Here is a 1,153,433-nt window from a genome sequence, read left to right as displayed (position 1 = left end):
TGCCACAAAGCCCGATGCCAACTCTGTCCACATATCTATTCAAGTGATATCATCATAGGACCTAATCACATCAGCCATACCATCAGGGGCTCAATCGCCTGCACATCTACCAATGTGATATGTGCCAGCAATGCCCCTCTGCCGTGTACATTGGCCAAACCGGACAGTCTCTACGCAAAAGAATTAATGGACACAAATCTGACATCAGGAATCATAATACTCAAAAACCAGTGGGAGAACACTTTAATCTGTCTGGTCATTCAATGACAGACCTGCGGGTGGCTATTTTACAACAGAAAAGCTTCAAAAACAGACTCCAACGAGAAACTGCTGAACTCAAATTGATATGCAAATTAGACACAATCAATTTAGGTTTGAATAAATACTGGGAATGGCTGAGCCATTACAAACATTGAATCTATCTCTCTATGAAAGTACTCTCACACTTCTTATCAACCTGTCTGTACTGGGCTCTCTTGATTATCACTTCAAAAGTTGTTTTTCTCTTACTTAATTGGCCTCTCAGAGTTGGTAAGACAACTCCCACCTGTTCATGCTCTCTGTATGTGTGTGTATATATATCTCCTCAATATATGTTCCATTCTATGCATCCGAAGAAGTGGGATGTAGCCCACAAAAGCTTATGTTCAAATAAATTTGTTAGTCTCTAAGGTGCCACAAGTACTCCTGTTCTTTTTGCGGATACAGACTAACACGGCTGCTACTCTGAAACCAGTTTACATTTGTTATGCATGTTACACATCAAAGTAAATCTGACCAGACAATGCAGAAAACAAATTCAGAGCTACTTTATTTTTAGCAAATATCATATGAGATTAGTGAAATATTCCTGCTAAAACACAAAAAGATTTCTCCATGACCCAATGATGAGACAAACACTTCTGATGGAACTTGTTTTAAAAGGATGTCAGGAAAATAGATAAGCCAATCCCACAAATGGTGAACTCTGCTTTTGTTACAGTGATTTGTATTTTCTTTGATCTGTGAGAGCTCAACTGAACTATGTTGTTTTGACTTTTCACTTTCAATTAGTCTCCTCAGAAAGGTGTGAACTCACACTGCCTTGTTATTTTGCTTCTCCGCCCAAGCAGGAAAATTACTGAATTTTTATTTTAGAACTGTTACTTAAATAATTTGCTGTGTTAGTTAACGAGGCGACTATTAAGAAAGTGGTGTTCCCACCTTTCTCTCAGCAGCATTACACACACACACACACACACACTCGCCCAGATTCTCAGCATGGTGTAAATTAGTGTAGTTCCACTGAGTTTCAAGAAGTTATACCTATTGACACTGATTGAAGATCTAGCCCACTGTATGCAGCCAAACTTTACATCCTTTTTGAGCTTTGGCTTTATCCACAACTCACACAAACAATTCACAGCCTAATATTGGCTTTCCCTAGGGAGTCTTCCATGCAAATGACCACACCACACCTGAAGCGGGAAGAATGTTGTCTGGGCTTGCGGAAAGAAGGCAGCAGTGTTTTATGGTGTGAGGGGAGGGAGAAAGGAGGTCAGAAACTGCTGCAAAAGGTGAGTGGTGGGTCAGGGTTGCAGCACTGACTCACACCCCGGGAATGTGAGGTCGGAAGGCTATAAAGGTGCAAGTCCTGCCTTGTTTAAACATATGGACGTAATCAGGTGGACACACAATATGTTTGGGGGCATGGCCTGGTTTAACTATGATTAGCAGTTTTCGATTGAGGGCAGCAACACAAACTGGGATCCAGTGGGACATACCTCCACTGTGGTTGGAGTGGATGACTCTGAGGGGACCAGGCGTTCACATGGACAGTAGCTTGATCTTCCCACAGCAAGCTTGGAAGGGGCCTGAGTCACATAATGATATTTGCTGGGCATTTAATGACAGTGATTGCTTTGGCACCACTTGTAAATTCAGTTATGATTGCGAGACATGTTTTGGGACCCATCCAACCCATTCTTGCCAGAGCGATAGGGGACGGTGACAAGGAGGAAACAGGATTGGGGGTGGCCCAAGTGCCAACTGCAGGTTTGTCTCAGTTGGAACAGATTATGAGACACAGAACAGAAGCAGGGGATGGGGGTGAACTGAGAGCAGTGCATTGGGCATGGGCACCAATGCCAGTTAGCTGGAGGTGTTAAGGGTTCTCCTATGGGATTACCCTAAAAAAACAGATGGGGCATATTTGTAGAAGGGGTTTACTATGGCATTTCAGATCCCCTTTTGGGGAAGTAGGACCCATGTGATGTCAAAAAATTGAAGTCAGTATTTGGGATGAGACATATTGTTCAAGAAAAGATTACACAGGAATTAAATGAGGGGAGGATGAAAAAGCCATTTGATCAATTACCTATAGCGAACTTAAGGGTTTCCCCCTGGGTTTGGCTCCAAGAAAACTCCAGGGAAATACCGATTAATTCATCACCTGTTGTACCCGCAAGGTGGCTCTGTTAATGATGGGATAGACCCAGTGCTATGTTCCATGCATTATTCCTCCATTTATGAAGCCGTTCGTATGGTTAGGTCTTATGGCCTGGTGGCACTAATGGTTAAGTGTGATATCAAGTCTGATTTTTGACTGCTGCCAGTGCATCCATTGGACTTTGACCTTTTGGGTTTCTCTTTTGAGGGACAATTTTATTTGAGAAGGCTATGCCTGCGAACTGTTCGGTATCCTCTACAGCATTTGAAAAATGTAGTACAAGGTTGGTGCGGGCAGCTGGATTTTGCCAAGTAGTGCATTATTTAGATGACTTTTTGTTTACATGAGACCTGGGCCAGATGAGTGTGTTCACCTGTTGGACACATTTCGGTTCCTGACTAAACAGTTAGGGGTACCTCTAGTGGAAGAAAAAACAGAGGGTTATTCCACTATATTGACCTATCTGGGGATCGAGCTGGCCACCAGGGCGGGCATATCGCGGCTTCCTCTGGATAAACTTCAGGAGCTATTGGGATTACTCAGGATAGCTGTAGGAGCCAAAAAACGTACGCTGCGAGACCTGCAATCTATTCTGGGGCACCTGAACTTTGCCTGCAGAGTTGTTGCCTCTAGGCAGGCATTTTGTGCCCATCTTGTGGCAGCAACAGCAGGCATAGCCAGGCCACACCATTACATATGAATTAATAGAGAGATGAAGGAAGACTTGAAGGTGTGGGAATGCTTTTTGCGTCAATTTAATGGGGTGTCACTGTGGAGGGAGGAATGGTTATTACAGGAGGGTTTAAAAATTCATTCAGATGCTTCAGGGTGTACAGGTTTTGGGGTGTTTTATCAAGGCATGTGGTGTACCCAGAAATGGCCTGCCATCTGGATGCAAAATTGGGTTATGTGTGAATTGACTTTTCTGGAATTTTTCTCCAATTTAGTTGCAGTGGTTATTTGGGGACCGGCACTGGCTAAGAAAAGGTTGTGTTTCTGGCGCAACAATATGGCAGTGGTACAGGTTATCAATTGCCAAACTTCCAGATCACACAGGGTTATGAAGTTATTGAGGGCATTTGTTCTACAATGTTTAAACCTTAACAGCTGTTTTTCTTCCAACCACATGCTGGGGATGGATAATGGCATAGCAGACGCATTGTCTCATTTTCAGTTTGATAGATTTCGTAAGCCTGCATCAGGAGCTAGCAACAAACCCAAGCAGATGCCACTGGCTCTATGGAGCATTGGCATGTGATGTTGTCAGTGGCATGGTGATTCTTGGCTCCAGGCACACAGCTGAGCTATAAAGGAAGTTTTAATTAGTTCTTCCACTTTCAGGATCCAGAATGCTGGTCACTGATATTGCCCACCACAGAGCGGCGGCTCTTGCAGTACCTGGTCATTGACAACCCAGCTGCTGACGTCCTTGATGATCCTGGCATAGTGCAAGGAGCAATGGGTTCTTTCGGGAGAATGGAGCTTCCCCTATTTGGGCTACTATAAAAGAGGGAGATGTCTGGGATCCCGACTGGGTTGGGGGGTAGGGGGAGGCAGCCAAGCTAATTGTTGTCACCTCCTTGTGGCGGATGTCCAGTGCAGGTACTCTATAGGGAGGGAAGCCAGTGACCAGATAAATGGCCTGGTAAAGGACTTAAAAGGGGGTGCTGGATAAAGGAAGAGAACGGGGGAGCGGGGCTGGTGTCTCCTATGATTAGTACGGCAAGAAGCCAACCTCCCCACCATCACCGTTCTTATAGCCCACCTTAACCCTCCTACAAGGGAGGTGGATGGTAAGATCCAAGCCATGGGTTCTCTGGGGTACCTACATAGAAAATGAAGGGGGGCTGGTGGAAGCCCCAGGTAATGATTTGAATAAACATGGATTTGCCTGCACTGTACACTTTATCCGCTGGGTAGTCCCAGGCATCTATATAATAAAGTTGCAGCCTGGTTAAAATCCATACCAAATGTCTCCTATCATTCTTTCAGTATAGCCAGACAATACCTCTTTCTCTCTTCCAGATCCCACTTCCCTCTGTCCAAGGAGCCACTCCCATCCTCTATATCCAGGGTGAAGTTAACAAGCTGCACCTGCCACAATGAATCAGCAAGAATCACTTCAGCAAATCCCTGTGGAGTTCCAACATGTGTAAACACAGTGGGTCAGCAGGAGAAGCCTACCATAATACAAAGAAGAAAATAAAAGTGGAACTCAAATACTTTGGAAATCACATCTGAGGACCTCCAAGCACTTTATGAAAACAAGTTAGGTTTCAAACAATTATATGCAATAGTATATAGGGGTCATTTTATAATAAGTGTATGCAGCAGTTCAAGAAAAGAAACAAAGAATACTAAATCCAACTTAAACTGCAGGCAGAGTGTAAGCCCAAAGCATAAACATTTCCTAACTTAGAATCTGGCCAGGACAGTGGCACTGATATCCCTCCTTTTAACATAAGTAATATGTTATTTATATATAAAAAAGTAATATTAAATAATATGGAATTATTAGTGTGGTCTGGATATTTTTAAAATCTTATATAAAGACAGTAACTCCACCAACATCATCACTGAACACAATGTTGAGAATAGTTTCATTACAGACTTTGAAGAATGTGGTTCAGTAAATTGGACTCTAATGCCACAGGCTGCAGATCATAGGTGTTCTATGATGGTCTCCTCTCCAAGCATAGATCCAGACCAACCCTGCTTGAGTAATGGTAAGTAAAAGCATCACAGCATAAGGCAATATGGCTTATGGCCAAAACAGAGAAGTCGGTTATAAATTGTGCTATAGAATCTTTCTCCAATTGAACCTCTTTGTAGTACATCGTGGAAGTCAAACAATTAACATGTGGTGTGTTTTGCATATCAATTCAGCAGTGATATACATCTAGTAGTTGAGACCTAATATTCTGATTTTTATGTTATCTAGCCAATCAAATTGTTTTAGATTACAAGAAAATGGGAAGAAATGCCCATTTGTTATCTATCCATCCTCCTAGGTGTAAATTGATTCAGATATATACACTGTATAATATGGACATTTTTAAAGAATCATATTTTTAATTAAATTAAATGACACCCAGTTAACAGCCCTGGAAACAGAGTTGCACTACTTAAGCACAGAACAGTTATGGCACTTGCGAGAACCAACTTCCTCCACCAGTGTTGCTCATCCTTTACTTAGGGTACATCTATACTTACTCGCTGGTTCAGCAGCAAGCAATCGATCTTCTGGGATCAATTTATCACATCTTGTCTAGACGCGATAAATCAATCCTGGAAGTGCTCGCCGTCGACGCCGGTAATCCTGCTCCGCTAGAGGAGTAGGTGGAGTCGACGGGGGAGCCTGCCTGCTGCGTGTGGACCCGCGGTAAGTATCTTTAAGTTCGAACCAAGATACTTCGACTTCAGCTACGTTATTCACATAGCTGAAGTTGCGTATCTTAGTTCGAACTGGGGGCTTAGTGTGGACCAGCCCTAAGAGTGATCAGCCTTCAGCAACAATAGGTAGTTCAGTCTCTATATCCACTGCCCTAACTATTATGCTGAGAATGCCTCCAAAAAAGTGCCACTCACTGTGATAGTTTGGGATATGTGGCCAGCAAATGGACTGAGACCACCAACTCATTCCACATAGGCCAAGCAATCTTCAAGTGATAATGATGCTCCATTATTCTATCAAATTGGACTAGATTTTAAATTGTGACTTCAAGATGAGCATTCCTTAATCTTTATATTTACAAAGAAAATAACATAAAAGTTCTCAACATTGGCTGCAGTGTGCCATTCTCTCTTTAAATGTTACCTGCAGCACTGAACTTGTACTCAGATATCTGTTGTTGGATGGTGAACAACTCAGTTGGAGGGTAGTAATTTTTGCAACATTTATTCACAGCCAACTTCTCATTTACCATATAAGTAATCTCCTCCTCCCACACACCCCTCCAGACATTTCAACATGGAAAGCAGTGAAAGACACAGTTTGCCTTACTGGACCTAAAATTCCCACTCTGGAATAAGATCAGCACCAAAAAACTCAGAAGAGGTGTTGAGGCCCTATGAGTTCTTGCTGATGCAAGTGTAAGAGAGAATGACTTCTAGTCAAATTGCACTTTTTGATTTATCTGGAAACTTCTGGCCTTCGCTCTGAGAAGAAGGTAGAACAATTTTGCTTCTGATAACATTCTTCCTGTGATCTGTCTTTTTTTTTAAGTAATTATAGTGGCCTCGACAAATATGAGTTAAGCAGTGTTGCCATGCCAACCCGCATCCCTCTCTTTAGAAACATACTACTGATTTCAGAGACTGCATCTTAGAAGAAGTTTTCTACCAGTGAAAATGCTGCAGGGCTGCCTTTGATTTCAGAATTAAACTTAATGCCTTGAGTTAAAGGCTATAAATACCATGGATTTCTCTTAAGCCCAAGTACAATTATCATGGAGGTTCTATAACTGTTTTTACTTATCATGTAAGTCTGCTGGCTATGCATAGCATCATATGATCCACATTTCTGGTGTCCAGTAATAAAATACCCATTAATTTTTCCAGTAAAAGATGTCAATAACAGACGAGGAAGCCTGACGCTTTACATTCAGGTGGTCATTGCTATGGCAGAGAACTCAAAAAGGAACAGAAAGAATAAATTAAATTAATAACATTTCCCTGATTAATGGCAGTTTCAACCTTTCTGCTTTTGGGCTTGCTGGCACTGGCTTTTGGCTAGTTTAGAAACCTTCTTGGTATAAAGAATCTGTAGCTCCTAGGACTTTCAATTATTTGTTTATACATCATATAGTACGGGGGTCCATAATCCCTGCATGACCCATGGTGCCCAGGGCAGCCCTCACTGGAAATCCAAGGTCATGGCAGGCTGCAAAAGGGAGAGCAGATCTCCCAAGACTGGTGGGTAACACTGAAGTTATTCTCCTCAATTGGCCACAAACTGTGCTTCTGATTCCCCACACCAGTTATCAAGAAGCAAAAAAGAAACCACACAGCCTCCTTTATTGCATTCCAGTTCTCTGGCTCCCAATCAGCACCAAGGTCCAGTACAGTGCTCTGCTCTGCTCACATACACAAAAATGTTCTTCTGACCCCAAAGGGTCAGCCACGTCACCAGGTCAGTATAGGTTTGGATCTTACCCAAAATATCACTCTGCCAGCCAATCCTTTAGTGTCTAAAACTAAAGGTTTATTATAAAGAAAAAGGAAAGAACAAGAAGAGATGGTCACATACATACAAAGACTTCAAAGTCCATATATTAGGTTTTTAGCAGTATTTAGCAGGGCTTGAAAATCCCTCTGGAATACATCCACAGCTTGGATGGGTCATTCAGTCCTTTGTTCCGAGCTTCAGCTTGTAGCCAAGTTCCTCCAGAGGTAAGAAGCAGGTTGAAGTTAATATGGAAAAGATGCAGCTGCCTTTTATAGTCTTTTGCAATGCAGTCTTTGCTTCCTTTTTTATTTCGTGGGTAAAAAACCTCACTTCTTCAGATGCATGGCTGCATCTGAGGAAGTGAGGTTTTTCACCCATGAAAGCTTATGCCCAAATATATCTGTTAGTCTTTAAGGTGCCACCGGACTCTTTGTTGTTTTTGTGGATACAGACTAACACAACTACCCTCTGATACTTTGCTTCCAACACAAGCTGCCCAGCACATGGCTTGGAAGCTGTTTCTGTCCATAGGCATGCCCATGCATGCCTTGCTGAGTCATAAGGTGTATCCTCTGCCTTCTCTCAATGGGTCAATTGTATAGCTGATGGTCCTTAATGGGCTATCAAGCAGGCTAGGCAGTACTGATGCCAAACTGTCTGGGGGTGTCACCCAGAAGCATAGCACAAGTCTGAAATACAGACATACATACATATCTATATCTCATAGTACAAATGTGAAATAAACATATAAATGAGATTATCATCTTTGGCAAATCATAACATTTTTGCAGATATCTTACAAGGCATATCTGGCACAACTCACTGCAATTTTACAATATTAATATTCATAATATCCTCAAGGGTCCTCCAGATTCCATACAGCATCACACCCTGTTCACATTCCTTAGTTGTTACTGCAAGGAATAACTACTAATGATATGGAATGTCTAGCTCAAGCTGTTTTGGAAAGTTGTTATCTTCCCACAGCTGCATAAGCAGTGCACTAACCAACACTACCAGTAACAGAAAGATAAAGAAAAAGATTTGAATATAATATTTTCTGAAGATGAAAAATAGATTTTATTTAACTATAAAGTTACCTCTCCAGGAAAAAAAATACACAATCTCATTTGTATGCAGGCTTTAAGGGAAACGAGACTAATATAATATCAAAATAATCCATTTACGCACAAGAAAACACAATTAGTATATGGTAGCTTGTAAGTGGTGAGCAGAGGACATGAGCAATTACATTTTGCTTGTTCTGTTACTTTACAAATCTTATATTCAGCACCTCCAAAAGCCCCAGGTACAGTTTGTCTTCATCATACAATCAAGATTCAAGAACACAATCTGAGAGCCCTTACATTACAGAAAAAAAGGAAATATCACCAACAACAATGGAACAGTTAGGATGCTGCTAGGTTCTGAAGAGATATTGTTCTGAAATATTTTTTTAATATTGGTTACAATGAAAGTAGCAATGAATTCTTATTGATATTTAATATAACTTTGAGAGCTTGGGATGAAAGGTGCTCTATAAATAAACATAAACTGAACAGAACTAAGTATTAAACGGAGTAAAGTAAATAGAAAATTAGAATCATTAGCAGAGCCTTAAATACTTAGGTAACATTTGGCTGAAAGTGAATAAGAGCCAATATCTGACAAAATGTTTTCATTAATTTCAGAGATATAAAAATAAAAAACAGGTGAAAGACAATCCAGAACTTTGAAATTACTGCAAATATGTATATATACACAACAGGCAAGAGTAAAAACAAAAGCAATCAGATCAATAGATCCAAGTGTGACACCATGGTACCCCCTTATTCACCACTATCATATAATTAAATATGTTTGCCTTGTGAGGTATCATTCTAAACATCTTGATCTGCTAGACATTAATATCTCATTGGATTGTCTGTGCTATCATCATATGTGAAGTTATGAATTTGGCTATGCATGTGTTACTGAAACATGTTGTGAGGTTGAAAACACCCACAAGCAGCCTTTCAGGTACAACAGCAAAAAGGCCAAACAATGCTAATGGTTTATTGAGGAAATACACACAAGCACAATGATTACTGTCTACAATAGAAACCTCTCAGAGACAGCACTACACAATGGGAACTGTTTGACCCAGGCCAGCAAAAGAGCTTTCCAGCAAGTGGAAAGAAGATATAAAAGGGGGAAATGACATTATGATGGTACCACACTCTCCCTACAACAACACACACGGAAACACTCGAGGAACAAAGACTGAACTGGGGGAAGTGATAGTCCCAGGCTAAAAGGATTTCCAGCCTGTGTATGAAAACCTGGGAAACCCAAGCTGCAGAGCAAAGGCAGCTTGAGCCTTAAGAATCTGCCAGCTTGTTTATCACTCAGGGTGAGAATTTGCTAATTCATATCCTACCTATCGAGTATGTTAAACTCAGTTTGAAGTTTTGTTTATTTACTAGGTAATCTGCTTTGATCTGTTTCCTATCACTTATAATCACTTAAAATCTATCATTTTGTAGTTAATAAACTTATTTTATGTCTTAATCCAAACCAGTGTGTGTTTAACTAAAGTGTCTGTGGAAAATCTCAGCTTGGTTACTACAAGTGTGCACGGTCTTCACATTGAGGCAAAAACAACAAGGAGTCCGATGGCACCTTAAAGACTAACAGATTTATTTGGGCATAAGCTTTCATGGGTAAAAAACCTCACTTCTTCAGATGCATGAGAAGTGAGGTTTTTTACCCACGAAAGCTTATGTCCAAATAAATCTGTTAGTCTTTAAGGTGCCACCGGACTCCTTGTTGTTTTTGTGGATACAGACTAACACGGCTACCCCCTGATACTTCACATTGAGGGAGAGGCAGACCGGGTATTAAACCCATATACTGGCCAGATTTGGCCAGGGCAGGACAGTACTGCTCTGGGGTCCTAGGCTGGGAGGCTGGTGGTTAAGACCTGCATGTAACTGCAGCTGGGTGTGTCCCTACCTGTGTGAATGCTGGTAAAAGGGCAAGCTTGGAGGGCTTTGTAGCTTGTCACAGCAGTACAGAGTGGGAGGGGAGCCCAGGCTGGTGGATTGGGGTCTCAGTGGTACCCCAGATCCAGGTAGCATCCCAGGGGAAACCCGTCACACCCAGTATTACACATTGTGGGAGAAAACCCCATTTGACTTCAGAAGGGCTCTACATGGGTGCAAGAGTTGACCTGCATGGAGTTCTTTGCAGGATCAGGACCACAGAGTCCACTAGTACATCATCTTGGAAGAAAAATATATTCTTATCTCAAAGAAAAACATTTGTATTTATCCTGTTTCCTAATTGCTTAGCAGTGAAATCCCCCTCCCCTTCCCACCCCTCAGAATGGGAACATTATATAAGCAGAAAGGTGCTTTATATCTATATAGCTATTCCCATATGAGAATGGAAATAAGCTATATGGATATAAGCCTATTTATAGCAACTTAACAGTGTCCACACTAGAGACTGCAACAGTATAACCATAACCGTTAAAAAAATAAACACTCAACTAAAATGGTTATGCCAGTACCAAAACTGTGTGTAGACCTGGCTCTCAGAAATAATGTTTTCTTTGCTTTCATACTGGAGCAGTACAACAAGAGTGTAGTGTTTAAAAAGAAAGTGATGGGAGAAGGTTGAGGGGAACCCCACAGTTTTAATACAATAGATTCATCTAGGAAGCTAAAAAAAAGGCTTGTGAATTGATGCAATAATTCTGAAAACCATTTCTATAGAAGCAATCACATTTGAATCTACTGTTTATTTATTAAAGTGATCATAACATTATCTCTTGGGAACAAATATATAAAACAACGTATTTTCAACAGTGTATGTGACAATGTTTAAACATATATTTTGCCAATGAGCTGTGTATTTATGAGTAAAATATTCAAATATATTTCCATATATTTTAGCTGATATGACTAGAACGACAACTTCATATTTCTAGGCATCTCAAAGTATCATTCCATTTCAATAAAAAGTTTATATCCAGATACATCACACAAGCAGAATTTAAAAAAGGAATGAGCACATTGAAAGTGGGGAAGTATAGTTTAGGTCAAAGATGTTTTGGATATTTCCCAAAGGGCCCCTAGAGAGTTTTATAGGTCAGATTGACACCTGATCCCTGCCTTCAATCAAGCTACAGCAATGATGAACCAAAGTAACCAGGATTTCACAATGTGAAGCACCAGCTGAATAGAGAGAAAGTTCGCTTTTATTTTGGCTTCTTCAGCTAGATGTGCAAAAGTGTCATGTAAAGGATCACAACCTGACTAACTTTCTCAGACAAGCGGTCATATTGCAGTCAATAGGACTAATAATATGAGAAAAGCAAGCAGGATTCAGTCTTTAGAGTGGAAGACTTGCATGAATTTATTGAAATTGAATTAGGAGCCAATAGCGGAGGGAGTTAATGAAGGCTGGAAGCTGATGAAAATAGTTTCTACATAGTAACACTTACTTTTGACTCCAGCTGTTAAGATACAGAAAACATTGATAAAGGGCAACATTAAGCAGATATTGACTTCTGTTGCAGTCAAGATCACAATGCATTGAACAAAAAGGGACCCATTGATTGAGGCAAAGACCAATATTTACCTCAAGGAACAATGCATCTTGATGATGACCAAAGCCAAGTCAATACATGCACTTTTACATGCAATCTATTACAAATTTGTGTCATGGATTTCTATATACTCTAATTTTATGCTCAAACTCATGAGTGGTTTTATGTTCCTGTACCCGGGTAGACAATGCATTCTAGTTTTTTACAATAGCTTATTGCACAACAATGCTGGAAAGAGGTTTTTTTAATGAAAAACAAATAAAAAGTTTGAAATATGCTTTTATAAAACATCTTCTAAATAGAGAAAGTTTGCCAATTTTTGCAATGCTTTTCAGTCAAGGGTTTCAAAGCTGTCAATTTTTCCCAGAATTCAAAGGAAACAATTTTTCAAACATCAATACAAACCTATTTTTACTCAATCATAATCAACCTTAAAAGAAATACAGAGAATCAGGGAATCAGATCTACAAACTCTATTTATATATTTCAGCTTGTAACCGTCATCTATTCCTAAATCCCTACACACTTCTACATTTAAAAAACACAATTAGTACATAATAATGAAAATAGGAAGTCCAGAAAAGTACATCCTCAACCTACATAACAAAAACAAATGAAGCAGGTGGATAACAGAATTCTAGAAATACCATCCCAACCACCTGATGCCCACTCAAAAGCTCAAGACGATAAATGAACATTGAAATATATCCCGAAGGCCAACAAATGCATACTATTTTGAAATTAAGTGGGAGTTAAGAGGCTCCTCATTAAAAGTATTCTGCCACTAGACCCCTTTAAGCCTGGTTGTAGATAACTTTAACATCTCCACTGACTACAGCTGTGGTAATATCACTCTAGGGACTTGTCTTCACTACTAAAATACTAATGTACATGAGCTATTCATCAAAGGTATAAACACTGTGACGGCAACAGGGTAAAACTAAAATGCCTTGCCTTCACTGTTTTTACTTCATGATAGCTCACATATATTAGTTACCCAGAGGTTTAAAAAAAAAGGCTTTTTTAAAAAAAAAAAAAAATCATTGAAGACAAGCCTTGGGAGAGAGGCAGTCTCTCTGGTAGGCAGGCCTCAAACCATATAGGCCTTTTAGGACAAAACCAGCATCTCAAGGAAACTAATGGACAGCCAATACAGATTACATTTATATGAATATTTTGCATTCTCAGAGAAATACATGACTTACAAAGCAGCAACTGCAGTCTGCACTGGCTTCACATTTCCAAATAGTCTTACACCCACTGTGGAGCAAGCTGTGGAAAGCTAGACAAGTTCATTCACTACAACAACACACATGACAGAGGGAAATAATAGTACCATTTACTAAATATGTGAAGGAATTTGTGCACATCCCAACCCTGACTGAACACTTTGTGGTAGATAACAACTGAAAATCTATTCATACAGACATTCCCTGTTCTAATGCCTGAAATGTTTCTGTCTCCACATCAAACTGCAGAACTCCCCCCCCCCCCTAAAAAAAACAAAAATACCCCTCAAGTTCCCTTTAACAGAGAATGCTATACTGATTGTATGCAATGAACCCAGGAATTTCACAGGAATCTGTATTAGTGTGTGTATGTGTGTTGCTAAAATCAATGCACATTTTATCGATTTGTTTTTAATATTTTCATGTTAATATGCTGCTTGTAAAAGTTGCCAGATTGAAATCCCTAGACACTGATACATTTGTTTAGTTATAGAAGAGATAAAATAGCAGTGTCTGTCCTGAACTGAAGAAACCATTTGTAGGGGGTGGAGGGCAATTTATTTAATCACCATGACAATTCACTAGCCTCCATCTCCACAGACAGAGATGGACTGAGAACCAACAACTTATTTCACACAGGCCCCCAAAGAGCCATCTTATGATCATGACTTACACTTGTGATATAATGGTGTCCTGAATCACAACTAAGATCTATGCAAGGGGAAAAATATTTTACAGATAAGTAAAAACTACAACTAGTCAGAAAATGAAATCTCCAACCTACAGGAAATTGTTATTTCCACATGTTTTCATCCTAAATCAAGATTAAAAAAAAACTTTTGTGGAAAAAAAGTTCTGAAAAGAAATATTTCATTTCAAATTGACATTTCAACTTAAAATGACATTTCAGAACTAAAAATTGCCATTCATTCCAAATGATGCTTCAGAAAAATTGAAAAAAAATGTATCTCATGGAAATTATTGATTTCAATTAAACCATAATTTTCCAATGAAAAAATCTTTTTGTTGGAAATTTCCATCCAGATCTAGTAACACAACATGAACACAGTACTGGATTAAGGTAAATTATGGATGTGCTGAAGGCACCAGCTCCTGGGGTTGCCTGCTGGTACTAGAATTGGAGCTTTAATTAATATATTATATATATTCCTAGACTCTTTTGTAAGTAGCCCTTTCTACTACCTCCCCAACCAGGGGTGTAGCCATGGGAGGAAGGGTAGGAGGATAGGGTGCCGATGCAAACATACACCCAGGGCTCCAGATTGCTTCTATTCAATACTAGCATAAATCTATTCTAACCTTTAGTTGAAGAGGGTGGGCCATACCTGATGAACTGATAGCAGATCACTGCTGCACTGATATGAGGCATCTACTTCTAGGTCAGACAATGACATAGGTCAGACCTATCGTTCCATACTCTGGCTGATTATTTGACATCTGTACTAAGGCTATAACACTGCTTGTAGTGACTCAAGAGTACCAACCTCAGGGCAGACTGTTAGGAACCAGGGCAGAAACCCCAAATTGGTTTGAGTTCTAAATTTAGATTTCACCAACCAATTATCAAGTGTTAATTCCTCAGACACTATACAGCCTTAACTAGGAGACACAGACAGTCCCCTTGCATTCGCCAATCTATCTCACCCCACAGGTGAGTGTACCTTTGTGACAGAGGATCCCTTACACCAAGAATCACAGCAATATTCAGGTTACTCCCAGGCTCAAAAGACGAGGCACTTGCCCCAGGTCAACTGCACCTAAGACACTTGTTGCCATGCCTATAATAAACTATATAAAAAGATGCATTACATAGGAAAAGGACACAAGAGAATTATTTACAAGGTTAAAGTAGGCAAACAGATATACATACATATGTTACAATCTTAAGTTTGAAAAGGTAATAGAAGCTTCTATAACAAGCAAACTCTATATGTCCTTTAGGACTAACCCAAGCTAATCAGGTGAGGATCTCTTCCTTATGCCTATAAACACTTTACCACCCAGAATCAGAGCAGCTTAGAGATCCCAAGTCCCTTTTGTTTGGTGTTTTTATCCCACTCCTTACTGCTCAGAGCAGTAAGGAATCCACTTGCATGATTCATCTTCACAGGAGGAGCACAGAACAACAAAAGTATTTTGTCCTCTTGTTAATGGTATGTAGGGAAATTACAGCTGCAATGTCCACCAATACCAGATGGATTATTTTGGGACCTTTCCTTTTGGGAAGGGCGTAATGCTTTCTGTTGAAAATCAGCCCTTCACACTAACTAATATCTCTCTCCTGTCTGATGATTTACACAAGTCACAGAGGTTCACAATACAGCTGCTCAAATATTACCTTACAATATCAGATACAGATGTCATAAGTGCGATTAATGCATGCAGAAACTCAAAAGCATTCAATGAAGGCTAAACAGTCTTATAATTCTAATATCTATTTTAACAATTTTCACACGCAGGTGAGCCAGACTGATTCCAGCTATTTGTTTATCAGTGTTCAACTGAGACATAGGGACCTATGCATGAGATGGCACCTTATCTGTCAGAGTCACAATGGCTCTCTATCATTATGTGTTTTTAGGAATTGGCATGTCCTAATAAATAAGGTACACAAATATACAAGTGCATGTCTTCTTGTTTAAGTGGTCAGCTAGATTTACAGGTGATTAACTCTTTAGTGCCAGAGGTGCAGAGAAAGAGGTCAAGATTCATAATGCTAAAAAAGATGAAGTAGCATTTATTGGCAGGTGCAATAGACTTGCTAGTACTATGACTTTACATTTGACCTTTTAAAGTGCAGTGAAATTGAAGGCAAAGTGTTTGGGTTCAGTTCACACTATATAACTGACTATGAGACTAATAGTTTTCACAATAAGAGATAAGCTTTCACTGCAGTGCTGTGGTAGAGATGATGCAACAAGGTTCCTGAGTTTTAGGGAAAAGACATTTTACAACTTGATTTCATCTTTTTTTCTAATTAACTGAATTTGCTTGATATGCAAATACAACATCAAGTCTTGGGAATGATATTCTTAAAGAAGAATAACAGTTCTTTCTGCCTTATGATCTCAAAGCTGCACAATAGAAAACCCTTCCATTGTCTCAAGGCAGTTCCTGTCAATCCAATTTAATGACTGCAAAGATCTTTTGGCTGACTCAGAGGTCCATGGGTCCATTCAAAGAGACATCACATCGAGAGATTTCTGACACGGGAATGCAGCATATGTGCTCCCAGAGGTGTTTTTAAATACACAATCTAATGCCTCTTATTTAGAAAGTCTAATACTGATTCAGGCCCTTTCAGTTCTACCAAAGGAACATAATTTTTAGTCTTGGTAAACTAAGATAAAGTGATGTTAAAAGCCCATAGATAGTGCAGATGTATAATTTACTTATAGAAATCCAAACAGGAGCAGGAAGACTGAAGGGGGGTGATTTTTGGTTTTGTGGCACTTGCAATTATCCAAATATTTATTTCAAATCTGTCTTAGCTTCATCTATGGTGCCCTGCTCTGTAGGATCTAAGTGGTAGATTCTTTAAAACTTGTTAGATACAGATCTTAGCCTACACAATTCTTTACGGCTGACATCTTTTTCATTCTGAGCCTTTCTGATCTCTTCTACCCAGAACCAAGACTTCAGAGTAAATGCAAATCCCAGTTAGAAGTCAAATGGAACTGATTTTTGGAGGCAGTGCTGGAAGATCAGGGTAATTACATGATTTCATCGGGGGAATCATCACCATGTCTAAATAATCTTTCAATGACTGAAGACATTCCCTCTGAGATCTACAGTTTCCTTCCATCTACACTCAGAAATGTAGATTCAACTGTTGTCTTAAGTGTGTTGATTTTTATTATTATTATTATTGCAGGTACTGCTGCCCTAGAGAATTTGATAAGCACAAATACTGTCTATCAACATGTATTTGATTGATTTTGGCATCAGAGAGTTTGTCAGGGGTAAGGCTGTTTTCCAGACTGGGCATATACATGTATTTAAGGAGACTGTTGGGAGCTATGTGACAGACACAAATGAAACTGTTGGTTTGCAAATGAAATGGTGATAAGATATGATCATTTAGTGGAGGGCTAGTCTTGGTTTTAACATGCTAGATTAGGACGTGGGAGATCTGGCTTCAATTCTTAAAAAGAAGAACAGGAGTACTTGTGGCACCTTAGAGACTAACAAATTTATTAGAGCATAAGCTTTCGTGGACTACAGCCCACTTCTTCTTAGAGCATAAGCTTTCGTGGACTACAGCCCACTTCTTCGGATGAAGAAGTGGGCTGTAGTCCACGAAAGCTTATGCTCTAATAAATTTGTTAGTCTCTAAGGTGCCACAAGTACTCCTGTTCTTCTTTTTGCGGATACAGACTAACACAGCTGTTACTCTGAAACCTTCAATTCTTAATTTGCCAGTGACTTCTTAGGTGACCCAAGGGAGTTCTTAATGTCACTGTGCCTCTATTCCCTATTCTGACCTTCCATTTGTATTGTCTATTTAGACTGTCAGCTATTTAGGGCAAAAACTGTTTTTTACTATGTTCACACTGCCCAATATAATAAGCCCCCAATTTTTGTTACAGCCTGTAGGCACTACTTTTATGTAAGCAAGAACAACTCTATTGAGTAGTATCTATTTTACTCTACTCCAAATCTACTGAGAAGAATTTTTCATTTAAAGTTAGTGGTACTGTAATTGAGGCGGCAGGATGCTACTAATAACAACAACAACAACAACAGACAGACACTGTGACATCTACGTCAATACCACACACTCCAAAACTTTTCATTATTAAATCATTTGTTAAAGACAAAAACGGACATCATTGCAAATGAACAATAAAGCAGTGGAAGCCACATCAGCACCCAACTCATCATGAGCAACAGTTACAAGTGTTAGCCAAGGATTTATCTACTCTATGACTAAAAAGATCAAGGGATATAATGTGTTAGCTTACTTTAAATCCTTTTGTAATGCATGTTCTAAATCTTGGCTGATAGATATTCACAAAGCAAAAAGGAAGCATATTCCACTGGACACCTTTACAAGCAAGCATCAATTTTTACATAATACAATCTTTTCCACTGGCAAACCGTAGGATTAAGTTTAATAGAAATGATGAGTCTCTTTTACCTAAAATGTTTTAGTTAACTTAGTGCTGGTGAAGAGTGCAAAATGGATACTGCTGTGCGCTAATGCCCTATTTAAGATACAGGGTAAGAAATATCAATGCAGACTTCTTACCACCACTCTGCCAATGTGCCTCAGACTTGGTACCTGGAATCATCTCTAGTATCTTATTCTCCCTGTCTTTTCATTAGTCATCTCTCCACTGAGAATGTCTATAATACAAATGATGGCAATGTGTGTTTTTCTTCATAATGTGGATGTAGAACTCAAAAATTAGAAATTGTATGTTGTTGTAAAAATAGACTGTGGGGGCCTGAAGTATCTATTTTACTCAGAGTTGGATGGAATGTCAGGTTATATTTTCCAACACCCCCTCATTGTAAGGTCTGAGTAGAAAGGCGACGCCCTTGATCATGGCCACTTGTGTCATGACTGTCACAGTTTCAGGGATAGCTGCATCTTTGATCCCACCCTCTGGCCTGCTTTGAGGGCACCCACTTAAGGTTTCAGGCTCCCAGTCAACACCCCTTTGGATGGAAAGCTGCATTTCACTCCCTCTACACCAGGATTTAGGCGTGCAGTCCCTCTGTGCCTCTCTGTCATTTCCCCAGTAGCTATGTCTGGGATCCAGCTCCTCAAGGTCTCTCTTTCCCCAGGAGCTACAAAGTATATGCCAGTTACCAATAAGATTTCACAAAGCAAAGTATATTTATTCTTGAGGCAAAAGTATCACAGAAAACACAAATAAGAAACAATACAAGGATTTAAATGCCCACTAAAAATACGAGGAATCACCCACCTTCCACATGGAAATCTGGTAAGCCAACATCCCTCCCAACCCACCAGCAACAGTGGGGCCTTTCTTTGGACAGAAGGTCCATTCCATTTGCTGAACAATAAGAAGGGCCTGATTCTGTTTGAAGTCAGCCTTTATATCCCCAGTTCTTTCTATCATCTCTGGAAATCCCAGTTTGAACCAGTATATGCAATCCATCCCAGGGGCCAGTTCATCTCTTATATTGTCTACAGTCTTAGCATCTTGCCTTACTTACACCCCACTATTTTTAGTTCCAGGAGGAATAGTGATAACCCACTCCCATGGAGTAAAACAGAAATAAGCCATTCATACATTTAATATCATTTATTATACTAAATGGGGTTGCAATATCTGTCACAATGCCTGGCCCTGCAAAATACCCTGCCTCAGCTTATGTTCTCTTGGAGCTCTTTAAGAATGACACACAGTCCAAAAGGATATAAGACAAAATTTTCATGCAAGGGTTCTATTTTGTCAAGTCCAAATAAACTTGAAATAAAGTCTTGCACCTTTCGGGGTTCAGGAGTTGAAGAACTTTCCTTCCTTGGGGCCCATGTTTTCCAATTTTGGTCTTCTTGCCCTATAGTGTGTGCCAGTGCCTCTCCCTATGAGCACCTTCCTGCAACTGAGCCCTGATGGCCTTTTATCAGGCCCAGGTGCTCATTATTCAATTAAATGTTTAGATGGGCTCATTTCTCTTAAATTAGCCATCACAAGTCGGGGGCCTGGACTCCACTTAAAGGGGCCAACAACCCTGTGACAGTTTGAAACTCTGCTGCCTAGGTCAAAGGGAAACAAAGTGGGTGAGGTAATATCTTTTCTTGGACCAACTTCTGTTGGTAATAGAGACAAGCTTTTGAGCTACATAGAGTTCTTCTTCAGGTCTGGGAAAGGTACTAAGAGTTTCACAGCTAAATACAAGATTGAACACAGCTACAACACTGCATAGGGACATGGTTCTGCTGAACAAGGTGTAGTCACAACAGAGTTTGGTGCTTCTGGAAGTCTGCGGAAGAGCTGAGCTGTCACAAACTGTGTTTCTTTACTGGATTCTGGAAAAAAATAAAAATAAAAAATTAACAAAATGCTCCACTTTGATGCAGCACTTCAGTTAGGAAATGTAAAAATCTTTTGATATTGAAATCCCAGGATTTTATCCCTGCTGCGAACTCTGATATCTATATGTTTATGTGGCACTGAAGATTTTTACCTAAAAAGTCCTGCATACTGCAATGACGAATTGAAAATGATGATTTTCCAAATATTCTCCATAAAATGACTGGCTTTTTAAATTCTTGAAAGTCTTAGGCTTTTAAGTGGAACATTGAAGACTTCTATCTTTTTTTCAGGAGTAACGTATGTTGAGAACTTTATTAAGCCATTTTATTAGTTCATCTAAAATATTGAACTAATTCCAGTTAATTCAAGATGGCTTCCAAAAGAATTGTTCAGGTAGTTAGGAGACACGAGTATGGGTGTGCATTGTATAAAGGTCCCTGGCCAGCTGAGTCTGGCACAGGGGTATTTCACTGCACTCTCCTGAGAGGGAAGGACTCAGCTGTACTGTTCCAATAATGCTTCCTGCCAGCTGTTCCAAAAGAGTACCAATTCCAGAGAGATTAGTCAGTCGCCCTTTAGCTGAAGATCAAATATCGATGTTGTAACATGTCTGTTCCTGCACACAATGTACTCATTGTCATTTAGTTAATTATTATTTATTATTATGGACCAACTTGACATTAATTCTAAAAACAATTATTTAAATTTCAAATAAAGCTTATTTATTTTGTTTTGTTTTCTCTATTTTCATGTAAACAATTAGTTCTAATGACAGCATAAGTCATGAGTAAGAAACTATGTATTTATTTTGGTTAGTCTAGCTACTTTTAACCACAAAGATATAACCACTCAATCTAGGAACATGGTAACAGCTTCATATTTCATCCTTTTCTCTCCCTTCACAAAAGTGTTTTAAAGTATTAGACACACAGTAGTGTTTGCTTAACACTGCCAACAATTTTGAAAGTTATTAGTACAGACAGACTTTCTAAAAACTTCTTTGTCACTAAGCTCTGTGGAACTGACTCTAAATACTCACAAACCTGCTGAAGAATATGGACTTTAAAAATATCAGTCACTTTTCAGAACAGAACAGCACTGCCAATAGATTTGGTGTTTATACAAGCTTGACAGCTCTGGGGGGACTATCTTTAGGCTAGGTACACAGAGAGCAGTGGAAGCTTATGCAGACAGTGCAGAAAAATGTCTTGCTACACTACCCCAGCCTCTGTACCCGTACAGTTCTTGGCCTAGCTGATACAGCACTAATTGGCACACTTGTTGGCAAATACTAGTGGTTGTACTTTTGTTAAGTGAACACCTTTATGCTGGAACCTGGACTGATGCCCACGATATCAAATAGTTTTCCAAAAGCAGTGACCTTTTGGTCACTACTTAGATAGTACAGATTTGAAATTATGACCTTCAGATGAAAGGTCTTGAATTATGTAGATACCTTCACAAGATTAATTTAACAGTCACCATTTTAAAAGATAAGCAAGACAGAAGTCTCTTAAAGGGGAAGAAGTCCATTTATCTTTCACCAATACCCTCTATTCTTCTTTCCATCCTTGCCTCTCCATCCTCTCCTACTCCCAACCCCCATGCAATTCACTTCCTGTTCATATTTTCTTCCCTAATACAGCCTGTGTCTTGCTTTTGAGGTGTATGCAAAACTACTATTGACTAAATTAGAAATAGCATGTATAAAACAAAGACAGGATATAGCCCTTCATTTTTTCCTTCTATGCATCCCTACTCCCTTACCATTTTTTTTTTAAATCTCTTGTCTTCCTCCAGGACTGCAAAAAAAAAAAAAAAAAAAAAAGTGGCCAATACAAAATCTACGGTTTTAGGTTTTCCAAGTTTTCTGGTGACATTTTCAGCGTATTTTTCTCTCCTCTCTGATTTGATCACATTTATAAAAAATAGATGTAGAAAATCTGGGTTTTTTTTAAAGTAAAGTATACAAATGTTACCCCAAACTCTGAGTTTTGGCTGTTTAGACAGTAAATCAAGTTGTGTGACACTTTCTATTATTATACCTCAAACATTGGTACCAAACTGTTATCATGAAATAACTACCATTGTGAAAAAACAACTCAGCATTATCTATTACAAAACAAGACAGCATGAAAAAAACAAATTGTTAAATTGATAAAGCATTGAACTTTCAACTCAGAGTCGAAATTCCTAGTCTAAGACCTGTTTCTGAGAAAAAAAAAAAGAATAAACCTTTCAAACCTTTTCAATGCAACACACCACACAATGTGCAAATGTGAGCCTTTGCTTCTGAGTATAAATACTAAAGAAGCCCCGTTCTGGAAGAGTATGGGTACTATTTCTTATGTTCTAGGTCACAACCAAGTTCACAGGTTCACTGTGTGTGTAGATTTGCATGCTATTTTGCCAGTGGATAAAGGAACAAGTTTTCTTTCTGGTGTCAACTCCAGAAACCACACATTTTCCTTCAAAATCCAATCCACAACAATCAACTCCAATATGTTTTTAAATGTACAGATGGAGTTTTGAGAACACCTTTATATTTGTATGTATTTTGAAGAACAGTGACAGAGACACATAAGTGCGTTAGTCACATGATAGCATGATGGTTTAATGAAGGGAAAAGGGTCTTGTGGACTTGCTATCTGTGTAAAAGCAACAGAAAGGGCCATTAAAAGTAAAAATTAGCAGCACAGGTATCCTAATGTTAAGCTCGCCAATGCTGCAGCAGAATATTTAAATCAGTTCAGGATTATGTTTTATCAATAGAAAGAAGAGGGTCAACTGACACTAGAAAGATCTTTCCCTCAAAGATTCATTTTTCCTTAATTCCCTTCAGCTGCAACATAAAGGTGAGGTATAACATATGTTGTGTGCATCATGTGTCTGCATACCCATGCTTACTGTCGCTTTGTATTATTCCAGGAGTCTCTTGAGCACGTGGGCAGTAGAGTTTCAGTGGATCAGAAGTTCATGCTTCATTGAATGCATTGGCAAGTTGGTGACCATCTGTAACATATTCCAGAATTTTGTTTTACACTGCAACACTGGATAAAATAAATTTCAGATTTCCAAACAGATAAAATGGTGTTCTGCAGAGTCCTTCATTAAATCAGACTCAATTAAAAAATATATTAGTTCTCCATCAAACCACACTATTTATAACAAATTCTCTTGGGTTGGGAAGCATGTTCCAGAACAACTTCTACAACATAAGACTCAAAATCTCCAGAGCTGCGCAACTTCTTTTGCTGTGTAGGCCCCTGAGAAACAACAAGCATGGAGAATTTCAGCCCAATGGGAAAATTTCAGAGAGATATTACCGTGACTGGTTAGACTCCGCTCCGCCCCTGTCTGGGATGCCACCTGGTATACTGAGGTTGCACTGAGCCTGCCTGCTCCACTAGCCTGGGCTTCCTCTCCCTGTTTTGCTGAATCAGGCTCTCCAGCCTCTGGCAGCACACATGCACACAAAGGTAGGGATGCACCAGTTGTAGAATCGCACAAAGTCTGCAAGCAGCTCTCTATGGGAAGATTCAGCTAGGAAATTTCCCAGCACTCAAGTGCAGCTTCTTTCTGGAAAGTACACCCAAAATAATATTGTCTTGTGCTGTAGAGAAATCTATATAATGTAAGCTCATAAATTTGCCCACTCCCTCAATGTGGAGGAAGATATGCACAACTTCTTCCCCAGCTTCCCTATTATAAATTGCACAAACGGGTTTTATAACAAATAAAAACAATGTATTAACTATAAAAGGTAAAATTTAAATGATTATAAGGGATAGCAAACAGAATAAAGTAGATTACTAAGCAAATAAAACAAAACACACATACTAAGCTTAAGATTTTAAAGAGACTGGTTTCAAGAAATAATTTCTCACCCTAAATGTTGTTTTAGGCGAGTTGCAGAGTTTCTGTAACTTAGAGTTCCAGGTATGTCTCTTTATAGACCAGACTCCTGTCTTAGGGCTTGTCTACACTGGCAATTTACAGTGCTGCAATGTTCTCGCTCAGGGGTGTGAAAAAACAACCCCTGAGTGCAGCACGTTTCAGCACTGTAAAGTGGCAGTGTAGACAGTGTACCAGCACTGGGAGCTACACACCTTGTGGAGGTGGTTTTTTTAGAGTGCTGGGAAAACTCTCACCCAGCGCTCTGCCGTGACCACACAAGCCACGTTAAAGTGCTGCCGTGCTTTAAAGTGCTTTAGCGTTGCCAGTGTAGACTAGCCTTTAGTCTGAACCCAGCCCTTGCCTTTCCCTCAGCTCAGTTCCTTTGTCTCTTCAGGTACTTTCAGCAGTGTTTCTTCTTGGGCAGGAAGGCAATGGAGAAGAGTCCTGTTTGCTTTACTCCCCATCCTTAAATAGAATTTACATAAGGTGGGAAGACTTTGTTTCCAGTGGAAAAGCAGTGTCCAAAGTGGTAGTTTTTACCAGGTGACATTATCACCTGACTTTGCAGTGTCAAAGCAACCATGAAAACAGGTTTATTTGCAATGTCCACAGGAAGGAACTTCCGGAAGATGGGGGATCCTCATCTTCAAAAACTCATTGTCTTTTTTCCTAAAGGCCCATTAAAGCTGATTGCTTACTATCTGGCGGGTATTTCCAAGTATAACCACAGTTATAAGTGTTACATAGTCAATATTCCTAACTCCAAATGCAGAAATGATACATGCCTGCAAATTGGATAATCACAATTCAGTAAATCACAACCTTTCCAATGATATCTTACATGAGCCATCTTGCATAAAATATATCTTAGTTATGCCATATTCATATCATCAGCATATTTCTATAAAGAATACGGAGCTTCACGTCACAATTACAAATGAGCGAAAACAGGAAGTGAGCAAAGAAACCCTTTTGCAGCCTTCTTTATAGCTGTTAGTCTCTAATGCCTAGTGTAAGAAATGCCTGTAAGAGAAGCAGTAGGATTCGCTTACAGCCAGCAACCTGATTGCCTTCATGAGTATAAGCAGCTACTGTGCTTGATTGACTTTGTCCATGATTAGGTAGGTATGGCTGGCTTAGTCTGGGATAATTCAATTCTGACTAGTTTAGGATAGTAAGTTTTTTGTTTGCTTGCTTGCTTTCTTGGGGTTTTGTTTGTTTATTTTTGAAGCCTATCTTATTGGCATGGGATTTACAAATAAAAGAAAGAAAGAAAGAAAGAAAAAAAAAAGAAAGAAAGAAAGTCTTCTGGCCCTCCCTATAGAAGTTCCATTATGGGTTTTTTTCCCCCCTTCCTCATCACTATCTTCTGTGATAATGAGATACAAAATAGTAAACTACATCTATTATAGCCACTCCGGGAACTACATAACCCTCTTAAGAAATGTTTTACTGTAGGGGAGGTCTGTACTGGTTTTTGTTCTCTTTTCTCTGATACCATGGTACATGTATGTTCTATGTTCCCTGATAGATTTCCTGGAAAGCATTAGCACAAATTCCATTAATTAATTTCTATTAGGTTTCTTATTTGTTCTTCTATATGCAAGTTTTGAGCACTAGCATTGGAAAGAGACTAATGGATTTCCAGATAATCTTGGCTCCATTTTAATGTAGTTTTTGTTGAGTGCACATCAGTCAACTTAGACCTGGTCTAGACTTAAAACTTTCACTGGTGTAACTATGCTGGTTAAGGGTGAGATTTTTTTTTACTGATATAGTTATAGTGGTAAAAACTCTGATGGAGGTGCAGTTAGATCAAATATCAAGATGACATATCAATCTAATTATTCCCTTTCCCATATGGGAATTGCTATACCACTGATAAGCACCTTTATACCAATGTATGGGCATGTCTACACTTGCCATATAAAGCTCAAAAAGTCCCTTTTTTGCTCAAAAACCACAGGATTGTCTACACTTGCCAATGACATTTTTTGGTGAAACTCACAAGTTTCACCACAAACAGAAAACCACCTCCTCAAGCAGGGCTGGCTCCAGGGTTTTGGCTGCCCCAAGCAGCCAAAAAAAAAAAAAAAGCTGCAATCGCGATTGCGATCTGTGGCAGCAATTCGGCGGCAGCAATTCGGCGGGAGGTCCTTCGCTCCGAGGCGGAGTGAGGGACCATACGCTGAATTGCTGCTGAATACCTGGACAGGCCGCCCCTCTCCGGAGCGGCTGCCCCAAGCACCTGCTTGACAAGCTGGTGCCTGGAGCCAGCCCTGTCCTCAAGAGGCGTACAGTTCTTACCAGTGATACCTTTGCGGTGATATGCAAGTGAAGACACGTTCTTCCTGTTTACATAGCTTTTAGCCTCCGGAGGATATCCCACAGTGCCTAAGTAATCACTCTGGCCAGCAGCTCTGTAAAGTCCCAGGAACTTTGAAACTCCCCTTCCTGTTTTCTTGGCAAGTCCTCCCTTATCAAAGGATCCCCTGCTTGGAGCAATGCTGAGCTACTGGATCTGATCAGTGTGTGGGGAGAGGAGGTGATGCAGGGACCCAGGATGCCCTGCGATCGCCCCCCCCTTCCCACAAGTCCTATGCTCAAAATGGAGAGAGCTGCACTGTGGGATAGCTGATCTCAGTGCGCTGCTCTCATGGCGATGGAAGTGCTGCAAATGTGACGATCTGATGCCTGTGGAAGTAAGTGAGAACACAAACCAGCACTTTTCTTTTACCAGTTCCCTATCACTGGTGAAACAGACAGGGCAAAAACTCTGCAAGTGTAGACATAGCCTTACTATGTCCTGACTAGAAGTCTGTGCCACGTTAACTATACCAGTATAGCTAAAGCAGTATAACCTTCTAGTGCTGACAAGCCCTTAGGAAGACTGAAAGCACTAAAATGAAGAGATGGAGCACTGAAACTAACAGAAAAGCTTTTCTTGTAACTGTTTAAATGAAGCAGTTAAAGCAGTATTAGTCAAAACAAAGAAGTTTTAGACAATCTGAATACAAATCACTTTGTCAATTAATCATGTGTCGCTTCCATTGTATCTGATATCCTACTAATTCTCTGGTCAGCATTAGCAGCTTCCAAAAAAATGGGACAGAGAAGACCTGAACTTCTGATTTAAAAATCAAGCAGAACAAAAAGCACAATAGGGTACCAACCACTCTTTCTATTGCAGGTCTCCTTTAACAACTGGGATACTCTGTGCAAGTCACCTAAATTCTATGCATCAGTTTATCCTACTCTAAAATGAAATATCATTACATAGCCCATGTAGGTGCTGTGAGGGTACCATAACTAAGATATATTAACGTAACTACTACTTTAAGAGTAACTTATGTCATCCTATCGTGAGTGAGAGGGATTTCTAGATTCACTCTTCTCCTCAAACCCTGCATCTTTTTATTTTTTAGCTAGGTTTCCCTGTATTTCTCCCATTAGAAAAAGACAGTTATAATTTGGTAAGGTAGCTTCTAACAGCTCCTTATTTTATCACTATGTGGGCAGAGGTGGAGACAATTCAAAGAGGTGAAGAAGTAATAGTACTCTGTCAGTGGAAAGCATGCTATATTGCAGGGATCGGCAACCTTTGGCACTAAATTCAATATGTTGTCCCAGGCATTATTTAAAACACACCATTCAAACCCTGCACTGACTACAAAATTATGTAGTTTTCTCATAGGAATTTTGATGGTTCTATCACCATCACATGTGAATTCTTCACACATTAATGAATTTCTCTTCACAACACCTCAGTTAAAAAACACCACCCAAATCTAGCCATCCTTGCACATGGGAGCAGTGCCATTTAAGTGAATAAGGCTACTCATGCTAATAAGGAGAGCTAGATTTGGCCCTCCAAGTGTCAAAACTAACTGGTCACTGAAAAAGTTAAAACCATTTTTGTTCACAGTGTGACTGTAGATCATGTAGAAAGTGTAGGCATGTGATGTTAATGTGTATGAACATGTATGCAGCAGAATCTGACTGTGGAATGAAATCTAGAGAGATTTGTAGTAGCTAATGAGAAACCAAAGAATTCCTTGGATGTCACCACACATAAAGATTTCTAAATTTATTAAGTAGCAGAGAATAGTACTTTTTACTCTTTTGCTTTCATTGTAGGCTGTCTCCCAGCCCTTTATTCCCAAATCCCTTCCATACTGCCTTAACTAGTAGTTCTCTCTAGATATGTCTAAAATTAAAACAGGCAGAACTGACCGACTGAAAATAAGAGAAATGCATTATGCCAGTTCGCATATGTCACCAGGTAAGTTCAACTACAATGTATAATAGCAGAACAGGGATCTGTTACCTCAGTACAGCACTATTAGGAGCACACCATAAAAACACAACTATGAAACTAACCATAAGTTAACAGTAGCATGTGAATTTTACATTACCATACATTTTATATTGTTAATGTAAACATACATAACAGTAAAGTAGGGGTGGAAGCACAGGGGAAGAAGAGGAAAGCAACCAACTTTTAATGAGCCATTATCTGCAAAATTAATGGCTACAATAATAAACTTCTTATAAAGCCTAGCGTATAATATCATTGTTCTCCACCAGCTGATATTAAATGATTGTACTTGTATTAAAAATTAAGACAAAGAAAAGATCCCTTCTATTTTGAGAAGCAACTTTAAAATAATTACTATAAAGAGAAATTAATAATTTTATTAAAGTGTATGTCTCTTTTGAACTGCTGTCTCACCAATTTGTAAAATCCCTCTGAAAACAAGGATCCACTTGCATTTTAACCTTCAAAATAAAACTATGCAGGTCAGAGCACACTATTGAACAACACCCAAAATTGACAGTATTTTTCATTAAATTTATTTTAATAATGATAAATACTACTGTTCTATCCCAAATACAAACTTTAAGAACAAGGTGACAACATGAGGCAGGTTTTTGATAATACCTGCTAAAGCAGAAGAAATCTCTGAAATAATTGTGACACTTAAAACTAATGATGGCAATGTATTAAATTCACCAAAGGAAATCAATATGTTCTTTGGTTGTTATTATCAGCTTTAATGAGCAAGGCCTAAGTTTGATAGTGACAAAAGTGAGATCCTTCCTTGAGCAGTGTCAGCTAGTAAAAAAAATACCTATCAGACTAAATATTTCCATATTAGATACTGACAAGGAGATAAAAACCTTACCAGTGTGGAGAACACTGCCAAGTCTGCTAATCTATCAAGAGCAATGTACACAGCACTCCAAACTGCTAAAAATTCCTGTGCTAATGTGTTTAAATTCTCATATTATACAGAAACATCCAAACCACACTTACGACAATTCCATTAGAACAGGGTAAAAGAGGACCCTCCATAAGGTGCCTCAAGCTGATCAACAATGATTAGCCCAATTTATTTCAGAAGTACTGAGTGTGGCTTTGTAGCCACACAGAGAGATTTTCAAGAGTTCAGATCTCATAGCTGGGGCCAGATTTTCAAAAGCTCCCAACATGCTCAATGACTGCCATTTCCATGTCCATGAACCATTGAAGTTTGATCTCATCTTTGACTTCTCTCCCCTTCAGCTGTCAGACTAACCTCCACAATACCATAGGAGTGAGCGCTCTCTCTCTCTCTCTCACACACAAACACACACAAAATCAATAGGAAACATTTATCAATTTTCATTTTTATTCCAAAAGAAAAGAAGGAAAGAAGAGCTATTGACTTTGGCCAGCTTTATCAAGTATTTTCACTCCCTTCATTTCCTCACTTTCATCCATACCGGGACTGTCCTCCAAGCTACCAAGTTCTCCTCAGTATCAATGTGATTGCTAATGAGATAGAAATGATAATGTCCATCACCATTGTATGCCACAGTTAAAGAATTCTTAATTACCACTCTCCACTGGAGACAATTATTTTAGATCAAAACAGCTCTGAAAGGATCATTTGAAGTTTCTGTGGTGCACTCATTTGGGTCAATTGGATATTTAAAAAATAGGAAACTGACTCAGGGACAGATATTGACAGTGAGCTATGGGAGCAGATAATGGAGCTGATTCATACAATTTCAGTAATTCTAGGTACAAATTATTCAGTTTAATTATTTGCAAAGAAACCACATCTCTCCTTGGAAAAATTACACAGAATAAACCCTGACTGTTCTTCCAGTTAGTATATTATATTATACTTTTATGTAAATTATTTGGATTAGCAGGTAACATTAAATTATGAGTTGCAGACTGTACTTTTATATTTATATCCTGCGCTCTCCACCGATTTAAGAATCAGAATGAGAGTTGCTTATTACAATGCATAATGCAGAGATGATTCTACCAGCAGAGCTCATGTTTGAACTCTACTTTACAGTAACCACGGAAGAGAAAAACTGAGGAGAGAGAATTGGAAACGAGACAAATGTGCTTGGAGTAGAATGGGAGAGGTGCAACATTTCAGTATTGTGTTTTATTGTAGACAGAAAATCCCCATGGTGCTTTCCATTCAACATCTGCAAAGCACTGTGCTGAAAATTATATGGGATTTGCTTTTCAAGTAACATAATTTAGATTTACTGTACCCCTACATCATATGCACTTATGAATACATACAAGCTTTTCCACCTTACATATTACTTGCATGGTATTGTGGGCAGGGGATACAATTAAGGATATCCTAATTTATCAAAATGATACATAAAAATGATAAAGTTTGGGTATAGTCAATATATATAGGCATAGGGAGAGCGTACTGGGGTCAGAGGAACAACTTTTGTTATGTCTCATTCATGTATGTAAAATGACCTTAAAAGGAGGAGTGTGCAAGTTTCATGGTAATTTTTAATTTAATTCTGATTCAAATGTAAGTTGAAATTTTATGTAGTGCTTTCACTGCATAATGCATTATGTATTCACTTTCCTTAGAGGGATGAATGGGGCCCAGAGAAGATTCTAAATCACATCCCTCAAAATGCCTATGTACTAGAAGAAGAAAATTCATGGAACTTCATAATTTAGACAAGTTATTACATCTTACCCATTTAGGCCTCTCCTGCTTCCTTGTTATGCTATGCATCTCCTTTCTGATAATCAAAAATTGCCCAGGTTGCAAGGCAGTTTGGAGCAGCAGAATATTGATCCTGTGTCATTTGAAAGAGGGAGGAGGAGAGGGACACTGTGAAATAATACTAAGGGAACTTAGAGGTTAGCAAAATGCACCGAATATTTGACAGGTGGACCCTGTAAAGGACACTTCCTCCAATTGCTATTTATAAAGTCTCATAATGTCAAGATCTCAATTATTTCAGTGACAACTCTTTGCACAAAGCATAAATGAAAGGCTGGCCTCTTATTTAAGTATCTCAATATAATCCGGCTGCCTAACTTTAGACATGTACACTTAAAAGTTTTGGTTTTACCCCTTATCTTTCTGAATCCTAAATAATCTAATACCAATATCACCTTTACACAAATCACCATTCTAAAAAAAGGAAGGTGCAAAGAGACTTTAGTTATATTAGGGACACCAGAATTTTTGGGGCTATTACATTTTTTCTGGATGAAATTATTCCTATCAAAATTTTCAACTAACATAATGAATTGCACATATACAATAACTGCATTGGTCACATAGAAGCATTCTGTATCAGAAAATAAAAAGTTATGAACTACTTCAAATTTGTTTCTATGGACTTATTCTATTTCATTAGATAGCTAGCAAAGAATATTTAATTAGAATAGGAAATATTTAAATGCAAAAAGAGAAACCAAGTACATGTCTACACAAAAAACCTATTTTAGACAAATATTAAAACACCTAAAAGCCAGGCAATGCAAAAGCTAACATGATGCGTTAGGAAGGAGATGTTGTGCCCATGGACACAGCTGTGAGATCAATTAAAAATTCATAGAAAGTAGCTGTACAATATGGACAGGAGAATCCTGCATGGGTTTCCCAACTAGTGAAGATTTCTTTTTGTGGTAAAGGCCAAACTGGAATGTGGTCAATTAACATCCAGATTTTATTTGAAGGAGAAGCAGTGGCAGTATCTGGTACCCAAAACATCCATGAGTCCAATTCAGAAGGTAGTGGAGGCATTGTTAGGGCAAGACGTGATAAAGCCAATGTCCATGATGTGTAATTCCACAACGTGGGCATTGCAGAAGCCAGGAGAGGGGTGAAGATTGGCCATAGACTATAGGAGCGAAAATGATAGAATAAAATCTATGGCTCCGATAGTGGCAGCCTATCCAAAAATAATTGAAAAAATCTCTCCTAAAATAAAGTGGGTTTCGGTGCTGAATGTTAGTCATGAGTTCTGGTCCCTCCCCCTAGGGCCAGGGTGTTAATCCAGAATGGCTCTCATGGCAGGGATGTACAATATACATAGATAGACCCTACTGCCCCAGAAGAACAAAAATAGCTCTACCATTTTTCATGACCACATGAAGTAGTGTCTCAGGGACTTTTCTCTGCCAAATAGGCTCATCCACTATGTAAATAATATATTAATACAATCTTTATAAATAAGAAACAAACAGGATTTGTTTAAGGCTTTGCAGTGTCTGCAGCAAGCTGAATTAAAAATAAATAGTAAAAACGCACAGTTAATTAAAAAAAGAGAGAGAGAGAGAGAGAGAGAGTTGCCTTCTTAGGGATGTCCACAAGTTAAGAAGGGCAAAGTATCAATCACAAGAGGGTAGAATTAATTTCCAACCTTCCTATCCTTATAATGCTCATTTGTTTATGATCTTTTCTGGAAATAACAGGGTTTGCAAGAAATTCTCTCCCCGAATGCTAAAACAGCAAGCATGTTGTATGAATTGGTAAGGGCATCTCTCTAGGATTGGCAGTGATTAAACTGAAAAGGCTTTTGGAGAGCGCTCCAATATTGGCTAGTCTGAATAAAAGTAAATCTTTTTTGTGTACCCTGTGGTAACTCCAAATATTTTAGGTGTAGTGGTCACAAAAAAATATGAAAATCAAGATCTACCGGTGCCATTTGCCTCCTCATCAACACAGAATGCGAAACTAAAGTATAACTGTTTTTTAAAAAATCACGTTGGCAATATACTGGGCCAATATCAAGCACAAATACTTGGTCGGAGGCCAAAAAATGTTTATTGTTAAATAAGATGAGCAGATTTGGTATACAAATGGCAGTAGTCTGTATGTACAAGGATAAAGGAAAGGAAGTCTGACAGCAGCAAAACTAAGGGACAGAATAGTCAAATACTTTACAGTATAAGTATGGAAGTAAGTCAGCTCAGTATACAAAACTGGAAGCAGTTATCAGTGTGCTAATAAAATAAATCTCATTCTAAGTTTACTGTAGTTCTAGACTCAGGCCAGTCTACACTACAGACCTATACTGGTATAAATATGTCACTAAGGCTAGGTCTACACTACCCGCCTGAATCGGCAGGTAGAAATCGACCTCCCCTAATCGATGTTCTTACTCCACCAGCGGAGGTGGGAGTAAGCGCCGTCGACAGGAAGCCGTGGAGGTCGATTTTGCCGCGGTCCTCACAGCGGGGTAAGTCGGCTGCGATACGTTGAATTCAGCTACGCTATTCACGTAGCTGAATTTGCATATCTTAAATCGACTCCCCCCTGTAGTGTAGATGTAGCCTCAGGGTGTGAAAAATCCATACCCCTGACCGAGGTAGTTAGTTAGCACACTGATAACTGCTTCCAATTTTGCATACTGAGGTGACTTACTTCCATACTTATACTGTAATATTTGGGCACACCGAAAAAAAGGGTGCCTAGTAAAAGAAAATCAGTCAAAAATGAAGCAGTTACTGGACCGCTCTGGCCATAGAAAACTGCTTTAAAAGCTATCCCAGTAGCAATTCTCACTCAAGATCAGAAACAATCACAATAAACTAAAGCAGAGCGGATGCAAAGCATTCAAAAAACAGCATTTGGAGTTAAAGGTGCTTTAAACGCAAGCCTGTAGCCAGGAAGTCAATGTAAATTCAAAATTTACTTAGTAATAAAGCAAGAACTCTTATGTGTAAAATCAGAAGATGGTGTGGCATGGGTATTATCAGAACATATGAGGGGGAGGGAATTGCTATTATGGGTGCAAGGGTCCACTGTGGGTGCTCATCCCCAAGCAGGCAGAGGCCAAAAAAGGTTGGTAAAAATGGGGTAGTGGCACAAATGGGAAAGAGACCTAAACGAGCATCTTAGTGCTTGCTTAATCTGAGCCAGACACAACCAACCTAACAGAAAACAGAGGAGCTCTGATAAAACAGAAACCCAAAGTTCCATAGAAACAAATTCAAATCAACTATACTGGGGAGTTAACACCAAGAGGTAACAAATATATGCTGGTTCTTATCAATGCTTTTTCACATTGCGTGAAGGCCTTCCCCATTAAAATATGATTGTGTACAATCTGTTCTGCAGATGGGGAGTGCCTAAAATTATTCTCTCAGACAATGAGAGAAAAATTGGGGGGTTAGTTGTCAAAAGTGTGCACCAAGCTGGACATCAATCAGAAGTTTCACATTCCCCATCATCCAGTGGCAGTAGGACAGGTTGAGAAAATAAATAGCACCATCAAATCCTAACTAAAAAAAGGTGAATGATTTAGTACAAAGGAAAATAAAGCGATTGGTGCCCATTGCCACACTAATAGCTGAACAACAGAAAATTGGGGACAATACTGTACAGGCAACGAAAACACCCTGGTGGCCTGTAGCAGAGGAGGTGAGCTTGAACCCCCTGGTTCACATTTTAAGCCTAAAATTAATGGTGGTTCAAATGTTTACAACTATTGTAGGGAATATGGTGCTGGGTGATAAAGTTAAAAAAGAAAGCACAGAAGACCGCAATATGGTGCAAATGAAACAAATGCTAATATTAAAAAGAAAAACAAATACAATGCGCTATAGGCCTAGTTTGACATGAGTAATTTAACATGGAAGGCTTCATTTCTTGGCAGACAGGATTACAGAGGTAGATAGATCAGCAGGCTGAAAACAGGAGGTTTGTGTTAACTAAAATATGTAAATGGGTCAGTAAGCTAAGAGACAGAATATCTGAACTAGCTAAGATTAGGGGAGGGAACCCCTTCCCCGAGAACCATTTGCAAAGAAGAAGAAAATAACAATGGACAAGATAAATTGGGAACATAAAGATGAGGTAAAAAAGTAGAACATGGACAGTGCATGGACAGAGCATGCTGTACAAGGATTGGTTCCTATGGAGTAACCAAGCCAATCCCAAAATGTGTGATCCAATGTATAGTAAATGCAATGAGATGTGTCAATGTATACATAGGGTGAGAGTTTCTGTTTAACTTTGGATCTGTGATATACCCTGCACCCACCCCCTGCATTTGAGTCTGGTCGACTAAACGTAGCATTGCTGTATGCCAAATAAAGATATCTGAGTGACAACGTCTGGAGTTGAACTGAGTTCTTGGGAAGCCAAGTGGAAAGAGGTCTCAGAGGGAATCCCAACATTTAGAAGTCAGAGCTTTCCCATCTGCAAATTAGTCCTGTTTTATTCCTAGCCATCCCATCTAATTCTGCCTCTCAGATTAATATTAAACTCTTCTGCCAAAGCTATAAATCCTCCAATTATTCTTGTGGCAATATTGTTCAGAGGAATTCCTTTCTCCTTGGGTAGAACTAGCAGATAATAATTTATCTGGTAGTATTATAAACTTAAAACTTTTGTCACACAAACTCCCATTAGATTAAAAAATAAACCATCATTAAATTATGCAGAATCCCTGACTTTTTGCTGAGGTAGTTCTTAATCCAGCTATAAACCATAGCTAGAAAGTTAAAGTTGCCACTTGGCATCAGAAATATTAAACACGATGCCACATAATACAGGTCAGGAGGAGATAAGCAACACTTGGGTTCTGGTCCATTTGTAGTAAAGAAGCAATGCTTTCACTTTCTAGTCAGACACTGAGGCTAGGTCTACACCACCCGCCTGAATCGGCGGGTAGAAATCAATCTCTCGGGGATCGAATTATCGCATCTCATCGGGAGCAGAGGTGGGAGTAAGCGCCATCGATGGGGAGCCGCGGAGGTCTATTTTGCTGCCGTCCTCACAGCAGGGTAAGTCGGCTCCAATAGGTCGAATTCAGCTATGCTATTCGCGTAGCTGAATTTGCGTATCTTAAATCAACAACCCCCCCGCCTGTAGTGAAGACCTGCCCTGAGACTCACCCAACATAAGACTGAAACACATCCACTTAAAAATTGCCTGCAATTGTGAGCTACACTGAAAAATTTAGAGAGGTAAAAGGTAATTCTACAAGGTTAGTGGCATTCTCCAGATCACTTCCTTTCGGTGGTTGGGGGATAAGATGTACTTAGTCATGGAACAGAGGATTCAATACTTTAAATTCCTGGAGCTGGACCTGAGCATGGAATATATTCCAGAATAAAGGTGTGCCCTACACATGGCCTCCTGGCCATACCCATCACCTTCTTGGCAATGTACGGCTAAAATACAGTTGCGTTGCCAGGAACTCACCCGCGGTTGTTGCCCACAGAACCCATTCTTGTTGAATCCACATTGCAGAAGGAGGGTGTAAGTTAATATTGACTAAGCTCTTTATTTTTGCCTTTTAGTGCTTACATATTGCCTAGTCCTGTTCCTTCAGGACTCATGGTCTTTAGGTTAGGAATTCCATTATGGACCTTGCAATGAAGATCTAATTTACTTATGCAGCACTTAGATATTAAAGTGGTATGGAAGGTAAACAATTCCCTTAGGTGAAATGATCATAGACATATGGGTTTTGCAAGAAGCTAACACTGTAGACTGACTCCAAAGGTGGCTCACTATTAGAGCTGGTCAGAAAAAACTTTGATGGAAAACTTTCTATCAGAGAATGGAGTTGCATCAAAATCAAATGCTTTGTGAAATCATGTCAATTTGCCAAAATGACCAGAGAGAAAAAAAGGCAAAACAGTCCTAATAATGTTGAAAAGCACATTTGACATTTTCTGAAGGACATATTTTGATTTTTCTGTTTATAGCAACTTTGTTTCAAAATTATAATATAAAACTTAATTCTAAATTGAAACCAAATATTTCAATTGAGCTGAATTTTCTTTCATTCCTAATTGCTAATTTCATTGCTAAATTTTCATTCCTAATTGAAATTAAAGCACAATTTCTCAGTCTCAAAACCTCCATGAAATGGAATTTCCATTCTCTATACAACTCTTATCGCTGTGGACACTCATTCACAAGTGCATGCTTTTTAATACTTTCAACAAATACATTTCAAAACTTTTGCAGGTTACATCTCTATCTCAACCACCAAGAACTAACATTCCCTTTATAGGGGGTCACAGATTTACAGAATCTGTGCTATGCCCCAGCCTACAGACAGTCTCCTAGGAGTAACCTTTCAATCTGCCAGACGCCCCAAGAGGTCAAACTTTTCCTCAAGGGCTGGCCACATGGCTTCAATGCCTCCAAGACTGCATTCCTGTTTCTCACTGTGAGCTTTGCCCAGTGGAGTCCAGCTAAGGAAAACTCCTGTTCAGAGACTTTTACCCCTTTCAGGGATCAACACTTCAGCAAGTTCATGCAGCAACTCCATGCATCCTTTTCAAAACAGACTAGGGTTTATTAGTCAATTGGAATACAGCATCAGGAAGTCCTTAGCTTATCAAAGAGAAGCTAAAGTTAAGAGAGAGTTCAGACTGGGCGCAGCTAAGGCCCCAACCAAGCCCCGCTGCTGTAGAATTCATTTTGGCTCTGTCTCCCTCTCACTTTGTACATTTGTCAGTCCCAACTGAGAGCTGTTGTACCTCTGTGAGGCCAGTTCTTATCATAGTCTCTTGTCACCTCCAATCTATCATCCTCCTGCTCCAAGGCTATGTTGAGTTCACATGTTCTGCCTGCCAGGAACCACACATTGTTAAGTGTCAATTGTTCAGACACTGGAGTCCCATTGTCTTTCTAGATCCTCCACTGAGAATCTAGAAATCTATGACCCATTCATACCATCCTAGAGAGTTAGGGGTCACAAACAACCCATGCCTCCTGCTCTACTCCAGAAGAGCATTTTAACCCTTCTGCACCCACTGGATAGCGATAGGGTTGCCAGGCACCTGAGTTTTTACTGGAACACCCATTTGAAAAGAGACCCTGGCGTCTCCAGTCAGCACCACTGACTGGGTCACTAAAAGTGTGGTCGGCAGTTCTATGGGGCTAAGACAGGCTCCCTGACTGCCCTGGCTCTGTGCAACTTTCAGAAGTGGCCGGCATGTCCCTGCAGATCCTAAGCTCATGGGCGATCATGGAAGCTCTGCGCCCTGCCTCCAACCTGACCACTGGTTCTACAGCTCCCATTGGCTGGGAACCGTGGGGCAGTGCCTGCGGACGGGGGCAGGACGTGGAGCCGCCTGGCCACACCTCCACCTAGTGAGACAGACATGCCACCACTTCCGGGATCCACTGGGAGCCTGCCTTAGCCCCGTTGTGCTGCTGACTAGGACCCACCTGAAGTAAGTACTGCCAGGCTAGAGCCTGCACTGCAAAACCCCTCCTATACCCCAACCTCCTGTCCCACGTCAGAACCCCCTCCCACATCCAAACTCCCTCCTGGAGCCCACACCCAGTACACCCTCCTGCACCCCAACCACCTGCCCCAGCCCTGAGCCTACTCCCTCACTCTGAACCTCTTGGCTCCAGCCCAGAGCCCCTCCTGCATTCAAAACCCCTCATTCCCAGCCCTACCCCAGAGCCCACATCCCAGCCGGAGCCCTCACTCCCTCCTGCACTCCAGCCACCTGCCCCAGCCCTGAGCCCACTCCCATACTCTGAACCCCTCATTTCTGGCCCCATCCCAGAGCCCACACCCCCTTCCACAGTCCAACCCCCTGCCCCAGGCCAGTGAAAACAAGTGAGGGTGGGGTAGAGCGAGTGATGGAAGGATGGGTGATGGAGTGAGTGGGGAGCGGGTTCTTGGGAAGGGGTGGGGCAGGGCAAGGGTGTTCAGTTTGTGCAATTAGAAAGTTGGCAACCCTAGATAGCAATTCCAAGTCATATGAATCACTGCCACGCATATCTTTCATAATAATAATATAGACAATTCCCAATTCTGTCACACAGGATCTGCCTTTAAAATTGTCTTGCATTACCCAGATTTGTGTACTGGGCCCAGGTACTTATGCATATGTTGTGGTGTTATCTGTTGTGCAGTGCAGTGTTGAGTGACTCTATGCCAGAAATGAAAGTACAGACATTTGTAATTATTATTGGGGGGAGAGGGGGAGAGGGAAGACAGAAAGAGGAGAGAAGCTAGAGGCCTGATAAAATGAGTCCAGCAAGGAATGGGTTTAAAGGAAGGTTGTAAGGAAAAAGCTGGTTAAGATGGACAGAAGTGATGTAGGGATAGTGTATGGTTAATTAACCTAGAAAAGTCAGGCCCAGGAAAGGAGATTAGGTATGAACTATCCTTAATTGAAAGTAACTTCAAGATAGGTCTGGAGATGTCCATTCAAGATCTGAACCAGGCCCTTAATCCTTCTAGTTTTAGTTTAAATACCAACTGTTTAAATTCAGTTATAATTTTTCCTCTTTCATGCGATTCCTGTTGAAATTATTTCTTTGGCATATGTATGGCTATGGGAGCTCCCTGAAAATAATAAGTAACAGAGCTTTGATATTTCCTGGTAAGAGATTACCTGCTTTATTCTTTACAGCAAACATTTTCTGAAGTTCTCTCCTCTTTCCTTAAGTCTCTTCCATGGCTGATTGCCTCTATCATGAACAGGCTTGTCAATTAATACGAATATTCTTAATGCTATGTGAGGACCTCAGTGACTGCCTGAGTATCTCGCTAAATAGTCAAATACGCCAGATATCACTGGCAGTCACCAAGCATAATTCATTGACAGATAGTAGATGCACTTCAGCAAGGTATTAGACTACACTATGGTAATGCTCGACTATAGGGTGGAGTAGAGAAGCACACAGTGCTTAAGCTGCATTCCACAGCCACTAAGAAAGATGACTACTGTCCTCAAGAGGACTACTGAATCCTTCTATCTCAGTATGCATGGAGTGCCGTGAAAACAGACATTAACAGCTGTACTGTAGGCTCCCCTTGTAGTACCTTGAAACATAAATAGAACTAAAATCCTTGTGTGGCAATGAGTCAAGCCACATGCTCCCTGAAAGACATACACTGTATATAGATGGTAGTGCAGTAAATCCACACAAATCCTCAACAGGATGCTTGGCAATGCTCAAGATGGGAGTCAGGTCACTGTGTGATCCCTCCAGAAACAAAGGAGATGCTATAATGGATTTCCCATCATAATAGGGACATTACTTGAATGTTAACCTCCCCTTGGTATGCATTCCAAACCCAACAGAGGAAGTCAATAATATAGAATGCCAGTGCTCATGGAAGTAACTGGGAGGCCAAAAGAAGAGTTGAGAGCAACACTGAGGAATGCAACACATATTCCCTGAGCTCCTCAGAGGTTTGGAAATCTTTACCCCTCAATCTGTGGGTTAATGCACAATCTGGGGGGCATATCCATGATTCTTTCAGACAAGTCATCTATACTATAAAATCGCTCTGGCAATGTGCTTGTGACCTTCAAAAGCTTCAGATAAGTTTCTCTTTTTTCTCCATAAGACAGGAGCATACAGCCAAAGTGACTGCACAGTACTTTATGCACAAGTTATAATTGATTTCATGCACTTCATAAGCAATATCTCTATTTAGAATTTTTAATATACAGTATTTCAAAACAACCTGAGAGTTGGTCGTAGGCTAAGAAGAAAGTGAAGAGCTTGGCGTAAGTTTTATGGAGGAAAAGTGGCCATTTGTTACTAGGATGGGTTGAGATAGATAGGCTAGATATGACAGCAGAGCAAAAGAGTAGCCGCCCCCCCAATCATGGAGACATGGACATAAGCACACTTCCAGCATAATGAAAGCTGTATAACAGCTTCCCATACAAAAAATTAAAACATGACAATTTAAGAAAGAAATCAGATTACTGGGGGGGAGACTATAGTGGCTACAGCATTCACGGAGAGAACAAAACAACTGTGAAAGTCCAAACTAAATCTTTGCTCCTTTAGTGTCCAGACTGTTAATAATCACAGCCACATATTAATAAGCTATATTCTGTTTCCACTCCTGTTTTGATTCTCTGATTCAGGTGTTGCAATTGCAGGAACTTATTCATTTTGTGAAGTATGGTAGCACCACAAACTCTCTAAACACAGAAAATAAACAAAGATCACGGTTGTATTAAACTCCTTAAATTCTGCAGGCAAAAAAGAAGAGCGCCACCCCGCCGTAATACCGCCCCCCCCGCCCAGCGCCGCGCCGCCCCCCCACACACACACAGCGCTGCGCCGCCCAAACCCCCAAGCGCTGAGCGCTGCGCCGGGCCGCCGACCCCCCCCCCAAGCGGCGCACCGGGCCGCTGAAACCCCTGCCCCCCTCCCCCCGAGCGCCTCGCCGGGCCGCCCAAACCCCCAGAGCGCCCCCCTCGTCCCCTGAGCACCGCGCTGCCCAAAACCCAGGATGAGAAATAATACACTCAGTGTTCATCTAGACTTGTGGTGAATCCCACAGTTCATTCACAATCGTTTAGCCCATTTAATAAGATTCTTACACATTCATTCAGAGAAAGTATTGATCATGCTTTTCCACACAAAAGTATGTATTCTGATTCATTAATTCATTAAACTCATCTCCTCACCCAAGTGTGTACACTCACACACACCCTTTAACTATGCACAAAAAAGTTGCATGAAATGTTTCTTAAGACCAACCATCTAGATTTCTTAGAATCATCAGCATCAGATAACTTGACTTTAACTAGAAATCACTAAGTAACAGTGTATTCCTGAAGAAACAGGACAGAAATTTCTTTTCCCAAGGAGTTCAGCAAGTGAAAATATGCAACACTAGAACTGGTTGAATAGTTTTTATGAGTAAACCTGGCATGTTTCATTCTGCTATTATTTATAAGGATATATTTGTTATTAGTGGATTCTGTTCTATGAATAATAATTCATCCAAATAATCCTTTTGAGTTATTTGCTATTCTTCATTTGCTATTCGCCTGTTCAGCTACCATATGAGAGAGCAGAAACAATGCAAGAGTTAAATTTAGAAGACCATTCATATACAACAAGTAATAAAGTGGACAGTCTGCAACGAGACCCAGAGGTGAAATCTGATTGCACAAGCCATATGGTAAATACCAATTAATAGTCGATACATTAGTAGAATTCAGGGTTGATTTGTGAATGATTCACAAATGGAAAGGTCTAAATCTGTCAAATAATTTGTTTGCAATGAATAATTCAACAAACTCTATAAAATATCTATTTTAAACATATTATACCACTAGAGACAATGTGTTCCGTATATCATAACATTCAAAAAGCCCGGATTCTTCAGAAGCAGACAATATCAGAATATCACTTGCTGGATATAATGCTGCCTTTACATCACTGAGTCATGGTCTGGTTGTTGAAATAAATGGATAAACTGTATCTCTTCACCTTTAAAGCGATGCATCGGGGGCGGGGGGGAAATCTCTGCTAGTATGCTACGGTTCAAATCTCTGGGGAGTTACTAAGAACTGGGAAGTAATGGACTGTTTCTGAATCCAATAAGCTTGCCATATAGCTGTTGGCTGTTTTCAGCTCATCAATAAAAAGATGAAATCATCAATCCTATGATATTAAGGGCCAAATTCTAAGTGCATGTAAATCAGCCTAGCTTAGTTGAAGGCAGTAGAACTAGGTTAATTTACTCCTAAATATTATTTATATCAAAATGATAACCAGAGCTGCATCCACAAAGTCTTCTTTCCAGCTAAGGTCAACAAAAATATTATCTTTCAAAAACAGCACACATTCCAGATCACCTCCACAATATCAAATAAACTATTTTTACTACTCAGAAATACAGCATTGTCTTACTTTTACCAATGTGACCTTTAACGGGAGGAGAAAGAAGTGTTTGTGCGCCATATGCATATAGAAAACATGCACTAACATTTTATTAATATGGTATGAAATTCATTAATAGTGTTATCGCAGGCATCACCAGATTGCGCTGTTACACATAGTCTTCCGAAGTTCTTTTTCTTAGCGCGCAATCAAGGTTTCAGTCTTGGAAGAATTGCTTGTGGTGTTAGCTCTTGGTTATACAAGATTCTGTGTAGAGGAAGCTGTGTGAATGTTGGCAGTTTTCTTTCTGCCTTAGTATCTAATTAGCATAAATCTTGATGCAAAATTACTCTCTGGGAATCAGGCACCAGAGTTGGCCTGAGATTCCTGACAAAAGTGGAAGTGGTTACGAGCAACAACCATTTCAGAACTGATGTATAAAGTGTAAATAAAAGTCATTTATGCTTAGACTATCCCCAGCCACTCCACATCACTGATGTCTCCTCCATTGGAAAGCAAACTTGTAAGGTCCCCAAGACATCTGCTATTGCTCCATAGAGGGGAAGAATGGGACACTGGTTTATGAAGCTGTACAAGGTGCCAGAACACAAAATGTCGAGCCCTTAGCCTAAGTTTTCCAAATGAGTGAATCTGGATGCCCAACTTGAATCTTTAAAAGAGTCCAATTTTCAGATGGATTTTTTGCAGAACTGGAACAATAACAGATTTTTCAGTTTGCTGGCACTGAAAAAAAAAATGGTTCAGATGAAACCAAATCTGAAATTTCCAAATAATTTTGGTGATTCAAAAAAGTTTGGTTTTAGTCAAACAAAACATGTCATTCGATCCAAAGAGGAGGAGATGCTGCTTCTGCTGCCATCACTACTGCCCACCTTATAACTTTTACCCATGATTAGAGCACTCACCTGGTATGTGGCAGACCCAGGTTTGAATTCCCACTCTGGAAAAAGGATTTGAACCCATGTCCCCCCACTCCAAAGTAAGTGACCTTAGGCTATTCTGGAATGGGTTTTAGTTTCACTTATTGAAGCTGTTCCACTTTGTATCAAATACTTGATTAGTCACTGGAGCTTGGATTTTTTGGGTTTCTCATTCCCATGTGAGTGTCCTAATGACCACACTATAGAATTAGTCTGTCTTTCTCAGACCCAATGACTGTTCAAGGATTTGAAGCTGTTCCACAGTGTATAAAATACTGGAATAGTCTTTAGGCCGGAAAGTATGTGAATGACTTTATAGCCTGATGGTTAAGGCACTCACATGGGAGAAGAGAGACCCAAATTCAAATCCCTGCTCCAATGACTAGTCAAATATTTTACACAAAATTGAACAGCTTCAAAAGGAAAGCTTGAGAGAGACTCACCCCAACAGCCTGGTAGTTAGGGCACGCAACTAGGAGGGGGGAGACTGGTTCACATCCCTGCTCCAAACCTTGGACTGAAGGCAGTCTATAGCCATAAGACTAAAACAAGATCAGAAGAGTTATATAATAAGAACTGAATCTATCTGCATAAGATTTCATAGAGTAATAAGAAATACAGGAGAGTAACGTAAGTGACCCAATCTTGGAGGCTACTTTAGGATTGTCAGTGCTCATTTTCAGAAATGTTGAGCACCCACAACTCCAATTGAAGCTGCAATGCTCACCTCCTCTGAAAAATCAGAACTATTAATCTTATGGCTGACTTAAATGTAAAGGCGCATACTTGTATTCCATTCCACAAAAAAGCACATTTGTTTTGTTAATCTCTGCTCTGTGTATTACTAAAACTCTTGTTCGTGCATTTGTTTCTGAGACTTTCCCTCTCAATGGAAGAGCAGTGTGCTGTCATCATTAACTTGGAGCATTCACAGTTTACTGCCTCAGACTTGACTCCTTTCTCTCATCCCTTATGCTGCCACATGTTCCATGACAATTTGTCTAGGCCCATGCATCACTACCATGATGCCTAATGCTGCAAGGGCAGCAAGCCCAAATCATTATAGTGTGCATCATGTAAAGCTCCTCTCCTTTGTTATTAGTTTTTCAGTCTGACATCGTAAGTATAAGAGCACAATCAAATTCCACAGTAAAGCCAGTGCTTAGAGATTTACTGTATACTCAACTAGGAAAAAGTTGAACAAGATTAAAGGGAAAACTGTGTTCTTACCTGTCTTTGAAGAATACCTTAAGCAGTAAATAAAGGAGAGAAGTCTGAAAATGAATGATAAAGTCCCAAGAAGAATTTCCAGGTGGATGTTCAAATATGAAGAGTAAGCAATTTACTATTTCAGCTGCAATGTATCTAATAGCCTATGTGATTTGAATCCCTGCATTGAATAAATATGCACTCCTAAACTAGCACTCACTCTTTAAGGGTGTTTGATTCATAGCACTTATATTTTCATCATGTTCATTAAACACATAATTTATTGGTTATTAAAATGCCCTGCAGTATTTTTCCATTATAGACAATTTTAAAGTAATTTATGCAGCTCATGGGTAAATTGATACATTTTATAAAGACAAAACTTGTAATTTGTTTTAGAACAGTACATCTTTACAATCAGAAGTAACTGAGAAATAGTCTCAGCTATTTGAAGCATAATCACAGCTAAAACTGAGTATTACAATGGATTGCTCTAGACACCAAGGACTCCCATCTCAAAATATACTGATCTGAAAAAAAATCACGTATTAATCTTTTAGCCTTTGCTCAGTGTCCATACCTATTCAGATTGATACACAGAAAATAGGTTGAAACCTTTTGTTGATTTGTCTATGTGATGCCACCTATTTCATGCTTTATTTCCCAATAGCCATTTCAAGTAGAACTTACGACAAGATTTCACTTTTATCTGAGGAGTGGTCAAAGATGAAGGACAAAATTAAATGAAAATAAAGGACAAACATGACACTATATTTAAGAGGAAACTCTTCTATATTGTAGATATTGATCACGAACAAATTCAAAGCCCACTCCAAATAGTCAGACTATAGTCTTGAATCCTTGGATTTGACTTCTTCTACATTACAGAAACACACTGCCAAACATAGTATTTTAACACTCATTTAACTAGCTCTTCCTCATTTTAAAATCTTCCACTCTGGAATCAGTAAAAAGGTCAAGTATTGTTACAAGTTCCATTAACTATTAATGACTTTTTGAATCTTATTACCCCTTTTCCCCAGGACATCCCTGGTTTTAGCATTTTCCTTCCCTGCTATGTTGAGATTAGTGATACACAGCGATTACAAGATAAGTATGGAAATTGTAACTTCAAACAAGTGACTAAGATGATTTTATGCATTCAGCTATACAATCCAGTAATTTGTTGTGCTTTTGCAGTAGAGACTTTGTAGGGATAATTTAACATGGTTTGCTCCATTATCACCAAGAAACACTAACAATGTTACAGACTCTACAAATTCATCTACTTCTGAATGGATTCATAAAGCTATTCACTTTGCTCATGTTAACTGGATTGAATTAATGAAGCTGTGGCACCCAGTAAAAATATGAAAGTATACAGAGTTAGGTATCCAAAAATTCAATAGCAAATTATTTTGGCTGATCACTATCTGTATCAAACTTCTCACATTTCAAAAAGGATGTCACTCTCAAGCACCATTTTATGCAGCCAAGAATTCTCCTCAATATCTATGTCTTGGGGAATCTTCAAAGATTTGCAGTAGGCAGCATAGGTGCTGACTCCGTGGGTGCTGCGGGGCTGGAGCACCCACATGGAAAAATTAGCAGGTGCTCCACACCCACGGACAGCCAAGTTCCCTTCACCCACACCCCCTCCTCAACTCCTCCTCCTCCCCTGAACATGCTGCACCCCCGCTCCTTCCCCGCCCTCCCAGCACTTCCCACCCACTGCCTAACAGCTCTTTGGTGGCACAGCACACTCAGGGGAGGAGGCAAAGAAGCCCAGGGCAGGGGCGGGGTGTAACAATGCTGGTTCTGGTGGGACCCAACTGAGAGTGCCAATTCAGGACAAATTGCTTAAAGCAGGGCAATTACAGCCCAAGGCTGGGATTTTTCCACCTCTAAGGCAAACCAAACCAGCAAGACAGAGAGGACTTTGGTTTTACCCCACTGGCTAACCACAAGTCACACAAGCAATTCCATTAGACACTCCAGTTTTCCCAGTAAGATGACCAGTGCCACTCATTGTGGGGACAAATGGTTATGAAAACCAATACCCCAGTAAAAGAAAAGAGGTTCTCTTGATCCCAAAGGACCAAGTTCCAGACCCAGGTCAATATACAAATCAGATCTTACTCACAAATCACGCTGTTACCAACCCTTTAGAATCTAAAAACTAAAGGTTTATTCATAAAAGGAAAAAAGATATAGATGAGAGCTAGAATTGGTTAAATGGAATCAATTACATACAATAATGGCAAAATTCTTAGTTCAGGCTTGTAGCAGTGATAGAATAAACTGCAGGTTCAAATCAAGTCTCTGGAATACATCCACAGCTGGGATGTGTCATCAGTCCTTTGTGTAGAGCTTCCATTTGTAGCAAAGTCCCTCCAGAAGTAAGAAGCAGGATTGAAAACAAGATGGAGATGAGGCATCAGCCTTTTATAGTCTTTTCCAGGTGTAAGAACACCTCTTTGTTCCTACTGTGGAAAATTACAGCAAAATGGAGTTTGGAGTCACATGGACAAATCCCTGCATACTTTGCTGAGTCACAAGGTGTATCTGCCATCTCTCAATGGGTCCTTAATGGGCCGTCAAGCAGGCTAGGCAGAGCTGACACCAACTTGTCTGGGGTGTCACCCAGAAGCATAGCATAAGTTTGAAATATAGACAGTATAGAGCCAATATTCATAACTTCAGCTACAAAAATGATACATACATAAAGACAGCATAATCATAACCAGCAGATCATAACCTTCCCATAGACACCTTACACAACAACCTGTGTACAACACTTGCTGCAAATACATAACATAGATCGCAGTTGCAACCAGATTATGTCAATAACGTCACACGGGGACTTGAGGGAAGGGGGTGGAATAGGGGTGGGGGCTGTCAAGCACCAGGCAGAGAGGAAGCCGGTGCCTAAGGTAGGCAGCTGTTCTCAGTTTTTATATCAAAGTCATTTGCTTTTCTCTGAATTTCCTCATACTACTTTTTTCAGCATACCTTCACTGTATTACTCAGGTAATAAAATGAATCATCCAAAATATGAGAAAAAAACATGGTAAAATGAGCAATTAAAATCTGAGTTAAGAGACTCTAAGGGAAGTTAGGCAAGAGGCAAACATTTTAACTTTGTTTATGTTCATTAAGCATTTCCCATGAATACTTAGGATTTATACCAAGAATGGGAGAGGTCCACTTAAGTCCATATTCTTTTTTACTGAAAGTCCTAAGAGGATTAGGTTCCAGACACCTTTCTTCACTATATTCCTTAGACGTAGATTGTTTGAAAAAGGTGAAACAACTTGTGTAAACTTCCAAGACAAGGGGTCAAATTACAAAGAAACAAACAAACAAACAAAAAGACTTAAGTTATGCCTAGTCTTAAACTCCTCAAAGACTAGGAAGAGCAGTACTATTTGTATTATTACTCAGAACAAATATTTTACATTTCTCAAGTGTCCAGCCCCACCCTTTACTGTTCCCTTGTTCTTCCTCTGACTTCATCTTGGCAGCCTCTCAGACGCAGGCCAAAACACTGAGGGCTTGGCTACACTTGCGAGTTAGAGTGCATTAAAGCAGCCCCAGGCGCCCTAGCTCACTACCTGTCCACACTGGCAAGGCACGTAGAGCACTCTGACTCCAGGGCTAGAGCTTTCCTGGTACTCCACCTCAGTGAGAAGATTAACACTTGGTGCACATTGGCTGAAACGCCCGGGCGTCAGTGTGAACAAGGTGTTGCATTACTGTGCTCTGATCAGCTTCCGGAAACCAGGGCCAGCTCCAGGCACCAGCATTCCAAGCAGGTGCTTGGGGCGGCAATCTGCAAGGGGCAGCAGTCTGTGTGGTTTTGCCACCCCAAGCAGTGCGCCGAATTGCCACCGCGAACGGCGGGGGCGGTCCGTATGCCGTTAGGGCAGCACGCGTGTTTCCGTGGCGGCAGCAATTCGGCGGCAGCTTCTATATTCAGCTGCCCGCGGCTGCAATTTGGTGGCTTCTGTCTTCTGGCTGAAGACAGAAGCTGCTGTCGAATAACCGCTGCCACGGAAACATGCGTGCCGCCCTAATGGCACACCCACTGCCCCCGCCGTCTGCGGTGGCAATTCGACGCGCTGCCTGGGGCAGCAAAAACAGTAGAGCCGGCCCTGCCGGAAACGTCCCATAATCCCCTTAAGTCAAGTGGCCACTCTTGTCATTGTTTTGGAATCACTGCAGGCATATCTATATGCCCTTTGAAAGCTCTGTTTCTGACAGCTGGCATACTTATCTGCTCTGAGACAAAGCAACCATTACTGTGGAATGCTGTGTGTGAGAGAGAGAGGTGGGGGAGAGGTCTGTTGCTGTCTGAACTTACAAGACACCATGCTGACATGCTCTCAGCCCCCCCCAAAACCCACTCTCTCTCCCCCCCACATACACACAACACACTCCCTGTCACACTCCACCCCACCTCCCTTATTTGAAAAGCACATTGTGGCCACTTGCATGCTGAGATAGGTACCACAATGCACTGCTCTCTGTGGCTGTTTCAAGAGCTGCTAATGTGACCATGCCAATGCGTTTGCAGCTGTCAGTGTGGACAGATTGCAGCGCTTTCCCTACTGCGCTCTGCAAAGGCTGGTTTAACTCAAACAGCTCTATATCTGCAAGTGTAGCCATGCCCTGAGACTTGGTGACTAACTCCATATGTAGGCTTCTAAATTTAAGTAGCCTACTTCTCAGCAGTACTAAGCATCTGCAGTTTCAATTCAATGGAATGGCACAGCAGCTATGAAAATGAGGCCACTTAGACTGGGTGCCAAATATGGCTTTACAAACCTTAATCTAGGCACCACGTTTGAGAATTTCAGTCTCAAGACTGATTCTCTCCTCACCCTTGCATGTCCCTAGAATCCCTGTTATCGCTCAGATACAAAGGTATTCCCGCAGTCTAGGGAGGATATCAATCTTCTTCCAACCCCACCCTTTCTGCATAGTCAGGTGGTTGGAACTGAAGAAAGATCTCAAGTTTCAGGAGGGACCTAGACTGGTGAAGTATTATAGGCTCAGGAATGAAAGCCCGTGGTTGGCTCCTGGGAGACAAAAAGAATGTAAGCATGTAACTTATGTTAGCTTCTTAGCATGTTTAATAAAGCTCTGTTTCTTATATCTGTGCCTGTTTTCCACATCCTTTTCTGCTTATGAAACATTCAGTATTATATTCACTGCTTTAGACAAACAGCTTAGGTTCCTGTCTTTCTTGTATCACCTTTACAACTTAGAGCTTTTTATAAGGTGAACACATACACAAATAGTCATCTCATTTCCTCTTTCAAGGGCCATCTGCTCCGTTCTACTCCACAAATCTTTAGAATTTTAATTGTCCAAGTTGGAGGCAACCACCTGAATTCAGTTTACTGTCTTTTAGGAGACAGGGCTAATATTTTCTTATTAATTCACTTTAACTTTCTGTTGTCTGGGGAGGGGAGAGCTGCAGAGGGGAGAGCTTACATAAGTTTTTAATCCTGCTCCCCTGACAAGTTTCAGGGATCACAACTGTCAAGGCTGTATCCCCACTTTGAACTTTAGGTTACAAATGTAGGGGCCTGCATGAAAACTTCTAAGCTTAACTACCAGCTTAGCTCTGGTCCGCTGCCACCATCCCAATGGATTCCCTCCCTGGGAAGCCTTGAGAAACCTTTCACCAATTCCCTGGTGAATACAGATCCAAACCCCTTGGATCTTAAAACAAGGAGAAATTAACCATCCCCCCTTCTTTCTCCCACCAACTCCTGGTGAATACAGATCCAACCCCCTTGGAGCTAAAACAAGGAAAAAATCAATCAGGTTCTTAAAAAGAAGGTTTTTAATTAAAGAAAAAGGTAAAAATCATCTCTGTAAAATCAGTATGGAAAATAACTTTACAGGGTAATCAAACTTAAAGAGCTCAGAGGACTCCCCTCTAGTCTTAGGTTCAAAGTACAGCAAACAAAGATAAACGCTCTAGTAAAAGGTACATTTACAAGTTGAGAAAACAAAGTAAAACTAAGACGCCTTGCCTGGCTATTTACTTACAAGTTTGAAATAGGAGAGACTTGTTTAGAAAGATGTGGAGAACCTGGATTGATGTCTGGTTCCTTTCAGTCCCAAGAGCGAACAAACCCCAAACAAAGAGCACAAACAAAAGCCTTCCCCCCCCCACCCAAGATTTGAAAGTATCTTGTCCCCTTATTGGTCCTTTGGTCAGATGCCAGCCAGGTTACCTGAGCTTCTTAACCCTTTACAGGGAAAAGGATTTTGGAGTCTCTGGCCAGGAGGGATTTTATAGTACTGTACACAGGACAGCTGTTACCCTTCCCTTTATAATTATGACACGCCCCCCAAATCACAGATAGTGTTGGACATTCGGTTCTACACTGGCTGTGATTTCTTCCTGGAGTTCTAGGAGAAAACAGAGTTAATAAGACACATGTACCTTTAGACATACTACTGATTATATAAAAACTAACAATATGTTTCATTCCAAGAACAATTGTTAACCAGTTAACTCTGGGAAACTTTCCCAGGAGAGAGCATCAGCAGACGTCCAAGGGTCACGAAGAGGTTCACCTCTCCCATGCCACCATCCTTTTTTCCTTCGTAATTGACACCTTCAGGCCACTCCGCGTCATCTGTTTCCTGGGCTGTAAACTGGCAAACGTTTAATTCTCTGGAATAAAAAGGCTTAAGAGAATGAACATGGTATACCTTAGGCTTTATGTTGGAGGTGGGGGAGGCTATGAGATAGTTAACAGCTCCTAGGCGCTCCTGGACCGAGAATGGTCCTTCCCACGACGCTTCCATTTTATGGGCCTGGAGTGCCTTTAAGACCATGACTTGGTCTCCTACTTTGAAGGAATGTTTATCATACCAGGCCTTTTGCTCTTCCTGAGCATTCTTTAGGTTTTCTTTAGCAAGGGCTAAAGAGTGTCAGAGGGTGCTTTGTAGGTTGCTTACAAAGTCTAGAATGTTAGTTCCTGGAGAAGGCGTAAACCCCTCCCATTGCTGCTTCACCAACTGTAATGGCCCCTTAACCTCGCGGTCATACACAAGTTCAAATGGTGAAAACCCTAAACTGGGATGTGGTACAGCCCTGTAGGTGAAAAGCAACTGCTGCAACACTAGGTCCCAATTATTGGAATGTTTATTTACGAATTTACGTATCATGGCCCCCAAAGTTCCATTAAACCTCTCCACCAGGCCATTGGTTTGATGGTGGTAAGGGGTGGCAACCAAGTGATTCACCCCATGAGCTTCCCACAGGTTTTTCATGGTCCCTGCCAGGAAATTAGTTCCCGAATCTGTAAGGATGTCGAAGGGCCAACCTACCCTGGCAAAAATGTCTGTTAATGCCTGGCACACACTTTTAGCCCTGGTGTTGCTTAAGGGTACTGCTTCTGGCCATCGGGTAGCAAAATCCATGAAAGTCAATACGTACTGCTTTCCTCTGGGTGTCTTCTTTGGGAAAGGACCCAGAATATCCACAGCTACTCGCTGAAATGGGACCTCAATTATGGGTAGTGGCTGGAGAGGGGCTTTAACCTGGTCTTGGGGCTTTCCCACTCGTTGGCACACCTCACAAGACCGGACATAATTAGCAACGTCCTTGCCCATTCCCTCCCAGTGGAAGGACTTCCCCAACCGGTCTTTGGTTCTGTTCACCCCAGAATGGCCACTGGGATGATCATGGGCTAAGCTCAAGAGCTTTACCCGATACTTAGTGGGAACTACCAACTGTCTTTGAGGATGCCAGTCTTCCTGGTGCCCACCAGAAAGAGTCTCCTTGTATAAAAGTCCTTGTTCTATAACAAACCAGGATCAGTTAGAAGAGCTGAGAGGCGGTGGGGTGCTCCGCGCCGCCGCCCAAGCTTTCTGAAGGCTGTCATCTGCTTCCTGCTTGGCCTGGAACTGTTCCCTTGATGCTGGAGACATCAGTTCCTCCTTGGACTGTGGACTGGGGCTTGGTCCCTCTGGAAGCGATGCAGGTGCTGGGGCTGTTTCCATTGACTGTGAACCGCTGTCCGCTGGTGCACTATGTGGTATCTCAGGCTCTGGCTGAGCCTCTTGGGTAGGGTTATTTGCTGCTTTCGCCAGGTCAGGCTCGCTGGTGCCCTCTGGCGTTGAAGTTGTAGACAGGTTTGCAAGCGTTGGACTCAGTGCTGCCAATGGTTCTGGTGCTGGTTGCATTGCCAGTTCCGGTTCTGGGACTGGCTTTGGCTGGGTCTCTGGGATTGGATTCACTATGGCTGTTGCAGTTGTTGGCAGGGGATCCGGTTCCACCACCTTTGTTTGGGTCTCTGGTAACACAGACGGGGCCCTGGTGGACGGCTCAGGAACAGGGATGGGGGTGAAAGCTTGCTTAGCCTGGCTGCGGGTGACTATTCCCACCCTCTTGGCTAGCTTCACCTGGTTGGCCAAGTCTTCCCCCAGCAGCATGGGAATGGGATAATTGTCATAGACTGCAAAAGTCCACATTCCTGACCAGCCTTTGTACTGGACATGCAACTTGGCTGTAGGCAAGGTTACAGACTGTGACACGAAGGGTTGAATTGTCACGGTAGCCTCCGGGTTGATGAGTTTGGGGTCCAGTAGGGATTGGTGGATAGTTGACACTTGAGCCCCAGTGTCCCTCCAAGCAATAACCTTCTTTCCGCCCACTCTCAAGGTTTCCCTTCGCTCCGAGGGTATGAGAGAGGCATCTGGGTCTGGGGATCTTTGGTGTGATTGGGGTGTAATGAACTGTAATCGGTTGGGGTTCTTGGGGCAGTGAGCCTTTATATGTCCCAGTTCATTACATTTAAAACATCGCCCTGCTAAGGTATCACCGGGGCGATGTTGGTTGGTGGAGACTGGTGGGTGGGGTGAGAAGGCGTCTGGGGTTTCCCTTGGGATGTAGGTGGGGCCTTGGGTTGTCTCCGGTGGTAAGGTTTTGTTTCGGCTTGCCCCTTCTGATATTTGCTCCAACTGCTACTAGTTTTTTTTCTTTTCTGCCACCTCCACCCATTTGGCTCCAATCTCCCCCGCCTCGGTTACAGTTTTGGGCTTCCTATCTAGGATGTACCTTTCTATTTCCTCAGGAACACCCTCTAAAAACTGCTCCATTTGCATTAGGAAGGGCAACTCTTCCGTAGATTTAACATTTGCTCCTGATATCCAGGCATCCCAATTTTTCCCAATGTGGTAGGCATGTCGGGTAAATGACACATTGGGTTTCCACTTTAGGGCTCTGAACCGCCGACGAGCATGCTCAGTGTTAGCCCCATTCTGATTCTGGCCTTGTTTTTAAAACGTTCATAACTATTCATGTGTTCCTTAGGCATTTCAGCCGCCACCTCTGCTAAGGGTCCACTGAGCTGCGGCCTCAGCTCTACCATGTACTGGTCTGGAATGATGCTGTATCCAAGGCAGGCCCTTTCAAAATTTTCTAAGAAGGCCTCAGTATCATCGCCTGCCTTGTAGGTGGGGAATTTTCTGGGATGGGAAGTGGTACCTGGAGAGGGGTTGTTAGGATTGGCTGGTGCATCCTGCCTAGCTCTTGCTACTTCCAGTTCATGCTTTCTTTCTTTTTCTCTCTCCTCCATCTCTTTTTCTTTCAGCTCCATCTCTCTCTTGTGGGCCTCCTCTTTGGCTTTTTCGAGCTCCATAGTTTTCTTGTGAGCCTCCTCTTTGGCTTTTTCCAGCTCCATCTCTCTTTCATGGGCCTCCTTTTTGGCTTTCTCTTCTCTTTCTCTCTGCTCTATCTCAATTTTTGTTAATTGAAGCAGTCGCTGATGTTTTCTTTCATTTTCTTCTGCTTCTAGTTTGGCCAGTTCTATTTTTTTAGCTACTTCTTTGGTAGTCATTTTCCTGTTTTCTTGTGCTGGGTCACCCCCTCTGCAGTTGACTGAAACTGGGATGTACTCAGCTCTGGCTGCTGCTGAGTTAACAGAGACTTTCTAACTAGCTACTCCCGAGGATGTAAAAAGAAAAAAAAAACAATTCAGCTTGTAAATTCCTTTTACCAGTCGTTTGCTAATTGAACCCTTCTCTTAACAAAGGACCTTGTTAAAAAACACTTAACACCTCTGCCTTCAGGCAAGGAGAGATAAGATATGCATCTACCTTCAGCTCTGCTTTCCAAGCAGCTAGAAGGAAAAAAAATCTTACTGGCTTTTGGGTTTAAAATGAATCCCACCGCTCTGCCACCATGTCAAGGCTGTATCCCCACTTTGAACTTTAGGTTACAAATGTAGGGGCCTGCATGAAAACTTCTAAGCTTAACTACCAGCTTAGCTCTGGTCCGCTGCCACCATCCCAATGGATTCCCTCCCTGGGAAGCCTTGAGAAACCTTTCACCAATTCCCTGGTGAATACAGATCCAAACCCCTTGGATCTTAAAACAAGGAGAAATTAACCATCCCCCCTTCTTTCTCCCACCAACTCCTGGTGAATACAGATCCAACCCCCTTGGAGCTAAAACAAGGAAAAAATCAATCAGGTTCTTAAAAAGAAGGTTTTTAATTAAAGAAAAAGGTAAAAATCATCTCTGTAAAATCAGTATGGAAAATAACTTTACAGGGTAATCAAACTTAAAGAGCTCAGAGGACTCCCCTCTAGTCTTAGGTTCAAAGTACAGCAAACAAAGATAAACACTCTAGTAAAAGGTACATTTACAAGTTGAGAAAACAAAGTAAAACTAAGACGCCTTGCCTGGCTATTTACTTACAAGTTTGAAATAGGAGAGACTTGTTTAGAAAGATGTGGAGAACCTGGATTGATGTCTGGTTCCTCTCAGTCCCAAGAGCCAACGAACCCCAAACAAAGAGCACAAACAAAAGCCTCCCCCCCCCACCCAAGATTTGAAAGTATCTTGTCCTCTTATTGGTCCTTTGGTCAGATGCCAGCCAGGTTACCTGAGCTTCTTAACCCTTTACAGGGAAAAGGATTTTGGAGTCTCTGGCCAGGAGGGATTTTTTAGTACTGTACACAGGACAGCTGTTACTCTTCCCTTTATAGTTATGACAACAACCATCCTCCTTTTCTCAATGGCTAGATGGGACAGGCCCGAAAACTGTTCTCTGTTGCACAATGAGCTCATCATATAGAAAAGGTTGAGAACCATTGTTCTACTGTCATACCAACACCAGTCTGTTATTTCTGAATAGAACTAACTATGTATTTTACTGAGAAATGATGGGGGCAAATGGTGCTGTGGAGATCCCACACTTACATAATAATTTCTATATCAGATTTGCTTGTGAAGCAGTTTTGTTTTCTAACTGCCATTTTTGCAAATTTAACCAGGAAGCTGGAAGTTGAGCTGGGCTCTTTCCATTTTGTGTATTGTCACCAGTAAGGGTAGTATATGCTTAATTATGCCCTCAGTGAAACCTTTGCAACCCCACTGCCTTCCTTGGGCTTATCCAAGAGAAACTGAATAGAATTTAGTAACCAATTATTTTGATGCAAAAGAAGGAACAAATTCCTCAGCTCACTCAGTTCAGATGTTTTGGCTTCCCAGTGCCAATGGAACGAAAAACAAGAGGAACAGGAGCCATTTTTACAGTCACTTTCCAGATTAGAACTGTACTTTAAATATATTTTATCTAGCATGCTTTCAAGTATCTACTATTTAATGTCATACAAATAATCAGTTTCCGTTAAGTATGTAGGAGTAATATTGCCATAATCAATGATTCAGAGTATGACATTCCAATCACCAACTCATTTCATTTAAAAGAAAATGAATGATTTTCCTATCCTGACCTGTTTAGCAGTTTGATGAAGCTGACTTATATAAATGTGGATTCACTCTAACACCAGTAAATGATAGAATATTATTGACTCTGATGAAAATCTTCCCTGGTTTATTCTTACAGCTGTATAGCCACACAAAAAATATAGGGTCTGGTTTTGCTTACATTGTTATCCATGAGTTGATATTGTGTTCAATGAACCCATTGTCTAACAGGTTATAAATTACAAGATTTTTGCCATTATACATAATAAAACTCAGCATGTACTTCAATTATCAAAATCTTCTCAGAGATTAAAAAGTGATTTGTTTGTCACACATTTATCTCAAACTTTTTCTCCTGCAGAGACTGACATGTGAAACTATTGTTTGTAAATGTGTCACTTTGCTCCTGCCTGCACCGTGGATGTTTGTTTAATTCTATACCCACAGGAATAATTTAGCAGCTAATATGACTAATTGCATGTATTCCGTGGTGAAAGTAGGCTGGTACCGCTGCAGCGGCTGGAGCCCTGGGCCATTTTAAATCGCCGCCGGAGCCCTCAGCAGCACAGGCCAGGCAACACGGATGGGCTGGCTGAGGGAGGTTGACCTCCAGCCCCACCCCTTCTGCCCAAGGCCCCACCCAGGGCCGGCTCTAGGCACCAGCACTCCAAGTGTGTGCTTGGGGTGGCACTTTCCAAGGGGCGGCACTCTGGCTCCTTTTCATTTTTTTTTTTTTTTGCTTGGGGCACAAAAAGCCGGGAGCCGGCCCTGAGCGGAGGTGAGCTGCAGTGGTGGGGGGTGCAGGGAGGGATGCAGGAAGTAACCCTGGGAGGAGGGGGGACAGAGGAACCACCCCCCCCAGCTCACCTCCGCTCCACTGCCGCCTGCTCCCCCGAGCGCGCTGCTGCTCCGCTTCTTCCCCCTCCCTCCCAGGGGATCAGCTGTTTTGCAGCAAGCCTGTGAGGGAGGGGGGAGAAGCGGAGCAGCAGCAGCGTGCTCAGGTGAGCAGGCAGAGCAGAGGTGAACTGCAGCGGTGGGGGGCGCGGGGAGGGCCGCAGGAAGTAACCCTGGGGGGGGCAGAGAAACCGTTCCCCTCCCAGCTCACCTCCACCTCCTCCCCCGAGCGCGCTTGGCAAGCCTGGGAGGGAGAGATAGGAGGGGAAATGTGGTGCACCTGGGGGAGGAGGTAGGGCTGGGGATTTGGGGAAGGGGTTGGAAGGGGTGGAGTTGGGACGGGGCCGGCGGGGGCACAGGAAAAATTTTTTGCTTGGGGCGGCAAAAAAATTGGAAACGGCCCTGGCCCCACCCCTTCCAGGGGCCCAAAGCCGGGCCCCCGTACCAGTAAGTCTTCTGTAGCCGTATTCATTAAAGAAATTTTAAGTCTAATTAATTGTGGGTTTCAGCCACATACAGTGACCCAATTGCAGTTGACTGCAAGATTTTGGGCCATATTCAGGCCGAGGCAAGTCTGGCTTCAGACAGGATAATCCAAGAAGCAGAATTGCTAGTGTCAACAAGTCCATGTGGAGGATGAATTGTAGTCATACAAGACACCTAGAAACCACCTCCTTAGCCAGGAGATCCGTAGTCCATCCACTAGTGCTGGGCAGGAAATAGTTTTTCCATCCCACAGCATTTCGAGATTTCCCCAATTTCCCCAAGATCTTTTTCATTGAAAAACTTCTAAACAGGAGACACATGCACAGGGCCTGGTGGTTAGGGCACTCACCTAGGATGGGGGAGATCTAAGTTGAAGTGGCTGTTCTGCCTGATTCAGATCAAGGATTTGAAGCTGGGTATCTCACATTGCAAGTGAGTGCCCTAATCACCAAACCATTGGATATTCTGGGAGAGGAGGGGTTGGTTGGTGTCTCTTTCTCCTCTGCCCCTCCCCCCACCCCCAATCCATCCTGGACCCAAGAACCCTTTTCTGAATAAATTGTGATCAAAACCAACCCTTTTACAGGAAAAGTTTTTCCAACAAAAAACCATTATTAGATATGCAAATACAGGGTTTTTAGGCATGTGAACAGGGTCTTCAACATGTAGTCTATATTACTAACAGGCAGATGTCATATACAAATTGAGCTGGTGTTCTTGCTGAAGAGATTTTTTCTTATATAAGAGTCAGATTTTTATTTTTTTTATTTTTTTTTTTTGCTATTAATTGACATAATAATGAACTTGCACATCAATTTATTCTTGATGAATTCCTAAATAAGATAATCATTAGTACATTATGTGACTCCCTTTCTCCATTGATAGAATGTCACAGGAAGTGTTGTGTGTGAACATTAGTATTTCTTCTTTCTAAATCACAGACAGAAGCTTCAGGTTTTTGTTGTTACTATCGTTTTCCTCCATGAGCCCCTGTAGGGGATCTCTTTGCACTCTTGAGGAATATAAGCAATACAGCCTCCACTTTGCAGTAGTCATAAATTAATGTTATCTGAAACATCTTCCCACTTACTTCAATCTTGTAACTGGGATTCCAACCTCTATTAAAATTCTGGAATCTAAAACACATGACCCTGGGAAATGTCTGTTCCTGGACCCACCAGGCTGAGGGATATGCTGGCCGCCGCTTCCCGCAGCCTCCATTGGCCTAGAGCGGCGAACCGCAGCCACTGGGAGCAGCAATTGGCCAAACCTGAGGATGCGGCAGGTAAACAAACTGGCCAGGCCCGCCAGGGTCCTTACCCTGGCGGACTGCATTCCAAAGGTTGCCGATCCCTGGACTAAACCATCACAGAATGATGTCTAACAGACCAGATGCAATGAAGAGGGAATGGCTAGTGATTGAAAGAATTGGGAGGATTCCTACATTCTTTTCTCATTTCTACCATGAAGCCATCTTGAGAAAGTTTCACGGGGCCTGTTTTCCTGAGGTATTAAGTGTCTTCAGCTTCCACCAACTTCAGCTGGAGTTGAGGGTGTTCAGCTATTCATTATGTACCTCAGTGTAATCATAATAACCTTTAGTATACTCATAAGTACGTTGTGGTATTAACCAATTTCAGTATTGCCAACCACAAACATTCTAAAATCATAAGCCAGACTCCCCAAAAAATATTTTGAAAATAAAAATGTGCGGGTTTTGGCGGGGGAGTATTAGCCTTTTGGGTTTTAGAGCTTTTAGGGTTCACATTTGGCTTATTCTGCAACATTGAGGGCATTCTTTTTAAATGAGATTCTGATGTTATCTGACAAATTCAGTAGCTGGGCCTTTACGATAGTGCTAACTGCTTTTAGACAAATTGAATTGCAAAGTGTACATTTCACCTTAAAGCCTCTTTTTGAGTCACTAAAAAATTGAAATCCCTTCCATGTTTTCTATAGTCTTCTTTTGTACACTTATCTTCTGGATAAGCACTTTCACCTGCATGACTTCAGTGGTACTCCAGAGAAGTCTGTCCCAGGGACAAAAAGCTTGATTGTACAATGATATGTGCACAGGTGGACCTCTGCAGCCACAGGGTCTTAATTACAGGCCCAATAAAAACAAAGCTAGAATACTATGCACATTAACTTATAAGGGGGAAAAATGACTAAGGTAACTATCCAAATAAGAACAAACAAAGGCTAAAAAGTGGTCTGCACACTCCAAAAAGGAGTTATTACTGCACTTTCAATTTCAACTTCAGACCTTGAAACTCTATTAGCCATTTTCGCAAGGAAAATCATTTGTGTCTGTGCAGCACAAAATACAGATTAAAGGCATTAAAGCAATTTTCAGAATGTTATACTGATAGGAAAATAAAGTCGAACCTAATCACCTACAATGTACTTTATTGAACTATATTGCAGCAGGTAATATACAAGAAAAAAATTGTACTGACTACACCAGGTGTTAATTTCAGTCTTCCAAACAAAATCAGCAGATAAGTAAATGCTGCCACAATTAAACAATTCCACAGCAGGAAAATTTGCGGGAGGGGGCAATAAACTTATTATTTTAAGCACAGAGACAAAGATTTTAAGGATCCTCATTAATATGACTTTTTTTATGCCATCATTTTATTATATTCACACACACACACACACACACACACACACACACACACACACACACGATGAAATGTTAGCTGCAGCTTTGATACACAGTAACTAAAAGTGGGAGCTAGTTAGATGAACCAGATTACTCAGTAATTATCACAAGCTGCTCTGTTTAAGGGAGACTTAGCACCTGTGTTAAGTAATCATTTACCACTCACTGAAGAATGCTAGTCTAGTCTGAACACTTAGGAAGCAGGAAGCGAAACCAAGGGAATGGCTACACTATGAAATTAGGTTGATTTTTTAGAATTCGATTTTATACAGTCTATTGCGTATGCCCACACTAAGCGCATTAAGTCGGTGGAGTGCATCCTTACTACCGCAGCTAGCATCAACTTACAGAGTGGTGCACTGTGGGTAGCTATCCCACAGTTCCCACAGTCTCCGCTGCCCATTGGAATTCTGGGTTAAGCTCTCAATGCCTGATGCGGCAAAAACGTTGTCGTGGGTGGTTTTGGGTACATGTCATCAGGCCCCCCCTCCCTCCCTCCTTCCGTGAAACCAACGCAGACAATCCAGGCAGCGGGCTGAGCGGGGTTGGCGAACGGAGCCCCAGACCGGCAGCGGGATGAGCCAGCCGGGGTCCCGCTCAGCTGGCAGACCTCGGTGAGGTCGATCAGGGGTACCTGGACAGACATGGCTATCCTCCTCTTAGAGAACTGAATGGGAATGACTCCAGGTCATTCTCTTCTTTAAGTTTTGTCTCATGGAGATTCAGTCCTGCCTGGAATATCGTGCGAGCTGGAGGCTTCTGCCTCAGGCTGCTTTCCCAGCCGGCAGCACTGCACGGTTACACCTACCCCAGCCTGCCCCTTGCTTCCATGACTCATGAAGCCTGGACAGTAATAAGGAGCAGTTCAACTTGTGGAATGACAAGTCCAGAATGAAGGATTGCACTCTATGGGCCACGTTAAGATTATTTCAGAGTCCTAGATAACATTTAGTCCCTATAAAAGGCTTCATGAAAATTTTCCCCTACCCCTAACAAAAATATTAATTTATCAGAGCAGCTGAAAGGGTAAGGAAACCGGGATTATAACTTAGAGAGAGCTTCCATATTATTTAACTCATAATTGATTTAATTCAAAGTAAAATTTCACAGCGCGGTCTGTTCTAAGACTAAAAATGCAGGAGGGGAGTCAGAAAAAGGAACAGTGACCTGTTTCAAACCGGGGATAAAAACAACAAGGAGGCTGGTGGCACCTTAAAGACTAACAGATTTATTTGGGCATAAGCTTTCGTGGGTAAAAATCTCACTTCTTCGGATGCATAGAGTGAAAGTTACAGATGCAGGCATTATATACTGACACATGGAGAGCAGGAAGTTACTTCGCAAGTGGAGAACCAGTGTTGACAGGACCAATTCAATCAGGTGGATGTAGTCCACTCCCAATAATAGATGAGGAGATGTCAATTCCAGGAGAGGAAAAGCTGCTTCTGTAATGAGCCAGCCACTCCCAGACCCTATTCAAGCCCAGATTAATGGTGTTAAATTTGCAAATGAATTTTAGTTCTGCTGTTTCTCTTTGAAGTCTGTTTCTGAAGCTTTTTGTTCAATGATAGTGACTTTTAAATCTGTAATAGAATGACCAGGGAGATTGAAGTGTTCACTTACTGGCTTTTGTATGTTACCATTCCTGATGTCTGATTTGTGACCATTTATTCTTTTGTGGCGGGACTGTCCAATTTGGCCAATGTACATGACAGAGGGGCATTGCTGACACATGATGGCATATATCACATTAGTGGATGTGCAGGTGAATGAGCCCTTGATGGTGTGGCTGATGTGGTTGGGTCCTCTGATGGTGTCGCCAGAGTAGATATGGGGACAGAGGATTGGTTCCTGGGTTGGTGTTTCTGTGGTGTGGTGTGTAGTTGCTGGTGAGTATTTGCTTCAGGTTGGGGGGTTGTCTGTAAGCGAGGACTGGCCAGCCTCCCAAGGTCTGTGAGAGTGAGGGATCATTTTCCAGGATAGGTTGTAGATCATGGATAATGCGCTGGAGAGGTTTTAGCTGGGGGCTGTATGTGATGGCCAGTGGTGTTCTGTTATTGTCCTTGTTGGGCCTGTCCTGTAGTAGGTGATTTCTGGGTACCCGTCTTGCTCTGTCAATCTGTTTCCTCACTTCCCCAGGTGGGTATTGTAGTTTTACAAATGCTTGATAAAGATCTTGTGGGTGTTTGTCTCTGTCTGAGGGATTGGAGCAAATCCGGTTGTATCTTAGGGGTTGGCTGTAGACAATGGATCGTGTGATGTGTCTTGGATGGAAGCTGGAGGCATATAGGTACATATAGCGGTCAGTAGGTTTCCGGAATAGGGTGGTGTTTATGTGACCATCACTTATTTGTACTGTAGTGTCCAGGAAGTGGATCTCTTGTGTGGACTGGTCCAGGCTGAGGTTGATGGTGGGGTGGAATTGTTGAAGTCCAGGTGGAATTCTTCAAGGGCCTCCTTTCCGTGGGTCCATAGGATGAAGATGTCATCAATGTAGCGCAAGTAGAGGAGGGGCACTAGGGGACGAGAGCTGAGGAAGCGTTGTTCTAAGTCAGCCATAAAAATGTTGGCATACTGTGGGGCCATGCGGGTACCCATAGCAGTGCCACTGACTTGAAGGTATAAGTTGTCCCCAAATCTGAAGTGGTTGAGGGTGAGGACAAAGTCACAAAGCTCAGCCACCAGGCATGCTGTGGCCTCATCAGGGATACTGTTCCTGAGAGCTTGTAGTCCATCCTTATGTGGAATCTTGATGTAGAGGGCTTCTACATCCATGATGGCCAGGATGGTGTTTTCAGGAGGAACACCAATGCATTGTAGTTTCCTCAGGAAGTATGTGGTGTCTCGAAGATAGCTGGGAGTGCTGGTAGCGTAGGGTCTGAGGAGAGAGTCCAAATAGCCAGATAATCCTGCTGTGAGAGTGCCAATTCCTGAGATGATGGGGCGTCCAGGGTTTCCGGGTTTATGGATCTTGGGTAGCAGATAGAATACCCCTGGTTGGGGTTCTAGGGGTGTGTCCATGTAGATTTGTTCCCATATTGTAGCTGGGAATTTCTTGAGCAGATGGTGTAGTTTCTTTTGGTATTCCTCAGTAGGATCAGAGGATAGTGGCCTGTAGAATGTGGTCTTGGAGAGTTGCCTAGCAGCCTCCTGTTCATAATCCGACCTGTTCATTGTGACTACAGCACCTCCTTTGTCAGCCCCTTTGATGATAACGTCAGAGTTGTTTCTGAGGCTGTGGATGACATTGCGTTCTGTACGGCTGAGGTTATGGGTCAAGTGATGTTGTTTGTCCACAATTTCAGCCTGTGCACGCCTGTGGTCAGGCATTGGCACTCTGACAGCAGGATTATCTGGCTATTTGGACTCTCTCCAACACCATTAATCAGGGCTTGAATAGGGACTGGGAATGGCTGGCTCATTACAGAAGCAGCTTTTCCTCTCCTGGAATTGACACTTCCTCATCTATTATTGGGAGTGGACTACATCCACCTGATTGAATTGGCCCTGCCAACACTGGTTCTCCACTTGCGAAGTAACTCCCTGCTCTCCATGTGTCAGTATATATTGCCTGCATCTGTAACTTTCACTCTATGCATCTGAAGAAGTGAGGTTTTTACCCACGAAAGCTTATGCCCAAATATATCTGTTAGTCTTTAAGGTGCCACCAGACTCCTTGTTGTTTTTGTAGATACAGACTAACACGGCTACCCCCTGATACTTGAAACCGGGGATGTTTCGCGTGTTAGGTGAACATGATAACCACTACACCACAAGGCTTTCATGTGTTAGGTGAACACGATAACCACTATACTACGGGGCTTCTCGTTTTTTGCCACAGACTTTGCCTAATGCACAGGAATGTTTTCTCTAGCTACAGAAGCTACCTAATGCAATGTCTATATCTATGGCCTTCCTGGTCAGAAAGTGGTCATGCCCCTGCCCAAGGCTGACACAGTATGGAGTGCATGTGACACAGCGACCTGGCTCTGAGTTCGCCACGCTGGCCAAACAGGAAATGAAATTCAAAAGTTCCCAGGGCTTTTCCTGTGTACCTGGCTAGTGCATCTGAGTTCAAAATGCTGTCCAGAGCAGTCACGATGGAACACTCTGGGATAGCTCCTGGAGGCCAGTACCATCAAATTGCATCCACACTACCCCAAATTCGACCCGGCGATGTTGATTTCAGCGCTAATACCCTCATCAGGGAGGAGCACAGAAATCAATTTTAAGAGCCCTTTCAGTTGACAAAAATGGCTTCGTCGTGTGGATGGGTTCAGGGTTAAATCGCTCTAACGCTGCTAAATTCAACCTAAACTCGTAGTGTAGACCAGGATATTAATATAATAAAATTAAACATTAAGACATTATTCTATAATTGTATTCTTTCATGAACCACGCTAGATTAGTCAGTCTTTTCATATTTATGCTGTGGATTCAAAAATCCCAGTTAAAAATTGTCTACTTTTAGAGGTGTTTGAAACAAGACAGCTATTTATTTTCCTGTGGAGTTTAAAACCAAGAGACCAACATTCCTATTAGAGCTATATGCTATTTGCTAGCCAACGATTCTAGTTTTAAGGATTACTGTATAACTTGTGCCAAAGAACAAGAAACCAAGATTCACTAGGATTTTAATGGTGAGTGAACAATTCAAAACTATTTCTAGAGCACTGGGTACTTGACTATGCACACTAACTGCCAATTTGTCTTGAATTTTGTATCTGGGGACACTTTATCATTTGTGTGTCATATTTCAGACCAGCTTCTTAAACCAGGTTCAATGATCAGTTTACGTACAATTATCTTTGTCAGTCCATTTGCAACTGGTTCATATGTAACTGAAAGAAAGAAATGTCACCAAATCTTAGTCATCCAATGTTTTCAATATCTTTAATTTATGCTTTAGATGGTCTAAACTCATGAGACTGGTTGAGTAATGGACATGCTAGCAATATTGATATTTTATTCACACACACACAACTGGATATTAAATACAAGCTGCTATGATATAAAAGGTTAATAGTTAATGTAATTTATCTCCCTTTGTGTTTTTGCTGATAAAACAAGCCACATGTTGTAATGCATTTGTGTAAGTTTAAAAAAAAAAAGTAAAAGGCAGACTGCTTCTGCTGCTCTGTGAGAGATGTGATTAAGGCCACCTGAGAACTTTCTCTCACCAAGATGGTAGAGACAAGTAATGCCAAGTTAGGAGCCAACTCAGCACCTAGAGGGAAAGGAGGTCTTTATAATGATTAAGCTGGGAAAGACACAAAATAAATACTATCCTTTCCTTTTAAATGAAATGATTTGGTGATTGGAAGTGCCCTTCTCTGGATCACTACTTATAGCAATATTGCTCAATATTGCTTGTCTCTACCATAATATCCAAGGGAGTTGGGGGAGGACAGTGTGCAGTGGTAGAGAAAACTATTCAGAAAAGTCTGTTTCTGCAGTAGATTTTCCAGAACTAATACTTTACAGATGCTATTAGTGTTAAGCATATCTGTGAATCCTAGAGCTGGAAGATTTAAAAGGAAAAGAAGTTTTGTGCTCCTCTGTAAGAGAAAAGAATAGCTAGCTAGCTCTGGAGGCTTAATTTACATGAGTTATAGCTCTGCTCCAAAGCATTTCTGTACAGTGTTCTGCCATGTTGTTATTTGGGTTTTCTTTTTGGAAGTTATATGGTACATATACTTTTGAAAGGGTGGAGAAAATGCAAAATGTTATAACTGAGGGAAATGGATCACTCCAAGCTGACATGTTGTGGATGCTGATTTGGATAGGGAATTCAAAACAAGGAGATCTGAAGGTCACTGTCTGAGAGTCCAGGATCTCTGACCTATTATGCTAAATTTCTCTGGGTTTCCCACCCAGAGATTCTGAATCTCTTATAGAGCAAACTTTGTGGAACTGGATGCTAGCTGTGCTATAGCTGACCTTCAGAGAGAGGCTAGGGAGCACCAATGCACCCTGGTCCCACCTATTCTCTGCCTGTGGCATATAATAGTCTAGTCTCCTGTGGACTGTAATTCTTTGGTCTAATTTTGATTGCTAGATTTAGGGGGGGGGTGCTAGGTGGTGGTGGTGATGACCTGTAATCTACAGAAGTTCAGACTAGATGATCTTGTGGTCCCTTCTGGCCTTAACGTCTATGACCAGGTTCAGAGCTGGACTACAGCAAGCCGACAGAGGACAGCCACTCCCTGTCACCAACTTGGTCACCACCAAGACTATTTGAATTCATAAGTGAGGTTGCAGATGTGTTGTGACTATCTTTTGACTAAGTTCTGAGCTTCAAGAAGACAGGTGATTATTAATTGGGACTGGGGTGGGCCATACTTCAAGGTGCTGTTTAGGCATACTTTAATTTTTGTTTTCCCCAAATAAAAAGACATTTGTGATTTCATATTCCCAATTATACCTACATCCTTATGAGTGTTGAAATACCTGGAAAGGTGACCAGAATATTACACTTTAAAGTTCTTAAAATATGGGAGTGGATAAGGTTTTGGGTGCTGGTTCAAATCACACATTTTAGCAAGGGAATCCTAAACATAACACTGAGCCCAACCCCTAATTGCTGCCCTGACCGTCTGCGTGAATGGTTACATGTATAACACAATGTTACTTTCCTCTATTAAGGGCTTGTCCACATGCATAAGTCCATGCAGTGGGGTGTAAATTCTAACTCGCACCAGCATATTGTGCACCAACTGTCTGATGTGAATACAGCTGGGACACACTAAAAGTTTTCTAGTGCATGTTACTCCTGGTTCAAACAGTACTACACTAACATGCACTAGGGAACTTTTAGAACTTGTCAGCAGGGTCCACATGGGTCAGTTAGTGAGCAGCATGCTGGTGCACATTAGAATTTATACTTTGTTGGTGCAGACTAACACACTGTGTAGACAAACCAGTGTGTGTTTTGACCACCATTAATATTCAAAATTTGCCTTTGCAAATAGAGAGTATTAGCGCAGTATTCCCTCAATTTAGTACCTAGGCATTATTGTTATACCAATAGAATAAAAACCAGCAGGATCTTATTAAGAGGGATAAGGCAAAGATGCCACATTTATTGTAAATATACTGATAAAGCAAAAGATAAAAGTAAACAACATTGTGTGACCACTTATTTCTCATACACACACACACATATATATATATATATAGAGAGAGAGAGAGAGAGAGAGGTTCATTCCCACAATCATTCATTCAAGTTCTGTATTGGTGTTATAGTTACCAGCCTAGAAGTTGCTCATGCGAAGTTACTGGCCAGATATCTTGGTCATGAGGATGGAGCCGAGTCTGTGTCAGGTGCACCTGATGCTCCTGGAGGCTGGCAGCAGAACCAGAGACTCAAAGTCATCAGTCTTTAGAGTCCATTCTTATAGGAATTAATTCCTATGTTAGTCTATGGGAGCTGTTTCATCCTGCTGTTGCTGACTCAATCAGCAGATGGCACATTCCTGTCCAAAGTGGCACATTCCTGGTGGCTCCACACTGTCCAAAGTTTGTGTTTCTCATCCTTCCAGGTGATGGGGTGGATCCCAGTTTACCCTCCGGGGGTTTTCTGGTCATCCACTTGACACATTCTTCGGCCGATGGGTACTCCCTTTCTAGGCTGGCACTTCCCTAACCATTCATGTATATCAAGCATTCATCAGCATACATTCCATATCTTAACCATATTTTAATGTACTGTCTCCACCACTTTCAGGGTGTGTGCTAATTCATTTGAGACTCCCGGCCCTTTAATCACAAAGGGTGGGGGTCTGTCCTAGGAGCCCTTGAATGAAGTGAAAGTCACTTAACAGCTTATAGTGTTTGTTTACATTGTATCAATTACTTCAAGAACAAAGTCAATTAACTTGTTTGTAAGTTTTACATAGTAGTAAAGTATCTTTCACAGGATAGAAGTAATCAATGGTTTCTACAGACAGTAGCTTACTAAGTTTTAACAGAAGACCCAAGAGATTTTTGTACTTGGTGAAACTGTTGGATTTTAAAGTGTGGGGGACAAATTATGAGGGGGTCACTGTCACTTGGGGGAATCACTGTTAGTACCTTCTTTAATATCCCTACATAATCACATACTTCAGTAAAGTCAGTGTCTTACAAAGGCATTATTTTTAATGGTATGTAAGGTGTGAAAACCTGTGGGAAAACCCTATTCAATTTAGGTGTTAATGGTGACCAATTATCATCACAACCATAGAAGTAATGTTATATTATCAATTTAATCCTGATTTTATTCATAATTTTGGCATTGAATATCCTAGAGTTCTAGCAGAGTATATGATGTCTGGTTTAAAATTGGGGGGGCCAACACTTTCCAAGTTTGGTTGCCTAAAACTAGGAGCTGAAACAGATTTAAGTACCTAAGTGCTTTATTTTCCCGAGGCACTGAGCACCTACACCTTCAGATTGATTTCAGTAGGAGTTTTGGAAAGTCAGCACATCTGAAAAATAAAGGCACAGCTAGGTGTCTAGCTTTTGCACCCAAGTTGGAAAACTTGGGTCAAGGTGCCTGATCTGTGAGTTTTGCAAGTACCATATCTTAGAAGACTGTAGTATGTGAGAACTTCACTGAAGGGCAAATTCTTTACTTATTCTTTAGGCCCTGGTAAACAACAGTTATAAATACAAGGTCCAACACTGCTGGAGAAATCTTTTTGGTTTCCCTGCTGATATTATCAGACTACCCTTGCAGAATGTCAATGTCTAAACATATTCCATCTCCTGGCCAGTATAGAGCTGAGAAATTGACTTTGCCATCTGGCTTTCTAGCATTATCATCAGGTCTTTTTAATTAGGTTCAAATTGGTAATCTCCACCTTTCCTTCGCTTCTACCTTTTTCAGTAATATTAAGACTGAACTCATTTCCAGTGCACTGCAGGGTGCTCAAGTGGAACCTAAATTGAATAGGATTTTCCCACAGGTTTTCACACCTTACATATGCTAGCAAAAGTCATGTCATGCTTGCCCAGTAGTGCATATAATTCAATTTTTGTTTTATTAAGATATGAAAATGACCATTATATTAAACAGCCAAGCAACCTTAAAAACCCTAAATGGAAAAAATGGTCCCATAGTTGAAGAAGTTAAAGACCTCCGGCAAGAGAGGTGAAAGGTTAAGGCACTGCGATTATGCTTTTCTATATATTGTATTCTAAAAGGAGTATAAGGATTTTTTTTTAAGGACAGCCTTATTTGTAAGTTTGCTTTTTCGCTATTGGAGCAATGTTTAAGGAAATCTTGTAGGGTTCTAGGTCTAGAACAGGTTAAAATATCTAAACACTGCTGAATGGTTATATAAAGGTGTAAGGGCTGCAGCATGAATAAATTCCAGTCTCTTTAAAACAGAAGCCCCTGCAAGACCACACAAACAATATGTACAGCCTGGCAATGAAACTGTATAGTAACTCTGAATCTGCTCATGTGTTCAACAACAAAAAATATATAAAGTAAGCACTTAACAGAAGAAGTCCATAGGGATTTGTTTTCGTAGGAAAAAATCTGACCCCATTTAAAACACAAAGGAAAAACCCAACATGGATTGAAACCATCTTTAATTGGGACTTCCCAAAGAGTTTAGTTCCAGATTTGAACTTCCCAGCAGTTCAAGGGGGCTTAGAGATGATTCAGGCTCTCTCTAGTTCTAGTAAAAGAAATACTTAATTTTACAAGCTGCAGATATTTAACTCCAACGTTTTTAATTTTCATTTCAATTCACAAGTAATAGCATATAAGTCCTTACTCACTAAAATGAGCAAACCATTCAAAATTCTTAAAGAGGAGGATGTGGGGGAGATTTAAACTGAGTCCTTTTGTGCTTATGCAAGTTCTTCACAGACAGGAGTTAGACTGGTAGAAAGGGCACAAGTAATGTACTTTTTCAAGCTCCACACTCACAAGACAATACCCAGGGTACACTGTGTAATCATTCAAGAAATAATCATATACTACTGTGCTTGTGGGGGACATTTGCCTGCTGCACTAGAGTGCAACAAAATCTAGAGAACCTTGACACAGAAGTTAGGTCCACTTTCTGCAGAGCACACAGGAACTCAACTATAGAGCTGAGCAAGAAACTTTATCATTCAGTGGCTGAAAAATGAAAGGGGAGGTGGGGGGGAAATAAGAACAATTTTCATTTCAGGTCCATTTGAAATAAAAAAAAATTTAATGGGCAAAACAAAAGAGCCTCCCCCAAATTGTTTTTGGTCCAAAAATAAACAAACATTTTCATTGACCAGAAACTAAGTGGTTCATTTTGGGTTTTGCAATGATTTAAACCTTTTCAATATTTGTTCAATAAAGCTGAAGTAAATTCCAAAACCAAACATCTTTCTGAAACAAACAGCTTAGATGTTTCTGAATTTTTTCAACTGAAAAAAAAATTTTTTTCAACTGAAAAAATTCACCACAATCAACCCGGATCTGCTTTTTTCAGTGAATAAGTTATTCTGATAAAAAATTTCACCCAGCTCTACTCAGCTATTGTCACTGTTCAAACCACTTTGGTATCAGTTTAAGTGGTCCTAAAACAATATGTGAATACATTTCCAGTCTCTTCTCTGAAGGTGGTTGAGTGAACTGTAAATGAAGTTTTATCCTATTTCTCCTTTTTTTAAACACATCTCTTTTGCTGTAGTTGTGCTTAAACCCTTCACCAATGGATGTAGTTTACCACAGTATAAGATGGGAATTGTAGAGCTTTAAGATTAGAATAAAAAGGTAAAATAATACTTCGATTTCCTGTGTTTAAAGAAACCAGTTCTTCTCGCCTAATTCCTAGTGGAACAAAATTGGCAAATTGCCATAAGATAGAATTCATTCTAAAATACTACTTTTACCCAAACATCTCAGTCCAGTGCTTTACAAACGACGGGAATAATCACTTACAGTTTTTTACAGTGGTGAGAAAATGAGGTACAGAAAGGTTAAGTAACTTGTCCAAATTGGCAAGTCACTGGCACAGCCATGACTAGACCCTGGCTTAGAGTTCCTATTCTGTCCCCTACCCATTAATTAATTCTGCCACTCATAAGCTCTTAACGCATCTTCCTCCTTCCCTTACCGTCTTCCCTTGTCTATGTATTATAGTATAAACAATACAGAAAAGTTAACTTTAGTATAATTCAATATCACTTATGTACTGGATCTGAATCCCCAAGAATTGAGTTTTTTCTAAACCTCCTCTTATAAATATTCTTCCTGTAAGAAACTCTGTATCTTTGTGTATGTAATTACCTAGTCATTTAAACTTAGAAATTTGTGACAGTGAAGGGTGTATTAGTGTCTGGATGTACATGGAAATCCCAAGCATGTTAGGACAGAAAAACCAGACATCATCATCTGTGTCAGCGCTTCTCATTACACTATTTTCAACTCACTTAACCAGAATGTGAGAATACACGATGGCCGCAACCCGTGCCACATCACAATTTCACACAAGGATTCGCTTTTCCTTTATTCGTTTTACAGTAAGGTTGGCACTGGTGAAAGATGCAAACTTCACATCCTTTCGGATTGAAATCCATAATTTATCCACAGAACAGTTGTAACTAACTAACTTTAATGCTGTTCTAGGGTAGTTTCACCTACCTACTCGGTGCTTGGTTTCCCTGCTGAAACTTCCAGCAATATTGGCAGTGGTACCAGCTCTGTCAATGAAGAACTTCAGTCTCCAAAGCTGTCAGGCTAATACCTTTCACCTAAAGAAAAAGGGAACTCCCACACAAAGCGGCAAGTTGTTGCAAGCTGTATCAGTCTTTGTTGTCAGACTGTGGCCGAATGAGGTAAGTAAAGTGCTTAAAATGGTCTTCTTTTCTTCCCTCAGAGGTGTGCAAAGCCGTTTTCATGCCCCAAATTCAGGTGTGAGCAGCAGGCTCCTGCTTTCACTTTTGCAATTTGCAGAGACCAATGCTTCAGTGTAAAACTGGATTCAAATTCTGCAACCTCTAATACATCAACACACAGTAGTAGTCATCCTCAGCTGTTTTAATTCCCCAGTAATTCCAACTCCTGCTACATATACCCTAACATTCCCCTTTGCAGTCTTCAGAAGAACCATTTGCTTTTTTACACAATATGCCCTCTTTTTTTAGAATGTTTTTGAATTATCTGCTTTCTTATCCCTCCCCACATCCAGCACTTTGGAAGGCTTCCCACTATGACCCAATTCTAATAGCAATAATACTTCACACCTGACCAGTGAACTCATCCATTGAAGCCCTCTCAGTTAAATATTTATTTCCAAATTACAGCTGGAGAAATTAAGTCACAGGAAGGTCAAGGCCAACATTTTCAAACTCAGCCATATAATGCCATACCAATAATCTTCACAATTTTTCTCCATTTTCTTTGTCAGAATTTTGATAAGATTTAAATGAAATTTCAGTGTTTTGATCAGCTGTAAAAAAGACATTGCACTGTTGCATACTGTGACAGATTCAGAGGAAAAGTATGCTGTCTATGGTCATATAAGTGATTTGTTTGGAAAATTCTACAAACAAAGAAAGGGAAGAAAAATTGACAAATGTATAGTGGTTGTGGAGAGCACGGACCTTTTTCCTCATGTAGGGGCTCTGGTTCAGGAATACTTTTTCCAAATAGTTATACTTAGCCTCTTTGTTCCCTGTAGATCTTAAAGCACTCTACAAACACTGAGAGCAAAGCATTAGTAGACCTGTGTAAGATGGTAGAATATGGCATCTATCCCATCCTTATTTGTTTTCCTGTTTTCAGACCCTAACACATTGCTTCCTGCTGGTGAGATTTGCCAGACTGCACAGAAATACTTCAGATAGCTGAATGAACCTGATGGTAATTGATCAGGGATTTTTCCATTGATTTGTGGTTACAGTGGACTATTTTCCTCCACTTCACTCTGTGGCAATAAAACTGAAATAGACACTGGCTATCCAAACTGCAAGCAGTGGTCTAGGAATTTCTGTCATAGGAGATAGCTATACTTACAAGTTAGAATGATGCTACTGGTACAGAGTCAGAGGCCAACAATTTTTCCCAGTTAGTTGGCTCCTCAAACTAAAAAGGGATAGTTGTAAGCTATCTCACATGGATACATGAGGTGAGACAGGGTGCTGGTGCAGGGCAAACTACTTCTCAAGGAAAAAGACTGATGTTCATAGGCCAACTACATTTATTAGACTAGCCTTCGGAAATGCTTTATACACAACTCTCAAGCTGGATTTATGGCTGTACTGATGTACAGCCCTGCAACAAGATGGGAGAGGGCTTCTGTCAGTCATTTCCTGGGGCTATGGCCTGGTGGAGTCCAGGGAATAGCCAAGACAAAATGCTGTCTCAGACACACACCTACTAGATCCAGAATGTCCCAGAACACTGCCAGAAATAGGGGCTCTTCTGGAAGGCAGGTGGATGCAGCGCTAGGTCTGCATTTACTAGGGGCACTCAGCACTGAGGTATTCCCTAGGGTGGCATGATGGAGCTTGCTTTCCAGCTGCTTTAGGCCAACTTCTGCTTTTCCTATGCTGTAGTCTAAATGGCTCTTGTCTACTATAACCATGTCTAACTCCCCCACTCTGTCCTCATTTCCCCGGCAGGCTTCTTTACATGTGAGATGCAACCTCATTCCTCTACTTCCCTGAACTCCTCTGATGCAGACTCTTCCCCAAGCCCCAGCCTTTTATCTCCACAGACCACACCCACTCTTTCCCATCCCTTTCCCCAAACTCATCTCATTCTGTCCCTCATCCTCTCACACAAACTGCCTCTCAACCCAGTCTTTCTTCCCTCAATTAGTTCTATTTTATCTTTCCTTTCCCCACATAACTCTCAGGTGCTCCCCTTGTACCTGTCTTCCCCAGCTGCCTACCGGCATTAACAATGTGTGGGGAAATGTGCTGCCCAGCAATACTTCTCCAGCTCTGCTGAGCCACAGAACCATCAGGAGAAACCCATGCAAGGAAGAAATGGTTGAGGTCTAGAGCTACAGCAGGAGGGAGTAGAGTGGACTCTGCTGCCAGAAGTCTACAATAACAGCTGCTCCTTTCCTAAAAGGCAGAACAGCTGGATGGCTCACAGAAGATTAGGGTTGGAAGAGACGTCAAGAGGTCATTTAGTTCAACCCCCCTGCTCAAAGCAGGACCAACCTCAACTAAATCATCCTAGCCAGGGCTATGTCAAGCCATGCCTTAAAAACCTCTAAGAATTCAAGCCATGCCTTAAAAACCTCTAAGCATTCCCTAGGTAACCCATTCCAGTGCTTTACCACCCTCCTAATGAAATAGTTTTTCCTAATACCCAACCTAGACCTCCCCCACTGCAACTTGAGACCATTGCTCCTTGTTCTGACATCTGTCACCAATGAGAACAACCTTGCTCCATCCTCTTTGGAACCCCCCTTCAAGTAGTTGAAAGCTGCTATCAAACCCTCCACCCCCTCACTCTTCTCTTTTGCAGACTAAATAAGCCCAGTTCCCTCAGCCTCTCCTCTTAAGTCATATTCCCCAACCCCCTACTCAGGGGCAGCTCCAGGCACCAGCGCAGCAAACGCGTGCATGGGGCAGCAAGCCATGGGGGGCGACCTGCCGGTGGCTGTGAGGGCGGCAGTCAGGCGGCCTTCGGCGGGGTGCCTGTGGGAGGTCCGCCAGTCCCACGGTTTCGGCGGCAATTCGGCGGAGGGTACACTGAAGCCACGGGACCGGCAGATCACCCGCAGAAACACCACCAAATCCACGTGACCGCGGACCTCCCACAGGCATGCCGCCGAAGGCATGCTGGGGGTGGCAAAAAATATAGAGCCGCCCCTGCCCCTACTCATTTTTGTTGCCCTCCACTGGACTCTCTCCCATTTGTCCACATCCTTTCTGTAGTGGGCAGGGGGATCAAAACTGGATGCAAGACTCCACATGTGACCTCACCAGTGCCAAATAGAGGGGAATAATCACTTCCTTTGATCTTCTGGCAAAGCTCCTACTAATGCAGCCCAATATGCTGTTAGCCTTCTTGGTAACAAGGGCACACTGCTGATTCATATCCAGCTTCTCGTCCACTGTAATTCCCAGGTCCTTTTCTGCTGCTTAGCCGGTCGGTCCCCAGCCTGTAGCAATGCATAGGATTCTTCCATCCTAAGTGCAGGACTCTGCACTTGTCCATGTTGAACCTCATCAGATTTCTTTTGGCCCAATCCTCCAATTTGTCTAGGTCAGTCTGGACCCTATCCTTACCCTCCAGCATATCTACCTCTTCCCCCACCAGCTTAGTGTCATCCGCAAACTTGTGGAGGGTGCAATCCATCCCATCATCCAGATCATTAATGCCAGTAGGGAGGGAGGAACAGACTGCTCTATGCTGCTGCAAAAAGTACCCTCTGTTTCCTCCTCACAGCCAGCCTAAAGCTGGAGGATGAGGAATCATTGCTGTATCCCAGACTGAGCATGTTGAGTGGGGTGAGTCATTCCCCTACTCCCTGTTATCATGCTGACAATGGAGGGAAGGAACAATTGAAGTTAATTTGCATATCTGTGCCTCCCTGGAATGTGTTAGGCATCAGCTAGTTGGTCTGTCTCCACCTTCATTTCGCATTAATCGTATCACAGAAATATCTAATTAGAATCAAACCCCATTGTGCTAGGCTCCGTACAAAAATATAGTAAGAGTTTACAATCCAATTTTACGACAACTTATTGAAAAGGCTCTGACCAAAACAATCCCTCAGTCAGGCTTCTCAGGGAGGGAAAGATTATGGGACTTAACTTGGAGAATATGCAAAGAACAGCCCAGGCTAAACAGGCATGGTGAAGCTTTGCTCAAGCTCTAAGTGACATTTGATGGTGAAGGAGGGAATTCAAATTCCACACTACAACAAAAAAAGAGGGATCCCCCCCCCAAAAAAAAGTCTTTCTGAGATAATTATGTAATTGCATAGGCCAGCTAGTGCACAACTTGGTCAGTCAATTTCAGCCTGGTTTATTTTTAAGATAAACTCTAAAAAAAATTGTAGTTAAACACTGTACCCTTACCAGTTTATTTTTAAAATAAGAGCATAAGACCACCACATCACTTACCTGCTTTTTTATCCCTGCCTATATCCATTTGCTGCTTTACCAGCTAAGTCTGGCACCCATTGCCAGAAAATGTAACCACGGCAGTTGCTGAAACCGATGGAGATGTGCACCCTGCTGTTCTACCCATGGGCATGGGCATTCCTTGGGAGCATGGGTAGTACTCCAGTCCCATATAGTTGGCCAGGAGGTGTACACTCAAGCTACATTCCTTCCTAGAGGTGGTTGGGAAGCTTATAGCGAAACTGTTGGAAAATGTCAATTTGCCAAAAGCTAAACTTCTTGTGGGACTGTATGAGTTTTGATGAAATTTTAGTCAGGAAAAGTTTCAGGAAGGAATTTCTGGTCAAAGTTAGTAAGAGAGCTCCACAACACCCCTGATTCAGACCAGGAACTTTAACCTGAATCTCCCACACCCCAGAGGAGTGCAGACTATTTGCTGTTCTGGATGGGGGTCAGGATGTGTGTCTGGTTTTTCATTGGGGAAGGTGGTGGGGGGGGGAACTAAAAGGTTTGTTTTGTCCCAATCAGGAATGGGACATTTTTCATAATCTCCAAAATTTTCACAGAACAGGAAAGCCATTTGCTGGCCAGCTCTATGCCTTTCCCAGACAGTCTGTATTTGGATATGTGGTGAGGTGTGTTGCCTATATACTGGTCACCTTTACAGGCCACTGAGGAACAGATGGTCTCTGATTAGCTGATGATGAGGTGCTAACATAACGGACCTGTCTTTGCTCTTAAATGTCTGTTTTTTCCTTTGTTATTGCAAACAGCTTGTATTAGAAATAGTGTAATAGCAAAATCCAGTACTTTCAAACGGAGTAAGAGTTTGTATCTCCAAATGAGGCTACTACAAATTGGCCTAGACAGCATGCTCCTCTGCTCACATCTGGGAGACACGATGTGAATATTTGGCTTTATGCAACTAGTAGAAAGCCATTGCAAGGACAGCCTGAATACCTCTGGGTCAGCTGTTGAAGAGGAGTGAATAGATGATCATAATGATTCCTCTTGCCAAGAGCTTCCTTAACCTTTAAGCCAGCTGTTAATCACAGTATAATTTACGTTATCTGCTCTCTGAATCCAAAGATTCTTCACTACCTACAAATTTCTATTCCAAAAGGCTTCCTTCCTGTTAGAAAATGTAATAAAAAGATGTATCTTTTTCTGCTTTGGGAAAGAAGAGACATTTGCATAAATACGTTATTGGATACAAAATTACCTCAGTCTTCAGATAGGCCTTGATAAACTCTCTTAGAGTATTGTGAAAGCTATTTCATTTTTATTTTAATTACAATGAATTACTTGTTAAATGAAAAAAATCTCAAATAGCAGACTCGCATACCAAGCTCTTTCCCTTCAGGAACCAGTTTATAGCCAATTCAATTTTATACAGTCCAAGCCCATTTTATTAGCATATTATCTGTGCAGGTTATTCAGTCAGTCAGCTGTGCACTTTCCAGAGATAAAGTGACATCATTTCTCCTGTTGTGGATGCTACACTGCTTCCAATTTTTGTATAGATAAAAGCAGGTGGTGGGGAGAGAGGGGGAAGGGATCATGAAACTGTATTTTCATCTTTGACTATATTAATGTCACAAGCTTAGATTCTTAAGATCTTTTATGGGATTTTCTGACAGTCTGGAATACGTTGTACATAAAGGCATAGAGTTGAGTTACCAAAATGAATAAGTATATGAAAAGATTTAGATAAATGAATAAACTAACTGAACTAGAACTGCCGAGCATTTTATTACTACTTACAAAGAAAGGTTATGTTTACTATAAGGACATCCTTTAATGTATGGCAGTTGAACTGTTTCATAAGATTTTCTAATTTAAAGCAAGCAAGACCAAAGTAACTTGTTGCCGCAAATCTGAGTAAGCCACAGTATGCTGGAACCTATCAGACTTTGACAGGCACACAAGGACGTATCACTGTGAAGCAAAGAATCCAAAAAAATAATTTGGGGTCACTGTTATTCCCCTTCCATTCACACACTGAAATAAGACTTAAAATTTTAGCTCTACCCTCTCACCCAAAGTTCTGAAGCATGAAACATTGTAAATATTGGATAGAATAAAAAGCAGTTTTTGTTTGTGCATGAATTTTTTGTATCCAAAATTACAGACTGTTGGAGACAACATTGTTAAATGCTGGATGAGGTAGATTTCCCAATTTCAGCACTGCTTTCACTACCTGACACTAAACTGAAGACCAAGAACTAAAAATAGTAGCAAAACTAAAAGCTATTGGTCATGCTCTTCTCCCCTGAAAGTTGGTGTCATAAGCTGCTAGGCATTTTTTTAAACAAGAGTACAACCCTTCCTTTGATAATGGTGTATGCTGCATCTAGCTCTGAAAACATCTTGCAATTGGCTGTCTACAGTAACTCTTTTCTCAGACCATTGTTAACCTTGGCAATGGGAAGTCAGTATGAGGTGGGTTGCTGTTGGAGGTTGGCAAAGCCATTTGAATATCAGCAGCACACTCCAGACCTCTGGCTTAAACTCTAACTCTAAGCTGAAATTGTTCTTCTATATGAAATTCACATTAGTTTTATTTTTGCACATCTTTCCACCTCTATGTTTGGAAGCAGAAATGCAAAATATACCATGAGAGGTTTCAGGGAGATTCAATGCAATATTGTAGAGTTTGGAAGTTCAAATACTTCAATTTAGCTGTTTGATACTGCTTAATTGTGAAGCTCTGGAGGCTCACCCATCGATCACTAGTGAGTAAACAAATCTCAGCTACTCTGAGTTCTGAAGTTCCCTCTGTCCTTTGAGTTCTGAGGTTAGGTGGGATTTCTTGTACTGTGTTCAAACACACAATTCTGATGTGTCCTCTCCAGCACCAGACACTGGATATCTAATTTATCCGCTTCCCAACTCCTGCTAACCGCAGGTATTTGCTTCCCCTTTAATGACTGAGTTACTGGCAGCAATTATTTTACTACCTACTTAAAACATTTCTGATTCACCCAAAAAATACCATCGCTATTTTATCTATAAATACTATAAATGGCAGCCATTTTGAGATTGACTAGAGGTATTAATCCTTAGGCTGTCATGAATGTCTACAAACTGCTTTCAATAATATTGATTTGCTGTCAAAATGGGAAAAATGTCAACATCTCAAACTATCCAATTATAGTCTAGAAACCACACTACTTCTTGCAGGGGAAACAAAAGGTCTGTTTCTCACCATCTATAACATAACTCACTGTTGTGTGCTGAAGTGAATACATTATGATAGAGATGCAGCTTAATCCAATGTCATCTGATTCAGACAGGAAAAAAGTTTCTGGGATAAGAAAATGCCAGTGTTATTAAACACAACAGAAGGACTCCTCTGTGGCATCTTTAAAGTACATTCAAGCATTGCAGCAGATTGTCCTGCTGAACAGTCTTTGAGAATATGTCTAGACTGCATCTGGGAGGGAGCAGGAGGCTAGTGTTAGCAGGACTCACACTAGTGGGCTAAAAATAGCCATGTAGATGCTGTTTTGACATTGCCTCTCTGGTTGGAACTCAGGCTCTCAGGCATCGGGGGAGAGGAGGGGTGGGAAGTGAGGTAGCTCTACAACAGTAGGCATTATGTTGCACTGCTAACAGTGACTGAAGTTTGGGTCTCAAGGTGGATCCTGAGCTTACAGTGCTAGGAATGTAAATAGTATCTATGGGGGGGAACTGCTTAACACTGATCTCTGCCTATCTTTCCTTGATAGACAGCCAAAGCAGTATGGCGAGGGTCCAGAGAAACTGCATACAGCCCTCCATCATTAAGAAGGAAACTGTGATGGAAGAAAGGAGAAGGGGGTGGCGGCGGCAGTGGGGAAATGAGTTTCTTGCCTCTAATTTCTCCACTATAAATGCCTTTTCATACACACATTTTTGTATTCCTTCTGAGTCTACTGTATGGACAGGCAAACCTGGAGATATTTTGCTTCAGGTTTTGCTGTTGACAAAAATGTTGTAAATGATGGCTGAACTTTTTGTAAATGATACACAATGGGATATTAACATATATTCATATATGAAAGAAACACATCCAAATCTCACAAAGCATATTAGCCTCTGCCAAGGATGGCATAACCACTTACATCACTTTAAATTAGGGCTATAAAAATTAGTCAGTGCTTAATAAGTGTATTAAGAAAATAGCTACTTTAGTCTATTTATAAGTATAATCCCATTTCAAGGTCTTTGTCATGGCCCTTGGATTTCTTCTTTAAAAGGGTCTACTCAAACCAATTTATTTTGATAACTCGCCCGCATTTTCAGTCACTAACATTCTTTGCTCAGTTACCATGATGCATCTCCAACAGTGTTCTAAATGACCACTTACTGTGATGGCTCAGACAGGTGATAGTGCCTTTCATGTAAAGATAACTAGCTCACTCCTGCTCCTACCCAATGGCTGCTTTGTATCCTATGTGAAATGAATTGATGATTTCAGTCCAGTTCCTAGTGGTTATGTCCACATCACAAATCTTCAACAAAGTTGGCATTGTTAAAGGTATTCTCGGACGATGGTCAAGGAATGAATTGGTACAGAGAATGAATTGCCTTGTCACACCTAGAAATCAAGAGTGAGACTCAGTGGCAGGCTGATATGGAAAAACCTTGTCCTGCTGTCCCTTTCCTGTACGTGGTCTAAGAATATACTAAAGACAGTTTTCCAGGCCCATCAAACCAATATTCTCAGCAGCACTACATTCTCTTCATTAATTTTAAAAATCCCATCTTTGCTGAGATCTCCCTCCAGTAAGTGAAGATTTATCACTGGCACCTAGAGGAGTTCCATAAGGGGGAGGGGGGGGAAATGCCTACCAGAATAAATAGACTCCTCATGTATGATCAATAGTGCTATCAGTGAACTGCCTGGCTTGCAGTTACAATGGAAGTGTGTAACTGATTTGAACAGAGACTTATGCCGGAAAAACCTATGGTGGTGTCCCACAGGCTCCTGCATGGAGCCTAGAAATCTGTGGGGATTAGAAGGCAAAGGACACAGAAGAATCACTAAATTGTTTTAGCAGAACACAATAACTGTTGATTGCTGTGATAATGTTTAGATTACAGCACTCTGAAACTTCCTTGGTGAATCTTTCTCACACACAGTCAGAATAGTTGAAATGAGTCCTGGAAACAAACTATTGCCAGAAGTCAGTCCACCCCTTCCCCTGCCAGTGCAGGACTGGTCTTGCTGGAGTGTTGTCAAGCTAAACATTAAGCCATTCCAATGATGGCATTTCCACTAGAGTAGTCTAACTCCAGATTGCAGCCTGTGTAGGCTTCACAAACCTTAAATTCATGAGATTTGTTGGGTAACAGTTTCCTTTCAAGGCTCAAACAAACATTAACAGCTGTGATTTAGCCACAGCATCCACTCTTTGGTTTATGAAGTTTTCCTGAGGGAATTGGTCGTTTTTCCATCCCAGCCCCTCGGTACTGTCTCCTTAGTTCCCACTGATGGAAGATTATGGCAACAATAAAATGCTGGGGGGGGGGATAGCTCAGTGGTTTAAGCATTGGCCTGCTAAACCCAGGGTTGTGAGTTCAATCCTTGAGGGGGCCACTTGGGGATCTGGGGCAAAATCAGTACTTGGTCCTGCTAGTGAAGGCAGGGGGCTGGTCCCTTTCAGTTCTAGGAGATGGGATATCTCCATTAATTTATTTATTTATTTATTTACAGGTCCCAGAAAGCTTTCCTGGTCCCTTGCTACAGTGTAGTTTGGAGGATGAGAGGTATTCAGGGCTCCCAACAACCAGAAAACCTTTCCAGGACTTGTGGGGCGTTGGCAGACAAACCAGGTTATTCCCAGACCTGAAGATGAGCGTGCATTAATTCAGCACTGCATAACATTTTCAGGAAGAGCAGTTCCCCCACCAGACTTTGTAAGATAAAAGAATGGATGAGGAGCAGGGTATTGGGAAGATCCTTTGAGCTTTTCTACTGGACACCTGTGAAGAATATGCAGGTTTAAAATGGACTGAAACTTAGCCCAGAAGAGAGCCTTTCAAAACATTCTTTGGTAGAATCACAGGTTTCGTTGTGAACATTTTAGCATTGGTTTAGTTTTTGCACCACTTCCTCTGAGCGACTATTCTACACTCCAATAACTCTTGCTGGTGAGAAAATACACCTAAGTTGTTCTTAATTTCTATCACTATTACAACTAGACCAACACCTTTGGAATGCTTTAAAACAGTTTCACACTTCTTTTGCTTGACCAGGCTACACATATTAAAACTAATGATCTTCTCAAACTCAATCCTCAACTCTTTAATCAAGTTCATTGCTCTTCTCTGAATTCATAGATCTTTCAGGATTATTTCTATGTATTCACTTGTATCTGCAACACTGTGAATTAAATTTAATATGCTGTTTACCTCTTCTTCTTATTTAACATCTTTATTAATGATCTGGAAGACTGGGCCTACCCTGATGTATCATGGAAGAAAGGGTGGACAACTTCTCCTTTTCAGCTCAATACATTACCATTTATCATTACTTTGTTTATAGTTCTTCAGCCTGTTTTCTTTCCATGTGACAGTACCTGCAAGAACTGCCCTCATTTTCATGGTCACTAACAGATGATTCCTGAGTACTTGTTTCTTTGTCAGATTCTACAGCACTGTCACTGTGGCAAATGTAACAATTTCCCCTACAGGCTGCATTTATTGCAGCTCTTGCCTTTTCTGCCATATGCTGCTAGTTTGGAAGGCAGTTCCCTGACCAACCTCCCTCCCCCACAACTATTACTTTATTTCCCATACTGGATATAGTAAGAAATCTTCCGCACAGTCTTTTTATCTGGTCTCTCTCTGTCTAATACATAGAGCTGTGTGCATCTCCTGGAGATACTCCCACTTGGGAGGATGCTAAACTGATTCTCCCCACCACTTGCTAATGCCAATCTGAAACCAAAGTCAATTTCTTACAAAATGATAGATGATTAAGAAAAAAAGCACAGTCCTCTCCCCTCTGTCCTCACTGAAGTGAGGGTAGTGCCCTTTCACTACCACTTCTGGCATATCCTCTCATAAAGACTACTTTCTATGTTGTTGTAGCTGTGTCAGTTCCCAGATACTGGAAAGCGAGGTAATAACTTTTATTGGACCAACTTCTGTTGATGAGAGACAAGCTTTCAAGCTTTTCCTCAGGTCTGGGAAAAGTACTCACTGTCACAATAATTTAAAAACAAAACAAAACACAGTTTAGCAATGACTACTTCCCAGGAAAGGTAAATCACTGAAAACCTGGGTTTGATTCAGATGGGCTTGATTTTTCATCCATCTCTCATCAGTTAAATTAAAAATAAAGTCATACTAAAGTTGAGAAGACTATGCTGTAGGGTGGAAAAGGGCCTGGTGACACCAACCTAGCAGACCCATGATGGAATGTCTTTGGGAGCCTTTGCAGGTTCCAGAGTCTTGTGCTGGGGTGTTGGCAGCCCCTCCAGGGTGGCAGATTTCAGAGTTAAGATATCGGGGGCCAGTTCAAACCTCTTAAGATATTGTTTCAGGCTGCGTGCGCACACAGGCAGTTATACTCCGGTCACATTTTCAAACTTCCTTCTCAGCCATAAAGGATGCAAACCATTTAAAAAATAAAAGTTGGGATCGATTTAATAGACGTTTGTCAATTTGAGTCTGAATTAGTAATAACCTTTGAGTGCTTTTAATATATCTTTATAAGTTTGTGCTAAAGTATTTGTAGCAGACATAGTAGTCTTTTTATATCCAAATACTTACAGGCTCTGCAGCAAGAACAGGATTAGTCTTCCATCTTTGCTCATAAAATGCCATCTACCTATGTAATCTGTGAGGGAAGGTTTGAAGCCATTAGAAGGAAGTAATCTTAGAGAAGATCCTTAGTGCCTGCACTATATCCTTTCGGGAAAGATTGTCCATCTTTGTGCCTTGACAGTAGCACTAATTAAAGCATCATGAACTTTATGTTTAAGTTTATGTTTAAGAAGGCATTTTTATTCTAACTCCCAGACTTACATGCTCAGTTTTTAAGAAGAATTAGCTCTTGGTTTGCAACATCTCTTAACTGTGCTCTTTCAAAAAATATTGTGGCTGAAGTCCAAGGAGTTAGAATACATACCATACGTCTCTCCAGCTGTTTGTGTGAATAAAAAATAGTGTTTGTATTTTTAGAACCAAATGATGAACCTATTTAAAATCAGTGGACAATTGATGACAGTGGGACTAGATATATCCTTGAGAAAGTTGTTCCTTTGCTTGTTTGCACTCTAACTCAGATGTTCTTCTTCTGGAAGCTCTCAGTGAGGAACGCACGTGTGTCTTGCACATGTGTGAAAAGGATTGAGAAAGTTGATGGAAAGTGAATACAATTTAGGGATAAACTGGCTCTGCCATAATTCATGCATTTGAGGTGGCATAAAACTGTGCTTCCCCAGGAACAGCTCATGTGTGGAATGTGTGCCGCTAAAGCTTATGTCTGTATAGCAGTCATAGAATTTGACTGCAGTTCAAGAAGAAGTACCTGAGCAAGCTAGATCAAATCTAGCTCCAGTACCGGAGCTGTGAAGCCACAATAGTGCATGTTTCAAGGCAAGCAAGCCAACCTGGAACCTTCAGTATGGTCCATACTGAAGGCTGTGCTGCCACAGCTGCACTGCTTTAGTATCTGAGCTAGCGAGAGTAAAGCTAGCTCAGGTCTGTCTCCTCGAGCTCCAAATCACACCACATGATAGCAGTCTAGATATACTGTTAGAGGTACAATTACCTTTCTCTGATTCCCTCTTGCTGTTAGATGGGATGCCTGTACTCACAGCAAATTATTCCCCCACCACCTCAGCTTCTTGCTCACCTGCTGTTTTCAGCATGATGATGGTGGCTAAGCCAAGATCCTGTCCTAGGTCTAGGGTTAGCAATTCAATAGTGGGTGCACATGGCTCTCTTACTGCTATAGAACTAGCCCCAAATCCAAGTAGCCCATGCACAGGCACTTACTCCCCCTTATGCCCATTGTACATACAATACAACAGAGATGCAGAATGCTGCCTACAACTCTACCAAGTTGCGCTCATAACTGAACTATCTAGGACCTCAGCTGTGCAGCAACTCCTTCCAAACCTCTGGCTAATAAAAAAATAACCAAAATACAAACTACTAAAAAAAACCTCAAATGAGAGATTGTTTAAAGAAACTCATATGACATTTAACGCATTCCGGCTATGAACTCAGAGTCCACCAAGAAAACACAATATCATCCAGAAAAGCCAACTTATCCCAACCCCACTCTTCCTCAGGCCTTGTGACTATCTATGGGAATGAGGAGCTCTCCAGTCTTCCTAATTACCATCCATCATGGGACAAATCAAGAGCAATCATGGACAGTGACTGGAGCCAGGCAGCAGGTCACAAGATGTCCACTAAAACCCTGTTTTCTCAGAGCCATTGTTAGCAGAGACCTTAACCTCAGACACTGCTCTCAAGCCCCCACCCCATCCCCTGCACCCCCCTAGTGATAGTTTTCTCCAACTGCCATGGAATCTTGACTCCATTCAACTGAGCATGTTTTTTGTATTGTGCAGGCTCATTCTGTCCCAGTGTCTGTCCCTTTCCCTTCAGCTCAGCAGGGGAAGGGGGTTTCACAGATGTAAGTCCAAGTTATAATCTATTCATTATTGTGGGGAGTGGGTATATTTTTCCTTACTCATTTAGGAGACATACTGTGGTTTGCCAGAGGGTTGTGAGGAGCAGCTGGAAACCAGGCACTGTCCCTTCTACCACTTCTTTTTTTCTCACCAGAGGGGCCTGCCACAGTTATCTCATACTAGTGCCCTCCGAGATAGCTGAGGGAAAAAAGAAGTGCAAGAATGTCCCGACTTCCAGCAATCAAAGCTGGCCAACAGAAGGAAGCTCATGCTTGATGTCTAATCTGCCACCAGTTTAGCCTACAGATTGGGCCCAAAGTGATAGCTATAAGTGTGCTGGGACTTGTGTAGCTTTAAGGCCAGGGGTGGGCAAATTCTTTGGCCCGAGGGTCACATTGGGGTTGCAAAACTGTATGGAGGGCTAGGTAGGGAAGGTTGTGCCTCCCCAAACAGCTTGGCCCCTGCCCCCTATCTGATCCCTCCCACTTCCCACCTCTGACTGCCCCCCTCAGAATCCCTAACCCACCCAACGCACTCTGCTCCTTGTCCCCTGACTGTTCTGACCCCTATCCACACCCCTGCCCCCTGACAGGCCCCCCGGGACTCCCATGCTTATCCAATCCCCTCCATCCCCCATCCCCTGACCGCCCCCCAGAACCTCCACCCTAACCAACCACCCCCTGCTCCCTTTCCCCTGACTGCCCATGGGACCCCCGCCCCTTATCCAGCCCCCTTACCATGTTGCTCAGAGCAGCATGTCTGGCAGCCACGCTGCCCGGAGCCAGACATGCCGCCGTGCTGCTCGGAGTGTGGCGTGGCTGCAGGGGGGTGGGAACAGTGGGGGAGGGGCCGGGGGCTAGCCTCCTGGGCGGGGCAGAACAGTGCCATGGGCCAGATGTGGCTCGCGGGCCCTAGTTTGCCCACCTCTGTTTAAGGCTATAGTGTTATCGGGTTTATGCTGAATTCTACATTTTCTTACAGCAATCAGCCAACTTTGGTGCTGCCTTTACTGCTGCATAACTATCTAAAATGTATTAACATTTCAATCAGATTAATAAAAAAAATTGCAGAGCTCTCCACCTCAGCTTACTATAGTCCATATGAAAGAGCTATTTAAATTGTTTACTGGTACTGGCAGAAATATTAAGATAAATGGACATACTAAAATGTCTAATCATGCTCTCTTTTATGGGCACTATGTTGATCTTGACCATATCAATAAATGTCTCGATGGGTACAGTAGTAACTAATGTTTATCAGATTTTTTTTGGAAACAACTGGAAAAAAGTCAAATCTACAAGCACAAAGAGGCTGATTAAATGTAAGCAAAAACTAAGTTTTAGAAAATAGCATTGAATGATTATAATTGAATGATTGTAAACGACTAGTTTCTCAGTTCCTTCAAAGCCAGGATGGAATTGCACCTTGCAGAAATATTAGGAAGTTAACCAATTTGTTTGAAAAAAATAGGGGATACATGAAAGCATTACTACATTATTTAAATCTAATTTTAAAACATAATTTATATGACAAAACCTGCTATTTGTTAATAAGAGTCACTGTTGTGGAACTGCTTTAACACAGTATATTTTTATATAATTTAGTTTTCATCTTAGAAGAATTCATTTCCTATCTCAAAATTACAAGTTGTTATTCGAGAGAGAAAGCTAGCCTCTGAAAGGGAGAAAGCTAACCTGAAATTTTTTGTACAGTGAGGGTAGAAGGCAGCTCTCCACACTGCCTTCTATTTGCATTTCCACTTCACGTATTCTTCTCTCTGCATTATTCCAGTACCTGTTTTTGACACCATTACAATGCAGTGAGATAAGTGCCAAAAGAAAAAAGATGGAATGGAAAGTTTTTCCAGGCTGCTACCCATCCAATGTTTGTTCATCAGAAAATTCAGTCAACCTCCCCCAGTTTCCTACAAAGCAAATTCCCCTCTCATCACCAAGGAGAACCTAGGGCGGCACAAACAAGATATGCAACTGGGCGGAGGGGATAATGGGGGGGGGGGAGGGGAGACTGTGCAAACTAAACAATCATTTGTTGGTATCAATGCTAGACAGAATGAAATTGGGTGGATTAGCCAAGTCAAAGTTTATAGTTTTATGGATCAATTTAGGTGAAGATGAATGAGCCAGACCTCTTCATTGCAATCATTTCTTCTTAACAGGGATATTTTTCCTTCGGTCAACATAAAAATTCAGTCTTAATACTTATACCCAATCTTCTTCTTCGTGAAATTGTAGCAAGCAGGATTTTCAGTAGAGGAAAGGCTGAAAAAGTATGTAATTTAAATCCAATAGCATTGTTCTCTTGCTAACACTGGCTGTCTAGTCTCTAAAATAACAAAGACTTGGTATATTCCATTCTGCCAAACCAAATTATTTGACCCTGTATTTGTTTAGAATAGATTGTCTGTACAGATATTTACTGAACTGGTACAATTCAGTGTCATAATAAAATATTACTGCTAAATGTCAGCCATTAGGGTGACCTCTCCAAGGACACTGTTAAAACAAAAACACATTGCAGTAATTCCTTTATTTAAAAATACTATATAAAACTAGACAGAGGGATAAGCATTTTAAAAATAGGATTATGGATGCTATAGAATTGAAACTATTTAATCTTGTCATTCTAACATCTGGTAGTTGACCTGGAGAGTGTTTGAAAAATCAGTGAGTTTGATATTAATTGATATGGATATTAGCAAAAACGTGGAGGATAGACACTTTCTTGATTTTATGTTAGTGAATAGGTAAAGAGACTTACAGCTTCTGGTTCCATTCAGGTTTTCATTTAGTTGAAAAAGAATGCAAAAATCCAATAGCATATGTATATTGCAGTTAGGGAAAAAAAATCTTAGAGCTTTATACTGTTGCCCACTACTGTAATTATCTGAATGACTTCCACATAAAATCAGTGGTAGTAGGGAAGTCCCTAGTGGACTTAGTAAAGTCTCTAGCACTTTTCCCCATTTTCAGAGTCAAGCCTCTAAGTGAAAGAATGAAACAGCCAGGAAAGGATTGAGCATTGCCCACCTATTCCAAGATTCACCAGGGGGCTTGCCTTCTTACCAGGGTCTGAGAGAAGCAAGGAGCAAGGTGTCTGGGGATTGCAAACCAGTGTTGATCAGGGGAATTGCTTTGTTTTTGTGTAACTGGGTGTCTGAACAATAACGGATGCTGAGCATAGGCTTGATGTACATACTGGCATGGTGCTGGCTCTTTCCTGGGCTGGTGAGAGCTTACACTCTCTGGTAGGTTTTTCAGTTTGTTTTTTTTAAATAAGAATCTTAAATGTCTGTTGTTGTAAGGGGCAGAAGGAGATATTTGGGTGAAAAGTGTTTTTATGACAAGGCTTTGTTACAGTAGACAACCATCCTATACATTGGGAAACTAGGAACTTAGAACTTTACATTCAGGAAGTGCTTGATTAGAGAGGAGAGTTCATATGGAAAGTCTTGCCATTTTTCCTAAAGATGGTAAAACTCTGGATTCACCCAGTTCTAGGGTGACCAGATGTCCCGATTTTATAGGGACAGTCCTGATTTTTGGGTCTTTTTCTTATATAGACCCCTATTACCCCCCACCCCCTGTCCCGATTTTTCACATTTGCTGTCTGGTCACCCTACCCAGTTCTAGAAGTTTGTTTCATAGCCACATCTTCTCAACTGAGATGTACTGAGCCCCTACTTTCGCCCCTCTGCATATGCCCAGACTGCACAATTTGACACAGAATGAAAATAATATGAAAGTCATACCAAAATCAATATGCACAAGATTCAAAAGAATAAAATCTGCTCAAATATTGTAAAATGACTAAGTTGAAGACCATGGGAATCTCTACAGAAAAGCCAAGATTCAGTAGGCCATGGTGACCCTTATGGAGACAGTCCTAAGGCAGAGGGAAGAAGTCTTCTTTGACAGCCAAAGCTTGGAACCAGAAGCAACACTAATAATGCTTTTAGTGTATGATAGGAATGTCTGATAGCAGCAAGAGCCATTGGATAGGGGAAAAGGAAAGTGTAGGGTTGAAGAAACTGGCACCTTCCTAGGCAATACTCACACTTGAAAATATTTTGAACACCAACATTCCTTTCACTCTTTCCACAAGGATGTGGAGTTCCTCTAGATCAGTGGTCAAGTAAATCATGTTGTGTTTTTCCCCAGACACAAGGCATATCTTAATCATATAATTGATATCAATCCACATTAATAATTTCAGGATTCAGCAACATAGTGTAGGGGAAAAGCTCCATGAGAGAAAAGATAAAAACCATTCAGGGACTTCCTCTAACATTCTGCATCTAAACTGAAAACAAAATGCTGGCTGCTCCTGAAGCAGGGAGGAAAACATAAGAATGGACATACTGGGTCAGACCAAAGATCCATCCAGCCCGGTATCCTGTCTACTGACAGTGGCCAATGACAGGGGTCCCAGAGGGAGTGAACCTAACAGGTAATGATCAAGTGATCTCCCTCCTGCCATCCATCTCCACCCTCTGACAAACAGAGGTTAGAGACACCATTCCTTACCCAGCCTGGCTAATAGCCATTAATGGACTTAACCTCCATGAATTTATCTAGTTCTTTTTAAAATCCTGTTATAGTCCTAGACTTCACAACCTCCTCAGGCAAGGGGTTCCACAGGTTGACTGTGCACTGTGTGAAGAAGAACTTCCTTTTATTTATTTTAAACCCGCTGCCCATTCATTTTATTTGGTGGCCCCTGGTTCTTATATTATGGGAACAAGTAAATAACTTTTCCTTATTCATTTCCTCCACACCACTCATGATTTTATATACCTCTATCATATCCCTCCATAGTCTCCTTTTTTCCAAGCCGAAAAGTCCTAGCCTCTTTAATCTCTCCTCCCCATTCCAAACCCCTAATCATTTTAATTGCCCTTTTCTGAACTTTTTCTAATGCCAGTATATCTTTTTTGAGATGAGGAGACCACGTCTGTATGCAGTATTCAAGATGTGGGCGTACCATGGATTTATATAAGGGCAATAAGATATTCTCTGTTTTATTCTCTATCCCTTTTTGAATGATTCCTAACATCCTGTTTGTTTTTTTGACTGCTGCTGCACGCTGTGTGGATGTTTTCAGAGAACTATCCACGAGGACGCCAAGATCTCTTTAGCTGTAGCTAAATTAGCCCCCAATCATATTGTATGTATAGTTGGGGTTATTTTTTCCAATGTGCATTACTTTACATTTATCCACATTAAATTCATTTGTCATTTTGTTGCCCAATCACTTAGTTTTGTGAGATCTTTTTGAAGTTCTTCACAGTCTGCTTTGGTCTTAACTATCTTGAGCAGTTTAGTATCATCTGCAAACTTTGCCACCTTACTGTTTTCCTCTTTCTCCAGATCATTTATGAATAAGTTGAATAGGATTGGTCCTAGGAACAAGGAAGATGCAGAAAACCATGATAGCATCAGTTTGCAGTTACGTAGCAATGTATAGCACAACTAACAGGGAAGTTTAAATTACCAAACCATAGACTGCAGCAATTTTTATGGATAAATAGAGGATTTCCATTCTCCAAAGCTGTCAATCTTACACCTCTCAAATGTTACATTCTCACACAATCCGCTTTTGTCATTTTTTAAATGTGTTGATCTGAAAATATAAAAAGAAGTAAAACATGTTAATGCAGATGTAGTAATGTAAACATTATTTTAATAAATTGTTCCCATGTGTAAAAACACAATCTACAGAAAATACAATTTTTAAGAAACTTTGGGATGCCTTACACTATAGTTTAAAGCCCGGACTATGTTAGATGAGCAGGGATACCACCAAACTAGTATTATGTTCACAGCATATATACAGAAAAGATAGAGCTTCTATTGTTTTTTAATCTGTCTGGAGGATTGCACATAACACTACTTTATTTCTTAGAATCCGGAACCCTCCATAGCACACAAGAACCAAAACCAGAGACACACAAACCAGGCTACTTCCTAATGCAGATAGGCACTACTCATCCCAGCTTACTCTACTCCAACATCTTGAAGACTGCCTCTTTGCAGACTGAGGACACCGATTGCACACATTCCTTGGAGTCTACTAGCCTGCAACCAGGAAGCCCATTGGATTTTAAAGGGATAGCTGCTTGTTATTTTAAACATGAGTTTCAATAAACCACACGTCTAGCAACAAATTCCAGATGAAGGGGAAATGGGCTCTTCTGTTGATTAGCTAGTACAATATATGGAGAGGCAAAGTAAACAATTTGAGATAACTAGGATCCAATCTTTGTACAGCTTCAGATATCCAAGTCAATGCCTTGCCTCGCATTCAGCAAGTTACCCTTTTGGCTAACTTTGCTCAACAGGTGAGAAGCCACATACTGCAACCTACATTGCATTGATTATGCAGGATTAAAGAGATTTATTATCCATGATTATGTTTTACATATTTATTTCCAGCACAGTCAATTCAATAAGTATATTGCTAGGTTACTGAGCTAGAACACAAATAATTGCATATAGGTGAAAATATACATTTCTTGTTTCCATTTTCTGCTGCCCCACCTTCCCCGATCCAAATCAGGACTGGTTGTTCAGTTGGTTAGAGGATTTTAAGCTACTGTGGAAGAGGCCCTGATTGTGACTCCAGAGAACCAGTCATAATATTCCGTTTCCCTTGCTGGCAGCATCTCTGCTCACCAGTGATTTTGATATTGCCTCCCCTTGTTACCAGGTCCAAGAGTTTGCTGCTTCATGCAGAACAACAGCAGCCAGGACTGTAGTCTTACTAGCAGAGAGCCCAGAACTGGCTCCATGAAGTGAGGCAAGCTGGAACAGACATATGAGATGCTCTCTGCTGAGAGGAGATGGGCCACAGAGGAGGGATAGGGAACAGTGATCACAATCTGTGCTGCAGAATGAGTAGAGGAGGGAAGGGCCTTTCATGGTTGGTAGGGGAGTGGGAGTTTGTACCAAGTGCAGGAGGTACTGTTTCACATGGAGAAGTATATAGAACAAGAGTTTATTCTTTTCATAGAATATCAGGGTTGGAAGGGACCTCCGGAGGTCATCTAGTTCAACCCCCTGCTCAAAGCAGGACCAATTCCCAACTAAATCATCTCAGCCAGGACTTTGTCAAGACGGGCCTTAAAAACCTCCAAGGAAGGAGATTCCACCACCTCCCTAGGTAACCCATTCCAGTGCTTCACCACCCTACTAGTGAAATAGTGTTTCCTAATATCCAACCTAAACCTCCCCCACTGCAACTTGAGACCATTGCTCCTTGTTCTGTCATCTGCCACCACTGAGAACAGCCAAGCTCCATCCTCTTTGGAACCCCCTTCAGGTAGTTGAAAGCAGCTATCAAATCTCCCCTCATTCTTCTCTTCTGGAGACTAAACAATCCAAGTTCCCTCAGCCTCTCCTCATAAGTCATGTGCTCCAGACCCCTAATCATTTTTGTTGCCCTCCGCTGGACTCTCTCCAATTTTTCGACATCCTTCTTGTAGTGTGGGGCCCAAAACTGGACACAGTACTCCAGGTGAGGCCTCACCAATGTCGAATAAAGGGGAACGCTCACGTTCCTCGATCTGCTGGCAATGCCCCTACTTATACAGCCCAAAATGTTGTTAGCCTTCTTGGCAACAAGAGCGCACTGTTGACTCATATCCAGCTTCTCGTCCACTGTGACCCCTGGGTCCTTTTCTGCAGAACTGATACCTAGCCATTCGGTCCCTAGTCTGTAGGAATTCAATCTCTTTAGAATTCCAAGAATTGACGTAACTGGAAAGTATATAACAGAACATGACATTACATGTCTGGGGGGAGGGATAGCTCAGTGGTTTGAGCATTGGCCTGCTAAACCCAAGGTTGCAAGTTCAATCCTTGAGGGGGCCACTTAGGGATCTGGGGCAAAATCAGTACTTGGTCCTGAAGGCAGGGGGCTGGACGCGATGACCTTTCAAGGTCCCTTCCAGTTCTAGGAGATGGGATATCTCCATTATGAAATAAAATTTAAAAAAAAATGACCTTAACAGCCAGTATGCTGTATTTGGAATGGAAATATGTGAAAGTACACATGATAGTTAGACTCTCTAAAGAAGAGTTTTAGGTAGATGCAGCAGTATTTGCCCATTTGTCATAAATGTCCTCTGAGAACTGAATCTTATGCTTTCTAAGTTCATATCCTCATGGGCTATTATCACCAACAAATCTTGGATTTGGTGCTTAACTATGTAGCAAAAACATGTGGCAGATTATGAGGCATGAACAACTGGATCAAGGACCTCAGTAGGTCACCATACCAGCAATGACAATCTTTTTAGAATTTCACTGTGCTTGTCTTACATTGTCTTCATGTCATTTAGTTTTCTCCTAGAAGTTGAACAAAACAATAAATGCTTTTAAATACACATGTGTTGGCATTTAGAAAGGAACTTGGGACCAAAAAAAAATGCCCTTTAAAAACTAGAACGGTCCAAGCTACTTGTGAAACTAGCTATGGGCATAAGCTCATCAGAGCAGCACTGGGAACATAGCATCTATCCTTAAGGACTGTATACCTCCAATATAATGAACAGTTACATGGGTTTTAATTGTACATTATTTAGGACACACCCATGATCAAGTTTCTGGTAATGTCATGATTAAGTATATCAAGCGTTCTCCTTTTTTTTTTTTTTTTGCATACTATCTCACACTTTACTACTGCAATATTTTAGGATTCTATTCTGCAGGGAAGAAAGAGTTCAATAGTTTTCGGCTGTGGACTCTGGGCAGGCTCCTATAGCTCGCCTGCTGTAAAGCCACACCCTAATTCAGGAGGAGCAGATAGCCCTTCCACACTATTCCTGTGGCACAGAGACTTTAGCTTTTGATAGAACCACCTGGACTAGTACAAAGTTGTATCTCTTCCACTCTATGCCTTTATATGGACAGCAGCCAACTTCTCAAATCAAGGGCACCACCTCAGTCTTGGGTGGTTTAGTTTCTCTGTTGCTGCAGTATAAACAGTGTTTTCCTATTGAATATATTGTAAGTTGTCCAAATTGCCAGCTGCACTACAACCAGCCTTTTTTGGCAGCCAAAAATTCTCTTGTTTTCCATGTCTTCCATTCATCTACCATTAAGGGTCTCTTTTTTTCTTTTTGGGCACACAAATGCCAACAGGTGCACTCTATTGTTAAGAGGCATGAGGCACCAATGCTTCAAGTATGTCACTGAGAAGAGCATTCCAGCTGCAAATGATGCTACTTGCCGGATTATGCAGAATGCCCATATAAAGCAGTTAGCGCTTGGCATCTTGACCATAGTGAGATGATCCAACCAACTAATAAGTACAATGCCAAAATAAGATGGGCATGAGTGCAGGAAACCAGAAGGGCATGCATGCACATCAAGTAATTTTCTCACTTAAAGTCAGGTTTCCAACCGAGAAGCAATCAACTTTTTGTCCTAAGCTGATGCACCTAGTAGTAAGGCATAGTGCTACTCTTATATCTATTTTCATAACTGGATGATGAAGTGCAATATCTTGACATTCTGGAAAGTGAAATAGTTGCAGAAAGCTTCACAGGATAAAGAGGCATCATAAAAGCTTATTTCTGTCCCCATCTGTCTGTAAAACTAGCTAAAATAAGTTGGTCATGTTTCAGAGTAACAGATTGTCAAGGTTCAGATCCAAAAGCCTAGTGGGGACTTAGTTGTGTATGAAAAACATGAGGAGACTTTGGGCATAGTGAGATAATATGTTTGCCTTTCATTTCTGGAGATGGTGCCTTCCTAGCTCAGGTCATAAATGGCAAGGTTTTCAGTCACCTTGTCTAATACCCCATTTTGTGCTGTTTAATCTTCTGCTTTTAAGAACAGTAAATTTAGGGTTACCATACGTCCTCTTTTTCCCGGACATGTCTGGCTTTTCGGCACTCAAACCCCCGTCCGGGGGGAATTGCCAAAAAGCCGAACATGGCCGGGAAAATGGCGGCTCTGCTCCTCCCCTGACTCTTCGACTTCCCCTCCCGGGCTCCGGTGGCGCAGGGTCCGGAGGCACGGGGGCTGCCCGAAGCCGGTAGCGCTGGGGCAGCTCAGCTCTTAAACAGAGCCGAAGAGTCAGGGGAGGAGCAGAGCTTGGACTTCGGGCAGCCCCCATGCCTCCGGACCCTGCGCCGCCGGAGCCCGGGAGGGGAAGTGCCTGGCTGAGGGCGCAGGGTCCGGAGGCAAGGGGGCTGCCCGAAGCCCAAGCACTACCAGCTTCACGGTTTGCCGGGCAGCCTCCAGACCTGCGCCCCCGGCTGGGCGCTTCCCCTCCCGGGCTCCAGCTGCGCTGGGCAAGCGCCGGCCGGAGGCGCAGGGTCTGGGGGCTGCCCGGCAAACCGTGAAGCCGGTAGCGCTCGGGCAGCCCTTTCCCATGGCTGGGAGTGGGAGGGAGGAGGGGGTGGAGTTAGGGCGGGGAAGGGGTGGAGTTGGGGCGGGGCTGGGGGCGGGGAAATGGGCGGGGCCAGGGCCCGTGGAGGGTCCTCTTTTTTTATTTAATAGATATGGTAACCCTAGTAAATTTAATTCCAAATGTTTTAAAGGAAAATTCCATATTAATTCAATCTGCACAAAGATTTGTTTTCCCCCCCCCCCGACAAAAAAAAAAAAAATTAAGGGGAAAAGGGATCAGGAGAGCAAGTGGAGAAATCATATTGCATTGCTACTAGTAAAACTGGCAAGACATACAGCAGGCCTATTTCTACTCTGTTACACTGATGTAAGAATAATTCCACTGAAGTCCAATAGTTCTATCAGGATAAAGCCACTTCAGTGGGTACGTCTATACCCAGCCGCTAGTTCGGCGGCTGGCAATCGAACTTCTGGGTTCGACTTATCGCGTCTTGTCTGGACGCGATAAGTCGAACCCGGAAGTGCTCGCCGTCGACTGCGGTACTCCAGCTAGACGAGAGGAGTACCGCGGAGTCGACGGGGGAGCCTGCCTGCCGCGTGTGGACCGAGGTAAGATTGAACTAAGGTACTTCGAACTTCAGCTACGTTATTCACGTAGCTGAAGTTGCATACCTTAGTTCGATTTGGGGGGTTAGTGTAGACCAAGCCAGTGAGTTTTAACCCAGTAACCTAACTAGAGTTAGTTAAAAATGTAAATTTGGAGGGTGGGGGTGCAAAAATCCCTAGCTTCCTGCAAATGTTTTTGGTATGGTCAGTGAAGCTTTTTCACTGAAAAACTAAGACCAAACAAAAAAAAATGCACTTGCTTTTCTAGAACTGCCTTTGAAGAATTCAACTAAATAAGTAACCAAAGATGTCCAGTTTTCATCAGAAAAATCAAAAATTGATTTTGATTGTCAAAAAGCCACTTTTAATTTTAAAAAGGCTTTCAATGAAAGATCCACCGGCTCAAATCATAGCACTCACTTGAAATGGTTAGATACAATAGCATGCCCAAAACATGATAGGTGCTTCACACACAAGTATGAAGAGATGGTCCTGCTTCAAAGAACTTGCTCTCCAAAGGCTTCCCTACACAGAGAATTAATGCACAGCAAGCCAGGATGTGAATGTACAGCGCTCTAGCTTATTGCATGCTAAATTTGCCATGTGGACCATCCTCACTGCACATTAAAAGCTCCGTATACATTTTGATATACTGTAGTTTGAAATAGCAGTAAATCAAAGCATGCTACTGTAAGCAGAGTCCATGTGATCAGTTAATGCACAGGAGCAAGTGCCCTGTACATTTACACCATAACTGGCTGAGCTAATCAACAGTGTAGACAAGCTAGTCCTGCTCCTGCAAAAATTTAAGGGAAGATCCTTAGGTAGTGGAAATTGTCATTGGGCCGTTGAATTCAGTGGGCCTATGACAATTTACACCAACTGAGGATCTTCCCCTTAGGCTTAAAGACATAATTACAACTTGTAAGTAGCCCCATTGACTTCAAGGGGGCTACTCATTAGATCAGCATGTGGTTAACTCTTTGCAGGATCTAGGACTAAATGCTGTAATATCTAGTTATAGCATGAAATAAACAAGAAGATAAATATCAAATCCAAACACTCTTTAGCTACTGAAGGACACTTACTTTTGAAAAGCAAACCTCAATAAACGCATTCTTTCTTTCCAACGCCACTTGCTTCAGAGTGTGTGTGTGTGTGTGTGTGTGTGTGTGTGTGTGTGAGAGAGAGAGAGAGAGAGAGAGAGAGTTAAGATGACACTTTTCACTATTAATGAAGCAACACATGGTTTGCGTGTTTTTAGTCTCCTGTGTTTTTGTACAGATGGGAGGCAGGATCTATTGTTTGTGTAGGGGCAATGTTCAACTGGGGGTTTATAAACTTCCAAAATAAGGCTATATTCATGGAGTTTAGGCAAAATAATTTTAATTCTGAAAGTGGCATCTAATTAAAGGTTAGGGTGGTTGTTGTTTTTTTAATTACCTGTGAATACATGCAAGCAAGTTATTTAAATACTAATCTGTGGCAAGTACGAAGTGTTTTCTATTCTACAGCTCCATTAAAAAGCTGTCTTCCCAATCACAACCCCTCTTGATGTGTTTTTCTTTTTTTAAAGGGGACATTACATATGTTGTTTCAGTGAAGGAATCGGTTGCAGAGAGCCTGCTCAGGAAGACCAGTTTATAATCTAGACAAAAAAAGTCAGGATTTATATCACTTTGTATCCTTGAAGATAGAGACGGTTTTCAAATAGATTTTTCTCAACATGTGAAAGGTTGTTAGACACAAGGTCTATGGGATACCAAATACAGACAGGACAAAACACTGAGTTACCAAAGAAGTATTTTTATCTGTACTGTATTCTAGTATATACAAAGGCTTGTCAGTTATCAGTGGTATCACAAGTGGAAACCACCAATGCATTTTGTGCTAATTGGCTAGCTGTCACAGCAGAAAAGCCAACAATTGAACAGGCATGGAAACTGACCTACACTCTTCCACCTAGTAGTGACCCCTGTAAGACAAGACTCAGGCACATTGTCTTGTTCCTCACACTATAGAGAGACTTATAAGACTGTGCTAAACCTGTTCTTTGGAAATTTAATTGTGTTCTGGTAGCATCTAGGGCTCTAACCATGGAACATGATGTCCTTTGTTCTATGCATCGTAAAACCATATTACGGGCAGACTGCCTGTGCCCCAAAAGAGCTCACAACTTAAGCTTAAGACAAGGTCCAACTGTGGATGCCACTAGGGTGACCAGATGTCCCGATTTTATAGGGGCAGTCCCGATTTTTGGGTCTTTATATTATATAGGTTCCTATTACCTCCCACCCCCTGTCCCAATTTTTCACATTTGCTATCTGGTCACCCTAGATGCCACAGACACAGGGTGGTGAGGTGAGGTGGAGAGAGGAAAGGTAAACAGCAAACTAGTGCTTACCTGGTCCAGGATGGAGATTTGTCATCTTTCTCAGTTTTCCTTGTAGCCAGTAGGTTAAACTGGTGCTTTAAATCAAAAGTTCTTTTTTTCAAGGCAACAGAAAGTTGAAATGGATAGCTATGCCCAATTCTCCATGTTCAAAACTCCTAAATGCCAATTCAATATATTTTTTTGTCCTCCTCAAGCTGAACAATCTTAGGTCCCTTGGTGCAGAGCATTCCATGCTACCTGTCTAGATGGCGTTTTAGGCCCTTGCCTCCCTCTACTATAAACCCCCAGGACTTGAAGTTGTTGGTAGCCCTCTGCCATAAATCAAAAACCACTCTACTCCATTCTTCCTTGGTATCTGTTTCTAATCTGGCTTTTTTCCTCTGGCTCCCCAGCAAACAAACAGCTCCCAAAAATCTTTCTTTGGCTTCTCTCTAGGTCTTCTCTCTCAAGCCCTCCCAGACTGCAGTTATCCTAGATAACTGAGGAATTTTACCTACAAGTCTAGGGTCTCTAAACCTTTCCTCAGCGCCCTACCCGGAGAAATTACTTACAACCAGCTACCCCCAAGGCTTCTGTCCTGGCTCCCCTAATAGACAAACTCTCACAAGTGTTGTCTCAACCCTGTATTCTCCTATACTGAGCAAGGAGCTTATATAGTCCTCCATCACATGATCTGTCACCTGACACCTTCTATCAGACCTTGCCTGTTCTCGGTCATGTGACTTGGGTATAAAATAGGTACAGGCAAGAGATGGGGCCTAAAAGCCCACTCTGTGACAGAGCACATTTTGCATAGTACGTAGCACCAAAAATGAAGTTGATCAATCTGATCTTTTCAGGACCACTTCAGTTTCTATATCCATTTTTTTTTTCAAGAGCATGCAGCAATTCTGGGGGAAAAGGCACATACTACAGCTAGGATAATGTTTCAGTGGTTCAGGTCAGATAAGCTGTGAAGAAAATGGCTTTTCCTCCAGTCATTTTTTAACATTTTCTACACTCTCTCTAATATTTGGATCTCTTTTTATTTGTTTTTGGGCATTTTATACAGTGCTTATTGCCACTGTTCAAATCCCTAGTACAGGGGTCCCCAAAGTGGGTCCCAACCCCATTTTAATGGGGTCACCAGGGATGGCTTAAGACTTACTGGGGCCCAGGGCTGATGCCGAAGCCTGAGTCCCACCCCCCCGGGCCGAAGCCTGAGGGCTTCAGCCATTGATGGCAGGGCTCAGGTTAGAGGCCCCCTACCTGGGGCTGAAGCCTTTGGGCTTCAGCTTCGGCCCCCTGACAGGGGCAGTGGGGCTCGGGCTTGAGCTTTGCCCCCCCCCCCCTTTCCCTGGGGTGGCTCGGGCAGGCTCAGGCTTCCCCCCCTTCCCTCCTAGGGTCATGTAGTAATTTTTGTTGTGAGAAATTTGACACTAAACTGGGAGGAGTGGTAGATACGCTGGAGGGTAGGGATAGGATACAGAGGGACCTAGACAAATTAGAGGATTGGGCCAAAAGAAACCTGATGAGGTTCAACAAGGACAAGTGCAGAGTCCTGCACTTAGGACAGAAGAATCCCATTCACTGTTACAGACTAGGGATCGAGTGGCTAGGCAGCAGTTCTGCAGAAAAGGACCTAGGGGTTACAGTGGACGAGAAGCTGGATATGAGTCAACAGTATGCCCTTGTTGCCAAGAAGGCTAATGGCATTTTGGGCTGTATAAGTAGGAGCATTGCCAGCAGATCGAGGGACGTGATCGTTCCCCTCTATTCAACATTGGTGAAGCCTCATCCGGAGTACTGTGTCCAGTTTTGGGCCCCACACTACAAGAAGGATGTGGAAAATTGGAAAGACTTCAGTGGAGGGCAACAAAAATGACTAGGGGGCTAGAGCACATGAGTTATGAGGAGAGGCTGAGGGAACTGGGATTGTTTAGTCTGCAGAAGAGAAGAATGAGGGGGGATTTGATAGCTGCTTTCAACTACCTGAAAGGGGGTTCCAAAGAGGATGGATATAGACTTTTCTCAGGGGTGGCAGATGACAGAACAAGGAGTAATGGTCTCAAGTTGCAGTGGGGGAGGTTTAGGTTGGATATTAGGAAAAACTTTTTCAGTAGGAGGGTGGGGAAGCACTGGAATGGGTTACCTAGGGAGGTGGTGGAATCTCCTTCCTTAGAGATTTTTAAGGTCAGGCTTGACAAAGCCCTGGCTGGGATGATTTAGTTGGGTTTAGGTCCTGCTTTGAGCAGGGGGTTGGACTAGATGACCTCCTGAGGTCCCTTCCCACCCTGATATTCTATGATTCTAAGGTCATGATGTAATGAAGTTTCAGAACCCGTGCCCTAGTATATTCTGTTCTGTAGTGTTCCAGTCATAACATGTTAGTGGAGGGACACAAGATAACATTGAAGCTAAGGAAAATCTTTGAAAGATAAGAACATTTTCAGTCCTTCAAAGCAGGTTCAATTAAAGTTTCCTCCCATGACACTAAGGAGATTATGGCTATCATTAAGAGCTGAGGAAGCTCAAGGATAAGACAGCAACATGTAACGTAGTGTACTGGACTGGAAGCTGGACCTATTCTTGACTCTACCACTGATCTCCTGTGTTATCCTGGGCAACTAACTTCACTTCTCTATGCCTTGCCTTGATCTATTTCAACCGTAAGGCCCAGATTTTTAAAGGTATTAGGTGTTGCAACACTAAGGACCACAACACCCAACTAATTTAGGAGCCTAAATATCATTTGCAAAAGGAATTTAGGCAGTTAGGAGCCTAACTCCAATTGACAGTCAATTGAAGTTAGGCTCCTAAGTGCCTATATCCCTTCTGCAAATGATATTTAGGCTCCTAAATCAGTTAGGCATTGCAACACTGAGTGTCGCAATGTCTAAATATCTTTTAAAAATATGGGCCAAAACTCTTTGAGACAGGACTGTCTCCTACTGTGGGTATGTACAGTTTATTTCACAATGGAGCCTTGCTCTCTAAGCACTACTATAATATCAATAATATATATGTTATAGGATCAACTCCCAAAAAGCAAAATCATAGTAGTACTAGATTAACAGCAACACTTGGCTGAGAGGTTTCACATTTTCCATAACTCTAATGCTTAGGTTATGGCTGCCTATATGGTCAGTATTTAAAACAGCACACTCTCTGAGATCACTGCAACATGGTAGTTCTGAACCTATGAAATGCACAACACAACATTAATTGCATTGCAGCTGTTTGGTAGTTCTCAACATAAAACTTACTGTGATTGACTTAGGTTTGGATCTCTACATCTCCCTGTGTGTTTGTACAGTATCTCAAAATAGGAGAACTCATTCCTTATAGGGGCTTCTGGACACCACTGCAATATTACTTACTATTGATGCCTATAGTTAAGGTTGCCTAACACTTTCTGTTATATGTCCCTGTTTACATTGAGTTGTAACTTTGCCAAATTTCATGGGGTGAAATTTCCATGCCAGGTGTTTTTCTCAGGCTGAAATATTTTTAGAAAGTTTTTAGCAAAAACAATTCAGCTGTTTCCAAGAATGAGGTATGAAAAATGCAATGATTTTTTCCCATTTCTATGGGAAGCTTTACCACCTCCATCAGAATTTACAAAATAGACATTTCCCTGACTATCTTGCCTGCTTGGCCTGATCTGATTGGAATGCTGAGAAGCCACCTATTGGATCAGGCCTGCCCCTTCCCCCACATAGTCCAGTGATTAGATCAGCAGTTCTGAAACTTCATTGCACCGCTTCCCTCGTCTGAGAACAAAAATTACTACATGACCCCAGGAGTGGGTAATGAAGCCTGAGCCTCGCCACCCCGGGTGGGGGAACCAAAGCTCTAGCCCCACCGCCGTAGGTGCAGGGGCCAAAGCCGAAGCCCAAGGGCTTGAGATCCCGGCAGGGGGCCTTCAAACCTGAGCCCCACTGCCAGGGCTGAAGCTGAAGCCTGAGCCCCTCCACCCAGGGAGCAGGCCCTTTCAGAGGTCCAGAGAGGCCCAGGCCACTTCCAGCTTTTGAGGCCCCTAGCCATAATAAAATTAAAAAATGTTGACACATGAAAACAAAATAAGGCACCAAAAAAAAGAGTGAGACATAATTTGAATATTTTTTTTAATTTAACAAATGCTTTCCTAGCTTTTTTCTGTGCAAATCAATGCACTAATTATTTAGGAAAAATCTAGCTTTTGTGCAATGTCACAGTTGATATTAAGCATGGTGAGCCCATTCAAACGCTCTTATCCCATAGTTGAACGGTCATAGTTCTTTACCTGCTTCAACACTTTGAAGGTGCGTTCACCTAAAGCCACTGATGCAGGCAAACTGACAAAAATACTCAAAGCAATTGTGATATTAGGAAACACCCCAGAGAGTACAAGTTCGAGTATTTCTTGATGCAATTCCTTTTGCAATTTCTTGCAATCCAATTTAAAATTTGTGGAATACATTTGTTTGAGGAAGATGACCTCATCACTGAGATCTTTTGAGATTTCTTTGTTGTACTGTTGCTGAAATTGTTCAGCTGCAGAAAGTAGATCTTCATTACTCAGTCTGTTGAACTGCCAAAGAAACCCCAAAAGGGTACAAATTAGTTGCAGTGACTCAAATCAATGTGTAAGACCTGATTGAATAGAGTTAATAATGACAAGGAAGACATTGACCCTATAATGCTGCTCGGCATCAGATTTAGTAGGTAAGTTGCAGTTGGTGGAGAACTCAGATGAAATGCCAATATTCTGTGCTACTAATTTGGACTCAGTCAGGATCGCATCCCATTGTTCACAAATGTTGAATGTCATTGATAAGACTTCCAATGTTATCCCTCTCGACATCAAGGGCTGGTCTACACTAGGGGGGGGATCGATCTAAGATACGCAACTTCAGCTACGCGAATAGCATAGCTGAGGTCGAAGTATCTTAGATCGAATTACCTGGGGTCCACACGGCGTGGGATCGACGGCCGCGGCTCCCCCGTCGACTGCGCTACTGCCGCTCGCTCTGGTGGAGTTCCGGAGTCAACGGTGAGCGCGTTCGGGATCGCTATATCGCGTCTTAACGAGACGCGATATAGCGATCCTGAATAAATCGATTGCTACCCGCCAATATGGCAGGTAGTGAAGACATTCCACAAGTGTAGAATTGCGTGCTTCAATTACCAGATTAGTTTGGTGGATCATTGTAAGTAGCTTCATCCACAAAGATGACATCAGAATGCATTCAAATTTGGACATGTTCTTCTGAATAGATTGAAGTTCAGTTCGATCCTGTGCAATGAGATTGAGAGATTCAAGCTCATTTACAGCCTTTCTCACTGAATTCAAATGCTGTGCAACTGGTTGAACACTATCAATCCATGCAGACCATCTAGTTTTGGACATCCCATGCAGTGAAACAGGAAGATATTGCTCCAGAATTTCCCACCTTTGTGGACTGCTACTGAAGAGACTGTACATTTGCTGAACAGTTTCAAAGCAAGTAATTGCCACCTTGCATGATTCAGCACAGTCAACACCTACAAGATTTAGCGTGTGGTTTCCACAGCTGGAGAAAATACAATTTGAATTATGCTCAAGCAGAACTGCTTGTACACCTTTGTACTTCCCAGCCATATTAGATCCACTGTCATAAGCTTGACCAATGCAGACTTGAAAATCTAACTTAAAACCTTCTAGAATTGCTAGCAATTTCTTTTCCAGTTTTTCTCATGAAGTTATCAAACAAAAAAACCTTTCTTCAGTTGAAAATTTTGAGCTGCCTACAATCTTAACATATCGAATAACCATAGTAGTCTGTTCCTTGTCAGAACAATCTGGAATGACATCAACAATGATTGAAAAATACTTGGCATTTCAAATCTCATCAAGAATTGTTGTTTGTATCAATGACCCACATATCTCAATAAACTCGTTTTGTATGCGTGTGGCAAGATAATGGACTTGCATGTGCTTTTGACTCTTGCGAGTCTTGAACACATTTAACATGCTCTGATAAAAGTGGGTCATATTTGCTGAGGAGCTCAACTATGCCTAGAAAGTTTCCATTTGCATGATCAGCAATAGAGTTAATGATTGACTGGAATTGGTGGAGAACTCAGATGACTGGAACCAAAGAAAGCCAATCCCCACTCAGAAAGAAAAAGAATGACAGTCAAGATGGATAATTTCCATGCAACATAGATTTCTTTGTGTGACACTGAACTCTCATGTGATGGTATTCAGTCTTTCAACTTCCTCCAACCTCCATTGATGCTCCATCCTGATTGATCAGAGAGAACTGATGCATTTGCAGCACTTTTTTTCAAAATGAAGCAGGGTGCACAGTTCAGAGATTGTTTTTCCATACTCGAGCATAACCAGTCTCTTGTGCAGGTCTCACCATTTGGAAGAGTTTTTTGTCAGCAGACAAGTAGGGAAAGTATGATTATCAGCATCTCATGGAATGTTACTTGGAATTTCAAAACAACTAATTTGAAGAAAAGATTGCATTTGGGCAGCATTGCTCTTGTCAATAATTCCAATGTCCGTCACAATCAAACCTGTAGTACTCATGAATTGCTCTTGCTGTGTAAGATCTACATCTTCCTGTTGCTGTTGAGTTTCTTGATCGCACACAGGATCTTCTGCTGCATTTGTTACTGTTGGCACATCTCCTTCTTGACTACTGTCCTCATGTTCAGTTATTGGCATTGAAATATCACCAGTTGCAGTTCCGGAGATTTCATTATCTGTAGCATTGTTTGTTGGATAAGGTGTTTTTTCCAGTGGTTTGAGAAATGAAGTTATTGGCTTTGAGCTCTTAGCTGCTGCTTCACTCAGTTGTTTTCACCGTCTCTTGCTTGCACCACTTTCAAATCTCCTCTTCATAGTGATCTATCTGGTCAATATGTAGCCTATCCACACTTGAAATATTCTGCTGTAAATAAGTAGCTTATCTACTCTTGAAATCTTCTACTGTAAACAGGTACACAAATGCTGAATGGTACACAAATGCTGAAAAGACTTAAATGAAGGGATACTAATTAAGCAAACAAAATGAAACAGTCAGACAGGTTATTATCCTTAACACTGAATCAAAACTCAAGCACGCAAGGTGTAATATAACAGACTGAGCTGAAGACAAAGTGATGATATATAGTAAACACAGACACGGATACAGACAGAGCAATAATGTCCAAACATTTCAAATGTGACCTCACAAAACTCACTGTACAAGATTTTCCTCACAAATTTTCACCTTGAATCTGACCTATAGACTACTAAAGCCTATGGTGATGGCCAAGTTTGGGCTCAATCAACCAACCAGTCACCTCTTTTAGCTACCATATGAAGGTAATAATGAGGAATTCTCACACATCAATAATTCCTTAGTCAACTAGATGTAAAACTATAAAGACACTAAAATGTAACAATTCTCTACCTTTCAACATGCACTTGATCCAGCACCAGTCACTAGTAGAGATTTGTTTATATAATCAGATGATCTGAGAGGACACGTTCATCACGGTCTAATCTTGTGCCATCAGAACCGATATATTTTTATTAGTATTTATGAACATTTTTAACTCTTTAATATGACAAAATCTATATCAGTTAACAAAAGAATTATATCTTTTACCAAATCACATCTCTTATTTGCTTAAATTTGTAGCTCTAAGCTAAGAGCGTGTGTATCATTTTGATCCGATAGGGATACTCATAAAAACAAGTTGCAAAACTTATCAAATGCCAAAAATTAACAAGTGTCTAAATTTGAGGCCCCCTTTGAGCTTGATGCCCAGGCCAAATGGCCCTTCTGTCCCCCCTTTGGCCCTGCCAGGCAGTGGGGTTCAGGCTTGGGCTTCATCCCTGGGCCCCAGAAAGACTAACACCATCCCAGGAGACCCCATTAAAATGGGGTTGTGACCCACTGTGGGGTCCTGACCCACAGTTTGAGAACCACTGGATTAGAGCATTCACTCAGAATGTGAGAGACAAGGTTCAAATCCCTTCTCTCTATCTGATGCAAAGCAAGGAGTTGAAGCCAGGTCTTCCACCTGTTAGGGGTGTGCCCTAACCACTGGGCTATGCAAGGGTATTTTAGGATGGCTATCTAACTCTCCTGCCAAAACTTTTTCACTTCATAGCAAATACTTCTATAATCATTGGTTCTGAGAGAGAATTACTCCATAATGCCATGGCTAGGCTACTTACCTGGGAAGTCCAAGCTAAAAAGCGGGCAGCAGAGGGATTTGAACCAAAAATGGGAGAAGCAACACCTCCTCTTTGTTTTTTGTTTTTCTTGAGAAAGGGCTGACCTGGGTTCAGTGCCCAAGTTCAGGAGAGGAATCATACCTGTGAATCTTGAGCATAGATTGGGATCTGCCTCTAAGTCCAGAGTTAGGCACCTAGCTTCCTTTGAGGGGTAGTGCTTAGGTCACTTCCCTCTCAGCTGCATTTCCGACTGACTAGCTTAGGTTATTCCCCTCTCACCATGCAGGCTTCTGTGAATCCCATCTTTAGGCATCTAACTCTCCCCACGAGTTGTCTAGAGACCGTGGGTGCCTAGTGGAATTCACAACCCCAAGTTAGGCAGCATGAACCTAAAAGTTACACTGAAGTATCCTTTGTGAATCTAGTACGATGTGTCTGTGTATATTTACTCCTCCTCTGTGTCACTTGTATACTGAAAATAGTATTTTTTCTAACATTAAGTTAAACATTTCTAACATACAAATAAGTGATTTATTTTACTAGAATAAAATTCAAATGGCTTTGTGCCATATGATTTATTTTTGGATTAGTTTATTTAATGTTATCTCTTGCTTGATGAATTATATAAAAAAGAATTCCTCTTTTTGATTAGTTCTTTTTGTCTCTTGTAAATTTGTGGGCTTGTCCATAACAAAATGTTGTTAAAAATAAAATAGCAGCAATTTACTGGTCTTCTGTAAAACTCTTTCAGAATGTTCTGATCATTTGATTGGCAGAAGATTTAAGTAACATTCAAGTTTGCTGGTCACACACACACCCATGAATGAGCTAGCAATAGGGGTTCTGTGGTCAACCTGCTTCTCACAGGAGGACATGCCAGTATCTAGTGCTGGATAGGGATGACTACACAAGCAATTGTCTACAGCAGCAAAACATTTAGTGGCTTTAGATCAGAAGGAGGACACTTCACTCTTTTGCTTAGGGCATGGAAAACCCTAGAGACAACTCTTGGTGGACAACAGACTGCTTTCCCTTACAGGGACACTTAGGGCTTGTCTACATTACTGGCTGGATCAATGGGCATTGGAGGTCGATTTATCGTGTCTAGTCTAGCCGAGCGCTCTCCCATCGACTCCGGTACTCCACCAGAGTGAGAGGCACAGGTGGAGTTGACAGGGGAGCGTCAGCAGTTGACTTACCATGGTGAAGACACCGCGGTAAGTAGATCTAAGTATGTCGACTTCAGCAATGTTGTTCACATAGCTGAAGTTGCGTAACTTAGATTGATTTCCCCCCTCCCCTCCCCCGGTGTAGACCAGGCCTTAATAAATATATGCAAATCTAGAGATTAGCACACACACAATCCCTACAGTCCACATCAGAAATATTCACTTCCTGCTCACCAGTGCAGATCCTTTGTTTTTTTAGGCCACAGGCCTCTTGCTATGGGAAGGTAATGCCATTCCGTCCATCTCCAACCACTTCCTCTCAGCTGGCTGATTAGTCAACACTTTTCTCAGCCCTCTAGCCGCACTTATGAAAAGCTCCACCAGCTCCTAGTAAAATCTCTCTCTTTCTCTCTCTCTCTCTCTCTCTCCCCACCCCTTCCTCTTCCACAGAGAAGAAAACATGACTCTTCTCCCAGCCAATGATGTTCTCCAATAACACACTCTTCTTCTCCATCTTCTTCTCTTACCAGAACTACTGAAGATGTACCCTCCCCGCCTCTCTAACACACAGCTCCCCTCACCCAAAACCCGTTCATTCACATTCTCACCTTTCTTCAGTGACTGCCATTGTAATTATTCTCCCCCATTCCACACATCATAGATGTGGTCAAGCTGCCCCCACTGGATGCTGTGTGGTTCTAAACAGTCCGAACAGCATCCAGCCATCATCTCTGGTCTCGCAGGCTCCTGGGATACAGACTCCCTGTCTAGTACCCTTTCTCAGAAATGGGACCCCACAGTCTATCTGCCTTGAGCCCCAAAACCAGGGATGAACTCTTCCCCTCTTCGCCCCCTCTCCCCAGTAGCTTAGACACACCCTTTCCACTCTCCTAGATACTGCAATTTACAGTGTTATCCTTTGGGGACACACTATACTTATCGTAAAGAACTCAGAGACTTTTCAAAATAACTTATTAATCACACAGTACACACATCATTCACACAGAAAACCTAGACAATTGTGGATCCATGCAAAAATAACAAAACCTGCATGCTACCTCGCTCCTACATCCTTGCTACTCCAAAAGCTCTTTGGAGTGTTGGTCAGTGATTTCACGGTCCCAAGACTCTGTCCTCTTACTCAGCCTTCAGGTTTTCTCTCCCTGCCCCTGCAATAAGATCTCTCTGGCTTGTTCAGGTCCAGTAGTGAAATGGTTCCTCTAGCTCAGAGAACATGTGTCTTTTTAACAGAAGCTTCTAATGCTGATTTCTCTGCTCTCCTTTTCTGATGAACTTCCATTTCTCCAAGCCCCACATCCCCCTCCCCTGCCACCTGCAAACAACTTTGGATAACCATCTTCCTTTAGCTTGGCCAATCTCTTTAACATATTCATTTTCCCACTGAACAAAGTCATTCCATGTTAATGACTTCTTTGGTTGTCCTTTAGCTGCTTCCAGATGGGGCACGATTTGTGACATGGCCCCTGAAACAATGCACACTGAGAGTTAGAGTTAAGCATAGAGTTAATAAAATTAATCAGAATTCATAAGTGGTATATAGACAGGTTCCCCAAGCTATCATGTCCCCAACCCATCTCTGCCATTTTTCATCCTCCCTTCCACCAGTCACAGTCCCAGCATTATTTCGCCCTTTCTTTTCATAATAAGGCACAAATTCTTAACAGTGAGCTTTGGCGCAAACTACCAAGCTAAGTGGTGGAGTCTCTACCTCTTGATGTCTGGATGCTTTTCTGGAAAATGCACTTTAGCCAAACACAAGCTATTGAGCTCAACTGGATGAAATTATATGGCCTGTGATACCCAGGACATCAAAATAGATGACCTAATGGTTCCTTCTGCCCTTAAACGTCCTGTATCTGTGTATTAGTTAATGCCCCAAATCCTGCCTGAAGCCCTTTCCTCCTACAAGGTTGTGTCTTCCACATCTGCCCAGAGAGGATGAATATATAGAGGAAAAATGAAGGAACCAGGCTGTGAGGGAATGCATGATTGTGTGTGTGTGTGTGTGTGTGTGTGTGTGTGTGAGAGAGAGAGAGAGAGAGAGAGAGCTACTATATGAGCTACTGGTTTGGGACGATTGAGGCTGAGGGGCATAAATGAGTCCCACAGTCATATTGGTCTTTGATCATTGGTATTAGGGTACTGTGCCAAGCGCACCTTGGCTAGAACTCAGAATAGGGCCTGTTATGTCTACATTGACGTAATGTGCCAATTGAGCTATCTACCATATCCTTAGATCAATAAAGGTCTTCATTTGAATACAGTGAGACATTCCTATTCTTGAGCAAAGCAGGGGTCTGAATGTCCTCTAGTGCTGACCCTTCTTTGAAGGATGACTTCACCTATTAATATATTCGCTACACTAGGGGCATTGTGGCTTGATTGAATGTCTGGATATGAGAGGCCTTATGTCAGACCCATTTCCCTAGAGGGTTGTCAAAGCAAAGACAACTGATACCATCTCTTTGATTCATAGATTTTAAGGCCAAGAGGGACTGTTGTGATTGTCTTGTCTGACCTCCTGCATAACACAGGCCATAAGACTACGCTGTATTAATTCCTGCTTCAAGTCATAGCTGTGCTTGAACTAGAGCATATCTTTTATAAAAATACCCAATCTTGATTTTAAAATGTCCAATGATAGAGAATCCACCACAACTGTTGGCAAATTGTTCCAATTATTAGTTAACCTCACTGTTAAAAATGTGCACCTTATTTCTAGTCTGAATTTGTTGAGCTTTAATTTCCAGACATTTCAACTTTGATCAGATGAGAGAAGAGATAACTTTCCCCAGGCATGATGCAACAGTTTCTACCAGTCATGCTTCCTGCCCAACATAAAAAGTGAATCAGAAATACTCAAGGAAGGAGTGCTTTGAGAATGAAGAAGTATTGAAGCTCTCTCAAAGGCAATCAAAATAGCCTTCTCCCAACCCCTGGATTGTAGATGCAGCATTGCAAAATGTCAAGATGGACCTGGGCTTTAAAAGGAGAGACACATTTAGTATGTCATGCTAATTAATATTTACCTTTTGTAATCAGAGTATTTCCTATACATAGATTAGGAAATACAGCAGTACAGGAAGTGCTTTAAAAACAAAAACAAATTATGACTAATGTAAATAGCACATAGGCTTTGAGGAATATTGGGGTTTTTTTATTTATTTATTTTGGTTGCCATTCAAAAAGGGAATTTGCCTGTCCCAGGGTTTAGTTGTCCAAGCCTAAACCACTTCATCTTATCCCTAAAGGAGGACTATAATGTAGTAATTGCAGTGTTCAAAATGCTGCTGGTAACACTATTTTATTCTAGTAATTAGTACTAAAGTATACAGAATTCTTCAGGAAATTGTGTGTTTTTGAGGACTGGGAAAGTAAAGCCCAGAGGACTTTTGACACCATATCCAAGTTTGGGCCAAGGATTTCTGAAGTGCCCAGTGATTTTAGATGCCTTAATTTAAAGGTGTCTCAACTACCCCACCCAAAAGAGGGCCTGGTTTTTTCAGAGGGTTAGTCCTCAGAATTTTTCAAAATCAGGCACCTTTTTGGTAGCCCAAGTTGAGACCTCTTTAAATTGCAGCACCCAAAATCACTAGGCACTTTGAAAATTTTGGTCTTGGTCTTACTCTTTTTCCTTACCAAAAGAGAAATCCTGTTTCTCTTCAGCTACAGCACAAAGTGGGACTGACCTCTAGACCACAGGAATTTGGCTGCAAGACAGTCATTCTCCTTGCCAGTGTCATGTGATCTCTTTTTTATATTTTCTTTTACTAAATTTTTTTATGGATAAACATTTTTACTGCATGAACTTTTGTCTCTTTATAGTGAAGGAGGCGGGGTTCAGAACTTTTCTAGCTCATTCTAAAGTAGAAATACTAATGTGCTGCTATGGTTTTGCATTGCAGTTTAGGTTAGAAAAAAAATCTGCAGTTTACTTCCTTTTTTATTTAAAAAAAAAACACAAAAAAACCCTGAAATTTAGGTCTTAGCTTTCCAGGCCTAAGTGGCCTCCATGTAGCTTTAGGAGGACCATTAAACTATTCAAGTATAAATAAAACACCAACCTTCAAGAGCTGGAAGGTGCAAAAACAGGTAGCAGTGGTCATAGTTTCTCCTAGTGGTATTAGGTCTCCAGTAATTACGGTTCTATCATGATCATTACACTTTGGAAAAACACTACAGTCATACAGGCTGTGTGCATTCCATGCTGCATCCCTAAACTTAATGAGCACGTTGACTCATTCAGAATACTGGCTTACAGAATTGACGAGTGTTTGTTAGTTACTCTTCTCTTTGTTTATCAAGCCGAGATGACTCTAGTTTCATGTTTTTTAAGCTCTCCATATCCAGCAATTGTTTTATTACATGTGGCATATTCTGCAGCATGGATCAGCAAACAATAAACAGCTGTACGTCACTGGCATGCAGATGTTTTGATTTTCTATTGGCCAGGAAACACCAGATTTTGGTAGGGGGCCCAGACTTGATGCTAGAAAATGGTCCATTATCACTAATCCCCAATCGCTGCTTTTGAGCGGAGCCAATGCTCTCAATTTATATCTCACAGTCAAAGCTGCTGTCTGATTTTTCTACGGTTCTCTGCAACGATGTGCCTAGAATTAGATGAGTGCAGATGGTATCATAACATTTAGTCTCTACATGCACCTGCTGCAAGTTCTCTTCTTCTTATCACAGTACTGGTCTCACCATTTTGTTCAGACGAGAAGGAAGTTGTAGCCCTTGGGTTTTTCTATCCAATTACTTGTTTCACACATTTGTAGCCTGCACTAGTGCTAATCCATACTTTAGAAGGTGTGTAGGTTTATTTTTTATGGTGTGAACTGTTCTGACACTGGAAAGATTCCCAGCAGATGTATTAGCAGCAGTACCTCTGATGTTAGTTTGACTGATAAGCCTTAACCGCCTCTGAGAAATGGAGTCAAGAGTAGCTCCAGCAACCTTCTTGAGATTTTTCCCTCTTTCACTATGCAGTATTTGTTGCTTTGCGGCGGTTTTTTTTTATTTTTTTTTTTACACTTGAGCTTTTTTTACAGAACTTAAGCCTATAGCATTGGGGTGGGGACATCAGATACAAGCGAGATATACAATATATAAAACAAAATGTGTAGTAAAAATTAAAATGACATAGTTGAGTAACTTGTTGATATAGTCAGACCAGCTTGGTGGTTCAAGTGTTGTAGCTCACTCTGTTTATCCTATAGTCAAATGAAATCTGTAAGTATAACTAGACAGTACTCAAACAATAGAATAAATTATATTTTCTTTAGTTTGAATTATGGCTTCTTTGCTGGCAGTGAAGCTTGTAATGCTGTAGTAAAATGAATGTGGATATATCCCCAGTGTTGCTAGAACATGAGAGTTAGGGTATTTCCTTGGTAGGAATCAAACTTTGAACTACTTTAGTGCCGTTCATCAGAGAATATCAAAAGCATTTTTACAAACCAAATCAAGCTTCTCCACACCTCTTGGAGACAGTTAAGTATTATCTTCATATTCTAATTAGTAAAAAGACACAGAAGAAAAGGATCCTGACCATGGCTAGTAAACAAGTCATTGGTTGATGTGGGAATAGAACATGAGCTCTGTTTTCCCAGGCCTGTAACTGTAGGACATAATCTTTTCTCCTAGATAGGCATGGTTAGTGGAAGCCCTTTGAGGTATCTAGTCAGAAACTTCAGTTACCCACTTGATAAGAGTATATTTCAAATACTGGAAAGGTGTCTAGAATATGGGCTGATTAATACTTTTGTATACATTGAAATGAAATAGCTTGAAGGGCCAAGTCAAAACAAATTGCAATCTATATTTGTATAGGAAAAAAATACATAGCTTGTATAGCTCTATAGGGGTAGGCAACCTATGGCACGCGTGCCGAAGGCGGCACGCGAGCTGATTTTCAGTGGCACTCACACTGAAGCTTCTCATAAGGAAAAGACCTATAGAATTTAATAGGGATGAGACCTCTAGATTTATATAGAAATTATTCTAGACACTTATAGAATTTGAAAAGGATCATCTTCTAATAAGGATTTTTTTTAAAATGTATCCTATATGGAAGATAGAATTCTATAGGTCAGTTAAACTTTCAATAAGTAAAGCGATTATTTTAGCTGTGTATTTAGCACTGGTGCGACCATTCTGGAACACTGTGTCCAGTTCTAATGTCCACAATTCAAGAAGGATTTTGAATGAATAAATCCCCTAATGAATCATGTGTCAGGTAAGTAGCCCTTAACCCTGTACTGGTGGTTTTATCTTCTCACAATGGCCTTAATAGGAGTTTCTTTTCTGCTTGTAAATTACCGTAAGTTTAAAAAAGTGAGAAGAAAATAGGATAGTGGGAGAAGTTGTATAACTATTGAACCATAGTTCCACACCACCAAGAATGAAAGTGCATTAAACTTTTTGAAGAAAGTTACTTTCATCTAACTGATCTAAAAGCACCGCAAAGCAGATTTTCTACTATTGTTTCAGAAAACCAACAAAAGATCTCACAAAAGAAGAATGTTAAATATTACTTCCACACACATACATTTTTGAAACTCAATAATAGCTCAATAATTTATTACAATTTCAAATATAGCTGTTATAGCTAAGTCCATATTTCCTGATGTGCCTTTTCCTGCAGAATGTTTCAGACTTGTTGTAACTAGAAGGTGAAAATAAAACCATTTAGTGTGAAACACAAATGAGTATTCTGTTAAGTAAAGGGATATGGTGGGAGTAGCAACAACGTGTATAGCTTTAGATGTACCATACTGCTGTAAGAAAAGGAAACAGAAAATGTGCAAAAGAAATGTCAAAACAAACAACGAAGGAAGTTGGGAAGGCAATAAGTGAGAGAGAAATCTGGGTTGACTCTTGTGCAACTCTAACACTTAATCACCCAACTAAATTATTATAAGAGAAAAGATCCAAATCCCAACATATTTGTCTCACAGGAGGACATGCCAGATTTCCGGGCAGGGTCAAGGACTGTGTAAGTATGTCTGCATTTAGAGTCCCTTGTAGGAGGAGCAGCAATAACCTCTATGACAATTCAGGCAGCCTACAATACATATCCCAGCACAAGTCAACTTTGAATTTGAGGAACTGGAAAAGATGCTGGAGTAAAGCAGGGGAATGACAACATACTGGACCCCACAAAGGGGAAAAGATTGAAAGTACAATAAAGGAATAGAACGTTTTAGAACCCAAATTTATAATGTTTAACAAATGTTATGCAATATAGTACTTTGCATTCAGGATTACCAAAGAACTAATAAATATATCACAAGATCTTCTGTCTGGCTTTTAATAACCAGCAAGAGATGAAAATTAGAGTTAGCAAGTAGGAAATATGCTATACAGGATAATCTAACATTGGCAAAGAACTAAGGATTTCTATGATAGTCTGAATGTTATCCTATCTGAAGTGAAAGGTGAAAGTGAAGTAAAAAGTTTTCTTTAAAATAAATACCCATTTTGAAGTAAATGTAATGCTTCTGAAAGTTGCTGCATTGGCACCTTCTAGGTATGTGCAGAACCGAGTAAGGGCAGTACATGGTTTCCCAAAAGAAAACTAACAGAATTAAAAGTTTCAGAGTAACAGCCGTGTTAGTCTGTATCCGCAAAAAGAAGAACAGGAGTACTTGTGGCACCTTAGAGACTAACAAATTTATTAGAGCATAAGCTTTCGTGCATCCGAAGAAGTGGGCTGTAGTCCACGAAAGCTTATGCTCTAATAAATTTGTTAGTCTCTAAGGTGCCACAAGTACTCCTGTTCTTCTTTTAACAGAATTAAAATATCTTCTGTCTGGCTTGCCTAATGTGCATGCATTTTAGTCATTCAATAAAGAGTAACACAAATCGCAGGGGAAAGTAATCTAGACATGGACATACAAAGAAAGGAATAAGTGCCGACTAGTTTAATAACCCCCCGCAAAATATGCTAGAATGGCTGACAGACCAACAAAAACAAGACATGAGTGCACAAGGGCACTGACAATGGGCATGAGAACATGTTTTAACCTTCTGGGCAGTGAAGGTTTATGGAATACTCGTGTCAGATTTTGCAACAACTAGGGGAAGTCACTCAGGATGTTAGTAAAGAGGGAATAAATAGGTTCATATCTATCAAGTAACCTATTCACAAGACTATTAAGAAATGTACTGTAACTTGGAAACTGTAACTCAAAAAAAATAATGCAAAGAATAAATCTAAGTCTGCTGTGGAGTGAAGGGGATTTTTAAAACCCACAGTGAGTCAATTTTAGTGCTTCTGAAAGTGAGGTACTAATAGCAAAAGTTTGAATTACCACTAAATATAAGCCACTACGCTAAAGATTTTTAATCACTTCAAATCTCTGTGATGCTTTTCAAATCACCCCAGTGTTGCTTTTGGATTTGTGACCCATAGGAATATAGAGATTTTCAATTTACAAAGTTCACCTGAAGCCCTTTGTCATTACCAAGCTAAATGACTCTTTAGATAAATAAGTCTCTGACAGTTAATACTTACTAAGGTCAAGCTTACCTTCTAGACATGCAACTTCCCAGGATGTCAGACTCAAGGGGGCAGCAACATTTTGGAAAATAACTTTTCCAAAAACCAAAAAAAAAGTTGCTAGATAGAAATGTAAATGCCAAAATATTAAGTTAAATGAGCAATAAAAATGTAAAGTGGATAAGGTAGAAAGACAGAGGGCAGGGGTACACAAAGTATAATTCGCCTATGGCAACAAAATGCCGAGGGGTGACCCAGAATGCCATGACACCAAAACACCACTTAGATCCCTGATTTCCTCCTTGTACAAAAGCCCAAGTCTGGCTTGCATTTTCTGAAAAACTCTTTTATTTTTAATCCTTGACACATCCCATCCCACAAATTGATGATGAGTGGCATGAGGCCCCTCTGGCTTCCCAGGGACTGGTTTTATTATGATTTCTTGTTGCCCTATATTTTCGCACTTCCAAATTCTCCATTGACTTTAATTACTTTTTTCCTCAGGCATTCAAGCCCGGGAAGTGATTTTTATTTTTATTTTAAAGCGACCTTGCTCATCTGGTGGGGTTTTCTCCAGCTCTCGTGGCTCTCTTCTTTCTTAGTTTGCTTAAGAAAAGAATAGTGGTTAGAATGGACATTGAGTTTAGGTACGAGAGCTGGCTGCTTGTCCTTTACTACATTTTTTTAAATAGAGATTACAGAGAAATTAAAACAAGAATAAAAAACAGCGACTACCCAGAGAAAGACAGAGTGCATTCTTTCTTCCAGTTTGACATGATATGTTCAAATACCTTAAGGATAAAGTATGTCAGTTTGCATTTCATAATGCAGTGTGACGTAATGCAACATGACACACCAATTGTTTTATGACAGAAATGCAAAGAGAAAAAATCCTTTTCTTTCTGCTGGTAAAGAAAGCATTTTAAGTAGCGAAACAGCCAGACATAAGAACGGCCATACTGGGTCAGACCAAAAGTCCATCTACCCCAGTATCCTGTCTTCTGACAGTGGCCAATTCCAGGTGCTCCAGAAGGAATGAACAGAACAGGTAATCATCAAGTGATCCATCCCCTGTCACTCATACCCAGCTTCTGGCAAACAGAGGCTAGGGACACAAATTCCTGCCCATCCTAGCTAATAGCCATTGACTATCCTCCATGAACTTATCTAGTTCTTTTTTGAACCCTGTTATAGTCCTGGCCTTCACAACATCCTCTGTCCAGGAGTTCCACAGGTTGACTGTGTGCTGTGTCGAAAAAATATTTCCTTTTGTTTGTTTTAAACCTGCTGCCTATTAATTTCATTTGGTGACCCCTAGTTCTTGTGTTATGAAAAGGAGTAAATAACACTTCCTTATTTACTTTCTCCACACCAGTCATGATTTTATAGAGCTCTATCATATCCCCCCTTAGTCTCTTTTCCAAACTGAAAAGTCCCAGTCTTATTAATCGCTCCTCACACAGAAGCTGTTCCATACCCCTAATCATTTTTGTTGCCCTTTTCTGAACCTTTTCCAATTCCAATATATCTTCTTTGAGATGGGGCAACCACATCTGCATGCAGTATTCAAGATGTGGGAGTACCATGGGTTTATATAGAGGCAAAATGATATTTTCTGTCATCTTCTCTATCCCTTTCTTAATGGTTCCCAACATTCTGTTTGCTTTTTTGACTGCCGCTGCACATTGAGTGGATGTTTTCAGAGAACTATCCACAATGACTCCAAGATCTCTTTCTTGAGTGGTAACAGCTAATTTAGACCCCGTCGTTTTATAGGTATAGTTGGGATTATGTTTTTCAGTGTGCATTACTTCTAAATATTTGTGTGGCAAATTGAAAAGTATTCAGTATTACAGGGAGTAATGCTATTTTGATTAACCCCTTTGGTGCCACTGATTGTGTGCACTCAGGGAGCCACACAGTTTTCTATGCTGTATTCTGTAGTATACAACATTTCTGAAGAATTCAAGGAATGTTGAATCATGTTTGTAGGTCCTTGGGGTGGAGGATGGATTTTAATTCTAGGCATGCACTGTATGGGCAGAGCAATTAAATAGTCATAAACAGTCAAATTAGACTTCTAACGAATGGAAGCTTTCAATCTAATCATCTTGAATATTATAAAACAGTCTGCAAGGAGCTTGATTTGATTGTGGGGGGTGTAATTTAAGGTGAGGGTAATCCAATAGTTTAGATGAGTATTTTTAAGTAAGGGTTTATAAAACTTACTATGAATAGGCATGTTTCAATAATTTTTGTATCATGTAAAGTGGAATTTTGCTATTGAACTGTGTGCGGCAACAAACCTCAAAACATTGTATAAGAAGTGAATGAAGGAGACTAAACACAAACAAAACCAACCAGTCTACATGATCAAGATGAGTGAAAGGCAAAGAGTTAAAAACCAATTCTGCATCCCCAATTCAAAATTCATTTTACACTCTGGGCTACATTATTTGGTTGAGTGAAGTGAGGTTTTACACTCAACTTAATGGCATTTCTTTGTGGGCATGTGTAATCCACACACCTTCTGGGTATGGTGTTGTGTCCCGTCTAGCGACACCAAGACCACTTAGAGAGAGATTAATGAGTCTGTTCTACAACCTTAGCTAACAGCCCTATGGCTTTTAGCTCAAGCAGTAGAGATTCACACATTTAGCTCCAGAGGTCCTAGGTTTGATCCTGCCCACTGGGGTCTGTTGGTGTTACAAGAAGGGGCTTGTCTGGAATTTCAACTGGAAAGACTCTGAAGCTCGGGACACACTTCCTCAGATAGGGGAAGTATGTAACCTATACACTTTCTGGGCGTGGTGTTCTGTCCCATCTAGTGGCATGAGACCACTTAGAGATTAATGAGTCTGCTCTACAGTTTTAGCTAACAGCCGTATAGTATTTAGCGCATGCATTTAGCTCCAGAGTTCCCAGGTTCAATCCCGCCCACCGACGACCGGGGTCTGTCGGTGTTACATGTACATGTCTTCACTACAGAGTTAAACCAGATTTTCCTACTATCCCCACACACAAACCTTTTACCTGGGGTTTACATATGCTTTCAACTCATACTTGCTTACCTGGCTGGGTGTATAGGTTAGAACCCAGGTTTTTCTTCAGCACAAACTCTAGACCACCTACTTTGCAGTATGGATGCAGGCTCTGATCCAGATTACAGAACGTGAGTGCTGATAGTCCTCCAGTGACTTCCCATAGTCTCCTGAGGGCTGTATTTTTCTGATTTTCTATCTACTCCCTTCTTCTGCACCTAATAGATTATATACCTACTAGATTATATAGCAATATTTAGACCCCACATTCCACATGACCTGCTCCATTTCTACATATCACTCTGAGAGATGCCACCTGGAAGATCCTCATCTCAGTATGCTACTAGCTGATCAGAGGCTCACACAAAGGTCCTGGTAGATGTCTGGTGTGTGGTCTACAAACCAGTAAAGGCTACAATTTGGTATTCCTGAAGTCTATCACTGATAATCATCACTTGTATAAGGATTTATGATTCTAACATCTCCAAATGGCTGGATGGTGGATAATTGGAATAAGTCGATGGTGATTCAGAATAGAAAGAGGAGAAAAAACAGGAAGGCCATAGGCTGCAAGGCAGAAGACACCAAATCGCAAGGTTTTAAACTTACTGTGAACCTGATAAATTTGAGTAAGTGCTCAGCACTGTCCTAAGCATAGAACCTAATGTCATGTTGGATGGGCTTTTGAGACTGAACAGGCTTATTTTCTTACCTGGCCAGAGAGACTGGAAGAGATCCCATTGCTGCAATAGATCCTGTGGGCAGAGAGACCAGAAGACATGGAACTGTTTGGGAAGGGAGCTGGGAGGGTGCAACATCAAAGCTAAAGCCAGGTAAGACGACACCATCTTTGTTTCTATTAGGGAGGAAATTACAACATAAGTTTGGGGGGTTGCTAGTTTTTGACTAATGTAATTGTTATGGATGATACATCATGCTGTGGGGCAGCCTCTGCTTCAGCTGAGGGCAGAAGCAATGCCATTCCTGGACACTCATCCTGATATTGTTTACTAGACCTCTCCAGTCATTAATTTGCTGATCAGTCATCAGGCAACAAAATATCTCGTTGGCATATATAGATGGCCTTCTGCTAGAGGCATGGAAATGTTCCATCTTCCAACTGGCATCTCAGGGAAATTTACAATTTACTATGCCACCACGGCCTGAAATAACATTAAGGCCATCACTGGTAAAAGTCTGCGGGCAACGCCCAGACGCACGCGTGCACACACATGCCAAAAAAAGTTACAATATTTTGTAATAAAATAAATATGAAATATTTATCATTGCCTTTGTGGGTTGGTGACCTAGAATGCAGCTGCTTCTGAGAGCCAAAGCTAGAGACAGAGCTGGCCCTAGACAAATTGCACCCCACCCCATTACCTGCATTTGTTAAACTTTTGAATAACTTATGTTTAGCCCATTTCACTCTGCATGATTTACATACATGACATATCCCTGTCATATAATATGATAAATTTGCACGCTAGGATCTGTAAATCTGTGAGCCCAGTATGCCCCAAGCCTAGTACTCTAGGCGGTCACCTGGGTCACCTGCCCTTAAATCCAGCCCTGGATAAAGAGATAGAATTAGGGCATATCAAGGAGATAAAAATTACGACTTGTAGCCTTGCTGTGATGTAGAATATTAAAAGAGATACAATTTTCTTTTTCTCCCCGAACAACAACAAAATAAGCACTTTTATTGCCTTTGCCAGGCCTTCTACCTCATGTGGAGCAAGGCATCCACCCAGGCCTCTTGAGGTGAGGCCCATGAACCAGGGAAAAGGAAAAGGGTCAGCAACAAGTTGCCGTGGGACATGCAGAAGGACTCTGTCCAGAAGTTGAACCAGCATTAGAAATACAGAGGAAAATGTTAGAACAGGACAGACAGAGGGAGGAGAGAATGGTGGTGGACTACACTGAGCACAACAGGGCAACAAGGGACTGGGACTGAGAACAGCAGAGGGAACTGTTCAAGTGGTTACTTAGCCTGGTAACCAGGAGGTAGCAGGCCCCTGCCCCTTCCCAGGCTACCCTGATGCAGCAATTTTCAATGAACATTGTTCCACACTACCACATCCTGAAACAACTGGGCAGTTCTGGGTAGGAAATGGAAGTGTGCATAGGAAGATGTACCTTGTTCACACTACTTCCATGGGGGCAGAACAGTACAGTGGCAATGTGCAATTCCATGAGCAGTGCTATCACACTGATTAGCTTTGTTTTTCATTTCTGCATTGCACTTTTCTTAACATTTGCATTGGGCTGCCTGTGGTGATTTTTTTGTTTGGTTAATTGTTGTGATTTTTAAAAAAAAATTAAGTATTTGGTTGCACAATCCACTGGCATGTGAATGTTTGGGAAACAAAGGCAGGAAGTATAAACAGAAGCTTTTAATAAAGTCTCCCAATAACCAGGGCTCTGGAGTGGAGCCCGGAGGTAGAGCGCGGAGCAGCTCCGGAGCAGTGGAGCTGCAGGTTTTTGCCTGGAGCTGGAGCAGAGCCGGAGAACAGCTCCAAAGCCCTGCCAATAACAGTAGATATCTATAGCACACATAAATGACTACTCCACATCACACTTCCCCTGCAAATGGGTGACCCTGAATGAGGGAAAGGGAACTGGGGCATGGAGCCTGCATAGACCCCTCTGGCAAGGGAGGGAGAATGGGAGACAGTGATATGGAGCACATAGAACTATGTTGTTCAGGACTGTGAAAAATCCACACTCCTAAGCAACAGTTGACAGCACTAGTTCAATGGAGGAGTTCTTCTACTGCTGCTTGGGAAAGTGGATTACCTACTCTGGTGGGAAAACCTCCCGTCAGCATAGGTAGTATCTACACTGATGCACTACAGTTGCACAGCTGCCGTAGCATTTCAAATGAAGACAAGCTCTTCTCTTATGCAGCGCAAGCCATGCTCTGACCCTATGTTGATAACACGGGTAATGACTTTTTTCGTTAAATGACTATCTGGACAATGTCTCTTGACAGTCTATCAGTAAGAAAACTGTAATAGTACTATACAAAAAAAAAGTTGCATTGACATGACACTTTCCTTTGGTGAGGCCATTAATCACTGTGGGTTAATGTATCAATACTGTGCTTACTATTCAAAATTCAGGGGAAAGGCTGATGCCACAAGTATCAAGGGAAAAAACAACTGTTCTATGGATGCTGAATCTGGCTAAATTAAGCTTTAGGTGTGATCAAATAGCATTTCAAGATTGGTGCCCAGCTAGTGGCATTCTGCTGGTTAGTGTGTATTTTTATTCTTTAACATATTGTTTAAAATAATCAGAGGTCAAAATGTCACTCTTGTAATCTGCCAACCTATTCAACAAAGAGCTGCCTGGATACAAAATCTTGCCTATATTATGTTCTCTGGTGTCTTCCTCAAAGATGCATAAACATACACCGGACATCCTGTTAGGTGTGTGTCTTACTCCATAGCAACAACAAAAATAACTTCAGCTGCACTGTTTGAAATAACAAACTGGGTGAAAGGTTACATCTTATCTCTATAATATACAGAAGTTTTAAGCCTTCAGTACTTACATTCATTAATATATATCAGTGATATATTGTAAGTATGTCAGAGTTTGTGACACATTTGCCTTGGACACACCCAGACATTGGAGGTATTGTGCTGATTCTACTCTAGCCCAATGCAGGAATTAAACTTTGGACTGAATAATGTCATATTAACAAGAAACTAGAAAACAAAGGAGTAGCGAGAGGAAAGGGGAGTGTTCATGGGGGTTAGGAGTGTTAGATGAAAAGGAAAAATAGAACCAAAAAACATGCACTGCATTAAAACACCCCTTTTTCCCACCAGAATAAGTGTGAATGACCACTGTGTTTTCTTTTCTTATATGCTTAGTTTAAAATAAATTAGTTCATCACACTTCTTTCAAGTTCAACGTTCTCAAAAGATACCAAATCAAAAGAGTAATACTTAGCCTTGTTGTCTCTGTAACAGACTGATGGCCTTAAGCTCTCCAAAGTGAAATTGACTTTGAATAAGGATTAAACTCCAGTTGTTTGTTAACTAACTACTAAAACACAGGGTACTTGCATTTGAAAAAGAGAATTTTGTTCCAGCACTATTGTTTTTCTTAATGTCATAAAAATACTTTACTAGAAATAGAGGAAAAAATAGGAGGTTATTACTGGAAAGAAACAGCAAGACCGGAGCAAAATATACACTCTTTGTGTCTTTGGATGTTTGTATGAAGCCTAACAGAGGTTTCCAAGTTCAAGTAATTAATTTATGTCTTTGTTTATCCTTCTGCTACATTTTCATGCTTATGTATCAAGCTGATTTTATTAGACTACTCAGCAAATGATAATTTTAACGTATTTTTGCCAATTTGTCAAGACATATCTCATGAGAAGGTAAGATGTTTGATTTTAGACTCACTCCCAAATAGGTTTATTATATTAAAAGGAACAGGAACGTTTTTTTGTTCTATTAAGTGTAGTGAGAAAACAGTGCTAAACTCCAGTGAAACAACTTTAAGTTCATATAACAGGCTTGTCTAATGTCCTATGAACTATTGGCTTTATCAATATTTAAAAATATTACAGGACTATGATGTTCAGATGAGAGTAAATAACTTTATCCCAGGATTTAGGAAAAGAAACAAAGTTTAGGACCTGGACTATACAGCTGCTGATTGTGGAAAGAGCCATAAGCATGGAAGTACATGTATAAGTCCTTTTTGAATATGGGCTGTAAGACAAAACACTGATGGGTTTGTTTTCAGTTTAAAAATGAGATGTACCAGAATCACAATGGAACAACATTGGGCAGCTCAAGTCAATGAAGCAGTTTTATTCAGCTAATAAATGAGTTCATGGTTTCTTTGTACCTGTGGGCTGCATGCAGTAATCTCTCTAAAGATGTCATATAATACACTAATAGAAGGGGTGATTAGTGGAGATATGCAAGGCTTTAGCACTGGAAAATTAGAGAAGGTGTTTTTTTTTTTTATTTCACTGTTACATTTCTTTCCCATAAACAAAAAATTCTAACTTACAGAGATTCATTCAAGTTTCCTTCCCATAGTAAATTGAAGATAATTCAAATTATAATTAAAGCACAGAGATTTTAGTTCTGGCACAGTAAAGATAATGTTAAAAAGTTAAATGATGAAAAGGAACAGGACAGGTGATCCACCTGCTGAGTTCAGAAATGAGCAAAGAACCAGGATGAGAAGGATATTTTTCCTAAGGAGGATCCTGCCACTTACTGAGACTAGTTAAATCCTCAGTTATAACACAACTTGCAGTAATGCTAATGAATAGAAACAGAATAGCAGCAGCATCTGCAATATATTGATAAAGATGGAAAATAAACTGGGGACAAGAGATTCCCCCCCACCCCCCCCCCAGTTCCATTTCACTCAAAATAACGGCTAGACACAGGAATCTCCAGAATGAATACTGACCCCCATCTCCTTTAATGAAGACTGTGGAGACAATGTGAATACACTTCAATCTCATCAACTGATTCAGCTGTTCCTGTGAAATGAACTTTTAAACATATGGTCACACAAACCAATCTATATGCAGAACAATCCTTTGAACAGCATGAGAACAGTTTGGGATTACATGCTAGGGCTCACACAAGTGGATTTCCACAGACATAATACAAATGAATAAATTCTGTAGCCTGACACTTGAAGTAGCAATAGTGAGGATTCCCAGCAAAAGTTATATTGTTCCACATAGTTTTGAATGTTGTGATGATTCTTTTTCTAATGGAAGAGTAGGAACCTCTCTCTCAACTTCTTGGTGTCTTCATTAAACAAACACAAACAAAGCCCAAAACCATTGTTACCACAGTAAAACAACATTATAAAAAGCAAGGAGCATTCAAAGTCCATCAATGCCTGCCCACATAACTACAGGCAATACCAGACAAACTTTAACCCACCATCCTTATCCTGAAATCTAGTTATTTTCTAGCCTTTTTCAAAAATGTACCCCAGTGATCCAATTTATGCGAGTGATTTCTCTGATTGGATTTGCCAGCTTGCTCCATATGACAACCTGCTCTTAGATTGCCTACATTTCTTAATGTCTTCCAAATACTGTAGTCAGTATGTCAAACAACTTGATAATCCCTTTTTAATAAAGGAGGGGGGATGGGGGGTAATCGCTAAGGCTCTGCAACAAAGCAATTGCTTTTCAGAATCTCGTTCCCTTGCTCTGAAAAGTGATGGATCGATGCAGGTCCTTTCAATTATATAGAATGTTTGTACTTTAGTAGAATCTACTTTGACAAGAGGGTGGGCACTCTGGCCCTACTCCTTCTACCTGACATCATTCTGAAGCTAATAAGTGTGTATATGGAGGAAGGTAGGTGGGTTTGTTCTGCTTACTTTTATAGTTAGTTTGAAACCATGGTCTCCTAGGCCAGAAACCATATTAAAACATCTGCTAAAGCAAAAGGTCAAGAAACTGGCTTGCACTTATGGGAAGACACTTAGTTACTGATCCTGGAAGAAACTCTGGGCAGATAAGCCCCCACACCCACTCATAACCCCAGTGAATTCAGTAGGGCTGTGTACAGGCACAGGGATATGCCCACATAGTCTCTTGCAGGATCTGATGCTGATTGAGTAACATCCACCGGTTGGAAAGTTAGATGGTTGCTGGCAGGCTGAAGGTACAGGGTCATGGTAAGGAAATATGAATGGTTCAGTAACCCAAGTATCACAGAATTAGGAATATCACAAAATTCATTATTTGAGTTGATAGGTCTTTTCTAAGAACATTAATATACATATTAGAAACAAATGTAAATTGTTCCACCTTGCTTGCTTCGCTTCTTGCTCTCAACTTCATGAGAAGCACTTGCATTTGTAGCCTGTGGTCTGAGGTGTTGGATTTTTTTGCTGCAACAGCATAAAGGACTATAAAAAGCATGTTTCTTCAGCAACTCAAAGTCAAAAGAGTAGAAACCTGCTGAAATTAGACTAGGCTGTGAAGATAATTGTAGGTTAACAGTTGTGCCTATCTTTATTGCTTCCATTAGCATACACAATAAGGCCATTGTGGCACTTCCGGCTCACAGCACATAAATAAGCCAAGTTGTATACTTGATTTTAACAAATACTGTCTATGAAAAACATGGGTAGGAATGACCAGATGCCTCAACCATATGATACCAGTGTGGTAGGATACAAAAAGAAACTGGGTATTTATATGGTACACCTGGTGTTTAGAATGCCTTTGAAAATGTTATAGCTACAGCATCTGGCTTTGTGCTGCTTTTCTTTCCTTTTTGGAAAACCACAATGCCAAGTCTCTTTTGACAGTGCAGACATGCCCAAAGGAAGACCAAGCAAAAATGTTGTCCCTGAGAGAATTTTCCTATAGGAACAAAAGGAAAAAAATAATGTAAAATATATTACAGAGAACAGAAAAGGAGAAAGGGGGACATTAAAGTTCACAAAGCCTTTGCCAGGAGGCGATCTCTGAAAAGGCATTTTCACAGTGGCATTCATTCAAAGCACATAAGGAGGATCTTATGACAAAATTTATTAAGAATCTTTTTTTTTTTTTACACAGCATTTCTTAGAGGCTCTGATTAAGATTTTGAATTCAGTGCTGTAGACCAATTAGTCAGCTATGCGCTGTATTTGATCCAGCTTTTATTGCATTCAATGATTTTAATCAACTTTTAAAGGGCAGACTCTGACTAACAGATTCTGTAGCAATTAGATCAGTCAATAGACATCTTTTCAAAGTTCTTATGGATTGTCATTGTTAGACACTGCAACACAGGCAAGTCAAGAGCAATTTACACATGGATCCTGCTCCCCTGCACAAAATGCTTACTTGGATCAGACCACAGAAACAGGTTGTGATTTGAACCCAGAATTCTGCTATCAAGAGTTAGGGGAGTGGAGCTAGCATGGAGCAATTTAAGTTAGCCAACTTTTTATTCTGTAACATACACACATTCATCTTATCAGATCAGCAGATGAAGAAAAGAAAAATTGGCCAGTGGAGAAATTTGTGTTTTAGATTAGGCCAGACATCTTAGTAATTAGGGTTTTTTATTTTTTAGGGGTCCCTGACATAAGAATCTCAGAAGAAAGGTGATGTTTGTTGTTTATATTTTTTTGTTTAGATAAAGCAAGGCAGTAGAGGAGCATAAAGGTGATTGGTGACAGCGAAAGGGATAACTGGGACCATCTCTCACAGAATAACTAAAAGTAGTGAAGGTATCAGATCTCACGCTACTTGATTTCCCTACTTTGGCCTGTTTCTGAGGCTGGCCAGATATTACGTACCTCTTTTTCTTTTTTGCCAATTTGTTTCCTCAATTAAACTTAAGTTGGTTGTGAAGACCCAGCTTATGTTGGTATAACTACATGACTCAGGGGTGTGGACCTTTGAGCCAACTGGTCAGTCCTTGCAGTACTGGAAAGGGAGGATCTGAGTTCTGTGCCTGCTGTCACTGTGAAGTTCCAAGTGGCTCTGCTGTGTGCCAGAGCAACAACTACTCCAAGGATGGCTTCAGATTTGTTACGTGGAAGTCAAAAAGCAATAGTGTATGTCTACACAGCAAAGAAAACCCCACAGCTGGCCCATGCCAGTCGACTTGGGCTCACAGGATTCAGGCTGTGGGGCTGTTTCATTCTGTGTAGGCTTCTGGGCTCAGGTGGAGCTCGGGCTCTAGGACCCTGAGGTCTACACAGCAATGAAACAGTGCCACAGCCCAAGCCCCACAAGCTCCAGTTGGCCGGCATGGGCCAGCCGCAGGTTTGTCTTTACTGTGTAGACATACCCCCAGTTGCCCGTATAAGCTACAATGATGGCAGTGATATTCCACAATTTACATTTGACTGAAAAACTGCTGAAAGGTATCCCTTATACCACATAGAAGCTGAGAATCAGGAGAGATGGTTCTTATATTTAGCACCACAATTAGCAAGGCATCTTGCATAATTTAAACTTACAGGGCTTAACACCCCTCCCTCCCCAATATATTTGGCCTAAGTGAGAGACAGCTAATGATTTCAGTCATAGATACTCTGATTTATGATGAACCAAAGAAAAAGGACGCAAAATTTAAAAATGTAGGGGTAACTGTTACCTACAGAATGAGTTATTCACAGCATACAAAAGCAAACCGGTCATCTTTGCTTTCTATGAAGGACATACAGGTATATAAATCTGGGCCTGTAGATATCCCCAAAGCACCCGCTCTTCTAACTTGTCCAGAGACATCTATTTCCATAATATGGTCTGGATCCTGCAATGAGCTCTGCACAGGCAGACTCTGATATCCTCTTGGAGCCACATTGAAGCTAAAAGCATCCGGGGTCTGTCCATGGAGAGCTCATTGCAAGATCGGGGGCCAAGGCAGTTTCCAGGAATTATGATGTGGAAAAGTAACATTGTAGTCCTGAGTATATAAAGAATTGGATAAAATGTGCTGATCCTAGCTCTGGGACAGTGTGTACTATACAATTGTAGAGACTGCACCTGAAATTTATAAGGGTATTAACGGCCTGTCGTCATCTCAAACTCAGACTTTGTGACTTTATAGAGTCTGTGAGTGTTAATTTGTTTTCTTGCTATATATTTTGAAAGTTAATCCTTTTGAAATGTTTGACTTTTTTTGAAAGCACTAGCTGCTAAGGATCTAAAAGTCTGTATGCAGACTAATTGTTTAATTTATTAGTTTATTATGTAAATAGTGCCAAAGGTTAAATAATGAATGTTTGTTTTGTTCATATATCATTATAAATGATGGTGTGCATTAAGGAAAACCTGTAACTGTTTAGATCACCACTTTGTTAAAAAGAACAAAAATCCAAAATGTATCTTTTTTCCCCACAAGCAAACAGTTCAAAACTACTAATGTATTTCCATCTTTCAGTAAAGGTCAGGTTTATGAAAGATTTGTTAGGATCTATATTAGGATTTTCTTACATCAGCTTTGCTTATATCTGATTTTTTTTCCAGTTGAGCAAAATTGATATTCAGAAAAGAGTTCTTAGCATGTGACAAGACACTTGGCTGCCTTTTTCTTTCCAAACACAGCAGACAGGAAACTGGCATGACTAAGCAAGTTTTGTCTGGTCCTCCACAAATATCTAATACTCAATATGTGAAAGGTAAGAAAATCATTCCTGCAAAACTTTATAGAATTTGCTGAAAGCTTAAGTGCATGAGTGAAATAAGCCCCTGGACAAGTCTAGCTTTCTGACTCTCCCCTTCTCTCTTTTCCTGGCTCAGGCCATGATCCTGCAATGAGTTCTCTGTGCATTGTTTCCAGTAAGGATCTTTGTGGGCACAAGGAGCCCATGTGCTGCTCCTTGCAAGATACAAGGTCTTTTTTGATTTGGTGAATAAAATAACTTGAAATTTCCATCCTCCACCTTGCTTGTTTGATTTAGAAATTGAACTCTTTTCTGTCTCTGTTTGTCTAACTGCATGGCTAGAGAAATGGCTTATGACATCAGAGAAGCCCTGTAAATTAAATCTGATGAACCGTGTGAGAAGCAGTGGGGGGGGGGGGAGGGTTATCCAGACAATTAACATTTTCAACGGGGTTTTTTTCATTCAAGCACTTGGTAGAAAAGTTTTCTTTGTAAATGATTCAGCCTTTTTTCCCCTTCAAATAATGGCTAAGAAAGCTCACAATCTGCATCTCTAGGTCATCCAAAGAGCTCTCCAGCAAAAACATGAAAAATAAGAATAGTCATTACTCATACTTTTAAATGTATGGTATATATATATAAAATGAAATGAGGATTTTTAAAGAAGAAAAAAGACACCCTTTCGTGTTTACTTCTTCAGGTTCTGTAATCATACATAACTTTTATAGAGGTAAAAAGAATTAAGAAGCAATAAAACAAAGTTATATTTCTTTCTAAATGATCTCTACTTAGATAAGAAACAACCAAAATATTTCTTACAGGTGAACTTCTCTTAAACAATCTCAGCAATACTTCAGACACATACTGGCTTTCCTTCAACATCACACCTGTTATTCTTACCTCTCCCTTTCTTAGTGTACCTACAGCTTTTATTATGAGATAATGTAACAGTTATAATTTATAATTAGTATTATAACATATAGTATTTAATGTGACTAATGTACAAGAGCATTAGTATTTACTGCATTTAAAGCAATGGAACATTTTTTTCTTCCTTTAGAGTGTTTTGATTTTCTTAAAGTATACCTAGCATTAGAATAGAGAATTTTGTTCCATACTTATGTCATGTTTTGTTGAATCCCCATCAGGACTCCAGTGCCCTAGAGCACTTGGAAGTATGCACTGATCTTCTGCAACACTAGTTTAATCTCTTCAAGACTGAAATTGATTTTCCTCATCTTGGCATGCAAAGGTACAGAGTATACTCACTGATCCATAGCTCAAGTGTGTTCAGTGGTACCAGCAGCAGTGGATGAGGAGACAGTAACTTTGAATGTTTTGCAAGCGACAATGCAAAAAGAAGCAGACTATGGTGATGAGTTTATCTTGCAAAATGCCTTGCAGTCAACTTATTCCACTGCTACTGGAATCTATTGTCCATGTTGCTAAGTAAAGGGTAAAAATGGTTTTCTTTACTTGGAAAAAACATAGACACCATGGTAATAGATTCTTATAGTGCACTAACATAAAAGGATAGATAGAAGGGACCGCTGAACTCAGTCATGAGTACTGGCATAATTTACTTCATGCTACAGCCACTACAAAAGCACTAAACCCCCCCTTTGCACATTAGAAGGTGCATGGGAGGGGACAAAGGAACATATCTGTAGCTCCTTCCCACTATTGCATCATCACAGCATCCCCTCTGTGAAGCCTTGGATCTGGGAGGGGAGAGTAGCTTTAAAAGCTAGGAAAGCTGGAATTCACATAAGTCAACCTTCCAAACTCTCCCAACCTAACACCCTTTTACCACAGCTTTAGCTTCTGACTTCTTGAGCACATGCCCCATGCAGTGTATATAAACTGCAGAAGGACAACCCAGTGAATTACAGACCAGTCAGCTTAATTTCAGTACCCACACAAATAATGGAGCAAATAATGAAGGAATCCATTTCCAAACACCTAGAAGATAATAAGGTGATAAATAACAGCATGGATTTGTCAAGAACAAATCATATCAAACCAACCTGATAGCTTTCTTTGACAGGGTAACAATCCTTGTGGAAAGAAGGCAGGTGGTAGACGTGGTATATCTTGACTTTAGTAAGGTTTTTGATACTCTCTCTCATGACCGTCTCATAAACAAACTAAGGTAATACAACCTAGATGGAACTACTATAACGTGGATGCATAACTGATTGGAAAACATTCTCAAAGAACAGTTATCAGTAGTTCACAGCCAAGCCGGAAGGGTATAGCGAGTGGGGTCCCACAGGGATCAGGGTCTGGTACTGTTCAATATATTCAGCAATGATTTAGATAATGGCATGGAGAGTGCACACTTATAAACAGGCTCTACCAAATTCATGGCCATGAAAAACGTGTCATGGACCATGAAATATGATCTCCCCCCTGAAATATGACACCCTGATGGTCCTACCCTGCACAGAGCTCCAAGTGCTAGTCCCAGCAAGGGATTGGGACTTCCTCTTCCCCTGCAGGGCCCACTCCCAGAGTGGGTTACACCACCTCCAGGCTCTCCCCTGGCTGCAGGAAGCTCGGCAGCTCGAGCTGTAACCACCACCACCCTCCACCTGGGGGCAGGGCCGGCTTTAGGCCGATTCAGCTGAATTGGGCCCCGCGCCTAAGAGGGCCCCGCAGCTGTCCACTCCTCCCCCAGCTCACTTCCCCCTCCTCCCCTCCCCTGAATGCTCCGCCCCCTGTTCCTCCCCCTCCCCTGCTTCCCGCGAATCAGATGTTCGCGGGAAGTCTGAAAAGAAGCAGGGGCAGGCGGCGGCCGCAACAGGTAAGTTGGGGGGGGCGCGAGGAGGGCTCCTGGGAGGCGCGGTGTGGCGCGGCCCAGTCCTACCCCGGCCCTGGCCCCAGCGGCTCTGGCTCCAGCCCGGCACGGGCCCCGGGGCACAGGCCCCGGCCGAGCGCGCCGGCCTGGCCCCATGGCTCCAGTCTGGCCCTGGCGCCGGCCGAGCACCCCGGCCCGAGCGGCTCCGGCCCCGGCCAAGCGGCTCTGGCTCCGGCCCGGCTCGGGCCCCGGGGCAGCGGCCCCAGTTCCGGCCGAGCACCCCCAGCACGGCCCCATGGCTCCAGCCCCGGCCGAGCACCCCCGGCCCCGGCTCGGGCCCCGGGGCGCCGTCCCGGCCCCAGCCCGAACACCTCAGGCCCCGGCCCCGGCGGCGCTGGCTCAGGCCCCGGGGCGCCGGCCCCAGCCCCAGCCGAGCGGTGCCGGCCGAGCACCCCCGGCCCGGCTCGGGCCCCACGGCTCCGGCCCCAGCCGAGCACCCCCGGCCCAGCTCGGGCCCTGGGGCGCTGGCCCGAGCGGCCCTGGCCCGAGCCCCTCTGGCCCCAGCGGCTCCAGCCCGGACCCAAACCCCGCGACCCCAGCCCGAGTGGGGCCCAATTCCTGGAGGCAAGCCCCGCCCCCAGGAATCGGGCCCCGCTCTTGCTAAGGCCGGCCCTGCCTGGGGGGAGCTGCAGCTCAAGCTATCACACCACCATCCCCACTGGGGAGGGAGACTGCTAAGCAAAACCAGACCTGTGGTAACCCATCCTCACCCCCAACCCCCATATCCTGTGACTCACATTTCTGAGCTACTGCTGGCGGTGGTGCTGGCTTTAGAGCTGGGTGCCCAGCCAGCAGCCTTCCTCTCTCGCTGGCCAGATCTGAAGGCAGTGTCCCTGTCAGCAGCAGGGCAGAAGCAAGGGTGGCAATCCCATGATCCCTGTACAATATCCTTGCAATTTCCCCAACCCTGACTGTGTTTTGGATCAGGACCCCAGGGTTACAACACCCTGAAATTTCAGATGTAAATTTCTAAAAAGTGAAATTGACTAATTTTAAAATCCCCTGGTTGTGAAATTGACCAAAACGGACCGTGAATTTGGTAAGGTCCTACTTATAAAGTTTGCAAACGATATCAAGCTGGGAGAGGTTGCAAGTGCTTTGGAGAATAGGATTTAAATTCAAAATGATCTGGACAAACTGGAGTAATGATCAGAAGCAAACCGAATGAAATTCAATAAGGACAAATGTATAATACTCTACTTAGGAAGGAACAATCAGTTCCACACCTACAAAATCGGAAGAAACTGCTTAGGAAGGAGTACTGCAGAAAAGGATCTGAGTTCATAATGGATTACAAGCAAAATATGAGTCAACAGTGTAACACTGTTGCAAAAAAAGAAAACATCATTCTGAGATGTATTAGCAGGAGTGTTGTAAGCAAGACACGAAAAGTAATTCTTCTGCTCTACTCCACACTGATTAGATCTCAACTGGAGTATTGTGTCCAGTTCTGGTCGCCACATTTCAGGAAAGATGTGGACAAATTGGAGAAAGTCCAGAGAAGAGCAACAAAAATGATTAAAGGTCAGAACACATGACCTATAAGGGAAGATTGAAAAAAATGGATTTGTTTAGTCTGGAGAAGAGAAGACTGAGATTGGAGATAACAGTTTTCAAGTTCATAAAAGGTTGTTACAAGGAGTAGGGAGAAACATTTTTCTCATTAACCTCTGAGGATTGACAGGAAACAAGGGGCTTAAATTGTAGTAAGGGCAGTTTAGGTTGGAGATTATGAAAAACTTCCTAACTGTCAAGGTAGTTAAGCACTGGAATAAATTGCCTAGGGAGGTTGTGGAATCTCCATCACTGGAGATTTTTAAGAGCGGGTTAGACCAATATCTGTCAGGGATGGTCTAGATAATTCTTAGTCCTGCTTTGAGTGCAGGGGCCTGGACTAGAGGACCTCTCGAGGTCCCTTCCAGTCCTCTGATTCTGTGATGCTACTCTGCTGAAATAAATATATGTATTTATTCTCTCTATTTATTTATGTAAGCCCTGAAATAAATATATGTATGTATTCTCTTTCTACTTAAAATCCACAATCGGGTATTATGGATGATTAAAACTGGTGCACATATTGGTATGTGAAGCATCCACGTATTTAAAAGGTTCTCCTCTTATTTTGATAAGTGTATCATGAACACATTTTTCTACACTGGCAGAGAACTTTCATAATAATACAGGTAAACAGATGAAATCTTGATGAATAATGTTTTTTGACTTTACTGTGGCTTGAATATGAAAGTATAGCCCCTGCAGCTGTAACTGAAAAGTCACCTCTCTACATTTTAAATCACTACCTTGCTGAAGTGGATGTGAACTTTCTTTCTAAAAAGTAAACGTGTGTTTTGTTGTTTTTTCCAATTGATGCATAAGAAATATAAATTTTTTAGAGATGCTAACAAACACCTAGAACTCCAATTGATGTCAACGGAAGATATGGGCATTCAGCACCTCTGAAAATCAGGCTCATAAAGGTTAATACGTTTGAAATTTGTCTGTTACTGAATGAGTTCCCAACATGCTTTGTATCAACAGGACACATGTAAAATATTACTGTGGAGTTTATGCAGACACACTTATCTTAAAAAACTAGTGCTAGTTATGGAGCATGTTTTCCAAAGTCATTAGCTACAAAGTTGTTGGCATCATGCTCTTTTGATTTTAATCAGTGTTCTTTCTAGCACTTTCAAAACCCCAACTCTGTCATTTTAAAAACTTAGCTTCTTTCTGCATACTCAATAATGTACTGGTACTTGGCAAAACTGGTAAAGAACTTATTACAACAAATAGACATAATGAAATGAGGAAGAATTGCCTATTCCAGCATGCACTCCCACTGGAATATAGGTGTAACCCTTCTGCCAGGTATTGGGAGCAAAAAGGGTTGGTTCAGTTTTCTAGGGGTTTCCTTAAAGACTTAAACTAACACCTGCTTGAGCTCCACTAGAAATCTAGGCAACTATATACACCACTCTGATGGACGGGGTGGGGTGGGGTGGGGTGGGGTGGGGGCTAAGGGGTAGAGGCAGAGCATGAGCAGGGCCATGGTGTGGGTGTGAGTGCTGCGTCCCGTTTCCCCCATACACACACATTTCTAGGGAGCTTCATTTCTAGCACTCCAAGGCAGTGGGCTGGCATTGGCCCTCCTGCATGTCCAGCTTTTTGTGGGGAGGCTTAGCCTTCCCAAGCCTATTACATGTGCCGCCCATGCTCTAAAGCTTCAGACCACAGAGCTTATATAAGAGTCAAGAACAAAGTTTGGATTAGTCTATTCCAAAGCACAGTAGGTATCATTAAGCCAATGAGAAGGAGGAGGAGGAGGAGGGAGACAGTGAATAGAGAATATGAGTTGTTAAATGGTATCTCTCAAGTGTTAGAGTTGCTCTAGACTGTACCCCTTGTTCCTAAAGGGGATGTTCTGAGGGTTAGTTCAGGAGACTTCATCATTCAGGCATATCAAGGGCTCCAAAATCATGTGGCTAAGGATCCTTTAATGTGTTCAGAGGAGTTACAAATGGAGTTCAAGATTGTTCCTATAGATTTTCACAGAGAGGAGACCTTCAATGCTTAAATATCCTCCACTCCTTGCAGAGGGGAGGTGGTCAGTAGGGCTGAACAGAAAACAAGAATTCTATTTCACAAAAAAATCAAGGTTTTGACATGTGTTTCTGTTCTGCATCAAGATGAAACCAAGACCTTTGAGATTTTTCATGAAAAAACACAGTGAGAACTAACAGGCTAGTGGTTAGGGAACTCACCTGGGATGTCAAGACACAGGTTCAAGTCCCTGATGTCTGATTCAGCTATAGTCATTGGCCACTACCCTATCTTCTCAAGATCTGCTAGATGCCTTTTGGGGATCCACTATCCACACATGGAGGAGAGTACCCAGCAGGGACATATGTTGACCTCCCTCCAGATCTCTTGTAGATTCCACACCCTAGGTAATATTGTTCTAGGCTGGTACAACTTTCTATGCCGAGATTCTATACTTGAGGACCCCGTCATTTTAAACTGGTGTGGAGCAGTGGCTGTCCTGGAGTCTCTGGCAATATGGGTATATTGAGGCTATGCTGCCTGAAAGTCAATAGAGAAAAGGGTCCCCAGAAGTGGAACGGATGCAAATGGCCTCTGCAGAGACGGTCCAGTACCTTCAAGATAATATTGAAGGGTTTGTGGTTTGTTTGCCTCTTTACTCAATAGGAAGGGGGTTCAAATCCTGTCTTCTCAAAGAGAAGAATTCTGAGGAAGGACAATGAGAGGAACCTTCAGAGTTTTCCTTCCACAAGAGGATGGGGGTGGCTTCAGTGAACTGGAACTGAACATTAGAAAAAAGAGAAGTCTCACCTGTGCTCAGTGAACCCAAGGAGTGTCCAAGCATGCATGGTGAAAGTTATAGAAGTTAGTCTCTATTAGCAATAGTGAATTATATTGCCTGCTGTTAAAATACATACTAGTCATTGGACTTTTATATTTATAAATAGCTAAATGAGATCGACCTGAGCAAATATTATGTCTGTTGTCCTCACATTTCCATTTCTAAGAGGAATCTCTTACATCCAAGTGTGCCAACTATTCAACACGCCGGTAATATGTTATAGTCATTAACCAAAGTTGACCAGATAGGCGTTTTGGTCATGTAATTATCTAGTTTGCTACAGTGCAAATGTAAAATCACTGTGAACTGTGATGAAGTCAGTATGACTCCCAAAGGCATATGAAAACCATAAAAATCAAATACAACTTTGAAGACTGGGACTACTCAAGGAGCAATTATGCGCTGTCCTGGAAAAATGGTATAGAAAGGAAATGAATTTCAGTAAAACATATGGGTGATTTTTCTCAGCATTTCTTCCTTTAAAACCAAGATGCAGTTTTAACAAAACATAGCTTTTAGAGAAAAGACTGTGCCAATTATTTGTCTTGCTTGCAGTAACTTAGATAAATTTTAAAATTATGTAGTTTTTGATAAACACAACTTCAACTTGACTCTTGGGGAAATAATCTTGATTGCTGATCCTGCTCTCCTAGTGCTTCGGGCTATAATGACCACACAAAACAGTTTTCCCATTCCATTCATGGAATGCATGAGAGGACTAGATTTCAATGATGGGCAGATGCTTTGGCAGTAGTTAGTGTGTTAGAACAAATGCTACATGGAGTCAGACTAAGGTGTTGAGACAAAACAGTGATGAGGCTTGTTCAAGTATCTGGATAAACTTAAGAATGGGCTCTACCACAGTTTCCTTGCAGAGGCAAAACGTTGTCTCTTAAGGCCATCCTAACAGAATATGACCTGAGATGTCCCTTAGACAAAGAGCCCTGTCACAATAGAAACATTTCTAGATATTCCTTTGTAATGAAATTAATAGACTATTTCAGCTTTAATAAATACAGAACTAGTAAAACAGACTTACTTTGAATTTATAACTCGTTAGATCTATTGCTTATAATGATTAATGACAAATCACTATCTAAGGCTTGGGTCATTCATCAGCAAAACAGTGTGCCCTTAAAACAGGTGCTGGGGGAATTTGAGAACTACATAATACAAACTTGTAATTTACCCATAATAGAGCTAACTGTGGGAATTCCAAAACCAACTGGAAATATTAAGACCTTGAAAATGGGAGTTAACTTTCCATACACATATTTTTCCATACGTATATTTCTCCGTTATTTCTTTTCTCCCAACCACCGTGGTGGTGTCTTATAAGATTCAAGTCTCAAATAAATGTAGACAACACAGAGAATCCCATCCTCAGAAAAAAAAGAAAAAAACAGGGATGTTATCTAAAAAGCTAGTACATGAGAGTTCCTCTTCCAAAGCTTTGCCTTGGCTGTGGTTGAGAATGTCAGCTAGCAGAATAATGGAAGCCTGTCTTAAAGCTAGAAATTGGAAACACTCTCTGGCCAAGACTTAGCCATTTTTAAAATAATGTAAAATGTCATTGATTACTGGATAGGAAAAAGAGCCAGACTGTAGAAAGAAAGAGAGTAGAAGGAGATTTATCACCTGCCAAGCATCACCAGAAACATGACGTAAGACTAGAGGAGCAAAATGGTATATTAATCATAAAACTCATTAGCTGGTGGCCCACCAGGAGTCCACCAATGTAACAGTATAGATAGCATGGTGTCTATAATCTAAGAGGCAGTCACAATGCACGAACACCATCAAAGAAACAAAAAATAGCCTTAAAAGTGAGGATAGGAAGACGCAGGGGTGAAAGCAAGTCCAATGACTTACTGGTACGCTGGGGCCAGCTATGACCCCCGGAAGGGGTGGGGCCTAGGGCGGAAGGGGCGTGGCTGAGGGAGTCAGAGCCAGCCCCAGCCCACCCTGTAAGTGCCCCACCGACCAGGGTAGCAGCAGCAGCCCAGGGCTCAGGGGGCTATTTAAAGGGCCCGGGGCTCCCTTGCTTCTACCGCCCCAGCCCTGTAAATAGCCGCCGGAGCCCTGGAGTAGTGGCAGTGGGGCTCCGACGGCTATTTAAAGGGCCGGGGCGGTAGAAGCAGTGGGAGCCCCGGACTTTTTAAATAGCCCCCAGAGCCCCACAGCCCTACCCCAGGGCTCCAGCAGTGGGGCTCTGGTGGCAATTTAAAGGGCCTGAGGCTCCCAGCTGGGAGCCCCAGGCCCTTTAAATTGCCCCTTGGGGAAACTGGGCCACCCCGGTACGGCAAACCGGCTCTTGCCGGTAGGCTGTACCGGGGCATACCAGCTTACTTTCACCTCTGGGAAGACACCATATAGACAGTGTAAAGAGTCTCTCTGAGGCTCCTCCGGAGCTGGGCTGGGACCCCTCACCACACCCAGCTTCCACTACAGGCCACAGCCTCTTAGTCCTGGTAAGCCCCACCCTCATGTGCCACTTATTTTACTTTGGGGGAGGGGGATGGAGCAAAAGTTCAGGTCAGCACAAACCTAGCCCCTCCCGGGGTCAAGAAAAAGCTAAAAAAATCCAAGGCTCCACGTTACTTCAGGGGTGCCTGGGTACCAGCTTCGTTGGAGTCCGTATGGCTGGGTAGCCAAGTTAGTCATAGAATCATAGAATTATAGAATAGAATCATAGAATATCAGGGTTGGAAGGGACCTCAAGAGGTCATGTAGTCCAACCCCCTGCTCAAAGCAGGACCAATTCCCAACTAAATCATCCCAGCCAGGGCTTTGTCAAGATGGGCCTTAAAAACCTCCAAGAAAGGAGATTCCGCCCTCCCTAGGTAACGCATTCCAGTGCTTCACCACCCTCCTAGTGAAATAGTGTTTCCTAATATCCAACCTGGACCTCCCCCACTGCAACTTGAGACCATTGCTCCTTGTTCTGTCATCTGCCACCACTGAGAACAGCTGAGCTCCATCCTCTTTGGAACCCCCCTTCAGGTAGTTGAAGGCTGCTATCAAATCCCCCCTCATTCTTCTCTTCTGGAGACTAAACAATCCAAGTTCCCTCAGCCTCTCCTCATAAGTCATGTGCTCCAGACCCCTAATCATTTTTGTTGCCCTCCGCTGGACTCTCTCCAATTTTTCGACATCCTTCTTGTAGTGTGGGGCCCAAAACTGGACACAGTATTCCAGATGAGGCCTCACCAATGTCGAATAAAGGAGAATGATCATGTTCCTCGATCTGCTGGCAATGCCCCTATTTATACAGCCCAAAATGCCATTAGCCTTCTTGGCAACAAGAGCACACTGTTGACTCATATCCAGCTTCTCGTCCACTGTGACCCCTAGGTCCTTTTCTGCAGAACTGCTACCTAGCCATTCAGTCCCTAGTCTGTAGCAGTGCATGGGATTCTTCCGTCCTAAGTGCAGGACTCTGCACTTGTCCTTGTTGAACCTCATCAGGTTTTTTTTGGCCCAATCCTCTAATTTGTCTAGGTCCCTCTGTATCCAATCCCTACCCTCTAGTGTATCTACCACGCCTCCTAGTTTAGTGTCATCTGCAAACTTGCTGAAAGTGCAGACCACACCATCCTCCAGATCATTAATAAAGATATTAAACAAAACCGGCCCCAGGACCGACCCTTGGGGCACTCCGCTTGAAACTGGCTGCCAACTAGACATGGAGCCATTGATCACTACCCGTTGAGCTCGACGATCTAGCCAGCTTTCTATCCACCTTACAGTCCATTCATCCAGCCCATACTTCTTTAACTTGGCAGCAAGAATACTGTGGGAGACCGTATCAAAAGCTTTGCTAAAGTCAAGGAATAACACATCCACTGCTTTCCCCTCATCCACAAAGCCAGTTATCTCATCATAGAAGGCAATTAGGTTGGTCAGGCACGACTTCCCCTTGGTGAATCCATGCTGACTGTTCCTGATCACTTTCCTCTCCTCTAAGTGTTTCATAATTGATTCCTTGAGGACCTGCTCCATGATTTTATCAAGGACTGAGGTGAGGCTGACTGGCCTGTAGTTCCCCAGATCCTCCTTCTTCCCTTTTTTAAAGATGGGCACTACATTAGCCTTTTTCCAGTCATCCGGGACCTCCCCCGATCGCCATGAGTTTTCAAAAATAATGGCTAATGGCTCTGCAATCTCATCTGCCAACTCCTTTAGCACCCTCGGATGCAGTGCATCCGGCCCCATGGACTTGTGCACGTCCAGTTTTTCTAAATAGTCCCGAACCACTTCTTTCTCCACAGAGGGCTGGTCACCTTCTCCCCATATTGTGCTGCCCAGTGCAGCAGTCTGGGAGCTGACCTTGTTCGTGAAGACAGAGGCAAAAAAAGCATTGAGTACATTAGCTTTTTCCACATCCTCTGTCACTAGGTTGCCTCCCTCATTCAGTAAGGGGCCCACACTTTCCTTGACTTTCTTCTTGTTGCTAACATACCTGAAGAAACCCTTTTTGTTACTCTTAACATCTCTTGCTAGCTGCAACTCCAAGTGTGATTTGGCCTTCCTGATTTCACTCCTGCATGCCTGAGCAATATTTTTATACTCCTCCCTGGTCATTTGTCCAATCTTCCACTTCTTGTAAGCCTCTTTTTTGCGTTTAAGATCAGCAAGGATTTCACTGTTTAGCCAAGCTGGTCGCCTGCCATATTTACTATTCTTTCTACACATCGGGATGGTTTGTTCCTGCAACCGCAATAAGGATTCTTTAAAATACAGCCAGCTCTCCTGGACCCCTTTGCCCTTCATGTTATTCTCCCGGGGGATCCTGCCCATCTGTTCCCTGAGGGAGTCAAAGTCTGCTTTTCTGAAGTCCAGGGTCCGTATTCTGCTGCTCTCCTTTCTTCCTTGTGTTAGGATCCTGAACTCGACCATCTCATGGTCACTGCCTCCCAGGTTCCCATCCACTTTTGCTTCCCCTACTAATTCTTCCCTGTTTGTGAGCAGCAGGTCAAGAAAAGCTCTGCCCCTAGTTGGTTCCTCCAACACTTGCACCAGGAAATTGTCCCCTACACTTTCCAAAAACTTCCTGGATTGTCTGTGCACCGCTGTATTGCTCTCCCAGCAGATATCAGGGTGATTAAAGTCTCCCATGAGAACCAGGGCCTGCGATCTAGCAACTTCTGCTAGTTGCCAGAAGAAAGCCTCGTCCACCTCATCCCCCTGGTCTGGTGGTCTATAGCAGACTCCAACCATGACATCACCCTTGTTGCTCACACTTCTCAACTTTATCCAGAGACTCTCAGGTTTTTCTGCAGTTTCATACCGGAGCTCTGAACAGTCATACTCCTCTCTTACATACAGCGCAACTCCCCCACCTTTTCTGCCCTCCCTGTCCTTCTTGAACAGTTTATATCCGTCCATGACAGTACTCCAGTCATGTGAGTTATCCCACCAAGTCTCTGTTATTCCAATCGCATCATAGTTCCCTGACTGTGCCAGGACTTCCAATTCTCCCTGCTTGTTTCCCAGGCTTCTTGCATTTGTGTATAGGCACTTAAGGTAACTCATCGATCGTCCCTCTTTCTCAGTATGAGACAGGAGTCCTCCCCTCTTGTGCTCTCCTGCTTGTGCTTCCTCCCAGGATTCCATTTCCCCACTTAGTCCCTCCCTATCACACTTTTTCCCCCCTGGGAAAGGATCCCTCCCCCAGTCTAAGGGGAGGATCCACAGGATCCCTATCACACTTGCCCTGGGGTTCACGGACACCTTGCAGAGGTTTGGGGGGGGGGGGCGGCTACTCCTGCTATTTCTGGAGCCACTCTCATCACTACCTTCTCAGGGTTTCCCCCTTTGCATACTCCAGCTTCCTCCTTATAAAGCCCTCCTCGCTATAGCTATAGTGCATGATTAGCAGGGCCAGTGGGGTGGGGCTACCTTAGCACACACCACCCCCCAAACCCTTTCCCTGGCAGTGCACCACAAACACCTCATCACAGTTTTTCACTCTCTATAATGGTAATAACAACATAAAGAGTGAAGGTAAAACTGTCATAAAGAAACAGTTGCAGTTCAGCACCTGACAGGATTTACCTTGCTCAACCCTCATTAAAGACAAATCAATTAATGTGTGCTCATCCCAGGTTACTAATGGTAGCACTGTCTGACCTGCAATTGTCCACTAAATGAGACACAAATATTTCATTCCATTTAAGCTTCCAGTCTTGTTTATAGACAAAACAAACACAACATAACAAACCCAAAGTCAATGAATAAAGAAAGCAGGATTTAGTCCAACAATAGCTAAAAACATGCAAGAATACACAAGAATCTTTAGCAATTACAACTTCCATTAACATGTTAGCCAAAGCACATTGCAGAGGTGACACGTGGGAGTAGGGTTGCCAACTTTCTACTTGCACAAAACCAAAGACCCTTGCCTTACCCCTTCTCCGAGGACTCACCCCCTGCTCACACCATCCCTTCTCCCTCTGTTGCTCACTCTCCCCACCTTCACTCGCTTGCTCATTTTCACCGGGCTGGGGTAGGTGGATTTGGGGTGCAAGATGGGGCTCCGGGCTGGGGCTGAGTGGTTCAGGGTGCGGGAGGGGGGCTGCGGGCTCTGGCTAGGGGTGCAGACTCTGGAGATCAGGAGTTTGGGGTAAAGGAGGGGGATCAGGAGGTTGGGGGCTCCAGGGTGGGGCTGGGGATGAAGGGTTTGGAGTGCAGGAGGGTGATTAGGGCTGAGGCAGGGGGTTGGGGTATGGGGGGTGCGGGCTTTGGGGAGCAGGAGGGGGATCAGGGCTGGGGCAGAGGAGGTCAGGGGTGCAGGCTCCAGGCGACGCTTACCTCAAGCAGATCCTGGAAGCAGCGGCACATCCCTGCTCTGGCCCCTCCACAGAGGCACAGCCAGGCGGCTCTGCGCACTGCCCCGTCCACAGGCACTGCCCCCACAGCTCCCATTGGCCATGGTTCCCAGCCAATGGGAGCCGCAGAGCCAGCGCTTGGGGTGGGGACAGTGTAGGAGCCAGAGAGGGGACATGTCACTGCTTCCAGGAGCCGCATGGAGCCACGGCAGGCAGCAAGCCTGCCTCTGCCCCACTGTGCCGCTGACAGGACTTTTAATGGCCCAGTCAGCAATGGTGACCGGAGCTACCAGTGTCCCTTTTCAACTGGGCGTTGAGGTCGAAAACCAGACACCTGACAAGCCTACGTGGGAGGGGGCACACAGGGTCATATGCCCCCCAGAGGTGCTGCTTGGCTTGTACTGAGCATGCTCACACAGACTGAACATGCTCAGTAACATCTATTGAAGCTGCTGCTCTCACTCTGCCCCCTCCCCACCCTGCCGATCAGCAGGTACTGGTTATCTCTGCTCTATTACTTTATGTGGGGGGGGGGGAAGGGATAGCTCAGTGGTTTGAGCATTGGCCTGCTAAACTCAGGGTTGTGAGTTCAATCCTTGAGGGGGCCATTTAGGGAACTGGGGTAAAAATCTGTCTGGGGATTGGCTATGATTTGACCTCCTGAGGTCCCTTCCAACCCTGACATTCTATGATTCATTCTATGTGATAGCAGCAAATGATTAATGCCATCAGACTATCATATAAATGTATATATAAATTGTGTTATGAGAGATGCAAAAAAGTGTCTCCTAAGGTTTCATAAATGAAGTGAGCTGGTGCAGGGAAATTCAACTTGTACTCCTCTCTGTACCCCAGAGGGATTTCACCCTTGGGAAAAGCCAGGCAGTGCTTGAGCTACTGCCACTTACAGGGATCTGTTAAAAAAGGGGGTCTTTAAGACCCCTCAATAGAACCTATCCTGGTCACACACATACTCCTAAGCTAGAACCACCTATTTCTGGGCTGCACTGGGTGTAGCCCTGTGGCAAAGGCAGCATCACGAACATCAACCTACAGGCAATAAGCAGGGAAGAAGTTAGAAACAAGGCAATATTACTCTAGCTGGAATGAATTCTGATAATTGCATATTTCCACTTACAAGTTCTTAGACTTTTACTTTCTTAGATGTCATCAAAGACATTCAAAAACTGCCAATTCTCCGCCCCCCCACCCCCCCCCCGATTATGAATTTTTTTGCCTTTTTGCAATTTTTAGATTTTTCACAATAAAACAAAACCAAAATGTTTTAGTTTTTGAGAACGGTTTTTAATAACAATTCAGCTTTGGTTAAAGCTGGTTAAAAAATTAACAACATCCCCAGGCCTCCAGCTCTTCCCAAGGAGTAGCCCTGGATTTTCCACCAGAATTCTGAATAATTTTCAAAAGATTCAGACATAGAACATAGCATTTCAGCTCTATGTGAAACAAAAAAAAAAACCCTCTCTCTCACCAACTATGTAAGCAACTTAAATATTTAGAAGAAATTTCAAACCTTTTTCAATTGACACCATCTGTAGAGGAAAGGTCATGACCTTAAGTATATAATTTCAGACAATGAAAATAAATATTAAAAGAAATATTAATTTAAAATAGTTTGTTTTCTTAAGTGGGCACATAATTTCCTTTGGATTTATGGTGATAATATTTAATGCCTCTATTAAATGCCATACCTAATACATTGTCATTGCTTTAGGCAAATGAAGAACTGCAACTTCTGCTTCATTCTATTCATTTTGTTACGTCACCTCTCTCAACCCACATGTTCTCTGTTGTCCTGCTGCTGCATCCTGTCTCTCCCGTAGATTGTAAAGACTCTGGGGCAGAGACTCTTACATGTCTGTATAGTGCCTAGCATGATGGGACCTGATCCACAGCTACGGTTCCTAGGTGCTATAAATAATACTCCTAACCTTGCAGTGGTGGCTGATGACTTTTTTAACAAGTGAGGCACAAATCACAAAATAGTTATTTCCACACCCACCCAACGTATGATGTAATAGCTATTCAAATCTTACCTTATTTATAGTGAAGAAGCAGCAGGCAGACCTGGGAGCCGGAGTCACCACTATTGGCTCCTCATGCACACACACAGGGCCCACCCCATTAGGGAGGGGACGAGCAAGGCATAGGCCTGATCCTCTGCAAACCCCCTGGAGCCAGGGCTTAACTGCTACAGTCCTGCTGTGGGCCCACCAAGCTGTGGTTACCACAGAAAGGCCTTTGTAAAGTGACTCCTGGGCATGGTAAATTGCCATGGTAACAAGGCAGCTTTGTGAGGCACTATTAACTATATCCAGCGCCGGCTCTGGCTTTTTGGCTGCCCCAAGCCAAAAAAAAACGGGGCGGCCAGAACGGCAAAGCAAAAAAAAAAAAAACCTGCGGCGCGGCCGGAGCGCGGGTGCAGGGGGACCAGCTGGGGGGGGCGGGGGAGGGAGCGGGCGGGAGAGAGAGAGAAGGGGGCAGCCAGGGCTAGAGCAGGGGCGCTGCCATGCGGCCCCTCCCACTGTGCCGCCTCCTGCCATGAGGGCTCTGCTCCGGTCAGCGGGGAGGGAAGGAAGAGGACTGTCCTGCAGGGTGCTCTGGTTCTCCGCGCCGCCGCCCCCTACAGGGCGGCTGGAGCGGAACAACAACAACAACAAAAATGCGGCTGGGCCGCCCTAGGATTGGGCAGAATGCTGCCTCCAACAATCTGATGCCCCAAGCACCAGCTTGCTCAGTTGGTGCCTGGAGCCGGCCCTGATTATATTAAGATTTGAGCCTCAGGTTGCACTACAGTCTTTGAACCTTCTGGTGTTGCTGTTCACTTCCTGAGAGAGTGAGTTGTGATATTTAAATCAAATCACAATTTATCCTTAAATCTGTATATATTTATCAGTTTAAAAAGAATATGCACAGTTTATTATATAGCTTTTGGGAATTCTTGGTTAGGCTGCGCCTTGCTTGCCTGGGCTGACGAGCCATCACTGCTGCCTTGTTTATTTAAACGTATACTCCTTATCACCGAAGTGGAAGATAAATTGATAATTAAACACCATGTCAACTTAGGAAAATGTCAGAGTGAAATTCTTGTTGGAAAACTTATCTTAATTTCTTTTTTCTTAATTATTTTCTTTCAATGCACTCTCTTCAGCTATCATCAGAGCAACTTCCTGGCTTTTCCCTCAGATTCTGAGGATATTTAAAAAAAACATCAGAAATGAGCTGGACTGGTTGTCAATGACAGGGCTGTGAATTATGCATTGCCTTGCAATCTAGGCCACAGTGGAAAAACACGCTGAATCTCTGGATTTAAAATCAGAGATATTACAAAATGTGGCCAAATGTGAATGATTTTCATGGGGCCACACCTGTTAGAACAGGGAATTACTGAGGAGTATCTTCAAACCAGACAGCAATCTTCTTTCATATATGGAGGGACTGATGCAGTTGAACAAACTGTTCATGATTCCGGTCTCACTATTGCATGCGACTCTGGAGAGGATTGTGCTGCAGAGATTCTTACCAGCGCAATGGCTCCTAGTGATTATTACAAGCTGATGCAAGTTAAAAGGGCTGCTTTAACTTATGTCAAGACCCAATTTGGCCTCCAAACAGCCCCAGGATTGGAAGAAGGGGAAAGAAAGTTGACTTTGGACTTGCCCCACTCCTCACCTGCACCAAGATATGCCTGGTGCAGCTGAGGATCTAGCTCTAAGTGTTTAGCTCAGTCCTTCCTGTAATATGAAGATATTTACCAGGAATATGTTTGAGGCTTAATTCATTAATACTTACACAGAGATCCTTGATGGAAGAAATTATAGATGTAATAAATGTAATCATGAATATTGTCTCCTATTTCTTATCCTTCATTCCCATGCAAGGATATTTTGACTGCCAAGCTTCCTGACACAATAATCCCAGAGAAGGAGAGTCCAAGGTTACAAATAATCAGATACTTAAATGACTAGAAATCACAGAATGATAATATAGAAGTCTGGATCATGTGCTATATTTTACCAAATGAATTTCCTTAGATTTGGAGAGTTTCAGGCTAGAGTCCCAAACGCTACAAAAGATTTGTTTAAAATTTTTAAGTAATCTAGATGGCTATGAAAATTATTCTGTGAATTTCAATCAGGGTTGCATTAGCCCATCAATAATCTCTAGTGCCACATATGGCTGGTCTAAACTGTTCTACTGAGCACAGTGGTTTAAAGTGGTATGAAGAAAGCATGTGACTACTAGAGAAGGCTGAAATTTTTCATGTAAAAACTTTTTTTAATAAAAGATGTAGTTTTAAATCAGCTAGCATAATTTGCAAGTTTGGTCTGAATTTTTTTCATTTAAAAAAAATGGGGGAAATCCGTAAGAATCTAAATTTTTTTTTTTTACACATAAAATATTTGGGGTTTTTTATTCAAAACTTTTTTCAAATTTTACTTTATTAACCTTTTAATACATAAATTAAAGTTTTATACTAGGTTGAACAAAATGTTTTGTTTAACCAGAAATACTAATTTTCAGCATCCTTGGTTCATAAAATTTTTTGGAAAAATTTAGTTTCAGATAACCCGGAAACAATTTTTTAAAGTTTTTTTCTTTTGGCCTCTGAACCAAAAAATTAGTTATTCAGACAACTGTGATGACTATACCTGCACATAACCAGGGTAACTCTCAAAATAGCAATCAGCTTTTTTTCCTCTTTTATTTTTCACATCTTTATTTCCTTAAATGTAAACTATATTTCTCCCTAGATCTCTATCTTGCCCCATTTTTCCCTATGGAGCAGAAAATAACTCTTTTTAAAAAAAAATCTGTAGTGTAGAAATTTGCAACTTGTACATTCTTTCTAATAGAAAATGCTGGCACACGCTTTCTGCATGTTGCTTTTACCCCTTTAAGAAATGCACCTACAGAGATGAACATTTATCTTTGTATACACATTTGCCTTTGGATATTCTTCTCTTTTTTACAAGCCTATTACAGTTTTCTAATAGATATTTTGCATAACATGCAGAAAGTAGCCATGTACAACTGATGTCATACAACAATGGGACACTGATAATGTTCATGTTCCAGTCAGCTGAAGCAGTTGCTACTGGAATGGAAAGAGGATAGATTACATTTTGAATGCATCTTAGGTGAGCTCTAAGTACTAGGCTGTTTGGTTTGTTATCCCCTTTTTTTCAGTCAACTGAATCTTCCAGTATTGACAGTGCCAGTAATCTTCTAGGAATGAGGAGGGACTGGAGCTGTTTCAGAGGCAACTGGGATTCTAAATGGAACCAAAGAAAAGTAGAATCAGAGTAAATAAACTTTCATTGAGTGGGCCAACTCCTTTGTAACACAAGTCCTACCAAAAATGGTCACATCTGAAGCTGAATCATTCTTTCAGTGAAGTCCTGTTACTTGCTCGGTTTTGCAGGTTTATTGGCTGAGTGAACTCCAAGAAAACAGGAGCGCAGAAGCTTCTTGCAGGTTCCCAGAGCCTTGTCATAATTTCTAGACCACAGAAACCAGAAGCAGCACATTCTGGGTGTATATATGATTGAAAAATAAATCACAACCAGTCAGTCCAAGTGACATTAGTACAATTCAGTATTAATAGCAAGAGTACCAAAAACAAACTCCAACAATAACATTTACAAATGGGTCAGTGAGTTGCCAAAACAAATAAATATAATAAAAGATCCTTTTCCCCCTAGTAGTGAGTAGCATGTATTTTGCCACCTGCCTATTAGTAGTCATCCATCACTGTTTCTAGGTTATTGATATTATGTCCACCACAACATGGAACTGGCTCAGACCTCTGTGATTGCTCTATGGAAGAACATACTTTAAAAATCAGTTTAATACAGAAGAAATTATTGTTAAACTGAAAGTTAACAAAAATTTAGAACCTGACTTTCAAATACCTTGGCACACAATCAGGCATGCAAAACTTCAAGAGTAATTACTAAGACTGAGCGTGGGATGTTACCCATGAAAATGGCTATTTAGATTCAGAACTGGGAATGGGCACTGCTAGCAGGAAAACTTGTGTTTTTCTCCCATTGTAACTAAGGGCTGGAAGCTGTGTACTTTCCCCCACATTATTTGCATTGGTCAATTTATTATTACTATTTTGGATGTACTCAGGGATTTTGGATTTTTTTCAAACCAAACACCTGTACAGATTTTCAGCCTATTTTATATTGCTGACGTATTGAATAGTCTGCCTGTTCCTTTGACACTGCACAAGAAGTGTTGTAGAGAGAGCATTGCTTCTATATAATGTGCATTGGTGCTATGAAAAGATATTGCTTGGGAAATGAAGTGGGCATGAATCATTTTTATGTCCCTATTTGAAACCAAAAATTAAGAAATCAATTATTGTTTAATATACTTAATTATCTTTTAATGTGTCTCAAGTTACACAGCATATGTACTATAAAAAGACACTTGGTATGGCCCTCTGAACATGTCATGTACATGCTAATGATGAGAGATGAGACCACTTGCTCTTGCCAAATTCAGAACCAGCTAGCAAAACACATGGCTCTGGTGAAAAGTGAATTTCTGAGCTGCCACGTTTTGGAAATGGAAGCAGGATAGAAGAAGTCCACAGTACACTTCTACCCTGATATAATGCGACCCGATATTACACAAATTCTGATATAACGTGGTAAAGCAATGATCCGGGGGCGCAGGGCTGTGCACTCCAGGGGATCAAAGCAAGTTCGATATAACGCAGTTTCATCTATAACGCGGTAAGATTTTTTGGCTCCCGAGGACAGCGTTATATCAAGGTAGAGGTGTACTTCCAGAATCAGGACAATACCTTTCAAACAAGAATATGTGTGTTTACAATTTGATTTTATTAATAGTTTATGGGGAAGATACATGTAAAAACCCAACTTTAAAAATGTTTTGAAACCCCAGAAGGTTTCTCATTGATACCAATTATGCAAAAGACTAAGACAATATTTACTCCATGGTTTGGATCCTAGGGTTTGGTGAGTGTTGCATTCACTAAAGAAGATACAATTCCCTTTGATAAGAAGTTCACTAAATGAGTTTGAAAACCAAACACAACTGCACTGTGATTAGCATTCTGTAAATCTGTTCATTTTCGCATACTAAAGGATTTGGGCCAGATTACCTCATGGCATAACACTATTGACTTCAATGGATTTTCACCAGAAGGGAATTTGACCCTATATATTCATTAAAGCCTAGACTCTGTGCATGAGTAATTGTATATAACTTTGTTTCTACATTAGTTGAGGTCTTTATTTTGAAAAGTTTGATGTAAGGATTTGTCAATTTCTGTACTATGCTCACCTTTGACAGTGCATAAAAAAATCAAACAAATGCTCAGAACTACCAAATTGCTATCAAGGTATCAAAGAAATGAGCCCTTTAAAAGAGTGAATTCATCTACAGGTGGTGTTTGAAAGTGTTTTCACAGCTCAGCAAAGGAGTGTGTTAACGTTACTTGTCGCATACATTCTGTCAGGCCCTCAACAGTTCCAGAAAACAACATTGATAAAACTTCGTCGACCATCAGGGTGCACTTTTGCTACTGGTTCTGCAATAAAATTAGATGAATGCATTATACTCACAGGTTACTGTATTCAAATGATAATTTTTGCTTGCTTCTTGCTATTTACAACGCAATAATCAGCTTCATGTGACTCATCACTTTGTGGGAGTTCAATGCCAAGACTGCTTGCACACAAAGGGAAATTACATAATTATACTAAATTTTGCAAATCAAAAAGTGTTCTCTTTTTAATTGTATACATTTATTTTATATTCCATTAGCATGGGATGTTTTCCTGTGTAGCTGCTTAGCAGGAACATTTATGTAGAACAGTTAATTTTAATTTCTGAAGGAATCAAAACTTAAACAGTTTGTTTCCAAATAAAATCTCTTTCTTTTTCCCCCTCCCTATAATCTGATTAAGGAAACTGTCATTTACTTATCTAGTGTAAGCAGTGGTTCTGAGTTGCATCTTTTATTGAACAGCTGTTCTACTGGGCAAAAAAAAGTCAGGCACTGACTTATATACTTAGCAGTCACTGGACTACGTTCAACTGAAGACAAATATTTTAAAATTAATGAGAAGTAAAAGAACTTACTGAAACAAATTTAAATAGGATTAATTCCAACAGATTGGGCTTTAAAATCAGCACTTCTTTGAGGAAAGGAGGGCCAATGGTAAAACTTCGATAAAAATTAAAATTTCTCTCTCTCCAACATTAATTTTTCAGGACCTTGCTGCAGTCCTATGCAGACAATTCTGCACTAAGCAGGTATTTCTATTTCTGATGTAGTCCCTTCTAGCTGACCTGTAAACTGTCACCTTAATCTTTGGAGAATGTCATGCCGAGTAAAACTGAAGGAGGGAAAGAAATCAGGAAAATCACTTCTAATTACTATGGTGTCAATTCTGAAGCTGATCAGAAGCACCACAAATTCACCCTTACTTCTGACAATGGCAGCAGAACCACAGGCTGCTTGGCTTCTGAGAGGCCAATTAAGTAAAAGAAAAAAACTTTTGAAGTGATAATCAAGATAGCCCAGTCAGAGGCGTAGCGAGCGCCCTCCATACCCTCCGACCGGAGGGGGCCCCGCAAGGAAGGGGGCCCCTAAAAGTGGCAAAAAAAATGTAAGGTATAACTAGGTAAGTGACATTTATTGACGCTATTGCACAATCCATGTCGGTTTTACTGACAAAACCGTGAAGTCATTATGATACATCCTAATGCTATTGGCTACATCAGCTGTCTGTCGGTCAGTTTCGAATTTTAGTTGGACCCATTCAAAGAATGTGTATTTGCGTTCATAATGGCGGTTGGCGGATAAATGTTATTAATGTTGTTTAATTTTTTATCATTTGAAACGATTCCTTTCCAACGCAGAAGCATGCTTTGTGATGTCTAAGAGAACGTATAAGAGTGGAGCTAGTAAACGAAAGGCAGCAAAAGATGCAGAAGGAACTTGAGAAAATTCCAAAGTTGTCAACGTATTTTGTGCTGCAATCCAATGTACAGATACAGGCACATGAAACGGACAGCGCTAGCAGCGACGAATCGTATCCAGAAGTATCCAGAAGTGCTTCAAGTGAGGTCGAAGGTGAAGCCAGTTGTTCTACCAAACAAACTGTGACAGATATTCCAGCTGCTGCCAGGAAAGAAGTATCTGAATCTGAACCACTGACTGATGATCCAGGAGATTGGCCGTCTATAATATCGGACACGCAAGTGTGTGACATTGTTGCACGTGGCCCACTGCAGCAGAATGAAAGTTACGAATTTCCATTTAACGAGGAAAGACGCAGGTTCACAAGTACTCATTTCTATCGAACCATGGCAAATGGCGAGAAAATAAGACGTTCATGGTTAATGTACTCAGTTCAGAAAGACGCCATTTTTTGTTTTTGTTGTAAATTATTTGGCACTGGCGACATACCACTACATCGTGGAACATCTGCTTGGAAAGCACTATCAAAAAGACTTCAGAAGCATGAAACAGGCAAAAGTCATCAAGACTGTATGGTGAAATGGTTTGACCTTCGGTTAGACATAGTAAACCGTACATCTATTGACCATCTCGAATTGCAGGCTTTTCTGAAAGAAAGATTTCTGGAGAAATGTTGTCAAACGCATGGTTGATGTCGTTATTTTCTTGTCCGAAAGAAACTTGGCATTTCGAGGAAGTAATGAAAAGCTCGGCGATCCTTCGAATGGCAACTTTTTGGGACTGTTTGAATTGCTTGCAAAGTATGATACTGTCCTCAGCGAACTTTTACAGAGGATTAAGAAGGCAGAGACACATGTTCAGCACCTCAGTCCACAGATCCAAAATGAGCTGATTCAACTTGTTGCCAGTAACATTCAAGAGGCCAACATAGCGCAGCTTAAAAAAGCAAAATATTATTCAGTTATTTTGGACTGTACTCCCGACGTGTCACATGAAGAACAGATGTCTGTGGTGTTACGATTTGTTGAATGCAACGGTGAAGGTGGTGTCAATATTCGTGAAGCGTTTGTTGGTTTTCTTAATGTTCATGATACAACTGGCGAGGGATTATTGGAAGCATTTCTTGAAAAGGCAAACAACTTAGGAATAGACATTGCTGACATGAGAGGCCAAGCTTATGATAACGGCGCAAATATGAGAGGAAAGAATAAAGGAGTTCAAGCCCGCATGCTAGAAATAAATGACCGTGCCTTGTATGTACCATGTGGAGCTCACACTTGGTATCTTGTGATCTCAGACATGGCAAAGTCATCGAAATATGCCGTTGACTTTTTTGGTCTGATTAACAGAATATACGTTATCTTTTCTTCTTCACCTTCACATTGGGATATACTTCAAGAACATATGCCAATATCTGTTAAAGGGTTATCGGACACTCGTTGGGAGTCGAGAATTGATGCTGTGAAGCCATTGTGTTATCACCTTGAAGAATTGTGCAATGCCATCTTTGCGAGAATATGCACTCGAAAAGAAAGATGGCAATACAGCAACAGAAGCCGGTGCACTTTTAGACCATGTTACTACGTGGCCTTTTGTTCTGACTGTGTACACGTGGTACGATATACTATTTCATGTCCATAAAACCAGCAAATTAATTCAATCACCAGATGTGTCAATTGACGTACTGCAGGCAGAAGTTGGTGCTACAAAGAAGTTTTTGGAAGACTATCGAAATACAGGATATATCTCTGTGGTCACAAATGCACATGAAATAGCAGAGCATATGGGTATTGAGCAGGTGTTTCCAGAAACCAGGGTGCGACGTACGAAGAGAATGTTTGATTACGAATGTGCTGATGATTCGGGTCGTCTTTCTGCCAAAGAAAAATTCAAATCGCAGTTCTTTCTTGTTCTCACTGATCAGGCCATATCTTCTGTTTCGTCGCAATTTGACCAACTCATGGAGTGGTATAAGTTGTTTGGATTTCTGTACAACGCTAACAGCCTGAAGCAGTGTCACAGAGAAAATGAACTGGAGAATCACAGCAAAAATTTTGAAAGAAAAATGGGAGACATTGTTGCCAACAAACTCATAATGGAATTGAATCGTTTTATTTATGTCATCGAGAAAGAGAGAGGACTTGTCCCGGCAAACAATTTTTTAACATACATAGACAAGAACAGCCTTCAGGAAATATATCCGAATCTTTGCATTTGCATCAGAATTCTTCTGACCACACCAGTTACTGTCGCTGGTGCTGAAAGGAGCTTCAGCAGAATGAAACTGATCAAGAATATCCTGTGCTCAACCATGACAGATGACAGGCTTTCTGCGCTTGCAGTTATCTCAATCGAAAACAAGATTGCCAGATCTCTGGACTATGACGCATTGATTAACCAATTTGCGGAGAACAAGGCTCGAAAGAAGTGCTTTGCGTAAATACAGAATACATGTACACTGTAGGCCTATGTATACATAATATGAACCCTGTATATTGTATAAAATAAATACCGCATTCCAGTTTCTGCATTGTAAGGGGCCCCACCCGGACATATGTTCGGAGGGGGCCACGTTCTTTGTTGCTACAGCCCTGAGCCCAGTACAGACAGTTTGATAAGAAGTGTGAGAATACTTACAAGGGGAGATAGATCCAATGTATACAATCAATTTAGGTTTGAATAGGGACTGGGAATGGCTGAGCCATTACAAACATTGAATCTATCTCCCCTTGTAAGTATTCTCACACTTCTTATCAAACTGTCTGTACTGGGCTAGCTTGATTATCACTTGAAAAGTTTTTTTCTCTTACTTAATTGGCCTCTCAGAGTTGGTAAGACAACTTCCACCTTTTCATGCTCTCTGTATGTGTGTATATATGTCTCTTCAATATATGTTCCACTCTATGCATCCGAAGAAGTAGGCTATAGCCCACGAAAGCTTATGCTCAGATAAATTTGTTAGTCTCTAAGGTGCCACAAGTACTCCTGTTCTTTTTGCGGATACAGACTAAAACGGCTGCTACTGTGAAACCTGATATTATTCACTCTGTATACCACTTTTCTCTGTATTTTTTTGAACATTCTGCAAAGCTACTTTGGTATTTTTTAGACTGAAAGCAGAATTTTTCTTTCCCTGTTTGCCTTGATACTGTTGGACCACAAGGAAGGAATTTAATTGTTGGCCTATCCAACATTGTGTAGGTGGAAAGACTGTCCTTTTCCCACTACTTTAGGGAAAACTCGAGCAGGTTGTTTCATGACTGGTTGGCAGGTTCACAACTCCTTCTATGGTGACCTGGACAAATTCCAATCTAATAATTACATTCCACCTACCTAAAATTCCCCCAGCAGTTTAATTTGGACACTATATTATTCCCCTCCCCATTTCCTGAGCTGTTGTGTAGCATTAGTGCTCTGTTCTGACTCAGACATGGGTGAAGTAACTTCTGTGAATGTCTAAATTCTGCTCTATATTCTTGCCTTTAAGCTCCCATTGACATCAGTGGGAGTTGTGTTAGAAAGGCAAGCCCTTTGGGCTGAGAGTGGTATACATCATTTGAAAGTTGTTCAGCAGAGCTGGTTGGAACTTTTGCTGAAATATACTGTTTTGCTGAAGCTGAATCAGTTTCCATTAAACTAGGGAGGGAAGGGAAGAAAGCGAGACTGTTGTTCAGTGGTTATGGAACTGGCCTGGGATGTGGGAGATACAGATACAAATTCCTGATTTGGAGTGATCTGGGGTAAAAAAAACTCTGTTCTAAATCAGTCAGAGCAGGTACTTGAATTTGGATCTCTCCCATCTCTGGCCAGCACACTGACACACGCACACACCACCCAGGATATAGACACAAAGACACACACAGGAACTCCTCTCTTAATGTTGTAGTTATGTTCCTGAAAAATGCAACTTTAAGCGAAATGATGTTAAGTGAATCCAATTTCCCCATAAGAATTAATGTAAATGAGGGGGTTAGGTTCCAGGGAAATTTTTTTCACCAGACAAAAGACTATATTATATACACACACACACACACACACACACACACACACAAGTTTTAAACAAACAATTTAATACTGGTACACAGTGATGATGATTGTGAAGCTTGGTTGAGGTGGAGGAGTCAGAGGGTGGGATATTTCCCAGGGAATGCCTTACTGCTAAATGAACTAGCAATTGACTGAGCCTTCAAGGGTTAACTCTCACAACACTCTACAAGGCAGCAGGAAAGGAGGGAGGGCAGACAGAGACACACACCCTGGGTGTGAGAGAAAAAATGTTCATTTCCCCTTTAAGTAGCTGACCCCAGGCTTAAGTACACTGCCTTGTTAATTAAATCAGTTTGCTGAGACCTGAGACAGCAGCTACTGCCTAGAAGCTCCCTCCCTCCATCGTGTGTGTCCCCCTCCCCCGCTCTATGGAAGATGGGGTAAGCGGGGTGCAGGAGCAGGGGGAGGGGGAGACACCCTGACATTAGCCCCCTTCTTTCCCCCTCCCCCCCATACAGCAAGCAGGAGTCTCTGGGAGCAGCTCCAAGGCAGAGGGCAGGAGCAGCACAGGGCAGTGTGGGGAGGGACACAGGTGAACTGCAGACAGCTGCTGCACAGGGAACTTAGGGGAGTGGGAAGCTGATAGGGGGGCTGCTGGTCCACCCTGGTTCCAACCACCGACCAGCTAGCTACAATGGGCTGCTCTTCCTGCAAGCAGTGGACAAAATAGGCGGCTGCCTAACGACCTTAGAAGGGAGCATTTCAGAACTTTAAACAGCATGTTCCCTAATTGATCAGCAACTTAACATCAAAATGACGTTAACTGGGACGACTTTAAGTGAGGAGTTACTCTACACACTTCCTTCTATTTTTGTGAAAATGTTTGACAGGTTTTGGTTTTGTTCCAATACTGATCAAAAACAAATTTTGAAACCTCAAAAGTTGCCATGAAACAGCATTGTTATCCTCTGATCAGCTCTATTATTCAACTCTGTGTTCAGGAAGTTCACACTTGATGAGAGGTGACTTAAATAGCTGCTCCAGTTTCTGTCTCCTTGAGTAGGACCTTCTATTCATTCAAATTTTAACATGTATCTGGAAATTGATACTAAACAGTTGCAGAATAATAATTCTTGAGGGCTGAACCAGCAGGTAGACACAAAGGAAGAGTAATTTTTGTTTTCAGATTCTCATTTCAGACTGTGGAAGAGCTGTCATTTTCAAAGTTCCTTTTTGGTAAAAATAGTTTACCAGTAACTTCCACACATATTGTGAATACCTATTTTCAAAAGTCCCTTAGGGAATTAGGTGACCAATTCCCACCAAAATTCAATGGGGGTTGGTCACCAAACTGCATCAGGTGCCTAGAATCACCCTCCTAAAGCCGTGGGGAAAAAAGGTAATGAGAAAATGGAGGAAACAAGACACCCTGGTATATTTACGAGGAATGGATAAAAACTACAAGCATGAGTCTGGAGAAATGTGAAGAGAAGTGTGAAGGGAACAGAAAAATGATAAAAGGTAGAGAGCAAAGCAGGAAAGGCAGGGAGAAGACAAGAAAAGAGGAAGAGGGGCATAGGCACTGGAACCAGGGATTCTGGGGGTGCTGCCGCAACCCCTGACTTGAAGTGGTTTTCATTATTTACAGTTTGGTTCAACAGTTCAGCACCCCCATTATAAAAATTGATCCAGCACCCTGAAGAGGGGTGAAAAAATGGACTTTGTGTCTTACTCAGAACTCCACTGACTCTTTATTCTGGCCTTGTCTTGTGGTGACATCATTTATTCAGAAATTTCTGTATATTTCATTCCCTGAAGCAAAGCATGTGGTGGTGCTTGGCTACACTGTAATAAGCTAAATGATAGATTTTGTGGATAAATTGTTTGGATTGCTCAGTGATTGTCAGTCTATTGTGATGTATATTCATAGAGAATATGTTTGTTTGCCTACTGAGGGGAGGGAATGGAAAGAAGAGAGAAAATCAATTTGGGCACAATGACCTGCATTGGTTATTTTAGTAAGTGACTTAATAGTTACTGTAAATTCTTGTGACACTCTCATGCCCCGTTCAAAAGCAGTATGATTGGCTTGATGGCAGTACACACCATACAGCCAAATTACACATTTTCCCTCTTCTGTTAGTGGCATCCTCCCAAGTAAGCAGCGTGAAATGTGATGAGTGTTCAGTGAGCCTGACCTAGTGACTAATAGCATGGGACTGGGAGCCAAGAACTCCTGAGTCCTAATCCTGGTTCTTCTCCATTGACTCATGTGCCCTTGGAGATTGTCACTCAGCCTCTCTCAGGCTCTAATTCAACTCCAATATAAGTCATTTGGAATCTTTTCAAATCAGACACAATTACTTTATAGATCAAATAGGAACAACATAGTGAGGATTGCACTAAATGTGTAAACTGTCATATGCACTATATACTATGTTGACTAATACATGCTAGGTAGTGCATATATATGTATTATTCACATCATATATATTTATATACATATTAGTATGCATTAAGCACCCCCAAAATTAAGAACAAATTTTGTAACAGTGATAGAGCCTAAACTGGCCTATACTGTACCATAATCCTGTTAATTTATGCTAAGTATCCAATAATTCCTTGCATTTGCTGAAGAAAGCATTTTGTATACACAGATAGGAAACCTGTCAAAATGAAGATACATTTCGTTCTATGTCTTTGTATAACCTAGGGAAGTACTTTCATGGACCAATACCTGGAATACTAGTATCCAAAACTAAGATAAAGAAGAAAAGGAACAATGTGTTAGGGAACTGGGACAAACTGATGGGTTGGATTTTAGTGAAGTGTTGAGATGTGTAATTTGTAAAATCATCATATAAATAATACCAGCTGAAATGTGTAACTTTGGAGCACACCTGCATAAAGTGAATGTAACATCACTGCACAAGATGGCTTCCTGGAGACTGCTATTGCATAGAACTTTTTTCCTGTACTATATTATTATTGGCTTAGAGCAATAAACCTGACTGACATTGGTTATTTGGCTTCTTGAATATATTTCATAACAGCCCAATGTGTTCTCAAGCAATTCATTATACAATTTATCAATAAACTGGTGAGTCAGCCAGGAGCCATCTAGCTAAAAGGTCAGTCAAACCAAGCAGTACAGGTTCTCTACCTAACTGCTTGGTGGGGGATAATGGTCATTAAGTGGTGGGAAACTAGTTTTTGTTAATTTCACTTACACTCGTGCAGATGGCCAGGCCAGGTTGCGGGGCCCGGGGTGGAATTCTGTAATAAGCAATACTATGGCAAAATGCCTTTTTAAAGTAACTGGTTTTATAGATAGTGCATGGTAAAGCACTTAGGCAAAATGCCAATAAGTTAGGAATTCCTAGGCGAAAAGCCACATTTTAAGTATACATAAAGATTAAAACACTTATCTTGGCTAAATGCCAGACATAAAATAAAAAGAGAGGAAAAGAATTCTCTCTCCTGTAATCCATTTGGCATGGAGACAAAAGCAAAAGGCACTGGGGAAACATATTCAGGTTTTGCAGGAGCACTGCCCTCCCAGAACCATACGTCCTGTTTTCCAGCCCTCCACACACACACACACCCGCTCTAACCCATGGAACCCCACTCCCCTCTCAGAGCTAATAATATAACCTTCCTTCATAGATATTTTTCCATACATGTCAAGCGTCTCATGCCCCTTTTGCAAGCAGTATGATTAACTTGATGGCAGTGCATACCAGCTGGCAGTTTTTCAAAGAGCCATTATTAAGGGCACAAGAGCAAACTATCCCACTGTGTAGGAAAGATAAGAAGTATGGCAAGAGACCACCCTGGCTTAACCAGGAGATCTTCAATGATCTAAAAATCAAAAAAGAGTCCTACAAAAAGTGGAAACTTGATCAAATTACAAAGGATGAATATAAAAAAATAACACAAGTATGTAGGGACAAAATTAGAAAAGACAAGGCACAAAATGAGATCAAACTAGCTAGGGACATAAAAGGAAACAAAAAAAATTCTACAAATACATTAGAAGCTAGAGGAAGACCAAGGGCAGAGTAGTCCCGTTACTCAATGAGGCAGGGAAGACAATAACAGAAAATGTGGAAATGGCAGAAGTTCTTAATGACTTCTTTGTTTCGGTTTTCACCAAGAAGGTTGGTGGAGACTGGACATCTAACATAGTGAATGCCAGTGAAAATAAGGTAGCATCAGAGTCTAAAACAGGGAAAGAACAAGTCAAAAATTACTTAGACAAGTTAGATGTCTTCAAATCACCAGGGCCTGATAAAATGCATCCTAGAATACTCAAGGAGCTGACTGAGGAGATATCTGAGCCACTAGAAATTATCTTTGAAAAATCATGGAAGACATTCCAGAAGACTGGAAAGGGGCAAATATAGTGCCCATCTATAAAAAGGGAAATAAGGACAACCCGGGGAATTACAGACCAGTCAGCTTAACTTCTGTACCCAGAAAGATAATGGAGCAAATAATTAGGCAATCAATTTGCAAACACCTAGAAAATAATAAGGTGATAAATCACATTCTGCATGGATTTGTCAAGAACAAATCGTGTCAAACCAACCTGATAGCTTTCTTTGACAGGATAACAAGCCTTGTGAATAGGGGGGAAGCAGCAGTTGTGGTATATCTTGACTTTAGTAAGGCTTTTGACACTGTCTCATATGACCGTCTCTTAAACAAACTAGGGAAATACAACCCAGATGGAGCTACTATAAGGTGGGTGCATAACTGGTTGGAAAATTGTCCCCAGAGAGTAATCATCAGTGGTTTACAGTCATGCTGGAAGGGCATAATGAGTGGGGTCCCTCAGGGATTGGTTCTGGGTCCAGTTCTGTTCAATATCTTCATCAATTACTTAGATAATGGCATAGAGAGTATACTTATAAAGTTTGCGGATGATACCAAGCTGTTAGGGGTTGCAAGTGCTTTGGAGGATAGGAGTAAAATTCAAAATGATCTGAACAAACTGGAGAAATGGTCTGAAGTAAATAGGATGAAATTCAATAAGGACAAATGCAAAGTACTCCACTTAGGAAGGAACAATCAGTTGCACACATACAAAATGGGAAATGACTGCCTAGGAAGGAATACTGCAGAAAGGGATCTCAAGGTTATAGTGGATCACAAGCTAAATAAGAGTCAACAGTGTAACACTGTTGCAAAAAAAGCAAACATCATTCTGGAATGTATTAGCAGGAGTGTTGTAAGCAAGACACAAGAAGTAATTCTTCCGCTCTACTCCGCACTGATTAGGCCTCAACTGGAGTTCTGGGCACCACATTTCAGGAAATTGGAGAAAGTCCAAAGAAGAGCAACAAAAATGATGAAAGGTCTAGAAAACATGATCTATGAGGGAAGATTGAAAAAAAAATGGGTTTGTTTAGTCTGGAAAAGAGAAGACTGAGAGGGGACATGATAACAGTTTTCAAGTACATAAAAGGTTGTTACAAGGAGGAGGGGGAAAAATTGTTCTTCTTAACCTCTGGGGATAGGACAAGAAGCAATGGGCTTAAATTGCAGCAAAGGCAATTTAGGTTGGACATTAGGAAAAACTTCCTAACTATCAGAGTGGTTAAGCACTGGAATAAATTGCCTAGGGAGGTTGTGGAATCTCCATCATTGGGGATTTTTAAGAGCAGGTTGGACAAACACCTGTCAGGGATGATCTAGACCAGTGGTTCCCAAACTTGTTCCGCCGCTTGTGCAGGGAAAGCCTCAGGCAGGCTGGGCTGGTTTGTTTACCTGCCGTGTCCGCAGGTTTGGCCGATCGCGGCTCCCAGTGGCTGTGGTTCGCTGCTCCAGGCCAATGGGGGCTGCTGGAAGTGGCGGCCAGTACGTCCCTCAGCCCGCGCCGCTTCCAGCAGCTCCCATTGGCCTGGAGCAGCGAACCGCGGCCACTGGGAGCCGCGATCAGCCGAACCTGCAGACGCGGCAGGTAAACAAACTGGCCCAACCCGCCAGGGGCTTTCCCTGCTCAAGCAGCGGAACAAGTTTGGGAAACACTGGTCAAGATAATACTTAGTCCTGCCTTGAGTGCAAGGGACTGGACTAGATGACCTCTCAAGGTCCCTTCCAGTTCTATAATTCTATGATACAGCCAAATTATACGTATCAGAGGGGTAGCTGTGTTAGTCTGAATCTGTAAAAAGCAACAGAGGGTCCTGTGGCACCTTTAAGACTAACAGAAGTATTGAAGCATAAGCTTTCGTGGATGAATGCCCACTTCGTCCAAAATTATACGTTTTCCCTTTTCTATTAATGGCGTCCTCCCAAGTAAGCAGTGTGAAATGTGCTGAATGTTTATTGAATGTGCCTCAGTGGCTAATAGCATAGGATTGGGAGCCAAGAACTCCTGAGTCCTCATCCTGGTTCTTCTCCACTGATTCATGAGCCCTTGAGGATAGTCAGCCTCTCTGAGAGTCTAATTCAACTCCAATGTAAGTCATTTGGAGTCCTTCCAAATCAGACGCAATTACTTTATAGATCAAATAGGGATAATGTAGTGAGGATTAGTTAATTTACCAATGTGCTAAATGTGTAAACTGTCATATGTGCTAAATACCGTGTTGGCTAATATATGCTGGTTAGCATATCTATAGCTATATCAATAACTTTAACAAAGCCCTGGCTACCTTGGTTTTCACATACATCAGTACAATGAACATCCTGGCCATTTGACAGCCAGTGGGGAAACAGAACTACTATCCTTCTCCAAAAGCACAGGCCTCTCTAAAACCTGAACTAAATCAATACAGGATCTGTGATACATTATTCAGATAATTACAGTATTATTTAAATATTCATTTCTAGAGCTCCCATCATTCATGGTATCTAGGCACAATACTTCACGATTGAGTACTTAACATTAAAAGTAAGAGGAACAAAACACAATGCTTCCCTGCTGCTTGCAGCATTTAGACACATGACATATCTAGTCAGTTAGTGAAGGATAAAGGATTTCATAGCTTTAATCAGTTGGAAAAGCCAGGCAGAGAGATGGCCATGCTTTGAAAGATCCAAGTTTACTTTAAGCATACTTATGATGGGAAAAAGTTACAGAGATATGGGAATGCCCTGCCTTCAACTCCCACAAACTTCACACAAACAATGGAGTTTCAGTGTCCTGGATGAGCATAGATGGTGGCACAGTGGGCTAGAGGTGGAGACAACTTTTTTATCCTGGGTCTGTTTCATTTAGGATTTTCCGTGTAGATATCAGCACCAAGAATTTCACCTGGAAGTCAAGTAACAGCCTGTGCAGAGAATAAAACACAGGTTTAATGTGTTCTCCTTGAAGAATAACCATTATCACCCACAACCAGGTTCTCAGCTGATGCTGTTAGTGAAGAATAGCCATTATCACCCACAACCAGGTTCTCAGCTGATGCTGTTAGTGAATGTCCTAAGACTCTGTTTGAGTTTCAAGTATGATATTCCAATTGACTTTACCTGATTCTACTTTGAAATTCTCAGATGGAGAGCATTCTAGAAGTACAGTGTATGCTTTACAGGCATCAATGAATTAAGTCTGACATACCTCCTTTTGAGATAGGAATGTATTTTTATGCTTATAGTTGAAAACTGAAGCACACTGGGGTTAAGCACTTCTATAAAGTTACACAGGAGGTGTGCAGGAAAAAGCAAGAACAGAACCCAGAACATTTAAGTCTCCGTTCTGTGTCCTTTAGACCACTCTGCCTGTCTAATATATCATCTCTAGAATTATCACACATAAGGATGGCTCTTCCAAAAAATAGCAACAATTCAAGATAGATGGAATATATTGCCTAACAATAGGCCTCAGGACTTGTTCAGAGACATCTCTTCTTTATCAAACCAGTTTGGCCCATCACTTCTATTCATCCCTTATGGCATACTGACAACCCTGTTTATTAACCATCCACTAGGCTCCTGTTGCATATCTAGCACATATAAAATGAGCAGAGGCATGTTGTTTGCAATGTTGTTGTAGTCATATTGGTCCCAGGATATTAGAGAGATGAGAAGGGTGAGGTAATATCCTTTATTGGATCAACTTCTGTTGGTGAAAGAGACAAGCTTTAGAGCTTACAGAGAGTTCTTCCTCAGTCACATATTCTTCAGAGGCATATTGTCTTTCTACATGCTCTTTATAAACCCTGTGCTAAGCTGTCAAGATTCTTTTTCATTTACACAAGTAACTATAGAGATTAGGAAGTGTTGGATTATTTTCTAGCAATAGATAAAACTAAAAATAAAAAATGGTTTTGATCACATAGCCATTCTAAAAACTCAGATATATATCCAAAATACAGTGGTTACTTTGCAAGAATGGTTCTTTGGGGGAAATTTTCAGTACATCCTGCTTCTGGGCAGGCTGGAATGACTGCCAGTAGAACCTCCCTTGTTGTATTTTGGCACTTCCTCCACCAACCATTGCAGCAGGTGGAAGAGCAAAGACAAGTGAAAAATATTATTATTAGTTTAACTGAACTTTATTGAACTTCCTAAAATCTTTTGGTTCAGTTTCTGTTTAACTTACCCATCACATTTGGATCTGTTTTTATTTATCCAAATCTATTTGCCCAGTGCTAACATTGCCTTTTTCCTTTTTGAATTATTGCAGATGCTTGCTAGTTACATCCACCCCACAGCTGCCTTTTAAAACTATTCATGTAACAGGCTATGGTGCTGCATACGTCCCCCACCAACATGCACGAAGATCAAACAATCACCTATGCTAAGATTCTCAAAAGCAAGTGGTGATTTTGAGTGCCCATTTTTAGACACCTCAGTAAGGCCTGATTTTCAAAGACTATATGGTGCCTGAATTTGGGCGCCCAAAATCACTAGTCACTTTTGAAAATCTTATCCCTAGTCTAGATTCTTAACTGGTATTTTCATCAAGGGTTTCAGTGTTAGTGCATCCATTCAATATTTGTAATGCTAGAAAATCAAGCAACATTGATAATTGTGGCTGGTTACCAGGGTATTTAAAGGGACCTCTCTGCAATATGAAAGCAAGTAAATCCTGAATCTAATTATAATCTACAGCCATTGTCTATGCCTATGTCTATTAAAGCATTTATTTTCACTTAAAGAGGAGGAGCTGATTATATTGATCCCTCTTACTTAAATGGCTTGGGATGATCAATTTTGGTCTGTAAACCTCTGATGTTTTAAATGCATTACCTTAATACCCCCTTTAAGTATTGCTAGTTGTCAACTTCGTTAACCTATGGTGTGAAGCTATTTCCACAAAATAAAATGGCAATAGGTAGCACAAAGATGAGGAGGAGGATTTAATAATGTTAAGCAAAACAAATCTTCATCTTAGCCTATAACCTCTGTTTCTCCAGAGCAATCTTGTGTATAAAGTAAAACTTCCAACTATGCATTTTTGTACATCGTGTAACAGCAAAAGCCAAGTAAAAAACCTCTACCTTGACATAGCTCCCTCTGTTGTTTTATTTTCTAAAGTATCCGTCACCCAAAAAATGAGCTTCTGTACAAAATTAAAATACTAGACTCAGCAGACAAGAAAAATAAGTCATTCAAGCAACATGGGCAAAGAAAATAATCTAAAACAATTAATGAACAGAAGAGGGGGGAAGGACGGAAATGAACTGATATGAACTCAAAGGCCTTACTTGCAGAAAGCTTTGAATACAGCTGCAGACTTATTCATCAGACATCCATAGGAAGGGAGTTCCACAGAGATGGTTCCTGAACTGAAAAACCCCTGCCCTCAGGCAGCTTTAGATGGAGAAACAGAATCTCTGGTCAGAGGGCAAGGATATAGCCATACAATCACATCTGTCTTGGACCAGCATAAGGGGAGGGAGTACCTTGGGTTTGGGTTATTTAATGTTAAAACAGTGACAGAACTGGTTGAAGGTTTGCTCTCAAAGTACTTTTAGTAGAAGATGTGAAGTATTGATGGTGCATCTGTGTGCTAAAATAGCAATGGTGAGGGACCAACACAAAAATGTGAGCCAATGGAAAGTGGAAAACATTAAACTTACAGGATTTGAATTAAAACAATGTCATGTGAAAGTTGGACACAATGTGGGGAAGGAGCATACTCCAGTCAAACATTAACCACTTAACTGCTGCAAACTGCAGTATTGCTGAACTTACTGCACCATGTATGTCCGGAACCTGAACATTGCATTGATTGCAGTTGAATGCATTAACACAGCAGGTGCAGTGCAGCAAAGGAGTTAAATATTGTAAGAGTCTTCACTCAAGAAAACCTATTGCTTATCCAGCACTCATCTGAGTGTTTTTTTCCTTCTTTGTATATCATGGAAGAGAGTGTATACTCTGGTGGTTAAAGCAGAGGAATGGAGGTCAGGATCCTTGCATTCTAATCCTCTCTCAGACACTAGCTCATTGTAGCTTTGGCCAAGTCACTCAATAGTCCTCTACCTTGATTTGTTGAGTTACACCTTTTTTAGAATCTCTGTAGAGCTTCATTAACCAATCAAAATGACAGACATGACATGCAATGAAATATTTATACATTCCATGTTTTTGGGGCTGTCAAGGCTCCTTCCCCACTCTGAACTTTAGGGTCCAGATGTGGGGGCCTGCTTAACTACCAGCTTAGATCTAGTCCGCTGCCACCACTCCCAATGTGCTAATTCCCTTCCCTGGGTAGTCTTGAGAGACTCTTCACCAATTCCCTGGTGAATACAGATCCAAACCCCTTGGATCTTAAAACAAGGAGAAATTAACCATCCCCCTCCTTTCTCCCACCAACTCCTGGTGGATCAAGATCCAACCCCCTTAGATCTAAAAAAAGGTAATTCAATCAGGTTCTTAAAAAGAAGGCTATTAATTAAAGAAGAAGGTAAAAATCATCTCTGTAAAATCAGGAGGGAAACTAACTTTACAGGGTAATCAAACTTAAAGAGCCCAGCGGAATCCCCTCTAGCCTTAGGTTCAAAGTTACAGCAAACAGAGGTAAACACCCTAGTAAAAGGTACGTTTATAAGTTGAGAAAACAAAGCTAAAACTAACATGCCTTGCCTGGCTGTTTACTTACAAGTTTGAAATATGAGAGACTTGTTCAGAAAGATTTGGAGCGCATGCATTGATGTCTGGTCCCTCTTAGTCCCAAGAGCGAACAACCACCAAAACAAAGAGTACAAACAAAAGCCTTCCGCCCACCACGATTTGAAAGTATCTTGTCCCCTTATTGGTCCTTTGGGTCAGGTGTCAGCCAGGTTACCTGAGCTTCTTAACCCTTTACAGGTAAAAGGATTTTGGAGTCTCTGGCCAGGAGGGATTTTATAGTAGTATTGTACACAGTAGGGCTGTTACCCTTCCCTTTATAGTTATGACAGGGACCCTCTGGAAGCCAAATGTAACATCCAGGATTCCCCATTTTCCTACCAAACTCTCCCACAAAGTCTCAGCAACCATCATCTAGCAAGAGATCAAACATCCTTTGGCAGAATTCTGATTTTTTTTCGCCAACCTCCAAAACAACTTCTTTTTTCCCTGAAAAAAATTCAAAACATTTCTGTAAGTTATTCACTTCATAATCAGATGTAGTCTTTACACATATAAAGGCACACATTGCCCAAAATGAAAATATGCTGTCCATAATAAGTCTGACTTGCACTTACACACATGCACAGGTACTCATCCTCCTAAATATCTCAAAAGTGAATGAATTTGCCTACTATTCCACATTTCAGATGGTATACAAGGATAACATTTCCCTACAAAGTCTGGGGAAAATTGGACAAGAGGTATAGGAGGTATGGCCATGAAAGTAGTTAAGATAGGGCTTTATTTTTGGCAGATTTTTCTGTCTTCAAAATGACTTGGCCTAGATATGCCCAATTCGCTTTACTCTAGCTGGAGTTGGTGAGTAGTGTCTCTTACTAATTTTAGAGAGGTATTGAGATAATTAGCTGTATTCCTATACTTAAAGCACACCTGGCTAATGTGCACATAAAGCATGCATGAACGGATAGAATTCTGGGTGTTCTGGTGTAAATTTCTTTTTTTAATATAGGCCCCATAGCCTCACAAAGCAATATTGATCTGGAGATAGGAAGAGAGAAGCCACATGTGGAGGAGGGAGCCAAAATGAAAAGAAGAATGGGGTCCCTCTCTGCACAGCTTGAGAGCGCTGCCTGACTCCTTGTATGCATTTAGCTTCTGAAGCCCATCATTTCAAAGTCCCAGGCCCAGATCCTAAAAAGCATTTAGACACCTAACTTCCATTGATTTCAGTGGCAATTAAGTACTTAAATACCTTTGAGTATCTGGATCTCAGTGCCTTGAAATAGCCACTGGAACATTTTTTAGAACCTAAGTCATTAAACTGCAGTTAAAGTTGTGTAGATGTAGCAGTAATATTTTGGGGAAATTGTGCTTTTTTGGGCTTGTGCTTTTTTTCTGTTTTATAAGTATGGAAATTCACTTATGATCCACTAAATTAATTATATATATTTCCAAATTATTTATTTAGATATTACTTATACATTTTCCTTTATACCATAAAACATAAGAGTCCTGATCCGTAGCTGTACACATCTTTGCAATATTTAAAAATACAATGATTTATAACATCAATTACTATTACAGCTCCATCTTTGCCATGTAACATCCCTAATTAACGATGGCCAGGGGAAAAAAAAGACATAAGAATTTGCCATCCCCAGTCCCCCAACCACTCACCAACGTCAAAATCCCACCCTATCCTTCTAAAAGACAAAGAGAAAGGATGGACTTTGCCATGTGAAAATACTTGATTAAGGTCTTGCAAACAACCTTAGCATTGCCCCCATACAACTGCCAGTCTCCCATATTACACCCTGCCTTCCTTATTTTGTAAGATGTGGTCTTTTGAGTACTTTCCCTGAATTAGTTCAGTTACATTTCCATAGGACTTTAACATTTCCATAGCTATGAAGGCAACATTTTACATTCGGGAAAAGCATGTATTTGTTCTATCTGTGTATAGAACATAGTAAATCTGAACTACAAAACATTTTTGTACATCCCTTTGTCTGATATGGAGTATGATCCTTAGTCACCACACTAACTTTGCTTTTACCGTATATATCCCATAATTTAAGGGTTTCAGACTTGGAGATTTGCATTTGTCGATGGACTAGCTATGGTGACATGTACTGTACCTTTTGGGAAGAGTGGGGAATGGCTTTCCTTAACATTCAGGAGATAAAGTGCGTGCATCTCTTTGAGGCTGTTGATAAACTACGTAATGCATTGTGGGGGGTGGCCTTCTGCACGACAGAGTGTAGGTCATAGTATTACAAAGTGTTACAAGTGGGTGGGCCTTGAAAATCACCAAAAAGTGTGTTATGTAATTTATGGACAACCCTTTTCTGCCATCTGTGCAGGGCCGGCTCTAGGTTTTTTGCTGCCCCAAGCAAAAAAATTTTTGGCTGCCCCCCTGCACTTTTTTTTTTTGGCTTTTACGCGTTTGCACTTTGCAGTTTTGTTTTAACTGTTTAAAATTAAAAAAAAAATGAAAACAGAGAATTTGTAGGGGAGGGAGGCAGCAGCCTCTGGGGCTCCAGCAGGCAGAAGCTCCCCAGGGGTCCTGGGGACCCTCCCGCCTGGCCCGACTCTTACCTTGCTGCAGATCTGGTCCTGAAGTGGAGTCATCTCTGGTCACCGCCGCTCCCAGGGCCAGGGGTTGGGTCTGCTGCTGGATCCCAGCCCTGCTCATCCTTGGGCTTCGCCTTGGCCCTGGCACGAGCTGGGCTCAGCCCGGGCTGCCGCTCCGCTCCCCTCTCCCCTCCCCTGGCAGGAGGCGGCACAGAGAGGAGGAGGAGGCAGAGGTGAGGACAAGCCAAGGAGGAGCAGACCACCCGGGCACCATGTTTCCCCATCCTCTGCAGCCGGAGCAGGGCCGTGCTACCCTTGTGTGTGGCCGCTTCCTGCTGCCCGCGGGAGAGCAGCGTGAACAAGCCGAGGAGCGGCCCGTCCTCTGAAGCCGGGGCAGGGCCACACTACAGGCTCCTGCCGCTCTCCCGCTGTCAGTGCCCACCCCCCCAGGTGGAGCCGGTAGCGCGGCCCTGCCCTGGCTGCAGAGGACGGGCCGCTCATTGGCTTGTTCACGCCGCTCTCCTGCGGGCAGCGGCCACTTCCCCCCCAGGTGGGATCCGGTAGCTCAGCATTTTGCCGCCCCATACATTTTGCCACCCTAAGCACCAGCTTGTTTAGCTGGTGCCTAGAGCCACCCCCTGCATCTGTGTATGCTCATAAAGAGGCAGGCAGACATCCTGTGCGTTCGTAATGTAGACATGAATTAAATTTAGTTTAATAGTACTACAATGTGGAATTGTTATAAGATTCAGAGAGAGAGGTGATGTTAATTCTAGAGAACACTGATCACTTGAAGCTGCGTGACCTTGGTAATAAGGCTAATACAGAGAGGTCATTATTGGGACAGGGGTACAGTTATAGATATTTGGGTAAAAGTAATTGTGCATTTCCACCTTAAGGCTTCTGTAACCTGGGAATAATATATAGCCATCTATTTAATTTGTAATGGGCCTATTACGATAGTACATAGGCACTATGAACACCCTAGCAGAGAGGGCCCATAAGCCCACGACTCCCCATTTGGGTAGCGAGACAAAGACTGGGTCAGGTTTGTGTTCATTTTGGAAATATTTCACACTGCCTAAATCATTTCAGAGTCAAATGCTTGTGTTCTCTTAGGTTTCCCTAATTGGTTCACCCTTGTTTGTAGCCAGAGCTCAAAGGTACACTCTTCAAGTCATCAATCTACTGGAGAGCTGTGTCTGATATACAGACATGAACAGAAATCTTTGCATTAGGCATTTTAATCTAGAGAGAGAACACAGGGTGTTCTATCAAGCTTCAGATATAGTACTGTGCATTATGGGATCGGTAGATATGTACTGTGTTAAAACTGGAAATGAAAATTGAGTAGTATGCCTACAGCTGGAGTTCTCAGAAATTTCTGGCTATGACAATTGAGGAGAACTCCCCCCATCCCACCTCAGTACTGCTTTGCATCAATCCGAATTTTAGATTTATATGTGAATCAGGCCAACATTTCATGTTTCTGCAGGGGTTTTTTTCCAAGCTGTTCTCATGGCAAGAAAGTGTGTTGCTCTGGTAATTGGTGAGTAAACTGCTATAGTAAAAGTGCTATGGCAAAATTACTTAGTGGCTCTTTAGAATATGAGCTTGAATTTAAAGGGGCCACTGCTTCTTACCTCACTTGAAATTACAGTTGATGGCATTGTTCTAGTTAATTACTTATGGCAGGGTTGGTTGGACTCATGTGATGGTGTTATGGGAAAAATAAAATAGAAAATGACTTTGGGGACTTAAGTGAGATGCTTTAAAGTACATAGCAGATCCCCTTGTTCTGGGTGCCTTCTAAATTTGATCAGCAGTACATAATTTGTAATTATGTAAAATTACACACAACCCTGTGACAAGTAAAGTAAAATTGTTTTTATGAAGTTTGCTTGACTGCGTTAATTGTGATTATAGAACAGTATACTCCTTAATAAATGGGGTGCTGGTGAATTAGAAAGTGATTGAACAGTTACTGATAAGATGCTTTTATCATTGAATGCACTAAACCCTTTTTTGTTCATTACATTACCATACACATACAGACATGATATAGCAATGTTACAGATGTTCTTTTATTTTTTTAAAAAATCCAGCTTTTGAGCACCACAGAGCTCTTCTTCGGTCAGATCTGTGGAGCTCAAAAGCTTGTCTCTTTCATCAACGGAAAGTTGGTCCAATTACTTCACTCACCTTGTCTCTCTCAAGGTTTCACTTTGTCAGGGGTAGATTTCACACATACCAACTGAAATAACAGCAAGAGGTGTCCTTTCTCTATAAAGGTTAGGGAAAGCTATGCCACAAATTTTTTGCTGCATGGTTTCTTTTTTCCCCCTTTAAGAGCCTCAGCAATAAGTTCTTGGCTGTACTGAAGGCCTGAGAAGCCGGATAGCTGAAAAGGGCTATTTCCCCCCTATTCTCATCCCCACCCTGCTTTCACTCTTTGTCACTTGCTAATGCTTCTTACTGTTAAGGTACATTTTAGAAGTTTGAGATTACACTAGAGCCGTAACAGTGAAAAAGAAAGGCACTAAACTGAATGTTTTCCTTGAATGTTCACTACATTAGAATTAGGGTTTCTGATTAGCTGTTGATGGTTGCACCTCAGGAAGTCTGGCGGTTCAGTTTTGATAAGAACTAAAAAGTGTGGATGCTTATTTGATCTGTAATAACTTGTAAAACTGGTGTAAGTTTCTTATAAGAGAATCTTGTGAGATTTCCAGTACTCCCTACCTTCCACTTGTGCCAGCAAACACGAATAACCCTCTTAGTGATACAAGGATCACTCTGATTCTTGACCAAACTCAAGACAGCCGAGGAATAGAAGAAAAAAAGATATACATCTATATAGATATATCTTTAATTTTATAGCTCAAACAAGACTTGCTGTGGTTCAGTTTGAGTTTTGAGTGAAGGTTTGGATCAATTTTTATTTTGTGCATACCTCCTATTCTTAGTTTATTTTGTCCTAAAAGTGATAAAGAAAAAAGGGGAAAGAAAACAAAAGAAAGATGGTGCATATTCAGATGAACTGGTTGCTACAATAGCTTGACACACAACTGCACAAGAACAGCTCATGTAGTTCTAATATGGGATTCATAACTAACTCTCATATTTAAAAGAGGTCACATACCACATGGCAGATTTCTTGTAGAACAATCTTGATAATTTATTCATCAAGATGGTATCTATGAGGATCTGACAATGGGGAGGAGAAGTGGAGATGTACAGAGAAGAATGTGGAAAGGTGTAGTAGAATTATAATGTGTTGTACAGTACTTAGCGCAGAAAGTATTAGAAAACGTAATTAGGAGACAGCTGAAGCTGAAAAATGAGAATCCAGAGAACATGTGAAATAGACTAAAAGGGGAAAGCAATAGGATAACATCATCTCTAGTGAAAAACAGTATTGGGGGAAAGCGTGGAGAGCAAAGGGGGGCCAAAAAGTATCAATCTATGGAACTTGGAAAAGACAATTTTCAGAAAAGGAGCTAGAACATTATGATTGAGAGACCATACAGCAATGTAACACAGGGAGGTGGGGAGAGGGTATGACTCCCACATACCGAATCCTGCTGGGTCCATGGGGAGGATGCATGTGGGATTGGGTAAGTCACCGAGACATCTGGGAAATTAGACCTCCTGGTATGCCCAAATCGATTTTTAGTCAGTGCTCCTGGGATTACATCTGACATTTGGATGGGGTTAGGGAGTCAATGGACATTTGGCCGTTAGAACCCCCACAGCTTCAGTGTATCCATAAACTGAAGCCAGGAGCAGTTGTTACTCTTCATTACTACATTTGCTGGGAGGGTAGAGGACAAGGAACTACCCTAACAGGACACTTACTTATTTCAAGCTAATGATAGCTGTGTGTATGTTAAAGCCACCACATTGCAAGACATACATTTTAATCTCATTACCTCACAGGCAATCATATTATTTACTGGCCTGCAGATAGAATTTTGCAAGTAGTCCTTAGGTTCCACATACCCTTTAATTGGACTAGTTTAGTACCTGATCGATTTCAAAATTTGCTTTCACTGTTACCAGAGGTTCAGAGAATCTCTGAAATACAAGGGCAAATTCACATGCTTCAATATATATATCAAGTTGAAAAGTATGCTTTTCATACCGCTTATAGAGTGTCTATTTTATGTACTAAGTATGATGTATTGTGCTTTATGACTAAAACTGTACAAAAAAACCATCATATTATTGCTATGGGAATGTTAGTGCTTGTGTTGATGTTAGCTAGTGTAGGAGTATGTTATTGTTGTTGTAAAGGACGTAATAATAGTAATACCTTTCATGTCCATGCTCATCATGCATTGTCATTACATCCAATCAAAACCCCTAAGGTTGAAGCATCTGAAGTAGAATCTGAATTCCAAGACTTAATGCAAATAGAGATTTGAAAAATGTTTGTTATACTAGTAGTACAAAAGGGGGGGTTGTGGAAGCAGAGAAAGAACTGACTGGTGAAAAGTCAGGGGGGCAAATATGTGGGGAGAAGGTTGATAGTATAGACGCTGGAAGAGAAAGGACACTGTGACACTGAAGTTATATTGTAGAATGAAAATACAGAAGGAGATGAGTGGTATGATCAAAAATAGAAATAAGATGGCAGGGGGTGTTTGAAAATGGATCGAAGAATGTATAAGCCTGTCACTGTCTGGAGTGGCTCAGAACCGAGACTTCCAATCTCAGAGCAGACACTCCAACTGGTGGTATGTTCTATAATTAGGTTTCACCAATCCAGTAACAAAAGTGAACTCCCAAAGTACTACAATAGCCTTATAATGGAGTCACAGACACTCCCCTTAGACACTCCAGTCTATCTTGCCACTCAGGCAAGCTGGACTATGTGATAAGTCACCACTTACACCAAAAATCACAAAATATTCAGGATACAGCCAGTCCCAAGAGAGCAGTCACTCACCCAGGTGGATTTGTAACCTACATCTCTCACCAAAGACAACGCTGGTAGCGAATTCCATAGTAAACTAAAGGTTATTAGCTAAGAAAAAGGAATGAGAGCTATTGAGAGGTTAAAGCAGGTAAAAATATATGTACAGGTGAGTCACAGTCTATAATTTCAAAATGTAGCAGAGGTGTAATTATCTGCCAGTTTTCCAAAAAGTCTTTTAGGGCTACCCAGAGTAAATTTTGGGAGCTCCGTCTTCTTTTTTGGTTATTCTGCCATGCTAGGCTCCAAACAGTCCACAGATTAAGCATTTTTCCTTGTGTCCATATTTTTAGCTTTTTCTCACAGAAACCAAGCTGACCAGACAGTCCTCACACCCTTTCTTTTTTGATGGGGAGAGAGGAATGCACTTAGAGACTTTGAACTTTGATCTCATACACAATGACCATAAGTTTTCCATGTGCAGAAATTAGCACTTTCCTGTTAAAATTCTTCATTTGTATTACACAAGGCTTCTTTCTTGTTTGACGGGTTCCTTAGTTAACAGGGGTATATACAATGTAAATGTTTGCTTTTACATTATAACAGGGTACAGATAAGTGAAAACAATGCCTCCAACATCCCACCAATTTTTCATGGAGTTTAAACACTAAATACATTCTTATAAATTTTAACATCTACTTTGAACTACTCTAACACAGGTGAGTAGGTCTGGCTTCCAGCTCTGTGTTCATCAGTTCTTAGCTGCTGCCTGTGGCCTTAATCAGAGCTGGCACTTGGCTTACCAGCATCACAAACCCGATTATTGCACTGGGGCCACAGGAAGATGGGCAATGAAATGTTGAGAGAAATCAGGATACAGATAGAAAGGAGGATGAGTTACAGGATACTGAAAACAGCTGGTAAAATATTGGAGGAGAAATATTGATGAAAGAGGCACTGAAAATAACATGCTACTGCAGAAGCAATATAGGAAAATATTATAAGAGCTGGGTAATGGTATTTTGGCTTTGTTGTACTTTCTTCAGTTTTAGAGGGGTAGCTGTGTTAATCTGTATCCACAAAAACAATGAGGAGTCCGGTGGCACCTTAAAGACTAACAGATTTGTTTGAGCATAAGCTTTCATGGGTAAAAAACTTCACTTCTTCAGATGAATGGAGTGAAAATTACAGATATACAGGCATAAATGTGTTAGTCTTTAAGGTGCCATCGGACTCTTCGTTGTTTTTCTTCAGTTTGTATTTGGTTTTTACCTTGTTCTAAGGACAAGGGGACTTCTTAAAAATGGTGCATGGGGGAAGAGGAAAAAGTGGCATGACAATAACAGCCAAGGGGTTAATCCTGCAACCCTTATGTGACAGAGGCCTGATCTTTCATTGAAGTCTACAGGGATCTTTCCATTAACTTCAGTGAGAGCTGGATTAGGTCATTCATCCTGACTCACCCAAGTAATTCCACTGCCCTTGGTGGGAGTATTGCATGCAGGATGAGGCATCCACAGCTGGATTTTTCCCTCTGCAATAACCAGGAACACTCAGTCTACAAGACCTTGAGGGGCAACTTATTTACTCACTCATTCTTTAGTCATTCATCAAGCATAATAACTTCTGCTGGCAATTAGCTTGCAGGATAAGTGATTTTGGCAAATGCTTACTCTTACACAACTTACTCTCAAAGGAAACAGCAACAGATGTATAGTTAGAAAGTGCTCTCATGCCCACGTGTTGTGTGAGATTTTTTAAACAAAACTGAAAACACTAGAAATGTGTCTGCTTTTCATTTTCAAATAAAAAATTGTTCTAAATTTGTCAAAAATGTACAAAATGCATGAAGTTTTCCCTCAAAAGTGCGCTGTTTTAATGAAGAACTATGTGCTTTTATGCCTAATAGAGGAAACTAGCCCCTTTCCATCAAACAGGATTTGTAACAAAAGTTGCAAAATTGTTTCCTATTTGATTTTCTTGGGTCCATGCTCAAGAGGGTATAAACGGAAATAAGTCAGGGAAGTTCTTAGAGTAAATCCATATGTCCAGTCAAGCAAGGATAATTTAAACATACCCTGGGTCCCTGTGGCCCAAGTGGATTGTCCTCCTCTCACCTATGAGGTAATGCTGGACTGGACTATGGAGAGCAGAAGCTGACACAAGCATAGACATATTAGTGAACAGCAGCACATTGCATCAAGGCTTCAGACTGCAGTGGCCACACACTGTTGGATATTCCAGCAGGGGGAGCAGTAGAATCCAGGCTACTGGTAAATCCAGGTGAGGACAGCGATATGTCTCCAGACTGATCCAAATGTCATACCACACCAGGGAGGCAGATCTCAGCAGGCTATATGTCTAAATATGAGCCAATGGACAGCTCCACTAGTTCTTGCTGCCTAAAACCGTGGAAGTCAAGCAGAGTTATTTGCTCCTTACATATGGAGGAGGAGGAGTGAGGAGTGAGAAGCAAGCATGCTCATACTTTTGCCTCCTGGTGGGGACCTCTCATCTTAAACTAGGAACCCTAACATCACAGTTTGTTAGGGCCTACAGGGCTTTCCATCATTCGGCCTCTGCAGCAGCAGTCTGCACAGATCCAGGTCACTTTTGTATAGGAACAAGGGGAAAACCACTGTCAGGATTCCCAGTAGTTCACACACCTGCATGGCTGCAGGCAGGCATAGAAACAGCCTCAGGTTTCAAACACAGAATGGGAAATCTCACAGCAGGAATCTAAAAAAACTTTAGTGCCATGACAATGGTGTCCAGGGATTGTGACACTTTCGAGGGGCATCCAGGGTTGGAAGGCACCATGTTACCACCTGTCCTTAGCATAGGGAAGCCTTATCTGTGCCTGCCATGTGTCAGTTCCTGGTCCACTGGACAGTCACAGAATTCACAGATTCGAAGCTCCCAAAGCAACAGCACCCCGCCCCAGCTTACCAGTTACATCTTAGATCACAAGTATCAGAGGGGTAGCCGTGTTAGTCTGAATCTGTAAAAAGCAACAGAGGGTCCTGTGGCACCTTTAAGACTAACAGAAGTATTGGGAGCATAAGCTTTCGTGGGTAAGAACCTCACTTCTTCAGATGCAAGATCTTAGATCACAGCTACTCTTAAGACACAGCACTTAGATATGTTTATAGTGAAAACAAGAAAAGTTTATTTAGGAAAGAGTAGCGATTCAAATGATAGCAAGTAGAACTATTGGAAACAAATGGTTATATATAAAATAAAATCATAACTCGCATTCTAGAACCTAGACTTTTTTAACTACTTTCATCTCTTGTATAGCAAAGCATACCCCACAGTCCTTTCAGTGTTTTTCAGCCAGGCTTTGCTGTGATCTTCAATTCATGTGACAACCTCCTTGGTGAAAGATTCAGGGCATCTCCCGGTACCCCAGTTATGTCCCCCAAAACCATAGCTTTCATTCATAAACAGGTCAGTCACACACACACACAAACATCCCACTTGTTACTTTTTCCTGGATGCCTCTTTCGTGTTGATTTTACAATCTCTTGATTAGCATTTGGCTCAGACTGTTGGTAGGCTGCCACTGTGAAGGAGTACAGTACACAAAACACATAAGACCAGCCAAAGCGAGATAAGCATCTCCTCCCTACTGCCTGACAGGACCATGTTTATCAACTTCTGGTGACCTGCCTTAATTCACATACCTTAAGAACATAATGTTCAGTGAAGATATGTAATTCCTTCAATATTATCCATCCATACATTTTGCAGTGATTATGATGACCAGTGGGCTACTGGCCCTTTCTGGAGACCTCACATGCCACCTTTTGATGAATTTAATATGTATACGTCTGACTCAGGAGATCCCTCTAAAATTCTATGCACCCCTTGTGCCCTCTACCAGTTCAGCTGGCCCCAAGAGTTTTCTGTGTCATAGAGATAAACCAAGGTGAGCAAGCACTCCCATTCCCCTAAATATTTTACTGCTTGGTGAGATACATAGAGCAAGAGAACAGGTTTTGGAGGAGCTCTCTGTATACATCTGCAAAACTAACTTATCCTCCTTTACATCACTCAGTAAAGCTCTCCTTTGTTGTGATGCCTACAAACTTTGACAGGTGTCTGGTGTGCTGAGACCACTGCCCATTACACTGAGCAATATTGCCCTCTCCCATTGGTCTGTCTGAATCCATCTGCTTTCTTTTTCTTATGCTTAGATTGTAAGCTCTTTGGGGCCAGGATTGTCTTTTTGTTCTATATTTGTATCGCGCCTAGCACAATTGGATTCTGATCCATGACTGGATCTCCTAAGTGCTCCAGTAATAGTAGAAGAGTAATAGAACATGGTGGAGGCCACAAAAAAGTTTGATCTATTCACTTGCTGAGCAAAGTGTATGAGCAATGTACCCACTTGTTAATATGTGCATCCAATTAGCATAAGGAATATTCTGTAAGAATTATGGGCTAAATTCTGCTCAGTTACATTTGTATGCCAGAAGCAACTACAGTGTGATAGGTACTGTCCACACAAACATACAGGAAGACATACTCCCTGTCCTGGAAGAAATTATCTTGATGTAAAGACAAAGAAATTCCATTGACTTCAATGGATTTCCCCACATAAATGTCCCATTGTTATGGCCAAGGCACTGAGCTTTAAAGCTTCTTAATGAAATAGCAGGTACTAGTACAGTAGAACCACAGAGTTACAAACACCTCAGGAATGGAGGTTGTTCATAACTCTGAAATGTTTGTAACTCTGAACAAAACATTATGGTTGTTCTTTCAAAAGTTTACAACTGAACATTGACTTAATACAGCTTTGAAACTTTACTATGCAGAAGAAAAATGCTGCTTTTAACAATCTTAATTTAAATGAAACAAGCACAGAAAGTTTCCTTACCTTATCAAATCTTTTTAAAAACTTTTCCTTTTTATTTAGTAGTTTACATTTGACACAATACTGTACTGTATTTGTTTTTTGTTTTTTTTTTCTCCGCTGCTGCCTGATTGCGTACTTCCGGTTCCAAATGAGGTGTGTAGCTGACTGGTAAGTTCATAACTCTGATGTTTGTAACTCTGAGGTGCTACTGTATTTTGAAGTTGCAGCTCAGGCTGGAGCTGGGACCCTGAAGCCCACCCCCTCCCTAGGCTTCTGGGCTGGCACCCATTAACAATCGATATTACCCCATGGCTAATCCCATTATAAACATTGTGGGGGGGTGGGATAGAGTCTGGATTTGAATCAATGTCAAATTCTTAAAGGAAATGTGAGAGTTACATTTTTATCATTCCTTCGCCTCTTTCTAATGGAATCCACCAAAAACATGTAGTGAATTACAACAAGCTGTTCCTCTGCACACCCTGCTACTAAAACTTCACAAATCAGGTTTTTTATTATGAATAAACCCAGAGAAGCTTGACTAATTTAAGTGCACCTGCCTTATAGAAATTCAGAGTTCATCAAATCCTGCTTTGTGTGTCTCACTGCAGTATTGCCTGCAGTAAATATTTTGGAAAGTAGTCAGTCAGGGTTCCCAGGAAAAAACTGTAGGTGAAATCCAGTTCTGGGTCCACATGGGCTTCAATGTTCAGAGACACTTGGTATAAAGCCATAGAGGCCCATAGCACAAAGGCTGCCAAGAGTAAATTCCAGGGGATCATCACAGCTCAAAAACTGATTGGTGCCAAAAGGGGGCATGACTAAGGCAGTTAAAGGGATGTGTTGATTCAACACATCACTTTAGCAAGCTGCAGCATCCATGATGATGGGAATTGAAAACTCTGAGAGAAGAGAGGTAACCACACTGACTGCCTCCCACAGAGTGAAATTCTCCCCTTCCCCACAACCCTGCCAACAATACAAGGAGAGACTGGTGCAAGGAAATGTAAAATAATCCTTCCTACACTAGTTTCAGTTAATCTGCTTGTGGCACTATCAGCAAGATGTGAAAATGAAGCTTGCAACATTCAAAATAACAGTCTACTTGGCCACTGTAAAATCAGGCTATCAGAAAAGTTTAAGGCAGATGCACTGTCAAGGTGTTTTCACAGTTCAAAAACACATTTTGGTTAATTTATTTTAAACTAAAAATAACCACTTGGAAGCTGGAATCAAATAGTTCATGACTGAAAATGAAATTTAACAAGCATCTCTCTATATCCTGTGGGCACAGAGAGAAAATTTTACATTGTAAGCATTATGTTGACTTGGAAGGTGTCAACATTTTATACCTATCAATCTCCACAGTGTTCCTTTTCCACCAGCTGAACTTTGCAAGCAATGTCGTGTTCGTGAGATCATTATTCTTCACCTCTTCTTGCTTGGAAAAATATAAAGTTCTTCAGAATTGCCATTAAAAAAGTTTGGAGATGGCCATACTCAGCTGAATCTACATACAGCAAATCTACAGCAAAGTGTTGAACCACTTCCAAGGAACCCACAAATGGGCAACAGACAAGTTAATGTGGAAACTTTAAGAAGAGAAATTAGTTTGAATACATCTATTTGGGAAAAGTGAGATTTAAATTGATCCTTCCCTCTCCTTGCCAGAGTACAGAACCGCTAGAGCTTCAGTTTATGATCTTTAGGTCTTTATTTCAGAACAAAACCTATTATCTACAGTACCAAATGCACCATTGTTCAGTGGTGGAAGTTCAGGAGTTGTGGTAGTTCTTTCTATTTCACAATTACTGTTGTTCCTTAGCACAGTAAGTCACAAGTTGGAAGATAGAACTTGGAGATATGTGCACGTGGAGACAAAAAAAGAAGCCTGCCCACAAGAAGGTAAAATGGCATAGAGGAAAGGTATACAGGTATTTATACAATATAACAGACCAGGATGCAGATGGATAGTATGCAAGAATAGGAGACTAGGTCTCAGGATAGCCAGTGTGTCTGCTACCTTTACAAGTATGTGCTAGAAGGCAACAGAACCAACATGTAAACTGCTCCTAGCCAGAGGATCAGTAAATGACACTTAGCAGTGTATTCTAGTAGTGTCCCGCTACAAGCAGCACTGCCTTGCAATAGCAGGATGCCTCTGGTACTGGATGTTTGACTAGCAACATGTCAGTACTTCCCCACTGCACCAGCTGCCTGCAGTAAGTAGGACTGAGCCCTGTGTGTTTGTACTGCAAGTCACATAAAAGGAAAAGACATTATAGTCATTAACACAAATAGGAAAAGTTCACCCAGCTTGTCCATTAAATTGCCTTCTGTGAAAGGCGCATTCTAGAGCTGTAAATGTTCTTACTACTTAGCCATGTTTTGCACCAAAATTAAGAACAACTCACAGAGGAACCTTATTTGTCTGCAGGACTAGGATGCTATAGTGGTTCAGTGTCTGCCTCCAAGCTTGTCCTTTAAGTTTGTGGTAGCAGTGGTTACTTCAGCAACTATTTTCTAAATAGCCCCTATTACACTGGCCAGTTTTGGGGAATTTTAGTCCAGATGAGAACTGGCAAATTTCTCATTATTTGAGAGTGTTTACTAGGCAGGAGGTGGGAATTGTGGCCTGACGGTTGAGGAGGAGAGAATGGTCAGGACACCTGTATTGGTGATGGTGGGGGGTTCCTTCCTCTGAAAACTGTAACCCTGAATATTTTGAATTTAATTACAAGGATAATAGGATATGATCAAAGGCCAACAAGGTTGTGGACAACACCAGCAGCTTCCATCATTTAATAGGTGGCAGAATTTAACATATTCTGAGTTTTGCTGTTTCCAACAATGTTAAAAATGCACAAATTGACAGTGATTATTTTATGATTGGTCCAGCTGTGGCCAGGTCACTGTTGCTGTGTGAGCTCCTGCTATATTGCAAAAGGCAATGGGAGCAGGAGAACACTTGGGACAAATGATCTGGGAAGTCTGTGCATAGGCAAAGTGAGTGCTTCCCAGCAGTAGGGAATGGACTGCTATTCAAAGTTGCCTACCCAGGTTGCACTGCTCCTCCCGTTGCTAGAGAGTTGTGAAGACAGTAAGATGCAAATGTGCAGGCAACATGGACAGTATGAAAATAAACAAATGTAAGACAAAAGCAGTTCTAAAGTGTTTAACATAGAGCTGGCCAGAAAAGGGAACTTCCTTTTCAAGGGAAATTTTAGGTTGTTGCATCATAATAAATCAGCATCACTGCAGAATTTTCAGTGAAATAAAACAATCCATTTTGATGCCCTCTGGCCAGACAGCTGGGCAGGCTGCTGGACCATCAGCTAGCTGGACAATTGGGAAGCTGGTCAGCAGCAAGATAGCTGGGCAGCTAGGCAGCCAGTTGACCAGGCAGTACGGTAACCTGCCTGCCAGCCAGCAAGTTGTTCAGGCAGCCAGGAAGCTGTCCAATGGCAAACTAGCTGTCTTGCTATGCAGCCAGTGACCCAACAAGCCAGCAAGGGAGCTGGCAAGCAGCAAACCAGTCAGGCGAGAGGAGAGGGCAGTAGGCCAGCTAGGCTACCTGCCTGCCTCTCCATCTGCAGGTGGTCAGCCTGGCAGATGAGCTGGCAGGAAACTAGGCAGACAGGCCAGGCTTCTACGATTATGCTGAAAGAGTTGATGGAATCCATATATTCCCATTGCATCCATTCAATTCTGTCTACTCAGCATTTTCCAATGGAAAACTGTTCAACTTAAATTATTTTACTAGCTCCAAATGTAAATGTCACTCCCTTGTTCCACTTACGTGCCCTTGATCATGTCACCATTGTAAGCCTCGAAGTCTTGTATGAACACCACTGCATATGAGATTATATCTTGATCAAAGATGCAAGTATATTTAGTATACACATAGAGAACACAAAAATGGCTGGAGAGATTTTTCTGAAACTTTGCAAAATTTTCCACCCATGGACTGAGACCTAGCATACACAGCTTCAACTAAAAAGGAATTTGTTACAAGCAATTAAAAAGAGGCATTTAAAATAGATACTGCATTTCAACTTAGCTGTAAATCGGTTGCTTCTGCTGAAATATTGAGGACTAGTTTTCAGTGGTATTTTTAACAGAAACTTGCCATTTTGTACTTACTTGTGTAGGACTCTTGACATGAGTTCCATCTTTCCCTCAGTAGCTGGGAAGGTTTTTCTTGTAGCTAATTTCTGAGGCCTCATAAATAGCCTTGTAAACTTCACTGGTGCCTTTGAGTCTCCATTAATTATCCAATATGTCGTGGCAGAACCCTGAACTTACTTGCTATTTCATCTAGTCATGAGGGGGTCTAATACACTGTTGAAAATAATAATAATAAAGAAATCAAAGCTAGTCATATGAATGATCAAGTGTCTAGCTTGTAACTTTGGTGAGGTGGTGATTTGTATTGCATCTTTAAGACCATCTTTTTACGCATAGATCCAAAACAGCTTATCCTCTGTACTAATGGCCCTCCTTAGGGCTGTCTTAGTATAAAGAGGTTGATTTTACTTTATCAGTAATAAAGATGGGATTCAGGAATGGAGCAGATGTAGTGATTAGAATTCACTATATGAGAATACACATAAGTGATTGGAAGAGGGGGAAAGCATCTCAAGTGATTAAGCTCTGGACACCGGCATGTTTGCTACACATTTGTCTGCTCTCTGATAAACCTAACCAATCAGATTATCTAGCTTCACTCTGAGTTGTTCCATCATGTGTATTCTTCACTGCAGCTAAAAATCCAGCATCTTGCATTCCTTATCAGACTACTTATATTTCCAGGCATTCGTCTTTACAGTGTCTTCTCCATCATCAAATCTTAGGAACAAAGAAAATTGAGCCAAAGATAATTCCTTTGCTATTACACCAAATAGAATCTGTGTCAGCCTATCCACTGAATGGTTGATATTTAGCCACTGATATATTCTGACTTTCTTTAAAAAAACAACAAACAAACAAACATCAACCTCTGTGAAATCTGTCTAATATTTTAAAAATTGTATACTCCTTATAGATAAACCAATCCCTGACTTGACACAGCACCCAACAGCTTTCTGGTCTAAAGGACTCAAAATGCATTGTGCTGTGAGATGTTCAGTGATCAGTTGTCACTTCATGGCAACAACATTGATTATATGGAAAAGAATATATCTACATCAGTCATTTACTATAAAAATAAAAACTTTCCCTTGCTTTATAAAGAAACGTCTTAGCGTTCCCTAGGAACGTCAGGTGTTTTGTGTTAGTGTCCAGTGACACATGAGAGGGCAATAGGTCACGGACCTATAAAACTCAAGAAACAACTAAAGAACTTATGTATTTTATGAGCTATCAGCTAGTTCCTATACTTCAAACAAACATGTCTTTTTGTTGGTGTCAGAGTGCACAAGCACTAAGTGTACATTGTTAATAGCCTGCATGGAAAATGTTTCCAATTCTCATTTATGGAAGTAAACTAGCTTATTTCAACTAAAATGAAGCTGAATGTTTAACTCTTCCACTGATACTTATCAGCTTACTGGTATGATTTTTTTCCCCTAGCAAATACATAGCATTCCATAAATATTGATTCAGTTTTAACTTATTTGACGCACAGCATAAGCATAAGCACCAGCAGGGTCATAAATTTCCCAAAGCTGTGTTTTCCACTTCACATGTCAAATTATATATGTTTTTTCTTAGATCTTCACTTATTATTGATAGTGAATATTTTAAACTACAGAGGGTAGTAAAGGCTTAAATTCCAAACTCTGCTCTATATTTCTTCCTTCCAAAAATCTGTCAGTTTTAAAGCATGAGTGAGGGATCTGCTTGTCAATAGAAAAGCCAGACAAATTCTGGCCTGAGATATACAAATCTGCAAGCCTCACTGTGAACCACCCACTTAATGACATCTTATTAGCCCCTGTCAAGTGCACTAGAGGTTATGCCAAACTGACAGATCATACAGACTTATTCTAGAATGGGTGTAAATATAAAAAGCAGTTGATCACACCTGTAATAATTAAACCACCAGATATTCTGGAAGCAAATAAAACAAAATTGCCCAGTAAAACCATGTCATTCTATCAAACTTGATAATGGCTATTCCTTCACAAAGCATTTATTGAAGAGGATGCAGTTAGGTGCAAATTATTATTATTTCAGCAATCTTCAAGCTGCAACAAAGGAAAAAATGGATTTTTAAAAAGCAGGACATTCAGAAAATGGAGAAAAGGATAAGTATCAGGGCTGACAAACTTTTGCCTTGTCAGTTGATTACTTTTCATCATAAACTGAAAGGATTACAGGGACCAACCATTTGAGAGTCTGTCCTCCTTCATTCCCCATCCCAGTTAAAATTAAACAAGCCAGGTATTCAGCATTATTCTCTAGCATTGCAGTAGTTGGCAATGGGGAGAGGTAAGATGGGATTTTCAAAAGCACTCATCCTTGGCCTAACTCTGTTAACTGACTTCAGTCAGATCAGATGGGTTTTGATCACTCCACCCATACTGTATATAATTCCTAGGGTTCTTCAGTGCAGATAAACATGGAATCAGTTATGATTATTGCCCACACGTAGGCTGATTGACAATTAACTAAGGAACCATAAAATGTACGGCAGCCTGATCCAGACCATGGAGTTTAATGCGAGTTTTGGGGGTTCAGCAGCTCTCAGGATCAGGTCCTTTGTGTAGTACTTTTAATTTACATCATGAAAGTTGCAAATTTTAAAAAATGTAAATAGTGAAATTTCCCCCATTATCTTTTTTCTCATTCCTGGGAGCTGCTTCGGCAATACATTTCTCACCATGCCAGTTTCATATTGTGACTTGCTGTGCTACACATGAAAATGTTGATTTGCAGTACTGCAGGTGAATCTGTTAGCAACAGAAAGTAAAGTGCCTCTTGATACCATTACCCTTTACACCAGGACTATTCAATAACTGCATGCTGCTTCTGCAAGTCTAAGTAGTGTTCTTGCTACCCTAGTACAGCCAGATTCTTTTGTTCAGGTGCAAAGGGTGAAATAAACACAAAATACCATCTACTTCATTGCTTTAAACTACTGTAATCAAGTAAAATGTTCCTCCAGTCACTAGAACATAATGGGTCTCTGGCAGCCTTCTAAAAATCTCAGCAAGAAACAAAGATTTTTCTAGCAAATGAGATTCTTGTGCCATTATTAACATTCTATAGCAGGTTCTACTGCACCCATTGAAACAGAAGAAAATGAACCATCTCCTTTTTCTTTTTTCTCTTCCATAAAACAAAAACTAACTAAAGAGATGTAGTCCATAATAAAGATCTAAGTAAAACACAATATTTTATCGATTATGTGAGTGACACCACAGTAACTAAATTGAAAAGTTTTGTTCATATTCTCTGACTTGTCGAAATACAAAAACTGATTTAAAAAAAATCAATCACTCATAGTATTTGTAACATCTAATAAAGCAAAAACTCATTTCAGTATTTCTCTCACATCTATACAAACTATTTTTATGGGCTACGATTTATATTGTAGTACAAACATTGATAAAGTAGGTAATACATTTGCCTTACAAATATAAAAGATTACAAATCTCAAGTTGCAGTTTAATAATCTAATTAAATCTGATTTTTTTCTGTAATCATATTTTAATTTAGGACTTTTTTAAGGCAGCAAAATTACTAGCACTTCCCAGAAAACCAACTTAAAAGTCACATCTCTTGTCAAATGACTTTGAGGTCTATGTCATCCTTTCTCTTTTTTGCTGTGGATGAAATGAGTGTGGAAAATCCGCTATATTGGCCAAAATTATAGCAGAGGGAGCAACTGTGACTCCCCTCTGACTCCGTATGATGTGTTTTCAGGCTTATGGTTGGTCAAGGAGTGAGGAGAAGTTGGAGAAGAGCCATTCTCCCCAGTAACATTTCCTGGAAAATCCAGGAGAATTTCCTCATTAGCCCTGCCACCCACCCCATGACTGTAAAAAACTCCTCCATGCTGCAAAATCCCCACCTGTGGGAAAGGGGTTTTGACCAAGAAGCCCCTGGGAAGCTATGCCATTTTAGTATAGTCCTAGCTCAAGAGAATGTTCAAAGATATATGTGAAAATATTGTAGAATTTGGAACATCTGTGAAGTTCATAGATTCCAAGGCCAGAAGGGACCACTGTGATCATTTAGTCTGACCTCCTGTGTATCACAGACCATAGAATTTCCCCAAAATAATTCCTGTTTGATCTTGAGCATATCTTTTAGAAAAACATACATTCTTGATTTTCAAATTTTCAGTTATGGAGAATCCGCCACAACCCATGATAAATTGTTCCAGTTGTTGATTATCCTCATTGTTAATAATGCACGTTTTATTTCCAGTCTGAAAAGGCAAAGCCTGCCCTGACCAAGCTGAAATTGGAGGCTCATGCCCTGCGGCCAGTAGGAAGGGATGTCAACCTCCCTTCTGATGGGAGACTTCAGTAGAAAAGTTACTTTACTCAATCCCTCTTGCAGATTTTTTACGGTAGGTGTGATTTAGTCCCTAGTTTCTATGGCCACTTGATACTTTGTCAACCAGGAGAACTTTTTGAAATGCTACTTTTCCTTTTGCCAACAAAGTTAACTATGGAAGTTGTCAGATAACTATTCTTAAAACAGCCTCTTTTGAAATGATTTGATGTTTTCTTCTTGAAGTATTTTACTAATTATGCCTTTTAATTTTGCTCACTGAAGAGAAGATACTTAGCCAGTCAAAGAACTTATGTTGTGTCAAAAAGTATCTGCTTAGGTACCATTAGTAAGATTATATGGTAATTAGTTTCTATTGTTGATTGCCCAACAGTCTTGTCAGCTACCACTTCTTCAACCATCTGTTTGGAGATCTTTGTTTTTAGGAGAAGCTGAGTTAGGGATCTTACACATTTTCTGAACATCTTGGAGAAAGGTTCATCCTCTCTGTACTCTCCTCTCTTCCAAGGCTTCTGTGCTGCAGATCTTGCTTTTTAAATACCGGCATGAATCAATAAGTAAAAGAAAACCAAGATTGGATTTGAGTGATAACAGGTGCTATAATAAGCATAAAATATGTTCAACATAGCAAAGGTTTAGGCAAATTTTTTAAATTAACTACTGTGCTAAAACTTTCTCACAAGATTTGCTCACTTCAGTGGCTCACTGTCTCATGTTTTCTTTTCCTTTTATGTTTGCTTTCTGCATCAAACTGGTCATCAGCTCTGTGCCATAATAAATCAGGCTGTGAAATAAGCTTGGTTGAGTAGCAAGAACATTATGATTTCTCATTTTGCAGCAGACAAATTGCCTTATGTTCAAATTCATGCTTCTCAGTAAGGTTCCCAAATACTTTCCAGACGGTGGTTTTTAATATCTGATCAGGGAAATGTGTCCTAGTGCTTAATTCAGACTTGCCATCAAAAACCATGAAAAGGATGTATTTACAATAGGCTGGATTCTGAAGATATTTATTTTAGTTTTAATTCACTTTTTATTCTGGTAAAATTCATTGCAATCAACTGGAGTTTTATATGAATAAGGACTTCAGGATTTGGCCCAATGATTACCACTTGGCAGATCATCTTTCTAATCTCTATTTATACATAGGCTATCTATAGTGACCAAATTCTCATCTCATTTACATTAGTGAGTCTGATTGTACTGATTGTAGTGGGCTTGCTGTGAATTTTCACTAGTCTAACAGAGATCAGAATCTGATCATGTGTGAGATATAGAATGCCAGTGACATTGTCAGCTTACAATGGAATTTCCATACAAAACCAATGTCCTTACAGAGCTGCAACTTTAACAATATTCTATTCAGCTTGACAAAATCCATATTTTATCTTGATCTTAGAGTATTTTTTGTCAAGTTGGTTAAATGTATTTTAATTAGAAAGAGAAAGGAAAAACCTGTTGGATTTAATGGACTTTTTTGTCCTCATCAAAAGTCAGTTCCATTTTCAAGCTTGAAATCTGGCATGTTTTTATTCTGTGAGCAACAGTCATTTTGTCTACAAAGAAAAACAAACTGCATGCTGATAGATAGACCACCCCATCCACTAATGAAAAAAATGAAGCAACAAGCACAAGCAGGTTTTTAGTAGTGCTGATTGTAAAACAAAATTTCTGTTCCACGGGAAATTCTGACATTTTGAAATTTGTTTCCATTCTGAATTGGAAAATAAAGTTGAAATGACAAAATTTTCTGTGAAATGGAAATTCTCAAATATTTTTATTCAGAAACTTAGTAATATTTTGTTTTAATCGTGTCAAAATGTTTCATTTTGATAAGAGAAGAATGTTTGCTTTGATAATGTAAAATATTATAATATAATGTTAAATACAATATCATATAAGATTTAAAATATTGTAAAATCTAAATTAAATCAGTCGAAATGAGAAAGTTAAAATAATTTTTTTTTACTTTAGTAAAATGAAATGTTACAACATTGAAGAAACAAGAAAGCTCAATCAATTCATTTCAACATTGTCCCATTGAAAATTCAGTAAAAATTGACAGGTTCCCACAAAATGGTTCAATGAAATTACATATTCCAATAAAAAGCTGTTTAATAAAAAAAATTGACCATCTCTAGTTAACAGTGTTATAATAAATAATGCCTGATCCTTATCCCATTGAAGTCAATGACAAAATTCCTATGGAAATAGGTTTGGGTCTCTAAAGAGTCTTTAAAATCTAATTTCCATACCAATGTGCACTTCCATAACTAACATTCTCAAAGTGGCTACTTTAATAACATTCCAGACATTGTGGATCAAATCTGGTTTTTGTGAAGGGCATCAAACTACTTGTCATGCACTGTATATGTATGTGAATGGAGGGAAATGGTGTACTCTGTACACATAAATGAATACTGAAAAGTGACTTTACACTTGATGAAAGGAGAAACTTTTAAACCATTCCAACAGAATATACGCAATTCATAGTTTGGAAATCTTATTGGCAAACACTGTTCACCTTCATGCCCTGTTGCAATAATATCCTTAACTTTTCTGACTCAAATTCTACTTCCAGCAGCTTCAGAGGGAGCAGGAATGGATTCTTCAATTGAGAATCCAAGCATAAAGTTAGTATTAAAATTAAATAGTGCACATATGCATTCTGGAAGTAATAAGTTTAAAAAACACCTCCATGATTAGTATGCATTTCATACATAACACCAAAGAAGTAACATGAGCACTTAGAAATACCAAAGTTCTGGAGACTTGAAAATAGCACATTGAGCATGTACAAGACTTGAGTCTCTTTCCTCTAGAGACATATGGATGAGCATTTATTTTAACACCTTTCTGTGTGGTTATTTGAACAACCAGTCATTCAAAAACAGAAGGGATAGAGGAGATGCAGAAATCTTAAGCAAAAAAGCGAATTTTGAACCACCTCAACGGTTCTGAACTTCCACTCAGGACTTCATGGGGCTTTGGATCAATCCTAGGAGGAAAGTTTGGAGAACAAATAGTAAAATCAATTCAGCTAATGGTATAGCAGAGGAGTAAGGGTTCATTCGGATGAAAAAGCTATGGGAGTTGCATGCTATAATTTCAAGGACAATGATTGGATGCTTGGAAGAGAAAATCAGTAGTATTTAACTGGCAGTTAAAGCAAATTCTCCTTTAGCTCAATAAGTTGCCTTGAAAATTTTTGGATGCAAGTGTCACTCATTAGGTTTCTTTATTAACAGGATTTCTCACAAATAAGGATAATTTTTCAATCAATGTTTACTCACTTGGTTGCTTTCCTGTGTGTGCCCTCTTAACATTTGACATTACAATGTTGATGTATTCTTGCCAGAATGAGTTTGTGCATTAGTTTGTATTTATTTTTAATGTAACCTTTATACATTAATAAACTCTTGTGTTGGTGGCAAGATGAACATTTAAGGCATTCCATTTAACTTTAAAAAATGCTGCTTAACTACATACCATGGGAAGAAAAAATATAGATATCAAGCCCCCTTTGTTTAGCTGTAATATCTTTCTATTTCCAAAGAGTGAGGGGGGGTTCAGTTGCATCTCCCTGTCTCGTTTTTCACAATTTTTAAATATTTTACAATTTTTCTTTTACTACAAGAAAATAACCTGACTATTTGGTGCAAAAATTAACCTTAATGAATTGGGAAATGTGATACTGTAATTGCACACCATTCTATCTATCCTACTTTCTTCAGGTTCTCTATACCATGCCAATAACTATAGCATGTAAGCATCTTCCAGAAGAGAGTGCGTGTGCGCATGAAGGCAGTCAAGAGAAGGACATTCAAGAAATTCTAATGTTTAAAAACCACACATATGCACACACATCAGGACACTGTAGGGTTCAAGTTCCCACAGTACTTGTATCTCTACCTGCTATATGTATTGCAATTGGGTCTTGAATTAAAGAACACACACATCTATGCAGCAAAGAATAATGCTACATATGTGTGGTTTCATCATTTATATAGTGCTGTATACTGCACATGCAACCTGGGCGAGGGCTGAACACTTGGAACATAACATCCAAGGTTATGGCCATGGAGCAACCCACATGTGCAAACTGCAGAAGAAAGAAGATAGGCAGTCCCTACAGAGCCCCGCATTACACTGCCATGTCTATTTGATTGTGGGGGAATAGGCTAAACTCAGAAAGCTAGTTGCATGAATAAAGCCACAACACTTTGGACTAAAGCATACAACACATGGTATCAGTTAGATGGCCGGCCATCTGTAGGCAAGAAAGTGGCATCAGATGGTTTTGCAGATATACCTTGTTTTTTAAATTGTGTGGTACTGCATGCATTCTGCTGTCTCTATGAAACTCCCGAAACTTCCCTTTCAATCTTGCTAGCTAGCCACACACACACGATGAAAACTACTGTTCTTCCAATGTAAATTACACTTGTAGAACCCCACAGGACTCTACTTCTAATTCAAACACTCTAGAGTTCCTACTTTACAAGCTTCATTTTAAAACATTTGCTCACTCAGTTTTCAAGATCTTGCCCTAGAACTCAGTTTAGCTAGCTGCAAAATGAAACCAGTTTTGAGTTAACCCACAGTTCTTATAGCATGAGTTATTAATGCTTGTAAAGTGCTTTGAGATCCTCAGATAAAAACTGCTATAGCGTTACCAAAGTGTGTGCAACCATGTTTCTATACAATCAGTAATTAACTATATTTGGTCTATGTTTCAAAATTGCATTAACTAGTACATAAAATACCTACTTAAATACTAACATTATCACTACACAGCCATAATAAAAAGGGGGAAAATATATCTATTTTATTTTAAATATTAAATATTCACAAAATATTTTTAACAATATCTAACAAATAATTAAGATAAATACATTACCTTATCAGGATGAAGGAAATGAGAAAGTTTGTGAATTTTTAATCTGAAAAATAAAAACATAAAATTAATAAGACTTAATGGCATATTAAATATTTACATGTTTCTATTAAAATCTTTCTATTTAATATTTATATACTTAAGTATCTTTATTCATAAAACAGCATAAACTATTGTAATTTTGGTTTGCATTAATTCACTTGCTCAAAATGAACTTTTCTGTGCTATCTTACGGTCTGTATTTTCTCTGCAGGTAAATATTGCCACCACAGACACATTAGGGAAAAATGACAACTGTCAATTTCAGAGAGATACAATTAGACCCAGTTGGTGATCACTGACTGACACACAACACTGGCATATGAAATTGTAACCATCCAGCTGTGCGCTAAGTAGCTAGCCTATATACTCATGAATTATTATTGATGTTACTTTTCTCCTTTTTTCTCCTATTTTTTTGCTATTTTATTATACCTTAAATTAGATAGCAATTACTTCAGGGCTTGGACAGTGCCTCAACATATGGTCCTGATCTTGACTGGTGCTTCTTGGCCTTATTGTAATACAAATATTTAACAAAAATAACTGCACACCTTGTTGCTTATTGGAGAAGACACTGTTTTCTGCTAGTGCACCCTGGGGTGCTAGCCACCACAAATATGGTAGGCCAGTGGTTGTCAAACTTTTTTTCACGGACCACTTGAAAATTGCTGATGGGCTTGGCGGACCACTTAATGATCTTTCCAAATGTTGTTTGTACCATTAGCTAACTCAGGGATCGGCAACCTTTGGCACGTGGCTCGCCAGGGTAAGCACCCTGTCTGGCCGGGCCAGTTTGTTTACCTGCTGCCTCCGCAGGTCCGGCCGATCGCGGCTCCCACTGGCCTCGGTTCGCCGCTCCAGGCCAATGGGGGCTGCGGGAAGCAGCACGGTCCGAGGGATGTGCTGGCCGCCGGTTTCCACTGCCCCCATTGACTTGGAACAGCAAACCGCAGCCAATGGGAGCCACGATCGGCCGAACCTGCGGACGCAGCAGGTAAACAAACCGGCCTGGCCAGCAAGAGTGCTTACCCTGGCAAACCACGTGCCAAAGGTTGCCGATCCCTGAGCTAACTATTGTAAAGCGCTTTGGATAAAAGCACTATATAAAAAAAACCTTAATAATAATAAACATTTTTTGTTCTACAAATAAAAGCACACAACTCATATTTTAATATCAGTAGTCTTATCTTTCTAATGTGATGGATGTGCCCTCTCTCCCCCACCACAGCAGCCCCCGAGCTGAGGCTGGGAAGGATGGGGGTCTCTCCCCAGCAGTAGCAGCCCTGGAGGTGGGGAATGTCATCTCTTTCTCTGGCTGCCACAGCCCTGCATGTCCCAAATTCCCCCCATCTCGTCTTCTCACCCAACTGCCCCCTCCCACCTATCCTCTATCCCCTCCAAGGCCACCACCTCACTTTACATGTACATCTTCTCCAGGGTTCAGGCACCTAATTAGTGGAGCCACGCCTGCACATCTCCACTAATAAGGTGGGCGGCCCTTCATTCTTTCATGTGCAGCTGCCCAGGTGCACACCTTAGAGGGAACTATCTGTGGACCACCTGAATGGAGTTTGTGGACCACTGGTAGTCCGCAGACTACACTTTGAGAACCTCTGGTAGGCTGTAGTGGAGAGGAGGTGGGACTATATTCTTGCCCACCTTCTGGATAGGCTAGGTGAGCTGGTCAGCTACATAAGGGAGCATAACTTATACCCCTTTAAGAGTGAGAGGCATAGACCTCCTAAGAAGCTCTTGAGGTACAATGCTTTCTGTATGGGCAGTGCACATAATCCAGAGCTATATATGGCCCACTGTATTTTTAAACTAGATGTCTATCAAGTATTATATCATGTTTCCAAATGTTATGCACTTATTTATATGAAAGATCATACAACAGGATGTAATAAAAGGAGTTGCAGGTGCTCACTTCCTCACAGGATCAAGCCTATAATGCATAAGCACAAAGCAGTAGTATTAATTACCATGGGAACCTAAGATCTCTAACTCCTTGCTTTGTTTGGTATTTCAAGCCTGTAGTTACAGCAATGAGAAGACTTTTCCTATTTCTCTGAAATCATTGCCTTGATATCTAGCCATGTCTCTTAGATCAGCTAGCATTATGGGATCTCACAGGTAATTGTTGTGGTGGGTTTCTTCAGATTCATTATAAAAAAGTCTGTTCACAAATATACATCCTGACAAAAACATACAGAAACAGCAGCCCCCTTCTGTAAATTTGCATGTCTCTGATTCAGCAGGCTTTCATAAAATTCAGTACATTTGTTTCACTTAACTTGGTTAAGATAATCTTTAAGTCAAACAGTTCTACCTGACCTTTGGCCTCAGCTTTTTAAGATTCAGATGAAAATGGTATCCGCAAGCAGCTTGAACCCTTTTGTAGTCTCTGAACTACTGAGCAAACCTTAAAGCTCCTTGATCAATTCAATACAGGGGTGACTATCATACTCCTATTTCTTGAGAATGTGTTGGAAAAGGTCAATTTGCTGAAGCTCTCCATAAAAAACCTTACAGCTGCAAGCAAAGACCTCTGCTCCTGTAGCAGTCTTCACTGATCATTGCAAAGAGTGGCGCAGGATGAGCTTGGGTGGCTGCTGCTGAAACTCTGTAGATATGCTAAGTCTAACACAACCAGAAGATTTCTACTCTGTTTCACCACCTGCTCTCACTTGTACTTTATTCTTCAAGAATTCTATAGTGTCAGGAGCAGTCTTGGGCTGCAGGTTGTATGCCATTAATCCAACAGCTCTCTTCTAGCTCCAGTTTCACTGATGCCCAGTCATGCTGGGTTAGCCCATTAGCTGGACATATCTGCCAAAATAACACAGGTGGGAGATTTCACAATGTCTGATTTTGATGTCAGTTCTTTGACTTTTGTAACTGAGTTCAGAATCTTTCCCAATTATATGTAGCTTGGTGTCATTAGGCTTCAGAGGTAACATTCTGGTAAGATAATGGATCAGTTCTCACCTTAGAAATATTGTTTCAGACTGGCTTTTTCTATAAATTAAAGAAAATGCTGTATTGGGACACATTCTGAAGAATTTCTTCACATCAGGAGGGCTAGAAACATCACATGTTTAAAATGAAACCTTTTCTTCTGCAGAAACTAAAAGGGCCACTAGACAGCTGCAAGAGACACTGATGTTCTTAGGTCTGAGGAGAGAGGTTTTTGTTTCCTGTTCTAAGCTGTTGTGTATTTTCAAACAGCTGCTTTGTTCCCTCTCACAGAGAGCTGCATTTCAGTAGTGAGAGAAGTAATTCCTATATATAATGGCCCATACACTCCCTTTCCTTTAAAGTAATAGTGGAAAGTAGATTGACAAAAATCATGTACTTCAAACTGTAGTATGTTAGCTAACCTCAACTTCTGCACATCTGCCATAACCCCTTCTGTACAATTCATGCAGCAAAGCCCCTATGCTGATAAAGAGGGTGGCATGGAGGAGGGAGGTGGGGGGGAGTTGAAAGACAGCTACTATATGTAATAAGTTCTACCCTGGGTAGTTAATTTTAATTTATTGCTGCTATTTGGTGTCAAACTCAATGGAGCTAGTCATGTGCTTCAAGTTAGGCACACAGTGAAATACCTTATTGAATCAGAGCCATAGTTAGGATGAGTGCATGCATCCAGATTTTCAATATGTTTTCAGATAAAGAGTGACAGAAAGCGAGGGCTTGGAATGAGAAATGGCTTTTTTCCTGTTTACATTTGGAATGCATTAAAAAACAGTAGCCCCAAGACTGAAAACAGCAAGCACTTCAAGAAATGGAGTCAGTAATCTTATCATTCTAAATTAAAAATCACCTTTTCAATCTGTTTTTCACTTGTGCTCTGCCACAAACATGGCAAGGCCATATTTATTTTTTGTGTGGACAAGTTAACCTAATAAGAAGTGAGAGCATTTTGTATCTGATCCCCCTGAGTTTCATCTTCTGCAGTTATTTGATTGGGTTTCTTATATGACTCTTATATGACTCTTATATGACTTAAATCTTTGCCTGATTTGATTCCCTGGTCAGGGGTCTGTCACTGTACAAAAAAGCAGGCTTTCCAGAGTGTGAGGATGCTGTATCAGACATGACATCTTCTCAGTTTATGATGTGGGCAAAGGACATTTGTGCTTCAGAAATGATAAAGTTCAATCCTGCAGTGCAGTGTTTCCCAAACTTGGGATGCCGCTTGTGTAGGGAAAGCCCCTGGTGGGCCGGGCCGGTTTGTTTACCTGCTGCGTCCTCAGGTCCAGCCGATCGTGGCTCCCACTGGCCACCGTTCACTGCTCCAGGCCAATGGGGGCTGCTGGAAGCAGCGCGGGCCGAGGGACGTACTGGCCACCGCTTCCAGCAGCTCTCATTGGCCTGGAGCAGCGAACCGCGGCCACTGGGAGCCACGATCGGCCAGACCTGCAGACGCGGCAGGTAAACAAACTGGCTTGGCCCGCCAGGGGCTTTCCCTACACAAGCGGCGTCCCAAGTTTGGGAAACACTGCTGTAGTGATAAGTTAGGAGGTTTTATCTTAGTGCCCGCTTGTACATGTCTCAAAACCAAAACACACTCTGGCATGAATGACAACCTCTGCTCAGCAAAGGTCCAGGACTAAAATCCTGGGAGCTGACACAGGTCAGGAGTCGGAGCACGGCTGCCCAGAGGGGGAGGCAAGTAGGGCAATTTGCCCCAGGCTCCGAGCCCCGCAGAGGCCCCCATGAGAGTTCTTTTGGGGGGGGTCCTTCACTTGCTCCTGGGGCCCTGGAAAACTCTCGCGGGGCCTGGGCCCCCGGAGCTTCTTCCACTCCAGGTCTTCTGTGGCAATTCAGCAGCGGTGGGTCCTTCCACTCCGGGACCCGCCGCCAAAGTGCCCTGAAGACCCACGGCGGGGGTCCTTCCGCTTCAGGACCCACCACTGAAGTGCCCGGAAGACTTGCGGCGGGGGGTCCTTCCGCCCCGGGACCCGCCGCCAAAGTGCTGGATCTTCGGCGGCAATTCAGCAGCGGGAAGACCCCAGGCTCCCTGAATCCTCTGGGCAGCCCTGAGTTGGAGATGCTGACAGGGGGAAGCTTACATGCCCTTTGGCATTGGTGGAAACATTCACACTTCAGGTATCACCTCTGGGATGATAACAGTCCCAAAGAGGAGTTTCAGAGTAACAGCCGTGTTAGTCTGTATCCGCAAAAAGAAGAACAGGAGTACTTGTGGCACCTTAGAGACTAACAAATTTATTAGAGCATAAGCTTTCGTGGACTACAGCCCACTTCTTCGGATGCATATAGAATGGAACATATAATGAGGAGATATATATACACACATACAGAGAGCATAAACAGGTGGGAGTTGTCTTACTAACTCTGAGAGGCCAATTAATTAAGAGGAAAAAAAAAAAAAAAAAAAAAAAAAAACTTTTGAAGTGATAATCAAGCTAGCCGAGTACAGACAGTGTGATAAGAAGTGTGAGAGTACTTACAAGGGGAGATAGTCAACGTTTGTAATGGCTCAGCCATTCCCAGTCCTTATTCAAACCGGAGTTGATTGTGTCTAGTTTGCATATCAATTCTAGCTCTGCAGTCTCTCTTTGGAGTCTGTTTTTGACGTTTTTCTGTTGTAATATAGCCACCCGCAGGTCTGTCACTGAATGACCAGACAGGTTAAAGTGTTCTCCCACTGGTTTTTGAGTATTTTGATTCCTGATGTCAGATTTGTGTCCATTAATTCTTTTGCGTAGAGACTGTCCGGTTTGGCCAATGTACATGGCAGAGGGGCATTGCTGGCACATGATGGCATAGATCACATTGGTAGATGTGCAGGTGAACGAGCCCCTGATGGTATGGCTGATGTGATTAGGTCCTATGATGATGTCACTTGAATAGATATGTGGACAGAGTTGGCATCGGGGTTTGTTACAAGGATAGGTTCCTGGGTTAGTGGTTTTGTTCAGTGATGTGTGGTTGCTGGTGAGTATTTGCTTTAGGTTGGGGGGTTGTCTGTAAGCGAGGACAGGTCTGTCTCCCAAAGAGGGAGATTCTTATGGTCAGCTACATGGCAGCCTTTTTCCTGCAGCCCGTGCTCTGGAGATGAGGATCTCCACACTACTTCAAATCACTTCTCAGATGCATGATTTAATGCAGCAGACTCCTATGATGGGCAGAAAGGTTGACAAGCCTGGGGCTGAGAATTCAGTGTAATTGCTCGCTTTACAAGCAGTTGCTTTTCCAACAAACATGTGGCTGCCCGTCCACAGAGCTCTTGTAAGGCCAGCAGCATGCACAGCATACCTGCCTGCTCCAAACTCCTCTCATACAATGGATAGTAGTCTCACAGATTCATGATCACAAACTTCACTCATCTTTTCAAAACAAACCTCAGATTATAGGGAAAGGGAGAATGGAAGACCCACAATTATAGATTGCAGTGGAAAGATGTTTCCAAAACTTAGTGAACTAACTCCTAACAGTGTGAGGGGCAGGAAGACATGAACCACAGCTGACATTGCTTTCACTGAGAGAGCTGCATTAATATTGAACATAAACCTGAATAATGCACACAAAGCAGCATGACTCTCCTACTTCCATATTGTGTCATCACTGGTAGCAGCAGACATCTGCACATATCTGCAGAGAGACTCTATTCAACATATATGAAATCACATGTGAAGAATCTGTTTAGTTTTACTAACCATACTAAAATCTCACCATCAGACTCTTTATTCTCCTGTCCTCCATCATGTCAGATTTCCCCCCCAAAAGCTCCTCTCAGCTGCAAACACTTTTCTTCCCTCATAATTTCTCTACCATAATCCTCAACAACTTCAAATTCCTTATCGATACGCAATCTGGCCCCTTAGCCTCCCAACTCCTTCACTTTTTCATTTGACCACACCATCTTCCCCACTCACAAAATTGGCCATCCACTCAACTTTGATTTCACTAAATAATGCTCCTTCTTTGATCTTTCAATAGTGGAGTTCCATCTCTCAGCCATCAACTCATTCCCTTCAACCTCACTCGCCTGCTAGCCAATCCCTTCCTCTTTCTTCTCTTGAGTCTCTCTCCTGTTGAAATCTTCTCCACTCTCTTCCTTCAGGTCCTACAGGCCAGGAGTCCACCAAGGTCATTAAGAGAACCCTTGTTGTTAGTCTTGGAAAAGTTAGGTTGTGGTTTAAATCGGCATGGAACATTTTTACCTCTAGAGGTCCCTTCTTAGGAATGGTTTGAGGGAGACTGGTGATGTGGTTGGAAGCCCTGTTTCTGTCTGTGATGTACCTGTTCTACAAGTGAACCGAAGACTTTAGTTTCCACTACTGTTAACCCATACTTGCAGTAACGTTTAAAAATACACAAATTCCTGTAAATACAGGGAAGGAAATATTTGATCCAGTGTTTGTTTCAGCTCTGTCTTAACAACCTCACTTTAAAAGGAGGTGGAAAAATAGGAAACTCAGGTTTACAGTGAAATGCCTTTGTCACAGCCCCAATATTATGCTACTTTAATGTGATCAGGTAAGATGAGTAATTGGGCTATGTGCAATTAAACCTTTTCTCTATACATACGTAGCTTTGGTAATTAGCAAATATGAAATTTAGTAATGGAAAACAAACAAAAAGTAAACTGATTTAATTTCTGAGTCTATGTTCTCCCACTATAAAAATTTCTCCTTTAAAACTTGACAGCAGTTACTGTCAAGGTGGATCTCTAGATTCTTGTCTCTGAATTTGCTAGGAGGTCTTCTCCTATTGTTAATGTCATATAGTCACTTAAGTAGACTTTCACTATAGAAGAAGTTGCATTGGTCCTTTCTCCTGCTGGGTAGTTGTAAGAACAGGACCTCTGTACTTCTCAGCTCTGATCAAGCCACAATTTAAAGGCAGAATTGCTGGAATAGAGGAAGCAGAAAATATAATATAATAGACCAGAATAAAACAGAATATGATCATATAAAAATCCTTTCATACTCCAGATACTTTATCTAAAAGCCTTTGCACAAAGTAACGAACAGGTGCAGTAGAAAAATAATTAGCATAAAGAAAGTGTGGAGCATATGATTACTTGGCCAGATCCTGTACTCCACTGCTCAGTACTCAGATTCCCCTGTGTGTGAGTCCAGGTTAGCCAGATCTATGTCATCCCTGGTGAAAGGATGTAGTGGGAAGGAGGCATACTGAGAGCACTATTGTACTCTGCTGATTTTGGCTGCTCTAATAGCCCTTTGGTGACTGTTGCAGCCAGGAGCAAATTAAAATAGCCTTGAGGCTGCTCTAATTTGGGCTAGGGATGAAGTGGCTCAAGGTTCAGAGAAGAGATGCATAATGATATGCATATCTTCTGCAAGCTGCATGGAAACTTTTTAAAGACACCATAATAGAGGCTCAACTTAAATGTATACCCCAATTTAAAAAACATAGTAAGAGAACCAAAAAAGAGCCACCGTGGTTAAACAACAATGTTAAAGAAGCAGTGAGAGGCAAAAAGTATCAGAGGGGTAGCCGTGTTAGTCTGAATTTGTAAAAAGCAACAGAGGGTCCTGTGGCACCTTTAAGACTAACAGAAGTATTGGAGCATAAGCTTTCGTGGGTGAATGCCCACTTCATCAGACGCAAGCAGTTTCTCCTCCCTTGGTGTTCACACCTCAACTGCTAGCAGAGCACCTCACCCTCCCTGACTGAACTAACCTCATTATCTCCATACTGATTTATACCTGCCTCTGGAAATTTCCATTACTTGCATCTGATGAAGTAGGCATTCACCCACGAAAGCTTATGCTCCAATACTTCTGTTAGTCTTAAAGGTGCCACAGGACCCTCTGTTGTTTTTGAGAGGCAAACAGGTATCTTTTAAAAAGTGGAAGATAAATCCTAATGAGGAAAATAGAAAAGAGCATAAACTTCTGGCAAATGAAGTGTAAAAATGTAATTAGAAAGACCAAAAAAGAATTTGAAGAACAGCTAGCCAAAGACTCCAAAAGTAATAGCAATTTTTAAAAAAATACATCAGAAGCAAAAAGCCTGCTAAACAACAAGTGGGGCCACTGGACAATTGAGATGCTAAAGGAGCACTCAAAGACGATAAGGCCGTTGCGGAGAAACTAAATGAATTCTTTGCATCAGTCTTCACTGTTGAGGGTGTGAGGGAGATTCCCAAACCTGACTCATTATTTTGGGGTGACAGATCTGAGGAACTGTCCCAAATTGAGGTGTCAGAGGAGGTTTTGGAACAAACTGATAAACTAAACAGTAATAAGTCTCCAGGACCTGATGGTATTCACCCAAGAGTTCTGAAGGAACTCAAATGTGAAATTGCAGGACTACTAACTGTCATCAGTAACCTATCATTTAAATCAGCTTCTGTACCAAATGACTGGGGGATAACTAATGTGACACCAGTTTTTAAAAAGGGCTCCAGAGGTTACCCTGGCAACTACAGGCCAGTAAGCCTCACTTCAGTACCGGGCAAATTGGTTGAAACTATTGTAAAGAACAAAATTGTCAGACACATAGATGAACATAATTTATTGGGGAATAGTCAATATGGTTTTTGTAAAGGGAAATCATGCCTCACCAATCTATTAGAATTCTTTGAGAGGGTCAACAAACATGCGGACAAAGTAGATCCAGTGGATATAGTGTATTTAGATTTTCAGAAAGCCTTTGACAAGGTCCCTCACCAAAGGCTCTTAAGCAAAATAAGTAGTCATGGAATAAGAGGGAAGGTTCTCTCATGGATTGGTAACTGGTTAAAAGATAGGAAACAAAGGGTAGGAATAAATGGTCAGCTTTCAGAATGGAGAGAGGTAAATAGTGGTGTCCCCCAGGGATCTGTACTGGCCCCAGTCCTATTCATAAACAATCTGGAAAAAGGGGTAAACAGTGAGGTGGCAAAATGTGCAGACGATACAAAACTACTCGAGATAGTTAAGTCCCAGGCAGACTGTGAAGAGCTACAAAAGGATCTCACAAAACTGGGTGACTAGGCAACAAAATGGCAGAAGAAATTTAATATTGATAAATGCAAAGTAAAGCACATTGGAAAACATAATCCTAACTATACGTATACAATGATGGGGTCTAAATTAACTGTTACCACTCAAGAAAGAAATCTTGGAGTTCTCTGAAATCATCCATTCAATGTGCAGCAGCAGTCAAAAAAGCAAACAGAATATTGGGAATCATCAAGAAAGAGATAAATAATAAGACAGAAAATATTATATTGCCTCTGTATAAATCCATGGTATGCCCACACCTGGAATACTGCGTGCAGATGTGGTCACCGCATCTCAAAATAGATATATTGGAATTGAAAAAGGTTCAGAAAAGGGTAAAAAACATGATGAGGGGTATAAAATGACTTCTGTATGAGGAGAGATTAATAAGACTGGGACTTTTCAGCTTGGAAAAGAGGTGACTAAGGGGGGATATGATAGAGATCTATAAAATCATGAGTGGTAAAGAGAAAGTAAATAAGGAAGTGTTATTTACTCCTCATAATACAAGAACAAGGGGCCACCAAATGAAATTAACAGGTAGCAGATTTAAAACAAACACAAGAAAGTATTTTTTCACGCAACACACTGTCAACCTCTGGAACTCCTTGCCAGAGGGTATTGTGAAGGCCAATACTATAACGGGGTTCAAAAGGGAGCTAGATAGATTCATGGAAGATAGGTCCATCAATGGCTATTAGACAGAATGGGCAGGAATGGTGTCCCTAGCCTCTGTTTGCTGGAAGCTGGGATTGGGTGACATCACTTGATGTTCAATCCCTTTGGGGCACCTGCCACTGGCCACTGTCAGAGGACAGGATGCTGGGCTTGATGGACCTTTGGTCTGACCCAGTATGGCCGTTCTTATGTTCTTATATAGTCCACCCACCTCTGCTCCAGTCTTGCACCAAGCACAGCTTGATCTGAAACCAAAAATTGAGCTCTGTGTGTCTCGTTTGCTTCAGAGTTGAGTTTTCATTTTGAAGCTATGAATTAAATTTCTATCCATTTCGTTTGCAAAGATTGTTGCCAATGAAAACTAATGTGGTTTTCCCCTCTTTGCCTAACCTTGCAGAAAACTGTGTCCTGCAAAAGCATGAGCATCAGGAAAAGTGTGAATTCTGCTCTTCACTATCTTAGCAGCTTCAACATAGTGTCAAAAAACTACTTGTTATGAGCACTAAAGAGAACTGCTATAAACAATTGTCCTGTGAGATAAACAAGTAGAGCCAAGACACTTGACAAACAAGTAAGGCTCATCTCTACTGGCCAGGGACAAGGTATTAGCACCTTTCCAGCAAGAACCATGTTAACGATTAGCTTGCTAGAAAGGTGCAAACACTGTTTCCCTGGCCAGTGGAGATAGAGCCTGACTTTATGCTCTCATTCTCCCTTCTCTCCTGTCAAATTGTCTGGACTATGTCTGAGCTGCATCTACCCTTTCCTGCTAGTACTCTGCTGTACCAGAGCTTATGGCTCATCTTTAGGTGGAAATGTTCATCAGATAGGCCTTGTCCCCACTACAGAATTGTGAACTGGTGGGATATCCTCAGTGTGAAGTATCAGCAATGCAGTGTCCACAATGGGCATACCATTTTTGCTGGAGGTTAGTTGTAGTTTACCCTGCATCCGCTGTACTACATTCTGTGACCATGTTACAGTCACTCTGGATACCTCTCCCAGAGCTCCTGGGACAGATTCTTGAGGCAGTTTTTTTCTGGGATATTTTGTGAAGTTGTGGGAGAAGTAGTTAAACAGCTGTGAACCCCTGATGCTATTGCCATTTCCTCATCCTTTCCTCAGAATGGAAACCAGGCTCTTGCTTCTTGCTTGGCCAAAAAAGTTTCTGTTGGAGCTCTCGAAAAGTTACTGGGAGGCAGAGCTATGTGGTATTCCAGCAGTATTTTCAGAGAGACATAGACCAAGAACAGCAACAAACAGGGATTTTGCTGCAATGGTTGTGCACCCTATGCCCAGCTCAGAGTAGTCAAATCCATGCAGTGCTTGAAGACAAGGCTTATGAGGTACAGCATTGTTGGGAGGTCTAGATCATGACTTCACATTGGTAAGACCAAGTTGTTTTTCAGATCTAGAATAAGCAGCACTTCAGCATATGGAAGGAGATCTTTCTCTACCTTCTTGATGAGCTAGCCCAAGCAATGTAGTGCCAGAGTATTGAAATGAGAGCACCACTCCCCATGGAACAGAAAGTAATGACTGCCCTAAGGAAGCTGGCCACTTGGGTAGTTCTTTGTCAGTTGGATACTTCAGCTGCCTTCAAAAGTTCTTCAGCATTTCTGGAGAACACAACTGTCAACCAGTGCTTAATACAGACAGTTTCTTTTTAGTGTAAAGTCACTGGGAGTAAAAAGAAAGCTTACTAAGGGCTATAGCGCTCTCTTTCACAAAGTAACCCATAGGGATCACTGAGTTTCCAGGAAATCACCCCTACCAAGTGGAGGGCGGGGTGGGGAAAGAGTTCAAGAGGTTACAGAGTGGATAGGTTTTCAACCTCTGCAGATCATGGGGATCCAGGGGGAAGGCAATCCACAGATAGGCAGGAGTAGGAGACAGCCACTTAGAGAGCCGATTGCTCCATGCTACTCAGCTAGTCTCCCTGCTCATGGTGGCCTGGCTTCTTACAGATGTACTGACACAACCTTTGGTTGAGCTGTTATTTGAGCTAATTGATGGCCAGTTTAATCAAGTTAGCTACCACAATTGTAAATTCTAGTGTAGACAATCACAGACATTTGTAAAAGCTAAGGGAGACACTTTTAAACCTCCTTGAACACATGTCTGTGGAGCATCAATGCTAGAATTTACAATCATGTTATCAGTCGATTATCTCGAGTTTCAATAGGACCAAAAGATTGAGTGTATTTGTCTGAGGGTTGCTTGGAGTAGCATTAACTCCTGCTTCCTGTGTGAATATCTGCAGGTTCAGCCAATGAGAGTTCAGCCATGAGAGCAGCAGCTCCTCTTCCTAACCAGCCTGACCCTCAAACCTCAGTAGAACCTCATCCTTACAGGGATGCAGCAGTGGGGCCTCTGTAGGTTCTCAATGGGGGATGGGATGATTCCATGGAAATGACATATCTTATCAGTGCCCCCAGAGCCATTCAACACGTTCTCAATCCCCTACGCTCATAGAAAAGGAGGGCGATTTCTGAACTTGAGTCATGTTGTTTTGTGCATAAATATTTTCATTTGTTCTTAAAACATAGTAGTTTCCAATAAATATTTATAGATTTTAAATAAAATAGTAAACACGAGTAAATATGTTTTGATGGCGGTTACTTAGCAATGCTTAATTATCAATAGCAAGTAAAATTAAGTAAGCAAATTATTTTTAATTATTGAAAAAAATATGCAATTTTTTCCTTATGAGTGATTAACTTTAAGAGTAGGAGTGACACCCACTTACTCCTGGTCCTAGTTTGACCCTGCATTAGCCAATGGGGGGCAGCACCTTTAACTCCCTTAGGCAGTAGTTCCTTTGCATGCCAGTGTATCAGATAAAGGACTCTGGTTTGTATTGCAGGTGATGAATAGTGATTATCAGCACTTTTTTATTCTGATGTGAAACATTGTCTCAGAGTTGGGGACTAAATCTCTGTATACTTCAATGACAGCAGATTAGAGAGTGTAACCAAATCCCTCTCTGGTACACTAAACAGGGCAGAGACTTAGAGGTCATGCATTCAATTTTGGGCAATTACTGTCAGTTTAACTTTGAAGATGAAGGAAGATAGTGTATAATTAATCAAGCAGATAGGCATGCATAGCTTTAGCACAAAAGATTTAATGGAACAATAGACATGGAATTGGAAAATAGGAAGGGGGCAAAAGTTGTCATTTTGGAAGCGACAAATTGTAAAGGGCTGTATCCCCTCCCTCACCCACCAACCCTCCCCATCCTTTTTCTAAATATATAGTATTGAAAACCAGAAATCCAGAGGGAACCAAAGAAAAGACTGTCAGTTTCTACACTCCAGTTAGAAACTATAACTAGATTTCAGGTTTTATTCTCTCTAGTCAGCACTGAAAGGTGCCAGGCTGAAAAATCTAGAGCTTGATGTCATCCACAGAACTGGAGTTGCACTCCACACTAACCCTAACACAGTATCACAAGCATGATCAAAATCTGTTTTAGGAACCCATATGCGCAGTCACCACTGTAACTGAATGGCTCAAAATCTCTAACGTATTTCTCCTTATAACGGCTCTGTGGGATAGGGCAGTTCTGTTGTCCCCATTTTACAAATGCGGAATTGAGGTCTACAGAGACTAAGTAACTTGCCCAAAGTTACAGGGGCAGAGGAGGTAATTGAACCCAGGTCTAGTGCCCTAACTACTGGATCATCCTTTCATCCAGCAAAAGCCTGTGGGGAGCAGAAGCCAGTTAAGTACTCAGCTTGTATAATGAGCTATAGTAACATTCAGGACCGAGACTACCCCTTTTATATAATCTAGGCCCCTGAAATGGCAATGACCAATCTGAGTTAGATTTGAATCATGCCCTGGAAACATAAAGAACTCTGTTGCTCTTTGCATAATCTCCTGAAATTTCAAGGGGATAGTCTTCTAATTAATTCTCACATCCAATTTGCCAAGATAAGTAATAATTTCCCCTCTTCTATGAAATGTAGATGTAAGGAGCATGTCAAACAGCTTGCAGTAACTCAAGAGTATAGTGCTCCCCAGATGCTACACCTGTTTCTCATCTATCATTTTCTTTTTTAACATTTGTGTTTACTCTCCAGAAGCTTATGAATAACTTTGCCATCAGGGAAAGTCAACTCTGAATGCTCCTTATTACTTTTTAAGATGTTTATTTGTATTGTGCTAGTGCCCATAGGCTTCAGTGAGGTTCCCACTGTGGTGGGTGCTGTAGAAATATATAGGTGCAACAGCCTTTGCCATGCAATCTAAAAAAGGCAAACAGCTGATGGGTGGGAGAAAGTGATACAAAACACAAGCATGGGGCCAGCTTAGTGATAATGATAGCTGGCAACCATCACTCAGGGCTGAAGTGGGGAAAGGAATGTGGAAGTAGGAGGAGAATGGGTGAAAGAAGAGGGAGGAAGAAAAAAGTACCCCGAATATATAAGTTTGGGATGTGAGGAGTAGAAATTGTAGGAGAGGGCTGTGATGATGGGGGAACACAACCATCAGTATCACAGCAGATAAGATTCCAAACTGGCACTTTCACAGTTGTGCAAATAGGATGTCTGGGAGCTGTAAAGGCCTCTCCCAGACGCTGTTCTTCCTAATGAAGTGTAACCCTTCTGCCAGGCCAGTTGATAGCAGCAAGGGCCGGGTTCAGTACATAGGGGTCCCTTCCCAACAGCATGACACAGAACCAGCTCGAGCCCCCACTCAGTGACCTGGGAAAATCTTACACACACCCCTGGGCGCCTCGAAGAGGCAATACTTCCCCTCTCGCAAGCACAGAGCCTCGGTGTAGCAGAAAATGTTTAATAACATGAGGTAAATGACATAGCATTAAATTGGGAAAACACCACAACTAGAGTTCATAGACCAAACCATGAGTGAAGACCCACCCCAGCAGATTGGGCCGTGTCCTTTCCCGTTGGTTCTTGAAACCAGCGACCCAAGAATCACCAAAGCCCCCAAAGTCCAACAACCCCACAAAGTCTCTGTCCCTGGTCAGTGCAGCCCCAGAGTTCAAAGTGGGGGGGGGGCCCACGCAGGGTGTTAAGGGGCACCTTACGTGATCCGAGGCCAACCGGCTGCTTCTCCGTGGGGTTCCGCCGCAGCCTTCACCTTGAGCCGCTCCACTCCACCAGCTGTCCCATGAGCTGCTCCTGCCATCCCACAAACTGCTCTGGCAGCTGCTCCGCTCTGCTCCACTTCAGCAGTCCCTTGGGCCCCTCCCACAAGGCTCCGCTCTGCTAGCTGCTCCTCTAGCCGCTCCGCTCTGCTCATCGACCTGTGAGCTGCTCAGCTCTGCTCAAACCATCCCCTTGAGGCTCCACTCCGCTAGCTGCTCCGCCAGCTGCTTAGCAATATAGCTTCAGGCTCCTCCACTAGTTAACACAGCCTCAGTGATCTCAGCTCTTGGTAACTTTAGCTCTTTTGTGATTTCAGCTAGTAGTAGAGGAGCCCCAGTGCTCGTGCACTATTGGCCCAAAGTGAACTCAGCTCAGCAGCCTGTAACTAGACTCCTAATGGAATCAAAGTTAGCTCTGACATTCAACAGTGGAGAGAAGAGGAGGTGCAATTGGTGTTTCAGGCACCTAAAAGGCACCCACACCACCAGGTACAAATACCTGCCCCCAACCTCTCTCAATTCACTAGGTTTTGTAACCCATGCCCCTTGTCAAGCAAGTGCTACTTAGGTAATGGCAAGTCCTTCTGTCATACAACAGTTCCACTGGCCTTGATTCAGAGAATCAGGGTAACAAAACTTTATTCTCCCTGCCCCAATAACAGAGAAACTGGGGATCCCACACCAGCCGAAGTAACCACTTTCAGTTGCTGTTGTTTCATACCAGGCGAGTGGGTGTGCCTATGCAAACAAGATCAGCCCCTGGAGTTCTTTTCCACACTCGCCATAATTCACCACCAGATGTCAGGGTAGAGCTCATCCTGACTCGGCTTACAGAAGAAAAAGAGGAGGAGACTATTAGGCTCAGTGGCATTGGTTTGTATGAGGATGGAAGGCCATGACTTACCCTGGGAACCGTCAGCTATAGTTCGAACTGGCTGTTTTGAAGAAGGAGCTCCCATCATTGTTTTAGCTGAAGCACTAATGGCTTTACATTTATGTTTATAGAAACAATGGGCCTGTTGTCTGTTAAAGTTAGTTTGCAAACATCTAGATTAGAGATGGCTTGAGCCATGAATTCTGGTTCTGGATTCAGACTTCCCCAAAAATTCAAAGGGCTTTAGATCTGGTGCTGAGGTTTGGAATCACCTTCTACAGATGGAGCCATGCCTCATGGTTCAGGAGCAGTATGAATATGAAGTCCCTCAAACTTCAAGGGTTTTTGGAGCCAGTGTTCTAGTTCAAACCCATTCCATATGTTCAGAGCCTTGTATACACACACACACCCCTATAAAAGTAGATATTTATTGTTGGATGCAGTGTTCCAGGCATTTGGATCAATATTAGGCATCTGCTGCATCTGGGCAGTGCCTCCAAGAAGCACTGGGATTGAAATCCCATGTGAAAGAGAGATAACTGAAGGCGAACGATGAAACGTTACAGTGTACTTTTTCTAAAGGTCAAATAATTGTAAGATAAGTCTTAGCAAAATGTCTTACCATAGCCTTTCTATTTCTGAATGCAGTTCTTCACCTTCTGCCACAATGGCTCTGTTTACAAATGCAACACTAGTGGTTAAATATCTCTTGTCTGCAACATCTGTGTTAAGAACTGGCGGGGTTTCAGACTGTGAACTGTGAAACCCTGATAACAAGAGAGCATGCCTGGCCCAGTGACCCAAAACGAAGGAAGCAATGGAGGTAAAAGGGTAGAGCTGGGAGGAAGAGGGAAAGTTCAAAATTAACCTAGGATGATTATATGTTCTGACAGAATGAAGTAGCTGTTACACACTACACTGAAGATACATGGCAGCGGGGGTGAACCAAAAACAGATGTAGACTTTGTATGCAGTAGATAATATAATTTATGTTATATTACATGAATCAGTAGAGCTGCTGGAGTAGTTTTTCTGTCAGCAGTGGCTAAACAATATGCAGATAGTTAGACATGTATGTTTAATTATGCCAAGATTTAAACAGCTCCTTATGGAAAAATCCCATATGGTTTAACAAAAAATGATAAATAATCATCTGTAAATTCTATAGAATGGGTATCTGCTATAGATTCCTACAGAATGGTTAAAAGGGCCTCATTTTCTATTACATTCGATAGGTTTTCAGAATAATCTCTTTGGACCCCTGTTGGTGCCATAATTATTGAAATCCATGCAACGGCTCCATAAGAGATCCTTTGTCTTCTTGTGCCTCCATTTGCCCAGCATTGTGAGACATCCTGACATACACAATTAAAGTACCATGTATTACCAAGTTTTGCTGGACCCAGAGCTCTTATTTGTCTCAGATGGATGTCTGCCTTAAGACATTCTCTTGTTGCACTCCTCTGAGACCTGCTGACAGTAGAATAGGGTTATACAATACAAGTAACAGTAGTAGTAGCGCTACACTGTGCAAATAGCATACAGCTGTGCTCCAAGGTGTGTGCAGCATGACTTGTGCAGTTATGTGGATTGTGACCAACTTGACCGCTGTGCATTGGAGTACAAGTGGAAGCCCAATCAGGCCAGCCGAACAGTGCCTGGTGTGGGGTGGCAGTGTGAGGACAATCTGCACCCTTAGGGCTATTTCACCAGGCATTTATATCCACATGAGCACATCTCTGATGGAGAACAGCATGTGGGAGGACCATATTGTGATCAGTCTTGCTTGATGCAAATCTAATACGAAAAGGATTGTAACACCTTAGCACTATTTAGAGTACCCAGATTTGGAGTCAGAGATGTGTTACAGCATGCCAGGTGGACTACATAGTGCTTGGTATGCCAAATATGCATTGTGGAGACAAGGTTCAGCTGGAGCCAACAAACTGTTTAAAATAGGTGTAATGTTTGGCTGACCCTATGTCCATTTAGTGGGACAACAGAGTTCAAGGCCATTTGAGACAGGTCTGGAGGAGCAGTGTTATCAACAGGTGTCAAACACAGCTAAGCAGTTTAGTAAAGACACAGCCAATAGGACTAGCAAATTCAAGCTTTGATCCTGCATTTTGTTCCACACAGGCAGACCTCTGCACCTGCACAGGGTTACATGAGAACACAGTGTCCTGTGGAACAAATTGCAGCATCAGAGCCTTAGTGTCCATTTTTCAGCACCTAGTGTTAGCAATATTGTAAACCTTGTGTATGCAGTGCTGAGGCAAACTATGGAGACAAAATCCCTGTGCCCTGTCTACGCTATCACTTACACCATTGCTAGCACTCTGTAGCTTCATTAGTGCTGAAAAATAGACACTAAATTTGCTGATGTAGATTCAACATGAGAGGGTGTTAGTGGGTATGTGTTTTCCCACTAGTTTGCTGGTTAATGGCTCCAGCTTGCTGCTGCTGTCTGGTCTTTAAGGCTGGATTAACAGGCTAGCAGTTCATTTGGAGGGCCATCTTCATATAAGCCTAGAGCTTGATGTAGTTATTGTTTTCAAATGAAAGAGTGGGAGGCTGTAGAAAATAGATAAATTACAGGGAGAAACTAAACTTGTGGGATCTGTGCTTTTTCCCTGACTAGACTTGCAATTTTCCACTGTCCATAGCAATTTATTGTGTATGTTGTTGTTAAATAAAAGGACTTGTTCAAATCAGACAAGTACGCTGGTGAGGAATGTTCATCATGGATAAAAGCACTGTGCCCTGTAAGAAGATTTATAAACATGATGCATGGTCTTTAAGGTTGTGCTCTCTTTCTCACAGACAGACACTTTTGAAAACTAATACTGAACCATCAAAACCTCTTCTGGGTTCTAATTTGAACTGAATATTCTACAGGGTCAATGTCCCTAGTACTTATTGAAGCTCAGTCTAAATTGTAGATCAGCCTGTATATTTGAGAGAAGATTCATGATGCTCCTCTAGATGAAAATATTTCTAATGCTTTCTAGAATTATGTGGTTGCAATTTCCAATGTACATCTAGAAAAGAAGACAAATGAGGGTCTGATTCTGGGGGCTCAGAGCATGCCCACTAATGAGAAATGAATGCTCAGCATCTTGCAAGATCAGGCTCCGAGAGAGGATTTGATAACTGTATACAAACTACACTGGGAGAAAATAATGTAACAGGAAATATTTATTCAATGTGAACTACATCTATCATCTCAAAACTCCCCTTATTTGCTGAAGGCTCCCTTCTAGCTAACGGGGGCATTCAGTATATTACTACCTTAAAAATATCCTCATTATTTTTCACAGTGGCTGTCACAATGATGCCCCAGAATGCTTCCTGCTGCCATGGAATTGCACAGTGCCTCTTGGCTTGTTGGAATTTGCCACCATGACTGTAGGGGAACCTGAAGGAAGTTGTAAAAAGGATGGTCCTGATTCTGCTGTCATGTACACATATGTAAATCAGGAGTAATTCCATTGCCAATAGAGTTACACAGCTTTAAAACCAATGTGAGAAAAGAATCAGCCTTTGGTTGTAGTGTGATTGACCCCTCCAGCCCAAAAGGAACACCCAGCACATATTACTGACGTCAATGGAATCTTGAGGCTGACTTTGCAGCTCACCTTGCACCTTAAGCTAAACATGAAGAAATGTTTCTTAGGGGAGTCTAGTGCTCATGGAAGGTGTCAGATTGACAGCTGCAGAGACAGAAGTCTTTTTTATATATAAAACAAATATAGAACGGGCTGCCGGACCCTTCCCCCCATGCTGCCCTGCTAATATGTCTGATCCTTAATCTCGAGGGACCACATCAGATGGTGATATGACAAATCAGACGTAATGGCCCACTTGATCCTTAAGGTCTCTACTGAAACTGACAACAGGGAAACCATCCTGAGGGTAATTTGGATTGCGGACATTTGTCCGCTAAGACCTGGAATCTGCCTCCCGGTTCATTGCATATAAGCCACCAAAGATATATTTGCCTGTTGTTGAATTGCCCCAGTATTGAGCCAGTCAGCTAAAGATAAAAGCTTGATAAGGCATTTGGGAGCAGATTAAGGTTAAATCAGACCTGAATCCATCAAATATTAGGATCCCCTTCTGTAGCTTCCCATATCAGCAGAAAAAAAGGCCCAGCAGCTCCAACATGGTCTATGGGTTAAGCCTGCTGATCTAGTGCTCTGTCTCCTATACCATCTCTCTTACACAGGCAGTGAGTTCAGCACTTAAGCAGACAGACTCATGTAATGAGACGTTGCTCCCCACTATGGATGACTGATCATTCAAACTATTTGCTTCATGCTGACAAATTTAGAAGCCATTTCCAAATTTGGGAGCTAGATCCTAGAGCTCAAGGGATCCTGTCTTAATTTGCAAATAATGTTTTACCAATTTACTGAGTAACCTATTTACGGTGGCAAACAATTTATAATTGTATGACAAGAATGGACAAACTTGCCTGGGAAGATTGAGAAGTCATCATCACTAGGGCTCCTGAAGAGTGAAACAGTAAAAAGTTTCAAATACCTGCGTCCTGTCTACCCAACAGCTTCCACTGTTGCTGTAACTGACAGAGCTGAACTGGAGAATTACAGCTGTGAATTCTTCCATTGTAGATATATCTCTTATAACAGGGATCGGCAACCTTTGGCACGCGGCTCGCCAGGGTAAGCACCCTGGCGGGCCGGGCCGGTTTGATTACCTGCTGTATCCGCAGGCTCAGTCGATGCGGCTCCCACTGGCCGCAGTTTGCTGTCCCAGGCCAATGGGGGCTGCGAGAAGCCACAGCCAGCACATCCCTCGGCCTGCGCCCTTCCCGCAGCCCCCATTGGCCTGGGATGGCAAACCATGGCCAGTGGGAGCCGCGATCGGCCGAACCTGCGGACACGGCAGGTAAACAAACTGGCCCAGCCCGCCAGGGGGCTTACCCTGGCGAGCCGCGTGCCAAAGGTTGCCGATCCCTGACACAGGAGATCCATTTCGATCAGTAGCTTTATCAACATCTGCAAGGGTTATGTGATGCACAGTGTTCCTGTGTCTCTTGTAGTCATTGTGCAGCATGAGCTTTGACTGAGCTTCCCCATTTACACGTATTACATCGTTTAGAAAGGGAGTTCCTAAATTCATGAGTTTTGTGCACAAATGATATTAGCGTAATTAAATAATTACAAAATGCCTTAAATCTTATATTTAAGAAGCTTGTTAAAAGCAGGACCTAGGAGGAGTGAGAGGTTCTTCCCTGATTCATTTATCTAGCTTACTCCATTATCAAGGCTCCATTTCTTATTGTATCAGTGCTAAAGTAAAAAAAAAAATGCCCACACTTCAGTGTTTTCAGAATAAACTTCTATTTTCAGCTACTGCAATTTTGTCCTCATTGCCATCTCAAAGTTGGCAATGCACATTTTCAGTCCAGAAGAGATGTTTTGCTTAACAAATTTAAAGGGAAAATCTGTTGTGGTGTATTCCCTCTGGTGTAAATTTTGGACTAGTGGAAGGAGTCGGACAGACAACATTGGATAGTCACGACTTCTGTTTATCCATAGAATCATTTCAACATAGGAAGTAGCAGTGGAAGTTATCCTGCAACTGTAATTCACTCCTAGCTATAGATGTGGTATGAAAGGACTGTTCAGTCTCCGTGGCCGGTTCAGTCTACTGCCTTAATATTTAGACTACTAACAAGAGGGTGAACTAGTGCCAAATCTGGTGGTAGTTTTTGCATTGTAGACAGATGTCCACCAAGAACTGGACCAACAACCAAAACCAATTGTACATACAATAAATTGCCAAATGATCATCCAATAGAAATAACTGTTGGTCACTACCATCCTGGGCTGGATTAGAACCAGCAGCTTTGAGATGAAGGTCTCTGCAATTTCCAGGTATGTCCAGTTCTGGAAAAATTCATCACAATAACTCTCAATTGTCAGAGAATGTAACCCATTCACATGTTGCTGAATGGAAAGGAGTATTTCATAGACTTCCAGGCCAGTATGTATCACTGTGATCATCTAGTCTGACTTCTAGTATTGCACAGCTCCTCTAGTGGTTAGAGCACGTGATGTCGAGAATTCTGGGTTCAGTTTCTAACCCTAGTATTGACTCTGTAAAACTTTGGGTAAATAAGAAAGGCCCAAAATTTGAAAAATGGCCTCCAATTTAGGTGCCTCCATGTTTGAGTGCCAAACTTGAGACACCTTGGACCTGATTTCCATAGGTGTTTGCTGCCTATGGCTCCCATGGACTTCAGTGGGAATTGTGTGTGTGCTGACCACCTCCAAAAATTGGGTCTTAAGTTCCTAAAATTGGGCTCCAAAAATATAGATGCCTAAAATTAAGTCACTTTGAAAAATATAGGCCTTTGCCTCTCTGTGCCTTCGTTTTCCCATATATGAAAGGGGAATAAATACCCACCTAAGCATTCTGAGGCTTTATTCATTAACAGCCAGGAACACACTGAAATCCTATGTTGATACAGAAGTAGAAAGCACTATTTGCAGTAGCAATAATGCTTCCACTGTACAGTTCATTTGTGGTTAAATTGGTTTCAATGTTTAGTTGCAACTAGAGAAATGCAAAAAAAAAATTCTTTGTTTTTTTTCAGAATTTCATAGGGAACTTTTTGCAATTTCATTGGATTTTCTTCTCCCCACCTTTGTTTGGGCTTTATTTGCAGTTTTGATTAAATCAATTTTTGCATCAAAATACAGATTTTTACATATTTTTGATGCAAAATCCTCAATGCTTAAATGCCATTATGTATGCTGTGATATGGGCCTGGTTTTGCTTAAGGAATTCTCCTATATTAGTGAAATTTCACAGTGTGTTACAAACTCAAAACAGGTCCATTTGGGATAAGGATCACATTCTTAATGTATGCAAAATATTCACAACAAAATGCAAATGCTGCTTACAATATTCAGCATTTAGATTTAGCAGCCTACATTCTACGTATCAGTAAAAAGAGTCAAAAGCTGTACACAAAATCTCTTCCTAGTCTCTATGCTAGTCTCCAGTACTGTTATGGTGTATCACAAATACTGTCACTCTTCAGCAAAATGGCCAACGCCAGCATTAGGCTTAAAAATACCAGTTTTAAAATAAAATACTGTTTTCAAATACAGCTCACATTGGTATGTTCAGGATGAGATTTGCTTCCCACTGTGAAGGCTTTCGGTGTAGGGCACTGAGCCAAAGAGGGACAGCCTTCTTCTAAGGGGAAAGAAAACCAGATTAATCACTGTTCTAATTCCACTGACGTTGATGAAGTTATATCTGCTATTAATTCGGGCCAAAACATTTATTCATATCACACACTATTGGATTGGTACATTTACATTTTGCCTGAGTAAGCAGCCCTTATGAGAGAGATAAACACTTCTTGCTTCTTTAATTCTTTCATCATTCTCCACTGAGATACTACATATATATATATACACTCACCCCCGCAATCCACCTGTAGCTCTCTCCCTCCCCCAAACACAGTGAAAGTCCTCTCTGTCTAGCACCCTATCACCAATACTCTCCACCAATGAGCTGAGTAGCTCACTTTCCCTGTCTTCACATGCTGATCCTCCTTACAGATGGTCATGGCCCCATGTTAATTCTTCTCAGCTATAGCTATGTCCCACCTTTGCCTTGCTAACTCCCAGCTTAACAATGCGGTTGAGAACTGGGGGAACAGGTTGGAGAAGTGTGGAGGCTCATGGTAAGGGAGGTACATGTAAGATGGGATTTCCATCACGCTAAACTCATCTACTCCCATGTTCCAGTGGCTGATAACTTTCCCTTCACTGGCCACCCAAACCTTGGAAATCAGCCAGTAACCAGGTAACATCCACCTGAAAATCAGCTTGTTTCCAAAGCATCAGAGGGGTGTAAAGTATGGTTGAAATGTTCACATTCATCTAGTTAGCTCTCTGGATGATATCTTGTTTACATCTACCGTTAAAGACGGCAGATCCTACCTGATCTTTTACTCCACTATCTGTTTAGGCTTATTCACCTGTAAATGATTCTTGTTGATAGTAAATCAGTCAATGAAAACTCCCACACAACAAATTAAAGCTGTGGTGACATGGCCTAACACAATATCTCAGTATCTGATAAAATCATAGGTGTAGTTCAGTCAATTATACACCTCTAAACTGAAAAATCAGTAAATAGTGAAAGACGCTGACAAAAGGATAGGCCTGGTCCCATGAAGTTTTACTTTTTTTTTTTTTTTTTTGGTTGTGTGGAACACTCCATTTTGTAATATCTGAGAATAGTCTTGCTAGAAGACTTCTACCAGGTACTTTAATCATTTACATTAATGTGTTTTTACTTTGATGCAAAGGAAAAGCATCCCCTTAATATATGCTTTAACAGGTCAGCCTCACTCAACTCCATATTATTGTGTTAAAGCAGGATACCTTTGATTCCATATTTTACTGAGTTTTTCATGTTTTTCTTTTTTGTTTAAGTCCAGTATTATACTTTTTCCTCCTCAGGAAATTAATTTTGACCTACGAGTTAGATCCTATATAGTTCATAGATAAAGGACAACAAGTCTCAATCACTTGTTGAGTTATCACCAAAATTGGTAAGGTGGAGAAAGAGAGACTTGGCTGGCGGTGGTATGTTCTTGCAAACAGAACAGTTAAGGGCACTTGGTATTTTGCAGACAGAGCTCTTCGGGTATGTATAGGAGCAAGCCTGCTAGCCCAGGTAGACAGACTAAAAATAGCAGTGTGGAGGTTGCAACTTTGGCTCTCAAGCCCGCCCAACCTCCTAGGCTTGAGAGCCTGAGCTCCAGGCAAAGCCACAATGTCCACATTTCTATTTTTTGTGTGCTAGCTACAGTACCGTTAGCACAAATCTGTCTACCTGGGCTGAGGGGCTCATTTCCAGCTGCAGTGTTGACACACCTTTAGTGATCTCAGGCCAAATACAATTGCTAAATGAACAGGAAAAGAAGAAAACTGAAGAGGCTTTCAAAGTTGGCTGAAAACCACTGAAATGGGGAAGTTTATCCTTCTGAGTTCTTTTGTTATGTAAGAGGGATTATACTTCCTATGATTTGGTATTCCTTTAAGTGGTTGCTGCTGTATAAATAATGCTTTAGAGAAGAGATGATTTAGGCAGAGAGCGTGAGGGCAGACTCAAAAAGGTTGGAAAGCACCTGAATTTTTTTCAGAATCACTTAGCATATCTCTTCTCTGACCCTTTCTGTAACTCGTGTCTACTCAAGTGTATGATTAATATTAGGATTATGATATTTTGGAAGAATTCCAGTTTAAGAAAGGAATAAGTATTCCAATTAATTTTACCAGCTATCTCATTTCAACATGTATAATACAACCATGATGTCAGATGCCTGACTTTAATGTATTCTAGGGTGGCAAAGTGGTTTCTTTTTTGCATCCTATTTTAAAAATGAGAGCTTTATACACAATTAATGTTAAAAAGATATTTCCTACTGAATGTATTTTAACATAGTTTTAATGACATTGGAAAAACCCCTTTTCTAATCAGTCTTCGAAGAAAACATGCTCATGGCATTCTGATGGTATCTACTGATGAATGTAACTCCCTCCTAGCAGACATGGAGATAACTTTACATAGCTGGAGGCTTGCTCTCTCCATTGTTCACATTTTCCCTCATAAGTTTCTCTTTTTACTCCAAGACCCACTATTCTCTTCCAAACCCTTCATTCCCCTGGAGTCTGTGTTTCTTTTGGGCTTCTTTTCCCTTCACTAATTCCCCTCCTGCTCTGTTTCTGATATTATACTTTGTGCCAAATCTTGCTGTCACACCAGTCTAAATCTGAAGTAACTCCTTAGGGGATTTATACTGGAATGACTGAAAGCAAAGATGGTCATCTAATTATCACACTTCCACTTTGCTGTTTTATCTGTCTCTCATCATTAATATGGTTAGAGATATATCTCCCAATAGCATCTCTTTTAAAATCTGCCTCTCTCTTCCCTCTATCACCTTCCCTCTCTGCCTTGCTCCTACATTGTCTTCTCTTTTCTCCCTCCTCCTCTATATTACTACTCCCTGCTCCTCCACTCTTTATTTTGCTTCAATAGCCTCCTTTTTCCTTCCTTGGCCCCCAGCCAGCTATGGATATCACTTGCACTTCCAAATGACCTCCATTGTGGTGTGATGGACCTGGCACTCCTATCTGTGCTGTAGCTGGAAGTGATTCTGAACAGTACTGATATACACAGATGTGGTTTAAGTAGCAGCACTATACCTCTCCATATTGCCTTCAAACCCATTAGCAGAGAGCATTGCTCCTGCCCACTTCTGTATACAGATGCCTTCTGTGATCCACAGAAAGGCCCATCAACTACTGCTGCCTTTGAAAGTGATAAATCAATGCAAGCTTTTTGTAGGAAAAATGGTTTAAATACTGTACAGAACTTTAACCAAACATGAATTGCCTTAAAAAGCCCATACAATTGCAATATTTGGGTTGTTGACTCTGCAGGGGAATATGTATGTTTGAACAAAAACATTTTTACTGACATTTTAAAAAGAAAAAACACTAATATTTCTATCATTCTTAGATTTGCAAATTTTAATTGATTTTTGTGGAAATCTAAATCAGACCTAAATTATTTTCAGTGACTATTCAATTTCTTGGTACATGGTATAGATAAGAAAGATAATCAGGGTTGTTATACACATTTGAACCACAACAAAGATGCTGCTGGAATAGCTTCTGCATTCCAACTTACCCAGGTGGGGTAAGTATTCTGTAATGAAGCACTTACAAAGTAAAGTTAATAGCTTAATAATGGGGCCATATGTTATCAAGAATAAGATCAGCATTATTTTTTGCAAAGTGACTGTACTGAGCAAACTGCGTATGATTAAACTTCCGTCATCCCATGTGTTTGTACTTAAGCTCATAGTACAAAAAAAAGAAATTTGATATGATGTATTAGATCATTGCATTTTTTTCCCTTTAAGGACTGGGTGAGTTCTGTGATAGAGTATGGATCAAATATTAAACTGATACTACATTTGAGTTCAGAAAAAAATCCCAGAGCAGGGATATATAGATGTATCTGGACAAATTAATCACTAATGTGGTTTTATATTCCATTTTATAAAACCACTTAAATTCTAGGATGTCACAGAAGAAAACTCTGACTGATAAAAATTGCATTCTATAATTCAAATATTTTAACAAATAAAGAAATGCTCCAACACTGAAAATCTAGTAAGAATTAGCATTTATATAAAACGTTTAATCTTCACAAACTGTCCAAACACCAAATTTTCTGGTTTTTTTTGTTTGTTTTTTTGTTAACAGTGGGGGATGATGGGGGGAGGGGGAGGTCAGGGAATTTGATGAAAAAGCAAAACCTGAACTTTTTTGTTTGTTTTCTAAAGCTGACCCAAAACAAAACTTTTGATTGAAAATTAAACAAATAGTAATTTTGGTTTTGTTTCCTTATGTTTAAATCATATATTAAAAAAAATTGACATAACATTTTTAGTTTCTTTTGAAAAACCTTTTTTGGTCAAAAATAATTTTCAGTGAAAAAACTCAACCAGCCCCGCTAATGAAATTTCATCACACCCCTGTGAAATAAGATGGCAAGTACACAGAATGGCACAGTAACCTTATTTATTCTAGCTTTTCTCTCCTAAGATTTTCCATTCTTGCAACTGCACTGGTGGGAGCACTGGTGTAGAGAAAACTCTGTGGACTAGACAACTTTGTAGCAATGATGCGCTACTTTAGGAGGAAATAACTAGTTCAGACACAGTGAGAGGTTAAATAACTTGATCAAAGTGCTACAGTGGCATTAGGACATAAGAATTCCTGATTCCCAGCCCCATAAGTTATTCCTTTAGCCCTTCAGCTGCCACACAAGTCTCTTATGTCCACAAACATGACTATGTACATGCACAGTAACCTGTTGAAAACAACTACTCATAAGACCAATAAAAATCAGTTGCTGACCGGAGGTGACCTTCTAATAAAGCTGAAACAGAACTGCTCATCAGGATACTTTAGGGCAGTCTTTTAAATAAGTAAGTTGTCTAATAAAGTTGGGCATTAGTTAGGTATTGTTGTTGTTGAATGACTTGATTTATACTATAAGTGAGAGCTGTAACAATGGTCATATAATATGCAGTTGTGGCATTATCCAAAGACCACTAAAGTCCATGACATTGCTTCTGTTGACTTCAGTGAGCTTTGAATCAGGCACTTAGGAGATATTTAGCTTAAAAACATTAAAGTTGGGTTTTAATCTTGAAAATTTGAATATTTACCTGCTACACAGCAGCATCCAAGTGAATGATTGCAGTAAGTATAGATCTTTCAATAATATATTAGATAATTGCTTCAATAATTCTAAAATCAAGAGCCTTTTAGATGTCTGGCTTGGAATATTAACCAGACATTTAAGCCCCAGCTATGAACTAATTAAAGCTTTCCTATAAATTATATATCATCTACATAATTTCCTTGCTTGTCAGTACCTAACAGAATTGGTGTGGTTTAATGTCCACAAGTCTTTTAGCCGGCTCATGTTTCCCTTAACATCAGTTCTGTGCTTTGGCCTGAGGTATTGCTAAGACGTAAGAGGCTATAAATTACCCTTATTACCTTAATCATCACAAGATTGCTGAATAAGCTTAATTCCATCATACAGGAATCACATTCCAGCAGCTGCTCCAGGCCTTTAAGATTTGCTGCTGCTTAGAAGGAATAAGGATCTGAGTCAATCAATATACAAAGCATTATGATTGCACAGAGTATCGTATGTGCAACAAAGACCCTTGTATATAATTAAGGCTGTGATTGTGTCTCTGGGGAATTTACACATCTACAAAGTGAATTAATGCAGTAATGGGATCCTTCAATGTATTTTTATTTCAAATAGAACATGCAAATCACAGCAATAAAGCACTTTTTAAAATATTTCACCTGAGTATATTTCTGTTTCCAGTGTTTTACTCCCCATTTTATTTGAGTGTTTGGAATTGTGCTCAAATTGACAGTGTTGGAAGACTTGAAATAGTTTTGCAGACTGCCTAACTATGGATCTCTGCCAATATGTTACTCATGGGAGTGAGAACAAAAAGACCTTAGGCTGCTACAACCAACAGCCCAAAGAACAGTCTTTTTGCCAACCTCTTTGAACATGGAAACAAGATGGTAATTATTGAGGTTGCAATTTTCAAGCTGACAGGCAGTTTTAACATGTTAGATTAATAGTTAATTTTGGTATGTTATACTCACCCCAGGACACTGCTGTCAATTAGTAATTAGACTTACTATAAGTATTAGTAATATAACTCAGTTAATCATAGCAGCATTCTGCACACACACACATACAAAGCATGGATTTGGAAAGTGAAACCTGCTGGGATTGAGCAATTTTGTGATAATGGTGATGCCATCTCTTTCTAGAAAACAATCAGATACAATTTGAAATGACTCCCAATTTGAGTTATGTTCTTTTAATTTGTTTAAAGGTACAATTATTGAAGCAAGCATTTTGCCGTCAGGTCTGTCCTTGTGAGGCAGAAAATCCAATCAACAATGCAGACATTCAACTACAATAGTTGAGAAACACTAATTGTACAGTAACATTGAGTTGAGTGAAGTGTTACAGTGAGATCCGTGAATACATCACAGCACACTGGGACCAAATTCTTCAGCAATGATCCTTATATTGTTCAGCAACATTAATCCATTCTGTCACAATTAAATATCCCTTGCCCCACACCAACCCAAATATGGTTCCTAGATGCAAATCACAGAAAATTCATCATTGATTATTTTCAATATTTTTTTTTGTTATGCTCTCCAGGCTAATATCCCTGGACCTCTGCTGCTACATTGTATGTCCAGGTAGCCCGGCTCATCAGCCTATACTGCTGGGACCTGTGGCTGCCTGGCATGTATTATAATCTGACTGATACCCTCTTGAAGGGAAAGTTGGAGAACAAGTGGCAGCTTTAGGCAGGTTCCCAGCAGAGCAGGGAGACAGGGAGTGGCAGGAAGGTAAATTCCCATGGCTTCCTGAAAAAACAAAGGCCAAACTCTGTGGCTGGGGAATCAGAGGGCCCTGACTGAGATGCATGGGGCACTTCATTCCTCTGAGCTATTGTTTCAGGCTTTGCAGACTCAGATTCACTGCATCAGTTTGCCCTCAGTTCAGATTTATGTTCTCTCTGCAACCATAAGAGCTACAACCAATTTAAAAAAAAAAAGAAAAAAGAAAAACAAAAAAGAAATCTAAGATTTTGGACTGAAGTTGTGCAGCAAGAGGCAAATTCTGATTGTAGAATATACATACACATACTTACAGCACATGACTGGAACTGGTGATCGGCAGGTTCTATTCCTAGTTCAGGTACTAACTTGGCTTGTGACCTCAGGCAAGTAATTTAAAATTTTTGCCTCAGTTTCCCCATTTGCAAAATAAGGATTAATTATCCTAATTTATATGTTAGACTAATGTCATTAATGGTAAAGTTCTTTCTGTTCTTTAGAGGAAGGGCACCATGCCTGTCTTTCTATTGCTAATGGACCTCTGATCACAGTATCTATGTACAAAGCATCTGAGCTATGTAATGCAAATTATTTTGCTTTTTTCACTACTTTCAAACCTAGCTGATATTCATTCAGTCTTTCACTAACAATTGTCCAGTGCAAATAGAAACATCCTAAATCTATAGACATTTCAGTTTCAGGTAATTTATATAAATCTTTACAGACAAATGTCTGTTCTTAAATTTCATTTTCTCTGGCATAACAGAATTTTGAAGCATTGCTGCAAGCAGGATTTTGGCCTGGCTATTCTACCTCATCAGAGATTTTCAAAATGCCAAACACAATCCTCACAGGTACCTGGACACCATTAAATTAATAAATTCAGTTTCCAAGGACTATTGCTTATGCATATCACCAATGTATTGTTGGCAGACTTACCTCCCTGTAGGTTTGAATTAGTTTTAGGAATAGTCCGTTATACATAATACAAGATTTCTTTCCAGGTTCACAGTTCTTTTCCATTTTTCCGCCTTCTCCTACTGAAGTCAATGGTTAAATTCTCATTGACTTCCATCAGATCTGGATTGGGCCTGTCCATTTAGCTAAGTATTCTGCTACTCTTTGGGGAACTGATCATGCACCATTTAGATCAAAGGGAGCTTTGCCATTGACTTCAATGGGTGCAGAATCAAGCCCTAGTACAGAATACTATAGTTGTATTTCTTCAATTTTAGAACTTTCATTTTATTGCATTTACAATTATTTTTCCCCACTTCATCATTCCCCTCCTGGGAAATTCTGCCTATTGCACTTAGTCCCATGTTGTTCTGGTCATCTCCTGGATGCAGAGCTTGGAACACAGCTTTTTTTAGGCCCCACCAACACTGTTCCTGACTTACTTGGAAATAGGATTGTGTTGCTTTCTGTGGTTGTAGGCATAGCTGTTCAGTTTAATTTGTAGTACAACTGTCTCCTCTTTTGTAACATGCTGAGCCACATTCTTCCCTTGTGTAACTGTTTTGAAGTCAAACAACTTAGAGCAGGACTGAGTTTGCCCATTTATTTTAAACACAGCCATAATACAAACCCATTAAACTCTTGTGTTTTGGATCTTTCAGCATGTTAAAGGATTTTCCAGGTTCCTAGAAACTGCATCACATGATAAGAACTATGGTGCATATTAATTTCTTTAAGCTATTAGGAATATAATTAAGATTCCTTATTACTATGAACTATGCATATAAATTATGTTTGAACTGCAGTAAGCAACCGGCTTAATGCTATTTATTGATCTAAACATTGATTTAGTGCATATGCATGGAAATTGTTTCTGCCCATCATTGATTATGGGGATATTATATACTGTATCATATGGTGCCATCTTCTGTGCAGCAGAAACTATACATTATATATGAAATTATGTTGGAATTGTTTTATCTGGGTGTTTTTTCCATTCATTGCACAATCCAGCTAATTGGTTGACTAATATCAGTTTCTTTTCTTTCTTTCTTTTTTTTTTTGCAATACAGTATATACTACTCTAAGGACAGTATATGTTTAGAGTGTAGTACCAGATTGCCCTCTGTTTTATATCAGTTCAAAGTAGCAATTCTCTTCCCATTTCAGTATTGCAACAGTTAAAGAATTTCTGAAAAATGTTTTGTCTAGTATTATTATAATCTTCTCCAGATAACGTCTGCTTTGCTTTATCAAGTACTTTTGAGGCCAGTGAACTGAGCAAATTTTAAATTAAATTATAGAGCCACCATAGTGACTCCATAGTTAAATTGTGCAAAGGATACTGCGAGGAGCTGCTTTGGTGAAGAGTGAAGGGAAGGAGGGCAAATTAAAGGCTACACAAAGGATATGCACGTATAAGCTAATATCTGTAGGGGGAGGTTAAAAAAAACAAAACTGGTTGTGATGCTACAGTTCTCACAGCAAGCTTCTTAACTGACAACAGAGGAAAGTAACTGGCGTTGAGGAAGACAGTGTGGTGCTGGCAGTTTGAGACACAGGTAGGTGCAGCCTCATTCTGAGACAAAGGACAAAATATCTGAGAGTGACTGGAATTCGGGCTTGTCTTGTGCTAGGAAGCTAAGAACCACAGTGCAAAACTGAAACAACCCTAGACTTTAGATTTACAACAGGCATTGAAATGTTTTCATTTATTTAATGTGTTAAATCTCTAACCCAGTAAACCTGTGTAGTTTTTTTCTTTTACAATAATTACAATTGCACTATAATAAAACAAGTGCCAGCAATTTATGTCATCAAATAAACCAGTGGCTTTAACTATCCCTCGATATATCTTTTCCCTACTACGGACGCAAAATTTACTAGGTTATTTTATGACTTATGTGAAATATCAGCAGGGCTGATCCTATTCATTCCTGCATACTTAAAAGTGCAGTGAGATACTTGAGAAATTCAGGGCTATCTCCTCTCTTTATTCTGTTAAGTCATTTCAGTATGCTATAGCAGTATCATTAAGTTGCATAATGCACAATAGACTATTTTTAAAGTAAAAGTCCTGTCAAGCTTCTATTTCAATATGGCCATTTTGTGACAGAGTGAAGTAAATGACTTGGAAAATACCAGCAATGGCTGACTAGCTAATTTATAATATCTGTATCATGAAATGTCTCTGGTTGACTCAAGATATTGAATCTGTTTAATATGGACCCATTTTAATGTGTTCAATGATTGCATTTTATTGTTACCTTTTAACTAAATGGCATAACCAATAAACAGTATACAATCTTTTTCAGTTATTGTATTTTAAAGTCATCCATAAAAGAAGACATCATTCCCCATAATTCAAACAAACATATTTGACAACTCAGAGTAAAAAAACACCCTAAAATAGGAAATAACTTTCATACCCCGTTATGTCATGTAGTATAGATATGCTTCAGGTTGACACTGGTCAATTGGTAATAAACAGGTAAACATTAGAGAACTTAACAAAATCATCTTCAACATATAAGTTTGCTACAGTGTTCAGAATGTATTCATTAAAAACCAGGCTCTGATTTCACCAAAAATATTTTAAAGATAATATACAAACACATAGTTGGGCATTATTCACTGATTAAAAAACACAAGTGCATGAGTTTTGTTTTTTTCCCCTCATTTGTACTGTTTTGGATTTTTTTGGCATCTGGAGACACATTACCCTACATGTCTGACTCCAAAACAGAATCACACAGAGTGGTACATGGTAAGTGTGTGGAATTTAAGGTAAATTGTAAAAGAATATGTTCATATTTTGTGGCATATGTATAAAAGAGTACTAATGGAAGTTAAGTGTATTGAGGGCCTGATCTCACTCCAGTGAAGTCTTTCCATTGACTTCAATGAGGATTGAGTGGCACCCAGAGAGACTCACTCTCTCAGTAGAATTTACCAGCAGACATGCATAACACTCCTTTCTGTGCACAGAAGAATACATGTTTTGGAATATGCAAACACAAAGCATTTTGGGGGAATTTGTTTTTTCATCTTACAGTAGAGGGAATATATGTGTAGCAGAAGAGATGTGGCTCAGGAATACTCATTTGAGTATGTAAGATGCACAAACGCAATATGGCACATAAAAGGTGGGATTATGTCTCTACTGCTTCCTTTCTTAAATAGTGATTTGATTTACTAACAGGTGGTAGAATTCCTGAACTTTCAGAGGTTTGAACATGGAGAGAGCTAAGAACAATTCAAGCAAGTCCTTGTTTAATGTGCAAGATGCAGTGTCAAGTACAGTATTCCTTTCTCAAGAACAGAGTGAACTGCACAACATGTGCAAGTTCTGCCAGACTGCAGCCCTTAAAAATGATACAGATCTACATTTAGCAATTTATGGTAAGGACAACTTTTGACCCCATTGTAACTACTACACTTTTTTAAACTAGCAATATAATATTCTATTGGGGAAGTACTATATCTACCCAGTATAAGCTTGGTCCTCTGTGGCTGAGAGCTGTACAAGTAGAGCTATACAAAACTTCCTTATGAAATCTGCAGCCAATCAAAACTTTGGATATCAACTTGAAATTCTACCAGGTTCTCTTCAAGTTCTGCAATCCTTCTTCAGTCATCAGATGAGTTTTAAGTAAGCCTGTGCTGAACAATGGTTTGGGTGGAAACCGTGAAAAACTCAATGGTTTCAGTGGATTTCACATATTAACATATATAGTGTGTGTATATCATATCAGATGTGTGTGTGTATATATATATATATATATATATATATATCATAAAATGGAACGTAAGGTAAAGTTTGCATTTTTAAATAAGAACAGGCAAATTTATGTAGATTGCTGCCATATGGGCCAATGATGTCCAAAACCAGACCAAACTTATGCAACAGTGTTTTTGGGAACGCTTCTTAATGCCCTAGGAGGCATTATATTTGTTTTGGCTTGAGCACCAGTCAAAGGTGTGGTTAACATTTAAAACAAACGTCACTTATGTGCAGGGAAAGGACATTTGCAGAATCACAGACTAGATACATTACATGGTGTGTCGCACTTTTTTCTGAACTAACGGTGTAAAACTTGCGTAAATAATGCCGAGTGCTTTTATGAGTCTGACCCATACTGTCAGTAGTTTTAAGCAATAGATATGTGCATATATATTTTACTTTAATATTAAATTTCCATATCAACTTACAAATGTAGTTTCATTCATTTTAAAGTTACAAATAATTTCCTCTTTAAAAAAACCTCTAAGAAATGTAAACAGAACAACATCATAAAATGTTTTTTTCCTTTGTTACTTTTAAATTTTAAAAACTGAATGCAAATTGATGTGCTGTGCTAGGTGTAATGTAATATCTTAAGGGACTTATAATAAAATATAATTAGTAGGAACTTTAGTTAATATTCCCTATATGGTTTTTAATGTGTGCAAAAAGGTCTGGTGATTTATTTTCTGGGATTACTCTGAGTGCAAATATAATTTAACTGAAATATTTTTTTATTTTTATTTTTTAATATTAGAAAATAAGGCAAGTCCATTTCTGAAAAAGGTGCTGCACTTCGGGCTAAACATACCTTCTAGATTACTAGATAAACATGTGACAACTATGAAAATTATCAATAATAAAAACATTAAAAATAGCTGCAATTTCATATAGACTGAAAAGCTATCAAAAGACAAAGTGACCCAGCATTAATTTCAGAAAATCATTTTAGACTTCATAAATACAAGCACCTTGTATTTACATAAATTGTCTTCTAAACTAGTTTTCCTTTGAAACACACTTTTGTTTCTAACATATGTGTCCATTCAATTATATAAATGTTTCAAATATGAAAAAAGGACGGTGTAGCAAAATAGAAATATCAGATAATGTTACTTTTTTGGATTTGCTTTTTGCTAGGATTTGGTTTTTAAATATATGCAGTCTGCTGCTACAGAGCTTTTTCAAAAACACAATGCCAGGAAATGAAAAACTCTGTACTTGTAGCAATTAGTGCTACAGTATAAAGAATCCATTGTGGGTTATTAGGTTAAGTTCACATGAGTTCTAATGATTATTTTCAACATTTCTGCCTTTAAATCCTAGTAAATTGTTTATCTTACTTTTGAGCTATAGTACATTTTTTCACGATGGTATAAATTAGAATATATAGCCATTACAGAGCTAATTCCTTTACATTTTGCCTTTTTACATTCAGCACCTTTCTACAACTGTGAATTTAATACTTCAAAATTTTTAAAAATTTAGACTTTTCAATACAAAGCCAGCGTTAACTTATGCAAAATGGAATGTAATTCTTACTGGCTCTTACTGAAACAGTGGGAAACAGTTATGTTTTCTATTTTTTTCTAAAATACACACACAACTCTTTACTTTGTTACCAGAAGGAAACTAGATACAGTCGTATTATTTTACAGCATGCATTTCACTAGGTTTGAGTCACGTTTTTGTTGAGAAATGTAATAATGTGTAAAAATCCTGCTCTCTTTTAACTCTATGGGAATTTTCCCATTTGACTTCCATGAGAACCTAAATGGGCTCAATGCCTTTTCTTGTAATGAATTCAATACTGTAAGAATTTAGCCCAGACCAGTCAGGTAAACTTGAAAGTCTTTAACACAGCAAAGCATAAAGAAGCTATTGTATAAAGACTTTTGGTTCAAACAGTAGTGCAAAGTTATACAGCTTCCAAATATGACTGCTCCTCTTTTTCTGTGTTTAACAACTGGTGCACAGAAAATAGAGTGCCTGCCCTACTCTTCAAACACTGTTTATAACATAGAAAAAAGATGTCCAATATCCTCAGGGAATAATAATTTCCATAATAATACAACCCATTTGGTGGCAAAACTGAATCAACTGCAGAGCAAATATCTACTTTTTTGTACCATTTCCTGTTATGTGGAATGTCCACAGTATGCTGACTTCCATTCATGATGACATAAAAACAATAACCCTTGAGTCCAAAGGTTGGTAGAGGTTAAAGTGAACCCCCAGCAAGGCCGCACGTTCAGGTTCAGGCTGGGTATGTAAGGGTAGTTGTACTTTAGTTTCCCATTAAATGGTAGAATGTAAGCAGTGTCAGATACTAAGCTCACCTGAGGTGCTTCAGTGTAGGGGCTTGTATTTAAATTAAAATGGGAGGCACTTCCTTGGAAGGTCAGGCTGCTATAATGATTGTGGTCACTGCTGCTTAGGGCTGAAGGGTAAAAAACACAAAATTTTATCTGCTTACTCTCCAGCACTAAGATCCAACTGTAAAGGAGGGTATTTTACCTGAGAAACAAAGGAAAAACTTAGAAAGAAGCAGTCCTGAACAGCTGCATAATGTAGTTTGTCTCTAAAAGCTAAACAAAGGCAAAGGAATTTTAGAATAATTACAATATGATAATTATTTTTCCTTAAAAATATCTGCATAAAGTATATATTTTATAAGTGCATAATTAGAAAATACCTTTTTTAAATATAGTTAAAAACATATTATGCAATTGATACGGTTTAACTTTGGTACAATCCTATGCTTTTTTTGTTTTGTTTTTAGCAATAAGTAGCTATAGATCATCAAACCACGGAAACTGTAGATTTATGATAAGTTTAACTGCAACCAAAATAGCTAAATCCATCAAGATTTAACTTGAGATAAGATTCTAAGTAATTTGATTGGGGCTATACACTGCTTTCTCATGCTTACACAATGGGTCTCCTATGATGTGTGCAATATCAGCTCATATCTGAATTCATTAATATGCAAATTTTTGTTCCTTTTTCCTTTCATGTCCAAATGGGAACCACAAATGGAAGCATGTCTCCCGTCTGTGACCTGATCTTGTTCGTTGCTGCATTTTTTCAGCAAGTCTCTATTTTCTAATTCTGCTCCATATAGAACATTTCCTAGAAGTCTCAACTCCCTTCAGATAATTGCCACCTTAAAAATGGCAAGTAACACATTAGATAACAAGATAACATAGAACCTTATATTTTAACACTGTTTACAAATCCTGATAATTGTGTTACTAAAGTACAGTAAGTGGGGTTTTTTCCCCCTCCCCCCAATAGCTCTTAAAAGTACATAATGTGTATTTATCTTCTGGTGTGTTCTTCACTAGAATTCATTTAAATTTCATTTCTGATCATTGCTGGTGTTTGTATGTATAACTTTTTTCAGTGGGTCTGCATTTTAAAGTAAGTAAAACAATTCTCCAATTCTTTGGCTTCAGAGGAATCATATAGCTGTGATAGTTCCATTGTGGCGAGAACGTGACCTTTCCAAAGTTACTCGTCTGTTATCTGTAATAAAAAGAGAGAAAAAACAACACACCATAAGATTTGAAACATGGATATTGCAATGTCAAGAGGTTTTCAAACAGTCCTGAAAATCATTTCAAATAAATATGTAAATAAGTAACTAGAAAACTGGATCAGAGAAGTTTTACACTGCAGCTGCCAGGCTGAGTTCAAGAGTTCTGCAATCAGCAATAAATTACTTACTTGATCAGAGAAGCAGGGTGATAAAAGCATTGGAAGAATCCTGAAGCATACTCCCCTTGGAAATAGCGATGACAACTAAAATGCTGGGTTAAAGTGTTATTCTACAAAGTATCTATGTATGGTGACTTTGGAGGAAAGGCAATTCAAATTTCCACTGAGTGTTCAGTACAAATGTGGTGAAAATGCACCTCTTGGACAGAACAAGATACACTAAAAATGTAAGGGTTGTAAGATTGTTCACTCTAATTAGGTACACATACTTATATAAATAGAACAGTTAAATCAGCCACTTCCTAAGCATTTCCTGATTGTGTGGTGTTAACAACTTTCAGTACGAAATATTACAGAATAATTATTGCAATGAATAATGAATATATCCCCATCATAGGAAGAAATAATTATGGGCTAAAGCCAAATGCTTTCAAAGTAGTTTTAAAAGACAGGAATATGGCAGAAAACAGACTTTTCTTTTCTGAAACAAGAATGGATTTGTTCCTGTGGATTTCAGAGGCAGCTAGTCTGCTGCATAAAATGCAACTGATATGGATAAAATTCTTGTTTGACAAAGGTGTTTTATTGATTACCTAAGTCCCCAACTAACAAAGCCAGAAACTGGCTGACTGCCTAGGGGAGGGAAAGAGTATGGTGTAGATCCTTGCCCAATCCAATGGAAACTCCTCCACAGTATTTTTGTAGCTCTTGTTTGTTTGTTCGCCGCTTTCCCCTTCCCTGCTTCCATCCATGCATGGTTAAGATAATGCATCTACGCTACACCTCTTGTGAGTGAATATACCTCACCTGCCAATGATAAGGTCAGCAGTTATTGGAAGTTAAATCTCAGTGCACTGCTGCCTAAGCAGGAAAAATTCAGGATGGGGAATATCAAACCAAACATGTGATTTGCTTCAAATACAACAGTGAGCAGTAAAGTATCTAGCAAATTTTAATATCTGTGGGGAGAGGTGCCCAAGTACTGTCATCTATGGAGCTATTTAGTTGATAGATTTTCCATATTACTAACCCTAAATGTGCAAAAAATCATGAGATTTATGAACCACAGTAAATGTTGGTTTCTTTTTATTTGCTTTATGGTTTTTGACTCTTTTGTGTTCATGTTTTCTCCACAATGAAGAAGGCAGGAAACTTTTTTTCCCCTCAAATGAAAGTTAAGATTCTCTTCTAATTACGAGTCCAGGAGCCGGGGCCTTAAGAAAAACATCAAACTTCCAGCATTTGGCACCACTCAACTTTCCTTTCCAAGATGACCTCAAATCAAGCTAATTTAATTTCTAATCATTAGCAGTAACCTGAATTGGTTTCCTAAATTATTTGCAACTGTTAAGAAAGGATTTACATTTACTAAGGATGGTAAGGACACAGATCACAAGCTAGAGAGCTAGCTGGTGGTGGCAGCAGGAAGAAAGTTCTGGACAACTACATGGGAGAGGGCAATGATCCAGTTATTCTCATTAAGACATGATTTTAGCACTTAAAGAGATTTTTCTGCAGTGCTCGACAAGAGAACTTTCTAGCATCTCTTACTGTTGGGAAGGGAAGCAGAATGCAAATTATACTCTGCTCTTACCTTCGTGCCACACTAAAAGTAGGGATGGATTAGATTTAGCTGTTAGTAGCTATGTAAAAGCATTACTGTATTTTGAGATTGTAAAGAAAGCATTAGTGTAGTCACCTGAAATCAAAATTTCCATTTGTGTTTGTAGGGTTTACACAGGAAATGAAATATTAGTGTATATATACCTTAATCTAAAACAAAGAGTTTCATATTAAGATCTTTATGGGGATAGTCTTCATCTGAGAATCTCTTTTAGTGCAAATTAAAATTGTTTTAAAATGGCTTATGCCCTGTAATAATCAGACTGCTGAAAATGTGATTAGGCCTTAACAGTGATTTTTATCCATAGATATCACAGCCATTTTAAAGGAAATGTCACATCCACTGAGCCAGTTTTTAATCTCAGGGATATTTATTTTGTAATTCTGTTTGTCAATTTGATTGTATATTCATTGTATGTTTTAGAACATATATATGTGTGCCTTCCTGAAGAACATAAAATGTAGTGGTAGGACAGGCAAGTAAGAGATACAAACAATGGATATAGGAATGAGGGTAACAAAAATAAGCTCACAGTTAATTTTTATGAAAACCTCGTATTACAACAAATTTCATAATATATACTAAATTCAACCTCACACAGCCAGATATATATAGTCATCTGTGTGCCAATGTTTTATGAAAATAAGGCTGCACAGTTCAGTACTAAAGTGGAGATATGCACATGCAGTGTGATAGTCTTTAGTTATCTAAGTAGGGTTGCCAATTTTGATTGGACATATTCCTGGAGCGTTCATCACATGACAATTATTAATTAAAGATTAATTTTTAATTCCTGGAGACTCCAGGACAATCCTGGCAGGTTGGCAACCCTGTATCTAAGAAACTATTTCTCAAATACAGTATCCTACAATTCCTTCTAAAACACTTGTGAAACATGTTGTAGTACAGTGTACACCAGAATCAGTATCAGCCATTTATGATAGAATGTACACAGTAGATTTTACTGAGACAGTGTAGTGCATAGTGTGGGACTTTTGCACCATAGGTGCTTTTGAAAACACAATCCATTTTGTTTGGTTTATGTTAAAATGTTCTGGCATATACAATATTATAGAAATGTACGGCTAGAGGGGACTGCAAAAGGTCATCCAGTCCATCCATCTTTGCTGAGGCAGGATTAAGTATACCTAAACCACCCCTGACAGATGTCTGTCTAACCTGTTCTTAAAAACCTCCAGTGATGGAAAACAACCTCCCTCCAGTGCTTTTTGGCCACAGTGTCACACTGAGAGCTCATGTTAAGGTGATTATCCACCAGGACCCTTTTTCATTTTCAGAAATCTTTTTCAGAATCGGTGCTTCTCAGAGTCCCTCATCCATTATGCATGTCCTACATTCTTTGTTCCTAGATGTACACATTTAAATGGAGCCATATTAAAATGAATATTGTTTGCTTGCACCCAGCTTATCAAATGATCTAGATCGCTCTGAATCAGGGATCTGTCTTCTTCATTATTTTCCACTCCTCCAATTTTTGAGCCATCTGCAAAGTTTATCAGTGATGATTTTATTTTCTTCCATGTCATTGATAAAAATGTTAAATAACATAGCGCCAAAAACTGATCTCTGAGGGACCACACTAGAAATGACACACCTGCTCGATGAAATTCCCCATTTACAGTTATATATTAAGTTCTATCAGTTAGTCAGCTTCTAAATTCATTTAAAATATGCCATGTTAATTTTATATAATTTGAGTTTTTTAATCAAAATGTGTGTGATATCAAATGCCTTGCAGAAGTTTTACATATATTACATCAACACTGTTACCTTTATCAACCAAAACTGTAATCTCGTCAAACCTATCAAGTTAGTTTGACACAATGCATTTTCTATAAACCCATGCTGATTAACATTAATTATATTACCGGCCTATAATTCTTTAGTAATCAAGTCCTGGACCAGCCACTCCGTTATCTTGCCCAGGATTGATGACAGACTGACGTGCCTGTGTAACCCAGGCAATCCCATTTATCCTTTTTGAATATTGGTACAACTGTTTTCTGGAACTTCCCCAGAGTACCAAGACTTCTCGAAAATCAGCATTAATGGTCCAGTAAGCTCCTCAGCCACCTCTTTTAAAACTCATAGACAAATTATCCGCACCTGCTGATTTCAAAATGCATCACTTTAATAGCTGCTGTTTAGCATCTTCCTGAAATACTAGTGGAGTAGAAATAGTGTTACATGATACAACTACCTCATCTGTTTTTTTCCCATATAAAAAACAAAAATACTTATTGAACATTTCTTTTTTCTGCATTATTTTTGATAATTCTACCATTTCCATCTACTAATGGACCAATACTATTGTTAGGGTTCTTTTTATTACTAATATTCTTAAACTCCTTATTGTCCTTAACTTTGCTGACCAAAGATTTCTTTCTGTCCCGTTGATTCCCTTATCAATTTTCTACAATTCCTAGCTTCTGATTTATATTCATTACTATCAAATTCCTCTTTCTTTCATTTGTTATATGTTTTTATGGCTGTCTTTACTTTCCTTGTAAACCAGGTCTGTGTTATGACCGATATGGTCTTCTTCCTCAATTGTGGCTTTTGGTACATATGGTAAAGTTTTCTTATATGATTTGCAATTATCATTCACATTTTTCTGATTAAATTCTTCTTCCCCATTAATTTGGCTCATAATTGTTTTTAGTGCTGTGAAATTTTAAAGCACCAAATATATATATTACTGGTCTAGACTTCATTGTCTGCACATAATAAATGTGATCAAGTCATGACCACTTGTACCTAAGCTACCATTAATTTTTATTTCTGTGTTCCTCTTTATCTGTTAAGATGAGGTCTAAATAAATAATCCCACCGTGTTGGCTGCATCACTTCTTGAGTTAGGAAATTGTCATCTGCAATATTTAGAAATCCCAAGGATGTTTTACTACTAGCAGCACAAGATCTCTAGCAGATGTCACTCAAACTGAAGTCCCCCACGATCACCCAGCATTTTTCCTACATATTATATAGATAGGTGTGTAAGGAGCTGGTCACAGCCTGTCCCTTAGTGTGATTTGGTGGTCTGGAGCAGACAGCAACTAGCATCTCATCTTGTGCTTTATCTGTTAGTACATTGATCCATAAGCATTCAAGACCATTTCTTCCAAGTTATCAGTGACTTGGAAATAGGTAGTGCCATTTTTGGCATAGAGTGCCACTCCCTCTCCCCTTTTGCCCATTCAGTACTTCCTAAATAGGTTGTAACCATGGATTTTTAACATTCCAATCATGGGACTCATCCCACCAGTTTTCAGAAACACCAACTAGATTGTGTTTACGCTCATAAATAAGCAATTGTAATTCCTCTTATTTACTACCCAGACTCCTAGCATTGGTGTATTAGACAAATAAATATTTTCTTCTCTTCATATTCTTTGGTTCCTTGATTAATTTTGTTTTCAGCACCTCAATTTTTGTGTTAACTGTATGTTCATATCTTCCCTCTTTTGTTATTAGTTTAATGCTCTCCTGACTACTCTGGTTTGCCTGTCCCTGAGGAGACTGGTTCCCTTTCTCCTGAGGTGCAGGCACTCCAAACTATACCCTGGAAGGTGGATGAATGTTCCACAAAACCAAAATCCTCCACTTATGAGCCTGCAGTTCACTTCCAGAATCTACTGCATTCCATCTTCCTTCACCTGTGGGACAGAAAGGATCAGAGAAGATCACTTGGACATTCTGCTTCTTCTGCATGCTTCTGAGTTCCCTAAAGTGATCTATTATATGAGAGATAGCCCACAACACACTATCATTGGTGGCAATAAGAATCATCACCAATCGATCCTTGCACATTCACTTCAAAAGCCTATCTAATTTTAGATTAACATCTTGCATCTTGACTCTGGGATGGCAGAACAGCATTCTGTTGTCTGCTTGCCACATGCAGAATCTCCTTTCAATTCTTCTGGGTATTTAATTCTCAACAAGGATCGTCTGTCTTCCTTGGGTGGTTGAAGAACACTTTATGGACAAGGCTGCCTAACAGGTTGGGCCAAGCTACCATTGACAGGTGTGTCCGGTACAACTCTCTGTTCCTTTGGACTAGCTGGATCTTGACAATTATATTCCACAGTTCCCATGTTGAGGACCTGGTATCAACTGGAAAATTCTAGCTGAGTGGACTCCCTCCTGGTACTCTTCTCTTTGGTGGCCACAGCCTGCCCATTCTTGTCTATCTCAAGCTGTGTTTGTTGCCGTGACTGCTTGTTTCTGGTGGTTACAAACTGCCATCCTTCTCTCTGGCGTCCTCTCTCTCTGACTTCTTGGGGGCCATCTCCTTTCTTTCCTGAATGTGGGGACTGAAGTTTCCTGGTTCTGGCTATCTAGGAACTCCACAGCTTCTCTAATTCTCAGTAACACTTCTACTTGCCTCTCCAATCCAAGAATCTTTTCTTCCAGCAGTCACCAACTTGCATTTCATGCACAACAAGCACCTTCTGGCTTCAGGCAGGAAAGCAAACATAGCACATTTACTGCAGGTCATCACCACTGTTCCACTGCTGGCCCTCTTGAAATCACATATAGAGCTGAACCAGGAATGAAAGCCATTCATCCTCCCTCTGAAACTTTCCTGTTAGCTGCCTCTGTTTGCAGTTCTTGAGTTTGTGTAGCAAGTGACTTTTTATTCCAAGTCTTGCTGCTTAGCTCAGGTCACCTCCACACCATCAGTCTCCACACCATCAACGCTCCAAGAATCAGAACCATGAGGCCCTTACTATGGCACCAACAAACAGACCTGTCTCAGCTGTTTGGCCGGGGCCCAGCTACACAGTCCATACAAAAAGTTCAACAATCAACCCACGGACCCCTCGCCACTAGTCGCACTATCTTTGAGCACAGGGTCTGAAGCTCTCCTATTCGCAGCCTCTGTTCTCAGCTCGTATAGAAATGGTAAGGCCAAAAACAAAGTTAATGCAATGATCTGCAGACAAAGAAACTTCCTCCCAAAGCCAGAAAATCAAATTATATGTGAACCCTTAATGGTATTTGGGCTGGAAGGGTGGATGAGCTTATAGATCAAGCAATCATTAAATAATCAAAACTCAATACAAACCCTCCATAGCCACAAATTCAGATATTAAGAAACTTAAATGAAGGACACAGAATAGCTATTGCTATAGTGTAGAGTGATAAACTTTATACAAAAATATTCATTCCACATCTAGTCAGCAGACAAAAGCGTCATAGCTGGTTCAGTGGAGCATAAGCTTGAAGCTTTACAGCTCATCCAACACTGACTGACACAGCACTAAAGCAGGAGATTTCACAACAGAGGCTGCAATATGGACCAAATCTATTAAATAAAGTGTGAGTAGCTCTAAAATTTCCATGCCATCTTTTCCTTGCCACGCAGTGCATGGTCAAATGCATCATCTCGAAGAAGTTCACGAATCTGAGGACCAACAAAGACACCTTCCTTTATCTTAGCTTCACTTAACCTTGGAAATTTTCCACGGAGGTACTTGAAAGCTGCTTGTGTTTTGTCAATGGCCTTGACAAAGTTCTTCATCAGACCCAGCTTGATGTGTAAGGGTGATAACAAAATCTTCCTTGATTCAACAAGTGGTGGATGGTGAACACCTTTCCTCCCAGGCTCCAATGACTGTCGGAGTGGCCAATCTTTCTTGATGTAGTGGGAATCTTTTGCACGACTATCCCATTCGCAGAGAAAACAGCAGTTCTTCGTGTATCCAGTCTGCAGACCAAGCAAGAGAGCAACAACTTTCAAATCGCCACAAAGCTGCCACTGATGTTGATCATAGTTTATGAACCTCAAAAGTTGTTTCATGTTGTCATAGGTTTCCTTCATATGGACTGCATGACCAACTGGAATTGATGGCAGTAAAACAGCTTTAAGACTCGTCTTCGATGAATCAATGAACAGTCTCCACTCATCTGGATCGTGAACGATGTTGAGGGCTGCCATCACACCATGTTGTTGCAGGCTACAAGATCACCTTCCATGAAGAAGAATGGGACAAGATCCTTTTGACGGTCACGGAACATGGAAAACCTAACATCACCTGCCAGGAGATTCCACTGCTGTAGTCTGGAGCCCAACAGCTCTGCCTTACTCTTGGGTAGTTCCAAATCCCTGACCTTGCGTTATGAGGTGTGGTTCAAAGGAGGAGGATGGGAGAAAATGTGGGTCCTGTGACATTGATGGTTCAGGACCAGAAGTTTCATCCTCTTCCTCTTCCTCATCCAACTCAAGTGAGAATGATTCTGGTGCATCAGGAACCGGCAGTCCTTCTCCATGGGGTACTGGGCGTATAGCTGATGGAATGTTTGGATAATGCACAGTTCACTTTTCCTTCTTTGACACACCTTTCCCAACTGGAGGCACCATGCAGAAGTAACAATTGCTGGTATGATCTGTTGGCTCTCTCCAAATCATTGGCACTGCAAAAGGCATAAATTTCCTTTTCCTGTTCAACCACTGGCGAAGATTTGTTGCACAAGTGTTGCAGCATATGTGTGGGGCCCACCTCTTGTCCTGATCTCCAATTTTGCAGTCAAAATAAAGGTGATAGGCTTTCTTAACCATAGTGGTTATACTGCGCTTTTGTGATGCAAAAGTCACTTCACCACAAACATAGCAGAAGTTATCTGCACTGTTCACATAAGTAAGCGGCATCTCTGCTCACTTTGGCTAAACAGAAATGTGTCCTTTTGCAAAATCAAACACTGACAAATAGGAGAGCACGACACTGTATGATTTCTAGAGCTGATATAGGGCAATTTGTTCAGCAGAGTGATGTAAGCTTCGTTATGATTGCATCATCCATGACTTCTAGGAATAACATGATGCAATTCATATCATGTATGACGCAATACTAACTTCAGATTGCATCATTCATTGTTTTGCCTAAAAAGCAAGTACTGTCCAAACCCAGTCATAGATTTATTCATAGATCCAGTCAAAGATGTATTTTAGTCATTTCTGGTTTAAATTGAGATCCCTTCCCTTTATAACTCACTTATCCTCCGCCATTCCCAAGTCAATGGTCGTATATACTGACCCAATAGCATATCTTGAAAACTAGAGCCAATCAACAATTTTAAGCATCATTTTCATTCTCAGTGACCCAGCATTAGTAAAGTTAGACTACATTTATTTCAGAAGCATTTTGGCTGTAGAGCAGTGTTACCTGAATGAAATAGCTCCACAGAAGTGTAGCTTCAGCTATCCACAGTGGCTGTAGTTTCTCTTTTGCTTTATAGGAGCCATATTGAACATTGGGTAAAACAAGATTTTTGTGTGTATGTAAAGGTGTTATTGCACGGAAATCCCACTATCACCATTTAAATGAAGGGCAAGGTCCACAAAAAGCATGGGGAAAAAACAAAGATACAATACTTTAGCTTTAACTTGATAGCATGCAACATTACAGATGAAATCAAATATCAAGAAGGCATAGATGTACACTGCAGGAACAGGTAAAAATAATGGTGAATGATGACATTTCTGTGGCCATTATTCATCCATCCCAGGATACACATCTAGCTGATGGACAAGATTTGTTTATATATGTGTAGTTTAGGTCTGCAGAAGTTGGTCAGTAATTACACCAAAATGTCTATATTGTTGGGAGAACTATTGTAACAATAAGCCACCCAGGAAGAGTGACAACCTGTAATCACTTAGTGCAGAAGTGATGGTCACTCTTGGATGTGTACATGTGAATTTTAAAATAGTCCCCAAAGAATTTACTAGCTGCTTGTGGACTCCCTCTAGTAGTCCTTGATCCCACAACCAAGCTTGTCCTGTATCTGCTTGATTACTATAATACTGACCATTAAAAGCAGCACACAAGAAGTTATTTGTTCAGTCTATAGAAATAGCTAGACTTAATGTGTGAATCAGTGCCTCAGAGGCAGATTTAGGGGCAGGTGACCCAGGTCACTGTCTGGGGTGCCGTTTTTGTTGTTAGTGACAAAAGGGAAAATAGAATGTTTGAAGTAAAATGTTTCAGGTATTTCGTATGTGGATTCATTTTCACTAACCTCCTAGAATGTTCTGGAGAATCTCGTGGAACCTTCCAGACTTTTCAAGAACTACATTTTCCTTGAACCTCCAAGAATCTTGTCAGCCATGCCCTTGCGGATATATATGGTGCAGGGCATTGACAGTTAGATATAAGAATGAAGTGAAGTGAGAGTCCAGCTCGATATTGTGAACCTTGTTTTATTGTGTAATTGTGAAAGTGTACTTTGTTCTTTAAGACTTAAAGAGTGTAAGTACCATAGAAACACAGAATTGGAAGAATGTGCTCGAGCATCTAATCTCAATTACCCTCTTCCTTGTAAAGAATAATTTGGCTTCCCGGGGTTCATTGAATAAGATGTTCACTGAACATAATGGTCATTTCCCGGGTTGGTAGAGCTCCTTGGGAAATATGATGACATCATGCATGAACACCTACATGGAGTAGTTTGTAAAGCAGCTCTGGGCCATTACTGCAGCAAAACAATTCAAAATGAATTGACTGACCTTATGGCAAGGAAGGTGCTTGATAACATATTGATGCGGTTCGGCAAAGCAAAGTAGTATGCCTTGTGGCTGCCATTCCCTCAACCTCGTTGTGTCAGATGCAGCAGCATCTTCTTTAGATTTAAAATTTCTCTTCGAAGTACTGCAAATGATATATGTCCTGTTTTCTGCATCAACTATCAGGCGGAAGATCCTCATGGACAATGTTATAAATCTGACCGTGAAATCACTAAGTGATATTCACTGGGAGAGCTGCATTGACAGCAAAAGGCCAGCAAGGCATCAAGTGACTGTGGTTTACAACGCCCTGATGGAACTGGCACAGTCGTGTAACACCAAGGCTGGAATATGACATGAGGCACAAAGCCTGGCAAACCAGATCACTGATTTCAGATTTCTGGTCTCAATTGTGGTTTGGCACGATATCCTGTTCCAAGTAAACTTTGTAAAGAAGGCATTACAAACTCAGTCGATGGACAGCACAACCACTATTACTTTGATGAGAAGCTGCTTTGATTTTGTTGTGGCCTACAGAGACAACCAATTTGAAGATCTCATCACTGCTGCCAAAGAAATGGAAAAACTCAGGAGTTGAGCCTGTATTAATCAGAAGAAGAGACAGTTTCTTTATGAGGGCAGAGATGAAGTGATGGGGAAGTTCGGAAGAAAAATTCAAGAGGGAGATTTTTTGCTCACTCATTGACTCTGCTTGAGTATCCGTCGAAGAAAGGTTCAGACAAATGAAGCACCACAAAAAGACCGATCAAACTGCTTCTCTATCATCTCAGTTTAGTTTTGTGATGGAAATAAATAATATTTAGTCAACTCTGCTGTGGATACATGCATACCTCTCGTTAACTGTAAAGACGAAAAGAGATGCCCAACTGCCTGTCAGTTTTGTGCCATGAGATGAATGGGAGAAAAAGTTCTGAATAATTATTTTTTAGGCAAAACATTCTAATTATATGACATCCTTTGACTTCACACTGAAATTTCAAATGTATAATTTCTCCCTACATTCTTTATGTATGAGAATTACAGATCCGATAGGGGAAAAAAAAAATCTGTCTCTTCTTTTCTTAGTGCTCAACAGTAGTTATGTTATTAAAAGAAAACTCTCAGTAGTTGCAATGGATTTATTAATTCAGTAGCCTGTTATCAGCATGAAACTGTGCTGTGTTAGAGAAAAAAAAACAAATTATATTTTACAGAACTGCACTACTAAGATTAAATCACTTTTCTGTATTTCACTTTCTTATCCTCCCTGCCAAGTATTAAACGTCGGTGCTCTCTCTCTTATTATGAACCTCATTTTTTGGAAACTATCATCTCTAGTAGCAATATAGAGGTTACATGATCAAACAAACTCAATTATAGGAACTTTGGTGAGACTGAAATACTTGATAGCAGAAAAATCCAGAGTGTACAAAACTATAGCTACAAGGAACACAAAACTAAATCTGCATTATCCTATAATGGGTACAGAAGTGTTTATTTTGAAATGTCTACCATTAAAACTATAAGTATATAAAACCATTCTCTTAGGCTCTTAATGACTAATATTTACATACTTAATAAGATGACTAATTCACTGGAGTAAAGTCAAATCTTATGAATCAGTCGAAGTATCAGTCAGAAAAACAGTTATTCAGCTTAACATTTGAACTGCATAGAAACAGCACCAGTGATCTTCTGTGGGCAAAATGTCAAAGCTCATTAGAAAGACCTTTTTTGAAAAGGGTTATTGGGTTTGTGCATTTCAGTTTCTGTATAAGGCTTTCATTTGCTAATTGAGCTTCGATCTTAGTTATGTTCTATGACAAATATGGTATGCACTTACAAAGCTAAAAACAGAAGCTGAGAGACTAAACAAATGGAATGCACAAAAGCATCAATGAAATAATGAATGCTGTACAGTGGTAGCCCTTAAACAAACCAATTTAAGCTTACTGAATATTATTTCAACATCTACAGTATTCCTTTGTGCTTTCTTATACTTATAATAGGAAACAACCTCTATTTGCACATTCAAGGTATCTAATAAAAACATATTGGCAAGTTAAGTGCCACATCTGTGTAGTATTTTTTATATTAAATTCTGTTAAATAACTCTACAGTTAAAAATATGGATAAGGCTCTAAAGTGTAAAGAACTCAAAAGTTAGGAAATGCTAAAATTATGTTTGTGCAGATAACCTTCGTTTGCCCCTTAGATTGCATTGTGGCTGGTGCTGGGCGAAATTTTTTGACCCAATATATTTCAGCAAATATGGTAGACTCAAATCAACCAAACCATGTAGCAAATTCATATTGAATTTGCTAAATTGTCAAAGTTGAAAAAACAAAAATTCCAAAAATGTTCCATTTAAAACTCAAGGTTTATTTTTAGGTTTCAAAACTACATTTCATTTGGAAACTTTAATTTTCTTTAAAAATATTAAAACTAAATGCTTTGTTTGACCAATACTTTTTTTAAAAAATTGTTTTGCCAATTTTTTTAAAAAACAACCCAAAACATTTTTTTTATTTCTCCAATCTGCCAGCAAACTGAAAAAATCATTTTTTCACATAGCTCTAACTGTGATAAAGTCTTTAACATGACCATATATATTTTTTCCACAGGACATCTGCCACATTCCACAATAGGAATGCTCAGTAAAATGAGACCCATTCAATATGTCTTAATCCTCCTCACTGACTGTGAGGCTCCAAGCCTTGTTTACTGTCCACCATCCAAACACTTACTAAATGTGTGAAAACTTATTTCCTTATGAACTTTTCTACAGTGCTTATCAGCATAATATGCAAGTACCTCACAAACATGAATTAATTTATCTTCAAAACACCCCTGTGAGTTAGGAAAGCACTATTATCTCCGGATTGAGGGTAAATTTTGCGAAAGTGTCCACTAAATTGGATGCTTCTGTGACTGAGGCCACGTCTACACTTACAAGCTTACAGCAGCACAGCTGTATTGATACAACTGTGCCACTGTAAGAATGCTGGTGTATCTGCGTTATGTCGATGGGAGAGAGCTCTCCCGTTGACGTTGAGCTGGTTTTATTACAAGCTGTGGTAGGTATGTCTACAGGAAAGTGTCTCCCACCAACACAGCACTGTGCACACCAGCGCTAGTGCTGGCAAAACTTATGTCACGTAGAGAGATGTTTTTTCACAACCCTGAGTGACAAAAGTTTTGCTGACGTAAGTGTAAAGATGGCCTGAGTGCTCACCTTGAGATAATTAATTTTTCAGAGGTATTGAGCACCTGCAGCTTCATTGAGTTCAGAGTTATGAATACTCAGCACTTCTGAAAATCAAGGCCAGGTTATCTCATGCTAGCCACAGAGAAAGGGAAGAACTCACATTCAGTCACCACTTGGAATATTTTGATCTAACTTACATCATATATAAAGTTTGTGGCTGAGACAAGGTTGAAACCCAGTTCTCTCTTGGGTCCCAGTCCAGTGACTTAACTACAAGATCAAACTTTCTTTCCCTGCAAACCCCATGCCTCATTCACTACACTCCTTCCACTATTTGTAATGAATGAGGAAGGAGTCAGACAGATAAGCTCAGTGGTTTCACAACCTATGTCATTTAACACCCACCCTTTCTACACAAATGCCTCTCTAACCATCATTATGCCAATAGCTCTGATAGCTATGTATGGTTGACAGGAGCTGTAAAACATTTTGTATAGTTACATGTGCATTCTGCAGAGTTCTAGTTACTACTGTAACACCTGATGAATCAAAAAGGATAACCTAACTTTACCTCTTTCACAAGTTACCTCAAATGAGAGCACAGTAAAGAAACGTGTCTGATTTTAAATCCTAAGAGTTCAAAAGTAACAACTTTGGGTGACAATGTAAAGAAATAATGAATGCTCAGAAAGAGGAAATTATTACCACTTGTATCTCGTTATTCAAACAAAGAACAATCCCTCCAAGGAGAGATGGGGAAACAGTAGCATCTAACATCTAGGCAACAGGTTAAATATGACAATTGAAATGAAATCACTGCAAATTTTGTTGTTCAACTAAACTAGTAACATGAGTTTCACGTATCCCAGCTGTAGTTCTTGTGGTTTAAAAACATTACTTTCTCCTTAATTTTCAGAAGTGAATAGTTAAAAAAAATCTAATAATTCTCAAGTGGCAAATTATTCAGTTATTCAAATATGAAAATAGTGTCCTCGTTCTTCCCCCTGAAAAGTATTGTAGCTTAAACTTTCAGAAAAATGAGCAAACAACTGTGCAGTCAACTATGGCCACTGCATGTGTAATTACTTCAACTGTATTCATGCATAATTTGCAACATATTTCTGAAACCTAAGGTTTTTAAAGTCTCCAAAAAAGAACACACAGTAGCAGATATGACAAATAGAATCTGGAATTTCATTTTAATTGTAAAATCAACTTAGAGCTCATTTCTATATTGTAATGAAATATAATGTAACTGCCTTCATTCATTTGCAAGATATGTCAGTGATGATTGTTGTTTTTCTTATAGTAGCCCACAGTCATCAAGACTAAAGGGTTCATCTCAATGTACTAGGTTTTATGCCTATAAGGGAAAATTACCTACCTTGTAATTATACGTCTTTGAAGATGATATTCCCTCTCTTGGGTCTCAAGCCTGCAGCATGAATCTGGATGGAAATCCCAAAGCTACAGAGTTTTGGATGACTACAGAATCCCCTACATAGCAGCAGTACAAGGAGATTTATTCCCACACCGCCACCTTGAAAAGTAATCCTGTGACCATGCTTTCACAACTGAAGAGTAAAAGACCCATCTAATAAATGTTATGGCTGACAGGTCACAATAGTATGCACTAGAACCAGTGTCAGAATGTTGCTGGTATGTAGGGCGAGGAGTGGTATTTGTGCTAAATGCTCTGGCTTGAGGAATTTGTAGCCAGGCAGTTTTGTGCAGGAGACATGAGACCTAAGAGTGAGACTATGATGTTGGTATATTTAAAAATTCCCATTATTAAGTTAAGTGGCCAAAGTCAATGTGTCTGTTATTTTAAACTTCCCAAAAGTGAAAGAATGACTTTTTCCAGAGAAATCAAAACAAAACAGTACTTCCTGTTAAAAAAATATTCCTGGCTGAGTAAACTTGAAAATGACCACCCAAAAAAGAAACTAAGAGATCAACTTAGTAGTGGAAAGAACATGAAAAGTTCTATTTTATCAGAGTAATTTTGGTTGAAGCAGCACAGAAGATGGGGAAATACAACCTGTATGGGCATTTGTAAGGCCTATGCCTTTGGGACGCAATGAAAGCATTTGCATAAAATATTTATTCATTCATTCATTTTAAATTTTGCTCCCTGGGAAAGCCTAATGAGATACACATCTTATTTTCATAGGAGACCCAGGGGACAAAATTCATATAATTCTAGTGTACTTTACTACAACATAAACAATAAACAATATAAAATGGCAGACTATCGTGAATAGACACAATTTCATTTGAAAATAATGCGTAAAACTAAAAACCTTGGATGTCTCTTTCTGTGGAAAACATACAAATGCCTGCCAATAAGAAAAGGCAACATTTGCCAGGTCTAAATATAAAGGAGAACTTTTTAATGGCAACCACTGTAACGGTTTTCTGCTGTTTGGGTCAGCAATTCCCAGTTAGTTTGGTCTCTGGGTACATTACAATCAATATTTGTTAAAACAAAACAAGCTCCTGCCCAGTAAACTACTGCACAGTCTTTCTAAAACTGTAAGGAATTAAACATTGAACACCGCTTAGTATGACAGGGCTGACGAATTGTGAAGTGATCTATCCTTTCAACCTCTTAATTACAATAAGTATTTAAGAGTGATTGCACTAAAAATTAGTAAGCAGGCCACCACACTGTCTGCAGATGAAGAACCCTAAACCACTGCCACAATACTTCATTCCAAAGACCAAGTCGTGCAGCTGTGATGTTCATGTTAAGATTGAACATACCACCTGACCTCAGTGAAAGAACGGAAGTTCCAGTAACTGCATAGAACTGTTTTTTCTTTCACTGAAGCTAGCTCATGGTGAATTTGGCTTGCTACATCCTGCACAGTCTCTGTCTGTAATGTTATCATGTATTCAGCAGACTGCATTAGGCCACCCATAGATAGGGAACATTAACGCTAAGTTTCAATGCAGTTTGCTGTGACACAGCATATTGTCAGTGGCTGAAACAGCAACTAAGAGTGACTATTAACCCTCTTAGTACTTTTTTCCATAGAACACTTGCACCTTCTTCCTTGGTAGGTTAAATTCCTTTGGTAATTGTCGTAACATTGGAGAAGGCAGAAGGCAGCCAGGAAGCCCATCATTGTCCAGTCTCTTCTAAGTGCTAGTGGCTGAACACAGTATTCTCTTTCAGGTATTGCCTATAGTTGTTCCTATGAGTGATCATGACAATTTATTCTAGTCAATAATGAGGAGAACTAGATAAGAAAATTAAGAGCCGGAGAATTCTCTCCAGTTTATAGAAACAAATCTTTCTAAGGAACAAAGTAAAATATATATTAAGGGAAGGGCAGTATTAGGAAAAATGGTGATATATTTGGGTTTGAATACATGGCCATCCTAACCCCATTGTTGGGACTCTGTGTTGAAACAAACAAATTAATCATTCAAGGTGTGGGTGCATGTAAAAGCACAGCAAGGTGAGGATGGAGGTGTGTATGGTGGGACTGCATACTAACAGAATGGTGTGTCCAGAATGGAGCTTACTTGGCACAGCGCTAGAATTGGCCTGAAATAAAGCTCTTTCAGGAGATGGTACCAACTACAGATAAATAAAGCAAGCTATTGAAACACAGACAGGGTCTGCCATATCATAATAGGTTGCACTAGGCCATCGGCAGTTTCTGATAGCCACTGGTATTTAGTTGTATTTTAGGTACTTAATAAATTAATCATGTCGCACCCTTTGTTCTCTCAATGTTTTCTCTTGACTTTTTTCTCACTTGCACTTCACAAACAAGGAAAGTTTAAAAAAAAATTCCAAACATCTTTTTGATTTTATCACCAGATATACTTTAAGATCTCACCTTCCTATTTCAGCTTTTAAAACAATTACCCATTGAGAAAGTCAACAACAGACGCTTCTCTAAATCGGGGTCTTGTCAATTGGCTACTCTTAAAACAATCCATATGTAAGCTGAGCTCAGAAAGTACTCCATGACAGTGGTTTTCAACTTTTTTCATTTGCAAACCCCTAAAAAATTTCAAATGGAGGTGCAGACCCCTTTGGAAATCTTGGAGAGGTTGAAAACCACTGCTCTAGGACAAGTAATCCTTACTCCATCATTAGGACTAGCAACCACTTTTCTCATTATCTCCTCTGATGTTGCAACTCAATAGAACAGAACCCAGAGTTGTACCTGGCTGATTTATTAAATTTCTAACATCCTATGGTTCTGAAAATATATTTTTGAATGCAATTATCATCTGTGTTATTGGAGGCTGAGTAATTCGTATGTTTTATTTTGGTTAATTAATATTTTAAACTCCAACTTTTTAAAAGAGAGCTTCAATAGGCATCTTAAACATGCTTGGTGAAATAAATCTGAACTTGACCTTTCAGAACCAACTTAAGGTGACATTTTAAATGTATTGGGATTAGACTTTTTTGTAACCTGAAACCAGAAAAGATCAAATGATACAGTGTCCCTGTATTCATTTGTGTACTAAGCCTCTAAGTCAAATCTTTGTCACTCAGCAAATCTAACTGACAGTTAAAATGGCTATACTATGAGCTATTTCAACTAGGGATGTCAATTAATTGCAGTTAACTCACACGATTAACTCAAAAAATTAATTGCGATTAATTGCACTGTTAAACAATAGAATACCAATTGAAATTTATTAAATATTTTCAGATGTTTTTCTACATTTTCAAATATATGATTTCTATTACAACACAGAATACAAAGTGTACAGTGCTCCTTTATATTATTATTTTTATTACAAATATTTGCACTGTAAAAATGATAAAAGAAATAGTATTTTTCAATTCACCTCATACAAGTACTGTAGTGCAATCTCTTTATCATGACAGTGCAACTTACAAATGTGGATTTTTTTTTATTACATAACTTCTCTCAACAAGAAAACAATGTAAAACTTTAGAGCCTATGTCATAACTATAAAGGGAAGGGTAACAGCCCTCCTGTGTACAATACTATAAAATCCCTCCTGGCCAGAGACTCCAAAATCCTTTTACTTGTAAAGGGTTAAGAAGCTCAGATAACCTGGCGGACACCTGACCCAAAGGACCAATTAGGAGACATGATACTTTCAAATCTTGGTGGGGGGAAGGCTTTTTGTTTGTGCTCTTTGTTTTTGGGGGAGTTTTCTCTTAGGACTAGGAGGGACCAGACATCAATCCAGGCTCTCCAAATCTTTCTGAACAAGCCTCTCATATTTCAAACTTGTAAGTAAACAGCCAGGCAAGGCATGTTAGTTTTAGCTTTGTTTTCTCAACTTGTAAATATACCTTTTACTAGGGTGTTTACCTCTGTTTGCTGTAACTTTGAGCCTAAGGCTAGAGGGGGGGTCCTCTGGGCTCTTTAAGTTTGATTACCCTGTAAAGTTATTTTCCATCCTGATTTTACAGAGATGATTTTTACCTTTTTCTTTAATTAAAAGCCTTCTTTTTAAGAACCTGATTGATTTTCCTTGTTTTTAGATCCAAGGGGGTTGGATCTTGATCCACCAGGAGTTGGTGGGAGAAAGGAGGGGGATGGTTAATTTCTCCTTATTTTAAGATCCAAGGGGTTTGGATCTGTATTCACCAGGGAATTGGTGAAGGGTCTCTCAAGGCTACCCAGGGAAGGAAATTAGCTCTTTGGGAGTGGTGGCAGCAGACCAGATCTAAGCTGGTAGTTAAGCTTAGAAGTTTCATGCAGGCCCCCACATTTGTACCCTAAAGTTCAGAGTGGGGAAGCAGCCTTGACAGCTTACAAGTCCACTCAGTCCTACTTCCTGTTCAGCCAATCGCTAAGACAAACAAGTTTGTTTACATTTACAGGAGATACTGCTACCTGCTTCTTATTTACAATGTCATCTGAAAGTGATAACTGACATTCACATGGCAGTTTTGTAGTCAGTGTTGCAAGGTATTTATGTGCCAGATATGCTAAACATTCGTATGCCCCTTCATGCTTCGGCCACCATTCCAGAGGACATGCTTCCATGCTGATGATGCTTGTTAAAAAATAGTGCATTAATTAAATTTGTGACTGAACTCCTTGGGGGAGAACTGTATGGCTTTGGCTCTGTTTTACCCATATTCTGCCATATATTTCATGTTATAACAGGCTCGAATGATGACCCACACATTTGTTTTAAGAACACTTTCACAGCAGTTTTGACAAAACGCAAAGAAGATACCAATGTGAGATTTCTAAAAATAGCTACAGCACTCCATCCAAGGTTTAAGAATCTGAAGTGCCTTCCAAAATCTGAGAGGGATGAGGTGTGGAGCACACTTTCAGAAGTCTTAAAAGAGCAACACTCAGATGTGGAAACTACGGAACCTGAACCACCAAAAAAGAAAATCAACCTTCTGCTGGTGGCATCTGACTCAGATGATAAAAATGAACATGCATCGGTCCGCTCTACTTTGGATCGTTATCGAGAAGAACCCATCATCAGCATGGAAGCATGCCCTATGGAATGGCAGTTAAAAATAAAGGGACATAAGAGTCTTTAGCGCATTTGGCATGTAAATATCTTGTGATGCCGGCTACAACAGTGCCATGCAACACCTGTTCTCATTTTCAGGTGACATTGTAAACAAGAAGTGGGCAGCATTATCTCCTGCAAATTGTAACCAAGTTTGTTTGTCTGAGTGACTGGTTGAAGTAGGACTGAGTGGACTTGTAGGCACTAAAGTTTTACATTGTTTTATTTTTGAATGAAGTTATTTTTTGTACATAATTTTACATTTGTAAGTTCAACTTTCATGACAAATAGATTGCACTACAGCACTTGTATTAGGTGAATTGAAAAATACTATTTCTTTTTTTACACTGCAAATATTTGTAATAAAAATAAATATAAATGAACACTGTACACTATGTATTCTGTTTTGTAATTGAAATCAATATATTTGAAAATGTAGACAACATCCACAAATATTTAAATAAATGGTATTCCATTATTGTTTAACAACGCGATTCATTGCAATTAATTTTTTTAATCGCTTGACAGCCCTAATTTCAACCCTTTCATAAAAGTGTGAGTTTTCAAGCAATTGACACAGCAGTATATTCAAAAGTCATGTTTGGGGAAGTCACTTACTCATTTTACTGATTTAGGGCCAAATCCTGAACCCCAGTGCAAAAACTGTGTGAGGCCAAGCACTGTACAGAAGATATATACTATGTGGAGCAGAGGAGAAAAGAGAGAAAGAATCCTTTCCCCAGACTGCAGAGCTACTGTAGAGGAGAAAATGGCCAATGCATTTCAATAGTTCTGGATCTCCCAGCTCAACTTCCTCCTGGGGGCTGAAGCTCAGGATCACCTATGGAACAGACCCTATTGAGCACCAGACAGACTGCCTGGGTGGGGTCCCCAAATTTTGCCCTTTTCTTCACTCTGCAACTAGGTTCTGAGTTGAGGGTCAAGAGTTCTGTAGAACTGAAGAGACAGGAGCACAATTTGACCCACAGGAAGCACTGATCTCCATATCAGACAGATGCTTATTTATACTATTAAAAACATAAATTCTAGAAAATTTTGAAAAACCAAACAAGGATCAAACATCAGCTACATAAATGAATTCTTCTGTAATTACTGGATTGTCAACTTTCTCTGAGTAAGTATGTATCTTTTTATGGGGTACACGTTTTAGTTTTGACAGGTGCTGGGACTGTCTCTTAGATCCTTGTGAAGAGTCTGCATCCCTATGTTCACCTTTTTTACAAGACTATGATGGATTTTGTACAAAGTATGCCTTGTGAGGTATCATTTGAAAACTCAATTTGCTGATCATTACTGTCCTGGTAAAATATGTGTGGCAATATTGTACGGAAAGTCATAACATTCTACTCTATAATGTCACTAAGACATGTTCCAAGTTAGAAAAGCAGACACAAACCAGTTCCTCTGAGACAAAAGGCAAACTGATGCCTCAGCCAGGTGTCAACAAAATCAAATGAACTATCATCTGGTGAAGCGGCCTCTTTTTGTCAGGAAAAAGGGTGTGAGTGAGAAATCTACATTTGGGGAAAAAACTGCTGGAGTTTCCTGTCCCCATAGACCTTCTGCCTCCTGAACCCCAGCTGGAGATGGTTTTCAAAGAAAAAAGAGAACTATAAGAAAACAGGAACAGATGCCCCCAAATACTCCTCTCTTTCTCTCTGCTCACCGCTTCAACAACACCTCAAAGACAAGGAAGTAACACTGAACTGGGGGGAAGGGTGCTGGTTGAAAAGAATCCAGCCAGATTGCTCTAAACATGTGGTAAGAGAAACCCTTGCTTTGAATTAATTTAGCTTGTTAAGTTAGATATTACTGTGTTTTACTTTTTATTCTTTATAACCAATTCTGACTTTTATGCCTCATTACTTATAATCACTTAAAATCTTTATGTAGTTAATAAACTTGTTTTATTGTTTTATCTAAACTAGTGTACTGGACTGAAGTATTTGGAAAACTCCATTTGAGGTAAGATTTGTGCATTTCATTTTCTATTAATGAAATGATGGACTTTATATGCGCTTGTATTGTCCAGGAGAGTGCTGGGCAGTACGAGATGCACATTTCTAAGGGAAAATATGGGACTGGGAGTTTGCTGGTGTCACCCTACAATGTAATTCACGTGTGGCTGGCAATAGCACTCATACAATATAGCTGGGAGTGATTTACATGCTGAAGCAGACCAGGAATGGTTGCTCTCACAGTGAAGCAGTGTAAAAGGCACCCCAAGCTGGAGAATTGAGGGGACACAGGTGTCCATCTGTCCAGATTGTACCTTGGGTAATGTCACAATGCTGTTACACCATAACAGAGTTGGGTACAATACCCTGGGTCTCCTGAGAGTTATATAAAGGCTGAACTGAGTAACTTGTGTGACTGCTAATTGACCCACTGCATGTACTTCCTGTTCCCATCCCGTTTATAGGTTCGTTATGTAATGGATTTGGAGCTGTTCTGTAACATTGCACAATACTGTTTGTTGACCTGGCTTCTAGTAAGTTTACTGTATCATCATGCTGCTTTAGTTTAATAGGGCCTGTCAGAAAAAACAAAATGGAAAGGAAAAAATGGCTCAAAATAAGCTGCTTCTCAGCAATCACTTGTGAGTTGTTAAGGAAAAACGTCAGGACAGGGAACGGCATGTGAACACAGGAGAGCAAAAGAACTGTGGCAGATTTCAAAATAAATACTCTCTCAAAAGACAGGGGTAGTTGTTTGGTGGAACCAGACTGAGAGATAGGCACATGCCTGGGGTGTTTGAAGACATTAGGTTGCCATTAGGGCCTTTAGGTAAGAGAGACATGTGAGTAGACTATTGTTTTTAAATCCCTTTTCTCTAAAAGCTTTGTTTCTACTGCTAGAATAAACAATTCATTGTTTTTAAGAAGGCTGACTTGACCACTATCTACTAAAGGAAGAATCTACTTGAACTTCTGAGTAAGAATGGCTGATACATAGGTTACTGTTGGGCCCGATCTAAGAGTGAGGGAATTGTAAAATCCCACCCCCAGGATAAGTAAAGACACAAGGCCTAAAACCTGATTGGAGAGGGGGGCATTCAGAGAGACCAGAAAGGAGACAGAAGTGAAGCTAGCCCTGTAACTGTGCCACATGATATTGTATGTTCAGTTAATTGCAGTCCTTGTCTGATTCATGTAAAAATTTGGCTCATAATGACTATAAACTGTTTATACTCAGTGTCTCATAAACAAAAATGCTTTAAAAATGGATAATGTGCAAGTTAGAATGTTTAATGGTATGCGGGATGACATTTAATAGCCCAGTACAATCCAGCTGTGACCACATTCAATTCATGAGGAAAACACAACAAACAGAGTGTATTTGTCACCAAACTCTGAGAGTCTATTTGTATCATGATCCCATCTGGTAAAGAAATATTTTTCCTATTCTGAGCTCACAAAAGCCAATAAATTTAAAGATCATATAATGTTAATTCAGGAAAAAGATAGGATTCTCAAGTCTTACGTTCAATTTATTTAATTACAATAGCTTTTTTTTAGTAGTGAGTCCAATGATGTATACTGCTTCACATCTTCGTAAAAGGCAAGTGTCTATCAAGTTAAAATTCCTTTAACCTTTGAAATTTCTATTTAATATTTAAATTCCATTTTGCTTCCTTTGGTAACGCGAGCACCTCGGGGACACCTCACTGAAAGAACTGAAAGCTCTTCCATGACTGGTGACTATGGAAAGCCTTATTTTGAAACAAAAACACATGCCTGCCTCAAGGGTTACAAGACAAATCAATCTATTTTCTCCTTCCCTCCAAAGGTAATTGGCCTTTAAAAAATACACACAAAAATAGGCCTCTGTGCCAGTGCATGCAGAGCCTATACATCCATTCTGTCTCATCTGGAGATTGAATTCCTGGCTGAGAGGGGAGTGGAAAAAATAAAAAGGGTGAAGAAGAACTACTGCATCAGGTTGGAAAAAGAAGCACAATGAGCATTATTTGGGTTTGGAATTTAATAACATCTACTTCCATTAACTTTCAGTTTCATACCAGTGGGAAGGAGGGAGCAGTGGGGGGAGGGAGAGTGTGCGTGTGTGAGAGAGAGAAAATAAAAAAAATAAATAATGTTATAACACTGCAGGGGTAAATTTTCACCCCATGAAGACCATGGGAGTTTTGCAACTGACTTCAGTGTTAGCAGGTGCAGGAGCTACAAGTGGCCTTACTGAAAGTTCACTAATCTATGCTGACTCCTTACTACTACCTCATCCTTGTGCAGTTTCCTCTTCCAAACAGCAGGTGTGCCAGTGGGTAACCTATCTCCCCACATCTACCATGTTGTATAAAATGGAGACAAACTGATTTCAAATGCCCCACTTGAGTACAGTAATCTCTGCTACTTATCACTCTAGTGCTTTGGGCCAAAACAACTGGTCTCCAGAAAGTGAAAACCTTGAAAACCACATGATATTCTTCACCTTTTTCTTAGCTCTTTGTCTGGTCTGATATGCAGTTACTCCTAGGAACAAAGTCATGCATGAAAATATTTTCCAAGCCTATAAATGAAGGCTGCATATTCAGCTAAAATACAACTGGCCATACAAAGAAAGTTGTTGAAAAAATAACACTGTCTTTTAAAAACAGTATCAAGTCCCCTTGGAGCACAGCATTGAAACTGTTCTACTAAACCTTTAATGTGAATTTGCTCAGTGGGACTGTGTATACAGGTGTAGAGCAATTATTAGATTTGATATCTGAATGAATTCAGGTTCCCATTAGAGCTTGAATGCTTCAATGACCCCATTATTTTCCTTCCACTGCTCCCAGACCTGATCAATTTAATTATTCTGACTAGTGAAACATTTAGGACATGAATTTCTGATTTGTTTTAAACCAAATGGGACAACTGAAAGTGCTTCATTAAAAAAAAATTACACAAAAGAAGGATGAATTCTATTATGTGTCAGAGCTTGGAAGCAGGTCAGATCCAAGATGTATACCTTATGAAATCATACAGATTCCATACTACACTATATTCCTCTTCTGTTTACACTGAAACTTGCTCCAAAGCAAACCCCTAATGTGCAGCCTTTCTGTTGGATTGCTGGGACTGAGCTTCAGGGCTACCGTTAGTGGTACTAGAAATCCCATGGCTGAATCCCATGCACTGTGCTAAACATTTATCCCTACATCTTCAGTTTCTTAACATGTCAAATATTCAAAAGTGCAAAAAGCATTTCAAAGAGCAAACAAATTACATGTCTGCTTTGACAATGAAAAAAACAACAACACAGGGACAGAGCTGTCTAGTAAGCATCTTACCTTGTCCCTTCATGGCTAACATGCAAAGCACATACCCTTTTAGTGGCTGTACTAAAGTAAAATTATATTCACTAATAAAAAAGGCATCTTATGTCAGCTAGAACAAATGTGCTGATATAAAAATGTGTTTCACTAGTTTAACTGGCACCTAGACTTATTATTAAGGAAAATAGTACAGCATGTGGCGAAAAAGACAGAATGTGCACATTTTGAACAGACTTGATCTGATGCTAATAAACTACACTATTCATAAACAATATAACTTAAAATGGCTTCCAATTTTTCTTACTACTCCCAGCTCCCCTATTCCCTCTATTACTCTTTCAATTTGCATTAGCACTGAAAGTGAGTTTTACTTAAAGGCTACAAAATAGGAAGAAATAATAAAGGCAGTAGTGGTTCTGAACTTTAAGTAAACAAGTAGCCATAAAGTTAGTATCTTCTCATCTGAACGCACTTGTCCTTAAAAAGAATGAAACTGACATTAAAGTGGTCCCCTTGCCCCTTGCCTCCTTTCACTAATGATATGTAACGGCTGCTGAGCCTGCAATAAACGTGTTTATGTCCAGTCAGATTGCCATCATTTTACAATCCAATCTGATTCTTTAAAAAAAGTAAGTCGCGGGAGACCAGCACCAGCTCGCGCTTTGAGGCATTTCCTGACATCAGCCTTCACTTCGCACTTCAACTGAAAGCACTAGATTTGACAAAACACACAGAAAGTCATGAGAGAAGGCTCTTCACCTCCTCTCCAAAACTGCCTGACAGGAGTCAATAGTGATTCTTTCACAAGGCTACAATCAAAAACTGCCAGATGAAAGTCCAAGGGGAAGCTTTCTAGCTATTCCTTACAATATTTTATTAAAGAGGGGTGTAAGAATGCATTTGCCTCAGCAGGACATTTTTCCCTTCTTCTGGTTCAACTCAATCAGTTTTAGCAGTTGGCAATTTAAATACCAGAAGTTACAGTCTCCCATGCACAGATGCTTTATTCTTTGCATACAATATGAAAGCAGTGAATTCAAAGATGGAAAGGAAAGTGGAAAGCGCTCTCTTTTCTGAAAAAGAATTTCTTTTATAATGGGAGCTGGATAACATTCTTCTGAGCACTGAGACTTTCCTAATGTTTAATATAAACTGGCTACCATAGTTTCCTTCCTAGCCCACAATTACTGACAGTGCCTGTCAAAGGCAAACCACTTTCCCCAAATCCTGCAGTAATCCTCCTCCTGTATTTTTAATGCAATAACAACTAATTCTCTTTATTAAAAAAATAGTGACAACTCTGCAATAGCTTGTAGGCCACATGTAATATGAAATATTTTAAATAATACAATAAAGGCAGCCTATCCATAATTATTATTTTTAGATTAAATAAAATATCAACATTTTTTATTTATGCCTATGTTAACATTTGCAATTCAGCAGTTTGCAATATTTAAATGGAATTGAATATGCTATGAGAAAACTTAAAACTGCATCTTTCCTGTCTGAGTGGCTGGTGCAAGCAGTAATCATTAATGCCTGTCCATTGCCTTCATTATATAGCATTAAAAAAAGCTCCTGTTCGAGCTTGGCAAGATGATCTCATTATTACCTGTTACTTCTCTAGGCCCACCAACTGTGAATTACTAAATATTGTATGTGTCTTTAACTATACATTAATTACAACAAAGGCATGTACAGGTTATGAAATGTGAAGCTACTCCTTATTAAAAGGATTTATACAAAAGGCAATTTAGAGCGCAAGACAAACACATTTCAAATTGTGAGATGAAATATAAAAACAACCCTTATAGCTAAATTTCTCTCTTGGCTGAGCCCAAGCAGCTCCCATTGAATTCATAGGAGACCAAGTGTGTATTCAAGGGCAAAATTCGGCCCTTAATGCTGGTTCCTTTACGTATTATAGCTATATCTGCTGGTGCACCCAGAAGCAGAATGACAGTTGTATCAACGATATAGAATACCTTTGCCACTAAAATTCTCTACAAGTTTATAAAGCGTCGGAGCTTATTCCCATTGAAATCAATGAGAACTTTGCCAACAACCTCAATGGGAGCAGGATCAAACCCCTAAAGCGTAGCACAAATTGCACAGTTTTTACTATTAAAAATTAAAAAAAAATCACTTTGGCCATTTAAAAATTATAAGAACAATTAATGTTCTGAAGATAGTCAATGTTCTGTTGTGTGTGTGTTTTGGAGTTCAAACAGCTACTATTTAATGGTATTTGTGTGTAATGACAACATTCTTGAAGCCTACTCTGATACTCTTATGTGGATGATGCAGTACCAAAAATCAAATGTACTGGATTATTTGGAAACCAAATTTAGCAGATAATTAGTCCATAATTCACTGCTGCCATGTAAAAAATGTAAATAAACCTAGGTCCAGATCCTCCATCCCAAAAGAGGAATGGAGGGCAAAAGTGGCTCCTAAGCCAACTTTGCATGTTTCCTATTTTCCATCTTGGAAAGGGCCTGCCTGACTTCCAGAGTATAAATATCCAGCTGCAGCAATCCTTCCCACACTCTCTTATGCTAAGGCCATGGGTGGGGGAAGGGAGGAGAGCAGTTCTATGCCATCTTAGGAACTCCTGTTCGGAGGGAGTATCAATTGGTGGCTGAATCCAATGGCTGTACAGTCGCTTTGCACCATCAGACTGGCATAAAGGAGCAGGGACAGAGGAGATAATGAGGATAACAATATTTCAACAAACCACAGGTTTACTTAAACTGAGCATTTTTGAGACATTTCACAAGTGTTTTCCTCTTGTACATACCAGTACATACACATGAGTTACAAATGAGCCAGTGTGAGCTTTTGGGTGAATTATATGCATTTTGGACATTTTTAATATACCTATTTAGACAACTGTTCCAATTGCTCCAGAAACTTTTATATTATATACTACAATGGACTCTGTGCAGGGTCAGCCTTTTCTAAACTTCCCAAATGAATATTAGAACAACGAACCCTTATTGCTCTATGTAATGCTCTGTAAATGCTGGGAGTCTATATTCTGCATTATTAAAAGGCCTTATTTTTTAAATCTATCATCTGTACTAAATAAAAATCAAGAACAGATTTCAATAATAGACAGATGCCATAAAGACGTGCCATTTGGCAGAAAGACATACAGGCATAGAGTCTGTCGTGCCAATCTCACAGACTTTAATGAAGGATTTCTTTTTTGTCTTTGAAGCAAAAACAACCTACAGTTAAAATAAAAGAAAATAAATTACTTCCCAACTCCCTATATCTGAATACAGCTATGACTGACACAAAGTGACTGGAGCTAGGGCACACTGTCCTTTGCTTGTCCCATGGTTCCTACCAAAGGTATTGCTGGGGTCTCCAACTAATGCACGGTACTGTATTACAAGCCATAAGTGTTGCAATGCCTAGGCAAAATGAGATGAACTGAGAACTCAGTGGCAGCCTTAAACCCCTTGATACCACAACTCCAGATTTCTGACACTGTAAACTCTTATAAAATGCATTACCTCTAATGGAAGGAGCGTCAGTGCCAAGGTTAACTTTGACTGTCATTGCCTTTGTCAGTTTATGTCACAACCTTAACGTTATTTAAACATAGTTTTTGTTTTTTAACATTCCAGTGGATGCTTGCAATTTCCTTCCCCCCCCCGCCCCATCAACCTTGAATTTTAATTTAAGTTGATATACAGTATAATACAATTCACAGTCAGGTGACAGATGAAGGAGTTAAATGAGAAGAATCTTTTGCAAAGTCACAGTTTTTCATTTATTCGTTGACTCCGAATTAACTATGTACACATGTCAACAGAGGCATTCAGAACACGAATAAAAAATACCTTCACCATATGCATGTTAATAAGGCTTAATATTGGATATTTGCTAATTATGCAATAAGATGTTAACCATTCCTCCTTAACTTCAGTCCATGATCTCTTTGCTTTTGAATTATGTACGCTCCCAAACAGTTTATTGGCATTTATGTAGTCCCTTCTCCTCAAAATCTCATATGTCTCAGATCTCCCAGTCTTTTTCCCCCCGTGCTAAACAGACTAATCTTGCTTTATGATTCATACCCTCAAAAACCTAACTTACCATCCACTGCACCTTTTCAAACTCAACAACATTTTTGCTATAGTACATTTGGGTGACCAGAACTGCTGCTGCTATGTTATGTTACCATTTCACTCCTATGCCTGTTTCCTTGTCTACTTTTTACACTGTGCTATCTTGTAAACAATAGATTTCTTTGATAATTTTTGGGAATATTAAAAAAAAACACCCCAATCTAATTTCCCCTCCTTCTAGTCACTGCAGTGCGGCAGGGAAATAAAATACCTGAACCTCAACTCCCATTTCCTGGCCTTCTTACCACAGATGGGAAATGAAATACATCCACTATCCAGACTGCTCAGATTCTTTTGCAGGTCTCTTGGAAAGTGCTCTCCCACAAAGGAGCCACTCCACTCCTGCCTTTAGCTTTCTTTTTGCAGATGACCCATGATATTTTAACTCTATTCCCGTTGGTGTCTTCAGAGTGTGGCTCTATGGCTGGCCCTATGCCATATACTTCAGTGAAAAGCCAGGGCGAACTGCTCCCAAATCACCTGGGTATCTTGAGAGGAGTGGACAGCCGCTCTGCTCCCTTTATCTCCCCTGCAGCAGTGGGACCATCCAGCACTCTCATCCAGCTTCACTGGTCCTTTAATTCAAAACAGAGATATTGCATAGTGCTTCAATGCCAATGCAGTGGAAACAGGCGTAGGCTGGGGAGCAGTAATGTCACCCCCAAACCCAAAGGTATCTAGGAAGATTTTTGGGAAGATTAAGTCTTCTCTTCACAACTTCCCTCATGGCTGAAAATAAGGTAAGGGAGAGGAACGACAGGGCAAGCTGGACACATTCTCTGAGCAGCAAGAAGGAAAGGGGTATGGAACAGGCCACTGGTGAGAAGACAAAAATGAGAAAACCATTCAGGGCTGGCAAGAGACCAGGCATTGGGCTCTGCGGATGAGGGAGAATCCAACTAGCAAAGAGGCTAGAGGAAGAGAACATGGAGAGTCTGAGACAATGTGATTTATAGTCACAGATCTAAAAATAAATGTAGAATATTCAGATTCAATTTCCCAGGCCTAGCTGATATCCAAATATCAGCTGACACGCCCCAAAATAATAGTGGATATGTAAACTTAACCATGCGCTTCTGCTAGTGACATTACAGTCCTGATCCTCAGGTTCTCCTGAACAGAGATATCTTGAGTTGGTAATGTGGGTCTCAGAGAATAGTTTGAGACCATTTCACTAAACAAAACTTCAGCCTAGAACTTCCAAGTCTAAGACAATGATATTAACCACCTACCACTGGCAACTCCTATAACATGCTTTCTACCCTTGTAAAATCAATTTGTCATGTGCCACAGAACAACATACATTTTCCTGTAATCTAGATAAATGTCAGCTGTTCACGCTCATCTAACAGTTCAGTTATACTCACATTGCCCTTCTAATTCTCATTTTATGGATCTAGTTGTTTGAAAAATGTCTAAATTGACATTATAATCAAAACCTTCATCAGTTGTCTCCAGTATCTTCCCAATTACCACAATGGAGATTAGGTTCTTGAATGTCTGAGTTTCCTGCAGTTTGTCTTTGATCCTGTTTTAAATCTGTGAACTACACTAGTCACCCTCTAAAATTGTCCTATTCCATCAGGTATCATCTTTGCTCAAAGCTGCCTACTTCCTTTGGAATTTGAGGATGTGGTTAATCTCAGACTCCTGTTTTGTCAACTTTAAATATTTTTAACCGCATGATCCCTTAATCTTATTATGGGGAACATTCTATATGATAAAACAAATTTTGTTTTTTCAAGTATTAGGTCATAGTGACTAAGAGTTTGTGCCTTTTTGAGACTGTCATAAGAGAAGTTAGTTTCACTCTGATGATGTGTTGTTGCAATAGTAATCCTGCTCAGAATGAGATGAACTGTAGGTCCAGACTTTTGGGTGAGGAGCCAGTGGACTGAAGCTACCATCCACGGAATTATGACTGAATGCCTCTAAATCAGAATCCCCCCTAAATATAACATTGTGGTGCGCTCTCACTTGTCCTTGAGATGCTCTGTGATCCTTAAACCACCATCCATGTATGTATTTGGACATTTTGGCAAACTGCTAAAGAAGGGCATCGTGCCTTGAACTCTTTTTTCTAAGACTTTTGCAATAGAGTACTCTGTTGATGAACCTAAACCTCAGAAAATAGCTAATATTTTGCTTTTCCACTGTTCACCAGAATTACAATGTGTCAGGCTTAAGAGTACACAGTGCAAGGATTTTTTATTCAGTCAGGCTTAGGAGTAAAAGAGATACTATTTTTGTTTCTATTCTGGTTAATTGGATGTTTAAGGCCAGCAGTTTTCATGACGGGCAGAACTGTGAATTAGCGTTGATTGCTGAATGTTGTTAACAATACTTGGTCAGTGCCTAGATACTTCATTACATACACCGGGTCATCCAGCAAATAAATAAATAAATAAATAAATAGGTAGATATAAGGTAATATACTCAAGAAAGCACATTTAATTTTCTTCTCTAGCACAATGATAAAACATTTCCTAAATCTCTTCCTCATTATTGCAAAGAAAATGTAAACTGGGTTGCCACCTTCCATTTATTTAAAATACATACCTGTAAGGGACTAAGAAGCTCAGAGTCAATTGTGATCACCTACAAGAATAATTCACTTTAGATCATCTAACTCAGTGGTTCTCAAACTTTTTTTTCACAGACCACTTGAAAATTAGTGAGGGTCTCAGCAGACCACTAAACGTTCTTTCCGAATGTTGTTTGTACCATTAGCTAACTATTGTAAAGCGCTTTGGATAAAAGCGCTATATATAAAAAATAAATAATTAACTTTTTTTGTTCTACAAATAAAAGAACTTAACTCATATTTTAATATAAGTAGTCTTACCTTTCTAATGCAGTGGATGTGCCCTGTCCCCCCCACTGTAGCGGCCCTTGAGCAGGTGCTGGGAAGGAGAAGGGGTCTCTCCCCTTCCACAGCAGCCACAGAGCTGAGGCTGGTAAGGAGGGCTGTCTCTCCCCAGCAGCCGTAGCCCTGAACAGCCCAAATTCCCCCCACCCCCTCTTCTTGCTCCACTGCCCCCTCCCACCTACCTCCTATTCCCCCCAAGATCATGAGTGAACCTTACATGTGCATCTTCTCCAGGGTCCAGGCACTTAATTAGTGGAGCCATGGCTCCATTAACTAGGTGGGTGGCCCTTCATTTTCTCGTGTATGGCTGCCTAGGTGCGCACCTTAGAGGGAACTATCTGTGGACCGCCTGAATGGAGCTCGTGGACCACAGTTTGAGAACCTCTGATCTAACCTGTTCAGACACTAAATTTCCACTCCTGTCCTGCCGTGGCATATTTCTGCTATTTTGTTTGCTTCTTATTTCTTGCATGTTTAAATAATGTTAAAATAAAAAACAGAAAGTGTTGGTAAATATTATCTGCTCTCTTATTAACTTTTATTTTTGTTTGTAAGGTAAATAAAATAGCTCTATTTTTTTCGAAGGCATTTCAATTATTTTGGGGGCTGCTTATTGTGAATAAAACACAAAAATCAATTAGCAGAATTCTCATTTTCCCTCTGACCTAATATTTTGATAGAAACCAACAACAAAAACAACAAATAAAAATAGTTCACTCTATTATCTGTAGAGAGGCTGAATTTTGGCATGATACACTTGACTTGCAACAGTAAACTATATTAACTTGACTTCGGTATTTCACTTCTAAATACAGGTCTGTCTCATCTTACGCGGGGGTTCTGTTCCGCGGTTAGTGCGTAAAGCGAAAACCGCGTATAGCCAAAACCCAATTGAGTTCAATGGCGGGCGAAATCGCCCGCACTACAGGTATAGTATTAAAACTGTTGTTTTTCTCTTTTTTGTTTTTGCCGACCGCGTAAAGTTGAAATCGCGCATGTTAAATGCGCGTAAGATACGACAGACCTGTATTTTTATTGTTTGAAATTCAAGTCTATTACTTTAGCACATCAGACTCAGTGAAAACAAAACAGTAAACTGCAGCTAAAGAATTTTCAAAAGTTGTCATACAGGATCTGCTACAGGATTTCTCTCATAAATTATGTAAATGACATCAGTTATATCCTATGTAGTCTACTGACTGTGTAGCCTAAGAAATGCTTTAAACTACAAGTTGGACAAATATGTTATTTTCTTAGAAATGTAGAGTTGTAAAGGATTGGAAATAGCATTTGCAGGACTATTAAAAAAGAGGAAAAGGCACACTCTAAAACCTCAAAAGCATTTTTCAACCTTTTATCATTTATTGTAATAAGAATATATTTAAGCATTGCCCATATCTGCCTGCATACACACACTGTACCAACAAAGAGTCAAAGTGCTAATTCTGATTTGATTCCTTTTGTTTGGTTTGAATTATTCTATAAAAACAAGTCTCATGTACTTTAAATCCAACTTATCAAATGACACCATCATGATTCAGAAATGCTTGGAAAGTCCAATGGGGAGTCTTAGCAAATGTCATAGTACCTTCGAGGCACAGCAAATCCTTAAAACAGATAATGATTCAAGAGTTTAGTACCAAAGGTACAGCAGGGTGCTTTGGAGAAAGCCTGCATGAGGCAGAAAGGTCAACTAACTTAAGTTTAATGATGAGCAAACTAAAAGGTCACTTCGCATTGTGATCAGTTTACGTTCACTTGCAGCTGTTTATGCAATGATACAATCATCTAATAATCCAGCAAAGGAAATATTAAAATAGACTCTTTGAGCCATCTATTGCTTCTCAAAAACAACTCGTCCTTTTTTTCTGTTTATACAAATATAAATATCTATCTCATCTCCCTCCCTCTGCAGATTGTGTATACACACAGGGCAACTGGAAGTACAGTAATTACTTTCGCCAAGTGTGTTTATGGCTGGAATCCTCTAAATATCATCGAAGTTAAAAAGAAAAAGTCATACAGATTTAAAATAGAAAGCATATGTCAATATACATGAAGACTATTCTATCACGTAGTGGTGAAAATCAAAACAATGGGTTTAGATCCCTTTTGGTTCCAGATATGTGGCAAAAGGAACATCTTGAAGGTAAAAGTATGAGACACAATAATTCACCATCTTCCCTGTCAGAAGTTGTATGAACATCATAGTGACTGCCAGAAGGAGGAGGATAAAACTAACCATATCTAACAGGAAAAGGCCTGCACAATTGAGGTTTCATGTTTTAAAAGTAATTGCTATATTATATAGCCACTGTCATCCCAAAAGTCTTTACAAGTACAAATACAAATCATACCATATATAAAGACCACTCACCCACCAGTGAAATGCAGCTACCACTGGGGTGAAATGTAAGTGGAGTACACAGTCAGCAGTTCAGGGGTCTAATTTTATAACACCAACTGCAGTCATAGAGAATCTTTCCATTGACTTCAATGGGCTTCAGATCAGTCCCTAATGTAGAAAAGTGAAGAATACCAACTAAAACTACAGGGAGAATTTTAGGTAGATGTAATTTCCTGAGCTAGAATATGGCCAAGGCTCAGGAGTTAACATCCCTTCTCTCATGCAAAGTACCACAGAAGGGAGTTTTCTAGTGATTAGAACAAGGCTGAGAGTCTCAGGACTCCTAAATTCAATTTGCAATACTAATACTTATTATCTGTATGATCTCTGAAAATTCATTTAATTTTGCTATGCCTCAGTATATCTTTCTATAAAATGGGTATTATTATTCTTATCATACCTAACAGATTTCACAAGTGGTGCTGTGAAGATTAATTAATGTTTGTAAAGTACTGAGTTCCTCAGATGAAAGACTTAAGTTCAAATTATTATTGAACTGATATTGATTTTATGCCTTCTCTGAAAGATGAAACCAACAGCAGTGCACTGTCCTCTGCAACAGCATGTTGGGGCATGGTTCTGTAGTAAAGCTGGGTGAGAAATGTTTTTTCCATCCTCTGAGAACTTGAGATTTTAAAAAATGCTTGCTGTTCTGAATTGGGACAAAAAGTGGAAATCTCAAATTTTCACAAACTGAAAATGTGATTTTTTTTTTGGTTGAGGTTAACTGAAATGTTTCATTTTGGTAATTTTGAAATATTTCATTTCTGTTGAAACTGACTCTTTCCTGCAAACAGTTTCAGTTTTTATTAATCAGAATTTTCTGACAAAAATGGTTAAAAAAAGCTTAGTTGAAAAATTCCAAACCAGTTCTATTTAGTGGTAATTCTCCCACTTCAGATGTAAAGATGTTAATGACTCACTGATGTCAGTGAGTCATTAACACTTCTACCTCTGAAGTGAGAGAATAACTAACTTCTGAATAGTTATTAGGTAATTCCTTGGACGTGTCTCATCCCAAGAGCTGACTTTGCTCAAACACTAATTGTGAGATCTGACACAATCACAGAATAAGTTGCAATGGAAGAAGGGTTTTGAATGGATTTTGTTTGTTTGTTTTCATTTGGCTTTGCTAGATCTCTCCTTACTGTACTTTTATAAGTGGTTACTAGCATTCTGCAATATTGTATAAATGCAAACAAAATTCTACCCAAACACTATTGATCTTTTATTATGCTACTAGTTTCACTGTTAGGGTTGCCTCTGATCACATTATTATATTTTAATTTCTTGATTACAATACAATTATGACTACTTAGATATTAAATTTCCAAAAGGTTAAATCTGCTCATAAGCTACAAATCCCCCTTTTTTATAAAGCAGAACAATGAGATGAGATTTGAAGCTTTAGAAATTTTACATAAGCAAAAATGTAATGACAGTTACCACAGGGGGTTCTCTGCTTATCTTTCTTGTGGATGGGGATACTTGATTGGATTTCAGTCTACAATTTTGCCAAGGGCCAATTAATAAAGCTAAATCTCAAATTTTGATAAAGCTAAACCTCAAAAACACTTTTGTATAACAAATGGTGTTATGCAAGAAACTTAGATCTTCTTCCTGGGTAAGAATCCAATTCTCTGAGGTCAGAGAACACTGCAAATTTTTGTTAGCTGGCAATATTTTCAGTTTGGTCAAACAAATTATATATTCAGTGGAGTAACTTTACTTCTTCAGAATGAAAGCTCTGTTACACAAGGTTTACTACAAAAAGATGTATTATATTCAGCATTGTGTGTCATATGAAACTATCTTCCGTAACAACAAAGTAAATGTAACATTTTGGATAATTGACAAATACATAAAAGTATTCTGCTTTTATAAATAAAGCTTTAGTTAATATGGGAATTAATTTAGAGGGGCAAAATAATATTTTGAATGTTTCTGCACTCTACATTTCCATATATGTTATATATCAATATGAGCTGTCCATTCCAAACAAGGAAGTCAAACAGGTGTAAATTCATGTTAAAAAAATGGATGGGTGAAACATGCTGAGCTACAAGTGATCCCCAAAGCAGACAGTATGAAGCACATTGATGATAAAGTAGAAAATTTCAGTTTATTTATCATGGCACCAAGACCAACAAAATAAGCAACATGACATAATGCACTACTTTTGGGAAGAAAAGGGAGCTATATAGACTTGTTTTCAGAAGTTGGGGTGGAGCAGTAGACAGGGTGCATAGGGAAGTGTCCTTTTGCCCCCTTGGTAAAGTACAGTGGTTGCCATTAAAAATTTATATATTTACCAGCTGTTATAGCACCGCAGTATCTGAGGAGGTGTTAGTTTTCCTTATATAAGTACAGGCATTTCTGATGCCACTGCGTGGTAAACTATTAGTACATGCTGATTTTTTTAATGGGGACCGATGCACAATGTGGTCTAGTGCCAGGAATTCAGGGCTGACAGTCAAGGGACCTGGGTTGTATTCCTGATTTTTCCACTGGTTGGGATTCTGTCTATGGAAAGATCACTTTTGGTCTGATGTTTAGAGATGCCAAAATCCCATTGGAATCAAGAACAACGGCTGGTGCTTAGCGATGTTTCAAAATCAAACCATTATCATCACTTTAGTTCTCTCCTCAAATGAATAGAGCTCTCTAGCATTTGAAAAGTGCAAAATATTATAACACACTTCTTAGATGATAAAACTGGTGCAGAATCTTTTTCATCAGCAGGAAGAGCCAGCACACCTAACTATGCAAAAAGGCATATGAGATGACATACGTGATCAAAAGACTTGTTTTTACTCCTCATTTCTGATACTTTTGGTGGAAGGTGATGAATTAAAAAAAAGTAGTATGGGGAGAAACATCTAGTGGTAAGGTAAGTCCCTGAACCGAAAGAGGAGGACCAACAACAACATGGGGCTTAGTCAACAGGAAGGTCAGGAATAGCCTGGGTGGGGAGTGATCTGCAGAATGGATACATGGGTTTGGAAGCGTATGCTCACTATTTTGAGAAAATAATATTGTATTATATCAGTCTGATTTTCCATAGCCAGCAATGCAACTTCACGGAAAGAACGCAAGACAGCTAGCAGCAGAAGGTACATTAAGAATCTGATCCGGCAAATACTTATGTGGGACTCCCAAATGGAGTTCTGTATATGCAGCACCTGAAACCCTAAGTGCCAAGGGATTCAAAACATGCAGTGAGCAGAAAGCCTGACCAAAGAAAGCCTTGCTGTAAAAATGCCCAGCTGTGGCCTCTGATGTGTATCTGCCATGTCCATTTACTGTGGTGCAATTTATGCAGATATAGACAGTACTTGGTAAATTTGGAACACTTTTTTGCTTTCTATATAATGACCGTCCTGCACCTTTAAGTGGGGGCGGGGGGGGGGATGGGTGTGGTGGTGGTGGTATTTGGTTGGCTGGCCAAATGAAGGGAACACTGCTTTATGGCAGGAGAGGAGGGGTGAGAGGGGAGAGGAAGAGAGATGAAAACTGATGCAAAAAGGTCAGCGTGGTCGCTGACTCATCCCCTAGGAATGCAGGCTTTAAAGGGGACAGTTCTTCGCCTGAAGCCTCCCTTTTACATGGAGCAGGCTGAAGCAGGGCCCACCCTCCTTCTCCTTTAGATGGTAAAATACTAGGTTTGGTCAAGGCCTGCTGTGGGCATTATGCTAGCCGCCCCTTTTCTGGGCGGGGGGGGGGGGGGGGAATTTTTCCCTTACTCCCATATTGGCTTGGGTGCAGCTGGGGTTTTTTCCGCCTTCCCCACAGCGGGTTCAGGAAGGGCTCTGTTCATGCATGGCATGAAGGGTGATAGGTTACATGTTGAAACTCATTATTTAAGTGTAGGGCGGATGTCCAGTGCAAGTACTCCATAGAAAAGGTATATAGTGACCAGATAAATGGCTTGGAAAAGAAGAAACTCCCTAAAAAGAGGTGTTTGTTAAAGGAACGAACGGAGGGTGTGGGGGAAGGTTGGGGACTCCTATGCTTGGTATGGCAGGGAGCCAACCCGCCATTCTAATAGCACACTTTAACCCTCCTACGGGAGAGTGTGGGGGCAGGGGGGGTGGATGGTAAGGTCCCAGCAATGTATTTGCTGGAGGGACCTGGATGGAAAAAGAAGGGGAGCTGGTGGAAGCCCCTGGGTCTGGTAAGATCCTGGCAATGTATTTTCTGGAGGGACCTGGATGGAAAAAGAGGGGGAGCTGGTAAAAGCACCCCAGGTAATCATGGAATAAACATGGAGTTACCTGCATTGTACACTTTTATCTGCCAGGCAGACCCAGACATCTGATAATAAGTTGCGGCCTGATTAAACCCATGTCAAATGTCTCTTGTCCTTCTTTCGGTATAACCAGACATGCTGTGAACTCTTGTAACATTGTAATATTTAACCAGTGGGAGAGCGGCTTGAGATGGATGCTGCTGGCCAGTTGCTCAGAAGATATCTTGGGAAGATTATACTGCTCTACAGCCAAAATGCTTCTGAAATAAATGTAGTCAAACTTTACTAATTCTGGGTCACTGAGAACAAAAATGATGCTTAAAATTGTTGATTGGCTCTAGTTTTCAAGATATGCTATTGGGTCAGTATATACGACCCTTGACTTGGGAATGGCAGAGGATAAGTGAGTTATAAAGGGAAAGGATCTCAATTTAAACCAGAAATGACTAAAATACATCTTTGACTGGATCTATGAATAAATCTATGACTGGGTTTGGACAGTACTTGCTTTTTAGGCAAAACAATGAATGATGCAATCTGAAGCTGGTATTGCGTCATACATGATATGAATTGCATCATGTTATTCCTAGAAGTCATGGATGATGTAATCATAACGAAGCTTACATCACTCTGCTGAACAAATTGCCCTGTATCAGCTCTAGAAATCATATAGTGTCGTGCTCTCTTATTTGTCAGTGTTTGATTTTGCAAAGGGACACATTTCTGTTTAGCCAAAGTGAGCAGAGATGCCTCGTACTTGTGTGAACAGTGCAGATAACTTCTGCTATGTTTGTGGTGAAGTGACTTTTGCATCACAAAAGCGCAGTATAACCACTATTGTTAAGAAAGCCTATCACCTTTATTTTGGCTGCAAAATTGGAGATCAGGACAAGAGGTGGGCCCCACATATATGCTGCAATACTTGTGCAACAAATCTTTGCCAGTGGTTGAACAGGAAAAGGAAATCTATGCCTTTTGCAGTGCCAATGATTTGGAGAGAGCCAACAGATCATACCAGCAATTGTTACTTCTGCATGGTGCCTCCAGTTGGGAAAGGTGTGTCAAAGAAGAAAAAGTGGACTGTGCATTATCCAAACATTCCATCAGCTATACGCCCAGTACCCCACGGAGAAGGACTAGCGGTTCCTGATGCACCAGAATCATTCTCACTTGAGTCAGACGAGGAAGAGGAAGAGGATGAAACTTCTGGTCCTGAACCATCAATGTCACAGGACCCACATTTTCTCCCATCCTCCTCCTCTGAACCACACCTCATAACGCAAGGTGAACTGAATGACCTTGTCAGGGATTTGGAACTACCCAAGAGTAAGGCAGAGCTGTTGGGCTCCAGACTACAGCAGTGGACTCTCCTGGCAGGTGATGTTAGGGTTTCCATGTTCCGTGACCGTCAAAAGAATCTTGTCCCATTCTTCTTCATGGAAGGTGTTCTGGTAGCCTGCAACAACATCGATGGTGTGATGGCAGCCCTCAACATCGTTCACGATCCAGATGAGTGGAGACTGTTCATTGATTCATCGAAGACGAGTCTTAAAGCTGTTTTACTGCATAATGTTTTGCCATCAATTCCAGTTGGTCATGCAGTCCATATGAAGGAAACCTATGACAATATTAAACAACTTTTGAGGTGCATAATCTATGACCAACATCAGTGGCAGCTTTGTGGCGATTTGAAGGTTGTTGCTCTCTCGCTTGGTCTGCAGACTGGATACACAAAGTACTGCTGTTTTCTCTGCGAATGGGATAGTCGTGCAAGAGATTCCCACTACATCAAGAAAGATTGGCCACTCCGACAGTCATTGGAGCCTGGGAGGAAAAGTGTTCCGCATCCACCACTTGTTGAATCAAGGAAGATTTTGTTACCACCCTTACACATCAAGCTGGGTCTGATGAAGAACTTTGTCAAGGCCATTGACAAAACACAAGCAGCTTTCAAATACCTCCGTGGAAAATTTCCAAGGTTAAGTGAAGCTAAGATAAAGGAAGGTGTCTTTGTTGGTCTTCAGATTAGTGAACTTCTTCGAGATGATGCATTTGACCATGCACTGTGTGGCAAGGAAAAGACGGCATGGAAAGCCTTCCAGTTAGTGGCGATAAATTTTCTCGGAAACAACAAGGCAGACAACTACAGGCTGTTGGTGGAAAACGTCCTCAAGGCATACAAAAGCCTTGGTTGCAACATGTCACTAAAGATACATTTTTTGCATACAATCTCATCTAGATTTTTTTCCACCGAACTGTGGAGCAGTGAGCGACGAGCACGGCGAACGATTTCACCAGGACATTGCAACAATGGAGAAACCCTATCAGGGCAAATGGAGCCCATCAATGCTTGCGGACTATTGCTGGACAGTGACAAGAGATACTCCATTTAATGAATACAAGAGACAAGCCAAGAAGCGCCGAGTAGACACTGAATAGGACTAAACTATGTACAGAATAGTTTTTTGCCTTTTGTTTCATAATACATTTGATTTATATAACCCTTTTGCTGATTTTTAAAGTGTTACATAAACAGGACAGGTGAAATATTATCATGTAAAGCAACCATAAACACATGTAAAGACCTAGGTTTACAATTTATGATTAAAACTACATAGACATAAAATGTAAAAACTTAAATCTCTTAGAAACAGTAGCCAATCAGTCATATTTGAATTCAGCACATCAAAATACATAATAAATAGCACATTTTATCTCTGAAGCAGACGACTTCTCAAAAATTTTAGACCAGTGTTATTTATGTCCTGAACCTCCATCATGATTGGTCAAATGGGACTATGGTTTAATGGTTTATCTATAGGACAGCACCCTCCTCAAGCTTTGCTGTAAATATTGAAGTAATTTATATAAATATGCACAAACAGGGATTCTGTTGCTTAGAGTATTTCACGTTCTTGAGAATTTTTTTGCAAATTTCTTCATTGTTTTTCCTAATCCTTTTCTTTGTACCACAGATCTCTCCCCCACACTCTCCTGCTCTCAATTGTCTTTTTTCCACTTTCCGTGTTTACCATTGCATCCCATTAGACAACTGATTTGAGCAATGTCTTTCTTCTAAAATATCTCAACTCTCACCTTACCAGCTAACTGTATCTTTTTCTCTTTCTCCTCATCTCCATTTAAAAACTATAAAAACAAAAAACTTTTGAAAAAAGGAAGACTGGTTTTTCTAAAGGTTGCCATGACAGCTTCTTTTCTGATGAATGCAGCTCTCATTTGTAGCCAATGCGCATGTGACTATTTCTTTGTTGGTACTGAACTTATCTCCACAGAGAAGTAATAGCAGTCAGTGGCAACTATTCTCTGTCTTTCCCATAGTGACAGGTTTGGGTCCAAAATGACACAGATGAGGGATGACAGGTTTAGATCCAAAGAGAGAGAGATGAGATGAAGGCAAGAAATTGGGTGCATACATCTGGCATAGGGAAAAGACTTGATTAATCATTTCTCTCTCTGGCCTGCTGTGTAGCTCACACCATTTAACTTATATATATTATAAGAACAGAAAAGAGGAATGACACTAAACCCACATATGTGTCTTGACTTAAATAGTGTTTAAAGGATACACAATTTCAAAACATTTATTATTAGGCTTTGTCTAAGTTTCAACATTTCTCATCTGTTTTCTCAGAAATGTGCAGGTAGCTTTCGATTTTTGTGTGATCCTTATTTCATAAGGATAATAAAACTTTAAAATTCAAGAGAAGAAGAACAATGAAAGTTTGCTTAAATATCACAATCTGCTAACTTGTATCTAAACAATGGCAAATTCGATACATCAGCAGGCAGATTTCTGTTTTTGCACAAAAACGTAAAAATTATATTATATATCTAACTGGCCAGATTTGTAACATTACTGGAAGTCACCAGATGGTACTATTAGTGTTACAAATTTTGTTTATCTGAATGTATAGGAATTAGATCTTGGGAAAATGCTTATCAAGAGTTGTGATTCTCTTTTTAAGAGGATGACTGTATCACCAGCATAAAACCCTCTATTCTGTCTTAGTTAGCCTCTGACTGAATTAGCTTTCCTAGGTCTAGTGCTGCTGTCTACAAGTTATGTACATACAAGCAAACAAAACATAAGTTTTGGTCTCAGTAACTATAATGCAAATATAACCACGGTAACTGCATGCAAGCCTGACTATAAAATTGGGCTCAATATCCTCAGTTTAAAGAGGAAAGAACAACAATGGGGCCCTGGTTCATGACTAGAGTTCCTAGGTGCTATGGTAATACAAATAATAATGTATGTTAGTAAAATTATTTTGTGCATAATTAATAATAAAAACTTCAAAGCTAACAGCAATAAAATGTGTGTCTGAGGTGCATAAAAATCCTATTAGATTTGTGTACTGTAAAAATCCCTGGTTTATTGGATGATGTGATATTTGAACAACATTAAGGATTCTTTGATTCTTAACAATTAATAAAATTCTTATCTCTAAATTCTCATAACACTATGAAACTGTTGTGAATACTTAATTATCTTAATTAAAATGTATTGTGAAGAAATATATTCCATGTTCTTAATGCATTTTCATAAGCTCTTACATGCTTCTTCTAGGCAGCCATAAAACTTGGCTTTCTTTCAATCCACTCATTGTAATGTAGGAAACCACCACAATGGAGTAAATAAAGATCTGTTAATACTACTTATGATCATCTGACAGGTGGATGCATAAAAGGCACAACAAGAGTTTAATCCTCCATCCCCACAGCAAACATGCAGGAGCTGAGCAGAAAACTGGGTCTAGAATTTGAACCTGGCACTTCCACTTAGATGCTTGTATTTCTAGGCAATTGTACTAGCTAAATATATATAAAATATTTGATTATAATTTTTGGCAAAGCAGAAGTTTTTTTGTGATTTTATTTTGTTTGCTCCTTTATACACATATTATACAAAGAAAATTAAAAAAAAACCCCAACATCATAATATCTTATGGATATGTGGAAGGTTTGATCAGCTGAACCATAATAGCCATGTGAGTATTACTTAGGACCACCTATTGTGTGTATTTATAAAAATGAAACCTACAACCCACATATGGATATTGTTAGACATAATTTTTAAGAAAGTGGATCACACTGGCTCCTTGAAAGTCCTCAGACACTTTTTTCTGAAATAGTTTCATATTTCATATTACTCATTATGTAGCCTTGTATAGTTTTAATGCAGAGATATGCAGCATGAATAGCTACCAACATTTTTTTTTCTATTTCCTCCTTCCATCCCTGCCCAACATACGCCCACATGAATACAACATCCATAACAAACACAATCACCTGGAGAAGCTACTTAAATTAGTGGAATTTAATGGAATAAGGATCAAAGATTGCTGTGCTGTTTCAATCATAAGCCACTTAAGGAAAAAAAAAAAAAAAGAGCTGTGTAACTGTTTTTTATTTTAAATATCAAAAGATCAAATCTATACCATGAACTAATAATTTATAGAACAGTACTGATACTTAGGATACAAGAAATCCAAACAGAAGTATTTCACGTTAGCAAATAGGAACAGGTCAATTGTATATCTTAAAAATGGTTAAAATATATTCTTGGCAAACATTAAGAAAATTTGCTACATGGTTTGTCTCCTGTGGGCCTCTCACTTTCTAATAGTGATTAGAAAACAATAAAACTCTCGCATGTTGGTACAGAAGTGCATCTACTTTTGTGTGTGTATATGAAAATATCCATACAAATCGCCTCCTGATTTTTGCTCATGCACAGATATCTTTGTAGGTACGTGTAAAACTGGAGTTGTGATAGTGCACACACGTGAGTATGGACTGGGGACCTCTGCTATTGGAAATTGAGTCCCAGTAAAATTTTAGTCATCTTTTAGACAACAGTATAACAACAACAACAGGAATGTAAATAATGATTAGAGTAGCAGAACTCAGCCTATAGTACTAGGGACAATTTTAGGTTACTTTGCAACAGATTCAAATATATGAATATATATCATGAGTGAAATCACACTTAACATTTTTATCTTGGATAATGAAGCATATGACTATACGGCATCTCACCTTGTGCCCAATCCTGTCACAGATTTTTAATGCTTTATCTCCAAATTCTTACTGCATGCAGGGTGGAGTTTTATAAGGCAGGTACAACAAAACAAAGCTGCATCGCTACATTGAACCATGAAGTATAGAGAAAGTCTAAATTACATCTGACTGCCATAGATTTTTGGCTGGACAATAGAAACATTCATTTTTATGTACACAAATGTATTTAAGAAAGTACACTAGTATGAAAAGTGTAATGAAATGCAGAATTGTAAGTATGTGCAAAGCAACCAGAAAGAAAGAATGAAAAAAATGTAAAAGCTCCTTTTTGTTACAGGGTAAGTATCTGTTTTGATTCTAGAATTAGCAAAATAGTGACATAAGTCATTGTAAAAACAATATAAAAAGGCCATTTGAAACCAGGTCAAGTAAGTCAAATCTTTCTGTGTAATCTTCCTCTGTTTAAATATCGCTACTGAGGGAAAATACAACTGTTGCCATTATTTATGATTTTACAGGTGTCCATGTGCCCCTGTAAAAAAGTGTTGCTTTACAATGTAAATAAAAAATGTTGCAAAATTATTTGTACTCATCCTTTCTTTCTTTCTGAGTCAAAGGCCTCCAAATTATCAGATCGTAAGTTTACCCTATCTTCAACATGCCCTGTCTGAAGACTTGCCACATCGGGTCCTGAAAACCCCCAACCTCCTTTCTAGTTGTAACTACTTGTTTGGGTTTATTTCAGTTTCTAACTCCCCCTTCTCCCTTTCCAACGGCTACAAACCTGGCACACATCAATATGAAGAACAACTTTACCCCTTGAAATGAAAGCTTTGCCAATTTTGCACATTCAAATAATGTTAAATTAGTACAAGTTATACTAAGGCATAAGGTAAATTGGTCATGAAACAGATGCAACTATTGGCACTGAAATCAATGGACGATAAACAACTAGGTGCTTTTGAAAACCTCTGTCAGAATCTATCAGCTTCGTTAAGAACCTAAATATCTTCAAAAATCCGGCCCTATGTGAACCTGCCCAAGGTTACAGAGGAAGTCTGTGGCAGCGCCAAGAATCAACCAGTAACTCCCAGTCCAGTACCCTAACCACAAGACCATCCTTTCTTGTTCTGTTTTGATATTGACTTCACAGTCAAGTCAGTTTTGATCTATAAATATCTCAATCTGCCTACTTGCTGACTGTGCAATTAAAATCATGGTGCATGCCCTATTTCATTTATAGTAATAACCTATTTTGCTAATATTTGGCATACTCAAATTACAGCATATTCATATTTCATCTCATTTCAGACCCATCATTTATCTTCATTCAAATCCCTATGAAAATTCATTTCTTGCACAAACCCCACAAAATCTGACCCACGTCATATGCCCTCTGCACCCTAACCTTACCTATTTCTGACCAAAACCAAAAAGAAATCTAACAGATCCCTCCACTGTGTTCCTTAATGGGGCTGCCTGGTTCTTTCATTTAGACGTAAGCTATTTGGGGTAGGGCCTGTCCTTAATTTCTGTCTTGTACAGTGGCAAATATATTGTCAATGTTTAACAACTACTTTTGTTTGGTCATTACTATCTGCATTCATACCATGTGTGGTTCTAAATACTGGGATTTTTGGTCATGGTCTACTATGGTGGAATTTTTTAGCTTGCAAGATTTCTATTGTTGAGTCCTATTCTATTAGCAGCTTAAAACTAAATTCTGTAGTTACTGTTCTTAACTTACTTTGTTTCTGTACGTCAGTGAAGATAAATTACCATTTATTTTTAACAAATACGTTCTTTAGCTATTTATAATCATGCGCCTTTACTCTGAAAGATTTATTAGAATAAAACAACAAAGACAGTTTAGTTTCAGTGCTGCTACTGTGGATCTACATCATTATCGGAGAACTCAATGGCAGCAGAGATGTGTTAGAGCTAGGATTTCAGCAGTACTTTGGCAACTGGGCTCGTTACCCATAAAATACCAGTAAAGATAGGGAACAAAGTACCTGTAAAATGTTAATGTTCACATATTACAGACATAAATCTGCTTCAAGCCACAGGACAGGCACTTAGGAGATGCTGCTATGGATATTGTGCAGGTCTGATACATTAATGCAGTTTCCAACAGCCTTGTAGACGAAGAACAAACCCAGAAGTTGATATGGAAGTAATGTTCAAAAGTTCTAGAGTAACTTTGTCCTGCCATCTGCAGCTAAAAGGTGGATGTCAAACCTCTGGGGAAGGGAGGGAGTGGGAAATTGAGGGAAAGAGGAAGAAAGTGGGAAACCAAGAAGGTCAATTCTAACTGCTGTATTATCTGAGTATGCCAAGACTAGAACTAAGTTAAATTTTTCGGCCTATTTTTTCCTCCCCAAAATGCAGAAATGCAGTTTCAGTAACACCAAATCAATTTAGAAATTTGTGCTGGCCTTGCCAAATTGCTTTTGTAAAAAAGCAAAAAACAACCCCCCCCCCACTACCCTAAAAAATTCTGAAAGTAACAAAATGTTTTGTTTCAACATTTCAAAATGATATTTGGCTTAAAACAACTGTTTGTTTCAATGTTTCCTTTAATTTCATTTAAAAAATTAAAATAGTTTGTTGTAATTGAAACAAAAGGTTTTAATTTGTAAAAATGAAATATTCTGCTCAACCCAGATTGATTTTTTTCAACTTTTTGATGCACAAAAAATGTCAAACAATTTCAATTTGACCTGAAACAATTTTTATTTTTGTTACTTTTGGAATTGCTAGCAAACTGAAAAATCCGTTATTTGCACAGCTCTAGAAAACACACCTGAAGGGACTACATCAAAAAGACACAATAGTTGACTGAGAGGTTTTGCTATGTATGGTAAAGAATTAAATGAAATTAAGGGGGGAAACAGTCATAGCATTGGCTGCCTCAAGGAACTAAGGAGAAAACGAGACTCTTGGCTTATTGTGTGATTTTTTGAAGTACATCTTGGTATGGGCTTGGATACTACAGTGATGGAGGGCATTATAAAGACCAGGATGGACAGAGAAACAGATACCCAAGGTGGTATGCTCAGACTTCATGTATCATGTAGAAAACTTCAGCTTTATTTACTGGGGAATGTAATTGGTGACCATGTAAACAGACTGATTTTGAAGAGCTTTTCCGAAGGATCTTAAAGTACCGTAAGTATCTACTTTAACCAAGCTACAATTGTCTTTGATATCTTTGGTGCCATTTGAGGTATAACTGTAACTGCTAGCTGCAGTATATACTTTTGCAAGGAAACAAATCTAAAGGAAATCCCTTTGATAAGGGAAGAGGACATAATTAGGTAGTGTTCATAAAAGGTGGGAGATTTTGCCAAATGAGAGAGATGCAATTCCATTTCTAGCTCAGGATCCAGACATTTTTGCAAATTTCAAACCAGAAGAGGTAGCTATACAAGACTGAAAGAGGTGGGTGATAGAAGTTGTTTGTAAATCCTACAAGCAATGGGCCAGTGTTGGTTACATCTGTTGAGTTTTTACACATCCAAACCTGGCCACTGGTAAAGAGAGACACTGCAGAGATGACAGAAGGAATATTATGGTGGCTTTAAATGTCAATCTGTGTATAATCATACAAATTAAACCTTCAATCATGGTGGCAAATCAAATTAATTGAAGCATGAGCAGAATGAAAGGAAAGGTTTTGATTAACAGCCCTGTGGGACACCTGAGACAATCTGTTTAGTGGAGCAACCAATGGACAGGACATTAAGAGCTTCTGAGTGGACAGAATGGACCAAGAAAGAGTTTTACTCAAGCTAACTAATGGGTCTTGGGGCGAGAAGTTTAGCTAAAATGAACTGTGCCAAAAGCTGTTCTGATGTCTCTTAGCACACATGCAAAATGCATATTTATGTAAGCATATATGTACAAACACTTCTGAAGTTAAACAACAAAAACAGCTTGGTCTGCTGGTTTGTCTGGCTCTATAGAAGCAATGTTATTATTAGTCACAATGCAATAGTGAATATCAGCTGGGGGCTATGGTTATTTAGAAATTCATAGCTTCTTATTTAACACAAAGCCCATAAGACAGATGAGCTTTTGATGCCTCATCTGTTTTTGGTCTGATAAATGCTTTTTCTAGAATAGAAAACTAAACAATTTTCTTTAGGTTTTTTTTTTTCTAAATAAAGCAACTAATATGAAATTTATAAAAGAATAATCATGCAAACGCAATGTGCAAAATGCTTTTTTAGGTACATTTAATGGTTTGGGATAAGTTATATTTCACGGGGCGTGTTTTTATGCATCACAAAAACAAATCAAGAGGAAGCAAATATCAGACTGTGCCTTTGTGCAGAAAAAGATGGACGCTGCTCTTGCACGCATCATAAACCTTGTGAGAATGAAGGACCCCCATCTGGTTGGTTTTCCTAGTGGTAAATACTAAGTACTAAATCATAAGTTTTATCACTAAAAGATTATCCATGTGTCTTGCAAAATTAACTAATGGAATTAATTTTGAATTAGTTTTACAATGCACAGTTAGGAATGTGGTGCAGTGCAATAATGCAATATATAAAAGGATAAAATATGAGGCTCCATCTGAAGGGCAACATCTTCCAGGACCTAAGAAAATCCTATGTCTTGTAAATAAAATTATACTATTACATTTATTATTTTAATTTGAATTTGGGATTTACCATCCTGGAATACAGTGTTTTTCATATAAAACATTTTAAAATATGAAAAATCATTATAATACAGGAAAAATATAGCCTGATGAGCAACTTTTAGCCATAGAAATACTTTTACCTATATCATCCTTAAGATCTTTCCCCTACTACACAATATGTTCCCTGTTTGTTTTATATGCAGTCAAAACAAAGTGAATATGAACACACCTCGAGTTTTAGGGCAATGGTAAAAACCTAAAAACATACAGCTTCCATCACAAAAATTTGCCACTTCTGTCTGATCTATGTCAGCTTAGTATTCCCACTTCTGAAGCTGACAACACTTGGGATGCCTGCACCTTTCATAAATGCTGAAAATCTGGAAACATGGCATTTCCCCTCAACTGCATGCAGCTTTTTAAAAAAAATAGTTTCCCCAAACTTGGCTAAGATGGAAAGCATTGCTATTCTGCAGCGCTGACATTGCTGAAAAGCTCAGTGTTTCTTGGAGAATTTTCAAATTCCAGTAGTTTGCCTGCTGAGATGGCACAGCTTATACTGAATTGTATGAAATCTTGTGAAAGTTTTATGTTATTACAGACTTCTGTCACCTGTAGAATATTATTATTCAAGTGAAGGAAAGTCAGAACTTGCCCTAGATTACTTTCAGTGGAGGAAGACAGCATTGCTAATGGATGCAAAGTAGCTGTGGAGCCAGTCTGCTACAGAGGTTAGGAGGGCTTCATGTTGAAGTAAAATGCCCAAATACGTAGCTTATTGTACTCTCTGGTTTAAACAAACCACATATTTGCCCATTCTACTCCAATATGAAGCCTTCTTAACCTCCACCGTGGCCAGATTCACGCATTTTGAAGATCACAGTTGCAAAGGGAAGAGAACGGAAAGAGTATTGCTGCCTCCACATTATCATGCCTTCATCTTAAGAGGTCTGGAATATGTGTTGAGGGAGGGGTGGAACAAGGCTGGAGGGATTGTTCTCCTACCAATCTCAATATTTGTGAAAAAAAATATTAATGCTGAGTTTATCATACTACCCACTTTTTCCCTCTGCAGTGTGGAACCCCGCCTTGTAGTAAGTTTTGGGTCCAACTGGAGCTGAAGAGGGCAGAGAGTCAACAGGGTGTAAAGAGCCTGTGTGTGGCTGGCCCTGTACCTTCATAAATCTTAGGTTTAGGCGGCAGAACCGCCATTGGTTCCATTGGGAATGGGACAAACACTGTCTCTCTGATGGAGGAATTCCAGGGAAGCTTCTCAAGTGGAAACTTGCTGAATTTTTCTGCCCTCACACAGGAGTAGTCTGCCTATTGGGAAAATCTGTCACAGAAAATAGTACAAAATAAAGGAAAAGGACAAACCTCAAGGTTAAAAAACAGTTACCACAAAAAGCACTTCCCGAAAGGGCAAAAAAGCCAGGCACTGTCAACAGGAAAGCAAACAAGCAATCAGAAACATAAAGTAATTACTATAATAGGAAAAAAATGTAACGGTTTAAATCTTCTGACTGGATGCTATACTGTAACTCTGTACTGCTTCTTGAAAAAGATAATCCCCTACATCATCCATTGTCATTAGTTCTAGAATTTAAAGCATTTATTCCAACTGAACTGCAATAGTGTTTTGCCTGCAGCATACTCTTCTGCCTCAGAAATGAAAAAGTGATTTAGATTTCTTGAGCTTTGGGCCAGTGAGGGCTGGATATTGTCCCCAAAGCTCAGCCTACCCATTGAAGGGCAAGATAAATGCCAACAAAATACAGGCAAGCAATTTTATTTATTTATTTATGGGACAGACGGGATGGCATATGGGTTCAAACTACTGTAGAGACTCCACGTCTAAAATATCAAAATAAGAAAATATGAACTTGGAGGAGGATTGGGAAACTGTGTCAGTATACATGGGACTTGGGAAATCTGGTCAGAAATCTGTTGTACCAGGAGGGGGAGGAAATGAAGCTAAATAGTGAGGTCCTGAAAAGCATTGCAGCTCAGGATAGTGTAATATTTGCACAACTTCAGATTGGCCATTATATGGCAGCACATGTAAACAACATACAGAGAGGGTAAAATAAGCTCCATCACCCATATTTTGTTCCAGAAGTGCAGGAGAATGTAAATGTATGCCACACTACATGGTGGATGAGCATACTGTGTCAACAAGAGCAGCCTGGCTTGTCACTGTTTGACAGCATAAGGTGTGGAGACATGATGGCTCTATCTTGGCTGATACAACACAGATTAGAAAAAGATAGATAGCATGTGAACCAGACTGTAAACATTTCCAACTCCTTAGCCATTTTAATTGATTTTCTGTCAAAGGACACTATAACTGAGACGAGCAAATGAAAATGAATCAAACTAATAAAAACACAGCCGTTAAAAGTAAATATAATAAAGCAATAACAGGTAATGACTTTAGAGCTTGTGTTCCTAGATATGTAAGTGGCAGTTTCCAGTGAAACAGTATTGGAAAATGAATAGTTTTTTAACTTGATTTTAGAAGAAAGGTGACCAACTGTCCTACAAATCAACGTCTGTGGTATTCTGTTGAATTTACTTTGATTTCCTAAGGATCACATTATGTACCATCTAGACATATAGTTCATCATTATTAGCTCTTATTCTTACTTGAGAAGGTGCTCTAAACGAATGAATAGAGATTTTTTGGGGGGGTAAATTACAGAGAAGCTACTGTACATATCCACTTTAACACAGTTATGGAAAAAGGCAAATATTAAAAAGGAGATACAGAAATATGAACTTCATTTATTCCTCACCCACCAGTTAAAATTAAGTTGAAAATTGAATAACCACTTTAACACTGAGATGGTATTCAAATATTTGAGCTCAATCCCTTATTGCTTCTAAATTCCCTCAAAAACAAGATTATTAATTCCTCTGGACAGAAAATCAAGATTTAGTGAACATCTGACAGCCCTTAGGAATTACAAAGTAACTGTAGATGATCGTTCAGACAAAATAAAGTGCTTTTACATATATAAGAAAAAACATTATGAAGAATAATGAATGAATAGCAAATGTTAGTTTAGACATTTCCTTTAGCATGAGTGACAAATTTTTTATCTATAAAAGCTGATGAAATTCAGGACAAAAATGTGTTTCAAAATGTTCAGCAAGAAGAGGCTACAAACATGAAAGAGTTTATACTGTTATTTGCTGAACCCATCTTAGAAAAAAAAAAAACCAACAAACCACCCTTAAAGTGTCTCAGTAAGAAGAAAATATGAACATAATTTTAACCCAACGAATCAGTCAAATATATTAGAGTCCAGTGTAGGAGAACATCACTGTTCAAGCAGTCAGTCTGTACAGCAAGGTGCCCCTTGAACCAAAATAGTTAAAGTAATGTCTTTTTGTACATTTTATAGGAAAACTGACTTCTAGTTGGTAAAAGTGACATAGACTAAGTTTTCAGAAAGGCTTTCAGTTTTCAGATAGGCTCCATAGGGAAATAACATCAAAACTAAAATTGATGTGGAAAAATGAAGATGCAGAAACTGTACAACTTGTGCATCGATTTATTCCCCCCTTGCCTTCTCTCTACTTGAAGAAATATTTTACAACAAACTAAGAGCAAGCCACTAGTAATGCATTTATATATTACATTGCTCATCTTGTTGCTTATAATACTATGTAATTTTAATACTTGGTATTCTATAAAAAAGTTAAAAATAACAAGCATGTTCACCGCTGATTCTCTGGTTGTTGAAAATAGTATATATAACACAGTGATATTAGGGATGGAAACATTTCTCTGCTTCCCCCTCTCCTCCCCACCACCACCTTTCACTTAGAATAGGAATAACTTTGATATATCAGATACTGGGAAAAGCTGATTTTTGCAATGCAAACCACTGTATGAGATATTAATGTTGCTAGCTATGCTACAGAGTAAAGATAACAAGTGATCAGAGAGACAGAGTACAGCCTAGATATAACCTAGCACTAATAAGAGTATTTTTAAAGTCTCCATGTCAAAGACCCTCCACCCTTTCTTACAATCAGTTAAATTAAGTTGGACATTCCTCTAAGGAATCATGTTTCTGTCCCTCCCCAAAATCCCAAGGCCTGTTCTTGGTAGCATGAAGAAGATGGAAGTGAAACCTTTATATTTGCCTTAAAGTACCCTTTTCTTACTAGTGCTTTTGTGTCCTGTCACATATTTGACGTAAGTGGTACTAATTTCCGATTTAAGTGAACTTTTTATTACTGACATTGACAAAGGGCCCATATGTTAGTATAATATTCTATGGTCACTTCTGTCACCTCCTATTTTCCTTCATGCAGTTTATCACTGCCTTTTTATTTTCTCTTGTAGTTCTCAGTTTGTCTCTCTCTCTGGTCTTAAGTGGATTCTGAAAGATGGACTGAAAGGGTTAAAGAGCTGGCTTTGTACCTTCATCCGAGCTTCTTTGAGTTGGGACCCTCCTCCCAGCTTTTTACAGTACTTCTCTGTATGCCCTCATAATGATCCCACTAGCTTCTATAAATCCTATTTGATCACTATTTTAAATGTGCTAAATGTAAATGTCACAATGAAAAGTGCTGAGTATCCTAGGAAGTATACAAGCGGATTGGTACCCTTGTGGAAAGTAATTAACTCTCTTCCCTTTCTCTTGCCTTGATTCAGTATTTTTTTCTTCTCTTTCTCCTGTTTCCAATGCAACATTACAAATTTGGTGCTGAATACCTGTCCTGAAGTGTCATGGACAATTAGGGAGCTGTGTTAATGATAATTAATTATTAATCATATAATTTTACTTTTTGTATCAGTGAGAAAAAAGATGTTTTATTTTTCTCATCTCATTTGTTATTGTTCCTTCAACAACATTATGAGCTTGATAGTTTAAGAAACACTGACAGACATATTAACATAAAGTCAAAGTAATTATACAATCAATTGAAAGAATTCATGAAAAAGGAAAAGAAATGTGTTGTGATTCCATTCCAGATGTTGGAAGACCAGCCATGGAGGTAGTGGTGTGGATCTGTGGCCACAGGATTGTCTTTTATGCACACAGGCGCATGTCTTAGTGGCCTTGAGGGTTGGCAACCGGGGTCCAGTGATGGGACGAGTCTGCATTAGCATGGAAGGAGAAGCATGTTATTGGACCATCTGGTGTCACTGCTGTGCCCGTCAGCAGTTAATGACATGATGTGGCACACATTGGAAATCACTATTTGGAAACGTATAAAGGGTTAAATTCCTGCCCAGATCAAGAAGGGAATTGATGCAGATCTTTGTTGTCAGACATGCACTAACACAGGGTCTGGCTGGGAGCCGTGCAGTGCCACCTGGGTGGACAAGGCACAACAGATGCTAACAGGGGGGTGGCCAAATCCCTTGGGGTCATAAAAGGCTCAGCAATTTGGGCATCCTGGAGCACCAAATTATTCAGGAGGATGGGGTTCCCCTGTAAAGCTTTGGAGCCCATTTGTTTTGGACAATATAAAAGGGGGGGCTGTAAGAGATGTCTGGGAACCCGACTGGGTGTGGGGAGGAGGTAGCCAAGCTAATCGCTGGTGCCTCCTTGTGGCGGATATCCAGTACAGGTACTCCATATGAAAGGTCTACAGTGACCGGATAAATGGCTTGGAAAAGGACTTAAAAAGAGATGTTCGTTAAAGGAACAAACAGAAGGTGGTTAGGGCTCCTGTAATTGATACGGCAAAGAGCTAACCCCCCATTATAGTCCATCTTAACCCTCCCACCAGGCGGCGGGGGTGGATGGTAAGGTCCCAGAAGTAGATTTGCTGGAGGGCCCTGGATGGAAAAAAAAAAGAGGGAGAGCTGGTAAAAGCCCCCCAGGTAACTACAGAATAAAGATGGGGTTACCTGCACTGTACATTTTTATCTGCCGGGTAGTCCCAGACATCTAATAATAAAGTTGTGGCCTGATTAAACTCATGTCAAATGTCTCCTGTCCTTCTTTCAGTATAGCCAGACAATGATCCCATTAGCTTCTATAAAAACGATTTAATCACTATTTTAAATGTGCTAAATTTAAATGCCACAATAAAAAGTGCTGAGTATTCTCAGATGTATATAATGGATTGGTACCATTGTGGAAAGTAATTAACTCTCTTCTCTTTCTCTTGCCTTGACTCAGTATTTTTCTCTGCTCTTTCTTCTATATCCAATGCAACATTACAAATTTGGTACTTTTTGTATCAGTGAGAAAAAACGTGCTGTATTTTTCTCATCTCAGTTGTTATTGTTCCTGCAGCAACATTATGAGCTTGATAGTTTAAGAAAGAAACACTAACAGACATATTAACATAAGGTCAAAGTACTTATACGATCAGTTGGAAGAATTCATGAAAAAGGAAAAGAAATGTTAAAAAAACCCACCAAATGTAAAGGGTCTATAGTTGATGAATATCAAAGGCATTATGAAGGACACAACCCCTCCATTTCTGGAGGCAGTTCCCAATAAGGCTATTAAAATCCATTGCATTGCTTATAGGCTGCCTTTATAGCTATCTATTATTAGTTAAGTACTTGCCTTCTGAGATGCTATTCTCAACTTTAACGTTCTGTAATATGTGTAGTTTGAGATCCAGAGACATTGGTATTTTGCCCTTTCTTACACAGCTGTGTAATGGGGAATATTCCTATAGTTATATATTTCTTGCTGGTATTAAGTAGGTAAGAAACATCTTTATTTTGTTTTTGACGTCCTTAAATGTAATGTGTTTATTAATTTGATTTTTATTGTAAAGAAAATACAGTTAAAAATGAGAGAAACAAGTAGTCTAAAACCATGATAAAGACAATTGCTACCTCAGTTAACCTCAGCTGGGCGTTAATTATTAGGGAATCTAATTGAAGATATTGCAAATCAGTTAGGGCTGTCAAGTGATCGCAGTTAACTCATGTGATTAACTCAAAAAAATTAATCACGATTAATCACAGTTTTAATCATATTGTTAAACAATAGAATACCAATTGAACTTTATTACATTTTTTTGCTGTTTTTCTACATTTTCAAATATGTTGATTTTAATGACAACAAAGAATTCAAAGTGTACTCTACTTACTTTATATTAATATTTTGATTAAATATTTGCACTGTAAAAATGATAAACAAAAGAAACAATATTTTTCAATTCACCTCATACAAGTACTATAGTGGAAGCTCTTTATCATGAAAATGCAACTTACAAATGTAGATATTTTTTGTTATATAACTGCACTCAAAAACAAAACAATTCAAAACTTTAGAGCCTACAAGTCCATTCAGTCCTACTTCTCGTTCAGCCACTCTCTAAAACAAGCAAGTATATTTACATTTACAGGAGACAATGCTGCCCACTTCTTATTTACAATGTCACCAGAAAGTGAGAACAGGCATTCGCATGTGACATTTGTAGCCAGCATTGCAAGGTATTTATGTGCCCGATATGCTAAACATTCATATGCCCCTTCATGCTTTGGCCATCATTCCAGAGGACATGCTTCCATGCTGATGATGCTCATTAATTAAATTTGTGACTGAACTCCTTGGGGGAGAATTGTATGTCTCCAGCTGTATTTTACCTGCATTCTGCCATATATTTCATGTTATAGTAATCTCGGATGATGACTCAGCACATGTTATTCATTTTAAGAACACTTTCACTGCATATCTGACAAAACGCAAAGAAGGTACCAATGTGAGATTTCTAAAATAGCTACAGCACGCGACCCAAGATTTAAGAATCTGAAGTGCCTTCCAAAATCTGAGAGGGACAAGGTGTGGAGCATCCTTTCAGAAAAAAAAAAGCAACACTGTGATGCGGAAACTACGGAACCCAAACCACCAAAAAAGAAAATCAACCTTCTGCTGGTGGCAGTTGACTCAGATGATGGAAATGAACATGCATCATCCGCACTGCTTTGGATTACTATTAAGCAGAACCTGTCATCAATATGGATGCATGTCCTCTGGAATGGTGGTTGAAGCATGAAGGGACATCTGAATCTTTAGCGCATCTGAAATGTAAACATCTTGCGATGCTGACTACAACTGTGCCATGAGAACACCTGTTCTCACTTTCAGGTGACATTGTAAACAAGAAATGGGCAGCATTATCTCCTGTAAACGTAAACAAACTTGTTTGTCTCAGTGATTGGCTGAACGAGAAGTAGGACTGAGTGGAATTGTAGGCTCTAAAGTTTTACATTGTTTTATTTTTGAATGCAGTTATATTTTTGTACATAATTCTACATTTGTATGTTCAACTTTCACGATAAAGAGATTGCACTGCAGTACTTGTATTAGATGAATTGAAAAATACTATTTCTTTTTTTTACATTGGAAATATTTGTAAACAAAATTATAAAGTGAGCACTGTACACTTTGTATTCTGTGTTGTAATTGAAATCAATATATTTGAAAATGTAGAAAACATCCCAAAATATTTAAATAAATGGTATTCTATTATTGTTTTAAAGTGTGATTAATTGCGCGATTTATTCACGATTAGTTTTTATAATTGCACGAGTAATTTTTTTAATCTCTTGTCAGCCCTAAAATCAATACAAATATCCAGTTGAAATCCCAAAATTTCTCAGTGATTGATTTAGTATTATCTTGTTAGACAAAAACACGCTCTAAATTAAAGCTGCAAAAGGTGACTATGTAATCCACAGTTTCAGAGTGATTAATAAGAAATGTATTGAAATTTCTTGCTTATTAAACAGGTAGAAATGGATGAACAGATGGATCATCCTCTCTGGACCTTCATGAAGAATATATGACCTGAAGTTCACTTGGCAAAATCCTAACCATGCAGCTCCTTTGATGATAGTTTTGGAAAAGGCTGTGAATTATATCACTCCAAGAGGAAGAAAAGTGCTACTCCGACAGCAATTTCCAGAAAGGGAAACCTAGGATAAAGGCAGTACAGAAGTAGAGTAACCGCCATAATCTACTAGAGAGGCAGTTGGGAGCTTTGAAGTGCACAAAGTATCAGTAGAAAAGTTTACACTGAATAAATGAATATCAAATTAAACTCCAAGAAAGTATCTGAGGCAGGATCTGCTATAAGAGAAAACAGTAACCCAGTCTAGCTAAAGAAACGCATTATGTAAGAGTACATATGTCCTAAACAGTCATTCTTATAAATTATGCTCTGTCACTCTGAATTACGGCCCCTGTGCAAGGGCATGTGCAGCTCGATTTATGGGAGCTGTAAAAAGGGTGTGAACCACATTATGGTACAAAGCTCATCTTTATGGGGGCTCCCAGATTGTGGATAGGCTAAAGACAGGATCAGAAGAGCAAAAGAGGCACATGGATTGTAAGCTTTTTGGGACAGAGATCTTATCTTTCTCTTTGTTTGAAGACCACCAATTAATTTTTGGAACAACACACTACATATATTTAGAAAAAGTCTCCACTGAAGCAACTCTACAGACCTAGGCGTGGGGAGCGGGAGGGAGGGCATCTCCTCAGGATCGAGCTCAGCTACTGTAGCTAGACACTGGGATGAACATTTGGCCCTAAGAGAAATTAATGTTGCAAATGTTAATTAAGGATGCAAAATTAAAGAATAAAAAGAAAGAAAAAGAAAAAGAAAAAGAAAGAGTGCTCAATTACAAAGGGTTCCAAAAGGCAAAGTAGCCTACAGACTACACCTGAATAACTAACATTCTTCTAATGATCTCCTATAGAGTATTTTTTCCACTTAGGTTCATTTTGATTTGTGACTACTTCATGACTTTTTGCAGAGACCAAAACTGGTATATAACTTTTTATCAGAGTTGTCATTAATTGAGAACAGATCTTACATCATTACACAACTCATTTACTCTGATTAAACAACTAAATATTACTAAATTTAGTGGAATATAAATACTGTTCCTAAACAACCTGGACAGAGTAGGGAACATTTGTTCCCTGTGAATTATGAACTTTAGCCTTATTAGTACAGATGAAGATCTCTCACTTGCCAGTGATATGTAATGTCAAAATGAAACACAATAGCCCTCTCTGAAGTTAAAATTTACAGGATTTTGTTTTTGTTCCTGTAGAAAATTGCAGAAAATTTTGTTCCACATTTTTAATATTTGAAAGGCTTCTGATTTTTATATCATGCTAAAAAAATAGCTTTCAGAGAGTAGGCCTCTGTTAACACACCTATTGTACCAACTGTAGACCAAAATCCTGCACCCCAAAGAAAAATACACAATGTAATAACACCATTCCTTTCTACAATTAAATCTGCACCAGAATGTGCATAAAGAGTGGATTCTAAAACCTAAATAAATAGACTGAAAAGTGAGAAATCAAGCTGGATGATGTTTTAGGAAAAAAGTTGAAATATGAGCAACTTGTAATTTCATGTTTAGTTTTATGATTTTGCCTTGGAATGGTATAATCAGTGATGTAAGTTAGGGACTCTTTGGTTGCTTTGTATCTATCGATATACACTCCAAGAAAAGTGTCTCAAAAGGGTGCTACTAAAAGGTAGTGCACATTAAGGGCAGGGTCAAAGGGTCCACCACTACACGGATCCTCCCAGCCACATCAGGCTGGGATGCCCATAGTTTACTTTGACCACAAGGCTGAAGTCGTCTCCACCAAGTGGCTCTGCAGCCTCTCCATGGGTTTGTGGGGAGACAGCCCACAAACCCAATCACAGGCATTTACCTTGTTCCTGCATTATCTATTCAGGCTGGGTGCTGGGTTGAGGATGTAAAGGAAGATATGGCTGCATTGTTAGGAGGAGCAGACAGTGAGAATGTTTGGAATTTATCCCATAGCCCTTTATCCACCACACCCTTATGAGCTGGGGAAACTGCACTTAAAGGATACAAACTGGAAAACCTTTGAGTTTCAGTTTGTCTCATATAAAGCAGCTGGGAGTGGACTTCATAACTGTCTGTGATAAATACTGCAGCTATTTAATTCTACAATTGTTTTTTTCTTTAACTCTATTATCTTTGTACAAAATACACTATTACACTATTTGTACAAAATACACTATGCAAAATTGTATGCAGTGTTTTTGGTCCCAAGATATTGAGGAGAAAAGGTAGTTTTCTTTGCGTAATGTGAAAAAGAGAACCTTTCAAGCTTACACAGACCTGAAGAAGACTTGAAGAGAGCTCTGTGTAAGCTCGAAAGCCGGTATCTCTCACTAACAGAAGTTGGTCCAATAAAAGATATTACCCCCTTGTCGTACTAGGCAAAGTAAACTTGTATTGTATTACTGAGTAGGTCTTGAATAAAATATGCCTCCCCATGACACTCTGAGCACTGCTGAATAAGATACAACGGTGTCTATAAACAGATTAAACGAAGGGAGGTTTTTGTGACATGTTTTTATCTAACCGGGGGGTTAATAACAGAATAAGGATGGAGGGAAGGAAGGGGAGGAGAAAAATACATAACTATGGCGCTAACATTGAGAATGATCATGTTCCACTTCTAATATAACTGGAATTCAGAAACCTTGCAATACGGAGTACTTCTTTTTCTCAGTGTGCATTCGCTAAGTTACAGTGCAGTGATATGTGGGTTTCAATGAGAGAATAAAATTAAAGACTGGCTGATTAAATGCAGCTTTTACAAGCAACAAGCAGGTGTTCATAGAATCATAGAATCAAAGAATATCACGGTTGGAAGGGACCTCAGGAGATCATCTAGTCCAACCCCCTGCTCAAAGCAGGACCAATCCACAACTAAATTATCCCAGCCAGGGCTTTGTCAAGCCTGACCTTAAAAACCGCTAAGGAAGGAGATTCTACCACCTCCCTAGGTAACCCATTACAGTGCTTCACCACCCTTCTAGTGAAAAAGATTTTCCTAATATCCAACCTAAACCTCCCCCATTGAAACTTGAGACCATTACTCCTTGTTCTGTCATCTGCTACCACTGAGAACAATCTAGATACATCCTCTTTGGAACCCCCTTTCAGGTAGTTGAAAGCAGCTATCAAATCCTCCCTCATTCTTTTCTTCTGCACACTAAAGAATCCCAGTTCCCTTAGACTCTCCTCATAGTCATGTGCTCCAGCCCCCTAACCATTTTTGTTGCCCTCCGCTGGACTCTTTCCAATTTTTTCACATCCTCCTTGTAGTGTGGGGTCCAAAACTGGACACAGTACTCCAGATGTGGCCTCACCAATGTCGAATAGAGGGGAATGATCACATCCCTTGATCTGCTGGCAATGCCCTTACTTATACAGCCCCAAATGCCGTTAGCCTTCTCTTGTCCACTGTAACCCCTAGGTCCTTTTCTGCACAACTGCTGCCTAACCATTCTGTCCCTTGTCTGTAGCAGCGCATGGGATTCTTCTGTCCTATGTGCAAGACTCTGCACTTGTCCTTGTTTAATCTCATCAGATTTCTTTTGGCCCAATCCTCTAATTTGTCTAGGTCCCTTTGTATCCTATCCCTACCCTCCAGCGTATGTACCACTCCTCCCAGTTTAGTGTCATCTGCAAACTTGCTGAGGGTGCAGTCCACGCCATCCTCCAGATCATTAATGAAGATATTGAACAAAACCCGGCCCCAGGACTGACCCTTGGGGCACTCCGCTTGATACCGGCTGCCAACTAGACATGGAGCCATTGATCACTACCTGTTGGGCCTGACGATCTAGCCAGCTTTCTATCCACCTTATAGTCCATTCATCCAGCCCATACTACTTTAACTTGCTGGCAAGAATACTGTGGGAGACCGTATCAAAAGCTTTGCTAAAGTGGAATAACACATCCACTGCTTTCCCCTCATCCACAGAGCCAGTTATCTCATCATAGACGGCAATTAGGTTAGTCAGGCATGACTTTCCCTTGGTGAATCACTTTCCTCTCCTCTAAGTGCTTCAGAATTGATTCCTTGAGGACCTGCTCCATGATTTTTCCAGGGACTGAGGTGAGGCTTATTGGCCTGTAGTTCCCCGGATCCTCCTTCTTCCCTTTTTAAAAGATGGGTACTACATTAGCCTTTTTCCAGTCATCCAGGACCTCCCCCAATCGCCATGAGTTTTCAAAAGATAATGGCCAATGGCTCTGCAGTCACATCCGCCAACTCCTTTAGCACCCTCTGATGCAGTGCTTCCAGCCCCATGGATTTGTGCTCGTCCAGTTTTTCTAAATAGTCCTGAACCACTTCTTTCTCCACAGAGGGCTGGTCACCTTCTCCCTATGCTGTGCTGCCCAGTGCAGTAGCCTGGGAGCTTGATCGTGAAGACAGAGGCAAAAAAAGCATTGAGTACATTAGCTTTTTCTACATCCTCTCTCACTAGGTTGCCTCCCTCAGGTCCAGCTTTCAAAACCAGCTCTGAATCAACTAATAGTGGGCAGCTTGCCTCGATAGGTGGTTTATAGATGAATGCAGCGAGATAGAAATCAAACCACAAAGGGAAATTCAATTGTATTTATCTTTACTTTTGATTTTATTTGAGAGAGGATTTCTGGCTACCAGAGTGTCCTTCTCTATTTGTCTCTGTATAATATACAGCAGATATATTTGATTAATGAACTGATTAGCAAGTTCTTTAATTATTTTTCAGTAGTTTTGTTCATTATTGCAGACACAAAGAGTCCTTAAAGTAGTGATTCTCAACTCTGCGTCTTGGCATGATCTCTGCAATGAAGGTCTTAGATATTTAAAATAAAAATCTGATACAATGTAATCACCATATCTTCCAGCTCTGCCTTTGGTAACTAGATAAAGTTGCCATACTATTAACAGTATTAATGAATTCTGAGATGATATTATCTAGTTATTAAAGGCAAACAAACAACAAACAAACAACAGTTTACGAGTAAACCACAGTAACTACAAAAAAGAGTCAATAACCAAAAGTAATTACGTTTTTTAGCTATAAATAACAATCCAAAATCACCAATAAGATTCCATCTTTGTATCCATTGATGCAAAAGTAGCAATGAACTTGTTCTCCCTTTAGAAACCATTTGTTTTAGAGGTATGGGGGTAACACTTGGAAAAAAAAAACATACATTGTCACACATGTTCAGCAATTGCTTTTATGTCAAATGACACTGTGTTGGTGTGAAATGGGTGTAAGCAAAAGGAGAATCATGCCCTGTGCAAATAGAGGAAAATATCATGAAGATAGTCTCCGATGAGACCAAAAATTACCACATTCATTGAATGGAGATACCCAAATAATAGTGCCTGTTTCTAAACATTCTTTTGGAAAAACCTTTCTTAAGTTCTAATATGTATTTATTTAGCTATCTGAGGTATAGCCACCAATCACTAAAGTTTTCTTTTGAGAAAAACTGAACATCCTGAAATGGAGAATGGCATTTCAAGGGATACTGAAGAAAGAGGGAACCTTCCAAGGACACCGGTAAGATTTTTTCCATGGGATTCCTGCAAAAACTTTCATATCAAAGCATTAATTGCCAAACACAAAACATTCCAGTGTGACAGTTGACAAAGCCATTAAAAGGAAGGTAATCTTTTTAGAGGATTTTTGTGGGCATATGTATATGTACTCTAAAGATCAGTAACACATCCATTGAGATAGCTGATTTCTTTCTTTTATTGTGACTTGGACACATCTGGGTCAGGGAAAATAAAGCTCACTGCTACGCGAACTCTTGAAGAGAGTGCTTTTGCTATCTCCACATAATACTAAAGTGTCAATGTTTGTGCCATATGATGGATATTAGAGAAAGTAACTATAGTTTTTTTAGCCATGAAGTTGCTCACGCACATTACCAAATATCTTAAGTTCTAGCTGCTTTCTCCTAAAATTTCTCCATCTCCAGAATGTTTTGTTTGAACATGATCTCCTGAGAGATTGGAATGCATATTCTACTAACAGCTGTCTAATGCAGATCTCTTATCAGTTCCTGTTAAGGAAAATTTAACATTACATACAGAGGTTGAAGTAAGTGTTGGTTAAAGTTAACATTTGTAATTCCACATTCAGGAAGGGGAAAGAAAGAGGAAGGGGCACCCAGAGCCCTGGTGTAAGGTGGTTGCAGAGAGTCCTTGAAATGGAGGGAAATAGAGTTTGTGGGGCTAGAGTAAGGCAGAATGGAGGAATGCAGTGTGAAATAAACTCAGCTTACAGAAGCAATTAAGTGTGCGGCCTTTTTGTTTAAGTGTGTCTCACTTTTTTTGTATCTTGAAACAGTGCTGTCACATCTGGGTCACTGGAAAAACTACAGCAGATTAAGATTGTGCGATGTTTTTCATGTAATTTCTTATATTATCAGGACTGGCTCCTCTGATTTAAAAATATTTCTGCCTGATTTCAAATTCAATGCTTCAATGCACACTTCTTATGATACATTGTCCAACTCACCTAACTTCTCTTAAACTTGTCTGGAAGGTAATAGTAGTAAGGTAGCTGGAACCTTAAATGTCCAGTCCAGGTGTGCCCTAGTTTAGTGTAATTAGGAGGGTGGGGTGGCCCCTGGGAATCATAAATGACAGACAGCCAAAGACAAGAGGAAGTTGAGAATTTAGAAGCCAGAGACAGAGAATCCAAAGGAAGCAGGGAGTTCACAACCCAGAGTTCAGGAGAAAAACAGAGCTGGGCTGAGAGCTTCAGGAAGGGGATGCCCCTGAAGGAGGGAGCAGTGAGAGTTTCCTAGTTGAGCAGTGAAGCTACATCAGGCTGATGAAAGTAGAAGACAGGAAGACAACCAGAGGCTCCTCTACAAACTTTCCCAGTCTAGAGAGGCATGGCCACATAGGTCTGAAGGCTGACAGCAGCAGTGGGAGATGCCCACTGCTCTCTGAGGTGGAGAACTGGAGCCAGAGGGCTAGAAAAGACTGAGGAATGATAGAAGGGTAAGCCTGCTAATGTTTCTGGGTGATAGCTAGAACAAGACCTGAGGATGAAATGGGGCGGAGAAGCACCCCAGCTGGAGGGGCTGGAATGTGTAGTGAGAGATGCTGACTGCACCAGAGAGCTGGGATGTAGTTACAGACGCTGGAGCCAAAAAGGGGAGATGGGGTGTGGCAAGAGACCCTGGAGTGTACATGGTGAACTGATGAACTGCTGGGACTTGAAAGCGTTAAAGTACTGTTTGAACTGTGCTGGGAAACTCTAGATTTGTCACAAAAGGGAAAATTGAGGCAAATATACCGGTTGTTGCAGGGCCTACCTCAGGAGGGCTCCCCAGGCAGCGGATGCCCTGTTACAATATTAAAAAAACACACAGTGATAAATTTGCTCTGAGTCCTGCCTGCAACTCCATATCACTGAGGTAAGAGAAGATTATTGTTATATTATTATTCTTATTATTATATATTATATTATTCATCACTGTGTGGGGTTTTTTTTATTGTTTTCAAGGCTTATTTCCCTAAAACATAAAACTTTTAATTTTTGATGGGCAATACTGACAAGTAAGGATGAAGACGCCATTACCGTGAAAGGAGGTTTCCTTTTGTGAAATATTTTTCTAATAAAAATAGATTTATTGAGCTTCTCTGCAAATTGTTTATAACAAAAAACTAAGTGTCTTGACACCTCTTACTGGGGAACATTAACTGGTCAAGTGGTAATTCTGCACTAAAAATGAAGGACTAAATGTGAGAAGGGAACAGGAAGTAAATAAGAGTGGAAAAAAGAACAAGTAAAGAAAAAATGAGTATGCAGAGATGAAGAGAAGAAGCAAAGAAGAAAGTAGAAAAAGTGAGATAGCAAGTGAGAAATGGTGGGAAAAGGATGAGAAAATATATAGGACAAAAGGAGTAAAAGTGACGGGATAGAAAAATGTAAATCTTTCTCTAAGAGGATGAAACATACTTTGTGATTCTTTGGCAATGCTCAGGCATCACTTCTGTGCACCAAGGACTCAAAATTCAGCATTCAGATATGGAAACAGAATTCTAATATATTCCATATTCAATGATAGCAGGGATTACTTTTCCTGTCTCGGATTAGAGGGTCAAACACTAATTTAAATCTCTCCTGAAACACCAATCTTTCACTTTCAACTCTTTTTAAGTAAATATGACTGGACAGACTGTAAGTGGATGCACATTAAGTATAGTAAGCAGAGGAAAGAAAAATTCTTTTCAGGGCTTCTTTACAGTTGGAAGCAGCAGTGGATAATAATATGTTAATTAACATAACATTAAATGCATTTTCACTCTGCGCAGACAAAAACTATTGTATTTAAATTATGTCATAGTCATAGTCAGGTGTTGAAATTTAATGCTTTTTATGATAAATCATTTAAGTTACTATAGGTTAACCATGACCAATTGTCAGGATTTTAAACACATCAAGTGATCTCTGGATCATCTGGTGGTCCCCTCTGGCTTCAAACTTTATGACAACAGTCCTTGTCTACACTGAGTGATAATGTGTTTAATCTGATATTACTGAACACATGGCATTGTGTTATAACACTTAGTGTAAAGAAGCCCTTATTGGTGAGTTCATATTAAAGGCTAAATTGGGAAAAGAAAGGGATTAATTAATTTTAGATGAAAAGTATGTAGTTTTGTCTCAACAAGAAGCAACTTTGCCTTAACTGTACTTGTGGAAATCCACACAATTTACGTGCATTGCTGCCACACTTTACTGATACCATTAAATTCTGATTGGCTGGGTAAGCATATAATTAGCTTGCTGCTTTTTTTTGCCCCCCCCCCCTTTTTTTTTTTTTGACAACCCTAGGATGCACAGAAGATAAAACAAAGTTCTTTTAAGGATGCACCTTCAATAGGAAAAAGGTGTGTTCTTAACTCAAGCTAATTAACTAAAATTAACTAACAGAAGATAAAAACCTAACGAAGACACGGCAGTTCATAGTTTACATGTGAGTTAGTAGGTCAAGTTAAAAGCTAGGGTCTCCCAAGTCTTTACCTTAACCTGCTAACTCATGAAACGAGGCCTAAGAAGCCCAGGGGTATGAGAACAGCCTATTCTATTTTGATTTCCAATTCTAATCATAATCCATTTTTGCACAAGTTATTATCCATTTATTCATTTTATTATTCCAAATAGAAACCTGTGGTTTTACACAGTACATAGTATAAGGTGTCTAAACAATATATTGTCATCCACGAAAAAAATATGAATTTACCAAATTCCTTTAAAAAAAAAGGGAAAATTAATGCAAATTGAGAAAGGAAAAAAAACCCAGACAAGTGGCTTTATGCATAAAGAAGTGCAATTTGCATATCTGGGACTTCAACTCAGTAGCTTTTCCAATGCTTAATGACATAGATGTGCCATATTAAAACTGTTGGCTCTCATTAGCCTGTGTTATATGACTTAGTATATTTTTCTTTTATTTCTTAAAGTGAATGTAAAAATAATCAAACCAAATAGGATGGAAAATAGTTAAGTAATAGAGATAACACATCTCTACTTACTTATGAGAACATATAACATTTGTCAAATTCATGTACACTTCTCAAAAATAGTTTGTTCACTGAAAGGTCAAGTTTTTTGTAGTAAATAACCTAATCTTTATCTATCTATATTGTACCCCCATCCCACAGTATTTGAATGCTTAACAGTATTTGAATGCTTTAGTATTTTTTTCCTCACAACATTTTTGAGGGGTAGGGAATTACTGTTATCCCCATTTTGGAGATGAGGGATTAAGGGAACAGACACACTATGGTAATTGCCCAGGAAGTCTGTGGTAAGGCAAGCAATGGAACCCAGATCTCTAGAATCCCAGGGTAGCACCCTAACCATTGGACTATCCTTCCTCTCAAACAGTTAAAGAATTCAAATATTAAAAGTAGGGAAGTCACCATATAAGGCAATTTACATAAGTATTCCTTTTTCTTATATCTCCTATGTTCAATGATTTACAAGATAAGCATACAGAATTTTGCTTGAAACGTATTCTGGAAAAACTTTTACTATGACTCAAAGGACATGCTTTTAAACTTCTTCAATATATAGAGAATTAATATGTATGTATTCTACTATGGAAAATATGTGAATAATATTTATGTTGAAAGACACATGGCTAAACTTTTATTTCTTTAAACTGCTTGCATACAGTTTAATATTTACCATAACGATCTTAACTTTTAGCTAATGATTGTTTTTGCCCACAAATTGCTTATTTTAAAATGTGCAATATTATACAGTATTTGAAATGTAAATAGACTTCATAAATATTGATATTATAAAATTTCATGTGGCTAAAATGAACAATGTAAATACAGTTTATAAATATTGATATTATAAAACTTCATGTAGATAAAATGAACTTCAGTGCATAAAGTGTTCTATGCACAGACCTATATGCTCTGGAAGGAAGCTGGATAGAAAACTTTTTTTGAAAGGTGGCTAAAGTTTTCTATGGTTTTCCATCTTCCTAGGGAGTTTGAGCACAAGTCTTCATGCACTGTAACTTTTCTGTAGTTCCAAGCGGCTAGCATCTCATGTTCGGCTTATTAGAAGGTAAGCACACTCATTTTGTCTCTCAATTTTAAGTTATCTCACGGAAAATTATAAACACTGGCATTTGATGAATTGTTTTATTTGCTGGCTTTGATGCGCCAGACAAAAGCATGAATAACAAATAATGCTAATAACTTTGTTCTTGTTTTTTAAAGACAGTGTATGCACAAGATTGTCTTTAGCTCTACATCTACGTAAACTTTTTACATCAGAGTGGTCCAAAAAAACCCCCAAACAACCCATGAGACACCAGTGCTAGGAATTTTTATTTAAAATGCTTAATTCCTTGCAACTCCTAAACTATTTTAACGATTTACTTCTAACATTTTAGAAATTAAATCTGTACCTCAACAGTAAATGCTAGGACTCTGGCTAGCAAAGCATATCTGTGTTCTTCTCTACGAAAAATCTTTATTTTTTGGGTTAACTAATCATGGGAAAGCATGGGTTGGCCCATGGATCTTTTGAAGAATTACAGCTCTCACTGGGAGTCTATGGGTTTGATCCTTTATGTAACTCACAGCATTATCCCTGACCTCCTGCTCTCTATTAGCCTTCCATACCGCCTAGGCTTCAAATTGGTGCTCTCCTAGGCTTTCAGTTAAGTTTGTTCAGCTGTTTACCATTACAAAGCCAATCATCCACACACAAACATCCCAAAGTTTCAAATATCATGGCAAAAATCTCAATGTCAAAAGCCATTAATATTTAATAAAAATTAAAATTATGGAATCTAATATTTCTCTGACAGCTGTGACAAAACTTTAGCCTTAGGTACTGTTTATTCTTTCTATTTACAGCAGTGTAAGTATGCATGTATATGTAAAATTACATTCCACATTCTGCCAGACATGATCTAATTGGGTGGAAAGCTGATTTTATGTATATATCAATATTAAAGGATGCTGAGCTGGCTTTTTCCCCTCAGAGTACAGCCATACACTTCATGTTTCCACTGGCAAATTATATTTGACATTTAATTTAAAAACTAAGTTACCCTAATCTAAAGCTCTAGTACAACAACAGTGATAAAGCAATGAAGCTTTCTATGGGACAAAATGAATTTTTTTAGTTCAAGATAATTTTAGTTACAAGTAATTGAAAATGCAATTTAGAATTCATTACTTTGGATGGTTAATTACATCAGAAAAGCCACAGTTCCAATGATGATGAACCAACAAAATGTAATAATTTTCCCTCTAATAATTGTATTAGAATAAATAGAATGAAAAAAAAGTAATGCACGTGAATATAAGTATTTGACCTACACTAAAAAGAACAAGTGTATATCAACATGTGATTCACTCTATACCCTACATTTTATATCTGCATGTATGATCTACCATTTCATAAATGATTGAACTCACCCAAGTATTGGAATTAAGATTTATGGAAGTTTTAACAAGGCAACTCCTATATGACAAATATGTTTTCATTCTTTATAATCTGTCACGCTGGGGCAACAGGCTTTCATTTAACCCTCAAAGTACGTGTCCATAACTCTTACTATAATACAAAGGGAAATTCAGTATTATGGGCAAAAATTTTCCGTAACTGGTGTTCTTCAAGATGTGTTGCTCATGTCTATTCCACAATAGGTTTGTGTGCTCGCCATGTGCACTGGTGCTGGAAGTTTTTCCCCTAGCAGTACCCATAGGGGAGCGCCCCAGCAACCCCTGGAGTGGCACTTCCATGGCGCAGTATAAGGGAGCTGCGCACTCTGTCCACCCTCAGTTCATTCTTGTCAGACAACTCCGACAGAGGAGGAGGAGGGTGGGATGTGAAATAGACATGAGCAACATGTCTCGAAGAACACCGGTTATGGAAAAGGTAACTGTCTTTTCTTCTTCGAGTGATTGCTCATGTGTATTTCACAACAGGTGATTCCAAGCTGTATCTGTTAGAGATGGGAAGGAGTTCACAAACTCTCATGATTGAGAACGGCTCTTCCGAACCTGGCGTCCTCCCTGGTCTGAGAGACAATTGCATAATGTTACGTGAACGTGTGAATTGAAGACCACGTGGCAGCCCTACAAATTTCCTGAATGGGGACATGGGCCAAAAAGGCAGCCGACGAGGCCTGCACCTGAGTCGAGTGTGCCCTCACAATTGGCGGCGGAGGGATTCCCCCCAGGTCATAACAGGTACGGATGCACAAGTGATCCACTTGGAGAGCCGCTGAGCGGAGATCGGCCGACCTTTCATGTGCTCGGCCAAGGCGATGAACAGTTGCGAGGACTTTCTGAATGGCTTAGTCCATTCCAGGCAGAAAGCCAGAGCCCGTCTCACATGCAGAGTTTGGAGGCAGCGCTCCTCACTGGATGCATGGGGTTTGGGGCAGAGGACCGGCAGAAAAATGTCCTGACCCATGTGATAGGTGGAGACCACCTTCGGGAGGAACGAAGGGTATGGGCAGAGCTGGACCTTATCTTTATGAAGCACCGTGCCATCAGTAACAGCTGCTCTGGCGACGGCGAGACACCAGCGATTGACCCCTGGGGCTGCAAAGGCGGTGCTGTGGCGGGGTTCTGGAGCGGGACGCCGAACGGGAATGACGTTGATGTTCGTGCCGTGACTGGCTGCGATAGCCCCTTTGACTCATAGACTTTAAGGTCAGAAGGGACTATTATGATCATCTAGTCTGACCTCCCGCATGATGCAGGCCACAAAAGCTGACCCACCCACTCCGGGAATAATTCTCTCCCTTGACTCCGATGTTGAAGTCCCCAAATCATGATTTAAAGACTTCAAGTCGCAGAGAATTCTCCAGCAAGTGACCCCTGCCCAGCAAGTGACCCCTGCCCCATGCTGCGAAGGAAGGTGAAAAACCTCCAGGGCCTCTGCCAATCTACCCTGGAGGAAAATTCCTTCCCGACCCCAAATATGGCGATCAGCTGAACCCCGAGCATGCGGGCAAGATTCTCCAGCCAGACCCTCCGGAAAAAGTTCTCTGTAGTAACTTTTAATATCCCATCATTGACCACTGTTACTAATTACCAGCGATGGCACGTTATTTACCTATTGACTAAAATCACTTTATCCCATCAAACCATCCCCTCCATAAACTTATCAAGCTTAATCTTAAAGCCAGAGAGGTCTTTCGCCCCCACTGTTTCCCTCGGAAGGCTGTTCCAGAACTTCACCCCTCTGATGGTTAGAAACCTTCGTCTAATTTCAAGCCTAAACTTCCCGACAGCCAGTTTATATCCATTTGTTCTCGTGTCCACATTAGTACTGAGCTGAAATAATTCCTCTCCCTCTCTGGTATTTATTCCTCTGATATATTTAAAGAGAGCAATCATATCCCCCCTCAGCTTTCTTTTGGTTAAGGTAAACAAACCGAGCTCCTTGAGTCTCCTTTCATACGACAGGTTTTCCATTCCTCGGATCATCCTAGTGGCCCTTCTCTGTACCTGTTCCAGTTTGAATTCATCCTTTTTAAACATGGGAGACCAGAACTGCACACAGTACTCCAAATGAGGTCTCACCAGTGCCTTGTATAACGGAACCAGATCCTCCTTATCCCTACTAGAAATACCTCGCCTAATGCATCCCAAGACCGCATTAGCTTTTTTCACGGCCACGTCACATTGCCGACTCATAGTCATCCTGCGATCAACGAGGTCCTTCTCCTCTTCCGTTACTTCCAACCGATGCATCCCCAGCTTATAACTAAAATTCTTGTTAGTCATCCCTAAATGCATAACCTTTCACTTTTCGCTATTAAATTTCATCCTATTACTATTACTCCAGTTTACAAGGTCATCCAAATCTCCCTGCAGGATATCCTTATCCTTCTCCGAATTGGCAATACCTCCGCAAATTTTATCAGCACACTCCTACATTCGGTTCCGAGGTCACTACTAAATAGATTAAATAAAATCGGACCCAAAACCGAACCTTGAGGAACTCCACTGGTAACCTCCCTCCAACTTGACAGTTCACCTTTCAGTATGACCCACTGCAGTCTCCCTTTTAACCAGTTCTTTATCCACCTCTGGATTTTCATATCGATCCCCATCTTTTCCAATTTAACCAATAATTCCTCATGCGGTATCGTATCAAACGCTTTGCTGAAATAGAGGTATATTAGATCCACCGCATTTCCTTTATCTAAAAAATCTGTTACTTTCTCAAAGAAGGAGATCAGGTTGGTTTGGCACGATCTACCTTTCATAAAACTGTGTTGTAATTTATCCCAATTGCCATTGACCTCAAGGTCCTTAACTACTTTCTCCTTCAAAATTTTTTCCAAGACCTTGCATATTACAGATGTTAAACTAACAGGCCTGTAGTTACCTGGGTCACTTTTTTTCCCCTTGTTGAAAATAGGAACCACATTAGCTATTCTCCAGTCAAACGGTACCACCCCCGAGTTTACCGATTCATTAAAAATAATTGCTAATGGGCTTTGAATTTCTTGCACCAGTTCCTTTAATATTCTCGGATGAAGATCATCCGGTCCGCCCGATTTAGTCCCATTAAGCTGTTCGAGTTTGGCTTCTACCTCGGATACGGTAATGTCAACCCTCCCCTCCTTTATTCCCATCCGTCACGCTGCCACTATTCCTAAGCCCTTTGAGACGAGGACCTTTGGAGTTGTCTGCCTCGGTCCCATCGGTGTTCGCTCCTTGAGGTGCTGCGGTGGTGAGAGTCTTGGTCAGATGGAACCCAACCAGACAGCCTGGTAGGCATCGAGGGCGATCCACGTTGACTTTGCCCTGGATGGTCGCTGGGTGGAGAATGGCGTCAGGAACGTTCCCTCGACTGAGCCGGGGGCGACTGCGGGATCCCAGCGGCGGCTTGCCTTGGAGTGCGGGGCCGACATCGGCGGTGCTCTTGGTACCGGCCTGGACGTAACATCCTGGGCCGCCTGCAGACTTGGAGGCCTAGAGGCCGGTGGGGATCGACGACTGCCCAACATGGGTCTAGCCTCTGTTCTGGGTTTATTCCGGTGCCGTGGTGAAGAAGGCCTCTTCCTAGATGTCTTGGCATGCCCCGTGGTCTGGGAGTTGTGCCGACTAGTCGATGGCGCCGAAGGGTCGCTGCGCACTGACACTGCAGTGCTCGGTGCTGACTCGGCGTGCCACGCTGGAACCGGGGTCAGCGCTGACTCCATCAGAATAGCCCGGAGCCTAATGTCCCTTTCTCTCTTGTTCCGAGGCTTAAACAACTTGCAAATCTTGCAGCGATTGCTGAGTTGGGTTTCCCCCAAACAGCGCAGACAGTCCGTGTGCGGGTCACTCAGTGGCACAGATCGCCTGCAAGTGTTGCACGACTTAAAACCCTGGGCACGGGGCTTGCCCCGGCCCGGGTGCTCTATCTAACTAACCTAACGAAACAACTAACTAACTACAGGTACCATATACTAAACGAACAAGCAGTTTTGGGGATGAGCCACAGCAAAGCTGGAGCAGAGCAGTTCCGAAGCACCTTCACTGGTGGCAAGAAGGAACTGAGGTTGGTGAGCGCGTGCATCGCTCTTTATATTGTGCCATGGAGGCACCACTCCAGGGGTCGCTGGGGCGCTCCCCTATGGGTACTGCTAGGGGAAAACTTCTGGCACCAATGCACGTGGCAAGCAGCACACCTATTGTGGAATACACATGAGCAATCACTCGAAGAAGAATTCTTCCTTCTTTGAGAGCCTCATGATTAATTCCACTGTTTCCTGCCTCCAACAGTATGAAATCCATGGAAGTAGCACTGGGAGTTTCAGTTATGCAAGATTTCAAGCTCAATATCATCACTATGCCCATAAGCTCAACTCAAGTTTTCTCTTTGGGTCCTTAGACTTCTCCCATTTTGTATGCCAATTGTATCTTCGTTGCCACAGAAATCACCAGGGGAAGAATCCTTGGTCTATGCCCTTGTGACCAAGGTTAAGGGATTGCCTACAACAGGAAAGTTATACCAGGATAAGATAAGTTAGGGATAGAGTAACACTGGCATTAAAGCCCACATAAACACACTTATTCTAATATAAAAATCCCTCCCTCCTTTTTTATCTCCCCCACTTTAACTTTCGTTGCTTAGGAAAGGATTTAAGCCAAATTGGGGAAAAAAGCCACTTTTACTGGAATAAGAATGTCCCCAGTGGGGTTTATACCATTATAACTGTGCTGGTATATATGGTAAAAACAGAAACTGTGAGTGTTATGTGCTAGGTTCATAACTTCTGATCACTAACAAGTAACCTTTTTAGTCTTCAGTGTCGCAAATAAGCAGAGATGACCCTTTGCATTTGACTGTGGTTCTGCAAATAATAAAGCCACCATTAGAAACAGGAAAGATGTGCAAACCTGGATTTATGCTGAAGACTCTTGAGAATAATTCGAGTGCTTCAGCCAAGAACAGATCTAATTTAAGGTACTTTTGAGAGATACACACATATGGATCGCATAGTAGGAGCATACCTTTCTGAATCACATAGCATATTTTAAATTACTGGCTCCACAGCTAAAGATAAATTTCATCAGTTTTGTTAATTCAAGGTACCTCATTCCTATAATTTTCTTTCTCGATAGTACACTGATAATTCCTAACTGGGAATATCATTTTCTCAAGCACATGTATGTTTCTGCTGAAAGAGCAGAATCTCGCCATATTCCTACTTAGTCTGGATTGCAACATCACGCAGCAAGTCTCAGACACATATGTGATTTTTGGCTATATGTGCTAAATTACACCATGCCACCACCCTGCTAGTTTATGGAAAGCAGCAGTTGCTATGTCACAACACCCTCCCCCGAAAATCTTGCATATAACATGCCTAATTTTCACTCACACGTGCTCCCCAAAATACTGTAATCCCTTACCAGACTCTGCATTCTGTAATCCCTTACCACAGTCTGTAATTGGCATTTCCACTCCACTATGCTCACAACCATGGTACTTTAAAGCAACTAAAAGAAAAAATGTAACGATTTTGTTTATTCCATAAATCAGACAACAGTGATAAAATTAAATGAAATTAGAAGTCATGTGTGTCTTAATTTAGTCATACTTTGAGGTACTTCTTTTTTTAAGTTCTTAAATTCTTAAGCAGCATTTTTTCTTACTTTACCTGTCTGAACATTTCAGTTATTAGCAATGGAAACATTTTTGTCTGTTTTTGTGTGTATGGTGAAATCAACAATTACCGTTTACCGATAAAAATCTAATTCTTCAAAGCATAATTTTAACCAGACAACTCCCTTATCCTACATTTGCAGATCTAGAAGTGCAAGGTAAGGCCAGTATTGCCTTAAGACAGAAATTTTCTTTTTCTCACAGTATAATCTATTTTTCTATTTTGGTTAGGATTCTCCCATCACAAATGATGATGATGATGGGGTTACCTGGAGATTCATCACTTCCTTGCAAGCAGCCTCAAATCAGTCATTCCTGAATTTCCACTACTGTTAAGCCTTTTAATGAAAGATTAATCACCAATTATGGTAGTTCTTTGAGTGCATTGCCTCTGCATATTCACACTTGTGCGATGGGCACCTCGCACAGCTGAGCTTTATGGATACTTTCTAGAAAGCAGTATCCAATAGGCACTGCGTAAGCTCTCTTTCACAGCACTGAGTATCAGAAGGTGAGGTTATAAAAAGGCTATGCTGTCCTCCTAAATGTGGCAGTTGCTTCCTGTAAAACCTAGAATTCTAAATGTAGAACCTGTAGTTTGTAGAACCCTACAAAGTTTCTGTATGTGGAAATTGAGTAAGAAGCACAACCCCCATGTGAGGGAGCTGAGCAATTAGGATCACACATGGCTTGCAAGATAACCTTCACAAAGAGAACATCAGATCTAGTTGTTAAGGTCAAGAGACTAGTGTGTGAGACTGTAAACAAAGGACTCTAGATAGCCATCATAAAGATTTCTAGACTGGCAACACTATGTTCGCAAACTACACTGGTTTAAAATTTTTGAGAAGTGGTCTGCTTCAGAGATAAAATGTGCTATTTATTATGTATTTTGATGTGCTGAATTCAAATATGTCTGATTGGCTACTGTTTCTAAGAGATTTAAGTTTTTACATTTTATGTCTATGTATATTGTGTAGATAGTAGAGTTTTAATCATAAATTGTAAACCTAGGTCTTTTCATGTGTTTATGGTTGCTTTACATGATAATATTTCACCTGTCCTGTTTATGTAACATTTTAAAAATCAGCAAAAGGGTTATATAAATAAAATTTATTATGAAACAAAAGGCAAAAAACTATTCTGTACATAGTTTAGTCCTATTCAGTGTCTACTCGGCGCTTCTTGGCTTGTCTCTTGTATTCATTAAATGGAGCATCTCTTGTCACTGTCCAGCAATAGTCTGCAAGCATTGATGGGCTCCATTTGCCCTGATAGCATTTCTCCATTGTTGCAATGTCCTGGTGAAATCACTCGCCGTGCTCGTCGCTCACTGCTCCACAGTTCGGTGGAAAAAAATCTAGATGAGAGTGCAAAAAATGTATCTTTAGTGACATGTTGCAACCAAGGCTTTTGTATGCCTTGAGGAGGTTTTCCACCAACAACCTGTAGTTGTCTGCCTTGTTGTTTCCGAGAAAATTTATCGCCACTAACTGGAAGGCTTTCCATGCCGTCTTTTCCTTGCCACGCAGTGCATGGTCAAATGCATCATCTCGAAGAAGTTCACGACTCTGAGGACCAACAAAGCTTCACTTAATCTTGGAAATTTTCCACGGAGGTACTTGAAAGCTGCTTGTGTTTTGTCAACGGCCTTGACAAAGTTCTTCATCAGACCCAGCTTGATGTGTAAGGGTGGTAACAAAATCTTCCTTGATTCAACAAGTGGTGAATGCTGAACACTTTTCCTTCCAGGCTCCAATGACTGTCGGAGTGGCCAATCTTTCTTGATGTAGTGGGAATCTCTTGCACGACTATCCCATTCGAAGAGAAAACAGCAGTACTTTGTGTATCCAGTCTGCAGACCAAGCAAGAGAGCAACAACCTTCAAATCGCCACAAAGCTGGCACTGATGTTGGTCATAGTTTATGCACCTCAAAAGTTGTTTCATGCTGTCATAGGTTTCCTTCATATGGACTGCATGACCAACTGGAATTGATGGCAAAACATTACGCAGTAAAACAGCTTTAAGACTCGTCTTCGATGAATCAATGAACAGTCTCCACTCATCTGGATCGTGAACGATGTTGAGGGCTGCCATCACACCATCGATGTTGTTGCAGGCTACAAGATCACCTTCCATGAAGAAGAATGGGACAAGATCCTTTTGACAGTCACGGAACATGGAAACCCTAACATCATCTGCCAGGAGAGTCCACTGCTGTAGTCTGGAGCCCAACAGCTCTGCCTTACTTTTGGGTAGTTCCAAATCCCTGACAAGGTCATTCAGTTCACTTTGTGTTATGAGGTGTGGTTCAGAGGAGGAGGATGGGAGAAAATGTGGGTCCTGTGACATTGATGGTTCAGGACCAGAAGTTTCATCCTCTTCCTCTTCCTTGTCTGACTCAAGTGAGAATGATTCTGGTGCATCAGGAACCGGCAGTCCTTCTCCGTGGGGTACTGGGCGTACAGCTGATGGAATGTTTGGATAATGCACAGTCCACTTTTTCTTCTTTGACTCACCTTTCCCAACTGGAGGCACCATGCAGAAGTAACAATTGCTGGTATGATCTGTTGGCTCTCTCCAAATCATTGGCACTGCAAAAGGCACAGATTTCCTTTTCCTGTTCAACCACTGGCAAAGATTTGTTGCACAAGTGTTGCAGCATATGTGTGGGGCCCACCTGATCTCCAATTTTGCAGCCAAAATAAAGGTGATAGGCTTTCTTAACCATAGTGGTTATACTGAGCTTTTGTGATGCAAAAGTCACTTCACCACAAACATAGCAGAAGTTATCTGCACTGTTCACACAAGTACGAGGCATCTCTGCTCACTTTGGCTAAACAGAAATGTGTCCCTTTGCAAAATCAAACACTGACAAATAAGAGAGCACGACACTGTATGATTTCTAGAGCTGATATAGGGCAATTTGTTCAGCAGAGTGATGTAAGCTTCGTTATGATTGCATCATCCATGACTTCTAGGAATAACATGATGCAATTCATATCATGTATGACGCAATACCAGCTTCAGATTGCATCATTCATTGTTTTGCCTAAAAAGCAAGTACTGTCCAAACCCAGTCATAGATTTATGCATAGATCCAGTCAAAGATGTATTTTAGTCATTTTGGGTCGTATATACTGACCCAATAGTATATCTTGAAAACTAGAGCCAATCAACAATTTTAAGCATCATTTTCGTTCTCAATGACCCAGAATTAGTAAAGTTTGACCACATTTATTTCAGAAGCATTTTGGCTGTAGAGCAGTGCTATCAAAAGTGCCTTATTCCCTGTTATAGTGATATTAGACAGACAGTGTGGGAGATATTCTCCTTACGAGAGTTACAAACATTTTGCAGCCTGGACTACATTGAAAAGTTTTGCTAACAAAGCTGTGTTGGTTAGGAGTGTGAAAAACAAACAAACATCGCTATTCTACCACAGCCTTCATGCCAGTGCAGCTGTTCAAAGGTATAAACTATATTGTCAAAAGCACTCTTTTGCTGACATAAGGGACAACTCCACTCAAAGGATTTGCCGCTATAACTATACCATATACCTATTGAAGCTCTGGGAATGGGTGGTGTAGGCCAGCCCATCAATAAATACCACCAACCCCATGGCTTATGTGGAAGAGCCACTGGACCCAGGCATCAACTGATCATGGGGGACAACAAATGAAAAAACAGGGACAGAAGTGAAGGTCACAGGGATAAAATCAGGGATCCAGTAGAAAACACCAAACAGGACCCCAGTCAGCTTGAAAGCATCCAGGGAGCCAGTGGACTCAGCCCAGCCATGACTTCAGGAGGGATGGGAAATAGTCCTCACAGTTGCAGAGCACCTCCCCCCTGTCCAGCTCCCTCTTCCTGGTATAGCTATACCATGTAACTGAACTAGCAAACCCTTTTTGTGGATAAAGCCTAAATCATTTCCTAAACATTTTCATCTTATGTCATTATAAATTCTGGGCCTTTTGGCATCTCGGATACGGAATCTCTCGGCCTCTGGATTAAGGCTTCTGCAGTGCCAAAACAGGCAATGCTACATTCTGTCCAACAGCCTAGGTCTGGACATTAACTTTTATATTAATAGTATACTCTAGTAAAAGGTTGTTATTCATGATTTTGCTGTTTATCAGAAGTTAATATATTTGAATAATTAGTCAGCAAAATTTTGTGGAAATAAAATATTGAGGAAGGAGTATGAATAAGAACAAATTTAAAATATTGCTGGCTATTTTAATTGAATACACAGACCCTTCAGGTATTTAGAGACAATAAGGTTTGCCACTATTTGCAGCGTGCACACATCTCCGTAGAGGACACAGAGAGAGGTAGGGACGGAGCCTGGGGGAAGGGGGTGGAACAGGGCATATCCCTTCCAGTCCCCTGCCATGAGCCGCTCAGGGCAGGGGGTTGGGAGCACCCCACGAGACGAGCACCCCAGCCTTCTGCCCTGAACACCCCCACCCCAACACACACCCAGCCTTCTGCCCTGCACCCCCACAGCCCCATCCCGCTGCCCTGAACCGCCCACACACTCAGCTTTCTGCCCTGAACCCCTCATGCCCCCCCCCCCAACCCGGCCTTCTGCCTTGCACCCCCTACGCTCTCCAGCCCTCTGCCCTGATCTCTGAAAACCCCCCCACACACACCCCAGCCTTCTGCCCTGATCCCTGAAACACCCCCCTCCTCCCCAGGTCTGGGGCGCAGGCCCTGATCAGCCCTCTGCCGGCCTAGGTGAACAGAACCCCAGGCTGGCAGCGAGCTGAGCAGGCTGGAGGCGTAAGATCAGCATTCTAATTTAATTTTAAATGACGCTTCTTAAACATTTTGAAAACTTTGTTTACTTTACATACAATAGTTTAGTTAAAATGTTAAAATGTATTACCGGCACGCGAAACCTTAAATTAGAGTGAATAAATGAAGACTTGGCACACCACTTCTGAAAGGTTGCCAACCCCTGTTCTACACCAACATAAGCCCTATGCCTTTTGTTGAGGTGGTTTTATTACGTTGGCATAGCAGGGGAGTTACATCAGCAGGAGGAGCATTTCACCATGTACACTTCCACTGTTTTGTCGACAAAACTGTGTAGTGTAGACGAGGACTAAACAAGTGTTCTTTTGCTCTGTATACAATTCAATGCTGTACAATGTTTAAAGGATAAAAATGGGCTGAATCCAAATGCTTGCTGCCTAGAGATTCTGGGCATATTTCTTTTACTACAATCCTTGCAAAAGGCCTCTTAATCAACGTATTGTGGCATCCAAGCTTCCTGTTATCATGTATTTGATAATTTTTGACAATAAGTAAGATTACACATTTATTTTACCCTTTGTAAATCATTCTGAGTGCACACAGGGCTAATGTATGTTGTGCCTTTACAATGAGCAAAAAAAAAAAAAAAAAATGCTTCTCAATATGTGAACTTTCAAAACACTGCACTGGGTAAAAAGCACACAGCTGTCTTAACCACTTGAGTGCTAAGAATGCCCACTCAACCCAGAACCATCTGAATTAGGATGGGCATTTTATTTATTTATTTATTTTAAAGGAAAAAGAGAAGAATAAGATGTGAAGTATGCATCCTCAGGCTATGTGAATGCCACTTTGCTGAGACTACACTGGAGGGGTCATTCAGAGAGTAAAAACATATTGCTGCTTTGATGGTGTTTAGAAGCAGGCTGCACACCATCAAGAACTGAGTATTTACTTTAAAGTAACATCAAACTGTATTTTGATACCTTGACATTCTTAACTTAGGTAGCGTAGCACATTTGATACCTATGTATTACAGGGTCTACTGGAGCAAACGAAACTACGAAATAGCGAAAAAATTCAAAACAACATAAATTCTACGTTTAAAACAACAAATGTGGACAAGGATTATGACACTGAATAATTTAAGTAAAAAAAAAATCACAATTAAAGATGGAAAGAACCATGTGTATGACATCTAAAACGGACCACTCAGAAGGTTGTTAAGGGGAAAGGGAAGTAACTTTGAAGTTACCGAGTAGCAGCCGTGTTAGTCTGTATCTGCAAAACAAACAGGAGTACTTGTGGCACCTTAGAGACTAACAAATTTATTAGAGCATAAGCTTTCGTGGACTACAGCCCACTTCTTCGGATGCATATGCTGTAGTCCACGAAAGCTTATGCTCTAATAAATTTGTTAGTCTCTAAGGTGCCACAAGTACTCCTGTTCTTTTTATGAAGTTACCATAATTCAACATCTAACAAATCTGGCCCAAGGGATAAAATTTTACTGCAATGATCCAACTATAGATTATAGTAACAGAGTTGCAAAATCCTGAAAACAAGGAGTTTATAGTGGAAATGTTGACAAAAACACAGCAAACTCAAACCTGTAAATACCTCTGGGGGATTTCAAGTACAGCAGCTGAAATCTTGGAGCCATTTGAATCAATAGGAGTTTTGCCGTTCACTTTAAATGGGCCAGAATTTCACCCAGAATCATTAAGATACCACTAAGTTGGACAGAGCAACAAGGAAAGCAAGGAAAGACAGAAACTTGGAAAAAGATACACATAAATAAAATGTCCTTGAAAATGCAACATTTGAGAAACACTTTGAAGCTGTAAAATTTTTACAGTTTCTGTTTTTTTAAGTCTCCAGATACATCAAAAATCCTTTTTTATCTCAACAGCAAGGCTTTATATTTTTAATTCTTTTTTTAAAAGTCAAAGAATAGCAAAGATTAAAGTAATAAATTACATCATGTTGTCTTGACTCATTTCCACAGGTGGGGGGAGTTAAAGTTTCTGATTTAATGAATGAAATATGAACAGGCATAAAATAGATTTTTTTAAATATCAAACAATTTGCAACAAAAAACTGTTTAAAATTAAAGCTGTAAAACGGAGACCAACAAAAAAATGATATTGAACTACAAGCTGCTACTTTTTCTTAAATCTTTCTACTGTGCTTAAGTATTGCAGATCATATAGGATGCAAGATCATGCTTCCTTCTATAATTTCTGCAATACCTATGCGGAATGGAATGAGTTACAGATGAAGCACTATGCTTAACAGTGAATTATCTTGCTCTAGTTGGTTTGCATGACAATCGTGACAATACACATATATTTTTGTTGTTCCTTTTTTAGTTTTCTTCATATGCAAAACTTCAACAGGACACGTTGATAATGGTGCTATGACCATGGTGCCATATAGGTACCATACTGCTTTGCTATATGTTCACTAAGCAACTATCGGGCAGTGAAGGGGTTAATTTTTTAAAAAGTTATAATACATTTGCTCTAACAATAAGAGTTGACCTGAAAGACTATCTGTCTACCTCTAACATGCCATATTAATAAAAACTTTAAAATGTAGATGACATAAATATGTATTTAGGGAGTTTTAAGAACCATTAGTGACTACTATTTATTGGCACAATATTTATCTACCCTCACAGAGGTGTTTTGGGGATAGATTATTTATTGAAATACTTTATGATTTTCAACTGAGGATCTCAATTGAACTGCAAGAGATAGGCCCACGTTTAGATCCCTAACTAAATATCCTTAACTTGGAAGTGGTTCAAATGTTCATTTCTATCTCCAATTTTAAACATTAGTACTGTTCCACTCTATATTAGCCTGAGCTTTCTGGGCAGTGCAGAGCTTAACTTCCTTCAAGGCTCTCAGTAAAGTTTGTTCAATGACTTATCCATCCACAAGGACACATCCACTTACCTTTATAGCCATTTAAATTTCAAAAGGTCAAAAGTCCAAGGTAATTTTAAAAGTAATTTGAAATTATGGAATCTGTATGTGTTATGACAGAAGGCCAACTTTACCACAAGTACATAAACTATGTAGGACTAGTTGTTATTATTGTTAAGTTATAAAATCCCTCGGAAAAAAAATGTTCACAACATCACTAGTACAACCAATGTGCGTTTTCTACTTTAGTGTTCAAGTACTGGTCTGGTAGAAGCAAACAGCAAAAATGTGTAGGACATCCGTTCCATTTACACTAATAATATCTTACATTTATACCCGTAAAAGCTGTTTTATCCAGCATGTTGGCGAAATGGGAGGTGCTGGTAAGTGAAAAATGCCGGTTAACTGAGAGGGAGGGAGTTTTGGGGGGGGCATTGGCTCTGTGACGGAGGTTGGGTGTTGGAGGGGGCACTGGATCCGGAGGGTACTCACATGGGTGGGTACTTACCGTGGGCGGGTTCCTGTAAGTGGTGACCTGTCCCAGCTGCTCCTAGGCGGAGGCATGGTAGGTGGCTCTGCGTGCTGCCCCCACTCTGGCTCCGCAGCTCCCATTGGCCAGGAACAGGAAGAGGCAGAGGCAGGTGGAGGCAGTGCGCAGAGCTGCCTGGCGCCTCTAGAGCTGTCTAGGACCAGCCTGGAAAAGTTACCGCTTACAGGAAGCCGCCCGAGATGAGCGCCACCCGGATCCAGCACCCCGCACCTCCTCTTGTGTCCCAAGCCTCCTCCCAGAGCCCATGCTCTGCACCCCCCGCCAGTCCGGCATCAACTGAACTATAAACCAGACTTTCAATGAAGATCAGAAATGGCAGTTTATAGAGCTTTCTAGCTGGTGAAGTGCCGGTTAAAACAGCTTTTACTGTAGTATTTTTCATCCCAAAGAATTCCAAGGCATTTTACAAAATTGACATTTAAGTTTAATTTACATAAAGGTACTTTTTAGCCACTACTAAAGGTAAAAATACACCTCCGGGTAAAACCTGGATGCCATTGAATCTGCTCTTTTTCATTTGCTTTGTTATTCTTGTATCTTCTAAACATAAACAAAGTTAAAGGAAAAATGTGTACTCTGTATATTAGAGCCAGTTGTTCTTATGGGTAAATAATTAAGCACAAGTGAAACCTGTGAACAATTTTTTCTCTTCAAAAAATACCTACATATTAGGTTACACATTTTCATACATAAGTGAATTTATCAGGGCTCAAGCAACACAATAGTTTAGAATGGAAAGTGAAGAATACATCATCTGACACCACAAGGGAATTCAGAAGGGCACCTAAGAGCGGTGACGGGATCTCCTACACATTTACCAAGCCAGTCCTAACCTGCTAAGCTTGTGATCTAACAACATGACAGCAGAAGTGCATCAACTACAGTGAAGTGCACAGCAAAGTGGCAAACAAGATGCTCAAACGCTGGAAGCTGCCTGCTTTTCACGCAATAAACTTTTCTTTTCTGAATTTGCCCATTAGGACCAACAGAAAGAGCATGCCCAAAGGATAAAGGAAATAGGGAGCTCAAAATTGCAAAATCAAGCCAGCAGAAAATTGCTTCAGAGCCAAATCTCAGAAAGTATCCCCCTGCCACCTCCATAACCAGCTACATTTAAGAATTTTTAGATATTAAAATGTATCCAATAAGCAAACACGAATGAGAGAAACAGCCTTTCTTTGCATTTAAAAAGCTGACCAAGAGCACCTTTTCTTGACGAATTATTTTGTTATACTAAATATAAAATAGTCAGGGAAAGAGCAGGGGAAAAAAAGTATCTGAACTGAAGTCAAATAACGATTAGTGGGTGACTTTACTCAAAAAAGTTTATCACTGATGCTGATCAGTTCGGAAAGTTCTCTAACACAAACCAGACTCTTTGCTAGGAAGAACCCATAAAAAAAAAAAAAAAAAAGCCCAACACTTCACTAAAAACTTCTTAAATAACAGACTAATAATAGCACAACTAAAAACCAACAACCAAACAAAAAGAACTATCATAAGGTGCCTGGTGCCTCCTCTCCTAGACAACATTTGATATGCAGAATTTTTCCCATGTTGACACAGCTGCTATATCCAAAGATATTTGCTATTTTTGCACTATTAATAAAATTTGCAAGCTCGGCACCAATATTTACACACACGCCCTCAGGTGTTGTCTAGAAACGGCATATCTGTACTATATGCCCAGATCTGACTGACAATATGAGAAATTCAAGTGATACTACTGAATCATTACCCTGCTCCACTATATGAACAATTAAAAGACTCTTGCAGAACTACAAACTTCAGAACTTGTAGCCGTAACTTCAGTGCCACAAATCTCTGCTCACTTGAATTCTATATTGTGGAAAAAGGCAAAAAAATTAAGAATGAAGCCTGTCTTAAGGTTAAAGACAGGCTCAGAAGAATGAGTCTGGAAAATCAATAAATTAGTAAAAAAAAAAAAGGAAAATTATTAAAACCAGTGGACTACTTGGTCTCTTTCTAACCATCCTGAAAAATCTCCCATCAAAATCCATCTAGCAAACACTCAAACATCACATATGTATAGCAGCAGAATATATCCAACTAGCCACAGTTTTGTGAAAGCTCATACAACTAAAACAAAAACAACAACAAAAAAAAACCCTCTCCCTTTCAGAATAAAATAAGCTGATAATTTAATGAAGCCTGTCTGGACGTAAAAATCTGAATTTGGAAAGTTTCCCCTTCCCTGATCTTATTCACCAGATTAGGCTCTAGTTTAATCTTTAAAGAGATAGATTGTGTTTGTTTCCATTATCACTTTAATCCTCAAGCACCTAATGAATGGAGTGAGTTTGGCAAGTAACTCAACACATTTGACCAGCCAGAAATGCGGCAGGGACAGCATTGGGAAAAGAGGAATTAGAATTAGCAATATAGGAAGATGGGAAGGCAAAGTTCTGCATACTGCCCCACTGAGACAGACAATAAATTAAAAGTAGACAGATGATGTGAGTTATGCACAGCATTTGACTTTTGCTTACTCATTTATTTATACTGTCTAGCTTATTAAATATGGAATAGAGCACAGAGCTGCAACTCTGTTTTAGCATTAGTACTGAATACAGACACAAGTCAGTCTGAGCTGCTTTCTGTAACAGAGCAAGAGGTTGACTTCTTAAATGAAAAATAATTTTGTTTTTTGCTGTGTATAAATTTTATCTCCAAGGTTCTGTTATACTGATGTGCAAACCTTGGCTGGAGTGAATTACATCCTGTTTGCTTTAGAAAGAATTTACTGAAAAATACAGGTTAAAAAGTCACTTTTAAGAGTCTCCCATGTTTAAAAAAGATGAACTCAAACTGGAACGGGTACAGAGAAGGGCCACTAGGATGATCAGAGGAATGGAAAACCTGTCGTATGAAAGGAGACTCGAGGAGCTCGGGTTGTTTAGCCTGACCAAACGAAGGCTGAGGGGGGATATGATTGCTCTCTTTAAATATATCAGAGGGATAAATACCAGGGAGGGAGAGGAATTATTCCAGCTCAGTACTAATGTGGACATGAGAACGAATGGATATAAACTGGCCGTGGGGAAGTTTAGGCTTGAAATTAGACGAAGGTTTCTGACCGTCAGAGGGGTGAAATATTGGAACAGCCTTCCGAGGGAAACGGTGGGGGCGAAGGACCTGTCTGGTTTTAAGATTAAGCTAGATAAGTTTATGGAGGGAACGGTTTAATGCGATAACGTGATTTTAGTCAAAGGAACAGCATGCCATGGCAGGTAAATAGTATAATGGCTAATGAGGGTCAGGCTGGAGAATCTTGCCTACGTGCTCGGGGTTTTACTGATCGCCATATTTGGGGTCGGGAAGGAATTTTCCTCCAGGGTAGATTGGCAGAGGCCCTGGAGGTTTTTCGCCTTCCTCGCACCATGGGGCAGGGATCGCTAGCTGGAGGATTCTCTGCTAATTGAAGTCTCTAAACCACAGGATTTGGGGACTTCAACAGCAGAGTCAAGGGAAAGGGTAGGGACGGCTTTGTGGCCTGCATCATGCGGGAGGTCAGACCAGATGATCATAGTGGTCCCTTCTGACCTTAAAGTCTATGAGTCTATGAGTCTAAAAACAGTATTGTGGAAAAAAAAAGTCTCAACGTCTCCCGAGAAAACACCTTTTTTGGCAATGACAGGCTGGTGTTATAGCAGGTACTATAGATTGTACAGGAAAAAAAGTTATAGTCTCACTTTCCTCTAGGTGCTGCCTGAGAAATGTACCATTACCAAAAGGAATGCAAGAGGTCGGGATTAATGAATCAAACCTTAAGAGAAAAAACAATGTGCAGAATAAATTGATGTGTTTACTACATTTTATAACAAAAACAACAGCAAGGCATTGTGTGTGCAGAAAAAAAAGCAATCTGGGCAAGACAAATTGTATCAATGCTTGGAGTTAAGAAAATAATTATCCTGCAATTTAAATATTATTTTCTTCAAAACATTAGTAAATGGAAGATAAATGGGGACACAAACACAAAATCATAACAAGAAACATGGATCATAATAGAAAAGAAAGTGCACTGGCAAACCAGATCTATTGCAAGTCAAAATTGCATATCAGCATTTTCCCACAAATTATTTGACATTTGTAATATGTTTATACAGGTGTAAAGTCAGCTTTAAACGGCTGTTGGCTCAGGTTTCAGCAGATGTATCAGGTATAACATTTTGCAACTTCTTGAATATATATGTTTGAATGTTCTGGGATAGAGCAGTTTAAAAAAATATCTCATTTACTGCATTATGCTTCAGTGATCACTATAGCAGAACTGACCTTTCTTTATTAAGTCCTGCCTATGCTCATTCTTTACATTACATCCAAATGTATTCAAAATGATACAGAGGTATTAGATTCTTTATTATAAAACCCAGGATGTTCTTTATAGAAAAGTGGTTACTCAAGAGATTTTAGACCCATTAGACTTTTAAAATACGTAGGCATACAGGCTGTATAAAATGTATACTCCTAAATATTTGTGATTCTGCTCATCAAGTATCCTGCACACAGGTTTCTCTGCTAAGTTGATTTATATGGTTTGAGATTCTTTTGCATATATTACATGAATGATGCCCATTTGCTGCTCCCTGCAGAAAGCCAGTGTTTTCAGCATCCTGGCACAATCTGATTAGTGTCCTTTCCCCCCCACACCTGATGATTTTGAAGTAAATACACCATAGAGAGAAACAACAGCAGCAGCTCCTGAACAGTGCAACTGGATTACAATACAGAAGAAACACCACATTCATTTCAGAGGAATATTAGTGCGTTTTTTTGCATTACTGTAGCATTTCACATTGTGTGATACAAACAGCTGAACTGATTTGTTTACAGGTTTCAGGTTTATATTTGACACTGTAGATTTCTCAGTTTGTATACAAAGTTCATTTAAATAAAATAATTTCTCAAAAGACCTTCAGCACATCTATGGCTTATGAGCTGAAATCTTGACGTATATTGACCATAGTGGTATGTTTTAACAGCTATAGTTTAAATAGTATTGGAAATCCAGTTGTCATGGTGGGTGAATATGCTTAGCTTTTCATCTCTGGAGACATGTTCAAGTGTAGCTGAGATCGCAAGAGAAAACGGATTTAATGATCACAACTATAATTCCTTGTATATATTTGTAGTAATAAATCCACACATTCAGGCAACTGATTTGTAATACCAAAACAAAGCTTTTATCCATTTTTACACTACTGTAAATGTGATTTATATGTACTTTATGAGACAGTTTTATAACACATTGCTAGGTTTACAGTTTTCATGGCTTCGTTCTAATAAAGATTGCCAACTATCTATTCTTTTTAGCAATAGAATATCTTACTTTTAGTTAGTGCATCATGTACAAAATTCCAGGGTTAATGGGACAGCATCTATTTTTAGAATGAGAAAGTATGTACTGATTCATAAGGGAATCAAGCATTACATTGATAAATAATTCACCAAAGACCAATACTAAAACCTTATGTACCAACTCCCAACTACTGTCTGCCCATTGCCAGGACTGCAATTCATGTTGAGAAATCCTAACTCTCAGTACCAAGAAGTGAAGCAGCATGGTAACTTTTTTGGAAACTTCAGGTTTGGAAAATTAACTTCATAAGAAAATGATATTTATGCCACATTTGCAAATGTCTACTACTGAAATTTACCTAAATAATAACTTGGAAAGAACTAGAATGTGTCTATATCCCCATAAGTGATTTGGTATCTGTAAGGATTTTTGATCAGAACTTTTAGCACCCACATGATGTACATCAAGAGTGAAATCTTTAAGGGTCACATATGGGCTATGTGGTTTGAGTGGAAGGCTTGACTGGAAATGGAACCCATCTTTGTGGAACTGCAGCACCGCTTTCCTGAGGGTTCACCAGTCTGTGGGCTAATTAAGTAGCCACTGCTCCTTAACTACGACTAATTCAGGGACTTCCGAACACTGTCCGCAAAAGCACAGCACCAGTACCCCCTTCATGCCCACATATTTGGAACTGTCATGGAGACTACCTTCCCAGCACACAGTAGGAAGCCATCCAACTTTGCCTAGGACTTGTTTTGAAGTGGGAAGTATTAGGGATTTTGTGGCACAGAGGACCTGACCTGAGCATTTTGCAATAGGTGAATTTCATCCTGTAAGTAAATAGTGAAGGTGAATTACAAGCTGTATATTTTTAATTAAATTTATGATGTTGGTTCATTTCACTGTTTAGAAAAAACATACATTGTATGTATCTCAATTTGTATCATAATTCTAATATTTAATGGTGATGAATTGTAAGGGACATATGTAAATGATAATGCAACTGATGCATTTGTAATTGATGTGAAACAACATAATTAACTGTCTCAGAGTTCATCAATATATTATTCTACTAAACAAGATACTTGAAGGTCCCACTTGAGTTTTAAATGTGATGTAAAGTCTTTATTTAAAGCATCATTTCCTCTGTGTGATATTTTCAATTATTTTTCAGCAACAAGAAATATTAGGTTTACTACTTTTATTCTTGTATTCCCAGGTGGCTCTACATTAAAGCAACTGAATTGATTAATTTATTTGTATACAAAGCTAAAGTCTGTTGAGAGTTATTTTTAAAACAGGTATTTAAACAAACAGAGTAAAGAGAAAACAAATTTTTTTTGAAGTGGCAAATTTAAATAAAAAATCGTTTTTAAAAGTTGCTAGAGTTTTTAAAAGGCCGAAAAAGGAATTAAAACATCACTTATCCTCTCCAATGTATGCAAACAGAAAATGAAAACTGATACAGTACCCTAAGGTGTTACTCGATGGTCCCATGTTTCAAACCCTTACTAAACCAACTGGTCTACTGCTATGAAGACAACAGGACAACTCATGTGACTGTCTGCAGATTGTGCTAGAAGAATCAATTTATGTATCTGGCATTAGTTTATGTAAAATATATCAAATATGATCTCAATTCTTGGCTTTAGTAATTGCATTCACTTCCACGGAGTTTATCTGTAAAGAATTCGGTCCTCTGTTTTTACGTATAATATGTTTAGACTGTACTGTCTAATTCAGATTAATTTACACTCTAAACTCTTTGGAGCATATTTTGTTCTATGTTTTTTAAAGCACTGAGCACACGCTTGACACTTAATAGTAACTAAAAATGAAGAGGTTCTTTCTTCCCACACTCCTAATTGCTTTCAATGGGAAAAAAAATGAACCATCTCCTAAACTTTGCCCATCTTCCAATACCCACTGAGAGAAAACTTATTCTTCTGCTATTTCTATACTCAATGTCAAAGTCAGAGTTCAAGATGCATATTAAAGCTGGAGACAATGAACCCACCTGCTTCATGTCTTTTTCATTATTTAAGAGATGGGCTCCCAGTTTCAGTACAGTTAAAATTTAGTTTTATTTAAAGTTTTATTTCATAGCAAACTTTCAAAAAAATATCTAGATGAAACTTTAAGCAGACAGATTTCATACTTGTTTTTCAGTTTCAGTTATACCAATGTATAAGGGTCTTTTTCTTGACAATCACAGACAATGTTTAGTTATATTAGAAAAGAAAACCCAGGCTGAGACCACTAAGATTAAATACCACTTATCTATTTTAAATAATTTCCAGGCACTCAATCTTTGATTTGAAATGGAAATTCCAGTCTTTAATACTGTTAATATATTATCAGGTCCATGAAGAAATGCAGATTTTTTTAAACATATGCCGTAGTTGCATCTTTTAACTCTTATTGACATTGTTATTTTCAACAGTTCTAAACTATTTATAATCTATACAAGCATATTGCTTTCTAAATAAACCTCCACAATACTATAAAATATCAATAAATCTTTAGAAAGACAGAAAGGATATCATCAGTATTGAAAGAGAATGTTTGCTGATTTATATTTTTAGGTAGAAGAAAATAGAATTCTGTCTGCATTCAAATGATCTATAAAAAGTTTTGGCTTAATTTATGCTGTGTGAAAGCCCTGAACTAGTTTTCAGTAACTTTATCCTTCAAAAGAGTTCCTAATATTCAAAAAAGACCTGCCTAATTAACTCCTAAAACTACCTCAAGTCCAACTTGCTTCTCTTAGTTCTTAGAAAAGTTTTAATGACTCAGATCAGGCATCTGAATACCAGCTGTCACCTTCCAATATCTTTCTTGCTTTTTAAGCGAGTCGCTTTTGTGCTTCTCTCTTGTGCTTTGAGAAGAGCTTTGTTTGTAACAATTTGGCATCTCCATAATACTGTGGGTTTTTCCTTGCTGTTTTTTAAAGAACGGTAATCAAATGGAAAACTGAGTACTAGGCCAAAATTAATTGTCGCATGTTCACATTAAACAGTCTAGGCCAAAACTGTGCAGGAAAATGTGCATCCTATCCACTACATACTGACTGCAGAAACCACAATATTAGAAAAAGTGACTTAAAATATGAAAATGGACTATACTCATTTTTAGCTTTTGTATGTCAACACTGTGTCTATAGTTATTTATCTATTTTTTTTAATTCTACAGTGCACTCTTGCTACATCTTAAATTAATTTCAGGTAAATGTCCTGGTCATTTCAAAGATAGTATAAGAAATGCTAAAAGATAAGATGCCCACAGATCAGATGTGGCCTACACATCAGAGTAAATAAGAATGCCCACAGAAAGCTTAGTTAAAATTAGCTACGACAAACACAAGTAGTGGGAGAATATCTGGGAAGCTCCTTCCCAGACCAATTACCCAATAGGATATGTTCAACGTGGTTCATAAACAAACTACTGTAAAGGCTGGACAATCCTTAAGAAGTCATCACCATCAGTCCTTTTCCTATGAAATTCAACTGCATCAGAAAAGGCCTCAGATTTCCCCTTTTCTTCCTAGTATGGGGCACTGATCACAACCCAGAGCAGCAGAACAAAATAAAACAAAAACCTAAGGAAAGGGTGGGTGGGTTGGAAAAAAAGTCCAAGAACAGCAATGTAAGCTGACCCCTTCCCCCACTTGTGGGGATCCCATCAGGCCAAAGAAGTGCCCATGCATGGACCAATCAAGACGCAAAGACTGAAACTAAGTGCCCTATCCCAGCCTCATCTGGCCAAGCCCTGCTCATGCACAAGGCTGTCAAGAAGGGGGCAATCCAAGCAAAACCTAGGGATGACTTTCCCCCACCAGTCCAACTAAATCCCACCTTTATCAGACCCTCAAGAAACTAGGGCAGTACTAATGATTTGATTTACTGTACAAATATGCTGAAGACCACTGATTAAGGTGCAATGCTTAAGTGTTATGCTAAGGCTTTGATCAAGGGATTGCAGATCCAAAACTGAAAGTTATTTGACAAGGGAGATAATACACTGGGCTGCACACAATCAGAGATGTGAAAAGGTCCAGTAAGGGAGCACAGTTACCTCAAACAGAAATACACCAGACATGTTTACCTTCATGAATCCTCATCTCTAGCTTTCAATAGGATTTCTCTGGAAACAACAGTAAAACTAAAAGTAATATTTTAAAATGAATTCGATGAATATGTGCCAGAATACACAGAATGCAATTTCCATTTAATGACTACATATTGTACAGGATATGTGATGATTTAAATGTAAATATGTTATTTATCTTCATGAGTGCAACAGATAAGTATATGACTGCTAAGTTAGCAATAGTTCTCAGCAGTGAAGATAATGCCATTTTGAACTTAACTCATCACATATTATATACTATGTTTAGACCATTCTCTTTAACAGGGAAAGAATTCTCAAGCATCTCTCGGCAAAAGAACTATGAGACATGCCCCTAGACACACATGGGCAAGTGCAAAAACAGTGAGGACACTAATGTGGGTAGAGCTTTGTTGCAGGGACACTCACATGTCAGCTAGGCTAAACCAGGTGCTCAGAATCAGTTGCCTTGGTTAACTGTGCAGTGAAGACGTATCCAATGTCACAACATATACAACTGAGGGTTTCTGACCACTTATGGTCACTGAAAAAATCTATGACGCATTTGAGCAGGGGTTAAATCCCAATGTCATAACCAGATCTGGTCTGTGCCTATCTAAATTACCTGGTAACTTCACTGCCCCCCTACCATCCCTATCTCAGTGGGGACACTATTTGAAATGACAGAGGAGGGAAAATCCTGGGAATCCTGAGAAAAGTAGAGGAAAGCAAGGCCAGGCTTGCCTACTCTAGGGCCTCCTCTCTTCCCAAAATGCATGTGAAAATGATGCCTGTGTGTGTGTGTGTCTGTCTGTGGCCAGAGTGTGAGGGAAGGGAATGTAACTGAGGAATTTGAGAGTCAGGATTTGGATTGGATTACCTGGCTGCGGCTGGCATTGAATGTGGTTTGATCTGAAATGCTTGATTGAGAAATGTCAGCTGTGCTGATGTGGATCAGGGCTGAAGAAGTAGGAACTGAAAGTTCACCAGAGTCTTTTCTGGACACACTGGTGGCACAGTGATCAGACACAGGAAAATCAGATACACCTCTACCTCGATATAACGCTGTCCTCGGGAGCCAAAAAAATCTTACCGTGTTATATCCAACTTGCTTTGATCCACCAGAGTGCGCAGCCCCGTCCCCTCCGGAGCATTGCTTTACTGCATTATATCCGAATTCGTGTTATATCGGGGTAGAGGTGTACAATGCTCCGGGACTTTACTGGGAAGGTGGGAATTATCAGACACAGGACGGATATGTGGTTGGGAGGACTTAAGAGACTGGACTGATGGGAGGCAGATACCAGGCAGTGGAGAGGAGGCTGTAGCCAAGCTATTTGCTGGCACCTCCAGTGGCCAATGTGCGGGATACGCTCAAATGGGCAAGCTCACACAGATAAACATGAGCCCTGGGAGATAACAGGTGGACCCTATTACCCCTAGATAAAGAAGTCTTAAATCTTCATAGACTGAAGTATCCTTCACAGATATCCTCATCCTTCTTCACACAGAGAGTGATGAGGGGAGAGGATTCAGAGAGATGTTGAATCCTAGGGGTTAGGCTTAAGGGGGCCATCTTTGAATATTGTATGTTTGGCATGGAGGTGATTTAACAATGCACTGGAATGAAAGAAATGGATAGTCTTTTTTGGGGCAAATAAAGATAAAAGTGTAAAGCTAATAAAGTTGTAGTCTTCTGCAATCCAACCCTGTATCTGTGTTGTGTTTTCCTGAGTGTCTTGATTGGATGGTAAACATTCTTTTCACTTCCTCTCCTAAAAAACTTTTATTATATTCACTACATTCCACACCAGTGGTGATGAGTGAAAGGGTTTCCTATTTATAATTCTGTCAAGTGCCTCGATCCTTGCAAAAAAGTGTCATATACATTAGTAAAGATAATAAAAGGATATAATATGTGAGAGACTCTAGTTATCCCACTTTTGGATGTTTAATGTATTATCTTAAACTCCGAATCTGTGCTTCTAACATACCAAAAGAAGCATTAAAAAATTACAATGGATAAAAAAAATACAAAGTGTTTCCCTAAGCAGTTAATACATTAGTCTTTTACAGAATTTCTTTTGTACAGCTGAGTTGTTTTATGCTTACAATGCCTATTATCTTGTTGCAGCTGAGAAAATACTGATAAAAAACTGAAAATCAGAGGTAGCGGTATTTACATTTGAACTGGGGAGGCATATTTATAAACTTGTTTCTGTCTAGTTCATCAGTTCTCCTCCCCCATCTCTTTTTAAAACTCTCTGCTGTCAAACTTGAGCCATGCCTGCTTTCTTTATAGTTGCCAAAAAAACAATCCCAAACCCCAGACTATGAATACAAACAGTTCAGCAAAGTTAAAGTACCACACAGCTTCTGCAAGTAAATAAGTACCTTTCTCTCAGAAGACAAACAGGTTCTGATTAAAATTTGTGTTTTGACAGCTCACGTCTTTTATCTGGTTTTGTTTGGTTCTTTAAATTGATGACAGGGCACACAGTTGAGCTGGGAGTTGTGATTAAGAGGTCAGGCACTGAATTGAGTACCTTTTTTATCTATTTTTTTCAACTGGCACTTTAGTCTCCTAAGTTATTCATATCAGCAGGAGGCTATGGGTGAACACTACTCTCCAGTCACAAATATAGAGACAAGCTTCATTATCACCTATTGGTTGAAGTAAATAAACTCAATAGGAGTTCAGATAATCCAGGCATATATATTGCCTTTCAAACTCAATTACTGTTTTCGTTTTCTTCTTCTGAACCATCAATTCCGCTTTGAAAAGCTTAAAAAAATTAAAACACTTTTTAGAAAGGGAACCACTTTTGTCCATACACAAAAGAGCAGCAAAAAAGGTACTCCCATGGACAGAGTCCGTTAAAAATCAGATTATTTCCACAGTGCTCTCCTATTATTCACCTGCCAGTAAAATATGTACTCTCATTGTCTCTTTCTGAATGCCTATTTTTAATCTGACTGAGGCTATATGGTCATTTTTGTATTTATTACTGAGTTCTTAAGGTTTTTTTTTTCTTTTTTCTAAAGCATGTTTTTCTGTTCTCAAAAACTGGGCCACATGCCTCTGAGGAGAAAGTAGTGCATTATTTCATTCCCACCTTTTCTTCTTTTTTGGCATCTCTGAGGCCTGCTATGCCCAGAAGTGCTTCCACTCAAGCTGGACCATCAAATCAATTATCACAGCAGTCTGCTTCCTAAATATGAATGGCAATGAATGACAACAGGCAAGGCAAACTTTCAGCTTTGATTTGTCATTGGTAATGTAAATTTTGTTTTGTTTTATAGATGTTTGTTAGAGGCTGGCAATTTGGCCAAACTCTCCCCCTGCTGTCTGCAGCTGCATTGTATCAGATCCTCTGATAAAAAGCTTTGCCTTTGCTGAGCCGAAGATGCAAGAGAAAAAACAGTGCAGGGAACTATTATTGCTATAAAATCTCTTCCTATTGACCTCTTATCCCAATCATTATTACATTTGAAGAAGCACTGCAGCACAGCAAACATTAATTTGAACTACTTAAAATTCTTAATTGCTTCAGTATTAGAAGCCTCAATTTTTGGGGCTTAATGTTGATCTTTTCACATCAAGTTCCTGGTTATTTGAAATAATTTAATTTTAAAAATGTCCTAGGTGCTTGAATCAGATAGTGAATGACATAACAAAACATACCGCCTTGGGCAAACAGTATTTAGCTTTCATAATACCATTTATGTGCACTAATCAGTGCACTAATCAGTCTATTGTGTGTGGGAACTACACAAGTATCAGTTTAACAAATTCACAAGGAGTTACATATGCTACTGTTAATGTTGCAATGTTGTCCTAAGGGGGTAGGCACTTTATTGATAGAGATACAGTACTTTAATTGCTCAATAATCATCATCCAGGAGAGGAGAGGGGAAACTCTGCAAAATCACAATCACAGTGTGCAAATAAAATCTTATTTCAATGTGCCTATCCATGGACTTCTTTGAACATTTTTTTTCTAGAGGCAGATTACTTTAGTTTTTTACATTTGTTGTTTCTCAAGTTCTAATAGTGTAAATTTAGTTGGAATAGGAAATGAGAACTGTCATGCTAGTTCCTACATTCTGTAAAAACTGAACCAATTGGCAGAGCTGCAGACCCTGTTCATTCCTAATTGCTGCCTATCGCACATAGGAGTGATCTTATACTGCAGCGCTTGCTCAGTCAATATCTTAGTCTAACTTCCTGTTTAAAAAAGTAATGTTACCATATAGGTATATAACAAAGAATACACGAATAAGCTGAATCTTAAGTTCTTTATACATGGAGATAGTATAATTTTATCGTAGATAAAAATTGATTTTTATATTTTATTTTCATTTGAATACTTGGACCATATCCTGCAGTCTTTATCCAGGCAAAACTCATAATAAAAGTAAAAAAGGTGCTTTTGCTTAAGTAAGTTGGTCTATGGTGTTTAACAATATTTTAAAAAACAAACTACATTATTTGTACAAAGAGTGTTCACATTTATGAAAGTAAGGACATACTGATGGCAGTTTGTAAATTCACCATCTTAAATAAAGTGTAGCATGGTGTGGGGCTTTTTTTTAAGAAGGATCTTAAACTTCTAGTCTCATGAGTACAAGAGAAGATGTTTTTAAAAAGAGAAAGTCATGAGTAAATCTAATGATATTTTTGAGAATTAGTTTCTCATCAGAAATCTCACAGCAAGTTGTGAGAAATACTATCAAAGTGAAAACAGTAGACTTCTTCACTCTGGCATACTAAAAAGATGCATATTAATTTAAAGAGAATGAAATGGCTTACTGTTATGATGAGAAAACACTACTTTGAAAGACTGCTACTTTTGGTTGCATTTGGAAATTAACTATGTTTCTACTCATTTATGCAATATTTTATTCAAAATACTCTTTACATAATTACATTTCTTACTTCTTAAGTCTAAGAACTACAATTTCAAATTAGGCGATTTCAAGCATACCTATATGTCTGGGTGTAAATTAACGCAAGCTTTAGCGTCAGCTATGCTAGGTAATGTATCAGAGATTAACATAAACAAATTTACATAATCACACATTCAAAGACATAGTGCAGTCTGTCATGTTTTATTTGCCTCTCTTTAAAAATGATGCAGTTTGACAAACAGTGTTTGGACCTCGTACAATAAATGTACATGAAATGCTGGTTTAAAATATCAAATGTTGGCCAATACAAGCCATATTGCAAACTGAATTTATTAAAATGAATGTGCTATATAGTTCAGTTGGAATTAGCACTGAGTTGTGACGATGCAAAAAAGATTAATTCTGGTATAAAGTACACATGTATGAGAACTCAAATGCAAGTCAATGTAGGCAAATCTGATAATTGAGCCAACTAAAATCAGTAAGAGATCTTGTCACTTTCCCATCTGCTATCAGATTATATGCTGAACTCAAAATTGTGTCCACCAAAGATACATTGATTATTATAATCTTAGACAGAATACTGTTTTCACTATAATTAACTATATGATGTAAGAGTAAAAATTATAAAATTTTCTTCTAAAACATCTTTTGATGTTCTCCTTATTTTATACCATTGGTTCAAAAACATGCTGAGCCTATATATTAAGAGGCTGAATTTTTATTTTCAGAAATACTTTTAGGAGAATAAATTACATAATACAGCAATATGAATGGAAGTGTTTCCAAATAATCAACCAGGAGATACATTCTGAAACCTTTGGAGTTAATTTACTTAATCAAATTCTGTTTTACGATTGATGCCAAAATATGTAATCTGGTGACCATACAAGAAAGGTTGTGCTGCACTGAAATAATTCTAATTCTACAGCTAGTAATTTATTTCTTTGGGTATGGCTGAGAATACAAATTCTTTACTTATGTCCTTTTAATATTCTTGCATTGCAGGTGAATTTTAGTGTTCTTACACAAGAGACTAATGGTACCATCTAGAGCTAGGCATAAAACAGCAAGCACCGTGCAAGCTGCCCCCATACTGTTCTGACAATAAATGCACTTTAATCCTGATTTGCTATTTTAGTACTCTCTCTCCCTGGAGTAGAGACTGCCAATCACGCTCATACTGTATAGTTTTGTAATCTTTTCATGTAAAGACAGATTACCTCAGATTTTAAAACAGGGAATTCTGCACCTAAAGAAACTTTTCACATATGTCATCTGTAACACTCAGGATCCAGGCACCACAAGGGGAGAACAAGGGGTCCGAACAGCAAAGAATAAGCAACTGAATCAACAGGTTGTATACAATGTTATTGTGTATAAAATATGTCAAGTAAGGTATTTTATAAAAGCTTGTCATGTTCTGAACGTGATGGTCATTATGAAATATGTATGCAGACTGTGGTTATGAATTATGTAGATATAAAACTATGCTCATAGTTTGTGCTGCAACATTCAGCTCCACCTCACAACAGGAAGGTGGTCAGCTAGGCAGAGTGGGACTAACCCCCCAAACAGACGAGACTAGCTCCAAGCTCTGTACCACCCAGGAAAAGACAAGTGAGGGCTATGGAAATGAATGGAATAACATTATCCTGGAATGAGATGGAGTACAGTTCTCAAGAATTACCTCTTCTGGGCCTATACCTGGGAGCTTCCTGAATTATTTATTAGTTTGCTGGGCTGGTACATAAACTACTCTGGCAACAGATTTAGTATGTCCCATCTGATTTTCTACTGTTTGATATATGACCAAACTGGGCAAGACCATAGCTTATGTTAGCACTTGATCTGTCCAGTGAGCTGTAGCATGAAGTCCAGTTAGGCACCAGTAATAAGGCAATATTCCTGCCTTTCCATTAGTGGTAACATTTAACATATATTGCACGAATGAGAGAACTTGGCTTCTCAGCAGGGCTTCAGAAACGGTCTCCTGTTTAAAAGGTGTTGAAATTAGCCCCAAACAAAAACTCAGCAGCCACATTACGAACACCATAAATTTGGTAACTTTTCACTGGCCTTTACCCAAAATTCAGTACTGGTTTCCTTCTCCTCAGGATATTCAAGCATGTGATTGTGGAAAATGGAAGGCTGGGGAGTGAAAGACAGAACTCTTGCCAGTTCATTTGGTACTGAGTCAAAGCCAAATTTGTGCTGTAAAAGAAAGATTTGACAATACCCCTAATGAATATCCTACCCAAGCCAAATGCTCTACAGATAATTTTCTGTTGTGTGAGAGAGAGCTTAGATGTGTTCACACCTCTGGGACCAACTGGAAGATCATGGACCCTCTATAGTGTGCTGAAACTACAGTTGCACCACGCTTGCTGGAGGCAAATTTGGGACAGATTTGACAAAGATTAGACAACTGCTCTGGATGTGAGATCACCTAAGAGGGCCTGAAAGTTGGAATTTTCCAGGTAGGAAGTGGAGGGTCTGCAGGTGTAGAGGACCTTGTAAAAGATCGTCTCATGAAGGAGTAGTAAAGTAGATTCCCAGGGTGATGCAGTGTCCACTGTCCCTAATAAGTACCTGTTCTATGGAGAATATCTAGCAGAACATTCTGCAGACATATGTCTGGAAAATCAGAAGTAGTCTGAAGCCAGGTCTAAACTACAATGTTTTGCTGGCTTAGCTATGTTGATCAGGGATGTGATTTGTGACTGAAATAGCTCTGCCAGCAAAAACTCTTAAAGTGGATGCAACTATAACAGTAAAACTGTGCTTTTGTTGGTATAGCTTGTTTCACACTAGGGGGCTGGAATAAATTATGCCAGCAAAAGCACAGTTGTGCTTTCAGATCCTCAGCAAGAGTTTCCATAGTTGACTTTTTGCCAGCAGATGGAGTCAGGTAAGCAAATGCAGACTCCTCCATGAGGGAAAAAAATCCATGATGTAAGTAGAACTGGTAGCAAATGAAGTATCACAGTGTTGTGGAATGGAGGACATTCTCCATGGCTAGCCAACACAAGCATCAGGTGAAAAAAAAATCCCTCAATAGGGAAAGATAATCTCCATTTAAATACCGCTTCAGTTGCTATCTTGGTGTGCGTTTCTGTCCAGTTAGTATTATTTAGAGATTAAGGTTATAACTCATGCACAAAACAATGTGGCTTTATTCTCTAACTTTGACATTAACGTCTACTGGACATTAGAATTGGACCAAGCTCATTTTTGATTCTGGGGCCTTTATTAAACCACTGTTTACCATTATGTGTATGTATTAAATATGGCTCTCCTCATTTCTACACTGAATTTTAACATTAATCTTATGTCTATGCACAGAGCCCTGAAAATCCACAGATATCCGCTTTATACGTGCAGGCCGTTTTTGCAGCTCAGATGTGGATACAAATTTTGTATCCATGCAGGGCTCTATCTATACAAAGTGGTATTCAATGCAACCAATAATAATACTAATTATTTATGCTGTCCAGTTTCTCTCCATGAGTGATGAGTAATACCCCTCAGGTTGAGAATACCAGCATGGCTTGGAGGAATAATGGCCTCAAACAGGGCACCTTGATACCCTCTTTCTTGGAAACAGAGAGTTTCACCTGAGCAAGCGTGCTTCCCCTGTCAGATCAGTGACTGAAAAGCACAAATCCTGGTTTCAACTCCTAACATCCATCAACTGGCACTGACACGAAGACAGTCTTTTTGTAAACAACTGATTGATTTAAACTCATTCTTTCGCATGCCCGGAGCAACAACACACATTTAGAAACAACTCATCCCTTTCTTTTCAAATAAAAACAATATCCACAGATGCCCTGGATTAAAACGGAATCAGAGAAACCGTATTCAGCTAAAAAGGTGCAAATTCCTGTCTTATGAAGGCAGTTTCTAAGACTGTCCTTTGCATTATGCAGTATTATGAAAATGCAGTATGTTATATAGCAGGGCTTATTTGTCACAGAAGCTACTAGCAGTGAGTTACTTTTATGGAGCAAGGTTAAATTTACATATTCTTGAATATACAGCCAGAAGAGACATAATTTACATTAATTAAATTTGTTATGTTTGGGTGCTTTTTTTGCCATGGAAATAAAACCACACAAGGAGATGCAGGTTGCAGCAGCATTTATAATTCTCTGACAATTTCCTATTATATGAATGAAGGAAATAAATAACAATAAAAGGAACCTTTTGGAATGTTTTCTTCAGCCCTGCCCACTTTTGTTATGCCAGTTGTGAATTATGCTTCATAAGATAAATAACTAGTCATGAGTGAAAAGATGTGATGCTCCAGAGCACATCTTCAGGCCTGATGGGCTGACTACCTGTCAGACAATGTTGAAACTAGGATTATGCCTTGAAAAGCTGACAAACCACTGATTTGTATCTCTAAATCAAACCTACTATATTTAGCTCAACTCAGTCAACTATAATTAATTAGCCCACAATTAAAATACCTTCTTACTGAATGTTTTTAACAGATTAATAAATTAGTAGAGTATATATTATATATCCTAACTCTAAACTTTAAGGATTTATATATATATAAATAAAAATAAAAATAACAGCTTGTCTTCATTATTTCAAAGGTTTTCCATCCCGGAAGCATGAAAACAACAATTCAACACCTAATATATTTTAGTGATTTAAAAACAAAAATAGAAAGACAGATACTCCATTTTTAAACATAACTTCAATATAAAATAGTGGGTTTCTTCATTTAGATTGATATGTAGGGCCAGATGCTACCACACACAGATCTCTTACTGATGCTAAGAGGTAATGTGCGTGAGAAACAACTGGCATATAATGCCCCTCATTGACATAGTAAAAAGAAAAGGTAGGTATGTTCTCTCTTTGGATGCTGGCGTGGAGCTCTCAATGAAATTGATGAGAGCTGAACACAGGCATCTGAAGACAGAATATGACCTAAGTCTATTGTAGGGTTACCATACGTCCGGATTTTCCCTTTTGAGCTTTTGGGGGCTCAAATCCCCGTCCGGGGGGAAATCCCCAAAAGCCGGGCATGTCCGGGAAAATCGGGAGGCTCGGCCGGGGCCTCTTTGTGCGGGGCCGGGGGCATGGTGCCGGGCCGGGAGCTGGGCCCGCGGGTCAGGGAGCCGGGCCGGGCCCGCGGGTCGGGGAGCCGGGCCGGGCCGGGGGGCTGGGAGCCGGGCCGGGCCCGCGGGTCGGGGAGCCGGGCTGGGATCGGGGGGCCGGGCCCGCGGGGCGGGGAGCCGGGCCGGGATCGGGGGGCCGGGCCGGGATCGGGGGGCCGGGCCCGCGGGTCGGGGAGCCGGGCCGGGCCCGTGGGGCTGGGGGGCCGGGCCCGCGGGTCGGGGAGCCGGGCCGGGGTCGGGGGGCTGGGGGCCGGGCCCGTGGGGCTGGGAGCCGGGCCGGGCCCGCGGGTCGGGGAGCCGGGCCGGGATTGGGGAGCCGGGGGCCGGGCCCGCGGGGCTGGGAGCCGGGGGGTGCGCCGGGCCGCCGGGGGTGGTCGGCTGGGGCCGGCACCCCAGGGCCCGAGCCGACCCAGGCTGGAGCCGCCGGGGGAGCCAGCCTGGGCTGAGCTGGGCTGGGCCGCGCCTCCTCCCCCCCACCACCCCCCCTTACCTGCTTCAGGCTTCCCGCGAATTAAATGTTCGCGGGAAGCAGGGGAGGGGGCGGAGACTTTGGGAGGGGGCGGGGTTGGGGCGTGGGCGGGGCTGGGGGCGTGGGCGGGGCCCCCGGGAGTGTCCTCCATTAGGAGGGACAAAATATGGTAACCCTATCTATTGCTCTTTCATAGATAGGTTTTGTAAGTTCCTGATTAGGATGTATCAAACCTGCTCTTCACACTGCTTAGTGAAGAACTATTTCTCTTAGTAAAAAAAAATCTGTTTCTCTCAAACTTTGCTAGTATTCTCCCTCTGGCCACCACACTTTTTTTGAATTTCAGGTCTCCAAGTTCTGATAATCAGATTTTAGGAGTCAGTTGTATGCTAATATGCAGTGAACTTTTCTGAGTCCCTTGTAGTCTAAAATGAAGGCCATACATTCACCCTGTTTGCAGATGGCGGTGTATAATTTATATTTTTATAGTTTTATACTGATATTTAAAGCTTTACAAATAGTTGCAAATTTCTGCCAAGAGCAAGACAGTTCTTGTGACAGTGGCAATACCTTGGCTACCAGCATTCTGCAGAAACATACTTTTCCCCAAGAGTAAATTCTGCAGTGCATTGATAATACTCTGATTGCACCCATGTTATACTCCCAGTATTTGCAGCTCTTTTGTGCACCTGCTGCATGGGATAATTTTTCTGGTTTAAATCAATAATACAGTGTACAATCAGTAATACAGTATTAAATAGGTGATTATGGTTTGGGCATAGTCAGGTTTTGCATTGTATTTATTTACAGGAATTTCTAGAATGCTTTCTACATAATATAGGTGCACTTCTGAAGGTTACTGTAATTTTTAGCACACAAACATAGGAAAAACTGATCATAGATAGTTTAGTGCCTGCCTTAAAGTCAAAGGCACAGTGAAAGACTATCTAATACAGACATTTTCCTCAGGTAGGGCCTCAGTGCAAAAAAATTCCACATAAAAGATTCCTAAAAGATCTCTAAACATTAAAAAAGTGGGCACAGTCAGAAGTAACTTGGTGGGAGTAGGACAAGGCCAAAAATAACACACACGCTATTCTAGAGAACAAAGTAGGCTGCTACAGGAAATGAATTATAAAAGTAAAGCTGCTCAAAGTAGCTTTAACTTACCAGCAAAAAAATCTGCACACTCACATCATTCCACCCCCATATGGCAAAAGATAAATGTTTCAGTGTATATTTAAGTACACAGGTGCCATCCGCAAATGTGTGGCCTTAATACCAGATGACAAGGTTGGCTACACATTCCCATAGGCCTCTTACTACAGATTCAGCCATATGTGTGGGTGTACAGTGTACCATGTCTTCCCAGCATCAATGAGGTGTTTTTTTTCCTTCACTTTCCTCCAATAGGTGTTTCAGCCCACGACCAGTGCTATTTGGTGTACTACATTTTTTTCTCTCATGATGGGATGTATTCTGCTTTAGGCAGCTCAATATTGCAGCAATTTTTGAAGATTTTTGTTTGCTGAGCATCTTTCTGTGAATTGGGGAACATAATTTCTCTGCAGGGCCTGCACTGCATTATATTGCTCAGCCTTAGAATGTTCTATCCTTTCAGCTGCCATTTCTAACAGCAGCAGTGTATAATATAGTTACAATAATATTACTAACATTGCCTTTTAGCAACAGTTTAAGATAAAAATATTTCATCTACGGGGAAATTAGTACTAAAAACTGTTTCTCTTTATTGAAGAAAAATTTTCAATTAGACTCTAATGATTTTTTACTCTGAGAATAAGTTTAAAACAAAATTTCTTTCCTTAATTTATTTAATCTCTGTCCATTTGGCAGGTATATTACTTTTGCTGCTATGATGCAAACATTGTTGCCCTCAATGAATAGGTATTTCCGATGATATGGATGTCTGTTAGTATTAGGATCTATTTAATAAATATTCATAAAATCCACTCTTCTAAAACAGGAATTTTAGATAATCTATTCCATTAAACGTAAGTTTATTTTATTTCTATCCATTAGGACAAGGAATGAACATTTCAGTCAGTGTCCTTTTCAAGATGTTTGTCCTAATGGATGACACTTAGAAATAAAATAGAGTTCTGCATAATGGAATAGGCTGTCCAAATCACCCTTGCTTTGAAACGTGTTCATGCTCATGAGCCAAAGAACTTATGAAGTATCTGCAGAATATCTGACACAAACCAAAAGTTGGACACTAGTTATTTAACATCTTTAAAGGATGAAGCAAGCAGACACTGCTTAGTTTAATTTGTAAGAGAACAAAACTGAGAAACGGGTTGAATTTAAAACTCTTGTTTGTACATCATACTACTAGAGTTTATATATCACTGACATTAAAGAATAAGCATTTGGCTTCCTATTCAAACCAACATAAATTTCACCATCCTTAATAAATAAAAATCTTCTAAATAACCTAGTTATGGTTGAATCACATATCCAATTCTAGTTTACCTATTATCCATAATTCTGGCAGAATATTAAAATGTATAACATGATAATATAGGAGCTGTGATTGTAGGAAATGAATGATGCCATTCCTAAGGTTGGATTATTTCCCCTCCTCCTTTCATGGGAAGAAAAAACTACATTCCTGTCTTCTTGGGCTGACTGACAGCTCTTGCAGTCTGACCTAATGAACCTTTCAGCCTGAAAGCCTTCACACAGCTCCTCGTAAGCAATTAACTGAAATTTTACCCTCGGCATGGTCTCTCAACCCCCCAGTGGTATGACTGTAGTGCCAAGGTACCAAAAAACACTGTAAACATTTGATGAAGGCCAATCCCTGCAGGAATGCTTTCGAGTTAATTTTGGGGGGCGGTTTTGGATATTTTTCCCCAAAGATTCATTTGGAATTCGGTTGAAACAATAGTTTCTTTACTTAAATATGCAACAAATTTAACATAATAATCTGATATTTTATCCTGTTTTAGTTGTGAAGTATCTTTTCTTTACCTCTTCTATTATTACTTTGTAGGGAAAAAAATCGAAAGCTTGGCAAACTATTATTTTAATATCTTCATTGATTTACAAGCATACAGCCACTTCCGTAAAATTTTAGGTGAATAATTTGCAATTGCTTTAATCAAAAGGGCAATTACTTACTTATAAGCAGATTTCTCTAAAAGCACTATAAAGTTGTAGAATGAATACACACTCCTGAACAGGAGGCATCTTGTGCATGGCATCCAAAGACATATTCAAAGCCAGTTAATTTTTTTTAAGGCATACAGTAAATTCTATATTTCATATCTTTTTTAAGGATAGCAATTAAAAATTATGATATAAAACTTCCTGGGGGAGATGAGAGAGGATGGGATAGTGTGTATATTGATTATACTAGTCTCACAGAATCCTACCTACAGGTTAGTAATTCTTCTCTCACTAAAAGATACTGTCTATGAATATTGGAAATGCCAGGTAGAAAGAGCTCTTTATACAGATTAATATAAATATAACAAAACTTACCAGAGAACATCCTTCACAGCATAATCTAAAGAGCACTAAGCTTCATGTAAGCTCCTCAGAGCATAGACCATATCTTCTTGTATTTCTCTGTCAAATGCCATTCAAAACTCTGGCATCATAGACATAATTAAAAAACAATATTATGTTGCTATTAGGACTGCTACTATTATTAATAAATATATCAACATCCTACCTCTACCAGTATCAAAGAAAACTCATCCTATCTAAACCACCTGGGAAGAGACAGGATTCTTTTAATTACGTTTGTGTGTGAGAGAGTGTATGTGTGAGAGACAAAGAGAACCAAGTTGTTTTAAGTAGTTATACTAGATGTATACACGAAACACAAAAGGGACAAACGTACATGGCACGGACACCTTAACATCCAAGGTTGGTGGGAAGAAATGTGAACTCATTTTGGGAACAATTTCTGAACTGCATCTACTCCAAACTTGGAGCATCTCAGCAGCATTATGTCGAGACAATAACACATACGAATATGAGAACTCCGTGTTTCAGCTTCGCAAATTTTCATGGAGATACCGATATGAAATTATGCTATAGAAACTCTGATGACAGGGTCTTGACATGGCCCTTTCAAGGGTTCAACAATCCTAGCACATAACAGTGAGTGACACACTCAAACATAAAGATAGCCATGCAAGTTCAGTCCTGTGTCTGATAGCCAATAACAAATGCATAGAGGAACATGCAAACCTCCTCATGTTGGACAATTATGCAATAATTTGCTAGTACGCACAATTTCTGCCTAACTTGATCAATGTCTTATGCCCTGAAGCATGCAGATTTATGTCCCTTATACTTTTTATCCTGCGTAAGGCCCTAATACAGGAGAGTACTTACGCATGTTAATTCCAATTAACTTCAATGGGAGTGAAGTACGTATGTAAGCACCGCTCTGGAATAAGAATACTTTAATGAATTGAGACCTAATGCAATTGTGAATGTGACTGGGATCTAATGTGATTGAGGATTTTAACTGTACATGTAAATGTCTAACCCCCTTTTTAAACAAATCATACCACACACTTTGCTTCAATGATATTTTATGGCAGTGAGTTCCACAAGTTAATTATACATTGTGTAAAAATATCTGTTTTACATTTATTGCCTTTCAATTTAATTAAATCTCAGCTTGTTTTTGTATCATGAGAAAGGGTCAAAACAAATCTTTAGTCTTAGTCTATACAGAAAAGGTTTGCTGGTACAGCTATACTGGCAAACCCTCCTAGTGTAGATGCAACTTACACAATAAGCAAAAAGAGTTCTTTTGCTGGTATAGCTTATACCAGTTATCCAAAACAAAATAAGTTATGCTGGGAAAAGCACTTTTTTGCCAGTATAACTGCATTTGCACTAGGGCTTTGCCTGTATAGAAGTGTCCTAAAAAAAACCCCACAAAAATCACACACCTACCCAAGAATACTATACTAAAGTTTACACTGTAGACCTGGTCTTATTTACTTATACTATTTATAATTTTGTATCTCTTTAATGAAGGCCTCCTCTTATTTGTCCCCTCTCTAAACTAAACAGACCTGATCTTTTTATTCTCTTCACATGAAAACTTTCCAGGTTTTTAATAATTTTGCTTATTTAGTTCTGAACTTCTTCTATTGCTGCTATATTTTTTTGAAATACAACTACCAGTATTTTATTCAATTCTTTATTCATCCCAGTTTATTTTTTGACTGTCTCTGCCCATCAAGAACAGACTTTCAATAATACTTTCAATAAAACTCTACAATAATACTATTTGTCCTGTGTGAAAAAAGTTAATTTAGAACCCAATTTTATATTTATATATATATATGTGTGTGTGTGTATAAATAAAAGTATTCCTTTCAATAGGCATTACTTTCCATTTGCCAGAGTGAATTTTATCTGCCACATATTGCCAATTTATCTAGTTTTGTTAGTGTCCTCAGAAGTTAACCACAGTCTTATCTACACTTACTTAAATTAAATTATTTTGAATTATCTGAACATTTATCACCTCCAGGTTTATCTCATTTTACAGATTATAAATATATATTAAAATAGATAAGGAACTGCAGGGAATTCCCCGTGATACCATGATGAAAACTGACCATTTATTCTTACCCTGGCTTGCAGATTCATAGCCAATTTTGAAGCTATTTCAATACTTTAATTCTTGCTCATGACTACTTAGTGTGGTTAAAAGTCTGTTTTGAAAGTTCAAATAAATTACATCATTTGGTTCTCTTTTATCTACTATTTGGCTGACACACAATGAATTCTAGATGTTATATAATTATAGTTAAAATGATCTTTAAGCTAATTTTCTTAGTGTGAAGTGTAATGACAGGTTCCTTGCCTGACTGACCTCCATATAAGGCCCCAAAACAATAGGGCCCCAAAAAATGTTTGTTGTTGTTGTTGTTTTTTGAATAAATAAGCAAGATATTTCTGTTGTGTGGATTGGTGTTCAGCCCAAACACTGCCACAACAGCATTGGCAAACTCATTTTGTATTAGTACTCAGATAGGACTTCAGACAAAAGTCCCAGCAATTAACAGTTGAGAAGTATATCATCTATTTATTCTTTGACTCCTTATAGATAAGCATTATTCCTTTTCAATATGACGCTAATTCACTCCAGTATGTTGACATTATTAAAAATTGCAACCTGAGCACAGAGAGCATAACGTATACACCCAACTTTCAAATTGTGAACAATGTCACATGATTTGCAGCCAAAATATTCCACACATAATTGTTAATGTATTGATATAAACAGTATTTTGCAAAATTTAAGTTAAATGATCATTACAAAGCTCAGTGAACTGAATGAAAATTTTGATAGTCAGACAAATGCTCTTAAAGGGTCAATTAATTCATATGAACCACATAGCTCAGCTGAAAATTGATTCACTAGTCTAAACCACCAACTTCTTCTTCTAGCTATTGGAACATGCATATTGTCTCTCACAATAATTGTTTGGGGGAGAGGGGCGGGGGGAAGAAAGCTACTTCAGGAGGTATGAGTAATCTCAGATACAATAATAACTCTGTGGGAACAGAAGCACTAGGGTACATAATACAGTTCAAACATCACTTGTTTGCACTCTGTAGTTCATGATACCCCTATGGGTTTGATATTTCCATATATATCACCCTTGTAAAGGTTCAGTTATAATTATCATGTTTATGTTCCTCATAACAGAATACCTTTGTTAAAAATATAATTTGAAATCCCTAGAAGCCAATAGCATAATTACAGTTAAAATATATCAACATTTATACAAACATTTTAAACAACAAGATGTTCAATGTGTACAATAAAGACTATATCAGGTATATAAGGAAAAACCTATAGGGAAAAGGCAATATCATAGACTATAAAAAAAAAAAAAAAAAAAAAACCCACAACCCAGCCCTTTAAGCTTATTAGATGGGTATAGGAGACTGTAATAGGATTATGAGTTTTGGTTTAGCCTGTCCATCATTCCAAAATCCCCATAACTAAAGGGAATATCTTCATAGGGGCCTGAGTTTAACATTGAAGCTGCTTTATTTAATTCTTCCTATTATATAATGCTGAGTGCTAATTAGTTCCATCCACTTTCTTCAGGCATGTCAATAAGGTAGCTTTGAAGCCAACCTTCTCTGAATTATGAATTAACAAGTTTTGTAACAGTATAATTCATGCCAGCCAGTTAGCCAACTTAGCACACTTGCCTGTAATACAGCTGCAGTATTATTGTAGCATGGCTGCAAGGAATTTGCTTTCTGTAAATCTGTGTCTTCTGCTACTTAAAACTAGGAAAATACATTATTGCTGCATTGTTATTATGTGCTTCTTGTTTTGATAGGACTAATGACAATTATTGAGATGAATGACGCTGTCACAGATCTCACAATTATTTTTACGTTTTATATACTTTAGAATGAGATGTCAAATACACACACAGTCCCCTCAGGACAGTCTAAGAGAGGCCACAAAGCCAAAAATAAAAACGTACCCTGGTCTACATTCATACCAAAGTTTTCCTGATGCCACCCAGTCCCAGATATTTTCTCTCACTAATAAAAGCATTAAAATAAATATAATGGCATGACTTGTGTCTTTTGAAGGGAAGAGCAAAGCAACATTTGTAATTGATCCCCACACACACTCGAAGTACAGTAAGATATTTCTGCTTTAGAGCTTTTTAATTTTCAAAGACCATTATTATCCTTTTAACTGCTATTGTAATAGAAAGTCATATCAGTTTTAATTGCTCTAGAGGAGCCAGTGTTTATACATTTCTTGTCAAAGCCTCTACCTCATCAGTCTCTTAAGCCTCCCTAAAATATTACCATGTCTTTTAACTACAGCAGAAGTGATGATATAGGGCATGATGCTACAACCCTTACACACAAGGAGTATGAGTTCCATGAGAATTCTTGTGTATATATAGACTGCAGAACCAGGTCCAAAAATATTCATGAAACAACTGATACAGTATTTTCAGCACAGAATTATCTGTTCTTCCTCTGAGTTATTAAAAAGATTCATAAGTTAGGAATAACAGCTATACTTGCAATAATCTCCCCCTTTCTCCCTTGCCAGCTCCCACCAAAAGAAAAAAAAAATCTTTTTTTTTTATCCAGAATTTGTGAGTAATACTGAAAGCTACAAGCACCAGAGTAAAAACCACCAAACAAACCAGACAACGTATGGGATCAGACCTTTCCTGAGACAGATGCAAATGTACAGAGAAAAAAATAATTACACATTATTACTTCGGGGAGGGATAGCTCAGTGGTTTGAGCATTGGTCTGCTAAACCCAGGGTTGTGAATTTACTCCTTGAGGGGGCCACTTAGGGATCTGGGGCAAAATCAGTACTTGGTCCTGCTAGTGAAGGCAGGGGGCTGGACTCAATGACCTTTCAGGGTCCCTTCCAGTTCTATGAGATAGGTATATCTTCATATATTTATATTACTTCCTTGCTGTCCACTGGATGGAAGGAGTATATATGCAATGTCACTTTGCAGGATCTGGGACTAATGTAGGGAAGAACTGTCTGACTGTGGAATGAAGGGCAGGGTACTTTCATTGACACTGTTGTTGACACATGCTGGCAACAACAGAACTGCACGTGAAATCTGGACAAGTCAAATATTAAAGTGAAGTACTATGGAGCAGTAAGAAGGAGAGAGAAAACTGAAGAACACGTGAGATTCATTTGTCTGTACACTGCCAAGAACATTCAAAAGTGTAATCAGGAGTCTGGTCCTTTCCTGCAAAGGCCAAATATTCATATTTTGGGCATTGGGTGAACTGCTGGTTTAAAGCTTATACTCCTATATATAGCAAATGACCAAATACCATATTCTGGTAAAACTCCTGCTGTCAAGAAGGATTACAGAATTTGTGCTTACTGAACCAAAACTCCTACCAAGCAAGGGCTGTATGATTTGGCCTACTACATATTTTCAGACAGGCATATGGGTGAATGCACACCTGTGTCAATTCTTCAAATTATAACAAAATCCAAAGACTTAAAATAATAATGGGTGTTCCTGAACTGAACCCAGAGCCATTATTTCATTCATAGGAAGTATTTTTATGCTACCTTTCTCCTAAATGTTCAAGGAAGTTTTTGTCCAGCTTCCAAACTGGAGCTGCTCTTATATTCAGGACAGCCTGGCTGAGTGGCCTAAGTTTGTGAGAGGAGCCCTATAGCTCAGGACAATATAGCACAATGGCCAGTGTCAGTGGCCTGTCCTTAGAGTCTGGGCAGTATGGCCTAGAGTCCGGAGCCAATAGGACCGCCTTTCAACACAGGGAGGTACAGCTTAGAGGCCAGAGTGAATGGGGCTGCCCTTCTACACAGGGCAGCATGGCTTAGATACTGGGGTCAACAGGGCTGCCCTTCTGTGCAGTGCATCATGGGCAAGTGTCGAGGGTCAATAGGGCTGCCCTTTTGCTCAAGGCAGCATGGCCTAATGGCCAGAGTCAATAGGACTGTCCTTTTGTGCCAGACAATGTGGCTTAGTGGCCAAAAAGTGGGAGGGCCACCACCCGAGGTGGATTGGCAGCCGGGGTAGGAAGACCCAGCACCTCCCTACTCCACTCGGTCCCAGCCCAGGGCCCTATCGGTGGTGAGTGTATCCGCCACTGGGTCAGCGGAGATCCTTCTGAAACACTAATTCTATTCCCAGTTCCAAAACTGGATCGGTCTGGTTCCCCTGGGCTACTTCCCACCCTATCTTCCTGCTCCATAATCCACAGGTCCTCTAGTTCTCCGGGGTGGTCAGCAGGTGAAGCTCCCAGCAACTCCTTCCCCTTTTGGGTGTCCACAGACAACCAGGTATTGGCCTGGGTCTTGGTGTGCCTGGCTTCTGCTGTTTGGGGCTCTGATAGCTCCCAGGTGGGATCCAGCAATGTACATCCTCTCTCCTCCATGGTCAGCCCAGACTGTGCTGAGCTGCTCCCTTTTATACTGTGGTTCCAATTGGAGAATGCCGGGTGAGGGGGTGTGGCTTTCTTAGCCCACGGTATGGGATTAACCTCTTCCTGTCTATAACCACCTTTCTGAGTGGATATCTGTCAAGACACATTGAACTATTACCAGCTGAAACAATGTACATCTCACTATATTTTAAAATGTCATTAAAGTTTGAAACTGATGAAAGCCTCACAATCTTCATAATTAACTTTCTTCTGCAGTTTTTACATCAGACTAATGGAACATATATCAAATAGTCAACACTACTGCTTGCAGCTGAAGAAAAACTGATTTCTTATGTGAATGTGGTATTTGTATAGAAAAAAAACAGAAATCCTCACTTAAAAATCAGCACATAACACTCATCTGAAATAATTTACATTTTTCTGAAGAAAATGTATACAAACATTAGTATTCAGTGTACATACGAAAATTAACATTAATGTGTTTCCTTGTGAATTAAAATAACTATATACAATGGTTATGATGTTTCTTCTGTGTCTGTAGTTTTCAGGGAGCAAAGTGGCAAATTTCAAGGGATAATATTAAATTTACGTATCATATATACACTCAAACATTTCTCTGACCATTGTCAACCAATAATGCTCTTTACTAAGCTGCTAGAAGTTTTGACACCTCAAGAATGGAAAGACTTTCCATTCATTTTTCTGATTATTAGAATTTTCAAGATAAAGGTGCAACAATCAAATGATAGCTTGTGGATAACTGGTTCAAAAATCACACTTCAGTAAAATCAACTGCAACAAAAGTTCTGGAACAGTCAGGGGTTTTCAGGACAAATTTTTTGGTGGCCTCAGAGTGCGGCCACCAACTCTTGCTGGTGGCTGCTCTCACACTTTTTGTTACAATACTTAATTAGTTTTAGGAAAAATAAAGAAATATGCATATATACCTATCCAAATAATTGTAATTTATTTATTGCTAGCTACTAAGTCCGTTGTTAAAAGTGATATTAATAAACATACAAGTATCACTTTTCACAGCAGACTTATCCAGTCCTGCCTAGCCTGGGGACAAATTAAGCCCTGGATGGGGGGTCATGGGAAGCTGGAGCCCAAAGCCTTGGGGCCTGCCACGACACAGCTGAAGCCTGGGGCTGGAGCCCAAAGCCCCTCAGCCAGAGCCTGCTGCCCAGAAATCTCAGGGCTGAAGCCCAAAGCCTGATCCCCATTGCCCCTGGAAAGGTGAGGAATTCCCTGGCTGCCTGCTCCTCCAGTGCTGTGCCCCAGGTATCTCCAGAAGGGGCTAGGGCACAAACTTCTGCTGGCGGCCCCAGCAATCAATACCAAGGCGGTGCATTTAGCAACAGGGAGGGGAAAGACCAATATATTGCCCCACCAATCATATCCCAGGAGGCTGTGGCCGCAAGAAAAACTCCTGGTGGCCACATTTGAGAAGCACTGGACCATAGTTACTTTAGCTTCCTCAGATGAGTTCTGTGGCAACGTGCTAGATACAAAATCTCTTGTTTTGTGCTCCTGTGTTTAGGGTGACCAGATGTCCCTATTTTATAGGGACAATCCCGATTTTTGGGTCTTTTTCTTATATAGGCTCCTATTACCCCCCACCCCCATCCCTATTTTTCACATTTGCTGTCTGGTCACCCTACCTGTGTTTCTAATTTAACAGTGCAAGATTACATGCAATGAATCTTCAGCACTTTCACCCAGAGAAAACCAACTGCAAAATCTATCATATCTGAAAGATACTTTGCGCTAGCCAGCCAAAATAGAATGATGTTACTGCTTTCAATCTATCAGTCTCAATTTGTTTAAATTCTGGCATAGTGAGTTTTACCCTAAAGGCTAGTATGCTGGAACTGATATGATCCTCTATATGTAGAAGTGTAGCATAAGAAACCTTGATGGGTTAAAAACTTGCATTACTTCCAAGAACTTTTCAGCTGTCTGATAATAACAAACAATGTTCCATGTACTTAAATAACTTCTGACTGTAGCCAGGTTTGATTATTTTTAAGTATTGTTTTTAAGTATTGTCACTACGTTTGCCTTTAACTTAAGCATTTGCACCAATAACAAACAAACAAACAAACAAATAATGGAGATATCCCATCTCCTAGAACTGGAAGGGACCTTGAAAGGTCATCAAGTCCAGCCCCCTGCCTTCACTAGCAGGACCAAGTACTGATTTTGCCCCAGATTCCCAAGTGGCCCCCTCAAGGATTGAACTCACAACCCTGGGTTTAGCAGGCCAATGCTCAAACCACTGAGCTATCCCTCCCCCCTGTGTCACAGGGTGATTAGCCCTCAAGTTAATCAATTAATTAGGCCCTATAGATGGCATCTGGTTTGAGTATGTTCCTAGCAAGGGAGTTTGTGGTGATTAATCATAGGCATGCAGGGGAAAAGGCAGAAGGAATAGAGAGAGTTAGGAGCTCACACCCAATTACCGTGAAGAACACAAAAATTGAGTGTAGGGTGTTTGCTTCCTTGCTTTGTTTCCTATTGGACGCAGCGGGTATATAAAATATTTTTGTCCTTGAAATGCCCAGCTGATGCATTTGCAGTACCAAAGTACATGTGAAGCACCTTTACCTTCCCCGACCCAGTCTTATGGAAGCCTAATCTTCTGTCCTGTCATGCTGGAACTTTGCACAACATTTTATTGTACCAGCCTTTGACTCTTGAGTTTGATTTAAGTACATGATAGTGGACTGTCTACACAATTACTTGTTTCATTAAAAATATTGCCAACCTCAACAAGAAAAGAACAAATATGTTAAACAAATTTGGCCATTAACTAATAATGATTTGCAACATGACTACATCTAGGTTCTCAGCCCAGCCACCCACTGCCTGGGTCCTGCTCCCTTCACTTCTGCTGTGATCTAACTGACCTCAGCCACTCACCCATTCATTTCATTCATCTATCCAGCCACTCATTCAAAGACCTACTATGATGTAAGGTTCTGAGAGGGGATGGGGTGGGGGCAATCGGGATGCTTGGATGGTGAGCTGTTGAGGTCCGTCATTCCTGTCCTAGATTGCCCAGCACCTTCACCATCTCAACCTCTGTGCAGGTCAATTTCTCTCTTATCCAAGGAGAAAGGAGTATTCCTCATAAAGATAGAGGCACAACAGAAAGATCAGTGTCCCTTACTTAGAAAAACGGTTGCTGTAAAGGGTCAGCAGCAGAGGTAATGAAACGTTTAGGATTCAAAGTTTTCTGCCAGAAACAAAAGTCAGATTTTTGGTAGGTGTGTTGTACTGCTCTCAAATTTCTCTACTTTACCATCATAGTTATAGTAGGCAATGTACACCAGATCAGATGTTATGCAGAGAAGTCCAAGGACATTATTCATGCTTATGAAATGTTTGTTGCACATTGGTGAGTTTAATCCTCAGAAATTCTATTCAGCCAAAGCTGTGGTTTTGAGACTAAAATGACTTAGTGATTCCAAGATCTCTACCCTTTTGCAAGCAACATGTGTAGTTTACAATCAGTTGACTGGGGGAATGTGGGGGTGGAGAAGGAGGTGGCACAGAAGAAAACATGATACCTTACAGGTGATCTAGGCCCTATCATCTGTTGTGGTGTCAAATATTTGTATATAATTTGTGATTTATAGACTGGCCCATGCTAGCAAATATTTCACCATTTAACTGATGGGAACTTTTGCCATACTAATGGAAAAGCAGTGCTCTGACAAGCATCCAATATTAATCAGTATGGCAATGCATATTTGAGAAATTCTTATAATGGTTTTACTTTATTGTACCATCAGTTTTGGCATCAGGAAAATATCTTCCAGTTCCAGTATGAGATAGTTTCTGTGGTTTTGGTGGGTAAAACCCCAGGACTAACAAACAATTATTATAACCATCAAACAAAATGGACTACATGGTGAAAATAAATATAGAAAAGAAAAATCTGTAATCTGACTTTCTATATTTGCACCATCATAAATGGTAAATGTTTATTTTACTACCATACTATGTAGCAGTACTTCAGTTACCATAAAGAAGAAAAATTTTCAGGGAAATTGAGTCAGAGTCCACAGAATCATTCTTCTCTTCATACTGAATACATCCTCTTCTGTATCTTCTCTGCTTTCAAATTGTGGTTTTAGTAAAAAAAAAAAACAACCTACAAATAACTATAAGATAAGAATCCATCTAAAATCAGTTGTCGTCATGACCAAAACTTCAGATGATCTCAGCATGAAAGCACAGAATCACACTTGTAAAATATGTTGAGAATTTGTCAATTCCAGACAGCTACAGGACACTGATAGCTTGTGATTATATGTTTCACAAAAGCAAATGGAAAATTAAAATATTAATTTCATGTTGCTGCTCCTGACAGAGCTGAGATAGTTGTGGACACTCCAATCTTATGGCTTCCAAATACTTTTTGTCATCAGTAATGGACACTTGCATCAGAATAACAGCATAAAAATCGCTACGGAAATAGTATTAGTGCAGCAATCAAATCTCATTTCCTAGAAACACACTTGACTATATGTGGAATTAGTTTATATTTTAACAAAAGAGATGCTACTTTTTCAGTCCACTTATGACTAAGATATTTGAAGATTCAATCTATCAAAAAATATGTTACCGCTATGATTTTTTCCCAAGGTCTGCTTACATATAGAAAAGTGACTGTTTGAAGCTCCTGAAGCTGCGAGCATCCTCAGCCAAAAGGAATTTCATCACTCCCATTATTTACTGCAGTAGTAAAGCTTAGCCACAAATCAAATACTAAGCCATTTGTTTTTTATCATATTTGTCTGGCTCAGGGTTGCACTGAAAAGACAGAAAAGAACCCAAGGGAAAATTTCTATCCTGACTTACTTCTTGTGCAATCCAAATGAACTCATCCTGGAAGTGATATGTAATTTCATGATAAAACCATACAAAGAGGCCTCTTGACTTTTAGGGTATTGCAAGGGGTAAAAATCTTTGCAGAATTAGACCCACTAATTGTAATATTGGTTTGCATCCAGGCTTAGTAGTAAATCGGCTAAACTTTTTGTAAACTGGTTTGATTGCAAAGAGTCATGAATGGAATGCAGTCCTCCCATGAAAAACTCAGGGAAGTGTTTTAGTAACGTTTGATTGTTTTATTGTTTGTGGATTGTGTTGTTTTCATTTAAGCATATTATGGTGCAGATGCTGAGAATTATGTAAACTATTTACATTGCCAATAATAGGCCTCTAAGTGCAAAACATATTAACCATGAGCTGGGGGGACAAAAAAAGCAAGAAGATTGGCAAACACTTCACAATGTAAATCATGTTAGAAAAGGAAAATGTCATCTTGCCTAAAAATCCCTGTCTTTTTGTTGCTATATTGCTCCTTCACCACATTCTTTTTACTTCATGGGGAAAAAAGTGAGTTGACTTGAACTCAGACATGCACTACTTCTAGGGTTACCATTCGTCCGGATTCCCCCGGACATGCCCGGCTTTTTGAGCTAAAAATAGCGTCCGGGGGGAATTTGTAAATGTCCGGACTTCCCCCCACCATGCAGAGCGCACGCGGCTAACAGGGCAGCCGGCCGGATGGTGCCACTTACATGGGGCTCCGACAGCCAGAGAGCACCTTTTCCCTGCAGCAGAGATCACTCCCTCCCCTCCCTGCATTCGCAGATGGCCTCCGGCAGTCTGGAGCTCCTCCCCCACTGCTGCCCAGTGTGCGGGGACGAACGGCTCAGGCCTGAGCAAGCTCACAGAGACATTAGGCAAAGGGCAACAACAAGGGGGCCAGGAGGTCGGAGAAGGGGCAGGGAGGTTCTGGAGGGGGCAGTCAAGAGACGGGGGGGGGTCGGGAGTTTGGGGGGGGGCTTTCTTGGGGGGGTGAATAAGGTTTTGGGCAGTCAGGGTACAGGTAGGGGGTAGGGTCCTGGGGGGCAGTTGGGGGGGGTCTTAGGAGGGGGCAGTTAGGGGACAAGGAACAGGGAGGCTTAGGCAGGGGGTGGGGTTCTGGAGGGCAGTTAGGAGCAGGGGTCCCAGGAGGGGGCAGTCAGGGGACAAGGAGCGGGGGGGGGGTGTTTGGGAGTTCTGGGGGGGGGGCTGTCAGGGGGCAGGAGTGGGGAGAGGGATCGGAGCAGTCAGGGGATAGGGAACAGAGGGGTTTAGATGGGTCGGGAGTTCTGGGGGGGGGCTGTCAGGGGGTGGGGAGTGGTTGGATGGGGCATGGGAGTCCCAGGGGTCTGTCTGGGGGTGGGGGTGTGGATAAGGGTTGGGGCAGTCAGGGTACAGGTTCTAGGGGGCCAGTTAGGATGGGAGGAGGGTCTCAGGAGGGGGCAGTCAGGGGACAAGGAGCAGGGGGAGGGTTGGGGATTCTGAGGGGGGGGAGTGGGAGGGACAGGGGCGGGGCTAGGGCAGGATGGGGGCGGGGCTAGGGTGGGGCTCCTCCCATCCTCTTTTTTGCTTGCTGAAATATGGTAACCCTAACTACTTCCAACATCTGCCCCAGTGCACTCATCTTAAACTCTAAAATGGAGGCATGGGGTGAATACTTACTTGACTACAGTAAAGTATCAGGCACACACAAAATAATTATTATTAAAAAGCAGATTAGGATATTTGTCACATACACTGCATATAGCTGCTTCAATAATTTTATTTAATATCTTAGCATTACCACTATTGAGATTGATATAAGAAATGAGCACTGGTTGTAAACATGTTTACTGCTTCCATAAGAGCAGCACTACATGATTAAAAAAGAAAAAAAGGATTTCACTTTTGTTTGCAAGACAAATTTCTTTGACAAAAAGTAACAGTGAAGCCTTTTATTTCTGAAAGGTATGGCCATGCCATTATGCCATTAGGTGCCATTAGGATGCATTAGCTGTAGGTTTTCAAAATTATTTATAAACATCTCCCCATATCTGGGCCTGCCTTTAAAAGAAAATGAGCACAACTTCCTTTACTTTATACTGTACTTCATGAACATACTGCTACTCTGTAAACTCTTCTGTCAACCTTTCTGTTTTCATGTGTAGCAACTGCAGAGAAAATGCAGAAAGGGCAGCATAGTCCTACCAAAACAACCAAAACAACCAACCAAACAAAAACAAGAACAGATTATGTTCACATGAGGGATAGGGAGCCATAAAAATGTGAACACCAAGAGACAGAAAAGGAGGCAGAGTTCAAAAAAAGTAGGAATGTGCTGCAGAACCAAATCCTGATCCTACTGGGCAGCACAGGCCCTTCCACCCCATTTTCAAGGTAACATACAAATCCATGAATCCTGACCGTGCTCCCACACACTTGGTGAGTGTGCAGTGCATATGTGCTCACACAACTCTTGCATTATGTCCATGGTTCTTGCCATTAGGGAAGTAAAAAAGGGATGACCTCAAGACAGTTATGTCTCTCTGAAGTCCTACCTGGCTATGACATAACTGGGTAAAGAGAGAAAATGGTCCAGCCTAAAAATTATCCTTGGTTGACTTCTCTGAAATAGGCCATTCCATTAGCTATTGCAGTTGGGTCCACTAGCCCCTCTCCCCTTTGACCACAGCATTGCCATCACAAGGTCAAAGGAGACACATCCACACAAGAAGAAATATTGTAAGAAACAAAACAACATTCAGAGGAAGCCACCACTTGACTTTTCTCTTTTGTCTGTAGGAGCCCTGTGGGAGCTAACCTAAACCCTAGGCTACAGCAACTACTTCTGCCTCAGAGAAAGACAGAAAAAGTTCGGTTTCATGAAAAACTGCCCAGGAATGTGGAAGCTTATTTACCCCAATAAGCTCTAACACTTCTCAGAACTGACAGGCCTAACACAAAGCTGTCATACACAGAAGCAAGCGTTTCACATGCACATTACTATCACATAACCTCCTACACTCATGTATTGTTTGGATTAAGCCAAATTAATTAGCTCATTTTTTCCCCAATGGTGAACAATAATTCTACCTGATTTTGTAAGTCAAAAACACAAGCAGAAGCACCACTGAGAGGTTCCTTGTAAGCTCTTTTTCTTTTAAATACTGTGTTGACAGTTAAAGTGATGCCATATTTAAGAATGTTGGTGCTCTATATACAATACAACCTTTTTCTGAAAAAGGAGAGAGACTGTTCTTTCCCTATGGAAATGTTGGTGGCACTATCAATAGTTTGAATGTATCCCTGGGTAACAGAAAATGACAATTCTATCATGTTTCAGTCTCGCAACATTTTTCTTTTCAGATATTTCTGTATCTACAAATGCAGTTTAAATTAATCTAGGAGTACTGTAGACACATATCCCTAGTTATGCTGCTCTCATCATACATCATTCCTCTCCAAGCATGAAAAAGGAAATTAACCTGCAGATATCACTTCAGTATTCTTAATAAAACTCAATAAAGTAGCAAACTGCTTTATACTTCACAATTTATTTGCTAGAACCACCAGCAATGCAACACCCTCCCACTTCTTCTACTGCCTGTAAGTCAACCAGAATACAATCTGCAGCATGAACAAAATAACTGCCTCAGTGAAACTTCTAGGATCAGTTGTTGTGTCCTGTCCCCAGTGTATTAATCCATAGCACTGATTGTCTGGTGGATTCAGCAGAGCTCTGGGAGCCAACACACTTGGATTCTACTCCTGACTCTGCCACTGATTCACTGACCAATTAGTAGGTCACAAAGCACTTGGATTTTCAGATAGACTCGGAACATGTAGCTCCCTTTGATTTCAATAGGAGCTGCAGGTACTAAGCTCTTCTGAAACCCAGGCCCTTAACTTCTTTGTACATTAGTTTCTTTATCTGTAAAATGGAGGAGAAATAAACAGTTCTGTAAAGCACTTTGAGATCTTTAAATAAAGAGACCTATGGTCTACGCTTAAAATGCTGAAGTGATACAGTTGTGGGGCTGTAGCTATGCTGATGTAGCACTGCTGATGTAGCACTTCAGTGTAGACACTCACTACAGTGACAGATGTGGCTCTCCCATCACTACTGTAGTTAATCCACCCCCATGAGAGATGATAGCTAGGTCAATGGAAGAATTCTTCCGTTGACCTAGCATTGTCTACACCACGCGGTTAGGTTGACAAGCTATATCTCTCAAGGGTGTGGATTTTTCACATCCTAAGACACTTAGCTATGCTGATGTAAGTTTTCATTGTAGACCGGCCCATAAAAACAGACTAATATCTTCACCCTTGTCCAGTCTATCAGCTTCATCACTACCTGTCTTCAAAAGATTTTTCAGTGTTTTACTCTAAACTGCTGTCATCAACAATGCTACATCATTCCCTCAGAAGTAAGAGCTTTAAAATGCATGAGACCTATTGTAATTTGAAAATAGGCACCTGGAGAAGGTAGCGGACTTGGGCAAAGGTTCTCCAGAAAAAAGGGCATAAAATATATGGAATAAGTTACTGTGGAAAGAGGTTGTAATAAAGACTATAAGTGAGTTCAAGACACCTTGCTTTATTTTGAAAGAATTGGGGATTTTAAGAATAATGGTAAAAGAAAGAAAAAAGGCAGGAATATCGGGGCGCATTGTTAATCATACAATTCCTATAGTGGTTTTTTTCTGTTTCCTCTAGCCACAACTTTTCCATTGCTAACAGAGGCTTCACATCATCTTCTTCTTTTTCCAATGTGAAGTGAAGTGCTTCGAAGTGTGTCCTTCATGTGCCTTCTTACTTTTGGACATCTTGAGTCAGATGCTCAACTTGCCTAAATTGTCATAGATCAACTGAATTAAATGGAGCTATGACAATTTCAATGCATGCAGCTAAGGATCTGCCCCCTCACGTGATAACAGAGCTTCAGTCTTCACAATCAGATATGCAGATGACAATATACACTATATTCCTTTTTTTCACACTCTGAATTCTCTACCACCACCAGTTTCCTGCTGCTCCTTGGTACAACCTAAATTTCTACTAAAATCATCCCTGTGCCAGTGAAAAATCCTTTTTGTTTCATGTTTCTGACTCATTCTCTAACTCACTATGCTTTAACACAACCATCCATCTGTAAATCTGCCGATCATCTGCATGACATTACCACAATTCATCCTTACCCTTAGATACCACGTCTACAAAAGTACTTATTCACGCCTTAATTACTTTCCATCAGCTATCGTAAATCCCCTTTCTGATCTTCCTAAATCCCTTCTCTCTAAATCTCAGGTCAGTCAGACTTTGTGCCCACACTGCTCATTTGATCCAGGAAGTAGGACCAGAACACATTTTTTATAACCTTTACTGACTTTCTATCAAGCTCTGTATCTTGTGTTCCTGGTTTTTGAAACTCACATGGATTCTTGTTCTACTCTTACTCTCTTAAATTCACTGCCGCAGCCAACTCACATACTCCTGGCTTCCGGACTCTTTTCATTGTGTGGATATTTGAGTTGTTTTCTCTCTTGAACAGCCTCCCTTTTATTTATTTTTAATACTCCTTTCCCTCAAATCAAATGAATAATTTTATCTTCTCCTCATATGTTATTGCATCCTTACATTCTCCCTTCAATGTAGCTTCTGAGTCTGTAATAATACTTGCATTTTTACCATTATTAAATTTCAGGTCTTTGGCTCTAGTCCACCTTCCTGTAGTTTTTCCTTTTCTACTTGTATGATAATCACTGCCCAGGATCTAATTTTGAAGACCCTTCTCTGTCTGTTTCAGCCTCTTCCGTGAAGTGTTTTATGGACACTTCATAAGAAGAATTTCATATACAAATGTTATATAGTATCTATACTGCAGAAAATATTTTTCAAGTCACGTATCATTTGTGGAAGGAGTGAATCAGCCATTTATTCAGGTAATATAAAAGCAACAATAAATTTAGCATTTCTACAAATTAACACCACTCAGGTTTATTATTGTAATCAAACTTAATAGACATGTGTCCAGCTGATCGCTAAACTTTTAGGATGACATTTACTGTCTTTATGCAATATGCTTAAATCTCACAAGATGACATTTGAACAGTGTGAATCAATCGTATTTTATGGATGTTATTTTTTCCTATGACTTAAAAATATCTTTATGCTACCAATAATTAACTTGAAAGAAAATGAAAAGAGAATCATAACATACTGTTGCCCACTTAAATGTGAATAAAAGCGTTCCGAGCCATATTTTCTGAAACTCGCCATAAGGCCAAGCATCTTTTATTAAAAACAAACACTAAAGCTGAAGTGCTAATTTGGGAGACACCTGAGAAAATTATGTTTATATTGTGTTTATAATTCAGAGATAACATCAGCTGCCCTGCCCTTAGCTCTACATACAGATTCACAGGACAGTGGCATGGTGGCTAGCTGGTACTTGTTTGCCAGAGGTTTCTCTAGATGGATGCCAATGGATACTTCCCTCTCCAGACCAATGATAGCCTGGGTTTGCATTGGGCTGTGCCAACGGACATTCCCTTTGGCTCTAAGGAGCCATCTTAGGGAGCTGCTCCCCGCTTAGGCTGAGCTGGGAAGGAACAATGGACCATTCACACACTCTACCTGTAGCAAGGATTTTCCATCCACACACCCATGCCGCTGGAGTGTGGTTCAGGGCTATCGTCTGTCCTTCTCCTCAGGGTATAGTATTGGCATTCAGTTGCTGAATGTGTGTTGTTGTTACATTGACTAAACATTGCATTTTCTTTTCTGTTTGAGTCTAGGTAGAATCTCATTCAGGTTTCCATGTCTCAGAGTATTATGTCAAAACTGTGCAGGTAGACATTCTTTGCAGGAATAAACACATTTGGCTGCTTAGGCTGACTTGATAGGTAGGGAGAGGTATGTATCTCCAAGAACTGTGAGATTCAATGTGTGGCTGGGACAGACACACTTACTGGCAGAGACTGCCTGAAAGTGTGTCAGTGGTGCCCCTAACCCTCTCGGGAGGTGTGTGTGGGGGTGGATACAGTGTGTGGCTTGTGGTCTAATGTGCATGTCTAGGCCTGGGTAGGCTGAACACTATGATGGCTGTGTAGCAGTTTTGATCTTAGGATCTGCAAGTCAGGCTGTACAGCTATGAGGAACACTTTGCTGCCAAGACTGTGTTCCTACTCCTCCTTCATTACTTTACATTCTTTATGTTTATTAAAAAAGTTACGCCTTAGCTTATGCACATATTTTGGGGGATCCCCTGGCCAATACATGCTGCCATTGCAGAAAAGCAAAAATATTGCAGAAATGGAATTTTTCAAGCAGCAAGTTTGGTGGTGGGGGTTTAAGCCCATTTCAAGATAACTCAGTTTTTGATTATTAACAAAAACATGTCAGTTCCAAAATGTGATTTAATGTCTATGCTAAATCTGTATATCCTTCATTTGTGCATACAAAAATCAGTATCTGAATGTATAAAAATCATTTCTGCATGGATGTGTTTTCTGTTAACACAATGGATATGCATTCTAACTTTGTATGCACAATTTGACACCAATCTTTCACACTTTTGCCCTTAAAATCTAGTGAACGTTCCTCATCAGGACAGGACAGCACAGCTTTAAGTTGCACTGAGATGCCAAAAATTTAAAAGCATGGTGTACTTGCCATAAAACCCCACCATACTAATTTGCAGCTAGTGTTTGTATTACTTTTTGTGAAAGACAGGTTGCCACATCCATTTATGAGTCTCATAAAAGCTTAGTTTTCAGTTCTAAAAGCTTATTTCACCACACCTGACATGTAAATAGGCTTTTGGAATTGAAAACAAAGCTTTAGGAGCTTCAGAATTGGCTGTGGCAACTCAGACCATGATAACAGCCGGATTGTGTAGCTTTCCTAGGGACCTGAAAAATCATATGCTTAGTTCCAAAGGGTCTCTAAATATAAGAGCAATAATAGTCACATTTGATACCAGAAGTAATTAGCATGGTACCCTGGACTTACCCTATATGTATGGGCATTGTAAGCAATTATGTTACATAAGATGTTTTGAAGATACCATGGTACCGTACAGTTCTTTCATTACTTGTATGTCATGTTTATCATTAATAGACATTATATATTTACTTCAAAAGTATATCTGTAGGTTGTAACAGGAGAACTTATACCTTTGGTTCTTAAGGAAGTAAGAGAATAAATATAGTGCAGATATTTAAACTTTCTAAATATGCTTATAAATGTATTCAGATACTTTGCAGTATAACATTACAGATAATATTTTCAGGCTGTATTTTTTTTATCATATATACTAATAAAGGCAGGTAACTCTTTTTCACTATTTATAAATCTGGTAATTAATACTTGAACTTTGGTTTAATTATGTAAACTCAGAAGTAATTTCTAATAAACATTTATCCTTAGCACCATATTTTGAATGACATTATTCAGAAAGGATATCAATCTCCATTGCATATTTTCATTTATACAGATTCAAGTATTACCCTTTAGCTTGCATTAAAAAAATCTGAAGGAAATTAACACAAATTTAATTTAAAGCAGTATGCAAGTGTACAAGCAACACAACAATATATATAAAGTTTTTAGTTAATAGTGTCATATATTGCTATGCCTGCCAATTACAGCACACAAACACTGGCCTTTTTTATCAGAGAAAGATGATGATTTTACACATTGTTGGGAAAATACTTCTTGCACAGATATGATCTATACATATCTGGATTGTCTGGTATTTTGTAAATCAGTTGCAATAGGATCTGAGGGTAACATATAAAACAAATCGCATTCTTCAGTGGAAGATAATCAATACAGTTATGCCTTGACACAATGAGACCCAGGTAAGGACACAGTGCTTTTCCTAATTCACACACTTCTGCTTTTTGTATATTTGCCTGTATTCGTATTCCTAAATACTCCAAGTTATGAAATGTTACATAGCTATGTAACTCCCACTGATAATAATGGAAGTTCTTGGCTAAAACTCAGGGCAGTCTGGTTTAGGAAGCTTAGGGGTTAACATTGCTTTAGTATTTTGTTTTTGTTTTTTTAAATTCCCTTCTCCTTGCGAATGACATTCATCCCATATGCAAAGTAACACATCTACATGCTGTAACCATTGTTTACATACTAATATACTAGGATATATTATTTAGTTGTATTACTTTAACAAAATCATAAATTAAAATGCATATGAAGTAAAAACAGATTATACAACAAATACCTGTTTTTAAATTGCCTTGGGACTGTTTAGGGAGCTCTCTGGACTAAAGCAATTACTAAAACTAGATCTGAATGCCATTATAAATGGTCGTTTCTTATATAACCCATATTTATATTTATCAATAAAAGCAGACTTAAAACTTGCAATAATTCCTTGGTGGAGAAAGCAGGACAAATTTATTATCTGTGATCCCTTCTTTATCTTTTGCCATTACATTTGGGATAACTCTGAAGTACTTAAATGATATGAATAAGTCTCATTAGACCATGACTCTTCTATTATAAGCAAAAATCCTCCATCTAAAAATGAGATATGAAAAATGCTTCTACATATTGTTAAAAATAAGCAAATTACAGAGATATTGTCAATGGAGTATAACAAAATCAAAGAATACTAATGACTCAGTACTATAGGATCTCTAAGATGAAGACCAGATATTTGTTGAAAGTAACATTGAGACATTTATTTTCAAAGCATGGGAGGCATTTAATTGTAGATAGTCTGTTGCAATAATTTTTTTGTCTTGTATGCAAGCACAGGTGATGTCATTCTGTTTGATTAACAAGGCAGCAAAATGACTCCACAACACTATTATGGATAGGTTTAATTTCTGGTTTGTCAAAAAAGCATCTAGCACACTTTGAGAGCTATATAAATAATGATAAACATTCTTACTAGCTCAGATTACAAACATGTATATCAGAAATCAGTTTACTCATAAAAGTACCATTTGCAATGCATTCTTCTAAATGGATTGGCTTCTAGCTGTCTGAAGTTTTATTTTAATGTGTTTTAACAAATAAGAGCAACCATCAAGAAACCTGTCTTACACGATTTTATTTGGTATAACAGGAGGATAAATGTGAAAGTCATGTGTTAATTCTAACCTTCAGGATGTTCATCATCAAAAGTTTCAAATTCCAGTAAAATATAATTTCTGTTCTTTTCTGGGTTGCAGAATTCGGATGAATTCAGACATAATACATAGATCTGAGTAATTTTTTAAAAGCGTGCATTGAATTTTTCTTTTAATTAAAAAGTGTCTTTATGTAATCTGAAAATTATCTAAAGCCATTAAAAAGCAGTAATATTCTACTGTCTCAGTTTCATTTTATCCTATTGAAGTTTAACAAGTGGTGGCAGCTTTCCAGATAGCTTGCATAAAAGATTCAAATTAGATGTCAAAGTTGAATAAGGCAGGTTTGTTTTAATTTTCTCTCTCATGCACACTGCTAAAATGGAAATGGTAATGACAATATAACAAGTTTCCTCAAATAAATCAAGTTCACAAGACAATTCTTAAATTATGCCTAGTGTGCATCTCATTGATGTGCTGCAAGCTGACATGATATTGATGTATGGTATTCAAAAATGATCCAAAACTTGCATTTCAGCACAAACTGCAGTGCATATTCTATTAATATATTCCACACGCAGATCTAAAGCACAAAGAGCATACATGTACCTTAAAGCTGTAACTCCCCTGCAGTGAGAAAGTGGAAAAGTGATGGCACGTAATGCCATTGCAGCTGCAATATTTCTGAACTAGGACGATCAGAAAAGGGCACCAGCTATTAACGTTTCTGGAAACTTTAAGTTTAATTCCATAGAAAAGATTTAGCTGCTTAGTGGTAAGAAAAAACCCAGATAGAACAGTTAGATCTGCAAAGAAATTTGCTTAAACAAATATTAGAGGGAAAATATATCAAAATCAGATTTCTCTAGTAATCTCATATCCCAAGGCTATTCCCTTTTTCAGTTTTAGCATGTCAGGACATTGGTAAAGTTGTAAAAGAGCAAGAATATTTTTCTAAAAGGAAACAATACTACATAGAAAATATGCAATTTTTAATGTTTAGAGTACAGCCTCTTAAGACAAGAAACCTAGTGAAGGTACACGATCTACAGTTAAATCCTGCAGTCATGTACAATAATAAATCAAGCTTATAAGATAGAGCATGTAGTGTGTGTGTCATTAATTATCGTGCATTTGAAAAATCAATGTATCAATGAATATGTAGGAATGCAATGAAATGTAGTGTTTTTTATTTTCACAGTCTGATGAGGAAGAGATTTTATTGAAACAATGTTAAATTATAATGTACTATATTAAAATCTACTGTTCATTTGCAAGGTTTACAAAACAGGAGACAAGGAAAAACAACATACACAAAACTAGATGTACTTTTCCAAACCCATAATTTATTTGCCTGTGGATTTCACCCAGACACATTTATCTAGGTGTATATAAATGCACAGAGAGAAAGAGATAAATATTTCTATATCAAATATATCTCCACTCAGGGTTGCTATCATAGAGGAAATAAATAGTGCTATTTTTCAACTTTTAAAATAAATGTTTCTACAGTGAATTTCTTTCACAATAGAATAAAATTGCACTAATGGTTAAAAGGATCATTAAGAAAATGATTCCCATACTGGGCTAAATCCTGAAGTCTTCATTCAGGCATAACTCCAACATGAGGTTTGGCTGTTGTCAAAACTCCTGGCAACAGCTTTGTTAAAAAAAAATCTTTCGTCCCAAAGCCAACAAAACCCAACCAAACAAAACAAAAACAAACAAACAAAAAAACACCTTGGAGTTTTTCACTATGGTTATCTGAATGGACAAAAGCCTCAATGAAAGGTGCTATTTCTTTTTCTGTCACTTTTGAACTATTACTGCCCTGTTTGGTATATTCTTCTAGAAAAGTTACAATGCTAACTGGCACGGTGCAACAAGATTTTACACCACCACAAAACCCAGTCAACAGTTCTGGTTTTGCCATACTTGCCCTATGTCAAAATACCACCCCCGCCCACAGATTAAAAATACCATCAGGCAAGAAAAAAAACCACATTTCTGTCTAGTGGAAAATATACAATATGTTACATCTGTACTTCACAGTCTTATACCTTTGGGTCCAAGAAAAAATTAAATAAAATCTTCATAGGCACTAGAGGCCTTTGCATCTTGCAAGGGAAAGATTTCCAATCTGTTGAATCTTGCAATGCTGAACACTTGTAATAAGCCCCTAACTCATCTGACTTAGAAATGGATTACAATTAAAATGGAGTCTGGGGCCACAAAAGCTACAGAGACCCCCTAACGTATTTTCCATCTACCATAAGCAAATCATCCACATCAAAATCCATTAATCCTTCTTAGCAACCATATTTAGGGTGTCTGGGTCCTAGCATTACAAAATTGTTTAGGAAAAAAGAAAAAAAAGATACATCTTTCATCAACACTGCCATTTCCTACCCAAATCTATACTCTAGGGTAGCCAGGAGGCCTTGGGAAGTCCCTGGGCGAAGATGCTAGATGGCATAAGGTGTGATTAGTTAGTGGAGTCTTGTTTGTGATCTGTAGCATCAATGAAGAATCTTCTTTTTACCCATGACAGTCATAACTACTACTTCTCTATCATGAAGGACATTACATACTCCAAATGTAAAGTCATTGTAGTCCACTCTTAAAATGCCCCACTCAGGCCCGGCTCCAGGCACCAGCCTGGCAAGCAGGTGCTTGGGGCGGTCGCTCCAGAGAGGGGTGGCACGTCCAGGTATTCAGCGGCAATTTGGCAGACGGTCCCTCACTCCCGCTGGGAGCAAAGGACCTCCCACCAAATTGCCGCCGCAGATTGCGATCGCGGCTTTTTTTTTTTTTTGGCTGCTTGGGGCGGTCAAAACCCTGGAGCCGGCCCTGGCCCCACTTCCCTTACTAAAGCAGTTTATTCTGTGCTTCACAAACAAGTACATTGGGTCTTGTATTCTATCCCAAGTCCCCCAGATATAACCACATTTCCCAATCCTCGAAAGCCAACACATTTATACTTGTATTGTAAAATTTTCATATCAAAAACTATAAATTAATTTTAAAACATACATTATTGGGTTACATTTTCAAGGGCTTCCTCAATTGCACCACCATTATTTGCATGTGTAAACCCCTTCCTTGGCATGATCAAGAAGGCTAACTTCTTTCTCTTTCCACTTTCTCTTCTTTGATGCTGAATCTGTGGTACGTATCATATGTTTATGATGATAATTCCATCTGCTGGCCAAATACAGATGCAATACCCCTTTCTGAATTACCAGATATTAACATAGCACAAACAGTAAGAGCCCTTTTCTATAAACCAGAAAAAAACACTTTCACTTTCCTTTATCATTGTAAAGCTTACTTTTAAAACTCAAGCATGCACTCTTTCCTCTTTTATGAACACTTAAAACTTTCATCATCAGTATCTCCAACTCCAGATTGTACATCTCAGATTTAAGGTTAGATACTAGTCAGCCAAGATGTGGTTCTGCAAGGTGGAAAGGCAGAACAAAGAGCCTTCTTTGCCTTGTTCCTACACTCCCACAAGCACAAGGACTAGCATACTTGTGAATGGGAAAGAGAAAGGGATATATCCTCTTCTTCAACCCCAGCTAACTCCAGTGAGCTCCAACAAAGAATTGCGAGAGTCATTGTATCCCTATGGAGCATAATGCCTTTAGGAGTAACCTGAGATGGGGTGGGTCCACATTGGTCTTTGTGTCTTAATTTAAGTTCTTTTGGAATTTACAGTACACTTTAGTACTCAACTCTGCCACCAGGACAGCTGCTGTTATCAGTTAGGCATACTTCCCCATTCCTGTTATGAAAGTTCTTTGTTCTTGTTAGCAAACCCATCTTGGTCCTTTCACAGTTCTTTCAAAGACCAAAAAGAAGGAAACATTACCATTGGTGGTGTTTAGTAGTAAAATTGTTTTTTTACATGTTAGCAGCCACCACTGATAATTTGCCTCTTCAGAAGTTGTTCTTTTGATAAATGATATTTTTACCAATCAAGCTGATCAGAATGTCAGTACCATCGTGTTAAGGTTTGCGCCTCTATGTCAGATCTTCTTGAGAAAACCATAAGAAGCAAATACACCAAAAAGAAGATCCACTTTTTATGTGCAGACTAGCGATTGCAGCTACAGTATTATCTCTCTTTCTCACGTTGTTTTCATTTTCATTATGCATTGGTTTTGGCAACAGGCTTATGATATGAGACTTCATTGAGATAGAGAACACATGCATGAAAAAGAAAATGTGTGAAATGACCATATTGCTGGGCTATTTTTATCATGTTGTTGAATTTGCTTGTTATCATGTACTTAAGGGAAATACTACAACCTTTCTCTTTCACTTGGTTTTTGTTAAGAATTATGTTATTTGCAGTCAGAATAGCTCAAGATGCAGCAGTGAAATGAAACCCATGTCCAATGTTGTCAGAAAACAGAAAGAAATATAACATTAATGTTTCTCTCTCTTATTTCCTTTTGATTAAGGATGGATGACTGCTACCAAGACCACTTGAAGATGAAGTCCTTGCCCTAACTTTCAAAACAACAGCAAAAATATATTTCCCTCTTTCTTCTTTTCTTTGTGTTAAGGATAGATGCTGACTTTCTGGAAGCACTGCAGCAAGTTGTGAATAATGTATGAAATGAAAAATTCCTGCTTACTGCACAGAGAGAGTACAGACAGCTAGCTATATGCTACATGCTAGCCAAACACAACCAAACAGCCCAGCAAACTAAGAAATCCCGAGACCTACCCTACTTCTCCCACAGGAAATTAAAACCAAAAAAATATTTTTTTTGTTTCCTCCCACTAAAACCCCAGAGGCACTCACTTAGCTCCAGTCTAAAGAAGATCCTCACTCATTAAAACTCCAAGCTCCCAACATCAAAATCCATCCAGAATACTAAAAAGGAAACTAAATAACATTCTCTTTAGAAGTTTATAGTGAGTTTTAAAAGTTTGTAAAATTTTCCCATCTAGCCCCCATCTAGATATTGGCTGTAAGTCTCAAAGTTGCATCTACAAGCGTCTTCCAGCTGTGTGAATATATTGGATAGTTATATGACAGAGAGGGAGTGGCTTCCAAGGCAAATGAGAGGGCGTTTACTTTTAAATCGCTGTTTCAATTAGGTACTCAAATATTAAGTGGTGGCTAGAGTTTGTCATCTACGATCTGAACTACTTTAAGGGGTAGTCCACGTTTTTACATCTCTATCTTACTTCTTATTTGTTTAAACATATTTGTGGTTTGATGGTACTGTGATACAACATGATGATACAATGCAAAGATGTTGTGATGCAACATGTTTGTTTTTATATTCGTCCAGTAAAAGTACTTATTATTAAATTGTTTGTTGCAGTTGGTTGAGTTACTGCCCGAAGAATGACAAGGGTCAAGTTGTGCTTGGTGCTGGAAAACGAAGACGACGACATTATTCCTTGCCCCAACAAGCTTATAAACAAATGAAAACACAGAGGAGTGATGGACAAAAAGGATACAATGTACAAGCCAAGGATACAGAACAAAAGAGTCCTCCAATAATTTTATTATTTTTTCATTTGTAAAATAGTTTCTCCTTATTTGGTGGCACTGTACTTACTCAAAAGCTCCCCATAAGAACAGTTATGCCCATCTTTAGTTTTAACTAATATTGACATACAGACCAGTGTTACTGTAAAGACAGAAGCACAGCTGTTCCACATAACTCTCAAGGAACTAATCTGTGCTGGCGCAATTAAAAAAAAAAAATCTAGTTTGTGAATCTCATAAGGTCCTTAATAGTATCTGATCATTGACACCTCCAAGCCTAATATAGTTCAGCTTTTTGTTGACTACACTTGAGAAACCCCTTCGTTCTCATAATACAAATGGACAACTAAATCTAAATGTTAAAAAGTGATTAATGATTTAGGGTGCCTTCATTTTTGGATGCCAATTTTACACATCTTCATAAGGCCTGGTTTTTAGAGGGCCTTTAGTGCTCAACATGTCCTGAGAAACCATGCCCCTGAAAGGAATTTCAAATTGGATGGGCTCCCTAAAAAACGGAGTCATGCAAAATCACTAATCATCTTCTAAAATTTAGGTCTTAAAGCCTATTATTGAAAGATTCATAAAGTCCAAGGCCAGAAAGGACCATTGTGATCATCTAGTCTGACCTCCCGTATACAACAGACCATAGAATTTACCCAAAATAATTCCGAGAGCACATTTTTTAATTTTTCAAGGCTGGCTCAGTTTAACACAGCATGAAATTAAAGGTGGCAATAGCTCAACAATAAATGGATTTAAAAGCAAGAGAATTTTAAAGACAGAGTTGATTTGAACAAATAATTATTTGTGGATCTGGACTGTACCCATTCAGCCTACGTTACTCACGAATTATGAGTCACTCCCACAAGATGAAATGCTATAGTTCAGGATAGTTATGTTCTACTATATTCCTTATAAATGCAAATGATGTCTGTATAAAAATGAATGTAAAATGTCATAACTAATTATTTTCTAATGAAGCTGAAATTTTTTTTGACTCACAAGAGACTAAGATTAACATGGATTATAAAATTCTGTTGAACCCTCTATTGATTCTGGGCAGAACCACCATCAAATGTTCTAAGAATGTCAGACACATGTGGTTATTCACCATATTTCTGGCATATATACAAGGACTGGTACATCTATGCCATTATTGTTAAACTGTAGGTTTGTCAAAGGGGAATATTGGCTTGTTGTCATATAGTATGTCTGAATTTCTGTCATGAAAATAGGCATCACAAGCAGAAATTTCTTGCAGAATAGTCTTTCCTTAGGCTAATCTTTACACTATTTCCTATATCAAAACTCAGCCTGCTAAATTCATGCTTTCGCAACAGTCAAATGGAATTGACCCTATATCTCGCTGTCCTGCAGAGTTCATCACTGACGAAATATGCACCAGAGCTGATTATACTCTGTTGGAAAAGGGACAAGCAGAAGTGATTGAAATTTCTATAGAGAACAACATCAGTTCTTGCTTAGAACAATTTTGCATATAAATAGGGCATAAAACGGTCTGTATTCAATTTGTTCTCCAGTTGTTGACAAAAAATGTCATCAACACCACTGTATATTGCACGTCTAAACTTCTATCTTCTTGTAATGCAAACCTAGATCTGATTAATCAATCAGTGAATCATTGTGCTTAGGTAGAGTCACCCAAAATGAGAATCTCATTGCCCTTAATAAATGAAATACGAAAGCAAATTAAAAATCAGTATCAAGCAAATAAGTTCTGAGATTAGTTTTGAAAAGATCCAGGAGCTAATATAGAAATAGGAAGGCAGTTCTTAGAGAAGCTGCAAAATGAGTCAGAGGCCAAGGACCATAGGCAGTAGTCCTGACATGAGAAACTATTAATGTCTGGGAAGTAATCCACGCAGAAGCAGAACACAGAACTTATAATGAAAAACCTTCATTCATAAGTGGGTAAAATCTCTAGTCTGATGTACTGCATCTGAACAATACTTGAACATAGATTGAAATTATTTTTATGTAAGATCTATGGGATACTTTGAAGATCAGAAGGAAATGAAAGCTGCTATAAAGAAGTGATCTGGAGGTCAAAGAAATTGATAGAATTGGTCTGGTGTGAGTTTGAGGACAGTGCAACAAATGCATTAGCTTTAAGAGGGCTACACTGGAAACTAAACATGTTATTGTGCCTTAGAAATATCTCAAAGTGAGTACTGAATGGCTAATGTAATTACTTTATGTGTGAAAATAAATTGTGCTGTATCTTTCCCATCTGCTATTTATTCTTTTATATACCATATTGGGTTTTAATTTGAGAACCTGATGATTTAGGTTAATTTAACCATTCCTTTCTGTCCCTCTCTTTTTCTAGAAGTTAATTTAGTGTTCATGAAAGGCACTAGCTTAATAACTTTGATAAAGAAAGGACTGTCTTTATCAATAGAGCAAGTACAGTATAGACAGTTCCAGTGCATGCACCTTCACACTGCTCTGCTTGTTCCTGAAAGCTGTTATAGAAAGACTTATTCCAAGGAAAAAGGGTAATTCAGTTCTTGGCCTTTTTGCACAGAGTGACAAGGGTGCCAAACAGTGAGTTGATTTTGTGATATAATGTTCATTAGGGACTGAAATAAGACCAGCTCATCCTTTTACATAGGCTACTGAACTGTTATTAGATGGCAACCATTTCTGACGATTACCAACATATGCAGAGTTGAACAGTATTTTATGGGTAAATTGTTTTTAAACTCCTGATCTAACCATTGAATTCAGGAAAATGGAAATTAGATGCCAGAAAAGAAGACTTGATTCATTCAGTTTCATTCTTTGCATTTTGCTGGACTGCTTGAAACATCATTTCCACTAACATTTTATTCTTAATCTATTCTTGAATACCTGTTCCATTGACTGACTGCTCTTGCTGTTGAGAATTTTTCCCTACTATCCACACTTTCATCCTTTCCACTCATTGCTCAATGTCCTATCAACTTTTGAGTCTATGAGTAATTCCCTTGAAGATGTCCCCGTGTATCTATCTTCATGTCTTCTCCTTTTTAAACTATATACATTTAGCTCCCTTTGTCTCTTCTTACATTTCTTCCAGATTTGGTTCCCTTTTTTGTATTTTCCCCATTTTTTCTACATCCTTTCTGAATGGGGGGCCTACAATATTCCATCCACAGTGGCACTACAGCTACATAATGATAAACAGCAGATAGAATAAAGATAAGATTGGAGCTGGCGCTAGGCATAAGCAGACTAAGCAATTGCTTAGGGCCCTGGGCAGCTCAAGGGCCCCCTACTCGCTTTTTATTATGTGGTGTGTATGTGTAAAATATTCCTTCTTAGGGCCCCCAATTGGCTAGCAGCACCTCTAATGGTATGTCTACACTACCTGCCGGATCGGCAGGCAGCGATCAATTCAGTGGGGGGTGGGGGTGGTGTCGATTTATCGCGTCTAGTCTAGACACGATACATTGATCCCCGAGAGCTCTCCCATTGACTCCTGTAATCCACCACTGCGAGAGGCGCAGGCGGAGTCGACGGGGGAGCAGCAGCTGTCGACTCACCGTGGTGAAGACACCGCGGTAAGTCAATCTAAGTACGTCGACTGCAGCTACGATATTCACATAGCTGAAGGTGTATAACTTAGATCGACCCCCCCCCCCACCACCACCAGTGTAGACCAGGCCTAAGATTATGTTTACTGGTGGAGTGAAGTGCAACTACAGAGAAGAGTCTATGTTAGGGGAAGTGAGCTGGGTAAATTCTGCTCTCATCTCTCTGCACCAGTGCTATCGCCTTCTCTCACACCTCTCCATAATTGGGAGTCTTTATATCTCCCTAGCTTTCACTTCTCTCCTCCACTCAAATAGAGCTCCCCAGCTTTTTAAGATAAGTTTGTGCTGCCATCGTGTCACAAATTACAGTCATAGTCACATATGTGTCTCCAGGATGAAGGGCCAAACCCTTGCCTACTTCCTCAAACAAGGAGTGCAGGATAGGTTGTGAATAGCAGGAGCGGGACTGATTGAAAAACAGTAGCTGAAGAAATTTTGTAGGAACTTCCACAGTTACTGGGCTAACAATCTCTAATCCCCCTCCTGTTCCTTCCACACGTACCCCTCTTTAGATCTCAAGCTGTCACCTGTCTCTCGGGATGGAATCATGCAATTCTCGCACTCTCAGACTAGGCCCTGAGTTGCAGTCCCTTCCATCTGTATCAACCATGATTTACCTCAGCAGGTCTCACATATCCAGACCCTGAAATTCTGTTCTCTCTGGGGCAATGATAGCAGTAATCAAACCGCCTCCTTAAAGCAAAGTATTATTTATTTGGAACAAATGCGTTTCAGAGAAAACATAACTTCAAAACAATAATAGACTGTATGCATATCTAGCTTTTCCTTCAGGCTTACCATTTCATGGCTCTGGGATAGCCCAAATTATTAGACACTCTCCACAGAGTATCTCTCTTTGTGTTAGCCTATCTCCCTAGACAGTTTTTGGCAAGTGACACACGCACCCTTTTCCCTCGAGAAGGGCTCTAACACTTTAGCATTCTTTTCATTTCCAAATGCCAAGCTTTGCCAAAATAAGTCTTGCAACTTATTAGAGTGAAGATAGCATTACTGAAGCTAGTCATTTCTATGATTCTATAAGCGTACTTTTCAGTGTTATCTGAGAAGCCAGTGTGTCACCTTCATATACATATACACAACCAGTTGAATTCAGCCATTATAAGAATACAATAAACATTCTACTACCCCCAATATATAATAACTTGAGCTCACTGACCAGGTCACATACCATGTTCAGAAAACTATACATAGCAGCACTCATAACATTATTACATGCCTGCTTCATATCTGACACACAGACTTTCTAAGAAAGAAAAAGAATAATGAGACATCATAAATTTCAGTCACAGGTGAACATTTTGGAGGAAGTTCTGAGCTATCGAACAGAGGAGTTTATAATGGACCCTTAACTAAAGCCCTGTCCCATCACTGTGCCATTAGAAAATACAGTATGCAGTTATGAAAATTCTGTGTTCATTTATGCAGCCGGACTGTAAGACAAAAGGTTCAATAAAAGGTAAAATGAATGATCCCCTGCTTTACTGAGGGGGAGGATTTAATATGTTAATTTTCACCACTGATGGCAGAATCATTGAAGATTTCTACATCTCGTCTTATAACTCTATCACAGCTGAAAGCAAAGCCAATGTTAGCAAAAAAGAAAAAAATCTGACAGATAACATTAAGATTGCCTACTCTGACCAAGTTTACTGCAGACATGCACCACATTGTATTCATAAGCTTTCAGATCAAAGACAACAGAAAACATACTTTGTCCTGTTTCCATTTTAAAAATAACAATGAATTAATTACTCAGGCATGCTCATATTATTTCTTTTAATTGGGAGAACAGAAATATTGCTCAGATGGAAGGATGATTTTGAAAATGTAGCACAGTTTGGGAATAGTGTGTGCACCAAGTATTTCACTCTTTTTTTTTTTAAAGATCAAGTTTATGACAAATTATAAACAATAATAAATCACAATTATATTCCATTACTTTTACTGCTACCAGATAGGAGAAGGTGGCACATTATGCCTTATTAACTCAGCTGCATGGAGACTATGCTGAGACTAAAATGACAATGAATGGTTTTGCACTGATAGTTCACAACAGAATAGGACAGAGAACAGTAGTGGTACTTTGAAGTCTATAGCCCTATGTGATAGTCAGGGATAGGATGTGAAGAAAACAATGGTAATATTCCTGGCTACCTCTTCCTTTGAGATAAAATGCATTCTTGCACTCACATAGCCCAAGAATTATATATTACATGTGGATGTAAAATTAAGTCCCAAGAAATCTATCTACATGGATCTAACTGTAGGAAGCAACAGAGGGTCCTGTGGCACCTTTGAGACTAACAGAAGTACTGGGAGCATAAGCTTTCGTGGGTAAGAACCTCACTTTTTCAGATGCAAGTAATGGAAATCTCCAGAGGCAGGTATAAATCAGTGTGGAGATAACGAGGTTAGTTCAATCAGGGAGGGTGAGGTGCTCTGCTAGCAGTTGAGGTGTGAACACCAAGGGAGGAGAAACTGTTTCTGTAGTTGGATAGCCATTCACAGTCTTTGTTTAATCCTGATCTGATGGTGTCAAATTTGCAAATGAACTGGAGCTCAGCAGTTTCTGAAGTTTTTTTGCTGTAAGATGGCTACCTTTACATCTGCTATTGTGTGGCCAGGGAGGTTGAAGTGTTCTCCTACAGGTTTTTGTATATTGCCATTCCTGATATCTGACTTGTGTCCATTTATCCTCTTGCGTAGTGACTGTCCAGTTTGGCCAATGTACATAGCAGAGGGGCATTGCTGGCATATGATGGCATATATAACATTGGTGGACGTGCCACAGGACCCTCTGTTGCTTTTTACAGATTCAGACTAAGACGGCTACCCCTCTGATACTTGACACCATGCAAGGCACTGCATTTAGCCGTATGGAATGAAAATCTATCAACCTCATGAAGAAACTTGCACAAATACAGACAGATATCGTCTTCCTTTCTAAATGCAAACGGATGGACATCATACCAAATGGACTGAAGGTGAAAAATCCATTGCTATCTACATACTGCACAGACCACAGTGAGACATTATGCCATACATTATCAAAGAAACTGAGGAACCACCTGATCAGCATCCTATACAGCAAACAGAAAAACATCAAAAAAAAGCTCTCCAACCTGGAGACTTTCATAAATAACCAACCCTCCACACAAATGGACTTTACTAAAATAAGACAGGAGATCTACATTACACACTTCACCTCTCTACAAAGGAAAAAGGACCGTAAGCTGTCTAAAATCCTACCTGCCACATGGGGCCACAACAGGGGTACCCCTAACTCACCCAGAAATATTGTCAATTTATCCAGCTACACACTCAACCCAGCAGAAGAGTCTGTCCTATCTCGGGGACTCTCCTTTTGCCCCAGCACCCCCACGAACATGATACAGTTCTGTGGTGATCTGGAAGCCTACTTTTGCCGCCTCCGACTTAAAGAATACTTTCATGATAACACTGAACAGCGCACTGATACACAGATACCCTCCCACCAACAACACAGGAAGAAGAACTCCACATGGACTCCTCCTGAGGGTCGAAATGACAGTCTGGACCTATACATAGAATGCTTCCGCCGACGTGCACAAGCAGAAATTGTGGAAAAACAACATCGCTTGCCTCATAACCTAAGTCGTGCAGAACGCAATGCCATCCACAGCCTCAGAAACCACCCTGACATTATCATCAAAGAGGCTGATAAAGGAGGTGCTGTTGTCATCATGAACAGGTCTGACTACCAGAAGGAGGCTGCCAGACAACTCTCCAATACCAAATTCTACAGGCCGCTTTCCTCAGATCCCACTGAGGAATACACTAAGAAACTGCACCATCTACTCAGGACACTCCCTACACTAACACAGGAACAAATCAACATACCCTTAGAGCCCCGACCGGGGTTATTCTATCTACTACCTAAGATCCACAAACCTGGAAATCCTGGACGCCCCATCATCTCGGGCATTGGCACTCTCACTGAAGGACTGTCTGGATATGTGGACTCCCTACTCAGACCCTACGCCACCAGCACTCCCAGCTATCTCCGTGACACCACAGATTTCCTGAGAAAACTACAATGCATTGGTGACCTCCCAGAAAACACCATCCTAGCCACCATGGATGTAGAGGCTCTCTACACAAACATCCCACATACAGATGGAATACAAGCGGTCAGGAACAGTATCCCTGATGATGACACAGCACAACTTATTGCTGAGCTCTGTGACTTTATCCTCACGCACAATTATTTCAAATTTGGTGACAATATATACCTCCAGACCAGTGGCACCGCTATGGGCACCCGCATGGCCCCACAATATGCCAACATTTTTATGGCTGACCTGGAACAACGCTTCCTCAGCTCTCGTCCACTCATGCCCCTTCTCTACCTACGCTATATTGATGACATCTTCATCATCTGGACCCATGGGAAGGGGACCCTGGAAGAATTCCACCATGCTTTCAACAGCTTCCGCCCCACCATCAACCTCAGCCTGGACCAATCTACACAGGAGGTCCACTTCCTAGACACCACCGTACAAATAAGCGATGGCCACATTAACACCACCCTATACCGAAAACCCACCGACCGCTATGCCTACCTTCATGCCTCCAGTTTCCACCCCGGTCACACCACACGATCCATCGTCTACAGCCAAGCACTGAGGTACAATCGCATCTGCTCCAACCCCTCAGACAGAGACCAACACCTACAAGATCTTCACCAAGCATTCTCAAAACTACGATACCCACACAAGGAAATAAAGAAACAAATCAACAGAGCCAGACGTGTACCCAGAAGCCTCCTGCTACAAGACAGGCCCAGAAGAGAAACCAACAGAACTCCACTGGCCATCACCTACAGTCCTCAGCTTAAACCTCTCCAACGCATCATCAGTGATCTACAACCCATCCTGGACAATGATCCCTCACTTTCACAGACCTTGGGAGGCAGGCCAGTCCTCGCCCACAGACAACCTGCCAACCTTAAGCATATTCTGACCAGCAACCACACACCGCACCATAACAAGTCTAACTCAGGAACCAACCCATGCAACAAACCTCGATGCCAACTCTGCCCACATATCTACACCAACAACACCATCACAGTACCTAACCAGATCAGCTACAACATCACCGGCTCATTCACCTGCACGTCCACCAATGTTAGATATGCCATCATATGCCAGCAATGCCCCTCTGCTATGTACATTGGCCAAACTGGACAGTCACTACGCAAGAGGATAAATGGACACAAGTCAGATATCAGGAATGGCAATATACAAAAACCTGTAGGAGAACACTTCAACCTCCCTGGCCACACAATAGCAGATGTAAAGGTAGCCATCTTACAGCAAAAAAACTTCAGGACCAGACTCCAAAGAGAAACTGCTGAGCTCCAGTTCATTTGCAAATTTGACACCATCAGATCAGGATTAAACAAAGACTGTGAATGGCTATCCAACTACAGAAACAGTTTCTCCTCCGTTGGTGTTCACACCTCAACTGCTAGCAGAGCACCTCACCCTCCCTGATTGAACTAACCTCGTTATCTCCAAACTGATTTATACCTGCCTCTGGAGATTTCCACTACTTACATCTGAAGAAGTGAGGTTCTTACCCACGAAAGCTTATGCTCCCAGTACTTCTGTTAGTCTCAAAGGTGCCACAGGACCCTCTGTTGCTTTTTACAGATTCAGACTAACACGGCTACCCCTCTGATACCTAACTGCAGGAACAGACCTAATAGGGGGAGTGGGGGCTCACTTTGCTCTTTTATGGAGTGGTAAGATGTGCTACCCACTTTGCCACCAATACCACTCTTCCAAAGCCTCTGCATGGATCTGACCCATAAGGGTTCGATTTTGCCCTGTGTAAAGAAGTCATTTTAAACAATTTGATTTATTAAAATACTATTTTTGCTATAAGACATGTTAAAACTGGAAAATTACAAAATACAATGTATGTTGTCATAAACTTTAATAAGAGGTAGATTCAAAGTAACAATTTATATATTTTATGTGTTTGAAACGTTATGTGTGTGAGTATGTGTATTTGCTCCACTCTTCCTTGAGTCACTTCAAAACCAATACCTGTACGGAGGACAATCATTCAAGAACATCCCAACAGAATGTTAGTAAATCAACAGAATGAAGCTGCTTTAATAATAAATTGAGTTTTACTCCCCATAAATGTTACAGCTTCGAGCCCAACAAGCATGAACCTGAGCATGACCCTTGAGAAAAGCTAGTAGCCATATGCATCATTCCACTAGTGTAAGAAGTTAGTGTGACTTTCTTAGGGCCAATTACAAAAAATAATTTAATTATACTGATGGGTTTAAATGATATAAAATACACACATGCTCTTTAAAAAAAACAATGACAAATTAAATACAGTTTGAACCCTTGTTCTAGTTTTCTGCAGAGTCTACAATTATCTGAAGATATAGTTACCAAGTTTAAAATTGTGATCACACAGCTTTAACCTGCTGAGATTTCACACCAGAACTGAAAGACCAACTTTCAATGAAAGCTCTTAAAAGCCTTGGCAAGACTCTTCCCCCCCCCACTTACTTTGAACACTAGATTCCTCTCCACCCCCATCCATAACCACAAATCTACTAGAAAACGTCTTACTCACCCTGCATTCTTGGTGTTCGTTTCCTGCGATCCCTGAAGGCTGCCCCTGACTGCAGGGCCTCCAGCAGATTATCCATCACTCCTGTCTCATCACCCTCTGTGAATAGGGGAAAAAGTAAAATTAATCTCAGTGCAATTAAAGTGAGGCTGCAGGAAAAAAAGAAAGCAAAACTTATGTCAGATTTACATAAAATCTCTAAATTAAATTCATATATAGTATAACATAATGAACGCTTCATACATACTCCTGACTAGTTTGCTTATGATGCTTTATTAAGCAATACTGATGACAATCCCACTGTTCTTTCAATTTAAAGACCTTGTCCTGTGTATTATTGATGACATGTTCAGTATGCAAATAAACAACTGCTGATCGGTGACAGCTACTTGATGGTTAAGAACCTTATAAGCTATTCCTGAGCAAGAATCTAGTGACCCTATTTAATGGAATAAATGCACGTGGCGAGGTTTGATAAAACACAGTGACTTGAGGTTAAATACCAATTGTGTTAATATTGCAAACATTTAAAACAGTCTGCTTCTATCTCAGAGATCTATAAAATAAACACATTTCTTTCCATTTATTTATTTATTCATTCTATTTATACTGAATGCCTACTAATTTCACATGGGTTCTCCTTGGTCTTTCAAGCAGGTAGCTTTGAGAAGGAATAAAAAAATGCCTTCACTGCTTGACATATATCTGAACTCAGTACGCAGAATGCCATTTCTTTCTTGCTCCCATTTTTTTGTATTCAGGGAGGCAAGCCATTAGGCCTTAAATTGCCTGGCTCCCTGGAGCATTATGGGAGGTTGGTTAAAATGATTAAATTCTTTTTTCTATTATTCATTTGAGTGTTTAACTTTCTTCATGTTTCAATTTGTTCTGCTATTAAGGGCTCAGGGTGGCATGTAATAATGCAAGAAATACAGGTCAAGGATTGCCATAAGTTGTAACTGCATCAATGAACCATGTCTCTTGTTCTGTTCGTGTGTATATGTTAAGATCTAAATCTCAAAAGCTGATTAGACTGAGTGAACAGGTAGAGTAATGCGATGTTGAATTTTTATTAGCATCTCTGGGACTTTTTGTTGTCAACTGAATATTAAGTACCTCACTGGACTGTAGGAAGACAATTAGTTTACATGAAAGATTTGTGTCTTTGTAAATATTTTTAGTCTATGAATCATGCAGAAACAATAGGATGCTGAAAGACATATTCAGAAGATACATTATCCCTGTCTTCCCCACCCCCTCATTACTTTTATAGCACTCTTCCGCTGCATATGGTTCTTCAATTTGGTTCACTACTACATATAGATTAATTGGGCCACATTCAGACCCGAAGTAAGAATATGCCAATCCCATAACAGTCCTTTGTTCATATTTGTAGACGACAAACATTAGCGCAAGTTAAATGGTAAACTGAAATTGTAAATCAATGCGATAGAAAACATTTAGCATTCAGCAGGTGTGGAAAACGTGTACGTTATGTGGCGGGACATGGAAGGCAGCATAGCCAGAAAAGCAACCAACAGAAGCCTCTAAAATAGCAGGCTGATTCTGATCTTGTTTTATCCTTGTGAATCTTTAACCCTTGATGTCAGTGGAACTACTCCTTGTGCCACTTAGGTCAGAAGTGTATGTGTGGAGGGGAAGTGGTTGTTTTTACTTACACGATTCTGTTAGTTGTTTTTCCTGCACTGAATTTATGTTCAAAAGATAAAGATTTAAGAGAAATGAGAATGAACTATTACAGCAAAAATTTAGCCTCAAATGCTTATCAAAGCATGGAAGCAAAAATATACAGTACCAGTTTCAAAAATGGACTGAATATAGTCACTTCGTATGTAAATTTAGCTGTTCTATTATAGACCTTATGTGCAAAAATTAATAAACACAGTGGTTACCACTATGCATTTTAGGAAAATTTTAACTGCATTTTCAGTTAAAAAAATAAATAAAAAAGTACAGAAACAATCTACTAACTCTTTTAACACCTCACATACCTTTATACAAACTCCCACTACTTTACAGTGGGTGACACTGTCCTACCTTTAGTTATTCTGGCAGCTAAAACAACAATTTTTTATGGAATATCAAAGTAAACAACTGTGTAACACTAGACATGGACTACAGAGGCTGTGTTTTTCAGAATTTTATCAGTCAGATTTTAGTTTTGCAAAAGCAGACCTTGGGTTGGGTTCAGATCTTAATTAAATTTTATCTGAACCAAGTTCTCAAGTGACTAACGGGAATTGGATAGGAAGTTCCACTTTGGGCTGCTCTTCATCTAAAAGTGATGAGTATGGTTAGAATGGAATTTCAGACCTCCCTAGCAGCTTTTGTACCAGGTAAATAAATAAAAAGAACTTGGGTAATGTATTTAATTTGTTCTACACCACCTGCAAAGGTACAGCAACTTGTAAAAGGAAAATCTCCAGTTTAATAAAGTTGAGAAACCACTATCTAGCGCAGGTATTTTATATGAAACAAAAATAAATATTACATTTCTTTCTTCCCAAATGGCAAGAACATTAATGGGGTGGGAGTTTGACTTGGCCTCAAGGAATGAGGCAGCAGCTTCTCAGTTCACCCTTTCTTTCTTGATGGAGTCCTAGCACCAGGAGGGAAGGGGTTATTAAAGAACATGTATGTGAAACTTCTCTCCCTGCAACATCATGCTGGGAAGAGCTGGAATCTGAGGGGGTCCCTGTTTTCTGGCCCTCTTGACCACTTGATTACTTGTTGTGAGGATCCTGATTGGCCCTGGGTAATGAAGATAAAAAGCATGTCTATACTGCCCTGCAATTTGAATTTGGGGGTGTGAACAGCAGCGCACACCAGAGTGCTGTGCTGTAATCCCCTGGTGGATGCTGCATGTATGAACTTAAAGGTCCCTAGAACACACTAATGCGAACTTTGGGGAAGTATAGACATGCACTAACAAGGAGACTAGGGTTTATCTCAATTTACTAACTCATATGAAAACTATTAACTGCCTTGTTTTCATTAGTTTTTTCCTTTTTACCTCCTATTAGTTACAAGATAAGAACACATCTTTTTTCCAATGAAGACAAGACCACTGAGTTTGTCCTCATTGTCTCTAGTTTTGTTTTACGCTGCTTTAGTCTGGTGTCAGATTGCTGAAATGTAGAATACTTTTGGAAATAATATTTTGGGATAGGAAATAATTTATACCATAATGCAAAACTGGCCCATGTGGCAACTCGTTTTCTTTTATTTCCTTTCAGCAACAAAGTGTGAGAGTCCAGTGTGACCACTGGTGTTTTTCAAGCCCAGTCAAAGACATAGCCTAATTGTTACAGGAAGTGTGAGGAGTTGGTATAATTAGAGCAGGGCCATGGTTCACACCTCAAAGCCACATTTTGTCTGTTCCCCTAACAGCCCAATGATTGCTTTGTGATGCCCACAACTGTTGTGCGGTCCAATACTGGAAAACTGAACTGGATAGGACTGGTACCTGCTAGGTAGCTTGGGAGTGATCTAATTGGTTCTGATTCTAATTGGTTATTTAAAGCTAATAAAGTTGCAGTCTTATTTTAACCACGTCACTGTCCTGTGTCTTATTCCACAAGTGTTAAGGACTTTGCAAATGTCATTGTTTACAGATCTGCTGAACTAGCACAGAGGTTGGTCTGCTAAGTTTAGATATACACCACAAGTTCTGTAAAGCTTGGGGCCGTTCAGAGCAGGAGTTTTGATTCATGCTCACCTCTACTCTTAGCAGATTTTACATTCGGTTTTTTTTTTAGCCAAATTTTAATAAAAACAGTGTCTTTCAAAATTATTTTTATGTGCAACCCAACTTCAAGAATACATATAAAAAGTTTACTGCAGCAGACCTATATGCATTCGATGATTTTATTATTACAGCTCCATTACAAAAAAGGGCGTGCATGTAGTATAATATTAGCGCAAACATATGTAGCATTATGGTAAATAATGCACAAAACTACAATAACTGGGTCATCTGTAGTCTGTGTAATCTCATTTGCGGTGAAAATGCCTTTGTGTAGTCAGACATCAGACTGAAGGGGAAAATAAAGACATGGATCTTCTTGCTCAAGGAAGCACTTCAGTATTTCTATGCCCAAACCAAGACAACTCAAAGAATGTCCACTTGGTCACTAATAATTTCTAATATTTTAATCACATATTTGTTTTTAGCAAAAATAATCAATTTTGGTAATGAGTGTGTGTTGTACGTCTACGCTTACATGGACTGCAGGTGAACTTAATAAACATTTTGTATTTTGAAAAAATTAACTACGTCTTATAAGTCAAATAGCACATGCCCCTGAACAGAAGTGACACTCAATTTCAAAATCAACAAAACCCTCCAGCGGGCAGATGCTGTCCACCAATTGAAGCTGCCAGTAAATGTAATATGGGTAAGGAATGGTGTCCCTAGCCTCTGTTTGTCAGAGGGCAGAGATGGATGGCAGGAGAGAGATCACTTGATCATTACCTGTTAGGTTCACTCCCTCTGGGGCACCTGGCATTGGCCACTGTCGGCAGACAGGATACTGGGCTGGATGGACCTTTGGATGGACCAGTATTGCCCTTCTTATGTTCTTAATATACAGTATTAGTAACTAGTATTTAATTATACTCAAACAATACAAGAACTCCACATTATAATCCAATAGTTCCCTGCTTGTTACATGTTATCAAGAATAGGTCATAACTTTTTAAATGCCTTTGAACCACATAGATCCAGCACACAACCACTCACAAATCTGTTTCAATGGACACATTCAGTTAGTTTCCCTAGTCTGCTGAAATCTGTGTTATCTGGTTGGCAGAGCAAGCAAGTTTGTCACTTCTGAGTGGTCACATCAGTATTGCAATAGGAATTGATTATTCAGTCAATAACATGCAATTCAAAGTTCTCAAATGCATGGCTTTACATACTATTCTGACACAGACAGGTTATATACGTACACAATTAAGTCATGATGACTCATTTAACCAATATATCAAACATGGTATCAATTATTACAATGAAATAAATTTTGAATTCTCAAAGTATTGCTTGGTATTGGCAGAGGGCAGAGTGGATTACCTGGAGCTTTCGGAAACTCAGCTCACATGGTCCAATAGCCAAGCCACCTGAGCTGTTGAATCACTAATTAATGATTTACTTGCCAAATTAAGAATATTGCAGCCTTAAAATCAGTGGAGTTAGAAATCGCACAACCAGACAAGTACAGTCTCTCTGAAAAAGAAGTCTGTGGAAAAGATTATGACAGCCATCCATAGAGAGGTGAATAGAGCTCTCTGCTACCGTGAAGGAAGAAAGAGTTTTGGAATGAGTCTTTGCTGATTTGCTCCTATCCAGTAAAAGAAAAGAAAAGAAAAGAAATAGTTTTGAACCTGGAATAAATTATTAGATTCATCTGGACAGTGTAAATTACAGGAATCCAGAGAGTAACCCTCAGTGCCCATATATCTTCATGGAAGTTCAGTTTTACTTTTAACAAATACCTACAGACCCTGATTCAGGAAGTCAAGTTACTTAAGGACATGGCTAACTTTAAGCACATGAGTCATCCCATTGCTCTCAACATGTTGAAAGTAAGGCACATGTGTAAATAGCTTCCTTTATTAGGTCCATTAAAATTTGTACAAAATTCTGCTGCATATTACAGAAGCGAGCATATATACAGAAGAAAGACCTGCGAAGCAACTAAGCGACAGTTTGAGAGGAACCAGACATTGGAGCAAAGATTTTGTGGGAGTACATAACCTCTGACCAGAATGAAAAAAAAAAAGAATGAGGTTGGACAAGAATGTGAAGTAGCACAGAGACAGCAGGAATAAGAGAAATCCATCCGGTTGACTCAACCATAGGACTGATACCACAAACAGTTGTTAAACAGTCCATCACAAAACTGGGGATAATTTGTTGTGAATAGAAGCTATGCTCAAGAAACCTCAACTTGCAGTTTTCACCTGAGAAGCTAGACTTGCTTGATAAGAATTGTCCCAGACTGTAGAATTAAGCAAAACTGTTCCAGGAAGTTTGTGATTAGTATGCGACAAAAGGATGAATTGGGTGGGAGAAAAAAAACAATGAGTTACCGAATCAATTGTTCTCTCCAACTTACGGTGTTGCATACATTATAGAAAGCAGACAGTCTATTTCTGTGATTCTTGAACATATAATGGAAAAGGAGGCTTAAGTTTTCCATTGTATACACTTTTTTAATGCTTTCTTCTACAAATGTGAACATATAACAGTAATATACTTTCTTAAATAGAGGACATAGCTGCTTGTTCATTATATTTATCAAACCAAATATCTTTAATAAACTATCTGATGGTGTGTGTGAGGGATGATCTTACATTTTCTTCATAAAACAACTTGATCTGAAACATTACAATGAATTCATTAAACTGTTGTCCAACTAATTAGTAACCTACAGCTACAGCTAATATAATATGGTATGTCAGAGAGTGAAGTAGATCAAATGGAAACAAAACTAAACTAAAAGGAAGCATGTCTTTCTGGGAGCGTTTAAATATATAGAGAAATCTTTAGCATCCTAATCTGTCCTCAAAAAGACAGTTACCTTTTCCGTAACTGGTGTCCTTCGAGATGTGTTGTTCATGTCCATTCCACAATAGGTGTGCGTGCTCGCCACATGCACCGGTGCCGGAAGTTTTCTCCCTAGCAGTACCCGTAGGGGAGCAGCCCTAGTGACCCCTGGAGTGGTGCCTCTATGGTGAGGTATAAGGGGAGCAGCGCGCTCCCCCCACCCTCAGTTCCTTCTTGCCAGACAACTCCAACAGAGGGGAAGGAGGGTGGGATGTGGAATAGACATGAGCAACACATCTTGAAGGACACCAGTTACGAAAAGGTAACTGTTTTTTCTTCTTTGAGTGATTCCTCATGTGCATTCCACAATTGGTGGTTCCAAGCTATATATCTGTTGGAGGTGGGTAGGAGTTCACAGACTCTCGGGACGGAGTACAGCCCTGCCGAACCCGGTGTCCTCCCTGGTTTGGGAGATGATCGCATAATGCGAGGTGAACATGTGAACCAAAGACCATGTGGCAGCCCTACAAATGTCCTGAATGGGAACATGGGCTAAAAAGGCAGCCGAGGCTTGCGCCCTAGTCAAGTGTGCCCTCACAATCGGCGGCGGGGGGACTCCCGACAGGTCATAACAGGTACGAATACACGAGGTGATCCAGTTGGAGAGCCGCTGAGTGGAGATCGGCCAACCTCTCATGCATTCGGCCGAGGCGATGAACAGCTGCAAGGACTTCCTGAACAGCTTAGTCCGCTCCAGGTAAAAGGCCAGAGCTCGTCTCACATCCAGCATATGGAGGCGCCGCTCCTCACTGGACGCATGGGGCTTGGGACAGAGCACCAGTAGAAAGATGTCCTGACCCATGTGGTAGATGGAGACCACCTTGGGGAGGAACTAAAGATGTGGTCGGAGCTGGACCTTATCCTTATGGAATCTGGTGTATGGGGGCTCAGAGGTCAGGGCCCTGAGCTCCGAGACCTGTCTAGCTGACATGATCGTGACCGGGAAGGCTACCTTCCATGAGAGGTGCGACCAGGAGCATGTAGCTAGCGGCTCAAACAGGGGACCCATCAGCCGGGCCAGCACCAAGTTCAGGTTCCACTGCGGGACTGGGGGCTTAACATATGGGAAGAGTCTATCCAATCCCTTAAGGAATCGGCCAATCATAGCATTGGAGAATACCATGTGCCCCTGCACCAGTGGGTGGAATGCTGATACGGCTGTCAAGTGCACCTTGACAGACTAGGGCGATAGGCCTTCGGCTCTAAGGTGAAGGAAGTAGTCTAAAATGAGTTGGATTGGAGCAGCCATGGGCGAAATGCCCCGATCGGCTGCCCACCGGGAAAACAGACCATTCCCACCACATAGGCCCGGTGTGTGGAGGGCCATCTGCTTTCCAGGAGTCCATGCTGAACCCCTTCCAAGCACGTCCTTTCCTCCCGGCCTAACCATTGAGCAGCCACGCCATGAGGTGGAGTGCCGCTAGGTTGGGGTGGAAGAGGCGGCCCTGGTCCTGGGAGAGAGGGTCCAGGCGGGATGGCAACGGCCACGGCAGGGCAACTGCCAGGCTCATGAGAGTCCAGAACCAATGCTGCTTGGGCCATGCTGGGGCAATCAGGAGGACCCAGGCCTTCTCCAAGACCTTGCCAATCAGAGGGATCACGGGGAAGGCATAGAGAAGCTGGCCTGATCAGGATAGGAGGAAGGCATCGGAGATGGTGCCCCCCTCCCTCCAACCCCCCTCGGAGCAGAAATGGGACACTGGCAGTTCTGCCGAATCACGAACAGGTCCACCTGGGGAGTTCCCCACTCTTGGAAAATCCTGTGCACCACCTCTGGGTGTAGTGACCACTCATGCTGAGAGGAGAAGTCTCGGCTCTGGCAATCTGCCCACAAGTTCTAGGCTCCTGGTAAGTGGTGGGCTTGTAGGCAAATGTCATGAGCTATATAGAAGTCTCACAGCCAGAGGGCTTCCTGGCAGAGGAGCAGGCCCCACCTTGCCTGTTGATGTAAAACACCGAGGCCATGTTGTCCGTGAGAACCCTGACCACTCCGCCTTCCAGGGGTGAACAGAAGGCCATGCATGCCAGCCAGACCACCCTGAGCTTCTTGAGGTTTATATGCAGGGTAACATCCTGCGTGGACCACTGACTTTGGGTCTGAACATTCCCCACACGGGCTCCCCTCCCCAGGTCCGACGTGTCAGACACCAGCTCCACCGATGGGGGTCTGCCCCTGAATGGGACCCCGTGAAGCATGTTCCCCAGGGAGGACCACCATTACAGGGAGATGATCACCAGTTTGGGCACAGGGAGGACTTTGTCCATCCTGTCTCTGGACTGGGAGAACACCAAGGCCAACAAGAGCTGGAGGGGCCTTATCCTGAGTCTGTCATGGCGAACCCCAACGTGATCCAGGAGCTGGAGGCATGCTCTGGCTGTGGTCACGGGGAACCTTGTGACTGTGCTGATGATCCCTTTCAGGGTCTCGAATCTGTCTGGTGGGAGGGAGGCCCTGGACGATGTGGCGTCCAGGACTGCCCCGATAAATTCTATGCGCTTCACCAGGACTAATGTGGACTTGGTGTCGTTTACCAACAGGCCCAGGGTGGCGCACATGGACAGGAGGAGCGCCATGTGATCCCACACCTGCGACCTGCGACCATCGAGATAGGGGAAGATCTGAACCCCACGACATCTGAGGTAGGCCGACACCACAGACATGCACCCTGGGAGCAGTGGACAGGCCAAATGGGAGGACCATAAATTGGTAGTGTTCCTGCCCAACCGCGAAACGGAGGAAACGCATGTGTCCCTCAAATATATGAATGTGGAAGTACGCGTCCTGCAGATCAAGGGCGGTGTACCAGTCCCCGGGATCCTGGGAAGGGATGATGGAGACCAGAGAGACCATGCAAAACTTGAGCTTCACCATTCACTGGTTCAGGGCTCGCAGGTCCAGGATGGGCCTCGGTCCCCCTTTGGCCTTTGGGATAAGGAAGTAGTGGGAGTAGTACCCCTTGCGTCTGAACTCCGCTGGCACCACTTCCACCGCTCCTAGGCCCAGGAGCCGCCTCACCTCCTGCTCAAGCAGGGCCTTGTGAGAGGGGTCCCCCAGGAGTGACAGGAACAGAGGGTGGTTGGGCGGGATAGAGGTAAACTGGAGGGTGTCGCCCCAGGAGATGGTGTTGAGGACCCAACGGTCCGAGGTCAGCCATGACCATTCTGGGAGAAAAGCACACAACCAGCTGGAGAAGGGAAGCTTTATTGCAGGTGGATCCCTGGTATGGACTGGTAAGTCGCCCCCCGGCATCCCGTCAAAACTGATTTTTCCCCACCTGTTTGCCCTCTGAAGGTCCAGGCTGGGGGGCAGACCGGGACTACCTCTGCGGGTGTTTCTTATAGTCCCATGACTTTTTATAAGGGGGCTCATATTTAGAGTGGGTGGCCTGGATGGGAGCCTGCTGAGGCTTAAACTTGGTCCTGGCCAGAGCCGGGACATAGAAGTCAATTGTGCAGGAATCTTTCAGGTTGTGCAATTTCACGTCTGTCTGTTCCGCAAACAGGGCCTTGCCATTGAACGGAAGGTCCTGCAAAGACAGCCCCAACAGCAGGAGCCACAACACCCTGGACATCGCAGAGGCCATAGACCTGGCAGCCGTATCTGTGGCATCTAATGCTGCCTGCAGGGTTGCCCTGCTAGCCGCTGTACCCTACTCCACCAGAGCCTTGAACTCCTTCTTGTCATGCTCCTGGAGGGAGTCCTCGAATTTGGGCAGAGAGCCCCACAAATTGAACTCATACTGCCCCAGGAGGGCCTGATGGTTTGCCACCCTTAACTGGAAACTCAAGGATGAATAAACCTTTCTCACGAATAAGTCCAGCCTCTTTGAGTCTTTATTTTTCCGAGTAGGGGCTGGTTGGCCCTGCCTCTCCCTATGGTTGACTGACTCGACCACCAGGGAATTGGGGGCAGGGTGGGTGTACAGGTATTTGGCGGGCACAAAGTACTTGCGTTCCGCCCTCTTAGAGATGGGGGGGCAAGGAAGTCGGGGTTTTCCACAAGGCGTTTGAAATTTTTGCTGCCCCTTTGTGGAGTGGGAGAGCCACCCTGCCCGGTGCCGAGGCTGAGAGGACGTTGAAGAGGGAGTCTGAAGCTTCCTCCACCTCCTCAGCTTGAAGCTCGATGCCACCCTTTTCAATAGTTCCTGGTGGGCCTTAAAGTCCTCCTGCAGAAGAGGTGGAGGAAGGGCTGTAATCGCCTCATCAGGGGAGGATGAGGATAGGGGTGCGGTACTCTGCGTACCCACCTGTACCAGAGGTCCCACCACTTGGTCACCCTCCGGGAGCGGAACCCGGAGATGAACACCTCACCGACTTCTTTCTGGGAGGCTGAGAGAGGGAGGCCGACGGTCCCTCTGAGGCTCCGGCCACTGAGCGAGCCGCCACGGGACCCATTGGTACCAAGGTGCCAGCCTGTTCAGCCTGACTAGCCTGTCCCATGGACTGAAGACTACAAAGGGAGGCCAGACTGGTGTACGACCTGCCGCTGTCCCGGGACAGGGAGGAGCGTCGGCATTGGGAATGGTGCCGACCACGAGACCGTAAGTAGCAGCTGCTCCACGATCGGCTCTGATGGGTGGATCCATGACAGCAAGGTGCTGGCAATTGACGCCTGGGACTACGGGAGTGGTGCCACGGCGGGGTCCTGGAGTGAGATGAAGAACGGGAACAGCATCGATGCCTGTAGCATGATGCACTACGGTAGCCTCTTGGAGACAAGGACCTCCGGTGCCGTCTATCCTGGTCTTGACGGGGTCCGCTCCCCTCACGAAGTCTATGGTCCCTCAAGGCAGAGCGGTGCCTGGAACCCCTGCCAGTCGGAATCCAGCCAGACAACCTGGTGGGGGTTGACGGGGACCAGCGCGGACCGTGCACGGGGAGGTTGCTGAGTGGCGAACAGCGTCAGGAACATTCCCTAGACCGCGAACGGTATCAACCAGACGACGACTGCAGAGATTCAAGCGGTGGCTTGCCTTAGAACCAGGGAGCCAATGGTGGTAGTGCTAATACTGGCAGAGACATAACGTCCCGGGCCGCTTGCAGGGCCTCTGGCGTGGAGGGCACCCGGACATCTGGAGAGGTCGGTGCCAAGTGAGCCGGGCTGCTCTGGACCACCTGAGTCAGAGGCCAGGAGGTCGATGGGGATCGAGAACTGCCCAACGTAGGTCTAGTTTCTTCCACGGTCTTGCTCCGGTGTCTCGGCAGAGAAGACCTCTTCTTAGCCTTTTTGGCGTGTCACACGGATGGGGAGCGGTGGAAGGCACCAAAGGGTCGCCACATACCGAGACCGCGGTATTCGGTGCTGACTCGGAGCGGCGCACTGGAGTCAGGATCAACGCCGACTTCATCAGAATGGCTTGGAGCCAAATGTCCCTTTCCTTCTTGGTCCGAGGCTTGGAGGATCTGCATATCTTGCAGTGATCGCTGAGATGGATTTCCCCCAGACAGCGTAAACAGTCCATGTGTGGATCACCCACTGGCATTGGCCGCCTGCAAGTGTCGTATGACTTAAAGCCCAGGGCACAGGGCACACCCCAACCCGGGGCGCACTAAACTAAACTAACACTAATCTAAACGACTTTAGCTACAGGTACTACTATGAAAGAACAAGAGTTCAAGAGGAAAGCTGCAGCCAAGCTGGAGCAGAGCAGTTCCGATGCACCTTAATTGGCGGCAAGAAGGAACTGAAGGTGAGGGGAGCGCACAGAGCCCCTTATACCGCACCATAGGGGCACCACTCCAGGGGTCACTAGGGGCGCTCCCCTAGAGTTACTACTAGGGGGAAAACTTCTGGCACCGGTGCACGTGGCGAGCACACACACCTATTGTGGAATGCACATGAGCAATCACTCGAAGAACTTAGACTGTTGTTCCTTATATTTTGCTCCTCACCAATGGTAGCTGGAAATCAAAGGACAGCATTTAATCCTGGTTTTATTTTTATTTATGCTTAAATTAAAAAAATAATGTTTATTTAATTGTGCTTTTATACTGATTATATCAACAGTGAACAGATTGCTCTTGGATATAACTACTTAAATCTTTCTTTTTTAAATGTAAAAATCAAGAGAAATACAAATTTAAGGAAAAATGTTTAAAACACTTTTATATAAATGTTTTGTAATTGCTAAGGGGCCTCTCTCTTTCGGTACGTATAATCACCAATTTATTGGTTCAATATTTTAAATATCTTCCTAATGTGGCATTTTCCAGTTCACAGCTATGAAACACAGCAGGTGTAAAGATGCAAAACATTCTGTTCTACCACATGTGTGATAGTCGTTTGTAGGTTACCATAAGTTGGATAAGAACAGTGCAAGAAATTAATGTAGATCAGAAGTTGTGCTCATCAAGCACACCAGGTTTCTAAATTTACATGAATAACTATATGAATCTGACATTTAAGCCAGCTCAGAGACAGAGCAAAGAGATTAAAGTATCTTCTTTTTTTATAACAATTTATTGGAACAGGTGGCACTTGCATTATATTGTGGATATGTCTGAAATATTTGCAGAAGCTAGGATTCTACAACTTAGAAAAGCAATATATTTTAGCATAGTCCATATACTGCTAAATTAACCTAGTTGAATGTGTTGTAAAGGTGGAAATCACAAGTCTGATGAAATTGAGGATGATAAAGAATATGTTTATTTAGCACATTTTCCACAGAGCAACTACAATCCTTCACACATTTGTGAATCCATTCTCTCTCTTTTCAATGGAAATCTATCTTATCAAATATTGATTTCTAGTTCTCATCAAAAAGTGAGGAAACACGGAGATGAAAAATAAAATGTTTTCTTGATTTTGTTCTCAGTGTGGGACTAGGTATTCCTTAGCTAAGATTTAGCAACCACGATGTTCTTTGATCTCTTCCCTGACAAATCTCATATGCTAAACCTTAGATAAGCCCACCTATATTTAATAGAAAGGTATTTGCTTTCCCATTTATAGCGCATATCATCAGGATGCAGATTACAGTTGACAAATCAATACAAGAAAAACTTTTTCTTCATTTAGTATAGCCGGAGTAGCAGTGACCACTACAGTTGAGATGCAAAAACAGTTTTCATTATAACCCTTCTTTTCTGTTGTTCCTAAACTCATTTTTGAGTGTGAAATGTGCTTTTTGTTTGCCATGGAAGCAAATCTCTATTGCAGTCATTCATTGAAATCTAATTATTTCCTAAATCTTTCCTATGTTTTTCTCTTCACCAGTATGTCTTATACCCTTCTTTTCCAGAATTATTGTTGCATAATTTGTCTATCTTTGACTAAGTTCCTTAGGGCAAGCAAGGAAAATGTCTTAACATGTTTGCATAGCACCTAAAGATTTATAGCATTATACAAAAGAAGAATAAAAAACAAAACCAAGGCCTGAACAGCTTACAGTCATTAAAGATCCCAAGGAACTTTTCCAGGAGCTAGAGGTCTTACTTCCACATCCTGGGCAAATTCCACTTTGGATAATTACATTCTGTCCATCTTCATTCCTCATGGAGTTTTAAACTGCTGTAGTTCCCTCTACACTTCTTGTCCTATACTACACTGCTGTGGGCTGCTAATAGCTGCCACATTCCAATACTGGCTGCATTTCAAAGGTGAAAAGGTTAAAGAGTTTCACAGCTTTTGCTAGTTTGTGTAATCATAGTCATTGTATATACAGACCGCTCACTCATAGAAAGGGCTTAGCATAATAAACCAATATAAATAATTACTATATAATTAATATTTGGTCACAACATAGTGTATGATGGTCAGGTTTTTTTCTTGGAAGTTTTATATTTTTGTTCTCGATAGCACTTGTTTTCAATTTTTGTTTTCTAAATTCATTTTGTGTACAGAGTAAAAATGCTCTTGAGAACCAGTTCTCCTCAGCATTTTCTGCCAGAGTAGAATTCTGTGAATATTACCAACTTTTAATTAAAAGGAGAACAGGTTAGGCCAGTGTGAATGATAAGAGAACCCATATCTCATGTCAGTCTACAAAACAAGTCAAGGCCTTGCATACATAACATTTAAACTCATTGTTTGTGATAACTTTACATAAGCCTGAGATCAGGTTAATAAAATGACAATGCTATGCTTAATTGTACTAGCAAGCTATAAAAAAGATTTCTAGAATTACATATTTTCCATTTTCAGAAAATATCACACTAGTCAAGGTCTATTTTAGCAGGAATGTATTAAACTGAAATGCATCAGCATTGTCCCAGGTGCCTTATTCTGAATGGATTTATGGGCTTTCCAAGGTTGATTTTCATGAAACTTAGAAAAATAAGCATGAATGTGGAATGCTCAGTAATAAACAGACGCACACCTCTAACATGGGGGCCACATAACTCCAAAAGTGACAGGAAATGAGGCAATATGAGTGGTATTGTACCCAAAATAATATACATTTTACAGGTTTCAGAGTAGCAGCTGTGTTAGTCTGTATCTGCAAAAAGAACAGGAGTACTTGTGGCACCTTAGAGAGTAACAAATTTATTTGAGCATAAGCTTTCATGGGCTACAGCCCACTTCTTCGGATGCATAGAATGGAACATATATTGAGGAGATATATATACACATACAGAGAGCATGAAAAGGTGGGAGTTGTCTTACCAACTCTGAGAGGCCAATTAAGTAAGAGAAAAAAACTTTTGAAGTGATAATCAAGATAGCCCAGTACAGACAGTTTGATAAGAAGTGTGAGAATACTTACATGGGGAGATAGATTCAATGTTTGTAATGGCTGACACTTCTTATCAAACTGTCTGTACTGGGCTATCTTGATTATCACTTCAAAAGTTTTTTTCTCTTACTTAATTGGCCTCTCAGAAAATATAGGTTTTTATCACTCACACCGGGCTCTCCTGTTTCTTTTTTGCACATGACTTAACATATTTTTATGTGATTCAAGACAGGAAATTCTCACTCTGTTTACATGCGAGTTCCACGAGGTCCCTCTTACAATTTTTCCAAGGTACTGACAGAGTACACTATCTTGTTCCATGCATGATTCTTTTAATGTGGCATCCTTCTTTAAGACTCCAGCACCACTGAACTAGAGTTTTCAAGTGATCTTCACCAATTATTTTGTCTTTTGGGCTGAGGGATTGATTTTTTTCTAATATTGATTTCTGCCAATTCAGAGTGCTGGCCGGCTCTTTCCTGCTTCACTCAGGAGGAGCACACACAGGCAGCAGCAATTTTAAAACTATCAAATGTGGCAGCCTGAATGAACACACTGTTATGCCAGTTCCCTCTCTATACAATTAGACCCTGATTTCCCAAACACAGACTGTCTGAAATTCAGGCTATTCTAAATTTAATTGTCCTCTATTGTCAAGACTCAAACAGAGCTTGAAATCTATTTATCTGAATGATAGATTTTGCTAAAGTTGCTAATGCCACTGAGGTCTTTGTAAAATGGCGGGTTGTTGGGGTGGGAGGATGTCTACCATCACTATGAAACCATCAACCTTTTTGTCTCTTTACAAGGATGAACATTATGTAAAATTGTGACAGCTTTTGTACCTAATCTTAACCACACAATAATGATTTTATCTGTACCTATGGTTTTTACTTGTATAGCTATTCTCTGAATTATGAATATTGCATAATTGGAGAACTTTCAAAGTTATGATTTCTCCTGGGGGAAAAACCCAAGCCATGCCCAAAGTAGTCAAGGTCACAGAATTATCTGGATTCTAAAAACTCATAGCATTATTACCGACAGACCAGATACTGATACGCTGTGAGAGATAGTAGGAGACAGTGACCCAGATCAAAGTGACCCAAATCAAAGCTTATCTGCTAGGTGACTAGCCACTGAAACTTTATAGCCTATCAGTGTCTTATATCCCCAAAGGTGTTAGCAACTAACATGTGTACCAAAACCACTGTTCCACTTTTGTGCTGCTACTGCTAATACATCTTCATTGTACTTATCCGGGCCAGTCTTAGGATTCATTTACAGTGTATTGTGGGGAAAAAACTTGTCAGTCCTTCCTGGGCTCTTGGGACTTACTGATATCACACTATGGCTTTACCAAAGACTGGTGTCAGTTTCTGGACAGCTGGCAGCACGGGAGAAGGATTTCTCTGTTCAAATGCTGTTGAAGTGCCACATAAACAGAATAGGCTAATATGGGATGAAAGAACACTGCAGCATGTGTAATTATGGGATGAGACTGGAGGACTAACAGCACCCAGATTTGATTAATTTGCATTGTCACTTCAAAATATGTGGGTTGCCAGCCCAGGCAGAAGCAAAACCCAAGCTCCTTAGGTAGATTCTTTCTGTTCGGCAGGAAGGGATGTTGAGGACAACAGCCACGATAACACTGCAATGAAGAAATACCAGAAGTGCTAAAACTATGCTGTTCAAACAAACTATCTATCTGATGGCTTATCTATAGTTGGCCGCCTTCCACGTAGAACAAATAATGAGCAAATTTTCCAACAGTGTAGGAAAATACTTAAAATAGATCTCAGAGATCCCACTTTTAAGATTGGCTAGAGATTGTGGGGAGACAGACAGACATACACTGCAGCTCAGGGTCAGCCTACTATGAGATCTAAACTGTAAGTCAAACAGGAGGCACACACTGCTAAGTATAGCTTTTATCACACACTTGATTCCCAGTAAGAGAAACAATGAATCCAGAATTCCTGTTGAACTTTAATCTCCAACATGGCAGCATGATACACTAATGTATCAATAGGATGGATATTACAAACAATTAATATTTACAAAAATTTCACTAGAAACATTTTGCTCATGTTGTTCTCTGTAAAAACAAGCATAAGTTAAAACTTTAGCTAATAAGGAATAGTATTTTTCCCAGTAACTTCCACATCTCTCATATCACCATTTAGCTATCACCAGATACGATACATAGTTCAACTTATAGTACATAGCTGAATTTTGATTATACTGTATAGAAGGGAATAGGTAGGAAATAAGGTAGAAAGTACACTGGAATATGGAATCATAGCATTAAAAATGAAAACTAACTCACTGATTATTTTTTTCCCTCTGTACGTATATATCAAATTGATAACATATACATTTGTATTCTATAACCCAGTAGCTGAGGAATGTTTGATTGAGCTATGTAGGATTGAATGAATACGCAAGAAACTGAGGGAATGCTAAAGGGAAGAACAGAAGACTTCCCACATTCAGACTAATTATAAAGGAATATCAAATTGATTTTTTCAATGAAAAGTATGCATTCGAAACCCAATGTTACATCTTTGGAGACCATTTTAATTAGAAGAAACTTGTGCACTTGCTCCAAGGCCTTTTCTCTTGTGGACAGAGCCCTGATATTACTCATAAAGGTTCTCACTTCTTAGCAAAAATGCAGATAGCTAACCAACCAAGGAGGTTTTCATTTTACTGACATGAGGGCAAGGCAAACATCTAGTTTTGCAGCTAAAAATATGCTAGCAGAAGGTCCTTTTAACATTTACAGCACAAGATGAAGTAGAATTCCTTCCCAAATATTTAATTTGTGACATTACCTCACTGAAAATATAAAATTAAAACTTTATACCTTGGGAAGTAAGCATCAAATGTGTCTGCAGTTTGCTTTGTCCTTATAGAATTATATACAAGGAGGATTTATTGCTAAAGCTTGCGGCTTATTCGGTCTCATTTCTGATGTCACTGCCACTTACATTCTATTCTCCAAGTGACGTATTAAAGCTTATAACTTGAAATGGCCCTAAAGATAGAACCTATGAATGGCCTAATAATTAGATTTGGTGCGTCCTGAGAATACTGGATGCTTTCAGAAAGGATTTAAAGATGGTAGCTCCCTAAATTGAATCGAAGATTCTTTTGGAAGACCCACTGGAGTGAAAATACTCAAAGACTAATGTATAAATTTTAACTTCCCTAACTCCCCAGCTTAATTAGGGCGTGTTCCTCAGACCAGAAAAGGAAACTGAAGAAACAATGGCAAGGCTTTGGGTTATTTTCCATGGAAATGAGAGCTGGAATTCTTTTTCCTTACTGCAGTGAGTCTTTGTTAAGTACACTGGAAGGGGAAGTCTGTTTCCTTTTCCAATTTAAATGTACTGTAGTGATAATTAGTTCAAAGAATCTGCTCTGACACAATTGCCTTTCATTTTCAATTGTTTTCAAATAATAATAATGATAAACAGAAGCTGAGATATCCACCTTTCAAAATAGATTTGGTTTAAACTAATGCACATGACCTCAGATTAGCAAGGGTAAGCAAACTCTCTCTCCTTCTGCATTTCAAAAAGGCCCAGCTGGTAAAAAAATAAATACATAAAAATGAAAAAAAAAAAAAAAAAATGTATGAAGGATTTCTGACCAAAAAAAAAAAAAAAAAGGGGGGGGGGGGGCGCTACAGGGAAAACACCAACAAAAATAATTGTCTAGGGCAGTGGTCTCCAAACTTTTTTGATCGCACACCCCATCAGTAAAAAAATGTTGAGCATGCACCCCCTGCTGCACCGAAGCAAAAAAAACAAAAAACAAAGACTCTCCTCCTGCCACGCACCTACACACACCCTGAGGGTGTACGCACCTCACTTTGGAGACCACTGGTCTAGGGAATGTGAAAAGGCAGCATTTCTCCAACCCCGATAAACAAATAACTTTATAAAAATACATACACTTTGGTGAAATGTAAAATTATAAACCTCACTATGAGACTGCAGGGTGAAAACAGGTGAGCCTGCACTCTGATCACTCAGATGTTAACTAGTTCCCCTTGAGAAAGCTGAATGGTGTAATTAGGCAGTCAGGCTGGCCCACTGGATGGTTTAAGGAGTCAATTACCTCATCAGCGCAAGATGGATAAAGAAGCAGGAAGGAAGAGCCAAGGAGGGTGGTGGTAGTGGTGATGAGAGGGGGGAGGGAACGAGGACTAGTTGAGCTCAGCCAGACGGTGGCCTCCAGGAAGGGAAAACTCTATTTCCCTCATGTCCTGGGCAGAGGGTCAAAAGTGCTGTTGGCACTATAAATAGACAGTTGCACAGGGATTGTTGGTGGAGGAAACTTAAAATAAAAGAATATGGTGACGGCACAAACACTGGAATCCGTACAGTTTCTGCGGGGAGAAGGTGGGAGAGGAGCCACGCCTTGTCACACATACATTTTGCTCTAAACTTAAAATTTGGAAGACAAACTACACAGACACAAAAGGAAAAACAACAAAGTCATGTTGTCAAAAACAGCTGCATTCCAAAACAAATGTGTGTGTGTGTGTGTGTGTGTGTACACGTACATATTGTCACTGCAGTGTGTATAAGAGAAAAAAATGTATTATCCCACTATTCTGATGAACTTCTATTATATGCTCTTACATAGGGGCTTAATAGAATGCACGTTATTTATTCAGGCACATGAAATTGGATTGCAATGGCACCTGGGTTCCTAACTCCTTTAGGCTCAATTGAAAACCACAGCTTCAACAGACTGAAAGAATCCAAATCTGCTATTATAGTCCCAGTGAGAGAAGTGAAGTTTCTTCTTACTTTCTTCTTAATGTTTCTCTTGGGCGCCTTTGGTTTCCACTTGACAGCTTCATGCAGGAGTTGGCATCTAGAGGATATTCCCCAACTATGTCCAGATCTTCCTTCTGATTCTAGTGGAAACAAGCTCTGGGTTGGTAATATCTCAGATCTTGTCATTGGTGATAAAGTCTTTCCAACCAATGCTCAGAATCTTCTATAGGCACTTAGTTTTCCTACTTTGTGGTAGCTCTCATTAACAGACAGTATGTTTGAATTTAAAATGCTCAGTTTTGTTCTGTATGGTGCTGTATATCTGATTTCCATACATTGCTGAGTTTGGTAAAATGCTGTGGAGGTCTTTCCTTATCCTTGATGTCACTTCCTTCTTGAGATCTCAGTTAGCCATTATGGTGCTGCCCAGCTAAGAGAAATGTGGTTTGTTCTTGATATTTTTGTCTTGTCATATGAAGTTACTGCTTGATGTCTGGGTTGAAAGGATATTTGTTTTAGCATAACTAAATTGAGCCCTCTTTGGCCTACTATTTTTGCAAGGTGGCGTGTTTTTGATTGCAACTTTTCAGGGGTGTCGCTCAGTAATGCATTACCATCAGTAAAATCTAAGTATTCTAGGCATCTGACATCTACCCACACTATACCAGTGTTTGTGTTTCTAATTCACTTTTTCATTATCTAGTAGTCTATGGCAATGCCAAAGAAAAGCAGAGATAAAATGCAGCCCTGTTTCATGCCCATGTTCACAGAGAATCACTCTGTTGTCTGGTTGTTCACCCTTACAGAGCACTTAGCATCTTCTGCATGTGGCCTTGGTGATGTTGACAGATTTAGCTGGGATTCTGTAGGACTGAAGAATATTCCTCAATGTATGACTGTGCAGGCTGTCATATACCTTTTGAAAAATCAATGAAATTGATGATGAGGGGACCTTTACAATCTATATATACTTCTTTGATGCTACCTAATGTGAATACTTGATCTATAGAGGATCTCTTGGGTCTGAATTCAACATATTCTTCTCTAAGCTTTGCATCCACTGCCTCTTTCATCGCAGGGGCTCTCAAACTGGGGGTTGGGACCCCTCAGGGGGTCATGAGGTTATTACTGGGGGGTTGCAAGTGGTCAGTCTCCACCCCAAACCCTGCTTTGCCTCCAGCATTTATAATGGTGTTAAATATATTAAAATGTTTTTTTAATTTATAAGGGGCATTTCGCTCAGAGGCTTGCTATGTGAAAGAGTCACCAGTACAAAAGTTTGAGAACCACTGCTATATAGTATCACACTGCAGAAGACTCCCTACAACAGAGAGTAGTGCAACTCCTCCTCAGTTGTTAGTCAGTAAGATCACCCTTTTGGGGTATTCTGACAATGAATGCATAGTTTCCACTGGTCAGGAAGGGTCTCTTTTTCCAAAACTTCATTGACCAATTTCATTGGTTTCAAGTGCTTTTAGCATTTCTATTGTAGTTTGATCATTGCCTGTCATTCTGTTATGTTTCAGCTTCTTAACTTCAGCCTGTATTTCTGCCATCTCTACTGGGCTAATGTTAATGTCAAGTTGATCAGGTTTGCATTTCATCAAAATCTGGTGAATTGGGTCTGGGATTGTTGAGTACTTTGAAATGATCTGACCATTTTTCTGTTCTACTTCAATTGTGAGCATTTTTCCATCTTTGGTTTTTATTGGTCCATTTCCTGTTTTGAGATTTCCACACAGGATTTTAGTCACTTGGTAAATGACTCTGTGGTTTCCCATTATAGCACAAGCTTCAGCAGCTAGATCATCTTTTATCTTTCCTTGCTTTGCTTTTCATGGCTTTCTTTGTTTTCTTGTACTCATTTTTCCCCCCTTTTCTCCCCAGTATTTGCTTGGTTTTAGCATTCAGGAGTTTTCCTTTCAGTATTTTTCTGTTCACACTGAGACCTCATATCTTTCAGCTTATCATTTTCTTGCTCTATGTTGATATCCAACTGTGACAGCTACTGCATGAATCACTTTGTCTCTGAGCCCTGCCTGTTTTTCTTCAGGTTCAGTCTGTCTCTCTTCCTCTGCCCCTAGCAGTACCTCAAATCTGTTCCTTTTCTCAAGGTGGAATTTCTTGCAGTACTCTTTTGATTTCAATTGTGACTGTTAATATTCTTTACCACTTTCTGCTTAAAAGTGATCTCTTTCAATTCTTTTGCAATAGAAAGACACTGGTAGAACAGTTACACACTTAGAGAGTTATTGAATGGAAATGGAATAAGGTGTTAACGCCCAGAATGTAATGTGTCACCACTGCACACCATAAAATGCCGACAGTATCAAATGGGTGGTGCAATAATAATCTGCTGTTGAACACAGAGACTTAGGTTCTCTGTACTCATTCAAGTACAGCCCAGGAACCTATACATTTCATGTGGGTTTATCAGATCTATTAATTGGATATTCTTTGTTTGGGCTGAGTGCTCTCAGTTGATACTATGAATCTGTCAGCAATAACTATTGACTTGAATGTAAATACACTTGACTGAGAACACTACTAATTTAATTGCTATATTGATGAATAGCAGCTGTTCATTTGACACTTCAGTAAAAAAATTACAATATTGAAATATTAAACTAAAACAAGTTTCTAATTAATGATTAGGCAGCACAAGTGTGCTATTACCCACTTCCTTTAGTATAGAGCTATTTAGATTGTTTTCAGCCTTTATCTCATATCTTAGAATGGTCTTCTGCAAGATAAAGTTAAATAAATATAATACAGCAGTATTGTGGTATTTAGCTGCCCTGTACCACACCTTACTGACAGTGTGGGGGGCAGCTGGCACTCCCTGACTCAATTTCCCTTCCTGAGGTTGGTCTCCTTGGCTTTCCGAACACCAGACGGTGCTGGAGATGTGGCTTAGTCCTCCAGCCAAGTCACAAACAAAATTTAACTCCTTCCAGCATAGCAAAAGTCCGATTAAAAGTTGTCCACAAAACAAAAAGGTTTTTCTCCCTTTTGGGGAATTCTCATCAGCCTGCTCTCTGGGTCCTATTCGAGCCCCTTTCTGGGTTACCTTTGAGAGTCTCTAATCTCAGAGATAGAACACTCAGCTCCTACGCTGATTCCACTGAGATATTTACTGTTCTCTGTTCCTTGCATCCTTCCCTGCTCTGCTCCCTGAAAGCTGGTTCCTCTGGAGTACCTTGTCCAGCATACCCTGACTCATTGCCTTCCAGTCCAGACCAGCCTGTCACCCCAGACTGATTTCCCTCGGCCCTTTTATAAGGCCCAAGTGTCCATTAAGCTATCACATGACCCACTCTTGTCCTGTCCCCTCAGCCTGGGAAGCAGATAATTTATTATGGCAAAGTCTGACTGGTCCCATCTCTCCTTAATAGGACAAGTCACACTGTGACAGGCAGCAAGCATGTACTGTACACAGAACACAAATTTGTAGCTACCAGTGATATTGCCTCGTCCACCTCGTTTCTCTAGTTTTACTGCCTTAAACTTTAGGAATGATCACATGTTGCTGAATGCAACACAGTGTACAATGTCCCTGTAGTTTTTAAATCTGAGTCCCTTGATTTGCAAACTAACAGAGCTCAGGTGACTCACACCATCATGTTATTACCCATCTTCTCATTTTTAAAAACATATTTCTCATTTAAACTAAATTCACATTTAGCTACTGTGAGTACAAAAACCCATCTTTCGTTTCTACTTCAATTTGAAAAGATGAGGAATCACATACTCAATCTTAAACACAACGTTGGTTTATAGATATTCTTTCTTTTTTTAATCACCTTCTTCCCACAACAGGTTACACATCTCACCAATGACCTGCAATTTGAAGCTGCATATTTGATTACTAAAATCCAGGGTCGGCTCTGGCTTTTTTGCCGCCCCAGACAAAAAAGCCTCCCGCTGCCCCCTCCCCCCCTCCACCCCCCCCGGGCGGCGAGCGCGGCAGGGGAGGGCGGCGAGCCCGGTTGCAGCCCTGCTCTTCCTGGCCGTCCGGAGCGCCGGGGGAGGGCGGCCCCTCTCTTCCTGGCCGTCCGGAGCGCCGGGGAAAGGGCGGCAAGCCCACCGCGGCTCCGCTCTCCCCGGCGGCTGGAGCGCCGGGGGGAGGGCGGCGAGCCCGGCCGGGGCCCCGCTCTCCCCGGGTGAGCGCCGCCCCCCTCCAGGTGCCGCCCCAAGCACATGCTTGGAGGGCTGGTGCCTGGAGCCGGCCCTGCTAAAATCTGATGCTGACAAAGCTCCACTGAAATCAATAAAAGAAAGGTTCAATTCATTTAATTAGATGTCTGCATATGAGAAAAAAAAAAAAGATAGGTAGATTTCTGACATTAAACAAGGGTTTTTTGTTATACCTAGTGGACTTATTCTCCTGAAGAAAAGTGCTGTATGCGGTGTCTAATCACAGTTTGCTCTTAAATTGAATGTAATGTGTAAATGTTTTTAATAATAACGTGCAATGTATAGGAGTGTGATAGTAGGCTAATATCTAAAAGAACCTTCCAACCCTTAGTAAGTCAGCATGTTTCAGTGGAAACAATATTAAAAACTAAGATGTATTACGGTGATGGAGAATGATGGAGAATGAAAGTTAATTGATTCAAATCACTTCTAATTAAGCTAGTTTTGAAAAGTTTCAGTAGTATATTTCTTCAGAGCTGTTTAACACCATGGTACAGTAGATACAAGACTTATCAACATGATTAATTTGTCTCTGTCTCGACATACTGTGGTAGAAAGCCTCTTGGGAGAAAAACATCTCAACAGACGTGTGAAACTATATGCTGCAGCTACAAAAACAACATTCCACTGATGCAAAATTCAACGAGCAACCTATTCTTCCTCCTACCCTTCAGTTGCATACAGATAAAACTTCCATTTTATGACAGTTCTATATTTAAAGTGGAAATCTCCTTCCTGTTCTTTGACTACTGGGTAACCCTTCAGTTAAGAGGCTGCTAGCTGACCAACTAAATTAATTATTTCAGAAATTCTTATTACTATTTATCTAACACCCATTGAGTATAGTATGTATAAGCATCATTTTACTGAACAATTACACTGAGAAATATGGCCACCTCTGGGATGCAGCACAGCTGTCATATTCAAGAACAACACTAGATTCATAGATTCATAGATTATAGGACTGGAAGGGACCTCGAGAGGTCATCGAGTCCAGTCCCCTGCCCGCATGGCAGGACCAAATACTGCCTAGACCATCCCTAACAGACATTTATCTAACCTACTCTTAAATATCTCCAGAGACGGAGATTCCACAACCTCCCTAGGCAATTTGTTCCAGTGTTTAACCACCCTGACAGTTAGGAACTTTTTCCTAATGTCCAATCTAGACCTCCCTTGCTGCAGTTTAAACCCATTGTTTCTGGTTCTATCCTTAGAGGCTAAACTACTACATAACAGTTTGGATAAGAATAGTTTGTCCAAATGACATGACAGGATGTGGGAATTATATAGGCAATTAGCTTGGAACTTGGTCAGTTCAGCCAACAATTTGATAATACTCCTACTTTTTCAAGAAGTGCCATGTTTTCTTCATAGTATGTGCTGATAACTCTGGTTTTACAAAACACTTTTATACCTTACCATTTTATTTTCTCCAGGAAATATTTTTCTAAAATGTAAGTTAACTTTTCTTACCTCCCATATGAAGATTCTTCACATTCCTTCCAGGTCACCATACCAAAGATGCATATTATATAAGCTCTATCATTTATCACATAATTTACAAGAAGTTCTATGCTGTATTCTCTAGTGAGATAGTACAGTTAAATGAGTAACAGATAAAAATCAAAGAAACCCTTGCACCAGTAAACAAAGACAATTTGTCTCAGACCACTGTTTGCTGCTATCTATTTTTCATGATTTCTGTACAGAAGTTCCCTAGGGACTGGCATACAAAAATAAATTAGCAATAAATAAAGGCATTTTCATATAAATAAATGCACAGTCTCACCACTCCACAATTAAATAAAGCCTAAGTTAGAATCTTTTAAATTTTTATTACTCCATCTTGTTTTTATTTCCCAATGCATTTTCATTCTATATATACACATTTCTCTTGACTCTTAGTGGCTTTTCCACTAACTTTTAATAATCTTTCATGAGTTTATTGACCCCAAGATGATCCCCACTGGCTATCTTTATTGTCACCTTTTTATAACTTGAGCTTCTTACCCTTTGGCTCAGTTATTGCTGTTCTGTATCCCCCAAGTGCATTTACCACCCAATAATCTCATCACATTTTTATTCCAGACTTTATCCTTTGGTATCTCCTCTTCCCCAGAACCCTCCAACCACATTTTTCGAAGTCTCTTCAAGCTCTTGAGAAATTCTAAATTATTCATTGTATTAAAGTTTTGGGAAATGCTCATATGATCCCAATTTGATTGATACATTATTGCTATCTTATTGCTATCTTGTCAGTTAACAAATTCTCACTCTTTTTTAAGGATTGCTACACCTTTCATGATGTGTGTGGTGGAACAAAACAGCCTGTCACAACATCTGATGAAGAGAAGTAGGATTAGATGAAGGTTTCTAACCATCGGAGGAGTGGATACAGGGATACAGAGATCTAGAAGTGGAGAATGGGCAGGGACAACAGGGACCCAGAAAGGGTGAATGGAGATGGGGAAAGGGAATGTGGGGCAACAAAGAGACCCTGCCATGGGTGGGAAAAGAGAGCAAATAGAGATCCTAGCATGGGGATGACAATGTGGGACCCGGGGATGACAATGTGGGACCCAGGTACATGGGGAGGAGAGAATGGGGACCACACAGATCCCCTGACATGGGGAGAAGCCAGCCATGTATGGACACACAGAGCCCCTGGCATGAGGGAGGAGGGGTGGGTAGCGTTGCACAAGTCCCTGAAATAGAGGGGCACGGGAGGGCGGAATAAATGCAAGGAGCCCCCTGGAAGGTGCACAATCCACTTGACTTACAGAAGCTACGAAGCTGCGTCCCCCAATAAATAAATATATGCAAATAAATACAAAATAATTTAAAAAATCATGATATAATGACAGGTGCTCCAGTGGAAGGAGCAGGGGGTCTGGAAATCATGGTTCCCTGTTTCTTTGTTTTGTTGTTTCATTCCCTGATTCCCTTTGAGCAAATTTAATGTCACAGTACCTTAGTATGGTTACTTCCTGGGGGTTTACGAAGCTTTGTAAAGTGTCTGATTATTATTATTGTTAATATCCTCAGATGAAAGATCCAGTATTACAACTTGCACTGATGTAGAACCTTTCATCAAAGGATCTCATGACACTTTACAAAGACAGATAAGTATTATTAATATTTTATAGATAGGGAACTGAGGCATAAAGCTAGTAAATTACTTAGAGTCACACAGCTAATCATTAGTGCTGTAGGCAACAGAATCCAAGTTTCGTTACTCCAGGTATCCTGTTCTAACCATTAGCCAACACTATCAGTTAGCACAAAGCAGTGTTATATTGATGCTGATGCAGTAGTATGGGGTCACAAAGCAATATCCTTCTCATATTAGTTTTAGGGTGGGTTTTTTCCACGCTGCATGCTTATTTTGAAGGACACAGAATAAGTACATAAAAATTAAGACAGTGCTGTGACATTAGGAACTAGTTGTGAAAGTGACCTTCTGCACTGTACCTTTACATCATCAATGCCAGTGAAACAGTTCTGTGAAATGCAGCTATTATTACGAATGCCAGTCTGAACATTAATAGAGTAGATACATTTTTAATAGGTGACTTATGATTCAATATTGGGATATCCATATGTTTTAAGAATGAGAACACCTAGACATCTGAGATAGCCATCAACCACTACCAAAGAACTCCATTTCCATTATCTTCATCTTTGTTAGGGGAAAACATTAATATACCTTCAAAACATTTAATTCAATACTAATTATGGCTGAGGCAGCTCATTCCACCCTTTATCTTCACACTGGTAGTTAAAAGGTGATTTTAATTGCCATGCTAATAAGATATAATAAGAGCAAAACTGCTTCTGATTAAATAACATTTGCATCAGAATTGCTGTTGTAGGCTCTTCAGTTCCTGGGAGGTTGTCTATCTTTAGAGCTTTTTTCTTCCCTATTTTCATGTACCATACAATAAAATGTTACCATACTGTTAGACATGTTAAATTAAACACACAAATGTCATGAAGTACAAAGTAACTGGAATGGTAGCATGTATGTATTAGAGTATCCTTTGGAAAGTCAGAAACTGTGCAGAAGAACAGCTAAAAAAAGACTACTCCAGTTTTATAGATGTACTGAGCTTCAGAGGAAATGAGATACTTTGAAAATAATTTCTGCAAAATTCCTCAGGTCTCTTAATGGAGAGGAAGGATAGTTCAATGTTTAGAGTACTAGCCCGGGATCTGGTTCAATTTTGAGCTCCACTACAGTCCCTATGTGACCTGGGGCAAGTCACCCATCATCTCTGAGCCTCAGTTCCCCATCTGTAAAATGGGGATGAAAAGAGTACACTCCTACCTTTCATGAGTGTTATGAGCATAAATACATTAAATACTGTGAGGCATTCAGATACTACTGTGAAGGGGGATATATGAGGAGCTAAGATAAATATGAGAGCTTTTTGGCATGCAAAGACAGGCCTCATTTTATTTTATATTATGATTTTAAATCAGCTATATATGCATTTATTCTTTCATTGAGAACATTTGCAGATAGTTTTTTCAAAAAGATTATCACTGTTAAAAACATAATGCAAATAAAAATGGAATTCCATAGCAACACTGAAAGTCACCTCCCAAAGCCAAACTTCAGCAATTCCAACTGTTTTGGTGCCAGAACTTTTTTTTTTTTTTTTTACGTTGCAATTACAATACAGTCTTTAAATACATGATTACATACAGATACTATTTTCTGCAGGACTCCTGCATCATGTAATGTGCAAGTTTGGCAGTGTTCAGTTAGTAAGGGAACTGTTCAACATTTATTTTCAGCCCTATTATTCAGTGCACGGCTCCCTACATTATTCCTAGCTCAACATCCAAATTATACATTAAACGAAGCAGGAGTGTTTTCCTACTTACATTGGTGTAAATTAAAAATCCATGGACTTCAGCCAGTGTATCCTGGGGTAACTGCTAACAAAAGTTGGCTCAGAACAAGTCACAGTCCCATATATAGATGTTTTATTCACAGGGAACCATCCAACCACAGGGTGAAAAAATAGTACCTGATCCTATAATTAAAAACCTTCATAAAACAGACACACAAAGTACTACTGTGCGTTATCTTGGATAAGTTTACTGCTGGAAATATAATTTTGATACTTGATTCTGGGAGGGACTAACTGATACATTACTTATTCAAATCACCCTGCTTTTGTCCTCGTGAAAATATTTGAATTTTGTTAATATGGATGTATTTTAATATTTTAGGGGTAAATACTACCCTGGCTGGAGCAGCAAATGATTGAAAACTCATGGCTATCGGGGGAGATCCGGGATGACTGGAAAAAGGCTAATGTAGTGCCCATCTTTAAAAAAGGGAAGGAGGAGGATCCAGGGAACTACAGGCCAGTCAGCCTCACCTCAGTCCCTGGAAAAATCATGGAGCAGGTCCTCAAGGAATCAATTCTGAATCACTTAGAGGAGAGGAAAGTGATCAGGAACAGTCAGCATGGATTCACCAAGGGAAAGGCATGCCTGACTAATCTAATTGCCTTCTATGAGGAGATAACTGGGTCTGTGGATGAGGGGAAAGCAGTGGATGTGTTATTCCTTGACTTTAGCAAAGCTTTTGATACGGTCTCCCACAGTATTCTTGCCAGCAAGTTAAAGAAGTATGGGCTGGATGAATGGACTATAAGGTGGATAGAAGGCTGGCTAGATCGTCGGGTTCAACGGGTAGTGATCAATGGCTCCATGTCTAGTTGGCAGCCGGTTTCAAGTGGAGTGCCCCAAGGGTCGGTCCTGGGGCCGGTTTTGTTCAATATGTTCATTAATGATCTGGAGGATGGCGTGGACTGCACTCTCAACAAGTTTGCAGATGACACTAAACTGGGAGGAGTGGTAGATACGCTGGAGAGTAGGGATAGGATACAGAGGGACCTAGACAAATTAGAAGATTGGGCCAAAAGAAACCTGATGAGGTTCAACAAGGACAAATGCAGAGTCCTGCACTTAGGACGGAAGAATCCCATGCACTGTTACAGACTAGGGACCGAATGGCTAGGAAGCAGTTCTGCAGAAAAGGATCTAGGGGTTACAGTGGACGAGAAGCTGGATATGAGTCAACAGTGTGCCCTTGTTGCCAAGAAGGCTAACGGCATTTTGGGCTGTATAAGTAGGGGCATTGCCAGCAGATCGAGGAACGTGATCATTCCCCTTGGTGAGGCCTCATCTGGAGTACTGAGTCCAGTTTTGGGCCCCACACTACAAGAAGGATGTGGAAAAATTGAGAAGAGTCCAGAGGAGGGCATAGGGTGACCAGACGTCCCGATTTTATCGGGACTGTCCCGATATTTCCTTGTTTGTCCCGCGTCCCGACCGACGTGCGGTCGGGACACTGGACAAACAAGGAAATGCCCCGGAGCCTGGAGCCCGGAAGTGCTCGCGCCCCCCCTCCGCCCTGACTCCGCCCCCTCCTCCCCCGATTGGCTCCCTCCCTGAATCCCCGCCTCTTCCCCGGGCTCACCATTCCCCCTCCCTCCACAAGCGCTGGAGGGAGGCCCGGGAGACGCAGGGGAAGCGCGGGGCCGGGGTGAGTAAGAGTCCGGCCTGGCCCCGAGCAGGCAGGACTCAGTCGGGCGGTAGGGAGAGGAGGGGGGCGGCCCGCGGGGCCAGGCGGCAGCTGTTCTCCCCCCCCGGGCAGCGGGACTTGGGAGCAGCTGCTGCTGCAGCTCCCACTGCCGTGGGGGAGGAAGCGGCCATGGCGCTCCGTGGCTGCGGCACCTCCGAACCCCCCGAGCCAGGGCCTGCTGCGGGGACCCAGCAGCGCGTACGCTGGGCCCAGCCCCTGGCCAGTCATGTCTGGGCTGCTGCCCAGCTGGTGCTATCCCGCGGCGGCCCCGGGGCGGAGGCATCGGCCGCCCAGCCCCGTTCGTTCCCCTGCGGGACGGGGGGGCTGGGGCCCGCTGCCCCCACTCCGGGGCCGCCGCGGGATAGCACCAGCTGGGCAGCAGCCCAGACGCTGGCCAGGGGCTGGGCCCAGCGTACGCGCTGCTGGGTCCCCGCAGCAGGCCCCGGCTCGGGGGGTTCGGAGGTGCCGCAGACACGGAGCGCCATGGCCGCTTCCTCCCCCACGGCAGTGGGAGCTGCAGCAGCAGCTGCTCCCGAGTCCCGCTGCCCGGGGGTGAGAACAGCCGCTGCCTGGCCCCGCGGGCCGCCCCCCTCCTCTCCCAACCACCCAACTGAGTCCTGCTCGCGGCCAGGCCGGACTGTTACTCACCTCGGCCCCGCGCTTCCCCTGCGTCTCCCGGGCCTCCCTCCAGCGCTTGCGGAGGAAGTTTTTTTTTTTTTTGGCCACGCCCCCCCGCGTCACACCCCCCCCCCCCCCCGCGTCCCGATATTTGCCTTGGGTGATCTGGTCACCCTAGGAGGGCAACAAAAATGATTAGGGGGCTGGAGCACATGACTTATGAGGAGAGGCTGAGGGAACTGGGATTGTTTAGTCTGCAGAAGAGAAGAATGAAGGGGGATTTGATAGCTGCTTTCAACTACCTGAAAGGGGGTTCCAAAGAGGATGGATCTAGACTGTTCTCAGTGGTACCTGATGACAGAACAAGGAGTAATGGTCTCAAGTTGCTGTTGAGGTGGTTTAGGTTGGATATTAGGAAAAACATTTTCACTAGGAGGGTGGTGAAGCACTGGAATGGGTTACCTAGGGAGGTGGTGGAATCTCCTTCCTTAGCGGTTTTTAAGGTCAGGCTTGACAAAGCCCTGGCTGGGATGATTTAGTTGGGAATTGGTCCTGCTTTGAGCAGGGGGTTGGACTAGATGACCTCCTGAGGTCCCTTCCAACCCTAATATTCTATGATTAGCACAGATATTGTCCAGTGTATCCTTTGCTTGACTGTTGGAGTAGGGGCAAAAGGGGCTCCCTATAATCTTTTGTCCTACCAGCTGCAGGAAGCAGGATTTGTTATTGCTGTTGATATTTATATAATGTCTAAAATATGCTAGTCACTTAACAAAACTTAAAAAAAAATCCTTGATTCAGCCCTTAAAATGCAGGTAGGCAGTAAGATTACTTTAGACATGTAAACTAAGAAGCTGGAAAACAGAAGGCACTTGTTTGCTCCATTCAGAAAGGCTTTAGGAGAGCATTAGAATTTTATATTCAAAGATATAGTTAGAGAATGAGTGAAAAAAACAGTGCTAGGTTAAAATATTCCCGGGTGAAAAGAGTCACCTTGTCAAAATGACAGCTTGAGAAGACATATGCACCTTTCCACTATGACTTCTGTGTCATGTTGGCTTAGAAAAAATTGCAAGCCATTTTCATAAGCAGCAATGACCCTGCAGAGCTGAAAGTATCAAGTAAAAAAACCTCGTTTGGCAAACTAAGACATACTTATTGAATCAGATTGTTCTGGATTCTAATTGTCTTTTGCACTAGAGGTATAACACATGGAATGGTTATTATGGTATATAGTGGTTTTATTATAGAAGATAACACATACTTCAGCAATGAAGACAGGTAGATAGGTTATTTACATCATCAGGCCCCGGTTAAGATTTGAACAAGGTCACTGAGAATAGTTACCGGCAGTTGAGTATTATATACAGTAGTTTCAGCACATTTTACAGTGGACAGTCAACCACACCTTGGTATTTTCCACACAGATCAAGGACCAAATTACAGCGAAACTTCAGTTAAAATCTACTTCCAGTAAAGTTCCTTCATGGTTATGAGCAAGACATATTATGCCTCAAACTGTCTTGATCACATATCCCAGAATATCTCCTTAATATGGCTACATATTAAAACAAATTTCCAACACTGTCAGCTGACAGTGGACACTTAATAAGGAATAAAGGAAGCTTAGTGATTGGTCAAGTGTTGAACACATCTCACTAAACTTAATCTAATAAAATGGAAGTTTATTCTTTTAGGAAGAATTTGTATTTAAACTGAAATTAAATAGAAAAGACTTCACATCATATTGTGAATTAACAGAGTTTTCCGCCTACACAAGTCATCAAAGGCTTATCTGAACAAATCTATGGCTTCTTCTTCTTCTTTTTTTTTTTAATATGGTGTCTTTCCCACTCTAGGCAGATGCAAAATAATGTTAGAGTATGTGGTTTCACAGCAAACTCTGAAGAAGTCACTTCAAATAAAACAAACAAGCAACCAAACAAACGTACAAACAAAAAAACATACAAACAAATGTAATGTGGTTTAGAGGCTCTGTGGCAAAATCACGTGCATAAGCTTCCAAAAATATTATGTCCAAGAATTTTTACAAGACTACCACAAAAAGAATTTGAATATGTACATCTCTGTGCATAAGTTACAGTGATACAGTGGAAGTTTGTACAACTACATTTAAAAATACAATGCAAAACATGAAAGAATTAGGAAAACATAATTTATCACTGTCAACAAATATAGCAAGGTATCTAATAAATATGTTCTCTTAAAAATAATTAGTTGCACATCTAAGAAAGATCACCGACCTAGATGAAAAGAAAACTGTCCTAATTTGGCTCATTGCAAAGTTCTGAGTGTTTACAGGTGACTAGCCATTCTTGCCAAATATAAATTATACAAAGACTTATCTAATGCACTGATTTAACTACATATCAATATAATTAAAGTGGTACAACTCTTTTAGTGTGGATGCAACATACTGGTATAGCAATTCCCACATGAGAAGAGAATAAGGTAGACTGGTATAAGGTACCTTTGCATCACTATAACTGCACCCACAGTAAAGGCTGAACCAGTACAAATAGCTGTACTGGTACAAAAACTATGTGAAGACCAGGATTTAGGTTTGAAAGTGTAGTTGACATGTTCATTGCCCAGTGATGGTGGCAACTATCTTTCAGAACATTCAGATTATTTTGGGCACTATGGTCCAAAGGCACCCTCTTCTGGAGGGCACAAAATGTAACATAAGCAGAACAAAGGGTGGAAATGCTTGTAAAACGTTGAAAGGCAAAGCATAGTGGGCTGATGGCATGGTTTTCCTACTTTCCAGAAGCCCCTCTGCAGGATATTGGGACAGAGCATGGAGGTCTGAGAGGATACAGCAGCAGGAAAGAAATTGTATTCTATAGCACATTACCCACAAGACCCTAATATATTTATATACTGGTTCCACTCTATGCATACACTGTTCAAAGTGAGGATGTGCAGAGACATAGAACACAGCTCTTAAGGGCTGCCAGGTGGGAAGGTGGACAGCAACATTAAAGTACTGGCAATCTATACTAAAGCCCTGGGATCTACAAAATTTTTCTTGATGATCATCAAGCTCTGTGGGTTTTAAAGGCCTCATCTCAACTAGTGCACAGGACTGACAGCCCCTCCACAAGAAGAAACTGCACAAGTCAGGCCTGGCAGAGTTTTTGAGTTTGATCTAGCCCCTGTTGAAGTCAATGGGAGTATCTCACCAACTTCAGTAGTAGCTGGGTCAGGCTCTTTGTGCTTTTTTCCAAATTCCAATTTCTTTCAATTACAGGAGAGAACTGGACATATGGGATCAAAATACAAATATTTGTAAACTAGAGTCAATCATGTTTCTGTAAAATAGTAAGAGGAATTATTTTAAAAAATGTAGTCAAATTCTTCTTACAGTTTTTAAACCTTTAAAACAAACGGATGTTATTTTTGTTTTTCAATCTCTTTCATAGACCTCCATAATGGTGGTGCAAAACTGAAATCACATTTCAACTGGTTGACACAGCCAACTATCTGGCTTGTATACTGTTCTTTAGTCAAAATGACGATGCATTAATTTTCCCACCCATGGTTTTATGGCTTTTGTTACATATACAAGAAAATTTAATTAAATTTCTCCAGTAAGATGACTTCACATATTCATGAACAAGGTCACTGCAACAACATGTTCTGGAAAACTAGTCAGGAATCAATTTATTCATATTCAGAAAGTAGATTGTCCTAGCTTTTTCCTGATTTTTTTACACCATTATTTAAGAATTTCCCTTTCCCCCTAAAAAGAAAAGTCCAGTCCCCTCACGGATGGCAGGGCTAAGTATTATCTAGACCAGGGACCTCAAAATCAAATCACCACGAGGACCAGATGAGGACTAGTACATTGGCCCAAGGGCCGCATCACTGAAACCTTTTCATATAACGATACAAAGGTATAGTCAAAATGAAAAAAACAAAGAGGAATATAGTATGCTATTAAAAGTCAATGTATTAACTTTTTAAAAACTGTAATGCGAAGAGGGGTTTTAATAAAATATAAACACCTGTTACACTGATGATGATCTACATTAACAGTCTATCAACATAGCTGTAATGGCAGGAACTTTTTAAAGTAACTAATACAAAATACGTTACCACTTTTAACAAACATTCTTCCCAACTACTCACAGCAAAGAATCATACATGCTGAACTTCATACCTCAGACTCCTTGTCTAGTCCATGAGGCCCCACCCCACTCTTCCCACCCCTTCCCCACCCCCATTCCAACCCCTTCCCCAAAGTCCCCGCCCCAACCCAGCCCCCTCCCTGCCCCTATTCCAACCCCTTCCCCAAATCCCTGCCCCAGCCCTGCCTCTTCTTCGCCTCCTCCCCTGAGTGCGCCGCATCCCCGCTCCTCCCCCCTCCCTCCTGGAAAGTCCTAAGTGCCGCCAAACAGCTGTTTGGCGGCGGGAAGTGCTGGGAGGTAGGCGGAGGAGCAGGGATGCGGTGCGATTGGGGTGGGGGGAGCTTGGCTGCCGGTGGAATCGGTGCCTATGGGGGGCCACAGGAAATAACTCCGCAGGCCGCATGTGGCCCATGTTTGAGACCCCGATCTAGACCATCCGTGATGGGTGTTTGTCTAACCTGGTCTTAAAAATCTCCAACGTTGGAGATTCCACAACCTCCCTAGGCAATTTATTCCAGTGTTTAACTACCCTGACAGTTAGGGAGGTTTTTCCTAATGTCCAACTTAAACAGTATCAAAAGCCTTACTAAAAGTCAAGATATACCACATCTACCACTTCCCCCCCCCACATACACAAGGCTTCTTATCCTGTCAAAGAAAGCTATTAGATTGTTTTTACATGATTTGTTTTTGACAAATCCATGCTGATGGCTACTTATTATCTTCTAGGTGTTTGTAAATGGATTGCTTAATTATTTGCTCCATTATCTTTCTGGGTACTGAAGTTAAACTGACTGGTCTGTCCCTGGGGTTGTCCTTATTTCCCTTCCCCCCTTATTTCCCATATATATTGCAATTAAGCATGTAATTTCACAGACATACTGCTGGAATTATGATTTCAATGGAAAGGCAGCAAAAAGAATCTAGGCTGAGAGGTAGACCACTTTTTTCTACAAAGCGAGAAGATATGAAATAACTGCAAAAGGGCATACAGAATATTGCTAGACCAGCTAATTATATTAAAAGACTGACAGGGACTTACACAGTGTAGCAAACTTGAAGAAAGAACAATATTATGTCGCCAGTCCCAGTTTTCAAAAGTCCCAGTAACCTGGAGTTCCTCAATTTTTGGGTGCACTTTTGGGTGAAAGTTTGAGACACTTTCAAGTGGCCTCATTTTCAGAAAGCGCCAACACACACCCTTTGCTATGCTGGCCATTTTAAGATGTCTCAAGTTGGGCCACCAAAAATTGAGGAACCCAAAGTCACTGGTCATATTTGAAAATCTTAGCCATATTTTTTTTTTCCAGGCGTGCTATAGTGTGGAAGTCCCTGGTTAAACTCACTTGGAGACATTTTAATCAAACTGTGTTAAAACTATATTGGCACAGCAGTTTTCATAGAAAATGAAGGCCAGTTACCATGGGAACTCCATTTTTTAGGATATCTTGGGCCTGATTTCAAAACTGAGGAGCACTCAGAACTCCCTGTGGTTCAATGAGAGCTGTGGGTGCTCAACATATCTGGAAATGAGGCCAAAGGCCTCTCCAGCTGGACACCCAAAAATAAAGGCTCACAAAATCATTGATCACTTTTGAAAATTTTGTCCTAATATTTCTGAAGTGTAAGGCATCCCTGAATAAACTACCTTTCACTACAAATACTGTATATACTCACTTAAAATATAATGTTTTTATTTCAAACACTTCTTCCTAATTGATTGATCTCCAGTTTAGTGCTACCTCAATTCACGCTAATTATAAGGTTTATTGTAACATCATTCTGGTACAAAACTTATATATCTTGGCACCTTACATAAGGTTTGTCAAAGAAAAAAAAAATCTATTATTTTGCTAGAAGTGAACCTGTCAGATTTGTTCACTGAGTTGAAAAGAGAAGTTGTAGTCACATACTGAGCATTTTTATATGTTTTATGATTGAGAAGGATTAGTTCAGTCTCACAACAGCACAAAAATGATCACAGAAGGAGAACAGCAACTGAAGTCTAAAGTAATCTCTTGTTCAATCTAATTCATATTTGTGTCTTCTTCTCTCAGTTATGGAGTCCAAAGAGATGGAAAGTAAAGCCTGCATTTTGCAGTCTTCTGAAACTTTGCAAAAAATAGATATTAGGAGCCAATTGATTCCTCCTTCCTCTCCCTCTGGGGCTTTCTCATAGAATGCCCTCATGAACTACATAATGTCAGTCTAGCTAACCAGTAAGCTCAACACATTACTTTTTATCATGCTGAAGTGTCACTCTGTATTTAGGCTCACAGCTGAACCAGATTTTTCAGCTCATAATAGTACTGTTGGGAGAACATCCATTTACAATATGGAGCCTTCAAGCTCAAAAAGAAAGACGTTAATTGACACAATATCTTGATTATAGAGATGTTTACATAATAAAATTAACAACAAAACAAGTAAAACTTTTTCTTGGGAGGAAATCCATATAAAAAGAAATCAATTAACTGCAACAAATGAAAACAAGCCAATAATTTACCACAAAATGCCTTGGAAGAGACATTGTATATAGTGAATGACAGATGCAGAATAACATGAAAATCAGGTATGTCAAACCAAAGTAGAAAATTTACACTAAAAAAGTTTACTTGGTTTCTGCACTTTCAACATAGCAATTAAGGACTTTTCATACTAACCTGGAGGAGTCTTAACTAGAATATCTTTTATTCTGTTTACAAATTCCTCTACTGAAAATAGTGCCTTACCTTTGTTCATATCAATCAGCTGCTTCTTCTTCTGCTGTCGCTCTAGTCTCTCTCGTTCAGCTTTCTCTTTTGCCAGCTTGGCTCTCTTGGTCTTCTCCTCCATTTCTCTCCTCTTGTTGTTTTCCTTCAGTGCCTCCTGCATGAGAAATGTTGAAAATAGGATTTTTCCATTATTTATGCACTGTAAATTGGGGAAATTCTAATTTAATTAAAAAAAAATGGCTGTGTATAGACTTCGCCCGTACTGCGGCTACACTTTTGCTTCTTGAAGAGCATTGATAGCATGTGATTTTGATAGCATTGAGTGAAACCTCCTGTTTCTTTTTCTATAAGAAAAAAAAATCAGGTACAAATGAAACCAAAACATTACAGCTTGGGGAGGTGGGAAATTAAAGAATCATCTGTGTTAAAGAATTACTGAAGGATGATATTTTGCACAAGTGAAGCAGATTTCTACCTAGATTAGACACACTTAAAAGTGAGGTTTTGAAATACATAGTGCCTACTAGACCAGTAATGAAATGAGGTGTTAATCTACTATTTTATCATGTATCCAATAAGGGAAAAGAAAAAAGAGTTAGTACCTAATGATCCCGAACATGTAGCAATCCATACAAACCTTGGAGAGAGTGCAACATGAAATACTAATAGGTTTGAGAGAGATAGAGAAGATGATTAGAAATACTAAAATAGTTCTTCACAACTAGAACAGCAGGAACACCTATGGGGAGATAGAAATGCATGAAATTATTCTATAGCAACCCCCTGGGCTTATGTAGGCAAGATAATGGACCTACATCAGACTGTCTCAGACAGAAACCTTGAGGATGGCAAGTGGCAAGCTGGAAGAAAGGCAAGACCCCAGTGTGAAGGCACTTTAAATACAAGTTACTACAGTTCTGTTTGTTTCTACTGCAGTTTAATTTACAATTTCTAAAATGTTCTGGTTGAGATTTTCAAAGCAGTCTAGGTGATTTAGCTATACATCCTGCATTGACACTAAGGGAAGCTATCTGTCTGAATTTCTTAAATTCTAAAAATTTCAGCCTCTATGTCTGCCCAAATCACGCAAATGACGTAACTCAAATCTACAAAGAAGAAGAAACATATTTAAGGTAAAAAGAGCCCAGCATGATTTTTGCCTACCTCTGCACATCTACCCAAATTAAATTCTGGGTTCTCCGAATGTTGGCAATCTTGCACCCACTTGTCAGCTGCTCATTCAAAAATCTCAGTGCGTTGTTCCCTGCTGCCCCTTAACACATGAAATAACCGGGCCTTTTTAGGCTCAACCGAACACCCTTACTTTCTGCACATTTAAGGAGCTCATGAAGACACATCTTTATTATGGTTAGAGCTGGGCTAAATATTTTTGGCGAATAGTTTATCTGCTAGAAATTGCAGTTTTAGTCAATACAAAATTATTTATAAATTTATGTCGAATAATCTCAACCGAACCAAAAAATCAAAATGTTTTGAAAATGTTAAATCAAAATAATTGTGGTATTTTGGGCTGGAGTCACAAAACCTCCTGATGAGGAGAAGGTTGTGGTGGTGATGAGGTTGGTAGCCTCCTTACAATTTTTAGCTCAGTGGTTAGGGCACTCACCTAGAATGTGGGAGCCCCAGGTTCAATTCCCCCCTCCACCTGCTATGGCAAAGAAATTTGAATTTGGGTCTCTCACACTGTAGTAAAGTGCTCTAGCCACTGGGCTATTCTGGTGTGTCTACACAGGGATTAAAAAAAGAAAACCCGTGGCAGGCCCGGGTCCATTGACTCAGGCTTGGTGGGCTGAAAATAGTGTAGATGCATGGGCTTGGGCTGGACCCTGAGGTCTGGGACTGTCAAGGATCCCATGACTCTGGCTCCATTCTGAGACCAGATGTTTACACAGCAATTTTCAGCCCTGTAGCCAGAGCCCTGAAAACCCCAATCAGCTGACCCAGGCCAGCCATGGCCATCTTGTGGGTCTTTTATCCCTGTGTAGATGTACCCTGAAAGAACCTACCCTATATGGCACCCTATTTAGTAGCAAATGACCTGTTTTTTTCCCCAGAGGTGCTAGGTACCTACAGCTCCCACTGATGTCAAGGGAATTCAAAGTTCAGAGCACCTCTGAAAATTAGACCTTAAGAATGGTATTTACTGCACCAAATACACTGTTAAAAAGCAACAATATTTTGAGAGAAAGAAAAAAAAGAAGAAAACAATATTTTATCCGTTCTTTTTTTGGCCAGTTCTGTCTCTGCACATTTGATCACAACTGGCAGAGACTTAATTTAATTGCAACTTCACAAACTGCAATGAAAGCAAATCCCCATAACCTTAAGAAAAAAAAAGTCACAGATTAACAAACTAGTAGCCCAGCAGCCATTGACATATTGTGATTACATTGAGGAACACTCCATAATGTTTTATAGTAGGAAGGCATAACCTAGAAAGCAATCTGAAAAAGATGTATCTGAAAATTTACGTTTGGCCTGATCCTTCCTTCAGACAGAAATCCCAATTGAAGTGAAAAGGCGTTCTGTGTGAATGAAGACTGCAATATCAGGCCCATCATCTGATAAAATACATTGACTACCCAGAATTGTCTTTGTTGAAAACTGAGCGGACTAGATGAGGGTCACTCATGGTAGAGAATGAGCCATCCTGAAGGAAAAAGAATGAACAGCACCGAGATGAAACCAAAACCTATATCAGGATGAGAAAATAGGAAATGTGACTAATCAAAGTCAATCCACCTGGCTTTTAATATTTGAAGCCTCTAATATTTTATTTTGTTTCAATACTTTCACTGTTTTGAATGTGTTCATTTGTTATTACAGGTCCTGGGAACCTAGCCTACTTATTAAGTTATATGTTTTATAAAGCAGTTTCTCCTGGAAATACTCAAGTTCCTAATCCTCTCTTAGCTTCAGTTCATTGCCCTCTTGCTTTTGGGCCTGTTATCCTCTCAAATAATTGTGTGGCATCTACCTTAGAATTTTACAATTATTGCTTATTTTTCTTAATCAGTTCTTTAGGTGAATATTTTAAACAGAGCTGGGTAAACTATTTGAAACACAACATTTATTCAGCAAATTTAATCTCTTTTTTTATTATTTGAGATTATTTACCGTAATCAATGTTTTATGTGAATATATCATGTGCCCTCCAAATACATGTTACCAACATTGTTTCATGAGTATTTATGATATATAATTAACAATGTATGCTTACTCACCATTGTATAACTAGTTTTACAGGCAGGAGGATGTCTGAAGCAAGTCACTTGTGGCACGAACATTTACAAGAACACAATTACAATTGTTTTCATGACACTTTTGAGTGTGAATAACTGCACAAATACATATTCATCTGAGTTTTTGGAACATCACCTCTTTCCATTAGTATTCCTGAAAACACAAAATTGACTATACTTGTGTTTATATATGTGAATATGTACTGAGGGCAATATTTTCAAACTAAGGGGATACAAACTAGTTCCCTAAATCCATATTTAGACATTTAAGGTCAGTGAGAATTGCACACGCTCAAAACTTCTGAAAACCAGTCAGCCTATTTAGGTACCTACATACAGTTTAGGAATGAAATCCTGGCCCACTCAAGTCAATGGTAGCATAGACTTTGATGGGACCAAGATTTCATCAAGCACCTTATTCTAGGACACAAATTTGAAAACTTTGGTAAGAGTGTATTCAGTAACCCCCACATCTCAAACTTGCCATTTTATAAATGAGCAAAAGAAGTAGGTTGGTTGAGTTTTTGCTGGTGTGGCCATTTGTACCTTTATAATGGTACATTTCCTACTAAGTATGCCTATCACTAATTGTCCTGCACAGGGCACAAAGGATAGCTGTCATTTTTTTATTTTTATTTACAAAATGGACTTAATATGGAGATCCTCACTGTACCTACACAAGCTGCTTTCACTGCTCAACTTCATATTTTTGCCATTAGAAAATATCTTTTTATGACATCAAAGCCCACTACCAAAAAACTTCATTTTTGCACTGAACAATAACCTTCCTCATCAACCTTTTCATTTCAATTTTTTACACTGTTCTCTTATTTCCAATATGTGTTCCATGTCTTGGTGAATACTTGCCTCCCAAGCTGCCATAAGCTACTAGGTTCTGGTCGGCCATGACCCCTACTTTTTCATAGTTTCTTCTAGTTTACTCAAGTGACATAACAGATACATGTATATTATCATTCCTGCTGCTGGTTCTATCTGGAGTCAGCAAAATACAATCCAGAAAAAACACCTGCTACTACTACTAGCCACAACATGTGATGTACTTCATCGAGTGCACTAAATGCCCCAACAACAACTATGTGGATGAAAAAAGAATCATTATGCTCTCGAATGAACTCTCACACAGAAAAATAATACAAGATAAAACCATCCCTATTATCTGTGGGCAACAACTTTTCACAAAACGATCACTCCATATCTGTCCTCTCAGTTCTCATGCTCAAAGGAAATATGCACATCATCATCAAAAGATGAGCCTGGGAAATTAAATTCCAAAACTCCGCTAGACACCAAAAATCATGGACTTAATTAAGACACTGGATTTACAGCTCATTACAATAATCTGTAACCCACTCAACCTCCTTGTCCTATGACTGTAGAGATGTTAATCACTCATTTCACATTGAATGGTCTCACAACATCTGTTAACTCCTTTTCTGTTCCACCTTGCATTTCGCTTTGACACTGAGTACCATTCCTAGACCCAAAGAAGAGCTCTGTAAGCTTGAAAACTTGTCTCTTTCACTAACAGAAGTTGGTCCAACAAAAGATATTACCTCACCTTGTCTATCTAGTCTCCTTGGACCAACACTGCACACGCGCGCGCACACACACACACTTGTGTGTCTGCCCATCTTTCTGGCTAACTTTAAATGAATCTTTGCCAGCTATACATAAAACACATGCATTCTGCTTATGATTCATCTGCAGAAAACTCTGCATGCCAAGAGCTTAACCATAGATAGGTGAGAAAGGGAGTCCTATACATTTTTTTTTTTTTTTACTTTTTTCTGTGTTCATTTTGAAAAAAATCGCCATTTTGAAAATGGCAAAATTGTGTGTTAGTAGCATCTTCCCATCTGGCAGAATAGCTATGACAGGTGCTGGCCTGAGGAAAGTTAATAAAGGGGAAAATTCCTTCTGGGGACCTCAAAGTTCCACTATGTCTAGTACCTGCCCTTTCGGTAGTTCACTGTTAGAGGGATTCTCCTGTGCCCGAGATTGAGTTAGAATCTTACATACCTCAGCTCAGGAGAAAATGGTATCAGTTGTAGTATAAATAGACTTGGTTTAAAGCAGTGGTTCTCAAACTGGGGCCGCCGCTTGTTCAAGGAAAGCCCTTGGTGGGCCGAGCCAAGCCGTTTTGTTTACCTGCCGCATCTGCAGGTTTGGCTGATCGCGGCTCCCGCTGACCATGATTCGCCGCTCCAGGCCAATGGGGGCTGCGGGAAATGGCGGCCAGCAAATCCCTTGACCCGCACCGCTTCCCACAGCCCCCATTGGCCTGGAGCGGCGAACCGTGGCCAGTGGGAGCTGCGATCGGCCGAATCTGCAGACCCGTCAGGTAAACAAACCGGCCCGGCCTGCCAGGGGCTTTCCCTGAACAAGCGGCGGCCCCAGTTTGAGAACCACTGGTTTAAAGGACAAATCTTTCTCATCTGGCCACCCCATATTTGGGCTTCTGCAAGACTTTGGAAGAAGTTCACAGGCTTTGAAAACTGAAGAGTCAATTTTCATCTGCAAAATTTGCCTTTTAGAGTTCAGTGATAAAAATTGCATGGATATGGCAAAGATTTCTTCCCGGCTGAGGACGACAAGGAGATCAGCTAGAGAAAGAAACAATAAAAGGAGGAAAACAGATTTTAAAATTTTTAAATCTTCACACTTTTTCATTTCTCCTTTCTTCTGCTGGCCTTTATTCTGTTTACATTCTCCTTCAGATGACTGCGCTGAAGCTCTTTGCTTATGACACACCATGGTGCAATTTCAGGTTATCTTTTTTTGGGGTATTGAACACCAGCCATGCCCTTTTCTGGGCAGATTGTAGGTCAGGTTACCTAATTACCCAGAAGTGAAACACTGCTTCGATACTGGCAATGTTTTATACTTAGAAACTGCTTTTTAAAAAGAGAAAGTTTGTGTTACTACAATATAGGTCCACAAGAACTCAAACCATATACCACCAATTGCCAGTTGTACTACATAACTATGCATTGCTCTTAAAACACAAAACACTACGTATTAAGTTAATAGTCACGTCACATTTAAATGTTGCAAAACAAAAGAAAATTCAGAGTTACGAATAAAAGTCTTGCTGTGGGTACCTGCAGCACATTTGTAACAGCATTCATATAATATTTCCCTCTCAAAATATCTGTACATAAATATAAAATCTCACACCAATATACCATATAAATTGTACTTTTATTCAAAGAGATACATTTACGGTCTTTAATGAAAAGGTTCAGAATTATTTTGTTCTACAAGGAGGTTTTGTTATCCACTTTTCTTTGTAAAAATGATCACTGTAATACAAAAGAAAAATAAGGATTACATTTTACAGAGGAAAGTGGTAGGTATAAGAGACGGGCTGAGTGATCATGTTTCATGTGGCAGTTGTCTTCTTTGGGATTATGTTAAAAGCGGATTTGATTAAAGCGCATAAAAATCTTTAAATGAAGTTTCCACTTTTTACCCAGGATGCTAGGACAAACGGGTATAAGTGAAAATCAAAGAAAAAACAACTTTTGAGCAGATGTTAGGAAATGCTTTTTCATGCAGAAAGAATCATGAATGCATACAAAGGTTTACTCTTCAATGTTGTTGGGGCTAAAACAATGAGATGCTACCATAGCAGGGACTAAAGGATTGAAAAAGGAAAAAAGCACTTAGAGGGAAAATGATATCACTTTTTTATATAAAGTGCTCATGAAGAATGCTGTACTTATTTCCCCAAACATATTAGTCCTATATCTTTGTTATATCAGAGATTATGAGAAACAGTCTATTTAATGGTCAGGATAAATCTGATATTAAAAAAAGATGGAAAACATATTTAATTCTCTACGTATTTTTAATTCTCCATAGTCTGGCAAAATATTTGAGGAAGGAAAAGTGCAGATGGGAACAATAATTTCAGATTTCCAGTAAAGTATAAATATTATAAACAAATGACCCTCTTGAATTTAGCTAAAACCTTAATTATGAGCTATTTGATGGACTAAATATAATGCACAAACGTATATTTGTTGGTGTAGAGAACCAGACAGCTTTCAGATTAATATTTTTTTTTCCTCGCCACCGCATTTAAGATCAAATGAAAAGTTTATTTGAGCTTATTTGTACAAATGACTCTCTCCTGGCAGAGAAATAGATTCATCGAGGAAAATTATATGTTGTTTAGGGAGCTAGTTGAAGCAAAATGTGAGTACATGTTCCCCCTTGTGATTATTAGGATTCACTGAAGTAAGCCTCTTTGGTTCAGCACAGCCAGCTTACTGCTCTGTTTCCTTAAGAACCAAATAAAAAATTAATGCATCTCTTACATGCTGTACATATCTTGAGGTTTGATGGACAAACAAATCTTTGCACACTAACACAGTTGTGAATAACATCACAAAGATCAATTATTAAAAAGAAGAACAAAGAAACAGATTGTAGTGTGCAAATCTCCTTGGATATTAAAGTTGCAGTTAGTTACAAAGCGGTCATGCACTGATAATGAAGGCTGGCTATGATCCCTAAAGCCTTCCTTAAAATTTGCCTTACAACTGCAAAAAACGCAACCTGATGCTGTAAGAAAAAAAGTCTCTCTCATCACTGCTCATTAGAATCGTGAACTTTGATTAACTGGAAATTAATCTATAAACTACAGGAATGCAAAGATGTTTTAAGTCCAGCAGGTTGTTCACTTCAGTGTTGCCATATAAAATATGTTCTTTTTTTCATTATATATCTGAGTATTCCATTACCTCTTTGGGATAAATGACAAATTCAAATAAAATGTTATCACAATAGCAAAGGAAAGGAACCCTGCAACATGACGAACCACAGTAGTATAAGATATAGCAGGCAAACCTTGTGCTTCCCAGTGGGTGAATATGAAACAATAAGAAGGTTAAAAATCATGATAGCACTCATGTGAGTCAATCTTGTGGTTCATGCATCAGAGGCATCATGTCTGATATGGCACTTCTGAGGGATGTCGTTAAAGATTATGACTCCTGGCAAACACTGCTACTGTGGTATATTCAGTGGGGAGATGGGCTTTGCTAACCATCTTATCAACACCACAGCATAACTGCCGAAGAAGACAATCTAGTAGATCAGTGTTTCCCAAACTTGGGACGCCGCTTGTGTAGGGAAAGGCCCTGGCGGGCCGGGCCGGTTTGTTTACCTGCTGCATCCGCAGGTTTGGCTGATTGTGGCTCCCACTGGCCACGGTTCGTTGCTCCAGGCCAATGGGAGCTGCTGGAAGCGGCGCAGGCCAAGGGACATACTGGCCGCCGCTTCCAGCAGCTCTGCGGCCTGTGGAAGCCGTGATCAGCAAACAAACTGGTCCGGCCTGCCAGGGGCTTTCCCTACACAAGCGGCGTCCCAAGTTTGGGAAACACTGCAGTAGACTAATGCAACAGTGGTCTTCAATGAGATAAGAGTGGATAAAGATCAGAGCTAGTAACAAAAATCCAACTATGCTGTCCGTCCTTTAACTTTGTATAATACATTTATGTGCTGTACATTTGAAAAACTACCTTTACTAAATAGATTTTAGGAGAACAGATTTTGGACTGCAGCCTTAATTGCTACTTCCACCCAAATATTTTAAATCAAAATCTTGACCTCATAATTGATATTGAAAGCCCTCATACAGATAATTAACAAAAGATTTGAAATGAGTAGTTACATTTCAACAAAATGTACTCTTATCATTAAAAGCCAAATGGTAGCGAACTGGCTACACACAGATTTTTAGTTCTTTTCCACTTTAAGCAAAAGATATGTAACCTTCATGCAGTTTTCTAATTAGCCATTAGTTTTAATTTCATTTATTTAGTTCATTGCCACAATACAATACACAGCCGCAATGATCAAGCCAGGTGAATAAAAGTAAAACAAAAATAAAAATTGGAGAAAAATAAAGGAATACAGAGCCATTCAGGTTATTGTTTTAAATCTGGCTTATGAATGTAGTGATCAAAAGTAGCTGTTCTCTGATGAACAAACAACAAATGAATTGGTGGTCTTAGTTTAGATTCTACTGGACAGAGATCCATAGCATAAAATTTCAGCACAGACTGAAAGTACCATAGCAACTGAACTACTCTCTCATCCCAGAAAGTGGTCTTTTTGGGTCAGGTGGAGGCTCATTGGTAGAGCAGTATACAAAAGCTTTGATTGTTGCATGTCTACTCTGCTTGTGCAGAGAGAACTTAACAGAGCTTTCTAGCCCTGTATTCATTTAAAATCAAGGTAGAATAATACTTTACAATCACTGTCTAGAGTGAGCAGCTCAAGTGCAAAGACTCAGAAACCTTGGCACACCCTGACCTTGATACTGTGCATTAAAAATGACTCCCGGGAAGAAAGTTCTCTGTTAAAAAACCTTCAGGAGAGTTAATGGAGAAAGCGAGAACTGCCAAGAGTTGCAAAGAAGATTGTGCAGGATTGATGTAAGTTAATTAATGCCTATATAAAGCTGCAGAGAGTAAAGAGGAAAGGATGATACAGCAGCCTCCATTCATAAGAGAATTGATAGAAGGTCTGAAGGAACTGGTGTGGAGATGGGCAATGTTCCTTTTTATAATTTCATTATGATTTTTTTAATGTAATATAAGATTGGTCAGATTAATTTTCCATTGTATTTCAGTTATGATCAACTGTGTTAAAATCTTTATCACTTTTTAGCTCCATGTTCTTTTAGTAATTCATGTACTTAAGTGTAGAAAGGATTTAGGTACTCAGTAACTCAAGTTTGAGCACAGGATTGGTCTTTCAATGTACTTATTAATCCAAAGTGGCTCCTGCTGCGTTCATATTAAGACACAAAGCAATTTTATGATTCTGCACACCATCTTACTACATGGCTCCACACCAGTGACTAAACATGTGCAGTGGTAGAATACGCCAAAATAGGTGCTGGATTTAATCTCACCAAATAACTCCCACCTGGCTCCTTGTCCCTACCAATACTAGCTCCTCCACTTGAATCCCTGGGGAAGACCTCATACTGGCTGATAATGGGACCCCATTCAAAAGATCTTTGGATCCAAATTTTATGTTGAATGAGTCCTTCTTAGCCTAAGGCTTTGTCAGCAAAATTTTTGTTGTTCAGGGGTGTTAAACACCTCCCCGAATGACAAAAGTTTTACTGATGAAAAGCGCCGCTATGAACAGAGCATTGTTGGCAGGAGCAATCTCTTGTTGACAAAGCCGCTGCCGCTTGTGCAGGGTGGAAGTTTTTTGTTGGCAGGAGACCTTTTTCCTGCCAACAAACAGCAGCTACATTGCACCCCTTTTAGCAGCTCAGCCATGTCGCTAAAAGCAAGGCAGTGTAGACAAAGCCTCAAATTTATGGATCCTGTCTTAACCATCCACTGCACCTGTGGGCTCAGGGCAGTAATCACCACATCACTGGGATCTCTCGTTAAGAGAAAAGCCACCCATCGTGTGAGGATATCCTAAATATGACCTGGATTTGGTCCAGATGATGCTTACATAATAGGAATAATCACATTTTCCCCAACTATATTAATAGTTCAACGTCCCTGCACTTCCCTTCTCACAGGTACTATTTCTTTATTTATAAAGAAGTTTTCTGGCTTCCTCCTGATTCCTCTATTTAAGATTGGCATTGGGAGATTTTAACATAAATTTTGATAAGCTAGACAAGATTCACTAACAAGGGGATTTAAGGAGCTTACAAACACATTGGAATTTTTGCGGCACACTATTTTCCAACAATAAGAGTAATTTTTCTTATTTAATTTCTTGCATTGGGAAATTTTGGTGAAAAACTTTTTTGTGTTCCTGATTATTCTACTGTTTATTTTTTCATACCTTTCTGCAGCACTTATACAGGCATCTTTCAGACTACTCCATTGACCCGTTACGTTCTAAGCATTCTGAATACGGATATTTAACCATACCATAATAAGCTAGAGGGCAGATCTCTACATCTCAGTTTGGTCTCTATTTATTCAATTCGCCAGGCATTCAAGACATGTAATAAGACTTCAGCTTGGTCAACTTTGTTTACTAAGGTAAAGAGGTGACTTGAGAACATGTTATTAGTTCCTACATGGGGAATCAAAATGGACTCTTCAATCTAGCAGACACAGGTATGACAAAATGTGGTGGCTCGGTGTTGAAGCATGATAAATCTGACTGGAAATGGTTAATTAATGAGGTTAATTAATCAGTGGAACAATTTACCAACGGCTGTGGTAGCCTTTCCATCACTGACAATTTTAAGGTTAAGATTGGATGTTTTTCTAAAATAAATATGCTCCTATGTAAACAAGAATAAATTCATGGAAGTTCTATGGTCTGTATTGTGTAGGAGGTCAGACTAGATGATCACGTAATCCCTTCAGGCTTTATAATGTCTGAATCTGTTAGTAGCTGTGGTAGTATTACCATCACTCCTAGGATCACCAGTCATAGATCAGGACTCCATTGTGCTAGACAATGCACAAACACAGACCATCATTTATTATTAATTATTATTATTATTATTAAGGACCCACTGAGAATTGTACCCATTCATAGAGGGCCCGGTACAATAACCCAGAAAGAAATGGTCTCTGTGCTGAACAGTTTGCAATTTCATTTGAAGCCATGTATGGCAAGTAAATGCAACAAACTGGAAGGAAGGATGACAAGATTAACTGAAATGGCACTTGTGCTAAAACATACTGAAAACTACCATGGTGAAAAACATTTTTCTTGTGAAGGAAGTAAAACAAATGCTCAGTTTCCTCCATTTTAAAGTGGACAAGAGACAACTTTATGAAATCTGGGAACACTTGGGATATGTGTGTGGCTGTCAATTCATTAACAGTTAATCATGCTTTACATTTTGCTGGAGCACAAAGAACAGCTTTTGTACCACTGAGTATCCTTAAAGTGCATCCTCCATATGCTGACTGATTGACAATCAATGGTCATTGTTGATACAAAACTACAGCTGAGTTTGTTTTTTTCTTTTACAGGAAACCATCCATCTACACTGCCAATTGATAAACTGCCCATATCTGCTTAAATGTTTACTCACTTTGGACTATAAACTGTGCTTCATGTCTTCACAATCTAATTTAAAGACTTTATCTCTTACTCAAGCACAAGCAGGGATACTTGGGTTCAGGAAAGCAGAGTTATTGTTGAGACACAGACTACCAGACATTATTTGCTCACGTGGAAAAAGAATAAGAAAAAAGCTTATCTGTAACTTGTGACAGCCAGGCCATTAAATGCCTGTGATCACCTTTTCCAATTCAGTCCAACTTTTTTTCTGTTTTCAAATATTAGTTTTAGACCTGTCAATGTGTGCTTGTAAATGCATCTGCATAAAAGGCAGAGCCTGCAGATCATACACCTTGTGAGTCACCCTCCTTATTTTGGGAGTCCTTTTCTAAATGCCTAGGTAAATAAGATCTAATACAGTTTTGTGGGTTTCTGAAGGAATACCTTAAGAGTTAATTTGATTAAAAACAGCTATGACATCTTTGTAAGAGAAGAGTTTTGCTTAACTAATTTACTGGAATTCTTTAAGGAACTGCTAAGAAAAACAAATTAAAACAAAATGAATGTTAGGTATTCAGAATGCAACCCGTGCAACCTCAAAGGGGTGACTTTGCCTGAAATGATGGGAAAAAAGGGTTGTGGTTCTTTCCTACCCTTCCTCAGGGGTTGAGAGGAGGTGAAAGGAAGCAGGGGAAGGCATCAGCTGAGTGCTTGTTGGGCCACTGCAAGCTACTGGTTCCTGTGCCTCTGGGGTAGGTCACATAAGCCCTGTTCCTCCAGTCTGAGCCCCCTCTCATGCCTGAATTTACAGCTCCTACCTTTCCATCCATGGGATTAGTACAGGTTGGGATTTTTGTCATCTGTGCTATTGGCATTGTGCTAGTGACCTTTTTGAGAACTGGGAAGGAATTTTTCCCTTTGCACCAAAGTTGCCACGATGAGGTGGGTTTTTTTTTGCCTTTTCCACAGCAGCTCAGGGACCCAGAGAGGTAGGTCAGGAGGTTAGGTTCAAACTGCCGTGACTGAGCAGGTGTCAGGTGTCCCATGCAGGTACTTGTTCCACACATCAGCGTCCAGTTCCCTGATAAAGCAGCATTCAAGGTAGACTTAGGGAAAGGCATCCCCTAAAGAAGCTGGGGAGTGGGGTTGGTGCTCTTAATATTTGGCACAGCGAGGAGACAACCCCTGTCAAGCCTGCTTCCCCACTCTGAACTTTAGGGTACAAATGTGGGGGCCTGCATGAAAACTTCTAAGCTTAACTACCATCTTAGATCTGGTCCGCTGCCACCACTCCCAAATGTGCTAATTCCCTTCCCTGGGTAGCCCTGAGAGACTCTTCACCAATTCCCTGGTGAATACAGATCCAAACCCCTTGGATCTTAAAACAAGGAGAAATTAACCATCCCCCCTCATACCTTCCACCAACTCCTGGTGGATCAAGATCCAACCCCCTTGGATCTAAAAACAAGGAAAAATCAATCAGGTTCTTAAAAAGAAGGCTTTTAATTAAAGAAAAAGGTAAAAATCATCTCTGTAAAATCAGGATGGAAACTAACTTTACAGGGTAATCAAACTTAAAGAGCCCAGAGGAATCCCCTCTAGCCTTAGGTTCAAAGTTACAGCAAACAGAGATAAACACTCTAGCAAAAAGGTACATTTACAAGTTGAGAAAACAAAGATAAAAACTAACACGCCTTGCCTGGCTGTTTACTTACAAGTTGGAAATATGAGAGACTTGTTCAGAAAGATTTGGAGAGCCTGGATTGATGTCTGGTCCCTCTCAGTCCCAAGAGCGAACAACCCCCAAAACAAAGAGCACAAACAAAAGCCTTCCCCCCACCAAGATTTGAAAGTATCTTGTCGCCTTATTGGTCCTTTGGGTCAAATGTCAGCCAGGTTACCTGAACTTCTTAACCCTTTACAGGTAAAAGGATTTTGGAGTCTCTGGCCAGGAGGGATTTTATAGTATTGTACACAGGAGGGCTGTTACCCTCCCTTTATAGTTATGACAACCCCCCTTCCTCAACCTCTTAACCTTCATAAGAAGGGAGGATGGAAGAGTCCCAGCAATGGCCGGGGACTAGTTTTGGAGGAATGGGGAGCTAATGGCAGCTCTCTACCAAGTGGAAACAATTAAGAAAGGAATCATGACCTGCACTGTATGAATTGTTGCTGATAGTTCCCAGATAAGTCAAGTTAATCAAGGTGTAGCCTAATTAAACCACGTTCTCTGCATCTTGTGTTTCTTCCTGCATGTCCAAGACAATATCACAGAGAATTTGATAAGAATTTGGTTGACTAACGTATGGATCCATAGTAGAATGGAGTAAAATGGTATCTTACTTAACAACCTGAATTACTATTAAAATTCATTAAATGTCCCAGGCTGCACTAAACAGAGCATAAAAGGCAGTGCACCTGGCCAAGAGTACTTACCCTGATCTATTGTTCTGTTATAAACCAAGAATAAAGGAGATTGAATTTACCTTCATTAGAGAAAAGACTAAATCAATAGTACTAGAAATTAATGTCTCTTCTGTAAAACATCTGTGTAAAAATGGCACCTTCTTACTCAACAGAACTACTCTCTAATCATTTAGTCCTGTTTACGTAGAATTGCTAACACAGCCATTGTGAGGATGGGGAATCAGTCTAATCCAAGAGAGACTGCAAGCGAAGAAGAGACCAAAAAGGATGCAGGGATGGGAGGGTGGTCCTGAGCATGCTAAGGTAAAGGCTATTTTGCCTCCTCCTTAATTTAGTATATTCTTCCTTCTTCCATGCAGAAGAATCAGAAGGGAAGGCATGGTAAAGGGGACTGACCCGCCTGCTCTATGCTTCCAGCAAGAAGAGGAAAAAAAAAAAAAGATAAGGAGTTGCAGACATAGCTTTTGTAATCAGAATAATGGACGGTTCTCTTTCTAGTTCCTGCATCTCTAGATGGAACCATAATAGCTCCGTGTACCATCATGATCTGTGGGGAACAGTTGACTAGATTACTAGACAGGATTGTTGTCAGTTGTATTTGACTAGTTGCAGTTACATGGTTGACAGCCTTCCAGATTTAAAGTAGTCCCTTGACTGACGGCCCTTATGACTAACTATACAGTGTATTTTCTATTGTTATAATCATAACATAACAGTACCAAAATAACACCACCTTTCAAGCACAAAGCTAATCATGTAGTGGTAAAAACTATGTAAGAAACCATTTGAAATTTTAATGGCAACTTGGTATGTGGAGGAGGACAAGTGATTGAAAAATAAAGTTGTAAATCAGGAGAAGAGAAAAACAAAGAAACAAACAAGGCAGGCTTGTTGGGCTAAGTGCCCTTTTCCAGAGCACCACGTCCTTCTGTCCGAGAGCACGGAAAACATTTTGATAGTAATCAATATCTGTAGCTGCTCACAAAGCAACTGAGAAAGGTCAGCCACTGCACATCCCACATCGCCTCCCTTATAACTTCCTTTCTTCCTGATGCTAAGGGATAATGCAATAATAACTTATTTATAGGGAACATTTTGCTGAAAAATCATATGTGAAGATGAACTGCAAGACTCAAGGGAATTTTCTCTTATTTTCCAGTCACTGATATGCTTTGATCATGACAATGAAAGTTAGTTTTTGGCCTAACATTGATTGTTTTGGATTTAAAAAAACTAATATCTTGTCGTGTATCGTCATAATTTCTGAAAACCTAGAACAAATCCGACTAGGAAAAGAAGTCATTTTTTGGACACGTTTCCTTTTTAGATGAGACAAAAAAAGCAACATCCCTAAAATGTTGTTAAAGATTAATTTATCCATTTAGGCCCTTTTTTAATTTGCTGTGGAAGCTTATGTCTTATTAAAACTAATTGAAGCATGTGTCTTATTTAAACTAGTTTTATTCTAAGTTCCAATTATTAAATATTATTTTTTGGTTCTCTGCAATATATGTTTAACTTTTGATGAAGATAACAATTAGAGAAGAAAAAATATGTATATCTACTTCTGACCCAAAGTAACCATAACCTGCTTAAAATAGCAAACAAGGGTCGGTGGCTATTTTTCACTCAAAAACTAACAGACAATCTAATTATTCTTTTTTAAGTACTCATTGAAACCATTCACTTTACACTTCTCTGAAGAAAACAACATGAGTTAGCCAGTGAGATTAAATATCTTGGTAACATTAAAGTAACTTGACTTTAGTTCCGTTATTCTTGTATAAATTATGTTGAAGTGAATCCCTGAATATTTATATGGGATGTTCACAGGGGGCATTTAGAACATATTTTTTACTTCATTTAATTTTGACTTTTCTTTTCACTCCACCCTTAAGAACATCCTGGTGGGCTATTTGTTTAGCCAGCTTGGAAACTTACTAAATGAACCATGAAACCCTGGAATAGTGCAAAATTGGAAGGGAGTTATCAGTGTCTGTGAACCAGAACACAGCAACACAAAACTGGCTATACCAAAGATCAGTAGTCTATTTACTTCAGTATCCTGTTTCTGACAGAGAAAGATATTGTAGCGGAAAGGGAGAAAAAACCACAAGGTGGACAATTATGTAATAACTTAAACATCGGGATGTTTCTTCCCAACTGTAACAGAGTGCTAGGTAGGAAGCCCTGAGTCAGTACTCTGTTCACAGCAGCTCCAATCAGGCATAGCAGATTGGAGTTTAGGAGGCAAACCTGTGCCTAATTTGTGGGTGGGGTAGGGCAGAAAGGCTAATTAAGTCATTAGCGAGAGCACATGAATAGGCACAGGAAGGAAATGGAAAGGGGGAAAGCAGGCAGTAAGAGGAAGAGAGAGATTACAAGCAGGGGAAGAGCAAAGGCGCTAGGAATGCTGTTAAGGCAGTGGGACTCAATAATAAATAAACTGCACAGGGTGTTGAACCAGCACAAGGCTCTCTGCGTGGTTTATAGACCGAGACAGAAGTGGCATCGAAGAGGCCCTATTACACCAACCGTATCATTTATTGTTTGGCTTATGTCCTGGAACATGAGAGTTGATACTCTTTCCAGTAGATCTGTGCACAGTCTCATTTAGGGCTGTCAAGCGATTAAAAAAATTAATCACACTGTTAAACAATAACAGAATACCATTTATTTAAATATATTTGGATGTTTTCTACATTTTCAAATATATTGATTTCAATTACAACACAGAATACAAAGTGTACAGTGCTCACTTTATTTTTATTTTCGAATACAAATATTTGCATGGTAAAAAACAAAAGATTTTCAATTTCAATTCACCTAATACAAGTACTGTAGTGCAATCTCTTTATCATGAAAGTTGAACTTACAAATGTCGAATTATGTACAAAAAAACCCGCATTCAAAAATAAAACAATGTAAAACTTTAGAGCCTACAAGTCCACTCAGTCCTACTTCAGCAAATCGCTCAGACAAAGAAGTTTTGTTACGTTTGCAGGAGATAATGCTGCCAGCTTCTTGTTTACAATGTCACCTGAAAGGCATTTGTGTGGCACTGTTGTAACCGGCATCGCAAAATAAAGCGCCAGATGCACTATAGATTCATATGTTCCTTAATGCTTCAAGCACCATTCCCGAGGATATGCATCCATGCTGATGAAGGGTTCTGCATGATAACGATCCAAAGTAACGTGGACCGATGCATGTTCATTTTCATCATCTGAGTCAGATGCCACCAGGAGAAGTGGTGGTTCAGGTTCTATAGTTTCCACATCTGAGTGTTGTTCTTTTAAGACTACTAAAAGCATGCTCCACACCTCATCCCTCTCAGATTTTGGACAGCACTTCAGATTCTTAAATCATGGGTCACGTGCTGTAGCTATTTTTAAGAAATCTCACACACTTTGCAAATCTTTGCCAAATCTGCAGTGACAGTGTTCGTAAATCAAACAACATCTGCTGGGTCATAATCCAAGACGGTTATAACATGAAATATATGGCAGATTGCGGGTAAAACAGAGAAGGAGACATACAATTCTCCCCTAAGGAATTCAGTCAGAAATTTAATTAATGCACTATTATTTAACGAATATCATCAGCATGGAAGCATGTCCTCCGAAATGGTAGCTGAAGCAGAAAGAGGCATATGAATGTTTAGCATATCTGGCACGTAAATACCTTGCAATGCCGGCTACAGAAGTGCCATGAGAACGCCTGTTCTCGCTTTCCGGTGACATTGTAAATAAGAAGCAGGCAGCAGTATCTCCCGTAAACGTAAACAAACTTGTTTGTCTTAGCGATTGGCTGAACAAGAAGGAGGACTGAGTGGACTTGTAGGCTATAAAGTTTTATTGTTTTGTTTTTGAGTGCAGTTATGAAACAAAAGAAAAATCTACGTTTGTAAGTTACACTTTCACGATAGAGATTACACTACACTACTTGTATGAGGTGAAATGAAAAATACTATTTCTTTTGTTTATCCTTTTTACTGTGCAAATATTTGTGATAAAAAGAATATAAAATGAGCACTGTATACTTTGTATTCTTTGTTGCATTAGAAATCAATATATTTGAAAATCAAAACATAAACATATTTAATAAATTTCAATTAGTATTTAACAGTGCGATTAATTTTTTTAATCACAGTTAATTTTTTTTGTTAATCCCATGAGCTAACTGCGATTCATCAACAATCCTAGTCTCATTATGTACATAAATGTAGAATTCTTTTTTGAACACTATTGAATTCTTGCCCTCAGTTATGACTTGTGGCAGTTCCACAAATTAATTATATCTCATTGTACCTTTAATCAGTTAAAAAATGTTGTCTTCCAGTTTCATCAAATGTCCTCTTACTGTTGAGAAAAGTATGATGAGTGGAAAGTGAAAGCTAACATAGTTTTGTAAAAAGTAACCCAACAACAACATAAAACAGGAAATGCTAATTCTTTTTCACAATGTTCTGTCTTAGGGAAAATGAAATTATTACACTGTGAACATATAATGCATGTCCTAGACACTCTTTCAATATCTGAAAAAAGTTCTAATTCCCAAACAAGAGTCTACATGCCACTAAAATCTACAAGGTTACACTACAATGGATATTCCAGTGAAGAAAATCTCAAGCAGACTGAAAGGATTTATTGGTGCGGTGAAGTACCTGAACTGGTGAGTTGATATAGTAAGCAAAAAAGTGTATATTTACTATACAAATCCCACGTTACCTTTTTTTACAGCACAATTAATAATTCATTCAGCATATGTCTTATGAATGGATTAATTTAAAAAAACAGGTTTAAAAGATAAGAAAAGATTGAGAAACTATGTAGCGGAAAGACCATAAGTTTGGATAATGGAATCTTACCAACTATTTACATCTATTATTAGACCAATCTATAGATTATATCAATATTTTTGGAGATTATTATGAAGCTATTTAATTAATTTGTTATATATTTCAAAAATACAGGAGAAATTCTTAGGACATCTTCTGTTCTCCTCTATTTGCAATATGGCTTTCATCTGGACTCCTTGTCTAGCGCTATTTTAGATAAGAGCGGTATAGCATTCTACAGAGCTTCAGCTCTTACCTATTCAGGTTCCCACTGGCTTGCACAGGCCAACAGTAAACACCATATATGGGATATGGAAAAAATTACACTCTGTCATGACCTGGCACAGCTGGAATGAGAAAATTACCCACGTTGTGCAGTAACAGGTTCTTCGAGATGTGTGTCCCAGTGGGAGCTCCACTTTAGGTGTTCGTGCGCCCCTGTGCTCGTAAACAAAGACTTGTGGTAGCAGTGCCCAGGTGGGTCGCACATGTGTAGTCCCTGTCTTATGACGCTTCAGACAGTTAACTGGCGCTGTGTGACCAACTCCACCTCTGTTCCTTCTCTACTGGAGAAACTAAGCGATAAACTCCAAAGTAGAGGGAAGGAGGGAGGGTAGTCGAGCACCCACAGAGGGACACATGTCGAAGAACCCCAGTTACTGCACAAGGTGAGTAACTTTCTCTTCTTCAAGTGCTGTCCTTGTGGGTGCTCCACTTTAGGTGACTTCAGAGAAGTGCCCTCCGGTGGAAGGAGGGGGCTTCGGAGTTGAAGTCGTGGCAGAAGACAGTGAGTCCAAAAGAGGCATCAGATGTTGCCTGTTGCTCTAATGCATAATGCTGTGTAAAGATATGGATACGTTGTTAAGGAAAGCAACGCAGGTTGATAAGCCTCTGGTGGAATGTGTGCGAATCCCCATAGAAGGTTGTCAGTCACATTGATGGCAGCATTGTTTTATGCAAGCAGATATCCATTTGGAGAAACTATGTTTGGATACACCCCTTGGAATGTTCAGTGATGGGAACAAATGGTTTGGGTGATTTACGAAATGGTCTTGTTCTGTCTGTAAAAGGTCACTGCCCGCCATACATCAAGAGTACAAAGTGTGGACTGCCTTCTATCCTTATGAGGCTTGGGATAGAATGTTGGTAGGTGAATGGGTTGGTTCAGATGGAAGGCTGAGATGACTTTTGGTAAAAACTTGGGGTGCACTCTCAGGGATACTTTATCTTGTACATCTTCTGAGCAGGTCATCTCAGATCCCTTGAGCCACGGAGAAGCCATGCTCTCTGGTGGAATCTTTGAGGATCTGGATGCAGGGCATGACCTGATCCTGGGACAGCAGATGAGGCAGGAGCTGGAGCGTGTATGGTGGACGCATTTCTAGCTGGAGAAGGTAAGGATACTAGATTTGTCAGGACCATGTGGGGGCTATTAGGATTACTGTGGCTCTGATCTGATCTTGTGAATCATTTGAGCCAGGAGGAGGGTAGGAAGGAAGGCATACAAGAGGGGGGCGTTCCACTCGATGAGAAAGGCGTCGCCTAGTAAATGTGTACTGAGACCTGCCCTGGAGTAAAATCTGGGGCATTTGGTATTTCGCATGGTTGCAAAGAGGTCTATTGTTGGGAACCCCCACTCTTGGAATATGTGTAGGAGCACACGGTTGTTGAGCTCTCACTCATGATCCTGAGAAAAGTGCCTGCTATGGGTATCTGCCACGGTGGTCTGGCATCCAGGTAGGTATGATGCTGTGATGTGGATATTGTGCCTGATGCACCATTGCCAGAGTGTCATCACTTCCACGCATAGGGAGCGTGATCGTGCTCCCCATTGTCTGTTTATGTAAAACATACAAGCCACGTCGTCTGAAAGAATATGAATGGCCTTGTCTTTCATGATTGGCAAGAAGAATAAATACTTTCTTTTGTTTATTTATTTATTTCTTTAAACAAGGCAATGGGGACAAAGAGAAACTAATTCACTAACTATCCCAACTAAATAATGATAGTAAATAGGCTAGAAGAACTAACTAGCGAGGCACTGCTAAGTGCTCCTACTTGAAGCCAAAAGCAATAGAGAAGGAACTGGGGTGGGGTGGGGGGGTTGCTGGTCGCACTGCACCAGTTAACTGCCTGAAGCAGCGCGAGATGGGGACCGCGCATGTGTGACCCAACCGGGCACTGCTACCACAAATCTCTGATTAGAAGCGCTGGGGCGCACAAACACCTTAAGTGGAGCACTCACAGGGACAGCACTCGAAGAAGAACAGCTTTTTGTCTCCCTCAGTACATCTCTGCAGACCTCTTGATAGGGTTTTGGGTGGTGCGGACATTCACTGGATGTTCATTGACAGTTGGTAATGTCAGGAGGTTGCTAATAAAAAATCTGGGCTTGAACTGGATAGAACATATAGATAGCGATGTGAACACCTCAAGGGACATGCCTTAGTAATGGGCACAGAAATGGGGCACCATCTCCAGAGCACCCATTTCCCTTCTCCAGCTGTGGCCCAAGGGGGATATCTCAACTGGTGTGTATATGTGCCTGCGCGTACATGTGTGCACTGGGAAGAGTGGGGGGATGACAAAGCTGGGTCTGTAGGCACTGGGACCTACAATAGTATGCTGGATCATGAGGACTTATTTGCTGAGTAACAAGTTAATTCTCAGGTTTTAAATTGTTTAACAAAAATTGTAGCCACATGGCTATCCAACTACAAAAGCAATTTCTCCTCCCTTGGTGTTCACACCTCAACTGCTAGCAGAGCACCTCACCCTCCCTGATTGAACTAACCTCGTTATCTCCATACTGATTTTTATATCTGCCTCTGGAAATTTCCATTACTTGCATCTGAAGAAGTGAGGTTCTTACCCACGAAAGCTTATGCTCCCAATACTTCTGTTAGTCTTAAAGGTGCCACAGGAGACTCTGTTGCTTTTTACAGATTCAAACTAACACAGCTACCCCTCTGATACATGTATTTAATCTGTATTCTTATAGAGATGTCTGAAGAGGGAAGAGCAGAGTGGCACAAGGCAAATAAAAAGTTTATTACCCTAGCCTAATCTCACCAATCAAGGTATTTCCATAGCCTTATCCTTTAGCCAAATGACTCTTCACTTTAAAATGAAAGATTAATGGTGCAGTCTGAAGTTTATAAATCTGAGAAGAGTCTGGGAAAAACTTTGATTTAAAGCAAAAAGAAAGAGGAGTACTTGTGGCACCTTAGAGATTAACACATTTATTTGAGCATAAGCTTTCGTGGGCTAAAACCCACTTCATCAGATGCATGCAGTGGAAAATACAGTAGGAAGATATATATACACAGAAGATTTGAAAAAAATGGATGTTGCCATACTAACTATAACGAGAGTAATCAGTTAAGGTGGGCTATTATCAATTTACTGCCCTCCCGCCGCAGTGCAGCAAAATCTACAAATAAATATATGTATTTTTGAGTGTTTATGAACAGATATAGATATCCATCTCTCTAAATAAACAGAGAACACGAGAGGGACATGTCATACAATATATCTACAAATTGAAGTGCCTTGCAGATCCAGAACTCTGGAGAACCCTTCTCCCTTTTCTGGGGGCATTAGTATCCATGAAGCAACATCCTTTAACTCCCCATATGTGGTCTTGAGGAAAGAACGGAAGAACTGAAGACAGGAGGCAGCCAAAGACTTGAGCTGGCAGGAGCAGATGAAGAAGCCTTTTAAGCAGCAGTTGTCTGACACTGATGACATCAGAGTGCTGGGTACAGTTTCGACCCTGACTGTTCTTATAACAACTTGAATAATGGAGAGGAGATGACACCAAGCTTGGAGAGGTTACAAGCACTTTGGAGGACAAGATTACAATTCAAAATGATCTTGATAAATTGGAGAATTGGTCAGAAATCAAGAAGATGAAATTCAATAAAGGCCATTGCCAAACCACTGCATTTAGTAAGGACAAATCAAATGCACAACTACAAAATGGGGAATAACTGCCTAGGCAGCAGTCCGGCAGAAAAGGATCCTGGTATTATAATGGATTACAAATTAAATGTAAGTCAACAACATTATGCTGTTGCAAAAAAGAGCAAATGTCATTCTGGGATGTATTAACAGGAGTGTTGCATGTAAGGAATGAGAAAGGACAGTTACCTATTCCGTAACTGGCGTTCTTCGAGATGTGTTGCTCCTGTCTATTCCACAGTAGGTGTGCGTGCTTGCTTGCCACGTGCACCAGTGCCGGAAGTTTTTCCCTTAGCAGTACCTGTACTGGGGGAGCACCACAGCAACCCCTGGAGTGGTGCCTGTATATCGCGCTATAAGGGGAGCCGCGGGCTCCCTCCACCCTCAGTTCCTTCTTGCCCGACAACTCCGACAGAGGGGAAGGAGGGCGGGGTGTGGAATAGACAGGAGCAACACATCTTGAAGAATGCCAGTTACGGAACAGGTAACTGTCCTTTCTTCTTCGAGTGATTGCTCCTGTGTTTTCCACAATAGGTGATTCCAAGTAATATCTGTTGGAGGTGGGTAGGAGATCATAATGGTTCGGGATGAAGTATTGCCCTGCCAAACCCGGCATCATCCCTAGACTGGGAGATAATCGCGTAATGCGAAGTAAATGTGTGAACTGAGGCCCAAGTGGCCACCCTACAAATGTCCTGGATGGGGACATGGGCGACATAGGCAGCTGATGAGGCCTGAGCCTCGTAGAGTGTGCCCTGACGATCGGTGGTGGAGAAATCCCTGCCAAATCATAGCACGTGCGTATGCACGAGGTGATCCAGCGGGAAAGCCGCTATGTGGAGATAGGCTGCCCCTTTGCCCGCTTGGCCGAGGCAATAAAGAGCTGAGAGGATTTCCAGAATGGCTTAGTCCAATCCAGATAAAACACCAACGCCCTACGCACATTGAGCATGTGGAGGTGGCATTCCTCGTTAGAGGAGTGGGGGTTAGGACAGAGCACTAGAAGAAAGATGCTCAGATCCATATGGAAGGCGGAGACCACCTTCGGGAGGAACACTGGGTGTGGGCGGAGCTGGACTTTATCCCTATAGAAAACCATATAGGGGGGTTCTGAGGTTAAGGCCCTGAGCTCTGAGACACATCAGGCCGACGTGATCGCCACGAGGAAGGCCACCTTCCACGAGAGGAGTGACCAGGAACACGTGGCCAGGAGTTCAAAGAGGGGCCCCATGAGATGGGACAAGACCAGGTTGAGGTCCCATTGTGGCATGGGGGGGCCTAGCGAACAGAAACAAACGGTCAAGACCCTTCAGAAACCGGGAGGTCATCGAGTGGGAGAAGACAGAGAGGCCTTGCACTGGCAGGTGAAAAGCCGATATGGCGGCTAGGTGCACCCTGACTGAGGCAGGTGTCAGTCCCTGGGCCCTAAGGGATAAGAAGTAGTCCAGGATAAACTGGAGAGGTGCGGCAGAGGGGGAGACTTCCTGCTCACTCGCCCACCTAGTGAACCTGGACCACTTCGCCACGTACGTCCAACGCGTGGACGGCTTCCTGCTTTCCAGGAGGACTCGCCTTACCTGCTCCGCCTCATTCAGCCACAGAGCAACCACGCTGTCAGGTGGAGCGCGGCCAGATTGGGATGGAGGAGGCGCCCCCCGTCCTGGGAGAGGAGGTCTGGGCGGATCAGTAGCCCCCTTCGGGGGGCCACTCAGAGGTGTAGGCAGGGCCCATACCAGTGCTGGCGGGCCCTCGCCGGGGCTATGAGAATGACTTTCGCCTTGTACATTTTCACCTTCTGAAGGTCCTTGGCGATGAGGGGGAACGGGGGAAAGGCATAGAGGAGCTGGCTCGACCAGCTCAGGAGGAATGCGTCAGAGATCGCGCCTTCCCCACCCTTCCCCTGGAGCAGAACAGGGGCCAAAGCTGGTTCTGTCGGGTTGCAAACCGGTCAATCTGGGGCGCTCCCCACTCTTGGAAGAGCCGGTAAGCGACCTCCGAGTGGAGCGACCACTCGTACTGGGGGGAGAAGACCCTGCTGAGGTGGTCTGCTTGCGTATTGCGAATGCCTGGGAGGTGAGCCGCCCTCAGGGAGATATCGTGGGCTATACAGAACTCCCATAGATTCAGGGCTTCCCGGCAGAGGGTTAGGGAGCGAGTCCCGCCTTGCCTGTTGATATAGTACATGGCAGCAGTGTTGTCCGTGAGGACTTGGACCACCCTGCCATAGAGGTGAGTGAGGAAAGCCACGTACGTCAATTGTACTGCCCTGAACTCCTTGACATTTATGTGAAGGGACAAGTCCGGGGTTGACCACGTTCCCTGGGTTTGCATGTTCCCTGTGTGGGCTCCCCAGCCGAGGTCCGAAGCATCGGACATCAGGTCTATGGACGGGTTGGCCTCCCTGAAGGGAACCCCTTGCAGCACATTGCTCGGGCAGGACTACCATAGACGGGAACCCAGTATCGGGGACGGAACCGTGAGAACCTTGTCCAGACCATCCCGAGCTTGGGAGAATTGGGAGGCCAGCCATATCTGGAGGGGCCTCATACGGAGTCTGGTATGGCGGACCACATAAGTGCACGCCGCCATGTGCCCTAGAATCCGAAGACACGCCCTTGCCGTGGTCACCGGGAAGGCCGTGACCGAGGCGATGAGATCCCTTAGGGTCTCGAACTTGTCCAGGGGAGAGAGGCCGTGGCCCTGGAGGAGTCCAGCAGGGCCCCAATGAACTCTATGTGCTGAACGGGCACTAATGTTGATTTGGTCTCATTCACGACCAGGCCTAGATTGGTGCATGTCGACAGGAGCAGGTCTACGTGGGACTCCACTTCGAAATGTGACTCCCCCTTGAGGAGCCAGTCGTCCAGGTAAAGGAAGATTTGTACCCCCTCCCGCAGAGGTAGGCCGCCACCACGGACATGCATTTCGTGAAAACTCTGGGAGCCGGGGATAGGCCAAAGGGGAGGACTGCAAATTGGTAGTGGTCCGTCCCTACCATGAATCGGAGGAAGCGTCTCGTGCCCCTCGAAAATATGGACATGAAAATATGCATCCTGAAGGTCCAAGGCCGCATACCAGTCCCCCGGGGCCGGGGAGGGGATAATAGAAGCCAGGGACACCATTCAGAACTTGGAACGGGTTAGGAACCTGTTCGGGTCGCGCAGGTCCAGAATGGGCCTAAGACCCCCTTTTGTCTTCAGGATCAGGAAGTATCGGGAGTAGAACCGTTTGCCCTGGAACTGAACTGGTACCCTTTCCACCGCCCCAGGTGAAGCAGCCGGTCCCACCTCCTGACGCAGGAGGCGGACGTGGTCTGGGTCCTCGGGGCCATCATGGAGGGCGGGTGATTTGGCGGGGGTGAGGTGAACTGCAACACCTAGCCCTTGGAAATGGTACTGAGGACCCACTGGTCCGAAGTTATGCAGGACCACACCCTGAGGAAGGTAGACAATCGGTTGCAGAACACAAACTTTATTAATCAGGGCGTCTCCCTGGCAACAGGCCCGGTGCCCCTCAGCCAATAGTCAAAACTGCCTCTTTCCCTGCCTCTTGCCCTTAGAGGGTCCAGGCTGCGGGGCAGAGTGGGACTGCCGCTGAGACCTACACTTCTGGTCTCTGGGTCTTTTGTACAGGGGCTCATAGCTGCTCCTTGCAGGTTGAGCCGCCGGAAGCAATTTGGCCTTGTCCTTAGCCGGGGACGTAGAGGCCCAAAATCTGCAAGGTGGTGTGGGAATCCTTCATCCCATGCAGCCTGGCGTCCATCTGGTCTGCAAAGAGCGCCTTGCCATCGAACGGGAGGTCCTGCATCAGAGATTGGGCCTCCGTCGACAGCCCGGACAACAGGAGCCACGATGCCCTGCACATGGCGATCGCGGAAGCCATAGAGTGGGCCGCCGAGTCAGCAGCATTGGACGCCGCTTGCAGGCCCGCTTTAGCCACCGCTGACCCCTCTTCCACCAGAGCCTTGAAGTCCTTCCTGTCCCGGTCCGGGAGGAGGAGCTCAAATTTAGGCAGAGACTGCCACAGGTTGAAGTTGTACCTGCTCAGTAAGGCCTGGTGGTTGGCTGGAAACTAGCCGACGAATAAAATTTTCTGCCAAAGGATTCCAGTCTCCTGGCGTCTTTGTTTTTGGGGGTGGGCGCGGGCTGGCCCTGACGCTCTCTGTGGTTTACCGATTCCACTATGAGCAAGTTGGGTGCCGGGTGGGAATAAAGATATTTGTGGTCCTTCGCCAGCACAAAGTATTTCCTCTTGGCCTTCTTCGAGATTGGGGCCAAGGAGGCGGGAGTTTGCCACAGCGAGTTCGAAATGTTGGCAATACCTTGGTGCAGAGGCAGGGCCACGTAGCCCTGTGCCGAGGGAGACAGGACATTAAAGAGGGAATCAGACGGACCCTCCATCTCCTCGGCTTGCAGCTGGAGGTTGGATGCCATCCAGTTTAGCAGGTCCTGGTGTGTCGAAGTCCTCCTGCAGGACCGATGGCGGAGGCACAGCTATGGTGTCGTCGGGTGCCAGGGAGAGGGCCCGCACGGAGCTGGGCACCTCAGTCGGTGCCAGGGCGTTGAGATCAAGACCAGAGTCCTGGCACAGGTCCACCGACTCGAGACCTGCCGACTTGTCCCGTGGGTGGCCGGAGGAGGCCGATGGAGCCTGGGACGCTCCGGCGACCGAACGGGCCTCCGTTTGGGCTGGCAGCAATGGCCACGATGCCCACTGGCACCACTGTCCTTGCCACGGGGTCCCCTGCCATTGGGTCGGCTGAGTGCACGATGGCAATATGTGTCCTGGCGGAATGGCGCGTACCGAGGATGGGTGGACAGGTGCTGAGGCCGAGGTCGCCGAAGAACGCTCGGTGCCCCGGGAGCAGTAACAGCAGTGTCTGTGACGTCGTCTCCCTCGGGACCAGGATCTCGACGTCGAGGAACGGTACCCATGTGACGAACTGCTTCAGTACCCGGGACAGCAACGCGAAGCCCGGTGCCGTGAGGCCGAGGTGCCCCGAAGGGAGCCTCTGGTGTGACGTCTAGTGGAGCAGGAGCTGGAACGGGAACGCCGACGTCTGTCCCGTCAAGAGTGGCTCCGGTACCCACGTTTCGCAGGTGAGTGTTCCTGGTGCCTATCTCGGTGCCTACACTCGCTGGCAGGTGGCGTAGAGAGTCCCTGCAACTCCTGTCCCGACGGCGGCTCGGATGGCTTGGCCGGTGTCGAGGGTGGCCGGGAGCTGTCAGAAGAGCAGCCACTGCGTGCCGAGCGGTGCGGGGAGCGATCCTCGCAGTGGGAACTGCGGCTGCCCGGAGAGGTCTGGTGGGCACCCAAAGGAGGCTTGCCTTGCGACCTAGAGCCCGTACTCATTTGCGAGCTTGGGACGGGCAGAGACATAATGTCCTTCTCAGCCTGCACCGCCTCCGGCATCGATGGCATCAGTACCAGTGGGGATGCTTGGGCCGATAGTACCGGGCTGTTCCGCTCCACGCGAGTCGGAGCTCTTGAGCCCAGGGGGGACCGAGGCCTTCCCAGTGCAGGACCAGCGCCCCCCTTATCCTTATCGCAGTGTCGTTGCGAGGCCGGGCCCTTCCCTTGCTTTTTGGAGGGAGAGCGGCGCCGACTGGTCGAAGGGGCCTCGCTATGTACTGACGATGCGGTGGCCGGCGCCGAGTCCAATCTGTGTACCGGTGTTGGGGCCAGCGCCGACTCCATCGGGAGAGCTCGAAGTCTAAAGTCTCTCTCCTTCTTGGTCCTTGGCTCGAACGACCTGCAGATCTTGCAACGGTCGCTAATTTGAGTCTCACCCAGGCAGCGAAGACACTCAGCGTGAGGGTTGCTCTTGGGCATAGAACGGCGACAAGAGTTGCACGACTTGAAGCCTGGGGCACGGGCATGCCCCGAGCCCACTCTAACAACTGAAGGACAATCCACAAACAGTACCACTAAGGTCGAGAAGAAGGGCTGCAGCGGAGCTGGAGCACAAAGTTCCGACTACCTTCACTGGTGGCAAGAAGGAACTGAGGGTGGGGGGAGCCCACAGCTCCCCTTATAGCGCAATATACAGGCGCCACTCCAGGGGTCGCCACGGTGCTCCCCCAGTACGGGTACTGCTAAGGGAAAAACTTCCGGCACTGGTGCACGTGGCGAGCACGCACACCTACTGTGGAATACACAGGAGCAATCACTCGAAGAACTAATTATTTGCTCGATGTGGCACTAGTGAAGCCTCAGAGGTTGTACTATGTCCAGTTTCAGACTCTTCACTTTAAGAAAGATGTGAATAACCTGGAAAGAACCCAGAGGAAACCAAGAACAACAATAACAAAAGATGTTTAGAAAGCATTACACATGAGGAAACGTTGAAAGAACTGGGCCTGTTTAGCCTAGAGGAGAAAGCTGAAGGGGAATGGTAACAGACTTTAAATATGTAAAATGTTGAAATAAAGAGTATGGTGATCAATTGTTCTCCATGCCCACTGAGGGTAGGACAAGAAGAAATCAGCTAGGTTTGTAGCCAGGGAGATTTAGGGTAGATATTAGGAAAAAATCTAACTATAAAAACAGTTAAGAATTAAAACAGGATATCAAAGGAGTGGTGAAATCCCTATCATTACAAGTTTTTAAGAAAAGGTTAGACAAACACCGGTAAGAGATGGTTTAGGTATTCTTAATCCTGCCTCAGCATGAGGGATGGACTAGATGACCTCGAGGCCCCTACCAGCCATGCATTTCTGTGATTCTTTCTCCTGTGCAGATTGGCTGTTTACTCCAACCCTCTTCCATCCAGTCTCTTCCCCTCAGCCTTGCTCCACCTCTCCTCCATGCTCCTGTCCTTGCCTTCTCTCACTTGCCCTATCCTCCCTCTCTTTTGCAGCCACTCTCTTTCTTTCTCTTTCCATTTAGCTAATTCTCTTCCAATATAATCCTACCAAAGGATTTAAATAACAAGCTCTCCAAGCCCCACATCCCAAAAAAATCATGAAACAAACATGATGTTAGTTAACTATCACTGTTCATTCTGTTTCTGTTACATCCTTTCCTTCCTAATCTTCATCTCTCTTCTCTCTTTAGACTTAGGGCTTGTCTACATAGACATACACAGTTTGAAGCAAATTGGGGTGTAAATCTACCCGGCCTTAGCATGCTGCACACTAAGTGTCCATCTGGACTCTGCTGCCACACACTAACAATTCATAGACTCATAGACTTTAAGGTCAGAAGGGACTATCGTGATCATCTAGTCTGACCTCCTTCACATTGCAGGCCACAGAACCTCACCCACTCACGCCTGTTCTGGATCCCTCACCTCTGGCTGAGTTACTGAAGTCCTCAAATCATGATTTAAAGATTTCAAGTTACAGAGAATCCACCATTTACACTAGTTTAAACCTTCAAGTGACCCGTGACCCATGCTGCAGTTCCTTAGTACACTTCAGTCTACTCCCATTTCAAAGCAGGGTACACTAAGGAGCTGTTAGTGCAAAGCAACAGCATCCAGATGGAAACTTTACCCCAATTTGCTGCGGACTAAATGTCTTTGTAAACAAGCCTTAAAGGACCAGATTTTTACATAGAATTATGCACCTAACTCCCATTAGGTGCCTAATTCCCTAAAAAAATAGTGCGCACTGGGGTAAGGATGGTCTATTACTCCATGTTTGTGCAGTGTGTAGCACAAAAGTGTCCCGTTTTTGGTTGGCCTGTAGGTATTGCTTTAGTTTTTATTTATTATTTGTATTAAAGGAAAATCCATAAAACCTGACTTTAACATTCCAATATACTACTGTTGGTTTACACTGGACATTTAATTAAATTATGTAACAGGTGAGGTTTATATTTATGGTAAATTCTAAGGCCAAATACTACCTTAGAAATACTCACAAAGATTTGTGTGCACACACTTGAGGGCAGAATCATGTTTAAAGGGAACATAGTGCATATAGAGCAAGTATAAAATGACTGCCAATGTAAATGATTGAAATAGTCTGCACAATTTTTATTTGACCACTTTTTGTATTCAAGGAGAAACATTTGCAAATGTGTGAATTATACACATGTATATAACGTCAATCAAAGAATTATAGTGAAATTGGGATAAATAAATAAATAAGGTTGTCCAGTGATTAAAAAAATTAACTGCACTGTTAAACAATAATAGACTAAAATGTAAATATTTTTGGATGTTTTTGACATTTTCAAATATATTGATTTCAGTTATACCACAGAATACAAAGTGTACAGTGTTCACTTTATATTTATTTTTGATTACAAGTATTTGCACTGTAAAAAAATAAAAGAAATCATATTTTTCAATTCACCTAATACAAGTACTGTAGTGCACTCTCTTTATCATGAAAGTTGAACTTACAAATGTAGAATTATGTACAAAAAACTGCCCTAAAAAATAAAGCAGTATAACATTTTAGAGCCTGCAAATCCACTCAGTCCTATTTCTTGTTCAGCCAATCACACAGACAAACAAGTTTATTTACATTTGCAGGAGATAATGCTGCCCACTTCTTGTTTGCAATGTCACCTGAAAGTGAGAACAGGCGTTCCCATGGCACTGTTGTAGTCGGCATCGCAAGATATTTACATGCCAGATGCACTAAAGATTCATATGTCCCTTCATGCTTCAACCACCATTCCAGGGGACATGCATCCATGTTGATGACCGGTTCTGCTCGATAACAATCCAAAGCACTGCGGAGCGATGCATGTTCATTTCCATCATCTGAGTCAACTGCCACCAGCAGAAGGTTGATTTTCTTTTTTGGTGGTTTGGGTTCCGTAGTTTCCGCATCACAGTGTTGGCATCTGAATAAGATGCCAAGCAGAAGGTTGATTTTCTTTTTTTGGGGGGTTCTGTAGTTTCTGCAATGGAGTGTTGCTTTTTTAAGATTTCTGAAAGCATGCTCCACACCTCATCCCTCTCAGATTTTGGAAGGCACTTCAGATTCTTAAATCTTGGGTTGAGTGCTGTAGCTATCTTTAGAAATCTCATATTGGTACCTTCTTTGCGCTTTGTGAAATCTGCAGTGAAAGTGTTCTTAAAATTAACAAAATGTGCTGGGTCGTCATCAGACTTCTAGAACATGAAATAGATGGCAAAATAGTGGTAAAACAGAGTAGGAGACATACAATTCTCCCCCAAGGAGTTCAGTCACAAATGTAATTAACACTTTTTCTTTTTAAAATGGCATCATCAGCAAGGAAGCATGTCCTCTGGAATAGTGGCCGAAGCATGAAGGGGTATACGAATGTTTAGCAGATCTGGTATGTAAATACCTTGCAATGCTGGCCACAAAAGTGCCATGCGAATGCCTGTTCTCACTTTCTGGCAGCATTATCTTCTGTAAATGTACACAAACATATTTGTCTTAGCGATTGGCTGAACAAGAAATAGGACAGAGTGGATTTGTAGGCTCTGAAGTTTGACATAGTTTTGTTTTTGAGTGTTTGAGTTATGTAACAAAAAAAAATCTACATTTTTAAGTTGCACTTTCAAGACAAAGATTACATTATAGTACTTGTATGAGGCGAATTGAAAAATACTATTTCTTTTATCATTTTTACAGTACAAATATTTGTAAGAAAAATAATATACACTTTGATTTCAATTACAACACAGAATACATATTTCCTATGTGGGTAAGACTACAAAATATCCAAGATGCTGTTGTAAAGTAATCTAAATCCTGCATTTAGAATCAATGGGAGTTTTGGGTGAGCAGAGAATGCAGGATGTGGCACTAAGGGTGAAATTCAGCCCGCAATCAAGTCAATGGTAGTTTTGTCATTAACTGGAATGAAACAAAGACTTATTTTCAGTTGATATTTTTATCTATTTGCTCTTCATTATTCCCTTTTAAAATGCCTTCCACACAGAAATTATGGCTTTTTAAAAAAATAATAGGTCTTTCCCTCATTTCACACCTTTGTTATGAGTTATGTAGTCTCTCTCTTTCCTTAGATATAAATTTAACTTTTTTTCGCTTGTTCTCAAATGTGTTTACAGTAGTTATAATATAAATACACATATATTGTATTTTAATTATTCATTATTAAATGCAACATTATTAGAAATAGTGTTAAGTTAATGTACACTGGCAAAACTGGAAAAGAAAAATTGTACTGGATAAAATTAACAACTGAACACAAAAGTTTTGCAGTCATTTCTTTTTATAAAGTGCCATACTACTCTGAAAAATGCACCTTTACACTAAATAGATCTGCTTCCTGCACATGGATACATTTACAGACAGATCTGCTGATTTCAGGAACAAAAGTGCCTTTTATTAGTGCTTCTTACTATATTAGCATTTTACACCCAGTGTTGCCAAGATGGAGTGAGCTGGAGGACTCTATTCCATTTATTACCAACATAATCAAATCAGTTACATCCATGCAAAACTACTGAAGAAAATATGTTTCCCACAGGTGTCACGGGGGGAGGCAGGAGGATTCATAATTTGAAAAGTGAGATAGCACGAGTGTAACTGAAGGCCAAGTCTGAGGCCTGCTGAGTCTTTATTACTAGAAATGATGACTGAGAAGGAAAGACCCCAGCTCAACTCTATGATCATGGGTGGAGTTTATAGGGGCTATATTTGAGATATCTTTTTTCTTGCAAAATGAACATCTTTGATATGTATATCAGTGAGAAAAACATAGAACTCCAAAATAAGATTCTTACAGAATTACTCTTCAGAGAAGAACCACACTTTATACATGTGGAAGTAGAATTAATGACATTTTCAGCTCCTCCTGGTTTAGTGAAGCTATATAATAGTTTTTTTCTATTTTCAGTTCAGTTTGAAAGGTCACAATTTTTTACATTTTTATCCTTAGCAGAGTTTAGCACAGCTTATTTTAGTTCTCTCTTCTCCCAACTGAAAACACAAATATCATAATTTTCTTCTTCCCACTAATGGTAGAGTCCCCTCGAAAGCCACATGCTTTTGTAAAACTAACCACTTGGCTTAAAACTTCTGAAGAATAAAAAGACAAACCAATTATAATGTATTTTCCAGAAATTCACTGCTAAGCACTGAAGAGTAAAAAGACATTCTATGTCTAAATATCCAGTAAGTCTGAAGGAAGATTAAGTAGTAGGGTTTAAACAAAATAAAAATGGGATTTCCCACTGTAATGTGACTTCTAGGAAATGCAAGGGCAAATATCCACTGAAGTCCTATGTACTTTCACCGGAGTTAAATACACACATCTGAGGACAGATTTTGGCCATAATGCTTAATCTTGTTCATCTGAATACAATCTCCAGATCAGCCTACTTTTCCTCTAGCTACTGTATTATTTGGGTAGAATTCAGGGCCGCTCCAGGCACCAGCGTAGCAAGCAGGTTCGGCGGCAATTTGGCAGCGGGGCCGTCAATCCCTCTCGGAGCGAAGGACCTGCCTCCGAATTGCTGCCGTAGAATGAAGTGGCGGTAGAGCTGCCGCCGATTGCGATCACAGCTTTTTTTTTTTTTTTTTGCTGCTTGGGGAGGCAAAAATGCTAGAGCTGGCCCTGGTAGCATTACTTATTTCAGGTGCCCAACTTTAAGCTGCCACATTTCAAAATTTTATCATGGGATTTCAGGAAAGATAGATGCACGGATATATCTCATTATACTTGCTGTTGTTCGTGACCAATCTTCATACTGATGTACTAGTGGAAACTTCCTATTATAGCAGCATTGAATAAATGACTTAGGAAAATGAACAATTTTAACTGTATTACAAATAATTAAAATGTGCTGTAGTTAAAGTTTAAAAAAATTAAGTTTATGTACTAAAGTTATGCTTTAAGAGCAGTTTGCATCCACTATACTGAAAATCCTGATAGTTAATGAATTAAAGCTTGTTTCTGGCAATATGGGTCTATATGGATCTACGTTCTACAGCTGTGTGGTAAATGGCTAAGTAGTATTGATAAGTCAAGGCAATTTGACTAGTCCCTGGAGGCACAGTGTGATGTTCTGGTCATCTCTTTTCCCTACCGGATTCCCTACTTACATGTCATTTTGAAAAAACAAAATTATTAAAAAAAAAAATACAAGTCAGACACATCGGTTGGCTGGGAATAATAGAATTTAGGTCCCAAAGGAGCTTTGGGGGATTCCATTAATCAGAGATATAAAGCTTATATTGAAGGTTTCTAGCTTTTTGCCTCCTAAACTGCAATATTCTACCAAAAAGCTTAGTCTCTAGATTTCAGAATGATGCAAATGTTGGCATCCCCAGTGACAACCATGCAGGTTTTTTATTTAATATTTTTCAAACATAGACCTGCCTGAGTTTTTTTGTGCATGTGTTAAATGTGCGGTATTTTTTCTCAGTTTGTTTTTTAAACAGGGAAAAGAAAATTTTAATGCATATCTGAATAAGAATCAAATCCAAATGTGGTTTTATAAGAATTATGAACTAACAGGTTGGAACAGAGGCCTGCAAATCAATAGCTCTCGATGAGAAAATAATGTAATCTGTTTCTAAACTGTCAATTAACCTGTCATTCTCTGTTATACGATCAAAACACACAGTCTATTATATCAATGAGCACTTGGGGAAAAAACAACACTGAAAAGTTTGAAGCAGAAAACAATAATGTTGTATCATTGTTTTGTCAGTCTTTACTTACCAAGAACATAGTTCGGAAGTTGCTTAGATCACCAAAAAATTCCTCCATAGTTGTTGCTTTGGGATCAAAGGTAAAGTACTCTCCCAAATTCTCATATAACTTGGTCATGTTGTTATGCATGTTGGACAACTTTTCATACTGGTCTTGGGCGCTCTTAGTAAAGCTGTAAGTTTGCGTTAAGGAAGATCATGCAAATATAACCTTCTCAGTGTTAAAACAAACAACAAAATAGCACAAAAATTAAGATTATATTCTCATTTAATCGATATTGCTCTATAATCCAACCTGATATTTACTGATTTTATTGGGGTGGGGGAGAATTATACGTACTCAGGAACATTTCATCACTGGTTTGCAAACTTCCCCTTGTTATGGCCTCTCGTCTGATGGTGAAGATCTTCCTGCTTAGTTACCTGAAAAAAGTAATACTAGACAGTATTAGAGAGAAGTTGAAACAATCCTGCCATAAAGCAATGACTGCTGAGCTAGGGTTGCCATTCGTCCGGATTCCCCCGGACATGTCCGGCTTTTTGAGCTAAAAATAGCGTTCGGGGGGAATTTGTAAATGTCCGGACTTCCCCCCCACCCCTGCAGAGCGCGCCCGGCTAACAGGGCAGCCGGCCGGATGGTGCCACTTACATGGGGCTCCGACAGCCAGAGAGAGCCCCTGCTCCTCTCCCCTGCAGCAGAGATCACTCCCTCCATCCCTCCCTGCATTCGCAGATCGCCTCCGGCAGTCTGGAGCTCCTCCCCCGCTCCTCCTCCCCTGCTGCCCGGCATGCCGGGACGAATGGCTCAGGCCATTCCTGAGCAAGTTCACAGAGACATTAGGCAAAGGCCAACAACAAGGGGGCCAGGGCATTGGAGAAGGGGCAGGGAGGTGTTGGAGGGGGCAGTCAAGAGATGGGGGGGGTCGGGAGTTCGGGGGGGGCTTTCTGGGGGAGGCGTGGATAAGATTTTGGGCAGTCAGGGTACAGGTAGGGGGTAGGGTCCTGGGGGGCAGTTAGGGTGTGGGGGGCTCTTAGGAGGGGACAGTCAGGGGACAAGGAACAGGGAGGCTTAGGTGGGGGGGGTTCTGGAGGGCAGTTAGGAGCAGGGGTCCCAGGAGGGGGCAGTCAGGGGACAAGCAGGGGGAGGGCTGGGAGTTCCGGGGGGGGGAGCGGGAAATGGGAGGGGCAGGGGCGGGGCTAGGGCAGGACAGGGGCGGGGCTCCTCCCATCCTCTTTTTTACTTGCTGAAATATGGTAACCCTAGCTGAGCCCCATTTTGCCTCTGTAATGTCAATGTGCCCTCCATGGGCATAGGATTTTATATCCATTTGCACTGAATTGCATCTCATCACCCATAGCCAACTATTGAACTAATCTCTCACTTTGCGGTGTGATTACATCCTTCTGTGTGTTTATTATAGCTCCAATTTTGAACACTGTTAAATTTACATTACACCAAATACCCCCAAAATAAAGACAAAGTAGCAATTTAGGGTGCTGAGAGGTGGAGATTTTTCACTATTTTTTTTCTTTTAAAGATTAGTTGGTTTAAAAAAACTTCTTGAAATCCTAAGTATTCTGGACTAGCAGGAAGCATCAAGCATAACAAGACAAGCATTACTGCCTAAAGAAAGACTAGATGCTTTACAACTATGTCAGAAGCGGCTTGCTGGACTACATTTGAGAATCACTACTTGAAATGTGCAACATTTACAACAATGAACATAAAATAGCTAGTGCAAATGGACACTTTAAATTAACCCTTAAGCTGTCAATAAGACACTCATTAATTTGAAGTCAGAGGTTCAAAAAACAAACACACACTGTCCTTGGATGTGGTAGAAAACGTGAGTGATACAAACAATAAAGAATTAGAAATGATATAAAAATTGTCACTCTCTCCTCAAAAGCAGATTGGGAATGAAATGGTAGGGATGTTTACAGGACTCAAGAATGCACAGTATCTGCCCATTGTTTAAAATGTCACAAGTCTGTTGTATGCTGAAGTATACTGCACATATTTATTAGTAACTGAAGAGGGGCTAGAAATCAAGTAGAAATCCACTTGACCTTCACAACAGCTTTCATTAAAAATTTGGTATAATTATCACTTCAAATGAAAGGAAGTCATTTTATATGTAAACACAATATAATCTATTTTCAGAAAAACATATCCAAGAATATTTATTGGTTAACACCAGTTATTAAGGGAAGAATTAATAGAGAGTTTCTCCCTTCCTCCCCCCCAAAGGTTATTAACAGCTTCAATACACTTCTCTCTTTTGTTGTTTGTTTTAAGATCAGGCACCTCTACCTTTAAAACTGTTAGCCTATGGTTAAACAAGTTCCTCTGACCCAGAACTTCAGTTGATGAAATTGCTGTGTTGTACATAAAAAAACACCCAACCCACAAACCAAACAATCAGACAGAGAAGTAATCAAGTTGTGACACCCATGAATAAAGGTAAGGAAATCCAGGCTGAAACTCAATTCTTAACATTTCCATTATACTTAGGTACTGGTGATACCTCAAAAGCCTATGCAATCTTAGAAACCTCATGCAATGCAATACCAAAGTGAAAAGTGCTCTATCGAAAAAAGTTCTAATATTTTGCTTGAATTTTCCTTGTTTGTGACTAAGTGAGGGAATCAAACCCCTCACTTAAATACAGCATTCTAAGAACAACATAGAGAAGTCCATGCAGGAGAGACTACCTCTTTCTAGGCAACCTATATTTCCAAACCATCTCAAACATATCAATTCTATTTCATCTTTCTTCGAAGCCTTTCAATGGCTTTTAAGACTAATTTTACTGTAAATCATATGCAAATATTTTTTGGAATGAGGGGAAATGACCATGTAAATTTTATTCCAAACTTGCTGGTACATCGAAGATGTATTTTCCTGCTGTATGTACATTACTGCTGCAACTTAATGAGTGAAACACTCTAAGGTTTGAAATAAGAACTGCATTTATTGATAAACTGCGTGTCCAACTTGGGGCACCCTTTTGGTCTAATCCTGGCATTTTCTACATTTTTAAACTTAACAATACTGAGTGTTATGCAGTATATAAATTGTTACAGAAGAAAAAAATTCCACAGATGTACAAACAAAAACATAACCTCTTTTTCTATCACTGACAAGATACTTCAGAGGTATAAGTAGTATGTCAAAATGCTAGAATGCATGTTTCCTTACCAAACAAACAAAAAATAAAATCACTATTATCTGCAAACAAAACAAAAAAGAGGAAAATTGGTTAGATTACAAGGTGGATGAGACATACCCACAAAGTTTGTTTACAACAGAAACCTGGGCATAAAAACCACCATATTGAAGAAGCAAATGGGCTATTTATGGTCAATTTTTCGCAACTATTACTTATGTTCCACCGTGCCCTGCCTATACACTGTATGTATAATTCTTATCAGGAAAAAATGACTAAGACAACTTAAACTATACAAGATTTTCTTTATAAGGTCTTGAAATGTTCAGGATGCTCTTTGTATTTTATAGAGTGCTACATAATGTTTTTTCCTGCTAGTTTCTAACATCCATTGACATAAAAAAATATAAATCAGTAAGATGGGGGGAAAAGGTGCATCTTAATGTAGTATAAACTAATCACATTTTTAAAATAGTAAAAACTTCCATGCTAACCCTAAACTAGAGGTTGTGAGCCTTTTTTAGGTACATATATATCAGCAATGCCTACTGTTTTCCGATTCAGTTGTTCACAATTTACCCACAGTGGAGCTTGGACTGCTACAAACTCTCATTTTACATAAGACTGTGATTTGGAGTAGCTCTGTCTCCACTAAAATTTAGGATATACACAAATGAATGAGAGGTTGGCATTGACAATGCATCAGGGCCTAGCACATTTGTGGGCAGCAATGGCACATTCCTGGATTGAGGGTTTCACACAGCCTAGAGAATTTCTTATTAAAGCCTAAATTACCTTTGCTGGTACACACATTAGTGGCTGTGAGCCACTGTCCTTAACAACCTATTCAGCAAACTTCTCTTGGGAAAAAATATACGTTAGCCTACACAATTCTACAAGTTCCTTCTATCCTCCCCTTAACAAAATAAGCTGTGGGAGGACTGTGGGAATGGAATTCTTCTTCCGCCAATGCAGTGGGCAGGAAAAGGGACACTTCTGCAGCCACTCCTACAGCCATTGGGCTTCAGTAGCAGCCATGGTCCATAGAACTACCTGCCATGAAGTTTGACCCTTTGCACAAGGCTCTGCTGAGTTCTCATTCATGGCCTTTTCTCTATCTGTCTACCCAAAACTGTGCAGTGGAACTACAACACTCACTCTATGTTTTGGCCATTGTGTTGCTGTAATGGAATTTCAAGGGCATATTTTACCATGAGTTAACTCATCGCCTTACAGAAAATAAAGCAACGTATTAAAGATGTGAGGAATTACAAAGTTATATACATTGTTATATTCCCTCAAAAATTAGTGTAATATTATCAACAAGCATAAATCACCCCAAAATACTTAAAGCCTATACAAATTATCACCAAAAAAGTGAACGTGCATGCATCATTTGAAGAATAAGGAACTGAGATGCAAAATCTGAAAATACAAAGCTATTAAAACTATAGATAACAACAGTGTTGTTATTATAACTCAACAAACTCCTTTTCCAAATACAGCCTTGAGTTTAAAACCTGAAGTTGATGGAAGTTTTGCCACTGACTTCAATGTACTGCTTTTTCTTGATTGTTAAGATTATATATTTTGAAGATGATTGCTCAAGCAACAAGTGAAGGGAATTTTATTTGCCAGTGTCTCTGCTTGTCTGTACCACAAATTCTTTTGGGTGGTGCCCTCTTCCACTCTATGTCACTTTCCCATGGTAGAACACTGACTGATGTTAAGCACCTTCTTTTTAGAAGTGTGCATGAGCATTAGCATAGTTTTCGTGCAGCAAGACAGCGATGGAAACTTGAGTTATTGCTCAGTTGAAGAGGACTGTTGTAGGTTTTATATACTGTCTCCTTAAGCACAAGGATGATAACTAACGACAACCAGTCATCTCTTTTGTTTGGCTCCAATAAGGTTTAGGATGTTAAACACACCTACCTACAACTGCAATGTCATGTTTAGTATCATGTCAGATAAGTGGCTGACCTGGCTACTTCTTTAAACATCTGAGCTAAGGACTTTTATAGCCCTAAGCAAACTGTAAAATGACTACTTCCCATGAAAGCTTATGCCCAAATAAGTCTAAGTCTTTAAGGTGCCACGGGACTCCTCGTTGTTTTTATGGATACAGACTAACACAGTTACACCTCTGATGAATGTTTTGCTGCGGTCTTTGCTTAATTTTCAGCCTTGATTTTGCTAGGTTTCTAGACAAATTCCACATGTTCCACAGGAACATGATTTCTATTTTGGGGCATGTGGGGAAAAGAGGGTATTTGTTTCATTAGCTGTTTCATTCCTTAGGCTAGAAAATACTCCACCAAGCTAATAACACAACTGTATCTGATCACCAGCTATGTAACATTCCATACATTATCTACAGTAAAGCTTTGAATGTTTTATTTTACTAAGTCACAGATAAAGAGTTTAGTATATGCATTTTATATACCCTTTAGTCTACTTCCTTTTCTCATTTTAATTTTAATATTACTGCAGATGGCAACTGCTTTTAAATCAGAGTTTGAGAATTTCTGAGTACCAAATTAGAATGTTTGAAGTGGCATTATTTTAGTCTAGAATAATAACAACAACAATAATAAAAAAGATGATTTAAAAGCCATCTGTTTCCTTCTGATTTTCAACTACACTTAACCTTCAGATAGAACATAAAATAAAAGGTTCAGTAATTGAAATGAAAAAAAAAAAAACACCAATGAATTTTATTAGATAATATAGTATTACTCATTGCATGACTTCTTCCCAAATAATTCTAAAGTAACCTCAAATATAAGCATTCAGTTAAACAAGCCATACAAGAAGAATGTTCTCTCTCAAAGCACTAAGGGGTAGGGAAGTGGAGCTTCCATTAACAGATTATTCAGCTGACTAGGACCTTTCATTTTAAAATGTCATGTGTCTGCTACATTAGTGTTTTCCCTTTGGAGAAACTGCTCATTTTTAATCAGTTGAGCTGCCATATTAAAACTGCTGTCTGATTCTCTTGTTACTTTGACATGGAAGACCAACATGCAGGCAAACAAGTAAGTTTAGACACAGAAAGATATATAAGTAAGGCTACATTTATGTCACAGAGGTCATGGAAGTCAGGGAATCCCTGACTTCCAGAGACCTCAGACATTCTCTGCTTCAGCTACAGGGGCTGCAGGACTCTGGAGCTGGCAGCCAGCAGGGCCCTGGCAGGGTTCCAGAGACAGGCGACAGCAGCAACAGGGGGCCCCCTGCAAGGTTCCAGTGACACGTGACAGACTCCTGAGGGGGTCCTTCTCAGGGTTCCAATGACAAGCAACAGCCTTGTGCAGAGGGAGGGGGACACCTCGGGGAGTGGCTGGGGGTGTCTTGTTTTCTCTTTGGGAAATATGGTTATCCTGCAGCTCCCAGTCGCTGTGGGAAGGAGTGAAAAGACATGTTCGGTCATTTCGTCAATGAGCTTCATACTTGGAAACCTACAAAATGACTATCATTTGCTGGCATTTTACCAAAGTCCTGAAGAAGCTCACTAAATTAAGCAACTGATGGATATACATGCCACTCTATTGCATACTGTCAAACATACGGTAATAATTATCGCCCAGTGAGCACAAAGTGTGATTTTGAATCGCTATATGCCTGTGGTGGGAAAATCACCTCTGCTACCTTGGGGTCTATTGGTTTCTTTCATATAATACATAAATCAGAAATGAGGATAGGGAAGTCAAGTTCAAAGAACAAAAATTGAAGGTCCAGCTTTGAGGGGAGGTTTACTTCAAGTTCAAGAACATGTTCTTAGTTTTCTAAATCTCTCTGCAATTTGGGTCTGAACTGCCACATCTTCAGTAACCCTGACATTGCATATTCGAAGGAATGACAGGGATAATCAAAGCAAGTAAAAGATTGGCAAGAGCTGGAGACAGAGGTTTCACAGTAGCCTGTCCATGTTCACAGAACTCCCTTCCTGAAGATATCAGAAATCTCACCAATTTCAAACCTAAAGATAAGACCTATTTGTAATGCCCTAGCTGTGTATCAGCAATTAAAAACACAAAAATCTGGTAATTTGCCTCTCCACCACAGAATGGAGGTGGAGTAGAAAGAACAATCAAATTCTGGGAGTGTGAAGTGTGCAATGAACAGAGATCAGAGTACTAGCATCTTTCCTTCCCCCTCTGACCAGCCAATTCAATAGGACAAGGGGAAAAAGAAGCCCGCCGGCGACCCCTGAAGACCCACCCCTGTGACAACAATTAAAAAAAAAAGTTACTCTGATAGCTCCTCACAGCTACTTGTTATAGGAGACTCTGAAATAAAAGAATGAAGCTAGAGACATATTCCACTGGGAGATTTTCCTTTTCACACTTGGTTTTTTGAAGTTTGTGGTTACAAGAAGATAAAAATAAATGCATCTTAACAGAGTTGGGCAGGAGGCATTATACTACAGATGACTATGCAATTCCCAGTGAAAAGCAAGGCACCACTGAGGAGGTAAACTGAGGTCTGTGTCGAAGTAAGGGGCAAGACATCCTACTCTTAAAATATCTGCTGTGGCAAGCTTCTTGCTCTACTGCCTGGAGAACAAAGAATCAAAGTGCAAACTGGAGTAAATAAACTGGCACTGAGATGAAGAAGTAAGCAACAGTCAGTGTGGGATTCCAAAGCAGCACTGGCAAAAATAAAGAATTCTGATTTTTTATCCACTATTTTCCCATTCATTATGTTCAGAATGTACTTGCTGTTTGAAGGATTGTCACTATACAGAACACACTTTGGAACTGTCATTGGAAGACATGGAACCATTATTAAATATGGAAAATACTACTTTTTGTTATAAATCTTCAGAGGGTTTCTCGCGAATTTGTGCAAACCTGCCTTTATGGATCCACTAAGGACCTGTACATTTTCAAATGTCTGCTTAGTGGTTAGGGGAAATAAAGAAAACAACTCAGTACAGGGACTGGTTGGACATCATTCCTCCTGCCCCTCCCCTGACAAGTTAGGAAAGGAAGCATATAAAACGTCAGTAGGTGAAAAATATTAAGCACCCGATTCTGCATTTGGCGGTGTTTTGTCAATTTGATTCATCATCACTGTTTGATGGCAAACAACACTATACAACTGAATAGTGACTACCACCCCATGCTGGAAAATAAGTGTATCATTACACTTCAGTTTCACTACGGAAACCTAATAATGAAACAGCTTTGAGAGTTGTTGCCGGGTTTGAATAACTGATGACCCATTTGCTATTTCTAAAATATACGTTAAAGTCATATTGCTTAGGAACACAGTGGGGAAATATTTTTCTTTATAACTGTAGATTGCTAAATCATAATCAGGTGAAGGTCAAGCAAAATATGTCTATGAACTATATAACAATATAATGATGAAACACCCCACCATTTTCTCCCTTAATGCTAAAGGCAGCAAAAGAGAAAATATGCAGGTCAGTATTCATCTACCTGCCTCTTTCATTTTTATGCAATGATGTCATAGTTTGTAATAGCTAAATTTATTATTCAATTAGGTATTCCATACTCTTAATTGAATGATAGCCTCACTGTACCGACAATGGCACCCTCTCTCAGGACATTCAAAATCTCAGATAATGAAGTTTAAATATAGCACATGATCAAAATTTTCATGATAAATTCTGTTTTTCGAGCTTTCCAATTTGATTGTAGAAGTCTGCTCTGAGCTGAACTAGAGAATATAAAATGTTTATTGGGGAGCAATTTTTGTAATATACATAAATGTAATGCTTGATTTCCAGAAGTTCTGAGCACCCACATCTCTCATTGACTTCAACAGGAGCTGTGAATGTTTGGCTCTTCTGAAAATCACAATCAAAAGATACAAAAAGGCAAGCTAAAAATTCATTACTTTTGGATATATTTTGTAATGACCTAGTATTACAAAAGTTTCAGAAGTGTGACAGTGCACAAAGTAGCACATCTGCCCTGTACCATGAGAGCATCAAGGTGCTCTCCCCATATTAACAGAGATGCTTACGTGGTTATGGTTAACATTAGCATTGGTTGAAGGAAGGGAATTCCTGCAGCTATGTGCTTCCACTAGTTTAGTGAGGGTTTTGTCTATTGGAGAACTGACACCTGTTTGTCTAGGCTGTGATGGTTTGGCAAGTAAACTGACCTGAGCCATCCCTGGAAACCGCGAAGGTGTGATCTCACATGTTCTGTGACAAAAGTGCAAGATGCCAAGTGACCTAGAAGTTGAAGACTATTTCTGACTGGAGGCTCCGTTGAATAATTCTGACAAGGTTTGACTATGTTCTGAATCTGTCCATGGGAAGGAAGGCCTTGCATGCTAAGGAATCCAGGGATGCCCCTACAATTGTACATTCTATAGGGGAGTTTGTATGGATTTTCCCACATTCAACTGACAATCTAAGTCCAAGAACAGAAAAAAGTGCCTTCTGTGTGGTGGCCAACACCTCTTAGTACAACTGACCTGAACAACCAGTCATCGAGGTACGGGATACTCTGATTACCTGACGATGCAGACAGGCAGCCACTACTGATAGAACCTTTCAAAATGATCTCAGAGCTGATGGTAGTTCAAATGGGAGTACCTAGTACTGAAAATGGATCCTTGCCTATGACAAAACAAAGGAATCTTCTGTGGGACAGGTGTATCACTACATGGAAGAATGAGTCTGGAAGGTTGAGGGCTGAAAAGCAATCCCCTGAATTTAGAGAAGGAATTATAGCTGTCAGTCATCATCCATCCTGAACTTTTAAGACCACACAGATTTGTTTAGGAGTCTTAAATGTAAGACTTGTCTCCACCAATGGTTTTTCTCTGGCACAAGGAAGTCGTAGAAGTCCAGTCCCTTGTGCTGAGCGGAGACTGGCTCTATCCCCCTGATACAAAGACGGGAGTTTATTTCCTGTCTTAGTAAGAACTCAAGAGCAGGGCCAAGGAAGAGGAATGAGGAGAAGGAAGTGAGGTAAAATAAAAGGGGTAGCCCGCTGATATTATTTTCAGCGCCCACTTGTCCGAGGCGATACACTCCCATGCTTATCAGAAATGGAAGAATCAGACTCCAAATGGGGGGAAGCAGGCAAACAGTTGCAGCTGACAGATTAAGGAGAGGGAAGGAGCCGAACCCTCAACCATCTCATCAAAAATGCTGCTTCAAAGACGAAGTTGGCTGCGAAATTGTGTCAGGTGGGTTAGAATTTCACTCCTTGGAGCCTATGTCTCTTTCTTGGAGGTTCCATGGGTCTCTGAAACCCAAAGAATTGCATTGGGTGGGATTTTGGGGCCATTTGCAATCTACTGAATTTTCTTTTGCTCCCAAGTCTTTAAGAGAATGTAATGACTTGGTATTCTAGGCAAAAAACTTCAGTCCATCAAATGGGAGATCCTCTACTGTATTCTGGACTTCTCTGGGGAAACCTGAGAACCAGAGCCAGGATGCTCTGTGCCTCATCACTGCTGTGGAGATGGAATGGGCTGCGGTATCTGCAGCTTCCAAAGGCTCCTGGCCAGTAACTGTCCTGCAGCAATGGTACCCTGAAATTGTTCCCTTTGGTCTGGAGGAAAGGGTTCAATAAAAGAACCAAATTTTACACAATTTGTAAAGTTATATTTGGCTACCAGTGCCTGGTAATTTGTCATGTGGAAGTATAATGTTTCAGATGAGAGACTTTTTCCCTAGACGATCCAGATCTTCTGATTTCAGTCGCACAGAATGGACTTACACCAGTATTATTTTTGCCCCATTCACTCTCTGAATCAACTACCAGACAGTTGAGTGCAGTGTGGGAAAATAGGAACTAAGAGTTCTTGATGGGAACATAATACTTTTTATCATCTCTCTTACACATAGGTATTAGTGTGGCCGGGGTTTGCCAAATCGTTTTTGCACATTCCAGCAGAGCCTCACTGATAGGAAGGTTTCAGAGTAGCAGCCGTGTTAGTCTGTATCCGCAAAAAGAACAGGAGTACTTGTGGCACCTTAGAGACTAACAAATTTATTAGAGCATAAGCTTTCGTGGACTACAGCCCACTTCTTCGGATGCATATAGCTATATGGGCTGTAGTCCACGAAAGCTTATGCTCTAATAAATTTGTTAGTCTCTAAGGTGCCACAAGTACTCCTGTTCTTTTTACTGATAAGAAGGTGTAGCAGAGTGAAGAATATCAAACAGTTCATGTAGTGATTCTTTTGCCTCCACGAGAGGTATCTACAGGGAGTCTGCCACCCATTCAATGGAGGTTTTGAAACTGTCAAATATCACTGGTGATAGAGGAGAAGACATTACCGCCTTATCTGGTGATGAGGACAAGATGGTGGCCTGATGAGCAGCTTATTTGTCTGCTCTACCATCTTGATCCTCGAATGTATCCTCCAGTTGAGTGGTGTGCCAGAAAGGAGAACCCTGAGTCTCCCTATCATCTCAATGGGAGAGGGTAAGGGTCCTGGAGAACAGTTGGTGATAAGCTGCCCAGGGGTCCCAATATGGTGATTGAGAACCATATGGGGGAAAGGGGCCATCCAGGATTGTTCTCACCAAGAATGATGAGCTCCTCAGAAATCCTCCCAGTCTCTTCAAGAAAGGGGTTTTGTAAGTGAGTTCATAGGAGAATCCTGAACAAAGATTGAGGATACTGAAGGGAGGTCTCCATCACTGACCTCTTCTTCCTCTAACGGGGTAGCTATGCCCGAAAAATGAGGTGAATCAGATGGTACTGGAGATGTATAAGGGGGCGGAGACTGAGTGATTCTCAGTACAGAGAGATGCTGGGTATTTGCACGCAATGGAGACTGACTCAGCAGTCTCCGATAAGTCCTTCGGATACCTAAAGTCTTGAAGTACTGAGCGGAGTTGTGGCACCTAGTGGAGTTATATGTTATGACAGACAGAATGGTATGCCTGTCACTGAGGGACAGAACTGAGGGTTTTGAGTACTTCACAGAAGGCACTGACATAGATGGAGGTTTAGTCTGACATGGTACCAAAGAATCCTATAGGGGTTCCAGGACAGGGGCTAAGTCAGACCATACTGGTCTTCTGCATTTGTTCTGACCATCTCTGCTAGAAAGTACCACAGTCTTTTCAGAGCCATGCTTACTCTTAGAAGAGCTATGGGATTTTCCCACCTGACTCTGATACCAGAGGAGTGCTTTGCTTCTGCTTTCCTCAAGGTTGAAGTCTCTGAAGTTGTTCACTTACTCAGAGAGCAAGGTCTTTTTGAGATGGAGCTCCTCCTCTTAGGACCTCTCTACATGTGAGGCAGTGTTTGAACTGGGCATGCGCTTCTCAGGGAGGACCTCCCTGGAGGAAATAAAATAGTCTTCCAAATAACTAACACACGTACTAACTAAAAACTCAAATAAACTAAGCTAAACCAAAGTCAGCAAATATCAGAAGCACATGAAATGCACATACCTGAAGCTGCATCTCTGGCCAAGGTGGCAGATAAAGAACTGAAGGTGGGTGGCCCACGCAGCCTGAGATAACCTCAGTGAGGGGCGCCAATTTATTAACAGTGCATGTAAGGGCTGAACAGACACTGCTAATGAAAATCTCCATTTGAAAGTGCACCTAAAGTGGAGAATTGATAGGGATACTCTAAAAGATTTACCAACAGTACTGAACATAGTAAGGACTAGCCAATACTAGAGATCGTAACAGAGGCCTTACATGTAACTTCTGTGGAACAAACCTCAGCACATACTTAAAAATCAAGCACACATGTAAACCATATGAAATGTCATTATTTTACCCATCCTGTTCAAAATTTATTTTAATGGTCGAAATGTAGATGAACCATTACAGAGGCAGCCACTAGCACAGAAGTCCTGACATCTGTTGGGGTATCCATTATAAGCATGCATTTTTAAATGTTTGTAAATTAACTGTAAAAACTAACTCCAAGCTGCAGCACTATACACAATGTTTCAGCTCTCACACATTCTTAAACTGCATGTACATCCTATTATGTGGGGTTTTCCCTGTCTTTTAAAAAAAGAAGCAAAGAGAACTCATTTAGAAACAAGTTTTCATAATAAAAGATCCTGTTTTATTTGTAAAAGCTATTGTGTAAGCTCTGGAGTATAATGGGAGAAGAATAATGACATGAAATTGCAGGGGGAGGGGAAGGGAGGCAAGTTATTTTTTAATAAAATGTATTTAACATACTGTTAGTGTTTGAGAGAGGTGCTAGATTCACATCTTTATTTACATACCACAGGTTTAGCTTGGGTAGCAACAAGCTTCCTCACACATCCATCTAACAGCAAGGACAAGGAACAAGACACGTCACTTGATCAACCAATGTGCCTCTACTTTATTTTGGAGGACAACTTTCTAAGGATGTGTAGGTAATTAAGTCTCTATGCCATCTGATCCCTGGTCTCTCTGATGAGACTTTCAATAACATGGCAATTAAGGGTTTGAAAACATGTCAACATACAATATTTTTGTTATATCTCTATTTGTATTATCATAATCCCTTTAGTCATTACCATCCATTGAATGGTATCTATTTTTTAAAAAGTTATCATAAAATTCAAATATATGTAATGATCTACTGGGTCCACCAACTTTGTTAATGAGTAACCACTTAGTGAAAACTGTGGATTAATTCGTTTTCATCTTAGCTCCATTTTTCTTTAAGTTTCTTCAGGTACACACCCAATTATGGTCTTAATTAAGTGGTGTGCCTCTGCAGGTCTTAAAAAGGGACATACACACCACAAAGTAGCTATGTGAAAGACGGCTCATCAAGGTTACTATAATGCAGAAATGGAAAGAACCTATGTAGATAACATTTCAAACAATTTTTTTCCTATTAACTTTTTATGGCTGTTCTAAAATCCCAGTTAAAAGAGACATTATTACTCTAATCATCAGACTCTAACCATTAAAAATCAATGTTATATGTTTAAACAAAGAGCTCAAACACATTAGGGAAGAGCTACATTTTAGGATACAAATGTTTCTTATTTTCACTGGGCTAAGATGTTGTGCATTAAAATTCCTAAAGGAACTATATCTCATAATACTCAATTCTTCTCAAATGCCTTAAATCTATTTTATGGAAATAACCTACACTTGATTCCTTTTCTGTTAAAGAATTTGTTTGAATGAATCCAGGATGCAAATGAATGAAGAGGAAAGAAGTTTGAGCTTAAGAAAAATCTGGAACAGTCTTGCTGCAGTGAAGCTGACTTAAATTACAGATGCTGATTGTGAGAAACATTTGTGCTTTTAGGCACAAGCAAAGATGCATGCATACTCACTGAACAGTCAACATCTCCTGAATGTAAATCCACTAACTGTAGAAAGTATTTGCATATCTGCACACTGATTAACAATACTGCACATAAATGGTCAGCAATCAGATACCTGGAAAACTCACGAGAAAGGATCAATATCCTTGTCAATCATAAAACAAATATGTTTATAAACACAGTATGAAAAAAATATTTGTTCAACAGGAGGAAAAAACCATGCATTCCTGACTAAATGGCCTGAATATTGCCAAATCCTATTTTATTAGTTCAGAACAGCACTGAAAAATGTTAGACAGAAGAGAGAAACTTTTAACAGTGGTGCTCTAGGAAATTATGGGTAGTGTATACACATATTCAGATACAGACATGCACACGTACACCACAGTTACCAACTTTCACGTGGTAAATAAGCACCTCGACTTTCACAATAAGTCAAAAATCAAGCTAATCCCATTTCAAAACAAGGCCAAAACAAGCCAGTCCCTCAGAACCCCAACACTCTACGTGACTAGATCCCCCAGCGTGCAGTCTGGGACTATGGTGAGCCCGCTGTGCACCCCAACTCTCTCCTTCCCTTACCCCTACTTGCCCCCCCCTTGCCAGTAGCCAATCCAAACAAAAAAAAAGGAACGAACTATAAGCCAAACAAGCAACAAGCTAAACAAGACAAAAAACTAGCCAACAAGCAACTCATAAGCCAATTAACATGCCCAATTTCTGATTTTTTTCCCCATGGGTTTGGCATGTCTGAATACACACTCACAGATGTCATATGCTCTTCTTCACCGTACATTACAGTGTGTGGGAAAAACAGAAAGCTGGCTATGCCCCATGCAGCCCCCAGGGGACAAACACTGGCAACCTATGTTGGTTTATATTGGGCGTGAATCAACTAGAAAAGACATATATTCCTTTGCTCTGACCTATGTCATATGCACTCCACAGAATAGTACATAACATGATAAACTGTCCATACATTGATCCTGATTGTTTCAGCATGAATTCTGCTGCTGTAACAAGAGTAATAGAACAATACTGTCAGTATTGTGGGGTAGGAGTTCCAAGGGTATGTCTACGCTGCAGCTGGGAGTGAGGCTCCCAGCCCAAGCAGACAGACTTGTGTTAGAAGGGCTTGCTCTAGAGTGCTAAACTCAGCTATGTGGATGCTGCAGCCTGCTGGAGGCTCATGTAGGCACCAGAGCTCAGACCCTCCCCTTATCCCACACAATCCCCTGGGTCCGAGCTCAGGTGGCTAGTCTGAGCCTCCATTGGTGACAACATCCACACAGCTATTTTTGGCACACTAGTGCGAGTCCTGATAGCTGCTGGGTTGGAGTCAAATTCTACAACAGATGAAATAATCTTCAGTAGTGAGGCTTGATTTCCCACTCTGCCTAAGGGAGAAGTGGAGAGAGGTTCTCTCTGGAAGCCTTGTTTTCGTAAAGACTGCACTCTCATCAGTAAGGCACCACAGCTCCCTTTAGTGAGTCAGACTCCCAAAGGGGATTCAGGGATTCCTTCTCGATTTAACAGAGTATACAAGGAACTCTCCTTGGTCCTAGTTTTCCCTTTTCCCAATATCTAGATTGTTGCCACTCCACATTATTAGGAGAACTGGACCAGGTAAGTATTAGAACTCAGTAGGATTGTACTCCTTACCATAAACAGACTGATGGCCGCATCATATTTACAAGTATCAGAGGGGTAGCCGTGTTAGTCTGAATCTGTAAAAAGCAACAGAGAGTCCTGTGGCACCTTTAAGACTAACAGAAGTACTGGGAGCATAAGCTTTCGTGGGTAAGAACCTCACTTCTTGCATCTGAAGAAGTGAGGTTCTTACCCACAAAAGCTTATGCCCCCAATACTTCTGTTAGTCTTAAAGGTGCCACAGGACTCTCTATCATATTTACAGCAACTTCCCCCCCAAAAAGTGTGAAAGGGAATGATTTGGACTATTGTGACGTTATGTGATTAGAATATGATCATACAAATCATTGTTGCTACCACTGTTATGTAATTGCAACAAATCTTATACAAAGTGAGTCAAGTAAGGTGTCAATAGAAAGGGTTAAGCAGCTCAGAGTCTAAATGACTCAGAGTCAACCTTTAGACACGTTAGAAAAGTATGTGAATGGTAATTAGGGACATTCCATGTTAAACAGGCTAGAACTCTGACATGCAAACCTGTATTGTTAGAGAATTGGAGGTGATACTACTTGTATGCATTTATTTATATCTTGTTAGATGTTAGCCATGTAAACAGCCAGTTCCTGTTTATCGCTATAGCAATGGACTCAGAGATCAAAAGGGAATATTAACATTTAGATGAATCTTGGGTCAAATAGTGTCATTGTCCATATGTCTCTTTAAAGTTTGTGATAAACTGCTTTTTGGATAAATCACCTTATGTTAATCCCTGTCGCTAATTACCGGTGATGCTTAGGAAATAGGTCTACGTTAGTTTCCATGATTGCCTATTGTTCGCCTAAGGATTCGGAGCTGTCAAAAGAAGACTTGGAATGGTATAAAACCACCTTGGGTCCTTATCCTTTTTATCTCAGATCTGCTTGATGCTTCATGAAGGGTAAAGCTTTAGTCATTAGACTGAGATCACCAGTCCTATCTGGATCATCCTGAATATGAACATTGGACTATAACCTATGGACTAATTCTGAAAGAACTCTTTACAACTACAAAGCTCACCATCTCTACTATCAGAGGGGTATCCGTGTAAGTCTGGATCTGTAAAAGCAGCAAAGAGTCCTGTGGCACCTTACATACTAACAGACGTATTGGAGCATTAGCTTTTCTGGGTGAATACTCACTTCGTCAGATGCATGTAGTGGAAATTTCCAGAGGCAGGTATAAATATGCAAGCAAGAGTGAGTCAGGCTAGAGATAACGAGGTTAGTTCAATCAGGGGGGATGAGGCCCTCTTCTAGCAGTTGAGGTGTGAACATCAAGGGAGGAGAAACTACTTTTGTAGTTGGCTAGCCATTCACAGTCTTTGTTTAATCCTGAGCTGATAGTGTCAAATTTGCAGATGAACTGAAGCTCAGCAGTTTCTCTTTGAAGTCTGGTCCTGAAGTTTTTTTGCTGCAGGATGGCTACCTTTAAATCTGCTATTGTGTGTCCAGGGAGATGGAAGTGTTCTCCTACAGGTTTTTGTATATTGCCATTCCTAATATCTGATTTGTGTCCATTTATCCTTTTACATAGGGACTGTCCAGTTTGGCCGATGTACATAGCAAAGGGGCATTGTTGGCATATGATGGTATATATTACATTGGTGGACGTGCAGGTGAATGAACTGGTGATGGTGTGGCTGATCTAGTTAGGTCCTGTGATGGTGTCGCTGGTGTAGATATGTGGGCAGAGTTGGCATCGAGGTTTGTTGCATGGATTGGTTCCTGAGTTAGAGTTGTTATGGTGCGGTGCGTGGTTGCTGGTGAGAATATGCTTAAGGCTGGCGGGTTGTCTGTGGGCGAGGACTGGCCTGTTACCCAAGGCCTGCGAAAGTGAGGGATCGTTGTCCAGGATAGGTTGTAGAGGGGTTGGACAGAGACCAACACCTACAAAATCTTCACCAAGCATTCTCAAAACTACGCTACCCGCACGAGGAAATAAGGAAACAGATCAACAGAGCCAGACGTGTACCCAGAAGCCTCCTACTGCAAGACAAGCCCAAGAAAGAAACCAACAGAACTCCACTAGCCATCACATACAGTCCCCAGCTAAAACCTCTCCAACGCATCATCAGTGATCTACAACCCATCCTGGTCAACGATCTTTGCTACATCTCTACTATGAATCTGCTCTCAGAAGCTACTCATGTCTGTGTGTATATTGATCTTTTAACCAATTGTAACTCTCTTTTCTTTTTTAATAAATTTTAGTTTAGTTGATAAGAATTGTATTTGGGTAAGATCTGGAATGTTCATTAATCTGGGAGATAACATGTCCAATCCTTTGGGATTGGTAGAACTTTCTTATATGATGAGTAAGATAATATTTGACTTGGATGTCTGGGTGGAGCCCTGAGGCTGGGTTGCTTTAAGGGAACTGTGTTGTTGGCTTCTGGGTAACCAGTAAGGTATTATTGAAGCTGTTTTGGGCTGGTTTGGTAAATTTAAGTATTGGAATATCCACCAGCTTTGGGGATTGTCTTCCCCATTCTTTACAGTTCACTCTAATTTAGTAACCTCAGTGAGGCTCCCCTGGGATCCCCGTCACAACCATACACTTAATAATTCAGTACGTTGAATCTCCTTGCATATGTATGTGCACATGCACACACACAAGTCTGCCCTATCTTTTCACTAATTCATCATAAAAACTAACACCAATTATAACTGGTATTAGGTTGAAAAAAACAAATGCTCCTTTGGAAAAAAAAAGAAGTAAGCTTTCAGCAGGTTGTAAGATTTCATATATATATAAAAAAAAATCAAGTCTTTTTTTAAATACTGCTGTGAATCAGAACCACTTTCATTTCTAACAAAAAAAATAAGCTACAACAATATTGCTCTGGAAAAAAATATCTGAACAGTTGCAGTTAAAGTAAGAACAAACTTCATTTCTAGAAAAAACAAGCCCTATTACCTATACATTTGCATTCCTTCTATTGGAAGAACCTTTTATATTTATCTATATTCTTTTTGCTCTTCTTACATTGTAAACTGTGAAAATAATATTGTGTTTAGAGATTGACTTGGGTGGCCATGTTTTGCTAAAATTAGAGTCTTCATTTTTCCCCTTTCCAAGTAATTCTAAACCCAGGAATCATAGAATATCAGGGTTGGAAGGGACCTCAGGAGGTCATCTAGTCCAACCCCCTACTCAAAGCAGGATGAATCCCCAGACAGATTTTTGCCCCAGATCCCTAAATGGCCCCCTCAAGGATTGAACTCACAACCCTGAGTTTAGCAGGCCAATGCTCAAACCACTGAGCTATCCCTCCCCCCCTCCTCCTTTGATAAAATGCTTTGAAAGCCATTCTGCAAAGCTGGCTCGTTTACCGGTTGTATGTTCCCATGCATATTTTGACAATTCTGGGGACTGTTTTACTGTTTGCTTCTATAAACAGCATGGCAATATTGTCTGTTCTTGTATGAACACTGGAGGTGGGTCTGTCTATTTTCCTACAACATATGGAGTTGCTTACATTGTGCTCCTCAAGTGTCCCTTGGTCTTATCATGACGATCTTATCTTTGATGATAATTTGAACAAAGGCTGGCTGCTCACACCTTGTTTACAAAGTAATACACCCTGAAGATGTTCACTGTACTATTCGGTGCGTGCATATGTACCCTACCACAGTAGCAAACAATTCATATTTTGTTTCAATTTAACTTCATCTTCCCCAGAAGCCCTGAATGGATGTCCATAACATTTTTTCTGCCCCATCATGGCTCAGTCTTTATGTGGCTTTTTCAAATATAATTGTCCCATTTTCGTTAGCTCCTTGGGGATCTTTATTCACACAGTGCATATGATCACCAAAAACAAATATAGGACAAAACCAAATGGGAAAGCAGGGAAATTTGTCTTGTTCACAAGAAACTGTAAACGGGTTCCCAAATATCATCCACCAGCTGAGTAGTGAAAATAAAATTAATCATCAGCCTGGGGTTTAGTTTTATTAACAAAGAAATTAGCAACATAGAGTTCTGCTCCATCCTTCAGCCCAGTCTTGCCTAACGTTAGGATACCTCTCTCAGGACTGATCATCACTTCCTCTCTCTAAATACCGACTTCTACCTCTCTTATATCTGGGTAAGATAATGAGAAACCTGCCTTGGTGAGTTGGCCTAATCCATTTAGCCCTTTCCCCAAAGGATTAAAACCTGCTAAGAGGGTGGGATACTTCAGGCAAACACTCCCAGCCTGTTACAGTAACAATTGTCTAATAATTTTATTATTACATTCATTTTTTCAGACAAAGATGAATGGTGTAATTTATGTACTTCTCGCATTCTGCAGCCTGAAATTAGCATAAGTGCTTTCCAAAATGTCACTGAGGCAGTATTTTGATCCAAACAAGCTGGACAGTATAATTCCATGATATCTGACATCAGATGTGGCTAGTAAGGAATCATCACGTGATAATTCCACCTGGAGGCATGACAAACAACAAAAGCCCACACCCACAAACTGCGATATGATCATCAACTTAAACATTTTTTTTAAACCAGGAGGCTGGTCTCCGAAAGGGTTTTAAATAAGATTTCTAAGAAATACAACACCCCTGATTCGATATTTTCCAAAAAGCAGCTCTCCCCACAGTGTTTTCTTGGCTAGCAACCTTTGTTGATAATATCGTTATGCCTCTTTGCAATGCTATTTAAAATTCTCTTGAAGAGCAATTCTCCATCTCAAAGGTAACAGTCCATAAAGTGATGCCATGGCAAGCAGAAAGAAAAGCACTACTTTAAAGTAATTGCAAATAAAGTCACTGATTTTCTTAACAGTATTTTAAAGCTATGGAGGAAAATTATTCCTCCATTATTTACGTTCTGTCTAATGGGTTATCATATGATTGACCATCATCAACCAGAGAACTACATTTACAATAGCAGCTTTATTTAGTGCAGAGGTGTCAGGATACTTTTAACACCTTTAACATTATCTTAAGATAAAGGGAAAATCACAATAATGTGCAACTAAATTCCTCATCAAGACTTCCACCTTGGGCTGCTTTATTCATGTTGATCCATGTTTCTTTTATTATATTGTATTTAAGCCTGTTCCATGTGTCAAGTCTCACATTTCATGTGACTGACCACATCCACCTAAATATCTGAAGTGGGACTGACTGGAATCTGCAGATAAGTGAATGGAGATGGCTACATAAATGTAGTATTATCTCAAAACTTGTCCTGTACTGTGAGGGATATCATTGGCATATCCATGAATTATCCAGGCTATTTCACTATTTTCTACACTACATACATTTCATAGCAGTGTTTGCATTACAGGATATTTAGCTAACTTACAAAGAAAATATTTCAAATCATCCAAGTTTCTGCACTTTCCACCATAGCGTGTGAGTGTGTGTGTGTGTTTGTGTGTGTGTGAGAGAGAGAGAGAGTGCGCGCGCACATGTGCGCATTACAGTAAACAGAAAAATCTTTGATGCTTCTTATTGTTCTTCGTTGAAAACATTTTCCCTTAAAAAGTTGTGTTTGCCATTTGTTATTGGTACGCTCTTTATTGCTGACATTGAGCTGACTAAATTTACTTTATTTATAAATATGCCTTAATTAACTATTTTGACCACTTACTATGGTCACTTAAATTGTTTCCCATGCCCCGCCTATGCTCAAATTTATTATGAACATGGTACTTTGCACTTGCCCACTTTTCTTTTCACATACCAGTTTGCATCTGCATACATTCTCAATAGATAAGATTCACACCATAACTCAAATGTGGAAAATCTAAAGAAAACCATACACTAACCCAGTGGCTGGCAACGTTCGCACACAGCTCGCCAGGGTAATCACCCTGGTGGGCCGGGCCAGTTTTATTTACCTGCTGATGCGGCAGGTTCGGCCGATCGCAGCCCCCACTGGCCGCGGTTCGCCGTCCCAGGCCAATGGGGGCGGCGAGTAGTCGCGGCCAGCACATCGCTCGCCCGCGCCACTTCTCGCCGCCCCCATTGGCCCAGGATGGTGAACCGCGGCCAGTGGGGGCCACGATCGGCCGAACCTGCCGCGTCAGCAGGTAAATAAAACTGGCTCGGTCCGCCAGGGTGCTTACCCTGATGAGCCGCATGCCAATGTTGCCGACCCCTGCACTAACCTGTAAATCCTTTCCAAACTTGACTAGCAGTGCAACTCTGCATTTGCACGTTTCCTCCATATATTAAGTTTCATCCAGGTATAGGGTCTCATTAACAATCCTTCTAATCTGACCAAGAAGATTGTACCCATGGAACATGCAAACTTTGACTCAGATTATCCACTCAAGATTCACTTTGCAGATCACTTGGAGAGATTCACATGCACGGTTTCCACCCCCTCCCATGCAAAAGTGTGTTTCAAGAGGAAAGACTCAGCTGTCTCTATTTCACTATTATCTTGTCCTCCTGGGGGACACACTGCAGCTCCCACAATGAAGACTGGGTGGACCAAGGGAAAGAGTGAGCAGGCTCTACCTCTACATATCTACCTCCTCCACTCTGGGCCACAAATGAATACTGAAAAAATATACAGCCTCCAGCTGGTTCACATACACCATAACAGCCTACTACTGCTACCAACTGAGTTGCAGAGTTATTGGATTCTATTGCCACCAATGAGTCATGGTGGAGCTATTCCAACTTGGTTGCAAATGCCTTATATACGGCCTATATTTGCATGGAAACAATTGAGCCATTACACTTTTTTATGTTGTGTCTTTTTCTAGTCAAAACATTGAAAAATACATGCACACACACTTTTTATATATATGATCACTTGCTAGTGGCAAACAGTGAAAGCAAAAACTGTTTCGCCTATCAAAACACCTTTGCCAATATAAATATTAAAATATAACCTAATGTGCTAATCCTCCCTCCCCCCAGTATGACCTCCACCAAATTTCTGCTATTTAAAGAGGGGAGCAGCAGTTATGAAAGAAACAAAAATTTTAAGTCAATAAGCAGAAAAGCAGCATAGGGACTAAAGAAAGAAAAAATAAATTCAAAGGGGAGAATAACAGAAAGGAAAGAATATGGGATGGGTAAAAGTACAGAAGCAAAAGGTAATAAAGAATGCTAGAGGGGGAAATAAATAGTATTTACAAAAAAGGGTGCAAGGAAGAGGGTCTGATCTTGATTCCAATTAATGGCAAACATGAGCAGAATTAGGCCCTATGAAAGCAAATAGAAAAAAGCAAGATAATAAAGCTCACACATTTAAACACGCGAGAAGCTGAAAACAACAACTAATATTGCTAGGACAGTTCATTTGATATGACCAAATCTGCAACATGATTGGATTGTATGGTCGGCGTTGGAAGCCCCAAGGTACTTTTTTCCATAAGATGCTCCCAAAACTATACAGTCAGCATTACAAACACCATTAGAAAATGTCTTGACAGTTCAAACAACCCTAAGCTACAAGCACACTTCATAACACAGCAGTCACTCTTTTGAATGGTCAAAAGCAGCAACATGTGAGACTACTTCAGATGCACAACTTTGTAATACATTAAACAAAAACAGAAAATACAAATTCATCAAATTATTTCAAAGTTTAGTTTTTGTCGAGTAAACAAATGAAGAAGGAATTTCATTTAATGTACAAATTAAAATCTGTTTTTATCTGAACAAAAATTAACCATAACGTCTTATTCATTGCTGCATAAGTGTAATGTATATAAATAAATAAAGTCTATATAAATCTAGCCACAACTAAAAAAAAAAAGTTAACATTCTGATCGCATGAAAAAAGCCTGGAAGCAGTAAATAATGCTAATAATACATTTTGCAAGTGCTAATGAACGTCTCTACGTTTTGTTTTCTTCTTTACACAATGATGGTGTGGATATGAAGCTTAGGTTAGCAGTTAAGGCACATCTTTAACCAAAAGTAAGTCAAATTTCTTTTGAAGAAATAACTCTTTCATTCTTGCTTTACAGGCCTCCAGTACTTAAACCCAATGCTGAGCATATAAAATTACAATAAAGGTAGTATGTTGCGAACATAGCAACAGCCCACAGAAGTCTTAGTTCCACAGATGAAGACTTCAGCATTTGAACCTGATGCAGAATTACAGCTGTCCCATATTGGAGAGCTCCAAGTTTGCTTTTCACTGTTGGGAAATTTCATTTCCTGCCCAATGCCAAGCAGGAAGAGAAAATACATTAAATCAATCAACCAATCACTGCCAATTGTGCTAAACGCCACATGATTGATCAGGAAAGGAATTCGATCCAGTCTGCCGCATAACAATTTTGCTGCTGTTTCTATGAATCATGCCTATTTTAAAAACAATTTAAGAATTTCTCAAAAATAAAAACTCACTCTAGAGTAGTGAGATCTGAAAGACTGCAAATCTCAACCACTCACAGTTTTCCAATAGCAACTTGACTTTCTGAAAGAACATCTCTCTTATTGTAGATTACCTACCTCAACTTAATGCATTTTAACTCAATGAAAAATAGGACTTTTAATGTTTTGTCCGAATTTATATATAAATGACATTAAGAACAACATCACTACTTGTAGAACAAAATTACAATAGGCCAAATTCATCTGTGTAACTCCTCTTAAGGGTTTATCCTTGCAGACTGTATAGTTGGCCCTCAGAAGCCAACTTAAAATGCTGAGAAAGAAACAGATTTTCAAAATGAATCTCCCTCATTCCTTAGAGTATGTATTTATAGTGAACCAACTTAATGATAGCCTGACAAAACTGAGCATCAGTAGATTAAATAGAATTATATCAGGAGTTAAATATCTAAGACCCATGTTCAGCAAGTTATGTATGCACACTTGTGTCCATGAAAAGAAACTTTCACACTAGGACCTATATTCACTTCATTCCTCCCCAAAGTTGAGTGGAAAGGAATCTATAGAAAAATGCGTATTTTTTAAAACTGATTATGTGAAACTCCCTTGAAACTTGCTGAGTCCAATTAATCCCCACAAAAGTCCACATATAAATTACATCCATTGTATATGTAAGGTATGCATAAGAGAAATACTGTGTTCAAAATGCTATGGTCAGAGAGCCAGACCAGCAGAGATATTGGGCAGAATCTGACTAGCAAAAAAAGAGGTGAGAAATACTTAGAATTAAGTTAGACATACATGTCATTCAGTATTTCTCCTTCAAAAAGGTTAAAATAAAAATGTTATCTGCTGATTATTATGATTATTATTTATTACTATATCATCACACCACCTTGGACTTGATTTTCAAACCTTGTCTCCACTGTTGCAGTTGCAATTTTCCACCCGTCATGACTTGTTCCCTTTGTTTTGTGCCAGCAATGCAACACTTACCTTATGAACTGTGGACACCATATTGTGGGACCAATTTACCCTAGGCCACAACTATGCTTGCGCGTTTATGGTGAAATAGATGGAGAAATAAAATATGTTCACATTCTATATATATGCACAGAATCAGAAATTAAGCTTTTAAAGAACATGATTGCCTTTCATTGCATTTCTGAACACACTAAACAAAGGCACAAATTAATTCCTTTTCCTGCATGCAAAGCAAAGCAGCGTACATCAAGACTGAATTTTCCTAAATACAGTGGACATGTGACAATTCATGATAACATTAGCAAGCAGATTCAATTTACTAATGTACATGAATTCTACTTTTGCTCAAGTGCTTTACATTATATATTTCTATTTTACCAATATACAGAGAAAAAGACTGGTTAATCATTTAAAGTTGTGTTTAATCTAGGAAATTCCACTACATCTTTAGATGTGATTTGCATCCACATTACTGTATGTGTAACTGTTCTTATGTATACATTATAAAGGGGAAATGCCAGGTACACATCAGATGGCCCAGATCCTCAACTACAATCAAGTTGTTAGGCTCAAGCTCTGGTACTGAACTGATCAGCAACACACATTAGAGAAGCCACTTTCCTTAGTTGCCACAGCCCTATGGAGTTGGGGATTACAAGGGCATTGGGGCATCCTGGCCATGGTCCCTGTGCCAGGAGCTTCTGATCACACAAATGGTACAGGGCCTGTGATTGGTCTCATTAACAATATTGCAAAATTAGACTAATCCACATATTGTAATTTGTTTTCTTCCACTGTTGCTAGAAAAGCAGTCACTTTGTGCTCTTGTGTATCTATGGCAACACACAGAATGATATTTCTAAAATGATAGCATCATTGTGTAACAACATTTTGTATTAGAAAAGAAACAGCTACAATAAGCTTTAATAATAGCGACAGTGTGATTGCACTGTCAACACACACATCAAAAATCAAACCCAATTTTGTGAAATGAGCAGCATTTTGAAGATGCATACAATAAGTATTCTCCCTTACGGGATTTTTCTGATGCTGCATTTTAAGTCCACAAATCTCTGTTTTCTCTGGATATCTTTTTCAAAAGAGATACAGCATTCTAAGAAACTTTCATGGGAGTCACTTTACATTCGGTTTCCAGGAATTCTCATAATTACAGTTGAGTTTTGCATCTTTCATTTATCTGTTTTTCCCCCCCAAGCTAGATTGGCTATCTTAAATTGTGGTAATGCCCACTGAAATCTTATCATTTTTTCAAAGCAATTCACTCCAATGGCTGGGATGCTTATGTATCTAGAATCTGCCTACTTTTAACTGGTTACCACAAAGTATTATTTTCATGAGAATGATTCTACATCGTCAAACCACATCGTCTCTGTTGATCAACAACAATCAGTTCTCTGTTCATACATACCCTGGAAAATTTCAGGAGTCAGAGGTGTTATCTTACTGCAGCACCTGAGCACACTAGTGAGAAAGCTGTACTTTACTCCATGACTGCGGCTGTTTATGCAAAGCTGCTTGGAGAAGGGGGTTCTAAAGAGAGCTGCTTAAAGTTTAATCTTTCTTTACATGACCAACCGATAGAGAGAGAGATAGAGAGAGTGTGTGTGTGTATAGAGAAAGCGAAGCCTTCAATTAAGCCACACAACAAACAGATGCAGTATAGGCAGCAACAGTGTAAACTTTCCCATAATGCCTCAAATGTACTTTAACCCTGAGCAAGAAGAGAGTACAATCTCCATGCCTCATTGAAGATTAGTGCCTCTGACGTTGTTAAAGGAGGTAATTAGTGCCTACTTAGGGGGGATGGTTACAGTGAATTGGACATCTGCCCACTATGAACAAGAGTAAAACCAAAGATTCATTTCACCCAAGCGAACAACCTGCTATCAGCTGGCAAGGACTTTTGGCAGCCCTCAATTAGGGTCAAATATGAACCAGTGAGCCATCCTGTAGATAAAAGGGCCCATGAATCTTAAACCATTCAGTCCTACAGCAGATTAGATCAATACACATTGTAAAGTACTGCCCATATTTTTAGAGAATTGAAATTTGAGTGTATGGAAAAAATATCTAGCTAAGCTTGAAGGGACAATACTGACTTTTAAATGTAACAGTGAGGGGAAAACCAAGATACAATTAGGCAGAAAACATCTAATTGTGCAGAAAATTTCTGCAAAAATCACAACAAAACCCCAGTTCTTTGTTTGCAAGTAATTGTGATGGGCTACAGAAACCATACACAAACTTTGGCAGGGAGGAGATTAAAACCCTCACCATATAGTAAACATTGCATTCTGTTAACAAGGATGGGTGGTTTAGCAAATGCAGCTTGCAAATGAACCTCATTGGCACTGGAGTTGGTATCTGACATCCTCAGGGTTAAGAAATGACGAACAAAAGGGAATAATAAAGAGGAAAGTGGGCAGGAGGCTAGAGAATAACCAGGAGATGTTCTACTTGCATATTTTGGGCTTGATTCATCCCTAATATAATACCAATGAAAATAGTTACACAAGGGACATCTGTCCCTCTACGACTATGAAGGCTGAAGTAAGCCCTGGTTTGTACCGTTTACTTTGAATTGTATTCTGTTTGAACCTAAAATGGATAAGAAATGTTTCTTATTATTCTCTTCTTAAATAAACTGTCTATCTTTTAAATGGATGACTTATTAACCTTTTGAACTCAGTATATAGTCCAACTACACACCAAATGCAGGCTGAAAGAGAACACATTAATAAACTCCAAACGTTTGGAATTTTGAATGCATATATGCTGTATTTTGACTCAGTTGGAGTTTTTTCCTCCAAGTAAGTATAAAGCAAAACAAGGGCATTAGAACAGCTGCAGAACAGAAGTACAGTACACTAGGAAAGAGTGAGTGTGTTGCCACAATTCCCACTGCAACCAACTATATACGTCCACATTTCAGGACAAAATAACATTGCTAAAAAGTTAATGGTTCCAAAGCATGAATAGTTTTTAATTATTAAAATAAGTTTCTTCACTAAAGAAAGCTAGGTCTTTGATTACTACACTTAGTTTCACAGACGATGCAACAATTTAACATTAACATTTGACGAGTTTATCAATGAGATAGAAGAAAACATAAAATCTTCACTGGAAGTTTGCAGATGACAGAAAAATTGTGGGCGTGGGCACAAGCAAACTAAATGTAAATGTATACATCTAGGAGCAAAAAATGTAGGCCATATTTACAGGATGGGGAACTCTATCGTGGGAAGCAGGAACTCCGAAAAAGATTTGGGGGTAGATAATCAACAGAACATAAGCTCTCTGTGTGATATTGGGGCCAAAAGGGCTAATGAGATCCTTGGATGCAGAGACAGGGGAATATCTAGTAGAAGAAGAGAAGTTATTTTACCTCTGTGTTCGCACTCATGTGCCTGGGGCTGGAATACCTGTGTCCAGGTCTGGTGTCCACAGTTCAAGAAGGATGTTGATTAAATGGAAAGGGTTCAGAGAACTCCCACGAGAATGATTCAAGTTTAGAAAAACATAAGGCATGACAGACTCAAGGAGCTCAATCTATTTAAACTTTACAAAGAGCAGGTAAAGGAGTGACTTGATTATAGTCTATAAGTATCTACATGTATCAAATATAATGGGCTATTCAACCTATCAGAGAAAGATATAATCCAATCCAGTGGCTGGAATTGAAGCGAGACAAATTCAGACAGGAAACATGATGTATATTTTCAACTGTGAGGGTAATTAACCATTGGAACAATTCACCAGGGGTCATAGTGGATTCCCCATCACTATGGATTTTAAAATCAAGATTGGCAGTTTTTTTCTAAAAGATCTGCTCTGGGAGTTATTGTGGGGAAGTTCAATGGCCTGTGTTATGTGGGACATCAGACCAGATGATCAAAATGGTACTTCTGGCCCTGGAATCTATACATCTATTTATTTAGTAAGAACAAATATAATGCATATTCTAAAATGACTATTATTTCAAGATCTTTGCCTGGTAAAATTTGCATGTTTTTTTTGTTTAGTTTCTGATCCATACTTACACCTACTCACTCTTTTATTGATTTCACAAAAAATGTACTTCGGAGTGATGCAAGTAGCTCCAACATAAACCATGAGACAGAATGCAATCACTTCACACTCTTCAGCACATAGCAATGATCAGCATAGCGGGCTATCCCTATTGCTGCATCATATTTATAGAGTGAAGTACATTTTGTTCTCGGGGTACACAATTCCTACTAACATTAAATGGAATATACACAGCCATGTTGACAAGAACATGGATGCCTATTATGCTAGTTTCCTAAACAAATATTAGCTGACACTTATGTGAGCCATAGTGCTGTTTCAATAAAGGTGCTATAAAATTAAACAGAAACAAGATCAAATGGCACATTACATCTTGAAGACTGCATTTAGAACTTGCTAGAAAAGATTTTTACAAATAAAGTATTTTTAAATACATGCCTACCTCTACCTCACACACATGCATACAGACAACTTACTCTCAACTATTCTACCCTAATACCAAAGGAATGACCTTCAGAAATGTAGGTTCAATGTAGTTGCATTCTCATATCTAATTACCGAGTAACCTATTTATTTTATGTACCTCTACATCTTGATAGACTTAGACTCATAGACTTTAAGGTCAGAAGGGACCATCGTGATCATCTAACCTGACCTCCTGCACATTGCAGGCCACAGAAACTCATACACCCATCTCCTGAAATAGACCCCTATCCTGTGACTGAGTTACTGAAGTCCTCAATTATGGTTTAAAGATCATCAAATTATCAAGTTACAGAGAATTCACCATTTACACTACTTTAAACTTGCAAGTGATCTATGCTGCAGTGGAAGGCAAGCTCCCGGCCCCGGCCCCAGGGTCTCTGCCAATCTGACCTGAGGGAAAATTCCTTTCTGACCCCAAATATGGTGATTAATTAGACTCTAAGCATGTGGGCAAGACCCACCGTGCAGATACCTGGAAAAGAATTCTCTGTAGTAACTCAGAGCCCTCCCCATCTAGTGTTCTGTCTCTAGTCATTGGGGACTTTTGCTACTAGCAGTCGCCGATGGGCCACACGCCATCGTAGGCAATCCCACCATACCATTCCGTCCATACATTTATCAAGCTCAGTCTTTAAGCCAATTAGGTGTTTTGCCCCTACTGCTTCACTTGGAAGACTGTTCCAGAACTTCACTCCTCTGATGGTTAGAAACCTTCACCTAATTTCAAGCCTAAATTTGTTGATGACCGGTTTATACAAAACCAAGAGAAAACACCACATATTAACAGATTGGGTTGTGTTCTTTTTTTTTTTTAAAAAAAAAAACCACATTAAGGGGAAAATGGGGGTGAATGCATTAAACTGGGACTCTGGAGGTCTGTCTGTCCCACTTGTCTGTACCACTGACTTCTTGTATGATCTTGTGCGAGTGCATGTGCACGTCCAAAACATACATATATATTTTACTTAAAGCGCCCATATACCGAACAATACATTTGAAAAATATATTGTAATTCAGTTTGCAATGACTGAGTACACAAACAGACTAAAATCTTCTGTGCTTTTTTGGACTTGGAGTAAAGAATGAAAAATATTAGTCTGAACGCTAGATAACATTTAATTTTTTGAGCAGAATGCTGCATCCTGTCATTCCTGCCTTGTGGAAAAGCACTTAGTATAATTTAAATGAGAGAACTGCAACAAATTTATGTACACACTATCCGCATTCTGTCACTTCAGAACTCCTGCACACCTTTCTGGTGCAAGCTTCAATTTCAGGACATGCAGAGAAAGGACTAAGATGATATAACAAAAGCGTTACATATATAGAGAAGCAAGTTTGATGTAATCTCCCTCCATCTTTAAAAGACTATTCATACATCAGTACAACTTCCATTCTAAACTTATGCCCATTCATACCCAAATGTGTAATGAACCTAAATTAGAGTAGCAAGCCAAAAAGGTGTTAGCTGAAAGGAATGGTAATTCAGATTTAATAATAATGTCTTAGATATATTAATACCCTTTTAATACAGATTATACTGATTATCAATGTGTTAATGGATACTAAGTATTTCATTGTTCATATACAGGTCTGTCTCATCTTACGCACGAGTTCCGTTCCGCAGTTAGCGCGTAAAGCGAAAACCGCGTATAGCCAAAACCCCATTGAGTTCAATGGCGGGCGAAATCGCCCGCACTACAGGTATGGTATTAAAATTGTTGTTTTTTTCTTTTTTGTTTTTGCCGACCGCGTAAAGTTGAAATCGCGCATGTTAAATGCGCGTAAGATGCGACAGACCTGTAATACATTTGGTATATCAATATGGCTATTACAAGGTTTATATAGCATATACTCATTAATCTGAGTTGTAATGAAGACATCTATGTAGTTATTTCTTCCTGTCCATTCTACAAAATAATGCTGAAATCTTCATCTGAATATTTTGGCTCTGCCCAAATGGTTGTGGGAAACGCAGAAGAAATCCAACAGGTGCTCAAGTATAGCAATTATTAATAGGTCAATCAGACTGTAAGACTTGAGAAAGCATAAATAGAACAAACTTCAGTGTTGGCAGCTATCAACAATAATTTTATGTTCATTGTAGTATTGCTGCAGATACATAATGAAAATGGATATTATGGATCTATAATAAACAATGTTAGTGACAAGTGGTAGAAACAGGAAATTATTAGTAACATGCTGACCTTCTATAGAAGCTGCAGAGCACAGCCAAAAGCCACAGTCTGTAAATCTTCTCAATTCTACCATCACTCAATCCTTTGGCATTTTAAAAGTGGATAAAAGAGAAGAATTTGTATAATTAGTGAGGAATTTTAGATGCAGAAGCTGCTTCGGTCTGTATAAACTCTGCCAAATCTGGCCAAAAGACAGACAGACGGTTGGACAGACAGACAACTAGATGGAAAATTAGTTATAATTTTCACTTAAAGAAGGGAATACCGGTTATTTTGATCAATTGATTTAAATCTTATGCATGTAATTTATTGTCCAACTGACATAAAACCGCTTTAAATACTTTTTGATTTGAAAAATCATTTTTTCCCATAGTGATCTCTTAATGTAATCTAGTTATGCTAATAAGGAAACCAAAATGATAACCCATCATTGAAAGATGACACAATAGTTAAATACTACAGTGATGGAAGCATTTGAAATAGAATACATTACAGTATTTTGCTCTTACGTAGGGTGACCAGAAGTCCCGATATTATCGGGACAGTCCCGATTTTAGAGGACTTGTCCCATGTCCCGACCTTACATTGGTCGGGATGCACTTTGTCCTGATATTGGGGGACCATCTGGTGGAGGACACAAGCCGGTGTTGCTCACCTCTTCTTCCTGGGCCTTGGGGCAGCGCAGCTGAACTCCTCGCGCCCGCCCGCCAGCTGGCCGGCAGGAGCCTGCAGAGTGCTGCAGTCCCTCTCCCCAGGCACACACAGAGGCAGCGAGGAGGTCTCCACTGCGTGCTGCAGGGGCGGGGCTTGTAGGCGCCAGCAGCCAGCAGAGAGTCCCCCTGCCCCTGACCCGCGCAACCTTAGGAGCCAGAGGGACGGGACCTGCCTGCTGGATTCTTCCTGGGAGCCGCTTCAGGTAAGGCTAGCATTGCTGGGACTCACCTGGCCCCCTGGCAGATCCCTCTGGCTGGGGGTGGGGTGTGCTGCCCTCCTCCTTCCCCAAGGGGGGAGGTGGACACAGAGCAGAGGCAAGCTGGTGCGGGGGGGGGGGGGAGGGCGTGGAGCTGCCGGAGGGTTCTCAGCCCCCACCAATTTTTCCTGTGCTCCGGCGGGTTTTTTTGTTTTGCTCTGCCCCCGTTTTTTTTTTTTTTTTTTTTTTGTGCTCCCCCCTCTCCCCCGCGTGCCGTCTCTGTCATCTGGTCACCCTACTCTTACGTAATGCTTTTCCCTCTGCAGGTCTTCGATTAGACAAAATACAGTGTCTGTTCATACAAAATCATGTCCTGGCAGAAAGCTTTGAGATCCATGGATGAAATGCACTATCGTATAAGTGAAAAGTTCTTTGTGATTGCAAAGAATATTATTGGATGTTTGTCTGTATAACAAAACTAGATTACTTTCTAACAATTCAGCATGATTGACAGATTGACCCATGGAAGTCCAGGGGCTATAACAGCAAAGGTGTCCCAGGTCAGGTTAGAGGTGCACAAAAGGTTTGTTCTTCACTAGAAAATTATGTAGTATGATAACATCACGAATAATGCTAACTAAAAATATTTAACACAAATTTGCAGTCTATATAGAGGTATTGCTTTTTTAAACATTCTGTCAATCAGTTGTGGTTGAACCCTGCCAGAACCACAAGGTTAACCAGAACTATCTGAAACAATGTTAAACACAATTTGTCCCTATTGTCACAAACTGGAAAGCCATATTTAACACAAAATCTGAATGAAGTATTCAAACAAAACCTAATTTTCTAATGAATGCAAGCCCTGTATGATTTGGCAGGGGCAGCAGGAGAAAAGCAAAATTCTTTTAATCTTAATATATACTGGGTGAGCCGTTTGGGAAACCTTCAGTGTCTATCCACAATATTCCTGGCTCTAGGCAATTATATTAATCTATCACTTTCATTCGGTCAAATTTCAAAGGAAATTACAGAATAATTACTGAAGACAATCAGCTGGGCCTTTTTCCCCTACATAAATATAAACCAGTCTATTATCCAAGTGATAGAACTGTATATCAACATAATTCCGGTGCTGTCTTTCTGACTCGTATCTCTGTTGATCAAGAAATGCAGTTCAGCGCTTCATATCTTTATGGAGTCTCTAGGCAAGGGCAGATAAATAAGGGCTTCTGAATTGCTCCATCTGAAGAAGAAATCTCAATAGACCATTTCTGAAGATTTGTTTTCTATTACAAATGCCCAGTTGAAAACATACAATGCTCCATTTTTTTAACAGAAAATGGAACTTTATAAACTTTTTAAAGTGACCATAAGCATGTGTGCTCCTCAGACAGTAGAAATCAACAATAGTAGCTGTAAAGCTGGTCTGATGGGGATTTCATGGTTCCCTCAGGAATGAAAAGTGTGCCACTATTTTAAAGAGTAATGGATATGCCAAGCTCACAAAGTTAAAAAGAGTAGTATGATAGGTGGTCATTTCCACCCACTTTTGGCCACATACGTTTTAGAGAAGAACAGAACTAGAACAGTCTAATTGATATCTAAGTAAACATAGCCATGTAGGGTACAGTATATGGGGAGTGCTTTTCACTCTTCCCCTAATGTTCTTCAATTTTCTCCAGACCTACAGTACAATGCTCTCATGCATATGTTTTCAAGGACATGAAAAGAGGGGTGATTTAAACTAGTCAGAGAACTTTTAGCCTGATGACTAGGGGAAGCAGACCCCTCTGTATGTGATAAGGGCACCAGAGGCAGAAAGAGGACCCGGGGCCTAAAAGACAACCAAAATTCTGTTCTATATCCAAGTTGTCTTTGTCTGCATTCTCAGTTCATGATAGGACACAATGATGAATATTAAAAGATGACAAGACAAAATACCAGACATACTTTATGTCACTCATAGGTAATGAAAAGAGATGGAAAAAGAGGATTAAGAGTTTAAACATGTTCAGTTTAAACAATGAAATATAACTTCAGTATCTGGAGTATGCAAGTTTGAATCATTATGAAACATTTTAATTTAAAAGGTTGATGACCTTCTTGCTATTATCACAGGGAAATCAGAGGATAAAGATCAATTTTAGAACTTGGATTTAATTTATTTTTGGAATAATTTTTCATCCTGTACTATATTGTTGCCACCCATTCCAAGAGTAAAGATGTTTCTGAATTCAAATATAAATACTTCATAGATTTCATAGAATAATTTATTTGATTAATTTTGACAGGTGTAAGAGTAAAGCAAATTCTGCTCCCAAGGGATTTAATGGAACTTATTGTAATAATAAGAAAGTAAATAATAATAAATATAGAGGTATGGAATATATTTAAATTCCTGAGGAAAATAATATATTTATTTTGTAACTCAAACTATATATAGTACCATCCTTATGGCATTTTAAATCCTGATGGCATCAGTATTTGACATCTTCCTGTCTCTAAATAATGACAGGTTTCAGAGTAGCAGCCGTGTTAGTCTGTATCCGCAAAAAGAAGAACAGGAGTACTTGTGGCACCTTAGAGACTAACAAATTTATTAGAGCATAAGCTTTCGTGGACTACAGCCCACTTCTTCGGATGCATCCGAAGTCCACGAAAGTCCACGAAAGCTTATGCTCTAATAAATTTGTTAGTCTCTAAGGTGCCACAAGTACTCCTGTTCTTCTTTTTGTCTCTAAATACTTACACAACACACCACAATCAATTTGAATGAAACTTTAGGTGCCTTTCTGTGATGCTATTCAAATTTTCCATCCTCTTCAATATATCAGAAAAGGAACCTCATGTTTAGAAAATGTGCATGTGTTAGTCTTGACATCTTAAAATACGTCAAAATCTTTGAAGTTTTTGCTTAATTATGAGAAGTATATTTCAAAAACAATCTTTGGAGAAAAATACATATTAAGCCAGCTTGATGTAAAAAAATGTAAAGAACAGCTTTCCTTTTCAACATGTCATAATGCTGCTTGTATTGCTGATCTTAAATTATTTTCCTATACCATTTACATACTCACAAAATGGAGAAGCTCTGCTTGCATGCCTGTCTACACTGGTCCTTCAAGTTCACCAGGAATCAAACGTTTAAAAATCAGAAAACAATTGACAATATTTTTACCTATGAATTTTAATCAAAGGTTTATAGAACACCTGTTACAAAGGATAACCATCTTGTTTTATTACAATTCTCATTTAAAATTACTTCGATTTAGATTCTTTGACACAATACTAAAAAGCAAACTGGTTTTATATAGCTTTGAAATTCAAATTAAACTCACTTTTAGTGGTGGCCACAATTAATGGTAATCACTATTGATACACAAATTAGGAAGAATCACAAAAGACATGATAGTCAAGAATACATCAAACAGAAATATTGTAAGAGTAATGGATTTCTAGTGTACCTTCCCCGGAGAGTAATTAGGTAAAATCTGGTTAGATGAATAAAGAAAAGTTAAAGAAAACAATTGAAATGTAGGTATTACAAAGAAATCAAATATTTATGTTATGGTGTTGTAAAACTCATTTTGCATATTATTTTCATATTAATTAAACATGACCATTTCAAATAACTAAGGCACTGTTACAGGATGTGCTATGAACAATAAAAAGTAGGAGTCTGGCGCCAAACCGAATGACACTGTTATAAGGTTATCACTGCTGGACAAGTTATATTAGCTTGGAAATGCATAGTCACAATGTAGCTTATAACATTAACAACTTTGTTTGCCCTAAATCTTTCATATAAATTGCAACCATTTTAGCTCCCCTTTTGATCATGCAGTCTCCCTACTTCGTTTGGATTTAATTAGCTGGGGTTTATCTGAGTTGTCAGGTGTATCCTAGTTTAACAAGCTGAATCAGTATGATAGACACTTCCACTAGAGAAATGCCTGGGTGGGGGGGGGGAGGGAGGGAGGGAGCACTTCTAATCCCTTTCCAAGGTTCTTTTAAAAGCAGCAACATTAGTAAGTCCCTTATTCTTCTCCGTTCTTAAAGTTCTAGAATTAGTTTTTGAAGTATATAAGATTTCAAGGTTTAGCAATCTGAAACCAAGTATGAAAAATGAATGCCTTGGTCAGGAGATCACATGTAGTATATATAGACAATTCATACAGAAAGTAACAAATATATTTAATGCAAACAACTACCATAATGTATTGATAATTTAGTGCCCACATATTTAAAGGCACAAGAGTTAGAGTATGAAAATGTTAAAATTCCAATAGTCACATCAGCTTGGCCATATTGTGCCTAAACAATATTCTGTCTACTAATTGCAGTGTTAAGTGCATACCATACTACACAGTGTGTGCAGTGTGGCTGATGACTTTTTTCCATTCCTGCCTTTTAATACTTAAGACTGTAACCGTAACATTTTATTAGACAGAATAAGTATTTTCCCAGATTTGGAACCTATTGTTCTACACAATAGCAGGAGAGGCTGCCCCTGCCCCAGAATTTACAATCTAAATAGACTGGACAGACAAAAGGTAGGAGAAATGAAAAATTCTCTCAAACTTAGGCCACATCCTGCAACCACTTATGCATGTGCTTATGGCTAACCGGGGGGAACAGATTGCTCAGGGGTTTGAGCATTGGCCTGCTAAACTCAGAGTTGTGAGTTCAATCCTTGTGGGGGCCATTTAGGGAACTGGGGTAAAAAATCTGTCTGGGAATTGGTCTTGCTTTGAGCATGGGGTTGAACTAGATGACCTCCTCAGGTCCCTTCCAACCCTAATATTCAATGATAAGGATCAGACAGAGAAAGGCTGTATCAGAGTCAGGATCTGAATCCACATCTCGTACATCCACATCCAGTGCCTTAAACACAAGACCATCCTTCCTCATTGCATTTAATGCATTTTTTTAAATGATAAAAGAAAAGAAAACTGTCTTTGGTTAATAAGAGACCAATAATTTGGTTAATAATTTAAATTGTACCTATTTGTTTTTGGAATTCTCACCTCACTGGGAATAAAAAGGGTGAAATTCCTTCTCTTCTGGTTTGTCATGCTCCCACTTTAGTACTTGAAAGAATAATGAAATAATAATGAAACTAAAAACAAAAGATTCTGAGTTTCCTCTATTTGTAATGGACAATGTTAACAAAACAAAAGAGAAAACAAACAAACAAACAAAAAACCCACCACCACCACAAACCAGGAGTGGAGTTGTGAGAAAAGAATTCAGAATATCTTTACATATCAGAGGAGCGGTAAAAGAACAAGTTTTTTCTCTTTGAAGTTCACCTTTAATAGTAGAGCAATCAATCAATTTACCTTACGACTATTCTACCTACCCATAAGAAAAAAACAACATTATTTTCTCCTACCTTGTTTGTTATTGGAGTTTAATTAAATAGGTTTAGTACATATTTCAGCTAGAAACTTATTACACTATCTTAACTACTCACAAGCCCCGACCACCATAATATCGGAGCACCTAATAATCACCTTGTGAGATAGGGATATTACTTTAGAGATGTAAAATTGAAGCACGAAGAGAGTGACTTTCCCAAGTTCACATAGGAAACCTACAGTAGAGCTGGGAACATATCCAGTGTCTCCCAAATTCCATGCTATCACCTTATCCACTCAACCATTGTTTCCACAATCTCCTTTATTAGAGCATAAGCTTTCGTGGACTACAGCCCACTTCTTCGGACTGTTCTTCTTTTTGCGGATACAGACTAACACGGCTGTTACTCTGAAACAATCTCCTTTGTGCAAACTGTTCCATTAACAGCCCAGTGCCTGGTCACACCAGACAAATAGCATATGTAGTTTTCATAAGACTCTACTAAAATCCTAGGTGCAGGGCCAGCCGACAACATTTTGGCATCTGAGGCAGGGAGCTGTTCTATTCCTCTCATGGTACTATTCCTCTACTATCTACCTCCCAATAAAGGAGAACTAACAACTTAAAATGCCTTCTTCAAAAATTTTAAGAAACACAACTTTCAAACGCCTGAACAGCAAATGTAACTTTTCTTGTCTGCATAGTAAACACTGGCATTTGTATCTGTTTGAATAAAACTGGTCTACAATTTTTGAGAAGTCGTCTGCTTCAGAGATAAAATGTGCTATTTATTACGTATTTTGATGTGCTGAATTCAAATATGACAATTAAAACAACTGATTGGCTACTGTTTCTAAGATATTTAAGTTTTTACATTTTATGTCTATGTATATTGTGTAGATAGTAGAGTTTTAATCATAAATTGTAAACCCAGGTCTTTTCATGTGTTTATGGTTGCTTTACACGATAATATTTCACCTGTCCTTTTTCAGTAACACTTTAAAAATCAGCAAAAGGGTTATATAAATAAATAAAATTTATTGTGAAACAAAGAGCAAAAAACTATTTTATACATAGTTTAGTCCTGTTCAGTGTCTACTCGGCGCTTCTTGGCTTGTCTCTTGTATTCATTAAATGGAGCATCTCTTGTCACTGTCCAAAAATAGTCCGCAAGCATTGATGGGCTCCATTTGCCCTGATAGCGTTTCTCCATTGTTGCAATGTCCTGGTGAAATCGCTCGCCGTGCTCGTTGCTCACTGCTCCGCAGTTTGGTGGAAAAAAATCTAGATGAGAGTGCAAAAAATGGATCTTTAGTGACATGTTGCAGCCAAGGCTTTTGTATGCCTTGAGGAGGTTTTCCACCAACAACCTGTAGTTGTCTGCCTTGTTGTTTCCGAGAAAATTTATTGCCATTAACTGGAAGGCTTTCCATGCCGTCTTTTCCTTGCAACACAGTGCATGGTCAAATGCATCATCTCGAAGAAGTTCACGAATCTGAGGACCAACAAAGACACCTTCCTTTATCTTAGCTTCACTTAATCTTGGAAATTTTCCATGGAGGTACTTGAAAGCTGCTTGTGTTTTGTCAATGGCCTTGACAAAGTTTTTCATCAGACCCAGCTTGATGTGTAAGGATGATAACAAAATCTTCCTTGATTCAACAAGTGATGGATGGTGAACACTTTTCCTCCCAGGCTCCAATGACTGTCGGAGTGGCCAATCTTTCTTGATGTAGTGGGAATCTCTTGCACGACTATCCCATTTGCAGAGAAAACAGCAGTACTTTGTGTATCCAGTCTGCAGACCAAGCAAGAGAGCAACAACCTTCAAATCGCCACAAAGCTGCCACTGATGTTGGTCATAGTTTATGCACCTCAAAAGTTGTTTCACGTTTTCATAGGTTTCCTTCAGATGAACTGCATGACCAACTGGAATTGATGGCAAAAGATTGCCATTATGCAGTAAAACAGCTTTAAGACTCGTCTTCGATGAATCAATGAACAGTCTCCACTCATCTGGATCGTGAACGATGTTGAGGGCTGCCATCACACCATCGATGTTGTTGCAGGCTACAAGATCACCTTCCATGAAGAAGAATGGGACAAGATCCTTTTGACGGTCACGGAACATGGAAACCCTATCATCACCTGCCAGGAGATTCCACTGCTGTAGTCTGGAGCCCAACAGCTCTGCCTTACTCTTGGGTAGTTCCAAATCCCTGACAAGGTCATTCAGTTCACCTTGCGTTATGAGGTGTGGTTCTGAGGAGGAGGATGGGAGAAAATGTGGGTCCTGTGACATTGATGGTTCAGGACCAGAAGTTTCATCCTCTTCCTCTTCCTCGTCCGACTCAAGTGAGAATGATTCTGGTGCATCAGGAACTGGCAGTCCTTCTCTGTGGGGTACTGGGCGTATAGCTGATGGAATGTTTGGATAATGCTCAGTCCACTTTTTCTTCTTTGACACACCTTTCCCAACTGGAGGCACCATGCAGAAGTAACAATTGCTGGTATGATCTGTTGGCTCTCTCCAAATCATTGGCACTGCAAAAGGCATAGATTTCCTTTTCCTGTTCAAACACTGGTGAAGATTTGTTGCACAAGTGTTGTAGCATATGTGTGGAGCCCACCTCTTGTCCTGATCTCCAATTTTGCAGTCAAAATAAAGGTGATAGGCTTTCTTAACCATAGTGGTTATACTGCGCTTTTGTGATGCAAAAGTCACTTCACCACCAACATAGCAGAAGTTATCTGCACTGTTCACACAAGTACAAGGCATCTCTGCTCACTTTGGCTAAACAGAAATATGTACCTTTGCAAAACCAAACACTGACAAATAAGAGAGCACGACACTGTATGATTTCTAGAGCTGATATAAGGGAATTTGTTCAGCAGAGTGATGTAAGCTTCGTTATGATTGCATCATCCATGACTTCTAGGAATAACATGATGCAATTCATATCATGTATGATGCAATACCAGCTTCAGATTGCATCATTCATTGTTTTGCCTAAAAAGCAAGTACTGTCCAAACCCAGTCATAGATTTATTCATAGATCCAGTCAAAGATGTATTTTAGTCACTTCTGGTTTAAATTGAGATCCCTTCCCTTTATAACTCACTTATCCTCCGCCATTCCCAAGTCAAGGGTCATATATACTGATCCAATAGCATATCTTGAAAACTAGAGCCAATCAACAATTTTAAGCATCATTTTCGTTCTCAGTGACCCAGAATTAGTAAAGTTGGACTACATTTATTTCAGAAGCAATTTGGCTGTAGAGCAGTGTAATCAAAGTGGTGCTTTCCTTGGTTGCAAAGATTTGAACTGCTTCCTGAAAGTCCATAGTCTGGGCCAGCTCATGCTCTACTGAGATGGTTGCAAGGCCAACCAGCCTCTCCTTTGTCATTGTGGAGCATAGATGTGTTTTTATTAACTTCAGCTTGGAGAAGCTGCGTTCTCCACCTCCACTGTTACAGGAAGTGTTAGAAGTATGCACAGAGGGTAAGCATTTGGAAAGAGGGTGGTCATCTTATTTGTACACATATATTCCAGAACAGCCTTTGGAGTTGATTCTGCTGAAATGCATCTTGAAAGGGCTTTCAGTTCATCACCTAAATCACTTGCAGTAATATCGCACGTCATCATGTGTCAACACGGTGTCTAGTGCCCTGCATTGCTGGTGTAGGTCTTCTTCAGGGATAGTGAGGAGTTTTGGAATATCATACAACATCCCAAATATACTGCTGTGTTCCTTGAGCTGCATGAAACATTCTTCAACTGACTGTATTGCACAATCTAGCACCTGGTTAAAGAATTCAACTTTGAACTGTTGTTTGGGGTCTCTTACGTGATTATCCTGTGCCTCGTAATCAAAATGTCTTCTTCTTCTGTGACTCTTGTATTCTTGAATGGTTGGGAAAATAGCTTCAGTGCGAAGTTTCTCTGCCAACTTCTGTGTACTCTTCAGAAAGTTTTGAAATCCCTCATCTGACTTTGCTTTGTCCAGTTGTTCCACTGCTCCAGATATATCTAGGTCAACACCTTGGATTCTCTTGCTTACAAAATTTATTTCAAACACTATGTCATGCCACAACACTAAGCCACACAGAAATTTGAAGTTACGTATGTTTTTGGCAATTCCATTTCCCTTGCCACTGTTCTCCCACGAACAGTTCCTGTCATAGCATCATCATCCATAATGGCAACTATGGCATCATCTATCTTCCCAATTTGGTGTTTGATAGGCTTTATCGCCTCCACTCGACTTTGCCGTTGTGTGGCAGTCAGTGGTTTCAGTGTCAGAGAGGACGTTCCCAGATGTTGCTTCAAAATTTGCCATCGATGAGTTGATGCAGAGAAAAATACAGAGATGCTTTGAATTACATTAAAGAATTCAGCAGCCTCACTAGAAGCTGATGCTGCATCATTGACCACCAAGTTCAATGAACGAGAACAGCATGGGACAAAAAAATCCTGAGGGATTAACTCTCAGATCCATGTCTGCACTCCTCTGTTCTTTCCTCTCATGTTGGCACCATTATCGTAGCCCTGACCTCTCATGTCAGCTATTGCAATTCCCGTATCTTCCAGCTTTTTAAAGAAGCACATTTGTTATACCAGCTCCTGTAGTATCATCAATGTCAATAAATTCTAGAAAATGCTCTCTGACAGTCACCACTGCAGGGACATTGTCACTAGGTTCTGTTGTTATTACAAAATTCACCATTAAAGTCATTTGTTCCGTATGGCTGATGACAGGAGTGCAGTCCAGAAAAACAGAGTAATATCGTGCTGACTTCAGATCTGCCACAATCTTCTGTTTGACTTTTGTTGCCAGTAACTTATGGTCTGATTTTGAATTGTTTTTCCAAGGTAGTGGTGTGTGTACGTTTCTTGGGTGGTGACTCTTCTTAGATGCTCCTGGAGTACAGCATCAAACTCAGCCATCAGCTCCACAATTTTAACAAAGCTTCCATTGTTTGGCACATACAGCTGATTTGAAGTGCCACACAGTGCTAGGGTTTGGGTAGCAAGCATTCTCACAATGGCAATGAGCCTTTTCAGAACATTTTGCCAGTAAAGAGAGACTGATGCAATCTTCTCTTGATGCTGATCATCTATGGTGGCCTTTAACCTTAGTCTCACATCAAGCTCTTTCCACCTATGGAATGCTCTCGTGATTTGCTGCCTTCTCGTGGCATGCCAGATTTCTAGCTAGATTTTTCCAGTCCTTTGTTCCTGTAGTACCCAATGTGGCTGGAACATTAGACTGGAAGAGTTTGCAACAAAAACAGAATGCAACATTCTGGGGTTTTAAGTATATAAGCCATGGCCTCTCCAGTTTATCACCATTGGGGAGTTCATACCAGTAATGTGCTGGATGGAAACTTATATTTTCATTGTCTTTGGGGAACATGAAGTTTTTCACTTGCTTTGGCCCATGCAGTACAAGGAAGTCCCTCATGCTACTGCTCAAGTGGGTCCACAGTCCTGGATCACCTTGACTTAAGGAACTAAACACAGCAGCAGCTGTTTCTTGTGCCTCCACCACACTCTTCTCTGATCTACACATTCTTCAGGAATGCGCATGGTTACATCCATTTGAGATGGAGATATGGATGCTGCAGTAGCTGCCAGGTCACCTGCACTCTGACTAACTGGAAGATCAGGCATGTTCTCACCATTCACATTCTCGCTGGGGCCAGAAGGCTCACCGTGAACATTTGTGTCTATGCATCTCAGGAGAGCTCCTTCCTGCTTAGATAGAAAAGCTTCCTTTGCTTTCTTTCTTTTTCTGAATGCTGCCCCCCAGAGTGGTGTTTTTTCTTTCCTTTCACTCATGACTGCTGTTCTGTGCCAGCTATAGTGCCTCTCAACACTCACTTGAAGGGGACAAATAAGCAGGGTGGTAGCAAGGCCTGAGTGAGGGAAGATATCAGCGTCTTAAGGGCCTAACTGGCTCATACTACTTCAGTTGACTGCCTGTTCTCCTCAAGTGGGTTAAGGGAAGGAGCAGGAAACAGGAAGCTCCCTGAGAAGCTGGTGTTAATCAGTCCAGGCTCCTGGAGGTGCTAGAGAGGAACATAAGAGGCTCTTCCTCCTCTCTCTCCCTGCAGCTCCTGCTGCTTTTTGTTATTCCCTCTCACGCTTGCTCCTGCCTGCTTGTTATGTCTCTTGTGCCCTCCTTCCTCCAGCACAGCACTCCACCATCTCTGCATCTAGAGCAGAGAGAATACATATGCACCAGCAGCATACACAATTTTCTACACTCTGGGTTCTAGTGGCGCCCCCCCACAGTCTGGCACCCGAGGCGGCCGCCTCAGTTCGCCTCATGGTGGAGCCAGCCCTGCCTAGATGCCAGGAATGAACATGCAATGAAGCAGTTTGAGAGTCACTTACATTATCACTTGTTTTTACCCTCCAAATTTAGCACATTTCCTCATGGAGCATGAGCCAAATGATTAGTCTGCAGATTAATTTCACTTTTATCCTCTTTGATATATCAAGACTATAAATAATTATTTTTTTTTAAATTAAGCTGAAAGTAATGTATCCGACTGTCCCAGAACTCAAAGCACTGCAGGTATTTTCCTAAAATAAGTAAATAAAAATAATAAAATAATTCTACCCTGACAGGAAGAACAAGGGAAGTTTCAACCCAAAAAAGGATTTTGTTGATAAAGTTATGAGTACATGAGTGCAGGGAGACACAACAGATATCTGAATTTAACATTACACTAATGTTCATTCTCATGAAAACTATATTTTAATCTAAAAAATGCTTTATCTGCATACTAGGCCAGAACATAAAACTCATTAAAGCTGTTAAATGTGAAAGGATAATCAAAGAGGGAAACTAGTTCTACCTAAGGATATTTAGTTTAAAGGTATGCACAACAGTAAAAAGAAGCAATACATTATGATAAAATGAATATATCATTCATTAATTTTACTCATTTGACTTCAAATCTAGATACACTTGTTAAGTGGCCAGCGCTCATTTTAAATTAGTAATAACTCTAAAGTTCTCGTTGTTTTAATTTTATTCAGCATCCCTCTTCTTTAGGGGCTGGGGGAAATAAAGAGAAGCACATTGCATATTTATGAAGCCCCTGGGACCCTAGCAGGCTTCCAATTGCCTTGTTTGTTGCAATCTCCTTGTCAAACTATTAAAAAAGTAAAATCCACACTGTATAGCAGAGATCGGCAACCTTTCAGAAGTGGTGTGCCGAGTCTTCATTTATTCACGTTAATTTAAGGTTTTGCGTGCCAGTAATACATTTTAATCTTTTTAGAAGGTCTCTTTCTATAAGTCTATAATATATAACTAAACTATTGTTGTATGTAAAGTAACTAAGGTTTCAAAATGTTTAAGAAGCTTCATTTAAAATTAAATTAAAATGCAGAGCCCCCCAGACCAGTGGCCAGGACCCGGGCAGTGTGAGTGCCACTGAAAATCAGCTCGTGTGCCGCCTTCGGCACGCGTGCCATAGGTTACCTACCCCTGCTGTATAGTGTTATCCATGCAGACTCTCTTAATTAAATCAAAGGGAGATGATTGCAAGAAAGAGAAATGTTACAGTTTGTCATCTTTGTATTGTTTAGGCAATAAGAAGAGACAGAACAAGTGCAGCTACAGAGAGGACGTAGCACTAGCCCTCCTAGATTTCCTAATAATTTTTTAAAACACAAACAAAAGAAACAAAAGCAAAGCCTGTGTTTAATCCCTGAATCCAAAGCTGTCAACATATGAAACATTTTGCCAGGGATAATTTTACAACTGCAGTTAGTACTGAGGTTGTTTCTTGTCTTTGCTGCAGTTTTTTCACCTGCTTCTAGTATTAACTCCCTGGCAATGGATTCAGTAACCTGTAAAACCCATTTCAGTCCCTGTAAAAATGCACTAACTTTTAGCAGGACAGGTCCATACTGCCAGCATCCTAGGAGTTTATCGAGCACCTTTTTTCTTTAATTTCATATATTATATGTTTAAAAAAATGACAAGAATTGGAAAAGAAAAACCCGGTGCATCATCTTGACTCTTTCTCGACCAGAGCAGGATCCCTCCTTACAATATAACCAAGTGATCTGGACAGCTTAGCTTTAGGTGAGTCTAACAATGGAGCTTCCACTATTTCCCTTTGGAAACTATTCCACATTCCTACAGTACTCAGTGTTAGGAAGGCTTTCCTTCTATTTAGCCTGATATTTCTCCCGTTAATTTTAATGTATTCCTAGGTATACCTCTCCATTTGGAAAACTCTAAACATTTTCTCACCATTTCCCACAAACATATTGTAGCCTGTTCATAATTATTTAGCCAAAATATACATAGTTAGCTTTTACTCTTCACTCATAAGTTACTTTCTTCAGCTCTTTTTTCTTATATAAATTTATTTAAATTTGTCTGTATCTTTCTTGTACAGAAATACCAGAAATGAAGCAATTTTCTAGATGCAGTCTGCATTACCGAATAGAAAGGGGCTCCCTCATGTGGTATATCTGCATATATCTCACCAAAAAAATAAAATAAAAAAAAAATAAAACAAACCAAAACTATACCATTCACCCACCCTTCACTTTGACCTCTTATTTTGTTCGCTTACTGGGAAGGTATTGTTGGATGTACATTTCTGTGTAGTTTATTAAATGTGTAGTAATTAAATGCACAGTAATTAAATTAAATTAAAGAGAACAAATATAATTCCATTGAACATTACATCAATGTGGGTCTTGGGGTAGATATATATTAACAGGATTAACACAAAAACTCTTATCCTCACTGAAAAGTAAGCCCTACAATATTGCATAAGTAGGAAATATTAAAATTCAACCTAGATAAATGACTGCCTTTCCCCCTACCACTCATCCCTACATTCTCCACACCCATCTCCCTGTCTTTCCCCATACACTCTCTCCCCAATGCATACCTCACACCTGTTTTCCTGTCTTTCCCCCATACCCTCCTTCCCTGATCCCCATATCTGCCTCCTTACTAATTGCTAGACCCCTCTCCCGATAGCCCACCTCTACCTCCCTACTAAACCCTGTACTCCCCTCCCTGCCAATTCCCATACTCCCCTTCTGCCCATCAGCCTCACATTCATCTCCCTGCCTTCCCCTTCTCCCTCTGCATGCACCACCAACATTTTCTGGAAATACCTACATTTCCTTTCCATGCCCCGCCAGTTTGTTGTCGTTCCTCCTCTATACACCAACTGCTGCTTCCCCCAGATCCCTGTGTTCCAACATACATGGACCCAAATCCATATTCCATAACCCCAATGTACTTTTTGGTCTACTTTACATTCAATATGACATATGTCCCTGCACATTCCCTTCCAACTCCACATTCTACCCACCCACACATGCTCTTCCCACCAGCAGCTGGGCCAGCAAATGAAGATGCCACCCCACAGCCTACAGTGAATAACAGGTGAGCCTTAGTTTACATTTTTAAACAATTGTAAACATTCTTCTGACTATCCATATACAAACAAATCTGAAAGAGTGTGGCTTACGGTAGTAGCCATTCTATTCTGTACCTAGTTATGAAAACAACTTTGTAAGAGCACGACATGGTTGACAGCCATGGGATAACAGAAAAGGAACAAGCTGAAAGTAGAAAAACAGAATACCTCATCTGGCCATTTTAATGCACGTGCATATCCATGCAGATGATTTCCCAGCCCCAGATCAGTGTACAGGAATCAGACTACTCCACCACCATAATCTATCTTTATACCACCTTCACTCCAAAAACCAGGAAACAAATGATAGCTTCAGCCAAGAAAAATGCAAACACTTCCATCAATTTACAAAATCTCATGTAAAGTTTCCCATTTCCTTCTTGCTCTGTGTGGTTGGGCAAACACTTCTTTCTGTCTTAACCCATCACAAAGTTTTCCTCCACCTCACTTTGTATCCACACCAAATGAAGCCCTAGTTAACTTATCTACTTCCTTTAGGTAAGAGCTACACTATAAAATTTTGTCAGGATAGTTATGTCATTCAGGGATCTGAAAAAATGTCACCCCCAGCTGACATACAGTAACTCTTCACTTAAAGTCATCCCGATTAACGTTGTTTTGTTGTTACATTGCTGATCAATTAGGGAACATGCTCGTTTAAAGTTGTGCAATGCTCCCTTCTAACGTTGTTTGGCAGCCACCTGCTTTGTCCACTGCTTGCAGGAAGAGCAGCCGATTGCAGCTAGCTGGTGGGGGCTTGGAACCAGAGTGGACGGGCAGCCTCCCATCAGCTCCCCCTACGTTCCCTGTGCAGCAGCTGCCCAGCAGGCTAGCAATTGCAGCTGTCCCTCCCCCCACTGCCATGTGCTATTCCTGCCCTCTGCCTTGGAGCTGCTCCCCGAGACTCCTGCTTGATGTGCGGGGAGGTGGGGGGGGGGAAGGGCAGGGTGTACCCCTCCCCCCTGCTCCTGCACCCCGCTTACCCCATCTTCCATAGAGCAGGGGGGACACATGACAGGGCTCAGGACAGAAGGAGCTTGCTGGCAGCAGCAGCTGCGTTCTCAGCAAGCTGATCTAATTAACAAGGCAGTGTACTTCAAGGGGAAATGCAACAGAGTCCTGTGGCACCTTTAAGACTAAGAGATGTATGGGAGCATAAGCTTTCGTGGTATTCACCCACGAAAGCTTATGTTCCAATATATCTCTTAGTCTTAAAGGTGCCACAGGACTCTCTGTTGCTTTTTACAGATCCAGACTAACACGGCTACCCCTCTGATACTCGACATAAAGGGGAAATGCACATCTCTCTCTCACACACATACACACAGTGTATGTCTCTGTCTGCGATGCTGTCTCCCCTCCCTCCATTCCTGCTGCCTTGTAGACTGTGAGAATTAACCAGCCAATTGCTAGTTCATCATACAGCAGTAAGGCATTTCCTGGAAAATATCCCACCTTCTGACTCCTCCACGTCAACCAAGCTTCACAATCATCATCACTGTGTACCAGCATTAAATTGTTTGTTTAAACCTTGTGTGTGTGTGTGTGTGTGTGTGTGTGTGTGTGTGTGTGTGTGTGTGTGAATATATAATATAGTCTTTTGTCTGGTGAAAATAAATTCCTAACCCCCCATTTACATTAATTCTTATGGGGAAATTGAATTTGCTTAACATCATTTCGCTTAAAGTCGCATTTTTCAGGAACATAACTACAACATTAAGTTAGGAGTTACTGTAGCTATGTTTGCAAAAACCCCAGTGTAGATGTAGCTAAACCAAAAGAAGAGTGCTTCTGATAGCATAGGTAATATCATTTGGGGAGACAAGTGTTACTATACTGACACAAAAGCTCCTTCTGTTAGTATAAAACTATGGCCTGGTCCACACTAACCCCCCACTTTGAACTAAGGCACGCAAATTCAGCTACGTTAATAACGTAGCTGAATTCGAAGTACCTTAGTTCGAACTTACCGTGGGTCCAGACGCGGCAGGCAGGCTCCCCCGTCGATGCCGTGTTCTCCTCTCGCTGAGCTGGAGTACCGGCGTCGACGGCGAGCACTTCCGGGATCGATCCAGGATCGATTTATCGCGTCTACATTGTGGGGCTCTGCAGGCATAACTATACAACTATAGCTATACTGTCAAAGCATTTGTACTGTAGACAAGGCCTGAGTGTATGGTATGTGCATTTCACAAGTTGTTTTTATTGTATATCTTTAATTTCTTCATTTATCCCTACAAAGCAAACAAGCACCTCTCAAACAAGACCAACAAAAGCAATTTTGAGTTAGTAAGTCAAGCCATTTTGAAGATATGACGATCTATAATGCAACACCAAGTTTTGTTTGCTTTTTCGTTTTGTTTTTTTGCCATATACTAGAATGAACTTGTATACAATTTGCTGTCCTCTATCAGCAACTTATCTTCCCAATAACCGCATGTGTTCTGTATTATTTTTCCCAAATGTATTAACATGCACTTTTGCAGGCTCAATCTCATTTTATTATTTCCTGCTCATATTTCCACTTTCCCTAGTTCCCTTTGTATTATGTCTCTGCCCTCACTGGTGTTTGCATTAGCTACCAATTTATTATCTGTGAATTTAATTGATGTGCTGTTTATCTTATCCTCCAGATCATTCATAAAGCTGTTTAACAAAACTGGACCTTACACCAACCCCCGAAGCACCCCACAAAAGACATTACCTTACTAAATGTATTCCTATTTATCACTATTCTTTGTTTATGCCCTTAAGGCAGTTTGTTGTCCATAAGGCAGTCCTCGCATCCATACAAATTTAAATTTTTCATATACTTGGTGAAGCAGAGCATCAGTGCCTTACTAATAACTCTCTGTTGGTGTACGTCTATTGCATTCCATTCATAAAGGACTCCCTTCCTTTAATCAAGGAACATGAACTCAAGCAATGAACAGAAATGAGGAAAAAATATAGGGATAGTAACAAAGAGATGAATGAAAAGCAAAAGTGTGATGTTAACAGAAACGAAACAAGAACACAGTGAATTAGTATTTAAAATTCAAATTAGGATAAAAACATAACATTTGAAATATCAAATATGTCTGACTTTGTTTGTTACCAAGTTACCTTCACTGAAAACTATGTAGAATGTAACAAATTAAACAGCTAATGCCACACTACTGATAAGAAATTCTTGTTATTTGATGGTGTGCAGTCATAGCAGACTCCCACTCTTGGTTCTATGCTTTCTGCATATAAGAAGGGGAAATACCTAGGTAAGGATTATATTCTTTTTTACGTGGGGGAAAAAACACAGAGGCCAGGAAACTCCATCAGCTTCAGCTTGCCATTCTGTTGGGGAGGAAAGACTGGAGAGTGCAGGTCACTCATACAACTCCACATAACGAACAGGGAGATGAGAGCCAAACACACATACAGGCGTCTAGAGATTCACAGCATAATATCACATATCTTCTGACAAATGCCAATAACTGTGGCATTAATGCAGAGGCCCAGTGCATCTGCAGTACTCAACAGGCTCCATGCTATGCTCCTAAGGCTCCTGCTTCCCTAAACTACCAAACCAGGAGTGATGTTTAATGTACAGGAGAGACTGACTGTCACTTCCAACTATGTTGCGAACACATCCACTATGGAATACATATCCAAAAAAACTGAGGCAGAAGATAAAGAAAAAATGAAGACCTTGATGTGCTAATTTCCAATGAAAAAAGAAGAACAGGAGTACTTGTGGCACCTTAGAGACTAACAAATTTATTAGAGCATAAGCTTTCGTGGACTACAGCCCACTTCTTCGGATGCATATAGAATGGAACATATAATGAGGAGATATATATACACACATACAGAGAGCATAAACAGGTGGGAGTTGTCTTACTAACTCTGAGAGGCCAAGATCCTGTCCTCGCTTACAGACAACCCCCCAACCTAAAGCAAATACTCACCAGCAACCACACATCACTGAACAAAACCACTAACCCAGGAACCTATCCTTGTAACAAACCCCGATGCCAACTCTGTCCACATATCTATTCAAGTGACATCATCATAGGACCTAATCACATCAGCCATACCATCAGCCATACCATCAGGGGCTCGTTCACCTGCACATCTACCAATGTGATCTATGCCATCATGTGCCAGCAATGCCCCTCTGCCATGTACATTGGCCAAACCGGACAGTCTCTACGCAAAAGAATTAATGGACACAAATCTGACATCAGGAATCAAAATACTCAAAAACCAGTGGGAGAACACTTTAACCTGTCTGGTCATTCAGTGACAGACCTGCGGGTGGCTATATTACAACAGAAAAACTTCAAAAACAGACTCCAAAGAGAGACTGCAGAGCTAGAATTGATATGCAAACTAGACACAATTAACTCCGGTTTGAATAAGGACTGGGAATGGCTGAGCCATTACAAACGTTGACTATCTCCCCTTGTAAGTACTCTCACACTTCTTATCACACTGTCTGTACTCGGCTAGCTTGATTATCACTTCAAAAGTTTTTTTTTTTTTTTTTTTCTCTTAATTAATTGGCCTCTCAGAGTTAGTAAGACAACTCCCACCTGTTTATGCTCTCTGTATGTGTGTATATATATCTCCTCATTATATGTTCCATTCTATATGCATCCGAAGAAGTGGGCTGTAGTCCACGAAAGCTTATGCTCTAATAAATTTGTTAGTCTCTAAGGTGCCACAAGTACTCCTGTTCTTCTTTTTGCGGATACAGACTAACACGGCTGTTACTCTGAAACTTGTAATTTCCAATGGATTTTTCAACTATCTGATCTTAGAGGGCTGGCTAACTGGAGGGGAACCATATGCACATTAGTGTTGTGCTGTCAAGGGTAAGGTTATACTTGCCAATGCAAGGGGATATGGCAATTCCAGTACCTTAGAGGTTAGTCCCTTTCTAATAAAAACAAACAAACAATTATAATAGTAATAAAGAACAATTTGTAAGGACAGAATAATATCTGTTTTCCAGTTCTATGGGGAGGGTGGATTGGTGGGTGTGACAGTACTCAACTACCATCAGAACAAGAATTACAGAGAATATTCTTTTGTAAAGGTCACAGAAATTATCCACTGTTAAACTAAAGGGCTCCCATTATCTCTCTACACAGAAAATAAAAGCATTCTGCAACTGTGAAGACACAGTGCTCACTAGAATGGAAACACAGGCGTGGAAAGAAAAGTGACAGAAAGATTGACTGCTGACTGTGTAATTTTGACACCAATTTTGAGGGAATTTGATTCCTTGGGATAACATATACTGAAGTTCCCCACACACTGTTCCAAGATACTAAATTCAAATGCAGTGTATTTCTAGTCTGACCTAGAACTGGGCCAGCTCTCTGAGAACAGTAAAATTTAACTGGCACAGTTCATCAGATTAGTTTAAGAAAATAATTTTGTTCAAATTCTTAATATTTGCAATGGCACCAAAAGATAGTAAAAACAATATGCTGAAGTGGAACCGCAGACACACCAGAAAACATGCACATATCAGGAAAGGCTTAAACTTGCCTCCTTCAGCTATGAATACCTTCCTGCCCCCTTCCAAAAACTGCAACAAACTTATTCTTATAACCCATGCAAACATCTCAAAGCACTTTAAGGTCGGTATCACTATCTTTATTTCCCAGGAGAGGAAAATTAGGTAATGAAAGAATTTAGTGACTGCCACAAGGCCACACAGACTAGGAGAAACTGGGACTTGGACAACAGTATCCATTATACACCAAAGGTGATCAACATAAGAAGCCAGAGAGTGCTGTTCTAGAACAAGACCTTAGAAGCGTGATCGTCATGTACTGCATGTAAGGCCTCATATGCAGCAATGGCCCCCAACCACATTCCCATCCCCAAATTATTCATACTCCAGACTGAAATTACACAGACACTATTGTGTTTAATCTTTTTATGCACGGTGGAAGTTAAACTCATTTAAGTCTGATTCTACAATTTAAGAGCACTCAAAAATGGACTGGACTTTGACATGCGGAATGACTGTGGGCTAGGGACATGGTCACAATGAATCAGAATTTGACCCAGTTTCTCCACAAAACTGAAGTCACTAAGGACAAAGTTTTCAAACATGGGTATCTAAAGTTAGCCACTTAAATCCATGTTAAAATCATCTGTTCTGGTTTTCAGAGGCGTTGAACATCCACATCAATCACTGATGTCAATGATCGTATGACACTTGAAGCGGGGGGGGGGGGGGGGAACTGCTATCTGGAGGAAGAGGGTATAGCTCTTTATAGCTGGGGGGTTAGAGAGTTTGGTCAGGACCCACTGTGGGCATCGTGTTATCCGCTCCTTTCTCGGGGGGCTGGGAAGGAATGTTTCCCTCACCACCAGATTGGGCCAAGGTGGAGCGGGGATTTTTGGTCTTCCCCACAGCTTATTTGGGGGGGAAGGAGCATTCTGACCATGAGTAGGGAAGGGGGTTAGGTTATGATGCCGCAACTCATTATGTAAGTGTGAGGCGGATATCCGGTGCAGGTACTCCATAGGGATACAGTGACCAGATAAATGGCTTGGTAAAGGACTTAAAGGAAGTGTTAAAGGATTGGAATTGGGGAGGATGTTGGGGGGGTTGGTTTCAGGGTTTCTATGACTGGCATGGCAGGGAACCAACTCCCCAAATCCTTTATAGCCCACCTTAATCCTCATTTGATGGGGGTGGGATGGGATGGGCTAGCTGGGGACCCAGATGGAAAAAACGGGGCTGGTGGAAGTCCCCATGTAGATATTGAAATGATCACGGAGTTACCTACACTGTACACTTTTATCTGCCTGGTAGTCCCAGACAGATGATAATAAAGTTGGGGCCTGATTAAATCCATATCCAGTTTCACCTGTTTTTCTTTTGGTATACCCAGTGTCATGATAAGAATCACCCATGCACTGATTTTAGTTCACAGACTCAGAGCCAGAGGCCTTTATTGCAATACGTACCAAATGTGTTTGGGGTGCAGTTCGAAAACTGGCACACTGAGGACCGCTCGCAGGCGGCTTTTATTTCGTTAAACCGCAAAGTACAAACAATACGTCATTAATTAAGAAATTGGGGTTGGGATCAGCCCCCCCTTCCCGGTACCTTCCTCATTATTTTCCAAGAATTGGGTGTTTATTTGGGTAGAGGGGCGCTTGGTGGTTTTCCCCAGGGGTGGTACTTGGCACCAATTTGGGTACATTTCTCAGCAAGACATGTTATTTTCCGGGGTTTTACGGTGAAGGGTTGGGGGGGGGGGGGGTTATCATGGGACGCCAAAAGAAGATCTATGATTGGCTAATTTTGCAGATAGCTGCAACTGCAAGAATGATCAGCTCTTTGCAAAAGCAATTTCTTAATGTAAGCGGATATTCTATTTTTCAAGCGGTTTCATAAACTTGCGGTTATTATATTGCTAAAGCAGTTTCTGTTGTAGCCTTTAGCATTGTTCTATGTTTTTCTTCCCCCCTCCTCTGGCCATTACCCTTGACCGAGTTTGGCAGAGAACTGTGTTGTTCAGTCTTGCTCAGGCCTAGGCCTGTTCTGCTCTGCGTAAGGGCAGTCAGTTTAACAGATCTCTGTTGGAGGGTTTATTTCGGGGCCTTCAGATTCACAGCTTTGGCTATCAAAAAGAAGGCCCCCCCTGTTCTATTTCCCCACACCAGACAATGGGAGCTGCAAGTGTGCAGCACACAATTGAAAAATTAGGCCACATTTATTTAGGTATGTAAATAGTAATCTAAGTACCTTGCTTTAGGCACCCTTATCCAAACATTTTGGCCTAACCTAAATAATATGCTTGTTTCATAGCTCAAAAATGTTGGCTATAGAGACATAACTAAAATGAACATCAGTTACTAGTAATCTGGTTTTGAAATTGGCTGGTTACCTTTATGTACAAGTTTCAAAGTAATGAGATGCTATTAACTTTAACAATAGCAATGCAAATAATGGAAAATCTACCCACTATATTTCTGTTGGATCATGCCCTAAATTTTCTAAAGCAGGGGACAGTTTAGGAGGAAAAAGTTGGGAGTGGAAAAATGAGAGTGCTTGGAGATAAGGGTTTTAAAACCCAACCTTTTAGAAAATACAAAAATTGGGTTTGTTCTTAGTTTTAAAAATACACTAACAAACTGCAATCTTTTATTTTAAAGGAACCTTGACTTGGCTTACATTGTTACAGCTACAATTTATGGTGTTTGTTCTATCATTTGGATATCTAAGCAGTTGACTGCATTCTTAAATCAGGTGTTCAAATCATAGAACCAGAGAAATATAGGACTGGAAGGGACCTTGATAAGTCATATAGTTCAGTCCCCTGGACTGAGGCAGGACTAAGTATTATCTAGACCATTCCTGACAAGTGTTTGTCTAACCTGTTCTTAAAAACCTCCAGTGACAGGGATTCCACAGCCTCCCTAGATAATATATTCCAGTGCTTAACTACTCTTCTAGTTTGGAAGTTTTACCTACTGTCTAACCTAAATCTCCCTTCCTGTATTTTAAGCCCATTACTTCTTCTCCTGTCCTCAGTGGTTAAGGAGAACAATTTATCCTCCTCTTCTTTATAACAACCATTTACATACTTGAAGCCTTATAATGCGCCCCTCAGTCTTCTCTTCTCCAGACTAAAAAAGCCCAATTTTTTTTCAATGTTTCCTTCTAGGTCATGTTTTCTAGACCTTTAATCACTTTTGTTGTTCTCCTTTCTCCCATTTGTCCATGTCTTTCCCCAAAGTGTGGTGCCCAGAACTGGACACAATGCTCCAGCTGACGCCTTATCAGTGCTAAATAGAGTGGAAGAATCACTTCTCGTGTCTTGCTTACAATACCCCTGCTAATACTTCCCAGAATGATGTTTGCTTTTTTTTGCAACAATATTACATTGTTTACTCATATTTACTTTGTGATACATTATAGATCCCCTTTCTTCAGTACTCCTTCCTAGGCAGTATTTCCCATTTTGTATTTGTGCAATTGATTATTCCTTCCTAAGTGCAGTACTTGGAATTTGTCCTCATTGAATTTCATCCTATTTATTACAGACCATTTCTCCAGTTTGTCAAGATCATTTTGAATTCTAATCCTGTCCTCCAAAGTGCATGCAACCCCTCCAGCTTGGTATCATCTGCAATTATAAATTCACTCTCTATGCCATTATCCAAATCATTTATGAAGATATTTAACAGAACCGAACCCAGGATGGATCCCTGCAAGACCACACTTAAGCCCTTCTAGCTTGATTGTGAAACATTGACAACTACTCTCTGAGTGTGGTTTTCCAACTAGTTGTGCACCCACCTTATAGGAGGTTTATCTAGGATATATTTCTTTCATTTAGTTATGAGATGGTCATGTGACATGATATCAAAAGCCTTACTAAAGTTGAGAGATATCACATCTATTGCTTCCCTGCTATCCACAAAGCTTGTTACCCTGTCAAAGAACGATCATAAATTGGTTTGACCTGTTTCGTTCTTGACAAATCCATGCTGACTTTTACTTATCACCTTATGATCTTCAAGGTGCTTACAAATTGATTATTTGATTATTTGCTCCATTATCTTTCCGGATACCAAAGTTAAGCTGACTCGTCTATAATTCCTGGATTGACCTTATTCTCCTTTTCATAGATATGTTCTATATTTGCCCATTTCCAGTCCTTGGGTATCTCTCCCATCCTCCATGACTTCTAAAAGATAACTGCTAATGGCTCTGAGATATCTTTAGCCAGTTCCTTAAGTATTCTATGGTATATTTCATCAGGCCTTGCCAACCTGAAGACATCTAACTTGTCTAAGTAATTTTTAACTTTGTTCTTTTCCTATTTTAGTCAAAGATCCCCTCCTACCCTTTTACACAATCACCGCAAACTTTGTTGGTGAAAATTGAAACAAAAAAGGCAGTTATCACTTCACCTAGTTTTGCTCTGTTTTCTGTTGTTGTCTCTCCGCCCCCCACTGAGTAATGGGCCTACCCTATTCTTGGTCTTCCTCTTGCTTCTCATGTATTTTTAATATCTTTTCCTGTTTCACTTTATTTCCTTAGCTAGTTTAATTTCATTTTTTGCCTTGGCCTTTCCAATTTTGTCCCTACATGCTTGCATTATTTTTTTCATATCCATCCTTTGTAATTTGACCCATCTCAACTTTTTGTACAACTCTTTTTTGAGTTTCAGGTAATTGAGCATCTCCTTGTTAAGCCAGGTGTTCTCTTACCACACTTTTTATCTTTTGTATGTCATTGGGATAGTTTGCTCTTGTGCCCTTAATAATGTTTCTTTAAAAAAAAAAACCTGTCAACTCTCCTGAACTCCATTTCCCCTCACACTTGCTTCCCCATGACATCTTACTTCCCAATTCTCTGAGTATGCTAAATCTACCTTCTTGTCTTTATTCTACTGTAATGGTAGGCTCTGCATATTTGTGGGTGAAGAAGTTTGGACCCAATTAATTATGGATGCAAAATTATACAGTTAAGAAAGATGACCCTGAATACATGGCCCAAGGCATATATTTTAACCACTTTATTGCAATCAAACAATATACCAATTCTATGCACATACTATGTTGTGGAATTTACTAAGTTTATCTTAGCACTCCATTTAATGTACATTTTTTAAAAAGAAAAAAAAATCAAATTGTACAATGAAAAAAAGGTAAAAAGTATATATATGTATGCCTAAATACTTATTCTACTTTTAAAAACATATTAAAATGTTTACATACTTGTTGCTTGTGATAGAATATCTTTTCTGCAAAAATTTGAGGTGATTCCAAAATACTAAAAATCACTTCAATTTAGCCAACAATTTGTTCATACTTTAAGCTAATTAAAAAAAAAACTGAAGAGAAAGTGAGGAATTTGACCTTGAAGTTCACTTTACATGTACTGCTTATACTATGTGAAACACCTTCAAACCTGGTCTATACACAAAATTGTATCAATATAACCCACAAAGTTTTCATATCAATTTGCTTAAAACCGGTGTAACTGTGTGTAGATGCTTGTATCACTTTAAACCTGGCTCATATCTGTTTATTTTGTTGCACTAGCTAAATGGATACTAGCCAGGTAAAAACCTGAGTGTCCACACACAAAGTTACACCAGTTTAAGTAAACTGGTTTAAACACTTTAAATTAAACCAGTGAATTTTTTGTGTGTGAAGACTTGCCTTTAGTTACAATACCTTGCCAAAACTACATAAAGAGTGCACAGAGCACATTTACCTTTTACTACTATTACTCCTGAACTTAGTTTTCAGAAACAATTCTTCAGAGTCCAAATTAAGTGTTTATATGAATTAAAGAAACTCACTGCTCACTAACAGAGTGAAGAACATGCCCTATTTTCTTCGGCCTGTCATTATTCTTAATGAGAACCCAGACATAAAATGATAAAGGCTCTGGTTACTGCAGAGATCTGGTGTTCATGTGCAGATTTTAAGTACTGCATAAACAGGTTAATAAAAAGAAACTTTACTGGATTAAAATGCTATGCAGAAGGCATACAGTAAAGGAATACATGGCAGATGGCACAGCTGAGCAACATTTTCTGAAAGTTCTAACTAGGACCCAGCTGATGAACCCATTAGAATCCCTGGACAGTACTTGTTTCTGACAACACTGAAATCTTTTCGGATTCTTAAGTCAAATGGAACAGTCAAAGTCAAATGGAACAGTCAATAATTGACTAGTTAATTTATGTTACAACTCAACTCTAGGAAAAGTCCAAGTGTCAGTTTCCTGTGTAGCATAATCAATTCTTTTACATGTGCAGCATTTTTCATAAGAACATAACTGCCTAACGGGGGCAGATCAGTGGCTCATCTAGCTCAGTGACGCACATCACGTGTTGGATTGACACCTAAAATTTGAAAAGCTTACTCTGGAAAATTAGCTGTACATTTCAACCCTCAAACAGCCAACTCTTTATTATGCCACAGGATCCTTCACCATAAAAACAGATGCATAAACACGTGTTGTACTTTGAAAAATCAGAGATCAAATCTGATGTACATTGTTTTGGCCAAATGAATTCTTCTACAATTTCTGCCAAATGCGTTGAAATACAGATATTTTACTTTAGAGGCAAAACATAAAATCAATTTCAGTTGTAACACCTATATTTGTTTAAAAATATATTCTACTTTAAAAATGGCTTTAAAAGCTGGTTACACACCATCTTTGAATAAAATGTTGTACAAAAATGGAGTATTATGTTAAAGAAGAGAATTTGGTAGATCTAAATTCCCCCTTGTCTTCTCTCATTCATAAGTTATTCTCCCCCGTCTCTAATTTCCCCACTATTACTTCATTTATATTCCTATAAAATGGCAATGTACAATCCAACAAGAACATTGTACAGCCTATAGTACTTGAAGCCTACAGTACTTGAAGCCTACTCAATGTCAAATGACCAGTGGGGAACTCAATTATTTAAACACAGAGGGTGTACGCATTTATTTTAAAATATTCGAATTTACTGTCAAGCGTACATCCACAAAGGCAAGAAAAATCAGAATTAAACATAAAACTAGGAGCATACTGCACAAACAGAACTTATACTTAATACCTATTGCCTGATGAAAAATATTAAGAATGACCTGCAAAGAAATGAAAAGGCATTTATGTGTATGGGTGGATGAAGAACCAAAACATATTTTTCTTGATACCTCCACCCCCAAAATAAAACACACTAGATATATCAGTTCTTGAATTCTCTATTTCTGCTGGAGGACTACAGAACTTGGGGGAATATGACATCACAAAAAACAAGGAGCCTTGATAGAAGCAAGAACATATGAGCAACAAATGTTTTTCCTGTTCTTTTATTTTTTGTTGCTGTCTGTGTTTAAACTTTGTTTTTGCTGATTTATGTTGACACTTATTTAATTCAAAACTCAGGCAAACACTTGAGAGAAAAACATCTCTGTTAAACATTTGAACACCGTTGGCCTTTTTTACTGAACTCAGAGAAACCTGCCACTCCAATTCTCAAAAGAATTCTCCAGCAAAATGAGGGAAGATGTTCATAATATTTCCTGGGGAACGAGGGAATGATTACCACCCCCTAACTCCGAACACTCTCAAACTTTCATGCCTCATTATAAATTATAAAAAAGTAAAAACAGCAGTCACATTTTCCCCCTTTACAGGTCACCTCTTTATGAATTAATCCACTTTACAGTTCTATACAGGAAATAATAATCATTATCCCTATTATATAGCTCGAAAACTGCAGAGGAGAGATGAAGAGACTTGGCCAATGTTAATTAAACAAGGTATCACAACGTGTAAGTGTGTACAGTTAATATTGTGCATTCTGGGCATGATACTGATCTTATATCAGTAAAAATATGAAGAAAATCTATTGAGGTTAGACAATCCAGACTCTCAGACATTACTTTATCATTTCAAAACTTGGGTGATTAACTGTCCAAGTTTAAAAGTGAGTTTAGTTGCAATACACACATGCAGAGCAAAGCACACAATTCAATGCAATTACCTCAGTTTTAGAAACTTGTAATTCAGTGGTCTGAATATACAATACAAAAATTACATTGCTTACCTTTTTTTTTTTTTTTTTTTTTTTTTTTTTTTTTTAAGAAGTTTAATATCTAAAATGCCTGCAGGCAATAGGGTTCCTTACAAAATGGGAACCCATAGTGGCTTCATTTAATTTTGATTTGAAAAGCTTGATGCTGCTTTTTTACAGCTTTTGATTAAAACAGTTTAAATAAAAGAGTAAATGAGTGACATGGCAGTGGAGACCTATATAAACAAGTGAGGGGTAGAAAACAAAGTGTTTGGAGATCTGGTTTGAATAAGAACCCAAAGTTTGTGAGAAACTCTTTGGTAGAGAAGTTTTGCTGGAAAATTTGCAAGACAAAAACTCTCACAACATAGTCAGCAGTTACTAGTTTCAGTCCCTCATTATACGAGAATTACTTTTTTTTTTAAATTTAAATGGCACTTGAGTATTTGTTTCCCATTCAGAAAGCAAGAAAAATACAGAAATGTCAAACATTCTGTGCTGCAGAAGTCTGGGTTTGATCTGGCTTAACTTGACTTTGGGTTCTTCCTTGTTTTATCCAAACTCCTTCACCAAAATGTAAGGTAAATCTGCCAATGGAAGGAGTGCTTAAAATATATATATTTTATATATATATATAATTTTAAGAGTTTTAAATTAGGCAATTTTAAAAAGCAAAGTACAGCTAAACATTAATGGCCTGAAAACCAAAAAAAGAAATCCTTCAAAAAATGGACACATGGACAAATAGCTAAGGAGTGCAGAAGAATACTGTCGGGGTGGTTTTATTTTTGAAAATGACACGTTATGAGCAGATGACATTTAAGTTGCTTACATTTCTAAACTGCAATTTTTATTTTTATATTTAACCTTTAAATAAGTTCTTTACAGGCAAGATGACTTTTTTTAGCCAGGGCTCTAATATCTGATGTATTTTAGCAACGTTTTGTTTTACTGCTGTTTTCACTCCCTTGTGTTTTGCATCTTAGTTATTTGAGGTTTTAGGAAACTGATTGATGCACTTTACTTTTTTTTTCTGATAGGCAGTAGTTCTTTTTCAATTTACTAGGTGTCATCCTCCCCAACCCCCTTTTAGCAATTTGTAGTTTTAATTATTTTTCTACACAACTGTATGCAGGTTACATCCCCATTAGTATACCTGGAAGCAGCTAAACCACACAAAAATCCCTATTTTCTTTTTAGTGATTTTGACTAATTTATTCATAGTCCAGTAATTCAAATCAGATTGTTACTCTGCCTGCAGCAGCCAGCACAATTGATCTTCTACAGACACATTCATTGGGAAGGGTCCATTTCCTTCAGAATGACTGTAGGGGGTGGAGGGGAAGCATGTAGTGGTGCAATTATCACCTGACCTCCCTTTGCATAATTAGTGGGGGGGTTTTTTCACTAAGGGTTTCACCAGTGTGACTGCACTAAGATATGCTGCCATAACTGGGTTTCGTTATCAAAGCAAGCATTCTCTTCTTTAACACGTAAACATTATTTTTAACACTTTCACTTTTAAACATTTCCATAGCCCCCAACTGTTAATTCCCTCTCAAGTCTGCAGTGTTAATATGTGCAAAATGACAGGTTTCAGAGTAGTAGCCATGTTAGTCTGTATCCGCAAAAGAACAGGAGTACTTGTGGCACCTTAGAGACTAACAAATTTATTTGAGCATAACCTTTCGTGGGCTACAGCCCACTTCTTCGGATGCATAGAATGGAACATTTATTGAGGAGATATATATACACACATACAGAGAGCATGAAAAGGTGGGAGTTGTCTTACCAACTCTGAAAAGCCAATTAAGTAAGAGGGAAAAAAAACTTTTCAAGTGATAATCAAGATAGCCCAGTACAGACAGTTTGAGAAGTGTGAGAATAGTTACAAGGGGAGATAGATTCAATGTTTGTAATGGCAAAAGCCGCTTTAAAGGCCTTTCCCCTCCGCCCCCCTTAAATTGCTTGCTTATATCCCAAAGTGACACTTTTCAGCCGATTCCTTTTGGCAGGTTTAACCTATTTTTTAATATATTTTTTTCTTTTTTTTCTTTGCACTTATTTCTTAACTTAGTATACCTTGCCTGTAAAGCTGTACTGACCAAATACAGGTCTTGATGCATGGCTGCTTTTTACTTTGCATTTTCGCAAATAGGTAACTGATGTTGGTTTCTCCCTGAACTTCCAGGAATGTTTTTCCATGTAGTTTGTTTCCTCCTCTACAACTTTTATTTGCTTTTTATTGTTTTTATATTCACCTCTAAAGGTGGTACATTTTGTTTGTAATGTTTTAGCCATCTAAAATAATCCTTGCAAAACTGCTCCCTTGATTTGGACTCTCTGCAGTGGGGGAGGTTGCGGGGGAAGGGACCTGATCAGTCTTCAAATATGTTAAGGACTGTTATAAAGAGGACACTTATCAATTGTTCTCAATGTTCAGGATAAATCCAGGGCTGAATCTGCAGCAAGGGAGGTTTAGGTTAGATAAATCTATCCTATACAGTTATTCTGGAATGGACTTCCAAGGGAGACTGTGAAATCCCTATCAATGGAAATTTTTAAGAGCAGATTGGATAAACACCTGTCAGGGATGGTCTAGATTTACTTGGTCCTGCCTCAACACAAGGGGCTGGACTTAATGGCTTCTTGGGGTCCTTACCAGTTACATTTCTATGATTACTGCTCTAGTATGTTCCCTTTGGATTTTTTAAAAGGTTTAAGAGGACACCAACTTAGAAAAAAAAAAGTTTATTCTGAAGTGTTTTGGTTTACTTTATGCTTTCTGTATTGCCAGTTTCATTGTTTCCCTTGTATAGTCAGTCAGGATCCCCTATTACGTGTGTGGGTCTTCCTCAAGCAACAGTAAGGCGGAGGGGGGAGGAGGAATGTGTTTATAAAGCTATAAAAATTGGCAGGGGACTTGAGGAATGGGTAGGTGAAATACATATCATGTACCTTTTTTTTTAAATTGACTAGATCTCAAGTTGACAGTCTCTCTCTTCTTGGAAGAAATGTGAGAATTTACCTCACATCACCAAAGCTTTCCATTGCTTTTCCTCTATGCCCAGCTTATCTCCATGTGCCTCCTATTAGTCAACAGAATCTCCTCTCAGACATGCTTCACCCAAAGAATGTGTGTTAGCACTGTCGCTTACTCTTTCTAAACTTGAATAATTTTAAATTCACTGAATCACTGTGGTTCTTCTCCCTGACAAACAGCTTTTTAAGCACATATTGCTGTGTCTCAGGAACAATTTGAAGCACATTGGTTTCCTGGATTGCAACACCTCTTTCAGTTTCCGTTACTGTCTGAAATCTTTTATCTATCACTTATGTCCTCATCTACTCTGCTTCTCCTTCACTCACCATGAGATGGGTATTTTATTTTATTTACTTGCACATGGAGTTCTCAGGGAATCTCAATACTGCATTGTTACCAGTGACTTGGCTTTTTCTTTGTGGCATTACATACCGTTCTCTCTCAAGCTCCAAATACTAGACTAGAGCTGCATCTACATTGCAGACACAACATACTTTTAAAAACTTTTTGCCTACCCATGTCTATAACCTATGTGGTTACTGGGAGAGATGGATGAGATTCTATGCTGTGTTGCCAAGAGCTGCAGCAAAGAACTTGCCACCCAAGGAAACAGAGGGCTAAGGTGGCTTTAAGCCACCTTTATGCCATCCTGATACTGGGGCTGGAGAGAGCCCCAGCATAACTTAGACAATCAAGCAGGGCCGCCCGGGCAAGTGGGGCAATTTGTCTCAGGCCCCGGGCCCCGCAGGACCCCCCACGAGAGTTTTTCAGGGCCCCTGGAGAGGGGTCCTTCACTCGCTCCGGGGGTCCCGGAAAACTCTTGCGGGGCCCGGGCCCCCGGAGCTTCTTCCGCTCTGGGTCTTCGGCGGCAATTCAGTGGCGTGGGGTCCCTCCGCTTCGGGACCTGCCGCCGAAGTGCCCCGAAGACCCACGGCAGGGGGTCCTTCCTCCCTGGGACGCACCACCGAAGACCCCAGGCCCCCGAAATCCTCTGGGCGGCCCTGCAGTCAAGGTAGCTTAATTTACAGCAACATGAAGAGGCTGGAGCAAAAGTGAGGCTCTTATTCTATGTTTTTACTCTACCTGGAAGTCTAGGCAAGTAGATGCTTTGGAATATGGTTATAACAGGATTACGTCCCGGCCCCAAGCCTGTCCACAAAACACACTGTATCATGCTAGAACATGGTTATGGAAAATACCAACATTAACAACTGGTCTTAAACAACTACTGTTAAACATATGTTGATTTATGTGCAGCTCAACTGGCAACTAGCTTATTGCTGTTTTTCCAATACCAGTGTAAGACCGAAAACTCAACCTCAATATTATTGTTTGCTACCTATAATTCGGCATGTACACTTATAACATATCACACACCCAAACAATTCTCTTTTCAGAGGTTCATCATACCACAATTACATTTCAAAAACATATATACTTTGACTAAACTGATACCGAAATAAAAAGTGCTGCTTTCATATGCAACTGAGATTTTAGGGTCCTCTAGGTCCCAGCAACTTCAGTGCTTTTTTACTTTGAAATGAGATTGTACACAAATTAAAACGATATGGAAAAAGACCTACACCTTGGGCTCACTGATTAGGGGAGCAAAATGTGGTTAATTAGTAAGGTCTGACATCTGTTGTCTTTTACTACAAGATGGAATCGTACTCTGACATTCTGAATGAGACAGTTCTTCTAACCCATTTTATAACATACATAAAGAACAAAATCCATAGCCAATGTAGAACTTTAAGGGATTTGGTTGGGTTGACTGAAAATATGAGGCGAGAAAGATGGAAAAGAATATCAGTATTTTCTTTATCTTTTTCTTCGGTAACAAATGAGATTTAAATCTTTGTTCTTAGGCACTGTCACATGATCTGTAAAACTTCTAGCTGAAGTTTCACTTTTTTAAGGAATTCAATTTGTGCCTACATTAGCATAAACAAAAAGCAAAATATACATGTAGAATGTATAAAATCAGGGCACCACAAGCTATTATAATTTTATAAATTCTTATATTTAATTGATCAACAAATAAATTACCATATATACTCGTTTATTAGCCCGTTCGTTTATAAGCCGACCCCCCAAGATGGTTAGGTAAAAATAGTAAAAACTGTATGGCCTTTTCATAAGCCGACCCTATATTTCAGGGGTTGGCAAACTTTGGCTCCTGGCCTATCAGGGTAAGCCACTGGCTGGTTGGGATGTTTTGTTTACCTGGAGCGTTCACAGGTACGGCTCCCAGTGGCTGCGGTTTGCCTTTCCCAGCCAATGGGAGCTGAGGGGCTCCATGCCTGCAGATGCTACAGGTAAACAAAACGACAACGTATTAGATATTCAATTCAATGATTCCATAGAGTTTAAAATCATCAGATTTTGGTGTAGACCCATTTATAAGCCGACCCCCACTCTTTGATGCATCACTTTTTTACCAAAAATATTCGGCTTATGAACAAGTATATACGGTAATTTGAATGATTTGTCTTCATCTTGATTTAAAATACTCAGTTGCCCACTGTTCTCAGTAGTTCACAGCATTTACAAAAATTGAAATGCCATATATATATATATATATGTTTTAAATGACCATATTATGGCTTTTTTGTAGTCCTGGAACTACTTTGTGCTCTACTTCTGTATTAGCTCTATATTTTTTGTCAATTATGTTTTAAAGTACATCTTGTGTATGAATTATAAACGCCTCCTATTTAACCAAGCAGGAGATGAGAATTAAGAGGGTTTCAGAAAGGTTATTACTGAACTATTAAGAACCCTACAGTAATTTCTTTGTGCAACAATATTGCTTTAGAAAACAATGCTGTTCTGAATATACTTGGATTGGCATATTTACAATATTTTAAAACAATGATCTGGAATTGATTTCTATACCAGCTGGAGTTCTGTATGGCCTTGGGAATGATCTCTCTGAGTCATATTTGCACTGTTTGTTATTACCTACTTATTTTTAACTATTTCTAAAGAACCTACCTCAATAGCATCTAGGCAATATAGTGGACATTCTTCACAGCAGTAGCTCTTTTAATGGCACAATCATGAATAGCAATGTACTACTACAACAAAGACAAAATGCCCACAATTATAAAATAGAATCTATAAATTATAATTTATAAACTCCGAGGTTGATCAGATATATTAAATAAAATATGGGATTGTATGTGGAGAATTGCTATGCTCTCCAGTACATGATAAAAGGCAAAGCCCAAGCAGAATGATACTCCCACTCTATTGAGATTTTATTGTCAAATATATCATAATCATCTGTCTTTCATAATTTATCTGCATTTTAAATGCATGCTATTTTAGCCAGTCACATGGGAGTGGGGAGGAAAAGAAGTAGTGGTACTTTAGCCCAGCCCTGGTAGAGTTCAATTACCCTGGTGCTTTGTCAGCTACTCCCACATATGATAGATATGGCACAATACACTGATAGGAAATTCTATATCAAGTAATGCATAGAAAAAAATGCATGTTAATGGAGGTTATTTATCTGTAATTGGAGGTTCTCTGAGATGTGTGGTCCCTATCTATATTCCACACATGGGATATGGATGTGCACCATGCACCTAAGTCTGGAATTTTTTTCAAGTTCTCACTGAAATCATGGGTCTGATAATGACCTTGCATACGATTGCACTTATGGCCTGAAACCTTTTGAGAGGTAGATATGCTGTTGCGGCAGTCGAGTCTAATATCACCCCATGGCCTTGTGGGGGTCAACGTGGATTTTTTGTTATTGATGCAGAAACATAGGGAAGGTAAAAGGCTGAGCAGAACACGAGCTGCCCTGTGGAACTCCTTGCAGGAGTTGCCTATGAGAAGCCACTTGCTGAGGTAAAGGAAGACTAAATCCTTCTCTTGTCATGTAATAGACACCACTGGGAAAAAAAAAAAAAAAAAAAAACAACTTCTGTAAACACCCTGGGTGCTGTAGCCAGACCAAAGGGAAGGCCTCTGAATTGGTAATGGTCTTGGTTGAAGAGGAACCTGAGGAAACTCCTGTGGGCTGGATGGATATCTATATGAAAATATGCATCTTTCATGTCAAGAGCCACAAACCATGTGCCCCACTCTAATGAGGGAATTATTGATGCCAAGAATATCATGCTGAATTTTAGGTTTTGATAAACTTGTTTAACTGACATAGATTGAGAATTGGCCTCCATCTGGGGATTAAGAAACAAGGAGAATAGAATCCCTATAGTGTTGAGTTGGAACCTTTTCTATGGCTCCTCTGAGGATCAGCAAGTTCACCACCTGTCATAAAATCTCCTCATGGGAGTGATCCCTAAATACCAATTGGGAAAGGGATTGATGGGAAGGAGTTGTCAGAAACTCGATTAGATAGCTGTCAAGGATAACCTCTAATACTCATTTCTCTGTAGTCAGGGCCCTCCTTTCTTTGACAAATTGGGTAAGGCAGCCTCCAAACATCTGATTAGAGGAATGAAAAGGCACCAATAAAGGGACGTGAGTCTCGACAGACCCATGAAAAGAAACTCTTCACTTGGGGGTTATAGTATGAATGGATGTTACAGAGGCTGGATTCCTGGGATCCCTCTGTCTCTTGTGTGGTGGCTCCTCAGGATGTTGATGATAAAAGGGCTGAGGTGGTCTTCCTCTATATCCCTGTCTATAATGCTTCTTCTTGAGGACAAGGGTATAAATGTCCAGCAAGCGAAGAGTTGTTATTAAGTCTTTGAGGAGTGATTTTCTCATGGAATACATTGATAGTATTGAAGGGCAGGTCTTGGATGGTACTCTGCACCTCTCTAGGGAAACCTGAGGTTTGCAACCACAAGCGTCTCCTCATTACAATGTCCAGAGCCATCTTCCAATAGCCAGAGCTATAGCTTGGAGTGAATTTTGGGCCACCAATTTGCCGTCATCCACAAGGCATGGAAGCAAGTTCGATCCTCTTTAGGGAGCTTGTCCTTAAACTCTCACACTGATGGAATCTTATTTGGCCCAGAGAGCCTGATAATTAGAAATCCTGAACTAGAGGGAGGGGGAAAAGACAACCTTTCTTCTCAGATCAAGTCTCTTGTGTCCCTTATCAGATGGAGTAGCTTTTGGGTGCTGTTCCTTGGACCACTCTGTAGCTGCTTGCACTACCAGGGAGTTTGGCAGCAGGTGAGATACAGGAATTTTCCTCCTCTTGGATCGGACAAAGTAGCACTTCTTGGCTCTCTTAGGGGCAGAAGCACAACAAGGAGGCATGTGCCAAATACCACCTTTGCTGGGTTGTTGATGGAGAGGGCAACTTTTCCTCCAGCTCGATTTGCAGCTCTGGCACTTCCTTGTGCGTGAGCTCTTGGTATTGTTTAAAGTCATCTGGCAGACTGCTGCAAATCCTACCTCGATGTTTCAACGTGGCACAGCAGTGACCCTGGCTGTTCGACAGCGATGGTAGCGGAGGGGGTTGCTTCCTCTGTGGAGGGGCGTATAAACCCTCTTTCTGAGGCTGTAAGCTAGCTAAATTGAGGAGGTAAACGTGCCACTGACAGCCCAGCCAGCGGGTGGCTGAAAACAATGGCTAAAACAACATGGAAAACCAAGTCTCAGTTCTCAGCATGTCCCTCGATCCCCACTCTGGAGGCAGTGAGGCATTCGAATGACGAGAAGCTGCAAAGTATCTCAGATGCCAGGTCGCCAAAAGGAAACTGGACAACTCTCTCAGTATGCACTTATAACTGCAGAACATGGACGAGGGAGGAATCGATAAACCATCGCATGGAGGAAAAGGCAAAAATAGCCGGCAACGTGCTGGGTGTTTGCAAAACACGACGAAAGAAGGAGATGGAGGTCAGCTGGAGGGATGGAAGACGGTCATTCTAGGAAAAGGAGAAGACACAAGGACAGTTGGAGGAGTCGGATTCATCATAAACAAGGAATGGTCTTCGAAAATTGCTTCATGTCATTTGAAGTCATCATGTATCAGGGTGCTTTACCTCCAATTGAACCAAAATAGTACCCTCAAAATCACCCAGATCTGTGCTCCCACAAGTGCATGCGAAGATGACGATGTGGAAGGATTCTATCAGGAACTGGCTGGAAACCGTCATTCAGAGTTCCACATATACGATTGTGATGGAAGATTTTAACGCCAAGGTTGGAAGAGGGAGAGAGGGCAAAAAATTCATAGGAAGGTATTGGAGAACGAAACGCGCGAGGAGAACGACTAGCTATATTGGCAGAGACGAGGAGACTGTTCACTGGTAACATCTGGTTCCGAAAGAAGGCCAACAGAAGATGGACCTGGATCACACCAAACGTGAAGACAAAAAATGAAATTGATTACTTTCTGATCGATAGACGACGCATCGTGCAGGATGTTTCAGTAGTGACATCATTCAATATCAGTAGCGATCATTGCCTACTGAGAGCCAGAAGGTGGAGAAAAAGGCGCTGCGTATGGTGAACGCAGGCACCAACCAGTAGCTTTTGACGAAGCAATCCCGAAGGAAAACATTTCTAGGGAAGATTGGCGCCTCCTGTACAACTGCAACGACGATTATGAGAACTTCAGTAAGAGACTGAAACGGTGTGTGAAATCAGCTGAACCTGAAAGACCAAGAAGAGCTAGCGGAAGAATCTCGGAGAATACAAAGACTTTATTGGAGAACAGGAGGAAAATTAAAAGAAACGGTAGCGACAGGCTCGAGTACTCCCTTCTTTGCAAGCTCATACGAATGAAGTTGAAGGAAGACTTAGAGAAATTTCAAACCAAAAAGCTCCTAAAGGCTGCTGAAAATTGTAAAAGTCTCAAAAAATGCAAACGGGAACTGGCGTTGTACAGGTCATCATTATCGGCTTTGAAGAACATTGACGGCGAATCAGTAACCGATCCAACAGAGATGGAGGCAATCTGCAGGGATTTCTATATCTAGCTGTTTGCATTCCATATAGACGTCCCAATGCCATCACTTCAACAAACCAATGAACACATACTCCAGGTTCTCATTAGTGAAGTCCGTCATGCAGTCCATCAAATGAAAGAGGGGAAGGCTCCAGGTAATGATGGTCTGACAGTAGAAGTGCTTAAGGTGGGAGGTCAGGAACTTTGGAAAGCTCTCGCCCAAAGGTTCAGCTGCTACCTGGAAATCCAGAAGATACCGTCCAGTTGGAAAGAGTCCAATACCATCTTGCTGCATAAGAAAGGCGATCGAGAAAATCTAAAGAACTATCGCCCGATCTGCCTGCTTTCAGATATCTATAAATTGTTCACTAAAATAATAACAAATCAACTGTTGCGAAATCTGGATGAACAGCAACCTAGAAAGCAGGCTGGCTTTTGAAGGTATTATAGCACGACAGACCACCTCTTCACTCTAAACCAACTACTAGAGTGTTCGTTCAAGGGAATATAAATTCCCTTTGTGCATTCCCTTCGTGGACTACGAGAAGGCGTTCGACAGCGTAGAGACTAACGCCGTTCTTGAAGCTCTTTCAGAAAAGGGTATCAGCGCGCAATAGCTCACATTACTAAAGGAAGCGAACTCTGGCTGCAGCACGGACATATCACTGTTTGATACTCCCCTCCGAATCCCCATTGAGAAATGTGTGAAACAAGGAGATACAGTTTCACCAAAATTATTCACAGTCTGTCCTGAATCGTTTTTTCGATGAGCAGACTTGAAAGGTGGGATTAATATCAATGGCGAGCGGCTAAACCATCTCAGGTTTGCAGATGATATAGTGCTGATAGCTGAAAATACAGCTCAGCTTGAGAGAATGCTTAAAGAACTGAATGCGAAAAGTAGTAAAGTTGGATTAAAAATGAATTGGTCAAAAACAAAATATATAAGATCAGATGTTCTGCCAAAAACCCAAATAACTCTTGGAGGAGAGCAGATCCAAGATGTTGATAAATATGTTTATTTGGGCCAAGAAGTCAACATGCGTCACAATCATAAAGGCGAACTTTTGCGCAGAAAAAAAGCTGGATGGTGCGCATTCAATGACATCAAGGACATCCTCCAAAGAAAGATTAGCAAAACAACTTGTGCGAATCTTTTCAACTCGAACATGCTTCCAGTGATGTTATGGCAGCGAAACATGGTCACTGACAAAGATTGAAGAACATCAACTGTTTGTCACACAGAGGGCAATGGAACAAACATTTTTGGGCATTTCGCTCCATGATCACATCCCCAAAGAAATAATTAGGCAGCAGTCTGGAGTGCGAGACATTGTTGTTGAAAGCAGGATCAGCAAAATGCGGTGGGCGGGACGTGTGGCCTGACTCAGCGACAACAAATGGACTTGCAGTTATATCCGAGTGGTAACTGCGAGAACAGAAACGGCCATGCGGTCGGTCTCTGAAGAGGTGGGATAATTTCCTAACAAGGAAATATGGACAAGCATGGCAAAGGACGGCCAGAGCGAGAGAAGATTGAAAGATATGTTGTGATCAGCTCAGTCTCAACTGATGAAGGACCAACAGTCTACTCATCTGGCAGACATGAAGAAGATGGAGTGACCACCCCCTTTGGTGACGAGAGTGCTCCCAAAACTGTCAGTAACATTGCAACCTCTGAATACTCTTCCTTCTTCCTCTGAATATTCCAACAGGGCCAGTTGTATATGGCTGGGCAATGGCAAGTAGAATGTATGCACGGGTCTGGCGTAGAGCTCCCACAGTTCCCAATATTGCCAATATGATGGATCCACCAGCAGAGGGAAGCCCATGGCACAGGGTACCACCTGTCCATTGGCCAATCATGTCTGGTTGGAACCCCTGACTTTCTAGGGCTTCTGTCTGGGGTCGTCTTTCCTGAGTGTCGTAGAATCCTGTGAAGCCTCCTGCTCATCAGAAAAGAAGGCAGATAGATCTCTGATCACAACAGTACTGATGGTACCAATGGTTGTGATTTGAGGCAGGTGGGTGGAATGGGGAACAACTTCATCTCTCCGTGATAGACTCTTCCTCTGGTCTTACAACCTACCAGAATATAGACAGACCCAATAAGAGCAGTGAATCCGGATGGGGAGAGCAAAAATGACTTCTGGGAAGACATGTGTCTCAGATATTCCCAAAGCACAAGTAGAGTCACTGCCCCCACAATGGGTACTGCCCCAGTTCCAAAGTGGATGTAAGCACTAGGAGCTGTCTTTCTCACATCTTCTGGAGCTGGTGTTGGAATCATGGGATCTGTGAAGATTTAGTCAGGCCTTAGACCTTAGTACCCGTGTGTGCTGGCTCTTCCCTTTTTTGGGGAGTGCCATACACATAGATGATTTGTCCATATGTCTATGAGCGTGCCCCTTACTGCCCTGGAAAACCTTCTCCTTAGGCTTAACAGACAACCACTGTTCCCAAGATCGTGCTTTGAGGGGTGCTGTCCACTTTTCAAGGCTGATGTATGGGGGGTGGTTACTGGCCCAGATCTGATTGGGGCTTCATTGTCTTCTTCATGAGCTGTATTCTGAGTTTCAGTTCCTGATCCTCATCAGTTTGGGGGGGGGGGGGGGGGAGTGGCAGATGCTGCACTTTGCAGAAATGGGAGCTTCACCCAGTCAGTGGTGATGTAGGTCACCCACGGAAATAGCAAGGACAGGAAACACAGTTTTTGAATGCAGGGACCCTGGGCATTTCCCAGGCTTCTCAGGGAAAATGTCCCCGGGGTGGTGGTGGTGGGGAAACTATCTAATAATCTATGCTGCACTACACTATATAAACTACTAAAAACTTACTATGTACAATTCTTACAGGAATTATGCAGTAAAAAGGAGCTGAGAACATGAAAGATTCCGACATACACCATGTGGTGGCAAGAAGCAACTGGAGAGGCAATGGCCGTCAGTTGAAAGCATGTGGACAGCTATGGCGCATGTGTGGGCAAATGTACATTGCTTGCAAAAAAAATCCAGGCTCAAGTGTATGGTGTGCATATGTATCCCACATGTGGAATACACAAAGGGACTTCACTTGAAGAAGAAGAATTTTTATGATTGGTATCTTTCAGTATAGTCTTTTATTGTATACTTTGTCATTTATATCAAGTCACAAATGAATTCTGTAACTATTTCCCCCCACCGTCCTGGCCATATCAGATTACTGGAAAATATAGAAAGACAATATCAAAATATATTGGGGAGGATGCTAACAATTTGTGCTTCCCCTCATTCTACCCAATATGCCCTTGCCCACACCACATCTCCTCCCCTCCCCTCCTAAGCACACTTGACATAAGCTTCGTTGGTGTTTCTCACTTCTTTTGTCCATATTGTTTCCTCTATTCTGTTTTGAGTCTTTTTCCTGTCACACACATCTTTCCCTTTCCTGCCACTTTTCCTATTTCATCTGTCTTGTTTGGTTTGTTCATTCTCTGTCATTCACATTTTAACTTTTTGTTTATTTTGCTTTCTTCAACCCTCTCCTGTTCCCTGACTGATTCCCTCTAACAGCATATTTTTGTCCCCACCACATCTCTTGGTTGCTTCTCATTCTCACCCAACCACACTTCTAACTCCTGGCTGCTACACTTCACAATCTGTGATTCCCTGTCTACCTGTCCTTTTGTTACTCCAGACACCTACTTAGCTGATCAGAACAACTAAATTAATCCAACCAGAGGTGAAGCATGATAGCAGAAAGAACTTCAGAGCTAATTAAATTCACATCCAATCTCCACCTGCTCTTCTCCTCCCTTATAGGATTAGGATAATGAAATTAAATAGCTAGCCTGAGGAGATAGGGCCAAGAAACATATTGGCACAGTCCTAATAGTAATGCCATATTTTTCGTTGTTGCTATTTAATGTTTTCTCTTCCCATTATTTGTTTGGTGGGAAGATGTCAACAAAGAATTTTCAATCATAGAAAGTTACTCATTGGTAATTCTATTTGCTGTATGTCTCTCTTTTCCCAGCCTGTGAGAAAGACAGTCATCAAGTCTTCACCTATCAGGAAGCAAAGAGGCTAAGGAGCTGTGAACAAGACTTCCTTTCTATAAATCTATAAACAAGACTTCCTTTCTATAAATCAACACTCTTTCCCTGCAGTTAGAAACTTCAAAAGCAGGATAAACAGGAGAAAAAAAATGAGAAAACAGAAAGATTATATTACAAAATTAATGTTTGAGTTTTATTGAAAGCTTTTCCCTATTAGTGAAATACTATGACATACTAAAGTTTCAGCAGCATACGAAGGTTGACCTTATTTAAACGGGGCAAATTTTCCTCAAGCCTCGGCCACATACTATAGAAATTTGGAAAACAATATAATTATCTTCTGTTTATCAACTTTTATAAAAGTTATTCTCAAGAGGCATCCAAAGTAAATAGAACATTTTATTCAGTAGAGAGAACTGAACTCACATTAAACTATTATAAAAAAGATACAAAATTAATGCTTAGCCCAGAAACACAGTATCAAAAAGAACAACCTCGTTAAGTGCTACACTACCAACACTCCTAATAAATACTAATTACAGTGTGGTGACAGTGTTAATCATTTCTTTATGATGGCTTCAACAACTTGCAAATTTTTTGAGAAGGTGGAATTCCTTATGCTGGGCCAAATTATACCATCACTTAACTCCTATAAAAGTCCACTGAAATCAAGAAATCACAGGAGTCATTGACTTCAATGCAGCTGCATGGGGCTTCACCGAGGACAGAATTTGGCCCACATTATTTTCCACTGTTGGGAAAAAAAATGGCAACTTTCAACCCCAGTTGATGCTAAATTCCTTTTAATTTCCATGCAATATCGACAATAAGTGACATTAGTAGCATTATTTGTTTAGTTTTCCCCATACTGACAAGAAAATCCTACTTTTCATTGTGACTAATGGTAAGAAAACACTTAACAGCATTGTTTAACTAATTTATTTAATGGAGTATCAATTTCTTAAGTAACTCTTATGAAGGACAGCTCATATTCTATGATCTCCTAGGATAAATTTAAAATGCATCAATCCTGTACCATTTTCCTCTCTGAACAAGACTCAATTCCCTGATGTAATAGATCCTAATACATATGCTTCTTGGCGGCTGTTTCAGTGTTTTCTAGATGTAAGCAGAATTTGTCAAGAGAAAGGTCTCAATACCCGCATTTTAAATCAAAGCCCAACACTAAAGGAATAACACATGAAAAATATTGAGTGGGTTTCTCTTCTCTCTCTCTTTTTTTAAAAAAATAACAGGATTTATACCAGAATAATAAGACACCAGTGTTATGTCTACAAGTCACTCTTTTCTGTTCCAATGTTAATCACCACAGAACTTTGAAGTGTACATGGTAACAGTGAGTAGCTACTTTTAAACTCACATTAGAATTTTGCTCCCCATTTAAGGGAATTCTGAAGCTATTTATTTCATTTCTTTTAAAATGAGAGAACTAGGTTTTAGAACAAATAGGTTTGAAAAAAATTCTATAATTATGAAGATTTTCATCCTTTCCACTAAAGATCTGTTGCAGGGTATTTTTCAGTTTTGTTCACAGGCAATTAGACTCACATAACCCATATGAACGTCAATAAGAAATTCTCTTTTTCTTGGATGCTATAAAGAGAATTTTCCTCTCTGGATAACTAGCAGTGATTTTCCCAAAGACACATTTTAGGTCAGAACTGTGCTTTTCAACCAACGTATTTTAAAATGTCACCTTTGTAGACTGCTACTGGAGAGATCTTTGGAGAAATACTATAAACTAAAAGCTCATGTATAATCCTTTTGTCATTAACTTATAAAAAAGACCTAGAATTGGAACTATTTCAATTACCCCATTCACCCCCAGGTACTAAGGGGTGCCTCCATATCAGAAATACAAGTTTAAAATATACTCAGCAAGGAATTCAAACTTCAGAGATGGGGATCATAGAAGTACCTAAGTGCCCCCTCTCACTTATTTTTGAAAAGACTGTAGTTCAGAACAAGATCTGAATTTAATACAGATAATCATGAAGCAATGGACACCCCATATTTCAATCTGCCTGCAAAAGAGAATGTGCTCCTCTGAAATGATATCTGACACTGCTTCTCATATTTTTCATAGTAATATAATGATACGATTGTGTCATAATTATAAAGTATTTTATGCAATATAGGTCATGTGAGGTATCACTGGAAAGGTTATGTTTTACTGAATATGATTATCCTATTTGTATGAATATATCATTTCTGTACCTAAAGTTAGGAATACCGTCTATACATCTGTACTACAAAAGTGTTTGCACCTCGGAAATGCCCACCTGACAGAATGCAATCAGTCTGGCTGGCTAACTGGGAACAAATCAATGGGCCATTAGGGAGAACAATATGTCTCCCTCCTTCCTGAGAAGCTTTCTTGGGATGCTACAAACAACCTCTGACTCATGGCTGCTTTGATCCTGCAGAGTCATGTGATCATGTCCCTGGTACTGGACTCCATGATAGAATACCAGTATTTTTCCACTGGGGGAGGAGGGAGGAACTACCCTGGAAAACAAAGGATTCTCACCATATGTAAAACCTATTTAAGCAGGGGAGTGACATAATCAGTGGTCCTTCTTCACTGAATCCCCGCCCAAGATGACTACTGTGAACATCTAAGGGCTAGTCTACACTGGCAATGCTAAAGCACTGCCATGGCAGTGTTTTAATGTGGCTTGTGTAGTCATGGCAGAGCGCTGGGAGAGAGTTGTTTCTCCCAGAGCTCTAAAAAAAAAAACCCACCTCCACGAGGGGCGTAGCTCCCAGCGCTAGTGCACTGTCTACACTGGCGCTTTACTGTGCTGAAACTTGCTGCGCTCAGGGAGGTGTTTTTTCACACCTCTAAGCGAGAAAGTTGCAGCACTGTAAATTGCCAGTGTAGACAAGCCCTAAGAAACAAAGACACAATTATGTAAAGACACATTATGTAAGCATAGCGACACCAGTTTTTATTTAAAGGTTTTACTAGCAGGTAAAGTGGAAAATATATATTCATAAATTATATGAAGAGTATAAATATAGATTAGGATGAAGAAATTAATAGTTTTATTTTATAACTTTTTTTCAGTACAGTGGGGAAAAAAAAAAGATGAAGGACCACAAGTGGAAACGATAAGGCTGAGTGCATGACTCCAAATAGAGATAGCAAGCCCAACTTCAACAGTCTATTTACTGCCTTGAGAGAGACAAGGTGGGTGAGGAAATATCTTTTGTTGGACCAACAGAAGCTGGTCCAACAAAAGATAACTATAATAATGCTGCATATTTATTACACTATTTCATATGACTACTGCTTGCATTTAGTGAGAACACTTGCTGTGCCTGGGATTAAAATTTTTGACCATCTTTTCTCTTTATAAAAGAGTCAAAAATAAGTTGTCAAAGGTGGATTTAATGCAATATAGTAAGGTAAGTAAACCAAGCATCACTATTAGAAATAGCTGTTCTGGCTCTTTTCTCACTAACTTGTGCCTCGTGTCTGATTCTTTTCACACCATTACCATTGGGTTTTTAATTATGTCTTGCTTCTCTCTCTGGACAAATGAGCACATCTCCTTTCACAATGTAAACAGTGATTTGCCCACAAAGAACAGGAAATTCCTAATGCAAGCTACAAGCACTATGAACTAGCAAACCCTTTGGTCAAAAGTATTCCAAGATCTAGATATGGTATCAGATAGTGTCTTTACTACAGGCCAAAGTCTTCCCTCGTATAATGATTATAACAGGAAATAACTGTTCCTGTGAGTACTGCCAGTCTTGTCTCTGCCAGCTGCAGTTTTTACCATTAGGCCCTTGATGGGTGGATTAGTCAACAATGTCCCTAGGCAGAACAGACTTTGCCAGTCATCTGGGACAATATACATGAAGGTTATTGTGTATGTCTCACTGAAACAAATTCCAATCCCCCCAAATAAAACAACCTCCTCACTGCTTGATGATAAGAAAAAGGCACTGAAAATCACAGATTATGCTTTTCGGGGGAAGAGGGGAAGTGTGTATCTTTGAATTTTTGCTGTATTATACAATAATCTGCATTTGTTTTAACATTTAATAAATAAATTTGCCTTACTTTTTCCAAGAACTGCCGTCAAGAACAATGTAATCAGATATAGTGCTATTGTTTTAACCAGTCTTGCGGAAAACTGTCTTTGCCCATACAGTAAGAGCAACTAAGGATTAAACTTCCCCTTCCACACTCCCCTCACATCAGTGAATACGAACTTCAAAAGCCTAAGGTTGTCTCTACACTACAGAGACTATACCAGCATAACCCTGTAATGCAGATGCAGACTACACTGACAGAAGGGGTTTTTTTTTGGTGTATGATTGTTACCTGCCCTAACAAAGTTAGCTATGGCCATAGAAGCATTCTTCCACTGACGTAGCTGCATCTACACAGGGGGGTTAGTTTGGCATAGCTATGGCATCAGGACTGTGTTTCTTTCATACCCCTGACTGACATATGTATGTTGAGCTAAATTTTAAATGCAGATCACATCTAACTGGGTCCATTCAAAAGCTATTAGGCATGGCAAAATATGTTAATAAAAACAAGATGGTAGATACTGGAATAACCTGGGTTTGGTCAACTCTCAAAATATTAGGATGATTAACCATCAAAAAGTAAGAAGGCCAGAGGGACTGTGCAGTGGCTGCAGCCTTCTCCACTTTTCGCTGCTGCTTGAGGAGATGTGAGCTATATAGTAACTATACTATAGCAGGCTGCTAATAAATGGCGCTGTATTTTGTTTCTATAAACATTATGTTAAGCAAAGGACTCTCTTGGAAAAAAGAAAGGAAAAGGAATTCCATAAATCTAGGACCAAAGAATGGATGTCACACTTATAAAACGGGACTGTATCTTGAAAAGCAGTGACTCTGAACAGGACTTAAGGTTATGGTAGCTAACTGAATAAGATGCTGTAACTAATAGGGCCAACGAGACCCTCAGGTGTATAAGCACAGGAATATCAAGTACAAGTAGAGTTGTAGTATTAGACCTCTGTATATGGCATTAGTGAGACTATTACTGGGATAATGTGTCCAGTTCTGAACTCCACACTTCAAAAATAATGTTGACATATTGGAAAGGTTCAAAAAGGAGTTACAAAAATGATTCAGGACCTAGAAAAAAACAGTACAGACTACAGAAATTCAGTCTATTTAGTTTATCCAAGAGAAGGTTAGGAGGAAACTTGATCACGGTCTACAGGTATCAACATGGGGAAGACATTTCTGACAGCACACAGGTCTTTATAATCTAGCAGAAAAAGGCATAATGAGATCCTATGCCTGGAAGCTAAAGTTAGACAAATTCAGACTAGAAATAAGATTCAATTTTTAACAGTGAAGGTAATTAATCCTTGGAACAAATTACCCAGGGACATGGTGGATTCTCTATTACTTGAAACCTTTTAATCAAGACCTTTCTAAAAGACATGCTACTGCTCAAACAGAAGTTATGGATTTGATGCTGAACTGATTGGTTGACATTCTTTAGCATGCACTATGCAGGAGAACAGACTAGATGTTCATAGTATTCCCTTTCTGGCCTTAAAATCTAGAAAATAAACTGCTCAAGGTGGGGTAGTAATAGCCTAGAGTCTGTCTGCTTCTACAAGGCGTCTACTTCTTATAACCCTGACAGCTCCAACTCAGACCTCATTATTTCTAGCAATACTGTCTGCTATGCATATTAAGGCAAAGGACCAATGATTAACCACTTGAGAAAGGTAATAATCCCCTAAGATTATACTGCCTGGAGTGCTTTTATTACCATTTTAAACTGAAATTTATGAACAATTATGCAGGGAAAATATATATACTCCTGAACTTGGATCTGCATTGATATTTCTAGGACAACCAATCTAAAACCAAGTCTGTGCAGGGTTCTAAAGCAAATCTAAAATAAAACCAAATCTAATTCTACTATCAAAGGCTCTCTTTTCATTTAGTTTCAGCAAGTTCTCCACTAAATCGGCTATTCAGATAGATGTGACCCCATGATTCCTCACATTTTTAGTCAACAAAATGTGTTGAAAAAACTGTTCAAAATCTATATCAAGTTAAATACTACAGACAAAATAACTACATACATTATAATGAAAAAATTTAAATTTAAAGTTTCAAATAGCCTACAATGTTTATTTGAATACATTTTCTCTGCAATGTTTTTGCTTTGAACAGTTTGTAGAATACTGTATTACTACTCTCTTCTTCCATGTCTATCTTTGTGTAAACATAAATGCAGCTTCATGAGATAATTGCTTTGATAGTTACAGATTAAAGTACATGAAATAATACTCACTGAAGTCATAACATAAACAGAAAGAGAAAAAAAAGTTATATGAAAGTACAAATTAAATTGCTTAAAAAGGGAACAAGAAAAGCAAAAATAGATATTTCAATTTTGTAAGTAAGCTTTACATTCATTCATTCATCTCTTAAAGACTAATCAATACCTGGACCTGTTTCTTACTTCTCTTCTCTCTCTCATTTTTTTTAAGCACGCGAAAACTGGGTCAATATTTTCTCATCATAACATTTTCTTCACTGTTGGGAATAGGGTGCTCTATTAACTGACCTCTTATCTTAGTATGGCACCATGCAATATTTATTTTGTATTCACTGAAGACAGTTCCAGCTACAATTGATACTGAGTAGCCTCTATTTATTGGTGTACAGGGAAAGCGAAATGATACCTTTAATTACGATATATGCATGGAAGTGCATCCCCGAGCTCCCTCTGCTGAAAATGATTAATGTTCTGACATTTTTGTCGTCCTTTTTCTGAAACGCGCAAGCAGTTATAGAGCACATTGAGCCATTCTCCCTGAAATTCCACAATTTTCTAATTTCACTGTGTGCCATCAGCAACCAAAGAATTCTACACTGGGCTGACAGAAATAGAAGAAACACACAAGGGAGGAAGACCTCTTTTTCTCTTTTAAGCAGCAGTGTTGTTCTTGAGTCTAAAAAATAAAGTATTTGAGTATAAAATAAATGAGTGTATTCAATGGCGAGAAGAAATAATAAATTTGATCATGTAGTACAATTAAATTTATTGGAACTGCCTTTCTAAAAATAAAAATCAACTATTTATCAGGTCATCTATTAATTATGAAAAGAAAAATCCTTAGACAGAAACAGTTTTTTTCTTACAGCCTTATCTATTTTGTCAAGTCATCAAATTTGTTCAATGTTACAGTATGATAAAGCTGCCAGGCACCTACTGCCTAACATGCCTCTTTTAATTACCAAGACCCATGGATGGCATCTCGCTATGATATCAGAAGTGTGGTGATGTGCAACGAAGTGAAGCCATTTCGTTAGTTGAGTTTCACAGCCCCAGCCCTGATTTCCACAGAAAACTGGTCAGGCCCCAAAATTTTGGGCAGCATGAAAAAGTTAGCAGCAATCTGTTAAAATGAAAATTTTCTTACCTTTTACTTCCTCTGTGCAGTCTGGTTCTACCAATGCAGTCAGATGAAGGAGTCACATTTCTTTTAAAAAATCAAGAAGGAAGCAACATAAATTTTAGCATTTTCATATCATCCAGCCACCAGCTCCTCCCATTCTCACTTACCCTTACCCTATGTGAGCTATTTCAAAGATTTAAGTAACTGATCCGCACTATAAACATACATACAGAACAAGAGCATCAACATTTGCTCAGAGAACTGAAGGGTATGGTTCTGCAAGGGTTTAACTCATGTATAAATGGAATTACCAAGTAAGAAATTACACTCTTTCCAGCCTAATTCTCACCATTGCAGATGGATGAGATCTGACTGGCTATCCCCAACATATTGAACTTGGTGATGGTGAAGAAAATGGCTATCATTAGACAAACTCCTTCAACCAGCTTGAAAATAAAGAAAACCCTGGAAACGAGAAAACCATCCCGAATAAAAAAGAGGAGCCCTAAATAATGGGTCATGGGGATCTGACAGGTGGTCAAATGCAAGAAGCTGCTAGGAAATGGGAGACTAAGATTAGAATGTATGTGAAAACTCTGACCGCCTAAGTGTAGCTATTACTGCAACCTGCACTTTGAGGAACTCAGGGGTGAACCCAAATCCTTTAGAACAGCACTTAAAACACTGGAAGTGATTCCCTATAATAGGCAAAGAAGTTACTCTTTTTTTCCTCAAGTGTGAACAAAACTAAATGTGGATCTAGCTCCTGAAGGATGCTCTGCTCACAACACAAGTTGACTGAATGAGCAGATTGGGATTGTGGTTAAGGAAAGGAGATTGGGAGAGTAGATGAAGTAGGAGGATGGCGCTTTAGAATTGTTATGCAAAATATTCTTAGACCACATGGATTATTCTGGCCATATTCAGGACCGTTTTCTTATGAAACCATGAAGCAAATGGGATGGAAGGGCATACGTAAAGCAAGAGGAAAGTTTTTGATATAAATTAGCCCTGAATTACTTTCCTGTGGTCCAGCCAGAAACTGTTAACAGGACCATGTAGGGAAGACAGCACTTGAGAGCTTAAGACTCACTCTCTCACTGGACCTTATCACAGTGTGAGCTACCTGGCTTGTTGGAAAAAGTGTGTCTGTAGTGGGGTGGTCACCCGCTCCTGCCCGGAAGGGCTTAAGACAGCCCTGGGAGAGGGCTGTTGCAGGGGGAAGTAGCTACTAGGCTGATTGGGGAAGCAGCCGCAGCTGGGCCATGCCCCAATCAGGCCTCAGCTGGCCCAATATAGGATGCTGGGAGCCAGAAGCTCAGCAGTCTCTCTCTAGCTGTAGAGGGAGATGGACCTGGCTGCAGGGATCTGAGTAGAGTAGGGCTGGGGAAAGGCAGAGGAACTGGGGAGGCTCCAGCCTGGAAAGCCCCAGGCTGCGGCCTAGCAGAGGGCGGCCCACGGGTAGGCAGAGGCAGCAGGTCCAAACCCTCCTTGCCAGTGATGAGTGGCTTATAGTGCAGTCTGACCCAGGGAACGGGGGCTAGTTGGTGACTGGCAGTAGCCCATGACTGAGGCAAGGTGGGCATTAGAGGTTGGGGGGTTCCCCAGAAAAGGGAGGCCCTGAGAGAAAGGGGTTCCTGCCAGGGGGCAGCACCCCAGATAACAGGGCACCGGGTCTGAGAGGGACCCAGGGGCCAAGCGGCAGCGGGACTCTGGCCGGCAGAGGGTGCTCTGTGCTGGAAAGAGCTAATTCTCTGAGACAACCAGCAGGAGGCGCCGCAGGGGTGAGTCCCGCACCTTCACAGTGTCTCTAATGCAGGTGATCAGAAAAGGAGCGAGGGATTATATAGGTTAGTGCCGGTTCACGAAAAGTCTTTTACTTGGACCAAGTGGAGCAGCACCAATCCTTTAACCCATGGATGCAGTGAAATACCGTGTTCTGTAAGGATCCGCTGTGGGCAGCACTGTGCTAGTTGCTCCTTTCTAGGGGGACTGGGGAGGAATTTTTCCCTTACCACATGATTGGCCAAGGCAAGTGTTCCGAGGGTTTTTTTTTTTTTTTTGGCCTTCCCTTCAGCAGGTTGGGGGGCTTCGTTCGAGCAAACTTGAAATGGGAGTTAGGCTATGACTTTGAAACTCATTATGTAAATGTGGGGCAGATGTCCAGCGCAGGTATTCTGTAGGGAAGGGATGCAGTGATCAGAGAAAATGGATTGGTAAAGGATTTAAAGCATGTATTCTTTAAAAGAGCAGAAACCAGGAGGTGGGATGAGGGGGGCCTAGGACTCCTACGGCTGGTATGGCAGGGAGCCAAACTCCCCTCCCCCACAAACCTTCATTCGAGAGGGGGGATGGTGAGGTCCCAGCAGCAGGTTGGCTGGGACCAGGATGGGTAAGGGAGAGGGCTGACAGAAGCCCCTGGGGAATATAGTGAAATGATTATGCAGTTACTTGCACTGTACAGTTTCATCTGCTGGTATTCCCAGATATTTAAGGATAAAGTTGTGGCCCAATTAAATCCAGTGTCTCCTGTCCTTCCAGCATGGCCAATCAATGACTTTTCTCTAACTCCCTTACAAATTAGTATGCCAGTTGGCAGGAGTGCTCCCCTTTATATTAGTCCACTGATCATGCTCAACAGATTTCCCCAAATGCGTTAAGGTGAGCCCACTGGCAAACATACCTATGTGTACTGCCTCTCCTACGGAGGAAGTTGAATACTCATGCTACATTCTATCAGCCCCTCAGCTTGTGTAAATAAATACATATACAAACCTCATGAGTTAGGAACAGACAAACACACATTAAACATTTTTTCATTTAAAGAAATATATGGATTTCTATATTAAATTACTGACTGAAAATTTCCTTTAAGCACAATGGAAATGTAGACAGTTCCACATAAATTTGATAGTTAGCTTCTTGCACTTACAGTCCTTTACTCATGAGCAAAAGTTGAACTACTTCATAAGTGAAAATTTTTGAAAGGGGAGGGGGAACAACCAGAGGTTAAATCTTGAGACAGTTACTGACATAAAGCTGTCGATTTTAGTTACTTTTAGATAAAGAATTCACAGTATTTATTCTCTAGAGAGATAACATGATAAGTCAATCTTCAGTTCAGACTATTTAATCATACTTACCAGAGCTGACACTTTTCTCCTAAAATTATAACTTTCAAAAAAATCAAAACAGACAATGACTATCAGCAACTTCTAATACTTTAAACTAAAGTTTTCTTGATGAGCCAAAATTTTGCAGCCAAAACTTCTCACTAAATATTTTCCATTTTCTACTCTTCTTTCCATATTCTTTCAGACTGAAGTGATGCAACCACTATCTAAAAGTTTGTTCTTTGATCATATGAAGCTATACTCTCTCCAGTTTATGACAGGATCCTGGGTATTCAGCTCCTTCAGTGGGGAGCCTTGAGAATGGTGTCATCTTTCTTCTTAAAAGCCTGATTACAAAGGCTACAAGCTAGCCACAGAGAAGAAGCAAAACAAATTTCACTTCTGCTAATGGCTTAATGTTTTTAACACTCAAAACTTTCTGATATGCGCTTCCCTGTGCAAAACAATAAACATGAAACAACAGACACTTCTAACTGTTAATTTCAAATATTGTAAATATTTAATAAGACAGACAAAAAACTAAGATTATCAACCCAGAAGTGCAAAAAGGATATGGTCATCTTTTCCACAAATTTATCATGTGCATCTTCTGTTTTAGGGAACTTCTCAATATCATTTTCTAGGCGATGGATCTGAAGTTCCATTGAATCAAGGTTGCTCTTGAGACTTTGAGCTGAAACTTAGAAAAAATGTGACAATGAATTAGAAAAACTTCTGGAATTCTGATTTAAAGAAAAGCAATGTCAGTAGAAGTATTCTTGAGGTAAAGAGAATAATTCCACTAAGCAGGCTCCCATTTTTTCTGAATTACTGCTCATAAAAATTCTAGCGTTCATAAAATAAGTGAGAATGTGTAATATAATATACCAAATCATCATGTTAAATGTGGGAATGTCACCATTTTATTCAACCATTAGTTCAAATGGATCTATTTCTATTTAAATTTATTGATGGAAATTCTAATATTTCATTCTTTTAAATCTAATTTGAAGATTAAAGAGAAACTAAGGTTCAAAGTGATTTTATCTTATTAATGCATGTACTTGGCTATATAAATGATTTAAGGGAAAATTATAGAAAAAAGATCAAATACACTGATTTCTATAAACCAACATCTGTGGAAGCCCTCAATACTTTTAACACCTACAGACAAATATTTGGATACCAGGAACTATTGACACCTTACACAAATACAAATAAAGAAAATATGGTGAAACAGCAATCATATTAATTTAAAAATAAAATATTCTGTAATATCTCAATGTACCCTCTAACACTGTATTAATTATGGCTTTATTATCCTTGAAATTCTTTACACCTTTTTTCCTGTCCTTCTCCTAGAAGACTTATCTCAAGAACCATATTAAAAATGTGCTAGTATTGCATATTCACTTTACACCTTCTCCAGCCTGGTTCTGACAGGATTCTTCTCTACCTTTCACTTGCTATATACTCTATACTTTCCTACACCTACTAGCATCTATGAAGAATAATATCTGATAATGATTTAAAGAACTAACATTTTCCTATTTTGGATGGCTATGACACTAAGTATAGTGATTGTAGCACCAGGGCTTCCAAACTATGGGTTGTAATATGCTTCTATTAAAATAAAGCACATTCCCCAACCAGGGTGGATAAGTATCTAAGATTTCTTTTTTAAAACAGTTCGGTTGGGTATAATAAATGTATGTATGTGCTATCTCTACAAGGTAAAATATGCATTTTTGAACCATATTCTGCCATCTGCCTTCTGATGTGCACCACATATTGCTGTGGAGCTCACAAAAATCAGACATGAAATCACAATAGCAGATTTTCTAAAGTTAGCCCTTTAATATTAGTGTGCTGTTTGACAACCAGATCCTTCCTCAGCATTACTTTCTGAGTCTCTAGAATTTTGCCGCTTTCATTTTAATGGACATGTCTTTGACACAAACTAGCAAGCTTTTAATGATAATGGAGACCGCTTTATAGGTGAGTAATCTCACTCTAAGGCAGATATCTACTGATTGATTACTAGGTCTCTTTCTTGAATGTTTTATGTCTTATACTGTATCACTGTATACAAGATTATTTCCTGCAGTTTAGCTGGTTGTGCTTCCTGCGTTCTTTTAATAAGGGGACTCAGTGGATCTGTAGCTGTAATACACTAGACACTTTTTCACAGGTTTTCATTTTTGATTTAATTGGTAAGATTTGCTGTTTCACAAGTGACTCACCCGGAACACTTAATAGGAGTAGCTTTACCTTTCTTTTTTTATGTTTGTACTTAAAATAAAACTCTGATTAAAAACAATAAATCAAAAGGTTTAAAACAAAACAGGTAGGAAAAGTCACACACACACACACACACACACACACACAGTCGAGGCACAGATAGTGGAGATGTAAATCCAGTACAAACAGCAAAAATCTATTAAACTGACCCTGTTCTCACCTGTACCCTTTTTGCATTGCTGTAACTCCATGGAACTTAATGTAGTTACTGCCAATTTAAAGTGGCAACAAGTCATATGTTGTAAGCACAGTAAGTATCAAATTCCAATATACTGCATTTATCTTATTTTACTGATTATTCTAATTGGGGGGGGGGGGGGGAAGAGTACGATACTAGATGAGCAGAAGATGCAATAGCACAGCCAATGAAGTAAGGCCCAAGTCTTGCAAACATGACCCATGCAGGCTGACCTTTGCACTCAATGCAAATAGTTTATTAGTTTATTAATTTTTGGTGAGCTTGAAGAGAAACAGTGATATTTGTGCTGTAAGTGAAGAACTTGTTTGAATTACAACAGTAATAGGTTTTTATCAGCAATGTGATATATTTGGATAGAGAAAAAACAACACAGAAGTAAAATGTGCTGGAATTGAAAAATAAATTAGAAAGATGGAAATGGTTATTTTGTTGGTAAAGAGAATAGTAGCTGGTAAATGAACTGGCACCATAACAGAAAACAAAGTATAACTGCATTCAGCACTCTGAAAATATTTAAGCACATAATTGCCTAGCAAAAAATAGTTCTTTACCTTTGCGTTTGAAATTTTAAAGTATCAAGACAAAACCAATTAACAATGACAAAAAAGCATGAGTTTCTGTGCTTAATTATTCCTCATATTAGACCAAAAATCACCCAACTATTTCTCTACTGGGGTCTTGGAAATCTTAGTATGTTGAAATTGGGGGGAAAAACCCACATGGGATGCATTTAAAAGTGACTTTATTGTTATTAATGAACTATGAACAAGTTAAAAATTTCCTAGGTTCAGAAGCACACTTGTGTTGGTATCTCACTGACACCATAATCAATTTTTTTTTTTTTAAAGCTACACACTGTACAGATGCCAGGGTCTAACTCACCCCATGTTTAGATAATGAAAACAGAGAACAGCAACAATATAAAAAGGTACATACACAGCGAAGTGGGAGTAAACAACCTACTACTTTGAACAAATGGGGCACATAGGTGCCATTTTCTGAATATACAAAGTTTTTACATTTCACTCATTTTTTGTGTTTTTTGTCTCATTCTCTGGAACAGATGCATCTCCTTCCTCATTTCCTAGGCCCTACACATCAGTTCACAGCATGCTAGATGCTGCTTCCCTAGAAGCCTGAGGAAAGGCTGCAAGATATCTTTTCTGCACCACTGTGACAGGATGTATAAACCCTGCACTGACAAGGTAGGGGCCACTACCAGGAATCAGAGACTGTGCCTTGTACCAGTCTAACATTATGATGGAAATTAAGCAGGGAGAGGGACCACCCCTCAACTACGGAGGCACTCCAGAGAGACTCTTTTTACACAGTAGTTTTACCATTTCTGTATCCATGTCCCTGATAAAAATTCATCTCTTACTCAGAGATTTTTGATGCCATGTGCAATTCAACAAAATTTAAACAATATAGTCATTCAGACTGTTGCAATGCAACAGTGAGAGGCTTTTTCTACCCAACAATGAGTCTTTGCCCCAGCAACTGTGGGCTTGCCAGGAAATGGATCTGACTATTGTGGCTTTCCTAAAAACTCTTCCTAGCAAGTGTAGGGTTCCCAGAAAATCAAGTTGAGAGTGTTATCTTAGAAGAAACTCAATTTGCTGGACAACTGCGTTCATACATGAGACAAATGTTATCTGGGGGTCTCAAAGACTCCCCCCGACTCTTTTAGTGCCTTTTTTTGAAAAACAAAAACCACTGAAATGATTAAGATAATAACAATGCTGAAATATTAATATAATCATATCATAATTTCTGCCTCAAAATTAAAACAATCTGACGCTAGAATACCTTCATAATTAATTTAGGAGTCTAGATACCATAATAGAGGCCCAATTTAAATGTATACCCCAAATTAAAAAACACAGTAAAAGAACTAAAGAAGAGCAACAGTGGCTTAATAACCACGTAAAAGAAGCAGTGAGAGATAAAAAGGCATCTTTTAAAAAGTGGAAGTCAAATCCTAGTGAGGTAAATAGAAAGGAGCATAAATACTGCCAAATTAAGTGTAAAAATGTAATAAGAAAAGCCAAAAAGGAGTTTGAAGAACAGCTAGCCAAAAACTCAAAAGGTAATAACAAAATGTTTCTTAAGTACATCAGAAGCAGGAAGCCTGCTAAACAATCAGTGGGGGCCCGTGGATGATCAAGATTAAAAAGGAGCACTTAAAGATGATAAAGTCATTGTGGAGAAACTAAATGAATTCTTTGCTTCAGTCTTCACAGCTGAGGATGTTAGGGAGATTCCCAAACCTGAGCTGTCCTTTGTAGGTGACAAATCTGAGGAATTATCACAGATTGAAGTGTCATTAGAGGAGATTTTGGATTTAATTAATTAATTAATTAACAGTAACAAGTCTCCAGGATCAGATGGCACTCCCCCAAGAGTTCTGAAAGAACTCATATGTGAAATTGCATAACTATTAACTATGGTTTGTAACCTGTCCTTTAAATCGGCTTCTGTACCCAATGACTGGAAGATAGCTAATGTAACACCAATATTTACAAAGGGCTCAAGAGGTGATCCCGGCAATTACAGACTGGTAAGTCTAACGTCAGTACCAGGCAAATTAGTTGAAACAATAATAAAGAATAAAACTGTCAGACACATAGAAGAACATAAATTGTTGGGCAAGAGTCTACATGGTTTCTGTAAAAAGAAATCATGTCTTACTAATCTATTAGAGTTCTTTGAAGGGGTCAACAAACATGTGGACAAGGGAGATCCAGTGGACACAGTGTACTTAGATTTTTAGAAAGCCTTTGACAAGGTTCCTCACCAAAGGCTCTTACGTAAATTAACTTGTCATTGGATAAGAGGAAGATCCTTTTGTGGATTAAGAACTGTTTAAAAGACAGGGAACAAAGGGTAGGAATAAATGGTAAATTTTCAGAATGGAGAAGGGTAACTAGTGGTGTTCCCCAAGGGTCAGTCCTAGGACCAATCCTATTCAACTTATTCATAAATGTTCAGGAGAAAGGGGTAAACAGTGAGGTGGCAAAGTTTGCAGATGATACTAAACTGCTCAAGATAGTTAAGACCAAAGCAGAGTGTGAAGAACTTCAAAAAGATCTCACAAAACTAAGTGATTGGGCAACAAAATGGCAAATGAAATTTAATGAGGATAAAGGTAAAGTAATGCACATTGGGAAAAAAATAACCCCAACTATACATACAATATGATGGGGGCTAATTTAGCTACAACTAATCAGAAAAGAGATCTTGGAGTCATCGTGGATAGTTCTCTGAAGACGTCCACACAATGTGCAGCGGCAGTCAAAAAAGTAAACAGGATGTTAGGAATCATTAAAAAAGGGATAGAGAATAAGACGGAGAATATTTTATTGCCCCTATATAAATCTTTATATGAATACTGCGTACAGATGTGGTCACCTCATCTCAAAAAAGATATACTAGCATTAGAAAAGGATCAGAGAAGGGCAACTAAAATGATTAGGAGTTTGGAACGAGTCCCATATGAGGGGAGATTAAAGAGGCTAGGACTTTTCAACTTGGAAAAGAGGAGACTAAGGGGGGATATGATAGAGGTATTTAAAATCATGAGTGGTGTGGAGAAAGTGAATAAGGAAAAGTTATTTACTTGTTCCCATAATATAAGGACTAGGGGCCACCAAATGAAATTAATGGGCGGCAGGTTTAAAACAAATAAAAGGAAGAAGTAGTTCTTCACACTGCACACAGTCAACCTGTGGAACTCCTTGCCTGAGGAGGTTGTGAAGGCTAGGACTATAACAGGATTTAAAAGAAAACTAGATAAATTCATGGAGGTTAAGTCCATTAATGGCTATTAGGCAGGATGGGTAAGGAATGATGTCCCTAACCTCTGTTTGTCAGAGGTTTGAGATGTATGGCAAGAGAGAGATCACGTGATCATTACCTGTTAGGTTCACTCCCTCTGGGGCACCTGCCATTGGCCACTGTCGACAGACAGGGTACTGGGCTGGATGGACCTTTGGTTTGACCCAGTATGGCCATTCTTATGTTCTTAAATGACCCCAATAACATCGTAATGACTTTTTTTACTACACTAAAACCACAACAGGTATTCAGATTAAATCAATTATAACAGGTTGTTCTCATCATAGTTTGAGAATATTTAAAGAAAGAAAAGGCAGTGTTTTGCCTATCATGTTTTAAATTTTTGTACATGTTTGGGGTCCAGGAGATCCCAAAGATCTTAGAAGTTTAATATTTCATTTTTATCACTGAAATTCACGGGTCTGACTCCACTACCTTTTTAATTATTTTTTTTTTTACCACTACATATAAACCACAACAGATAGGATGATAAAACCACTGAGGAAAGACTGAACTCCATCCTAGTTTGAGAATACTTAAGAAGCACAGATTTGGCATGACAATTTTTATTTACATTTTTGCACGCACTGGGGTCAGATAGGCTCCAAAACATTAGGAGGTTATATAAAACAAGGGAAGAATTTTCAGTCTTTTATTTTTATTATGCAAAATTCAGAAAACAGTTCAGATTCAAGCCTGAGGCCAAGATGATCATCAGTACTAACGGATCTTTACACAGGAAGTCTGAGGGATGCATTATACATTAAAGAGTTGTACTCCTCCATTGATAAGTGCCCAACTTTCACTAATGACACTGCTAATTATGGGTGGAAATAGATTACAACATATTTGAATTAGCATGTGTAGGTTCTGCTCAAAATCCCAAAGGCAGTCTGATTTACTCGGAAGTGTTTGTAAATGAATCAATGACATCATCACAGCTTTCAAGCAGCTAGAATTTAAAGAAAAAGTCACAATCAAATGAATGGATATTTCTAAAAAAAACCAGCCAAACAGCGGAAACATTACCGGTGGTTCATAGAAACTTGTATCTTACAAGCACATAAGCATGGAAACTGCATTCTATTGATAAAACCTTATATTTTGATACCTAAGATCCTAACAAATTGAATTTTATTCCTTTAACTAACAACATTTTAAGCCTCAGCTCAGGGACAGAGGTAACAGTGAAATTCAAAAGCACTTGCGTTATTCAACTAAATGTTTTAACCAAGGTAAAATTACAAGGCAAAGATTTACTCTTTACATTTACTGAAGTATTTTAGTTTTTGACACACAGGACAAAAGACAATTTTGTAGATAATCTGTAAGATGTTTCCTGACTAGCCAAACCAGCGTCATTCAATGACATTTTTAAAAAACAGAAAGAAATGTCATAGCTGAGATCTTCTCCTTTTATGTGAGGGAGTATGTCTGCCTTTTGTTTATGAAATAAGCAACCTTTAGGTACTTATTGCTTGGTGATTCTGAATGCTGTCAAAGCATCAGTAGGCAATAAGGTCATCCCCCAATCTTTGTGATCATATCTTCATTGCAGAGTTAGTCTGGACTAACATGGGTGGAGCATCCCCACAGAAAAATCCTATCCATGTGAGCCCCATGTAACTGCATCCACAATGGTGCTGTACTAGCTTGAGTGCTGGGCTGGATTTCTAGCAGGCTATCCCATGTCATGTAGTATTGCATCAAACTGGATACACTACAAATGCTCTCTCTCTCTCCCTCCCCTAATAGGGAGAAGCTGTCTGTGGCATCAACATGAGAACAGTACTTTATGTAAATAACTTCCAAGTGGACTTCTTCATTATTAATTCAGACAGTTCTGATGATGAAAACAAAACAGCATTTCCCAGAAAGAACTTTTAACGAGAATGTCATTAAGGAATTCAGTACTCTGCCTCAGAGGTGGACCTTGGGGTCCTCCCAAGTCTGCAAAGTAACAGGGAGGGTTTTCCTTGTCAAATCCAATACTTTTTCATGAAATATTTCAAATGCGATGAACTGGCATTTTCTGACAAAACAGTATCTCATCAGAGATCAGCTCATGTGCGTGCGCTCTCTCATTATGTGTGTACATATGTGCTTGCACAAACACACACACTCCAACCCTCCCCCTGCTGTTTAGGAAAGGTATTAGAGACTTTATTTTAAATGAATACATGTTCAATGTATATTTACATATATAATGCTGCATGCACATTTTACCTGTTTCCACTCGTCAGTAAATCATTGTGAAGGATTTACTATTTAAGTATTATGAAAGATGACAAATGAGAAGAGGTTTTCATTGGCTTTGTGATGGGTCATGGACATTTGATAGGAGTCTTTGGAGGTTTTGGGTCAGTAAGCTTGTTAATAATAAATAGGCATAATACTGTGTACATGCAGCAAAATGGAACTTCTTTGAACAGGTAGCCCTTGCCATAAATATGTGAGTAAGACTGAACCAGTATTCTGTCACTGCTCCCTCCCCGAAGTGGAGATTTGCAAAGAAAAAAAAAGAACTTTACTTTTTCTTTTAGTCTGCCAGTCAGATTTTGGGTACACCATATCCCTCCTTGTTTTCACAAGCACCAAGTTCTGTGGTGCATTATCTACCCTGAATATTGAAGGAAAACTCAGTTTTACCAAGATAAATTTCTTTTGTTTCATATTTGTTTAATGTTTTTTAAATTTATTAATCATTATTAGGATCCTTTAAAGTGTCAATCTGAACACATTCTAATTTTGAGATTTTATTCATAAAATAAAAACAAATGCTGTTCTCAAAATAACAAGGACTTCATGTGTACCTACCTGCAAACAGCAAATTTTATTTTTTCCACTAGTATACTATTGATGCCTAACAAAAATATGAACTTAAATAAACAACATATTGACTAATATGGTCAAGGTAAATGCTGATTAAACTAAAAAAGTTTTCAAAATGTTATGTTTATGCATATATTAGTTACATTCTATTAGTGGATCTGAAAACTCACCATAAATCTATGTTATTTTTAAAGAGTGTGTTTAAAAATGTGGTCACAAACAGCATCCAACAAATACAACATCAAAATCCCAATTCCTATTGCAATATCTGCATACAGTAACTCCTCACTTAAAGTCATCCCAGTTAATGTTGTTTCATTGCTGATCAATTAGGGAACATGCTCGTTTAAAGTTGTGCAATGCTCCCTTCTAACGTCGTCTGGCAGCCGCCTGCTTTGTCCACTGCTTGCAGGAAGAGCAGCCCGTTGCAGCTAGCTGGTCCCCGCTCCCCTAAGTTCCCTGTGCTGCAGCCGCCCAGAAGACTATCAATCGGCAGTTCAGCTGTTCCTCCCCGCAAGCCATGGGCTGCTCCTGCCCTCTGCCTTGGAGCTGCTCCCAGAGACTCTTGCTTGCTGTGCAGGGAAGGAAGGCAGGGTTGTCAGGGTGTCCCCCTCCCCCCTGTCCCCCGCTTACCCCTTCTCCATATAGAGCAGGGAGGGGACACGGACGGAGAGAGACATAGAGAGTTGGGGCAGCAGCTGCTGTCTCAACTTCCTGATCCACTTAAGAAGACAACGCTTAAGAGTAGGTCAGCTTACTTAAAGGGGCAGTGTGCACCTCTCTCTCTCTCTCTCACACACACACACACACACACACACACACACACACACACACAAGGTGTGTGTCTGTCTATGTCTGCTACACTGTCTCCCCTCCCTCCTGTTCCTGCTGCTTTGATAAGATGCTACATTAACAACAATGTGTTAATCCTTGAGGGCTCAGCCGAATGCTAGTTCATCATTTAGCAGCAAGGCATTCCCTGTGAAATATCCCTCTAACTTCAACACCTCAACCAAGCTTCACAATCATCATAGCTGTGAACAGTATTAAATTGGTTGTTTAAAACGTATACTGTGTGTATATCTATATAGTATATAGTTTTTTGTCTGGTGAAAAAAATTTCTCTGGAACCTAACCCTCCCTGTTTACATTAATTCTTATGGGGAAATTGCATTCGCTTAACATCGTTTAGCTTAAAGTCACATTTTTCAGGAACATAACTACAACGTTAAGCGAGGAGTTACTGTATTTGTCCCAATCCTTGGGCATTAGGTAGTGCATCATTTCCACTGATGATCATTTCCATATATTAACCCCCTGACATTGGAATTCTCAATATAGGATGTCAAAATTAGGGTTTCTAATCATCAAGGAACACAGCTTTAAGGGGGTTTTAAAAGGGCCAATATCACAAAGCTGAAAACAATTATGCTAAATTAGCTGGGAGGAATAATTTAATCAGAACAAATTTAAATGATAATTAGCAATTGTTTAAGAACACTTTACAAGATGCACAAAAAACACAATCAAGGAAGAAGTTGCATTGGTTAAAAACCCAACCTGTTTCGAGAGTAAGTGAAGGCAACGCGCGTGCTCTCTTTCTAATGTACAAGAAATGGAAGAAAGAGGAGGTTAATAGTAATGAATACAAACCGGAAGCTAGGAATTGTAGAAAATGGATAAGGCAAGCAAAGGGACACAAGGAAAAAATTATGGCTGGTAGAGTTAAGGATAATAAAGAGAAAATTGTAAAGTAGATTAGGAACAAAAAATAATCCTAATAATGGTATTGATCAATTACTAGATGGAAATTGCAGAATTATCAATAACAATGCAGAAAAGGCAGAAGTGTTCAATAAATAGTTCTGTTCTGTATTTGGGAGACAAAACAGATGATGTAGTTATATCATATGATAACACTTTCCATTACACAAGTCTCTCAAGAAGATGTTAATAGTAGCTACTAAAGTTAGACATTTTTAAATCATCAGGTCATATAACTGGCATCCAAGGATTTAAAATAGCTAACTGAGGAGCATGCTGGACCATTAATGTTGATTTTTAATAAATCGTGAGACACCAGAAAAGTCTCACAAGACTGGAAGAGAGCTTATGTTTTGTCAATATTTAAAAAGAGTAGATGAGATGACCCAGGTTATTATAGATGTCTGTCTAACATCAATCTTGGGGAAGATAATGGAGCTGCTGATATGAGACTTCATTAATAAAGAATTGAAGGAAGATAATATAGAGAGTAATATAATTAAGGCCAATCAACATGGGTTTATGGAAAATAGTTCCTTTGCAACTAGGTGATTTAAAAAAAAAATGAGATTACAAGTTTGGTTGATAGAAGTAAAAAATGCCTCTGTAAGGCATTTAACTTGGTATCACGGGACATATTGATTAAAAAAAATAGAAAGATATAAAACACAACAAGGCACACATGAAATAGATTAAAAGCTAACTAACAGATCAGGTCACAAACTGTTATTTTAAATGCGAATAATCAACAAACAGGCATGTTTCTACTGTGATCCTACAGGGAATGGTTCTTGGCTCTATGCTATTTAACATTTTATCAATGACTTGGAAGAAAACAAAATTACTGATAAAGTTTGCAGATAACCCAAACATTGGAGGAGTGGTAAATAGTGAAGAGGACAGGTCACTGATATAGAGCAATCTGGATCGCTTGGTAAACTGAGCACAAAAACAATGTGCTTTAATATGGCTAAATGTAAATGTATATATCTAGGAATAAAGAACATAGGCCATACTTACAAAATGGGTGACTCTACCCTGGGAAGCACGGACTCTGAAAAATATTTTGGGGGTCACAGGGGATAATCAGCTGAACATGAGCTCTCAGTGTGAAGCTGTTGCTAAATGGGTTAATGTGATCCTCGGATGCAAAAAAGGGAATTTCAAGTAGGAATAGAGCAGTTACTTTACCTCTATATTTGGCACTGGTACAACTGCTGTTGGAATACTGTTTCCAGTTCTGGTGTCCATTATTTGAGAAAGATGTTGATAAATTGGAGTGGGTGAAGAGTAGAGCCACAAGAACAAGTAAAGGATTAGAAAACTTTCCGTGCTGTGATAGACTCAAAGTGCTCAATCTATTTTGCTCAAAGAGAGGGATAAGTTGATTACACTGATTGTATAAATGGGGAACAAACATTTGATAATGGGCTCTTCACTCTAGCAGAGAAAGTTATAACCCAATACAGTGGCTGAAAGTTGAAGCTAGACAAATTGAGACTGAAAACAAGGCATACATTTTTTATCAGTGGGGGTAAATAACCATTGGAACAATTTACCAAGGGTCATAGTGGATTCTCCATCATTCGCAATTTTAAAATCAAGACTAAATGTTATTCTAAAAGATCTGCTCTAGGAATTATTGTGGGGAAGTTCTATGGTCTGTGTTATACAGGAGGTGAGACTAAACAATCACTTCTGACCTCAGAGTATGAATCTATGGCTCATACTACTGAAAAATGCAGCTGTGCCTTTAAGGGAGATCTGACAGCAGTGAGAAATTAATTAAAATATCCACATATTTATTTACACTAAAAACCAGTAGTAAGGGCAGCCATATAAGTATGATGAACACCAAAGTAATAATTTCAGCCGCATAGTATGCGTATTGTATACTAAGAGAGAAAGTATATATTTTCATCACAGATGAAGGCCACAATCAGATTACACTGTCTGTAACACAGGGTCCTGCATGTGTATAGCACAAGGAATAACAGTCTTCACTACATATAGTTGAAAAATATTCTCAAATTAATATTCTGCACCTGCTTATTTACATTATATACATCTCAACACTTACCCATTTTGCATCGCTTCGTACAAGTCTCAGCATGTTCCTTAATTATACCACATACCTGAATATTTATTTCACAAGCCTAGCATTACTTCCTCTACTCAACAGTGCATTTGTAACATTTTATATTCATTTTGTTCAGTCAAGTGCTGTGTAATTGAAACATGAGCCTCTTACAAACAAAATTAACAAAACTCTTAGAGATTTTATTTTTCTTTTACAGTCTTTAGAAAAATACTGTAATAGAAGAACTGGATAGCTTGTTGGACTTTGAGGCTTTTTGCTTCTAGATTAATGGTTCCAATCTGACTACCGGATGGGGAAGAAAAAAATTGACACACTGTAGGCCACATGTAGCACTCTTGAAAGAGACCAGATTGATCATTCTGTCAACAGAGCCTGAAGTTTTTGATCTATCTACAGAACCAATATTGAAGGGGAAGCAATAATGCATATGTGACCTATATTACCAATCTGCCTCATCTGTGACTGCGAAGTCCAACCACTAAGGGTATGTCTACAATACGAAATTAGGTCGATTTTATAGAAGTTGATTTTTAGAAATCGATTTTCTACAGTCGATTGTGTATGTCCCCACTAAACGCATTAAGTTGGCAGAGTGCGTCCTCACTACCGTGGCTAACATCGACTCACCGAGCGGTGCACTGTGGGAAGCTATCTCACAGTTCCCACAGTCTCCGCTGCCCATTGGAATTCTGGGTTAAGCTCCTAATGCCTGATGGGGAAAAACATTGTCATAGGTGGTTTTGGGTACATGTCGTCAGTCTCCCCTCCCTCCGTGAAAGCAACTGCAGGCAATCATTTTGCGCCTTTTTTACTGGGTTACCATGCAGATGCCATAGCACAGCAAGCATGGAGCCCGCTCAGCTCACCGCTGCAGTTGCAAGCCTTGTAAACACCTCACGCATTATACTACAGTATGTGCAGAACCTGGCTAAGAGACGGCAGCACCAGGACGATTGTGAGGAGGACATGGACACAGAATTCCTGAAAGCACGGGATGTGGTAATTGGGACATCATGGGGGCAGTGGGGCTGGTTGATACAGTGGAACGCCAATTCTGGGCCCAGCAAACAAGCACAGACTGGTGGGACCGCATAGTGTTGCAGGCATGGGATGATTCCCAGTGGCTGCGAAACTTTTGCATGCATAAGGCCACTTTCCTGGAACTCTGTGAGTTGCTTTTCCCTGCCCTGAAGCACAGGAATACCAAGATGAGAGCTGCCCTAACAGTTGAGAAGCGAGTGGTGATAGTCCTGTGGAAGCTTGCAACGTCTGACTGCTACCGGTCAGTCGGGAATCAATTTGGAGTGAGCAAAAATACTGTGGGGACTGCTATAATTCAAGTAGCCAATGCAATCACTGATGTTCTGCTATCAAGTTAGTGACTCTGGGAAATGTGCAGGTCATAGTGGATGGCTTTGCTGCAATGGGTTTCCCTAACTGTGGTGGGACGATAGATGGAACACATATCCCTATCTTGGCACCAGACCATCTTGCCAACCAGTACATAAACCTCAATGGTGCTGCAAGCACTGGTGGATCACAAGGGACGTTTCACCGATATCAATGTGGGATGGCCAGGAAAGGTGCATGACACTCGCATCTTTAGGAACTCTGGGCTGTTTGAGCAGCTGTAAGAAGGGACTTACTTCCCAGACCATAAAATTACTGTTGGGGATGTTGAAATGCCAATAGTTATTCTTGGAGACCCAGCCTACCCCTTGCTCCCATGGCTCACGAAGCCATACACAGGCAGCCTGGAAAGTAGTAAGGAGCAGTTCAACTATAGGCTGCGCAAGTGCAGAATGGTGGTAGAATGTGCCTTTGGACGTTTAAAAGCTCTCCGATGCTGTTTGCTGACCAGGTTAGACCTCAGCGCAACCAATATTCCCATTGTTATTATTGCTTGCTGTGTGCTCCATATTATCTGTGAGAGTAAGGAGGAGACGTTTATGGCTGGGTGGGAGGTTGAGGCAAATCGCCTGGCTGCCAATTTTGAACAGCCAGACACCAGGGCGATTAGAAGAGCACAGGTAGGCATGCTGCGCATCAGAGAGGCTTTGAAAACCAGTTTCATGACTGGCCAGGCTACGGTGTGACAGTTGTGTGTGTTCTTCTTTGATGCAAACCCACCCCCTTTGTTGATTTTAATTCCCTGTAAGCCAACTACCCTCCCCCCTTCGATCACAGCTGGCAAAGGAAATAAAGTGACTATTGTTTTGAAACCATGCATTCTTTCTTTATTAATTAAAAAAAAAAAAAAAAGCAGATAACTGGTAAGGTAGCCCAGGTGGGGTAGGTGGAGTGGGGGAGAAGGGAAGGACAAGGCCACATTGCTTATTGTAGCCACACTACAAATCAAAAATGCTCGAATGACAGCCTTCTATTGCTTGGACCATCCTCTAGAGTGGAGTGGCTGGGTGCCCAGAGCCTCCTCCCCCTCCCACTCCCTCTGCGTTCTTGGACGTTTGGGTGAGGAGGATATGGAACTTGGGGAGCAGGGCAGGTGGTTGTACAGTGGATGCCGCAGAGGTCTGTGCTCTTGCTGGCTTTCCTGCAGCTCCACCAGATGCCTGAGCATGTCCATTTGCTACCCCATTAGCCTCAGCATTGCATCCTGCCTCTTCTCATCGCACTCACTCAATGCTTTCGTGGACTCTGCCACTGAATGCCTCCATGCATTCAGCTGTGCCCTATAAGTGCAGGAGGACTGCATGAGCTCGGACAACATGTCATCGTGAGTGCATTTTTTTCACCTTCTAATCTTCTAACCTCAGGGACGGAGATGACAGGGGGAGTATAGAAACATTTGCACTTGTGGGGGGATAAAAAGGGAGAGTAAAATTTAAGATGATACATTTCTGAGAACAAAAGGGAGACTCTTTCACAGTGAATCAAGCAATTCACAGCAGACAGCACATGTGCTTTAGGTATAAGGTCGCATTTTGCCTTTTATATTGAGTGCCTGCCGGTATGATGACACATCTCACACATCTGGACAACAGAATTCAGTTTCCAGGCAGCCATGGTAAGCCAAAGGTTACGTGGGTTTGGCTTCTAATGCCTTCATAACATGTGGGTATGTTTTCAAACTGCAGTACCCTCCTTTCCCATAGAAAGCAATGCCGAGTAGCGTTTGCCATTTAAAAGGAGAGGCTGCCGTTTTTGGGTGCAGCACACATCTCCCTTCACACCTCTGCGTGGTTATTTAGGATAATCCCTTCACCCCTCCCCCCGCCACGTGGCTATTCTCAGGGATGCTCCTTTTAGCCAAGCGCAAACAGCCCAGCATTAATAGAGTCCTTTTACTGTTCCCTTAGAAAAATTCCCCTATTTCAACTAGGTGACCATGAATGATCTCTCTCTCTTGAGGCTAACACAGAAAGATACAGACCGAATGTTGCTTGAATGTGACCAAAACCCAGGATCATTCGCTGCCATGCTTTGTGCTGCAATGATTCCAGACTACTTGCTACTGGTTTGGCGTGGTAAAGTGTCCTACCGTGGAGGACGAAATAAGCAGCCCTTCCCAGAAACCTTCTGCAAAGGCTTTCAGAGTACCTCCAGGAGAGCAACATGGAGATGTCCCTGGAGGATTCCCACTCCATCACCAGTCACGTTAACAGACTTTTCCAGTAGCTGTACTGGCCGCAAATGCATCCAAGTCTTCAGGACAAATCAAACATTAAACACTATTGCTTTTAAACCCTGTACTGTAGTTACAAATGTGCACTCACCCGAGTGCCTTCTCTGCCTTCAGGGTTGGGGATCCTGCCTTGGGAGGGTATTGGCTCCAGGGTGATGAAAAGGTCCTGGCTGCCAGGAGAACGGATTCACCGCTTGCCTCTTCCTCTTCCTCATCCACAAAATCCTCCTCCGTGTTGCGTGAGACTCTCCCTTTGCAGGTGTCCACAGACAGTGGTGGGGTAGTGGTAGGGTCCCACCCTAGAATGCCATGCCGCTGATCATAGAAGCGGCATGTATGGGGCTCTGATCCAGAGTGACCGTTTGCCTCCTTTGTCTTTTGGTAGGCTTGCCTGAGCTTGACTTTCATGCGACACTGCTGTGTGTCCCTGTTGTAGCCTCTGTCCATCATGCCCTGTGCAATTTTGGCATATATATTAGAATTTCTTCTTTTTGATCGGAGTTCTGCCTGCACAGATTCTTCTCCCCATACAGCAATCAGATCCAGTGTCTCCCGTTCACTCCATGCTGGAGCTCATTTGCAATTCTGGGACTGCATGGTCACCTGTGCTACTAAGCGCGCCATGCTGACCAATCAGGAATGAAATTTAAAAGTTCCTGGGGCTTTTCCTGTGTACCTGGCTAGTGCATCGGAGTTGAAAGTGCTATCCAGAGCAGTCATCTTGGAGCACTCTGGGATAGCTCCCGGAGACCAATAACATCGATTTGTGTCCGCACTACCCCAAATTCGACCCAGCAAGGTTGATTTTAGCGCTACTCCCCTTGCCGGGGAGGAGTACAGAAGTCGATTTTAAGAGCCCTTTAGGTCGACAGAACAGGGTTGCTTGTGTAGACGCATTCATTATAAAATTGACCTAACGTGGCTAAATTCAACCTAACCCTGTAGTGTGACCAAGGCTAAGGCTAGGTCTACACTACCCGCCTGAATCGGCGGGTAGAAATCGACCTCTCGGGGATCGATTTATCGCGTCTCGTCGGGACGCGACAATCAATCCCCGAATCGACGCTCTTACTCCACCAGCGGAGGTGGGAGTAAGCGCCGTCGAAGGGAAGCCGCAGAGGTCGATTTTGCCGCCGTCCCTACAGCGGGGTAAGTCGGCTGCGATACATCGAATTCAGCTACGCTATTCGCGTAGCTGAATTTGCGTATTTTAAATCGACTCCCCCCCCGTAGTGAAGACCTGCCCTAAGTTAGAGAAAGTAGTTCAGTCTGAATGCCCATTCAGTTCTAACTCCACTTTCGAGAGTGCTAACAAGGATTCTAATTGGTACCAATATTGGTTATGACTTTTTGTGACAATCACCTGACAAAAAAAGAACTGTGCTGAGCCTCTTAGGAAGCTGATTCTGATTAAAACTTATCACCTAGAGATGAACAGCTGTATAAAACCATTTCCAATCCATACAGCATCCAGTCACACCCCTACTACCCACCTTGCTCAGGGGTTAATTCCCCAAGCTACAGTTCACTGACATTTCAAAAAAATTGAACACAGTTCACTTTCTTTTATTAAAGCACTTCTTATTATGTCATAAAAATCAGCAAATGCAAGAACATATAAGAGAAGGCAAATAAATCAGTATTGAGATATTCAGCAATCAGCAGTGTGACAAAGTCCTGGCTTAATGTTACTCTTGCAAGCCTTAGGCTCCTAGAAACATGCAGTTGTGACAATCTCAGCTTACGTAATAATTTTAAAAGATAAGTTTTTAGTCTTCATATTTGCAAGAGAAAATCATGAAAACATGACCTAAAGATTCCAAACAAAACCAAACCAGAAGACAAATAGAAAGACTCCCATAAATAAATACATACATAATAACAAAATAGTCTTAGGATTTTTTTAGCCTAATTCATGAGTTTTGAATTATTGGGTTTGGTAATGCTGCAGTCAGATTATCTAAACCCTACAAATGATTTACTCATGCAGCAAACATTCTCAAAACCATTAAATAATTTGATAGAGCTCCTATGTTGTGCATCATGCATCTTAACACACACCTACATCTTTGGTGACTATGTTTTACTACATTTACCTTCTATTTCTCTTTCAAATTATTATACTGTGATTCTGATTCTTTGGTGAATATGATATTTTTAAATGTAAACCAACAATATAGTTGATGTGCATTAGTTTTGGCAAATATTTATTTAAAACAACCCTAATAATTTTTCTCATCTATGAACTGATAATATACTGACAAATAAGCTGATGTGAAACACCATAACCTATTAAGCCAAGATCAATGATAATTGCTAACACTAACATCTATTAAAATAGAACAGCTTAAAAGCATTCCCAACTTCATCTAATAACCAAACCATATCTATTTACAAGTGGATATATACAATAGATAGAAATCTCTAGGAGGTTATCAGAGTATCCACCAAATTATTTTTCTGAAAACCAACTGAAGCCTACTATGAAATCACTGTTCTAACAGCCCTTCTCTCTAATAGAACTATACTATTACTATTTACTTAAGCCATATCTACACTACAGAGTCTAATGTCAGTGTAGCCCCCTAAGATCGATGTTGCAAATGCAGATAGGAGACATCATTCTGCTGGCAGAGCAGTATCTCCTAAGAGACATTAGCTAAATGGACAGAATAACTCTTCGTGTGTGTGTGTGTGTGTGTGTGTGTGTGTTTTGTTGGGGTGTTTTTTTGTTTTGGTTTGGTTTTTGGTCATTTTAGCTGTGTCTACTACAGGGTGTGATTATTTTTACACTCTTGGCTGACACACCTATGCCTGAATAACTGTGTAGTGTACAGCAGGCCTCAGTGTCTTAAGTGTGTAAAAACAGAGAAACATATTTTTCATTGATTGGATTCTCCATCCCAGTCCCATTTTTAATACCACAGCATAACCCAGAATGAGAAAAGGAAATTAAACAGATGCTAAATTAACGAAACAAAAGATTATGGACCAACAACCCATTTCAATAGTAGAGTCAACTTTAATGGCTAATATGCATCCGAAGAAGTGGGCTGTAGTCCACGAAAGCTTATGCTCTAATAAATCTGTTAGTCTCTAAGGTGCCACAAGTACTCCTGTTCTTTTAATGGCTAAGTGAAAGTTTACTTATTTATTTACAATAAATGTTTTATCCTAAGTAAGGACAAGTGCTAAAAATCCCCTCTGTGGGGTTGGTTCTAGAAGTAGGTGTTACGTTACCCTTAGCAAATATAAAATTAATGAGGGTCTGGTAACTGGTTATCTCCACCCTGCAAATAAGAAATCAACTCACTCTTAGTGCAGAAATTGTTATAGCTGCAGGGAGAACTAAACTCTCCTGTGAAGCTTTGGTGGCTACCCATGCAGTAGTCTGCACGGGTCTGCAGATTTTGGAATAAGAGGACGCTTGGCATTTGAACACTGAAAAGGGGAAAGGCCAATGACAGCTCAGGGCAGCTGCTTCCTTCCCTACTTTCACAGCTGCCAGAACAGTGACAACTTGTCTTAAAGTTAAAGATCCAATAAAACTATTACTACTTGTCTGAAAGATTCCAATTTTGCCTGTGGCTCCTGCCATTCACATTTTTGTGGGAAAAAATATTAAAAATCGTCAAAGGATTCACCCACAGTCACTTTACAAAAACAAACAAACAAAGCCCCTGTTATGGTTGCTGATGAAGAGTCTGCAACATAACTGCCCAAAGCAGAGAGAGAGAGAGAGAGAGAGAGAGATATTATATATATATACACACACTCAAAAAGCAGCTTATCTGAAACAATTAATGGATATGTAATCCAAACATACAGTATGTGCTGGTATTGTGCACCACACCAGCAACACCTGCTTCTTCACAGGAGATACTGTAGGCTATGGTTAAATACAGACTGCTTAATTGTGATACCGGCACACAAACATTTGTGAATGGATTGTGTAACTTCTTCCTTATGATAGTGTAGATTGTTGTGATTTAAAGCTTAATTAATGGACATGAGGGGGGTGGAGTGGACTGGGTAGGGGGCAGAAAATCACATTAGCAATTTCAACTTCTCTGAAGAAAAAAGAAATATGGAAGAAAAGTGGCTTACTCTGCTTGCACACAATTGTAAAGTAAACAGTAGAATCATTAGAGCCAGACTGCATTTTAGTGATATCCCTTCATTGTTCAGTACAAACTATTCTAATCCTAATTACTATGACCCTTTCCTTAATGGTGCTAAATCTTTGACTGGGATAAATTATAGTTAGATATGTACTAATGATCTCAATCTTTACGTGGGGTTAATTCAAGTGTAAAGATATCATTTGAAATGATAGTGAGTGACATGAAAATGTTTTAAAATAAATTTTATAATTTTACCTACATTAGTCATTAATAACTAGCAAGACTGACAAAAAAGGGATTCATATCACAATATTTTGTAGTGTCATTATGGTTACCCTTTTCCCATATGTTGTGGACATCGTCTTTCTAGTCAAGGAGAACAGAGTGAGACTCCCTCCCGGAGCATAAGCTAGAGGGGCCACTGTATGTGGGGAATCCTCAACATTACTTCACAAGCATGTAGGCCACCTGTCTCCACAGTACTCCTAAGCTACTGCAAACAAGAGCCTAAATTGAATGTGGATCTTCCACAGGGCAGCACAGAGCCCAACCAGTAGGCTGACACATAATTAGCTTGCTATATAGCGTGACAGATATTGTAACACCAGTATCTTTGGGGTCCATTGATTTAAGTGAATGGTTCATATCTGTGTTCTATTCCCGGGGAGAGGAAGGGGCACCACAGCTCCTACAAGAACTAAAAAACATTAAGGCAAATCGGCAAGTTTAACCCCTCACCTCACACCCCAGATTCCTATCACTTCCTGGGGAGACTCATATATATTAGTTCAAACTGGATTCTCCAGTGATAAACGGCCAAAGAAAGGACTTTTGAATAAAAACAGCCTGAATTTGAATGGACTTGAGGTTCTTCTTCCTGAACAAGAAAACAAACAGAACCTTCTATCCAAGAGAGAGTCGCCAATCCTTGCAGAAGGGTTGGAAAGACTTGGTAAACTTTCAACATGCATACAGGAACATTCAATGTTTTAATATGTTTTCTCCGTAATACTTTTACCTGAAGAATGAATATGCTTGCTTAGGAAGAACAGTGTGATAACTTGTAACTGCTGGCAATACAGTGTTTATAGCCCTCAGAGAGAAAGCAAACTCAAGGGGAAGGCTGGGTGCTCCTTAGTTGCACCCAGGCTCTCTTGGCTGAAAGGTCCAAATGGTCTCTTAAAGGCTTATACAAGATGCCACACCACAACATGCATATCACTAGCAAGACAGTAAAAAACCCATTCTAAATAGGGTGCTGGTTCTTTTTGCTGAGTCTAACAGCTCCTGCTGAAATACACACAAAGAAAGACCAAATGAAACAGTGCAGTCCTATTCTCAAATACATCTATCAAAAAATTCCCAGCTCCCATGATGTCATGAGTAATATAGTAGCCTGATGAATATGATCCACTACTAGGAAAAGTAATGTCATCCTCCATATTGAGACAAATTCCCCATGGTCAGAAAGAATCTCTCTCTTCTCTGACAGTAATATGGTTTTGAGATTAAACGGTTATGATAGAAACATGGGGAGGGAAGAACAAGCCAGGAGAGACAAGAGAAATGCTGGGATTTTTTCTGATAATGATTAACTACCCCTTACCCAAATAAACAAATAGCCATACAAAGTTTCTCTTCCTCCCAATATGGAAATTCTTTTCAAAATTACACTGTTTTTTACAGATGAGTCTGGAACAATCTTGTGTAAATTCTGACATTTCAAACCCCAAATCCCACATTCCAGGAGTACTGTTGCTACCCTTGGTACAGTAGATAGGAGATATAAAAGTAAATTTACAACATTAAAGAGAAAACTTAATTGTAGGTAATTTTTAGAGTTTTCTAAAATTGATCAGTTATTTTTCAATCTGTGTGGCCTGGACAGTTGGATTTATGGTAGCTTGATTTTGCCAGAGAGAGAGATGAAAAACATTTCAAATAGAAATACATAAAGATCATTTTAAAATATACAAAATACTTTTTTCCACAAAACAGGTTATCTCTACCAAATGAATGGTGGTTTGGTGTGGCATAAAAAAGTTTTGCTGCCACTCACTGGAGATTATGTGCATTAATCACTTGTGGCTTCATTATTTGTGAGTTATGTGGCTACCTCCAAAGCCTACCAATAAAACCTTCATAATACCCATCATATATTTCCTCTTAATATCCTTAGGTAACAGATCCAGATGGGTTGGAAATATCAAAGTAACTGACTCTGTACATCCTCTGAAGATTCTTTGGATGCAGCAACTGAACAACACAATCTCTTTGGGAGGGGGCGTGTGGGATGTTGGTTCTTTTTTGTTTTTACAGGAACAGAACTTTAGTTTAAAGACATACAGTAAAATTACAACAAAAGTAAACTGTTTTCTGTCTTGAGAAATATTTATCAAAATGCTAGAACAAACAGCAACTGCTAATTGTTATTTTAACACTTACTTTTTGAGAGAATCCCCCTAACACACAAAAAAATACACAGGTGAACAGGCCATGTTCAAATTTGCTGAATTACCAGTAGTATGTACATTTATGACAACAAAATATGACTGTTAGACAGGGCCGGCCCACAACATTTTGGCACCTGAGGCGCGGAAGTCAAATGATGTCCCCTCGCTTGGGCCAAAACTTTGAAAGGTCTCAATTCTGCCTTCTTCCTATTCTACTCCTTTAATAGTACTGCTCGGCTACTTACCCTAATTAAGGAGAACTAACAACTTAAAATGCCTTGTTCAAAAATTTTAAGTAACATTTAACTTTCAAACGCCTGAACAGCAAACATAACTTTTCTTGTCTACATAGTAAACACTGGCATTTATATCTGTTCGAATAATCAAAGTGGTGCTTTCCGTGCCTTCTTGGTTGCAAAAATTTGAACGGCTTCCTGAAGGTCCACAGTCTGGGCCAGCTCATGCTCTATTGAGATGGTTGCAAGGCTGACCAGCCTCTCCTGTGTCATTGTGGAGTGTAGATGTGTTTTTATTAACTTCAGCTTGGAGAAGCTGTGTTCTCCACTGGCCACTGTTAAGAGTTAGAAGTATGCACAGAGCAACAAAAGCATTTGGAAAGAGGGTGATCATCTTATTTGTGCACATATATTCCAGAACAGCCTTTGGTGTTGACCTGCTGAAATGTATCTTGAAAGGGCTTTCAGTTCATCACCTAAATCACTTGCCTCAATATTGTGCATGTCATCATGTGTCAACACTGTCTCTAGTGCCCTGCATTGCTGGTGTAGATCAGCTTCAGGGATAGTGAGGAGTTTTGGAATATCATACAACATTCCAAATATACTGCCATGTTCCTTGAGCTGAATGAAATGTTCTTCAACTGACTGTATTGCACAATCTAGTACCTGGTTAAAGAATTCAACTTTGAATTGTTGTTTTGGGTCTCTTATCGGCTTATCCCGTGCCTCATAATCAAATGTCATCTTCTTCAGTGACTCTTGTATTCTTGAATGGTTGGGAAAATAGCTTCAGTGTGAAGTTCCTCTGTCAAATTCTGTGCACTCTTCAGAACATTTTCAAATCCCTCATCTGACCGGTAAGACTATAGGTATGACTTTGCTTTGTCCAGTTGTTCCATTGCTCCAGATATATCAAGATCAACACTTTGGAGTCTCTTGCTTACAGCATTTATTTCAAACAGTATGTCATACCACAACACTAAGCCACAGAGAAATTTGAAGTTATGTATGTTTCTGGTGATTCCATTTCCTCTGCCACTGTTCGCCCACGAACAGTTCCAGTCAGCATTATCCTCCATAAATGGCAACTATGGCATCATCTATCTTCCCAATTTGGTGTTTGATAAGCTTTATCGCCTCCACTCGAATTTCACATCATGTGGCACTCAGTGGTTTCTGTGTCAGAGAGGATGTTCCCAGATGTTGCTTCAAAATTTGCCATTTCTGAATTGATGCAGAGAAAAATACATAGATGCTTTGAATTACATTAAAAAAATTCAGCAGCCTCACTAGAGGCTGATGCTGCATCACTGACCACCAAGTTCAATGAATGCATGGGACAAAAAATGCTTGAGGGTTTAACTCTCGGATCCGTGCCTGCTCTCCTCTGTTCTTTCCTCTCATGTTGGCACAATTATCGTAGCCCTGACCTCTCATGTCAGCTATCACAATTCCCATATCTTTTTAAGAAGCACGTTTGTCATACCAGCTCCTGTAGTATCATCAATGTCAATAAATTCTAGAAAATGCTCTCTGACAGTCACCATTGCAGGGACATTTTCACTAGGTTCTGTTGTTATTACAAAATGCACCATTAAAGTCATTTGTTCCGTATGGCTGATGACAGGTGTGCAGTCCAGAATAACAGAGTAATATCTTACTGACTTCAGATCTGCCACAATCTTCTGTTTGACTTTTGTTGCCAGTAACTGTATCGTCTCATTTTGAATTGTTTTTCCAAGGTAGTGGTGTGTGTACATTTCATGGGAGGTGACTCTTCTTAGATGCTCCTGGAGTACCGCATCAAACTCAGCCATCAGCTCCACAATTTTAAGGAAGTTTCCATTGTTTGGCACATACAGCTGATCTGAAGTGCCACACAGTGCTAGGGTTTGGGTAGCAAGCATTCTCACAACGGCAATGAGCCTTTTCAGAACATTTTGCCAGTAAAGAGAGACTGATGCAATCTTCTCTTGATGCTGATCATCTATGGTGGCCTTTAATCTTAGTCTCATCTCAAGCTCTTTCCACATATGGAATGCTTTCTCGTGATTTGCTGCCTTCTCGTGGCATGCCAGATTTCTAGCCAGATTTTTCCAGTCCTTTGTTCCTGTAGAACCCAATGTGGCTGGACCATTAGACTGGAAGAGTTTGCAACAAAAACAGTGTGCAGCATTCTGGTTTTTGAGTACATAAGCCATGCCTCTCCACTTTGTCACCATTGGGGATTTCACACCAGTAATGTGTTGAATGGAAACTTCTATTTTCTTTATCTTTGGGAAACATGAAGTTTTTCCACTTGCTGTGGCCTATGCAGTAAAAGGAAGTCCCTCAAGCTACTGCTCAAGTGGATCCACAGTCCTGCATCACCTAGACTTCAGAAACTAAACTCAGCGGCAGCTGTTTCTTGCGCCTCCATTACTGTTTTCTCTGATCTACACTTTTCTTCAGGAATGTGCATGGTTACATCCATTTGAGATGGAGATATGGATGCTGCAGTAGCTGGAAGGTCACCTGCATTCTGACTAACTGGAAGATCAGGCATCTCCCCACCATTCACATTCTCGCTGGGGTCAGAAGGCTCACCGTGAACATTTGTGTCTATGTATCTCAGGAGAGCTCCTTCTTGCTTAGACAGAAAAGCTTCCTTTGCTTTCTTTCTTTTTCTGAATGCTGCCCCATAGAGGCATTTTTTTCTTTCACTCATGACTGCTGTTCTGTGCCAGCTATAGTAGCTCTCAACATTCAATTGAAGGGGACAAATAAGCAGGCTGGTAGCAGGGCCTGAGTGAGGGACGATATCAGCGTCTTACGGGCCTAACTAGCTCATACTACTTCAATTGACTGCCTGTTCTCAAGTGGGTTCAGGGAAGCAGGAAGCTCCCTGAGAAGCTGGTGTTAATCAGTCCAGGCTCCTGGGTGTGCTAGAGAGGTGCATAAGAGGCTCCTCCTCCTCCTCCTCTCTCCCTGCAGCTCCTGCTGCTTTCTGTTATTCCCTCTCACATTTTCTCCTGCCTGCCTGTTATGTCTCTTGTGCCCTTCTTCCTCCAGCACAGCACTCCACCATCTCTGTGCATCTAGAGCAGAGAGAATACGTATGCATCAACAGTCACAATTTTTTCTACACTCTGGGTCCTACTGGCGCCCCCCCCAAGTCTGGCACCTGAGGCAGCCACCTCAGTTCGCCTCATGGTAAGGCCAGCCCTGCTGTTAAAGCAAGAATGATTCTGGAGGACTTATAAAATGTCCAGCTACTAGTATGTCTATTTCTTCTCAGAAGCAATTCTACTAAGAATGAGCTTTCTATAAAAATCCCTGCACCAAATGATTAAACAAGCATGTTGCTTTATATTTACATTCAGGCAGTGAGATATGTATTTGCAAGGAGTTGAACAGGATGATCTGATAGGTCCTCTCCACCTCTAACTTCTGTCATTCCATGATCAGTCAGATCAGTGGCCTGGGTGATAGGACAGTACTCTACAATACCAACCTGGATTTGAGAACACTTTGGGTCAGTAGAGGAGGAGACTATTAAGAGGAAGTGTGCTTTCATTCTTCACAGTATTATTATTACACTGCCACTAGCTGTAAGCCAGGAAAGAACATTTCCTGAGGAATAGTTTACTGCACTTTACAAACAAAATAACAAGGTCTGTACCCCAAAGATTACAATTAGGCAGTAACAAAAGAAGGGGGAAGGAGATGCAGCAACATGTGTTATCTGAGCAATTTTATATCAATAACATACATTAGAACATATGAATGACCCTACTGGGTCAGATCAAAGGTCCATCTAGCCCAGTATAATGTCTTCTGACAACATTTCCAAATACCCCAGATGGAATGAACAAAACAGGTAATCATTAAGTGATCCTTCCCATCGCTCATTCCCAGCTTCTGGCAAACAGAGGCTAGGGACTCCATTCCTTCCCATCATAGCTAATAGCCATTGATGGACCTATCTTCCATGAATTTATCTAGTTCTTTTTTGAACCCTGTTATAGTCTTGGCCTTCACAACATCCTCTGGCAAGGAGTTCCAGAGGTTGACTGTGCATTGTGTGAAGAAATACTTCCTTTTATTTGTTTTAATCCTGCTGCCTATTCATTTCATTTGGTGACCCCCTAGTTCTTGTGTTATGAGAAGGAGTAAACAACACTTCCTTATCTACTTTCTCTACATCAGTCATGATTTTATAGACCTCACTCCTATTTCCCCTTAGCCATCTCTTTTCCAAGCTGAAAAGTCCCAGTCTTATTAATCGCTCCTGCTACAGAAGCCGTTCCATATCCCTGATCATTTTTGTTGCCCTTTTCTGAACCTTTGCCAATTCCAATATATCTTCTTTGAGATGGGGCGACCACATCTGCATGCAGTATTCAAGATGTGGGAGTACCATGGATTTATACAGAGGCAACATGATATTTTCTGTCCTATTATCTATCCCTTTCTTAATTATTCCCAACATTCTGTTAGCTTTTTTGACTGCCGCTGTACATTGAGTGGATGTTTTCAGAGAACTATCCACAAGGACTCCAAGATCTCTTTCTTGAGTGGTAACAGCTAATTTAGACCCCATTATTTGTATATATATATAGTTGGGATTATGCTTTACAATGTGCATTACTTTGCATTTATCAACATTAAATTTCATCTGCCATTTTGTTGCCCAGTAGCCCAGTTTTCAGAGATCCTTTTGTAGCTCTTTGGAATCTGCCTGGGTCTTAACTATCTTTAGTAATTTTGTATCATCTGCACATTTTGCCACCTCACTGTTTACCCCTTTTTCCAGATCATTTATGAATATGTTGAACAGGACTGGTCCCAGAACAGACCCCTGGGGGACACCACTATTTTCTATCTTTTAACCAGTTACCAATCCATGAGAGCACCTTCACGCTTATCCCGTGGCAGCTTACTTTGCGTAAGAGCCTTTGGTAAGGGACCTTGTCAAAGGCTTTCTGAAAATCTAAGTACCCTATATTAATTGGATCCCCTTGGTCCACATGCTTACATAATGGCCTACATAATCTGAAGCAAAATGGACATAATTTCACAGCAACTCCTTTTTTCTACAGCTCTATCACATTAAATTCTGCAGCAAAGTGGCAGCTTCAAGTTAAAAAAAAAAAACCAAACTGTTTATACTGAATTAAATATCGAAAAGTATTATCAATGCAATATTCATTAATTTTGTAGTATATTACACTGCTTTTATGCAACACAAACATTTCTGCTGACATTGCACAATCACATGGGAATGCTGGGAAAGGGGAAAAAGCTAGAAGTTTTGGCAACTGGTTTTTTGGACCAGTGGTGGGTGCTTTTTTGTTGTGGTTGTTGTTGTTGGTTGTTTTTTAAACATCCAGGAAATCTTGAGAGGCTGCTTAAGTATTTAACTCTTTGGAGGTAGTTGATGCTTTGGGAACCAGATACAGAGAGAAGTTCCTATTTTCTTCTATCTTATTGGGAAGAAAGAGAAGAAATGGTGAGCCATTTTGGGATTGGGTTTTAACTTAGATCCTAACTTCAGAGAGACTTAACAGTAACCAGCTGACCCTTGTGCCAGTATACACCACTGCATCCAGCAATAACAGTAGCTGCATTTTCAGAGAGTTTCTGCTCAAATGATTGGAAGGGAAATAATTAATAATGTTGACATTTAAATCATCACTAGACCTCCATTAATATCCCATTAAAGTAAGCAAGTCACACCTCTTAAAACTACTGGGTCAAACTCTGCTCTCATACTGAAGAGAATTCTAGAATAACTTCTAGGACTTCATCTGAATTATTCTAGATTTACTTCAGTGTAAGTGATAGCAAAATTGTACCCATTCTTTTAGTCTCTCTGTTTTCAGACTTGGGAAGACAACACTCAATCTGTTCACATTTGGAAGGTTTGCTTAGCAACTCTAAGGCTTACAACCTTCTAAAAAACAATCTTTGGCCTATGTTTGCAAAAGATCAGGGTAAAGTTAGGCATCTAAATTCATATTGAGGAACCAACATAACCAGTCTAATGTCCTGAAGTATTTAGCACTTATTCAAGGTGCTTTTACATCAGTTTATGAACCTTACTGAAAATAATGAAATGTGAAATATTGGCCTTCCATCCTGCAGCATAGCATTGTAGGAGTGGGTGGATTCCTCAGCTAAAACTGAACATCAGACTTTGGTTTAGGTTAGGCCTAAAGTTATTTGCTACTTTTAAATATAGATATATATGTGACTTACGTGACCGTGGGGAAGTAAGTAGATGAAAAGTATTCTTTTACTCCCCCGTATGGGCTACCAATATCAGAAATAGCAGTGCAGGAGTAAGAACAGCCTTCCTGAGCCTGTTACTCCCTCTGCTTCCCAGGTGAGCAGAAGTGTGGCATGGACAGAGACTTAACTCTGATTCCCCACCACAAAACAGCTGAGCCTGCACACACTGGTATAACCTGAGGCAGCTGCAGAGCTGGTGCAGATTACTTTCCTCCCCTGGGGCAAGGGGAAGCTGAGTCATAGAATGAACCTTGATCTACTCAGGGGCAGTGCAATTACTTATCCCTCAGATTTTATATTGCATGTTGTTGTGCAGGGTTTGGAGAAAGGCAATATGTTGCTTTGAGGATGCTGTATCTGTACTTCCCAGTGACAAAGTGAGAGACCCATACAGTATGCAGAAATGCTGCAGGGGTATTACAGCAGGATTACAAGAGGGAAAAACATAGTTTATAATGGGAATGCCTTCTAAATTAAATTGGAATAGCATAAATAAGGCACAATACCTTGAAGACAGGGCATCAGAACTAAACGTATCCTTACACTGTAGGCACAGGACAACCCAAGCCTAGCTAGGGAAGTAGAATATCTAACTATATACACATATAACCTGGGTGCATCGAGTGTCTTTCTGGAGCATGTGGAGGAGGAGGGCAGTTTTGGTCATACTAGACTCTGAAACCTTCACAATATAGTTTGGTTATAGGTGTGCTAATGGAGCAAATGCAAACACAGAACATACATGTACATGGACACCTTTCCCCAAAGATATTGCATTATTTGTGACCCCCAAGACCAGGGCTGAATACTAGGAAAAAAGGCAGCAATTGTCTTTTTTCTTTTTCTTTTTTATGACTCACTTCAAAAATGAGAAACATGTTATTGGAGTGAACTTTTTCAGAATCCTGGATGACAAAGCTATAAATGCACCTTGACTTCCTAATCTCAGAGTGAGAGAGAGAAAAAAAGCAGAAGCCAAAGAATAAGGCCTAAATGGTACTTCTCTGAACACCCACAGAAGAGGAAATAATTCCTTGAACAATGCTATACAGAGAATCCAGTTGGGTTTTGTCAGGGAGGAAAAATTCCTCTGCATTACAAATGTGCCTTGACAAAGAACACGCGTATCCTACATCCAGTGTTCATTCTTCAAAGAAAGGATGCAAAAACAGTGTATGCTTTTTCCCATCTGCACCTGAAAAAAATCCCCCTCACAATCACAACAGTGATTTTACTAACCTACCAAGACCCCCCTTTTCAGTTTCATTGCGGCATTTGTAATCTTCTATGTGCTCTGTAATTTTCAGACTATTAATTTAATCATTGGTGAATGAAATGAAAAAAATCAATGCTGAAATATAAACAAACATTCTGTCTTCTATGTTACAATAGGTCTTCATTATATTATTTCAAACAGTTAACAATTACTTCCTCCCCCTTATCTTTATTTATAAAGCTTACATCGGCATGTTAATAGTCTTAGAATTATGTACCACCTGCTTATATGAATGAACATGTGATTCAAAATTATTGGTTAAAGCTACTAACTTATTCTCTATCCACAGAGAAGGAATGGACAGTAGCCAAGTAAGTTTAGCCCCCGTTTGCTAAAGCTCCACAAACATTTAGTCTAAATGTCCCATCAAACCACCAAGAAAAGGTAAGAGCTTTCCATTACTGTTAACCTCAAATAGATTAGAACTGGTTACCTGCAAGTGAAAGGCTTTATTTCTTCCACTATCTATCCAGTGACCCATGCAGTTGCATAAAAATCATACTTTTAGTAGAGAAGAGGAATGGGCTATATTTCTTTTTCCCCTTTAAAAGCCAAACAAAATTTTGTGATCATTGCAAAACAAAGCCCAACTGCTTCTCTCTCTCTCAAAACGATGCACATTTCTTTCAGCTTGCATTTTTATTTCCTCAGACCCTATATAGAGAGAATGAATGCTGGTAACAACTGATAGTGGGCTGACACACCTAACAAACACCCTTTTACTGAGACTGGGAGTTGAGCGGTTTCCCCACAAAAAACATTGATTTTTAAAAGCTGGTGCTTAATTTTTACTATATTTTATATCTAAGATCCTATCATACGCATGTGGGTACATAGCAGGCAGGCCTAACTGAAGGACAAACTAGCATGGCATGCACACACTGAAGGGACACATCTTGTTAATTTTCAAAGACAGAGTGGGAGAGAAGGAGAGGAAGATGATAAAGCAAAGTATTGAGAACTGACACAGAAAGGAGCAGCAATAAAAAATGAAGCTGCATCAGAAGACAAACATTAAAGGAGGAATAACATGGATTGTGCTAAACACTTTCCAACTGCCATGGTCAAAAATTTAAATGAAACAACACTAGCAAGAATCTTTCCGTTTCTTGCATTACAACCAATAGTTGTAACAATTTGGCCCCATATCAAGAAGAGTTGTATCAGGAAATGATGGTGACAGCCACCCTAAATGAATTAAGGGTATGGCTCTAGAAGATAGCTCAATGTGCTCAAAGGACAGTTTCCTCATCTTTAATTTCTAATTAACCACCACCCACTCACACCCGTACACAGAGTAAACCAGTCACATTGCAGAAGAAGCAGATATTCTGTCACACTCTTAACACACAGATTTTTAATTTTCAAATGGTACATGTGGAAAATTTCTTCCCATGAACTCACTTTTGTTTATAACATTGTGAAGACTGAAGTGCTGGGTCATAGTCATGGTTCTGTTACTGCATATTCTACCTTGTTTGTTGACTCCAATTTTTTTCTTGGTTTTTATTGTTATTTTTATTTGGTTGTGTTGTCTGTTCATTTTGTGCATTTCCTCCATTTCTTTGGTTCTTTCACTCCCTGTAAACTGTGTTGTAGTTCTTCTACTATTTACATATTTAACATAATAAGTGGTATGTTCATAACAGAGGAAGAAGCCAGGAAAGTCCCTGCAGAATTCCTGCTGTCTGCAAGAGTGCTCACATATTTTAGTGGAATTTTCAGTAGTTTTCTTTTGGCCTCACAGCAGCATGACAACCATTTAGTGAAAAGATCATGTGAAATATAAAGTCACACTTACCACAAACTACTAACCCACACTTGCTTAATGATCTCTATTTTCCTCAAGACTGATCATAGAACAAAGGATCTTTCCCAAGAGATCCCACAGCCATCAGCTACTTCATTAATGAATAAAACGCAATGATGAACACTAGGAGGAAAATATGTGCTATAAATAGCTAAAAGCATTGGAAACAGAGTGGTCATACGCTGACATTAATATTTTCTTACTGAAAAATAATTTCATGGAGACAACAGCAGAAATACCTATGTATTATTTTAGTACTTCACTTATTGGCACTGTTGATTACAAAGATTAAGTATTCTTGTCACACTATAATTCTCTCTTAATTATGTCATATATGCTATGACAGACCCAGACCAGTGGGGTACAGGAGTCTGATCCTATTGGGATCCAGGGTTTTGCCCGCACACTGCTAAAGGATCCCCCCCCCCAGCTTAAGGGGGGGTCCACAGGACCTGGAGACCAAAAAATTATGGGGGACAACTAATAAAAGAACAGGGACAGGAGTGAGGTCAAAGGATCAAACAAAGGGAACCAGACGGGGACACCGAACAGAGAACCCCGGACAGCGCTCACTGTTCCTCGAAGGCATCAAGGGAGCCAGTGGACGCCACCCAGAGGAACTCTGCCCGGATACGTGAAAGAACGGAAGACCTGAAATAGGCCCCACAGTCACAGGAGACTCCATCAGCCAACCTCCTCACTCTGGTTTTATAGATGGCCAGTTTCGCTAGGGCCAGGAAGAGGTTGACCAGGAGGTCCCGCGACTTTGTGGGGCGACGGATAGGGAGTGCATAAATAAAAAGGTGAGGAGAAAAGTGCAACCAAAATCTTAACAAAATATCCAGTGAGGAGCCGGAATAGGGGCTGCAGCCTGGCGCACTCCAGGTAAACATGCATCAGGGTCTCCCTCATGCCGCAAAAGGGGCAGATGTCTGGGATGGGGTAAACCGCACCAAGTACACGCCCGTGCTCACAGCTCCGTGAAGGAGCCGCCAACTGATGTCCCTGGTGGGCTTTGGGATCAGAGCCGAATAAAGGCTGGCCCACCGGGGCTCCTCACCCTCCAGAGGTGGCAGAAGGTCCCGCCACTTCATATCGGGGCGGGACGCGAGGGTGAGGGCATGAAGAACATGGAGCACAAGCGTGTATAGATGTTTCCTTGGCGCGGTCCGGAACAGAACCGGCTGCAGATCGTGCAGCCGGCTCATGGCAAATGGACAGGAGGGGGCTGGTTGGGTGCAAAGGGCAGGGCCCAATGAAAAAATCTGGAGGGCTCGGAGTGGAGGATGGGCGGGGCGTGCCCTCTCGCAGAACCCGGTCGAGATAGTCCCGAGCAGCGGGCAGCAAAGCGGCCCTCACCTCCTGAAGTACACGGCGGGGAGTACGAGGTCTGGAGAGCCCCATGCGCTGAGCGAGCGTCAGGGGATCCAGCCAGTCTCCCCAGTCGTAGTCCAGAAGATGTGGACCTGAGCGTGCAGACACTTCAGGCCCTGCCCTCCCTCCTCCAGGGGTAGATGGAGAACCCCCGCAGAGACCCAGTGCAATCCTGACCAAAAGAACTCCAGAATCAACATCCAGAGGTTGGCCAGGAAATCTGGGGCCGGGACCAGAGCATGGACAGGACTAGTTGATTGAGCACCAGTGCTCTCCCTCGAAGGGAGAGACACCGGAGCAGTCCTGTCCATTTCTGGAGCCGCTCCGACACCCTGCCCTCTAAACCTAGCCAGTTCTCCGGCAGAGACAGGTGCGTGGCAGAAAGGTAAACACCGAGATAGAGCAGTGGACCCGCGCTCCACCGGACGGCCTGAAGCGCGGGTGGGAGGGAGCTCGCCTGCCACACGTCCCCTACCACATCACCAGGCCAGAGCTCTTGACCCAGTTGACCCGGGCGGAGGAGGCCACCGAATAGATGGTCTGGCAAGCCTCCACCCGCACCAAGTCGCCCGGGTCCTGGACCATGAGGAGCACGTCGGCAGCGTACGCCGACAGGACCAGCCGCAACTCCGGCTCCCGCAACACCAACCCCATCAACCTCCTACGGAGAAGACAGAGGAAGGACTTGATCGCCAGAGCATACAGCTGGCCCGCGAGGGGGCACCCTTGACGTACTCCTCGCCCGAAGCTGACCGGTTTGGTCCGGGTCCAGTTGAGCCTGACCAAACACTCTGCGGAGGCGTACAGCACCTGGAGAAAACCCACAAACTGCGGCCCGAAGCCAAACGCTCGCAGAGTGCCCAGGAGATACCCGTGATCCACCCTGTCAAATGCCTTCGCCTGATCCAGGGACAGGAGGGCGAACGACAGACCATCCCTACACCCGAGTTCCAAGAGGTCCCGGACCAGATACAAGTTGTCGAAGATGTTGCGGCCCGGAACGGTGTAGGTCTGGTCTGGGTGGATCAGGTCCGCCAGTACGGACCCTAGCCGCAGGGAGATAGCCTTCGCTATGACTTTATAGTCCGTGCTGAGGAGCGAGATGGGACGCCAATTCCGTAAATCGCGGCGGTCCCCCTTTTTCGGGAATAAGGCGAGCACGGCTCGCCTGCACGAAAGAGGGAGGACACCGCCCTGCAAGGACTTGGCCCAGACGGTGAAAAGGTCCGGGCCGAGGACGTCCCAAAACTCGCGGTAGAACTCCACGGTCAGCCTGTCCATGCCCGGAGATTTATTGGTGGGCATGCGGCGGAGGGCTTCCAAGAACTCGGCCAGAGTGAGAGGCAGCTCCAGCCAGTCTTGGTCGCCTGCACTGACCGTCGGGCGTTCATCCCAGAGCATTCTGCAAGCGTTAGGATCAGTCGGATCCGGGGAGAAAAGGCCTGCGTACAAGGCCCTGGCCCTCCCGCACATTTCCGCCGGATCCGTGAGGGGGGTGCCGTCTTCTGCTAGAAGGCAGGTGACGTGCTTCTTGGCCCCCCTCTTTTTCTCCAGGGCGTAGAAGAAGAGGGAGCTGCGATCCATCTCCCGAAGGAGGCGGATGCGGGATCGAACAAAGGCACCTCGCGCTCGAGGGTCCGGAGCTCCTCCCGCTTCTCCCAGCACGCTCCGCAGAGGGATGGATCACCGGGGCTGGTGGCCAGACGCCTCTCCAACTCTAAGACCTCCAGTTCCAACTGTCCTATCGCCGCATCCCTCCGTCGGCTGGCGCCCCGGGTGTAGTCACAGCAGAAGAGCCGGGCACGCACCTTCCCCACACTTGATATGATACACTGTGACCTTCTATATCTTGGGGAGCATCATGTAACCCCTATATTCCTCATTTATATATAATTGTGATATTTATATAAAGCATGCCATGTAAGGTATCAGAGAAAGGTTACTATCTGCTGAAATTCACCATTCTATCTAAATATGTATATCATTAGTGTATATGAAATTATGAGATTGTGTTGTATGGTTGTCACTAAAACATTCTGTAAGTTGGGGGAATGGGCCAGATATTAGCTCCCCAGAGACAACAGCAAGGAAAGTAACCAATACCCAAGCGGGTGTCAAACTACCATCAACAGCCATTGTCCAGCAAGGGAGCTACAATTCAGTGATTCACTTGCATAAGGTCATATCAGGGAAATTGCTCAACCTTGGCTGGGGCCTCAGCAATGCCCCCCGACATGCCTGGCCTTGTGTTCTCCAAGCACATGGACTAAGGGTATAAAACAGAACACAGGAGCCCCATGCTTGGCCTTTTCTCCTGTCCCACCTATGCCACAAGCAACAAGGATGCTCAGAAGACTTTAACTTAGGAGACTGGTCCAGGTTTCAAGGGTGAAACCTGTGTACTACAAACTGCAATATCCAGTGAGGTGAGAAAAGCAGCTTAATCTAGATGTTGCCCAATCTAACAGGATTAGGAGTTTACACTGCATGCTTATATTTTATTCTCTTTTGGTAACCACTGTGACTTTTTGCCTGTCACTCATAATCACTTAAAATCTATCTTCCGCAGTTAATAAACTTGTTTTACTGTTTATCTTTACCAGTGAGTTTGCCTGAAGTGTTTGGTAAATCCAGTCAGGATTACAAAGGTTGGTGTATATCCACTTTCCATTGATGAAGTGGTGAACCAATTAATAAACTTGCCCTGCTCGTCTTTAGCAGTTGTGCTGAGTGATAATGGCACCTGGAGAGGTTTGCTGCTTGTCACTAGCAAAGCATTGTGAGAGTTAAGGGGGCACAACAGTCCCTCAGTCCCAGACTACACCCCAGGGATCCCGTCATAGACAAACTACTACAGTGAGATTTTTATGTTCAAAGATAACAATTACCTGGCTGTATTTTCGGCTCCAACACTGAGAATGACAACTCTACTCTTGACACACACACACAAATGCAATGGGTTAGTTAATAAATATCAGTGGCTAGATTTTACCTAAAATACAGTAACTCTAACAACAGCATGTCTTCTAACATTGTCTTGAGTATTGTTATGGCAATGACTCACAATGAAGTAGTCCAGCAACAGGAATGACCATCACCACTTTCTGCTGCCCCCCGGGGTTTTCCCTGAATCCTCCCATTCAAATACTGATCTTGTTTAGGGTATAGACTGTCGATAGACTAAGGTAAGAAGGTACCATTGTGATCATCTGGTCTGACCTCCTGCACACCGCAAGACACAGAACCACCAACACACTCCTTTAATAGATCCATAACCTATGGCTGAGTTACTAAAGCCCTCAAATCAGGATTTAAAGACTTCAAGTTTCAGAGACTCCACCATTTACTCTAGGTTAAATATATATGTGACCCATGTCCCATGCAGCAGAGGAAGGAAAACAAAAACCAAAAACAAACAAAAACAAAAACCAAGGGTCTCTACCAATCTGATCTGGAGGAAAATTACTGCCTGACCCCAAATATGGCGATCAGCTGGACATTGGGCATGTTGGCAAGACCCACCAGCCAGACACTTGGGAAAGAATTCACTGTAGTAACTCAGAACCCTCCCCACCTAGTGTCCCATCTCCGGCTGTTGGGGATATCTGCTAGTAGCAGTCACAGATGGGCCTGTGCCATTGTAGGCAATCTCATCATACTGTCTACTCCATAAATTTATCAAGCTCACTCTTGAAACCAGTTAGGTTTTCTGCTCCCACTGCTCCTCTTGGAAGGCTGTTCTAGAACTTCACTCCTGTGATGGTTAGAAACTTTTGTCTAATTTCAAGCCTAAACTTGTTGATGGATGGTTTATATCTATTTGTTTTTATGTCAACTTAACTTAAATAACTCCTCTCCTTCCCTGGTATTTATCCCTCTGATGTATTAATAGAGAGCAACCATATCTCCCTTCAGCCTTCATTTGGTTAGGCTAAACAAGCCAAGCTCCTTGTGTTCCTCTATAAGGTAGGTCTTCCATTCCTCTGATCATGCTAGTAGCCCTTCTCTGTACCTGTTCCAGTTTGAATTCATCTTTCTTAAACATAGGAGACCAGAACTGCACACAGTATTCCAGATTAGGTCTCATTGGTGTTTTGTATAATGGTACAAACACTTTCCTATCTCTACTGGAAATACCTCACCTGATGCATCATAAGATTGCACTAGCCTTTTTCATGGCTGCATCTCATTGGGGGCTTATACTCATCATGTGATCACCCAGGTCTTTCTTTTTCTCTGTAGCTTCCAACCGGTATGGCCCTAGCTTATAGCACAAAAAAAATCTTATTAGTCCCTACATGCATGGCCTTGCACTTTGCACTATTCAATTTAATCCCGTTTTTATTATTACAGTTTTCAAGGTCATCCAAATCTTCTTCTAGGATATCCCAGGCCTCCCCTGTATTGGCAATACCTCCCAACTTTGTGTCATCTCCCACTTTTTGTGCCAAGGTCAGTAATGAAAATATTAATTAAAATTGGCCCTAAAATCAATCCCTGGGGAACTCCACTAGTAACTTCCCTGCAGCCTGACAGTTCACTTTTCAGCATGACCCATTGTAGCCTCCCCTTTCACCAGTTCATTATCCACCTTTCAATTCTCATATTAATCCCCATCTTTTCCAATTCAACTAATAATTTCCTGTGTAGAAATGTATCAGATGCCTTATTGAAATTGATGTAGATTAGGTTCACTGCATTTCCTTTGCCTGGAAAATTGGTTATCTTCTAAAAGAGAGAGATCAGGTTGGTCTGGTACGATCTGCCTTAAAATACAGCATGGTTTTACAAATCCCAATTATGTTTATGTACTCAATCTCTGTTCTCTTTCAAAATTTGTTCCAAGACTTTGCATACAACTGAGGTCAAATGAACAGGCCTGTAGTTTTCTTGGATCACTTTTGGAGATCACTCCCCCCCCCCTTCTTAAAAATAGTTACTATATTAGCAACTCTTATGACTGGAAGGAATGCACGTGGGAAGAGGGGGAAATCTGAATGCACAAAGAGGTTTCTTCAGTCTCCTCTTCCAGCTACCATGTGGTTGAGTGGAGCCCCTGATGGCATTATACTTGTCAAATGGGGAACCTGATGTGGAGCAGAGTTGGAGAGGCTTGTAATGTGAGAGAAAGTTGATGTTGCATCCATTTAATGGATGGTGAGCTATTGCAGTAGTGGCCACTCCTCCTTCCCTCCATTCCAAAATTCTTCTTGAGCCTCCCAACTGTAACATGGCCACCTCTGCAGTACTATTATCCCAAATGTCCAAGTCCTAAGACTAGCACTAAAATAAGAGATCTGACAATACTGCAACCAAAAGTACCGTATATCAGGATACTAAATTTCCTGTCAGTGATCTTGTTAACTAGAACATTTAACGAAAATAAATGTGATTCGGATTTTATTTTTTCTTTCTAAGGAATTAAAAGATTTCCAGCAGCTTCTCATGGTTACAAGACTAGCTGTCCCCCTCCCCATCTCCTCTTTTAGTCTTCCTGAGTGTACTCCCTCAGATGTTAGACTACATGCTTTCACCTCCTTTTGGGTGGAATCCTGCAATTCTCACTCTTAGATTGGGTCCTGGGCAACAGTAGTCGGGACTCATCACTAGAGCCAACGGGGTTTGGCAGAAGTCTTCGCTTCAAGGGTTTGTGATCAGTAGTTAATACAAGTGACTAGACAAATATATCAAACCGAAGTATTGTTTCACTTTAACAGCAGGAACAAACCCTACCATAAGAGAAAAGATTTTTAAAACAATAAAAGGGCTACACATGTCTATCCCTCCCTAAGCCCTGCCACCCTGTGGTAGTGGTCAAGCAGGTTATGCTTCTTGAGGCCCCCTCAAGGATTGGCATCATTGGGGGGAGAGAGAGCTCAGTGGTTTGAGCATTGGCCTGCTAAACTCAGGGTTGTGAGTTCAATCCTCGAGGGGGCCATTTAGGGTTCTGGGGCAAAAATCTGTCTGGGGATTGGTCCTGCTTTGAGCAGGGGGTTGGACTAGATGACCTCCTGAGGTTCCTTCCAACCCTATGATTCTACTCTAAGGCTGATGAGAGAGTGACTTTTTAACTATTTAATGTCCTTTTGAACTATTAGCTCCCAGCCTAGGCAAAACAACTTTTATAACTTTGGCTGGAGCCTGGAAATAGCATCTTCCCATTAATAGCTCAAGCATTGTCTCTTAATTAAGGTCTGCTGTGTTTACCATGATGCACCCAATTTAACAATTTTTTGTTAGGAGTGAAAAGAATACTACTAATCCCAAAAGGAGAAGTTTACATATTAAAATGTCAAACAATATTCTCTGGATAGGAAATTGTAAGATAGTAAACATTCAGTACTCACATTTGAATTAAAATAACAAAGCAGAGTCATTAATGCCATAAAACAAAGGCAACATGATCAGGCACAATAAATGCAGAGTGGCACACAGAGTAGCAGCAGGGCTTTATTTTGCAAAGATGCAGTGATACACATCATCAATCATCAAGCCACCACAAACAGCCATTTGCACCAGTATATAAGATGACAAAGTTCTTTACTATGTATTTTTTTTTACTTTTCTAAGTACATGAAAATATGGCAGAGAATTGACTAAATGTTTAAAAATATGTAGGGTTCAATTTTGAATCCATCTGTGCAGATCAGATTTCAGCAGTTGTGGAATAAATATACTCAATTTAAAAAAAAAAAGAATAGAATAGATAATTGGGAATTTATAATACATTAACAATTAAAAAATAGAAAAAAAGTTAAGGGGCAACTCTAATGTATCTAATTAAAAAAAAACTATTCTGAAGGCTAACACTAAAATCCTTAGCAGGAAGGCTACTGCAGTACATTTATTTTCTTAGCTGATGAATTGAAACAACATGAACGTGAGCAAAATGTGATTCAAAATACAAATGAGTCACTTAATACCCACTGGGGCAAGAGTTGGAGAGGGCTTAAGCTACTCTCCGCACCATCAAAAACAAGAGTCCGCCCTAACCCTTCCTCTGCTACCTACGTTTCTTAATATAAGGAATCCCACTGAATTACTGGGACTATTAGCCTGAGTAACATGAGAAGGGTTTGGATCTTAATGTTAAAATTAACTTTGAAAATATAATGTATGTCTGTGCTATTAACGTTTAAGTAACCAAAAAGCAGTTACTAACCTTTCTGTAACTGTTATTCTTCGAGATGTGTTGCTCATGTCCATTCCACATTGAGTATGTACATGTGCTGCATGCAATTTTGCCAGAGATTTTTTCCCTCAGTGGCATCCATCGAGCTGGCTTTAGCTCCCCCTGATGCTGCATGCACATGCGCCAGTACAAGGTCCTAGCCGGTCCCTCATCCTCTCAGTTCCTTCTTGCTGGCTAACTCCAACAGAAGGGCTATTGCTCTAGCAAACTTGGCGTCATCCCTAGCCTGATGTATGATGGCATAGTGGAAGGAGAAAGTATGTACTGACGACCAGGTCACTGCCCTGCAGATGTCTTGTATCAGGACCTTGGTCAGAAATGCCGCTGATGAAGCCTGAGTTCTTGTTGAATGGGCTGTGAAGATGGCAGGAGGTAAGGCGCCTGCTTGTGGCACATATGAATGCAGGAAGTGATCCAGGATGAAATTATTTGGGCAGAAACTGATAGTTCTTTCATCCTGTCTGATATTGCCACAATGAGCTTGTGTGGATTTGCGCAACGGCTTAGCTCTCTCAATGTAGGTATGTCTAACAGCCAGCACGTGCAGACACAACTCCTCCATATTCTGGTGCAGTTTGGGGGGTAGGGGGAGAGAAGGGGCAGGAAAATAGCCTGATTAATATGAAACTGAGAGACCACCTTTGGGAGGAACACTGGGTGAGGGCACAGTGGAACCTTGTCCTTAAAGAACACCGTATATGGAGATTCTGACATAAGGGCCTTAGTTTCTGAGACCCTCGGGGCTGAGGTAATCACTACCAGGAAGGCAGCCTTTCAGGAGAGCTATGATAGATGGCACAATGACTTGACAGGGCCAGGTTTAGGTCCCACGGAGGTATAGGTTCCTGAATTTGAGGATAAAGCCGCTCTAGACCATTGAGGAAGCAAATGGACATTTCATGTGAGAAGACAGACCTACCATCTGCCAGAGGGTGGAAGGCTGAGATTGCTGCTAGACGCACCTTGATGGATGAAATGGGTAGGTCATTTTGTTCCAGATGAAGCAGATATTCCAGCACAGACTGGAGAGGTAACAAAGCCAGTGAGTGGCCTTGTTGGGAAGAACACACCAAGAAACGCTTCCACTTGGCTAGGTAAGTTGCTCTAATAAACGGTTTTCTACTACCTAGCAAAACCTGGCGAACTTGTTCTGAAAAGCCCTGGGAGGGGCAGTAACGGCAGCTACTGACAGATCCAGCAGCGTGCTGAACCAGTGTTGCCATGATCATGCAGGAGATACAAGAATAAACTTTGGTTTGTCTTGATTGACTTTCAGAAAGACCTTGTGTACCAGAGGAATGGGGGCGGGGGATGAATGCAAAGAACAGGAGCTTTTTCCAGAAGCCATCTGAGAGACAATCCAGGCAGAGACCATGCAGTGAGCAGAACTGCTGTCATTTCCTATTCTGTTTGATGGTAACCAGGTCTACATCCAGAAGATGGATCTGGTTACTTCGGGACCATTCATGGTGAGAAGAGAAAGATCTGCTATGGTAATCTGCCAAAGTGTTCCAGGCTCCTGTAAGATGGGAAACTTTGAGGTGGAAGGAATGTTTGATGCAAAAGTCCCACATGCAAATGGCCTCCTGACACAGTATAGATGAGCATGCTCCTCCCTGTCTGTTGACGTAAAACATGGCTGCAGTGTCGTCAGTGTTTTACAACTTTGCCTGTGATCTGAGGTAGGAACACCTGGCATGCTAAGTGGATCGCCCAGAGTTCTCTGACATTTATGCGCAAGAAGAGTTCTTCCTGAAACCACAGGTGCTTGAAGTTAGCCCCCCAACCTATATCAGACAGGACCAAAATCAGGGATACTGAAGGTTGGGGGCTGACAAAGAGAATGCCCGCACCCACTAATCAGGGATCCCTCCACCAGTCGAGGGATGCAAGGACCAGGGCAGGAACTGTCAGACCAAGTCCAAGTGCTGAGGGTTCAGTGAGCACACTGAGGCCAGCCAATTTTGCAGGGGTCTCAGTGCACACAGCCATGTAACCTAAGAGTTTGAGACAAAAATGGGCTGTCGTGACTGGGTGGGCCTTGACCTTGGATATCAGAGCCTGGGATGAAACCTCTGGCAGGCAGAATTGAGCACTACCTGATCAAATCTATCCTCTGGACGGGGATGAGAATTGACCTCTGCTTGTTTATCAATAGGACCAGAGGATGGAAGGTAGCTTGGACCAATTTGAGCTTGGCTTTCACCTGAGCCTCAGATTGGCCCTTGAGGTATGGGTAGACTTGAGGGCCTTTCCTTCTGAGGAAGGCCGCCACTACTGCCATACATTTTGTGAAAACAGAAGGGTCTGGTTTACGATTAACCTAAAGAACCTTCTGTGGCACTGGGAGATGGAGATGTGGAAAAAGAAGTGAGCTGTAGCCCACAAAAGCTTATGCTGAAATAAATTTGTTGGTCTCTAAGGTGCCACAAGTACTCCTGTTCATTTTGCGGATACAGACTAACACGGCTGCTACTTTGAAACATGTGGAAATAGGTGTCTTTCAAGTTGAGGGTTGCGTACGAGTCCCCTGGATCCAGTGAGGGAACAATGGAGGCCAGGGAGACCATGCAGAACCTCAGCTTCTTCAGATAACTGTTGAGGCAACACAGGTCTAGGATGGGTCGAAGAACCCCCTTTGGCCTTCGGGATTAGGAAATAGTGGGAATAAAATCCTTTTCCTCTTAGGATCTGAGGCACCTTTTCCACAGCCCCTACTTTGAAGAGGGCTTGCACCTCCTGGATTAGAAGTTGCTTGTGAGAAGGGACCCTGAACAGAGATGGTGATGGGGGTGGGAGGAGTGAAAGATAAGGGACCACACCGGGCTGAAGTAGGAGAATTGGTCTAAAAATAAAAGGGGGGCAGGATCCAGTATGGGACTCGATATAATGCCCTCGGGCACCAAAATTTCTGCCTGGATTCTCCCAGATATTTAGGCTAGCCCAGTAGTGAGATGGATATAACCTCATATCCATTTTTTTAAACCGGTCCTGGCAAGGTAGAGGAGCCGAGAAGCAGGACAGTTGTTGAAGTCTGAAATGCTTCCTCAAAGGTCCTGGTGAGTAGAGGACCAGGGATCTGCGTGTAGTCCTGTAATCTTTCAGATTTTACAGAGTTTTGAATCAGTCTGCTCAGAGAAGAGGACAGCCGATGCCATTGTTCTGGCCGCCGTATCAGCTGCATCCAGGGACACCGGGAAGGAGGCTCGGGCTATGATCTTCTCTTCCTCCAACAGAACGGAGAACTCTTGCCTTTTAAAGAAGAGTAAATATCTGTACGTAAGTTTTGTTATATGTTGGAAGGGTGGGAGATGGTGGATGCTTTTCCATGGTAGGGAATAATGGTATAACCATCTAGCTTGATTAGTATTCCCTTTATACAGAGACTATCACAAAGAGTCAACGCTCTGTTCATCATACATAATTAAATTTGTAACTGATGAAATGATGATTTTGTTTATTATTTATGACAAATAAAGAGCTGCAGTCATTTAACATGATGCATGGTGTCATGTTGACATGAAAGGTGATCTCTTTTTTCCTCTTTTGACGATTCTACCTATATTATTTCTTCCGTTGTCATTAGAAATTCTTATCACTTATTTAATTTGCAGAAAACAGCAGTACAAAGTATGTGTGAACAAAGGTTCAATAAATGTTTAGCAGGTTACTTTTAATCTTCATAAATGCAAGAAACAGTTAATTTCATGTTAATGTCAAGTGCCAGCCAGAGTGGGAAAGTGTTTGAAAGTAAGCCAGCCTGAGCATTCTGTTACACACTCTATCCACTGCAATACAGTCCCATTATTAGCAAGCTTGTCATTGAAGCCAGGGACATGCTAATAATTTTGTCTAAGAAAAACCACATCAGACCAAGATTTTTTTCTAATGACAGAGGGTGAATGTAGACATTCTGACTAGATACATTTTCTCTTACACGATAAAAATTCAAAAACTCTGTAAGACTTCCTGTTTTTAATGCAAAGCAAGGTTTGTCATGCCTGAGTGTCATATTAGTTGATGCAAAGCAAAGATTCTAAGTATGAGAGCTAATAACAGTATTTAGATGGCTTTGGTAAGTAAAGGCAAGTTGATGTAAAATGAGTGAACTAGCTTAGTTGTAAGTCTGCATGGTATTAAGACTGTAACTCCATGCACTGAGCATATTTTAATGATGAATTTACTTCTTAAGCCTGAGGGAAAGTGAAAATAGACGTCTTCTTAAAAGAGCTTGATGAACATCTCAGAGAAAAAAAAAAAAAAACAGTTTGTAGGAATGCAAATTTGATCTGCACTCCTAAAGTTTGGATTCTGAAAATCTGCTGCTGTTTAACATATTTCCATTTTATATCCTGTAATTATTCTTGTATATGCCAGTGCCAAACTGAAGCAAACACAGGTGTGCCCTCAGCAGAAATAGTACATCATATTCCTTTCTGCCTTGAGGCAAACACCAGGGTTTTTTGGAAAAGGTAAACTTTATAAAAACTGGGAACTTTTTAGATTTATTCATTCAACTCATGAAAAGTTCAGACTTGAGTGAGATTATAACTAATATCCACATACAAGGTCAGTAGTAAGCATGATATCTATGCAACTCATAGACAATATTACAGCTAGTTGTACGACATATGTTTTCAAGCCTTAATCAAAGTGAAACCCAGACAAACTCATCCACCTGAGATTCAGGTAAAGGCATTTGTTGCTTTAGCAGAATCATTAATAGCAGAGTCAAAGCTTACAAATATAGGGCATGGCTTCAGGTTTTAGATTCCAGATAAGCTCCTCTGGACTTCTAATTGATCTACAACAGTTCCTAGGATTTTTATATTATATCCTCCTTGGAGGCAGATTAAGCTACAGTCAACTAAGGTCAATTTACTTCTGAACGAGAACATACACACAGAGTTTTAACACACTTAAGGCCGCATCTACACTATGGGGACTATAGCGGCATAGCTATGATGCTGTAGCTCTGCTGGCATAACTGCATGGTATAGACACAGCCTCCAGAGATGGAAGGGGCTCTTCTGTCACTCTAGGAACACCAACTCCCAGAGTGACAATAGCTACATCAACACATGTTTCTTCCGTAGACTAGTTATGTCTATAGTAGGGGTTAGGTCAGCATAACTATGGTGTTAGGGATGTGGGCTTCTCACATCCCTGAGCTAAATTAACCTAAATTTTAAGCATAGACAAGACTTACTTCACAACTTCAGTTGATTTGTCTCAACTTTCCTAAGTATATCTGTGTAGACAAGCCCTAAGAGCTCATCAGCTACTGAACTAACATCCACACTCATTTTATTACTCATTCTTTATTGTCAACCTGTTGGCAAAAGTGACTCATTTTCAATTCCTGACCCAAGTTCATTTTTTCTTCCAGAAAATCATCTCCTGTCAGTATTATACATGAGTAATTTCATTTGTGTCAATTCAAAATAGTATTATAAAAGCCAGCTTATTATTTTTTTACAATGATAATATGCACCATATTTACCTCTGCAATCCACATCTGGGAAACAAAGGAGAAAGACCATAGCTGTCTGATTTTTAATTATTTTTCTTTAAGGCTTTTAGAATCTAGCTTTCTCATTGTCAAAATGCATCACTACAAAAACTGCTACTGAAAAATACAACAACTAGTGCTTTTAACTGTAATTTCAAAAAGGCAGAATCAAGTAATAGATTGTCTTTTTCACTCTCTTTACCACTTCATTTGCTTTTTAAGTCTTTCTAAACCAAGAGATGAAATGCGTCACTTTGTTTTTATAGGATTTCTTACCCAATACAATGACTACAAAGAAAAATGTAGTTTAAAAATAGGATGGCAAGTACTACTGATTATAGTGCTATTAAATTAAGCAGTTATGGGTTATCCCCAAAAGCTAAGAAACAATTACTTATATATGTAGAAAGGAGAAATGGAAAACAAAGCAAACAAAAACACAAAGGGCTTTGTAAAACACAGATACTTTTTTATGCTGATCCACTGTGTGAGAGATTTTAATCTCTTGACCCCATGGGACTATTGCAGCAAAACAATATTTCTGTTTGTCAAAGATAAAATGAACCATGCATTGATTTCACTGTTCTGTCCATTCACTTTGCCAGCAGGGACAGAGCACTATTTTAAGATAAGAGCGCTTCATAACAAGTCCAACTCTGAGCAGCTCCTAACCTCATCAGAGTTTAATGAGACATTCAATCTAAGAAATAAATTAACTGACAATCTGGGATCATGTTTAATGAAGCGGGTATCTGTAGAAGCTCTTGATAGCGATAGCCTTTTTATAATCTATGCAGAATAAGGCAGGAGACTTTTATCAATCATCTGGGACAAAATGGCACTCTGTGGAATAGAAACTGTTGAACCTTGGAAACTCATGATCTCAATCATGATCCAGAACTAGCTTCTAGTCTTCTTGACACCATAAATGCTTACACATCTTACAAAGGCTAATGCTAATTTCATATATCATTGTCTTATTGCTATCTGAAAAAAATATAGTATATTTTATACAGATTTCAAAAAGACGTATAGATTAAAACAAAAAACCAAAACAAACCGGAAAACTGTAACAGGGCAAATACAAAACTTTCAAAATCTAGACACAGGAAAAGCCTGAGTTAAAAGAAAAACAAAAAACAAAACAAAACAAAGAATAACCCATGACACAAACTATGATTTTTTTTTTTAATTTCACACAAATTATAGTGATTGAGGAGTAGGATAAGGAGCTTTCACTTAAATATCATGCACCAAAAACTTGTGACAAATTGAATTGAAAAGGCTGTATCATTAGCGTATGATGTAGTGAAATGAAACCACTGCCCACTCAGCCTGAAAGACAAGCCATTGCAAACAGTGGCAGAATATGTACTATAAGCATCAATCCTAGCGTTTCTTGAGCTCCTGGAGACACACTAACACTTAAGCTCCTAAAACCAAATCAATGTGTTAAAGTAACCGAAATAGAAACATGTGAAGATAATTGTACTTAAGACCATCATTTACAGTGGTTTCACAGACTAGGTCTCCTTGCCACAAATTACATACTGGAAATGGTCCAAGAATTAAGGAACCATACCCATGTTCTGGGCTGGGACTAAGTTACAAAGACAATTAACTTAGCTCACTATTTAGCTATAAGCTTATGTCTTTCAAAAAGAGGCACAATATTTTGGCTCAGAGCTGATTTAGAAGTGTGATAGAGTCCTAATTTCTTGATTTGTGTGGTTTTATTAAAGCTAATTGTATTTTAATACAATTAAATAGTATTTCAACCATGTTTATCTTGACATATTTTCCACACACTTTCACTGGATATTTGCTAATACTGGTTTGTGTAATTTCAAATGAACACCAACATGTTGAATGACATACTAAAATACCAGCTGAAGAAACTGACATATTCTAAGTTTACTGGTATGAACAGTGAAAGAAAATCACAAACTACATGGGACCGAAGCCTTTATTCAAAGCGTACACAGGGGAACCCATCCCCATTACCACACACTTCCATAGACCTTATGTTGAAAAGGAACTTATGCTTACTAGCAGCTTTCTTCCATCCCCAAATTCAGGTATTTTGACAATTTTAAAACCTAGTCCCTTTTTCAAAAATATCAAATTGATTTAAATTTATATTAATTTATTGAAAGAAAGTGTTGTATGCAGAACTAGTTAGCCAAATGGACCAATGAGACACAGACTTATTCACCAACAAGTCAAAAGAAGTTCAAACGTGCCAAATAAGTATGACCAAAAGTCAGAATGTTGATAGTCTATATCTCAGTCTAGCTCCCAGCAAACATATTCATACTGGGGAAAAAAACCACCAAAACCCACAAAATAAGATCACAACTGATCAAGGCAATAGTCACCTTTGTTAGCAGCATTAGTAGGGGGATGGGTAGAGTAAGAGGGCACAGAGACCTAACCATAATGTTCATTTTATACCTGGTGATCCCTCCAAAACAGTTGAGACACTTTAATAGGGAAATATGTTTACACTGCTCCATCATGCATTACTTCTAATCTGTGAATGAATAGAAGTTTCTACATCCATGGCTGTCAAAATGTCCCTTTCACAAGACCATAGTTCACTCAAAAATAATAAAAAATAGAAGAGAATATAGTTGAATGGGTGCATTGATCTCTGAGTGAAAGTCCTTTACAAGACAGAAATTTTATCATTACACGTCCTGAGTACACTTCAGTAAATTTCATGAAAGGTTAGTAAAGAGACTGTAATAACACTGTAGTTGAGGCAGATTTATTAAGCACCCTGCTTTTTAATAGATTCACATCATACCATCATGAAATTTGGAATACTAGATGCCAGTCTAGATGCAAAAATATTTACAAAACATTACAAAAAATTGTCATGAGTTTCAAATGCATTTTTTCAAATTCATTCTTTAATACCATAGTGAATTAAAAAATCCCTCTAATTTGTTTTATGACTGAATAAATGAGCTGGAACTACTTATTAAGGAGACATGTTAGGTCTTCTATTTTGGAAATAAAATATCTATGATTGTGTGTTGTTCATGTGTAAATCTACTCTATAGGTATGTATTCTGTATTCTTGTATTTTAAAATAAAATAATGACAATTTGGTGATAGCTCATTTCAGAACCACCTTGTAAGAAAAATGGAAATTAGTACTGCATATGGCTAGAATCTGTCTTACGGACAGTACTTCATGTTGCCTTTAAACATTTTACACACACACACACACACACACACACACACACACACACACACCTCTTCAGCAGGAGCTTGAGACCTGTCTGCTGCAACTCTCCTGCACACAGAGGATACAGGATAATTTCACCTCCCATTGAAGTGCTCTACTCTGCAACCAACCACCTGTCTTCATTTTCTCTGCACCCCTTCTCTGCTGCTAAAAAACACTCCCTACAGAGTCATTCGGCTACTGTGATTTGTCTCAGTCCCTGTGTAGAGGAATAAATACAAATGTCAACACATACTATGTGTACATATACTACATGCACATTATATTTATATGTATATACACAGACACATATACATATGTTTCTGTGTATTTATACAACCACACACTATACACAGAGAAAGAGAAACATGTATATATATATGGGCAAGCTGCCAATGTGCCACTTCTCTCATTGTTTCAGAATTTCTATGCTTTTTGAAAGGTAACAGCTTTCTGGTCTTTTCAATTTGTTGAAGTGAGAACCATACTCCCAGAGGTGTAAAGAATTGTAGACAACCTTTCAGAATCATTTAAAGCCAGCATTCAAGCGAAGGAGCAGGGGCTGTTATACAGCGTTTTCACATCGGTGTTTCCCCCTAACTCTGTTTTTAAAGAACTCTGTTAGCCCAAGGGATTAAGGGAGTTGAAAAGTGGTTTAGACTTCTATTGCTAAGTGAGTTGCTTCAGCTGCCTCAATCTTGTATTTCCCAGCTGAATAGTAGCACATCAAGGCCACCTAGATTGTCCTCCAGCTCCATTCTACGATCCTTATACTGCAGTGAGATACTCAAAATTAATGCCATATACTATAATGTCCACTGTCTTTTCAGAGAAAGAAATGTTCTTCAGATAATTCACATAAACCTGACACTCTCACCATAGCTTAGTGCTATAAAGCCATCTAAGTGATGCAGACATAATTGGCTTGCTTCAAAATTCTGAATAGCCTTTAGATCACCTAACATTTCACACAAATTAGAAGACAGTCAGGACTGGAAAACAAAACAAAAAACAAAGAATGGGAAACAAAACCAAAATAATTTACATGATTTATACAACTGTTAGAACAGGTCTCTTAAAAAAAAAAAAAGAATCTTTTGCTCTCTATGACCCACATTCATTACTTTAATAGTAAGCTATAAACAAAGAAATAATTTTAGACTTAGTTTCAATATTAAGTATTATGAAATTGTCAGTAGTTGGTTCATGTATTATATTAAAATTTGTAATGCACAAAAACTATTTTACCATTATAAATATTTATTTTAGTGATTGAAAATGAAAAGTAGCTGAGATGAAAAACAAGAACTCATTTATTCTTTTAATTATAGGTTTAAAATGAATGCATAAAGAAAAAAATGAGAGATAAACAAACATATACTATTAGGCCACCTAATCCATTACCCAGCCGGTACAAGAGGGCAAGCTAGCTAGCCATTTGCTCTTCAGACAAGTGAGAGATATGGGTAAGAAACAATGATCATAGTTACACAAGAAGCTAATGTGACCCACACACCTCCTGGGTGTGGTGTTCTGTCCCATGGGGGTGGGGGGGAGAGAGAGAGAGAGAGAGAGAGGAGACTGACTTTGCTCTACAGCCTTAGCTAACAGCCAGTTTGCTTTTAGCTCATGCAGTAGAGGCTCATGCACTAAACTCCAGAGGTTCCAGGTTCGATCCTGCCCGCCAACGACCGGGGTCTATCGTGGCCACATGATCACTGAACATTATATTGTACATTCCATATTTCAAATATTAACACAACTGTATTCAGTGACAGCAACCTGATACATATTTGTAACATCATTCAGCATGTTGCACATAACACAGAGTACCACTGAAGCACAGAGGTATCATCCATTGTATATTTTATAGTGGAATATAGTACCTCTTTATAGCTACCTTAATGGAAACCGGAAACACATTGCAAAGCCAAGTAGAACTATTGCATTTTGCAGCTGACTCAGGATCTCAGGACTTGTTTAGGTGATAAGAATTCAATACTGTATGAAATAGATCTATAATTTAACAGGGATGATACCAAATGTATTTCTTTCAGACCAAACTTTGTTTCTCAGCTGACTCACGAATTAGCTATTCCAAGACAGTTTTTAACAAGACAGAGACCAAAGTAAAGTGATAACTAAAAAAATATTGAAATGTTGATTATTAATTATTATTTGTATTGTCATAGTACCTAGACCCCCATTCATGGACCTGCACCCCATTGTGCAAGGTGGGTTACAAACAGAGAAATTAGTGAAACAATGTGATTCGTAGTAAGTTTAGCTAAAGATTTAAGGGTCTCTTAATAAACCATTTTTATCCTTTAATACTGCTTACGTATTTGGCATCTTTTTTAAGATCTCAGTATAAAGATTAGTTAATGATAAAACTGCAAACAATTGTGCTGAGTACAGCCTAAATTCCATAAAGTTATATATAATAAAATGTAATTCTTAGGAATATTATACCAATCAAAAACTATATCAAAAGCTGTTTGTTTGCTGTATCTTAGAAATTCTATCTTGGAATTTACCAACAACAAAATATGAATGAAAATTTGCTTTCATAGACCGTGAAATTCTCCCTAACTTTCTTCTCCACTGCCCCCTAATTAAGAGGGCAGAACAGTAACAGACATTTTGATAGGGGTGTGTGTGAGAGAGATAAGACACCATGGATTACTGATCTGAATGGGGCATGAGCAGTTGTCAATGTGGTTATGCATGTACATATATAAACGTTACTCAGAAAATGAAGTTACCGAATGCCAGGCCTGGAATAATAATGTGGACTGTACTAGGTGCACTTCCACAAGGCCCCCAACTTGTGGGTAGAAGAGACCACCAGGGCCCTCCGCCAGCAAATAAAAAAACCTCCAACCCAGGGGTGGAATGGGGAATTGCACAGCCTGAATGGTGTGGCCAGAGTCAATGGGCCAAAGCAAGGAGCTGGGGCAGCCCTAAAGGACAGGCGCTGCTGAGGGGTGAGTTGCATGGTGGCCTCACACTTTCCAATCCCAAGGACTTCCCACCTACCTCCCACCCCCAAGTTATGGAAGGTGTGGAGTGGGGCAATTGTTGGAGTGCACAGTGCCCCAAAATTCTTCAATCTGGCCCTGCCTAATGTTCTTGTGTTTAAGGCATTCACAAAGGCATTAAGGCAGTTTCAAAAATCTCAACATTACAAGTTGTGGAAACTGAAAGAATGATGGAAGTCACGGTACAGTATGATGTTAGCTTTTGAATATGATGGAAAATGCCAATCTTCAGATGCTATTATGGAAAGCACTCATAGATGCAGGCACTAAATTTAACATGCAAGAAGGCACAATCTATTTAATTTCCACTAATGTGCCAGGTTTGGTAAAATCTTCTTCAGCAATTTAAACTCTACGGGGTGGAAAACACTGCAACTTTTCTTTGTACAAAGAACAGCTTCACCCACTGCAATATTTAGGGACTTTTTCATTTGGCTGGGAGTAGGATGAGGAGGAGGAGAAAATCAGATTACACAAACTCCTCTCAAGAATGTTTTAAATCTTTATACTTGCAAATGAACAAATAAATAAGACAATGATTGACGATGCACCTGGAGTGTTTTATTATGATTTGCTGTGCTATAATATAAAATTATCATCTTAACCAAAGCACATTCAGATGCCTGTACACTTAAGTACTTAAAACTTATATGTCAAAAGGAAATCTACTTGTATAGTAATAATATACTATATTTGTGTGCGTATGTCTTCCCTGCTCAAGTGTGTGGCTGCAGACTACAAAAAAATAAAAATAAAAATAAAAAAATCCCTAATACCTCCACACCAGTATGAATCTTTTACCAGCTACCATTAGTAACAGAAAAATAAATTAAAAACAAAAACAATGAAGAGTATAAATATATTTTGTAACGGACATGGCAAAAGGATAAATAAATAATATTCTCTAGGTAGCAGATATTGTATATTGCTCATTATGGTTCGTTTTTGCCATAGCTTGTGCCAATAAGCAAGGCAACAAATGGCTAAAAATCAGTGTTTCCCAAATAGAAAATGTGCGATTATGGTTAGGGCCCTACCAAATTCACAGCTATGAAAAATGTGTCACGGACCGTGAAATCTGGTCTGTTGTGTACTTTTACTATATAGATTTCACGGAGAAGACCAGCATTTCTCAAACTGGGGGTCCTGACACAAAAGGAGGTTGCAGGGGAGTTGCAAGGCTGGGGGGGAGGGGGTTCGCGGTATTGCCAACCTTACTTCTGCACTGCCTTCAGAGCTGGGTGGCTGGAGAGCGGCAGCTTTTGGCCAGGCACCCAGTTCTGAAGGCAGCACCCTGCCAATAGCAGCACAGAAGTAAGGGTAGCAATACTATACCATGCCACCCTTACTTCTGTGTTGAGCTGGGCACAGAGTGGCAACTGCTGGCCAAAGGCCCAGCTCTGAAGGCAACAGCACAGAGGGAAGGGTGGCAATACCATCCCATCCCATCCTTACTTTTGCACTGCTGATGGTGGCAGCACTGCCTTCAAAGCTGGGCTCCTGGCCAACATCCACCACTCTCCAGCCACCCAGCAGCAGGGCAGAAGTAAGGGTGGCAATACCACAACCCCCCTATAATAACATCGTGACACTCCCCCCCGAACCACCTCATTTTGGTCAGGACCCCTACAGTTACAACACCATAAAATTTCAGATTAAATTTCTGAAATCATGAAATTTACGATTTTTAAAATCCAATGACTGTGAAATTGACCAAAATGGACTGTGAATTTGGTAGGGTCCTAGTTATGGTTGTAGGGGCTCGCAAAACCAAACATCTCACTTGTGCATTCTTCAGAGGTCTCTGGCTATTATGGTTATGAAAAAAAACTTCAAAATATGAAGTGTAACCAGTACAGACATCTGCATATGTTCACAGAAAGCCTAACAGGATAGCTCTCTGGTGAGACTTGTCCCATTCATTTCAATGGGTGCTCAGTCAGCTGTCAATGATATTTCAAAGGTCTGTATCATTACCTATTTCACTGCTAATCCAAGCATGTAAGAACAGAGAGGAAATATTGTATGAAGATGTAATAAATAAATAAACAACAATAAATAAAATTAAATAAAATAATAATAATAATAATACCACATAGCTCTTATATAGCCCTTTTCAACATTAGATCTCTTAAGAGATGCAAAAGCTCAGGAACAGGGAGGTGAAGTGACTGCCACAAGGTCACCCAGCACACCAGGGATGGTGCTGGAAATAGAACCCAGGTCTCAGTCCAGTGCTCTGTCCACTAGGTCACACTGTCTCCCTTGGATACCACCATCTCCCAAACTGGCAAGGAGGGTGCAAAAGACAAGTTGGGGTGTATGGAAGATGTATAGATTAATACAGATTGACCTTAAACAACACATTGTTGAGTAGCAGGGGCTAGGGGCAAAGGTCTTGTGCATTTAGTTTCTTTTTCTTGATGTGTGTGTCTGTGGGGGACATAGGGAGGAGAGGGTGATTTTCAAGTTTGGGAAACATTGGTTTAAACTAACCTTGAAAAAAGATGGATATGAGGAAGGCCATCTACATGCAGGGGCATTAGTAAGAACCAAAGAATCACAGCTGTGTCACTGTTTTGTTGGTCTCATAAAACTAAGAAATAACAAGGCATGGCTGGGAGAAAATAGGAATGTTGCAAATTCAGCCACACTTTGTTTATTTTGACCAGTTCAGCGACCAAAGCCTCTAAGCTGGAATAAACACTGTGAGGAGGCTGAGAGTCATGGGAAGTTAAGGGGCAGTAAAACTGCCAACAAAATGGGAGACATCTAAAGACTTGCCCTGGGAACTGTGACTTCATTCAGAATGTTAGAACTGCACTCAGTGTGGTCTCTAGGATAAATAGGTATGGAACAGCTAAAAGTCACCTGTTGAGCTAGTTCTTCAGGTAGCCTATTGCACAACAGATGTTGGTGCTTGCTTCCATATGGGATAAGGAAGAGTTTATGGCCATGTTTAGAGTAGGTTCTAGACCAGGGGTAGGCAACCTATGGCACTCCCACTGCCTGGGTCTTGGCCACCGGTCTCGGGGGCTCTGCATTTTAATTTAATTTTAAATGAAGCTTATTAAACATTTTAAAATCCTTATTTGCTTAACATACAACAATAGTTTAGTTATATATTATAGACTTATAGAAAGAGACCTTCTAAAAACATTAGCATGTATTACTGGCACGTGAAATCTTAAATTAGAGTGAGTAACTGAAGACTCAGCACACCACTTCTGAAAAGTTGCCGACCCCTGTTCTAGACATTCATGCAGGCACAAATAACTCCTTCAGCTCCATCTTCCAACTGGATTTTGTCCAGAGAGACACTTTTTTCTTATTTATATTTTTGGCCCAACAACTGAACCATAATATTTTTTAAAAGATTTACTGTGGATTAGTGTGTTTGTACCTAATATAATAACACCCCCCCTCCCCAAACTGCATATCAATAAAAACTCACCCCTCTCCTGGGGTATCTTTTGTTCAGCATTCTCCTCAGGCTCAGCTGTTGCCAGGAGTCCTACCTTAGGACTGCTCAATCCACACCTTAGGTCCTCTTTCATCCAAGAACCACATTCCCTATATCCATATAGCCAATAAGTGAACAGAACTTACATAATCCTTTTCCAGAAGGATCATCATTTGCTAATAAGATGAGATGTTTCAAGCAAACACTCCAAGCATGTTACAGCTACATAATGTCCCATAATAGACAGGCTCCAATCTCTTGTAAATATTTTACATTTGTTATCCCTTTGGGTAGATGCTTACACTACTTCATCAGTCCTACAATACTCCCTTAACTAGGAGGTGTTGCTTTTGAGAAGCTTTTAATGATGTATGATTCTATTTTGGCATAGAAGTTAGAAGAATCATCAATAGCTACAACATATAATTAAGATGATTAGAAGGGGTGATAAGGACAGGTCTTAAAGGTCTTGTTGAATAACATGAAGCAAAAAAAACACACGCTATCGCATGGAATCGGGATTTATATTACTGTGATGCTGATTCCTTAAGCTATACTAGTGAGCTAAGATTTTCTAAGATGTTGCACTTATAAAGTAGTAAGGGAAAGCACATACACTGTGGTTGAACAGAAAATAGGTAGCCATGATTAACTTAACTGAATGCTGGATGTCTGAGTTGATAAGAGTAAAATAAATGCTTGTTGGTAGTCATTATGCAATTGATCCCTAAAGACAACTAATAAGAAAATACATTCTCCAAAATATAATGTTATTCGGGCTTTTTAAAAAGTGTTCACTGTGGTTTAAGAATGAACTGTAAACATGACAGCCTGAACACACAGAAATAGTTACATAGTCTCACCAGAAAACTATACTAACAATAGTTAATTTCAAAATCTTCTTATGGAAAAGGAATGTAAGTTTTGGGCCTAGGTAGTAGATGTATGTGAAATGATGAGAAAGAAAGAAAGTTCAATAGCGGCCAGAAAGTGACAAAAGCAGATTTTCTTGTTCCATTGAAAAAATAATAGATGAATAGAAAAGAAGGAGCAGAAAAAGAATATGCAAAGTATTTTCACTCATGACTTTTTATTAAAAACTGGGATTCATTTTGAAAGATACTTTAGACTTCCTCTCCTTACTTAAAATATTTAAAATTCAACTTTTATAAACAGCAAAATAAATACAATTTCAAACCTGTTTAATAGACTCATCTCAATGAAGGGGGAATTTATTTGAATTTTGGCCAAATACCCATCCCCTCCCTCCCCCCCCCCACAAAACCCCAATCACCAGGCTCATGTTCTAAGAACCACTTAATATAGTGCTCACATGCATCAGTTCTAAAAGATTATCTGTAGAAAATATGACGAGATCCACAAGCACTGGAGCATGGGAAAATCATTTGTAACTTTTTGGAAACTCATGGAAAGAAGTAAGGACTGGGCGATCCACTCGTTACTTCCATCAGGTAGTAAGTCAAGGAGTTACTGTAGTTTGCTGCCAGGGCAGAGAGGGGTCAAATCACCAAGCCCATCATCTTGCCTATGGGCTGAGAAGACACTTGCAGATACTTGGGATTGCTGAAGAAGTCAGTGGTTTGTTTCTTATGTGATGATATTTTATATTTTTATCTACAGCATCTAGAATCAAGGATAGCACAGCTGATATTTCTTTAGATGTTTTAAACACACACACACACACACTTAATATATATATAAGGCGTTTCTATCTCGTGCTCTGGATGTCCCTTCCAATATTTGAACAAACAGTAATGCTTATAAAGTAAATAATATCACCCCTAAATTTACTCAGAAAATTTGAAACAGTCTAAATCTCCTCTTCCTGGGGAAACAACCACTTGGGGGAGCTCAGAATGACTCATTAAAGAATTCCTGACACACCCATCCTCTTGGAGGGGAAATTGTGAGCCTCTGGCAGTGGCCAAGAGCATCATTTTGTCACATAGACCTCACCAGAGCTCAAAAGAAATGTCATGGATTTTATAGCACTCATTCAATAGGCTAGCCCCTCTTAACAGCTTCACAAGCCTCCTTCCATACTGGCAGGATAGTACAAGACAGCCATACAGCCATCAGCTCCTTGCTATTGCTTCCAGCATACCCAAGGGCTGCAAAAGTCACTGTGACTTAATACTGAAAGGAGCAGCTTTAAATACCTACAGCGATTTCACAAGCTTCATAAATCACAATGTCACATGAAGTAGCTGTTCACAGCTTCACCTTCACTAGCTATTCACTCCTCCCCAAACCCACAGAGCCACTACTACATGGTACTTGCATGGAGAAACTTCCATTGGCTTAGTTGCAACGATGGTGGTGGAAGTGCAGGGCAAGAAGTGGGGAATGATATCTCCTCAGATAGTTTTGGGAGAAGTAGAGTTGAATTGCTGCTGCTTTTTCTCCTTTGTATTTCATGGAGAAGTAGACAATGTGGCCCATTGTCTATGACATAACATTATATAGCATGGTTTTCAACCCTCTGGGGGTCCGAAGACTATGTCTAAGTGGTCCACAAAAGGTTATCGTTACCATAGAACAGTGGTTTTCAATCTGTGGTCTGCGGACCCCTGAGGGTCAGCAGACTATGTCTAAGATTTCCAAAGGGGTCCACATCTCCATTCAAAATTTGAAGGAGTCTGTTATATAGTCATATGCCAGAAAACTCTCTTAAGTAGTAAACATATTACAGCTCAAAGAATAAGAAAATGAGAAGGAAATAACTGCTCCTTTACCACAATAAATCCATAGAGCTAAATGTAAACTGAAACAGCGCTTCCATCCAATGAGCCTGATGTTTGGAAAGGATGCACACTTACATGTCTTATTTAAGTCAGTAAGAGTTGTGGTGTCTACACCTGTGAAAATTATGACCCTTAAATTAGGAATTTTATGACTATACGGTCAAGCTTTAGAGGTGCCTATTTCCTTCCATATCAGCATATTATAGTAGAACAAAGCAAAATGAAACTTCCAAATGTTTCTTTATCTAAGGGACAATTTCCTATATTTCCAACTTGCAATCATTTTATAATGGCATCTCTGTCTTTTAATTTGATGTCAGCATTAGACACCAAACATCATTTTGTTAATCAGCTAAGAAACCAAATTGGTAAGCTGTTTCATGCAGCTGTAAATCTTTGCAACACGCCCACACTATTTCAACAAAAAAGTGTACTAAAGCAATTTAATGTCCTTCTATACTATGGCAAGCAATGTTGGGTAAACAATCAGACCTCTAAAATATGGTTCTTCCTCACTGTTATCAATTTATTGTTGATTAAAAAATTCATATTTGAGAGGCATGATGTTTTACTGCCAATATATGTTCAGATTTTTATTTAAACTTGTATGCTACGGAAAAGCAAGATAAAATTTTTACACACACACATACACACACATAAAATGTATAGCAATATGAATTAATCACAGGTGTTTAAATATAGCAGAATTTATACATACTAATGTTGGTGGATATCGAAGTTAGCATTATTGGGAATACTTACTAAACAAATTAAAAAAAAAAATGAATCAAAACTTTCCAACAACACTAGTAAGTATCTTTAAAAAGCCAGTGTTTCAAATTGCTATATTTTATCTGGAACTTAGTGTAGTGTAGTACTTGATGTCCCATGTACCAGGCACAATCAAAGGTGGAATGATTAGAAAACATCCAGTCTTGATTTAAAAATGGTCCACGATGGAGAATCCACCATGACCCTTGGAAAATTGTTCCAGTGGGTAAATTACTCTCACTGTTATAAGTTTATGCCTTATTTCCCATCTGAATTTGTCTAGCTTCAACTGTCAGCCATTGGACTGTAACATGCCTTTCTCTGCTAGATTGAAGAGCCCATTATTAAATATAATTAGATTGTAATCAAGGCACTCCTTCACCTTCTCTTTGGTAAGTGAAATAGATTGGACCTTTGAGTCCATAAGGAACTGAGGCACCCCCCGAATACCGTATAGCTTGGTGGCTAGGAAACTCTCCTCTGATGTGAGAGACCTGCGTTCAAGTCCTTGCTCCAGAACAAGGATTCAACCCTGTGTCTTTGTGACAAAGAAGGTACATCTACACAGCAGCTCAAGCCCAACCCCCCTTCTGTCTGCATATCAGTTGTGTTAATCTATAGTCCCAGGACCCTGCAGGATTGGAGGATGAGAGCCTGGGTTAAGCTGGGACCTAGGGTCAGAGCCGTATGGCTTTCCTGTGTGCACGCAGCCCCAGCTTGGCTTGGGTCCTCCATATGTATCCCAGAGTTCCTTGGGGCAACTTCCTTAGTCCTGTCTATGCCAACAATCTGTGGTGCAGTCTAATGCAAACAGAAGTGACAGCGCCCTTTGCAAAAGGCAGCAGTTCAGAGCAGTGTTAACTTATTGTCTGCAAGCACACTATCACACAGCCTACAGGGTTTTCAATGGATACGGATTAGAGGAAGCCTTTTTTTGCCAAGAGAGCTGTTTCCTGGTCACAAGAGCACTGCCAGATTTGGGTACATGCTGCCCAAGCACCCCTGCACATGCAGGCCTAGGCTGGGCAGGGGAGCCCAGGAGCAAGGGTCAAAGAGCGCAGTGGGGATTACACGGCTGCCCCGTAGGGAAGGTAAGTGGCAGAGCTCCCGGCTCAGCATGACCGGGGGAGAGATGACCCCCCAGTATCCTGGCTGCTCCCCCTCCCTGCAGGGCATCCGCTTGGTCCCTGCTCCACTCTCTGTTCCCATTGCCCTACCTGGGGTTGCGTGCATGGAGGTGCCCGGGCAGCATGCACTGTGAGGGCAGTGAGTGGGAGCCAGCCCCAAAACTTCCCCATAGCCTCCTGGGGATCCCTTATCCCTGCCTCCCGGGGTGCGGCAGGGGCAGAAATAAGGGATCCCTTGGAGGTGCTGGAGCACACTTCACCCCCAAACCCTGGGGATGCACTTCACTGCTCTACAGTCAGCAGCAGCCAGGGCATGTGTTTTATCTCTGAAAAAAACAGACAAAATTAAATAAATAAAAAAGCCAAACAAACACAAACACCTTTATTGAACATCCCATTTAAAAGTTAAGAATTGCAAAATTTCATTGTAATAGTTTGACAGCCCTGGAAACTGATGTGCTAATTATCCTCAGTACAGGTGCACATGGGCATTTTCCTGCCAATGTGACTCAGCCTAGAGGTGGAGAGCGCAATTTGCAGATTAGATGGTAGTTCAGTACAAAGCCTTCTCAAACTGCCATCATTCTACTGAGACAGCCACCAAAGGAGCTAATTATGCCGTTTATGTACTCATGTGCTCCTTATGAGCACTTGAGTCCCATCGATAGCACAGTCACAATTAGGAAACAGGGTGGGCAGTAGAGTTTTCCCACAGTGCAACACATTCCTAAGGCTAGATTGTCCACCCTAGGAAGGTGGGGACTCTAGACTCTCCTGTATAGTATTACTTTGACTCAGGTCTGTGCACTGCAGTGTGGATGCCAGAGCCCTAGGTTTGAGCTCCAGTCAGAAAATCCTTAACCTAGGGTTAAAATGCAGTGTAAACAATCAAGCCTGACATGAGTCCCATTAACCCTAGGCTTACATTGCTGTATTGACATACCCAGAGGCTCCTTTTCAAAGGGTTCCCTGTTCCTTGCAAACAACTCTCCCTTCAGACCTGAAAAACTCACTGCACCAAACACGTCTTACAGGATATTTTTTCATAGAGTTACATGTAAGGTATTTACAGAAAACTTATAACTTGTAAAGAGTCCATCACTGCAAAATGTATGTACAGATATGTATTTATAGTGAAAATATGATTTATGGACTTTGAATAGAAAATAGTGACCAGGTGTAATGTGTCTTGGTGATGACCCATTCAATCAAATGGGAGCTGCAAACCTAGTCAGCTGGCGAGGTTATGCAAGGTTCTGTTGTCTACACTGACCACAATCCAGAACAGTCTATAGAAAATCATCAAAGATAACTGCAAATGATCAAAACCATTTGGAGGTGAAAGGAAATATAAGAGTCTGGATATCACAGGAGAACAAGTCAAAGGGTCTTGGGGTTAACCTTTTGTTAATTTACAAGGCAAAGTTAGGGCTGGCATAGCCCAAAGGAGAGTGCTTGAATGTCTGAAAGGCTAGTGGAGCTGACAAGCAAGACTCCCTTTTGCTGGAGGGATGACTCAGTCTTGAGTGCCTTGAGAACTGTCACAGTCTCCCACATCCCAGATGAGTGCCCTAACTACTGGGCTATTGATTAATGAAGGGTGGCAATACCATCTCTTCCTCTGTTTTGAAAATCTAGCCCTTCATTTGCTTTGCTTTTTCAATGAGAAGATTCATGATCAGAGTTGTAGGATTAAACTCTACCTATCCACAATGGAATAAAATAACATACTGCAACATAAATTTCATTGTAAGCCTACTGATATGTGGTAACTGTTTGATAAAGTAGGGGTCTATTACACTGAAACACTTACTTCTTTAAAGCATGAAAAAGTAAAAGTTTAACAATCTTGTACTTTAGGATTTTGGGGGGAACTGGGGGTGTTAAAGGACATTAATTACATTCTTACAACCTGCTATCAAAATAAGGATTTTTTATAAACTGCTATAAACAGGATTGTTTAATGCCAAATTATACACTTGTGAAAACCCAGCACTTTCCTTCAAATTAAACCTTTAAAGGTTTGTAATTGCAACATACTGTATAACAAAGGTCTATTAAATTCATCAAGTCAATGCCTATTTCATTTACTTTGTGCCAGTACAATACGAGTAGCTAAGTAAATGACCACCCGAGCAGTACAGTAAAGGTGGCCAAATGGAATGCAATCAATGGCTTCATTAAATGATACTGCTTGTAAGTAGGACAACTCAGTGAAAACACAAGAACAATATAAGGCCTTAGCTTTCTGACAAGACAAATGCACCTTTAATTTACTTTACTAAAGCAAGAGACGAACCAATAATTAAAAGCAGGTTCACAACTTAATTTAACTGTATAACTAAGACAAGCGTGTACTGCACAGCATCGTTTGAAACACTCACACTGGCAAAAAATAATAATAAAAGAAGCTGACACTTTTAATGTGAGTTATAAATTAGAAGATTGTTCTTTAAGCTGTAAGTGCAATACTTGTCTTGACAGACTATTTCATGTTAAGATAAGGGGAAGTATGATAGAGGAAGTTAGCAGGTAGCATTTACTATAATAGTGGGATTATGCTTCCTTGTCTCCCTGATTTCCCCCACCCCAGTGCAATTCCAGAAACATATCGATTAGCTTTTTCTGAACGTTCTCCCTCTCCTTCCTTAATGGTTTAGACTCCTACATTCAGCCACAGAAGCTCAATGAAAATATTAGGCTTCCACTTCATTAGTAGCTTTCAGACTTTTTTTTAGCTCTGATACAAAAACACACAAGCGCTGTTGTTCTGAAGAGGTGTATATGCTGTGCCTAGCCCCACAGTGTCTTTGGTATTTTTCCAGTGAAGAATCAAAATGTAGCAAATAACAAGTTCCTGTTTTCTCTTCTAATGTATCCAACACTTAGTTCTGAAGACAAATACATGAACAATAAACCACCATTAAGACAGAAAATTCAGAACTTCTCATGACCCACTCCCTTCTGACTACATATTTTACTGGAGGACATGTACCAAAAAGATTAGACACTTTTCAGAGACCTTTACAATACCTATGGTGAGGCACAATGAAGTAGGATAGGCATACAGTTTTAGAATCTGAATTTACGTTTTCCTGACTGTACAATGTCTTCCTTTACCCATTGTCTGCAAATAGATAGCTACCAATTTAACTCAAATTGCTTCTGTAGATCTTAATTAACCCACAGAATTAAAAACAAAAATGTTTTTCTAGTTCTCCACCTCTTTGAAGTAGATTTTCAACAGAACAGTGCAACAGATTTTTGATAGACTCAGTCTACAGGGGACTAGAGACCACTAAATTCTAGATTTTCTAGAGACAAAATAGCAGTGCAGTAATTTGCATTGCATATTATGGAAATTTAATCATGTTTTGACATTACATATCAATACAATCACTATTAACAACATTTTCTAACCATTACCACACTATGGAAACTGCAATACCATCATATTTTCCTATATTTTGATTAGGTGGATTAAGTTCAAAATAAAGCATAATTCCAGAATGAGTGTGTCCAAAGTTAATCAGCTTTAACCTGCTTTAAATTCATACCCTAAATGTTTAATTTTTAATACTGACCCTTATAACTTCAATAGATTACTTCCATGTTACTGTGAAAACCACCAAAGAGAATGGAGTAGAATTTTCAGCATAACATTTCTCTTCTGATGGTTGTAACAGAATGGAAACTAATCTGCAGTTTCTTGTATTGGAGTTCCCATCATACTGCTAATGATGCTCAATAATCAACAAGATAGCTGTTGAGAGCAATTATGCTCTAAATTTTGTTATATATTTCAAATTATTTCAAAATCATTGTAGACAAACTGAGAATAACTCCTTCAAACTTTGAGAATAAGCATGATCTTGTAGCCCTTCAGAAAGACAGTAAAGTCAGCAAGACATTTGATTGCTTCATTGCTTCTCTGAATAGCAAACAGGTTTGTGTAGTCAAGGACACTTGCCTGTAGGATGCCTGCTACCTTAACACTCGCATTTCCTAACTTTTGAGTGATTGACTTAGCAAACTTCATAAATGTTCCTTTTATCCAGTTTTTTCAGTGTAATTATTTATATTGATCAAAAGTGAGTTGGAAAAAAAAGTAGTTTTATCCTCTCCCCCCATCATATGTTGCCTGATTCCTAGACGGTAAGCTCTCCTGGAAAGGGACTGTGCCTACCTAACTGCCCTCCTCTAGCTCTAAACTGCACAGCTATCATGCTTGTTGGGATCCAGGAGCCATAACCAGGTCCCTGATGGCACCTTCACGATGCATCTGAGCCAAGTTTGGACACACCTGAGAACCTTACCCAGTAGGTTTATCAATTACTTTTGCATTTGACACATAAGCACTGATCCAGTTTTCATTTCAGATCCAATTAGATTTCAGATGGAAAAGTCTAAACTGAAGCTCATTCTTTGATCAAGATGGTATCAAGCCTCAACCTTGCAAAATGATAGCACATGGGCAGAATGCTATGCCTGAAGAGTACTCCATGGAAGACAGTGGGCATCCCTTGAGGGCATAGTAGTCTGTCCACATACTGTAAATTGGATAACAATAGCCTTATAATATACGCATTTTACAGCATATTTTATTGTCAAAGATTTTGTAGCAGCATGACAACCTGCATACTTAGGCATCAACTAATTGTGGGCTGAAACACACTGGCATAAAACTTAGCTCCCATTCTGCTCCAGCAACATGACAAGGGACAGAGGTGAAGGATAATGTACCCAATTGAAATTACAATGTTTAGGAAGCAAAATATACTATTGTTACCCAAAATGAAATTTGCCTACAACAATGGGGTTAATACCAAATCTCTTATTAAAAGTACTTCAGGATTTTTAATGCCAACAAGGTTAGTCCCTTGGTATTCATCTGAAATTACAGTGAGCACCAGGAAAGACTCACAAGCACCACACTAAAGAAATATATAATAGGAACATTCCTTGCTCCTTTAGATCAATTTGCTCTAATTTGTATAGCTATATTGTCCACATGTGTTAAAAGAGAAAGGAAGCTTTCAAAGGGAAAAAAAAAAAGGAAGTATAGGAAAAATAAATAAAATACAATTTGCGTCTGTACAGGTGTGATTGAAAGTTACTAATGTGTTCAAAGAGCTGAAGACACAAGTAAATTATACATCCTTGAAGACAAATACCTTATTAGACACTACACTGTAATCAAATATATATTAAAATGGTGTTCTAATACATGAAACAGTAATAGTTTATTTGTAAATGCATCCTTGAATAAAATAAATCTCTGAGATTACCTTGACTCAAGTCACTTATTCACAATTGCCATTCGAAGTTTTATAATTTTGGCCATTTCCATTTTCTATTCAAATTACTTAAATGATTAGACCCAAATATGGACCACTAAATTAATTTTTAAATCAAGGCATTTTAAAATTTTACACATGCAAAAAAATATCTGAGAAGAGTAATTTTTGTGCCCTGTAAGTGAAAAGATACATTCGCTAATTTCTGCTGGGTTGAGCTTCTATTGTAAAAATAATTTCCATTCTCTCTCTCAATTTTGTTGCCCATGCAGCACATATCTATCTTAATGAATACAAGACTTTTTTAATGATAGCTGTAAAACAAAATAGCACCATTTGCATTTCACAGTAATCTGTAATATCCAGCTTGAAACTCGCCTGTCACAGAAATGGTGTTGAAAGAAATTTGTCTCCAGCACCTCAGTTCCATTTTCAAAATAATTTTTTCAAAATCTGCTACAATATGATAAACAACTATCACATTATTTCATACAATAGTGATCTATGTTAAGAAAAATCTCTGCCATCAGAAATTCACATCCACAATCCACATTCAAGGTGTTCTTATTTTAAAATTATTATTGTTATTTATACTGAAGTAATGCCTAGAGACTCTGATCATGGATCAGGACTCCACGGTGCTAGACACTGTACCAACACATAAGACAGTCCCTGAATTGAAGAGAACCATCTAAACATTATTTGTGGCACTGCCCGCTGTGTGTGAAATTCAAGGACAGTTCCCTGCTCTGAGCTGCTCACATTTTCATGCAGGGTGTCAAATATAGAATCATAGAATCATTTCTAGCTTTCATGGCTGCAAAGTTTACTTTCCAAACATGAACAGAGTGTAAACCGATTACGAGTTGTTTCAGGGAAAGAAAAGCAGAAGGAAAAAAAGATATGTGGGAGAAAAGAGAAGAGTGAGAGGAAGATAGGAAAGAAAGAGAAACGAAGGACAGAATCAGCATTGAATAGGAAAATAAGTTCTTTATGAAATAATTCACAAACATCTAGTTACTATATGTAGGCTGTGTTCTCCCCTTGATCTCTGCAAATCTCCCACTGATATCAGAGAGAGATTCACTGTGGGCAAATGAAGTCCTGATGTTACATTTCAGACCATGAACATTAAATATGGAATCTGTTCTCTCCAAGTTTGACCACCAATCTCAGGATTGTACCATGCACAAGGATTGCATATGTATGCACATTTTTCCTAATTATGCATCAGGATATTAGATAGTGTAATATGATCAACTTATGCAGAGGGAATTAATAGTACCCCCTCCCCAAACAGTGAAATAAACATCACTGAATGTTAATCTCCAGGACACTTTCTACACCCATTTTAAATAATAGCTGATTCTTACATGACATGTTAATTCCCCAGAAAAATGAACTACTTTTCATGAATCAATTTCTGGGGTAATGCCAATGTGGTCTTCAACAGTGTTTCAGACTAACATCTTCAAACTTGGCCACCTAAAATTATGCACCAAGATCCATAGTTAGGCCCTTAATAAATGTGGCCTAATTTTCAAAGATGGTGAGAATCAACAGCTTTTACTGAGTGTGAGAGAGCTGTGGGTGCTCAGCATCTCTGAGAATGAGGCCACTTGATTTCTAATTCACTCTCTTTCTCCATACTCCTATCTCCTCCACAGTGTAGTGGCCGTAAAACATTTATATGCAATATAAACAGTAGCAACTATGCTGTGTTTCATGTCATGAATTATATTAATGTGACCTAGCCTTTATATATCATCCAATTAGTCATTTACACACACTGGGCTAAATTTTGCTAATCTGATGCAGATAAATGTTATTTACATCTCCCTCCACAACCAACACTCTTTGCAACCATTCAGCTGTTAGGTAGAGATTCCATCTCTCTTTCTGCCCCTACATCCACTCTAATTTCAACCTTCTAACTTCTCCTCCACTCTTTAATTAAGGAAGATGGTGAATGAGTAGTGTTGTCATTGACTTTGGGCACATTTTGGTGTTGATCTCAAAAACCATATCATCTTCTGGCTAGAATGTCATGCTACATGCAATGTACACACTAGCTATCAACCCCTCTAGATAGATCATGCTACCTGGGGCACACAGAGCACCACTCACCACTGTAGGCAGCATTGGTTTGTAAAACTCTTCATTATGCATTGCAGTTTTGCACTCTCCATACCCTGCAGTATTCCTATGCAACAAACAGCAGGAATTCACAAAGAATGCTTCACTACTGTATAACAGAAGAATATAATCACATGAATTACCAACTTTTGTCCATTCATATCTACAGGGATAAGAAAGCTATTTGTAAATCAGCAAAAGAATATACACAAACTTGCTGCTGGCAGTGCAGACTGTGACATTTTCTGAATAGTCCTGTGATGGATGCTTGAACCAAGTCTTCAGTATATAGTAGAAGAATGATCACAAATAAGGCCCAACCAGAACATTTTGTCAGGTATTTTACATCTGCGTTACATACCCCTAAAAGTAGCTACCTTTTAAGCATGCCTTACTTACAGTCTTTAAGATTATTTTTAGTTCATATGGAACTAATCTTCTCAATCCTGTTAAATGCTTAAAATGCACTTTCTAGAGAAGCCTCTAGCAATTGGCTGTCCTAATCATAAGCAGTTGTCTCCAATTCCTTGGCTGCATCGCTAGGATACTGTGGAAATCACTGGTGGAAATATCATCAAAATAAACTGACAATTCTAAAGGAGCAGCATTTTAATCCCAGGATGTTAATTAGTAGCCACGTAGGCCAGTGCCTGATATCAGTGCTACAAATAATGTCATTTGTCAGTCAGCCATCAACACATTATTATTCTTAGCTGGCATCTTGTATGAAAACAAAAGCTAGCATTTGTTGTTCTTGAGGACAGAAATGATGCTACATTTCTTATGCACAGTATTTAAAGGCATTTTGTAAATATTCAGGGAATTGGAAGTGTGTAATATTCTTGGCTCTAAAATTTACTTGCCATATGTGCTCGGACAAGTCTCCTGACAAAGGGAGGAAAAAAAGGGCTGTACCTTATTTTATTTCTTTTTGATGTATAAGGAAGTCTAAAAGTCATGTTTTCTCCTCTTCTTTCTACAAATTAGAATTCCAGGTCTATCCTACACATTTTTTTCTTAAAAGGAAAATAGATAATAATGATAGTACATTAATAATAATAATAATAGTAATAATAATACAGCAAGTAGAATAATACAATCAAGTGCAATACCAAGGAAGCTTAAAGGGGAAGGGGCTTCTATTAAAACTATTAAAAATATGTTTTCTTGCTTTTGTAAATATCTTTAATTCAATGCCTAACAAGTGCACGAGAGAAAACATCTGTTTGTGAAACATTCACACTCAACTATTAAAGTCCAAGAAAAAAATTAATTCCATTTCACCAGCAAAAACAGAAAAGATAAAACTTTATATTCTTTACTCTTAGTATTGCCAAGATTAAAAGTGAGAGGGGAAATATTTTCAGGCCTCATGCCTATACATTATAAAGGGGAGAAGAGGGGAGGGGAGAAGAACCGTGCCATTTTTATGTCCTTTACAGGTCACCTTTAGCCTCTCTGCTTCAGTTACCCCTTCTGAAATAATAATTAACTAATTAATGGAGCAGTAGTGCAGCTCAATGTATTAGTACCAGTAAAATGCTTTGATGTACTCCAATGGAAGGTGCTGAAGAAGTGAAAATTGTCTAAAATCAACTTTTTAGTATGGCCTGTTTATCTTTATAGAGATCTCACTTATATGCTAGCATTAAATGAGCTAAAACAGCCTAAAAGTTCTACAAAAATAACCTAATATTTTGGAAATTACGTTAGTATTTTACTTGATTATTCATAGCATGAGGAAGACATACCAGATGCAACATTTGGCACTCTGCCTGCTTATAGCTTATCCATTTATAGATGTGTTTAAAGGCACATCACCACAAGAGGAGCTCCAGAAGGAATCTGTACCTCACACATGTAAATCCCTCAACGAGTTCTCTGATACAAAAGTGTCAGTGCACAAGTTACACTATCTTCTAAGGTGGTGAAACATTCCCACTGCTTGACCATTCCTCACCAATGGGTACATATTAAAGAAGCAATCTTTATAACTGTCCTTTTTCTGAGGCCTAAAATGGAGAAAATGCTCCCTATATTTTCCCCTTCCATTGTTGTATTAATGCAAGAGATTATTACAATTGCTCTCAGTCTTGTGAATTTATTTAATCTGCAATACCAGGGTTATTGATCACCATTTCCAAATCATATATGCAATGTTGTTGTTGTAGCTGTGTTGGTCCCAGATTATTAGAGATACAAGGTGGGTGAAGTGATGTCTTTTATTGGACCAACTTCTCTTGGTGAGAGAGGGAAGCTTTTGAGCATACATGGAGCTCTTCTTCAGAACCTATGTAAGCACAAAAGCTTTTCTCTCTTGCCCACAGAAGTTGGTCCAATAAAAGACATCACCTCAACCACCTTCTCTTTCTGATTTCCAGATCAGGTATGAACCATTCTTTGTATTACTCTGTATCTGCATCTATGTATTACTTAAAGTTGAATACCCAAACACTCTGCATGTATGTTCTGAAACATTATTTACTTTAACATACATTTCAGAGATGATTATGGCTTCCCTTTTCCAGGAATTTCACGAAAAAAATCATTAGGTTGCTTGAAGCCACTTTCCTTGTTGATTAACTATTCTCAGTCCTTTCGCTCATCTGAATACTAGCATAATCAAACATTGTATAATGAGTCAGTATAAATCATAGAATCATTGGATTGGCAGGCATTGCATTAATAAGCAATAGTGTGATGTACAACTAGAAACATGAATATCTCATTATGTTCTGTTTTCAGTATCAATATCCAATGCCATTTGACCTAAAGTGTATGTCTAAGATAAACCACTTTAAACCAGAGCAAATAAATCACATATTACTAAAATGTATTACTTTTCAGACATTTATATGATACCCCATTTCAAAGTTACTGATTTTGCTTTATCTAACTTTATAATAGTATATCACGGCAATAATATTCACTCCCACAATTTTTCTCTTTGCCTATATTGTTTTTCTACCATAATCTCAGACAAAATTAAGTTTGCAAATAGATAGCTACCATTTAAAAATAATGTTCTAGATATTTTAAAAAAATAAAATGAAAGTTAGCCTATTAAAACACTGTACTGATATGTTTTAAAATAAGTTTTCCCTTTAAAGATGTTTAGAGTACATCCGAAAGTATGGAAATAGTTAATGCCCCATCAGTGAGTTTAGCTCGGTCATTTTACCCATACTTATTCTCCATTTACTGCTGGGGAAATCTTACTTGCTGAGCCACAAAAGAAATTTAAAGGAAATCTTCCCTATTGTGCTGCTTTGGGTTGGATTTAGAGAAAAGAAAAAAAAAATGCCATTGCCTATTTTAGAAAATGAACAAAACTATCACTGTCCTATTTAAAACAAACAAACAAACAACAGCAAGGGGACAGGGTAAAATGGAATGAAACAAAATGCAGCAACACATTGGATACTGCTAGGTAAATGGTAAGGGAATTTGACTAGATTAAAGGAATAAATGCTAAGGATGTGACCAAACCAAAAGGAGGGGTCCAGGCTTTTAAAAGTTTACAGGTTTAACTATAGATTCTCTATTGCAGCTCCTTAATGACTCGTTTTTGTGATAAGGGACTGTGTATTCCTATTGTATAAATAAGGCCCTGTGTATGCTAAAAATGTGCCAGGTTAACTATTTTCAAGAACATAATGTTAAAAATGTGTAACAGATGTGCTGGCTAGAGCAGTTGGGGTATAATTGTTTGAAACGGCTGTCAGCATTGTAACATTTGAAGAATGTTTTTCAACACCTTATTTAAAAATGTATAATCCAGCCATAGGAGCCAGCACAATTGTACTATCTAAACTAAAGCCATTTGCAAGACTGGTTCTTGAAAATACACCTCTACCCCGATAGAACGCGACCCGATATAACACTAATTCGAATATAATGAGGTAAAGCAGCGCTCCGGGGGATGGGGGGGGGGGGGGGGCTGGTCTGCGCGCTCCGGCGGATCAAAGCAAGTTTGATATAATGCTGTTTCTCCTATAATGTGGTAAGATTTTTTGGCTCACGAGGACAGCGTTATATCGGGGTAGAGGTGTAGTATATTAACATCGCCAATTGTATTTTTATGTAGATAGGATCCATAATGCTATGGATTATGGGTATAACAACAATGTTCTTCAGCACCTAAGATTTCATTGAGAACGACAACATACGACTATGAAGAAAGAATTTAAGAACATGAACCAAGTGTCACCAATTAAGTCTTGAATATTGACTGATGCAAGATTGAGCTGCTCATCTCAATGGAGTGCAATGTCAAAAAAACAAAAACAAAAACACACCCAACCTTAACAATGACAATTTAAATGTCAAATCATCTCCCATGGTTTGTTTAGCACCAAAAGTATCACCTGCCCCTAAGCAGAAGCCGAACTCCAGAATTTCCTCCTGATAACTTCCACAGCACACTAGTAGGTTGTCCATTCAAACAGTGACAATTAAAAATTAAAGGACAAAGTCGATTCCATTTAATTTAGCTGAATACACTCACTGAAAAAGTATTCTGCTTTGACAGTGTTCTGAATCTTCAAATCCAGTTTAGTAAAAACTTCAATTTCTGAGTTTACCTGAGCTGAGAGAATTTCTAGTCTACTGCAAAATCTAGGAGGGCTTGCTACATAGTTTAGTCAAGTTTCCAGTTTATCAGAGTATACTGGGTCTTCAATATTCTTCTGGTATGTCAGAGTCTCCATAAAACAGAAATAAACATTTATAATGTATAATGTGAAAGGGAGAGATACTGTTACAAGTACTAAGAAAACAATTTTTTTCAGACCTGAACATTCAAAACCATTGGCAGTGAGGAAAAGAGAGAACAGCCAAGTATAGATAAAGAGTATTTTTTTCCCCTAGAATGAGAAGATAAGTAGCAAGCATTATCTGACAAGTAAAGTGAATTTGTCTAAAATCCTCAAGCAAACTAGTAGGAAAGGGAGTCACACTTATAAATTCAATTCACTGCTTTGGCTAGGAACTGACAATCTTAAATTTACCTAAGGCAACTTAAAGGAAATTCATTTTTTGGTTAGAAAGAAACAGTGTTTCTTACCCACAATCCATTAAAAAAAAAAAAAGCCTCTGCCATTCCAGCTGAGATTCGTTAAAAAGGAATAAATATCTTCCTTGCTACATTTCATTTATTACTAATGCACAAACCTTCTTCATGTTTAGCCTCAGCCAAAAAAAAAGAAAAAAAATTACATTAAAAAGGGACATCTATTAAAAGCAAAGAACTATGTTAACGCAACATAAAGGCTAAAATTTTAAAGTAATAAAACTAGGACTGTCAAGTGATTAAAAAAATAACAAATTAATCATGTGATTAAAATAAATGTGATTAATTGTGCAATTAATCAGACTTAAATATTTTGGATGTTTTCTACATTTTCAAATATAGTGTACAGTTGCTCACTTTAGATTTATTTTATTACAAATATTGCAGTGTAAAAAACAAAAATAGTATTTTTCAATTCATCTAATACAAGTACAGTAGTGCACTCTCTATCATGAAAGTTGAATTTACAAATGTAGAATTATGTACAAAAATATAACTGCATTAAAAAATAAAACAATGGAAAACTTTAGCGCCTACGAGTCCACTCAGTCCTACTTCTTGGTCAGACAATTGCTCAAACAAGTTTGTTTACATTTGCATGAGATAATGCTGCCTGCTTCTTGTTTACAATGTCACCTGAAAATGAGAACAGGTGTTCACATGGCACTGTTGTAGCCAGCATCACAAGCATCACTGTTGTAGCCAGATGCACTAAAGATTCATATGTCCCTTCAGGCTTCAACCACCATTCCAGGGGACATGCGTCCATGCTGATGATGGGTTTTGCTCTATAAAAATTCAAAGCAGTGCGGACCGATGCATGCTTATTTTCATCATCTGAGTCAGATGTTCCCAGCAGAACGCTGATTTTTTTCCCCTAGATCGGGTTCTGTAGTTTCCGTATCAAGTGTTGCTATTTTAAGACTTCCGAAAGCGTGCTCCACACCTCATCCCTCTCAGATTTTGGAAGGCACTTCAGATTCTTAAACCTGGGGTTGAGTGCTGTAGCTATCCTTAGAAATCTTACATTGGTCCTTCCTTTGCATGTTGTCAAATCTGCAGGGAAAATGCCCTTAAAATGAACAACATGTGCTGGGTCACCATCCCAGATGGCTATAACATGAAATATATGGCAGAATACCGGTAAAACAGAGCAGGAGACATACAATTCTCCACCAAGGAGTTCAGTCACAGATTTTATTAATGCATTTTTTTTAAAATGAGCTTCATAAGCATGGAAACATGTCCTCTGGAATGGTGGCCGAAGCATAAAGGGCATACGAATGTATAGCATATCTGGCATGTAAATACCTTGCAATGCCAGCTACAAAAGTGTCCTGTGAAAGCCTGTTCTCACTTTTAGGGGATATTGTAATTAAGAAGCGGGCAGCATTATCTCCTGTAAATGTAAACAAACTTGTTTGTCTTAGCAACTGGCTGAATGAAAAGTAGGACTGAGTAGACTTGCAGGCTCTAAAGCAGGGGTAGGCAACCTATGGCACACGCGCCGAAGGCAGCACACGAGCCGATTTTCAGTGGCACTCACACTGCCTGAGTCCTGGCCACCGGTCCGGGGGGCTCTGCATTTTAATATAATTTTAAATGAAGCTTCTTAAACATTTTAAAAACCTTATTTACTTTACATACAACAATACTTTAGTTATATATTATAGACTTAGAGAATGAGACCTTCTAAAAACGTTAAAATGTATTACTGGCACACAAAACCTTAAATTAGAGTGAATAAATGAAGACTCGGCACACCACTTGTGAAAGGTTGCCGACCCCTGCTCTAAAGTTATACATTATTTTGTTTCGGAGTGCAGTTCTGTAACCAAAAAATCTATATTTGTAAATTGCACTTCCATGATAAAAAAATTGCACTATTTCATTTATCATTTTTACAGTGCAAATATTTGTAATAAAAATAACAACATAAAGTGAGCACTGTACACTTTGTATTCAGTGTTGTAATCGAAATAAATATTTTTGAAAATGTAGAAAAGCATCAAAAATATTTAATACATTTAAATTAATATTCAATTGTTTAACATTGTGATTAAAACTGATTAATTGCGATTAAGTTTTTTAATCGTGATTAATTTTTTGAGTTAATCATGTGAATTAACTGCAATTAATCAACAGCCCTAAATAAAACCAAAGAAATCCAGAGTTAAGGCTTCCATGGTTCATATATATTGCATGATCATGTTGTGATATACCCAGTTGTAAGGCCAAATATATATTATTTGTGACATACTGTGCATTGTACACTCCTGGGATATTATTTTATTGAAACGGCAGATACATAAACTAACTGAGATTATGATAAGATGTTCTGTTTGTTATGACATAACACTATTTACTATAAAACCATGTTTTCCTTTCAAAATTAACATTTATAAATTAGAAACAAATTTGAGGATTTTTTAAATAAATAAAAACAACGAGGAGTCCAGTGGCATCTTAAAGACTAACAGATTTATTTGGACATAAGCTGTCCTGGGTAAAAAAGCGACTTCTTCAGATGCAGGGAGTGAAAATTACAGATGCAGGCATAAATATACTGACACATGAAGAGAAGAGAGTTACCTTACAAGTGGAGAACCTGCGTTGACAGGGGCAATTCAATCGTGGTGGATGTGGTCCACTTCCAATAACTGATGAAGAGGTGTCAATACTAAGAAAGGGAAAATTGCTTTTGTAGTGAGCCAACCACTCCCAGCCCCTATTCAAGCCCAAATTAATGGTGTTAAATTTGCAAATGAATTGTAGCTCTGCAGTTTCTCTTTGAAGTTTGTTTTTGAAGATTTTTTTGTTGAATTATGGCTACTTTTAAATCTGTTATAGAATGTCCAGGGAGACTGAAGTGTTCTCCTACTGGCTTTTGTATGTTACCATTCCTGATGTCTGATTTGTGTCCATTTATTCTTTTACGTAGAGACTGTCCGGTTTGGTCAATGTACATGGCAGAGGGGCACTGCTGGCACATGATGGCATATATCACATTAGTAGATGTGCAGGTGAATGAGCCCCTGATGGTGCGGGCTCATGTGGTTGGGCCCTCCGATGCTGTTGCTAGAGTAGACATGGGGACAGAGTAGGCAACAGGGTTTGTTAAAGGGATTGGTTCCTAGAGTTTCTGTGGTGTGGTGTGGTGTGTAGTTGCCAGTGAGTATTTGCTTCAGGTTTGGAGGCTGTCTTTAAGCGAGGACTGGCCTGCCTCCCAAGGTCTGAGAGAGAGAGAGGTTTTCCAGGATAGGTTGTAGATTGTTGATGATGTGCTCGAGAGGTTTTAGCTGGGGGCTGTATGCGATCTGTTAGTCTTTAAGGTGCCACCAGACTCCTCTTTGTTTTTGTGGATACAGACTAATAAGGCTACCCCTCTGATACTTTAAATAAAGTTTGTTTATGCTCCTACAGAGCTAAAATGAAAAGCAAACTACTGCACAATTTGTGATAAGTGACTCCCCAACCGTGATGGGGTGTTCAATAAGAAAAACAAAAAAATCCCCTTTGTGCATCCTGGCACATCCTACCTCACTAAAGATCTCCAGTTATAACTGATCAAAGGTATAATAGAAAATCAGTGCGCATCACTAACATCATTAAAACTCCCAGGGCCATGTCTAAGTACACACCCTATATTCCCTAGAGGAAACAGAAAGCAAAATCAATGGGACCAACACAAAATGTTTCAGTCCAAGTTCATGCTTAATCTGCATGATCTTTTTTCTATCTTGTTTTTCTTGTTCACTACCCAAGGAACAGAATAGATCAAGTCCCCAGAAATCATTCCTCCATGGTCTCCTTACATAGTGTGTGAAAAGACAGTTACCTTTCATAACTGGTTTTCTTCGAGATGTGTTGCTCATGTCTATTCCGCAATAGGTGTGTGTACTCGCCATGTGCACCAGTGCTGGAAGTTTTTCCCCTAGCAGTACCCGTAGGGGGGAGCGCCCCCCATGACTCCTGGAGTGGCGCCTGCCTGGGCGGTATAAGGGGAGCTGCACGCTTCCCCCACCCTCAGTTCCTTGCCAGACAACTCCGGCAGAGGGGAAGGAGGGCAGGATGTGGAATAGACATGAGCAACACATCTCGAAGAACAGTAACTGTCTTTTCTTCTTCGAGTGATTGCTCATGTGTATTCCACAATAGGTGATTCCAAGCTATATCCTCTGGAGGTGCGTAGGAGTTCACAAGTTCTCGGGACGGAGTACCGCCCTGCCGAACCAGGTGTCATCCCTGGTTTGGGAGACTATCAATTGCGCGAGGTGAACATATGAACCAAAGACCATGTGGCAGCCGATGAGGCCTGCACCCGAGTCGAGGGCGCCCTCACAATGGGAGGATGGGGGGGGGACACCCGCCAGCTCATAACAGGAGTGGATGCACGAAGTGATCCAGTTAGAAAGCTGCTGAGTAGAAATCAGCTGGCCTCTCGCGCGCTCAGCCTAGGCGATGAACAGTTGCGAGGACTTTCTGAACGGCTTGGTCTGCTCGAGTTAGAAAGCCAGAGCCCGCCGCACATTGAGCGTGTGGAGACGGCGCTCCTCACTAGTCGCATGAGGCTTGGGACAGAGGACTGGTAGAAAAATGTCTTGACCCATGTGGTAGGCGGAGACCACCTTCAGAAGGAACACGGGGTGTGGGTGGAGCTGGACCTCGTCCTCATGAAGCTCCGAGACCCGCCTGGCCGACGTGATAGCAACCAAGAAGGCCACCTTCCACAAGAGGTGAGACCAGGAACAGGTGGCCAACAGTTCAATGGGGGCCCCGTAAGATGAGCCAGCACTAGATTCAGGTCCCATTGTGGGACCAGGGGCTTAGAATATGGGTAAAGCTGGTCCAAACCCTTATGGAACCGGATGGTCATAGCATGGGAGAACACAGTGTGTCCTTGCACCGGGGGATGGAAGGCCGATATAGCAGCCAGGTGTACTCTGACTGACGAGGGTGCCAGGCCCTGGGCCCTCAGGTGGAGCAGGTAATCAAGGATAAGCTGGATCGGAGAGGCCGCTGGGGACACATCTTGGTCCGCCGCCCACCTAGAAAACCGAGACCACTTTGCCATGTAGGAGCAGCGAGTGGAGGGCCGTCTACTTTTGAAGAGGACACGCTGAACCTATTCTGAGCATGTCCTGTCCTCGCCAGCTAGCCACTGAGCAGCCACGCTGTGAGGTGAAGAGCTGCCAGGTTGGGATGGAGGAGGCAGCCCTGGTCCTGAGAGAGCAGGTCCAGGCAGAGCGGCAACGGCCACGGAGGAGCCACCGCCAGGCCCGAGAGGATCCCGTACCAGTGCTGCATGGGCCATGCTGGAGCAATTAGGAGGACCCTGGCTTTGTCTGTCTTATTTTGTCCAGGACCCGGCTGATCAGAGGGAACGGGGGAAAGGAGTAGAGAAGCTGGCCTGACCAGGACAGGATAAAGGCATCGGAGATAGCGCCCTTCCCTAGGCTCCCCCGGAGCAGAACTGGGGTCATCGTCGGTTCTGCCGGGTCGCAAATAGGTCCACCTGGGGAGTTCCCCACCTTCGGAAGAGCTGGTGGGCCACTTCTGGGTGTAGAGACCACTCGTGCTGAGAGGAAAAGTCTCTGCTCAGGCGATCCGCCCTGACGTTCTGGGCATCTGGCAGGTTAAGGCTTTTAGGTGGATGTCGTGGGCTATACAGAAGTCACACAGACTGACGGCTTCGTGGCACAGGGCCCCACCTTGCCTGTTGATATAGAACATTGAGGCCAGGTTGTCTGTGAGGACCCTGACTTCCTTGCCCTTCAGGTACTAGCAGAAGGCCATACATGCCAGTCACACCGCCCTGCGTTCCTTGACGTTTATGTGAAGGGTCAGGTCTTGCATCAGACACCAGCTCCAATGATGGGGCCCTGTACCTGAAAGGGACCCCTTGGAGCATGTTGCTTGGTGCGGACCACCACCGCAGGGAGGTGATCACCGAGTTCGGCATGGTGAAGACCTTGTCCATTCTGTCCGTGGCCTGGGAGAATTGCGAGGCCAGCCAGAGCTGGAGGGGCCTCATCCTGAGTCTGGCATGAGGGACCACATATGTGCAGGCCGACATGTGACCTAGCAGGCAAGCCCTGGCTGTCATTATCGGGAACCTTGCGATCGAGTCAATGAGCCCTTTCAGGGTCTCAAACCTGCCTCAGGGGAGAAAGGCCCTGGCCGACATTGCGTCCAGGAGCGTCCCGATAAACTCTATGCGTTGGACTGGGACTAACGAGGACTTGGTGTTGTTTACCAACAGGCCCAGGGCAGTGCATGTGGACAGGAGGAGTGCCACATGATCCCTCACCTGCAATCGGGAGGTGCCCTTGACCAGCCAGTCATCCAGATAGGAGAATATCTGGACCCTCCGGTGCCTGAGGTAGGCCACTACCACTGACCTGCACTTTGTAAAGACCCTGGGGGCAGTGGACAGACCAAACGGGAGGACCATGAATTGGTAGTGATTCTGTCCCACCATGAAATGGAGGAAGCGACTGTGCCCTTCGAATATGTGAATGTGGAAGTACACATCCCTTACTGGGTACAAAGTACTTGCATTCCGCCTTCTTAGAGATGGGAGCCAACGAGGCTGGTGTTTGCCACTGGGCATTTGAAATTCTTGCCACCCCTTCATGGAGCGGCAAGGCCACCCTGCCCGGTGCCGAAGGGAACAGCACATTGAACAGAGAGTCTGAGGGCTCCTCCATCTCCTCTGCCTGGAATTGGAGGCTCGCTGCCGCCTTTTTTAAGAGGTGTTGGTGGGCCAGGTGATCCTGCTGTGGGACGGAGGGGGGTACGGGGCCGCAACCAGCTCCTCCGGACAGGGCGAGGAGGCCTGTGCAGTGCTTTTGGTGTCGGTGGGCATGGGAGGATCCACCACCTGGTCAGACTCCGGGCACGGTGCCAAGGACACGGGTCCCACTGACTCCTTTCTTGGAGGTCTAGGGATGGAGACCGACAGTGCTTCGGATGCGCCGGCCACTGAATGAGTCCCCACCGGTACCACTGGGCCGTCCACGACGCTCGGTGCCACTGCATTTGCTGAGGCACCAGCAAGGCCGGCTGTTCAGGCTGGCTAGCCTGGCCTATAGACGGGCGGCTGTGAGCAGAGGCCGGGCTCGCATACAACCCACTGCTGCCTCTGGACTGGGAGTAGCAGTGGTGTCAGGATCTATATTGGTCAAGGGACCGCAATCTCGAGGTGGAGGAACGGCACCAACGGTAGTTGCTGCTCCGTGAATGGCCCCAATGGGCAGACCCGTGCCGGCGATCGGCACCGGCGCCTGGTTCTACGGTGCCTTGGCGGAGACTTGGAATGGGAGTCTGAGCAGGAATGCCGCGTCCGACTCTGATACCTCCTTGTAGACTAGGACCATTGGCGACGTCCGCCATGGACCCGTCGGTATTTGCTCCGCGAAGACGAGCGGAGCCGGGAGTCCCAGTCGGATGGTACCCATCCAGATAGTCTGGCCAGCGTCAAGGGCAATCCACATGGACTGACCTCTGAACGGTCGCGGGCGGTATCATGAACTACCGAGACCGGTACCGGGCCGGCAGTGACTGCGGCAATCCCAGCGGTGGCTTGCCCCTGGAGCGTGAGGCCAACATCAGCGGAGCTCCGGGCACCGGCATGGACATGACGTCCCTGGCCGCCTGAAGGGCTCTGGATGGCATCCGGACATCCAGAGAGCTCTGCTCCGAAGGAGCCGGCCTACTCCGCTCAACGCGAGTTGGACGCCTAGGGCCCAGTGGGGATTGAGGACTACCCGACATGGGTCTAGCCTCTGTCCCAGACTTCCCTCGGTGCCATTGCAAAGAGGGAGTCTTTCAGGTCTTCTTGGCATGCCCCACGGACGGGAAGCGGTCCCGACTGGTCGATGGTACCGGAGGGTCTCTGCGTACCAACACCGCGGTGCCGGGTACCGGTTCGGAACGGTGTGCCGGGGTCGGGGTCAGTGCCGACTCCAAAAGGATGACCCAGAGCCTAGTGTCCCTTTCTTTTTTGGTCCGGGGCTTGAACGACTTGCAGATCTTCTCCCTTTCACGGATATGAGTTTCTCTCAAGCAGCGCAGACAGTCCGCGTGCAGGTCACTCCTTGGCATAAAATGCCTACAAGAGACGCACGACTTAAATCCCGGGGCGCGGGGCATGCCCCGGCCCGGGCTCACTGACTAACTGAAAAAGCTGACTACAGGTACTAATGAACGAACAAACAGTTCTGGGGACAAACTGCAGCAAAGCTGGAGCTGAGCTAAGCAGTTCCGACGAACCTTTACTGGTGGCAAGAAGGAACTGAGGGTGGGGGGAGTGCGCAGCTCCCCTTATACCGCGCCAGGCAGGCGCCACTCCAGGAGTTGCGGGGGGAGTTCCCCCCACGGGTACTGCTAGGGGAAAAACTTCCGGCACTGTTGCATGTGGCGAGCACGCACACCTATGAACAATCACTCGGAAAAGAAACAATGTTGCTGAACATACTTCAGAACCCAGACCAGCTACTGAAGGGCAACAGCCGAGTGTCCAAATAAAGATTTCCAGGGTAAACCAGAAAAAACTAGATAGAAACAATACACACACTACAACAGAAATGCCCCATACAAACACACAAGCATAATCCACTCCAAAACAATGCCACCACCAAACATACAAAGTTCTTTCATGTGTATATTCAATTTAGCATTTTAATTTGGTCACAAAACACATAAAAAACAAAATCCTAAATAGTCAAACAACTGATCCTCAATGGGTTTCAATACTTACCTAATAATATTTGCAATGCCCCTCCCTTAACCCCTAAACAAACATACAATTTCTACAGGAGACAAAGTCACTTAGCACAGAAGATTGGGCCTGAAGGTAATAATGCTATAATTTTCTTCAAGTCTTTCCATCCCACAGTCAGGTCTAAGGCTATATGCCATCTACTTAGGCATTAATACTGAGTCCTATCACAATAACCCAGATGTCATGCATCAATAAAAGCAACCAATGCAAATCAAAATAATATATCTCCTTGTTCACTAACAAAAATATCTATTCCCTGTCATCAATAACGTTGATCCAATGCCTGACCAATTTAAGATGGTCAAATTCATGCACAGCTGGACATCTAGCAGAAATAGATACCAAAAAACATTGGCCCTCCATTAAGAATGCCCAGTTGCTGACAATGGCAAGGTTAAAACTTGGAACCAACAGCAGATTTTAAATCTTGTAACGTGATATGAGGGGAGAAGGCAATCCGTCACATAACTGTAGCATGGGAACATTTAGGCCTTTGCTGATTTTTAATCAACAACTTGGAATTGTTTATGAAAGCAACTGAATAGGGCTGTGCAGGGTTGGACTCCGATGTGGTATGCTAATAGCTTCCAGGTAGTTTGGTGGGCGGCTGGAGTTTCATTGACACAACTCTCTAGGTTGTTATCTGCCAGAGATAGAGTTGTGTAGCTGTAACACCAATTCATTGACTGAACTAAAGCAAGAGGCTGTGTGTGTTTCCAAGGGAAGTGGCTGAATGCCGATCACATTCAACACTTAAACTGGACTAGCGAAGCACTACAGAGATGGGGAGGGAGGGGAGGGAGGAGAGCGAGAGAATTGCACTGGCAGGGGGATGAACTGGATAATTTATTAGTTCTTTTCTAATTTTAATTCCTCCTGCTCCCTCCCTCTCCCCCCCCCTAACCCTCCCCCCTCAAAAATTGCCTGGATTTAAAAAAAAAAACAGTACTAATTCATAACAGGCCACACTGTACTTCGGTCAGCCAATGCAAACTAAGAAAAAACGCAGAAATGTTTAATATTTTATAGAAGGAACATGCAAGAAGAACGTATTCCATAGATGTGAGGTGAATGAATGTTTGCCTCTCTGAGATGGATTCTTACTTGTCAAATTGAAATACAAGCCCAAATTCTGTTCTTTCTTACAATAGTGAAACCACACAGCAAATTTCAGTCAATTTTTTTTAAATACTAAAAGCCCTAAGACAAAGGGTATTTTTTGATCCTTTTCCTACTACTTAATTATGTAGCACCAAAAACAAAACAAAACAATAAACAAACAAACCTAACCAAGTACTATCATCATTCTAATTCAGAGAGGACTTTTGCAATTATTTTAAGCATTCACTAGGTTCCTTACTCTCTCAACCTAAATTATGCAAAACTCTCCCAGAAATCAATAAACACGTTTGGATGAATAAGGGCAGCAGTATGCAGATATAGATCAAAATGCAACTGTACCAAATATTTTGAAATAACCCATCTTTACAGACTGCCTAGAATTTAAAAATCATGTCTGAACTTTTTGCAGTAAGGACTGAAATATTAAAATATTTTAATCAGATTTACAGACTCTAGATTATGATACCACATAGTGAAGACAGCAGGAAAAACTTTCAAAATGCTATGTTCTAGGAAATTTGCTTTACTTTGTAAGCTTTTCACTAAAATTAAGATCCAGCGTGTATAATATTCTCTGCCATAATGTTCATATGGTTCAAAGAACATGATATAATAGAAACAAACCTAGGTAAAGCCTTAGTGCAATTTTATTTAGCTGATGTTTTTATTCAGATCCAAGTCGGATTAAGGTAATTTAACTCAAATGAACAATACAGTATGAATACAGCTTTTTGTAACACTGGCAAGCTGAACATTACTACCGGCTTTAAAAGGAAAGGTTTATCAAAATGATTGACCAAACCAACCACTCCCTCTATTAGCTGGGCAACAAGATGTTTCTTCATACGAACACCAAAAAATCATTTTGTTTTTGATCTTCCCAAGAACTTTGGCCATAGATATTGTATAATATTTACTTTAGCAGTAGTAATAGTATATAAAGTGCATTGTGCTAATAGCACAACAAATAGCACAATAAGAACCTTGTTTACACCATTACATTATTCCTTTTCCCACCAATCATTTGTACTTGAACAACAAAAAGGGTGAACATGGCGCCCAAAAAATATAATCCATAGATTATAGCAGCTCAAACTTTAATTTAGCAGTTATTTTCATAGTCCTGCAACTGAAAAGCTTAAAGGGACGCTGCTAAGTAGCTTAGATGCAAACTGTTATTTTGCAGGGAATGTTTTCTGATTTCTTACTTAGATTGATTTTGGAAGACACATTACCAAGAAATCATAATGAAAAACAACCGGTGTTTATATAGAATCTATACTACTATATGCTCTTCTGCTTGCACAGACAGCCAGTCAAGCAGCCAACCAGCAAAAGGAGCGCAACTTAACTGGAAATTCTAGTCTACGAAGTCTCTTGACATTCAATTTCTCAGAACACAAAGAGAAGTAAAAGGAGCTGAGCTATGTTTACTTACACTTCCACAAGGCACATACAGAGAAAACTGCCTGCTAAATGGTAAAAAGTTCAAAACTGATAAAAAAAGAAATTTTCAACATTTTAAGAATATTTACAACCAATGGGGGGGTGGGGGAGGGGAGATGAATTTCCATTTAAAAAAAAGAAAAAGAATTTGACTACGTCTTCTCCTCAAGCTCATGGCTTGTATTCCTAAAATCTTAGCACTCTTTTTAATTTAACTTTACTTTTCTTAATAATATATTTTTGCACATCCATATCGCTTAAGTTCATCAGAAAACTCACATACCAGAATTCTGTGTAAAAGAGGATAGGAGCTGATCATGAAGCTGAATATTGGAAAAGGGTAGTCTCTGTGTGCTGTATTCAACACACATTTTAAACATTAAGGGCTCGATTTCAGTGCTGTCATACCAACATAAATCTGGATTGGAGAATCTCTCCCCCTATACCATGGGTGGGCAAACTTTTTGGCCCTCGGGCCACATCTGGGTATGGAAATTGTATGGCGAACCATGATCGATTGCAAAATTGGGGGTTGGGGGGTGGGAGAGGGTGAGGGCTCTGGGGTGCGGCCAGAAATGAGGAGTTCAATGTGTGGGAGGGGGCTCTGAACCGGGGCAGAGGGTTGGGGTGCAGGGAGGGTGAGGTCTCCAGCTAGGGATGTAGGCTCTGGGGATGAGGGGTTGGGGTGCAAGAGGGTGCTCTGGGCTGGGACCAAGGGGCTCAGAGGGCAGGAGGGGGACCAGGGCTGGAGCAGGGAGGGGGTCAGGGGCGCAGGCAGCTTCCAGAAGCAGCGGCATGTCTCCCTCCGGCTCCTATGCGGAGGTGCGGCCAGGCAGCTCTGCACGCTGCCCCATCCATAGGTACCACCTCTGCAGCTCCCATTGGTTGCGGTTCCTGGTCAATGGGAGCTGCAGAGGCGGCGCTTGGGGTGGGGGCAACATACAGAGCCACCTGGCTGCCCCTAAACGTAGGAGCCGGAGGGGAAACGCCCCTGCTTCCGGAAGCCATGCAGAGCCATAGCATGCGCCGAGCGGGTCAAGCCCTGGACTGTGCTCCCGGGCGGGAGCTCAACAGCCAGATTAAAACATCTGTAGGGCCGGATGTGGCCCCCAGGCCATAGTTTGCCCACTCCTGCCTTATACATATGCATATTAATGTGTAAGGCATAGATTTTTTGAGTGGAAATATTTTAATTAACTTGTATTTACATTTGTTTCCACACACAATTTTATGCCTGTAGAAATGTCTTGTCAATTCAAACTAATACCTGATTACATATATTCTGTGTTCCACGGTTTATGTATTTATTTGATAACTAAAGAAAACTTGAACAGATATTCCTATCTGTTTTACTCGGACAACTTTTAGTTGTAAATATTAAACTTTAAAAGTCTACCAAAGTGTCGTCTTCTAATGGTTGAAGGCAATGTGATAACTACAAGTCGTTCCAGTTAGGCTTTGGTTGTTGATGAGAGGAGGACCAGGATCATGTATGGAGAAATTAGAATGGTATTGTAGCAGTATATTCAGTCAGTACCGTTGGGAAACTCATGGTTATTTGTATGAGGGTGGGGTGAAGGGTACTGGCTGTTGGGGTTATCAAATCTAGTAGCAGTAATTTATACAGAAAACGACTGAAAATTCTTATCTACACCTTTGACCTTGGTTTGTTGGGTTTTTTTTGCCCTACCCACTATGTTTTCATTTTCCTTGCCTCTCCTCCTTTAATCATAAAGCCCTAATCTTATAACCTCGCTTTCAAAAGTGCTGAACACCCACATCTCAACTGATTTACATCAGAGCCACATTTGTTCAGCTCTTGTGAAAATCAGGCCATACATCATCTTAGAAATATCAGAGTCAGAAACCCTCCATACAATATCTGTGTAATTCAGACTTTAAAAAGTTCTGTGATCATGGTAAGGAGAAAGTTAGTGGATTTTTCAGCCTGGGCTATTAAACTCTGACAGGTTTGTAAAGCTGATATAAAACTTCTCCCACCTTCAAAATGCAGCAACTTATTTTAATGAAGCAAGCAGTGAATATAATAAGTCCTGTCTTTATCTGATTTTTTTTTCTTCTGGGTGATACTGAAGTATGTCTACAATAAATATTACTAAAAGGCATTATTTCTCCCCTGAGGAGAGGAAAAGCTACAAAATAAATAGTTATGTTCTTTCATTCCTCCCATTCCCTATTCGTCTACCAATAAGTTCTGTATTTACATGAATACTTACAGAATGTGGGTCTGTGTATCAGACTAGGAATGTGAAATATTAAAGGACAATACAAGTGTCAAATGTATCAATCAGCTTTCTCTTCAGAATATTTCATTTGTTTTGAAATCTGGAAATGGAAAGCCAACTGTCTCTTCCTTTCTCTATAATTTCTCCCCCTACGTTTATCACCATGGACACTGAATGGGTAAGTTAAGTCTCTAAAGTGTTGTTCATGGTGGATTCCACAGTTGTTCCACACTTCTTCCAACCTAAGTATTTTTAATGACCTTAAATTCACAGAGAGAGCAACAAGTAAAGCAAAGAAAGGTGAACAAAAGAGCCTTAGAAATTCTTTCCTTCAGAATTCCATTTTTCCAGGTAAAGCTACCAGTCTTAAACCACAGTATTGTTACTGAATCCAGATATATTGCTTAATATATCTTATTTTTAAATGTTGAACCTTGTAAAAATGGCGATACTTTTCAAGAAGCATGGAGGATTCAACTACAAGTTGACTTTTGTTTAACTAAATTGGTTTCAACCAATTCTCCTTCAGATACTGAGACTGCATGTGTGTGTGTGTGTGTGTGTGTGTGTGTGTGTGTGTGTGTGTGTGTGTGTGTGTGTGTGTGTGTGTGTGTTACAGTGCTCAGCCACTCAGAGTGAGTGAGGCACACAGCAGTGCATTGGGATGGTTGGCAATAAGCAATGCAGTGAATACACACATACACACACAAAACCTGAACTGGAGGGGAACATCTAGGCAATAGAAGTAATCCCACTGTTTGTTGGCTTTATTCTTCACTGCATTGCTTATTGCCAACCATCCCAATGCACTGCTGTGTGCCTCACTCACTCTGAGTGGCTGAGCACTGTAACATCCTAATTTAAAAAAATAAATGTGGTGATGTCACTGTTGCTTATGCTGGGCTTTTTCAATTCAAGTGTTCTGTTTCCTCTGCTTTGTTATGATTTTCATTGGGGGGGGGGGGGGAAGCACTCAGACATTCAGAAAAACTGAAGTGCTAATTAAAGTGTTGTGGAACAATATTATCCTCTTTAGTTTTACACTGGCAAGTTTAATGCAGATTCAATTTTACAGGCTTTCTAATCAGAATTCACTGGGTCTCTCATTATTTCTCCTAATTCATTGAACAAGTCCATTCCCAGGGATCTTGAAAATGCAAAACATGGCCATACAAAAATAACATTTATTTCATGAAAGTTTCATTAGCAGTTTCACAAGCTGAACGGGGGGCGGAGAGTGGGGGATCCGGTTTAGTAAGGAGTTCTGTAGCGATATTAATATATAGTGTGTTTTTGTGAAAAATATTACTCTCCGAAAAGTTATCAGGCATTAGTTTGAAAGGAATAAAAAAAAAAAGTAATAAAGATTTGGAATGTGGAGGAAAACAGCTTAAATATACTGAGCTACCCATAGCCTTTGGCTCTCACTTTTTATGATTTAGACAAAGAAAAAAAAGGATTTTATTATAGTGATGCCATTCAAGCCCTTCTATTTAAACATGACAGAATTCTTGTTATTAAACCCTCTTTTCAGGGGGTTCATTACTCAGCTGCTAAAATTATTTCAGGGTGGCAACTAAGTGCAGAATTCATAACCTAGTAGGCCCTGCAGCCCTTCTCTGTGAACCTGGAAAATCATTTAAAATCGCTTTGAATTATAAAAATGGTTTTAGAAAAATATTTTTAAAATGCATTTTTCTGCCCTTCTGTTCCTCTAAAACAGAAGTGGATAAACTGCAGAACCTGGGCCGCATCCGGCCCTCGGGACCATCCAGCCTGGCCCTTGAGCTCCTGGCCAGAGAGGCTAGCCCCCGGCTGTTCCCCGTCCTCCGCAGCCTCAGCTCGACGTGCCGCCAGCCCTCTGGGCAGCGGGGCTGCAAGAGTAGGGTTACCATATTTCAACAATCAAAAAAGAGGACGGGAGGAGCCCCGCCCTAGCCCCGCCCCCGTCCTGTCCTAGCCCTGCCCCCGTCCTGTCCTAGCCCCGCCCCTGCCACTCCCTCCCACTTCCTGCCCCCTCAGAAACCCCAACCCTCCCCCCCACTCCTTGTCCCCTGACTGCCCCCCAGGACTCCACCCCCTCCCTAAGCCTCCCTGCCTCTTGTCCCCTGACTGCCTCCTCCTGAGACCTTCCCCACATCCTAACTGGCCCCCTAGGACCCTACCCCCCTACCTGTCCCCTGACTGCCCCAACCCTTATCCACACCCCCACCCCCTGACAGCCCCCCCCAGAACTCCTGACCCATCTAAACCCCTCTGCTCCCTGTCCCCTGACTGCCCCCTCCTGGGACCCCTGCTCCTAACTGCCCTCCAGAACCCCACCCCCTACCTAAGCCTCCCTGTTCCTTATCCCCTAACTGCCCCTTCCTAAGACCCCTCTCCCTAACTGCCCCCCAGGACCCTACCCCCTACCTGTACCCTGACTGCCCAAAACCTTATACACCCTCCCCCAGAAAGTCCGCCCCGAACTCCCCCCCCGCTCCTTGTCCCCTGACTGCCCCCTCCTGGGACCCCTGCTCCTAACTGCCCTCCAGAACCCCACCCCCTACCTAAGCCTCCCTGTTCCTTGTCCCCTAACTGCCCCCTCCTGAGACCCCCCCCCAGCTGTACCCTGACTGCCCAAAACCTTACACCCCCAACCCCCAGACAGCCCCCCCCAGAACTCCCAAACCCCCCCCGCTCCTTGTCCCCTAACTGCCCCCTCCTGAGACCCCCCCACCTGTACCCTGACTACCCAAAACCTTACACCCCCAACCCCCAGACAGCCCCCCCGAACTCCCTGACCCATTCAACCCTCCCCCCTGCTCCCTGTCTCTTGACTACCCCCCCCCCGAACCTCCCTGCCGCTTCTCTGGCCCCCGGCCCCCTTACTGTGCTGCAGAGCAGCGCTCTCGGCAGCGGGGGAGGGGAGCAGGCTCGGAGCTCCAGAGGAACAGCCGGCGATCTGTGAGTGCAGGGAGGGAGGGAAAGGAGGGGAGGGGTGTCAAGTTTCAGGAGGGAGGAGGGGGAAGTGCAAGCAGGGCTCTGGCTCTGGCTTTTGGAGCACTGGCTGCTTTGTAAGCGCGCGCACGCTCTGCATGGGAGGGGGGAGGAGGGGAAGTCCGGACATTGACAAATTCCCCCCGGACGCTATTTTTAACCCGAAAAAGCCGGACATGTCCGGGGGAATCCGGACGAATGGTAACCCTATGCAAGAGCTGCTGGCCTGCTCCGGTGCTCTAGACTGTGCAGTGAGTGGCTGGCTCCAGTTGGGCGGCGCAGCTGTCAGTCCTGGTGCTCTGAGCGGCATGGTAAGGGGCGGGGAGGTTGGATAAGGGGCACGGGGTCCCGAGGGACAGTCAGAGGACAGGGAGCAGGGGGTGGTTTGATAGGGGCTGGGAGTTCTGAGGGGGGCAGCCAGGGTGCGGGAAGTGGGAGGGAGCAGAGAGGGGGCGGGGGCTAGGCTGTTTCGGGGGGCATAGCCTTCCCAACCCAGCCCTCCACACAGTTTTGGAACCCCGATGTGGACCTCAGGCAAAAAAGTTTGCCCATCCCTGCTCTAAAACCTAGAGGGCCAAATGATGCCTGCACTTGCACACATGCAGCTGAGGACAGAAGTTGGTTGTTTTAGCCTTTAATACTTTGCAGTGCCATCTACTTTTTTTTTTTTTTTTTAAATATTGCCATTTAGGGTCTAATCTAGTGCATAATGATGTAAATGACTTCATTTAGAGCAGGAACTGTTAATTGTTAGTGTGGATAACTCTCTTTTCAGGCATTGTGTGTAGAAAAAAAAAGGAATACTCTGGGTATTTTTTTATTTAGTTTTGTCTTTTAGAAAACTCATTGCTGAGTAAATGTAAGTATTAATTATTTTTTTAAATCACATTCACTTAGCGTGTATGTGACAGTTATCTTGGTACATCTCAGCAATGGTGATGGGGTAAATTAAAAGGATTTCTCATACTTAAGAGATGATCAAATTGGTAGTGTCATCATAAACAGAGCTATTTTTATTTATGGGCATAATAATGTGTGCTAAACAGCAACATTTTATTATGGATTTCCAGAACTTTATTACATACTGATAAGGACAAGGCATTTCCTGTGTATTGCCCTTGATTGTGGACTTTGCGCTCTTCAGTGATCTCTAAAATCTAAATGAGTCCAAATTTTATCTCCTCCATGGAAGGAAGTATGAAGACCTCTTTATTTTGCTTTCCCCTTATTGCCTTGTGTCGTGCTTCGAGCCTCATTCTCCAGGTCACCAATTCACTTTATTATTATTATTATTATTATTATTTTATTTAAATTAGTTAGTATTGTTTTGGTTGAGGATGAGGAGAGTCTCCTTGCTCCTCCCACCACAAGCTCTTAAGTCAGGATTCCTCCCCCCCAACTATTCAAAACTATCCGTGTTAGGGATACGGTGCTGAGAGGCTCCTTAGAAATGTGTGTATCATATCACTAAAATCCTTGGCATGTAAGATATCTAGATCTCTGTAGAACTACATTTCTATCGCATTTTCTTAAATATATTTCTTCTTCTATTTTTGCTTGATAGCTGCACTTTTATTTGTAGAAGTTCTTTATCTGACTGTTCTTTTTTCTCTAGCATTTTGTGGAGTATTGCAATATGAGTACAGCAGGACAGTAAACAGTCAATAAAACGGCTAGACTCAAACAGCAAAATTCATCAGCGAAACTATAGATTCAAAACAACGCTAAATCTTTCTACTAGAAGGGTTACTACTCTCTCTGGGACTAATAAATAAGTTTTACACACACATGAACCAGCGAGAACAGGTCAGTTAAGGTTACCTACTCTAATACATGCCTGAGAGATCCTATACAGTGGGAGTGGAGGAAGAGCAGAACAATAAAAGATTGTCCCAATAATAATAGTGCTGTTGTTAAAACAACAATACTACAGCCCCCTAAAATCCCCATTCTCTATGGGTGAAGTTTGCCACTCCTGCCCACATCTGTGGTACTTCCACAGTGGAGTATTGGAATATTGTGTCCTGTTTTAGTTACCTTATCTAAAACATGCAGCAGAAATAGGAGACTTTCAGAGAGTGGAAACACAAATTATTACAGTCATGGAGAGACTTCTGTATGAAGAGAGACTGAAGAGAGTTAGGATTGTTTAGAGGGAACATGTAACAAACAATGGTATAGACAAATTACATGATAAATTTTTGTTTAACCTCACAACTCAAGGACAGACTGACATTGTTTGAAAGGCTGCACATTTAAAATTGATCAAAGGAAATACAATACAGAAGTAGCCCGTGGAACATATTGCTGCTAGATGTTAAAACCAGGATTATTAAATAATTCACAATAAGATTAGACTTTTATATAGCTAATGAGAGCATTAACAATTACTTTAGGTATGATTTGGTGGGGGAGGGAGGGAGAGAGAGAAGAGATATGCACTCTTGTGTTTTCAGAATTAACCAATCTAGCAGAGTTAAAAAGAAAAATCCATTATGGCCAAGCTATTCCATAATTGTCAACTTTGAGATTTCTGGCATCTCTCTCTGAAATATGAAGTTCTGGTCACTCTGAGACAGTGTACTGCATTATTGTAAGTGGAATACTCATTTGATCCAAAGTAGAGTTATTCCTATGTTTGTATATGAAACATGAGTTGAGGGTGTTGGATGGAAATCATCCTCCTTCCCTGTGGTAGGTAAGCCCTGGACTGTAACACATCCCCTTCACAGATGCTATGTTGGAGACTCCCACTCATGCAAAAGTGCATGCACTGCTTGAGCAGGGTAAAGATTCTGCTCCAGTTCTGATGGTGGTCTCTTGAGGTTTTTAAACTAAAAAGTTGGAGGTGACACCACTGGCCTAAAAAGTCACCATAACACAATCCAAAACCAGAAATCCCAGTGGTTTAATAACAGCTTGTTACTAGCAGCTCCTCAATGCAAATGCTTCTCCTATCTGAATTCTTTCTCCTCTTCCCAGTTGTTCCCTGACTGATCTCTTTTGGCAAAGCTCCTCTGACAACTTTCATAGCCCTGTCTTTATCAGGGTGGACATCTGGGTCTTCCCAGTTAAATTCTGTAAAGGAGTGAGCAAACAGTTTTCCTGTTCCTAGGAATCTACCTCAGCTATATAGGACAAAACCCTCCTTCAGAGAGAATCTATCTCATAGTAAGTCTCACTTCATCCAGAGGATTGTTAACCTTCATCCATATTCAGAATTGGAGCTTACATTTTGGATATCTCTTGTGTTACTTAAACATAAACATTCAGATGTTAGCACAAACATGGTGGTGAAGTGTTTCTGGCTTGCCACTGGCAACGTTTATTAGCCTTTCTACACTGAATTCTTTGCTACTACAAGCAAAACATGCCTCATTGGTATTAAGGGATCACAATTCCTCTCCCCACTCACTGTTCCAGAATCAATACATTAATAGATGGTGTAAGTGTAGAACTGAGATTGTTTTCAGCCACCATTCTTGATCTACAGGCAAAAGGAGGACTTTTGAAGTAAAAAGTAAGACAGGAATTACAGATGCCGGTTATGGACTTAGAATTAATATTAGTATTTATAGGAATCAGTGTGTCCAAATGAGTGCTTATGTACTACTATAACTGTACCTATCCGACTACATCTGAGTAGGCTTAAGTAGCATGTTTTCTGCCCCAGTGGCTTTTTTCCTCAGCATGAATTCCAAAAACTGGGATGCTGAATTCCTACCAGTATTAAAGCTAGAGTAAGCACTTCTCCTAAAGTTTCAGAATTCTTATCAAGAAACTCCTAGTCTTTAAAGATTTGTCACCGTTACATGAGGTGTGTTGTCTGTCCTACTGCTCTGAAGTTTAATATGTGCTCTAGTGTTCACTTTCTGTGTGGCCTTGAGCTAGTGATTTAACCTCTCTCTGCCCCAGTTTTGCCAGCTGACAAAATATGATAAGAATATGTAACCCACATGGTTATTATTTAATTTATATTTGCAAAGGATTGCATTGTTCTACCAGTACTAAACTCATGGCCACTGCTTTTCACCTGCGTGGTGGGAATGAGATGTAGTGTAGTGTGTAGAGATATGTCTGCACAATTAACTACTGAATGCAGACATAGCCATAGATTTAATTCTCATTACCTGTTTTGCAAGACTATCACTTCTGCAAAAGTGTTAAATCTAAATGGTTACAATTACTTTGACTTCACTATACACATACAATTAAAAAGAAAAATGAATGTATATGAGTTCAGAAATAATCAAGTGAATATAATTGATTGTACAGTACTAAACGCAACAGTTTCACGGCAACTGCACCAGTATTGCCTATCTGTGGTCCACCACGGGCACCCATTTTAGGCTGCTGGCTTCCAGCCATCACCTCTCTTGGGCAGAGACATGTGTCTCACTCCATCCTGACCAGGGATTTTTAAGACTGCAGAGCTCCCTGCCTTACACTGTTATATCCCCAGCAAGCCAGACTACCTAACCAGGCCAGCACCTGTGCTTTGCTTTCTCTTCAAGGACTGTTACCAGCAATTTTCTCACGGTTATTTACTATACGTTTCCTGCTAAGTAAATTTATTCTTAAGCTCAAAACACTGCAGAGAAAACATTAAAACAATTAAAAAAATATATCCGTGTTAAAAAGATTACCAGAAATTACCCCCTACTCCAACCTAGAGCTCTGGTGGGTTTTAGTCCTTCAAAACCCCAAAGTGACTTTTCCCAGTGTTTACAAGTTCACCCATCTTAGATCCAGAACCAGATCAAAGACCCAGCATAAAGGCTGGGCAGTCAGCAGTTTCGTCATATAGAGTGGAGCTTTGATGTTGGCTTTCTGTAACAAGTAATAAGGAGAAATGACCCTCTCCTCAAGGTGTAGCTTCAAAAGGTTGGGGTTTTGTGTAACCATAGTTGGGGAATTTGCCCAGGATTTTTACTTATCCCAAAACTCTGTAGTTGTCTGGCACATTTTCATTATAATCCTTGAGGATGAAGTCGCAGATATCAGATCTGTCACATCATACCCCTAGAGAGGTCACATACTATCCCATCCCAAAATAATGCATAAGCTTAATTCAATAAGGTCTTTGAAGGATATTGCAGGAAACTGCCCTATCACATAAGTACCTGGAAATTTTTAGTTGAAGATGCATATACATAATAAGCATGTGAAAACATCCCTGATTGGTTTCAATCATATTCAAAATTTCATATAGAATATGGTGTATCTCATCAGCATCCTTAATGGTGAAATGGGGTTTTTCAAGAACTTTAATATTTTTGTATTCTTAATAGTTTTTTTTCCTTTGAGGGGACAATTTAAAACAAAACCAAACCCCTGATCTTCTCAGAATTTCACCATCCACACTAAAATATCACAAAACTCAATCAGATTTTGTATTATGTCACAAAAGGGGAACTTGCTTTGGTTAATATGGTCCAAATTTTCTGCCGGCATAAAAGGGTTGGATGATTATTAGTTTTGTATCATAGTGCCAAGGAGCACCATTCATGGACCAGGACCTCATTGTGTTAGGCACTGTACAAACACAGGTCAAAAAGACAGTCCCTACCCAAAACGACTTTACAATCTAAGCAGAAGACCCAAAAAAAAAACCAACCAAAAAACACAGAGATACAGACAGATCTGGAGAGGGAGTACAAGGAAACAATGATACAATACTGATCAGCACAATAGGCAGTGGTTACAGCTTCAATGACTTAAACTAGAGCTGCTGCAATTTACAATAGTAGATGCCAGTGAGACAACCAGAATACGCAAACAAAAATATGGAGCATTTTAAACTGCTGACATAATGACAATCCTGGAAAATGAACTCTTATCCATAAATAAGTGCAGCATGAACAATAGCTTTATTACATTGTCCCATCAATATCCCCCCTTACCCCCTTTGAATGGAAGGATTACTTCTGGGTGTAAGAGGAAAATTTGGTCTCAATGAAAATTAAATCCTTTGCTTTTTTTGCTTTACGTCCACTAGCAAGGGGATGTTTATTTCTGATTTGAATTTTTTTATTTTTAATGGGAATAGTTATCCACTAGGATATGGGAATAGTTATCCAATAGAACACCAGGCTGAGGCCTCCAAATTATTACCCGCGAGACAAACATCCCATATCTAACTGCTTTTAAATCAAGAATGAACTGAACTCTACCTCCCATGGCCAAACAAATACCAAAAAAAAAAAAAAAAAAAAAAAAATAGAAATGTATTGTGTTACATCTGCAGATCTAAGTGTTTTGAAATAAGTATATTACATCCGTACATTTTTAGAAAGAGAAGTGGAAATACATTAGTAACCCCTGTGTCTGTTCAGGCAATTTTAACTGACAGCTGTAAAAGTCTCAGAAAACCCCACACTGAAAATTAAATGTTATTCCTGTAATGCTTTTCCCAACAAAGATTTGAGAATTACAAATTAGTATCACCATTCCTTTTCAATGCAAAGATTTACTTGACCGGAAAAGTGAATAACTATAAGCTGCAAAGGGATAGGGTACTGGAGGGCAAATAATATACTTGATTTCCCAAGCTGCCACTGTACACAGATACCCTCAACCTCTCAAAACAAGCATCTTAGCCTAATCCACCTTCTCTAACTTTCAATAGCCCCTAACAAGATCTCTCATGCCTTCATCATTCTGTAAGGAAGTACCAAATCACTGAACAGACACACAGTCTGTCTAAATCAACTTAACACTCAGGGAAACTGGTGTGGAGCTTAAGGAATTGAATCCTCAAGATGTAAGCTGCCTTGATATGTGTGGGGACACTGTGCTACTACTCCGGAAGGTTGGGAAGAAGGAGTGCATGCACCAGGCTGCTTCTTCTTACATGTGGGTTTGGGCCATTGGAGCTGTGTATAGGTGTACAAGCCACGGTACTCCGGCTCCCCCCACCAAAATGTTGGGATAATAAAGCAGCTCAGGTCCATACCACACAGAACATTTAGCATACGCTCCATATCACATCCCTACATAGATTCTTACCCTTCATTTCATGCAAGGATGCAATGAATAGCTGCTGAATGTCTTGCATGACAAGGAAGACCCAGAATAGTTGATCCTATATATTTACTTCAAAACAGTGTGTCTTTACTATAGCTACGCAACATTTTTAATCATTATAAATTTTACACACACCACAATCTCTACCCATTTTACATGTTAATATAGACATTTATCTCTCGTTTGGTAGGATTCAAGTGTCAGCCATAAATAAATAAAAATATTCTATCTTTATTTAGATATACAAAAAAAATTCCCATTCCAAGTACTAGGTGTTAATTTTAGATACAGAGCCCATACAAAATTAATGAAATAAATAAAGCTTGAAGCAGACCATGTAACAGTGCTCCCTTAAGAAACACAGACTCTCACTGCCTTTCATTCCTCTCCAAAAGCCCGGGACTGTAAAGGAAAGTAGGAATTTGCAGTAATGCATGTTACAGTGAAGAGTACAATTGTAGGCTCCTTCTCAAGGTGGGAAAAAGATCTGTGGCAAGAACTGGATCTGCTTCAACGTGTTTCAAATCCCTAATACAGAGGGGCATTTCTGGTTTCAAAGAGCAACACGGCAAAGTTTGCCTTAAGAATTATTTGTAAAAGTGCTTGGAGAACCACACACACACAAACACACACATCCCTGACCTATGTAGCTATGATAATATAACTTTCAAGGACCAAGACTTTGATAACATCAATTGAACTACGCCAAGATTAAATTTCGTCCAGTGAGTCGGTCTGACATAAGATTTTTCTAATAGTTTGAATATTTAAGACACTCATAAAATCAGCTATGAAACTTGTAGAAGGTTTAAAAATCTGTAGTTTAAAGAGACAGAAAATCATTGTGCCCTTGAATCACCATAGCCTCCTGATTAAACAAAACCGACTGGCTAGAAACAGTCGCAAACCAGGATCTGTGTCGCAAACCAGGATAATTATTTTCCATGTTGAGTGAGATGGCAAAAGATTTTAAAAAATCATAGAAAATCATAGGAGCTGGAACTTAGGGTGGTGCTGCACCCCCTGGCTTGAAGTGGTTTCCATTATATACAGGGTTTATAGTTTGGTTCAATGGCTCTCAGCACTCCTATTATAAAAATTGTTCCAGCACTCATCTACAAAATAATTGCATAACCTCCTTATACCTTCAGAAAGCATTTTTTTAATGTTCTGTGATAATGTTAAAATGGTAATAGAGCAAGGAAAAAACCTTTGCAAATTCAATATACTTTTTTACAGTGTTCTCACTAACAGTAATAAGCCAGGTATTTTCTGTAACAGTTAAGCAATTGGCAGGAAAATTGTTCCTACTACATTACATTGAATTACATAATGCAGTACACCAGGGGTCCACAACCTGCGGCACATGAGCCAAAGGCAGCACGCGGGCTGATTTTTAGTGGCACGCCAGCTGGGGTCCCGGCCGCCGGCCCCACTCAGCCCACTGCCGGCCTGGATGGATGGAACCCGGGCTAGCAGCGGGCTGAGCGGAGCTGGCGGCTTGGACCCCGACTGGCAGGGGCCGGTGGACGGAACCCCAGACTGGCAGCAGGCTGAGCGGCTCAGCCTGCTGTGGGTCTGGGGTTCCGTCTGCCGCCTGCGCTGCCGGTCTGGCACACGAAACCTTAAATTAATGAAGACTTGGCACACCACTTCCCAAAGGTTGCTGACCCCTGCAGTACACTATCCAAACATGATGATCAAAGTAGGGTTTTTATTATTATTTATTAACTCAACGTTAGTACTATCCATATATCCTTATTTTCATAGAATGCAAAAACAAACAAAACAGTACACTGCAATCATAACATTTATACTTAAATCAATATCTTAAGAATTGCATGCTTTCCAAAGTTTAAAATATCCTCCAATTTAAAATGTGCTTAAAGGGCAGATCTTCAGCCGGTATAAATTGTCATAAATCCAATGAAGGATACTAGTAATGACATAGTTCTAAGTATTCATGTTTTTGGATAGCAAATAACTGCATGGGAAGCAGAAGAATTTGATACAGCCTTCTTTTTCCTTTGTTAAACTTTATTATGTATACACTTCTGAAAGACATAATGTGCATTCCAGCTTGGAAATACCAGAGACCTTTTTCCCTTTAACACTGAGAGAGATTCAGCTATTCTACAAAAGACTTATGAAGATACTATGCATTTTAGATCATATAAAAGATAGGTAAGATAAATAATGATTTTCCAGAGATTGTGACAAAGAACAAGATGTGGACTTTCTTTGCTTGAGAGAGTAAAAATACACTTTGTATCTAAGTACTTTTGGGCTGGATTATCACAGTTAGAATAGTTAAAGGATGAAATTAATGCCTGTGCAGAGTACCAGGATTAAGCGTGTGAACCACGTAAATCACAATTAAGCACTGTTTTGAAGACTTAGGCCTTGTGCTGTAACTCAGCACAGAGTGAAATTCACTCTAATAGCCCAATTTGGAAGTAACAGCTGCAGTGCTTACTATCATGAATAGCCTCACATAAGTCTTTGGAACATATTACAGTACTAAGCAGCATGTCTTTGCAGGATTGGTACAGAGAGCCTCCATTACAAATGTTTGGTGAGAGAGAAGCTTGGGCCGGCCTTACTTTTCAAAGAATACATTTCAAAGGTTTACTGGACTAAACTCCAGAGTTATCCGTTACTTGTAGATTAAAGGGTTCAGAGCTCAAGAAATCAATCTTGGATCTAACATTCTGTGAAGTCTCTCAGAACTGAATTTAGATGAGAAATCAGATGAGACAAAGGTTGTAAATTGCAGAAATTAAATTTTAGTCTGAGAAAGGTATTTTTACTTTTGTTTGCTTGTAACCCTTTTTATCTTTATTCCTTATACCTGGTATCACTTAATGCTATGTCCTTTTGTTAAATACACTTGCTTTACTTTTACTGTAAACCAATTTAATGTTGTGATTGAAATAAAAGCATTTATCAAACCGTAATTAAATTAATGAGCTACAGTGTATTGCCTCTTTAAAGGAGCAATAAAACTGAATAATTTCTGTGAGTGTTGAGGAGAGGGCTGGACACTGCAGACAGACATCTCTTGAAGAGTTTGCTGGCAAGGCAGATAAGCTGTTGTGTCAGGGAGTTTGTCACACAGCTTAGCAGTTACAAAACTCTCACTTGCTGGGCCTGAGAGGGTAACACAGTAACACTCAAATCTGGGACCTCAACCTATTGTCATATTGATAGATAGTTTTGGCAAAATTTGGGATTAGGAGGGCTTTGGGATCATTCTGCAAAAGTAACTGGCTGGTGAAAGCCAGGCTGTGACCTGTATGCTTGTGTGGATGGCTGCTGGTATGAGGGCTGTGAGCCACAGCAGCATAGCATTTAAGGCACTCAAAGTTGCAGAGCAAGTGGTAACAACCTCTTACTGGTCTGGGTTGAACCCTAAAGCATCACAACCTAACAGACACAAATTCAGGTAATGGTTACTAATTGAGGGAGGGGAGAAGATGGAAGATATTTATGTGTGAAGAAATACACTGTAAATCCTCGTAGGGAAAAGATACACTTCCCTCATTTTCTACACAGTCGAAGTAATAACTTTGCAAGAGCTGCTTTTCTGAACAGTGTTTTTTCTTCATTGTATTTATCATTTTTTAGATTTCAGTAACAATATAAAGAAAGACAATAGAGAAATCAAAATAGAAATATGAACATTATTTCTTTTGATACTACAAACAAACAAAACAAAACTCACCAAACTTCGTATGCATGTGCTGTAGTTTTTATTGTAAGCTGTAAAAAAACATTTCACTGGAAACCAGTTAGCCTACAGAAAATGAGTTTTTCCTAAAGAAGGTTAAATTTAAAATCATAGATCTTGGTTAGTTTATCTCAACAATTCTCAAACTTCATTGCACCATGACCCACTTTGGACAATAAAAATTACGATGTGACCCCAGGATGGGTGACTGAAGCCTGAGCCAGCCTGAGCCCTGGGGTGGGGGGAGACGCAAGGGCTTCAGCTCCAGGCAGTGGGCCTGTAACCTGAGTCCAGATGCCCAGGGCTGAAGCTTTCGGGCTTTGGTTCTGAGACCCAGCAAGTCTAAGCCAACCCACTTTGGGGTCCTGACACACAGTTTGAGAACTGCTGGGGATCTGGCATTTGCGCCACATAAAAACTAACATGCATGATCCACCCTGAGGTAAAAAACATAGTGAAGACCAGGCATATTCGTTTTATTGCAAAGTAAACAGCCCTCTACCGCTCCACAAGGGGTTTTAAAACTAAAGTGTCTGGTCTTCACTGTGTTTTTACCTTACAATAGCTCATGAACACTAAGATGGGGAAAATGTGAAGGAAAAGGAGTTTAGGAAGGGACATAGGCTAGGTTCACACTACCCGCCTGATTCGGCAGGTAGAGATCGATCTTCTGGGATCGATTTATCGCATCTCATAAATCGATCCCAGAAGCGCTCCCCTGTCGACTGCGGAACTCCTGCTCGCTGAGAGGAGGAAGCGCTGTCGACAGAGGAGCTTGCCTGCGCCACGTGGACCCGCAGTAAGTAAACTTCGCTATTCTCGTAGCTGAAGTTGCGTTTCCTAGATCGCTCCCCCGCCCCAGTGTGGACCAGCCAATAGTAAGGGGACAATGGAATGAGGATAGTTGATTATATGAGAGTATGGGGTCTGATCTCAGAATGGGTTGCAGCAGGGACATGGCACAGGGGCAGCAGACAGAGAACTTGGAAGGAAAAAGGAATAGCAGAAGTGGAAGAGGAGCCTGAATCTATTTTTCCACATTAAGCTTTAAAACATTTAAAAATTTGAATCTACATTTTAAATGCTCAAAATTTTATATGAAGATAAAGCCCCCAGCACCATTCACTACTCACATATCCACCAAACATAACTTTCATCCCTCTACATTTCCTATAGATTTCCTGTGCTGTTCAAAGCCATAGTAGAGAAACCTCACTATGACAACCCCAAAGATCTAGGTTCATCCAAATCAAGGCTCCTCACTGTAGTCCTCATACATCAACACAATTTAAATTTTTGATGTTCATTTTAAGAAATCTGAAGTTAAATCATACACATTTAAGGTTGAAAGTATGTATGATGCAGGCCATCTGGCACTAAAATATTTTTTAGTACAAAAAAAGTATATCTTTTCAAAAACTTAATTGTTCATTTCTGGAAATGAACAGTAAAAGGATAAAGCTTGTCACTGGCATATAATTTCTTACCATGTGACATTTCTTGTCTCCCAAAAATACAAAATGATATGAAAATGTCAAAATAACAAGTTTCTATGAAGATACAAAGTCCTATTTCCTGTTCAAATAACACATATGCAATTATCTCTAAGTCATTAGTTATTTTGACTTCTGCTTATATTTTCCAGAAAAGGTGCATAAAACTGCTTCTTAGTTTGTTTTTGTTTTTCAAAAATCTTGAGGTAGGTTTTCCAACTTTAAAAAGATCAAGGATTTTGCTACCAGCTAAAAGCAGATGATTGGCGATTTTAGGAAATGCATGACTTGCTCTCCTAATCCTGCTGACCTTTTTCATATTAAAATCTAATTTCTATTCAACTCATGTTTTATCGTCAGTTTAGTCTTTAAATGAGTGAATTCTGTTTTTCCCCCCCAATCTTGATTTCTCTCTTCTGAATGAAAATTATTTCTGTGCTATTAAAATAGTTGAACCTTATTTCTTTTATTTTGCTTAGAACAGAGAAAAAAATACCATATCCACTGGTGATTAGCAAGGAAGAAAGCCAAATGTAGGAAATCCTGTACGTATTTTTATGTGGTTAGGTTTTATGTGTAGCTCAATCTGCAGGGTAGTTACCTGTCTAAAAACAGCAAAGGCAAATCTAAAGTATTAGGCCATGACAACTACTGCTGTTTTACACCATCAAAAAGATAATCCCTTAGCTTTTATTTGAAATTCACACAAGCATAAATTCCACTCCTCCAATTTGTATGTGCGGCTGAGTGATCTGAATGATTTTGTTTGACGTCATTCTATTACTCCGAATCTCACTAAATGACAAAAACACATTAAATTATAAAAAGTGCAAAAGTATCCTCCTCCACACAAATCATGCTAACTAGTCTGGGACAAGGAAAAGTCACACATGATGGAACAGATGACCAATTATATTTAAACAAAAATTACAGCATGAAATGTTTGAAGCAAGTTGTACAAATACCATTCATTATGCCAAAAAAATCTCCTTTGCAAGTCAAAGTATAGAACAGCTCAAATGTGGTTTTGGTCATTAAAATTTACAATAATTTATGCTGTTTATAAGAAGTTAAAGCTGTTTATAGGAAACTTAACCAGCTTTTATCTTGTAGAATGGAACAAATTTAACTGAAGTGAAACCCTTTTCAGATTTATGCAAAACCTTTGGATTAATAGTGACTTCACATCCATTAATATGCTTTTTTCTATCAGATGCAATGGTTTTAATTAAACTTTACTAACCCTTTTTGGTTTAATCCCTCGAGCCGACCTATAAAACACTAGAGGTTTTAAATCAAACTGTAAAAATCCTCAAAGCTGCAAGTAAAAGTGTTAGCCACAGGAGAAAACCAATAAAGGATTTATCAAACATGTCTAGTAAACCAGTAAAGCTTTGTAAAGAGAATTTTTATAAAGAAAAGATAGATTAATCTTAAAAATTAATCTCTAGAAAATAAATTACATAGGTGTATCAAAAAATTTTCAACATGAAAGATAATAACTACAGCGAAACACTTGTCTTAAGCTTAAAATGCAACCCTAAATATACTGTATATGAATAAGAAATTGAGGTTTTTATAAGGTATTGCCTAATGGAAAAGATGACCAGAGGACTAATACTTTTACTAGGTAGAGTGAAAGTGAGAGGACTGTCTGTGCTTCTAATTCTCAGGAAGTTTGTGGCTATCAATGGATCTGCTTAGATATAAAAACACATAGTTACTTCAGACAATGGTGTACCTCTACAAAAGGCCATCACAAATACCCTGATAATACAGGAATTAAAAAGGCAATCAATTATGGTGAATAGTGAAATCTCTTCCTACTACAAATGACAACCTGGGGTATGCTCTTTATACATCACAAACAGAACCTGAATAAATGCCACCAGCCACACATTATTTTAGCATATACCTGTACACATACATACAAATATGAAAACCACACACAGGATAGCCCTTAAAGACCAGAAAGTCGCTTTAAGCCCTGATGCCACAGCGAGTGCTTTGGGGGGGAAATCACTGTACCCACATGGAGCCCCACTGAGGTCAGGTACGGAGGTCAATCAATCTGGAGCTGATTGAAGAATGGGGATTTAGATGACTAAGCATATTTAGTTAGATAACACATGCCTTTGCAATGACCAAGGTATTTCCTTCATTACGTGCAAGGAAGTACATGGGAAGACTCTAGTTTCTGAACAATACTAACAATAATGAGATAAGTTACTTATTATTATTTTAGAAAGTAACTGCTATGCTTTAAAGGCTACCTCTGAAAAGACATCCCTCAATGTACACTTCTTTTGGGGTGATAGTTTTAGGTATTAGTGAAAAAGAGAAAGATTAATTTAAGGTAGTTATCAATGGTTTAATTGTCCAATAATGTCATAATTTAACTCAGTCAAAGAGTAGGCCTTATTTTATACCACAGTTTAACTAATTAAAAAAAGGTTGTAAAGGATATTTTGGGGGTTTTCTAAACAATTTGTATAATGCATTGACATATGTTGTCATAATTGTAAAACACAGCAGTCAGAGGCTATCATCATGTAGCTAAAATATATATACCTGCCACACACAACACAGTTAGATTTTTTCATTATTAATTAAAGGTGAAATTAATCTTCTTGTCCTATCTACACGAACCCCAAACAACCAATCTTTGTGCGCAGAGATGCATTTCAGCCCTGCTAGATGATGGGGTTGCAATGCAGCCTTTTATTAGATACTCAGGCCTATGGATTTACTGCCCCACTTCAGGGGTTTTGAGCCACCGTATCCATACAGTCCTGAATCTCATGGCCCTCTAGATCTGGTCAGAAATGTTCCAACAAAATTCTGTTTAATCAGAAAATGCTGAGTCACTGAATCTAAAATGTTTTGTAAAAACATCTCGGGTTTAATGAACTTTCATGAAATCACAGGTAGGGCCCTGAGGGGAATTCTGAAAACTTTGGTTATGGTTTAATTTGAAACAAAGCCAAGTTAAAAAAATAATGCTCTAAACTGATACCCTGACTTTTTAAATGTCATTCTTCTAGCCTGGCCTCAAAACTACTTCCATGATGGTGTATTTGGAATGAGTCCAAATCCCTCCTATGGGATAAAAAGGATACACAGGGTAGTTTTGAACAACTGCCTCTATGGAAATTAAGTGACATATAGTGTTGGCATAAGTTCTTCTGAGCAAGAGTTAATTTTACCCTTTCCATATTCATGCCAGAAGCAATAAAAGGGCCTGGGAGAGAGGAATCATCTCACCTTTACAGAAGCAATTTGGAGTATGCTGCTAAAATCGTAAGTGACATCCCTTGTTAATAGGACTCTCCACATCAATAGTTGGTTCCGAAAAATAAACATCCATAAAAATACTAACTATTCATGGTAAGAAATGTTGTTCCTCAATTATACAACTGCGAGGGTTGAGCAAAGTGAGGTTTTGTTTTTTGTGGAGAGAGAGAGACAGAGAGAGAGAGAGGGATAAGCGCAGTCAACAGGGTAAGAAAATTCTGATAAGGTATCTTCTGGATGACAAAAGAACCAAGTCTCACCTTTTTAATTTTTAAAAGGGACTAACAATATTTATTCTTCATTGCTGAAGTAGGTCACAACATACAGATTCCGTTGACATGAAGAAAGTCTGGTCTCAGTTCTAATTAATCTCAGAATACCAGTGCCAACTTCTGGAACAAATTACAATTCTAGAATTACAGAAGCAGTGGTGCTACATTTGAAAACTGGGGTACATTGAGTTGTTTTTTTTTAAAAGACACTTTTTATATTTATTACAATGCCTGCCCCAAATACACACAAAAATATAATCAGTCCTTCACTTTACCAAAATTAACAATCTATTTTTTACACTTCAACACACATATATAAGGTTACATAATCAGATCAAAGGAAATTGTTTTTAATGCCACCATTTTAGAGCAGCACACATATAGAAAACTGCTCTGCAAAGCAAGTGGCCTTCTGTTGGTTAGTAAAGTAGTAATCTATTATAGACTCAGACTTTAAGGTCAGAAGGGACCATTATGATCTAGTCTGACCTCCTCCACAACGCAGGCCACAGTATCTCACCCCACCCACTCCTGTATCAAACCGCTAACCTATGTCTGAGCTATTGAAGTCCTCAACTTGTGGTTTAAAGACTTCCAGGTGCAGAGAATCCTCCAGCAAGTGACCCATGCCCCACGTTGCAGAGGAAGGTGAAAAACCCCCAGGGCCTCTGCCAATCTGCCCTCGAAAATTCCTTTCCGACCCCAAATATGGTGATCAGCTAAACCCTGAGCATGTGGGCAAGACTCACCAGCCAGAAACCCGGGAAAGAATTCTCTGTAGTAACTCAGATCCCACCCCATCTAACATCCCATCACAGGCCATTGGGCATATTTACCGCTAATAGTCAAAGATCAATTAATTGCCAAAATTAGGCTATCCCATCATACCATCCCCTCCATAAACTTATCAAGCTTAGTCTTGACGCCAGATATGTCTTCTGCCTCCAGTGCTCCTCTTGGAGGGCTGTTCCAGAACTTCACTCCTCCGATGGTTAGAAACCTTCATCTAATTTCAAGTCTAAACTTCCTGATGGCCAGTTTATATCCATTTGTTCTTGTGTCCACATTGGTACTGAACTTAAATAATTCCTCTCCCTCCCTGGTATTTATCCCTCTGATATATTTATAGAGGGCAATCATATCTCCCCTCAACCTTCTTTTGGTTAGGCTAAACAAGCCAAGCTCTTTGAGTCTCCTTTCATAAGACAGGTTTTCCATTCCTCGGATCATCCTAGTAGCCCTTCTCTGTACCTGTCACAGTTTGAATTCATCCTTCTTAAACATGGGAGACCAGAACTGCACAAAGTATTCCAGATGAGGTCTCACCAGTGCCTTGTATAAGGGTACTAACTCCTCCTTATCTCTACTGGAAATACCTCACGTGATGTATCCGAAGACCGCATTAGCTTTTTTCACGGCCATATCACACTGGCGGCTCACAGTCATCCTGTGATCAACCAATACTCCAAGGTCCTTCTCTTCCCGTTACGTTCAACTGATGCATCCCCAACTTATAACAAAAATTCTTGTTATTAATCCCTAAATGCATGAGCTTGCACTTTTCACTATTAAATTTCATCCTATTACTCCAGTTTACAAGGTCATCCAGATCTTCCTGTGTGATACCCCAGTCCTTCTCTGTATTGGCAATACCTCCCAGCTTTGTGTCATCCACACACAAGCACACACATTAGCACATTCCCACTCTTTGTGCCAAGGTCAGTAATAAAAAGATTAAATAAGATTGGTCCCAAAACCAATCCCTGAGGAACGCCACTAGTATCATCCCTCCAGTCTGACAGTTCACCTTTCAGTATGACCCGTTGTAGTCTCCCCTTTAACCAGTTCCTTATCCACCTTTCAATTTTCATATTAATCCCCATCTTTTCCAATTTAGCTAGTAATTGCCCATGTGGAACCATATCAAATGCCTTAATGAAATCGAGGTAAATTAGATCCACTGTGTTTCCTTTGTCTAAAACATACATCAAAGAAGGAGATCAGGTTGGTTTGGCATGATCTACCTTCTGTAAAACCAAGTTGTATTTTGTCCCAATTACTATTGACCTCAATGTCCTTAACTACTTTCTCCTTCAAATTTTTTCCCCAAGACCTTGCATACTACGGATGTCAAACTAACGGGCCTGTAGTTATCCGGATCACCCCCCTCCCCTTTCTATCTAAAGTATATTTATATTTATATAAATTACCAAGTAAAAATATTAATTTTGCTTTTATGCAAAAATATCTTGCAGCCACTCCATCTCAGGCTGTGATCTCTCCAGATATAACTAAAGCAAAGGTCAGGCCTGGTTAGAAGCAGAATGTGATTCCTCCAAGAAATTCCCAGATGCTACCTCAGATGAGTCTTTTTTATAGGTAGCATTCTTCCCTCAGTCAGTAATTACAAAGTTAGGGTAGCGCTATGATAAAGATACCACACGTTAGATGAAGTCTGAAATATTTGTGGTTACTAGAATAGCCCAAGTCATTTCACAAGCATTTTATTTTTAACCAAATGTAACAGAAAAATTCAATCTCCAGTAATTAAATTCTTCACACTTAAATTTCCCTGTGTAGTTTCCCCTCCTAAAAACAGTTGCATAATACTGGTGGAATAGAATGACCGTGGTGTTCCATTCCAGAAACAGCTCTATTTCAGCGTTAGATTAATTATTAATTCTCTCTCTAAAATGATACACATCTATATCTACTCTAATATCTATAATATCTATGACTGTAAATGTGGTAATTTTTATTCTTGTGGTTGAACAATTAAACATAACATTATTACAACATTTGAAATATTCTAGAAAGCTAGATTTGCACAGGGGTCCTCTAAGCTTTCTGTTGCATAAGCTTTGGGCTTCACATCCCCGATGCAAACTCCGAATAAGCTTCCCAATCTCAAAATTCATAAAATGCAAATCATCAATCCCTGTTCCTGGCAGGAAATCAGTATACGGTCTGATGTTTGATGACCCTGATTGTCTCACCTTGCATGTCTACATGTTTTAGCAGTCATGGAATTATCCTACCCTTTGGAAAATCCAGCTACAGCATGTGTCTGAATTACCTCCTGTGGCAGAGAACTGTACAGGTTTACTATACCCAGTGTAATTAGTAGTTCATTTATTTGTCCTAAATGTACTGTCCTTTAATTTATTACATATTCCTATGTTCTTATGCTATTCTTAATCTTCTTGTTCTTAATCTACATATTCTTAATCTATTCACTATTTACTTCTCTCAGCTGTGAAAACTGTTTATTCTTAACCTTTATTTCCTGTTTTAACCAGTCACTGATCCATGAGAGGGCCTTCCCTCTCATCCCATGACTTTGCTTTACTTTGCTTAACAGTCTTTGATGAGGGACACTGTCAAAAGCTTTCAGAAAGTCCAAGTTAACTATATCTGCTCAATCACCCTTGTTCACGTGTTTACTGACCCTCCTCAAAGAATTCTAATAGGTTAGTGAGATATGGTTTCCCTTTACAAAAGCAGTTTTGACTCTTCCCAACGTATCATGTTCATTTATGTGTCTGATAATTCTGTTCTTTACTACAGAAATCAGAAATACAATAGTATCAGAAAAGTGGTAATATCTACTAAGTGCCACCCATTCATGGCAATGCTCTGAACTATCTTTCACAATAAATTGTACATGTCTTCAGAAGGTTATTTCTCTCCTTGCTTTTTCCACATTATTTGATCAAAAAAGTGTAATATTTAACAATGTTAACATTTCAATTATTGCCACTGGGCGTTCTTGGTTCTTCATCAAGATGAGTGGTGATGTTAACATCTGCTAAAGCTATTGTTCAAGGCTCTATGCAAACTCAGCTAGACATCACTATATTGCATTAAAGGCCATGCAGGCCTGAGTAGAGCCAAGGAAAAACTCTGAATAGGAGACCCTATTCAGGGCTCAGCTGAAGTTAGTGTAATGCTCTTATTATAAAAAGAGACAAAAAAAAGTCTTGGACTGTCTAAGAGAAGAAGAAAGGGGACAAGCTGGTATCCATTATGGAGGTGATGGTCTACCAGCACAAGCATCTCATGAAATGTTGTCTGGACTGGACATATGCTGTAAGGACTGACCTTTGGGTGCATCCTGTACTGGACTGGGAAGGAACTTGTCAATAAGTACAGGCTCTAGATTGATTTTTATATTCAGTAACTTTGTTTTCCAATTCTTTTACCTTCATCTATTTTGGATCTTTATCTTAAGCTGTGTTAAATATATTTATATTTGGTTTTTACTACAGATACAATCAAGTGCTTGTGCCAAAGAGAGTGTTGAATTGAGGGGAGGCTGGTGAACTATGGTACAGTGTTTCCAGGGAAACAGTGCATTGGCGTACATTGAAGGTAACCTGAACACAAGGGATTGGGCCCTCGAGTGTAACAAAGCAGGGTATGTACATTGCTATCCTGCAGAGTGTGAGAGCAGGCCTTACAGTAACTTAGAGTGGAGCACTTGTGTCGCCTGCAGCCGGTAGCTCTGGGAGAACTACCCCCAGTGGGCACAGACAAGACTCCTTCATGGTGTAAGTAGGTGTTAGCCATTAACCCCACACACCCCAGTTAACCCCGCAAAGTATCACAATGGATGTATCCAAACCATAGTTAGAGGGAGACAAGTCTGAGGAGCCCAGCAGAGCCCCATATAACCAGATTTTAAATAGAATATGCCAAGAGTGACCTCTCAAGATATCCAAGCTTGAGAAAATATTGTTATCCCCCAGCACATTCCCACTGGCCCCTTAATTTAAACCCTGCCTATGGGCTAGGAAGTAGGACAGAGTGTACTGTAAATAATTTTATTTATTAAATCATTAGTAGAGAATCAGATTCTTTAGTAATGGGGACCTTGTACATACAGTAGAACCTCAGAGTTATGAACACCAAAGTTACAAACATACCTGATTTGGAACCAGAAGTACGAAGTACGCAGTCAGGCAGCAGCACAGGCAAGTGCAAACCCCCGCCCCCTCCCCACGCAAAAAAACCCCCCAAAACATTAAATGTACACTATTAAAAAAATAAAGGGAAAGTATAAAAAAGATTTAACAAAACAAAGAAACTGTTTCTGTGCTTGTTTCATTTAAATTAAGATTGTTAAAAGCAGCATCTTTCTTCCGCATAGTAAAGCTTCAAAGCTGTATTAAGTCAACATTCAATTGTAAACTTTTGAAAGAACCACCATAATGAGTACGAACATTTCAGAGTTACTAACAACCTCCATTCCCAAGGTGTTTAACTCTGAGGTTCTACTGTACATCAAAAAAGCCTTTTCATGTCCTCTGCCAATAGCTAAAGGAAATCCCCTCAAAATAACCACAGGCAATTGGTAAGAAGTTAAAATTTTGTCCACAAAACTCAGAATGTACTGGGCATAAAGCATTATAAACTACCTGTGCTTCTTGGCCCTAGAGCACACTGACACAGATCCTCTCCTAAGGAATGCAGATACAGGATAAGATGCTGTATTTCAATAACGATCTGAAACTCTGTCAGTGGGATATGAGAGAACTCAGATAAATCCCCATAGGATGACAAGATCAAGAAACATCAGAAGGTTTCAGGAGCTACTAGAAGATATGCAAGAGAATTCCAGCGGACATGGAATTTTTCAAGCACCTTTTCACAGAACTCTTATGAGCACTTGTCAGTATAACATGGTTTCACAAATTTGAGAGAATAATTTTAATAATGTTGAAATACTGCTAGTACCCATCACTTTCCAAAAACGTCGTCCAACCACCCTGACTGCAGAAAGTCTGCTCTTTCACTTTTTCAAGTTATTGTGTCATACAGACTGTGCATTGTATGCAGACAAAGATGAATCATGGACCTGTTCTTGCTTCTATTTCATCTGCATTTGAGCACCTTGGGGGATCAGTGCTCTGCAGAGGTGTGATGTATACATGCAGATGAAAGTTGAACAGAATTTGATATACAAACATATTGTTTCTGTCTCACTCATGCTTTGAACTCACTCACTCACAGAGTGAGTGCTCTTCCCAGCATGCCCCTAATTAGCTTTCTCAAACAGACAAAAGCTGCAGTTCTTCTACTTTTCCAACAACTAGCACTAAAAACGTAATCAAATGTACCTCACTAAAATGCACTATACAGTGTTACCATATTTTTTCTTCGAAACCACACTTACTACAGAACAGATCATAGAGGGCTACACTGGGCCAAGAGTTTTAATCAGAACTCCCCACTGAAAACTGTGGTCTCAATATAGACACAGCAAATGCAGAAGGAAGAAAACAAAATGATCATTTATGAAGAAAACATGCTTTTTGCATCTAACACCTGAATGCGTTTTGACAGAGTGGCTATTCTTAACCAATGCAATGTGTAATTGTTACATAACATGACTAATATTAGTAAGTAAAACATATATACAGCATATTAAAGTGTGCTAGTGGTTATAGTTAAGACTCCCTTAGCCCTTTTCTAAACCCTCATTTCCAGATTTAGAAACTCAGCCCAAATGGATTTTTGTTGTTGTAAGATTCATCTTTTGTATGCAAAAAGGGTGCAAGACATTAGTCAAACATATAACTCTCCTTTGATTCCCCTGTAACTACAGTACAAGTTCTGAATTGATAATACAAAATTGGTAGCTTTCTATGGCAGCATTTTTCACATTTTATTAGAATCTGTAATTGATGCAAAAAAGTTGCTAACAAATAACAGCAGGCTATAGTAAAATGAACACTGCTGTAAGAAAATGGTAATCTCTTGGCTAGGTTGCGTTAGGACATAGAACACTGCCTACTGTATTTGTTTAAAAATCACCTTTCCTACCCTGGATTGTGGAAAGTGAGTGAGTGAGTTTTCTTTAATATTAGAGTTAATATGGACAGTGACCAGTTTACTTGGAAGCTTTCTGGGCTATCAGCTTGTACACTACTGAAGTAAAAAAATGTATGCAATATTTCCCCTGAAGCACTATGAATACAACCCACTAGGCAGTTTTCATGATATTGCTATGTACTGTGACTAATTTTTATAACATAAATTCCAGATCTTCCAAGAGTATGAACCATATTTATTATGGATTCTAAAAGTTTAGTATATAGGAGACACTGCCTTTAGCAGATGTCAGTTTAAATATCTGAATGGCCAAAAAGTATGTAATTCAAAACTCACGATGACAGCAGCTTTTGATTCTGTAAGACTAAGATAACTGTTTAAGAATACTTTACATATTTTATTGCAAAATTAAAGGGGTTTAGAGAAGGGCAACCAGAATTATTAGGGGTATAAACTCTCATATGGAAAGAAAATAAAAGATAGTGATTGTTAGGACACAAATAACGGGATACAATAAAATAATGAATTACTTCATAATAATGAATACAGTATAGAATGAATAGAAAAGGTAGATCAAGAAATTCTGATCTCACTGTCCCATAATGCAAAAACAGGGGGACATTCAATGAATTGAAAAGGTGACAATTTAAAAACTGATACAAGGCAATATGTTTTCAAAAAACACGACTATGAAATTCATTATCACAGGAAGCAGGATGGTGTAGGGGCCAATAGTTTAGCAAATTCAAAAAGTGACTGGATAACAAGAATATGCAGAGTTGCTATAGTTAATGTTGACAAATTCTGGAAGGAATATTGACCCTTATGCTGCAAGGTTTAAGCCAATCTTTAGCTATTAAAGATTAAGATGGAGTTCTAAAGTGGGGGACGGGGGGCGCGGAGAATTACCCACACCATTCTACTAATTGGTTTCTTAATCTCCCCTTTAAAGTATCTAGTGCTGAACACGGTCAGAGACAAGGTCATGGACCAAACAGACCCCTTGGTTCTGATCCAGTATGGCAATTCCTGTGTCCCTATGTACATTTATTAATTAGTGAATTCTGGATTCCAGTACATTTCCTAACACATGCCCACAACCTCATTGTGAATAACTGGAATTCTTCCAGTATAGTCATTAGATCTCAAGGTTCATATGAAATATGGAGAATGAATTACTCTCTAAGCGTTAAAAGCCCTAAGTATGGTCCCTATGGGCCAGGGTTAATACATTTCAATACAGTGGTGTTGGAAACCTTGCACAATCATTGCTAATGTTCCATCTCTTCCATGGATGTATGGGATTTCAGTTCTCAGTGCTCTCAAACCAGACACTGTATAAACCCTAAATTAATTTTTGTGAAGTATATTAAGTTTAACTGTAATACAGATAATAAATAGTTAAGGAGACAGTTAGACCAATCCATTATAAAGACCACAGTGGCTGGCAATAAAATAAAAAGGGGTTTAAAATACAGGGTTATCTAAGTTTTCAGCTTTTAATTTTTGTTTCTTATAGAAAACAGTACTTCTTATGCAAATCAAGCCAACATTATTTCACAACTCCACATTGTTTGTCATGAGAACCACTAAAGTTGTAAAGATTTAATAAACTTTTAACATTTTTGGTCGATGGATGAACAGAGTTATGTCAGACAGACTGTGCAGCAGCACAGCCAAATTATATATGGTCATATAGATGATGTTGCTATTGCCTATATTTTATATATAGAATTTCTCAAGAAGTAATTTTCATAATCAGAATATAATAATTTTAAAGTAAATCAAATTGGGAATTTATACTATTCCCCCATGCCCATTTCATGTACTGCCTCCCCCACACCCCCCAGCGCAAGATAAACATACAGTAAGGGATCAAGTTCTCTCCTGATCTAACTCATGTTTAGTTAAATACTTACACCAGAAAAGGACAGTTACCTGTTCTGTAACTGGCATTCTTCGAGATGTGTTGCTCAGATGTATTCCATGGTAGGTGTGCGTGCTCGCCACGTGCACTGGTGCCGGAAGTTTTTCCCTTAGCAGTACCCGTAGTGGGGGAGCCCCGCTGCGACCCCTGGAGTGGCGCCTCTATATTGCGCTATAAGGGGCGCTGCGCGCTCCCCCCACCCTCAGTTCCTTCTTGCCAGACAACTCCAACAGAGGGGAAGGAGGGCGGGATGTGGAATACATCTGAGCAACACACCTCGAAGAACGCCAGTTACAGAACAGGTAACTGTCCTTTCTTCTTCGAGTGATTGCTCATGTGTATTCCACAGTAGGTGACTCCAAGCTATACCTGATGGAGGTGGGTAGGAGTTTAAGTGTTACCAGGGCACAGTACCGCCCTACCAAACCCGGCGTCATCCTGCGTTTGGGAGACTTTCACATAGTGCGATGAGAAGGTGGGGACAGAGGACCACGTAGCAGCCCTACAGATGTCCTGGATAGGGACATGAGCCACTTAGGCAGCCAACGAGGCCTGAGCTCTCGTCGAATGAGCCTTCACTATAAGAGGCGGAGGAACCCCTGCCAGGTCGTAACACGTGCGTAACACGTGCGTTTCCGCTGGGTGGAAACCTGTTGCCCCCTCATGCGCTCGGCTGATGAAATGAAAAGCTGACGGGATTTCCGGAATGGCCTGGTCTGGTCTAGGTAAAAAGCCAGCGTTCTACGCACATTTAGCATGTGTAGGCGTCGTTCCTCATTGGAGGAATGGGGCTTAGGACAGAGAACTGGTAGGAAGATGTCCTGATCCATGTGAAAAGCCAAGACTACCTTCGGTAGAAAGGCCGGATGCGGGTGGAGCCGTACCATGTCCCTATGGAAGACGTATACGGGGGATCAGAGGTCAGGGCCTTAATCTCCGAGACCTGGCGGACTGAGGTGATAGCCAACAGGAACACGTGGCCAAGAGTTCAAAGAGGGGGCCTGTGAGGCAGGAGAGGACTAGGTTCAGGTCCTAGAGCAGGACCAGGGGTCTGACGTAAGGAAATGCCCAATCCAGACCTTTTAAAATCTGGGAAGTCATGTGCTGGGAAAATACCGACTGACCAGACACCGGAGGGTGGAAAGCCAAAATTGCTGCTAAGTGTACCCTGACTAAGGCAGGCGCCAGCCCTTGGGTCATAAGGGACAGTAGGTAATCAAGGCTGAGCTGGAGCGACGCGGATGAGGGGGAGGAGCCCCTCTCCCTCGCCCACGTGGAAAACCAATACCATTTGGCCAGGTAGGTTCGTCGTATGGATGGCTTCCCGCTCTCCAGCAGGACTTGCCTAAAATCCTCAGAGCACCTCCCATCTTCCTCGTCTAACCATGGAGCAGTCACGCTGTCAAGTGAAGCGCGACCAGGTTAGGGTAGAGGAGGGATCCTCTTTCCTGTGAGAGGAGAGGCGGTCAGAGCGGTAGGCTGCGCGGAGGGGCCACTAAGAGTTGTAGGAGAGCCCCGTACCAATGTTGATGGGCCCAATCCGGCACTATCAGGATAACCCTTCACCCGTCTGTCTTCACTTTCTGTAGGACCTTGCCTATCAGGGGACGGGCGGGAAGACGTAGAACAGGCAACCTGACCATAGAATCAGGAACGCGTCTGATATCGCTCCTTCGCCCCCTCCTGCCCTTGAGCAGAACTGAGGGCAGAGTGATTCTGGATGGTGGCAAAAAGATCCACCTGGGGAGTGCCCCACTCTAGGAAGAGCTGCCGGACAAGCTCCCTGGGAAGTGACCACTCGTGCTGTTGGAAGAAAACCCTGCTCAGGCGATCAGCTCGCGTATTCCGCGTGCCGGGTAGGTGAAAAGCCCTCAAGGAGATGTTGTGGGCTATACAGAACTCCCACAGGTCTAGGGCTTCCTGGCACAAGGCCGAGGATCTCGTGCTCCCTTGCCTGTTGATGTAATACATTGCCGTCGTATTGTCCGTGAGGACTCTGACCATCTTCCCCCGTAGATACCGGTGGAAAGCTATACAGGCCAGGCGCACCGCCCTGAGTTCCCTGACATTTATGTGCAGGGACAAGTCCAAGGTCGACCATCTGCCCTGGGTCTGGAAGCTCCCCACGTGGGCTCCCCACCCCCAGGTCTGAGGTGTCCGACACCAGATCTATTGAGGGAGGGGCCTCTCGGAAGGGGATCCCTTGCAACATATTGCTCAGGAGGGATCACCACTGCAGGTGGAAGCGGGGCGACCTTGTCCAGGCCGTCCCTGGCTTGGGCGTATTGGGAGGCCAACCAAAGTTGAAGGGGCCGCATCCTGAGTCTGGCATGCCGCACCACCGAGGTGCATGCCGCCATAGGGCCTAAGAGTTGACGGTACACCCTTGCTGTCATCACGGGGAAGGCCGTGACTGAAGCTATGAGACCTTTGAGCGTCTCGAACCTGTCTCGGGGGAGAGAGGCCGCGGCCACTACCGAGTCTAACAGCGCCCCTATGAAGTGTATGTGCTGAGCCGGGACTAATGTGGATTTGTCCTTGTTTACCACTAGGCCTATTCTGTTGCAAGTGGCCAGGAGGAATTCCACCTGAGCCTGTACCTGGGATCGAGACTTGCCCTTGAGCAACCAATCGTCAAGGTAGGGAAAGATTTAAAGCCCGTTCTGCTGAGGTGGGCTGCCACCACTGCCATGCATTTTGTAAAAACCCTGGGGGCAGTAGAGAGGCCAAAAGGAAGGACCGTAAACTGGTAGTAGTCATGCCTCACCAGGAAACGGAGGAAGCCCCTGTGACCCTCGAAAATATGCATGTGAAAGTACGCATCCTGGTGGTCTAGGGCCGCGAACCAATCCCCCGGGTCTAGGGACAGAATAATAGAGAACAGGGACACCATACGGAACTTGCAATGGACCAGAAACTGGTTGAGATACCGCAGGTCGAGGATGGGCCTGAGCCCGCCTTTCGCCTTCGGGATCAGGAAATACCGGGAGAAAAACCCATTGCCCTGAAATTCCCAAGGTACCCTCTCCACCGTGCCCAGAGTGAGGAGGCACGCCACCTCCTGGTTTAGAAGGAGGGCGTGCTCCGGGTCTCCAGGGACCTCCCAGGACGGAGGATGGTGGGGAGGGGGCGAGGCAAACTGCAACATGTACCCCTTGGAGATGGTACTGAGGACCCACCGGTCCAAAGTTATACGGGACGATTGCACTCGGAAGGCAAGTAAACGGTTGCCAAACACCAACTTTATTAACTGGGGGGCTTCCCAGGCAACAGGCCCAGTGGCCCCCGCAAAGAGTCAAAAATGCCTCTTCCCCTGCCTCTTGCCCTTCAAGGGGCCAGGTCGTGGGACCAAACGGGACTGGCGCTGGGATCTACGCCTCTGCTCCATCGGCCTCTTAGGCAGGGGCTCATATTTGCCCCTAACTGGGGGAGCCAAGGTCTGAGGACTGGGTTTATCCTTGGGTGGCGGGACATACAGGCCTAGGGTCTGCAGGGTGGTGCGGGAGTCTTTCATCCCATGCAGATGAGTGTCTGTTTGGTCCACAAACAGGGCTTTCCCGTCGAAGGGCAGGTCCTGCATGAGGGACTGGGATTCCGCGGACAGCCCAGACAGCGAGAGCCACGATGCCCTTCGCATGAATATAGCCAAGGCCATTGAACAGGCCGCTGTGTCCGCTGCACTCGAAGCCGCTTGAAGAGCTGCTTTCGCCGCCGCCGCACCCTCATCGACTAAGGCTTTGAATTCCCTCTTGTCCTTGTCTTGGAGAAGAGGCTCGAATTTTGGCAGAGACCCCCACAAGTTAAAATCATACCAGCTCAGCAGCACTTGGCGGTTCACCACCCTTAGCTGGAAGCTTGCCGATGAATAAACCTTTTTTCCCCAAAGGTGTCTAGTCTCCTGGCGTCTTTATCCTTGAGGGTGGGTGCTGGATGGCCATGTCTCTCACAATGGTTAACGGATTCCACCACCAGCAAGTTTGGGGTTGGATGAGTGTACAAGTACTCATGCCCCTTTGTTGGCACGAAGTACTTCTGCTCCGCCTTCTTAGAAATGGGCGCCAGGGAAGCTGGGGTCTGCCAAAGTCCGGTAGAAATATTGGCTACCCCCTGGTGAAGAAGCAGGGCCACACAGCCTGGTGTCAAGGAGGACAAGACATTAAACAAAGTGTCTGATGGCTCCTCCATCTCCTCAGCCTGGAGCTGGAGAGTCAAGGCCACCCATCTAAGAAGTGCTTGATGAGCCTTAAAGTCCTCCTGAGAGACAGGGGGCGGCACCACTATAGACTCATCCGGTGCCGACGAGGCGACCGGTGCTGCCTCCAGGGCCTCGGGCGGTACCGTCGGCTCAAACCCCAAATCCGGGCCTGGGTGCAGTGCCCGAGGACTGATCCTGGTGCCAAGACGGGTACGCCGAATGGACCTGGGATGCCCCTGCCACAGAATGGGGTCTTGCCAGTGCGGGCGCTTGGGGTCACGGTGCCCATTGGCACCACTGTCCTTGCAAGGGCGCCCCTTGCCACTGGCCCGTATGGGGTCCTAGCAGAGCCACTTGCTCTTGAGGGGTAATGTGGCCCGGGGAGGGACGGCAGGGAGCCAAGGCTGGGATCACCAATGAACGTACGGTGCCTTACGAGTGGCTGGACCTGTCCCGGCCATGTCGGCGCCGACCTCGGGATTTGGACCTCGACAACGACATGTATATGTCGGAGGTATTGTCCCTGGAATCCCTCTGGCGACCGTGGGTACGACGCCTCGGTACCAGTGACGGTCGGGATGCGCTCAGAGTATGGCATCTGTCTTGGCGAACACTCAAATATGAGTGGCGGGAACTACGTCCTATCACTCCGGCTAGAAGAGGAGTGTCGACGCCTTCTATCACGGTGCCTGCGGCCCCTCTGGGCAATGGAGGCCTCCGGAGACTTGCTCTCAGGCTACCTGGCTGACGGAGTAGAGGTCTGTCGTGGGCTATGGAAGGACCCTCGGAACGGGCAGGCATCTCCACCTCGGATCTGGCTGGAGATGGTTGGTGAGCGCCCAGTGGCGGCTTCCCTTGGAACCGGGGGCCCGACTCAGGCGGCGTGCCCGGCACCGGAAGGACAAGGATGTCACACACTGCCTGTGCTGCTTCCAGCGTCGACGGTGTCCTTACCAGAGGAGAGGCACGTGCGGATGGGACGAGACTACTCCGCTCAGCTCAAGTCAGAGGTCTAGGTCCCGATGGGGATCGTGGGCTACACAACTCAGGTCCGGCCTCACCCCTATCCTTGTCTCAGCGCCGCTGGGTCTTCCCTTGCTTCTTAGCAGGGGAGCAGTGCCGACTGGTCAATCGGCCCTCGCTCCGCACCGAGGACGCGATCCCCAGCACCGGGTCAGGTCGGCGCACCGGTGCCGGGCCCAATGCCGACTGCATGAGTAGAGCCCAGAGACGGATATCTCATTCACGCTTCGTCCGAGGCTTGAACCATTTGCAAATTTTGCAACGCTCACTTATGTGAGTCTCGCCCAGACAGCAAAGACACTGAGAGTGTGGATCTCTTCTGGGCATGGAATTGAGAACAGGAGTCGCACAACTTGACGCTTGGGGCACGGGGCCTGCCCCGAGCCCGGCCACTAACTAGAGAAACTATCTACGGTCGAAGAATAGTACCACTAAGGCTAGAGGTGCTACAGCAAAGCTCGAGCACAAAGTTCCAACTATCTTCACTGGCGGCAAGAAGGAACTGAGGGTGGGGGGGAGCGTGCAGCGCCGCTTATAGTACAATATAGAGGCGCCACTCCAGGGGTCACAGCGGGGCTCCCCCACTACGGTACTGCTAAGGAAAATCTTCCGGCACTGGTGCACGTAGCGAGCACGTACACCTACTGTGGAATACACATGAGCAATCACTCGAAGAAGAACTAATATTTAAGGTCATGGTACATTTATTTTTTATAATAGCATTTTGTAAAGTATTGAAGGGTTAAGACTTTTGTAAGACACAATCACTAATGAAAATTTAACAATTTGGGTTTTACACATGACATATTTGGAGAAATCTGATGCCAAGTTCTTATATAAACATCCACATATTTAGAAACAAACAAAAATCAGCATAAATATGATATCTCCAGAAAGAACATGGGAAGTTGTTTCCAAAACATAAGAAACAAGGAAGGGGGGGATAAAAAAACCACATTCTTTAACAAACTCTTGACCCCCACTAATTACTTATTTCCTTGAAGTGCTGAACATATTCAGTGATTGTGTGGCAAGATTGGTACTGGAGATCTATGGATATCAATAACTACTGGGCAATTTCCAAATGTAGTAGAGATTGTACTCAAAGTGAGACTGCAAATCTGGTCTCATGCAGGTTTTAAAGAAGCTCTGTATGATAAATTGTACAGCCAAGAATTAAGGGCAAAAAATATTTAAAGGGGACAGAATGGCCAATAATAACATTCACCAAACACTATGTTATCAGGCAGCACTAATAAGATATAAGAATCAAAGATCACAGACATCCATAACAATGAAATTAAACAAAGTATTAATATGGCAATGAACATACAGACAAAGGCAATATTTTTATCTTGAAATTTAACACGTGCATACAAGAATAAACAATTTTATTGGGGGCGGGGAGGAATGTTGAGACTACCCAGTGCAAGACCCAATTTAAGTAAACAAAAGAATAGAATAAAGATGGAAGAAGCACTGTTATTGTGAGTGTACCTGATCAGATCATTTACACTTCAGAGGGCTTTTGGCATGGCACACTATGTTTTATGTTTAGCTTTATTTTGCTTATTGTGGCAAACGAGGGAATTATGTGTATTTTTTTATAAATATTTTAGGCACTTCACTTTACCAGTTTGCTATTATTCTGCCTCACTGCAAGGAATTCAATCAAAAAAGGCTGTTAGGAAGGGAACAAAATATTGGAAAAGATAAGGTACAGTCTAGAGAATACCAAGGATACTTAAGGAAACAATATGAAACTATGAATTGGGGAATACCTTCCCTGACTCCAACCAGGCTGGCAAGTTCTCTTTCCAGAAACCTGGGATTCAAGGGGTTATTAAAATCGTAATGATGGTGGTCTAGGTAAGAAGTGTGAGGGGATGGGGTGGGGAACTTGAGTGGGTTGTCAGCGGCTGTTCTAGGGGCTGACAGAGACACACTGAGGAAGATGCACAGAAACTGCAGCAAACAGGCTCTCTATCACCAACCTAGAGATGGAAGTAGTTGGACTGAACAGAACGTACCAAAGCTTGCAAGGAAAGATTAAAGTTTAGGCAAAGAGAAATATGAGCATAAACCTTTATTGGCTTTTTACTCTGCATACTGTGTATCTTTCCATGAATAAATCATACTTTGTTTGAAGATGCTGTTTTTGAGTCACTATAATCAGCCCTGCCCCCAGGCTGCTTTCTAACCCTGCCCCCAAGCTATGGTCGGGGAGAAGTGTAGAGCACAGTACTGCAGTGGTGCCAGAACACCACTGTGAAGAGAGTTGGGCCTGTTGGGTTAACATAGCTGGTAAACAGAAAAGCTGCAGCCCGAAGATCCAGTCTACCACTGCAAGGCAATACGGGGGGAAAGTAACAAAACCTGTGTACTTGACAGGAACTAAAAGAGGTCTAAAGCACACCTATGACTGTGATATCAGTATTTTAATTGGAATCTTTAATTCTGTGTAGAAGTGCTAGTGCTCAGAAAGGTACATGCTCACCAATTGTCACCATTAATACATCACTGTTTATCCACATTTACCACATTGATATTTGAAATAAGAAAAATAAAAAGCAAACAGTTGTTCCCCACACTTTAAACAGATCAAACTTTTGACACCACTGTAAGCAACTTTAAAACAATATTAATTGATGGCAGTACAATACCTACTATGCGAAAAAGAATTAGAGGTGGCTTTTATTCTCTGCCAAACATTGGGATAAAGGGTAAAATTTCCCAAAGTAACTTAAAAACCTAAATGACATTCATTGAGACTTAGCCTCATGAAGGTTTCTTGAATATTTGTTTTTAGCACAACGTTATGGCCCACTCTTACCAGCACTGACAGATATGAGTTGCAGAAAGGTTTGCACAATTGGGCCCCATAGTGGCAGGTTAAAATTTTAAATGCTCCTTATTTAACGGTTGGAATAGTTTTCATGTTAAATTATGATAATATTGGGTATTAACATAAAAGACAGATTCAGTAAGGGTCAAGCTCTGAGTTCCTCACTCAGTTTTTTCCTCAAACAAACTTCCACTGGATTACCGCACCTCAGAATTTGACCCAGTATTTAAAGGGTGCAAGAGATCTTTCAGGACAATTTTGCTATTTAAAAACCAGGCAAGTGACCTAACATTTACGTTTTGTAAAGATAAATTGTTTAAAGATGCTGGACTAAATGTGAGCTTTTTTTATTTAGTTCCAGTGGAAATTGTTTCTTAATTAAATAAATTCTACAAACGACAATTGACCTGTATTTTTATTTGTTTTACTGGGAAAATGATAGCGCACATAAGCTCAGCCTTTTTGTATTCTGGTATCTTTTTGAAGCACAGATACTTACTAGTTTGATAATACTGAACAATGCAAAATACAACAAAAAAAAATCTCTGTACTAAGTCTTTGGTAGCCCATATTGTTTCCTTGATTATAGCATCAAAAATCACAGACTTGTAACATGGAACAAAATATCTGTAAATGTGTAACACCAATTATAGTAGTTACCTCCGAGCAGAGACTGAAGTGTTTTGTTGTTACTTGTTCGTCAATAACATTAGCATTCAAAAATATAGGCAGTATTTGTCTGAATAAAAAACCTGACAATGTGAATGAATACATGGGTAAAGACCTGACCAGTAAAACTGTATTTTGGTTTCAAATCCCCAGTCATCATCTATCCAAACAGTCATGCGAAAATCCTTCAAAATGTCCAATGACTACTAATTTGAGGAATTTTTATACTTCTGAAGACTTGACTATCTGTCCTGTCTTAAAATGAAGATGTCTTGGTTTCCTTGCAATTTGAATTAGATAATGATTTAGGGAGATTTGACTATATTATTGTGATTGTTGTAATTACAGATGTGAACAATAAAGCAAGTCTTTAAAACCGTTAATGGGGAGCTGAACATTATTGGGAGGCTGATGTTACAAAACCCCTTGTGTGAAGTTCAAAGTACTTGACTGTAATGTGCTGTGGTACCTCACACCACTTCAAAGCAACCACTCCCTGTACCTTTTCCCAGGTCAATAAACAACCGGAAGAAGAAAAATCCATGAGGATTATTAATGTTTAGAGATTACATAATCCTACAATCTAAAATTAAATGTCCTGAGAGCATTCCATACCAATACAGATAAAAACTACTCTAGGTATCTGATCTATATGCTTACCTTTGCTTGCACTCTCAACGTGTTCCAGTTCATCTGTGAATTTTAAGATGTCCCGATAATTCTCTTCGCAGATTTCAACCAGAAAATGCAAGAGTGTTGTTTTTTGATCTGATGATTTAGTATCTCTAATCTGCAAAGAGCAGAGTAAAGAAATAAGGAAATAATGTATTATTTAGCTTTATAAAGCTGTTTTCTTAAATCTTTCAGATTTATTTTAATTCACTTAATTACAGATTTTAGTGAAAGTTATCTATGTTGCCAACTTGTGAATGAAATTAACAATTCCTACAATTCTCCAAAGCATTTCTTTTTAAATTAAACTTGGTGTGGTTTCTAAAACAATGTTGATCATGTAAAATCCAAACTCCATAAATCTTTAATTTTTTTTAGAATACAGAGAGGTGTGGTTTTGCACATCCGTTTCAATGTCAGTTATACTCAGTATGAAGTGCGGAGATGATCCACATTAAGGGGGGGACTGAATGTTGCAATACTGTCACTCTAGAAGTTAGAAATTGAATAAGTTATTCAATTCACCTTTCTAAATGAATTCCAACTCCTAAAGCAATCCTTCTGCTGCGTGTATTCTGAGATACAGTGCCCCCTAATCTAGGGTTACCATATTCAAACATTTAAAAAAGAGGACACTCCACGGGGCCCCGGGCCTCTGCCCCCCCCCGGCCCCGCCCCAACTCCACCCCTTCCCCGGCCCCACCCCCATTCCAACCCCTTCCCCAAAGTCTCTGCCCCAACTCTGCCCCCTCCTCTGAGCACCCCACATTCCCCCTCCTCCCTCCCGCTTTGATCTTGGTTGGGGGTTGCTAAGTGCTTCCCTGCTCCCCACTCACCCTGCAGCCCCTGAACCTCCCCCCCGCTCCTGCAGCCTCTGCGCCCCCCAGCCTGCCCTGCCCCTGCAGCCTCTATGCCCCTGCCTCCCCTGCTCCTCCTCACCCTGCAGCCTCTGCAAACCCCCCCCCACGCCTGCCCTGCTCCCCCGCTCACCCGGCAGCCTCTGCCTGGCGGGGGCTTCGGATGCTCAGCGGCGACCGGGGCAGCGCGGGTCCCTGCAACCCCAGCACGCGCCACACTCCTGCCCCGCAGCCTTCTTCCTGCCGCGCGGGGTGACGGGGCCTCAGGAAGGGTCCCCCAGTGGCCGGGGGGTCCTCGCCCGCGAGGGAAGCCCGAGCCGCTGGCTGGGCCCGGCCTCCCCGTGGTCCTGCGGGCTTGGCTGGGGAACGCGGTCCGCCCGGCCTCCGGGGGCAGCAGCGGCCCCTCCGCCGCCTTCTGTGGCTGCGCTCCCCTCCTTCCCCCGCCCGAGCTCGCTACAATGTAGCCGGGCGGCTGGGCTGCGCTGCGGACCCGGCGGGTCCTGCTAGGGCCGGGCGGACCCTGACTTATGCTGCCTCCCTATTTCCCCGGACATGTCCGTTTTTTTGGCAATTCCCCCCGGATGGGGATTTGAGCACCAAAAAGCCGGATATGTCCGGGGAAATCCGGACGTATGGTAACCCTACTCATTTCTAGTTTATAAAGGAACTTTAGGTAGGGTTACCATACGTCCATATTTTCCTGGACATGTCAGGCTTTTTGGTTCTTAAATCGCTGTCCTGGGAAAATACGGACATATGGTAACCCTATTTAAATATCTAAAAACGTCCGGGAGGGCAGCTGCAACAGCGAAGGATACCCCCCCCCCCCCCCCCCCCCCCGTTGAGTGTCCTCTTTTTGAATGTTCAAATATGGTAACCCTATCTAACAGCCAGATTGTCCTTGGCTTTTGTGCAGATGGGTAGATGCAGGTGGGCATAAGGAGTCTTCCTGCCCTCTTGTGTGCAATCGGCAACGAGGGGGTCATTCATAGCCTGCATCCCACCCCTGTGCAAAAGGATCTTGGCTGGGATTTAACCACAGGATTTGCTACACAGAACAGTGCCTAAATGGTGTAATCTAGCCCTAGGTAACGTAGGGTTACCATATTTCAGCAAGCAAAAAAGAGGACAGGAGGAGCCCCGCCCTAGCCCCTCCCACTTCCCGCCCCCCCAGAACCCCCAACCCTCCCCCCGTTCCTTGTCCCCTGACTGCCCCCTCCTGGGACCCCTGCCCCTAACTGCCCCCCAGGACTCCACTCCCTATCTAAGCCTCCCTGCCTCTTGTCCCCTGACTGCCCCAACCCTTATCCACACCCCCACCCCCAGACAGACCCCTGGGACTCCCACGCCCCATCCAACCACTCCCCACCCCCTGACAGCCCCCCCCCAGAACTCCCAACCCATCTAAACCCCTCTGCTCCCTGTCCCCTGACTGCTCCGATCCCTCTCCGCACTCCTGCCCCCTGACAGCCCCCCCAGAACTCCCAACCCATCTAAACCCCTCTGCTCCCTGTCCCCTGACTGCTCCGATCCCTCTCCCCACTCCTGCCCCCTGACAGCTCCCCCCCAGAACTCCCAGCCCCCCACCCCCCCGCTCCTTGTCCCCTAACTGCCCCCTCCTAAGACCCCCCCCAACTGCCCCCCAGGACCCTACCCCCTACCTGTACCCTGACTGCCCAAAACTTTCTCCACTCCCCCCAAAAAGCTCCCCCCGTTTCTTGACTGCCCCCTCCAGAACCTCCCTGCCCCTTCTCCTGCCCCCTGGCCCCCTTACCCTGCTGCTCAGAACAGGGTGTTGGGCTCTGTGCGAGCCGAGCCGGACACGTGGCTGCGCTCCCCAGCACAACAAAACCCGGTCCCTGACCCTGCACAGTGCTGCTGGACCGGGCTGCAGGGGAGAGCTGCCAGCTCAGAATGCATGGCGGATCCGGCTCCTCTACAGCTGCTCCTGAGTCCAGCCCGGGACTTTCCTGCAGCCCTCCCAGCTGCTCGCTCTGCTCTGCCGGGGGAGGGGGGAAATCCCGGACATTTTGAGTGCTTTACAAATTCCCCCCGGACGCTATTTTTAGAACAAAAAGGAGGACATGTCCGGGTACATCCGGACGAATGGTAACCCTACCTAATCTATGTTTGCTTTTTTAAACTCTCAAGGGGGAGGTTAATGGAGCTTCTTCCATCATAAATCCCAATTACTCATTTAAGCAAAATCCAATACATAATTAATCAATCAATCAAGGTTGAATTATATTAGTGTTTCATAACCTATTTGGTTGGTCTTTGACAGAACGTTTGAAATTAAGAACTAAACAGCCCCTCCCAATGCCCCCACCCTCTTCTGCAAAAAGAGAGGTGAAAAGCCCAGGAGATCCAGACTGGCTGGCTAGCAGGAGAATGAGAGAGGGAGTAGTATGAATATCTCATCATGCTTTCTGCTCTCCCATGGAAATGTCTCTACAGGAGCTTCCTGGGGATTCTTCAGACTCAATGAGAACAAGTGGGGGACATAGCCTCTCTCCAAATTTCCAGATAACCACTGATTTGGGGGCCAACCCCCATGCTAATTCCCATGTGTGTGTGTTTGGATGTCTAATGAAGAACCTTAAGGATCCAATGGAATCATCAGATGATGCATTTGAGTCTCAGCTCAGAGTTTCTGTATTTCACCCAACAATGAAAGATTACATTTCAGATGGCAAAATTTTGTTAACTCTACAACGTGAAGAAAAGGGAAGCAAAATGTAACAGTGGCATCTACTTCCTCTAAAAATGCAAGAAACAAAACATCATTCACAAAAGTCTCACAATCTATAACCCTCTGACCACTACATACAACTACAAATATTTATGCTACACAGTCTGTTCCACCTTCTATTTAGCTGTGACACACTGAGTACACTTCTCAGACCTGAAGAAGAGCTAGCTCTGTGTAAGCTTGAAAGTTTGTCTCTCTCACCACCAGAAGTTGGTCCAATGGAAGTTATTATGTCACCTACCTTGTCTCTCCGTATCCCACCCACGCAGGTATAACTCAACTGTGTTTGTGTGTATTTATTTTAGATTTGGCCGATATAGGGGATGTAATTATTACTTACTTGCAAGGATACTAAGAGCACAGAATAATGCAGATACAGAATGCACATAACTATTTTCAGAGACTTTTTTTTGTAGATGAGCATTACTATCAAGATGAATTTGTAAATGCTTTTTAACCCACCTTGACATCTAGTGCTTTGTCTAATACAGACTAAGCTACAGCATATCCTGCAAATGAAATCAAGGATTTATTTTAAAAGAATACATAAATATGTGCACAAAATCTCCAGTTTGTTGTCTTATTCTGTAAATTGTTAGAAGTTATAATTCTATAATCCTCAGATGACAGGCTTGCCCCATTGATATTCATTTTAATGCAGACCTTTCAGCTTTAAGGATTTACCCTGTTAAGAATGAGTACACTCCATAAACAGGCTTTTAAAAATATAGGATGTTTAGGCAATTAGAAAGCAATTTAATTCATACTGATTTGGTTATTAAAGACCAAAAAATATTCAGTAATGGTATTCAGTATAAATCAGGTCTTAATGTATTACTGCACCATATACACAAACGTTTTTAGTTTTTTTTCAATTTCTTAAAAAAAAAAAAAAAAAAAAAAAAAAACTAAATTCAGTTCCTTAGCTACTAATTTTTAAAAGTAAACTAAGTTTAATTATTTCTTCAAAGGCTTTAACAAGAAAAGAAAGGTTTATTTTTCTTTGTTGCAACATCACAGAATAAGTAAAATTGAGGTAATTCAAATGGCCAAAAATTTCTCTTCCCTTCAGACTAGCAGAGCTGTGTTCTGAGGCACTAATAAAAATATTACACTAAGTCTGTATTGGTATTTTACTGGACTACTTAAATACCTTCCTATATTCCCTTACTGTTAAAAATCTTGGACAGTACTGTGTTTCACAAAGCTGATCAACTGAGTTCTGTTAAGTGTTATTGGGGTGACCGAAAATAATTTAAGGATTGCCAATGACAGCAAAAAAGAAAGCATGCAGTGAAATCTACTTATCTAGGCACTCCTGCTGCTCAGATGGAAACAGTGAAAAGACTGATTTAATGAAGTTAATCTTTGCCTTTTGCACTGTATACTGGGCTCACGAAATAATATCTTTATTTAATGGACCTTCTTCAAGGCACTTATAACAGTTAGGTAATAGAGCAAAGAACATATCAAACAAATATTATTTTCAGGTGGGTTTTCCTTTATAATTGTTACTATTTAACAAGTTAAGACCCACAAAATAAAACAACATGAAACTCAGTCCTGAAGTCCTACAAAGGAAAAACGTCTAATTTGGGTGAATTAATCCTGAGTGGAACTCGACTGACTGGCATTCCACAATGGGTACATTTATGCCATTGTCTCTATTATCTTCAGTGTTCTGTTTTATGCTTCAGAGGTACGGCTAGGATTGTGTCTTGGATATTTTTAGTAAAAGTCACAGACAGGCCATGGGCAAAAAAGAAAAAGCCATGGAAGCCGTGACCTGTCTGTGACTTTTACTAAAAATATCCCTAACGAAATAGGGATGTGCGGATCCCCACACCACCGGAAGTGGGGCAACTATGCAGGGGCTTGGAGCCGCCTGCAGCAGCTGGGGGCTGCAGGGTACCCCTGCCACCTGCAGCTCCAGGGATTCCCTGCTGCCCTTGGGGGCCAGGAGCCGTGGGGTGCCCCCACCTTCCATGTCAGCCAGAGGCTGCAGGGTACCTTGCCACCTGGAGCTCTGGGAGCTCGGTGTTCCCCCACCACCCATGGCAGCCGGAAGCTGTGGGGTACCCCACCATCCGTGGGCTTGGAGCTCCAGGGGGCCACCAGAGGCACCAGGGATACCCTGCAGCTCCCTGCCCCCACAGACAACAGGGACCCTGCAGCTCCCAACCACCACAAACTGAAGTCATGGAGGTCGCTGGAAGTCACTAATTCTGGGACTTTCACAACCTCTGTGACTCAATCGTTGCCTTAACTATAGGTAATCCGACTGGTTACCAGCAACAGGAAAGCAATAAGACAAAAACCAGTACTTTAATTTCAGTGACAATTGATTAAGCATTTTCTAAACAACTAGGAAAGAACTGAAACAAACAAGTAATTATCAGTATGACTGGAACATTAGTAACATGCAGTTTCCTAATGGTTTCCATTCTAAGGCCTGTTTTCAGTCTCAGAACTTTTCTTCTCTTAGGCTGAAATTCTTGTCTTTGCCAGAGAGTGATTTTTGACCCCGATCAGAAAAAAATAGCACAGCCATTTTTAAGCTAAGTTTAAATAAAATCGAATCTATGACCTCCCTATCTCATTGCTCTAGTGCAATATTAGTAATATATGTTTTTAAAGTCAAAGTAGGAATTTGTCTGGGAACTGATCATCACAGATGAGAGATACTTTTTGAATGTTCCAGTAAAAACTGGCTTTGATTTGGCCATGTTATAATGCAGGAGTCGGCAACGGAACCCCAGGCCGGCAGGAGGCTGAGCGGGGCCGGCGGCCAGGACCCCAGACCAGCAACAGTCGCGCCCCCTGGCTCCCCCCTCACTGCGCTCGGGTTCTGCAGCTCCCAGTAGTGTGAGCCGCCGGGGCACGGGGCCCTGAGCCCGCTCCAGGAGAGGCGGCGGCGGCAGCTCGCACTCCCGGGAGCCGCAGAGGCCGAACATGGTGAGGGGGAAGCCAGGGGGCACACGGGGACCGCCACCCGCATGCATCCACTGCAGGAACCCCCCGGCTCCCCTCTCATCGCGCTCAGGTTCTGTGGCTCCCGGAAGTGTGAGCCGCCGCCACTGCCGCCACCACTGCCCCTCCCGGAGCTCCCCTCCTCCCACTGCCTCAGCACTCTGTGGGGGAGGGGCTATGCGAGCGGCAGCCCAGCAGCCTGTTTTGCCTCCACATGGAGCTACCATCTGACCGGCATGGGCATGGTAAGGGGAGTCCCGGGGGGCAGTCAGGGAGCAGGGGAGGGTTGGATGGGTCGGGAGTTCTGGGGATCCTGTCAGAGGACGGGGACTGGTTGGATTAGGCGTGGGAGTCCTGGAGGTCTGTCTGGGGGTAGGGGTGTGGATAAGGGTCGGGGCAGTCAGGGGACAGGTAGGGGGTAGGATCCTGGGGGGGCAGTTAGGGTGGGGGGGTCTCAGGAGGGAGCAGTCAGGGGACAAGGAACAGGGAGGCTTAGGTAGGGGGTGGGGTTCTGGGGGGCAGTTAGGGGCAGGGGTCCCAGGAGGGAGCAGTCAGGGGACAAGGAGCAGGGGGTGGGGAGTTCTGAGGGGGGCAGTCAGGAGGTGGGAAGTGGGAGGGAGTGATGGGGGTGGGGCTCTCCCCCCCCTCTCTTTTGATTGTTGAAATATGGTAACCCTAGGCGAGGGAGGAGCCGGGGGGCACATGGGGGCTGGTGCTCTGGCTCTCTGGTGCCTCCGGAAGGCGGCTTCTCCCTGCCGAGCTGCTGCAGCGGCCCAAGCCCGGCAAAGCCAGTAAGTGGACTCGGGGTGGGGGCCACCGGGGTGGGGTGGGCTCGCGGGGGTACTGTGCACCCTCCAGGGAAGTTCAGGGGGGCGGGGAGGGGGGGAACCTGGTCTGGGGAGCAGCCCCTGGGCAAGGTTGGCCCCTGGGGTCTATAAAGGCTTGTTGGGATTTGCCACTCAATTATCCAATGTGCAAGGGGGGGGTGTGGAAATTTCACCTAGGGCGCAAAATATCCTTGCAGGGTCCCTGCCCCAGGGGGTGCGTGCACCCCAGGTTAAGAACCACTGCACTAAACTGATAAGATTTTAATTTAATTTTAAATGAAGCTTCTTAAACATTTTAAAAAACTTGTTTACTTTACATACAACAATAGTTTATAGACTTATAGAGAGAGACCTTCTAAAAACGTTAACATGTATTACCGGCACGCAAAACCTTAAATTAGAGTGAATAAACGAGACACAGCACACCACGTCTGAAAGGTTGCCGAACCCTGTTACAACGCTTTGAGATTCGTATTTTGTAAGTCTATGGTACACAACACTTACTTTTGGTACTCCTACCAAGATTCAGATTTAAGATAGGTTGTGCTCCTTGCACCCAACCGCGCACACACACAAACACAGAATGAGCATGCCTGATTCTTTGGACATATTATAACTGCTCTCAGGGTGAAATTAAATCATTGCACACAATAAAGCCACAAGACCTAAGCACAAATTAAGTTCACTCACTGACATACCACAATCTTGGGATGGCCTTTTGCACAGGGATGAACTGGACACTGAATAAGGAAAGTTTTAGATGAACAAATAAGTTTAAAAATGAGCCATAGATATATGCTGCATTATGTTAAATAGCCAATGAATGGAGAAAAGACCATGTAAGTCAAGAATCAATGTAAGGGTTTTTCTCAGCAGCTGGGTATTTGTTGAAAAAACATGGGCAGCTGAGATTTAGTCACTGTCTTCTCAAACTGAGAAATGTCTTATTTGGGCTGTAAGATAAAAACTACATTTGAAATATAATATAGATTTTTTTTAAAAGATGATAGACAAGGAAAATAGTGACAGATGAGAAGATTATTTTTTTCTCATTCCCTTTACACTTCTCACTGTAGAGAACTTCAAGGCAGATTTACAGTACATTAACATTAGAATAAATACCTACTTAAATATGCTCAGTAAAGCTGATCTTATTTTAAGGGAAGTAAAAAAAAACAAAAACAAACATATGAAAACACACTTCAGTAACACATCATTACGGCTAAATTGTTCTTAGGGCTTATGTGGCCATGCAGCGGAGCAGGCAGGAGTAAGAACTGTCCCTCCGCTATCACAGCCCTCATTAGTGTTCTCCAGGTTTTTACTCCAGGCATTTCTAGGAGCACAAGGGATGAATCCAAAATGTTCCCGCATGGGAACGTGGGAGAAAACAGATGAGCAGTAGGCAAACTATTAGCTGGCAGAATTTGCTCATCGAACAGGTGTTATGCTGCACTTCATAAAGGGGAGCCCCTAATTACTCCTTTCCCTTTCTGAATGCATTCTGAACCAGGAAGAGAAACCATGATAGCCAATTCTCAAAATACTGATACTGCATAAAAAAAACAGCTGAGCACAAAACTGGCAAAGTGTGCTGCATCCTCTCTAACGGATGCCTCTGGGCTAGGGTTGCCAGGTGTCTGGTTTTCGACCAAAACGCCCAGTTGAAAAGGAACCCTGGTGACTCCAGTCACCACTGCTGACCGGGCCGTTAAAAGTCCGGTTGGCAGCACAGTGAGGCTAAGGCAGGATCCCTGCCTGCCCTGTGTCTGCATGGCTCCCAGAAGCAGCGGCACGTCCCCCATTCGGCAGTAGGCGCAGCCAGGGGGTTCCACACGCTATACCCGCCCCAAGTGCCAGTTCCGCAGCCCCCATTGGCTAGGAGCTGTGGCCAATGGGAGCCGCAGGGGTGGCACCTGTGGACAGAGCAATGCGCAGAGCAGCCTGGCCCCTGCTTAGGAACCAGAGAGGGGACATGCCGCTGCTCCCGGGAGCTGCCTGAGATAAGCGCCGCCCACAGCCTGCACCCCTAACCCTTCCCGTGCCCCAACCCCCTGTCCCAGCCCTGATCCCCCTCCCGCCCTCCACACCACTCAGTCCCAGCCCGGAGCACCCTCCTGCTACCCGAAACTCATCTCAGCCCCACCCCAGAGCCTGCACCCAACCCCCCTGCCCTACCTCCCACCTGTACCCCAAATCCCTCATCTCCAACCCCACCCAGAACCTGCACCCCCACGCTGGAGCCCTCACCCCTTCCCGCACCCTGAGCCAGCCTGGTGAAAATGAGTGACTCATTGAGGGTGGGGAGAGCGAGCGACAGAGGGAGGAGGGGATGAAGTGAGCGGGGGGCCAGGGTCTCGGAGGAGGGGTGGAGCAGGACAAATGTATTTGATTTTTTGAGAGTAGAAAGTTGGCAACCCTACTCCGGGCAGTGGGGCACCTCAGTGTCTCCTGTTCTCTGAATAGCCTATTCACCTGTGGTCTATAATCCTTTCGTATAATTTTAGTTGTTGGGTTTAGTGTATGGGTGCTGGGTGGTGTTGGTGGCCTGTTATATACAGGAGGTCAGACCTGATAATCTGGCGGTCCCTTCTGGCCTTAAACTTAATCATCCACAGAGAGTAACACCATAGTACCTGCTATCAATTATTCTTTTAGCCTAAACATTCTGGGTTCCAACTCTGCTGATAGTCCATGTAGGGGTAATTATGGTTTTGGGGGTTGTTTTTTAATTCCTTTTTAGAGAGATGCAGGAAATTGCATGCAAAAATGACTTAACAGAAAGTGAAGGTTGCTAAGTCAAGCAATCAGAAGTGAAAGCCAGAACTAAGGTTGCCTTGGCAACCTAAATTTAGCCATGTTGCATAGGTGCATTGTAATAGTGCTGCCCACTATCACATAGGTGGTCTGTGGCAAAGCCAAGAATAGAACATGCCTCTATTGTGTCCCAGCCCAGTGTCTTTAACACAAGAAAACATCCTTTCTGTTCTTGCAACCTTCTACTTTATTCATCATTAGACTATGCACTAAATAGAGCATGACTCTTGTAGAATAAATAATATAGGATCGTGTAATTAAACCTCTAATAAAGTGTATTCCCAAGAAGATCAAATTAAGGTAATACATTTAGCTTTAATTCAGGCATTTTCTACCTTGCAGCCATAACATTATCTTTTAATGTACTTCTTTGTATGCAATTTCCTTAGTAAGTCTTTCATTATTTCATGATAAAAATATCACACATACTGCCCCCCATGGGCAAAATCAAGGGATAAAGGGAAATCTTGGAAGTCTTCATTTTGTGTGTGGGGGGGGGGGGGGAAGGAGGATTCATTTACATAAGGTCCTTGTTTTCCAAAGAGCTCCACACCTAGACCCCAGGCAGTAAGCAAGAATCCTATTCAAATTCACTCTGCTTCATGCTCAAACACAATCAGGATTGGTCATTCCAGTCTCCCTTTCTCCCACATTAGCATGCAATTTGGCAGAAATGCTTACAGTGTAAGTGTTGTTTTAAATGCATTAAACTGAAAGTAATAAAAGTGAGACTAAGTTTAGTATGCATTTAAATAAATACAGTTTTACAGTTTGGAAATATTTTTTTAAGTTATGCAAATGTGTCAGTCTGAATCATTAAATTAAAGAATTAAAGAATGGAAGTGATAATACTACACTATCGGAACTGCTAATATACCACCAATTAATATAACATATTGCAATTTTAATTGTAATTTTCATTTGGCCAGTAAGTAACTGATCTCCTAGTGTAATAAGATTAATTCTATCTCCCTCATCTTTAATAACTTTATGAAATGGTGCAAGAGCATTAAAATTTTAACACAGCAACACCTGTGTATATAGGGCTTGCAATGCACTTTACTAATTTAATGCAGTTCTAGTTTCGTTCAGTTTTTCCCAGTTCATCTATAGCTAAAGAAGAAGTTGCTGGTTAAATGCTATTTAATTTAATTTAAAACTAATAAGTTTAAATTTACCCAGATTTATGAGAGAGATATCTGTGTGCATAGTATAATTGATAAATTTCAATACAGCAACACAATGCTCACTAGGAATTTATTAAGAACAACTTTCAGTTGAATAGCAAAGGACAAAATTGGAAAATCAATACGAATAGATACATTGTTAACAATGTGAGTGATTTAAAATCTCATACATACAAAACATAAAACTTGTGGCATGGACATACCAATCATCTAGTTTCTGAACTCTCTGATTTTCAGGTCTATGCCTCAGAAAGAGAGAAATCTAACAAAATCTTCCTTTATGCGTAACATTCTGGTTGAGTTTTGAAGCCAAACATCACTCCACAGCCATTTGTAAAAAGCTTTGGAGGATCTGCTTTTTGGTTTGGCTATTTAGGATCATAGAGACTGATATAAATGTCAACTTGAAAAGCAAAAGTCATTCTGAAAAAGTTTTACCTACCATTGTTACAAATGACACCTAAAAATACTGCCACTGAAAGACTGAAGATAAACTATCCAAAGCACTAGATATTTTTACTTTGTACATTTGACAGCACTTACAAATAGTAAGTTTCACTGTTTCCCCTCAATGGTCAGTCACTTTCCCATACATTTATGTGCATCTTTTACACATTAGCAAGGGGGAGGTTAAAAAAAAAAAAATTATGGAACCATGATTTCAAAAACAGACAAAATGGCAAGTTCAGCACTATAAAGTGAGTTTGTATGTATGTATATCTATATCTATTTAATTGATTAGATTTCTAGTTGGCTGTATCTCTTTAAATGAACTTGGTTTTTCAAATATTCTTTGCTACTAAATGTCTGTTCTTCATCCAACTACATAAATATGGGAGACTGGGAGATAAGTACATGGTTTGCATGCCACTTCTACTATCAGTGCTTATGTAAATGTTTATGTAAAATGTCTTTAGTAAACCGAGAGCTGTCAAAGGATTTAATAAAAGAGAAAATAACTTTCTAAAAGTAAAGTAACTTAAAACTTCTCTATCCTAAATGCCTGACAGGGATAGGTGGGTGGGGGTGGAGGATGGCGAGAGAGACTATAAAATTGAATAGGGATGAAAACAAATGTGTTTTATAGAATTTTCTCTACACAACTTGTAGCAAGGTTGCTGACTCAACATGCCCCCGTCTGGCTGGATTTATCATTGAAGCACCTTTTACCTCAGTTTCCCCCACATTCTTTTGGACTACGCTCAACATAGGAGTGATCTGGCCCTCTAGCCAGACCACTATACAGTGTTCAGCCTCTTCTGTGGCCTCAGAGTTTTATACCAAAAATCCAACAAAAATATAAGCACAACTACATCTTCAGCCCAAACTGTCTCACAGCTGGCAACCATTCTGTCGGAAGCATGCCTCTGGTGCTTTATGCTGTCCTTCCGTGCCTCAATCCACACAACAATCCAGGGACTGGCTGCAATGTTATTGACATGAACTGCGACAGTATAGATTATTGTTGCAACCAAGGTCCTATAATTGCACAAAAACTTGTACAAAGGAGGTCAAAAAGTTGTCTATGAAAAGGTTGTAATTTGCTGGTTATGATTACGCTGTCTGTATGTGTGTATCAGTTTAGTATTTGAAGTTATGAATATTGGCTATGTACTTGTATCTCAATGTGTTTGATTCTAAGTAGCACCAGTGAAGCATTTGGACAGCTTATTGAGAAGGGACTCTTCAGATTAAGTGCCCAATCAAAAAACATTTAACTAACAATGGACCTTGGGAGACTCCAATCCACATATGAGGCGCCTCCCCGGGAACGTTCAAGGTAGCATGTGAGCAATGGCTGCTCTACCTGTAAAAAACTGAGTCATGCATGGGCATGTGACTTGTCCATGTGACTCCAAACTTCACCTTGCTGCTGTGATTTTCCACAGTAGGAACACATAGAGGATATAAAAGGCCCTGGAAACCCCTCCATTTTGTCTTCAATCCTGCTTCTTACCTCTGGAGGAACTTTGCTACAAACTGAAGCTCTGAACAAAGGACTGAATGACCCATCCAAGCTGTGGCTGTAATCCAGAGACTTGATTTGAACCTGCGGCTTATTCCATCACTGCTACAAGCATTAACCAAGAACTTTGCCATACGTAATTGATTACTTTGACCAATTTTAGCTCTCATCTATATTTCTTTCTTTTTATGAATAAACGTTTAGATTCTAAAGAATTGGCAACAGTGTGATTTGTGGGTAAGATCTGACTGGTATATTGGTCAGGGGCTTGGTCCTTTGGGATCGGCAGAACCTTTTTTCTTTTACTGGGGTATTGGTTTCCATAACCATTCATCCCCATAAGGAGTGGCGCTGGTGGTGATACTGGAAAACTGGAGTGTCTGAGGGAATTGATTGTATGACTTCTGGTTAGCCAGTGGGGTGAGACCAAAGTCCTCTGTTTGGCTGGTTTGGTGTGCCTTAATAGTAAAGGAAACCCAGCCTTGAGCTGTAACTGCCCTGCTCTAAGCAATTTGTCCTGAATTGATACTTTCAGTTGTGTCCCGCCAAAGGCAGCTTCATTACACAGGTCCACTACTCCTCACACATTCAGCTTGTCCTCCAGTTCAACCCTGGTAAAGCATGTCTGGTCTTATCTCCTTCCTCTTTCTCAGCCTTCCTTCAGGCTGCTTCTCAGAGACAGAGGTAACTCCCCACGTCCTCTCCTCAATTTTTTTTTTTTTCCTCTACCTAACTCTTTCCTCTTACCCAACTCTTTAGGGAAACAAGCCCTGGTCTCTTGCAGCTGGGCTTTATTTCTAATTAGGCCTGTAGCTCTCCTGATATAAGGAGGCAGGTTAACTGGCCCTTCAGGCCCATATTAATCCTTTTATGGCCTGTGTGAGTAAAACACATCACACAACTTAATAACTTACACATCAAACAATATTCTTTCTAAAGAATTTGTAAACCTACCTATAGAATTTCATAGAGGAATAGGGAAGAACCAAGATGCAGGGCATCATTTGCAGGGGAAGAGGAGGAAATGTGACAGAGAGAAGGAAATGAAGAGCAAACTCTTATGATATTCAAAACAAATTGAAAAGTTTGCTCTTCATTTCCTTCTGTGTCACATTCCCCACTCTTCTCCTCCAAATGCTTCGTGATTTCTTCCCTATCCCCTAGATACACTGTCCACTTCTCTTCCTGCTCTCCTAGACATAAAGTACTACTCTTCTGGTGATGACGTGCACCTCTTTGAAGAGGGTTCTATTTTTTTTCTCTTCCTACTATGTAGCAGTGGCCCCAGTAGAGGCTGTTAAGGCTTGGTCTTCCTAAATTCTTTCAAAATTTGCAATGAAGAGTCTATGGAACAGCTGTAGAAAAAAAGAGGAGAGTTAACACCATATGAACAACCAGTGCTCTATAGACAACTGATTGAGGACGAGTTATATAGAATTTTTCTGTAGAGGTAGGAAAGGATCAAAAAACACACCAAAAGCTATTTCTGAGTTTAGGACAGCTTTTGTTGAAGCATTGCAGTTTATCTTTAAACTAACTCCTAAATAATGTAGGCCTCAATTCTGCAACTACTCAATGTATAAATTGATTTACATTACTAATCTCACTGACTCTATGGAACTACTTGCATTAGTAAAGATAAGCACATGCCTAAGTGTTTGCAGGATTAGGGCCCTAGCCTTCCCAGTCAAATCTCCATAGATATAAACTTATACAAAACTAGTCATGATTGTGTGCAATGTTTGGGATTAGATGACAAATATAATAAAACCTGAGACCAAAATTAGGGTTGCCCTCCAGGATTGTCCTGGAGTCTGAAGGAATTAAAGATTAAGATTAATTTTTAATTAAACATTAAGTCATGTGATGAAACCTCCAGGAATATGTCCAACCAAAATTGGCATCCCTATGCAAAAAGGATGATTGCAAAAACAAGAAAAAATAATTCCTGAACATGACAGAAGAAAAATGTGATGGTTCTGTACATATAGATACATAAAATAAAAATGGGCACCCGGCAAAGGAGGGTTAGAGAAACATCTACTTAAGTATAACCACAGGGCAATATTTAAGCACTAACAAATCAAAACCTTTTTCTATTCAATAAAACAGAGTAAGATTGTTGCATTAATGTCCATAAATCAGGGTTGTATGTAATTTAAGATTTACATTTTGTAATTTACAAAAGTACATATTAATATATGGGTCAACAATAAATAAAAAGGTGCCATTTTCTGAGATAATGCTACTCAAAAATATTTATCACATTTGCCTTTTGTTTTAACCTTTAAATACTGCATACTGAGAGCTCAAGAATCTATCTCCTCTCCCCACTTCTCAAGATACTATTCACCTAGATATTGGAACCATGAATCTATCAGAACACAACACAACACAACATGTTCATAAGCATTTCATTTTTAAATGAGTTTCTCCATAAAGGCCCCAATCCTGCTGCCTTTGCCCATCAACAACTCCCATTGTCTATAGAATTTGGAATGGAGAACAAACTTAAGATTTGCTTTTGCAAGTATCCAATTTATTTTGCAATACCATATTTTTTCCAGTGTATTTAAGTAAACAAGAAGTTATACTTTTTTTTTTTTTTGTTAGGGTAAATGCCAGCAGCCCAGAAAATATTTAAGAACATGCATGTAGACCTATTGATTAGACATAACTGAAGCACTTTGCTAATACTAAATACTAGACCTTTGTATCAAAACAGGTGATGTGTATTTGTGTGTTCCTGGCTCACTGCGGGGTGGGTTTCCTACGAAATCTAGAATCAGCAGGGGCTGATAAATGCAAAATTCCCAACACTGGTTATGCAAAAACACAGCCTTTTGAAGCGTCAGCCAGAGAAGAGGGCCACTGATTTGTGATAATCTGTTACAAGAGACCAAAAAAAAAAAAAAAAAAGCCTGGATTATCCCAAATGGGTCTTATTCTTGATCTGACAAGAATTAGTATCCAAGGTAGCAAACCCAATTGAGAGTTCTGAAAGACTGACACCTACCAGAGCCCGATGTCAGAGGTAGGGATAACCAATGGTAAGCTTTTACTGTGGGATAGGTTCATTTATCACTTTTTAAATGTTTTCTCTGTAATGCTTTTGCCCTAAGAATAAATGTGCTTGCTTCGGAAAACCTGTGTGATTACTGGTAAAAATATTGTTGTTATCCTCAGAAAGAAAGAAAGCAAGTACAGGTGCTGGTTGTTAGGCAGACTGGCTTGCTGTGAATATCACAATGTATGGTGGGGGGAGGGAGAAATGTGCGCCTTTAAACCCCAGTCAGAAAGGAGTGAGTCAAGGGTCCTTACAAAGAGATAAGCAATAGCTGAAGATTGGAGACCTGACTAGGCACTCCAGGGAAGGTTCACCGTCTGGTCTTCAACTATGATCCTTTAAATCCTAGCATAGCCTTCCCCCCAGTCCTCCAAGAGTGTGGCAGCGATCAACAGATGAAAGGCATATGCACTGAAGTACGGATACTTCATTTGTTGACTAGTAGTTTGGGGGTACGGTTTAATTATATTGCCAGAGGATGAGTCCCATTTCTAATACCTCATTCCCACTGATGAATAATCACTTGACAATGGAGATGACAGCTAAACCTTCCACTTTTTAGATATATTACTTTAACAGTTTCCTACAAGTGGTAACACTGATTGTCAGTTCAAGTGTCAGATAGTTTTATTGGATAATTACCAAAGGTTTTATAGGCTACTTACCAAGAGACGCGTGAAGTCTGCATTATCAATAACCACCAGACCAGGATAGCTAAACACCTTCCTTAAGCTTTATATTATCTGCAGATTATCCTCTTTTTCAATTTTAAAAACAATTTAATTATGCTTTCTACAACAGATATTTGTAACTTAACTTTTTTCTGTCTTAAGTATTCCTCTTCAAATGTGATAATTTACAACATTTATTACCATGAACAGTTCTAAATTATTAGCAGTTTTCTATTTTCAATTCTCTAAATAAAATACACCAAAGAGACCACTTGAAAGTGCCTTTTCTAATTAAACAAAGAAGAAGTATTTCCCTGCCTTTTTGAGAGAATTAATACATTTGGTACACAGTAAGCACTGTGCACATTTCTGTACCCAGCAACTTAGTCCTAGGATTTACAATCAGTAAACTATCTCCTTTTCACCAGTTTTATTTACCTATTCAGATTTCAGAAAATCTGACTGTAAATCTAATTACTAACTTTATTCTTCCAAATTAATTAAAATAACTCACCTGTAATTCCTAAACCTCATTTTAGTGTCCTTCCAAAATAGTCTGCATTGACTAATTGTGATAGTTGGAAAACTGATTATGGGCTAAGACTTTTTACCAAAAGAATTAACAATAAAGACCTTTAGTTCCTTCATTCCACTTTCTTGCCATCTGTTGATATGGGTAAATCTTAAAGTAATCTTCAATGGAGGAGTGTTGATTTATACTTATTTTGCTTTGTGAAGTTCTGTAGAAGTTTCTCAGATGATAGGTAAGGGTAATCTCTCTAGAAGAATCAGAAATCAGTTGTACAAAATAAAAGCTCAGAAGTAAACCATCTCTGCTGGCTGCTTTGGCCTCTCCATCAGAATCCTCCATCTCATCTCTCTCCAAGTAGCCTATAAGAGCAGTCCACACAAGGCATCTCTCAGAAGACCTTTGGCATGTCTGCTTTATCCTGTCTTTCCAACTGCTGGGCCTTTGTCCTGTCACCCAGAGCTCCACCTCTGCTTTACACATTCACACAGCTTTTACACTGCCCATGTCTACTTATGCACTGCAGACTGGGGATGACAGAAGAAATGTACTCCTAAAATATTACACTTCTCTGGTGTACTCTGGTACTTCCAGTAGCAGAATTGTTTGTCTCACTTCCGGTTTAAACCAAGAGTAAACAGTTTACTCCTCCCCCTTCTCACTTTGTAAGGAATTTGGTTATATATAGACACATACATATATATATATATATACACACACACACACACACACACACTTACAATTTTCCCCTTATTCTTTGTAGTTATCTATCTATATCTGGTTTGAAACAGTAGGTACTCCTTACATTAAATGGTAAAAATGTTCTTGCAAGAACAGTGGGGGAAGTCCCAGAGGTTCAGCCATCTGGAAGTGTGCTACACAAGTTATTATAAAGAAACGTACTTTAAGAAACAATTCTGCACTGTAAAGGACTCTAGATGACCACATGGATTGTTTTATCTTTAATTCCTAAGATTCCACAGTGCAGACTTATAAAATATGTCTGTCCAGTGGGCTTAACATGATATTTTGTCCTGTATATTTTAAACTAGAATAGATATTGTTCTTTTCACATTATATTTCTGTATTTGCAGTATGAATAAATAAACATTAAGTCAAGTTTCAGAATTGTTTTAAATACTGCATAATTTCTCTGGCAGAACTAACTTGTCACTCATGTGCTTTTCAGTTTGCATTCAACAAAAATACATAATGCCGACAGGAAAAAAATACATTTGACATCTTTAGGTAACATATTAAGTACAAAAGTGCCAATTAAGTACGTCTTCATGCAGAGAAATGTGTAAATTGCACTGAAAACCTCAAAGTAGTAACAGAATGAGATTTCCCATATAAAATGTTTAAGTATTCAAAGAAAACATTTTTGCTTTCTTGTAAAGAGAGATAAGAAAATGCTAAACTTTCCTGCAGTTTTCTGGGGGGGGGGAGGAAGGGAACAAACTAAGAGAAATCTAATTGTAGTGTGAACAAAACCAATATGAGAGACTTGGGAACTTGGTATAAAATACAAATTAATGCTTTACGCAGTGCACAAAGCAGGCTTATTACTTAAGGAGGGACCAAATTATGAACTCTTTACTCACATCAGTGATCAATGTCAATGGTACTACTTGAGAGTAACTGCTCACCAATTTGACTAAGGAGGTCACAGTCTTGCCCTAATATAACAGTGTCCCTCTCACCACCCCCCATATACAGATGACATGTACACACGTACACACACACACACACATATATGTACGTATGTTTTTATACCACCGCATACCACAAAGTTGTTAGGTAACAAAGCTGTAATGTGGTCCTCTAATACTTAGTTCTAAAGATACTACACTACTCCAAGTCTATCTTTCCCCTCCACTTCAACAAAAAGAGGTCTTAATCACATGCAGGGAAGCTTTCTTCATGGTTTTCCAACATCACTGACTCTACCACTCCAGCACCTGTCCCCATCTCTGCCAGAAATATGTGATATCAGGCATACCAAAAAGTGTAGCACTAATTAGACGTATTGCAAGATGTAACAGTCTGGAAAGATATCCAGGAAGCTCTTACACACCTTAAATTTTGCAGGGTGGGAAGCTGGAAGTTCACAAGGTAGATTAAAAAAAAAAAGAAGAATTAGGGGAAGAGAAGAACAGAGGGGAAAGGAAAGGCAGAAGAGAACAGGGAAGTGGAAGAGGGGAGAGAGAGGGTAAAAAGATAGAAAAGCATATAGACTAAAAGTGGAAGAAAATTGAGGCAGAGACATGAAATGATGAGAACGGGGACATGGTATGGGAATGGGCAGGTAGCGGAGAGTTTCCTTCACTTTGACCCTAGAAGTAAAGCTCTCAAATGTAGTTGATGCAAGAGGTCAATAAATCCCCGTTTTCTGAGGATTGGTTCAGAAAGCAGAGAAATAGTTCCTTCGGAGGTGTGGGAATGTCTTTTTAATCTGACAAAATAGCCTTTTAAAATTATTAAAATTCAAGACCTCTCTATAATGTACATGCACTATGTTTTTATTGCTTAAAATTAGCATTTTTTCAGGGTGGGGTTTTCAATCCACCTATGAATTACAAACCCAGGTCCCACTGATTTACAAGATTTATACTCCTAAACCATTTAGGCAATTTTGAAAATCCTACCCTAAATGTTTACTAGTATGTTTTATAGATATTTATATGTACAGTACAGTTTTGGCCCAAACTTAAGAGGTGTTCTGGAGCTGGATACGAACATCGTGGCTTTGAATCATCTATAATATACAAAAATGTAAGAACTGATATCTGCCATATAGAGTGAACACAGTAAGCAGCTGAGGTTAAGGAAGCGTGGACTAAGAAAGCTCTGTTATAGATGGAATGATTCCTGCTGTGCCTCACTCCACTGATTCAGAGCAGAACAACAGAATCTGAACTTTGTGCAAGCCTAAAATTAAGCCTTCCCCTCCCGCCCCTCCCTGCCCCCCCTTTCAATTAAATAGATTTCAACCATGGCAACTTTGCACAACCCTAAGTTTTTTTTTGTCCAACCAAAAAGTTAATATTTATTGCAACATGGTAAAGAGTAGTCCTTCGTTTATTGGTGCAAAATCGTCAAATCCACCGACATATTCAGAAGATTCACCTTTAGTTATTCTAGTGCATTATCTTCTTTTCTCTAGTTGTTGCTTCTTTCTCTATCATATTTGTATATTCACAGAACCGTTAATACTTAAGCAATCATGAACACTCCAGTGCATAGATCAAAACAGCTACTATTGCTTGCCAGTCTTGTTACAGCACATGCATTCTAATGTTGGTCTCCTTTATTTAAACAAAATTAAGTTTTGTGCTCTCTGCCAAGGGTTGTTTACAAATCACTGCTTTCTTCAATAACACCACACACGCAATATAACATCCAGAAAGATAATGTATTTTTAAGGATTTGCAATTACCATAAAGACATTAGCTTTGTAGCTACGACCAGACAGGTTTAATACATGCTTTCCTGGGTTTACTTCTAAATCTGTCACCAAAAATGCGTTTCTGGGTTCTCCATGACTGGGACTGACTAATTAAAAAAAAATGTAATTTATAGTAGGAAGATGTCTTCCTCTTAGAGGCCTGTCCTTGCAGTTTTTCTAAATCTTCGTATTACTGTTGAACAAAAGTCTAACAACTGATGAGTACTACACTTGAATATTAATTTATGTTAGGAATCTTTTGTACCTGCATAACTTTAGTGAGGATAAACCTGATTTTCACTTGTGTCAACTTAAAGAAACCAAGCTCTTAATGTTTGTTTAGCATTCTCTATAAACCCTCCATCTAATTCAGTTGAACACATACCACAATTTACTACCTATAACACATGCCACAATTAAAACAAAAAAAGTTTAATGACTCAAACTCTAAATCCCTACAAAATTGCTGCTGTTTCCAATGTCACTTGTTCTACTGCATATCACAAAACTGTGGCCCAAAAGGAAGAGCTCCATTGCTTGCCAATATCTGAACTGAAAAACTACTTGTGTAATCAATAGACAATAAGACATGCCAGAGACATTAACTATCAAATTAAGTAACTGTAGGAACTCAGATAGAAAGAGGAAAACTTTTCTGGCAAAAATCCTGTAGTCCGGTAAAAACCTAATTGAAAATAGTGCTAGAGTTGAGCCAACATACACTAACCATTTTGGAACGCACCTTAAAATAATATTGTAGTTTAAAAATGAAACCTACAGTTTGAAGATCTAGAAACCTATGGTAAAGATTACACACACACACAGTTGGAAATAGTGGAAAAACACAGCTGAAGCCAATCAAACCACTATACTTCTATCTTCTACAGCTCTTCTCTTCATGACTACTTAACACACTTGCCAGACTATTTTTCCAAATCACAAATGAGAGATAGGTTCTCAAACAATGATTTTCAATGGAAGTTGGACACTTAACTCCCCTTTGTAAGTCTGGTAAATTTTCCACATAGTTAAAGAAATATGCTGAATAAATTTTAAAACATTTTATTTTTTCTAAGGCTATTAACTTCAGACTCTATTACCATGTGTGAAGGCTTATATAGTAAGTGATGGCTTGAATTACTGTCCAACCATTAAGACTTTCATACCTTTTAACATAGTCTACATTTTCAACTTAATACGCTTGCCTGGTTCCTCCTGCTTTCCTACACCTCCCACTTGCTTTTGTATGTGTGTCCATTGCCTTTTGTCAGATCTGAAGACTGTCCAACTAGCAACATCTCTATGTTGGGGGGAAATACAGTATAAAAACTAGGTGGAAAGGGTCACACTGTTAGATTCTTTCTACATTCCATTCACAAAAAGCCAAAGTCTCGCCAGAAGAGAGCTCTTAGAGAATAATAATTAAAAAAAAAAAAAACACACGTTTTCTAAGTTACTAATTATATACACTAAAAGTTCTTTATCTTGTCAGCTTTCCCATACTTTGAGAATTACAAAATCAGGCATAGATTAGACCAAGAAAATGAATACACGAGAGCACAGAATACTAAACCAGCTGGGTTAATTTGATCTCAAATTCTCTATGGAAACAGCCTTTGTGGTGAACCAAGTAAAGCTTACAGCTAGATCTATAAATCATATTTTTCTTCTTTGTCTGTTCCAATGTTAAAATTATTTATTGCCATCTATGATATATGGGGACTCATCAAAATTTGTTCTTTTCTTGCAAACCAGAGACTCATCAATCCCTGTCAGCGGGTTTACCAAAAAAGGAAGGTTTCTTTAGATTTTTTTTCTTGTTTAGGCCAATATATGTCTACATCTACCATAATATTTATATAATGCAGAAACAGCCCATGTAACTGTTTTTATTTTGGTATAATCCATAAACCCAAAAAAAAAGAAATAAAATGCACCTAAAGCACAGAAGCTATATGGCCACCTTTCAAACGACGGAAACTAAAACAGAAGTCCAGTTAAACCAACAGTCAAAATGTATCCCTTAATATGCAATTGTACTAAAAATAAACTCTCCCCAGTGTAGTCCTCATAGTGACAAATAAAACAATTAATCAGTATGATGCAAACAAACTTTGAGACACCAGTACCATATTCAGGAAGCTGGTAACAGCCAAAACTCTAATTCACTGCCCATCTCCCAGAAGGTGGATGCTTCCCTCTAGCTCAGTGGTTCCCAAAGTAGGGTTCGCGAACCCCTGGGGGTTCACAGAACGTTTCAGGGGGTTCACAAGAAAAAATTCATTAATGGTGGCCAGAGCACTCTGCTGGGACCCAGTTGCAGGGCAGACAGCCCGAGCCCCAGGGAGAGCGGGGCCGGGCAGTTTGAGCGGGCAGCCTGAACCCTCCCCTGTTAGCCAGGGAGCCAGCAGCTCGAGCCTCGTGGAGAGTGGGCAGTTTGAGCCGGCAGCCCGAGCCCTCCCCGTCAGCGGTGGAGCCAGCAGCCCGAGCCCCAGGGAGAGCGGGGCCGGGCAGTTTGATCCAGCAGCCTGAGCCCTCCCCTGTCAGCCAGGGAGCCGGCAGCCCGAGCCTCGTGGAGAGCGGGCAGTTTGAGCCGGCAGCCCGAGCCCTCCCCTGTCAGCGAGAGAGCCAGCAGCCCGAGCCTCGTGGAGGGCGGGGCTGGGCAGTTTGAGCCGGTAGCCCCAGCCCTCCCCATCAGCGGTGGAGCCAGCAGCCCGAGCCTCCTGGAGAGTGGGGCTGGGTGGTTTGAGCCGGCAGCCCCAGCCCTCCCTTGTCAGCGGGGGAGCCAGCAGCTCCGAACTCCAGCACTCCATGCGGGGTGCAGGTGGCAGCTCGGATCCCTGTCCTTGTCAGGCAGGGGAAGTTTGCATCCAGGGCAGTCAGCAGGGGGCCATGCTGAACATGGGGGGGGTCCAAGCTAATTTGTCCCTCCCAGGGCACCTTCCTCGAAGGAAGAAAAGCTGTTTGTGAGCCAAACCAGCCAGAAGCACGTTGTAGCCTGTGTAGGAGTGTTAAGGTGTCTCAGTAATTGTCCTTCTCTCTGGAGTACTGATTTGCTTAGTGAGTGAATCTTCTGAGTTTCTAGTTTGTTTGTTGTTAGCAGTCACTCTCTGTTATTTTTATTAGAACTTTTGTACACAAGTTCAATGGATAAGTGGCTGAAAAAGGAAAGTGTAAAGATGCTGGAATCAGCTAGTGTTTCCTCAAGTCCACACTGTGGAAAATCTAAGTCTAATGATCATGATGGTCCTGGAAAGTCACTTACAAAGAAAAGAAAATATGACGATGATTATATAAAATATGGCTTTACATGTATTGGTGATCAAGAACATCCAAAACCACTGTGTGTGATTTGTGGTGATGTTCTAGCAAACAGCAGCCTCAAACCTTCTCTACTTTGGCGCCATTTAGAAACTAGGCATCCGGCACAACTCAACAAGCCTGTTGATTTTTTCAAATGAAAATTAGCTGAGAAGAAAAGTGGCATTACCAGTTTTATATCCAAAGCAAGAACTGATAATGAAAATGCACTTAAAGCATCATATCGCGTGAGCTACCAAGTAGCAAAAGCATCAGAAGCCCATACCACAGCAGAGAGCTTGATTGGTCCATGTATAAAAGATGTAGTTCATTGCATGCTCGGAGAAAAGGCTGCAAAAAGGATTGACATGGTACCTTTGTCCAATAATACGTTGTCACGAAGAATTAATGACATGTCAAATAATGTAGAGACCACAATTGTACACAGAGTGAAAAACAGTCCATATTATGCTATATAGTTGGATGCATCAACTGATGTAGCTAATCTAGCTATTTTGCTACTGTTTGAACGTTATGTGAATGAAGGTATGGTTGAAGAAGACTTGTTGTTTTGCCGACCATTGGAAGAATGTACAACTGGAGAAGATATCTTCAATCTGACTAACGCATATTTTCAAGAAAAGGAAATAGATTGGTCTCGTTGCCTAGGCATTTGCACTGATGGGGCCACATCAATGACTGGGAAGAATACTGGATTTGTAGCTCGAACAAAAAAGGTTGCATCAGAAGTGTCTTGGACTCATTGCAGCATCCATAAACAAGCCCTTGCAACAAAACACATGCCAGAGGGACTGAAGGAAGTGCTGGACAATGCAGTGAAAATGATGAATTTTATAAAATCATGGCCAACAAATTCCAGAATATTTCACATACTTTGTGAAGAAATGGATAGTATACATGACTGTGTGTTGACCCATACTGAAGTTAGATGGCTCTCAGGGGGTAAAATCCTTGTGCGCTTGTTAGAGGTTAGAACGGAAATCCTAGTTTTTTTTCCCAACAGCCACCCTTTCCACCTTGCCAGCTGTATGGAAAATAATGTCTGGCTCCAGAGCCTAGCTTATTTAGCAGATATTTTCTCAAGAATTAAATTACCTAAATTTATCTCTTCAAGGCCTCAATATAACAGTTTTCAATGTGCAAGAGCGAGTTGAATCCCTGATAAAGAAGTTGCAGTTCTGGGAAAGTTGTTTGGAAAACAATCAAACTGAGTGTTTCAGTAATCTTTATGACTTCCTGGCAGAACATAAACTTCAGTTGGATCAGTGCACTAAAACCAATATAATTGCACACCTAAAAGAACTTTGCACAACTTTCAGAGAATACTTTCCAGCTATGTCAGGCGATAATACTGAATTCGCAACCCTTTTGATGATACCACTTTCTCAACACAGATATTAAACACCAGGAAAAAGAGAAATTGATTGAGATCTCCTGTGATTACGAACTGAAAAGGAGTTTCAGAAATTTATCATTGATCAACTTTTGGCTGAGTTTAAGAAACGAGCAGAAAAAGCTGCTGCAGTTTTGTTATCATTTTAAACAACATACTTATACGAGAAAGCATTTTCCTCGTATGCACATCTGAAAACCAAATACAGAAACAGACTTGATGACGAACCAGACCTGAGACTTTATCTTTCTCCAGCGGTTCCAGACTTACAAGAGCTATGCAGAACAAAGCAAGTGAATCCATCACACTGAGGAAATTTAAACTTAAATCCCTGGAAATATTCATTTTTAGGTGGGGGTTCACGAGATGTCACAATTTAGTGAAAGAGGTTCGCGGGCTGTTAAAGTTTGGGAACCACTGCTCTAGCTGCAACAAGGGGTTTTGTCCACTCTCACCCTTCCCCTTCTCCATTCACTACACCGATAGCTCTTTATAGGAAATAGCTCACTCATGTCACCTTTTATACACACACACACACACACACACACACACACACACACACTTTGCTAGCAAACGGGCCTCAATCTCAGAATTTTATAGCTTTTTTCCCACCAATCCAGAGTGCAAATTTTATTATTTTAAAGAGAAATTCTTCAAAGGGAATAAATCAAACTTACTGTGAGTATTGACTGGTATCTTTCTTTCCTCAACATTTATTTTGAGAGATAGAGAGAGAGAGAGAGAATCTAATAGACAAAAGGTGATCAAATTAATAAAGCATTGTTCTGTAGAAAATATATTACACTATAAACTAAGATTTATAATTAAGTCTTGATGTGTGATGCTATCATATCTAAACAAAAGTAAATAGGCTCTGAGAAAACAAATGTCAAAAAAGTATATTCATTTCTGTATTTTTTTTATTTTAAAGCTGGGTGAAAGCTGTCAGTTTTCCAGCTTGCTTTGCAAAAAAAATTAATAATGGAAGAAATGTGTTTCTTATATTGGCTATAAATTATCACAGCCTACTTCTAATCTAACACTGCAGCAGAGCTCATGCAAATTCCACTTACAGATTGTGACTCATACCATGGCTGATCATCTGCCATTTTTTTAAAAAGGGTGTTTTAAAATAAATAACTATATGGAGCTGGTATTAACAAGTTAAATACGTACTCATTATATAGTACACCTCTACCCCAATATAACGCTGTCCTCAGGAGCCAAAAAACTTACCACATTATAGGTGAAACCGCGTTATATTTAACTTGCTTTGATCCGCCGGAGTGCGGAGCCCCGCCCCCCTAGAGCACTGCTTTACCGTGTTATATCCAAATTCGTGTTATATCGAGTTGCGTTATATCGGGGTAGAGGTGTATGTGCACTCTACCCAATTGAAAAAAAAGGACTTAACAGTTTCCTCCAAAGAAACTCGGAAAGTGAAATATCGTCAAGTTCTTTGTAAAGAGAAAGCAAAGATTCCCCTGGAATTCTCAAAGGAGGAAAGTACGAGGAGGCGCAAGGAATCCAAGCAAACCATAGTGACATAAGATATCTCACATACTTAAGTTGCTTTCTATGGAATTGCTGGCTTCTGTATACCTCTGGATGGCATGAAACAAAACTGAAGGCCACATAATACTGGTCAATAGAATAACTTGTGATTACTGATCATAGATATTAGTTTACCTGTGTTGTGCTTTTCTATAACAATAAAAACAAAAAATAGGGAGAAAAAACAAAATCAGATAAGTGTAATAAATTCAAATGTAACATGAAAAGACAAGTGAGGTATTTCATTTGTGAAACATTCTTCTAATAGTACAGTGAATTATGTAATGCCTTAGGAATAATAAGAGTCTATTAACTGGAATACAACACATTTAAAATGAAGGTCAAGCATCACAACACTGAACAAATCAAATTCATCCAACACGTACCTATTGTGCTTAGGAATTGTCGGGATCTTGAGTTGTAATTAACTATATTTCAACATGAGACAAATATTGGCTGGTAACCCTAAAACACGAACTTGCCTGAACTGTTGTAGTAAGGTTGATAAACTAAATTTTACATTTAAAGCCAGGTATCATATTTAATGTGTTTTTACAAAAGAAAGTCACCAGCTGACATTGTTCAATTTCTTAGATCACTTCAGAACCGTTACAACAGAAATGCAAATGTATTATACACAATGGAGTGGGGAAAAACAACTGGCCCACAGGTTGCCAAAATCAAAATGAAGTTCAAGGACACAGTGGGACTGAAGTATCCTGTAAACTCTGAGAGAAGTTGCTCCAGAATAGGTCTTAGATGCACCTGGAGAGAGAGAGAGAGAGAGAGAGAGAGTGTATGTGTGTGTGTGTGTGTGTGTGTGTGTGTAAAATCCACTAATATTGTATTGTGTTTACAATTCCTCCATATCAACTGATACAATATCAATTAAATTTAGGTATAAATTGAATACGAGACTTTCATTGTTATCCTACCAGAAACTGGATTCCTAGCAAACGAAATGTAGCCATTATTACTGTTAATAACTTGCAATAAAACAAAGTTATCTAGGGAACAAAATAAAATTATGAAGTTAAAGTACTGCAAAAGTCATTTCTCAAAGATAAAGATCTCATTTTTAAAAGGAAGTAAATGAGACTTAGAGTTAACACTAAGAATCAAGTATCTGAGGATAACTAAAGTACAGGTAACAAAAAAAGCTTAAGTTAAAAAATATCTTAAGGAATCAAAAAGTTATTAAAAACAACACAATTCAACAATATTTTACAAGGAAAAATACTTTTTGTCTGACAACTGTATGATTTTTTTTTACCCAATGTAAATTAGAATGGCCAAGATGTAAAGCACTGAAAAAAAGGGGTTTATAATGGGAATGGCACAATGACCCTTATCTCTAGCATTGCTATCTGTTGTTTCTATAATAACTAACAGACATCCACTGGGCACTCTATCATGGAAAACTCATCTTCACTTTCCATTAATTTTATTTCAGTTAAGCATATGCTGGTTTGGTGTATCACATGGTGAAAATATACTGTTCTCAATTAATATTCTATGGTGAAAATAATACTTATAGCTATGGATTAATGACACCTTTGGGATAATTAACATTTTTGGTTTAGCCATCTGTTGGGTTTTTATTCCAACGGTTGTGTATGGTAACTAGCTTATTTTTTGACATCACCTGATAACAAAGGACATCTGATATATTCTGCATCCTCCACCGAAGTAAAACACCTTATTATAACCTAGATTATTACATAGAACAGTTTATTACTTGCTTTCCAAATCTACCAAAGAGAAAATTGGTGTTAACATAATTTAAATGGAAATTGCAGTCTTAAAAAAAAAAAGTTTAGTATGGAACAGTCCAACTAAAATAAGAAGCAATTAATGTCTCAGATATTGTAACTGGAATTTAGCTGCAACCATAATTAGCTATGCTTCACCAGTTATTTAATTCAGTAGAATACAATTTACATTACTCAACTTGCATGTACTATGTCAGCATCTGAGAGATATATGCCGACAGCTATTCATAAACATATTACCTGAACTCTAAGAATTACCTTCCTATATCTACATTGTGCAGGAATACGATGCATGCATAGACTTCCTCACATATTAAGGAAAAGTAGTTTCCTGCTTAAAGCATGAATTTCCCACTAGATGAAAATCCTACTGAAAAGTGAAAGCAGTATTTGATTTAAAAACCTTCAGTCTTCTCTCTCTCTTTAAAACTGCTATTACTACATGATAGTATTTCCCAGCAGATTGTTTTTATGTTATCTGAAGTTGGCAATATCTTTGTGCTGAATCCTTTGAGTCTACCTCTAGTGAAAGATGTCAGATCAGTGTTGTGTGGAGAACCTTTTATTTGACAGGTAGATGACAGAAAGGCTATCACCAAAACATATGAAGTTGCTATAAAAGTCTTCTGTGAGATTAATGTTAACCCTTTTAATCTCTTTACAGATTATTTATTCTCTTTTATTCCAAAGAAGTCAATTTACACAAATAAGCAAAGTAAAGTACAGGAGAAACGATTTTGACTAAAAAAAATATATGGTAAAAGTTGAACAACTTCATATCAAGACACACTGGATATCTATATTAGCATAACACACATAAGAAAAAACAAGATGTATGCCAAACTTAAAAAAAAATGAATCAAGTTTAAATGATTCCTGTTTTAACGTGGGTTTTTTTTGGTTTGTTTGTTTGTTTTGGGGAGGGGGGGGTTTCAGAACTGAAAGCACTTTTAACTCTAAAACAATCTGATAAAGTCATACTTTGCGATTATCCAGACTTTGGGCAAATAAACAGTTCTCAAGACTTGAGGTTGCTTGTTTATATTCATATCCCCCGTTTGCACTGTTAGGTAGTACTGTAAGTCATTAGAACCAAGAACATAGGGTTACCATATTTGAACATTCAAAAAAGAGAAGAGGACACTCCACCGGGGTGGGGAGGAGGGGATTTAGACCAGTATCTACTAACTCGTGTTGTATGAATGTGTTATTATACTGTTATATATGCTGTGTGCTACATGTCGTCTATATTGAGTATATATAAGAAAAAGTGATATGGCCTCAAAAGTGAAGTTTAATTATTTAAAATTTACTGTACTTCTTTATATGTAGTGAGTCCTTTCCTTTCACCAGTTCTTCCGTTTTCTTTCTCCTCATGTGCCCACACATACTTCTCTGTAGATCACATTTTTCTCAGCAATGGTTGATTGCTCTTTAAGAAGGCATGAAAGTCTTTTACAAGATGTTTGTCTGAAGTTGTACTGTACAAGTAGAATTCCTTTCAGTGACTCAACATTCAAGTTGCTCCTTTCCTTTGTCCACTAGCTTTGCATCAGTGAAAAAATTCTCTCTACATTTGCATTATGAGACGGAATGGCAAAGAAAAACTGTGCAATCTTTAACAGTTCTCACCTAACCGGCCCTCTGTACAATTTCGGAAACCCAATGCAGCCCTCAGGCCAAAAAGTTTGCCCACCCCGTTCTAGACTCAAACCCAGGGTGCCAGGAAGCTCATCAGCAGACACCAGCCTCAGCTACTCAGTTTGGACCCAGCTCAGAACTCACTTTGGCCCAGACCTCAGGGTTCAGGGATATTTGGGTCACCCACGAGGTCTGATTCTGAAGTCACAGCCAAAGTTTGCCCTGAGACGTTAGGTCTGATTTTGTCCCATCTCTAGTTGATTGAGACAAACTAAGTCTCTGGGGTGAAGCTGAGCCCAATTTGTGCAGCTGAAAGATTCACGGCTCCAACTCAGAACCAGATGAAGTTCTGAGATTTTTATGGCACTTTCCCTTTGGGCTCATTCATGGGGGAGCAGAGTGGGGAAATCAAGTAGATCACAAGCTAAAAAAGCAGCCTGACAAAACATTGCAACACAAAAGCTGTTGACTCATCCTGCCCCATCTGTGTCTGATTTTCTTTGACTGGTTGCTGGTTTGATTTTGCAAATGCTCATGTCAAGGCTCTCTTTCCCCTGCATCCTCCTGGACTCTCCTTACACCTCCCAAACCAGGACCCATGGACCACAACCAGCTCAGGGGCAACAGACATGGGTCCCCATCCACATCCCACCCAGCCCAGGGTCAAATTCAGCCCCCGCTGCCTGGCTTACATGGGAAAGAAAGTTGCTGGGGCAGAAGAAATCGGCTGCTGCTCTGGGCAAGTCTCTGTAGTAATAGGATGCAAGGGAATAATAATAAAAAGAAACACCAGAAAATATCAACTGTCAGCAGCCTGGGTCCCAGCCAGCGTGTTTGCTAGGAGAGATCAGAAACACTTAACATCCCCCCTGCCTGAGCAGTTCCAGGGCCCAAAAATGGAAAAATTGTACCTGCAAGAGACACAAGGTTGTCACCTTTCAGAGTACTAGCCATGTTAGTCTGTATCAGCAAAAAGAACGGGAGTACTTGTGGCACCTGAGGCTACGTCTTCACTACCCGCCTGAATCGGCGGGTAGAAATCCATCTCTCGGGGATCAAATTATCGCGTCTCGTCGGGACGCGACAATCGATCCCTGAATCGACGCTTGTACTCCACCAGCGCAGGTAGGAGTAAGCGCCGTCGACGGGGGAGCCGTGGAGATCTATTTGCCGCCATCCTCACAGCAGGATAAGTCAGCTTGGATACGTCGAATTCAGCTATGCTATTCGCATAGCTGAATTTGCGTATCTTAAATCGACCCCCCCCATAGTGAAGACGTAGCCTTAGAGACTAACAAATGCTCAAATAAATTTGTTAGTCTCTAAGGTGTCACAAGTACTCCTGTTCTTTTTGAGGTTGTCACCGTGCAGCCTGCTAACCCTGCAGAGTCGCACCCTGACTTGCCGGGCAGTAACATCCCGGCTAAACCAAGCCCCAAGCGAATCAGCAACTCCCTCACCCAGCTGCATGGTCCATGCACTGACAACTTTCCCTTCTCCCACTGACAGGGGAGGGTGTTTGGGCTGGCTCTGGACAATGCCCAGCCAGGCTGAAGTTGCAGCTTACATGGGAAATGGTTCTTCCTTTCAGTGCAAGGAGTTGCAGAGACCACAGTTCAAATCAGCAAAGTTAAGCATAACCTTTAGCTCATTGCTAGCTGGCTTCATCTGCAAAGCACTGTGCAGACGCAGGCCTTGATTTATCCTGGCAGCTTCTGCCCCGGGGGACCCAGAAGTGGAGCCCCCCAGGGATGGAAAGTCCAGCTGGGGATTGGGGCGGTAGTAGGACAAGGTGCTTGTAATCTTAGCAGCCACACAGTAGAAGGGGCTGATCAATGAGGAGATACTTCTGCTCCCAGTCGTCGCAGCAGCCAGGGCAGCCTGGGCTCGGGGCCTCTCCCAGCTCCAGCAAAGGGTTGGGGCACTCCAGCCAGGGCAGCCCAGGCTCGGGGCTTCCATCCTTCCTCCCCTGCTCCAGCTGGGGCTCAGGAGTTCCACACCCTCCGCCCCAACGGCTGAGGCAGCCCAGGCTCCAACCAAGCTGGGGACTGACTGTCTTCCACCCCAGCCGAGGCAGCCCGGGATTGGGACTTCTGCCCTGCAGCCCTGTCCTCCTGCTGCCCCAATCTCCTACCGCGGCTCCCTGGGCTTCCTCCTCCAGCGTTTCCTGGGGGCTTCCGCTCCTGCCGGCTGCAGCCAGGGCAGCGTGGGCTCAGGAATTCCACCCCCTCTCTCCCGCCCCCTCCCCCTTCCAACGGCCCAGGAAGCCCAGAGGCTCCAGACTTCTGCTCCCTGCTGCCGCCCGGGCTCGGAGGTTCTGCATCTTCCTCCCCACCCGGCAAAATCCTGGACATTTTGAGCTATTTAAGATCTAAAAAGCTGGACATGTCTGGGAAAATACGGACATATGGTAACCCTAAAGAACACCTACAGGAAGAATGCCCATCATCCCTGTTAAATATTAACTACGGGCCCTCTCCTTACCATAAAGCAGCCTCCATAGTTGCATGCACACTAAAGCCCTGCAGGCCCCCTTGTCTGTGCAATCATGAAGGCTGCTCTCTGTTTCAAGAAAGTACTTCACCCTTGGTATCAATTCTGGTTTAAATATTATGAGTTTGTTTAAGAACAAGCTTGAATCTGTCATCCTAAAACAAAGGCAAGATGAAAAGAGGGAATCTTCCTTGATTAAAATATTTCCCTGACTAATTGAGTGTCAAAGCATTGACCAAAGGCATCACTGGGGGTGACAGTTCCATTACAGCTATAGGATAAAAACACATCAATCCTTCCCCGCATTGTTCTCCCCAAAAAGCTCAAGAGTCACCAATTTGACAACCATGATGGTGGCAAACATTAAGGTGGTAAGAAAAGCAATTTACTCACACATACACACACACACACACACTTTGATTGTTGACTTCTAATCTGATTAATCAAAGACTGGTCAAAATTAGTTTCTCTTATCCTCTCAGGAGGGTCACCACAAGCGTGGGGGACACCCTCAAAAACAACAGCTCCCTGAGTGAGTGGGGGAGGCAAAGACTCACATGCCCAGACAGACAACAGTTGGCTTGGTAGATGGCAACCTCAGTTGCATGAGCACCACACTCCTTAAACAACTCTGCATCTTCCTGTCATGCAAAAGTTTTATTCCTTTTCTTCTGCATCATGCCAACCCCTCCTTTTAATAAGAGCCACAATGTGTGGCCTAGCATGTCCTGGGGGATACATAGTTTCTGCTACATCTCTCCCTAAAATCAATTACAGGATTTTCATCTATGTAAGCAAAATGCCATACATTCCAATGCATGTTAAAGCGTTCAACTACTGCAGCCAAAGCATGCAACAGCTAGCATAGCTTAATGCACAAGCCAACTGTCAGCCAAGGACTGCAGAGAAGACCAAACAAATGTAATTGGTTAAAAGTACTACATCTTGTACTTATGTGTGTGTGGTGGTGGAGAGGAAGCAAAACTGGGGGGAAAAAAAAAAAAAGGGGGGGGGAAATCAGCACAGTGCTAAGGAAACTAGGTGTGGAACACTTGGTAACAGTAACAGGAGTTGTGTGCCCAGCTCCCCATGTTCCAAATTACTGCAGTGTATATTATGTACTTAGTTAAACCAGGTTAATCCGTACTTCATTCATTTGCATGTCTGTGCATATACAAGATTAAATGGTAACCAGTTTTAAAATATGTATTTATCAGTGATTTCATAAATCTACATAAAACTGGATCTTACAAAGTGATTCAGATTAACGATGTATTGCATGTACTTACTATGTAAATAACCAAATTCAATTATATTACAACTATAGCTTTTAAAGGTTTCTTTGTGCCTTCAGTTTTGCAGTCACACAATCTTAGTTAAATATAGGATGGTTACAGATTGAAGCATAAGGATCCCATCTGTAATCATAAACATATTTTCAGTACACTCAAAGAAGACTGATGTAAGTTCACTTTTTATACTGGAGCTATTTAATATTTCTGCTGACTTTTCTCAAAAACAGAGTCAGAGTTTAAAGGTAGAAGGGACTACCCAGATCATCTAGCACTGTGGTTCACCACCTTTCCAGACTACTGTACCCCATTAAGGAGTCTGATTTGTTCTGTGTACCCCAAATTTCACCTCACTTAAAAATTAATTGCTTACAAAATCAAACATAAAAATGCACAAGTGTCACAGCACACTATTACTGACAAATTCCTTACTTTCTCATTTTTACCATAGAATTATAAAATAAATCAATTGGAATATAAATATTGTACTTACATTTCAGTGTGATACTTGAGCCTGTTTATCACTTGTGAACTTTGTCTGAAGCCCGAACACCAGGCGACATGTAACTTAGCTTTGCAAAGCCCTCAGCGGCATGGAACCCTGGGCAACTGCCCTGCTTGCTACCCACTAATGCTGGCCCTCCACTCGCGATTCCCCTAAAGCTGTCCCGTGTCACCCCGCTCCTTCCCCCCGGGGCTGCAACCACCAGTTTGAGAAACAATTATCTAGATAACTTGAGTATCCCCGGAAGACTTCTGCATACCCCCAGGTGTACACATCCCCCTCACCTGACCTCCAATGTATCACAGGTCAGCAATATTACCCAGCACTGGCACACTAAACCCGACAACTGAAATTGAACCAAGTATTAGGAATTATTTTGGGAAAATTCTATGGCCTATATTACATGGTCCTTTCTGGCCTTGAAATCTATGACTAGCATGGTTAACATATGATATACCCCGATGATAACAGCAATGCTTTTATTCCTCCCACACCTATAGGCCTTTGTAGATAACATTCTGGCCGTGATCTCTGAGTCCAACCAACTGTACAATGCATTTGTTTTACCTAAATCTTTGGGGCACCTGGGGCTTGTCAGAAACCTCAAGTAAGTATCGGAGCAGATTTAGCTTTGTTCAAATTTATATAATTTTGTAACATCGTCCAAGGAGTGGTTACACTGACTAAGGATCACCAGGAGACAGGAGATCTCCAGCAATGTCCCTTCCTTCAGCCTTTGTCATAACTATAAAGGGAAGGGTAACAGCCCTCCTGTGTACAGTACTATAAAATCCCTGGTCAGAGACTCCAAAATCCTTTTACCTGTAAAGGGTTAAGAAGCTCAGGTAACCTGGCTGACACCTGACCCAAAGGACCAATAAGGGGACAAGATACTTTCAAATCTTGGTGGGGGGAAGGCTTTAGTTTGTGCTCTTTGTTTTGGGGGTTGTTCGCTCTTGAGACTGAGAGGGATCAGACACCAATCCAGGCTCTCCACATCTTTCTGAACAAGTCTCTCATATTTCCAACTTGTAAGTAAACAGCCAGGCAAGGCGTGTTAGTTTTTATCTTTGTTTTCTCAACTTGTAAATGTACCTTTTTGCTAGAGCGTTTATCTCTGTTTGCTGTAACTTTGAACCTAAGGCTAGAGGGGATTCCTCTGGGCTCTTTAAGTTTGATTACCCTGTAAAGTTAGTTTCCCTCCTGATTTTACAGAGATGATTTTTACCTTTTTCTTTAATTAAAAGCCTTCTTTTTAAGAACCTGATTGATTTTTCCTTGTTTTTAGATCCAAGGGGGTTGGATCTTGATCCACCAGGAGTTGGTGGGAGGTAGGAGGGGGGGATGGTTAATTTCTCCTTGTTTTAAGATCCAAGGGGTTTGGATCTGTATTCACCAGGGAATTGGTGAAGAGTCTCTCAAGGCTACTGGGGAAGGGAATTAGCACATTTGGGAGTGGTGGCAGCGGACCAGATCTAAGCTGGTAGTTCAGCTTAGAAGTTTTCGTGCAGGCCCCCACATTTGTACCCTAAAGTTCAGAGTGAGGAAGCAGCCTTGACAGACCCCTTATCATAAATGGGGTAATACTGAGTTGGCTACATTGATTGAGTGCCAGCTGGGGATTCTCACATGGTGGTGCATTCTCAGTTTGTTTGTTTAGAGCAGCATTGCACAGAAACTGGCCCAAACTCTGCAATTATAAAATAATAAAATTTGTTATAGTTTAACAACTTACCTTGCAAAGAAAGCTGATGTTAAACCCCAGCGACTGGGCATTTCTTGAGCCTGAATTCATGTAGTTTCCAACCAACAACACTAGCTCTAACAACCTATTAAAGCTCTCACTCTTCTTCAGCTCCTCACAGGCTAGCGTTACTGCCATCATGCCAGGTCTGATGTTGTTTACATGTTCTTCAAACATAAGCTTGAAAAGGATGCCATTGAGACGAGACCGTAACATTTTCACTGAGCTCATCTGTAAGATCAAGAATGCTAAGTGAGAATACAAACAGAATGAAAAGCTTTTTATGCAGTGTATCTTAATATTATAACCAATATTGTCTCTTTCCAACATGAAGTAATACAGTACAACTGCATTCTCATTGTTTCAAGTAATGCATATCTCCAAATATAAGAGCTTTTCACAGAACAATGTCAATTTCAATTTAATCAGTTGCAACAACCTATTTAATATTAATAAAACATTTTCTAGAGTTGAAGAGTTTTATTTAGGTAAATTGCAAAAATCACTGGCAACCAGCATTGTACATTCTGCCAAGGTGTGCTACATGGAATGCTAAGAACTACAGATTAAATAAGACTCACACTGTCACTAACATTGTGTCACTGACATCACTGTTCCAAAGAAATTACCCATTATTATGGTGCTTAACATTCTAAAACTACCTCTTACTTTTGCACTTGTTACATTTTAAAATAACACTAGAAAATTATCTTACATTTTATAACAGAGATGAACTATTTTATGTACAAAGTTTCAAATCCCTTTTAAAATGTTCATGTTAAGTAATTATGTAAGTAATTAAGTAAAAAGGTAATAATGAAGTCATATGAGCTCACTTTTATGTACTGCATATATTTTAAAGCACTGCATATAGATTTCTCCTCAACAGTGCTTCTTGTGTTAATTATCAGGTTTGGTTTTACACTGTATATTTCCAATACCTATTTATATAGTGTTCATTAGTTCTATTCCCTGTGATAAAAATAACTCCAACACTGTACATATAACCAGCATTTAGCCATTTAAACACAATGTGAAACAAATACTCAGAAGGAGTCTGCAGCTAGTAAACTCCCATTAGATTCAGATAATTTTGCATGCCAATTGAACATAAATATTGCTATACTTCATCAGACCACTGGTTATCTTAATAAAGTATCCTGTCCTTGACCTCAATACCAAATGCTTCAGAAAAATATGCAAGAATCACCCATCAAAAGGTGATTATGAAATAACGTGCAATAAGAAAAGTTCTTGCTAACCTCCCAACATTCACATGTTGGCTTATTCCCAGAAGCATAACTCTTCTAAAAAACTACATTTTTTTTTTTAAATCCTCACTATAACTAATCTGGATATTTTTGTTAGCTGCATAAATGTCCAATACTTTTTTTTTTTTTTTTTAATCCTGTAAGCTCTTGGCCTCAATCTTGGGGCAATGAATTCCACATGTGAATGTAAAATTCCCTTAATATTTTTAAAATTAATATTTGGTTGGGTTACTGGTAAGTTTCCTCCTCAGATGAAAATTAATTTCTCTCTCTTTCTTCCTGCAGCAATAATGTGACTGATAACTAAACAGGAAGTTCTGCAAAATGTCCATCAACCCCCATAAGTCTCTACTGAAACTGTCTGCCCTGGTCAGTCTGGCAGGGTCATATACTCTTGTCTTACCTAGACTAGATCTCAAACGTTTAAAATGTATACCAACAGAGGTTTAAAAAGTAAATTAATTGTGTAGGGAGATGAACAGTGATGGAACAGCAGCTCATTTGTACGTGCTTTTTGTATTAGGTGAAGGAGAGGAGCTATATCCATCACATTCACAGGTGTGTGTGTTATTTTCCTGATAGCATTTCTCAGTTGAGGTCTCAGTTGCACAAGCTGGCCTTCCCCCGGGAGCCAAGATCTGTGATCTTCTGCTACATGTGGGGTGTTTTTTGTTTGTTTGTTGTTTTGTTTGGGGTTTTTTGTTGGTTTTTAATAAACTGAGATCTAAAATGGATTACTTGTCATTTCCCCTAACAACTGTAGGCAACACTACCTTGAGTTGTGGTCTTAATAGTTGTTACTAACTATGCATGAAGATTTGGGCCTCACTGATATTATCGAAGAGTAACTACCAAGAATAATCCCTCCCTCCCCCCCCAAAAATCTAATAGGTAATACTTTTCTTGCTGGGATCTTTCAAACTTACCTCACCACAAAATGCTTCAGAAAGAACTATATAACCAATGTATCATAGCAAATGATGATGAAAATTGGCAGCGGAGGGGGCGGAGCTTTCTGCTTGAGTCTATGATGGAATATATGATGGAATATACAACTCCCATGAACTAGCCTTAGATTATGTTGCCTACTCTCCTGAGGAGATAGTTACCCAAAATTCTGGTACTTTGAGACTCTTGAATCAAGAGCGAAGATTTGTGCAAAAAGGACTTCAGAGAAATATCCAGCCAGGACACAGACTAGCTCCATTCTTTCTATTCCCCTAACTACTTGGATACAAGTGGTACACAATTAAACATTGGTATTTCAATCTGTTGTCCTTTTGATACACTTATTTAAAAAAAAAAAAACTAAAATACCATCATCTTTACACTTTGGCTATTTCTCAATACCTACAGTTTTTCATTTTGCAAAGCAATCATTCATAATACCTCCAAACACTGAAGCTAGTCAGGAAGGAATCAGTCATGCTCTACACCTTCAGGAATATACTCGTTAGTGATTCAATAAGTTAGTCCCCGCTGATCAATTTTGCTAGATTTATAGCTCACAGCCAAAAAAGGTCCTTGTCTTTCTTATTCATCACAAATGATTTAACACTTTCTCTGACCTTCCACATGGACTACTAAAACATGAGAGTAAATTCTAACGATTAAAATAGCAAAATGCATAAAACAGTTGTTTTAAATAACTTTATTGACTGATTGAGAGAATTACAGCAAATCTTTTTAGAGATATCTTAATACGTGAGACATATTAGAGCAGTGGTGCCCAAACTTTTCAGGGTCACGCCCACCTTATGCCCATCTGTGCCCCCTTCCCACCTCCTCCCCCGAGCCAGGGCCAGGAGCGGGACAGTGTCTGAGGGGGGACATGGCTGGGAATAAGGGGGCTGAGGCTGGGGCTGCAGCTGGGGGTAGGACGTGGCCAGAGGCGGGGGCAGAGCTGCAGATGGGCTGAGGTGGGGGCTAGCAGCCAGGTGCAGCTCCACTCTCAGCTTTATCCCCAGCCTCGGCCCTGGGCTGGGAACAGAGCTGTGGCCAGCAGGAGAGGCTGGGGGCTGGCACATGGCCAGGAGCGGAGCCACACTGAGGCTGAGAATGGGGCCAAGTTCAGGACCAGGAGCCAGAGACATGGCTTGGGGAGGGACCGGAGCAGAAGCTGGGGGTAGTGTGGCACTCCATCCCCACCCCCAATGGGACTGGCCCAAGCCTCTCCCTCCCCCCATGTATTTCCACACCCCCTAGAGGGGAGCGCCTTATAGTTTGGGGACATCTGTATTAGAGATATTTACATGACAAAATTTACATTTACATGTGGAATTAATTGTCTCAAAATATGGGCCAAGAGCTTTTTGGACATTTATATGTCTAACAAGAATATCCAGAGTAGTAATATTAAGGATTAAAAAAAAAAAAGAAAGTTTTTAGAAGAGTTATATTTCTGAGTGTAATCCAACATGCATCTGCTGAGAGATTGGCAAGAACTCATAACCTTAAGTACTCAGTGACATTGTAACGCCAACAGATCCCGGTCGTTAACGGGCGGGATTGAACCTGAGACTTCTGGAGCTTAGAGCATAAGTCTCTATCGCATGAGCTAAATGCCAACTAGCTATTACCTAAGGCTGTAGAGCAGATTCATTAATTGCTCTCTAAGTGGTCTTGCTGTCACTAGATGGGACAGAACACCACACCCAGAAGGTGTATGGGTTACAACATCACTACCACGAATATATGTTAGTTATAGAAGGATCCAAATCCTTTCTGTGGAATAGTCCATAGAAGAAGTTGTCATCCTCGTAAAACTCAAAGTTTAAACCTGTGACGTTTCCACTACTTTCTTTCACCTGAAAGGAAGGTTTTGTTGCTGCTTAAAGTGGATATGGAAAGCCTGGATCTTGGGGCATCGACACAGAAAGCCTCTGAGCTATTCCTTCCACTCTGTTACACCTGTGTGATACCTCTGAGACTACCAAACCTAGAGTTACCTCAGATCCTGATGAGTCATCCTTAAGCTACCTGGAAGCCTGAGTCCGTTGACACAGCTACAACACTACTGCATAAGGCTGATGAGCTATCCCTGAGCCAGAGAGCTTGATGAATCATCAGAAGGAATTACCAGCAGGTCTTGTGATAAGCCCCATACCATTCAACTAAACTTCAACTAATCCACAGGCAAGGACCCACCCATATGATCCAGGGGTAGGTATATAGGTGCCTAAGGGCCTATAAGTCTCTCCAGACTGCTCAATATCACTAGCTGGCCACAAACATTTCCACTGCCAGTAGTTAACAGACAGGCAGCCTGCTCCAGCTCCTGTCTTAGCTGGTGCCCACTAAGCTGGCCTTTTCAATGGCCCACTAAGAAGCTGTGCTTTCATTAACTTCTTTCTGAATGGCTGCATGGCATTCCTACACATAGGTTGGTAGCAGCTGTGGAGAGAGTTGTTCCTGGAACAAACAACATTAATTTCCACCTAAAAGTCTGCTAGGTTGCTTGGGGAATATGATGGGGACAAACAATAAGTATACCTCTACCCCGATATAACGCGACCCAATATAACACAAATTTGGATATAACGCGGTAAAGCAGCACTCCGGGGGGGGGCGGGGCTGCGCACTCCGGAGGATCAAAGCAAGTTTGATATAACGCGGTTTCACCTATAATGCCGTAAGATTTATTGGCTCATTATATCGGGGTAGAGGTGTAGATACAAACATGAATTACAAGAGTCTGAGTGTAGCATCAGGTGGGCAAAGATATGCTAGGGCTATATGTTTAAGTTTGGTAAAATGCACAAGGATCAAACTCTCTTCCTATACAAGGAAATGCAAAGTCCAAAATTTTAAGATGAAATGTGAATGGAACACTTAATAAAAGAGCCATGAGGGGAAAGCAAAGAAATATAGGTGTAGTTGCACAGATATAGACATATAATAGGCACACATTCTTAAAGAAATTATGTTAATGAGATAAAATTGGAAACAATCCATAGTGGACATGTCTAGTCAGTTTATGAGACCAAAGCGTTTTTTTTTGTTTGTTTGTTTTCTGTTTCTAATAAACTACTGCAAAAATAATATAATGCAGAATAAAAGTCAGCCTTTTTCATTTAAGCTCATTATGCTGAAGTTCTAAACATCCTTTTTACTTTGAAATAGTTTATTTTAAATCTTGCTTCCAAATGGCCCATACAAATTCAGCTCATCAAACAGGAATGAGTATATTCCCACTCTGACATAACCACCACCACTTCTCAAGGCTGCACTTTATTTCACAGTAACATTAAATCACCAAATCAGACAATAAGCAACCAAACAAGCTCAAGACACATTCTTTCTATAATCATTGCTAATTTCACAAATGCCATATCTGAATATGTCTTGCCTTCAAAAGTACATGTTTTAGCTGAGAAGTAATGGGAACTAAACATTTATTACCAAGATTTTTTTAAAATTATTTCTATAACCAGTCTTGGACTGTTAGGAAGGTATGTAGTGTTTGGTGTACAAGAATAATAGCATAGAAAGATAAAATGATTAAAAGCTACAGATCACAAAACAACACTACAGTGAGATGAGTTTGATTGAAATGAACAACATTTGTCAAGAATGATCTGCTGCAGCATTTTAGCTGACATGAATTCTTTGTTTTTATAATTCATTCCATAAAATAGTGTGGGACCATTGATCATGATATTGTATTATGCTGTGCATTTATTTGTTATGAGGTCGTTGTCTATCAAAATATCATCAAGAGATTGTCATTTCTTTAGTTGATCTATACTATATTTAAAATGTGTGGTGACGGCTTTAGTGAGAGCAGTTACAAAAGGGTTATTTCCCCACAGAGTTAGAGATGCTTTTGTTTATGTATTATGTTCTTTACATTTCACTACTTATAAGAATGTCAAAGAGCATTTCTTCTAAATTTCTCTCTCTCACAACACACACACACACACACACACACACACCACTTAAGAGATGAATACGGTAGGGCAGTAAGAGGACTTCTGGCAGATCCTAGAACTTTTTTCCCCAGGAGTAAAAATTATTTGGTCGGACATGTTGCAACGCAGGGTGTGGCGGGCAACTGTGAAGCCTCTCAGATGGACGAGACTAGTAAGTATGTAAAAGGGAGGTGGATAAATTTATAGGTGGCAGAGGGGCATCAGCAATTTCTCATGCGGACACAGCACCAGAACTATTCAGGTAGGATAATTTGTCAGACTTGGAGCAGCCATGTTTTTGGCAGTCATCAAAGGCGGCATTAGTAGGTGTCTGGGAGCACTGCTAGATATTGGGAGGCAGAGGAGGGCAGGGAGCCAGCCCAGCTAATTACTGGCAACTTCTTGTGGTGAATGTCCAGTACAGGTATTCCATAGGAAGGGATATGGTGACCATATTAAATGGATTGGTAAAGAATTTAAAGGAGGTATTCCTTAGAGGAGCAGAAATGGGGAGGACGGGGAGCAGGGGTTCGTGGCACTTATAACTGTTATGGCAGAAAATCAACCCGCCACCTCCTTTATAGTCCCTCCTTAACCCTCATTCGAGGGTGTGATGCTGGCAGACCAGGTGCCAACTCATGCCAAAGCTCCAGGCCAATTCACCTGTGTATTAGAATAGATCAAAATGATTTTTATATGTATAAGGATATATTTGGTGTTTAAACTTACATGCATTTGTTTTCACTGATCTGTATCCTGTTATAATGTAATAGAAAACATTTACATTGCATTTACCCCTGTAACTATATAACCCATCAAATGAGAAAGAAGCCTTGTGTAATGGAAATGAAAAACTTCAGCAGGAAAGTGTTAATTTGTGCACATCTGAAGAAAAGTGGTCATTGTGTGTGATGATCAGAGATCAAAGACTCTAAACGTACTCCTCTCTCTCCACCCATCAAAGAAAAAGCCAGCATAAGTGGTGACCCTGTCAGCTTGTTTTCTGAGATAAGAAGCTATCAGTATGGATTCAGGGAAAAATCCTGTGTCTCTGGACTGTTTGGAGTCTAACAGGGCAGAATAATGCAACAAGAAGACAGAGATCCCCAGAATTATTCTGGGTAGCCCTGGGAGACTTTTGGGAAACTGGTAGATTACTACATCTCTTCCACCATTTGAAATTATAGACGTGACTCACCTGTACATATATTTTACCTGCCTTAATTTCCCAATTACTCATTTCCTATTCTGAGTTAATAAAATATATTTAGTTTACTACAGAATTGGCTACCAGCATTGTCTTTGGTATGAGATCTAGAATGCAACTTGACCTGGGTGAATGACTGGTCTCTTGGGAATGGGAGTAATCTGAAATATTTGTGATTTTTGGTATAAATGGCCATTTATCACTAAATCCAGTTTGTCTTGGTGGCAAAATAGACTGGAGAGTCTAAGGGAACTCTCTGTGACTCCAATATAAAGCTATTGTAGCACTTGGGGAGTACACATTTGGTTCTATGTTGATGAAATCTAATTACAGAATACACCACCAGTTTGGAGTGTCTGCTCTGTTTTTGACAATCTGCTCTGAGGCAGGCACTCATGGTCATGAGTCACTCCAGACAGTGTGAAAGACAGTGGTGAATTTGCCACTTAGCCAATGGGCCCACATTGCCATGCCCAGGGGCCACAGCCAATTCGGGGCCCCAGAAAAGCCAGGCGTCTGAGTGCCCCGAACCACTCTGTCTGCCCGGCGTTCCAGCTGGGGCACAGGGTCAGGGTGTAGGGGCTTGCTCCACTCCATCCGCCCAGTGCTCCAGCTGGGGAGTGGGAGCAAGTACTTGCTGGGTGGGCAGAGCACTGGGTGGGTGGGTGGGTGGGTGGAGCGGACACCCTGACCCCACTCCCCAGAAGGAGTGCCAGGTGGAGCGGGGCAAGCCCCCACGCCCCAACCCCATTTCCCCGGCAGGTGTGTGGGGGGGACTGCAGACGGAAGGTATGGGGAGGGGCCCCCACTTGCTCTGACCCATGGATCCCACAAAACACTAATCTGCTCCTGGTGACAGAGGGTCCCAGCTGCAGGTTGGCTGGAGACAAGGATGAGTAAAGGGGGAGGGCTGAGAGGAGTCCCTCTCCCCATCATATGTAAATAATTAGGGAATCACCACCACTGTAGACTTTTATCTGCTGGATACTCCCAGATGTTTAGGAATGAAGTTGCAACCTAATTAAACAACACATGCAGTGTCTCCTGTCCTTCTGGCATAGCTGGATAATGTTTGCTGAGTATATATAAATATAAAGTATATAAATCATAATAAGGTGATAGAAGAGCATGGGAAAAATACACAGATTGTGCATGGACAAACAGCATGAAGAGAATAACGGAACTCTACAGGAGCACATGGGAGAGGAATGCAACTATCCAGGGGGCTGGGAGAAAGGCGGGATGCATTAAAGCTCTGCAAGACAAGGGTGGGCCATATACAGGGGATGAAACATATCATTGCTGGTAGCTATCCATGTGCACATGACCTGATCTACACTGAAAATTTAGGTTGATATAGCCATAGAGCTTAGGGGTATAAAAATCCACACCTCTGAGCACCGTAGATATACTGACCTAACCCCCAGCGTAGATGCAGCCAAGTCACAGAAGAATACTTCTCTCAACCTAGCTACCTTCACTCATGAAGCTCTTATTTCTGCAGCCACAAAAAAACTCATCCATTGCTGTACAGTACAGGGTTATGCCAGTGTAGCTATGGTGCTATAACTATATTCCTCATACCTAAAATGTGGCCTAACTCTCAACACCAAGAGCTACTTTAACATTCTGCTAAATCTCCCCAGCGCGCTACCAAACAAAAACAAAATAAAACAGATTGTAACCCTGGTAGTACCGGTATCCTTAAACTGTCATTCCTTTGGATGCAGCCATACCCGAATCAATTAAAATGTTAAAATATCTTAAATTTGCATATTGTACTTTGTGTAAAACACTGCTTCCTCACAAGCCTGGGGAGTTAACAGCCACACCTTAGTCCCTCTTTAGTCCCTCTTTTTTGGCTTCATTTATTGTCCAAAATGACCACAAACTCACAAAAGGCAAACAAAGCTTCCAGCTGGTGTTTTCTACCCAGCCATGACAGGAGGGGCTAACCTGGAGTCTTCCTTCATCAGTGACCACTGCAGGAGACTGTCCCTTCCTGCAGCTTCTTCCTGCAATCACCCTCAATTAAGCCAATTGCTGTTTTTATGATCACTCACTCCTTTCCCAGCTAGGTCTGATGATTGACCAGGGCTGATTAGGTCCAAACCTCCAGCACTTAGAGGAGCATGCCACTCATGTCAGAGAAGATGATATTCTGCTTATTAAGGAACTAAACTTTTTTCTCAATATGTAACAGAGTTGGGCCAATATATGAAACTATTTGATCCTGGGATATAACTTCAAAACTGTCCAGATACTTAATTAGAATATACAATTGATCTTAATACTTCATCTAAATGAAAATTGGAGCATCACATTTCCATTCACAAATAAGATGAATATTAAGCTAATTAGTCTATTACAAAATATTCCTTTTCTAAATGAATTTTAAACATCTAATTCTGACCTATATTAAGTTTGATGGGTATATTGATAGGTCAATCAAAACCTTATTAATTAACATTCCTAATTTGTATATAGAAATAGGTACACACATTTTTAAAAATCTATCTTTATTTTACCCTGTCTATCCTCCTATATTTATTTTTTAACATTTAATGTTCTTCCTAACAACAGCATTCAGATTATCATTAATCCAAGACACCCAGGATTCTAGTCTGTCTATTCAGGTCACTAATCCAATGGGAAAATGAAACACCCTAAAAAGGAAGCTCCTTATCTGATTACAGATGCCAAAATTTTTCACTATAACAAATGTTGATGCATTTTCTATTTGACTTTTCAGAATTTCAATGTTCAGAAATACAAACTAGTCACTACATGCACAATCAAGACTAGGCACATTATAAGTAAAAAATATTTTTGCTACTAAGTTGTTGTGCTGTGCCTTTTTAATTCTCTCTAGCACTCTTTGAACATATTCCCCAGAACAAAGGTACAGCAGTGAACATAAAGAAAACAATTATCCTACACTTACTTCGGGTCTTTGAGATATTGTACATTCACATAAACCTCATGCACATGAGACCTAATTATTTTGACCAGCAGAGTCCATCAGGGCCACATATGAGCCTGAGCCTCCTCATGACCCAGCTTAAGGCCATAACGATGGGGCTGCAACCCTCCCTCTTCTCTTGTGTTCCTGGAAGACCACCTCTAAGGCTCCTAGATGGAGCAACCAGGTCACTTCAGTTTGCAACAAGCACTTGTGAGAATGCCCTGAAGAGGGAGGGGGAAAGGTGTTGGTAAAGGGTGGGGAAAGCAATTGGATAGTATAGCCACAAGCAATGCAAGTCTAGCTCCCATTTATTGGCTGTAAAGTCCAACAATACACTATGAAATAATGCAAGGTGGCTTCTAAAGGACATACTCTGCAGACTGTTGGTGCAGCTCTTGAATGTCACATCAATTCTGCTAAAACATCAAAGGAGAATGTTTGCAGAGGCTGAGGAAGGTTGATATTCTCTGCTGTACTTCCAGTGTTTCTTGGCAAGGTATTCAGGTTTCCTGTGGTAAGACAGCAGGCACTGTCTCAGTTGATGCTATGGTTGACGGCAGTATGGTTTATGGTAGGCCAGAGTGGTACAGATTCCTAGAGAGAGCAAAGTCACTTCGGAATATTTCAGGAAATGTAGCATTTTGTCAGTCCTCTCACTTTTTTGAGGGCTTGGAGCTGTTCAGCAAGTCCTTATCCACAGCTTGTATTTGTGAGAGATACCCAAACCTTGGAGCCATAACGCTTTTCACACAGACTTGGTCACGGTGTCCGATGCATTCTTCGCTGCTTCCAAGGACTGGCCCTCTTTTATAATGTCTTTGGGCTCCTCTGTGTTCGGATTAGAGGTTATTAACAAAGGGTGTTACTCTGTCGTATGTTAGAAAGTCTGATTTGTCCAGTAGAGCTTGGCAGTTGGCCATTTGCAATTGTGTGATGCTAACAAGTATGATTTTCTCTCAAACAGGTCTAAAAAGGTCTTATTCTTTGGTGTATTCTTGTCTAAGCATGGTTTTTCTTGGACAGCTGAGACAACTGATGATCCAGGTTAGGATGCTTATAAAAGTCCTCCAACTCCCAAACTCCAAAAGGGGCACCTTGTAAATTTTTTTCCAATGTTGACAATAGCGGCCAGCGTCTGCCACAAAGCTCTTACGAAGATTAATAGTCCCTCATTTATAGAGAAGACAATTCTAGCAGGGTCAACAGCAGAAAGAGTGGAGAAAATTTTTTTAGATGATTGAAGTCTCAGCGCCTCCACACTGTCATCCATCTGCACGAACAACTCTCAAAATGCACTGAAATCTCCCAGAATCATTGATGAGGTCACAATTTCATCTGGTGACTATGATAAGAGGTCCTTGGGAGGCGAGGGAGCAGAATGATGTGGCTACACTTCTGGGTCCCACTCTTCCTCATATTCCAGGGAAGCCACCGAGGAGGGACACCATTTCCTCTTCCTTAATGATGAGGATCAGATTCCTTGACACCTGAATGTGTGGACCCCAACACCTCAGTAGGGCCAGGGTGGTATCCTGTATGCAGATGGGTTGCTGGTGCATTTCAAACTGGACTGTGCCAGTCTTGATAAGCCAGAGGGCTCTGTGGAAGTCCTCAAAGTTGAGGTTTCCCCAAGCCCTCTTCCACTAGGTTCCCTAAGAATTCAGTCCAACTCTAGTCTCGTCACTCAGGTTCCTTAATCTGGCATACAGCAAATCTATGCTGAGTTAATAACAACCAAAGGGTGTGGGGAAGTACAGGGCGTCCCACATATCCAAAGTTACAGAGCAAACTTCTTCCTTTATATACAGTTTCACATGACACTGCATCTAGTATATGTTGCATCACGTTTGGGGATTGGTCACACTGTAGGAACCAATCCCTGTACAGCACACACTGTTCCATGCATGACTCGCTCTTACCCCCTGGGGTGTAACCTGGAACTGAACCACCATCCTGGCCTCCCCTCTCACACTGTGCTGCTGTGACAAGCTACAAAGCCCTCCAAGCTTGCACTTTTACCAGCATTCTCACAGGTAGGGACACACCCAGCTGCAGTTACATGCAGGTCTCTTACCACCAGCCTCAGACCCCAGAGCAGTACCGTCCTGCCCTGCTCAAATCTGGCCAGTGTATGGGTTTTAATACCCGGTCTGCCTCTCCCTCAATGTGAAGAGGACCATGCACACGTGGGAAAATCTCAGCTTGGTTACCACCGGACACTCTAGTCAAACACACACTAGTTTGGATTAAAACATAAAATAAGTTTAATAACTACAAAATGATAGATGTTAAGTGATTATAAGTGACAGCAAACAGATCAAAGCAGATTACCTAGTAAATAAACACAACTGCAAACTGAACTTAACATACTAGATAGGTAGGATATGAATTAGCAAATTCTCACACTGAGTGATAAACAGGCTGGCAGATTTTTAAGGCACAAGTTGCCTTTGCTTTGCAGCTTGGGTTTCCCAGCTTTTCATACACAGGCTAGAAATCCTTTTCAGGGCCGGCTTTAGGCACTGCGGGGCCCGATTCGAAGGAGTTGCCGCCGAAGTCCCGCCACTGTCTTCGGCGGCAGCTCAATCGCTGCCGCAAAGGAAGGACCCTCCGCCAAAATGCCGCCGAAGACAGCGGCAACGATTGAGCTGCTGACGACGACAGTGCTGGGACTTCGGCGGCAGCTCAATCAGCTGCCGGTGCTTTCGGCGGCACTTCGGCAGAGGGACCTTCCTCCACGGCAGCGACTGAGCTGCCGCCGAAGACAGTGGTGGGACTTCGGCGGCAGCTCCTTCGGGACATTATAGGGCCCTCTTAGGGGCATGGGGCCCGATTCCAGGGAATCGGCTGAATCACCCTAAAGCTGGCCCTGATCCTCTTAGCCTGGGACTATCACTTCCCCCAGTTCAGTCTTTGTTCCACAGGTCTTTCCAGGTGTGTTGTTGTAGGGAGAGTGTGGTACCATCATAATGTCATTTCCCCCTTTTATATCTTCTTTCCACTTGCTGGAAAGTTCTTTTGCTGTGGCCTGGGTCAAACAGTTCCCTTTGTGTAGTGCTATCTCTGAGAGGTTTCTATTGTAGACAGTTCCTGGGGTAATCCTTGTGCTTGTGTGCATTTTCTCAATAAGACATTAACATTGTTTGACCTTTTTACTGTTGTACCTGAAAGGCTGATTGTGTTTTCAAACTCACAACATGTGTCTGTAACACATGCATAGCCAAACTTCATAACTTCACATACGATGACAGCACATACAATTCAACAGAATATTAATGTCTAGCAGATCAAGACTTTTAGAATGATACCTGACAAGGCATACTTTGGGCAAAACATATCCTAATTGTATCATAGTGGTGAATAAGGGGGTGTCAGGGTGTCATAACCTCATTTTACATCCCAGGATTATCTTAGCCATTGTTATTTTGTCCTCTGAAAATGGTTCCCTGGGTGTTCCCCCCATCTTAGCTAGTACAGACATCTCATTTCCAATTCGCTGATCCATTTAACTTCCTAATTCTTACTCCAAAGAAATGAGGCCTCACTCTTGTCATGTCAAGCCAAACCTACACTCAGTTGTCTCCACAGCATTGCCTGACCTTATAGGGGCTGATTCTCTGTTAGACACTGGGAAAAACATGATATAGTAAGGAGGAGTACACATCCTCCATGAGTGCCACCGATGAGTAGAATGCTTTTAGTGCCAAAGTCTGTGCCGTGGACATCTTCGTGTCAAAGATGGCTCCAGTGCAGATTATGTCTCTCTCTAGGGAGGTGGTCTGTTACAGGGAGTTCTCTTCAGAGATCTCGACCAAATAGCCATTTAAATCAGTTTAAGGTATTGTATATTCAAGATTGAGGATTGTCCTGAAGGTTTTCAGAAGATGCAAGGGTTTTTTTTGTTTGTTTTGGTTTTTTGAAGAGTTTGCAAATGTTAGAATCTAGTCATATTGGACACGCGTTCCAATTTGTTGCCATAAGTGAGAGCTAAGGGTAGGTCATGGCCACCCTAGCCTTTATGTCTTCACAGAGGAGAATAAAGAAACAGGATACACAGCCTCGACAGACATTCCTGGTCAAAATAATTTGATCTTGTGCACATGCACAGCTACACTGGGATTCACGCTGACACGTAACCAGAATAGTAGTAGTATTTACACTACTAAAATGTACAGTGGACAACAGAACAAAGTTTGGGCTTTTTTTTTTTATTTTAATGAAAAACAAGATACTAGAAAGTTTAACTGTAATGTCCTCATATTAGAGGTCTGGAGACAAATGCAGAAACACAACTACATAAAGACAGCCAGAATGAGGTGGGTGGAGTTTTTCAATAGCATTGAGTGGTAACTAGGATTTTATGGGAAAGAAATTACTACAAGTTAAGAGTATTTGACTGAACTGTTGATAGATTGAGTCAAAGGTAAACTGACCACACTGTTTGACAAAAAAAAAACACACACAAGGGGCATAAGAATGATTTTTGAAAATAAGTGAAATTTCAGACATCATACAATTAACAAAAGTGGGAAGCTAAATTCTGCTTTCACAATGGTATAAATCCACAACAACTCCCATCATCCCAGTTGAATTACTCTAGATTTGCTCTAGTAAAACAGCAGAATTTGTATCAGTTTATATCAAATGGCATATTGTTTGGGAAATCCTCTCACCCAAAACATCACTTTATATGCTCAATAATCTTAGCAACAGTCTAATTGCATCATGACAAAATAAGATAACTACTCCAAGTACATCTTTGTAGAAATGGTGTACATCAAACTACAACAGCACCTAAACACAGCATGAATGCACAAAGAGCAAATACTAATGACTTACAACTGTGAATTAAAATGGTGTTACTCTAGGATGCTCTTCTGACCTGGATGTAGCGATAAGGGTAAGTAAACTTTCCTCTCAGTACAACAACATTAACAATTCACAGAGGACAGTTTAGCACTACAGCATCACAGTGCCTGTCACAGGGTTACTTAAATATTTGTTGACATTATCAAACCTAATAAAAAATGTAAGCCTGAGAACTAACCCAATTGCTGCTTTTTAGAACAAAAATATAATGTGAGTTACATTGTCATTTATGTTGGCAATCCAGTCCAATTTGTAAACAATAAATTTCATACCAGTCAAAGTGCACAGTATCAAAAGACAGAATATAAAAGGCATGTTATCTTTATGTAATCTGTCAAAGTCATGACTATCATCATCCAAGACAGGATGAATATATGGCATGCTATTAATTAAAAATAACAAAAAATGAGCATATAATTAAAAATATGTTGTATCAATTAATACAACCTCTAATACATTACAACCAGCTTTTCAGATTCATAACATGTATGTCACTAATACACTAGCAATGCATTTAACTTCATTTTCAGTACCATATTTATAGTTTTCCTTGAGTGTGTCAATCTAAGTGAGGGATCATTGTCCAGGATGGGTGGACACTCATCAGTGATCGACAACCCATCCTGCACAATGATCCCTCACTTTCACAGACCTTGAGAGGCAGGCCAGTCCTCGCCCAAAGACAACCCGCCAACCTTAAGCATATTCTCACCAGCAACCACGCACCGCACCATAACAACTATAACTCAGGAACCAACCCATGCAACAAAGCTCGATGCCAACTCTGCCCACATATCTACACCAGCAACACCATCACAGGACCTAACCAGATCAGGACCTAACTGGCTCATTCAACACCATCACACGACCTAACCGGCTCATTCACCTGCACGTCCACCAATGTTATATATGCCATCATATGCCAGCAATGCCCCTCTGCTATGTACATTGGCCAAACTGGACAGTCACTACGCAAGAGGATAAATGGACACAAGTCAGATATAAGGAATGGCAATATACAAAAACCTGTAGGAAAACACTTCAACCTCCCTGGCCACACAATAGCAGATGTAAAGGTAGCCATCTTACAGCAAAAGAACTTCAGGACCAGACTCCAAAGAGAAACTGCTGAGCTCCAGTTCATTTGCAAATTTGACACCAGCAGATCAGGATTAAACAAAGACTATGAATGGCTTTCCAACTACAGAAGCAGTTTCTCCTCCCTTGATGTTCACACCTCAACTGCTAGCAGAGCACCTCACCCTCCCTGATTGAACTAACCTCGTTATCTCCATACTGATTTATACCTGCCTCTGGAGATTTCCATTACTTGCATCTGAAGAAGTGAGGTTCTTACCCACGAAAGCTTATGCTCCCAATACTTCTGTTAGTCTTAAAGGTGCCATAGGACCCTCTGTTGTTTTTTACACATATAACAGTCACTGGCTCCAAAGGGAGCCTCCATCCTCCTGTGGTGAAAGTATGGGAGCTTTAACACATTAAAACATATCAAGTTGGAATGTGTGGCTTACACACTGAAAATAATTTAAGACAGACACAGAAGATCCTTAGGGAAGACCTCATGGAAACTGTGGGACGACTTTCTCTGTGTTGCCACTGGAACTTAAAGATTTTGCATTAAGTAGTTTCCTTTTATATACTTTTGCACAGAAAAGGAGCAACCAGGGCCATTTTTTTAGCTTGGGAAAAAAAAAAAAACTAGCAAACTACTCAACTATATTAAGGTGTGTCTCAAAACAATTGACCTACTTTTTGAAAACTATGCCTTCAGACACTGATAAATAGAATCAACCTGAACTAATCGTTTTTTTGAGGTTGTGTGTTACCTTTACCTCTCTCCTCCAAACACAGGGTCCTCCTGAACCCCCTCCCGAGATTACCTTTGAATTTGCTCCTGTATAGATTGGTCTCTCCAAAAGGGATGACATTTTAGAACTAGGCCATTTATTAAAAAGCTAGAAAATATCTGAAAAGTCACTAAACATTTTCCAATTCCTATATTTAAAAAAGCTACATCTGATCAGGCCAAATGTTTTTCCTTTGCCTCAACATCTGAGAAATGTTGTGAGGATTGACTTATTTATTTTTGGTGCAGTCAAACTGGGCGCCAAAACTGAACTTCTAATGAGCGGTTTCCAAACTGTGGATCGGGACCCCAAAGTCAGTTGCAACCCCATTTTAATGGGTCACCAGGGCCAGCATTAGACTTGCTGGGACTCAGGTCTGAAGCTGAAGACTGAGCTCCAGCCCCACCTGCGGCAATGGTGCTTAGGCTGCAGCCCCCTCTTCCCCCACCCAGGGTGGCCCCCCCAGGGGTCATGTAGTAACTTTATTGTCAGAAGAGGGGTCGCAGTGCAATGAAGTTTGAGAACCCCTGTTCTAATGGATAGCTGGTTACAACCTTTTCCCAGGAAAGACTACTATCTCTAGCCAAAATTGCATAGTTATTTTTGTGACAATACGATTTACTGCATATATAGCAATTGAACTACACACTTTTTACAAAACACTTCTGGCTAGTACTTTTGGGACTTAAACTTTACTATGTAACTTATGCTATACTGGAAGATTTGATTTAGAGATGAGACCTAGTCACAAAGGGACACATATTGATTTTTTTATTTTGGTCATACTTTGTGTCCCCATTGGGACTACTCTTTGGAGACAAGTGCTGATACTTAATATGAGTAACATCAGAATCTAGCCCAGAATTTGGATCAGATCTGAAATTTCCCCAACTGCAGAGGTTTTACTAGGTTTTGGATTCAGGCCCACAATTTATCTGAATAAACAAACCCAGTGAACTCAAAATTTATTGATTCTTCTTAATAAGAAATCTTGGATCTCTGCTCAAGTTCCACTCTTTTTAGTAGCAAAATGATATATTTTACAAATATATGAGCATGAGTAGCCTAATTTTTTATTGCAAGGCGAGAGCGGAATATCTGAACTGAGAAATAATACATAGGGTAGCTCTTTCAATTGCCAGTGCAGTCTCTTAGATATTAAGTACAAACAACAAATGGGCGAAAAAAATCATCAGTCGATGACTCTGCATAAATGAATTCTTAAGAAGTCCTAAAATATACCTCTTCTGCTCTATTATTTATCAGCAGCACTCCACTGTCAATCAGCAGAGAGATACAAGATTTGATTTGTCATAGAAATGACTTTTATAGAAAGTGGCCGTTAATTATACATCACTGTTCCTTTCAGTAGTACAGTATAGAGTAGGCTCTGTCAAGTACCTGTAGGGATTCTATTCTTGAAGAATCTTAATTTCCTGATTTTTGGCAATACTGTGCTAAATAAATATATTTATATGGGAGAGAAAGAGACAGAATGGTCCACAATCTGTACAGTCTGAAAAACATGCATTAACAGTAATGAAAAAAAATCAATACACTATTGAACTACTTTTCTTTTTAATGTATCTTATAAATGACAACCCCTGGCTGAATATTAGTCTAGTACATACCACAACTCCAAACTGTTCTGGCTCACAGAGATCATCATATTCATGCTTTAACTGGGCTAAGGCACTGAGTTCCTTCTGTTCAGGAAGATTCTTCACCAAATTCTGGAACCAAAGAAATAAAAAGGCATATTACATTACCTTTATATTCTGCTAATTGCTGTGATTTTAATGAGCATTTGATAAATATTTTGTACGGTATGATGTTTGTAGTTTGTTAGATGACGTGGTAATTAAGGGAATATTGTGAGACCCGCTTTTTTTTTCCATTTAGATATTTCCAATACCATGCAAACATTGATCTCTTAACATACAATAACAGCAAATCAGTAAGTTAGATAGGTTTATACAGATGTCAGCATCTCCACTAAACAGACTCTGTGACAGGAATCATGATTTTCCAGTGTTAAGGAGTTAGTGCTGTGATCTCTGAACCACTGGCGCCAATGCATTCAAGTATTAGTGATTGGCTGCCAACTTTTTTTTGGTTTTGTTTTGCCCCTGTGGTTTCATCTTCCTCATTAAATTATAAATAAGGAGCATTATCTTCCTTCCCACCCACATACAAAGCAAAATTTTACTTCCCAAAACAACTCTGGGCTTTATCCTCAAAAGCAGTCTGCAGTCACCACTTAAGACATTTACACAGAAATGGAGACCATTCCAAAACTGCATAAGTCTCTGGGGCTTTAACTATTAAGCATAACCTTTTCAACCTATTCTCCTCTGATAATGCTTAATCAAGCTAAGCAAGATGTAAAATTGGTTCATAAGCTCATCTCACTATATGCTCAAAGAAAATGCTGTGCGTATCAGATGACCAATTAAACTCTGGCAAAAGGACAGACCTCATTTGCATGCCCCTCTCCATTGCTTTATTTTAAATAAATATACTTCGGGTAGTACAGGTGTACAGAAATCCCTAATTTTATAGTTAAATCAATATATTTAAAATTTATTCTCACACAGTTTTTTCTTTGTCATTTGTAAGATGAAGAGAAGACTAACTTCTTTTTTAATTGAGCAGGATATTGTTATCTGCTCTAAGAAACTCATGGATCTTATAGGTTTCCTGTTAAACACAGGTGTCCATCACAATGTTGCCAGGCTGATAGAACATGTGTACTACTATTGTCCACACTCATCAATGCACTAGCCCCTAGTGACTGTCCTTCCCTCTGCCTTGTCGCCACAGATCGCCATTGTCTACCATAAGTCATCGGTGAACGAACTGGGAAGACAGAAAACTGGGAGCACCAATGGCAGAAGATAATATCAGCACTAGAGTAGCATAAGGATTTTATAGGATCCCTTGTGATGAATGCTTAATGACCCATTTTCTTTTCCCCTACACCTTTACAAAGCTGTTTGATAGCATACATGTCAACCTGGACTGCCTTTGCTGAGTTCCAGAATCTGCTGTCTAATGGACTACCTTGCAGAAAAAGGCTGAATACATTTAAGGAAGCTTTCCAGACCTACGGAAGGGAAGCCGGGGCAGAAAAGGATAAAAGTAATGCATACCTTAACTAAATGCAAGCCATTCTAACAAGCTAACATTACACTATCTTACTGATACAGACTACTCTGGGCAGTTGACATAGGTCAAACATCCTTGCTAAAACTGCTAGGACTTATTACAGTCTCCATCGCTGTTAAGCAACACCAGCTGCTTGCTGACCCAAACTGTGGTCGACATGTATTTCCATATATTTATTTAAAAAAATCACTTTCATCATAGATTGAACATATGTTGGAACTCAAATTACAAAAACTGTATCTGTGACTGGTAGCTCACCTCTCATGGTTCAGCCTACTGTAATTTTGAGAAGCTGCTACAACTAAAGGTTTTTAAATGGAAAACTTCAGTGTAGACATGTCTGTGACACAACTGTAACAATATGTATACACAATCTTTCATGCATCATAGCTTTCACTTTATGCTATCTCAGCAGTATGATGTAAAATAATTCCTGTTCAAAGAACAGAGACCTTAACTACTTTCCACATTTTGGCAATTTTTTTACAGCATTCCCCAAACTTTATTTTCCTTAAACGTTAATTGCACACTTAAAAGTTAGCTAAGTGAAGGTATTGAACTATAATGACCTTACCTTCTTACCAAAACGTAACTGTTGTTTCTCATCTCATAACAACTCATTTAGCCATGCTACTTGTAGAAGAACAGATTTGGGCTCTCCATGATTAAGTCCATCATATTGTACATAAATTGTGTTTAAACTGCAAAAGACCCTAATTTATTTAGTCAAACTCATTTTTTAATGGCATCACTGTGCCTATGCCATCTAGAATTAAGTAGTGTTCTTATGGTTGTTTTGCTTTTTAATATTATGATTTATTTTTCTCATGTTGGTTCTATCCATAGACTTTGTTAAAGAGAAACATGCTTGATTTCATTTTTAAGCAAAGCCCTGGCAAAGACTGTACACAATATTACTCTAGCTCCAAGATCTGCAACATACCTGTTAGTCACAGATTCTAAAAGCATACTGTACGTAGTTTTCAAAAAACATTAATTTTGCCACCACATTTGTTTTATACATGTGAACACAATGTCTAAAACCTTCAGATACAGAATCAATAGTTGGCAGTTGTGACTCAAATGAAGCAAAAGCTCACACTCACTGAGTTTGGACAGAATACTAAGAAAGTTTTGTGTTGATTATATAGTTAGTACAACTCCTTCAATACCAGTTACAAGTTTATATGAATTAAAAAAGCAGAAGTGGTAATTTGTTTAAGTGTCAGTGCTGTAAAACAGAATATTATGTGATCAGTTCCAATCTAATTTTCACAGTTCTGAAGAACAAATCTTTGTCATTTCCTTATTTCTTCATAGGAAAAAATGCACTTGAATTGAATGCTCACATCCATCAAGATACACATTTCCATGAAATACAAGTGAAAATGGAAATTTGCCCAACACATTGGCATGAAGCCTTTATTTTGTTTGACGGTTAAGTAACAATTACTTCTATTTGTTTTTTTATTTGTAATAAAATTTATTTGTAATAAATTCTCACAAATTAAATATCCAAGGAAGTACCTTTCTTTCATACAAGCCCAAAGAAATTTAATTTTTGTGACTTTGTGGAAAAAGTCATTTTGCCCATTATTACTCTCATTTTCCTTTTAAGAAAGGATACAACAACTTAACTTTAATTTACACATAGCATTTCACGGAACTGACAGTGCCTCAGAATCTTTCAGCCAATGTCTTTGTATGGCTGCAACTGTCAAAATGCTGCTCTATAATTCATTTCCCTTTTCAAAAACAAAGCACTGACACAGTTAATGTAGTTTAGTAAGTGTGCATTTCAAGATCTTCTATTTTACTTGCATAATCCAATGCAACATGGAAAATACCATATTTAAAAAGAGCTGCAGGGAACAAAATAAGCAGACAGAAATGCACTCAAGCTGCTTCGTACACAGACACATGCACACATTATTTCTCCACAGGGGAAGTCTTGTGGTTGTTGTTTCAAAGCTGATTATAACACTCACAAATGCATTAACAAGGTAACAAACTGTGCTTCAACTGCAGTAATGTTAAAATGTGTTGAAGACAAGCAGACTCACAACTACTTTCTTTTAAAAGTTAGCCCAACAAAGAATTTTGATTTTGTTTTAAAACCAAAGGTTGTAGAAATCTGTGTTTTACTACTTTTGTGTCTTCTTATTTATGAAATATGGATAAAAAGTAATTTAGGAATATTTTATTATATTATTTCATATTAAATTTAACCATGTATCTTTCCAAATGGTCTGGAATGCCACTGTAGCTAATAAAATCTGTTACAGTGTATTACAAATATAGCAGTGTTAAGTGCTATACAGACAAATCATGCACAGAGATCTCAATATTATAGGTTTCAGAGTAGCAACCGTGTTAGTCTGTATCCGCAAAAAGAACAGGAGTACTTGTGGCACCTTAGAGACTAACGAAGTGGGCTGTAGTCCACGAAAGCTTATGCTCTAATAAATCTGTTAGTCTCTAAGGTGCCACAAGTACTCCTGTTCTTTTTGCTCAATATTATAGAAAGCAAATGATGGGAGAAAAGAACACAATGTACAGGAAGAGTGGCCAGGGACAAGACAGCTGCCTATTTCTTGATTACATTAGAGTTGCAAAGTTAGCTATCTAAACCCAGGGATAAACATCATAACAGAAGTGAGTCTTCATTTAAATCCTTCCGTGCAGAGCAGCTCAGGAAAGGTGTTCCTTGAGTGAAGAGCAGAATGAAAGACACTTGTAGGACAAGTAGGTCACTGACTGAACGAAGAGGACAGGGAACAACAAAACAAGAGAAAACTGAGTAAGGAGGAGCAAGGATATGTAGGGCTTCAAAGGTGAAGATGAGAAGTTTAGTTGTGATGGAGAAGGTGGGGACCATGGAAAAAAGGGTTGATGTGGTCGGTTTTCCTTGCAAGGACATTTTACAAGGACTAGTGAGAGATGATCTGATGCCCAATGAAGCTCAAGAGAAGGTGTTTTTTTCTTCCCTCCTTTACCTCAGGGTAGGTCTACAATACGAAATTAGGTAGAATTTATAGAAGCAGGTTTTATAGATATCGGTTTTATACAGTCGATTGTGTGTGTCCCCACATAAAATGCTCTAAGTGCATGAAGTCGGCGGACCACATCCACTGTACAGAGGCTAGCATCGACTTCCGGAGCGTTGCACTGTGGGTAACTATCCCACAGTTCCCGCAGTCTCTGCCACCCATTGGAATTCTGGGTTAAGATCCCAATGCCTGATGATGCAAAACAGCGTCACGGGGGGTTCTGGGTACATGTTGTCAGGCCCCTCCCCCTCCGTCAGAGCAATGGCAGACAATCGATTCACGCCTTTTTACCTGGGTTATCTGTGCAGACAACATACCACAGCAAGCATGGAGCCCGCTCAGCTCAGCTCAGCATCACCATATGTCATCTGGGTGCCAGCAGACGTAGTACTGCACTGCTACACAGCAGCAGCTAATTGCCTTTTGGCAGTAGATGGTGTATTACGACTGGTATCCATCATCGTCGTACTCCAGTTCGATGAGAGGCACCTGGGCAGACATGCTTTGTCTCCTGGAGACTCAGTCTTGCCGGCAGTCCTACTGAACCATCTTTACAATGATGGCTAGCAGTCGTAGTACAATATCTTCTGCCAAGCACCCAGAAGATGCCGAGGGCTATCTGTCATGCTGCACCGTCTGCTGCCAGTTTAAGATGTAAAAAAATAGATGGACCAGATTTGTTCTGTATTCATTTGCTTCCGTGAAATCAACGGCTTGCTAAACCCAGGGTTTTGAGTTCAATCTTTGGGGGGACCATTCTGTGTGACAGTTGTTTGTGTTTCTCCCTGATGCACAGCCACCTTTGTTGATTTTAATTCCCTGTACCCATACGCCATGTCATCAGTCGCCCTTCCCTCCCTCCGTCAGTTTCGCGCCTTTTTTCAGACCAGACGCCATAGCACTGAGATCATGGAGCCCGTTCAGATCACCGCGGCAATTATGAGCACTATGAACACCACGCACATTGTCCTGGTGTATATGCAGAGCCAGGACATGCCAAAGCAAAACCAGGACCAGCCGAGGAGGCGATTGCAGAGCGGCGACAAGAGTGATGAGGAAATTGACATGGACCTAGACCTCTCACAAAGTATGGGCCCCAGCAATGTGCAAATCATGGTGTTGCTGGGACAGGTTCATGGCGTGGAACGCCAATTCTGGGCCCGGGAAACAAGCACAGACTGGTGGGACCGCATCGTGTTGCAGATGTGGGACGATTACGAGTGGCTGCAAAACTTTCGCATGCGTAAGGGCACTTTCATGGAACTTTGTGACTTGCTTTCCCCTGCCCTGAAGCGCCAGAATACCAGGATGAGAGCAGCCCTCACAGTTGAGAAGCGAGTGGCGATAGCCCTGTGGAAGCTTGCAACCCCAGACAGCTACCGGTCAGTCGGGAATCAATTTGGAGTGGGCAAATCTACGGTGGGGGCTGCTGTGATCCAAGTTGCCAGGGCAATGAAAGACCTGGTGATATCAAGGGTAGTGACTCTGGGAAATGTGCAGGTCATAGTGGATGGCTTTGCTGCAATGGGATTCCCAAATTGTGGTGGGGCGATAGACGGAACCCATATCCCTATCTTGTCACCGGAGCACCAAGCCACCGAGTACATAAACCGCAAGGGGTACTTTTCAATGCTGCTGCAAGCCCTGGTGGATCACAAGGGACGTTTCACCAACATCAACGTGGATGGTCGGGAAAGGTACATGATGCTCGCGTCTTCAGGCACTCTGGTCTGTTTCGAAAGCTTGAAGAAGGGACTTTCTTCCCAGACCAGAAAATAACCGTTGGGGATGTTGAAATGCCTATCGTTATCCTTGGGGACCCAGCCTAACCCTTAATGCCATGGCTCATGAAGCCGTACACAGGCAGCCTGGACAGTAGTCAGGACCTGTTTAACTACGGGCTCAGCAAGTGCCGAATGGTGGTGGAATGTGCATTTGGACGTTTAAAAGTGCGCTGGCGCAGCTTACTGACTCGGATAGACCTCAGCGAAACCAATATCTCCATTGTTATTGCTGCTTGCTGTGCGCTCCACAATATCTATGAGAGTAAGAGGGAGACATTTATGGCGGGGTGGGAAGTTGAGGCAAATCGCCTGGCCACTGATTACACGCAGCCAGACACCAGGGTGGTTAGAAGAGTACAGCAGGGCGCAGTGCGCATCAGAGAAGCTTTGAAAACCAGTTTTGTGACTGGCCAGGCTATGGTATGAAACTTCTGTTTGTTTCTCCTTGATGAACCCTCCGCCCCCCTGCCTCCCTCCCCGGTTCACTCTACTTCCCTGTAAACCAACCACCGCACCCTCCCCTCCCCCCTTCGAGCACCGCTTGCAGAGGCAATAAAGTCATTGTTACTTCTCATTCATGCATTCTTTATTAATTCATCACACAACTAGGGGGATAATTGCCAAGGTAGCCCGGTATGGGTGGGGGAGGAGGGAAGGAAAAGGACACACTGCAGTTTAAAACTTTAACTCTTATTGAAGGTCAGCCTTCCGATGCTCAGGCAATCATCTGGGGTGGAGTGACTGGGTTGCTGGAGGCCCCCCCACCATGTTCTTGGGCGTCTGGCTGAGGAGGCTATGGAACTTGGGGAGGAGGGCTGTTGGTTACACAGGAGCTGTAGCGGCGGTCTCTGTTCCTGCTGCCTTGCTGCAGCTCAACCATACACTGGAGCATATCAGTTTGATGCTCCAGCAGCCGGTGCATCGACTCTTGCCTTCTGTCTGCAAGCTGACGCCACCTATCATCTTCAGTCCGCCACTTGCTCTGTTCAGCCCGCGATTCATCCCACCGCCTCTCCTCTCGTTCATATTGTGCTTTTTTGCACTCTGACATTGATTGTGTCTACGCATTCTGCTGTGCTCTTTCAGCGTGGGAGGACATCTGGAGCTCCGTGAACATATCATCCCAAGTCCGCCGTTTTCTCCTTCTAAGCTTCGCTAGCCTCTGCGAAGAAGAAATATTTGCAGCTGGTGGAGGAGAAGGGAGAGGTGGTTAAAAAAAGACACATTTTAGAGAACAATGAGTACACTCTTTCACGTTAAATTTTGCTGTTCACATTACACAGCACATGTGCTTTCGTTACAAGGTCGCATTTTTCCTCTTATATTGAGGGCCTGCGAGCTTGGTGTGAGAGATCACTCACGGGGTGCCAGGCAACAGAATTCAGCTTGCAGGCAGCCATGGTAAGCCACAGTCTTTTGGCTTTTTTAACCTTCATAACATGTGGGAATGGTTTCAAACAGCAGCTCCCCCATTTCCCATGCCAAGGACCCATTGGGTTGGCCATTTAAAATGGGTTTGCAATGTAAAAGGAGGGGCTGGGGTTTCCGGGTTAACATGCAGCACAAACCCAACTACCCCCCACACACACAATTCTCTGGGATGATCACTTCACCCCTCCCCCGCACTGCGTGGCTAACAGCTGGGAACATTTCTGTTCAGGCGAGCAGGAATGGGCACCTCTGAATGTCCCCTTAATAAAATCACCCCATTTCAACCAGGTGACCGTGAATGATATCACTCTCCTGAGGATAACAAAGAGAGATAAGGAATGGATGTTGTCTGAATGCCAGCAAACTCCAGGACCATACGCTGCCATGATTTGTTATGCAATGATTCCAGACTACGTGCTACTGGCCTGGTGTGGTAAGGTGTCCTGCCATGGCGGATGGGATAAGGCAGCCCTCCCCAGAAACCTTTTGCAAAGGCTTTGGGAGTACATGAAGGAGAGCTTTCTGAAGATGTACCTGGAGGATTTCCGCTCCATCCCCATACACGTTAACAGACTTTTCCAGTAGCTGTACTTTGCCAGGGCAAATTAATCATTAAACACACTTGCTTTTAAACCATGTGTAATATTTACAAAGGTACACTCACCAGAGGTCCCTTGTGTGCCCTCAGGGACTGGGAGCACGCCTTCGGTGAGTTCAGGGGTTACTGGTTCCAGGTCCAGGGTGATAAACATATCCTGGCTGTTGTGGAAACCGGTTTCTCCGCTTCCTTGCTGTGAGCTATCTTCATTGTCTTCATCATCATCTTCCACGTACCCCAAACCCGCTTCCCTGTTGTATGTTTCTCCATTGACGGAGTCAAAGCACACGGTTGGGGTAGTGGTGGCTGCACCTCCTAGAATGGCATGCAGCTCCGCATAGAAGCGGCATGTTTGCGGCTCTGCCACAATGAAGCACTGTGGGATAGCTCCCGGAGGTCAATAACATCGAATTCCGTCCACACTACCCCAAATCTGACCCGCAAAGGCCGATTTTAGAGCTAATCCCCTCGTCGGAGATGGAGTAAAGAAACCGGTTTAAAGGGCCATTTAAGTCGAAAGAAAGGGCTTCGTCGTGTGGACGTGTCCAGGCTTAATTTGATTTAACGCTGCTAAAGTCGACCTAAACTCGTAGTGTAGACCAGGCCTCAGATTAAGATCAAGTCTACAATCTGGCAATAAATATCACACACCCATGGAAGACACTACTTCTTTTGATTGAACATCTTTTCTAAAATATCCCAGAACTGTTTTAATAAGACATACTGTAACCAAATATAGTCTAACTGAATCATTGAGTAGTTTTGTGTTCATCCCTCCCATCCCAAATTAACTATTTAAAAGATATTCAAGGCATTAAGTGAGGTACAAAGTTAAATTTACTATTGTAATAATAAAAGAAAAAGTCTCTTCAAATACAATTGTTATATTTCTATTTACCTTGTGTTATAATCATGCTTTTATTTCCCAATGAAGTGTATTCATTTCCAAATTATTTTTACTCAGGTTTATGATTAACTAAATCTACTTACAAAAATTACATAAACTTCGGTGCTAATTATCTTCTTTTTTGTTGTTGTTACTGGTTCAATTTGCACTTTAGAAGTAGAATGGTAAACCATCTCCAGACAGCAAAAATGGTGTTAGAATCAAACAGACTGAACAAGCAAAAGAGTAATCCTGCTGGGATTCCATTTAGAACAAATATCAGATGTGTGATGATAAAATTATTTCTGCTGTTCATTATACCTCTATTTGCATACATTCAGACTGCAGCACAAATGCTCATTTATTATTAAGACCCATTTTCAATTTAAAATATCTGCATCACTTTGAGTCAGCAATGACTACAGAAAGCCAAGGCTCCCCTACAGGATAACTAATGCACTCTCTCTCTCTCTCACACACACACACACACACAGGTATTTATGGTGCTATGCACGCACGCGCATACACACACACACACACACCCCAGATACAGGTATTTATGGAGCTATGGGAGCTGGGAAGGTCTCACACACACACACACACACACACACACACACACACACACACCAACCAGATACAGGTATGTATGGAGCTATGCACGCGCATACACACACACACACACAAACCCCAGATACAGGTATTTATGGAGTTACGGGAGCTGGGAAGGTCCTCCTCTGAAGCCTAGGAAGTTCATGGAAATAGAGATAATTTTCTGAGGGATATGGTCCAGAGTATCTTAATAATCAAACAATAACTTAAAATGCATTTTGATATGCAATATCCTTGTTTCCTGATAGGAAATTGATTAATGATCATTCTTATAAGCTTGAAGAAATTTACACAAAGGTACTGGATTCCAAAATCACTGATTTAATAAGTAAATATGATTAATGATTTCAGTGAAGCTCTTACTCAAAATATTGTCATCACAGCAGTGAGTACACAAATGGACTGGGATAGTATGAAGAGGATTTTCTCATGCTACAGAGTTTGAAAATGCTTTAGGGATTCAACTGAAAACACATTAATGATTTTGTAAGATGTTTTGTTAATTTGCTTTTTGTTAAATGATATGGCTCTTGCTTATACAGACTAAAGCCAGGAATTTACAATGGAACAAAACAACATTATTTTGGATTGCAAACAAGAATGCTGATTTGTTATAAATCTCATGACAGTTCCATTGGATTAAGGTTATTATCCTTGTGTACAGCAAAATACCAAATGAGAAATTACAGTCTGCCTATCTAAAATTCTACAGTGATTTACACTGAGTATACACAAATTCTTTTCAGAATGATTGTGTATTATTTGTCAAGGATGTGATCTTTCACTACAGAGTGACTTCTGCCTTTTTTGCCCCACTGCCCGGGACCCCAAACAGATACAGTTATTCATGTACATCCAGTTTTAAAAGTTCTTAGGATTTGAGATGTTTGGATGAAAGATGGTATACAAAATGCCAGCTATTATCGAAACTACTACCTTTGTCCATCCACTGTTTTAAAACAGACCAGGATTGTTCACCATTATAGGTTTCCTGGAACACTTCTTTATGAAATCACTTTTTACTTAACTTATCCAGACATCATTAATAGGTGAAGGCAGTCAATAAAACATCAAACATGAAGCTTTAAAGTTATGCACAGATACAATGTAGTGATAGGAAGATTGGTATTAAGACATTAATTTGATGGATTTGCAGACTTTCTACTTAAATTATTAATCGTACCTCGATTAAGAAAAATAAAACTAAATAAAAGGTTATATTTTAATATCAGATCCTGGAACAGAACCATAATATAACAGAAGATGAAACTGTATTTCCAATTATATTATATACCTGAAGTTCAGAACATACATAAACTTTTTTTTTTTTTTTTTAATTCTTTTGACAATCTCTCCTACCAATATAATGTGTCTAACATATGTTCTGAAGACAGAACAACAGGGAAGTGTTGGCATATTCTGATACATACAAAAAAAGATTTCCAAAAGTACTTGTTATAAAATGAAAGTTGGCAATAATGTAAATCACACATCTCTAAAAACCTCAAATATAATTATACAGAATGAAAGGCATTAATATTCAAAGCATCTTTACAAGTCACGGTCTTTTTGTCTTTAATTCAGTCCTAGAAACAATCTTCAGATTCCTCACTATGCTAACACAGAATACCACTCCACACCTGAGGCATATAGTTTAATACCGATCTAATGTTAATGATAACCCTGTTGAATTACTTAAACCTCTGAAGGTAGCAGTACATGTGGATATGTTTAAATCTGTTTAATTTGCAGCTACCCAGCAGAATTAACTAACCCAAATAAATAAATATGATCAAATACACATTGCCTTGATAATTCTAATTAATCTATGACAGACACAGAGAGAGAGAGAGACGAAGAGAGGGAATCACTGGCAAACTGTGATATTTTAAATTAAAAAAAAAAAATCAATCCCAGAGTATGGGTCCAATGCTGTGGCTGTTAAGAAGATAAAAAGAAAGATTATTTACCAGAAACTGAAGTTTCAATACTGTAGGACTTGCACATATTACTTTTCAGGCAGTCCCAAGAAAAGTTGCAAAGTAAAATCATTGCTTAACGTACACTTACGCCTATCATTAGAAAATCAGTGTATGTTAGAACTTGACTTTGAATAGCTGTGAACCAAAAGATTAATCATAACCAGATAATGTGATGTTAAATGTGACTGTCCTTGACTAAAATTGATCAAAAACAGGAAAAGCAACAGTAACAAAAACATTGTGCACAGTTACGCTCATTGAAATTCTCAGGGGTATTTCCATATCAAAATTTGAATGCAATGAAAAAATGGCTAAAATTTAACATTTAAAAAATTTAACAACTCTATTGCTAAGAAAATCATACAAATATGTTCACTTTCACATACAAAGAGATAGCATGTTCTTCATAATAGGATGATTAACGGGTTATAGTTAAGGCTGTCCATTGAAATGTGATTTTCATTTCTTGTATGTGTATGGTGAGAATAAGGACATTATTTAATTGGAAATGTGATAAGACACGTAATTCATATGCTGGTGTGGCTGAGTGTGGCAATGAAGATTCACGCTCTATTATGTTCATTTTTGCTTTAACTTAAGATTTGTGTGTGTGTTTTTTAAACCATTTGAGTGGTGTGGAAATATAGCCACTTCAATGTTAAGTTAAAACTTTTCAATGGCAGTTTCCCAGTATTATTTAGCACCAAAACTTTAACTGTATTTGGCCTATGTCTATGGGAGGGAAATCTTACTCCAAAAGACCTTACAAAGTGTGCACAAGTGGGACTCCTTTTCTGCACATATTTTCAAGTCCCTGGGTAATGTGGGACATATTGGGATTTCCTGGACCTGACAGGAGCAGTCTATCCATGGTTCTTAGCCAAATAACAGCCACACTATCAGGTGCAGTGACTTCAGATCTAGATGGAGTTTCTGGCTGTGATGTTATGAGATCAGATCCAGAAAGTGTGGAGGCTGGATCAGAGGTTAAATGGACATCTAAAGCAGACCTGTCAGCCAGAACTGCCTCAGCCAGTATAGAGATACCAGAATGATCATAGCTTTGTTGCTTGAGTGCAGAAATCACCCTGGTAATCAGATGAAAGATGTATACAAAGTCTTAGTTTCACTGTAAGAGTCTCATCCAGTAGCAACCATGGACCCTCTTGAGCAAAAGTTTTAACGTTTTGCATTGTCCTTTCTGAAAAAGTAGTCTCTTATGTACCTCACTGATAGAATATCATTTCCATGAAGGATGTATACAGGGACCATTCACGGTTGGTCACAGATTACCTGCTCAGGAAATCTGTTCACTTGTTGATTCCTAGAAAGTAAAGGGCCATTCATGTCACTCTATTCTGGTAGCACCATTTCCAGAAGTTGATGGCCTCCAGGCAGAAGGATGAGTGTCCCATTACTTTTATAGTGACCGTGAAAATCTGCACTATCAAGTTTTGGAGGACAGGCAGGAATATTGTACAAGCTAGCCTGGTGTCTCTGGACTCTAGAATGGTCATGGGTAATACCATGTTGTTTGTGGATCAGGTTTCTGTGGTTACATTCCTTAGCCCGAGTTGGAGAGTTCGAAGGCAAAGTTTGACAAGCAGCTTCACATAAATGAATGCCAGCACATGACCTACAACTGAGAGGTATGTTCATACAGTAATAGCTGTGGCTGTGATAATCAGTTCTGATGTGGCTCCTGACATTCCCACCAAATTTACTGTCTGGCTGACTGGGGTGACAAGGGAAGCAGAGGATGATTGTCTCCTTTGGCACCGTGACCATTTTGATTATGTCTGCCCTGGGAGTCAGTGTGAGCCCGTTGCCCCGTCAGGACTGATACTTGAAGAGCTTTCTGTAGAGGATGATGCGTCAATCCCACAATGGATCTCAGGATGGCCCTCATGTTCTTCAAGAGGGTGAAGTGCTTTGTCAGTCTCCAAACTGAAAAGCTCCATCTCTTTGATGAGTTGCACCTCTGGTGAAACCCCCAAGACTCATCTCATGGTTACATGGTCACAGCCATCAACCTTACAACCACGTCCTAGGCTGCCCTGGCAACCATCTGGCCATGAGCATAATTTCCTTTATCTCCTCCCTACCATCATCAGGCAGCTTGGATAAAAAGTAAGTTGACCTCTTCCTTGTCAGGACATTTTACTTGGCAAATAATGCTTGATAATTTGCCACCTATAGTGCAGTGAGGCCAATTAATAAGCTTTGCACCCAAAGAGATTCACCTTTTGTAGTTGGGTTACATGTACCTTTCACTGACTAGGGTTTCTCTTTTACCACTTGTGACTACTAATGACCTGAGGCACCAGGTGGGAAGAGAAGTATTCTGAATTTTTCTGGGGCACTTGGTAATGTTCCTCTGCCATCTTGGAGGTCAGCTGAACTGTGGCTGGAGTTTGCCAAATGGCTTTGGCCAATTCCAGTTTTCCTTTGCTAATGGGGAAATCAATGTCGGCAGGGCACTGAGGTAGCCAGGATATCACAGTTTGTGTGACTATTCATGGGTGACCACCATCTCAATACCAAGAGTCTCTGCAGTATGTATTAGGAGATCCTAGGTGGTCATGAAATCATCAGTCGCTAGGGTTGGTTGGAATGCTCTGTCTGGAAACAATTAAGAATCTGGCTGCTCTGTCCCCACTGTCAGTGTTCTAGGCAGAAATAACCACTGATCTCTTCCTCTTTCTGGATCTGTAGGAAGTGAACTATCTATGAGACACGTGCAATGATGCCGGGCCAGCACAAATTGGGTACCATCCTACTTGTGTCCTGTCATGCCTGTGCTGGATCAGTGCTCTGTAGCAGGGTCTCCTGCACTTGCTCTGAGGTCATCTTTGAAAACTAGTGGGGAGGACTCCCTGCTCTATGCTGGAGAAAATACATAAAACTGTAACAATGGGACAAGGAATAATATTCTTCAAATGGTGGTGCTGAGAAATGTCTCAGTTCCAGGACCTGCTGCTGTCACCCGCTGAGGGAGATACTGGTAGTTCCTCGTAGGTATACTTCAGTCCCAGAATGAGTGCAGGTGACTTTGCTGTTACTAATGTTTGTGGTGCCCATCCACTCAGTGCCACTCCCTTGGTGAAGGACTTGGGTTTGTCCTTAAAGAAGTGGTGATTTCTCCTCTCTCTGTTGGGAGCCATGCCTGGTCCCTGTTTGGCATTTTCTCTCAGCTGCATCCATGTGTTGGGGGGCCTCTGGTAATGATTTTGCTGGTGCTGAAGTCAGTGATAGGTCTCTGTTGGCCAGCTGGTCCCCAAAACCAACCTCCAAGGGAGATCAGTGTCATGTAACTTGGTGCCAATTTCCACAGGATTTTCTTCATCGCCTTCCTCTCAATGCCCAGAGCATGATGTCTACTTGGGGGGAAGAGGGGATGATTCATGAGGTTCCTTGAAGACACCAGTGTCCTCTAGGTCTGAGGCAGTGTGATTGGACTGCTGGAGCAGATGAAATTTGGACGGTTTCCCCCTTGACTTGAAAGTCCTCTGTGAATAATTTGAACGCTGCACATTGATCAGAAATGTGTGTCTTCCTCGAACAAGAAAGAACTTCTTTGAACAGAACATTTACAGTGGCTATGCCCGGTGACAAGAGGAATGATTCTGCTGCAGGCTGGGCAGAGTCCTAAACCCTGAAAGCTTACAGTTCACCATGATGAACTGTAGAAAGCACCTTGCTCCGCTGTAGGGGGCACAGAAGGAGGTATGTACAACTATCTTCTCTATCCTTTTTTCTTCTTCTTTTGTTAGTTCATTTCAGATATTACATATATATGAGAGAGAGAGAGAGATCTTCACCAGAATAACAAGGATGACTAGCAGGTAAGACACTTGCCAGGTTCCTTCTCGCTACCACATGCTCTAAGAAGAAACTGAGGGGAAAATGTGGCTGCCCTGCCTTTTATGCTTTTGCATGGGAACAGAAGGTGGGCAATGGAGCACACAGCCTTAGCACGGGAGCCATGCTGACGCATCCTTGAAGGAAAATATTTAGTTCAAATTTGAGCAGGGGGTTGCACTAGATGACCTCTTGAGGTCCCTTCCAATCCTGATATTCTATAATTCTATTCTATGATTCTGTTTGATAACAGAAAGCTTAAAATCTGACGTTTTCATATTTTAAAAGTATAACTTTTAAAAATGGATGGAAGGGCCTGGTGACAGCATTCTGGCTACAGTGCAGGGAACCAGGATGAGGGGCTCACTGTGTTTTAGTGATTACCCAGTGCTAGGGAGGCCAAAAAAGTGACCTGGGAAGGCTAGTCAGACACAGAAATTGCCTCTCAAATGGAGACACAATTTTGCTTTCCAAACAAGTTTTGTTGCAAGTCCACCCTTCCCTGTTAACACATCACAATACCAGAGACGGAACAAAGAGAGGAAGAAACTTGATGTAAAAGCAAACTAAGAATCCCTTCATATACCTGTACTAAGGGGGAATACTGTCTAGCTGGCAGACCTACTGGGATATGACAGAGAGCAGCCTAGATATGACAATTCTTGCCAGGCCACTAAGAAAAGGATTCCTTTTGTCGAATCCCAAGGGGGTTGCAGAAGGATAAGGGGGTAAGGAAAGTAGTAGTGGTGGTTTTATGAAGGCAGCAGCATCCCTTGGCATAAATAACAGTTATGACAAAAACTTAACAGAAGTATTTAATAAAACACTGCCACAAGTCTTACATTTAGTTTAACTCCACCTACATAGTAAGCATAAGATGTTATAACCAAGGTATTTATTAGCTAAAAGGATATGAAGGAAACAGGCTGCACAGCTACATGTCAAAGAAGAGTTATTCTAACTGCCTGTAACTCCTAAGCAGCTGAATAGATTTAAGTCAAATTTGCCTGCCCGGGAATGGGGGGAGGGGGGGAGGGAGAGGGCGTGTTGGAGAGCCTTTACCATAAGCATAAGTGTCACAAGATTGATGCTGGTGTACATTTGTACTACATAAAGATAATTAATCCCAACCACACTGCAAGTCTCAGTGGAACCTTAAATATACAGTTGCTACCAATTCCTCCACAATAAAATATAACTGAACAAAAAAAGGAAGGTAGTCTCATACATACATGAAGAAAGGTGAAGATAAGGAAGATGAGTGTTCCATGGACACATTAAATTAATCTTTACTATCCTAATTTATGATATTTTATTTATTTATATATATATATATATAAGTGTTCAGAAAGAAATGTATTCCCATAATATGATCCAATAAAGCAGTATAAATTAGCAAAATATTAATGTGTTTTGAAAAACATATGCAAATTCATGGAAGTTAACATAACTGGGGACTGATGCCTTACACGGACATTATTAATCAGTCTCTGCAATAACTTCTGACTTCATCACTCTTGTTACATGGCAACACAAAGCTGAACCCTCTTACAGATTTCTAGCTCACAATACTGAGAAAATAACTATTCCCTTAGCTCCAGGACTGAACAATCATTCACAGAAGACCTGTAACTTTTCAATATTTTTATAGCAAAACGACATTAAAAATAAAACCACCACACACACTTCCTTGAGTCAAGAGAAGCAGGTCAGCCTGAGCAATCATTTCACTCGTGGGAGCATACTGCTTATTATGCTACAGTTCCATCTTAATAAAATAAACTCAGACAAGCAAAAAAACCAAACTAAAACAAAAAAACCACACCAGACTTTTGTAATATTGAAGTTAAGGTTCAGAGTATAGATCAATAACTGAAGGGTACTGAAATTTAAAAGCGTATATTAATTATACAAAAACAATCGACTTTCTCCCAGTTTTGATCAGTAATGAGATTAAAGAACTTCAGAATCGGATATAATCCTCTAAGAGTTACAGCTTCCTGCACTTTGTTCCAAAACTGTAGGGGAAGTGCAAGAGACACGATGTGACCTCTGTACGTATGTTTACACTGCAATTAAAAACCCACAGCTGACCCATGCTAGCTGACTCGGACTAAGGGGCTCAGACTAAAGAGCTGTTTAATTGCACTACAGATGTTCAGACTCAGACTGCAGCCCGAGCTCTCGGATCCTCCTACCCCAGAGGGTCCTAGAGACCAATCCTAATCTTCTACACTGCAACTGAACAGACCCTTGCCCCAAGCTGCACCAGTGAGAGTCAGCTGGCACGGGCCAGCCATAGTTTTTTAATTGCAGTGTAGACATACCTTATATATAAACATATGAAAGGGCTAAAAGACTTGCCTTTAAAAAATACACTTTTATACTCAACTGGCAAGTTTTAAAGCCAGTGGAGCAAATGTGCCATTCTGCTATGCATGTTCCATGAGAAAATAATTTCTCAGATAACTTTCACTGTCCCATGCACTAGATTTTGCCAAAGTATTTTAAAGTAAAATTAATTTGAAATTTCTAGAATTAGTTGTTTTGAAGCTTTGATGTGGCAAAACACTGTTAGAAGAATTTTCAAAGCATTACCAACAATATTCTGTTTTTAAACACATCTCTTGCAGGTATCTTGTCAAAATAACATTAAATTTGGGTACAATTATTATTGTTGTTGACATTATTGTGACTGTGCACAATTGAAAAATCTTATATAAAACACAACTTACCTCCTCCTCCTCCCATGAGGATTGTAAGGTGAGGGGAATATCAGGTTAATAATTAGGGCTGTCGATTAATTGTAGTTAATTCAGGCAATTAACTTAAAAAAAACTAATCATGATTTTAAAAATTAATTGCAATTAATCGCACTTAAACAATTGAATACCAATTGAAATTTATTAAATATTTTTGGATGTTTTTCTACATTTTCACATATATTGATTTCTATTACAACACAGAATACAAAGTGTACACTGTTTACTTTATTACAAATATTTGCATTGTAAAATGATAAACAAAAGAAATAGTACTTTTTCAATTCACCTCATACAAGTACGGTAGTGCAATCTCCATCCTGAAAGTGCAACTTACAAATGTCCATTTTTTTGTTACATAACTGCACTCAAACAAAACACTGCAAAACTTTAGAGCCTATAAGTTCGTTCAGTCCTACTTTTTGTTCAAACAATCGCTAAAACAAACATGTTTGTTTACATTTATGGGAGATAATGCTGCCTACTTCTTATTTACAATGTCACCAGAAAGTGAGAACAGGTATCTCTATGGGACTTTCGTAGCCGGCATTGCAAGGTATTTATGTGCCAGATATGCTAAACATTCATATGCCACTTCATGCTTCGGCCACCATTCCAGAGGACATGCTTCCATGCTGACGCTAATTAAAAAAATAATGCATTAATTAAAATTTGCGACTGAACTCCTGGGGGGAGAATTGTATGTCTCCAGCTCTGTTTTACCCACATTATGCCATATATTTCATGTTATAATAGTCTTGGATGATGACTCAGCTCATGATGTTCATTTTAAGAAAACTTTCGCTGCGGATTTGACATAACGCAAATAAGGTACCAATGTGAGATTTCTAAAGACAGCTACAGCACTCGACCCAAGATTTAAGAATCTGAAGTGTCTTCCAAAAACTGAGGGGGACAAGGTGTGGAGCATGCTTTTAGAAGTCTTAAAAGAGCAACACTCCGATGCGGAAACTACAGAACCCAAACCACCAAAAAAGAAAATCAACCTTCTGCTGGTGGCATCTCAGTCAGAGGATGAAAATGAACATGCATCGGTCCTCGCTGCTTTGGATTCTTATCGAGCAGAACCTATTATCAGCATGGACGCATGTCCCCTGGAATGGTGGTTGAAGCATGAAGGGACATATGAATCTTTAGCGCATCTGGCATCTTGTGACACCGCCTGCAACAGTGCCATGTGAATGCCTATTCTCACTTTCAAAGGGTTGCTGTGAACAAGAAGCCGGCAGCATTATATTCTAAAAAAGTGAACAAACTTGTTTGTCTGAGTGATTGGCTGAATAAGAAATAGGACTGACTGGACTAGTAGGCTGTAAAGTTTTACATTGTTCTATTTTTGAATTCAGTTATTTTTTGTACATAATTCTCCAATTGTAAGTTCAACTTTCATGATAAAGAGATTGCACTACAGTACTTGTATTAGGTGAATTGAAAAATACTTTTCCTTGTTTGTTTGTTTTTACAGTGCAAATATCTGTAATCAGAAATAAATATAAAGTGAGCACTGTACACTTCGTATTTTGTGTTGTAATTGGATTCCATGTATTTGAAAATGTAGAAAACATTCAAAAATATTTAAATAAATGGTATTCTATTATTGTTTAACAGTGCAATTAATCACAATTAATTTTTCAATAGTGCGATCCATGGTGATTAATTTTTTTTATCGTTTGACAGCCCTATTCATAATATAAATCAATAAGTCTCAACCTTAACTATGGATTTCAAATTTTGTTCTGTTTATTGGAAATGGAATGGATTTTGTCCACTGTGACTATTTTAATAGTTCCCAGTTGAAATGTCCAATGATAAAGATCACATGACCTAGTCCATATGTTTTGGAATAAATGCCACTGATGCAGAATTAGCCGATCAAGTGTTTATTAAAATCCAATAAAGCGGTCCTGATCCACGTGAAAAGTTGAGACTACCTTCGGCAGAAAGGCCGGGTGCGGACGAAGCTGTACCTTGCCTCTATGGAAGACCGTATACGGGGGATCAGAGGTCAGGGCCCTAAGCTCCGAGACCCGGCGGGCTGAGGTGATAGCCACCAGGACCGCCACCTTCCATGATAAATGGGACCAGGAACACGTGGCCAAGGGCTCAAAGGGCAGGCCCGTGAGGTGGGAGAGGACTAGGTTCAGGTCCCAGAGCGGGACCGGGGGTCTGGCATAAGGAAATGTCTGATCCAGACCTTTCAAAAACAGGGAAGTCATGTGGTGGGAAAATACCGACTGAGCAGTCACCGGAGGGTGGAAAGCCGAAATTGATGCTAAGTGTACCCTGACCAAGGCAGGCACCAGCCCTTGGGTCCTAAGGGACAGTAGGTAATCAAGGATGAGCTGGAGCGACGCAGATGGGGTGGAGGAGGGATCCTCCCTCCAGTGAGAGGAGATCTGGTTGGAGCGGTAGTCTGCTCGGAGAGGCCGCTAGGAGTTCTAGGAGGACCCCGTACCAATGTTCACAGGCCCAATCCGGCGCTATCACGATAACCTTTGACCCGTCTGTCTTCACTTTCTGTAGGACCTTGCCTATCGGGGTAAGAGCGGGAAGGAGTAGAACAGGCAGCCCGACCATGGAATAAGGAACGCGTCCGATATCGCTCCTTCGCCCCCTCCTGCACTGGAGCAGAACTGAGGGCAGAGGCGATTCTGGTTGGTGGCGAAAAGATCCACCTGGGGAGTGCCCCATTCTAGGAAGAGCTGCCTGGCAACCTCCCTGGGGAGTGACCACTCGTGCTGTTGAGAGAAAACCCTGCTCAGGTGATCAGCTCGTGTATTGCATGTGCCAGGTAGGTGAAAGGCCCTCAAGGACATTTGTGGGCTATACAGAACTCCCACAGGACAAAGGCTTCCTGGCACAAGGCCGAGGACCTCGTGCCCCCTTGCCTGTTGATGTAATACATTGCAGTCTTATTGTCCGCAAGGACTCTGACCATCTTCCCCCGCAATTACCAGTGGAAGGTTATGCAGGCCAGGCGCACCGTCCTGAGTTCCCTGACATTTATGTGTTGGGACAAGTCTGAAGCCGACCATCTGCCCAGGGTCTGGAAGCGCCCCACGTGGGCTCCCAATCCCAAGTCCGAGGCGTCCGACACCAGATGTATTGAGGGAGGGGTCTCTCGGAAGGGGATCCCTTGCAACATATTGATTGGGAGGGACCACCACTGCAGGTCAGCCACCACCGCAGGTGGAAGCGTGACGACCTTGTCCAGGCCGTCCCTGGCTTGGGAGTATTGGGCGGTAAACCAAAGTTGAAGGGGCCGCATCCTGAGTCTGGCATGCTGCACCACCGATGTGCATGCCGCCATAGTGCCTAAGAGTTGAAGGCACACCCTTGCTGTCATCATGGGGAAGGCCGAGACTGAAGCTATGAGACCTTTGAGCGTCTCGAACCTATCTCGGGGGGAGAGAGGCCGTGACCACTACCGAGTCTAACAGCGCCCCTATGAAGTGTATGTGCTAAGCCGGGACTAATATGGATTTGTCCTTGTTTACCACTAGGCCTAGACTGTTGCAAGTGGCCAGGAGGAATTCCACCTTAGCCTGTACCTGGGATCGAGACTTGCCCTTGAGCAACCAATCGTCCAGGTAGGGAAAGATTTAAAGCCCGTTCCACCTGAGGTGGGCTGCCACCACTGTCATGCATTTTGTAAAAACCCTGGGGGCCGTAGAGAGGCCAAAGGGAAGGACCGTAAACTGGTAGTGGTCCTGCCCCACCAGGAAATGGAGGAAGCGCCTGTGACCCTTGAAAATATGCATGTGAAAGTACACATCCTGGAGGTCCAGGGCCGCGAACCAATTCCCCGGGGTCTAGGGACAGAATAATAGAGAACAGGGACACCATACGGACCTTGCAACGGACCAGAAATTGGTTGAGATACCACAGGTCGAGGATGGGCCTGAGCCCGCCTTTCGCCTTCGGGATCAGGAAATACCAGGAGAAAACCCAATGCCCTGAAATTCCCAAGGTACCCTCTCCACCGCGCCCAGAGTGAGGAGGCACGCCACCTCCTGGTTTAGAAGGAGGGTGTGCTCCGGGTCTCCAGGGACCTCTCAGGATGGAGGATGGTGGGGAGGGGGCGAGGCAAACTGCAACATGTACCCCTTGGAGATGGTACTGAGGACCCACCAGTCCAAAGTTATATGGGACCATTGCACTCGGAAGGCCGGTAAACGGTTGCCAAACAGCAACTTTATTAACTGGGGGGCTTCCCAGGCAACAGGCCCAGTGGCCCCCGCAAAGAGTCAAAAATGCCTCTTCCCCTGCCTCTTGCCCTTCAAGGGGCCAGGTCGTGGGGCCGAACGGGACTGGCGCTGGGATCTACGCCTCTGCTCCATCGGCCTCTTAGGCGGGGGCTCATATTTGCCCCTAACTGGGGAAGCCGAGGTCTGAGGCCTGGGTTTGTCCTTGGGTGGCGGGACATACAGGCCTAGGGTCTGCAGGGTGGTGCGGGAGTCTTTCATCCCATGCAGATGAGTGTCTGTTTGGTCCACAAACAGGGCTTTCCCGTCGAAGGACAGGTCCTGCATGAGGGACTGGGATTCCGCGGACAGCGAGAGCCACAACGCCCTTCTCATGGAAATAGCCAAGGCCATCAAACGGGCCGCTGTGTTCGCCGCATTCGAAGCCGTTTGAAGAGCTGCTTTCGCTGCCACCGCACCCTCGTCGACTAAGGCTTTGAATTGCCTCTTGTCCTCGTCTTGGAGAAGAGGCTCGAATTTCAGCAGAGACCCCCACAAGTTAAAATCATACCAGCTCAGCCGCGCTTGGTGGTTCGCGCTTGGTGGTTCGCTGGAAGCTCGCTGATGAATAAACCTTTTTCCCAAAGGTGTCTCGTCTCCTGACGTCTTTATTCTTGGGGGTGGGTGCTGGATGGCCATGTCTCTCACAATGGTTAACGGATTCCACCACCAGCAAGTTTGGGGTTGGATGAGTGTACAAGTACTCATGCCCCTTTGCTGGCATGAAGTCCTTCCGCTCCGCCTTCTTAGGAATGGGCGTCAGGGGGCTGGGGTCTGCCAAAGTCCGATAGAAATATTGGCTACCCCTTAGTGAAGAGGCAAGGCCACACAGCCTGGTGTCAAGAAAGACAAGACATTAAACAAAGTGTCCGATGGCTCCTTCCATCTCCTCAGCCTGGAGCTGGAGATTCAAGGCAACCCGTCTAAGAAGCGCTTGATGAGCCTTAAAGTCCTCCTGAGAGACAGGGGGCGGCACCACTATAGACCCATCCGGTGCCAACGAGGCAACCGGTGCTGCCTCCAGGGCCTCGGGCGGTACCGTCGGCTCAAACCCCAAATCCGGGCCCGGGTGCCGTGCTGGTGGCTCGGTGCCCGAGGACTGATCCCAGTGCCAAGACGGGGACGCCTAGTGGACCTGGCCTGTATGGGGTCCTAACAGAGCCACTTGCTCTTGAGGGGCAATGCGGCCCAGGGAGGGACGGCTGGGAGCCGAGGCTGAGGTAACTGATGAACGTATGGTGCCGTACGAGTGGCTGGACTTGTCCCGGTCATGTCGGCGCCAAACTCAGGATTTGGACCTTGATGACGACGACATGTATACGTCGGAGGTACTGTCTCTGGAATCCCTCCGGCGACCATGGGTATGACGCAGTGGTGCCGTGCTGGTCGGGATGCGCTCCGAGTATGGCGTCTGTCTCAGCGAACACTCAAATATGAGTGGCGGTGCCGACGGCGTCAAGAACTACTCCTATCACTCCAGCTGGAAGAGAAGCGTCGACGCCTTCTATCACGGTGCCTGTGGCCCTTCCGGGCAGTGGAGGCCTCCGGAGACTCGCTCTCAGGCGACTCGGCTGATGGAGTAGAGGTCTGTCTTGGGCTACGGGAAGGCCCCTCAGAACGGGCAGGCATCTCCGCCTCGGATCTGGCTGGAGATGGTTGATGAGCACCCAGAGTTGGTTTCCCTCAGGATCGGGGGCCCGACTCAGGCGGCATGCCCGGCACTGGAAGGACGAGGATGTCACACGCCGCCTGTGCTGCCTCCGGCGTCAACGGTATCCTTACCGGAGGAGAGGCTCGCATGGACGGGACCGGACTACTCCACTCAGCACGAGTCGGAGATCTAGGTCCCGATGGGGATCGTGGGCTGCACAACTCGGGTCCGGCCTCACCCCTATCCTGGTCTCGGCGCCGCTGGGTCTTCCCTTGCTTCTTAGCAGGGGAGCGGTGCCGACTGGTCGATGGGCCCTCGCTCCACACCGAGGACGCGATGCCCGACGCCAGGTCAGGTCGGCGCGCCAGTGCTGGGGCCAATGCCGACTCCATGAGTAGAGCCCAGAGACGGATGGGGGTTGGTTGGATTTTCATTAGCTGAAAATGAGAGTGAGTGATTTCACATAGGGAGAAAAACTTGAGATTCTGCGCACTTCTCATTAGAAGCATTGGGGTGCTAGTAGTTTACAAAACCTGTTCAACAGGTTTCCTTAGAGGATGAGGACTGAGAGGTCAGATATGGAATGACAGTTTTGTAAAAATACAAAATTACAGGGGTAATATGGTGTTTTTGTCTTATCTTTCTTGAGAGCGTTCATTCAAGAGCAGAGTTTCACCGACAGAGTTGCTGTTGGCGCATTTAGTGCACTGGATTATGTAGAGTCACATGCACTAATAGGCAGGCTTAGGATCTATGAATCTTGAAAGCTATGTTGTGAGAAGTACTGATTATTGCAGCAGAAGAAATATGTCTTCCAGTTTTTCATGTGTTGTTAGAGCAGGGACTGATGTGCAGCTTTAAGTTGGTGGCTCAGGATCTGTGGGGGCTTGCTTCTGATGAGGAGCTTGGCAAGGTTGCGGGGATGTTTGAAGGCCAGAAGAGTGGGATTGGGAAAGTTTTTTTCAGGATGTGGTCCCCATTGAGTATGGGTTGTTTTATGGTGCCCCGTACGGGTTCTAAGATGGGGTGGTAGGTGACAATTAGGGATGTGTGGTATGAGGGGTTTTCCCCCGCCCTCTGTACTGAAGCAGATTCTCTCATTTTATCTCAGGTAAATCTTTGGTTTTGTGGTGCATTTGTCCAGACAAATCTTCTTCAAGGTGACCCATGAAGAGGCTGGAATATTGAGGAGCCATCATAAGAACACAAGAACGACCATACTGGGTCAGACCAAAGGTCATCTAGCCCAATATGTGGTCTTCCAACAGTGGCTAATGCCAGGTACCCCAGAGGGAATGAACAGAACAGGTAATCGTCAAGTGATCCATTCCCTGTACTATCCTAGTACTCATGGCTGTTCCCATGGTATGGTCCTAGGCCAGGGGTGGGCAAACTTTTTGGCCTGAGGGCCGCATTAGGTTTCGTAAATTGTATGGAGGGCTGGTTAGAGGAGGGGGTCGTGGCCCGGCCTCTCACCTCCTATCTCCCTCCCCCCGGGACCCCTGCCCCATCCACACACACCCGCTCCCTGTTCCCTGACCACCCCCGGACCTCAGTCGCCCCATCAAACCACTCCTCTCATTCCTGATGCCACCCCCCCCCGAGGACCCAGGACCCATCCAACCACCCCTTCTCCCTGTCCCCTGACTGCCCCCTGCAAGGCCATCCAACCCCCCGCCCCTTCCTGACTTTCCCCCCGGGACCCCTGCCCCCATTCAACCCCGTTTTCCCCCACAACCGCCCCGACCCCTATCCACCCCCTGCCCCCTGACCACCACCCCAAACTCCCCTGCCCTCTATCCAACCCCCCCTGCTCCGTGCCCCCTTACCGCGCTGCCTGGAGCACCAGTGGCTGGCAGCGCTACAGCGGCACTGCCCAGCTGAAGCTGGGCCACGGCACCGCCACCACCACGCAGCACAGAGCACCGGGTCAGGCCGGGCTCTGCAGCTGCGCTGCCCCAGGAGCTCACAGCCCCACCACCCAGAGCATTGCGCCGGCGGCAGAGCAAGTGAGTGAGCTGAGGCTGCGGAGGAGGAGGGACAGCAGGGGAGAGGCCAGGAGCTCGGGGGCCGGGCAGGATGGTCGCACTGATCGGATGTGGCCCAGGGGCTGTAGTTTGCCCACCTCTGCCCTAGGGTTTGTGGTTGAATGTCAAATTATTATGGGTGAGGACAAAATGAGTGAGTTTGGTGATGTGCTTGGGGTGGATACCTGAGTGTTGTCCATTATCCTGTAAATATTTGAGGCAGGCAATGATGCAGTCATTGTGAGGGATATTGGTGTATATTGAGGTGATATACAGGGTGGCAACAATGGTGTCCTGAGGGAGGTTAACAACATTGTGGAGTTTCTGAAGGAAGTCATCTGCATCCTAGAGGAAGATGGCCGCTTTTGTGGTATGCGGTTTGAAAATAGTTTCTATGAATCCTGATATCCCTTCAGTAAGAGTGCCACGGCCAGATATAATGGGACTGCATAGGTTCCCTTGTTTGCGTATGTTGGGAAGCATGTAGAACTCCCTGGGGTGAGTTCATGAGGCATAAGGTTGCAGAGTTTCTTTTGGAGTTTGAGGAAAGATTTGATCCTTCTAAAATTCCTTGGTGAATTGTGAAATGGGGTCTTCTTTGTGTTCTTTACAGTAGGTGGTGCCAGAGAGTTGTCAGTTGTCCTCAAGGTAGTCATTCTGGCTGAGAATTATGATGGTATCTCCTTTGACTGCTGGTTTGATCACTATCTGGTGGTTGGATTTCAGCAACTGTATAGTGGTCCTCTTGGTGACAAAGAGGCTGTGATAGATGTCTTGTTTGTTAAGGATTCCACAGTCCATTTTTTTTCCTGAAGAAATCCATGTAATGAAGAAGTGTGTGATTTCATGTGTGATGATTCTTTTTACTTATAACTATCAGTGGACATTTGTGGGTTGTGCCATCATTATTGTGAAATAATTCTTTAATTTGGGGTTAGTTCTCCACACATTTTGTATGGCATCAGGTTCTGACATGGGGCAGAATTTCAGTCCCTTAGTCCCCTGATAATTCAGCTCTGGTTAGGGGCATTAAAAGCATAAAGTCAGAATAGCATACAGACATAGGACTTGCCATACTAGACCTTATTAAGGGTTCGAGTCCATCCAGAGATGAAAGTAAGCCGGTCCGGTCCTGTCCGGCATATCGGCAAGAGCCGGTACGCCGTGCCGGACTGGACCGGCTTCCCCGGCGGTGATTTAAAGAGCCCAGGGCTCCAACCGCTGTGGGGAGCCCCGGGCCCTTTAAATCCCCGCCGGAGCTCTGGCAGCTGGGCTCGGGCAGGGATTTAAAGGGCCCAGAGCTCCGGCCACTGCGGGGAGCCCCAAGCCCTTTAAAACACTGCAGGCGCTCCAGGAGCAGGGCTGGTGCGGCGCTTTAAAGGGCCCGGGGCTCCCCTCAGCGGCTGGAGCTCTGGGCCCTTTAAATCACTGCAGGAGCCCTGCCGCCCCAGGGTAGCGGAGGCAGGGCTCCCACGATGATTTAAAGGGCCCTGAGCTCCACAGAGGCCGGAGCCCTGGGCCCTTTATTTCACCCCTGAGCCCCCTGGCTCCCAGCCGCCTCTGCAGCTGGTAGCTCCAGGGTGATTTAAAGGCCCTGGGGCTCCTAGCCACAGCCGGAGCCCCAGGGCCTTTAAATATTGAAAGACTATGCCTCTTCCAGTTGAGGCCACGCCCCCGCTCAGGACTCCGGCATATCGGTAAGTCCTTTAAGTTACTTTCACCCCTGAGTCCATCCCACTGCCTCTGGGAAAGGTACATGCCTGGGGCTTATTATTACTAATAAATATTCTAGCATTCCCCACCACAAAAATATTCCCATCTAAAGTAGACAAACACAGAACACAAAGACGTATAAAGGAGGGGAATGGGGAAAGGAAGGACAGGGCTTAAAAAAATAATAATAATGTGAACCATACTATACAGCAGCCAAATAATACAAGCAATAGTAAGAGGACAAGTAGAAATTACAAGAGTCAGTAGTGGGGGAGAAAAAGGCAAACAGTTTATTCTCAGAGGGATTTGGAGTAGGAAGAGGGCTGCCATTCTAGATGAAGGAAGAGGTGGGGGTGGGGGGGAGCACTAAGAAGAGTAGAAGGGTGAGGTCGAGGAGAGGGAGCTGAGGACAGGTGGCGAGCAACTGGAGAAGAAAAGCTGAGATGTAGGTAAAGGTACAGTGAGAATGAGGAGTTTACGTTGTGTGGAAAGAAAGGAAGAGTCAACGATGAAAAAGGAAGTCCAGGTCATGAGTTAAATTTTGTTACATCTCATGATTGCCTACATGGTTATTGGAAATGAAGCTCAGTTTCCGGAGGACTTCACAATGGACATCTTTGTTGGCAAATGGGTGATCTTAACTCATGTTAGCTAACTTGAGTTAGTTAACTTGGATTAAAGTAACAGTGGTCACATGACAACTCATCTTTTAACTTGGGTTAGCAGCTCGAATTAAACCCCACAATCCTATAGAGGCTTGAACTCAAGCTGCTAACCCAAGTTGAAAGAGGATTTATGTCTTCACTGTAATTTTAACCTGAGTTAAGAGCATCCCCTACCCTAACAAAGACATATCCTTATAGAAGAGAGACAGAATTAAACAGAAAAGAAGACTGAAGTATCCTTTGACATCACAAGTTATTTTTCCAGACTAGTGTTCCGGCATACTGGCAAATTAACAAAGCACAGCTTGTACTGTCATCTGCATAAACTATACTACTACTTTGGATAAACTGACTACAGTTTCTAGCACCATCTTTAAGATTCCTTTCATATGAACTAAAAACATTAAATATAGAATATTATCTCTACTTTAACAGCTAAATTACACATTTTCTTACCACATAATGTAGAGAAAAAAAATCAGTATACCTCAATAATGACAAGGAATAAGATGACGCTCCATATGAGAAAATATGATAAGGAGAAGGGGGGGAGCAGAAACATGAATGAATTTTCTTAATAAAACAGAATTAGGCTGGATTTCAATAAATTAAGCATTTGATTTTATCTGTGAATATCCAACACAAATTAACACTTTGTGACACATTTTTATAAAATTTGATTTTCCCTCACCCTCCAAAAATACTGCAAAGTTGACCATACTTAACTCTGTTAAAAATATCTGGGAGATTTAACTAATTTTTGCAGGACTTATTCTGTATATGATATAATCTCATGTACATCGGCGATTACATGTTCATTATCATGCTGTTTAACATAAGTAAATAAAACAAGATTTAAAAAAATTGGGAATAATGGCTTGAATTCATAAACAAAAGTTAAGAATATGTCCAAAATTAGTTGTACTTTCATTACCTCTCGAATTTTTAAACCACTTTGTCTTACTCAAATTTTTAATTTGAGCATAAGTACTCTTTAGATACCTAACAAATCTATTACATATTCATACAGCTAAAAAGACAATTCCACCATCTGTTCACATACCAGTTTTACTACTCAAAGGTGCAAAAACTAGAATAGTAAAAACATTAAATATAGAGTATTATCTCTACTTTAACAGCTAAATTACACATTTTCTTACCACATAATGTAGAGGGAAAAAAATCAGTATACCTCAATAATGACAATCTATTATATCAATTGTCCAAAATAACTAAACTTGAAACAATAAATCATCATAGTGAAATAAAATATCCAATGGATAAATATTCCATTATTTCACATGTTCCAAATGAACATGTCAGTCTATTAAAATAAACCTTTCCATTGTTTTCAGAATGAATTCACCACTACTTTATTTTATTAGATACTGTACTGAATATGCTTAAGATACAACAATCAGTAAAGTTGAGCCTTTACCTTTAGGGGCTAAATCTTATTTAACTCTTTGAAAATGTTTTGTTTATCTTCAAGGTCCAAAACTCCTTGAATGATAGAAAATTTGAATGATGAGCGGAATAAAGTCTTTTTTATGGGGGTCCTGAAGCAACACTTCAGATATAATACATCTATCTGAAGGACTTCAGGGAGACATTTTTCAATCAAATAAATTGAATTTTGAGTTTCAATGTCATTTTGGTTAATGTACCACTCTGATTCTTGACCAGCTACAGCTGGTACCATGAATAACTACATATAGACAATTATTTTGCAATGCCTCCCTCCCCCTCCATTTCTTATGCCTCTGTTCAATAGGGAAAAAGAAGGAGGTTGCTTAATGGAGAAGGTCTCGAAAGGGGGAACAGGAGAAATAGACTCAGTATGTTCAGGGATATTTTGGAGCAGTTTATTAAGAGAAAATTTGGGTTTTAAGAATATTCTCTTAAACAAGTTTCATTATCTGTCTGTTCCACCTTTGTATGTTATCATCCCAAATAAATATAATCAGAATAGTAATAAAAGAGAAAGTCATTCATACATACTCGTATAATATACTATACAACTAACACAGAGATGCAAGCTACATCAGATATAAGTGACCATAGCTACTCTGGCTCCACTTCCCAACCCTGCCTGGGGATTTGCACTTGTCAATTGATGAAGTGTGACACTAAATAAGAATTTTGGCCAGGATAAAAGAAGCAAGTTTAAGGTTGAAGAAGGACATAACAGTTGTTTTTTATGTTAGTGCAATTGTTATGGTGCAGCAACACAGCTCCAAACTGCTTCTCAGCACAGCGTACCCAAAAAAGCACCATTGACTCTAAAAATCTGCAAACTGACATAAAAAGTACATGTAAAAGCACACAGAGAAACCTTACCAAACTCAAACTACAGTGCCTATTTAAACCACACTATGTCCAAACTACAGAGTAATGTAGGAGCCTCAATGCATTGAGTTTAAATATTTTATTTAAATATTTGAATCTATGATGGACTACACCAAGTCCACTTGACGCATTCCCATTCAAAATCAAAGAACATTAACTGCAGTCCTATATTTAGTCAATTATTTGAAATCTATTTCCTTTCTGGTGTTTTGAGGATACTGCTGGACAGAGTCCCTGCCTCATTAGAATCTTAGCTGGTAACTGAGGAAGGAGGTAATAAAAAGCCCCTCCATCCATGCACACACACATCAGTAGGGTGCAGTACAGAACAGCTACCTAATCCTGTTGCTAGCACTTTTCCCCACCAAAAGCAGTGTCTACCATATCAGGATGGAGAAAAAATAAATCAACTTCAACAAAAGATGAAGGATATTTCTTTTTCTACAAGAAACGGGGTTCACAAATAGGAAATAATTTCTATCTATGGTTGTAAATATCAACAAATTCTTCTATGACCATGGGATTTTATGTATAGTCTAATAAAAAAAAGTTGCAGTGACAAGACAGACAAAACTGGAATGTCTTATTGTTGCTTTTATAAAATCAGTGTGCAGGACTTGAAACAATACTTGACAATAACTTCTATAATTTAATAGATGACAGTTTTCTGTCCAGAGTTGGTTGCTCAATCTGAGTTCTTATTTTAAATTCCAGGGAAAACAACAATAGCATGTAAACAGATTTTGTAGTCTTATCAATGCCATGCTTCCCATACTGATCACATTTACAACCACCTAAGCTTTCATCGCTTCAGACAGTTTATAACAAATACATAAGCACAACAAAATATGTATTGAACTCTTACTAACTTCTGCAAATTTCTAACCGGAAATATATAAAAGCAAAACAAAGGAAAATAAAAATTAATAATTACAAAAACAGTACTCTACTGCATTGTTTAAATAACTCCCTCCCTCACCTCGTTTTTGTATAATTAGAGTGTAAATAAAAAAATCCATTTTAGGATTGGAGAGATCTATGGTATGCTTATTAGAATACAGGTAGCTTAGGGTGACCACTCACACTTTTTCAGAATACTGGACATTCTGGTAATTCTGGGAACGGAGGGGGCTCACCCCCACCAGCGAGACCTTGAATGCACAGTGCATGGTCAGGCTGCAAGGAGGATGCCATTCTGAAGAGAGTGTCATCACGCTAGCAGGGACAGGGAACAGTATTTAAAAGGGAACCCACCATCCGATACTGGGACTAAACACATCCAATTTTGCTTCAGTACTAGACAGGGGGAAACCTTAGAAGTGCAAGACTGTCGGGCTTAAAATCACATGAATTGACTGCATATAGGTTCTTTAATTGTTTTAATATGTTTTGTTCTGTTCTGTAGTGCTTTTACCTTAAAAATAAAATAGGCTTGCATAGAAAGTGCTGTGGGATAACTGTGGGCAATTACCCTGTTAGTCTCCAAAGAGAAAGTAGGCAAGTCAACTTAAGCAGAGTGTCTTATTAGGAATAAGATGGTGAAGGCAGGGAACTGTTCAGCTTGGAGAAACACCAGGTCAGATGGGACAAAGGTGCATCTCTCTACCCAAGGCCTGGTCTACACTACGAGTTTAGGTCGACTTTAGCAGCGTTAAATCGAATTAATTCTGGACACGTTCACACGACGAAGCCGGTTTCTTTACTCCACCTCCGACGAGGGGATTAGCGATAAAATCGGCCTTAGCGGGTCGGAATTTGGGTAGTGTGGACGGAATTCGACGTTATTTGCCTCCGGGAGCTATCCCACAGTGCTTCATTGTGACCGCTCCGGACACCACTCTCAACTCAGATGCACAGACCAGGTAGACAGGAAAAGCCCTGCGAACGTTTGAATTTCATTTCTTGTTTGCCCAACGTGGAGAGCACAGGTGACCACGCAGAGCTCATCAGCACAGGTAACCATGATGGAGTTCCAGGATCGCAAAAGAGCTCCAGCATGGACCAAACGGGAGGTACGGGATCTGCTCGCCATATGGGGAGATGAATCAGTGCTAGCTGAACTCCGTAGCAGTAAACGAAATGGCAAAATATTAGAAAAGGTCTCCAAGGCCATGAAGGACAGAGGCCATAACAGGGACGCACAGCAGTGCCGCGTGAAAATTAAGGAGCTAAGGCAAGCCTACCACAAAGCCAGAGAGGCAAACGGAAGGTCCAGGGCAGACCCGCAAACATGCCGCTTCTACGCGGAGCTGCATGTCATGCTAGGGGGTGCAGCCACCACTATACCAACCGTGTGCTATGACTCCATCACTGGAGAAACACACAGGGAAGAGGGTTCGGGGTACGAGGAAGAGGAGGATGAAGATAATGTAGATAGCTCACAGCAGCAAGGAAGCGGAGAAACCGGTTTCCCCAACAGCCGGGATATGTTTATCACCCTAGACCTGCAGCCAGTAACCCCCGAACTCACCCAAGGCGTGCTCCCAGACCCTGAGGGCACACAAGGAACCTCTGGTGAGTGTACCTTTGTAAATATTACAAATGGTTTAAAAGCAAGTGTGTTTAATGATTAATGATTCATTTGCCCTGGCAATCGCGACCAGTACAGCTACTGGAAAAGTCTGTTAACGTGTATGGGGATGGAGTGGAAATCCTCCAGGGACATCTCCAGAAAGCTCTCCCTCAAGTACTCCCAAAGCCTTTGCAAAAGGTTTCTGGGGAGGGCTACCTTATCCCGTCCACCATGGTAGGACACCTTACCACACCAGGCCAGTAGCACGTAGTCTGGAATCATTGCATAACAGAGCATGGCAGCGTATGGTCCCAGTGTTTGCTGGCATGCAAACAACATCCATTCCTTATCGCTCTTTGTTATCCTCAGGAGAGTGATATCGTTCACGGTCACCTGGTTGAAATGCGGCGATTTTATTAAGGAGACATTCAGAGGTGGCCGTTCCTGCTCAGCTGAACAGAAATGTTCCCCGCTGTTAGCCACGCAGTGGGGGGGAGGGGTGAAGTGATCATCCCAGAGAATTGGGTGTGTGGGGGGAAGGGGGGTTAGTTGGGTTTGTGCTGCATGTCAACCCGGGAACCGCAGCCCCTCCTTTTACATTGCAAACCCATTTTAAATGGCCAACCCAACGGATACTTGGTATGGGAAATGAGGGCGCTACTGTTTGAAACCATTCCCACATGTTAAGAAGGTTAAAAAAGCCAAAAGACTGTGGCTTACCATGGCTGCCTGCAAGCCGAAATCTGTTGCCTGGCACTGCATGAGTGATCTCTCGCATCAAACCAGCAGGCCCTCAATATAAGAGGAAAAATGCGACCTTGTAACGAAAGCACATGTGCTGTGTAATGTGAACAGCAAAATTTAACGTGAAAGAGTGTACCCACTGTTCTCTAAAATGTGTCTTTTATTCACCTCTCCCTTCTCCTCCACCACCTGCAAATGTTTCTCCTTCACGGAGGCTAGTGAAGATTAGAGGGAGAAAACGGCGGACTTGGGATGATATGTTCACAGAGCTCCAGATGTCCTCCCATGCTGAAAGAGCACAGCAGAATGCGTGGAGGCAGTCAATATCAGACTACAGAAAAGCACAGTATGAACGAGAGGAGAGGTGGCGGGCTGAATTGCGGGCTGAACAGAGCAAGTGGTGGGCTGAAGATGATAGGTGGCATCAGCTTGCAGACAGAAGGCAAGAGTCGATGCACCGGCTGCTGGAGCATCAAACTGATATGCTCCAGAGTATGGTTGAGCTGCAGGAAAGGCAGCAGGAGCAGAGACCGCCGCTACAGCCACTGTGTAACCAACAGCCCTCCTCCCCAAGTTCCATAGCCTCCTCACCCAGATGCCCAAGAACACGGTGGGGGGGCCTCCGGCCACCCAGTCACTCCACCCCAGATGATTGCCCGAGCATCGGAAGGCTGGCCTTCAATAAGTGTTAAAGTTTTAAAGTTTGAAACTGCAGTGTGTCCTTTTCCTTCCCTCCTCCCCCACCCATCCCGGGCTACCTCGGCAATTATCCCCCTAGTTGTGTAATGAATTAATAAAGAATGCATGAATGAGAAGTAACAATGACTTTATTGCCTCTGCAAGCCGTGCTCGAACGGGGAGGGGAGAGTGGGGTGGTTGGTTTACAGGGAAGTAGAGTGAACCGGGTCGGTGGATGGGTTGGAGGGTTCATCAAGGAGAAAGAAACAGAAGTTTCACACCGTAGCCTGGCCAGTCACAAAACTCGTTTTCAAAGCTTCTCTGATGCGCACCGCGCCCTGCTGTGCTCTTCTAATCGCCCTGGTATCTGGCTGCGCGTAATCAGCGGCCAGGCAATGTGCCTCAACCTCCCACCCCGCCATAAATGTCTCCCCCTTACTCTCTCAGATATTGTGGAACACACAGCAAGCAGCAATAACAATGGGGATATTCTTTTTGCTGAGGTCTGAGCGAGTCAGTAAGCTGTGCCAGCGCGCTTTTAAACGTCCAAATGCACATTCCACCACCATTCGGCACTTGCTCAGCCTGTAGTTGAACAGGTCCTGACTACTGTCCAGGCTGCCTGTGTACGGCTTCATGAGCCATGACATTAAGGGGTAGGCTGGGTCCCCAAGGATAACTATAGGCATTTCAACATCCCCAACGGTTATTTTCTGGTCCGGGAAGAAAGTCCCTTCCTCCAACTTTCGAAACAGACCAGAGTGCCTGAAGACGCGAGCATCATGTACCTTTCCCGGCCATCCCACGTTGATGTTGGTGAAACGTCCCTTGTGATCCACCAGGGCTTGCAGCAGCATTGAAAAGTACCCCTTGCGGTTTATGTACTCGGTGGCTTGGTGCTCCGTTGCCAAGATAGGGATATGGGTTCCATCTATCACCCCACCACAGTTTGGGAATCCCATTGCAGCAAAGCCATCCACTATGGCCTGCACGTTTCCCAGAGTCACTACCCTTGATATCACCAGGTCTTTCATTGCCCTGGCAACTTGGATCACAGCAGCCTCCACAGTAGATTTGCCCACTCCAAATTGATTCCCGACTGACCGGTAGCTGTCTGGCGTTGCAAGCTTCCACAGGGCTATCGCCACTCGCTTCTCAACTGTGAGGGCTGCTCTCATCCTGGTATTCTGGCGCTTCAGGGCTGGGGAAAGCAAGTCACAAAGTTCCATGAAAGTGCCCTTACGCATGCCATAGTTTCGCAGCCACTGGGAATCGTCCCACACCTGCAGCACGATGCGGTCCCACCAATCTGTGCTTGTTTCCCGGGCCCAGAATCGGCGTTCCATGGCATGAACCTGTCCCAGTAACACCATGATTTGCACATTGCTGGGGCCTGTGCCTTGTGAGAGGTCTATGTCCATGTCAATTTCCTCATCACTCTTGTCGCCACTCTGCAATCGCCTCCTCGGCTGGTCCTGGGTTTTGCTTTGGCATGTCCTGACTCTGTATATACTCCAGGACAATGCGCGTGGTGTTCATAGTGCTCATAATTGCCGGGGTGATCTGAACGGGCTCCATGATCCCAGTGTATGGCGTCTGGTCTGAAAAAAGGTGCGAAACTAGTATCTGACGGAAGGGAGGGAGGGAGGGAGGGACGAGTGACGACATGGCGTACAGGTACAGGGAATTAAAATCAACAAAGGTGGCTGTGCATCAGGGAGAAACACAAACTGTCACACAGAATGTCCCCCCCACCACCACCACCACCAAAGATTGAACTCAAAACCCTGGGTTTAGCAGGCCGTTGATTTCACGGAGGGAGGGGGAAGCAAATGAATACAGAACAAATCTATATTTTACATCTTAAGCAGGCAGACGACGGTGCAGCATGACTGATAGCCCTCGGCACCTTCTGGGTGCTTGGCAGAAAATAGCATACTACGACTGATAGCCATCATCGTCAAGACAGTTCGATACGACTGAGCATGTCTGCCCAGGTGCCCATGATTGACAGCCACTGCAGTACGATGACGACGGATACCAGTCATAATATACCATCTTCTACCAAAAGGCAAGGGGGCTGCTGTTGTGTGCAATGCAGCCCCATGTCTGCCAGCACCCAGATCGCCGATGAAGGATACCAGTCATACTGCACCGTCTACTGCCAAAAGGCAATTAGCTGCTGCTGTGTGGCAATGCAGTAGCACGTCTGCTGGCACCCAGAAGACATATGGTGATGGTGAGCTGAGCTGAGCGGACTCCATGCTTGGCGTGGTATGTTGTCTGCACAGGTAACCCAGGTAAAAAGGCGCGAATAGATTGTCTGCCGTTGCTCTGACGGAGGGGGAGGTGCCTGACGACGTACCCAGAACCCCCCGTGACACTGCTTTGCATCATTCAGGCATTGGGATCTCAACCCAGAATTCCAATGGACGGCGGAGACTGCATTCAGTTGCCCTGAATTGCAATTGTATTCCAACACATACAGACTCAATACCCCTAATCAAAATGCACATAAACAATGGTGTATGAAAGAAGCATTAACTAGTGAAAAAAAGGAAAGCAGACAGTAAAATAATGTAGCATGTATTCAGTTTTTCTATTTATTTTTTATCTATACATTTCTACAATATGCAAGAAATTAACTCTCTACATTAATATTATCAGCTTCCAAACAATTAAGCTTAATACCCTATTAGAAACATACTACTAGGCTGCTTGTTGGGCTCATAGTTGAAGGACACGACAGCATGGTTCTGCTAAAATTAAGCTCACTAGAATTCCAGTACAGACCCTGACTGAAGAGTAAAACATGAAATTAAGCTAAGCACTAATATAAAAAAAAGGGGAATTTATTTTTCTCCTCAATAAGAGGACTTTACCATGAAGGATTTATTCCAATATGTGGTTGTTTTGCTTTTTGGTGGTGGTTTTGTTTTATTTTGGTTTGGTTTTTTTGCACTAAGTATTTAGACTTTGATTTAAAAGGATGGGTATAAATCCAAACCTTCCCTCCTTCCATCCAAAATAAGTCATTTGCTATTTCTTTGTAAAGAAAATAGAAACCAGGATTTCTTGCTCTCATCATTCCTCCGCTCAGCAACTATCTGTGAAACATACTGGCTACATGTCCCATCCCCCTCTAGTGCTGGCACATAAAGAATACTATCAGTAACTTCTTTAGCTCAATGAAAGAGATCTATGGGATAGCTCTAAAGCTTCCAACCCTACTGAGGGCATCAATATGATACCACATGATGGATTTTTTTTTTCTTTTTTTTCTTCTTCTTTTTTTAAAGCCTAGGAAGTTACATACAAAAATATGTTAAAAAGACATTATTAAGGTTACTAAATCAAATCAAGCACTCAAAAGTAAGACAATGCCAGAAATAAGTTAGCCTATGCATCTTAATTCAGCCCCCTTGTATGAATGCATTATGATACAATCTACTTACATGTTCACATATTTTTTGCTATTGGACTCTTATTCAGTGTCAGGATGGACCTGTTCCAGGGATCAATCAGGGTTGTACAGTAAAAGAGACTCTGGTCTGTAGGACCCCTCTCCCTTGTTAGCTGCTATTCTCATGTTAAACATTCTGAACACTGAGCCCAATCTTCAACATCAAACAGAGTTTTGTCATCAAGTTTAACAGAGGCAGAATCAAGAGAATCATTTATATTTAATAGTTCTCAAAGTGCTGTGTTTTTTTTTTTGTGTGTGTGTTACATCTGGATGAGCTGGCTCTCACACTTCAGCACATATTTTGTTTTAACATGATCACTACTTGTAGCTTAACAATTTGACCGTTTTTAGCACTGAAATGGCAAACTCTCTTAAGACCACCGTCATTTATACACTGTTTTAACTTGGGAAACCCGGCATTGATGGGTAGCTCAGGAATTGTTATAACACACAATCTGTTGACTGCAGCTCTGATAATTAAACAATATTAAATTTGCACCTTCACTCACACACCTGATTTTCCCTCTACTAGACAAGAATAAGCAGTGAAGGATTATGCTGAGATGTAAGCAATAATGTACTATATTTACCAGAGGAGAAACAGAATTGGCAAAAATTTTCACTCTTTTGTTTCATGACTAAATGTTCATTTAGTTTTTTTTCCACTAGTCTCAGAAGCTAACATAATTTAGCATTCATCAATGCCTGAGGTAAATATTATAGCTGTTGATGAAAAGAACAGGCCTAAGGGTATATTAATTCATTTTTGGTACAGTATTCTTGAAAGTGTTAGACATGCAAAGGAGGTCATATGAACAAGTAAATGAAAGACCTCTAATTTCAGTACACAGCTGAGAGTCACAACCTGACAAAAATCCATTTTTGTAACACTTCACCATGATTTTCATGGATACTGCTAGTTGCATACAATTATTTTGTTGCATGACCACCACATACATGCCAGCATTTCTGAAATATCAAAATTATTTTAAGAAATCTGCAGCCAATTGAAAAAAATATATAATCTTAAACTTCACCTCAGAGACTGTTTTTAGGAATTGCTGAGAAGTGGAGTAAAATAAAAAAAGACTATTGTGTGGGGTGCAGAGGGTATGGTGGGTATATATATATTTCTTTTTTCAACAGACAAGTGGTGTAATGCAATATATTGTTCTTGTTTTGTCATTAAAAAAAAAAAGTTTTAAGAATCATAGGGTTGGAAGGGACTTCAGGAGGTCATCTAGTCCAACCCCCTGCTCAAAGCAGGACCAATCCCCAATTTTTGCCCCAGATCCCTAAATGGCCCCTTCAAGGATTAGAACACACAACACTGGGTTTAGCAGGCCAATGCTCAAACCACTGTGCCATCCTCCCCTTCCAAACTCTTCTAAAACACAATAAATTACAACTTCATAATTTATGAATCTTCAGATCCAATAATTCTCACAATTCATCATACCCTCTGCACCCCACACAATAGTCTTTTTTATCTTACTCCACTTCTCAGCAATTCCTAAAAACAGTCTCTGAGGTAAAGTTTAAGATTAATTACAAATTGCAATCACTGGAATTCAAAGGAATTCAAAAGGTGGCTAGGATCAGCCATACATTTATTGATATATCTTATACCCAAGGAGAGGTAATCTTTGCAAACTGTATATTGGCTCTTTTGACCACTGTATTAGGGACTCCTCCTGGATTTCAAAAATGCCGTACAGTTTCATCACAGCAGCTCAAATATAATGTGAAATCAAGATTCAGAGTCATATTGCTTTCCATGACTAATTCAATTCAACGTCCAAGTTACTCCTCTGCCCCACTACCTTCTGAACTAGTTTTGTGATCCACCTCTAAAACCCAGGCTGGGAAATTCTGCAAAAGAGTTTTCCCTGAGAATCTAACCAACTTCTAAGAAAAGAGGTCTCTGCCCTGATTTGACTTTCCTATCACCTCCCTTCTTGAATATGGGCTCAGGATTCCCACCATGCCTACCTCCCCATTCTTTTGCAGCTCACAGCTGTTTTAAGGGGTAAATCACAATTTCTCTCTCATCTGTTTCATGGACAATGCCTATATTCTAAGTGAAGAGCGTAATCAAGTTGGCTGCGCTTAGGTCACAGAAAAGGCAAGAATTCATTTCTCCAAGCAGGAGAAGCAAAGGTAAACTTTTTCTTTCTTTTTATTTATTTATTTTTAATCTTGGACATTACAACCAAACACCTGACTTTCACCATGCCCTGAAGTTTCCCAAACTTGAACTGTGACAGTGTCTGGGGGAACAAGTTACACAAAAAAGGACTCTGATGACAAGCAGCTGCTCTTTCCCAGCAAGTTTTTTTTCTTTAGCAACTAGCACCATGGTATTAATTTTCCTCTGTACTCAATAAAAGTAATAATGCAATTATTTTCAGTAATTACAAGATAAATTTGAATTTCAAGAAGGAAGTAACATCTTCTAAAACACCATAAATTAGAAGGGTAGCATTTTCAATATGTACAACTATGTAGTACCAATTTAGCTATAACTGCTGTGATATGTAAGATGCATAACTAAGTTTTTGTATACACATTTTTAGAAGATCTAAAATGTATTAAATGATTAAACAAAACTTCCACCAGTAAATACTTTGCAATTGGTATTACTGAAAATGTATATTAGTAAATAAATGACAATCTCACATATCTGGAGGATTAGATTCCAATAGGAAAATTTTTGAGAAGAGTTTGAATAAGGTCATACTGATATTATATAGCTTGTTTTCCCAATACGTATTTGAGATGGTGTAACTGGTCTTGCGCAATACATTAGTATCATTTTTACTGCTGTACATCCCATAAACCCACTAATAATACTGTCCAGGACTTTTGTGAAGGATTCTGCATAAATGTTATTTGGTCAGTGAAAATTTACTGAGGCCTCACTCCTAAACAAACCAGTTCAAGTTAGGGGTAGTTTTGTCACCATGAGGACTGCAGAATCAGACATTGTATTTACTTTCCACCTATCAAGAGGAAAGTATATGGAGTTGCATAGAGAAGAGAATAAATTCCATACTTCATGACTGTAGGCAATATTTATGTTCACAGTGATAAAAGGAAACATGACTGATCGTTAAGTACACAGTGTCTGACATTACAGTCCCCACACAGGCAAAACTCATTGACTTTAAGGGGACATTGCATGAATCAGCACAACACCCTGGGATATATTAAATAAAACGTGTCAATAATAAAATAGTACTATGTCTTCTGCAAAGAAAATAATATAGAAGTCATCATGATGAAGCAGGAACTTGCAAAACATTGTAATTAACAAGCAGTAAATATTACCCCATATTAAATTAATGGATCTGATGTCCAACATGGTTCTTGTATTCTCAAACATGTAATGGGGGAGGAGAGGTGGGAGTCATCCCCACACGTCATCAGTAGAAGATAGCTTAATGATCAGTTTGAGTATTTACTCACTATTATCTTAGTATTTTCCGTATGCACGAGAAAATTAACGTGAAGACAAAAAGGAGCCGGACTATGGCTAATGAATGTACTCTTTTGTCAACAGGTCCTTTATATAAAAATTACTTTGTCTGTATTCTTCATACCCAAAAATAAAGATGAAAGAGCAGACACAATGCATATGTATTAAAGAAGATAAACTGAGGAGTTTGTAGCTTGTGTTTAGCACACAACTTTGAATAGTTCCTTATTCTTCTTCTTGAGTTAAAGCTCATTTCTTTGAAGGGATTGTTATGAGGAAAGCTGATTTGCTGAATCAAACAGATGACATTATGACTTACCTGAATCAAGGATTCACTCAGCTTCTTTTCATCCACCTCTAAAATAATATTTTTTATTTCTTCATAAGGCATTCGGAAAGATCCCAGAAAGATTGCTGAAATTAAATAGGAAGTTATTAAAACCAAATAAGTCAAAAGTATGAAGCAACATCATAATTTAAGTACGTTTTTTTTACTGCAAAAAAATTCAGAAATAGGTTAACTATAGGTCAGATTATCAACAGGAAAAAATGGATTTATACAGAGGGCTACATAATGTTTTAGCAAAATAAGTTGTCTCATGGCAATTTCTAATGACAAATGTCCACATTCTTAAAAAATAAAAAGGCAATTATATTTTCCCTCCTTGATAATTTGAACTGATAGGCCAAAGACTGAACTGAGTGCAGGGGACTGAACTAGATGACCTAGAGTGACCAGATGTTATAGCAGGAGTGGGCAAACTTTTTGGCCTGAGGACCGCATCGGGTTTTGTAAATTGTATGGAGGGCTGGTTAGGGGAGGGGGTCGTGGCCCAGCCCCCACCTCCTATCTGCCCCCCGCCCCTCTCCCAGGGACTCCTGCCCCATCCAACCCACCCTGTTCCCTGATGGCCTCCCTGGGACCTCTGCCCCATCCACACACCCCTGCTCCGTCCCCTGACCGCCCCCGGACCTCACGGCCCCATCCAACCCTTCCTCTCATGGCCCTCCTCCCCACCTCTACGGGGGTAGAAGCAGGGCCAGTACTGAGGGGAGCACGTGCTGTATGCTTTTAAAGGCTAACACAGCTCTGAGGCTCTCAAAGGAATTTAAGATGAGTTAGCTGAAATATCTCAGGGAAGTCACACTGCTGTGTGGCCCCTGGGCTAATCTATACACATCCAAATGGATTTTGGACTTAAAAGTCACCAAGTAGTCTTGACATAGATAGGCTACCACAGTTTCAACCATCTGAGCTGCAATAACTTGAAGGGGTGTCAAATCAGCTTATCAGAGAAGAGTGTCTCAGAGCAGTTTCTACCAGAGATCTAATGTGGCCGAAGTTTCTATCTGAGGTTGGTTTCCGTGCAATCATTTTCGATACTGGCTCCATATACACTTCAACATTAACCATGCCTTAGCACAGTTGTATCAAGGTGAGTCATGTCTGTGTTAACACAAACACCCTGGCCATGATATGGCTCTCTATCGCATCTGACAATGATGTCACAGCATCATGTAGTGTTCTCATGTGGCTATATAGTCCAAACTGCGAGAAGCAAGATTGTGAACAGATGTCACACGGGAACATGCAGTGTCCCACTGAATACTTGACAGGATGCTTGGCCCTTTTTTTAAAATCAGTTTTTCACATCTATCTTCTTCAAAGTGTTTACAACCTTTATTGATAGTTGCTCTCCATTGTGTCTTTGATATCAAAACTTATGTTGGATGAGCTAAGATTCTATTTAAACGTGTCCTAAATATTTTCATTGACCACTCCTCCTGCGCTTTATGAGCAATCTTATTTCAGGAGTTTTCATCACTCATTCTAATAACATGACCAGGCCACCTAAGGTGAGCTTTGATATGCCTTAATACTCTTTCTACTATATTAATTGTTGAGACTGTTTCTCAACAATGGACCTTCAGAATAGAATAGAGACAGCACATGTGACCAACACAGAGGGACCTTCCACTACACTGACCTAGCTGGGGATCAAGCTAGATACATAGGCTAGTATACTGCAACTCCCTCAGGATAAGCTTTGGGAAATACTGGGCTTAATTCGAAGAGGTAGAGTTGCAAATAAAGTTACACTCTGTGTCCTGCAGTCTATTCACAACTTTCCCTGCTGGGTGGAAGCCCGGGGGTTGGCATTCTGTGCCAGCTGCTGGTGACCACTGCAAGCATAGAAAGACCTCACCATTTTAAAAGAGAGTTACTAGAAATATGAAGGAGGATTTCAGGGTGTGGGGACAATTTTTGAGTGATTTTAATGGAGTGTCATTCTGGAGGGAGGAATGAATAATGGAGGTTGATTTTAAGACATACTCAGTTGCTTTGGAAGGCATGGGTTTTGGGATATTTTACCAAAGCAAATAGTGCACCCACCTGGTTCCTCCACCTGAATGATAACAGGGATAGTGCAAGATATAACATTTCTGGATTTTTTCCTATTTTGGTTCCAGTGGTCATTTAGGGAATGGAGTTTGCAAATAAAAGGGTGTGTTTCTGGTGTGACAACATTGCCGTTATACATGTTATCCATCACCAGTCCTCCAGATCACACAGGGTTATGTGATTGGTAAGGGCATTTGTACTACCATGTTTAAGCTTTAGCATCTATTTCTCTTCCAAGCATGTGACCAGGGTTGATAATAGCATAACACATTCACTGTCTCATTTTCAGATGTATAGATTTCGGGATCTGGCACCAGGAGCCAGCAAGGAACCTGAACAGATACTACCAGCTATAGAATCTTAGCATATGATGGTTGTCAGTGTAACGCAGATGTCTGTATCTCCGCAAACATTGCAGAGTTAAATTTTGTGCAATTCCAGGATCTGGAAGGCCTGTCACCAATATGGTCAATTGCAGAGGAATGTGTGCTGCAGTACATGGTGTTGTTAGCAATCCGACGACTGGCATCTTCAACCATCTCTACTCGCCTATTGGCCCTCACATCTGTCAATAGGCTAAGCTGTTACCCAGTGATTTAGTTCGAAAGTATAAAGCGGGGTGGTCTGGAAGCACCAGCCTGCGTGAGGATACACATCATTCCATCACTGTTAACACACTTAGGGATCTGGTGCAGATTCTGGAACCCATAAGTGGCTGTGGGCAGGAGATGGCCTTACTCAGGCTAGCATTTGTGGCAGTATTTTTTGGAGCTTTTAGTATCAGTGAGTTAGTAGCTGGATCCTGTAAGGTTTCTTCTGGCAGACCTTTGGAACGGAGGAATATACACTGGAAGGGGTGATTGGTTATATTCACCTGGAATAAGTCAAAATGGATCAAGGGGGCCAAAGTGAATCCATTATTCTACAGGATAGTGGCAAGCCTGAGATCTGCCCAGTGAAGGCTGTGAAGGCATACGTGACAATAAGACCAGGGAGGATGGCCCCCCCTCTTCATTCACGGTGATGGGCGTCCCCTCACAACATACACCTCTACCCCGATATAACGTGACCCGATATAACACGAATTCGGATATAACGCGGTAAAGCAGCACTTCGGGGGGGGCAGGGCTGCATGCTCCAGCAGATCAAAGCAAGTTCGACATAACACAGTTTCACCTATAACACGGTAATATTTTTTGGCTTCCAAGGACTGCGTTATATCAGGGTAGAGGTATATTAGTTTGTTACAGTTTTAAGACAGGGACTGATGAGATTGGGGCTCCTACACATGAATATGGTTCCCTCTCATTCAGGATTGGGGCAGCAACAGCAGTAGCCCAGCTGAGTATGGGAGCTAGAGCAATTCAGGCAATTTGGCATCGGCATTCTCAAGCATACAGAATGTACGCGAGACCCCAGGTGGGGAAGCATTGTTACTTTTCCATTGTGTTTTCATTCCATATGTAGGTGGATGGGCCAGGCAGATGATTGGTTCTGCAATTCCCCACCACCACCACAACCACTTGGCCAGGGAATATGAAGGGGACTTGCTCCTTAAGGAATTTAAGCTGCCCATAAGAATCAATGCAGAGCAACACAATGTCATCCTGCCACTAAGTACTGAGGCCACAGCTCTACCTTAAAGCTCAAAACCAAAATAAAAGTAGCTTGGTTTTCACAGGTAGTGACCACCTCTAGCTACCACTAAAAACAATGGGATTGGGGGCCGGGGGAGGGGGGAGAAAGATCAGACCAACTGTTTAGGTCAATTGGTTCTGTGCTATATGGCTAACTTTAGGGGACCAAGTCAAAGTTTTGGAAAATGAGAACCTACGTGTTTCTCAGCAGTACTAAATAATAACGTATTTTTTTCTGTAAGCCTGCACATATTTTGTTGCGACATTTTTAAAATATTTTCCAAAAATCCTCACTAAGTAGAATTAATTATATAGGGTCAGATTGCAAGACTATTCTTGAAAGCATGTGGGCAACAAGGCAGGCATATACTAGCCTTATCATACATGGCAGTAATAGATTTTTTTATTCGAAAAATTAACAGAATTGTATTGGGCAAAAGTATCTGCCCTTGCTTTCAGGGTAAATTATGCTAGTGTAGTGAAAATAACGGTACAGAAAAGACACAATGATAATTACTAAATGTTTTTGTTAATCTATTTAAATATTAAAGATTTCCCAGTTTAGGATAGGACTTGCAGCCTGCATCGATATTAACTGGTGACTTCCAAACACAAATGTGTGAAATACTTCAAAGCTTCTCCATGTGTTAGATTTGATGGGTAAAGCTTTTCATTTTAAAATGTTTATTTGTTTTAACATTTCCTATTCCACACATTAAATGTATCACTGCAACAATGTACATATCTTTTGCAAATTCAGAATCCAAGTAATTCTCGACAGAAAGGTTTAATGGCAGTGAGACCTTTCATTACTAAGGTTTCATTATATTTCCAAGACATGTAACATTACATTTAGAAATACATATATACTATGAAGTGTTACCTAAACAATTAGAACAAATTAACTTATCTAAATGATATGGCTCGAGCGGCACGGCTATTGAGAGACAAGTCCAAGCTCTTTCATGAGTCATGCTATCACAGAGTCCCAACCAGCAGCTCCAAAGAAATTTCCCTGGAGGGAAACGGGCTGCAACAGAAAATGAAGTTACCTGTAACTGGAGGTTCTTTGAGATGTGTGGCCCTTACCTGTATTCCACTGAGGGTTATGCACATGTGCCTGGAGCTGGAGCTTTTAGTATTCAACAGTCCGCACATGCATCCTGTGCCACCTCATGGTTAAGCCTGAGGTGATAAAGGACGCAGCTGGCCACTGGCATCTCCAGTTCCTCCTCTACCACAGATCTGTTGGATCCGCAGCAGAGGGAAAGTATGGTGGGTTTGGAATACTAATAGGGACCATACATCTCAAAGAACCTCCAGTTACAGGTTAGTAACTTTGTTTTCTTCTTTGAGTGATAGTCTTTATTGTATTCCAACGAGGGTGAATAACCAGAACTACTTATGCGGAAGAATGGTGTAAGGAGACTGTGGAATGGAGAACTGCTGCTCCAAATGAAGCACCCATGGCGGAATCATGCACTAGAGCATAGTGAGTGGAAAAAGGTGTGTATCAAACTCCACATGGCTACCTTGCATATGTCTGCAAGGGGCACACTGTGGAGTGTGGCTGTAGTTGTAGTTTTGCTAGATCAAAAAAAAAAAAAATACAAAAATTAAGCATCAAGATACCTCTCTTGAGGTTCAACTTAAAGGTTACAAGCAAAACAAAAGCACCTGGGGTTAACACAGAGGAGTCCACAAGCCAATAAAAAATAACCCTAATCGCATCTACCTAGACGTTTCTTGACTTACTTACATATATGGGGTTTCAGATAAGCAATCATTACGTATGATCTGATGGTTTTCGCAGAAGGCCCTTCCAGAACCATATAGGTAGGGGCTGGGTAAAAATTGAATGGCTGTCCACCAGCAGATGAAAAACACTAATGGCAGCTTTATGGAACTGAGGACCAGTCCTGAGTCCTTCAGAAAGAGGAAAGGGATGCCCATCGCTTTGGGGACAAGGCCCTGTCGTGTAGCCCAGGAAGTGAAATGCATCCATTTGGCATCCATCTTGTGGAATCTTTCCTGTTTCTTGAAAGGACATCTTGCATTGCCAGAGAGTACTCCTCAGCTAGTGGAGGGAGCCATCCAAAAACCCAGCCATCAGTCGAAGGGTGTGCAGGTTGGGGTGTCTGAATCTAACGTTGTGTTAAGTAGCTCTGGGAACATCCAAAGCATGAGTGGAAGGTGCTTCAACATTCAGAGAAGAAATGGGAGCCAGAATTGGTGAGGCCAGCAGGGGGCGATCAGGATGGTTGCTGCTTTCTCTCATCTGATCTTGTGGACTACTCGTGGTAGGAGGAGCTGGGGGGTGGGCATAGTTTGTGCAGTCCAACCAATTGATGATAAGGGCTTCCCCCTAAGACTGAGCTCCGATTTCTTAAATTATGAAGCTCCGATATCTCCCCTTGAACAATATTGGGTGCATCTGGTAGTGGTGTGGGATGCGAAAAGATCCCTAACTGGAGTTCCTAATCAGTCAAAAATGTCCACGATTGCAGAGTCGTGAGGGTGGAGCAGAGGTGTAGTAGTTTGGAACGCTCTGAAGTCACCTGGATGACCAATGAGTTTGGTAAAGAATGAGAGAACAGGAACACTGACCCTTTGGTAGGGACATACTATTACTTCTCAGCCCCTTTCGGGGTGGGTGCATGTGTGGCTGGGGTACACCAGTGTGTGCCGGTTGGAGGATGGCATCATTTATTGGTAGGACCAACCTCACTGGTACCGAACTGTGCAAGATGTCAAGCAGACAGTGCTGACTGGCTTGTACATCCTCTAAGGGGATCTCTAGGACATTGGCTATTCACACAGCAATTCTTGGAACTGGCGATAGTTCTCCAGTGGAGAGGAGGGGATTGAAGAAGTGGCTGCATCTGGAGAAGATGAGGGATACCGGTGAAGTCGGGCTAACCAGTGCGTCAACCAACACTATGTGGGAGCGTCTACTAGACGAGGACTGGTAGTGGCAATGTGGAGAAATTCTCTTGAACCTAGCGGGATCTTTCAGAGCATGAATATTGGGGCCATGACCCAGTTGACCTGCTGGTTGCATAGCCTGGGACCACGGTGCCAGATACCAATTATGTGGATAAGGAAAGGTGGGAAACTACCATGGTGCCACTGGAACATTCCAGTAGTCATGCTTCCAAAACGAGAGATATGGATAATGTCAGACATCCATATCATCTGAATCAGAGGAGTCAGAATTCTCGCCAAATGGTGGTACTGTCAGAACTACTGAAATAGAACGCAGCAGGAACATAGCGGTCAAAGGGTCCCTTCAATCTGGTGATAAGATCGGGGCTCATGGAGACGGTAGTTCCTCCAGTGCAAATAACTCATGGGCACCCAGGGCTCTTCCCATCTCCCAGGGGTCAATGGTATCCGTTCCACTGCAGTAGCCAGTACAGGGAACTGCATCTATCTGGAGACCGACAGTGCCCGGGACACCAGCAGAACTGGAGCAGATGGGAGTGGCAGGATCTGTGATTGACCTGGGCAGATCCAGCTATCAGTGCGCCCATTTCTCGGTCTCATGAGACAAGGAACGTGACTGGAACTCATGGACAGTGCTGAATCCTTCATAGACTTGGAGGAAAACTTACTGCTATGCTTAATATGCGCATGCTTCCTTGGTTCACGGCTATGCCCCAGCATGAAGTCCTTAGCACTGGTACTGGCAGAACACGATGGTGGTTCTGCGGTAGGGGGAACATTGTTCGCCTGTTCAGGCTGATATACAGGGGGGTTCCCCAGCCATGATCCGATGCTGGTCCCATGGCATCCTCCATAAAGTCTTTCCTGAGATAGAGAGTCTGGTTCTCTTGAGTACCGGCAGGAAAGGAGAGGCAGATATTGCACGTGGCTACAATATGGGCTTCCCCCAAGCAGTACAAAAAGTGCTGGTGCTCATCACTGATGGAAAACGAGTGAGAACAGGAAGTACAGGTTTTGAACCCCAGCGTCTTTGGCATAATTCAGTACCCAGTCCTGCGTTCTGGGGGGAGGGAAGCAAGGGAGTAGTTTGGCGGAAAACACCATATAAGTGACGTCCCAATTTCTAAATCTGTTACGAAAAAGGGGGGAAAATCAAACAAAAAATACAGAACAAACAATAAATCTAAACTAAGTACTAGATAAACAGTACTAAGGATATTTTTGTAAACTTTCAGAGTAGAAACTCTGACTCAGACCAAGTGGCGGTGAGAAAGAACTGGAGTTGCCGGCGACCTGCCGCGCCCTTTATCGCCTTGGGTGAATCCATGAGGTGGCACAGGGTGCATATGCAGACTGTGAGGGTGCACTGTGTGTGCACATAACCCTCAGTGGAATACAATCACTCAAAGAAGAACATGGTCTACTGACAGTAAAGAGCAGTAAATCTTGAGTGAGTTTTGACTGTAAATATGCCTAGACCTGAAGAGAAAGGCATCTGAAGTAGTTAACTTCTTTTACTCTCTTTTTCCTCCTAAGAACCTATGCCCAGACCCCACAGAAGGGCCTCAGAAATGACTGGAGGCTTGTTGAAAGAATGCAGTCGTGCTGCCACTTCCCCACTGCATGAGTTTGGGGAATCTTCAAAACCATTTTGCTACACGTGTTTCATGCAGTAGCATGCATTATTTGTCCAGAGCTCAGCAACAAGCAGATGAATAAGGAACTGGGTTCTGCAGAACAGCTGCAACAGCTTGAGGAAAATAAATGTTTATTTCATTTTATTATGTTCCTTGTAGACTGAAAATGACAAGATAAGAGGGGGAAGGGAAATTAACACAACAACCAGTCAAAGCTGGTTTGCAAGCTCATTTTTCTGCTTATCAGATAAATGATTTAATACTACTTACACAGATTCTGTGCTGTTTTTCCATCCAAGATTCTTAATTCTTTAACTCGTTTCTTTGGCAGAACTACTTTCTTTTCTTCTGTATCATCTACTGGCTTTTTAGCTGTAAAATAAATGTGTACATACGAGTTTCTAATTCACCAATAATAGTTTTAAATTTTTAACAGAAACAACTTCATTTAAGACACTAATGCTATCTTAAAGGGGAAAAAAATAACAATTTTTTTCTTCAGTTCAAGGGAAAAGAAACATGTTAGCTCACAATAAGATCTTCTCATAATCACAATGGCAAGTAAATCAAAATTATAAAGCAGTAGAAGGGACATACAGAATTTACAAATTGAAATTTGATAGGACACCCTGATGTATATTTCCGCTCTTGCAAAAATACAAAAAATCACAGAAACTGTTTCTTTTCTCAGTTTTTCTTCATTTCAAAATCCAGCACATTCAACAACAAACTCTCCAGTGATTTGATACAGCTCAAAGAAGATGAGAGCCATCTGCTGAAGCACCACCATTTCCTGTACCATTCTGAAGGTTTCCCTTCCAAGAACTCATCAGTCAAAGCCCAGTTTTGTTTATGAGATCTAATGACAATACTCTCCAAGTGGTATAACTGTAGGCATCCATTTTCATTTTTAATATTGTAATGAAAATTATGAATACCGTTGCTATAATGCATGAAATCAAATCAGAACTATTATAAATATTCTAGTTTTTGGATAAATAAATGTGCTTATCTAATTGAAAGTTTTATATTTGGAACTTATAAAATTAGATATACTAACACTTCATATTTTAAATTTGTACATATGAACACTTTCACATAACTGGACATATTAAATATGTTTCATGCAAATGTCACAGGTACCTATTAAATTAATCTTAAATTCTATCAAGCAAATGCACACACATGGCTTTCTTTATATCTGAAGATCCTCAGAGGTAAAACGGAAAGGGAAAAAAGGGTTTGTAGATTTGCTTTTTAAGACTCTTAAAGGTGGTCTGTAAAAGTTAGTAGTTTGTTTTTCAACTTTAGGAAATTCTTATTTTTATTATTCTGGAAGACAATAATGAATGCCAAATTAATGAAATTATCTTATTACAAAACACACAAGGATGACAGCTGAGCAACAGAAAAGAGAAGGCACATCTAGTTGTTTTGTGTACAACTTACTCTTCGTTTGTTTACACTTTTTGAATTTCCAGTGACCAATGAATGTTTGGAAGAAACCAGGTTTCTGTCAAAAATGCAACACTTCACCTCCCTCAACTGTAACATGGGAGTGAACATCACACTTCTTCCAAGAGCCCCCAAAACAAACAAACAAAAAGCAGCAAAACCAGGACTCAACTGCAAAACATGATTTAACCTAGCTTGTACCCTTTTGCAGGTCATCTTTAAAAAATGATGATACAAATATTTGTCCATTTGAGATTAGAACTTTGATGCCTTCGGAGACATAAATGAAGGATACAAATCAAGAATGAGTAACTGTCACCTAGGATCTGATCCTGCAAACACTTCTGCACATAAGTAACTTTACACAACAGAGTAGGTCCATTGAGCGCAATAGTAATGGCCTACTTCCATGCTTAAAGTTACGCAAGTGTTCATATCTGCAGGATAAACAATTCAGTTAGTATATAATGGTATCAAAAGCAGGATTAAATTTTACAAGTATCAGTCACCAATAGACTTTTATTGGCTATCACATTCTATTGGCCATCTCCATTTAATTGAAAGCCTTCCCCAGTGTCTGGGAGACAATCTTGTCTCAATAACTGCCCCATTTCCCACTGCTTCCCTTCCTGTAGCAAAGTTATATGGACCTGAATTTCCAAAATGTCATAATTACCTGTTTTCAGGATCAGGAAGGAATTTTTTTTTCCAGTTGGGCCAAACTGGTGAAGATCTGGTGGGGTGTGTTATGTGTTGGGTTTTTTTTGTATTATTGGGGGTGGGGGGGATTAGGGGCATGGGTGTGTGTGTGTGCGCGCGTGCATTGTTTGCAGCATTGTGGAACAGTAAGATTAAAAGGAAAAAGAACAGGAATTGTAATATTAAGAGATAATGTACAAATGTTTTGTTCATCGTAATTTGCAGCCAATGTCCAGTGAAAATAAAAAGGGCCAGATCCCAGAGTTAAATGAGACCCGGGATTTCACTGGTAGATCTTTTGCCTGTAGGAAGAAGAGTAGACCTTTAAATTTCACAGACAGAGGTTCCCTTGGCTACCTTCCTCACAGGTCGAGGGCTAGAGGATTCAGAAGTGAGATGAGTCCTAGAGATAAGCTGAAAAGGGTCTACCCTGAATCACTGGTTATATGGTTGGAGCCCTGTAACTCCACACGAAATCCAATTAAATGGTGGTGCAAGAGAAGGGGCTAGCATAAAGCACTCCTCATCTATTGTTAAATTAAGAAAGTTGCTGCCTGCTGTTTAAATTGATTCTGTCGTTCATTTACCTACATGTCTTGATCAATATTTGCAAATTGTCATCAGAGGGTCTACTCAGACACTGATCGCATTTGCTCCTGTTTATTATATGGTAATGTACATTATGCACAGGTGTTTTTGGGAGAGCTCTCTTGGGAAAGTAATGACAAATATTTACTCCTCAGACATTAATTTAATAGTCAATATCCATGCAAATTTCAACATTTACACAGTAGCATGGATCTGTGGCTAGTAAAAGTACTGTGGAAAGGCAGGTTTCAGAGTGGTAGCCGTGTAGTATGTATCAGCAAAACAACGAGGAGTCCTTGTGGCACCTTAGAGACTAACACATTTATTTGGGAATAAGCTTTCGTAGGCTAGAATAATACAATAACAGCTAAACATTAATCAAAAACCTAGAGATTGCAATCTGGTAGTATTTCCATTCATCTCTATTATTTATATCATTATGCCTTATATTTGAAAAAAATCTGTAGGTTTAAAAAAAACACATTTATTTGAATATGTGTATACACACAGGCATACGCTACTTAAAGTACTGGAGATAAGGATATTGTTAAGTCCTCTGCCGCCATTGCTATTTGCATTCTCTTCCCCTCCTCTCCCTTCATTGAGGCAATATACTGTGCATTAATAGGATGTGTCACTCAGGAATTAATTATATTTCATTACTAGTTACATTGATTAATAGTTGCTCAAGTTGCCATGGCAACTTTAACATACATGTTGAATTATACGCCAATAGGCGTGTGCTAAGTGAGTTTAAGTGTAGCCATATTTGCATCCGCAGTAGAATACATAGCATGGATTTATGTCAGTGATCTTAAAGAAGATGTAAATTAACGGGGAAAATACAAAAGAATGATTCTCTATTCTAGCTGGACTGCAACGCAAATAAGCATAATTTTAATTTAAAATCCTATTGAATACCCTTTACCATGGCATCTTGACATCTCACATTTAATTTAAAAATGAAAAATCTACAAATGGAAGACACTAAAATTCAGAGATTCTCCAACTTTTTCAGAGTGTAGACTGCCCTAATAGAGACAGTTTCACAGACATCTCTCCCATTCAGTTGTGTGGACCACTTTCCTCTTTCGCTCTTCTTACAACATCCCCATGGAAACTACATCATTTGCATATATGGAAGATAATATTAGGAAGTAGTGTATATCTAGCTTCCTTTTGATGGAAAAAAAAAGGAGTGATCACATAATAAGCAAGCTCTTAAAATCCCATGCATATACTCTGATAAGTATGAATAAAAAATCATGTAGGAACCTTCACTTTGATCATGGATATGCTATTTTTTTTTTAATTTAAGAAATGTCTGTGTCAGATACTACACTCAAATGCATTGTTTACTTCAGCTTAATACAGTATTTAGTGTGGACCATATATGCAATGTGTAAACAAACATATATCTGAATTAAATTAAATTCATGAAACAAGAGCAAGGTCAGACATTTCAACAAAGGCAATTTCATTTTTGTCTTACAATTTCCGTAGTTTTTGAGTGTGGTGAATATTTTGACAATGTTTTCTGCAACAGCCATTACTTTAGTGCAAATCTTTACATGTGTGCTTGTGTACGTACATACACACAATAGCTGAAATATATATAAAATGTGTATACAAATGTTAAAATAGAATACTTAAAAAGGTAGATGTCATTAGACTCAGCGAATTGCAGTGCAGAGATATATTTAATTATATATATGCACACACTAATAGGCTGAAATCAGATTTGTTGTGTCAGAGAAAAGGTTGCTATACACATTGATTTCTTATTCGTACTCATGTAGAGTACTGATTAATATGTTAAATGAGAAAGAGGAAGTGATTTATAAATTCTGTGTCAGACCCTTAACTCAGGGTTTCCAGTACATTAAATGTTTGTGTTATTTAGAACCCGAAATTCATTCTGAAGCAGTGTTTGTGTTAAAATTGTATATTAACTGTTGTTTTTGTAATTTACAAATATATCTTCCGAAAGGGATACTATACTGAAGGAAGTGAATATATTTTTTACTTAACCTGAAACCTACTCATCAAAAACTGAACAAAGGGTGGGGGGGGGAGCACATCACTGGGAAGCATTTGTTCAGAAAACATATTTCAACAAAAAACAAAATATTCATGCATATGTTGAAAATCAGGGTAATTAAGAAACTAGCCTCATTCTGAGTGTTATTAAAACAAAATCAAGTTACAGTAAACAAGTGTTCATCGTTTTATTGTTTTACTTGGTTGAATGCTGCTTTATACATTAATTATTCTTCACTGGCAAACTCCTGTATTCCAAATACTTTGTTCTCAAGAAAACAACAACACATAATGAAATAGATAGCATGAGATTAATTGTAAATGGAAAAACAATACTTTGGGAGGGGGGGTGTCTGCTTTAAAGATAGACTTCCCTAAATTGGGATGAGTGGAACTTTTCTTAATTAATACTATTCGCCAGAAAACCAAAAGAACCGTATCTCTTAACTTCTGAAGCACATCAGTGCCTCATACTGTCTATACATATACGATGATTTCACTGTTTTATTCTTTACTTCTCTTCACTCTCTCCCTCAACCACAAAGGGAGAGATAATGCAACTCAAATCAAGGAAAATTAAAAGGTTCAGGTGTTGGGAAAGGCCAGCAACAACTCTTTCCAGAACAACAAAATGAGAGTCTAAATTAAACATGTTGGTAAGCAACCAAGATTTTGTTTTCATTTGGTGTTATGTTCTATTTTGTGAGTAATAATGTATTTGTTTATCAAAGCTGGAGGAAAAAAAGCTGATGCAACCTGCTGTAAGAGATTGTTTTCCATTCCATTCTTATATGTTATGTACCACATGTACAGCTGTAAAGCATGTATCTTCCGTGATACCTACAGCTGTGAACTAACTAATATATCCCACAGAAAGAACTATTTCAATTTTACACCTGTTTAGCATATGAAGACGTACAATGACATTAGTCAAAATGTTCCAGAAGTTTAAAATATATTAAACAAGACTAATGGTAGTAATCACAAGGAACATACACAAACATGTTGTAATGGTTCAGAGACCTAATTAAGAGGAGGGAAGGAGGTTACTCTAGTACTGTAGTTGGTACAAAAATCTGCAAGCACACATGGCTTTTGGAAATTAGCAGCTGCATGTTAACTAATATACTTGTACACCTGTTCATTCACTCAATTACGGAACACCATTAAATGTTACCACTACAATATGTTTAGCAGCCCTAATAGCATTAAATAAGATTTTATATTTTACCCTTTGGGTTGACATTTTCTCTCTTTTTTCTTTAATTAGTTGGTTTTAGAGTTTATTAAAACGACTAGGAGTGCAGCCTAAAACAACAACATTCAGAACAGTGAGCATCCCTTCAACATCTCAGACAAACACTGTGTTAAGATGGCATTAAAGTTGAGACCACATCAGCATAACAGTCTGATTGATTGATGCATAAGTGTTTGTAATCCCAATACAAAAGAAGATGGTGTTTAAGAAAAAAGTTACTTACAATACAGTAATTGTGGTTCTTGGAGGTGTATTGTCCACACAGATTTCACTCTTGATGTGCATGTGCCCCATGCACACAAAATCAGATTTTTGAATAGCAGTGTTCAATGTGTTCTGGGAGCCTTTACAACCAATGTAGCTGAGGGGATAAGGGAGAGTGGCCACAACCACTTCTTACTTCCTTCACCAATGAAGAATTCCATATGGAAGGATTCAAAATGAGCAGGTTGTGGGATCCATTTGGACAACAATTTTGAAGAACCACCGTTTCTGTAAGGTAAGTAAGAATTCTCTCTTTGAACAATTGAATACACAGATTCCACTTTTGGTGATTAGCAGTCAGTATACAATGCCTCGAGATGAGTAAAAAGGAATCCTAATTGAAGATCAACTGATGGACCGTTGAACCGAAACTTGCATCTGGTCTAGAGGCCAGACCCAGAAGACTTGAGAATTCCTCTTAGGGACTCTTGCCTAAATTGTCTGCCCCATTTCCAGGGTTATCCAGGGTGAAGATGGATCAGAGTCTAGCACAGGGGCAGTCAACCTATGGTACACGTGTCAAAGGCAGCACGCAAGCTGATTTTCAGCGGCACTCACACTGCCCGGGTCCTGGCCACCAGTCCGGGGGCTCTGTATTTTAATTTAATTTTACTTTACATAAACAATAGTTTAGTTATATATTATAGACTTATAGAAAGAGACCTTCTAAAAACATTAAAATGCATTACTGGCATGCGAAACCTTAAATTAGAGTGAATAAACGAAGACTTGACACACCACTTCTGAAAGGTTGCCAACCCCTGGTCTAGCAAATATGGTCTGTTCCTCTGAAGAAGCTGTATTCTTCTTTCATAGGAGTGATTTGGTCTGATGTCCTCTGCCTATTAAGGGCTATAGTTACTTATTACCTCTCTTCATCTGGACAAGGCTAAAGATGCCAGTACCAGTCCTCTGGCTGAATCAGTCTGCACTGAGAACTGTCTCAGTGCTATCTTGCATCCATGCCCACAAGTCCATCAGTGACACCGGCTCTAAGTTGCTGGTGCTGATGTGCTCAGTGTAGGCATTCTCAGTGCAGTCACCATAGGTACAGTTATCTGGCACCAAGACACTCAGTGACAAAAAGAGGTATGCTGACTGTGTGCTACTGAGGGGGAAGGGAAGAAGGTGGCACAGTGCTTACTATGTGAAGTGATTATCAGTGCCAATTTCTGCAGCTCTGCCTTGATGCTTTGAAATGTTGGAAGAGTTGGGGGAGGATTTTTATTTTCTCACAGGGGAGGGAGATATCTACCCTGGTATGTGAAGTGGTGATTTTTACAGCTACTTTTTTTGGTCAACACCAGAGCAAAAGAGTGGGATCTCTGAGTGTGCCGTGAGCTCTGGGTGACATCAGAGATCACCGGGACATGAAAGAAGTGTGACTGACTAGGTGGAGGTCTCTCTAGTTGCTTATTGGGATCTAAAAATGTCTATTTGATGTTTCTAAAAGATGCGTCTGCAGTCTATCTTTTAAGAACACAAGAATAGCCCTACTGAGTCAGACCAATGGTCTATCCAGCCCAGTATCCTGTCTTCTGACAGTGGCCAATGACAGATGCTTCAAAGGGAATGAACAGAACAAGGCGATCATCAAGTGATCCATCTCTTGTCATCCAGTTCCAGCATCTGGCATTCAGACTCCAAGGGACACCACAGCGTGGGGTTGCATCCCTGATCATCGTGGCTAATAGCCTTGAAATTATCTAATTCTTTTTTCTTTTTGATCCAGTTATAGTTTTACATCCCCTGGCAATGAGTTCCACAGGTTGACTGTGTGTTGGGTGAAGTAGTTTCTTGCCTTCAGTGTGTGCTTTGAAAAAGATCTGCATACTGAGCAATGCTCAGGAACATGTCCTTCTAGGTATAAAAAACATGCCAAGTGTACAGGCGCTGATGTGTCTCAGGTCTGATCAATCTCGAATCCTGGAGACATAATGTCAACAATTTTGGTTCTACCAACAGAGGCAGGAATCCTATCTTGCCCATAACTTTTATAAATCAACTGGCTGAATTAAACTAACAACTAATTAATTTACTAACAAGTAAACTTCAACTAATCTCTCTGTAGGTGAAGAGAGGTGGAACCACAGGGTTCCATCTCACAATCATGGGAGTAACAAGGAACTGGGATGCAGCTGACATTGCTCCACCCTTTATACACTCAACTATTGTGACAGGTTTCAGAGTAGCAGCCGTGTTAGTCTGTATCTGCAAAAAGAACAGGAGTACTTGTAGCACCTTAGAGACTAACACATTTATTTGAGCATAAGCTTTCGTGGGCAACTATTGTGGTTGCAAGGGCTCCCAAGGACCTGAGTGCAGCCACAATAGACAGTGCTATTCAAAAAGAATGTGATTTTGCACACCAGGATGCATGTGCACCAAGAGTGGAAGCCATGTGGACAATCACTTGAAAAACACCTGGCCCCATGTCCCGCCGCAGCAAAATGATGGCTGAACATCTTGACTGTTATATTTTGCCAGTATGGTCATCTGCTTTTTGTTATAAAAATATCGATTAAAAAAACCAAAAGAGTTGCACAGTGCAATTTAAACAGAACACTGCGAGGCAAACATACCGTGTGCAGCTATTTTACATAAAGAGATACTGTTAAGAAGAGAAATGCAGATGTCTGTTCTTCTTACGTAAAAAACATCCCTCTATCAGCAGTTTTGACAGTAATCTTACAGCGCGTTAGTTCCAGAATATGCTATTATATTATAAAATCTTATTGAAAAGAATGACATTAATTGGACTTTTTATGCTTTAAATAATATGCAGGAAATTATCTGGATATATTATGCATCGTAATCATGTGGCTAATATCTCTTATGTTTACGGAGAAATTAAAAAAAAAAGTACCTGCGCTGAAACATGAAATGGCTGTCCAGAACTAGAATGAGTTCAGATTCAGATTACGGGTTTCCACTCACTAATTGGACTGAGGAATATCTGTTTATTAAGAGCACCATACCCAGTGTATTAGAGGCTACAGACTATTAAAGCTGCACTGCCTTGGTTTCATAATGTTTGCCGTGGCATAAACGTGAGAGTTAACTCTAAATCTCCTTACTTTCAGGAATTTAAAAGCAACTCCACCAATGGTAAAATATTATTCTGTAACAGGGGCCAGAAACCAAACCTGGTTTCAAGTAAGCAAGCATTTAACTCGGTGTAGACTTCACATGTGTACAGTTTGGAGTCTCATAGCAAAGATGAAGACACAACCAGACTGTCAGACAAAACAGCCACTTACTAGTCAGAAGAGAAGACCTTTTTAAAAACAAAGATCTACTCCCAGTAATGTCAAGGTTGTAAATTTGGATTGTATCTATTAAGCAGGGTGGGACAGTGGCACCAATTGGAGGGAGGGGGGCAACCCCACACCCCCAGTTTTTGCACTTGCTCAAAGTTCCAGAATTATTCTGTGCTTAATTACTTAACTGTACATAATCACTTATTCACAATTAAGTGGTTCATGCTGGTTTTGTGACAAACAGAAAAAGGGTGAATTTTGCCAGAAGTTAATGGCATTCCCACAGAATTTAGCAGAATTCTATGGAAATTTCTTGTCAAATCTGAGTGAATTAAATTAAAATGTCATTTCATGTTTAATCCCGTGTAGTCCTCTTCTTTTTTGCACAGGAGGCAGAAATTTTATTTTGTTTATCAACAGCAGCAAACATTCTTGGGGACAGTTTGGGAAACAGGGGATCTCCAAAACAATCTCCCTAACCGTCTAACTAGATGGTGCACTCAAATCCACAAATGATACACAATTTCAGACCTGAATCTGAACTCCTCAGCAACTGCAAAGGGGTTGACAATCTCAGTTGGCAGGCATTTTCTTCTGCTTCTGAGATTCCCCCTCACCAAAAGGAGACCAAATGCAATTTATAATAACTAACTTAAAAATTCCAACTCTTAATCATAGAATCATAGACTTTAAGGTCAGAAGAGACCATTATGATCTTCTAGTCTGACCTCCTACACAACGCAGGCCACAGAAGCTCTCTGACCCACTCCTGTAATAAACCCCTAACTTATGTCTGAGCTATTGAAGTCCTCAAATCATGGTTTAAAGACTTCAAGGTGCAGAGAATCCTCCAGCAAGTGACCCGTGTCCCATACTGCAGAGGAAGGCGAAAAACCCCCAGGGCCTCTGCCAATCTGCCCTCAAGGAAAATTCCTTCCAGACCCCAAATATGGTGATCAGCTAAATCCTGAGCATGTGGGCAAGACTCACCAGCCAGAAACCCAGAAAAGAATTCTCTGTAGTAACTCAGATCCTACCCCATCTAACATCCCACCACTGGGCATATTTACCACTCAGCCTTGAAGCCAGATATGTCTTTTGCCCCCACTGCTACCCTTGGAAGGCTGTTCCAGAACTTCACTCCTCCAATGGTTAGAAACCTTAGTCTAATTTTAAGTCTAAACTTCCTGATTGCCAGTTTATATCCATTTGTTCTTGTGTCCACATGGGTACTGAGCTTAAATAATTCCTCTCCCTCCCTCGTATTTATCCCTCTGATATATTTATAGAGAGCAATCATATCTCCCCTCAGCCTTCTTTTGGTTAGGCTAAACAAGCCAAGCTCTTTGAGTCTCCTTTCATAAGACAGGTTTTCCATTCCTGGGATCATCCTAGTAGCCCTTCTCTGTACCTGTTCCAGTTTGAATTCATCCTTCTTAAACATGGGAGACCAGAACTGCACACAATATTCCAGATGAGGTCTCACCAGTGCCTTGTATAATTTCCTACCCTTGAGTGCAGATGCAATCACAGAAGACAGGCAACCATGAACTAGCAGCAACCATAGTACTTACCAGGTGGTAACTGGTTTATCTAGGGAGCTGAAAGACTAATCCAGCCTGACTGGGTAGGAAGTTTTCCCCAAACAGTTCTATAAACTGAGTTTCCTTAAACAGGAAAGGAATAAATTTAGGGATACTGTTTCCCGGTACCCAGAAGCCAGTTCTTAGGGGGAACCCAGTAGGCAGGCATGGGACTTACAAGCTCACCAGCAGTAAGTGCTACCCTTTCAGTGGCTGGCTCCAGACTCCCACAGTGCTCCTAGCAGCAGGCATCTCACAGAGGACCTTCCTTATTGGTCAGGCTAGCTCTACCTTCCTGTAATTTTTCCAGTCAATAAATTTTAACTCAAATCCCTCCCCTTTCTCTCAGACACTGCTCATCCTCTAAGACGACATGCTGGTGGCCATCCAGGAATAACTGCTGTAACATCCCTGAGCCGACAGGGGTCCCTATCATTCAAAATAGTCTCTGTCCTCTCTCCCTCTCAGTTGCCTTGAAACTGGGACTCAGTCTTCTCTTGGCCCCTCTGCCTCCCAGGAACAGCCACTTCTCCCTAAGTTACTAGCACAGACACCAGAAACCAAGGTAAGCTTCACAGGGAGTTACAACCAAAAAGTGACCATCTTGTTAAAGCTACTTAATCCTGCCGATAAAAAATGGGGGACTCTCTCAGAAGGCTACTATAGAGTTCAATAAATGGATTGACCATTCTGTTAAACTAAAGCTACTTAATCCTACTGATAAAAAAGGGTGTACTTTCACCAAGAACTACTACAGAGTTCAACAAATGGATTGAGTACTCTGTTAATGAAGACGTCATTTACTGCTTCGCTTGCCAACACTTTGATGGTAATTCCTTACAAAAGGGTGAAAAGGCTGGAAAACGAGTATTTATTGATTTTGGATTTTCAAAGTGGAAAGACATGAGTGATCTTTTTCAACAGCATGTAGAAAGTGTATGCTACAAATAATTGTCTTTTGGACTGAATTTTTTGTGATTCTAGACAAAAAAATTGCTTCAAATATTTCAACAACTAGATTAAAGAAGTTTAGGAGACAAGGAGAAGATGACTCGGTTCTTCATCAAGCAACATTTTCTTGGATGTCAATGATCAGACAATCAAGTAAACTTTGCTGAGTTCCTTGAGATATCAGAGACAGATATAAACCTATGTTCAAAAAGGGAATGTCGGAAGGGTTTTTTTACTTATCTCACAATTATCAGAATGATCTAATTTGAGTTTCTGGTGAACAGTCAGAGAAAACAACAACAGCTGACATTCAAGATCAAGAAACCACTATTATTTTTTCTGTTTTCATTGATGAGATTAAAGACATTTCTAAGAAGGAACACCTTACTCTAACTATCCAATACCTTCATGTAAAAGAAAGAGCTATGGATACTTATCAGATGTGAAAAATTTGCACTGATTCCTTAGCAAACTGTATCTATGAAAAAGTACGCAGTGTGAGATTCCACTTGAAGTTTTGTGTGGGACAAATGCTATGACAGTACAAACATCATGAATGGGTGTACTAACAGAGTTCAAGCAAGAATAAAAGAGAAGGCTCCCCATGTGGGTACATTCACTGCCATGCCCACAAGCAAAACTTTGCTTTAGTCAACACTATCTCAGATATACCCGAACTTACAGAATTCTTTATCATTGTACAAGTGTCATGTCACTTTTTGGTCAAAAGCAATACCAGACACAAGTTATTTGTTCAACCTCAGAAACAGATCCAGCAGAAAGTTATTCAGCTCGATCAAATGATAGCTACCAGGTGGTTTTATTGGTACTGAGCAGTAATAAGATAAAACTGCACTATGAAGCTATTTTCACTGTACTTAAGTCAGCACATATTCAAAAGTTTTGGGCGAGCCAACTGGATTCCAAGCTAAGATAAAGTCACCTTTCTTATTGTATATGTTTATCTTGAAAAGAATAATTGTTGTGACAAATGCATTATCAGAGCAACTTCAATAAAGTGGATTTGTTTTACTACATACTACACACTTGATCAAAGGAATTCAAAAAGAACAAGAATCAGCAAAATCTGATGCAGCGTGGGGGAAAATAGTGGAAAATGCAAAAGAATTTGGTATTGGCACTGAACTGGATTTTAGGACATCTGAATAGTCTAAAATGCCCCAAAAGAACTCAAAGTTTCCAAGTTGCCTGTTGATTATCTGTCAACCAGTAGTATTGGGATAAAGAATATTGATAAGACAAGTCTCTGATAGATTTCAAAAGACATTGTGCAGTTCTTGACTGTTTAATTTCCTAGTTCAATAGGCATTTTATGGACAATCAAGTATTATCAGAATGTATGTATTAGTCAAAGATTACTCACATTTCAAGAAACTGCAAGATTTTTCACACTTTTATAGTTCACACAGTGACAAAGTACTTTTGAGATTGCAAGTCTCCATGGCAAAATCATTCATGGCACCAACAGAGAAGGAGATAAAAAGAGTATAGACACTTTATCCATACAGCAATCTTCAAACACTTCCAGTTGCATTCAGAAGTGTGAAAATTGCTACAGATCACCCTTACAGCGCTCGTCACAACAGTTTCATATGAGCACTTTTTAAAAAATGTGCAGTGGAAATGAGAGGCGAACCACCTGACGCTAACAGCTCTGCAACAGTCAATGGTAAAACAAACCTCTCAGCCTTGAGAACATAGTGGATGGTTTCAGTAGAGACTGACTGTCCCTACCCTTTGAAGTTCACTAGCTTGAAGAACTACATGAAATAAATCAATTAGCCATCAAGTTGTTTGTTTTATTGTATATTTCAACTGTCAGCTGAAAAATCAACCTCCCCTTCCTCCCCCCCAAAAACAATTTCAATGTATGTGAGGAGGGGCAGGTGTTGAACTTTTCTCCTTCCCCATCTCATTTATAAATCAGTGTATCCTAAAACCTGAAGAATAAAACCGATGGCCTTTCATTGTTGAACCAGCTCATCATCATCACACAACTTTTTCTCCACTCCTGGAACACAATTAGCAATTATGCTAACAAGATGTTTTTTAAAGCTTTTAGAATATTTATTCTCCAGTTATAAAATGATTTACAAGGAGGTTATCCTGAACAAATTAACCTGATGAGCATTGCATGCTGGGATGAATTAGTACAGACCATAGTATTAACAAGCTATATGACTGCTAGTCAGGGCCGCCCAGAGGATTCAGGGGGCCTGGGGCAAAGCGGGGGAGCTGCGGCGCTTGTATTCACCCGGCGGCGGTCCGGGTCTTCGGCGGCACTTCGGCGTCGGGGGGGCCCTTCAGTCGCTCCGTGACTTCGGCAGCACTGAAGGGGCCCCCACTGCCGAAGACCCGGACCGCTGCCAGGCCAGGGCTCGCAGGGCTCCAGGGCAAATTGCCCCATTTTCCTCCCTCTCTGGGCAGCCCTGCTGCTAATTCAACCAATGTGATTACGCCCCCACAATTTGGGTTGTATTTCTAATGGAAAAAATAACACTCTAGAGTTCTGGATCATAGAATTATGGCTTCTTTCATGTAATTAATCATACTCTATCATAAAAAAAACTAACCCCCCTTCTAATAAGTTGATATCACTTAGAAAAGAGGATATCTGTGGAGCAGAAGAGTAGTGTGACAATTTAAGAGTATAGATAACTAACTATAACAATTTAGATTAAAATCACAGGGCATTTCAGATATGCTTTGAACAAGACCCTGTCTTGCAGAAGTGATGAGGACCTGTGTTACATGTCATCTGAAAGGCTGTAACAGCAGGCACACTAAGGGAAGATTGTCACCTACTGGATCGACAATTTAAACTTCTTAATCACATGGATTTGCATAAAAAGTCTCCAACTCTAAAACCATCTTAATGTATGGTACTTACACCATACTGCAATCTCAAAAGGTCTAACTGCAGTACAACATTAATTCAGACAAATCAGTAGAAAAATATCAGATTACATATGTACTAGTATCGGAAAAACAGGGATTAGAAAAGGGAAGCTTTTGGTCAACCAGAAAGTGGATGAATCAGTGTGGAAAGCAATTGAGACATTGGATGTTACAGATAATGTATGATGCAATTCAGCAACTGTTTCCCAAGGGTACGTGTGATTATTGAATTGTGGTTGAAAAATCTCCGAACAGCCCTTCCAAGGATACGGAAAGTAAAACTTCTAAAACTGAAATATTGTGTATGAATTATCATTTTACCTTTATGATTAACAAAGAATTCTAGTGTGGCTGAGGGAAAGAATTCACAATTTCTCTTTCTCTATTGAATGTTATATATAGCATACTATATGTCATGCACAGAGAACACACATAGTGTAGCTTTAAAAATCAAAACTAATTTTCATAATAATCCTTCTGAATTAGATTAAACTCAGTAAAATAAAGCATACAAAAAGACAAAATCTGAAAATGTTACAATATAAAAGGCACTGTCATTCCACCGTTATTAAATAAAGGATTTAACAATGAAAAAATGGTTATAGTCAGAATTTATTAGCAATACTTTTTCTCTTAGCAACATTTTTTTAAAATGTTAAATGTCCATAAAAAGCAACTTAACTAAAAATCAGATAAATAATGTATTCAAAGGTATCCATATTATGAAGAAAAATATGAATAGGAAATAGATTGCCCTCTAATTACTCCACTTTGCTATGCATTTTTACAATCCGCCTTGGTAATAAAGAGCAGCAGTTAAATGCAGGCTTGGATAAAAATTATTATGCCTTTTGCATTCTTAAAAGCAAACATGTACAACACTTTAGAAGCACTTCTGCATCAAGTTACTAGAATACCAAGTCATTCATTTTCTCTCAAAACCTTGTTAATTTCAGGATTATGAGCATTAAAAGTTTGAAAGAATTATTCTACTTAAAGTGAAAATACTGTTTAAAAACCATCAAGCCATATAAATCCTTTCAATTCCAATAGTAGAGAAATATCAGTCTAAAACGTAACACTTCAATAAGACACCTTCCACTATAATTCACAAGTGGGATGAAAATTGTAAAAAGACTGGTTTCTTATTAAATATATTTCCCCTCCCCCTCATCCACTTTTTAAACAAGGAATTTAAACAACTTGGCTTTTCTTTTTTAGGAAAGCCACCAGCAGACAGTCTCTCAGAAGAATTCCCCAGTGTTACATTCAGCATTGGTGTGTAATAAACTGAATAGCAAAGACCCTCCCATAACCTAGTCAGTTCTGGATCTCCAAGGAAGTGGTATTAGCTATTTGACATTTTTCACTTGACACTGAAATTATGTCCTATCTGTCCTTAAAGACCTATATGTTAGTAATAAAGGCAATAGATCCAGGTTCATGGCCATATTCTAATTCAGATAATTACATTCTGCCTTAAATAACATTTCTCCTACAGGTTTCAGAGGGGTAGCAGTGTTAGTCTGTATCAGCAAAAACAATGAGGAGCCCGGTGCACTTGATGAAATGGCTTATAGCCCACGAAAGCTTATGCCCAAATAAATTTGTTAATCTCTAAGGTCCCACAAGGACACCTCATTGTTTCTCCTACAGTTTCAAGAAAAGTCTCTCTCTCTCTCTTTAGGTCTCATTTCCCATCACGTATTTTTGGGGGTAATAGATTACAAAATTGTTTCACTTTGCTTTTACTTCTGTTTGTACTATATAATGTCAATGATTGAGCATCTATTAATCGCTATATGTTTGACATTGTTTTGTGTGTCTCTTTTCTTATACTTTTTCGTTCATAAAACTGCACTCACAAGACGCTAACTTGCACTCGCACAGCTGTCCATTCCACATGCAAGAAAAATGATAGACAGGACATTGGCTAGTATTTGTGGGCATCCCAAAACACAATGAATTTTGAGAACAGGACAGGTACTTAGCATATCTGGACAGGAAGGAAATTCAAGGTATAATGGGAAAGAATGGGAAGACCAAAAACAAAATTAAGGAATGAAGAGGTCGCATAATTGTGTTTCTTACCACACCTCTTCACTTCATTAATGAATGTTATAGGTAGTGTGTGTGTGTGGTGTTTTGTTTTTAAAAAGGCAAGTATTTACAGATATACACTGCCAGATTCTGAGTTTTACCATCGCAGGCATGCTGGAAGAGCTGCACTACAGCAAGACTTAGCCAGAATTTCTCCAGTGCCTGCCAGAGATTGCATATGGGGGAAACAAGTCTGCATCCTTCCAAGCAATGTAATACATGTTTCCCACAACTCTGCTGCCTGATGGACAGTTCTCCAATTATGGGGAAAGAGTAAGAAGGCCCTGAACATCAAGCTGATTGCCTTAATTTGAACAGTAGTGAGAAGTAAGGGGACCATTAGACAGGAATGAGGTAGTCCCTAAAAGCAGGAGGGGGCTGGGCCTAACCAAGATCTTTCCTGCCCCCGCGCAATAATTTGAGCACTGCTGATGCAGCAGAGCAAAATCATGGCCACTTTTAGTTAGCTAGTGCATAGGGCAGAGGCACTAGCAGGGAGCAGTGATTCTTCCCTCGCCCCCAGGTTACAAAAAAGGCTAGCAATAGGAGTATCAAATATGTTAGCCTGTATCCTAATGGGTCTTTTCAGTCATGTCAAGCTAACTTCATTGAGCTAACACATTTCAAAGAACACACCCTTTTGCCTATCAAGTCAGGTCCTAAGTGGTTTGTACAAGCCTCTGTGCAAATACTCCAGGGACGGGGATGGTCCTTATGCACTGGGTAGGATTGGGCAGAATGACACTATCATTTGAAACACATTTGAGATTCTTCAAAAATAAAAAGGAAGAAATAAAATTACCAATGTTATCGTCAGAAAATCTTTCTGTAGATGCCTTATCTGTTCTATCAGCCTAAAAATATGGCTTCCACACTTCTTTCGTCAATCAGCTTCAACAAAAAGCTAAAAACGTGACAACTAGTGCTGGTTACAGAATTTCCAAATGAAGGTCAGTTAGAAAAACTAAATGTGGCTAAGGAATTGATATGGATTAAAGAAGCTTTAAATGCTATTCATCACCTGAAAAACTGTAAATCAAGTATTGATCGCATTTCAGTTGAAATCTTGAAAGGAAGCAAAGGTAGCTTATCTGTCAGGAAGTAAAAGATTGAGAGTAAAACACAGAAATGGAGAAGCAAGGCAATTTTCTTTACCACAACTACTGATGAGGTAGCAAAGAGTCCTGTGGCACCTTATAGACTAACAGACGTATAGGAGCATGGGCTTTCGTGGGTGAATACCCACTTCTTCGGATGCAGCGAAGATGAGGTGTAACATTGTCCTGGAAAAATTTGTTTCTATATAATATGACCAGAAAGAATTAGAGAAGAAGTTAACAATTAAATAACAGCAAAGTAGTCCCACACAAGCTTCAGTACAGGAAACATGTCACCACTTGGGAAGACAATGTCAGTCAGTAATGTGAAATTCACTGAAAGATGTGGGAGAAAACAGTAATTAAGTGGGTGATGCACATTTTTAATTTACTTGTACTCTTATATGTTTCCTAATAACCTCTTGTAAGGAACTGATTCCCCTTTATTATGAATGAAGTGACATGAACAAAAACAAGCTCTTTATACTTCATTTAATATATTTCCTGATGTTAAAAGACAACGTATTTGACAGGAGATGGAATACAAACTGGGGGCTTTGGTGGTCGCAGAGAATTAACAGCTACCTTTTGTTAAAGTGAACTACAGGAGTAGTTGATCAATATTTCATATATAAAGCCAGTTTAATGACAGTTCATTGATTCACCTAGAATTTCTTATCCAATCGTTTACTTTCTGCTAGCAGCATCTCCCACAATTCTGCCTCTACTTCACAGTTTCAGAGGTGATTCAAAGCATGGCACAGTGCATGCTGACCAGGCCTCGTTCTATTGCTTGCCTCCAGATAAGTCATTTCAAAGCTCTATAAAACTTATAGAAAGATATAACACAAAATGCCAACTTATTAACTATGTACAGCAGGAAATTGTCTGCAGAATAGTTGTCGAAAAAAGCTGATCCCCCCTCCCACGCTTAACAAGCCATTCAGGGTGGGTAGAACTGTGGGAGATATAGCTAGCAAAAAGGAAATTATCAGTAAATAATTTTCCATTCTGTAGCCTAGTGTCTCCTACAGTTATGTCTGGGAAGAAGTGAGCAGTGAAACAGAAGTAGGGAGGGATAAAGAGAAAAGAAAAATAGAATGAGATAGAAAAGGAATCTCCCCACCTCCTCCCCACCCCATGAAGTTTGCTCAAAAAGCAATACTATTACTGGGCCACCATCTTCAGTGCCTTCCTGCCAAAGGAGGCCTCCGCAGAAGACGAACTTCATTTTACAGTGTCTGGTAAAGGTGTTAGCCGCTGCCTATTCGGCATATCTTAGAGATGGAAATGCTTGTTCAGCCCATGAGAGCACTACAAATCTCATTTGTTCTCAACTAGGGACTCCTGAAGCTTTGTAGGCCCCAATACATAATCTGATCCATCTAGCAATCAATAGCTTAGAAACTCTGAATTCTTTTGCAAGGAGACAAAGAGTGCATGTCCACCTCATGGATTCTGTAAGCTCAGTGTAAATGTTAGTGCTCTGCAGATGTCTAAGGTGTGCCAGAGCCTCTCGATCAGACGCTGTGGCCTTGGACCAAATGAGGGAAGGATTATCTCCTGAAAGGCACACAAAGAAGAGTTCACTTTGGAGAGAAATAATTGGAGTTCCCAGTACCATCTTGTCTTTGTGGAATATGAAGGCTGCCCACTTTAAAACTCTCCTAGCAGGTTTGACAGAGACAGAATGCCGATATTATAGTCAACGCTTTGAAGGGATGAGCCATTATGACTTTAAATATCAGTGGCAGGCCTCATTTACAGAAAATTGGTCTGACCACTGGTCTGGCCAGTCTGACTGCTATGAGGAACCTGGATATTTGCAGTTCTCTGCCAGAGAGCCCGAGCATCCTGTGAATAAAACACTACTAATGGCTAATAACTGACGTGCTATGGTCTGGGCTGAAGCCTTTATCCACGCCATCTTGGAGGGTGTCCACAATAGCTAGTATCCCTGGATTTATGGGGTCTGCACTGTGCATCTGGCACCAGACACTGAATCTGGACCAGAGAAAGAAGTAGGCTTTTAGTGTAGAGACTCTCTATGAGCTTGGAAGAGATTCTGAGTGTTGTTAGCACTTCCATTTCAATAGCCAGGCTATTACTTGGAAACTGTCCAAACTGGGTGGAGAAAAGGATACTGGAACAGAACTTCTGATCTTAATTGTAACTGTAACTGTGGTTCCAACATCAGCTCTATTAAGTTGAAAGCTAGAGTCTTCTTAGTCAGTACAGGGTTAGCACAATTACTTTTGCTTTTTCCTGTTTTATCTTCCTACTTTCCTTAGAAGTGGGAAGTGTGGGAATGCACATAGAAGGTCTACAGGTCATCTATGATAGTGCATTCATTCCCAGGGAGTTGGGGTCTGTTTCCATGGCAACATATTTCGGACTTACTGATCTGCGAATAGGTCGGCTGACAGAAGTCCGAACCTCTGTAAGATCAGGTTTAAATTTTTCTGGTTCAGGCATTTGGGAGGTCCTTGGAGATGTTCCCTGGGACTTTTCACGAGCTTAGGGGGTAGCCCAACTCATTTCAGACCAGCACCTAAATCTTTCATGTGCTCTGGGAAGTGGTCCCATACTTTGAGCAGGAAAACCTGTTGTGTGATCTTGCCCGTGGAGTGGTCGCTATGTACGACACTGGGAGGCCTGGTAGCTGAAGACACTGAGCTAAGGTAGGACTTGAGCATGCTTGGAGAGAGAGTCTCTCCACACACACACACACACACACACGATCCTGGATCTTCTGGAATCACTCAAGTGATGGATAGATTTTCACCATGAAGGTGTCTATGTCCACTCCCAGGAGAGAGTTCCTTTTCAAGGGGATCACCACCAGCATCTTCATAAAGACCCTGGGGGCTGACAAGAGATCGAAGGGGAACATTCACTAGTGGTAATGATCTGTGCACTAAGCAAATCTCATGTAGTGTCATGGGAAAATGGGAATATGGAGATGTGTCCGTCAGATCCACTGAGGTTAGGAGGTCACCATGTAATAGGAATGACACCATGCAAGTGAGGGTCTCCATCTTGAGTTTTGTCTTCATCTACTTGGTGAGCCACTTGAGGTCGAGGATGGCTCTGAGTCTCTTGGTGCACTTCTAAGCTATAAAAATGAGAGTACAACTGTAAGAATATTTTTTCTAAGCGAACTCCTTCTTTGTTCCTATATTCAGAAGATGGGAGATCTCATTCTGGATCAGTTCATGTTTGGTGGAGTTACTGGATGCAGGAGAGTGGACAAAACTGGAAGTATCCCTGATTTACTATCTCGCTCGCCCACTTGTCTGTGGTCCATGCTAACCATTCCTTTGAAAGGCGGGAAATTGTGCCTCCTAGTGTTATCTGCAAAAATCTAAGGTACCCCACCTATAACCTACCGAGGGCTCAAAGTGTGACCGGGTCAATTTAGACATCCTCATCCTTCCCCTTCCAAGAGCTCAGGGTGTAAGGTACCTACCCTTACTCACGGTGCTCAGGGAGAAAACTGGTCAATTTAACTACCTGCCCTTACCAACAGGGATCAGGGTTCTATAGGTCTGTGAGATCTTTTCCCACTGAAAGAGTCTTACACAGCTGTGCTCTAAACATCCATTAGAAACACACAGAATACATATGCCAAACCAATGTATTATGTACCACACACTCAGCATACAGACAAATTTCACCTGATGTCCAGTCAGGATTCACTTCTCTGAGAGGTGCGTGGGGGGGGGGGGGGGGGCGCGTTGGTTTGCCAAGCACCCTTACATGTCATGGTCACGCAGGGCACTGTATCTCACAGATTTTGTTGTACTGCAGACCAAAGTTGATTTCCAAAGAGCATTGGTTTTTTATTTACATTATATAGGTAAAAGTAACTACTTTCTTCAAAATTTACTAAACCTAATACATTATTCCACACTTCCAAAGTAACACAATTTTTAACCAATTACACACTGGCACCTACATGTCCTTCTTTCTTACCCTAGGTTTTTTTTTTTATATTTTACCTTTCATGCCCAAATTGTAACTTGTTTGTGACCTTTGTTTGTGCAGATGGTCAGCATAAATTCACTGATCAGAGAATTACTATTTGTTGAGTCTCTCTAAAATTTGAGTATTCTCCCTAAAATTTCCCAGCACCTGGGTCTCTCTGCTTTACAATCGTTGGTGATAATAATCTTGTTTGCTGTAAACTCGGGATGTATCAGTTGGAAGCAACAGAGGAGGAGAGAGGATTGATTGATTGCAGGATAACTATGAGCTGCCAACATGATGGGGACATGAAAAAGGCTAATGCAAACCTAAGATGCATAATCTGATGGAGCTTGGCTATTTTTAGTCTAAACAAATGAAGGCTGAGGGGAGGTATGACTGCACTGTATAGACACATGAGACAGATAAATACCAGGGAGAGAGAGGAGTTATTTAAGTTAGGTGTCAATGAGGACACAAGAACAAATGGCTATAACCCGGCCATCAGCAAGTTTAGGCTTGAAATCAGATGAAGGTTTCTAACCATCAGAGGAGAGAAGTTCTGAAACAGCCTTCCAAGGAGAGCACTAGGGGCAAAAATCCTAACTGGCTTCAAGACTGAGCTTGATAAATGTATGGAGGAGATGGCATGCTGGTATGAATTACAGACCAGTCAGCTTAACTTCAGTACCCAGAAAGATAATGGAAAAAAATAATGAAGCAATCAATTTACAGACACCCAGAAGACAGTAAGTTGATAAGTAATTGCCACAATGGATTTGTCAATAACAAATCACGTCAAACTAACCTAATAGCTGTCTTTGATAATGTAACAAGCCTTTTGGATAGGGGGGATGCAGTAGATGTGGTATAACTTGACTTTAGTAATGCTTTTGATACTGTTACCCATGACCTTCTCATAAACAAACTATGGAAATACAACCTAGATTGAGCTACTATAAGGTGGGTGCATAACTGGTTGGAAAGCCATCCCCAGAGAGCAGTTATCAGTGGTTCACAGTGAAGCTGGAAGGGAATTTTGAGTGGGGCCCTGCAGGGATCAGTTCTGGGTCTGGTGCTGTTCAATATCTTCATCAATGATTTAGAGAACAACAGAGAGTACCCTTATAAAGTTTGCAGACGATACCAAGCTGGAAGGGGCTACAAGTGCTTTGGAGGGCAGGATTAAAATTCAAAATGACCTGGACAACTTGGAGAAATGGTCTGAAGTAAATAGGATGAAATAAAATATAAAATAAAATTAAGGTAAGAAACATACAAGTAACCTGATGCTTACAATAACAAGATACATTTAGAACTATTTTCATTATACTGAAAAAAAGCAACATGTGATAATCACTGAATGATTAATAGAGCCCTTTTTAAGAGATGCCTGAATGGAATAGGAAGCTGTTGGACTCCTAATTTAAGTAACATTTCTAACTTCTGGTGTTTTATCAAATCCTCCCCCACACCCCCTTACAATTCATAAACCATGACGTTTTCCCCCATTCTCTTCCCTTCCTTCCGATGCATATGTAGCTTTCACCCTAGCTCCCAAAGTATTTAAGGTTGACTAGCAAGACTAAACTAAGTATTTTATTATTGCAATTTAATAAAACTTCTATAACGCTGCCTAACCTGGAGAAAGCCATTACTTGCTCGCTAACTGAAAGATTCTGGATCATTTGCAGTAGTCTTGTATTGCAGGAGCACTTCATAAATAAGCATAATAAATAAAACTCTTTTTCCTATAAATACAGAAGAATCGAATTACATGTCAAGGAAAAAGAAGAATATAAGTGAGAGAGAGGAAGACTACAGCCCCGGTAGTGCGCGCGCACACAAGCACACACACACACACAAAATTAGGCTTAGAAAGATTGATTTTTTTTTTTTTTTTTTTTTTTAGTAAAAGTTGGTAAACGTCGATTTCACAGTACACAAACAGCGGAAAAATATTCCATATATAAAAATCAAAGTGCACCCATAGGCAAAGTCAGAAAAATACTGCTTGAGAACTTTATTTAAATTATCCAATTATTGAGACTTAAAATTGTTTATAGATTTTCACAGATATACAAAAATTATGGGTTTCAGCATTTTTTCCTATTTTTACCAATTTAAATGTTCATGGTTGTAGAAAATTAAGAAGCAGAATCAGTCAATTATTTAGTAATAGTAGACAGATTCAAAAACTAAGGCTTTGTAAACTGTTAAAACAACTTGTCAATATCACATGTCAAAATATACAAAGTAAATATTCTTAAATCAACAAATCAGACTTGTTTTTACTATTTGCTAGTCCATTTGCAACAAGCCTAATTTAAAAAAAAATGCTTAAAATTAACACATTATCCATCAAATTTATAAAAATCTGAATTCTACCAAGCCTATCTACAATTCAATACGACTCAGCACCAGGAAACACAAATAAAAATACAAAAGAATCTAAAATCATGGTTTTCTAGTCTCAGGATTAAGAATATAAACTATTTATCCAGTCATCTAGGGATGGATCTGAAAATTATTTTAAATCCAGATTTGCCAAGCATCTGCTAGCCACACCCACATGCCAACTAACTCAGCAGCTGTGTGACCTAACCACATACTCCCAGTGCCACCTGGTAGAAATGCAAATTGTACAGCTATCAGTTCTTGGAGTGAAAATAAATAAAGTGCCTCTGCTACATTTCTATCCTCCCGGTATTCATAAAAGCTAACAACCTTGACAAGGTGTTAAAAAAGTAAAGGAAAGAACAGAAATCAACTAAGACATTATGTTCATCACAGATGTGTCATCAGTCTTTGATATCACTTAAATCAAAAGTTACTGTATCAAAGCTTGCAGAAAACAAAAATCCCATTAAAAATAAAAAGAATAATTGATCTGAAGGTGCATTTTATTTTAAGTTTAAAGTCAGTTCACACAATAATAATAAAAACAAAACAAATGTGCAGTGTCACCTGATTTTGCTTAACCAATGTCAGCATGTTGAAGGAAATTACATTAATTTATAAATGCTTTATAAACGTAGAAAGAAGGATCAGTTAGCTGTCTCAGAATAAAGAGAAGGAGCGAAAACAGTAAAATGCAACGAGATATGGTAACTAAAAAAACATTCAGGGTCCACCGTTAGTGTTATAATGTTATAGTGTTATAATTTGCCATAACACTCAAAGAGCAGACCAAAATCCTTTTGCACCATTAATTTTTATTTTTTAGGGGAAGGGAGGGGGGAAGGGTCCTCAAGAAAAAACACTATTTTTACTTAATCCAGTTAACATCAATTGTGGGACTTAGTAGTAGCAGTATGGAACATCATGGCACATTGTGGTCTTCAAATAATTGTTGTCAATCGTTAAACAAAGTGTTTCATTAACTGTTCCATATCAGAGTTTATTTCCTGTTTAACATAATAGTTCCAACCTGAAATCTAGTGTTTTGGATTGTTTATTCTTGGAGGGTTGTTGGGTTTTTTTTGGGGGGGGGGGCGCGGAGGGGAAGAGAGAGAGCACATGAGCAGTAGCTGATGTAGTTTTCAACACTAAATTTGCCCCTCAATTCATTCAGCCCGTTTTTAGTGGTTTTACAAGAACAAAATCCTCTTTCAGTTTGTTTTGTTTTTCTTTTATTCATGTTGTTGTGTAAAGGATCAAAATAGCAGTGGATGCTGATTATAGTAAAACAGACTAAACAGAAATTACTTGGAAATACACGAAGTACAATTCTGAGGGGAAAAGAAATGCAAATATTTCCTGTTTACTTTTAAAGTAATATGTAATTGTGGCGGATTGGATCACAGAAACTGAGCTCCAACACAGACCCAGGATCTGAACCACGTGCCCCAAAGCTGCAGACTTAGCTGAAAGCAACTTGAGAAGTGTTCCTGTTTTTAACACTCAGATGCCCAACTCCCAATGGGGTCCAAACCCCAAATAAATCCGTTTTACCATGTATAAAGCTTATACAAAGTAAACTCAAATTGTTCACCCTCTATAACACTGATAGAGAGATATGCACAGCTGTTCCCCTGCTGTGGTATTACCCCCCAGGTATTAATACATACTCTGGGTTAATTAATAAGTAAAAAGTGATTTTATTAAATACAGAAAGTAGGATTTAAGTGGTTCCAAGTAGTAACAGAAAGAACAAAGTGAATTACCAAGTAAAATCAAATAAAACATGCAAATCTAAGCCTAATACAGTAATAAAACTGAATACAGACAAAACCTCACCCTCAGAGATGTTTCAATAAGTTTCTTTCACAGACTGGACGCCTTCCTAGTCTGGGCACAATCCTTTCGCCAATACAGCCCTTGTTCCAGCACAGGTGGTAGCTAGGGGATTTCTCTTGATGGCTCCCCCTTTGTTCTGTTCCACCTACTTATATATCTTTTGCATAAGGCGGGAATCCTTTGTCCCTCTGCGTTCCCACCTCTCCTTCTCAATGGAAAAACACCAGGTTAAAGATGGATTCCAGTTCAGGTGACATGATCACATCACTGTAAGACTTCATTGCCCACTTGCCAGCACACACGTATACAGGAAGACTTACAAGTAAAACAGAGCCATCTACAGTCAATTGTTCTGGTTAATGGAAGCCATTAAGATTCCAAACCACCATTAATGGCCCACACTTTGCATAACTACAATAGGACCTCAGAGTTATATTTCTAGTTTCAGATACAAGAGTGATACATTTATACAAATAGGATGACCACACTCAGTAGATTATAAGCTTTGTAATGATACCTTACAAGAGACTTTTTGCATGAAGCATATTTTAGTTATATTATATTCCCACTCATCTGTATATGCATAAAACACTCTTATTTTTTGTCTTCTGCAGATATCCAAATTGCAAACAGCTTAGCAGAGGCCTCCTATTCCTTAAACAAAGATACATCCTTACCCTACCTAATTGTTTGAGGATTAAGAAACATTTCTGATTCCTTTAAAACAACATAAAAATGATGCTGGTACTATTGATCACATTGTGGTGTCATACAGAGATTATTATCCTTCTTTACAAACTACGTCATTTTATTTTCAATACTATCACCCTTGGAAATGACCCCGTTGAACAAAAACACGTCTCATAAATCTCTGAGAAAAAAACAACAATGCAAAACGTGCCGGAAATCGTTGCCTTCATCCATCTGCTGTCTGTGTTTGGAGAGAGGGAGTAGTATGAAGTAAGAAGAATGTAATTAACAAAAGCTTTCCAAAATGAAACCTTCCTTCTAAGAAAGGCTCCTCCCTTTAATAATCACAAAATAAAATTGAGGGATTTAACTCTTCCATTTATTTAACTACAAATGTAAGTGGTCTAAATAGACTATGGGTAAGTTTCTGTAGAATCAACCTTGGAATAGAGACATGTCAGAACAGCAGAAACACATGCATCATTACAAAACACATTTTCTAAGCAACCCTCCATTTTGTAATATTTTCCCCATATTTAGGTCACCATAAACCTACTACTACATGAACATAAATGCCTCCCATGATCTCAGCTATCACAATGTCACATAAATAGACAGGCACTTCTTAAGTCCCTGTCCTCTAGTCCTTACTTATGAAACCTCCTCAGTACCTAGGAGTCAAATAAAGATTGTTATAGATTAATGGCCATTTCTAAGGGAAAAACAGCTGTTCAGGTCACAGTAAAAGATGGTGGGGCAATACTGAGTGACACAGTCCTCCACTTAGCCCTTTAATTTAAAAGTCTCTGAATACAAGCACAAATATCATTGTAGAGTGATTGCACTGATTTGGTGTTAATTTTAATAATTTGTCTATAGCAGAAACAATCTTACTGCCAGCATTCTCTTAAGTACTGCACATTTCGTGCTTTTGTAAATGCCAGACTGATGTTACTGAGTTCACCATGTTGTTTACCAATTAATCCTTAATTTATTCCAAAGTCACAAGAAGTAACAATCACTGTTCATAAACACAACCAACTATCAGAGAAGGAAGAACTATTCAACATTACAACAGAACATCCTTTAAAATCCGTGAACATACTGTGGATGACATAGGAAATTTTCTGCATTTGATAAGCTTAACCTTGATTAACAACAACTCTTTCCAGTGAAATACTGTTGCACTTCTTGGAACTCAGATTTACCAGGGTAACTTGTTCTGCTCTAGGCAAAGCTCTACTGGATCTTAAAGAACTTATCCTATAGACATCCCTTTCAAGTGTTTCAGGCAAGGTTTGCATTGTTGTAGAAGCCAACTTATACATATGCCCATAGGTTAACTTGTAAATAGCATACTCAATGTTTCAAATCAAAATTCTTTCTAACAACTCAAATGCTTAAAATAAAATCAAATAGGCAGCTCAGACAAAAGAAAAAAGGATTCAGAAATTCTGAACAAATCTATTTTACACGTCTATCTGACTATGTAAATTATTTCCAAAAATTGATTTATCTTAACCAGCTACACCTTCAAAATTTCTACAGACAATTTACTTATTCAATATAAACTGGATGAGTCTGCCTTCAATTTTGATTGGAACAGTTAAAAAAAACCATGAAAATCCACTATAAAAAGCAACAGTTCCTTCATTTTACAGACAGTAATTGTTTCACTTCTGTTATCTTTGCTGAACTGTCAAAGCTGAATTGATCTGGTAAAACAAGTCAATAAAAATGCACACAGATCTGATTTAAGCTGTTAAAAAAATCTAACAAAAAGTTGGAATTAGATAGATTCAAAGATAGCAAAATAAATTAACTAGCTAGAATGAAATGTAGCTGAAGAAATAGAATTTGATCAAGCTTTGCTCTGGGTCACAGGTTCTCAAACTGGGGGGTGGGCATGGAATGTATTCTGGGGTACTGAGAAGATTTAGGGGAAAAAAATAAACTTACTGTGCACATTTTACCCACAGCAATGAATAACTAGCAAAGCTGATTCCTCCAGACATATCAGATCCTCAGATGGCGCTGTGCATTTGACTCTATATGAAGTCTAGATGTGCATTCGGGTAGATTTCTGTTAATCTTGCATAGTATTATACAAAGTCATCACCATCTGTACATTAATCTGTTTGCTATGATGTGATGTGCACATTTAATTGAAGCATTGACCACAATTGCAGTTTGGCTTTTGCTCTTATTACAATGAATCTGCTTTGCTCTGTTTGAATCAATGCCTTACTGTTTTTAATATTTAGTGAGAGTTGCATGTTGATTTTTTTTTTTTAATTGCTATAAGTATTTGTGTGTAGTGTTTTACGCCCTGCCTCCAACCAGACACAAAGAACGGGGGCATGATTGAATGCGTTTGAGAATCACTGCTCTGGGTGAACGACAAGGCGATTCTAGTCACCTCTTCTCTTACTATGTGACTGGTCTGCTACAGAATATATTTCAATTGCTACACCTCCTGGCTGAAGAGTCTGCGGAAAGTAAAAGCTACATTTTCATACAAGTACCAATAGAAGTGAATGCACTCCACTCCAGTTCGGTGTGTCTGATCCAAATCTTGTATTAAAACAGGGGCTAGTTATAAAAATGTGATTTCTATTTTAAAAGTAGGAAAGGGTAAGTCATGTTAGTGGTGAAGTTAAGCAGACACTGTTCTGATATTTTAGGGGGAAATTTAGGTTTTATTAAAATGAAGGGTTTCGTACTACCTAATACTAATGAAATAGTAATTTAAAAAACAAACAAAAAAAACTATTTAGTTTTAAATATTTTATTAAATTGTTTGCAAGCCAAGAGGTGCAAGCAAGTTCACATGCATGAAAATATATAAGATTCTTTTTAAAAATACTTCCTGAAAAATAGGAAAGTCCTTTTAAACCAAGAACAGTTCAAGCAATTATTTATATTGTTATTTCCTTTCAATTTTATTAATTTAAGGGGGAGGAGTGCTTGTCAGTCTGCTAGTGGACACTGAATTACAGCAGCTTTTGAAAACCATATGAAGATTAAGGTGATTATATTATTTGTAGGACCTGGAAAGAGAAATGCTAGTTTCCCACCATTGTTTTTGAAACTTAAAAACAACAACTACATCTTCCTAGAAAAAAGTTGTTGTTTTTTTATTTAATATTCAAAACATTTACAACTTAATGTTCAGTTGTCGAGAACTATGTACTCCTGGAAATGGGGAGGGGCAATTAGCAATAAAATCGACCCATAAGTAGGAATGTGTAGCTACTATAGTTCACAACTAGGTGCCTAGGGCATGGTGAATAACATTTAGAATATTTAGAGAAAAAACATTTAAGTTTTAGCTACTACAGTAATTCCTCATTTAACGTTGTCCCATTTAACGTTGTTTCAATGTTACGTCCCTGCTCAATTAGGGAACAGGCTCGTTTAAAGTTGTGCAATGCTCCCTTATGTTATTTGGCTGCCTGCTTGTAAGATTCTGTGGAAGAGCAACAACTTTACAAGGGAGCATTGCACAAGTTTCGCTTCTCCGCGTCCCCCCTTTCCCCACAGCGCTTCTGGTTTGGCGGCGCTTAGGACTTTCTGGGAGGGAGGGAGGGAGGGAGGGGGAAGAGCGGAGAAGCCCCGCGTCTCCACTCCTTCCCCTCCCTCCCAGAAAATCCTAATGCGCCGCTAAACAGCTGTTTGGCGGCACTTAGGACTTTCTGGGAGGGAGGGGCAGGAGCAGGGAAGTGTTGTGTCTCTGCTCCTCCCTCTCCCTTAAAAGTGTTGTGTCTCTGCTCCTCCCTCCCCGCCGTTAAAAAGTTGTTAGGCAGCGCTTAGGATTTTCTGGGAGGGAGGGGGAGGAGTGGAGACACGGGGCTTCTCCGCTCCTCCCCCTCCCTCCCAGCACTTCGCGCTTAGGACTTTCTGGGAGAGAGGTGCAGGAGCAGGGAAGCGCCACGTCTGCTCCCCCTCCCTCCCAGAAAGTCCTAAGCGCTGCCAAACAGCTCTTTTTTTTGGGGGGGGGGGGGGAGAGGGCTGTGGCATGCTCCGGAGAGGAGATGGAGTGGGGGTGGGAAGAGGTGGGCCTGGAGTGGAGCAGGGACACGAAGAGGTGGGCTTGGAGCATTCCTTGCAAAATCCGAGCCTGTTCTCTGAGGAAGCTGCCGCTGCTGCTGCAAAGGTGTTTCCTAGCATCCTTGCCTGCAGCGGCTCTGCCTGTGTGGGGTAAGCCAGGGGCACTTCCCAACCACAGTACAGTACTTTACAGTATACAGTATAATGCCTTTTGTCTGCCCCCCAAAAATGTCCTTGGAACCTAACCCCCCACATTTACATTAAATCTTCTGGGACAATTGGATTCGTTTAACATTGTTTCACTTAAAGTTGCATTTTTCAGGAACATAACTACAATGTTAAGTGAGGAGTTACTGTACTTCAGCTAAATGAGCTTTTTCATTAGCTCTCAATAGTAGCAGGCCTTATAATAATTTTCAAGCTAGACACTAGAAAGTGAGAAAACAGACATAGCCATAAATTGACATATTTCCCACCTCCCCCCACCCCACACACACACACTTTGATCTAGTAATGCACATGCAGTAGTTGGGACTATTCAATTGCTTGGTATATGCGGATAACCAAAACGAGTGGATTAAAATGTAATCCTCCAATACAACAGGTTTTTATTGAAAGGAGTATGATTATTACAATTAAATCACAAATTCCTTTTGTGCCAATTGCACCTACTCTTTACCCTCTGCACAAGCTCAAATCTCATTTCAGGTTGGGCCTTCCATATCAGTGCATCAACTATTATCTAGGCTTTTATTAATAATACCTATTTGCACCCTTAGGGGAGACATGGGGGATACTGCTCTTAAAATCTCCTCCTTTTTTCTATATTTTTCTTTATGGTCAGTTAAACCCAACCAGGCTATTCACTGTTTGAATAATTAACACCTACATGCCCATCAAGATAGGCAAGGGAGGAAAAAAAGAAAACAAAACCACATACAAGGTAGTCTTGTTCATCAGATTGCAAAATGAAATGATAGCAAAGGAGAAAGACTGACTGTTAAAACATATCAGAGCAAAATGATAGAATTAAAATATCACGTATAAGCAGCTTGAGGTTGCTAAGTTATATTCATTTACATCCTTTCTCTGAGACAGCCATGTCCATTTTAAGTGGAGTGGACTGCATCAGGCAATCTGTAAAAGATGAATGCCTGAAGTATGCACATTAGTGAGCAAATGATCAGTAGTAAAATTAGGACATATCTGACTAGACTTTATTAAGATATATTTTAGGGTATGTCTACGCTACGGGATTAATCCGAATTTATATAATTCGAATTTTGGAAACATTGTATAAAGTCGAATGTATGTGGCCACACTAAGCACATTAATTCGGTGGTGTGCATCCATGTACTGGGGCTAGCGTCGATTTCTGGAGCACTGCACAGTGGGTAGCTATCCCATAGCTATCCAATAGTTCCCGCAGTCTCCTCCGCCCATTGGAATTCTGGGTTGAGATCCCAATGCCTGATGGGGCCAAAAAACATTGCCGTGGGTGGTTCTGGATATATCCTCCCCCCTCTCCAGGGAAGCAACGGCAGACAACCGTTTTGCACCTTTTTCCTGGGTGAATAGTGCAGACGCCATAACACGGCAAGCATGGAGCCCGCTCAGCTCAAGACAGCAGTCATGAACATTGTAAACACCTCGCGTGTTATCGTGCAGTTTATGCTGAACCAGAACCTGCAAAACCAGGCGGCGAGGAGTAGGCTACGGCAGTGCAGCGGCGAGAGTGATGAGGATATGGACACGGAATTCTATCAAACTGCGGGACCCGGTGTTTTGGAGATCATGCTGTTAATGGGGCAGGTTATAGCCGTGGAACACAGATTCTGGGCCCGGGAAACAGGCACAGACTGGTGGGACCGCATAGTGTTGCAGGTGTGGGACGATTCCCAGTGGCTGCGAAACTTTCGCATGCGTAAGGGCACTTTCTTGGACCTTTGTGACTTGCTTTCCCTGCCCTGAAGCGCCAGAATACCAAGATGAGAGCAGCCCTCACAGTTGAGAAGCAAGTGGCGATAGTCCTGTGGAAGCTTGCAACGCCAGACAGCTACCGGTCAGTCGGGAATCAATTTGGAGTGGGTAAATTTACTGTGGGGGCTGCTGTGATGCAAGCAGCCAAAGCACTCACTGAGGTGCTGCAATGAAAGGTAGTGACTCTGCGAAATGTGCAGGTCATAGTGGATGGCTCTGCTGCAATGGAATTCCCTAACTGTGGTGGGGCAATAGATGGGACCCATATCCCTATCTTGGCACCGGAGCACCAGGGTACCCAGTACATAAACCGCAAGGGGTACTTTTCAGTGGTGCTGCAAGCACTTGTGGATCACAAGGGATGTTTCACCAACATCAACGTGGGCTGGCCGGGAAGGATTCATGTCACTCACGTCTTCAGGAACACTACTCTGTTTAAACGGCTGCAGCAAGGGACTTACTTCCTGGACCAGAAAATAACCGTTGGAGATGCTGAAATGCCAATAGTTATTCTTGGGGACCCAGCCTACCCCTTAATGCCATGGCTCATGAAGCCATACACAGGCAGCCTGGACAGGAGTCAGGAGCTGTTCAACTACAGGCTGAGCAAGTGCAGAATGGTGGCAGAATGTGCATTTGGCCGTTTAAAAGGTCACTGGCAATCGTTACTGACTCGCTCAGACCTCAGCCAAACCAATATCCCCACTGTTATTTCTGCTTGCTCTGTGCTCCACAATCTCTGTGAAAGTAAGGGGGAGACCTTTATAGTGGGGTGGGAGGCTGAGGCAAATCGCCTGGCTGCTGATTACACGCAGCCAAACACCAGGGCGATTAGAAGAGCACACCAGAAAGTGCTGTGCATCAGAGAAGTTTTGAAAACCAGCTTCATGACTGGCCAGGCTACAGTGTGAAATTTCTGTTTGTTTCTCCTTCACGAAAACCCGCCCACTTTATTGACTCATTCTCTGTAAGGAATCCACCCTCCCCCTTCCCCCAGCTTGCTTTCAAAGGAAATAAAGTCACTATCGTTTAAAAATCATGTATTCTTTATTAATTGATTATAAACATAGGGAGAGAACCAACAAGGTAATCTGGGTGAGGTTTGGGAGGAGGATAGGAGGGAAGTAAAAGGCCACTGAAAAAATTCAATATGACAGCCTTTTGGTTGGTCTGTCCACCGGGGTGGAGTGGGAGGGTGCACGGAGCCTTCCCCCCCCCCCCTCGCGTTCTTACATGTCTGGGTGAGGAGGATATGGAACATGGTGATGGGGGAGGGAGGTTATGCAGCGTCTGTCTGTTATCCTGCTGCCATTCCTGAAGCTCCCCCAGACGCTGGAGCATGTCCGTTTGATCACGCCGCCTTATCTGAGATAGCCTTCGGGACGGAGGAGGGAAGCTTGAAAAATTTGCAGCTGCTGGAGGGTGGGTTGAAAAAAAAGGAGAGAAGTTTTTAAAATGATACATTTTACAGAACAATGCTTATTCTCTTTCACGGTGAACAACACTATTCACATTACATAGCACATGTGATTTCAGTACAAGGTCGCATTTTCCATCTTAACATTGAGTGCCTGTGGCTTTGGTGTTAGAGATCACAGACGCAGGTCCGGGGAACAGAATTCAGCTTGCATGTGGCCATGGTAAGCCATTGTCTTTCGGCTTCTGCGCCCTCCTTTCCCACATACCAAGCAAAGCCCGTTGACTGCTGCGGTTTTCCTGTTAACCTTCAGCAGCAGAAAACAAACTAAACCCCCACCATCCAATTCTCTGGGATGATCGCTTTACCCCTCCCCCCACCGCGTGGCTGGTATCAGGGAAGATCCATGCTAGCCAAACGCGAAAAGCTCAGGGCCAATTCCCCCTCCTCCCCCCTCCCGCGCTTGGCTAACTGCAGGGAAGGATTTCTTTTCAGCCACAGGCAAACAGCCCAGTAGGAACGGCCACCTCTGTCCCCTTAATTAAATTCCCGTATTTCAACCAGGTTACCATGAGCGATATCACTCTCCTGAGGATTACACAGCGAGATAAAGAACGGATGTTGCTTGAATGCCAGCAAACACCGGGACCATACACTGCCAGGCTTTGTCATGCAATGATACCAGATTACTTGCTGCAAGCATGGCGTGGTCAAGTGTCCTACCATGGAGGACGGAATAAGGCTGCACTGCCCAGAAACCTTGTGGCAAGACTTTTGGAGTACCTCCAGGAGAGCTTCATGGAGATGTCTCTGGAGGATTTCCGCTCCATCCCCAGACACATTAACAGACTTTTCCAGTAGCTGTACTGGCCACGAATGCATCCCAAGTCCTCAGGGCAAAGTAATCATTAAAAAACGCTTGCTTTTAAAACAAGTTTTATATTTTAAAAGGTAAACTCACCTGAGGTCCCTTCCATGGGGTCATGGTCTTGGATACTGGCTTGGGAGGGTACTTCAGTCAGGCTGAGAAAAAGATCCTGGCTGTTGGGGAGAACGGAGTGCTGGGTGCTCTCCGCAAGCTCGTCCTCCTACTCCTCCTCTTCCCCATCTGCAGAATCCTCAGGTGTAGCTGATGAGATTATCCCCGCCTCGGAATCCACGGTCAGAGGTGGGGTAGTGGTGGCGGCCCCCCTAGAACTGCATGCAGCTCGGAGTAGAAGCGGCATGTCCGCGGCTCTGACCCGGAGTGACCGTTTGCCTCCTTTGTTTTTTGATCAGCTTGTCTGAGCTCCTTGACTTTTACGCGGCACTGATCTGAGTCCCTATTGTGGCCTCTCTCCATCATGCCCTTGGAGATTTTTTCAAAAGTTTTGGCATTTCGTCTTTTCGAACCAAGTTCTGCTAGCACTGAATCCTCTCCCCATATAGCAATCAGATCCAGTACCTCCCGTACAGTCCATACTGGTGCTCCTTTTCGATTATCAGCCTGCATGGTTACCTGTGCTGATGAGCTGAGCTATCTGTGGTCACCTGTGCTCTCCACGCTGGGCAAACAAGAAATGAAATTCAAATGTTCGCGGGGCTTTTCCTGTCTACTTGGCCAGTGCATCCGAGTTCAGATTGCTGTCCAGAGCGGTCACAATGGTGCACTGTGGGACAGCTCTCAGAGGCCAATACCATCGAATTGTGGCCACACTAACCCTAATTCAAAATGACAATATCGATTTTGGCGCTACTCCGCTCGTCGGGGTGGAGTACAGAAATTGATTTTAAGAGCCCTTTATTTCGAAATAAATGGCTTCGTTGTGTGGACGGGTGCAGGGTTAATTCGATTTAACGCTGCTAAATCCAAATTAAAGTCATAGTGTAGACCAGGCCTAAGACTACATTTGTATCTGCGAACTGCCAAAATTCTGTCAATAATTCACAGGGGTGGCAATTACTGTTTTAACTTTTTCATATAAATGCACTTTAAAAAGATGATTAGTGTACTTTTCATATTATACACACATACTATCAAATTAAGGCCACTAATTTTAAAACATAAAATATTAACTCATACATGCAAATAGGTCTAATCGTATATTTAGTTAAATATCTCTACCTCTTAATGTAGTTTCTAAGAATATATTTGTGCTTATAAAAGTAGAGAGGTTAGAAGAAAAGGAAACCAAAAGTTGTTATTCTTTAAAAGAGTGAAAGTAGTGAGTTAAACCATGGAGAGTGTGCAGACTCTCTCTCCATCTAACAAAGTAATGCCCATTCTAGGCACAAGTAGTCCAACCTATTCCCCAACTCTGTCCAAAACTACTAACAAATTAACTCATATGTCACATTATGTATGGTTAACGAGTAACTCCCAATTACTAGAGATAAAATGGACTTCTCCCTGATCATTTCCCATAAAACTACTTTCAGGTTATTTTAAATCTGGTTTCAGTGATTCATCCAATAAACCATTCAGACCTCATATTTGAGACTCACTTAATTCAACTGGCATGATGTTGGCCATAGAGATCTTTCACTGCATGTACTAAAGCTATTATGCAGATTGTTTGAATTCTTAGTTTGTCACTGACCACTGAAATGACAGTGTAATGACTCTGAACAGCTGCCAATATCTAGTATGTCAATATAGACAGAGTATATTATATAAGAAACATACATGGTAGCAATCCTCACACTTTATGTTTAAAAGTATATATACTGGATATAAGATGGCCACTTTTTTCTGAATATTCATCTGTCCTCTGTTTGCTTTATGTGTCAAATTTTCAATACAAGTTAACCAACAAATATCTTTAAAAAGGAGTCTTTTTGAGTTGACGTGTACTCTCTTCCTCTGACCTGAAACCACCTGCCAAGTTTCAGCCAAAAACAAATTTTATGGCTGTGTTTTAACTCCTGGGGGCAAAAAAGATTTACACTGGAACTGAAGGCATAATCTACTTATATTGGCACCGAAAACAACACTATAATAAAATACAGCACAACATCTCATAAGATGCGTCTCGGTACCACTTCTTAGTCATATGAAGTGTACAAGTCTGATTCTTTAAAAGAAATGTCTTTAAAAAGTTGTGTGGGCATATTTCAGGTTCTATCATGTTGCAAATGGACGTGGGAAAGGAATAGATGTTTAATTCATTTTACATTGAGTTATGGGTAATTATGTGCTGAAACCATTTTGCACAAAGTTTAACAATTTAGACTGCGATAACATATATGCAGAAAAGGAAAAAAGTTAATGGATATGAAAAGTTACATCTGCCAAGCAACTGATTTGAACGCTTACTAGTGATTTCAATTTACTAATCTGGCCACTAGTTTTGTTTCAAAATAATTAAGTGCATTTCCCATGAGTCTCTAATTTAGTTTTCCGTATATACGAAAAGTTAAAGAAAGTAATTAGGTCTCCTATGATATATTTAGAAACTTAGAAATGATAAATTATTAATCAAAGCTGGCCTTTGGAGCTCCAAGCCACAAAAACACTCATAGCCCTTGGGACATGATAAATACCAAGGCCAACACAATTTTTCATTAAAAAGCAAGTAATTTTCTACCCCTTTTCACCACTAAGGGGTTTCAAAACATAAATCCAACTGCTAAGATTGTAAATTTGGCAGTGACCTCCATATTCCCCCAATAATATTCCTTAAAGTTAAGAAGCAGAGAAATAATTTTGGACCTCAAAATGTGTATCTAGAACCATCTGCAGAAAGTGCACCAGATATAATGGTTATTTAAAACAAAACAATACAATTGTTCTGTGTTTTTGGTTATTTATGTCTAAAATAATAAATTAGTAAATAATTTGTTTTAATCTCTATTCAGGTACACAATACCAGGATTCACAATTTTTAAGTAAATATCTGTCTTCAAATAAAATGTGTCAGACTGCAACTCTGACTACTATGTGTGTTTATAGGGCATTCCAAACACTTATCTGGCAAATATATGTTATTTACATAAGTCATGGGTAGGTCTAAAGGTTATACATGTAGCAGAAAGAAGACAAGGTGAGCCTCAGAAGAAAGAGGCTGAGCTGCAACTCAGATACTAGATAATGAAAAGTTGGACAAACAAGCCATTGAACAACTACTTCTATTATCTGATACTACTAAAGAAAAACTAATTTAGTCTTATTTTGCCCTGTTTTAGATTGCATTTCTAACAATCAAATTACAGACTCACTCAGCCACTATGTTAATAATTCATACACTCATCTCAAGGAGTCAAGACGAATTCATCACCACAACCAGCACCTTTTTTTAGTTTGATATACAGAAGTGATTAGTTTGTACTTTTAAGATTTAGTTATATACTGTTCAAAATATAAAAAGCAACAATTGTCCACAAAATATAGTACCATTCTCTACAACTTTATAATGTTTAACCTTGTGTTACTGCCTGACTTTAATGACACCTATTGTATTCCTTAAAAATTCACTGCAACAGGTTGTTTGATTTATCATTAAAAAACACCGCATTTTCATATGGCGAAATACCCAAATCCTAAAATGTGTTGAGTTGTTCTTCCAGATTTGTTTCATGTAGCTTTCCTTATTTCCAGTTGCTTCCATGCAAAGGCCTCTCCTTGATTTATACTATTGGATCAATATGTTTTCCCCTCAATAAAAAAAGGACTTGTGCTTGAAGCTCAGAAAAAGTAGCTGGCTGGACATAAGCCAGGATCTGTCTTCTGCCATGGGTGGTAAAAGGGATATGAGAGAGTCACAACCATACATTATACCCTGCATTAGAGTGTGAGGCATCATAGGGCCCATGTGCAGCCCCGATGGACCCTCTTATTCAAAAAAATCCAAATGCATGCTTGCCTACAGTGGAATCCACAGTGACACACATACAAACAAAAACAAAAATATATCCATCTATACATGCATGGATATAGACTTATAGTTTAATTACCTGAAATATTAATGTAGCTTTGATGATGTAAAAGGGAAAACACATTTTTCAATGCATGCTAAAAGAATCCAGGTGTATATTGTATTTAGAAGTAATTCATCTTTTTTTAAGCTTACTGGTTACTGTAAAGAACTATCTTTCAATGCTTTCCTATTTTGGGATTGCAGAAAAACAGAGCTCCCTCGTTGTTTGATCTTCTTGCCTGTTCAGAATGAACACTTTTTGCTTCAGGAATTTAGACTTCCCAGAATCAAAAAGTTAAAGTACTATTTTAAAATTCTTTGTACATTCCAACTTCTAAATTTCTCTTCATTAAACTCATGCAAAAATCATTCTCTATAATATAAAAGAGTCCCATAGATCAAGACTACTTATATGAATGTATTCATATTTCATTCTAATTAGTCCCTGTACACGTAATCTCTTTCCCTAGTGTGTCCAGTACATGTGTCTCTGTCCTCAAATCGCTCATTAAATCTGCTATAGTTCATTTGAGCACTGTATCACTGAGACTGAATTAGACATTTTAGAATCCAAGGCCTCTGCTTCCTTTCTCGTGTGTATTTCATACAAAATCTTTACATGGAAAGCTCTGGTACTGTGGTAGAAATAATGCATACAGTAGTCAATGTGCTCTGTAAGTGTATAAACAAGGTTATCACAAAGGTAGAGTGGTGTCCTCAGTGCCTCAATTGTACATGCATGTAATGTGCCCTGTATCTGACAAGTTCTGAGAAGTAGCAATCCTTATTCTTTTTAATGGGGACCTTTGAGACCCACCAGATCTAAAAAATATAGTGCTTATATTTATACTGAGACTTCAGACTACTCTACAGCCAAGATTTACTCACTATCCTTCTCTCTCTCTCTCTATTTAATATTCTCACTTTTTAATTAACAGAGGGTATTCTGCAGTAACTATGATAACATACTTCTGGTCCAAATGGTATCATTCAAAATTTAGTCCTTCAAAGCAACAGAAAGTGGTTAAAGAAACAGAGTGGTGCAGAGGTCTTAGGTACAGATTAATTTTTTAAAATCAGGACATGCCTATGATTTCCTTTTAGCCTTTTTCTCCCTATCCTATGGTATGAAATGACACTGCTGGAGGATAAAGTTTTTGACTTTTGCTTCAGATCTAGGTCCCACATTCCCAAGGTAAGATCTTACGCAGGCTTGAGAATCCCACATTGATTTTGACTTTTCTATTTTTTGAACCTCAGGCAAACAACATACATTGTTGAAATTCTTCTCATGTACAGCAGAGTTCTTAAATCAGAAACTTAAGGAGGAGGGATCTTCGCACTAATTCACTGAAACTTTTGATATTAATAATTTTAAATAATTCTCCACACATTTCCCTGAATTTTCACTATAGAACCAGAACAGTTCAATTAAGTATTAATGAATTTTCAAAACAATTTCTACTGGCCCTAGTGCTAATTTTAAAAGTCTCTTTACTCTGGCCTGAACACTGTCACATCAACTTTTTGTTTTGTTCCAGCTATTTTATTCTGATGGACTGTACTCTAAAAGATTCTGGATAAAGTAGTCACTACAAAGACTTCTAACTTCTAAGCAACAGAAATATTGTCATTTCCAAGAAAAGCACAGCAAAACCCTCAGACTATACCTTTTAAATTCTCTTTAAAATACTTAGGTTTAAGTTAAGGTCAAAAGTATGCATCAGTCATTTCAGGATACACAGATCCTTACAAGTAGATAGAGGATTCTAAGAAAAAGAAAAGCAAGGTAATTCCGAGTTACATTTACTATTTCCATACAAACACAAACATTTCAATATATGAAATTTCACAGTTACTCAAACTACCTCAACCCTGCCTCTATTCATCTTCCCCTTTCCCCCACTTTTAGCAATCCCAACTTCCAATATTCCCCTCTTTGTTCCTTCAATTGCTACTTTGCAAGATTTTTATTTGCATTGTGGTTTTTTTGTTTGTTTGTTTTAAACCAAGGACACTTTTTAAGTACTTGAAGGCCAGATGGTAAGGTTTGCATTTGAAAAGTCATTGTATTTACACATGTTGCAGCTACAGTATTGAAAATGTGCACTGCAGCGCACTGGTTTACAGCTGGCTTCATGGGGGACAAGGGGGTGACTAATAGCACTTGGATTATTAGTTGGTACATGGGCTCACTCATGAAAAGTTTTTAGCCTCGGATGACCCATAAAGCCAACAAGCTATCATACTCTTAACAGAGACTAACAAGCCCAATATGGCTCATGTTGGTTTGAGGGTGACTCCGATAAGCTTCAAGGGAGAGAGATGCAATTCAAAACTAAGAAAGAAGGTGAATCCTCCTCTGATCTCAACCCATCAAGCTCCCTGCAATCTCCCCTTTCAGGTGGGGTGCTGAAATGTGTATAAATGAGGATAGGGTGGATAGGAGACATTCTATAATCTAGGTCACATCATTATAGCATTGCCACACTTTCCAACTAGAAATAGACTCTTTATTCCTACTTATTCAACAGGTGAAATAATTTGATCAAAGAGTATATGTAGGTGTTGATGGCTACAGACCTAGGTCAAAATTTTCAGAAGTGTTTTTGGGTGTCCTCCTTGATACACCATAAAAGTTCCTGATTCTCAGAAGGTGAACGCTCAGCACTGCCTGAAAAAAATCAGACTCATTTAGGTTGTTTCAATTCAAGAAACCCAAAAGATTACTATTTGTTGTTGCCATACTTAATTTTGGTGTAACTGAGACGAGCAGGGGTTTGGGGAGAAATGCAGTAGAGTAGTATAAGGAGCGGTTTTTCCCTCTCCTTACAGGCTGTAAGAAGGCAATTCTGTTTGGGAACACTCTCCCCCAGTGCTGCTGCCTTTTGCCTCCAAGCTCTGTCTCTGGAGCTCCCAAGGAACCAAAATTAGCCCATCACCTCATGATGCCCCTTCCTGAAGTTATTATTTGAAATGTGAACTTTTAAAATATGTAGGCATAAAAATGTTTTTGTTCTCTGCACTAATCCTAGTTCGAAAAACTCTCAAATGTGGTTCAGCACTTGCCTCTCATGGTTAATACAAGGCTATTTAATATACCAGTGACATGGGAAAATAACTGTCTTAGTAATAATTCTTGTGTGTCAACTTTTTTAGTCCAATTATATTTCAACATTATTGTGTGTGTATAACTCATAGTTACTGCTCACAATTACAGTGAAGTCCTGCAAGTTTTGCACAAATGTGTACAAAGTGCTTAGGGAACAGCTCAGTTTCCCTGTCATGCACCATTTCCTTTTACCTCAATTCTGACCTCCAACGCATCTCACTCACGTGCTCTTCTCTCCTTAAGGGGAAAAAAAGGCTACTTGTCAGTTGCTTCAAATCCTCAATGTATTCCTTCTGTAAACTCATACCTTATTTATTCATGTCCTGTCATAAGAAAACAGATGCAATAAAAGCAGTAACAATGCCGTGGCAGTGTACAGACAAGTAGCTTGATACCACTTACATCCTAACCATATCTCAGTTCCTCTTTACCTCTAGAGAACACACTGAACTCTGAAGAAAGAGGGAAGGGAGGGTCATTTGGATCTGCAGATGCTTACTACTAATTGTTCTCTGGTTGTATTGCAAGTTTTCATCCTTTGTAACACTGTTTCTGAAAGTGACCAATGCAGAAGACTAACGTTACTGCAGTGACAATCCATAGCAAGACAGTGAAGTAGCACTAATTAAAATGAGACTGAAGCAGTGCTCAGTGCAGTGGGGCATCTGTTCTGAATTCTGAATCAAAAGAAAGTTGTTTTGTAAGTGTGAACTGAACATAAGATGAGTTCTGGTGAACTACCTGAAGAGACACTACAAAATCAGGATGCAAAAGCTAACAGAACTCAAGTAGAATAGACCTTAAGCGCTTGCCCAAGTCACAACAAATCTGAACACAGTGTTAAGCCACACAGACTGCCTTGAATGAAATACCCTTATCTTTGATTAGCTTCCAAAAGCTACATATCTTGCAGATTTCCTAATGTACCTTATTCTAGCAAAGTAGTAGCCGATTGCTGTGGCACTTCCCACAGGTAACGAAGGTAGTGATGACCCTCACTCTCATCTGTCCTTATTGTGAGGCAGTCTTGTCTCTGCCTGCTGTGTATCAACTCCCTGACTCCACCACCCTCTGGCAATACAAGCACTGACTTCCAGGTTTCCACAGGCGTCTCTCTCTCTTTTCTAAGGCACCCATTAAACCCTGAATCCTCCAAGAGTCCCTGTTGTGTGTTCAGCCCCTGATCCACTGAACACACAGAGCTCTCAGATCCACTACTCCCAAAGCAACAGTACACACCAGCTGATTAGATTCAACTCAGGATCACCACTCCACTTACTATACAGCACTTACATATATTTATAGCGAAAACAAGAATAAAAGTTTAGCATAAAGGAACAGAGATTGAAATGACAAAGTATGAATATTGGAAATAAAACAAAATCATCATGTGCTTTTCAGAACCTAAGCTTAACTCACAAGAGACAGTCCCCTATCTCCTACAGGATCGTTTACCCCAAATCCTTTTCCCAGCATTTTCTGCCAGGATGGTTCAGATCCCCATTTCATAAGACCAAGCCCACTGTCAGCTTGTCTTCACAGACTGAAGGATACGAGTATGTCTCTGCACCCTCTGATATACCATAACACACCTTTGATCTTCAACTGAAAACAGGGTCCTTCCCACTATTTACTTCTTCCTGTTCAATTCCTTCCAAAGTCCTCACAAGCTCTTTATTAGCATTTGGCCTTCATACGCTACAATAAGACTTTGTATTTACCATTTACATCATTTATAAATTTGTATTTATTACTACTTTGCCAACTATGAAGTGGCTGGTTATTTATTAATAACTAACAGGTCCAGATGACTTAAAAACCTCAGAGGTGTAATCTCTGTTAAAATCTCTCCACAGTGAGACACACAGAAGAGATTGTGATGGAAGAAACCAGTTTGTCATTTGTGTTCAATCATTTGTGTTGCTTAATGTTTTCTTTTCCTTAATAATAAAGTAGCCATGGCTAATAATTGTGATTATTTTGGTTTGTCTTGATTATGGTTTCCCTAAAGTATGCCAAAGAACTCCTTGGACTAAACAGTCAGAGACGCACCCTGCACTGTCAGTAAGAGAACCAATTACTAAAAGCTGGCCTACCATTTCTTCTTTCTCTACATATGTTTAGTAATTTTTTTCAAACTAAATAGGCGTCCAACACTGTGAAGCTACTCGCCCCCTTTCAGCCCCCCAACTCCATGTTATTTACATTAAGCATGATCTCTCTCCATTTCTTAAAACCACGCCTCATTCAACAACCTACGTGAACATCCACTAGCATCAATCCCTATCATCTGAGATGGAACTAGGGGCAGAATATTAAACTCCCCATAGACAATTCTGAGGGAAAACCTTCACTGAATAGAATTTCTGGTTCCCTGAAAAGGGGAAAAGTTAACACTGACTTTAGTGGGATCGCTCACCTGCTTAAAGTTAAGCATATGCTTAAATGCTTTTGCTGAATAGGGGCCAATATGAGCATGTGCACAGGCAAAGGCAAACTATCTCCTGATTACATATGCATCACTGTTTAAATAGAATTTAAGTTGTGATAACACCTTCCACTAACAAGAGAAGAAAATTCACATTAAAACTGTGAATTTATGAACATGAAGTGCAAACTGCACTTCGTACTGAAAAAAGTGTCCAGTTTTCTAAGCATATGACTCATCATCATATGGAAGAACAGACATATAGAAAAAGCAAACGCCCTGTTAAACACACCAAGAATACTTAAATAAATCTGTACTGTAATACTCATGCTAATGTTATTTCAAATTATGTAATCTAGCACAGGCTAAACACAAGTTACAATGATGGTAATGGTATTGAAGTACTCATATTGAAGTACTCATATTGAATTCACAAACAGCAGCTTTTTTGAACTTTTACCACTAAAACATTATTCTATATACGTAAATAAACTAATACAATTATTTGCAACTCTAGCTAACAGTCATAAAATAAACACTCTCTTAAAATCAAAATATTGTCTGTAGGGATGATTCATCACCCCATCCTATTGTGGCAGTGGATCAAGGCACTAGGTCCCATACACATGGCGTCAGGAAAAATAGTTTACTTGTTAGATGAGGGTGGGCAAACTACAGCCCATGGGCTGGATCCGGCCTGTGGGATTGCCCCCCTTGGCGCCGCGGGCCCCACGCCGCTTTCAGCAGTGGCCAGCCCAACGTCCCTGTGGCCTCTGGGCCCTTGCCTCCAGGCACTGCCCCCCGCAGCTCCCATTGGCCGGGAATGGGGAACCATGCGGAGCCCTCTGCCCCCTCTTCCCCCAGGGGCCGCAGTGATTCCTGGAGCGGCACGGGACCAGAGACAGGGCAGGCATGCAGGGAGCCTGTCCTGGCCCCGGTGCACATCGATGCCACCCCGGAGCCCAGACCCCTCCTGCATCCCGCCCCCCAACTCCCTGCCCTAAGCCCCCTGACTGCACCGTGCACCCCTCCTGCACCCCAACCCCCTGCCCTGAGCCCCCTCCCAAACTCCGCACTCCCTCCCACATCCCTACCCCAGCCCTGCATACAATTGCCCCTCCCAGATGTGGTTCTTGGCCCAAAAAGTTTGCCCACCCCTGTGTTAGACCAATTAACTAGTAATCATAGAATATCAGGGTTGGAAGGGACCTCAGGAGGTCATCTAGTCCAACCCCCTGCTCAAAGCAGGACTAATCCCCAGACAGATTTTTGCCCCAGATCCCTAAATGGCCCCCTCAAGGATTGAACTCTCAACCCTGGGTTTAGCAAGCCAATGCTCAAATCCCTGAGCTATCCCTCTCCCCTAATCAACTTCTGTGTTTTATTTCTAATATTTACATAGTTCATTTTACCTATTTTTAATAGGCAGACAATACCTACCAGTGTGCCCCCTATAAGCTCAACTCTTGCAGACTAATGTACCCCTTTCAGGAGTCTGGTTTGTCTTGTGTACCCAAGTTTCACCTCACTTTAAAACTACTTGCTTACAAAATCAGTCATAAAAATAAAGTGTCACAGCACACTAGTACTGCAAAATTGCTTACTTTCTCATTTTTACCATACAATTATAAAATAAATCAACTGAAATAAAAATATTATACTTACATTTCAGTGTATAGTATATAGAACAGTATAAACAAGTTATTGTCCATATGAAATTTTAGTTTGTATTGACTGCACTAGTGCTTTTTAGCCTATTGTAAAACTAGGCAAATATCTAGATGAGTTCATGTACCCCACCCCCTCACCCCCAGAAGCCCTCTGTGTTCCTGCAGGGCTATACGTATCCCTGATTGAGGACCACTGCATTAATGTATAAAGCACTTGGAGATCCTCAGAGAACAGAGCTGAAATACTGTAAATCAATATTCTCCTTCTGATCTAAGCAAGACGCAGTTAACTTTCCACGGCCAGTGTTTTAAATAAAGTAATAATCACTAATGTCTAGGGTTTATTTTCACACTCCTATTAAACTGATTTTACAAAAGGAGAACACATTTTATGTTCATAAAATGAAATCAAAGCTTATTCAAGAAAATGCAAGAACTTCATGCACCCTACATCAAGGCTAATTAAACTTGCATATAATTGGCATGCTGACAGTATTAAGGTACACATTCCTACCAACTTTGAAGACTAATGTGCAAGTAGTAAGAAAACAAAAATAAAATGAAGCTTTGCCAATAGCAGAATTCAAGACAAAAATATGTATGCTTTCTCCTCATGATCTTGCCCTTGTTGCTGTCCCATACATTTCATATTCTACGGGTGTAGGAATATACACAGTGATAAAATGTACTGCATATAGGCACAACCAGGTCATATTAACTGAACCAACTGGAAAAGCAATTGCTTACTGGTTAGAAAAAAAGAATAGTCACATATAAAGTAATGGTATGAACATCTTCTGGAAGATATTAGAAGATTTTATTTTATTCAGAAATAATACTATTAAAATTAGTGTAAGTATTTGTAAAGCTAATCTGAAATATGGCATTGCACCCTATTTTGCTTAACATAGCTATTCAATTTTTAAAAGCCCAATGCATTTTTCATTAGTAAATGTCATACAATACATATGTATTCTGAAGATGGCTGTTTTATTTTCAAAAACTTAAGTCCAGATGTAATTGTAGGACAAATGAAAAAAGAGCATAAGAAGGCCCAACGTTTACAGGACTCCCTGCTTGTTGGAAGTTTTGCTTTATTTCAGCATCACTAGAATGCTACTCTTCATGTAGGTCCTTTGTGAAGCAATGAATGAAATGGCTACTGATGCTCTCTAAATAAAAAGCTCACACGCTTCCTTCAATAGAAGCAGGTGCTATCGAACGGCTACTGTTTGCACTGTGGCTTCCCAGACAAAAACGTTGTACAAAAAGTAACATACAAATAACTCCTGGGAGGCCTCGTGAATCTCCTAAACAATAGCCCAGCTGCAGCAGTGCTACATGTATCATTCTTAAGGTCAATTTGGAAGCCATGCTACTCTGTATAACTATTGCAAGTGAATTTATAAAGCACAACTAGTAGGACTCAACATTTAGGGTTAAATCACACTACTTTATGAAAGTGTTAGTGTGTGTGTTCTTGATTACAGACATTGTTTTTGCTATTAGTACTTACAGTCTTAACACAATAAAAGATTGAAGAAAGCACCATTTCTATAAACAGTTTCTCTATTAGCCCTGATATTCTAGCCCAGTCTATTATTCAAGGAAAAAAGCATTTGCAGATAACTTACTATGAAAAGGAGGGAAAACAGATTTTCTGCTTATAAAATTATAAAGTAATATAAATAATTATAACAAAGACCCCCACTTGGAACACTAAAGCACTACAAATGTATCTTTAACCAATTGCCAAGGTTATCATTTGCAGTTAGATAAATGTTTTAGAATACTTTAAAGTGAATGCATGACATTTTGTTTTGAATTCAACTTCAAAACATATGTACATAATAGGTTATGGGTATGATTAGCCAAACTGCTATTCTTAACAATTCCACTCCTTTGAGTGTCACTCTTTTTTAAGTAAATAAATGCTTTGCACTGCCACCTTGGCAACTGAAGTGGTTTGAATTTTCTGGGACCTAAGATCCTAAAATGGTAGCAATGCTAAGTAATAACACAAGCAGAAGACACAGAGATTAAGCCCAACTTTCGCCATAATTGAGTCTGGCATCCCACAGCTGGACAGTTCTTTGCCTCATCAAGCAAGTGATAAGAAGGTCAAAGAAATTTTTTGGTGGATTTGTACAAACCTGATCTTCCCCCGTCTTGCTTCTCTGACTCATCTTGTTATGGAAGAAGAGCCATCTCCACCTGAATACCCTGAAGATGCGAGTAAGCTAATCTACTTCACTCCCTTCTCTCACCTCTGATAATGATGGAGTTTATGTTGCAAAGCAATATCATCTTTTGGTTGGCATTCCTAGGTATCTCGGGGATCAGAAGAAAATACAGGGAAAATACCCAATCTGAATCAACTGGAAGAGCAAGAGAGCCATCTGCAGTTTGAAATTCAGAAGCAAGTAAGTTAAAGGTTGGTTTGTTCTATTTATTTCATCTTCATGGATTCTTTGTTCCCAAGACTATGTCTGGATCACAGCAAGCACAGCACACCTGTGATTAATATTCACTTAGACCTAAAGAGCCAGTGCTGCTCACAGACGTACACTCCTACAACTCTCATTTAAGTTATTGCATATTAGAGGGCATAATTGGGTTAATGTTTCCACTGCTATGATACTTCGGAGTTTTAGCAAGAGTCATATATGCATTTGAACTGTCAATAAGACACTTTCTGTGGTGAGTGTCTGGACCTAAGCCACCAATGTCTGAAGAATCCATATCCATTGTAAAAGGAGGTTCTAACCCTTTCAGTTGCAAAGCTAACTTTCCAAATGTAAGTGAATGTAAGCTGATGAAGTGTTATCTGCAGGCTGACCCAGCTTCCATTCTTTTGCAACAGTAGCAAAGTGAAATAATCAGTGTTCTTGTCAGTTTCACCAATGCTATTCAGAACCTTAAAGGATGCTGGTTAACAAGCATGCTGGTCAACAATCATGTCTATTTCATACTATTACATCTACTTTGGAAAGTTAAGAGCAGCAGTAGAGACAGGTTCTGTTATTTACAAGAAGGATTATAAAAATAGATGCTGGAATTTCTATCCTGCAAAGTGCTGAGAACCCTAAGCTCAACCCAGCAAAAAACATTTAAGCATGTGTTCCCCATTGATTTCACTGGGTCTGCACACATGATTAGTGTTAAGAATGTGTTTTAAGTGCTGTGCTGCAGAAGGGCAAATTCACTCAGCATCCTGCAGGATTGAGCGCTAAAGGTAGAGTAATGGATAAAATAAGGGTCCAACATACAAACGAAGCACCCAACTATTTCCTGGCCTCAGTCATATGAATTTGGCTATTTTTCTTCCGAGCCCTTTCACATGACAAAAGTTAGTATCTACTGAATCCATTACCACACATTACAACTGAAACCGCTTTATTCCCAACTACCCCTTCTGCAAATGCCATGGCAAAGGGGTAAGGAAAAGAAAAAGCCACCATCCTTTGCAGAAACTATGAGTCTTTGAGGGAGAGGAAAAATAATAGAAAACTTCTTTTTTTCCCTGTCACAGCAACCAGGAGGTTTTGGTGTGGAAAGACACAATGATACAATGATTCTTTGTAGAAGCAGGTCAAAGTGGATCTGAGTGTCAAATTTAATCACATATGAATCCAGAAGCCAATACAAAAGATGGTGCTCTGAAGCTCTGTTCAGGGAAAGGCATGCTGAGAGAAAACTCCCTCTATAAAGGTACATAAGGACAAAACAAATTAGCTGTTGAGGTGAGTTTGTAGTTTTCTTTTTGCTATTTGCTGAGCTAGTAGATATACTTAGAGTCCTTGGGCTCTAATCACACAATCCTCTACTAAATACATCTACTAGCTCAGCCAGTAGCAAAAGGAAACTACAAACTAATCTCATTACAGCTTTGCCATTCTGGCTAGTAGACGGCAGGTGCATGTCATTAGTGTGCTTTACAACTATCTGAAGTTAATTGGTACAATAAGACCACAGTATGTTTATTTACAGGACAACGGATTGTTACAAGATTTGCAATGACTATATTGATAAGGCCTTCAGGGGACAATACGAATGCAGATTTAAAAGGTTACCTCCCCTCAAAAGCAAATAAGTGCATAATAAAGAAATATTCTGTCTCTTGGCTATGCATACACTCCATATACAGCATTTGTTTTCTTTTGGCTATTCTAAAACTGATTTGTCAATGTTTGTTATTTTTATATGAAATTATTTGAATTGAAATGTTCCTACCATAAAATGATGTTGCAGTCAATGACACTGTGGTGCCTAAGCTATTAGTTTATACAGATCAAGTAAAGTGATAAATAAAATATAAAGATGTATAAATCTTCTGTCACTGGTGCACAGTTTGACCTTTCCTTTATGACAGCTCTTTTTCTAAGCACTGAAATATATATCTACTCCAAATATATTGTTCTGGTATACCCCAGTAGACAGAACACAATACAAAAGTTTATTCAAGCCAATGTAATATCCTTCCAAATTCAGGTGAAACTAACAGAAATGAACAAAGAGTGGCAGGAAAATCAAAAAGCACAGCTGCCCACCTACATATTGTCTACAGCAGGTCAAGGGCCATAACATTGAGCAGATATCTAACACAGACCTACTATTTCTGTCAAGAAAGACGAGGCACTAATCATAAATTATGGTGCCAAAAGATGTGATGTTGAAATTTATAAAATTAACAATCCACTTGGATCAGACTGTAGTCATGCATGTTTATTAAAGGTAGATGGGAACAAAGGAAATAAAAGTGACTATTGGAAAGTAGCCAACATTGTATTTAGCTGAGATTTTCAAGATTAGACTCCTGAAGTTAGGGCCCAAAGTCAATGTCCTCATTTTCAGAGGTACTGAACACCCACTACTGAAGTCAAAATGGATGTTCAACATCTCTGAAAATCAGGCTATTTGTTAGGAATCTAAAATTGGTCTGACAAGAATAAATTTCTGCACCGATTTCTAAAAACTTATTTCATATGTGTCTTTTAAGACTGCTTTAAGGGGCGATTCTAGGATTTTTAGATTAGCAAACCTTATTTCACACCCAGAAGATTTAACCTATCAAGATGGTTGTTTAACACAATGGCAAATGAAATTCACTGTAGGAGTGGAAGGTGATGCACACTGGAATGCATAATTTGAACTATTCATACACAAAAAATAGGTTCTGAATTAATAGCATAGACTTGAAAATGTATACTTAGCTATTTTTGTAAAACAACCTGTTCGGTAGGGCGTAGTGATAAAAAGCACTGATGTAGCAATGCAAAAATAAGTCCTTGTACCTTAACACTTTAAATGCTATTTTCAATTCTGGTCATCCTAATACAAAAAAGACTAACTAAAACAGACGTCTACAGAAGAGCAAGAAAAATTGTTTGAGGAGTGGAAAGTTGCCATATGAGGACAGATTAAAAATACTGGGTCTAATTAGCTTAGAGAAAATAAAAATATGAAAGACCATAACAGAAGCCCATAAAATAATTAATGTTATAGAAGTCAGTTGGACACTAGTATTCACTGACTGTCATAATACAAGTACATGGTCTAAAGGGTAAACTAATGTAATTAAAAAGAATACATATACAATGATAAAAGATTATTTAATACAAAACATAATTAACCTTTGAAACTCATTGTCACATGTTATTACTGAGGCAAAAAGTTTAATATTTATAAGATGAACATATATGAATGAAAATATCCAGTTACATTAGATATAATAAATGTAAATGAATCAAAATTCTGGTTTCATGGCATAAGGTGCACTCTGATTGCTTGGAATTAGGAAGAAATTTCCTCTCTGACTGTGGTGATGCATAACATTTGTGAATTTTGGAGGTTTTACATCTGCCTTTGAAATACCTGCAATGGCCACTGTTGGGGACGGATACCATGCTGGAGCAATTATTATGTAAAGATAAATAAATTAACTATGTACTCACATATGAATGAAAAAGTGTGAAAAATTATCTTATGCAAATGTATTTGCTAATGCACCCATAGCTAATTAGGTATGTATACATAATTACAAATGGATTATAGAAAGATTGTGAAAACATTCAGTTCAATAAAATTGGTCCACAAAATTATAATGAAAAAAAGTGAGGATGGCTAGAAAATATATCACAGAAATAATTCTGTTACTCACCAATTTGAGCAATTAATGAAAAACTATAACCTGAAAATTGAAACTACAATAATGCTTACGACTCACAGGAGTCATTTCAATCCTGATATAATGAATCATTCCAAATATACTAATAAAAAGTCAGAAACAGAAAATGTTATGTGTATGTCTATATATTATATATATCTACAGACAGGCGCACAATCAACCAGCTGACATAATGGCCATATAATACCTACCAGAAAAGAAGTTGAAAAAGGAAGGTGAAAGAGGTAAAGCCTTGAAGGAGGATTATAAAAATCTCAATTAAGAAATCTAAACTCCTGAGCCTGTCTACATCCCACTGATCTACCAAGGCCATTCAGACCTTTTTTTCAGTGACTTCTTTCCACTCACCAGCAGATGCACCAAATGAAGCATCATTGTGAAGCAATTCAACGCTGTTTTTCTGAAGCTGACAGCATGAGTTTTCCTACTATTGATCAAAGAGATGTAAGCCCACCCAAGATGGACCCTGGGTGTGAAGGCCAAAATTTTGTTCACTCAGACAATGACTAAAATCATGGGGGGGCAGGGGAGTTACTATTTATTTTTATTGCATGAGTTAAGTCTGACAGGTCCCACTATAGGATCATATGCACAGCATCACATGGAATGTGAATTTCACAAATACTTGCCAATGACCTATTTTACATGAACATTCACAACAAAGCTGATGCCTTCAATTTTTATAGGGCTTAACATTAAAATTCCTAGCAAATTCTGCACTGATTTATACCCAGTGACTCACTGGTGAGCGTCAACATAGAGCATGGTCCTATATTTGTTAACCGTTCCTAGAGGTTATCACAACCCCTGCACATTAAGAAATCTCTTGCTTAGTCCTTTGTTGCCAAGGACAGTGTGTTAAGTATGCATGTCTCTCAGTTTCCTACCGACCTTGTCAAAGGAGGTAAAAGGAAAAGTAATAAAGGACAGAAAAAGAAAATGCTTCCCACCTCACACATTGTATTTCTGTTGTTTAGTTACCTGAAATTAGGACCTGTTCTGAGTGTTAACGTGGCATACTGTAATATAATGCTCAGTAACACTTCACTTAAGGCTGTGAATTATTCTAGATGCAGACAGAACCTGGCAGCAACATACATCATCGTTCAAGATGTGATGAGTGAATTAGACATTTTGTTCCTGTATCAACATAAATAATCATTTATGTTACATTTCAGGTGGATTCTGCCTCCAGAAAAGTGCCATCTTCCTTTTTGCTGAAGGATTTGTAATAATGGAAGATATTGGTAAATTAAATTAAAGCCCGGAACCTACATGAGCACAGAGCCCTAATGACTTTAGTGAGGGGGCTGCCTACATCTTTTGATGAAATTACATGTTTGATTGATAAAGGTAACTGTGTAGTTGTAATATACTTTTGTAAGGCATTTGACTTAAGACTACTCAATATTCCTGTTAAAAAAGGAATACACAAATGTTAGCAAAACATACACTAAATGGATTAAGAATGGGGCTAGCAAACCTCAAAAATGGTTGTCAATGAGGAGTCATCATGGAATTAGGGTGTTTCTAGTGGGATTCCAACAGGGATTGGTAATAGGCCAGATTCTATTTAATACTTTCATCAATGATCTGGAAATATATCTAACATTACTGCTGATAATCTTTGCAGATGACAGAAAGTTTGGCAGGGTAGTAAATAATAATGAAGGCAGCACAGTCATACAGAGCTATCTGAATCATTTGGTACGTTGGGCCGATTCCAACAAAATGTGTTTCAATACAGTCAAATGCACTCTCTCTATGCAAAAGGAATACAGGCCATACCTACATAAGAACATAAGAATGGCCATACTGGGTCAAACCAAAGGTCCATGTAGCCCAGTATCTTGTTTTCCAACAGTGACCAATGACCGCTGCTTCAGTGGGAATGAACAGAACAGGTAATCATCAAGATTACCTCAATGGGGAGGGGGGGCAAGGGAGGGTGTAACCTGGAAAGCATTGGCTCTGGAAAGAACTTACCTCACTATTTGGCATGGCTAGGACAGATACTGGAATACTGTATACAGTTATGGCATCCACATTTTAAAAAGTATGTTGAAAAATTAGAAGATGTGCAGTCTCAAATTATTCAAGGGCTGGAAAAATGCCTTACAATGAAAGACAAAGAACTCAACATGTTTGGTTTATCAAAAAAGATTGAGAGGTGACCTGACTATAGTGTATAAATACCTTCACGGACAGAAAATATCGAGTACTAAAGGACTCATTAACAACAACAACAAATACTGGAAGCTGAAGCCAAACAAATTAAATTAGAAATAAGGCACAATTTAAAAAACAAAAATATTGGGCTGATTAACACTAGTAACAAACTATCAAGGACATGTGGATTGTCCACCTCATAATCAGGACTGGATACCTTTCTCGAAGATGTGTTTTAGCAAAACAAGTCATGGGGCTCAATAAAGAGATACTGCATTTAATGGTCTGTGATCTACAAGAGGTCAGAGTAGATGATCTAATAGTGTCTTCCAGCCTTAATCTCTATGAACCTATGAAAACCTATAGCAAGATCAGTCCTATATTCATTCATTAAGTGCCGGTCCACAGAATCTTTGTACATATGAAATTCACACTGAACTTTTTAGAATCTGTTCCACTTCCATTTAAATTCTAGGTTCAAATTACATTGTTCCATCACTTCAGGCTGCATCTCTGCCACTAGTAATCTGGCTTCCTTCCCCAAAGGTCTGCTTACATTAAAGGACAATTTCACAATTGCTCTTACTGTGTATGGCTCTGGGAAAAAAGGAGTGAGACAACAGAGATGGCCTCATATTATATAGCACCTGCCATCAGATGAGGAACAGTAATAACAATTATACCAGCGGATCAAATCCTAAACACAATGTATACCTCTCCCCTAGGCCAACTGTACTAATGTATGACAGATACCTGAAAGACATACCAAAGGGTATATTTTGGTAACACATTGTCAAGCCAATAAAGTCAAACTGAAAAGATAATGTCACCAACACTCTATGCTACTTTCCAGGAAACCCAATCCTTTATACTATTTACTATTTTTTACTGGAGACTATACCTAAAGTATGGAATCCCTATCTCCTCCTTTATCTTCACAAAGAGTATTGATTAAAAATATATATAAAATTCATAAAATTTTATGCACAGTATTTATGAGACTCCCATGAGCACCAAAATGCAAGTGGGTACGTTTTTCAGAAGACTTAAAATATTAGAAACCTAATTATATTCCTATCCTAATCCACAACTTCCTTACAAGAAAAAAAAAAAAACACCCTAAAGATCACAGGCTATTAATGCATTTCAAACATGGACTTTTTGAATGAGAAGGAAAAAAATACTTAAAGAAAACAAAAAATAGCCTGTGCCTAAGTATCTACTTTGCATTAGCAATCAGTAATTTGAAACTGAAATTTTACTAACCTATTATCTATGTTTCTTTAACTCCATGGTCTTAAAGGATCTCATCAATATTCTCCCTACCATAATTGGTTGATACTCAACAAGGTTCTGCTAAGACAAAAGAGCAATTTATAAAATTCTACACTGACATGTCAGTTATAGACTAGCTAGCTCTAGTACTTTCTTCTATTATAAAAAGTCAGTGATAAGGAACATTTCATTTTTTTCTTCGGAACAAAGTATATACACTCAAATACAAATGTAAAATAATAATAGTCCTGAAGTAGTCTTTTTCATCCATAAAAATCAAAGTGATTCTCAAAGATGCACTGTTATTCCATGCTTTTTTCAAATGTTTAAGTCTGCTGGTCTGGAATAAATTCAAGACAAATGTTTATCATGAGTTTATTCTCTATGCATTACTGAGGTCGGTTCTTTGGTATTTCTGGTTGTAGCCAGATAGGGAAAAATTAGGATGAGATAGTCTAGTTGCAAATTCTCTTCCAAAACTTGACTGTATGTAGAACAATGTAATAACCTACAATTTATATGGAATATTAAGAGCATCTCATAGCAAGATATAACTGTTTTATTTTATTTTAAGATGACAGACACAAAACTTCATAGTGTAGGTCCTGTACACATACAGCACTCAAATTTCAAAATGAGATATTCCTTTAAACGCTGTCCTACCTAATCAAAAAACAAAAAGAACAATGAGGAGAAAGATTTGAATCAACCTAAACTCTTAATTAAAAACAAAAAGCTACTGAAGAAAGATTGACTTATTTCATAACTATCATAAAAGCACGAAAGACCCATATGATTTTTGAGTGGAAAAGTCAAATGTACAGCTTAAATTTATTGACATTTATTACCAAACCCATTCTAGTCAATGTAGTTTTATTGGATAGAAAAATATTTTCCCCAATCTCATAACTCAAAGGCTTGGTCTACACTACCCCCCTAATTCGAACTAAGGTACGCAACTTCAGCTACGTGAATAACCTAGCTGAAGTCGAAGTACCTTAGTTCGAACTTACCTTGGTCCACACTCGGCAGGCAGGCTCCCCCGTCGACTCCGCGGTACTCCTCTCGCCGAGCTGGAGTACCGCAGTCGACGGCAAGCACTTCCAGGTTCGACTTATCGCGTCCAGACTAGACGCGATAAGTCGAACCCAGAACTTCGATTTCCAGCCGTCGAACTAGCTGGTAAGTGTAGCCAAGGCCTAAGTTAGACAATGTGTCTGCTTAACTGCATTTGTTTGATGCTAAGAACATATACATTTAAATAGTATAGATTACAGCTATTGGTCAAGAAGTTTTATTCTGAAACCCACAGAGAGCTACAAATCCAGCATCTCTCTAATATTTCATTTGCTTTATGCTGTCAAATATTTTTTCTTCTGACAATCTGTTTTAAATAAACCTTCAAATTCTTAGGCTGTGATCTTCTTCAAGACCAAAACGAATAACTGAACCTTAAGGAGACTAAAGAATCTTTTCTTTCTTTGAATTAGCCACCAGTGGGTTCAAAGTTCATCAAAAAGCAGACAAAGTCAGCTGACCCACCTACTGATCCGAGAGCAAACTGTGCTAAATTAATCAACATGTTGAAGGAAAGCTGCCTCAGCACAGACTTCTGGTAAAATACTAACAAATTAGTAAACAAAAATTAATAGCAACATCACTGCAAACTTAGAATGCCATCTTTTCTATTCTGTTTTAAAGATTTTTGAACTGCTCCAAGTGGAGTTACTGATTAGAGTGATTTCAAACAAACAAACAAACAAACAACCCTTGATTCCAGAGTTAACCCACCTGAACTGAGACTTCTTCAACATATATAATCAAGATTCAGCAATTTGACAAAAATATTGGTTTTGGCTAGTCTCAAATACAATCAGTCTCCCTAAATACAATATGATCTAAATGCCAAATCCAAAATCTGGCACATTAATTTTATACCATGAAATGTTGAATCCTCAGCAAGTGGATGGTGAGTCCATTCTAAAACGAAGAGGGAAGAACAGGTGCATAAGAGTAAGTCTATAAAAAAAGTGATTGACTAGTTTTGTTTGTATGTTTATTTGACAAATTTAATTGTACAACATTGATGAAACCCTGCACCTATCCACCTCTCTCCCTTGAAGAAAAACTGAAGGACAGGCCCAAAGAAAATTAGGATGCTTCATGCTATAATGGGCCAACTTGTTGAGAGACTAAAGGGCTATTTCATTCAGGATCATTTTGACTATGGTATGTCTGAGAATAAACTCTCCCCAGCAAATGCTGGAATTCCCAGAAGTTTTTCTTAACTTTCTGTAATTTTGTACATTAAGAGGAGGTATGATGGAGGTGATAAAAATAGCCCCTTTTGTCATCATATTTCAGTATGCTTCAAATGTATGGCAGTCAAGCCATGAGTACAATCTTGCAGTAAACTTCAAAAGACTAAAGAGTTGGTTGCCTTCAAAACTTCAAGGTAAGATTCTGGTTTGTGGAAGATGTTTCTCAGGCCGTTTTCTTTTTATAAGTTGCCTGGTTGACCACCCGCACCCCAATTTTTGTGTGTGTGTTTGCTTTATTATATTCTTTGAGCAAATCTACCAACAGCAATAAGAATTTTTGGGTGCACCTCAGTTCAACTCTCCCCAGTCGATAGCCTATGAAAACAAAGCTATAGTTTCTTTGTAAAATGTTCAAAACAAACAAATGTTATCGATTATATCCTAAAAACACAAAGAACAATCCCTTTGTTCTCTCTGCAGTCCATCCCAAGGCTATAAGCCAAGTCACTGTAACTCAGAGAATTGTTATTTTTTTAGGTGAAAGTCTCCAACTTACTGAAACCCTATTTTCCCCACCCTCAAACAGCATTTATTACCATGAACTCTTGATGAAGTAAAAATAAAAAGTATCTTTATAACATAGGCCCACTTCCACAAGTGTCATAGTTTGCTGGGCCTCCACATCTTAAATGTTACAGAGGTAGGAGGGCAGTGTCCGGGTGTGTCATACAGGCTTTCCGTGCCTCGGAATGACGGATTGTAATGATTGACGTCTTCGGGTAGTTTGTTTAGGAAGTATATAAAGGAGGACTGGGGCAAGGAAGGTCATTTCCCTTCAGCAATCAAGTTATTTTTCCCTCTTGGTTCACTCATCATGGTCTTGGTAAGCAAAATGCTTATTCACTACCATTTCATATTTTCATAACTGAATACAATATATTGACCTAAATTTACATTTTCTATTTACTTTCTACATTTTCCGCGATATCTTCATTTTGAGCCTCTTTGTAGTGTAAATACATATATCTTGTGCAAGTTCTTCAAACTCTTTTATAATTCCCAGTATTTCCATACTGTGACCCCACAGTTTTTACTATTTCACAAGGATATGCAGCTCATCTTTAGCTATATCTCAAATGTTATAGAAACAGGCACAATAAAATTCTATTTTTTTGTAAAGGTGACCAAAACAATTCTTTTCTGGTTGATATTTATAAGTGATCTGTACAGTAGCATTATCATTTTGTTTTTCATTTCACTAGTCTTTATTTCTTTTTTTTACTGCTGTCATAAATACATTAGTCTACAATTACCTCCCAATTCCCTTTCTAGGCCAATACTCTGCATGATCATTTAGTTCCAGCTAATGACTGTCTACTATCTATTTTAGTTTCATTGCCTCTAGACTTTTTTTTAAACTTCTGTTTATGTTCAATTGTATTGTCCATGGTCTAGCTATAGTTACCAGAATTATTTTATTTTTATTTATTTAAGCTTTCTGGTTTTGAGGACTTATTTTGTATTTTAAATGGGAATTTAAAAAAATAACATGGGAAATCGTTTTTGTAACATCTTTCAGTGGGTTTTCTAACTACAGGCCACTTTCCATTTGACATAATGGCTTCTCAATATTCAGTATTTAAGCTGGGATTTTCCAAGGAGCCAACAGGAGTTAATTCCTATTAATCTATTTAAAAATTTAGTTTTCCGAAAGGTAGTCATTAACACTATTACATTTCTCTTGACTGCCACAACACTGGTATCTTTAAAGAATCTGCCAAATATCCTCTTAAACACACTTATGAACATACTAAGTCTGCTATCATACAGGGAATATTATCAGTGGTTTGGGCAGATCTAATGAAAGAATCCAATATTCTATTTAATACATCTACCAATTCCTTATCTCAAGCTTAGCACCTCCTGCTAATTGAGAACAGTGATTAAACCGAGTCAGAACACTGACCCAGCTTCTTTTACCAGACGAGAAAGCAGACTACACTGTCTGAAGCAGCTTGAAACTATCAAGTTTCTGTGCCTCTCTGAGGCTATGTCTACACTATGAGCTAAAGATGTGATTCCATGGCTCACAAACACATACTCACACTATTTCTCATCAAGCTAGACTGAGCATAAATAGCAGTAACTGCAGTAGCATGGGAAGCAGCAGCAGTGGCAAGGCTTAGCTGTGCCACATGCACACACATGTGTACTTGGCCTGGCTAAGCCAAGCCTCTGTTGCCACTCCCTGTACTACCACGGCTACAATGCTATCTATACTCGTGCTAGTTTGATAAGAAATAGCACAAGTATGCATATGAGAGCATGGGAAATCACATTCCTAGCTTGTATTGTAGACTCTGTGTACTGGCAATTAAACGCCACCATGGAGGCAGCACACACTGGTGTGGAACTGCAAGAGGACAGGCTTGTGGGAAGCATGCACATATATGTAAGGTCCAGAAGTCAATAATAAATCCTGTCAATACCACACAAGACAATTTGCATTTCCGCCTCCAACAGATTCCAAGAAGCAATATGCACCCCAACTTCAAGTGTTCACTTGAATACAAAACTAAGTGACCACATATGTTCATATCAATTTTATGAACAGTTTGGCACATCTGAGTCTGTCACACAATTCATGCATTTCAGAAGTTATTTTCCCTTAACATTGCTGAACTCACTTAATGTTTTGCATTACAGTGCACATTTGGGGAAGTTGGGTACATAAGGTTTTTTTTCTAATCTGCTGGAGATGAAAGCGAAAACTGTATTAAGTATGTTATAAAAATGTTGTTGTTAATATGAATTAAAATGTGAAGGAATGCAGAAATCTTTTCTTTTAACTACCTTTTAAAGTTTTGTATGAACAGATTGTGTCTGGATGCAACTTTAACAGATACTAAACAGTTTTTGGTTTCATCATTTGTTCCCTGCTTTATGTTGTAAGAAAACAGAGTCTTAGCTAAGATTTTGATATGCTTTGGAGGCAAAACTCATCATCCATACTGGTGATGCATAACTGAGATCACCGGCAGGGGCAACCAAAAACTTAGGAAGACACTGTGACAGAATTAACTAAAGAAAATATTTTACATGAGGACCAGTGCCCAGAGTTTCATGGTAGGGAAACAAACTAGAAGTTTTATAGCAACTAGCATTTTGGAGATCCACCACCACCACCAAATATGTGTTACTAATGTGTTAGAATTTCAGCATCTCTCTGCTGCACTAAGAGTCTCCAGTTAAGTCACCTGGATTTAACTGAGTGTTGTCTGTCAGAAGTGTATAAGTTTGGGTATCATCATTGTCCAGCTATTCTGAAAGAAGGACACAAGACACTTGATATGGATTTAATCAGGCCGCAACTTTATTATTAAATGTCTGGGACTACCCAGCAGATAAAAGTGTACAGTAGAGGTAACGCATTTATTCTGTAATTACCCGGGGAGGGGCTTCCATCAGCTCCCCCTCTTTTTCCATCCAGGTCTCTCCAGAAAATCTATTGCCGGGACCTTACCATCCACTCCCACCCTCGTAGAAGGGGTAAGGTGGGCTATAAGAAAAGGGGGTTGTCTTCCTGCTGTTCCAACCATAGGAGCCCCAAACCGCATTGCATTCCATTCCTTTAACAAGCACCTCCTTTTTAAGTCCTTTACCAGGCCATTTATCTGGTCACTGGATGCCTTCCCTATGGAGTACCTGCACTGGACATCCACACCACACTTACCAAATAAGTTGCAACATGTAGCCTACCATACCTTTTGTGCTCACCATAATAGGAGTTCCCTAACACCCGCTGTGGGGAAGGCGAAAAAAACCCACTCCACCGAAGTCAATATGGTGGTGAGGGAAAAAATTCCTTCCCAGCCCCCCTAAAAAGGAGGGACTAGCACAATGCCCACAGCAGGTTCAAACCCACCTAATAATCACACCTCAAGGAGAGGGAGGGTGGGTGCTGCCTTGCCTGGTGTATGCAGAAAGGGGTTTCCAAAGCCAAGGCTCGCATGTTTAAAGACTTCCGCCCTTACATTCCAAGGGAGTGAGTCAGTGCTGCAAAGCTGACCAACACCACCTTTTTGCAGCAGTTTCTGATCTTGTTCCCCCCCCGGCCATAGAGCACTACTGTCTTCCTCTGACAAGCCTGGACAATGGTCCCCCTGCTTTCAGTGCAGGGCAGAAGCATATTTTTTGTTTCCGTTTAGATTTAGCATATGAAATTTAAAGTCTGGTATAATAATGACTTCACAATTCCACAAACTTAAAATCATTCTAAGTAAAGTTATTCTGAAAGCAATTTTTTTTCCAGTTCATTAGACTAAACGGATAAGGGATGTGTTAACAGCCCAATGTTTCAAACAAATACATAATGCTTAAATAAACAGAGTTAAGCCAACCTGTACATTAGTAGCTAAAACATTTTATATGGATTATATCTCACATAGAGGGACAAGCATTGTAAAACACACACTAACCTGTGCCGAAAGAGTATTGGTTAAGAGTATCAGAGGGGTAGCCGTGTTAGTCTGAATCTGTAAAAAGCAACAGAGGTCCTGTGGCACCTTTAAGACTAACAGAAGTATTGGGAGCATAAGCTTTCGTGGGCTATAGCCCACTTCTTCGGATGCATATAGAATGGAACATATATTGAGGAGATATATATACACATACAGAGAGCATGAACAGGTGGGAGTTGTCTTACCAATTCTGAGAGGCCAATTAAGTAAGAGAAAAAAAAACTTTTGAAGTGATAATCAAGATAGCCCAGTACAGACAGTTTGATAAGAAGTGTGAGAATACTTACAAAGGGAGATAGCCCCATGCTGCAAGCTGTCTCTGAGCTCAGGGGAAGTGGAATGGAAAGGGCCCAGTTCAGATCTCACACTATGTAACTCAGAAGTACCATTGCAGTCAATTGAGTCACAATGGTGTAAATATAGTGAGACCAGTCTCTGGCCTAGCCTGCGTAAGTGGCGCTGGTGTAATATTCATTCCTCCTCCCTCTTCAGTTTACCCAGAGTGCAACTGACATGAGTGAGTGAAAGTAAAACTTCAGTGGGGAGCAATGCAGGTCTTTGTGTCTAACACCACACTGTGCTGCTGGTTCCAGGTCTGCTGCGGGGTGGGAATCAGTCACACACGAGCCTCTTCGTGCTGATCTCCTGAATAAAACAAGCTACAAGAGAGAATCCATGCTCCTCACTGGAGACTCCCCTTAAGAGACTTATTTCCCTGATTAAACGGTGACATCAGATGATGGGCAGAGGCGCTGCTGTGTGTTAGTTTGTTAGAGATGGGCTATGGCTCTGAAGTATCAGAGGGGTAGCCGTGTTAGTGATGAATCTTGGTTAAGAGTATTATCAAGGCATTCTATTCTATCAAAGTACTATCCATTTGTTTGTGTTTACAGTTTTTTTAAAGCTACTTTTTCAATATTAATCAACTGTTTCAGTATTTGACACTGAGCAATAAAACTTTTTTCCCATTACAATTCATTTCAATTTAGAACCTAAATAATCTGAACCACCTGGAAATGGGTTACCACCCAAAATTTCATCTCTAATCAGTTTCCGCATTTCCTTGGATAAAATGATCCAGATTCTCAGCAGGTATAAAAACTACAGCTATTTACACCAGCTGAGAATCCGGCCCAATATGTTTTGAATCCTATTTGAAAGGAACAAAGCACACAGCCACACACACAAAAAACTATATCAGGCTATTAACTGACAAACTATGAAGCTACACAGAATGAAAACTGCTAACCGATAATATTAATAATTTCCTGTTGATAATAAAATCAACAGCTACTTTGAAAAGTCAATAATAAACCAAATAACCATGTTTTGTGGAGGGAAAGTACATTTTTATAAGGATGAAACTAAACTATTTCAGGTCTCAAACGCAGATCGTGTAGAGTTTTTTTGTTTTTGTTTTTTTGTTTTTTTAAATCAACCTTTTTTTTCCCCAGCAACTATCAATAAATCAAACTCTCCTTAACTCATCTGCCAAGACTCAATTCATGGATTATGTTTTATCTGAGAATTGGTTCATAATGTGTCACAAAAATGAAATAAACCAAAAAGTGCAATCCCTGAACTGTTTTAGAGGTTAGAGATATCAGAAACAATAATATACAACACATTTTATGAAGAGGCTTTGATTAAAAAAAATGCAAGACTCTAGTTAAGCATTAATAGCAGAGGGAGAGAAATTAATAGGCACAGACAAGAGAATACAGATGCTTTGCTGCTCCCCAGTGATCATGGTGAAGTGGTAAGACTCGCATAGAAACCTTAACTCACCTCAGGTCTATACTTACCTCCGGGTCCGGCAGTAAGCAATCCATCTTCTGGGATCGATTTATCGCGTCTTGTCTAGATGCGATAAATCGATCTCGGATCGATCCCGGAAGTGCTCGTCGTCGACACCGGTACTCCTGCTCCGCGAGAGGAGTACGCGGAGTCGACGGGGGAGCCCGCCTGCCGCCTCTGGACCCGCAGTAAATTCGAACTAAGGTACTTCGACTTCAGCTACGTTATTCACATAGCTGAAGTTGGGTATCTTAGTTCGAAGTGGGGGGTTAGTGTGGACCAAACCTCAGATCTTGATAGGTATGTGGAATGGCTGATTTCATTTGATTTTTAAGATGGTGGTATTGAGGAGTAAAGCACTAAATGCCCTTGCACTTTTCACACCTTTGAGCTAGAGGCCTGTGGTTTTTCTGTGAGGAACCCTCAACAGCTTTGAATCCCCAGTTCAAAATAGCCCACACATTCCAAGGCCCATATATTATTTTCCCCCTAAAACTGTATGGTAGGACACCTAAGGTGCCTTTGGTTTTTAGAGAGGAAGAAGTCATTCTCATTTCAGTATCTTCTCAAATCTTTGGTTAATAATTTTAATACCGTGGGGCAGAAGTTTTTAACCTATTTTATCAATAGGATTGTTTTAAATGAGCTATACAGAGGGGGCCCTGCGGAAAAGTTTGTAGATGCACGCCAGGATCTCCTGGGAATCCTCCAGAGATCTTTAAGAAACTTTCCTGGAGGTAATCTGCAATCCTCTACCAAAGGTTTCTTGAGAGTACTGCCTTGTTTCTTCCCCCACGGTAGGAAACTTTGCCATGCCAATCAGCAATTACTTCTGCAGGCAACAATGTAGCACACAGGTGAGCAGCATATGGACCTGATCTGCAGCCGCACGCATGGAGGAGCTGCACCCTTGCATCCCTGGTTACCTTCAGGAGAGAGATATCAGCTGCTATCATCTCTGCCTGTGGAAAACGGTGCCAGACAGTTTTCAGAATAGCGTCCCTAGGTGCTTGTAATAGCGTCCCTATGTGCAAGATGGGACCCCCAACCTTTGTCCCATCTTGCCCTTTCCTTTCCCGGCCGAATTCACCATTCACTCTGTGTGTCTGCCAAGAGAAAGTGAAAAGAGATGTATCTAACTTGTATGAATCAAGATATGCCAGCTGAGCATCTCCGTCTGATAAGGAGATGAATCGGAGGAGTAAGGAAGACATGTTCCAGGAGGTGCTGCAATCATCTGATAGCCTCTTTCCATGCTCTCTGGGCTATCAATGAGAAACTGCATATGGATAGCCAGAAGCCGATGACACAGCTGCTTGAGAACCAAACAGACATGCTGAGGTACCCGACTGCGCTGCAGGAGAAATACAACCGTGCTCACCTCCTCTTGCAGCCCATACAGAATTGCCTTCCATGCCCTCCCCACTCTCCACCCCCACATTCCTTGCATGTTCTCCTGCTGTCACAGTACCCTATGCACTGCAGTCCTTAAATGTATGCACATAGTCATGCTAAATTATGTTGTATTGCTCTCATCATGAATTTATGTCATATCCAAGTAAAAATTTTAAGCTTTGACACTGGTGTCCATTAATCCAACGCAATGTTTGATTTATTAACCAATTACTTTATAATGCAATCTACCAATAACAGCACTCCAAAGACGTAGTCACATTTCTTCGCTGAAAAAGCTATTCTAAGGAAAGTATTATATGTACCTCATGATTCCGGTAAAGCAGGAACAATACTATTAGTGTGATTGTATTTAAGAAGTGTTACAGTGCTGAAAGTTAAAGAAAAGTGAAGCTTCTAAATTAAAATGTTAAGTTGATCTTTGTTTAAAGACTACATGTTCATAGTTTTCATGCTATGAAGATGAAATGTTGTCAGACTTGATATGTATCTTTTATATGTCATTTTCTTATCTGTAGGCATGGTTCTACCATAAAAACACTTTTGATAAGTCTGAAATAAATATTAGGTGAAACACTTACAATTTTATACTTTAATTTTGAATATATTTTTTAAATTGAAATTGCAAGTTTTAGTTTAAACTAATGAATCCCTAATGAAATAATAAAAAACAAAACAACCAATTCTACTGAGCACACTCCTACTGTACAAATACTAACCTCTTGTTTTTATCTGAAGATGTTGAAGTGCCTTAACATTATTTAAGCCTTAACATCCATTTGAGGTCAATAATATTCCTGGATTTACAAATATGGAAACTGGGGGGAGAGATAGCTCAGTGGTTTGAGCATTTGTCTGCTAAACCCAGGGTTGTGAGTTCAATCCTTGACGGGGCCATTTAGAGAACTGGGGTAAAAATCTGTCTGGGGATTGGTCCTGTTTTGAACAGGGGGTTGGACTAGATGACCTCCTAAGGTCCCTTCCAACCCTGATATTCTAGGATTCTGAGTCACAGAAAGAGCAAGTGACTTGCCTATGATCCACAATGAGTCAATGTCAAAACTGGAGCCAGAACAAAATCTGTTATCTAAAATTGTACATTCTAATGGTTAGACAAACTCCCTGTTTTGATTAAAAACAATCAGCAACATATAATTAACTTTGGTCACAGTAAAAACTCGGGGGGGGGGGGAAATTGGGATGAAAGGAACTATTGCCTTAAGATCATATTCATTAGAAAATGTCTTTAGGTACCTCATGATTCTGAGCTTGCTCCTAAGAAATCATACAATATTCTTCACAGTTTGCGCACACACACACACCAACAGAGATTTCAGAATGGCAAAATATAACATTACTTTAAAAACTTGTTTCGGTCATTAAAACAAACAAATGAAAATGACAGTTGCATTACAAATCTAATAAACAAAGGCAGATATAAGTCAGACTGATGAAACAAATAATTTTTTTTCTTGAGATAGGTTGAATGGGTAATGTATTCTGTACTAGAACAATCCCAGTACTTAAAGACTATTATGTACTAATTACTACCTTTACAGATCTACAGTACGCACAATTAATTTCTTCAGAGTACCACTATCATTCTTGACTGGCAAAATACACAACCTAAATTACAAGAGCCAGAAATTAACATGAACCTTTAGGGAGAGGACATTAGCTTGCTTTGTAAAGCTTTATAATTGGACTGTGAATCATAGTAAAAAGTCACTGACTTCTGATAACAAAAAGTCAACCTTACTTAATATTATGACATAGTAACACAAATGCTATTTGGGAAGAACTATATATTGTAGCTGCTTATCCATGACGACACTCTTAGAATCTTGTTTGTTTTCTAAACATGAGATTCCCTATTTTATTCCAATGTAGCATGACAAAAACACAGTATTCACAGTATTAAAGATTACTGAGAGATTTCCAATTTTAGGAAGCATATTACAGTAATATTGCCCTTACATACACCACCTGTACAGAAATAGACATCCTGTCTTATTTACTAATTAGGCACAATAAAGATAATTTGAGCATTTTAAATGTTTGCACTAAATATTTTTTAAACCCAAGGTAAACTAAAGCAATAACAATAAGTAAATCTCTTACTTGAATCCTCTTGATAGATGGGCATCTAATTAGGTTCTTAATGATGAACCTAATATTAACCATTTTATGCTATATTTTTACTAAATTCTTCAGAGATTCAAACTGATTAAGAGGAACAGCTGGCAATAAACTTCAATTTCATGCAAGTAAAAGAGTTGTAATTTACCACTCTGCACAAAATTGTCCTGCCATGGTGTAGTAAGAATAAACACTTATTACTGTACACTTAACAAATAAATCCATTTTCACTAGTATGTTACTCCTTTTTAATGAAATACATAGCCACAACCTACACAAAGCTTAAGCAATTAGGTAGTGAATCTGGAATTCTGAGGGAGTTGCATGGGATAAAATCCATACATACCAGTCTGAATGCAGGCCATGGTGGCAACACAGCCCCTCCCCAGATATTCATTCTAGTCTACAGGCCAGAACAGAGCCTGGAGGGCATATGTGCATTTCTCCCCTTTGTCTAACTACACCAGAAGCCCATTTATCCCATCTAATTGGGACCAGGGCCAGATCAGATCATCAAAAATCTGGATAAACCGGAGACTGGGAAAGTGCAATGCTGCATCGCCATCTAGCGGGCAAAGGAGAGATCACCCCCCTTCTGGACCAGTGCGCCCTGCTTGACCAGTTAACACGGAGACCTGGATAATGGAGGGTCAGATAAACAGGGTCCTACTGTACTTAAAAACAGCTCCAGCACACTTTCCCTCAGCATTCCCCGCATCACTTCTAAAGTGGCTGGCTATTAGGGCCAGCACACAAATCCATTTCTAGATATACCATAGGTGCAGATGATCAGAATTTGGCAACATCTCTCCCCCAACCCTCAAAGGGGTGTTCAAGAGCTTGCACTGCAGAGGTCCACTGCAGGGTTCTATACACTTGGGTATGTTTCTCATTCTATATGTATTCAGAGGGCCAGATCGGGAGTTTTTCACAAGGACCCACAAAGCTACACTATGGCAAGGAGAGAGCTTGATGCCAGGACCCTCTGCCTCCTCCAGCATACGGGGAAGTAAACACACTGAATCCGGCTCCCTCTATGCTACAATAGTAAGCATCAGTTGCTAACTGCATAGATGGACAAGCAGAAAAACAGTTTTACTTACTCCTCTCTTTGGTGGTTTGAAAACCTGGGGATAGTAGGAAGGTATAGTCCATTTGCTCCATTCAACACAGGAACTGACTGTGACCAACTTTGCTCTGGGGTGGGCAGCGAGAAAGGGAGGAGAGGGTAGGTAGGAATGAAGATAAAACTTATACCCTTTTCCACTGAACAGGGACAACAACTGAGAACAAAGTATGAAATAAAAATCAAATACAAATACAGTAATTATACAATAAAATGTTTTATGAGGTGAAACCATTGTCATAATCCATCCATGACAAAGAGACCTGGTTTGTATTACTAGTTAGCAGAGATTTTAAACAACATTTTTATTTCTTCACATAAATCAGCTATTCATAATGTTAAAAAAAACACCAAGTACAATTTGGCCTTATCATTAGACAACTACTCAAAGAAAAAAAAGAAAAAGTGACATTGTCAGCTAAAATTTAACTACCTAGTTAATTTCTGTCAACATTTTACCGACAAAAAATGCTGTAATAGAATTATTGACCTTCACCGAAGAGCTTAAATACATCAAGCACAAATCATTAAGTATCAGTCCATTCTTTTTCAAACAGAACACTACTGAATCTGACATTTCACAAGGTCATTATTCCAAAGCATAAAAGAATAAAGGATGTTACAGCTTGTAAAGTCACTAATGTTGCTTTTATTAAGCCCTATACAACTAAAATTAATAAGGTCAAGACAGTTCAGAATTTTCTTACCAGCATCAACATTTCTCAGAATTATGAAAATGTAAAGAAAAGGAAGGCGCTTCACAGATAACTGCAGTCTACCATATATATTGCCTCTTCAAAAACATAGATCAGAACATTTCTCTCAAGGCCCAAAACCACCTAGAAGGCAGTAAGTTTTAGGACCACGTGTGACAACCTGCCCATGTAACACGCTAGACAGTCCCCAATTAGTTGAGAGTGGATCCAATTAATAGGTCGTATGTACTTCTAAGCCAACTGGGTCTGAGTACGGTAGAGACACTGTTTCTTGTTCTGGGTCTATAGGGCACTTCCCTAGGGTCAGACCACTCATCTTACGCCATTCCTTGAGATGTGAGGTACTACAGTCCAGTCACCCTAATCCCTGAAACAAACCAGTGCCTTAGACACCCCTATTTACTTACATACTCTCTACTGAAGTTGTGGGTGCTCTAGGCTTCCAGTTTAACTCCTTTAAATTGGCACAACTTGGAAAGAAAGTAAGGAACACAGACTTAGCAAAGGGAATTTCTTAACTGCAGTCACATTACTCTTAAAAATACTCAAGAGTTAAAGATCTTTGAAAAACAACAGAAGTCCTGAGTAGGGTGACCAGACAGCAAGTGAGAAAAATCAGGACGGGGTGGTGAGTAATAGGCACCTATATAAGAAAAAACCCGAGTATTGGGTCTATAAAATCGGGACATCTGGTCACCCTAGTCCTGAGACACTAGTCTGATCTCACACTTTTTTCAAGTTCAAGGTCTGCCAACATTTCAGGCTGGGAAGAGCCCCTCAGCCCCCTTCTCTCCTCTTTGCCCTGCTTACATGTGACAATGTTCGCCCACCTGCACAGAGCAGCACCCACTCTTCATTACATCTTCTCTTGTGCCACGTGCAACACTTAGCATGCTTCACCCTTCACCTTTACAGGCTTCTGTGTAGAAAACCTATTGTTGCATGGGGGCGGCACAGCAGCCGAGACACAATAAAAGTCATTGCCCCCAAACTGCTATATTGATTGCTTCTCAGTGATACTCCTCTAAACAGGTATCAAACACCTTTCCCAGGCACAGAATCTGTCTGGAATGCATTATAATCCGCTTACCTCAGGCAGATTTTGAAGTGTTCAAAACAGAATTAAAAAATGGAGTACATTATTTGATGCATAATATACCACTGTTACACCATTTACATGCCCTCCTGGAGACCTGAACTGTCTAGGTAAGAGCATGTAAGGAATCAACAGGACCAATACTCCTTGGCTCCCTTACACAGATTCAAAATACTATCTAAGGACTATAAAGAAGTAGCAAAAAAGTATTTCTGAGAGTCACAAACTACCACAAGAACTCCAGTTACCGACGATTATTCTAGCTTTCTCCATTAAGAATTTCTCCACTCTTGGGAGACCGGCCAATTTGTAACAATCCCAGAAAGATGAACAAACACTCTCCAGAAAAAGCTTCATATTTTACTTCAAATGTTGAGTAATGTTGAATGAAGACACAAATGGACCTCCATATGTCAGCTTAACAGATTTAAAATAATACTACATTCATGGAGTATGTAAGGCTGCTGACTTACAAGAATGGGCTATCGGGATACTTTCTATATTTTAGCACTGACTGGTGTCAAATCCATTTGGACTTCTTAGAGAAAGAGGAAATTGCTTTCTCTTGCATTTGTCAAATTCCACAAACTCTTGGGAGTACAAAAAGTCCTGTATCCTATCCGTTAATATTTATTATACACACAAAGACTAGCTTCTCACAGTAAGTAATGAGGTTTTATGGAGACGACAGGGACACCGATAGACTGCAATATAAGGAATTTAGCTAACTTTGTAGGGGGAAACAGCAAAGAGTCCTGTGGCACCTTATAGACTAACAGATGTATTGGAGCATGAGCTTTCGTGTGTGAATACCCACTTCTTCGGATGCATGTAGGGGGAAAAAAATAGGGTGCAGATGAAATAGCACTCACTCCTTTCTCTGTTACCCATAGAGTTAGATATCTATGCCTAAATCTCATTCATTACAAGTGTATTACAGTAATTGAAGGGAGGCTCCTGAAGCCCTGCCAGTACTATATTCATCATTTAGTTTAGAGTTCAGCACAGGAAAAATTACCTAAACTAGGCTTTTGAAACATACTTTTACTTTAAGAATCAACAACATTTTATATAGTGTAAATATTCTATTATTTCCTTTTTGCTCAATTATTTTTCAGATCTAATATGCTCAATTTATAAGTAAAAAGGTCACTTGTAATAAAGTTTCAGCAAGTCTAATCACTTTGTCAGTATGTAGAAATTATGACTTCAGCAACACCTATGCAAACAAATTGCATTCAGTGTGTCTTGCCAGGTGTAACTGATTGGCCCTGCAGTTGGAAATTAGTGAACAATTATGTTGATGGAGCACAAAAGGAATAGAAACCAACTCATTCAGTGAACTGCATTAGCTTTGCAGGTCTAACAGGGAGAAAAAAGTAGCATAAGGTTGGTGTTCTCAGTGAAATCAGCAGATACAAATCAGAGCACATTTGATTAGCTGTAAGATTCCAAAAGCAGCACTTTTCAGAACAGATGCACACTTTAAGAAACATATGATGAACACACACAGAGGAACATAAGCTACCACATTGACTGTAGACTTAGTAAAAGTTAGTCCTGATTTTTTTTCCCCCAAAAGAGAGAAAATATCAGACAAGGAATTGGACACTAAATCCGTGTGGCCAAATATGTGTCTTTCTGGTAGCCAGCCTGCCAGCTTTCAAAAGAGCTTCCTGTACCTCACTTTACAATGTCTGTATCAAACCAAATGCCAAGATTTACTGTGAGATGTGATTATAGATCTCAATGACAATTCTGGCCCTTCTTCTGAAACAGAAGGGTTCAGAAATATTCCCAAGAAAAATGTGCTATTGTGATATAATTATTAAATAACAATTCAGTGAGGCCCAGGAGGAATACATGAGTCAGGGACCTAGCCAAAAGTGTCTCCATGTGCTATTAGTTAAATTAGCTTTCATTTTGAGACACAGTGTGTAGAAAGGTAGAAGTGAGTGAAATAGTACTGAATTGTATTGTAGCTTTAGCATCTAATGTAATGTATGCTCATTCACATTTGTCTTCTTGGATTCTGATCATGAAGTAGGCTTGACCACCAGACGACACTGGAAACTGGAGTTGGCACTGTCCACTCCTTTTTCTTTGTTATGCACTCCCCTTTTTAGAGAATATTCTTTTACATCCAACCTCTATTTGGATTGACAGAGGGGGAAACAGATGTATTTATTCTTGGGTCTGTTTCAAATAAATCAATTTAGAAAAAAATGTCACAAACTTAAACAACCCCCTACCCCCTCCCAAGACAGGCAAGTGGGGGACTGAAAACCTGAAGGAGGTCAAGTCTTTCATATCTAGGTTTCTGATTCAAATCCTGTTACAGGTGGTTACATTACACTCAAGTTGCTTAAAGTTTAATATTAAGCAGAGTTGTTCCTCTATTAAAATGTTGACATTTGTCAAACATTACCGGCACTGTTAAGGTATGCTTACCATTGACATCTTGTACTATTATCTGTAAGATTTAAAAAGGTGCAGTCTTGTCTAATACCATGCAACAACTACTACTGACTTGTTAAAATGGTGAGCTCTGTACCTTACCTGATCTCACTGAGTTCCACAGACTGACTTTTGAATTTTCCATACTTCCGGGAAAATCCGTCTTACTTAGATTGTTAGACGTATAAAAATAATAGCTCATCAGCCAAGCCTAAAGAGGACCAATTTCACATCTACAAAAGCAGTGGGAGGAACACTTGGAAAACAGCCAACAGTCATTACAGTAAAGCACATGAACACTAAAAGTCCAAGTATTTGATCCTGAAAATGGGTTTCTCAGGTGCAACTGCAAATAATTTTTCAGTAGCTATTATCGAGACATTGAGGCAAGCACTTGGAAGGCTAAAAGTACAGGAACAATCCTAAAGAAAGGAAAGAATATGATGACCAAAATCACCATGCAACTTCCGCAAACCCTGAGGAGCCTGTTCAGCCACTGCAGATTAAATATGGAGCAAATACCTTAGTTCTAGACTTCCACAGGAAAAAAAGGATAACACGTAAAGCACTTTGGCTCTCTGAAAGAAAGAAGTGTGTTCAGGTCACTCCAATCTCCAACAGTAAGGTGGCATCTTATAAAAAACAATACTGGTAAAGGGATGGAGACACAGAATAAGGTTAAAAAGTACATTAAACTGCCATTGACTATGCCAAAACAGTTTTGTTTTGTTTTGGTTGGTTGGTTGGTTGGTTTTCCTTAAGCATGGTTGATAAGGGCCCTCTATAATTCTCCAACTTTCACTACAGACACAGAGATTTCCAGTTCATTTTACCTTATGCTGATAAGCAACTTGTAATTCAAGAAGTAAATAGCAGAGCTAAAACCCCAGCTGCTGGTGCCATGGGCTGGAAAAATAAAGCCACTTCCCCAAGGAAAACTTGGGAGTTCTCTCTATCATTCTCTTTGACCATAAGATTCACAAGTAGAACAGCCTCTAGAGAAATACCTTTCCCCAAGACACATTAAGTACAAATCCCTTTATGATTTGTTAATGCCATCTTACGTTCACCTGAAGAACTTATTTTAAAAGACAGACTTCTTCCCTTTTATCACCATCATACCTAATATGATGAAAATGTCTCAGGAAAAAAAACTATACTTTTTCTAGCTAATAAAAACAAAATATTAAAATAAAAATAGCTTAATAAGACTCCTGTTAGAAATTTTAAAGGAAAAAATATGGAAAATATCATCTAGCCAGAAACCAATAATTCTGAGATCCAATGACAAACAGAAAAAGAGCAGGGACATGGAAGACATGAGACTAAACACTTATTTCATAAACTAAAACCTGTCATACTGACATGAGAGTCTCCTTTTAGGGATAACTGAGTTCTGAGGTTTGAGAACTGCAAGTTACGTAACATAGCACATCCTGCATTTATAAGAACCTGGATAAAGTTTTGAGAGAATAAAAGAATTTGATCTGTAAAAAAAGGTCCCATTCAGAAATTGTCCATGTTGTGCCAATTACAATGACAAAGGTATTTTCTCCTCACTACTATCAGAACTTGAATCATGAACATGCTTTCCACTGGTAATACGGTCATCTCATTATTTCCTATCATCAACAGGAAAAGTCTATATTATCAATAGAGCTGGAGTAAGCAGTCTTAGCTTTTTCATCTTTTTACCTAGGATACTTTTCTTGTGTCTGGAATTATCCATCAGACAATGACTAACACTCCTAGAAAAATAGTTGCTAGTCTAAAAAAATTAGAAAAAGAGCCTTAACTTCAATTAACTTGTAAATTTAAGTCTATAATACAGTTTTAATTCCCCAATACTTAATTTCACCTGCACAATTATACTAATATATTGATTATCTCACTTCACACCTTTTCATCTCTTCAATTACTGGAAAACATTGTCTCTTGTCAGGGTTAAATCTGACCAATTCTTCACAAACTATGTATCTTTTGCATTTCATGAAGCCCCTGGAGAACTCTAGAAGTTTGTATTAGTCATTACAGTTATTATATATTTGATGCTGTTACTTCACACAGTTAATATTGATGATTGTAACTATAATTTAACTACATTCCTATTATGGTTTCTAGTTAATATCAATTTTTTCCCTGATAATGAACAATGACCATCTCATAATCACACTCATGCTACATTAGTATTCGAAGGGAAAACTTACTGTTAAAAATACCCTGTCTTATGATGAAACAGTGAGACCAACTTCCGCTACCCACATTTCACAGCTTTTAAGGATCAAGAGAATTTTTAAAAACAATAAAAACAGGGTCCTAACCTACAGAACAACAATGGTTATGGTTACAAACTTCCTTCATTTAATACAGAAGTTTATCCTGAATTTGGTGATTTATATATAATATTTTGACCTTATTTAGTGCCTTTCACCTAATTATCTCTCAGAATTTTACAAAACATATGCTGTCCAGTTCTACAGGTATAATGCCATGTTTCCTTTTTCCAGGTTTATCTACACATACGTATTAATATATACACAGACGCACACCTACACACATTCTAGAACTGGAGATCTTACATGTAGGAGAAATTTGTTTTAAGGTAACATAGGATTTGGGGTCAAGAGATCTACATACTATATTAAGCTCTGCCACAGAGCTTCTGTGTCACCACAGAACGCTAATAGAACTCTGTTTTCCTATCTGGAAAAAATGGGTATAATACCTACTTCAAAAGGGAATTGAGGAGTTTAGTTTAATTATGGTAAGGCACTTTGAGAGCTGCACTGTTATTATATAGTTGTATTCTTTTCTATTTAGGGATTGTCTACACATGGAATTATTCCAGAATAACTATTTGACTTTGACAGTGGATTAAGCTAAGCAAGCATATGGTACTCTATTCTGTAGAAAGTGCCCACACGTGGGGACAAGATGGGTGAGATAGTAACTTTTATTGGACACACAGTGTTATGCAGGAATAGCTATTGTACTTCAAATTCTCACACTACCTTAATCCAAATTAACTTTCTTGTGTACACAAGCACTTAAGAAGTTTCAAAACACAATGGTTCTTGTTACTCTCGTTCAAAATGTGGTTAAGATATCAGAAGGTTCTCTTTTTACTCAAGTCAATAAAGAGTAGATTACACAGTATTTTTAAAGCAACACCTCTCCATCCCCTGGTAATTTCTGAAACATGTGGCAGCACACCAAACCCCTTTCATCCAGAGCCCAAGTTCCCTATTGTTAAAATACAATGCATAATTGTGAAATAATCCAACTCTCAGCATTAAATAGAAAAAGTAAGAGCAACTGCATGTATGTAAAATAAATAAAGATATAAACATGTGCACTCTTTCAGGAAACACATTCTGTTTTGCAAGCATAAATCTAGATTGCTGTTTTGATCTTTAAATCATCTTTGCACAGTTGACCTATGAACACTTGATTATCTGACCTCCATTAATCTTCCAAAATTGTATGCTCCTACATTGCAACGTAGTCTAGCTACTTGACAAATAGAAAAAAGGGATTTGTAGCTACATGAATTTATTCTTTTAGTACTTAGAACTATTTTGGACTATCATTTGTTGAATTGCCTCATTAACTCATAAATAATTTATTATTGAACCATACCTGAACAGTACTTGCACTTTATAAATGCCTGACATAGTAACTATTGACAAATGGCCCAAGCATTAAATAGTGATTGATTATTCATAATGAATAATAATGAACAGTCGTCTGTCTTGAGAAATTTCTGTCCAGATTCAGATGAGAGCATATAAAAATTATGTTTAAAACTGACAAAAAGCTGAATAAATTATAAAGAATCACATCCACAGTAAGCCATTCAATTGTCAGTCAACTACATCTCAGATTTTTTGAAATTGAAACACTGACATAAATTATTCCATATTGAGAAAGCAAGTATGTCCTTCAGAAATAAACTAATTAGTAGTCCTAAATGTTAGCAGAAATGAACTATTGAAACGCCACTTGCATCAATCTTATTTTGACTATATGGAAATCTCTGGCACAAAATTGCTTTTCTAGTGCATTGTTCTCTCTGCCAGGGTCAATCAACATATGCATTTCATTTGGTTTTCTAAAATGAGCCAAAAGAATGCTGAATATTATACAACGACATTATGCAAACAGTTTAAATAATACACAAAAGATAGAAAAGTCACATATATGCACATCACACCTTCTGGGTGAGGTGTTCTGTCCCATCTAGTGGCAACGAGAGAGAGAGACAGAGAGAGACAGACAGACAGACAGACTGATTAGGAGTCTGCTCTACAACCTTAGCTAACAGCCAGTTGGCTTTTAGCTCATGCAGTAGAGGCTCATGCATTTAGTTCTAGAGGCCCCAACTGGGGTCTGTCGGCATTACATGTACACACAAGTTTTCTAACTTTTGTGTATCTATATCTATGTACAGTTTACAAGAAGACAATTCTCGTTTCCCTCTAATTTTACAGATCTTGTAATGTTGGAAGATTATTCTAAAGTTGTATGTCATGAAAATTTCAACATATAAAAAGCTGAATTCGGTATTTTCAAAATTCCAGGATAGTGAGTTCTCAGTTTAAAATCCTACTTAAACAACATCTTGTTTCAATTAGAACATTTCCTATATTGGTATGTATTAGAAAATGCAAATGTATCACAATTTTGAAAACAATGAATGACGACGATTCATGTGGTAAGTAGTGTACATTGTAATGTTTCTAAATGCAAAAAAAAAATAAACTCCAAGAATAATGCAGTAAAGCAATCCATGCTCTATGTAACTAATAAAATGTACATGTTTTAAAATTTTATTTTATGTTACTATGGTAACAGCCTATAACCCAAATTCTTTAACATTCCTATCTATAATATGAATTGCAGTACTATTTTTTTTCCATTGAAAATATTTTCTTATACCACAGAGATTTATTAAAACCAAGTCACATATTTGAGTGCTTCAAATTAAGAAACAAGTATATTTACCTTTCATCTGTGTACCAAAGGTACGCACCAATTTCGCGAACAGTTCTGGATTTTCAAATTTATCCTCTCTAACTTTTAACCAAAAGCAGTTTTCCAATATGTCCTGGGGTTCAACCTGAAATAAAAAGCAAAATATTCATTCTTCAAGTTAATGACTACTCAGACTTCAAATATTCATTTTCAGACAATGGGTGATTTTCCTAATGTAGGACTTGGTTTAAACTTAGTAGATATTTAAAAAGCATTCCAACAAGAGAAAAAATGGTCACAACTTTCAAATGTATGCCACACTCCTGACATCTAACGCCATTTATAGGAACCTGAACAAGGGGTCTGCTTTTCAGAAGTGCTGGGCACCACTGAAATCAATGGGACATAAAGGTATTAAGCACCTTTGAATTGCAAACTTTAAGGGCTTGTCTTCACAGTGTGTCAGCACACAGCAGTTGGGTGTCAAGTCCTGCAAAGGCACACAGGCCAGTTTGTGTGAACACGCTGGGGCAGACTAGAATTTACACCCAACTGCTTTGCACTAACACAGTGAAGACAAGCCCTAGGACAGAAGGAGACAAGAATAAGGCCTTGCCTACACATAAACTTGCTTAATATTTTTAAGGACTGATATCCTTTACCTTAAGAGACAATATATCTTTACTTGAAATAAATTTTTAAAAGTCATCTTTAAATTCAATGTCTTTTTACCTAGTGTTTAAACTATTTTCCACATTATAAACAGGAAACATTTAAATTCTAACACTTTTAAAAAAAAATTATGAATAAGTATTCCGATTTCATGAAGAAGTGAAATCAGTGTGACACCACTCAGTCACTATAAATTATCCAATGCTTTTTGTGTACTTGTTTTTAATTTTAGGTGTAGTTAAAGGGTTAAGATATGATAAATTATTTGTCTGGATAGTGGTATGTTCTTGACATTCCCCCCACAAAAAAATCATCTGCAGAGCTTTCATTGTCTGTTCCTAACAGCAAAGGACATAATGATATTTAATTACAGCTTGTTTTTCAGCATCAGCTATCTCAACAAAATTTATTTTTAAAACATTCCTAATTGTCCACTTAAGTATACTTATATATTTTTTCCAAGTGAACAGTTATATCTTCTTCAATGCTAAAAACACCAAAAACAACCTCCTCCAAACCCGCCCACTTTCTCTCAAACGGATTTGGGTACCTATCAGTGGTGGATGATTAATTACATTGGAACTGCTAAAAAAGAACCTGAAAACTAGAAATTGTCCAGAAAATAAAGATCCATAGAAATACAGGAAACTTTCTCAAACCCTCCTTACAGTGTGTCACACCTGCTTTGAAAGCATCATTATTAGATGTAAAAAAAAGGATAGCCTAGCATTCATACCATTAAGACTTTTTACTGTTAGGAACAGACAATGGAAGCTACACAGATACCTTATTTATTTATTTATTTATAGATTAATTTATTTTGGGACTAGGATCAAGAATTTACCACTATCCAGGCAAATAATTTATCAACTCTCAATCCTTGCCCTAGCCCTAAGATTAAAAACAAGCATGAAAAAAGAACATGGTAGTTTACAGGGTCTATGGGTCCTACATTCCAATCTATTTTGATTACTGAGTGCATACATGGATAAATGTAAGGAGACAGTGATAGGAATTTCATCTTTGGCATTATTGAGCACAACTTTGTTGCAAAAATTAGAACTGCACCTTTCTCCAGCCATGCCAAAAGAAAGACAGAAAGCAATGGATGTGGTTTAATTAGGCTGCAACTTCATTCACCTAAAATATCTGGGAGTATCCACAAATTAATTGTACAGTGCAAGTCATCGTTTCCTTCATTGTTCACACTACGGGGGGGGGGGGGGAGGCTACAATCCTCTCTCGTGTAAGCACAAAGGGGGCAGAAAAGGAAGGGGATTGGTTCCCCACTGTACCAAACATTAGTAGCCCTGAACCCTCCCTTTCCTAGCTTCCATAACTGATGCTTTCCTCTAAATCCCATTCCTATTCATTTTATATGATCACCATACCCCTTCCATAACAAGTACTTGCACTGGACATCAGCTATAAGATGGTGCTAGTTAGCTTGGCTTCCTCCCTACATACCCCACTGGGCTCCCACATATTTACCAATTCCTTCCCTAAGATCGGACAAAAAATATGCACTCCCCATAGCGAAAAAGTCTAACAGTTTGGGACATATTAACAGGAGTGGCATATGTAAGACAAGAGAGGTAACTGTCCTGCTCTACTCGGCACTGGTAAAGACTCAGATGGAGTAAAGTTTTGGGTGGCATACTAAGAGATATGTGGACAAACTGGAGTGAGTCCACAGGAGAACAACAAAAATGATAAAAGGCTTAAAAAACATGATATATGAGGAATAGTTTAAAAATATGGGTATGTTTAGTCTTGAAAAAAGAAGAATGATGGGGTGAGGGAACTGATTAGTCTTCAAAAAGGTAAGGGCTCTATAAAGAGAACTGTGAGCAATTTTGTTCTATGTTCACTGAAGGCAGGACAAAAAGCCATCAGCTTAATCTGCAGCAAGGAAGATTTAGGTCAAATTTAGGCCCCCATTGGCCTGGAACGGCGAGTCGTGGGCAGTGGAAGCTGCCATCAGCCGAATCTGCAGTCACGGCAGGTAAACAAACCGGCCTGGCCCACCATTGGGTTTACCCTGTCAGGCCGCGTGCCAAAGGTTGCCAATCTCTGGTTTAAGCCTTATCCATTTGCCTTCCACTCACACAGATCTCTTAAAAAAAGAAAATATTAGTCTTTTCTGGACGTTTTCTGTTTTGGTTCAGGACTGAGCTGCACCTTGAATGCCTAGCTTTAAGATGAGCCCAGCATATCAATTTGATACTTGTTTTCTTTCAGCCTTCTCCCCACAGCTCTGCCCCATGTCTTAATCAGTTGCTTGGCTAGATTATGAGAACAAGGAATAAGGAATGCAGGAGCTGTCACACCAGAAAAGAAAACTATCTGGTACAGGTGCACAAAATAATTTAAAAATATAAAGAATGGCTATATTGCACTATTTGTCCTTTGTAATAATACAAGAACAAGCGGTCAACTCAACGCTAAGTCCACAACTTAAAAATAGATAACATACAATACATTTCTTAAACAGTATAAAGGAACAGCAACCCACAAGAATTCATGCTGTAAATAAGACAGAGCTCAGCGAAAAATAAATTAGACATTTGTATATTTATAAGAATAGCATTTAACATTAACAATGGCTATTGAGGAGGGGTGGGAGATGTTCTAAAAGATAATTTGTGTAACTGGTTAATGATAACTTAATGAAAAACCTCTGGTTTTGAAAACAATATACTTAGAATTTAATATAGACATAAAATGCCTATATTTTCTCTGGTTTTATAGCAGCAGCAATCCAGCTCTTCAGTTCTCTATGACAGACTATCAAGCACTGACACTGTCACTACTTTGGCATCAGCAACAGGAATTATTGCTTTTATTTCATATAGCTGAGATGAAGCAGGAGAAAACTATATTGCTTGGCCCCAGTGACATCACTGTCAGTTATGAGCAATAATCTGAATTTCAAATACTTTTCTCTAAATATTACCCAAAAGTGGAGTTCATACTGCAATTGTCTGTCCAGTAAAACAAACAGTGGTAATCACACAATAACACACAAGATTACAATGCATTTTTTATTAGCACAAGGAGTAACCATTTGGGGGAACAAAGGCATCAGGATTTCTAAATTAAATGTAATTTAAGATTAAATGTATTTTAGATTACCAGATGCAGGCTACAATACTTTGATTCAACTCATTTTTGTGTCTATCACAAGTTTAATTAAAACAATCATGTGAGGGAAAGTCAAGAAGTCTAATGACAGCACAGCATGTAAAGGATAGGATTCAAGTACTAAACTTCATTCTGAATTTCCTGGAATGAGAGCATTGCTAAATTAGTGAGTTCCTGGGAAGATTTGAAGTGTTGCATAACTCTCTCTAATAACCTCATATAGCCCCTCCCCCCCCGAAATTATAAGGACTCGCAAGTAAAATATGACAAGACAACACCTGGATGATTTGGCACTCTGTAAATAGAGGGAATAGATCTATCTGCAACAGTTATATTAGCTACTTCAATACAGAAGCTTAAAAGGGAAGAATAAAGTGGTAAATAAGAAGAATCCAGAAAGCACCTTCTTGTAGTAAAGATGGGAATGATCACAACCATTTATACTCTCACACAGACATTAATTTATTTAAACATAAAAGTATAGAAGGGATGAGAAAAGGGAACACTGTAAGAAAGCCCCAAATGTATTTCAAGATAGTCACTGAGTAACAAAAACAAAATTGAAAAGAATGCTTAACTTTTTATTTGGAGCTTGATTCTTTTTAAATATTTTAGTTTAAAGGTCAGTTTTTTAAACTCTGCTTTTTTTTTTTTTTTTAATTTTGTATATGCTACATATATTTCAGAATTATTTTTAACAGCTCCATGCATTCTATGTCTTCTGGCAAAACACTGAGGATGGTAAATAATATAAACTTATTATCATGGTAAATTATATAAATTCATAATATATATATTTCCACTCCGAGGTTTTAAAGTACTGTATAGCTATATCAGCCTACTGGACGTTTTTGTTTTTTTAAACCTTAATGGAACTTGCCACAGAACTGAAAGTATCACAATGATCTGCAAATGAGAACATAGCGTTATAATGGGCCCAATTTGGTCCTCCTTCCAGAAGAAGGAAGTAATGTCATTTCACAACATCCCAGACTTCCAGTGGAGTGAAAGTTAATTTTACTTTGTAGTCTGAAACATTCTTGAGATCACGCATTCAACCGATTAACTCATGTGTGGAGATAGGGGTTCCAGGCTAGTTTTGCTCCGAGGGGCAGTAGACAAATACGTCAGGAGGGTCCTAATTCAGGAAGGTTTTGAAAAAACATGGACTACTGCCATTTCACATATTAAGAAATGAGGCATTTGGATTAAGTAACTAGATCATGTTCACAGAGGAAATCTCTGGCAGAAATTAGCCAAGATCTCTTTAGTCCCAGTCAAGTGCTATAACCCCAAGACCACCTATATAGTATAGGCGTGTAACTGCAGATGTTTTCCCACTGTATCTCACCACACAGAGGAAGCAATTTGAGAGCTGGGTTAGAGATGTGACTATTTGTCTCCCCATCACTTACGTGTGACTGGGAATACGTCCAGAAAGGAACACTTTTGGTTATCCACTGATGTGTTCTATTTTGGGGCTGCTTTTGTAGACTGATAGATTTGTGACAGTAGGCCACTGTTACGTATCATACTTGCATATTGCTATTGAACTATTTAGTAAAGAACATTACTGTCCAGTTAAAACTGTCCTTGTAATCTTCTTCACCCTCCAACAGTCGGTTCTGACAACCCAGGTCCCACTGTGCACTGCTGACTATACTGTCACAGCTTATAGTATCTTTCATGTGCTAAAACACTGTCTGCTCTCATTTAAATGAATGGTATTGTTAAGTAGAAAAGGGGCATGCACTGCCCACACCTAATCCATTTTAATGTCTGCAGAGTCTTCGGCACTTTCTTCTAGATGGGGCATGATGGCCTGACTCTAGAGATCAGCACTGACTATGCAATTGCTTTTACTCCCAAAAACCAACTGAGAAGTAATTTAGAGGGCATGCATAAATTCTACTATTTGGTTTTTTATTATATATATGGAGATATACCTATCTCATAGAACTGGAAGGGACCCTGAAAGGTCACTGAGTCCAGCCCCCTGCTCTCACTAGCAGGACCAAGTACTGACTTTATCCTGGATCTCTAAGTGGCCCCCTCAAGGACTGAACTCACAACCCTGGGTTTAGCAGGCCAATGCTCAAACCACTGAGCTATCCCTCCCTCAATTCTTATTTGCTCTTCATGATTATACTTATAATGAAGGCAAGTTACATCTCTACGTTATTAGGTACTGATTTAATGTGTAGATAAAATGAACAAGTTGTTCTTGCATGTTCCACCATCCAAATAACAAAATATAAAAGATTTTATTTATCTAAACATAACTATATCTAAAATTGAAGTGATTTGTATTATACTTAAGGCCCTACTTAATTTGCGATATCGCAGAAACTGCAGATCCCACAATAGTGGGCTTCCATTGCAATTTTGGTGGCCCCACACACAATAAAGAACAGATGTTTTCTAACACTGTGGCTTTTACAACAAATTTGATAGATTTTGCAATTGCCAGAAAGGTAAACATATTTTTTAGAGAAATGTTTTATCTTTCACAGTGACAGATATGGGGCAAGTGTTGTTAAAGGGTGTTCTGTGCAATTGACCAGAGGCAACACAAACAAAAGTTATGCAAATCAAATTTTAGCCAAGTATTCCACCACATTCACAACGGGTGGCACAAACACATAAGCAATCTAAAAATAGAATATAACTCTGTTAATTTTCTTTAACCACACATACCTTAACAATGCATAATAAAACCACAGAGCATGCATGAAGTTTCCACTTAAATGACAAGAAGTTGATTTTAAAATTATACTGTCACAGGGTGACTTGCCACTTTAGGAGAGATGGGGCTTAATTAGTTAGCTTAACTTAATTAGTTAGCTGCTTCCCAGCCTGAGGTAGCAGGACTAAGGAGGTTCAGGTGATAGATTAATGGACATCCGGACCTTACAAAAGGACTGAATGAGATCCATCTGGAGCAAGAACCCATAGGGACTGTACAGGCTCCTGTGGAAAGCCCCAAAACAGGGCTCTGTACCAGAGCAGGGAAAGACAAAGCATAGATCCAGCAAGGGGCTGAGAACGGTAAGTCAGGGGAACAAGCCTGAGGGCCAAGTGCTCTATATCAGAGCAGGAAAAAGGACTCTCAAAGTAGCTCAGTAAGGGGCTGGGAACAGGTCCCAGAGGACAGGCTGAACAGAAGCCTTGAAGAGCAGAAGAATGTTTTTGTTTGTTTGTGACATTTTACTTGGAGTTTTGCTACCCCAAAAGAGGTTTAGAACCTAGCCAGAGGACTAAACCACAGTGCCAGCACAGGCTGGTGTCTGGAAAACTGAGGAGAGCAACCTGAGGAAGGGAAACGGAGGTAGTGAAGGCCAGCTCCACAGCACACAACCAATGGGGGGTGGGGGTGAAGAACAGGATGCCACTACAGGGCAGCTACACCCCATGACAGATTCACTGAAGTGAGATTGTTTAAAAATCCTGTCCTTGAGTTAGAAAATAATGGAAATATAAGCTTGTATACATCATTGACACAAAAAATATTAAAGGGTGTTTCTTCTAATATTAAAGGTTGTTTCTTCTAAATTTCAAAAAAAAATCTCAAGCAAACTTTTTAAAAAGATGAATGGATGAAGATCTAAAGCTACTTATGCTGTGAGATTATTGAAGGACAACCTTGGAAAACAGCACACAGCCAAAGCAAGCAAGTATTTTGACTATCATCTGAAGAAGGGGAGGATTAACCCGCAATGTGCTGGAGCTACAATCCACTTGATCCAAACTGCATCGTCCCCAAACCATGCCTCCCAGATAGCCTCCCTTGGTCACAGCATGAACAGATGGAATTCTCAGAGGGTTTGTTGTGATTTTTGTTTGTTTGTTTGTATTGTCTCCACAAATTTCACCCTCTTTTCTCTCAAAGACCGTTTTCCCCTCCCAATAAGGAGAAAAATACTTAGGTACCTTTGACCAATTGATTCTCTTCATAGAGACCTCAGGTTTATACTTTTTCTTTTCCTTCATTCCATAAGGCAGGGATGCTGGAGCTCCTGGAGGAGGAGGTATGCCCCCGAGAGGCGGTGGTAATGGAGGGCCACCAAAAAGAGGCGGTGGTGGAGGTACACCTCCTCCAGGCAAAGGAGGTGGAGGTGGAGGTGGAGGTAGGATTCCACCAGGTAATGGAGGTGGTGGCGGTGGAGGTGATGAAGGAGGAGCCCCTGATGTAGGCTGACCAGCTGAAAGTAATGGACTCTGAAATTTAAGCAGGATGAAGTTATTTTTTTTTTTTTAATTGCAAAAAATCTTTGATAAATAACTTAAACTGACCAGGCTATTTCTATGTCATATCTATCTCTACTTCAGGGTAACAATAAACACAGCATTTCTCGGATATCTACAAGTACTCAGAAAAAACTGTTTTTAAAACCTACCGTATTTATAACAAGTAACTTTTACAATTTGTACTTTAACGTATAAGCATTTCCCGGCCCTACTAATGTCTAAGATGACCATATTTTCTCCCTATACTTAGCAGTGTTTTGCCTGAATCATTGGCAAATAATGACAGTAATTGGCTTCTGCTATATCAATAAAAATGCTAGGTTACCTACCTTAATAAACAGTTGCTGCATATTACACCACTACAGATTGCTTGCAGTGAAATAGTCCTAGTAGCTAACATTTAAATGAGTATCTTACCATCTTCACTATCCTCATGATTACATAAATATCCCCCCCCACGCCCAAATCAGATCATCTAGGCATTCTAGGATGCCAAATAAACAAAAATCAACATTAATACTTACTAACACTAACCAGGTAGGGGGAGAGTTTCAAAAACAAAGGATACTCAGGCACCACATTCCCATTTAAAATGTGCCTCTTAATCCAACACTTCTCTTAGGCAAGTTTCCCCCACTCCCCTCCCATTTTGCATTTGTCCAGGATCAGATAGCAAGTCACTAGGAGTGTCAGACTTAGAATTCAGAAACACATGGTTACCAACAGATCACTATTTACCAACTTTTTCATAGTGGGTATAACTTTGGGATATTAAGAGAAATTGTTTAAAAGGAGGGGATCCCAATTGACAGTAGGGGAAAATAATGAAATGCAGTTCTTGAAATGAATTAAACTTTAAAGCCTCCAATAAGAAAACGATTGAAGAAATTTGTTATATGCCATCACCATCCGCTGAATACCAATGGAAGCAGTAAAGAAACAAAGATGAAAACTAAACACTCATTTGACATATATCCAGTAGGATTAAGAGGGTGGCCCTCTCCTCCAAGCCTGGAAACTAGGGTATATAAACTGTGCTCAGGAGAGTTCACAGAATCATAGAACTGGAAGGGACCTCAAGAGGTTATCTAGTCCAGTCCCCTGCACTCAAGGCAACAAGAAGATGAAGAATCAAAAGTGTGACCAACGCTCAGACCAGAGGAAAGCACTTGCCCCCATCCCAGGGTTAAGAGGATAACAAGAAGTGCTGAGATTTCATTTCAGAGGTATTTCCCCTTCTTTACTGTAAGCAACCGCGGGTTATCTTGCTAAGTTTACACTTTCTAGTGAGATGTCAAGTATTTTAACAGTCTAAACATCTGCAAGTGATTAGTGTATCCACTCAGATAATTTTAAAATGTTAGTAATCCAGGAAGTACTAAAATTCTGATTAATAAATTATCAGTAATGTAATGTTTTCATCTGATCTAGCATGTTTCAAGGTGCAAGCAAAGTTTTATCTTGTCCTCTGGTTTTTAAGCACTGCATAAAATATTTCTGTGCAACACTGATGATGACAGTTGATTCTCCTGAAACCTAAAGTCTAATATGTCAATATTTGGAAAGCCATGTATACATGCAATAAATTGACATGATAGAAAAAAAATGTACTCTGGATTATCAGCACCTGAGTGAGACCCTTATCTCAAACCATTTGCTGTAATCAAGATTTGATGTGGCAATTTGTGAGGAAGGTCTATGGCTGATGAATGAAATCTGTGTAATACTATGCTTTAGCATGAAATCCTCTCTCTGCAACTTGACTTATAGCAAATATACTACTTTTATGGTTCCCTGGACATAATAAATCAAGTTATGACACATACTAATACAAGAATAAAAGTACGTATACTTTCATTCTGACAAGATGATATATGTGCTGTGTATGAATATATTGTAATAAGTATTTTCCTTCAGAGGAGACTTAGCACACAGATTTTGACCACTTTCCATGATTAAAGGTCCCACGACACTTGTGTAAAGAAAGAGATGTTCAACCAATTATGTTGCCCAAATTCAATTTGGGTAATTACATTCTGCTTTCCAAAATTCCACTCTGAAGTTACAAATGGAAAAACATGTTCCAATGTATAAAACATGCCTTTGGGGTACAGAAATGGATCCATAACATTTCTGCAGAACCAAGCCTAGGTATATTAAGTTTAAATGACTCAATCATCCGTTTAGTAAATAAAAGGAATTAATCCAGATTATAACTAAATATAAACTAATATCCAGCAAACAGTAAAAATGTTATCTTAATGACATACAAAATATAGTCAGTGAAAACCTCAAATTACTGTATAGCAGAATATTAGTACAGACTAACAGCATCAATTTTACCTAAAAGTTGTTGGCCCAACTAGTCAGACCGCATCTAATTCCAGAGATGATATACAGTTGAACTAAAGTAACAGTTACTCATAGCTCAGGGAGTGACTGAATTTAGTTTTATACCACAGTGAGTTTACAATCTCAAACAAGAAGCACCCTCAAGATGTCATTTAAGGCTGATTAAGTACAGGGAATCCACAAAGAATACGCTTACCAGATATAAAAATTTTATTAAAGCTAATGTTAAAAAATATTACATAGTACATAGGTTGGGGAAAGTGTGTCTGTATATCTGGGGATAGTGCTTAGATTATCCACAAATACAAAATTAGTTTTTTAAATGTTATATGCTACATAGAGTATATAATCAGCAATAACCCAAATTTAGGTGAACGGATACACTTAAGTATCCAGTTTAGATACAGTTTAGAAATTAGAATCCGAATACAGGGGTACATCACTCATGAAACGTTGTACAGAGATTTGGTTGTGGAAAGCAAAATAGATCAATGGGTGGAGATTGTCCCTCAGTAATTTGAGAATTAGATTGGTTGTCCATTTAGAAAATACAATCCATGAGGAAAGTATTTATTACTTTCCTGACTGCGCTTCTCATCGGCACTCTAGCTCATCCCTCCTGGTATTGTCGATGTCCAGTGATGTGTTCTATATGGATGTCCCTCCATCACCTGATGGCATCTGACACCATGAGTTGCCGCATCAGCCGAGTGTAGCGTTGACTGATTCCACATTCTCTCAGCACTCGCTTGTTACTGGGATCTCATGCACAAAAGGCTCTGACGATCAGTGCATGTGTCTGGACCTGGTAACCCTTAGTTCTCAAGGTTTCGTTCAGAGGGGCATATTTCTCTACCTTTCGAGTTCCGGCATCATCGAGCTCCGGCCGGGGTCCTGTTCTTGAACGGCACTGTGACGTCCACCATGATGATCTTCTTCCGGTCCTCGTTGGTGAGGATGATGTCTGGTCGCAGTTGGCTGTCAGTTCTGGGAATTGAGGAATTCACGGCGACCTTCCCTATGGGTGGTGGGATAGCTCTGATCAGGCAATCTTGGATGGTGTTGTGTCGCAGCTGCCAAGCTCTCGAATGGGGCTTGCAGCTACACAAGATGTGGGGTAGCATCTCGTTGGCATAGCCGCACTTCCTGCATCACTTATTCCGACTCCCATGGTGGACGGCTCCTTTCAGTGGGATGCACTTGAGCCGGGGGAAAGTTGGCAAATCGGGGGAAGCTGCCCCCGGGGAGGAAGTGGTTGCTGGCGTCCCACTTGCACATCACCTTGAATGCCTTGCCCTGGTCCGACTTCCATTTCAGGTTTTCCACGTATTGGCAGTGGAGGATATCCTTCAGGGTCCTCTCCAGCATGGGTCTAGCTCTCAGAGTAATGATAGCATGATCTGTATTCTTCACCTGTGGTACCAGGAAACCCAGATCTTGGTGTTCTTCGCACCAAGTCCAGTGGCAACCGATATGCTTCTCCAGTCATCATGTAGCATTGCGGGCACAAGTCCAGAGCAAAGCAAAGTCTCCCTGTCTCTTCCAATTTCATCTTCCAGTGAGCCGCTCAGGTAGGTGGCGACATCTTGGCTGGAGGAGGTCCTGGCGATTCACTTCTTGACAGCATCCTGCAGAGCACTCTCCGCAAGGTTCCTCACCATCAGAAGGCGTGAGTGATGATGGCAATGTCGCACAGATCACCCATTCGAGGGATGTTGATGCCGCCTTGCCTGTGTGAGATGTACACCAGTTCATTGCTGGCCCTCTGGGGAAGAAACATCCACTTCTTCACCAGCTGCCGGATGGTGCTCTCTGCCTTGTTCAGGAGGTACCTTCGCCACGGCAGATCCCCTCAGGACGAATGAGATACGGGGAATCAGGAAGGTGTTCAAGGCACTGACTTTCTGCCATGGTGCCAGTAGGGAGAAGTCGATCCTGGCCACATCTCATAGGATCTCCGTGATGGTATCCTCAGGTGTCTGCTGGACGTGGAAAACCGTTGGTGTACGAAGACGTTGGTATGCTTGCCTGTCCTCGAGGAAGATGATGGGTTCAGCCTGGATCTGAGAAGACGTTGTCTGGATTGAATCCCTTCTTCTGCCATCGATATGCAGGGATTCATAATTCCTGGCATTGAAGCGGAGTCCCAGTTGACAGCCTGACTGGTGATGGCAAGCATTTGCTGGAGACTCTTGGGGTTGTCTGAGATCAGGACCAGACCATCTGCATAGGCCAGGATATTCAATCTGTTGTCATATAGCTTGAAACCACCTAGACTGCTGGAGATCACGCGAATGAGCGGCTCCACGGCTAAGTTGAAAACGATGGGGCTCAGGGGACAGTCTTGCTACATGCCGCTACCGATAGGAATTTTGGGCGTCTCTCCTTCCATAGAGCAGATGGTGCTGGTGCAGCCTTCATACTGTTCCCAGATCAGTTGGAGAAAGTTTTCAGGCATCCCAAACTCTCGCAGCGTGGCAAAAATGTGCTGGTGAGTCATCAATCCAAAAGCATTAGCCAAGTCAAGCCATGCTATGGCACACTGCCGCCGTGCCCTCCTGGCCATGTGGATGGCAGTCTGGAGGACAAAGTTGTGTTCGTAGCAGCCTTCACATGATATGAAGCCTTTCTGGATGGAGCTGATGGCTCCTCCATTCACCGACCAGTCTGTGATCCTAGCCGTGAGGCAGCTGACATACAGTTTGTACATGGTGGAACAGAGAGAGATAGGTCTCCAGTTGTTGGGGTCGTCTTGCTCGCCTTTCTTGTTAGATGAGCACCATCATAGACTTCTTCCAGGAGCTGGGAGTATGGTGGAACTGTTTCCATTTGTTGAAAATGGCAGTTAGTACCACATAACCGGGGGCTCATTTTTTCAGGAAGTTGTAGTGAATGCCATCTTTTCCCAGGGCTGTATTTTTGGTCTTTGTAAGTCTGGCCTCTGCTGCCCATGATATAAAGTCTTGTTCCAGGTCCTCTGCACAGTCAACCTGGGGTAGGGAATAAAGGCACTCTGGACACTGAGCATCATTCTGAGCTACATAGACAAACACCCCTTTGAAGTACGAGAATAGTCTCTCGGATGGGATTGCGCAGTAGGGTGAGGGCCCATCAAGGATCTCGCTCATAGCCTTGGGGCGGTTTGACCGGTAGAGCTTCTGAAACCTGGATGCTGCTGCTGGGTTGTAGTGACGCCTGATGTTCCTTCTCCTGGCTTCCTTCATGTTGTTGTGGTTCTGTCTGGATGCAGGAGCTATGTGCGCAGTCGGTGTGTTCTCCTGAGTTCCCTTGCTCCCAGATACGATTTCTGCAGACAGATCTTTAGTGAGTCTGTCTACAAGGAGGTCAAAGTCCTCAAAGGAGACTGTCTTCGCCAACTCCTCCATCCAAGTGGCTTGCCATGGTGTGGCAGCACTCACCAGGGGCTGCTGCTGTTCTGGCTGCTCAATCTCCACAGGCTCGGGCTGGAAAACTGCTGTGGGATTAGCCTACTGCCTTTTTCCCTCCCGGTGTTCGGCCGGATCTTCTGTAATGAGGGCAGTGTCTTCCCTTACCAATTTTAGGGCAGCACTGGTCCTTTTAGGAAGGACAGTTTTAGAGGCAGCAGTACTGTCCCTTTTAGGGATGCGGTCTTGCTTGGGAGAGTCCTTCTGTGGATGTGTTCTGCCTGGGGGGACCTTGGTGGAGTGGGAGACATTCCGGGGTTACCTGTGGGGGGCAGGGTGGCGCTGAGCCTTCTGACGATGGCATTGTGAGGGACATACTGCGAGGAAGCACTAAGCCATCTAGACGGGGAGTTGCCTTGCATAAGCTGCGAGGGAGCGCTGATCCTACTCTTGGCAGGGTCCAGCTTAGGGATTTTTGAGGCAGCGCTTACTCTTTCAATGGTAGTATCCAGGTGGGTGGTCCCAGGGGCAGGAAGTCCTTTCCTCGGTAGATGGTTGGACCAGCTTTTCATGCTGTGGCTCTGGGGGAGTTGGTTGGGATGCAGTATGGAGTTGGTTGGGATGAGAGTGTTTGGGGAGTTGGAAGCCGGAGCATGTTGTGTTTCTGCTTTCGGAGCAGAGATGGGGTGGCGGAAACAGACTGGTAGAGTTGGACTCTTCCAATTCGAGATGTCCTTTGCAGGTGATTTGATGAGACTTACATTTCTTCTGCGTCTTGAAAGGCAGGTCGCAGAGGGCACACCGGAAGGCGATCCGCTTGCTATGGATTTTCTTGAGGTGTCTGATGAGTCTGCCAATGTACTGGAATCCTCAGACCGGATAGCAGAAGGGGCAAAGGAGTACGTCCGTAGGGAGGGGATACTGGAGATAGATGCAATCGTTCTCTTTTTCGTCTCCCTCTGTTGGATGGGCTTCAGTCGTATCAGCGGATTCGCTAGATCATTCTCATTGCTCTGGGAGAGTAGTATGGAGAGGTTAGGTTGGACAGACATCTAGTGAGATGTTGAGGTCCCACTGTGGGGTTTATGAGGGGAGGCTCGTTTCACCAGTTGGCGTACTTTCCAGCATAGCAGGACAACGACCAGCATAAGGATCCTGAGCAATGCAGGAAGTGGAAGAAGTTCTCTGTCTAGCATCCTTCTCCTGAAGAGCAGGCAAGATGTTTGTCCTGGCTGTGGTGTCCCAGAAGGCCGTCCTCGAGGTGCAAGATCTCCCTGCAGCAGAATCTCCACGAGTTTTCTTCAAGGAGGTTCTGCTTTTCCAATCGATGCTGCTCATCTGCGATGTCCTGGAAGCGCTGAGGGTCTTCTTAGAGGGTATTCCTGATGGGCATTCCGTGGAGCAGCAGCAGTCCGAGAAGCAGCTGAAGGTTTCTGTGGAATCAGCAATGGAGCGATCGTCTTCTCAATCTGCCCTGGAGTCTCTGAATGCAGCACAAAGATTTTCTTTTGAAGCAGCAGCAGTAGAATCCATCTTCAAAGCGGTATTCTTCCTCAGGCAAGTCATGTCTTCTAGAAGGTGCAGTTTCTGCCTCAGTAATTAAACTGATAACAACAGCTACTACGCTTGATCTTAACCATAAATAAAATATATTGCAATATAAACTGATCAAACAGCCACCGTGATTAGTTTGTGTATATCTGTTTTTTGTTTTAATTTTCTGATCCAACAGGAAGGTTTGCTTGACATTATGTCCCATGGAAAAGTGTGCTTATTCACTCACGGGTGGTGGTGGGGGATTTTAGCTAGAATCTACATTTTAGCACTTACAAAATAGTTTTATCATAGACTATTCATACATCTGACAACCATGAAATGTGAGATTTCAGAACCATGGTAGGAACTTCTGTAAAATATACTTTAAATTTTATATTAAATTATTTTAAATAATTAAAATTAGTGACTTTTTTTGGCTATAATTGGAAGAAAAACAATTGTCACGAGTTCAAACTTCTCAAAACCTCATGACATTTTAGCCTCAATAAGCAAGCCAGCTATGACAGGCTTGTCATACACTTACATTTGAGAAAATATATTATTTCCATTAATCTTGCCAACATGCTCAGAGACCATCTGATTGCCCTATCTGGGGTCGGGAAGGAATTTTCACCTCGGTCAGATTAGCAGAGACCCTGGGGCTTTTTTTGCCTTCCTCTACAGCATGGGGCACAGATCACCTGCAGGTTTAAACAAATGTAAATGGTGGATTCTCTGTAACTTAAAATCTTAAAACTTGATTTGAGGACTTCAGTAACTCAGCTGGTGTTTGTAGTTCTATTACAGGAGTGGGTGGCTGAGGTTCCGTGGTCTGCAACGTGCAGGGGGTCAGACTACATGATCACAATGGTCCCTCCTGGCCTTAAAGTCTCAGTCTATCCTGCATGCTCTTGTAGAACCAACTCATACACATTTGTCAAGTAACACCCTGTGTACTCTACTTTTAAAATCAATCTGAATTATTTAAAAGAAATTTTCAAATTGTCACCAGACACAATGCTCTTGGTGATAATTTTTCTTTCATTCCAACGATATAATTTTCTACTGTGGAACTCACCGTGACATGACAAAGTCTATATCTCACTTCATTACCTGGGTTCGTAGCTGTTGGATTTCTGTTTCAAGCTCTTTGATCTTCTCCTCTCGTTTCTGAAGTTCAGCCTGTGCCTCTTGTCGAGCCGTGAATTCTTCATCAAACTGCAATGATTACCACCATAAAATCATTCATCCATCTATGCTCACACTAAATACTGCAGTTTAAGGCTTTAAACAATAGGGTGAGTAAAGCAATAGAAGCATTTGTGGCTCATATTGCATGACCGATTGGAAAACTACAGAAAACACAATTCTTCTGGTCACTAAGAATTCACAACAATGTGTATAGATCCAGCTACACCACAAATTGTTGTAAACTTGCAGAAAAGCTTTTTTCCCCCAGCACTTTCCAAGCTGTAACCTTTTAAACACCTTTTGACCACTTTCATTTCCTCTGAAATGACATGAAGCTGAAATAGTAAAAGTAACTTGAGTATTCTGGAATGTCTGGAGGATTCTCAGTGACTTGAAGTCTTTAAATCATGATTTGGGGACTTCAACAGCTGAGTCAAGGGAGAGAATTCTTCCAGGAGTGGGTGGGTCAGCTTTTGTGGCCCACATCATGCGGGAGGTCAGACTAGATGATCATAATGGTCCCTTCTGACCTTAGAGTCTATGAGTCATAACAAACCATATTAAATATGGCCTATGAATGACCAGTTGCAATGGCCTATGGATAACCAATTCTAGTTATGAATGGGTGTAACAATTCTAAGGGGGACTTTTACATTCCAAGAAGTTTTTGTTTTGCTTTTTAAAAAAAAAAGAAAAAAAAAAGCAATCTGACTGGAATAAGCTTTTGTTCTCAGATAGATTCTAGGAACATTATGTTGTGTATTATTAAGTTACTGCAAGGTGCACTTTAATTTGCCCCACACCAGAAACAAAACACGTTCTCGATTAGAATTAAAGTAATATATTTGAAGATAAGTATAGTCTCTCATTGTTGAAGATTAACAATATTGCTTCAAACTGCAATCACTGCTGCAGATGGCATAGTTTAAAAGGAGTGACTTGCAGTTCTATACTTTTATATTTACAACACTTAAAACTCATTGACAGAAGTAAATGATGTAGAGCTGCATGTATGTTAGAAGAGTTGGATTCTCAAGATAAATAAATTAAGTAAGATCTACATCCTGGGAGATTTTGAGGATATCTGAATACAGAGAAACAAGAAATGGAGATCTTCAATACATTCTTCCATGTCTAATCTGACGGATGAGGCCACTTTGCAGATTTGCAACTATATCCAAGCATTGGCACACTCTTGCTGAATATACAGTTAATATATAGTGAAGATACGGGTCTGCAGCTCATGATGTAATGTTTTCCCCAAATTTAATAAAGGTCATGTTCCAGATAGACATGATTTTTGGCCCCTACATGCCAGGAAGCAAGCAAAGCCCAGTCTGAAATATTACCATTTCCTAAATTTGGTACTGAAACTATTTCTACTCTAATGGAAATTTTTATTTTGGCTTCCTTTAGTTAACTTTTTAAAATGATTATCAAAATCCCTTAGGAGGAATTCTGTAAAGCTTTTTCCTTCAAAAATAAGAACGGAAAGACATAGCTCAGGAAAACATTCTACGACTCTCAAATAGTAGTAAAGCAACGCTGTGCACAGACAAGCATCCAAAGCATTTGTTACTTCGAGGGTTCCGACACCAACAGTGCTGTGTTTAACTCTGTGCTTAAGTAATATTAAGAGCACTGACAAGTGAATGAGAAGATCCATCACTCCACTTCCGTTTTAAGTTCATGTGTCCAATACATTCTAGAATATGTTGCATTTCAAATTAGGAGGATTCTGAAGCCAGGTCCACCAATCAATGTTGCTCTGGCCTATTTTATGTCCAGCAGTTAGTGTTTTCCTCACAGGACCCAGAAAGACACGATTGCTGGAAATTTTATAGGGCAATCAGTGTTTGATATAAGTGAAGTAACTTTTGAGTTACTAAAAGGATACTCTGAAAGTGGAATGTCATGTGGCAAAACTCTGAGAATGCAAAATTACTAAAAGGACGACTAAATTTTCTAAAGACAACCAACCAACCCAAGTGGAATGCTTCACATGGAAATAATTTTAAGGCCCGACAATCTACTCCTAATAATGAAAAGAAGGGCAAAATCATTTCTATTAGGTCTTTTTTTTATAACTTAATTGACATCTTTAGAAATATATTAAATCACAAAGATTAACATTTAAGAAATACTTGTTCTGAGATAGCAATGTAAGAATGCTTTTAGGTTTGAATTGGAGTGCTCTCCTGACTATTTACTACCACTGAAGGAACGTAGGCATTTTGTTGCCATTATGAAGATATGTTCTGACCACCCATAGAGTCAATAACAGTAAAGGATCCTAAGCTATACTTCGGTTTCCTATTGAAACTGATTTAACTTTACCTTGCTGAAGTAGAAAGATATGGATCTAGACAGCCTTAAGAGAGAGCAATGAATTAAAGTGCTAGACTTTGCCTGTAATTAACTGTCTCTTCCTGTATTCTAAAGACAGTTAATTACAGGAAAACCTGAAAAAATTATCTGAATTTAGTCCAGCTCATGTTCATCTGAGAGGTTCATTCTCCAGAAAGAACATCATTGTACTTAATTCAGAAAGAATCATAGAATATCAGGGTTGGAAGGGACCTCAGGAGGTCATCCAGTCCAACTCCCTGCTCAAAGCAGGACCAATCCCAGGCAAATTTTTAGCCCTGATCCCTAAATGGCCCACTCAAGGATTGAACTCACAACCCTGGGTTTAGCAGGCCAATGCTCAAACCACTGAGCTATCCCTGCCTCCCTCCCCCACGGGAAAGTGAAAAGAGAGAAAACAACTTCAGCTAATCACAGTCTAACTTTCATGAGAAATAAGATTGAAAGTTCCATCATTTCCTTTACACCAAGGGAACTTAAACACCTCTCAAAATTCCAAGGAACCTTCTAGTGCTTAAACAAGTGAAAGCAGAAGGAAATAAAGCAATCTTTTCCACTACTTATATCAAAGTACAGTATATATTACATATTTGAAATAAACAAAACATGCTGAACAACTCAATTGCCCATCTCTATTCTTTCTGTATACACAGATAATATACTTGACAACACCCCCAAGAAAAAACAAGTATAGGATAAGCTCTACAATACGTGAGATTTTTTTTTCCTATTGTTGTCTGAAGCTAATGTACACTAGCAGCTAAGAACAGTAGACTTGATGTATCAAATCACTTCTGCAGTAAGGATACAAATTATGTAGTAATGCTGCCAAATATTGATCACAACAGCAAATCAGTTTCTCTATCTAAGCCGAAAGGTGGGGAAAGGTTTTTGATGCATGTTTTAATCAGAGATTTCCAGTAGTCTATATCTTAAATCATAATGATTTATGATCTTACCTTTTTGGAAAATTCTGCTGCTTTTTGTTCACTTTCTTCTACTTTTGCTTTGTCCACACATGCATCTAAAAGGACAAATTACCAAGACAAAATTGGGTAAGACAGTAAGCACTACTAAGTAATAAACAAATACACATTTTCAAAGTACAATGAATTGCTACGGAACCAAATTCCAGCGTTTCACCTCTGCATTTTTAGACTTCCAGAGGACTAAATCTTTCTTGAACCCTTCCTCCTTTCCCTATGTCTCTTGAATAGACACATAGCAATAAAATTTCTTAGAAATCTGATTTTAATCCTATATGTTTTGCCTGTTGCTCAGAAAAGCGCATTTACTTTCCAATAATTACTTAAGTTGTAACATTCTCATGCGAAGTACAGCAGTCTTTAACACACTAGATTTTATATGAGGTAATTTTTGCCCTTCTCATTTTCATTTGATTTTAAATGTAAATCAGTATGGAAATTCGCCCCTTTAATCAAGTTTTCTACATTAGTACAGCCATCCCTTTCTGCAGTTAGGCTGGAGAACGCCCCTTTAACATATTGAGAACACTCCTTTAACATATGAAAGTTATATATGTTATGTTATTTTAAGTAAAGATTACCTTGAAGGCTTTTAAAAGCAAATTAGAACATATATTTTTATGATTAATTCCTAGCTGTTACAGAATATTTTTCAGTAGATCTCAAACCGCTGTACAAAGCAAATCACCATCATTATCCCCATTTTACAGACACAGAAGCTGAGGCACAGGGAGGTGAAGTGACTTGCCTATAGTCCTGATCCAGTGCCATATCCACTAGGCCCACTGCCTACCTCCATTATGGCTTAATGTTAATTTCCAATTAAATCTTTCCCTTTGTTGAGTGAGTTGATGTTTGTTTAAAAAAAACAAAATCACTCAAACTTCCTTATTTTCTAGTATTAGAACGGAGAATTATTTCTCAAATTAAGATATGGTACAACAGAAAAAAAAATCCTCCTCTCCCCCGCTACACAACACTGGTAAATAAACTCCCAAAATATGAGAGCTTCTTAAAAGTCAATACTCTTTAATTACATGACTGAGGAACCAAAGTTCTCAGATTTGTGAATAGTCTAATTGCTTCAGGTTTGAAAACGAAAGTTTGATTTCTAATTCACTAGGTCAACAGAAAAAAAAATCAATTAAGTGCATTAGCTACCCTGAATAGATTTTAAAACTACAAGAAATACAACAGGAAAACTGTCACCTTTGATTATTTTTCTGTAAAGTACCTAGCACTCATTTGCCAGCTCAACTTATTGATAAATGGAGCAAAACTATTTCAGAGTTACAAGAAAATTTATTTAGGTTGTGACTCTATAGATGATCACAGTGGGAAGAGAGCAAATTTTTAATTAGCTTCCTACACCTCATGTCTAGCCTCTTAAATATTTAAGATTACAGGTTATCATTTCCATTCAGATTAATTTCTAGCATCTGTTGATGTTAAGAGTGAGGAAATATTGGCTCCCCATGGGTCACAGGTTCTCCACTGCACAATGACAAAAAGGAAGAGCAGCAACTCTGTTGCATTCTCCTGTATGGACCCAGACAATGTATTCTGTTTCCACAACATGCAGTTCAGGTTCCATGTCCTTTGGAGGACATGGGAGGAGGTAAAACAAGGGTTTTGGTTTCTGAGAACCAGTAAATTTCTGCACAGTAATCTGCTCTAACAGCACTTCTGACAACCCAGCAATAGGGTGCAGGCGCTAGGAAACTGACATTGGTAGCATAGTAAGAAGAAAATAGAGCAGTCAGGTGGAAGGGAGTTGTTCACAGTTCTGCTCAAAGACAACACCTCCATCACCTTCTTCACTGCACATCACCATTCTCAAAATGAGAGGACTAACTTTGAAAGTGTTAACTATATTTTTTAATGTATGTTTTCCCCTCCTGTGCATTTTTCACCACAGAATAGTAGCACATGAATCCAGGGCTCCACTTTGCTTGAAGTACTGGAGACGTTACTCACTTTATGAGAACTCCAGTTACTACTAGAGTTCTTCAAGAAGTGTGTCCCTGTGGATGCTCCACCTCAGGTACACCTGTGTCCTGCTCCTTTGATCGAGATTTTTGGTAGTGCCCAGTCAGCCCAAGCATGTGCTCCACATATCCTCATGCCCCACACCAAGGCTAAATGGGGCTGTGCACACAAACTGCCCTCAGTTCTTTCTCTACAGCTAAGTCCCCCCAGGGACATCCTGATGCAGAGGGGAAGAAGGGTAGGTAATGGAGCACCCACAGGGAGACATCTTGAAGAACTCCATTTACAAGATGGGTAATCTCTTCTCCTTCTTTGAATAGCGCCCCTGTAAATGTGCCATTCCAGGTGACTCTGAAGCACTACCCCCGCAAGGAGGTGGGAGGTTCAGACCAGAGTCCAGTACACAGGAGAGAGAACTAGACTGCCTACAGCAGAATCTGATCTTGCTGCTGGCACCAAGGCATAATGATTAGAGAAAATATTGACAGAGGACCAACTTATCATTCTACCAATGTCTGCAATTGGTACATCCTTAAGTAAAGCTATAGATGTAGATACTGCTCTTGTGGAATGTCACTGTCACTGTATCACTGTCAAAGGGGGTAGAGAACATGAGTTGCTCCCTCATGCTGAAGCGTGTAGGGAGCATATGCAAGCCAAATGTGCACTGCTACCAAAAATCTCTGATCAAGGGCACAGGCGCATCTGAAGTGAAGCACCCACAGTGACACTACTCAAAGAACAAATTCCATTATTATGGCAGATACCTGAAGTATGATTAGGCCCATTTGCTGGTATAACCAACTTAAAAACTTCATATGGGGCACATGAACAACATTCCCTTACGTATAAATTTCAACTCCACTAATGATTTGATCATCTAAAATCTGAAGTTTGGGACTATCCTTACATGATATAACAAAAGTGTGTTCATTTTTATGCTAATGTGAACAATGCAACTCAAATGTGATCAGTTGAAGACTATCATAACTAGCCTGGGGAGGATTAGATTTTTATTGGTAAAGTTGATTTCACCATACACACACATATTCTAGCCTATTCCGTATCCAGCTCCTGTCCCCCATGCCAAACTCCTCACCCTCCTTCATTCTAGTCGGGCTAGTTCCTTTACCTCCATTCCACCTGGGTGTCACCAGGTGGTTATGGAGAATGCAGGGGAGACACGTCCCACACATCCCTGCAATCAAGTCAGTCTCTCTAGACCAATAAATATTTAACTAGTTATTGATACTAAGTGGAACAGTATCAATTTGGGGTATGCATCCCAGAATAGCTATTAGCCCAGTGGTTAGGGCATTCACTTGGGATTTGGTAAACCCAGATTCAAGTCCCTGCTCCCAATCAGGAAGAATAAGGACATAAAAGTGAGTCTCCCACATCCAGGTGAGTGTCCTAACAATTGGACTACTAGCTATTCAGGGGTGGTCTCTATCCCTCTCCTGGTGGTTGTTGTTTTTTTTCCTCCTTCTCTTTTTCTGTGAAAACTGTTGAAAAATCTTGATTTCTTACTGATGCAGAATGAAAACAAATACCAAAACCTCAAAAGTTTTCACAAAACAGATTTTCTATTTTCTAGCCAGTTCTAATTATAATCTAGGTGGCGCTTTGACCATTGCTCTCAATAAAACAATCTAACTTTCCAGGCATATCTGCCTCAACAGTCTATGCAATATATTTTCACTATAAAATGTGTTGCTGTTCTAGAAGAATATGATTACAAGCTATACAATGGAGCTCTCAACTTCTAGAAAATTTGAGTTCATTCCCAAAGCCACATATTAAAAGTTACAGAGTTCTGTTTTTGGAGTATGAAGACAACACTTACCTTTAAAAATATTTATTTTTCTAAAATACAAAGAAACCAAAGAAGACAAGTTACTTCAGTTTTACATACCAATAAGGTGGGTAAAGTCTACATCCAATCTTCCTCTACATTTAAAATCTGGGTCCATACCACTGCAGTGCAGTACTATCTGTGAAATGCATTCTTCAATTATCTTGTAATACTGAGTTCTGATGATAGAAAAATACACATCAATGTATTTTTAATATAATGGAAACAAGGCATATAATTTATGGAACAGAGAAAAAAGGTTAATTATAACTTCTAATACCTGAATTATAAAGTTGTCAGAAGAAAAAACTGGGGAAAAAAAGGCCTTGTGTGTACATTGTCTATTAAATTGCTATTGTCATTCTCATAAAGAGATGTATGAAATAAAAATCCAAAGTTTAGATCTCTGAAAAATGAAGTAATATTTTTAAACCCAACATGGCAGTTCACATGGTCCATGTTCTAGTTTCATTTCTATCTCCTGGATCTCTGTTCAGATTCTTGTTTTGCAGTTGGTATCTCACTTTCTTCACACTTTGGAAAATAAAATGATAGGGACCCTATTTTGTCCTTCCCACCTCCTTCATAACCACTTAATTGGCAACAAACAGCACTACACACACACACACACACACACACACTTCTTATTTCTAACATTTCTAAATACCAATCTAAAAATGTTGTCAGCTACCAAATATGAAAAGAGATTGGGTATTAAGTCATTTTATGGGGTTAAGCCCTCTTACATTTTTAAACTACTTTAATTCCTTAAAGAAGCCTAAGATATGATGTCACGTTAAGGAGCTAAAAACAAACAAATCATTTGAAATCCACTCATAATTTAAGTGACTCCAAATGAACGATGGAACTATATACCGACTCAATCTGTAGCAGCTGTGCAAGAACACATTTTTTTCAGACTGATAAAAATACAAGGTCAAAAGAGAAGTTAAATTTAAAAAGATTTTCAGGATTTATGTTTGGACATTACCTTTTTAGAACTTGTATTTTTGAATCCAAGAAAACGGATATGTGATTTCTGACCAATGCTCTTTTATTTTTTAAAATTGTTTTTTAATGTAAGTTTACACAAGATTTAAAAAAAAAAATGGAGTTTGGCTCCCTAAATCCATGTTTAGGCAACCAAAACAACTGACCAGTCTACAGGTACTCTGAAGCACCTGGCATTGGCCATTGTTAGGAGACAGGATACTGGGCAAGAGAAACCTTTGGTCTGACCCTGTATGTACATTCTTATGTTCTCAACTCTCACTGTGTACGTCTTATTTCCTTAGCTTAGTGTGAGTTGTTTCAATATGACACCAGCTGAATGTGGAGATTTGCAATATTTCACTTCTCTTCCCTAATCCATATACCATATGTAAGAGTGACTGCATCTTTACTAGTGGATTTTCTAAATTCTATTTGGAGAACAGACTTACTTCTTAACTCTCCCATTATGTTTCAATTATTAGCTTTAATTTATTTTTTTCTTGTAACCATGTATTTATGAGCCATATGTTTTTAAAAAAGCATTTTAACTTAAACTTAATAGCCATACTAATGGAGCTAATAGAAGCAATGTAACATATGCCCATTAGACTAACATTTCTTAGATAGGTAGCGAAGGGCTGACCAAGTGTTGTTATAGTTCTTCTAGATACAGTACAACCTCAGTTCCCAATCTCGATTTTCTGAAACATGGTCATGCCTCCCAATACTACTCACACTGAAATAAAAACTGATTTGAATTTCAAGTGTCCTATGACATTAAGTTCATATTAGTTATACTCTGTACATTAAACTATTGCCATCAAACTATTGTCTAAAATTTAGAGCATTTTGGGGGCAAATTACTGTAATTATTTCAGACTGACAGTCCTTGAATCATTTAAATTTCACCTGGAAGTTATTAATAGGATTACAATGAACTTTCTCACCTGGGCTGAGAAAAAAAACACATCATAATGTAATTCAAGATTAATACAAGGTAAAATTAAGATTAAAGAAGCAATCTTAATTCTGCTATTTTCTAGTTTGAGTGATGGATTTTAATTCTTTTAATAGTTTTTTTTCCTGTGTATTTTCCCAGTATCATGTGGGTCATGATCAGATTCTGAACCATACATGTTTGGTACATTCCACCTGCAAAGCACTGTGGCTAAAAGGATTAGACCTGGGACCAGGGCCAGCTCCAGGTACCAGTCGAGCAAGCTTGTGCTTGGGGCGGCAGATTCTAAGGGGCGGCTTCTCTCCAATCTTTTTTTTTTTTTTTGCTTCGCCGCTCCAGCCACCCCGCAGGTTTTTTTCTTTTTGGTTCACTGCTCGGCCGCCCTGTAGGGGGCAGCAGTGCAGAGGAGGGAAGCGTCCTGCTGGGAGCAGGCTGCGCACTCCGTCTGCCCCAGCCGGTGCCAGGTCTGCAGCAAGCCCGGCAGGGCAGCCTGCGTCCTTCCCTGCCCGCTGACCGGAGCAGCACGGAGCCCTCCCGATAGGCGGCACAGCGGGAGGGGCCGCGTGGCGAGTGCCCCGCTGAAGGACGCCCTGGCCGCCCCCGCTAGCCGGGGCATGTACTCCGCTGCCCGGGGCACGTCTGCAGCGCAGGGAGTCCCCCTGCACCGTGGCTCCAGCCGCCCCGCATGGTTTTTTTGTTGTTTTTTTTTTTTTTTTTGCTTCGCCGCTCCAGCCGTTCCGCAGGAACAGTCATATTGTAGACCAAGTTCTATTGCAGCTCCACCAGATGTGACTCACTCAACCTATTTTTAAATAGGAGGAATATATGTGCCTGCAGCCTAATTAAGGGGCTATGAGGTCTTGCTCAAAAATAGGCACTTCTGAAGTGAACACAATCATTGACACTAGTCAGTGGAAAGTATCCTTCTGGATCCCAGCCAGGCACACCTTCCTCAAATCCAAAGGAAACAGCATTGCTGCTTTCACTCTATGTCCTCTGTCTGGAGCTCTTGCTCTGTGCCCTCCAAATAGGAAGCTGAGTGGAGCTTGGGAGCATGTAGCAGGGATGTAAAAACTCCCTAGCATTGGAGCACACTCAGCGAAGATGGAATGTTAGAGATTTTAACAGCAAGCCTCTAGCAAACATCGATGGAACATATGCAAGTGGCTACTTCCAGAGTCTGATAAACTTGGCCTATTCTAGAGGGTTTTTCATGGGGAAAGCAAAAAGTCTGTTCCTGGCCCCAGGGCCACAACTCCATTCCAAATCAAGAACACATTAGAGCTTCTCAAAGAAACATTGTTCCTTTTGGTTTGGTTGGTTTTAACACTGGTTGCCAAAACAACCTATTTTTTTCCCTTAACCTGATTCCCAGAAGTAGTTAAATAGTTCTGCTGAAAAACTTAGTTGAAAAGTCAGTTAATGACAAAATCCCAGAAGGGAAAATTTCAGCTTGAACAGTGGACCAAAAGGTTTTGCAAAATTTATGAGCAACTGGAAATGGGCTCATAATTTTGAAAATGCAGATTACTAACTATTATCATCTAAGGTAAAACTAGTAAGTTTTTAAGGATCACTATTTGCTGTGATTGGTTGTCAGCCTTTATTAGCAACAGTACAAGTACATGATCAGTTACAACATGTTAATTTCTCAGAAACTGTACTGTGAGCACACACAGTTCACTATTGTAACTTCTGTAATCTCTCTGTGCTGACGAACAGTTTTTAAAATTTTAAACTTGTTTATCAGCAACAAATGTTACACCTCAACTTCACACTCCATTTAGTTGCACCAGAAAAATCATCTCAAGTCTAACTGAAGGAAATATTGCAAAAAGAAAAGAAAATGGAGCTGTCACACTAGTTAAAAAAAAAAAAAAAAATAGTTTAGGGAAATTTAAAAAAAACCTCTTCCAATAACTTCTCTCTTTTTCATCCTTATCAACCAATTCCCTGTATTTTCTCTACAAACTAGAAAAGCCCCCATTACCTGGAATAACTGACATGTATTTGTAGTTGTATGATTTAACAATATGAAAACACCAATTCTCCTGCCTGATTCAGTATTATGCTAGGCACTTGACATATAAGTAATAACAGCTTACACTCTAAGGATGCAATATATAGTTGAAAGGGGATGGAGATGCTTTGAAATAAAAACATGTACAAAAAACGTGTTGTAGATTTTCTGAAGACAAGAACCTTTCTGCCCTGTAGGTAGAAAAGTGAGGAATAATTCAATGAGTTAAGAGATACAGAAGAAGAAAAAGCACAAGGAACTCAAAAATAAAACCATCCTTCTGTCTACTATAATGAAACTCTTCCCTTTAAATAAGGGTACAAAGACAACTTGTATTGAGCAGTTCACCCTATATTATAAAATAATCATATGTTTAAGATCCATTTTGTTAATAGTTCAGCTTGTGTTACCCTACCACTTGGACACCTGATATTAAAAGCAAAAAGAACAGCTAGAGTTAACTCTTACCGGACATAATAATCATTCCTGACCAGTAGTAAGTGTTGCAATATTGAGAGGAAATAGTTTTCAGAAGCCGTGTCCTTCAGCATGTTATACAGCAGATGGTATACTTCATTCATATCAGTACAGAGATTGTTAAGGAAATGCCAAATGACTGAAATGAACATGTCCATATTGTAAGGAATACACTTGAATGGTTCTAAGTAAATGCTATTGCCTTCTAAACAATCCCCCTCATTAAAACATTTCCATTTTTTCCAGCTACAGCTAACCAAAATTATTTCACTGTGCTCAACACTAGAAAGTAAACAAAATTGGCACAAGCTCTGCCAAATAAGGCTCCAATCCTTCAACTCTATTCATGGGGACTGATGGGCCCACAGACAGCCCCAATGAACTCAATGAGCTTCATGTAGGCTCAACAATATACCTGCACTATTTGTTACCAGGGCCTGAGGTATTTTCCATTTTCTCACCAATTAACACATTATACTTTTACATGAATCAAGATCAATAATGGTGCAAACATTTTGCAATCATTAAGAGTTGAGGTTCTGTGATTAATTCATACAACAAATGAATTTGGCATTTTAATTTAAGAGAGTGGAACAACATTAGATAATGTAGGTTATAAATATTGATTACATGTTTCATGTCTGGGAAAATCATACTTATTTTGTCTACTCATTATTATATTCAAAGAATCTGGAGATTTTTTTCTATCAAGTTTTCATCTCATGGTGGTCCAGAAAGTTGACAAACAAAATACCAGTTAATGTACAGGTATGACAATGTGAAAGATTTAACGGATAAGAAAAGCTGTTACTGAGTCAATATCCACTAAAATGACCGGGACAGTTTACATCTTGAAGGCATTGTTCTCTGCTTTCTGCAGACTCACGTAGTCCTCCTGGCATTGGTTACACTCATCATACATTTGTGAAGTTTTCTTCGCCATCTTCGCAGCTTAAAAAAGGGCTGAGATTCTGAAGAACAACACAGTAATGCAAGGGGTGCCAGTTCACCATACCAATCCCATGTGACACATGCAAGTAAATTTTGGTGTGGCACATGTTGGAAAGGTGTAACAGAATTATGGTACACAGGATAGATTTCCTTCTGTTTGGCACTCGACCAACCATGACCATTTATTTTGAATCAATGCTGCCATGACTAGTTCTGCAATTGGTACACTCAAGCCAACCAGCAAGTCAGGGGGATAAGGACTTAGACTCATAAGTAAGGACAACATCATTTAATTAGCTATTTTTTCTTTTTTTTTTTTTTTTTTCTTTACAATACATAATTCAGACTCCCATGTGAACATTTGGATCTGTATACACAGCAGGACTGAAATACAAACAAGTTTCAAAGCTGGACTTTAATGACACTATGGTGCATATTTGCCATTAAATTGTATTTGAAATATGGGGGACTGAGTTCACATCAATGTTTGTCGACAATGAAAGCATCATGATTGTGATTTCCAAGGGTTAATTTCTATGAGCATGAATAGGGAAATAACTGGGAGCATTTCCCTTATCTAGGGCCAGACAGTGATATCTAATGCTCAGCTTTGTTAGCTAGAATGTTGGACTTATACAGATGTGTTTGGCTGTCTCTGTAGCAGACAGCATCTCTGATGGTAAATAAGGTAAGTAAGCCGATATCCCATACCCATGCTTAGAGAAGGAATGGAGCAGGGGCTTGCTCAGGTATTTTGTCACATTAGTTATGGGGGTCAAGCTTCATTTTTAGAATATGTATGAAGCATCCCAACAGCTCCCACAGAGAAAGGCTCAAAGAAAGATCTGGAGTTAAGGAGAATGTTCTTAGGCATGGCAGTAGTTAGACCTAGGAATTTCTGGTACTTCTGGATTTGAGTTAACTTTTTTCATTCCAGATTAAACTGAAATTTTCCATAAAGCTGCAAACTAAATGCCTGTTTCTGATCTCACACCAGTTTTACATAGATACACCTTCAATTGATTTACCCAAGTGCAGCTGAAAAATCAAATGCAGAGTCTTTAGCCACATACCCATGTGATGTGTTTATTGGCATCAACTAGAAAGGGGCAAAAATATGGTTGGCAGTTTGGAACAAAAGGTTATGAATGTCCCCATATCACAACCTGTCTATTATACATTATACCAGTGCAAGTCAGATAAGATCTGTGTGTAAATGTTAAAGGATATGCCTGAAGTTCAGGAGTGCATACCATGTTATTAAACCCACTAAAGAATTTTGCTTTTGTATAAATAAATTCGTTATCTAATAAAAGTGCAGCCTATTATGTACACAAAACACCCCCTGAATACCGCAAAAAAAATAAAGTGTTTAGTTTCATGAACTGAATTGCATCATTTTTCCTAATTTTATATTGTCTTAATTTATAAGAATCATTACCTGACAGAGCAAAATTACTGGTTTAATGAAAGGTCCTTTTCATGAAAGATTACTTTCCCTCAATGACTTGTAAACTAACATGCATTTAAGTGATTGGTATATTTATTTAACACTTTTTCAAATTAAAAGTTACCTGGACATAAATCTACCTGAAACATACATACCCTAGAGACCATAATTTAACTGTGGCAACCAATCAATTTAATCTAGAATATTTTATTACATATTTACAGAGAATATACATAAAAATTAAAATAAATTAGTGAGTTTTTAAAAGGATATTCCATTTCAGCTCTGATGTCATTGAGACGATGTGACAATTCAATTAAGTCATCTTCTTTGTTTTCATCAAACACTTTCAACTGAATATCAAGTTCTTCATTTTCTTTCTCTTTTAGGTCCTAGTTTTCAAAAGGCACATTTCAAACATTTCCATATCACTTTTTTCATCCTTTTTTAAGCAGAATTTTTTCCTTCAGTAAATATGTTAGTATAAGATAGAATTGACCAGAAGATCAATTAAACTTTGTTTAAAAAAAAAAAAAAAAAAAAGGGTTACAGCTCATTGTCTGATTCTGGAGAAGATATTATGGCAAGAACACTGCTTCTCCTTCTCTACTCCTTGTGTGTGTTTTAGACAGGAGATTTTCTTTACCTAAAGGTTTCAGAAGATTAATACCTGTAAACTAATTGCTAATGCTTTCTTTTTAACACACTGGTTCAAGCAAGAAAATGGTATTACATGGCACCCAAAGGAAGCATGCGGTTAAGACAACTGTATATGTCCCTTGGACAAATATTGATAAGAACAACATTAATAGAGAAAAACATCCTGATATATTCAAGTACAACAGTCCCAAGTATGGCAGGAGCTTTTTATTTTATTTTTGTTTTTATATACAAACATTATTGCTGTAGGATTACAAAAAAAGTATAATAAAAAATGAGGAGTTTTTTGTGTGTGTGTTTTAAGTTTTACAGTTCCAAAACAAGGTAGCTTGACTTCCTGTGAGTACTTCTTGAAGCCTATAAAATAGTTTTCCCCTCAAACTGATGTTTAATTACTACCTAAGAACTCAGTCATTGATTTTTATTTTTATTTTTTGGTTATATATTAATGCACATGCACCACAAATATGTAACTTTTTTTTCTTCCTAACTCAAAACTTTCACAGCATGCCACACTAGAGATTGTTGGGATTAATATATCACCTTGATTGTCTTTTATTATGTCTCAATTCAACTTGCAGTTTTCAAAAGCCATTCAATAATCACAAGTGGGGAATATTCAAAGATGGTGAAGAAGATAGAGTAAGATGACCTAAAAGGAAAATGTGAGCAATGTGGATTCTACAGTTAGACAGATGAAACAGACCTGACCGAGATGAATAATGATACTTCTGTTGCTACCACAGATATTATATAGTAAATTCAAGACTTTGATTAAGCTATTTCACTGTGGCCATAAGAACCGACCTCTCAAACACTCTTGTAAAAACAACTTCTGTAATTAAGCACTTATAGATTTGAGATACAATTTTCAAAAGGATTTAATGTCTTAGGAGTCTAAATTGCTTTGGGAGTAATTTACACACTCACTGACTTTTTAAAAGCTGAAGTGCCTAAATCACTTTTAAAAACAGGACCTAGAAGCCTACATCATTCTGATGCTTCAGAAAATGTTATACATGCTTTTCTTTATTACTATCTAGCCACTCTCAGAATATATGAATTTAATTCATTTGTTGAAGATGTAACATTTGCAATCGCTGTTACACAATTTTATTTGTCTGATGACATCTCAGTTAAATATTAGACAATTCTTCACATCAATGAAGAATTTTTTTATGATTATATATTGCTATGATAATGGTTCATCACTTATCACTGGAATTCTCAGAAATAATAAACTCCTGCCAAGGTCATAATTTCTATAAAATTATATTTCATAACGATTCTTTCAAGATTCATAACCTGACTCACAGCAATGACCATCTTCAAATCAGGCCAAGTCTTGCATGATTGAAGCAGAAGACTTGTTAATCTCAAATTTTTCCTTCTCAGTCACTACACCGGTCATTGCAGCCAAACTCCCCATTTCCACTCCTTTAAAGGAGTGCCTCCTTTAAATCCTTTACCAATCCATTCTTTCTGATCACTATATCCCTTCTTTACAGAGTACCTACATTGGACATCTGCCCCACATCTATATAATGAATTGCAGCATCATAGCCTAACTCCTGTTTCTCACCTTGGCCAATCTGGCAGTGAGGGGAAAATTTCTTCCCAGTCCCCTGAGAAATGAGCAACTAGCATAAAATGCCCACAGCAGATCCTAACAAAACCCAGTACTTCAGGTGTGGGGGGTGAATGCTGCTTTGTCTGGTCCATGGAAAAGATGGCTTTTCCTGCACTGACATGAACCTATACTGTTCCATCTGCCTTCCAATGGAGATGGGTCAGTTTCCCAAGCTAACCTGGTCTGCAGCAGAAAGGCACGCCCTGGCTCCCTCACCCTTAAAGGAGCGCACACTTTTTCCAACCAGCCAGATAACAGCTCCTACATCACTTAACGTGCAATGAGGTAATTTGTGCATAATTTATGGCAACACTGATATTTATATAGAATTTCATGACAATACTGAACTACAATTAACATTAAAAATAATTGTGGATCAATCGAGACATCTAGATAGACTTATGTGGTTAATAATTAAATCACACAGTGTTTTAATATCATGTGCTGCAAAGAGCCACATGAGACATATTAAAAGCCACTTGTGGCTCCCGAGCCTCAGTCTGAGTATCACTGACCTATTGTGTTTTAACTTTGCACACACTGTTTATTGCCTCCCAAACCTCTCCGAGAATAATATTTGTCCCATGTCGCATGGTATGCTGAGGTATCAATACCTTTCCCCATGAGTTTTATTTTAGGAGAATATATATATATATGGTTTATCACAGGGATCGGCAACCTTTCAGAAGTGGTGAGCCGAGTCTTCATTTATTCACTCTAATTTAAGGTTTTGCGTGCAAGTCATACATTTTAGCATTTTTAGAAGGTCTCTTTCCATAAGTCTATAACTAAACTATTGTTGTATATAAAGTAAGTAAGGTTTTTAAAATGTTTAAGAAGATTTAAAATTAAATTAAAATACAGAGTCCCCCCGACCAGTGGCCAGGACCCGGACAGTGTGAGTGCCACCGAGAATCAGCTCGCATGCCACCTTTGGCACACGGGCCATAGGTTGCCTACCCTTGGTTTATCATATTTTCATTAGCCTTTATTTTCATTAATTTTTTAGATTTCTGGCAGGTATTGAGCCTGGTAATTATAAATTCCCTTTAGTCTCAATGTGGAGTTTTCACTTTTGGGTAATGTAGTGTAGTATGAAGCAAATACTACAGGTTTGACCTGACATTGGTCCTCTTAAGGCCAGAAACAAATGCTCTATTATCTCTCACATAAGCATTCCTCATTTTATTAAATGCAGAGGCTAGTGCCTGTCTACACTAACAACCTTTCATACTACTATTGTTTGGAGAATTTCATTGCTCAGCTCGACACATTTTAAAATCAAAATTATGGCAGGCATAAACTATCCCTGGTGAAGAATTATATCAGATTACCCCAGAAAAGCATTTTCCAGATAGTCATTGACTTGATATTGTTAAGGTTTAACTTCTACTCAATCTAGAACATTCCCATATAAAAAGAAAAAAAACTTTAAAATGAAATTTTGTCCGATCACCATTAATACGCAGTTTTATCACACCCAAACCACTACAAATTTATCCAGACCTCAATTTCTGTTGCATATGAAATGTAATATCACATTTCACTTCAGTTGTCAGTCAGCTGTCAAATCTCATAAGTAAAACAGATCCTCAGGGTTTTGTTATGAGACAGTATTTATATATTACATTAATTTAATCATTATTAATTTCTTAGTGCATATGTAAATAGTTTCTGCGTATCTGTTGCAAAAATTAAATCCTGAGATGTTAACATATTAAAAATTCACACAAATCAAATAAATCCACTTTACGTTTATCTTTAAAAGGAGGGGAATATGTGTGGTTACAAAAACTATAGACATTTGTTACACTATTGGTACATTTTAACTAGGTTTTACAAGTACATTAAGCTGTATACATTCAAAGTGCACTTCTGACACATACAGTATCCCTATTTTTCAGTATTAGCATTCTCACACAATGTTTTATGCCTTGGGACCAACATAAGAGGACTATTTAATATAAGCAAAACGCTGTAACTCCACACACACACACACACACACACACACACACACACACACACACACACACACACACACACACACACACACACACACACACACAGTTTTTCACCTACTCTAACTACAGTAACCTAAAAAGAGTCAGATACACATCAAGAGAGTAACTGATGGATAAGAATCTAGGTAGATTTTCTCTCAATAAAATAAATTATACGTGGCAGTTTTCATTTCTTCCAATACAAATACTGTATCATCTATGAAGATCTTCTTTCAAGAAACAAAGCTTCAGATATTTCTATAAAACTGAGACATAACGAATTAAGATAAAATCTACAGAAGAAGAAGAAAATAGTGAAAATATACATTTTAAATAAATATGCAGGTGTTTCCTGTTTATATCCAGAATGGAGAAATCCAGAGTGCCAGATGCAGAAGAATGAGACATAAATAGGCACAAAGATACCCGTAAGATTCTAATTTCAGAAACTGTCTATTTATGATGGTGAACCTAATTTAAAATATCTTCTGAACACAGTTCAAAGGCAATAATCTTCCTGGCGAATGCGCAATGAACTCCAAGAAGCTGCCATGCAAATCTCAGCTGGTATAACTTGACCCGAGGCTGGCTACTGTCCCTGCCTCAGCTCTGGTTGAATGAGCTTTAATTTGTGCCTCAAGCATCAGTCCAAAGGAATAACACACAGAAATGCAGGAAACAAGTTATTTCAATATTGTTCCTTTGGAAATAGTCATTTCATCAGGTAGTGTCAAAAGAAAAAAAATTATAGCTCTTCTAAATGGAAAGTAACTTCCAAGGGAGCAGATCCAGTTTATGTCATGTTTCAACTGAGATGAAAGCAGAAGAAAGATGTTGGCAGGGGGACCGATTTATTACTATGGCTCTCCATCGATACCTTTGGAAGGACTTATGCAATATTAAACGCCCTTTGAAGAGCTGAGAAGCCAGTAATGCTTGTAGTTAATTGTGTAAAATAAAATTATGGTCATAATCTACCCACAAATCTGCTTTATATATAGTGGCCTTGGTACTATCAGAGACATTTACCATGGAGCAATACAATGTCAAATCACTAAAAACAAATACAAGTCCAAGCAATGATGATAAATTAAAGCTTGATTTAAAAGCGTGCCCAGTTCTCACACATCTGAATGGTGGAGTCAAGAAATTCCACAAGAGAAAATGCATGCCCAGGACTTGACACTAGAAGATGCCATCTGATCCTGATATTTTCCACAAATATAATCACAGCTGAATGTAGAGATCAACCTTAACTACTCTCAATTAAAAGTCATTCCACGTTTGTATGCCAACAAAATTAATTATGCTTTAAAGTTAAAATATTATTTAATCTGGAGCCAAAGAGGCTCTTTCAGGTCTGGTGTAAAGTGATGGGAGATTTTAGTCCTAATGACATCCCTTTTTATCGAGTTCTACAGAAACTGGAGTTAATTTCAGAAGCTTAGTGGGAAAACCATTAATACTAATGAACCCACCTCAATTTAACTTGACCAAGGTATGAACAAGCATTTTCATATTCAATACTAGTTTTAGCCTAGAAATGTGCTTATGGTAACGTACATCTTTCTTATGATACTGGCATATATTAAACTATTTCAAGAGAACTGAACATCATAACTGTAGCTTACTATGCTAGGAACAAGCCTGATCCATCAAAAGATCAGTAAACAAGAAACATGAAAAATTGCATCAAAATCATCTGCCCTTTCTGCCTAGAACTCCACCAAGCTTTGATCTTAATAAGATAAAACGTTACGCTCTGATGCGACAGCAAGATTTTTTACTAAAAAAATGGTGTATTACCTACTCTCAGGTGACATTGAATCAAGTTATAGAAAGGAAGTTCTATTGTATGTTTGAGAAAAGTACTTATTTCTCTGTTCCCATAATTTCTATGTAAAAATGACAGGGAGTCCTTGTGGAACCTTAGAGACTAACAAATTTATTTGGGCATAAGCTTCCTAACCACATCAGGGGCTCGTTCACCTGCACATCTAACAATGTGATATATGCCATCATGTGCCAGCAATGCCCCTCTGCTATATACATTGGCCAAACCAGACAGTCTCTACACAAAAAATAAATGGACACAAATCTGACAACTGAAGAACTGGAATTAATTTGGAAACTGGACACCATCAGATTAGGCCTGAATAAAGACAGGGAGTGGTTGGGTCATTACAAAACCTAAACCTAATTTCCCCAAAACTAATTTCCCCCTACTGTTGCTCACACGTTTTTGTCAAGTATCTGAAATGGGCCACTCATTACCACTTCAAAAGTTATTTTTCCTCCCTTAGTATCCTGCTGTCAATTAAATTGTCTTGTTAGACTAACCTCACACTTGGTAAGGCAATTCACATCTTTTCATGTATTTATACCTGCTTCTGTATTTTCCACTCCATACATCTGATGAAGCGGGTTCTAGCCCATGAAAGCTTATGCCCAAATAAATTTGTTAGTCTCTAAGGTGCCACAAAGACTCCTTGTTGTTTTTGCTGATACAGACTAACACGGCTACTACTCTGAAATATGTAAAAATAGTTGCCTCTTTGGAGAATTGCTGTGTTACTTATGCAAGGAAATAGTTAATCAGCACAACAGTTTTCAAATAATGATGCTGATTTGAGATATTTTTAAAATAATTAATCCTGTTGTTACTGGCAACTTTTTATTTAATTTTGTAAAGGGAAGTCACTTACCATTAGTAACTGGATTTCTCTGAGATGTGTTCCACTTCTGGTGTGCATGTGCCCTGTGCACTGGAGGTAGTAACACTTTAGCCAGCAAGTGTCCATTGGTCACACCAAGTCCCTGATAACCATAAGCACCTTCCACCTCAAGGGTATAAAGGAGGCAGAGCAACCAAGCAATCCTCAGTCTGATTTGGTTGAGGTGCAGGAACTATTAGACTTGATAGTAGTGAAGAAAAGAGGTCGGGTTGTGGAACACATCGGGAAGAACTCCAGTTCCTAAAGGGAAATAACTTTCCTCTTTTCTCCAAGTACTTGTTTACATATTCCACTTCTTGTGACTCCCAAGCACCATCTAATAGATAGAGGAGGGTACCATGAGTCTAACCGAAGATTGCTAAGCAACCCTCCCAAATTAGGCAGCTGAAAAAGACGCCTGAAGTAAAGAGTAATGGCTAGTCAAACTATATACATTACTCCAAGTAGAAGCCCTACATATATCAGCTACAGGCATTCCCCTAAGGGCTTGTCTACACTTACTGGGGGATCGATGCATGACGATCAACTCACTAAATCGACCACAGATCACTCTCCCATTGACTCCCGTACTCCACCGGAGCGAGAAGAGTAAGGGGAGTCGACGGCGAGCATCTGCCGTCGACATTGCATAGTGTGGACCCCGCTGTAAGTAGATCTAAGCTACATTGACTTGAGTTACGCTATTCACATAATTCAAATTGCATAGCTTAGATAGACTTTTCCCTGTAATGTAGACAAGGCCTAAGAGGGGCTGAAAATGTGGCCTGTGCTCTTCAAGAATCTGACCTAACATGACCTGGGAGTTCTAAATTGGCCCTCTCATAATGTAGCTTCATGTAATGTGACACTCAATTAGAGATCCTCCGAGGTGAAACTGCCTGACCCTTGGATCTCTCAGCAATAGAAATAAATAGCCTAGGGGACTGCCTGAATGGTTTTGTTCTAGACAAATAAAGCAACACAGATCAGAGGACATGGAGAGTAAGTGTAACAGCCTTACCCTTAGTTGAATCAGTCTCTGGAGGGGAAAACAGGGTAAGTGAATTGATTGATTGATTTAAATGAAAATCAGAGATTATTTTGGGAAGATGTTTAGGATGTGGGTGGAGTGTGAATTTATCCTGGTGAAAAATCATATACAGGGGTTCCTTCATGAGAGCTTGCAATTTCCTCCAGGGCAGATTGACAGAAGCCCTGGGGGTTTTTCGCCTTCCTCTGAAGCGTGGGGTACGGGTCGCTTGCTGGAAGATTCTCTGCACCTTGAAGTATTTAAACCATGATTTGAGGACTTCAATGGCTCAGACACAGGTTTGATACAGGAGTGGGTGGGTGAGATTCTGTGGCCTGCATTGTGCAGGAAGTCAGACTAGAAGATCATAATAGTCCCTTCTGACCTTAAAGTCTATGATTCTATGAATTCACAGACCCTGCTTGCTGATATAACTGCAATGATGAACGCCATCTTCATCCATAGAGCATAAATGAAAACAAATACAAAAGAAGAAAAGTGAGCTGACAAGCAGGCAGTGAAGGCCAAAGAGAGTGCCCTTGACAATTCACATGTGGAGCTTTTAAATGACCCACAGCTGGCTGGCAAAAAGATCTACAGCATTGCAGAAAGGTAATGCCATTTGTAAATGATGATGGGAGAGACTGTTACTAGCATAAGAGGTGCAAACAATACTTTCAGAATGCCTAAAATGAGCTTTCCAGAGTTGCCAACAAGTGAGCCTAATCCTGATTCATAGATTCTAGGACTGGAAGGGACCTCGAGCGGTCATTGAGTCCAGTCCCCTGCCCTCATGGCACGACCAAATACTGTCTAGACCATCCCTGATTTATCTAACCTACTTTTAAATATCTCCAGAGATGGAGATTCCACAACCTTCCTAGGTAATTTAGTCCAGTGTTTAACCACCCTGACAGTTATGAACTTTTTCCTAATGTCCAGCCTAAACCTCCCTTACTGCAGTTTAAGCCCATTGCTTCTTGTTCTAGCCTTACGCCTGGTCTACACTAGGAGGTTATGTCGAATTTAGCAAGGTTAAATTGAATTAACCCTACACCCGTCCACAACACGAAGCTATTTAGTTCGACATAGAGGTCTCAAATTCGATTTCTGTACTCCTCCCCAATGAGGGGAGTAGTGCTAAATTCGACATGGCCATGTCGAATTAAGGTAGGTGTGGATGGAAATCGACACTAATAGCTCCAGGAGCTATCCCACAGTGCACCACTCTGTTGACGCTCTGGACAGCAGTCCGAGCTCAGATGCTCTGACCAGCCACACAGGAAAAGGCCCGGGAAAATTTGAATTCCTTTTTCTGTCTGGCCAGTTTGAATCTCATTTTCTGTTTGGACATTGTGGCGAGCTCAGCAGCACTGGCAACGATGCAGAGTTCTCCAGCAGAGGTGACCATGCAACCTCAGAATAGAAAGAGGGCCCCAGCATGGATTGATCAGAAAGTCTTGGATCTGATCGCTGTATAGGGCTTTCGGAGCTGCGATCGAAAAGACGGACTGCAGAAATCTACGAGAAGATCTCAAAAGCCACGCCAGAGAGGGGATACAGCCGGGAAGCAACGCAGTGCCGCGTGAAAATCAAGGAGCTGAGACAAGGGTACCAGAAGACCAAAAAGTCAAACGGACGCTCCGGATCCCAGCCCCAGACATGCCATTTCTACGAGGCACTGCATTCCATTCTACGTGCGGCCGCCACCACTACCCCACTACTGACCGTGGACTCTGAGGATGGGATATTGTCGACGGCCACTTCCTCGGAGATGTTAGCGGACGGGGAAGATGAGGAAGGTGAGGAGGACGACGAGGCAGTCGACAGAGCTTACAAGGCTGATTTCCCCGACAGCCAGGATCTCTTCATCACCCTCACAGAGATCCCCTACCAACCGTCCCCAGGCATTAACCCGGACCCTGAATCAGGGGAAGGATCAGTCGGTAAGTGTTTTAAACATGTAAACATTTATTTTGAACAGAACAGGAACATTAACAATGGGTTTTTCATGATTAGTTTGCCCTAGGTGCTCTACTTTTTAGTCCTTGCCAGTGCAGCTACTGGAAAATAAGGTCTATATGCCCGGGGATAGAGCTGAAATCCTCATGGGACATCTCCACGAAGCTGTCCTGGAGGTAATTGGAAAGCCTTTGCATGAGGTTCCCGGGGAGAGTGGCCTTATTGTGTCCTCCGTGGTAGGAAACTTTTCCGCGCCAGGCTATCATCAAGTACTCTGGGATCATTGCCTTGCAGAGCATGGCGGCATACGGCCCTGGTTTTTGCTGGTTTTCACGCAGCATGTGTTCTTTCTCGGTCTCAGAAATCCACAGCAGAGTGATGTCGCTCATGGTGACCTGCTTAGAATTAGGGGAATGTTACTATTGGGACTGCTTACCTGTTCCTTTACAGAACTGTCACCGGCAGTTTACAGGCACGCGGTGGAGGCGGGAGAGGGGCAGCATACAGGGATCTTTCCCAGGGACAGCCGCGAGGGGGCGGGACAGGGGCAGAGTTCATGCTTGCCGGATTGCCGGCAGCAGGAATTGGCCAACGCTAGGAGCATTGCTTTGAACGTGAAAGGAGGGCACTGCTATAATTTAAGTTTTAAGCAGCAAAAAGTCTACGGCTTACCATGTCAGCCTGCTACCCGAATTCCGCTGTCCTGCCCCGCTTGTCTGATCTCCACTGAAAGACCCCAGGCACTGAATGCGAAGGCCGAAAATTCGACCTTGTCCTGAGTGCGCATGTGATAGGTGCTGTGCATGGTCTTGTTCACAGAGAAAGACTATGTTCATTGTTCACAAAAATTTATCTTTGTGAGGAATTCACTCCCTTTTTCCCATCCCACAGCTGCGACTGTCTCCCGACCTGGCATACCCCTCCGGGAGGCTGATGCAGATTAGGCGGAGAAAGAAAAGGACACGGGACGACATGTTCTCAGAACTTATGGGCTTCTCCCGAGCCGAGGCGGCCCAGCAGACCCAGTGGAGGGAGAAGCATACAGCGAACGGAAGGAGAGGTGGCCAGGGCCGGCTCTGGCTTTTTTGCCACCCCAGGCAAAAAAGCCTCCCGCCCCCACTTAGACAAGATTTTTCAGTTCCTTTGACAGATTCCAGATATTTCCATATGTATCTGCTCCAGGGTGTTTAGTGTGGGCGAGAGCCCCGGGAGAAGGGCGCAGAGCCCGGCTGGGGCTCCGCTCTCCCTGGCGGCCAGAGGGCCATCCGACGTTGATGTTGGTAAAACGTCCCCTATGGGTGGTCCACCAGTGCTTGCAGCACCATTGAAAAGTAGCCCTTTCGGTTAATGTACTGGCTGGCCTGGTGGTCCGGTACCAGGATAGGGATGCGAGTTCCATCTATAGCCCCACCGCAGTTTGGGAATCCCATCGCGGCGAAGCCATCTATGATGACCTGCACGTTTCCAAAGGTCACTACCTTTGACAGTAGTAGCTCAACGATTGCGTTGGCTACTTGCATCACAGCAACCCCCACAGTAGACTTGCCCACGCCAAAGTGGTTTGCGACTGACCGGTAGCTGTCTGGCATTACAAGCTTCCAGAGGGCTATCGCCACTCGCTTCTGGACACTCAGGGCTGCTCGCATCCGGGTGTCCTTGCGCTTCAGGGCAGGGGACAGCAACACAAAGTTCCAGGAAAGTTCCCTTCCGCATGCGAAAGTTTCGCAGCCACTGGGATTCATCCCAGACCTGCAGCACTATGTGGTCGCACCAGTCTGTGCTTGTTTCCCGGGCCCAGAATCACCGTTCCACAGCATCAACATGACCCATTGCCACCACGATGTTCACGGCGCGGGGTCCCGTGCTTTGTGAGAGGTCTGTGCCCCTCTCAGACTTCATATCCTCACCGCGCTGCCGTAGCCTCCTTGCCCGATTTCTCAGCATCTGCCTCTGGAAAAGGTGGATGATAAGGTGCGAGGTGTTGACAACGGCCATAACTGCAGCGATGGTCGCAGAGGGCTCCATGCTCGCAGTGCTGTGGCGTCCGTGTTGTCACTCACCAGAAAAGTGCGCGAACTGATTGCCCGCCGGCGCTTTCAGGGAGGGAGGGCAGGAGTAACAGTTGGATGACAGTTACCCAAAACCACCCTCGACACATTTTTTGCCCCAGCAGGCATTGGGGGCTTGACCCAGAATTCCAATGGGCAGCGGGGACTGCGGGAACTGTGGGATAGCTGCCCACAGTGCACCGCTTCCAATGTCGACACTTGCCCCGTTAGTGTGGACTCACAAAGTCGAATTACTGTCCTTAGTGTGGATACACACGTTCGACTTTGTAATATCAATTCCACATATTCGATTTAAGTAAAATCGAACTACTCTCGTAGTGTAGACATACCCTTAGAGGCTAAGATGAACAAGTTTTCTCCCTCCTTATGACACTCTTTTAGATACCTGAAAACTGCTATCATGTCCCCTCTCAGTCTTCTCTTTTCCAAACTAAACAATGATGTAATGGAGGAAAAGAGAAATGCAGTTTAGGAAATGAAGAATGGTAAGGCAGTGGGACCCGATGAAGTGATAGCAGATCTGGTGAAAGACTTGAATGAAAGAGGCATAAAATGGATGAGATAAAGTTGATTAAAGCCATGTGGCAAGACAAGAAAATCCCCGAAAACTGGTGCAAGTCTCTCCTGGTTCCCATATGTAAGAATAACTACCAAGGAATTAAACTATTTTAATGTGGGATAAAGATCCTGGAACATATTCTAGACCCTAGGCTTAGGAGAATGGTGAAACCTCTCCATGAACTAGAGCAGTCCAGCTTTAGGAAACAATGAGGAACTACGGATGCCATGTCTAATTCGGTAAAGATACCAACAAGATATCTTCTGGGCTTTTATAGGCCTAAAAAAGGCATATGATTAAGTGGACAGAAGGATCGTCGCATCAGTGCCAAGGAAACGTGGAGTGCCTGAGAATCTAAAAACTATGGTGATTGCCTCTATATATCAGAGATCTGAACATGTTTTGGAATGACAAGTCTCTGAACTGAAAGTCAGACCACACCAGACGGTGTGCTGTTTATTATATTGACGGACTATGTCAGCAGGCAGATACCAGTGGGAAAAGGCAAGATGATGTTATATGCAGACATATAGCAATAAGGGCACCCTCAAAAGGAAAAGGTTAACCAGTGAAACTGGTCTGGGATGAAGATGAGCATGACTAAGACTGAGGTCATGTGAGTCAAGAGACATACCACAGGGAACCTGGGCACAGAGATTAGTGGAGTAAGAACTAAACCAGACTGCCTAGTTCAAGTTCCTTGACTGCTAGGTCATGGCAAATGGCAAGACTGAACATGAAATACAATCCAGATTGGGGAGTGCTGTAAAAGCATGAAACAACATCTCAGGAGCAGAGTATGACAAGCATACACCACTGAGACTAAAAGCCCAACTGTATAAAACAATGGTGTACACAAACAATGTTGTATTGTGCAGAAGTATGGGCAATAAAGAGCCGGCAGGTTCAACACAGAGATGCTTGAAATGTCTTCACACCATGAGGAGTTACATGAAGAGACAGATTTCAAAATTAAAAATGGAAGTCAAAATCCATGATGTGCCTGACAAAATCCAGGAAGCACCACTTCACTGGTTCAGGCACATGCAGAGGATGAACGAGGCAACCTGGTGAAGCTAGCATAGCAAGAGAGGGTGGTAGGAAAGAGATGCCCAAGCAGAATAGAGGAAAAGATGGATAGACTGCATCAAAGAAAGTGGTAAGCAAGTGGTGCCTCTGACAGATGAAGATGCTTGAAAGATGACCCAACTCCAGTTGATGCAATAAGGAAAAGAAGAAGGTGGCCATCCTCATAACAAATGGAGTAACAAGCATGAAGCTAATACTGCAAATGGAGGTCCCATCAGATTGGTAGGTACTACATTAAGATTCCAAGGTTTGGGGGGTGGTAGGAGGCTGTCTATCAGAGAAAAACCTCTCAGAAGACCTTTAACAAACTTTTTGACTGAAAGGTGAGAAAACCTCTATGGGTATTCAATTGGTGGATGTGCAAAATAGTCCAATGAACATTAATAACCTTAAAAACATCTGGTTTGTTGCTAAGCTTATCTATCAAGATATTGAAGGATATGAGAGATTCAAGTCTGATGATGATGATGTTGGTAAGCCTGGGATGACAAATGCTTTTTCGAAATCACTTGTCCTAGTAGACTGCTCTGTATCAATATGCTTGCTACAAAGGGGAGGTGCTTCCAGCATAGTTTGACCCTTCATTGGCAACCCACAAGACTGGAGTTATGTTGCACACTGAATAGTAATTGTGGCTGCCATCAAGCTTGATGCATCATCATCAGCATCAGTGGAGGCTTGTAGGGAGCTTAGCCATTAATTGACCCTGTATAGACAAAGATTTAAATTCCTTTGAGTAACATTGCTCCACATAAGAATATTGCAACATATTAGAAGGGCCAGATAGTTCACTCAGTGAAGTTGAAGGATAGCTAATGAATAACTTCTTTTCTAAACAATATTTTTAGCTCCTACTCCTTTCGAGTACTTCTGAAGGACTGATGTTTTGACTACTCTTGTTCAGCACCACAACTAAACACCCTGGAGCAGATACATATGGAAATATCTGAAATCTGTCAAAGGAACTGAAAAGTCTTGTCTAAGTAAGTAATTATTTACAGAACCATAATAAAATATTCAAATGGAAAAAAGTGGAGATTGCTAACTAGGTCTGCTGGGTCATCGGGCGCCCTAAATACTCATGAGGAAGCAGGGGCTCAAAGTCATCAAGGGAGCAGATATGGTCAACTGACACTACTGGCTAAAGCACTCTGATCCCAAGTGCATGGGGTGCATGCATACCAGAGGCGTAACACATGTAAACAAGTTTCAAATCTTTGAAAACAAAAGAACTCTGGGTCAAGGTTAAGTGAGCGAAAAACAGGAAGAACAAAAGGTAGATAATGATCTATTGCCAGCTAAGTTAACAATTAAGACTCATTAAGATAACCTGTAAACTAGCCTGAACTGATTACTCCTTTGAGGTTTACTTGGAATGTGGCTGATGAGTGAAGAATGATGCAGTGGTAACCAACAAATCAAGGGGTTGAAAGAGATTGGGATACCTGACTAAAACAAGAAACCGCCTCTGAAGTTTGCAGACAATACCAAGCTGGGAGAGGTTGTTTGGAGGATAGGATTTAAATTCAAAATAATCTGGCCAAACTGGAGAAATGGTCTGAAGTAAATAGGATAAAATTCAATAAGGACAAATGCAAAGTACTCCACTTAGGAAGGAACAATCAGTTGCACACATACAAAATGGGAAATACTGGCCCAGGAAGGAGTACTGCAGAAAGGGATCTGTCCTACTTCAGCCAATCGCTCAGACAAACAAGTTTGGCTAAAATTTGTTTACCGCCCGTTCCTTGTTTACAATGTCACCTGAAAGTGAGAACAGGTGTTCACATGGCACTGTTGTAAGTGGCGCCGCAAGATATTTATGTGCCACATGCACTAAAGACTCATATGACCCTTCATGCTTCAACCACCATTCCAGGGGACATACGTCCATGCTGATGACTGGTTCTGCTCAATAATGATCCAGAGTAGACAGATACATATTCATTTTCATCATCTGAATCAGATCCACCAGCAGACTGATTTTCTTTTTTGGTGGTTCGGGTTCTGTAGTTTCCATATCTGAGTATTGCTCTTTTAAAATCTTCTGAAAGCATGTTCCACACTTCGTCCCTCTCAGATTTTGGAAGGCACTTCAGATTATTAAACTTTGGGTCAAGGGCTGTAGCTATTTTTAGAAATCTCAAATTGGTTTCTTTGCGTTTTGACAAATCTGCTGTGAAAGTGTTCTTAAAATGAACATGTGCTGGGTCATCATCCGAGACTGCTATGACATGAAATATATGGCAGAATGCAGGTAAAACAGAACAGGAGACACACAATTCTCCCCCAAAGAGGTCAGTCACAAATGTAATTAACATTTTTTTTTTTTTTAACGAGCATCATCAGCACAGAAGCATGTCCTCTGGAATGGTGGGGCATACAAATGTTTAGCATATCTGACACGTATATCTTGCAACGCAAGCTACAGAAGTGCCATGCGAACACCTGTTCTCACTTTCGGGTGACATTGTAAACAAGAAGTGGGCAGCATTATCTCCTGCAAATTTTAACCAAATTTGTTTGTCTGAGTGATTGGCTGAAGTAGGGTTGAGTGGACTTGTGGGCTCTAAAGTTTTACATTGTTTTATTTTTGGATGCAGTTATTTTTTTGTACATAATTCTACATTTGTAAGTTCAATTTTCATGATAAAGAGATTGCAGTACAGTACTTGTATTAGGTGAACTGAAAAATACTAATTCTTTTGTTTTTACAGTTCAAATATTTGTAATAAAAATAAATATAAAATGATCAGTGTACACTTTGTATTCTGTGTTGTAACTGAAATCAATATATTTGAAAATGTAGAAAACATCCAAAAATATTTTATAAATTTCAATTGGTATTCTATTGTTTAACAGTGCGATTAATCGAGATTAATTTTTTGAGTTAATCGTGTGAGTTAACTGTGATTAATTGACAGCCCCATTTATTTAATGTTCTTTAAGAGTTCTGTAACTTATATGGATAGATGGAGGAGTGGAATGACATCTTTGTGGATTTTTCTATTGGATCCTCCTTCCCTGAAGGATGCTAACAGAACTATAAGCATCTTGATAAATGACTGTGGCAAGTATTACAGTATAGGATCTTATATTGTTACAAACATTCATATTCAGAATGAAAGATCTTTCTCTCTGTTGGCTCAACTGCAATGTGAAATTAAGTTTCCCTGAGATTTATAGATGATACTATCAACACCTGGAAGACACCTTTAGAGATGCATTTAAGAATCTTCATTTTCAAGCTAAACTTTTAAATTCAAATGAGGGTCAAGGTTGCTTCCTTCATATGGCTCCTCTGCATTAGAGCCAAAGAAAGGAAACAAATCTATATTCCATTCCGTTCAAAGTGGCAAGATCTGGAAGGGACAAGTTCATTGCTTAAACTGAAGTTTCTCAACAAGCCCATACATACATACATACATACACACACACACACTTGACTTTTTCTGTGGAATTTCAGAAATTGAGTAGCTATTTTTTGCCACTTCCAATAATCATCTGGTGATTAACATAGATGGAGCAGTCATGGATCTCTGGTCAAATTCTCCTCAGGGTCACCAAGACTATTAAGTCTTCTTGTAGGGCACTGGTCCTCACTTCTGCTGTAATTGCTTGCCTCACAGGCCTGAAAAGACTGCTTCCTTCTGTAAAGGTGTTGGTATAAAATAATAAATTTTTCTAAGGCCAGAAGGGATACATATTCTAGTCTGAACTCCTGTATACCACAGGCCACTAAATTTCTCTCATGACAACAGGCCATTGAATTTCACCCAGTGGTATTCTCTCCAACTTCCTCGTTGAAGAGAGATTGCTAGCTTGCCAGATGAAGACTGCCTCCACTCCAGCTATTTGTTCCCCAAATAAATCTTCACCCAACATTTTGGAAGTTGTCAACGGCTGCTTGTCCTGAAACTTAGCCACATATGGCAACTGGAAACAGAGTTGCAAACCACAGCTTTGACAGAATGCATACAACATAAAGGCAACTGAGACAAAAGGCTTCTGACAGAAAAGTTTTGTGCAGTGTGGTTCCAGCCTTGACCCATTTAAGCTTATGCTGGCCGCTAAGGTCATAGTGTACAATTATCCACTCCATGGTGGCTGTGGTGAAATATATAGAGATCACAGTGCCCATAGTGCTTCAGAAGAGTAATTTCTTTTCAAGGTCAAACCATCCCTCCTCAAAGTCTTTTGGTTGATATTCCTCCTTGCTGTGAATACCAATGTTTGACTAGAGCAGACACTGCTGTACCACTTTCAGTCAAGAGACTAGATCTGACTTGGTGGCATGCATCTGGGTTTGTTTATTTAGCTTCTTTGTTTCACATAAGCCTTCCAATCTCATCTCACCACCTCTGGTATTTCAGGCTCCAGCTTCAGCTGGAGGGGAATAACCATCAAACACAAACTAAGCCACTGAAAACTTGAATGGCTGGACCACTACCTGTTAAACTTATCACTATCCTTTCTCACTTTATACCATGTTAGTGGAGGGAAACTAGACACACTATATATGAAACCTGCAATGTCACCATCAAAGGACTATTTACCAACTTCTCTAAAGAAAGCAATATTCCAGCTGCTTCTCACAAAAAGTAACATTTGATGTGGACAATCTCCTCCTACACTTCCTACCCAAACTGTATCACCACATATGCAGAATCCAAGAAGTGGCATTTACCAACACTGGCAGTCAATGAGATGGTGCAGCTGATGCACTTACAAGATGCTAGTGGATGTTATAACAAGGGATTCAATCATTTATCTTCAACAGGATCAGAGAACTGCAATACACAGACATTACTGATGCAAGAAGGATCAGTACTCTTTTCTTCCCTACTCTACGAGAAATCTTGGAGAAGCAGAGATACCCCACAAGCTCCATGACTAGAAACATACCAATGACACCACGCTGTCTCTTTCAGCAAATGGCATCAAATCTGCATGAGATGAGCCACCAAAAAAGCAGCTAGCCCTATTGAACTCAAGGAAGATTGAAGTAATGCTGGTAGGACAGGAGTTGGCCAAGGCACAGACCTCTTCTTTCATCAAAGGCATTTACTCTTATTCAAGATACTATGAAGTCCCAGGGTCTTATTGAACTCATCACTACCCACATAGTAACTAAATTCAGAGATTCTGCATGGACTCCTCCGGACGGTCGAAACAACAGACTGGATTTCTACATAGATTGCTTCCGTCGACGTGCAAAGGCTGAAATTGTGGAAAAGCAACATCACTTGCCACATAACCTCAGCCATGCTGAACACAACGCCATCTACAGCCTCAGAAACAACCCTGACATCATAATCAAAAAGGCTGACAAAGGAGGTGCTGTCGTCATCATGAATAAATTGGAATATGACCAGGAGGCTGCTAGACAGCTCTCTAACACCACATTCTACAGGCCATTATCCTCTGATCCCACTGAGGATTACCTAAAGAAACTACACCATCTGCTAAAAAAACTCCCTGACAAAGCACAGGAACAAATCCGTACAGACACATGCCTAGAACCCCGACCAGGGGTATTCTATTTGCTACCCAAGATCCATAAACCTGGATATCCTGGACGCCCCATCATCTCAGGCATTGGCACCCTAACATCAGGCTTGTCTGGTTATGTAGACTCTGTCCTAAGACCCTACGCTACCAGCACTCCCAGCTATCTTCGAGACACCACTGACTTCCTGAGGAAACTACAATCCATCGGTGATCTTCCAGAAAACACCATCCTGGCCACTATGGACGTAGAAGCCCTCTACACCAATATTCCACACAAAGATGGACTACAAGCTATCAGGAACAGTATCCCTGATAATGTCACAGCTAACCTGGTGGCTGAACTTTGTGATTTTGTCCTCACCCACAACTATTTCACATTTGGGGACAATATATACCTTCAAGTCAGCGGCACTGCTATGGGTACCCGCATGGCCCCACAATATGCCAACATTTTTATGGCTGACTTAGAACAACGCTTCCTTAGCTCTCGTCCCCTAACGCCCCTACTCTACTTGCGCTACATTGATGACATCTTCATCATCTGGACCCATGGAAAAGAAGCCCTTGAGGAATTTCACCATGATTTCAATAATTTCCATCCCACCATCAACCTCAGCCTAGATCAATCCACACAAGCGGTCCATTTCCTGGACACTACTGTGCTAATAAGCGATGGTCACATCAATACCACCCTATACCGGAAACCTACTGACCGCTACACTTACCTACATGCCTCCAGCTTCCATCCAGGACACACCACACGATCCATTGTCTACAGCCAAGCTCTAAGATATAACCGCATTTGCTCCAATCCCTCGGATAGAGACAAGCACCTACAAGATCTCTATCAAGCATTCTTAAAACTACAATACCCACCTGCTGAAGTGAAAAAACAGATTGACAGAGCCAGACGAGTACCCAGAAGTCACCTCCTACAAGACAGGCCCAACAAAGAAAATAACAGAACACCACTAGCTGTCACCTTCAGCCCCCAACTAAAACCTCTCCAGCGCATCATCAGAGATCTACAACCTATCCTGAAAGATGATCCTTTACTCTCACAGATCTTGGGAGACAGACCTGTCCTCGCTTACAGACAACCCCCCAACCTAAAGCAAATACTCACCAGCAACCACACATCACTGAACAAAACCACTAACCCAGGAACCTATCCTTGTAACAAACCCCGATGCCAACTCTGTCCACATATCTATTCAAGTGACATCATCATAGGACCTAATCACATCAGCCATTCCATCAGGGGCTCGTTCACCTGCACATCTACCAATGTGATCTATGCCATCATGTGCCAGCAATGCCCCTCTGCCATGTACATTGGCCAAACCGGACAGTCTCTACGCAAAAGAATTAATGGACACAAATCTGACATCAGGAATCAAAATACTCAAAAACCAGTGGGAGAACACTTTAACCTGTCTGGTCATTCAGTGACAGACCTGCGGGTGGCTATATTACAACAGAAAAACTTCAAAAACAGACTCCAAAGAGAGACTGCAGAGCTAGAATTGATATGCAAACTAGACACAATCAACTCCGGTTTGAATAAGGACTGGGAATGGCTGAGCCATTACAAACGTTGACTATCTCCCCTTGTAAGTACTCTCACACTTCTTATCACACTGTCTGTACTCGGCTAGCTTGATTATCACTTCAAAAGTTTTTTTTTTTTTTTTTTTTTTTTTTTTTCTCTTAATTAATTGGCCTCTCAGAGTTAGTAAGACAACTCCCACCTGTTTATGCTCTCTGTATGTGTGTATATATATCTCCTCATTATATGTTCCATTCTATATGCATCCGAAGAAGTGGGCTGTAGTCCACGAAAGCTTATGCTCTAATAAATTTGTTAGTCTCTAAGGTGCCACAAGTACTCCTGTTCTTCTAAATTCAGAGACATAAACTTCATTTTGCCAGCGCTATTCCCTTCCATCTCAAAGATTCAGCCACTGTGATGTGTTTATTTCTCACCTGCAGAGGGAACTATGAGAAATCATTATATGGGGCTGATACAGTTTTAGAATTTGTTGGGAAACTGTCTGTCAAAACTCAAAAAAATAAAAAATGAATATTTAACCCTCTTCACAGTATGGCCAGAAAAAGCAAAATGTACCTCAAACTTCTTCAGTGGAGCAGCTTAAAGAACAAAAAACTAGAGTACATTTAATATTATTTTTTAACTAAAAAAAAAGTTAGAAAAACTGAGTGGCCTCCTTCAGTTATCCACCTGAACAAAAAAAGAAAGATTAAAAATTAGAGGTATAAAAATCAGATATCATCTTGAACTTGAGTGTGATAACAGAAGCTGCAGATCGAAGTTCTTGATTAACCCAAGAGAGAAAAGTGAACAGTGGTCCAAAACCTGAAAACTTAGAAATGCTCTGTTACTGGTGCTCAGAGTAATGCAGGTACTTGATAACCACTGTGGCAAGAGAATCAGTAATGTAGCTACATCAAGTCCTGCTGCCAGTGTTAGAAGCAGCAGGACACTGCACCTGTATCCACTAACACTGCACAGGCTGCACTTCCAAAAGTAATAGCAGTAGAAACACTAAGCATGGCAGGCCACCATCCAACACCCACATCGCTGGGCTCATTCCTACCCCCAAGAGTAAAACTTTTGTTTGCCGCCCCCACCCTTTTTTTTTTTTTTTTAATGTAGCCATTGTTTCCGAACTAGCAGCTGTAAGGATTCAAACCCTAATTCAGCATTCCAAGGCCATATGTATCCAAATGAAGGTACTTATGATTGTACTCAGTGTTAACCAGATGTATCCTGGCTGTCAATTTCTGGAACACCACATAGAACGAAGTTCTTTTAATGTGGTGGAGGGCACCTGGTACACACTCTCCCATTTTCAGATACAGTGAAGTAGTACTGTGCTGCGCTGCCATCGTAATGCAACACCTGAGCCAGCTGAAGCATACCAAGAGATTAAAGTTCATAAAGTACAATAAAAAAAATTACATGATTTTAGATAAAATCCTCGTACAGTATTCCATTACTAATAGAAAACAGTACAACAAGAAAGCAGACACATGTATGCTATGATGCCCTGCTGTTAAAAATAGTTTGCATCTTCATACTAGGAATATTTGCATTGTAATATTTGTCCTCACCAAGATAAGACAGTGTTTAAATGGCTGACTGATTTTGTTCTTCTGATTTTAAAAAAATTAATAAAATTGGAGAGGGGCTCAAGGCAAGCATGAGAACTGGGATTCTACAGAATTGTAGAAATAATTTTAAATGGAAAGCAGATCTATGACTATCTGCTTTCAAAATTATATATATTGAAGTTCATTTGACAAATGGTGAGCTCATTTTCTGCATAATGAAAATTAAGTCTGTTAGGACTGTCACAGTAATTGACCAATTCATTTCTGGTAGTGTTATGCTGATATGCAAAAGCAAGAAAGTAAGATTCCTAAAGCAACTCTGTTAACTTGTTTTTTGTTTTTTTGGCTGCATAATCTGTTATTGTGTTCAGAATAAAACTTTTAAGAACTACTAAAATATTACCAGGTCCTAAATACAAGTAAAGAATACCTAAAATATTAGGCAGGAAGTAAAATGAAAATGGATTTGGCAGGTGGGTCATTATTGGCAGTGTGATTTCTCACTCACCTTTTCATTTATCTGAGATTTGAATGAAGCATTAAAATTCAACCAGGCTGCCTCAGACAGGTTTACTTTTGTTTTATAACATTGCCGTGAGGTTAATAATAATAATTACTTTAATTTCTGTAGTTAACATGTGGAAACCACTTACTGGCAATATTTTCTTCAGTCCACAGCGTAGGAATTCATTTCTCAAGTGTATCCTAAAATCAAGATCTTCTGGAGAAGTGACAAGGGCATTTATAAACTGCATGCAGGCCACCTGTAATTAGAAAAATTAAGTTACTAAAAATCTCTCTCTCAGCGCATACACATGGTTTACATACAAGCAAATAAATCCTTTCTGCCTTTAAATATTTAAAAACTTTCTAATCAAATATAGTGGCATAAAGCAAAGAACAACAAAGACGTTTCTCATCATATTGTCCAGTTAAAATCCAGTACTACTTAATAATTTTACAATGGCTGAAATAATTTTGTTTACAAGTGTAACGAATGTGCAAGGACTGCCATCTGAACAGACAAACATTGAAAGGTTCATCTGATTTTAAGCTTAACACTTTTATGAAACTTTGAGGAGAAGTTTACAGTTTCTGGTTTTTATTTTTTGTTTGCATGCCTGTATGATTTAAAATTAATTCCTTGATAAAGATAATGAGATTTGGCTTTTTCCCCAGTGAATACCTATTGTTTTTGAAAGAAGTTCTCTCTTTGATGTATTTAGGGAACATTTCAACAAGATTTCAATTTATACTAGAGGTATATTATATTGTGTATATATACATACACACACACACACAATTCATATTATGCACTGTAATATATACATATATATATATATACACACACACACATATATATATATATATATATATACACACACACACATATATATATATATATATATACACACACAACTCATATTATGCACTGTAATATATATATTTATATTTATATTAATAATTATATTTATATTAATATTTATATATTACAGTGAATAATATGAATTGTATTATCTGCTAAAATTTAGAACAAATTTGTCATTTACTATAATTTAATGAAGCTTCTATAAATAAGTTTAATGAAATTTTAAACAAAGACAACATATAACCCTGCACCTTTTTGCCTGATCTACATGCTGTATCCATAATGTAGCCAAGTATACAAACATTTTGTTCACTGGCTATGTTGTTTTGTTTCATTTGGTTTTAACTAAATATGATAGCCATTTTTATATCTATAAATTAAATCAGAAGAGCAAAAAATTCATCCTATTAAAAGCAAGTGTGATGGTCCTATGCAACACTTTAGGCTACCCCTAAATATGTTCTTCATATATAGATAAGTCACTGATGTTTATAAGCAGATTCATTATGTTTCATTCATATTATAATGGTTAAACAACTATGCTAAATAGGTCCATGCAATAGCAAATTTGTTCCATTTGCTTACATAAAGTACTATGATCACTATATAGAATTATGCTGCTAATGAAGGTTTCAGGTTTTGTTTCTGATAATGATATCCATGCTGGAGGACTTGCTTCATCTTCCCAGTATTTTTGCGATAACTGGAGATTAGAAGACAAATCAACAAAAAGCTAATTGCCAGGTGTCTTTTGCATTACTCCTGCATAGCATTTTGGAAAACGCCTGAAGTCTCAAGCTACTGACTTACAGTTTAATTGAACAGCTGTGCATTTTAATTGATTTATTTTAAAAACAGGCAGACAATAATGTAATGCCAAAAGTGCTGATACACATTAAGACTGCAAGGGGACTCCTGGGAAATTTCAGGTTTGGTGAAAGATGTTAACGGCAAGTAAAAGCAGAACCAACATAAAAATCAATAGTAGCCAGGGAAAAAAAATAAGCAACCGATGAAAAATACCCTTTCAATTTTAATTACTTTCACCATTTAGTTTTAATCAAACACCTTAAGGAGTGTGTTACATTTGTACCGAAAAGCACAGAAAAGTTTGTACTGAAAAGGTTGGAGCAGTGCAACCTTCTATACAGCTGTAGAAAGCTGGTAGAGGCTATGGATACTGTACAAGCCCATAACTACATTATCATTGTGTTTGCTTGAGTGATCCTTGTTATGTTACAACTATGACATGACTGAACAAGCCAAAGTACATGTCCAATCGGAAATTAATAGAGAGAAAAGGTGCCATCTGCTATGATTGTTTCTGCCAGAAGAAATTCTGGCTTAATGGCTTGTGTTAGTACATTACAAGTAAAGAACATTTTTGTCAGAAACAAGTTAATGAGTCTTGCAGTTCTACCTTTGCTCAAGTGTATATATTTGGATCAAAGAGATAATAAAAATGGGGGAGAAAAACCTATAAAATGGACTTCTTTTGTAACATCTGTATGATTGACTGTAGTACAAGGATATTATCATATCATAATATTCTATGATAGAAGATATTCATTTGATAGACAATGCATTAATGCATTACAGAATATTCAAGTAATGAAACTAGATGGGTTTCTCCAGCTGGCAAAATAAAATTCTTATTAATAATAAATAATAAAACATGTACCTGGGGATATTAAGAGAGATTAACCACAAAGAAAAAAGTGTATAAAGGAAATATTGATTTAACTATTTTAATTTAGATACTTTTCTGTTCTCAGACATGGCCACCAATACATTATAAACTGCTATCTAAACTGAATTATCTCACCTATAGTCTACCACGAAAACCATAAAGGTAGAGATCATATACTTATATGTTTAGTTATCATGAGGGCAAGCAAAAGATGGCTACAAGACTTTTCTTCCTGTTTTACAATTTAGCCTGCTTAATGGTAAAAGATGGATGTAAAAATGCCAATCTGAATGGATTCCAGTAAAATGAAGACTTCTGTGTTTCCTAAATTTAAAAATAAATAAATAAAATCAATAAATAACTTCCTTCCCTCCTTCCCCACAAATTCTACTTTGGCACATGGGTTCTCAACTCATGGCCATTTTCCCCCCAAAATGGAAATTTAAGTTAATTTAACTAAATTTGAGTTGTAGAAAGGAAAAAACCAACAACATGTAATTTGTAGTACTTTGCATCCACTTTGTCTTTATAAAAATACCTTTTTAGAGTAAAACAAAAAATTGTTTTTTTTAAATTTGGAGTTATAAAACACTGCCCTGGGGTGTCCAAGTGCATGAAGAGGGGAAAGAAGTGTTTTAAATTAATGTGTGTCTTAAACTTTAATAAAAAGTTCAAGGCACATTAAGGTGCCAGGAGAAACAAATCAAAATAATGAAGTTCACATTAGGCACTAAATCCCTAATACATGAACATAACAGAATCAATACAACATTCTATTTACGTGTGATCTTAAAATATTTAAATGAATTCTCTTGCATGATTCTGAACATATTAATATTCTTCCCATGTAAAAAGATGTTACATTACTTTTAAAAACGCATGTTTTAACTTCTGACAACAAAAACATCTAGGATATCGATATGCAAAATATCTAAAAAACATAATTGATGTTACGGTTTTGAGCGCCGCGAATATTCTTTTATTCAGCAAGGAAACAGGATGGCCTTGCAGCATGACATTGACCTTCAAAGATCATAATCTTACTTTCATACTACTGTAGAACTAGCTTTTCATATTGTTCTGTAAAGATTACAAAAGGTATCTTTGTCATAGGGCCTTATCCTTTCAGTGGAAAGGTCATACAATCAATCATTATCTTACTCACAAAAGATATTATAGGACTTGACTTCATCCCTCTGTCATGATTCAGAGCTAACACACAATGTGGGCAAAATCCCCCACTCAACAGATACACTAGATGGACCTCTCCGGGGATTTTGACTTTTAACCTATACATCGCCAAAGGTTATTCAGTTACTAAACTGGTATTTTTCTTCATAATCACAAACTTGGCTGACAAAGATCCATAATGATTTATACCACAGCTATACAAATGCCATTGACCTTCTGTGTTATGCGTATACATATATAGAATAAAAGCTTTAACACAAAAGTAGATGGATCTTGTATACCTAACACTGCTTTCAAAATAGCTAAGGAAATTCTCGGCTTTCAAGAGTCATTTTTAATTACTAAATGTATTGAACCATTCAAATAAAAACATATCTATGGATTTCTATCAAGATTCATAATCATAGCATCTAAGCACTGGTAAGATTTTCCAAAATTAACTACATATTCATCACCCTAGAAAGGCACAAAACATTTTGACATCAGTTGCAATTTATAAATTGGTTCATTCTACTTAGTGAATATATCCATCGTACATGATACTGTATACTTGACAATCCTGAAGCAGTAAAAGTGTAGTTTGATGGTTTTCCGGGTGACAGGGGAAAGCAACTTTTGTAATAGTGGATATTTTTATTTATCTATTTAAATATACTAAGACAATCATCTACTCCCCAATTTAGTGATACTCCAACTGGCTGAGGAACGTTGAAGGCATCTTGCCATCAGCACCTTTCTGAACATTGGTAAGAAGTGGTCACGTAAAGTTTTGTTAAGTGAGCGATCCAGATACCCATTCCAAGGATTTTCTTTTAGTTAAGGCTAAAAAGTCACAACAGAAGCTAAATTCTTCAAACCTGTATGAGCACAAACCTGGCCTGTTCTCTTCAACAGTGGCTGCACTGAAATCACTTCATGTCTTTCATATATCTTATTTTCTTCTTAGGCATTTGCTCGGAAATCCCAATCCAGAACTTTAGACAAAATTGCTAAGCTATGAAGCAGCTGTTTTTATATTTCCATGCCCTGTATTTCAAAGACTTAAAAAAATTCCCAAACCAGTATTGCATGTCTTGGGTCAGAGAGCAACTCTGCATATAAAGTAGCAATTAGCTATATTAGCAATGGCTAATAACATTGAGCAGATGAACTTCACATGGAGTTGGATGGTGGAAGAATATGGTATCCTGTAGACAGCCATCCTGCAAGTCTATGGGATCAGGATTGGATGAAATGCTTTCAGCTTCTACATATATTTAATCCTAAAACCCATTTTACGGTACTGTATAATATATATCACAGTATCTAAAGCAGTAGTTGTGACAGACATGAATCTGCTATGTAATAATCTAGAAATACTGATGTATAATTTTCTCAACACTAATGGGTTAATGGGGCTTTGCTGCACAAACTTATTTGTCTAGCTTAACAGGGGACTGTTCGGGAAATCAACAGGAAAGCAAAACATGACTAAATAAGCAGCCTCCCAAAAAAAACATTTTGGCAATAAAAAGATAATGGGGTAAGCTATTAATTTCAAGGATCCTACATCCTGTCTCCAATGAAGGTGCAAGCTTTGTTTTGCCAATGCTGAGAGCTAACAGTGCAAGGCCTGGTCTAAGAATTGGAGAATTACACCATTCGACCCTAAGAGAGAGGAGTACTTAAGGCCTGAAATCTAACTGGTGGTACAAAGGAGACACAACAGGTCAGAGGTGCACCTAGAAATTGTGACACAGTGCTAAAAGTATTTTCTATGGATAAAGAAAGGGAGAAGTGTGATTAATAGGACGTTAAACATGTAATGAAAAATGGAAATAGACTTTTCACATACGGCAGGCACTGTAACTTCTAAAATTTTGTTGTTACTTGAGTGTTGTTCAGGAAACCAGCTGGTCCTTGAAAAACAGAGTAGACCGTAATTTTTAATGGAAAATTCTCTCCTAATGGACTTAAACCACTGTGTCCAGCAAGCCAGCATGAACACAACTATAGCAGGAAAGGAGTGGCCAGGGAATACATGACCTATTATGGATCTACCACAGCCCTTCCAATTATGACTAACGCTATGCTTTAGTCATGGGTATTTTTAGTAAAAGTCATGGACAGGTCACAGGCAGTAAACAAAAATGCATGGTCCGTGACCTGTCTATGACTTATACCAGGGGTCCGCAACCTTTCAGAAGTGGTGTGCCAAGTCTTCATTTATTTACTCTAATTTAAGGATTCGGGTGCCAGTCATACATTTTAACATTTTTAGAAGATCTCCTTCTCTAAGTCTATAATATATAACTAAACTATTGTTGTATGTAAAGTAAATAAGGTTTTTAAAATGTTTAAGAAGCTTCATTTAAAATTAAATTAAAATGCAAAGCCCCCGGGACCAGTGGCCAGGAACTGGGTAGTGTGAGTACCACTGAAAATCAGCTCGTGTACCGCCTTTGGCACGTGTGCCATAGGTTGCCTACCCCTGACTTATACTATGCACCCCTAACTAAAACTTGGATCGGTGGGCCAGGAGTGTTCTGTGGTTGTGGTCCAGGTCACCGCAGATGCTGGGGGTGAGGCAGCTGGCGGTGTGTGCCCCGGGATCTCTGCTGGTGCTGGGAGCAGGGGTCCCAGGCTGCTGGGGGGCGGGGGATGGTGGGGCTGGCAGGCTCCCTACCCAGCTCTGCATGTCCCTGCGGTTCCAAATCCAAAATCAGCCAGTAATACTGGGGTCAACATTCCCCAGAATTTTCCAAGATTGCCTTTATTACTGAGACTGTTAATCAAGCAATGTCTAATACAACCAATTAATTATTGTATGTCTGCAAGGCTCTTCAAATATTTCCACTGAATTGAAGTCTTCTTGATTTTGTATTCATAGATGCTAACTGCTGGAAACCAGTTTCCACTGAGTTTGTCTACCTAATTACTCCCAACAATATTTTTTTCTTTTATTGAAATATATAAAGGCACAAATTTACATAGCAAAACAATTAAAAGATGCTAACACAGTTGAGCTGATTTCATTTTGTTACCATTTTCGATTATATTTAGACATCTGACAATTAGATCATGTCCAAGATACAGCAAACCCACCTGCAACTGCAAAGCTTCATGGTTCTCCAATCCTTGCACAACTGGAGAAAAACGTTCTCTGTTATTTCTCTCAGCTGCAGTCGTTATAGCTTCTAAAAGTTTGTCCAGACTGAGAGAGAGAGAGAGAGAGAGAGAGAGAGAGAGAGAGAGAGTGAGTGTGAGTGAGAGGGGAATTCATAGGTAGTTTACCAGGGAGCTTACCTACTTTCAGGCTTCCCCTTTCAATATCGATCTAATCACTTGCAGACCACACAAGAATGTAATAAATTGTATGCTAGATCTTCCACGTGAGGTATTAAAACCAAAGCTTCAAATGACTTCAGAATGCCTAAGCTACTTCAAAATGAAAATTCAATCACAGTATCTGGGAAATCTGTTAAGAGTTTTGTTTTGTTTTTTAATTAGTCTTCTTGGTTAAAAATCAATCATACAAGTTCAGAGAAAAACTTAATATTTTGCATCCTTTGCCATTTAAATACTAGTGTCACCTTTGACTGGACACCAGCATCAACACTGGATATGTACATATATTGCTTGTTATTTAGCTGTTCACTAGGACTCATCTAAACCTAAATACGTTTTTATTTACAAGACTCAGGCCCTTACCATATAATTATTTGATACGGGACCTTATCAAAGGCATTTTAAAAATTAAAAGTAAATTATTGGGTCCATTTGGTCACCTTTATCTACTCTCTCATTAATTTTTTGAAGTATTCTACCAGATTAAATTTACTGCCATAAAAACCATAATGGTTTGACCCATATGTACGCAGGAGCTCTTCTACTCTATTCTTACATTGCCTGTCAATTTCTCTGGAACTGAGAACTGGCTCACCAGCCAATAACTCAGTGTCTCAATCACGGCAATTTGAAGTTTTGCCTCCTGCTACAGACAAGCCCATGAAAGAAACCAACAGAACTCCACTGGTCATCACCTACAGTCCTCAGCTTAAACCTCTCCAACGCATCATCAGTGATCTACAACCCATCCTGCACAATGATCCCTCACTTTCACAGACCTTGGGAGGCAGGCCAGTCCTCGCCCACAGACAACCCGCCAACCTTAAGCATATTCTCACCAGCAACCACGCACCGCACCATAACAACTCTAACTCAGGAACCAACCCATGCAACAAACCTCGATGCCAACTCTGCCCACATATCTACACCAGCAACACCATCACAGGACCTAACCAGATCAGCTACAACATCACCGGCTCATTCACCTGCACGTCCACCAATGTTAGATATGCCATCATGTGCCAGCAATACCCCTCTGCTATGTACATTGGCCAAACTGGACAGTCACTACGCAAGAGGATAAATGGACACAAGTCAGATATCAGGCAATATACAAAAACCTGTAGGAGAACACTTCAACCTCCCTGGCCACACAATAGCAGATGTAAAGGTAGCCATCTTACAGCAAAAAAACTTCAGGACCAGACTCCAAAGAGAAACTGCTGAGCTTCAGTTCATTTGCAAATTTGACACCATCAGATCAGGATTAAACAAAGACTGTGAATGACTATCCAATTACAGAAGCAGTTTCTCCTCCCTTGGTGTTCACACTTCAACTGCTAGCAGAGCACCTCACCCTCCCTGATTGAACTAACCTCGTTATCTCCATACTGATTTATACCTGCCTCTGGAAATTTCCATTACTTGTGTCTAATGAAGTGGGCATTCACCCACAAAAGCTTATGCTCCAATACTTCTGTTAGTCTTAAAGGTGCCACAGGACCCTCTGTTGCTTTTTAGAAGAGGAAAAGGTTACTAAAGACATTTGTAAGATAAATGACTTATCACCAGACATGAGTTTACCCCATTTTATACTACTAAAGAAGAAAATAGAGAGTAACAAAATAATCTACAACATGCAAAACTAATCGAAACATTTGTAATCGCCTTCTCATGCCAAAACACACAAAACAACACAGGAATAGATGAAATGGAAAACTCAAGTTAGTTATTTGCTCAAAGTCTTACATACAATAAGTATCTCTTCAACATATTACTTACATGTTTTCCTCTCCAACAATACAAATGGCAGAAAGTATTTTTACTGTTTCCGTCATCATGTTTGGTTGCTTTGGATCAATTGCTCTTGCTAGTAACAAAAGGCTTCTTTCATCTCCTAGAGTCCTTTGCAATCCGTACTTCAAAAAGAGAGAGACAACAATGAGTTCTTCTTGAAAAGGTTATTCCTCTCCCTCAGACACATCTAGCCTGAGTATCCAAGATTGGACATAAAAAGTATTTTTTTTTTCCCCAAGTATTTTCACTTCAATGGGAAACTTGCTTCAGCACACGGACAGCTTTATTGCTTGTGGACCAAATTCATCTTTTAAACTATAATCTTCTTCCTGAAAATGACAAATCTTACTAATTCAGATATGCTGAAATATAATAGGTATCCCGACTAAGAGGTTCCATCACCTTTTTCCCCCCACCTACATCCAATGATTGAATCTTTCATCAATACATTCAGCTAAGTAACAGCAATAAAGCTAAGTAACAATAATAAATTGCTACATTTAGCATGAAACTGCAAGGTGAACACCAGTAAATGAATACTTTGCAGTTTGTTATGAGATTAAAAGTCACAAATCATCTAATAATGCAACTTTCAAAAAACAGCTCACAGAAGTAAAACTCTTCAAGGACACGAATCTTTGAAACAAACTTTGGTTAGATTCCACTTTAACTGGTTAACATCTGGAAACATAATTCCAATGTATTCCTTTAAATCTAGTATCTATTTTTAAGTTTGGAAATAGCAACTACTAGAAACTTCAATTACGCACATACACTAGCTCATATTAAGAGAAAATAGGTATATTTTATGTCTGTGATTGAACACAATATCTGAGTGTACTCTGACTTCATCTGTGTGTACAAAAAGCTGTATATAAAATTAACAGCTTAAATCATTCTGTTTACCAGAATGTGAAATCTCAAAACAGGTTTAAAAAACAAAACAAAACAAAACAAAAAAAACACATTTTTCTCAAGATGCAGAGCACCTAGAACTTGTTTTGTGGTCAATGGGGGCTGAGAGTTCAGCACCTCTCTGAAAACCTAAACATGTGTTTATCTTGCTAAGAACAGAACTAGGTGATTAACTTTGGACATCCATGCCTGAATATGATGGCTGAATGACTATATCATCTGTCTTATGAGTATTAAGCATTTCTCTATTTCTCCGCTTTCATATTGTTCTGGCCTTCTATTTCTACAGTTTAAAGAATACCACAAAGTTCCCTACAATCTGCTCACCATATGTAGCCTTGACATTTCTTACAGAAAAAAACATAATGTTCATTGTCATTCCCAAATTCATGGGTTTTTTAATATATTAAAATTAAACATTTTAGTTCAAGAAAACAGCTGAGCCCATGAATTATGATTTCTACTACTCCACACCAACAGAGCACCCATCCAAGACTCTGGATAGCCTTCATAATATCTTAAAAACAAACCAACCCTGCCCATTACTTCTGGATCACAGTATCTGAGAAATAATGGCATCATTAATTTTAACTTCCTCTAAATAATCCCCACCATAGTTCTTCCTCCTCTTTCACCCATCTCTTAACAGGCTAGAGAAAAGAGACAAACTTTTTTATTATTATTTCCACTTTACAGAAGCATTATGAATATTTCCCTAACAAGCAAATTAAATTTGGTCCACAGCATTCAATAAAATTGTGACTGAAACATCCTTTTAACTCACTGAAGATACATGAACTGGACACTCAAGTCTGTACTGCATCCTTATCCCCAATTCTCTAATGCAGGACTTAAATATCCACTACTCTGAATTTCTCACTTTTGACAAAGAAGCATGACTAAAAGAAAAGATGCAATAAAGTTAAACTTCATTATTGAACTTAGCTCTTTATCAAACAGGCAGGCATGATCAAAGCACCTAAAACTAAACAAAAATATTTCTCTTACCTTATTATTCATAAATGCTTTGAGGCACTGAATAAGCTTATGTTGATTCTTCTTGTCAATACTTTCTTGCCTTGAAAGAAAAACCAACAGCATTAACTAAGGTCAAAACCTTAATAGCAGTTTCCATCTCCCACCCCAATGTTTTGGGTTCTTACTGTTTCTTGTCCAGAAGCCTTTCCAGTACATCCAACAGAAGCCCAAGACCTTCATGTCCAAAATTGTTGACCCAGCTGTGGGAAGAGTAAAATATACATGTTAATTGAGTCATTTTTTATTTCATTTGACCAAATGTGCAACTATTCTCCAATATGATGATTTGTCCCGTGTTCCCAATATATTTTATAAATGACCAAGACATTAGTTCAAATCTGTTTTAGTGTATTGATATACAACCCCCGAATTTTGGACACTGACTCTGGCTAGCTTTGAGCATGACAAATAAAATTTCTCCAGTTATAGAATATAAATCCAGTGTTGACATTTGGAAAATTGCTTCACATATTTAACAGCACAACAGACTAGGGAAATGCAGTGTAGATTAAATTAGTATAAGGTGGGTGGAGCCATAGGTTGAAAGACCTTATTCAGTTATCAGTGTGTCGGAGAAAACCCACAGTTCTCACTCTCTGGTTGGGTGCAGCAAAGTCAGATACTTTATTATCTCTAGCAATTGCGTGGAGGGAGAGAGTGCACTAGGACACCGGGTTTCCTCCGCCTAGGCAGGTCTCTCTACAGGTAAACAATTACAGCAAGCATTTATACCTTTTGTTACATACAATAATAAGCAACAGCTGCATTTTGTTTATACATAGATCATCCTGATATCTTATTTTTCTCACTTATTTAGACTCTAGTCTACATTCCATATTTATCTACACACGGTCGCAACAACTTCTCACACAATTCTTTCCCACTCACCTCACATAATCCTCACTTCTACAAATCTCGCGTTATTAGGATTACAGTTAGCCTAACTCTTCTCACAGAAGAGACAGTATGCATTGAAATCCCCTTCAAATCCCTGTCAGTTCTTGCTCTACTTCCACACACACCCCTTTTGTACTTCTAGTACAACTAACATCCTTAAACCTCCATTCACTGGTTCACTGTCAAACTTGGACAATGTATATAGTTGGGTCCCACAGGATCTGTCTTGGGTCTGGTACTATACGATATTTTCATTACTCTCCATTCCATTATCCAACTCATTATGCTTATAAAAATCTGCAGATGATGCCAAACTGGAAGGGCCTTCTAGCACTTTAGAATTCTAAATGACCTTGACAAATTAGAGAATTGGTCAGAAATTAATAAAATGAAATTCAATAAAGGGAAGAACAAAATGACTGCTGTTAGGAAGGAAAAGACACAGGCATAGCTACAAAATGGAGAATAACTAGCAAAGTGTAGTACTGTAATGCTGAAAATGGATCTGGAGATTATTGTGGTTCACAAGCTAAGTAAAAGCCAACAATGTAAATGCGAAAAAGTCTAATATCATTTTGGGGTGAATGTCAGATGTGAAGAAATGAGAGAATTGCCCCATGCTACTTGGCACTGGTGAGGCCTCAACTCGAGCACTGTGTCCCACTGCAGGAGTTACACTTTAGGAAAGCTGGAGACAAACTGAAGAGCAGTTCAGCGGAGAGCCACAAAAATGATACAAGGTTTAGAACCCTGACTTAAAAGGAAAGATTAAAAATACGGGGCATGTTTTATGTTGAGAGAAGAAGACTGAGTGGGACCTGTTAACAGTCTTCAAGTACTTTAAGTGTTGTAATAAAAGATGCTGATCAATTGTTCTCCAGGTCCACCAATGGTAGGACCATAAGTAATCAGTTTAATGTGCAACAAAAGATGTGTAGGATAGCTATTAAGGAAAACTTTCTACCTGTAAGGACAGTTAAGTACTGGAATAGATTACCAAGGATGGTTGTGGACTCCCCTCATTGGAGGTTTTTAAAGGCAGGTCCTGCTTCAATGCAGGACACTGGACTAGATGACCCCTCAAGATCCCTTGTTCCAGTCCTTCCTTTCTACCATTCTAAGTCACCATCACAGCAACTGCACAGGTTTGTGCTTCCTATCTTAGGCTATGTCTACACTACACAACTTTTAGCAACAAGGATGTCTCATTACAGCCACTTCGCTAAAAGGTACACAGTGTAGCCACTGTTTGTTGGCTCTCCTGCCAACAAAACACTTCCACCCGCAATGAGCGGCATTAGTGTTGTCGGCAGGAGGGCGCTCCTGCTGACAAAGCTGTTCACACCAGAGCTTGCCATCAGCAAAACTTTTTTCTTTTTTGGGGGGGATGAGGGGTGGGATGGGAGGAGGCTTGTAATGCTGCTGAAAGATTAAAGTTTTGTCATTGAGTTGCAAGTGTAGATGTTGCCTCAGTCTTATCACTGAGGACAGAGTTTCCACAAGGGCTCGTAACCTACAATAGGCATCAGATTTTCCAAAGAGCTCAGCTCAGCTCCCACTTAGGCACCAAATTAAGTGACCGGATTTAAAAAATACTTGTACACATTGGGTGCTAAAGTCTTACGAAAATTTGGCCATAAACCTTACAAAAGCAAACTATATGCTCAATACTTTTGAATATCTAGCCCTAAATGACACATCAGACATGGCCAAGAATGCAGCGTAGCAAAGAACCTTCTTTTTAGAGCTTTTTCTTCTCTCTTTTTTTTATTTAAACAAAAACGACCAGGAAAAACCTAAAGTTCTTGTTTTACCAGTTTCAACCCAAATTTTTCAAGTGCTCTAACTCCTTGGACCCAGCTTCCCTCCCACAGAGCCCTCTCCAAATGGTGCGGCACTACGCACCTGTTCCAAGAGGAAGCCAAGAGAGTAACTACCGGTTGGTGGTTGCTGCATTTGGCACTGTAAGGCAAGATGCGCAGGGAGCCTCGTCCCAGCAACTGACACATGCCAACAAGAGTGGAAGCCTGAACCCCAGTGAGTACTGGCCCCCCATCTACTTCCCCTGCCCTTCAGTGTGGCCACAGAGCCACATCCACTCCTCCCACAAGAGTGCCAGGCATCCTCATGGGGCATACTCTGCCTACGACCGCAGCCCCCCTATAAGTACCAGGCACCATGTACACGCAAAAGACATGAACCCTTCTTCCCTGCCCTCCAGGAGTGCTGGAGCCAGGAAGGGGCACCCATCCATTTCCCCACCACACAGTGTTCGCAGAGCAGGGAAGACGGTGGTATCAGCCCCTTAAGTGCTTGTGGATCTGTCATCCTCAGTGCCAGGCACCACTCCCTACCATGGGGCTCTCCCTCCTGCCCTCTGCTCCCTGTGAGTGCTGGGCACCCCATGAGCCCCCAGTCCCAGAGTATCAGGCACCCTCAGCACCCCCCCCGCCCCCCTGCAGAGCTGAGGAGCACATGGCATGGTGAAGAAAGTAGTGGCTTTGTCTCTCAGTCAATCAGTGGGAGCAGGGTTGGGTGCCAATGGCAGGATTACTCCCTGCTCATTCATTCCCATCCCACTCTCTCCTCACTCCACCCCCACCCACAGTCCTTCAGCTACATTTGAAAGTGCAGGAGAACAAGCCTCGGAAAAGACACTTCGAAAAACCTGCTGAGAGTTTGCGCTACCCAGGCCTTTTGGCATTTACACTGAATCCCCTTTAATCAAGCATAAAAACACTCCATTGTTTTTAAACTGTTTTCAAAAGAAAACAAAATCCATTACAACATTAAGCTTTTTATTTATAATACTCTTAGTTTCTCTGTTTTTTCATCCTCCCGTCCCCCAACATTAACCGGATAATTACCCAAAAGCTATTAAACTATTTTTCCCCAGATTTACATCTTTTTCCCTTCATTTTTTGTAATAAACACCACCAAATTCCCAGAAAACTTTAAACAAAATAAAAACTAGGAATGAGGGGCCTTAAGTATGAATATAGATGTCAAATATGCCCTGAAAATATATTCAACAGCTACAGTTCTCTCTGACTCTTTTAATCAGTAAACCATTTATCTGTTACAAGTTACATTACAACCCATTATCCCTATACATCTGCCTAAACTTTAGTTTCTTCTTGGTGCTCAGTGGAGTGGGAACCAATCCATATCCAACAGGTGCAACAACTGGTGGGAAACATCATGAAAGCTGAAACTGAAGCACACATTCCCTAGGAAAGGAAAGGAAAGCAGCACTGCTTGATAAGGAGTCTTCCAGTTATTGTTAGATGCTCATACAAAGGACTCCCATAGTTTACTTGTGTACGAAGCTTCCATCCCTCTTGGTCTTGCTAAAAGCAACTCCTACAGGGTGACAAACAAAAATAAGTGCCCTCTTTCCTGTGCAGAGTGCTCTATTGTCTCTTATGTGCTCACCGAGGACCAGAGAAAAGCATGGAAACTACACGTCAAAAATCAACTTAAGAAATCACTTCCTATGAGACCCAAAAACTGAGCCAACTGCTTGGTACACCCAAGCAATCCAAAATCACTCATCTTTCACCCCAAACTAGAAACCACATATTTGTGTGCCCTAAGAATCCGATATATTTCAATCTATATTAGAATCTGTCTTGTTCCTCCAGTGTAATTCTTTTATATCTTATTGTATACCTTAAAGGTTGACAAATAAAAGGCGTAAGACGTAAGATGTACAAGTAGGTCCACTGAATGTAGCAGAACTATAAGGGATTTTTGTTTGTTTTCTTTCTAAATGACTGTTGTGTTATAGAAGTGGTACCTATCATACAACACAAGAAGAATAAAATAATAGAAGATATTAGCACTGATTGAGGGCATAGCTTTCAAATATTAAACAAAATTGTTTAAAGAAGGGGGAACACTAATTAATAGTCTGGGCTAATATGCAAATACAATTCTTGAAATGAACCCAAGTTTAAAAAAGCCTCTGATAAAAAAGGATGAAAGAAATTTGTTATATACCAATGCTATGTATTGAGTTTTGACAGAAACAGCAGTGAAACAGCTGAAATCTGAGTGCTCAGTTGGCAAAAGTTCAATAGAAACACAAGAGCAGCCACCATTCCATGGACCCTGAATTCAGGCTATATCAAACTGAGGTCACAGTGTTGGGCTCCAGACCTAACCAAACCCATTTCAACAGCCTCTCCACTTCTCCAGGGTTAGAGAACTAAATAAAGCTGACTGAACCCATAAATATGCGGTAGAAACCGGAAGTGCTATGAAACACACAAACCAGTCTCATGAACAGTTCTCCTCTCCTATAGGGTTAACAGGACTAAGAAGTAGTGGAGAGAAGTCATTTCACATATACTGTTTCTCTGCGTTTTTTAATATAAGTAACTCAAAGTTGAGTCTACACTCTTTACAGCGAGACCTCAAGTAACCATATTTTGGATTTTAAGTAACTAATGGTATATGCATGTTTTGCTTTTATAATCCCCTGCTAAGTTGCCTGAGAGACTTAGAGCAATCCCTCTCAGTATTTTAAACTACAGTACTCCCTTTCATACCAAATGAATAAAATAGCACAGACCACATTGCTAACAGTGCCTTAAGACATGAATTACTTGACGTGTCATGTATTAGTGGTACTGAAAATAATTGAAAATTGATGGCTAAGTCTATGTTCTTTGGCATAGCTACTGGGCTGCTATACTGATCTATGTTAATTGCTTAGAAGACTGCATGTGTTTTTTGCCCAAGAACATCTGTTATATCTACATTTAATGAATGAACTTTTGATTGTATACTTCTGTGGCTCTGAGAGCATTAATAAACTTTTGATTGGTTAATAACTAACTTAAGTGTCCTTACCTGAGAAATACTGTCCAATTTAAAAGCAGACCTGTGAAATACCTAGTGCTAAAAATCACTAAGCTAGGGCTCCCGAAAAAAGGGGTTAACCTAATTAAGTGCCATCATAGTATTGGCTACACCACTTAGCAAATTAAAAAATCTGCTTTGTTAGATTTCCGTTTCAAAATTGAACTGGTATATCAGCTAATTAATAAAACTGACGCACACACACCATTTACACTTAGGGCTGGTCTACACTATGGGGGGGGTGTCGATGTAAGATACGCAACTTCAGCTACAGGAATACCATAGCTGAAGTCAACATATCTTATTCCGACTTACCTCCCATCCTCACGGTACGGGATCGACGGCCACGGCTCCCCCGTCGACTCCGCTACCACCGCTCGCTCCGGTGAAGTTCCGGAGTTGACGGGGAGCACGTTCGGGGATGGATATATTGCGGCTTAATGAGACGCGATATATCGATCCCCGATAAATCGATCGCTACCCGCCAATACGGCGGGTAGTCTGGATGTACCCTTACACTAGCACACCTGTAATTTCCTCCCATTTCTTACTTTAAATGGTTTAGCTGTACTTTCTGAACTCCTCCCGAGAAAAACTTGTGGTGTGGCAGCAGGAAAGGACTTAGAGTACTAGACACTATCTTCAAATACTGAAGAGCTGACAAATCCATTAGAAGCAATGATCTCAAAAAGAAAACTTCAACCTTTTTCTTAACCCACCATGCCACAATCTGTAGCTGCTGAAGTAGTGTCTAAATGTGTTGGTTGTGATTTTACATACCGTCCAATTATTTCATTTTCTGTTTTAGAAAAGAAAACTTAGCAGAAGTATGCAGAAAACAAACCTAGAAGGCAGTTGTAAACCTTTGCTTAAACCAAATTCACTTAAATAGGGACTGACTGCCAAGTTTCAAAGCCTCCCAACTAGGTTTCCTATCTACAACAGATAACTTTTCACCATTCCTTTTCTATTTAAACAGCGTAAGGAGGTTGTTTACCAGTTCTGAGACTAATATTAAGCCAAAAAAATCCATAAGCTATTCCTGGTATTTACAGTTAACCCAAAAGCAATTCCATTCATTGACAGAAGATGGAAAAATTATTCATCAGTAAGCGTGGCAACTCAGATACCTAACAGTCCAAAACAACTTTAAAAGTAAAATAGCAATGTCACAGAAAGTTGACTCTAAAAAGCGAATTTTAAACACAACTTTGCAAGTTAGAATTCTATAGTTTAATGAACAGAAATCAACAGTGAATGGTAATGACAACTAGCTACAAACAATGAGAAATCAGTAAGGAATATAATTATCACTCCAATGAAGTATTTTCTCTAAGGAATTCATAGTATTAGTATGAAAAAATGAGTAGCTGAAAATATATTCAAATTACTATGATCAGGACAACTGATTTAGAGGTAGCAAAGACAATTCCATTGCATAACACATTAACAATCATTTATGTTGGGCGTTTAAATAATACACCAGACTGAAAATTTACCTTAGAGAGAGTTTGTCAATACAAAACATCTGAGACGGGCTTGCTGTATTATAAGTATATATGTAGTTCTGCAATACATATCTTAATTTGAAAATTTAGTAGAATTTTACAATACTGAAATGTTTTACTGGCAATTACATTGACAATCAGTACCAAAAACTTTGCTTTATTGTTGCTTAAAATTCTGCATATCATAGAAAGAAAGATTAGAGGTACCAGCTCTCTAGTTATGGTAGACATAGTCTATGGTGATAGCAAAAGCTGGAATCAAGATTTCTAATTTTGATCACTCAGAAAGACAGTATGTTGTAGGACAGGGGTAGGCAACCTGTGGCACGCGTGCCCAAGGCGGCACACGAGCGGATTTTCACACTGCCCAGGTCCTGGCCACCAGTTTAGGGGGCTTTAAATTTTAATTCAATTTTAAATGAAGCTTCTTAAACATTTTAAAAACCTTATTTACTTTACATACAACAATAGTTTAGATATATATTATAGACTTATAGAAAGAGACCTTCTAAAAAGGTTAAAATGTATGACTGGTACGCAAAACCTGAAATTAGAGTGAATAAATGAAGACTCGGCACACAACTTCTGAAAGGTTGCCAACCCCTGCTGTAGGACAAAGTCTTCAGCTGATGCTGACCAATTTCAGGTTGTGCGTAGCTTGTCAAATACTCATTATCTGTTCAAGAACAAACCCCCAACTTTACACATATTACTGAACCCTGTTTGGGATTATGCTGCTAAACTGGATATTACTGCTAGGCTTCAGACAGAGGTCAACTGGGTGATGACATGGTTCTGCTGCTTGCATCCAGCTTGGGAGTGTAGAAGGTCCCCTTCCTACTCAGACAAGGAATAGATACAGCGTATACCTAGAGGGCAAGTCCCAGGATGATGCTAAAAAGGGACTGGTATTAATGCTGAACTGGTATTGGCTGACGGTACTCTGACTTTCAGAAACCACATTTGTGTCTGCTATTCACAGAGTGCTTAGGATTCAAAAAAATCACAATAACCACCACTGAATAGCCCAGCTGGTTTATGCCTCACCTGGTCACACTCTTGATCTGACATTTGATTTATTTTGGCAGGAACGACTGAATTTTGGCCTTTTTACAACCTGCAAACAGAAAAAGCATAGCAACCCTCCAGTTCAACTAAGGAACCAATGTTAACGGTCCAGCATTACCGAACACAGGAAACTTCCTGAAAGGAAAATTTTTTAGTTCTGTCCTTATCTGTGGCTTGGCAGAACTGCTCAAAAATATCTTCAACTATCAACGAAGTGGCTCCTAGGCATCCTCTTTCCAGGCTCTCTCTTCATAAGGTGACCATAGTTTACTTATCAAAATGCACAAAATTAAGGGAAGACATCCAGATTGCAATTGATTTAACAGTCTCATGCCAAACTGACCAATTCCACTGCAGACTTCCCCCCTCCCCCTCAAAGAAATCTGATTCTGGGTAGGGGAATAAGGTAGTTTCTTTGCCTTCACCACACAGTGTTGCAAAGTCTCAATCAGCAGCCTGTTAAATACATTGATACTGAAGCTAGTATTGAAATTTGTTGTTTATTATGTGTTTCCCCATTGAGATTACGTTGGCTTTGTTCAACAAAGAACAACTTGGTGTGGTACTTCTAAGAGAGCTTCCCCCCCGGCCCCATGATATATTGTCACAAATGCCACAAGTAAAAGCTGAAGATGTGTCAGTTTGATTGAGAGGGAATTGCTGACAGGGAGCCTGAGCTTCAGAATTCAGTCCCCATTTTGATTTGAAATAGCTTTAAACTGCTGACCTTAAGAGCCCTTTGCAATATTCACCTCTGAGCCTTTGGAAAGCAAGAGTTATATTTAAGGCTACAATCTGTGTTGACGTTGTTTTGTTTTTCCACTTCTTAGCTATAGCAAAGTAACTACATTTATTTTCATTAGTGTTAGTCTTCCTATACTTGCATGTTTATAATATACAGAAAAGTGCCCAGAACCATGAATAGGCCACTCCTATGTTTAAATCAACATGAATTTATAACATTCAATAAGGTAGTTCCAAAAGTACTTTATATGTCAGTGGACATGTTGTAGGGTTTTATTGCCAGATCAACAAATAGCTCAAGAGGCTTCACATTATGTTTAACTTTTGCCCTTCCACTGGTTTAACAGGTCTCAATCTTCCAGGAACATAAAAAAGTGACATCAAATTAAGACAAAGCAGCAGCTTTCTGATGTACAACCCACCTAAAAATCCAAAGACTCAAAATTAAATTAATAAATTCAATCTTGTTTTACTTAAGGCAGAGCCTAAAGGTCTCAAACAAGGATCAGGGACCTATTGTGGTAAGCACACACCCATGACAACAAAACAAAGAAAAAGACAGTGTTGCCCCTAAAGGATAACAATTCAAGTTACACGGGATTAAATAAATCCTTCCACTTTTTAAAAGGATGCCATTTTGCCTCTCACTGTTTTTTTTACTTTGTTGTTTAGCCACAACTTCTTTGGTTCTCTTACTATGTTTTTTAAATTTGGGGTATACATTTAAAGTTGAGCCTTTATTATGGGGTTTTTAAAAAGTTTCCACACAATTTGCAGATATTTCACTTTTGGCACCGTAACCTTTAATTGTTAAACATGCATTAAAGAATTAAATGATATGCTCTATATGTCAAGATGTATTTGAACATTAGCAGTTACACTATAAATGAAGTAGCACCACAGAACCTAAATCTATGAAGAGCAAGTAGATAGGTGAATAGTTCAGATTTCAAGGAAAAAACACTAATACCCACGGACTCACTGCAGACTACTTTTTCATTTCCTGCTTAAAGTGCATACTCTTTGAACATGTATTTTAGTAACATGTAGGGTTTTAAATCAGCCTAGATGGTTAAAATATTTAACATAGAGTTCCCCTCCCTCTCCCCCCCACACTTGAGACATGCTAAGTGCTCAATAATTCACAGCTATGGATAGCGATGTCATGTTAGTATACGGTAAGAAAAATTGATAAAGTAATAAAAATACACCTTTTATTTTCTGTGTGTGTAAAAATGGTTCTCAAACATATGAGTTATCAGCTACAATCAGCGCTACAACCTCATTTGTTGGTGGTGGTGGTAGGGTCGGGGTGGTCATTGGCCAGGTCCTATCTTGGAGGTGGCAACTCTAGTAACATGGCTTGCTGAATTCAAAGACTAACAAGTAAAATAGCAACTTAATTCCTATCCTGCTAGCATTTTGTTTAAAACAAAACAAAAAAATTCCAACATTTTAATTTGAAGGCTTTAGAGTTTAATTCTACATATGAACCACTATCATTAGATGGCCCTGCAGAGCTACCTAGGTTCAACAAGGCCTTAGAGAACTGACACTGCAGAATACACATCCTAGAGAGGTACTGAACGTGGTGGTAAGATTTCAAAGGCTCTTTAAGATTATGCAGGGGACAGAATTTGATGCAGTAAGTGACAGGAAGCTAATGAAAGGGCTCATTTCTATTAAGCTTAATTCAATGTAACAGGAAAGGCAGAAATTATTTATGACTTGATGAATTGTGTTTTCTATAGATTGGAAGATGGAAAAGGAGAGCTGACAAGAGGTCAGAGTTAAAGGTTTCAGCAACAAAGATAGGAGATAACTGAGAGGAAGCCAAGATGCTTAGAACTAAGGATACTAAGAGAAAGGATTTCATCGAAGATATCTTGAAAAGGAATAAGTCACAGGACAGACGGCATATGTAGGGAAGATGCAAGAATTACTACAGAGAACTTTTTCCAGAGGGTCTGGCTAGAGAATCTTGCCCACATGCTCGGGGTTCAGCTGATCGCCATATTTGGGATCAGGAAGGAATTTTCCTCCAGGGTAGATTGGCAGAGGCCCTGGAGGTTTTTCGCCTTCCTCCGCAGCATGGGGCAGGGGTCGCTTGCTGGAGGATTCTCAGCGATTTGAAGTCTTGAAATCATGATTTGGGGCCTTCAACAGCTGAGTCAAGGGAAAGAATTCTTCCAGGAGTGGGTGGGTCAGCTTTTGTGGCCCGCATCATGCGGGAGGTCAGACTAGATGATCATAATGGTCCCTTCTGACCTTAGAGTCTATGAGACAAAGTATAGTGTGTTCTACAAAGGGCTTGGTGAAGCACAAGAGGATTCCCAGGAAAACTATGAAGTTTTATTCCAGAGACAAACTCTGATGGCACCAGAACATCCAGGAGGAGGTTAGAATGCACAGAAGGCAAGTTCTGGGACTCATTTCTATGATACGGTCTTGCATGATATTCTTATTGATAAACTAGGCAAATACAATTTAGATGGGGCTACTATAAGGTGGGTGCATAACTGGCTGGATAACCATACTCTGAGAGTTGTTATTAATGGTTCCCAATCCTGCTGGAAAGGCATAACGAGTGGGGTTCCGCAGGGGTCTGTTTTGGGACCGGCTCTGTTCAATATCTTCATCAACGACTTAGATATTGGCATAGAAAGTACGCTTATTAAGTTTGCGGATGATACCAAACTGGGAGGGATTGCAACTGCTTTGGAGGACAGAGTCATAATTCAAAATGATCTGGACAAATTGGAGAAATGGGCTGAGTTAAACAGGATGAAGTTTAACAAAGACAAATGCAAAGTGCTCCACTTAAGAAGAAAAAATCAGTTTCACACATACAGAATGGGAAGAGACTGTCTAGGAAGGAGTACGGCAGAAAGGGATCTAGGGGTTATAGTGGACCACAAGCTAAATATGAGTCAACAGTGTGATGCTGTTGCAAAAAAAGCAAACATGATTCTGGGATGTATTAACAGGTGTGTTGTGAGCAAGACACGAGAAGTCATCCTTCCACTCTGCTCTGCTCAGGCCTCAGTTGGAGTACTGTGTCCAGTTCTGGGCACCGCATTTCAAGAAAGATGTGGAGAAATTGGAAAGGGTCCAGAGAAGAGCAACAAGAATGATTAAAGGTCTTGAGAACATGACCTATGAAGGAAGGCTGAAAGAACTGGGTTTGTTTAGTTTGGAAAAGAGAAGACTGAGAGGGGCCATGATAGCAGTTTTCAGGTATATAAAAGGGTGTCATAAGGAGGAGGGAGAGAACTTGTTCACCTTAGCCTCTAAGGATAGAACAAGAAGCAATGGGCTTAAACTGCAGCAAGGGAGGTCTAGGTTGGACATTAGAAAAAAGTTCCTAACTGTCAGGGTGGTTAAACACTGGAATAAATTGCCTAAGGAGGTTGTGGAATCTCCATCTCTGGAGATATTTAAGAGTAGGTTAGATAAATGTCTATCAGGGATGGTCTCGACAGTATTTGGTTCTGCCATGCGGGCAGGGGACTGGACTCGATGACCTCTCGAGGTCCCTTCCAGTCCTAGAATCTATGAAGATAGCAGCTGAAAGCAATGAGCAGATGAGTTGAGGAGAGGTAACAGAAGAGGAGATGTCCAAGAGTATAAATCAGAGATGACAATGGATATGGGGAAAAGAGAGGATGAAGAGCCAAAGGTGATACTGAAGGAGAACGGGAAGAGCCTACAGTTGTAGAACCCACAGGAAGACAGAAAGTAGCAGAAGTGAATTGTTTAATTGCCAAAAGTATGAGAACCTGCTCAAGAGAAAAAAGGCAATCTTTGGAATTGGATGGGGAAAAGGCCATCTTAGTTAGCTGATTTGAGGAGTGGGTAGGGAAAGAAACAATATTTTAAAAAATCAGGAGTGGAAAACTGGGCTGCAAAGTCTAGAGGAGGCAGAAAAGTGAATTAAGAAGTAGTGGACAGGCTGGTGTGATCAAGGACAAGCTTCTTCCCCTAAGAGAGGTGACAAAATCTATCTGTAGAAGGTTGTAACAATCATAGGAGTGAGACTGGACAGAAGTTGGGAGAAGATGGGATCAGGATGACAGACTGATAAATTAGAAGCACACAGATGAAAAGTAAGTGGGGAAAAATATTAGTTCTTGCTAATGCATGTTCGTCTTGTTTAGGGAATGAGGGAACAAAATAGACAGAAAGAAGCAAAACCAGAAAGCAGCTGTGAAAAGGTTTTTAAACAGTATTCCAAAATCTTAACAGTGGTGGGCTGGAGCTGGCCTTTCCAATGCCATAAATAGCAGCCAGGCCTCTGTTGTCAACCATGTCTTCTCCCAACTGGCATTACACAGCATTTCCTCTTTCCTCATGGTACAGGAGCACTAGTGAAATGTTTGTGGTTTGTAACAACAATAAAGAGAGAAAATAATAGGGTTGTGTTCTCATCTATGTACTAATTATATTTTCACAGTGCTGTGTCATAGCAATTTATTTTCTTCCCTCATAATACAGTCAGTCTCAGCAGCAAGGATGGCTGTACTATTTATTCTTGGGACTGAATTTTTTAGGACAGGCAGCTAGGCTCTGTCGGTGCACATTTGCTTCCCTTGGGTTACCAGAGGTTTTCAAAGCACAATGCTAATTTGTTCTAATTTTGAGTGGATTATTTTCCATATCTTTTCATATATTTTTTTCTTGAAGTGTTTGCTGATATCTTTGGAGGCTGCATCACTTCAGTAATCTTATGTAATTTGTGTTTTACTTTTGTACTTGATCTTCGTGGTGGAGAAAATATGTCATAACATCTATTAGTAAAAAAGCATCTTAGACCATTAAATAACCATCATGTTTCTGGTTTTGGTATGAACAGGTACTGTTTGGTACAACACATGAAATCGTTGAGCTAAAAACTACATTAAAATAAAGCACACAGACAGACCAGCTTTTTGAGACTACAACACTAAGTAAACAAATTAAGAGACTGGCATGAATATAAAATAATCAAGTTAGGCAGGCTCCAAAACCTTTATGTTTACTTTACATACGAAACATTATCAACGCCCGTTCCACGAACTATCATTTAAGGAGTAAATATTGCTCTCCTTACTTAATGGAACTTCCCTTTAAATCAATGGGAATACTAACTACATGACGCAAACAGAAGTAGACCATAAAACATTTTACAGTGTCACATAGCAATAATATAAGGTTCTAAGTTACTTAAAGCAGAAAGATTGTTTGACAATGCAAGAGAATGACAAATATCTTGTCACATCTCTCGCTTACATACCCCTTTTCTAGAACAGCAACAATCTATTACACAGATATTTAAAAGCTACATATTTCCATTTGTATGCATCAATGGAGGATTTACAGTCATTCTTTATTATTTAATACTACAGTAGGTAGTATAAAAGTTTTCATCTTGAGAGGCTTCTATACTACAGAGTTAGGTCAACATAAGGCAGCTTACATCAACCTAATCATGTCAGTGTCTATACTACACTACAGCCTTGTTCCGCAGATGGTAAGTGCCCTACTACACAAACATAATAATTCCACCTCCACAAGAGGCATTGGGCTTATGTCAGTGCAGCTAGGACGATGCAGTGTTCGTGCAGACACTACTTATATCGGCTGTTGGCTGTCTTTCTTGTCAATTTCACAACTCCTTGCTGGAGCTGTGAAATTGACAAGGAAGGTTGGTAGGCTCCTTCTTATGAGCCCTACACCTGTTTCAAAGATCAGGCTGTCAGCTCACACCAGGTGAAGAGGTCCCTGCTCCAAGCTGGTCTGCCAGCCACGCTCCGCACCGGAAGCCCTGCTGCCTCTGGGCTCCTGGCTTCCCGCTCCCAACCAGGCAGCTGCCTGGGAGAACCCCACACCCAGAGCCCAAGCCGTATGCCAGGCTCCTGGTGGGGAGCCCCATGCTGAGAGCTGGGGGAGGGGGAAGGATCCAGGCTCCCAGCAGGGAGCAGAGAACCAAGCACCCGTGGAAGCACCCTGGCTCCAGGGGGACAGCCCCGGTCCCAGGAGGGAGCTACGTGCAGAGCCCCGACTGCAGCCCGGGCTCTCAGCCTCCCACGCTGTTCCTCAAGTCGGTCGAAGTGCTCCTGGTGAGTACGCATACCACTGACCGAAGAAGAGTACTGTGGACATGAAAAACCACAGTAATTACTGCAGCGGCTGTAAGTCAACCTAACATAGGTCAACTTAAGTTCGTAATGAGGACATGTCAGTCTCATGTGCTGGGTTTTTCATACCTCTAATAACTTCAATTTTCATCAACAGTAACCTACTCTGAATATACTCTAATGTTTAATAAATGAAAAATACTTTTCATTTGTAAGTAAGTATACACTTTATACGGTATATTTTTCCCCTCTAAAATCTGAGCTGTCTGTTGACCCACATGCTCAGTAGCTCTCCCCGTGCTTTCAAATAAAGGTGTAAGAGGCAGTGTGGGTGGATTCCTCTCCAGTACCTCCTCTTACCGTAAAACCAACAGGATCTGAAGCAGACAATAGAATGGATGGAGAACAGACAATAGAACACAGATAGGGCCCACACATATCAAATAACTTCCAGTTACAGTAAGTAACCTTGACTACCTTCTTTGAGAGGTGGTCCCTATGTGTATTCCACACATGGGTGATTGGCAAGCAGTGTTCAGACAGGTGCGAGGAAGCTGGTAGCAAAAATACTACCACTCCCACTCTTGCAACCGCAGTTAAGGCATCAACTAGGGCATAGTGTGTCACGAACATGTGCATCTAACTCCAGATGGCCACTCTGCAGATTTCCTAGAGCGGAACATCTGACAGAGATAGCCATGGAGGCTGCTGTAACACCCCCAGGAGTAGGAATATTTGCTAACTTGTAGCACTCTGTGATGCATCGTAAGACCCCACTTAGAAATCCTCTGGGATGATATGGCTTGTCCATGTGACCTCAATGCTATGGCAATGAAGAGCCTCTGTAATTTCCTAATGGGTTTGGTTCTTTTCAGGTAGAACACTAGGGCATGCTGAACATCGATGGAGTGATCTGTCTCATCTTCAGAGAAAAAGTGTGGCATTTTGAGAAATATACAGGTAAGTGTATTGTTTAATATACGCAGAACACTTAAAAAATTGGGGAAAAACATGGGGTGAGGTCAAAGAGAAACCTTTTATTTGTGAACCACTGTATAAGAGGGCCCACCATGATAGCTCCGAGCTTGCTGACTCTCCTAGCTGAGGTGATAGCTACTAAGAACGCCATCTTTGTGGACAGGTGGGCCATGGTACAAATCCCCATGCATTCAAAAGGTGATTAATGAAGTTGGAAAGGACAAGGTTAAGAATCTTAACTTAAGATCCTACTGAGGGGAAGGTCCTGATATGGCCTTTCATGAATTGTACTGTAGCTAGGTGAGTAAAGATTAAGTGTCCTTCTACCAATGGGAGGAAGGCACTTAACTCTGCAAGGTGTATTCAACCTAGTAAACAAAGAGAGACCCCGATAGGAATTATTACAGTATCTGAATAACGTCAGTACAATTGTGCCCAGGCCAAAAAGAATCTCCATTTGGCTCAACAGCAGGGGCTACACTAGACTCTTTTCTACTCTGGTATGGATCACCTGAACCGGGGCCAAACTGGGGACGATACCAAGTTGGGAGGGGTTGCAAGTGCTTTGGAGGATAGGATTAAAATTCAAAATGATCTGGACAAACTGGAGAAATGGTCTGAAGTAAGTAGGTTGAAATTCAATAAGGACTAATGCAAAGTACTCCACTTAGGAAGGAACAATCGGTTGTACACATACAAAATGGGAAATGACTACGTAGGAAGGAGTACTGTGGAAAAGGATCTGGGGGTCATAGTGGATCACAGGCTAAATATGTTGCAAAAACAACAAACATCATTCTGGGATGTATTAGCAGAAGTATTGTAAGCAAGACACGAGCAGTAATTCTTCCGCTCTACTCCGCGCTGATTAGGCCTCAACTGGAGTATTGTGTCCAGTTCTGACCGCCATATTTCAGGAAAGATGTGGACAAATTGGAGAAAGTCCAGAGAAGAGCAACAAAAATGATTAAAGGTATAGAAAATATGACCTATGAGGGAAGATTGAAAAAAATTGGGTTTGTTTAGTCTGGAGAAGAAAAAACTGAGAGGGGACATGATAACAGTTTTCAAGTACATAAAAGGCTGTTACAAGGAGGAGGGAGAAAAATTGTTTTTCTTAACCTCTGAAGGTAGGACAAGGAACAATGGGCTTAAATTGCAGCAAGGGCAGTTTAGGTTGGACATTAGAAAAACTTCCTGTCAGGGTGGTTAAGCACTGGAATAATTTGCCTAGAGAGGTTGTGGAATCTCCATCATTGGGGACTTTTAAGAGCAGGTTGGACAAACACCAGTCAGGGATGGTCTAGATAATACTTCGTCCTGCCTTGAATGCAGGGGACTGGACTAGATGTCCTCTCGAGTCCCTTCTAGTTCTGTGATTCTATGACTATCCTATTTGATGCCTACTCAAAAACCAGGCCATAAAATGTAGCTAAACCTGGATTGGGATACTTACTCTCCCCCCCGCATCTTGGGTTAAGATATCTGAGAATGGGTGATTCCTGATTGGTCGGTGGGCAGATACTGGTAGAATTTCTGTGAACCTCAACTGTCTGGCCCAGTGGGGAGCTAGGAGAATGATGTTGGTTCTGTCACAACATATCTTTTCTATGACCAGTGAAAGCAGGAAAATGGGAGGAAAGACCTAACAGAGGCCGTTGGTCCAAGATATCAGCAGACCATCAACCTTGGGAGTTGCAACTCATGGCTCCCCTGGAGCTTTATGTTCATTTGGGACATCAAGGGGTCCTATAGCAGAGTACCCCATCTGTAAATATCTCACTCAGGACTGTATCATTAATCTCCCACTCGTAGTCTATCAAAAAGTTTCTGCTTAATTTGTCTGCCAGGGAATTGTGAAAACTGGAAAGGTATCATGATGCAGTTCCTGACACACCAGTTCCAAAGTGTCTCAGCTTCCTGGCAGAGCGGACAAACTCTCACTCCTCTCTCTTTGTTTAGATAGGGGTAGTATTGTGAGACATTATCGGAATATGGAGCGAGCATATAAGTGGAAGGTAGACTTCGCACACAAGGAGGACCATCTTCAGTTCAAATTAGTTTATATGTAGTCTGGTGTCTGATGGGTCCAGGTACCCTGGGCAGTATGACTGTCCAGATGAGCATCTCATCCCAGAAGGTGGGAGTCTGTCGCAACAGTGGCCATGGGGGTTGGGTGGCTGAAGGGAACTGTGTTCGAACACCAAGTTTGAGAGATGACAACTCTGGTGAGAACGACCACCCTAGCGTTGATGGGGTCCTTGGTTGGTCAATAGGTTGAGTGGAGCCAAGTCTGCAGGCACCATAAGTGGAGTCTGCCATAAGGAGTCACACAGGTGTATGCAGCTATGTGATATAACTTATGCATCAGGGTTCACTGTCTATGAATGGTGTGGGAAACCAGGGTGCTCAGTGCATGAAACCATTCTAAAAGGAAGAATGCTCTCATAGAAAGAGAGTCCAATCTTGCCCCTAAAAAGTTTACTGATCTTGTGGGTAACAAAACAGATTTCGCTCCGTTCATGCCAACACTTTGGCCCGTTAAAAGTTGAACAAGAACCCTTGTCACCGACCTGACCTGCTGATGATATCAGACTACCAGGCACCAATCATCCAAGTATGGGAATACCACATAGCTCTCATCTCTCACCTGGGATGCTACCACAAAAAAAAAAAAAAAAAAAAAAACACTTCATAAATACTGGGTGCTATAACCAGACCAAAGGGAGGATTTAAAACTAGAAGAGTTCCTGACCTACCATAAAAAGCAGGAAGTTCCCTTGTGATGGGTGAATAATGCATCCACGTGAAAATATGTATCCTTCTTGTCACGAGCCGCAAACTTAAGTTTTCCAATAAAAATGTTGAATTGTAGAAGGTCCAGGATGGGTCTCCACCCTCTGCCTTTTGGGGGAAAATAGGAAATATAGGGAATAGAATCCTCTCCCTTGGTGATGAGGTGGGATGCACTCTAGTGCCCCTTGGTATAAGAGGGATTCTGTTTCCTGTTAAAGAATTTCCTTGAGAAAGTGGTCCCTGAAGGGAGTTTGTGAGGTGAGGAGAGAAACTCTACAGAATATTGCTGATGGATAATCTCCAGAACCCAACTGTCCATAGTGATCTTGTTCCAGTTGCACATGAAGAATGCCAGAGAACCCCCAAAGGTAATAGGAGACGAGGTGTTTGGCACTAAGGTGATACGCAGGTCTCAACCAATATGTCAAAAGTGGCTCTGGGCCAGTGGCTGAGAGTGAGTGAGTAGGGTAATCCAACTGTGGGCCATGAGACATTTTGCTGATGTTGACTGTCGGCAGGCACGGCCCTCTGCAGCTCCCTGTGACCATGGTTCGCCGTTCCCGGCAACCATGGTTCGCCGTTCCCAGCCAATGGGAGCTGTAGGAAGCGGCAGGCTGCATGGACATGCTGGCCACGCTTCCAAAAAACAAGTCTTCTATGGGAGTTTGCACATCTTTGTGCTTGCAACAACATGCATGCACCTTTTTTCACACACTGACAACTTTGTGCATAAATGATAAAAACTCATGCTAAGGTTTTTGAAACTATACAGTACTGAAAAAGATTAACAGCAGTGTCATTACAGACTAGGGAAGCACACTAATATTCATTTCCTTTCTTACTGCAGAAAAATATACTTCAGCATTTCAGGTCAGTATCTGTCATCATTGTAAGCATATTCAGGAATAATATAGGATGGTTAAAACCAGTTGGTCGCCATGCTTATACACAGTATTTGATTTGCATTAAGTTAGAACTGTACTTGCCAATTCACAGTAGATTCATAATACAGTCAAGGTCATTGAAAGTTTACAGTATTAAATTTGTCATTCTAGCTTGGTCATGGTAAATGCTGTATCTAATGGCCAACTCAATTCATAAACTCATAAAATTCAGTCTGAAGCAGGACATAATTTAAACTCCATATCATTCCGTAGACAGTTATGACACTCAGCTGCAAAATATTTTTGGTAGTTTGGTGTAAAGGGCAAATTAGCCATACTTCGAAAGTAATGCAGCACTAATTGCTTTTTCCTACTACATTTATGCTAAACAGAGTGGTGCCACAGTTTAACAGTTTGTAGGCCTACTTATATAATAAATCTTTCATGACTAGCTCAGTGTAGTTTCTGAACAATCTAGTGAATAACTTAACACACACCACACTTTAACCATTTTATATCAATATACTTAATGTATTTACTCACAAAAACCCAGCAACTCAATTGACACACTTGCTATGTGTCTCATTCAAGATACAAAGGACTGAATAAACTTTTTGAAACTACTCTCCACTGAGGGGCAGGATTGGGGACTTCAGCTTCTGTTGAAATACACTACCTGTTATAGGTAAAACACTGCAAACTGCAGTTCTGTGTCTATTTAGCTACGGTGTGCCAGTAATAACTGATAGCTCATCATACACTCCCCAGAAATAACTGGGTATGTACATTTCTGTACAGTGAATTAATTCTAATGCAGTCTTTAATTTAATATTTGTCAGTATTGCAAGGAACAGAAACAGATGTCTGTCTGTTCTAAATTGTGCTAATGGTACAGCACTTAAAACATAAAAATCAGAAAATGAAAAAGGTTTCTATTTAAAAAAATACACTAAGATGTTTCTTGTTTTAAAGAGCAACCACTTTTCTACACGTTCATTTGAAAGATTACTTGAATTACACACTTATTAAGTATAGTCCTTTCTCGAAGTTGCATTTTTAACCATGCAGTAATGAAGTTCTTTTGAAGTTAATTTCAGGTCACATCACATTTGTCTTTCCTCGGTGTTTGTTTGCCTATGCAATAAGTAGAGTTGATTGATATATGCTGTTCACTTTCAAAAAAGTTTTCATGAGGAAGGGAGCTTGTGTGAATTAGTTTTTCATCCAACATCACTCTTGATCAGGATGAGCAGGGACTGGTACATGCTGTCTCCTACATCACAGGCCAGCCCTAACGCCTCAGGTTTGAGCATCAATCCTTCCCCGCACTCTATTTCTTTCTCAGTCAGAAAACTCAGGTTTCAATCCAAAAATGGACAGGTCAAAACAAATCTGTTTTTACAAAAGAGATCAAAAAATATTTTCATTCAAAAGGTTGAATGAAAAATAAAATTTATAATCTTAGAACTCACCACAAAACAGAATGGTTGTCCTCTGGACAGCCATAGTAACCAGTACCTGATGCCATGTATATAAGAAAACTGAATATGAATTAAAGAACAGGAGTACTTGTGGCACCTCAGAGACTAACAAATTTATTAGAGCATAAGCTTTCGTGGGCTACAGCCCACTTCTTCGGATGCATAGAATGGAACATATATTGAGGAGGTATATATATATATATATATATACACACACACATACAGAGAGCATGAAAAGAGGTGGGAGTTGTCTTACCAACTCTGAGAGGCCAATCAAGTAAGAGAAAAAACTTTTCAAGTGATAATCAAGATAGCCCAGTACAGACAGTTTGATAAGAAGTGTGAGAGTACTTACAAGGGGAGATAGAAGAGACTCCAGTGAGAAACTGCTGAGCTGGAATTAATTTGCAAACTAGATACAATCAACTTACGCTTGAATAGGGACTGGGAATGGCTGAGCCATTATAAACATTGAATCTATCTCAGGCCTGGGCTACACTTGCGAGTTACAGCGCTGTAAAGCCTCCCCCAGTGCTGTAACTCACTCCCCGTCCACACTGGCAGGGCACTTACAGTGCTGTATCTCCCTGGGTACACTGCTGCAGTTACTCCACCACCCTGAGAGGAATAACAGCTGCAGCAGAGTGGCTACAACTCACGGGTCTGAGTGTAAACGCTTGCAGCGCTGTACGAATCACCTTGTCAAGTGGCCAATCCTCTCCATTGTTGTGACCAGCTGCAGGAATGCGGAAGTGCCTGTTTCAAAGCTCGTTCCACAGAGAAAAGCAAACTGTTTGCAGCTTGCTTTGAGTGAGTAAATGAATGAGCAGGGGGCCGGGAGTTCGGAACTTGCAAAATAGAGTGCTGACATGCTCCAAAAAGCACTCTCTCTCCCCCCACACTCTGTCACAATCCACCCCACCCCATCCCCCTTTTTTAAAAGCACATTGCAGCCACATGAATGCTGGGATAGCTGCCCATAATGCACCGCTCCCAACACAGCTGCAAATGTTTCAAGTGTGGCCATGCCACTGTGCTGGCAGCTGGCAGTGTGGACAGACTGCAGCACTTTTCCCTACTCAGCTGTACGAAGACAGGTTTACCTCACAGCACTGTACAGCTGCAAGTGTAGCCAAGGCCTCAGAGTTGGTAAGACAACTCCCACCTTTTCATGCTCTTTGTATGTGTATGCTTGCAAGGCCAGACAGCTACCGGTCAGCTGGGAATCAATTTGGAGTGGGCAAATCTACTGTGGGGGCTGCTGTGATCCAAGTAGCCAACGCAATCAAACACCTGCTGGTATCAAGAGTAGTGACTCTGAGAAACGTGCAGGTCATAGTGGATGGTTTTGCTGCAATGGTATTCCCTAACTGTGGTGGGGCGACAGACAGAACCCATATCCCTATCCTGGCACTGGAGCACCAAGCCAGCGAGTACATAAACCGCAAGGGGTACTTTTCAATGCTGCTGCAAGCACTGGTGGATCACAAGGGATGTTTCACTAACATCAACATGGGATGGCCAGGAAAGGTACATGATGCTCGCGTGTTCAGGAACTCTGTTCTGTTTCAAAAGCTGCAGGAAGGGACTTTCTTCCCAGACCAGAAAATAAACGTTGGGGATGATGAAATGCCTATAGTTATCCTTGGGGACCCAGCGTACCCCTTAATGCCACGGCTCATGAACCCATACACAGGAAGCTTGGACAGTAGTCAGGACCTGTTCAACTATAGGCTGAGCAAGTGCAGAATGGTGGTAGAATGTGCATTTGGATGTTTAAAACCGCGCTGGCGCAGTTTACTGACTCGGAAAGACCTCAGCGAAACCAATATTCCCATTGTTATTACTACTTGCTGTGCGCTCCACAATATCTGTGAGAGTAAGAGGGAGATATTTATGGCGAGGTGGGAAGTTGAGGCAAATTGCCTGGCTGCTGATTACGCGCATCCAGACACCACATTACTTCACATTCATGCATGCTTTATTAATTCATCACACACTCCTGCTGCCTTTCCTTCCTGCAACTCAACCATATGCTGGAGCATATCAGTTTGATGCTCCAGCAGCCGGAGCCTTCTGTGAGCAAGCTGATGCCACATATCCTCTTCAGCCCGCCACTTGCTCTCTTCAGCCCGCGATTTAGCCCGCGCACCGCTCCTCGCGTTCATATTGTGCTTTTCTGCACTCTGACATTTTGTCTGCCTCCACGCATTCTGCTGTGCTCTGTCAGCATAGGAGGACATCTGGAGCTCCGAGAACACGTCATCCCGAGTGCGCCTTTTTCGCCTTCTAATCTTCACTAGCCTCTGTGAAGGAGAAACATTTGCAGCTGGTGGTGGAGAAGGGAGAGGTGGTTAAAAAAAAAAAAGACATATTTTAGAGACCAATGGGTACACTCTTTCATGCTAAATTTTGCTGTTCACATTACACAGCACATGTGCTTTGGTTACAAGGTCGCATTTTTCCTCTTATATTGAGGGACTGCCGATTTGATGTGAGAGATCACTCACGCAGTGCCAGGCAACAGAATTCGGCTTGCAGGCAGCCATGGTAAGCCACAATCTTTTAGCTTTTTTAACCTTCATAACATGTGGGAATGGTTTCAAAGAGCAGCGCCCTCATTTCCCATACCAAACGGTCGTTGGGTTGGCCATTTAAAATGGGTTTGCAATTTAAAAGGAGGGGCTGCGATTTCCGGGTTAACGTGCAGCACAAACCCCAACTATCCTCCCCCTCCTCCCCCCCACACCCAATTCTCTGGGATGATCACTAACAGCGGGGAACATTTCTGTTCAGCAGAGCAGGAACCGGCACCTCTGAACGTCCCCTTAATAAAATCACCCTATTTCAACCAGGTGACCATGAATGATATCACTCTCCTGAGGATAACAAAGAGAGATAAGGAATGGATGTTGTCTGCATGCCAGCAAACACCGGGACCATACGCTGCCATGCTTTGTTATGCAATGATTCCAGACTACACGCTACTGGCCTGGCGTGGTAAAGTGCCCTACCATGGAGGACGGAATGAGGCAGCCCTCCCCAGAAACCTCTTGCAAAGGCTTTGGGAGTACATGAAGGAGAGCTTTCTGGAGAATTTCCGCTCCATCCCCATACACATTAACAGGCTTTTCCAGTAGCTGTACTGGCCGCGAATGCCAGGGCAAATTAATCATTAATCATTAAACACGCTTGCTTTTAAACCATGTGTAATATTTACAAAGGTACACTCACCAGAGATGCCTTGTGTGCCCTCAGGGTCTGGGAGCACGCCTTGGGTGGGTTTGGATGTTACTGGTTCCAGGTCCAGGGTGAAAAACGTATCCTGGCTGTTGGGGAAACTGGTTTCTCCGTTTCCTTGCTGTGAGCTATCTTCAATGTCTTCATCATCATCTTCCTAGTCCCCAAAACCCGCTTCCGTGTTTCGTGAATCTCCACTGATGGTGTCAAAGCACAGGGTTGGGGTAGTGATGGCTGCACCCCCTAGTATGGCATGCAGCTTAGCGTAGAAGCGGTATGTCTGCGGCTTTGCCCCGGACCTTCCGTTTGCCTCTCTGGCTTTGTGGTAGGCTTGCCTTAGCTCCTTAGTTTTCACGTGGTACTGCTGTGCATCCCTGTTATGGCCTCTGTCCTTCATGCACTTTGAGACTTTTTCTAATGTTTTGGCATTTCATTTACTGCAACGGAATTCAGCTAGCACTGATTCGTCTCCCGTTCGGTCCATGCTGGAGCTCTTTTGCGATCCTGGGACTCCATCATGGTTACCTGTACTGATGAGCTCTGCATGTTCACCTGGGCTCTCCACCACTCTGGTCAAACAGGAAATTCAAAATTTCGCGGGCCTTTTCCTGGCTACCTGGCCAGTGCATCTGAGTTGAGAGTGCTGTCCAGAGCGGTCACAATGGAGCACTCTGAGATAGCTCCTGGAGGCCAATACAGTCGAATTGCGTCCCCACTACCCCAAATCCGACCCGGAAAGGCTGGTTTCAGTGCTAATCCCCTCGTCAGCGGTGGAGTAAAGAAATCAATTTAAAGAGCCCTTTAAGTCGGAAAAAAGTGCTTCATCATGTGGACTGGTCCAGGCTTAAATCGAGGAACGCTGCTAAATTCGACCTAAAATCGTAGTGTAGACCAGGCCTACAAGGTGCCACAAGTACTGCTGTTCTTTTTGCAGATACAGACTAACACGACTGCTACTCTGAAACCTATGAATTAAAAGTTTATTACATCCTCACAGCATTTACTTACATTAGTAATATAATTTTATACTTTAAAATTAGGGCTCTCAATTAATTGCAGTTAATTCACGCGATTAATTTTTTTGAGTTAATTGCTATTAATCACACTTATAACAATAGAATACCAAATGAAATGTATTAAATAATTTTTGGATATTTTTCTATATTTTCAATATTGATTTCAATTACAACATAGGATACAAAGTGCATAGTGCTCACTTTATATTATTGTTTTTGATTACAAATATATGCACTGTAAAAATGATAAACAAAAGAAATGGTATTTTTCAATTCACCTCAGACAAGTATTGTAGTGCAATCTCTATCGTGAGTGTAACTTACAAAAACAGATTTTTTTTGGTTACATAACTGCACTAAAAAAAAAAGTGTAAAACTTTAGCGCCTACAAGTCACTCAGTCCTCCTACTTATTCTGCCAATCATTAAGCCCTGGTCTACCCTGGGGGGCGGGGGAAGGGAGAGAGAATTGTTAGGCCCAAGAAAATGGAGTATAGAACAGGTTGTTTGGCCAGCTTAGCCAAAGTGAGGCTAACAGTAGTTGCTGGGCCATTCCTGTCTCTCTGTGAAACATGAAGACATGCTTGCTTGGGCTTCAAAGAATGAGATAAGGGGCGGGGGCACATTCTTGTACCAGATGTGCTAGGAACAGTTTGTTTGAACAGATGGAGACTTGCTGTCTCCACTCCCTGTTTTTGTTCTTTATCTGTACTCAACTCCCTCTTTTCTCCCAGCCCCTGGTGCATGACAAAAAGTTGATAAGAAGTTGCTGAGGCATCACGAACTGTTTGTACTGTCAAAGAAGATAGATATGTATGAATATTAGAAGCTTTTAACTAGTAAAGGGGGGGGTTGGGTTGCTTTAGCTATGACGCGACGGAACTGTCTATATAATCTCACTAGTTATTTTAATCGTGGCTGGTTCTCTTTGGAGACGGGCCGCTCTCTATTGTTGTGTGCACTCTTCAATAAAGAGCTTGTGTTTGGACCTTGCTAGTGTTGCCTGTCTCTCTGTGGTCAGACAACAAACCGTGCCGTCTGGGTTCGAGTCCCCGACAGAATCAACCTAAGATACGCAATAGCGTAGCTGAAGTCGACGTATTTAGGTCTACTTACCGCAGCGTGTGCACAGCGCTGAGTCGACTGCTGCCACTCCCCTGTCGACCCCGCTTGCGCCTCTCGCAGCGGTAGAGTACCAGAGTCGACGGGAGAGTGCTCGGGGATCGTTTTTATCGCGTCTACACTAGACGCGACAAAATCGATCACCGATAGATCGATCACTACCCACCAATCCAGCGGGTAGTAGACGTACCCTAAGACAAACAAGTATGTTTACGGGAGAAACTGCTGCCTGCTTCTTATTTACAAGTCACCTGAATGTGAGAACAGGCATTCACATGGCACTTTTGTACCCAGCATTGCAAGGTATTTACATACCAGATATGCCGAACATTCATATGCCCCTTCCATGCTTCGGCCACTATTTCAGAGGACATGCTTCCATGCTGATGATGCTCATTAAAATAATAATGCATCAATTAAATTTGTAACTGTACTCCTTTGGGGGAGAACTGTACATTTACTGCTCTGTTTTACCGGCATTCTACATATATTTCATGTTATAGCAGTCTCAGATGATGACCCAGCACATGTTGTTCATTTTAAGAACACTTTCACAGCAGATCTGACAAAACGCCAAGGTGGTATCGATGTGAGATTTCTAAAAATAGCTACAGCACTCAACCCAAGGTTTAAGAATCTGAAGTACCTTCCAAAATCCGTGAGGAACGAGGTGTGGCGCATGCTTTTAGAAGTCTTAAAAGAGCAAAACTCTGATGCGGAAACTACAGAACCCAAACTACCAAAAAAGAAAATCAACCTTCTGCTGGTGGCCGCTGACTCAGATGATGAAAAGGAACATGCGTCAGTCAGTCTGCACTCCTTTGGATCGTTATCAGGCAGAACCCATCATCAGTATGGAAGCATGTCCTCTGGGATGGTGGTTGAAGCATGAAGGGACATATGAAACTTTAGCGCATCTGGCACGTAAATATCTTGTAATGCCAGCTACAACAGTGCCATGCGAATGCCTGTTCTCACTTTCAAGTGACATTGTAAACAAGAAGCAGGCAGCATTATCTCCTGCAAATTGTAAGCAACCTTGTTTGTCTGAGTGATTGGCTGACCAAGAAGCAGGACTGGGTGGACTTGGAGGCTCTAACGTTTTATATTGTTTTATTTTTGAATGCAGTTTTTTTGTGCATAATTCTACATCTAAGTTCAAGTTTCATGATAAAGAGATTGTACTACAGTAGCTGTATGAGGTGAACTGAAAAATACTTTGTTTTTTACAGTGCAAATATTTGTAATAAAAAATATAGAGTGAGCACTGTACACTTTGTATTCTATGTTGTAATAGAACTCAATATTTGAAAATGTAGTAAGCATCCAAAAATATTTAAAATAAATGGTATTCTATTGTTGTTTAACAGCGCAATTAATCACGATTAATTTTTTTAATCGTTTGACAGCCCTATTTAAAATACATAAAGGAAAATCAAAACATTTAGAAGAGGAAATGTCTACTGTAAAAGAAAATGTAAGAAAACACAAGCCATACCTGGCATGTGGAAATATACATGCATATACACTTTAGGAAATTTATTTTTTGCACCTGCAGGACATTGAATAGCAAACCACTACCATGAAAGTGAGAGTATAGAAACTGTTTCATGTGTGACTACTAAAATACAATGAAGTATAAGGAAAGTAATACTACTGTGGTAAGTCACCCCCAAAGGTGTAATGCAATTTCAGCAGCAGCTTTCAAAAGAAACCAAGGCAATCACAATTTTGTGATATTTCTAAGTGGATTTAGGTCTATTTCTACCACGTACATGCAACTCCTAGTGTTAGTGATTTATTGCCATCAATTCCTCTGCAAAGCATTAACCATACACCCACCTGCACTGAGATGGCATTGCTGGAAATAACTTTTCCAGACTCATTAGTTTTCTCCCAGTAGATCATATCTCTTTCATCCACTTCAGGCAATAGACATGAATAGGGTAGAGGGTATAATTCTTGCTCTAAGAATTGGGTGCTTCCCTGTGTGCTCAAAATAAAATGAAATTGGGATTCTTATAACTGAAATTTGTGTTTGACCAAGTATAGGAAAAAAGGAGGGAACTACATCAATCTCCAGCCAACAATCTGGTCCTTAAGCATTGTGCCAATTTTTTAAAAAACATGACAATTTAGACTGAGCTGCATAACATATAACCAGACAACTACAATATTTGAAAACTGCTTATACAGGTGCCCATAGTGGCATCCTTCCCAAGTCCAAGCAAAACTAACTAAACAGCATGCTGATGTTTCCACAACTGAGCTGGATCTTACACTCTGAAGCGGTATCTAAAAGCATCAGAGTTAAAGCTGCTTTCCAAATCCTCTGATTATATAATTGGAAGAGAAGGTCCTTTATGTCCTTTCATATGAAAAGTGAGTCTTTCTCAAGAAGGATGTATAGAAAAATAATGCTGTTGAAGTAGTAATGTATTGAATGGTCCATGTCCAGACATTCAACTGAAGGTCCACCAATGATTAAACAGTGCAAGCAAAGATGAGAATAATGTTTAAGGTTTTCCCTGAAATGCACTATAGTGGATCAGTACAACACAGTTTAACAGCACCCATGCAGTTTGGAGAAGTTTCACTGGAGAATATACATACAGATGATGATACAGTATCCCTGTAATACTCATGCAACCAGCTGGCTAGAAAGCGGTATAGAAGCAGCATGCTTTAAAATGAATGGGTGGTATGCAGCAGAGATGTCCTCTCCTACTTGCTGAGAATATGACTCCACTTGCTCTTACTTTCCCACTACTCCATACAATGTAGCTATTCAGTGGCAACAATGCTAACTTTAATGAAGCTCTTCTAGACTGTCTCCATTTATATTAGCATTAAAAAAAAAGCCTGCTTGTGCATTGCATCTATCAATTGTATCTGACTAAAATTACAAGACTTCTTTCTACTTTAGTAGTACAGATTTGATGTCATGGTACTACTTTTTAATGTGTTCTGGCAAAAACTACACGTTTTTATAGCTTTTTGTAAGAATTATTGCAAAATATTTCACAGATTAAAAAAATTACACTTAAGTAAAATAAATAGCTAAGAATACATGAATTATTCACCATTAACATTTGAGGCAGTTTCTGTATTGTTTGTTTGTTTTTGTTTTGTTTTGTTTTTTAAAAAGATAAATGTAGTTTTCTCCCATTGTGTGTTCTCTGTCCCCTAAGGATAAAAATGACAAATCTTTTGGGGTTTGTTTTGTCCCCTTTTCCAATTTTTTAAATATTTTCTTGCTCTTAAATGTATTTGAAATTAACACAGTGTACAACCATTGAGGAAAAGTCAGATGTTTACACTAAACTTTAAACATGCTCACTAAAACTGACTAAAAACATCAGTAACAACCAATTAAGCCATCAACACAATATCTACCAGCTCTAGTTACTCCAAATTCACATTAGTATATGAGCACCTGAACCACACTACAGTAAAACAACAAAATTTAGATCTGTTCTGCTTTTTTAAACAGGCTGTCTTTGCTTCAGATATCCGCTTATTCCTCCCCACGCTGGTTTGCCATCTTCCACTTCTGATTGGTTGTAGGTATTCTAAATGAAGTTAAAATGTGGAACAATTCTTCTAGTGACCTATGTGAATATTGAGTTGTTTGATATGGCAAATTTAATACTATTTTATTTTTCATTAAAATAGCATAATTCATTTCAAAAGAAGCCAAAGCACTTGACAAGTGAAACCTCTGGGGACAAATGTGACAGCCAAATAGATATTGCACAACAGTTACTTTGAAAGCAAAACCCAAGTAGGTTTGCAATGCCTTTGTAACCTTTATATCTTCATTATCTTACTTAATGGATAAAGCTTAACCCAACATAGGAAATGTGCAGTTGAGACAAACAAAACAATTAAGCAAACTAGAAATTTAAGTCAACTTTTATTTTTAAATATTCCATAGCCATACAATTTTCTTACTAACCCTAGAACCAAGGAGTTCTGCATTTTCACAGTTCTCATGAAAAGTTAGCGAAAATAAACATCAGTCCATCAGGTCTCAGGTATATTTTGTTTCTTTATTTAACTTATGATTTGCCAAACCTGTTGTACCCAGTAAACACAAAATTTAGAACCCAAGGATATAAATAAAATTGACTAAAAAGAATACAAATTTTTAATAGAACACTTTGGGAGGGGGGGCAATAACTCCCCTAGGGGTACATCTACACTGTCCGCCGGATTGGCAGGTAGCAATCAATCTATCGGGGATCGATTTATCGCAGATCGATTTATCGTGTGTAATGTAGAAGCAATAAATCGATCCCCGATCTCTCTCCCGTCAACTGCTGAACTCCAGCTCGGAGAGAGGCAGAAGCAAAGTCGATGGAGGAACGGCAGCCGTCGATCCCGCACCTCGAGGACGCGAAGTAAGTGATTCTAAGCCAATCTAAGATACGTCGACTTCAGCTACGCTCTTCTCATAGCTGAAGTTGTGTATCTTATATTGATCCCCCCCAGTGTAGACCAGGCCGAGGAAACCAATCCTAAACGGAAAGGAGGCTTCAGAGTTGGTGTGTTGTTGTCTTTGTATGCTTTTTGAACTATCCATGACAGATGTATTTGACACTTTTCCTGTCTAAACATAATTGAGTATTGTTACTTTTTCTTTGTTTTAAACTAAAATTACTGTTAATTATCATTACTTTCTCCTCCATTTGTTTCAGCACTCCAACTAATTACTAGAGCATTTATAAGGTAATAAGGTGTCTGCTTCCTAATCTGTCTGTCCTTACTTGCTGGATTGTAACAGACATGCCAAATGCAGTGTTTGTGCCTTCACAATTACCTCTGTATTGATGAACTGTGATCAATTAAGAGGAGGTTACTCACCCTGTGCAGTAACTGACATTCTTCGAGATGAGTGTCCCTGTGGGTGCTCCACTACAGGTGTTGGTGCGTCCCTGCGCCTTCGCCCGGAGATTTTTGCAGCAGTACTCATAGCGGCCACGCATGCTCAGAATCTGCCCCCCCGCTGTGACTCTAGGGTAATAGAACGCATGCGTGGCCGGTCTCCTCAGTTCCTTCTCTACCACGGAGGCCCCCCAACTCCGAAGTAGAGGGGAGGAGGGTGGGTAGTGGAGCACCCACAGGGACACTCATCTCGAAGAACGTCAGTTACTGCACAGGGTGAGTAACCTCCTCCTCTTCTTCGAGAGATGTCCCTGTGGGTGCTCCACTACAGGTGACTTAAAAGCAGTGTATCTTAAGGAGGTAGGGACTTCGGATCTGGTAGGAACGCCGTCGAGAGTACCGCCCTGCCCAAGCGTATGTCAGATAAAGGGCCTTGAATAAGGGCATAGTGTTTAACAAAAGTATGGTCAGATGACCAGGTGGCTGCTTTACAAATGTCAGCCAAGGGGACTTTGCGTAAGAACGCGATGGAGGCAGCCAGAGATCTAGTGGAGTGTGTTCTAATGCCATCTGGAGGTGCAACCCCTTTCATCTGATAGCACAGTCGGATACACTGGGAGATCCAGTTCGAGAGTCTCTGGGTAGAAATAGGCATGCCCTTGGAGCGCTCTGCAACAGAGACAAAAAGTCTAGAGGAGGTTCTAAAGGGTTTGGTTCTATCCAAATAGAATGACAAGGCTCTGCGAACATCTAGTGTATGCATTGAGGCTTCAAAGGAGTTTGCATGTGGTTTCGGGAAAAAAGTCGGGAGGTGTATGGGTTCATTAATATGGAATGATGAGTGAACCTTTGGAAGAAATTTGGGATGCAATCTGAGGGTAACCTTGTCTTTAAAAAATATCGTATATGGTGGATGAGCCATGAGAGCTGCTATTTCTCCTGCCCGTCTGGCAGAAGTAATTGCCACTAGAAACGCTGTTTTCATGGAGAGGTGTAAAAGGGAGCACGTGGCTAGGGGTTCGAAGGGTTGCTGAGTTAGGGCAGACAGTACCAGATGAAGGTCCCAGGGGGTGGTCGGTTGTTTAATGTCTGGATATAAGGTTTGTAGGCCCTTGAGGAAACGCTTCGTAGTAGCGTGAGCAAAGACAGACGTATCATCAATTTTGTCGTGGAAAGTCGTAATAGCAGCTAAATGGACCCTGATGGAGCTGAAAGAAAGGCCGGATCGCTTAAGGCCCAAGAGATAGTCCAATATAAACGGAAGAGGTACCGAGGTAGGAGAAAGATGTTTGGCAGAACACCAATGTGTGAATCGTTTCCACTTTTGAAGATAGGTTTTGCGAGTAGCTTGCGTTCTGCTATGTAGGAGCACCTCCTGAACTTGTTCGGAGCAATCTAATTCGCGTTGGGAGAACCACGTAGGAACCAGGCCTTGAGGTGAAGCATGGACAGGTTGGGGTGGAGAAAACGACCGTGCTGCTGAGATAGAAGGTTCGGAATAAGCGGCAGGGAGATTGGTGGTTGGATTGACATTCTGGTGAGGAAGGGAAACCATGGTTGTCTGGGCCACGATGGGGCAATGAGGATCACCTTGGCTCGATCCGTTCGTATTTTTATCAGAACCCTGTTGAGAACTGGTATCGGGGGAAACGCATAGAATAGGTTTCGGTGCCATGAGATCATGAATGCGTCCCCCAGGGAATGTTTGCCCAGTCCTGCTCTGGAGCAGAAATTGAGACATTTCTTGTTCTTTGCAGTTGCAAAGAGGTCTATTGTTGGGTAACCCCAGATGCTGAATACGTTGTGAATGGTTTTCTCGTCTATCTCCCACTCGTGGTCCCATGGGAAGCGTCTGCTCAGTTCGTCCGCTGTGGTGTTCATGATTCCGGGAAGATAAGCAGCTGATACCCGGATGTTGTTCACAATGCACCAATTCCAGAGCTTCATAGCCTCTGTGCACAGCGAATAGGAACGAGCTCCGCCCTGCCTGTTTACGTAAAACATGCAAGCAATGTTGTCCGTCATTATGCGTACGTGATGATGTTTGATTAGTGGCAGGAAGTGACGGCACGCGTTGCGAATGGCTCGAAGTTCTAGTACATTTATGTGCAGGGAGGTCTCGGTTGGTGACCATAGTCCCTGTACTGTGTGATGAGACATATGTGCACCCCACCCTGTCATAGATGCATCGGTGGTCAGAATGCGTGATGGAGCCTGTTGAAGAAACGGGACTCCAGAACAAAGGTTGGAGTAGACGGTCCACCAACGTAGCGAGTCTTTGACTGGAGTAGGCAGGGAGAGAGTCTTGTTTAAAGAATGCATATTCGGTTTGTAAACCGTTGCCAGCCACGCTTGGAAGCACCTCATGTGTAGGCGTGCATTCTGGACGACAAAAGTGCACGAGGCCATGTGACCTAGTAGTTGCAGGCAGTCTCGGGCAGTTACCTGAGGGCTGTTGCGAATAGTTGTGGTCAGTTGTTTTATGGAATTGTAGCGATCGGGTGGGAGCGATGCTAGCCCGGTCCGAGAGTCGAGGTCTGCGCCTATGAACTGAAGGTGCTGGGTGGGGCGTAATGTGGATTTGTCTTTGTTTATTTGTAGGCCGAGAGAAAGAAAGCACTCAACTGTGAGTCGTGTGAACCGGAGCGCCTCGTCGAATGTTGAAGCTTTGAGGAGGCAATCGTCGAGGTACGGAAATATTATTACCCCTTGTCTCCTGAGGTGAGCAGTGACTACAGCTAGAAGTTTGGAAAAAGCACGGGGGGCTGTAGATAGTCCGAAGGGGAGTACCCTGTATTGGAAATGTGTGGAACCAAGGGTAAATCGGAGGAAACGTCTGTGGGCCGGATGTATAGTGACGTGGAAATAGGCATCTTGTAGGTCGAGGGCAGAAAACCAGTCGCCCTGCTCCAGCGCTGGGATTATGGTATTGAGGGTCACCATCTTGAACTTTTGCTTTTTGATGAATCTGTTGAGCCGCCTGAGATCGAGGATTGGTCGCCATCCCCCATTTTTCTTCTCCGTTAAGAAATAATGGGAGTAAAAACCCTTCCCTCTGTGTCGCTCTGGCACGATTTCTACTGCTCCCAGATGAAGGAGATGTTGCACCTCTTGGAGGAGTAGCTGCTCGTGAGAAGGGTCCCTGAAGAGGGACGGGGAGGGTGGGTGGGTGGGAGGTAAGGAGAGGAAGGGGATGACGTATCCAATTGTAACTACCTCTAAGACCCACTTGTCGGAGGTAATCTTCCTCCATTGTTGGAAAAAAGGTCGTAGGCGGTGTCCAAAGATTGGTGTGCCGGCTGAAGTGAGGGCATTGCTTTCTAAACCCTCGACCAAGTTTTCAAATCTGCCTATTAGCTGGTGGGGGTTGAGGCGCCCCTGTAGAGTTTGGGCGACGTCGCTGGAATCTTGGTCGTGGACGTTGCGGCTGTTGCTGTTCCTGCGGTCTATGGGAAGGTTGTGTAAATGCGGGATAACGTGGCCGGTGGTATGGTTGGTATCGATATTGTCGTCTTCTTGCCGTAGGTGTCTGGAGACCTAAAGACCGGAGGGTTGTTCTGGAGTCTTTCATTGAATGAAGCACTTCATTCGTGTTAGCAGCAAAGAGTTTGTCACCGTCGAAGGGAAGATCTTCAATTGTGTTCTGAACTTCGCGAGGAAAAAAGGAAGAGGAGAGCCATGAGCCCCGTCGCATGACTATCGCTGTAGCGGTAGATCTTGCCACTGTGTTGGCTACATCGAGGGCTGCTTGGAGAGCGGTGCGTGAAATGGCTTGGCCCTCAGAAACTATAGCTCTGAACTGTTGTTTTCTTTGTTCTGGAATGTCATCAATAAAGTCCATTAACTTATTATAGTTTTTATGGTCGTATTTTGCCAGGACTGCAGTATAATTAGCTATGCGAAATTGGAGGGTGGAGGATGCATAGACCTTGCGACCAAACAGGTCCAGTCGTTTGCTATCCTTGTTAGGTGGGGCAGAACGAGAATACTGTTGTCTGGCCCTCTGGTTCGCAGCGTCCACTACCAATGAGTTTGGTGCTGGGTGGGTAAAAAGGAATTCAGAGTCCTTTGGAGAAATAAAATACTTCTTGTCCGCTTGCTTGCAGGTAGGTAGGCTTGTCGCTGGAGTCTGCCAGATGGACTTAGCGGGTTCTAAAAGGGCTGCGTTAATTGGAAGTGCCACTCTGGAGGAAGAAGGGGGCTGTAGGATGTTCGTTAGCTCATGCTGTTGTTCGGGAACCACTTCCAAGTTAATGTTCAGGTCACTAGCAACTCTCTTAAAGAGGTCCTGGAATTTTGTATATTCATCAGAGGGAGTGGGAGGAAGGGGAAGTAATGCTTCCTCCGGTGCTAACTCCGGATCTGTTGGACCAGGAGAAGGGCTAGGTTTATCCTGGGAACGTGGCTGTGTTGCCAGGCGTCTCGTGTCACTAGCATATGCATTAGGAGACGGCACTGGATCAGTGTTGCGCCTGGTCGAATGGCCACGGGGCATGTGTTCCCGAGGGTATGATGTCCATGGTGTCCAGTATTGCCATGGTGGCGGGTAGGGCATAGGTGGTGCCATCCAGGGGTTCATCCCCCAAAGGGCAGGGTCCTGAGAGTGGGATGAGGTAGTATTTCCATAGCCCTTATTGCTCTGGGTCCGGGGCTGGGAGTCATGATATGGGGAAAAAACTCCCTGTGGATCTGCTTCCTCCTCACTGGAGGAAAACTGCTCAGATCCTGACTCAGGCATCGAAACAGAATATGCATTCATGAGCGGAGACTGCAAGGTAGGTGATACTAGCAGATCAGCTGTCTGGGTAAAATGAGTGAAAGCAGCTCCTGCGGGAGATGAAAGCTGAGCCGACAGAGGCTGCTGCACAAGAGCATTCCTGCAATAGGGGCTTCTGGCTGTGATCTGTGTGTCAGAATGCCCCGCAGGCGTTGGTGCCGCGGTCGGTGCCGGGCGAGAAATGTCGGGCTGCCTCGGGTGAGGCGTGCTGTAGAATGTCGGCACCGTCTCATTCGCGGTGCCGAACGGTGCCGTCCCTGAGGCAGGCAACTGGAAGCCTGATGCCTCGGCACCAGAGCTTCTCGGCGGCGCTGAAGCCTCAAGCGGCTTTTGCGCTGTTCCGGAGGAGCCTGGCTCGTGAAAATTGCTGAGGCGAGGAATCACAGGCAGAGAGATCGTTGATCTGCCTGGAGAAACTTTATGCCTCATAGTCTTGCTCGGTGAGGAAAGGTGCCCCTTTTTCGTAGACTTCTTGAGCTTTTTTGAGGGGGGGGGCTGTGTCAGGTAGCGGAGCCGGCTTCAATGCCTGGGTCTGAAACTGACCCGATAGATTTTTGAAGCAGGAGCAGTTTGAGTTTAAGCTCCCTGTCTTTCCGTGCCCTGGAGCTGAGTTTACAGCAGTGGGCACATTTTTGGGGAATGTGAGCTTCCCCCAAACATTTTATACACTTTGAGTGCCCGTCCGATGACGGGATAGCTTCCTTACAAATAGCACAGCGCTTGAAACCGGTGGAGCCCGGCATAGCCGCGGCTGACAGGAATTTTTTTTTTTTTTTTTTAAAGATAAACTGGGTAAGTAACTATTTTAACAGAGAAAACTGACAGAAAAAACTGGTTTCTAAAGGATAATTAAGGCAATAGTGAAGGATTCTCTAATGAGTCTGCTGAGCTCCGTCTCAGGCCGGGGACGGTTGAGAAGGAACTGAGGAGACCGGCCACGCATGCGTTCTATTACCCTAGAGTCACAGCGGGGGGGCAGATTCTGAGCATGCGTGGCCGCTATGAGTACTGCTGCAAAAATCTCCGGGCGAAGGCGCAGGGACGCACCAACACCTGTAGTGGAGCACCCACAGGGACATCTCTCGAAGAAGAAGCAATAGATACAATGTGATTAGAAAGGGAACATGTTTCCTTTATAGAATGTTCTCTTTCCTTCCATTAGGAAAGATCTTGTGATAAGTCCATGTGATGTTGTGCAGTCTATATGGTTTTATAAAAATAAAAGTGAATATAATGTAACTGGGATATGCTTCATGCAAAAGGTCTCTTGTAAGGTATCATTACAAAGCTCATAATCTACTGAGTGTGATCATCCTATTTGTAGAAATGTACCACTCTTGTATCTAAAACTAGAAAAATAAAACAATTCTGAGGGCCTATTGTAATTATGTAAAGTGTGGGCCATTAAGGATGGTTTGGAATCTTGATGACTCCCATTGTCTGCAGATGGCTGTATTTACCTGTGAGTCTTCCTGTATATGTGTGTGCTGGCAAGTGAGTAATGAAGTCTTGCAGTGACATGTGATCATGTCACCTGAACTGGAATCCATCTTTAACCTGGTGCTTTTCCAGTGAGGGGGGGTGGAAACCCAGAGGGACAAAGGGTTCCCGCCTTATGCAAAAGATACATAAAGGGGTGGAAGAGAACAAGGGGGGAGAGGAGCCATCATGAAGAATCCCCTAGCTATCACCTGAGCTGCAACAAGAGCTGTACCAGGGGAAAGAATTGTGCCCAGGCCTGGAAGGTGTCCAGTCTGAGAAAAAACTTACTGAAGCATCACTGAGGGTGAGATTATCTATATTTAGTTTGATTAGACATAGATTTACACATTTTATTTTATTTTGCTTGGTGATTTACTTTGTTCTGTCTGTTACTATTTTGAACCACTTAAATCCTACTGTCTGTATTTAATAAAATCACTTTTTATTTAGTAATTTACTCAGAGTATGTATTAATACTTGAGGGAGCAAACAACTGTGCACCTCTCTCTATCAGTGTTATAGAGGGCGAACAATATATGAGTTTGCCCTGCATAAGCTTTATGCAGGGTAAAACGGATTTATCTGGGTTTAGACCCCATTGGGAGTTGGACATCTGAGTGCTAAAGACAAGCACACTACTGTGAGCTGTTTTCAGGTAAACTTGCAGCTTTGGGACAAGTGATTCAGACCCTGGGTCTGTGTTGGAGCCAGACAGGAGTGTCTGGCTCAGCAAGACAAGGTACTGGAGTCCTGAGCTGGCAGGGAAAACAGGAGCAGGGGTAGTCTTTGCACATTGGGTGGCAGCTCCTAAGGGGGTTTCTGTGATCCAACCTGTCACAGTCCATAAAGGGAATTTTTTTTTTTTAAAGTGTTTCAGAGCATGAGTGGTGGCTCAGGGGTGACTAAATCGAACATCTGAAAAAGATCTTGGTGCTTTTACTTTTTTGTTAGTTTAATGTGGTTCACAATTTTGGAATCCACCTCTGAGATTTTACCTGAGCAGACACTCACATCAGAATCCTCTTCATAGTATCTCAGCACCTCCCGACATTTTATCAGCCTTCTATGTCACTTACTACTATTAGTGAAGATAACTGAGTGTAACAACTTATATAGGGTTTCATATCTTCCAGCTGCTTCAGAACCATTATCTAATGCTCACAAAATTCTTATGATGTAGAGTATTATTCCCATTTTTCTGGGGAACCGACACAGAGGTTAAATAACTTGCCCAAAGTCACACAGCTATCCTATCTTTGAATGTCTTGCTCCCAAATCCAAGTTAGAAGGTACCTAATCTGGCCAGAGAAATGGCATTACAAATTAAATACATAGAAATTAATATAGATATTCTGAGGACAGGGGTGGATTAGGGTTTTGTGTGGGCCCCTGGGCCAGAGCAAGTGGGGGCCCCTCCCCACCTATTACACCTGCAGTCCCCTCCCACCCGCAATCCCCTCCTCACCGTGCTCCTGCCAGGGAAATGGGGTCAAGGCATGGGGGCTTGCCCTACTTTGCCCACCTGACGCTCCAGTCGGAACACCAGACGGGCACAGCGAGGCAAGCCCCTGGGCCCCAAACCTGCTCCCCGGCAGAAGTGGCAGGCGGATAGAGTGGGTCTGGGCAGAGGGGTGCCCATTTTTCTCCCCACCCCCCACACCCCGCATTGGCCAGGGCCCCTGGGCATGGGTCCACTGGCCCAGTGGCTAATCCACCACTGACTGAGGAGGGTTTTTTCATTTTCCACAGAAGTGAGACCACCTAGATGAGTTTTGCTCCAATTCAAACTGGCCACTGTGGTAGCTGAAGTTCTGCAAATATAGAATTATCCAGTGCCCTGTCACTAAAACAGACAAGAACTCCACTGATCTGTTAGGCATCCCTGCTCCTGACAGCAAGATAGTGGAGAGACTGAAAAGCTGTGCGAGGAAGAGCACATTATGCGATGGAACAAAGGGAATAGCGAAAATTTGACTCCAAGCTCCCACAATTCCATGAGAGGAATTGCTGGTATCCCACAATGCCTGCAAAAACGACCCACAAAGCAGCACACAAGATAGCACAGGAGACACTGGAATGCCTACCCACAGTGCCGGTTGTCTTTTGTTGATAAAGCCTCTTGCTGAGAGGACATGCTGCGGTGGGCGGGGGGAGGCCTAACGTTCACATGCTACAGCAATGTCAGTAGCTGTATGCTGGCACAAATGCTACCAGTAAAATAGTCTATTGTAGATGTGGCCAAAGATCAATGAGGTTGCACAGGAATAAATAGGTTCCAAATTCTGCCCTACAGCCTAGTTAACCTATATCAATATTATTCAAGGTTACTTTCTTCTACAAGTTATTCCTCCTTCGTTGGAGTCAGGCGGCCAATGATGTAAATGACAGATTTTCACCTGTACATAAGGTTTGCAGAAGTTATGCATCTCCAAGTCACAGTGACGAGAATGAGTATTGATAGAAGTATGATTATATACTGATTCTATCAACAACTAGCAAAGATTACAAGATATAAAGTGTCAGGAATTGTCTTCTGAACTTGCTGTGAATTACCAGTCCAGGCTAACTTTGATAGCTACACTTCACCCAAAGCAACTAAATAAAAATATATTTTAGTACATCTCCTATGGTAATGTTTTAGATCTGTTCTTAATACAATACTTTCTCCACAGACACAAATCATAGTAATACAATTAAAAAATGGCCAGAAGATATTCTAAATGAATACACTTCTTTATATTTTTGTTCCATTATTAGTGTGTCAAATTATACCAAACTTGTATTATGTTCCAGCTTCACTGTGATAATTCAGTTTGTCATCACTGGGCTTTTCGTGAGAGTCAATTTCATTTACTTATTATCAGGTTATGCAACGTGGTATATAATGACCTTAAATATAAAAATGCTGCATGTTTATGCGAAGGTAATTTCATATCACATGAGGAACCTAGCAAATTATATTTATTTCCAACACTATTTCCATTTTATTAGTATAAAATGACTACAAGGAAGAGAAAATACTAAATGCACAACAAAATCAAAACTTTTATATTTTAAGTTCTCATCTTATTAAAAATTTTTGTCATTGCAAGTATGCCATGTTTACAGAGAATATTTAGCATACAATAAACTAGATGTTGTTAACCTATTTTCTCAAGTGCTAGTCAACTATCATCTACTTATTTGGATAAAATTATTAATTATTTCCTCAATGAAAGAAATTATGAAACCCCAGGACAAGTATTGAAGTAGGCTGTATGCAAAAGATACTCAAACTTGGTAAACAATATTTTTATATGAGCTGTTTGGAAATGCTAGACTACGATAAATGCCTGAAATTCAGATAGTTTAATAACGGCTTATATTATGAATAACTGATACTTCCATAAACAAAACATTGTAAATTAACTTAAGTTCTTGTTCATCCTTTAGTACATGTAGCAGAGTCAGTGAATTGTTAACTTCCCCATTAATGCAGTCATCCACTCTAACTTGTTAAAAAGTATACTTGAAATTATATGGTATAGCGCCCAGAAGTTTTCATTCAGCAGCTTCACGCGAAAGCCAATAGAAAAGAAGTCCCTGCCCAAATTAGTTACAATAGTATTACTGCTTCCTTGGAAATATTCTATGAGTTAATAAGACGACAGAGGATAATGAACGATTTGAAAACCAATTCTGCTAGAGTTATTTCCCACAAAGCCCATAAATTCTAATCTCTGCCAATAAAAGTGCTGAATATGAGTTACTGCCACCCACCCTCCACTGAACTAATTTTTTTAAATCACTACATTATCATAATTCTCTGAATCGCCCCAGTATGTCTAGTATACACACAAGCTTACAGAAGTGAGCTTTTCTACTCCTGACTGCCATAAAGAGTAGAGGACACTGTCAGCAGTAAATTATAAGGCCATGTCTACACAAACAAGTTGTACTGATTGAATTATATTCAATATAGTTAAAACACTGATAATGTCACAGCTAACCTGGTGGCTGAACTTTGTGATTTTGTCCTCACCCACAACTATTTCACATTTGGGGACAATATATACATTCAAGTCAGCGGCACTGCTATGGGTACCCGCATGGCCCCACAATATGCCAACATTTTTATGGCTGACTTAGAACAACGCTTCCTTAGCTCTCGTCCCCTAACGCCCCTACTCTACTTGCGCTACATTGAGGACATCTTCATCATCTGGACCCATGGAAAAGAAGCCCTTGAGGAATTTCACCATGATTTCAATAATTTCCATCCCACCATCAACCTCAGCCTAGATCAATCCACACAAGCGGTCCATTTCCTGGACACTACTGTGCTAATAAGTGATGGTCACATCAATACCACCCTATACCGGAAACCTACTGACCGCTACACTTACCTACATGCCTCCAGCTTCCATCCAGGACACACCACACGATCCATTGTCTACAGCCAAGCTCTAAGATATAACCGCATTTGCTCCAATCCCTCGGATAGAGACAAGCACCTACAAGATCTCTATCAAGCATTCTTAAAACTACAATACCCACCTGCTGAAGTGAAAAAACAGATTGACAGAGCCAGACGAGTACCCAGAAGTCACCACCTACAAGACAGGCCCAACAAAGAAAATAACAGAACACCACTAGCTGTCACCTTCAGCCCCCAACTAAAACCTCTCCAGCGCATCATCAGAGATCTACAACCTATCCTGAAAGATGATCCTTTACTCTCACAGATCTTGGGAGACAGACCTGTCCTCGCTTACAGACAACCCCCCAACCTAAAGCAAATACTCACCAGCAACCACACATCACTGAACAAAACCACTAACCCAGGAACCTATCCTTGTAACAAACCCCGATGCCAACTCTGTCCACATATCTATTCAAGTGACATCATCATAGGACCTAATCACATCAACCATACCATCAGGGGCTCGTTCACCTGCACATCTACCAATGTGATATATGCCATCATGTGCCAGCAATGCCCCTCTGCCATGTACATTGGCCAAACCGGACAGTCTCTACGCAAAAGAATTAATGGACACAAATCTGACATCAGGAATCAAAATACTCAAAAACCAGTGGGAGAACACTTTAACCTGTCTGGTCATTCAGTGACAGACCTGCGGGTGGCTATATTACAACAGAAAAACTTCAAAAACAGACTCCAAAGAGAGACTGCTGAGCTAGAATTGATATGCAAACTAGACACAATCAACTCCGGTTTGAATAAGGACTGGGAATGGCTGAGCCATTACAAACATTGACTCTATCTCCCCTTGTAAGTATTCTCACACTTATTATCAAACTGTCTGTACTGGGCTAGCTTGATTATCACTTCAAAAGTTTTTTTTCTCTTAATTAATTGGCCTCTCAGAGTTGGTAAGACAACTCCCACCTGTTTATGCTCTCTGTATGTGTGTATATATATCTCCTCAATGTTGATTCCACTCTGTATGAATCCGAAGAAGTGGGCTGTAGTCCACGAAAGCTTATGCTCTAATAAATTTGTTAGTCTCTAAGGTGCCACAAGTACTCCTGTTCTTCTTTTTGCAAACCCATAGTTATGCAGTTATACTGGTGTAAGAAGGCTTATGCTGGTGTAACTGCTTTCAAACTATGGGCAGTACTGGTTTAAACGATTTCAGTTTACAAAAAAAAAGTTGTATTCCCACCCAAAACAGTTATACTAATACAAAAACCATATGTAGACCAGGTCTGAGAATGGACCTCCATGCTCAGTTCCACTAGAATAAGAAATCTGGGCAGCAAGCTGGAGCTGGGACATAGGATGCAGTTATCCTAGCACCCATGTAAGGCATGTGAAACAGAATGGTCTACTAGAGCCCAGGTATATGCAGGAGGGGTGTATTTCACCATAAGACAAATTCCATCATGACAGAGAGAGAATTCCAATTTAACAATACAATTCAAGAGATACCTGTTAAGACTGACATTGACTTCACTCAAGTAATGAGAAATGGTGCTAAAATTCTCCTAAATAATCCCTATGGCAAAACTTTTAGGTAACTGTTTGCTTCTTCATCCAGGCAACTGGTCTGTCCCATCCCTTCCCTACCCCCACACCAACTCCGGGATTAGAGGATGAGCTACAACATGCAAAGAAAAACATTTAGTTAATTATCCTCTGAACACACACTGCAGAGAAAATTAAAAGTGAAAAAGAAAGATTATGAAGTGGTAATATACCAGTAGAGCACAAACTGTACACAGACATGCCTCTGAATTTCCCAGAGTTTTGCTGACCAGTTTTCATGAAACATCTTTTTTTATGTTCAGAGAAAGGTATTTTCAAACTCAAGATGTTCAATCTAATACAGAAGTTCGGTTTTAATTGGTTTTTGTTTGTTTGATTTTACTTCCTCTGTAACAGAACTGAATAGGTAAATCAGCCTCCCAGAATTAAAATATTTATGACACAGGAGTTGGGCAAGGAACTCCTTGAAGGCAATGTAATAAATTTAGCCTTGAAATCCAAATTCAACCATTCCAAGGCTAATGTTACCATCAACACTAGTTTTTCCATAGTAACGGAGAAATTATGGCAAGGCACCCAGTTGCAGAAGGGAATGAATCTTCTTCAAGGGTGGTTCAAAAGCAGCGGTCTGCTGTACATCCTGGGTTTCATACAGGAATGAGCCCTTCTGAGACACAATGCTTCCTTGAGTTTGCGTGCCTCCACACTGACCTTAACTGGGACATGCACCTTCAAGGTATGATATAGTCCTTACGTTCTGACATAACACAAACTTCAGACGGGTATTAACCACATATTTTCAACAACAGAGTACAGCTCCACCCTTACGCTAAATTATTTATTTACTGACAACAAGGCTGAGTATCAACCTATAGACGCCACCAATGTAAGGGTGGGCATGGGAGATCATATTTTATGCCGAACAAAATTCATTTTCTTTATCACTTGAGAAGGATAGTATGACTGTGCGCAGCACTGTCTCATATTCAGGTGCCTCCGTGTATTTAACAAAAACATTATGTGAAGTCACCCATCACATCTTAGTTGCCTACTATCACTGAATGTCCATACTATGAACGTTTATCCCACTCTCAACCTCCTCCCCACACTGCAACACACAGAGAGACATCAGCAGAATTATTCAAGAATAAAAGTTTACCCTGCTCTCCCAGGCCCTTCAACATGCACCCTGCAAGAGATGCTGGGTGATTCCTGTTCTTGTGCCTATGATTACTGGCATGAGTGCTGGCACTGATCTGCCCAAATATATGCTATAAGGAAAAGCCCCTAAAAAAACCCAGTTTAAATGTAAGAATTACTTATTGACTTCCAAAAAGTCTGCTTGGTTATTCTCATTTCATGAAGTAGATGTAATCACTACAGATATGTCCATCACGGCTGAATTCAATGAGTTCAACTCATAATCAATAAAGGTTTCCCTTTTATTTCCAGTAGGATTTCACCTCCTCCTGATCTCCACAGTTTTTCTGACTTTATTGCAATATTTTGCAGTTTTCAATTTAATGCACACTTTTTCCTGGAACTGGGAAAGTTGCATGTTTTCAGAGCTATGTAGAATATGCTATCAACACCTCTGATAGAGCTTAACTAGAAGAACAGGGAATTTTAAACCCCCAGGTACAAGATTTACAATCCAAAGGCATAAAATAAGTCAAACAGAAGGAGTGATAGTATGACAAAAAAGAGTTTTACACTATTCAAAAAAAAAAAAAAAAATCACTAAAAATATTTTGGCTCAGTGACATTTCAAAAATGAATGTAGCCATGACACTTTAGATCTTAGTTCTGACCTCTAACGCAGTTAAAGAAAGTATATCGGAAAGGTTTTCAGGTGAGAATCTTATTTAAAGCCCCCTATTTAAAAAGGGCTTTTAAAGGTACTGATTCAAGTAACATGGGAACATGTATATACAGTTTAAATCTTATTCATGTTTTTTCAGCCTACATATTATACTGTACCTGAGGGGAGGGATAGTTCAGAGGTTTGAGCATTAGCCTGCTAAACCAGGGTTGTGAGTTCAATCCTTGAGGGGGACATTGAGGGATTTGGGGATTTAGTTGGGGATTGGTCCTGCTTTGAGCAGGGGGTTGGACTAGATGACCTCCTGAGGTCCCTTCCAACCCTAATAATCTATGATTCTATGATCATAGGAAGTGAGGCATATTGTAGAGGCACTTTTCACAGTACCAGAATAATATTATAATCTGTTTACAGGGGTGCAAAACAGAGGACACAGTGGGCTCTTCTTCACCCAACCCCTGGTCAGCCCTAACTCATGGGGAGACGGGAATGGCGATACATTGCCAAAATAGATTTCTATTGTACAGAAAGAGACCAGAAACTGCATACAGACTTTTTCCTTCTAACTCTGACCTGTAGTCTGTTTCTTTTGAGTTTGGTGCAGCCTCCCCAACTCCTGTAGCCCCCGGCTGCACCAAACATAAAATATAGTCATTATGCCTGATTGCCTGTGAGCTCCAGTTTACTTCTAAGATTCTTATCCCTTGCATTCCTGGCCCACAAACTCAGTAGCAGCTGGCACAGGAAACTGAAGATATTTTTGTCTAACTCTTCTCAGGTTGCTCCTACCCAAGTGTTTAAAGACTTTTACACACTGTATCACACATACCTATTTAACGTTACTCCAAAACTACGGGCTCTAAAGCAAGGATTTACAGTTAAACAAAAAAGTTAAGGAAAGATACTTTCCTGGCAGGCCAAATCTACCATAAAAAAAAATTGCAGTCTAGCCTTTGTTTTTTCATTGAAGATTACAAAATGATTCATTATCTAAAATACTACTCAAGACTTTTATACAACATATCTGAAAAGCTTAAAAATAAATACTACTTGCCACACTTTGAAAGATGAGTACTGTAGCTTATTTGTTTTAACTAGCAGAATGAATGCCAAAATTGCTATTGGCATGAAGCTTAAATATGTGAGGGAATAGTCCCTCACTAGGGAGACATATTTGAGCCTTCAGGCAAATTTTGGTTACTTGAACAATTTACGATGCTTTCAAAACAAGCTGTTGTGGATGTGCAAGATATTTCACATGGATTTTTTTTTTCAAATATGCTAAGTAAAGGCTGTGTTGAGCCAGGGCTAATTACGTTTTGTTATGAAAGAATGGCTATGGTATTGAAGTGCATATGGGATGAAGCAAATGGCCCTTCCCCTCCTTCACTTCAGACATTCCACCATCAGCAGTAAAGGAGTTCCATTACTGTACATCTTAGAAAGTGTGCCCTGGTCACATACCCCCTTCCTGCAAACTTCAGGGATGTTTAGTGACTGTATAAAAAGATTATTAACAGCCAGGACAAATGTTACAGCTTAAGGAACTCAGCAGGTTATCAGCCTCACAACGGGTATGGAAAGTCAGCCAATATTCCTCACATAAACATGGATACAAATTCAAAGTCAGCCCAGTTGTCAATCCTTTGTGCATTCTCACACTAAAGCTGTGCACAGAGGAGGAGATGTACTGAAGCCACTGGGGCAGATCTATTAGCAAATATGCCATATGGTAATATACATAAAACCATTCATAGCTTACTAGTCAGCAGGTTTCATTGCTCGCCCCAGTGTCTCATTTGACACCAGAGGTAAATAACTTGATTTACCAGTCACCTCTGATGTCAAACGATTTGCCGTCCTTCAACCAAAACAATAGTTTCAGCAATTTCAAAAGCCTTTTTAAACAGTAGCAGCAAATCTTCTGGTTTCTAAAGCTTCCATGAAGAAACATTGTTAAGCAGAGTCTGAAACGATAAGAATTACTGCTCTGCTTTTAGACACTTCCCTCTTAACAGTGCTTAACCTAAAGCCCATGTCTTTAACCATTATGATCATTTATCGTTCACAGTACTTTTAGACTTCAATCTTGGTACTGAAACCCAAGAAATTAACTAATTTTATAACATGTTTCACACAGGGGTCCAACATATGGCACAACAGTTTATTATTTACAATAAACACCATTACATTTCATCTCTGTTATTATAAAGTAAAACATATCTCCTACCTGACTGGATTGCTGGTTAGAGACACTCTCAGAGACTCTAGGCAGTTAAGAAGTTTTTCTTCTGTGATACCAGATCGTAATTCATGGACATATTCTTGTGAAGATAGTGTGCACTCATGCTTGCTATTTTTCAATCCTCCCTGTAAAGGAAAAAAAATGAACAGATGAAATTTTAACATAGCCAGAATCCAAATTACATTAATTAGTAGAATATATTTAAGAAAATACAGATGTGAAATTTTAACATAGCCAGAATCCAAATTACATTAATTAGTAGAATATATTTAAGAAAATACAGATGTGAAATTTCACATCCAGAATTGTCACTCTTTCTATCTGGCAAGAGTACTGCATCCAAACTCCTGACTTACAAGTATAAACAAGGCTGTATACAGTAACATTCCTTGTCTGGCTAGCAAGTAGGCTAGTGCACACAGAAAATTTTCTTCCATCCTCCAGAGAAGAAATTAAAACAATTTATCACCCAAGTAGCAACTAATAGTGATGTATAGCACATGATATATTAAGGCTTAAATAAAATTCCCTAGGACAAAAAATTAATCTGACATGCTGTTTGAAGAAAATAGTGTACATCATTTTAAGATTTTATCCATAGATTTGAAAGGAACTTATTTTTTAAAAGTAACCAAAATTGAGAAAAAAAGATTTACTCAAAATATACAAGGATTGACTATTTAAAAAAATGTTGTGTTAACATTGTGAAACATACAAATAAGAGGTAGATTTTAATGTATAGATATAAAACACATCATATAGAAATATGGGAAAATCCACCTGACATCTTATTTAAGGAAAGCAAGTAACAACTCCCAGCAGATGAACCTTGGTACGTAGTTTGGTATCTGAGGGATATCCAATCAATATTTCCTAACTCTACAGCTTTCTAAACCCATCCTGCACTTCAAAGTCTGTTATAGTAATACAATGAAGCTGGGCGAAAGGAAGACAACTGTCTCCAGACATCATTTCTGGGAGAGAATTGTGGGGACTTTTTCTACAAATGCGTATCAGTTTGCCTAAGTTCTTGATTTCATATGAAGTTCAGCAGAGTTGAAGCTTCACGATCATCTAGTGGTTAGATAACCAGAAGCTTGGGTTCCAGGAGTAACTAATAGTTTTGGTACTATTACATAAATAATAAGAAGAGTTGAAATTTGGTTGCGTCCACACAAATTGCATTTGGAAACTGATGAGTTTTAGCTCATGGGCTCTAGTCTCCGTCTTCTATGGAAATTGAGGTAGTATTGGAAGAAATAAATTTGGGGAAGAGTTAAAGGAGGTGTTTTCCCCTTCCATTTATCAGTTTACTCCTTGGCTTATCTATCCAATTTTATGGGAACTGCATGCAGAAACAGAATTTTCACATTCATTTCAGCTGCTGTTTATCTGGTGAGATTTTCAAGCACAGATTTCAAGTAACAGTTACAAAAGGCTCCTAAAGCATTAAGTTCATCAATTAAGTAGATAAATATGTAATAAAGAGAAGTTTTGGTTTTTCACCAGCACTACAGCTTCAAAGTTGGCATATTACATTATTTCTGTCTTGGACATGCAAAAAGTCAAACCATCTCCAACTACTCAAATCCCTGCCTTCATGCCTCTTCACAGTTCTAGAACCTTAACTGGGCCTGCCTCTTCCTGCAGTTCCCTGCCTCATTCCCTAAATACATCTGCAACAAATGAGATTGATCCTACAGAAGAGAGTTGCCTTCACTATACAATTCTGATTTATTGCTTGAGCAAGTTCCACCCTGCAGAGGGAACAAGGCAGATATGTCAGACTATCTTAATGCCAAAGAAAGGCAGCAGATGCATTACCTAACGCACGTGCTTGACTTTAGTACATTAACAATTTTAATATGTTTTAAAATAAATGTTAATATATACACACAAACAAGTCAAAAGCAAGGTAACTAAATGAAAGTTTTAGCCACCCAATAGCACGTGTCTTCTATTCCTCCACCCACAACTATACACATTATCACCACATGCACCACAGACCATATACCGCAACCCAATCTCCCCTGCAATCTATTCAATTATGCATGCACCCAAGATTATTTTCCCCTTCCAACCCTATTACTTATGGACAATTGGTGTAGTACTTGGCTATGTTAGGAGACTTTGGGGGGTGGGGGGAAGGATGCGTTAAGAGATGGCTAAAAGGTGTTTTGGATTACTGAAATCCCTAGAGTTAAGGTTCTGGTGCCTGGTCTGTGGGGTATGGTAGCTGCAGTAATGGTGAAGTTTGTGCTTGTGCTGAAGAAGGTATGTGATGTCACGTGACTCGATTTGAATGATTATTTCATTGCTTTTTTTGTCAGGTTTCTTACATGTGGCAAACCTAACTGCAACAAAACTGTTTGTTTTAAATTAAGTGAAGATGGGGTTTGAATGAAAGGGACAATTAGAAGTGAAACTGTTTATGACTTTTTCTGTCAGCAACTATGTAAGTTCTCAACACTGGAAGTAAAAAAGGAGAAAAAAAATATAGCTCTTATTGGAGAAGGTTCTGTATTGCACAAGATTTCACGTACAAGCTCATCAGCCAGCTTTGGATGTGCGACAGAGACTTTCAGCTATAACGTTAATAGTTGCAAAACAGGACCCTAAATAAGTATTAAAAACCCCTATCGATTGCAAGTTATCTTTCAGAATGCACCTCTGATTTGTATATAAATAGCCTTCAAAAAAACATGTTTCAGTCACTGACATGAAGCAGGAGTTCCATGGCCAAATGTTCATCCAGAGCCCAATTTCAACAACGTCCTAATAATAAAATGTTCAAGAAAAAAAACAAAGCAAGTAGGTAGAAAATTCAGAGTAAGAACAAATTCCACACTGGATACTTGTTTTTAGAGTAAACCAGCAACTTCTGCTCTATTGTAAACCCATTTAGACTGCAACACCAACATTGGAGATGCTACCAGGAGCCTCCATAATCCCTGTTATTGCAAAACTTTCAATGACTCAGCCAAGCAGCTTTCCATCTATTTGATAAGATATTTATCTGCAGCTATCAACAAGTTCTTTGGGACTATGCATAGGGGAAAACGATTTCAAAATTTAAAAGATTTAAGATGGGAGTCTTCTCCCTCCCCCCCCCAATTCTTCCAGCTTCTCAACTTCAGTCACTTTAAGGATCCACATGGCAAATCAGTGAAACCTCTTCTGAAAATATGTATTGTATTATAAAACCTATCTATGAACAGTGATTTAAGTGTAGCTGTAATTATTTAAGAGCTTTATTGCAATATGTGGATTAATAAAATCCTGTTGTGATATAGAACATAGGGAACAAGTAGAAAATGGACGGATGATACAAATTTTAATTAACTGCTCTGTGTAAGATTAATTAAAGTTACTAGTATACCCATCTGATCTTTAAAAAATAATGCAGAGACAAAAGCTAGCAATTAATGTGCGTCACACTGTACCAAAGATAGCGGAACAAAAAGCTTTATTCCTTAATTTGAAATTGATTAGGAGGGAATTGTTACCTCTTGAGTAACCCTCCTTCCTCTTCCCACCTCCCACTCCCCTCAAAACATGCATGTACGACCAAAATGGTGGGAATGGGGAGAAGAACTGCAGGTCAGCTGATATACTGAGCTTGCAGTGCCTGTACCAGAATTTACATTGATGGGGACGCAGGACAAATGGTTAAATATTGGGACATCTGGTCACCCTGCAGGCAGGCACCGGGGTAGAATGCATTGCCGGTGTTGGGTCCATTGTCTGTGCCAGGGGACTGGTGCCGAGGAGAGCTTCCCGCTGCGGGAAGTTGGGTCCCTGCTTTTGAGCCCCAGGTGAGTTGCTTCTGAAGTGCACGGGCAGTCAGAGTTGCCTGCTCTCAGTGCTGACAGCACCAAGGGTAAAGACCCTGAGGGAGAGCCTTTACCCTTTTGAGTGTCTCTGAGAGGAGACCTTAAGGCTTCCTACCTCTTCGCGTGAGAGGGTGAAGCCATGCTCCCAGTCAGTTCTGACTTGGCAGCGGAGCATGAGGAAAAAGGTTTACTGCCCTTCTCTGTAGGCGGCTGCAGAGCTTTCTCCATGAAGAGCATTTTTAGCCGCAAGTCTCTGTCACGGCAAGCTCTAGTTTTTAAGTTGGTGCAGTGGAGACACTTCGCAGGGATGTGTGTCTCGCCAAGGCATTTAACGCAGAGTGAGTGCCCGTCAGACCGTGGCAGAGACTCCTTGCAGGAGCCACATTTCTTAAATCCTGGTGACCTCAGTATAATGAAAGTATGAGCGGCAAGGGAAATCTCAACAAGAGACTAATTGGGGGGGGGGGGGTGCGGGATTTTTTAAACTAACGAACTATGCTAAAGGAAAGGGAGAACTGGGAAATGGCTAGCTAACTATTTCTATTTTCCTCTACTTATTTCCTACAGTAACCAGGGAAGAGATGAGCACTTCTCCGAGTCCCGTCTTCAGCTGAGGATGGTTGAGAAGGAACTGAGGGGGGTGCAGGATGCGCGCGCTCAGGCAGACCCTAACGACAACGCGAGACAGCAGCTGAGCGCGTGCGTCCCCGCCAGGCACTGCTACCAAAGATCTCTGATCAACGGTGCCAGGACACACCATCAACTAGAGCGGAGCACCCACAGGGACAGCACTCGAAGAAGAAGCAGTCTTACACAAATTAACTTTTTTAATCTGAGATGGGGTAACTTCTACACATTTTAATTTAACACCATAGGCCAAACTCATCGTGACTGAAGTTGGCCCTAAGTATTTTTACTCTAGTTTAAGTGAAGACTTAATTACAATTAACTTGAGGATAACTCACAACTTGCTATCAAAAATCAATGAAAAATTCACTTCAATAATGTTTCAGAAATAACCAAGTGTGAATTTTAAGGACACAGACAAACACAAGTATTGACGTAGTTTTTAAATTTTCAGGTGGACAGTTAATTTCTTATGAGTTGAGAGTCCTAAGTTGGTTTCCTGGTGGGAGATCATTGTGCAGCTTCTCCCCGGGACATGGACTCAGCGATGAGGCTGCACCCAACCCTGACACGGCACAAGGACCAGGCCTGCCCCAGAAACACCCCAGGGCCATGCCACTCCATACCAGGTGCACCACGTGTGGGCAGGTAGGCTCATCAAGGCAGGATCCAAGTGTGGAGGGGCTTAATGTGGGGGAATCCAGGTGCGGATTGAGAAGGTTGTGTGTGGAGCAATCTGGGTGCGGGTGGCTCAGTGTGGGATCTATGTGTGGTGGGGATCTGCATGCACAGGGGCTTGTTCGGGGGTTCTGTGTGCAACAGTAATAGGTCTCTGTAGGGGGGGTCCAGGTGAAGGTGTGTGGGGCTCAGTGGGGGCTGTCTGTGTGCGGGGGGGATAGAGCTCGTTTTGAGGTTGTGGGACGCTCAGTGGTGGGGTCCAGATGCTGGGGGAGTGGGACTCGGTACGGTGGCTCATCGGGGTGGTCCAGGTGCAGGGGGAGTGGGGCTCGTCGGGGGGGGGGGGGGAGTCTGGATGCACGGAGGTTGGGTGGCTGGAGGAGCAGCTCCCTGTACAGTGACCCCTCACCATGCAGCTGAGGAGCGATGCGTGCAGGGAGCATGTGGGGGGGGAGGTTGCAGAGCTTCCTACAGCCAGGAAGTAGGGGGGGTGGAGTGGGTCTGACACAACCCCAGATGTCATGCAGGGGAAGAGGAAGCTCCATCCAGCCCAGCCGGGATTAGCAGCTGAGCCCAGCACAGGGTAGGAGCCACCAGCCGGGTTCTACCCAGTCCCGCCCCTCTGCCCCAAAGTGATTTACCTCATGGTCGGCTGCCCTGGGCACCCAAAACATACTGCTGAAGAGGGTTGCATGACTGCTTTTGTGACTTCCCTTCGCTTCCCAGTCAGAAAGTCATTTTTCTGCGGTGAAGCAAAGAAAGCTGTGGGAGACAAATTCTGTGCAGAAGCAGTGGTGCAGAATTCCCCCAGGAATAATATATTATAACAGAGCACCAGACTCTCCTACAGTTATATTTGAGAGTCACTCACTCACTGGGAGTCTAATTTCTCTAAAACCTGCAGGTTGTCTCAAAATTTGCTCCAATTGTCATAAATATGTGGGATAAGGTTAGTGATCCAAATTTTTACTCAAGTCAGCAAGCAGTTCCTAAGAAAAATCCACACCCTCCTCCTCCCTAAAAATAGTTGTTTACAAAATCATCTGGTTCTTTTAACCAGAGCTTTGGAGCGGAGCCCAGAGCTGGAGCAGCTCCGGAGCAGTGGAGCTGCAGGTTTTTGCCTAGAGCTGGAGCGGAGCTCGAGCACAGCTCCAAAGCCCTGCTTTTAACTGTTTTTTGAGCACACCTGGGGGTCAACCGGTCACTCCAATCCTGCTCCTTCAAGGAAGAATTATTTCAAAAGATATCAATAGTTAAGTTTGGAATTCCAACCTGGCTCAAGCTAAACCAGGGGTCGGCAACCTCTGGCACGCGGTTCGCCAGGGTAAGCAGCCTGGCAGGCCGGGCCAGCCAATCGCAGCTCCCACTAGCCGTGGTTTGCCACTCCAGCCAATGGGAGCAGCTGGAAGCCGCGGCCAGCACATCCCTCGGCCGGAGCTGCTTCCCACAGCCCCCATTGGCTTGGAGCGGCGAACCGCTTACCCAGCGTGCTTACCCTGGCGAGCCGCGTGCCGACCCCTGAGCTAAACTAACACTCCAAGCAGAGTGAAATGCACATGTGCAGCAACAGTAGGGTTCTGTTGCAAGCAAGAGGGTGTGTAGGCAGTCTGTCACAGTAAATGGGTGACTTAAGCCTTAAGGTGTAATGCTACAGTGCTCATTTGCTGTTTCTCCAGGCCCCTCCCTTAATCTCTATACCTCAGTGTCATTCACACCTGCCCTTCATACTCTTCCCTTTCTCCACTGCCCTTTCCCCCCTACCTTTCTCCCTTCAACGTCCCCTTTCCCCTCCCTTGTCTTGTCCTGCTGTTTTTAGCGTATCCTCTCCCTCAGTAACTCCAGCCCCCACCCCCAAAAAGACCGTGGAATTTAACACGACATACTACCATCATATTGTTCATTCTGCTTATGTGTTATACCCCTCTGCCCACCCTTGGTCGATCCAGTAAACTTAGGTTATAAGCTCTGTGTGGATGGGAAGTGCCTAGCACAATGAACATTACTGTAATCACATACTTACAGTTAGTGCTTAAATCTTCTTTCAAGCATGACAAGAACATTATTATTTCTGTTCTATAGTAAACTGTGTAATAAAGAAAACTGCTAATGTACACTGAAAATGAGATCAGGAACCAACATTATGCTCTCCACTCCACACACTATCCACCAAGGATTCTAACAGTGTTCCACAGACATTATGCTATTGAGACATGGAACAATCTTTAATGCTTCCATTAGTATAAGCCTTATTCAGTTAGACATTGCTTCACTGAGTAGCACCAGAGGTTCAGATTCTGCTATATTTGCCTCAAGATGTGACAGTGCTGCAGGGACCAAAATACAGTCTTTTTTGGTGCCTTTATCACCTGCCCTCCACTGCCCTCCCACCCCTATTATGAGAAACTGAACTAATGTTAAGTTTGGTAACTTAAACATACAGTGATATTGCTTTTGGTTAGAACTATTATACAAAATAGTCTATACTAAGATTTCAGTTATTCCTTTGTTTAATTAAAATTGAAATCCCCATTCAAGTTAGACGTTGGTCAAATCACTCCAGTTACAGCAATTCTGTTTGGTTATATCAGATATCTTTGAAGGAATAGCTACATCGACTGCAGTTACCACTCCTGCATTTACAGTGGAACAGCCAAAGAAAAATATATACAGACCCAAGTTTTAACTGGAGAATAGCATGTGGAAAAGTTACTGCTTGGACAATTTTATATGTTTTGTTTTATCTGACAGTTTATAGAGTCACTCAGGTAGTAAAAACTCTCTTTTTTGAAGGCAACTTAAAGCCCAGAGAAGCAGAATTCTCAATATCTAACATTTACAAAGTTGTTACCACCTACTGATTGAAAAAGCAACCTCTCTTATAATATATTAAGCATGATCCAGTGCCTAGAATGTAAAATGTAATTACTACTCAAATATCTGTTTAATGTATGGAAATACAGTTAATTTTTGGAGATATCCTATCTCCTAGAACTGGAAGGGACCTTGAAAGGTCATCAAGTCTAGTCCCCTGCCTTCACTAGCAGGACCAAGTACTGATTTTTGCCCCAGATCCCTAAGTGGCCCCCTCAAGGATTGAACTCGCAACCCGGGGTTTAGCAGGCCAATGCTCAAACCATTGAGCTATCCCTCCCCCCTTTAATTTAATTAGTTGTATTTAATGTTTAAATGACTTATCAGGTAGACAAACCATGCACTGTGAGAGTTATTAGGTCTATTAGGTCTAGCATTCCTCAAGTACATTTAGTTCTTAAAAATTGAGCCACCCAAAAATAATTTTTAAATAAACAGTTTTTCCCTCCCAACAGAAATGTATTTTCTACCTGCCAAAGCTGCTATTCTACTGATTCCCATATTAATTATTTTTCAAAGAAAAACTATCACTTTGGACATGAGCACAAGTCTCAGCCTCAACCAAGTTATCACAAATGTTAAACATTTAAACTGTCATTATTATATATTAACAAAAAAAGCAAAAAGTACTAACCACAAGAAAAAAATAAAACCTTTATTGTTCATCATCTAACATACCTACACTTCTCTGGTAAAGTAAATATAACTTACAGCACGAATAAAAAAATACATTTAAAGGTTACACTAAAAGCAGCACTGGTCAACTGTGCTGCATATTACAAAATTGTCAGTACCATTAGAGAAGTATTTCAAGGCTTAACATAGTAGCTAACAGGAATTCTTCATGAAGCTGTAGCTTTCTTTTTTCTACAAGCTGTCACTAATGTTAAACACTCACACTTAAAGCCCTCTAAACTCATGAGCAAATGCACAATAAGAAAGACTGAACGTCATTCTGACTTTTCTTCCAATGCCAGTGTTCAAACTCACATGTTCAAGAAACAAAACAAAAAATCACCAGTGCCTAAACAAAAAAAATTTTTTTTGTTGCTGTTAAAAGAAAAACTCCAATTTGTATTCTTTTAATTTGCTCTTATTAAGTTTTTGAGCCTTTAGGGTTAACATTTCCTTAACCAGCACCTCTAGTAAAGGTGCAAAGTAATCACTGTGTGGTGATGCATATATGAATGGCCAAATCTGACTGCAGTTCACAGATAAAAATAGAAGTGGGTGCTGGTGCTGTTAATAACACGCCTGCGCGCGTGCACACACAAACCCCTATATATTGTTAAGCTGATGGACACCTCCTGCAAACATACTATTTAAATAAACTTCCACCCTCAGGTAATGTTCACTTGTTTTCCAGAAGCTTCAACATACTACAGATTTTAATATTTTCATTAGTTACTGTTGCTTTAAAAATTATATATTTTTTTCTTCAATAGGAGGAAATAAGGATACATACTAGCATTGGTGGAAATTAGGGCGGTCAATTAATCGCAGTTAACTCATGCAATTAAAAAAGTTAATCGTGATTAATCACACAGTTTTAATTGCGCTGTTAAACAACTGAATACCTATTGAAATTTATTAAATATTTTGAATGTTTTTCTACATTTTCAATTATATTGATCTCAATTACAACACAAAGTAGACAGTGCTCACTTTATATTGTTATTTTTATTACAAATATTTGCACTGTAAAAATGGCATTTATAATTTCACCTCATACAAGTACTGTAGTGCAATCTCTTCATCATGAAAGTGCAACTTACAAATGTAGATGTTTTTGTTACATAACTGCACTCAAAAACAAAACAATGTAAAACTTTAGAGCCTACAAATCCACTCAGTCCTACTACTTCTGCAGCAAATCTCTAAGGCAAACAAAAGTTTATTTACATTTACGGGAGATAATGCTGCCCACTTCTCGTTTACAATGTCACCTGAAAGAGAGAACAGGCGCTCACATGGCACTTCTGTAGCCATCATTGCAAGGTATTTACATGCCAGATATACTAAACATTTGTATGCCCCTTCGTGCTTAAGCCACCATTCCAGAAGACATGCTTCCATGCTGATGATGCTCGTTAAAACAATAATGCATCAATTAAATTTGTGACTGAACTCCTTGGGGGAGAATTTTATGTCTCTGGCTCTATTTTACCCACATTCTCCCATATATTTCATGTTATAATAGTTTCAGGTGATGACCCAGCACATGTTGTTCATTTTAAGAACACTTTCACTTACGAGTTGACAAAACGCAAAGAAGGTACCAATGTGAGATTTCTAAAGACGGCTACAGCACTCGACCCAAGGTTTAAGAATCTGAAGTGCCTTCCAAAATCTGAGAGGGACGAGATGTGAAGCATGCTTTCAGAAGTCTTAAAAGAGCAACACTCCAAAGCGAAAACTACAGAACCTGAACCAACAAAAAAAGAAAATCAACCTTTTGCTGGTGGCATCTGAGTCCGAGGATGAAAATGAATATGCATCGGTCCGCATTGCTTTGGTTTGTTATTGAGCAAAACCCGTCATCAGCATAGACGCATGGCCCCTGGAATAGTGGTTTAAGCATGAAGGAAGATATGAATCTTTAGTGCATCTGGCATGTACATATCTTGCAACACCAGCTACAACGGTGCCATGCAAATGGTTGTTCTCACTTTCAGGTGATACTGTAAACAAAATGTGGGCAGCATTATCTTTTGCAAATGCAAATAAACTTGTTTGTCTGAGCGACTGGCTGAACAAATAGTAGGACTGAGTGCACTTGTAGGCTCTAAAGTTTTACATTGTTTTATTTTTGAATGCAGGTTTTTGTTTTGTACATAATTCCTTATTTGTAAGTTCAGTTTTCATGATAAAGAGATTGCACTACTGTACTTGATTAGGTGAACTGAAAAATACTATTTCTTTGGTTTTTACAGTGCAAATATGTGTAATAAAAAATAAATATAAAGTGAACACTGTACACCTTGTATTCTGTGTTTTAAGTGAAATCAATATATTTGAAAAGTAGAAAATATCCAAAACTATTTAAATAAATGGTATCCTTTTACAGTGCGATTAATCATGATTAATTTTTTTAATCGTTTGATAGCCCTTGTGGAAATATAAATGGATGTATGAAAATAAACAGTATAAAGATCATAAGTTTATCAGCACAAAAAACTTTCCCCCCTCAAATATTACACACCCAACCATGCTACATCAAACTTGAGAAAGTTTTGTTTGGTTTTACAACTAAAACATAGTGCCCCAATTGGCCACTCATGACCAAATCCACCACACTTTCCCTTACACCAGATAAACCAAAAAAGTCTAGGGAAAAGTGAGTATCAGGGAAAATATATGGATTATCTCATTCTTGCCAAATGGAGAAGGGTCCTAACAATCATATTACCTGCCAGTTTACACAGTCTTCTTGATAGAAAGTATAAACCCCAACCAGACAGGCTAAACCTATATCACAGGGGAAGGGATCATCTGTGTCAGCAGCTCTGATTTCAAGATAAGTAACTGTCTACTCAGGCTGCTACTTTCAAGTTCTACAGACTTATGACAGGGAAAGGGAACACATGTAGCACAGCACCCCAACTATTTACTGTAATTGGGGAATGGGGGCACAGAGAATCACCTCATCTCAGGAGCATCTACCCTCCCACATCTTTTTAAAAACATACCCCAATACAAGAGCCGAGAGAGGGAAGATATGAAAGAAGTTCCTGTACAATCATCCCGTCCCCTGTAAAAAAAATCCTAGAAGCCGGAAGCCAATGAGGGGGATGGCTCCACAGTGCCCTCACTCTTCAGCAAAAAGTCAACAGCTGAGGGGCTGGTAGGGAAAATCGTTATATACATTCCTCCTCTTTTGAGTACATTTTAATTACAAATGCACACTGTGTTTATTATGTAGTTGTGGATCAACATAATAATTTACTACTACAACTGCTCTGGACAAATAAATACCCACTCATTTTAGAACATTGTTTTATGGTTGTGAACTGTCTCTCACAAACAAAAAAAATAGTTTGTCATCTTATTTCTCCACTTGCTATTTGTAAATTTTAGAGTCTCCTACAAAACTGATTTGTAACTTTAAACAATTTCCTTAGAGAGGGATTGTATTCTAATTTCATGGCTACTGTTCCAACATCCGTTTTGTTGAAAAAGTTTGCTTAAAATAATATTTCAGTGATCCTTAGTTCAAAGCAAGTTGCCCTTCATATCCATCAGCAATTTAGATCTATCCACAACAAGGAAGAGCAACTTAGAAAGAGAGAGAGAAAGTAATTATTCTGAAGTAAAGAAGAAATCACAGTACGTAACAAAACAGCAAAAAGAAAATATTAGACTAAATGTAAGTATGTACTTTTGGATAAACAATTTTATGTTTCAAATCTATTGAAAACACACACCTAACTAACATTGATTTATTGTCCTGTGTAGTCTAAAAATATTAAAACAAAGGAGAATACCCAACGTACAAATCTTTGCTTTGCTATGCTTTTAAAAATGTATTTGAAGAGTTCCACCAGGTATCAATAGGATTTTAAATCCACACTACATCATCCTTTCCTGATAGAAAAGACAACTATAGCTAACTGACCAGAAATGACCTGAGTGCACTTAACAGAAAGCAACTATACCTTATGGTGGTTTGTTTCACAAAAAAAGAGTTTGTGAACTCCTTCCCACTTCCGACAAATACAGCTTAGAATCACCTATTGTGGAATACACATGAGCAATCACTGAAAGAAGAAAAGACAGACAGTTCCTTTTCCGTAACCTGTGTTCTTTGAGATGTGTTACTCATGTGTATTCCACAATAGGTGTGCATGCTCGCCACGTGCACCAGTGCGGGAAGTTTTTCCCCTAGCAGTACCCATGGGGAGCACCCTAGCAACTCTTGGAGTGGCGCCTCCATGGAGCGGAATAAGGGGTGCTGCGCGCTCCCCCCACCCTCAGTTCCTTCTTCCCAGACAACTCCGACAGAGGGGAAGGAGGACGGGATGTGGAATAGACATGAGCAACACATCTCGAAAAATACCAGTTACAGCAAAGGTAACTGTCTTTTTTTCTTCGAGTGATTGTTCACGTGAACTGAAGACCACGTGGCAGCCTTACAAATGTCCTGAATGGGGACATGGGCCAAAAAGGCAGCCGACGGGGCCTGCGCCCTAGTCGAGTGCGCCTTCACAATTGGTGGCGGAAGGTCATAACAGGTACGGATGCATGAGGTGATCCACTTGGAGAGCCGCTTAGTGGAGATTGGATGACCTTTCATGCACTTGGCCGAGGCAATGAACAGTTGTGAGGACTTTCTGAATGGCTTAGTCGTTCCAGGTAAAAAGCCAGAGCCATCTCACATCCAGAGTCTGGAGGTCGCGTTCCTCACTGGATGCATGGGGCTTCGGACAGAGGACTAGCAGAAAAATGTCCTGACCCGTGATAGGCGGAGACTGCCTTCGGGAGGAACGAAGGGTGTGGGCAGAGCTGGACCTTATCTTTAAGAAACACCGTGTACGGGAGCTCAGAGGTCCAGGGCCCTGAGTTCCAGGGCTCTGAGTTCCAAGACCCGCCTAGCCAACGTGATTGCAACCAGGAAGGCCACCTTCCACGAGAGGTATGACCAGGAGCACGTGGCTAGCAGCTCAAACAGGGGCCCCGTGAGACAGGTCAACACCAGGTTTAGGTCCCACTATGGGACTGGGGGCCTAACATACAGGACGATCTAACTCCTTAAGGAATCGGCCAGTCATAGCATGGGAAAATACCGTGTGGCCCTGCACTGGCAGATGGAAGGCCGATATGGCTGCCAGGTGCACCTTGACTGACGAGGGCACCAGACTGAATCAGGCTACAAGCTGGAACGGGGCAGCCGCCGGGGAAACACCCTGCTCATCCGCCCATCTGAAAAACCGAGACCATTTTGTCAAGTAGGCTCGGCGTGTGGAGGGACGCACTGAACCACTTCCGAGCACATCCTTTCCTCCCTACTTAACCACTGAGCAGCCACACTGTGAAGTGGAGTGCCGCGAGGTTGGGGTGGAGGTGGCGGCCCTGGTCCTGGGAGAGCAGGTCCGGGCGGGACAGCAACGGCCAGGCCACAGCGGGGCCACCGCAGGGCCCGTACCAATGCTGCCTGGCCCATGCCGGGGTAATCAAAAGGACCCGGGCCTTCTCCGCCGTTATCTTTTCCAGGACCCTACTGACCAGAGGGAACAGGGGAAAGGCATAGAGAAACTGGCTTGACCTGGACAGGAGGAAGGCATCGGAGACAGCGCCCCATCCCAGCCCGCCCCCCAGAAGCAGAACCAAAGACAGCGACGGTTCTGCCAAGTTGTGAACAGGTCCACCTTGGGAGTTCCCCACACTTGGCAAAGTCTGTGCACCACCACTGGGTGGAAAGACCACTCGTGCTGAGAGAGGTCCCTGGTCAAGCCATCTGCTCACGCATTCCAGGCGCCCAGCAGATGGGAGGCCTGTTGGCAGATGTTGTGGGCTATACAGAAGTCCCACAGCCTGAGGACTTCACGGCAGAGGATCAGGCCCCGCCTTGCCTGTTGACATAGAACATCGGAGGTCGTGTTGTCCGTGAGGACCCTGATCACTCGGCCCACGAGGTGCGAGCAGAAGGCCATGCACGCCAACCGTACCGCCCTAAGCTCCTTGACGTTTATGTGGAGGGTCAGATCCCGAGCTGACCACGGACCTTCAGTCTGAACGCTCCCCACCTGGGCCCCCCATCCTAGGTCCGACACGTTGGACACCAGTTCCAGCGACGGGGCCCTGCCACTGAACGGACCCCTTGGAGCATGTTTCTCGGGGAGGACTACCACCATAGAGAGGTGATCACTGGCTTGGGCACCGTGAGGACTTTCGACCATCCTATCCCTGGCCTGGGTGAACGCCGAGGCCCACCACAGCTGGAGGGGCCTCATCCTGGGTCTGGCGTGACGGACCACATACGTGCAGACCAACATGTGACCCAAGAGCTGGAGGTACGCTCTGGCTGTTGTCACCAGAAACCTTGTGATCATGTCAATGAGCCCCTTCAGGGTCTCGAACCTGTCCGGTGACAGGGAGGCTCTGGCAGACAAGTCGTCCAGGACCTCCCTGATATACTCTATGCGTTCTACCGGGACTAACGTGAACTTGGTGTTGTTTACTAACTGGCCCAAAGTGGTGCCAGAAGGAGCGCCACGTGATCCCGCACCTGCAACCGGGAGTTGCCCTCGACCAGTCATCCAGAGAGGGGAAGATCTGGACCCCCCCGTGCCTGAGGTAGGCCACCACCACTGACATACATTTCGTGAACACCCTGGGAGCAGTGGACAGGCCAAACGAGAGGACCGTAAATTGGTAGTGTTCCTGCCCCACCATGAAATGGAGGAAGCATCTGTGCCCCTCAAATATATGAATGCGGAAGGAGGCATCCTGCAGATCGAGGGAGGCATAGCAGTCCCCGGGATCCATGGAGGGGATGATGGAGGACAGGGAGACCATGCGGAACTTGAGCTTCACCATGTACTGGTTCAGGCCTCGCAGGTCCAAGATAGGCCTGAGCCCCCCTCTGGCCTTCGGGATAAGGAAATAACAGAAGTAGTACCCCCTACCTTTGAACTCCCCCGGTACCGCTTCCACCACTCCTAGGCCCAGGAGCTGCCCCACCTCCTGCTCGAGCAGAGCCTTGTGTGAGGGGTCCCCCAGGAGGGACGGGGGCGGTTGGGAGGGGAGGAAGTAAACTGGAGAGTATAGCCCCAGGAGATGGTGTTGAGGACCCATCGATCTGAGGTCAGCCACGACCACTCCGGGAGGAAAGCACACAACCGATTGGAGAAGGGAAGCTTTATTGAGGGTGGATCCCTAATGAGAACTGGCAGGGCACCCCATCAAAACCGCCTTTTCCCCGCTTGCTTGCCCTTGGAGGACCCAGGCTAGGGGGCATGCCGAGACTGCCTCTGTGGGTGCCTTTATAGTTCCATGACTTCTTATAAGTGGTCTCATATTTTGAATGGGTGGCCTGAGCAGGAGTCTGCTGCAGCTTGAACTTAGGTTTAGCCAGAGCCGGAACATAGATATGCAGAGTCTGGAGAGTCATGTGGGAGTCTTTCAGACCATGCAGCTTTATACCCATTTGTTCCACAAACAGAGCTTTGCCATCAAGCGGGAGGTCCTGCAGGGAGGTCTGCGCCTCACTGGACGGCCCAGAGAGCAGTAGCCGTGACGCCCTTCTCATGGCACCGCGGAGGCCATGGACCACGCAGCCGTGTCCGCTGCATCCAAAGCTGCCTGCATGGTTGCCCTGGCAGCTGCTGTGCCCTCCTCCACCAGCGCTTTGAACTCCTTGTCAAACTCCGAGAGGGATTCCTCTAATCTGGGTAGGGAGCCCCACAGATTGAACTCATACCGGCCCAGAAGAACCTGGTGGTTCGCCACCCGTAACTGGAAGCTGGAGAACTAATAAATTTTTCTTCCAAACGAGTCCAGCCTCCTTGAATCTTTATTTTTCAGGGTAGGGGCTGGTTGGCCCTGCCATTCCCTGTGGTTGACCAACTTGACGACCAGGGAGTCAGGAGCAGGGAGGTGTACAAAATACTTGCATTCTGCTCTTTTAGAGATGGGGGCCAATGAGGCCGGGGTTTGCCACAAGACATTTGAAATTTTCGCCACCCCTTTGTGGAGAGGCAAGGCCACCCTGCCCAGTGCCGAGGAGGACAGCACATTAAACAGGGAGTCTGAGGGCTCCTCCATCTCTTCTGCTTGGAGGAGGAGGCTTGATGCCACTCTTTTTTAAGAGTTCTTGGTGGGCCCGAAACTCCTCCTGTGGAACAGAGGGAGGAAGGGCCGCAATCGCCTCATCCGGGGAGGGCGAGGAGGCCGGCGCGATACTTTGTGTGTCCACCAGCACTGGAGGGTCCACCACCTGGGCAGTCTCTGGGCACAGTGCCAAGGATATACGTCCCACCGACTCTTTCCTCAGGGGTCTGGAGAGGGAGGCCGATGGTCCTTCTGAGGCTCCGGCCACCAAGCGAGCCCCCACCAGGGGCTGCGTCAGGGGCCACAATGCCCACTGGTACCATTGGGCCGGCCACGGGGCCCGGTGCCACTGTACCAGCTGTGGCACCGGCGGAGTCAGCTGTTCGGCCTGGCCGATCGATGGCCGACTATGAAGGGAGGCCGGGCTGACATACCACCTGCTACTGTCCCTGGACCGAGAGGAGTGGCGGCACCGGGAGCAATGCCCACCATGGAACCGTGATCCCGACATGGAGGACCAGTACGGTCGGTAACAGCTGCTCTGCGATCGGCTCCGGCGGGCGGACCCGTGACTGTGAGACGACAACGATCGACACCCAGGACTGCGGAGGCGGTGCCGTGGCGGGGTCCTGGAGCGGGATGACGAACGGGAACCATGTCGACGTTCTTGCCATGACCAGCTGCGATAGCCCCTCTGAGATGAGGACCTTTGTCGTCATCTGCCTCGGTCCCGTCGATGTTCGCTCCCCAAGGCAGAGTGGGGCCGAGAGTCGCAGTCAGACGGAACCCAACCAGACAGCCTGGTGGGAATCGAGGGTGATCCACGTGGACTTTTCCCTGAACAGTCACTGGGAGACGAACAGCATCGGGAATGTTCCCTCGACCGAGACTGGTACCAAGCCGGGGTGACTGCAGAGATTCCAGCAGCGGCTTGCCTCTGGAGTGCGGGGCCGACATCGGCGGTGCTCCTGGTACCGGCATGGACAAACATCCCGGGTCGCCTGCAGGGCCTCCGGTGTGGAGGGCATCCAGACATCTGGGAAGGCCTGCTCCGAATGGCCCGGGCTACTCCGCTTGACTTGAGTCAGAGGCCTAGAGGCCAGTGGGGATCAAGGACTGCCCGACATGAGTCTAGCCTCTGTCCTGGGTTTACTCCGGTGCTGCAGCGAAGAACGCCTCTTCCTACCCTTCCTGGCATGCCCGCAGACGGGGAGCGGTGCCGACTAGTCTATGGCGCCGAAGGGTCACCGCGCACCGACATCAAGCCTGGGTCATCGCCGATTCCATCAGAATAGCCCAGAGCCTTATGTCCCTTTCTCTCTTGGTCTGAGGCATAAAAAAAACTTGCAAATCTTGCAGCAATCGCTGAGTTGGGTTTCCCCCAAACAGCACAGACAGTCTGATTGCGGATCACTCACTGGTACAGATTGCCTACAAGTGTCGCACGACTTAAAACCCAGGGCACAGGGCATGCCCTGGCCTGCGCGCTCTAGCTAAACTAAACTAACTAATTACAGGTACCATACACTGAACAAGCAAGCAGTTTTGGTGATGAGCTATAGCAAAGCTGGAGCACAGCAGTTCTGAAGCACCTTCACTGGCAGCAAGAAGGAACTGAGGGTGGAGGGGGGAGAGCGCGCAGCGCCCCTTATACCGCGCCATGGAGGCACCACTCCAGGGATTGCTAGGGCACTCCCCTACTGGTACTGCTAGGGGAAAAACTTCCAACACCGGTGCACATGGCGAGAACGCACACCTACTGTGGAATACACATGAGCAATCACTCGAAGTTATTTTCTATTATATGGAATCAAACTATTGCCACAAGCAATTACTCTGTGTGAATGGGGAGAGATATTTAGTCTTTCATGTAATCTAAACCTGTAACATAACTCTTAATTTCTAGCAATAATATTTTATGCAAGGCTTGACCCTGAAAGAATCCAGGAAAACCAATTTTTCATCCCGTCCCTCAATTCTTACATTCATCCAATCAGGCAACAGAAAAAGTTAGTTTAACTTAGGTGACAAGGAAACCAATGATAGTAGAGTGAATGTACGTGGTTTACAATTCACAAGAGAGCCATTGGCTGAAATTTATTCTCATTGGACGTTCAGAACAAATTCGTAGTTATCCAGTTCTATTTAAACACCAGGAAATGAAATTTACTCATAGCAAATATTTATTCAGTGATTTTCCAGTTCTAGACAACACAGGGAACACTTCACATCATGTACCACTACATATTTAAAATAGTTATGATAAAAAGCAATCAGGGATGATATTTTATTACTGATATGTACAGCAAGTTCATAAAGTTACCTGGGGCTTGGACAATAACTTCACAAAGTGTGTGCGTGGTCTCTTAGATGCAAACATTTTGACAAAAGAATAATGAATACACAACTGATACTGTCCTGAAAGGTTGAGATTAGCATATGGAAATGTTTTGGTGACAAGATTCATTTAAGCTTTGTGTAACATTATTGTATTATCAGCTTAACTGGGGAACCAGCTCATATATATATTAAAGACAGGATCGATTAATGGGCGAGTAAGAAGGACTGAGAACCACATGTTTTTTTCTTCCTCTCATACACCTCTACCCCGATATAACGCGACCCGATATAACATGAATTCAGATATAATGCAGTAAAACAGTGCTCCAGGGTGGTCGGGGGGGGGGGGGGGGGAGAAAGGGCGGGCTGTGCACTCCGGTGGATCAAAGCAAGTTCAATATAACGCGGTAAGATTTTTTGGCTCCCGAGGACAGTGTTATATCGAGGTAGAGGTGTATCTGGTATAAACCTTGCACTAACAGGTTTTACTACACTAGATTGCTCTAATACTTTGCCATTAAATAATAAGTAAATGAACAGCTATTTATCACATTTGTTAAGAATTTTTTTTTGTAATTCCCCCATACACACACTACTGTCAAAACCTCTTTTAATGACCATTTTCTCCCTTCTTACTCCCACATTGTAGGACATATTACAGGAGCTCAAACAAATACAGGAGATTTAATTTTGCAAAGAATATTTTGTTATGGGACTCATGCCAGCAAATGCAATTCAATATATTTGTTTGAAGTATGTCTTCTGCTTGTTGCCATATTAACGGCCTTGAATTAAACAGGAGGAGCATTTCTCCAAGTCAAGACATGGTTCCAGCTCAACTACAGGGCTCAACCTAAGAAAAGACGGTTACTCACCGTTGTAACTGTTGTTCTTCGAGATGTGTTGCTCATATCCATTCCATTAGGTGTGTGCGCGCCGCGTGCACGATCGTCGGAAGATTTTCTACCCTAGCAACACCGGCGGGTCGGCTGTGGAGCCCCCTAGAGTGGCGCCTTCATGGCGCTGAATATATACCCCAGCCGACCCGGCGCCCCCTCAGTTCCTTCTTGCCGGCTACTCCGACAGTGGGGACGGGGGGCGGGTTTGGAATGGATATGAGCAACACATCTCGAAGAACAACAGTTACAACGGTGAGTAACCGTCTTTTCTTCTTCGAGTGCTTGCTCATATCCATTCCATTAGGTGACTCCCAAGCCCAACTTAGGTGGTGGGGTCGGAGTGAGACATTGCTGTGTGCAAAACCGCTGATCCGAAAGCAGCATCGTCTCTGGACTGCTGCACTAGTGCATAGTGAGCTGTAAATGTGTGGACTGATGACCAAACCGCTGCTCTACAAATGTCCTGGATCGGAACTTGTGCCAGGAAAGCCGTCGAGGAAGCCTGGGCCCTCGTGGAGTGAGCGGTGAGGTGCGGTGCTGAGACACCTGCCAGGTCATAGCAAGTCCGGATGCAAGACGTAATCCAGGAGGATAGGCGTTGTGAGGAGACCGGTGAGCCTTTCATTCGGTCGGCCACTGCAACGAAGAGTTGCGTCGTCTTTCTAAAGTGCTTTGTGCGGTCAATATAGAAGGCCAGGGCCCTTCGTACGTCCAGGGAATGCAAACGTTGATCCTAGCGAGTGGCATGTGGTTTGGGATGAAAGACCGGGAGAAAGATGTCCTGGTTGATATGAAAAGGAGAAACCACCTTAGGGAGAAAGGCAGGATGTGGACAAAGCTGCACTTTATCCTTATGGAAAACTGTATAAGGGGGCTCGGATGTAAGCGCCCTGAGTTCAGAAACGCGCCTTGCTGAGGTGATGGCTACAAGGAAGGCTGTCTTCCAGGATAGGTACAAAAATGAACAGGTGGCCAGTGGCTCGAATGGAGGACCTGTGAGCTTGGAGAGAACCAGGTTGAGGTCCCACGTCTGAACGGGCTGACGTTGTTGTGGGTACATCCGGTCTAAGCCCTTGAGGAATCTAACGACCATCGGGTTAGAGAATACCGAGGACGCGAGTTCCCCTGGGTGAAAGGCCGATATAGCGGCCAGGTGAACTCTAATTGAAGATATCGCCAACCCCTGCTGTTTTAGGGAGAGGAGATATTCCAAAATGAGAGGAATGGGTGCCTGCAACGGGGACATGGCTCGTTGTTCGCACCAACAGGAGAACCGCTTCCATTTGGCCAGGTACGTGGTGCGTGTTGAGGGCTTCCTACTACTCAGCAGAATCTGTTGGACAGAGTGCGAGCATTGCTGCTCTGCCTGGGTGAACCATGGAGCAGCCACGCCGTGAGGTGGAGTGATTGCAGGTCGGGGTGACGCAGCCGGCCGTGGTCCTGAGAGATGAGATCCGGACACAACGGAAGCGGGATCGGTGTCTGAACCGAGAGTTCCAACAGTGTGGTGTACCAATGTTGTCTCGGCCACGCTGGAGCGACCAGAATTACCTGTGCCTGGTCTCTGCGCAATTTGAGCAGTACCTTGTGGACCAGAGGAAACGGAGGGAAGGCATAAAACAGGTGGTCTTTCCAGGGAAGGAGAAACGCATCCGAGAGGGAGCCCGGAGCTCGACCTTGTAGGGAGCAGAACACGTGGCACTTCCTGTTGTCTCGAGATGCAAACAGGTCTATCTGGGGAAACCCCCACTTTTGGAAGATGGAATGTATGATGTCCGGACGGATAGACCACTCGTGCGTCTGGAAGGACCTGCTGAGTCGGTCCGCTAGAGTGTTCTGGACTCCAGGGAGGAACGATGCCGTGAGATGGATTGAGTGGGCGATGCAGAAGTCCCACAGGCGAATGGCCTCTTGGCATAGAATTGACGAACGTGCTCCTCCTTGCTTGTTGATGTAAAACATGGCCGTGGTGTTGTCGATGAGAACTAACACACATCGGCCACGTAGGAGGTTGAGAAATGCCTGGCACGCCAGGCGCACCGCCATCAGTTCCCGAACATTGATGTGCAGGGCTAGCTGGGGTGCAGTCCACAGGCCCTGGGTATGGTGTTCGTTGAGATGGGCGCCCCAACCCAGAGATGAAGCGTCTGTGACCAGGTGCAGAGAGGGTTGTGGGGCGTGAAATGGCATCCCCTCGCAGACCACATTGTGATCTAGCCACCAGGTGAGGGAGGTCAGGACCGAGATCGGGACCGTGACCACCATGTTCAGGCTGTCCCGATGTGGTCGATATATTGACGACACCCAGGTCTGGAGTGGGCGAAGCCGAAGTCTGGCATGCCTGGTTACGTACGTGCAGGAAGCCATGTGACCCAGCAGGGTAAGGCACGACCTCACCGTGGTAGTTGGGAACGCCTGGAGCCCTTGAATGAGGCTCGTGATGGTGCCAAATCGGTTGTCTGGCAGGATGGCTTGTGCACGTCTGGAGTCTAGAACTGCGCCTATGAATTCTATTCTCTGGGTAGGTTCTAGAGTGGATTTGTCCTTGTTGAGTAGGATGCCCAACTCGTTGAATGTGTGCACTATTATGTGGACGTGAGCTTGAACTTGCTCCTTGGTGCGACCGCGTACCAGCCAGTCGTCTAGGTACGGGAACACCTGTATCCCTTGCCGACGAAGGTACGCTGCCACGACAGCCATACATTTCGTGAACACTCTTGGGGCCGAGGATAGGCCGAAGGGAAGGACTGCAAATTGGTAGTGCACTGCGTTTACCACGAATCGCAGAAAGCGTCTGTGAGGTGGGTAAATTGAGATGTGAAAGTATGCGTCTTTCATGTCGAGGGCGGCGAACCAGTCTCCAGGATCGAGGGAAGGGATAATGGCCCCCAGAGAGACCATGCGGAACTTCAACTTTACTACGAATTTGTTGAGTCCGCGCAAGTCCAAGATGGGCCGCAGACCTCCTTTGGACTTGGGGATCAGGAAGTAACGGGAATAAAATCCCCTGCCCCTTAACTCTATCGGAACCTCCTCTATGGCCCCCATGGCCAGGAGCGTAGAAACCTCCTGTATAAGAAGTTGCTCGTGAGAAGGGTCCCTGAAGAGGGACGGGGAAGGGGGGTGGGAGGGGGGGATAGAAGAAAACTGGATAGCGTATCCCCTCTCCACCGTGCGGAGGACCCAACAGTCCGAAGTTATAAGGGACCAAGCGCGGTGGAAGTGGGAGAGACGATCCTGAAAGGAGGGGGCTGGATCCTGGGGGATGACTGGGGCGCCGTCCTCGACCGCACCTTCAAAAGTTCTGTCTAGGACCTGAAGGTGGTCTTGGTGGCCCCTGGTTCTGACCGGGTTGAGGGCCAGCCCATCTTCTCCTACCACCTCGCCCTCGCCTCCGGGCCGAGTCTTGTCTCTGACGAGGCGGGGGGGGTAGAAGCGCTGAGGCTGCGGCCTAAATGGTCTGCGCTGAGGGCCCACAACATGCATCCCCAGGGAGCGCATGATTGTTCTCGAGTCCTTGAGGCTCTGCAGGCGAGAGTCCGTCTTGTCCGAGAACAATCCATGTCCCTCAAAGGGCAGATCCTGTAGGGTTTGCTGCAGCTCCGGAGGCAAACCCGAAACCTGAAGCCAGGAGATCCTGCGCATAGCGATACCCGAAGCCAGGGTCCTCGCAGCTGAGTCTGCTATGTCCAAGGAGGCCTGCAAGGAGGTCCGAGCCACCTTCTTGCCCTCCTCTACCATGGCCCCAAACTCTTCCCTGGACTCTTGGGGAATCAACTCCTTAAACTTTCCCATAGAGTTCCAGGAGTTGAAATTGTAGCGGCTCAGTAGCGCCTGTTGGTTTGCCGCTCTAAGTTGTAGCCCTCCAGCTGAGTATACCTTACGGCCAAACAAATCGAGCCGCTTAGCCTCTTTTGATTTAGGCGCTGCAGCCTGCTGGCCGTGGCGCTCTCGTGCGTTCACTGATTCCACCACCAGTGAACACGGTTGGGGGTGGGTATACAAGTACCCGTAGTCCTTAGACGGGACAAAGTATTTCCTTTCCACCCCTCTCGCTGTGGGTGGGATAGAGGCAGGAGTTTGCCATATCGTATCCGCATTGATTTGTATCGTGCGGATCAGGGGTAACACTACCCTCGATGGGGCATCCGCTCCAAGGATATTCACGATCGGGTCGTGCACCTCCACTATCTCCTCCGCCTGCAGGTCCATATTACGGGCCATCCTGCGCAGAAGATCCTGGTGAGCCCGAAGATCTATTGGAGGTGGGCCTGTGCACGATGTGCCCGCCACTGCCTCATCCGGAGAAGAAGAGGAAGATGCCTCCGGTGGAACAGGATCCAAGGGCTGGTCCTGGTCTCTCTGTTCCTGGGCTGGAGCATCACCTGCGCCTGGGTCCAGGGCGTCAGGTGGTGCGGACCCAGAAGCCTCCATGCCCCCTGGCGGAGGCCGCGAAATGGTGGACTCCGGGGCCCCTCTGATGGAGTGACCGGAGCGAGAGGTCGAAGCAATTGGAGCCCCTTGCGCCTGATGGTACGCCCACGGGGTCCAAAACGACCAGTGAGATGGGCCATGAGAATGGTCCTCTGCCATCTCCTGCCAATGGCCCAAGTCCTGTTCCTCGGCTTGCCCCTGAGGGGGGTATGCCGATCTCGAGAGGTCCTCCGAGGAGTGGGACTCCGATCTCGATGGCCACGGCGGTGCCGAGAGCGTCGAGACGATTCCGATTGGCTGCGGTGCCGCACGGTGCCGGTCCGGAGATGATCTATCTCTACGCGGTGCCGGCGATCGGTGCCGGGACCGCGACCGGTGCCGATGACCTCGTCGGTGCCGGGAGTCGGATCTGGACCTCGACGAGGACCTGGAGTATGCCCGGTGCCGGGAGCGGCCTCTCGACGTCGAGCGTCGACCGTAGCGGTGCCGAGAACTACGTCTCGACGTTGATCGGTGCCGACGATCATAGCGGTGCCGAGACGTAGAGCGGTGCCGCGAAGAAGATCTTGGCCGCGAGTACGACCGGTGCCGAGGCGATATTCGGTGCCGCGACTGCGAGCGGCGTGGGGACCTGCTTCGGGACCTGGATCGGTGCCGAGGTTCCAGCCCTTGCGATGGAGGGCGCATCAAGGCAGGTTTCCCCCTCGACTGGACCGGGCGAGTCAACGGTGCAGTCGGTGCCGGTGGTTGAGGCGGTGCCGGCTCCGTGAGAGCTATTAAGTCTCTCGCCGCCGCGAAGGTCTCTGGAGTCGACGGGAGGCACTGTATCACCGCCGGTCTCGGTGGAGACGCTATCTGCACCGGACTCAACGGCCTCGGCGCCGGAGTCGACGGTGCTGGAGGCACCTGTTTCCGGTGCTCCACCGGCGGACGCGGCTCTACCCCCGGCACTGGGGGAGCCGGCGTCTTCGGCACGGATGTCCCCGTCTTATGGGCTTTTTTATGCCCCGGGGATAATGACCGGCGCCGAGGCACTGCTTGCGGTGCCGACGAGGTCCGGTGCCGGGGAGGCTTGTCTGACGCCACTCGCGTGGTCGTCATAGCCGGTGCCGCCGGGGCACTGCGCACCGAGGTGCTAGGTGCCGGGGCCTGACTTGTAGATGGAGCGTCCGGACTAAGTGCCGCCTCCATCAGGAGTTGCCGGAGCCGAAAGTCCCGCTCCTTCTTGGTCCTTGGTCTGAAGGCCTTACAGATCTTGCACTTGTCTGTTTGATGGGACTCTCCCAGGCACTTCAGACAGGAGTCGTGCGGGTCGCTCGTGGGCATAGGCTTAGCGCAGGAGGCGCACTGCTTGAAGCCGGGAGCGTTGGGCATGAGCCCGGCCCCGCGGCCGGGGGAGAAAGGGGGAGACGACCCCCTTAATCCCCTGAACTACTTAGAACAACTAGAACAACTTTTAAACTATTTAACTATTTAACTATAAACACTAGAACTATAACTATAACTATAACTGTGATACAACAAACTAAGCTAGGGAGAGTGGAGAACAGCTAAGCAGCGCTCCACAGTTCCAACGACCGTCAGGGGCAGTAAGAAGGAACTGAGGGGGCGCCGGGTCGGCTGGGGTATATATTCAGCGCCATGAAGGCGCCACTCTAGGGGGCTCCACAGCCGACCCGCCGGTGTTGCTAGGGTAGAAAATCTTCCGACGATCGTGCACGCGGCGCGCACACACCTAATGGAATGGATATGAGCAAGCACTCGAAGAAGAATTTCCTATTTGATAGTAATATCACTAAATGCATCACGTAGATTCAATATCACATTATACTGTGTCATACTTTTAATATATACAAGACATCCAGCAGATAATAAAAAATAACATGTCCACTGAGACAAAAGCATTTCTGACATCTATCAGTTTTTATGAAAAAGAATACTGAATATTAGTGTAAAAGGTGGACATAAAAAGTACTGTATGAACTTTATTATTCGTGCTGGCACCTTTCTAAACATTACTAAATTTAGTTTTTGTCATGTAGAAGTTATATTGTAAGAGACTTTTCCCTTCTATAAAACTTTATTGTAATGGAACTTGCTATGGGAACAGATATGAGCAATAAAGCACTCTATGTCTGCAATTCAACTAGTTATCTGACCTATGCTCTTTGCTGTATTTTCATGCTGCAAGAAGGTTATTTAGAGAATTCTTACATTGCTATCTTATTCATACAGCTCATCTGGTCTGCAGCCAATTAGTTCATTTTATCATTTAATTGTGTATCTATTGTTGTAGTTAATTCATATGTTATTTCATATATAATCTATGTATGATGACCTGATTTAAGTTGTAAGTATAGGTATAGATATAAGTAGGATAGGATTATAGGAGTATAGATTTGACAAGTATTCAGGTGTAATGAAGGTGTATTAGGTATGAAAGTAAAATAAGGCTATAAGGCCTACATGCTATGGCATGTAAGATTTCAGCTTAGTCATACTAAGCCTCAGTCTTAAGGAGGCTTGACATGTATAGGTGACCCAAGAATAACCCTGTGCCAGTAAAGTTATCAGATTACTGTAAACAATGTGCCAATAGGTGTCGTTCAGGAAAATATGCCACAATGTTCCGTCTAGACTACAAGACACCTGATTGTAACATCATGCCAAGTTTTGCTCTTACCACAGGTTATCATGGGAACATGTTTATATCCTTGTTAATGAGATATTAAGGAGAATAATGGAAACTATGAACAGTATATGAGAAGCATGGCACCCCAAAATTTATGGGATGTGGAAGTACAAATAAGGAAGAGGAGGGTGGTGCATGTGGTCATAATATAGAATAAAAAGACCCCATTGGAAAGACCCCAGCAGGCATCACTGCTCTATCAATGACCACCTGTCGAGAGATCCACGAGACTCTGATCATTTTGGGTATGTGAGTATGAATATAGCAATGGTTATTGCATGGGCTTTCTCAGCATTTGTACTTGTAACCTTAATCATCTGCTTAGTAAAACTTATAATAAAAACAAGATGCCTTCCTTGTAACTGTGTCAGAGGTCACTGTCTTTGTTCTGTGTGTGCTCCTAGAGCCTCCAAACCTAAAAAGTGCTAACAGTATCTTTCACCCTGTTTATCTTTAAAACGTAGCAGCATAGGAGCCGGACTCACTCACTAACAACACTGTTGTTTAGCACAGAACTATCAACTCAACTTATTTAGAGGCTACGGGTGCTAACGAAGTTAGGAAGGCTGGAGAGACCACCATTGGCATTTGACATACTGTTTTTTGTCTGCCTACTGACATTGATTTTAAACAATGATTCTTGTGTTTCATAAATTATCAACTCCTTCACAACTGATCCCTCAACATGAGAAACATTGATTACTTCAACATCAATCTTTCTTTCCGAGCTCAGTCTATCAGATACTACCATCTTTGATGACAGTCTCCATACCCCCCACAATAATTACTTTATCTTACATATTCTATTTCCTCTACTGAAGGAAAAAAATACAATTAAACCATGCAATTCTTGGCTAAAACACTATGATAAATGAGAGGGGGGTAGCTCCCTTTTGTGGACACCCAACCAGTTAGTTAGCTATAGAATCCCTCTAGGTAGGTGCTCTCTACTTGCTTTACCTGTAAAGGGTTAAAAAGTCTGACTGCATGCACAGGTAAAGGGAATTGAGTGGGCACCTGACCAAAAGAGCCAATGGAAAGGCTAGAACTTTTTAAAATTGGGGGAAAACTTCCCTTTGTCGTTCTGTTGTTCTCCAGAGGGGAGAGATACAGTAGCAACAGGGCTGTAGGAAGCTTAAAGTCAGATTAAGTATGATCTGATGATTTTTCTTAAGACTACTTATTTGAAACCCCCAAATATGTAAGCAGATCAGGGAACACCTAGGAAGATGCAATTAGGTGCATCTCCCCCCCCGCCCCTTATTGGCTTGTGGACTCCTCTGTACTAACCCCAAATCATTTTGTTTTGCTTGTAACCTTTAAGCTGAACCTCAAGACAGCTATCTTGATGCTTAATTTTCGTAACTGTTTTTTTTTAAGACCTAGCAAAAAGCCTAAGTTCCATACGTATTTTCTTTCTGTTTTTAATAAAATTTACTTTTTTAAAGAACAGGATTGAGGTTCATGTCCTAAGCAGTTTGTGCATATGTTGTTTAATTAGCTGGTGGCAAAAGCTGATTTCCTTTTTTTTCCCTTTCTCAGCTCTTCCCCGGAGGGGAGTGAAAGGGCTTAAGGGTACCCCAAAGGAAGGAATTCCTTGGGTTCTCAAAAGGTGGGGAGGAGGGTTTGCACTTAGGTGGCAGCATCTACACATCCAAGGTCAGAGAAAAGCTGTAACTTTGGAAGTTTAATACCAGCCTACAGTGGCCAGTATTAATTTTTAGAATCCTTGCAGGCCACCCCACCTTCTGCACTCAAAGTGCCAGAGGGGGGAATCAGCCTTGACAACTGCAACTTAGAAAAATTAATTATATAACACTAGTGAAAACAGTGAGTCATTTTAATTTTGTTTGCATGGTTACAAGACAATAAGCAGCTGTACACTTGGCTTTAGTTCTACGACCTATCCAGGTAGCTTTGCAACACTAATTGCAGCTAGTGACCTGTAGGACATTTTAGCATGGAAGAATGTTACTGAGCTTGATAGAATCTATTGAGGTAGAAATTATTTTAATATTGAGCACATTTGATGAACACTTCTACTTTGCATTCAGATAGAATATCTATCTGCTGCCATTCAAGGACACTTAACTATTCAGATAGCACATATTTTTGTTAGAGCAATCTCTCTAAACACAATCTGGTTTTGTCTTTCACATGATTTCTTTTTTCATAAATATTAACAAGAGAATTCCAACCATGCTGTACAACATGTGTATATGTGAAGAGATTTATATTGCATTAACAATTTTATGGGCTAAGCATTCTAAATTATATATGTCTATATACACAGTATTTTTATACACTTGGAAAGCAGTGAGGAATATATATATACACACACACACACACACACACACACTTTCTGATCATTATATATATGCTCATGTTAGTAGATACGGTCTGCACTGTCACTGAAGTCATCTTATTTTCTTGCGGCTTAAGACTCCTTTTGTATATTTTGGTTATTGGTCTTATGTGACAGCTGCCCTCTGCTATTCCAATGAGTGAGGCATGCTAAAATAATTTCTTGTGATGTACAGTATGCATTTCATGGTCAATATAGGTTGCTTCAAAGTAACATCTGAATTGTCTATTTTTTTAAAACATACCAGAATTTACCACATAAATGTGACTCCTTTTAAAACATGTTTTAATACTTCCCACTAGAACTCTATATCTGCTTTTCAAAAAGAACAGTTTTAAACAGTTCAGAAGACAATACTGTAATTAGGAAAATATATGCAAACCTACTCAGTGAAACACGAAGAATGGCAAATATGTGTTTTCATGGAGGCTGCATCTATTGAATACTTGTGGTCTATGCCCTACAATCTGATTACTTAGACATTGAACTGATGAATTATTTCTTTAGAAGAAAGGCTTTGTTATTCCTTTTAAGGAGCATCTCATGCTCTTCAATTGGTATCAACCTATGGAACTGCCTGGTCATGTATGAGCCAAGCTACAACAGGGGCTGAATGCCTTATATTGCCCATGTACACTGTGTGTCTGTGTCATTTTGCTTTGTGAACATTATTTTGGTTCTGAGAACGTACTGTCAATTCCCTGTTTCCTTTTTGCCTGTATCTTGCACTGGAATTCCAAGAGATGTTGATGCCAAAGGGTGGTCATACCACAAGAAGTAGTTTTTCTAGTCTGGAATTCAGATGGGTGATAACCAAGCCTGATGGGCGACCTGGATCACCTGAGGGAGACTGAAGCTGAGGGTCACATGACAACAGGGATTGGAAGTTACTAAAAGACAAGTTCTGCTCTTAGTAAAGCTCTCTCTCTCAGGACCCTGAAAAGACTGGTCAAAACCCAAAGGGCTCTTGGAGTGGCAAGTACCCCAGAGGGAGGGTTTTGCATACACAATATTTATTTTAGAGACTAACAAATTTATTAGAGCATAAGCTTTCGTGGACTACAGCCCACTTCTTCGGATGCATATAGAATGGAACATATAATGAGGAGATATATATACACACATACAGAGAGCATAAACAGGTGGGAGTTGTCTTACCAACTCTGAGAGGCCAATTAATTAAGAGGAAAAAAAAAAAAAACTTTTGAAGTGATAATCAAGCTTCAAAAGTTTTTTTTTTTTTCTCTCTTAATTGGCCTCTCAGAGTTGGTAAGACAACTCCCACCTGTTTATGCTCTCTGTATGTGTGTATATATATCTCCTCATTATATGTTCCATTCTATATGCATCCGAAGAAGTGGGCTGTAGTCCACGAAAGCTTATGCTCTAATAAATTTGTTAGTCTCTAAGGTGCCACAAGTCCTCCTGTTCTTCTTTTTGCGGATACAGACTAACACGGCTGTTACTCTGAAACTTGTCAATATTTATTTTGTTTGCAGCGATCTATAAGACTCTTATGTTTTCTACATGAGTCAAGTGTGTGCATGTTTAGCAATCCCTGTGTGGAATCTGTGTGTAGCTTGTTTACACTGTTAGGTATTCCCCAAAGAGGGAAACTAAACCAAAGGAGTCACAGCTTCACCGAATCCTTAAGAGCATGCAACAGCTACTGGGGAGGGTTGGGAGAGCAGACACTAATTTAAGGACTTATGCAATTGGACTGCAGGGTTCCCACTGCCAAAAGAGGTGTCACATAGCGCCTGGAACCTTGATTGTGTATATAGAAGCCTGGAGTCTTCAAGACAGTGCTTAAACTCTATTCAGACCCAGCAAGCAAAGAGCATGTCGGACTCCAGGTGTAGGTTGAGCACGGAAGCCAGTAGAGCATCCACAGAGAGAGTTTCGAGTTGCAACATGCCGGATATATGTAATTTGTCTGATTTGTAGGACATAAATAAAGAAATCTAAATAATAATATATGGAGATATACCTATCTCATAGAACTGGAAGGGACCTTGAAAGGTCATCAAGTCCAGTCCCCTGCCTTCACTAGCAGGACCAAGTACTGTCCCTGACAAGTTTGTTTGTTTGTTTTGCACCCCAGATCCCTAAATGGCCCCCTCAAGGATTGAACTCACAACCCTGAGTTTAGCAGACCAATGCTCAAACCACTGAGCTATCCCTCCCCCCAAGTTCAAACAATAGAAAGATAGTGAGACTTTATGCTTCAAAACACTTACATGTCAACCATTCAGTACTGGGGGGGTGGGGGGGTGGAAGAGCACAATGTTTTAAGACCACCAATGCTGTATTATGTATTACTTTGGCTTTTAAAGTTCCAAACGCATACAGTACAGGGAAAGGACTGTTTTCAAACACTATCATCAAAACATTCACTAGCACTTAAATTGCTGTCATCTTTGTTTGAATAGGTTACGAAGAGGGTTTCTATTCAAAGTCATGAGTCAACAGCTACAATGGGCTTTTATTGATTTTCCACTCTTCAGCAAGAAGGAACAATTTCTTGCATACATAGAAATGGCAGGTAGGATTAATTAACCAAGTTTGCTTTTAGGAAAAATAAAACGTGAATATCCCATAATTACTGGTAATATGTATAGGAATCTGAAATCAAGGGACTATACATTTGTAATGTGTGAAGGAAAAATGTATATGGTACAAGTATATTTTTACTGTAAATTATACCCATTTCACGTGACATGCAAAACTTTGCCCTAACCTTTTCTGTACGAGACATGATTATGAACTCCTTTGTCATTACTTCAGCCAGTCCTGCTTAGCTATCCCTCTTTGCTATAATCATAATTTTTCTTACCAAAAAGTATCATTTTACAAATTGATTTTAGTAGGTTTTTGTCAACTACTTAAATTAGAATCTAGTCTAGAACTGTATGATTTAAGTTTAAATATATCACTTTGAAATAATTGGAAGTATAATGGCTTCCTAAACCCTAATGGCCTCCTTATCTGCTAGATAAACTTGGTCAAAAAGTTTGCACAAACTGCATGAAAAATAATACTTCTCCACATAGAATTACTTCTGTGTGTAAACAGTTTGGGTGACACGGACGTTATACATTTAAGGTATGTGAACCAAAGTAAATTTATAGCTAGGGAACCATTGAAAGACTTGCCAGAAACAGACAGGAGTGGAGGAGCTTCGTCACTGCCCTAAATGCCAGAGGCATAATAGGAATATGATCATGATGATGACGATGATACTCTAATCATCTGTTAATTTCTCATGTAACGTAACTACAACTGTAAAGTAATTATTAAAAACCATGTTACTCCCATTCTACATAACCTACCTTTCTAAAACCACTATCACATTAACTTCTGATAGAGATGCAATTGTCTTCACACCTGTTTTGCCCAATGCATCTCCAATGAATAGTTGTATACCAATTACATACAAAAAAATGTTAAAAGTTTAAGTTGAAAGATCAAGCACTTTGAATGTTTGGAAATACCAGATTTATGGTTGCCCATGCACTCTCAATTCCACTACCCACCCCACCGTACATCTATCCTCTGCAATCACGAAGGCACTGGTCCTATGGAAAACACAGTATGTGATCATGGAACCAAAGACTCTGTCATAGTTCGGGCCCTACCAAATTCACGGCCACGAAAAACATGTCACGGACCGTGAAATCGGGTCTTTTGTGTGCTTTTACCCTATGCTATACAGATTTCACAGAGAAGACCAGCAATTCTCAATTTGGAGGTCCCCAGCCAAAAGGGAGTTGCAGGGATAATGGGGGGTGTCACAGTATTGCCACTCTTACTTCTACACTGCCTTCAGAGCTGGGTGGCCAAAGAGCGATGGCTGTTGGCTAGATGCCCAGCACTGAAGGCAGCGCCCTGCCAGCAGCAGTGCAGAAGGAAGGGTGACAATACCATACTATTCCATCCTTACTTCTGTGCTGCTGCTGGCGGCAGCACTGCCTTCAGAGCTGGGCTCCCAGCCAGCAGCCGCCACTTACCAGCCGCCCAGCTCTGAAGGCAGCCCCGCCGTCAGCAGCAGCACAGAAGTAAGGGTAGCAGTACTGCAACCCCCCCATAATAACCTTGAGATCCCACCCCTCCAAACACAACTCCTTTTTGGGTCAGGACCCCTACAATTACACCGCCATGATATTTCAGATTTAAATAGCTGAAGTCATGAAGTTTACCATTTTTAAAATCATATGGCCATGAAATTGATCAAAATGGACCGTGAATTTGGTAGGGTCCTAGTCATAATGGATGTGCACAGCTGTGGGACCTAATGAAGTTACAGAAGCAATCATAAAACTGGTATTTCTTCATTTCTGAATGACTGGCTTTGGACCCTAAAAAAATTAAGGTTTTTTTGTTTGTTTGTTTGTGTTTTTTAAGTAATGACCTATGTATTAATTGAAGTAAAAATGGTAGGAGGCATTGTAATAATAGCCATCTGGAAGTGATTACCAAACAATCCACTCTGTTCAGAATTCACAAATTTTAAGATACTTATACATACCAACATTGCCAATTTACACAATTTTATCATGAGTCCAGGAGCAGTGACATTCGCAGGTGTCACTTAAAGGAAAGATAGTGAAAACTATGAACCCTATAGACTCAAAAGCCAGAAGAAATATAAAAAGAACCCAATACGTGTGTGGTATGTTTTGTTCTTTAATGTCATGGTCTTTAAGATAATCATGACTGTTTGTGGTCTGATATATACTGGGATAAATTACATCAATTCAGGGCCTTAGAGAATCAGGGCTCAGAAAATAAGTGACTCAACCAATCTGAAAAAAGCACTTTTATATCAAGAGAACTGAATAATGCATATAGACGTGCACATACAATGGGTATATTAAAGGTAAGAAGACAATACACAGATCAACACTCCCAGGTAGTCAAGTGGATGACATGGATTGACTTCAAAACTATTTGGTGGTTAAAAAAACAAAACACAAACAAAAACAAAAAACACCCCATTTCCAACTGCTGCCCCAAATAAGAGACTGAAATCAAGACAGCCAAAGCTGTTCTTAAAATTCTACCAAAATCTGATACAAGTGAGACAGATTCTCTACTAGCTGTAAAGAGTGTCGTACATTCTCAGCAGGGAGCTATCTTCCACTCTCAGCTGTTGACCTGGCCATGGGGATCTACCCACATTAATTCTATTGTCTTTTAGGCTCACTTGGCATTCTGAGTGACTTCTTTTATTCCACTTTACAAACATGTCTCTAACTTTTCATCTCATCTTAAAAACCCACAAGATAGTCCACAATGTGAATTATTCATTTTGATGTCTTCAGATCAAGAATGAATGCCCTTCTGGAAGATGCTTTTGTCAATCACATATTACTGGGCTCACTCAGTACAGGGGTAACTCATTCCAGTGGTGTGGCCACAAAAACATGTGTGTAATCTTAATTCTGTAAAAGACCACTTGTAGAGTGTTGCAGTTTGCATAGCAAGTAAAGACACCCCCCCCAAAACAGACACCTGCCATTGCCACAGTCCAGGGAAGATCAAATATGTACTTTCCTTTGGAAGAACATTGTTATGTTTGAGGAAGACTTATAGACTTGAAGTCAGATAGGAATTCAACTTTGTAAAGAGAAAAAGCTTGTTAAGAGGTAAATAAAGGGCTCCAGAGAAGGGCTGGTCATATTTATAGCATCCCAAATCTTTTTTTTTTTAAATGCAGAATTTGATGTTTAAAAGCACTGCTGTAGTTCAGTGACAACTAAATTAACAAAAAAGTAGAAATTATTTTTTCAGACAACTCTTTTCACGGTGCCATTTTCAGTAATATGTCCATAGCAAAGGCCAAAATTTAGTTTACAACAGCTTTCTTTTGTTTTTATAAAACTACAGTATACGTTGCTACCATAGATTTAAATTGCAGTAAGCAAAAACAGTGAGAAGTACTAAAGGAGGAAGTGGAGAGGGAGAGAGAGTTGGACAGGCTGCTGATTTTAGTAGCAGAAGTTCAGTTCAAAGTGTGAGGACAGCAGCAAAATAGAACACTCACTTTAGTAAATAAAAGCACAAGAGGGACTTTTTTCCAATTATTCTGTCATTTTCAAGGAAATTCTAAAAAGGTTTACAGGTTTTTGAATTGTAAAGTAGTTTAAAATGTTAACATCTATTCTTAAGCATATGCAGCAAAATTTTATTATCATGGTACAAAAGCCTTCTAGGCGTTTAGCCATAGGTGGTTGCTATGTTACTTAAGATAAAAAAATGAAGCATTTTGAGCACTGATTTTCATAAAATAAAGATTTGTTGAGGTATTAATGAGAACCATTTGTCTGTGCCTCACCTACCTGGTAAATTATGTGAAACTAGGCAGAGACCAAATGTAAATTCAGATCTTAGGAATTAAAGTTCTTAAATGGTATCTTTAATTCACTGTGTGCTAAGCAGCATTTAACAGAGCAATATTAATAACAGCTAAAGGTTTTATTATTTTCAATAAAACATTAATTTTAGGATTTTTTTGTGATTTTCTTGTTCTTCCCCTAATCTTTAGTACAATAAAGTTTACACATCTAGATTACAATCTCAAGTGCCTTCTTGGGATTTCTGTACTTTGTTTTAATGGTTAGGATAAAAGTGGACTTCCCTTCATATGGCTATCCTACATAGCTTCTCAGTTTTAAATCTGCATCTTAATTAGAATAATTTAATGCCATCTCACCTTGCTGACGGTTGTAGTTTTATAGCAATCAATAAAATGACATACTTATCTCATGTAATGTTAACATATAAATGTGGGATTAGACCCTACTTCAAGCAACTATGAACTGGACTATAATTAAACTAACACACTGAATTCTTACATTACTGAAATGATTCAACACACCTTTACTAAGCTAATGCCACCCCAAATGAACACATCTGTATTTCAGTTATTAATGGATTAGACATTTCTTAAAATCACCTGTTGAATAAGTAGAGTAAATTGTTCATTTATCTCCTACTAAAATAGGAATAAAGGTTTCAGAGTAACAGCCGTGTTAGTCTGTATCCGCAAAAAGAAGAACAGGAGTACTTGTGGCACCTTAGAGACTAACAAATTTATTAGAGCATAAGCTTTCGTGGACTACAGCCCACTTCTTCGGATGCATATAGAATGGAACATATATTGAGGAGATATATATACACACATACAGAGAGCATAAACAGGTGGGAGTTGTCTTACCAACTCTGAGAGGCCAATTAATTAAGAGAAAAAAAACTTTTGAAGTGATAATCAAGCTAGCCGAGTACAGACAGTTTGATAAGAAGTGTGCGAGTACTTACAAGGGGAGATAGAGTCAATGTTTGTAATGGCTCAGCCATTCCCAGTCCTTAGTCAAACCGGAGTTGATTGTGTCTAGTTTGCATATCAATTCTAGCTCTGCAGTCTCTCTTTGGAGTCTGTTTTTGAAGTTTTTCTGTTGCAATATAGCCACCCGCAGGTCTGTCACTGAATGACCAGACAGGTTAAAGTGTTCTCCCACTGGTTTTTGAGTATTTTGATTCCTGATGTCAGATTTGTGTCCATTAATTCTTTTGCGTAGAGACTGTCCGGTTTGGCCAATGTACATGGCAGAGGGGCATTGCTGGCACATGATGGCATATATCACATTGGTAGATGTGCAGGTGAACGAGCCCCTGATGGTATGGCTGATGTGATTAGGTCCTATGATGATGTCACTTGAATAGATATGTGGACAGAGTTGGCATCGGGGTTTGTTACAAGGATAGGTTCCTGGGTTAGTGGTTTTGTTCAGTGATGTGTGGTTGCTGGTGAGTATTTGCTTTAGGTTGGGGGGTTGTCTGTAAGCGAGGACAGGTCTGTCTCCCAAGATCTGTGAGAGTAAAGGATCATCTTTCAGGATAGGTTGTAGATCTCTGATGATGTGCTGGATGCCAATGTGATATATGCCGATTATGTGCCAGCAATGCCCCTCTGCCATGTACATTGGCCAAACCGGACAGTCTCTACGCAAAAGAATTAATGGACACAAATCTGACATCAGGAATCAAAATACTCAAAAACCAGTGGGAGAACACTTTAACCTGTCTGGTCATTCAGTGACAGACCTGCGGGTGGCTATATTACAACAGAAAAACTTCAAAAACAGACTCCAAAGAGAGACTGCAGAGCTAGAATTGATATGCAAACTAGACACAATCAACTCCGGTTTGAATAAGGACTGGGAATGGCTGAGCCATTACAAACATTGACTCTATCTCCCCTTGTAAGTACTCTCACACTTCTTATCAAACTGTCTGTACTCGGCTAGCTTGATTATCACTTCAAAAGTTTTTTTTCTCTTAATTAATTGGCCTCTCAGAGTTGGTAAGACAACTCCCACCTGTTTATGCTCTCTGTATGTGTGTATATATATCTCCTCAATATATGTTCCATTCTATATGCATCCGAAGAAGTGGGCTGTAGTCCACGAAAGCTTATGCTCTAATAAATTTGTTAGTCTCTAAGGTGCCACAAGTACTCCTGTTCTTCTTTTTGAGGAAATAAAGGATTATAAATGTATTGCTTGAGCGCAATCAACAAAAGTAGGCCCTCATAAACCAACATACACAACCTCTATAACACAGTTGTAATGAGAATTTTGACATAAAACCAAGCTTTTTCAATACAGTGGTCTTCTAAATATCTTTTAAAAGCATCGAGATGACTTAGATGCCTACACCCCATTAAAAGTCAATAGGACTGTTTCCCATAGCTATAGACAAGTGTGAAATATATTACCATAGGACATACCACTTTAAAATGTTACACCAAGTTAGCAATTGTTGTATGATGTTAAAGATGTTTATCAATTCTGCTGGATCAGCACGTGAGAGCTAAGAGTGAGGCCAGAGGATGGAAACCTGATCCACACTCTGGAAGCAAGGTATCACCAACTTGGCTCTATTCAGCTATTGTTAAATATAGAAGGTGGTGAGTGACTGTAATTGACAATCTATATTTCTAAATAATTATGTCTAAGTATGTAGTGGAGAGGATGATCGTAGATAAAGATAAAAGATTATTCTTTGGTAGAGAACAAAGACTGCAATTTGTCCTTATGAATAGTATACACTGACCTGGATTACTTTTTAAGCGTTTTGTTTGATTTCTGGTGAAGTGAGAATGTGACAGAAATATTTTTACAAAGAAATTTTGGCAGTAAAAATGCCTTAGGATCAATGGAACCAGTATATATATGCAGCCACATTAGTGACACAATAGGAAAAAATGTGTTCTCTTTTCTAAAATACTTCCAAAAATCATTATCACTAGCAAGTTACAACTTGAATGTTAAAAGCAAACAGTTCTATCAAATGCAATACTGCATTCAATATTCCCACAATGAAAAAAATTGATTTAAAGTAGATTAAAAATGACATATCGACATGATGATTGCTTCCTCTGCAATACACTAAACACTGTTGAAAAATTAAAAAGTGTGTGTGTGTCATGGTAAATTTCCTAGAATTATTCTTATTTACTCTTTTCCACACTTAAGTGAAACTGAGCTGAGAAACATCAACATCATCTAGATTGCATTCGGAAGCTTGATTGACAGAAATGTATTAAAACTTCTAGTCCCTCCTGAATTTATATGCAGTCAATTAATGAAAACCTTAAAAGTTAGCTGAAGCATATAGAATAATGCCACATTATTTCAAAAACTTCCTGCTTCATCTGAACATTCATTTCAATAACCATTTTCCCTGTTAAAGGACCTTAAACTTAGATGATACTGACAAATATTTGAATAAGGATTCTCGTAGAAACCCTATGAAAAGAAATACCCAAAGATGATAAAGGCTAACAACTTAATATTTATTTAAACAAATAGCCTTAGCAATAACAAAAATTATCAAAATAATGTAAAAACTATTTCCTCTAAAAATATTCTGTCTGAATTTGAGATTTTTAGGTGCTAATGAAAACTTACTAGTACTAGCAGTAAAGGGGGAGTGCCAACAACTGGCAAACTACAGTGAAAATGATAGTCATAGAAACTGCCATAAGAAAAAACAGTTACCTACCTTTTGTAACTATTGTTCTTTGAGATGTATTGCTCATGTCCATTCCATTCTAGGTATGCGCATGCCACCTGCACAGTCAGACTTTTGGCTTAGCAGCATATGTAGGATTGGCTGAGGCGCCCCCTTGAGTGCCATACTCATGCATCAGTATATCAGGCGCCGCCAACCCTATGCCCTCTCAGTTCTTTCTTGCCAGCAACTCCAAGATAGGGGCGGGAGGGCGGGTAATGGAATCAACATGAGCGAGCACTCAAAAAAGAACAATCAATTTTCCAACAGGTCCCGCTCAAAACTTGAGGCGTATGTATAGATTTACAAATATATTAAAAATGCTTTGCAATTCAAACCAAAACACCCTCTCCAACTCATAGAAACATTGTAGAGCCTCAGTTTATTTTTTCACCACTATCCCACTGAGGGTACGTCTATACTTACCTCCGGGTTCGGCGGTAAGCAATCGATCTTCTGGGATCGATTTATCGTGTCTTGTCTAGACGCGATAAATCGATCCCGGAAGTGCTCGCCGTCGACACCGGTACTCCTGCTCCACGAGAGGAGTAAGCGGAGTCGACGGGGGAGCCTGCCTGCCGCGTGTGGACCCGCGGTAAGTACCTTGTATCTCTAACTAAGGTACTTCGACTTCAGCTACATTATTCACGTAGCTGAAGTTGCGTATCTTCGTTCGAACTGCGGGGTTAGTGTGGACCAGCCCTGAGAGAAGTCCTTGGAAACTAATAGAAAGTTAACTAGACAGCTTTCTATTTTCAGCACATCTCCCTAGCTCTTGACATCTACGGGACATGAACTGGAGCATTCTAGTTCATCTCAACTATTACAATATACACCTCTACCCTGATAGAACACGAATTCGGATAGAGGTGTAAGTCAAGGAGATAAACAATTGCTAAGATACTTAAAACTCAGATCATAAAGGACTTTCTTTACAGATCAAAACTGAACCCACAAATTGTGCTTTCAAGTTTAGTGAAAACAGTGCAGTCTTTTTACAATATGCTCCCCTCAAGAAGCTGAGCTAAATGAGCAAGCAGCTGCACAGTGCATGCAGCTACATACACTGGGTTTAAGCATGAACTCAGAATTCAATTGGTATAGAATGCAGCGGTCCAACTGCTTAACTTAGCTTCTCACAGAAAGCCTTTTACGCCTGTGCTCCAGAGATACAAGCTTATTTCCTATGCACAGAATAATATAAGAGTAACTGGGGCAAGCACGCGAGAGCTAAGAGTGAGGCCAGAGGATGGAAACCTGATCCACACTCTGGAAGCAAGGTATCACCAACTTGGCTCTATTCAGCTATTGTTAAATATAGAAGGTGGTGAGTGACTGTAATTGACATAAAAGTATATGGTAATGTGGATCCATGCTTTGCACCGACAATGGCCAGGTCCCCAGCATATCTACATTAAATGCATGCTCACAGTTTGGAATGGAAAACTACAATACAGTGTTGCTCCGTAATATGAATGATGTACAAATCACCATGAACAATCTCTCTCCACTGTTTTTATTACATCCCCCTACTCTCTCAGCAGCAGCTGTTAAGTTGTCACTAACCCTTTGTCTACACAGCCTGTGGAAGCAAGCCTTCAAGAACAGCCTGACACACTCAGGCAAACAGGACTCAGGCTAGCACTCTAAAAATAGCTGTGCAGACCTGCTTTGAAGCTGCAGCTCAGGCAGGCGCTTGGGCTCTGAAGTCCACCCCCTCCCTACGCATTAACTGTTGAATGACTATCTTTACTAACCTCTCTTTTGTATTTTTCTAGTGTCACAACTTGGCTTCAAAACAAGATGCCCTTCAATTAACAGTCATGGACTACTTTTGAACCTGCCTCACTCACCATATGGTTTACCAGAGTTTTTATCAACTACAGGCACTATTCAATGAATGGGCTTCTCCGGACACCTCCCACTGGATTCCTATGGCTGAGTCTGGGTCCATCCTAAACACTCAGGACAAGAAGCTGCATTTAAAACCTGCCTGAGTTCTTTTCTCTCCTGTGTTTGCAGGGTCTTTGTCATTCCTGGTTGAACCACTTTCATACAGTGGCCAGAGACTGAAATGAAGTCATCATACCTAATAGTTTTGATGTTGTCCCTTAAGTATTTGCTGATAGAAAAATGGCTGAAAATAGTTACCTCTTTCCAGACAGACCCCTATGGAGTTAAAACAACGTATTCGTACAGTAAACACCATCCCAACAACTAGGTGAACATACTGTATTCACAAATTATTGCAAGACAGCTCCATAGGAAAAAAACCAAAAACCCTCATCTCTGCACAACAGACGGTAACTTGGACATGTACTGTGGTCTAAGGAAACACTCCCATCTCAAAAACAACAAGGAGTCTGGTGGCACCTTTAAGACTAACAGATTTATTTGGGGATAAGCTTTCGTGGGTAAAAACCTCACTTCTTCGGATGCATAGAGTGAAAGTTACAGATGCAGGCATTATATACTGACACATGGAGAGCAGGGAGTTACTTCGCAAGTGGAGAACCAGTGTTGACAGGGCCAATTCAATCAGGGTGGATGTAGTCCACTCCCAATAATAGATGAGGTGGTGGTGCCAACTCCAGGAGAGGAAAAGCTGCTTCTATAATGAGCCAGCCACTCCCAGTCCCTATTCAAGCCCAGATTAATGGTGTTAAACTTGCAAATGAATTTTAGTTCTGCTGTTTCTCTTTGAAGTCTGTTTCTGAAGTTTTTTTGTTCAATGATAGTGACTTTTAAATCTGTAATAGAATGACCAGGGAGATTGAAGTGTTCACTTACTGGCTTATGTATGTTACCATTCCTGATGTCCGATTTGTGTCCATTTATTCTTTTGCGGAGGGACTGTCCGGTTTGGCCAATGTGCATGGCAGAGGGACACTGCTGGCACATGATGGCATATATAACATTAGTGGATGTGCAGGTGAATGAGCCCTTGATGGTGTGGCTGATGTGGTTGGGTCCTCTGATGGTGTCACCAGAGTAGATATGGGGACAGAGTAGGCAACGAGGTTTGCTACAGGGATTGGTTCCTGGGTTGGTGTTTCTGTGGTGTGGTGTGTAGTTGCTGGTGAGTATTTGCTTCAGGTTGGGGGGTTATCTGTAAGCGAGGACTGGCCTGCCTCCCAAGGTCTGTGAGAGTGAGGGATCATTTTCCAGGATAGGCTGTAGATCGTGGATAATGCGCTGGAGAGGTTTTAGCTGGGGGCTGTATGTGATGGCTAGTGGTGTTCTGTTATTGTCCTTGTTGGGCCTGTCCTACAGTAAGTGATTTCTGGTTACCCGTCTTGCTCTGTCAATCTGTTTCCTCACTTCCTCAGGTGGGTATTGTAGTTTTACAAATGCTTGATAAAGATCTTGTAGGTGTTTGTCTCTGTCTGAAGGGTTGGAGCAAATTCGGTTGTATCTTAGGGCTTGGCTGTAGACAATGGATCGTGTGATGTGTCTTGGATGGAAGCTGGAGGCATGTAGGTACGTATAGCGGTCAGTAGGTTTCCGGTATAGGATGGTGTTTATGTGACCATCATTTATTTGCACTGTAGTGTCCAGGAAGTGGATCTCTTGTGTGGACTGGTCCAGGCTGAGGTTGATGGTGGGGTGGAATTGTTGAAGTCCAGGTGGAATTGTTCAAGGGCCCCCTTTCCGTGAGTCCATAGGATGAAGATGTCATCAATGTAGCACACGTAGAGGAAGGGCACTAGGGGACGAGAACTGAGGAAGCATTGTTCTAAGTCAGACATAAAAATGTTGGCATACTGTGGGGCCATGCGGGTACCCACAGCAGTGCCACTGACTTGAAGGTATAAGTTGTCCCCAAATCTGAAGTGGTTGTGGGTGAGGACAAAGTCACTAAGCTCAGCCACCAGGCGTGCTGTGGCCTCATCAGGGATACTGTTCCTGACAGCTTGTAGTCCATCCTCATGTGAAACATTGGTGTAAAGTGCTTCTATATCCATGGTGGCCAGGATGGTGTTTTCAGAAAGAACACCAATGCATTGTAGTTTCCTCAGGAAGTCGGTGGTGTCTCGAAGATAGCTGGGAGTGCTGGTAGTGTAGGGTCTGAGGAGAGAGTCCAAATAGCCAGATAATCCTGCTGTAAGAGTGCCAATGCCCGAGATGATGGGGCGTCCAGGGTTTCCGGGTTTATGGATCTTGGGTAGTAGATAGAATACCCCTGGTCGGGGTTCTGGGGGTGCGTCCATGTAGATTTGTTCCCGTACTGTAGCTGGGAATTTCTTGAGCAGATGGTGTAGTTTCTTTTGGTATTCCTCAGTGCAATCAGAGGATAGTGGCCTGTAGAATGTGGTCTTGGAGAGCTGCCTGGCAGCCTCCTTTTCATAATCCGACCTGTTCATTATGACTACAGCACCTCCTTTGTCAGCCCCTTTGATGATAATGTCAGAGTTGTTTCTGAGGCTGTGGATGGCATTGCGTTCTGTACGGCTGAGGTTATGGGACAAGTGATGATGTTTGTCCACAATTTCAGCCTGTGCACGTCTGCGGAAGCACTATGTAGAGGTCCAGTCTGTCATTTCGACCTTCAGGAGGAGTCCACGCAGAGTTCTTCTTCTTGTAGTGTTGGTAGGAGGGTTCCTGTGGGTCAGTGTACTGTTCGGAGACGACGAAAGTAGGCTTCCAGATCACCGCAGAACTGTATCGTGTTCATGGGGATGGTGGGACAGAAAGAGAGTCCCCGAGATAGGACAGACTCTTCTGCTGGGCTAAGTGTGTGGTTGGAAAGATTGACAATGTTGTTAGAGGAGTTCAGGGTACCACTGTTGTAGCCCCCTGTGGCAGGTAGGAGTTTAGATAGCTTACTGTCCTTTTTCATCTGTAGAGAAGTGAAGTGTGCATTGTAAATGGCTTGTCTCATTTTTGTCAAGTCCAGCCACGTGGAAGTTTGTGTGGAAGGCTGGTATTGTATGAGAGTCTCCAGTTCTGAGAGCTCATTCTTGATCTTCTCCTATCTGCTGTACAGGATGCTGATCAGGTGGTTCCTCAGTTTCTTTGAGAGTGCGTGGCACAGTCTCTCACCATAGTCAGAGTAGTATGTTGATTGCAGTGGATTTTTTACCTTCAGTCCATTTGGTATGATGTCCATCTGTTTGCATTTGGAGAGGAAGATGATGTCTGTCTGTATCTGTGCAAGATACAGCTTCTTACATTAAATTGTTTATAAAAGTTTGCAGAAGTGGATGATAAATGAATTGGTACAAACTTGATGGTTTTGGTTAAAATAACTGCCGTCTGGGATATTCAAGGCTCCTGATTAAGTCCTGGGTTCATATTAGAACAAGCTGAAAGGTCCTAGAAATGGGAGAACTTACTCAGTTTAAGTCACTGAAATATGTTTTGATTGGCTAATGTTAATGGGATGCAGTGCCACACTTCCTTGGGCATTGTTCATCTGAGGGGTCACGGAACAGAAGCCAAGAAGGGACACGTGGATTCAGATGTAAAATTTCAACATTGTCGCTGCCATGACAGTATCTCCTGAAACCCCAGGATGCACGAGGACACAGTGGGCTTTCATTATCCTAATCCTGAAAGACATCCTGGCAAGACTAGATTAGAAAAAAGGAAGCAAAGGACATTGCTCCACCAGCAATTTTGGCTAACTCCTGACCAATACCTAGGACGTGACTATCCCCCGTGCTCGTGGGCACTTAATTTCTTCCATTTCCTCTCTCTTTTTGCCTTCTGTCTAGGAGGAGGTGGGCTACCTCACCAAGACTGCATCTTTCACAACACTGCTAGGAAACTGTGACCAGTGAGGCAGCTAAAAGCAATGCCCTACACAGCTCAATTCTGGTACAAGTTTGCCAGGTCTCAGAGTGACTGCCTGCTATGCCTATGTTTCTCCAGCAATAAAATGGCAAGTAACAATCAGCACTAGAAACAGAAGCTATATTTTCTATAGTTGCTGTTCATTTCTTTTTCCTTTTATGTTTGTCTTGTTTTGTCTTCAAGGAGACAGGAGCCAATTGTAGTTATAGCAGCACCATACCATCTCAATTAACTTACTTTTTCTTCAGAAAGGACTGTTACCACCATCCAAAAGGCTGACAAACAAGGGTTTTTCCCTTAAAAACTCTACAGCTAAAGCTGAAGTGAATAAGGGATATTGTTAAAATAAAAGCCTTATTTAACATTTTACATTTCAAATGCTTTAATTTCTTTTTTTTTTTCTTTATCTTTAATACAACGTTAAGATTTATTGGTGGGTTTTACAATAGCAATAATTTAGCAATAACTTGACACAAAACCCTAGACCACACTTACCCATAAATAAGGGTTTTATTAACATTGCATCCCTTGTTGGGCTTGAGAGATGCAAGTTTAACACCATTCCTCTTCCCCTGCCCCTCCCCCGCCCACTCCAACCCATAACCAAACTAGGTCTTCTTTGCACAGCCTAGCCTTCTTTTCCAGCCTCCCCTTCTTATACCATTGGTGTGTCTTAATAGTGGTTGTTGTTCTAGAATTGCAAACTCGGCTCTAAACCTCTACTGAAAAGCACTTTCGTATCAGGCAGCCACCTGTGGACCTGCCTCCTACTCTGATACCCTGCTCTCCTCTTACTTCAACTGAAGAGCTCTTCCTCCAGGCTTCACAATCCTGGTAGATATTGCATTTGAGCCAAATTCACAATTCCCATTACAACTGACAACGCCCCATCTGCCTGCCCTGGCCCAGCTTTGGGAGTTTGAGATGTTACCCACCTTGTGCAGTAACTGGAGTTCTTCAAGATGTGTGGCCCGATGGATGCTCTACGTCAGGAGAACACAGGCCTCTATACCTTTGATTGAAAAGGTAACAGTGCTCCTTCGGCCCACACATATCCTACACGTCCTTATACCCCGTACCGAGGCTATGTAAGTCTGCACAGACAAACCGCACCCAATTCCTTCTCTGCTAGAAAACCCATAAGGAAAAACTGAAGCAAAAAGGAAGCAGGGCGGGTAATAGAGCACCCATAGGGTCACTCATCTCAAGGAACTCTAGTTATTGCCCAAGGTGAATAACCTCGCTTTCTTGGAAGAGTGCCCTGTGGATGTTCCACTTCAGATGACCCCGAACAGTATCCGATAAGGAGGATGGAGCTTCAGAACAAAGTCTACTACAGAAGACAGAATGGTATTGCCAATTGCAGCATTTGATCTAGGCCCGCAGATCTCAGTAACTGGAACATCTTTAAGTAATGCAATGGATGTAGACTGTGATCTTGTAGAATGAGCTAGTGCTTCTAGAAGGAGGTTAAATCTGAGCAGAGTCATAACATGAAATAATACATCCAAGACCTAGTTCATGTGGAGATCGCAGATCCTTTGGATTTTCCATAATTCAAACAAATAATGTAGAGAATTTTGGAAAGATTTGGTTCTGTCCTGATAGAAGGCTAACACCCTCCAGTCATCTAATCTGATATGGTTTCATTAAAAAGAGTTGAAGACAGATAGTCTGGTTTATATGAAATTCAGAGGACACCTTGGATAAAAACTTGGGATGTGGTTACCATACCACCTCATTCTGAAAAAACACCGTGAAGGGAAGATCTGTCATTGAAGTCTTCAGTTCTCTAACCTTCTGGGCAAAAGTGATGGCCACCAGAAAAGCTGCTTTCATGAATAGATGAAGCAATGAACATGTAGCTAGTGGCTCAAAGGGGTGTTTCATAAGGTGACTAAGACTAAGTCCCATAAAGGGGAAGATTTTCTACTGTGTGGAACTAAGTTCACATACGGCTTCTGATAAATGTGGAAGTCATGGGATGAGGAAAAAAAATGAAAAAAAACCCTATCCAGGAGTGCAAGGCAATGACAGTGGCCAAGTGAACCTTGACAGAACTATGGCAAGATCTCATCTTTTTAACTGCAACTGCTAGTTAAGGATGGTGGAAAGAAAAAAGTGAACTGAAGAAACTTGTTGACTGGTACATAGAACTGATGAAATCTCTTCCACTTCTGGAGGCAGGTATTTCTCGTAGATTACTTTCTGTTGTTTTAATACCTGTTGTACGTCTGTTGAACAGGTGGCGGGAGCAGCAGAAGAACCCCTGCCCTGGCCCCTTCCTCCGCCACCTAGGAGCTGCAGGGACACAGAGGCAGGTAGAAAGCCCCTGCCAACCCTCCCTCCCCCACCACCAGTAGGGGTCCTGGGCCGTGCCCTGCTCCCCCTCCCACCACAGCACCAGCACCAACCTCCTCCAAAGCACCCCTCCTTCTTCCTCCCCCCCCCCAAGTTTTAGTCTTTTAGTCTCTTGAGCCATCCGTGGAGGCATCAGAGGTTTAACCCGGTGCTCTGAGTTACAAAACTACAAGCTGCCATGTGCTCTAAAAGTTGAAGACACCTTCTTGTTGAGATTTGAGGACTGAGCTCAATCTTTGAGGCAAAATTCTGTAGGGTGATAAACCTACCCATAGGTAGGTAAGCCCTGGCCGTTGCCACATCCAGAGAAGCTCCAATGTAATCTGTGCACTACACAGGTATCAAAGCAGATTTCATAACTGAGTTGAAGGCCTAAGCAGTTCATAGTGACCTTGCTTGTGTTGACAACCACATCTCTTCACAAGTACAGCCCCTGAGTAACAAGTCGTCGAGATGAGGGAAGACTATTTTCCCTGGACAACGTAGGAGAGAAGCTACAACTGCCATAATCTTTGAGAATACCCTTAGGGCAGAGGAGAGACTAAAAGAAAGCATGCAGTACTGGTAGTGGTCACAGTTGACTATGAAACAAAGAAACCTCTTCTAAGAGGGATGAATCACTACATTAAAATACGCAATCTTCAAGGTCAAGAGTCACAAGCCAATCCCCAGAATCCAGGGAGGGCATTCTAGCTGCAAGGATTACCATCCTGAATTTCTGCTGTTTCAGATTTTTGTTCAGAAGTAGACAACCTCAGTATCAGAGTCCTGTTTTGTAGTCTGGCTCAGAGGACACTTGATGTTCTCTGGGTACCGGGATCACCCAGAGCCTCCATGGAACTCCCCTTGGGACCGGACGTCTCTGTAGCCTTCTTGGGGATTGGTCACTGAGTATTAGATCTCCTAAGAAGTCTCTTACTGGTAGCCAGAGAGTTACATAACATCTCTTTCTTCTGAGGACACTGATGCAGTAGCTGCCTCCCCATACGTTTTCTGTGACCAAGACCCACAAGTGGACAGTGCAGCAGCATTTGTATCCCTCAAGTCTCGGTGACTGAGGTAGATGGGGCACTAGGGTCTGGTCTACACTAGGGGGGAGTGTCGATGTAAGATACGCAACTTCAGCTACAGGAATACCGTAGCTGAAGTAGACATATCTTATTCCAATTTACCTCCCATCCTCACGGCGCGGGATCGACGCCGCGGCTCCCCCGTCGATTCCGCTACCACCGCTCGCTCCAGTGGAGTTCCAGAGTCGACGGGGAGCACGTTCAGGGATCGATATATCGCATCTCGTTAAGACGCGATATCGATCCCTGATAAATCGATCGCTACCCGCCAATATGGCGGGTAGTCTGGACGTATCCTAGCAGTACTCCATGATCTGTGTACAGGAGAGGTTTTCAGTACCTGGGTCAGAAACTAGTCTGAAATCTTGCTAAGTCTTGCTTCATCTCCCTATTTTTTCAATATTTACTTTTGAAGGAGATGCACACAGCAGAGGCACCAAGGACACCCATCACTGACCTGGACAGCCTCCCAGCAGGAAAGACATCTCCAACCCCAATGAACCAACATACCCCAGAAGGAGGAGTCAAAAAAAAAGAATTAGGGGAAACAACAGTCCCAACAACTATTAAACTTACACACATCAACAAGCCTAACTGTACTAAAACTAAGTCATGAAGAGAACAGGCTGTTCCACCTCACTGAAAGCAGCTGAAAAGGAACTGAGGGCAGTTTGCCAATGCAGCCCTTTATATCTCAGCATAGGGCATGAGGATGTGTAAAGTGTATGTGCAAGCCAAATGTGCACTACCACCAAAAATTTTCCACCAAAGGCCCAGGGGCATATGCGCACTTTACATGAAACACCATAGGGCTATTACTTAAATAACAATTAGCTATTTTACACCTATATATACATACCATCTGAGGATGACACTCAGTTTAACATAGAATTCTACCTGTAGTGTGTTTGACAAATTTACAGTTGCAGAACGAGAACACTACATTTGTATACGCAAGCTTAAACTAAATTCAATACTTTTTGAATTGTATGCGTATAGACACAAAATTGTCATGTTTATTCAAAATTATTTTCACTACAGTCCTACATTACCACTACACTGTAATACACTAATATACTGTATCAATGGTGGGCAACCTGCGTCCCGCATGCAGCCCACCAGGGTAATCCGGTGGCGGGCCGCAAAACAGTGTTTACATTGACCATCCACCTGCACGGCCGCCTGCAGTTCCCAGTGGCTGCAGTTCACCATTCCCAGCTAATGGGAGCTGCGTGAAGCACCATGGGCCACAGGGACATGCTGGCCGCCGTGTCGCACAGCTCCCATTGGCCGGGAACGGCGAACCGCGCCCACTGGGAGCTGCGGGCAGCCATTTCTGCGGACGGTCAATTTAAACACTGTCTCATGGCCCGCCAGCAGATTACCCTGACGGGCCACGTGTGGCCCCTGGGCCACAGGTTGCCCAGCACTGTACTATATGGTAGTAAAACTTTTCTATAAATGCCTGTCTTCACCACCAAAAAAACGTATTCAAGAATTCAGAAACTTCTCTTTATATAAAATATCTACTTTTAAACAGATAAGAAATTAATTCCAACTTCAGGATCACAATCTTACTAATGCGGGCTTTAATTATTCACAGAGAATACCAATTACCTGGTTAGAATTCTTTTGAAAGAATACAACATCTTAGTAAAGCATATCACGGAACTATCCATTATTTATCACTCAACGAAAGATGTCCAATTACCGATTTTTTAGTACTTTTTTTTAAACTAGTGATGGATGACCTGAACGTCTGATCATCAAACCACAAATCTGTTTTTTCCATGCCAGTAAACAGAAACAATTCTCTTTTGTGTAATCAATATTTAAACAAAACACTACTGTTAATAAGATAAAATTAACAATGAGAGAGGCACAAAAACAAAGACTTTTAGAAGTCATCTCATAGCAGTAACTTTTTATTAAGAGAACACTGTTCAGACCACTTGACTTCTGCTTGGAATGCTTAACTGTTTGAACAACTAATAGGTCATACATACTCACAACAAAGAACCTCAAAAAAAATAAAAAGTAGATATTAAGTGTACTCTATTTGCTACCTCAAGTGTCAAGTATGGCCACCTTAAGCATGTTCCTGAATAAGCCTATTAAGTTCAGAGAAGTGTGTTATTCTAAAATAAAGAAATGGTCACTGCTTTTCTTGGGATTACTTATGGAGATTCAGTGCTACTTTAGAGTTTACTTTCAACACAACACAAAGTTTTAGTAGCAGACAAAAGCAATATCTACAAAAAAGTTGCTCAAGACATTAAGGGAAACAAGGAACCATTGCCAACTTGTCCACCTGTCTTAATGCTATAAAACAGGACAAAGCCAAAGAAATTAGAGAGCAGCGCATTCAAGTTGCAAGCTAGCAAAGAAGCGAAGAATTTGGAAAAGGTCTAAAAGGGCACTAGACAAACAAGAATGTTGGCAGCTAAACTACCAACAACAGTTAATTAGGTCATTGACCTTAATACTACAAGGCATAAATTGCTTACCATCCGGAATCGGGAATAAGTATCTTCCCATTATATACTTTATGATTTGTCAGATACACTATTTAGGGTGAGGCAATGCTCACTTCCCTCTGATATGTTCAATATTGCACACTTCAGAAACAGGATACCTTACACCAGTGGCCCACTCCACAAATCTCTAACAAATCTTTTTTTATATATTAGGGATGTGGTATAGCAATTACAGAAAGTAACTGTACGCATGTATGTATAAAGCCTGCCTTGTTACTGTGACAAAATAACTGAAGACAGAGGAAGACTCACCTACCGTCCGTCTGAACCACTACTGTCTCGGCCAAGCCGGAGCAATCAACATTTTTCCCCTGCACTGAATAATCTTCACCACTTTCTGAATTAATTGAAATGAATGGGGGGAAGTGTACAGAAGGCCATTCTACATTTTGGAAAAGCAGGCATCCAGCAAGGACGGACAGTCCCTCCCTGCTCTTCAATAGAATGGGAGACATTTCTTGCTGATTTATGTCTCAAAACAGGTCTACCTTGAGCTGACACCAATGGGAAAAGATATTCTGATACTTGAACCTTTAGGGACCACTTGTAAATCTGAGAACTGTCCCCAATGAGACGATCTGCTAGCATATTGCTTTTCCCTGCCCAATGCAGTGCCACCTGATAGATATTATGAAGAATGAACCTATCCCATAACCTGACCACTTCAGCACAAGCATGAGCTCTCCCTTGTTTGTTCATTTACCACATTACAGTTTTATTGTCCACTGCAATGTGACCACCTTCCCTTGCACATGAGGGATGAATGACAAGAGCCAAATGAATTGCCCTAAATTCTACCACACTGAATTGAAAGCTCTTTTCTTGCAAAGCCCAGTGAAGTAAGCTAAATGGGCACCCCATCCATTGTTGAAAGAATCTCATGTTATTGTCACCAATGGCAAAGGGGGATTGAGCAGAACAACTCTGAGAACATTTTATCGGTTCATCCACCACCTCAGTGAAACCACAGCATCCTGAAGCATGGTGACAAACATATGAAGACTGTCCCAGCTGCATGTGTAAACATGAGACATCTAATGGTACACTGGACACATTCTGAGATGGGCAAGGGGGTTACATAAGCTGTAGCTGCAATCAGGCCCATGAGAACCAGAAAGATGATCAACTCTTGGGTACTGACAGGCTTGAATTTGCAAAAATCATTTCTTCTATTTTTATAAACCGGTTTTCCAGAAGAAAAGCTCTTCCTGCTACTGAGTCCAGTAGAGAACCTAAAAAAAGGGAATTCTCTCAGTTGGGCAGAGACTGACTTCTTGACATTGAGAAGCAGACCCAGAATCAAAGGAGACTGTAATCGTAGTGCAGCGCAACAGCACCTCAGGTGTAGCAGCTTTCAGTAGTCAATCATCCAAATATGGGTCAACAAAAAGACCGAGTTTTCTCAGATGTGCTGCTACCACAGAAAAAAAAAGTACTGTTGACAGGCCAAATGGGAGAATCTTAGATTGGAAATGGCACCTTTCCACTATGAACTGCAGGTATTTTTGATGACTGTATTAGATTGCAATATGAATATAAGCATCCTTTAAATCTATACTGAAGGGAAGATTATACTAAGAACAAAAGTATAAAATATAACTATAAAGTTAACAAGATGCTAAAATGGAGAAAACCTGAGATCCAAAGGACCAGAGCAATTCACTTCTGTCTGAAAGAAACTCAAGCAATAGAGGATACGATGCCCTCTTGTATACCTTTGCCCTCAGAATATTCAAAGACACCAAGGAGAGAGGTAAGAGGGGGCACACATGCACTCCAGCAGGCATTGCTTGTAGGAGGTTCTACCATTAGGCACCACCAGAGGGTGCAGTACCCCATTATTGGGAATACGCGAAGCCATTTGAAGAACGCGTAGCTTTACAAGTATTTAGCACATTTTATCTTGGTCATGTAACCTTATATTTTTTCCACTTTGTAATGGATTACAGAATTCCTCGCACCATTTACAGTGATATTTTTAATATTGCTGTGTCGTTGTACATTGCATATGCATGTTTTACATTTCTCAGCTGGAAATATTACTTGTGGAAAAACGTATTGCAAATTCTTTAAAAGGCACGGGGGGAGAGAGGGTGTCCCATTTTCCAAGGGCCAAATCCTGAAGCCCAAACTCAGTACACAACTTCAGACAAAGTCAATTAGAATTTTCTGAGCAAGGAGGAGGATTTAGCACACAATAAAGAGAAAGCACAAGGATATGACAGAACGGACTGTTTACTGCTAATAAATAAGGGACATCTACTAAGTTTTCAGGCAAATTTATGACTGATGGTATTTTCGGTCCAGAAAATATTTTTTTCTTCATTAGGAACTTTATATTTGACTTAGCAATGTGACATATTTGAAACTTCAATCATCACATTTTTTACCTTAAATCCTGAGGTGATAAACAGAGTACATTATTTTAAGAAGGTTTCACAGAGCTAAACAATATTTAGACATTGTAGCGGGGTGGTCCCCCGCTCCTGCCCTGAAGGTCTTAAAACAGCCAGGGAGCAGGGCTGGGGCACAGGAAAAGCTACAAGGCTGACTGGGGAAGCAGCCGCAGCTGGGCCATGCCCCAATCAGGCCTCAGCTGGCCTGTATAAAGAGGCTAGGAGCCAGGAGCTCAGCAGTCTCTCTCCACCTTCAGAGGGAGAAGAGCCTGGCTGCAGTGAGTTAGACACAGGGTACCTGAGTGGAGAAAGGCTGAGGAGCTGGGGAGCTCCAGCCTGGAAAGCCCCAGGCTGCGGCCTAGGAGAAGGCCAGGGGTACTGGGGGTTGCAGAGGGCAGCCAAGGCAGCAGGTCCAAACCCTATTTGCCTGTGATGAGTGGCCTATACTGCAGTCTACCCCAGGGAGCGGGGGCTAGTTGGTGACTGGCAGTGGCCTTATTCTGAGGCGAGGTAGGGATAGTGGATGGGGGTTCCCTAGGGAGGGGAAACCCTAGTACTGAGGTGTGTACTGCCGGGGGACAGCCCCCCAGATACAAGGGCACTGGGGTCTGGGAGGGACATGGGGGCCAGAGGACAGGCGGATCACCAGCCTGCAGGGGGCACTCCAGGACGCTGGAAGAGCTAATTCCTGGAAGAGACCAGCAGGAGGCGCTGCAGGGGTGAGTCCGCTCCTCTACAGACATGTTTGAAATACTAAGTTAAGTATACATAGGAATATACATGGCAATGCTATCCATGCAATGAACCACGTACTATACATAATTTACTGTCTTAAAGTCAACCAAGAATGGGGTGCCATTGTGCTAGGCACAGTAGAAACAATAATAACCATAAGCCTGTCCCAAAGTACTGCTCTCCACTGTGACGGGTTGGATCACAGAAACCGCCTTGGGAGCTGCCACCTAATGTACCAAGACTACCCCTGCTCCTATTTTCCCTGCCAGCTCAGGGCTCTAGCACCCTGTCTTGCTGAGCCAGACACTCCCGTCTGCTCCAACACAGACCCAGGGTCTGAATTATTTGCCCCAAAGCTGCAGGTTTACCTGAAAACAGCTCACAGAAGTGTGCTTGTCTATAGCACTCAGATGCCCAACTCCCAATGGGGGCTAAACCCAAATAAATCTGTTTTACCCTATATAAAGCTTATGCAGAGTAAACTCAAATTGTTTGCCCTCTAACACTGATAGAGAGATATGCACAGTTAGTTGTTTGCTCCCCCAGGTATTAATACATACTCTGAGTTAATTACTAAGTAAAAAGTGATTTTATTAAATACAGAAAGTCACCAATCAAAATAAAATTAAATGTGCAAATCTGTGTCTAATTAAACTGAATACAGATAATCTCACCCTCAGAGATGCTTCAGCAAGTTTTTTCTCAGATTGGCCAGCTTCCAGGGCTGGGCACAATTCTTTCCCCTGGTACAGCTCTTGCTCCAGCTCAGGTGATAGCTAGGAGATTCTCCCAAGCTATGGTTTACTAACATCATTAGTTGGATAAGAAGATATGGCAAAGGAGAAGAAAGAGCATGAAGGTCAAGTGACCAAAGAGACAGACCTTAATTTAAACTGAAGAAAGCAGCCTGACTTCAGGTGTCAAATGGCCCTTCTGTGTAGGCTGTTTCTGCTATTGACAGATTCAGTTTCTCTGACCCAGGGGCTGGTTCCTTCCTGGAAGTTCTTCTATATTCAGGTCACATGGCTCAGGAAAATAGGGAGCATTGAATGAGAGAGAGAGACAGACCGACCGACCTTGGGTGGGCCACATCTCCTTCCCTCTTGCACTGGAGTACCTGATTAGGCTGCTTTTGATCCATGCTCACTAATCCACTGCCTCTAACTATTTTTAACATGGCATACCTCTGAACAGCTAAGGAAGCTTTTTCCACAGACAACTGGTCACAAGAATTAATCTTCCCTGAGGTGAAATTTTATCCAAAAACTATTGTACAGAAGTGCAGAAAAAAATCATCCTGAGCCAGCAACAAGTTTAAGGACTTAAATACTGCAACCATGCAGCACTAAAGACAGGAGATTCATGGCATTAGAAAGTCAAGACCCATCCAGGTGACTCAATTACCATGAACCCAAGTACACAAGATTAAATGAGAAAAAAAAATTGTAAACCTCATTCTAAACAGCTTTTTCACACTAACATGCAACGATTTTAAATTCTCAGCTACCTTCAGGCTATAAGCAAATGTCCTATTTGAAAAATAGGAGTCTCTCCTTTGTAAACAATACAGTTTTATTTTCTTATTGATAAACTAATGACAAACAACCCATCTTCCACAAAGGTGCAGAACCAGAAATAAAAATGTTTACACCATGTTCCAAAGTTGGACATGCTGAAAGAACTGAAGATTTGATGCTAATATCTGCTCTAAAACTTTTCAGACTTCATGGACCAAGTATTGTTTCATTTGTCTGTCTAGCTATCTACAATTATCAGCAGTGCACTATGTACTTCTTCAGAGATTTCTTTTAGAACAGTGGCTCAAACTTTTTTTTTTACTGGTGACCCCTTTCACATAGCAAGCCTCCTTATAAATTAAAAACACTTTTATATATTTATCATCATTATAAATGCTGGAGACAAAGTGCAGTTGGGGTGGAAGCTGACGGCTTGTGACCCCCCCATGTAATAACCTCACAACCCCCTGAGGGGTCCTGACCCCTAGTTTGAGAACCCCTATTTTAGAAGGTACACTGTTCTCTCTTCACTCCTAATAATTAAATCAAATAATTAAGAGTGTCCAGTGAGACACTTGGGTATAGCTACACCTTGAGCTGGGGTTGAGCTTTCCATCTTGAAGAGAAACACTCATGCTAGCTCTGGTTGAGCAAGTGCACTAAAAATAGAGTGTAGCAACAGCAGTGGAAGAAGTTAGCTACCCCAACTATGTACCCATTCAATACCACAGGCACAAACTTGGGGCAACGCGCACTGCAGAGGCTACATTCTATTTTTAGTACACAAGGTCAACCAGAGCTAGCATTAGTATGTCTCCTCAAGCTGGAATTCACTTCCACACCTAGCTCCAAGCATAGACCTATCATTAGCAGTCCCATGGATTTCTCAAAGCTTTCCATACTGCATAACTAAAAACAAAAATACTTACAGCAAAGCTAAAGTTCACACAATCTTTTCTGTGCAAAAGAGTCATGTTTCCCCAGCAGAAACACTCCCTTTCCATTTTTATACATATCATGGATCATTTGTTGACAGTTTTTGTTTTCAGTCTAATTTAAGGTGTCAATTCTATGGCAGAGATCCTGTCCTTTTTACTTACTTTGAAAGCACCACTGCTAAAGCATCAGAGTAATTAGTCAACTAGGAGGAGAAAGTGTGCAGTTGTTACAATTTACTTAACTAGTCAAACATCTGATTGCAAGTTCATTCCTCCATTCTGACTTTTGTATGTTATTACACCATTGATATCTTTGGGGCAGGCCCACATATTACAATTAGTGAGGACAGATCATACCAAATCATAGACCCAAATATATTTATTCATTTGTGTAGCTGTGCTGTTAACATTTAACATTTGTGTTAGAAAAAAATAATTCAACACTAAAGACTTTATTTGGGAGGGAAAGAGACCGGTAACTCAGGATCCCTTATTTATCCATGTCCTATTTCCAACCACCAACACTCTACAATTCTTTATTTCGTAGTTACCTCCTCTTCATTAGAGAAAAGCTGGACACCACTAAGTAATCATCACCACAAACCAAATGGTTGGTATCCCCAAGGGATTTAATGAAGCTGAAAGTAGAGCTGTCCTTCCCCACACACCCAGAGCTATGCACCCAGCCCTCTTAAAGCCTTCCCAAAGTAACAGGTCAGGAATCGAAGAGAGGGGTCAGGATCCAAATTCCAGAAGCACAAAATGGGGTAGCCCAGCACTTCTAATATTTCAAAGCACTATGAATCCCATCAACATCGGATGACAATAAGAAGCTTTTAACACCTGTTTCATTGTACTTTATCAGAATTACCATAAACATGTACAAATTCTTTTTTAAAGGCTAAAGCATCAGAATGAGCTTTGCCAGATTACTCCTGTTATACATGCCTCGCATCTTTAGTAATGATGAGCATTAACATGAGCTACTTATGCAGCCCCTTAAGCTAATTCTTTTTCCTCTCCGAGATAAAGGAGTTGAGCAATTGAAAATGACTTGAAACAGGAGCCAGCATCCACCAACTGTTGCTTAAAGTAACAATTTAATAAAGAAGTATTTCTGTATGATTCAATGATTACTTGATACTGCAAGGTTCTTTTGTCTGGCCTCTAATAATGCTCTCTAGAATATCCTATTTTCTACACAACAAAATAATGATATAGAGGTTTTGGCAAAGAAGCTACCGCCCTATTGAGCTGGCATTACAGGAAAATAGCTCTCTAAAGCTATGGTGTTCAAAACCCAGAACAATATGTAAAATGTTCCCCTACCAAAGGGAATGACTAATCTTCTGTACAGCTTTGATAAATTACAAGAAATAGGTTTATCTCAGAAGACTGGCTATGATTAATATGCAGCTCCTAAACCTCCTTAGCTCTGTCTGGTCTCTGTCTAATTGAGACTAATAAAGATAGGTTAGGCATTTTTCATATTCCTTTTTCACCCATGACTTATATCTAATAGGATTTAGTATGCATTTGGTGTTAATTGTGTCAGGAATTGCACCCACTGCTATAAATCCTTTTTTGTACTTTTAAAAGAAATATGAAATTTCTATTTTTGTTTCATTTTAACTCTGGTTATCAGCCATATTTACTACTTCTAACAGGATACAACTTGTCAAAATGAAATTATTCTACTGTATTTAAATAAATAGCTTCATTTGACCTAGACATTTTGCGGTATTGATGCAAAATATAGTAGAGCAAAAACTGCATGTTCATGAGATAGTCTGGATCTCGTTCACGCTCCCTGGGTCAGCAGAGCACAAGCATGGAGCATTAACTTTCTGCTAATGAATTTCCAGGATAAAGTCAACATGGAGGACATTGTCGATCTAGAAGTGTGGGCATACGAGCAATCAGTTATGCCTACAGCAACTGATATAGGTATGAAGATGAAAGATGGGTGTCTAGAAACAAGGCATGTTGATTCTTCAGCATGCCAGCTGAAAATCAACCTCCTGACAAATAAGCAATGCTCTTACATTGGGGGAAAAGGGTGAATTATCTTTCATGCACACCACCACATTTAAAAACAAGAATTGAAATGCTGGAGCAGGATACCTTTAACAAAACACTATGAATTTGTACATTATTACACTTGCATGCTGCTTTGTGTACTTTTCTACCCACTTCTTTACACATCATTAAAGATAAGCAACTGAAGAATAAAATGGCATCAGAATCATCTTTTGTATTCCCAAAGTCAGAGTAATGATTTACAAGAAACAGCATCAGGCTTTAGCACCTCAAATTAGAATGTCTATAGTAGATGGGAACATAGAAGAGGCAATACTAAAAAGCTCCTGCTAGCCTAAAGAGATCTGGAAAACAGTTTTGACTATTAGTTAGGAACATGATACCTGTAGCAAGATGGCACTACTGTGCTTGGTATGCCAGTTAAGTCTGAGGCTTGCACCCTCTGTGGCAGCTGGTCCTGGCAACACTGGACTGAGACATTACCCATCTGATAAAACTAAAGGGGGACGGGGGAATACTCCAGACATCAAAGACCAACTGTGGTAATTAGCCAAGCTTCATCAAATAACACTTGGATTTCATGGAAACCTAAGCACTTGTATGTTACCTAGGAGTTGGCTTATGAGGTAGCTCTGAAGTTAAATTTCCATCCCTTCACAGCAGCCAGGACAGGGATGCTTCGAGGAGGTATATTAAGGTACACTAAAGTTGCAGCCATTTGGACCTTAAAAAAACAAAACAAAAAACTCCTCCTGTCACTGTTCACCATTCACAACTAAATGGTTGTTTCCTTATATTTAAAACATCATGAATGCCTACTGATTGGCGCTATTTAAACAGCAATTAGTTTACCTATAAGCATACGAAACTATTACATCTGTACATCAGTTTTAAGTTTTGGCTTTTGGTTTGCATCAAATGTTATAATGGGCTGTAGAGCTACAATTTTTTTCTTCATTCATTTCCATATTAGCTTTCAGAATGGTTTTCACTACTTATGTCACAGCGAGTGCAGACAACAAACATACTCCATTACCTTTAAAAATGTTTACCGCCATGAAATTCTCCTCCCCCAATACAGTAATTAACTATTTGGTTGTACTTGATTTGCTACCAAATGAAATTCTCACATTTTATGCTTTTCATTATTTAATTGGAATATATATGGTATGATACAAGGAATGGCAAAGACAGTCCTGGTGTGACTTATTTATTTCTTATCTTACTCTATTGTTTGCTCAAATCGTCCACCTTGAAGATACACTGCTCACAAATAATCACTGAACACTTGAAAAAGAGTGAAGAATTTTCTGAATAAAGAGTCAGTTAATTTATTTGCCAAATTAATTACATTTAAACTCCTTGTTTTGCAGTCAGTCAATTTTATTTATTTTTGTTTAGATTTGTGGAATAGGTCCCAAATTCAACTACTCTACACTCTGGGTGACGTATAACAGTTTAAGTTAGTTTCATCTTCATTCTGAGAATTAAACTGCTCACACTAACCCTGCACTATTACTAACCACTAAAACTTTTAAAACAAAAACAAAAAACTTAAATTCCTCAAATATCACCCAAATGCTTTAAGTAAAGCTAGACCTTTGCAGCATATCTGGAAGGCTAATCTAGGTGAAACAAGACCCAAAGCCAAGGGGCTTTCAAACTGAACACCCTGCCAACAGCCCCAAACATATTTATAAGGAAGCTCTGCTTTAGGAGCCTCTGTTCATCTCAGCTGAAGTACCATGACACAAACTAAGGTGGACTCTTGGGTAACCATGACCCAAACTATTAGCATTTCCACGAGGTCATCACCATCATCTTGGAAGCTCAAAAGCTAGCCAGGATAGCCTCAGGTAGTAGTTAATACAGTAACCCTGAATGGAATATTAAAAGTCTTTGAAGTGTTAAGAAACTTCCTAAAAGCATAGTCATCTTAAAAATTAAGTACTTTCCCTGCTATAACAGTCCTATCAATTACCACTCATTGCCAATTGATCAGTGGTAATATGGAAAGAATGGATTTTTTTAAGTGAAGCTAAACTGGGACTGGGTCTATACATTTATCAACAATCAAAGGAAGGACCTGATTCAGCATGAAGTAGGGTTGCCAATCCTCCAGGGTTATCCTGGAGTCTCCATGAATTAAAGATTAATCTTTAAAGATTATGTCATGTGATGAAACCTCTAGGAATACACATCCAACCAAAATTGGCAACCCTAGCATGAAGTGATGGTACTGGTGGTTCAGTAGGTGTCTCTTTCCTCCAACCACATAGGAGTGCCCAAGTAAGATTTTAGAGAGCCAAACTGCTACAATCCTCATTCTTCTGATGTATGAAGCTGCAGTCCAAAGCCCCATTTTTCACAATCCATGCAAACCAAGCGTCCTGGCAAGTTTTAAACTTGTTTTCTGTGTTCTGCTTACCTAAACAGATCCTTGCATTCTGAGCTGCCACAATCTGTTACACAAAATTGCTGGTGCAGAATGGCACTGCTGACATTTCACCCAGTGGTGGGTGCATTACAGTAGTTATAACATGTTTTGATACCTTAAGATTGAAGGAATGCTTTAATACTTCGATAAAAATTTAAGATAGTGAGATCAATGTTAGGACAAAAGTTACACATCACCAGGTTGTGTTAAACTGTGACTAGAAAATGTAATAGTCAACTTGAAAAAACTGGGAAGAAATCCATCTGTTAGCTCACCAAAATAAGAAATATATAAATTGTACACACATTCCTTTTTCAGAAATGGACCTCAGGATTTGCGAAGTAAACGTTTACTGAAAAAAAAGTCATTTTAAAGCTAATGAAGCAAGCCTTTAACAAATATGCATTGTTGTTTTAAAACAAATTAGTTACTTTTCCCCCCGTCCTTAGGAGATGGAAAACAACTCAGTGCTCAGCAGAATTTCCAGTAGTATTCAGTGAGCACTTTTAACCATAAAGTCCTATATTTTAAATATATTTAAAATCTAAATTAGTTGACTTTCCAAAAGATAAAACTGGTTTCCTTGACACTGCCTCTTTTCAATAGTGATTAGCATTATGCAAGCACTTCACTGAATTTATTTATATTTTAATTTTTAGCCAACCAAATTTGCATATTAATGAAAAAGAATTATAACTACTTAATATTTATTTATGCATACATAGGTACATGTTGAGGTTTTCCTGCAAAGCGTCAAGTGATCCTAATAAAAATGGAGGGCATTAAGTACCTTACAGGACTGAGCCTTTTCTTGGCATGTTCCATACACAATCATCTTTACCAGCCACAGTTACATGAGGTTTTTACTTGCTCAAAGAGATAATACAACCTACATTAAACCAGCTATTTTCATATTTTCTATTTTCATACTGCCAAACGAACAAAGGCATACAGCACATTACCGAGCAATGAAGGCAGCAAAATTGGGTTAAGGAAATTAGTTCCAATTTTTTTCAGAAAAAAAATAGGGGGATCTTCTGTTCTCAAACAAAAATGAAATCATGTTAACTATGTTGTTTTTAACTTTCCAGATGAAACAATATGTACCAAAAAGTGAGTTTTAAAGTAGTTCAATTTCATACTTCTGGATCACAATTTTTATTTTTATTTTTTTTTAATTTTCTTCTTTTTGCTGTATGGGAAATCCACACAAATTAGGTGAACTGATTGTACCATGTTTAGCCATACAGAAGTCTTGTCAAGTTTCAAGAATATTTTTCAACTGTAAGCATGGTTACTTATAGCTTTACTATGTAACTTAAAAATTATTCTTAAGTCAGAAAATTGACCAGGGTCCTCATGATCTTACCAAATTGACCCGCACTGAACTGCATGTGACTTCATCTCATGGTTTAAAACTATAAGTCTATGGAGTCTTATTTCCAACTATTATATATAGTTTGAGAACGCCCTATCAAATTCATCTGCAGCTAATTACTAAGGTAACAAAAAGGTAAAGAATAGCATCTCTTTCAGACGTTACTTTTTTAGCAGGTAAACTTCAATTCAATTATTATTCAATTGAAATTATTCTTGATTAAACTTCTGCTAAAATATTTGATCAAAGATCTGATCTGACCTTAACCCATTTAGATTCATGACTGCAGAAGAAGATTTTTGTTTGTTTATTCAGTTTTGTTTCTTCCAAAAATATTGTTCATTTTTACTGGACTCGCATAAACAATGAGGAAGCAAATGAGTTACATGTGTATATAACTGAAAAATAATAAGGCTGGTAAAATCTTTCAAAGTTGATTTAAAATACACCTCTACCTCGATAGAACGCTGTCCTTAGGAGCCAAAAAAATCTTACCGTGTTATAGGGGAAACTTGCTTTGATCCACCGGAGTGCGCAGCCCAACCCCCACCTGCCCTCCGGAGAACTGCTTTACCGTGTCATATCCAAATTCGTGTTATATCAGGTCGTGTTATATCGAGTTAGCGGTGTACATATTGAATTATTTCAGAGACTTTATTTATTCAAATGATTATCATTGGTTGGTGACAGATATTGTTCAAAGCTACTTTTAATCTCCCTAAAATCAACAGCAGTACATCTCAATGTGGCACCATGCTTGGAAGTTGTGTGTTCAGCTGACTGTTACAATCTTCAGGTTCTGAGTTTTGTTTTTCCCCCTTTAAATTTATAGGGGGAAATGCATTTCCCCCCAAAGCTGCTATGTTATTGTGCCCTTTTTTATTACTCAAGTTTAACATTTTGGTCAGATAAAAGTTGCTGATAAATTTAAGGTTTTTTTCATATGTTTCAATAAATGATTCTTTACATTTTCATCTCTTCACCTGAAACATTAAACTTCTTTATAAAGATCATTGCCATCTACTAAAAATCATACTAACTTTGAAGGTTTCAAGAAATATTAGTCCCAAAACCATTTCTTGGTACCTACTAAGATTTAAATTACCTGCAACTAATAACTGCTCTTCAAGAGTTCTACCTCACGGCTTATAAACTGAATTCACCAGCATGACATTATGTTTTATAATATGTAAATTAATGACATGGACAGCAACGTTTTAAGAGATTGGTACTAGTGCTAATACAAATATACAAAAAAAGGCAAGCAGAACCTATAGTTCCTCCTGTTTGGCTGTTTTATTGCAGTATTAATAGAAAAAAATAAAATATTCTAAAAGGAAGGCTATAATAGTCTGCTTTCAGCAACTAAAGTGTAAGAAAATACTGTAGTGCAAATCAAGACAAGCAGTAAGGTTTACAATGTGCTACCTAACATAAGAATACTTTATTACAGAACCTCAAGCTTGTATACTAGTTCAAAAAAGAACAGGAGTACTTGTGGCACCTTAGAGACTAACAAATTTATTAGACCACAAGCTTTCGTGGGCTACTGCCCACTTCTTCGAATGCATATAGAGTGGAACATATATTGAGGAGATATATATATACACACATACAGAGAGCATGAATAGGTGGGAGTTGTCTTACCAACTCTGAGAGGCCAATTAAGTAAGAGAAAAAAAATTTTTGAAGTGATAATCAAGCTAGCCCAGTACAGACAGTTTGATAAGAAGTGTGAGAATACTTAGATTCACTCACAATCTATCTCCCCTTGTAAGTATTCTCACACTTCTTATCAAACTGTCTGTACTGGGCTAGCTTGATTATCACTTCAAAAATTTTTTTTTTCTCTTACTTAATTGGCCTCTCAGAGTTGGTAAGACAACTCCCACCTGTTCATGCTCTCTGTATGTGTGTATATATATATCTCCTCAATATATGTTTCACTCTATATGCATCCGAAGAAGTGGGCAGTAGCCCACGAAAGCTTATGCTCTAATAAATTTGTTAGTCTCTAAGGTGCCACAAGTACTCCTGTTCTTTTTGCGGATACAGACTAACACGGCTGCTACTCTGAAACCTATACTAGTTCAATTATTATTCTCTCTCATATCTAGCATTGCCTATATTAAAAGAAAATTTACTACTTACAAACATTTCCTAAATGTTGAAATCATTCAGTACAGCAATGCATGCTTCCTCTTACAAACTATGACCCTTCAAATTTTAACACTACTATACTGTAATCTTTTCAGAAAAGATTATATATGTACATCACTAATGTGTAGGTTCCTACTTCATGAGAGAACAATAGGTTCTTTAACAGATCCAATATCACCCAGGCAGCTCCTGACATTATCACCTGTTAGAGTGTGACCAACATGGGGAGAAAGGGGTTTTATAAAGGGGTTTGAGAACCCAACTATTTTATAAGAACAATTAATTAAAAAGTTTATAGTCTGATATGGGGAGCTGTTAGGGAAAAATTAATGCTCCAATTATGTACCCAGCAAAATAGTTGAGGGCAAATAGATATTTAGAAATCTGATTACCATTTCATTAATATCAAAGTACACTCACCTGCTAAAGACTCAGCACACCTGCCCAACTATTTTGATTAACAATATTTGATAGACATGGCTGGTTTGTTACATGTGTAATCACAGATGTCACTCAACTTAATAAAGTCACCAGAAAGATGTCATGAGTAGTGAAAAGATGCTCACTCTGCAACATGGTAACATCCTGTTCAAGAGACACCTGAGGATTATATTATTTAACAATGTTACTCTAAACAAAAGCGTATTGTTGTAACCTTCAAGAAACAATCAAGAGAAATGTGCAATGGTTTGGTTGTGGGGAGGAGGGTGTTTTTTAGTGTAGTAGCAATTCTACTCCTCTGTCAAGGCTCAAACTATTTGTTATACAATCTTCAAAGCTGCTTCACAGAATCCTGGGGATTTTCCTCATTTTATTAGGAATGCTACCAGTTTCCCTTACTTAAATTATTCTCTCTCAGGACTGCCTTCAGATTCATTCACACCTGGGAAAGAATTTGTTTGTGTAGTCCCCTTTCCTAGTTTCTACAGTATAAACAGAAAAATGAAGGAGGATTGACCATTTCACTCATTTTCCCCAGAATGGAAATACCTTATAATACACAGGCTGCTATATCACTACTCTGATCTCACATCCGAATAAGCATTTGAAATAACACTATTTACAAGCCAAGGAGCACAGTAAGTAGACAGACTTTTTAGATTTTATTCTGAATGAGGCCAAACTAGCAGCAGTGTCATTTATAACCCTGGCATATCTCAAATGGGCTTTGAACATGTAAAATGCTGATGCACCAATTATTAGACCTTAAATAGAATAAAAAAGTTAAAATTTATGGTTCATAACACAAGACTACACAGCAAAGGAATCACTGAAGTGATTCAAACAGAAAAAACACTGCAGCAGACTTCAGGTGAGTGGTTGGTTTAATGTCTTCTTGAAAAGACACTGTACCATAGTTACATCAATAGATATCCCGGCTCCAGCCTGTCATTTAAAATGTACATATTTAATTACCACACTTAAAAATTTTAAAAACTCTTTTGCAAAACTATCCTCACTTCCTGAGTCTATTCCCACAACAAAATAATATATTTGTTTAACAAACATTATAGAGGTGCTGACTGTGCATCTAGAGTCAATGACACTGATTGAATCTCAGGCATTACTTTTTTCCACAAAAATCTTCATTAATAGCCATATTATGTCATCACTGCTTCTCAATTTTACACGTGAATTCGAGTTAAACATTAGATTTGCTTTCTTCTATTCCACAGTACTTTTGACCTCACTAATGCTTGAGCAAATAACACATTTCATAGTACATCACATTTGTTGACAAGCTCAAACCTTCTCCCATTGAATCAAATGGCAGTTTTGCCCTGCGTTCTGCAACAGCAAGATCCAGCCACAACAGACTTCATATATATAATGACTTTATTCGCAAAGCAATGAGGTGTTACACACACTAAGTGACAAAAGTGAACAACAGTCAACACAGAAGACTATTTCACTCCCAGTGAAATACTAAAAACATAGTTTCCGGAAGGCCTCATGCCATGCTTGAAGTTTGCATAATTACTTAAGGTTCTAGATCCTATATTCTAAGTTTCTCATAGCTCCAAGTGATATTCTGCAGCAGATTTTTTTGTACTGGACTATGAGCCACGGCTGAATATCAAGGTCTACATGAGACACACTAAGCTCAAGACCAACTGAATTTCATAACTATGAATCAAGTATTACTTTTGCAGTAAAAAGCAAAACCTGCCTCAACTGCATATAGAAGGCCTGATTCAAAGTCTGTTGTCAACGGTAAGACTCCCAGTCTGATTCAAGAGAGATTACTGTAAATTAATAATTTCTTACATTTTTTCCCTAAACCATTAAGCTGATAATATGATAAAACAAGCACTATCTGGCATGTGTTAAGGGTGCATAAAATATGATGAAATAACTCAATGTTAAGCCTAAATTCTACAATATAAACATGAACTTAAGAAAAAACACCACCACATTTGTACTCACCGCAACTTTACTTCCAATTATCTGCATGCAGTGGTCAGCGAAGAATGGTTATAGTGTAAAAAAAAAAAAAAAAATAGCAAAGTTATTAGTAAGCTGTAGCATTTCACAGGAGTAGTCAAATCTTTAATTATTAGTAAATAATTAAATTCTTTTAATACTTCATTTATCAAACTAGCATATTCTGATTCTGTGGTGGAAAAAATAATACATTTTTACTCATGTTCAGTTACCAATATTTTATATACTTCATTACGAGCTGAAGAGCAGTCTAGTTTGATATCTTCATATCAAGTATTAAAAGACTGCAAAAGGTATTAAGGTATCAGGCACTAGACATTTCAACAGATGTAGAGAAGAACTCAACTACAAAGTAAATACTCCTTTAATAACATATTAATTTACATTTTACCTCTGTATTATTATACCAAGTGTTTATTACTTGAACAGAGCTTTTACTATATTTTAGAAGGAACATTTCTTTAATTCAATTTTCATAAGCTCACTAATGTGTCTTCTGGCTGAAGTCTCATCTTAGTATTTTCATGAAGTCCTCACATCACATTTTTGTTCAAATATTCAGTATGGATGTTTTTCAACAGTGACAAAACCACATAATCCAGAATTTGTGTTTTTAGAAGCCATCCTTTGTCATTGTCCATACTGCATTTAACAGCAAGTGTGCACATAGATTAACAGGTAGCTGGATTTGCACTTAACACTTCATCCACAAGAAAACCATGTATTTCTGCTTGGTTCATTAACCCCAGATGATTTTGCCCTTAAAACCAAAAGATCTCAACTTTTCTCCTCACCCATTGCAGCATGATAAGCAATTGAACTGGGAAAGGACCTTTTGTCCATGCCCACAGACAGACCCAAGCGGTCAAGGGGTGTATGGTTTTGTTGTCTTAGATCTCCCTGAAGTTACCTATACAACTATAGTGTTGAAAAACTACAGACAGACAGCAAATTGAATTAAAACGACACAAACTGTTTACTCAAATTCTCTAGATTTAGTCTTACTGTAAACAAAGCAAGGCAAGATCTTTTCAGCCTAACCAGGGAGCAACAGTAAATATCTGTAATCCCATGAACGCAATTACCTCTGACCACTCAAATCTGGCCATCTTCTCATTGCTGTGCACTGATCCTGGCAATTACAGGTCAGTAAGCCAAACATGGTTTGAAACTACAGTAAAGAACAGAATTATCAGACAAATGTACCCGACTGTGTTAAGTGCTGTACCAACACAACTTTGAGATACTAAAATCTTATTAGAGAAGGGTCAGAATAGTTTTAAATGCTCGATTTCTTTAGGAATCTTAATGAATAAAGGGATCTGCTTTATGAAACAAGATGACAACCTGGATCTGACCGAAGAAGAGAGGAGACTGCCATCAGTACATTTTGCCTTAAGGGGATTAGATAAGCATTTGTGTTGTATAAAGTTCCAGGGAGAAATGAGCATTAAGATGGGACATTGTAAATCACAACTTAATTGCATTTGCTGAGTGTTGACTCCAGAGTACAGCTTGTATGAGTGGCCTATTGTCACTGCCATATCAATGAGGAAGATAGCCATGGCAGAGGAGCAGAGGCATGGCATTGGGTTGTTGCTACAGAACACACAGCCTCACTTACAAGTCCCTAAGGCACCAGACAGCCTTATTCTGGCCAAGTTACTACATGAGTCAACCAATGAGAAGCAAGTGTAATCAATGCAGGGTGCCTCAAGTTTTTGGACAGCTCCAGTAACTATCCAGCTCTCAAGCTGGGTAATAATACTGACTTGGGTCAATTTTCATTGCTGCTACTGGCAGCCCTATAGCAAAAGGTTGATTTCATTCTACTGCAAGAAAAGGTCACCTGAACCCCAGTTTTATGAATGCTAAGTCCCCTGAAAAATAATTTTGGCCAAAACTATTCTGATTAATTAAGGTCAGAGGCCCATGTAGGCTCTGTAACATGTAGAGTTTGGCAAGGTCCTTAATGAACCTAGAGGTTGTGGGATATTCAAATAACGAACTCAAACAGGTAAGTGGAAGGCTGTAATAGCTACAAGCTGGACTTTAACAGAACTTAGTGAGAAACTAAACATCTTCAAATTTAACAGATAGTCCAATACGTGAGTTAAGTGAGAATCTGAAGCAGACAAACCACAGTAGATTTACTTCCATTTTTGAAGTTCAGTCTTCCTCATGGACAGTTTTCTACTGTTCAACAGTATGTTCTGCACTTCAAATGAAGAGTCTATTTTTACACCTACTAGTCATCCAGGAGCCAAGCCATGCGATGTGGCATGGGTAGACTGGGGTGAACAGTTTTCCCTGAGTCTTGAATCAGCAAGCCTGTTGTCAGTGGCAGTCAAAGAGGTGGCCAAAGCAACAGGTCCAGGCACTGCATCTGCCTCAGACAGGCTGACACCATCGGATGATGTTGACTTCGCTCTTTTTCAGAAACTTGAGATGCAATGGTGTTGGGGGACAAGCTTCCAGCAGGGTTCTTAGCCAGCATGGAAACCACCTCCTTGCGAATTGCAGCCAGGATCCTCCCCGAGTATAACTTGCATCACTGCTTGTTGAATGCCAAAGAGGTCTATCTCTGGGAAGCCCCAAATGAAAAACTCCGCCTGTATAATCAGATCCCATTTGTGGGCCTGGCAAAAAAGTCAATATGTGTTGGCTACCATATTCTGCAGACCTGATAAGCATGCAGTTGTGATGTCTATCGGATGGGCTATGCATCCATTCTTAAGTACTAATGCTTTTATTCCCAAGGATAGGATCTTGCTCCTACCTGGTGGCTTACAAATCAGTGGTTCTCAACCAGAGGTGTGTGTACCCTGGGAGTATGCCAAGGTCTTCCAGGGGGTACATCAACTTATCTAGATATTGTCTAGTTTTACAACAGACTACATAAAAATCACTAGCAATGCCAGTACAAACTAAAATTTCATACAGATAGTGACTTGTTTATACTGCTCTATATACTATACACTGAAATCTAAGTACAATATTCATATTCCAATCAATTTATTTTACATGGTAAAAATGAGAAAGTAAGCAATTTTTCAATAATAGATACTGAAGACAATTAGAATGTCGCTCAGGGGAAGAGACCTTCTGCATGTATGGTAGGATTTAAAACTTAGGTTTCCAGAATAACAAATTAAAAAAAAAAATCAAAGCCTCTGACAAAGCAAGAGGCTCTTACCAGAGTGGAAATGGGAGGGGGTGCTGAACCACACCTATGAAAGACTGAACAAGGCAGGCTCAAAACACACGCAAACAAATGTGTGCAGTAAGTAAATAGTAAGATGTTATAAAACAATAAGGAAACAAGGCAATTAAAGTAGCAAGCCTAAGACTGGCAGCACTAACTCATGGACACCACAGAGCTCAGTGCCATGCCAGAGGCAACTGAGAAGGAAACAGAGCAGCAACATGCCCTCAGACAGGGCATGAGGGTGTACAGACCACAGGAGCAGACCATATGGACACTGCTACCAAAGGTGTCCCAGCTCAGGTGCACCCCCTTCCCACAAAGTGGTGAACCCACAGGGACAATTACGTAAACAAAAAAAAAAAAATCAATTAATTAGCTCATAATTAAAATGCTTAAAAGCTGTATCTTTTGATACTGTGATATCCCGGGGGGGGTGGGGAGGAGGTCTTGTACTCTTCAGATTTTTAAGTTTGTTTTCTATCTTAAGTAGTCTATGGAAATATTATCTGACCTAACAGGGTAGGAGAAACTTTCTGGCAAAAAAAACAAAAATCTTATAGGTCAGCTATTAACGGATGGATCCCAAGAGTAATAAGAACAATCTAAAGGAGTAAAGACAAAACTAAGAAACCTATACAGCTTAATTAATAATATAGTTTTAAGGCCATTTATGTTTTTGATTAATATATTTTTTAACTAGGCTGCTAGACATTGGCATTAAAAAAAAAAAAAAAACTGGAGCAGCCCCTACTACAACTAACCATTCAAGACAGTTTACTGCTAATATGCCTTTTACTTCCAGAAAGGAGCTGCCAGCTGAAGTGTGTAGACTACTAGGCGTAGATCATGGACCATGTGAACCTCAATAATGGGATATGAACACGTGAATCTGCCTGATCTTTGTTGCCAAATTCTTTTAACAGTCATCCATCAACTTGTCTTGCAGAAGGCTGGTCACTTGGCAAAGCATCTGCAAACTCACAGTAAATCAGTCTAGGTGCCATTCACCCTCTACAAAGTACTCATGCAACAAAGAAAAGAAGCCACTCAAGGCACCGAAACTATAAGTTACTCATGGGAATGTCCAGCAAGAGAATAATAGCCACAGAGGCAGTCAACTAAGTGGGAAGGAAGCATGTTCAGCAGAGGACAATGACAATCAGGCGAACAAAGCAGATTGATGAAAATAGTACTTACAAATAAAAGGACATTGCATTTGAGTCAACTGTTGAATTTGTTTTCTCCTTTTAATCAACTGCTGTAGTTGCCACAGAAAGGTTATCAAACATAGATGCAATTATGAAACAGACAAATCTTAAGGACACTTAACAGGTAGGTCACACCATTAAAACCATTAACGCCTAAGTTCAGTTATTTTACATACATAAATCTTTCATTAGATTTAAGCCAAAAGACAAGTCAGGACCAGGAGAATAATAACGTTACTGAGAAAAAGTTACGAACATACATCTACACTTTATTTATAAATTCCATTCAAGTTTTAGAACTCAATTGACACGCACCTAAATTACCTATTTTAAAGTCTACATGTGATCTGGAGTACAATATTTTAAAGGGAAAACATTTTAGACATCAATGAAACATCCATACTGAAGGCTGAACAACATTTTGAAATGGAGATTTCTCTGAAGGTTCTTTTGGAAAAAACACAAAAACTATACTTAGTATTGTATTTAAAATCAACTCCCAAGTTTATGCTATACTTCTCCACACTGTATTACGTATTGTGATAAGGTTAAAGTTTCTTAAAATGCAAACAAAAGCTGTTAGGCATGCAACCTTAGCCATGCTTTATTATTAAATTCCTAAATTATGTCAATTATTGAAAAACAATCTTAACATCTTTAGGGAAAAAGCCACTTTCAGAAAATATTTTTGAAAAGAGTATTGCTTTACATATTCCCAGTAGAGATTTTTTCCATTCCTTCTGCAACAAGGAAGTTTTAATAACATGTAATTGGTTTTCCTCTTGCTTGTACTGATACTACATTTGATTTTTTAATAATATCAAATGGAGAAAAAGAAGCTTTAAAGCATCCTAATCAAAAATACCTCAATAAACCCAGAGCTAGTTCACACAAAATATTACCAAATCATTTTCATAATAGTGGAATGTTATTACAACTTGTGTATTAGATGATTGCAGTATGTTTAAAGCATTACATGTTTCTGAACTCTGGATTTTTCATTTCTTGGAGAACAAACTTTAAACTTTCATATCTCGGTTTAATAAAGCGAAGACAGATGCAACTTTCTTTCAATATATCTATTTACACATTACACCAGTCAACTTTCCTCATTCAGTAAAAAGGATAATCATGTAACTTCTTCCAAAAATTCATTTAGTTATATGTAGTTTTAGTGTTGCAAGAAACTGTTTAAAGTCAAAACTTCATATAGTAACAGTGTACTGATGAAAATTTGTTTAAAAAAAACTCGGAAGCTCAAGTCACTTTACCTCACTTTCAGTTCTATGCTTATCATTAGGAAGATAAACTAAATCTTATTTTCCAGTTCATTTTAAAAATAAAAAACACATGATTATCCATGTATAGTTATCTGTAGTTTGCACTCAGACTTAGTTATATAAAATTACTAAAATTTCTGCCTTTAGTTATTACACTGAACATAAAGCTTGTGTTTCCCAAAGCATTTTGCTACAAATAACTGAGTGCAAAAATGGGGGAAAATGTCCAGATTTCCAACAGAAACTGAGCATCACCCAATTCTATTGAAAATGATGCTAATGGCAAATTTCATTTATCACTTGAAACATATTTCTGCTCTTGGATACCAAAAGCAAATTTTTAAAAATGCTGTTACTCTGCTCTGGCAGCACTGCAATGCGTTTAAGTTGTTTGACATTCAGAAATCAGCTTGCTTAAAATACAACGTACAGCCAATACAAGAGAGGAATACAGGGCAAAACACATTGGTAATTTACAGTGGAATTACTACAGATGTTTCAGATAATGTTAAAATAGTTTTGTAACATCTTTTTATACCTCAAAAGGAAATCATTTATCAGTATTAAACTCTTGTAACATAAAAAGCATTATGATTCTATTTAATAACCTGTGTTATCAAGTGGTATTAATTTTTCCTACAACTGAGAAATATAAATGAGATTTCAACCATTTGAGACTATACTGCATCTCTCCCACACAAACAGATGTCCAAGAACAGGTTATCATCCTTCACTGCAATCAACCTTAACTGGACATTGGCAAACTGGAGATGGACAATCCTGTGGCCATTTTACCTGAAAAAAAATCTCTCACTCTAGGGACTTTGCATGCATCCATATACTTGTAAGTAACTGACCACCTTTATGGCATAACAAAGTAGTGAATTGTGGATTCACTAACACAAGGTGTTTATGAGCACAGCAAGAAGCATGGAAATTCTTTAACACTGAAGACTGACAGCTCCATAAGATTCTCCCTCGGAATGGTGGTATTTCATCTTACTACAGAACGTTTCTCACCAGCACCAGAACACCTTGTGCTCCCACCAAGCCAGCTACAGTACTTAACTAATTTAACATATTGAGACCTTGTCCAACATCAATTTTATTACTTTACAAATTTGACAATTCCATGATTTCATCAAGTCCTACTGATTACCCTAGAGCAGTAGATTTTGAAGTCTAACTAGTTTACAGTGAAGTGAGTGTCATGTTTCAGATTAATTAAAATTTAGTACACCTCAAACACTTTATCTACAATTGAGGGAATTTTAAAGTGCATTATGCATAATGGATTTCTAAGCACTCTAAGGATAAACTGAGGCAGCAGACTATTTCATCTCAAAAAGCATAAAGTACATGAAGCCAAGCTTATTAGTCTGGTCTATCCTGGAAAAGTTAACTTACAGATTTGGCAGTCGCAGAAATATACTGGCCAACCATCTCACGTTTCGTGGTCAAATCCTTATTTCGTAAAGGAGCTTTACGTTCTTCATTTAAATTCATGTCTTCCTGTAAATGAGCAGATAACATAAAAGGACATGATTATATTTATTTCAGTTTTCATTTATCTTGACTAGTACTGATGCCTCTTTACAAATAAAAACTGCTCCATATTTGAAAATTAACAGTGACTGAGTTAATGTGTACCTACTTGAAATATGTGGTAGTCCAGTCAGTTATTCCTTTACATTGTCCTCTGAATTATCTCAAATTTAATTTTTATTCTGTACCTTTAACGATATGTCATGAACTTTCATTTTACAATTTTCCATAATACCCCACAACAATGAGCTTTATGTTCAACACAACTGGCAAGGAAGTATGGTTCCGGTAAAAACACAAGAAAAATAAGATGCTAAAATTGAATCCAATTCAGATGTTAAGTTGACCATGTGCATAAGTTTTGTATTATCAGTGTCCAAAGCTATGTTTTTTATTTAAAAAAAAAAAAAAAAAACTTTTAGTGGCATAAAAATTTGGACAAAATTGCTTCAGTATTAACAAGAATTTTAGACATTTGACACATTAACCAAGTTTGTGAATTTTTTCTTACACAGGCCAGTTTCTCACAATAAGGACCAAAAGGAAGCTTCCCAAACCCATATTTAGCCACTACCAGGTGCGATTATCCCCAACTGATTTAAGAACACTACAGTCTCACTGATCAAGCCATATTCCTTGATCGATGAATAGAGTCTCAGCAGAACACTCATGTTTCCCTGACTTGTAGAAGTTCTGATATTGGAAGGTGCTCATTTACACTAGCTATTTGCTTGCTATGAGTTGCTGCCATTCTCACAACCTGGATGTTAATGAAGTGCTGAACTTGTTTTTCCAGCACAGATGAGCATTTTAACTATGAAACTTTAGAAAAATATATGTAAAAATCTCAATTCTAGCATCCACGTTAGCATTTTTATAAAATGGAAAGAATGTAAAAGCACTAAAGAACGTAAAGTATGATTTACATAAATCTTTTTTTTTAAATGATATTTTCCATCCTGAAGCCCATTGGCTTAAATCCTCCTCAGAATGCAATGACAGAAACCCCCAAACCCCACGCTAATGCTGGCCTTAGCGGAAACCAATTTGACATTTCTGTCCAAATTATTCGAAATTTTTGCCTCTCAACGCTGTCCACTATTTCCATTCTCTGTTGGTGGTACTTATTCTGCCATCCTCCAATGTTATCAGGTTTATCACCTGAGGGCCTTTTCATTTATTTTTTACTCCCCCTTCGTGGTATCAATCAACAAACTGAATTTTGGTTAACCATTTTTGTTGATGATAGCTGCAAGGTGGGTATATATGGGTACAGTAAAAGCAGAGTATGATTGTTAAACTTATTTTCTTGCTTTTGTAGTTGTGCCCAGTACATTGTGCGGAGCCAACTGAACACAACTAAGTTTTTCTTTACATTTACATCTAGGCATCACAAGAATGTACATAGTTTAGTCGGCATTAAGTAAACAGACCCTGCAATCACAAGTTGCTTCATCTGAAGTTGATTAATGCTGCAATTGTACACAAGAATGGCAGAAATTGTCTGCTATACATTCAGTCCTTCACTCCACATTTTAGAAGACTACATTACACATTGATGTCTTATTTTCACAGCTGCAGAGCTGCCACAGTTCTCATTGGGCTTAAAATAAATTGCGCATACAAAGCAACTCTGGATATCAATGGTTTAGGTTGAAATGGGCATTTAATCACTTCATCCATTTACCTCAGTTTACACTTCTTCAATTTCAAAAGCTTTGCTAGTCACTGAGAGATTCTGTCAAAGAGTAAAACTTCACAGACTTGGATGCTTAGTAAGTTCAGTGACAACTTCCTTCTGTCTTCACAGGCAGTGCTCTTATCTACAACAACCTGATCTATATTTTATCTAGTTACTCTCAAGCACTGCTCCTCCTTTGCTGAAACAAGTCTCCAAAAAGTCAGTTGCATGTTTGTAAAGATCATTGACTGCTTTTTTTGTGTTCTGTGCAAGATGGTGAATTCTTCTATGCATTAAATTACAAAAATCTCTAATTCAACTCTCTCATCTACCCTACTTATAGAAAAATGTATTAATACATCACATACAAACACTACAGTCAACCCCTCCACATTTCTCAACTTCTCTGAAAGTATCAATTTTGACTGTTTTGAGCATGCTAATTCAAAACGGGGGGAAAAAAACAAAACCCTGAGTACTAATTCTCCACTGGCTTGCACTTTGTGTACTCATTGCACTTGTTCAAACACCATTTGAAATAGCTGTAAAACTATTTGAATCAAAAATTCATCATTCACACTAACAGTGGTATTTCACACCCACTTGGACCAGGCACTGCTGATGCAAGGTACAAAAAATGGTAAAGGTTAGACTGACAGACACATTTCACAGTGCAATTATTAAGCATAGTTCAAGTGACCACCACTCACTAATACTGTACTGACAGCTACAGCAAACTTCATTTTCTATGCATTAATGCTACACCTAATTAATTCCATTGTTCAACAGCAATCTGTACCTCTCATGGATCATGTTATATGGAGGTCGGCATAATCTCAGGCTCTAACTATAAGTCAAGGAGGTGCCAGTGTTTGGACTGAGGATGTTTCCAGGTGGTCTTAAATTTGTTACTCTGCCTAAAGATGGTATTTGTAGTGAGCAGGTCATGCTCCACACATTTACTGAGGAGGAGAATACCATTGGGGTTTATATTTCCCACCTCTTCTTTGCCTATTGTGTCGCTCCAGAGTTGGGCATCCCATCCAATGCTGGCACTGAAATATCCCATTAGAATGAATTTGTCTGCCTTAGGGGGTGGCTGAGGACTGCATCGAAAGTCCAAAGGCAGCTACGTGACAACAAAAACAAGTGGTGGCAAGAGAAGGCCTGTGAGATCCAGGCTTTTGTAGATCAGGATGACACAAGAAGCTTCTTTCAAGCAACAAAAGCTATATATGGGCCAAACTCCAAAGCCCCAACCCCCTTACGTTCTCAAGATAGCTCCACCCTCCTCAAGGACAATGCAGACATTAAACAACACTGGAAGGAGTACTTTGAGAGCCTACTAAACCACGAAATCCACAGTCTCTGAAGACACTATCGAGTTTATTCCACAATGCTCAACAATGGAACACCTTGTTGATCCCTCATCTTCTGAGGAAGTCCAGCATGCCATCACGCAGACAAAAATCACAAGGCACCAGGCTCAGACAGCATCCTAGCTGAGGTTTTTAAAGCTAGTGGAACAATGCTCCAGCACAAACTTTGCCAACTCTCTCAACAAAACCTGGACCTCTGAAGAAATTCCACCTGACTTTAAGCATTCCAACATTGTTACAATATTTAAGAAAGGGGGGCATATCTTTAAGTGGGAACTACAGAGATACTGCCCTCCTCTCCATCGCAAGGAAAATCCTTGCCCGGCTCCTACTAAACCACCCCCTCCCCCTTGTCAAGGAACTCCTCCCCAAATCACAGTGTGGCTTCAGGCCATCCTGAGGCACAACTGACATAATCTTCATGGCATAACAGATTCAGGAGAAGTGCAGAGAGCAACACCAAGAACTGCTCATGACATTCATCAACCTAACGAAGGTCTTTGACTATCAATTGTGATGCCCTATGGAAGGTGCTGTGTAGATTTGGCTGTCCACAGAAATTAATTTCCATCGTCAGACCACTTCATGATTGGATGAATGCCACCATTCTGTGCAACGGCCGAACCATTCATCATTTGCCCTGGTGTGAAGCAGTGCTGCGTCACTGCTCCACTACTCTTTTCCATTTACCTTGCCATGATCCTCATTCTCATTCGTGACTGCCTCCCTGATGGAATCAGGATTATCATATCGATGGCCAACTCAATCTCCAAACAAAATCTAAGATCATGAGAATTGGCATCACTGACCTTCAGTATGCAGATGACTGCATTATTGTCGCACACACAGAGACCGACCTGCAAAGCACCCTAAATCTTTTTGCAGATGCCTACAACAGCCTGGGTGTGTCTCTCTCAACACTGGGAAAATCAAGGTATCCTATCAGCCCTCACCTGCACAAACTACCCTTTGTACTTCACAAATCACTAACAGCAGAGAACCTCTGGAAATGTGGACCATTTTCCAGACCTTTGGAGCCACCTCTCTCAAACAGCCAGCACAGACACAGAAATTGAATACAAGTTCCGCTGTGCCAGCACATCCTTTGGAAGGCTACTCAAACAAGTCTTCAATGATAGCGATCTGCAAACAAGATCTTGGTTTACAAGGCAGTTGTCATCCTCACCCTTCTCTACATATGATATCTCAAGCAACTGGAGTAGTTTCAACAGCGCTACCTCAGGAGGATTCTCAGGATGAGCTGGGAAGACCAACACACTAACATCAGCGTTCTCTCTGCAGCCAACATCAGCAGCATAGAAGCATAGGTCATGAAACACCAACTCCACTGGGCTGGCCACTGTATACATATGCCTGACACTCACCTCCTGAAGCAAGTACTCTTCTCTCAGTTAAGTCACGGAAGAAGGGCTCGCGGAAGCGCTTCAAAGGCATACTGAAAGTACACCTTAAAAAGGTAGACATCAACCCAACAAACTGGGAGGACTTAGCACGGAACAGAACGCAGTGGTGCCACACCATGCACCAAGCTACAGCTCACTTTGAGGAAAACAGATGTGCTCATGAAACAGAGAAATGACAAAGGAAGAAAGAAAGGGCACAACACTCCAGCCAACAACTATGTTTCCTCCAAGATTACACCTGTCACTTCTGTGGGAAAATCTGCAGGACATGAATTGGGCTCCTCAGCCACTTAAAAACCCACCAATGAACCCCCTTGGCAGATATCATCCTCGCTTCAAGGGTCCGCAAAAGGAGAAGACTTCCATGGTTATAAACTTGCAGTCTGACAATGCTATTTCATCTGATTATTCAATTTTCAAATTGGTTATTAATTTTATCACCAGCAGACGTACCATTCTATCTGTAAGAATAAATTTGCAACTTGATAAACCCTAATAGCATCTATATCTTGGTGTATGTCCAAACATTCAATACTGTGATTTAATAAAAACCTTCCTATGCTTCATATGACTAAATATCCATTTGAGCAAAGACCAATAGAAAGTTCAAATATTTAATTTGAATTTATCAATAATGATGCTTTTTTAAACTTCTTACATATCCAGATTCTTTACTGGTACTTCCGTGCAAAAGCTGCAAGTACAGAACCAAAACCTATAGTCAAGCTCAACTCCCAATTTTGCCCTTGGGCGCATTCAAGAAGCCAGTACATCGCCTAACAAGTTTGTAGTGATTGAATAAGTCTTCCGTATTACTGTGATATCTCTCATAATATAAATCCTCTAATTTTGCTACTGAGTTTGCGGAATTCAAGATCAAAACCTGAATAGATTTAAAGAATTCAGACTTTGAAAATAATTGAGGTTCCTAAGTAACAGAACATAGGACTGGAAGGGACTTCCTTGGGTCGAGTCCAGTTCTCTGCTATTGCATATACAACATATGTGTCATATACTCCCATGCATAAACTTATCCAGCTCCATTTAAGAATAGTTAGTTTGTTTGCCATGGTTAGAAACATTCTAATTTCCAGCCTAACTCTATTCGTGGCCAGTTTATATCCATGTGCAAAAAACTGTCCTTTAGATTAAGTAGCTGTTCTCCCTCCCTGGTATTTAACCCCTGATATATTTAGCGAGGGCAGATCTACACTAAAAATTCACAGAGGTGCAGCTTCACCAATGTAACTATGCTGCTGTAGCACTTCTGGTGAAGATCCTCAGTCTAAGCCAACAGGAGAAAGCTCTCCTGTCAGCTTAACTCCACCTCCACGAAAGGTGGTAGCTATGTTGGCAGGAGAAGCTCTCCCACCAACATAGCGCTGTCTACAACAGCGCATAGGTCAGTATAACTATGTCACGCAGGGGTGTGAATTATTCACACCCCTGAGCGATGTAGTTATACCGAAGTAATTCTGTAGTGTAGACCAGGGCTCAGCCTTCATTTTAGTAGGCTTAACAAGCCACACTCTTGTTTCTTGTAAGATGGGCTATTAGGATGATCAGGGAATGGAGAGTCTCTCTCTGCACATGTTCCAGTTTGAATTCATCTGTCTTGAACATAGTGACTAGAGATGTATTGTATACCACATTACAGATACAATCTATTCCTGAGGGCATTCTGTACCAAAAAATAATTCTGCACACAATATTTTAAAATTTTGCAAAATTCTGCAAATTTTATTTGTCAAAGAAATGTGGAACTTCCAGCATGGCATTGGAGAGCACAGGCCAGTGGCTGCACAGAGGTGGGAGATCACTGTGCAGCTTCCCCCTGGGATATGGGCTCAGCGTTTAGGCTGCAACCAACCCTGACACAGCTCAAGGACCAGGTTTGCCCCAGAAACACCCCAGAGCCCTTTCCCTCCATGCCAGGGTCACCAGGTGTGAGCAGGCAGGCACAGCAAGGCAGGATCCAAGTGTGAAGGGGCTTAATGTGGAGAGATCCAGGTGTGGGCTGGGAGGGTTCTGGGACAATCTGGAGACAGGCGGCTCAGTGGGGAATCTGGGTGCAGGGGGGATCTGGATGCAACAGTAATGGGACTTTGCAAGGGGGCCAAGTGAAGATGGTGGGGTCCAGTTGGGGTGTGGGTTCTGGATGTGGGCAGATCAGTGGGGGTGGAGGGGTCCAGAGGCTAGGGTAGTGGTGCTCAGTGGGGTGGGGATCCATGAGAAGCTCGTTGGGGCTCGGTAGGGTGGGGATCCGAGTGCGGGCAGCTTGTTGGAGTGGTTCTGATGCGGGGCAGTGGGACTTGTCAGGAGAGGTTCTGGGAAAGGAGTGGGAGGTGAGGCTCAGTGGAAGGATCTGGATATGAGGGGGTCTTCATTCATGGGAGTTGGGCATATGGGGGAGCAGCTCCCTGTACAATGAAGGAAGCGCGCAGGCTGGGGGAGTTTGCAGAGCTTCCTACAGCCGGGGAAGAAACCGGGGGAGGGGGAGTGGGGAGGGCAATGTGACACGGCCCCAGATGCCATGGGGGAAGAGAAAGTCCTGTCCACCCCAGCCCAGCTGGGACTAGCAGCTGAGCCTGGTGCACGGTAGGAGCCACCAGCCGGGTCTTCCCCAGTCCTGCCCCATGCACCACAGTGATTTACCTCTCTGCTGGCTGCCCTGGGCACCCACAACATACTGCTGAGGAGCATTGTGTGACCGCTCTTGTGGCTCCCCTTTGCTTCCCTGTCAGAAAGTCATTTTTCTGCGGGGAAGCAAAGAAATATGTGGGGGACATAGATTCTGTGCACGCACAGTGGCACAGAATTCCCACAGGAGTAAATATCCTACCAGTGCCTTGTATTTTGGTATTACTACTTTCCTATCTGGAAATACTTCACCTACATCCTAGGACCATATTGGGTTTTGTTTTGTTTTTCCAGCTGCTTCACAGACATCCTGCGATCAACTAAGGGAGCTTCCTCCTCTGTCATTTCCAGTTAACAAGCCCCCAGCTTATAGCAGAAATTCCCGTTATCTGTCCCAAAGTGCATGACCTTATGCTTTTTATCATCAAAGTCATCTCATTTCTATTACTCCAATCCACAAAATAATGCCATTCTTCCTGTATAATCTACAGAAAAAAATATATAAAACTGCAGATTGTTTTTGCACTTTTGAGTTAAATGTGGAATCCCCTCTCCCCCCAAGTTCCAGCCCAGTTACGTTCACTAAGAGTATATCTACTTTTGAGCTGTGAGGCCTGATTTCTAGTTTGCCTAGATGTACTGGCACTAGCTGTGCTGGAGCTAGTGCCTAAAAATAGCAGCATTTCCATGGCAGAATGGGGAAGTGGCTTGGCCATCCAACTGAATACGTACTCGGGGGCTACAGGGAATTGTACACAGGGTGGCTAGCTATGAACTATCTAAAGAAGCCAGAGGTTTCGGTTGCAAATCCAATTTTTATTCTGTTATATGACAGACAACAAGGAAGACACCATTATTATATAGATGTTTCATCTTTCACAAAATAGATAGGAAGATTTAGTACCAGTAATGGCAAAAAGGCCGAATTAAAGCTTGTGTGTGAATCAGACCTTGGCATCAAGGCTTGATTTCATCAGCCGTTCATTAACAATTAGTTTGCTGCCTGCACAGTTCCGACTGGAACCCCAGGCTGTCCTGATACTAATAACTAACATACCACATGATCTATACATGCTTCATTCTATAGGTAATTTACATTTTGCAATACTTATGAGAGGTTTTTTTAAGCTAAATAAAAAATCACACTTTAGTTATCAGTTTGCTGAAAATAATCTGAGTACAGGACCAAACATTGTCCCCACTTCCAAGGGCAACAAGTATACTACTAAGGCAATTTAGTTAGCCACTGGGAGCAGCAAATGTTTGTATACCTAGTACAGAAGCTGAGTAGAGTCTAGAATAACTGTCTTAACCATAATAGCTGAAAATTACTTAACATAAGGTATGGGAGATGAGAACACTGGACAGTGCAACTCCACAAAATACTGTTTTTACCCAATTTAGTTTTAGAAATGTGACATGGCTCTGAGTAGTAGCAGTAAGTATATTACTCTCTAGTGTATAGCTACGTAAGGTAAAACGGATTACCACAAGTGTACATCAACCAGCACTACTCCACAATCTCAGTTGTTTTATTGTGCTAACAAAGTGGATAGTTGACTTTCAACATTAGAGGTAAAAGTATTGAAGGATATTAAACAAAAGAGTACTTTTAATATTTAGAATGATCATCATTGTGTGTTTGTCATTTTCCTCCTTTTTATTCTATATGCTGCCCCAGAATAGCTAAGACCATAAATGTAAGCAACATCCTATCAGAGCTGTCTGCTCAGCTCTTAAGTTTTGTATGTATCCTTTTTAATTAAAATTTATGATTGGTAGGATTGGTACTGCTAATTTATTATTTTAAAATAAGTAACAAGCCCAACAGACGATGGAAAATGTGCTACAAGTGTAGCTCATAAGCTCCACTGTTATAAGTGATTTCTTCTTTGAAGAATTTCAATAGATACAATGCAGGTTTAGTATTACCCCTTCATACATCCCAATAAGCTCTTTAGATTTTTATTAGGCAAAACCAAGTTAAACAAATGTAATACAAAAGTTAACAACTGGGCTTCAAAGTTGTGCTACACAGAAATGGACAACTGACCACGAAAAGCAAGTTTCAATTTCCAATCAATGTGAAATAGTGGTGAAAATTGTGTAGACCCTAGCTGAGGTTATGGAGTCTCAGCAACATAAGAGAAGGGAAGATATTAAAAGTCTAACAAGTGGGGATACCAGCAATTTAAATAGCGAGGGAAAACATGTCCAGTTAGTGTATCCGTGAGGCAGAATGGCAAATTACAGGCAAAACCAGTTAAGTCCATTTTCTCAGTCCTTTATAATTTTATGTGACATACTGCACAATGCTTCCATCACTAGAAAATTCTCTAGAGAGGGCTTCAACTGTTTTAAGTGCTGAGCTAACAGTCCTGTTATGTTACTGGCTGAATCAAGTACAATTATTTTAAGCTGAACTGATTGTTTAACGCTTGGGTTATACCTCATTTGTTAGCAAACTGCACTATCATTCTGTTCCAAGGTAAGGGGGCAAATCTTTGTGAAGAGGTGAGAGAAGGGAAGCAAAGCAATAACCATAGTTCCACAGAACTGAATAGGAGCAGTCATTCAGTGAAGATTTTACCACTTTCCACACAATCTGCTATCATCCTGTTCAACAGTTAAGGAAGAAACTCAACCCAGGAGACAGAAGTGAACTTGGAAGCACCCAAGATTCCTGGCCATAACAACAGTATTACTTCAGGGTGTGCGTGTGAAATTTCACTCTCTCATCAACTGAGTTTGAGACCATATACATAAAAAGCTGGGCTTACTAGTCGAGCTTATGGGGGGATTCTCAAAAACCATGTGAGTTCCCAACTTTTTATCTACAGCTTTAGACACTGTAGTTCTACAGACAAATTATGAAGACACAATCAGGTTCTCAGCCAGGCAAATTGTAGACTACCTTTTGCACCAGTATATCTTTCATGTTTTGTTGTAACATTTGCCAGGGTCAGTCTGGATTCATTTGTCATCGCAAAAAGAGGAAGCAGAATTTTGATTTATCCACCTTTAGGAAAAAACTGACCAAATCCAAGTTACTTATTGGCATACATGAAAAAAAAGATTCCCGGTAATGATTTGTCCTTAAGTGAGTTATTACTGCACCTGTAATTGTGCTTATGAATAGGCCAGCATGGTTTATGGGGCTATGTTTTAAAGTTTGTATTGCTGACATTGGGAGTATACATAGGCCAATTATTTATCAACTCATCTGAAGAGTTAGTCCATTTTTAACTTAACCCATGGAAACAGTTAAAGGAAAGTTTGCCAATAACTGCTACTATTGGGCAGTAGATGCTATGACTTCCTGAAGCGTGGATCTATTAGCTGACTTCAAGTGAGCCGCTAGACAGTTATGTTCACAAACAAGAGCCTCTCACATTTTAAATGATAGGTAAATTAATTAGGCTGTTTTAAGTGTCATAAGAAACTAGAAGGTTGAGATTCAGCCTATCACTTAAGGAGAGAAAACAGGTACTAGCAAGCAGAGATCCAAGAGATTACTTCTGTTGTCCTCAAAGCTTAGATCAAAAACTAGTCAAAGTATTTACAAAAAGTAAACTGGTATTGTGACGGAAGAAAATTTTGGACAGTTTCCATTTTACAGACATTTTGACAAGCAACAACCCATTAGTAAAACCACTTCAAGTTTCTCATGAAGGCCACAACCTAATACACTGGTGTGGAGCAGAAAAGGGTTGTAACAGATGTTGTGATCACCTATGGCATCTTTAGGGACTACTGTTTCAGCTTTATAAAGTTTATCCATACGTTTGAGCCAGTCCTTCAAAGCGTGAAAACACTATTATAATGAGATGGGCCAGACAATACGAGCCCATAAAACATTCACGGACCTTTTTATCAGTGTGTGTTATATGTATGCGTTCATCACTGGGTTCCTGGGTAGGTTCTCTGTGGAATTTGGGGTCACTAGAGGTGGGCTACTGCAAAAGTCACAAGGCTGGTGAGGCAGAGATCCAGCCGTTGAGGCTTGAGGGTTTGAAAGACGTTGGAACCTATTAGGAATGCCTAGGAAAATGGACGGGGGTGACCCTTTGATAATCTTAAATATGATTTTAAATCCTTTTATTGTTTTGCGGGTTCTCTCTCGGTCTTCAAGTAAATGTACTCTGCTTTTGAAAAGCTGACACACTCAATTCATATAGTCTTTGGACAGAAAGCAAAGGCAAGGGACTGGACTCTCATTCCCGCTATGATTTACACAGTGAAGTGCAATGGGGCCGCAAGCCTCAACTCCGGATCTAGAGGGAGAGGGATGCCCAGAGAGGTGACATCTAGACGTGTGAGAGAGCTTTCCTCCAGACCACAAAGGGGATCAAAAGTGTACTCAAATTGTGACAGGAATGTTTAAAGGGGTTGATTTTATCCCTTAAATTTATAGTCCAGAGAAGCAAATGGTAGGCCAAATTTTAATAATGGTCTCAGTGGCAATTCAGGAATTTGACTCCGCTATTTTAATTACATGGGGTTCTTTGTCATGTTTTAGGGGATATCACAACTATAAATAAGAAAAAAATAAACATGATTAACTATGACTTTTATTAAAGGAAAAGGAAGAAAGATTAAAGAAACAGTGAACAACGGTTACTTCAGTTACAATCTCTTCAGTAAGCTTCTCTGTGGAAAGCTTTTAACAGAGATCACACCAGAGACTGTGGTAGGGGAGCTCTTCTTTAGAAGAAAGTCAAAACAAAAGCGTTTCATTCCTCAAATCCCAAGTGAATCCTCTTTTAGTGTATTTTTGATTGCTAACAAAAGTTTATAGATGTGCAAAAGTGTTTCATTTAAGGATAGGTGAGACCTGTGTGGCTTAGCCAGTCTAATCCAAGAACCATTTATGAACAGGAAAAAGTGAGTAATCTTAAATATATTTTATGAAACCAAAAAAAATATTTTAATTCAGTTACTTAAAAGAAACCATTCAAGCTGTTTTAAGACTGGCAAATTACTTAATGAAGAATCTTAACATTCAAGTTAAATCCACAATTTTTCAAATTACTGAGATTAGCTTAATGTCTCCTGTCCAGTAATAGGTAGTCTAGGCCATTCTGTTGTTTAACCGAAGCTTTTACTGTCAAACTGAAGTAGCATTTTAATATCCCATTATAATCATTACAAGAAAAAAAACCACCTAATTCCTAATTCTATTACTGCACTGACATTAGTCTTGCCCATCTGGATTCCAGAGAAAAAGTCTTAAGACATGTGTGCATTTGGGGACACCAAGGTTACTTTAATGAATGGGATATTAAAAAAAAAAAAAAAAAAAAAAAAAAGGCTTACCACAAATGCTTGAGATGTGAAAAAAGCACAAGTTTCTACTTCTGACTATATACTAGGGTTTTTGTTTCAAAACAAACGTTATAGAAAATATAGAAATTAAATCCAAGATAGTTTTTGTCATTTAGTAGACAAGGATTGAAACTTAAGAGATCTGCACTTAATCCTAGTATTTACTCTCACTAGCTGGAGAACAAACATGAAATTTGATAGCGTCCATAATTCCTGTAATCAATCAGTGAATTATTCAAGAATTTCAGTTGGTAACTCCAGATAAGTTATCCTGTATTTAGAGGTAATGGCCACATTGTGATCTCAGCCCACCAAAAACCTCAGAATAATTGACTTCACAACGCAGTAACTTGAGAATTACAAGAAACTAAGAAATCACAATGTCCTTTAGAGTCACAACATTCATAAGAACAGAACTCTGAACTAAAGATATTATTTGTATTACTGTAACATCTAGGAGCCCTAGTCATATACACCACATTGCATTTGGTGCTGCACAAACCAAGAACAAAGGGGTGTTTTGTGTTGCCACCACAAAACATATTTCTATGTACAGTAGCTTGAGGATAAGGGGTATGGAAAAGCTACTAAAATAAGAGTCCAAGCTGAGAACCTGCACTAGATGGTCTGTCTGGCTGTAGGACAACTGGGAGGGAAACGAACTTACAAACCTGGCATCAAGCCCCTGCACATACTGCATTCCTGGCTTCTTCATCCTAGGTCATTCTTCCTCCAAGCTTTGTGAATCCCTTCATCCTAGCCTAGTATACACTTCCCCAGCCATCCAGACTCCTCTTATCCTCCTGCACAGGAAGCCCTGATCTAACAAACCTAATATGTTCACATAGATGATTCCTCAAATTAATTTCTCCTTTATCAGAGCTGCAAGCTCCACTACAAAGGGAAGAAACAGTTACTTACTGTGCTTGTGCCTCGTGGCCCTAGCCCTTCCCCAGCTATATGAGGCAGCACTGCCCAGACTACCCTCAGTTCCTTCGCACCCAATGCCCAGAGACTAGACTTCAGAACAGAGGGGATGGAGGGCGAATCGTGGAATAAGTGTCTGCATCACATCTCAAAGTAGTACAGTTACAGGAAGTAACCATTCTTTGAGTAGATACAGCCATGTATTCCACTTAGACTCTGCTTGTGAGTCACCTATTTGAACAAGGATTGCCTTCCCTACGTTTGCATGTGCTCTTGACGCAGTGGTAATGGCATAATGATTCAGAAACTTATGTATTGCTGACCACGTGGCATTCCTGCAAATGTCCAATATTCAGCTGTCACTCAAAAACACCATTGACGTAGCTTCCGCTCTGGTAGAATTGCTTCACTCCCATTGAGGGGGCATAGCTGAAGCCGTTTTGGATGTAGTCTTGATGCAACAAGTTATCCACTTAAAGATCATCTGTGAGGAGACTACCTGTTCCTTTACATGATCTGCATACGACACCAACAGATGAAGTAAAGCTCAAAAGGGTTTAGTCCTGCCAAGGTAGAAGGACAGACATCATCTGATATCTAACATATGAAGGCACTGATCCTCCAGGATGAATGAGGCTTAGGAAAAGACACAGGTCTGGTACAAATGAAACAGACCACTTTAGACACAAATTTTGAGTGAAGCCACAAAGTCACTATCCTTGGAGAATTGTGTATAAGGAGGTTCCACCATCAAAGCCTGCAACTCTCACACACTGTTTGCATGTGTTATTGTCATGAGGAATGTAGTTTTTGACAAGAGAGAAAAGGGACAGGATGCAAGAGTCATGAACAGAGGTCACATCAGAGCCACTGAGATTGAGTTAAGGTCTCACAAGGGAATATTTTTCCACACCAGCAGATGGAGACGAAGAATTCCTTTTGAGAAGATCACTACCGTAGCAAGTATCAGGGGGTAGCCGTGTTAGTCTGTATCTACAAAAACAACAAGGAGTCTGGTGGCACCTTAAAGACTAACAGATTTATTTGGGCATAAGCTTTCGTGAGTAAAAACCTCACTTCTTCGGATGCATACCGTAGCACTAGAAAACACTGATCTTCTATGAATGGGCAGATGAAAGGCTGAGATAGCTCATTGAGGGCGTATCTAGTGGCTAATCATAAGGCCTGATGACTGAAAAAGCAGCAAATACTCCAAGATGTTCTGGATACAAGTCACAGTTGGCTGAACTCCGCAGGCCAAAACCACTTCCATTTTACCGAACAGGCCATTCCGGTGGAAAGTTTTCTAGTACTGGGTAGGACCTATTGAATAGCCGCCAAACAATGCTCTTCCTCCTCTTTCAAACTCAGAGCAGCTATGCTGTGAAATGTAAGGTGCTGAGCACAGGATACAACGTGCAATCATGATTCTGTCTGAGCAAGTAAGTATGGATAGGAAGGCGTACGGGAGGCTGAACTGACAGCACAAAGAGATTGGGAAACCAACACTGCTTCAGCCATGCATCGGCAAGGAGAAGGAATTTGGATTGAAGCATGATCCAGTTTCAACTGAAGCATGATCTGTGAACTTATCAAAATTGGAGGAAAAGCATATAGGAAAGGCAACTGCCAACTCAGTCTGGTGTCCCTGGTGAACACCTTCCACCTGAGGCCCTCAGAGCAGAACAGACATTACCTATTGTCCTTTACTGTGAACAGGTTTATTGTTGGGATGCCCCAAGCTGACTTCCAAAACATAAGAACGGCCATACTTGGTCAGACCAATGGTCCAGTATCCTGTCTTCTGACAATGACCAATGCTAGGTACTTCAGAGGGCATAAATTCAACAGGGCAATTATCCGATGATCCATCCCCTATCCTTAAATCCCAGATTCTGGCAGTCAGAGGCCGAGGGACACCCAGAGAATAGGGTTGCATACCTGATTGTCCTGAGTAATAGCCATTAATGGACCTATTCTTTATGAACTTATCCAATACTTTTTTGAATCCAGTTATAGTTTTGGCCTTCACAACAACCCGAATCAACGAGTGCCAAAGATTGCATTGTGTGAAGAAGTACTTCCTTTAAACCTGCTGCTTAGTAATTCCATTACACCCCTTGTTCATGTGTTATGTGAAAGGGTAAGCACTTCCCTATTTACTTTCTCCATATCAATCACGATTTTATATACTTCTATCATATCCTGCCTTAGTTGTCACTTTTCCAAGCTGACTAGTAGTGACATACCTTGGGGGAGCGTACTGTAACCCCCATATTCCTCATTTTCATATAATTGTGATCTTACATAAAAAGCATGCCTTACAAGGTATCAGGAGAAAGGTTATGATCTGCTGAAAGGCATTTCTCTATCCATATATCTGTATCATTAATGCATATGAAGTTATGAGAACTGTGCTGTATGGTGGTCACTAAAACATATTCTAAGCTGGGGAATCAGCCAAATATTAGCTCCCCAGTGGCAACAGCAAGGAAAGTAACCAATGCCTGTGCTGGGTGTCAAATAACCCATCAACAGCCATTGTCCAGCAAGAGAGCTACAATGCAACGACTCACATGCATGAGGCCACACCACGGGAATTGCTCGACCTTGCTTGGAGAGACTCAGCAATGCCCTCCAGACATGTCTGGACTTGTGCTCCCCAAGCACATGGACTGAGGGTATACAACAGCGTGGACACATACTGGGCCCTTCTCTTGCCCCCACCTTCGCCGAAAGCAACTAAGACACTGAGAAGAAGACAAGACTCCAACAGAGGAGATTGGCCCAAGTTTAAGAAACAAACCAGTATATTAAGGTCTGCTTAATCTAGAAGTTGCCCAATCTAATAGCGTTGAGAGTTTAGACTGCATGCTTTTATTTATCTGACTTTTTGCCTATCACTTAATATCACCTAAAAATCTACCTTTTATAGTCAATACAGTTGTTTAATTGTTTATCTTTACCAGTGAGTTTGTATGAAGTCTGGGACAAATCCACTCAGGTTTGCAAAGGCTGGTGTATGTCCACTTTCCATTGTTGAAGTGGTGAACCAATTAATAAATTTGCACTGCCCTGGGGTACAGTGCTGGTAACTGCGGGTATTTGGCTGGTGCCTTTCTCTGTGTGATTCAGGAGTGGCTCTGGGAGCATTCATGCAATCTAGCTGGGTGTGGGCTTCCACATGCAGTTGTGCTGAGTGATCACAGCTCCTGGGGATTGCTGCTGGACACTAGCAAGGCATTGAGAGAGACAGCCCAGGCATTGAGAGAGTTCAGGAGGCACAGTCCCAGGCTCCATCCCAGTCCCAGGCTGCACCCCGGGGGGATCCCATCACACTAGTCCCAGTCTTCTTAATCTCTCTGTTCCATACACTTAATCATTTGTTGCCCTTCCTTGTACCTTGTTCATTTCTAATGTATCTTTTTTTGAGATAGAGTGACCAGAACTCCATGCAGCATTCCAGGTGTGGGCATTCCATGGATTTATATAGTGGCATTATATTTACGGTCTTATCTCTCCCTTTCTAAATGGTTAACATTCTCTTTGCTTTTTGACTGATGATGCAGATTGAGCAGATGTTTAAAAAAAGAAAAAAGATGGTTACTCACCTTTGTAACTGTTGTTCTTCGAGATGTGTTGCTCATATCCATTCCAATTAGGTGTGCGCACGCCACCTGCACGGCCATCGGAGAATTTTTACCCTAGCAACACCCGGTGGGTCGGCTGTGGAGCCCCCTGGAGTGGTGCCTTCATGGCGCTGGATATATACCCCAGCCGACCCATCGCCCACTCAGTTCCTTCTTGCCGGCTAATCCGATAGAGGCGAAGGAGGGCGGGTTTGGAATGGATATGAGCAACACATCTCGAAGAACAACAGTTACAAAGGTAAGTAACCGTCTTTTTTTCTTCAAGTGCTTGCTCATATCGATTCCAATTAGGTGACTCCCAAGCCTTACCTAGGCAGTGGGGTCAGAGTGAAGTACCATAGATTGTAGGACCGCTCTAACAAACACCACACCATCTCTGGCTTGCCGGACGATGGCATAGTGAGGGCAAAAGTATGTACTGAAGACCAGGCAGCGGCTCTGCAGATCTCCTGGATTGGAACCTGGACCAGGAAAGCCGCCGACAAGGCCTGGGCCCTTGTAGAGTGAGTGGTGAGGGGCGGGGTCGAAACACCAGCCAGATCATAGCAAGTACAGATACAGGAAATGATCCAAGAGGAGATCTGCCGGGAGGAGACCAGGAGGCCCTTGATCCGGTCCACCATCGCGACGAAGAGCTGGGTCGTTTTCTTGAACGGCTTCGTATGCTCAGTGTAGAAGGCAAGGGCCCTACGAACATCGAGGGAGTGTAGCCATTGCTCCAGACAAGTAGTGTGCAGTTTTGGATAAAAAACAAGGAGGAAAATGTCCTGGTTGATATGAAAGGTCGAAACCACCTTGGGAAGAAAGGCCAGATGAGGTCGTAGCTGCACCTTGTACTTATGGAAGATCGTGTAAGGTGGTTCCAAGGTAAGAGCTTTGAGCTTGGATACATGCCTCACAGACGTGATAGCGATGAGGAAAGCCATTTTCCAAGAGAGGTATAGGAAGGAACAGGTGACCAACGGCTTGAACGGGACTCCCATAAGCCTGGAGAGGACCAGATTAAGGTCCCACGTGGGGACTGGCTGCCGTACCTGCGGGTAGAGATGGTCAAGGCCCTGAAGAAACCTACTGACCATGAGGTTGGCGAAGACAGATCTGCCATTCACTCCCGGGTGGAAAGCAGAAATGGCCGCCAGGTGAACCCGGATGGATGACATCGCCAGGCCCTGCTGTTTCAGGCCCAGAAGATAGTCCAAAATGAGAGGCACGGATGCTGGGGGGGGGGGGGGACTTGCCATGGTGAGTGCACCAGCATGAGAATCGCTTCAATTTGGCCATATATGTGGCCTGAGTGGAAGGTTTACTGCTACCCAACAAAACCTGCTGCACCAAATGAGAACAGAGGAGCTTCGAGTGGCTCAGCCTGCAGCATCCACGCCGTGAGGTGGAGGGATCATAGGCTGGAGTGACAGAGGTGGCCATGATCCGGTACGGAAAAAGAGGCAGCGGAACCGAGGCATCCACAGAGATCTAACAGTGTGGTGTACCAATGTTGCCTGAGCTATGCCGGGGTGATCAGAATCAGCCATGTTCCGTACCTGCGCACCTTGAGCAGGACCTGGTGTACAAGGTGGAACGGCGGGAAGGCGTAAAATAATCGGCTCATCCACAAGAGTAGGAAGGCGTCAGAGAGCCCAGGAAGTGGCCTTGGAGGGAGCAAAATGCCAGGCATTTCTGATTGCTGCGTGATGCAAACAGGTCGACCTGGGGAAACCCCCTCTTTAGGGAGATGGAGTGGCTGACATCGGGACAGAGTGACCACTCGTGGGATTGGAAGGACCTGCTGAGATGGTCCGCCAACAGGTTCTGGACCCCTGGGAGAAAAGAAGCTACCAGGTGAATGGAGTGGGCTATGCAGAGCTCCCACAGCCGAATGGCCTCCTGATGGGGGTGGGGGGGAGGAGGAACGGGCCCCCCCTTGCTTGTTGATGTAGAACATGGCCATGGCGTTGTCTGTGAGGACCACCACACAACGACCAAGCAAGCTCTCCCAAAAGGCTTGACATGCAAGACGCACCGCCATCAGCTCCCGTATGTTGATATGGAGAGAGAGCTCGGACGGGGCCCATAGACCCTGCCTCTGGATGTCGTCGAGATGGGCGCCCCATCCCAAGGCTGATGGATCCGTCACAAAGGACAAGGAGGGAAGACCACAAAGCGGAGGAAGCGTCTGTGAGCCGGAGGGATTGATATGTGGAAATACACGTCCTTCATGTCGAGGCTGGCGTACCAGTCTCCAAGATCCAGGGAAGGTATGATGGTGCCCAAGGAGAACATGTGGAAGTTCAACTTTACCATGAATTTGTTGAGTCTGCGCAGATCCGGAATGGGCTGAAGCCTACCATTTGCCTAGGGGACTAGGAAGTAATGGGAGTAAAAACCCCTGCCCCTTAGCTCCCTTGGAACCTCCTTGATCACCCCCATGGTTAGGAGCCTATGAACCTTCTGAATGAGGAGTTGCTCGTGAGAGTGGTCCCTGAAGTGAGACAGTGGTAGGGTGGGGAGAAAAGAAAATTGGAGAGAGTATCGCCTTTCCACCGTGCAAAGAACCCAACTGTCCATGGTTATGAGGGACCAAGCACAGTGGAAACGGGACAAATGATTCAGGAAGGGTAGGGTAGGATCCTAATCGAGGTCCGGTATATCATCCTAGGACATCCCTTCAAGAGTTTTGTTTAGGACCTGCCGAGGGCTTGGACGGGCCCTGGCTCTGCCCAGACTGGGGGTTGGAGGGTTTCCTCCTGCCACTACGCCCCCGTCTCCTGTAAAAAATCCTGCCTCGGCCGAGGAGGGTGGTTGGAGCATTGAGACTGAGACTTAAAGGGCTTTCGCTGGGTAGCCAGTGTTTGCATGCCCAATTATCTCATTATGACCCTCGAGTCCAGTCTTTGAGGCTTCTGAAGCCTTGAGTCAGTTTTGTCTGAGAACAGGCCTGCACCCTCGAAGGGAAGATCCTGCAATATTTCCTGAAGCTCCAGTGGTAAGCTGGATGCTTGCAGCCAAGAGATACGCCGCACTGCGATACCTGAAGAGACGGTCCGAGCGGCCGAGTCCGCGGTGTCCAACAAGGCCTGTAATGAGGTCCGCACCACTGTTTTGCCCTCTTCCACCAGGGCCCCAAACGCCTCTCTGGACTCCGAAGGAACCAGCTCTTTGAACTTTAACATGGAGTTCCAAGAGTTATAGTTGTATCAGCTCAGGAGCGCTTGCTGGTTTGCGATCTGGAGCTGAAGTCCACCCGAGGAGTAGACTTTGCGCCCAAATAAATCGAGGCACTTGGCCTCTAATGATTTGGGCGCCGGGGCTTGCTGACCATGCCGCTCCTCCTCATTCACCGAGGCCACCACCAGTGAACAGGTCTGTGGGTGTGTGTACAAATAGTCATATCCCTTGGAGGAGACAAAGTACTTCCGCTATACCCCTTTAGCAGTCGGAGGAATGGATACGGGCTTTTGCCAGATTGTTCTGGCCATGGTCTGGATGGTTCGGATGAGCGGTAGGGGCCTCTCCAGGGGGCATCACAGCCAATCCACTGGGTGTTGCTAGGGTAAAAATTCTCCGACAGCCATGCACGCGGCGCATGCACACCTAATTGGAATCGATATGAGCAAGCACTCGAAGAACGATCCATGATTTCTTTTTGCGGGGTAGCAACTAATTTAGACCCCATCATTTAGTATGTATAATTGGGATGTTTCCATGTGCATTACTTTGTAATTACCAATATTGAATATCATCTACCATTTTGTTGCTCAGACACCAAGTTTTCTGAGATTTCTTTGTAACTCCTTGTAGTCAGCTTTCAACTTAAGTGTCTTGAGTAATTTTGTATCATCTGTAAGTGTGTCACCTGACTATTTGCCCCTTTTTCCAGATCAATTATTAACATGTTTAACAGCATTGGTCTCAGTATAAATCCCTATTTATCTCTCTCTATTCTGAAAACTGACCATTCATTCCTAACCTTTGTTTCCTGTCTTTTAACCAGTTACTGATCCATGAGAGGACTTCCCTCCGATTCCATCACTAGTGACTCTGCTTAAGAGTTTGTGGTGAGGGACCTTGTCAAAGGCTTTGTCAAAGTTCAAGTACACTATATCCACTGGATCACCCTTGTCCACATTTGTTGACCCCCTTTAAGAATTCTAATAGATTGGTGAGGCATGATTTCCCTTTACAAGAGCCATGCTGACTCTTTCAAAAGATATCATTTTCATCTATGTGTCTGATCATTTTGTTCTTTACAATTTGCCTGGTACTAATGTTAGTCTTACCAGTCTTAATTGCTGAGACTGACTCTGGAGCATTTTTTTTTTTTTTTAAATCCATGGCACCTAAGCTTTCCTCCAGTCACCTGGTACAGAAGCTAATTTAAGTCATAGTTTAAACTATTAGTTCAGTAATTTCTTATCGGAGTTCCTTCAGAACCTTGGGTGAATACAATCTGGTCCTGGTGACTTATTAACGTTTATTTTATCTGTTTGTTCCAAAACCACCTCTATTGACCCCTCAATATGGGACAGTTCCTCAGATGCGTCACCTAAAAAGAATGGCTCGTGTAGAAATCTCCCTCAAGTCCTCCGCAGTGAAGACTAACGCAAAGAATTAATTATCTTCTCCACAGTGACCTTTTCTACCTTTGGCACTCCTTTAGCACCTCGACCATCCAGTGGTGTCACTGATTGTTTGGCAGGCTTTCGGCTTCTGAGGTACTTACATTTTTTGCTGTTAGTTTTTGAGTCTTTGGCTAATTACTCTTCAAATTCTTACTTGGCCTGCCAAATTATACTTTTACATTTGACTTGCCAGAGTTTATGCTCCTTTCAATTTTCCTCCGTAGGATCTGATTTCCAATTTTTCAAGGATGCCTTTTTGCCTCCGATTCTTTCACACTGCTGTTTAGTCCTGGTGGCATTCTTCTATTCTTTTAGTTTGTTGTATACATCTAATTTGAGCTTCTATTATGCTGTTTATTAAAAGTTTTCATGCAGTTTTCAGGCATTTCACTCTTGTGACTGTTCCTTTTAATATCTGTTTAACTAGCTTCCTTATTTTTGTGTAGTTCCCCTTTCTCAAGTTAATGTTACCGTGTTGGGCTTCTTTTAGGTATTTTCCCATCCCAACAAGGATGTAACAATTATATTATGGTTAGTATTATGAGCCATTTAGCTACATTCACTTCTTGGACCACATCTTGTGCTCCTCTTGGAACTAAATCAAGAACTGCCTCTCCCCTTGAGTTCCAGTACTAGCTACTCCAAGAAACGGTAATTAATGGTGTCTAGAAACTTTATCTCTGCATCCCTTCCTGAGGTGACATGTACCCTATCAATAAGGGAATAGATGAAATCCCTCATTATTATTGAGTTTTCTATTTTTATAGTCTCTCTAATCTCCCTGAGCATTTCACAATCACCATCACCACCCCTGGTCAAGTGATCAGTAGTATACTCCTACTGCTATACTCTTATTCAAGCATGGAATTTCTGTCCATAGAGATCCTATGGTATGGTTTGATTCATTTAAAATTTTACTATATTGGACTATACTTTTCCCCCTTCCTTCCCCCCCATATAGTAGCACTCCCCCACCAGCATGACCTATTTTGTCATTCCTATATATTTTGTACCCTAGTATTTCAGAGTACATCTACACAGCAAAGAAAAACCTGTGGCTGGCCTGGGCCAGGTGACTCGGGCTCAGGCTACAGGGCTGTTCCACTGCTGTGTAGACTTTCAGGCTGGGTTGGAGCCTGAAAGTATGGGACCTGCGGATGCTTCACAGCGAATGAAGCTAACAGGGCAATTATTGTGTGATCCATCCCGTCACCAAGTCCCAGCTTGTTGAAGTCAGAAGTCTAGGGACCCCAAAATCATTGAGCTGCCTCCCTGACCACCGTGAGTAATAGCCATTAATGGCTGGAGTATTTAGAGACTGACCTGTTGCTTATGTTATATTATTAGAGAGAAGCAGACACTGATGTTGGAAATCAGACGCAAATATATGTACTTTGGTCAATTAGGCTCAGAGATGGAGATAACCTTGGAAAAGTTATTGTGGAAAGAAAGGTGGAGGACATCATGCTAGCGGATGACCAGCAAGGAGATGAAAGGATAATGTATGGCAGATCACTGGAAGGTCAGTTGTTCAATGCTGAAAATTAGCAACAGATTCCAAAAATTCTGCTATGTTCTCAGTGATACTCAGACATTAACAAATGGATTTACTTTCTTATTCATGCTTTAAGTACTGATCTTAGTTTACTCTATAGTTGATTGCATTAACAAATCACTCTAATAAAGCAAGCCTAATTTATGTTCACACCTGTATATGAATGTGTTTTGGATCACAGGAGAAGGCGCTCAAAGTCATGGCAGCTCCCCTTACATAGATGTGGTGCCATGAAGGTAAGCATAACCTTTTCTGAAAAGGGAATAACCGGAGTAAAAATTCAGATGCAATCAAAAATTATATTTAGACTTTGGAATGAAAAAAATATTTTCACCTTCCTAACATGAATACATGTTGCTTCTGTTCAATTTGTACTGGCACACCACGGACTCAAGCTTCTATGTGCTGGTGTTGCTTAATATTCTAAAAACTATGCTAACTTTCTATTATGCTCCTGCGAAACTTTATCACATTTTAGCATCGTATTTGTGCTCAGTTGACAAATTAAGAGCCTCTAGTAGGTCATAATTATCCATTACTTGTGGAGTAGCAAACTGTTAAATTTTTATGCTTTCAACTTCAATCAACTGAGAGCTCTTAAAATACAAGTAGTTTAAGTCAGTTAACTGAATCTGCTCACCAAAATGAGCCATCACAAAGAACCTGTTCCTCTCCATGCCTCTTTAGAGCAAAGTGCTCAGTCATTTAAAGCATTCAATCTGATTCTTTCACACACATTTTCTGAAATCAATGATTTACAGTCACTGGGGTTGATTGGGTTGATCTGGAAAATCTGAAATCCTCCCACAGAGAATCTCCTGGAGCCGATTTAGGTATCAAAGCGGCAGTGTATTAACAATTAAGACCCTTTGTTACTTATTTGTTCCAATAGTACTCTGCCACTTGCAAGCTTTTTGAAGGAATAGTCAGTCCTAAGGAAAGGAATTAGATTGCCTAAATCAATATACATGCTCAGAAGGGTTAAAAATCCTCAGTCATCTCTAACACTCATACAGAAGTTGTACATAGACGATCGTTCAGTAGCTCTAAGAAAACGTGAGTTAAATTGGAACTGAGAAAAAGCTACGAAACAAAGCAAAACATGGTCTTCTGCAGCAAATGATATGTGAATACAATTACCTCTGATATACATAAGTTATGCATACTTATTTTTTTAAAAGCAGGTTTCTACGTTACTAAGAAGCATGATTGTAGCAATTTTGCTATAAATGTCACTGTTATCATAGGCCCCAACACATTAATGTTTATACACAAAACCTTAAGAAAACTTATTTGTATATAAAAAGTCTTTGTATTAATAAGGCCTTCAGTCTTTTTCAGAGATCACATAACCCTTTCACAATATTCACATAAGCAGTAATAAACTTCTAGTATTGCTGTAACTGTGCTATTTGAAGATTGTTTAAAACAGCTATTTGTCAATGATAGCCATCTCAAATTTTTTGTAATTTTTAAAGTCTTTTGTAGTTCTCTGAAGACCTGAATTAAGCATGCCATGCACTCAGGCAAGCTTTACTGATTATTCAGTCAAGTGACAGATTATGTAGCTTATAAAATTAAATATCTGTGTTTTGTATGAAGAGGATAGGGTATGTCTTGGTGTTTCACAATAGTAGCTAGCTCTGCAGCCAAAGTTTCAAATTTCAAAGTAAGGTGGAAGAACTATTTATTGACATCTCACATTTCAAAACTGTTGATACACATGAAAATTTAAGTAAAAAACTTAGCAAATTGCTTACCATCATTTTTTCAAAGAGATCCATAACTTCTTTTTCTGATAAATTCATACAACGTTCATCAAACAATGGTTGGGCAACTGGAAATTCACTCATAGAGGTTTGAGAATCAGGGTGCTGAATGAGAGGTTTCTCTTTTTTTACAGCTGATTTTCTAAAACTTGTTAATCTGTCACGCTGAAAACAAAAAAAGATATCTTTTAAAAATTCCTATATATATGCACAATACGAAAGCAGCATACATGTTTATTAATCAAATTGCATGCTCATGATGCAATAAACATACCAAGGGTTATTTTAAGTAGCAAGGCCAAAAATCAGAGACTGTACTATTTATAAATTCTTAAAACTCCTTGTTCTCATACAATTTTTTTCCCCCATTCAGAATTAAGTTTAATCCACAGTAGTGGCACTGATGTATAGCCTGCATCACCACATTTAATTCCCATTCCCAGATTCACCTACACACCAGTACATTAGGGTCTGAAAAATCTTGCAAGATAGTTGGAATGGGGAGAAGGTCACGTTGCACATCAATTGGTAATGGTCCTTTTAGCCAATTTCTGATGAACAGTGATAAATTCGAAGACAATTGCCCAATCCTCTTTTACCTGAAGAATGGTGATAGGTTTTTGGAGGATAGCTGAAATGGCAAAATTTGGGGGATAATCATGGCTTCATCAGGTGTACACAACATTTCCATATAAGAAAAAAAATTTCCAGAGGAATACAAAATATCTTAAGATTTTGTCACTAACTTTTTATTAGGTGTTGAGTACGGTCTCTTATAATTAGCACATAGTGCCACAAACCAGTTAATCGTTTTACTGCATAGAAACAGCCATTCATAGTTCAATACACTTGACAGACATCAGTAAAAGCATACCATGTGATCTGCAATGAAGGTTCTTAACTAAAACCGAATGGGTTTAGAAGCGCATGCATAATCAGTTAGTTTATTATTACAACAGGAGAAAGAATCATTCCACCAGTTAGAGTGATCTTGTGATCCTTCATTCTAAGGCTGTTTGTTACCATATTACTTAATACACAATTCTACCCTCATAGCTGTTAACAGTTAGAAAACCTGTTATCTTATCCCACTGCCTGAAGAATGGAATACTTGTTATGTCTGCTTTAACATCAATGCAAACAAACCATTTAACAAATCACATTATTGATGTACATTTTATGGAATCAAACAGCCTTAAGAAGATGGACTCAGTAAAACTGTCCATTTCCAACAACAGGCTTAAGCAGCTTATTTAGGTTACAGGTGTATTTTCTGTAGCATTTTTTCATAAAAGTGATTAAGTTCAACTGTTTTATGTATTGTTAAGTAACAAATCAATAGGTTAAAAGTTCAGTTGTCTACAATTAACACTTACAACCGATTCAAGACTCAAATTTGTACTGTAAGACTTACTTTACAAAAACTTGAAACAGGTAACCGTATATAAGCTGCACCCCCTTTGCCTAATGTATTTTTTTTACCTAAATCAAGCATTTGTGGACAGTGACAATCATTTAAAATAGTGGATTTAAAAACAGCTGCGACAGATTGGTATTTTCACCTAAAAAATTTACAATTTTTTTACCACCCACAATTACTGCAAAATATTTGTAGAACCCAACTAGTGAAACATTTAATATCCTTTAAATACAGGCTTCATTGTCCACAACCTTTTGAATAAGATAACATGCACTGTAGATAAAACTTGCCATGAAGACCTTACCACATCATCTGCCAAAGTTTTTATTTGAACGTTCTATTAAAAACCAAAGACAAAAGAAAAAGCAAGTTACCTAACTGGTGTGAAACAAAGAAAAAATTAAGCTCTTGTACATTAATGTGGAAACAGTAACTAAAATTCTCCTTTAGCGAATTTAATAGAAACAAATTGATATTTATGAATGGGTTTGAGCTAGCAAGACAGACAATTATAACCCCTTACAGAGCATTACTTTCCCTTCACCCAGAAAGATGAGTTGTAGGATGTTAAGTTATTAATTTCAAAATAGCATATAACATCAAACTTAAACAGTTTTCATCTAACTCATTCTGGTATACTAGTAACCAGTACAAGAACTGTTATACCTAAGTCTGAGTATACTTAGTTTTACAACTTGAAAATTTAATGACTTAAGATTTGTGTGGAGGAAATCATTGCCAGCATGAGCACACTTCTCTCAGTTTTGCCAGAAGACTCACTCAATCTAGAGACATCTAGCAGTATCAATATTACATTTCCTTAAAAGCTTTATTTTTTTCCTATTACCTGGCTCACATTAAAAAGTAACGTATATTTCAAGCAACTGTCACTACATACTTCTTAAGAACCAAGGAGTTAGTAATGGGCAATGGCTTTGGTAGTTTGAGCAGGAACCATTCCAGAGTTCTAGAGAAAAATGTCACTGTCATTTACATGAGCTATCCAAAACCATAAATGGATAATTACTATAGCCAATTTTCTGCCATGCTGGCAAATATAGTCTCTCCATTAAAGATCCCATATCTCAGAGCCCTTCCCATTTATTTTAGTTGCTTTCCCCATCCAGACAATCAAAGCCATATAATTTTATAGGGACTATGTTTTACTCACCCAGCTAGCTTTCTTTCATGTACCAGTCTCCTGCAGATGCTCAGTAGTGCGAATTACAACTTGAGCTAGCTCAGATATGGCTAAGTAAAAAGGTGTGCATCATCAGCATACTATAGCCACTGTAACCCACACAATTAAGCTGCACTGTTAACAGTCTCTCCTACATTAGAAACGAGAGCCTTGACAAGATGGAGCCCTGAAAAACTGAATTTCCTCAGGGAGGAGAAACTGCACACTTTTTGAGAATGTTCAGCAGGGTAGTAGGGGAGCGACCCAAAAACTGCCCTATCATCCACTTGCTATGGTTTGCAACTCAGTCACTACTCCTTCACTGTCTACAGTATCAAAGGGCTGCGGACATTGCTTTACCATGGATATTTCATCTTTCTTTATTGCCAGATCATCCACTGACGCTGCCCTACATTCTCTACCCATGGCAATGATCAAATTGACAAGGATTGATGAGCTATGAAGCCACTAAATATTGTGCCATCAGTAATGGATACTGTGGGAAATAAACCATTAGCTTCTGGAAACTAAAGGGAGTTTCAAAGACAGCAGCACTTGTGATAGCTCAACCAGTGTAGTTAATGCTCCTGCAAGGGCCACTTGCCATTGTACTCCTTAAAGCCTCATGTTCCCAGCAGGGCTTATTGGTTTGACAGACAACCTCCCCTACACTCTCCAGTTTCACATGTACTCTCAAAGTAGCAGCCAATGTTTTACTCAAGTATTTGGAGAATGCCCAGTTACTGGCTCATACAGCTCACCTTGAGTTAGAGTGGATGTTGCGTAACTGCAACCCTGATATTAACAAACTTCATGTTAAAGCAACATTTTGCCAGGAACCAATCCATCCGACTGACTTTAACGTTAATGGTATTTGGATATTGGCAACAGGCATGCCACTTATTCATTTGGGAGGGTTGGGGGGGGGGGGGGGAAGAGGAAAGGAGCCAGGACCACAGGCAGATCTGCAGCCAGGAGAGGAAGCACCAGGACAGGTCTTTCTTAGCTGCAGCCCTGCAAAACATGCCTGTAGCTGGTGCTCAACACATTCCAATGCTTCCTTACCTGGTGGGAGCACCACAAACTTGCCGGCACACACAGACCTGCTGCCCACACTGGACATAACAGGCTGAGGTGCCCATACCCCACAAAACAGGGAAACCCCTGCTGGAGTCCCAGTGCTTCAGGCTGGGATGGGTGGCTAGGGGGCAGGGTTTTCATTACGCAAGTTCTCAAGTATGACCTACAGATTTAAATTGTATACTGCTTCTGAAAAAGCTACAGAAAACTTCCCAAAACCTAAAATTATTTACTTGATTTTAACCACAGAATTTAATTCTTATTTATGTGGCTTTTCTCAAAGACTTTAGAAAACTGTTAATTTTATTAACTAATGACAGTAAAAACAGTTTGAAATGGGAATTCATTTTATTCATGAAGTTTATAATGGTTTCTTAACACTAAAGTTAGTTGTTTAGGAGCATCTAGAAGTAACTTTTCAATTCTCCCTCTTGGCCCTGCAACTAAATTGACATAGTTCTCACTTGGATATTTCAATAATACCTCAGCAAAACCAGTGAATACCACACTACATATTCAGTATTTTGAAAATTCAAATTACAGGCCCGAATTTCCATTGACTCATACCTCAAAGGGGATATTTTTACTTGGCAATTATTATTTTTGAGATATTTCACAACAGTAAAGCTACAATCTAAAGGTTTTCATTTTAACGGATTTCCATGGGTGTACCCACTGAGAAATGATTTATTGTGCACTTCTGAAAGAGACCAGTTCCATTTAGGTATTTAAACATGGACTTAATTTTAGCCATTCAGATTTGTCAACTTTGGCCTTAGAAAGGTTAACTATCACTCCTTATGTGACAGTAATGGTTTTGTCCTCAGTAGCTGAAGTCATAATATATTGATGGATCTGCTTCCATGCATGTTAGTAGTCCAGAATACGTGTACAGTTAAACCAAAGTTATCCAATCAAAGTTATCCAATCAAATCCAAACCTAAATGCGTCTTCCTAGACATTCCCTGATCTACTTACATATCTGGATGTTTCAAATGAGTAGTTTCTAGGTATGATTTGATGATTTTTCATACCTTGCCCAAGGTCTTACAGTATAGCTGCTCTGTCCCTTCTCTCCGGGAGAACATACAGACAGACAAAGGGGAAGTTTTCTCCCAATTTTAAGAAGTTCTAGCCTTCCCATTGGCTCTTTTGGTCAGGTGCCCACTCCCTTCCTTTAACCTATGGACTTTTTAACCCTTTACAGGCAAAGCAAATAGAGAACAGCTACTAATAGGGATTTGATAGCTAAGTGGCTAGGTGGGGTCCATAAAAGGGAGCTACCCACTCCCCTTCATTTATCACATCCCATAATACTGTTTCCCATTTTTTGCCTCCTGAAGAATTAGCTTACTTTGTCATAATTTCCCATTTTCTTCAGTACAATTTTTTCTATTTTTTTTTTTTTTTTGGTCCCCTGGAGTTCTCAATGGGTTCCAAATTATTTTTATCTGGATTAACACACTTTCTTCTCTTCCATACCAATAAAGACTATAATGAGACCAAAAGACCTATGCAGTACCCCTTTACCAGTCTCATAAAAAGTACGAGTGACTTATTACTCTGCCTACACTCTGTGCCAAGTTTCAGTCTAATTAATTTTGTAATAGAATTTAATGTAGCACTATATCACATCAATAACGTATCTAAGATTTAATAGGTTATAAAGGACATTAGTTTTGCCTTATTAAGCCCACAATTGAATCCTACTTTTTACTACACTTTTGGGGGGGAGGAAGGGGGAAAGAGGTATTTGTTTGTTTTCAAGTAATACTGGTTCTGCTCATTGTAAAGCTTGTATTTTAATGAGAAAGTCATTTTTCATAGAAGGCAAATGACCAGTACAGAGAACACCACCAAGTTTCCTTGATATTTTGATGGCTATTATCAACAATATTTTGAAGGTGCCAGAAATCCCAGCATATAACTAGGAGTTTTTAAATGCTTTCTAGAACTTTGGAGTTTCTTTATTCAATTGGAGTATCTCCAGGATGTTTAAGCAAGTGGACAGCATGTTTTTTCCCCTCATATTCAAGTGTTTTCTCTCAATTCTTTCTCTTCTCTATTTTCTTCATGCTTGTCTACATGCCACTCAAGAGAGCGAATCACTCAAAGAGCAGGCCAACTGACTCCAGCTAAAGGTCACTGTAGCGGGGTGGTTACCCCATTCCTGACCGGAAGGGCTTAAAACAGCCCTGGGAGAGGGCTGTGGCAGGGAAAGCAGCTACTAGGCTGATTGGGGAAGCAGCTGCACCTGGGCCATGCCCCAATCAGGCCTCAGTTGGCCCTATATAAGAGGCTGGGAGCCAGGAGCTCAGCAGTCTCTCTCTAGCTGTAGAGGGAGATCAAGTTGGCTGCAGGGACCTGAGCAGAGCAGAGCAGGGCTGGGGAAAGGCAGAGGAGCTGGGGAGCTCCAGCCTGGAAAGCCCCAAGCTGTGCCCTAGCAGAAGGCCAATGGGTACTGGGGGTTGCAGAGGGCAGCCCAGGGGTAGGCAAAGGCAAACCCAACCTTGCCAGTGATGAGTAGGCTGATACTCCAGACTGCCCCAGGGCACGGGAACCAGACACTGACTGACAGTAGCCTTATACTGAGGCAAGGTAGGGATAGTGGGTGGGAGCTCCCCAGGGAGGGGAGACCCTGAGACAAAGGGGCTACTGCCAAGAGGCAGCACCTCAGATAATGGGGCACCGGGTCTGGGAGGGAGACAGGGGCCAAGTGGCAGCGGGACACTGGCCTGCAGAAGACGCTTCGGAGGCTGGACGAGCTAATTCCCAGAGACAACCAGCAGGAGGTGCCGCAGGGGTGAGTCCCACTCGTAATAGTCACCCTCCACCAACCTTGTGCCCTGCATCCTATTTTGTTATGCTTCATCACCTCCACATCTCTGGCTTCTTTGTTCATCTCTTTTCATTTTTACTTTCATAAAAAACTCTCAAGTCTGGGATAATCACCAAAGAGCTAAAGTGTCACTCAAGAGGCTGTCCACTTAGTATTTTTCCCCCTGTACAGCTCCCCCTTTGTTTTAATAATTGCATCAGTACCACATTCTCCAAACATTTAGGGTCATCACTTGGGAAAACAATAAAAGGATTTAACTAAAGGGAAAAAGATATCAGTGAAGTTTTGTATATTCTGTTGTAAGCAACTCTTGTGATAGAAGATTCAGTAAACCATAATGCATCCAGAAAACTGGATTTCAGTGTAATCTCCACCAATGGGGCAGGAGCATCTGTTAGAGGTATGGGCATACTCATTTTTGGTTTAATTTCCTTTCAGTATGTCATAAATCAGTAATGATTAAGTCTCATTTTTTCCCTTTGCCATCACACAATAAAATGGACCGAACCTTTCTGAAAAATTAATTTTTTACAAAAGCTATAAGGCACTGTCCAAAACGTGTAGCTATTACCTTCTTACAACCAAGTTATCTGAACAAATTTTTAATGCATCCAGCAATGAAGATCGAATACTTGAAGCTTAACGTTACGCAGAAACCACATTTTGTTAAAAATTATACCAAAAAAAATTATCACAAAAGTAGTGCCATAAGAAACTAGCACTATTGTGGCATTCTTTACCCAACTGTAGCCTTTAAATTAAGTAATAATGCCTTCATAATTAAGGCAAACAAAATCTGTATTTCTATTGAAGTTTCAATAATGGTTTCAAAAATTCAAAAATGAAGCCTCACACTAAACAATAGACAGTCTACCAAATAAATTAATTAGGATCCCTAGTCTAAGTCAATTATGTGTTAAAGAATTATGAATGAAAACTAACGAACCTTTTAAAAATTCCTGTGTCCATGCGGGGTTTTGTATAGACAGATCACCCAACATACTACTTGTAGTATTACTAGATGCATATTCCATTTTAAAAGCTAGAATAGGTTACCTCCATCCTTCTGTCTTTGTGAAACTGACTGGGGAAAGCATTTTAATTTAACAGTTGTCTCCCAGACTGAGTATAGTCTCACAGCAGTGGTTACCAGCATGGTTCAGGGGCAACCACTGGTAAGACCATTTTTTGCCTCATTAACCCAATAAGATTTCACACTGTTCCACTCAGGATCTCTGTCTTCAAAGGAGTTTTTCCAGTGTCTCATAGAATGGAGCCCTAATCCTGATCAGGAAGGTTTTGAGTGATACCATAAAACAAATAAAGATTGGCAGGAAATGGGCATCTGGTTCTTTTAAAATGACCACTATCAACCGGTACAAACATAATAAATATTTTTCAATTTTCTCAGTGAAAATAAGTTTCCATGGTTCTGAACTATAGAGTCCACAAACAGCATGCACGGCATTTTAAAAAGGATTGCTATCCACCAGCTCTGGCACATGGGAACCCATTACGTTGCTGGATTTAAGTTGGCTGATGGAAGCATATCAATGTGTTTTATACATTTAGCGCCAGAAATCCCAAAAAATCTGTGCAACGCTTCAATCAACTGTGCCAGGCAGAAGTGTCCCTATTCCAAATAGCTTACAAGATTAAAGGTACAAGGAGATACAGTATGAAGAGTTTTTTTTTTTACAATATGATGTAGCTCAGAAGCCTAATGTGAGAAGTTAGCGGTTCCCACAAGCGTAATTTCAACTTGGATGCATTACATTTGGTCCCTACTTTTCCAAACACTAATTCTGTATTTATACAGCTACCTTATTAAATAAGGCCTTGCTTTTTACTAAAATTGAAAGAAGCATAGATCAACTGCACATACGGGCATGGCTAATTGAAGTGCCTAGTGAAAGTCACTACAGTGAATGAGGCAAGGCTTCTGTACAACCATTACATGGCATTCCATGCACTTTTTTTTTTTTTTTTTTGGATGCACACCGAGTCAGTACTCTATCTTAACTTTTACTTTCTTTAAGGCATGAAATGTTATGATAATGACAAAGACAGTACACATGTATAAAGACAGTTCTATCCAGTGAGTGTTAAAAGCCTAGAGAAATCAAGCAGATAGAAGTAAATATATTATCAGCAGTGGAAATATTTTGAGGTACAAAAAGATTGTAAATTAAACACAAAATTTTCAGCTAGCTTCCACTAGTCAATACAACTGATTTTGTACAACCCTATCCTCGAATATTCAACTTTCATGTTTGACCTAATCTGACTTTTAACGGGTACCCAGAAATCACCTACTACAGGACAGGCCCAACAAGGACAATAATAGAACACCACTGGCCATCACATACAGCCCCCAGCTAAAACCTCTCCAGCGCATTATCCACGATCTACAACCTATCCTGGAAAATGATCCCTCACTCTCACAGACCTTGGGAGGCAGGCCAGTCCTCGCTTACAGACAACCCCCCAACCTGAAGCAAATACTCACCAGCAACTACACACCACAATACAGAAACACCAACCCAGGAACCTATCCCTGTAGCAAACCTCGTTGCCTACTCAGTCCCCATATCTACTCTGGCAATAGCATCAGAGGACCCAACCATCTCAGCCACACCATCAAGGGCTCATTCACCTGCACATCCACTAATGTTATATATGCCATCATGTGCCAGCAATGCCCCTCTGCCATGTACATTGGCCAAACCGGACAGTCCCTCCGCAAAAGAATAAATGGACACAAATCGGACATCAGGAATGGTAACATACATAAGCCAGTAAGTGAACACTTCAATCTCCCTGGTCATTCTATTACAGATTTAAAAGTCACTATCATTGAACAAAAAAACTTCAGAAACAGACTTCAAAGAGAAACAGCAGAACTAAAATTCATTTGCAAATTCAAAACCAATTAATCTGGGCTTGAATAGGGACTGGGAGTGGCTGGCTCATTACAGAAGAAGCTTTTCCTCTCCTGGAATTGACACCTCCTCATCTATTATTGGCAGTGGACTACATCCACCCTGATTGAATTGGCCCTGTCAACACTGGTTCTCCACTTGCAAAGTAACTCCCTGCTCTCCATGTGTCAGTATATAATGCCTGCATCTGTAACTTTCACTCTATGCATCCGAAGAAATGAGGTTTTTACTCACGAAAGCTTATGCCCAAATAAATCTGTTAGTCTTTAAGGTGCCACCAGACTCCTTGTTGTTTTTTGACTTTTAACGTTGAGGTACATGCTAACATCAAGCGTTAGACCCTTGAAGCAGCTTCCAACATTGGCAACTGAACAAATTTAAATCAAGGAATAGAAAAATAAGCTCCCTTTTCAATACTTGTCCACAAAATCACTTAAGCCAACCAATGGTTGTGGTGTGTCCAGGAGAAGACTGTTCCATGGTCTCCCCCCCCTTATTGTGGTGTAGGGCATGAATGAGGCTGTTACAATAATCTGAGTACATAAGGTTCATTACAGATAAGGGACTTGCAGTACCAAACCAGAGGCACCCCATAACATGATTGCTTCCAACACAGACACACGCCACCTGATTGCAGGTGGGCAGGACAAACTATTGATGCACATATTTTAATGCCAGACATACTATTATCATTCTATCTAGTTTGCTTCATAACAGAAGCCACTGAATTTCAAACAGTTCCTGCATCAAGGCCATAACTCCTAGCTGAGCTGTAATGCTACATACCACCTTTTATAAAGACATCTAATCTTGATTCAAAGACTAAATGATGGATTTTTTTGTCACATCCCTGAGGTAAACTGTTCCAATGGTTAATTACCAATGTTAAAAATTTGTGGCTTATTTCTATTCAGAATAGTTTTCCAGTCATTGGATCTTCCATACCCTTGTCTGCTAAATTAAGCCTCCATTTACCATTAGAATTTTTCTCCCAGAGATGCCTCAACCTTTTCTCAAGTTAAATAGGTCAGTGTTTCTCAACAAGCGATCCGTGGACTGGTGCTGGTCCCTGAGATTTCCCTGACAGTTTAGGAAGGCAGCAAGCCAGTTCCTGGCCTCAAAAAGGTTGAGAAACACTGAACTAGGTATACTGAGCTTTTGTCACACTGATACACAGTATTTTCAGACATCTAATATTCTTGTAGCTCTTTTCTGAACCGTTTCCTATTTGTCAACATCCTTTATGACATTCAGACACCAGAACGGAACAACATTTTGATTCAATGTGGCAGACCACAATTCCAGACCCAAGTTTAGTCTTTAGGCCGAGAGTAGGCTCAGAATGAGTATAATCACACCACAGATGTAACAAAAACAGATCTTGAAGACAGAGCCAAGCCGCCACTACCAAAGATGTTATGCAAGAAGAGGAATGAGGGTTGGGGGGTTCCCAGATAGTTCATACCTAAAGACACAACACCTGCTGCTACTCTGGATAGATTGCCTTCTCCCCAAGACAGATATCATCTAGATCCAATGACATTGATAGATCCAAAAGTACAGAGCTGTGAGGCATGAGGAGCATAACTGCAAGAGCTATGTCCCTATCTTCCTTCATATCATAAAGCGTACATGTTCCTGCCATATCTCTGGGCAAACAGTTCCTTATTCTGTGTTTTAGTTGAGTGCTTAGACCTGTTTCTAATAGCAATACAGATGACTATCTCTAAGAGGATCACACTTATGGATCCAAATACTTGTATTTTCTTCTACAAACTTCTGTGACAGTCAATTTTGAGACCTCTGCATTAGACTCACATGACCTCCATTAAGAAAGTTTTAGCCTATTGTTCACATTGGGGGAGGCTCAACTATTTCCTCCCAGCGCCCTTTTCCAATGCCACTTTACCAGTCTGATAAAAACCATATAATCAGTTTAAATTTACTTGAAAATTAACGTTTAATACACCACCACCACAAAGCAGTGGCAGAGAAGGGAAGAGACTGTTCAGACCTGCTGCCTGTGAAAGCAAATACAATAAGACATTAAGAGCAACTGGGGACAGACCCTCTGCAGCATCACACACAACTTGCTAACTGTAATCAAATCAGCAATGCATTCTAGAAAGACTCTAATGTTTACCATGCCGAAGCACACACTCCCAAGTATGTTTATGTGAAAAGTCAGCCCTCAACTGATGATTCCCATTTTCTATAGCACAGAAGTTCTTCACTGTTGCTACCACTTAGAAGCCACTTAATCTCAAGTATGTTCAGCACATCACAATGGTCATATTCCATTCTTTTTTCAGTTTACATTCATGTATGCCATAATCTAATTTCACACCACTAAATTAAACCTGCACCTCTAACCTAAAAGTGATGCAGCACTGATTCATCCCTGTTGAGCATCTGTTTGTTGTAACCACGGTTTGAAAGCCTGTTCTGTTTTTCTACTTCTGTTTGTACACCATGAATATGTAATCCAGTCACCAACATGACCAGGTCCTTCACTCACCTTTAAAAGTAGAGACTTTTGCTACAGTACTCAGAGTTTATAGTAACGTTAACATGAGAAAAATTATGTCTTTCCTTGCCTTTAATTAGGACTGCTAAACTTTTGATGGCAGGAAACAAATCTAATGCTAAATCTAGGTTGCCATATAAAATACATAATTCAGCTTAATAAGCAAATTATTGCAGTAGGCATCCCTGAAGTGTGACTTCCATTAAGGTTTAGTTCCATTAATAGGACTGAGGTGAACAACTGAGCTGGAATTAGTTTTCAGCTGAAAGGATACGGAGCTGTTATCACTGTATCAATAGGCAAATTAACACTAATTAACAATTGCTGAAATTTAGTGAAATTGACTGCCATTCTTAACACTGTACATATGGGTAAGGCAGACATTTTCACAAGAAAAACAAGGAGAGTTAACTGCTTTAACAGAACTGAAGCAAAAATTAATTCATTTCCTTCAAATCCAATTCAGTCTACACAGATTGACATTTGCATCCATAGAACTAAATACTGTGATCATCTCAAACCACTAACGACAATCTGAACCAATGAGCCTAGACTTCTGTAATTTTGGAAACATTTTGCAAGCTAGGCAATATTGGAGCTTTGTACTGATTTTACCATTTGGACTTCCCCTACAAAGTGAAATATTACACATTTACTGGTAATCAATTTTGCTTTCACAGTACTAATTCACGTACACCGATAAGCTGGTTGAGACTGGGCACCTTTGAAATCGATAACAGGCCTCACACTGCTGTTGGCTACTCAAGAAAAACTCTTGTGCAACAGTACCCTCTTCTGAGCATGAACAATGACAGAAACCCGAAGAATGATGTCATCTTAAGTTGTTTCACATATTTGCATATTCAACAGAGGCTTCCCTCCAAGTTCTATCCACTCTCCACTGAACAGGCAAGTGCCTTGGTTGAATCACTCTTGCTCCAGAAAAAGCAAGAACATGTTTTCTAGACACAAGCTCTGCATTCATTTCAAAGCTATCTAGCAGTTTTAAAATCTGTTTGAGGGACCAAGAAACACTCGTTTCGCCTTCTAGCCAGTCTTTTGAATTTGGAGGTTGCAAGGTCAAGAATACACCAGATGCCTTTCTTCCCAGACTCAAAATAGCACAGAAGCTAGTTAGTTAGTTCTCATGGTGTTGGTGGGACAGTACAGAGGCCCCCGAGTGCATATGTATTCATGAAATTCTGTCCTGAGCCAAATCTAGTGTATTACAGAGTAAGATGCTTGTGGGGTACCGATCACATCTTACGTCTTCCATGGGGAAGAATCTTTCCCCTTCTGTTTTCATTGGGAACAAGTCAAAGATGATTCTCCATGCGAAGTTTGTATGCATTTGGAGCACATGACCATACCATCTTAAGTGTTGTACAACCATTTGACAAAGTGGGACCTGTTTAGTTAGAAAACTGATATCTTCATTCTACTTGAATTTCTACAATTTGATGTTTTCCAGCATTCAGAGATGCTTCATCCAAATGGATGTCCAACTTCTTTTCCAATCTTCACAATGAGGGACCATATTTCAGTCCCATAGGCCAGAATACTGACCACTGAAGCATAATATATCCTCAACTCCATCTCTCTACCTATCAAGGTGTTTGGTTTGCAAAAGATATTCTCAACTACGTGCCCTGTTATTGATTCTTTTGCAATGTCGGCTCCAAGTTCTCTCTTGCTGCCACCCATCTTACTGACAGAGCTGAGATAAGTAACGTCAACAGTCTTGACCAGATGGCTGCCCATAAAGATGCTAGAGCCTGCAGTGTGTTCAAAAATCACCCACCAGAAGAACGTTGGATATACTTCAATAAATTTTCAGGCAGACTTTTGTGGCTGAGCTTTCCAGGGCTGTAAGTGCTACAACTAACTCATTAGTTTCACAATAGTGAAACATCATCAATAATATACATAGTAAATAAAGGCATTTTGGCATATACTTCGATGAGAACTTGGTTAACATCCATTTTATAGAGACCAGGTGGGTGAGGTAATATCTTTTATTGGACTAGGCAGTGCATAGCTTGGTTCAAATGGCAATAAGAAAACCTTAGAAACTAGTTTTGTGCATGAAAGCTACCAGCTGGGAATGAAATGGGACACATGGGTCACCTACTTTCTAAGAAGCAAAGCACAACATTTATGATCAGTAAACCAGAACGGACGGCTGTGGGTTTGAACTCAATACCTCCAGCCTATCAAGATCTAATAGAAGACATTAAAACTTTGATCACACTGACTCATATCTGCAGAGCACAGGCTTGAAGAATCTCTTTCTTTAGTTTTACAGACCTTGCCACACCCTTCCTGGAGAGAGGTCAGCTTTATCTCAGTCTTTAAAATCAATGTCTTCACCCTAGCACTACAAAACAAACTATGGAACATTTTCTGTAATACTGAAAAGATATATTTCTTAAGCAAGTGAATCACATAGTTAGAATAACTATCCAAGTTCTCTAATGAATACTTTGTCATGAGATAACAAGACCTAGGATATGTCTACACTGCAGGCACTACAGCCGCACAGCTACAGCATTGCAGCTGTATCACTGTAGAGAAGCATCTATGCTACATTGATAGAAGGGATTTTTCCGTCAATGTAGGTAGTAAACCACCTCTTAAAAAGGCAGCAACTAGGTAGATGGAAGAATTCTTTTATCAGCCTAACTGCAGCTACAGTGGGGATTAGGTGACCCTAACTATGCCAAGCAGGCTGTGACATTTTTCACAGCTCTGAGTGATGTACCCAGGTTGACCTAAGTATTAGGTGTATACCAGACCTTACTATGCCTTAGCTGAGGATCCTGACTGGGATCACTGTCAGATAATCTGCAACTCATGCCCTCTGCATCCATGCAGCACTGAACACTGAAGGCACTCTGCACTCAAATCACTGAACATGTTTCTATAGTTATGAGTGAGCTGAGTTTTACTTGGATAGAATGAGTTGTTAAAAATTCTGTAGATCCTCCACAGATTTATGGCATTTAGTTTGAGTTTTAAATGAGTTCTGTAATTTTAGAAGTAAACCCATTAGTTTGTGAATTAGATTGTAAAATCATGTCCTCTAGTTTAGCAGTTTGTCAAATCTTTGTCCCAAATATCTTACATGAAACAACACAAAGTCTTCAGTTCCCATATTGTCAGCACATTGACAATATGAGCTCAAGTTACATTTCAATTTGATAATTAATGGTCTTTTTGGTGCAATTGTTTTTAACTTCATCTTCAGCAAGAGATGATACTGCTTTCAAATAATTTCATGAGCAACTGTCATCTTTGAAAATGGCTATTACCCTATTCTCAAGGGAGTTAGGGCCACATATTACCACAGGCAAAGACAGAATAGTTCTGTATAGCTCGAAAGCTTGTCTCTAACAATAGAAGTGGGTCCAATAAAAAAAAAATATTACCTCCTTCACCTTGTCTAATAGACAGTCACATCTCCACTCACCTACTGCACACAGGGCTGCTTTCCTGTGGGCAGCCTATTGCCACAGTCCCATTGATAGCAATGGGAAACAGCTGCTATTTTCTGAAAGGTAATTCACTTTCTCTGAAGTAAGAAGCTATTCTTCCTTCCTCTTACTTCCCAAATCTATCTTTGGCACAGTCACCAGTTGGCAGCATTACATAATTTACAACTTGTAAAGTAGTGTTGAAGTGCTTTTCTGGATATTTCAGTTATCCAAAGTTCCATTTAGATCAAGGGTTCCAATTTTTTTTTCCCTGAGGCCCACCAGGCCCCCCTGCCTTCCCCAGCCATCCCCAGCTGCCTCCTCCCACCCCCATTACTCCGAGCTCCCTTCCGTGGCCTCACACCCCCAGGCCCAGCCCACTCCTTGCCTCTTGACAACAGCAGCCAGAGAGCAGCAGCTGCTGGCTGGGTGTCCAAGATGGGATGCACAGGGAGGAGCTTCTGAGTCCAGGGGCTCCCCCTGGTCCTACACCCTCTGAGCACCGTGCCCACAGTAAGGGGTGGCCTCGGGGCTGGCCCGTTGGCTCAGCAGGGGCAAGCCCTGCTGCCTGAGCCTCCCTGCCAGGCTGACAGCTCCAGGCAGCATTGCCCACCCCCCACCCAGTTAGCCAAGGGCTCCAGCCCCAAGATCACCCACACTCACCCTCCCACCTCCAACAGCCATGGACTGCAGCTTGGAACAGGAAAAACAGTGAATCCTCCAGCCACCCTTGGAGCCACTACCCCTCAGGGACAGCCCCTTCTCTCCCATCCACCAGCTCCGCCTCACCCCCTGCCACTCTCCAGAGCTGGGCTCCTCCGGCCCTGAGCGGGAGTCATTACCGTCTGTCACTCTGCCAGTGTATACACTTTGGGGGGGGGGGCAATACCCCCCATGCCACTCCCCTCAAAATCCACCCAGGGAAGACCACCTGGGACGGTCACAGCCCCACCTTTGGGAACCCCTGACTTAGATGAAGCTGTTGCAAATAGCAATAAGGTATGCACTCTGCTAAAACTGATTTTGTACATTGTTGGTGCCACGAACTAGGCTGAGATTTCCATGAAGTGACTGCCTGCATTCTGATTGTGACCACCTGATCCAGGACTGTTGTGTACATAATTACATCAAGTACCATTTCAAACATACCTAAACTCCATGTCACTAATTTATCCTTCACTAGGAAGGCAATTTGCAAGGCACCAGGGGTATGTCTACACTACCGGCCGGATCGGCAGGCAGTGATTGATCTAGCAGAGATTGATTTATCATGTCTAGTCTAGACACGATAAATTGATCCCTGAGTGCTCTCCCGTCGACTCCTGTACTCCAGCTTGGCAAGAGGCGCAGTCAGAGTCGACTCACCATAGTGAAGATACCACAGTAAGTATATTGACTTCAGCTACGTTATTCATGTAGCTGGAGTTGCATAACTTAGATAGATTCTTCCCCCCCCCCCCCCCCCCCACACACACACACACACAGAGTAGAGACCAGGCCCAGAATTCTGGTACCGCTCAGAGGAGCAATATTTTTATACTCAATTCATTAGAGATATCAACATGATAAAAGGGTTTTAGCATCCATATGTGAAATGTTGACTGACAAAAAGGAAGTTTCTCAATAAGACTATACTTAGATGGAGTCCAAATTCAAAGATGCTTCAGGGTAAAACATTTCAAAAAAGTTCTCTTTATCCCAAAAATAAGCATTATGAACCCAGAAATTCAGAGCTAAGATTAAACAAAGTTTGAAATGTGTGATATTTCTGAATAAAGGACATGTGGGATAGTGATGTACTTCTAGTCAATTCCATTCTGCCTATTTGGGAAGCCTTGATAAACTGGATAAAAGTAGACAGAATAATCTATTAATTGCAGTACTTGAGCCAGGTAGTCAAACATTTACAAAGCTGCTATTTCACATCACTACAGAACCTTCTTCCCCAGAGTACGCCATTTCCCAGAGTGTGTGGGAATGCAAACACTTTCCAACTCAATTGTGAATTTATCTTAAACAAAAACAAAACAAAAAACCCACACCACTAATTAGACAACTTTTTAGATCATGATCTGCAGCTCCTGGGAGATGCCCTAGTTGGCAGGAGTTAAGCAGATCCAATGGGGGCCAAAGTAAATCTCTAAAAAGCAAGGAAAAGGCTTTTCTGGCTGTTCGTTGGACCATCAGAAGGGACTTACTTTCTGGAAATCAGAAATGTTCCTTTTGTGAGAAAGGGAGCCTACTGTGACGCTGTCTGATTGTACAGATTTGTTGTAGTTGTTTAACCATGGCAATATCCATGATATAAAAGGTCATATTCAAAGTGTCATGTAAGACACTAATGGTTACGATTTGCTAAGTATGGTTATCCTATTTATATGCATGTATCATTTTGTTTCCTGAAGTTATTAATATTGGCTACGTACTGACATGATACATGTGTGTTGTATTCCTACATAGTACCCACCAGGTAAAATTTATATTGAAGCCAGACACGATGTATTGTTGGCCCATTAAGGACACTTCATTTGTCACCAGACTTGGCTCAAAATTCACATCATGTATGCTTTTGCAAGTCACTTGTTTTGCTTCTTTTAATAAAGCCTATCCACCTAGAGAGGGTGTCTTCCCTCCTCAAGGAGAGATAGCTGGGCAGCTTCACTCAGTGCCCTGAAAGAACAATGTTCTTCGAACTAGAGAGAGGTAGAGAAGATAAAAGGTTTGTCTGGACCTCATCCCCCACTCATAGCCTCACTAAGCAAAGCATGTACAGAGGTATCTCCTCCCATTAACATCTCACCAAGGTCTGGTAAACAAACACATGGGTGAAACCAGAAAACCAAAGAGGATAGGTGACTGGGTGACAGTATGGAAGCATACTATGAGGGCACCCAACCAACCTCTCTCTGTCCATCAATGGAGTCTTTGATCCATCCAAATGGAACGTTTGCATCTGGGTATTAACATTTTACTACAGTGGTTGGCAGATTTTGTGATAAATGAAAGGGGTGATAAGCTCCCTTTTATGGACCCAGCTAGCCAGCTAGCTATAAAATCCCTGTTAGTAGCTGTTCTCTATTTGCTTTACCTGTAAAGGGTAAAAAGCCTCCCTGCAGAGGTAAAAGGAAGGGAGTGGGCACCTGACCAAAAGGGCCAATGGAAAGGCTAGAACTTTTTACAATGGGAGGGGTACATCCCCTTTGTCAATCTGTGTTGTTCTCCCAGAAAGAAGAGACAGAGCAGCTAAGCTGTAAAAGCTTGGGCCAGGTATGAAAAATCATCAAATGATACTTAGAAACTACTCATTTAAAACCCCAGATAGGTAAGTAGATCAGGGAATGTCTAGGAAGACGTGATTACGTTTATCTGTTTATTTCTTTATGGCTTGTGGACTCCTCTGTGCTAACCCCAAATGCTTTTGTTTTGCTTGTAATCTTTAAGCTAGACCTCAAGAAGGTTATTCTTGATACTGAAATTTTGTAAGTGGGTTTTTTAAATCTAGCAATAGCTTGAGTTTCAAATGTATTTTCTTTCTTTTTGTTTGTCATAAAATTTACCTTTTTTAAGAACAGGATTGGATTTTGTGTCCTAAGAGGTTTGTGCACATGTTTTTTAATTAGCTGGTGGCAACAGCTGATTTCCTTTGGTTTATTTCTCAGCTCTTCCCAGGAGGAGTGGGGATGAAAAGGCTGGAGGGTACCCCAGAGGAAGAAATTCTGAAGTGTGCCTTCCTACATTCTCAAAGGGGTTTTTGTGGCAGCATCTACCCATCCAAGGTCAGAGAAAAGCTGTAACCTTGGGCGTTTAATACAAGCCTGGAGGGCCAGTATTAATTTTTAGAATCCGTGCAGGCCCCCACCTTAGGCACTCAAAGTGCCAGAGTGGGGAATCAGCCTTGACAGCCTTTTAGCCCAAACAGAAAGCACATGCCAGACAAGTTTAGAGTGTGTACAGTTTAACTCCCTGGCTCTGGGTACCTGATTTAGGCTATGGCTACACCTGAAAGATAAGTCGACCTACATTAGGTCAACTTACAGCCACCACATTAATTACTGCAGTGGCTGAAGTCCACACTACCCTCCTTCTGTCAGTGGTGCGTAGCCTCACCAGGAGCTCTTCCATTAACTGAAAAGGGGCAAAGTGTGGGACTGAGATAAGGGTTCTCAGCTCCCCACAGCTGCCCACTGGGAGCGCGGCTGCCCCCTGGGGCTTCTTGCCTACATGCTCCCAGCCGGGAACGGGGGGGAAGCCGCCCGCGACATCTTGCCCCCATGCTCTCAGCTGGAAGATCCATGCTGGGCGTCCAGTTGGCTGCCATGTCCCTGGCAGTGAGCTGGGACCCTGGAGGAAAGCAAGGCTTCCAAAAGAGAGCAGAGAACCCAGGCAGCAGCCCAAGCCAGGAGCCTTGGATGGTAGCCCACTTGGAGTGGAGACCAGCCAGCCTGGGCGGTGGCTTTCTTGTCAATTTCACAGCTCCAGAAAAGCCATGAAATTGACAAGAATGACAACCAACAGCCAATGTAAGGAACGCAGCGTCTACATAGACACTGTATTGTCCTAACTACACTGACATAAGCCCTATGGCTCTTATTGAGGTGCTTTTATTATGTTGGCATACCAGGGGAGTTACTTTGGCAGAGGAGCATTTCAGTGTGTAGACCTCCAATGTTTTGTATAGTGTAGAAAGGCCTTAGTATTGCTGGAACTTTCCTCTGATGTCAACAGTGGACAACATTCACTGACTGTCGAACAGATGAAAAGAAACTTCGCCAGTTGAGCCTTCTCTGCCTGCTGAGTCAATAGGATGAAATTCAGTAAGGACAAATGCAAAGTACTCCACTTAAGAAGGAACAATCAGTTGCACACATACAAAATGGGAAATGACTGCCTAAGAAGGAGTACTTCAGAAAGGGATCTTGGGGTCATAGTGGACCACAAGCTAAATATGAGTCAACAGTGTAACACTGTTGCAAAAAAGCAAACATCATTCTGGGATGTATTAGCAGGAATGTTGTAAGCAAGATACAAGAAGTAATTATTTCCCTCTACTCTGCGCTGTTTAGGTCTCAACTGGAGTATTGTGTCCAGTTCTTGCCACATTGCAAGAAAGATGTAGACAAATTGAAGAAAGTTCAGAGAAGAGCAATAAAAATGATGAAAAGTCTAGAAAACATGACCTATGAGGGAAGATTGAAAAAATTGGGATTGTTTAGTCTGGCAAAGAGAAGACAAAGGGGACATAACAGTCTTAAAGTACATAAAAGTTGTTACAAGGAGGAGGGAGAAAAATTCTTCTTCTTAACCTCTGAGGATAGGACAAGAAGCAATGGGCTTAAATTGCAGCAAGGGAGTTTTAAGCTGGACATTAGGAAAAACTTTCTGTCAGGGTGGTTAAGCGCTAGAATAAATTGCCTAGAGAGGTTGTGGAATCTCCATCATTGGATATTTTTAAGAGCAGGTTAGACAAACACCCGTCAAGGATGGTCTAGATCAGGGATCTCAGACTCAAATCACCACGAGGGCCACATGAGGACTAGTACATTGGCTCGAGGGCTGCATCACTGACACCTTTTCATATAAAAATACAACCCCCCCATGAAACGACCCTGGCCCCGTCCCCACTCCATCCCTTCCATGAGGCCCCACCTCTTCCCACCCAAGGAGGCAGGGGGGACCTGGGGAGCTTGGCGGGCCGCAGCAAATAAGTCCGCGGGCGACGTGTTTGAGACCCCTGGTCTAGATAATACTTAGTCATGCCATGAATGCAGGGGACTAGGCTAGATGACTTCTCAAGGTTCCTATGATTCTATGATAATCAAACATCCTAGGTGAAGATTTCCTGTTTAAAAGCAACGTTTAGGCATTTAGGAATTTTAACTTTTTTTTCAAGTTGTTTGGTATGTTGCTATAAATAAAAGTTTAAATAGATTTACATAATCCTTAAGATTTATTATTTTCCCCTACAAAACTGGGTTTAGATTATATCATTTAAACACTGGTACAAAGAGTATTCTTTCATTTACAATTTTTTTAAGGCAGTGCACTGAGTAATATTCTAAGTGAATATTACTATTTTGTCTCAGAATCCAGCTTAGACCTAAAAGGTTATGAATGTCCATCATCTGCAATGTCTAAAACTTCAGAGTCATCTGCTGGTACCACCATCAGTGCTGTAACTAAAACATGCACCAAAAGATTTACTTCATCATCCAGTAAAGTCATCAATGAGTTTGTAATCAGGACCAACAAATTCCAGCTAGACGCCACAGATTAAAAGATTGCTCAGTTCATTTATGCAACAAATTCCCCCTTTCATCTTGTTCAGACAACATTTTATTCACATGGTTCAATTATTATAACCAGGCTCCTCTCCACCAAGCAGAGCAGCCATTGCCAGAAGGCAATGAGGTGGCTCCCTTATAATGTTGTTTGGTAGCCACCTGCTTTGTACACTGCTTTCAGAAAGAGCAGCCAGTTGGAACTAGCTGGGGAGGGCTTGGAATCAGGGTGGACCAGCAGCCCCCCATCAGCTCCCCACTCCCCTAAGTTCCCTGTGCAGCAGCCGCCCAGCAGGCTATCAGTTGCTGGCAGTTCAGCTGTCCCTCCCCCACTGCCATGTGCTGCTCCTGCCCTCTGCCTTGTAGCTGCTCCCCGGAGCCTCCTGCTTGCTGTGTGTGTGCGAGGGGAGCTAATGTCGGGGTGTCCCCCCTCCCACCTGCTTCTGCCCCCCGTTTACCCATCTCCATAGAGTGGCACGGGGGAACATGACAGGGCTCAGGACGGAGGGAGATTGCTGGCAGCAATAGGGTTACCATACGTCCGGTTTTTCCCAGACATGTCCGGCTTTTCAGCAATCAAACCCCCGTCCGGGGGGAATTGCCGAAAAGCCACACATGTCCGGGAAAATGCCGGCCGGCACTTCCTCTCCCCCTGCGGCTCTGCTCCACTCCTCCCCTCTCAGACTTACAGAGCCGAGCTGCCCGAGCCAGCGCTACCGGCTTCGGGCAGCCCCCCCCGCCTCTGGACCCCGAGCCCCCGGCCAGGCACTTCTCCTACCCGGCTCCAGCTGAGCTGCTCCCCGCGGTGCAAGGTCCGGAGGCAGGGGGGGGGCTGCCCAAAGCCGGTAGCGCTGGCTCAGGCAGCTCGGCTCTGTAAGTCTGAGAGGGGAGGAGCCAAGCAGCTCAGCTGGAGCCGGGGAAGGGAAGTGCCCAGCCAGCTCTGGGTCCTGAGGCAGGGGAGGGCTGCCCGAATCCGGCAGCTCGGCTCTTACAGTCTGAGAGGGGAGGAGCAGCTCAGCTGGAGCCCAGGTAGGAGAAGTGGGGTCCGGAGGCAGGGGGGGGCTGCCCGAAGCCAGCAGCTCAGCTCTTACAGTCTGAGAGGGGAGGAGCAGAGCAGCTGGAGCCCAGCTAGGAGAAGTGCCCTGCCGGAGGCTGCCTGAAGCCGGTAGCACTAGGGCAGCTCGGCTCTTAAACTGAAGAGTCAGGGAGCAGCAGCAGTCGCCGGAGCCTGCTCTAAGGTAAGCCAGGGATGCCAGCAAAGCTGGGAGTACCATGCGCCGCTGATTGCACAGGTGGGGAGCAGCGCTGGGGAAGCTGCTCCGGGGAGTCGCCAAAAAGCACTGACTGTGGTGGGGGAGGAGGGGAGGGCAGTGTGAAAAAGGCAGGAGTGTGCAGAGGGATCAGAGCTCTGGCTGCGATGGGCATCGGGCTGCCTTGCCTGCAAGTGGATCAGAGCTCCTGGGGCTGGGGTGTGCTGTATGGCACTCAGCTCCACATTTGTGATGAGACACAGCAGTGTGGTGGATCACTGTGAAATACCTGCCCAATCAGAGCTGTGGGGGCAGGACTTGCAGGGGCTGGCTCCGACAGCTCCCATTGGAGCTTTTCCCAGCCAATGGGAGCCACTGAGCTGCCCCTGATCCTAGGAGCAAACACAATGCCAAAACGAAAGTACAAAGTTCACTACATATAAAGAATTACGTTTTAGAATTAAAGAATTAAATAGCTCAAAATGTCCGGGATTTTACCGGGCAGGGAGGAGAACTGGGTGCTCCAAGGCATCTGGGGAGCTGGGAAACAGAACAGTGTGAGCTGCGTGTCCTGACTGCTCCCAAAAACTGAGCGCCGGGGCAGATCTTCCACTGAGCAGCTTCATTAAAGTCATGGGAGTCTATACTAGTGGAGTGCCTGACTTTAGAATTGGTGCAGCTGTTTCGTGTGGCTGGGAGGGAGGAGGGGGAATGTGGGGTGCTCAGGGGAGGGGGCGGAGACTTTGGGGAAGGGGTTGGAATGGGGGCAGGGAAGGGGCGGAGTTGGGCAGGGCCGGGGGCGGGGAAAGGGGTGGGACCGGGGGAGGGGCGGAGTTGGGGCGGGGCCGGGGCCCCGTGGAGTATCCTCTTTTTTCAATGTTCAAATATGGTAACCCTAGGTAGCAACTGCTGTCTCAACTTGATGATCTACTTAAAAAGGCAAGGTACTTAGAGTGGGGTCAGCATACTTAAAAGGGCAATGTGCATCTCTTTCTCTCTCTCTTTCACACACACACACACACACACACACACACATACATATATACAGGGTGTGTATCTGTCTGCGATGCTGTTTCCCCTCCCTCCTTTTGTGCTGCCTTGTAGAATGTGAGGCTACATTAACAACAAAGTGTTAACAGCTGAGCCCTCAAGGGTTCTAGTTCATCATTTAGCAATAAGGCATTCCCTGGGAAATATCCCACCCTCTGACTTCACCACCTCAACCAAGCTTCACAATCATCATTGCTGTGTACAGTATTAAATTGTTTAAAACTTATAGTGTGTGTGTGTGTGTATTATATATAGTCTTTTGTCTGGTGAAAATAAATTCCCTGGAACTTAACCCCCCCATTTACATTAATTCTTATGGGGAAATTGGATTTGTTTAACATCGTTTCACTTAAAGTCACTTTTTCAGGAACATAACTATAACGTTAAGTGAGAAGTTACTGTATATACTACATGTATGGCCCTGAGGATGTTGCGTGGGCTGCATGTGCCTGCAGGCTGCAGTTTGAGGACCACTAAAATAGGGCTCCTACTGATGTAACTTGCCCATTACACCGACTTAACTCCACCTCAACGAGAGGCATAATGCTTAAGTCGATGTAATTAGGCCAGTGTAATGTCAGTATAGATACTGTATTACTTACGTCGACAGTTACTGCCTTTCAGAAGCTGACCCTCAATGCCCCACGCTGACAGTTACTGGTGAGGACACACACTGCTGACACGAGGAACGTAGAGTGAATATGCAAAAGCACTGTGTAGCCTAATTCTGAAACAAAAAGCTTATTACCTTCTAATCAAATTAATTGGCATTTTACTGTAAGTTAATGTCATCTTGATCATTCTAAAAGACTCCAGCCAAACATTTTATGTATGTTTATATTTCTTCATTTGTGTACTAATCATTTAATGTGATTTGTAAACCAAGTTGAGATATGGATTCTTCCCCAAAGAGCTTACAAATCTAAACTGACTAGACAAACATACAGAAATTAACTTCGAATGGATGGGGGAGGAGGGAAAGGAGGAGGGAAGAAAGTGGTTCACATTCATTAAACCTCCTACCCCAGAAAAAAGATGCACAGCCATTAAGCTGCTTGAAGAGTTGGCCTGCTGCCTACCTAGCATAAATCCATTTTAAAATTACACCGTTAGTGCGTTTTATTTTTTTAACTTATCTTTCTTTTGTAGCTGTTCAGTCTTCAATAACCTTCACACTTCAATGCTAGATTAACATGGTTAAAAAAATATTTTTTTTTTTGTTTGTTTTTTTGAGGAGTCAGTGCTTCACATTTGAATTAATTTATCTCAGTTAAGTAATTTCTTTTTAAATTTGACCTAAATACTAAAGGCTAGGCCTACTGAAGATCATAACATCTTACTCTTATCATTCTAATAAATTAGGGCTTTAAAATGTTTTTGAACAATTATTCTGGGATTTGTCAAATGCACAACCATGAAGTTACATGAGATTAAATGTATGTGTAGATGGTTTTCAGGTGCTCTCTCAAATTGTGTTTACCTGCTAAATAAAAATACTTAAAAAAGAGTGTTGATGAATATCACTGGCAGAAGGGAGGTGAGGCAAGCACAAAAAACATTGTCAGACCTGCATGGTCACGTGCCACTGTAAACATAGAATCATGTACTTAAGTCCTAATGTAAGCAGAACAACAATGAAATTCCACCATAAGACAAGTATGGGCAAGGGCGCAACTTCTCAGAGACAGGTACACGCACACAGGTGCAGCTAGCCCCATAATTAAGACACATGACATTTGGCAACTAGATTTGTTCAGTTATGTACGGGCTACGTGGCTTTTCACCTGTAATTAAGTACTGGGAATTGATCCAAAAGCTATTTAGTGACCATTTTATAACGAGTTCTCAATCCATTTCCTGGACAGCAAAAGGGGGTAAATTAGTCTTTCACCCCAGTTTTCATCATCATAGTTAGAGAAAACTAGCTCAACAATGTTCAGAAGCAGTTCTCCAGTGCCAGTGCCAAACCAGTTATATGGACAGATGGCTTCCCCTCTCTCCAGTGTTACCCATCTGGCACCTTTCATAAGCACTCAATTCACTTAAGGTAAACTAAGTAGGCATCTCAAATTGGTTTTCAGTCTATTAGGATGCACTTCTAATTTACTGACATTCAACCAAAGAGACTTGGACGGCAGAGTTTTTAGATTAATGTTTTCTAATCAACCCATGTCTGCAGCAACTGACAATTGTCGCTGATGCAATCAATCGATTACCAGATTTCCCCATCTTACTTTGAAAAAGATAAAATTTTCTTCCAAAATGTAATCATGAAAGCATGCACTGATGGCAGCTGGTCTGTTTTTATCTTCAGTGTAAATCCAAAAAAAATACTATACTATTGTACATTCTGTAGATGTTACATCTGGCACCATTAATTTTTTGTATATTCATTTATATACTTAACCTGGATAACAAGTATAGAAGGAACAGTGATTTTATGTATTTTGAATGCTCATGTATTTTGAGCATTTGCATTGCTGAATATTGCTGTTAAGTGAAATAGTTTGTTGCTGTACAGGGGTGGGCAAACTTTTGGGCCCAGGGCCACATCTGGGTGGGGAAATTGGATGCAGGGCCGGGGCAGGGGGTTGGGGTGTAGGAGGGAATACGGGGTGTGGGAAGGGGTGCGGCATGCAGGAAGGGACTCAGGGCAAGGGATTGGGGCAGAGGAGGGGTGCAGAGTGTATGAGGGGGCTCATGGAAGGGGGTTGGGGTGCAGGAGGGCTGCAGGGTATGGCAGGGGGCTCAGGGCAGGGGTTGGGGTGCACAGGGGTGCAGTGCAGCAGGGAGCTCAGGACAGGGGGTTGGGGTGCTGGAGGGGTGCAGGGTGCAGCAGGGAACTCAGGGCAGGGGGTTAGGGTGCATGAGGGGGCTCAGGGAAGGGAGTTGGGGGGCAGGGTGGAGGAGGGGTTTGGGATCTGGCCCGGCACCACTTACCTAAAGCGGCTCCGGGGTGGCATAACTGCACTCAGACAAAACAATGCAAAACTTTAGCGCCTACAAGTACACTCAGTCCTACTTCTCATGCAGCCAATCACTAAGACAAACAAGTATGTTTACATTTACAGGAGATAATGCTGCCCACTTCTTATTTACAATGTCACCAGAAAGTGGGAATGGGTATTCACATAGGACTTTTGTAGCCGGCATCGCAAGGTATCTACATGCCAGATATGCTAAACATTTGTAGGTCCCTTCATGCTTTGGCCACCATTCCAGAGGACATGCTTCCATGCTGATGACACTAATTAAAACAATAATGCATCAATTAAATTTGTGACTGAATTCCTGACTGAGAAAGTTTCAGCACTGTAAAGTGGAAGTGTAGACAAGGCCTTAGTGATTGGCTAAATGAGAAGTAGGACTGAATGAACTTGTAGACTCTAAAGTTTTGCATTGTTTTGTTTTTGAGTGCAGTTATTTTTGTACATAATTCTACATTTTAGTATAAAGAGATAGTACTACAGTACTTTTGTTTTCTAAAGTGCAAATATTTGTAAAAAAATATAAAGTAAGCACTGTACACTTTGTATTCTGTGTTGTAATTGAAATCAATATATTTGAAAATGTGGAAAACATCCAAAAATATTTAACTAAATGGTATTCTATTATTGTTTAAACAGTGCGATTAATCGCAATTAATTTTTTTTAATTGCTTGACAGCCCTACTTTTAAAATTTTTCCTATTTTTCAACTGCAATCAACATGTATGAAACTAATGTGGTTTGTGAAAGTATTGTTTCTTTTTTTATAGCTATTCCCAGTTGTCTCACTGCGTGTCCTAAAGTAAACACACAAGCCGGACAACTCATTCAACAAAACACACTTTTTACACAGTTACCAAAAAACAGAATTCTATGAACTATTATGTTATACTTTTTTCACTTGGCTTCCCTTATACAACTTGAAGTATAAGAGCAACTCCCTTCCCCCGCACCCCCAAGCCCCTATTCACAGCCACCATCTGATTTAAGTAGATTTATTTGTATGTAGTGACAATATTATAGTTGCCTATAGTTTCACAGTTCCCCAATACCTTCACGCTACCGCTGTGAGAGGACAATACTAATCCAATGCAACTTCAGACTTTTCACACCCAAAAAAATATTACTTATGCACAAATTGCTAAAGAGGACAGAAAGAATAATTAAGTCCACGCACTGCAACTGTCTGTGCGTCTCAAAGCCTTCCCTGGCACTGCAAGTTATCATTGCTTTTAAAGTTTAAAATAAAAAACCCAGTGAAAGTAAAATATTTATATTTATGTATGTAAAATTTATATTTTATATGTAATTTAGACCAAGTAAATTTACATATCATTGTGTCCTATTAATCTTCGCCAAGATTATCCAATTTGACTAGCAATTGTGGGTTGTCGACTCTAGATTTCTCTCTTGGAGGGGCCTGATTTTGTAGAGGATGGAGGTTAACTTTCTAAAAGTGTCTACAACCTCCTGAGATGACAGTTACATAAAAGGTTAGTAACCAACCACTGCACTACAGCTTCACAAAATTTCTAAGCAGCAAAATAAGATGAAGGTTTATTTACTTATTAGAAGACTGCAAATGAAGAAAGCATCTTAAGAAATTTGCACATTCTGCTATTTTATTTCATACAGATGAGCAGGAACAGAAGATTTGATTCCAATGCAGTACACAAGTTTAAGTTGATCCAAAGTTTGATTACAAGTCTATCTGCAATGTTAGCAATTGTTACACAAACACTAAAAAATTTCTTGATCGCCAACTTTCACATGAAAATAAGATTCTGAAGATAATCATATTCTCCAGATTTCCCTAAGACGTGCTCCAAAGGATGAGTATCTGCGATCTGAAGAAAAGTCATCAAGAGGAAAATGCCTAGATAAACTCCTAACTTAAACAGAACTTGCATAGAATACATGCAAGACTGCAAGAAAGCACTCATTCATTTTACTCATCTCATAACTGTCAAGCAGCTTGTGGTTGGAAATCTGAAGAATAATGATGAATAATCAAGTGAAAACTTGTCAGTTGCACATGAGAAAAGCAGACTGGTCAGTAACTTACTAAGAACTAGCATTCACTTTTAAGAGTCACAGAGCAAGTGCAGCTTTGTCTATTTTAATTGATGATATGTCTCAATGCTAGACAGTCTTACACATCTATGCATTGTGAACAGGCATGTTAAAGCCATGGAGATGGATAGCCAGGTTTAACTGTAGTTTTGGTTCTAGATACTGACTGCACCACAACTAAAGGGGGGCAGAATCTTTCTGGGCTTACCCAAAGGAGGCCAGCTCTGCTTTGTGGTTGGGGGGAGGGGGGGGGAGGGGGGGGGAGAGAAAGAAGGCCACAAACTGCTATAAAAGGTCAGCTTTGCAGCAACGACTCACACACCCCCCACCCCAGGAATGTGCCCTGGGTGGGGCAAGTCTCTCTGTCCAGACAGCAAGGAAGCCAGCATCCACCCTCCCTCCCCTAGTGGAGATGAATGGCATGCTGGGTTAGGATCTGCTGTGAGCATTACATTAGTCACCCTTTTTAAAGGAGGGCTGTGAATGAATTTTTCCCATAAGAATTGGCTTTGGTGGAGTATGGTTTTTTTCGCCTTCCCCACAGCGGGTGTGAGGATGGACCTTTTCTGGTGAATAGAAAAGGTGGTAGGCCATATGTTGCAACTTATTTTGTAATATTGGGTGGATGTTCAGTGCAGGTACTCCATAAGGAGGGCAGCCAGTGACCAGATAAATGGCCTGGTAAAGGACTTAAAAGGAGGTACTGGATAAAGGAATAGAACGGGGGAGGGGGTTGGGGACTCCTATGATTGGTACGGCAATGAGCCAACCCCCTCCCCCTCATTCGCATAGCCCTCCTTAACCCTCTTACAAGGCTGGTGGATGGTAAGGTCCAAGCCATGGGTCAGCTGGGGGACCTGGATGGAAACAAGGGGGCTGGTGGAAGCCCCGGAAAATTGATTTGAATAAGCATGGATTTGCCTGCACTGTACACTTTATCTGCCAGGTAGTCCAAGACATCTATATAATAAAGTTGCAGCCTAATTAAAACCAATAACAAGTCTCCTGTCCTTCTTGCGGTATACCCAGACAAATGATGCTTGGGTCAAAGTATAACAACATGCTTCAAAATATTGAATTTTAACAATTAGCTATACTCCTTACTAGTGATAAAAATGGTGAGAATAGTTTATCATTGCCACTGCACAATCAGATCCCCCTAAGATTGCAAAGGCTGACCAATTTGTCAATGGCTTTTCACATACCAAAACTAGAAACAAATGTAACTGCATCTCAAACTTTAGGAAACTGTTTGAAAATACACACCTATCAACTACTTATTTTAGCCATAAATAGGCTTCAAAGCATTCCAAACAACTGTTTTAATTACACCGCTAGATGTAACACCTTAGGAACAAGGGGGAATTACCTTAAGAGGCAGGGTTTTCTTTCATGTATATCCAACCCTGCTCAGTTTTTGTCATCAGAAGAGATCCAAGTTTGAAAGGGTATGGCTACAAGCCTTGTGAAACAGTATCAGAGACAATGTATTTTGTTTTATACTGCCCAACCTACTTAAAATGTCCTGAAAAAGCTCCCAATTGCAACCCATTACTTTCTCTTGCAAAATGTTCAAGAGCAACTCGCTAACATCTCTGCTCCTCTTCCTCTGTCCAACACTGATCCATTTCTGCTTTGATGACTTCTTATACTTGCAAGCAATAGAACTATCACTAGTTAAGCAAGACCTAGGAGAGCATGCAGAGAGAGCACTCTCTCATCACAGGAACAATGTGGAGTGAACAGGAAGGGAAACTAAAACACGACTAAGGAGATGAGAGAGAATGATGAGTGAAACTACTCCAATATGGACTTTTGGATTATGTAGTCCAGTACCTTAGTATTAAATGCGGCTAGTATTAAATGCATTTAAAAATGTTAATAACAACCCACAGAGACAATAGTGTTGTAACATACTCCTATGTAAATTATCTTCCTAACTTCAAGCCATTTGCTTCCATCTCCAAGCATGAAGGATAAATGCTTTAGCTTTGTTTGTCCAACAATAGATTTTTATCCATAAAATTAGGGAATAATCAGCATCCTATGGAATTCTTAGCATCAATAGCACTTCCTGATACCAAGTGCCTCAGATTAGTTAGGCTTTATGCAAGAAGTTATTAGCAGTTTGATATTTTTAAAATTTTAGTTAAACAAGCCCTCAAAAGATAAGGCACAAATCAAGTTGCTCTCCTCAACTGTAGGTGAGCCTTAAGTTCCAAGTCTTCTGTCCTTCACTTCAGTAAAATATCTAACTCCTTATATTTGGCTTGTGCCAGTCGACTCTGGCTAGTGGAACTGTTTCATTGCTGTGTTGACTTCCGGGCCCAAACCCTGGGACCCTCCCATATCACAGGGTCCCAGAGCTCAAGCTGCACCCCAAGGCCGGAAGTCTATGCAGCAATGAAACAGCCCCACAGCCCAAGCCCTGTGAGCTCAAGTTGACTGGCATGGGCCAGACATGTATTTCTAGTTGCTGTGTAGACATCTAAGAGGCCTCAGGTGCACCAGTGCTAAACTGCTCCTGCTGAGAGGGTCAAAACATTTGAGTAAGTTAACGTTTATGGTATTAAGACACACCTGAGCTATGTCAACCACAGGTTCATAGATTCTAGGACTGGAAGGGACCTTGAGAGGTCATCGAGTCCGCATGGCAGGACCAAATACTGCCTAGACCATCCCTAATAGACATTTATCTAACCTACTCTTAAATATCTCCAGAGATGGTGATTCCACAACCTCCCTAGGCAATTTGTTCCAGTGTTTAACCACCCTGACAGTTAGGAACTTTTTCCTAATGTCCAACCTAGACCTCCCTTGCTGCAGTTTAAACCCATTGTTTCTGGTTCTATCCTTAGAGGCTAAGGTGAACAAGTTTTCTCCCTCCTCCTTATGACACCCTTTTAGATACCTGAAAACTGCTATCATGTCCCCTCTCAATCTTCTCTTTTCCAAACTAAACAAACCCAATTCTTTCAGCCTTCCTTCATAGGTCATGTTCTCAAGACCTTTAATCATTCTTGTTGCTCTTCTTTGGACCCTTTCCAATTTCTCCACATCTTTTTTAAAATGCGGCGCCCAGAACTGGACACAATACTCCAGCTGAGGCCTAACCAGAGCAGAGTAGAGCGGAAGAATGACTTCTCGTGTCTTGCTCACAACAACCTGTTAATACATCCCAGAATTATGTTTGCTTTTTTTGCAACAGCATCACACTGTTGACTCATATTTAGCTTGTGGTCCACTATAACCCCTAGATCCCTTTCTGCCGTACTCCTTCCTAGACAGTCTCTTCCCATTCTGTATGTGTGAAATTGATTTTTCCTTCCTAAGTGGAGCACTTTGCATTTGTCTTTGTTAAACTTCATCCTGTTTACCTCAGACCATTTCTCCAGTTTGTCCAGATCATTTTGAATTATGACCCTGTCCTCCAAAGTAGTTGCAATCCCTCCCAGTTTGGTATCATCCGCAAACTTAATAAGCGTACTTTCTATGCCAATATCTAAGTCGTTGATGAAGATATTGAACAGAGCCGGTCCCATAACAGACCCCTGCGGTACCCCACTCGTTACGCCTTTCCAGCAGGATTGGGAACCATTAATAATAACTCTCTGAGTACGGTTATCCAGCCAGTTATGCACCCACCTTATAGTAGCCCCATCTAAATTGTATTTGCCTAATTTATCGATAAGAATATCATGCGAGACCGTATCAAATGCCTTACTAAAGTCTAGGTATACCACATCCACCGCTTCACCCTTATCCACAAGGCTCGTTATCCTATCAAAGAAAGCTATCAGATTGGTTTGACATGATTTGTTCTTCAGAAATCCATGCTGGCTATTCCATATCACCTTACCACCTTCCAAGTGTTTGCAGATGATTTCCTTAATTACTTGCTCCATTATCTTCCCTGGCACAGAAGTTAAATTAAATGGTCTGTAGTTTCTTGGGTTGTTTTTATTTCCCTTTTTATAGATGGGCACTATATTTGCCCTTTTCCAGTCTTCTGGAATCTCTCCCATCTCCCATGACTTTCCAAAGATAATAGCTAGAGGCTCAGATACCTCCTCTATTAGCTCCTTGAGTATTCTAGGATGCATTTCATCAGGCCCGGGTGACTTGCAGACATCTAACTTTTCTAAGTGATTTTTAACTTGTTCTTTTTTTATTTTATCCGCTAAACCTACCCCCTTCCTATTAGTATTCACTATGTTAGGCATTCCTTCAGACTTCTCGGTGAAGACCGAAACAAAGAAGTCATTAAGCATCTCTGCCATTTCCAAGTTTCCTGTTACTGTTTCTCCCTCTTCACTAAGCAGTGGGCCTACCCTGTCTTTGGTCTTCCTCTTGCTTCCTGATGCAGACATACAGTATTATGTTTGCTCTGTAGACAATATCTTTGAGCATCCATTACAAAGGCTTTAACCCTACTTGTTTAAATGAAGTTGGTCAATTGAGATACTGTGCTCTAGATTTCTTTTTCATAATATCATTTATTGTGTCAAGAAACAGTTCTCTCAAATATGCCTGTATGTCACATTCAGCCAATAAACATTTCGATAGCTGCAGTCACCCTTTGATATTTTAGTCAATAGTTGCTTATCTCAAAAGAGTGTACTTCACTACCAGATGCAAAAAACTCTGCTTTTGTAGTTGCATCATAGCATTACTCAACTGTGAAGTCAACATTAGGAACAACAAATCTGTTTAGCACTACTTATTTTTAAACAATAAGCTATACTATTTTAAATGTAGACAGGTCAGAAAGTGAAAAGCCTTTTTAGTGCCAATGTATACATACTTGGGTGCTTCTATTCTTAATTTTCACAATATAACATGTGAAATTATGTTCCTTTTTAACTTTAAGTTTTAGACAGTGAAGCCAGTAATATATTTTCTTCAATTAAGGTGCCAATTTGTATTCCATAGTCACATTTTCTTTCTAAGTTTCTCTCTGTTTCAAATTATGAAGAAACTGACTATATAGAACCAGGGAGACTATAGACAAAATACTTTCACACACAGGGTTTTTTGAAGTTGTTTTGGTTTTTTTGTTGTAACTCTCACAAGCTTAGGTAAGAGTCAGACCTGAGGGATAGCTCAGGAGTTTGAGTATTGACCTGCTAAACTCAGGGTTATGAGTTCAATCCTTGAGGGGGCCATTTAGAGACCTGGGGCAAAAATCTGTCAGGGATGGAACTTGGTTGCCAACTGTGGGGCACAACAGGGCATGGGTCAGCCTCCACAGAGGGCGGGAAGGGAGTGCCACCCAGCACCCCCCCGCCCGCAGTTCTACTCAGACCATGGCCACTTTCCCAGCTGCAGCTCTGCTCTCAGCATGGCTCAGCTCCTGACCGTGGCCCCACTTGTAACGCTGGCTCCCAGCCCCTGGAGGGCACAGATGATGTAAGGGGAGGCACAACCAAAAAGTTTGGGGACCACTGCTCTAAATCATAGTCACAAACAAAACAGAGCCACAAACCAATTTACCTAGTACATGCACAACAGTGAAATTCCAAGGGTGAATTTCATAGCAATTTGATATGCCAGTCACGCAGATTAAATTACCTCAGATTTGTTGCTGAGTAGTCCACCTCATCTGGGACCATGTCTTACATCCACACCCAAGCACATTTTTAAAGCAGCTCCCATAAAGCTAATTCTTCCCTAAAGGTAGAACTCACCAGCAACTCTGGAGATGGTGGCACTGATCTGATACATATGATAAATTCTGAGGAAAGTTTGGAAGAGGATTTTTGTACAATTGCCAAGTGCAGACTCCAGCATTTGTCATGCAACACAGTTCTCTTCCATGCCTACGAAGGACCAGGATGTTACTCCTTAATCCAGTTATTATATGAATAGTTAATCAGATCATGTTTAGAGTTTCCCCCTGCTGCCCCCAGTACATACTTTCTCTCCCTCTTAAAGTGCTGTTGAGCTCAAGGTCCTGTAATATGGAAGCCTAGACTTACAGATTTAAGTCAAATTTCAAGTTTATAGAATGGCATTGTGGAGGTAAACAGTTTTCCTACAAAGTATTGCCATATACAAAATACACTGTAAGATGCTGAGGCCCAATGAGTCTTTATTGGCATTAGTTGGGGATGACTTGCATAACTTACTCAATTTGGCAGATCCTGAGTAACCCAAGTATGCCAAAAAAAACAACTATACCAAACTATCATGTATACACACAATAATTTAATTTCAGACAACTCAAAAGTCATAGGTAGAAGTACAGTGGAATTCCCCTCCCCTCCTTTAAATATTCCATTACCCTTATTACCTGTACAAAGACAAGGAAGTTAAGATTAAGGTGCATGAGAAACAACTCATTTGAAGCTCAGGGGATTGAATCCACTGAGGCAAGCAGCTCCTCTCAGCTACAGTTTAAACGAACAAAATTTAACAAGCTCACTTCTAAATTATGGAGCAACTCTCCAGCTGAGCACAGCTTAATTTCCCCTTGGAAGGTCTGAGCCACCACAGCAGCCACCTGTGACAAGTTGCCTTTTTACCCTACAACCCCACCCCGAGCTCGGTGTATATCAAGCATTCTATACCCCCACCACCACCCCTGCAACAACAGGATGCTAATTCCCAAACAAAGCTACAAAGGTTGAAAGCCAATATGCATTTTTTTAATATTGCTAGTTTTATAAGAATGAGGTTTAGTACCTGATCCTGCAAACCTAAGTACCGGAGTAATTTTAGGCATTGAGCAGTTCCACTGAGTGCAAAAGGTCTAAAAACAAACATATGGTTCTCACTGGCAAAGGAGTGAGAGAGAAAGGTGCCTTTGAAATAATATGTCTTGTTTCATGGAAGTAAATCTACCTACCACTGGCAAATACCTGGGATTTTCTCCACACAAATCTGAGTCTGGGAATAGTCTTGCCGATTAGACAAACTACAGGGAACAAGCAATACTGAACTATCTGTCTCCATCATGAAGTAATGTTCCTAAAACGCATTTAAATCTCTCCCTTATGGTGAAGCTAGCCACTATTTCCTAGTTCTGGACTCCCATAACACCTGCTGGCATCAAATTTCAACATGTATTGCCTTACAAATTTTTTTTAGCATAAATATAATGAGAATTGAACAGTATAGCCCCCTTATCACTAACAAGTGGGAAGACAAACTGGTAAATTCATCTAGCAGTCTCCTAGTTGCCAGTATAGGGATCTGTTAAAATTTAGCTTTTTACAAGTGCCCATTCCACCTCTTCATGGGGAACCCAACCACAAAAGCATAGAGGTAATGCCTGAAATAAGTAAATGCAGTTACTTTAAGAAACCAGTTAAGTTCCACTGTGCAAGATGAACAAGACTTAAAAAATGCGTAGTTGCTGAAAAGTTAGATTAATACATTCTGAGTCTTCAAGTTAGCCACTGAACCCCAATGGTGACTTTAAAATTACTAATTATTTTCACATTTAGAAGGCACTTTATGAAGTGCATTGGCTGCATATATCTACTTCTTGGTGTGTTGATTATCAAAGAATCAGTAGTGTGGTCTTGATCCCAGAACAGGTGTAACACGGTCAAGGTTACTCCAGTGATTACTTAGTTCAGCCCTGGTGTGAGCACGTGAAGTCCCTTAAGCTGCCACACCACGGCTGAATTCAGACACCCCTGGAAAGAGGCAGCCCAAACGTGGTTTACAGACGGATTCGGGGCAGAACCCGTACTTGTGCTATGAGTCACGGGTCCTGTCTCGAGGGGGGAACCGTTCCTGAAGGAGCGATGTTTTAAAGTCAACATCACGCGCTCATCCCAGGGCCCTCCGCGCGCCCCGCGCCTCCTCTCTGGTTGCAACCGGGCGCTAGGGTTAGCGTGCAACAGCTGTCTCAGAGACCGGCAGGGCTTTTCCACGCACAATACCCAAGGCTTGAGGGGCACGCAAACCGCTCCGTAGGACCCGCCCAGCTCTCAAACCCTATTACCAACCGCCGGGGCGGCGGCAGCAGCAGGGACAGCACCAGGACGGGAAGACACCTAGAGCCGCACCGCGTGACTCCAGCCCCATGCCAGCCTCCCGCCACACGCCCTCCAACCTCCTCCCACCGTGCCCGACACGTGCCCGCCCCCGCGGTGCCCTCAGCCCCGCAGCTCGCTCACCAGCTTGGTCTTGTTCCTGTTCTCCTCCTCCGCGGCGCGCCCGCTGCGCTTGAGGTTCGCCCTGCCGGAGCCCGGGGTGTCCTCGCCCCCGGCGCCTGGGGCCGCCTGGTTCTCCATCCTCCTGCCCTGAGCGACGGCCTCCTGTGCTGCGAGCGGCTTCTTCTTCTTCAGGGCCCCATAGGCGCTGCACACACCGCAGGGCAGACAGGCGGCTCCCCCGCAGGCTGGCTCCCTGCTGCTGCCTCCTCCTTCCCCCACCCGCTCCGGCCGGTAGGAGAGAGTCCACGGCACCCTTCTGGGCATGCGCCTACCCTGAAGGCTGGCCTAGTGAGCATGCGGCCAGCTCCCTGCGCATGCCCCTTACGAAAGTGAAGCTATGGCGAAGCTGCCGCCCTTACCTCGAGCTTCTCCGAGGCTCCCTTTCTCTGAAGTCCCGTAGCAGAACGGGAGGGGGAGGAGGGGCGGCGAGCAACAGATGCGATAGCAGCGGGGGAGGGGATCTAGCTGATCCGGAGCCTGCGGGTCACATCTGCTGACTGAGGGCGCGTAGGGAGCCAGCGTTTTTGCAGCTGGTGGCTGCTCCAGGGACACCCAGAGACCGCGAAATACCAGCCCCGCTTAGACCGAGCGATAGCTCTGCTTCGCTGCAAACTACAGCTCTGCCAGTGCATGCTTCCCAAGGTGGGAAAGCTATGCATCCGAAGAAGTGAGGTTTTTACTCACGAAAGCTTATGCCCAAATAAATCTGTTAGTCTTTAAGGTGCCACCAGACTCCTTGTTGTTTTTTTCAAGGTGGGAAAGTGCTTTACAGCTTCCCACAGTGTAACCAAACCACAGTTACAGTCTCACCCCAGGCAGCATCGGGTACACCGCCCCCCTCCCCAAATACATGGAAAAATTAATCTAATTCTCTCAGCTCCAGAGTCCTGCCTTAATCGAGGAGCTAAATACCCTCCCTAGATAACTTCGGAGACTTCCTGGTCAAGGAGCAGTTCCTCTCACCTAGCAAGTGTTCTCAATCCCCATGTTACTTTAATTTCAGTGAAACAACAAAGTTCTAAACAGAAACAAGCAATTGACATTTGCTCCCCAATATAAATATAAACAAACTCTGAATAAACTAACCGTACACTTCAATGTCCTTGTACCATTTTGTTTTGGAATTATACTGTAAACAATTATTTCCTCTCAAGGGTTTGCAGTCAAAATACTTACACTAAAACTGCAGGGGTAAGTGACTCCACTGGACTTAAAATGGTAAAATATTTTCCTCGTGTGGAACCTGAGAATCATGCTATATGTGTATAGTTAATCGTAGATTAGGTTCTTAAACCTGAGTTTTAATTTATGAGTAAGATTCAAAGTACTCCTTCATTTATTTTTAAAATTAGGGCATCCCTTTATCTGAGGTTTCTCTTCTAAATCTTTGACTGAAGTTTTCTATCTAGCATGCAGTTATTCAGTAGTACAGTTGGCAATACTGTTTCCTTCCCTTTCCCCACTATGCTTCCTTCTTAGTAAAGACGCTGTGTTTCCTATGAAATATGTTAACTTGACCTAGTTACTGGAAAGTGACGTTAACAGAAATATTTAGCTTTTAAGACATCCTGTATGTGTTCCAATCTATGCGGGTTCTAGGTTCCTCCTCTACCGTAAACATTGTCTAGTAGAATCTTAAATGTTTTAAATTATGGGGATTTCACCCTTTCTCCTATAAGATTGTTGCACAGTCTAATAGGGGATTTTCAAACTCCTTCTGCATAGAGCCTAAGTGCTGGTTGTACTTATCCTCAGTGTAGCTGGGTATAAATTTAGTACCACACACACTTCAATCCTCTCACAGATATCAATGGGAGACTTACACAAAGTTTTAATGTGGCATTTATGTAGTATATCAACATTTTCATTATGCAAATCCTGGATTTAGCATCACTCAGTAGAAGAATATGTTCAACATTAGGACTACTGTTATTTCTGCCCTTAGTTTTTCCTTTGCCAGCCTCCTTTTTCTGTTTCTCTCCCTCTTTCTTGTTTAGGTCCCATTCTGTCTCTCTCACACACACACTCTCTCTCTCTCTCTCACACACAACCACATACACACACCACTCTTGTCATGCATCCCCAATTCTCACTCTTCCCCAGGCTTTTCAATTTTACTTCTTTCCCCTTTCTATCTGCTAACCATTTAACTAAATACTTTTAAAGTGTCATCGTTCAGCTTTAGGGGTCACATTCCACTGAGATTACAGGGCCGTGGAAAGTTTACTTGATTTTTTTTTTTCAGGCTGTTTGCAGACTCAGGAAGATAAAATTGCATTGGTTTACACTGTGGTTGGCGAGATTTCCACAACCATGAAAGCTAGAACCCCATTCTTAAAACTGGAGTTTCAGATTCTGAACAATTTGGTAATACCATGCAGGCCTTGAAACAGGCCTGAAGGCTGACTAACACCCCCTGTCTAACCTATTTTATATGGGACATTTCTCCTAATTTTTAGCTTAAGTCTTTTTATTTATCTCATTTATTCTATTCATAACCCCTTTGTATTACTTCAAGTAACTTTTTCTTCTGTTACTTCAAGGATATTTTTCCATTTTAAGTTATCAAGGCAAGCTCCATGTACTTTAGAATTTGTAATTTTATAAAGTAATTTTGAATTTCATTACCAGTTTGGAAGCCGTGAAAAATAATTTCCAGCAATCATTTTTAACAATAGGCAAACAGCAGCACTTTCCAAATTATGCTGGGCTGAAGCATGAACACAATTTAAACAAGTGTTGTCAGCTTCAATTAAAATCAACAGCTCTTCTCTTTGGTCAGTCAGTAACCCTCCTCCCCACACACACCATTTTTACTTAACAGTTTGTCTGTTTAGGTATGTCTTAACCACAGGTGATCAGCACGGGGGTAGCTTAGCACAAGGGCAAGCATTTGCATAGCAAAACCCTATTCCCTTTACTGTACACTCAGTGTTTCTGCACTCACCAGGGTGTGTCTGTGGGCATATCCCAAGAGATTCTTTGCTGAGATAGTCTAAGATTCTTACATAGAATCATAGAAGATGAGGATTGGAAGAGACCTCAGGAGGTCATCTAGTCCAACCCCCTGCTCAAAGCAGGACCAACACCAACTTAAATCATCCCATCCAGGGCTTTGTCAAGCCGGGCCTGAAAAACCTCTAAGGATGGAGATTCCACCACCTCCCTAGGTAACCCATTCCAGTGCTTCACAACCCTCCTAGTGAAATAGCTTTTTCCTAATATTCAACCTAGACCTCTCCCACTGCAACTTGAGACCATTGCTCCTTGTTCTGTTATCTGCCACCACTGAGAACAGCCGAGCTCCATCCCCTTTGGAACCCCCCTTCAGTAGTTGAAGGCTGCTATCAAGTCCCCCCTCACTCTTCTCTTCTGCAGACTAAACAAGCCCCGTTCCCTCAGCCTCTCCTTGTAAATCATGTGCTGATCATTTTTGTTGCCCTCCGCTGGACTCTCTCCAATTTGTCCACATCCTTTCTGTAGTGGGGGGCCCCAAACTGGATGTAATACTCCAGATGTGGCCTCACCAGTGCCATATAGAGCGCAATAATCACTTCCCTCGATCTGCTGGCAATGCTCCTACTTTCCATTCACAGTGTCAATTGTGAGAGAACTTGGCTGTCCTTCTGGAGATGGAGGGGTGGAATTCTTAAAGGACATTTCAGGACTATCAGTGCTAGAGAGATTTTTCCTGCATCCGCACTGCAAATTGGATGGGTTGGATTCAGAGTTAAACCAGAGCTCAGACTCCAAGCTATACCCCCAGCCAACTATCTTAACCCAGGCTTAAAGCACCTCCAACCCCAGATCAAAGGATTTTCTGTGTGGATGGTAAGGCATTTGGGCTAAAACCCAGTAAAAGCCTTGGTTAACTGAGCAGTGAAGACATACCCTATATTTTTAGTAACAAAGTGCCCATAACTTAACACAAAACACCAGGTGCAATCACCCCACCGTCCAGTTTAGAGGGATTACTTCCTAGCTGTCCTAAGTTCCTATGCACAGATCTTAAGTGCTCCTGAAGCATTCTGTAGATCATTTTATGTATCTAAAACAATTTCAAGTGCTCTGGAACTTCATTTCACCACACACAGGCTTTACATTTGCCACAGAACTAGTCCTGTGGTATTACGGAAACCTTCTCTTGCCCAATTGAATGTTTATATTGGATTCATCTCCCTAAGATATAGAGCAGCAGGGACGGTATAAATAAAGATCCAAGGAAGGGACTGAATGAAACCATCATACATGGGGAGGCTCATAAAAGCTCTAGAGGAAGGTACATTTGGGATTTCAGTTCAGCAAATTAACTTTTAAATGAAGTGAAACTTCAATTTAATTTCAGTATAGTTTGTTTATATGAAAAAAAAAAACTTAAATCAAGTTTAGAGACACTGAAAGTTTACTCCAGTACAGTTTTTAATTTCTTGTTTAAATACCTGGCATTATAGAATTCTTTAGGCTGGTCTAAGACTTTGGAATGAACTCCCCCAGGAACAAAGGACCATTACAAACCTCACCCTTCCACTCCAAGTGCAAGGTGCATTTCTTTGAACTTGTCTTCTCATACGCGCGCGCGTGTGTGTGTGTGAACATAAGAACATAAGAACATAAGAAAGGCCGTACCGGGTCAGACCAAAGGTCCATCTAGCCCAGTATCCTGTCTACCAACAGTGGCCAATGCCAGGTGCCCCAGAGGGAGTGAACCTAACAGGCAATGATCAAGTGATCTCTCTCCTGCCATCCATCTCCATCCTCTGACAGACAGAGGCTAGGGACACCATTCCTTACCCGTCCTGGCTAATAGCCATTAATGGACTCAACCACCATGAATTTATCCAGTTCTCTTTTAAACTCTGTTATAGTCCTAGCCTTCACAACCTTCTCAGGTAAGGAGTTCCACAAGTTGACTGTGCGCTGCGTGAAGAACTTCCTTTTATTTCTTTTAAACCTGCTGCCTATTAATTTCATTTGATGACCCCTAGTTCTTGTATTATGGGAATAAGTAAATAACTTTTCCTTATCCACTTTCTCCACATCACTCATGATTTTATATACCTCTATCATATCCCCCCTTAGTCTCCTCTTTTCCAAGCTGAAGAGTCCTAGCCTCTTTAATCTCTCCTCATATGGGACCCGTTCCAAACCCATAATCATTTTAGTTGCCCTTTTCTGAACCTTTTCTAGTGCCAGTATATCTTTTTTGAGATGAGGAGACCACATCTGTATGCAGTATTCAAGATGAGGGCGTACCATCGATTTATATAAGGGCAATAATATATTCTTAGTCTTATTCTCTATCCCCTTTTTAATGATTCCTAACATCCTGTTTGATTTTTTGACCGCCTCTGCACACTGCGTGGACATTTTCAGAGAACTATCCATGATCTTTTTCCTGACTTGTTGTAGCTAAATTAGCCCCCATCATATTGTATGTATAGTTGGGGTTATTTTTTCCAATGTGCATTACTTTACATTTATCCACATTAAATTTCATTTGCCATTTTGTTGCCCAATCACTTAGTTTTGTGAGATCTTTTTGAAGTTCTTCACAGTCTGCTTTGGACTTAACTATCTTGAGCAGTTTAGTATCATCTGCAAACTTTGCCACCTCACTGTTTACCCCTTTCTCCAGATCATTTATGAATAAGTTGAATAGGATCGGTCCAAGGACTGACTCTTGGGGAACACCACTAGTTACCCCTCTCCATTCTGAGAATTTACCATTAATTCCTACCCTTTGTTCCCTCTCTTTTAACTAGTTCTCAATCCATGAAAGGACCTTCCCTTTTATCCCATGGCAGCTTAATTTACGTAAGAGCCTTTGGTGAGGGACCTTGTCAAAGGCTTTCTGGAAATCTAAGTACACTATGTCCACTGGATCCCCTTTGTCCACGTGTTTGTTGACCCCTTCAAAGAATTCTAATAGATTAGTAAGACACGATTTCCCTTTACAGAAACCATGTTGACTATTGCTCAACGGTTTATGTTTTTCTATGTGTCGGACAATTTTATTCTTAACTATTGTTTCGACTAATTTGCCTGGTACAGACGTTAGACTTACCGGTCTGTAATTGCCGGGATCACCTCTAGCCCTTTTTATGTGTGTGTGTGTGAGAGAGAGAAAAATCTCTACCAAAAACAAGACAAGATATTCCACTGCACACATTTCTAATGCAGGGAAAGGATGAGTTTAAAAAAAAATACACCTGACAGACGTTAGTCACATCATGTAATGTACTATGAGAAGATGCTCTTACTAGAGCTGAACAAATAATTGATTTAAAAATTTAGCTAAATTTCAAAACACAACATTTTGAAACAAAAAGTTGAGATATTTAGTTTCAAGATGGTCAAAACAAACCATTTTGACATATTTGGATTATTTCCCCTTTTTTGGCTGAAACTACTTGTCAAATTCAGCCCAAGGTTGCAAATATTTTTGGTGCTCTAAAAAAAGCTCTAAGAATAGAAGTGTGTTTTTCAGTTCATTTGCTATTCACAAAAAAATATTCGCCCAGTTCTAGCTCATACTATATGCAATATAAGAACCTATATATAATAGATTTTTTTTCCGTTTAAGTTAGAGAAATGCATTTTGAATAGTCTTATTGCATGTACCAAGCATCTTTTGTAGGACAGAACTTCTTAACATGCCTAGAATGACATTTTTGTAACTGTATGGATGCATGCAAGCAGGCTGAATGTTAGGCTAAACAAAAACATGCCCAAATTATATAAGCACATGCACAATCCCAAGACTTTGGGCAGAAATTTTCAGTTGCCAAGCTACTTTGCTGCCTGCTGGCTATGCCTTTTTGAAAACAGAAGGGGCCATGTGATGTGTGGAGGAGGCGGGTGACAGTGGCTTTGGGCAAGGAGGTTTAAGTGCCTCAGAAGGATCTGACATGAAAGCAAGTTGGAGACAGTCAGAGAACTGTTGTTGTCTGAAATGTGTTTAAGACCTGTGGTAAAGGTCACACAACACCCTTTTTGATAATATTTTTAATTGTGCTCCATAATATCAGCCTTCATCAAAAAATTCTTCAATCTGTATCATTGTGAGGCAAACATTCCAAATTCAAACCAAGAAAAACTTGTTAAATGCTGAAGTCTGCAGATAATCTTAAGCAAAAACTGAGCGAGCTTCATTTTGCAGCATTTTCCCACCTCCTTGGCACTCCTATTGTATTTCTTTACAAGAAAACATTTTTCCTAATACTCTGCTTAAACCAATAGACAATGCTCCCTCCCATTCTGCTTTTAAAGTATCCTTTGTTTACAGTCACCTACTATGCGCATTATAATATGTAAGAATGGTTGTGATTGTCACTAGTAGAAGTAAATATATAAAAGTCATTCAGGTTTTTTAGAACTAAGTGAGAAGATGGAAAGTTTGACAGAAAGATACTGTTAGAGTAGTGTTGAAGCATCCTTTTAATCACAGTGATCTTCATTATTGGTTGAATGTTTGTGATAAAATTAAGATCTATACACTTTTATCTAGTCCAGGTTTCTGTCTCTTTTTTTCTTGCACAGCTTTAGTCCCCTTTCACAATGTCCCCAGGTATGTTATTGCCACCTACGACTCCCATCTTCCTTATGTTACTGTGGTGTTCCAGGCAGGAGGGGTAGACTAATAATAGATAGGATCTTGTTCGGTAACCTGCAGACTGTTTCCTAACAGCAGGGCTCTGTTGGTGCTGGAAAATTACACTTAATAGTACTGCTAAAGAGATATTTATATTGAAATTAAGCACCTTCATTGACCATTCTACTTATTGCAATCTCTAATTTTCAAAAATAATTTCATAGCACTGAAAACCACATTACTAAAACACCTCAGGGGATAACATTTCTCCTGGGGGTTCCTAATGTAACCTCAGCCAGAAAGTTATGTATCTAAAGTATTTTGACTATTAAGTGAGATAAAATTACCAACATTTGCTGTCTGAACAACTTTTAGTGAGCCCATTATATAGTCCAGGACAGAGATCAGAGGGTTTATGACATAACAAAGTCAAGCACATAGCATTGAGAGACATGCCAAGTATTATTCAATGGCCAGTGGCTATTTAATGTAAGAGCTTGAGAAAAAAGGCCCTGTTTAAAATGGCTGCCTTAATGCATCCCTAGAAAACAGAGAACAAGATACCAAAAGACACATAGACTAAAAGAATCTGAAATTTTAAAAAGTTTGGAAAGTAGAACGTTTCACATTTGCAGCATGAGCTATCAGCTGGTGAAGGCATGGATCCCAAAGCCAGTAATGCAAACATGTCCAAAGAAATTCAGTTGATCACTAAAGCAGATGGCTACTCTGCATTTGAGGCTCTGAGGAATAATTTGTTCTGTAAGTTTCTAGTAGTAAAAGAAGAAGTTACCAACTTGAAGGATGGAGTAATCAAATTGGAAGTTGGATTGGGAGAAACAGCAGAGAGAAAGTTGCTGTGTTGCACGGCACTGCTGGAGCAAAGAGAACACATTGTATTTAACTTAACCACTAACAGGAAATGCACAATCAAATCTGCCAACAATACATAACCTCTGCTTCTTCATCCACAAACTACTCAGCATTAGCACAACAGGAAGCCCTCTACCACAGAAAGCATACCGCAACTACAACTGTGCCCCAGGGATGCCAGCCTTCCAGCCCCCCCTTCCTCAAGCATTCTCGTTCTCCCCACCCCAACAGCATCACCACAAATAGATCATATTTTTTTCCTTTGCACCCCAGTATTTCTGTACATTTCTAGAAAAATCACACATTCAAGTTTGGGGAAAAGGGTGCTGAAAAGGTATGTACATTTGGTTGTCTGAACTTAACATTTCCTTGCTTTAATTGGTTTTAGCTACACTAAGTATTAGCCAACCTGAAATGACACAAAGCAGCATTTGTGTATGAGCGGCTACTTAGCTATTTGGTTACCCTTTATTCAATATTTGACAAAATGACCTAATCTGCCAAAAATTGCATTTTGACAAGTTTTTATTATTAAATTGTCTAGACTGGGTAAATTATAATGAAAACAGAATTCACTCAATGTTAAGGTAGTCCCCAGAAACATTCATGCCGTTGGATGGCATAAGGAGGTTTCTTCTACACCATAGTAATACCCTGCCCAATAGAAAAATGTGATCATTATAAATTGCATAATCTCTCTCTAGTCTAAATTAAGTGAAAAGCTACTTTTCCTAGGAGTTAATATTTTATTTCTGATAATGGTGTGTTAATGATTTGTAAACTCCTGAAGACTTCTTAATTAACAGTTATAAAAATAAAGCTATTCTTACTATTAGATCTATAAGAAATTAATTGAACACACAAGTTGTCCTGGTCATTTCTAAAAGGGAAGAAGGAAATAAATACAGGCAGCTTCCTTAAAGCCAACTCAGTGGGCTTCATTTTCTGTGGTCATAACTACTGTTTTGCTTTTAGCCAGTTAGGAGATGGCTGGGGAGCAGTCATAACATACAGTGATTAAGCACTCAACTGGTCAGTTTTGAGCTAAAATGGCAAAACTGTTGAGTCACTGATTTAGTCCGTCCCCACTTGTTTCCCCCTTATATTTAATTGCAAGAGGAAGCTGACAAACACAACCCATTGTATAAAAAAAAGCTTACATACTGCAGGTGAGGATGGAGTAATAAGTCATATGAAAAGTCACAACACATTGGCAGTTGAATTTTATTTGCTGTGGCTAGGCATAACAAACCCCCAAGGGATTCGAGTTGGACAAAGAATAATACTCCTAAATAGTATCTTTAAAAGAAAATAGCAACCTATGTTGGGTCACTTCCTCTATTAAGAAACAACTGTAAACCAAGGAATATACTCTATGCTGGTTCTAGTGGGAGTCTTAATTCCAGGATAGTGTAATTTAAGTGTGAAGTTATTTATCTGGTGTTTCAAAATCAGGACCTGATATAGATATTTTAGTATGTCTCTATTACTCCCAATTAGTTGCTTTTCTTCCTACAAGCAATTTCTACCTCCTTGACACAATCAAGATTAATTGTGCATACTGAATGCAAAGTTAGAGGAAGATGTGCCATTTTGCCAGCAACTGCCATATTTTGGACCATTTACCCTTCTATTTTAGATCATGACTGAATTTCCGCTCCTCTTCCCACACTCCCGCAAATTTTCCTTTGCATATTTTCATAGCAAGAGAAAATTGAAATGAGGCTATCAGATTGTCACTAGTATAAGTCAATATTTGTGAGCCATTCAACTTTTCTAAAAAGCGATAGTATTATGAGAAGTTTGTTGGCAAAGGGATAGCATAGACCTGAAGGAAACATATTGATTTTTTGTTTGTTTCTAAAACCAAACATTTTCAACTTGCTTTTCGTTTTACAAAGGATTTTTTGTTGCAAATTTTGTTTATCCAAAAGAAAGCTAAATATTTAGTTGAGTATAGACTGGTAAGGTCCTATGCCTCCCAATTCAACATACACATTGGCTCCAGTTCAGAGCACTATACTGTTTACATGCAGGTTTTCCTATCACACAATAATAAAACTCCCACAAACTACAGACTAGCTTCTCTTTAACTACGAGTGACCAATAGCTGGAAGTCACAATACACAAAGTATACAGAATTGAAATTCAACCACCTATTGAAACTTAGCTACATTAACAAAAATAAAAATAGAAACTACAAGCCATTTTCCAAATAGATTTCTTACTTCAATATTTCTAAGCTTCTATCTTCCCTCTAATGCAAAAGCCCTTAAAAACATCATTTTTATTTGCTCCAACTGAATGGCCTTCCCTGCAGGTTTGATACTGTGGCAGGAGCTGTGAATTCAAACCCAAATGGATGGACTATTAACTCTTTCTTCCCTAGCCTGGTGTGGGTTTGTCCACCCCTAATTATGAGATATTATACTTTCAGAAATTCAGATATTAAAATGGATATTTTCTACTCTGCCTGCAAATATGGCTACTGGGTCATCGTCTTCCACTCTAGCTTAACTGAGGAACTATCAATGCAATACAATGACTGAGCATAGCTTTCATAGACTAGCTAAATAGATGCTAAAAGATACTAAAAAGGGATAGACAAAACAATGTACAAGTATCAGTACAGCCATGATCTTCAAGATTAACGGTGTCAAGCATTAGATGTTTTATAGTTCATGTCCTGCATAAAGATGCAGCTAAATTAATTATCTCCTTGTTTGTGTCACCTACTGATTTTGCAAAAGCCTTTATCTGTTGTTGTACTACTTGATACTGAATTTGGTTCTACTAATATTTATTATGTGATTACTTGTGCACAATAGTGATTGCTCCAATGTCCTTGGCAAACAATTTTCCTGTTTTCCCTTTTCCCTTTCCACAGAATGTCCCTCCTTTCATTGATGGTATTATTGAGCACCTAGGTTAATATTCTAATTTTGAGTAACACTATGTTATTACAAGACATGACCACCTTCTCTGAATATGGGACAGCAATGCCTCTTAGTTTGCAATATATAACTTTTGTTTCAACAAGAAAAAATTTTCTACTGGAGTTGATCTAATCTTTTCATTATATACATGGAGAGAGTATCACAACTAAACACTTTTTCTCATGTTTTTTCTACATCTTTAGATACACACACAAATACTATGTTGTAATGCATATTCCATTTTTTAGGTTTTTTCATAATGGTCTTGACTACCTTTACTGACTGAGAGCCAAATCCCAACAGCTGTTAAAATTTAATGGACACTGAAAAAGCTGAGCAACTTCCAGGATTTGGCTCTTTCATTTTCTAATTTTACCCCTTTTAAATGTATGCTTTCTCTAAGATTTGGATTTTTTCAGCATGTATATACTAAATGTAAAGACGAATATGTGTCTGCAAAACAGAAAAGATATCCTAAGTCTGAACATTAATTTTATATGTTGTTTTTTCTGAAAGAAATATATTCTCTCATTCCCCTTCGTTTCTGTGGCACATAGTAAGAGAGAGAGTGGGATGTTTCTGCATTGTGCAGTGTTTTCTATTCCTCCATGCTGGTGGTGCAGTTTGTTCCCATTTCTGCCAGACATCTCATGTGCCTATAACCAAATCTGGTAGCATCTGTGCGTCAGATACTCCATCTGCAGAAAGAGAAATATTGTTTACCATCTCTTACGGGAGTGATGAGACCTCAGAAAGTAAGAGTCGTAAAGTGTTGAGAATTGGCACTCATTAAATGGACTAGCTTTGAAAAATGGCAACCCAGCTTTCAGCTGATGGCATTCTGGTGGGGATGAATGAAAGAAGAACCCTTTTATAGGAGCATGCACATTTCTTTAAAACCATATCACACTAGAAGGTGTTTATAGCTGCCATCAAGTGAGTCTTTAATTTATAGACCTGTTTAAAGCTAATAGAAGGGCTAAGCACCCTTCTTTCTAAAGATACTTTTATTGGTGGAAGGGTCCACAGGTCTTGAACTCACATCTATGGGTTCTGAGATAACTGTCACATGCTGGTTGCTATGAATGGAGGCTGCTACCTAAGTTAGTCAGCCATATGGCAAAGCCTGAACAACCCATGTAGATTAACAGGTGTTTCCCTGATTGTAAATGCAGGCTGAGTTTTGGGTTGGATTGTCTGTGTGTGGTAGAAGTGAAAGCCAATAAAAGGGTGGCTAACACTTAGAGAAGTAGTCATAAAAGTGGCCTGGACAGGGAACAGATAAACAAAGCTCCTTGGGGCACAAAACTGACTGGAGGAGCAGATGTGGGCAATGTGATCAAGGAAATTGCCTGCTGTTGCTTATTTCTACAATGTACAGGCAAACAGGATTTTTTAGTACATTTTTGCAAATAAACAGGATTGCATGCAAGAATATACCTGACTCATATTCAACTACTTCTCTCAACAGAAAAAATCCTGCATGTCCTCAAACACTGGTTAAGAGTTCTGGTCAAATGGCCAACAACCATTTGAAATGGGTCCTGAACAGTTTGAGAGATTTTAAGAAACTCCTATTTCTTTGGTATGGAAAAAGTGTGTTTATACTCCAAAAAGTCAGAACCATTTTGCATAAACTCACCAAAATAAATAAATAAATAAATAAATAGATAAATAAGGCTACATTTGGAAATGTCACACAGAAAGGGGAAATGTTACGTAAATTAGAAGAATGAGTCATTAATGTATATGTATGCAGCTTTTATAACACAGTAATGGGTCACATCCAGACGCCCTTTCTTTGCTTCTTGATACTGTCAGACTAATTCAGCAAGATGAAAAACTTACAGACAGCAAGTCAGAAAAGATGGAGTCATTTAAAAATCACAGAATCCACTTTTAGTTCTTTCCTAGCTCACTGTGTCTATAACTGGTCTTATTGCCTTCAGGCTTCTATTTTCCCGAGACTTTCATGGCGAGTCTTTAAGATTCATGACAGAAAGTTAGATCTGGCAAGTGACATGACAAAGAAAGTTGGTTCACAAAGAGAGGAAATAAATTGACAGTTGCTTCAGATGAAAAAGTAAAAAAAACCTCAAGAAATGTTAATGCTCTAGATTGAATTTTGGAGACAGATTGAAATTTATTATACAGGATAATCTAGTGAACAAATGTCTACCAAGGAGGTAAGTGCCCTTAGGTGGCATCTTTTTGCCACATTAATTGCATGGAACTGAAAGTAAGAAACCTTAACATTCAAAATGACTAAAACCAAGGCAAGGTTGCAGTTAGTTACACACCATCTCTCTTGTGCGATATATTCATCTCCCAGGGACATGTAGAGAGTAATTTTGACAAAAGTAATGAAAGCTCCAAAATATTACAACACCTCTGCAGAACAATATTTCCTCCCAGGCACAATATATTCTCAAATTTACTTTTGGAAGAGAACCCAAGATCCCAAGAGGATGAGTGATTCAATTCTCAAGTGTGATCTATTTCATAAGACACTTTTGAAGGCAAGACAGCAGAAATAGATTTTTGTTTTTATGTATCCAACAGGTAGCAGCAGTTCCCCCTTTTGGGCGGGGGGCTGGGTGAAGGGGAGACATAGCTACAGATACTATTTTCAAAGATAGGAGTCACAGAGAGAGGTATCTTTTCCCTTAGTTGCAGTGATAGCTGGAATGCCACAATGTATGTTGTCCATTTAAGGACAGCCTGGGTCCAGCCTGTCCTTACAGTTTACCCTTTGAAGGACACATCCTCTACCTAAGTTTCCTCACCACTTGTGAGCATTCTTTGGGAGCTGGGTCAGTGTCTTTTCAAGGTTCCAGTCGCCACTTCTGGACCTCCCTCTTGCACCTCATGGTTTCTCCTCTGGATGATCGAGTGTGCTGTCATTCCACCATTATGCTTTCTTCTATTTCTGGTCTCTTTTCTATCTCTAAAATGGCAGTTGAGAGAACCTTCCTTCTGTAACTTCCATTCCCTTTGTCAGGTGACCTGCCTTGCCAGCCTCAAATACCCATATCAGGTGATCAGTTGTTTGGTTACCAAACCATCTGTGCAAATTGGTACTGCTGGATGCCAGCCAACTCATTGTCCTAGAATGCCTCCATTTGAATAGAAGACCATCAAGATTTAATTACCCCATGCCTGTATTAAGAGACCATAGAATTTCAGGCCATGAAGGAGAGTTTTTTTAAAAACAAAACAGAACATAATATAACAAAAACAAACAAAAAACAGAGAGAGATTCCCTGAATTATTATATCAGTAGAGGCTCAAAATAAATGACTGAGTCCTTAAATAAAAGATGAGAGAGTCTTAAACCAAAGATGAGAATGCGGGATAAAGTATTGTTATATTATATGAAAAGTTAAAGTTAAAGAGAGTTAGAAAAAGAATCATTATAGGACAGGTCATGTGCAGAGGTTTGAGGTCTATTCTAGGCAAGCGTTCTTTTTCTAGGGACTTCCAGGAGTGTTTTTTTGAGGAAACAGAAAATCCATTACTCCCCTGCAATCAAGTGAAAACATTCACTCTAGGAAGAGATGAAGGACTGCTTAATTTGGTTTGCATTAGCTTACTCTGAAAGATATCGTTGGCATTCATTGGAAGATAAGAAGCATGAATATCACCAACTCACTGAAGTACACAAATATCTGAAAGGAAAGGAAACAGAAGGATGTGTGATCTGATGTCAGACCAGATCAACTATCATTACATAGTTCAAATCAGGAGATGAAAAGTGATAGAAATGTCTGAGTTGGATAGGTTTCACTGATAGAAATCAGGATGAAATCTCTCAGTGTAGAAAGTAGACTGTATCTTTTACTGCTGAAAGGTACATGAAATGGGGCCAAATGCCATACTACAGAACGGTACAAGAAAGTTAAAAGTAGTTGGGTGCTGCTGCAAGGCCTACAGATTTCACTGGAGCTTTCCTTTGCCCTCACTCAACATGCAGAAATCAAGATGGGGTTTCTTTCAGCTAGAGAAAGCATTTACATTTTGTGCTTATAGATTTCTTCACTCACTATCTTGTCTGCCTGCTCTAATGAGCCCATGTGATGGAATATTCCTGAATGGCAGGTTTACTCAGGATAGGTCTTCTCCCTTATTCCCAACTTTATTTACTTCCTTGTCTCAGTGTGAGGGACCTTTATTAGTATTCTAGAGATTCATAGGGGAGTTTGTGAGGACTTGACACATCTGATACACTCCAGAAACTGTTTTTAAAAGTATTTTGGTTATTTGTTTTATGCTTAACTGTTCACTTTTTAAAAAGAGATTTTCAGTAAATGTAGGTTCAGGTCAATAAAATGGTAGCGTAAGTCCAAAACTTTAAACTCCAAAACTTTAAATTCTTCAGGACAATGGAATTAAATCAGAGATGATTTTAACCCACCTCCTCTTAAATGAAATAAGCTAATTACATGGATCAGTCATTTTGGTATACTGCTTGATATAATGGGTTTGTGTTGAATTGGTAACTTCATTGTGTTAGCAGGTTTTACTTAAGTTGCTATTAGTCACTACTGTAGTAATAGGCATGTCCAGCTTCCAGATGGGAAACTAAGTCTAAGCTAGTGTTTTGAAACCCACCAGTAGATTTTTATCAAGTCATTATTACATGAAATTCACAGAAGTAAAATATCTCTTCCCCTCCTACCCTTCTATTTTATTTTCTCTCATGATTGGAATGCTTTCTCTTTGTTATGTCAGACAAAAATTCCTTAAATATTGCTCACAGCAAAGTTATTTGAAGAATGCAAGCCTCAGGGATAAGTACTCATAATTGTTTGCATGTGGGGTTGGTCATCTTTGTAAATGGGTAACGGTGTATCTTGGTAAAATAAGAACATATATTTGAACTATAGTTAAGTTGGTCCTCATCCTGATCCTGCAAACCAAAACATACTTAACTTTAAGCACACAAGCTTCAGGAGACAGAGCTTTCTCAGAAGCTGGCTCAAACCTGTGGAAAGAATTTGCCAGGCACAAGGTATCATTACAAAACCTGACCCCCTTCAGCTCCAAATGCAAACTATACTTTTATCTTGCCTTCTCAAACATTAATGCATACCTATGTGTCTATGTTAGAGTGAGCCCTGGTCTACACTACGAGTTTAGGTTGACTTTAGCAGGGTTAAATCGAATTAAGCCTGGACACGTCCACATGATGAAGCCCTTTCTTTCGACTTAAAGGGACCTTTAAACCGGTTTCCTTACTCTACCTCCGACAAGGGGATTAGCGCTAAAATCGGCCTTTGCGAGTCGGATTTGGGGTAGTGTGGACAGAATTCGAAGTTATTGGCCTCCGGGAGCTATCCCACAGTGCTTCATTGTGACCGGTCTGGACAGCACTCTCAACTCAGATGCACTGACCAGGAAGACAGGAAAAGCCCTGCGAACTTTTAAATTTCATTTCCTGTTTGCCCAGCGTGGAGAGCACAGGTGACCACACAGAGCTCATCAGCATAGGTAACCATGATGGAGTCCCAGGATCACAAAAGAGCTCCAGCATGGACCGAATGGGAGGTACGGGATCTGCTCACCATATGGTGAGACGAATTAGTGCTAGCTGAACTCTATAGCAGTAAACGAAATGGCAAAATATTAGAAAAGGTCTTAAAGGCCATGAAGGACAGAGGCCATAACAGGGACGCACAGCAGTACCGCGTGAAAATTAAGGAGCTAAGACAAGCCTACCACAAAGCCAGAGAGGCAAACGGAAGGTCTAGGACAGAGCCGCAAACATGCTGCTTCTACGCGGAGCTGCATGCCATTCTAGGGGGTGCAGCCACCACTACCCCAACCGTGTGCTTTGACTCTGTCAATGGAGAAACACGCAACAGGGAAGCGGGTTTGGAGTACGCGGAAGATGATGATGATGATGATGAAGACAATGAAAGATAGCTCACAGAAAGGAAGCGGAGAAACCAGTTTCCCCAACAGCCAGGATATGTTTATCACCCTGGATCTGGAACCAGTAACCGCCGAACTCACCCAAGGCGTGCTCCCAGACCCTGAGGGCACACAAGGGACCTCTGGTGAGTGTACCTTTGTAAATATCACACATGGTTTAAAAGCAAGCGTGTTTAATGATTAATTTGCCCTGGCAATCGCGGCCACTACAGCTACTGGAAAAGTCTGTTAACGTGTATGGGGATGGAGTGGAAATCCTCCAGGGACATCTTCAGAAAGCCCTCCTTCATGTACTCGCAAAGCCTTTGCAAAAGATTTCTGGGGAGGGCTGCCTTATCTCGTCCGCCATGGTAGGACACTTTACCACGCCAGGCCAGTAGCATGCAGTCTGGAATCATTGCATAACAAAGCGTGGCAGCGTATGGTCCCAGTGTTTGCTGGCATGCAGACAACATCCATTCCTTATCTCTCTTTGTTATCCTCAGGAGAGTGATATCATTCAAGATATGGTTGAAATGGGGTGATTTTATTAAGGGGGCATTCAGAGGTGCCCGTTCCTGCTCGGCTGAACAGAAATGTTCCCCACTGTTAGCCACATGGTTGAGGGGAGGGGTGAAGTGATCATCCCAGAGAATTGGGTGTGGGGGGAGGGAGGGTAGTTGGGTTTGTGCTGCATGTTAACCCGGAAACCGCAACCCCTCCTTTTACATTGCAAACCCATTTTAAATGGCCAACCCAACGGGTCCTTGGTATGGGAAATGCGGGCACGACTGTTTGAAACCATTCCCACATGTTATGAGGGTGAAAAAAGCCAAAAGACTGTGGCTTACCATGGCTGCCTGCAAGCCGAATTCTGTTGCCTGGCACCGCATGAGTGATCTCTCACACCAAACCGGCAGGCCCTCAATATAAGAGGAAAAATGCGACCTTGTAATGAAAGCACATGTGCTGTGTAATGTGAACAGCAAAATTTAACATGAAAGAGTGTACCCATTGTTCTCTAAAATGTGTCTTTTTTAACCACTTCTCCCATGTCCTCCACCAGCAGCAAATGTTTCTCTTTTGCAGAGGCTAGTGAAGATTAGAACGAGAAAACAGCGGACTCGGGATGATATGTTCTCAGAGCTCCAGATGTCCTCCCATGCTGACAGAGCACAACAGAATGCGTGGAGGCAGTCAATGTCAGAGTGCAAAAAAACACAATATGAACGAGAGGAGAGGTGGCAGGCTGAATCGCGGGCTGAAGAGAGCAAGTGGCGAGCTGAAGAGGATAGGTGGTGTCAGCTTGCTGACAGAAGGCAAGAGTCGATGCTCCGGCTGCTGGAGCATCAAACTGATATGCTCCAGCATATGATTGAGCTGCAGGAAAGGCAGCAGGAGCAGAGACTGCCGCTACAGCCCCTGTGTAACCAACAGCCCTCCTCCCCAAGTTCCATAGCCTCCTCACCCAGACACCCAAGAACGCGGTGGGGGGGCCTCCGGCCACTCAGTCACTCCACCCCAGATGATTGCCCGAGCATCGGAAGGCTGGCCTTCAATAAGTGTTAAAGTTTTAAAGTTTTAAACTGCAGTGTGTCCTTTTCCTTCCCTCCTCCCCCACCCTAGTTCAGCTAGCACTGATTTGTCTCCCCATATGGTGAGCAGATCCCGTACCTCCCATTCGGTCCATGCTGGAGCTCTTTTGTGATCCTGGGACTCCATCATGGTTACCTGTGCTGATGAGCTCTGCGTGGTCACCTGTGCTCTCCATGCTGGGCAAACAGGAAATGAAATTCAAAAGTTCACGGGGCTTTTCCTGTCTACCTGGTCAGTGCATCTGAGTTGAGAGTGCTGTCCAGAGCGGTCACAATGAAGCTCTGTGGGATAGCTCCCAGAGGCCAATAACGTCGAATTCCATCCACACTACCCCAAATCCGACCCGCCGGCTGATTTCAGAGCTAATCCCCTCGTCGGAGATGGGGTAAAGAAACCGGTTTAAAGGGCCCTTTAAGTCGAAAATAAGGGTTTCGTCGTGTGGACGTGTCCAGGCTTAATTCGATTTAACCCTGCTAAATTCGACCTAAACTCGTAGTGTAGACCAGGCCTAAGTGCCGTATTACACTGACATAATAACTCCACCTCCACAAAAGATGTAGTTGGTGTAGTTAGGGCAAAGCAGTGTCTGTGTAGACCCTGCATCCCTTATATCACCTTTTCTTGTCAATTTCACAGCAGGAGGGTAGTGTGGACATGCACTACTGCAGTAATTACTGCTGTGGCTGTAAATCAACCTAATATAGGTTGACTTAGTTCTGTAGTTTAGACAAACCCTAAATTCCAAAACAAAACACTCCATGGCACATACTTCTTCCTCTGAGGAGAAAATGAATAGAAATACATGACAAATGTTGGTTATGTTGCTTAATGCATTAGTGGAAAGCACTCAGCTGCTACTGTGATGAGCCTGGTATAAGAACCCAGGTAGAATGGAATGGAATTATGGAACTTCAGTTGGGCCACTCAGATCCATAAGGTTATGCACAGTCAGGGTTCACTTTATTTCCATAACTACCCATTAAAATACTTATTTCTTAGATGATCAAAGTTGCATGAAGAGAAATAAAAGATTATCAATTTTATAGTGACAAAGAATTACCACATCAGAATTGAGCAATGATCCATTTAACAGGGTATCCTATCCTATAAAATGGCTCAGTAAATATAGCTATTCTGTACTGAGAGGTGTATACCTGGATCCACCTCCCCTTTCCTGAGTGCATTTCCTGACAGTTCTGCTACTGAATTAACTCAATATAGGCATACAGTAAACATTACAATAACCTGGTCAAGATACAGTATTCATAAATTATTTACAGGCAGCTGTAAATGAGTCACAATTTAACAATCTTATTTTGGTGATAGTTGCTCAAAGGGAAACCTCTTTGCTTATAATTATGGTGTGGTTCCCAAAAGTTTTTCTATTCCTATTCCTTTTTTGATAGGAGACCCAAACTGAACACAGTATTCTAGGTGAAATAATGTTCCCCTGTCATCCAGTGATCTTTTCCCTTCATGACAGAACCTAGAGTATGTCTCGTTATTTTGGTTACTAATGAGCAATGAGCTCCCTTCCCCAAGCTAACCCCAGAAAAGCTTAGAGCTCTTTCCTGGCAGCTTATTACTATTTGATAACATATCAAATCCATCATAACTGAACAATCCTTTCCTCTTTGCATTCTAGTAGTTTACACTGGTCAGAATTTCACTGATCATTGTTAGTCAGTTCTGTGGGTTCTTTTAGGAGTTCTTTACTTCCTAGCTTGATGAAGCTTAATGAGGGCTAAAAGATTCAGTCATCTCATAATTAACATCCCTTTCTAGGTCAATAGTAAAAAAAAATACATGTCCCAAGACAAAACCTATGTGTAGGGCACTCACTATTAACCTCTTTAAGGATTGGAAATTAGCCATTAATTCTGTTTTTGCTTCCTATACTTAAGTTATAATTCACAGCTAAATTCAGTTCAAGCCCTTTTACCATGTTCAGATTATGTCCTGAAACAATTTGAATACACTATCATTGCAGTGAGGCAACATCTTCATTTTACAGATTACCTTGGCTTATTATGATAGAGAAGCACTCTTTAAAACAGAAAGGAAAACCATGAAAGTGGTTCTAACCTTTACTGATGAAAAACTCCATCATTGTGTCATGCCAAGTAGCCCTGTGTTCTAACCTAGGTAGGGATGGCTCAGCTTCTCAATCTGAAGTTGCAAGTATTGATGCAACTATGCAGCTGTTTTGGTGGAAGTCTTAGACAAGATCCTAAAAGCTGAAGTTGTCTGCTCTGTATGAAAGTTTTCCCCTAGCTTATACGTAGACTACTATTACCACATAACTTTCTCTTTACAATTTTGTGTAAAACAAAATGCTTCTTAGATTTTCAACTAATTATTACTATTTAATATTCATGTTTAAAAAGCTCTTTGTAAATATAATTAATTCTTTGCTCAGTTTAGTTCGTTCGCTCCTTAGAAGCTACTACTCCCCATTCAGGGAAGTACATGCTATGGTATGGAAAAAATTAGTAATAAAGAACATGAAAAGTCTACTAACAGATGAGTTAAACCAAGTGCTGGCATTGTGCCTGCTCAGAAGGGTAAGGATAGGTCAGTTATTTTGGTGCACGACTTACCTCAGAACTTGGCAAGTTATCGAGTGTTGTCTTTATCGTCGCTGGAAACACTGTTACTCAGCATAGCATTAGTATCAATTACATTATATTGCTCAAACTCAGGACTGCCTTGTGGATGTAATCTGGGATCATGCGGTCATCTTCACTATTTAGGTATGCCCAGGCAGGGCAAACTCAGAATGTGGGGTTACCAGTGGGTATTTTCATTCTGCTTCTATTGGAGTCTCATTTCATATCCTAGACAGTTGTCAAGAATTACATGAGAAATAGTTTAATTGTTTTAACCACAATTCTTTGGTCATTGTAATCTATGTTTATGCTTCATGAAAAATTCATGTCCTCAAACACACTATCCCCACCACTTCTCTGCTGCGATATTTGTAGGCAAAAGATTAGCTAGTCTTCTAAAGAAGATGAGTCACTGGGCCAATTAATATAATTACATAGCCACTTGTTTGTTCTTGGGTAGACTGAAGCAAAAATGTTTTAACCATAGATAGTTGACCATGACTTTAGAGATAAACAGTGCATAACTGATAACTGCTCTAAACTTTTGATAACCGAACCATTAGTTTAAATCTCTTAACGAGACTTCTTCTGCTAGTTGTGATTTTGGTGTCTTTCTTGCTCCACATGAATTATGCTGTGTTCCCTGAAACACTAGACAGTAATTTGCATAGACTGCAGTGATATGTTATTTATTGTTTGAGTAGAGCTAATCAACCGCAGGCTCCTCTGCTGTTAAATACAGCCAACAAGCAGCTTATGAGTCATGACTCTGGCAAATACTTCTGCTTTTTATACAAATCGGAATGTTATTGACTAGCTCCCACATTATTTGTATGAACAAACACCAATGTCTGTATCCTAATAATTTTTGTAACATTTGTATGAAGTCCATATTTTAGCAAACAATATTTAAGTGAACTCTGTAATAAGCTTTTGTTTTAAAGGATTGGCAAAAACACTTTTTGAAGTGCAGTCATTCTGGAGTATAACAATACAGAGTAAACTTGGAAACATGTGGTGCTGTATCTATGCTTGATTAGTAATTAAGCTTTCAAGTGTTCATGAAACTAATTTCCATATAGAGCAGTAGTTAAGTGCAAATTACTAGATAAACTCACTATTTGGAACCAAAACTGTATCTACATATGATTATTAATGGTACTCTCTATAGCATTTATGAAAATGATTTCCATTTTATAGCAGTAGTTTAGAATAAACTACACTGTAAACTCATTTATATTTGTAAATAAAAGTATATCTACACATGAATATTAATTATGCTCTCTATAGAGGTTGTGAAAGTAATTTCCCTTTATGGCAGTAGTTTAGGGAAAATTAACATTTTAATCATTTGCATGTCAGTTATTACTTCATCTCATGCTACAGTATCTTGTGCTGCTGCCCAAATAATGGGGAAAAGCGAAATTGTGAAGTGTTAGATGTGCTTAAATTAACTGTGTGTTTTGAAAAGCACAAGTAAACAGTTCAGTTTTGTTTAATTTCTAGTTTTTCACTCTTATAAAGGTCATCTTTAATATGAGCTACATAGGAATTGCCCTATCAGATGATAGAACCATCTAGTGCAGTGCCCAGTGTCTTATAGTGGCCAGTGTCAGATAACTAAAAGAAAGATGCAAGAAACTACATAGTGACCAGTTATGAAGTACCTGCTACCAAAGCAAATTTCTTCCTAACATTTTTTTTATCATTAATGGATTGCTTTATGAAGAGAAATAAACTCTACAGACTTTTTATACCTAATGTAACAGTATGTTGTCATGATCCAATTTAAATCTTACTATACTCTTGGCCCCAGTGATACGTTGCAGCAACGTGCACCACAGATTAACTACTCAATTTTTGTGTGCATGTATTTTGGTAGGGGTGGGGATATTTCAGTTGTAATCTCACTGCCTTTTGAATTCTACTCCACATCCTCCTGAGCGGATATATAGAGAAGATAAGTTGGCTACTCCTATCGCTCAGCACAAACTGGCCCTAAACCGCTAGATGGAGAGTTGATGAGCAAGAATCTGAGTCAGACTATTAAAAATCCTTGATTTGACAAAGATTTTCACTTAAATTTGGACACTTAACCTCTCCATCACTTTTCTCTCATCAAAATGAGTATAAAACAACTTCATGATAAATGTTTTTACAAAGCTTTTAAGGTGAAACATACTAAGTGTTAAGTAACTTTATAAGAATAATCGTGACTAAAATGTACTAGCACCAATGAATTTCTTCCAGTGTATTTAACTTATATTTCTGGATACTGTAAATTTCTTTTCTAAAGGATTAATATCCTTATCAGAGCCCTGAGACAATCCATATTTCCCCTCCCATTCCATCTTTGTATCACTATGTCTTGTAAAATATTCTTCCAGCCTCAGACTATTGATGGTAACTTGCTTCATAGACTGTCAGCAGTGCTGATTAATTAGCTAGCATTTAAAGAGGTTACTGCTGAGTAGAGCACTTTCTGTTCCTTGCCTTTCTGCTAGCTGGGGAGTGTATGCACTACTTCCCCTACCAGCCTTAAGCAAGAGATCAGGACTTATGTAACCTTGTTATTTATGACACTGCAAAATTCTACCATTAGTTACCTTAACGGCTGCATGATTTATGTAATTATAATGGCCTTTGCCATCATTTTCATACACTATATTTTGTAATTAAATGTTAGAAGGATAGTAGAATTAACAAAGGAGCCAGTAGGATATTGCATTCCCATAATCCCATTAATGTTAATACATGGGATTAAATACTTTTATCTTGTTTGGAAATTAATGAGGAATTCACTTAAAATGATGCACAGCAGGCAGGATGTGCGCTAATCTGGTTTTAGTGGCATGAGTAGGAGAATATTGGAGCTACATTTTTGAACGTTAAATAGCCTTCCAGTTGAAAAGGGAATAAATGAGCTTGATTACTAAAATCTAGTCACAGTTAGATAGAAACTGAGTCTAATTCTTATATTAAGTGAATTAACATCTGCATGGAACGTATTCTGACAGAACAAGGAGCAATGGTCTCAAGTTGCAGTGGGGGAGGTCCAGGTTGGATATTAGGAAACACTATTTCACTAGGAGGGTGGTGAAGCACTGGAATGCGTTACCTAGGGAGGTGGTGGAGTCTCCTTCCTTGGAGGTTTTTAAGGCCCGGCTTGACAAAGCCTTGGTTGGGATGATTTAGTTGGGAATTGGTCCTGCTTTGAGCAGGGGGTTGGACTAGATGACCTCTTGAGGTCCCTTCCAACCCTGATATTCTATGATTCTATGATTCTCCCTCCACTTTGCATAGCACATACAGTTTTTATTCATACAGTGTCTTAAATAACACCACATAAATAATCATGTTCCAAGCAAACCTAATGTCAACATTTGAGAGACAGCACTTAAATAACTCATATTTGACTGCAGAATAGAGTTAGGTGAAATTTTTTGAATAGTTTATTTGCTGAAAAACGCAGTTGCAGGTCAACAAAACTATTGGTGAATTTGACACATTTTGCTGCATAGTTTCAGCCAAAAGAAGTGCTTTTCAGATTAAATTTACAGGGGGACTTAGGTGACATTCACAAAACTACATGAGAAGAAGCAGCTACTGCTGCCTGCTGTGCACGGGCCAAACCAATTTGAATGGGAGCATGAATGGGAATGACTCTATACCCAGATGTTAGGGGACTTACTTAGGATGGAAAACACCTGGGTTCCTCTCCATGGACTAATGAATTCTCTGTATAAAGGGGAACAACTTCAACAAGAGAGACTGAGAAACTTGCTCCAGAATATGCTATAGTCCGGTGATTAGGGGACGTAGTGTGCAATGTGGAAAATCAAGGTTTAACTCCCTGCTCCACATAAGGCAGAGTAGGGACTTGATCTCGGGTCTCCCTAAGGAGCGCTCTAACCATGGGCCTATAGGGTATAAGGGCATAACCACCACCCATTTTGTTAATGGTATTTCCAAATAGCCTCTGCTTTTAAAAAAAATGCAGTTAAACTGTCCAAATCAAAATTAAACCTCGTTTTCTGGGTCAAATGAAATGTTTCATTGGACCCAAAACACATGCATTCATTTATTGTTTTGCTGAGAAATCTGAAAACTTCTCATTTAGGGTTAATAAAGGAAATTTTTCTTCAGTGTTTTCTCCCCCAATTCAAGCAGTAAATCATAAAATTAAGTGTTCACAGAGCTTTATCACAGAAATAATTCAGAAGAATAATTGGTCAATGCACTTGGTTATCTTACTGTTTGTGTGTATGATGTAATTTTTTTCTCTGCCAAAGGTCTGTTGCAATGGTAACCTAAAGTAACTATATCGAACTTTTGCATTGCCAAGTTTCAAGGGTTCACTAATGTGTTATAATAGGATGACTGTTGTTTAGGGTGACTATATGTCCTGTTTTGGCTGGAACAGTCCCTTTTTTAAGCAAACAACACAAATGCCCATTTCAAACTGTGGGGTGCAGAGGGACGTTAAGAGGGGGCAACGGTGATGTTTGGGGGGGACATCTCCACATCCTGGCAGTAAGGCAGCCCAAGGCTTGTGCCCTGCCACCCAGCAGGAAACTGAACAGGTGCCTGGCTGATGTGTTCCTGCTATGTAACGGGTGTCACATGCTCACTCTGCAATCAGAGGGCAGTGCTGTTGGGTCCCTAATTCAAACTCTTCTCTGGTTTCCATGGAGATGTTGGGGCCAGCCAGGCCATGGACCTGTGCCCCAGGCCCTACCAGACAATCTGGCTGGTAAATGCCCAGCTGGCTCATAGCATCTGCGTCTGCCAGGGCATAGGGCACAGCCCATCCTCCCCATGTCCCACTCCAGCCTTGTGTCTCCTTCCCCCTAAGTGGTTCCCGGAGCCCCCCACCCCGGCCTCATTCCTCCTGCCCTGAGTCGTCCTCAGAGTCTCCCAGCCTGGCCTCATGCCCTCCTGCCCCAGAGTGGTCCCCGAAGCCCTCACCAGTCCCTCCCAGCCAGCCTCTTTCCCTACCCCGTCCGCTTCCAGTTGCCCACTTCTGCAACATCTCGTCCTTCCCGCACCTTCCTAGGGATGCTATCTGGACACTCCTTGGTCCCTCCTGCTACCAGGAGCCTCTTTCCTGCCCCTCTGCTATCCCAGTTCGCAAAGGGGTATCGCACCACTAGCTAGATCATAGTCCAATAGCTTCACTCCTGACTCTGAGCCCAAAAGTACACACACTTGCACACTCACATCTTGCTTTGCTGCTCAGATCCCAGCCCATACCCATTCCTCTTCCCCACTGCCCCCATCTCTGATACTTGGCTCAGCTGGGGACACGGAGGAACATTTGGGGGGGAGGGGCGAGTGGTGAAACCAGATGGCTCAGACCAGCCCCATGTATCCTGTTTTCGGTTTAGGGAAATATGGTGATCTTACTGTTGTTCCATAGCTAAGGTTACAAATATATTTGCATGTAAGACCTCTAAAACCACTCACAGACATACTGTCCTCAAATGGTAGGTAAGGTCTGTGACAGAAGTAGAAGCTTAGTAGAGAAACTGTGTCAATTGCACAACATAATCTTAAATTTAATTTATGTGTCTGTAATCCAAAAATAAAACTTTTTGGCAGATAAGAAATTCTGCAATTCTAATTACAGACAAGAAAGTGCAGAAAGAAGAGGAAAGAAGTTAGCTTACTGAGCCACTCTAGAAATCTAGTGCCTAGGACAAAAATCTCTTTTAAACTGCAATTTCAAAAGAGTGTGTAATGTTGCTACAGCAGATTGGCTCCAGTGATCTCACTATATAGCCTCAAGTGGCTGCAGGAGACCTTAGCTGATAAAAAAGCAACTCTGCAAGCAACAGGGATAGAGAGATTAAAATGTAACTTGCTTTCAAGGGAACTTGTCAGTGGAAGGAGATATTACAACCTCCCATTCCCACATCTCTAGCCATTCTCTTCAAGTGTGTGTAAGCTTTGGTCCCACCTCCCATTAAAATACTCAAAGGAAAATCCATGAGTTAAAACTCATGCACTAGGTACATCTCTGAAGATTATCCCATAGAAGAAAAGAGGATCCCAATTTTAAAGGAAGCAGCATATATAAAAGCTATTAATATTTAAGGAAGTTGAGAGTTTGTATTCAGTTGGAACTCCAAGATACTGCCTGTTTTCCTAATGTGTTTCAAGTTAGTTTGACTTAAAAGTTGACCCACCAGTACAGAAATTGTTTTCAGAAAATATATGCAAGAATAACTACTTTGTGAACTACTCAAACTGCACAATTAAAATCCATTATTAAAGAAACTACTCATGGCAACTATACTTCCTATGTGTTAGGGCAAGTCTACACTACAAGATTAAGTTGACTTAATGTTGACGTACAGCCACTGCAGTAATTAAATCATTTTTGCATGTCCACATTATGCTCCTTGGGTTGGCAATGCACGTTCTCACCAAAAGTGCCTGCACCGATTTAACTGTCAGTGTAGGACATTGTGGGACAGCTTCTGAAAGGTAGCAGCAGTCAATACAATCAATACAGTGTCCACACTGACACTGATACTATTAGCCTTTTTTGCAACTGCATCACATTGTTGACTCATATTCAATTTGCAATTCACAATAACCACAAATCCTTTTCTGCAATACTAATGCAAAACCAGTTATTTCACATTTCATAGTTGTGCATTTAATTTTTCCTTCCTTGGTGTAGTACTTGGCACTTGTATTTATTGAATTTCATCTTGATTTCAGACCAATTCTCCAATTTGTCAAGGTCATTTTGAATTCTAATCCAGTTCTCTAAAGTGTTAGCAACTCTCTCAGCTTGGTGTCATCTGCAAATCTTATAAGCACTTCACTCCACTATTCAAGTTAAATTCATTAATGAAAATATTGACTACTACCAGATTCAGGACAGACTCCCCCACAAATCCCCCAGTTTGACAGTGAACCATTGATAACTACTCTTTGTACATGGTATTTCAACCAGTTGTGTCCCACTTTATAGTAATTTCATTTCCTGATCACTTCAATCCAAATTGCTTTCCACCTTCAAATTTGCAACCAATTCATCCCTGTTGGTCAGAATCAAGTCTAACATGTCTGTCCCCCAGATTGCTTCCTACATCTTCTGAAACAAGACGTTTGTCCCCAGTACATTCAAAGACTTTATTAGAGATTTTGTGTTTTGCCATGTTACTTTTCCAGCAGATGGCTGGGGAGTTAAAATCACACACTATTAACAGGTTTTGTGTTTTGGATATTTCTGTTATTTGTTCTAGAAATGCCTCATAATAACGTAAGAATGGCCATACTGGGTCAGACCAATGATCCATGTAGCTTAGTGTTCTGTCTTCTGACAGTGGCTAGTGCCAGATGATTCAAAGGAAATGAACAGAACAGGGCTATTATGAAGTGATTCATCCCCTGTCATCCAGTCCCAGCATCTGGCAGTCAGAGGCCTAGGGACACCCAGAGCATGAGGTAGCTTTCCTGACCATCTTGACTAATAGCCATTGATGGACTTATTCTACATAAACATATCTAATTCTTTTTTTAATGCAATTATAGTTTTGGCCTTCGCAACATCCCCTGGCAATGAGTTGCACGGGCTGAGTGTGTGTTGTGTGAAGAAGTACTTTCTTATGTTTGTTTTAAACCCACTGGTTATGTGTTATGTTTGGGGGAAATAGCACTTCCTTATTCATATAATAGAGGTCATGATTTTATAGACCTCTATCATATCTCCCTTGGTCATCATTTTTCCAAGCAGAAGAGTTCCAGTCTCTTTAATCTCTCCTCATATGGAAACTATGCCATATCCTTAATCATTTTTTTGTCTTTTTCTGTACCTTTTACATTTCTAATATATCTTTTCTGAGATGGAGTAACCAGAACTGCATGCAACATTCAAGGTGTGGGCATACTAAGGGTTTATATAGTGGCATTATGGTATTTCTGTCTTATTATCTATCCCTTTCCTAATGATCCTAACATACCATTAGCTTTTTTGGCTGACACTGACCATTGAGTGGATGTTTTCAGAGGACTATCCACAGTAACTCCAAGATCTCTTTCTTGAGTGGTAACAGCTAATTTACACCCAATTATTTTGTATGTATTGCTAGGATTATGTTTTCCAATGTGTATTACTTTGCACGTATCAACAATGAATTTCATCTGCCATTTTGTTGCCCAGTTACCCAGCTTTGTGAGGTTCCTTTGTAACTCTTTATAATCAGCTTTGAACTTAACTATCTTGAGTAATTTTGTATCATCTGCAAACATTGCCATGTCACTGTTTACCCCTTTTTTCATTTATGACTATGTTGAACAGCACTGGTCCCAGTACAGATCCCTAGGAAATACTGCTGTTTACCTCTCTCCACTATGAAAACTGACCATTTATTCATACCCTTTGTTTCCTGTCTTTTAACCAATTACTGATCCATTAGAGGACCTTTCATTTTATCCCATGATTGCTTCCTTTACTTAAGAGCCTTTAGAGAGGGACCTCATCAAAGGCTTTCTGAAAGTCCAGATACACGGTATGCACGTGATCATACTTGTCCATATGTTTGTTGACCCCCCTTCCAAGAATTCTAATAGATTGGTGAGGCATGATTTGCTTTTACAAAAGCTGTGTTGAATATTCTGTTCATCTATGTGTCTGATCATTCTGTTCTTAGTTTCAACCAATATGCCAAGTACTGAAGTTAGACTTACTGGCTCATAATTGCTAGGAATGCCTCTGGAGCCTTTTTTAAAAATTGGCATCACATCAGCTATTCTCCAGTCATCTGGTACAGAAGCTGATTTAAGTGATAGGTTACATACCACAGTTAGTAATTCTGCAAATTTGTATTTGAGCTCCTTCAGAGATCAAGGAGCAATGGTCTCAAGTTGCAGTGGGGGAGGTCCAGGTTGGATATCAGGAAAAACTATTTCACTAGGAGGGTGGTGAAACACTGGAATGCGTTACCTAGGGAGGTGGTGGAGTCTCCTTCCTTGGAGGTTTTTAAGGCCCGGCTTGACAAAGCCCTGGCTGGGATGATTTAGCTGGGAATTGGTCCTGCTTTGAGCAGGGGGTTGGACTAGATGACCTCTTGAGGTCCCTTCCAACTCTGATATTCTATGATCTTGGGTGAATAGCATCCACCTCCTTCTCCTCCTGATTTGATGGTCTATAGTAGATCCCCTACCATGACATCAGTCCTGCGACTTTCCCCTTTTATCTTTATCCAGAAATTTTCAACTTGTCTGCCTCTTATCTCCTTCTGGATCTCAGAATAGACCACCTCCTCTCTTCCACCCGCCCCCCCCCCACTTGTCCTTCCTGAGTAAACTATACCCCTAGACAAATATTCCAGTCAAGAGATTTATCCCAGCAAGTCTTTGTGATGCCAGCTGTGATGGGTTAGGGTCCCAAGTTGATACAGAATGCAAATCGTTACCTTTGGAAGGCTGTGATGGTGGTCTCAAGGACATTGCCAGTGGCAACCTACACAGGACTTTCCACTCTTACAGGCAATGGAGACTGAACTGGTCTTCAGATCATGATTGACATTCCTTATTTGGCTGATGAAACTTGAGTTACTGCTGTCAATGCATATTCTTAGAGAAATGGAATTAATTATACAGAAACTACTTTTTATGTTGTATCTCCAACATGCAAACCTCATAAAATATGTAGCATAAGTAACTCTTGGCAGCATCTAACACTCTTGGACAATAAAATAAAAAATTATCTACACTTACTAGAAATTGTAGAGCAGGTCTAGGCAAACTATAATCTTACATGGAGATATATGGAACACTGTACAATTCAAGCAAATTAAACATGGTTCAAACTGGATTATGAGATCCATTTATTTTTAAGGAAAGAAGAATCTGTTTTTTTCTTAATTTTGAAGGGTTTTTACTGCCTCTTGTTTACTAAAGTTAGGGGATGCTGAATTCGTCTTTCTGTAAATATAGTACAAGCAGGGGCAAATTGCAAGATAAGGGAAATAATTTGCTCAAGGTTGAGCATACATGTTTCACAGGTGGTTTCATGTGTTCATGTATTTTACATGTATTCATGTACAGCTGTCAGGAGCAAAGAAATGTACACATGTTTATAATGTTATCTTTTAGAACCAGGGACAGGAAACCATATGGTTTCTCTCAGCATCTGACAGTCTATGGTTTAGGAAATTTATTAGATGCTCTGTCTCAAATTACTGATGTAAATATTTACCTACACAGGAATGTTGAGGCCAGGACTATTGGGATGGGCTTCACCAGAAGCTTGTTTCCATTGGTGCAGACCCTGGCACAGGGGCTAAGCAATTTCTCCTTTTCCTAGAGATGTATGCCCCCCTAACATAGTCCCCAGAAGAAGAAACTCAGGTTGAGGAGAATACATAGCTAGGGCAATCATGGGAATAGGGACCTGTAAGAGGGCTAGCTGCCTCCCAAGTGTCACGTTGTGGCCCAGTGCCAGCTCTGTGCCACCCTGCTTCAGTTTCCCCTTCTTTTTGGAGCTCCTTAAAAAGTCCACAGAGTACCCAGATATTCAAAACATTACCTGTCTGGGGTCCAATTTGTTAAATCCTGTTTGTTAAAAGGGCACAAATCTTTCAAAATAGAACTCAAACCAACACAGTCTTCACCCCAGTTTAAGCTGGTCCAGCCCCTCCTCTCTAAGCATCTGTCGTCTCTTCAAAATTCAAACTCTCTACTGCTCCAATTCTAGGGTGGGCATAGCCTCTGCTCCCTGAGAGTCTGTCTTCCTTTTCTCCCAGCACTTTTTACCTGGAATCTGGCCTTCTCTGCCTTTCCACCCTGCTTATTCAGGGCCCTTCAGGAGCCTTCTCATAGATATGTTTCTCTTAGAGATTAATCCCTCCTTGTGTGCAGTCCTCCTCTCTGGTATGGGGAAGGTGGGGTGGCAGTGGGTGGTAACAGGCAAGGCTGTTTCTAGTGCATTGTATGTAAAGACATTTGAGTTACTCAGATAAAATGTGCTATAGCAGTGCATTATGTCCCATGAAAGGAATCAATTGCATGCCTTCCTTTTTATGTGGTTTGAGGAAAAATTTTGCTCAAGTAAACCAAAAGTTCTCTTAGCCACCCAGGTTGATTTTTTAACTGGGAAGAACTAATGGAACTTCAAAAGTCAATGAGAGAGCTATTGAGTGGATTCTTGAGTCAGTCTGGTTCTTTTCAGTCTGTTAGTTATATTATTGTAATTAAAAAAACATAAGATAATTCATAACTCTTATGTATACATGATAAAATTAGCATGATTACTTCTGGGTCCCTATGCTAGTTAAGGTAACTAATAGTATTTTATAATATTCATTCAAGTTACTGGTCTGACCATAGAAATGTGGGTTGGCTAGTTCACACTCGCATTCATAATTTACTTTATCAGGCTATATGCATGAGTAAGGATTCATTAGCAGTAAAGACTGCAGGATTGGTTGCAGTTTCACCCTTCACATGTGTTCCGTGCTTTGGTCTGTGCAGTTCTTCTAAACCCAAAATGCAGTGGCACAAAATCATTCAGGTTGACTTCAATACCCCTTTTGGCTTAGCCTATGCTACAGGTGAGATTTTTGTTAAAGGCATAGAGGGTAGTTAAGCACCAACTCCTTTTGACTTACAACTGCAGTTAGGCACCTAACTGTCTTTGCCTTTCCCCGTAGTCTAGTTTGGGGCTTGAGACTGTCACACTACCATGCAGTAGTGGGAATGTAAGTTTAGAAAAAAGCTCATCTTGCCGCTGGCACTTACCACATTGTTTCACGGGGTTATTTTGAACAGGTTAGATGACAGAGGTAAAAATGCCTTTGTCTAATCTACATCAGAGCTCCCACAGTTAGGGCAATAGTAGGCGTTACCATCAAACATCTAATGTGGTCCCTGTCTTACATGTGAAACATACTGGAAACTAAAATACTTCACTGAAGTAATATTTAAGAATCTTAAGAGTAATAAGTGAGCATTGGAAAGCATCATTTGAACTTGCAAATATCAATTTTTCAGATGGAATGTTGTGAGAAGAATACAGTTTAACCCATGCTTTTGTAAGAATGTGTTTTTAATCAGCGATGACCTTTGTTGTATAAAGAATTTGAAAGTTGTAACAAACAGGAGGTCCATATGTTGGAGCTGCTTGTACTTAACTCAGAACAACTGCTCCAAGAGAAAACTTTACTAATTTGTTAGTTCATTTGTCTGAACCAGGCTTTAATGCTGGCTAGACTTGTGCTTCTGCTTACCTCAAACCTTTGCAGAAGCAAGACAATAGAAACTGTGTCCTTGGCCTGTGTTTCATATCACTGTTGGTAACTCTATTGCTTTTGTTAATAAAACTAAGCAACTTGCGCAATGGCAGCTTAACATCTGGCATGTATTTGTTCCACTCGACTGACATAATTTACAAAAAAGCAATGTCTTCCAGATGCACAAGCATATATATCTCTTGTGTATCTCTATTGTCTTAAAGGGTCCAGAATATCTGATAAGCAAATAGAAGGCGGGACTGCCCAGTTATGCGTGACTAGGCTTTCAATTGCTTTTAAAAGTAGTTAGTATTCAGAGATGGTTTTTTTGACCCCATCTCTTGACACCCTTTACTGATCTTAGTGCAGCTGGTGCAAATAGAAAAAGATTTTATTCTTAGGCAAATATTAGTCAGTGCTTTAGCCACCCTCAGTGAAAAATGACCAAAGGAACAGAAGTATAAAGAGCATACATTGAAATCAATACTATCCCTATCATTTTGAGAACACATCAAGTTTGAAACAGGGAGAATTCTGATTTTCTTCTGAAGTGAGAAGGAAAACTGTTCCATAAATGTAGGGTCACAGAGCAATACCCCTTCATCTGCAAAGCTCAGGTTCCAAAAGCCTCACAGGCTCTTAACTACTGTATGAGGGCACAAAAGTCTATTGAGAACCAGAAATTCTAAGGTATTAAAAATAGTGTGAGTATTTCAGAGAATGTATAACTCTTTGAGGTAGGACTCTTAAACTCAGAAGTTTGACATTGCTGCTTTCATTAACACAGTGCAGCAGACAGTACGAAGAAGTGTTAACACCTTGGAGGCAGTGAGTCTTTGGGGCTTAAAGGCTCCACAGTTTATCTGTTGATGTCTATTAAGTGGATGGAACATAAAGGGGAAGAGGATGATGTCCCTGTCATAAATTTCATCTCTTTGCAGGATTGTTTATGCTATTTTGACTGTCGTGGGTTTCTATAATTCAGTAATATCTAAAGCCCCAGTTCTAGTGTGATGGAGTGTAGATAACCTACTACTGGGCAGGCTAAATAAGATTTACAGAAAGCTATATTTACCTTTTCCTCAGCCTATATATCAAATTATATCACTGGACTAGAAGTGGTGAGCATCAGCACGACCACCTCCTCTGGGGGCAAGATTTTGAATGGGACCTGATCTGATAGGCAGCCTTTGAGCATGTCTACCAGATTAGGCCCCTCATTTAGACAGATGAACATTATCTTCCTCTGGTTCATGAATCGCTCTGGGGCTTAAGCGGGAGATAATGTCTGAATGCCTAGAGGGAGGTACCTAGGGAACTTGTAATTTAAAAACTTAGGTACTGAGTGAGTTTAGACACCTACCGCATTGGGAAAGAGTTTTGTGGATTGCAGTGGGGTCTAAGTCTGGGGTTGGGCACCTAAGGCTGGGGTTAGATGCCTAAGTACCTTTGTGGATCTGGGCATTCCAGAAGCCCCCTTATGTTAAATTAGCCTAGAGAAAATGGCTATTGGATTCCTTTCTTAATAACTGAAGTTTGAAGTAAGGACAAAGTCCCTTGGTTATTCTTCAGAAGATCTGCCTTTCAACCTTAATATATTCTACACACATAAAAAAATTACAACTACTTCACAATCGTGCAAAAACTAAACCAAAACAAAATCTCCTGGCTAAGACCTTGCATACCAAGTTTAGTGGCTTAATGGAGTTATAAATAAGTCACTGTGGAGTTATATAAATAGTTTACCAAGGAAATGAGAACAGGCAGTATACATGGCCATAAAAGAAGGCATTCCTTTTCCAACTAACGCTCTTGGTATCTGCAATCTTTAAAGAACTTAAACAGGCAGAAATCCCATTCAAGCCAATACGGGCTAGGACTGAGTAAGGGATGCAGGAAACATCAAAATCAAGTTACTAGAAGCAAAGACAACTGAAAGAAAAAACATAATGCTAACCCATATAAGAAGACTGTATATTATCAAATGCAGTTACACTCCAGGTTATAGATGTATGAAAATGATAAATGTCTATCATGTACCAAAGATGTAACATTGATTAAATTGCTTACAGCTGACAGAAAGCTTAATAATTGGGGCTCTTTGTTCTTTGTAGAAACTGCAGGCCTATCAGATAGCTATTTCCTGTGGCAAGAGGGAGTGCGCTATCTTGCATCTGCTCCCTGGCATTAACTCTCCTCACAGAATATCTTTTCCAGGATCCTTTCCTGCTATCTGGAGGAATTTGTAGCCTGTCACAGATTATGGTTAATCCTAAATCTGTCCTGGGTTCACCCAGGGCCAGCTTTACACCTTAAACGCTCCTAGGCACAGCATCATCAGCGCCGCCCCTTCCTCCCCCGCCTACAGTTGACCATGTTTTCCATCAAAAATGAAATTTTTTTAACTTTTAACTGTTAGGCGCCACTAGAATGCTGGCATGCCTAGGCACATACCTACTGTGCCTAATTGGAAATCCATCCCTGGGTTCACCACTCTAGCGTCATACTTTCAGACATTTTGTGCATAGAAACTGCATTTTCCGAAGAACTCAGTGAACACAGGAGATCGAAGGTCTATTCTTGACTTTGCCACTAACTTGCTGTGCGATGTGTTGCAAACCACATCACCTCTGCTTGTTTCTTCTCCAGCCCTTAGTCTTCTCTCTTTAAAGAGTAAGTATTTGTAAGCACACACCTTACTATGTGTACAGACATTCTTGGTTCAATCCTGGTTAAGGCATCTGAGTAAAACTGTAATATAAATAACGATGGGAAAAGAGCTGGTGCAAAGTTTTGGTAGATATTGAGATACTAGCCCAGAGTTAGATCACTAGCTAACCACAAGAGAACTCACAGCTTCTAAATCTGTTAGAATTACTTAGTTTTCAAATTTTATCAGGACTTTTTGGAGGGAGAGGGGATTGCTAGTCAAGCAAGATAGAACATCTTTGATGTACAAAACTATATTAAACCTCAAGAAATGCAGTATTGAAACTCTGATATGCATGCTTTCTATATTTACTCTTTCTTTAGCTCTTGTATCTAAATATAACTAATAATGAATGTTTGTTATGTTATTAGGAATACTGAAGTCATGGCATCAATACTATTGATAATAATGCATAAACACAGACCTTTAAAGAAGCATGATAGAAATATTCCTAATACATACATACAAGGATACTCTTTAGCAAATGAGTTAAGAATCTTTTCTTTACCTAGTACTAAAAACATTCAAGTTATCTTCATATGAATTTATTCCCACTACATTAAACACTGGTTTTAGAACTACACCAGAGAAAAATAGTTGCACAGTCCTTATTTTTGGCTCCTATACAAAAATTTAAGTGAGAACCATTTAAATATTTTTATATACACTGGCCAATATGTAACATTGTAACATTACTAAGTGGCTTTTGCAAAAAAGGTAAAGCCTTTACCTGAGCCTTTACTTGTGACTCCTGGACTGGCATTAGATCCCTTTATGATGCAACTAGTCTTGAAAGAAAGGCAAAATAATCCACCTATTATCCCTTTCCTTCTATATCTAGAAATTAACTATGAACTCATTTTTTTTCTGATCTGCTTATTTCCCTAACCCTACTAACATTGGTTGCCTGAAAAACCCTATCTCATTAGCAGGTGTCAATCCTGCTGGGAAAATGTTAGACACATTGGATCAGGCATCTCATAACCCATCTGGATTTAAGATGGAAGTGGCTTTGAAGGAGAGAGGGTATAGGAGGTGGTCTGAGCAGTCATAAATGAGGAACCCTAGGAGAAACCAAGACTGTGAAGAAGGTCTGAGCTGTTTTGAATTCTTTAATAGTGAAATTTTGAGTCTGAATTTAAATGTTGTGGACTGTATGCAGAGCGGGTTGGGAGAAGTGCTTACTCACACCTTCCCTCTGTATGTTTAGGGCTTCCCTTTATCTCTAAAAAAACCTTCTCCCTCAAATAGTTCCATTCCCACTCCTTTCCTCACTTCTCACTGCTGTTTAGAATGCAGCTCTTCTGCTGAATGAAGCATTTTTCAGAACAAACTTCTTTTAATGATGAAGCAGTGCAGCAACAGTGATCAATCAACCCATGTCTCAAGGTTGTATAAGATGAAGTTTCTGTGCTGTGATGGAGAGGTCTATCTAAATAGCTTCTGCAAGGCAAATGGTCCTATGTATTTCAGGCAATTGTAATCCCTGAAATCAAACCATCTCTGAAGCAAGGCAATGACATTGTTATAAAATGCCTTAAATTATTTCTTGAACATTAGAGCTGAAGATAGTGACAGGTTCTGTTAAGGATTTTACTCGCTGAAAATTCATAACATTTCTCATTCAGTCTGTGAGTCGTCAGCTTGTTCCTATCAATTGGCCCAATTGAGCAGATGGTAAGAACTTAAATGCCTTCTCATAACTTTAAGGTCAGAAGGGACCATTATGATCATCTAGTCTGACTCCTGCACAATGCAGGCCGCAGAATCTCACCCACCCACTCCTGTAACAAACCCCTAACCTATGTTTAAGTTATTGAAGTCCTCAAATCATGGTTTAAAGACCTCAAGGTGCAGAGAATCCTCCAGCAAGTGACCCATGTCCCACGCTGCAGAGGAAGGTGAAAATATGGCGATCAGCTAAACCCTGAGCATGTGGGCAAGACTCACCAGCCAGCACCCAGGAAAGAATTCTCTGTAGTAACTCAGATCCCACCCCATCTAACATCCCATCACAGACCATTGGGCATATTTACCTGCTAATAATCAAAGATTAATTAATTGCCAAAATTAGGCTATCCCATCATACCATCCCCTCCATAAACTTATCAAGCTTAGTCTTGAAGCCAGATATGTCTTTTGCCCCCACTACTCTTCTTGGAGAGTAGTTCCAGAACTTCACTCCTCTAATGGTTAGAAACCTTCATCTAATTTCAAGTCTAAACTTCCTAATGTCCAGTTTATATCCATTTGTTCTTGTGTCCACATTGATACTAAGCTTAAATAATTCCTCTCCCTCTCTGATATTTATCCCTCTGATATATTTATAAAAAGCAATCATATCTTCCCTCAGCCTTCTTTTGGTTAGGCTAAACAAGCCAAGCTCTTTGAATCTCCTTTCATAAGACAGGTTTTCCATTCCTCAGATCATCCTAGTAGCCCTTCTCTGTACCTGTTCCAGTTTGAATTCATCCTTCTTAAACATGGGAGACCAGAACTGCACACAATATTCCAGATGAGGTCTCACCAGTGCCTTGTATAACGGTACTAACACCGCCTTATCTTTACTGGAAATACCTCCCCTGATGCATCCCAAGACCACATTAGCTTTTTTAACAGCCATATCACATTGGCGGCTCATAGTCATCCTGTGATCAACCAATACTCTGAGGTCCTTCTCCTCCTCTGTTACTTCCAACTGATGTGTCCCCAATTTATAACTAAAATTCTTGCTATTAATCTCTAAATGCATGACCTTGCACTTTTCACTATTAAATTTCATCCTATTACTATTACTCCAGTTTACGAGGTCATCCAGATCTTCCTGTATGATATCCCGGTCCTTCTTTGTATTAGCAATACCTCCCAGCTTTGTGTCATCTGCAAACTTTATTAGCACATTCCCACTTTTTGTGCCAAGGTTAGTAATAAAAAGATTAAATAAGATTGGTCCCAAAACCAATCCCTGAGGAACTCCACTAGTAACCTCCTTCCAGCCTGACAGTTCACCTTTCAGTATGACCCGTTGTAGTCTCCCCTTGAACCAGTTCCTTATCCACCTTTCAATTTTCATATTGATCCCCATCTTTTCCAATTTAGTTAATAATTCTCCATGTGGAACCATATCAAATACCTTACTGAAATCGAGGTAAATTAGATCCACTGCATTTAGTTTGTCTAAAAAATCTGTTACCTTCTCAAAGAAGGAGATCAGGTTTGTTTGGCATGATCTACCTTTTGTAAAACCATGTTGTATTTTGTCCCAATTACCATTGACCTCAATGTCCTTAACTACTTTCTCCTTCAAAATTTTTTCCAAGACCTTGCATACTACAGATGTCAAACTAACAGACCTATAGTTACTTGGATCACTTTTTTCCTTTCTTAAAAATAGGAACTATGTTAGCAGTTCTCCAGTCATACAGTACAAACCCTGAGTTTACTGATTCATTAAAAATTCTTGCTAATGAACTTGCAATTTCATGTGCCAATTCCTTTAATATTCTTGGATGAAGATTATCTGGGTCCCCCGATTTAGTCCCATTAAGCTGTTTGAGTTTGGCTTCTACCTCACATGCGGTAATATCTACCTCCATATCCTCATTCCCATTTGTCATCCTACCATTATCCCTAAGCTCCTCATTAGCCTCATTAAAGACCGAGGCAAAGTATTTGTTTAGATATTGTGCCATGCCTAGATTATCCTTAACCTCCACTCCAGCCTCAGTGTTTAGCGGTCCCACTTCTTCTTTCTTTGTTTTCTTCTTATTTATATGGCTATAGAACCTTTTACTATTGGTTTTAATTCCCTTTGCAAGGTCCAACTCTACATGGCTTTTGGCCTTTCTCACCTTATCCCTACATGTTCTGACTTCAATAAGGTAGCTTTCCTTGCTAATCCCTCCCATCTTCCACTCCTTGTAGGCTTTCTGCTTTTTCTTAATCACCTCTCTGAGATGCTTGCCTATCCAGCTTGGTCTACAACTCCTGCCTATGAATTTCTTCCCCCCTTCTTGGGATGCAGGCTTCTGATAGTTTCTGCAACTTTGACTTGAAGTAATTCCAGGCCTCCTCCACCGTTAGATACACAAGTTCTTCAGTCCAATCCACTTCCCTAACTAATTTCCTTAATTCTTTAAAGTTAGCCCTTTTGAAACCAAAAACCCTAGTCCCAGATCTATTTTTGTTCATTCTTCCATCTAGTTTGAACTGAATTAGCTCATGATCACTCGAACCAAGGTTGTCCCCTACAACCATTTCTTCTATGAGGTCCTCACTACTCACCAAAACCAAATCTAATCCCCTCTTGTTGGTTCAGCAACTACTTGATGAAGGAATCGATCAGCTATTGCATCCAGGAAAATCTGAGCCCTATTATTACTACTAGCACTTGTCCTCCAGTCTATATCTGGGAAGTTAAAATCTCCCATGATCACACAATTCCCATTAGTGTTTACTTCATTAAAAACATTAAAGAGGTCTCCATCCATATCCAAATCAGATCCTGGCGGTCTGTAGCACACCCCAAGCACTATCTCAGGAGAGGCTCTAGTAGCTTTCTTTCCCAATGTGATTTTTGCCCAGATAGACTCTGTCTTATCCATTCCATCACTTCTTATTTTTTATAGTCTACCTCATCATTGATATACAGTGCTACTCCACCACCTTTGCCTTTATATCTGTCTTTCCTAAACAGCACATAGCCTTCAATACCTGTACTTCAGTCATGACTACTATTCCACCATGTTTCTGTTATCCCTATAATATCCGGTTTCACTTCCTGCACCAGTAGCTCTAACTCCTCCATTTTGTTACCTAGGCTCCTCGCATTAGTGTACAAACATCTTAATTTTTGCCGTTTGGCTTCACTGACATTCTTTACCCGATTAGGCACAGACATTCTACCACCACTGTCACCTATTAGACTGGTATCTACACTAGCCTTCCTCCTTATGTCCATTCTCGTACCCATGGCTGTATCCTTTCTTACTTCGTTTTCTTCCCTATCAATGTTAAATTCTGGCGTGGAGATTACCTGGACAACTCCTAACCATCTCCGCCAAATTCCTAGTTTGAAGCTCTCTTAATCAGTTGTGCCAGCCTCCATCCTAGAAGTCTATTTCCCTCCTTACTCAGGTGAAGTCCATCCCGACAGAACAGTCCTCTGTCCATGAATGCTTCCCAGTGGCCATACATCCCAAAGCCCTCCTTATAGCACCACTGCCTGAGCCATCTGTTGATCGCCATAATCTTGTCACACCTTTGTTGCCCTTCTCGAGGAACAGGCAGAATCCCACTGAAGATCACCTGAGCCTCGATTTTCTTAAGCATCTTCCCCAGCCTGGCATAGTCTCCCTTGATACGTTCCAGCGAGAATCTAGCTGTATCATTTGTTCCCACATGAAGGACAATCAGCGGATTCTTTCCAGCTCCCATTAGGATCCTTTTCAGCCTCAGGTCCACATTCCATATCTTAGCATCCGGCAGACAACACACCCTTCTGTTCTCCGGATCAGCTCTAGTTACAGGCCCATCTATTCTTCTCAGTAAGGAGTCCGCAATCATGTAAACCTGCCTTTTCCTGGTGATGGTGCGATTCTCCGGTCTATCCCCTGTTCCCTCTGGCTGCAAGTTCTCTCAATTTCTATTGTCCCTTGAAATCCTCTGCAACCCATCCCGTATCCTCCTGGGGCTCATATTTGGTGTTGTTATCTCCATTGACTCTTCTCCTCTTCCTATAGGACTAGCTGCTCTTTTCTTCTTCCTTGCCCTCTCACCTTCAGCGACCATCTGCTGTGCCCCTTCTTCATTTTCCAACTCCGCAAACCTGTTCCTGAGCTCTATTTCTCCTTCACTAGCCCGTCTTTTCCTCTGCCTGGTTCTCTTACTCACATGCTTCCACTGTCCACTTTCCTCACCCAGCAGTCTCCCCTCAGAGTTCTTTGGTCCGACTTCCATCTGCAAGTCTGCAAGAGCTTTTCCCTTCAGCCTCCTCATGTCTTTGCTCCATCATCTGCTCGAACCCCCTTCTAAACTCAACCAGAGTTTCCACCTGCATCTCCAATCCTCGGATCTTTTCTTCCAACAGCTCTATTAGGCAGCACTTCACGCAGACTAAACTCTTTTCAGGTACCCCCTCCAGGATCATGTACATGCCACAGCTTCCATATCCAGTCATCCTCATTGTGTCTTCCACTACTGCCTCTGCAGCATCTGTATCGGTCATTGTCTTCCCACCTAAAACCTGTTAATCTGGGAAACACAAACCAAACTGAACCATCACCACCGACAGCAAAACAAACCCCCAATGGGCACCAGAACACTGGCAGAACACCACCCACTCCCTTCACTAGCCTGTCTGTAACCCTTCTGCCCATCTAAGTTGGCAGCCACAAGGGCCGGGTTCTGTATCTAGGGGTTCTGTTTCAATAACACAATGCAAAACCAGCTCGAGCCCCCACCCAGTGACCTGGGACAATTACATACCACCTCCTGGGTGCCTCTAAGAGGCAATACTTCCCCTCTCGCAAGCGCGGAGTCTGAGTGTAGCAGAAAATGTTTAATAACATGAGGTAAACGACATCAGCCTTAAATTGGAAAAACACCACAAACAGGATTCATAACACAAACCATGAGCAAAAGACCCACCCCAGCAAATTGGGCTGTGTCCTTTCCCTTTGGTTCTTGAATCCAGGAACCCAAAAATCACCCAGAGTCCCCAAAGTCCAACACCCCCAAAGTCTCTTGGGTCCAGCAACCACCCAAAGTCCCAAAAGTCCAACAACCCCCAAAGTCTCTGTCCCTGGTCAATGCAGCCCCAGAGTAAAGGGGGGCACGCAGGGTGTTAAGGGACACCTTACATGATCCAAGGCTGGCTGGCCGTCTCTCCGTGGGGTTCCGCCGCAGCCTTCACCACAAGCCAGTCCACTTCCTGTCGTCCCATGGACTGCTCTGCTCTACGAGCTGCTCCGCTCACCGACCTGTGAGCCACTCCAGCCGTCCCCGCAAACAGCTCCACTTGCCGTTCCTTGGGCCGCTCCAACCGTCCCCGCAAGGCTTCGCGCCGCTCGCTGCTCCTCCAGTCGTCCCCGCAAATTGCTCCGCCAGCTGCTTAGCAATATAGCTTCAGGCTCCCCCCACTAGTTAACACAGCACTCAGTGATCTCAGCTCTTAATAACTTTAGCTTTTTTGTGATTTCAGCTCATAGTAGGGGACCCCCAGTGCTGGTGCACCATTGGCCTAAAGTGAATTCAGCTCAGCAGCCTGTAACTAGACTCCTAATAGAATCAAAGTTAGCTCTGACATTCAACAGTGGAGAGAGGCAGTGGTGCATTTGGTGTTTCAAGCCCTCAACAAGAAGAGACCAGCCATACCACCAGGTACAAATACCTGTCCCCATCTTCTCTTTCAATTCACTGGGTTTTGTAACCCATGCCCCTTATTAAGCAAGTGCTACTTAGGTAATGGTGAGTCCTTCTGTAATACAACAGTTCCACTGGCCTTGATTCACAGAATCAGGGTAACAAAACTTTATTCTTCCTGCCCCAATAACAGAGAAACTGGGGATCCCACACCAGCCAAAGTAACCACTTTCAGTTGCTGTTGTTTCATGCCAGGCGGGTGGGTGTGCCTATGCAAACAAGATCAGCCCCTTTTCCACACTCGCCATAATTCACCACCAGATGTCAGGGTGGAGCTCATCCTGACTCTGCTTACATGTCTATTCCTCTGCCCAGCTCTCTTAGTCTCCGCAAACTCCCCTTGCAAACTCCCATTGAAACTCCACTGTTTACAGCTCTGTTTGCTGCTTTTCAGCATGAGTATGGCATGCTGGAACCAAGAGTCCAATAAGTTAAATATGATGATACCTTGTCCTAGTAAATTGCAATTGTTTCTTGGGTGGTACAAGGGAAGAACCTGTTGAATTATCCCCAACTAGAAAGATGCTTCAGGTTTGTTAAGTCACTATGAAAAATCTGAATTAACTGACTGATCATATACTATAGTTTCAGGTTGCACCAATCTATTAGTGTGAAGTGTACTTCCTGTTTTTTGGTGTTCTTTTAATGTGAGGAGTTTCTAAACAGGGTTGATCCTTCTTAGTCAGGTTTTGGGGATTGCGGGTGAAAGTAAGAGCATAATATGCAGTATAATATACAAAAGAGGTATCTGTTGAGATAAGGGGGAAATGAGCAGGCAGTAACAGCATGGAGACTTTACATGATGAGCATAGCAAATAAATGTGACTATTGCCCTACTACTGAGAACATCACTGTAAGGGGAGACAAATGGGGAGTCTGATAATTTGATCAGTTTCTTCTTGTCTTCAGAATGTCAAAGGTAAGTCAGTCAGTAATAGGCTCTTAACATTTTACTAACATCCTAACTAAAAAAATGTTTTATTTTAAATCTGTATCTTACTAAAAAGTCTGAACATCTTAAAACAGAAGGTACTTTGTCAGTGAGAAGACCTAAACTGATCATTGTGGTATTTGGCCATATTGTGAACAATGTGGCCACGCAGCTTGCTGAAACCAGGAAACAGCCTTTTTTGCTGCACTTCCCTTTTCAGGGAAAGATACGCAGTGATATCTTCCAAAATTAGTCATTGGCCTTGTCTGCTCTAGAACATGCCATCTGTCGCACATTGGTTTGTGTGCATTTGTTTTTCTCCAGTTTGAGTAGTTGGGATTGCATAAGTTTCCCCCCAACCCCCATGCACTTGACTATGTTGTATGTATTTATACAGTGAATACTAGAAATGATTTAATATCTCAAATAGCATTTCTACAAACATCAGAATTTCAGCATGCAGTGGGCTTTTGGGGATGATTTTGATGGGCACACTTGGATGCACTGAGTTGCATTTTGTCTGAGTCACATGATTTGTTGCAGGACTGGGATGATGATGCTAAAAAGGCATGAATGATTATGATGCAGTTCTCTGAGTTTTGTAGACTAAAATGGGTATATAGCAGCCCTAGGGCACGTCAATAACTTCTGTAAGCCTTCATGTAATTTAAAGGGACTCAATCATTTTGAATAAGTCTTTTTAATAATTTACAAGCAAGATGATAGAACTTTGAGCAAAAGTCCTCTGAAAACCCATGTTTGAAAAAGATACAAATGTTGACATTAAAGGTCATGAGAGAGACAAGGTGGGTGAGGTTATATCTTTTATTGGACTAACTTCTGTTGATGAGGGAGACCAGCTTTTAAATAAATAAATAAATTAATGGAGATATCCCATCTCCTAGAACTGGAAGGGACCTTGAAAGGTCATCAAGTCCAGCCCCCTGCCTTCACTAGCAGGACCAAGTACTGATTTTGCCCCAGATCCCCAAGTGGCCCCCTCAAGGATTGAACTCACAACCCTGGGTTTAGCAGGCCAATGCTCAAACCACTGAGCTATCCCTCCCCATACACAGAGCCCTTCTTCGGGTTTCAGGTACTCAGAGCATCACAGCTAAATGCAAGGTGGAACAAATTGTTAAGCAAAAGAATTAACACGAGTTGCAAAAGACCATTCAAGGTGAAGTGAGTAGTTAACATCTCAAGGAGGCTTAGTGGGTTACAGTTTGTGGTAATGAGCCATAAATTCAGTGTTTTTATTGAGTCCTTGATTGTTAGTGACTAGCAAAGTTATGAATTTAAGCTTCCAGGCACATCTTTTGAAGGTATTGTGAAGGTTTTCTCTGAGGGCGAGGATTAAGAGGTCAGATATGGAGTAATCATTTGTGAAAAGAGTTCCTAACATTCGGTTAGCTTTTTTGACTTCTACTGCACATTGGATTAATGTTAGGGTTAGGGTTTTCTGCGAACTATCCACAATGACTTCTCTTTCTTGAGTTGGTAACAGCTAATTTAGACTCCATGATTTTGTATTTATAGTTGGGATTATTTTTTCCAATATTCATTACTTTGCATTTATCAACATTGAATTTCATCTGGCATTTTGTTGCACAGTCAGCCAGTTTAATGAGATCCCTTTGTAACTCTTCATAGTTGGCTTTGTACTTAAGTATCTTGAGGAATTTTGTATCATCTGAAAATTTTACCATCTCACTGTTGACTTCTTTTGCCAGATCATTTATGAATATGTGAAACAACACAGGTCCCAGCACAGATTCTTGGGTGACCCTGCATCTTACCTCTCTCCTTATGAGGATGTTTAGAGGATTAGTTGTTCTTTGTAGGGTACTCAAATGTGTAAGTGCGAATGGTAATTTAGAAGTAAAACTTGAGACTTGATTGGGAACAAGTTAACTGGCTGTAATCCCCTGGAATACTAAATACTGTAATATTAATGATCATCTTCCTCTGCTCTAAAGACTGATTTAGTTGGAAGGTAAGGGCCTGGTCCTGAGTGGTTCTGAGTGCACAAATCCCATTGATGTGCATCCCACTGATCTGAGGGTGCTTTGAGACACACACTTCTAAAGGACTAAAATCTTACAGTTTCACACTTTGGTGAGTATCTAGTCACTTAACAATAATGCTTTAGAGAACAACTGAATTTTCCATTTTTTCCTAAAAATAATACATAGTGCTTTTGCATAGAACATTCAAACTGCTACCTCTGAAATTTTTCTCTGGCTTTCATCACTTAGTTTCATAGGGATCTTCTAGCTAAACTACTTTAACAGTCCTAATGAATTTCAAATACACTCTCTGATAACATCTTGCATGTTAGGACACTTGATAATTTATAAACCAAAACCAACACAAAACAGTAATTCCCCTTGTGAGTCCTAACTAATATATTGCATGAAGTAGTCAGCTGAATTGATCTGTCAGCTACTTTAGATTTCCACTGCTAGCCTGGCTCTCTGACTAGAAGGAAACAAGTGGGTGAAAAGCAAAAATGAAAATTTCCAATTAGCCCAAAGGCTGTTTGAATTTCCTGAATATATCTATCCTTGACTGAACATTATAAGCCTTATGTAATCCTGCTGTGAATAGTGGGGAGGGGAACTGTCTAGGCATGGACTCAGGGGCAGATAAGTTCTATAGAATTAGCAGTCATGTGGTCACAGCCATACAGTAAGGTTTGGGTAAGATAATGTTGCAGGTAAGATAATGTAGTGAGAATTCCAGGAGACTGGATATTAGTAGGAATATGTGGGGAACCTGGAGGAGAACAGTATTGAAAGCTGTGAGGGAGGGGGATGAAGGTGGAGTAACATCTGCAGCTGTACAAGAGGCTCAGTTAAGCTCACTGTTTCTGTGCCAAGTCACCAAGGATAGGCCTAACTAGGGGCTCTTTGGGGGGCGGTCACTGATAAACGGATCCTTCAGCGTGAAGATACTTATTTCACCAAAATTTGGTCCCCTATAACCTCAGAAGAGAATACAATAGAACTCGTTTATCTGACCTTCTATTATCCAGCTCTCCGTATTAACCGAACAGCGCGCAGAGGTCCAGAAGTGGGTGATCTCTCCTCTGGATGCTAGATGGTGCTGCAACCTTGCACTTTCCCATTCTCTGGATTATCTGAATTTTTGATTATCCGATCTGGCCCCATTTCCAATTAGATCAGATAAACAGGGTTCTGCTGTAATCGTTCAATATGTTCTACACACTTGTGATTGAGTAATCTCAAATGTTTCCACAGTAAGCCAACTCTCATTGCTGTTCTGAAGATAAGCTTAGAAAGGGAAGACCAAAAAAAAAAAGGATAAAAAAATGTGAAATTTTAAACAAACTCAAAAATTAACAAAACAGGAAGGTGTAATGTAGTTCCTGCGAAGTGTACTGTGTGTGTGATATAAATATGTTATAAATGCTAATCCTTTAGTGATATTTTTGCCTCTTTAATACAAAGGTAACCTTACTCCTTTTTTTAAAGTATTTTCAGGATGAAGGGTATAGCAGTAAGGACTTAATGATGTAAATAAATGATAAATTATGAAAATTACGTAACGTGGAATAATTACATATTTTATACTAATCAATATCTTTCTGAATTTTCAAAGGATTAATTCTGAATAATTAATGCATCTGAAAAGGCTTGGCAAGAACTCCAGCATGCTAATCACTTGTTTCAATGTCAATTATAAAGAAAAGCTTTTTATGCCTGATAACTAGATAGAATTTGTTTCATTAACCTCAACGTTCAAACTTGATCAAATGATGAAGGGGGCATATGAAAATCTGTGGCCAAGTAAGTTAAACACTGTAATGGAATTATTAATTGTAATTAACTAGGCAAAATCTCTTACCCAAACCTCCTAGAAATGCCATATAGTATTTAACTTCTAAAAACTGGAGGTCTTAACAATATGCAGTGTATAAACATGGGAAACAATTACAACTCTGATCTGTATTATTTAACTTAGGGTATGTCTACACTATGAAATTAGGTCAAATTTATAGAAGCCAGTTTTATAGAAATCAGTTGTATACAGCCGATTGTGTGTGTCCCCACATAAAATGCTCTAAGTGCATTAAGTTGGCGGACCGTGTCCACAGTACCGAGGCTAGCATCGACTTCCGGAGCGTTGCACTATGGGTAGCTATCCCACAGTTCCCACAGCAGCAGCCTCTTTCCTTTTGTTAGAAGATGGTGTATTACGACTGGTATCCGTCATCGTCGTACTGCAGTGGCTAAAACTTCATATGTCCCCCAGTTGCTGCCTTCCCAATGACGATGATGGCTATCAGTCGTAGTATGCTATTTTCTACCAAGCACCCAGTATTTTTTGCCAAGCACCCAGAAGATGCCAAGTACTATCAGTCATGCTGCACCGTCGTCTGCCAGCTTAAGATGTAAAAAATAGATTTGTTCTGTATTCATTTGCTTCCCTCTCCCTCTGTGAAATCAACGGCCTGCTAAACCCAGGGTTTTGAGTTCAATCTTTGGGGGGGGCCATTCTGTGTGACAGTTGTTTGTGTTTCTCCCTGATGCACAGTCGCCTTTGTTGGTTTTAATTCCCTGTACCTGTATGCCATGTCGTCACTCGCCCCTCCCTCCCTCCCTCCCTCCCTCCGTCCGTCAGATACTAGTTTCGCGCCTTTTTTCAGACCAGACGCCATAGTACTGGGACCATCAGATCACCGCGGCAATTATGAGCACTATGAACACCACGCACATTGTCCTGGAGTATATGCAGAGCCAGGACATGCCAAAGCAAAACCAGGACCAGCCGAGGAGGCGATTGCAGCGCGGCGACAAGAGTGATGAGGAAATTGACATGGACCTAGACCTCTCACAAGGCACAGGCCCCAGCAATGTGCAAATCATGGTGTTACTGGGGCAGGTTCATGCCGTGGAACGCCGATTCTGGGCCCGGGAAACAAGCACAGACTGGTGGAACTGCATCGTGTTGCAGGTGTGGGACGATTCCCAGTGGCTGCCAAACTTTGGCATGCGTAAGGGCATTTTCATGGAACTTTGTGACTTGCTTTCCCCTGCCCTGAAGCGCCAGAATACCAGGATGAGAGCAGCCCTCACAGTTGAGAAGCGAGTGGTGATAGCCCTGTGGAAGCTTGCAACGCCAGACAGGTACCGGTCAGTCGGGAATCAATTTGGAGTGGGCAAATCTACGGTGGGGGCTGCTGTGATCCAAGTTGCCAGGGCAATGAAAGACCTGCTGATATCAAGGGTAGTGACTCTGGGAAACGTGCAGGTCATAGTGGATGGCTTTGCTGCAATGGGATTCCCAAACTGTGGTGGGGCGATAGACGGAACCCATATCCCTATCTTGTCACCGGAGCACCAAGCCACCGAGTACATAAATCGCAAGGGGTACTTTTCAATGCTGCTGCAAGCCCTGGTGGATCACAAGGGACGTTTCACCAACATCAACGTGGGATGGCCGGGAAAGGTACATGATGCTTGTGTCTTCAGGCACTCTGGTCTGTTTCGAAAGCTTGAAGAAGGGACTTTCTTCCCGGACCAGAAAATAACCATTGGGGATGATGAAATACCTATAGTTATCCTTGGGGACCCAGCCTACCCCTTAATGCCATGGCTCATGAAGCCATACACAGGCAGCCTGGATAGTAGTCAGGACCTGTTCAACTATAGGCTGAGCAAGTGCCGAATGGTGGTGGAATGTGCATTTGGACGTTTAAAAGCGCGCTGGCACAGCTTACTGACTCGCTCAGACCTCAGCGAAAAGAATATCCCCACTGTTATTGCTGCTTGCTGTGCGCTCCACAATATCTGTGAGAGTAAGAGGGAGACATTTATGGGGGGGTGGGAGGTTGAGGCAAATCGCCTGGCCGCTGATTACGCGGAGCCAGACACCAGGGCGGTTAGAAGAGCACAGCAGGGCGTGGTGCGCATCAGAGAAGCTTTGAAAATGAGTTTTGTGACTGGCCAGGCTACGGTGTGAAACTTCTGTTTATTTCACTTGATGAACTCTCCGTGCCCCCGCCCCCCGGTTCACTCTACTTCCCTGTAAACCAACCACCCCAACCTCCCTTCCCCTCCTCGAGCACCACTTGCAGAGGCAATAAAGTCATTGTTACTTCACATTCATGCATTCTTTATTAATTCATCACACAACTAAGGGGATAATTAGCAAGGTAGCCCGGGATGGGTGGGGGAGGAGGGAAGGAAAAGGACACACTGCAGTTTAAAACTTTAACTCTTATTGAAGGCCAGCCTTCTGATGCTCGGGCAATCATCTGGGGTGGAGTGACTGGGTGGCCGGAGGCTCCCCCACCGTGTTCTTGGGCGTCTGGGTGAGGAGGTTATGAAACTTGGGGAGGACGGCTGTTGGTTACACAGGGGCTGTAGCGGCGGTCTCTGCTCCTGCTGCCTTTCCTGCAGCTCAACCATACGCTAGAGCATATCAGTTTGATGCTCCAGCAGCCGGAGCATCGACTCTTGCCTTCTGTCAGCAAGCTGACGCCACCTATCCTCTTCAGCTCGCCACTTGCTCTCTTCAGCCCGCGATTCAGCCCGCCACCTCTCCTCTTGTTCATATTGTGCTTATTTGCACTCTGACATTGACTGCCTCCATGCAGTCTGCTGTGCTCTGACAGCATGGGAGGACATCTGGAGCTCCAAGAACATATCATTCCGAGTCCGCCGTTTTCTCCTTCTAGTCTTCACTAGCCTCTGTGAAGGAGAAACATTTGCAGCTGGTGGAGGAGAAGGGAGAGGTGGTTAAAAAAGACACATTTTAGAGAACAATGGGTACACTCTTTCACGTTAAATTTTGCTGTTCACATTACATAGCACATGTGCTTTCGTTACAAGGTCGCATTTTTCCTCTTATATTGAGGGCCTGCCGGTTTGGTGTGAGAGATCACTCACGCAGTGCCAGGCAACAGATTTCGGCTTGCAGGCAGCCATGGTAAGCCACAGTCTTTTGGCTTTTTTAACCTTCTTAACATGTGGGAATGGTTTCAAACAGTAGCGCCCTCATTTCCCATACCAAGCACCCGTTGGGTTGGCCATTTAAAATGGGTTTGCAATGTAAAAGGAGGGGCTGCGGTTTCCAGATTAACATGCAGCACAAACCCAACTAACCTCCCCCCCCCACTCCCAATTCTCAGGGATGATCACTTCACCCCTCCCCCCCACCGCATGGCTAACAGCGGGGAACATTTCTGTTCAGCAGAACAGGAACAGGCACCTCTGAATGTCCCCTTAATAAAATCGCCCCATTTCAACCAGGTGACCGTGAATGATATCACTTTCCTGAGGATAACAAAGAGAGATAAGGAATGGATGTTGTCTGCATACCAGCAAACACCGGGACCATACGCTTCCATGCTTTGTTATGCAATGATTCCAGACTATGTGCTACTGGCATGGTGTGGTAAAGTGTCCTACCATGGCGGACGGGATAAGGCAGCCCTCCCAGAAACCTTTTGCAAAGGCTTTGGGAGTACATGACGGAGAGCTTTCTGGAGATGTCCCTGGAGGATTTCCGCTCCATCCCCATACACGTTAACAGACTTTTCCAGTAGCTGTACTGGCCACGATTGCCAGGGCAAATTAATCTTTAATCATTAAACACACTTGCTTTTAAACCATGTGTAATATTTACAAAGGTACACTCACCAGAGGTCCCCTGTGTGCCCTCAGGTTCTGGGAGCACGCCTTGGGTGAGTTCGGTGGTTACTGGTTCCAGGTCCAGGATGATAAACATATCCTGGCTGTTGGGGAAACCGGTTTCTCCGCTTCCTTTCTGCTGTGAGCTATCTACATTATCTTCATCCTCCTCTTCCTCGTACCCCGAATCCGCTTCCCTGTGTGTTTCTCCATTGAAGGAGTCAAAGCACACAGTTGGGGTAGTGGTGGCTGCACCCCCTAGCATGGCATGTAGCTCCGCCTAGAAGTGGCAGGTTTGCGGCTCTGCCCTGGACCTTCCGTTTGCCTCTCTGGCTTTGTGGTAGGCTTGCCTTAGCTCCTTAATTTTCATGAGGCACTGCTGTGCGTCCCTGTTATGGCCTCTGTCCTTCATGGCCTTGGAGACCTTTTCTAATACTTTGCCATTTCGTTTACTGCTTTGGAGTTCAGCTAGCACTGATTCATCTCCCCATATGGCGAGCAGATCCCGTACCTCCTGTTCGGTCCATGATGGAGCTCTTTTGCGATCCTGGTTACCTATGCTGATGAGCTCTGCGTGGTCACCTGTGCTCTCCACGCTGGGCAAACAGGAAATGAAATTCAAAAGTTCGCAGGGCTTTTCCTGTCTACCTGGTCAGTGCATCTGAGTTGAGAGTGCTGTCCAGACCGGTCACAATGAAGCACTGTGGGATAGCCCCCGGAGGCCAATAATGTCGAATTCCGTTCACACTACCACAATTCCGATCCGCTAAGGCCGATTTTATTGCTAATCCCCTCGTCATAGGTGGCGTAAAAAAACTGGTTTAAAGGGCCCTTTAAGTTGAAAAAAGGGACTTAGCCGTGTGAACGTGTCCAGGCTTAATTCGATTTCACGCTGCTAAATTCGACCTAAACTCGTAGTGTAGACCTGGCCTTAGATTTGCTGAAGCATTTCAGCTGACACAAAGTGCTGCAAATAAAAAAAAATTGAACCCCAGTGAATGGTTTGGGGACAACTACACAGGTGAACACAAATGAAAATATGTTGGTTCCTACATTGTCTTTCCTACAAAGACAAATTGGCTTACTCTATTAGAGAAAGCATGTAACTTGTTTTGCCATGTTTTTAATGACTTTGCAAACCTCTGTGTACAAGTAAGGGTAACATAATTAAAATGCTTTAATGTGTTGGCTGTTCAATATGGAATTATAACTCTCCACAATACCTTCTGTTCAATACCAAAACTTTATTTATTCTTAACACTTTAATAAGGTAATGGATAGTAGAGCATAACTTACACGGCTGAAAAAGTGAATGTTAACAGTTGAGTACAAAAGGATATTAATGGGTGTTTTTCTGGGCATTTCAAGGTAACTTATTGTCAGTTACCAGAAATTGAACCATACTATGATGTATGTAAAGGATCAGTACATCAAATATAAAACTATTATTTGTATAAAGATTGGAGATCCTGGAAAGACAAGTAATCTATTGATTCCTGGGCTGTGGTGAAGCCACAGAGGTACCCAGCTCCCTAGGTATAAGACTGTAGTGAATAATAAAGATCAGACAAAGGTAAAAGGTTCCTAGCTGGAAGCTTTCCTTTGGAAAAGACTGCTGAAGAACCCAAAAAGGAATGGATACCAAAATCTAGCAAAATTGACTCTTTTGTGCACATAGAAAAAAGGTAAAAACCAATGTTAAGCTTGATTTGCATCTCTTAAAAATAAGGTAACAAAAATGCTTTCCCTACATACTACATAACTCTGAGGTAAATGAGGATTACTTGAAAGGATTAATTGCTTTAAATAGAATGAGGCAGAGAGCCTGCTGTGCTTTTCAATTACAGATAGTTTCCACCTGGACTGAGGAAGGCAGGTACTTAAGCCCGCTCTGATCCATTTGCTCAATTAAGCCAGCTAGGTAGAATTGTAAATCAAGATAGCTGCTTTTCTCTGTGTTCTTACTGTAACTTCAGTGTTCACTGCAAAAGATGGTCAAAAAAGGCAACAGGAAGGTTTTCCATATTCTGTCAATGAATTCTCTATCAAACTTGTTCAGATTATAAGTAAAGACTGGTTTTTTTGGCCAGTAATGAAGATGGGATCTGAAAGTCTAACAGTGTTATTTCTGGGTAGTGCATAACTGCCAGTAACTGAAAATTATTTTTTAAAGAAGCTAACAATTCTTATTCCACATAATTAATGTTACCACATTTGACTTTGATCTAAAGAAGGGAGAAAAAAAGAGGCAGAAGACAAGAATTTTAGTTGGAACACTCTATCTCTGCACAAAAGAAGGGGGCAAGACAAATCAGCTAAAAGAGTCCCCAAACATTGTGTGGCTCAGACCAGTTACTGGATATGCTCAATTGTGGTTTCTGATGCTGCATAGCAGGGGCCGGCAACGTTCGGCACGCAGCTCGCCAGGGTAAGCACCCTAGCGGGCCGGGCCAGTTTATTTACCTGCTGATGCGGCAGGTTCGGCCGATCGCGGCCCCCACTTGCCGCGGTTCGCCGTCCCGGGCCAATGGGGGCAGCGGGAAGCGGTGTGGGCCGAGGGATGTGCTGGCTGCGGCTTCCCGCCACCCCCAGGACGGCGAACTGCGGCGAGTGGGGGCCGCGATCGGCCGAACCTGCTGCGTCAGCAGGTAAATAAACTGGTCCGGCCCGCTAGGGTGCTTACCCTGGTGAGCCGCGTGCCGAACGTTGCCGACCCCTGCTGTATAGGAAGTTTTAATTGTGGGCAAACCACCTAACCGGCCAAACCCGGTTACCCTCTAAGAGCTG

At 40.8% G+C, this 1,153,433-nt stretch overlaps 1 protein-coding gene across 6 annotated transcripts; it reads right to left on the bottom strand.

The window, feature by feature from the left end:
• Positions 1–229,012: 229,012 nt before the first annotated feature.
• On the bottom strand, positions 229,013–1,098,439 carry DIAPH2 (diaphanous related formin 2). 6 transcript variants are annotated; one of them, XM_054038969.1, is made up of 29 exons: positions 1,098,118–1,098,439; positions 1,062,614–1,062,646; positions 1,060,881–1,061,054; positions 1,035,783–1,035,887; positions 1,028,662–1,028,682; positions 961,270–961,409; positions 913,490–913,564; positions 913,335–913,404; positions 911,397–911,533; positions 909,372–909,480; positions 902,691–902,801; positions 879,952–880,070; positions 877,269–877,385; positions 872,890–873,008; positions 868,959–869,023; positions 865,555–865,659; positions 856,850–857,137; positions 849,134–849,248; positions 770,583–770,684; positions 762,008–762,102; positions 719,641–719,742; positions 700,911–701,150; positions 664,102–664,231; positions 540,296–540,419; positions 453,766–453,931; positions 417,628–417,763; positions 379,218–379,313; positions 264,097–264,191; positions 229,013–234,129 (listed from the first exon to the last, which is right to left on the bottom strand). In XM_054038969.1, the coding sequence occupies exons 1-29, from the start codon at positions 1,098,418–1,098,420 to the stop codon at positions 234,115–234,117; spliced, it is 3,507 nt and encodes a 1,168-aa protein (XP_053894944.1). In that variant the 5' UTR covers positions 1,098,421–1,098,439; the 3' UTR covers positions 229,013–234,114. The 6 variants fall into 6 exon arrangements, with proteins under 6 accessions (XP_053894944.1, XP_053894947.1, XP_053894945.1 ...); XM_054038972.1 differs by lacking the exon at positions 264,097–264,191; XM_054038970.1 differs by lacking the exon at positions 1,028,662–1,028,682 and having other exon boundaries at positions 1,098,118–1,098,411.
• Between the last annotated feature and the right edge of the window lie 54,994 nt (positions 1,098,440–1,153,433).

The sequence above is a fragment of the Malaclemys terrapin genome, chromosome 9, assembly GCF_027887155.1.
Source record: "Malaclemys terrapin pileata isolate rMalTer1 chromosome 9, rMalTer1.hap1, whole genome shotgun sequence".
In the NCBI taxonomy this organism is placed as follows: Eukaryota; Metazoa; Chordata; order Testudines; family Emydidae; genus Malaclemys; species Malaclemys terrapin.
This window is presented reverse-complemented; position numbering and strand designations above follow the sequence as displayed.

What these genes read in the sequence shown, in the direction of transcription:
- DIAPH2 (XM_054038969.1), bottom strand. Translation starts at nt 1,098,420, where the DNA reads ATGCCCAGAAGGGTGCCGTGGACTCTCTCCTACCGGCCGGAGCGGGTG. An exon ending in TCCAACAGCTACGAACCCAG is followed by an intron (nt 857,138 to 865,554) that starts GTAATGAAGTGA and finishes CTTAAATTTCAG; the next exon opens with AGTCCATTACTTTCAGCTGG. An exon ending in ACGAACACCAAGAATGCAGG is followed by an intron (nt 264,192 to 379,217) that starts GTGAGTAAGACG and finishes TTTGAATTAAAG; the next exon opens with GACCAGTGAAGCTGGATGAG.